At 42.0% G+C, this 1,153,433-nt stretch overlaps 10 protein-coding genes, 2 long non-coding RNA genes, 2 other non-coding genes and 2 pseudogenes across 43 annotated transcripts; 7 read left to right on the top strand and 9 right to left on the bottom strand.

Annotated features, from left to right (window-relative positions):
- The first annotated feature begins 582 nt into the window (after positions 1–582).
- Positions 583–8,337, top strand: SLC30A1 (solute carrier family 30 member 1). Its single transcript, XM_032466424.1, has 2 exons — positions 583–1,841; positions 3,535–8,337. The coding sequence occupies exons 1-2, from the start codon at positions 1,229–1,231 to the stop codon at positions 4,437–4,439; spliced, it is 1,518 nt and encodes a 505-aa protein (XP_032322315.1). The 5' UTR covers positions 583–1,228; the 3' UTR covers positions 4,440–8,337.
- A 17,891-nt stretch (positions 8,338–26,228) lies between these two features.
- Positions 26,229–26,301, top strand: TRNAA-UGC. Its single transcript has one exon. It is a non-coding gene; the product is annotated as a tRNA-Ala (tRNA).
- A 47,857-nt stretch (positions 26,302–74,158) lies between these two features.
- On the top strand, positions 74,159–84,136 carry RD3 (retinal degeneration 3, GUCY2D regulator). The gene is made up of 3 exons (XM_014555902.2): positions 74,159–74,443; positions 81,493–81,842; positions 83,686–84,136. Exons 2-3 carry the CDS (start codon positions 81,547–81,549, stop codon positions 83,966–83,968), a joined length of 579 nt encoding a protein of 192 aa, XP_014411388.1. The 5' UTR covers positions 74,159–74,443; positions 81,493–81,546; the 3' UTR covers positions 83,969–84,136.
- A 2,505-nt stretch (positions 84,137–86,641) lies between these two features.
- LOC106729108 lies at positions 86,642–114,316 on the bottom strand. 3 transcript variants are annotated; one of them, XR_004314466.1, is made up of 9 exons: positions 113,874–114,316; positions 110,857–110,938; positions 110,586–110,732; positions 105,521–105,588; positions 102,260–102,359; positions 98,849–98,923; positions 94,284–94,703; positions 88,114–88,308; positions 86,642–86,823 (listed from the first exon to the last, which is right to left on the bottom strand). It is a non-coding gene; the product is annotated as an uncharacterized LOC106729108 (long non-coding RNA). The 3 variants fall into 3 exon arrangements; XR_004314464.1 differs by lacking the exon at positions 86,642–86,823 and having other exon boundaries at positions 87,863–88,308; positions 113,874–114,311; XR_004314465.1 differs by lacking the exons at positions 86,642–86,823; positions 88,114–88,308 and having other exon boundaries at positions 94,283–94,703; positions 113,874–114,307.
- A 3,969-nt stretch (positions 114,317–118,285) lies between these two features.
- TRAF5 (TNF receptor associated factor 5) lies at positions 118,286–156,823 on the bottom strand. Of its 5 annotated transcripts, XM_032466420.1 has the most exons (12): positions 156,672–156,822; positions 137,790–137,893; positions 134,003–134,221; positions 133,012–133,069; positions 131,661–131,762; positions 129,140–129,304; positions 128,425–128,502; positions 128,028–128,102; positions 125,443–125,535; positions 123,120–123,260; positions 121,550–121,718; positions 118,286–120,888 (listed from the first exon to the last, which is right to left on the bottom strand). In XM_032466420.1, the coding sequence occupies exons 3-12, from the start codon at positions 134,218–134,220 to the stop codon at positions 120,311–120,313; spliced, it is 1,677 nt and encodes a 558-aa protein (XP_032322311.1). In that variant the 5' UTR covers position 134,221; positions 137,790–137,893; positions 156,672–156,822; the 3' UTR covers positions 118,286–120,310. The 5 variants fall into 5 exon arrangements, with proteins under 5 accessions (XP_032322311.1, XP_032322310.1, XP_032322312.1 ...); XM_032466419.1 differs by lacking the exon at positions 137,790–137,893 and having other exon boundaries at positions 156,672–156,821; XM_032466421.1 differs by lacking the exons at positions 137,790–137,893; positions 156,672–156,822 and adding an exon at positions 148,274–151,109.
- Positions 152,554–156,956, top strand: LOC116659232 (translation initiation factor IF-2-like). Its single transcript, XM_032466462.1, has 2 exons — positions 152,554–153,274; positions 156,201–156,956. Exons 1-2 carry the CDS (start codon positions 153,227–153,229, stop codon positions 156,954–156,956), a joined length of 804 nt encoding a protein of 267 aa, XP_032322353.1. The 5' UTR covers positions 152,554–153,226.
- A 6,663-nt stretch (positions 156,957–163,619) lies between these two features.
- RCOR3 (REST corepressor 3) lies at positions 163,620–211,963 on the bottom strand. 5 transcript variants are annotated; one of them, XM_032466414.1, is made up of 12 exons: positions 211,500–211,958; positions 211,054–211,110; positions 203,247–203,324; positions 200,588–200,640; positions 198,637–198,798; positions 197,084–197,208; positions 196,267–196,345; positions 187,577–187,795; positions 183,109–183,186; positions 175,342–175,399; positions 166,702–166,943; positions 163,620–166,231 (listed from the first exon to the last, which is right to left on the bottom strand). In XM_032466414.1, the coding sequence occupies exons 1-12, from the start codon at positions 211,666–211,668 to the stop codon at positions 165,887–165,889; spliced, it is 1,665 nt and encodes a 554-aa protein (XP_032322305.1). In that variant the 5' UTR covers positions 211,669–211,958; the 3' UTR covers positions 163,620–165,886. The 5 variants fall into 5 exon arrangements, with proteins under 5 accessions (XP_032322305.1, XP_032322306.1, XP_032322309.1 ...); XM_032466415.1 differs by having other exon boundaries at positions 211,503–211,957; XM_032466418.1 differs by lacking the exon at positions 211,500–211,958 and adding an exon at positions 202,695–203,045 and having other exon boundaries at positions 211,054–211,111.
- Positions 211,964–247,514: 35,551 nt separating this feature from the next.
- LOC102509086 lies at positions 247,515–249,409 on the bottom strand (annotated as a pseudogene).
- Positions 249,410–264,911: 15,502 nt separating this feature from the next.
- Positions 264,912–602,333, top strand: KCNH1 (potassium voltage-gated channel subfamily H member 1). The gene is given in 12 exon segments (XM_032466400.1): positions 264,912–265,214; positions 290,021–290,144; positions 294,119–294,225; positions 303,498–303,626; positions 311,755–311,873; positions 342,406–342,798; positions 402,990–403,419; positions 496,135–496,334; positions 504,638–504,890; positions 522,696–522,781; positions 522,783–522,893; positions 596,756–602,333. Coding segments are annotated over 12 exon segments (2,877 nt in total). The 5' UTR covers positions 264,912–265,135; the 3' UTR covers positions 597,602–602,333.
- Positions 448,995–449,224, bottom strand: LOC116659217 (small nuclear ribonucleoprotein G-like). The gene is given in 2 exon segments (XM_032466413.1): positions 448,995–449,047; positions 449,050–449,224. Coding segments are annotated over 2 exon segments (228 nt in total).
- Positions 602,063–884,748, bottom strand: HHAT (hedgehog acyltransferase). Of its 16 annotated transcripts, XR_004314459.1 has the most exons (13): positions 884,614–884,748; positions 870,494–870,627; positions 856,723–856,790; positions 833,606–833,719; positions 820,353–820,547; positions 817,578–817,793; positions 809,650–809,821; positions 769,710–769,860; positions 731,541–731,576; positions 676,956–677,157; positions 653,627–653,771; positions 603,801–606,254; positions 602,063–602,199 (listed from the first exon to the last, which is right to left on the bottom strand). XR_004314459.1 is itself a non-coding variant. In XM_032466401.1 (12 exons), the coding sequence occupies exons 2-12, from the start codon at positions 870,582–870,584 to the stop codon at positions 606,169–606,171; spliced, it is 1,476 nt and encodes a 491-aa protein (XP_032322292.1). In that variant the 5' UTR covers positions 870,585–870,627; positions 884,614–884,748; the 3' UTR covers positions 602,278–606,168. The 16 variants fall into 16 exon arrangements, 12 of the variants coding, with proteins under 12 accessions (XP_032322292.1, XP_032322299.1, XP_032322293.1 ...); XM_032466401.1 differs by lacking the exon at positions 602,063–602,199 and having other exon boundaries at positions 602,278–606,254; XM_032466408.1 differs by lacking the exon at positions 602,063–602,199 and having other exon boundaries at positions 602,278–606,254; positions 676,956–677,032.
- Positions 744,197–745,172, bottom strand: LOC106729107 (annotated as a pseudogene).
- On the top strand, positions 846,096–846,212 carry LOC116659447. The gene has a single exon (XR_004314838.1). It is a non-coding gene; the product is annotated as a U5 spliceosomal RNA (small nuclear RNA).
- Positions 884,749–951,883: 67,135 nt separating the features above from the next.
- SERTAD4 (SERTA domain containing 4) lies at positions 951,884–963,133 on the bottom strand. 3 transcript variants are annotated; one of them, XM_032466398.1, is made up of 4 exons: positions 962,801–963,133; positions 957,619–957,810; positions 956,286–956,401; positions 951,884–954,401 (listed from the first exon to the last, which is right to left on the bottom strand). In XM_032466398.1, the coding sequence occupies exons 2-4, from the start codon at positions 957,791–957,793 to the stop codon at positions 953,625–953,627; spliced, it is 1,068 nt and encodes a 355-aa protein (XP_032322289.1). In that variant the 5' UTR covers positions 957,794–957,810; positions 962,801–963,133; the 3' UTR covers positions 951,884–953,624. The 3 variants fall into 3 exon arrangements, with proteins under 3 accessions (XP_032322289.1, XP_032322290.1, XP_014411382.1); XM_032466399.1 differs by lacking the exon at positions 962,801–963,133 and adding an exon at positions 959,159–961,819; XM_014555896.2 differs by lacking the exon at positions 962,801–963,133 and adding an exon at positions 958,279–959,143.
- On the top strand, positions 961,920–964,372 carry LOC116659216. Its single transcript, XR_004314458.1, has 2 exons — positions 961,920–962,177; positions 964,051–964,372. It is a non-coding gene; the product is annotated as an uncharacterized LOC116659216 (long non-coding RNA).
- A 48,702-nt stretch (positions 964,373–1,013,074) lies between these two features.
- On the bottom strand, positions 1,013,075–1,151,950 carry SYT14 (synaptotagmin 14). 3 transcript variants are annotated; one of them, XM_032466395.1, is made up of 9 exons: positions 1,151,926–1,151,950; positions 1,140,451–1,140,498; positions 1,118,917–1,119,081; positions 1,112,148–1,112,363; positions 1,054,997–1,055,268; positions 1,050,164–1,050,613; positions 1,018,715–1,018,904; positions 1,016,367–1,016,423; positions 1,013,075–1,015,112 (listed from the first exon to the last, which is right to left on the bottom strand). In XM_032466395.1, exons 1-9 carry the CDS (start codon positions 1,151,936–1,151,938, stop codon positions 1,014,799–1,014,801), a joined length of 1,725 nt encoding a protein of 574 aa, XP_032322286.1. In that variant the 5' UTR covers positions 1,151,939–1,151,950; the 3' UTR covers positions 1,013,075–1,014,798. The 3 variants fall into 3 exon arrangements, with proteins under 3 accessions (XP_032322286.1, XP_032322287.1, XP_032322288.1); XM_032466396.1 differs by lacking the exon at positions 1,016,367–1,016,423; XM_032466397.1 differs by lacking the exons at positions 1,118,917–1,119,081; positions 1,140,451–1,140,498; positions 1,151,926–1,151,950 and adding an exon at positions 1,115,892–1,115,975.
- Positions 1,151,951–1,153,433: the final 1,483 nt, after the last annotated feature.

Genomic DNA, 1,153,433 nt, shown 5'->3' with positions numbered 1-1,153,433 from the left:
TTGAGCAGAGGCACAAGTTACGTGCTGCACTTGTTTATTAGTCTGTCGGCCTAACCTCAGTTCTTGTGACAGGAGGGCGCACCCGAGGGCCCCCGCAACACAGGGGCTCCCTCTCCCGGCCCTTCCCAGGCTGCCGACTGTCACACAGCCGCCGCGCGGCCCGCCCCACGTGGACCCGGCTCGGAGGATCAAAGTCTGTTGCTGCCCGGCCCCCGCAGGTGTGCCGGGGGCTGAGAGGACCCGCAGCGCCGGGGCAAAAGCCCCGCCACGCCGGGGGTACCCCGCCTGCCCCGCCCTGCCCCTCCCCCTCCTGCTGCACGCGGCCCGCGCCCCCTTCCCTCCCCCACGACGCCCGTCGCTGCACCCGGCCGCGGCCCCCAGCCCACGCCCGGCTCCTGAAGGAAAAGGCCCCGCCCCCATCTGTTGGAGCCGAGACACCGCCCCCTCCCGCCCCGCTGAGCCTCCATCCAATAGCGAGGGCGGATGGGCGGTGCGAGGATGCTGTCGTGAGGGGGTCCTGGCCAATGGGGAAGCGTGCCGGGCCTGGTGGGCCGGGCGGCGAGGCCTTGTCACGCTCGGGTCCGTGTGAAAACGGGGGTTCCGAGTGCAAAGCAAAGTTTTTTTGTAAACCGTCTGCAAAAGCGGGGGGGCGAAGAAGGCGCCCGATACCGGGCCGAGTGCAGCTGCCGCGCCCGCCGCCTCTTTAGCTCTTCAGGCATCGGTTCCTCGGCCCGCGCCACAGCGGAGGGAGACCAGCGAGAGGAAGACCTGCGTGGAGACCTCGCAGATGCTTGGAGCCTTCGCAGCGCGGAGCTGCTCGTCGCCCGCCCCCGCCGCCGCCCGCTCCTGCTCCGGCTCTTCTACCGCGGGCTCCGGGAGCCTCAGCTCCCCGCCGCTGCCGCCGCCGCCGCCGCCTCCCCGCTGTGGGTGTGGGGGCTGCTGGGGCTGAGCCAGGCCTCCGCGCCGGCTCCGAGGAGGGACGCCTGAGGAGCTGCGCGCCGCCTGCCCTCCGGGGACGCCCGCAGGCGCGGGGGCTCGGCGGCTTGACCCGGGGCTCGCCCCCGTCCGGCCGCAGAGGCCCCACAGCAGGCTCCCAAGCGGCCGGGCTCGGGCGGTGAGAGCCCCAAGCCGCCCTCCCTCCTCCGTCGCCGGGTCACCGGCCCTCGGCGCCGCCGCTTCAGCCTCACGAGTGTCCGGGCCGCGCTCGGCGGCCCTCTAAACCGCAGCCATGGGGTGCTGGGGTCGGAACCGTGGCCGGCTGCTCTGCATGCTGGCACTGACCTTCATGTTCATGGTCCTGGAGGTGGTGGTGAGCCGGGTGACCTCGTCGCTGGCGATGCTCTCCGACTCCTTCCACATGCTGTCGGACGTGCTGGCGCTGGTGGTGGCGCTGGTGGCCGAGCGCTTCGCCCGGCGGACCCACGCCACCCAGAAGAACACGTTCGGCTGGATCCGGGCCGAAGTGATGGGGGCTCTGGTGAACGCCATCTTCCTGACCGGCCTCTGCTTCGCCATCCTCCTGGAGGCCATCGAGCGCTTCATTGAGCCACACGAGATGCAGCAGCCGCTGGTGGTCCTCGGGGTCGGCGTGGCGGGGTTGGTGGTCAACGTGCTGGGGCTGTGCCTCTTCCACCATCACAGCGGCTTCGGCAACGACTCTGGTCACGGCCACTCGCACGGGGGGCACAGCCACGGCCTCCCCAAGGGGGGCCGCGGCAAGAGCAGCCGCGCCGGGGGTAGCGACAGCATGCCCCCAGGTGAGCAGGGTCCCGACCAGGAGGAGACTAACATCCTGGTGTCCAATACCAGCAACTCCAACGGGCTGAAATTGGACCAGACAGGTGAGGAGAGAAAGTCGCTGCCGCAAGTGGTTGGCGTTGGGGAGCCCAGACCCTTGGATGGCCCCGGGCGGGGTGGCCCGCACGCCCCCTGGTGCCCGAGCGGCCGCGCTGTGCGGCCTCCTGGCTGCTCCTTCCCGGTCCCGCACCCGCACCCGCACCCGCACCCGCCTGGAGGACATAGAAGTAGGCCCCCCTTTCAGCCCGGAGTCAGGAGCCGGGAAGCGCGTCTGGGGGTGTAGATGGGCACTGTGATGGTGAGAGCGGGCAAAAGAGGTCAGGAGGTGACCGGCAGCCCGCTGCAGTCCACAGCCGCACTTGGCTGTCTTTACAGGCTATCTTTTCAAGAGACTGTCTGATTTTGGCGTTAGCACAGTCAAAAATGCTTCCTAATTGAATTTCTTGGCCCTGTTGAGAAACGGAGAGCATCCCCCACTGGTCCTTAGTTGTTGGCTGTTTGGAACCTTGCTCTGCCCAAGTAGTTCTTATGCCCTTTAAACAAGTTTCTTAATATTGTAACCAGAGCTATGTAGTGATCGACTTTCCTGAGCTCAAAATCCTGGGTAAAGGTGTCCTATGATGAACACCAGTGTATGTTTCAGTTAATTTTCTAAAATCTAAACCTAATCCTGAAAATTTTAGGCATAGCGTGTCTGGGCATGGTTAACATTTCACTCAGTATTTTTTGTAAGTAAAAAGTGATGGTATTTTATTCATCTTATGTTTTTAGTGGATAGTTTTCATCTAAACATTAAGTGCTCTTGAAGGAAAGTTGGGAAATGAATGTTGAAAAAAAGGAGCCGGAAAAAGGAATCAACCTAGTACCCTACTGCCCAGGCTCAGTGATGTTAACAGTTTGGTGTATTTCCTACCAATTTTTACCATTTATATTGATGTACCTAGTTGTATGATACTACACAATTACCCTTTTTTCAAGATGCAGGATACCATGTTAATGAGTTCAGGTTGTACATTTGAAAGGTTTAGTAAACAATTGAATTTCCTCTCACTCCTGCTCTGCAAGGTGTAATCCCAAAATTAAGCTGCTCTCGTGTGTATAATTCCTTTAAAAGATCAGTACATTTGGTTTAGGAGCTAATAGGGTGGATAGTGATCATTTAGTCCCAGCTTTTCCTGAAGTCTCTGTAATTATTGATAGGTTTATATTGTTTGTTTGTCAGTTTCTAAACCCCTTCCACCAAGAGACTATCGTTTACATAAATGACAAAAGTTTAAAAGTTAACCTTAACTTTTAATTAAGGTGTTAATGACAAAAAGCCACGAGAGCTGTGTGTCAAATCAGCCATTTGTATTAGATTTATCCATAGTTGCATTTAATTTGAGGTAATAGCATTCTGTTGTTTTGGTTTGGTTTGGTTTTGGTATATGCCAGAAAGTATAGCAGAATGTTCACAAGACCCCCACCTCTGACAGAAAAGATGAACTTTTTTTTGGAGATGGGAAGGTAGGAGGGTGGTTAGGAGTATGGGGAAGCAATATCATCTTAATGACTTAATTTAGTCCTGGCCTTTATGTCCTGGCTTGTTCCCAGTACATCAATTTATATTGAATTGCTCTGAGCACATTTTTCTGTTGTTTATGAAGAATTTTCACCTCCATCACCTAAATGGAATTAGACAAGAATGTTATATAAACACCTTAAATGTGTTTGATAAGAATTTTTATTTCTTTGTAGATCCAGAAAAGTCCAGAAATGATCCAATGGAAGTACAAGTGAATGGGAATCTTATCAGAGAACCTGACCAGGTGGAATTGGAAGATGATGATGATAAGGCTGGACAACTTAACATGCGTGGAGTTTTTCTGCATGTCTTTGGAGATGCTTTGGGTTCAGTGATTGTAGTAGTAAATGCTTTAGTCTTTTACTTTTCTTGGAAAGTTTGTAGTGAAGGGAATATGTGTGTGAACCCATGTATCCCTGACCCCTGCAAAGCATTTGTAGAATTAATTAATAGTACTCAGGCAGCAGTTTCTGAGGCTGGTCCCTGCTGGGTGCTATATTTAGATCCAACTCTTTGTATTGTAATGGTTTGTATACTTCTTTACACAACTTACCCGTTGCTTAAGGAGTCTGCTCTTATTCTTCTCCAAACTGTTCCTAAACAAATTGATATCAAAAATTTGATAAAAGAACTTCGAGATGTTGAAGGAGTTGAGGAAGTTCATGAATTACATGTTTGGCAGCTTGCTGGAAGCAGAATCATTGCCACTGCTCACATAAAATGTGAAGACCCGGCATCATACATGCAGGTGGCTAAGATCATTAAAGACGTTTTCCATAATCACGGAATTCATGCTACTACCATTCAGCCTGAATTTGCTAGTGTAGGCTCTAAATCAAGTGTAGTCCCATGTGAACTTGCCTGCAGAACTCAGTGTGCTTTGAAGCAATGTTGTGGGACACGGCCACAAGCCCAATCTGGAAAGGATGCAGAAAAGGCCCCAACAGTTAGCATTTCTTGTTTAGAACTTAGTGACAATCTAGAGAAGAAACCCAGGAGGACTAAAGTTGAAAACATCCCTGCCGTTGTGATAGAGATTAAAAAAATGCCAAACAAACAACCTGAATCATCTTTGTGAGTCTTGAAAAAGATGTGATATTTGACTTTTGCTTTAAACTGCAAGAGGAAAAAGACTCCATTGAATTTCTATGTTTGCCAAGTAGTGTAATTGAAGTCTTTGTCTGGTCACACAGTTTAATTCTATTTTTGTAAGAACATAATGGGACTGCTTAACAGAGTTCTATATTACAACTTTGTGATTATTAGTGCAGAGTACAGCTATGCTGTAACAGTTTTGGAAAGCCAGTTTTAACACTATGTTACATTTTTGTTTCAAGTAAGTATAAACCTTATATAACATAATGACATTTGATTTCCAGTTTTTCCATGGTAAAAAATTAATTAGGGGGATAAATAAATTAAAATTGTTACTGGAATTTCTCTGCTTTTCTTTTCCCCCCAGTGTTATATTTTGTTTATTAGAATTGTAATTGCTAGAACTTTAAAGTCATCAACAGGTTGGTTTCTTTTGACGTTTTATGTAATATTTACTTGCCCTTTGAGATCATTACATAGCATAATGGCAGCATTTTTTAAGAGTGACTCATGGATAGTATTAGGAAAAGTTCCCTTGTTTCCTTCACATAGGGTGTTTATAATACTGAAGATTAGTTACTATTCTGTATCCTATATTGCTGAGTATTATTCTTATAAACAGTTGATTAACAAATTGAACTGTAGTGTACACGTAATAGGGCATATGAGGAGTAAGAGCAGGGAAGAAAGTTTACCAAATTAAATATTTAGATTCTTGTAAGTTAATATTCAGACTACATTTCTAAATTATTCTGAGAATTTTAACTTTTTATTTTTAACAAAACTAATCTAAAATATGGACATGTTCACCAGCATTACTTTCTTTGATAGATTGGCATTAGAAACATTGAGCTGAAAGTTGACTCACAAAATATATGCAGTAAATATTTTTAAGGACATTACATTTAATCTAATAATTACATGCGAAATGAAAACTTATTAATGTAATCTTTTAAATTGTGGGTTTTAAAAATAACTTCAGAGTTGAAGTCATTTCACAGTGACCAATTGTGAATGAATTCAAATGGAGCTTTTTGAGCCCAACCAGCAATGCTTGTGCTTTGCCAAGAGCCATTGACTTGGGAGAAAAAAAGAAATCTGAAGGTTAATGCATTTTGGATATTAAAGTCTCAAAAAGAGAAATTAGTTGAGGCAAAATTCATCATTAAGATTGCCTTGACGTTGCTCAGATCTTTTCATGGTGGCTTATCTTGCAAGATGCCACAGTATCTACACAGAAAATTATTCTTGACTATTTCATTGTCTCTATGGATTTCAAATCCATACACAAATATTATTTAAGGGTATTTAAGTTATATTTTTCTTGATAGAGAGGGGTTATGCTTTGAAGAAACTAGATTTTTGTCCTCAAAAGGATGAATATTAATATCAGTTATCATGTATAGCTCTATTTTTCTAGAAACAAGGTATCCTGACTACTTTAGTAACTTTTATAGCTGACTACTTTTGGGATGGCTACCTTTTAGGATTTGAGATAATACATTGTTTAATGGGTCTTAAGATGAAAATGTTGGCATTTGACAGTTAACTTTTTAAAGGGATGCTCTTTTGTGGTAGATGGTGTGTTTTTTTTCTAGTATAAGCCTATTGCTGGCAATGGGCCTATTTAAGAACACTCGATTTTTCCAATGAGAATGAGGTAATTTTAGGAATATAGTTTGTAAGTTCACATTTACGACAATGGGCCAAAACCATAACCTGCCAATTTGCAATACATCTTGATCATTTAATACTCTTATCTGATATTGTGTGATTCAATTCCTAAACTGGTAGTTCCTTTGAATTTTGCAAACTTTTTTTAAAACATGAAATTGAGGAATCTCATTATACGGATGAACAAAAGAAAGCTTCAAATTATACTGTATCATGTACATTCCTGATTGAACACTTTACAAAACCATCTTTTGAAGACCTCAAAACAGTTTACATTATAGAAACATTTCAGTAATGATACAAAAGGATAACTGGTAAAATATATTACATTCAATGAGGTTTTCTTTACAACGCTCTATTGGGTCTTTCTTAAAGATTGTCTAACACATTAAAATCAACTGAATGAGTATTTTTTCAGTGTACAAGCATGAGACAAGGGCTAATTTTTTTTTTCAAAAGTGCTTTGAAAGTAACAGCCTTTAGATTTCAGTTATTTCACTTTTCATAATTTTAAGTAGTTTGTATGTAACAAAGTGTTACCATAGGATTCTTTTTTTCAAAGGACTTTTGCCATAATAGCAAAATCAGTGGGCACTGACTCACCTTTTGAGTTTTAGTAGAGAATTATTTATTTCTTTACAATGCACTTTCTAACCCATTTTTAGCTATATTAGCATTATCTTTTTAAAAATGCTTTTATATTTAAATATTGTGGGATTTAAGTGTCTTTTCCAAAATAGCTTATTCCTTCCTGAAAGAAAATGAGGGAAATGCCATGAATTATTAGGAGACTTAAACCCAATATTTAAATGCTGTTTTATAACACTGCATCAGTTTTAGGAGGTGCATCTCTCCTGCTGGCTCTTTTATATTTGAGCAAGATCAGTGTATTTAGAATATGTGTTTAGAAACTTGTCTTTTGTCTCAATTTAGTTAGAAGGAGGTGCTGCGTGTGCCTGCGTGTTAAACCAACCCAGACATTTTTCCAAGCCAAATGCCGCCTTAGTGATGAGAGAGATTTAATTCTCCATTGTCACCTTTTAGTTTATATGATAGTTAAATGAGTTTCTTTTTTTTTGAAGGGCATCTGCACTGTAAAAGTATGGACGAGAACCTAAAAAAAAAAGTAAAAAACTTTGCTGTATGTATTTTAACATTTTAGAAAACAATATGAATAACTAAGGTATGTAATTTGAATGGGACAAGTTTCCATCAAAAGCACCTTGGAAAATCACAACAGGTAAAAGACTATGTTAATATGTTTGTATCTTGTTAACATCTTCAGTTAATTTTGAACCTTTGGAAGTTTTGAGGGAAAAGGCCTATGGAACCTAATGTGAAGTATTTAGTAGGTTAACATATTGAGTTGAAGATTTTTACTGTTTATAAGCAGATACCATTTGAATGATAAAATGTCATTTACCTGCTGTCTTAAGATGTTCACACACGAATACGGAGAATAATCCTACCATATAGAAATATTTATTTTAGTAGAGTTTCAGTGAAGTCGTAAAACAGTGTTAAAACTCTTGGGAAGGTGGAGGATTTGTTGTTTTTTAAACTGAAACTGTCATACAGTGTTTGACCATCTGAAATGGGGATTATAATAGAACTATTTTGATGTAGCTCTACCGATGTTATGTGGCAACGCTGTTTAGTTTCATTAACAAGCTCTGGAATATCTAGCAGTCATTTTCACTGGCACAGGAGCCTTTTGTATGTAATTCAATTTAAACCTTTAAACCAAAAATTTTATTGCCCAGTGTCTTTGGTAAAAAGATGCCGAAGGGAATGTAACATACAATTAATATGTGGTTATATATATAAAAAGACACAAATTGCCATGTTATGGTTCTGCCTTGAAACAGCACAATGAAGTGTATCAGTGTATCCTGTGATTGTTTATGAAACTCCCATGCTGTGTTTTGTGTCTGCCATAGTGTGTCCTTCGGGCCAGATGTGGCACAGTTAAATGCAATTATCATCTCATGAAATGCAGATGCAGATAAAATGTCTTTAGTGCTGCAACATTTTACCTAACTTTTTGTATGTTTTATGACTGTGCGTTGTTTTCCAAAGCTGTTCCTACCTCACCATGAGGCTTTATGGATTGTTATGTATTATAAATGTTCTTTATGAGACAGACTACTGTGTTTCTTCTCATTTATTAAAAGTTAAGTAGAAAAATAAACTGATTTTAATATCTACTTCATTGTTTTGTGCGTGTGGCCTCCCCACCCCCCGTGCTATGCTGGGTTACACAGAAGAGAGTTGGACTTCAGTCATTGGAAGGGAAACTGCAGCTTAATGTAAGTGTTGCTAGTGTGTGTGGTGACCGGGTTACAGGACTGTGATGTGGAAGAAAAAAATGTGGGCAAAAATTGACAATAGAAATCGAAAGGGTAACACTGCAAAGGCTCACTAACATACCCAGTACATGTGAAGTTTTTGTGTTATAAGCATTAACCTTAGGAATTACGTCATTATAGGTTAACCTGCTGCTTTTGGTATTTGCTGTTTTTTAAATTTGTAAGCGTAGTTACTAACAAGGATTATTAAAATTTTACAATTATGTAATCATCTGGAATTATTAACCCAAGAGGACATTAGTGCATGAGTTTGGTTATTTGAGTTCAGGACTGAGATAAGTGTTGTCTCTGATAACAATTTCTTTAAAGAACTTGTACTTCTGGTTGGGAGATAAAAAGTTGACAAATCAATTGACAGTTAAAAAGCAGTAGATAATTAACAGAATTGGCAAATACAGTAGCCATTCCAAAGAAGGGATAAAAATCTTTGGAAAGGATATTGTGTAGGTTAAAACTGAAAGGAGGGGTAAGGCTTGAGAAGCAAGGCGGGGTGGAAGAGTATAGGATGGAGGGTTCGAGAGGTAGAAGGAAATTGTGAAAGAGGAGGTTAAAAGTGCCACGTCAACTGATTTGAGCTGGTTTTATAGGAATGGAGGAAACATTTCAATTTTTGAGTGGTTAAATGAGAAAGTGGAAAAGGTACTTTACAGGATAGATGTGTAATGGGAAGTAGACAGACTGGAAGACAAATCGGTTTACTAGGTATTCAATGCTAAGAGCCTTAACTAGTTCCCAAATACACTTGCCCATCTAAACAGACAGCATAGTAGTCCCTCCTTATCCTTGATTTCGCTTTCTGTGGTTTCAGTTACTTGAAGCCAACGTGGTCCAAAAATATTAAATGGAAAAGTTCAGAAGTGAACAATTTATAAGTTTTAAATCACTGCCTTGCCGCCATTCTTAGTAGCGTGGTGAAATCTCTTACCATCCTGCTCCATCCTGCCCAAGGATGAGAATCATCTCTTTGTCCAGTGGATCCCAACCATGAGTCACCTAGTAGTCATCTCATCAGATCTGTCAGATGAACTGTCAAGCTATCATAGGGCTTGTATACAATTAACCTTTATTTTATTTAATAATGGCCCCAAAGAACAAGAGTAGTGGTGCTGGCAATCCGGAGACAGAAACTGTAAAGCACTTCCTTTAAGTGAAAAGGTGAAAGCTCCTAATGAGGAAAGAAAAAAAAAAATCATACACTGAGATTGCTAAGATCTACAGTAAGAACATACCTATCTGAAACTGTGAAGAAAGAAAAAGAAATTAGTGCCAGTTTTGCTGTTCCACCTCAAGCTGCAAAAGTTAACAGCCACAGAGCATGGTAAGTGCTTAGTTAAGATGGAAAAGGCATTAAATTTGTACAGTAAGATTTTGAGAAAGGGAGAGACACCACAGTCACACAACTTTTTATTATAGTATATAATAATCGTTCTACTTTATTATTGTTAATTTCTTGCTGTGCCTAATTTATAAATTAAACTTTATCATAGGCACATATGCAAGTGTGTAGGAAAAAACATAATATATATGCATAGGGTTCAGTACTACCTGTGATTTCAGGCATCCACTGGAGGTCCTGGAATGCATCCTCCATGGATAAGGGGGGACTACTGAACTACACTTCAACTGATTCCACATTATTTTTTCATACTTAAACATTTCTGAAATCAGAATGCATAGATACAATCAGTGGTGTCTTACCACTGCTGTTGGCCAACTTGTTTTCTTAACTTGATGGATCTTGGTTCAGAAAAGAATTCTTAGGCAATATGGTCTTTCCAGAGTACTGCCAACATCTCCTAAAACCTTGTTTTGTGTACCATGCACTGCACATCTGGATGAGAGCTATTGCTTTTCAATTAGATGAAAATAAGAAAGTGACAATATTGTTTTTAAAGAAGTTTCATAGCCATATTTGAGCCTTCAGAATTGGCCGTCATTTTTGCCCCCTCCTTTATCGCCCATGTAGCCTTTTTTTCTTTCAAATCAAGTAACGTATGACAGTTTGTCACATTTGCTTATTTACAGACTTACTTCTCTTTTAGATTATAAACTCTGTGAGGTCAAGGTTGTCATCTATCTTTTTAATTTCCTCAGGATCCAGCACAGGGGCTAGCACACTGTAGGCATTCAAAGGTGTTTGAATGACTATTGAGGATGACAGGAGAGGAAGAAGGTATAGTGGTAACACTGTTAATAGCTAAAATACACTGAGCACTTTTTACATACCGGCCACGTAAGTTTTCACTTAATCCTTACAAACCATTAGCCACATTCCATTATTCCCTTCTTAGAAAATAATATTAAGCTCCTTACCCAAAGTCACTTAGCTAGTAAGCGACAGAGCCAGGACTGGAGTTCAGCAGGAGATCTAGGATGCAGCAAGTAGCTTGCTTTTCCATCCCTTTGAACTGTCAAACACCGATTTCATAAGTAAATTTAAAATGAAGAGTTCCTTTAAATTTTCATCCAATGAGCAGTAATAGAGAGGCAAAAGAAATGAGGAGAATAAATTTTAAGTTATCTGATATTTACTAAAAAAAGTCAGAGTAGCCACCAAATGAAAAAAGAACTTTCTTACCTAAGTTAAACTTATGGTTGTGTCATTTTTATTTAAAATTACATGAGGGAGAGGAATAGCAATATTTTTTAGAATTCAGGGTCTCTCTTGGTTTTAATCCAGCCTTGCAGACAGTGCCAATTATTACAAACCAGTAAGCTAAGCTACCATATATATTGTTGGCGATATTAACAGCTTCTCTTGGAGGGTAGAAACCTGTGGCTGACATATCCTTTTATGCTGAAAACAGTGGGTCTTTAGGAAACTGGAGAGCAGAGGTGATTGAACTAAATGTGGGTGAAGAGACAGGGAAAGGACCATTTGCTTTTCAACAGGGGTGCTATTAGCATTTGGGTGAGACAGTTTGTCATAGTACAGAGATGTCCCACGCATTGAATTTAGCAACCGTGGCCTCCTTCCACTCAAGTGCCTGGAGCTCCTCCCCTTCCCCTGGCCCATCATCAAGATACCCCAACTGTCCTGAAAGTCTGGGGAGGCAGTATGGCCCTAGGCAACCTTGAAAGACTAACCCAGTGGACAGGACTCCTGTCTCTCCCACATGATCCAAATGCTACATCTAGTCTCCTCCTTTTACACAGACTGGTAACACAGATCCTTTGTGTTTTGTTTGAACTTCAGTTTCATCCTGAAGTCCAGGAACCATACTTCTATCCCTGCAGAGTCAAATAGAAAGTCTGAAGATCTGATTTCTGAGGCTTATAACCATTGACAGGACCACGTAAACAGGTTCCTCTGATAGGTTAAGAAGGTTGTTCGGCTCAAGAAAGCAGTGCAGGTGCAGCCAACTGAACTGGTCATAGAAACCCTTGGCTATCTCTTTTGAAGTAGAAAGTGAAAATGGGTCTCTGGCAATGTAAAAGGAGTTCAAAACCTGTGCCCTTTATTAAAGCACAGATCTGAATATTCAAATAGAAATTTTAAAGGATTGACCCTAATTTTTCTAATAGTGAAAATGTCAAGAACAATATTAGACAAAATTTATGAGGATTTTTTTGGAAGTAGATTTACAATATTGTGTTAGCGTGAGGTGTACAACATAGTGATTCAGTATATTTGCAGATTATATTCCATTTTAGGTTATTACAAGATAATGGGTATAATTCCCTGTGCTATATAGTATATCATTGTTGCCTATCTATTTTGTGTATAGTAGTTTGTTAATCCCATACCCCTAATTTGTCCCTCCCTCTTCCATCTTCCCTTTGGTAACCGCAAATCTGTGAGTCTGTTTCCATTTTGTATATACATTCATTTGTATTATTTTTTAGATTCCACATATAAGTGCTATCATACAGTAATTTGTCTTTTTCTGACTTATTTCACTAAGCGTAATACTCCCTAGGTCCATCTGCATTGTTGTAGATGGCAGAATTTCATTATTTTTATGGCCAAGTCTTATTCCACTGTATATATACATACCACATCTTATTACTCTGATCATCTGTTGATGGGCACTTGTGTTGCTTCCATGTCTTGACTAATGTAAATAGTGCTTCTATGAACATTTGGGGTGCATGTATCTTTTCAAATTAGTGTTTTTATTTTTTTTCTGAATATATACCCAGGAGTGGAATTGCTGGATCATATGCTAGTTCTACTTTTAGTTTTTTAAAGGACCTCCATACTGTTTTCCATAGTGACTGCACCAATTTACTTTTCTACCAACAGTGTATGGGGGTTCCCCTTTCTCCACACCCTCTCCAACATTTGTTATTCGTAGACTTTTTGATGATGGTCATTCTGACATGTGTGAGGGAATACCTCGTTATGGTTTTAATGTATATTTCTCTAATAATTAGCAACGTGGAGCACATTTTCATTCTCCTGTTAGCCATCTGTATGTCTTTTTTTGATAAATGTCTATTCAAAAGTCTTTTGCCATTTTTTGATTGGATTGTTCTTTTCTTTTTTTGATATTGAGATGTATAAGCTGTTTGTATATTTTGGATATTAACCCCTTGTCAGTTGTATCATTTGCAAATATTTTCTCCCATTTCGTAGGTTGTCTTTTCATTTTGTTGATGGCTTCCTTTGCTGTGCAAAATCTTTTAAGTTTAATTAGATCCCATTTGTTTATTTTTGCTTTTATTTCTTTTGCCTTAGGAGACTGGTCCAAGAAAATATTGCTATGATTTATGTCAAAGAGTATTTCACCTATGTTCTTTTCTAGGAGTTTTATAGTTTCTGGTATTCCATTTATCTTTAAATAAATTTGAGTTTATTTTTTGATATGGAGTGAGGGAATGTTCTAATTTCATTGTTTAACCTGTGGCTGTCCAGTTTTCCCAGCACCACTTGTTGAAGAGACTGTCTTTTCTTCATTGTATATTCTTGCCTCGTTTGTCATAGATTAATTGACTGCAGGTGCATGGGTTTATTTCTGGGCTCTCTATTCTGTTCCATTGATCTATGTGTCATGCTTTTGTGCCAATACCACACTCTTTTGATTATTGTAGCCTTGTGGTATAGTCTGTAGTCTGGGAGGGTGCTACCTCCAGCTTTGTTCTTTTTTCTCAGGATTGCTTTGGCAATTCAGGTTGTTTTGTGGTTCCATATACATTTTAGGATTATTTGCTCTAGTTCTGTGAAAAATGTCCTGGGTAGAGACTGCATTAAATCTATAGATTTCTTTGGGTAGTATGACCATTTTAATATCAATTCTTCCAATCCAAAAGCATGAATCACCTTCAATTTCCTTCATCAATGTTTTATAAGTTTTCAAAGTATAGATCTTTTACCTCCTTGGTTAAGTTTATTCCTAGGTATTTTTTGATGCAATTTTAAAGGGGATTTTTTAAAACTTTTTTTCCCCTGATATTTCATTATTAGTGTATAGAAATGCAACAGATTTCTCTATGTTAATCTTGTGTCCTGCAACCTTGATGAATTCATTTATTAGTTCTAATGGATTTTGGGTGGAGACTTTAAGGTTCTCTATATAGAGCATCATGTCATCTGCAAGTAGTGACAGTTTATCGGGAGTTTTTATAACTTGGAACAAGAATGGCTATCAATGATGCCTGCCCTGAGCCCTTGTGTCAAGGTTTAGATTCCTCTGGACAGTGATGGTGATGAGACAGTATTTACTGATAAAGCTGTTAGGTCTTGGGCTTTTACACATTAGTGAAAGTCAATGAGCTAAAAAAAATTAGGTAGCATATTATGGTGCCTCCTAAAGTTGTTCACGTCCTAATCCCCAGAACCTATGAGTATGTTACCTTACACATCAAGGGACTTTGCAAGTGTAATTACATTAAGATCTTGAGATGAGTTAACCCATTATCTTGGATAATCTAGGTGGACCCAATATAATCACGAGTCTTTATAGGATAGGTCAGGAGGGTCAGAGTCAAAGAAAAAATGTGATGACAGAGATCTGGACGACAAAATTAGGGGTTGTGATTAGAGGAAAAGATTAGAAGATGCTACACTGCTGGCTTGGAAGATGGAGGAAGAGGCCATTAGCCAAGGAATGCAAGCAGCCTCTAGTAGCTGGAAGAGGCAAACAGATTCTGCCCTAGAGCCTCAAAAAGGAACACGGCTCTATTGATGCCTGTATTTATTCCCTAAGACCCATTTTGGACCTATGACCTCCAGGACTGTAAAGTACATTTGTCTTAAGCTTCTAAGTTTGTGGTAATCTATTATAGCAGCAGTAAGAAACTAATATACATATATTCGTGCATAAATATAATTGATACAACAAATTTCTATATTTATGATTATCAAGCTTTTGCTCTTATGAAGTTGAATTACAGACTAACTTGCAAATAAAATTTTATCAGAAAAGGGCTAAATGTTATAAATGATGGTATAACTTTTGTTTCATGCTTATGTAATAATTTACTTTGGATAAGTAATTTAATGAAACATTGATCTGTGGTTTTATGGTAGTTAGGAGATGCTAAGGTTGAGCACATGAAATACAATGAATAAGTTCTTTAACTCTGTGCGTGGTCTGAGGTTTTCATGTGGAGATATCAAGCTTAAGGGATCAATAATTTCTTAAGGGATTTGATGGGAGCCCAGACTTCCTCGTGTGTTACAATGAGACCCAATCTGGACAAAAAGAGAGCTCATGATGAGTGAATCAGCCTTGTATGGATTAGAGACACCATCTTGAAAAGCCCCGAGGCCACCTGAGGTGCCTTTAGAAAGGCACTCACCATAGCAGGTGTCATTTTCTTCTTCTTATGTTTCTCTACTTGTCCAACTTAGAGCCTGCTCCCACCTCCTCTCCTCCTTCCTCCTGCATCCTCTCTCTTTTCTCTCTATCCTGTTATTTCTCACCTCTACCCTCAGCACATGACGTTGGCTGATTGGATACCTCTTGGAGTCTCAAGTTTTCAGGTCTGTGAGATGGGATAATGCATCCTTTATAAGAGTATTGTGAGAATCACTGTGAGACAAAACTAAAATGTATCCACCACATTCTGTGTCCTGGCACTGTGCTAAATGTTTTAGCCAATGTAATCCTTACAATCATTCTATGAACTAAATGCTATAATTATCTTCAATCCACAGATGAAGGTAAGAGAACTGAGTGACTTCCATAAATCTAGTGAGTAAGGGGAACCAGGACTGAACCCAACTCTGTCTAAGCAGGGTCTGTGTTCTGAACTCCGACATCAACTCCGCAGAGTGTCTACCTCAGTGTCTGATCTATGGAAGCTCCTCAAATTCAGCAGTATGCAGAGTAGTTAGCTCTGGAGTCAGACTGCCAGGCTTCAGATCCCACACTCACTGACTATGTGATGTTGGGCAAGAAAACTACCTTAGTCTGCTCATTTGAAAAATGAAGATAATAGTAGTGTTTCTTGAATAGGGTTGTTATAGATTGACTAAATCAGCATAAGTAAAACATTTTGATCAGTGCCTGCTTTTCATTGAGTTCTTAATAAATATTAGCCAGTTTGTATTTTATTCCCTTCTTACTTTCCCCCTTCTTTCCTTCTTTTTCTTTGTTCCTTCTCTTTTCTTTTGTCTTTCTCTCTCTTCCTAACCCAATTTGTGCCCTTTAAGACCTTGATTATTCCCACTCTTGACCCTTGGGCTTATATCAGTCTCTTTTCTCTCTTTTTCAAAATCATTAGTTTGTTTTTTTTTTCCTTCCAGTAACTTCTGTAACAAGCACTGCCAGCAGGATAGAGAAGTAAGCTTGAGGACAAACAGATGTTTACCCAGTGATCTATTCTGTGACTACTATGGAGGAGAGCTTGGGGAGGAGGAAACATGGTTGCGGCTCAAAACACGGGAGACAATCCCAACAACTCGTGTAGGCTGTGGAGGAATGGGCGCGAGGAGTTTCCACCAGTGGGGGTGTTTGGTTGTGTGCTGTCTGCTCACTTGTCCCTGGGGAGCCTGGGGGTGATTTCTGCTAAGGGCAGAGTTTGGACCTGGTATCTCTGAGAAACTTCTAACCGAGATTTACAGATTTTATGGGAAGTCTATTTAAGGGGCAGCGGTATGGCAGAGTGGGAAGAGTCCTGGAGGTGCTTTTCACTGCGCTGACCCAGCAGGCCTGGCCCACCACCTGCACGTCCAGGGAGGAAGAGCCAAAGGAGACAAAGACATCCGGTTCCCTTCTTCCTCTTCTTTTCTTTTTCTCCTTCTTCTCCTCCCCCTCCATCCTCCTTCCCCTTCCCCTTCCTCTCCCCTCCCGCCTTCCTCCTCCTGCTTTTAAATCAATGGATAATAACAATTTTCACCTTTTTAATTTTTTTTTTCAACTGAACTGTTGGAGAACCTCTGAGTGCGCTGGTGGTAAGCATGCCCGGGAAGGTCTGGTAAGCAGACTCCTGAGTCAGCAGCTCAGGCATTTTTATTGAGCACCACTAGCTGCTGGGGGGACTTTGGCCGCCTTAGGGTTTTCAGCTGCATTTTCCCTCTTTTAATTATAACTTAGACACAAGTCACAGACGAAGCATCTATTTGAAATATACATTAACGAGCAGCCAAAAAATATGGTTCTGCAGATTTGCTTCAATATCTGCTTCCCCTGATTGCTGTCACATTCGATAACTACTATTTCATAGGACATTAAAATGTCTACACTCCTCCAAAATCCAATGAGCAAAAGAGAAAAGATGGTGCTGAATTCATCCATGTGGTTTTTCATTTATTGGAAATCAAGACTGCTCTTGCCCACAGTGTGGGATTTGTGGAGAAGGGCTTGCAAAGAGCAACCTGAAACCTTCCCTCTTACCTCATCACTTAAAGCAAAACACTAGCATTATGTATGCATTCAAAAAAAAAAAAAAACCAGCTAATTTTACTAAGTGTATAAGTTAGGTCTTGAAAGCACTTTTTGTCTATCTTTTTAATGCTGGAACACATGGTAATATATCAACTTATATTTTAAAATTATATTGAGGTGGGAAGCCCCATAAAAAGACCAGCAGGACCCCCAGGCAGGGCCACTACTCTCCTACCAGCACTTTCTGGTTTCCTGGCCCAAGGCTCTATCTCACTTTTTGCCTCTGAAATGGCTAACTTACACCTAAAATTCTATTGGTTCCCTGAGCTCACTTCTGATTGGTTATTTCCTTCACTCCTGATTGGTCTATTTCTACAAAGCTTGTTCCTGGTTGGTCAACTTCTGTTGTACTTTATTTGCATATGATGTTGCAAAGTGTAAAACTGGCAGCCACAGAAGGGGTCCAGAGCTTGAAGTGTTAACTCCTCTGGGCCCGCTGGCGCAATAAACCTGAATTCTCCAACTCTCCGAGTGCTGCTTGGTCTCTCACCCGGATGCAGGTTGCTGTCACAACTGAGCTGTAACACATTTTTCCACAACAATATATGTGTATATGTAAATATATGTGCCTACAAATATTTTTTTCTTGCTTAGATAAATAAAGTCTGGTTGAACAACTTACATCACTTGTTAAACAGCATCTGGTTGAATTGTGAGATAACATTTAAAAGGGGTTTATAGAACGATTTTACTGATATGTTGATCTAAAGTAAAAATATTGAGGGGAGGGTCTAACTCAGTGGTAGAGTGCATGCTTAGCAAGCATGAGGTCCTGGGTTCAATCCTCAGTACCTCCATTAAAGATAAATAAACAATTCAACCTAATTGCCTCCCCCCATAAAAATTAATTAAAAAATAAACTTCAATAAAAATTTTTAAAAAACATTATTTCTTCATATATCACTTACTCTATGCAAAAGTGACAAAGTACCAGGACCTGGTGCCAAATAAGATCCTGGTGGGGTGGGCATTGTGGGTATGGGGGGTGGTGGTGGTGATGAGATTATACTTGAATGTGAAAGACTATGGCAAGTCACCAGGTCGGGGAGGGCGGAGGTGTGGGCCGTCCCTCGGTTTGTGGCTGCCCCTACTCTTTGTTAGTGGTCAGGAGCAACTCTGCTGAGGGCTTGGGTGGAGAGGAAGTACAGGGACATTGTGGGGACATCTTCTCCATCAGGGCTCAGTATTTCATGCGCACACATATAAAGAAAAGCATAAAACAAGAGGTCCAAGTGAGTCTGGATCTATTTGTGTGTATGTTGGAGAGGAGGGTTGTTGTTGATAATTTTAGATATGAAAAGGCCAGGAAGGCTTGAATGAATGAAAAAGAGATATTTGAGTAGGGAGCTAAGACAGCCCTTCAGTTTTCCAGGAGATGAGCCTTCCCGGCAGAGGGAACAGCTGGGTGGGAGCCCTGAGGTGGGAGCTGGCCAGCAAGTGGAGGACAGAAATGGATGCCACAGCGGGAAAATTTGTTCTCCAGCAAACAACCTCTTTATCTTTTGATCAGACTGGGAATCAGCTTTATTCCCCAAAGAAGGTTTGTGTAATGTTTGTACTTCCCTTTAATCAGCCACCAGCCATCTGCTGGGTCACTAAAGCCTGGGGTTGAAGCAACCCTGAGTGGCAGGGCTGGCTTCATGGCATTCTGATTCGTTGTGTAACAGCAGTGACTGCCTTGGTGACTCAGCAGGGTTCTCTGCATGGAAGTCAACCCGGTGGATGACAGGCTCCAGCCCCAAGGCCTCCCAGGTATCATGAATCCTCTGTAGGATGAAGGAAGGACCATTTCTCTGAGCCTGACCTTGTTATCATCTTGCTGCCTGGGCTCCTGGAGCTTCAAGCAAATGCTTTACTTCCAGCTTGATTTTGCCTCCCTGGAAAAAAAAGAAAAAAAAAAAAAAGCTTGCTGAATGCAGTAGGTGAGAATATGGACTTTGGAACTGGAGAATTGGTTAAAGTGCAAAGTCTGGCATTTACGAGTTATGTAACCTTGAGCGAGTTATTAACCCGCAAAATGAGGACACGAGGACTTAGACACTGAGTTCAAGTGCAGTGAATAGGGAGTATGCCCAGCACAGTGCTGGCTCCATAAATGGTCATTATGATTATTTCTACACTCTTGCACACTCTCATACCAGCAGAACAAGCACCCCACACTCTATCCAATTCTTAATCCTTATTCAAAGATCAGTAAAACTGTGGTCACGTGTCCAGAATCACAACTGAAAATGAGCACCATGATCTCCATAGGCAAAGCAAACGTGCATTGGAGGAACTAGGCCTCGAGTGGGGGCAGAGCCAAATCAGAAAAGCTCGCTACATTCAGTGAACTTCTGCTTACCTGCCCTTTCCTTATATAGACAGCTGGGTGTCTCCCATTTGACATTGGGTGTTCTCCATGTGCCATTCTTAGGCTCATCATTTACAGATGGATTCTGGTACATGGAAATCCATTCTGAATGTGGCAAGAGAGATTTCAAGAAAATCTACATGGCATGTGTTTTAAGATATATCCATGTATTCATAGATTCAAAGGCTTTTCATTAGAATTTTACTTTCCCCATGTATGTGGGCTTCATAGGGGGTGGAGTGATGGTCATTGGCCTAAGATTAAACTTTTCTAGGGGAAAACCACTGGGAGCAAAGGAGATCACGGAGTTAATACTAATCACAAGCAACTGAAGGCCTGCAGAGATGAAGAATCCACACTCCAGCTGCCTTCGCCTGTGTCCTAACTCTTCTCTGGTCAGTGTGGCCAAAGCAATCTACTCAACTCTAGGGTTTAAAAAATTAAACTAATTTTTAATTATACAACTTATTCCCAGATGCATTCTCCTTAATATAATACTAATAAGGCTCAAGGAAATTTCCCTCTGTTTTCTAGGAATTTAAAAAAGATAATGGATTTTGAATTTATCAAAGGTTTTTTATTCTATTGTTATCATCATGTGGTTTTGTCCTTTAATCTAATTGCCATTCCCATGGTATAGGTATTCAAGCTATATATATATTATATGCATATGTATATCTATTACTTATATATAATTAATACCTATATTAATTTATGCAGGGTTGTTTTCTGTGGAGGATGTTTCCCAACTGAATCCTTTTGCAACTTTTTGCAACCCAACTGAATCCTTTTGCAACATTTCACAGCTCAACAATATGTAGTCTGTAGAGATGTACCTTTTCATTTGTAACTGATGTGTACTGTTCCCTAGTGATGAATTTATTTGGTCAGGCTCCTACTGATGGATATTTGGGGTGGACCAGTTTTTCACTCTTGGAGACAATGTTGCAATGAATATCTTTAACCATGTTTCCTCATGCATGTGGATCTGCCTTTTTAGAAAGTTGATTTTAAGACATGTCATGGGGTATATGCATTTTAAATTTAATAGGTACACCAATTGCCCTTCAGAATGTCAACTTAAATTCCCACCAATAGTGCATGTTATTAAAAAGCTTTTCATATTATTAAATTAAGATTTTTTGTCAAAAGTTTGTGGTACTTCAATTTTGCCTTGTGTATATCTGAATATCAGTAAAGAGTGTCTTTTCCTGTCTTTATTGGCCACTAATATTTCCTCTTTGGTGAATTTCTTATTCAGATTCTTTCCATCGCTTTCTCATTTGGACTGGTTATTTCTTTTATACTAATTTATGAAAGTTTTAAAAATATTCCTGATTTTAATTATTTATTTCTCCTAGGCTATTGTTTATTTTTAAACTTTGTTTAAGGTATCTTTTTATACACAAAACATATTTTTAATGTGAATGAATTAATTTTCTATTTACAGTCTGCTATAAATATAAATAGAAGTTTTTGAATCAAATTTCAGTAGATACTCTAAGCCCCATGGTAATAAATATTTTTATTTTGGGGGAATGGTTTCATTCCCCCAAATTAAAAAAAAAGTATGGTTTATATTTCTTTTTGTGTTTGCTTTTTTTTTTTTTTTTTTTTTTTGCTTGAAGAAATACATTTTTTTATTTTTGGCTCCAGTATTTTAAAGCAACTCACAGATATATTATTACATTTACCTGTAAGTATTTCAATATTTATTTCTAACTGATAAGGCTTTAAAAAAAAAAAACACAGCATGTAATAATTGTACCCGACAAAATTAGCAAAAATTTGTCAATATCAGTTAGTACTCAGTTCAGGCTGAATTTTTCTCGATTGTTTAAAGATATATTTTCATGTTTGTTTGAGTTGGATCTAAATAAGTTGGTGGCTATGTTTCTTGATTTCTTCTAATCTATAGCAGTTCTTCCCCACCCACCCCGCTCCCGACCATTTAAAAATTTTTTATGAATGGTAAAGAGACAATATTTTATTAGTGATATTCTTGGCTTGTACATTTTGGATTTATTCACGTCACAACATGGATTGCTAGGCTTTCTGTTTGTTTGTATATTTGTTCTGTTTTTGAAGTCTTAAGTCTTTTTTAAAGACAATTTTTTTTAGAGAAGCTTTAGGTCACAGCAAAATTCAGAGGAAGGTACAGAGATTTCCCATCTACCCTGCTGCATGCACAGCCTCCCCAGTTATCGACATCTCCCACCAGAGTGGTACATTTGTCACAACTGGTGAATTGACATGAACAGGTCATAATCACTCAACATACACAGTTGACATTAGGGTTCACTCTTGGTGTTGTATAGTCTATGAGTTTGGCCAGATGTATAATGACATGTAACTATCATCTTCCCTTCAATTTTTCACATCATTAATTTCATGAAAAACTAGTCATTTGTCCTGAAGAGTTTCCCACATTCAAGATATATCTGCCTCCATGCTATGTCTTTTAATGTCCCCAGTATTTCCCAAATGTAATTAGAGTTAAAGTCTTTATTAGATTCAGGTTCAAATGTTTTGGCAAGGTTATCTATGGCATGTTTTAAAAATGGGGTAAGTGTATGAAAGCTTCTGTTTCCTTGATCTATTTTATTTATCTCTTGATTTTGTATTTGGCCATCTTGCTAAATTCTCTAATTAGTTCTAATAATCTGTCAATTAATTTTCTTGAATTTTCTAGACAAACCATTATATCATCTGTTAATAATATCTTTTTCTTTCTTTCCCAACATTTACACATTTTGTATATTTTTTGCATTGACCAGGGCCTCCTATAAAATGTCGAAGAATAGAGGCGATACATAGTCCTCACTGACTTTAAAGGAAATGCTTTAATACTTTAAAAAGATGTACCACATTTGATAGATATTTTCAGTTAATGCCTTTAACAAGTTGATTAAGTTGGCCTTCATTGCCTGTCTGAGAGTTTATTAAAAATCATAAATGGATTTTAAATTTATCAAAGGCTGTTATTTATTATCTATTGAAGTGATAATCTGACTTTTCTCCTTTAATTTTATTATCATAGTAAATTACACTAGTGTATTTTCTATGTTGAATGATTTTTTAATTCTCAGTTCAGTCCTCACTTGATCTTTTACCACCGTGCTGTTTGAGTTCCTAGATATTTCTCTAAGATTTTTGCATCCATCTGATGTTATATTGGTTTCTTTTCTTGTATATCCTGATTTGGTTTAAGAATCAAAGTTATGCCAAACTCTTAAAGTGAATTGAACAGCTTTTCACCATTTTTCCATGCTGTCAAAGAGGTGATATGAGCTAGGAACTATTCATTTCTTGAAGACCTAATAGAGCTTGTCATACTGATTAAAATATACTTTGTATCTACAGTTGTATCCCTTTTATTTTTCATAATGTTTACTTTACCTTTTCTTTCTTTCTTTCGTTATATTTGCCAAAGAGTTATCCATTACATTAGACTTTGCAAAGAACCATCATTTAGCTTTAGAAACAGATAGAAATTTGGTTTTAAATCATTAATTTTTGTTTTAATTTTTATTTATTTCTTCATTTTATTTCAGTTGATTTTACTTTGTTTCTCTTTTACTAGCTTCTTTTGCTAAAAGTTTAACTCATTTGTTTTTGAGCTGTACAATTACTTAATGTATATTTAAGATTGTAAATGTTCTTCAGACTACTACTGTGGCTGAATTTCTACAGATCTTGATGTGTGCTACGCTCATTCTGGATCATTTCCAAACAATGTACCATCACCTTTTAGACTTCCTATTTAATCCAAAGTTATGTGGAACTTTGGGGAGATTTTTTTTACTGTATGGTTTCTAATTTTATTGTATGGTTAGTGAATGAGGCTGAGTGAAGTCAACATTTTGGAATTTGCAGAAATTTCTTTTGTGGTCAATTCATGATCAGTTTTGTGCAAATTTAGTTTGTATTCTGTTTGTCGGGAGAAAATTTGTGGGTTTTTAAAAAGGCCATTTCATTTTTTATTATTATTATTTTTTTTAATTTGTGTTATTAAAACTTCCATATCTGTAATTATTTTTTGACTGCTTGATTAGTCTTTTTATGAGAGAAATGTGTGAAACTCTCTCATAACTATATATTTGTCAATATCTACTTGTGAGTCTATTGGGTTTTACTTTACATAGTTTAATGTTGTGTTTTATGCATACCAATATTCATCACTATTATATCTTCTGGAGAGATTGCTCCTTCAATCAATATAGAATATTTCTTTTTATTACTTTTAATGGCTTTCACTTTGAATTCTGTGAGTCTGACATTTGTATTGTTACACTTACTTTCATTTTCTTTATAGTTACATGATATATCTTCTTCTCATTTCTTTATCTTCCATTTTTCTATGCCATTAAAATATATATATATATCTTGTTCACAGCCTATGGCTGGATATTTTTTAAAAATCCAGTCATAGATTCAGTTTTTTTAATGGGCAAATTTAACCTATTCATACAGATTGAAACTACTGATTCATTTCATACTTGGTTATGTGATTTTCTGTGTGTTTTATATTCCCATACTTTATAGTTTCGCTTGTTTTTACTTTCTGCTTTTTTGTTCCACTTTACTTCCTTTACTGAGTAGAAGGTTTTGTATTCTACTTATATTCTTGTAGGTACTTCAACGCTTTAAGACATTCAATATATATTCTTTTTAAAAAATAAATAAAATAAATTTATTTTATTTTTTTATTTGTTTAATGGAGGTACAGGGGATTGAACCCAGGACCCCGTGCATGCTAAGCAAGCGCTCTACCACTGACTATACCCTCCTCAGCTTAACATATATTCTTAGGCCTACTATTTTCTAACAGTGTCTAGAGTTCAATCTCATCTCTATCAATTCCTTGAACAAGATAAGAAACTTGGCATGTCTTTACTTTTCTCCTCTCTTATTTCACTGCACATCCATCCATGCAGACATTTTTGTACAGTGTATTTTCTTATTGTAATAAAATATACATAAGATAAAATTTACCATTTTAACCATTGGAAGCATACCATTCAGTGGTATTAAGTACATTCACACTGTTGTGCAACCATCACCACTATCTTTTTCCTGAACTTTTTCATCACTCCGAACAAAAACTCCGTACCTACTAAACAATAGCCCTTTACCTAGAACCCTCCTTGAAACTTGGTAACCTCTGTTATATTTTCTGTCTCTATGTTTTTGCCATTCTATGTACCCTGCATATATGGACTCATGTAAATTTGTCCCTTTGTGTCTGGCTTATTTAACTTCGCATAATGTTTTCAGGATTCACCCACGTTGTAGCATGTATCAGAATTTTATTATTTTTAAGGCTGAATAATATTCCACTGCATGTTATATGACATTTTGTTTATCTGTTCATCTGTTGATGAACATTTAGGTTGTTTTCATCTTTTGGCGGTTGTGAATAATGCTGCTATGAACACTGATTGCAAGTATCTGAGTCCTCAGTTTCAGGGCGTATATGCCTAGAAATGGAATTGCTAGATCATACGGTAAATCTATATTTAACTTTCTGAGAAACCACCATACTGTTCCTCACAGTGGATGCACCATTTTACACTCTCACCAGCAAGGTACCAGGTTCCAATTTCTCCACATCCTCCCCAACATTTGTTATTTTCCACTGTTATGATAACAGCTGTCCTAGTGGGTGTGAAGCAATATCTCATTTGGTTTTAATTTGCACTTCCCTAGTTACTGGTGATGTTGAATATCTTTGCACGTGCTTGTCAGCCACTGGTATATCTTTTTTTGAGAAATGTCTATTGAAGTCCTATGTCCATTTTTTATGTGGTTTACTTGGGTTTTTTGTTGTTGTTGTTGTTGTTGTTGCTGAATTTTAGGAGTTCTTTATATATTTGGACATTAATCCTTATCAGAAATATGATTTTCTCCCATTTTGTGAGCTGTCATTTCACCCTCTAGGTAGTGTCCTTTGAGGCACAAATGTTTTTCATTTCAACAAAGTCCAAGTTATTTATTTGTTCCTTTGTTGCCTGTGCTTTTTGTGTTGTATTCAAGAAATCACTGCAAATCCAGTGTCATGAAGCTTTCCACTTATGTTTTCTTCTAAGCTAGTTTTAGGTCTTTCATTTAGGTCTTTGATCCACTCTGAGTCAATTTTTGCGTAAGGTGTAAGGTAAGGGTCTAATTTTATTCTTTTGCATGTGGATATCCAGTTTTCCCAGAGCTATTTGTTGAAAAGACTACCGGCTCCTCACTGAATGATGTTATGGGCTGAATTGCGTTTCTCCCGCTCCCCCACCCCCCAAATTCATATGTTGAAATCCAAGCCCCCAGTACTGCAGAATGTAACCATATTTGCCAATAGGGCCTTCAAAGAGGTGATTAAGTTAAAATGAGGCTGATAGAGTGAGGCCCTAATACAGTGTGACTGATGTCCTTATGAGAAGAGAAAGAGACATTAGGGGTGTGTTTTCACAGAGAACAGGCCATGGGAGGACACAGCGAGAAGGTGGCCTCAAGGGAAATTGAGCCAAGTTTAATCATTTTAAATCTTCCAGGGGGAGGGTGTAGCTCAGGTGGTAGAGCACATGTTTTGCATGCATGAGGTCCTGGGTTCAATCCCCAGTATCTCCTCTAAAAATAAATAAATAAACCTAATAACCTCCCCCATCAAAAGAAAACTTTAAAAAAAATAGACTTAAAAAAACAACTTCTAATCCGTGAGCATTGGCTCTCTTTCCATGTCATCTGTGTTGATATTCAAAGAGTAATTACCAAACGTATCAATGGTCTAGTTCTAGGAATTTTTGTTTTTGCTTGTTCGTTTTTACAGTACACATCTGTATATACCTAAATCTAGATACAACACATAAAATATGTGTACAGATATACATACATACATAGACGCATGCGCTTTTGTGTGGGTACACACACTGACATATACACATGTATTTCAGTTTATTACTTCTTGAAGGTCACTTATTCCTTGTGGATCCATTTTGTTTTTCCTTTTTTGTCTTTATTTCAGAGAGAGTCTAGTTTGGCTGGACAAGGAATTCTAGGTCCTTTTACTTCCCCTTAACATCTTATTTAGTCTTTGCAAACACCGTTGAAGGGAGGTACCACTCTCCCTACTTGACAGGTGCAGCTGCAGTGGCTTGGGAGAGCTGAGTAGCTTGCCCGAAGCCACACAGGTAACACAAGGCAAATTGGGATTCGAACCCAACTCCTGTTGTTCCAAGCTCAGATACTGAGGTATTTTTCAAAAGGCCAGGTTCACAGATGAAAATGGACAGAAGGCCCTCAAATGTTAGTTTCCTTCTGTCCCATTTTCCTCTTCCTCCCTTCTTCCAGAATGGGCAGAAATGTTTCTCCCCGCAGGTGAATCTATCAGCCAGTGAATCAACTTCTCTCAGGTCTGGAGAAAGTGGAAATGGTGGAAGGACATGAGTGGTGAGCTGGGAGGTGGAAGGGTCAGAGAGGGGCTGCTCTCTGTCTGAATTGCTAGCTCTCTTGTCTGGCCTGTGGTCTTTGCGGGAGCTCCCTGCTGTCTGATCTCTGTTGCCAGGAGCCCTGCACTTGTAAGATACCTGATGGCACTGGCCTGTAACCTGTGGTTGGTGGCAGAGCAAACCTGACTGCTCCTGGCTCAGCCTGGCACTCTTCACAAGGCCCTGCAGCCCCATGAGGGAGGGTGTGCCTGGCAAGGTCACGAGAGCAGGGCCTGGGAGGTCAGCAGCTGGCAAGAATCCTGCAACCCAGCATGTGAGAAGGCAAGAAAGAATCCTGGGCTCCTGAGTGCCTGGAGATGGAACATTCTGCCTCACTAACTGTGATTTCCCTCCCCTCTTCCTTGGTAAAGCTAAATAATTAGGTGCCTCTTGGCAGTAAAGTCAAAATTAATTTTGTTTCCCTCTGCAATGAAAGTCCAGCAGAGTTGGGAAGGGAGGGGTCCTTGAAAGGTATTTCCACCTTGGCTTGACTTATTAGTTTAGGAGAAACGGACTTTCTGTTCTTGCTGGTAGGTTATTAAAACCCTCAAGGAATGTGCAGGAGGCAAATTTAGTTTGAGGAGCCCAGTAGTCCAAAGAGACGCTGAATAAATAGTCTAGTTGTTTGGATAGTTGGAGTGTTGTTAAGAGGGAGCTTTTAACTGGGGGCAGCCGGGGGTGCTGAGTAGTTATGTCTGCGGGGGGCTCATCCTGAGAGGGTCCGTGGGCGGCGCCTGCTCACTGCTCAGCCCGATGCCTTCCTTGTGCCGAGGGACTCCTCGTCTCCTGTCTCGGGGACTGAGAAGCTCAGCTGGCCTCTCGCCCCTTGGACTTGATCTCCACTGAAATCTCTTCAGGGTGAGGAGTGCAAGGGGGCAAGAGGGGTGAGGCTGGGTGACAAGCGGGGTGGGAGCGCGCCGGCGCGGGCAGGTCCCGATGCTCTGCAGCGGTGAGGCCCCAGCAGGGTGGAGCAGGCTCCCGGCGCGGGAGGTTTGCCGGGAGGAGGCGGGGCCACAACCTGTCTTTGTAAAGGGCTTAATAGAGCTGCTGACTCAGAAGCACTGGGCTGATTACCCATAATTACAGCCCTGTGTGGTGTTGAGTCTTGTCAAAAGGCAGAGACTTCTTGAGTCCCAGAGCCCCCTGCTCCTCCGAGTAGAAGAGGCCTTTCCAGAAAGCTAATCCTCATACCTCCCCACCCTCAACCCCTCAAAGACAAAGATCGCCTTTCTAGAAGAGCTGTTCTCCCTCCTGGAGCCCAGGGGAGCTCTTCTGAACACCATCATGATCGTGCGCACCCTCCTCCAGATCTTTAGCAAGACCTGCCAGCCTGCTGATCTGGCTCCTGCCCACCTCCTAGTCTCGTCCAGCACCTGTGACCTCCACACCTAGTCATTAAATTAGCGCAACAAATAGTATTGGATACCTACCCCGTGTTAGGCATTCCTTTCGGCATGGAGGAGACTCTGAAATAAATAAAGTTCCTGCCCTCGTGGTATTGACATTCTAGTAGGGGGAGACAGGTAAAATTTATAGCAAGTCAGCTGGCAGTAAGTGTTAAGGTGAAAAACAAAACAGGGAGGGGAGAAGGGGGTCCTATTTTCTAAGGATGATTAGGGAAAGCCTCTCTGGTAACACACTGTTTGAACAAAGATCTAAAAGAAGACAAAGAGCAAGTCAGACATATGGCATGACAGGAAGGGAGGCAAGCAAGTGCAAAGGTCCTGTGGCGGACACATACTTTCCATGCTCAAGGACAACAAGGAGGCCAGTGTGGCCAGAGTTGAGGGTAGAAGATGGGACCAAAGAGGTACCAGGGCATTTGCACTTTGGCTTTTATTCTGAGTGAGATGGAGGATTTTGAGCTGAGTAGTGATGTGATCTGACTTAGATTTTAAATGAATTCTCTGACAGCTTTATTGAGATTAGAATGAAGGATGGTGGAGGCAGTGTCAGGGAGATCAGTTAGGACTCTCTTGTAATGATCCAGGAGAGTCATGATGGATGCTGGGACACAGTCCTAGTCCTGGAGGTGGTGAGTGGTGGCCAGAGCCCGGACACACTGCAGAGCTGTCAGGATTGCCTGACAGGTTGGATGTCATTGGTATGAGGTAAACTGAGGGGTCAGAGTTGACTCCAAGCCTTTGGCCCAAACAACTGGAAGGATGGATTGGTCACTTAGAGAGATGGGAAGACTACAGGAGAAGCAGATTTTGGGGGCCAGATCTGGAATTTGGTGTTGGACATGTTAAATTTGATATAACTATTTAACATTCCAGAGAAGGTGTCAAATAGGTATGTGAATGTTTGAGTCTGGAATTCTGGGGAGTGATCTGGCTGGAAGTACAAATTTAGGAGTCAGCAGCTCTAGGAGGTCTTTAAAGCCCTGAGCCTGGTTGAGAATTGGTCTTATTTAGATTCATGACCACCAGTCTCAATGGGCTTTTGAGGAGATATAGAAGCCCAAGTTCAGGGCCCTGGGGCACTTTGATATTTTGGGGTCAGAAGATGGAAAAGAGCCAGCAAAGGACACAGAGAAGGAGCAGCCAGTGAAGGAAAGCCAGGAGAGGTCAGTGTCTGGGATGCCTGGGAAGAAAAGTGTTTCAAGGAATGAGTGATCAGAGGGGTTAAAAAGTCCTGAGGGGCCACGTGAGATGGGGACTGAGAATTCACCATTTGGCAAGTGATTCATCACCCTGAGGTGTGTTTTGCAGAGAAGTGAGGGGAAAAAACTGATAGAAGTGGGGTCAAGGGAGAATGGAGGTTAGGAATTAAAGGCAGTGAGCACAGGTGACTCTTTTGAAGAGGATGTGGGATTAGGAGAGAGCTAGTTTGAAAAATAGGAGAAATAGTAATATATTCATAGGCTAATGGGAGTGATCTGACAGAGGGTGAAAATTTGATGATGAAGGAGAGAGAAACTGTTGGAGTAAGTGCTTGGATAAACAAGAGAGGATAGGCTCTAGTTTCTAAGCAGAGGGATGGGCTCCCAATTGAAGCATAAACAGTTCATTCATAGCAACCGGAGGAAAAGCGTAATATGTGGGTCCAGACTTCAGCTGGTAGATATAATGCATATGGAAGTTTTCTTATGATTGCTTGTATTTTCTCAGTAAAATGGGAAGTAAAGGCAGCAGCTGAGAGTTGACGATGGAGAAGGAGGGTTTGGGAAGAGAGTGGAACATGTGAAATAGTCCTTTTGGAGAGTGGGAGGGTGAACGGATACAGAAAATGAGGTGGGATTGCTGGGGAACCCTACACGTCCACTTGACCTCAGTTGGTCATGAATTTAAAGTAAGGTCCATTAGCACAGCTGATGTTTTCTAGACATGACTGGCTGTTGCAGTGCAGGTGTTAAATAGGTAGAAAGCTAGAGTTAACCAAAGCTGGTGCTTTTCCAGGAGACTGCAGTGAAGGAAGAGAGGGGCAAGGGAATTGAGGATGAATGCAAATGAGTGACTATAATGATTGACTAGATCACCTAAACTGAGTAAGAAGGGCACTGGGGAGATGAAGGGAAAGGGAAAAGTGGGTAAGTTTCAGGAGAATGATGAGTTATTGGAGTTCAGGTACCACAGGAGTGAACTGGGAAGATGAAGATAAGAAGCACGAAATTAAGATTAAGGAGTTATTATGCTCGTCACCATGGAGTGAGCAGCTGAAGTAAGGTAGAGGACAAGACCACTAGAAGTAAGGATGTCAAGGAATGGAGAGGCAAGGTGTGCCAGATTGCCTATGACATCAGTGAACTGTCCCCTCTGTGCTCTCCGCAGTACTGCAGGGGCTAGAAGCCTAGGAACTACATTTCCCAGAGTCCCCTACCAGAAAGTGTCTGTGTTAGTTTCCACAAACAAGAGGCGCTTATGATGGACTTGGAAGTAGAAGAGTCACAGAAATGATATTATTGTTCCTCTAGCAGGGCAATGATGGACAAATACATGAGCTTTGTGTCTGCAGACAGAAGATCTACTGAGGCCTTTGGGAACTTTTTGTCAATCACCTGCCTTCCTAATAGAGAGAGATCACTGTGGGAAGTTCCCTGTGTTTCTTGCAACTTCCTGACTCTGAAAGCTGGCACCAAATTTGAATTCAAGTGGCAGCTTCCCTGATTTATTTTTTCAGCCCTTCCAGTTTTTTTTTTTTTTTTTTACCATTTAATTCCCTGTATTGAATACCTCTGTGCTTGACACACCTGGAGGGGTTTCTGGTTGCTTTCTTTCTCTGTTGTTTTTTAATGTCCCAGATGCTGCCCACCAGAGGCCTTCTGTACCCACTATCCCTGCTGTTTGAAATGCTCTGCCCCAATTCCCCACTCTTTACCCAGCTGTCCTTAAGCTCTGAGCTCAATTGATACTTCTTAATGGATATTGTTCTAGTTATCTATTGCTGCATAGCTAATTACCCCCAAATGTGGTATAAACAACAAACATTTCAGTATGGTCAGGAATTTGAACAGGGTACGGTGGAGATGACTTGTCTCTGGTCCACATGTCAAGGGCCTCAGTCTGGGCGACTTGAACAGGTGTGGGTGACTTGCGTGACTGAAGACTGGAATCATCTGGAGACATCTTAACACACATGTTTGGTGCCTGGCCTGGGTGATTGGCTCAAAGGCTGGGCTCAGCTGGGACTGTCGACTAGAGTGCCAACACATGGCTTCCTTACAGCTTGGTGGTGCCAGGGCAATTGGACTTCTTACTTGGTAGCTCAGGTCTCCAGAAGTGAGGGTCTACTGAACAAAGCAGACGTTTAATGTCCTATGCTTTGTGTTCTGGTCTCTGACATCACATGTTGATACTTCTACTGGACTCTGTTGGCTGAAGCAGGCACAAGCCACTCAGATTCAAGGGAGGGACAGAAACTCCACTTCTCCGTGGGCAGAATGTCAAAAGCGTGGCCTTTGTTTCTTTCTTTTAGAGTCTTATCTTAGTTTGTATGTACTTATTATGGTGAGAGTTTGAGTCAGGGCTGGCAAACCCAAATCAGCAACTGCTATTGCCAGACCAGGGTAGGGAAGCTGGCCAGGAGTCAGAGACAATGAGGACTCGTGAACCAGAGGATGCTCACACTCTCGGAAGCAAGCAGCCGTCTCCTGGCACTGGCTGATTGTTGTCCTGAGGAAAGCCAAGCCCAGTACTGCCAGAGCTTCCAATTTGTCAAGAGGGTCCAGAACTAAGGCTGTTTATGTAAAACATTCCCATTTTTAAAAGGCTATTCAGGCCTACTGCCTGGCACACAGTAGGTTCAATAAATAATTGCAGAAGAAATAGAAAAGTCTCCCCCAAGTCCTGCCCCATGCCCACCCCCTTGCCTACTGACGTTTCTATCCTGATTGCTGCTGACAAAGAGAAAAAGGAAAAATACACATCACAGTGTGGGTGGGGCATTCCCACCTCTGGTGAGGGCACTGCAGGGGGTGATGGGACAAGGCGAGGACACTAGACTCCCACGGCAGGACTGGCATTCAGTGTAACCCACACAGCAGCTCAGACAGCAGGTCGCCACGCCCTGCTTGGCTGTATCTTTCTCCTCCCTGCTTACAGTGATCCAAGGTGCGTAATGGGTTGCCTGGTCCTCTCACACAGTGGGTTCAGTCTCACGTGTGTTGTTTGCTGCACCCACTGGAGAAGTGCCTGCCGTGGAAGGGGTTTAGTGGATTCTTGCTGAAGGAATGTCAAATGGCACTTACGGGTCAGGCTCAGGGCCACGCACCCGTGCTAGGTCCCAAGGTCAGTGAGGCAGCTGGAATTAAAACACACGCACACACACAATTTGGTGCAAAAATGTGACTACAGTTGATGCTTTGGTACAGAAGATGTTCCTTGACATACTCTAGAGCCATGTTTTTGAAAACATACAATTTAAAAATGCATTTGTCATAATCAGTTCCCTTATATGATATTACGGGAAAGAAGGGGGTTAAGGGATTTGGGTAATCCTGGGGAGACGTTACAAGCTTCAGGATTCTAGTCTGTTTCAGGCCAAACTGAATATTTAAATATGTGATTTATATGCAGATCCTGGCAATGGAGAGAGTGTGGAGCAGAGTTCTGGAAGCCAGGCAGGCAGGGGTGGGGAAGGGCGGCTTGGCCTCCCTAACTTCGCCTGGAGGTTTATAGCAGCAGAGGCTGCTCTCTGTTTGGGGGTGGGGGAGGTTGTGTGTTTTGTTTTTTGTTTTTTTGCTTTAAAGACATCTGGGAGTGTTGACCTCAGGCAGAGCTGACCTAGCTCAGCTGGCTGGGAAATGGGAAGTTTTATGGCGTAACAGAAGGGTGGAGGGCAGTGCCAGTAAGCAGAGACGCAGCACGAAGGCATCTTCAGAGACTACGGCCTTGGCCTCAATAAACGGCAGCTCACCAGCGACCAGCCATCCCCCTGCACTGCCCCCTGATGTCAGGTTTGCTGGGGACGCAGTGGTGACAGCCTATGGTGACGCCATTGCCGACAGTATGTTGATAAAAGGTCTGGGGAGAGAAAGCGAGCCCTTTTCAGAGAAGCATGTATCCTTCCAGTCTTTTTTCCTGTGGAACTGAGGTTTGAACCAGAGCTGCCTGACCTCTCCACCCTTTCACTTCCCTTCGGTTTTTCAGATTAGCCTCAAATCTTTTTCAACCACCAGTTGATACTGCTCCCTAGTAAACAGCACTCACTTCTCAGACAGCAAGAAGCTAGGACAGTTTCCCTGGTGGGGGTCCCTCCCCACCCCTCCCAGGTCACGCAGCGTGTCTACGGTCTGCTTGTCATCCAAGGCAGAATTCCAGCAGCAGCTCTGGGCTGCAGACCTTCATCTTGATGCTGTCCTTTAGAAGGGACATTTTCCCCTCCATGGGGCCCGACGGCCACCTGCGCCTTTAGCAGGGCTTGGCACAGGACACCGAAGAAGCAGTGTTCATGAGAGTAGTAGCCGGCATGTAGCACCCACTGGGTACCGGGTGCAGCACTGGATTCTCCGCAAACATAATCTCTCTTAACCTTTCCAACAACCCTAAAAGGCACAGCAATTCCCTCCCCACAGATGAGGAAATTAAGGTTTCAGGAGCTTAGTAGATGTGTCCACTCTCTGAAAGCTAGGATTTGAATGGAATCAGTTTGTCTCCATAGCAGTTCCTGCGGCATCGAACACTCTGGGTGGGGGGTGGGGGGTTCCGTGTTGCAGGGGTGGGGCAGTATGTACCTGCCTGCACCGGTGCTGGACGCTGAGGGCGTCCAGACCAGAGGCAGGCTTTGATCGGCACGTGAGTGGCACTTGGGAGGCAGCCTCCCCTGGCAGGGAGGTGTTTGGAGAAGCTGTGAGGAGCGAATGCAAGGAAGCAGGTCGGGGTGGTAGGTGGGGCACACGGCAGGCTCGGTGACGGCGCAGGTTGGGTGACAAGCTCCTCTGGGCTCCCTGCACTCAGGGCAGGAGGGCAGTGTGGGAGGGGCCATAGGCAGAAGTCACAGCTGGGCCCATCAGAGCTCAGCCCAACCTGAGCAGTTGTTGTTTTCAGCTGGACCAGCCAAACTTGCCCCAGCAGCTTCCTGGCTTTCTAAGGCCTTCTCTTCCTTGTTCCTCAGTCACCGAGCTAAGAAAATACAGCATGTCCACCTGGCCAGCTTCGCTCATAAAGCTCCAGTACTCAGAGGAGTGAGAGCAGAGACAGGAGAGGTCTGTCCCTGCTGTCATTCCATTTTTATTGAGTACCTTCTGTATCCTGGGGACCATCAGAGTTGTTTTGGATACGGAGGAAAACTGAAAAGACAGAGACCCCGGCCCTCAGAGTGCTTCTGCCTGGCGCTGAGGAGACTACGTAATAACTGTAAGAAACAAGTAAATCAGGTCAGAAAGGCTGTGAAATAAGGCAAAGTGCAGCGGGAAAAGGGGAACTAGGAGTGTGTGTGTGGCTGGGGCCGCGGGGCTGTGGTGGTCGGGCTGCAACCCTAACAGGCCTCAGGGCAGTGATGGTTACCGCGCAGTTCAGGGGAAGAGCGGCTGGGCAGAGGGAACGGCAGGATGGCACGGGCTTGTGTCTTTGAGCAACGGCAGGAGAGCAGGAGCTGGAGTGAAGGGGGCAATGGCAAGTGTAGAAAGAGACGAGGAGGGGGAAGGGGGAGCCAGGGCCGGAGGATGGAGGCCATTTCCGAGTGGAGAAGTGACATGATCTGACTTCTCCTGTCCTGCTGCTGTGTAAAGGACCGTCCCACTGCTGGGCAGGAAGAAGGTGGAAATGGAGACCAGCTAGAGCCTGGTGGGATGCACAGGCAAGAAACAAGGGGGCCTTGGGGCTGGGCAGAAGCAGTGCAGGTGGAAAAGAGGTTGGATTCTTAACACAGCTGGGGGAGGAGCCAATAGAATCTCCCAGCGGATTGGATTTGGGGAGTGAGAGGAAAAGAGGAGGCAGAGAAGACCGCATGGCGTTTACCTGAGCAACGGATGGAGCCTGCGTCAGCCGAGCCGCTTTGCCGCGGGTGGGAAATGTCAGGAGCTCAGTCCTGGAGCCGCTGCATTAGGGATGCCCGTCGCTCCCACCAGACAAGGCAGGCAGGCACTCAGGCATAGGAGTCAGGACTGCAAATGTAAGTTAGAGTGTTGTCCCTTGTGGTTTAAAGCCATGAGCTTGCATGAGATCCTGAGGAGAGAGAGTGCAGACAGACACAAGGACAAGGGCTGGGCCTCAGGGACTCCGGTGTGGAGAAGCCGGGAGAAGAGAAGGAGCAACAGGAAGGTTGGCGGGAACCTGGGAAGTCTGGTGTCCTTGAAGCCACGTGAAGACAGAGCTTCAAGGAGGAGGGAGGGACCAACTGTAGTAAGCGGGGCTGAAGCTGATCTCGCTGCTTTTGCTCTGCCCTGAGCTGCCATCCCCTTCCCCTGGAAAATAGGAGTCAAATGTCCGCTCTGCGGCAGTGCGATGAAGACTCCATGAAATAACGTACCGGATGCACAGACAGGTTAAAAGATCTTACCAAACAGGAGTTTTTTTCTGTGGGAGAATTCATACAAATGACAATGATAATCTAAATAAAATCATAATAACCATGACGATGGTGCTTATTTATGTCTCTGGAAAACAATATCTAAGGTACACCTTGTGGTTGGGCAGCGTCTGCAGCAGTTGGAGAGGACGCATGTGGAATAACGGGCAGCCATCAGTGCCTGCGGGCACAGGCTGGAACTGGGGGGCCAGGGGACCAGGGAGGGCGTCCCATGGTCAGGGCCTTCCCAGAGGGTGGGGCCCCAGGCGGGGTCCGCAAGGATGTGGAGATCTGGGTGGGCAGAAGGGACAGGACATTCATGTGAAGAGAAGGATTTCACAGAGGTGCACGGGCCGGGGACATTGATGGGACCTGCTTGACTAGGGTGGTGTGTATCAGTGTGTGTGTTGGGGGCACAGGAACAGTAGGCAAGAGGTCGGCAAGGAAGGCAGAGTGGGGTCAGATTACACGGTGACCGTATTCTGGGAACCAAGAACCAGACCAGCAAAGCCTGAGTTAGTGCCTAGCCCTGGGACCCGCTCCACCCTGTATCTTCCCCAGAGCAGCCTCCATCTCTCTGTCTTGCGATTGCCTGGTTAGCCTTTCAAACCCTGGTTAGAAGTCCTGAGTCCAGGTGCCTGAGAGGCCCCAGCCTGCTGATTGGCTGCAGATCCTGGGCATGCGAAGGCCAGAGGCTCCCTGCAGAGACCTCCTCCAGGCACAGACCCAGGTGGCAATTTCTTCATCCCCTTCTCTGGCCTTGGAACCCTTCCTGCTCCTTCCCAGCTCTGGCCTCCCTCAGGCTTAGATAAGGAGCTAGTTATGCTCTCCACCCCTCCCTCACCTGCCCCTCCTGTGCCCTAGGCCTGAAGGTGGCTCTCTAAGAAGGGGACTCCTTAAAGTCTACTCTTCAGGGAACAAGGAGGGGGCCACCAGCTGCCAGGCCAGGAGAGGACAGCAAGGAAGCATGTGACTCCAATGGAGCAGTAAGATGGAGAGGAAGAAACAAGAAGGAGCAGGTGCAGTGAGGCGTGGGACTGGGGCAGGGAGAGCAAAGCTGGACCTGCAGAGGGGACCTGGGCAGAGATGAGAAGAAGGAGGGTGGCTGAGAAAGAGACAAAGAGGGAGGCAGAGTGTGGGGCCCACAGCAGTGCCCCGGCTGAGCCAGGGACAGAGAAAACACTATGGCCCAACAGGCAGGCCAGAGGAGGCTCGCACAGGGCGGGCCCCAAAGATGTGCCCAGATGCCCGGAGCAAGGCGGCCAGCCCTCAGCCCCTGCTTCTGAGCACATGTCCTTCTCATGCTGTTACTGGTCCAGAGGTGGCCAGGGCACACGCCGAGACTTCCTGTCCCCCTCAGCCTCCCCTGCGGGTGGGGCTGGTCCTCCCTAGTTCTGGGTCTTTGGGGTGTTGATGGGGTGCAACAAGCAGAAATTCTGGGCCAAGAGAGGGAGCAGAGGGACCACAGGGGTATGGGAGAAGGGGATGTAGAGGGACAGGACTGATTTTGAAACAGGCGAAAATAAGAGATTTTTAAAACTTCAAGGCCACCCACTAACTGGGGCTTCCAAGCGGCCAACAACTTTTACTACAGAATGTGCCTTGTGGGTGGGTCACACCGTAGCTTGTCTGTGAGCTGCTGACAGTAGAGGATATCAGGAGGGGTAAGGGTGTGAGTGTGTGTGTGAGTGTGTGTGAGTGAGGGCGTGAATGTGTGAGCGACTGCAGTTGTGAGGTGGTGAATGTGTGTGTGTGTGGTCTTGTGTGAGGGTGTGTGTGCATATGACTCATCAGAGTCAAGTCAGAGCTCACCTCAAGCAAGGGGCATAAAGGTCATGAGTCAGACTCACGCAGGGGACCTACAGCAGGATCTAGAGGTGTCTGGCTGGTGGGTGACCTATAGAAGTTTTGCTCCAAGTCCCTGGAACCATGCTGGAGAGGATTTACCCCAGCAAGGAGGCAGGAACCAAGTCCCCAACATTAGAGAGGAGAAGGTACCCGCAGTCCATCACAGGAGGGGACAGCCCGGCCCGATGCTGCCTGAGCCCTAGGAAGCAGACTCTAAATGAAACAGGAAGACCACTCCTACACACTGGCTTTTCCCAAGAGAAGACATGTCCACCCTCGCTGTCCAGAGCCGCTGACACCCAAGCTCCAAACAATTGGCGGCCTGGCTGGCGACAGCGGGTGGGGCACACTGGGGAGGCAGAAACCCTGGTAGAGGCATCTGGGATGCGGGCAGGGATGCAGGGGTTTTGAGAGTTGGCCGGGGTTTGAGGCCTTGTGAAAGCGGGCACAACGGAAATACAAGTCAGTGACTTTATTGTGATCCACCTGCACCCGTAGCACGGAGAGGACCGGGGGAAATTCTGGTACATAAAATGGAAACAGAGATGTTTTCATTAGACTGACATTTACTGAGCACATAATTGTTCTTGCCAGGCAGGCACTGGGACCTCTGAAATGAGCTAAACACAGGTCTTAGGAACTCAGCGTCCCATGGGTGAGATGAGCATAGAAACAGGGCACTGGGTGCCATTTGTCAGTAACGATGATGATGACATGAAGGGCCAGCAGACTGAAGGCTCCACATCCAGGGCGCTGTTCTAAGCACTTTGCACCTACGAACTCAGTGCTGGGGTTGAGGGATGGATGGGGTGAGGGAGGCACCCACAGAAGGGCCCCACACACAGCCTGGGGCCACGGGTGGGGATTCATTGTCCTCACTGTTCGCCTCAATCCTGGTAAGAAGCTCTTTCAGGAGAGAGTACGATATTTTCCACAGCGTTCTAGAATGTGTCAAGGAGGGTATCCCAGCTCCCAGCAACCCTCACTCCCACCTCCTATCTAGTTGCCCTTCCTGCTGGCCAGTCTCCGACCTTCCCCACTTGGGGCTGGCTGGATCAGACTGGTCTAAACCAGAGCAGCTGTTAGCCCATCTCTGGGGCTGGTGCCCTCAGGGCCCTCCTGGGGGAAGCAAACCTTGGGAGGGCGGGGGAGGCCGCAGAGATGGAGGTGGACAGAGTCCTGGGGGTGGTGTTGGGATCGGGAGGGAGGGGCTGTGGGGCTGGTGTACAAAGTTGGGCCACTGGAAGTCCCCTGCAGAGGAAGGAGGAGCCAGCCAGCCCCCTCCCTCAGTCCGTTCTGCAGGCACAGGGCTGGAGACCAAGGGATAAGCAGGGAAGGCCAGGATGAGTGGCCCAGGCTGGCCTTTACCAAGTTCAGTACAGAACAAATGTGTCCCCAGATGGCAGCCCACCCCCCTTCTCTTCCCACTCCTGTCTCCATCCTGTATCTCAAGGGGCTACTATCAGTACCATCAGTGGACCCCCTCTTCCTGCACGTCTACACCCCACCAAACAGCAGCCACTGGCCACTCCTTGGGCCCAGGGAAAAGTTGCAATATTTGAGACATACTTACACCAAAAAATTATTCCTTGTGTATCTGAAATTCAAATATAACTGGGTGTCCTGTATTCTGTTGGGCAGCGCTAGCCAGGAGTGTCCCCACCAGCCACAGGGTCAGCCCTCAGGGGGCCCAGGTAGGGCCCCCCCACAGCCCTGTGAGCAGGCTCATTGGACAGGGACTTCCAGGATGCAATACTAGGTGTGGTGGGGGGAGGCGGGGGGCGGGGGACACAGGCTCGGGGTGGGCACATCCTGACCCTTTGGACTCTTCTGGCCAGAAGAGGGTCAGATCTGGGTTCCCTAAAGCTCAGGAGCTAGAGCAGGGGCCCCTTGCCTATTTACTGGAAGGATGGGGTGAGTGCCCACCCACCTTCAAGTGAGAGCTCACCTCAAGCAAGGGGCGTAAGGGACCGCCCTTGGCCTCCTCAGTGCCTCTACCTCTGGTTTCTCCAACATCCCTAGGAGACAGTGACCTCCGATGCTGGGAGATGCGTTACCAAGTGGTTGAGAGCTAGGGCTACCAGACAAAGTACAGGGCATCCAGGTAAACTTGAATTTCACATGAATGAATAATTTTTTACTATAAATATGTCCCATGCAATATTTGGGACAGACATGCTACAAAATGATTTCTTGTTTATCTGAAATTCACATTTAACTTAGCGTCCTGTTTCTGTTTTTTTGTTTGTTTGTTTCCAGAAACCCTACTGACAGGTGGGGCGTTGGAGTCCCATGGGCGAGACTCAGACCCCAGCTTCCCCACCTTCCAGCTGTGAGGACCTCTCTGGGGTTCCGCATCTGCCTCCCAGGACTGCTGGAGGGATGAAATGATAACGTGACTGGCACAAGTGACAGCTGTTATGATTGTCCCTGGCTGCGATCCCACAGCTAGAATGTGACCTGGCCGGCACTCACCCTTCAGCCTCCAGGTCCAGGCTCCTGGGTCTTCCCAAGGACACTCAGCAGACGTCCCAGGTCCCAGCCGACGCCGCCGGCGAGGGCCTGGCAGAGGCATAGAAGGGTTTGGGGAAGGAACTGTGCTCCGCTCTAGCAAATTGGATCTAGGCTTCGATCCCAAATCCTCTAATGATGGGAGAGCCCCATGGGCTAGAAGGGGGAGGGGAGGACATACCATGTATTCTGTGCCTAGTATCTGCCTGCCATGTGTTATCTGATATAATCCTCCCAAAACCTGCTTGCAGCTAAAGATGTATTCACAGGGACGTGGAAGGCATTGCTGCCACTCTGGCTGGACCCCTCTCCCCTCCTTCCCCGTGGGCCTGCCCTGACTACCGCACTCAACATGGAAACCCTCCCCCACGCCTAGAGGCTCTTTATTCCCCTTTTCTGCTGCCTTTTCCCCCAAATCTCTCTCATCATCAAATGTATTGAATAGTGCCCTTCTTTGGTCTGTTATCCCACTCTCCTTCCAGAATGTAAGCTGCAGGAGAGCAGGTTTTTCCAGTGTTTTGTTTACCGACATGTCCCTGTGCCTAAAACAGAGCCTTGGGCATCTTTGTTGAATGAATCAATCATGATAACCATAGTAATGGCTAAGACTTATTTAGCACCTCCTTTGCCCCAGAACTGATCAAAGCACTTAACACATGTTCATTTCCATCCTCATTCTTACCACACCTCTGTGAGGCACAGAACAGGAGCAGACAGGGGAAGTAACTTGCCCAAGGTCACAGCTCTTGGGCAAGACTTGCGATCTGGTTGGCCTGAATTCCCAGGTGACAATCTTACCAACTCCGCAGGTGTCCATGACCCTGGGATCTGCTCCTTTCTTGTGGACCACGCCCTGTTGGTGGCACCCCTCCCACTCCCCCGTCACGCTCTGAGTGTGTCTTTGCTGGTTTGCTGCTGACTTGATGTCTCTGAGGGCAGGGACCCGCCTCCTTCATCGTTATGTCCTCAGTGCCCTGGATGGTGGCCGGCCCCCTGCAGGGTCTCCTCTCCACGGCCCACGCTGGCTTGTACAACCACCCTGGGAGGCGGGAAGCCCAGGTATGATCACTCCATCGCCCCCATTTACCAGCGAGGGAACAGCCTCAGAGAAGTGCAGTGGTTTGTTGCAGCTGGAGGAGCAGACAGGAACCAGACCCTCCTGAGTCAGCACTTCCCTGGCCCCAGTCCTCTGAGGTGGGGACCACACTGTATCACCCCATGGGTTCCTGCTGATGCCTGAGGCTTTGGTGGGACCCTTACTTCTTAGAACTGGGCAAAGGAAGATGCAAGCATAGGGTGGGGGAGGGGGTAGTTCCGAGGATCCAGCAGGCTTTCAATGGAGGCCTGTGGGCTGCTTCTTGGGGCTAGAGTGGGTGAGGCGCGATTCCCAGCCTGTGATGCGTGTCTGCCAGGTGTGCTTCAAAGCAAACAGGATGCAAAGCAGGGTATATTTAGCCTGTGGTTGCTGCTGTGGTACCAGCCGCTGCCCAGCCCTTCCCGGTGAGGGAAGCCCTTTGGAGTGTTTTTTTTCCCTCTGATTGAGGAATGTGTTCCTTAGGGAGATGGGGAGCGGAGTTTGCAATGTACAGAAAACTTGGAGACCCAAGGCTCAACCAAGAAAAGGCAACATGTTCCCAGGAAGAAATAGACCTCAGCTGAAAGCCGAAGGTCTGTAAGTCTGTCCTTCCCCTCGGCCCCTGAGGATGTTCCGTGGATAGATTCATGCCAGGACCTGGGAGTGGTGGGGAGAGGCTCTTATCACTCACTCACTCACTCACTCACTCACTCACTCATTCATTCATTTAACAGGTGTTCCTTGCCTGTGGCGATGCACCAAGCGCTGAGCTCAGTGCTGAGAACAGACCAGGGAAAGCAACGTTTCTGCCCTCACTGAAGTTTCAGTTTGATGGGGGACAAACATTCAAGAAGCCTTGCTGGTATTTAATTATTTTTAGCTGTCAGTGCTCTGAAGGAGAATTACTGGATGCCACGAGAGGGCCAAATAAGGAATTTAAGTCTGGAGTCAAGCAAGGCTCCCTGGAGGAAGTGGTATATAAGCTCAGTCCTGAAGGGTATCTAAGAGTTTCTTTGGCAACGTGCTGGGAGTAGGGGGCTGAGTAACAAGCATTCCAGGGCCAGGGAGTGGCACAAACTAAGACCTTGGGTGGAAAGGAGTGTGGCTTCTGAAGATCATTACAAGGAGGACTCCAAAGTGGCTGGTGTCTGGACTCTAATCTGATAAGGAGACACAGCCCCTGCCCACAAGCATCTCTTTGTCTGATGGGAAAACGATGGGAGTTCAACCAGGAGGGTAGCATTGCACTGGCAGCAGACCGGAGATCTGAAATGGCGACATTTGCCATGAAGGGGCAAGTCAGTTTGGGAAGCTTGCTGAAGAAGATGTGTCTCAGGTTTTGAAGATGGGAAGCATCTGATTTGGCAGAGAGTGTAGGAGTTTGAATTCCTGGGTGCAAGGCTGAGGAAGTGGGAACAGACGCCCTTCAGGTCGGAGTGAGAGATGAAGTGAAAGACCCCATCTGCGTATGTACCTTCTGTCTTTCCGACTCCAGTTGACCCTTAATGTGGGAGGAAGGGGCGCTGACCCTCCGTGCAGTGGAACGAAGCTGAGTGTAACTTTACAGCTGCTACCCCCTAGCCCTGAATCCACAGACGCAACCCACCGTGGACTGTGTTTACTATGGTGTTTACTAAAAACCTGCCTATAAGTGGATCTGAGCAGTTCAAACCATGTTGTTCAAGGGTCAACTGTAATTTGAATAGCGACTATTTATTTCACAACGATTGTGCACCAAGCAAGCACTGATCTATCTCGTTTAATCCATGCAAATAGCCCTCTGAGGTAAGTATGACCATCCCATTTTACCGATGAGAAAAAGGAGGCTCAGAGGATTAAGTGATCTGCACACAGTGACATGGAGAAGAGGCGACAGGACCAGGAATCAAACAAAATGTGTCCGCCCTGCAGCTCATCAACCTTCTGTCACACTTGCCTCCCTAATGACCTGACACGGTAGGGATTGTCCCTGCCTGTTCTGGGGAGATGATCCACTTTACATCCCAGCTAATACTGCCTCTAGCCATTTGCAAACGTTGATTGGTAACAACTGTGGTCAAAAAAAATCTCTTGGTGAACATCCCACCCACCTTTCCACCCCACAGAGGAGCAGTTCGGGGTACTTTATTGGAAAAGGCAAAGCACAGGACGATGTGAGGGCTGCCCAAGGTCACTGCCCTCCTCTGCTTCCCGCCGCTTGTAACCACTGTCCACAAGCCTTGATTGACATCAGTAGAACTGGGATTTTTGTCTGTTTTATTGCCATATCCTCAGTTCCCAGAATAGTGCATAGTAGGCACATCATGAAATTTGTTGAAATAAACCTTTCTGTGGGTGGCACAGTGTTAAGGGGAATTTCACACATACTATCTCTGCCCCCTGGCAGTTCACTGTCTAACTGAACATGATACAACAGATACACACACATGCACAGGAAGCCAGCCTCTGACTTAGCCAAGACACTGGGGAACAGTTATTCTCTGTCTGGGCCATAAATGATGAAATAGTCTTTATCAATAATAAAATGGACTGAGGTTAGACATGAACCAATCAGCTAATTTTTCCTAGCAGTGAAATTAAACAGAAACAAACAAACAAAATCAAAACAAAATCATCTAATATTTTTGTTGCCTTCTTTGTTGGGGGGTGGTAGGCAGGTGGATAGATATAACTTACAGAACAAATTTTATGGATCTCTAGTGTCCAGCCAGAATGATTTTTACACAGGTGACATATGTATATACTTGGGAAACCCCAACCCAGATCAACATGGAGAGCACCTCCAGGACCCCAGAAGCTTTCTCATGCACTCTACCAGAAAATACTCTTCCCCTAGGCAGAGGTTACTGCTATATTTAGTTTGCCTGTTCTTGACCTCCATAGAAATGGAATCATATCATAAGCACGCTTTTATGTCTGGCTTCTGAAGTTCATGCTTGTTGCTGTAGGTAGCAGTTCGCTCCTTTTCACTGCTTTATAGAGTCTGTTCAGTTCATTCATCCATTCTCCTACTGATGGGCATTTGGGTTACTTCCAGTTTGGACCTATTATGAATAAAATTGCAATGAACATTCATGTATGTGTCTTTTGGTGAACAGAAACACTAATTTCTCTCTCTTTTTTTTTTTTGCTGTTTTTTTTTTAATTTGCTTTCTTTTAAATGCCAGTTTCTATTGATTACATAAAAGAAATGACCTTGCTAAAATAGGCTTATGTAGATTTCTTTAAAAAAAATTTTCCAGGTTGGACCAATTTATACTTCCATCAGGAGTATAGGAGAGATAGGAGAAGTTTCTGGTTTTTTTCTTTTTTTTTTTTAGGGAGGTGGTAACTAGGTTTATTTATTTTTAGAGGAGGTACTGAGGATTTAACCCAGGACCTCATGCATGATAAGCACTAGCTCTACCACTGAGCCATACCCTCCCCCAAGAGATAGGTTAGTTTTTAAGGTCAGGAATGTGATGCCATATTCCTCTTCAACTTTCCTGGCTATTTTGCACAAGACAGGACTGGAAATACCAGGTATTGGAGCCAACATCTCCATGTCTTGATGAAGCTCTCATGAGCCTCAGGGATCAAGGATTCCTCATGGACAGGGAAATATACACAAAATGTTATGGTAGCTCACAGAGAAAAAAAATGTGACAATGAGTTTGTATATGTCCATGTATGACTGAAAAATTGTGCTGAACACTGGAATTTGACACAACATTGTAAAATGATCATAAATCAATAAAAAATGATAAAAAAAAAAAAAAAAAAGGATTTCTCATGGAGCCAGGAGGCCTGGGGGTGGGAGGCTGGGGGTGGTCAGTGACCTGGGTGGGGGTCTGTGGGGTTGGTCCCTGGAACAGTCCAGGTGCTCTGAGAGCTGCTCCTAATGCCCTGGCGGGTTGAGCTGGTGTCAGAATGACACCTTCAATCTGCCCACAAATAAAAGGCTGGTGGTGCTATTTATTCTGGAATGAATCTTTGGCTGGAAACTCACCTACCACAGTAGAATATGTCTTGTTCCCTCTTTCCCAATTCTCTCAGCTCCCTACTTCTTCCCCTTCTATCAGAATTAATAGCTGCTTCAAGGAGATGGGTCAAGCACTCTGGTCCCAGGGAGAGAGGAAAGGTGGGTAAGATTTCCATGATATCTATTGCCCCCATTGAAGAGGCTGAAGAACTAAAAACCCTAAACTCCTGGGAGAGGAAGCAGTAACCAAACAGAGAAAGATGATGGAGAGGGCTGAATGGACGAGGGGCTTGTCTCAATTAACTCTAAGAGGTGTCTTCCAGGGACACTTGCCCTACTGTTGCTACCAGTGTGATGTGATATTGTGATGGTCCCTATAATGTGTCTACAATCAAAAAAAGAAATGGTTAGTGTAAGTTCTTACTTGGTGGGCTCACCTCTGTCATTGTGATCTAGGAGCACTTGGGGAGAATGAGTAAAAAGGAGCCCAGAGTGGTCGCTAAGGAGTCAGTCAAACCCGAATTCCAGCCCTGGCCCTGTCCTTGACTAACAGCGAAGCCTCAGACAAGATACTGGTCCTTTCTAGGCCTTAGTGTTCTCGTCTGTAAAATATGGCTGGTTAGAGAGCACACACCACCCAGGGATGTTCTGCTGATTAACAGGCAAGTCATATAATGACACTAGAAAAGCTCAGAGTGGGTGCTCACGTGTGGCTTATGCTCCAGAAGGGAGAAGTCAGGTGCAGGCAGGCAGATTTCCCTGGAGTGCCCTGTGTGGGTTGACCCAGGAGGTGGTCAATTTGGGGCGGGGAGATCATTTGCCTGATTTTAGCAAGATTCCTTTCAGACTCCGTATTCTCTTTCTTGAGAACGAATAGGGAAAAGGGACTTAGGCTGCAGCTGAAAGAACTATAGTGAGACATAGCTGAAGGGTGGGTACCAAGGTAAGCTGCAGGATCCCTGTTCTAAAGGTCTTTGACACATGAAAAGATGCGCAGCATCACTAATCATCAGAGAAATGTAAATCAAAACCACACTGAGATATCACCTCACACCTGTCAGAAAAGCTATCATCAAAAAGACCACAAATAACAAGTTTTGGCTAGGATGTGGACAAAAGATAACCCTCATACACCATTGGTAGGAATGTAAACTGGTGCAGCTACTGTGGAAAAGAGTATGGAGGTTCCTCCAAAAATTTAAACTAGAATTACCATACGATATAGCAATTCCACTCCTAGGTATATACCTGCAAAAAATGAAAACACTAATTTGAAAAGATACATGCACCCCAATGTTCATAGCAGCAGTATTTACAATAGACAAGATACAGAAGCAACCTAAGTGTCCGTCAACAGATGACTGGATAAAGAAAATATGGTATACAGCTACACAATGGAACACTACTCAGCCATAAAAAAGAATGAAATGCTGCCATTTGCAACAACGTGGATGGACATGGAGGGTATTATACTTGGTGAAATAAGTCAGACAGAGAAAGGCAAACATTATATGTCATCACTCAGATGTGGAATCTTAAAAGTAAGACAAGTGAATGAATATAACAGAATAGAAACAGATTCACAGATATAGAAAACAAACTGGTGGTGACCAGTGGGGAGAGGGGAAGAGGGAAGGAAGAATAGGGGTAGGTGATTAAGAGGTACAAAGTACTGTGTAAAAAAATAAATAAGCTACAAGGATATACTGTACAGCACAGGGGGTCTAGTCAATATTTTATAATAACTTTAAATGGAGTATAATGTATAAAAATATTGAATCACTATGTTGTGCGCCTGCAATTAATACAATGTTGTAAGTCAACAATACCTCAATGTAAATAAATAAATAAATAAATATATAAGAGCTTGGAAAGGAAGAGAGAATTTCACCCATGGGTGTTTAGGGGTAGAATTCTACTTGGTGTCACAGGAATGGTATCCCGAGCTGGGGTCTCTTACAGCTACTGGTCTCCCACCCCTGGAAGCCAGGCCACAGAGATGTGATTCACAAGGGAGCCATGAGTTCAACTGCTCATGAGTGCTGGGCTGAGGGACAGATCTGAGTCCTCCTCATGCTCCCTCTGGACTCGCTGTAGTCCAGCCTGGACAGGGTCTAGGACCCTCTTCTCAAGGCTCCAGGCCTGACATTCTCATTTATTCCATCCTCTGGAAGGACCTTGGCCTGCCCTGGGAACCCACCCGGAGTGGCTTCCTTCCCTTGGCTACAGAGCCTTTGAAACTGGCTGAAGCATTTCCTGTCCTGGGCTGAGACAGGCTAATGGGCCCCTGGGCTTCTGTTGCCAGCCCAGTTTGAGTCGGGGCCAAGCTTGGAAAGGCAGTGGGTGTGAGGGCCTTCCTTCCAGTTGGGGGCAGGGGCCGGGGGCTGGGGAGGAGGCAGGGCCAGGCTGAGCTTGCCCTGCTGGGGTCAGTCAGGGACCAAGAATGGGGGCAGAGGTGCCCAGCCCGGCACTTTGAGGGCAGGGGACAGAGCTCTGTTTCTGTTCCTCTAAGGGAGACTGGATGGGTGCAGGGCCCAAGGTGACTCACCAAAGGAACCCAATAAATAGATGAACAAGCCTAATTACCACCCCTACCCCGCAAAAAAAAAAAAAAAAAAAGAACCCATGTGTAAGAAACTACTCCAGGTAACTCAAGGCAATGGTCTCACATTTAACTCTGCAGATGCTAAGTTCTAAACGTGGCCGGTTATCTCAGTTCAGGGATGATAGCCACCCTTCTCCTCCTCCTTCTTTTTCAACAACTAAAAATCGTCCCTCTTTACGGTCCACAATGCGATGTTTTGATATATGTGTACTTTGTGCAGTGGCCCCCATAGTCAAACCCCCTCTGCTCCTTTATCACGCGTCCCGCTCCCTGGGGTTCAGCGGCGCCTTCCGCAGGACGAAACAGCAATGGTAGCAGTAACACAACCACAGGGGTCTGGCCAGGTGAAGGCACAGCCTTGCCACGCCCTGTCTGGACTTCCGGGCAAAGTGCTGAGGGGCCCAAAGCTAGGAATAGGTTCCCAGGGGAGCCTCGTCCTCTCCTGCTCGGCCCCATCACTGTTTTAGGGTCTGAACCCGCAAAGAGGCCCCTTCGGAAGGTGCCGCAGCCAAGGCGGCAAACTCCAAAGGTCAGTCAGTGGGTGGGGTGGGGTGACGATGAGGAAGGATTGGGGTTAAGAGGAGGAAGGGAAGGCAGAATAAAGTTCCCGATGCTGTTAGGTGGGGAGTATAAGAAAGTCTCCCCCTCCAGGGCCTAAAGGATGGTGGGACCCATGCGGGGAGGGGCAGAGAGGATGCATTGGTGGAAGAGGTGCTGATTTGCATCCTATTTTTGCACCGCATTTGCATGCTTTTCATGGACTGTCTAGAGCACAGCCCAGGGAGATTCCCCAAAGCTCCACTCTCCCCTCCCTCCTTCTCTAAGGTGCTGGGACCCTAAGCCCCGGTGGGGGAGAAGGGGCTGGGCTCCAGTGCCCAGGAGTGGGGACCGGTGCCCTGAGTCTGAGCAGAGGATGGGCCCCATGGGAGGGAAGCCAGGGGGAGGGGAGGGTGTGTGGGGATGAGGAGCTTTCTGGCTCCAGGCTCTTTTCTAGATCAGGGCCCGGAAGGAAGGAAGCCAGATGAGGTGCCTCCCCCTGAATCCCTGTGAAGTTTTGTTTCCTGCTGCAAAGAAGGCTTTGACATCAAACGCCTTTCTTTTCCCAGGCCCTGCACTATCCTGGCCCCCCTCCCCCCAGCTTTGCCTGGCTTCAGCCAAGCCCACCTCTGTGTTCACCTGGGGGCGGGAGGGGGCCATCTGGGACTGGCTGTATCCCTCCAGTGTATTCACAGTGGCTGCTGGGCTCCTGATCTAACAAGAATAGGGGCCCTGAGTGGCCCTGGGGTGCCTGAACCACAGCTGGCTTCTGGCTGGTCAAGGGTGCCCTTGGGCAGGACAGGGGTAACCCTAGCGAGAATTCATTACCCACTCCCCAGCCTGTGGAGGGCCCACCTCTTTGTACTTATTGTTTCTGTCTTTCAAGTTCTCTGCTCACTTTCTTGCCATCTATATGATTTTTTTTAAATCATGAACCTATACTGATGACCCCATAGTCCTGTGAGCCTTTCCAGGGCTCTGACCCACTGACACCTCAGTCTTATTTATTGCTGCTGCCGCCAGGCTCACTTTGCACCTGCACCAAGTGTATGGTCCTGCAAACGCCACCCGAAAATCAGACGGGGCAGTGGGGCAGCGGGAGCGGGGCAAGAAGAAGTGTGTTGGGCTGGGGAAGGCTTGGCACACGGGTGAGGCCTCTGCAGGGTCCGGAGAGCTTGAATGGCCTGGCCGAGCCTGGTAAGAGCCTCCCATGATGGGATGTTGATTCATCTCCTCAGGAAAGACTGGAGTTCATCTCTCCATAGGAGAGGCCGGCCAGGAGGAAGCAGGAGGCAGTGCCCAGAGCCAGAAAACCAACACCCTCAGGCCCGGCAGACCCCAGAGCTCTTTGTCCCCGCAGTCTGGAGCATTCACAGATGGTGTGCACACTCTCGGGAGCTGGAGGTGCATCTGGGATCTGTGCACTCTCACCGGGCCCTGGGCTCACCCACAGATCAGGGAGCAGCGGCGGACACTAGCTAGATTGGTGCTCCAGGGTGGTTTGCCTTTAGGTGAAGCTGCACCTTCTCCTGATTTGTACAATTCTGCCACCTCTATGCCGTAGTGCATCTTGGAGTTCACGTGACCCACCCGCTGCCCCCATCTTACACTTGACTTTTGTCACCTGAGACCAAGTGGGGTCAAGGAACTTAGGGCACACAGCTGACATGCAAATCATGTTTTGAGTTACAGTTTGAAATTTGGAAAGGACAAGGATTTGGGTGACTTGAGGCAACTTGAGCTAGCAGGAAAGGGAGATAGTCCTGAAGGCCTGAACCCACATCCAGACTCTGCCTTTGTCTAAATCTGTGTCCTTTGACAAGCTACTGAACTTCTCTGCGCTCTGGCTTCCTCCTCCTTAAAGTAGGAGGGATCAAAACTACTCTGCAAGGTTGTCGTCAGGCTTAGGAATGATCCGCATCAGAGGCTGGCACATAGTAGGTACTCAATCAGTGGTTCTACCACTACTGGTAAGGTGGTTAAGCCATCGACCACCATGCTATTTCCTAATACTTCCCATGGGTCAGGCTTTGCGCTTGTCGCTGGGGGGACTAGGACAGATGTGGGGTCTAGGTAGGTGCAAGGTGGGGTAAAGACAAGAAAATACTGCTGTGTTACGTTTCTGGTGTCATGGGGAACAAAGAGAGAAGCACCGACCCCAGACGGTGTGTGCAGGAAGGCAGGGGTTGGGGTGTGGTGGGGCACTCAAGAAGACTTTCTAGAATCTGGATGATGAGTCAAATTTAACCAGGCAAGGAGGAAGGGAAAGGAGATTCAAGCCGAGAGAAGAGCAAGGATGAAGACCCGGAGGCGAGAGAAAGTCTGACCTGGTCACTGTGGAGGTCACTGTGCGGTCAGAGCAGAGACAGGGCTGCGGTTGGTCTGTGTGTGAAGGGGGGGTGGGGCTTGGACCTGACGGGCTGGGAGCCTTTGAACACAGTCGCGCCGACACCCAAAGTTCTCGACAGAAAAGCAAATTTAGAAAGTAATGAACTTTGCTTCAGTTTACTCTTTTCGTCTCAAAAGTGTTGCTTCATTGTTTGCTAAAAAACCCTTTTGCCTTTACTAAAGGTCACTGGCAAATGCAAGTGTTGGCACAGAGCTAGGCTCCTTGATTTAAAAGGAAGAAATTCAAACCTAACTGAGAAATGCAAGTACCCATCCATTTATTAACGGCTTAATAAACCACTGCCTTGGGCCTTTAACCCGCAGGGTACCCAAGCCCCCCACCTAGAGATTAACTCTATTTATTTGTTTGTTTGTTTATGTATTTATTTATTTTAACTGAAGTATAGTCACGTTTACAACATTGTGTTAGTTTCTGGTGTACAGCACAGTGATTTAGTTATACATACAAACAATGCTTTTCATATTCTTTTTCATTATAGTCTATACAAGATATTGAGTATAGTTCCCTGTGCTGTATAGTAGGACCTTGTTGTTTATTGATTTTATATTATTATTTTATATTATTATATTATTCATAGTTAGCACCTATGAATCCCAAACTCCTAATTTATTCCTCTCCCCCTCCCCCCGTAATCATAAGTTTGTTTTCTATATCTGTGAGTCTATTTCTGTTTTGTAAATAAGTTCATTTGTGTCTTTTTTTTTTTTTTAGACTCCACATATAAGTGATATCATATGATATTTGTCTTTCTCTTTCTGGCTTACTTCACTTAGTATGATCATCTCTAGGTCCATCCATATTGCTGCAAATGGCAATATTTCATTCTTTTTTTATGGCTGACTTTCCATTGTATACATATGCCCCATCTTCTTTATCCAATCATCTGTGGATGGACATTTAGGTTGCTTCCATGTCTTGGCTACTGTAAATAGTGCTGCTATGAACGAAATTCACTCTCATTCTGCTATTAATGTACTTACACTGTGTGAACTTACACTTGTCAAAGCTGTATTTGGTGATAGTGGGTGAGAAGTAGAGGGGGTTTCAAAGTGTTCCCTCCGTTCAAATTGATTCAACAAATATTTGATGCTGTTCTGGGTGCTTAGGGATGAGGGCTGAATTAGACAAGGTTCCAACACTCCTGGAGCCTCCATTCTAATTAGATTGGCACCTTGTGGCCAACACTACGTTTTTAGGTGGGAAACACTCAGCCATCCTAACAAAGGTAGCAGAGTAGTGAGAGTTGGGCACACACAAGTTAGACCACACCGGGGTTTGAACCCCAGTTGTTTGAACTTAGGCAAGCGACTTCCTCTTTTTCAGGCCATTAAGAGAAAAACAGGAGACACTGAACTTACTTTGTAGGTTGTTTTGAAAATTAAATTTGATAAAGGATGTGAAGAGCTTGGCACCAAGTCTGGTATGTAATAAGCCTTCATAAATGGTAACCACCGGATCAATGATTTTGGGAGGGCAAACTCAAATGCTAAGTGAGTGAGTGGAAAAGAAACTTTGATATGGTGAAGAGGCTGGGGATGAATTTAGGGGCAAATAGTCCAGATCCCACTTCAAAACCACTGGAAGGAAGATTTCTCTAGGACCAGGATTGGATTTTGTTAATTTTCTCTCTCCAGCGTCTAAGCACATAACAGCCATTAATAATGAGCCCTGAATGGTTCTTAGCCCTTGGTCAGGACCCAGAAGAGGGAGCTGGGTGTCAAAGAGTTCCAAGAAGGCACTGTTCCATGGGCTACCCTCTCCAAACGAGGTCAGTAGACCCTGGGACATCATTAGGAACTGGATTGTTTGTGAAATAAGCAAACACAGCATGGAGACCCGGCAACACATTTTTGGGAAGAGTACAGAGAGAAGAAAGTTCAGGGGAGAGCAGGCTGGGGGCAAGAAAGGAGAAGAAAATCTTGGGGAAAGTGCCCTGAAGGGTCTGTGGCAAGAAGCATCCTTGTTCCGCAGTTCACGTCTTTGACCTTGACCTTCTTCAGAGGATCTGCCTCACCGTGTGTCAAGGTAGCTCATCTTGTTCATGCTTCTTTTTAAACAAGGATGGGGGCACCTGGGCTTCCCACCCAAGAATAGGGATCTGGGGTGCTCAGGGTGGTTTATGATCTGATCAGGGAAGGGGCAGCTAGAGTCAAAGCAAGAACATCCCTATGGCCAGTCTAATGGAGCCAGGAACACTCCCCAAATTGGGAGGCTTCTTTCACTGAATTTGGTGGTGGGAATTCTGAGATATTTGAGCAATGCTTCATCCTCATATGCTCACAGATTCAGAGAATATTAGAGGTGGGCAGAGTTTTTGGTCCACCCTCCCTGAACACTTGAGGACACTGGGTCCCAGAGGGTGAGTGATTTGGTCTATGATCCCAGCACAGTGAGCTGGGATCAGAACCCACCCCAGTTGGTTGGTTCACAGGTCAGTACACACAATTTGCAAATAACTCACACATATTATCTCCAGGCTCCTGACAGAGACATCCAACTGCCTACTTGACACCTCTTTAGGGATGCCTCAAAGGTTCCTCCAGCTCACCGTGTCTAAGACTGAACACTTAATCTTCTCCCCAGCCTGGTTCTCTTACAGCGTTTCCTGGTTCCGTGACTCGTTGCTGCACCTGCCCAGCTGAGCACCAGCAAGCCGGGGAGAAACCCAGGAATCTCTCTTGACACCCACACACTGTCTCTCTCACACCCGCCATATGCAAACGGTTACCATGTTCTGTTGATTTCATCTCCTAAATACCTCTCCGGTCTCCCCTCTTTCCTCTACTTCCTGTATCATTACCCTGGCGCAAGGCACGCTGACCTTTCCCTTCTCAGCTTCTACACTAGCTGTCTACCTGCTACACCTGAGCCCATTTTGGACCTGCCTAATCCATTGCTCACAATGCAGTCACGTGACATTTACAGACCACAGTTCCAATCACATCACACACACCTGCTCAGGGAAACTTCGGTGGCTTCCCTTGGTTCTTAGGACAAAGACAAAACTTATCAATGTGATTTCCAAGGTCCCACATCATCTGGCTCCTACTCCTCTCTGTTACCTGGTCTCATGTCATATGACACATTGTCCCTCCCTCCCGGCCCTGCTGACCGTCACACACACTCGCCACGCTTGCTCCAGCTACGGCGCCCTTCCTGTGCTGTTCCTCTGCATGAAATGCTCACCACTCTCCCTGATCTGGTTCACACCTTTCATCCCTTCGATTCCAGCCCAAAGCCTGCTTCCTCAGGAAAGCCTTCCTGAGGGGGTCAAATCCTCCTACGTTACGGTTATGCCCACAGAGCGCCTGTTACAGCCCGTGTTTTACATTTGTTTGGTGAGCACTTGATGAGTGACTTTTCCTCCCCATCCTATAAGCTCCATGAGAGGAGTGATCATGTCTGGTTTAGCTCATCATACCCAGAGCACACAGTACAGAGGCTGGTACATGGGAGGCACTGAAATATCTGCTTGTTGAATGAGTGCATTAATGAATGCTCTGTTGTTTAGACCTCCTCTGAAGGCAACACGCTGGAGAAGAACCCCACTTTCTGTCCACAGATGGCCTCCTGTGCCTCTTCCTGCAACAAGATGGGAGGCGAGGTGGTGAGATGCACGTGAATTCAGTTGTGCCATGAAACTTACCTCCTCGTGGTTTCCTTTATGTGTCCCTAAAGAAGACCGCCACGTTCTGGTAAGTGAGGAGAAAAACAGACTAAAGTGTTATGTACAGTGTGACCCTACCGTCATTTTAATTTTTTAACTTGTTTTTGTTTATTTTATTTGTTTGTCTTTTGATTTTATTTTTGTTTGTTTGTTTACTGGGGATTGAACACAGGACTTTGTGCAAGCTAAGCATGTGCTCTACCACTGAGCTATACCCTCCCCATCACTGTCATTTTTAAATACATTGAAAAAGAATACCAGTGGTATGCAACTTTTTATTCTTTTTTGGTAAATTTTTTCATTATGAACATGTATTACTCAGTAGAGAAAGTGTAAGAACTTTTCTGAATGTGTTTCACATACACACACACAGAAACACACAGGTTTAAAAAAATGAAAGATCATGTGTTCAGACACCCCCAGAAAGGAAACCATAGTTCCTCTCAGCCTGGATGTAAAAACCACTTCACTTCCTCCTTTACTTCTCCCTGCACCCTCCTCTCCCCGATCCAGCCAGCACTCTCACAGTTCCAAGGGACAGCAAATCCAGCTCAAATTAACTTCTGCCAAAGAGGAAACGGAGATTCTTGACAGTTCCAGGCATGGTCACTCTAGGACCTCAAGAGATGTCCCCAGGAAGTGGTCCTGCTCCGCTCCTTGCCTTGGCCCTCCTCCTGTGGTGGCAAGTTGCCCACCCAGTCCCAGGTTCATATGTCCTACCAGCAGAAAGTGTCTCCCCGCCACTGGTTCTAGCCAAAGTCTTGATGCCGATCCCTGCCCTGACGGCTGTGGCCAAGAGGAGGGTGCAGTGAAATCTCTTACTGACCAGGCCTGGGCCACGTGCTCGCTTCCTGTGATGGAACCTATGGGAAGGAATCTTACAGACTACAAGTGGGTGGTCCTGGGTTGGAATGCTTCTACCAGAATAAGGGGGAAGGGATGATGGGCAGGCAACAAGAGAGGGGACCCCCACACACTGAGCATCGGACTCTGCACACAGTAGGCACTCCACTCCTAAAGCTGACTGGATGACCTCTGGCTGGAACTATCTGGGGAAGGAGGCGAAGTGGCAAATCAGGCAGCACATCAGCTGCGGAACATTGCTGGGTCCCACATCAGCTGCGGAACCTCCATTGACTTCCGTCTATGCCGACAGGCTCATCCAGACATCCAGAGAGGGGGATTCTGGGTCCACGCATGGCTTGGAAGGTGAGGAGGAGGCAGACAGTGACACTGGATGAGCTACGTGGAAAGTTGCCTGTGAGCTTCTCCCAACACTGCATGCCCAGGAGGACAAGCTTGATAACTGGTCCGACTGGGGCCCAGCCTGGCTCAGCGAGCCGCCTAGGATACCGGGAGCACCTGGCTCCCTGCTCCCCTCCCAGCAGGCCTGGCCAGCGGGCCAGCAGTGCTCAGTGAGCACCCATTAAACTCTAAGGGATACACTTCTTGTGTGGCAGGTTGAGGGTGTCAGATGAAGAGGAAATATGTGTTTGGGAAGTTCTCAGCCTGATGGGAGGAATGCAACAGGATGAGGTTGAATCTGTGCTTTGGGGCATCAGGCTGATGTGTCAGCCTCTGTCAGAGGGAGGCCTGCTAACCACCTAGGACTGGAGATTAGCCTGGCCCCCACCAGCTGGCTTCCCCTGACGGCTCTGTTACCTCTGCCTCTCTGGTCTCTGTTCATTTTGACCGCCTCACCTGGTCCACTCCCCACTGCTCCGAGGGGCCCTGGCCCGGTGCCTGCCCCTGCTGGAATGACCCTGGCCTCTCACCATGGCTCAGCCCCTCATCTGCCCGGAAGGCACCATCAGGTAAGGCTGGTTCAGGCTCTCCAGGTGGACTCTCTGTCAGAAGGACAGGCCCCAGGAAACCTGGGCTGGAAATGAGGAGGAAGGCTGGAAGGTGGTTTCCCGCTGGGCCTCTTAGGCCAATTTTCCTCAGGCTTCTCCACTCCCAAACCCTCCTCGCTGAGGCAGGGTGAGGGAGGAGGCAGGCAAGAAAGTAATGGAGGCCGGGGGTGAGGCAGTGAGAGGAGATGGAGGCAGGCCCGGAGAAGACAGTGCTCTCAGACAGGTGTGGGCTCTCAGGCACACCCAGCTTGACAATCCCCCAGGACCTGCCAGGAGAAACCGGGCAGGCTGTCCCAGCCAGCAGCTCCACCTCCCCCACAGGAGCTCCCCAAGCCTGAAGAGGCCATGTGGATGAGCCAGCCTCCTCCCCATCGCCCCTCCTCCGCCCATGCAGACACGCCCCCCTGCTCCCTCCAGATTTGATCCTCCTCCTCATCCCTACGTAGTCCTCATCACACAGTTTAAGGCAGGCTGGTGCGGAGCCTGTGCTGGGTCCTGCCACGGGCAGGAACGCTTGAAATTTCTGCTGCCACTGAAAAGACTGTCATTTTCCAGGCAAGTTCTCCATAAACACTTAATGGGTGAACAGATCAATGAATGACATCTATTACCTGATTCGAACCCTACAGTAACCCCTAGAGGCAGCCCGGACAGCTAGTATTAGTGGCATTTACAGCTGGGAAAACTGAGACACAGAGATTATGTGCCATCACATAGCTTTGCAGTAACCAGCGAGGGTCAGAACCCTGGTCCCCTGGCACCCATGACCCCAGTTCCTTACTAATGCCCACTGCCTGTCCCTTTCCCCCACCTGCACCCTCTCAGCTACTCCCCGGGGCTCAGAGGGTCAGACTAGGGGAAGGCACGGGGATCATGTGGCAGATCTGCACCCCGGGCTCCGGGCTGCCATCTCTGGTTGCTGTTATGGCCTCATCCCCGGGACCAAAGCGTCCTGGCGCTCCCCTCCCACTTCACCCCACTCCGCTGACTGCAGGCCAGCGCCGCCGGTGGTCAGCCTGCCAGGTGTAGACACATGAGAGCCCCCACTGCAGTTAAAGTGAAACCTGGCCGGACATGGACCTATTGGCAGGTAGGTGCCAGATTAAATGTTAAGTGACCTCTTCAACCTCTTGACTGTGGGGAATTAGAGAAAGAATTTCCTGGGATTTGGAGGTGGGAGACACTGGAATTCTGGAGCCTCTCCACTGGTGGTCTTATGGGCAGAATTGGGGGGAGCTCTCCTGGCACCCAAGAAGTCTTTAACCTCTGCAGTGGCCTTCACCGAAGACAGCCTGGAGGGGCTGGGAGAGCCTTCTGCCCCTCCAAACCCTACTACCCATGCTTTGGTGTGAGCCCCTGACTCCCATGACGGAAGGGTAACTACATTTTATGTTATGTTAGTTACATGCTTCTTACTCTCATGTCATTTATCTGATCTTTTCTAGAACAATTGGGGGCAGGGCTGATGGGGAGAAATGATGGGGGCATGCCTAGAGCTACAAGCTACATGTGGCTGTTTAAATTTAAGTTCATAAAAATGAGGTGAAATTAAAAATTCCTCAGTTGTGTGATTGAAGCATCTGAAGTTCTCTGTAGCTGCTGTGCTGGTGCTGGCAAATACGGCACATTTCTATCATTGCAGAAAGTTCCATTGGACAGGACTAGGCAAGAGGCCGACCTTCCCCACATTTTGACCTCGGCTCCAGGAATAACCTCACTTTCTGAAACTGGGCGAGTCCAGGGCAGGGGGTGCGGTGTTGGGGGATGAGGCTGAGGTGGCCTAGTCTTCTCAGCGGGGAGGATTATGGTTTGGGGGAAGGCACCACCTCCTTCCTCACTCACTCTCACACCTCACACCACCCGGCGCCCTGCACTCAGGGTGCCGAGGAGCCGCACGCATGGGGGAAGCAGGTAGGGGGTGAGAGGTGCAATGGATGCTGGTGGCCTGAGCCAGGTGAGGTCAGGCTTGGGGGAGCTGGCCAAGGCCACAGCAACTCAGCACCCAGCACCCAGCCGGCTGGCACCGTGGGGAGCTGTGGAGGGCAGCCTGCTCCCCTCTCCCCTCGGGGTCACCCAGACTCGGGCAGCACCCCACTGCTTCCACGCCCAGGCATCCTGTTAACTTGGTGTTTAATTATTAATTTCTCCTCCAGCAGAAAGCAAAAGTTCCACAGGACTAAGATGGGGAGGGGACTCGGAGGTGCATCCCACTGCTCCTTCTGCCCGGGATGCATTCACTTCTCCCTCTCCTTCGACTCACACAGCCTCCATCCTGGGCGCCCTCCCACCCCTGCCTCCGGGCACCACATACTGGCTTCTTACCAAGAGTCCACCCGGTGCCGCCTCCCTGTGCCAGACACCACAGGGCACTTCTGCATAAGTGACTGATTTCATCCTCCCCATTTTCCAGATGAACAAACTCAGAATGCCGAGCTGAGGTGCCCTGGGACTCACAGCTCCCAGGCAGAGCTTGGAATCAAACCCAGCTCTGCCAGACACAAGCCCAAGGGTTGCTCTGCCCCCAGACAGCTGCCCAACTCCAGAAATTCTTACACCCAAATCTACCAAGTTACCAATGACCCGAGGAGAGGAAATATGGGTTGGCACTACCCAGGCCTACAGGCACCCTTCTCCACCAGCTCACAAATCATTACTGCAACCTTAACCCATCAGAAAATCCTGCCAAGGATTGATGTCAAGCTACCAGGGATAATAGCTCATGTCATAAAATGCTTCTTGGGGCTGAAAGCAATTGCACAGTGAGGCATTCGGTTCAGGAAATTAGTCTCCCGATTCGGGAGCCATCCGGTCTGTGTCTGAGACTTCCAGGCATTGGTTCACAGGCCTTGGATTTTTACGGTGGATAGGCCGGGAAGGAACTTACACAAATTAGGGTGCAAGTATTCTGAAATGAAGCTGGACGTTCCAGGAACAAGATTAGGTTTCCCTGAATCTGGAGTCAAATGAGGCATCAAGGCGCCTGTACACTTCGCGGGGCAAGGACTGGGCTTATTAGATTCTATCTGGCGGTGCTGCCCTGGCCCCATCATCCTGGACCCATGGGCACTGCCGGGGCTGAGGTTCTCAGGGAACGGCGAGGTTCGTTCCCGTTCCCCCTCCTTACCACAAGATGGCGCTGCTGCTCACAATTAGAGGGCACTGAGCTGGACCAACTCCCAATCCCATTGACAAAATCAGAAACTCTGGGGGAGCGCCCAATAATCTGTGTTCTTAACAAGCCCTCCGGGGGATTCTGATGCATGCTCAAGTTTGAGAACTGCTGGTATAGGTCCTCCTGCAGGCCCTGCTGCCCCTGAGGCCTTGCTCCTATACCCTTCCCGCCACCCACTCCTCCCCATTGGGATTCTTTCTTTAGTAGTAATTCAACTCTGACCTGAAGCCTCTATTCGCCTAGAGAGCCCTCTATGCCTTTCCTTGCAACCTCCTATAGAGGTGTGTGAGTTACTGACATGCCCTGACTCCCTCCAAAGAGGAAAAATTAGTGTGCTCACCCTTGTACCAACGATGCAGTATTCTGTCCTTTGCATCTCTCCGTCCAGATTCAAAGTCCCTAGAGAGGGTATGTTCAATCGCCCAGCTGTGTTTTCTGGACAGCCTTGGCCAGAGAAGAGCAGGACACCTCACTGACTATTGTCAATAATCATGAGTGTATACACAGGGGAAAGAGGTCCATCTCCAACAGAAAATAAATCCCAAATAATACTAATAATAAAGTATGGGCAGAGGGGAAATTATACTTGTTCATGAACTCCAAGCTCTGGTTGGTGTTGCAGACAGACTCCAGGTGGACACCCTTGTCCTCACCTTCTGGTGTTCACACCTGGAGCCTGGAGGCGGGGGACCTTGTTTGGGGGGATGTATGCACTGGAGTTCTAAAGAGTAATGGGGGCATTTTTGTCTGCAGGTTGTTCTCAAATGATTCAGGAAAAAGACCAATGATAATGGAATATATATAAAACTAGAACGATTGAAGGAGTGTGCAAATGACATATTAGCATTTGGGGAATTCAGGTGAGAAGGAAGGTTATGGAGTTCTTTTACAATTCTTGCAGCTTTTCTTTAAATTTGAAAATATTTTTGAAAACATTGAGCAAAAGAAACCATATGCAAAAGAGAGCATACATTATGATTTCATTCATATGAATTTCTAGAACAGGCAAAACTCATCTATGGTGACAGAAATCAAAACACTTAGTGCCTCTGGGACAGTGGGGAATTAACTGGAAGAGGCAAGAGGGAACTTTCCGGGGTGATAAATGTTTCTATATATTGACTCAGATATTGACAATAGATTATATATATATATATATATATATATAATTATTAAAACTCAGAGACTCAGAGAACTATGCACTTAAGATCTGTGCACTTTATTATGTGTAAATTATGCCTTGATTAAAAAGGATGTAGGGAAAAAATATATATGAAAGGATAAACAAATCTAGAAACTGGTCCTTGAAAAGACCATTAAAAATGACAAACCTCTGTTGATATTGATCAAGAAAAAAAGGTCCAATATCAAGCTGACAGCCAGTATCAGGAATGAAAAAGGGCATCCCTCCAGGTAAAGCTGAACATAAACAAATGGTAAGAAGTTGTTAATTATTTGTTAAATAGTATAGTTCGGCTTTATGTCCTTATTTTCTATATTCTAAACCACAATTAAAATATTTTAAATTAGATGAGTCAGAACAGAAGGATAAAGAGGAAATAAAAGTAAGGTGAAAACCTACAAAACAGAAACAGACTCTCAGACTTAGTAAACAGTCTTATGGTTACCGGGGAAGGGGGTGGGAGGGGATAAACTTGGGACTTTGATATTTACAAATGTTAGCCACTATATGTAAAAATAGATTTTAAGAGAAGTTTCTTCTGTATAGTAGAGGGAACTATGCTCAATATCTTGTAATAACCTATAATGGAAAAAATATGAAAACAAATATATGTATGTATATGCAAGACTGGGACATTGGGCTGTGCACCAGAAATTGATATATTGTCATTGAATGTACTTCAATTAAAAAAAAAAAATAAATAAAATAAATAAATAAATAAATAAATAAATAAATAAATAAATAAAAGTAGGGTGAAAATAAAACAAAAGATAAAAAGAAGAGGTTAGCCAGCGGGGTAAGAATGTGTCATTTCTTGTTAAATGTTGGTATGCTGTTGGCTTGAGGTTGGAAAAGCTCTTGTTTATTGAGTGTTTGTTCTATACCAGGCCCTTTGTGCTAATCTCCTTTAATTCTCATAGTAACTTACAAGGTACGTCGTTTTTATTATGATCATGTTGTACAGATGAAGAAATGAAAGTTCAGAGAGGTTAAGTTACTTGTCCAAGGTCACACAGCTAGGAAGAGGCAGACCTGGATTTCAAAGGCCAACAGTCAGGTTTTTGCTATTTGCACCTCCCCAGTGTGGCTGGGTCCTCTGTCAAACCAGCATTAATTCAACATTATCACCCAATCTGAGATCCTAGGTGTCTTTGATGGTTCCTTGCTATGCACTATAAGAAGTTCGAGGTTCAGCTTGCACATATCCTGCCTGGACCTGGAATCAGCCTGCTCTCCAAGAAACCCTCATTAGTTTCAGGGATAAATGGGATTTCAAGACTACAGTTTGGACCTTAGCATCTATTTTTTAAAATTTAATTTGATCTTGTATTGCATGCAAGTAAAAATATATACATATATAGAATTTCATTAACCAATGTATTGTAGTGCTACTATGCACGAGGCAGTTTCTGGAAGGATCATTTGATACCACCAAATTTCAGGACCCCAATGTGGAGGAAGGCATGCTAGCACATTTGTGCAGTGAGGCCTCAGTGAACCCCCAGGGACAAGGTGGCTCTGCACAGGATGAGCGGAATCGCCCTGACTTCCGACTGGAGCCCCAGCCTGAATGTCTCAGTGTCCATCTGGCTGTGAGGGATAGAAGTCTGAGTGCAAGATGATACCTAGTAATGAGGGCAGGTGGCTTTGTTGCCGTGTTTACCAGCTCAGGTGGCCCTGGGGACAGAGGCTGGCAGGAGGAACACAGCTGAGTTTTCGGAGCAGCCTCTCAGGTGTGGCACCCGACTTGGGCGTAAACAGGTAGGAGTCTCAGGGGCCAACAGAGACTTCTGAGCACCACAATTGACTCTGCTCCACTCCCGTCCCTCAGACAAGGCAGCTGCGGGTGGCTGGCTTTGCCCCAGTGAGTGAGGACTGGGCAAGAGGCAGGAGATGAGGCACCACTAGGGTGCCTGGGGGCAGCTTGCTGGGCAGTTCTGTGAACAGCAGGGCTCTGGGTCAGGGTGCATGTGGGTGGAGGGTGCATGCCTATAGTTGGCTCCATTTCTCAAAGCCATGGGAATGAGGCCCTGGCCACAGATCCAGGCTCTGTAAGAACCAGGCTCCTTCCCTGTTCCATCAGCCCAAGGGGGCCTCTGATTCAGTGCAGCTGCCACCAGCACCACAGGTGAGAGCTCGGGCCCTGGAGTAATACAAAGGGCTTGGCCGTTGGGGTTTTTGCCAATTTCAGCTCTGAGACTTTCAACAATTACTCCCTGAGCCTCAGTTTTCTCATTGGCAAAATGGGGAGACCAAGAACACCGTCAGGGGGCCACAGTGGGAGTGAGATGGGCAGGAATGTCGGTGGTCTTGCGGAGTGCTAGGAGGTGTCAGGGTCTCAAAAAGGGCCAGCCCCTCCCTTCTGTTATTGCATTAGAGAAACTGAGCACCTGTGTCAGCGGCCGGCCCTGGGTCTCTGTGCAGGAATTATAAACTCAGACACCTCCAGGAGCCAGGCAAGTACCCCGCTGTGTGAAGCAGCAGCTATAGGAAGGTGGGGGTGGGGGGAACAAGGGGAAAGGAGTGTGCCTACGGGCATCCAAGATGTGGTTTCCAGCCTCAGCCTGTCACACGTGGGTTTGCACAAAGGCCAGAGTGATGGTCACCTCAATATTCAGGGAGGATCATGAGGGTAAGTCCGAGCCTCCCCACCCTGAGTCTCACAGAGCCTGTAGGTCAGCCCCTGAAAGCAGCCAGGGAACAAAGCTTCTCTCCAGATACTCTGTCCAGGACCTCAGGGCTTTGCCAGGGAGTTTGGTGGGTGGTGATGATTTCTGGCAGGACAGGATGGGATCCTGGCTGAGCCCCTCTCCACAGCCAGAAGCTGTCCCTCAGGACAGGTCTGGGTCCTCTCCAGTGGCACCTCGTTGTCCTGAGGGTTCCAGCAGGGGAGGGGGATGGGAATGAGGGAGCCGGTTTGCCTTCTTGCTGCCCACCCCCAGGACTAAGTTCTGCCCTGTTGGGGTGTCTTTTATTAGAGTTAAAGAGACTGGGGCTGAGGACTCTACCCCTAAATGCGCTAGTGCAGTGACACAGAGAAACTGACTCTGGGCTGCCCAGATCTGGGACTAGCTGCTGTTTGTTGAGGGGCTATTCTGAACAGGGTCCTGGGCAAAATGCGTTACAGACATATCTCCTTTAATCCTCACAGCACCTCTACCGGGAAGGTATGACTAAGCTCCATATTATAGCTGGGGCTCAGAGAAGTTGGGACACAAAGGTAGGGTCACACAGCAAACAAGTGCTCAGCCTAGATTTGAAACTAGAGAGAAGAGTCTTTAAACAGTCCCCACTTGTCACCCGTAAGGCCATCTGCCTGTGTGCTTGTGAAGGAAAAGCCCAGCTGGGCTAACGAGCTAAGTCACAAATCTAAGTGTGATAAGTGTCGGTTTACTGATCTAAGTTCTGCTGGGCTAACTCATAAATCTGAAGTTTAGTCTCAGTTTACTGGGCTAACAAGCTAACTCGTAAATCCAAGCTCAACAAGTGTCAGTAACGTGATCTGTTCCAAATTGATAAGCTCCAGTGTACTGATTCCTTGCTTTTTGTTGTTTGAACCTTATTGGCTAGTAGCCCCATACTTGTAATTAACCCTATAAAACCTCATGTGCACGTCTTGGAGGTGCTCAGAGCTTCGGAGCAGAAGCCCCTCTGAGCCCGCCGGCGTAATAAATCTGAGTACTCCAACCCTCCGAGTGGTGCTTGTTTCTTGGCTGGCCTGTCATTTCCGTAACATGCTGAGCTCCCCTGAGGATAAGAAAGGTTCTGGGTGACTCACCCCAGACACCAGAGAGCAAATGGTGGCTGAGATTTCCTGAACTCAGAGGGGAAGCCCTGAGAGTTCTGCATAACCCCAGCACACAGCACTCTACCAGCCCTCCTCACTGGGCTCTGGTGAGGGAGGATCGATGTTTGTTAATAAAATGAGACAGAGGACATGAAAGCTTTTTGTAAATTGCCACATGCCAGGCAAATACAAGATGATTGCGACTTATTTTCCCTCGTGGGCATAATGACTCTACCAATGAATGATGAGGTTGGATTTCCATGTTTAGTCCTTCTTTGGTGAGGTCATAAAACGGATTGGTCAAGTTCTCTACTCATGGTCTGGTACAACCTGTTTTCACCCAGTACAGTGTAGACCAAATAGTTCACAGTTACCCGTTCCCTGAGAGATGCCTCCTTAGCTCCAAGGAGAGGCTTTTGTTCTTCCGGATTTAACTGTTCTGTGTATAGCTTTTTTTAGCCTGCTAAGAAAACCTAGATCCACAGGGAGTCTGAATTCCCCCATCCTTTGAAGAAATGTGCAGTCTCAGAGGAAGCCCTACCATTGTCTCTGAGCTTCAGGGATGTCAGTGAACTCAGTGGAAGCAGCGGAGATGCCGGCTAAGAAATCAATGGATCAACTTCTCTTTTCTTTCCAGAGTCCTTTTTTATATTATACTCCAGTTTCCAAAAGGCAATGGGACTGCAATGGGAACATTTTAAAAAGAATCCCAACACAGGTACAGTCATAGTCTTCACCCAGACAGATAAGGGAATTCCACTGTCACCCAGGTGGGTGTCCACCAAGGTGGGTTCTGCTGTTTCACACCAGGTGGGAACTTAGAAGCCAGTTTTATCAGAATTCTTGTCTTACGGCTGGATAAAGTCTGGGATACTGCGGTACCAGAATCTGTATGTGCTTCCTGCTCCATTGTTGGACAGCTAGATTGCTTCTAGTAGGTGTCGGAGCCAGTTTCTGAATCTAAAGTTTTCCATTTCTGTTTCCAGTTTCCTCTCCTCTTCCTTTCCGGAGATTCTAGGCATCTGGCAGCTTCCACAATGCACTTCGCTTCCACCCAGAAGGAAAGGGGCCTCCTGCCCCAGCGAGGAGCGTGCTGGTGTCCCGTTGCTGGGTCTCAGCCTGCTATGCTTCTTCGTGGTTGGTCCAACGGCGCTGGTCTTTCTTCTTCCCTGATTGGTTTTTGGCAGCAGGTGGTTATAGTGCCTTTTGTCCATCTTCTGGGAAAAGAACCCAGGGCACTGGAGAAGAAGTCCTGGAGAGCCTGCTGCTGCCTTCTGGAAACTTCCAGCAGCCAGCACAGGGACTGACATAGGACAAGAGCCCAGCCTCAGCTCTCAGTGATTCCACAAATCCTGACTCCTCCATCAGCCCCGGATTTCAGGTCCAATCCCATCCCTCCTGTCTCTGGGGTTCCTCCTCCATCAGCCCAACAAGTCCATCTGTCCATTGGAAGATGGCTGAAATACCTCCTCTTCCAAACAGCCTTCCAGGATTCCAGAGGAGTAAGTAACATGAAACTCCACTCAACCAACATACACACACACACACCACCTCCTCACCCCCTCCAGGTAAATACATTCATTGCACATAGAAAATGACAAGCTGTTCAGTGTCTGCGGCTGAGGCTTAGGGCGTATTTGCCAAGGGGCTGCTGTCTGATTTGTGGATGCACCAAAGGCAGCAGTGGGCAGGATGGTGATTTGGAAGAAAAGAGCGTACGTGATCGGCCTGACCTTTGTTACTCACTTGCTGTGCTGTATCAGACAGTTGCTTGCCCTTTCTGAACTCATTATCTCAGCAAGTGCAGGAGTAAAGGGCAGCCAAGCCCCTCCTGCTCTGGGATTCTCAGTTGAGCAGCCCAGGGACAGGAGAGAGGTGTGGACGGTGGAGGAGAGAAGGGAACCCGAAGGCCAGGGGCTGCTCTCGGGGCGTGGGGTGGGGGCATCTCTGGACCTCTGCAGCACCCCCAGCCCTGCAGCACACAGCCGGCTCCCCTCCCCTGGCCAGGAGCCCCTGAGGCGCAGGTGAGCCTGCCTCCTGCACCTCCACCCTTGGCTCCACGCCCTGGGGCTGGCACAAAGCCCGTGCATGGTAATCCTTCATTGAGGAAATGGATGTGGACCGGGAATATGCAGGGAGGGGTGGATGTGGTGAAGGAAAAGCCAAGTACTTGGAGTTCCTAGAGGGAATTCTAACCATTTATGAGCCTATGGGAGAACACCCTGGGGGAAGACTTCCAGAAAGAATTGTTCCCACCCTTCAAGGCAGCCATTCTGATGGGTGGGGAGGATTAGTAGACCAGCTGTCCTTTTGTCCTTGGCTCATCTACTCCATAAAAAGCTGCTGTGGGAGGAAACACATTACCGATATGAGAACCCCAGGAGGACAAGGGCACACTGGCCTCACACTGGGCTCACCTCCCAGCATCACTCAATGTATGAGCCCAGCCCTCGGGGAGTGGCTGTTGAGCGAGGGAGCCCAGCTGTGTGGAGGAGGAGTGTCCTGGAGTGGGAGACAGGACCCAGCAGAAAGGGGGGACCTGGTGGTGGCTGGAGAGAGGGGCTGAGCAGATGCACTGTCCAAAGGAAACTTACAGAGTTTGCAGGGCAGAGCGCCCTCATTCATTTTATCTATAAAATCTGCAGTAAACCCTGGTTCGGGCAATGCTTCTGCCTGGAGGCTGAGGGAGGCACTGAGCCCTGTGTTAAATGTTGCACAGAGCAGGAACAGACTGTCTGCTGGGATGGCAGCCCCGGGGGGTACTGGTCCCAGCCCCATGCTCCGCTGGCAGTGTGCCCCAGGGACCTGGGCCACCTCCCTGTTACTAGTGGTTCTTCCTGGGCATTGCTGTACAAGTAGAACAATGAAACCTTGGTGGCATTTACCATCACAGACCACCCCTGTATTCTCGGCTCTTCCTCTCTGGTTTTCCCAGAAGCAGAGCCTGGGATGAGGACTTGGGAGGTGACTGAGGAAGCAGGAGTGAGGGCACAAGGAGAGTGAGACAGGAAGACAAACCAGCCTAAGGGTATGTTATCAAGGCCACTGCTGAGGGCAACAGGGTTCGGTCCCCGGAACCCCCTGGGAATTGTGATCAGGTGCCTTCCCAAGACCATCCACCTGACGGGGTGCAGTCTGGAGCTTTTATCTGCTGGCTCCCATCCCCCACTGGGTGAAGATTTCCCCAGTGATACTAACTGCCTCTTGCTTGGGGACAAGTAGGCTCAGTGTGCTTCCTGGGCCTCGGTGGGGGCAGTAAGTCAGCGCTGGGACATTGTCAATTAAAGGACAAACAGAACTGGCTGTCAGAGCTGCCTTCAGAGCAGACGAGGGCCACGGGGATGTGATGGGGACAGCAGAGGCACCACTGTTCCCCGACCTCCCTCCCTCAGTCTCCCCGGGTGCTTCCCCTGACCTGCTGTCAGTAGATCCGCTCACTCCACTTGATCCGCACTTCCTTGTCTAAATGCTCACGTGCTGTCTGTTTAATGCAGTCGAGACTGTTGCCAGGGCCCCGGGATCATGTCAGAACGCTAAGGAGACGCAGCACTGAAAGATGCTTCCTTAGTTCCCCTTTGCTCCTCTGTCTGACTTTGGCGGAAGTGGGGCATGAGGCCCCCTCACCCTTTCTCGGCCAGCCTGCTCCTCCACTGGCCCCGTGGGTTGATCCTGGTCTCTCTTCTCTTCCCATCCTGTGTGATCTGAGTTTACCCCTGTATGTCCAAGGTTGAACGTCATCTCGACCCCTGTGACCCCTAGATCTTTGTCTTTAGCCAAACCCACCCTTCCGTGTGTGGGGCTGACCCCTGGGCCTGTCGTCCTGGGAGTCACAAGGACACCTCCACCTCCACACAGCCCACGCTGAGCCCGGCTTCCCCTCCAGTTCACTCCTCCCCCCGGATATCGTGTCTCTCCACCAGCAAGTCAGAATTCCCGAACAGTTCCAGTCTCTCCCTCACTCTTCACGCCCCGTCCGAGCTGTCTCCCAGGAGCCAGGCACAGACTAACTACCAAGCTGCTACCGTTGCTGTGGACTAACAACTGGCATTCTTCTTTGGGAACCGATTTCAGCATCTGTTAAGATCCACGTGCCACATTCAGATCCATCCGGCAAATCACACCTGCTCCCGCATCTCTCACTGATACCATCCCTTTTCCTTCTCAGGTTCCCTCTTCCCATTGACTTGCCAGTTTCTCAGCCTCCTCCCAGGAGCACTTCCAGGTTGAGTGGAACGGGCTCCCCTGCTTTCTTACCACCTGGACCTCGACCAAAATTCTGCACTGTAGAGTGCCCAGGCTCCTGGACCACCCTCCAATGCCTCCCCTACCCCCCACTTCTGCTGGCCAGTGGGCGACCTCAGTGCCTCACTGTCTACTCCTGTCTGGCTTAGTCTGTGGTCCGTGGGTCCTTGAGCTGATGACAGCTCATCTCTCGGGCTCCTGCCGGTTCAGGAGGGCGGGGGCAGGCCCACAGATTTGCTGAGTGCTGGCAGCAGGCTCAGTGTGCTCTAGCCATCACCTTCTCTAAATGCGTTTCCCTTTCCCGCGTGCTGGGGCTTGCGCTCCTAGCCCTCGGGAGCCCTTATTCTGCAGGGAGGCTCAGGCAACGGCAGGAAGCTCAGCGGAGGCTCATTGTTTGCTCTAGTCATGTTCTAAAAGTCGCTGCCAAAATCCTCTGGATTCCCTAACCATCAAAACAGACCTCACTGTTGTTACATCTTGGGTTTGGTCCAAGGAGGTTTATGAAGCGTCAGCACTTTAAATCAGCTTCATCTAGAACAGTGAGGCGGCACAGATACTAGGAACAGGGCTTCTCTGGGCTTCAGCATCATGCTGTAGCCTCTGGTTGCAAATTATACCTTAATTTACTTCAGTTTTTTTTTTCCCCCTTCTTTGCAGGGTGGGTGGGAGGTAATTAGATTTACTTATTTATTTTTTAAGTAGCAGTGCCGGGGATTGAACCCAGGACCTCGTGCGAGTTATTCTGAACCCCCCAACCCCCCAGTTTACCTTTAACTAAACAGGATGGTGAAGAGATTCATGTTGAATGAGCCCTGGCTCTAAGCCAAGCAGGAAGTTCCTACCTTTTCTTGTATTTTACTTTCTAGTGCCTTTCCCCACAACTTCTATACACTGTTCAGTAACTGACAACCACAAGTTAATACTTTTTTTTTGTTCGTTTGTTTGTTTGAAAACTACCCCTCAAGTAAATCTGTTAAAAATTAATGGGAAAAAAAGTTGCTACCAACACTGAACCACCAGTCCTGGGGGAAATACACAGTTAGGTTCCTGCAAGCCTCTGGTCGTGACATTTTTGTCAGCCAGTCAATACACAACCTTGTTTAATGTGTGCTTCTGTTCGAAGACACCTTATGTATAGGTATTGTTGATTCATTCACATTGAGCTCACAGCCAACAGCACTGCGGCTCACGCCTGCATGGAGTTCATCCAACCCACGTGTTTGCTCCGGGAGGCACATCACAGCCTTCTTGTGCTTTGAACAGTAGACAGCGCTTTAGCACTGCGCTTGGGGGCCGTTTTCCACAGTGAAGTCACCAGCAAAAAGCACGAAGGGTAAAAAGTGTGACACTAAATAGGCCAGGAGGAGCACACTCGTTTGCAGTCTGAGACAGGAAGGCAGAGTACTGCCTCGTTCCACCTGGGCTGGGGGTCCCAAGTTTTTCCATGCTCTGTACATGTCCAGAGTGACTGCAAAGGTGCCGCGGGTACTGATGTGGGGATTATAAATACATTTTAATGAGTAGACAACTTTGCAAATATGGAAACCGTAAGAAATGAGGATCGACTCTGTATACAGAAGGTAGAGTGAAGCTTCAGAGAGTGGAGAGGAGGGAGCAGCTGGGAAGACAGAAAGTTTGCTGAGGTTTTACCATTGGCATTAACTCTGAGGGATACCTGAGACTCCCCTGGGTGGAGGGCACAGGGCAGGGTGAGCGATGTCCAGGAACCAAGGAGAGGCAGAAAAGGTCCACACCCATCCTATCTCACAGGGCTTTGCACTAGTTAGAAGAGTGCTAATTGCTGTAACAGAGAAACCTCGAATCTCAGCGGTCCGACTTAATATGTTTCTTGCTCAGATTAGAGTTCAACATGGGTGACAGATGGGTGGCCTGTCACACAGTAATGTAGGGACCTAGGCCCCTTCAGAGTTGTGGCTCCAGCATTCCAGAGTCCTTGCTGACCATCAGCAAGTGGGAGAAAGAGAGAAGGTGAAGAATTGCACCCCCCACCCCCTTCCATCATCCCAGGGCCCTATCTGGACGCAAGGGAGCCAGGTGATGACGTCCCTGCTTGGGTTGCTGCTTCCCTCAAACACGTCTATGCTCTGGAAGAGAGGCATGAATCTTTGGTGGACAGCTGGCCAGTTTTGCCCAGGCCCTCAAAGTAATCAAACCATGGGGCAGAACCTAAAAGAAGTCAGTGGTAAGAAAATTTTACGGAAATGGGACATAAAGGAAATCTAGCATAGATTAGATGGTCATAAACACTCACTGAATGAAATGAATGAGGAATGCATTGTGTCTCTCTCCTTTAGTTTTATCTGTCTGTCTGTTTATCTATCTTCTTTATCTATCATCTATCTACCTACCTATTTATCTATATTTTAAAAAACAGAATGAAGCTAAATGGAGAAGAGGGGAAAGAAGGAGAGAGGGAGCAGGGTCTTCAGCAAACCAGCTGGGAGGAGGTGAGGTTCTCATCTTCCTGTAGTCAGGTACAATGCTTCTTCTGGCTGGAGAAGGAAATGTGGCCACAGGAGTGGAAAGAAGGCTCCTGGAGAGAAGAGGCGCAGGTCACTGCAAGTCCCGTCTGTACCCATGACTGTCCTGTCAGTTTCATTCAATCTCAGTCAGGCTACACAAACCTGCAGGGAAACCCAGTGCATGACTGCCTGGTTAGGAATGGTTTGGTCTGGGTCCCACAGCCTGGAAGGATGCCAGAGGGGAGGGAGCTGGAGGAGCACCCCCCATGCACAGCCTGACATCTGGTGTCAGAGCTCCCCTCCAGTCTCCTCACGGAGTTTAATCCAGCCCTGCACCCAATGGCTTGGTAATGTCACATCTCCTATTTATTAATCACACGCCATCTGTGAGGCAACATCACGGGCCCCGCTGCTGTTTCTCTGTTTGAATGGTTGCTGAATATTTAACTACCCTTCAGCAACTTCCACTGATGCCCAGTCAGAGAAGAAAACCCACCACCACCTTCTCTCCCCAGTACCAATTCACACGCAGCGTGGATGATCACAAAGCCTCCACAGGCTAACAGAGAAAAATAAATCAGCAGGCAACACAAACACCAAGCCCTCTGTGCTTTATGGTGTCAAGGCAGTGGGCAGGGGAGGGAGGAAGGGGGTATGATCTCCTCCCCCAATCAACAGTCATGGGCTTCACTGGATAGTGCAGGGAAGGAGATGGCTGTGTCGAGGGGAGGATGCTAAGAACGTGGTCGTCTGTGTGTGTGTTCCCCAGAGTCACAGGTCAGGAGTCCTCAGCACATGGCAGCCATAGAATCTTCCTTTTGATGGCTCAGAAGCAGCCTAATCTCATTTACATTAATTAATTGTGTGTGTGTGTGTGTGTGTGTGTGTGTGTGTGTGTGTGTGTGTGTGTTTGAGGGTGAAGTTTTAAGAATAATCCATGGGATGAATTTTTTCATTTAAATAGAATGATCTGTAGTGGACCCAAGATTGTCAGCAGGAAGATAAATGTTTTTAGCTCTGAACCCTAATACTGTCCCTGCTCCCCCATCTCCTGCAAGACTTTCCTCTTCTACTGACCTGACCCAGCCTCGCGGGGGCTTGGCTGGGGAGCATGGAGATGGGAGGGGAACTCAATCATGCATCCTCAGCCAGATAATAGCATCGTGCCTGCACAGAATGGTGTTCGAGACACGTGGTGCGTGAGCGAATGTGTGATTTGGTCACTGGCCTCTTCTCCCCATCACTTCTAGCAGCTTTCCCAAAGGGAGAGCAGAGCTTTCTCATCCCCCTGCTCCCTTCCCCCCAGCGTGGAAATGCCTCGGCATGTCTGCCCTTGGGAAAGTGTCAGGATGGCGGTGGGATGCTCAGAGGTGGGGGCTCCTGGTGACCAGCCCCAGGTTTCTCTGGCCTTAACTGGTCCTGGGGTGGAGGCCTCCTGGGAACGATGGGCTGGAGGAGATCAACTTCACTCCTCAAAATGTAGAAGTCTCCCAACCCCAAGTGACCTCACCAATCTTTGGGACTATTGGGCTGTGAACTGGTCAAGAGAGGTGTATGACCCAGCTCATGACTCAAGACCCCTGCTTGAGAAGCTGCTAAGGAGGGAAGGCAGGTATGCTTAAGAGAACCAGCCATGGAACAAGCACAAAGTGGCCTGTCACCAGGGACAAAATCAAAACTTGGAGGCAGGCGGGTGAGCAACGCAAGTCAGTTCATCAGGCATGGTTTAATTTCTTCTTGGATATGCTTTCTGCTTTCTTTTCAATATAGTCAGGACTAGACATATCCAGAAGTCACTTTATCACCTGGTACCTGTACAGCATCACCTGGGATCTATTATAACAGAGCTTAGTGACCATTGGCGCACCCTGATGCCCCCCACAGGGCAGCACGCATCCGTTTCAGTGCTGCTGAGTGTCTGTTAGGTGCAGCCCAGCCCACACGGGGCCCGTAGCCGGAATGTCTGCAAGTGACAGCGTCCAGGGCACAGGGACAGGTAGGAGGCCCGGACGTGAGTGTGGGATTCGGGAGAACAGCAACAGGAGGCTCCTGCCAGCCCCACATGTCACCTCACATGCCTCAAAATCAATCATCACGATCCATCTTCCCTCCTCTCTTTCCTCGGCCTCACCCCTCCTCCAGAATGTCAGAATTTCCTGCACTTGAGAAAAAGAGAATGTTGATTAGCAGAGGAGGGCAGGGGAGGATGCGGTGATTCAAGGTGAAGATGTATCTTTCCAGGCCCCAGCCTTCGGCGCCCAGAATCACCCCTCTCCTGGTGGAAGGAGTGGGCAGAAAGAGTCGCCTCTCGCCGAGAACCACCCACCAAGTGGCTGGAAACTTCTGCCTCCAGCAAGTCCGCCTAGGGCTCTGCGGTGGGGTGGGGGTGGGGGGTGCGGTGAGCATGTCTGGCTCCCCCAGTTTGCACCACCCCGAGCCCAGCTCTGGGAGGAAGGGGCAGAGAACGCCATCTGGACACACTCGCCATCTCACCCCCTGGGTCTCCTCAGGTGGCTGTCAGGTCAGGCAGGCTCCCCCTTCAGATAATACAGCTCAGGTGAAAGAGGCTTAGGTGGGTCTCCAGGGCAACCGCAAATCAGGAGCTGGCCCGCCCCTCGGGGTTCGTTAGGGGAGCTGAGGTTCTAGCCTCTCGGGACACACACGTCCGCACGCGCGGGCGCGCGCGCACACACACACACACACTCCACAAACACCAGCCCTGGCTGGATCCCTCCTCTGGTCAACGTTGTTTTCTCTCAGAACAACTTCTGGGAGATAGAAAGAGAGGAAAAAGCATGAGGCAGCCTCCAGCAGCAGGAGAGGAGTCCGGAGACGGTTAGATGTAGTCTACCCTCTGCCCCGCTCTCCTGTGCCCGCCGAACTTTCTACATTTCCCTGAAACGATCCAGACACTCTCTTCTCCCAGACTGAGAAGCAGAAAGCAGGACCCCCCCCCCCCCCCGGACCTTCCACCTGCGCAGACTCTGCCCTCAGCCAGCCAGGTAAGAGGTCGTCTCCCCCGGAGACTGTAGCTGCCCCACCAGCACCCCGTCAGGCCAAGTCACGCCTGGCTTGGTGGATTATAGGTTATTTTTCTACGATGCCAGAGAATGAAGGTCAGTTTGTAATCCAGGAAGTTGGTCTGGGCAGAAACAGGGCCGGGAGGAGGGTCAGTCTGCACGGGGAGCACCGGCTCTCTGCACCTGCTGGGAGGCCTCTGCCCAGGCTGAGGGTTCGGCTTCTGCAGTCACCAGCACTCAGGGACTGCCCAGGGGAGGTGCGGCTTGGCTCCGTGCTGGTGGGCACCAGGGGCCGTGCAGGGCAGCCCCGCCCTGGCCTGCAGATGCCAGCTCGGCCATTAGAGCTCAGCTTCAGACGTGGAGCCTGGGTGGGGCCCCTCTGTATGGAGAAAACAGCTTCCCTGCAGGGACTACACTGCCTTTCCCTGGTTGGTGGGAGGCTGGTGGCCTTGGTACCCACCAGAGGCAGGTGAACCTTTCACGCCTCCAGCAAGGGGGTCAGAACCTTGTACCTACTCCGAAGGCACCTCTACCCCTGGTCCCCTCCACCGCTAACCGCCCGGAACCACACTCCTCCTGCCCTTGAGGGATGGGGCTGGTTTTTTAGCGTATCTAACGAGCCACAGCTGGTGACAGTGTCTCTCAAGGAGCCACAGAAAAGGCACTATCCCCAGGGGTGTTCAAAAATAAGCTGAAGAGAAAGCTTAGAGTGTGCGGGGGTGGAAGGGGTAATGGAGGGGAAAGAAAGAACAGAGAATGAAAGAAAATGCACTGGGTGAGTGACGCCTAGACCATGCAAGGGCTTTCCTGCCGGTCACTGGGGCCCCGAAGCTCCACCCCTGAGGTTTCCCTCCACCAGCTTTGCCAGCACCAGGGCCCGGCCAGGCCAGGAACAGAGCTGGGGTCAGGTCCAGATTGCGCTGAGCCAAGGGGGCCTTGATTTCTTGAGCCACAGACCCCTTTGGAAGCGTGTGAAGCCTATGGACTCCGTCTCAGCAAAATATTTCTAAATGCGCACAATTAAGTTCATGCAATTACAAAACAAACCACTGTACTGAAATGCAGCGATGGAGATTATTTTTAAAAAACAATTCAAGATCAGTGATACAGGTGCCTCTGTATCCACATTACATGTGGATAAAATTAATAATAATAAATAATAAAATCTAGTGGCAGAGCTAATGAATGCCATGATTTTGTAGTAGGGACGAGCATAAACAATATTTTAAGAATAGCAACATTAAAGCGTTATGAAAGCATCCATGACCCCTGCGGGAGCCGGTCACAGGTGCCCAGAGGGCTGCACTCACAACTGGCAGAAATACTACATTTTGGTTCAAGGCAGTGGAAATAAAGATTAATTTTTTCTATCTGAGTTTGGAAACCTCTGAGTTTTCTCTACGGGCACCAGGGTAAGAATCTCTGCACTGAGAGACAGACAGTCACAGACCTGGTCAAACCGGCTTCTTGTTAGTTTATAAAGCACTTATACGGATCTTACCTGATTTGATGTTCACAGTAACTTGAAGTAGGTTCTTTATTACCCCATCTTATAGACAGGGAAACTGAGGCTTGGAGCTGTGCAGGTGGCTTGGACAGGCAGCATAGGGCAGGGAGGGGAAGGGCATAGGAGTTGAACTCAGGTTTTCTCTGTTAAAGCTTCGCTCTCCCCCTAATCCCAGCCTGCCTCGTCTGAGATGGCAGAGAACCAAGGGCAGAGTGGCTGCCCTTTCCTGGCCTGGATGGCAGCACCCTTCCAGGCGGTGGGACGGCTCCGCTGCAGGACTGCAATTGCCCATCTATTCTTTCCCTCCCTGTCTCAAAATGCATGCTCCTTGAGGGAGCCCCAGACCTGCGCAGTGACAGGTACACTGCACACACGCCCACCCGTTTGCTGAGTCATGGGTGGCTCAGAGCCCAGGCCTGGGCTTCAGCCTCCAGACCCCAGACCCGCCCAGCACACGTGCCTGTTCACTACCTCAGTGCCCTGCTCAGTGGAGAAAGGCCACAGCACCACCCACGGGTACACGTGGGCAGAGGTGCTGAGGGGCCAGTTGAACCCATCAGATAGAATGAATTGAGAAGGCTTCCTGCAAAAAGTGAGTTTTAAGCTAGATTTTTCCCAACTGTTTTTTTTTAACATTTTATTTTATTTTTCTATTTTTGTATTATTTAATTATTTTGTTTTGGCAGTGGGGAGGTAATTAGGCTTATTTAATTTTAGAGGAGCTGCTGGGGATTGAACCCAGGACCTCACGCCTGCTAAGCATGAGCTCTACCACTCTCCCACAACTGTTAAATTACGAATTGCTCAGACATGTAATAAAATTGGAAGAATAGTGCAATAAACAGCCATAAATTCCTCCTGCACAAAATGATTTTTGCTGTTTTGCCATTTCTGCCCCATCTGTACGTGTGTGTGCATATATACATGCAACATTTTCTGAATGACTTGACTACGACATCACAGGCATCGTGACACGTCAGCATCGCTTCCCAAGATTGGGCTGTTTGTCGAGATTCCCCTGTAACCATAACATTATTTCTACACCTGGGAAAATCAACACTCCTTCCCTAACCTCCAGCTCACATTCCAATTTCCCCAAATGTCCTTTTTATTTTCAAACAAGGATTCAACTGATGTTCATGAATTGGAGGCAGACTAGACAGGCCATTGCCTGAATGAGAAGTAGGCATTCCTCCTGGGGAGGTTCTGGAGTCACCAGGGACCAGGCAGTAGGCAAGAGTGAGGGGCCTCAGCTTACACCACAGAGCCCGGCTCTCCCTCAGGGGTGAATCCAGCGCAAGGGAGGGGCAGAAGTTACGGTGCAAAGCACCCAGAGAAGATCACCCTTGCTGTTCTGAAGACCCTTCTGGGTGTCTTTATCAGACCACACCCTGCCATCATGGAGTTTCCTAGACACTAGGTCACAACACAGACTCAACGGGGGTCTCACTCAGGTCCTGGGGAGGCCCTGGGACAAGCCAACCACCTCTGGCATCTGTCTGGGCTGCCTACCTCTCTGCCTCTCCGCTCCCTCCCTCCAACCCTCCCTCCATCTCCCCCTCCCTCCTTCTCCCCCTCACTCCATCTCTCCTCCCTCTCTCCCTCCCTCTTTTGCCTTTAAGAACTTAATCAGACCTACTGAAGGGCCTCAGGGAGAACAGCTGGCACCAGAGACAGAAATAGCCCCGGCAGAAAACTTGTCTCTGTCAAAGCCTCAAGCGAGCCTGGCTGGGAAGCAGGGGCTTCAGCGAGGAGAAAATGCAGAACACCCTCCGCCCCTGTGAGAGTCTGCCCCTGGGCCAGAGAAGCTCAGAGGCCAGGACTCAGGTGGGATCAGCCCTGAGAGCTGCCATCCACATGTGCTTAGTGCCTGTCTCCAGCGGGAGGCTGGGGTCAGGAGCAAGGCCTTCCACCCGAGAAGGAGGCTTCCCCTACCTGGGATGAGGAGTCTGGGGGATTCCAGAGGCATGCCCACCCTGAGGTCATTTCCCTCCAGGTCAGGCCTCAGGTGCTGAGATCCTTGCCTGGACAGCCACCGACCCACTTCCATGGGCCCAGTCTCCCAAGGGTGGATGAAATCACAGTGTGAGCCAGCCTAGGCCTAAAGGAGGAACGAGGAGCTGTTGGTGAGGGTGTGAGTGGGTCCTAGACATGTCTGCCAGGCCCCACTGGTGTGAGGAGAGGGGACAGGCTGAGGGCCAGAAGCTGTCTCAACCCACGCCTCCACATCCCAGCCAAGAATTCTGTGGAGTCCAAGAATTCTGTTTGACTCAGACCCTCCAAGTTGTGATAAAGGTATATTTGACAAAGAAGGAAGCAGAACATATTTTATTTAATAGTTTGCTAGCTTAATTTGTCACTTACAAATATTTAAACCTATGGTACGTGAGCCTCTGTCTGCAGCCCCTTCAGATGTGAGGTGTGGGCCTGTGGCTCGAGCCTGGTGCCCCCTCCAGGCCGGGAGTGGCCTTTGTGTGGATGTTAGGGGGCCAGTTCATCCTGGAGACAAAACGTGTCTTCAGGCCTCCCACCTCCCCTTTCTGCTATATTTCCAGCCAGAGGAGGACCCTCTATGGCCTCTTTTCAGCTTAAATGCAATCCAGACTAAGAAGGGAAGAAGGGAAAAATGCCCTTAAGAAGGGCAGTGCCCGACCCAAAGGTGAATCCATCAAAATGGACCTTAGGCCGGGTGAGACCCTTTGGAGTAGATGTCAAGCCCAGCTGCACAGACGCCAGTGCACGCGCAGAGCGGGTGGGGGCGGGGGAGACAAGGACTAAAGCACCCCAGGGCAGCTCTATCCATCACTCTGGGATTCATGCAAACAAGGCAGAAAATAGGCACCACCCCATTTATTCATGGATGTTCATTCACTGAGCACTTGCTGTAGCTAAGGGCGCGGGGGCCTGGGTAGCATGATGCCCAAGACATGGGTCCTCGCTCCATCTGGAGAGGGAGATGGGCACACAGGAAATCTCGGTTCTCTGTGACTCTGTGGGGATGGCGTGAGCTCGGGGAGGCTTGAGAAGTCTTCTAAAGGGAGCAGAGTATGAGCTAAGAACTAAGGAAGGATTTATCCAGGAATTGAGGAATTGAAAGTATTCTAGGAATGTGCCCAGGCTTGGAAGCAAGAGAGGGCAGGGTGTTTTAGGGGAATGGAGTGTGGGGGTGGGGGAGGATGTCTGGGGAGGATTGGGGAAAGGGGAAGTTTGATGAGAGATGAAGCTGGTCAGAAACAGGAGCCACATGACAAAGGGCCTAGAAGCCACTTAAGGGGCCTGAGTCTAATCTTGAGGATAATCAGGAAACACTGAAAGCCTTTAAGCATCCCAGGTCTTAAATATAGGATGATTTGAAGATCTTCACAGGCCTTAGGCCCTTTTACTGTTCACAGCCTCACTCCACATCACATCAAACATCAGCAGATAAATCCACGTTACAACTATTTTTTCAGGAAAAAAGTTGAAGGGAGTTTTCTAACTCTGATTTGAAACTATTATTAATTTCTTAATTTCAGTTTTGCAGGTATCTCTTTCTGTTTTGAAGCCAATGACACTTTTTGGTGGAGTAGGGGACAGACAGTCCTTTTCATTCTTCACAGACCCCATGCATTGTGTTATGGAATCTAATGAAAATAAAATAGTGACATGGTCAGTGTTATGATTTAGAGAGATCACACTTCAGAAAATAGAGTGGAAATTGCTGTTTAACAGGTAGAGGTTTTCAGTTTTGCAAGAGGAAAAAGTTCTAGAGTTCTGTTTCACAACAACAGGCATATAGTTAACACTACTTTAAACTTAAAAATGCTTCTGATGGTAAATATTATGTTTGTTTGTTATACCACAATAAAAAGAAAATGGAGTGGAGACTGGATCGGGAGGACCAGCCCTGGGTTTCCAGGTAGGAGGCAGCAGCTATAATGCAGCTGGAAGATGGTCAAGGCTTGAACTAATGGCGGGGAGGGTATAGCTCAGTGGTAGAGTGCATGCCTAGCATGCACTAGGTCCTGGGTTCAAGCCCCAGTACCTCCATTAAATAAATAGATGAATAAACCTAATTAACTCTTCCCCCCCAAAAGATTAATTTAAAAAATAATAAATAAAATAATACTAAGGCTTGAACTAATGGAGGGAGAAAGAGTGCACAGATTTGGGAGAATCCACAGGAACTGGATACAGGATTTGACCGATGAGGCGAAGGGACAAGACGCAATGGTGCATCAGCGGGAGTAACCAAGCTATGCCCCTACCAAGCTGGAGACCAGGGAGAAGCAGCAGCCAATGGGGAGGAGGATGGGGATCTTGGGTTGAAGATACAAGTGGAACCTACAAAGCGAGGTATCCAGGAGGCACCTGGAGACTCTGACCTGGAGCTTGGAGGACAGTTGGGTTATAGATTTCAGTTTGGGAACTATCAGCATTCAGGGAGTAACTGGAAACATGTGAAAGGATGAGGGACATTAAAATGAGGAGACAGCCTCTGGCAGAGTGCCAGGGAAGAGCCACAACTCAAGGAAGGCCAGGGGAAGGGCACCCCCAAGAGTTCTGAGAGGGAGTTTCCAGGAGGTAGACCAAGCTGGGAGATACACCAAGGAGTGAGATCTAATGGAAACCAGGGAGACGGTATTTCCACTGGGAGGAGAGGTCCGAGGAGTTAAAGCCGCAGATGGGTTGGCACAGATGCTAACCAGTTGCTGGGAGTGCGGTAGTTCCATGGAGGGTGTTCAGAGGTGTATCTGGCAGGATATATTAAGAGCTCATTCAAGAGCATCGACCCCTCTGTGTGTGTCCCCTTAAATCACAGGGGTGAGATTATGTTCAGACACTCAGCATTAGTAAAGGTTAAACTGAGGCATATTACATTTTTTAAGAGTTTATTTGAGAAAAACCTATTCCAACTGGGTAGCATCCAATTGAGCAAATAACAAAGAGCTCCAAAGAGCTGTACAAAATAAAGGACTTTTATAGCCATAAGGGAGCAGGAACGAAGAAGTTATGCTAGGCAAAAAGGTGGGTTAGTTATTGCAAAGTTACCTTCCTTTAGGGGATGGCAGGGGTCTGTCTGGCATGTAACCTAACTAGTGCTGATCAGGCAATTCCTGACTGACTGGTTTAAGATTCCATTTCTGGAAGAGGCAAAGCTGTAATCAAGTTTTCTTGGTTTGGTGACATGGGTCTTAGCATAAGTGACTCCATTTGGGACTTGTCTTGTTTTTAACTCCATTTGGTTTGGAGTTAGCAAGGATTCAGGGGGCAGTTCCTCAGGGCTCAGTCATCTGGATGTCTTAGGGATTGTTAGAACCATGAGAGATTATCTTACTTTTACGTGAGTGCTTGGAGCTTCCCAAGTTTATTCACGACAGCTTCTTGCAACAGCTCTACCTTGTCTTACAGAATTAGAAATGATTGCTCAGAGAGGTTAAGCGACTTACTGGAGGTCACCCAGCTGTGAGGGTTGGAAGCAGTTCTTCTCACTCTGATCCCAGCTCTCTTCCCTCCCGCTTGTTTTCCCCACCCTAACTGACAGAGGAGCCCAAGGAAGACGCATTCCTGCCCTGTCTCGGTAGGGCCTGGGGGTGTCATGTCCCTCATCCCGTGGCTCCGGTGGAACGAGGCCCCGCCACGGCTGTCGTCGCGGAGTCCGGCGGAGATGGTGCTGGAGACGCTCATGGTGGAGCTGGCAGGGCAGATGCGAGAGGCTGAGCGGCAGCAGTGGGAGCGCAGCAACGCGGTCAGGAAGATCTGCACCGGCGTGGACTACAGCTGGCTGGCCAGCGCGCCCCGGCCCACCTACGACCTCAGCCCCGGGGAAAGAATGCAACTGGAGGATGTCTGTGCCAAGATCCACCCATCCTACTGCGGGCCTGCCATCCTGAGGTAATCCCCGGCAATGACAGGGACCAACGGTTGGACTTCAGACTCTAGGGCGTGTGACCACAGCGGCAAGGGCCTGAGCTACCAGGACAGGAGGCTGGGCCTGGAAGAGCCAGTTACCTGTTAGAAGGAGCAAGGCAGGAGGAAGAATCTGAAAGAGGCCCTGGCGTGCCAGGCCAGGGCTAGGGGCTCAAAAGGGGGCGGGAGGCGGCTCCTGGAGGCACGTGAGTTTCGATAGGAAAGAACCTCAGGCCTTTGAGCTTTCTATCCTCCCTGCCTGGACTGTTAGCATCCTGACTGCTTCCTCTCCATCATTAGTTCATCATCCATATTACCTTCTAAGAGAGGTTTTCCCACATAATCTCTCCAAAATTGGTTTCGCAGTTACTCTATTTCACACTAGTTTGTCTAAGGGGTGTGTGTGTGTGTGTGTGTGTGTGTGCACGCATTCTCAAAGGAATTAGAGCCCTGGGGCATCGGATGTTTATAACTTGAATACAGACCTATTCCTGAACTTCAATATAACTTTAATAAAGCTGTGAGCCACATGGTCCAGTCTTCATTGGATTCAGGGTTAAGGAAGCAGAGTCCAACAGCCAAGAGTAATGTCAAAACTAATTCAAGTTTTTTACCTGCATTTCTTGAACCCTAGTAAAGGAATAAAATTCCACAATAAAACATCTTAAATTCCCCTTAGTCTCCCCAAAGCTTCCCTTACCCATCTCTTTAGCCAACAGATGCATCTATGAGACAGCTTTCTCTTTGAAATTCTGCTTAAAAACTTCTCCTTCTTCAGTCCTGTTCATACTCCTTTGGGTTATGTGGTCTTATCACCACCCCCTCACACTTATTCCTCTAGGCTGAGAATCTTACCCTCCCCCATTTTTCTTATTCTGCACCATGGAAACCCCTCAAATGTACCTAGTTCCAGAAGCACCCTGGGGACAGGGCTGGGGGTGAGTCATGAGTCATGGGCTATGGGCGGTGCTGGTAAGAGAATCTAAGCTGGCAAACCAAAACTCATAAATGGGGGGAGGGCTGCTGGGGACACTCTGGGGACTGTCCCATCACATTTCCTATCTCATTGCTGGAAAGTTGGAGAAGTCCTTACTCTCAATATGGTAGAGGAAACCAGGTACTAAATGGACTTGCTAGCTATTGTTCATTCTTGAGCTCTAAGCCAGAGACATGTTAGGCAGAGGAAGCAGCTTGGGCAGGATCCAGGAGAACCTGAGGCAGTGGGGTACCACGTGATTCTTCCTGGCTGCCTTGCAGACTGCGGTGGATTAGCAGGGCGGTGGATTAGCAGGGCGCCTGGTGCGCATGGCCAGACAGCTCACTCTCACCCAGCAGGTGGCGGGGAGCTACGGAAGGAATAGCGCAGGACAGTGACAGAAGCAGATACACATTTCAGAAAGATCACACTAGCCAGTGAGGGCAGAAGGGTGGGAGAGGGTTAGCCAGAAAAGTCCCTGAGAGCGATGGGCTTCCCTTACTACTACTGCATTGATGACCTGAGGGAAGTGCCAGCATCTTTACATATGTCAGCGCATTAAATCTTACAAAAGAATAACTATGACCCCAGTTTACAGACGAGGAAGCTGAGTCACATGAAGGCCAGAGGTGGCAGAGCTGGAATTTGAACTCAGGATGGGCTGGGGCACTAAGGAGGTGGGGTGGGTGGTTCCTGATTCACTTCAGAAGAAGTGGGGAAGCAGTGGGATGGGGGGAGGGAATTGCCCACGGAGGTGCACGGAGATGCCCCTGGGGTTAGACACTGGCCAAGCGCCGCGCCCGGGTGACCCGCCCCACCGCGCCCCCTCACCTCTCCCCTCTCTGCACCCAGGTTCAGGCAGCTGATAGCGGAGCACGAGCCCGAGGTGCAGGAGGTGTCCGGGCTCTTCCGCTCGGTGCTGCAGGAGGTCTTGGAGAGGATGCAGCAGGAGGAGGAGGCGCAAAAGCTGACTAGGCAGTGGAACCTGCGGCCCCGCGCCACCTTCAAGACCCGCGCGCGCATCGCCCCCTTCGCCAGCGACATCCGCACCATCTCGGAGGACGTGGAGCGGGACGCACCTCCGCCGACCCGGACCTGGAGCCTGCCGGAGTTCCGGGCTCAGAAAGAGTACTGACCCGCCCTCACCTGCCCAGAAGCGGAGCAGGTGGGAGGGCGTGATAGCCCGGGACCGTCCTGGGCCCTGGAACTTCCCCAGCCACCCTGCCCCTGACGCAGGGGCCAAAGAGACCACCCCATCCCAAGACACTCCTATTAGATGGAGCCACCCCTCACTGCCCTCTCCAGCTGGCCACAAGGCCTAGTCAGGGCTTGGAGCTGCAGCAAGGGCCCCCTCACTCCCCTGCACAAGTCGGATGGAGCAGCCCCTTCCCTGCCTCAGGGAGATTCAGGGTCTTGGAAGACCATCACGCCCTCGCTATCTTCTGCTTCTGTCTGGAATAGGAAGAGTTGCCCTGCTTTTTGCCAAGTCATATGTTCTCACCTCAATTTAGAGATGTCCCATTCATCCCCTCTCCCTGGGCAATGATGAGGCACCTGTCAGATGGTGTCCATTCTCTGCTGGTGACTGGTCAGTCTCACCCCTGCAGGTGGGTCACAGCCTCGGGGATGGCAGAGCTGTAAGGGACCCAGGTCTACTCTCCTCCAAGTAGTGAATGAGAGGACTGAGGCTCCGAGAGGTCCAGGCTTCTGCCACCATTAACTGTAGCAAGATCCCCATGGGTGGTGAGATTGTCCCACACACATAAGTCTCTGCCCCTGAGTCCTTGAGTCCTGGGCTATGATGGGACAGGTCCAAGGGCTGGTCTCCACCTGCCTGTGGTCTGATGCATCTCTTACCTTGGCACCAGTGTGGGGGTCTGAGGTAGGTTGCCATTCCCCTATCCCACAGTCATCATGTGGGAAGTGGCCAGCCCCCAGCAGCTCCTTCCAGAGGCTAAGCTTCAAGGCCTTCTGACTCGCTGCTCTGGAGAGCCAGCTCTCTGATTCCAGGGTCCTTCTCTATCTGGTTGTGCCTGCTCTTTGATTTTCTTCAGAGAAAGTGATGCCCAAACCTCTAACTGACCTCGAGGCACCTGAGTGCAATGTCACCCTACAGACTTCTCTGTCCTTCCATTTCTAACGTGGTTAGATCTTGATGATGGGATTATCCAATGCATGGATCAACAATAGCAAATCTGGAAGATACCGGGCAGCCTCCTCACACACCCTGACTGAGCTGAAGCTGGGTGTGCGGGGATGGGTGGGGAAAGTGTCTGCCCTCAACTCTCAGTGCATGCTCAGAAAATGCAAGTGGGTCTTATTATTAGTCTAAATAAGATGCCAAGAGCAGATAAGTCAATGCGGGGTATCTATATGTTCCTTGACCAAGCTGAGTGGGAAAAAAAATTTTAATGATCTGGTTTTGGATATTTTCACTCAAATCTGGACAGAGAATCAAAGGATAGTGGAAAACCTCCATCTAACGGTATCAAGATGAAAGAGTTGATCAGCTCATTAACAGAATCAGCGACAGCTGAGACTCACTTAAATAAAAATATACACATTAAATATCTTACATATTTTAAGACATAAAAAAAGTTCATCCAATTGCCAAACTTTTAATGTAGATCTAAGCTGTGTTCACTTCTTTTGTGACACATGTGGGTTGTCTGATGGGAGTCCTGCACTTCAGTTTTATTAGCTTGTGTGTACTTGTAGCATAACAATAAGAACAACTGGTATACACAGGGTTTAGAAGGAACAGAAGTGACCTTTGGTAAGCAGACAACTCAGTTTGGGGAGCAAAAGTGTTGGGAGAGCTAGAAAAGGTTTACTAGCCACGAGCTTTGTGGGCTTTGTGGGTGCCCTGGATGTGGGTCATGTTTTCCCCAGGGAGTGAAGTATCAAGGTCACCTCCGAGGGGACTTCAGAGGAGACCAGTTAAGAAAACATCGACTCTGTTTCCTCTTTTCCACCACCCTGCATGTACCTGTTCTTCCCAAAGAAAAGGAAGACCTGAGCTTTCGTTGTGTTCTTTTAAGTTGCAGTCACTGCCCTCTCATGAAAGCCTTTCTTGCCCACCTCAGCTAAGACAGAACCCATCAACTTCAGACACCGGTTGTCCCACTGCAGGGAATCCCAGCTGGTGGCACGCAAACCCGGAGTAATGAGGTCTGCCTCAATTTTGAGTTTTAAAAACCCAGTAACAACAAATGAAAGAACAGAATGGTTTGAGAGCCTCCTTGTGAGTGTGATGGAGGCTCCTGGCAGTTGGAATTTCTCTTGCAGCTCAACACTGCTGGCCACGAGAGGGCGCCAGTGGGTTCTGGACCACTCTCTGATTACGTTATTTTGCTTTGTGGTTTATTCTTTCACTTGTTAAGCCTTACGAACATTTTCAGCCACACAGAAAAGTAGAGGGAAAAGTGTAAGGACCCCCCCCCCACCAATATGCCCATCATCAAGGTTTAATAGTTATTAACATTTTTCCATATTTACGTTTCTATTTTTTGGTATTTAAAAATAAATCCTAGACATCATGACATTATACCCCTGAATACTTCAGTGTGCACTGCAAAGGAATAAGAAAAATTTCCTGTGTATTCCTACAATACAATACTATCACTCCCAACAAAATTAATAGTTAATTCCTTAATATCATCTAATACCCAATCCATATTCAATTTCCCCTATTCCCAACAAATGATCTTTGCAGGTTATTCCTTTGAATGAGGATCTAATCAAGCCCGACACATTGACAAGAAAGTTGTAATTTGCTTTATTCTTGGTCATATAGTGTTTACTTAAGTCCACAATAAAGTGTTGGTGAAAAACAGAGTGCCTGTGAAACAGTGTCAGTATGCAGTAAGTTAATGACTGCACATAAATTATAACAATTCTGCAAACTAGCTTAAGGATGCTCTTTACTCAGATCCTTGTTATTTTCATTTGATTATAATTCTTCCATGGCAACCAAGATTCTCGAATAGCCTGAAAAAGTAATGTCAATCAATAGTGACAGTATATCTAATTTGACTTTCCATTTGGTGAAAATACTCTCCACATCTATGTATTTTATTTTTTGAGACTTGCATGCAAACAGCAACCTAACATCTTCTCTTCTTTTCTTGCCAGTTAGAAGCAAAACACTAACATTTATCAAAATAACTCAAGGGAAATCTCAAGAATTCTAACATTAGGTAATGAAAAAAGTTTGTCTATTTTTGATGCCATCTTTCAACAGAGTGAAATTTCAGTCTGTCTTTACATTCATGTGGCTCCCCAGCAAAACAAAGTATGTTATTTGAAAATTTATTCATCGACAAATCATTTTTAGACAGTTATTTTAAATCAGTTTAATATTTTGCATTGTCTGTTAAATATGGAAATTGACATGTTTCTTTATGAATATTATTACAGTGTATTAAATTAGCATTATTATATTTAGTAAGATGCTAATGTAAAAATAAAAACACTTGACTAGCAATCATGATTTTATCATAATCAAGGCAAAAATAGCAAAATGATTTTTTAAAGTTTCTAAAAATGTCCGAGACTTTCTGTGTTACAGAGAAAGGCATTCACAAGCTAACAGAGGGTGGAGTGTTTTCTAGCAAATTTGATTGTATTTCATTCCAGTTACGATTCCTTTGCTGGAGCAAATGCGACATTCCCAAAGCCCTTCAGTCTAACTTGGAAGTTCTCCAGCCCAATCTCTCCTCCCAGCTGGAATTTGGTGTGGGGAGAATTCCATTCCAGGAACAAGCCATCCCTCTCCGTGTAGCCATGTCCTGAGGCTAACAGCTTTAGAACTACTTCTGGCCCCCACTTGGGGCTGTGGGCTTCTGCTAGGCTCTCACGAAATGTCCAGGCTCCAGAACACGGGACAGAGAGGAGTGAGGTTAGCACCTCCTAAGGAGAAAAGTAATCAAGCCAGTAGGCAAAGAAGCTGCTCGAAAGTGCAGCTTCAGGGATGGGAAAAAAAAATAGAGCTTTTATCCAAATGAGCCAGGCCAACGATATTGCTATGGACAGAAGTGGCTTTGTCATCAAGAACATTCCTTTATTAACATTTAAATGGTCCTTTACAGTTTATCCACAGTATCTTATATGATTGTGACCCTGAGGTGAGGTGCGCTATGTTTTGTCTCAGGTTACAAGCACATGGCCTGCCTGAAACAGAGCCGTGGTTCCTTCCTTAAGCAGCACTGCTTCTCAGAGACACAGATCGATCCTAGGTGCTCTTGGAACAGCCCGAAAAGCCCTCATCACTTTACTTACCACACAGTGCTGGAAATGCATGTGGTTTTCAGTTCATTCCTTCCCTCTTCCTGCCAGTTCACTGCCTCCTGTAGTTCGTGAAATCCTTAAGTGCTGGACCAGGTCTTTCATCTCTGGGTCTCCGCCTTCTGGGTGCAGAGTAGGTACTTCACAAATGTGCCTGATGGATGGGTGCATTTGGATCCCATCTTGGAGCTTATGCAGGACAGGGGACAAGTGAAGCTATGAGTGAACATCAAGGCATTTATGATGTATCTATATCTTTCATTAGATTGTAAGTTCTGCGAGGCCAGGGTCCATGTCTGATTTGAGTTTGTATCTCCCAAGATATGCTAGGCACATTGCAAGTGGACAATACAATTCTTAAGAATTCATTCATTTATTAATCAAATATTTACTGAGTGCCTCATGTGCAGTAACCATAAAGGAGATGGGGCAGGGGCATGGGATCCTGTTAAGTGTTCCAGGCAGATAAGACAAAACTGGGATTTTGGTTCTTCTCTGAATTACTCTGGAAGGCTTCCTGGAGGAGGTGGGATTTCTCAAGGGCACTTTGGGTCAAAATGATCCAGGTGTGTGTGGTCTTGAAATTAACCCAGAATGCCATAGAGACGGCCCTCCGGATCCATGGGTTTCACATCTGTGGATTCAACCAACCCTGGATCTAGGGGGAAAAAATTCCAGACAGTTCCAAAAAGTAAAACCTGAATTTTCGACACACTGGCAACTACTTACATAGCATTGACATTGTGTGTGCAACTACTTACACAGCACTTACATTGTATTAGGTATTTTAAGTAATCTAGAGTTGATTTAAAGTGTGTGTAGGTTGCATGCAAGTACTATTATGCCATTTTGTATAAGGGACTTGAGCATCCACAGATTTTGGTATCCCTGGGGAACCACCCCCCTGGGGATACTTGGGACAACTGTAATTCTTTGTTTGCCAGTGTCCTGCCTTCCTCAATGTGGGCCTTGAGAGGTAGAATCCTAGAACCCAGAGAAACTCCTAGCACTCAGCCTGGCCCTGCCTTCTGACTGCCTCCAGGTAAAACTGACAATCAGCACTTAGCGACATCCACTGTATATAGAGCTTCATGCTAGGACTCATGAACACACTGCAGATTTATTATTCTTTGCCAAACTGGAGACTTTACAACCTCTTGGGACAGAGTCTAGGGCAATGCTATAGTATTAAACCGGAGTTTTAGCTGCTGGGGAGAGAAATCCAGATCAAACCGGCAGAAGCACCGAAGGGCATCTGTTACCCCAGGGCCAGCTTCATGGGTGTGTGGCCTGCCTAGCACCCAGAGAGGCCTCTTATTTGGTTGAATGCTTTGCTGTCTTGAAATTCTTAATTTTTAAAAAATTTTTGTTTGGTTGGTTTTTTGGGGGCGGAGGGTAATTAGGTTTACTTTATTTATCTATTTGTTTTATTTTAACAGAGGTACTGGGGATTAAACCCAGGATCTCATGCATATTAAGCACACACTCTACCACTGAGCTATACCCTCCTCCCTTGAAGTTCATAATTTTTTTAACAACAGGCTCCAAAGTTAATTTTGCACCGATGTAGCTGCAAATTATGTAGCTGGTCCTGATGGCATCCATAACTGAGGAGTCCAGGGTGATTAGTGACCAAGGGAGTTCATCCAGTGGAACGTGCTCTCTCCCCTCCCCTGTCCTCCCCTCCCCTGTCCTGTCCTCCCCTCTCCTGCCCCCTCCTCCCCTCCCTCTCTCTCCATCCGCTGGCTCTGCCTCCCTCTGGTTTACTTTTCCTCTAGTGGGCTCACCTTCCCTCTCTGCAGCCAGGAAAGATGGCCGCTAGTGCTCCAGGCTGACATCACCCCAGTTTAGCACCCCAACCTCCATACACCAATCTTGGAGAAAGACCTTGTGGCAGCTCCTGGCCAGCTGGGCACCAAGCCTGCTTCTTCCTTCTCCTGGGATCGCAATGAGATGAGATTCCAGCTCCCCCTGCCTCAGGAGGGGCCATGTGCACAAGTGAGTTTCGCCAACGAAATGTGAGCAGATGTGGAAGACTCCACTTCCAGCTTGGTCCATAAAAATGTCCCCAAAGTGATTCTTTATCCTCTTTTTCCACCTACAGACTGATGAGAGAGGACTCTGAGGCCCCACAGAGTAGAGCCACAAGATAAAAAGGAGCCCGGGTCCCTGAATGACCACATGGACTTCGGTGAATTACAAATACACGTCAATTTGTTAAATCGCTGAGATTTGGGGGTTATCTTTGCAAATGCTAGGGTTACTGATCTGTAACCAACACACATGGTGATAGCACCTGCTTGGGCTGCACGCCGCTCTCGGGCAGATCATGAGCTCACCTGGGGCCCTGGGGCACAGATTGCAGCCCCACTCAGGCTACATGAAGTGAAGAGGGGGGATGTCGTTGCTAAAAGAAGGTGGATGGGAAAACACATAGAAGGTGCCCCACAAAAAAGTCAGCTTCCAAAGTTTACTCTAGCTCTGACTGAGAGCAACCTAAAATCTCAAAGCTCTGGAAGATTTATTCTTTGAAAATTTGAAGAACTTAATATTAAAATGACTTTCCCTGATACTGACTATTATAATATCTCTTTGTTCTTTCAAAGAACTTAATATTACCTTCAATCCCATATCGAGGTAATTCAGTGACTCCCTCCTTCTGGGCCACATATAAGGCTCCAGCTGAAGGTCTCATGGATGAGGAAGCTAGAAGGTTCCTTTGATTATCTAAACCTCTGTTGCCATATCAGTCTTCTTCCCTATATACACAGGAAAACAATAAAGCCATAACCGCTGCTCTTTGCCCCTAGTATGAAGACAGCTCCCTATTATCTGCTTTCTGAGGAACTTTTTATTTTGGTTGGTGTTTCTCTCTGTCGCTCCATCTTCTCTTAAAAGGTTTCCTATCTTTTACCCATGAACATATTTTGCTCTGCCTTGGGGAGGAGGGGGGGAAGGAATTTAACAGTGCAGATAAAATTGTTTGCACTTTTGGGCTGCCAGAAATTCTGGGTAATGGTTCTCCCAAAATGATTCTCCCATTTATATCTTCACAAATCACTCAGCTCTCTGAGGCTCCTGTTTCTCATCTAAGCATGATAACCTTGCCTACCTCCCAGGATTGCAGAGAGGTTAAAATAAGGTCAAATGCTTTGCAAACTATAAAGGAACTTTCCAATTTAAGATCTGACAGTTGTTCCTGACAGTCTTCCCCGCCATTAACACAGATGCCGGAATGTCGCTGGAGCTCACCAGAGAGCAGTCGTCACCTTCCTTCCTTGGAATAGCCAGACCCGGCTCCTTAATCATAGTTCTTGAGCCCAATATTTCTAATCTTTTAGATCTGCGGTTCTCAAGCTTGGCTGCACATTAGATCATCGGGGAGGCTTTTAAACATTCTGGCACCCAGCTGCACTCCAGACAAAGTAAATCAGAAACTTGGGATGGGACCCAGGCATCAGCTTTTCTACAGCTTCCCAGGTGATTTCATTGTGCAGCCAAGGCTAAGAACCTGTTTTACGTTACTCTTTCTGGGGAACTCAAGAAATTCAGATATTGTCTGAATCCATCTGAATCTACTACATGTCTGAATGATTTCATCTCAGTAGGAGATGGGTGCACACTGGAGCTATTACCATGACCTTATGTTATCCTATGTTAGAGACAGATGGTTGCAAGGTTGCTTATGAGGTAGATGTTTATCATCTTTGCTTAGCAGCATCAGGAGATGCCTGGAGATGAGATCAGATGTATCTTGTAAAGAGTGCAGTAAATACCATTTTGTAGCAACTGGAAAGATAGAGTATAATGGAATTAGAGCTGTTTCTTATAAACCTGAAAGTATACAATTGTGTAGGATGACAATTATCTGGTGTCTGTTGTCAAAACTATTTTTGAGGCTGTATGTGAGTGAGAGAGAGAGAGAGGGAGAGGGAGAGACAGAGACAGAGAGACAGAGAGAAGAGAGACAGAGAGAGAGAGAGAGAGAGAGAGAGAGAGTTGGAACCCAGTAGATGGGAATGGCCGGCTGGGGAAGGGCACTACTGACCCTTTCCTTCTTGTGATTTGTGTCATGACCATGAAGAGGCTGGCAAAGGTGAGTGGGAAGATGGAGGTGCTGTCAGCCAGTCCTGACAACCAAGCTCTTTCTGCAGAAGGCTCCCTGAAGGCCCCCCAGCGGTCATGGGAGGCTCAGCTAGAGACCCTCCAGCTGGCTGCGGGGGACCCACGGGTGAGCAGGGCACTGGTCCTCCCCAGCCCCAGGCAACCTGGCCCCCCTTGGGGGGGGTTGGGCTGTAATTTCTTTGATTGTCACTTCATAGTGTGATGATTCTGTGACAACTTTTTTTGTACATAGAGAACTGAAAGATAATTCAGTCCTTCCTCTGTCATGGTTGATCAAAATTTGTTTTTTAAAATGACAGGATGCCAAATAGACAAATGCGTCTTCACACACAGGTACACTGGCTCCAGTAGCTGCTGGAAGTCTGTGTCCTACATAAAAAGGGATTCTGACAAATCCCATTTAGTAAGATTCCCACGAACAAGCAAGCATGGTTCATTTGTCCTTGTCTATGCTGCATTATGAAGTGTATCAAGTTTGTGGAGAGAATATTACTTTTGATAGATATTGATGAAAATGAAATCTTCTGCTAACAATTTTATGTATCTGATTATTTGACATTTTCCACAGACTACTCTCCGGCTCCACACATTTCACACCCGTTTCTCCTCTAACACTCACTTAACTTCCAGTGCCAGTCACCTCAGACACAGTTATCTTGCTGTAGTGAGACCTCTCGCCCTGCAGCTTTCTGTTACAGAAGCATAAGACCAAGTAAGCGCAGCGCCAGGGACCCTCCCCCAGCCCCGAAGCTTAAGTTTTTTTGGCCTCCATCAGCCTCTGCTGATGAGGAAAACAGCTTGGTGGGGACAAATCAGCCTGAGGACTCAGGTCTCCTGATTGCAGTCCATAGTTTTTCTACTAGGGTGTAACTTTAACTCTCTTCTCAAATTCATTCCATTAAAACTACATCTTCTCTGAAATGTTTTATATGATTCTTTCAGTAAATTTAACCTTTATCCTAGAGAGTATGACAGTTCTCAAAAGATAGGTTTTTAAAAATGGTTTGACCCTTTATAAGCACTGTTCATATGGGTAAACCCAGGTTTGCAGGCAGAGAGTGACGCCCCACTTCAGACCTCCATCTGCCCACACACTTCTGTTGTTCTCTCCTCCAAACGGCATGTTCACTACTTTTATCAATCTACTAGTTAAAAAAGAGTTTTGAAGTAACTATAATGTCTAATGTCTACATTTTTTTACCCTTTTGAGGAGACTGTGGTTACCCCATAATTATGAATATTAGTTTTCTTAGAAAAAAGAAAATAGTCCATTTGTAAACTAAAATGCCTTCAGTAAATCAAAAATGAAAGAAAAAAGACCCCAAAACCCATGTCCTCTGCTGGTGCATTTCAGAAATGTCACCATTTCAAATATAAGAAAATAACTTTCTTGATATACAAATAGTAGGAGCCGAAGACAGTATGGGGGGGGGGAGTGATGGATAGTCACATGTTAAATCTCTATGTAATCAAAGACAAAGATGCTTAATTTAAGTACAATCCTATTACAACTGCTCTGAGTTAATAGCACTGAGACTGCACTCGTTAACAACACAACACTACATTACCGTAATGGAATGACGTCGTAAACTCTACCTTCAGCACAGAATGGTATTCAGGATTATTTTTAAGGTGTTTTGCCTAAATAACAACATAATAGTACCTCAACTTCCAGTTTAAAAAATAAACCTGGCCCTCTCTTCCCTCATCCACTTCTAACAGGAACTTCTTTTAAAGGCAACTATAAAGAACACGGTTAGACTGGACACACATTCACCTATAAACCCAAAGGAGTGAAAAGCCCAGTGACGTGTAAAACCGTACTAGGCAACCCAGAACGCTGACCTGGGGACCTGCTTTCTCCATCCTTATTTTATCAAACAACGTGATCATCTTTAGAGATGAAAACTTTTGGTTGGAAACTTATAACCAGTGTATCTGGAGTACCAAGAGTAAGAGAACATTACACATGTTCCAGAACAAATACTGAGATGATGAAAACCGATAACCAAACAAGAAGTGCACGGATAAGCCTTTACCTTTTCATGCCACCTTTAAGTCTTCTGCTTTGTGCAGGACGTTGGTATAGGTCTTTTAGATGCAATTATTAGGCATAATACTCAAGAGGGCAGACTCAGTCTCCTCCCTCCCTACCAAATATGTGAGTACAGGATAAACATCCTAAAATTGCCACAAATGACTTGTGCTTCAGGCTCTCAAGTGTTGGATGTGGACCTTCATCCAACAAAATGTGATTTCCCAACTCTTTATTGTGTGGGTGCAGAGGATGTGAAGATTGGTTCCAGGAGTCTAAACATGGTGGAAAGACATCCCATTCTCCGAGCTCTTTGATGTTTCTGTAGGTTTCACGGTGCTGGGGCTTGGCATCCTCATTTGGCCACCTGACACCGAAAGGCTGAGTCTTGGAAATCAAAAAGTTCAACCTGGTTTCAGCCCCTCTGCAGACAAAAATTAAAATTGAATAAATTTGTTATTTGCAATATTATATATCCTTATACTCTTCTTGATACTTAGAGTAGAAAACAGAAGCTATGGACATCATTGTGTTAAGATGAGAGCACATTAATCCTTGAAAAGTTAAGTTAAATTAACACTGGACCTTTACTGCAAACTCACAAGTTAAATTTAAAATTTTAATACTATTAATCATCAAATTTTATCATCAGATTAAATAAATGTTTTATATACAGTGGTTTTATTTTAGGAATTCCATTTTCTGTGGCCTGAAAAAAGGGAGAAAAATAAGGTACAACTATGAAGATTTAAATTCCAAATAAAGGAGTTAGGTTACTCTATGGGTTTAAAAAAAAACACAAATTAGGATTTATAAAGAATGAGTAGAAATGAATGGCAATGGAAATAACTGATAGAAATCTCTTGGGTTTACAAATTTCAGATACTTATTTTAAATGTTAGAATGTTCAACAACTTCCAACCTTAAATTATTTCAAATCAATCAAGTGCTTAATATCAGTTTTGCATACATTTTATCAAAGGTAAGCTTACTAGTGAGTTCCTAATTCCACAAAAATCAAATCGAGTGCCAACTACCAGGCGAGATTTTAGAGTTATATATTTTTAAATTATTTTATTTAGCCATATATTGTCTATTTTTAAATTTTTAAAAAATTTTATTGAGATATAATTGACGGAATCATCTTTGCACAGTTGACCACATGTTTTAGTGAGGTACAATAGTTTATAATGGAATACAATACTTTGGACATATTAAATGATCATTCCTATTGTATCTTGATCTTTTTTACTCTTTTTTAGAATTTTAGTTTTATTTACTCTTACTATATTACACTTCTTTTTTTTCCCCTCAGGAACCAATTAAATATTACAGTGTGGCTTTAGCACACAGGCATGTTTATTCTTCAGCACAGCTATCATTACCCAGTAGCCTCTGATGCCGTCTTCCTGTTAACTCTGCTGTCTGGATTGCCAGACCTCCATCCTCAGTGGACAAAGGGCGAAAGGATGCTTTGCCTTTGTACCCTATTAGCCCGGTCCAGTGCAATGGGGAAAGGGGAAGAGACCTGCCCTGTAGGCTACCCACACTAAAGCTGGGGACAGGCAGAAGCTTCAGCTATGAGTATTCACTAATTATTAAGGAGAACATTCAAAACTTGGAAATAAAGTTATAAAGTGATGACTGTACGACATTTTAATGTCACACTAGAGCACTGTTTAAGAAAGCTGCGTAGCAGTCATCTAATGCTTCAGGAAGTGTAAATTTGATGCAGTATTTACCGTGGATTAGTGCTCACACATCTACATAACACATAACTCTACACAGCTAGAAGCTAACTTAACATGAATGAAATGTGATAATTTTCTTTTCTGTCCAGTAGAAAGAATAACCTTAAACCATGGTATAGCCATGGTTTTATTGACCTGTAGAATTTTGACCAATTTTATATCTAATTTAGCAATCTTATCTCAGCATTCCTTTCTTCTACTCACCTCCACTCACGGTGAAAAAAATAAAAGGTTTTAATACTATCTTTTGAACTAACGTTGTCATCCTGCGGGTACCCTCATTAGTGAGTAAATAAAACTTTGGCATATGCCCCCAATAGATTTTCTAGGAATTACACTTTTAACATTATAAGAATTCTAGCATTTTGGCCTTCATTTCACTGGCCAAAATTGTGCCAAATGGCAATTCTTAGCTGCAAGGGAGGCTTGGGATTTGAAAATTCACTTTTTAGTCTTTAGGCTAAGAAGGACAGAAGGTCTTTCAAAAGAGCAAAAACCTGTAGTAATGGTCACTAACTGAACGTGTTATGTGGCGGTAATGGTAGAGGAGTGGGGAGAGAGAAAGAAGAATCAAGAATGAACTCAAAAAGAAAAAAAAAAAAGAACAACTCCAGATCATGCTTAGGTTGTAAATTTACTGAGATGAGGAAGACTGGAGGAGAGGCAGGTTTGCATTTTATCAATGTTAAACGCTGAGATGTTAAAGGCTTTATTTTTTATTTTTTGAGATGACATCCATTAATTCACACATGAAACAGATTGTTACGTGCTGGAGATTTTAAAGGAAGGAAAGTCATTTGTAATTATCCAAATCCTTGTAATTGGTCAACTGGGTAGCAAATTTCAACCTGTCAGTTATATAATGGAGTGCCCCTGATCCCAGTGAAAAATTTGTGACAGAATGCTCACATTCGACATTGCATTGTGGCCTCTGAGAAAATTTTTCAGAAAAAATGACTCCATTTACCTTTAATTTACTACAAAATAAATGTGTTTACAATATAATAATTCTTCAGAACTTTTCACTTGAAGTGTACATAAAACATAAATGAAATGTTTTATGGTGCATAGAACTATTAAAATGCCTTTTTATATGCAATATTTATTTTGATATTTAACTTTATAAATACTATCAGAAACAACCTATTCCCTTTTCCTAGGAAATAGACCCTATATATTTAAACGCTTTATCTGTCAAACTTTAATTTTGTAACTTGATAAGGTATAAGTATGTATTAGCCAGATTCTTCCCCTTCTACAATTTAACTAGCTGATTATGTGGCATACAAAGAACTAATCACATCAGCCCATGATGTAGCAGAGTTCTTCACTGAATATGAAAATTTGTATCATGCCAAGTCTGCCTGAAATCTACCAATCTTAATTAAACTTATTTTAAAGGAATCATATACCTTATAAAACTTTTAATATCTAACATGTATACTGTTTAAATTAGAGGACTTTGTGTATTAAAAACCATTTGGAATGCTTCTTTACTATGATTTCTCCCACGGAAACAATGCATTTCTACCAAACTATACCTTCTGGACTTTCCATATCCAGTTACTAGGTCATGCAAACTCCGCCTTTCCAATATCTCTTCTATCTGTTCTCTCCTTTTCAGTCCCATAATCAATGTCTTTAGCCTGATCTATAATCGGCTATGTTAATGTTTCTCCTCCTGACTAGGCTGCAACAGCTTCCTATAGGTTTCCTCCTTCCAAATCATTCCAATATTGATATATCTTCCTAGAACAAAGAGAATATCATTCCTCTGTCATAAGATGCTTAAATGTTCCTGTTGCCTACAGAATATAATCCAAACTAGCCCCAAAGTACTTCTCTGGACTAATTTCTTACTATATGCCATCTCTTGTCTTATGCTCCAATTTCAACTGTCCTTTCAAATATCCTTACATAAAGTGAACTTATGTTTCTACATGCCCTTGTTAATGCTTTTCCCTCAGCCTGAGATACTCTTTGTCCTCTTTTTCTGCCTAATAAAAAATTACTCGTCCCTCTAGGTTCCACTCAAATACCATCATCTCCTTTAGGGAGGCCTGCACAGTCTACTAATCTGAAACAGAGTAACCATTGCTCTGGGTACCCAAAGAATTTGTACCCTTATAGCAGTATTTCTTCTCTAAGAGTCTGCCTTCTTGAAACCAATAGAAAAGTGTGGACAAATATAAAAAGAAATGTAAGCACAAACACAGATATGAACTATTTAAATTTGGACATCATGTTTAGCAAGTTAAAATAATTTCTAAATGTATTTTTAAGGCCCCGATTTGGAAGAGCAGATAATGCCCTAACTATTCCATACAAAGATAGAAGACAAGATGAAAACCCAGCTTTGTCATTTTGGTATTTATTTTGAGAGTCACAGGATATCTTTTATTTTCAACAGATTCTTTTTCTTAGGACTTGCAATTCTGTATTTTAATTATACAAAGTGACTCTAATAACATATGTTAATATATATTTTAAAAAATAAAATTTGAAAGTGGGCAACTGTTTACTGAGTTTCATCTTTCTTAGAGTATAAAGATAAAAAGAATCCAATTGGCAATTTTTAATGTTAAAGTATGTGGGTCAGCTCCAGTAATCTGATAGAGATATTTAAGCGATGACAATCTAAATCTAAATTTTAAAGTATATTTACATCGTTACATAACCAATAGGCAAAATTATACACATAATTTTTTTCCTTAACATGTTGGACACTGTGACTGTGATCCTGACAAACCAGTTAAAATGCAAATCTGCTACTAAAAGTATCATAAAATAAACTCCTTAAACATGAAGTACACAGTACCTTGGAAAGGTGATGGCATGTGGTTGTTTCCTCCTTTTTTCCTTCTCTTTTTTTCTTGATATTTCTTCTTTTGTTCTAAAACAAAACAACAACAAAAAACTAAAACATATTAATGACTGCTTCAATGAAAGAGATGCATAGACTTTATTTAAATTTACTTTTGAGTAGTGATTATATTCACATGGTTCAAAATTTTAAAGGTTAAACAGTCTCTTTTCCACTCCTGTCAACTAGCCACCTCATTTTCCCCAGGGGCAACAACAAATCTTACACATTTCTTGTGTTACTTTCCAAAAATATTTGAATGCATTCACAGGCTAACAAGTATATATGTTCTTCCTTCCACCATCACTATTTCTATAAATAGTAATACATTTTACACATCATTCTGTGTGTATATTACTTGAAGGCCATTCCTAACCAGTAAGCAAAGGATTCCTTAATATTTTTATGACTTCAATGTACTCTGTTGTGAGGATATTCCAGGGTCCCCAAGACCATTCTCACTTCTGACATCGATTGCAAATTTGGGGGTTCCTTGCAATGATGTCTGACAATGTGCATAGAGTATGCCAACTAGGGAAGTTCACCAGCCTTGATGTCTAGAGCTCTTATTAGGGGTCTGTCACATGGGCAGGATTGACTACCCACATGGCTGATCTCAATCTCTAGCCCTTCTGGAAGTTCAGCTGCAAACTGAGTGACCCAAAGCCATCACCTTAAATCACCTTATTAGACCATCTGGTGTGGGCAGACTTACTCTAAATCACATGATCCAAGGCCCCCAAGCAAACAGACGGTATTAGGCACGCATTCTGAGGGCTTAGAGATTGCCTCCCAGAAGTCAAGGGCAAGGGTGGGCAAGGTTAGGTTATTTACTATGCACCTATACTATAATTTATTTATCTATTCTATTGTTGATTGATCAATATTTGGGTTCTTTCTGTTTTTTGGCTATTACGACCAACACTGCCATGAACATTCTTGTATTGGTATACTGGAGTGAAAGTGCATGAGATTCCTCAGAGAATATATCTGGGAGTGGAACTGCTAGGTCATTGGGCTTAAGCTACATAAGTATTTGATATAATTCATCAATGTCTATTTCATGGCTTTTGCATTTTGTGACATATGTAGAAAGGCCTTCCCCTTCATTTATGATTAAAATTTTTTACAGCTCCCAATGGTTTCTTACAATTCTTTCATGGCTTCGTTTCTTTGCACTTAAACCTTTGATCCACCTGGAGGCTATCCTAATCTCAGGTTGAAGTATGGGATCAAGTTTTAATTTTTTTTTCCAGCTAGCTAGTTGTATCAACACTAGTTCTTAAATAAGCCAACTTTTCCCTGATGGTTTGAGGTGACTCATTTTTCACATATCGAATCTGTATGTATTTTCTCTTTCCTTTGCTGTTCATTGATCTGTTCATTTGCCATGTATTAGATGTGCATTTTTTCAGCATTGCATAAGTGTAATTGACAAAGTTGTAAAATATTTAAAGCATATAACATGATTTGATAAATGTACACATTGTGAAAAGATTCTCACCATCGAATGAACTCCCATACATGCATCACCTCTCATATTTATCCCCTGTTTTTGTGAGAACATTTAAATTCTACCCTCTTAGCAAACTTCAGTTATAGAATATAGTATCGTCAACTATAATTACCATGTAATACATTAGATTACATTCTGATGTGTTCCTTGGCTTGTGGCACAGCATAACTCCAATCACTGCATTGGTGGTCACATGCCCTTCTTCCCTGTTCATTTCTGTGTGCCCTCTCCTAGTCTTATAATACCACCAGTCATTGGATTTAGGTCCCTCCCCATTCCAGTATGATCTTAACTAACTACATCTGCAAAGACTTTGTTTCCAAGACAGGTCACATTCTGAGGTTCTGGGTGGACCTGAAATTTGAAAGAGGATACTATTCAACTCACTACAGTGTAAATACATTTATAATTGTTATATCATCCTAATATACTGACCCCTTTACCATAATGAAATGTCTCCCTTTATCTACAGTAATATTTCTGAAAATCTAATTCGTGTTTTACAAGCTTCATAAAGTCAATTAAGAGGCATTCCATATCTTTTAATATTCCACAAGAGATTATTACACATATTATGAAACTTGCCTATTCCCTGAAAATTTTAATAAAAACTAAATAGAAAATGTACCTATCAATTGTTTATAACATTTATAATTTCCTTCATGAAGAGTAGTCTAAGTTGGTTTTTTTTTTTAACTTTTTGAGTCAATCTTGGCAATTTAGAAGTAGTACAGTACAGTGTAGTGTTTCTCAATAGGAGTTCTATTTACATTTTGGATGGGTCAATTTTTTATTGTTCATGACCAATCCCTCACACTACAGGACATTAACATTTTGGGTCTTTATTCACTAACTGCCAGTAACTTTTGCAATCTTTATAAAAACGAGATCCACAACCCCTACGCATTTCAAATGTTCCTTGGGGAGTCATTTGAGAGCCAATGACATAGTTGTTAAGAAGGTGGACTACAGAGCCAGACTTCTTGGGTTTGAATACAAGCTCTGACACTACTGAACAAAACTTAGCTAAATTACTTGACTTCTCTGTACCTCAGTTTCCTTATCTATACCTAAATGGTACCTATTTAATTATTGTTGTATAATTACTTGGTATATGTAAAGTTCTTAAAGCAATGGTACATAGTTTTGATAAATATTAGGAAATATTATTCACAAATTTGTCATCTCAAGTTTTTATGTGACAGGATATTTTTGCAATATTAACTTTTTTTCTCCTATTAGTTCATCTTTTCCTTACCCCTCTTCCCATACTCCTTTCTAAGCAGGTAGGCAGTTGTGAGCTCATTGTTTTAAGGAAGGGATAAACCAGGGTAGTAAACAGAAAAAAAAGAAGTCTTTCTGAACTTGATTTCTTAAAATGTAAGCCATTGGGGACATAGACAAGGTTCCATATATAGGTACAATAACTGAGAGATATATAACTGGAAAGAACTGGACTCAATCTCACATCCCTGGAATCCTATTCTGAGCTGCAACAAGACTAGAAAGAAATTTCCCCAGACTAAAGAGGGGGAGGATATAGTGGGGAAGCAGTAAGAGTATAGACATTGATAAATCTCCAAAGATAGGCCCTGTACCCTGATTCACAGTGCACCAGGGAATGATAAAAATCCACATAAATGTGAGTAATCAAAGGTTGGGGGAAAGAGAAACTGTACTCTGAGCCCTGGAATAGTAACATATCAGGGAAGAAATGACTGGGAGGGGAGATTATGCTGACCAGGCTTTAAATAGCTTTGCATTTAGTGCCCCTGCATGGCAATGAGGAGCAGAATTATGGCCATGCCCCTAAAGATAACGTGGAAGTAACAGGGAGAGCATCACCATACCTGAAAGGACTAGGCAGACAGGAATGAGGACATCTCAGTGGCAAATGGTGTGGATCAGTGACTGAGGACCAGACAGAATGATGGACATCTCAGAAGATACCTATGTGAACAGATAACATTGAGGACTAGCTGAGCATCTTCCCCTCACCCATGCTTTGGGAACACAAAGACCACCTCCCACTTCCTCACCCCTCTGCCTGCTCCCATCCCTGAAATTAGACTCAAAGGAAGAAACTCCAAACTGGCTGAGATCAGGCTTCTATCCTCTCCAATAAGCTAGGGCTTCATAAAGAAAATGAGAAGAATTGCGGGAAAATCGTTACAGTTCTTGTATACAGTTGTTACTGTGTTGCGGACAGATTCATACTCATACCTTAGCTGTTCATACTCTCTTTAAATGTTTAGAGCCATGTATCTGTTGATATATCCATCTCCTTTTTACTTTTGTTTGTATTTCCTTTCTTTTTTTTTTAAGCAGGTTTGTTAAGGTTTGACCAGTTTATTGGGATTTTTCAAATATCCAACTCTTGGATTAAGCTACAGTCTATTTTTCCTGTTTCTTAAAAGTCACTAAAGTTTTTACCTTTCTATTTCCTTTCTCCTACATTCATTTCAGTTGTATTTTAGTTGTTGTTTTTCTAATTTCTTGATTTGAAAGTTCATTTCATTTCTTTCATTTTTTAAAATTAAAATATTTACAATAATGAATTAGCTTCTGGTCTGGGGGATAATGTTTTGTGGAATTTAAGTTACATATAATTAAAATACATGACACAATGGTGTAAAAGTCAGGAGGAGGGCAAACGAGTCAAAGTGTTCTAAGTTCCTTCTCTTATCTAAGTGGAAGGTAAAGGTGCTAACTAATATGAGTCTTTGATCAATCAAGAATGTATATTATCATTTATAGGATAATCAATATTAAAATAAACCCAAATTAAAGGAAAAATAAAATGGAGAATATATTAAAAATAAGGCAAAAAAGAAAAAAAAGAAATACAGATTAAGTGGGAGAAATAGAAAGCACATATAGTATAATGGTAGGTGTAAAAGAAATATATCAGTAAATACATTAATTCTTAATGTTCCGATTTTTAAAAATTGAAGACTGTCAGATTGGATAAGAAAATAAAACCCAAATATATGCTATTTACAAGAGACATCTCAAACTAAAAATACTGAAAAGTTGAAAGTAAAAGAATGGAAAATGATATACTAAACAAACATTAACCCTGGGTGCCTCCCAAGAGTTGATGTACCTATATTAGTATCAGATAAAATTGACTTTAAGGTAATAAATATTACTAGGTATAAGAAAGTAAATCCATGATAATACAAAGCATAATTCACCAGAAGAGTTGATGATTCAAAATTTAAGTATACCAAACAACACAGCTTCAAAATATAAGAAGCAAACTTTGGAAAAAAGTATAAGAGATAGGCAAATCCACAATCATAATGACAGATTTTAAAACAACTTTTGTAATTGATAGAAAAACAAGATAAAATATCAGTAGGACTATAAATGATTTGAACAACCAAATTGTGTTAGAAAGGATAAGTTATATTAGAGTATAGTAACAAACAACCCTAAAATCTAAGCAGTTTGAACACACAGAGTGTTTAACATATATCACACTGTGGGTACCACATTGTGCATACTTTACAATATAGCAATTTCATTCTTAGATACTTAATCTAGAGAAATTTACATATGAGCACCAGGAGAAACAAAGAACATATTCATAGTAGTATTGTTTGTAATAGAGAAAAAAATCGGAAACATTCTAAATGTCCATCCATGGGACAATGGATAAATAAATTGTGCTTTATTCAAACAATTGAGTATTATACAGCAGTGGAAATTAATGAACTACAGCTATATGAAAAGATAAATCATAGAAAGAAAGTACTTTGTGAAAAAAGTAAGACACAGAAAACTACATTTGATACTATCTTTATAAAGCTCAAAACTAAGCAAAATACATTTAATAATGTTTAAAGATAAATACATTTGTAATAAAAGAACTATCAAAATGTATGGGAAAAGGTGACAAAATTTGGGATAGTATTACTTCTGATGGGAGGCAGGTACATAAAAGAAGGAAGAATAATACAAGTAGATATAATATTGGTAATGTTCTAGTTCTTAAGTTAAATAATAGGTTCATAGAGTAATTTTATTACTATACATCTTTTATATATGTTACAAATATTCTTTTGTATGTATAAACTATTATACTAAATAAATTAATTTTAGAGAAGTGAGTTGGCGACCTCTTTTTGTAATATATGACTATGTACATTCATATATACATATTGATTTCATTTATTTCCATGTGCATAGATTAAGAACTTAAGGATATACAACAAATGTTTAAGAAGGATAATCCCAGGAAAGTGGTAAAAAGAGCGTGGCCATTCACCTTTTATTTCTCTCTCTACTATTTGCATTTTTTTCAAAGCATATATGCTATTTTTATAACTATGTTAACGTCAAAAATAAAAAGAATCAAAAGAATTGCAAATATAAGGTTTTACCTATCTGTGTAGTTTTCTGAGTATAGTATCCCCCCTTAACCGAATGAGAGAGTTCACAGACCTCCAGTGGATGCCTGAATCTGGGGATAGTACCCAGACTCTATATATACTGTGTCTTTTCCTATACATACACACTTATGATAAAGTTTAATTTATCAATCAGGCACAGTAAGAGAATATTTGAATTGCCAGCATCACTACTCTTGTGCTTTGGGGCCATTATTAAGTAACACTAGGTTACTTGAACACAAGCACTTCAATAATGTGACACTAGGGGATCTGATAACTGTGATGGTACTGAGCGACTAATGGATGGGTAGCATACACAGTGTGGATACGCTGGACAGAGAGATAATTCACATCCAGGGTTGGGCAGAGCGGGATGGCATGAGATTTCATTATGCTACTCAGAATGGACACACAAATTAAAACTTAGGTGTTACTTATCTCTGGAATTTTCCATTGAATATTTTTGGACCATGATGTACTGCAGGTAACTTAAACCTCAGAAAGTGAAACTGTGGATAAGGGGTGACTACAGTATTTGAAAAGAAGGAAAAGGACACTACTAGGTTTGCTCCATGTTAACAACCACGTTAAGCACTCCTTCCCTTACAGCTCCAAAGTTCTCTGTAGATTTTGTTTTCCTTAATTAGGAAGAAAGTGAAGAATCCTCTAAGAGACAATTTTTATACTTACATTAAATTATTCACAATTACCTACCTTTCTTTCTTTCCTCCATCTACTCCTCTTCTCCCTTCTCTTTCTCTTAATTTTTCCCTTGGTAGCACCTAAAAGTTTTTTAAAGAATTGGAAGTTTTAGATCTATCATTAAAAGTCACTTTTACTGATTAAAAATTTGAGAAAGTAGAATAGTTAAGCTTGATCTTTGGATTGAGGTATAGTTGACTGAGGGGCAGTGGAGGCTGGGGGCAGTGACTTCCCTCTCCTTGCAGCAGGACCGTTGCCCCAGAGTGCATAGTTCTGAAGCAAGTGGGATCTATGCAGGCTCCTAGCTCATGTTGGCCAAAGACAGGCACCCGTGACTCTGCTAAGACACAGCCTTAGGTACAAGTCCCCTTTGTCCCTCAGAGCCAATGACTGCCCCCAGCGTCCACTGCCCCTACTCTGTTGTGGGCCCACGAAGATTCTCAGTGTGTAGCGGGGGTGGTCTCTGGTAGAGCGGCTCCTGTCAGAGATCTGGGCTGCTTCTGAGGTGTTACTGGAGTTACTGCTGTCCCACCTAGGCTCTGCCCTGGGACTGGGTCACCTCTGTGGCCCATGGTCTTTCCCCTGGTTATGGCTGCCCCAGACCCAGTGCTGCACTGTGACATGGAGCTGGAGTGTTTGCTTGGCTCGGGCTGAGGCATGTGGTGAAGTGGTTACAGGAAACCTGGCAGCCTCTAGAGCAGACCTCTCTACACCCTACCTCAAGGCTAAGCCATCACATGCATGCTCCTCACAAGCAGAATTCCAGCTTCCCACTGCCCTTCTGTTAGTCCCAGAAGTCCTTCAACCAGCCAAGGGGGCTTGTCTCCCCGACACAGGACCCCAGGATTGGGTGTCAAATCTGTGGCTTGAACTACTCACTCCCTAGGGCAGGTGTCCACCTGTGTAAACTTCCTTTTCCTTTGAATCCCTTCCTGGGGCACAGGTCCCAATCCGATCACATTTTTTCACTTCCTATCCAATTACATGTGTATCTTTAATACAGCCTTGGTTGAAAAGAAGTTCTTTTGCCAGTTTCCAGTGAGAATAGTTTCACATTCACATATTCCTTGGGGGGAGGTGAGTTCCAGTCCTCTTACTCTGCCATCTTGATCCAAACTCAAGACTGATATTTTAATTAACTTTATTATGCTGGTTGGAAAAGTCTTGCAAGATAGAAATAACAGATAAAATGAATTACTTAATTTTAATTCTATCCCAATATTATAAATATCTGGCACTTAGGAGCCCATCTGGAGAAAAACAGTCCTGTGAGTCCACTATAATCCAATTTCTGCTTAATCTAGAAAGCATAATGTATTACGCTTATTAGCAAGAACTACATGAATGCAACTATTAAATGCTTCACTGGGAAATACAAAAAGTGAATTATTTTAATGAGAAAATGAGAAAGGAGACCATTAACCTGCTACCATATTAAACACTCTATGTTGTACTAAACAACCATATTCTTGGCTGAAGTGAAAGTTCTCCATGTAATTTTTTTTTTTAATTTCCAGCTTGGGGGTTTCAAAGTTTCCTGTATGGTTAATGTCTTTCATCTGTTTTGGAAAATATTTGGCCATTATTCTCTTCAAATATTTATTCTTACTCATTCTTCTCTCTTTCTTAAATTCCAAGTCTACAGTGAAGTGTCTCACATGTTTCTAATGCTCTCTTCTGTATCTTTCATTCTTTTTTCTTTCTCTTGACTTGATTTCCAGTTTGCTAATTCTGTCTTTTGTTGTGTTCAATCTGCTGGCATATCTAAATTGTTAATTTTAGATAATGCATAGATAATTTAGATAATGCAATTTTAGATAATTTGTTATTCTAAAATTTCCATTTGATTATTATTATAGTTTACAAATCTCTACTTTCTTGAACATATAAATCATAATTATGTAAAATTCATTGTCAGTTACCTCAAATATCTGAATTACCTGTAGGCCTAATCTGATTCTTAAATCATCTCAGAATATCTAGTCATTTTTTACTGAAAGGTACTTTTATTACAAAATTATAGAAGCTCTAGATAGTGTTCTCTTCCTCCCAGGATGATTCACCCTTCTTCTAAATAGGCAAATAGAAGAATGGATAATCATCTAAACCAATCAGAGGTTCTGTTGAGATGATACTACAGTCTTGGTAAGGCTCAATTTATCTCTGATCATCCCTGCCCTTCTGGGTTTTCAACAGAGGGACTGTTTTATTCTCCAACCCCTGGTGAGTCCCAAATTCTAATCTTTGTATCACTTCACCTCTCCTTAGTTCTTTCCTCTCCAGAATCTTAATCCCTTCAGTTTTTATTGCCTTAGCAGCTCTCCATTCATTCAAACATAATTTTCTGCAGGTTTCTAATTATTTATGGTGGAATCACTGGTTTGCTGCTAACTAGTCATCTCACGGAGCAGAAATCAATAAAGGAAATGTATTTACTAGCACAAACCCACAAGTACAAACACAATAAGAACTAAATGCCCATCTTTTTCCTAGAAGTTACTAGGAGAGGTGCTCCAATAAAATAAAGGAGAAAACAAAGGAAGAGAAAACCACAGAATCCAGAAAATGGATCAAATTGAAGAGAGAGGTACAGGAAATCCCAGAATGAGGATGAAAGAAAATTTTAATGTCACAGCTGCTTAACTCACCTACAGGCCAGCAGTTCCAGGTGGAGCACGTTAAAAGGATCCAGGAAAGAATTCCCAAAATAAAATTAACAGAGCATCTGATATGTTTGAACATTTAAAAAGGCATTTTAAACTACTATTATACATCAAAAACACAGAAAATGAAACAAAATTTTTGAAAGATAATTATTGAGTGAAGAGAAAACAAAAAGTTGTGCTACAAAGGAAACCATTATATGGTTCAGTTGTGAAGAGTACTACAAAGTCATACTAATGATATTATTGAATAGTGAAATTATCAAAGTTATGATAATGAAATCCTATTTAAAAGGATGGGAGGAAGTGAATGTGGGGGGCCAGATGAAAAAAAGCGGCTAAATTCTTCTCTTCCATACAGCCTAAAACTGAAAAATGAAGATGAAAAGCTTCTTTAAAGGTTATTTAAAGATTGGTATCAAAACACACTGCTGAAAGAGAATGAAGTTACTGCTTCTGGAAACCCGAGAATTAGGGGAAATCGTTTTGAAACTAGTGTGAGGGCAGAATAATTATATTTTGAGTATGCAGAGACTCAGAAATAAATTCCTTCCAGACACAAATTCTGGCAAAGTTATTTGACATAAATTCTGGAAAAGTTATTTGACAATGTACACTAACAGTTAAGGCAGAAAGCCAAGAGAGAGGAAGACATGGATCTAGTAAACAATGAACCCAACCCAGTAGACCAGTGAAAGGAAATCCTAGGGTGACAGCTATCTCTCAGGCCTTGGGATTACAAAGTGGTCCAATTTACAACAGGCAGGCAAGAGCATCTCCAGGGAAAAGATATCCATGGAGCAGTATGATTGAAAGGATAAAAAATCTTTTTATTATGGTGAACTTACATTATCTTTCTGTCAATAATAAAGAAAATGGTAGAACAAGAAAGTCTAAGAAAAATAAAAACTGTACATAGAAAGTCATAGTTCAAATATGAAGCAGTACTAAGACATGGCATGGTTTCAAGCAACTGATGGAATATAAATGTACTTGATGACGTGACTAGAAACATTCTAGAAACATTCTCGTTTAGGAGTTCCACTAATCATGACATTAGATCATGAAAGGGAAATGTAATCCTAGCACATGACTTGGCACTGCAATAATAATATTTACATGATAATAATAATGTAAATGCTGATAATTGGCTTTGAATCTTTAAAGTGAATCTATGGACCTAAAAAATGAAACAGTTAGTTTTGGTTGTAGATCGGACTATAAATGTTAACTACTGAAAATGATAAAAAAAAAAAAAAGACAATGGGGAGAAAGGATGGAGGAAAGGGTGGGGGTACCTATATAAAAAAGAACAAAACAATGGACCAAAGTTGATGAAATAAAAAGCAGAGTTACAGGTATAACATTTATTGATACCAAATTAACTAACAGAAAAACTAATTATAACTAACAAACACTGAGAAGATAAAGGTAGGTGAGACAAAGGAGTAATTTATGAGGTAGTATAGATATTGTCTAGAATTGAATGTGGAGAACATTTGTTATATTTTGATTGCTCATTAGCTGATTCTCCTTCCTATGTTTGGTGAATATTCCTTTACGTGCCTCCTGCCATCAATGCTAAAAAGGTCAATGCTTGCTTTCCCAGTTTCCTATCCAGCTACGACATGGACAGGTGATCTAGGCTCTGTCAGTACTGCCTAAGACCTAGTGACACAAAGAAGCAGAGACAGTGAAGAATCCATTATGCAGTGGGTACATTTAGTGACCAGAGCAATGCCAGTTGAAGCATCCAGTTCAGGAGTGGTGGTGGTGGCAGTGTGCCCTTACCTATGACTTTGCCTATGCTTCTAGCTGCCAGGTTTTACTTTGTTCCTATCCACATTCAGAGATTAGTTTTCTAGGCTTCTCAGCAATTCTGTGAGTTACTCAGTCTCCTTTTAATAAATTCCTTTTCCATTTAAATCAGCCAGAATCAGTTTTCTTTCTTATAACCAAGAACTTGATTAGTCCTCTGATAAATCAAGAAATAGATATGTAAGCATATTACTTGAGAAAGAATCAGAAACCCAATGTCAACAATGGTTAGCACATGCAATTCCTTTAGCTTGTAATAAATCTTCCTGAATTCTACTTCCCTGACTTTGTCAAGAAAATGCCTACTGATCTTCCAATTTTCAATTTAAGTATCATTTCCCCTCCAAAGCCTTTTCTTGTCTTCTTAACATGTGCATACCAAGCCACAGAACTCACCTGCAATGTAATGGACTACTTATCTGTCGTTATTGCCTTATGTCCTAAAAGTGCCTTGGCCGAAGGGACCATGCCATGTTTACCACACGCCTGGCATATAGTAGGTGTCCTCAATGGATATTTGTTGAATAAACAAAAGTTATAAAGGCATTTTAATGAATTTTTTTCTAAATTATCTAGCTTATAGATGATAAACATACCTTCGAGACTTGAATCCGTCTGGCTTCCTGAAGATGATAGAGAAAAAGGAAACACACGGTCATCTGAAGAATGAGACGTTGATGATCTGTGTCGGGATTGGCGGTGATTGGGGTTTTGCTTTCCTTTTTTATTCTGTTTGTGTTTACCTTAAATTGATGTAAAATGTAACACAATTATTCTCTCAAGTACCAACACATGAGTGAGAAACAAATAATTTACAAAATGTACTTGAAATTACTCAAAAGGTCTTAAAGCAGGTAACATTCCTACCTCCACTTCTGCCAGTCCTGGCATCTCCAGAACTTCTGTGTGTGGACTTCTTATCCATGTTTATGAAACCTGCTTGCCATGTCTGTAAAACCAAAATGCTGACAAATTATTAGAGAATTTAAAAAGCAAAATGATGTTTTTGGGGGACAAAGGAAATAGAAACTATGTTTTATATTCTGAATGGAAAGAGAATATGGTGTCAGTTATTCACACAATGGTTTTATATTTTTATTAAATGGTAACCTTTAACACACCTAATTTGAGTACCTGTCATCACAACAGAAATCAAATATGTATTTCCACAACTTCAGTAAAAATCTCATACACATTTGATCAAAATAAGCACCCTGTTTTGGTTGAATTTTGCTTTATATTCTAAAAGAGTCTTACAAAGAGTAAGAGTAAGTGGCAGTCTTAAAAGTAAAAAAGCCTGAAATTAAAAATCTTCATTCATGTATAAAAAGTTTTGTTACCCTTCATATTCCCTCATTCTTCGATGTGAATAGACAGCCAAAGAGCACCAGATATTTGAAGAAAATCTACAGCATAATAAATCTAAGACAAGCAGAGAAACAACTAAAATGAAACAAAAGATAATTTTAAAAATGAGGATCTGTTCCTTCAGAGAGGTTTAGAAGATACTGCACCCATAAAACAAAAACAAGATGCTGAGAAATAAACACTCTCAGAAAATAAGAATATGCTTTTAAGTAAAAAATATTATTCAGAAATAAAAAGCTTAAAAGTGGGCATAAAAGATAAAGTCAGTTTAGAAAAATAAGGAAAAAGAATCACACACACAAAAAAAAAATCCAAGAGGCCTAATATATAAACAATAAGAATTTCAGGGAGAAAGAAGAGAAAATGGAAGAGAGGAAATTTTGTCCTTAAATGTTTGATAAAACTCACCAGTGAAACTATATGGACCTGGAGGGTTTTTTCCCCTCCCTTTTTTTCTTTTTTAGATTTTTAAATACAAATTCAATTTCTTTAATAGTTATAAAACTATTCAGCCTATTTCTTCTTGAATGAGTTATGGTAGTTTTGATAGTGGTCCATTTCTCTGAGTTGTTGAATTTATGAGTATAGAGTTGTTTGTAGACTCCCTTATTACACTTTTTGGTGTCCATCATCAGTAGTGATAGCTTCTCTTGGAGCATGTATGTTATAGGAAAGACCTAGTATAAGAAAAATCTGAAGACAAAGTAGAGAAAGAACATATCTACTCAGACTTCAAACCTTGTTATCATTGACTCTTTCCTGTCTTTATCCAATTCCATATCCAGTCAGATACCAAGTCCTCATGATTTGTCCTTGCAATATTTCTTGGAATTTCCCCTCATTTCCATTACTGCTTGGTACAGCCGTTTAATATTTCCTGAACTGCCAAAATTATTTCACTTGCCATCTAACAAGTCTCACTGCCTTTCCCACTCTCATCCTCCAAACTGCTGCCAGACTTATCTTCTTAAACCTCCCATGGTTCCACAGTGCTGTAAGATAAAGGCCCTCCACATCTAGCTTAGTCTTGCCTTTTGAATTGCAGTTCATTTCCTCTCCCTAAATCAGGGGTTTTTAACATGTAGGCTTTGGAGGGAGGAGTGGGCCATGAATCTCCTAAAAACTGAGTATAAAATGATGTATGAATGTGAATTTTATTTCCAGAGCAAGGTCTGCAGCCATTATCAGATGTTCAAAGTGCTAAGAGAAGCCTTCAACCTAATCCCTACCTCTATAATGTATTCAGAACATACTATATACCCTTTCCAACAGTTTCCACCTCAGTGCAGTGAGCAATCCTTTCTCTGAATTTAGATTCACAAAACTTGAACCATCTCGTCAAACCTTAACATTTTACAGGTGAGGAAACAAGTCTAGCACCTAAGTCTTTTGTCCAAAGTTACTCCTGTAGAGTTTGTTTTCTGTGTGAGTGAATTGGTGTTTATCTATTTTCTTGGTCTTCTTGTGAACAAATGTCATATTTCTTCTTGAGGTCAGGAATTATCTTTATTGTCTTACATAAACTACTGCTCAAATGTTTGCTGAGAAGAGCGATAATAACGGTCATACTGAAGAAGGGGAAGAGGGCCAATTAATGAGTACATACTGGGTTAAGAATACATTTTTAAGGAGGCACACGCACATTTTGGGGATGTAAAATATTAGCAAGCTCAGAGCTTAGATACCCGATAAAATGGCACACTCAAGGGTCTGCGCGAGAGGAGTTCTGTAAAAATTCTTAGAGATCAAATTTCTGTAAACAAGGACCTTCAGAAAAAAATTTCTCAGGAGAAGCAACTAAAAGGGTGATGCCCAGAATTTGGAAAAGCGGAAGAGGTGATTGCACCAGCTTTGGAGTGAGCTACACAACGGATTCAAATTTCAACTCCATCAGATGCAAACCAGGTAACCTCGAGCAAATTAACTTTCCTTGGCCTCAGTTTTCTCATCTGTATCTACTTAATGATTGTCGCGATGAATAAATAAAGGAATGCTGTAAAACACTGAGGTCAGTCTTACTCTTAAGGCATTCTTTCGTTAATTGTTGCGATTAACAATTAATCTAGGGAGGACAGAAAGGAGGAAGGGCGCTGCGCTGAGAGGGCTGGTCCTCGGTCGACCTTCGTTACAAGGGGTAAGATTCTGAAGCAGAAAGAATGGGTATAATACCGAAGGCAGGTGGGGGAAGAAGTGGTGGGAGCATTGCCACGGTGTGACTGCGGTGCCCGACACAATGGCCGGACCTGGAAGAGCAGTGAAGTGTCAGACCAAGGACACAACCTCCAGAGTATAAAGAGAGCGGGGACCGTTTAAGATGAACGAAAAACTCGAGGAAAAGGACACATCTTCTGGGGAAACCTTGAGGGCTGGGAGGGCCCGATTTGGAGAGTGGTGGCGGATAGTCCAGGAGTGTCCCGGGGACCGTGAAGTGCTTACAAGGGGGTTTGGGAGACGGGGGAAGAGAATGCCAGCGCGGCCTCTTTCTAGCCGCAGCTCCGAATGAGATCGTCACTTACTGGAAACTGCAGGGGAAACGACCTTTTGGGGCGGGCTCGGCAGCCCCAGCCCGAAGGTGCTGAGGAACCAGTGCGGCTGACGCCGCGAAGCCTGGCGCCCGGCCGCGCCGTTCTGCGCAGAGTGGGGTCGGCTGGGACGTCGGCGCGCGCACGCGTCAGCGGCCGGAAACGCCCCGCCCACGACACAGAGGTGAGCGGGGCCGGCGTTGCGCTTCCGGCTGCGCGGCCTTCCGCGGGGGATTTGGCGCGGGAGGTGCCTCTCCGTTCGTGGTTTGCCTTTTAGCAGCGCGTTCCCACACACGTCAAGAACGTCAGACCAGGGCCAGATTCTGTGACAGGTTGTCGCCAAATGGCAACGTTTTCCCGGCATTTGTTTTTATACATTAATTTGCCTAGATTTGATACCAGTACGATATGGAGACTTCCTATTAAGCAATGTTGTTATTTCCCCGTGAATTCAGGTCTTGCCTTGTTAGTCAGGTGAGGTCTTGTAATTTTCTTGGTGTCTTGCACATTTCTTTTTAAGTTTTTCCCTAGCGGTTTTGCTGTTTTCTTAGTTTGCTCCTTCTAATGGAATATTATTTTACCCTAGGATAATTTGGGTTTTGGTATATTGATCTATATGATCACTTCGCTAAACCTTTGTATTCTTAATAATTCTCTTGAATTTTGTAGAAAACTATTCATCTGTAAACAACAATTTTGGCTTTTTCCAAGAATCCAGTACAACGCTGTATGGTAGCCTAGAGGGTACTTAAGTCTGTCTAGAAATTATTTGGATTACATCTTAACGTTTCCTTCATGATGTTTTTCTGAAGGTTTGTGGTAAATACCTCTTCTTTTTTTTTTTAATTAAAGGCTCTTTACCAATTTACCTTTCCACCAGCAATGTGACAGAGTTTCTATTGCTCCCCATCTGTGCCATCCCTTGTTTGGGTCTCCCCACCCCAGTTTCTTGTTATTACAAACAGTGCTGGAGGGGAGGGTGTACCTCAGTGGTAGAGTGCATGCTTAGCATGCACGAGGTCCTGGGTTCAATCCTCGTACCTCTTAAAAAAATAAATAAACTGAAATACCCCCATAAACAAACAAACAAACAAACAAACAAGCAAACCTAATTACCTCCCCCAAAACAAAACAAAAATAAACAATGCTGGCAGTAAACTCTTGTGTGTCTCCTGATACACTTTTGCAAGGGTATCTGAATATGTATCTAATAAAGGAGTTATTAGCTCTTGTTTTAGATGTTTATTTTAAAAGCATATACATGTGCTCCCCACATTTGAGATATTTCCTGTTTTAATAGTAAAATTTAACTCACCCTTATTTATGTGTCTGGGTCTAATTCTAACTTGTTTTTCCTATGTATCATGCTTCCTGTTGTTTTCTTCTCTTTCCTAACTTTGGTTGAATATAGTTTCTTTTTCCAAGTTTTTCTTTAGTGGTTTGGAAGTTATACATTCAATCTTTATTCTAGTGGTTACTCTTATTATATTTTAATTCATTTAAGTTTATATGTTTATAGAACATATGAGGCAGTCTTACATATCCAAAGCCAGACTGCCTGGATTCAGATCCTGGCTTTACCACATATATTAGCTGTGTAGCCTAGTGCTTATTACATAACCTCTCTGTGCCTGTTGCCTCACCTGTAAAAATATATATAGTATCATGTTATCTGCATACAGTGATACTTTTATCTCTTCTTTTCCAATTTGGATCCCTTTTATTTCTCTCTGTTGCTTGATTGCTGTGGCTAGGACTTCCTAAACTATGTTAAATAGGAGTGGTGAGAATGGGCAGCCTTGTCTTGTTCCAGATTTTAGTGGGAAGCTTTTGAGTTTTTCACCATTGAATACTATGCTGGCTGTAGGTTTGTCATATATAATAGCTTTTATTATGTTGAGATATGTTCCCTCTATACCCACTTTGGTGAGCGTTTTTATCATAAATGGGTGTTGAATTTTATCAAAAGCTTTCTCTGCATCTATTGAGAAGATCATGTAGTTTTTGTCCTTTCTCTTGTTGATGTGATGTATTACATTGATTGATTTGCATATGTTGAACCACCCTTGTGTCCCTGGGATGAACCCCACTTAGTCATGATGTATAATCTTTTTTATGTGCTGTTGGATTCTATTTGCTAATATTTTGATAAGGATTTTTGCATCTATGTTCACCAGTGATATTGGTCAGTAATTCTCTTTTTTGGTGGTGTCTTTGCCTGATTTTGATACCAGGGTGATGGTGGCTTCACAGAATGAGTTTGGGAGTATTCCCTCCTTTTCAATCTCCTGGAAGAGTTTGAGAAGGACTGGTATGAGTTCTTCTTTGTATGTTTGGTAGACTGGTGAAGCTGTCCAGTCCTGGACTTTTATTTGTAGGGAGGTTTTTCATTGCTAATTCAATATCATTTCTAGTGATTGGTTTGTTCAAGTGGTCAGTTTCTTCTTGGTTCAGTCTTGGTGGACTGTATGTTTCCAGAAACTTGTCCATCTCCTCTAGGTTATCCATTTTGGTTCCATATAGTTTTTTGTAATATTCTCATATGATAGTCTGTATTTCTATGTTATTTGTTGTAATTTCTCCATTTTCCTTTCTTATTTTGCTTATTTGTGCTCTTTTTTCTTCTTTGTGAGTTTGGCCAGAGGTTTGTTGATTTTATTTACTCTTTCAAAAAGCCAGCTTTTGGTTTGATTGATTTTTTTCTATTTTTTTAATCTCTATTTTATTTATTTCCTCCCTAATCTTTATTATTTCCTTCCTTCTGCTGACTTTTGGGTTTTTTGGCTCTTCTTTTTCTATTCTTTTAGCTGGTGGGTTAGATTGTTTATTTGAGATTGTTCTTTTTTGAGGAAGGCCTGTATCGCTATAAACTTCCCTCTTGCACTGCCTTTGCTGCGTCCCGTAAGTTTTGTGTAGTTGTATTTTCATTTTCATTTGTCTCAAGGTATTTTTTAATTTCAACTTTGATTTCATCATTGACCCACTGGTTTTTTAACAGCATGTTGTTTAATCTCGTCTGTAAAAATAGATAAAACAGCATATGCCGCATAAGATTGCTGTGAGGATTAGTGTGTTAATGTATATTTAGTGTGCAAAATCCTTAGGACAGTGCCTAGCCCATAGCACAAAGATCTCTCTAATCACCGGTTTTTTTTCATCTATGAAATAGGCATAATAATAATACCTGCCTAGCAGATTTGTTACAAAGATTCAATGCATAAGTGTTTATATACAGTTCAGTTCAATACAATGAGCACCTTCTGTGCACTCGAATTAGACATAGTTCTTGGCTTCAAGGAGCTTATGATCTAGTAAGGGCACAGACATGTAAACACAACCGCCGTATGATGTAACCTTAATACTCTTCCCATGTCCTCTCTTGTCCGCTTCTTATCAATGCTCTACACAAAGCAGTTTTCTTTAGAACACATTAATCAGATCATGCATTCCCTTGCCAAAATCAGGTCAACTTTCATTTCACATTACATAAACCACAAACCCCTTGCTCTAACCTCAGCACTAGATTCTGGACCCTGCCTCCTTTTATAACCTCATCAAGTGACACTCTCCCCTCTTCTATTGGACTCCCACCACACTGCAATCTTCTCAGTTCCTTAAACCAACTTTTTTATTCCTCAGTGCCCTCTGCCCAGAATTCTCATCCCACCTGCTCGTCCCACAGTTCACTCGTCTTTCAGGTCTCAGCTTGATTCAGTCCTGTTTAGTTACAAACGCCACAATCTGCCCTGGCTGAGAAAGGGGCTTTTGGCCCTGCTAACATTCTGTCCTCTTCCCACCTCCCTTGGTACTTCTCTTACCTCTGACCTCTTCCAAATGCTTTGCAGTCTCCTCTTCTTCCTCCACTGAAATGTGGTGTTCCCAGGGGATTTCACCACCTAGATCCCCTCCTGTGCATCCATCAAAACTTCATCTCCAGCCCAGAATTCTTGTGTAAGATTGAGACTCATGTCTGCAGCCACTCTCAAGAGAAGAGAGGTAGCCACAGTGTGGACTGATTGTCCAAGGGACCTCAGAGAGGGTTCGTGGCTCTCTGTCCCATTTGTGTGCATTTAGGACTGGCAGTGGGAATTCACCTTGTGACTATTTCTTGTTTCTCTGAAAACCTGAAATTTGGAGAGCAGGGGTCAGAATTCAGATGTTAATGTGCATTAATATGTACCCCACCTCACCACCATATTTCAATCCTGCACAGACCTTTCTCGAGATTGTTAACTCCCCTTTTATGTCTAGTGTATTGTTTTCTTTTCATCAGGAACTGAAATCAGACCAAAATGGAAGTAAAAATTGAAATCTTACTGATACAGAATAAAAATAACTGTTCAGATAATAAGAGGAAAAATAGTTTACATGTATCCACTTCCTTAAAACAAAAATCACAACTCTTATTTTATGAGAAAGAGGTGCTTTTTATTTGAGAATACCTCGTTCCGTGATCACTGTTTCAGTGATGAAGAGACTCTAAAGTCACAAACCATGCCTTGACTTAAACTTTTTATGTAGAAAAGTTGGTTAAAACACAGATCTCATATTTTGATAAATTCACCTTAAAAATGTTTTTCTCATCAACGACTTAAAACGGGTTACAACATGTGATCTCCCATTGCTTAGGAGCACAAGGATGACTTGGGGCTTGATTAGAGACGCTGAAAACAAGCACACACAGAACCACCTGCGTCCGGCTGTGTGGTCTGAACTTCCTGAGTTTGTCTGCGGGGAGGTGCTGACCGTCAGCTGTACCAGAGTTCACCCAGTGTACGTCTTTAGCATATTTCTACTGGGAACTTAGTTCTTTGAATTTAACCCTTTGGGGTGATTTCTGCAGTATGAGTCCTTAGCATCTTGAATTTCATACAAGAGATTTTTAAAGTTCCAATTATTCCAGAAGCCACGGGTATAAATCATGCTGCTTCTCCTTGGTTAACTGGTCATGAGTTGGTAAGGTGCGTGGTCATCACTTGAGTGAACGGCACGAAGTGGCCCTCAGCCCACAGCACTTGTCCTTACAGGCTCAAAGGAACCAGCTGCGTGGGGGGAGTGGGGGCTCAGTGCCATAACGAGTTAGAGCTCAGGAAAACTGGGTGGTTTCTCGTTAAGTCAGAAGGCTTATCAAGAGTCAGAAGGACTAGTCTCAGCTTGTATTTACCCTCTCAGACCCATACAGGTAAGTGCAGAAGAACATGATCCTTTCTGCTCTTCACAAAGTACTCAGGACTTCGACAAGAAATGTCACAAGTTTATATAAGTGCCTGTTTTCACACCAGTTTATGAATTCAAGATTTCTCCCCCAAAGAACCAGGAAATACTGTTTTTAGCCATCAGTTTTGGATGGGAATACTCCTAACACCCATAGGAAATTGTAAGAGCATTCTCCCCAGGTCTTAGATTCCTCTTATCCATTTATGATATATTTTTTCCATCACATACTAATTCTGCCCATCCTCACATTAATTTATTATTACCACAATACTTTTAAACTATTTGTATACACGTACATATATTATTTATTAAGTTGAATCTTATGAAACTGCTAATATTTTGTTTGAAAACAATTTTTTTTGCATGGTTGAACCTAATAAAATCTGAACTTTAGCTGAATGGCTCCTTCTCTCATATATATATACACACACACACACACACACATACATACACTGCAGTACATATATATATAAAATGCAGTATATATATATATATATATATATATATATATAATGTGCTATATATATATACATATATAGCAGTACTTTCTGCTTACTTCAGCAGGGGAATGAAAATGCTTACTCTATTCACCAGTTCTTATGCAGCCTTGCAAATTTGTTCTTGCTGACTACTGGTAAATTTCATGAAAATATTAGAGGTATAGTGATTTCCACAAATACAGTATTTAACCAGAAAAAGTCTGGTCCAGACTGGGCATACTGACCTTTGAAGTACACAGCCCATCATTTGAAGTACACTACCAACTAACTGGAACAGCCTACCCTAAAAGATGGTTTTTGCAAGCTTAAGGTCAGGTCTAGAATTAGCAGGCATAAACAATAAAATACCAAACCACTTCAATTGGAAATTCTACCTCTGTGTCCTCAATAACTCTTAATATTATAGAGGGCCTGCACTGAGACCCCATGCTAAGCACCAGTAAAAGAGATATGCCCCAGACCTTACATTCAAGAAAGTTAACATCTTTCAAATGATATAAAAAATATAAATAACGAGGAGATATTCTAAGTGTTGTAAGTTTCAAACTGAGACAGAGTGAAATGTAAAAAGACAGCACTTGAGAAATCTTAAACTGACTTCAACCATTAAGGGCAAAAAGCCAAACACAAGTGTGTACTGAGTCTAGATTCAGTCACTACATTAACCAAAGCTTCTGGATCCAGGAAGTCTTTTTATCACCTCAGAAGGAGTGACTAGAGGTCCTCCAGGTCAGTTAAATCCACAGCCACCTTCAAGAACAGGGTGTCATCTTTAATGTAGGTGTTCTTGGCATTCTCCAAAGTGGAATGAGCCACGAAGCGGGGACAGCCAGAGGCAATGTTCATCTCTCCGTCGGGTCTTTTAAAGCTGCTGCTATTGGGGTCAGCTTTGAAGGTCTCCACAATGTGGTTCTTTTTGCCACTCTGGTCCAAAAGCATCAGGGTCACCCTCTGCCTGAATGGCCACTGCAACAGTGAGTCAAACTCGCCCCGCATCACCACAAAGTACAGCGACAGGTGCGTCCCCTTCCCGGACCCATCCCCATTCAGGTATGCTCTAGCACAGAGCCGGTAGCCACAGCGGCTGGTGTAGAAGGGCTGGCTGAAGATGGATACCATGTGTCCGTCGAGCGCCTCCCTCTTCTTCAGCTTGTAGTCTGTCACCTTCCAGATGAGCTTTCCATTATAGCAGGCACTTTCTAGCAGTTTAAATCGCTCTTCGTTTTTATTCAGCTGTGCTTTATGGATATTAATGTGGGCGTCATGCTTGTTAGTCTCTCCTTCCAAAACAACTGCAAAGAAAAACAAGGTTCTAAAGGCCTTAAAGTTGTCTTTAGGATTTACCCAAAGTGGAATTTTGTTATCTGAATAGAACCAATAAAATTCTGACATTCTGAAGATGAACTGAATTCAGTGTTCACCAATGGACCATTCATATTAATAATATCAACTCGGTGAATCCCGTGCCGTGGCAAGGGTGGCACCAAGAAAACCCAGATGCAGCCTCTTGAACAAAAGCTCTCCAGAGTCTCCAGAAGGCACACTCAGCCTTCAGCCAGCGGGTGTTTGCATGATGAGCCCCACCGCTCTTTAACTGGAATGCTTTTAAACAGCCAAACCCTTCTCTATTCTTCTATAATTAAAACAATGTTCCCACCACATCTTTCCCCTAGCCTTCTCACTATTGTCTACTCCTTAAAAACCATCACTCCCTGTTCTTGGAATTTCCTGGCCCATTTCCACCCATTGCCTGTTCCGGCTCCCGCTCATAGCCCTTCGTCATTTTTGCCTGGGTGGCCAGAATCCCATGCTGTTCTGTTTCACAAATACCAGATTCAGCCGTTGTTGATCCTGGACAGCTGTGACTCTCCATCAACCAGGTGTTTGCTTGTTTCATGAACACATGCAGAAGTAATGAATCACCAAAAGAGAAGTAGAAAACAGTATACATACCTAATCTCTGATCATTGGTTTCCAGCAGGGTGATTTTCTGCTTCATTGTATCAATCGCTTCCACCAAAGGCCTCAGATCAAATTTACTTTGTTGCTGGTTAGCCATTTGCAATAATTGACGCACCTGAACTTCTAGCCAAGCCGACTTGTCAAGGTGACTGGCAAGAACCTTTCAGGACAAGATGGATCAAGTCAAACAAACTTGAGTTAATATCTTAGTAAATCGTTGAGATTACGTTTTTCAGCTCAAACGTTTCACCTTTAATTAATCAATGAATGAAATGAAAAAGGCACAGTCCAGAAGAGAAAATGCAGAGAGGATTTCAGAGAGATGAATCACTTAATCCCTTCCTCCTCCACCGCCGTATCTCAGCTCCTGTTTCTTTGAACTGCTCTTCATCTGACTTTTACTCCTCCCCCAGTTTCTCCCTACTTGGTTCTCCAACCTGTCTTTATATTTCTGTCCTCTCCTTGTCTTTCCTCTTATTGCTTCCTTTTCTTCTTCGATGCTACTCTTCCAATCCACTCCTGCTCTTCTGGAAGGCAGGGAATGCTCTGGAAGGAGGCCCACCTGTTCTGGCCTGAGGTCTCCAGGTGGTACAGAAGTGCCCTGAGGTAAGGCCTGCACATTTGGTTGCTCTCTTTAGGTGGAAGGGATTAAATAAAACTACAGCTGTTTTCTCCTCCACCCTTTCCCTCAGTGCCTTCACTCTTGACTGGTTTTTGTGTTAGAAAAAAGGTCAGAATTGAGATATAACATATGATGGTTTTACACACACACACACACACATACATACAAACACAGGATGCTGGCAATGTGTGAATATATGGCCTACATTTTATGGAATAATCCAGATTTCAAAAATCTTGCCCATGCTACATCTTGAAATCTTTCCACTATACATTTTTTAATCACTATGAAGACATTATTCATTAGGAAATTTGTTTATGGTTATTTAACATTCATGATTTACAAAGTCATTTTTGCTATATTTTAGTGATGTTTAAAGCATTGTCTTCCCAAGGGAATGAACAGTTTCACTTTGTTGACTACAAAATGCAGAACGACAGATGCTCTCAGTGAATTTGAATTCAAGTGACTAATATTGGCCCAACATTAATTAAAATCCTAATCACCATAAATGATATAAAAGTATTGTACCAACGTTTCACGTACTGATTTGCTAAGTGTACTGGGGTTATGTGAAAGAAGATCTTTATTCTTAGGAAATACACACTGAAGTATTTAGGGGAAAAGGGCCATAATATAGGCAGCTTATTCTCAAAGGGTTCAGAAAGAACACCCACACAGAGAGGGAGAGAGTGAGGGAGAGACGAACAGGGACAGAGAAGGCAGAGGAATAAGAACAAGGAGGAGGAGGGGGATGAATGGAGCAAATGGGACAAAATACTGACAGTGGGCAAATCCGGCTGGAGAATATACAGGTGTCCTTTGCACCACCTTATTCTTGCATGTTTGAAATTATTTCCATTGCAAAAGTCAAAAGAAAACCCCTCACAGCCAGTTGAAGGCTAAATCTTGGCTCTGACTAGAAAGGCCAGCTCTCACCTGGATATTTGAGAGGAAGCTTCCATTTTTGCCAAACAACTGTGCAAACTGCTTGAATTCCTTTTCGAATTTCTTTACAGTTTCTGCTAGCTGCTGGATTTTACTTTCTTTTTGTTCTAGGCTCTTATATAAGTCAGAAATCTAATAACAGGAATATGAATGAGGTCATTTAAAGGCATGCATACAAGTTAAAATAATTTAAATATAGTTCTAGGAAAATATTGCAAGTAAAAAAATTATTTCTATGAAAAATATACACATATATTTATAGAAAATACTTACATGTAGGTTACTATATAATCCTAAGAAAATGTTTGCAGGTGCTTCAAAAAAATCCACAGATTTGTCATCAACCTTTTCTATATGTGACCCACTTTAAAAGTTCATCTAATGATAGTGGCATCACTTGACTAAATTTACTGAACTAGTTCTCTTCTTTCATTCAGTTTACACCTATTAAACAACATCTCATGTGGTATGTCAATCAGTACTTTGTGGTACTCACCTTCACCATCACCATACCCAGTATCTTGCTTCCACCCCGATACTGAACTGCTCATTATGTGCCAGGCACTGTGCTAAGAGCCTATGTATATAATTTGACCCTTACTAAAACTCCATTTTATGAATAAGGAAAATATGGAAGAGAGAGGGTAAGTAGCTTCTCCAAACTCACATGTGTGGAGCCAGGTCTCGAACTCAGGCATTCCGGCTCCTGAGCCCTCCCACATTAATTTCCAGGCTCTGCTGCTACCCTGTCTAGTTTATTGCAGCATCTTTCTGCCTGGTCCCTCTGTCCTTGTTCTTGCCTCTCCCTCTATCCATCTTCCATACTACCACCAGCTGTCTTATTTTTAAAGCCAAACAATTAACTGGCTTCTATCAGCCCCTTATTACTGGTAAATATTAGTTCAAACTTTGGCCCTTACATTCTTTCTGAAATAGGGCAGAATATGAATAAATCACACAAAAAAATCACTGAATGTATAGTATTTGAAACTCCTTTGCTTATGTGGAAGGCCCCTGCAGCCTGGACCAAACATACCAGTCTCCACTTCCCTGTCTCACACTCGGCGTCTCTCAGCCCCCAAACCCCAGTTCCTTAAACTTCTCTCATGCCTCTCTGCCTTGGCACAAACTTTCCACTTCTGCAATGTCCTGTTTCCACATTTTCACTGAGAATCCTTCTCTTCCTTCGAGATGCAGCTCAGATGTGCTACCTTAAAAAGCCTTCCCCAACTCCCACAGAGCAAAATGCTAAGGCCTCTGTACTTCGACACAGGGCACCCTCCTCACGTGTCCATGACTCACAGCATCTTATCTGTTTACATTTTTGTGAGCTCTTCAAGGAGAGATGCTGTCTTTCTCCACTCAGTATCCCTTGCAAGTAGCCTTGAACCTGACATATGGATGGTATGGTTGAATCAGTGGATGAATGAATGAAGCAAATGTTGCAGCAAGAATATGAAAGTGGTTTCCTGGCAGCATGCCTTCTACCAGTTACAACTGAATCAGTCTTTCAAATTTTCTCCACAATCTGTCCCTGGAACTCACATACCTACTCTAATATGAAATCAGACACCATAAAATAATCTGCAGTAGTAAAATTCAGCTCCCTCTCTACAGATGTGGGCTTGAAAAGTCTGATCCTCTGAGATGTCCTAACAAAATAATGAACTTTTAGAATAATTACTCAGTAGAATCAGTATTTATTGAGGTCCACTATGAATACTCCAGGGACTACGGCTGGCATTTGCACACATAATTTCACTTGATCATCACAACTCAGTAAAATAATTAATGTATGTATGTATTTATTAGGTTAGAAAGTGAACAAGTTAAGACTCATTACAAAATATATAAAACCCATAGTAGCTAGCACAGAGTCAAATGTTGTTTCATGATAATTACTGATTTCATTGAAAAATGCCAAACACCTACTTGGTACCTACTAGGTGCCAGGTAATAACCAAAAGGTGTGTGGATAGGCTGCAGAGAGGCTGGCTGATGTATCACGGGGAGCACTGGACTGAGAATCAGGGGACATGGGTTTGAGATTAAATTCTGCCACTTACAAGTTATAAACATATCACAATTTCTTTGAGCTTAGTTACTTCATCTGTTGGTTGAGGTGATTGGACCCAAAGATCTCAAAGGCACTTTCCAGTTCTAATGCTCTATAATCCTATGAGTCTGGCCACTGGTAGAAAAACATCTTCCTCCAGTTGACATACTGAAGCAGAGGAGAATGTAAAAATACCAACAAGGACAAATCCCAGCGATTCTGTTGCCTCTCTTTATACTTGGGCCCTGGAATATTTACCTGTTCTTCTAATTGGAAGTTCTTTTCTAAAACCAGAAGCATGTGGTCCCGTAAGGCTGACTGTTCATGCTCCTGCAGGCTCCCCCGTTTATCCTTTAATACGAAGAGAAAAATAAGTCAGGTTGTTGAAAGGCTCTAAAAATGGGGAGGGGGCTGGGATATTCTGCTAAAGCAGAACTTTGCTTACTTGTCTCAAGATGGGTTGCAGGGAGAACGACCCTCCTGTGTCCCTTTCCCAGCTCTAGGATTCTACAGTACCCCTGAGACACTGACAGAGTCAGGCCACTATCGAAATTCTCAGCGCTGATCTCCTTCCTTGCCCCGGGAGCATATGACTGTGGGTTAAGGGTAGTTATTATCATTTCTCAGTGATTCCCATATAAAACCCATCTCCTTGGTGAGTTATCTCCAGGTCAGGTATTTTTTTTTTTACATTTTTTATTGAGTTATAATCGTATCACAGTGTTGTGTCAAATTCCAGTGTAGAGCACAATTTTTCAGTTATACATGAACATATATGTATTTATTGTCACATTTTTTTCTCTGTGAGCTATCATAAGATCTTGTATATATGTCCTTGTGCTATACAGTATAATCTTGTTTATCTATTCTACATTTTGAAATCCCAGTCTGACTGGAGTCCAGGTCAGTTTTAAGCATCCATTAGTTCTCTCTCCTATGAAGCCCACTCCTCTACTGCCTTTAATCACTGTCCTGCTATCAGGGGCAGACGGTATGCAACCTAATTGTAATTTCAGTCCGTGCCAATTTGTTACCCACAAAATCAAATTATATGTTTGCAAGAAGAAATTACTTCTTCCCTGATCATTAAAATATTTCATTACAGACTGCGTATATCACTAGCCCAAGCAACGTTATGGGTGGTCCACAGACTCCAAGCAAACATTTATCATCAGTAGCCCTTCAGTTTAGTGTTGGCCCCTCTTCCAGAGAACAACACCCCCAGCCATCCCTAGCTCTGGTCCTAAGGTAAGTCCTAGAATACAACCCAACTGGGAGTCTGGGCCTACCTGTCAAGAAGATTCCTTTCCAAGCTGGAAAGCAATTCTGAATTTCATGCATGAAAAAGGAAAACCCTATCCTTTTTGTAGCCAAGACAATCAGTGGTTTGATATATGACAAATTTATGGACTCTTCACTGACATTTTTAAAAGGTTTCTTATAATACACCTTTTTTCAAAGAGTTTTTTAAAATAAGAGAAATACATGCTTAGGTCAAACAATACAAAATGATATAAAATGAAAAGTAAAAAAAGCTCCCTTCTCTCCATTCCCACACCCAATTCCCTAGTCTCACTCACCAGAGTCAGTGAAGATATATACACATTTTTAACATAGTGAGATCACACTGTATTTAATTTTAAAAATATATACACCCCATTATTTTTTATCAGGTGCATAGTATTCCAAAATATGAACACATAATGATATACTCAGTACTTTAGTGATGGACTTGGGTTGTTTTTCATTTTTTTGTGGTTTTTGCTTTTTGTTTGTTTGCTATATGCAGTAGTCCCCACTTATCCACAGTTTCACTTTCTGTGGTTTCAGTTACCTGTGGTCAATCATAGTCTGAAAATATTAAATAGGAAATTTCAGAAATGAACAATTTCATAAGTCCCAAATCCGTCTGAATACTGTGATGAAATCTTGTGCCGTCCCGCTCTGTCCTGCTCTGTCCGGTGGTCCAGTGACCTCCCCCACTCCCTCAGGGCCCTGGCACCCACACTTTCTCGGATGTCATCCTGTTGTCTAGGTATCCAGGCCATAGACCATCCCCACCCAGTAGTCACTTAGCCATCTATGTGACCAGATAAACTGTTGTGGTATTTCAGTGCTTGTGTTCAAGCAACCCTTATTTTATTCAATAATGGCCCTAAACGATGCTGGCAAGTCAGATGCTCTCTTACTGTGCCTAATTTGTAAACTGAACTTTCTCATAAGTATGTATGAATAGAAAAAAACATAGTATATAGAGTGTGGTACCAGCCAGGGTTTCAGGCATCCACGGGGGGGGGGTCTTCAAATGTAACCCCCATGGACAAGAAGGGACTACTGTAAATATTTTTGTGTGCGTGTGTGCTTGTATATGTGTGGAATCACCACACACTTATGAAAGGATATCTGTGAAATAAATTCCTAGCAGTAGAATTACAAGGGAAAAGTGCGGGGTCACATTTTACTTTCATAGACATAGTCAAACCTCAAAAAAGTTGGTATTAGGTATTATAAATTAACTATCTATCTATCTATCCATCTAAGATTAAATTCTTCCACTTACAAGTTACAAACATATCACAATTTCTTTGAGCTTAGTTACTTCATCTGTTGGTTGAGGTAACTGGACACATATCTATCTAGATATGTGTATAGATAGATGTGTGTGTGCGTGCGTATTTATAGATTATTTGTTCTGTTTCTCTGGAGAACCCTGACTAATCCAATGCCAGTCTTAAAGTTTCTCAGAAGCAAATGTCCTTCTGCACCACGAATGGAATCAGAGTAAAATAAACTCGACAAATGAATGATACAGTTGAGTGTAGACAGACACAGTTAGTCAATACCTTAACAGAGCAGCCATAGTGCTTAAAAGGACAGTCTTGTTCAGCTTCAGGACACACAGCAAGGTGTTCATCCACCTGCAAAATGGACAGCCTCTGCTATAGAAATTCACCACCAGCTCCGCTGCTACGTGGTGTCACTGCAGCAAGCAGGGAGCCAGGGGTGGCTTGGGGAGAAGGGAGGAAACAGAAGGCAAAAAGCCACACTGAGGCCGAGGGGAGGGAGGGCTAAGGTGAAAACAGAATTCTCAGGGGAAGGGGAAGGGAAAACAGAAACATGGTTATCAAGAGGATCATTTAAGCTTTGGACCCCTGCCTTTGGGATTTTATCAAACACACACTACGATGATTACTAAAACGTTATCTTATATACAATCTACTGAGAGAATTATTTAGTTACCTCAGTTCTCGGAATAATCTGCAAACACTTGTTGGGACAAGAGACCGGGTACTTGGGACACAAGTTTTCCTCATGATTCTGGAACAGAGAGAGTGGGCTGAGACAAAGCCAATCTCGCTTCCAAAGGTTCCCTCTATGGCCGCGCAGTGTGCACACATGTGTTGCTTTGGGGATCTGTGCTATGTGGTTTACCCTCTACAGGAAGGTATGGCCTAGTTCCAAAAAGGATTCTGGATGGCTGCTTTCTTGGTGTAAATGAATTCAGTTCAATTCTACGTTCCTATTGTTTCAAAGAAGGTCAGAGGGCGCGGGACTGACGGGATAGACTGTGGGAGTTCCTGGCATGGCTCCTTTGACGCATGTGAAAGGTACCCCACGCCCTCTTCTTCTGTCTGCATCCTTCCTCTCCAATTAGGTCACAGCATCCTGAGGACAGACAGCGTTTGTCACCCCCCTAGTATCACTGTGGGCACACTCACATTTAGCAGGTGCTCAAACAATATTTTTGCTAATGATAAATGAATAGAGTCCTACCAACAAGAAGGTATTTAGCCTTTTACAGGTCCCTCAGATAAAGTTATTCTTTAGGTCTATTTCTGTACAAAAATAAATCCAGAAAAGTGCTTCTGGCATCCCATCTGATTCACTGTGACCACGCAGGCAGAATTCAGTCCCATCAAGAGGAGTTTTGGATTTTTTTCTTCTTTTCTTTTACCTGTAGATTGATGACTACCACATCCTTTTTGCAATAAAGGCATTTTTCCTCTCGAAACTGGCAGTATGCGCTCAAATGCTCTTTCAGACCTTTGCGAAGGACTGGCTCCCGACAGTTCTCATTAGAACACTGCACAGCTTGAAATAAGCACTGCTGAAGGTGGTCCTGGAACAGATCACAACAGGCCAGTGGGGACCCATCGGTCAGGGCAGTGGGGGATGGGGGCAGCCGGCTGCAAGGCCTAGTGAGGGAGGGGGGACACTTGGGGAAGCAGGAGGGAGGACTGCGAGGGCTGGGCAGACATCCTCTGCCTGTGGGGTCCCCGGGGCTGCCCCCCTGCTTCTGCTGAGGACAAGGCACAGAGAGGGCTGCCCAAACTGAGCTGAGGCTATGAAAGCCAGCCTTGTTTGGAGGATAGGGGAAGACGGGTGAGGAAGGAGGAATGCCGAGTTTATCTTAGATGCTCGAATAACCTGCCTGTATCCTCAGGCTAGTCCTTGAATATCTCCCTTGGGCTTGCGTATTAATTTACCAGTTCTTCAACGACATTTCTATATTTCTTTTGGGCACCCTCCATCCCCACCCCCAGCAGCAAGGACTGCACAGCAGGTGGTAAAAGCCTGGAACAGAGAGCAAGAAGAGCCAGCCACATCCTGAGTCAGTCAAGGAAGGGGAAGGACCAAAGGAAGAAAAGGGAAGGAGAGGAAGCTGTTCCGAAGCAGAAAAGGAGGTGGAGGAACACAGGACCACAGGCCCAGGAGAAGTGGGGGATGGTCAGCCTTGTAAAGTCGGGAAATATTCTTAACTAGAATATCAGAGAATGATGACAAGGACAGTGTTCAGTCCAGTGTTCTTCATGTTACAGATTTTTAAAAAGCAGGCATGTCTTAACAAAATCTTTGGATAACACTGCGGGTTATTGTGATGCTGACAAGTCATCAAAATCCTACTGAGCATATCCTTCTGCAAGATCCTTTAAAATGAGGTTGGCAAGCTACCACCCTTGGGCTGAATCTGGCCTGATACTTGCTTCTGTGAGTAAAGATTTATTGAGAAGAGCTCGGCTATTTCTGTTTGTTCACATACTAGCTACAGCTGCTTTCGGCCACTTTTCCCCTGAAATGGCAGAGCTGAGCAGCTGCAGCAGACGTGGGAGGGCCAGCGAAGCCTCAAATATTTACTATCTGGCTCCTGGCAGAAACAGTTTGCTGACCCCCTTCTCTGAAGGAAAAAAAAAGAGCACAGTTTTCCCATAGGAGGTAAATACGTATAGCTATTCTCCTTGGAGTCTAGTAATAAGAGACACATAGTGACAACTGAAATCTACATCTTCTCCAAAATTCATGGATGCTACCCCTCAGCACTCACCAAAACTGTCAGCATTCATTAAGACTCTGCTACCTCTGAGATCTCTCGCCTTACCATGCAAAGTGGCAGAGAACAGGGAATGAGAGGAAATACAAAAGAAACGGGTGAAGAGAAACCAGCCACTGTTCTGTAGAAGCTGATGATCTGGTCACTAAAGCTGGTCCATGATCCATTTGAGCCTCATTTCCTTTTTGGGCTCAGTGACAACAAAGTAGGTGAAGAGGCCCTGCTCTAGGACCTGACTATCAGAACAAGTGGGGAGGGACTGTCTTAGGAAATCACAAAAATGTTCCATGAGCTTCCAAAGAAATCATTCACGAACATTTATGAGCTTGGTGCCTGGGGGGTTGGAGGCAGGATGGGGAAAAGGCTAAATCACCTGAAATACATTCCAAAATGTGTGGGTGGGAGGGGGAAATTGCACAGCCTCCACGCAGTTCCCTGGAAGCTAGAGATGCCGGCCTCGTGTTCATTCGTAGTATGATCGAACCTGACAGGGGCCTGCTACGGAAAAGCCACACTCCCTGCTTCACAGTAACAAGGTGGGGCAGTTTCATCTGAAAGGAACTCGACTCCCTTCCACCTCCTTTCCACCTCGTTTGTTTGCATCTCGTACCAGTGCTTCACCTCTAAACTACGTCCTGTGTCTGTTCTGGTCTGTGTTACTCGCCTTAGATCACAGCCTCTAAGAAGCCCACAGCGGCTGGGAAACACCCACCCAATACCTGCAAATGCTTCGGGGCCGGGACCCTTACGATCGTGTCATTCTGCAGTCATGCCCTGGCTCCCACCCTAGGGACCCCAGATCCTTCACAGTTTTCCAAAAAATGACATGACCTTGCTTGACTGTTCCTTTTGCCCAGCATGTCCCACATCTCCTCTTATGGATCAATGATCCCTAACCCCCCACAATTTAAGGTCTAGCACACATGGCGTGTCCTGCGTGTGTCCCACACAAAATGCACCTCTTGACTCACACCTTAGCCCTTGGTGGGCCGCACTGTAGCCAAATGTATTGCTAGACAGGAATTCTCTGAGGGTAACCCAATGACATCCCCTTACCATGCTTAGCCCCGTAACTGTCACATAAAGGTGTTCAACACATGCAGTGGAAAAACGGCAAAGGCAAATATTGTTCATGGGTAATACCAACCTGGTATCGTCCCAGAATAATCTTGGCATTACATCCAGGAGCATTTTTGCAAAATACATATAAATTGAGGACTTCCCTTTTGCAGCAATTGTCTTTAAACACCTAAAAGATAAACATAATAGGTCTTACTTAAAAGCTTTAGAGCAAAGTGAATGAAGCTATTATTAAATTGATCTTCAAGTACAATTCAGAAGTCAGATGGAAACTTCCAGTCAGTGGTTGGAATGGAAATAAATATCAGCTACACCACCATAAAGGAAAAGGCTGGCTCAGCTACATCTGACAGGCCACCAAATATACGAGCCAGGTAATTGAATGCCTAGTGTAGGAGGCTGAAGCTAGAAGAATCTCGTGAACTTGACCCCACATGTGCAAAGGTCAGGAGGTGGGGCTGTGGCTGAGGGTGATGCTTTCAGCTTCCTGTCCCAGGGTAAATGTTTGTATTAGTCATCAGGTAGTGTCACCGAAGCCATGCTGACTTGTATTTAAGCACAAGCCAGGGGTTGGCAAACTTTCTCTATAAAGGGTCAGACAGTAAATATTTTCAGCTTTGCCAGCCACGTTGCAGCCACATAGTTCTCTGTTACAACTATTCAACTCTGCCATACACAATACTTAAATAAAACGTGAAATGGGAATTCTGTGAAGACAGACAAATGACGAAGGACATGGAAAAATCCTAACGTCACTAATCATCAGAGAAATGCAAATCAAAACCATGAGATACCTTTTCATACCTCCTAAAAGGGCTATAATCAAAAAGATGGACAACATCAAATTTTGGCAAGGATCTGGAGAAATTAGAACTCTCATACCTTGCTGGTAGGAATGTAAAATGGTGCAGCTGCTTTGGAAAACAGCCGGGCCGTTCCTTAGAATATTAAACATGGAGTTACCACGTGACCCAGTAATTCCACTCCTAGGCACATACCCAAAAGACTTGTACACTTTAAAGGCAAATTTTATGGCATGTGCATTAGATCTCAATAAAGCTACTGTTAGACATAATAATAATAAAAGAAAGATTCTGAGATTAAACAGATGGGAAAGTGAATTCCAGGACATGGGATGTTTCATTTCTGCAAGCAACTCACTGTAACGAGTTAGTATAGAAGAGGGTAATGAGGAACTGGGAGAAGAAACCTGAGGGGGGTGGTCAATAAAGACCCAAATAAGCCTCCCTCACAGGGACAGGAATGAGGTCTGACCTGACCGCACAGCAGAGGAATACAGACTCTGAGGACGGTCCCCCTCCTGCTCTCCTGCTCCAACCTCTCTGTCCAGTTCAACCCAGGACACTGGCCGCTCCATCACCCAGAGAGCTGCTAAACCAAAGCAGTGATTGTCTTACCTCCTGAGGTCTAATAACCTCCTTATCTACAGGGCAGAGTGGGACTGCGTTTAATTCTCTGGAAAGAAAAATAAAAATGAAGCCAGAATTAAAGGTTGACCTCAACAGCCCATCCAAGAGCAGCCCCAGCACTTCAGCCACGCTTGACCCCTTGAAGTTCCCCCTGAGCAGGCCAGGCCCTGTCTTTGCTCATGCTTTTCCCTCCTTCCAGAAGGGCCCTCAGCACCCCAATTTCAGCACCTCCCCAGTCCGCCTGAGAAACTCCCTTCCATCCTCCAAGATGCAAGTCGAAGAGCGAGTCCCCTAGATAGAGTCAAACGTCCTCTGCCAACGCTCCCAGGGCAGTCCTACACTTATCACACTGTACCACAACCTGTCCCCTTCACAAGAACGGAAGATTCTGGACGGTCCTGTTTCATATCGGACCTCTAGCTCTTCACCTCCGTACACCAGAGCTTAGTTTAGCAAGGTGCCTGGAACACAGGTGCTCAATGAAGAACCCAGGAATGAATGACAACGTGCTGTAATAACTCCCTTTCCAAGATTGGTGGAGTACAACTTCCCTAGTGCCCCTGGATAAGCCCCCGAAGCCTGCTTCCACGTCTCTCCTGGTCTCCACCCACAAAATGGCATGACCCAGGTTTTACAGCTGCCCAGGAGCAGACAGCATCCATGGCAGCAAGGAGCCTTCTGGATGCGACAGCATCTCCACCTTAAGGCAAGGAAAAGTCAAGGTGCCTACAGCAAAGATCCTCCCTAAGATGCAGGTCCTCCCTTCCCTGCACAGACCATGCACCTGGGTTCAAACAGATGTGGGCTGAGTTTTAAGAAAAGGTGACTATCACTGAGAGAGCGGAAAAGATGAAGATCACTCCTCAGGCTCCCAGGGAAGAGCCCTGGGAAAGCCCCTCCTCACATTCATGGCTCTGTGGCCAACCACAGCGATTCCCGACACCACGGCTGCAGTGGAGCAGCCGTCCTGCCCGTTCACCTCAGGGACAGGATGCAGTGCTGGCAGAAGCGATGCCCACAGCCCGTCTGGTGGGGGTTGTGCAGCACCGAGCGGCAGAAGGCGCATTTGTAGCGCTCTTCTAATTGCTCCACGAACTGGTACTCCGTGTCAGGCTCAAAGTCCAAGGAAATGGAGTTGCCGGAGTTCTGGCGGATGAAACCACAGGGGACGCCTCCTTGCTCCTCTGAATAAGCCATTCTGGGGGATCAGAAGAGAAGGAAAATTAGGTGTACGGACACCGAAACCACTACACCCGTAAGGTGTTTTAATTATCTGTTTCCTAATTAGTGAACGTCACCCACGTGGTCATTCTGTTATGACTCTGTAACAATAACACCCTCCTGCCACTGGAGGGCTGCTGCAGAGGGGAGGTGTCTTTGGGGTGCTCGGATGGGGTGGGGCTGAACCAGTGACTTCGAGCAAGGTTCTATGAGACCTCAGCCCTTCATCAATTAACCTCTTATAGGATGCTAAATTATCCTGTCAGTGTGGCCACATGCTTGGACAAAATATAACCAAGTGTTAACTACATTCTGAGTAAACACTTGCTAGGGATTTTTATCCCACTCAGTGGAGAGAATCAAAACAAATGTTTTGTCAACATTTTTGGGGAGCAAGAACCATGCACACCAATACACTTCTCACAAAATATATAGAAACATCACTGTCACCAAGCCACACCATATCTCACCTGAGCTAAATAAAAGCCCATTAACTGCTTTCCCTTCCAGTCCGTTCTCCATACTATAGCCAGGGTGAAATGTTCAAAATACAAGTATGATGGAAGGTCATCTCCCCTCATCATTCAGTGGCTTCTCAGGGCTCTTAGGGAAAAGTCCATAGTGCTAAGCAGGCTGCAGGGATGCATCCTCGCCCTCCCCACCCAGCAGCACCCTGTACCACCCCTCCCCTTGCCCTCTGCGCTCCAGTTACACAGGCTTTCTTTTAGTTCTTCTAATACATCATGCTGTTTCCTACCACAGGGTCTTTGCACAAACTGTTGCCTCTGTGCCTCCCCTCTCTGTTTCCAGTCCTCTTCATTTAGTTAACTCACATTCATGCTTCAAGTTTCATTTCAAGCTTCATATTTTCAGGTAAATTTTCTCTTCTACCCCTGGTCTAACAGCAGGAGATCTATCTATCAGTCTGTAAAACACTCATGGCTTGCAGGGAGTTGCTGTGGGATAAAGGTAGGCATGGGGGTGGATTTTTGACTACATAATGCTTTTGAATTTTTTGAATGTAAATGTATTACCTGTTCAAAAATAAATATACAAAAACAAAAAACTGTTCATCCACTGCTATATCTGTCATAGAACCAGGTTCCTTTCCTTCATAGCAATACTTGATTTGAGATAGGACACACATTTGTGATTATTTTATTTATATCTAGGCTCTTCAGTGATACACAGATAGCATCGGGTCATGCTCACTGTTGCATTTCCAGCCCTCAGCACTAAGCCAGTATGGAGAACAACTCAGCTTTTTCTTGAATTAATGTTACTAAATGGACTTTTTTCAAAACCCTCAACAGGGCAGCTATAAGTAGTGCTGGCCTCTAAGACAGTGATTCTTAACCTTCTTTGAGCGAGGACTTCCCCCCATCTTTGAAAATTTGATGAAAACTCTAGACCTTTTCCCTATCAAATAGCACACACACTTGACATCTGGACCTTTAAGGACGCCCAGGATCCCCACCAGTAGGTCCCCAGATTAACAACAGCCCTGCCTCCCCTGCAGGCATGCTGCTGCTTCTGGCTCAGGGCCAGGAGTGGTGCCTCCAGTGTCTGGCAAATGGCCAAAGGATGAGAGGCCATCGGGGTGGTCCGTGGGGGTGACATCCTTCCACGTGGCTGTGGTACAGGGAGGCGTGGCCTTCAGGCTTGCTTGCTTTGGCTTGTTTTTGAGATCCCTCATGAGTCTCCTGCAGCTGACTGGGTCAACTGGGCCTGGAGCAGCTGCGTGGCTTGACCATGTAGGTGAAAGATGGGCGGCCACATTCAACTCTCAGCTCTGCCCAGGTCAGCTGCTGGCCTCTCTTACTGCCCGTGTGGTCTGAGTCGGGGGTGTGGCCTGGCTGAATGGAGCAGAGAAAGCAACCGGCTTCTTTCAACAAATAATGCTTTCTCTCTGGAGGGGCCCAGTAGACCAGCAAATTTTTTTTTTCTTTATCCTGGGGTTTGAGACAGAAGCCCCACCTTTTCCTCTCTTGCATGTGTTTCCTGCAGAACTTCAAGGGTGGTGGGTGAGCAGCACAAGATGTGCTTGTTCCCCCTTTAATATGGTTTACTCTTGGGATTCAACACAGTCTTTTTGTTTTTAAAATTTTTATTTGTTGTTTTTTCCTGAAGGTACTAGGGATTGAACCTAGGACCTCATGCACGCTAAGCATGCACTCTGTCACCAAGCTATACTCTCCCCTCAACATAAGTCTTAATTACGAAGATAAAGGGTCACAGCACTTGATTTACACACACAACCTAATAACCAAGACTCGCCTCTCTCTCAGAGAAGTGCAAGAACCCATTCCAAATTGCCCTAATCTGCCCTGTGTTTCCTAGGCCCAAGGGAGGTGGACAGTTCATGTCCGTTGCCACTACAGGGTTGTTTCATGAGACCAGGCTCATGTCTGTGCCTCACAGCATCTAAATTTGGACACTCAGGGATGTACTCCTGAAGCAGCAGCATGTTTAACACCCAGAGCAAGGCAGCAGGATTCCCAAAACTCAGTTCGGGTCCCCTCCATTACATTCTATCCTCTTTCCTAACACAGGGATTTAATGCACTCGTCTGTCTCTTCCCATCTTTCTCTGCCTTCTGCTCAATTTTTCTGTGAACTGAAAACTACTTCTAAAAATAACACATTCAAAAAAACCTGAGGAACCCAAAGAGTTTTGTTTATGTGGGTTATAGTTATTAATGTTTATCATATTTGAGATGAAAATTGAGGAATTTTAAAACATTTATTAGTTCACTTTAAGATAATAATGAGCCAATTATATGTTATATTTTTATAAAAAATAATCATTTTCCAAAAGAAAAAAATCAGTGAGAAAGGTGGCTTTTTTTTTTTTTTTTAACATTTTTGCACATCTCTGGGCTTAAGAGAAGTTAGCTGGATTCTCCTACCTACTCCTGCATTCAGTCTGTTGCAGTATCACATGTCACACAGCTTCTGGAAAACATCACAGTGCACTCATGAAAGGAGAGTAAAAATGGAAAATGGTATCTTAGTATTATTATGAAGCTAGATTTGCCCAGGCAGATCCCCTGAAAGGGTCTCAGGGAGCCCCAGGCAGTGGTGTGGTGGTAAGTGTTTAACAATTATGCTCTCCTTGGGGAAAAGCTCCAGTTTGCAAAATTTGCCGATTCTGTGCCTGAACATCCCTGAACGACGTAGAAGCCCATTGGCTGTAGGAAGCCTGTGTCCCGGTATGGAGCCAGTCACTTGGGGAACCGCTGCTTCATCAGGCCGCCAGGTGGGCCTACGTCTTGTCAGCCTTTGTGCCAGCAGGACCCAGCACGTGTGTGACCTTCACAGAGAGCCTCCCTACCCTTGCTGCACAGCCAGCAGAGGACTGGACGCCCCGTCCACACTCTCCTTACCACTGTGTCTTGCCTGGCCCTAGTCAGCAAGCTGAAGTCATCCACCACCCTCGTTCATTCTTCAATCTCTGGTCTTGTCAAATATTTGTTTTTACGTAATCAAGGTCTTATCTCATTAGATTAAAAAAAAAGCACTTATGTTCTGCTATACAATACTGACTTGAGATGTTTCAGGGCGGTGTTCTACAGAAACCAAGCAGAGAGGTCTCCCAGGGCAAGGTCTGCCTCCTTCCTCTGAAGCTTCTTTAGGCCTGTGACTCAGCTCTGAAAATGGAATCAATGCATAGTCTTCACTGACATTAGAGAGTCTTAATAATAGAACTATAAAAGCGAATGTTTCTTTGTCTAACAAATACATTTCTCTAACCAATTCAGCATTTCCAGCTGGTACTCTGTCATTCCCAGGCACTTATTTAGTGGAAATGAGTAACAGCTCCATTATATTAAAATCTTTCCCCTCTGGGAATAATAGCTTCTGTAACAGGAACAACGAAAGCTTTCAGTTCTTATAAATAAGAAAAAAAATCATCAAAATTACCATCAGAGCTTGTATCTCTCCTTACTGCATTAAATAGTGCCTTACTCCTGCCGTTGGTGGAATTACAATGGTCCTCCCACTGAAGAATTATTAACTCAAACCAAAAAACACAACAGAAAATCATATCCCATCTGCTCCTAAGAACGCTCACTTGAGTTTTTTTCCTAAAAATGCCACTTTTAAGCCTCACAAATTGATGAATTTTTTCCTCAAGAGTTTTCTAGAAATTCCAAAGAAAAGCTGTAAAGTCACGATTTAAATTACTTCCTTTCTTCTCCCCTCTCTTCGTCCCTCCCTCCCTTCCTTCCTTTCTTTCTCTGAGCAGCTTTGTCATGAGCTTTAATATCTGGTAGATGTCGGCCCTCAACCCAGCCCCACTTTCTTTACTTACAGTATTTCTTCTGATTCATTTTGGGGGAACATAGAATAAAGAATCTAACATTCTGAAGCAGCATGAGTTTGGCTTTTAGTTACAATAAAAAAGACACATATCTAGCAGAATTCAGTCTCAGGTTTAACAAAAAAGGAAGGTTCTGGTCTGTCCACACTATTTCCACAGCCCCTCAACATCTTGTTTAGATTAATAAAGGCTTGGAAAATTCAGGAATGCTTTTATTATGTTCTACAACATAAGACCTAAGCCCAGGAACAGTCTCCAAGGTTTTCAAGCTCTGATTCTTGGGAGCTACCGGTGATCACAGATCAAATCTCAGAGTGAAATGGGCACGGGGCCAGAGACCTGGGCTCCACCTCTGCTCTGCCACTCACCAGGTGTGACACCGTGGGAAGACGCCCCCACAACTCCTAGTCTGCTCATCCCTGCACAGACTCAACATGGACAGGTCCTGGGTTGGGTCCCGAGGATGCAGAGACCTGTGACAACACGTTTGCCCTTGCGGGACTCCAAGTGGAGCAGAGGAAATCAGACAAGGGGAGGATACACCACAATACCCTGGTGGCAAGTACCACGAGGAGAGATTTAAACAAATTGCAGGAGCCCAGAGGAGGGGAACTTACACTTTCGGAGGTGTCTGTGCTGATTCCACAGAGAAGAAAACATCTCTGCTGATCGTGAAGGAGGAAGTGTTTTCTAGATGAAGGTGATAAAACAGTTTCCCAGAAGGTATCATAAAGTTCTGGAACAGTTAGTGATTAACTGTAGCTGAAGTGGAATTAGGGGAACAGGCCAGTCATCCACCTGTTTGCTCTCAGATTCCGCTCCCTCTCTGCCTCTGCCCTGGTCTGGGTCATGAGGTGGGATGAGGGGGGACCTCCCCCTGAAACTCTGTTTCCAGGGTTCCCCAGCTTCTAGTTTGGCTCAGCCAGAGAGAGAGACACCGGCAGGAGACTGCAGGGTGGGAGGAGGGGAGAAGTGGACCCTTCCTCCCTCACCCCTCGGTGGTGGGCATTATCTCAACAGTGCCTGCTCCTCCACGGCTTTCATCACCACCAGGGGCCCCTCTCTCTCTGGACTAGTTCCCATCAGGCAGGTCCCCAGCTCCCCCGCTCTGAAACACCATCTCCTCTCTTCGTCCCTTCAGCTCTAGAGGGGGCGGGTAGCTTCCTGCTACAAGTGATCTTGGACTTGCCTCACTCTGAGTCTCTGGTTTGGCTTCCCAGTTTTGCCATCAACTATGTAGCTGATTCCTGTGTAACTCAACTCCTTGCCGGGATCAGCTAAACAGGTCTCTGTGAAATACGTGTAGGGGGTCGGGGAGCTCATCGCGAAGAGCCCTGAGTGTCAGGCATCGTCAGGAAGCCCAGTTTTGATCTTTTTAGGGATGATGGACAGAGAGGACAGGCCCATGCGGGGAGTTGAGGGGAAGAGGCTATTACAATAGACCAAAGGAGGGTGATGGCAGTTGATCTAAGGTGGTGGCACAGAGAAGCCATGCTTGTGAGGCATGTCTGAGAGAAAATGCATAGATTTAGAAATGGGTTCCATGGAAGGGCTGAGACAACAGTGGAGGCTGACTCCCAGGCTCCAGTCTGGAAGACTGAGTAAATGATGGCACCAGTGGAAGAGGATGAAGGAGAGAAGCAAGGAGAGCAAAGGATGCGGGGAGGAGACATACCCAAGCTGGGGGCCTTAGGGACAGTCTTAGGGGAATGGGGGTGAGTAGACCAGCTGACATCTAACATCTCTTCCGGAATAAATTATATGATTCCGAGCAATGGCCACATTTCTTTTGTGGTATCAATAATGGTTATAAAACTGCCTAGGGCATTAATTTTTTTTTTTTACACTTTGCAAGTAATTTGGTTGTCATCTTAGTGACTTGACATACTAGGTTTAGATTTACATCAGGAACATAAGATCTGGAGAGAGAAGACGTCCCAGAGAGACAGCAGTGGGTGAGCTCCTTGAAGCTAGTACTGAAGTCGGCGGTCTGGGCCTTCCCACTCACACCCACTGCCACAGCTCAGCCCCGTGTTGCTCCTTCCTATCTGGGATTTAATCTGTGCTGCTTCCCCCAAGGAACCCCCATTCAGCCTGTGTGACCCTCCACCCTCTACTAGGTCTGAGAGCCCTCCTGCTAACGGCTGGGTAACAGCAATTCTTAGGGTCCAGGGGCTGATGTTAAACACATGCGTGCCTGCAGGGAGGGGTGGGGCGGAGACTGAAGACAGCAGGAGAGGCCTGTGGCCCTTCCCAAGGCTCTGTGTAAGGGAGGGGACTGAGAGTCGAGAGAGTGCTTTCTCTGGTGGTGAAACTTACAGAGCCCAGGTGAGAAGGTGGGGGCACAAAGGCTGGTCAGGTCCCCCAGGGTGGTCCTTGAGCCATGGAAACCCGATAGGCAACACCATACCAGCCCAGGAAGCTCCCAGTCATAGGATGGGCTGCTGAAAGGCGAGCTGCCCCCGTTTCTCGGCTCTGTTCAGGCCTTGCCAGGAGCTTAAGGAGTCAACTCCCCGAGGCTTGCTTTCAGCCACAGAGGCCAGGTGCAAATACATTACTCCCCAAACCCACCCAAGACCCAGGGACGGGTCCCGGGCTTAAGTTAAAGGTGGGGAGATGGTGGTTAGTGATGAGGAAAAATTAAAATGTGAACTCTCAAGAGGCAGGGACTCGGGAAGATGCTGGAATCTGTGCCTTGGGCAGTGTTCCAGAAGAGAATGGCCCTGGCCCGGACAGCCAGATGCTCACCTCCTGAAGGAAGGCGGTTCCCTTTCTCAGAGTCACATCTGGCTCTTGAATTCTGAGATGCTGCTTTTCCACAAAGAATAGTTACTACCAGGAAAATTAAAAATTAAACAGAAGAAGGAAAAGAAGACGAAGAGGAGGAGGAGGCGGCGGCAGCAGAAGAGGAAGAAGGAGAAAGGCCCTCTGTCTAGTCCATCCCCGCACGGCGCGGAGAGCAGTGGGACAGCCCAGAAAGCTCCTTCCTCTGAAGGCGCCGACCCTCGAGACAAGGGCTAGGGCTCAGCTCCGACCCATGATCTTCTCTTCCTCCCCGCTGTTCCCACAGCCTCACACAATAACAGAACCACGGCGTGACCTCCAGGACAGACTGGTTTTATTTTCATTACCCTTTAACCACACAGGTTAGACAAAGAGGAAAGGCCTCGGAGAAACGCAGGCATAACGAGGCCATTTTCCGTCAGGCCTAACATGACGGAGAGGCCTCGTGGGGACCATGTGACCCCAGAACAGCCAGATGACGTGTGACAGCACATCCCATCCATGGGATGACTGGCTTTGGTGCTGCAGAGGCAGAAGGAGGATGTCTGTTTTTTTCCTTGTACTTTCACAAAAAGATCTTCTGGGACACGGGATGAAGGATGATGGGGGCATGCTTTTAATTCCTTTGAAGAGAAGTGTGATTTCTCTCCAAGTTGTCAGGAAACCTGCAGTTCCTCATTTTCTGGGAGTGCAGCAAAGCACTGCGGGTGGAGAGGAGGCGGGTTGGGGGCTGAGGGCATCCATCCGCCGCGTGGGCTGTGGCTGTTCCTGCCTTAAAGTCAGTCTCACACAGGGAGGCCTTGAAGGGAACTCTCTCTCCTGCTCAGAACCATCCAGAGCCCACCCAGCTCCAGGTGATGCCACAGGAGACCGCTGAGATCTACTCTCCGAACTTAGAGCAAGAGGAAAAAAACAACGGCTGCTGACCTTCCCACGCAAGAGCTTCCTCTGCAAGAAGCTCTGACGCCAGTCCTCTCTGCTTCAGCTCCAACTCCCTCGCAGGCCCCACTGCTGTCCGAGGCAGGCTCCTCGAGCTGCTCGAGGGAGGGCTGTCCCCATTAGCCTCCAGCAACCTCTACAGCCAACCCCGGGCCCGGCACGGAGGGCTCCATCAATGTTTAGTACGTAAGAGGGGAAACTGAGGATGAATGCAAGGCCTCAGTGGAGAAGGGCTGTTGGAAGGAAGGCCACAAAGACAACTGAGGAAAATCTGGACGAGGCAGACAGAGGGCAAGGGGATGATATGAAAAGATGTGAATGGAACTGGACACAGGTCAGGATTACACTTGCTGAGGCCAAGCTCAGAGCCAGCTAACTTACATGCAGCCCTATGAGGTACACATTATTATACCTGTTTTTCAAATGAGGCATCTTGGAGAGGTCCTACGGCCAGGAAGCAGTGGAGGCCCTCGGGGGATAAGGAAGAGCTGGAGTTCCTCCCCGAGTCACCAAGGTCAGCCAAGAAGCCACTACCTCTGTGGACGCTGGGTGGACCTGCCTGGACTCAGATCATGGTTCTATCCTGGGGGTCCACAGGCCTGACACTTGAGCAAATTATAATTTTATCAGAACCAGCCATGCCCACTCATTTACATATCATCTGTGGTCAGTTCTGCACTGTCAGGGCAGCTGAATGATTGTGCCACAGACCACATGGTCCACAAAGCCCAAACTATTCATTATCTGGTTCTTTACAGGAAAAGTGTGCTGGCCCCTCCCCCACATGCCTGAAGCACTTATGATGGTGATACACAGTGGAGGTACCAGGGTGGTGGTGATGGTGGTTGTTATTATTATTATTATTATTATTATTATTATTATCATTATCATTATTATTATTAAACATTTGCCCCAGAGCCCCTCCACTCTGAAAATAACCTGTTGCCTAACATGCCAGGCACTGTATCTGGCTCTGGGGCCAGAGAGGGACCAAACAGAGATGGTCCAAGCCTGCTCGTGTGTGGCTTACAACCTAAAGGAGGAGACAAGGGAGTAACAAAGGGGGTAATTACAGATTGCGATCAGCTCTTTGAAGAAAATAAGGAGGATGTTGAGACCAAGAAACCAAGGCAGCCACTGTAGCCTGGAAGGCCTCATGGAGGAGGCAGGCCTTGGGCAGCCTTCTGGAGGATGAGAAGGAGCAAGTGCGGGGAATGGCAGGAAGGACATCCCAGCAGGAGGGACAGCATGGGCAGTGGTCAGTTCTGGGAAAGGACTTGCCATGTCTGAGGAACAGAAAGGAGGCCAGTGCTGCCCAAGTGTCGGGGACAAAAGGAAGAGCAGAAGGAGGTGGGGCAGAAGCCAGATCACACAGGCCTGGGGGCCCCCAGGGAGGAGTTAGGGTTTATTCTAAGAGCAGAACAATGGGAAGCAGCATGAGTGTTTTAAGGAGACAAGGGCAGTGTCTACCTTGGCATCTAAAGCCCACCCTGGATGCTGAGTGCAGAGTGGACTGTGGGGCCTGGGGGCAGCGGGGGGAGCGGCGAAGAGGAAGAGATGCTGCAGCAGCTGGGGAGAGACGGTGCCGGCCTGGCCTATGGTGGTGGTGGGCGAGGAAATGGAGCAGACTGGGGCGATTTAGGATATATTTTCACAATAGGATCAAGAGGACTTGGTGACTAAATATGAGGCTTGACAGCAGGAAGGAACTGAGGCTGACTCCAGGATTTGGGGCCCAACACCGGGGAAGAGGTGGTGCTGTTCACCGAGATGGGAAAAGTGAGGTCCAAGGGAGGGAGGTCAGGAGTGGGACCACAGGGAGAAGGCCTGATCCCTTTTCCAAAGACAGCCCTTCAAGTGAGAAGGCAGCTACCTCGGCCCCTGAGACTGGTCCAAATGCTCCCAGTTCCCTCCTATGTTCTTTTCACGCTTCCATATGTTTTCTCACTCACTTGTTCGCTGGGCATGGACTTCACTTTTCCTATAACCTCGTATTCCTACCCCTGTGCCGTTGCCCAGACCCAGAAGTGAAAGTGATGAGTAGTCGGTCTGAAGACAGAGTTGAGTCCTGTGAGCCCCACCACCCGCCCTCCATGTCTCCCACGGTCCCCTCCCCTACAGACACTACTCCTATTAAGGTCTTAGTAACGGTGCAGGCAGGCACAGCACATTGCTGTCTCTCTTCCCGGTGCACGCACCAGACTGTATCTATTTCCATGGTTTTCCAGATACCTCCCCTCCCCCACACAAGGCACTGCGCCCCCTCTCCTGGGGCCCTTAACTGAGCTAACTGCTCTTTCTGTACCTTGAGCTGCCTTTCTGTTGCCGTTTTTCTCATTTCTCTATTTTATTCTCCAAACACATTTTCCTTCCCATTTCACCCAATGTATTATTTTGAATTCATGGTTACATTGGACAATCTCCCACAAGACATTCTGTCAGTCAGTCTGTCACTTCTGTAAATCATTCCTTTGCTGAGAAGTTGCTCCATGCAGACACTGATGGGGAAACAGAAATGCAGTGCGGTGGGTCTGGACCTCACACCTCTACCCCACCCCCTCCCACGCCATCACCCACCCTGCAGTCCCCAACCTCAGCCCAGCAACACCAGCCTCTCTCTCCCCTCCCTCGACTTCCACTCCTGACTTCAGAGTAGGGCCTTCAGACCTGGGTCCCTCATCAGATCCCACTGGCAGCTCGCTGCAGCCTTCCCTCCTCCCCCGAGTCCATCTGCACTCTGCCCTTGAACAAGCTGGGGGCCCAAATCATCTGACTGTTGGGGTGTGAAGTGAGCCCCTACATAGTTTGGAAAAGCATATTCTATTCATGTGATGATCTAAGCTGTAATCATATAATTACTCTCTCCTAAATCACTGCTCCCTTGCACTTTATGTGGCATTTGACACTTCCTTTTGGAAACTCCAAGATCCCTCGGCCCCAGGGACACTGTACTTTTTGGTTCTCCTGTAACCCCTAACCACACCTCTAGGAGGCTCCTGGCAAGGCCCCCTGAAGCTGGGTCAGCCCTCTACCCTTGATTCTTGCCAAAATTCCCACCTCTCCTCCCGTGAAAGTCTCCCTCACCCCCAGCCAGACCGTATTTCCGAGTGTGGGCGGGGATCCCCACTTCATCCTATCACGGGGCTACCATCTCAGATTCAGTCTCTCCCCCTTCCCCCCTTCCTGACCATCCTTTTTCTCCACAGACAGGCAGACAAAGCACAGGCTCTCAGAAAGTGATGGAGACTTCAGCATCCTCTCAAGCAACAGCCAGCGGAACACAGTTCAGATCTAGCTTGGAACTCAGAAGCATGTTTAAGTGAGGACTGGGGCTCAGCCCCACCCTCCATGGCCTAAGGGTGCTCCAAGGAAAGGGGAGAGAGTGGAGTCCGCCCTAGACAGGCTACAGAACAGACGTGCCAAGGAGGAGCCAGAAACTGTGGCTTGACCTTTTGATGACTTCTAGCTCCCAAAGGCCAACATCATTCTGGCTGTGCCTCATCTGCCCACAAAGTTCACGCACAGCTGCCGCTGGGTTAGGTTCCCATCTCCAAAGCTGCCCACAGACGTGTGACGTACTGTCAACTGCCAACCGTCCCCCAAGCTGGGAGAGTCTGTGGCTGGGGCATGAGTTGACGTCCCAAGAGAGGGAGATAGGCATTCCCCTCCTGGCCAGTGGCGAGGCCAGCTTGGGCCGAGGCCAGGGGAGGAAGCAGGTGGGACCAAAGGCAGCCCTCCGATCCCAGCCCTCGGGGAAGAAGCTTCCCAGGCCCCCCCTCCACTGCAGACCCCCAGCCCACACATGGGCTCGAGTCCAGCTCCCAGAACGCTGTAGCCTTGTAGCCCCTCAGTTCAATGCTTGACACCGGGCTGTTGGGTCCTATGTGCCTGATGAGGATGACAGGGGAGGGCAAGCGGGTGGGGAGCCCGGGAGGGGGACCCAGAGGAAGAAGACAGAATCTGCATGGCTTCTGCCCAACAACTGAGCCAGTCAGCTGTGCAAGGACTTAAGGGATCAGCCAGCCAAATGTTTCCCAGTTTTTTAAACACAGTGAATCTTAGTAAACCAAATCTCATGAAGAAACATCAGCAAATAAATGACTGTATAAAGAAACCATTCTGGTTAAGCAAGGCCTGTTGGGTTTCCTACAATCCACATCCCTCAGGCAGCTCTTCTGGGTACCCTTGGGGGTTCCACAGTCTGATTTTTTCAAGTTGATAATCATACCTTCCTTGCGTATACTAGAAATTTGCAACTTGTACTTTCACATGTAACATCACACTCAGTCCTCACATTAACCCCACGGGACTATCATGGTCATGTTTCCAATGAAGTACGTGAGGCCCCACGTTGTCAAGTCCCTAGGCCCCAAATGACACAGCTAACACATATTGGGGCAGGAATTTGAATCTAGGCTTTCTGGCTCCAAATCCAGTGCCCTTGGCTCTGTGTCTTGGCTGGAAAAAAAGGTCTTGATGAGGGGCAGTACAGTCCAATGGTTAGAGACCAGCTCTGGAACCAGGCCACTGGGGCTCAGTCTCTTCTGCCATTCACTTCCCTGTGTCACCTTTTCCTCATCTAGACAATGGGACAATGATTATAGCATCTGTCTCTGAAGCTCAGAGTTAAGAGTAAACATGATGAGCCACATAATTACTAGCACACAGTGTCTGGCACAAAAATAAGCACTTAATATCCATGCTGGCCCATTCTTCACTCCTGGCCAGCATTTATTCAGTGCTTGCTGCATGCAGAGGTTCTGAACCGCATTCTGTTGTAGGAGAGGGTACAGTGGGACAGGACCTCAAGCTCCTGTTTCCACTGGGGAGTATGCCCGGGCACAAAGCACAGTGACAGTTTCCCCAGGGGTTGAGTCCCTGGATGCTCTGCTAAGAATGTGCCCTGGAGCATGATGAAAATGCTGGCTTGGACAACTTACCCCAGAGAAGCAGACCTGTTTTAGGAGCCTAGCTGTTACAATAGTTTAGGGTACCCTAATTAATATATTTCAGAATCAGGATCTCTCAGTAGTAGCTAGAAGTCTGCTTTTTTAACAAGTTCCCAGGCTCAACTGTACAGACTGTCACAGTGTGAGATGTGCCGAGCTGGACCACCATGCCAGCTTCCGGGTCCCCTTCTCCTCCCTGGCCCCTCCTCACTGCCCCACCCCTCAGGCACCCAGGCTGGTGCTGGATCCCTTCCCTCTTCTGCCTACACTGGTGCTCTTGGTGAGCCCATCTTGGCTCCTGCCTTAGATGCCATCTAAGGCTGACAATGTCCTGGTGTCTATCTGTAGCCTGGACCTCCACCCTGAACGGGAGTCATCCTGACTGCCTAGTCCATAGCACCGTGTTTGTTCACTAAGCATCTCAAACATAACACATCCAGCCCCGTCCAACCTGCTCCTCCTACTGCCTTCCACTACCTCAATAAAACGGTACCACCAATCATCTGTCTCCCTGCCAGAATCATCCCTGTTCCTTGAACCAAAAACTCATCCTTGGCTCCTCTTACTCTCTATCCCACAACACCAAATCCTATTGGCTCTTCCTCCAAACATATCTAACTTCTTGTCATACTTTCAGCATAACCACCCCAGTCTAAGCCACCACCATCTCCCCAGTGGTTGCAGCCCTTGTCTCCGAGTGGGTCTCCCCCTCTGCTCTGACCTTTTACAATCTGTTCACAACCCAGCAGTCAGACTGAGCCTTTTAAAAACAGAAGTCAGATATGTCACTCCTCTGTCCCAATGACCCCACCTCACTCAGGGTAAAAGCCAGTGTCCTTAGAGTCCTGTGAGCTGGCCTCCATTCTCTGACCCCACTTCCCAGTGCTGTCCTCCTGTTCACACACTCCAGCCACACCAGCCTTGCTTTTCCTTGACGGGTAGAAGAGCCTTCTGCTTGCTGGCCCCCTGCCTGGAATGCTCTCCCCCTGACTCCTGAAGCTGGTTCCTCACCCAGGAATGTGCTCAAATGTTACCTCACAGGTGAGGCCTCCGCTGACCCACGTGGAATCACGACATCCCTGGTGACCCCATCGCCCGCTGCATTTTTCTCCAGAGCACTGGTTATCACATGGGACGGTCTATGCTCACTTCTTTACTGTCTGTCTCCCTGCCAGAATACAAGAGGGCAGGAGTGCTTCTTTGGTTTACTGAGATACCAATACTGAGACACTTAGAACTGGGCATGGGAGAGGCACTCAGTAAACAGACGGAAAGACTGAACAGTAGCCTTGTAGTTTCTGCAGAAAGTAGGACAGCCCCTCTCCCTCTGAGTGCTTCCCAGTGCCTGACACTTCATCTCCACCAATTCTGAGTCTGGAAATTCTGCCTGTCCCAGCTAGGGAAGGCAAAGCTGGCTAACGCTGGCTGACTTGGGGCGGGAGGCGGGGGTGGGGGATAGTCCGTGTAAGGAGGGGGAGGGCCCAGCCATATGGGGCTGGAAGGGTGGAGACTGAACAGTGCTCCTTATCCTCCCGACATGGATGGGCCCCTGAGTGAGGTGTCCAGCCCCTGAATGGGCAGCCAGGCACCTGGCAAGGAGAGAAAATGCTGAGAAGGATTTTTAAAGGTAGACGGGCCAACGATTCAATTCAATCAACAAGTGTGGGCCCCTGGTTGAGGTGCCTCGGGAGGTACCAGAGACATAAAATCACACTTGCCAGAGTCCCTTTCCGGAGACTTGGTCACGTGAACGGGCACTAGAGTTCTGGGCCAGGCTTCCCTTTCAATTCACTCTTGTTTTCGTGTCTGTTTCAAACCTTTCTCTCCTCCACAAACCTTGACCATGCCCCCAGGTTCCCCAGGAAACTTCACTTCCTACCGCACAGATCAAAACGGAAGTGTTCAGACCAGGGCTACCTCCACTTCCTGCCACCAGGACTGCACGGCGTCCTGTCTGGGCCCTGCTCTGCCCTCTCCCCCCAAGGCATCGCAGAGGTGGCCTCTGAACCAGACCAGGCTCGCCCACCTGCCCTGGACTCCCACCTCCTGGGGGGTCTTTCCCTCTCAGCAGGCTCCTTCCATCCGCACTCACGCAATCACAAGTCTCTCCCAAGATGAAAGCAGCCCAAACAATTCTCACTGTCATATTTCTCTGAGATGCAAGCCATCCCTCCTCTCTCAGCTAAACTTCTGCGCCCACCCTCACCCTCACAGAGTGGACTGACTGTCTCCACTGGCCTCTCTTCAATCCAACCCGCAGCCCCCTCAGGCCTGGCTCACACCCCTACCAAGCCACCCAAACTGCTCTTACCCAGGGCCTGGGGAATTCTGGGTCACCTAAGCCAATGGTCAATTTCCAGTCTTCATCTTACCTGGCTTCACAGCAACATCTGACATTAGGGACCCCCAACTCCTACCCCTATCCCAAACACACACTTTAAAACACTCTGTCCCTTTAGCTTTCCTCAAACCACACTGTCCTGACATCAAAGATCACATACGAACTAACAGCTCTCCAGTGTCTCTCTCCACTGTGTCTGGACACACCTGTGTTACTGCCGACCTAGCGTTTCAAAGCCAACTTTGACAACCGGAGAGCAAAGGGAGACCAGCCTTCGGGCGAAGGCTAGAAGGAAGGAAGTTTCCTCCATTCATATGAGGAATGGCAAAAAAAAAAAAAAAAAAAAAAAACCCCAGAGAGGCTGCAGAATGAAGGGTGGAGGGAGATAACCTGGAGAAGATTGCAGGACCATGGTAGTGTTTATGGGTTTGGAACTGTGAGAGTAATGGGAGGCTGTGGAAAGACTGTGTAAGTGATAACACTTTGGCTTTTTCAAAGGCCAGTCAGGCTGCTGTGTGAAGGATGCTCTGCCGGAGTGAGAGGGTGAGGGAGGACCAGTCATAGGAGCAGAGATGAGGTGGATCAGTTATAGGAGGACAGATGAGGGAGGAGCAGCTACAGAAGGGAAGACCCGTTACAGGAGACTGTTGCAGAGGCCCAGGGGAGAGGGGATGGTGGCTGGAATCGGGGGTTGGTTGTAGGGGAGGAGAGAAGGTGTTGCCAGGAATGACACCAGTTGTCTGGTGATGACAGCAAGATAAAAAGTGGCCCTTCACTGACAGGGAGCTCTGGAGACAGAGCACCTTAGCAGAGGGGAGGACCGCTGGAAGCTTGTGCCCGGTCTCCTCCGGACTTTGTCCCACTTTGCCTTTTCCCTTTGCTGAGTTTGCTTTGCATCCGTTCACTGTGATAAATCTTAGCTGTATTGACTGCATGCTGAATTCTATGAGTTCTCCTAGCAGGTCACTGAACCTGAGCACACTTGTAGGGACCAGCAGCCTTCCCGACAAGAAATGGATTTTGAGTTTTCTTTGAAAAGAGTGAGAGGGGCATGGATTAGTAGATTAAAACAAGAGGCATCTTAGGCACAAGAAAAGATGTGAAGAAAATTAGGAATAGATAAGTCAGGTGTTTGACATGGCCTAAACAGAGCTGGCACTGAGAAAACACAGCATTACACTTGTGAGGAGGAAGAGGTGGGGGCTGGAGAAGTCACACTTGCTAGAAAGACCCAGTGGCCGGGAACCACTAAAGTCATATATACAGAGTTGTTAGTATCACGGAAGGATTGAAGGAACTTAGCGTCTGGCCATCCAAAATAAATTCATGACACCGAACTTTTTGAGGTAGGTCTGTGGGAGTGCTGTTGAGAAGCTGAAACAATATCCCAAAATATTAGGTTTTTTTTTTTTTTTTAATAAAAACCACCTCCACATCAATCTGCGCTAGAATAATCTACTTCCCATTCAGTAAGAGGAACTTCCTTTCATTCCTTCCTTTATCCCTTAGAAATGCCTTTGCCCATGGTCCAGCATTCCTTCCCTCCGGTCTGCCTTTCCTCACTTTTTACAAGGGCTTCCTGGGATAGTCCGTCCCAGCAGCTTAATCACTTCTTTTATTCTGCATCTCCTCAGCACTGAAGCCTTCACTTTATATTACATTATTTTGCCTTTAACCCAGGGAAGCGTGGTTTTCCTAGGGTGTATCAGAGGTCTCTGCCCAGCCTCTTCCTCAGAGTCCCAATATCCTGAAGGCAGAAGAGGGACTTTCATGACCTGCTCAGCTTAACCTCATCTACCTGCCTCCATCCTCCAGCATCAAGGATCCCTTTAACGGAGGCTCAGGACACAGCCTGGCTGTTCCGAGTCATTCCTCATTCTGCTGACTTCATAGTTGGTCCCCACTGAAGTAACCACCCTGCTCCTGGTAACCAAGCCAATGCCTGTATTCCCCTCCCCTGCTGGGTCCCTCACCTGCCTCCCTGCCCAGCACTGTTATTCCTCCAAGGCTGCACTGCTCTGCCCACAAATCCTTCTAAAAGACTGGAAACCTGCCCCTGAAATCCTCCCTCTGGGGCTGGGCCTCCTTTATCCGATGCTGCCAGCCCCCCTCCCTGTCCTTTGCCTGCAGAGAGCCCAGCCCAGCATATCTGCACTGTGTCCCGCCCCATCCCAGTTCACCGACCCTGCCCCTGAGGTCAGCCTGGTCTAGAGATTGCAAAGCAGCAGCAATAGACTTGTTTAAATGATGGTCCACACTGCTATGTGGCAGTTCTTGTGCTTGTCTGTTTTTTACTTAAATTCGAATGCCTTTAGGCTAGACACACATTTTCTACCTCCCCAGAGACCCCACAACTCCCTATGCTGTCAAACACGGAAGAAGAAAACCAACTTTATTGAACACCTGCCAGACACTAGGCTCTGTGTATATACTGGCTCATTTAATCCTTCCAGCAACCCCAAGGGGGTGACATTACTATCTCTGTTTACCGGTGGGAATACAGAAGCTCAAGGAAGATGGGCAACCTGCCTAAATCATACAACAACAGCCAGCAAGTCATAAACCCAGATTTGAGCACAATCTGCCAGATTCTAAAGTCAACACTGCTTCCACTATGCCGTTAGTGGAAGGAGGAGGTCTTGATTAGACCATGCATTAAGGAGGCCCCTCTGCAACAGTGTGGAAAAGAAAACAGAAGGGCAGGAAAGCGAGTGCGTGGACAGTTCAGGCAGTACAGGAAACAGGTCCAGCAGACAGGAACTCATGCGGCTGCCCTGAGAATAGACAGTAGGTCAGGACTGGCTGGGGAGAGTCAGGACAGAGGTGGCTGAGGGACAGCAGTGATCTCCGCAAGGGTCAGGGACAATGTGGAGGGAGAGGCGGCTTGGGATGAGTGTCTAAGGGGATCCTGAAACATCACAGTGAAGATCTTGTGTATCACAAATCAAACTGGCCAAGAAGAGAGCTGGGTGAGAGATGGAGACTTGACTGGCCTTTCTTTAAGAGCATTGGGTAACCCTGGGTGCACAGGGCAGCTCCAGGGAGAGGAGTGCAGGGAACAGCAAGCCGGCCTAAAGACACTGCCTCGGCCCCACTCTGGCACTTGCAGGGCAGGAGGAGGACAAGAAGCTTGAGGTCAAGGAAGGGAATGTCAGTGGGGACAGTGTGGCACCCTCCAAGGAGACGGGCAACAGCTGCAGAGTGGCTGGCGACTGAGGATTACCAGGCCCTGGAGGCCTGCAAAGGGCTATCTGAGCCGCAGAGCAGGTGCACTGCGCTGACTGAGGAAGACAGCGCCAAGCGCAAGGGAAAACCAGAAGCTGGCAGTGACAGGGAGAGGCAAGAGGCCAGTGTGGGTGTGTAGGTGGAGAAGGTGCCCTCCTGTAAGTCAGGAGAGCACCTTTTCCTTGAGAGAAAAAAATCTGTAGGGGAAATTCCAGGGATGCTCCGAATTGGTGAGGAGGGAGGCTGATGGCGGGTGCATCTGCTGGAAGGAAGTGAAATGGGTCCCGCAAACACCCCCTCCCCCAGGGGCGCTCACTGGGCTCCTCCGTTAACACTGGGACCACATAAGGTGCACGGACACTTGGATGCGCATTGCTGCCGCTGCAGCGCGGTCTAAGCCTGCATCATCACCTGCCTCAGAATGTGCTCATCACGGTCACTGCAAATGGACTTTGAATTTTTCTGTGAGGTGAGTATTTTCGCTTTTATTTTCTCCCTGGCCCTCCAGCCCACTTCCGCACAAGGCTTGCCAGGGGCCTCTAGGGGAACACCTCTGTCTGACTCTCCAAATAAAGCTTTGCTCTGGGCAAAGCAACAAACTCACTGGGGCCTGATTCTGGCCACAGCAGCCCTGGTGACAGCTTCTGCCCTGCAGCTGGTGACCCCTCTGACCCCAACACACACATACAGAGACCTACCCCACTACACTTTGCTAGGGTGACAACTCCTGCCCCAGAGGAACCTCAGAAAAAGCCGCCACCTGGACAGGAAGAGTTGTTCAGAGACTGGGTCTGCCGCTGCGTGCCTTCCCCCTGGGCTACCAGCTCTTATTAAAGACCCCCCTTCGGTGACAGAGGTGTCAGGCAGACTTTGATGAATGCTTTTCTGGTTCCCTCCCCCTCAAGCCCTGAATCCTGGCTTCCTCTAGCCAGAATACTATGAAAGGAGCACATAGATTGGAATCAGAAGACTTGGACTGGGGTCCTGGCCAGTCCCTATGTGCTGTGAAGTCCGTTAAGTCACTTCTGAGGCCCAGCCTGCAACCAGATAAAATGGAAGTAACAGCACCCACCTTCCCCCACCTCCACCCTCCCTGCTCTCAGGAAGGCAGTGAGAAGTTAATCAAATGAGCTGGGCGATTTGCAAACTGGACGATGCTATTCTGACTTCGGGGGTATAAGCAAGTCTGCTGGCAGCTCAAGCTCTCTCTCCAGAGCCCCACCCAGTACTTGATCCCCAGCCATCAGTCCCTGGCTGCTCAGAGCCCAAGGGAGACAGGGCTCAAATGAATTCAATGCAAACATTTGTTTAGGTCTACATGTGCCAGATCCTAGGATACAAACAAGAACAGACACAAGTCTTGCCCTGGGTCTGCCCAGCTGGGTAAAATTCACAGGCTGGGTGTCTGTTCATGCAGCAGCCAGGACAGAGTCTCCAGGAGAACTTGCTCCACGTTGCTGGGAACTGACCATATGGGCATTATTAGTCTTCGTCCCCTTGACAACCCTCAGATTGAAGAGGTGGGCGGATTTAGCTCTCTGAGGAACCAGGGTGAGGGGCCTGAAGCAGAGGGGCCAGAGACCTTGGAGACCCAGGCCCGGCCCAGCAGTGGAAGCTGAAGGGTTGTGTCATGCTCAGGGCTTCATCCTCACCATCTGGGAGATGTGACGAATAATCCTTCTTTGGCCTGACTCACAAGGGTATCACGGGGCACAAAGTGAGAACAAAATGACAAGAGTGATGAGAAAATGCTTTGAAAAGGAAAGAGCTTTAAAAACAAGGCATTATTATTTTTTCTTCGGGGTCCTCTCCAGGAAAGCTGAGATAATCGCAGAAGATCTGTTTGTCTAAATGCGGACAAGCCTTTCCCATGGCGAGCCTAGTGGGACTGACTCAGAGGCATCCAGCTCCCTCACTTTGCACAATCTCCACTGAAAAATCCCAGTCGCTACAGTTAGTGCTTCCAGTGGGTGGCCCCCCATCACCTTTCCATATTCTTTCCACCACCCTGCCACCCATGGCCAGTGGGGACTCAGGTGATGCTTGCTGACAGGTGGAAACACGGTCTATCCTACCCCACCTCCTGCCACAGACCTTGGCCCAGAGGACCTGAGAAAGTCATCACCTCCAACACCTCCCCTCTGGCAGGACTTTTCATAGGCTGACTCAGACAGGAGACTTTCTCCTACCTCTGTCCATGACCCAGGGAGGGAGATTCCAGTATCTGAGAGCCAACCCATCGCACTGAGTTCAAAACAATAACAAAAACAAACAAACAAAAAAACATTTTCTGCTTCCATCTCACACCTGTCTTTCCTACAGCAATTTCTGCCTCTCTCATTCAAATGAGAGTAGAGTTGGAGGTGGGAGTGAGCAGTTGATAAGGTTTTCATCCAATCCATCAATTGTGTTAACACCCCTGTCTTCAGCTGTCTGGGTGTAAGGCAGAGCAGGCAGCTGCACTCTGGATTTGAGAGATCCTAATCCAGCCTTTTCCTGCCTAAAATTATCTCACACACACCCAGAACTGTTCTATTCTCAGAAGCAAGTCAACCAATTTCTTTACATTTTATGTCCTCCAGTGCCCTTTTAAAATGTAAATATCTCTGAAACAAGGAACATATTCCACTGGCCTTACTCCAGTCCTCATCCAGTGTCTCTGCCCAATAAATATTTACTGAATTCAATCGGTTACTAGAGGCTTGTTCTCATAAGACACGGGTCAGAGCCCAGGGCTGTGGAGTGTAGGGTGCACAGGGAGCAGCCTGGACCGGGAGCCACACTGCACTTCACCCGCTTCATCGCTAGCCCAGAGCAACCCTGCGTGCCACAGCGAGCTGAGTTCTGATGAAAGTAAATCTGAAATAGCCAAATATGGAAACTCTGCAGGAGGGGGCAGAACCAGCCGAGAAAGTCGGAGGAGACGCCCAGTGGGGTTAGTAGCAAGAGTATGGCCCCGGGATTCACTGAATATTCTCAGAACTGCCAACACCCTGCCAAGCAGTAGCGGGGGGGGGGGGGGGCAATGTGGTGTGGAGAACGCATATTCCACCAATTCTCTGGGTGTCCCTGGGCAACTCATTTCAACCTCTGTGAGTCTTGGTGTCCTCCAAGACCCCTTTGAGCTCCCCTCGGTGTGTGTGTGGGGGGGAGGGGTGGTACTTCTAAATGAGCGCGCGAAATCGAACAGTTCCTGGAGGTTTTCATTCATTCCAATATTAAAGTTTCATTCCGGAGTGCTCTGGTTGGAAAGTCCTGCAAAAGCGGAGGGAGGGGTTGCCGAAGAGTATGGAGCGGGAGCCAGGGGGTTGCAGAGCGGGGAGCCAGGGGTTTGCAGGGCACGCCTCAAAGTCCTCCCCCATTTGCCCACCCCAACCTGAACCTGGCCCTTGCAGTCCACAGCCGCGCCCTGGAGCCGCTCCCCAGCTCGAGACCCCAGTCCGCACTCTCGCCACACCCCTCCTCTGCTAAGAAAATCCGCTCGCAGCCCCGGAACCCAGCTGCCCCGCCACCCCCGCCACCGCACCCACTCGTCCACATCAGGGGACACCTGCCCCTCAGGCATCCCCGACCCTGAGTCCAGGCCGCACCGCTCCTGCCCGCCTGGCCACCGTCTCGCGTCCAGCATCCGCGCCCGTCGAGGACTCGCCCCGTGCGACGGGGACTGGAGGCCAGGCCCGGGTCCCCGCAACCCGGCCCGGGGCGTGAGGCAGCGGCTGCGGGGCTTCTATCGCCGCGGCGCTTTCGATTTCACAGTCAACGAGACGAACCGAAAAGCGCTCCTCGGTCCCCTCACTCCAGCCCTACAGCGTGGGGCTCAATCCCAGCGGCGCGGCCGCCCCAGGCGACGACCGGCCGGGACTCACGTGTGGCTCGGTGCGCGAGTGCCGGGCTGGCGCCGGTCAGCGGGCGCGCGGCTCCTCCGGCGAATGGGCGACGGGCGGCGAGGCAGGGGCTCGGCTGTCAGCCCCCGAGCCCCGAGCGCAGAGCGCCGCCCTCCGAGGGAGGACGGCGGGCGTGGGGCCCGGGAGGGGCGGGGCTTAAGGCGGGGCCAGGGGAGCGGTCACTGTGAGGGGCTCGGGCCGGCGGGAAGGGCGGACGCACCAGAAGGTGCTGGGCAGGAGGCTGAGAGACTGTTACCCGGCCAGTGAGAAACCTAAACTACCTTCACTAGAATCCTGTGTACCTATAAATAAAAATCATCTCTGATTTCCCTCAAGTGCGTTTTGAACTGTACACATCTTACCCTTCAATCAGGCATATCCAAATTCAGCCAGTCCTTTCATATTTTGATCCAGCAGCCAAAGTCTGAGGTCTGGCTCAAATCTGTCCACCCAGACCTTCCTTCACAGCAGTACAAATTTGCCGGCCCTCCTTGCAGCTGGCCTAGGAATCCCTTGGAGTTGTAAGGCGGGCCATTGTACCAAGTTCTCCCCAAGCATCTCTTAACATCTTCAAAACCTTGTGAAGTAGGCCTGGGCATTCCCATTTAGCAGATGAGCAATCTGAGGTCCAGAGAAGTGACATGAACGGACATGCCCAAAGTGAGACACTCAGGAAGTGATGTAGCTACATCTTGAGTCCAGATCTCCCAACTCCCATGTAGGGCTCTTTCTTGCACTACTTCTCTCCATGAGTATATGCTCTGATTGATATTTGTATTCTACATACATCTCTTCTGTGAAGATTGATGGAGCATAAAGAGCATGGAGCTGAGAATGAAATGGACCAGAATTCCAATTCTAGCTTCTTCACTTTCAGTTAGGCAACCATGGGAAGGTTACTTAACAGCCTGGGATTCAATTACTCACCAATAAAATGGCAGAATAAAGCACAATTCAGGTGTGCATATGAGCCAGGCAGGAAACATACAGGAGGGAGATGAAGGTTGTAGTCACAGGAAAGTGAAGGGACACTGGTGCACTAAAGACCACGTGTGGGGTCTAGAGGCTCAGCCAGGCTCCGTGCCAGCCTGCCCTTGTCTGATCTCTTATTTTTCAATAAGAACCAGAAATCCAGATTCAAATCTTTTGGCTGGCGAGCCAGATTAACCACTCCTTGGGGAGATTGGGCCTATGGGCACCTTCTCTTATGGTTACCTACGCTCACTTCCTCTCATTATCCACCCCTACCCGCTACCTGCCCAGCATGCTACAAATCAGTATGTTTTGTAAAGGTATATCTCCTTTCACTGGTGAGAAACACAAATGTCTAGTGTGCATATATACAGGTGTGCTCAGGACCCCTGGTACTGTCATTGACTATAATTCAGTTGCCTCTCTCCACCCCTCTTCCCCATCAACTGAATGAAACAGCCAATTTGTCTTAAGAATGATATCCAAGCTTTAAATATGATGGAACCAGATGCTGGGATAGATAGTGTATCTTTTAGTATGGGAAGTGGGGGTTGCATAACTCCAAGGTTAGAAGTCTAAGCGGGAAGGTAGAGGAATTTTAGATGCGTGTTAGTTGGAACTCAGGGACATGTTCCCAGTTCCTCTTGTTGGTCACAGACTCCTGGGCAGGATGTCTGGGAGAACAGAGAAAACAGAAAAACCTAGGACCCGGTCCAGTCTAATGGAGGAGACACTATCCCTTTTCTCAAGGACCTTGAAGATGAATGGGATAAACAGGACATAAATGTACATATAAAACAAACACTAAATACTTTCAGATGGTAACTAACATTAAGTTTTATTATACACCAGTACTGTGTTCAGTGCTTTGTCCATATTTACTCTATTTAATCACCAGCCCTATTTCATCACTGGGAAAACTCATGTCTTGAACAATTCGCCCCAAATTGCAAAATTCATAGTATGGGAGAGGTGGGATAGTATGGGAACCTAAGGAATCTGGTTCTTGTGTTCTTAGCCACTACACCACCTTGACCCTCAAAAAAAAAAAAAAAAGGTTTGTGTGAATTCAAACAAAACAACTTTGAGACAGAGACAAATTTTAGCAGTTTTAGTGTTCTCAAAATATTTGCAATGTTATAAACAGAATCCAGTCTTCAAGCTAAATTCATCTAAAAGAAATAAGGGCAGGATTGGACAATACACTAAATTTTTGCACAGAAGAGCTACACTTTTAATATGTTTCTTGTAAATACCCTGATATTACCCCCAGACTTCATATATGGCTTTCAGCTGTTTAATTTGCTGGGTAAGTTGATACTGATAAAAGCTGTTTAATTTGCTAGGTAAGAAATGGCAGCCCTGGCTGTCAATGGAATGATGGTGCTGATGGAGTGTGGAGGGCGCCACCTACTGGAATAGTAGATGGATGCATCCTCTTCCTCAGGCTGCCCTTTTGCGAAAAGACTGATCAATATCAGCGGTTAGCTACAGCAAGGTAAAAGGTCATATCTTCTATCACCGAGAGATCAGTGAGATCAGATGAAGAGGAATAATCCTCTCCTTGGGTCTTAGAGTGCATCTCTAACTTCAAATGCAAGTTACAGTGGAAAGTCTTTGCCCGTAATGAAACCACACATGGAAAGTGTGATAAAGCAGCAAACCACTCCCAGGCAAAGAGCAGAACCTTAGGGTCCTGAGCACATAGAATTCTCACTTGCCCACTAAGTGGGTCTTGCACTGAGACAATAAGTGAATGAATGTCTGTGAATTTTGTGTATTTAATTTCTTGATCCAGTGATATGTGGTCCCTTTGTTTTCATCAAATAAACTTTACCCAGCTCTGCCTGCAAGGGTGCTGACCACCACAGGAAAAGAGGCGGGGAGTGCTGGAGGGGACAGGGACTTCCCCCAAGACAGATGTAATTTTTTTAAAAATGTACATGTACCACAGTTTGTTTATTCATTCACTTACTGAAAGACATCTTGGTTGCTTCCAGGTTTTGGCAATTATAAATAAAGCTGCTATACACATTTGTGTGCAGGTTTTGGCATGAACACATATCTCTTAAGTACATGGATCCAGCAGCTGCACTTTTAGCTTAGTAGTTCAAGAAAGACCCACGTTTCTTTTGCTCTACTGGCTTCACCTTATTCTCACCTACTACGTCTAGGTTCAGGGCCAATTTGAAAAAAAAACCAGACTTATTCTGTCCCTGTGATCATATATTCTGTATTTGTTCCAGGGGCTCCCCCACTCAATACACACAATCACCCAACCCATTCTCTGTTCTTGGTTTGATTGTCTGATAGTCAACCTTTTTGGGGAAGAAATGAGATTTTTAACATTTTAAAATTAGGCCTGCTGTCTTCATTGTATGCTTGGCTAAATGTGGATTCAGTCCATTTTGACAGTTCTTTTCATAAGATTCACACATGTGATTCCCATCAGTGCTTGGAAAGACATTTTAACATATTAATTCTGCAACAGTCACTGTAAGACATTAAACTATAGATTTGAAGGTTATTATTTAGCCTGAGGAAACGTAAAGAAAAATCAGAGGTTTGATTGGCACAGTTTGGTTTTGTTGGACTTTGTAATAAGTCAGTAACAAGGAAGACCGTTGTGGGTTCTTTTTTCCCCGTATTCCTTCTTTTTGGTGCCTACTCTATATGAAGTGATTTTAAACACTGCTCTTGTAACCGTGGTTAACCACATCCTCTGTTTCACATAAAACAGGACAGAAGGGTGAAGAAGGAAAGACATACTCTCAGGAAGGCGTTATCCTGGGAAAATCTGACAGAGTTCAAATGTTTTTGACTTCAGCCATGCCTCAGTATTCCACGACCTTGTCCCTCTGCCCTGAGAAATTCCAAGCGATTTTCTGTGGACACAACGAGGGCCCACCATCTGGGGCTGCCGCACCCAATACACGTACTTTTTGTTTCATACTTTTCCCTTTTTAAAACAGTTTTGCTGTTAAACTTTCAATACCATGCACCTAATCAATTAATTTTAGTAAGTGTAGACAGTTATGCAACCATAACCATAATGGAATTTGAGAACAAATCCATCACCCCTTGTGTACTTTGCCATCAATCCCCACTCAGCCCTGGACTCAGGCCAGAGCAGATCTGCTTCCTGTTTCTATAGTTTTCCACTTTCTGGAAAACTTATATAAATAAGTATGTGGCACTTTGTGTCAACTAGCAGCATGTTTTGGAGGCTCATCCATTTGGCTGCATATACCAGTAGATTTCTTCCTTTTAACTGCTGCATTGTGTGCTCTTGTATAGATACACTACATTTTGTTTATCCATTCACCAGCTGGTAGATATTTGGATTATTTCTAACTGTGAGCCATTATAAATAATGCTGCTATGAATATTTGAATACAAGTTTTTGTGTGGACATACATTTTCTTTCTCTTTAGGCAGACCCAGGAATAAAATTACTTGCTTTGAAACCTTTGTCTGACATTAATATAGTCACTCCAGCTTTCTTTTAACTGTTAAAACGGCATATATTTAATCCATTGTATTAGTTTCTATTGCCACATAACAAATTACCCCAAAACTTAGCAGCTCAAAACAACACTTGTTAACTCACAGCTTCTGTGGTGTTAAGAAATCTGGGCATAGCTTAGCCGAGTTCTCTGCTTCAGGGCCTCTCACAGGCTGCAGTCAAGGTGTTGGCTGAGCTCTAGTCATCTCAAGGTCCAACTGGGAAAGGATCCACTTCCAAACATACATAGTTGTTGGCAGGATTCAGTTCCTGGCAGATTGTTATTCTGAGGGCCTGATTTTTTGCTGGTTGTTGGCAGGGGGCTTGCCTCAAATGCTTGCCAAGCAAACATGGCAGCTTGTTTCATCAAAGCATGTAAGCCAAGAAGTCTAACAAGACAGAAGTCATGAGCTTTTAGCCTAACCACAAAAGTGATATTCCATCACCTCTGCTGTATTCTGTTGGTCAGAAGCAAGTCACTAAGTCCAGCCACACACAAGGGCATGACAGCCAGGAAGCGGGAACTCTTGGTGGCTGCTCCACATCTCTGCCTTGAATTTGAGGTTACTATGGGATCATCTTGAGAATGTCAGTGTTTTCCTGCTCTTTTGCCTTTGTGGAGTGGGGAGGTTCTTTAATTCTGTGAGGTTTTTGTCATACACCTGTCTCTGCTAGTGGCAATTTCCCTGGCTTTCCAGCACTGCTAAGCGTGACTTTTGTTTTTGTATTTCTTGTCATTTCACTAAGATTCAGGGAGGGAAGAAAAGTAAACAGAGGCACAGAGAAGTGAAGTAATTTGTTCAGTGGAGCTGAAGAGTTACCACAGTAGAGGGAGACTCTTATATATCAGTCAAGTGACAGGCCCCTCCACGATTCCAGTTGTTTTCAAATTCTCTTTCGGCAAGGGCACAGCATGTGAACAAAAATGGTCTTGGGAATATAGGCCTTTTGAAGCCAAATCTTGCCAGTTATGAAAGCTGCTCTGGGCAGGGAGCTAGAAAGATACTTCAAGAGAAACCTTCTGTTGTGATATTATTCAGGATCTCCTTAGCAATCAGTAACTGTACCTGCCATGTTTAAGAGAAATCAAATAGAATAAAAATTGAAGCTTCCTTAAAATTAAAAAAAAAAAAAGCATTATATAAAACACTCTGGAAGATTAACCTTTTTGCTCCACTTCACTTTCCCAGCATGTTTTCCTTAGATACTTGGCTCACTCAAATTCCAGCTTCAGGATTCTAAAGTTTAAGTTACCACATTGCAAAGATTCATTCCCTTATCAATCTTTAAATCTGGTAATGACGATTTGCAAACATCTCAATCCAATACTAATTTCTGGTCTTCATTGTTTCTCCCTTATAAGTATTCTTCCGAGAGCAGAAACGGGGAAGATAAGGCCACGTGGCCTTTTAGAAAACAGTCACACATCTAGGAGCGTCCTCTTCATGTTTTACTCCCAGACTCCACTGTCAGTAAAATTCATTGCTGAAGAGCATTGCTTCCTAAGGCAGTTAATACAGACTTTTTAAGTTTGGAGGAATTATATGTGACCTATTTTTTTACCTAGGAGAAAGCGGTTTATGCATTCTCTCAAATATATCAGAAAATGAGGTACTTTCTTGTAGACATTTTATATTATCACATGGTTTCTCAAACTTGATTCTTGGATTCTTTCTGTATTCACTTACTCTGTAATCTCATGAATGATGTATCTATAGTCAATGTCCAAGTTAAAAAAAGAATAAACATTTTCTTATGTCTCCTATAATCAGAATGCACCCATCATTTACATTGGGAAAGCACAAAGAGAGAGATCTGCTTTGAGTTCTAGGTCAGATTACTCTTTTTGAGGAGACCCTGGCATCCTAGTGTTAAGTAATTAGCAGTTATTAATATTTGTGGATAATATTCTCTTGATAGCAGGAATAAAGAAAAGAATACAACTTATTTAAAAACTAAACTTGGCATTTTAACCAAAGTACTTGCAACATTCTTAATATATTTGAAAATCATGACTGTCAGGTTTTTTTGCTTGTTTTCTGTATCTATTCCTAAAAAGAATGTAGGCCTATATTAAGACAGAATTTGACATTCTTTCATCTTTATTTTACAAATATTTTACTTAATTATAAGATTATTAAGAAAATGTTTTGATCATAACCTACCTTTTACCTCCATCCATATTACACTGGAATTAAATCATATAGAAAAATATTTTTTTCATTAATATTACCAGATGTATCAAGAGCATGATTTATTTTTAGTTATGTAGTGAAAAAAATACTTGGGTGTAGATTAAAAAAATGATAACCTTGAGATTAATTAATGAAATGGTCCTTAAAAGATTTCTAGGTTTTGCTTTTTTTTTTATAAAAATCAGTATTTAAATTTTCACAGTGAAGAGGCCCTAAATTCTCCATACAGCATGAAATTATATAAAGATAGAAGACATAGACATCTTTAACTCTTTAATCCTTTGATTAAGCAGCAAGCATATCACTCTTCCAGGCCAAACACTGCTTAAACAAAAAAGAAAATGATGACGTGCAAAATATTTACAAAATATGCAAAGCACACGATAAAAGACATCTCACTATATACATGGGTCATATTACTAATGGAGCTAAGATTTTTTCCTACTGTGTGCTCTAGTGTACGTAAATCAAATTACAGCACATCCCTCAGATACAGCACCTTTGCCCATGGTTGGGGTAGAACAGATTTCAAATGAATCACAATATACTTAACAGCTGGACAGAGGCTGGCACTGACCAACTTGACTGACGTGTCCCACATACTGTATACTGAAGGTCTACTGACAAGAGACAAGACAATAAAAGCTGTCTAGTATGCACATATGCAAGACAATCTGAATACTTTAAAAAATGCTTTAGATATTTTCCTTTAAGATATATAACTGTCCCCTGTGGCTTTTAAAATAAAAGTAAGTATAAATTCTTGAGTATTACGAATTTTAAATCATAAGATGATCCAACGAGAAAGAAAGAACACACCCTGGAAAAAGGTTTAGATTACACCAGAACTTAAGGTCCTTATGGAAATAAGTGGTCTAAACGTCAAAATTAAAACTAATCAGTGGATTTGTTTGCAGCTCTTTAATGCTTTACAGCAAAAGGTAGGGACTATTTTTCCAATATTTGGGAAATATATGACATCTCAGAATAGAAATCAGGACCTTAGATGCTGACTATTTCATGTAACAGCCTTAAATGTGAGGAGAATGTGAATGTGCAAACATTTAGCTTAAGTTCCACTAGTATAGTAATCTAAGTGATCTGTCCCTTTGCACAGGTCATGATTCCAATATGAAATAATTGTATCAAAAATATTAATAATACATTGTTGAAATACTATCACTTGTAAAATATTCTTTGTAGGTGCTTAATGATTATGTGTTGCGTTAAGAAGTCTTTAGTTTTTCTGTTTGTTTGTTTCTTTATAAAAAGGGGTCTCAGCATTTTAAGTTAACAGCACAATTGTGACAATATACTGATACATCTTTAGATAACACAGAACAAATTCTTAAATTTATTTTATGAAGTAATGTTGATGATTTAACCCTAAACCAAACCCACGAGTACAGGTCGGCTGCAAGGAATACACAAATGTACTCAAATAGTACAATAGAGATTTACCAAGAAAACATCTTTTATATTAAATGCAGACCATATTAATAAGTATGAGGGCAATTTTAAGTTCAGAATCTAAACATAAAAAGGGTATCGTAAATAAATGCTTCCATAACCACTATTTCCACATAACTGACAAAATATAATTCTCTTCTAAAGTCCCCAAATGTAGGCAACTACTAGTTAAAAGCAGATAGCATTTAGAAACATTTAAAAAAAATCAAAATTAACTTCATTTTCAAGGAACTTAAAGACATTGTACTTTAACAAATTAAGTCCTCATCTGTAGCTAAAATTCTTATTCTGATCCTCTTATCACTGACAGATGGCGGGTCAATGACCTTTAAGCAAGGACTTGCACTAGGACCCTAAACTGTATGTTAAAGGATTAATCGGTTCAGTACATTCTTTATGGTTTCATATAATTGCTTTGCAATTGATTAAATTGCTTTCTTTTAAAGGAATATATTTAAATTCCTTTAGAAAAAAAAAGCAAGATTTTTTGAAAAAGGGATATATAGCTATAATTTCTTAAATATGCATTAAATGAACATATGTCAAAATCTGAAATGCAGGCTATTTATTCTTGCACTCCTAACATAGGAAAATGTTGTTAAAATTAAATTAAAGAAAAAAGAGAAAAAGTCAAACATCCTTAACTTAGGAAACTTAAAGGAGTTTTCACAATTCCTAAGTCAATATTCCTGTACTAAGAGCCTTGACTATGAAGAGGCAGGAATATAAAGATTCTCAATAAAATAAATACAGTAAAAACAAAACAAAAAAACCTTGGTATATAGAATACTTAATCTTTTTTTTCCTTTAATGAGATCATGTCGCTGAATGTATACTCTAGAAAGGAGGCTAACTGTAGGCTTTCTGTTGTATTTCATTTCAGTTGCACGAACTAAAAAATTTCTCAGACATCCACTTATGCTAGCCCACTGCCACAAAACTAGGTCGTAGCCTCAGTATCTAGGAAGGATGATTCTTTCTTCTTTTGCATCAGTCAGATGAGCATTGGTATAATGATGGGGTGAAAAGTTACTGCAGCTCTGTCCAATTTAATTTTAGTGCAGTGAGGACTGTGAATCTGTCTGAATTCCGATAAGTGATGGTGGCTGTTGACCACCAACCGTGGACAACACTGGTCTCGGGTTTAGACGGGGCGGCATAGAATTAGCAGGGCGAATGAGAGGTGGTGGAGGCTGATTTAAAGTTGGCCGGGGCTGGATAAACCGAGCCTGCTGCTGGAGTGGAGGAGGCTGCCGGTGAAGAGCAGGGGCAGCAGGCAGTGTTGGACGAAGAAGTGGTGGAGGCTGGTTCAGAGTGGCAATGGGGGCTGTTGGTGTTGGAGTGGATGATGGGGCAGGAGGTGATGGACCCAGAGTCCGAGGAGCCTGTGGGGTCTGTGCCTAGAGGTGAAGAAACAAAAATACATGTATGAGATGATAGTTCCTAATGAACTTAATACAATATAGTTTGGGCTGTCACAGGAAAAACAAAACAAATCAAAACAAAACAAAAACAACACCAGTGTTTTTTGGAAGCACAAGCTTCTTTTATTTTAAACAAAACAAAACAAAAACCCAAAAACCGAAAAAGCAACGAAGCTACCAAACAGGCATCTTTATTAGTAAACAGCTTAACACTGGAAAAAAAAAAAAAAAAGACTATGAAAGAACAATACACTCTCCATTCTTCTAGGATCAGAACTCAGCATGTCATTATGACTTAGGAGTCACGAGAGATGCACCTCTGAGTAAGTGTATTGTCAACCTTTCATGCTCATTCAGCCAGTCCTCTGACAATTAACCTTACAGACCACCACACAAAATGGTGATTCCTCAACTCATATTAGCTCAAATTCCATACACAAACACACCTCCTCTTCTTCATCAGTGCTCTTCCCTGATGGCACATTAGAAGCACTTTTTGTCTCCTCCCCTAAAGCAGAAGCATCACCATTAGAAGCCTGGGTTCCTTGTTCTGCTTCCCATTCCTGCAATACCTCCTCTAAGTTAAACCGACGCCTGTAGTTTACAAAGAAGTTCTTCACTTGGCCAACAGTCTTGTTGCCAATTACATCTGCAATAGCTTGAAAATCTTTACCATATTTGCGGACACCTGGAAGGCAAAGTAAATAATACACCTGTGAAGGATCAATAAGGAGAGCTGTGTGTACTATACATCATGCACACACAAAGATACCAGCAATGAAAATCCTTTCTGATAAACTCTGCTCATTTCTCAGTTCTGAGATAGAGGCTAAGATATCAGGGTCACAGATGAAAACTATCAATTATCATGTCATCGAGCCAGCTACTTGCCTTCAACTGAACAATCAGAAACTTACCATTGTTTACATACTCAGTTATTTTCTCCAATCCTTTCTTGAACTCTCAAATACAGTCCATTTATTGTAAAGCATTGAATTCTTTGTTCCATCCTCAATTCCACATTCATTTATTTCCCTAGTAGCCAGTCACCTAAATTTGAGCAACACCGTTTGTAAACAAAGCTGGATGGGAATGAACCATCTCTTTAATCCCCTCAATGGACTGAGCAGGTAGTCTCAGGGTTCCCCCATTAAGAAAAGCATTGTAATTTTGGTCTTAACACCAACTTCAACATAATTACTTGCCTATCTCACCAGGTACCAATGAACAGAAATGAGCTAAGAATTTAAATACAAAAAGCAGGAGAATCATCACAACCTAATGGACAAAAAAAGGGGAGCTATTTTTCAGCCTGTTGGATTTTAACTCATCTAACAGTCCTAAACAGTGTATTTATGAAGGATTCCCAGCTATGCTCTGCAGCCTGAAGACTTAGGTGATAGTAATGACGATTTGTAGACACTCATGCTGATCATCACTACCTTAAATTTAAGAAGGATTGTACTTTCAGTTATTTAAAAACCTAACTTTTCATTATGGAAATTTTATTAGAATGAAGGATAATATTTGATTTACAAACTTGAGATTGTCAATTATGCTACAGAATTTTAAATGACCTTATATAATCAGATGGATAATCATTTGTTCTTAAGGGAATTCTAAAAGAAGTTCAATGACTCATTCTAGAAAGAGATGATGCACTTAGCTCAAAATATAAAAGCTGTCAAAATTTTGATTTTTACAATTTGATAACTGTTTTTTAAAATACCAGAAAAATAGTAACTTACTAATTAGAGATGAGAAAGGAGAAAAAAAATACTGATGTTTATATTGAAGTCCATAGTTTAACCTAAGCAGCCAGAAATATGGGGATTTAAATAAACTTAACATGTATACAATTACAGATGAAAGAATAATATAAGGATATTAGTACCTCAGCAGAAATGCTAGACATAGTCTTACTGATACCTATTTGGATGGTATACTTATTACATAAAAGCACCAGCATGATACAATATAACTCTTGTTTTTAAATTCTGTGTTTATTTTATATTAGAAACTTGGGAATAAGTATCTCATGCTACATTCAACTTGCTAGGCTTGACTCTACGGAGAATTCTTTTATCTTAATGCATTCTGGGTAGGAGGCCTGACATTATTAAGCTATAACCATATCCCACTGTTAATACAGTGTTTTGGGTTTGTAAACTATGTTCATTTGCTGTTCTCGAAGGGGAAAACATGCAGGACAACAAAAGTAATAATGCTACTTAAGCATTGTGTACAACATTTTGGCAACATAAATGAATTTATATTCTCTTAAATCCATGAGCTGATTTCCAGTTTGAATTTCATAACTGAGTATAAATTTTAATGGTGACTAGGTTCCACCGAGGGTTTATCTGGCTGTACAAACCCAAGGTCATTTCATATGAAGAATAACTGCTATATACTCAAGTACTTCTCTCCTACTTTGGAAAACGGCAACTCAACTTGTGATGACTGCACTGAAAAACAAATACTAATTAGAAATCACAGAATAATTTTCATAAGGGATATTTAATTTACATTCTAGAAATGACCAAACCTACTGAATACACGAGTTTAGACATGAAAACCTTAAATAAATCTAGAATTAGATCTTCTATATTCTTAGCAAGAAGTCACATTAAGAGTAACTCTGATTCCAAGTCTGATGATATTACAACCCTCCAAACACCTATTTGTTTAGCAAAATATGTTCCAAAACCTACCACTAAGCTGTCCCCACATCTGACTCCATTACTGTCCCCTCTTCTTCTGACTTTTTTTTGTGTGTGTGGTCTTTCACTTTATTTTCTCTTGCTTGTCATTAATATTGTTGCATTTTCAGAATTACATGCCCCCAAACCAAAACTACTTCCTATAGGAACTTTAGTTTACCCAGATACTTTGGATGTCAAGGGTTTTCTTCAGGTCACTAGGTAAGTTTGTTATTAACTTGCATAACCCGGTCTTGTACCAACCACTTTGCAAAATCTGAAGGCTCAGATCACACTGCAGACCTCTGTAGTCTGGCTAAGGATCTCAGTCACATCCTGAGAATAAGTGGGCCCAAATGTTATTGCCCTTAACCTTGCAGGATGGCTGGGCCAGGTATAGGCTAGCTAGAGCTCCTTGGCAGTCTCCCCTGGACAAACAGCAGCGTTATAGGTCTGCCTCGGTGTGTTATGACAAATCCCATAATATTCTCTGTGTGCCACGATGTGAAGAAGATTGGAAAGTACGATCCCATGGAACACAAACTACCATCAGCATTACCACAATGCTGAATGCACAGAAACTGCTCAGGAAATACAATAGCTTTTTCTTTCCTACGGGGCTTCATTCTACGTTTCTTCCCCAGGCTACAAGAGTCACACGTGGCTGACTTCTTTATCACTTTTACACTCCCATGACTTCGGTCAACAGGATATTTTGGCTAGAAGGTGGAATTCTTAAGCTCTGTACTATGGCTGTAACTGAAGACTTAACAGGACTGACTCCTTCAAAAGAATCCCCAGCTAGGCATCTGGAGAACACAGCAGGGTAGCAGTGCTGAGCAACTAAACTAACAACCTATGATATCAGAGCTAATTTAGTTACAACTTGTATCTAGGAGAGGGGCGGTCCATTCTTTTTTCACAGTTTATTAAAAACAAGGTCCCTCGTATCTACAAGAATTGGTGCTAGGATGACTTAGGAAGTTCTTACTACAAAATCTGAAATTTTTCCTTCTTCATTTTCATCATTAAATACTGTAGGTATGAGAATTGTGCTCTGCTTTAAAAGATGTCTGCCTTGATAAAAATAAGAAACACATAAAATGGGAATGCTAATATTAATGACCTTGAAAACCCAAATTTGTATTTTAAATGATGGATCAACTTTTCACGGATTTCTTCAATAAATAAAATTTTGTGTTCTGAATCATATCCCATATCACAGGCTGAATCAATAAAGTAATACCGTGACACAGTATCACAACAATTCCTAATTAGTAACTCATGGGGAGTACTATCTCTATGACTTTTGATTAAGTGACATTTCACTAAAGGAATCAAAAAGTAAACAGGTCAAAACCATCTAATCACTCTATCTCATTATGAAATAACAAAGAAATACAGAACACTTTTTAACTCTCACAAAAAAAAAAAAAAAAAAAAAAGGCCCAAGGTCATCTGAATGACTTCTCAGCAAGGGAGTCAAATACAATGATTAAATCTCTCTCTCTCTCTGAAAATGTAAAAGGTTTGGGTCCACCTGAACCATTAGTTTTAAATTAAACTTCTGACCTTTATGGCAAGAGGTCAGTTTTCAGTGGGGGGAAAACAAAACAAAACAAACTTCAGAGAACCCTGGAAGAGGGAAATTAAATATTTCCCAGGGAGAGGAAAAAATTGTTTTCAATTTTCTAGATTTCATTTGAAAGTTACAATGAAACAACGTGGCTTCTACACTGGCAGATGATGCCTTATAATCTTTATAAATATGTAATCTTTATAAACATGTACTTTTAAAGTTCTGTTTGAGAATTAACATATAAATATAATTTACTAGGATAGTATGTTATCATTACATTTTATGAAAGTCCACATTTTCCAATCATTATTCTATATTACCCAACCAAAAAAAAAAAAATTCGTATTTTTAGAGTTTTGGCTAGTAAGACAGTAACTTCAGGAGCATTTGTAAATTGGTGTTTCCCAACCCTGGACAAGGAATTTAGACTCTTTTTTCCTTAGATAGAAGGGATATTATAAATCTGCTTTTGGTACATTTAAAAAGTTATTTTTAAAATCTGACTTTGGACTACAAAAAAAAAAAGCCAAATATTATAGTGGCAAGGCTACTTGTAGGTCTATGTAATGAAAATCTGGGGGATATTTTTTCCTGCTTCTTATAGCAAAATGTCTTAAAGTGAGCATGAACTTAGTATAATTGGGAAATGTTAATTTTTGAAAAATCTATTTTTGAAATAAGAACATAGTGACATCTAGAAACTCCCAGTGATATGGCCTTTTCCTATCAATAAGAGATTAATTTTAAACTCAAATCATTTAGAAACATGAATTTCTACCTCCTGTAAATCTCTTCAAGAATCCATATTAAAGAAGGTAATAAAGATATCAACAGCAGTGGGACAGTGGTGCATCTGAGCAAGGACTAAAGTCAAAATCATATATTTCCTTTCCAATGCCTAAATTTTCTGTTCTGAACCCTCCCATTTTCCTTGCTGCAAGTTAAATTCCATCCCAGAAACGTTGTCAATTTTGAATCATTAATAATTTGAAGCAAGTTTACCAGAGGGCTGACATTTATACTTTTCGGCCTCCATTCTTAGGCTACCTGCTATAACTGAAGAAACTCTCTAATGCAAAAAGATGCCTTTTAGATGGGAAGTATGACTCTAACTCCAAATTCCTTTTGATCATGTACTGGATTACAATCCTTATATCTTAAATCAACTGCCAAATCTCCTTTACCCCCCTACTTTAGGGAACATTCTAGCTTTTTTAAAAATAGGAGGTAAAATTAGAAAGAAGACAATTTCTAGACTTGCAACTTCATTTCTCCTAAAAAGGAATGAATGTATAAACTACAGGGAGAGAAGGTAACATTTAACTGTAAGCGTAACTGACTTGAACATAGTTCTGTCATTTCCTGTTTTATATGAGAAGGCAGGCAATATGAAAAAAAAAAGTAAAATTTAAAGTTGACATCTTGATAAAATAGAAAAATTCTTTTGTTGTTGTTTATCCTAATATAGCACAAATATTTTAGTTGGGGAGCATACTGGTTTTTTTTTTTTAACCACATGACTATGAAATGAATACATTTAGGAGGAGACTTAAAAACATCAAATATTGTATACCTTCTGTGCCTATATACTTTAAAGAGTGGATGTTTTGCACTATCATTTAAACGTATTGTTATTTTCTTGAAAACAGCTAGTAATTGCTCCATTTTACATGGAAAAAAATACTCCTAGAATCTAATTCTTTTCTTAATTCTTGCTTAATAAGGAACATTTATCATATGACTATCAAGATTGATTTTAGGATAATTTCTAAACACCATAGATTAGGAAAAAATATTTATATATATGACACAAGCTATAAACAGACTATAATTGGTCTTACTGTTAACTTGTTATAATAGAAAATTTAGATACTCAAAGCTGGAACAGATTACAGAAACTGTAGAAATATCTTTCTTGACAAGTATTTTAAGAGGATTAAATTAAAAGCATTTACAATATCCCACTTGGGGACCCTTAAAGAATGTTCCTGAAGTTATGACACAGCTAGAATTAAATTAACATAATAAAGTGATAGATTATACAAGTATAAGCAGACATTCATATCTGGTCTGAGTATGATTTTGCCCCCTTCCAAATAAGGAAGAAGGAAGGGAAAATAGCTTATTTATTTACTTAAATATTTGTTGTTAAAATAATATTTATTTGTTTATTTAAATATCTACTCTTTAAATGGTTAGTACTTAATTAACAATAATATGAGTAGATGCGAAGTAAAGTGGGAAATAACATTTATTTAACAGCAGAGTTATAAATCTCACCAGTGACACCAGAGTCAGTATTTCTCTCTCTAGGTCACAGTAATAATCAACTATGAGCAAGATAAAACATGGAACAAATGAATATCAATTCAGAATATATATGTAAAATATCTTGAATATAAAATACTACATAAATTAAAACATGTTAATATCAAGACATAAGTGATTAAAACTGAAGTGGCTTTAAGAATAAAGGCTAATGATAAAGATTAAAAAGAAGGAAAAACAAAACAAAAAAACCCAAAAACAATAGCCTGCTACGATAAGTACTTCTGGATAGCAAATTATACATGTTAAAATAAAAGCTGCAATTATGTATCTTAACCACAATGGGACTCAGGTACAGGTGACATTGCTATGATTACACTGTTTATAAGACACACTTCTGAGCATTATATAAATATGTGGGCATACAGGGCAAAATTGGCACTTCTCCCTAAAAATTACTATTTTGGACACAAACAGCTTTATATTGTTTTATTCTATGTAACAAAAACAAAAAGAAAAAACAAAAAACAAAAACAAAAACCCCTAAAAACTCAAAGTGAAAATAAAAATTGCACACAGAGTTAAAATACATAAATAAAAACAAAGACTTCAACATATTAAGATAGTGCTTTCAAAATCCTAAGAACATGAATATTTCCATACAAACTGCTGCATTAGTGTAATTTATTTAAGGATTACTTTTCAAATATGCATAAAAATATAATAGAGAATGTCCCTCAGAGGAGAGGAAATGTTTGATTATTTCTATTACTCCATTCCTACAATATTTATAAGCAGAGATAATGGCCACAAATATAGCTCAGTTCTACATGTACTATTGCCAATGTCCTTCCCTTGAATGAAGCTTTTCATAATATCCAACCCAGCCATAGGAGTCTACTACTTAAGTGGATCCTACCACTTAAAGCAGTCCTGCAGAACAATATCAAATCCTGAGTGCTGTACAGATAGAGAAAGATTAACACAGATTTCCTAGGTGATTCTCCTCAGAAAATCCTTTCACCGGCATAATTTCTTACACTATACTACAGGATTAGTACACTAACCTTTAAGCAACAGAATACTGGAAAACAGGGTTAAATTCTATAGGCTACTACAATGGAGGGAAACCAGCATTACATCGCCAAAGCAATGCCCACTCAAATAACCACGTTAGAGCTTAAGTCACAGTTCTAAACGAATATGAAACAGCCACTGAAAATACTAATTTTGTCATCAAAAATTTAAAGGGTCAGCTTCTAATTTTAAAACAATTATTGAACATTATAAACTGATTAAACTTCATCCTGATTCATTCAGAAACTTAGTTCTACAATTATAGATGTGCCTAATGCACACTGACACCCTGCCTCCATAGGATCAAGCATTTCTACTTATGAAATGACTGTGCTGTGCTGTAAAGGCCAAAGGGAAGGTCGACATTATCCTGCTGGCACTCTCCTGTGACATTTTCAAATCACACTGGGTGGGTAATTCTTACTCTAATTCAAACTGCGGAGTCTTATATTAATCAATCTTTAACTACATTATTCTCACATCCGAATGATACTTGCACAGCATTCTTGAGTTAAATATGTTCTCTATGTTTGAATACTTGGAAATATTTTCAAAGGTATACTTATATTTCACTGGGGCCCACCTCTCTTACAGTACTTAACCCAGATGAAAAAAGCTATTAGTACTCAACACAGGGCTCAGCCAGGAAGAAACAAATTATAGACCAATTTAAATTACAGAATCAGTCCTGCAGATAGTTTATCTTGAAAGGAAAAGAAAATCTACAGCACTGAATTAAAATATACAATGTGCCCTTCCTTAAGTAATTCAAACATGAAAATATCCAGGTTTATTATGCTTTCAATTTGCCCATGCGTATTCATATTACAAAGTGTTCTGCATACAACTCAAAGTATTCTTATAAATAGTGCATTTAAAATGCTACATATATATACATACATATACACATATATATGAACACTTAATGTATCTCTTATGTCTCTTTTGTTTAAATATATATATAGATATTTAAAGTCAGGTTTCAAAGCATTCAGTGGCATATCTCTTAAGTAAGTTATGGTACACCGAAAGTTAAACATCATTAGTAATTTCAGTATCTGACATTTATTAAATAAAGTATACAGAGTAATCAGAGAAAACAGAAACACATAATAGTTTTTGCTTTTAACGATGAGTTACTGCCTGATACAGTAAGAATGAACCCAATTGCAAGAACACTGAAGCAAAGGCAGCGAGAGATCATATGACCTGTTCAAGCTTGTCATCATCATTTATTTAGTGCTGAGAAAGTGTTACGTGCTGTTCAGGACCCAAAATGCACATAGGCTCAGTATGTCACATCCATAAGTACAAAACAGAATTCCTGGTCACCAGGACTTTGTGGTGAACACAAGACCCCTTTCTTGATCGTTTCTAAAGGAAGGGAAGAACTATGGTAGTCACCTTTCATGACAAGTTAAATAATTATTAACAACAATAACTGCTTATCTTTAATATACCTTGCACTGCTAGAAGCTGCTCCTCTGTGGTCCAACGGGCATTAATTTTCTGATTTGACTACAAAATTAAAGAGAAGTTTCCTAATGAGGATATGAAGACACACATTTTTCCAAAGTGCTTATTTTTTTAAACTTTTCACCAAATCACAAACATGAGATTACTAAAACTCTGATTTATGAAGATTTCATTTTTATAAGAATTTAAAAAATACATTGAGTTAACTTTTACCAACACAAAAAGATAATGAAAGGGAAATGTACCAATTTGGGAGAATGAACAACATTCACACTTACACTCTAGTCAGAGATATTAAAGCTGAGAAAATCTATTAGTCATCCATTTTCCAACCACAATGTTCCTATTATACATTATAGATGTTAATTTTAGCCTAGTTTTAAAAGTTTAAGAGACCTTATTTTTTTTAGAGAAGATCTGTGGCTCTCTCTAAAACGTCTTCTCTTCATATTAGACTAAACCCATCCTCATCCCATCAAAAATAATGTGTATAAATTAACATAAAACTGTAGATGAGGGATACATTCTAAAATATTTCTTTAAATTTCTGGAGCAGAAAGTGACCCACTATAAGAATAGTTCTTTCCTCCAAGACCTCCCATATTCCTCCCAATAATTTTGTTTAAAAAATTTCTAAATCTTAAACGATTTTTACTATGGCAGTAGTACAATATTTAACACTTAACCAAATTTCATTCGTGGACCCCCCTGCTTAGTAATCAAGGATCTCTGGCAGTAGACAGAGGGACAGATACAAGCATACCAGCGCATAGAGGGCTGCAGCAGAAACTGCCCAGCAAAGTGGCCAATGTGATGCATGCACATGCTGGGCAGAACAGGAAGGGTTCCTTTCAGAAGGGGTGCTTAGGTTTTATCTCATTTGTAGTCCTAGCAATAAGAGCTTCCACAGTACACAGAGGTTCTGGGTAACACCAACTGTCTCACCATGAGCGAAGAGGTATAGTAAGCACTTGGAAGAAAGAATGATACAAAAATTCAAAATTTAAAAAAAAAAAACCTGTTAGAGAAGAAAGGAAAAAATAAAGAAAGACCAAGAGTAAAGGGGGTAAAAACCTAAAACAGAAAGCACTGAATTCCAGATTATGAAGGGATTGTGAAGGGACTGCAAGGCCGGCCAGGCACACTGATAAGCCTCAAGGTCAGGATACTGGCAATGACGCAAAGGAGTAACAGTAAACAGGTGAAGAGAAAGAGGGGGGACATGACACACAGAAGCAGTAATAAGGGTGAACGAAGGCTGAAAAAGTAAAAAGAAAAAGGAAATGGCAGAGGAAAAACTAGAAAATTTAAACATATGTTCCCCCAAAGAGGAGTCAAAAGAATAGAGTAGGAGCTAATATTTGAGTTAATACCCAATCTGATGCTACCTTGGCTGTGAAAGATAGACAGAAGTCATCCTTGGTACCCAAGGATAACTGGTACTGGAACCTATTTAAAACAGGTCCAAATATTTCAGAGTAAAATGGTTAAAAAATAAAAGATTGATTGTAACTGAATCTGAAATATGAAACTACAAATGATTAGTTCATTAACAATGGTTATTGATTTCACTTATAGGTTTTAGTTTTATTTTTTGGCATACCATACAATGGTACAATATTCTCTAGCTTTGAAATTTACATCATGGGCATAGAATAGGTCATTTTTGTTTTGAAGCCTTCAACAGTTTTCTCAAGGATCCCTCTATGTTATTTAATTCATTCTTTTCTGAAGTGCTTGTCTGAGTCATCATCCTTTTTTCTTTGTTAGTTCTGCTAGTTACCCAACTGTCAACAATTCTGCAAGCAATTAAAGCCATTCTCTTGTACTTTCACAGTTTCACTAAGTTTCACATCTTTTGCAAGGCTTATAATTTCATTTGGGTTTGTGCTGTATTTGCATGAGAGTAACAGGGAAGGATGTTGCTGTGATGGATGGGAAAGATAACGGCTAGGGTTAATTAGGAAGAACTGGTGATTACAGCCTAATTTTATAGGTGCTCAATTCATTAGTGAATGTCTTCTTGTTTGGCAACTTTTGCTTCTCCATGTATCCCTTAGATTAATGAGCATCTGGATACTGAGGATCTCTTACAGTACTACAGTGCAAGCTGTCCTAGAGATTAAAGTTAGGATAAATGTAAAATGTATGTAAGGATATATTTTTAGAATACATGTAAAAAATTTGGCACAGTGTCTGAGCAAACAAATTAATGTTGATCAACCAATGTTTGTTAAACCTCAAGGGCAAAAACTGGACAAAAAGGTATCATTCGTGAAAAGGGAACAAAAGGTGAAAGAGACATAACAAGCACTATGAAGACTTATTTCCAGCTTACAAGTAAATCAGGAGATGGATGAGCACAAATAACTAGTATTAAAATTAAAATTACAGAGTATACTAGGGATTCAAAGATGAGAGGGAAAAGTCACAATGATTGGAATGGGGAAAAAGGAAAGTTGCAGGGGCTGGAGTTTGAGATGGGCTTAAGAACTGGAGAAGTTTCTGAAAGGCAAAAATGAGAAGGCATACCATGTATAGGGAACAACAAGATGTGTGTCAGGAAGAAGTGACAAGTAAGCCTGGAAGGTTGGTGATGTTTAACTAAACCAAAATACACTAAGGACTGCTTTGGGAAGGGCAGTAAGTATCAAGGTTGATGAGTTCACACTAGATTTAATAAGCAATTTTTGGGGGGGAGAGACTGGGGAGAAGAGTAGGATTACTAGCAGAGTAAGACTTTAAGCCTAGAAAGGTGAAAGAAGGGTGACGCTGTTACAACTGAAGTTAAGAAATGCTGATTTGGGAGATGTGGGAAGGCAAGGCTAACATGATGAATTTAACTTGGGATACACTGAAAATGAGCTATTAGGCAGGAGGCTAAAATAGATTCCTCTATTCAAATATATATATTTTTAAGTGTCTGGAAAATGTTTTATTTTCCAGGGAAAATAATGAAGTCACCTTATTCAGATACGAGGTTCTAAAACTAGGCTATGAATTTTTGTTTGTTTGTTTTCCTTTCAAAACTACTCTTGGAATTTTCTCACAAAGGTAGCCATGGAGATGGGCATAATCTCTCAAAGTCCACATAGCCAGTTTCTCCTTCAACACTGGAATGGGACACTAGTTTCTCAGTTAAATCCCAGATGGAGCCTTTGGCTCGAATCTAGGATAGTACTGAATGAAAAGTGTAAATAGTTATTTAAGTATTAGAACCTTGTTCAGTTAAAGGAAATGCTCAGGAGGCATGTGGATGAGAACACTGACTAAAGGAATGGTGGACTCACAGCTCCCTGCTCCTAACTGCTCACTCTGGGCACACACAGGATAACTGGAGTTCCGGCAGAACTGCCAGCACTACTGCACTTGCTATTACTAAACATAGTCTCTCTTTTTTCATCTGGCTGAATAGCTATGGTTGAATGTATGCCATTCAAATGTTCATATGATGTGACTTTAATATAGTGAAGTGACGAGACTGTATTTCCAAAAAGGAAAGAGAGAAATGAATTTTGAGGGTGAAACTTGGAGAATACCTTTACTATGTATAGAAGGAAAAACTACAGCTGAGAAGGGAAAATTAGTTATAAAAGAGAACATAACCTCTCAAAAGTTAAAGGAAGAAAGAAGTCATTATCTACGTGAAGGGCTCAGAAAAGGGCAAGGGGAATGAGTTAGAGCTGTGGAATTTGGTCGTTAGCACCAATGTTGTTAACCTTTAAGAAGCTTCAGTGAAAAAATGCAGAGGGGGAGTTGAAACTGAACGGAATTAAACAGTCTATGTGTGACAAAATGGAAACAGTGGAAGAGAGGGATGACTGAAGGAGAAATAGGATCAACATTTTTAAAATACATAGGATTCCTTTAAGTAACTGATTTTTATATTCTCTTGTAAACCCAAGAAACTTCGGTAGAGATTCATTTCACTTAAGTAAAGGACAACTAGAATGTATCTAGAAATCTAAAACTGTGTGGTAGTTACGGTTCGCTATGAGGTACCACTGAGAACATTCTTTTGCAGCAACCCCAGTCTGAAATACTGTTGTTTTTAAAATAATAAAATATTAATATAAAATAATACAGAATAGTAATAATAATGTAAAAAGCCCAAAGAGCCTTCAAGAACAATCTATGACATCCTTAGTGAATTCAACATCTTTACTATATCCTTTCCCTGCGAAATTAACTTGTCTTCACATCTTTCCCATTTTTGTCAGTAGTAGATTCATACTATCTCTGACTTGGAAGAGTTAGAAAAGGTTACCAAGTTCAACCTTCTTCCCAATGTTGAAAATTCCATCCAACATCCTTAATAAAAGGATGCCACACACCTATGCATGAAAACATCCACTTACGGGGAAATTTCCAGGTTTAGAGAGCACTCCTTTTGCAGTTTCCTCCTTCCTGGATTCATTAATCTCCTTGCCCCCTAACTACCTCCACCCAAAACAAATCAAAGCAAAAACAAGCACACACCACTACAACACTCTCACATACTTTCAAGGAGATAACATTAATCCCTACTTTGCAGTGTACTCTAGATTTATCACTTCCTATGCATTCCTACGACTACTACCTGACACTACCCAACACCCCTTTCCCATTTACTTATCACTCACACGCTTGATATTTTAGCAGCTAATAAGTTTCTAATTTATCTTGTATAACATTGCCAGGGTAAGTTTCCTAAAATTAAAACTTGTCATTATATCCCTCTTACATTAAAGAAGCTAAAGGGTTTTTCCCACTTCATTTTAAAGGCAAACTTCTCTTCTTAGCTTTCACAAAGAAATTTTGCTTTCACAATGGCCTTGCCCACTGATCTCTATCACAAAGAAGTCCCTGTTAAACTCAGACTTATTGACATCTCTCTCATACACCCTGTTCATTCATCCTCTGCAACCAAGTTTGCCTCCCAAGTAGACAATATGCTTCTTGAGAAAATAACGTTTTATACTTCCACTGAATTCTCAGTAGTAATTAGCACAACAATGAGCACATAATAAGTGCTCAGGGAATATCCAGTGCTTTTATTTTTCCCCATTGGATTTATATTTTGAATGTATCGCTCAACACAAAAACCACTGTTCACATTGTTCCTTCTACGTGCCCTTTTTGTATGTGTAAAAATCCTACTCATCCTTCAAACCTCACCTGAAACTTCCCCCTCCAGGAAGTCTTTCCTGATTATCCTGGTTGGAATGAATAATAACCACTTGTTTTCCTAAGCTCTTTACTTATAAATCAATCACATAACTAATTAGTTTGTCTTATAACATCTAGACTATAAGTTCTTTAAAAAAGCAGATGAAAAAATCTACCCTTCCTCATTTTTATGTGTCCCCTCTTCACCCTCTCCCACCACAGTGCCTAACACAGTGCCTCACATGAAATAGGTGATCAACAACTACTTAGAAAAGTGAATGGACTTTTTTCACCAATTTTTCCTCTAAATGAAAATAACAAATACAACCAAATGAATAAGTAGAACATCTCAGTAACTGTTTACTTCCAGTTGAGTTACATCATTTAGTTGTCTATTGTTTAAAGGGTTAATGAAATTCTTTACTAGGTATTAGGGAGAAACTTTTTAGGTTAGTTACTAGTGAAGCTAAAGGTAAGGGGACAGAGTACATGATTTTTCAAGGTCTTTACTTTGACTATTAATCTAGTACTTTGTTCTCCAGTGCAAAGCAATAGGAATAATATGATAAATATAAATATATTCTGGGTATTTTCTAGATAATAAAACATATACATTTTCCAAGTTATGCGAGTTCAATAAATCAACCTCAAATATACAAACCTCAATGTACGAATGGTAGAGTGTTAAGATTTTGGTTGTTTCATTTTGATCATTATTTTTATTATAAACCAAGAGATGTAATAAATGTTTGATAATTTCTAACCCAAGAAATGCATTTAAATGTGGGAATCTTATATATACTTTTACTATTATATGAAAACTTACAAAAGTAAAAGGCAGCATGATATTAATCCAGGACTTCACATGTACTCTAAGAATCTGAAATATAGCCAGAGTTTCACTGTTTACTAGATGTGATCTTGATCAAGTCAGTTAAACTCTGAGGCCCAGGTTCCTCATGTAAAATCACAGTATTTCCTTCATCTACTTCCCTGCATTTATGTGAGCATCAAACAAGGCAGCAAACAGGAGAGTTAAAATGCTGCTACTGCACTTTCACACCTTATTTACATAATGTTAATGAGTGAGACTATTCTGCAATTTTCTGGAATATTTGAGAGGAGAATCTCATTTCCTTGAAAATTTGGTAGACTTTTTCTGTAAAGTTGTCTCAGTCTGTTTTCTTATGAGAAAAATATTAATTGTTCCTCCATTTACTTAATGGTTATAAATCATTCAGTTTTCTCTCTTTTTAAGACAATTTTGGTAAGACATATTTTCCTAGGAATTGCTAAGTTTTGCTTAAATTTTCAAACTGACTGGCATAAAAATTCTTCGAGATACCCCCATAATGTTTTCAATGTTGCTGTATTTTTTATTTAATTTGTAAATTATGAAATTACAGGTATGTTAAGTTTTTTGCTTCTATGCATTTTAATAATGATTACGTTAATTTCAATACAAAATTTAAAATAATTTTGGTTGCAATAAATAACAAAATAAAGTAGTATTCTTTGTATTACGTTGTCTTTACTTAAATGTCACCAGAATGTTTGTGAATAGAATACTGGTAGGTTTGGAATGAGATAATAGTCTATGTATATTCCATTCTTTTCCATTACCTAACCTTCTTGAAAGAGATTATTCAAAACAAACAAACAAAAACAACTTGTTTCATAATGATTTTTCCTTTCTGAAAGATTCTAATGAGCAAGGTAGCACATGGTGCATTAGGTCTGAAGCACTACTCTTCTGTCTCCCCCCAGCCCCTCATACATATTTCATTTGTATATATTTCAGTCAACCTGTGATTTGGGGGGAAAACATCCCATTAAGACCAAGTAGGATTCTTTGCTTATTACATACATAGCAAGGCAAGTTCAGGATATGAAGCATAAGACAGAAGTCTTAAAAAAGAGAGAGAGGGAAAAGAGAAAAGATTTTATAATAGAAACTTCTGTAAAAAGATTTGATTGGACTTTATAAGCATTTAAGTACTACCTTAGTCACAAATATCAAAAACATATCAAGTTTTAGCTGAAGTACAAGTAAGACTTGAGAAAGTGGTCAATCTATATCTTGTTTTAGGATTTCATATTTTCTGGAACATGAGTACAAGAATGTAGGTCCACATTCTAAAATTCTAGTTGGAAACCTGAGCCAAAAGACAAATATCCAAAATTAAATTTTGTTAAACCTGTTAAAATGAGCTCTTTTTCTTGTGATCTTTTTCTTCCTGTGTTACCAATTTACACAGTAGAAAGGGCTTTGAACAAACATTGCTACAGACCCAAACATGTACTGGACTATTCATCAGTAGCCTTCTAGTTTCACATGCGCTGGACCGACCAGTATAGCTATTTTCCCTAATCACTTTGATATGAAGTGCTAAGGGCAGGAAAGAAATGATTTAACTTAAATCACTAGACAAGTCTCAAAAGACTATCTAAATGACAAAATAGAGACATAATAAATTATCCACATTATGAAACCTTCAGAGTATTATTAACAATACACACAACCAAAATAGTAGTTGAATACTGAATAACTCAAAGAAGAAGGTTTTACCATTCTTAGTCATATATATTCTTCAATAACATACCTCAGGAGGTTTGAATTCTTCAATTCCACCTTCCATTTTCTGTTTAAGTGCACTGTTTACTTGCTTAGCATTCTGAACCTTCAACAAAATAACCCAAAATATGAATTAGATCTTGTACTTAGGTGGATTTTTGAGTACTCAATCAATTACAAGGATACATACCAAAACCTTGTTAAACTTCAGTTCAGGAGGATAGAACACTTATCACACTTAGGGTGTGATATACCACTCACACAACTACACACACATCAACTATATATATATCTAACAGACTAATTGACACAGTTCATAAATCATGTATTTGAACACACGTAACAATGTCTCTTATAATCAAAAACAAGTGGTATATGTGGGAATTAAATTCCACCAATATTTCTTATTACCACAATGCTTTGATCGAATAACATTTATTCCAATAAGATTAATAATGAGCGAATATTTATTAGGTGTTTATTGTATTTAGCATCATTGTTGGTGCTTCATATGTAATAAATCACTTAATTCTCTCAAGTACTCTGTGAAGCAAGAACAATCAGTTCTGCTGTAATCCAGCTTATGCATTTCCAAGCCACTGCATGATGCAAAATTGCACAATAAAAACCACAGTGCTTATAAGGAAAAAGGAACTTGGGACACAACACCCAAAAACTTCATCAATGACATGAAAGACAAGAAAGAAACCTAATAAAAATGACAGCACAGTTTTTACACATTCTAAATGGTAAAGAAATTCACAAACGCTACAATAAAGATGGTACTTTACCTTGGAAGGTTGCTTATGTAAGTGGGTGTCAGAATAGCTGCAGCTTGTGAGTTATTGGGAAGTGGTAGAAGCGTTATTTGAAGTCATGTGAAAAGTTTTCACACCAGATGTGGATGTGGATGGCACACTATACACTGAAAACTGAGGTAGCTGGTATATACCTGAAGTGTGTGGGTATGTACTCAGTTAGCTAGGTGCAGTTTACCACTAACAAAAATTACATGTGAGCAAATGTAAAATTCACCTCATGCTCAAGTTGTTCCCTAGTATATCAACAGTGCTGGAACAAATTCATCTTTTCAAAACAAGCGTTATAGCAGAACTATTTCTATTATAACCACTTTATAGATGAGAAAGGGAAGGCACAGAGAAGAAACTCCCAAGGCTATGGAAACAGGAGGTAGGACCTGAATTTGAACCATGCGAGTTTTAAACTACTCTTCCACTAGCAATACTGTTCATCTCTGTTACTGTTAATGGCAACATTAAGAGTTAGGATTTTTTATTTGTTCATGTGTTTACTTTTTCTGTTTTTTTTTTTCCAATATGGACAATCAAATATTTACAAAGGGATCTGCAATTCCTTTTTTTTTTTACTTGACATCTGAAAAACACAGCTAAAATGTATAAATCTAGGTTGATTCAAATGTAGTTAGTTGATCAGCCATGTTAGGTTGATATACAGATATAAAATATAAAGCCGCAGTTTTAAAGGATTTCATAGATTCGTGGGGAGATAAAAAAGTATAAAAATATGCTAAATGCTAAAACACCTAACCTAGTCTTGGAGAGAGAAAGAAGAGAGTGTGTTTGTATAGGTGTTGGCAGGTGTGGGCAGTGCAGAAGATTAGGGAAAGTTTTCCAAAGGCGATGACACTTAAATCGAGTTTTAAAGGATTAATAACAATCAAGCAGGTAGACAAGATTGTGGGGGAGGAAACACCTTCCAGGGAGAATAGCATTTAGGAAGAACAGAAAGCCCTAAGCGTGGGCAAGCAGGTAGGCTGGGACCAGACCAAAGGATCTGAATTTTGCTTGAAGACTGAAGGAAACCTAAAGGATTTTTAAGCAAGGGAGCAACATAACCACATTTGCATTTTATTAAGATAATTCCGGCAGTAATCTGGAGAAGAGAATGGGGAGAAGAAGATAGAAGTTAATTTAATGATCCAAGTGAGAAATGTTGAGGACTTTGATTTAAACCATAGGCAGGAAGGGGTGGTGGTGGTGGTGTACAGAGATGGGTTAAAGGAATAACTTGGAAACAAAATTAAGATGTCTTTGTAAACAACTGATTGTGGAGAATCAGAGAGAAGGAGGAATCAAAGATAACTCTATAGTCACTGGCTCGAGTAATTGAGTGTATGTGGTTGCTATTCACCCAGACAGGGAATGCAAAAATAGGAACAGATAACTAGGTGGGCATGGAAGAATTCAGTCTGGACACTGTTTACGAGATGTGTCTGGGATATGAGACTGGTAGAATTTGTAAATTCAAGAGTGCAAGTCTTTTCTGTTACACACCAAACAAATATCCAAGAAAGGAACTTAAAGCTTTAAAAAAGTTCCTTTATAAAAATCAATTTAAAAAGTCTATTAAGTGAAGTAGTAGTGTTTAGGATAAAGTATGATTACAGGTGACTGAGTATGTTTTATTCCTTCATTATTTAAAACATTCTGAGCATTTAAAAATATTATAGGCAAAGCATTTTAGAAGTTCTCTAAGAAGAAGTAGCGCTGTGGGTTGGAAGATGGAAGTCTTGCACACATTTATGGTTCGACTAAAGGCAAAACATTCAATCAAATATATATTATATGCACTTGAGAGTCCAGGGTCATAAAAATCAAAAGAAAGGAATTTCAAGAAGGATGAAGTGGTTGTCAAAAGAGGTAAGAACCAAAAAGAGAGCATTAGACCTGGCATTTTGTTCACAAACAATCTTAAGGTAGCCTTTTCAGTCGTGAAACTGGGATGGGATGTGGGACAGAAACCAGAATGGGAAGCCTCTGAGAGGAAGTGAAGGTAAGAAAGCAGAGGAAGCTAATGCAGTAGATATTTATTCAGGGAGTTTGCTGGAGAAGAAAAGAGAAATATAAAAGCAGTTTGGGTGAGTAACCAGGGTTAATGGATAAAGAAGTCTGATTGTTTGGATGTCTGGAATAGAGAAAAACTATCTTGGTCCTACACTATACTGCTGCAAGGTTCTTGTATTACACGTGAAGTGGGGTAATATTAACTCTAAGAATGCATACTGTAATAGCTAAGCAAGGATGATATTGTAAGCTAAGGATGCATAATGTAACCCCTACAATAACTACTAAAAAAATACAGAAAGATACAGCTGGAAAATAAAAATATGACCATGTTACACCTCTTTTAAATCCTTCATTGGCTTCCTAACTCATGATGAATTTTAAATTTCTTAACATGACCTTATAAATTCCTGTCTACCTCTGCTGTAACCTGCTAAAGGCAAGCAGAAATTAATGAAGAGCTTTAAGATGAGTGATCTTGATTATACTCGTATTTAAAAAGGATAACGCTGACAACAATGTGTAACCTGGAGCTGAAGAGAGGTAGACAGCAAGGAGAATCAATAAGACAGTTACTGTTAGATAAGAGGAGTAAGGGCCTGAACAAGGGTAGGAGGGATGAGATGAAAAATAAGGGGACCGATTTAAAGAAAACTTCAGAGCTAAAACTCACATAATTTACCACTTGGGTCTGTGTGTGTTGGGGGAGTGATAAAGGCAAAAGGTGAGTCAAAGATAATTCTGATGTTTCAACAGACAGGGAACAGAATAAAAAATCTTTTGGGGCTTAGGTGAGATGTCTAGCAGGTAGCTCGAAATGTAGCCAAAGAGCCTGAGAGAAAAGCCACAGCTTAAGAGGTAGACTCACGAGTCACTGGCTAATAGTGTAAGGATGGTTAATACAGACCAAGAAGGTACACACTTAGTACCTAAAACAACAACAGAAACAAATTAACAAGAAACAAAAGGAAAAGAAGACTGAGAAAGGCCAGAGGCCTAATAACCGTTAACTGAATACATATTATGTGCTAGGCACTGTTATAAGCACTTACCATATATTATCTTGTTTAATTCCTCCCAACCATGATATTATTAACCTCATCTCAAGATGAGGAAACTGAAGCTGAGAGAAGTTAAACAGCCCCCCTATGGTTACACAGGAAGTAGACAGTGTTGCTCAGGTTAGAACTTAGGTTCGCTGACTCTAGATCCTAACTCTTAATCACTACCTGACTATGGTAACGATACTTTTACAGTATTGCTGCTCCTGCTACTGGTGTTGAGGATGATGAAGAGGGCGGCCATTATTCACTGAACACTCAAAATGTGCCAAGCACTGCTGAACAACCTACATGTATCGTCTCAAATCATTCCCAACAACCTACAAGAGAAGTATGATTATTATCTTCAATTTTATAGATAAAAAACTGAAGCTTAGAGAGTCTATTATTTCCCAAGATCACAGAACTAACAGGTAGCAATGCTGGGATTCAAATCTAGAACAGACAGAGGTATCTTATAATTTAGAAACAAGGTAAACAAAAAAACAAAGCTTATGTAAATGGGTGGCTGAGAAAATCTGCAAAAAAAAAAAAAAAATTGAGCTTATGAAGGTAAAAGCAGGTAAGCAAAATGGGCAGAATCATTAAAAATACAATTTTTATAAAATACCTGACGTTTTAAAGAAATCAACTCCATGTCCAGTTGCCTCAGGATGGTGTTGGCTGCATTGGGACTACAGGAAACAGCTACCACATCTTCCTGGGTTAAATACATGCCCTTAGGTGGACGGCACTTAGACCGCTGAGAATGATGGCGGTGTTGTAAACTCTGATATTCTCTCCTTCCAAGTCCAATCTTGCTAGTTTGGACAGGTTGGTCAGTATTACCCTGAGAGAGTAAAGAGAATAACAGGTCACTTGGTTTACACATGAACAAACTGAAAACAGTCGATTACTAGTAGAAGTATCTGTTACACTAAGTACACCTATAAAATACTTCTAAACAGTTATATTACATACAAGTCCAAACACACACACAACAACTCATCAATTAGGGGGAAATAAGCATACAACATAAAGTATCCTTGATTAATCCACTCAATAAAACATTTGGTTTCCACACCCAGAGGACTATGAACAAATGAAAAAATAAGGTGGACTCTAAACTATTTCTGTTTGCTTCAAGATTTCAAGATGGGATATATTTTTTTCTCAGCAATTAAGGGGGAGGGTAGTGCTATAATTTATTTAGTGCAAAGTTTTTACAGAGCAAAAAAGCAAAGCAAAAAAAGGGGCAAATTAGGAATCATGACAAGTGGCAGATCAGACAAGTGGTAAAAAAAACAACATTTCATTCTCACTTTAGAGTTGTTGAAAGAGAGCTATGTCTCTAAAAACTAAAAAGAGCACAGAATTATTTTAATCCTAACAACACGTCTAAACTCCAAGTCTATTTATCTGTGTAATAAAATAAAATTTCAATTTGTGTTTTGGAAGAGGTTAGAAAAGTTCTAATAATGATGACCATGAACTCTTAAGTAGGATTTCATTATTACTTGTAATATTCTTAAAGTGTAATATAAGAATGCAATGTTATTCTGTACTTTTGAGACAGGAATTCATTAGAAACTGTGTCCATTAGGTTGAAGGCTATTTGACTGAATAGACTTAATCATCCAGTTCTTTCGAAAAGGAGTTCTAAGTACAAGTCATAAAATAATTGTATATTGAAGTGTAATCCATTTTGATGCTTAAAACTCAACTCAAAGCAACACATGGCAGATACAATGTTCAGGGAAAACCCTTCCCAGTATAGTACTCCTAAAATTGCTGGATCAAGTATTTTTTAAAAAATCTTTAAAAATTCATTTCTGAACTGGCAAAGAAGCGAGGAATTCCTCAGAGACCAGAAATGATGAGGAAGCAGGAATCCAGAGGGATAAGCAAGTTCGCAGCAGCTGACATTTGCCTCAGACCTAGGCTTCAGTGGACAACAGGTGCAGGGCACAGGAGCTAAAGCCAGAACTCTGGAAGGGAACTCCATCATGCGAAGTAGAAAAAAATGTCCCTGCCCTGTAAAGGGAGAGTATGATTAAAGAAAGTCATGCCTACTTCACCTTTGGCTGAATGGAAAGCAAAGAAACCAAAAAAAGTCTCCCCTGAGAATCCCTAACCACAGGCCTATACTCAAGCAGGTTTTCGTACTAAATTTATATGAACTGTCTGGCCCAAAAAACCCAAAATCAAAAATTTATATTTTAAAGTGCCTTAAGTTGGCAAGGTCTTCAGACACTTAGCAGAAGTAAATACAAACTGTCTCTAGAAGAATGCACTTTAAATCCAGGTCTCAAAAATTTTCCACAACTACGTTCCAAGGAAAATGAGCTCACAACCACAAACTGCTAAGCAGAAAGCAAATAACAGAATTATATTTGCAAAGACTGCAGATATTAGAATTACTAGATAAAAGAGAATATAACAAATGTGTTATATGTGTAAAGAAATAAAAGGCAGAATAGAAAATATGGGATATTCTTATAAGGAATAAGAGTCCATCAAACCTGACCAAGCAGATACGCAAAAGAACCAAATAGAACATCTAGAAATAAAAATATATATATTATAAATAAGATTAGAAACTCAGTGGATGGGTTACTCAGCAGATTAGACAGAATGCAAAAGAAAACTAGTGACTTTAAATGTACATATGAGAAAAATGCCCACAATGCAGTACAGAAATATAGAAAGACAAAAAGATGGAAAATATAAGTGGTTAACACACGTGAAAGTCCATTATATTTCTAAAAGAATTCCCAAAATAATAGAACAAGGGAGAAGCTATATTCAAAGAGGCAACAAACAAGAATTTTACACAATATAAGACAGGATTCAGAAAGTACAAATGAGTCCAAACCAAGTTTAAAAAAAGAAATCCATACTCAGATTCATCAAAATGAAACTACAGAACACTAAAAACAAAGAAGAGATCAAAAAAGCAGACTAAGAGAAAAGCTAAATTACCTCCTAAGGAATAATAATTAGCCTGAGAGCAGACCTCTCTAAAACAATAACAGAAATCAGAAGCAGCGGAATATCTTCAAATAATATCTATTAACCTAGGAGTCTAACCCCAGAAAAACTAAGGTTTCAAGAGCAAGGAAGAAACCGACATTTTGCACATTCCAAAGTGTTTAAAACCAACAGACTCTCAACTCAATTAACTTGTAAAAGATAACACTTCAGAAAAAAGGAAACTTATTTTCAAAGAAGATTCTAAGATTCAAGAAAGAATGGTGAGCAAAATAAATTTTAAGCATGTGAGTAAATCTAAATTAACACTGACTATATGTTTAATTTGAGATATTAAAAAAAACCAAAATAAACTAAAGCTAGACAAAAATAGCATATAAATCAGGAGAGTAGTTGAAGTGAAAGCATTCTAAAGGCTTTATATTAGACAGAAACTTATTAAAAACACCAATATTAGACTTTAAGTTAAATATGCAGAATAAAATTTCCAGAGTACACAACAAGAAGAGAAATACAGAACATTCTAAACTAACAGAGAGTTAAAAAAAAAAAAAAAAAAAAAAAAAAAAAAGGATTCTTAATTCTAAAAGAAGGCTATAAAGGAGGAGAAAGGAAACTAGAAAAAGCAAGTTGAATAGAAGGTAGAAATAAGAAAGAATAAAAATACAAATATCAATGATCATGACCAATATAAAGGGGCTAAATTCTCTAGATAAAATCCCACCTATATGCTCCTATAAGACACATACTTAAAATGTGAGGACACAGAAATGTTGAAAATAAATAATAAAGATATACCAAGCAAACACATAACAAAGAAAGATGGTAGAGTTACATCGTCTGACTAGATAATCTTTAAAGCAGAAGACATTACAAGAGATGAAAGGGTCACTACATATTGATAAAAGGTTTAATTCAACAAGATAAAAAAAATTCCAGACTTCCATGCACCTGATAACAATAGCTTCAAAATAAAAAAAGTATCACTTCTCAATAAGCCATCAGATAAGCACATAAAAACCAACAAAAACCACCCTAGCAAGCAGGCAAGCAGTAACAGAATCCTGATTTCAAACACAGAACTGACAAGCTTCAATTAAGACACATAAAAAACCCGTAACCAATAATAAGAGTACATATTACTCTCAAACACACATGTAAAAAAATTCAACATTCTAGACTTGGAGGGTTTAAAACATGTCATCAAATTCTGGAACATTCCAGCCATTGAGAATTGGGGCTCTCAATCCTGTTCTCCTTGATTCTGGACCAACTTTAGTAACTAACGTATAACAAACAGAAAGAATGCAGTAGATGTGACTTATCAACTACCAGTCATGTGACCAAGTCAAAAACCTTCAATAACATCCTACTTGATGTTGAAACATAAAAATCATTCTCTCTAAAATCAGAAATAAGATAAAAATATTTTGCTATCACAACTTCTCTTCAACATTATACTGGTGACTCTAACCAGTTCAGTAAGGGAAGAAATAAAAGGCATTATAAGGATTGCTATTATTTCCAGATAACATAAATCTCTATATAGGAAATGCAAATCAATCCACAACAAATTAAACAAACATTTCATTTCTCTCCAGTTTTTATGTAGGTTCAATGGAACATCCAGTAGGGCTTTCCCAGGAATCTGAAGTTTGAAGAGCAAAGGTCCAAAGATAGCCAAGGGCTTATTCCTTAAGTAGCACTACCAAGTAGTGGGACTTATCCTAGCAACTATCAAGACTTATTATAAAGTTGTAGTAATTAAGACATTGTGGGACTGACAAGGGATGTTTAACTGACTACAGGAGCCAACTAGAGAGCCATGTATATATAGAAATTTCATACATGGTAAAGCTGACCTGGCAGACCAGTCAGAAAGAGATGAAAGAGATGAACTCATTTCCATATTAGAAAACAAACAAATAAAAATGGGTCTCTATCTTACAACATGAAGAAAACCCAGATCAAGGACTTAAGTGTGAAAAGCAAAACTTTAAAACTTAAAGAAGAAAATATAAAAGAATATTGAAATTTGAATACATGCTTTTGATGAAATAGATATTCATCAAAAGCATGTAAAGAGAGCAAAGAACATAAACCAGGAACTTCTAAAAGATCTCTACAACACATTTAACCAAAGAATTAGTATCAAGAACATATAAAGAATTCAGTAAGAAAAAAATTTTTATATATTGTCTTTAGGAAGACAAAAACAAACCAATAGAAAAGTAGCTAAAAAAAAAAAAACCCCACACAAGCAAGCATTAAAAAAAAAGACACAATAACAAACAATAAACAGATGGAAAAATAATCAGCCTCATTAGTAATCTGATGAATGAACTGGGAACACAATGAGATACCATTTCATATTATCAGATTTCTAGCATCTTTTTTCTTTCTTTTTTTAATGGAGGTACTGGGGATTGAACCCAGGACCTCATGCATGCTAAGCATTCACTCAACCACTGAGCTTTACCCTACTCTCCTCTAACATTTTAAAAGTCTGATCTCATAAAGCATTGGCAAGGAAATGGATAAGTACTCTCATAGCCCAATGGAAGTACATCAAATGTAGAAAATGCTTTGCCATCACCTAGGAAAGTTAAACATGGCTATAACCCTAAAATATAGTAACTCCACTCCAAACAATCCTCACTAAGTCACTGCTGGCATTCTGATGGAACAACCTGTGTCATGCATTTTAGGAGAGCTGAAATTCCTTTCCCACTATGGTTGGAGAGCCATAGTAACAACAACAAAAAAAACACCTCCATAATTTGTAAATACTCCTTATGTGGGTAATACTAAACCTAGCTGAGAATCACTGTCCCAAAGGAACCCTTATGTATGTATCCAGGATACGTTCTTATCAGTATTGTTCATAATAATAAAAACTAGAAATGACGTCCACTGATTAGAGAATGGATATCTTGTGGCGTATACAGTGGAACACCGTAACATAGTAATGAAATGAACTGCAAAAACATGTTGGACAACAACAATGAAAAATGCAGGTAGCTGGAAAATACATACAGTATGATTCCTCTTAAATAAAGTTTGAAATGGACAAAACTAAATGTGAGCTTCTCACAGATATATAACTTCGTGATAAAACTATTAAAAAAGGGAGTGAATAATTGATAGATTTCAGGATAGAGTTCCTTTTTCAGGATAGAGGTTCCCACTGGCCAGAAGTGAGGGGTACAATAAAGAAAACACACACAGGACTTCTGTTTTCTAAGCTCAGTTATGGAAACACTATTGTCCGTCTTATTATTATTCTTTAAACTGAACATAGTCTATACTATGTATAGTTCATAATTTTTTAAAGTTAAAAAAAAAACTTTCCACATAATGTGTCAACAACATGCATAAGCAGATATAAAGATCTGTGTTAAAGGCAATAATAGAGCATCATTCCCTGACTGGTGTCCCTATCATTTGTGGAAGAACAGATGTATCATCTTGCATAATTGGACAAAACAGTATCCCGTATACATACATTTTCTAGATAACTAAACCCAAATCATTAATCTCTTGTATTTGCATAGTAATTAAAAGTTTATAATGTGTGTTCGTATTTGCTATAATAAATCTGACAATATCTACTATGTACCAGGCCCTTTAGGTAAGACACAATTCTTGCTCGTTGAGAGCTTACCACCCAGGGATAGGCAGGCAGGTGAGGGGAAACCAGATAGAAACAAGTACCACTCAGCTCAAAGAGTACTGCAATAGATTCAAAGAAGAATAAGGACATGGTCAATTTAAGATAAGATACGGAGAGTTCAGAGACAAGCTATATCTTGCAGAGTTATGAGGAATTTGCCAGGCATATTTGGGAAGGGAATTCTAGAAAAAACAGACCAACATAGGACAAAAGCTGAGGAACTAAAACACCTGAAATCCTGTTAGCAATCTGAAATAAGTTGGGTAGGATGCAGAATGCCTAATTAGAGGGATCATATTTTATCCTATGGACAAAGCCATGGAAGGGTTGCAAGCAAGTGTTCCAAACCAAATTTATGGTTTCAAAAAGACTGCTTTGGCAGCAGGGTAAAGAATGGACTGGAAAGTGTGTTGTCTGGAGGCATGGAGATAAGGTAAATTAAGATAAGTTAAGACAGAACATTTCAGTAATTCAAAGAAGAGATGAAAAAAACCTAAAAATAAAATGGTCACATAGAAGAACAAAGGGAAAAGAACAAAATTTACAGTTATTTGAGAGAGAATTAAAAACAGAAATGACAAAATGAAGAGTAACTAAGAAAGAGAAAAAGAAGTCACTAAAATTGAGACACAATAGTTAAAAAGGTAGACAGAAATCAGATAATGGTGTTACAAAAGTCAAAAGGAGGTTTCCAGAAGAAGGGAGGGGTCAACAACTTGAAATAATATAGAAAAGCACAAGTAGAGAACCATGAATAACCAATCACTGGACATGGCAGTCAGGAGGTCACTGCTGATCTCTGTCAGCAGCTCAGTCAAGTAAAGGGACAGAAGTCTGGGTGAAGCAAACTCAAGAATGAAGCAGTGCTAAGATAATTCTTTCCAGACTGGTTGAGAGACAGTCATGCTTTTAAACGAAAGACTGGAGCATATTTCTGGACTGAATGAAAAGGCTGAAAGTATGACAAAGAGAAGGGATAACAGATGGAAAAGGTCCTAGAGGCAATATGAAGGGATAGATGGGATCAAACAAGCAGTGAAGGTATATAGAACAGGGGAGGAACCTTTCCTGACTGTGACAAAGAGGCATTCAGGCACAGGCTGTTCCTTCAGTAATTTCACATTACCGGACTTGTGACATTTTCAGAGTTTGTTCCTATCAAGTTTCCAAGCAAAGAAGCAAACAATGAGTTCTGTGTAAAGGGCGAGGGGATACTAGACGTTACGGCGTTACTGAGTCCCTGACTTCAAAGAGTTCACAGCTTAGTGGGCAAAAATACAGTAATTTTAATATACTGTTCTAAGCATAAATATGCTCAGATAAAAAGGGTATTGCAGCACAGAGGTCAGGGGAAAGGCTGGAATTTAAGGGAGCTCCTGCTTGATATTTCCTCCGTGAAGTAATCTGCTAAATTTTTTAGGAGAGCAGAGAGGTGAAGGCAATGTGTAGAAAGGGATAAATGTTCAAAAAGTTGTTTACATAATTACTTTTATTCAAGATTTATTATGTAGTGGATACTGTAGTAAGTGCTTTTATACATATTACCTCTTTGTCAGAACAGTCCTATTATTTTAATTTTACCAATGGAAAAACTAAAAATTACAGGTTAAAAACTGAGATTGGAAACTATTTTTTGTTAAGTAGCAACAATGTACATGATTGTGCAATTTTCTCCTGCTACATTAGAACAAGAATAGCAACTGATCCAGCACTGTGGTTTTGTAGGTTTAAGGGAGGTATACCAGAGGGTAAGAGAAACAGGGAGGTAAAAATACTGGGAAGAGAGCAACTTAAGTAATTGATCACTGGGTCTATGGTTCAGGAAAACAATGAGACTTGGGAAAAAAAATAAAGGAATTAAGGAATCTGAGAATGTTTAGCAGTAGTAAGAAAATCAGAAAAATATCAAGTTGAGGTAAAAGTAGGATTTTAAAAATTTCATTGATGAAAGACAACAAGGGCCAGTAGGGGCCATAGCATTAAGTTCCTTAAGAGGAGGAATGGGAGTCATTAAATAGGATAAAGTCACATTCTACCTCTAATTTCAATATTATTTTCACTATTCCACACCTGCCTATACATCACAAGCCTTTATCCATCAACTTTGGTCTATTTTTTACAATTATGTAGTTCCTTGCCTTAATAAATAATAAATGTATATTCATTTATATTTTTTCCTTTTAATAATTTGAAGTCATCATTATTATCACCATACTGAGCAATACAAGTGCTTTTCTAGTTGGGAATTCTTCCATGTCTTCCTTGGAGGCAGCTTTCAGTTTTCACTGTTCTTAGTATACCTGCTACTAATTTTTAATTTGCTATATAACACGGAATAAACTAAACCTTCCCCCAAAAATTTGACACCTAATATTGTATCATCTGAAGGTGGTTTTACTTCTTTTCTGTGGATTAAAGAATAGGAATCGTGGCAGGACTTTTATACTTCTGAGTGGATGAGATAATCCCAAAATTGCTTAAATCACTTGCTAACTGGATTCTAGATGTTACTGCTTTTTCAAAACCTCCAATTAACATTGAAATTTACTACCTACTAACCCATTATATAAAAATGTTTTTCCTTAATACAAAGTACTATTCATTTTTTTGGAGTGGATTTGTAAAACAATTATAAGCACTCTAATGATCATCATTACCTCTTTCTTGGCTTCTTTTTTGGGATCATAATCACTATCATTTCCATCCATTGGGTGTGTTTCTTCCACATCATCATCACTGAAAAGAAACAAAGATTATTAAACTTAATTCACTTATTTTTATTCTATTCCAGTGCTCTTATCAAACTTAATATACCTTGCTAATAATTTTACTAAATATTCCCAAAGAATTGTCCTTGGGAAGATGAATTTTTATAACTCAGGTTTCTACAGTATTTACAAACATTTATCTTTTTAGGCATACAGAATCATTTCAGCAAACATTTCTAGCTAAAAAAATAGAGACCCAATAGGAAAGATATTTAGAAAGAAATATTATTTGGGAAAGAGAACACATAAATTTGATATAATACTTATTATTTCATTTCTCCAGTTGGAAGATAAAGATAGACAACAACCAGGAAGCAAAACGATCTTATGCTACTAGAAAGATACAGCTACAATAATGTGGACTTCAGTTATTCAGATAACTGTGAAAAGACCATCTTCTGGAGAATATATTTCTTAATATATTCTAAATATATGTATTGAATATATCAATATGAAAAGGAAGCATCTGTGATTAAACACAACTCAAACGTAACTCAGTTGCAAGCTTTACTGGCTATGATTAACAGTTAAAGAGTTAAGAGAGTTCTTATTATTTAGATTTCTGATCACTCAGTTCTTGTCAGAGCAGAAACATGAATATAAGGATAAGAAGTATTTACAATGTGTTGTGATAACTGTTCTGCCTTGAGAAATGTAAGCAATACAATACAGCATGCCTGTAACTATATAAAGGCATCCAACCTACCTGTCACCCTGATTATGTCTATTGGCTAGTTTACGAGCCTGGCGATCCATCAAGCTTGTCCTAGACCGAGTTTTTTTCCAAGAATAGTAATATTTTACAAGGCTAGCAATTGTCTTATCTGGAAGCTTAAAAAAAAATCGTGTTAATATCAGCAAGTTTATTTCATAAACTCTGGTTAACAGAATGAATAATATTTCTGATATTATTCTTTGATACTTAGCAAACAAAGGTATAGACAAAAAATATTTTCCCAGGTACATATATGAATTATAGAGCTAAAAAGTGCAGCTAAGTCACAGCAACCCGCCCCTACACCTGAGTCACTGACATTTCTGAATAAATGTCCCTATTTATTCTGAGCAGGGAAAAGGAGAGAAGGATGTCACAAACTCACATGGTGAGAATGGCCCCTCAAGTCCCCAGCACAATCAATGTTAATATTCCACATTTCTCTTCCTTAAAGAGTTAATTCTTTTTTTTTTCCCCTTTGTAAACTGGACTTTTAAAATTGATTTAAATTCATATACTGTAAAATTCACCAGTTTAAAGTGTACAATTTTGTGGTTTTTAGTATATGCACTAAGTTGTGCAACCATCACTATTTAATTTGACATTTTCATAACCTCAAAAAGAAACCTTATACCCATTAACAGTTATCCCCTATTCTTCCCTTAACCCAGTCCCTGGTAACTACTAATCTACTTTCTGTCTCTATAGATTTGCCTATTCTGGACATTTCATATTAATGGAATCATACAATATGCGGCCTTTTATGTTTGGTTTCTGTTGCTTATCATAATGTTTTAAAGAAAAGCTATTCAATTTTAACAATAGATTTTTTGAATCATTTTGTCTTAAATCCAGGTTTTAAAATCATAAATGATGCAAACAGACTTTAGCTACCAAATAAAGTCTTGGGTATTAAAATGACTAATGATCATGCACTGCTTTGTCATACTGGCAAACAAGGACATACATTCCCAATTCAAAGTGCTCTCTTTGATTGGAAAACACTTAGATATATTTGCAAACATTATCTAATTTTCATCCATTCAGGTTAAAAGAGTTTAAAGCAGCGACTTCTCAGATTTATATTATTTTGACACATACTAGAAACTTAAGAACTAGAAATAAAGAGCAATTTTTTTTTAAAAGCAACAGCACCTGAACAATGTTAAAATAATACAGAATTTCAAAAAATTGGCTTTCATATACCAAGGAATATACATTAGAAAATAAAATCCTAATGTTAAAAAAAGAAACATTCAAAAATAAAATTGAAATTGTGATTTTAATCCTGAAATGACATATTCAATAACTCTATTACACATGTATTTAAATCTAAAAGATAATACATTACAATGACACATAACTGTCATGCATTAGGGTAACTGCAGAAAATAAGACTGCATGCAAATATACCTATTTCAAAATATTTTTAAAAATTAAAATTAGATTGGAAAACTTTTTTGTATTTAATAAGTAGGAAGTGTTTAACAATAGAATAAGGTATCATTCAGGTATGAATCACAGTAAGGGCAAAATTACCATACCATTTGCTGAATCCTGTGAAAGCTCTTCCCATGAAAACTAAAGGCTTGTTCAAATAGGACTTTATCTTCCACTGTCCACTCATCCGGAAAGGGAGTGAAATTAGGGAGATCAGCAAGGGACTTCTCAATGTTATGTTTATGCCAGAACAACATGCCAAGTGCCTTTGAAGAGAAATCATTCCCTTTTGGTTTTAATGGACTCATGTTCCATCACACTTAAGAGAGTTAAACACAAATTAGGTTAAATGTTAAGCCTATGACTTCAACTGAAGATTCACTCACAGTTTGGGGCTTTTAATTAGGGGTGCCCAAGTAGTAGACCTCATTTATTTATTTCTTTTAAATCAGGGCCTCAGAACAGTAAATGTTCTTACATACCAAATTTGCTGTAGAATCTAGGAAAAAGTGAGCTGAAGAGAGTGACTATAATTACTAAAGCAGGTTTGTTGGCTCATATCAAGATTTTCATTCACATTTATTCATTTGTCAATATGTAGAGAAAAAAATATGCTAAAAGGAAAAATAACCTGTAAGTCAATACTTGAATGAAATCATCAATTATAACATAAAACTAAGAGTGCCCAGTTAAGACTCAGAAGAGAAATATTTATGTTTTAACCTATTAGAAGTGTACCATGGGCTAAACACCTCCAAAGAGTAGGAGCACCTCAACGGCAACTTTAACAATACTTTACCACATATATTTTTTATTCTTCCTTATTATTATAATGTACACAAATAATTATTATGAGGCATATTAATGACTTTATTACTAAACTACAGGAAAGCCTGAAATAGATCATTTCTAACAATTCAACAACTTTCCTTTCTGTTGTAAGTGGTAGGCCTTTATTATAAAGTACTGAGTATCATTTAGGGGATAAAGATTTATTTTTTAAGAAGAGATAATAGCAACTTTTTAAATAGTGAGTTTTAATATCTGTACTTTGGTAATACTTCTTTAAGATGAACATGAAAATGAACATATGTACAGTCACATTTTAAAGAATCAACCTTCTCAAAAAATATTAAAAAGAAAGTCAAGGCTTAAAAACAAATACATAATCAAAATCTTTAAAATCCACACAAAAGTTTAGATAAACATCTCAAAACATTTAGATAAACACCAAAACACTTAGGTAAACATCTCAATTTCACAGAAATGATTTTCTATTATTTAACCATGTTATTAACTAAAGTTAGCTCTTAATAATCCCAGTTACAGAAAATTCACTTATTTTACTGTTAATGATGATAAAGGTTGATCTTATGCTTAGTTGAAATGAAATTTAAGAATCTCTATTTCATTTTCATTTTTCCATGTTGTCCATTCCCTTATTACTAGGGATAATGAACAACAGGCCATATATATCTCCTTTTAAAGTTATCTGATGGGGGAGTGGGGTATAGCTCAGTGGTAGAGCACATGCTTAGCATGCACAAGGTCCTGGGTTCAAAACCTTGCACCACCATTAAAAAAAAAATTTTTTTTAACTAAATAAATAAAATCAGGTTATCTAATTTTTTTTTTTTAAAAAAGCCCTTTGTGAATTATCCTTCAAAATTTTAAATCTTAAATAATTCTTTAAATAAAAAGTTTAATTCTTAGGTCTTTTAGATTAAAAAGTCAAAGAGAATACTGTACTCAAAAAATTTTTCCCTTTTTGGTAAGCATTTGCTAGAGTAATCCTGAAGGCTTTCAGGTACTTTAAGAACTAAAAACAGGTAAGAAACAGGTATTGAGAGATAAATGTTCAAGCCCATAAGATAAATAATGTTTATAAAAGCGAAATCCTTAATGTTGAAAGGTCAGACTTTGCTAGAACTTTTGAGGTATCTATAAAGTTGGTTGAAATTATGCACTTTCTTAGGACAGAATCTATCATGAGATGTTCTTTGGATTTGATAAATACTGAAGCAAACCTTAATATTAAAATGTTTCTCTACATACCTGTTCCACATTGTAGCCATGTTTTTCCTTTGCAATTGCAATATATTCATCCACTGTAATGAAACAATGTTATAAAATTAATTATTCTCATTTACTTCATTTTCCCAGTTGTACTTTTTTTTTAACAAAGCAAAATTAAAAAAAAAATTATATTCTGGGGGTAAAAAAATAGCCAAAGTCATTTTGTTATAAAAAAGACTTTCACTTCTCTGAATAGGATCAGAAGCTCACTTGGGTTTAAAATTTTACTTAGTATGATTTCTTTCTATGACCATACAGCATATACTTATTAAATTCAGTGACATTACTATAATTATTTTTGTCTACAAAAAAAAGACTAATCTGTGGGTAGCTAAAAGAACCTAATTACAGTGTAAAACATTAGATAATCTCTTGATTTTTCTGTTGCCGTCTTTATTTGAAGAGACTTAGCTATTTAAGACCCCATCTCATGTTTAGTTTTTCCAAAGCTGTTACCTTCCCATTTCTGATTACTATGAAAAGGATGGTTTATGTAGTTTTGCCAGCTATACATAATAACAATTTAAATATCCTTCAGTACCCCTAAAATTTTCTTCAGCTCCTCCCACTAGCTATATAAAAGGTGTCTGAATATTTCATTTTCATTCATCCACAATTACTGGAATCAAGCCAATAGAATCATTCAGGTAAGCACAGCTTCAATGATGATATATATATACTGTCTATTTCATAGCCTCATTGCCAAGAAGTCTGCCATTTCACATTCAGCAGGACTCAGTTTTATGTGGAGTCCTTCTTGATCCTATATAATACATATACATATATATGAATTCTGTATGCACACTTTTGAGAAGCAGTGGTTGAGAATTCTGATCCTAGAACAGCTAGTCTACCTGGACTTGGTTCTTAGCCTTGTCACCTGTTTTTGGACTTTAGGCAATTAACTTGACTTTTTTGTACTTTACTTTTGTTACCCTAAATGGTGATAAAAATAGTACCTTCCTCTTAGGAGTAAGTGAGCTAATATACGTAAAGTGCTTGAAAGAGCACCTGGTATATTTTAAGTACTTTATAAGAGCTTGCTATTATTAATGGTCAGTACAGCACAGTTTAACATATCAGTAAGCTATTATAGTAACAATGCTGTTAGAATAGCAACTAACTTTTATTGACGTTATTATATCTCCCTAAGACTATAAGCTTTTGATGAAGAAAATCCAAATATTATATTTTGCTTAGAATCCACAGTTCTTAAAGGACACATCTAAATACATGCTGATTAACAAAAATGCCTTACAGTCCTATAAATAGAAGACTAAACAATACCAATTAACCAGCAGTTCTCAACTTTGGCTATGCATTAGAATTAGTAGGGGAGCTTTAAAAAGTAAGTCCTGGCTCCACCCTTGAAGATTCTGATTTAATTGGTTTGAGGTAAAAACCAGACATCAATACTGTTTTTTAAAAGCTCCCCCAAGTGTTTCCAAAGCACAGTCAGGGCTGAAAACCACTGCTCTAGACCTTCAGTTAGATAGTCCAAATGGACACACCACTACTTGGACACACTGGCTTTTTAAATTTTGTTCCACTCTGCTAAGAAATATACCATTGTATAAAAACAGTGCTAAAACAGAAAAAATTAATGATATATTGATGTTCAGTTTGTGAATGAAAACCTCTGCCTGTAATGAGACTGAACCAAAAAACCTGATAGTCTCATTCAGGTTTCTCAGCACACAAAATGTACAATTTTGTGTTTTCTGTTAAGAATACCTCAAAGGCATATAATTCCTAGTTTACCAGCTAGACCTTCTGCTGATATTCTAAAGCTCTTAAATAGGAAGAATTATCAGGTATGCAGAATAATACTCAGTTTCCAGTTTTTAGTTATCTTACTGCATCAATAAGTAAGACTAGACTTACAGTGCACATGATATATAGGACACCATTAATTTTCAAGGGACTAAATAAACCATCATGGGACATCTTTAAGACTTAGCAAATATTTTGAAAAGACAAGTTTACTTTACAGCAGCTAGAATAGCTATTGAGTGGTTTTTGTTTGTTTGTTTTAAATAAATTAAATGATAACTGAATGGAGGGGTGGGGATCTTAGTTTTGTTACCTGCACGTTTCCTATATCTGATGTGCCGCAAAGGATCAGGTCCGCTACATCACATTGAAGTCTAAAGCCACACCATGATTCAAGAAGTGCATGGTCAATGATCCAGAAGGTCTCCGTCCAGAAATGGAGAGCACAAAGATGACCTGATTGATGGCTGCTGAAGTCAGTTCTTTCCCCTTTCCTCTTTAAAATGGTAATGATAGTGTGCTCTTGGAAGTTTGAAGGCATTTCTTTACAGCTTCATATACTGAGGAAAAGCCTGTGCAGATGTCTACATAGTAACTCCCTCCCCTGCTTGAGGATTTAAGCAGCAATGCCATCAGATCCTAGGTTTTTTCAGTCTTCCTGGGCCTGACACAAATTGGAATGATCAACCCACTATCTTTCAAAAGGAAAAACATTCTAACATAACAAGCTCCATCAGAAAACAAAACAAAACAAAGACAAACCGATTTCTTATAAGAATCTAAGAGACCCAAAAACAAATATAAGTTGCATTTTGAATTGGTTGAGATTGCTATTGACATAAACATTCCATTTCAGAAAACTTACATTTGGCATCTGGGATACTGTGATATGGAGACCATACAAGCATTCCTCCATTGTCTTTATCTGTGTATTTCGTAGCACCTGGGGAAAAAATTAATTATTTTGAATATGATAAATTTTAGTTACATTCAAAATAAGTATAAACAAAGTAAGCTTTATTTCTTCTTTAGTACAGTACCTGCAAAAAGACAAAGAAAGTACAGGACAACAAAGAGAAGGAAAATAGATTTACATTAAATATAGTAAATATAATATTTACAGAAAGGAAGGAAATTTCACAAACACTGAAGCTTACCCTCTTTAAATTAAAAAGAAAGTCTTCATTAAGTATATTTTATATCCCTACTTCTTGACAGGTAATATATCTAATTTAACCCTTTATACATTACTTAAGAGTCTCGAAAAACTCTGACTTTAAAACTAGAGTGAACATCTCAGATGGCGAGTAAATTCTGTTTTGCCCCATATCTACGTGGGCCAAGATTACTATAATTTTTAAATACTTGCATCTGCTTTTTATGGTTTTTATTTAATCTTATTCCTTCTAGGAGTCAGCCAACTATTTCTTTTTAATTTCATTTATCCCATCTTATATTTATAAAAGTCTGTACTGTGTAAGAGGAAAACAAAGTCAAAAATGTAAAAGTTAATAATGCTATTTCTTCTTGATGTAATCTGAGAGTCTATCTCTAATCTAGAAGCATACTATTGCTGCTTCTGATTTATTTCTAATCTGTTATAATCTAAAAAGTCAGAAAAAAATCAAGCTCTCTTGAAACTGCATATAAATTAAGAACAGACAGAATGAAAGGCCTGACACAGCTATCCCAGAGCCGAGCACATGCCGGCGTGTTCTGTCTTTTAATTACTTGGTGGTCTTTTTCTGGCTTCTTCCTAGTTCCTAGGTGCATTCAAGTTAATTAAAACTATGAGCTGTTGATGGCCACCACCAATTAATGGATAGAATTCCAAAATTATTCACAGAAAACATCAATAAAATTCTAAGGTTAAACTAATCACTTATAAAGTTATAAGATATTCAGAATAAAGAACATTCATTTCCAAGGGTAAAAGAAACTACTACTCTCACTCTGGAGATGTTATCTATCAAGCAATAATTCAGTATCATTCAGCAGTTTTTATTTTTGAAGAATCATCACATATCACTATTACATACTCAAACAACAAATTTTAGTTAGAGAATAATATATTGTTAGTAAGATATGAGGCTAAAATTGTTACATTACGTATGTTTTACTATAAAGAAACATTAGGAGTGGAAAAAAATGAAAAAATATTATGAAAGTATTAGAAAAAGCATAGTTACAAAATAAACCTAAAACCAAAATTTATCACATTGTGTCATAAATATCGTAAATAAGAGGATGAAGATAGGAGCTGAGAATTTAATAAATGCAAGTTAGGAGTACATTATCTAAAATTTACATTCAATGAAAATAAATTTCAAGCTGTCTTTAAAAACTTCAATATTAAGATATATATTTAATTTTTAACCACAAAAGCAAAAAGCTAAACCACTCAGTGGAAATAAAACAGACACCCTCTCTACGCTGGTCAGAAGCCTTTATTTAATCAATAAAATCTATTGCTATTTCTGGTGAGTATCCTAAATTTCAGTCCTTTAACATGGGACTAATTCTTTTCCACAATGGACTGTGACAATAAGATAATTTAAATACTACTTAATAGGACATGAAATGCAACAAAGAAAGGTTTCCATTAAGTCTCAAATCATAATAGCACATCATGCTTAATATTTAAACATATTTCCTTGCATCTGATTCTTGTATTACAGAAAGTATGAATTAAAATATTTTCATTAAAGGTCTATTTTTCTGTATTCTTCCTCATGAAGAATAAGTTACGTTTCCCTCAAAATTCTTAGCACTGTAATTAAGGGCCCAATCTTCTGACAGAAAGTGGCATCCAAACTGTGGGGACTAACAGTTCTTCTAATATGGTTTTGAGTGTGTGTGTGGGGGGGGGGGTGTGCATGTGTGTGTGTAGAATAATTGTGTCTGGTAGCAGAGAATGCCTAATTAGGCATTTCACAATGTTCTTTCCCTAACTCTTGAAGTGGACTCCATTATTTTCAACTATATGTGTGTCCAACTAGGCCCAAGAAATAAGTCATGTTCACAGGAAATGAGAGATATTTTATAAAATGATTAAGAGTGCACCCATTAGAGAGCCAGACTCCAGGTCTGAATCCCAGTTCTGCCACTTAACTAGCTTTGTCACACTGGGCAAACTTAATCTGTCTATGCCTCAGTTTAACTCATTTAAAAATAGAGATAATGAGAGTACCTACTTCACAGAGTTGTTCAAAAACTAAGTGAATTAATATATGTAAAGCACTTAGCATATGGTAAGCATTATATAAGACTTAATATTACTATCATGTGCTTACTGAAGACAGTTCTCTTAAGTTTCCTTTTTTCTCTACACTGAAATAGCTGCTTCTCACCTCATCAATCAAATAAAACATAAATGAATAAAATCTCATAGGCTCAAAATCAAACAGCTGATAACCTCTTTTACAAACCCCTTGAAAACCAGTCTGAATAGTTCAAATGACCTTTTTGTTTTACTGACAACTCAGACCTGATTCCTCTCCTACAAAAAAACAGGAAAAAGTAACTTGCATTATTAAAAACAATTTACCCCTCAGGACGATTTGCACTCAGTAAAGCTTCACCCTCTCCATTATAAAAGTTGAAATAAACCAAAATATTTAAAGGATATAAACACAATATTTATTTTGCTTTTATCTGTAACAATACTTAAAATTATGCCTCAAAACTGTGTGATACTCAGAAATAACACTGAGAATCAAATACCTGACAAAGCAACAAAATAACCAAGGCCTTAGAAGTAGCCTATCTTCTGAATGGATTAAAAAACAAACTAGCAAACCAAAAGCTAGATGGCAAGCTACCACAATTTTAAAAGACTACAGTACCATGAGTTATGAAAACAAGTTATTGAACAGTTTGTTAAAGTACTAAATGAAACACTTACAAGTTTGATGCTTCTGAAATGTTTTAGATCTCCTTAACTGTAGTTAGTAAAGTACATTTATGAGACCAACTGTTGGGAAAACCAACACAAGAAAACCAAAGTATAATTTTGATTAGCATTTCTATACCAATAGCAAATTTCAAAGGAAGTACAAAAATATAAATATTCTATTTAAGATTTCCTTTAAGACATTTAAAAAAGAATTTTGATGGAAATCATGGAACAAATACTCTATATAAAGAACTTAAATATTGAGAATAGTAAGATACTCCAAATATACTTTTTTAATTCTACTATCTATAAACTAGGCTCTGAATTATATACTTAATTGATCAATTTCAAACTGAGATAAAGACTTTCCAAGGAGTACATGTGCAAGGAGTAAGTTTAATGGGAATCAATCTTCAGACTTCAACTTCCTTAGGTTTTCTTTCCAACACAATCTGCCTGAGAACTCACCTGCAGTCTAAGCTACATGCTTATTCTACTTCTGACCTTCACAAATGCCCTTCCCTCACTTAAAAAAAGGGCAGATTCCTCACCCATCCCAAATTTTACAAGAGTACATTGCCTAATATTTTAAATCTCTATGGTGCCAAAAACAGGTATCAGCAAAGCTCTCCCCTCCCCTACTCAAGGCACTGTGACTATTACAATTTTAATCAATGATGCATTAGTTCTAATAACTCAAGTCAGAAGAGATTTAACACTTAGAACCTTATGTTCACAAGAATACATACTATAGTGGTAGAGAATCTGGATAGGTGATCAATACAGCATTTTCAAGCACAAAAATGTAGTATAAAATTCTGTGGGGAAAATGCATGGAAATGATTTCAAAAACAGGAACAATGTTAGGACTGTTCATATATTTTATAAAATGGATGCTATCACATTACCACAGTATTTATATTTAATTGGATGTATTTAAAATAAAGACATAACAACTTTATTTCAAAGTGTTAATATTTTCAATACACCAGAGATTACATTTTTCAACTAACAAACTCAGTGACAAATAATAGATGTCAACTTAAAAATATATGAGAATTTGTTTTTTCAAAATTCTTTTACAAATATGCAAGCAAAGTATTTTGAAGACAACTGCTCTGTACACATTCGTTTTCACTTAATCTTGTGGTATGATTAATAGTATTTCCCTTCTACAAACAAGGAAACTAAGGCCTGGATACACGAGTTATCCAGTACATCCAAGGTCACGCTGCTGTATTAGCTAAAAGGCATATGATAAGAAGTAAGACTCTTAATCACCACTGAGAACTGCTCCTCATGATGTAAGCATAGTCAGTAGGCATTAAATAAAAGTTGGGAAGGCCTAGCAAAGAATCAAAAGAAAAAGAGGTACCTGAAAAATAATCAGAAATCCACTTAGTAAAATTTAAAGAACGGATTCCTAGCAATGGTCTGTTAATAACACAAACTGTTCCTTAATTGCCTAACTTTAGTAATTCCAATTTAAATGTCAATTCTTTTCATATTTTCTAACATACTCATTTTAATAATTCCTTGTGTGCTTAATTTCTATTATCATCACTATTATCTCCTGCAATAAAAATCTCCACAAAAAAATCCTCTTTCAATTTTCTTACATTCTGATAATAATCTTGACACCTAAAGAATTTTTCTTCCAAATGACTTGGATGGCTGTGGGTGAACAGAGTGGTTTATGAGACTAAAGATAATAGTATGAAAAAGAGAAAGGGAGAGGAGCTGATCATTTCTCAATTTCTACCATTAATTAATAATTAACATCTTTTCCTTTTTCATTTGTTCCAAAGAAATATGTTTAAGTTCTCACCCAATGATACAGAACTGATGTGGAGTAAAAACTTCACACAACAGTACCACACTTAGGACAATATAGAGCAGTGGTACTATGTTGAATGGCATAGAGGGTCAAAATTTCCCTGTAAAAAGTGTCTAATAATTAATACTCTACATTTGCTTGACAAAATTTGCCTATAACAGCTATGGAAAAGCCCACCTAAATTTAAATGGTAACTGGTTTTAGTTGTGTCTTTGGGTTCAATATTCTGCAGACTGAGAAAATGAATACAGGCATACCTCATCTTATTGTGCTTCACAGATACTGTGTTTTTTTACAAACTGAAGGTTTGTGGCAAGCCTGTGTTGATCAAGCCTATCAGCACCATTTTTCCAATAGCACTTGGTCATTTCGTGTGTGTGTGTCACATTTTGGTTCAGTCTCGCAATATTAGAAACTTTTTCATTATTATATTGTTACAGTGATCTGTGATCTTGAATGTTACTGTTGCAAAAAGACTACAACTCTCTGGAGGGCCAAATGATAGTTAGCATTTTTTAACAATAAAGTATTTTTTTAATTAAGGTATTTACTTTGTTTTTTTAGACCTCATGCTATTGAATGCTTTTATACACACTGGGAAAACAAAAAAAACTCAAGTAACTTGCTCTATTGTGGTATCTGCTTTATTGCAGTGGTCTGAAACCAAACCTGCAATTATCTCTTAAGTATGCTTGTAGATGAATTTAATGAATATGACATTTGTCCTTATTCTAATAAAAAGCATCAAGTATAGTCTGAGTAAATAAATAAGAAATATAACTAATATTTCAGTGATTTTTTTCCCTCAAATATTCTACTTAGGCAAAATATGCAAAATATGATGATCAAGTAAATTCGATAATCCAAATAGTAGCCATGTGAAACCACCTAAAAAGTATTTTGCACTTTCAATGAATCATTTTTCAAACTTTGAAATTTGTTCTAGTATTTGTTTGAAATTTGCTCCAAAAACTGCTAAAGTGATCAGGCCATAGCATGCATAAATTTGTTGCAGCATGATGAAGTCTGGCTCTTAAACACAAGAGCCCTAATCAACTTGTGTATAGTTGTCTATGAAATATAAAGCTACCTAATGGGGCAAAAAGATAAGTATGCTTATTATGCTACCAAGTTCTAATTTGGAAATAAGTGTATTGATTCCTGAAAAAGGAGTATACCAATGAAAGCCCCAAATCAGAAAGGTATAAACGTATGCAGAATCACTCTTTACAACTATGAAATTTAATCTTCACTGAGTAACTGCTATTTATTTGCCCAATTCATACAGTCTTGGCAAGAATTGCACGAAGTAGCAATTTATTTTCATTTTACAGCTAGGGAAACTGAGGCTCGGGGAGGGCCTCAGTTGACTTGCTCAAGGCACAAAAATAACAGCTGAGAGATTAATTCAGTCTATCTTAAGCCAAAGCAAGTTCTTTCCAAATGTCAAGCTAAAACCTGAGGCAGTACAGTAATGTGAAAGTGCCATTCACCTACTAGCTACATTAATACAGAAAACTAGTTTTGCAACATTTAAAATTATTTGAAGCCCTTCAGTACACACTGATAGCTTTTGAATAAAGTGTATTTACAGCTATGTAATTTAGAAGGCAGCTCAGATCTAGTGAGTACTCTTGTATCATCGTTTTCACCTCCTGCAAAATGGCCTGCACTGACAATCCTTTTAATACTCATTATTTCACCCTCTCCCTTGAGGCAAGAGAAGCTGCCTAAACCCTAGAAATCTTTTAATGGTTGGTAAATATCATTTTGCATTGCAGTAATGGGCAAGGGAGGAATGAAAATACCCACTGATACTCTATAATCAAATAAACTTGCTATTCCCCCCCCCCCAAAATACAAGCAAGCCTTATTAATATCTTATACAGAATTCAACAGTCCGACACAGACACAACATTATTATGAGCGGGCAATGGGCAAAAAACTGACCAAGTGCAAGAAAGAGGTGTGGGGAAAAAGCCCCTTCAAAGTCTGCCCAAAGCCTGAACCGAAGAGGGTCTGGGGTGGGGTGGGGAGACGGAAACACGCTCCACTCGGAGAGGCTCCAACAAGGGCGCCTCCATATGCGGAACTCTCGCCCAATCCCCGTCCAGGCTGAAATCCCGTGACCACCAGGGAGCCTGTTTGGAGAAAAGTAGACAGGGAGCCCGCAAGCTGGGTTGGCAGAGGACGCTGGAACCTGGCTGCTCGGGGAGAAAATGTCTCCTTGGCAGCTGCAGTCACTGTCCTGTGGTCTGACTTCCCAGGGCTGGCTCTGGAGCGAGGTGTGCCTCTGGCTTCTCCCCCACCCCCTTCCCCCAATCCCTTTCGCTCCGCGGCTCCTACACTCCGCAAAGCTGTCGCGACCAAAGCTACACCACCTAGCCAAAAAGAAAGAAAGAAGAAAATCCCGTGTGCGCGCGGGTCGGGCAGGGCTCGCCCTCGGCTTCGGCCGGTGATAGCAGCCCGGGGATCCGCCGCCCTTGCGGAGCGCGGCCCTCCGCTCCCGGGCGCCGGTGGTGTGGCAATTGACATTTGCATGGTTCTTCCACATACAGCCCGCACACCCTCTCCTCCAGCTCTCGGCCCCGCAGCCGCTCCACCCCTGGCCTCCGACCCCCGAATCCCCCAAGGGCCATCTTCCTCTGTTTAGCCCGAGCTCAAGGGACAGAAAGGTGATGCCACCAGCGGGCAAGTGGCCTCCGAAGGAACCATGTTAACCTTGCAATGAACACATCTGCCCACACGCCCTGTGTCACAGCCCTGCCAAGCGTGACAGCCTCCCCGCCAGAGATGCCTGCCCATCCCAGCCCCGCATCTCCTCCCAACCGCACACCCGGACCCCAACCCCGCCCGCCCGCCCTCTACCCTTTCCACCCTAAATTAGCAATCCCAGGAAAGGGGAGACAGGATTTTGCTTAATTAAGCAAACAGATCTACCTGGATCAAATTCAGGGATCCGAGCTTGGTATTCAGCTCCGACTCTCATCCCAACATCTGCAAAGCAATGCCAAAAAAGAAAAAAGAGGGTGGAAAAGAAAAAGAAAAGAAAGAGGAAAAAGAAAAAGGAAGAGACACTTAATAAAATATAAAATTTGCTGGAGGGAGGAAAGAAGCGGCGGGTGGATGGGAAGATATTAACTCCGGGCACTCCGGGAGATGGCAGCGATGGGGGCGGGGAGCGGGGGGGGGCGAGGGCGGAGGATTGGTCGAGGACGGAGGGACGGGGGTCGCGGGGGGTGCTGCTGCACTGCACCGGGAGTTCGAGCTACCGCAGCGCCCGGGCTCCGAGGGGAGGGAGGGCGGGAGCACGGCGAGGGGAGGGGGCTGGGGGAGGGGAAGAGGGAGGGGGGCAGGCGGGCTGGCGGGGAGGAGTTCGAGGCTACCACCGTGCTCGTCGTCGCTGCTGCAGCCGCTCTCGGGCTCCGAGAAGTGCAGCCCGCCGTTGGTGGACGAGGCGCCGCTGCCACCGCCGCCCGCCGGGCTCTTGGCGCTGCCGCTGGCCGATCGGTTCTTCCCCAGTAACTCGGGCCCTTTCTCCATCATGCCGGGCATGGTAGAAGAGGGGAGGGGGAAAGGTGAGGGGAGAGGTAGGCGTCAGGGTGAAGGGGGAGATGGCTTACGAGTGCGGGCGGGAGGGAAAGGAGGAGGAGTAGGAGACGGCGGTGGCGGCGGCGGAGGAGGAGGAGGAGGGCGTTAATATGGAGCCGCCATAACCGCCCCGGTCCGGCAGTAGCGCAGTCGCCTCACAACAACCCGCCCCGGCCCCGCCTCTCTCCCCTCCTCCTCCGCCGGCCGCCCGCCCCGCGCAGTCCCCGGCGCCCCTCTCGGCCGCGCCGCGCTCTACGCCGCCGCCGGTATCACTCCGCCCCGCAGGGAGGTTCCGGCCGCCGGCGGGGGAGGGCAAGGGGGCGCCGGAGAAGAGGGGGAGGGGCGGGGAAGCCCCGCTTGCCGACGGACCGGGCAACCCCAGCCCTGCGCTCATAAAATCGCCGCAGAGGCGCGGCCGCCTCTCGGGCTTCCTTCCTAGGGGGCGCTCCTGAGCGCGGGCGGAGGCGCCCGCGAGGGAGCGGGACTCTTTGCCCTCTCAGGGCGGAAGGAACGCGGCCGGCCAGAGAAAGGCACGGAGCGACCCGAGGTGCAGGAGCCCCGGGAGCTGCCCCCCTCTTTCTGAGGGTGTTGCGCGGCCGGGAGGCCGGGCGGGTCTCGGCGGGAGCGCGGTCCTCTTCGGCTGGCTTCGGCAGGCCGGCAGCTCGCTTTCGGGGCTTCTCCGCCAACGTCCGGCTGGGGCCGCGCACTTGCCCGCCGTGGAGTGGGCAGAGACACAGGGCTGCTAGGCCCCGCGGACCGGAGAAGTAGGCACTGTGCTAGTCATCTGGACGCTGCAGTTTTGGTTTCTGATCTCAGAACTGGGGCCTGATTCCCTAGAGAGGCTGAGGGTGCCGAGATGACTTTCTAGTGCTGAGCACGCAGCTGTATTTTGCTAAAAGGTGTTTTGGGTTGTCTTTTTTTTTTTTTTTAAACCTTCCCCCCCTTTCCCTTTTCTCACCTTTCTCTTTTCTTTTCTTTCCTGTTTTCGTCTTTGCTATTTCATTCGTTAGGGGAGTGGGTGCTGTCAGTGGTGAAATAAACTTAGGACGGGGTCCTCGCCAAATTGGCGCTTTCTCAGTCCGCGCCTACCTGTAGTCAAGGCTTGGAGCAGAGCTCCAGAGAGGGCGGAGACCCCCAACTAGAGGTGAGGCCAGAGCTGCAGTCTGGCGGGGTTTCCAGCCTGGCAGGAGATGTGCTCTGTAATGTTTTTCTGAATTGCAATAGGCAGAAGGAATAGGAACTGCATATTTCGTTCACCAGGTTTGAAGACGTCTGCTCTGTGCCAAGCTGCCTGGCATTGGGGGCTACTTTTGATTTTCCTCGGGGTTTTGTTTTTTGATTTTGCTCACCAGTGAGAAGTGAGGACTTCTCGTGAACATCCAGTATCCGGATGTACGCAGAGCGGTATTAGGGGTCCACAGTAAGGTATTCTTCAACCACTTCAAAGATTGTCCTGAAGAATTCTATTGTAGGTCAATGCAGAATGAATCAACCCAGAAATAAGCTTCTCTGGCCAGAAGAAGCCTTTACTGAAAGAAATAACATACCTATAGCAGGAATGTCTGAAGCAGGAATTGAGCCAAGAAGAGCCTGGGGAGTAAATATTTGGCAGGATCCCAGTCTAAAGGGAAAGGCCTCCTGAGCGGGTATAAAACCTCTCTGGTGCTGGTGTTGGAGTAGTTTCGTCTATCAAAGCCTGATATGATTCAAGTAAATATTGGAATCATACAACTAAACCTTTTATTCTGTTCCTTTTCTTAAATACAGCTCTGAGTATTACTTTAATTGCCATATAATTTTATACAAGGAGAGAACATCTTGGCCAAATGAATAGCCATTTCTCTTGACGGTTGACATTTTTCATTGTGAATTAATACATCAGTATTTTGAATTTTATATACAAGTTCTAATGATCATGATTCAGCATGTGTGGTCCTGTAAGGTAAAGGCTGGACCCTGAACTGAGTAAATGCACAAAGGTAAGTGTCACTCTGAGGCCACTTGGCCAGCCAGCTTTCTAACGCACCAACTTTACAATACCTTCCAGCCGCTTTTCTACAGAAAGGAATTTCTGCATGTAGATCAAGAACGAAAACATTGTGAAGATTTAGGCACTTCTGTAACTTACTTCTGTTTACTAGTACAACCCTTAAAACGAGAAGTTGCCATACTTTTCTTGAGTACAGCAAAGAAGGCAGAGCAGGGGAGACTGTATTCCACTCAGAAGAAGAAATGGTGTTGGGATATGGCATTTTAAAAAAGAAAGGAAAGCAAACGTCTGTTTTGCCCTTGAAGAAAAGGGTTCTGAAAAATAATAATAGGCCTTAAAATGGTATTCCAACAAGTAACAAGGGCAATATAGGAAAAGGCCAAGGAGAACACTTTGGGAATATCTGTAAGGGGTTACAGGAAGAAAAGAAGAAACCGGAAAAGGAAGAAAAAACTTTAGGAGAGGGTTAATAAACAATGTCCAATGATGCAGAGTCATGAGGGGTGTTTAAGGAAAGGCCTTTGGATTTCTTAAGTAGAAGGATGTTGGTTATTTTGTTTGGCTGCTTTTTTTACTATATTAAAACTTCTAAATACTATTTTTATTGTATTTTTAATTTGGAACAGACAATACATTTTCATAGTTCCAAAATTAAAAGGTATAAGAAGATATACTTCACTCTTTTACTAGACATCCCAGGGACTGTAAAAAGGCAAGGGAAAAAATGTACAAGTTTGAGAAAGAAGTACATAAATCTATTATTTGCAGAAAGAGTGATAGTCTATATATAAAATAATTTATAAATAATTAATATTAATAATAAATTTAGCAAGTTACTAGATACGGTTAGTAGGTCAATTATATTTTATATACCAGCACCAATTAGAAAGTGAATTTTTTAAGTGATATATACAAATGCACCAAAAATATTAAATACCTAGTGTATTCATTTCTTATGGCAGCTGTAATAAATTACCACAAACTCAGTAGCTTAAAACAAATTTAGTCTCTCACAGTTTTGGAGACCAAAAGTCTGAAATCAAGATGTCAGCAGGGCCATACTCCCACCAAAGGCTTTGGGGAGACTCTGTTCCCTGTCTTTACAATTTCTGGTGTCTGCTGGGCCGTAATGCCTTCAACCTCTGCTTCCCTCTTCACATTGCTTTCTTCTCTGTCTATGTCTTGGATTTTCCTCTTGCTCTATGCAGACACTGTTCTGGCATTTAGGGACCACCTGGATAGCCCACGATTATCTCCTTGTCTCAGGATCCTTAATCACATCTGCAAAGGTTTTTCCAAATAAGGAAATATTTTATAGGTTCTGGGGGTTAGGACCTAATGTCTTTGGGGCACTATCCAGCCCATTGCACCTAGGATTAAATCTTAATGAAAGATGTGTGAGAACTCTGTATTGAAAATCATATTATTGAGAGAAATTAGGGTAGACCCAAGTAACTGGACAGATACACTATGCTCATGGATCAGAAGAGTTAATATTGTAAAAATGTCAGTTCTCCCCAAGTGATCTGTAGATTTAGTCTAATCCCTGTTAGAATCCTAGCAGATTTTGTGTGTGTGTGTGTAAATTGACAAGATGATTCTAAAATTTATATGGAAATTCATAAGATCAAGAACAGCGAAGAATAAACTTGGAGGATTTATGATACCAGATGTTAGAAAGTAGACCAATGGAACTTAATAGTATTCTCAAACAGATGATTATGTGAACATTTTATTTATTGCAAAAGTGACACTGTAGTGATGTGGAGGGGGGAAAAAAGATATTCCAGTAAATGGTTGCTGGGTCAATTGAATATCCGTGTGGAAAACCTTGATACCTATTCATAAAAAAATGGTAAGTTCTAAATAGATTGGGGACCTAATGTAAAAGATGAAACATTACTACTTCTAGAAAATACCATAGGTTCTTTATAAATTTCAGTAGTCAAATATTTCATTAATAAGACATTAAAAGCATGAGTTATAAATGAAAATACTGAGCGTTCTGGGTACAGAAAATAGTATGGGAAATGCAGAGAATCTTGAATTATCATGTTATGTCAGGCAACTGCAAGGAAGTTTGTGTTCCTGAAATCTGAAGTGAACTCAGAATGAGGCTAGAGAGTTAGGCAAGGTCTGAATCATGTAAAGCCCTTTAATCTCAAAAGGGTTAAGCAATTTAGTCTATAGATAAATGAAAAGAATCAGAGGGTTCTAAGCAAGAGTGATTTTGGTTCAATTGATATTTAGATGGAAATTGAATTTGGCAAAGAAATCAATGAGGAAGCTGTTGCAGTCAAGAATTGATGAGGCTTAAATTATGGCAGTGGAAGCAAGAATAGAAGTGGGGACAGACATAAATATTTAGTAGGTAAAATTAGCAAATTTCGGGGATTGATTGAATATGAAAAGGAAAAGGGAAGAGAGGAGTCTAAGCTGATGCCAAGATTTTGGTCTGAGTGTCTGGATGGATGATTATGTCAATGACTGTGGTGGTGAATGCTGAAGACTTGAGAGAAAAAGAGAATAAATTCATTTCCAGATATATTGAGTCCTCAGGAGATATCCAGCATGCGGTTGGATATATAATTAAGGTCAGGACTGGAGAGAGCAGAGGAATTTGAGGTAGAACATGTAAAATGAGTAGAATAAGGAGCTGAGAATGAAAAGCAGAGGGACACCCACAATGAAAGGCCACAAAAAGGGAAAGAAATCCATAATAGAGACTGAGAACAAATAGAGCAGTAAGAAGAGAGCTAGGACAGTGTAACTTACTGATACAAAAAAAAAAAAAAAAGAGAGATATCCAAAGAGAAACAGAGTCATCAGGGCAGCTTCGGCAAGTAAGATAAGGCTTCGGCAGGTAAGACGTGAATGATCTTGGTAAGAGCAGTTTTATTGGGATGATGAGTCAAGCTGCAGTGCTTGAGAGGTGAGTCCTTTAAGGAAATGGGAACAACTCACATGAACCTACTCTGGAAAAGTTTTCATACGGATAAGAAAAGGAATAAAGAGACAACACTTAGTGTCTTAAAGCAAAGTAACTAAAGAGTTCTAGGCAAGAGTGTATATATATATATATATGTGTAATATTTCACAGGTTGAAGCACCAAATGCTGTTATTTCCCCCGCTATTATCAGATGGATGTTTACAGCTGCAACTTTATGCTAAGAAAAAGAGAGAATAAGGCTATCTAGGTCTTTTATCTGTATACATAATCTACTAATACCATCATCACCTTTGGGGGTTAGGATTTTGACATGAATTTGGGGCAGGGGGCACAAACATTCAGACCATAGCAGTATGTATGTATCTCCTTTATACATACGTACTTTATACATACACACACGCACGCACGCACATACAGCTGCCTATCCATGCTCAGCATATTTCTCAGAGTACATAAAACCTGTTTACCTTGGAGGATGGGGTGTCAGACTCTGGGATGGAAGGAGGGCTTTATTTCTTGTGTTGGACTCTTTTGCCATGTGTACGCATTACTTTTTCGAGGAGATAAATGTTTAAAGAATCACTTAACAGATAAAACACAGGTAATTATGGTTTAAAAATATTAAGATAATGTAAAAATACAGTTATAGTTAATAGAAGTTGGGAAGTAGAATGCAAGAGGAAAGATGGAAAGAGAATAGGGGTGTTAATCCTCATTTTACAAAAAAAAATATTTAATCAGGGTGATGATAGTGGACTACACCTTGATTCATCCACTGCAATAGGTACACAGGAAGGGTCTCTGTAGAGGTCCTGTTTTATTCAGACCCAGGCTTATAATGATTGTCTTTATGACACTAGTTTTGCTTACAAGTATATTGATTTGCTCTGTGGTTCTCCTTTATTTTTACTTTAAAAGTGCTTGCCTTTGAATCAGTTTAATTCCGAGACAGAGTCAGGCAGCATGGCCAGAAGACTGCCCACTGTTGAGCCGCCCATGTTGGGCCAAGTCTGGTGGGGACATTTCAAACATATTTACAACAGGGAGAAGGAGCTGTGATTTCTTTGTTTTTGTTTTGTTTTGTTTTTTAGAGCCACTGGTCCCCAAATGGGAGGTGAGGGGAATCATATAATCTTAAACTGAAAGGAACTTTAGAGTAACCCACTTTTTCTTCACCCCTGGAATATTTACCATTTCTAAAGCTAGTCTTAAAACCTCCATTTAAACAGATAAAGAGACAGATAACTGCATCACAAAGTAAATCATTTCATTTTTTTGAGATGTCTAAGTCTTAGAAAAAATAAATATATTTCTTGGTACTCAAAGTTCAACTACATATGTGAGAAACTCCAAATAATAGTGTCTTAAAATAAAAATTTATTTCTTTTTTCTTTTAATAAAATTTTATTGAGATAATTGCAGATTCACATGTATTTGTTAAATATAGTAGAAAGAGATCTCTTGTACCCTTCATCCAGTGTTTCCCAACAGTAACTCTTGCCAAATGATAGTACAGTGTCACAGTCAGGGTAATGACACTACATAACTCACTGATCTTGTTCAAAATTTCCCACTTTTACTTGTGTCCATGTGTATGTGTATACATGTATGTATAATTATTTCTACAGTTTTATCACGTGGGAAAAATTTATTTCTTTTCATGTAAAAGATACTCAGAAGTAGGCAGTTCTGGTCTGAAACGACAACAGCCATGAAGGTGTCAACAACCCAGGCTCCTGTCCTACCCCTCCACTGTCACTTTTGCCCTTGTGATCCAAAATGGTTACTGGAATGCCAATCATCACGATCACACTCCTCATAGAGGAAGAAAGGCAGAAGGGCACACACCTTCTCTTTAAGGAGATTTTCTGGAAGTACTGCATACCGTTTATGCCGATATATTAATGTTCAGAACTTAGTCACATGGCCCACTAACCTCAAAGGATGCTGGGAAGTGTCAAAGTACTCTGCTAAAAATCAGGGCTCTGTAGCTAAGGATGAAGGAGGAAATGAGTACTGAAAGGCAGCTAGCAAGCTCTGGCACACTGGTCCTTTAACTGTTAGGAAACAGCAATCATGTCCCACTTCAGCTTCTTTTTCAGGATAGACATCATCATTCTCTTTGACAAGTCTTCAGTGATAATTATTTTTAGATCCTTATCCTTTTTGATTGTCTTGTTAATATGCTCTAGTTTGTACTTAAGACACTGCTCCCAACTCTCAAGATCTAATTGGTGCAGAATCAATTGGAAATATTTTGACCCCTTTTCTTTGCACCGTATTTTTATTAATCCATCCTAAAGTTAGCTTTCTCAGCAACAACTACACGTGGTTACTAAGTCTGGAACCAACCGCATTCTCCCAGCTTTTACGTTTGTTATTGTTTAGCCTGGTCTCCTCACTTAGACTCCAGGAGGTTTTTTATTTTCCTTTCCCGCCTGCCCCTCTTAGTAAATGTGTATAAACATATTGCCACTTAATTTCACCTGGCTTATTATAGCTTGTCTGAACCTTTCAAGAACTTTCTGAATTCTAATTTTTTTACTTAACATAATTATATGACTTGGCTGTGGAATTTGCACCTGTGATAAATGAAATTTCTCTTTAAGGGCAGGAAGAGTGTCGGTTTATATCCTCAGCATTGGGTATGATACCTGTGCATAGATGTTTGTTTAATGAATGAATTCTGCAGTTAGAAGTAAAGAACATTTTCTAGAAGAACTTTTTTTTAAATTCTGGGATTGTTTATGAAAAGAGACTATGAAATCTCCCTGTCTTTAAAAATAATATAGATGTTTATCTATCTGGGAGAAGTATATTTGAATGTATATACAATCTTTTTAAAGTAGGCAGGTGATTTAAAGTCTTGCTAAACTAAATCATACAACTATGATTTTGTAATGATTTATTTGGCTAAATTTTAAACAAAGAAAAAGAAAGAAAAAGACTAGACAGTGGGAAGTTTAAAGTTTACATTTTAACTGCCCCTGATACAGAGTATCCTTTATTAACTCATGCACTTCTTTCCCTGTTTCACAAATTATAGAAGAGAATTCACAAATCATTTTTCCTAGTTTAAAAAGGTGTTTAAAAGAACATGTTCATTAACATCAGTCTATGGGAAACTCTAGGACCCACATTATTAGGTAATTTGAAGATCTGGGGATAAGATTAGAAGTGTCACCCTCTGAAAAGGATACAGACAAACATTAAATTGATTTGTGGAAATAATCTTAGAAAGTAACTTGAAAATGTTTCAGAAACATGCTGCTCATGAGATTAGTGGCTCCTAAAATATATTCTTGGAGATTGGAGATAGCAACCTATATATAATGTGGAGAATAATCTATCAATTTGGCACTTACACATTGACAAAAACACAGTCACTAACACATAGTAAATATTCAGATGTTAATTATTATTATTAAATATAGAGATTCAAAATAAAATCAAAGAGTTTCTCTAGAGTTGACTAATGAGATGGCACCCTGAATCTATAGAATGGTCCTTTATTTAGATAGAAATATTCCTAGAATATTTATAATAAAGAACTTTACTAGAATATAAGTGGGATTTTAACAAGTAACTGTTATCAACTGTGCTATGTTTAGTCCCCTCTCCCTCTGGATGCAGGGTATCTTAGCTACATTTTGAGCTAATTCCATTTCCGTTATCAGAATAATGCAATTCTGTTTAGCGTAGACCAAATGTGTGGCTCTCGGTGTTTGCAGTGGGTATGGGCCCCTTCCCACTCTTATCCGCCAGCACTTTGATGTGGGTCCGGGGGGGAGAAGAAGGAAGGCAGATTGTCTTCTTACTTTACTGTTAAGATGGTAACCTCCATCTGTTGTTACTGCTGTTTCTCTAACACTCACTGGTTGTGACAGACACAAATGCTAGGGGTGTTTTTGTTGTACTTCAGAAGGCCTTTACCTCCTCCATGTCCCTCAGCCCTTACTGGGGGTGACTCGCCCCACAGCTCTTACTACTGTAACCCTCACCCAGTAAGCATCCCTTTTAGATGGAGTACTGAATTGCTGAAGTACTGGGGTAAGGATGAAGTTTATAATAATGGGAGTTAGTACTAGACAGTTATTAATTATTACTTCTCATTACTTCTGAGCCATGAATTGCGTTTTGAAACTAAAGCTTTCCAATTATACTTGAAGCCTTTGTGAAGCATCCAACATTTTATAGATTGAGGTATAACAGTAATGGGTGGTTTAGGAAAGAATTTTAGGTTGAATTAAATAGTGGAGGAAAATTCCAACTTTTGTCTCCAATATTTAATTTTGTTTATGATTTAAGTTAGGAATACTGCAAAGAGATGGATTAGAAACATAATGAATATATGCCAGTGTGAAAACCAGGGCTTAATGCTATTTATAAACACTATTATATCAGTAAGAACTTGCCCCTTAAGTTGCAAGTGACAAAAACCTATCCTGAAGTAGCTTAAGAAAAGTAGGGGATTTATTGGAAGACATAGGGAGAGCTCAAAGAAGCAAAGAAAAAGCCACAGGAAACAAGTCAATTTTAGGGAACTCAGGATATAAAATAAGGGCTTGTTGCTATTAAGTCAATCAGTCTCTCTGTCTCTGTCTCTATCTCATACATGCACACACACACACACACACCTCAGCCCTCGGCTTTGTTTTCTCTGTTTACCTTCAATCTCTATTACCACAAGCAGCTACTCTCAGACAGGAACTTCCTTTAAGCTCATTAAATAAAAAGGAATGAAGCAGAAACATGGTGCTTTTCTAGACCAGTGGCTTTCAAACCTTTTGTAGCCCACTGCAGTACACATTATATTGTCAACCCAGTACAGATATATATATAAATGTGTATCAGTCAGTTATTTCTGCATAATAAAACAACCAGAACATCTTAGGGACATACAACAGTAAGCTTTTCTTTCACTCAGTTGTTGTGTTTTGGTTAGGGTCAGCTGATCTATGCTGGACTCAATCGGGTATTGCGGCTGATCTTGGCAAGGCTTGTTTATATGTCTGCAGGTTGGTGGGTAGTTAGCTGATATACACTGATCCTGGCGGGGGTGGTTAGCTTGGGTGGCTCTGCCTCTTCAGACTTTTGATCATGTCACATCTAACGTTACATTGGCTAAATAAAGCACGTCAATGACAAGCCCTAAATTAAGGACAGAAGAGGTACGGGAAAGGAATATTTTTGAATAATAGTCTATCAAAAATGTGTAACTAAAAATGAATCAAAAATTCCACAAAACAATTCTTACCAAGTAATTTGGGTCAAGATTTGCAGTGCTCTAAATAGGATCTGATTCAAACATACGTGAGCTGTGTCTTAGAAGCTTAATCTGAACACCAGACTGAGGTAATTCTGACAGTTCTCCAGCCTCCCTGACTGGGGCGAGATGTTACTGGGGGGACACAGAGAGAGTTGCAACAGTGTCACTCCAATCGGTATTACTCGATGTGTAGTCCACAAACAAGCTAGTCCACAGACTGGTGCCAGTCCACAAACTGTTCATTAGTGGACAGTAACCACGGTTCCCATAGATCCCATGGTTCTGATTCACTGAGAAAGTCTTAAAAAAGAAAAGAAAAGCCAGCTGAATGAAACTGTGTGCTTATTGATGTAGTTGCTTTACACTTGGATGAAAGTTCTTTATCTCAATCTCTGATCAGTAACAAACAGTTCACAGACCAGTATTACCCAAGGAAGGCCCAGAATCTTCTAAACAGGAACCCCCATAAAATAGTTATTTTGTGTATCTGAGACAAAGAAGGGATGTTTTGGAGAAGTAGATTCTTAAGCACTTCCTAAATTTTGTAGGGGAAGAAACCAATAATGAAAAAGGGACTGAAGGAACAAGAGCAGAGAGGGGTTAACTGATGGAGCAAGACTTCAGACAAGGTGGCTGGGTTGGTCCTGACCAAGAGGCAGTACAACTCATCCTCTGAGACTGGAGAAAATGAAAAAGGGGATACTTGCAAGTAAATTTGTAGGAAAGGGTGTTGGACTTTTGGGGTATTTCATTCCTGAAGGTATCATTCTTCTCTGGGAAGTAAAGGTCAAGGTCATCTGCTGAGTTGGCATCTTGTTACTGCCATTTTGGAATTGAGGGGATTTGAACTAAACTCTATTTAAAATCCTAGTAAGGTTGTTCCACTTTATTCTATTTATTTTATAAACATCTTCCCATTTAACAAATTTTTTTCTCACTCCCTATGCATTTTAAATAAATTTCTTTTCCTCAATATTTTTGTTACGAAAATTATCAAACATGTAGAAAAGTAAAAAGAATTATACAGGGAGAATTAATTTATCCACCACCTGGATTCTACAGTTTATTTTTATGTTATGTCAGTTTCAGTTTGAAGGCCAATTAGGAAATGGAGTGGTTATTATTTTGTTTACCAAAGTTAGCAAATACTTGTGAAGACTTTGGGAAGGGTATCATTTCTAATTCAGCAGGTCAAGTATGAATGTTCTTGGCTTTGTTGTCAAGCTGGAGACCCAGGAGAGTTGATGGTGTAGTTCTAGTCTGAAGAGCCAATGATTCCATTCAAATCTGATGGCATGAAAAATGCCAATGTTCCAGTTCAAAGGCCATCAGGCAGGAGGTGTTCTCTCTTACTTGGGAGAGGATCAGCTTTTTTTTTTCTATTCAAGTATTCAACTGACTGGATGAGACCCACCCACATTGGAGAGAGCAATCTGCTTCACTCAGTCTAAGGATTTTTTTTAAAATTGAAGTATAGTCAGTTTACAATGTTGTGTCAAGTTCTGGTGTACAGCATAATATTTCAGTCATACATACACATACATATATTCCTTTTCATATTCTTTTTCATTATAGGTTACTACAAGATATTGAATATAGTCTAAGGATTTTAAATGTTAATCTTATCCAGAAATACCTTCACAGAAACACCCAAAATAATTTTTGACCAAATATCTGGGCACCCTGTGGACCAGTCAAGTTGACACCTAAAATTAACCATCACAGCCCTTTATGCGATGTTTTCCTAGGAGAACAGTAATCATCCTGATTTGCCTCTCAAGTTGCTCCTTCCCTAGCCTCTTCCAGGAAAAATTATTGTAACACTCTTGTTTCTGGAAGATACGGCACATTTACTTTAAAGTTTTGTGAACTCCCAGCCCACCACTGAATACCCTTAGGAGTTTAATACCTCACTATAAATAATACTATTTTAAATAAGAATGTTATGTAATTGTATATTTTTTGCTACAAACACACATAAAGCTATTTCCAATTTGTGTGGAATGGAATAAAATATAAATATACATACAGTTGTTTTTACCAATCAAATGTTTTAAATTTTTAGCTAGTTTTCTTATAAATTGAAAGCTTTGTTTTAAGGTCTTAAATTGCTATGTTTTCAGTCTTCCTATTTTTCTTCCTATTTATCCATAAACCAGAAATGGCTTTCCTGGTTCTTAAATTTTTTTCTACTTTTTTACAATTTCTGAGTTTGAAGGAGCAAGTAAGTCATAAACTATGTTCAGTGAATCCAGAGGCTTTAAAATTCATTCAATCATTATTCTACAAACATTTATCCAACATAACTTTGAGATATTTGGAACACAAAGATGAATAATGCATAGTCCATGACCTTAAATTCATAATCTTATATTATAAAAGAAAGAGACTTACCAAAAACATAATCCTGGAATGTCAGAGTTTAGAAGGTCTCTTTCTGTAGTCACATGCCCTTTGCCTCTCCATTTTAGGTGGAGAAATAGACAAAAAAAAATCTATAACCAGTTGTGCAGATTATAACAAGTGATGTAACCATTAGGAAAGAACCCACCAAGGCGACACCCACTCTTATGAATCTGTACCTGGGTCTGAGCCCAGCTCAGGAGAATCGTGCCACTGGGCAAACTGTCACCCTAGTGATTGAGTGGCACCAGCTTCAATGTGATCCTCTGTACCTCCCAACAATCCTACTGTTTTTGTTTTTTTTTTAAGTCAGCTCACTTTCTCATTCTCAATAAGGCTGTTTCAGATTTTCTCCATCATTTTCGTTTCTCCAACCCTATGACTAGCTTCTCTTTATTCTTCATAGATCATCTTTCTTCTGACCTCAACGCCTACCTCCCACCACAAGCCATCAAACACTCTGCCACCAAATTGTGACCCAAGCCTTCACCTCCCCTTCTTTTGCAGAGGTCCATGTAGGAGTCATGAGGAAGGTTCAGTCTCACATTTCCCTTAAGCTGCCCACTCAGTATCTCTTCTAGTTTCCTACACTTTCCCCTGGTCAGCTGTGTATCACCGCTCTTTGCATTGCTGGTCACTGAGAGAAAATCCAGGACATGGTGTTCTTCAGGGAAGAGGGATTGGTGTAGACTGCCACTTCAGTTTATCCAAGATCACAGCTGGACTGAAGATATGTGAATCTCTTTACTGATGGGTTGGGTTAATTTTAAAAGTGGAATTACAACATGGGAGAGAAAAAAAGTCTAAAACTCTGCACTGAATGAGCTTCTGCCTGAATCCATAGGAAAACTACCTGTAGCAAACACTATCCTGCCTCCTAGCCCCCAGCTCTCCTGCGTTCCGCACAAAGACGGTTTCCACACACTGAGAGTTTCTCCTCTCCGGCTTCCATGTTTCTTTTCTTTGTTTGAAGCTTTCTTCAGCCCAGTGGAAGCTTGTTCAACAGGCAGGGGCACACACAAGTGTGGAAAGCGGGGGGGTCACACCTATGGGGACAGTTTCCAACCAGTCTGGGATGAGTGGGTGAATTCATGCCCCAGCCTCCTCACCCTCCGTGGGACAACGCTTAGGTGTGTTCCACGTGGTTTCTCAGAGGATCTTCAGTGAGATTGAGCCCTAGGTGCCTGCTCGTTAACACTGGAAACCCACGCACAACCCACCTACTCGTTAACCCTCTCAACAAAGCACGCTTACTGGCTTTTCTCCCTTCCCTGACTCACCCTTCCCATTTCTTCATCTGTGCTTCATAAGTAATTTTCTGCACCCAAGTCCTTGTCTCCATGTCTGCTTTTCGAAGCCCCAACTAAGATGCTGAAATAACTTAGGTTCTTCAAAAAGGGTATCCCATGAGTCACCCCCAGTCCCTCTGCTGGCTCTCCAGCTGTCACATTTGTTCCTGTGTCAGACAGACCTCCTTTTGTGAGCCACTTCCCAGTGTCTTGGGCTCACATATCTTTTATCCCAACTACTGCTGTGGTGACCAGCGCTCTGCACACTCTCAGCTTCCTCTGGGTGCCCCTGGCAGTACCTCACGTCAGGCCGTGGACCTTGCCCTCACTCTCTGTCTGGGGTTTGTCTGTTGACTCCATGGTGAAGGACACTGTGGAAACCTAATGTGGTTCTCATGCTTATGCAACCCAGAACCTTTGAGCAACGGGGGATGGGATTTGACTGGTGAATATTACCCCCCTTTTGTCCCTAATTGACTGTCCTGAGCTGCATTTCAGGGGACTCCTTGGCAGTCTGGCTGGATCCCACAGTCAGTCACCCATCGTGGTGGCCAACTTGATGATGCACCTTTGCACCCGTTTTCCATGTTCCCTGCTTCTCACCCTCCTCCTTGTTCCTGCTCCCTGGTTCACATTCCTTAATAAAGAATGTATACTTAAGCCTTTGTTTCAGGCTCTGCTTTCTAAGAAACTAGGCTAAGATAGTACCTTTCTTCCTTTCAGCCTCTTTCTTCAATTCTTCCCTGTGAAAGTCTTGCCAACCTTTTGGTAAACCAAGGAAGGTTGTGACTCCCTAGATTCATCCTTCTTGCCTCATTAATACCATTCTGTAAATTTGTATGATTCAATCTGAAGTGGTGCCCTGTGGTTTTAGAGGCTGGTCAGAGATGCCAAGTCCCACAGATTTTTTTTTTTCTGTGTAGCAGTGGGGAGATTTGACACACCTGCTCACATAGTGGGTCCAAGGTAAGTGTAGGACTTCTGAGTTGGGTCCTCCCTTTGATATACCTATCAGTGTAAATTGCACAGCTATTGCTCTACTGCTGGACCTGATGAGCACTGAATGCACCATTGCATAGGCAGCTTGTAGAACGGCTCCTGGTGATCTGTGCTCCTGACATTCACTCCCATGTAAAATCCCTTCCCCTTGAGTGGGAGTGGGACCCAGTGACTTGATTCTAACAAATAGAATACAGCAAATGTCACTATTGAGATTAGGTTACGAAAGACTGACTCCCATCTGCGTCACACTTTCTGGCTCTTCTCACTTGTCACTCTGATGAAGCTAGCCGCCATGTTGTGAGGCACCCTATGGAGAAGCCCACACGATAAGGAACAGAGGGAAGCCAATGGCCAACAGTCAGCGAAGAACTGAGACCTTCAGTCAAATAGCCCGTGAGAAACTAAATTCTGCCAACAACCACATGAGTGAGATTGGAAGCACATTCTTCCCCAGCTCATCCTTGCAATTACCAAGCTTCCACCAATACCCTGATGGCAGTCTTGTGCGAGTCCCTGACCCAGAGGCCCCAGCTAAGCCATGCTCTGACTCCTCACCCACGTGAACTGTGAGATAATAAGTGTTACATTAAACAATACATTGCCAAAAACAAACATTAATTCTCTGGGACAGCAAACCTATAGCCACAAAGAAGAGGGGCGTATTTGGGATTTGAGATGGGCTACATGGGATTTGAAGTGGGCTGCCTTCCACAAACCACCTTCCTTGGAGTCAGTTAGTCACTTTAAATTCTAGAGTGTTTAGTTTCTTCTATGCTTTCTCTTTGGGTCTCCAGGTATGATAAAGGAGCTGTAAGTGTTCCTATCTTAGTTAAGCAGAGACCACTAAAATGATGGTTTTATGTATTTTCCTTCAAGAAGAAGACTCCATCCTTTTTTTACGGTTGTGTAACCACCTCTCCCTCTCTTTAAAGCATTTATTCAATTTTTCAGCAAATGTTAATTGAGAAGCTACTACTGTGTGTACCATGTCCTCTGCCTGAGGTTGGGGTTACAAGGATCAACTAGACCGGATCCCCTTTAATGAAGGAGTCCACAAGGCCGTTAAATACAGGGGAGAAGACCACATGAGGATGAGCTTTGGTAGCTATGGAAACATGGAGGGAGGTCCTGTAACACTTTCTGTAAGACCTGATTTCTGAATTGAATCCTGAAGAATAAGCAGTAGATAGCCCAATGGAGTAAGTGGAAGGGAGTCTGGGGCAAGAGAGGAACAGCATGTGCAAAGCTCTGGGATCATAATCTCTGGGTTATTCTCTTCCATCTTTTCTGTATTTTTAATATTTCCCTTTCCATTTGACCCCTTCTCCATGTCCTAAAAGCATCTTAAAGTTTCTTATATTCAAAAACAATGCAAAAAATATTCCCTCCCTCAATATTATATCCTCCTTGGGCAACTGTTCTATCTTCCTCCTTCTTAATGAGTCATACTCCTTGGAGAAATATAGGGCTGACCTCAAGCCCCTTACCTCCCATTCCATCTTTACCCTGAGGACTCAGGGGACCTTCATGGGAAAGAGGAGAGGGTTACAAGCAACAGAACAAACAGTAATTCTGGAAGGTGAAGGTTCCTACAAAGACAAGAATTCACCCTCTATGGGTTCAAATGAAAGTTCTAGGAACTTTGGTCATGAACAAAGAAGAAAGACTTTTGAGTATCTTCCAGATGTATTCCAGGCAATTAGGATAAAGAAAGGGGATTCTGATAAAATTTTAGGCAAGTATTTCTCCTTGGGAATTTTCTTCAGAGGGTATAATAAAGATTTGAATTTTTATTTTAACTACTTCCGGTTGCTGGATTTGTGATTCTTTTAATGCCAGGACTGAACTGCACGTCTGCCTTGTATTATGTGGATTACATTTCACTTTTAGGCTAGTAAATGCAATATCGGTTTTTAAAAAAGTTCTACTGTTTTATATACTACATTTTAAGGTAACAGAAGACCAATAATTTTTGTTGGAATAAAACCATTATTCTAAAAATGTCTGAAATTTGAATTATTTACATATTATACTGCATTACAATTTGTAGTCAAACTGTTTTACTTCAATAGATAAAATTCTACTTTGTCCCCACAATTCTTAAGAGGAAGAATTAGTAGCAATTGAAAAAAAAAAAAAAAAGCTTCTGTTGTTAGAATAATACTTTGAGTTCCAGGCACTTCTGAGCAAACAGAACACAAAAATGCCACTATTGAAACTAATGCAAGAAACTCTGCATGGAATCCATCATAAAACTACAGAAGTCAAAGGAGAACTATAATATTTCTTTTGAAAGAATTGGAACAACTGCTTGCTATCAATAAAAAGACTACAACTCATGGAAAAAATAGTTATTAAAAATATGTTCTCAAAGTCAGCAAGAAAGAGAGAGAGAGAGAGACTGAGGTCATTTGAAAATGGAGTAAAAAGAAAATATCTGGAGTTAGTTAATAACCACAATGTCCTCTTCCAACTGTCACAGAATTAGATCTTTTTCAGCAGCTGAAAAAAAAAGTGCACAAAAATAAGTTCACTATCTAATAAAAGACAATTTTCCACACTTAAACTTCTTTTTTTTAAATTTTTTATTCTTATTTTTTATTGGCATGTAGTTGATTTACAATATTAGTTTCAGGTGTACAGCAAAGTGATACATATACATACACATATACATATGTGTATTTTTAGTTTCTTTTCCATTATGGCTCATTACAAGAAATTGAATATAGTTCCCTGTGCTATAAACTAGGTCCTTGTTGTTAATCTATTTTATATGTAGTAGTGTGTATCTGTTAATCCCAAACTCCTAATCTATCCCTCCCCCTCCCCTTTCCCTCTGGTAACCACAGTTTGTTTTCTATGTCAGTAAGTCTATACAAAACTAAAATTTGTATCTAACAACCTAAACGTCCATTGAGAGATGAATGGATAAAGAAGATGTAGTGTGTGTGTATATATATACACACCCACGCACGCACGCTCACACACACACACAATGGCAATACTACTCAATCATAAAAAAGAATGAAATAATGCCATTTGCAACAACATGGATGGACCTAGAGATTCTCAGATTAACTGAAGTAAGTCAAAGAAAGACAAATGTCATATGTCACTTATATGTGGAATCTAAAAAAAAGAAACATCTTATTTTTTAAAAAAATTATATCATATTTCATCTTCCATTTTTCATGATTAATTGCATTTTGTTGTTTCATGTGGTGTTTATACTAGTTTGTTTCTAAGACTTTATTCATTTTATCTGCCAACAACTGATATTAGACTAATGGTTTATGTTTAATGTTTAGATTTTTATAATTTTTCATTTTACTTAATGTATAACTGTAAAAGTTAAAATGCACTAAATACCTAGTCTTACATTTTTAGTTGTATGAAAATAGTAAGAAAACAGTAAAAAAAGAAAAAGTAATATTTAAGTTATTATTTGAATCAACTATCCCAATTCTGGCATTATTCATGTCCTCTGGTATTGCAATGATTTTTTTAAGATGCAGTTCTCTCCTAAGATCAGCTCTGATCCCACCCCAAGGCAACTATGGATTTACTCCCATGAGTAGATTGCGCAGACCTGGTGATAATAATCACAGTATTTCACTGAAATTATGTATTTATCTGTCTCCCTCCGTTGTGTCACAAAGTCCTTGAATATTTATAAAACAGGAACTAGTTTTCTTAATTACCACAGGGGAAATGTTCCTTTCAGGCTTGCTGGGTGTCTGTTTAGTGTGAGGAAAGAGCTGAAAACTGCACCAGCTCTGGTATTACAACGAAACCAGGTTGTGGACATTCCTAGGGACAGACTGGGCTGCATGAAGGGACAGCCAGTCAGCCAGATCTGCCTCATTTTCCTTTAACTTCAACCATACCTAAACTGGAAGGCCATCTGTGCTCTGTGATAAAAAGTCATTGTCCTTATGCCAGAATAATAATTTTGAAATTTAATAAAGTCAAAATCCCTACTTAGAAAAATCATTGAACAGAAGTGTGTTTAAATCTGATTTAAAATGGAAAAAAACTTTTTTGATTTTTTTTTCTTGTTATCTAACCTGTTTGGTGAACAGCTTAGTCATGATCAAAAGAAGATAATGTATATGGAAGCAATGCGTAAATTATTACACAAAAAGAATCTTTCCAAGAGTTAAAGACAGGAAATGTCCTCTTCTTCTCTTCCCCTGAGGGAATAATCCTAAATCTGTTAACCTGTCACAGTAAGTTTTCATTTCCAATGATATAAACTCTTGCTACTGTTTTTTGAGACCCCATTAAATTGCAGGCAGACATGTAGCCCTACGCTGATGCCTTAGATCGGATCACACCAGGCCAGACACGCTTCCCAGGCCTGCCATCGGGCGTCCCGGGCCAACAGGGTTGTTTGAGAGCTAGAGTATTCTTTGCTTATTTGCATTTTCCTTAGTGTAGTATTAGGCTTCATCATGCAACCTTTCTTTGTAGCTTTTCTTTAAAGCCCAGGCAAAGTCAGCTTCAAAATTATTTTAAATAACAGAAACTATTGAGCCCTTCCCTCTCACCACCAAGAAAAATAGGGCAAGTTTTAAGTTTAAGAAAGGCTTCATTTCCTTCATGTGCTGCCTTACTGCTCACCTGCAGAAGTTACTTCCAGTGCTCAGAAACCACTATCTACAGACTTCCAAGTAGTTTATTTGTAATTGGAACTTAAAGAGGTTTTGTTATACTTTGTTAGTTACTTCAAAATTCCTTTTCTATAGCAGACGCTACTAAATCAGCATCAACATAGCATCCAGTCTTGAAGCACCCCCCCATTAATGGTGATTTATTCTTGATCCACTCACTCTCACTGCACCATCTTCAAGAATAATACCACTTATCTGAATAATGAACAGTTGAGGGGAACAGCATTTATGTGAATGATAAGTGAATAAAGAACAGTTGAAGGAAAGTTTTTATTTTTGCATCATGTTAACTTTTGGGGAAGGAGTTTGAGCTGATCACTTGTGGTCTATATAAATGACTGAACAACTCAAATACATGTTGATTAAACCCCTTGCTTAAAGTTATTCCATAACAATATGGATTGTACTATACATTGTTCGTTTAATAGCAAATACTTAGTGAATACTTACTATGTCCCAGGTACTGTTCTTAGTAAATATCCCTGTTCTTGTGGAGATTACATTTTAGAAAGGGGAGACAATGAACAATAAAAGAATTTTAAAATGTGTATATATAAAACACTATATAAAGTGTATACATATTATATGTATTATATGTGTATATATACATGTTATAGTATGCAATATTGTGTAATATATAGTGTTATATTAGGTGATAAAAGCTGTAGAAAAAACATTTTAAGGTAGAGCATGATAAGGGGCATTGAGAGTTCTAGAAGTGGGTAGTTTGCAATTTTAAATAGGATGTTCATATGGGTCTAGGGGATTTGTTGAATTTGAGAAGATCTGAAGGAGTTAGCCATGAAGCTATCAGGGGAAGAACATTCCCGGCAGAGGAAACAGCTTGTGCAAAGGCCCCAAGATGTTCACAAGCCTGAGGTTTTCCAGGGGAAGCAAAGGAGCCAGGAGGGCTTGAGTGGAGAGTGAGAGGAAGACAGCAGGAGAGGAGGTCACAGAACAGGGTGGGGAGGGGTGGTGGAGGCGGTGGAACAAGATCCTGGAGAAATGCTGGGGAGTGTTTTTTGATAAGGATTTTGTCTTTTTCACCTCTGAGTGGAATGGGGAAGCACTGGGGCAGTTTTGATCAGAGGAGTGACATGTTAGGGCTTAGGTTTTAAAGGAATCGCAGTGGCTTCTATGTTGAGAACAGCCTGTAAGGAGCAAGGATAACAGGCACAAGGACCACAGGAGGCCCATGCAGTGATGGCAGCTCAGACCAGGGTGGCAGCAGAGGAGGTGATGAGAAACTGTTGATGCTGAAGACATGTCTTGAAGAGCCAAATGATGGCCTGACTGGTTGGTTGTGGGACATGACAGAGGCAACAGGATCAAAAATAATTCCAAAGTGTTTATCTGAGTAAGTGAATGAATTTATGAAGATATCATCAACTGAGATGAGGGAGGCTGGAGGGGGAGCAGGTTTGGGGAAGAAAATTCAAGAGCTGAGTTTTGGTCTTACTGAGTTTGATTTACCTGGTAGATATTCAAGTTGAGATGCAGAGTAGGCAGTTAGCTGTACAGGTCTGGAGAGATTGGCCAGTCTGGATATATAAGTTTGAGAGAAGGATACACGTGTAATTCGCAGGGCCCAATGCAAAATGAACGAGAGAGCCCCTTGTTAAAACAATTATTAAGAATTTTCAAGACCTGACAACAGAGCTTTAACTGAGTGCAGGGTCATTCTGAGAGGGGCACATTATGCATGCCCATGGAGCTGACCTTGTCTGGGAGTCATGACATTTAAAGCCATGAAATTGGATGAAATCATCAAAGGAATGAACGTGATGGAGAAGAGGACCAGAAACTGATCCCTGAGGCACCGTGCAATTAAGAGATTGAAGAGAAGAGGAGGAGCCAGCCAAGGAAACTGAGAGGTAGGAGGAAAACCAGGAAATGTCCTGTCCTGGAAACAAAGAGAGAAGAGGCTGGGTGACCGAATGCATCAAATGCTTCTGTATGGTTAAATGAGGTGAGCACAGGGAACTGACCCCTGGATTTAGTGATTCATAAGCTTTTAGCAACAATAAATTTTAATTTTTTTATAAGGAGCTAGGCAAAACTACTGAGGGAATGTTGCAAGCCATAAAATTGTAATTATTGAAAACAATTTCTTGATATTATGTGACATCAGACATTGGGCCATATGCCACATTTGTAAAAACAAACAAACAAACAAACAAAAACAGTCTCCCCTGAAGTACAGCACATTCCTATAGTCACCGTTATATAAGTAAATTCATTTGGTAGATTTTGGACACATAAAATAATAATACATTTTACATGAGGTCAGAAAAGGATTTTCTGAAGTTTTCCCAATTTGGGGGCGAGAGTAACTTTTTCAGCCAGTATCAGTATTTTAAGGCCCTGGTAACTTGTCTTAAAATAATACTTCATTAAAAATTTAGAATTTAGAAATTTAAAAGGAGAAATTGCTTTTGAAATACCAATTATCCCCCCCTTTCTTGGTTTCTATTGCATTTGTCATCATTATCTCAAGAAGCGTTGGTAAGGGGGTGTTATTGAAGGGCTTTGAAACAAGAAGAAGTCTTCCCAACCTTGAAAATTAAGATAATTTTAAGTATCTAATCTGCAGGCATCCAAGGAGTTGTTCAAGAACAAAGCTTCACCTGTTGCCTGCTCTTACACATTTTAATGCACTGTATGCTAAAACTAAAGGAAAAAAGGTTTAACAAGCTTCTGACTTTTGATTAAAACTCTTTTGCAGGGTTTTTTATAGAAAGATTTTATAGCCCAGAGAGTTAAGTAAAGCTTTTGTTTTGTTTTGGTTTGTTTTGTTTTGAATAATGAGCCAGTCTTTGAAAAATGTTCTTCCAGAAACCTAAGGCTTTGCTGATTACTTCCAAGTTTTGATATATTTCTGTGGTTAACAGGATACCACAGTAGGTGGCATCAAAGAGATGGTGTTTGAACCTAGAAAATAATTCTATTTTTGCATTGAAAATAGAATTTTCCTTTATAGATAGAATAAATTCACAAAGGCAGTTCTGCAAAGGACCTCTATCACATCGAAATCCAAGTTATTTATAGTCTGCCACCTTCAGTGACTTCTTTGCCAATTATCCTGAACCTGCAGAGAAATTCTTTTTATACGGACATTTTAAGCACCATGAGGAATGCATGATTAACTTTTAGAGATAAGCAATCTAAAATACAAAAACTATAGGTTATATGTCCAAAATATCTTTTTCTGAAGAGCAGAGACGGATCATTGGGGTGAACAGAAACCAGGTAAACGGGTGTGGGAGCTGCTGCTGGCAGTGATTGATGGGAGTTCAAGCTGCATGAGGGGTGCCCAAAGCCCAGGGTTCTAGGTGATGCCAGGAGATGCCACCCCCAAGCCAGGTAAACCACATGCCTATCATCCTCAAAGAAGCTGTCAGGTGTAAATTCATTTTGCAGCTCATCCCTGTTTTCATTAATCAATGCCTAACTTTACTGTCTTTGACGCAGTCTTAAACATCACCTCCTTCCTCTCCCCAAATCGTTTCACTGCATCTTTAGGAACTCCTAGTTCATAAAATTGAACAAACTACCATTTTCTCAAGCTTGTGACTGGGAACTTAATCTCCAAGTCTTGCCTTAACTAAAATCTGGCTGTCCTCTGGAGACATTCTTCTCCTCTGTGGACATTTTCAGTAGTGGCTATTCTTTGTTTTCTTTCTCTCTCTCTCTTTTTTTAATTGAAGTATAGTCAGTTACAATGTGTCAGTTTGTGATATACAGCATAATATCCCAGTCATGCATACAGATATATACATATATTTGTTTTCATATTCTTTTTCATTAAAGGTTATTGCAAGATATTGAATATAGTTTCCTGTGCTATACAGAAGAAATTTTTTTTTATCTATTTTTATATATAGTGGTTAACCTTTGCAAATCTCAGACTCCCAAATTTATCCCTTCCCACCCCTTTTCCCCCCCGATAACCATAAAACTGTTTACTATGTCTGTGAGTCTGTTTCTGTTTTGGAGATAAGTTCATTAGTGTCCTCTCTTTTCTTCCTTTTCTTTTCTTTTTTAGATTCCACATATGAGTGATATCATATGGTATTTTTCTTTCCCTTTCTGGGTATTCTTACACCCAGCTGAAGAGGAAGACATTTTATCAGCCCATAAATGGGACCTCTGCCTTCTTGAAGGTACTAGCAGGTCTGCTTTTCCCGTTCTGACTCTCTTAGCATGCATAACCTCACCCTGCTCAGCACCATCTTTGCAGTGGATCCCCAGAACCTAACTAATCTCTAATCACTCAGGGAGCTTTTCAAATTATTTACGTTTCAAAGCTTTATTACTAACTCAAGTCTGTGATGTGGGGTTTAGAAATCAGCATTTTCACCAAGCTGCCAGATAATTTTTATGATAACTCACAATTGGAAACCCTCGGATAAAGCTAGTTTTGTAGAATTTTTCTTGTATCCCCTCTGCAACATAGATGAGAAAAACAGGGGAGAACCTACTGTCCAGAATTGGGGGCGTTAGGAAAATGGAAAAGGCTGAGAATGTTTGGACATGCAGGAAGGGAACTCCACAAGGAAGTGGAGGGAAACCATGGATACGTGCCCTCAGACAAGCTTGTCAAGTTTGTCCCAACATGGAGAAGTAAAATCAAACTACAGGCACTTAACAATCTGGACCAGTTTTCAAAATTTCTCTGTGTTACAGCCAAAGGAATTTGAAATTTACAGTGATCCAAGGTAAAGTAATTTTCCTCTCATATTTCACATGGGTAAAATGTGCTGAGAAAAGTAAACCTAAACCAAAAGTACAAGAATACATATTTCTTGTCCTCTTGCCCTTCTCAAGGGCTGGAAATTTCCACCTCTACCCATTGCATCTCAAACACCTCAGTTGCTCAATTTTGGATGGAATCTTATACTCCAGGCTATAAAAGATAAACACAAAGTCCTGTCAGGTACAAGGCAACCCAATTTTTAGCCACAAATTTGACCAATTTGTCCCTGTGTCAATAACTGAGAATGCCAAGAAGAAAGTGCAGAACAAATAAAAATGTGATCAGAATTACAAATGAAAACACAAGCCACCAAACTCAGACTAGAGTCTGGTTCTACTGAAATGTGCTGACTTGATCTGGGGGAATGCCACTGTACTGTGGCTAGACCCAAGAAGTTCCAGCGTGGCCCTTTCTCTCCCTCAATTTTTCCAACCATTTTCCTTCCCTCATAGTATGCCTTTCACCACTGCATTAAAGGTGGTGATGTCTTTAAAGAACAAAAACAAGACAAAACTTCTAGTTCTCCAAGAGATATTCCATAAAATACTCCAGGTAAAAGCACTGTCTTGCCTTCTCAAGGGGCAGAAAGTCAACCATATGAACACCACCTCTCTTTAGGTTGTTTTGTGGCCCAGATTTACTCAGTAGGTTTATATAAACAGCTGCACACTCACTTCCAATTTGAACTGGTAAAGTGCTTTTAAAATCCTTTACATTTATTTGAAGTGCAGTTAAATGCAGTACTCAAATTCTGTAAATGCGTGCAGTTTGTTTTCTGATTTTAATTGTTTCAGTTTTGTTTCAGTAACAGGCTAGGCTCCCACAATTAAAACACTCTTAGGAATAAAAGAATGACTCCAGTTAAAGAAATATTTTTGTACTATATTTGGTCTCACTGAGAGAAGAGGTTTTTTTCTGATAAAGGAAGAGCAGGTTGGGAGGTGCCATGCCAATGATGCTTATGAGTTAAAAAGATGTTAATACAGTCTGTCATCAGATGGTTTGAAATGGAGTGAGAGGGAGCAAGCAGAATGCTTTAGGTGATTATTTTAACAACATGTTAAGCCATATTCTTATTCCAGTTTCCAAGACAGTGACTCAGAAAGAGATAACAGAAGGAAAGGATTCAGCCAAAGAACCATTTTGGAATGTTTGATAATTGAGTTAGACGGTAGCATTCCTCCCATCATTCTTCCTAAATTCAAGTCCTCCAATGCACCTTGTTTCTCAACCACAAAACAAAGTTCATTTTGCCTTAAGGGGAGTCCAAGGAGTTTATTTTTTAAATGCTGAGGATTTGACCACAACTCCAGCAATAATAGTAGAGCAATTCAGATTGTTTTCACTGTTTTAAAAGGAATAATGATAGTGTTAGGGACTAACTGTGTGTCCGTCCGAAATACCTAATGTGATGGTATTTGGAGGTGGGAGTCTTTGAGAGGTCATTAGGTTTAGATGAGGTCAGGAGAGAGGGGTCTGCATGGTGGGGTTACTATCTTTATAAGAAGAGGAAGAGACATTATAGTTCTTTTTCTTTCCAGTCAAGAAGATCAGCCACCTACAAGCAGGAAGAGGGCCCTCACTGGAAACTGAATGTGCCAGCACCTCCAGCTTCCAGAACTGTGAGAAATAAATGTCTGTTGTTCAGGCTATCCAGTCTATGGCATTTTGTTATAACAGCATGAGCTGACTGATCCAGATAGCTTCAAGGGAATAGTAGTCATGGGATGTACAGGGCAATTCTAAAAGTAAATGACAGGACATGTAGCCAGAACAGAAATAAAGGTAGAATGGGTACAAGTTAATCAGCTGGTCTTGTGAGAACCAGACTTAAGACAAATGTATAGGACTTCTATTTCCAACCATTACCGTAGTCTTGGATTCCCTCACCCACCTACAATAAGAAAACCAGACATATGCTTTATAGATTTTTAATTTTTCTTTCTTTTTGATTTTTAGCAGTTTGACTCTAATATGCTAACTAGCCGTGGTTTTCATTGTATTTAAACTACTTGGATTTGTTGAGCTTAGTAGATCTGCAAGTTACTATTTTCTACCAAATTTGGGACATTTTCAGCTGTGATTCATCCAATATTTTTTCTATTCTGTCCCTGTCTCTTCTCTTATTCTGGGACTTCAATTATATTGTCCCATAGGATTTTGAAATGGTTCAATCCTTTTTCTCTTTTTTCTTCATACTGGATAATTTCTTTTGCTCTCTTTACAGTTCACTGAATCGTCTGCCATCTCAAATGTGATGTTGAGTCCACCTAGTGAACTTTCCATTTCTATCATTCTACTTTGCACTCTTTATTTCTATTTGTTTTTTAGAAAAATTCTTTTCCACATGTCTGTTGAGATTCTCTATCTGTTCACACATGGAGACCACATTTTTCTTTAATTCTTTGAACACATTAAAAAATTTTTAAATCAAAGTTATTTAGCTTTCTCTATTTATTTATTTACTTTTGTTTTTTGTTTTTTGTTGGGAGGAGAGGTAATTCAGTTTATTTATTTTAATGGAGGTTCTGGGCATTGAATCCAGGACCTCATGCATGTTAAGCATGCACTCTGCCACTGAGCTATAGCCTCTCCCACTTTGAACATACTGTTTAAATTTCTTAAATAATACTTGCGTTGATAGCTTTGACTTCTATATATAATATCTGGGCCCACTTGGAATCATTGCCTATTGCTTCCTTTCCTCCTGAGTGGGTCATTCTTTCCTGTTTCTCTGTATGGCTAGTAATTTTTGGTTGAAAACTGAATATTCTAGGTATTACACTGTAGCAACACCAGATACACTTACATTCTTCCAAAATTGTTGGTTTCTTTATTTTAACAGGCAGTTAACTAGACTGGGCTAAAACAGTTATCACCCCACTGGTATCTCTCATGCACTCATAAGTTAGTGGTCATCTAGGGGTATGGGCAGATTTATTCTCAGATTCTTTTATTTGGTGTGTGGAGGTAATTAGGTTCATTTATTTTTAGAGGAGGTACTAGGGATTGAACCAGGCATTTAAGAGGGTGAATTAAAGCATGCCCATGAAGTGTTTCTGCATATGAAGCTCTCTGTTCCAAAACAGATGAACAATTTGGTTTCATTTCACAGTAGCTATTTCTTTTCTCTTCCTTACAGGGCATGATTAACACTTTAATGGATCTACAACGTTACCTCAAGAATGTTACTTTCTTATAAAAAACATCTTTAACAAAGTTAAAGATTTCTATGACTCACTTCCTTGTCAGAAACTTCATCCTCTACACTGGAATTTGATACAACATTGTAAAACGACTATAACTCAATAAAAAAATTTTTTTTTAAAAGAAAAGAAAACTTCATGAACAGAAATGAAATCATGAAAAGAAATCGCACAATACGCATAGGAAAAAATTCCCTAATGTCAGTTAAATAGTTAAATATGTATACAAGTATATACAACACTCCCACCATAAACATTAATGAAAAGAGTATCAAATGGGAGAGAAAATATCAAGTATGCATTGGAGTCTTGAACCTAAGAGAGCAGATAAGGTTAACTTCTAAGAGTATGCCTTTTGGGGGACAAGAACAATTAAGAGGGCAGATGGGAGAAAGAGAAACAAGTGGAGGAGAAACTGGGGTGAGGACTTATTTTTAATTTTTATTTCTTTTTAATTGAAATATAGTTGATTTATACTGTTGTGTTAGTTTCTGGTGTACAGCATGTTGATTCAGTTATATATATATATGCTTTTTCGTATTCTTTATCATTATAGGTTATTGCAAGATATTGAACATAGTTCTCTGTGCTAAACAAGACTTTGCTGTTTTTCTGTTTTATATGTAGTAGCTAGTATCTGCAAATCCCAGATTCCTAATTTATCCCTCCTCTGCCCTTTCCCACCCCTGGGAACCACAAGCTTGTTTTCTATGGCTGTGAGTCTATTCTATAAATAAGTTCATTTGTGCCATTTTTAAGACTCCACATATAAGTGATATTATATGTTATTTGTCTTTCTCTGTCTGACTTACTTCACTTAGTATGATAATCTCCAGGTCCATCCATGTTGTTGCAGATGACATTATTTCACTCTTTTTTACAGCTGAATAGTATTCTATTATATACATATATATAATATATAATGCATTATGTATACATAATGCATGTATATATGTCTACATAATGCATTATATATAATATATATGCATATCTAGCTCACATTTTCTTTATCCAGTCATCTGTCAGTGGACACTTACATTGCTTCCACATCTTGGCTATTATAAATAGTGCTGCTATGAGCAATGGTGTACATATATCTTTTTCAGATTAGACTTTCAAGGAGGACTTATTTCTAAGGCATCAGAAGCTTGAGCTCATTATTTAAGGGGCTAATGCACCTTTCTTTCATCCTCAACATTTACTGTGCACTGATTTTGTACCAGGTGCTCCACAAGGCTCCATGACTAGTGAGACAGCCCCTGCCCCTGGAGCCTGGCACTCATCATGGGGATACTACAGGTGTATAAGTACAAAGTGCTTCATCTTTCTGGACATTTGGGCAACTTCTGTCTTATTAAGTTTGTTCCCTTATGGATCCAAGTACTCCTCCCTCCCACAGTAAGATGTCAAACTCTCATGAAGAAACACTGCCACGTCTTGTAATTTCATCTTTTATTTTACACAGCAATTAATGCACTGTAGGCAGCATAGCATTACTGTCCTTAGACTCCAGCACAGGGGACTTTGCCTTGGACCCTTTGTCTCAGAGGGCTCCATTCACCATACACACAAAAATATAAGTGCATTAAGTAACCCATGGGCAATAGTCACTTGGGATTTGGCCTCAGCTGTAGCACAGTGTGGCCTCTAATCCTAAACAGCCCTGCTCAAGACTAACTTGCTCACTGTCCTCAAAATAAAAGGTGACCATGCCTGAGTGCAGTGGAGGTGATAGGTTGTGCCACTGCCAATATCAGAATCAGACATTATTTCTGAGGGAAGGATTTGAGCAGTAAAAGTTCCTAGGTGAGAGAAAAAAAAAACAACACCAAATTAACTCTCAGATAATATGAATACAATACACTTTTGTATAATGAATTGTCATATCCCAGTACTGTGTAGCATCCATTTTCTTGGTCACTACAATTGAATGTGGCATCTGGGAAACATGTTGTAATATTAAATGGTTCACATTTACTCTTAAATTGAAATATATATGTGGGTCTAGATATAAAATGTGTGAAGTGTGATCCTGACTCTGTACGCTCATCCATCATCTTCTCGGTCTGCTGGCTTTCCAACTAAAGTCACTATTCCTTGCCCCAACAACTCGTCTCTCAATTTACTGGACTGTCGTGTGGTGAGCAGTATGAGCTTAGACTCAGTAACAGCTGCATTGTTAATCCATTGACCAACTGATTGATTCATCCTGGCTCTGCCATTTACTAGCTGTAAGATCTGGACAAGTCACTCAATCTCTCTATGCCTCAATTTCCTCATATGTAAAATAAGGATAATAATGGTGCCTACCTCATAGGTACTCACAGAATGAACCTTAAATGAGTTAGTATACATACAATGCTCAGGACACTGCCTGGTAAAAACAAGTGCTACATAAAAGTATTACCTATTGTTGTTACTGTTATTAGGAACTCACTCACCAGCAGTACAATTTGCATTCTTCAATATTAATAACAGTGATTCCCTGGTGCATCTCCCTAACCAGGAGTCAAGAGAAACTGCCTGCTGTGGAAATTGCTTATACCAGCCCCCAGCCTCTGTCCCTTCTGGCCCCACCTTAATGGCAGGGTGTCAGGACCCAACATGGCCTGACCCCAGCTTTTCACCCTGATCCTAGACTGCCCACTGGCTCAGCAGGGTGCCCTTGGCCAGCATATCTAGGACAGACATATCCTTATATTTTCTGGCAAATGATTCACTGTTTTCCTCCATTCGACTCTGCCTTTAGGATGTTGGCCTCTTCCTTACCTCCTTTTTGAGCTAATCAAATTGTCTGGGACTCCTGACCAAACTCCACCTCCTCCGTGTTCCACAAAGCTCGCCTGTTCACCTTGTTCCATTCTGAAGTCAACACAGTATTGTCAATGCAATTGAAACTTAAATACTTTTGCATTTTTATTTGATGTTTTACATTTCCAATAACCATTCAAAGATTTAGTCCATAAAAGTCTAGGATTATGAGCAGGTGGAACACTGACAGAGGATGGCTTGTGTAATTTTCTTAGGATCATGTGCAAAATTCTGAGCATTAATTATTGTTATCAATCAATACTTAGATTTCAGTTCTTGCGTGTTTGCATCTGTTTATGGGACTCATTGAGGCATTCTTTTATGGTCTGTGAGCCACTTATTTATGCATTTATTTCTCTGTCACCGGGAAGAACAGATGGCAGTAAATACATTTTGACTTGATTTAAGGACTTGAATTTCCCTCGCATTTATGGATTGCCATTTTTAATGCTGCCTTCTCTTTTAAAGTTGCTTGCTTGTAAACATCTGAGAAAATACAGAAAAAATCTGTGTCCTTGAGCTCATCTAGCACTTATGCCTAAATGTATACACCCGTGGATGGAATAGGAACTTCAGTCAGTCACAGCTGTGTTTACCACCTGGCTCTTCAGGAGAGTAGTTCATAACAGCTGCATGAGTTTAGGCAAAAGTCTTCATCAAAAAACAGTGATATTGACTGCTGACTCCCCAAAAGACCACTAGAAAAAAAAAACCAACTATCGATCAAACATATCTACGTGTATTGGATTTACTGTGGGTGAACATCACCTTGGACAAAGACTTAGGAATATCTCAGAAGGGAGAGGTCAAGGGAGGATATTTATAGGGATAAGGGCGAGGCTGGATAATTTTTAAGGAGAAGTGGTTGAGATTGAGCAGAAGTTATGACATAATAGCTTTGAATTGGTGGGTTCAGTGGGACAAGTGTGTTGTTAATCTTAGAATTAACCCATTTAATTGGTTCATAGTCTTATTTTCCTGGAGCAAGTAGTTGGGTCATTTTTGCTTCTCAGTACTGGCTAACATGGGGACAGGAAGGTATGTCCAGTTCTCGGGCTGTTTAACATAGGTTTAGGAGATGCATTAGTTTCTGTCCGAGTGATCAAATTATGTCATAGGATTGTGAATATTAAATAGAATACTGTATGTAAATGATACTGACACTAAATGCTCATTAAAATGTTAGTTTCTTTTCTCTACCGTTACAGCTGCTCCCCAACCCTTGCACCTACGCTTATATGGGAATCTCATCTTCATATTAATGACATCTAAATCAGTGGTGCACCATAGTATTAGTACTCAAAAAAGTTTGTTGAATGAGTAAATGAAAATCAAAAGATAAAATTTAAAAACATCAAAAGCAAAGTACTTTGCAGAGTTTAATACCAGTTTGAGTCTATGAAATTTGATTTTTCCCAAGCATAAGTAATTTATTGCCTTACCAAATGCAATTTTCTCATTAACTTATTCGAGTTTTGGAAACTTGAAAACCTAAAGGAAAGCACTTAGATTTTGATCCCAACTATTTAGGTAAATTATTTGACTTTGTTAACTCCTGTGAGAAAGAAATTGTCCAAATTAGTTGAGTATCAGATTCCTTTTTTAGTATTTTTTTCCCACTTTGAACAGATAGTCTTTGTTTTTGATCACTTTCATTAGAAAACAATTTCAGTAACTGCTCATTCAGTTTGCATCTACTTTTACTGACAAAGGCACTTACATCCTACAATGCTCTATTTTCCCATAGCACTTGTCTGCTTTCTCCTTCACCCCTGCCCCCAACACAGACACAAGAGGATCCAAACATCAGATGGGAAAGACATTAGGTCAGCAGCTCCCTGATCATTAGAGCCTCTCAGAGCTTCTAAAGGTATTCATATCAGAATCCTATTCTCTCCTCAGCAACCCCCAGGAGCTTCTGAATCAGTTAAGTTTAAACCAAGCATTGAGGAATCTGTTATTTTTAAAAGCTCCTTAGGAGATACTGGGGATCACCCAGGTTTGGGAATCACCCTCTGAAGATGAAGGTCTCAAGGCCTCTCACAACCCAGGACTCCTGCAGTTTCTAAGGAGCCAGGCATCCTCTGAGAGTGATTCACACACATCAGGTGCCGTTGCTTGGATGTTTTTCTTCTCCACCAGCATCCCAGTTTCAAGCAGGGCACATCTGGTTTCAGCATGCTTCATTAGCTGCAAGGATAATACAACTGTGACTTTTTCTTTTTTGCAGGGACAGCAGGAGGGTAAGATGAACAGGAAAAGGAAACTGAATACAGTAAAATTCTATCCTTCTTTTAAGCACACTAATCCCCTTTATTCATTCATGTGCACTAGATATAAGGAGTTAAGGTGTCAGCAGACAACTGATTATGAAAACCTCACTAAGAAATGTCTGAGTTTCTATAGAATTTAAAACCCCAGACTGATCTATTTTAGTTTCAAGGCAGGTGCTAATTCTTATGGCTACTGCAGGCCTGTGGCATTGAAATAATAATAGCTACCATTTATTGGCAGTTGCTATGTTTGGAGAACAAGTTAAGCACCTTTTTCTACTTTGTCTCATTTAATCCTCACGACAACACTGAGATCTGTTATCCTTATATTACATAAGAAGAAACTGAAGCTTGGCGAGATTAAATAACATACCCAAGGTTGGACACCATGTAAATTGCATACTCAGCATCGAGTCCGGGTTTTTTAGCTCTAAGGCATGGATCCTGAAGGATTTACAGACGAGTGGTTAGGACTGTGGGCTTTGAGCCAGCCTGCGTGGGCTCAACCCTAGCTGTGTAACCTTGGGCAATTTGTTGAACCTCTCTGTGCCTTACTTCCCTACATAAAAATGGGGCTTTTAATCCAGTTAATAAATTAGCAAAATATCTGTGCAGATGCCAAATAAGTGCATAATAAGATGCTCAAGAACATATGTCACTAAGGAATGGTGAATCAAAACAATGAGATACCACTACACATCTATTAGAATGGCCAAAGTCTAGAACACTGACAACACTAAATGCCAGGGAGGTTGCGGAGCAACAGGAACTCTCATTCGGGGAAATGCAAATTGGTACAGCCACTTTGGAAGACAGTTTGGCAGCTTCTTACAAAGCTACATACTCCTACCATCTGGTCTAGCCACCATACTCTCTGCATTTACTCAAATGAGTTGAAAACTTCTACCTACACCAGAACTTTCCCACAAATGTTTATAGCAGCTTTATGCATAATTGAGAAAACTTGGAAGCAAACAAGATGTCCTTCAATAAGTAAATGGATAAACAGACTGGCATATCCGTACAATGGAATATTATTCAGCAGTATAAAAAAATGAGCTATCAAGTCATGAAAAAACATGGAGGAAACTTAAATTCATACTGCTGAGTGAAAGAAGCCACCATTAAACGTTTACACATTGTATGATTTCAATCATATGACATTCTAAAAAAAAGCAAACTATGAAGAGAGTAGGAATTGTGGTAGTTGCCAGGGGATCAGGGCTAGGAAGAGCAGGATGAATAGGCGGAGCACAGTGGAATTTTCAGGGAAGTGAAACTCTTTTGTATGATCCTGAAATGGTGGATACATGTCATTATTCACTTGTTCAGACTCACAGAATGTACAACACAAAGAGTCAACCCTAATGCAAAGTATGTGATTTTGTTAATAATAATGTATCAATATTGGCTCATTGTTATAATAAAAGTACTACACTAAAGCAAGATGTTAATAATAGAAAAAACTGAGTATGGTGGTGGGAAGGGGGAGGAGGGAAAGGAGGGCGTGAGGGAACTTTCTGCACTTTACCTACAATTTTTCTGTGAACCTCAAACTGTTCTAAAAAAGAAAGTCTATTAATTAAAAAAGAAAGTCTACTTAATTTTTTTTCATGTTGCCACATGATATGATTTATTAAAACAAATTCCATGACAAATCATAAAATAACCATTTTCTGAAAGACCGCGAGACGACCTGAGGACAAACGCAAAGGTGCCTCTGAGAAGCCAGACAAATAAATTACCGATCCTAAGGGGAAGGCTGGGAGGGAGGGAATATGAATTGGTGAATAAAAAAGTTGTACAGTGATCACCGTGGGGTGTGGATGGAGGTGGATGGATGGCCACTGCTTGTTTCCAGGGGACAGGCTGTGGGTAGCTGTTCCAGGCATGGGGTGGGCTCCAGAACCAGCAACTCCTCTGTGTGGACACTGCAAGCTCCCAGGTGGGGCCAGGCGGAGACCCCAATGCCACTCACACATGTAAACATGAAGTGGGGCACAGGACCCCTGCACTCAACACCGCTTCAGCTACATGTGAACACGGACACACGCATCACCCACCGCGGCCTTGGGTCCAGCCTCGGCGACCCCTCCTCCCCACCTCTCAGCAATGGATACTTAAACGCACACGCCAGGCCGAGTCACCCTATACACCAGGATAGCGGAGGCGGCGCCCCGCTCCCCAGCCAATGGGCTCTTTGGCTTAGAGGCTCCAGAAACATCTCCGGGGTGGGTAGGGGGTGCATTCTGCTCGCCTGGTATTTTCTCAACTGAACGAATCTTGAGAAAATTACTGTTCCTGGGGGCCTGTCCCTCGCCCGTCCACGGGACCAGGAGTACAGCGATCTGTGAGAACCCAACTAATGTCCACAGCATCCAAAGAACTGGGGGAGGCGAGGGGCGGGAGGGCTGTTGTCCAGGAGCTTCTGGAAGCCCGGTTCCTAGCCACTTCGGCCTGTCGCTCACCTCCACCAGGCAACAACTCCCTGGGAGCCAGGTGCAGAGGCTGCGAATCCGGCACTGGACGTGCCTGCGTGTGGAGCCGAGCCTGGGAGTGAGCATGGCGTGTGCTTGGCGTGAGCGCGGCCTCCCGGCCACGTGCTCAGCGAGTTTGGCAGTTGTGTTGGCACCAAAGGCTCGAAGCGGTGGGGTTCCTACCCCAAATGTCTCCCAGGTCACTGGCTAAGGCGGCTGGGAGCCGCCAGCCCCACGACCAGCCTGCACTCTGCCCTCCTAAGTCCCGGGGCTCCCAGCTCTGTGACACCGAATGACCCCACTGCCCAGCCCCTATCCCTCCGCTTGGTCCCGGCCAGCACAAATGGACAGGCCAATAAGCACGTGTCCCTCAGCCCACGAGGCAGGGCGGGGCCTTTTGGGACTGGGGAGGCTGCTGCAATGGCACAAACCACTCTTTACTCGAAAGCTAAAGACAAAACTGACAGCGATGGAGAGGGGGCAGGGTACACGCCGGCGATGCTGGCCCTTGGCATCGGCCACAGCAGAAGCAGGGTGGGAGCTAGATAACATGGCTGGGGTGCTGGCTGGGATCTAAGGAGGGGGCCTGGAACCCATGGGGTTATGGCATGGGTAGGGGTATTTGTGGTGAACTGTTTGCCGCCAGGAGGGAAAAGCAGCAGTGGACAGTGTGGGCGGGAGGCACGGGACCCAGGCACAGGGAGGCCGCCCTATCCCCCGCCCCCTAGATCAGGAACCTCTGCTACGTGGAGGAAGTCGGGGAGGAGGGTGGGGTCTGGGAGGCGAGGCGACCCGCAGTTTGCTTGCTGCTGCGGGAAGCTCCTCTGAAGCAGGGCAGAGGTGGGTGAGGACTGGCTCTGGGCGGCTTGTCGGCCCTTCTCGAGCTGGGCTATGCCCGCAGGGCCCCCGTTTGCAGGTCCAAACCCACGTTCCCACTGGGTTCCAAAATGGCGTTGATGACTCGGGGAGGGGGAGGGTCAGTCCGGCTTCCTTCGCCCACCCAGGGGCCTCCCGCCCAGTGCACTTCCAGCTGCTTCTGCACTTGCCTGAGTTCTTTGAAGATGGAGCTGATTTCTTTGTTGGACGTCTTCAGGATGGGCACCTCGTTCTTGGCATTGATCCTGGCTTCCAGGTCCTCCCACACACGCCCCGAGTTCTGAAAGAGGATCTACTGGGCGAGGTGCTCGGTGTTCTCGCGGATGACGTGGGTTGGACGGCTGGGACACGGGATTCAGCATTGGGTTATCGAATCACCTCTTCACGGTTCCAAGGCCGCGTCCTGTTGGCCAGGGATCCTCACAGCGGTCGTTCATGTTCTGGTCCAGGTCCGGAGAGCTCAGGGAGCCCGGTGGCACCTTCTGGAAGTTGAGGCTGGCCTCGGGGGTGTGCTGCACCAGTTCCTCGCCGGCGGAGATGGTGGAGGAAGGGGTGCTGGGCCCATTGCTCAGAGAAGGGCTGCGGGCAGGCCCTGAGGAGCCCAGCGAGTCACAGTCTCCAGCCACGTCGTGGATGTCCCGGGCCAGGATGGCCACGTCCTTCACCAGTGTCTGGCTCAGCCTGGCGATCTCAGCAAGGTCGGTTGTCTGGCGACGAAAACATAGGGGTCAGGCTCTTCCTCGTCGTCTGTGTCCCGGAGGCCAGGGGTCCGGGGTGGGCCCGGCGAGAGCCACCAGCCCTGGGGTCTGCGTGGCTGTTGAGGCATGGGAGCGTGTGTGTTTGGAGGAGCTGTGGTGGGAGCCGCACTCCCCCTCGGAAGTGGACGTGCAATCTGAATCCTGCTGCCGGCGACTCGTGTCTCGGGTGAGTGAATCGGTTCTGGGTGAGGAGTAGCGGTCGCTGCCCGGGCGCACCCTTCTAAAGGGCTGGCAGGGGACGGCGGCGGTGTTGGTGGCCTTCCTGGCAGTGGCCCGAGCCTTGGCCACGGTGGGCTTTCAGCGGGCGCAGTACAACTTGACCCTGCGGCCGAGAAGCCAGCTTGGGTGGGGGTGGCCTGTGAGTCGCTGGAGCCCGTGAAGGAGCTGGCCTGTTTCCAGGACATAGCCAGGATGTCCAGGTGAGACAGCTGGTCGCCCCAATGGCTCAGGGTTGGCCGGGGGACCCCACTCCACAGCCTCTGTGTCCGAGGCGTCCCCCAGTTGGGCCCGTATCTGCCGGGAGGCCAGCGTGGGCTGTGGGGTGGACAGGCTGTTGGAGGGGGTCGGTGCTTGCTGCACCTTCTGGACACTGAGCCGCAGTGCTGTTCTTCCCGGGCAGCATCAGATGGTGGTGGGGCCGTGGGTCTGCGGCGAAGCCCTGGCCGCCCTGCCCCAGTGGCCGTGGGGGGCTCGTGGTCAGAGGTGATCGTGTCTGCACCGGTTGGGTGGGTGAGGCTGGAGCCTCGTTCCTCATCTGGCCAGTCCAAGGACCCCTGGGAACCATAGCCGCAATGCAAGGCCAGGTGCCTTGCCGGCTCTCCGTGGCCCATGTCGGTCGGGCCCAGTGGGCGACGCTGCTTCTCTGAGAGTCGCTTGACGGCGCTGCTCAGCAGTCTTACTTTTAAGAAAAGAACGTTGTTGGGAGCATTTGAATGAGTTAATACAAATAAAACAAAACAAATGCCTAGCATATAGTGATTACTGAATAAATGTTTATTATTATTTATTATTATCATCATCATCATCTTTATTATCTTTATTATTCTCTTGGATATGATTCATATTTTTTCTGGAAGCAACCTGAACTTGTGGTGGGAAATTTACTGTGACTTTGGGCACATAACATAAACCCTCTGAACCTCTGTTTCCTCCTCTATAAAATGTGAGTAATAATTGTACCTACTTCTTAGGTTGTCGTAAAGATTTAATGAATTGATGCACCTAAAAGGTTTAGAACAGTGCTTGGCATGTAAGTGTACACTGAATATAGCTACTTGTATTACTGCTTCTGTACTATCTTCCAACCCTTGTTACTCCATGGAACTCAGCTCAAACTCACCACCTAGTTGTTTTTTCTTTTCTTTTCTTTTTTTCTTTTTTTTTTTTTTGGCTTGCTCCTGTTTCTGCCCAAGAGCCGTCGAGCATCTTTTAACTCGTTATCCCTCACCTTAGTATGGGGCACTGCACACTGAGATGCTCAGTATCTGCTGAACAAACAAGTGGACAGAGCTACAGAACTGAAAGCTGGACACCTCACCCTCAAGGAGACATTTAGCTTTCAGTGTTGTGAGAGCACTTCAGTTCCTGGTCTTCCTTGCAGTATGGATGAGAAGTAGTACACTTGCTTTGCTGAGAGTCCCCCTCCTTTATTACATAATGTGTCTTGGGATCTTCTTGGCTCATTCTAACATTTGGGCACTTTTCCTGTAATGTCTACCTCCCAGCTCTGTATAGTCAGGTTTACTACTTGGACTAGACTGCAGTGAATTTCATCTGTTTTATCATCACAGTCATCATAGGTTCATGGCCCTATGGTTGACTTTGAATTTGAAAGATATCCTTTCTGGTATATTAACCTCCTTTCTTCAAAGAGCGTAACAGTAGCTTAACTTCACAGTCTAATGTGAATTCTGGATTTCAAATAACCTTTAACCTCTTGAGGGCAGAATGACAAATACTCCACCAAAGTTCTTTCTTTTTTTTTTTTTGTTTTTTAACATTTTTTATTGATTTATAATCATTTTACAATGTTGTGTCAAATTCCAGTGTTCAGCACAATTTTTCAGTTATACATGAAAATATATATATTCATTGTCACATTTTTTTCTCTGTGAGCTACCATAAGATTTTGTGTTTATTTCCCTGTGCTATACAGTATAATCTTCTTTATCTATTCTACAATTTTGAAATCCCATCTATCCCTTCCCACCCTCCACCCCCTTGGCAACCACAAGTTTGTATTCTATGTCTATGAGTCTGTTTCTGTTTTGTATTTATGCTTTGTTTGATTCTTTGTTTGTTTGTTTGTTTTAGATTCCACATATGAGCAATCTCATATGGTATTTTTCTTTCTCCTTCTTGCTTATTTCACTTAGGATGACATTCTCCAGGAGCATCCATGTTGCTGCAAATGGCGTTATGTTGTCAGTTTTTATGGCTGAGTAGTATTCCATTGTATAAATATACCACATCTTCTTTATCCAGTAAGTTATTTCTTTATCTTTAAAGATAGTTGACTCTTCAGACAAAATAATGAGAATGTGTTGTGGGGCTTATAACATATGTATGAGTAAAACAGATGAAATAGATGAAATAGGAAGAATTGATACCAATTCTACATGAGCTTTTCCAGAAAATTGCAGAGGAGGGATTTCCCAACTCATTTTATGAAGCTAACATTATTCTGATACCAGGTCAGAAAAACACATTACAGGAAAACTATAGACCTTCTCCCTTGTATACAGTGAAATGTCTATAATCTCTCACGGGACTCTTAATCCTATTTCACTGTCGTATCTCTTGTCTACAGTAATGTTAGAGTTTCCTAGCTGGTTGTGCTGCCTCTCCACTCCTGATTCTTACTCATTCTGTATGCCTTCGCTAGATCGAGTTTCCTTGAACATGCTTTGATCATTGCCATTGCTTGATAGAAACATCTCCAGCAGCTCCTTACTGCAGACTAAATAGATATACAGTGGAGTTATTCTGGGAAAGGTTGAGGAAATCTCTGCCCTACTAGACCACTAGGCAGAGTGTTCAAGGGTGATAGATCATTGCTATGCACTTTTCCAACATAGAAAAGATCATGAAGTGACCTCTGGCCCTGACTATCCAACTTGTGCACTCTGACATCAAGCTCATCTGTAGTAACATGAAAATAATGATAGTTAATGTTTATCATGCCCCCATGCCAGTCATTGTGTAAGTACTTTACATGCATGATCTCATCTGTAAAATGGGATAATGATAATGCCTGCCTCATAGAGTTTTATAGGGATCAAAAAGTGCTTTATACAATGTTGCAAATATTAAGTGCTTAGCTATTATTATTGTTATTGTTGTTGTTTAACCTTTATACTCTTAAGAAAGTTACCATTAATTCTTATTTATAGGTGAAAAAAGAGGCACAGAGAGTTTATGTATCTTGCCCAAGATCACAGAGCCAGTAAGATGTAGAGTTGGGTCTCAACTTGGTTCTGTTTGACCCTGAGGCTTGTATTTTCAACCACCATGCTGAGATTATTTTTTCTCCTTTTCTCTTCAGTACTAAGCTAGCTCTAAATCAACTGGATCTGTCAGAGTGTCTTAGTGTAAGTTGATCCTCAAAAAAATGTGGTTGATAAGAAAGATGGTCCTTCCATAAACCATTTCTGGAAAATGTCGATATTTCCTGGGAAACAATTCACACATCATTTCCCATTTTCCTTTGCACTAAGGCTAATATGACTTCTTAAATGCTAGCAATACGTGAAAAGCTAATTTTAGACTTTCCCTCTCTATTAGAAACTAGAAGTATGAAACAATGAATTGGTGATTTGAACAGCAGTCTTACCTTCTCTTCATTACTTTGTCAGTCACAGCATTTCTCTCTGTCCTGGGCTTTATGATTTTAACTTCCACATGTAAAATAACTTTCCCCATTCACACACTAAGATGCTCAGTAATTTGCAACTCTTTTCCTGTTGCCTTCCCAACCCCAATTGAATGCTTGATTGCCTATTTTCATGTCATTTCCTAACCTCTAGGCATACCTCTCTTGCCATGCCAGCAACCTCAGTGGCTCTCTGTCATCTCTAGATCAAGTAGAAACTTTTTATTCTTGGTTTATGTAACTCACATATCAGCTATAGATCTATTACCCATTGATACCTAAATAATGTCACCTCAAACCCCAGGAAACCCAAGTTCCTCTTCAAGATTTTTGTGTCTGTTCATCTTTTGCATGAATACTCCTACTTCTGGATTTGGGTTTTAGTCGGTAGTGTCTCTGCATGTAATTCTGCTGCTTTTTAAGTTCTACAAACACTTAAGAAATCCAACAGAATTTGGCCATAAAATTAGCTGACACAAAGCTAATTTTGAAAAAGTTCACATTGCATTAATTCAAATGACTTCAAGTTGAACATTAGACATCCTCTTTTTCTGAAATGCCTTTTAGTTACTTGAACACCAAGAATTTTTACTGGCCCTTCACCCTACATAGTCTCCAACTGTACATCATATTCTTTTTTTTTAATAATAATTTCACATTTAAAATTTTTATTTTGGGGGGCTAATTAGGTTTTTAAAAATGTATTTATTAATGGAGGTACTGGGGATTGAACCCAAGACCTTATACATGCTAGGCATGCACTCTACCACTGAGCTATACCCTCCCTCCTTCATCAAGTTCTTGATTCCTCTCTTACCCTTCCTTCTCAGGAGCTAAAACATATTTCTTTCTCTGCTTTAGGAAGATAAGTCTAGCCACCTCCTAAAATGTTCATCTTGGTCCCTGTGGATATCCATGCCCTTGTGGTCTACCACCAAGCAGCAGTCCAAGTATTGGCTGACAAATTTTTAGTAACCTCCCTAAGAGGAATTCTGGTGCCAACTGTTAAGATAATATGTTTTTTACTTCCATTACATCACAAAGACCTTTGACCTAATTTTGTTTACCCTTCCAGCCTCATCTCTCCAATACTCCATGTGCCTTTTCTGCTATCAACACAACACACCACATTCTTCCTCATTTCCATAGTTTAAAAACATGTCACTACTTCATCTGAAAGCCCCTTCCATCCTCCCATGAAAAGGTATGTATATTTTTTTTAAAGAGAAAATCGTGCCTCTTTACAAATATAAAATAAAAACGCATCAAAGATTTTATTTAACTCAGTCAGTGAGGAAGCTAGTAAGATGCTGCAACTGGTTCAAAGGAGAATCCAAAGAGTGGAAACATACATAGGCCATCAGGAATATTTAAATCAATTTTTTTCCAAAAATGCCAAACTGGCTTATTCCACATTCATTAGGGGAGGAGAAAATATTCCATCAGAAAAAAATTCTTTTGTACATCTCTGGACAAGAATCATTTGGACTGCTATAAGTTATCTACAAATTACAGAGTTGTAAATAGCTCAAAGACCATGAAAAGCACATAGAATCCATTAAGCTGACACCTTGGGAAGATGTGCTAGACACTGCCTGATTTTCATTGAAGACATCCAGCAATCTTTTCGGTCCATTTCTGAGGCTTTCACAATTTTTCTTTATGTTTTCCTTCTTGCTTTCTACCATCTTCCACTCCTCTTTTCCCCGTTTGATTTACCCATGCTGGTTCCCAGGGGTTAACGCTTTTCTTTCTAGATACACCCAACCCATCTCTATAATAACCTATCAATAGTTTGTTCAGAATCACTATCAAGCTAACCAGTGGTTTTCAGAATAATTCATTTCTTCCTCCTTCTGAACAAAATCAGAAAAATATTTTCTTGTGCTTAGGCTTCTGGTGCCTCTAATGTTTCATTCAGCTGGGCTTGAAGACTTGAACTAACTTTAACCAGCTGTACATTTTTAAATATATTTTTTTCATCTCTTAGACTTCAGTTCTTCTTTATGACTTTGGAAAGCAGAGTACAGTTTAAATATTGTTCTCTTTAACAAAGAAGGTAACAGCTAAAGGGACCTCAAGGAATCCCATTTTCTCTGTCATTCGTTACTTTTATAGGCATGCATATTCTCCAAATGGTGATCCTCTGCCTTATGTATTCATTTACTTGCTCTAAGAATGAGATTTTGGTTGTCTACAGCATTTTCACAGTTCTTAGACTATCAAAGGAATCAGTCTCTGGCATTTGGCTCATAGGTTGATAAAACTCTCTGGCATTCATCTTTTGTCATTTCTGTATTTATGTCCTTCTAAAGATGAACTGTGTGGAGAGCCATAGATGCTCTGGTTTCTTTATGTTCCTCTTCACTGTCTTCCTTATTGGAGCGATTTATAATAGTACTTTTAGGACTGTGTTTTAATAGCCAAAGTACTTTATAGAGGTAAAATTGAATTACAGCTCCTGATAATTCATTGTATGTAGTTCTAACTAAAAGGTAATTTACTGACTTACTAGGTGGCCACAGAGGGGGCCTGTTAATGTGGAGACAGTATTTTCAGAAAAGTACAGCTTCAATGAGTAAACAAAGTGGCATTTGAAGAGCAGAGGTAGAGTAGACCCCATGCTGGTGAGAGAGAAATCCTGTGATAACAAGAACGTGTATTATGTAAACAGACCAAAGCTATCTAAAGAGGTCCACAATGATTCCCCAGTGACTTAAAAGCACAAACAGAAGTCACTGCTCAGAGGGATTTTGAGTTCTGAGACGTGCCCTACGTTAGGCGCAGAGAGGACGATCTTGTGCTGCTCTCCGGGATGCTCTGGGAGCAGCTGGACGATCATTTGTGTGGTTTGGGCTATAAAAACTGCTGCTCACAAGGCTGTGAATATCGAGGCTGCCTGGCCTGGGGAAGAGGAGGAGGGTAATGCCTGAGGCAGACACTGGGGTGGATGGAAAGCCAGGCTGGGGGTGTAGCTCTTGTCTTAAGCATGTTGTCATCAACAGACACCCTCAAGTCTTCTGCCCACTGCTTCACCCAGGAGACCTCTGCTACAACTTCCGAAAAGATGCTGGGAGGGGGAGACTTTAGCTTCAAGATAAACTCCTAGAATTCATGTTTTTCATTCTTTCTCTTCTCATGCAGTGTCCCTTCTATCTGCCCCTGAATTGCAGGCAGTTTAGTTGCATAACCAATTTTTAGAAAAGTAAAAGGGAATGGCAGGGCATGGAGTGTATGAACAAAGACAAATCAACAAACAAGTGAACAGCAGTTCTCATTGTTCATACATTGCTCTCAGTGCTTGACATTTATTCACTGAGTTAATCCTTGTCACAACCAAGAGAAGCAGGTAAGACATATGTCCATTTTATAGATTGCAGATTATATAAAATCACACTATATTACTCTGTTATTTAGCCTTGAAAAGTAGTAATCCATTAAAAAAGAATTCAACACCTTGTAATAGCCTGTAATGAAAAAGAATATAAAAAGGAATATATATATATGTAATATACATATATGTAACTGAATCACTATGCTGTATACAAGAAATTAACACAACATTGTAAACTGACTATACTTCAATTAAAAAAAAAAGACTCTTCTTGTTTTACACAATTTACAGTCATGGCTAATGCCAAATCTTGGGTAGGTTTATGGGGAGATGAGGGAGCATCCTTTCTTCTGGGTAATTGAGTTAACTTCTGCCCTTCCAGTCCAAAGTATCCTTCCCCAGCCTCTTTCCTCTTTTTTTTAATTCCTGAGGGAATAAATTCCATGTGTGAAGATTGGTCATGTTTTTCTGCAGCCGGCCATAACCAGAAATACTGATTTAGCATTTGATACCACTGCTGAAATCACTTGGAATCTCATCCCATGGATCATGCCAGATATCTTGATGTTTCTTTGTTGATCTATCGTGATCTTCACCAGCAGTGTAGCCACGGAGCAGATCCTCAGATTGCTTTGTGTGTCTTGTATTTGATGAAGATCTTTGGCTGATACAGGTTGATATTAGGACTCAAACATTTCGGGGGGGTTATTTAAAATGCCACACAATAGGGTAATGAGCTATAACTCTGGGTTTTTTTTCTAGGATAACTAAGGATGATTACTGTACCCCAAAAGACTAACAGAAGCTACCACTGTTCCCTTAAGAAGAATAATAGCTAACACAGAGTGTTTGCACTGTGCCAGGCACTGTTCTAATTGCTCTCTATATATTACCAAATTCAATCCTCACAACAACCTATGCAAACAAAATGAGTTTGACTTGCTTTCCTGTCATTTTCTTTAATTCCAAGTCTCATGTGAATGCAGAAAGTAGTGGGACTTATATCACATGTTCACACTTAAGTCGCAGGAGAGGCTGGCAAGGCAGGTCCTGGTCTTTGCCTTGGGAGTTGGAACTCATAATGAAGGAAATGAATACAATATGGAACGTGTTTGAAAGATGCCAAGAAACCATAAATATGAATAATGCCACTACAGAGACACAGAGGAGGAAAATCAGTTATATGGCAGAAGCCAAGGGAAAAGTGTGTTTTAAAACAACAAGGTCCTACTGTGTATCACAGGAAACTATTTTCAATACCTTGTAATGGCCTATAATGAAAAAAAAAGAATATCTATATATACATACACATATACATATATATGTATTTAAATGAATCACTATGCTGTGCATCAGAAATTAACACAACATTGTAAATCGACTATACTTCAATTTAAAAAAAGATGCACCAAGAGGTTCAGGGCTGTGAAGACAGAATTGTTCTTGGCTTTAGTGACGTGGACACCACTGGTGACCTTAGTAAGAATCATTTCAGTAGAGTTATGGGAGGGGAAGGAGATGAATTGGACTGAGAATAGGAGGAAATGGAAATTGTGAGTTCAGGCACTTCTTCAAAAATCAGCAGTGAAGAAGAAGAGTTGTATGGGACGGCAGCTGACAGTCAGAGTGGGAGTAGGAGCTCAGATGTTCTTTTTTAATTCTAATGTGAAGGACTCAGCAGAGAGGAGATGTTGAAGATATAAGAAAGAAAAGCTATCATCAATAATGGTAAGCTTCTGGAAGGTGTCAGAGGATGCGATTCAAAACACACTACTATTTAAAAAGGTGGGAAAGATGAGAGAAGAGGAGCAATCGTAGACAGGTCTTTGTGGTTAAAAGCCCAGGGAATTCCCATCATGGCTTTCATCTTTTGGGAAGTGGAGAACAACATTGAAATGGGGAGAAGGAGGGTGTGTTGGTTGAAGGAAGAAGGTTTTAAATGGTGAAGAGTGAAAAGCAAGCTGACTCAAGCAGTATAGCAAGACTGCCTGCAGTGTTGAAGGCTCTGGTGGAGAGGTGATTGCTGAGTTATAGAAAGTAATGCCAATCTGGCCTATTTTACAACTTGCTCCAGCTGCCTGGTGACAGGCACTGACGGAACAGATAATGTGTTCATCCAGGGTTAGGTTTGTGAAAAGAGAGAGGCCAGGGAGTTTAAGAGAAAGATGAGTTACTAAAATGATGGATTGTGTAACCTAAGCTGAATAACGTGGAAGTAAAGGCATGGTGGTGGTGTTAATTAATAGGAAGTTCAGTGACCTGACTGTCCTAAAGATTTAGAAGAATGTTTGTGGTGGACCATGGTTGAATAATCAAATTATTGTTCTATCAAAGAGAAGTTTAGAGTGAAAAGCAGATGTGGTTAGCAGCCTCTAAGAAGGTTCCCAATGATTCCTGCCTCCTGGTATTCATGCTCATGAGTAATCCCCTGCCCTGGAGTATGGGTTTTTTGTTTTGTTTTGCTTTTTTGTTTTTTACTGAAGTACAGTCAATTACAATGTGTCAATTTCTGGTGTGCAGCACGATGTCCCAGTCATGCGTATACATACGTATATTCATTTTCATATTTTTTATTAAAGGTTATTACAAGATGTTGAACATAGTTCCCTGTGCTATACAGAAGAAACTTTTTTTAAAATCTATTTTTACATGTAATGGCTAACATTTGTAAATCTCAGATTCCCATATTTATCCCTTCCCCACCCCCTTTCCCTGGTAACCATAAGATTGTTTACTATGACTGCGAGTCTGTTTCTGTTTTATAGATAAGTTCATAGTGTCCCCCCCCTTTTTTTTTTTAAGATTTGTGGAATTTCAGGGTTGTGGAGTGGTTTAATGTAGAGTTTTATGAGAAACTGCCAGCCTATTTTCCAAAGTGGTTTTTAATCATTTTACATCCTTACAGCAATTTTGGGAGTTCTGATGGCTCCACATCCTTGTCGACATGTTATGCTGTCAGTCTTTTAAGTTCCAGCCATTGTGTTGCATATATTAGGGAATTCATTGCAAATTCCATTGTTTTTTGACTCTTGTTATGTTGAGACTTCTCATGTTTGTATCATTTTCACATCTTTGTAGCTAATCTGTTTTTCCATATGGTAGCTTTTAAGATTTTCTCTTTTCCTTTTATGCTGGAGTTTCACTGCAAGATGTCTAGGTTTTAAATTTGTTTGTTTTCATTTATCCTGCCTTTTCAGTTTGAGAATTTCTTTAATTGTAAGGTATTTGATTTCTTTAATTCTGGAAAATTCATTCTCATTATCCCTTTGACTATTGCTTCTTCCCCATCCTATGTTTTTATTCCTTAGGGGATTCTTTTTAGACAGATGTTGAAGCCTTTCATTCCATCCACTTATCATTTACATTTCCCATCTATTTATTTCTCTAGGTTATATTCTGTGTAATTTCCTTTCCAGTTAATTGGGTCTAAACTACAGTTTAAATACCCAGGAGATTTTTTTATTTTCATGAATGTTAACAAATTTATATAATTTTTTCAAAATCTGCTTTTTTTTTTTTTTTTTTTTTTTAGATCGTAACGTCTTGTTTTCACCTTAAGGATTACATTTCTTTCTTATTCTCTGACTATTTAAAACACGTATCTTAAAGTCTCTTTCAAGTTGCTCCAGTATACATTGTTGTCATTTTCTCCAATTTCTTACTTGGCCTCATTTGTGGTGTTGAATTCTTTTTGGTATAATTTGTAATTATGTCTGTATGCTTACTTTGGGGGTGATTTTTATCAGTTGGACCTTAGGGTGTCCTGGTTGGTGTAGGGTTTTCCTGTAGGGGTAGTTTCTTACTGTTTTCTATGTGACATTGCTGTGTACATTTCTTGGCACAAGATTCCCACACCGTGAGGGTGTTTGGGAGAATTCTATCCTATACATGGAAGACTTGGCCTAGGGATTCTGATTTCTGAGGGTTAACTGTTTCCACCCAGATTCTGGACAAGCTGAGAGCCAGGGCTGGTAAATTTTTCCAGGTTCCTGGGTCCATCAGGGATTCAGCTCTAGTTTCCCTACCATGAACGAGGTATGTGTCTTCAGTTTCTGTCATCACACAAATACTAAAACTGCAGGCCCTAAGATGCCTTTCTTTGGTGGTTCCCCTGCACTCCCACTGACTGCTATGGATTCCTTCCTATGTTTGACCTCTGAAATTTCCCCCTTTTGCTTTTGTTCTTGGTAATACATTAAAGATAAGCTTAGCACCAACATCTTCGATATTTCTGTATGTTTGGGGTAGAGAGGCAATACTTACTACTCTGTAGCTCAGCCCGCTATCTGGATTGCAAATTTCTACTTACTCTCTAAACCCATAGTAGTGCATCATTGTCCTCACTATTCTACTGAAAATGTGTCTATTAAGGCCTCAACTGACCAACTTATTCGATCAGGGGACATTTTCCAGCTTTTATAGCACAGAGCACACAATGGTGTTCTTTACTCCTCCCATTTAATGACCTTCTCCCTCTGGGCTTACTGTGAAACTGCTTCTGCCAGTTCTCCCCTCTTCCAAACCGCTGCTTCTCACTCTCTTTGGAAGGCTGTAAGCTGATGATTTCTGATCTCTGGCTCCACCCAGATGTTTCTCTCAGGCTCTGCACCTGTGCATGCAGCTGCCTCCTCGGTATTTCTCTGCAATATCCCTCAGGCCTCTCAACCTTTTCAAAACTGAATGCAATTTTCCTTAAATCCCTTTTATGAAGTGAAGAGGAATAGAATTATTTTTATTGGTCATGAACTTCAAAGGAGAAATTTTACATGAATGTAGAAGAGTGGTTTGGATACAGCAGTGAGGAACGGGGTGAACTCTCACCTCAGTCTCTGTCTTCTAGGTACGTGGGCCATGGCAGGTGACTATCTTCCAAAGGAGTGGGACCTGTGGGACTCCAAGACGTTAGGGGCGAGCCAAGTCTCAGTGAAGAGATCAAGGTGAAATGGCGCTTGCTGACAAAGACAGCACGGCTTGGAGGACACGATTGAGAGAGGAAAGTAGCTGAAAGGAGAGAAATCGTAAAGAAGCTAAGCCCACACTAAGTGTTTACTGAGCTTTTTTGAGGGCAGGTGCCAATCATAACCATCTTTTCATCCTTAGAACCTATTCCAGTGTCTGGTGTATGCTAGACTCGAAGCAAATGTTTGTTATAATAAAATGAGACTGCTGTAAATGGCTTTTCATTATTTTCCATGAGAGGGATGTGGTGAAAGATCCTGTTCTCTTTTGGTAAGAGGAAATGAGAAAGAAGGAAAATAGCTTTGGGCATTTAGAAGGATATAACTCAGTTCTACAAACATTTAAAAATGCCGGTTAGGTTAGCCACAGTTGAGTGTAACACCCGAATCAGTGCATCTTTCCACTCCAGGCAGTTAGATTCATGGACTATGATTCTTTTTTTGGGGGGGGGGGATGGTGCGGGGAGGTAATTAGGTTTATTTATATTCATTTTTCTGAAGGAGGTACTGGGGATTGAACCCAGGACCTTGTGCATGCTAGGCATGCACTCTACCTCTGAGCTCTACCCACCCGCCATGGATAATGATTCTTACTGAGGCAGAGTCTCTTCTTTTTCCCAGCACTTGGTGGGTAGATATGTATAACACAGAACAGATCTTTCCAATGGATATGGCCTGCCCAACACTCTTCTGGTACATCTATTAGAAAATATATTTTGTTAACAGAAATTACGTAAGGTAAACAATGTCAGTCGTTGGGTTATAGAAGCTGACATTCCCCAGGCTGCATATTCCCCCTCTTTTAGGGATTTCACTTACGGTGGACATGTAGGTGAAGCCACTTCCAAGTTCAGTTCCTCCAAAGGATGCGAGCTGTTTGCTAATGAGGAAGCATCCCTGCTTGCCCGTTCTGGCTGCCAGGACTTCTGGGACTCAGAGGCAACTCTCCTACGTCTGAGGGGTTCTTGGCTTGCTGAAATCTGCCACCTATATCTCATGGTCTTAATGAAAGGAAAAAGTGTAATCCTGTCTTTGCATGGTGCCATTTGCCCCCTCTGGTTTGTGGCATTGTCTTCCTCTTCATTTCATTGATGTTTTGGTTGGGCATCGAGATCTTTCTGTCCTCTCCTGGATTCCTCCCAGCCAGTCTGTAGACCTCTGTTTATCTCCATGCTCTCTCTCTCTCTATAGCGTTGTGCCTCCATCGCTATCAATCTCTTTAGTGAACTCACTAATTATATCATGGCTTAATTATATTTATGAGAACAGAGGTTGGTAAAGTTCACCTGTGGTTCAGGGAGCTTGCCATCTACTGTAGGATACAGACATAACCATGTGTGAGAATCAAGAGAAAACCACAATACTGAGTAGGAGAGGAGGACCAGAGACACTGGCTAGACACGTTGGAGTAAAATTTTAGACGTTTTTATTTCAGACTCTGTATTGTTCTCGGTAGAAGTTCTAGCCAGATGTCGCCCACTTTCTGTAGGGAGGGACAGAGGCAGTTTAATTGGAACTCTGGTCACAGTTATTTAAAGCTGTTCCTTTGTTGGGGGAGGGGTGGGGCTCAGTGGTAGAGCACGTGCTTAGCATGTATGCTTAGCATGCACGAGGTCCTGGGTTCAATCCCCAGTCCCTCCATTAAAAATTTAATAAACAAACAAACAAATCTAATGACCCCACCCACCAAAAAAATAAATAAATAAAATAAAGTTGTCCCTTTGAATGAAAAATGGCTTTGCCTGCTATGTAAAAATACAGGGGCTCTTTACTAAGGCACAGTGATGTATTGTGAATCCTTTACAAATGTGTTACCAATTTTGACAAATTTGTAAGATTAAAGTTTGCTCAAGCTGCAATTCCTACATTATAGTGCTAGATCTCAGACAGAACTTCAAACTGAGCAGTTCCTGGAACAGAATACAGCATAGGGAACAGAAGGTGGGAAGTAAGGGATAATGAAGCATAGTATACAACTGTCAAACCAGCCTCAACAAAGATGATGTGTTCACTAAATACGTGCAACCCAGGCCTGTGAATATCAAAGAGAATGTGGACAGAACACGACTTTATTCCCACAGTGTTGAGGGTCGCCCAAGGGAGGAGGGGAACAGCTTTTGTAGATGCTGTGAGATACTGTCACACTAAAGCAGTGATGGTGGTTAAAAGACTACAGACTTTTAAAGTGTTGTTTTAGGCCTTTTAATCTCTTCAAGTGTGCCACAAAAAATTACAGCATTCAAAACGGTGCTGACACACACACACACGCACACACGGTGCTGCTGAGAACCACTGTAGCAGTACATTTAAAATGAAAATAGAAGATATCTCCTTGTTCCTTTTTCTTATCAGTTAGCCTACCAAGGCTTTAACATCTCACACCTCAAATGAATATTATCTGTCTCCTTTTTATCCAAGCCCTGGAACATGAGAGCTCATTAAAATCAGAAATTTTATTAACTCTCTCTGACAGATTCCCCCCCCAACCCTGCTTCTTTATCTTTCTTTCACAAACAGGATTATGAGGTTGCTTGATGGGTTTTTAATATTGTCAAGAAAAAAATCTCCCCTTGGGAGATTTGTGCAGTAGATAATATAACCTTAAGAGCCTTATTCAAATGAATTTATTCAAATAAAGTGGGTAGACACCACCGAACCAGCTCAGCATCAATAAATTTCAAAGCTGTCTTCAACACCGTTTGTTATCTCATTTGTAATAGAACAAAGAACCACTAGACGGAGCTAGGGTTTAAGAAATCACAGCTCTGAGTTGGGTGACTGATGTGATGGGTCGAATGTTAGTGTATCATTACTTGGATTTCAAAGCCCATGCAAGCCTTCCCTAGCTTGGCTAACAGCTGCCATCTGTTTACTTTGTGTCTACACAAGAGGAGACAAAGGGAGATGTCTGGGACAGCTCAATTTTTTTAGTCACTCTAATGATGACGTCTGACCTTGGTAACAGCACTTTTCATTTAGAGTGCTGTCCCCTACATAATTACGTTTGATCCTCACAGCAACTCTGAGAGATTGCTGGGCAAGAATTTGTCCCTCTGTTTTGGAGGTTAATAAACACACGGGGTATCTGTAATACATTAGGATGCATCACAGGATGGTTAACCTGGACAACTGAGGATGCACAGTTTTTTTTAACTCTTATATTCTTGGGTAGACTGTTGGTTGACCCAGCCTGGAACTAACTAGAAATCAACTCATTCCTTTTATGGGACATTCCTTTAGTCTCTGGTCACACCCTCTGGGGATACCTAGTAAAAAGACAGTTAAAGCGTATATACGGGTAGAAATCTCCTAAAATAGGTGAACAAAGAAGAGTTGGCTGAGCTCCTACCCAGAAACCATGGGTGGATGTGATTCCCCTTATCTCAGGAGGCAGGTGTGAAGACCTGCCCGTCATACAGTGCAGTGTGGCCTGTCCATCGAGCCAAGGTTTTTAATTGATGTTAAAAGTCCAGGAAAGCTGCATACTCCACCCCAATACCCCTAGCATTTGTCCTCAGAGACAAGCCCCTAGCGTTTTGATTTGTCAGTTTGTTCCTGTTTCCTAACCTTATACACTGATAACAGGTTGTGCTTCAGCAAAAAACAAACAAACAAACAAACAAAAAAAACCCACGAAAAACACCCCCCCCCCAAGCCCCAACCCTTTATGTGTAGATACATGTATTTTCTTGGACTTTTTGGTAAAACATTCGCCGCATCAAAGTGGAAATGAGATCAGTCAGCAAATTTTTCAAACGTCTGGAGTCTGTATTTTCGCCTTTGGTCATCTTTAAAAACTACTCAGGACAGCTCTCCTGGAGCTCCACCAGTCAGTCACTCTGCAAGTCTGACCTCTTAAAATATTTCATTAGTTAATGGTCAAACACTGGCTTCAGAAGAATCCAGGTGGGGCAACTTCCACAAAGGAGGCTAAGAAATCCTAGGGGCCAGCAGGAGGGTATTCCAAGAGCTTCAGAGGTTCCCAAGGGCTCTGGTCTGAAACCAGGAGCAAAGCAGGAGAGGCAGCGCATCGTGCTCCCCCAGGACTCCATGGGACCTTGTTGGGAGGGAACCCACCAAGACGGCAGCTCATACCCCTTCTCCTCCCAGCCCAAGGCGCATTTCCCGGCTGTTCCCAGAAGGTGGCGCTGCCCATCCAGCCTTGACCCACCGCCGCCCTCGGCTTCCCCACCGCTGCGAGAGCTCCCAACTCGGTCTCCCGCAGGGCGGCGAGGGGGGACGCGCCCGGTAGGGGGCGCCGCGGGCCCAGACGCGGCGGCTCCCTCCGCCCACCCGGAGGCGGCTGCGGCGAGGCGAGCCCCGCGCGAGTGCACTGCGAGGCGGGCCGCAGGGAGGGAGGCGCGAAGAGGGCGCGAGGGTGGCAGCCGGAGGGAGCTGCCGCCCCTGCCCGCCTGGGTCCCCGTGGGGTGCATGGGGCGCTTCGAGCCGGGATCCCACGCGGGCCCCGCGCCCAGCTTCCTGCTGCCGTGAGAAGCCGCGCCGGGACGCCCCCAGACCCAGAGCTGCCGGGAGGATGACCATGGCCGGGGGCAGGAAGGGACTGGTGGCCCCCCAAAACACATTTCTGGAGAATATTGTCCGGCGGTCCAATGGTAAGAGGTGCATTCGGGTGTTTGCTGCTCCGGCTTTTTATCCGTGCCTTTATTGCAGACGCCTCCCGCCGCTCGGCGCCAGCAGATGCAGCAGAGCCCCCGAGCTCTGCTGGGAGCCGCGGCGCGGGCGCCCGGGGCTGCCTCCCGGAGGCTGGGAAAGGTGGGCAGGGCGGGGCGGGGTCCCAAGAGAAGAGCTCTCCTGGGGATGCTTTTGGGGCCTTTCTCGCGCCTTCTCAGTCTCATCTCCAGAGAGTGTGACAGCCGATGAGCAAAGTACTGGGAAAAGTGGTGGGAAGCTGGACGCAGCAGGAACGGCAGCGCGTTCCCCCTCGGTACTGCCCATCCCTCCGCGGATGCTCTCCGGCCGCTCCCCACGGTGCCGCCTCTCCCCATAGAGAGCCCCCGTAGAGACCGGCAACTCTGAGACCCGGCCCCCGGGGGATGGAAGGATGCGGCTGCTTCCACCTTCCACCCCGGCGGCAGCTGAAAAGTCCGAAGTCTAGGGACGTGGGCACCCAGGGACGTGCCTCAGGCTGCTCAATTTCCACCTCCTCACCCACCCACCCACTTCGAGGTTAAGGCTCAGGAGGGGCAGAGTTTCCTGGACTCAGGTGGAAAGTGGAGGGGCACAGGTGCAGAGCTGGCCAAGTGATCACAGGTATAAAACTGTCATCGTTCCTCTCTTCCAAACCACAGCAGTGTTTTATGCCTGTAACTCTCACTCACCTATACGTTGCCAAACTCACCAAACCTGTAAATCTGTCCGTTACTCAATAAACCAGTGCTCCCAGCTCCTCTCATGAAGTGATGGCAGGCGAGGGTCCTAGGAGCAGAGATGGAATTGGAAACATTTCAAACGCCTGTAGTACCCACAGCAGAGCTTCCTCGCTAAAGCGCTTGCAGAGCAAATGGGAGACCAGTGGTTGGAAGATGCAGTGCACACCCGTTCATCAAACGGCTAAAACGAAAGAGGGAAAGCCTCGAGATGCTCTTTCCAGGCTTCTGGACCCCTCTCCTTCCCGAAGCAGACGACATTCTATTAGGAGGAGGTGAAAAGCTAGCTCAGGAAATGGGTTTTTAAAATGTGTAAATATCGTTACAGAGTCTTAAGGAGCTTGTGTTAAAACTACCGGCTTCTATTTGGATTTAGTTAGGATTCAAGGAACGGCATGAAAATGACTTATGCTACTAGGAAATACTCTTTAATTAGAAGTGACTTAAGTTTATCTTACAGTAAAATACTTATCAACTAGGATAGCAAATCATTTATCATTCAAGTACCTTTTAGAAATGATCATTTATCATGTACCCCTTGAAGAATTTCTGGTCAGTCACCTTTCCTTTCAAGGTCTTCCCCACTCAAACTAAGGTGGCTTTTAGATTAAGGTCACAGCCATTATCTGGGGAGGCAAGGGGGTGATAATTATTATGTGAACAGTCACAACGAACATTTCTGCCATAAAAAAGCTGGAGGTGTTCATGGATTTCTAAGTAAAATCACTAAGAGTTGATCTGTTGTGATTGGTATTGTTATTGGCGTCTGGTGGGGGGTTTCTGGAGACAGTCTTGCTATTTGGGGACCCTATTTCTAAGTGACATCAACTTCCTCATAAATATCAATGACAATTCCATTTTTTGGTGAAGAGGCAGTGTCCTTTAAGTTAGAGGGGAAACTGTATCTTACGTATATCTTGTTAGTCTTTGAGTGGGAGAGAGCAGAAGGGGAATCAAATGCAATGATCACAAGGTTCCTTGGGCTTCTCGGAGGAACTTAAGAATCCTGGAGTTAACACCACCATAAAGTCATAAAAATCAGAAATTCTGGAGCTGACACAATTACAAAAAATCCTGGAGCTGAGAAGGCAGAATACCTTCTAGTTTAGTTGATCTTAGAGCCACTTTCCCTCTATAAGCATCCATGGAGTGTCGGTTGAGTAAGTAACTGGCAACGTTTTTTTTAGCACTGGTGCTTTAATTTCAGCACCGGTTCTTCAGTTAACCAACCAACCAAACAACAACAACAATAAAACCAACACATCTGGAGAGGAGAGTTGGATGAATGTTTAAAATGATCTATTATATCAGAAGGAAAGATTCTGATCTTGAAATGTGGGATTTAAGTTTTTAGTGACCCCTTTTATCATATTTCCTGAACACAAATAGAAACAACAATTTGGACTCTTAGAAAATATCACAATACCTACAAGCATTATGTTGTTTCACTGTGATGGAAAAAGCCTATTTAAAAATATTGATTGTCTCTTAAAATCCACCAGCCCTTTTTCAGAGGGGGGCATTAAAGTATTTAAGTAGCATTTTACCTTAAAATAGCAATACGTTTGGATCACTTTATTAGGCATTTTTTCCCAGTGGTCTTATGCAGTATCATTGTTCCTCTCTTATAGATCCTAAAACTGAGTCCTGGGAATATTAAGTGACTTACTGAAAGTAGCAGGCAGACAGGGTGTAAGGCAGGAGTTCTTTAGAGGGGATCGTTCATCCTTCTTGTAGGATCATTGTTTCTCCAGCCATGATGACTTAGCCTGTGGAACTGTTTTCATCATCCTTAAAAAAAACTTCTCTCATTATATGCTAATGGACAATGGAACTGGCTTTGTTTTTGGGGCATTTGAATATCAGGCATCTGAGATACAGAACTGTAGGATGAGACAGACCTTAGATGCTCCATTGTCTTCCTCTCCTTCCCCATCACTGTAAAAATGATGGCATGGAAGCAAGCACATTTTCTCAAATATTTAAGGGCAGAGCTGAAGGGACCCTAAGCCCCTTGACCCCAGTGTCATGTTCCTTATGGTACGCCATGCAGTGACACTCCTCACATTACTATTATTTCCTCTAGAGGAACACCTTTTCCCAGTGGAGAGTAAATAAAATGTTACAACAACACGAACAGCATCCATTTTGGCCAACAGCCATGCTACCACATCCAAACAGAATAACAGGGCAAAGGAGAAGCTGATTCTGTTTCAAGGAGGGGCAGTGTTTTCCTTTGTCAGTGGTTTAGCTGAAGGCACAGGCTGGATAACGGGCCCTTAACATCCGCGTGCCGGTTGTAAAGTATGAATTCCCTTTTCATAGACTATCACCTTTGATCCTCATCAGTCAGCAAAGGAGGTGCCGTGTCTCCATTTCAGTTTCAGGAACTAAGACTCCACAGATGAAGTAATTTACCTACCCCTAGTTCGTAAGAGGCAGAGTTAGAAAGAGGCAGTTAGAGGCAGCTCAGGGACTAGTCAGCAGTGGTTACTGGTTTGTTCACTCAACAGAAACTTACTGAGAGTATTGATTGGGCACTGGGGTACAGTGGGAAACAGATCCTCTTTACCCCTAGTGAGTTACATTCCAGTGAATCTTGGTCTAAGGATCTTGCCCCTATTCCACAGCGTTTCCTTGCTGCAACTCTTATCTAGACCTGACGTTGTACTAAGAAAATTTGTTTCCAGTTTGCTGATCTTGATGGGACTAAAATCTAGTTTAACTTTAATACGTTCCGAATACCACTTGAAGGCAAGATTTGATACTTATCTGTTTTATTTATTTTTTTTGCATAGATGTAAGTGGTCAACGGGAATAATTAGCATCGCAGATTTTGTTTGACTTTATTTATGATCATTTCCGATCCTTCTATTGACTTTATGGCCAGCCTGTTTCTCTTTATATTCTCTTTATATTGGAAAGTGTTGTTCCAGAATATTTTTAATGGTTGCTTAAATCTGTAGGCACTCACTGTCAGAATGCTTGCTGAAGCAAATAGATCTGTCTTAGGAAGGCTGGCAGACCTTAATGCCAGGAAACTACAAAAATATTACCCTAAATGGTCCCATACTAGGCAGAACATATGTTTTAGTTTTCGGAAACCTATGTCAAGCAATTATAGGTGCCAGTTAAGAACCCATGCATGTTAGCAGGAGTGAAACGCAACACATTTTTGGTACAGATTTATGTACATGTATAATTTACAGATTGCTAAATCAGCTGTGTTTTTGTATAGCGTTAAGTTGATTCAGGTTGTTGGTATAAGTAGTTAGCAAACAGGATGAGAGCCGGGGGTATGTTGTGTTTCCTTATAGGGGTGCTGAGCCACGGGAATATTTATACAACAGAAAACTGGTTAAAATCCATTGTTCTGAAAGGGGAGTGGGTGAACATCTGGAATATTACCAATTCAACAGAGCTTTTTTTTTTCCTTGTAGTATGTTCTAAGGTAACCTTCAACCCAGGCTCAGCTGTCTTTCTCTAAAAGAGTCCCACATTTAATCTATTGACTGATAATAGCTGGGGAATGGAGGGGATGAAACCTTGTGATTTAAAAAAGGCTACAAGGTTTCCAAACTCCATGATTTTTATGAAATCCATGTAATTTTAATAATCTACCATAAAAGAATAGATGCATTTGAGGAACACTGTGGCAAATTGAATCTTTGGCTTCATTCTTTCCAACACCAGCTCTCCATTTATGACTGGGCTTCATTTGGCAATGGTTTCTCCAGCATCACCTTGAAGCTCCTCCATCCTTTGCTTTCTCTTTAGTTTTGGTCAGATAGTGAATGGCTTGTAAACGAATATTTACGGTATACTTTCGTTATTTTTTTCAAAGAAGCCTTTTTCTTTTCTTTTTAAAATTGAAGTATAGTTGGTTTACAATGCTGCGTTAGTTTCTGGTGTACAGCATAGTGATTCAGTTATACATGTATATTTTCTATTTCATATTCCTTTTCATTATAGGCTATTACAAGCTATTGAATATAGTTCCCTGTGCTCTACAGTAGGACCTTGTTGTTTATCTATTTTATATATAGTCGTGTGTATCTGCTAATCCCAAGCTCCTAATTTATCCCTCCCCCTTCTTTCCCCCTTGTTTTTGTTTTTTGTTTTTTAATCCCCTCATTGTAACCATAAGTTTATTGTCTATGTCTGTGAGTCTGTTTCTGTTTTGTAAATAAGTTCAAAAGAAGCCTTTTTCATAAAGTGAGTATCTGCTTTATACTTTCAGGATATTTGGACCATGGTTTTTTGTTTTTTATTTTTTTTTCTCTCTCTACATGGCCACACCTATAACTGGTAAGAAAGAGAAAGAGAAATAGAATCATAGAATCTTAGGTCTGAAGGGACGTGCTTTACAATTCTTTTTCCAGGGTTTGAATCCCTTCCACAACACCCTCCAGTGGTGATCCAGCCCCTGTTTGAGTAGCTTCAGTGATGGGACACTCACTTTCTTACAAGAATGTTCTGTTTTAAGCAACTATGAACTGGTTTCTTCCCTTCCCTGCCTTCCCCTTCTCCTCCTTTCTTGCTGTTGTCCTGATCTGGTCTCATCAAAATCTGCTCTCTCAGAACCCTCCTACACTTCTGGTGGGAATGCAGTTTGGTGCAGCCACTGTGGAAAACAGTATGGAGATTCCTCAAAAGACTAGGAATAGACTTACCATATGACCTAGGAATCACGCTCCTGGGCATATATCCAGAAGGAACCCTACTTCAAAAAGACACCTGCACCCCAATGTTCATAGCAGCACTATTTACAATAGCCAAGACATGGAAACAGCCTAAATGTCCATCAACAGATGACTAGATAAAGAAGATGTGATATATTTATACAATGGAGTACGATTCAGCCATAAAAATGACAACATAATGCCATTTGCAGCAACATGGTTGCTCCTGGAGAATGTCATTCTAAGTGAAGTAAGCCAGAAAGAGAAAGAAAAATACCATATGAGATCGCTCATATGTGGAATCTAAAAAAAAAAAAAAAAAGAACATAAATACAAAACAGAAACAGACTCATAGACAGAATACAAACTTGTGGTTGCCAAGGGGGAGGGAGGTGGGAAGGGATAGACTGGGAGTTCAAAATTTGTAGATACTGACAGGCATATGCAGAATAGATAAACAAGATTATACTGTATAGCACAGGGAAATATATACAAGATCTTGTGGTAGCTCACAGCGAAAAAGAATGTGACAATGAATAAATGTATGTTCACGTATAACTGAAAAATTGTGCTCTACACTGGAATTTGACACAGCATTGTAAAATGACTATAACTCAATAAAAAAATGTTTAAAAAAAAAATCTGCCCTCTCACAGATACCACTCATTCCAAGTCTGCCATGTGGAGCAAAACTGACCTAGCGCATTTCTTTTTACACCTGAAAACCATTTTTTTGGTAGTTTAAGAACAGTTATCTTGTCTTTATTCTTCTCCCTAATGTTTTTTTTAAGACCTTTTTATTGTTTAATACCATAATAAAAAAGCACATAAAATGATTCTGTGCAGCTTAACACATTTGTATAAAGTAAATACTGTGCTGTCGAGACCTTGCTGGCTCTCCAGAACCCCTGGGGCCCTTCCTGTCCCCAACTCCTTTGCTCTCAAAGGGAGACATTACCTGAGTTTATGGTGATCATAATTGCCTCATGATTTTCCCCATAATTTTCCCACTTTGTTTTTCATTTCTGAACACTACTGTTTTGATCTGCCTTTGGGCTTTATAGACGTGGGGCCATACAGCATGGATCCTTTCTCAGTTGGAGCTGCATCCCTGTTGTTGTTGCATGTGCTCATTTGCCGGCTGTAAAATGCTTTATGGTATGACCATACCGAGCGCTGTGTTTACCCATTCTGCTCTTGATGGACGTGTGTTGGTTTGCAAACTGGTCCCCTTTCAGGGAGGGCAAGGGGAGACAGAAGAAAGAGGCAGGCCACGTCAGATTGGTAGGTGGCAGGTTTAATAAACAAGGGACCTTACTTATGAGGCTGGTCTTGGGCGGCTGCGAGATGAGGAGGTCTCTGCCTCCACCTGCCAAATCTTTAAGTGTAAATAGAGGCCTTAACTGGGTTCAGTCCCATGTTCAGTCTAGATGGTCTCAACACCACTCAACTCTCTCCTTGGAAAGTCTCCTACAGTGGGAATGGTGGGCAGAATGTATATTTTGAGGTCAGGGGACCGAGTGAGAGGCCTCTCGTTGCCTGGGTCTTGCACAAGGGTCAACTGGTGGTCGTGTTCTCTCGTTGACCTCCTCCAACAATGTGTGAGTTGTTTCCAGTCTTTTGCTGTGAATGCTGCCACATCCACTCTTGCACATGTCTTCTGGGTCAGGTGGGCCTGTATGGGGTGTATTCCTAGGATGCTGTGCTTCACTGTGGTCGATGCTGCCAGTTTTCCAAAGGGTTTGTATCAGTTTATACTCCCACCAGCAGTGTGTGAGAGTTTTCATCCCCCACCTCCTTGCCAGCACTTGCAATTTCCTCTTTTAGTAGCGACATTGTCCAAACAACCTAGGAGCCAATAAAACAGGGTCACGCAGGGTTATGTTAGCACTGAGCACGTGATCAAAATGAAGTGAATATAAAACTTGCCCTGGTCCTTTGGGAGGCTTCACTGTGTGTTTAAATGTTCTCACAGTGTGAACTCCCTCACACAATGGTAAAAGATGTGAAAGACTCGCACAGTTAGAAGTGTGTGCAGAGGACACATGCGAGGGTGTGTGTGTGTGTGTGTGTGTGTGTGTGTTTAGGAGACATTTTCTTAAACTGAGAAACTCTGAGGCCAGAGATTATGTAGAAATTAGGGCTTCAGAGCTGGAAGTGAGAAAGGATTAGGAAGTGAATGATATGTTTATTTTAGAGAAAGAAATAAAACAGAATGACTGAAGGAAAGGCACAGATTTCATGGAAGAATCAAAAATCAAAGACAAATTAAAACGAGAAGCCAAGACTAGCTTATGGTTTGGCTTCATAAAGATGGCGGACCTCCCATGTGCCACATGCTGTGGTAGAGACTGGGACTCCCCAAATGAGTGAAATATCTGTGATGTTGGGGCTCCCTGAGGAATCCGGGATGAAGACCAACCTTCACTGTAAACCTCTCCAAAGATTTAAGAGATGTTATGCCAGCTCAGTACTTACTACACATTTTTTCCGTTATAAACATCTCACCCCAAATTATTCTTAGATTTTATAGCTCTTTCTTTCTTTCTTTCTTTCTTTCTTTCTTTCTTTCTTTCTTTCTTTCTTTCTTTCTTTCTTTCTTTCTTTCTTTCTTTCTTTCTTTCTTTCTTTCTTCCTTTCTTTCTTCCTTTCTTTCTTCCTTTCTTTCTTCCTTTCTTTCTTCCTTTCTTCCTTTCTTCCTTTCTTCCCTTTCTTTCCTTTCTTTTCTTTCTTTTCTTTCTTTCTTTTTTTTTTGTGAGACTGGATGTTGGATGACCAGATCCCTTGCATCCATTTAAAGAAGAAGATTGCAGGATGTATGAAGCTTTGTTTTGCTGGGGTGGGAGTTTTCTTAACAACATCTCATTCCTCTGGGGTGTCCCACTGCTCTGTCTTCTTTGGCATTTGGTCTCTGGTTGCTCACTCATTGTCATGAGTTTCCATCCTGTCTTAGATGCTGGAATTTGTTCGATGCTCTGGTTGTTCTCTAAGTAGGCGCTGTCTTGCTGAACAGACGGCAGGCTGGCCAGCTGCAGCATCTCCCTCAGTTCTCACGGTCTCGGCTCTAACAGTCAAGCCTGGCTGTGGACGACAAAACGACTTAACGCTCTTCTGACTGGGTGTTATAGAGTCACGTCAATAATCAGAATCAGTTTGCTTACTCATCGTAAGATTGTTCATTATGTAAATTAAAATGACAACTCTTTTGATTAGTCCTGTGTGGCACACAACTGATATTCTGAAATTAAATGAGTCAATCCTGTCATTATTAATGTAATTATTAACCGAGAGTGCCTCTAAACTTTCATTTCTCATAGCTTTTGAAAGGTTCTGCGATGACATCAGGTGCTTCTATAAGGAAGAGGTGTGGCCTCTCATTACTGCCTTTTCCCCTTAAAGCGATGGTGCAGGCGCCTTCCACCGGGATTCTCACAGCACTGGCCCACATTTACAAGATGATACGATTTTGGCTAATTTTACTGCTGTTTATCTCCTGCTTAACTAATGTTTCTGTTAAGAGTAAATTCTGAAAAAAACCCAAATTTCTTCTGTGTAGCACAGGGAACTATATTCAATATCTTGTAGTAACCTATAATGAAAAAGAATATGAAAACGAATATATGTATGTGTCTGCATGACTAGGACATTGTGCTGTACACCAGAAATTGACACATTGTAACTGACTGTACTTCAATTTTAAAAATGTGAATTTGGAAAGCATATTTTATTTTATTTTATTTTATTTTTTATTGAAGTATAGTCAGTGTACAACGTTGTGTCAATTTCTGGTGTACAGCATAATGTTTTAGTCATACATATACATACATATATTCATTTTCATATTCTTTTCCATTATAGGTTACTACAATTAATATAGTTCCCTGTGCTGTGCAGAAGAAACTTGTTGTTTATCTGTTTTATATATAGTAGTTAGTATCTGCAAATCTCAAACACCAGCTTTATCCCCTTCCCACCCCCTTTCCCCCTGGTGACCATAAAGTTTGTTTTCTATGTCTCTGAGTCTGTGGAAAGCATATTTTAGACTAGAGCTTTACCACCATGGCCAAGAAAATGGAGTTGAGTGATAAGACTATATTTCATCCACATGGGTTTTTAAGTTTTACTTTTCTTTACTTTTGTTTCCTCGCAGCATTATTGGTATTGAATTGATGAGAGATCTATGCTGTAATCGTTAAGGCTGTGCTTTGAGCCTCTACCAGGGTTGGTGTACTGCATATCTTCAGTGCGCCTCCCTCGAGCCATTCTTATTTCTTTGAGCATCGCAGGAGGCTGACCCACTGTGGATTATGTCAGTAGGTTCCTTTGCTTCCTGGCTCCTGGCTGGCTTCATACCACCATGAGTTGGGGAACAAGGAGGGGGAAGTTGCAGTATTTATTCTCCTAGTTTCTTCCTGACAAGGTCATCATTGTAGCCTAGCTGTTTTACCTTGATTAAAAGTTACATCTGCATCATGCTCTCTTTGAGTTTGGGTGAACCTCAAAATTTTCAACAGTTACTAACCCTGGGGATGCTGCCCTATCCCTGAAGCTCTCCCCTGTGGTGTGCGGGGCAGGCTGCAGCTGGCTGGTACTACCTCTTCAGATCCGGTTGTGCCCATCTTTTCCCTACTCCTGGCTCAGGGACTTCGCCTTGGTAGCTCAAACTCTGCAATGTGGGAGTATTTACACCTCAGAAATTGTCAAATGGTATAAGTCAGGGCTTTTTCTCCCCCAGAGAGTCAGGTTACCAGCATACTACTGCCTGTGCCTCACCCATGCTTTTATAAATAGCTCCTTTATTAAGTACTTTTTCAATTACCTATTTAAGTGTGCCATTATTGTCCTGCCAGGACTCTGACCATGGAATAAGTTACTCATTCTCTGGATGAAGTACTTTCTCAATCTGTTGTCCAGACCAGTATCTGTCATGGGTGTGAACCTGGTGAGGGGGTGCACCTCCAGGTACGCCTCTCACCATAAAGAAAAGCACCTGTGTTCTACCTGGTGCCGGCAGCATACACCTTTGCTTTTCAACTCATCAAGGTGGTTACCTACAGGCTTGATGAGCTATTTTCATGTTCTTTTTCCATCTTTTTTCACTTTCATCATCTCAGAATTCAAGAAATATTAGAAGCCAGCTACTAGTTATAAGCATCGATTGTAATTATTGGTTATAACCATGACCTTGTGCAAATTAAATAGCCTTTTGCACGTGTGCCTGGCAGTGTGCCAGAGGTTTCCGTGTGTCACCTCATCTCCTCTCACCTTGACTCTGTTCTGTAGGCACCCTCATAATTCCCATTTTACAATTGCAGAGACTGAGGTTTGAAAAGCAGATTTAGTAAATTGCCTTCAGTTATTTCTTAGTGGTAGAATCTATAGGAACTTGTTAGGAATGCAAATTCTTGAACCCCATCTTATATCTAGTGAATCAGAAACTCTGGGGATGGGGTCCAGTTATCTGCGTTTTACCAAGCCCTCCAGGCAATTCTGATGGATGTTGCAGTTCAAGGACCATTGCTCCTGAGCCAGCCCCACATGTTTCTTTACCTCAGAGGTAAATGTGTGGATACCAGGGTGTATGGATGGAGGAGGGTGTGTGTCGGAGGTGAGTGGACTTTTTCTCTATAGATTTTCAATTGGTTTCCCCGTTTTTGCTCAAATCCCATTCCTGCCTCAGGTAGTAGCTAGCATTTCAGTGTCCTGTGTCTCTCTCCAGAGCCCCCTCCTTGTCCAGATCCCTCTGGAATTTTTAAATCATGGCTTTCCCTGCCCCATATCATCCTCCATCTACTATTCGTCTTCCAGAAACTGAGCTCATGCCAGCTGGCAACCCTTCGCTGTGTTGTTGTGGGGATATTCCTTTGAATGTTTCAGCCACCCGTTCAAGGACGAGGAAGTAAATGCGTGTGCTCCATCTGCCATTTTGAAATGATAACTGATAGTTTCTAAAGTCAGAGGAGGCCCTAAATTCTAGTCATTCTCCTTCTATCAGATAAAATTCCCCTTGATACTTTCCCTGCCTGCTGGAACATCCAGGGGTTGTGCTCCAGCCCGGCTTCATTCGGTGTGCTATTTTTCTCTGTTATCCTTGTCAAACGACAAAACTAAAGCGATTTGGTAAAGAATCTGCTGGCCTTTATTTAAGGGAAAACAATCCATGGATTAGGGGGTTGTGAGGCCTCCTGGGCCGTGGTACACTCTTCCCGAGCGAGTTTTGTGGAGCCTTAGAAGAGGCAACTCAGACACAGGACATGATTGGCTAGAAGGTTGGGGATTTCCTTCTAAGGTCAGCAGGTCCTGTTTTCTAGGTTCAGGTGAGCCAGCTAAAAGGGAGTTGCAGGATCGTGACCACTGGTGTTAGGTCTCCTTGACAGTGAGCCGTGTCCCATAAGTGCAGGCTGACTTAGGTTTAGATCCGTGATGTGGACCTGGCCACTGGGGTGGCTTCTGTTTCGTGGGTCTTGATACAGGAATTTGTCACTCCCCTAGCTTCCCAATCCCTTCCTCTCACTTGTCTTTAGTAGTGCCTGCTCTAGGAGTTTTCTGGCTTGCTTCTCTCTTGGTATCACCCCCTGGCTCTGGGTCTCAGTCTCCCCTGGACGGTCTCCAGTGGTCTTGAGCTCTCTTCTCACTTGCTCTCTAGGTCTTGCTTTAGATCTCTTGCTCTGGGGTGCCCACCCTTCTGCTCTGGCCCATGACCTAGCACTCTCTTTTGGTCCCCCAGCCCCCCCCCCATGCTCCATGCCCCTCCATCCCATCCCTCTCTTTCCTCTCCCCGTCTCTCTGTCTTTCTGTGCATTGCTTCCTGTCACTGACTGTCTCTGTTGTCCGTCTGCGTTGCTGTGTGCCATCTGTCTTCATTGCTATCTGTCCGTTACCTCTCTCCATCTGTCCCTGTTACTGTCGGTCTTTGTAGTCGCAGCCTCCATCTGTCCATCTCTACCCCTGTCCGTCTGTCTGTCCAGTTCTCCCCTCACGTGCTTCAGTCGCTGCTCCTCTGTCTGAGGTTCCCATTTCTCTCCCTCTATGGCCTTACGCCACCTACTCACCAGTGTGCACATGCGCAAGGTCAGCTCTGCGACCCTCTCAGCTTCAGTGTTTCGTTTTTTGTTCTGGAGAGAGAATCTAATTGGCCCAGCCCTGACTGCGGGTTGTTTGGCTAGTTGTTCACTCCTGGTCTAGTCGGCTGTGTCTGGGGCCTGGATGGGGGAGTGGGATGTGGAGTTATGTGTTGCGCAGTTAAAGCGAGGCAGGGAAGTTGGGCAGAGCTTTCCAATGGGCGGATGTGGCCCCTGCACTCCCACCATGCCTGGGACAATGTAGATGTTCAAATATTTGTTGTATTAAACTAAGCTACTCTGAGATTCCTTCCATCCACCCCAGTGCTATACCCTATCCTCGCTGAGCCCTTTATTAAGAAAGTGTTAAAATAACACAGGAGGCAAATGTAAAACTAAAAAAACCTTTTCCTCATACCATTCAGTATTTTTATCTTATTTTGAGCCATCATATTTTTTTTTAGTTCTGGAAATGCAATTTTTACTTAATTCAATGATGGTCTAAGATGGTCTAAGGCACTTTTGTTGAAAGTGCCTGTAATATGTGCAGATGTGCATCAAGAAATTATTTTGACTATAAAAATGAGAGTAAAACACCTGGTTAATGTATTGCACCACTTTTTAGTGATTGATCACACAAATAGATGTTTCTTAGCAGTGATTCAGCATATCATTGACTTCTTATTTATTAAGTAAAATATCATTGAGTAATGAAAAGTCTATATTTCTAACACAATTTCATGTATATTTTCATTCCCTTCCATCCTACTTATGAAATAGATTCATCTGTTTTTATTGTTTTAAAATCCTTTAATTTGATGCTGAATGAACATGGAGGTCAGGCTTATGGAACCATGTTTAGGAGTAACTGCCCAGTCAATGAAGTGTTGGAGTTTGCCTTTGAAATTGAAATCTCTCTCCCCATTGTAATTTACTGACTTAATCAAAATGTATTTATGTAGGATATTAAAATCAGAGGCAAAGCAAATAACTTTTGAATCTCTTGGGAGTTCAGTTTGCATTGTGCAAAGATTGGGCCCTTGACAATTGAGAAGAGTCATTTTCATGGGATTTTATTGTTGAAAACCTGTAACAGAGCCACAAAATGACTTTTGCTGATAGTAAGATTTTAGGTGTTTTATGTAGGTATGTCATACTGACTTAGCATCTCGTTTCTCATCCCATCCTCCGTTCTTCCATGTATCACCAAATCTCAATCTGTCTTTTTTGTTTTTAAGACTTATTTATTTATTCATTTGTTTAGCATTCACATCCCATGCATGCGTGACTGAGGCCCTTTGCAGTGAAATATTAATGTTTCTTAATTAGACACAGAGCCAGGACTTCTGACTCCCGGTCCCATGCTCTTTTTGCTGCCCCAGTTTTACATGAAAGAAGGAAAGCATTATTTGGAAAGCACTTTGGTGTTACTGGGGCGCATTATTGTCCTCTGTCCTCTGCCCTCTGATACTTCCGTTGTTCAGAAGGAGTGAGCCTATAAGTGAAGGGGGAGGTGATCCAAGCCATTAACTGTCTTGGGCCACAGTCTCCCCAATAATGTCACTTCGGGTGCAATGGAAAGACTTCCCTGCCTGCCTCCCCGACTCAGCTTCCAGCATTAGGGATTCAAAGCATCAGGTTAAGCTATTCTCTATCCCTAGTGTCCTATCTTAAAATTCAAACGTCCTGAGAGAGATAATACTTTAAATCACTAACAGCTGACTCTGAATTTGTAAGGCAACTTTTTTACCCGATGGGAGAAATGAGTTCTTGATTTAAGTGACAAAAAGCTCAGAAAAGAGAGAAAAGTACAGAAAGAAGAGATGAAGTATCCCAAACTTAATCTGCTTCACAGTCTTGCTTAAGCCAAGACTTAACTGTATTACAAACATTGTTAACATACCATAAAATACAAGTGGCAAAATCCATGTAAAAATCTAGTTGCCTCTAGAAGCTATAGATAAAGCATAACTAGGGCCCGCAGGGAACATAAAAATCAGTTGTCATTTCTAATTAAGAATTATTTTTGGCTGCTAATATTTCAGAAACAATCCAGGGGAGGTTATAATTCATGTGAGATAATTATAAAGTGATGATGATGACAACGGGTAACATCAGTTATGCCAGGTACTGGTCTAAGTGCATTCATTCACTCATTCATTCATTCATTCAACAAACACTCATTAAGTACTACTTCCTGTGTGTAAGGCACTGTTCTAGATGTTGGAGATTCAGTGGTGAAAGGAAAAATAAAAGGCTCTTGCCCTCATAAAGTCTGTATTCTAGCGGGGAGGCAGATAATAGCAAACGAGTAGCTGCATAACATGCCAGATGGTGTAAAGAGCTTGGAGAACGTGAGCAAGGGAAAAGGAAACGTGTGTTGTTGGGTGGAATATTTTTAAAAAATTGATTCATTGGATAGCGATGGGAAAGGAACTAACAATTGGCCGGTATCCTAAGAGTCTTACATTTGGTTGAGTGTTTTTTATTTTTATAAAAATTAATTTCTGGAATGTATTTTATTTAGGTTCAGGCAAATAAAACTGTTTCCTGGTCTTTGTCTAGTGCTGATATACATACCTCTTGTCCTCAACGTTCATCTCAATCAGTTGTCTATTGTTCTAAAAGAAAGGAACATGTATTTTGACTCAGACCCGCTTTTTGTAAGAGCGCTGATATCCTTAATAAATCTGTAACATTGAAAGTGTCGTGAAGACACGTTCTCTTCTAAGAAAAAAATTTCCCGAGTTATTAGAAGCGTACTGTGAAATATTTACTGTAGCCCTCTAAGTAATCAGTGTTGGCAGGGAACAGTGAATTTGTGTGAACGGCCTGCTGAATGTAGCTTTTATCTATGTAATTGCCCAAACTGAGTCACTTTTCTAAGTCATTGCTTTAGTTAGTTTCTCCTTTGTTATTTGTGGTAATTAGGATGAAAAGCAATTTTCTAATAATTTCCTTTTAGAATATCTCTGTGTTATGCTTTATGGGCAAATGGTAGGTTTGGGATGATTTTGACACGTCTTACTCCTGTAGTACAGTTTGCCTTGTATCCCATGAGCTGAAGAAACTTTATATGATGAGGGGAGGGGAGCCTTTCAAATTTTTAGAGAATGTTTGTTTTATTCTACCCACTGGAGGAAAACCGTGTGTGGGCTGAGGAAGGTTGAATTGAGGAAGCCTTGCATTTAATTGCATGCGCTCCTACAGCTAAAGACCCTCAGGGGGTAAAAAGGCATAGGAGGGAGGCTGTGGAATCTGGCAAATTTGCATCAAAGACCTAGAGATACCAGGAACTTCCAGATGAGAGCCAATGAATAAATCACAGCAAGGGCAGCCAGGTTGAACCTACACATTTTACTGAACAATGTGGAAGGGACTTGATCAGTTCATAAAATATGAATTTGGAGGCAGGCTTGGTGCTTTAGAATGGCCCACTAGCTGGTTGGAAGTTACACATTCTACCTGAAAAAGCTACATATGTACAAACACACACACACACACACACACACACACACACACACACACACGATACATATGTATATGTCAAGAGCATATGTCTTACCTGGATTTTATTCCAGGTACATTTAGGCATTTCCTGTAATCGTGAATGGACACACCACTGTGATTTATTGCTACTGTGGAATCCCTTGACAATACAGTGCACTTTTTCATTAATACTGCACATCACATCATGTCTTCAAGTCCAAACAATTCCACTGAGCAAAAGCCTTTACAACATGGTTCACCTGAAATGTGAGCATCACTTCCCGCTTAGTTGAGTTTAGAAGGGGTTTCTGCTATTTTTAAAGTGACCCGGGCTCTGCAGAGTCCAGCATTCGGAGAAGCGCCATTTCTACTGGTTGATCACTCCACGTGGGTGTGAGGCTTGTAGGCTGCAGAGGTGTCATCCGGCTTGCTCTTTGTTTTGAATCCAGTTACTTAGAGAGTCAGATTTTGTCGGTGCCAGAAGCAGGGGGATCTTCTAGTTTGCCGCCATCGAGACCCACAGAGCAGGAGTGACTTATCCACACAGCTCATCAGGGACAGCACTGCCCCTTGAACCCAACTTGGTGTTGTTCCCACTGTTGCTGTTTCTGATGGTGCTCTGGGGACCCAGGGGTTGCTGGGGAAGGGTGGATTAATAAGGTGGCTCTTACCCCTTGTTCTTCCGTTGGTTGTCATTGTTGACTGGGTTCCTGGGTGTTTCTCCATGTAATCTTAGGGCCTCTTTCTTACCGGGTGGCCTCTGCTTGTAGTCCCCTCATGGCCTCTCCAGTAGTACAGGACTTCTCACATGGCAGCTCAGGGCTCCCAAGAATGCAGATGCTGCTGGATCTCAGTGCTTAGGCCTGGGATTGGAATGACATCCATTCTACTGCAGTCCGTTGATTGGAGCATATCACAGCCCCACCTAGATTAGAGGGGAGAGGACAAAACAAAAACAGCAAGAATGCAAGGAGGCACGGTTTATTGGGGGCTACCGGTATGATCGCACCTGTTCACAGTGATGCTTTGACTGTACCAGCTACCATGGAGTCGAGGGCCTGAGACATAAAAGGGGCTGGTCTCTCTAAAAAACATTTTTTAAGTAGATCAACAACAGGGTTCCTCTGTACAGCACAGAGAACTGTATACAATATCTTGTAATAGCCTATAATGAAAAAGAATAGGAAAAGGAATACATGTATGCTACACACCAGAAATACATGCTACACACCAGAAATCAACACAACGTTGTAAACTGACTATACTTCAATAAAAAAAAAAAAGAAGAGAGAGTGTAAAAAGGACTTACAGCACCAGTGTGCTCTGAAAGGGATTGCATTGTCTCTTCCTTTGTAGGCAGTTTGTAAAGACTCACACCAATGTGCTTGGGTGGCGCCAGGAGGCAGGAAAGCAGATGACCTCTCAAGACACTTTGGGATATTAGAGATTTGATCCTTGTTAATGAGTCAGAGCCCATTTTACCCTCCGTCCTCCAGGTTTTTACTCAGTTGGAGACTGGCTGAAGGAACGAGATGAGGGTCAAATACAGAATCGGCTCTTTTTCCTGCTAAGCTAGATTGGAGAGCGTGGCAGTGCCATCTGTCTCCCTCCTCAAGCCTAGGTTCTGGCTTCTAGGCCGTGAGTCACTGACCTGCTCGAGGCCAAGAAGCCGGATCTGATGGAGCAGAGGGCTGGCAGGCCCCGCAGCAAGTGGGTTCTGAGTGTCCTAAGGAGACAAGCAGCTCAAGCCCTCTCTTTTCCCACCACACTGGGACAGAGGCAGGTTCGGTTCTGTTCTGCTCCGGTTCTGTTTCTCTGGATAGCCCTGACTAGTACGTTAGATGTCAGACAGTGCCAGCTCTCCTAGGTGTGTGACTTAGGAAGAGTTCCTCTGATTTGCTGAGCCCTCTTACAATGTCTGTAAACATGGGTTAATACTAGTGCCTGCCCACCTCATGGGCTAATGGTCTAGTGCCTATTAATACACGTGGTCTTGGTGGTGGTGATGCGCTCCTCATGGACAAAGCGTGTCAGACAGCCTAATGTTTCTAAAATCTCCAAATCTCTAGATCCAGACCAGACAAATTCTGACGCAGTCTTAGAGATTTTATATATATAAATATGTAATATATGTATGTATATATGTGTGTGTGTGTGTGTGTGTGTGTGTGTGTGTGTGTGTGTGTACACACACATATGTAGTCTATGCAGTGGGTTACTTTCCCAAGTAAGTTTTGCTTTGCTTCAAAGTAAATTTTCATTTATTGATTTTGGAAAATAGTAAATAATCCCAGAGTTGTTTATGGTTGGATATGGAATGCACATCCCTTCATTTGGCTAGAAGATCTGTGTCACTTTGCTGGAGTCCACTCATTTGGCATTCTTAACCAGCGAGGTTATAGCCAACCACCTGGAGGAATTAAGAAGCCTTGGCTAAACAAAGCTGTTGTCATGGAGTTCTTGCACCAGAACTTAGGCACTTGTTTCAGGAGATTCCCACTTTCTGAGACCGTCTATCCTTACAGCAGATGTACTTTCTGGAGAACATGGTGGCAAATTGATTCAGGCCCACCTTGGTCACTTCTTTATTTTATTTAACAGATCTTATCTGCCTCCCAAGCTCCAGCGCCACTGAACGGGAAGGGGGAAGTAGTGAGGGGAGACTCTGAACTTCCCAGTTAGTATCTCAAGCGCTTCCATTTTCAGTAGTCTTTTTGGGTAGCTCCGTCTCTTTTGTGTTCAGATTCCAATTCTGCCCATCCCATTGCTTCTCTCCAAATGGTGTGTGGGGTGGAGGCAAGCCCTTGCATCACCATGGGGGCCTTAGATCCCCAGATGCAAGGCCTGTTTTCCCGCTCCATTTCTTTGGATCCCTGGCAGTGGCCCTGGTCTTCTGGTCACTGGGTGACCAGCTGGTCTGTGGGGCTCAAGCCTGCAGTTGGTGGAAATGAACGTTCCATTCTTTGGATTAAACAGAACTTGGTGCTCTGCCCCAACCTGGCATATACTGTGTGTGTGTGTGTGTGTGTGTGTGTGTGTGTGTGTGTGTGTGTGTACCTTGATCTAACCTAGGCTCTCACTGACCCTGTGGCTTAGCTCTGATATTTTCCTGAACTCCCAGGTTGTCCTTAGGCTTTGGCCTTTGTCTATAGGGTTACCTCACTCCACTGTAATAACTGTCAGCTTAAGCAACTTCAGCAGCAGTGGGGTAGTTGGGACCTTCTGAGTCCTTTCCAGACCCCATAGGGGCTGAGGGAGGCTCAGGACTGAGGGCAAGACCAGAACCTTTGAGGCACCAGTGTGGCCTTCTCTCCCACCCCTGAGTCTCAAGTAGGCGTCCGGGCACAAAGTCTCCCCTCTTCTCCTCCTCTTCCATCATTGTGTGAAAGGAAGACTGTTACAGAAGTAGGTCAGCACACTAAGTTTTACAAAGTAAGAGGTGATAGTCTGCAAGTGAGGGGAAAGTCAAAACATTGAAAAGACAGACAGGAGAACCCAAGCAGTTTGAGGAGGAACAATTAGTTCTACCCACGTCAGTATTTCCTGAGGGCACGCATCATTGTGTATCACAAGGAAGAATCATAATATATGATGGCAGTAGTGGTAATGTTACCTCATCAATTAAAGATCTCATTATACTTAGTATTTTTATAGGAAAGCCCATAAATCTAATGTGTGACAAAGACTTTCATAGAAACGGCCTGATTTTAACACTTAATGGAATACGGAGACTATGTAATTTAGTGATTAAAAGCACGGATTTCAAAGTCAGCTAGACCAGGTTCAAATCTACCCTGCCTATAACCGACTGTATCCTTAGAGAGTTAGTTTTTTCATGGGTAAAATGATAAAATCCCTGACACTTCATTCAGCAAAGTAATACGTCCTCACAAAGACTGTTGTAAAGGTTTTTTTTTTTTTTTAAAAAAAAAACCCACTTTGGTATATGTGGGTTCTCACTAATACCTGGAACATCGCTCATGTAGAATCAGTTAGTTCTTGATGATATGTGATGTTATGGTATTTGTATGGGTAGCCCCCAGTTTTTTAAGTCCAGAGATGGTGTTCTGGAAGGTAATTTGCAGATCACTTATTTGTATCTTCTAAAGTGAAGAGAATTTTTCCAGCCAACTGCAGCAGAGTACACATGTGTGTGCTAGGGATGGGGCGGGGAAGGGGGAAGAATTTCTAAATGTTCTCCTGTATAGGAAGCACATGGCTTTGTGACTGGAGCTAGAATTCTTTCCTTCATTCACTCCAAGTCCTTGGATAGAGAGGGAATTCTTAGCCCTCCTGTTGCATAGTGGCAAAGGAATCTTGCTCTCTGGAAGCTATAGTTTCTTGCTTGAGTTAGCAGTGAGAGGAAACTCTTGGAACTTTAAATTCTATGATGAGAGATCCGGTAAGTGGATGATCAATAGGCTGATGATTCTATTTCTACTGTACTTCCTGTTTTTTGTTTCCTTTCTAAAGTCAAAGAAGATGTTAAGTGGACTTGGTTTTTCCTAGATAAGGCTGTAATATGCACCCCAGGGACAGTGAGAAAGCTGGAGGAGCAGTGATTACCTTTAAAGGATGGCCAGAATACTTTTATGAGAAATTGCAGTGATATTTGGAGCTTGAAATAAACCCTGTTCTCATTTTTTTTACTAACTGAAAAATTTAATCAATAAATTAATCTTTTCTGATTAAATTCATTAAAAATTAAGAGTATACTTATTTTTATCAAAGTAGTACATATTCTTGGTTAAAAATAGCAAACTGGGGAACTTATGAGGAAAAACAACCATCCTATGCCTTGCCTTTCACCCGTCCTGCTCACCAGAGGCCACATGTTCCAATTTCAGCTATTTCGTCGTATGGTTTCTGCCATGTTTCTAAGTAACATGCAGTATAGCTATTTCCAGATGTATCCATTTTAGATATTATCTGTTGACTTCTATTAATTTAGTTGAGTTTTAAGCTCCCTTAATCTACTTCCTACCCCTCCTCCTAACATAATTCTATCACTCAGTTAGTGGTTTTCTTTGCAGCTTTAAGTGAACTATTTATACCTTTCCTTTTTTTTATTACGTCAGCTCTAGACACCATCTGATGATTGTTCTCTCTTCTCTCTCTAAGTTTCTTATTTGTATTTTTAGTGTTGGAATTGATGAGGTTATATTCAGATGCTTATAGTTAGATAGTCCATGCTTTGACTACATGTTGGTTTTAAGAATTGGAATTTAAAAAGGTGTTTACACTAAGACCACGATGTGATGTAGGATGATTTGGTTCCCCGTCTTGCACAACTTTTGTTTTCTTTGATGTTTCTTAATTTCCTTTCCTGCCCCCCAAATTATATACCTTTATTGACTTTTCTGTTGTTCCAAATTATCAAGAATGTCATCAGATCCTGACCTCCTTTATCTCTAGATAACTCCTCTGGAACTTTTGTTCTCTGAACCATTCCATATTGAATGTTTTCTATTAGCTTCCTTCCCTGCTTTATGTATTTGGAGCCACATTTTTTCTAGTTCCCACGTTGCTTCTTTCTTGCTTTACTCCCTCTTTTTGTTGATGCACATCCCCAAGTAACTTGCACAGAAAGAATATATGGAAAATAAATTTCTCTGATCTTTGCATATCTGAAAATATTGTTATTCTATCCTTATATTTTATTGTATAATATTTTTTTAAATGTCGTTTTCTTCTGTTGTTTTTTCTGCTGTTCTTTTTTTTTTGAAGTACAGTCAGTTACAATGTGTCAATTTCTGGTGTGCAGCACAATGTCCCAGTCATGCATATACATACATATATTCATTTTCATATTCTTTTTCATTAAAGGTTATTACAAGATATTGAATATAGTTCCCTGTGCTATACAGAAGAAACTTTTTAAAAAAAAAATCTATTTTCATATATAGTGGCTAACATTTGCAAATCTCTAACTACCAGATTTATCCGTTCTCCACCCTCTTTTCCCGGTAACCATAAGATTGTTTACTATGTCTGCAAGTCTGTATTTCTGTTTTGTAGATGAATTCATAGTTCCTTTGTTTCCCTTTTTTTTTTTTTTTAGATTCCACATATGTCTTTCTGCTGTTATTAGGTTATGTGCTTTTCTTCTTGACTGATCTACTGTGTCTAATTTTTTCCTTCTGTTTCTAATCTCTTCCTTTTTCTATACTATACTCTGTGAGACTTTATTTTGTTTTCTAACATTTATGTTGGATTTTTAATTGTTATTCATTTTTAATTTACAGGAACTCTTTTTTGTTTATTTTTTCCTATGTGTCTTCCCCACCCCCACCCAGAATCTTGTTTTTGTTTTATCGGTGTATTATCTCTCGAATCTTTCTGAGGATAATAATTAGGGTTTTTTTTTTTTAAGTTATCTATTCCCTAGTCATTTTTTCTCTCATTTTCACTCTATTATTTTGTGTATGTAGGTGTATGGATTTTTACCTTTTTAATTTATTGATTTTATTTCAGTTGGGCCTGGGATAGGGAAGAAATATAAACACACAGAGTCAAACCATAATCCATATTCTTATCTCTTATCACATAGTCTTAATGGGACATTAGCTATGAAAACATTCACTCAGTTTCCCCCTCCTACTCTAGATCTTCTGAAGGAAATTAATTACAGTTTCAAGCATCAACAAGAGAGCTTAGTTAAACTGACTAGGCTTCATATACACTCAGGGGTAATTCAGTGAGTTTTGTTTTCTTTTAAGGCTTAGGTGCTCAGTTCAAGAAACGTGAGTTTTTTCAGAGAGAGGAGACCAACATGAAGGGTTATCCTGTCTCCAGAATAAAATCAAATCTCCTTGACACTCAGGACCCTTCCCAGTCTGGTCTCCAGGCTCATCTCCTGTCCGTCTTCCTGGCTGCCCTGTCTGTCTGCATCTGTCTGCTCTGTGTCCCAAGCTGCTAGACCTTTGCTCACACTCCATCCTCTGCCTGGAATGTTCCCTTCCCTCCACAGCCTTTTGAGTTCACCAAAGGCAAGCATCATATTTTTATTTCTATATCAATTGTTTTCATATCATCTGTGATAGTTACGTCTTAGGCATTCAAAATGTTTAAACGAATTTTACTCATCATTCCAGATTACAGCAAGTTCAAATGTGACCCTCGGAGACACAGTCCTTTACCTCTCTCAAACAGAGTTAATCGTTTTCTTCTGTGTTTCTTTAGTTAGTTGTACATGTGCCTGTTTGCCCTGGTAAGTTCCCGGAGGGTGTGGACCATATCTTATCAAGCTGAATGTCCCAGGGTTTTGCATTGTGCACGGTACTTAGTGAGAACTTGAAGTACTTATGTGTGTATGGGAGAGACGGAGGGAAGGACTGGTTGGAGATTTTTATTAAAGGCATATTAATAAGATTAGCAGGTTTACAGATTCACTTCATGAAGCTGATGTTTTTCTGTGCCTTTTCAATTTATCAAAGCATTCTTAAGAAGGGATTACTGTATTTAGCTGTTCCTCCTTCCTCTATTCCTTCCCACATAGATAGGAAAGGATGGTTTGACCATATTGTGAATAAAGTGTAAATGCTGTATTAGAACAAAATTAACCTTTCAATTAAATGAGGGCATTACACGTCACCATTATTTCACTCTACATAGCATACATATATAAACAAAACCCCCTCCAATTTATAACAAAAGAAGGGTGTGTGTATGTTCTTTTCTTTCTGAGGGGTGGGGGTAGGGAAGTGGTGATTATTCTGTAGAGAAGAGAGAGCCAAGCCAAAATAATGATTATATTTAAGTTCTGGGTGTTACTTGCTTAACTTAAGTTCTTGAAAAGAAAAGAGGGATAGTTGATTTCCTGAGCACAGAGAGTACTGACGACTTTTGATCTTTAAAACTGTGGGAAGTGGTGAGAACACGCTAAACAGCCAGACGTATCTGGCTTACTTAATCCCCACATCACAAGTGAACGTGGGCTGGTGCTCTGTGAAAGAGCTCCGAAATGTGCCTTCTGTGGCTCCATAATTTCAAAATCAGTACGAAGGTTTTTGGCATTGCAAACACCTTTTTTTGTGTGTTGTTTTTTTTTTTGGCTCGGGGAGGTAATTAGGTTTATTTATTTATTCTAACGGAGGTGCTGGGGATTGAACCCAGGACCTCATGCATGCTAAGCACACACTTTACCGCTCAGCTATACTCTCCCCCCGACATTATGAGCATCTTGATCAGGTTCTACAGAGCTTGAGCTTTAGGAGGGTCTGGTCACCTCCTTACTGAGAGGAAGGCTCTCTCCGATGTGTGTGATCCAGGAGGCAGCCTCTTGTTCCCCTTCCTCTGCCTCTTTAAGAAAGCCTTCTCCTCCTGGGATCGGCAAACACTAATCAGGATGAACAAGGCCCATTTGTAGCTTCTGCCCAACAGGCTGACAAGGCTAAGATGCCAGATGGGACCCAGAAGAAATTACTTTTGGGTTCCTTCTTGCTCCACATTGCCAGCATACTTCCCTGAGATGACTTGACTATGTCTTATGGAAATCACTGAGTTTCTGCAGAAAACATTGATTGATTGGTTAAGCATGCTTCCTTTGCTAACTTCTTCTCAGAGTACGGTAACCTTAGCACTGGTATTCCAAATATTCAACTTTAAGCTCTATTCTTCTGTATTCTTCACAGGACCATTTTTCTGTTCAAGAGACTATTTTGGAGGGAAGCAAAAATACCTGGATGGGTTATTATTTATGTCGTCATTGAATCTCACCTAATGCCTTGCCTCATGTGCCCTTTTCTTCTTTTCTTCTTCTTCTTTTTCTTCTTCTTCTTCTTTTTTTTTTTTTTAACAGATACTAATTTTGTGTTGGGGAATGCCCAGATAGTGGACTGGCCTATCGTGTACAGCAATGATGGATTTTGCAAGCTGTCTGGCTATCACAGGGCGGAAGTGATGCAAAAAAGCAGTACCTGCAGGTATTTATGTTTGGGGTTGTTCTGTCGTACCATCTTTCGTGGTATCTTTTTGGAAAAAGAAAATGACTTACTCAGCTTGGAAATTTCCTTTCTCTCACACAGTGTTCAGGAAGGAATATTTATTGCAATATCATGTCTAGTTGACACACTCTACTGGGAAAACCAAAGAAGGTCTAAAACATGATCCCTGCAACTGATGAACTAGCAGTCAGTCAGATGACGGGGAAAACTCAGGAAAATCATTTTATCAATAAAATGTGAAATCAAAAGTTTATGAGGTTTTACAGAAATAGACTAAGTGAAAAAAAAAAAAGGAAAGAAAAGAAATAGACTCACAGACATAGAAAACAAATTGTGGTTACCAGGGGAGAAAGGGGGAGGGGGAAGGGATAGATTAAGAGTTTGGGATTAATAGATACACACTACTATATATAAAACAGATAAACAACAAGGACCTACTATATAACACAGGGAGCTATGTTCAGTTTCTTGTAATGAGCATAATGGAAAAGAAACGGAAAATACATAGTATGTATGTATACGTATAACTGAATCACTTTGTTGTACACCTGAAACTAACATTGCAAATGACTACACTTCAATAAAAAAATAAGAATTAAAAAAGAGTTTTTAAGGTTTTAGATGGAAATTATGTGAAGGTTAGAAGATTAAATAAAATTAAGTGAAAATGAATTACAATTTTTAGGTGATTCAATTAATTTTTTTAAAAAAGTATGACCGTTTTAGAAGGCTAACTGCTATGTTGGAGACAAGGGTCTTGTTCATAGGGCTTTTTCTCAGAAAAAGAAAAGAGAACCATATTTTGCTGCCTTGTTGCTGTCACATCTCTCTCTGATTGCTGACTCAAGACAGAGGCAAAGGGTCCTGCGTGGCTTGTGTGTCTGGTGGTGTTACTCACCAAGCAGCACCCTTGGGCCATGGCACTGGGAAAGCTCTTTTAGATCATCTTCAGGGTATTGAGCTGAGCCTGTGGCCTGGGCCCTGTGCTGCCCCGGTGAGGTCTTGGCTCCACAGCCTTTGGTTCCTCTCACTCCTCGCCTTCCTCGGAGTCTTCTGTCTTCAGTGGTGTTGGCATGAAGTGGAATCCCTTTCCTAAGCATCCTAGATCCAAAAGTGAACTCATGTTCAAAGAGTGGAAAAGCCCACCTGACCCAGGCATAGTCTTTGGTTCTCAGAAGTTGCCTTTTTATGGTATTAAATCAGCCAAGCAACTTGTTTGGTGAAAAGTATTAAATGTTTGGAAAATACCATTTTCTTAAATTTTAAGTTTTGGGCGCTGGGAAAAGGAAAGTTTAAGATTCCCCTCTCCCCTCAAAGATTGAGAAATTATGACTTTTAAGTAACACAATAGAATTCTTTTATAGTCTTGGTGTTCTGTTATCTTCTTAAGTATCTGTGTCTATATCTGCGTCTGCGTCTCCATCTAAAGGTGCACACATGCCATCAGAACAAATTGGGAGAGTGAGTTTCACTTTTTAGCGTGACTTAGGCAGCCTTTCCTTCTCTTTCTTGCTTCTTATTGGCTATAATCAGACACTTTGAGAAAATCACGAGAGAACTATCTAACTTAGCCACCTTTTCCATTTGCACACAACTCTTAGAAACTTACTGAATTCCCTGAAGGTGTCATTTGTCTAGAAATAAAGGCAACATCCCTCTGTGCCAGCTACATCCCTAATAGCTCAGGAGTCTCTCCGGCTTATTTCTTGCATTGCAGGCATCTGAAATCTAATGTCCAGGCAAAGGAAACTTACACCTACCACTGAACTACTGTTTGAAAAAGGACCTGAGAGTAAGGAAAGCTGGGCATGGTTATGGCCCATCATTTATTTGAAGACTCCATTTTGCAAGGATTGGTTTTACCTTGTGAAGGAAATTGGTGGCACGTCTACCATCAGCACTTAAATGGGGGTCACTTACCTAGCAAATCCACTCAGAAAGGGAAAGTGGGAGGAAGCGGAAAAAGGCCTTTGAGCAACTGGCTAAGTGAAATGGTGGCGGAGCTTAAAATTTTAATCCCCTCGAAGCAGTTCTCTTGTTCTCAGGCATGGCAGAGTTAGTCTTGATCTATCCTTTTCAAAGGCGATTCAACAAGCTTGGTTATCTGTTTTCTCTGTTTACAGATGAAGAGCCCAGCCCCAAAGCAGAGCGCACACAGGGCACACGGGGAATCACAGATAATGACATCTCTCCGTGGGCTGGGAAGGGACATAGTAACAGAAGTGACATGGAATTCATAAAGTCGAACAGCTAGGACACATTTCTCAAAGGGTGCTGGAAATTGGAGGCTCGCAGGAAGCCCGTGCCTGTTCCAGTATCACGCTAAGTGTGGCACTTGACTTGGTGGTTTAGGACTTGTCCTTGATAACTTCTGAGGTTCTTGTGAGCTCTGAAATTCTATGATTCTGTAATTCAAGTCATCAAACAAAAGTCCAGTTGTATTCCGTATGCACCATTTTAGAAGATGAATTGTGCATTGTTTGAGAACCCATGTGGCTGCTTCTACGTTACCTTATCCTTGAGGGCTGAGTATGGCTGTCCTTCCTTGTTATTGTCACTTAAAGGCCTGGGGTGGGCAGGGGACGTGCTCCCGGGGTCCATGGGCAGCCTTTGTCGGAGGACTGGCTTTTCCAGCCACATTCTCTCCTCTTGCATGTTGTTAGTGGCCTGTGCCATGATTCACTCTACCTAGTTGTTGGGGATGTAGCCATTCCTAGAGGCACAAACCTTGGTCTTCAGACCATACTCAGTGTGGGGCCCAAGAAAACGGATGGTCCCAGCAGTTTTCCTGCCTCTGCTCAGAACCAGTATCAGTAGAGAGGAGCTTCTACTCTACAGAGATTTTCTCTAATTTTTTTTTTCATGCTGGTTATTTACCCTGATGACTTTTCTCCAAATGTGAGCAGTATGGAGATGAATTAGAAAGAATTTATAGAATTTTATCATCTTGATTTTTTTGACCGAGTGCTTTTTTTTTTCTTTTCTTTTTTGTAGTGGAGGTGGAAAAAGAGCTGCACAGACAGGGGCTCAATCTTCTGTTTGCTGAATCTTCTCTCTCTTTCCTCAGCTATGTCTTGATGTTTAGAGCATCAAATTGCATCCCTTGTTTGGTTGCTGAATTTTTGTGATTTTGCCTATTCTTCTATTAATTTTGTCAGGAATTAGAAGAAGAAAAAAATCTGTGGTCCAAATTTATTCTGCCATCTTTCTCAGAAAGTCTCCCAGAGATATGTTTCTAAAATGCAAAACTGATTGTGTAACTCTTTTGTCTAAAACCCTCCAGCACCCCTCCCCCCATCGCTTTCGGGATAGAGTTTAAATTACTTTACCTGGCTTAGAATGCTGTGGTCCCCTCCATGATCTGGACTCGGCTTACCTCTCTATATTATCTGTTGCAGAATTCCCCTCATTGTGTATATTCTAGGCATATTGAGCTGAACCACATTCAGGTTCCAGAATTAACCTAACTCTCACCTCTGTGCCTTTGCACATGCTCTTCTTTACCTGGAATGTTCTTTTCCCTCCTTTTCTCAACTAATCTTTACCTGCTCTTTAGATCTTATTTGTCCTTGCCTCTGGGAAGCTTTCTCCGACCACGCAGGCAGTTCTCTGTGCCTATTCTGTGTGTTGTAATTCCTTATGTGTTGATCCTTCTGTTCTTTAATCTACTGTTTTCTGATCTACTGTTTCCTAGCGTGTGTCCCTCATTAGATCATTAGTTTTGGGGGGGAGCAGTGATGGGGTCTTGATCACAATTGGATCAGTAAAGCTTTTTTGATTAAACAACTATTTTCACTGTGTTTATGTGTATGTGTGTGTGTGTGTGTGTGTTTGTGTGTGTGTGTGTTCCACAGGGCGTAGCACAGTGCTGGGTATAGAACAGGTATTTAACATATGCTTGTAGAATAGATAATACTTGTTAATCTAACTTGGACTCTTTGGTTGATTTGCAGTTTTATGTATGGGGAGCTGACTGATAAAGACACCATTGAAAAGGTGCGGCAGACATTTGAGAACTATGAGATGAATTCCTTTGAAATCTTGATGTACAAGAAGAACAGTGAGTATTCAGACCATTCTGAACCGTATATTTATGTGCTTGAACGAGTGGAATACCTCGTCTTTCTTCTTTGCTGTGTTGGGTCTTCTTTTCTCCAATTGGCTAAATGCTGTTCCATGAAGCTACAGCACGTATTGGGATGAATGGTGTGCATTGTGAGTTACTGTTCCGCACTCGAGCGTTTGTACTTGTCTCTAACCAATTAAGACTTCTTGATCTCTTTTTTTCTGCAAGAGTTAGTGTTTTTCCTATTGGTTTACTTATGGTGAGTTGCTGGTTTAAGGCACTTGTAGACTTTAAGCCTTCTTGGGGGCAGGGAAGAGGTAGGGCAGAATCTCTGTCCAGTTCACCTTTGTATCTGTCTCCCTGCAGCACCTCGTGCGGCAGGTGACACCTGTGCAGTGGATGCCCAGTTAAGAGTTTTCAAACAAAATTGTGTTTCGTGGTGACCCTAGTTTTCTGTCAGAGACAGTATTCATAGTCACTGCATAGTGTTAATTTGTATTTGTTTTGTCTACAATCACTTCCACAAAGTATATTAAATGGAGAATCTAGATCAATAGCTGTACACAGTAAAACTTGCCTTTCTCTTAGAGGTTTCCTGTTGAATGGAGGTTAGTTATATTAGAAGTGTGGAAAGTGGGCCATATGGAAAGGCGGCCGTAGCCGGGCTGCAGAGGTGTGGAAGAGGGCTTGGTTTCTGCTTTTAAAAACACTGCTTGGTTTGTAAAGAATCCTGTCATTATGTGTAGGATTGAACTAGGTAGGTCAGTGGTTCACTAGAGCACTTCCAGAGTGGCCCAGGTGTCACATGAGGGCAAGTGTTTATGTTGGCCACGTTCAGAATGAAATGTTTTGCTCTGGGAAGCAAAGGATGTGTGTTGCTTTTATCTGGAAGGAGCTGGGACCGTTTTTCAGTCTGCAGTGTTGGAGCGGGCGCTTTGCTTGGGGGCCAGTGCAGATGGTGATCTGAGAGATGAGCTTTGGGCATCAACAACCCAGGAGGCTGGCTCTGCAGCTTTCACGCTGGAGTTGCTGCCCTGCTCTGTTCGTTCCACTCCCTCAACCAGGAGGTCTGGTTCCTACCCCACCCCCTACCCTCGAGACATTTTGCCAAATAGGCCTGACAGGGATGAGGTGAAAGACCGTGATTGGCTCAGTGCCAGTCCTTCCTCTGTGGGGAACACAGCTCAACACAAAAGCTCTTCCCAGGAGCACGCCAGCAGGGCCTTCTCACGGGGGAGGTGCTCTGCACCAGGGCCACCCCCCCCTGCCCCCTCCGGCAGCTTTGTGTCCCGAACAGTGTGGATTTCCCCACGAGGCAGAGTACTCGTTGGGAAGGTGTATGGCAAAAGTAATGCCTTGCCTTTGTGTTTTGCTTCAGAGTGTTCAAGCTTCATCAGACTGTGCCTTTAATTTGTCCCAATTCAACCCTACATGTTTGGCACAAAAGGGAGAGAGGGAGATGTAATTTAATCTGAGTTGGTGATTCCACAAGCTGTTCTCTTCAGGGAGCGTGTCCCCCAGAGTGAGCCTGGGACGGAGCAGAGAAGCTGCTTTCCCCTCAGTTGCCTCCGGGGCTGAAGGCCTCGGGTTGTGAGGACCTCATCGCACTGAAGGTGATACTGGTGTTTCAGGTTCTGTACTTCAGGTGGACGTGGCCCATGTGTGTAAACCAGTTAGTTCAACTGGTGTTTTTACCGAATCTCTTCCCTCCCTGGAGGTTGTGGTGGGCTCAATGACAGATGCACGTGCCAGCCTCCAGACAGCATGTCACCCTGGACCCGGGACTCTGCTTCATGGTTGATGTTAAGGTGTTCCCAAGGGTAATTGTACTTCCAGCTGTGTGGACCAGCTCTCTTGTCCAGCCCCTTCTTGCCCGTATTCTCCCGGGTCACACAGTGGCCAAGGTGGGCCTCAAAGTCCCACCCAATTGCCTCAAGGCCTGAGCACCCTCAGCTGTTTCCACACCCTCCGTAATCAAGCTCCCAGGCTTGTCGTTTCAGCAAAGTGCTGAGCTCAAGAACCTTCCATAGCTCCAGCTGCCTGCCTCCCGGCACCTGCTGGGTTGCAGTCCCTTGTGTTCTTGCTCATTCTTCTCCCCACCCCCTCCTCCCTAGACCCTCTCCTCCAGTCATCCCAATAGCCCACCCCCTGGATGGGGTCTGAGAAACCTCAGATAAACATGAACAGACAATCGGTCAACTGACAGGTGAAGAGCTTCCGGAGCTTTCCTAAAGGAAACATCTTTACCCTACAGAAAACTACTCCCACCCCAGTACCCCCAGAGTTTGGGGGTTTGTAAGAAGTTAGATGCCTCATAACTTATTTTGAATATCTAGGTGAATACCGTGGTCAAATTCGTAATATCGCACGTTCATTTTAGTACAAAAGCAATTAAAAAATAATATTTAAAATGACTTATTATCAAGTAAATTGATGCTTCAGGGGGAAAAAAAAGAGTAATTGCTGGCCTAACCAGTTTTACCTTACCCTTTGATATTAGAAAATAAACTCTGTGGAATTTATGACTCCACTCTGTTTTAGAATGTTGGTTCTCTAATTCTTCATGGCTGAAGTTACTCGTCCCCATTACATACGAAGGTGAATCCCTTACCCGAGGTCATGCAGAGCCAGGACCTGGTTTCCAGTGCTTGCCCCATTCTTTCTAGGGGCGTAAGACAGGCCCACCACATATAGGGGTGCAGGCCGTGCCCTGCACTGGGGGCAACCGGAAACCAGTTTGCTTGCTGAGTCCTTGGCACACCCTGGCCTAGAACTGCATCAGTGCTCAGGGAGGAACTTGCCTAATTTACACCGAGATGTCCAGTGGGCCAGGAGGGTTTCATACCAGGTTGAGCCTGTACATAAAGCATGAAGCAGAAGTTGACACAGACAGTGTTGGTTTCTTCCCGGGAACCTGACTACGCCCCCCAACTCCTCCAAATCCTACCCTCTCCTGAGGAATTTAGAAACTTTATTATTTATTTATTTTGGGGGGGTAATTAAGTTTATTTATTCACTTACTTTTTAATAGTAGTACTGGGGATTGAACCCAGGACCTCATGCATGCTACACATTCACTCTACCACTGAGCTATACCCTCCTCCCCTAGAAACTTTTAATCATTTTTAAGTGACAGAAGAGTATGTGATTCAGAGTGAGGACTCTTGAGCCGAGGAGTGAGCCCTGTGGGCTGAACTGACCAGCGATGGCCCCATGGCCGGGGAGCTGCAGACCGAACAGAGAAGGATGGGTGGGAGGAGAGGAAGGAGGAGACAGAGTTTGCTTCTACTTTCACAATTTGTAGTTCAACAGATTGAAACTTTCAGCATTTTAAAGCAGTGTAGGGTCCCATGAGGGAAGAGTTACCCCTTTGAGATTTTAAATGTGAAATGTCATCATCTTAAAAGAATGGTTATTTTTATTCCTCTTTTTAAATTGATACATTTTTACTATGGAGAACACACAGGAAGGCTTAAAGAGGAAAAACAATTACCTGAAGTCTCAAAGACTAGGAGAAATACTACTATACTATTAACTTTTTGGTGTTTGGTCTTGTACATGTTACATAATTGAGACTTTGACATGTATGCAATTTGAAGCCATACAGTTATGTAATCTTTTATCATAAAATATCCTTATCATTAAAATTCCCCATAAATATAATTGAGAAAGAATTTTATTAACACTTCCTTTGTTCTTGGGTATTCATGAGGCTCTAAATTTTCTTGGTTAAACACAACGTGGCAAAGATATTTCTTGACATTCTGAAATGTTTCCTAGAAGTTGAGAATTACTGTATCAAAGAATGTGAACCAAGGTTCCTGAGACATTTTGCCAAATAGTGTTCCAGAACTGAACCCATTTCCAAGTTCACTTGCCGGTTATGAGTGTCTGACTCATTGTACTGTTCCAGCATTGAATGGTATTACTTTTAAGTTATCAGATTGCTTACAAGTACTTTTTTTTTTAGTTTAGTGAGTATTTTTAATGCTAGTGAGACTGAAGTATTTTTTCCTATTTACTATCCATTTAAAATGACCTTTTTATGTTAATTGTTCTGATGCTTTGCCCATATGTTCTATTTATATTTACCTCTTGTGATTTTCTTACTGATTTTTTAAATAAGCTCTTTCTTTGGGTGGGGAGGTAACTAGGTTTATTTATTTATTTTAATGGAGGTACTGGGGATTGAACCAAGGACCCTCGTGCATGCTAAGCATGTGCTCTACCCCTCAGCTCTACCCTCCCCCCTTATAAACACTTAATAAATTTTTTGATTCTTAAGCCCCCCCACCCCATTCTTTAGTATTTGCAGGGACAATTTTATAGAAAAGATCTGCTATTGATAAGCATTAATGTCTATTTTACCTTTTGCGGAGTTGAGAGGACTTAGCAGGAGGCTTCATGGTGTGTTTTGGAAAGAGTATGTGGGGTACTGTTACCTATCTTGGAGACTGGATTATTTGAAAGACTTCTTTCTGTTTATTGGCCAGTCTGACTAATAAACCAAGGCATTTGGGGTTACTATACATTTTGTATTGCTACTTAGCTCATTCTTAGAATGGGAGGTAATTTTCTTACATCAGTGACAGTCATCATTAGTGAACTCATTCAGCAGACATTTAGGTGGTCACTCTGGTGCTGGTCGATTAGTTTTTCCATTTTTCAAACAAGAAAGTCAAGAAGTCTCAGCCCTGAGTGAAAGCAGTCTGCCCTCTGGATAACTTCCTCAGCATGTGACTGACCCCATAACTCATGGTGTGGCTGGTGGCCCTGGTTTGGGAGCTGTTGATCATTGAGCAGCAGAAGCCCAGGGAAAGGCAGCTTAGAGCAAGGAGAAGCTGGCGGCCAAGCCCTTATTGATTACCTACTGCAGGCCTGTGGGTTTGAGCCAAAGAGATCCAGATATAAGACACTGACTCTGCCTTGGAGGAGATGGCAGTCTAGTTATGGAAGCAAATCTAATAGGAAAACAATCATGTTTCGCCTCTTTCCCCAACAGATTGTCTTTTACTCATTCAGTGCTAGAAGCTGCTTTATATGTAAGGGATGTTGATCCTAAATAGGATCCAATATCCGATACATATTGAAAATTATTTTTATTATTTAAATGTTTTCTTTTTAATTAAAGACTTTAAAAATACCCAATAGAAGTAAAAAAAAAAAAAAAAAGCTTGTCAGTCCTTTCCTGTCTGGTTCTGAGCTTTACTTAATGCTTAGGAAGCTCTTCTTGCCTAAATAATAAAAATATTCTTCCACTTTTCCTTCTGGTACTTTGATAACTCTCTTTATAATCATCCAGTTCTTCCCTTCTAATTTGAAATGCTTTTTTTTTAAATAAGCTAAATTCTCACACATTCTTTTTTTTTCTCCAGGAATCCATTTGTAATTTATTAGTTATGTAAGTTTGGTTAAAATGCTTTCCCACTTGGGTTTCCCAGATGTAAATTGGGGATCATGGCATAGTCGCATTCTACCTCACAGAGTTGTTGTCAAAAACAAACCGTGCTGTGTCAGGATTTGGCCCCGCTGTAAACACTCAATAAAGTAATATTATTGTTTTCACTGTTACTTGTTTCAGTGCCAGTGACTCTTAATTACTGTTGTAGGTAGTCCCTGTCCTTAGTTTTCTTTTCAAAAATTTCTTGGCTTCTTCTTCTACCTTTATTTTTCTACTTGAATTGAATTTCAATCCATCAAGCTCTGAGAAAAACAAACAGGAAAAAAAAAAACCAAGAACAATTGAGATCCTGATTGAAATCACACTGAATTTATATATTAAATGGGGAGGTTTGGCATCTTACCAAATTGAATCTTCCCATCGACAAATAATGTAACTCTCTCTGTTTATTTAGGTTTTGTTTTTTCTCTCTTCAAATTTTAATTACACTGAGGCTTAAGCATTGATTTTTCTAGCTTTTCCCTTGTTGGGCTGAGACTGGCCCTTTTCCTTATGAGCAAGTGGAGGCAGTTTTGGAATTTCTGTAACACTAAAATACTTTCTCTTTTAAAGTCATCCGAACACCCCTGTGAGGTGAGATGGAACTTTTCAACTGTACAGGTGAGAAATCTAAAAGAAAGGAAGGGAGGAAATTAATAGTTTTAAATACTGATGTATCAGACGCTTCTACTTAATCTAAAGTAGGTCTATTATCCCTATTTTGCAAGGAAGGAGACTGATTCCGAGAGAAGGTAAAGTGACAAAGCGCACAGTAAATGAAGAGATCTGGTTCAAACCCAGGGCCTGGGATTCCAAATCAGATGTCCTAATGGCCAGTGGCCACTACTGCCCCCTGATGCTCTCTCATCCTTTCTGCACTTGTCATTTGTCTCAATAAATTTCACTTCAACCTATTGGTCTGTTTCCTAGGGCAGACTGCCATTCTCTAGTCTAGTTTCTGGACCCATCCGAATGGCCCAGCACATGCAGCCCTTCCCGAGAGCCAGTGGCTTAGTGGATTCTGTTGCTGTTGAATGTGGTCTGGATGCCTGGCTGCCTGGGTACAGAGAGCACCTGGAAGGAGGTCCAGGATAGGAGGAAGTCTGATGGAGTCCCCAAATTCTCTCATATACCAGAGCCTTCCTATTTTGTTATCTGACTGTTGTGGCTGAGAAACCCCGCAGCCAGGTTAGCTTATCAGGTTCATTACTGCATAACCCAAGGGAGCTACATAAGGGATGATTGAGACAGGAGGGAAGAGGACAGGGCATAACCATTAAAAGAATGACACAGTCTTTGAGGATAAGACATAAACTGATTAAAACCCAACTAGGCCCAAGATGGCAGAAGATTTGACTTCCAGTAGACCTGGGCCCAAGATGGCAAAAGATTCAACTCCCACGAGAACTTGAGCTTCTTTATATACTGATTGTAATATACTAGCATGCTAAAAGGCACTCGGACAGGTGCCATGACAGGTCCAAGGCTGGCCATAAAAGGCCACAAACTGGGCAGAGGCCCAGTTCCTGGGAATCCCCACCCCTTCCCCAAAGCAGTTGGAATAATCCTCCCACTTACTAGCATATGAAGTTACCCAGCCCATAAAAACTAACAACCTCCCATGCCTTGTAGCCTTTGGAGACAGCTCTTGAATTCTTTCCTGCTTGAAATCAAAGACCCTCACTTGATGGGATGTGTCCCAGGGACTCACCGGAGACCTTGGACATGGCCATCATCTTGCGCCCCCTTTTGCTGCAACATGAGCACCCTAGAGTGACCAGGAGGAGTAGCCTGACCTGGAAGTGCCCTTCCACTGGGCATCTTCATCCAGGAAAGATCTACAGCCTTTGCCATCAGTACGATGTGTTTCTCTTGGATTGTGTGTTGATCTTCCTTTAATCGAAAATTTATCATTGACCCTTTGTTGTTTTTGCAGAAATAGGACATTAAATACTTGCTTTTCTTTGTTTTTCTACTATAGCTAGTTGGGTGAGGAGGCAGAATTTTAACCTTTTCCTGATTGTGTGTGTGTGTGTATGAATATTTGTGCAATCGTTGTCTCCCTTGTATCTTGGTGGAATGGATCCTGCTGATCCTGCAGAATCTGGCCCGTCGGGGAGATCCCTGGAGGCCAGCTGCCCAGGCCTCTGTCTCTGGGCAGTCTTCATCTGAATGGAGCCAAAGGGTTTGTGAACATCCTTGGATGCATCCAGAGAGATTTAGGGGAAACTAGGTGGGTGGGGCTCCAGTCTCTGAATGGTTCATATTTGCTTGAAGGAAATATTTCATATATAGAGACTTTGGATAATGTTTTATTGGTTAAAAATGCTTTGCTCTTAAGAAGTGAAAGGTTGAAATGACTGGTCTTTGTCGCCTAGGAGTGACTCATATTCTCTTTGGAAGAATTTCAGAGATGAAAATTTAAGCCCATCTTTCTTGCTTTCCTAGATTTTTTGGTTACTGATAATTTGGGAGAGAGGCAGTTCTGAGTAACTATGAAGACACTAGAAGTGGGATTTATTTCTTTGAGGCTCAGCAAGCATCCCCAGAGCTTGTTGAGTTTCACAGATGCAGGCTGGCATCTTCTGGGGTTGAGCAGTGTAATGGCCTCATGTGGCCCTATGTGTAACACTGCATTGGATGCCATTGGAATTGGGATGCAGGACCAGAGGAAGTAGATCAGGTCTCCTGCCCTTGGAGTGCATTATGATCTATTTAAAGAAACAGTCCTCAACTGTTAAGGTCTGAGGGGGCCAGTGCATAGCACTTTCTTTCCCTGCTAGTGATCAGAAGCAATCAGAGAGAGATACAGGGATCAGGCAAATGGAGGTTAAGGTATCACCTTTATGACTAGTAAAGCTGATCCAGGGAATGTATTTGTATCTGTGGACAGGTGAGTTTCTAAAAGTCAATCCTAGTGATATAGGAAGAATGAAGGGCACGAGAGGATGGTGGTGTCCCAGGTCTCAGTCGAGTCCCTGGACACACCCTGCCAAGTGAGAGTCCTTGGCTTTGCATAGCAAAGAATTCAAGAGCAAACCATAGTTGAGCAAAGGTAGATTTATTCGGAGAGATACATACTTCATAGACATGGAATCCATGTCACTTTACCTTCTCTCGGAATCAGTTTCCGGGGAACAAGGATTGTGAGTTGAAATACAGTCACTGGGCTCCCTGAAGAACTAAGTGATCACAGCCCAAACCCACCTGGGAACCTCCATTTTTGGGAGAATCATTGTGGTGATCCTTTTCCTTCCTCATGGTGTCGTCATTTGCCATTGTTATTGGACCTTTGGGAATTTTATTTTGGGGAGAGAGATTTAAAAACATAGTTTCTAGCCCATGGTCGATTAAGCCTTTGAGCCAAACTGGTGAATTCCCAAGTGGATTTTGATACCGGGGCCCTTTAGCAATGCACGTTGGAGTCTCACGGTCTGCTGGCCATGGCTAGCAGTGCCCAATCCGGCCCCTCCTCTGTGCTTGTTTGCTCCATGGCATAAGGTAAGTCTTTAGGTCTCTGTACCTTTGTTACTTCTGTAAGATCAGGAGGGATTTTCAACCCATTTTCTAAACGTTTTACAAGGGTTAGGAAATCTGCACTTATAAAATTATTTGAACAGAAGAAACCCCCCACAGAGTAGTTACTATGAAAGTTTTTATTCCGGCAAGAAGAGAAATTAATGGTATAATACCCCAGCACCTGAAGGAATGAAACCATTTAAAAAAATGAATGAATATTTGTACCTATTCATGCCCAAGTCTTTGCTTCCATAGCCCCTCAGATGAGAATGCAAATGAGTGACCAACCTTTTACTGTTTCTTTCAGGGACACCTGTGTGGTTCTTTGTGAAAATTGCTCCAATTCGAAATGAACAGGACAAAGTGGTTTTATTTCTTTGCACTTTTAGTGACATAACAGCTTTCAAACAGCCGATTGAGGATGACTCATGTAAAGGTTTGTAATTCTGATTCGTACAAATACATTTATGCCTTTTTTTTTTGCCTACAGTGTGACTCCTGTTACAGAGAATTTGAGGTTGCCAAGGGAATTGCTGCACAAGGATCAAGAGTTAAGCTTTAATCCGTGTTGGGTAAAGCATTGTATCGTTCTGCAGTGTACTGAGGGAAGAGGAGGGGAGAAAAAAAGCTTTGGATGGGGAGGCATTTGAGTCCATTTCATACCTTTGTGATTAAGCCTTTCCGAGTAGACAGAAGAAGATAATTGGGCACTTCTGGTATCACCAGAATCTTTGCATGTTTTCACATGTCAGATGTCAGTCACCCAAATCAGGCAGTTCATGGTCACATTCATCTTATTTATATATCAACTACGTTAGATTTGACTGAGTTCTAGCATTTTCAGAGCGTTAAAGTAGATGTTAATACATCTCTACCTCTGTGGCTAAGTCTATGGCTGGTTCATTCATTTGCATCATGGTATTAGTGAGGCCAGAGTCTTCAGTAACATCCCTGTAGGGGTCATTTAGTCAGCTGTGGGACCACAGATTTTAGCACTCCCCTCAGGCGTGTCACATGCATGTAGTCGAATAACACCAGGGACCTGGGAAGGGAGATGGCTCAGGATTTCTAGAACAACTATACTCCTGACGAGGTCCAGCTCATCAGGAGGTACAAAAGATGTTATTCCCTGAGGTGTGGGACTAGGAGGTGTCACAGCACTTTTTTCCATCCCCTGCAAGATAACCAAGAGGCTGGGAGCTCTTTCGTGTTGCAGTGTTTCCTGGCTCTGCGGCTGGGTTTCCAGCTCTACCCAGAGAACCCTGCTCCTTGCTGTTTCCTGAGATGCAGCAGAGAGGTGAGAGTGGAGGTCAGGGGAGAGTCAAACTGGGGCATGTTATCCTTGATGTGACAGAATTGTGATTCCTAAATGGTGAGATGGGGGAAATAAAGAGCATTATGTGGATGCTCCCTCAGGGGCTGTGTCCTCTGAGGGTATTTAAAATCCTACCACATTTGGTCGCTCATGTTTATAGAGTTCAGAGCACAAGGCTGTGTACATCAGTGCATCCTATTTTTTTAACTGTCTATAGCTCAATAAATCAAACGTAGTCTGCCTTTTGGTTTCAAGACTACAGCAGATGTAAATAAATCTCTCTGCTAGTCTCTGCCTCCTGCAGGCTCCTTTTCTCCTGCAGATCTGTGATTCCCTGATTTCTAGTTTCTGACTTGCAGATTTCTCAGTGCGGTAGCTATTACATGGCGATAGACTCACTCATGATTAAGTGTCATCTTGCTCCCATCTAGAAAGGCGGTTTGATTTTTTTAACTGAGTAAACTCCTAAATAGTACTTTAAAGGCAATCTGATATTTTGACAGTTATTTTTGTAAGTTTTCTCTGAAAAATGTGATCTGGTTGAGTCAGAATATTTTCTTACCATCACCCTGGAACAATTTTAGGTGACATGAAAGGATTGTTTCCTAGGAAAGTCAGATTCAACGGAGAATGCTTCTCACATGCCAGTTGGGTGTCTGCATGTGATGCTCATGAAACCTGAAAGAAGATATAGATCAGAGTGATGCAGTGGCACTCACTCAGGTCTATGTTCCAGGAATAAAATGCTCCACTTCATTTATCCTACTTCACTGATGTATTTCCCTTGCGGATAGGAGTTTTGGTGTGTACACACACACACACACACACACACACCCCTATTCCTTGTTAGCCAAGATAGCCAAGGGAATATTAATTCCCTTTGTCAGTGAAATAAGTAAGAGTAATGTGTCTTGATTTCTAAAAATTTAAAACACACACGCACGCACACACACACACACATGCACACACACACACACACACACACACTCACACACTTTAGCCCTCAATATAGAAATGCTCCTAGTGGATCATGCTTAATGTCTCCTCCAAGACATGACTTTATAAGCCTCTCCATTTCAAGTGCTGTGGCAGATATGTTTAGACCCTCCCACTTGTCATGTCACTGTGCCCCTGACCCACTTTGATGGGGTGGTCTGCTTAGGACAAGGTCAAACTTTATATTAGTCTGTTTACGATGGAAGAGCAAGATAATTCTCCAGGCCTTCTTACTTGTAAGTCTATAAACTGCAGTTCTGGTTAACAGGGACCAATCTGGATGGAAAATACGTTGCCATGTGGCTGGATTATTCCCCTGACTTGCCATTTGTTCTCAGGAGTGTGCTGACACTGTGAGAGTCCCGCAGACCCAGCCAGGCTTTCAGCTCAGCACCTCAGTTAGCAGGAAGAATCTTAAGAGTCTTGCTGGGCCAGGATTCTATAGAATTCACTTTTGAGATAGAAGGGAAGGGTGAATAACCCCAGAAACTCCCAGAAAATTCCCAGGTAATTGTTCTTTGACGTAGCAATATGAGATGTTTCCCCACCATTAGATTAGTCCTTTAAAAGTCTGTTGTGCTCAGATTGTCCCTGAAAATAACTTTGTTTTCTCTGATCATGTTGTGCCTAACTTTGGGGCTTGGGAGTAGGGTGAGTGCATCCTAACAGTGATTCAAGAAGCCAGTTGGTGCCTAACGTTTTCCCACAAATGACCCACAAAGTGGGGAACACACAGGATCCTTGGCAATTAGACTATTTCAGCATCTGGCAAAAGTAACTCCCCAGAGCTCCAAGCACACGTGATGGGCCCCGGGGTTGCTCCCGGAGCCCCTCTCTCACCGAGCATATTAGTTCTCACGACTTTTCATGAGTTATCCAGACCCCTGACTTTCTCATCTCCTCTTTCCTGTTCATCTTTTGACTACTCCCCTGGCTCTTTGATAAGAAGTGCCCACAGATGGCATGGAGCAGGGGGTGAGGTCGAGCTAGGTTTGCTGTTTGGTAACAGCTCTGGGTTGTGTGTGTGTGTGTGTGTGTGTGTGTGTGTGTGTGCACGCCCGCGAGTGCTGAAAGGCTGAATGAGAGAGTAGGTGGGAATTCTTGGTTGAAATGAGACTCTGATGCTCCGGGGGTTTCATTTGTTCCTTATCTCTTGCTTTTCCGTTCTTGTGGATAATTGAGAATAGGCTGCAGGGTGTTTTTTCCTGTCCCATCCGCCCTTCTATGCCAGGAGCCTTGAGCAAGTGGGTAGAGAAGAATTAGAGTGCAAGGCTCGGTGTTTTCTCTCCACATCATTAACCAAAGGATGAGTCACCTCTCTTGTTTTCTCTCTTACCTCACCAAATAACATCACGGTAAAGGAGCAAATTCATTTTCAAAGATCCATATATTTAGTTCTAAATTCGGACTTCAGACTGAGCTAAGAGCAGACAACAAACAGAATGGAAAACTCCAGAGGAGATTTTTTTAAAGCCTAAGATTTAGAATATTCAGGGCTGGAGGCTCTGGCAAGCTGCTGTAACTGCCAGCCCTTCTCCATGTGTCTCCATGTGGGATCCCAGTGAGGTGCTCTTGGGGAAGAAAGAGTGACAGATACAAGCCACAGCCCCCCTCTTCCCCTCCAATAGTGACATTTTATCTCTCTGCCCTTAGGATGACCGAAAGGTGATGATCTAGTGACTGCTGCTTGAAGGAGCCATCCTAGATTTTTGGTTTCTTATATGTTGATAAGAAAAAGATCTGGGGAAGAAGACTTGAGGACGCCCAGGCAGAGTCCACAGTGACCTGGTTCCCTGTGACCACCGGCCTCTGTCGAAGGTTGGGTTGTGGTACCAGCTCCTCTAAGAGAATCTGTGACTCTAATCTGTGACACAGATTAGGACAAGCCTGGCCTCATCGTCTTCTCGCCAGGGTTGAGAATACTTTAAGGAGTCCTCTGAAACTTCTATTCCAAGTGACTTAGCACAGTTTCCCAGGGAGGGGCCTGTAGGTCTGTCTTTTCCAGTATTGGAATGGACTTACCCTGGGAGAAGCTGGGATTCCAAGTCATCCCAGAGCCATCTCTTCTGGCCTGGGGAGGATCCAGGGACATGTGGGCTAAAGCAGCCTAGTTGGGGGGCTCACCCTGGTTGAAAGTGGTAGCCAGTGTGGGCTCAAGGAAGGGGAGGAAGTTGTCCTTACGGAGAATGGAGAAAGGACCCAGGAAATACTTTTTAGCTGCTTTTTAGATTGCAAACCGTGTTCCCCTCCTTCTGTCCATCTTTTACTTTCATGCTTCCTCTTTGCCTCCTGCTCACCCTCCTGATCATGTGATGCTTCCCCGGCGCCCATAGCCCTGCCTCTGCTTGGTGGCATTTATGATGGAGCTGGGGGAACCCTGAGCGAGGAGTTTCTTCATTGGAGTCAGTTTACTGTTGAACTCCCAAATGGGATATAATTGGGAAAGTGGGTGCAGAAATACCTCTGAAAACTTAACAGCTTGTAAAATGGGCTACTTGCCCTTTGGGACTTTATGTCTACTGGAAACCTAGACAGAAGTGGGACAAAGAGAAAACATTTTGCTTTTCATCCACATTTATTCAGCGTACACACCTACTGGGTGTCTTTGGGGTGTGTGGCCCTATGTTAGATGCTGACCTTAAGGAAATGTCTAAGATAGGGACCCTGTGTGTTATAGTCTACTTGGGGGATGGGCAGACAGGGGCGCAAATAAGAACAGTAAAGCCTAATTACTGATCTAATAGAAGTCTTCCTAAGGCCAATGGGGGAGCCCAGGAGGGAGCGGGCGGTTCTGCTGGGGGTAAGGCGGTATCAGGGAAAGGCTTCCTTGAAGGCGGAGGGTGTATCAGCTGCCTTATTTTCCTTGTGGAAAATGACCCTGTGGCTTCCTCTAAGCAAGATCATCTAGGGCTGGATTCTTATTGGGTCATTCTCTCCCAGTGGACCCTTTGGACAATAGGAAATTCACTTTTCCCAGGAAGGTGTCTCCTGATATCTCTGCTATAAGAGGCATTGTTGGTCCAAATTGTGCATACTACCTTCCACCAAACCCATTTGCTTCTCTTCCTGTGTTCTTAATCTCACTGCATGGCTGTCACCCCAGCCACCCATACCGGGGACCCAGAGGCCACCTCCATTGCCTCTTCTTCCCCTCTGCAGCCATTGATTCTACCTCTGCAACTGTTCTCAGGTCTCCCTTTGCTGCCTGGCTCTGGCCACAGCACTGGTCCAGACCCTCATGGTGTCTTGCCTTCTGTTAACCAACCCCCCGCCTCCCCGCCCCAACCACCACCTTTTTTCGTCTGCTATCCGCACTTCCATTCTGTCCTAAAATCCCCCATATTTAAATTCCTTCATTGGATTCCTTCCAGGTTTCAGGTTGAAGTTCAAACTTCTTAACTTGCTGTCTAGGTTCTTACCACCTAAGTTCTTCTTGATCTGGCTCTTGATGACCTCCTTAGCATCACTTCAGGCTACTGTCTGCATCCTCCCCTCTACAGGCCATACCTCATTCATCTGGCCATTTAGAACATCTTACTCTTCACTGACGTATTACCCTATTCTATGATTTTCTGGCTTTGTAAGTGCTGTTCCTTTGGCATGGAATGTCTGTCTTTTCCTTTCTGAGTTCAGCTAATGTCTGCTCATTTTTAAAAAGTTTGCTCTAGTGTCACCTCCTCTGGGAAGCCTTCCCTGACTGCCCAGCCTGGATTAGATATGCCTTCTCCGGACAGTATTGGCCACAGCATTCTGTATGCATTCTCTGTTATAGAATTTAACTTACTGTATTATGGCTTTTTATTTATTTGTCAGTCTTCCCTACTAGAAGGCATGCTCTTTAAGGCTGGAGTCTGTGTCTTATTCATCTTAGTAGCCCCAGTACCTAGCACTGTGCCTGGTATACAGTAGTTATGCTTATAGAATTAATATATGAATGAATGAAGTTCTTTTATCTGGCTCAGCATGATTCTGATGATAAAGTGTCTATAGTCCAGAAAGGACAATGTGAGGGTGAAACTTGGGAGAGAACTTACTTCATTCCTGCAAATTACGCAGAGCCTGCCCATCCTGGTAGGGATGTGATGGAGGATGTCACACTGCCTCTCTGTCTCCCCATCTAACTCACCTTCCTGTGCCCTTCACTCAGCCAGCTGGGAACCAGCTTCTTTGAGAGCTACATCCTTGGAAGCGGAATCAGGGCTAGAGTAAGGGGCTAGCCTGAGTGTGGGGAAATGCCCAGGGATCTTTTCTCTTTTTTTTTTTCCTTCAGTGCTATGTTATCTGATTGACCAGGGCCCTGGGCCCTGCCAGGCAGAGTCAGAGTTGTCTGCCTGTTCCCTTTATAGGTCCTGGAGTATAGGTCGTGGTGGTGGTGGTGATGGTGGTGGGTGAATAGAATGGGATGTGGGGTGCAGAGCCCTTGCTGATGTTTGTGTGTTTTCTCTCCATTTGAAAATGTACTTTCTGCTTCTCGGAAAACTTTACAGAATTCATTTCCAGCTTTGTTTTGAGCCTGACTATGAAAGAGACTTCAAAAAATTCTAGTTCACAGTTCACACAAGCATTCCAGTGAACACTTTCATAAATGGCCCATTTGGAAAAGATGTCAAAGACCCCTGGAGAGTCTGCACTGTCCCCTCCGGTTAACATCAGTGGGAGCCCCCCGCAGCCTGACCACTGTGTGCCTCTTTTCAAGCTGACTCCTGCAAGCCCCATTTCTCTGCTTAGTGGCATCACGATGGGTGGGAAAGCTACTATCTTTTATTAAAGCCCATAAGTTCTGGGATGAGATAAAAAAGAACTGATTTACTCTTCTTGCTATGTTGACCAAAATTTATACAGATCATGATTCTTAAAGGTTGTGCAAAAAGGAGAAAAAAAAACGGGCCAGTCTTCTGCTTGACTCCATTGTCCTTTGGATTCTTGGTCTGTCTTGAAAAGGTGCTCCCGGGGAAAATTTGGTAAATGAGATTTCTATTGCAAGGCAGCTGAATACGTCTAAACTCAAAAGGAAAGAAATAAAATTGCTTAGTCCTGCTTTGAGCTATCATGTAAAAATGGTTGCTTGCTCTGGTTTTTTGCTGTCCACCCCACATCCAGGTCTTTGGAAACTCTCAACCCCAAACTCGGCTTTGAGCATCCCTGCTGACTTTCAGGGGTCTCGGGAGACAGTTGCCATGGTCACGTAACTTTGATGCAGATAGGTTATTGGATATTTGAATAGACAATAGTCTTTGAAGATCTTTAAAAGATCACTCCTACATTTTAAATTCTCAGTAAAGATCACTCCTACATCATAGATTTTGCAGTATAGAGTGGGCTAGGTTAGAAAAAGACCAGTGTTTTACTTTCCCTGGAGGAACTAGTCCAGAGGGCCAAGGAGGCCTCAAGACAGCTTTGGCTTTAGCCCACTACTCAGAGCCCATTCAACTTTGCCACTTTGTTTTACTGGGAAAAGGCACCCAGCATTTAGGCATTTTAATTTCCACTTTGCAGATGAGATCAATGAGGCCAGACAATGTAAACAACTTGTTGGTGATCACAAGCACACTGGAGGCAGAGAGGAGACTTGTATCCAGATTTCTTAGTTCAGTACTAGGCTTCTTGAGTTTCTCGTTTTCAGGGAGCCTACCTGCCACCAACCATTCTTCCCCAATCCCAGAGCAGACTAAAATCTGCCAGTATTTTTCCCCCACCTACTCAGGGATTAAATTCATTTCTTATTCATCAGCTTTGGAGAATGCCTGGAATGGCCATTTGACAAGCTTGTCTAGTCATTTAAAACCCAGAACCAGCTTGGTCTCTCCTAGATCAGAGGATGTGTGGTTTGAGAACGGCCTGAGCCACAGAGTCAGAGAGACATCTTGATTGCCTGGTATTATCTGGCAGAAAAGCCTTGGGTCAGAGTGGAGAGATCTGGGTTCTAGACTCACTAGCTGTCTATGCACCTCTGTGCCTCAGTTTCCCTATTTGTAAAACAGTGCTAAAACCTTCCTCGCCTACTTCCCAAAGGTATGATTAGCATAAAGTGAAAGTGTGAGAGAAAAGTACATGGCCGCACAGATCTGAGCGTGTCTTGTTGCTCTTTTGAGCAGCGAGTCTTGATTGCAAAGATGCTGAGTGACTCATGGATGCACAGGAGGATAATGTAGGGGGAGGGGGTCTGCTTCTGATAGGGTAACTTGTGATGTGAATGTCCATGAGCCTTCAGGACCTGGCTGAACCTGTCTCTTCTGTCTTCTACGTACTCCAGGCTGGGGGAAGTTTGCTCGGCTGACCAGAGCACTGACAAGCAGCAGGGGCGTCCTGCAACAGCTGGCTCCCAGCGTACAAAAAGGCGAGAACGTCCACAAGCACTCCCGCCTGGCCGAGGTAAGGACGAGGGTGTAGCTCAACTTAAACCTCACTTCCTTGGGGTCCGTGGGCTGAGAACATGGCACAAAGCAGGTGTGCTGGCTTGGAGGGGACCTTCAGGAACCCAGATTCTTGTCTTGGCTGGGCTTCCCACCATGATGTGGGACTTCGGGTAAGTGACCTAGCCCCTGCCAGCTTTGTACTGCCCCATATGTAAAAGGGACTACAAACAGCTCTATTCCAAATTGGTTGAGATTTCAGGTGTCAGTTGACATTTTGAAGGAGTAGGGAGGGAGTTACATACATGAAGGTGATTTTACTTATAAACCATAAACAATTTTTGTTATTTGAGCAATACATACTATTATAGGACAAGAAGACACAGGAAACAAAAAGAAGAAAATAAAAATCACCTGGAATCCCATGAACCAGATAGCATTGGTATAATTTTTGTGTGCCTTCCCTAACTCTTTTTTTTAATCAAGTATAGTTGGTTTACAGTGTTGTGTTAGTTTCTGGTGTACAGTGTAGTGGTTCATAGATACACCTTAACTTTTCTTTGTATGTAAGAGATATTCTATTTCCTAATGCCTAAGAAATACATTTTTTCACATGTTCATGAAATTGAGATGTATCTAAGAATCAATGTGTACATTTAAGGTGGTTTTTATTGCCTTTTCTTTATTTTATATAATTATGAACATCTCTCAAGGTTAATAAATATACTTAAATTCTTGTTGTTTCAATAACTTTTGTAGTAAGGAAAACTCGTAGCAGTGATATTCTCCCCTTTGCTGGGACAGGTGAGAGGCTGGGAGATCTCGACAAGGTGTTTGACCAAGCTTACTACACCCAAATTACTATTATTCATCTGTGGTGGTTCTGCATCTAAATGATTATTATCTCCCGTTGGTAGTGCCTGGTCTTAATTTTTTCAACTAGACCAGGGTAGGACCAATTAAGAGCATTGCATCTTCTATTCAGCAAACTTCCATCTTATTCCAAGATGACAATGTTAGCTGTGTCTCTCTGCCTAGTGGTGGCCAGTCAATTCTTGATCCATGTTCAGATGACAGGTAGCTTTCTGACCTGCCTCCTGGCTCCCATACCCATAAGAGAGGAACTCCCTGCATGGTGCAGCTCACAGTGGAAGTTCTGCATATGTGCTCCCAATGTCGAATGAGTTGACTGCAGAAGATTTCCTTGTAGCAGCCAAAAGCCTCTGCCAGCAGTGGGACTGGGAGCATTCATTTGGGTCATGTTAGAGAAGGAGAGACACTGGGATGATGGCAGCATTGTTTTTGTCATGATGTGGGCTCATCCTATGATTAGAAAGAATAATAAAGGAGATCTTTCAGCTCCCAGTGTGCACTTTCCCTGTCCCTGCTACTTCTTTTGATTCATAAAGTTACCTCCCCACCTAGTGCTCTCCTCTTTGCTCACTTTTATCCAGCCACATTCCTTGCTGTTCCTCCTATACGCCAGGCTTGCACTTCTCACAGATGTCTATGTGGCAACTCCTCCTCCAACTGCAAGTCTTTGCTCAAATGTCATTTTCTCTGTGTGGTTACTTGTATCAGTCAGGGTTTTACCAGAGAAACAGAACCAGTTGGATATTTGTAGATTAAGAGATTTATTGCAGGGAATCAGCTTATGTGATTGTTGGGGGCTGGCTGGGCAAGTCCAGAATAGGTAGGGCAGCTCCCTAGGAACTCTTGGGAGGAGCTGATACTGAAGTGCACAGATGGAATTTCTTCTTCTTCAGGGGAACCTCAGTTCTGCTCTTAAGGCCTTTCAACTGATTAGATGAGGACCACTTGGATTATAGAGTATAACCTCCTTTCTTGGAAGTCAGCTGATGGTAGCTGTTAATCACATCTACAAAATACTTTCACAGGAACATGAAGATTAGTGTTTGATTGAATAACTGGGTACCATGGCCTAGCCAAGTTGACACATGAAACTAACCATCATGGTTTATCCCTTGTCAACTTGGCATCCGTATACATTTCCTCAAACCATACTTAAATTTCCAAATAAAGACAATAACAAAGTCATACTTCCTCCTAACACAAGCCAGTTATCCTACATATAACCAAAACGTGCCACCTATCTCCCCAGAAGAGGATACAAAGTCCTTGGGTGGTGTTTAACCCTTTTCCTTGATACTCTATAACTTAATGTGATATAAACTTAAACTTAACTCTTCTCAGTACACCTTATGTTAGATGATAAGGGGGTGAGAGAGGGAAGAAAATAAAAGAATGTGCCATAGATAGATAGATAGATAGATAGATAGATAGATAGATAGTACCGTATATATGGTAAATGTATATACACACACAAACGTTCATAACAAAGTAAGAAATACTCATAACTCTTAATCCTCTTCTTAACCTGCTCTCTGTTACTCTCCACTGAACACCTTCTAATGTACCATACAGTTTACTTATATGTTATGTTTGTTGTTCACTGATATATCCCAAACATTTAAAATGGTGTCCGGCACATAGTAGATACTCATCAGTAGTAAGTGGTTTTTTTAAAAAATTGATCAAATGGATGAAAGAAAGGAAATGATGTTAATGTTTTTGTCTACCTATCTGGCATGAGTAGTTGCTCATTGATTATCAGTACGAGGCAAACATCTGGGTCCACTCCCAGGGGCTAGTAAATTTTAATTAACCTGGCTAGAGGCTTATGGATTTTAATTGATCATTTCAGGGAACCAACTTTTGGTTTTGTGGGTTTTCTCTAATGGTTTCCTGTTTTCAGTTTATTGATTTCTGCTCTAATTTTAATTTTTCTCTTCTGTTTAGTTTGGATTGAATTTACTCTTCTTTTTCTAGCTTCCTAAGGTAGAGGCTTAGTTTATTGATTTTTGATCTTTCTTCTTTACTAATTTATGCATTCAATCCTATAGATCTCCCTTTAAGCACTGCTTTCACTGCATCCCACAAATTGTGATAGGTTGTGTTTTCGTTTTTATTTTGTTCGAAATATTCAGAAATTTCTTTTGAGTCTTCTTCTTTGATCCCATGTGTTATTTAGAAGTGTGTTGTTTAATCTCCAAGTATTTGGATATTTTACAACTATCTTTCTGTTACTGATTTCTGGTTTAATTCCATTGTGATCTGAGAGCAGACATTATATGACTTCTATTCTTTTAAATTTGTTAAGATGTGTTTTATGGCCCGGAGTGTGATCTGTCTTGGTAAATGTTGCACATGAGCTTGAGAAGAATGCATATTCTGCTGTTGCTGCATGAAGTAGTCTATAGTTGTCCATTATATCCATTTGATCGTTGGTGTTGTTGAGTTCACCCAGGTCCTTACTGTTTTCTACCTGCTGGATCTGTCCATTTCTGATAGAGATGTGCTGAAGTCTCCAATTACAATAGTGGATTCATCTATTTCTCCTTGCAGTTCTATCAGTTTTTGCCTCACATATTTTGATGTTCTGTTGTTTGGTGCATACATATTAAGGATTGTTATGTCTTCTTGAAAAATTGACCCCATTATCATTATGTAGTGCCATTCTTTATCCCTGATAACTCTTCTTGCTCTGAAATCTGATCTGTTAGGAGTGGATATAGCAAATCCTACTTTCTTTCGATTAGTGTTGGTATGGTAAATCTTTCTACATCCCTTTATTTTGATCTATATGTGTCTTTATATTTAAAGTGGGTTTCTTGTCGACAACATATAATTCGGTCTTGTTTCTTGATCCACTTCGACAATTGCTGTCTTAACTGGCCTATTTAGACCATGGCATTTAAAGTGATTGTTGGTACAGTTGGATTAATATCTACCGTATTTATTGCTGGGTTTTATTTGTTGCCCTTGTTCTGTGTTCCTATTTTGTCTTCCACTCTTTTTCTGCCTTTTGTAGTTATAACTGGGCACTTTATATGATTCTGTTTTTTCCTCCTTCCTTAGCATATCAATTAAACTTCCTTTTTACTTTTATTTTAGTGGTAGCTCTAGAGTTTGCAATATACATTTACAAGTAATCCAAGTGCACTTCCAAATACAGTCATCCCTCAGTACCCATGGAGGATTTTTTCCAGGACCCCCACAGATACTGAAATTTATGGATGTTCATCTTTTATATAAAATGGCATGGTGTTTGCATTTAACCTAGGTACATTCTCTCCTATACTATAAATCATCTGTAGATTACTTATAATACCTAGTACAATGTAAATGCTATGTAGATAGTTGTAAACATCATGTAAATACTATGTAAATGGTTTCCTTTGCAGCAAACTCATTTTGGCACTTTGAGAATTTTTTTTCTCCTGAATATTTTGATCTGCAGTTTTTTGAATCCACAGAGGCAAAGCCCACGGATTTGGAGGGCCGACTGTCATACTGTACTGCTTTGTGGGTAGTGCAAGTACCTCGTAATAAACTGCTCCTCAGTCCTCTGTCTGGTCTCTGGTACCATTGCTGTTATTTGTTTCACTTACTCATAAACATACATAGGCATGTATGTGTGTACATAGTTAAATACATTGTTGTTGTTATTTTGAACAAACTGTTACATGTTAGACCAATTAGGAATAAGAAAAATAAGAGTTTTTATTTTACCTTCACTTATTCCTTCTCCTCTTTTCATTAAGTGGGTCCAAGTTTCTGACCTGTATCATGTTCCTCCTCTCTGAAGAAGGCACGTCTGCTGGCAACAAATTCCCTCAATTTTTATGTGAGAAAGTCTTTATTTTCTTCCACTTTGAAATATAATTTTGCAGGGTGCAGAATTCCATGTTGGTGTTTGTTTTCTCAGCACTTTAAATTTTTCACTCTGCTCTCTCTGCTTGTGTGGTTTCTGAGGAGAATCAGGTTATAATTCTTATCTTTTTTTTAAACATTTTTTTTTTTTTACTGAGTTATAGTCAGTTTACAATGTTGTGTCGATTTCCAGTGTAGAGCACAATTTTTCAGTTATACATGAACATGCATATATTCATTGTTGCATTCTTTTTCACTGTGAGCTACACAAGATCTTGTATATATTTCCCTGTGCTATACAGTATAATCTTGTTTATCTATTCTACATATGCCTGTCAGTATCTACAAATTTCGAACTCCCAGACTTATCTTTGCTTCTGTTAGGTTAGCCGCCCCCATTCCAAGCTTCTCTCAGGACTTTTTCTTTGATTTTTTTGCAGTTTGAATATGCTGTGCCTAAGTGGTGGTGGTGTTGCTTTTTGCCTTTCACTTATCCTACTTGGTGTTCTCTGAGCTTTCTGTATCTGTGGTTTGCTGTCTGACATGAATTTGGAGAAATTACCAATCATTACCGCTTCAAATATTTCTTCTGTTTCCTTCTTCTTCTTCTGGTGTTCCCATTCCACGTATGTTACACCTTTTGTAGTTGTCCTACAGTCCTTGGACATTCTGTTCTTTTTGTTGTTATTTTGTTTTTGGTCCTTTTTTCTCTTTGCTTTTCAGTTTTGGATATTTCTAATGACATATCCTCAAGCTTGGAAATTCTTTCCTCTGCTGTGTCCTTTCCACTAAGGAGCCCATCAAAGGCTTTCTGTGTTTGTTTCTGCTATAGTGCTTTTGATCTCTGGCTTTTCTTTTTGGTTCCTTCTTAGAATTTCCATCTCTCTGCTTCCATTATCCACCTGTTCTTGCATGCTATCCATTTTATCCATGAGAGCCCTTAGCGGTATTAATCGTAGTTGTTTAAAATTCCCTGTCTGGTAATTTCAGTATCTCTGCCATGTCTAGGTCTGGTTCTGACGCTTGTTCTGTTTCTTCGAACATTGTTTTTTGCCTTTTAGCATGCCTTGCAGCTTTTTGTTGAAAGCTGGACATGATACACTATATAAAAGGAGCTCCAGAAAAAGGCCCTTAGTGTGGTGTAAGGTGTCTGGGGAGAGGAATCATTCTGTAGTCCCATGATTTCGTCTCAGTATTTTAGTGAGACCTGTGCCTCTGGGCTGTGAATTACACAAGAGCTTCTCAGTCCCCACCCTCCCGCCCCATTTAGACCAGACAAGATGGGTAGAACAGCCTGGAGTGGCATATGTCTCAGGGTAGGAGACCAAGCCCACCTCATCTGGCTCTTCAGCACTTTAGTCCTCTTTCCTCAGTCTAGTGTGAGTACCTGTTCTTTTGGAGGGCCAGTTATTTTCAGATCTTAAAAGTATCTTATGTCAGCACATAGATCAGGCTGGAGGACCTTTGTCACAGGTTGAGTTCTCTGGGATGCGGATGTTGAGTAACAGCCGTGAAAGAAAAGGAGGAGGAAGCAGCACTGGGCAGGTGGGGGGCATCAGACACAGAGCAGATCTGGTAGAGCCTCTGCAACCCTATAGAGAGCCACCTAGAGGAGCCCCACACAGGGTAGACAGGGCTGGGCCCCCAAGCCCCTTTCTGATCAGTCACTGGTGGGTACCTCCCTGGGAATCTCAGGTTTCTGTCCCTTAGGAAGCTAACAGGAGGCTGTCAGCTAACTGCACACCCCACAACTGGGCAGAGAATCCTTTCTCGAAGCAGGATCTAAGTCCACCACTACCTTGCCACTCTAACCCTTCCTGCCTTTATGGGAAGGAAAGTCATGGTCGGTGTATGAGACAGCGTCGCTCCGGCTCAGCAGGATTCACTCTGTGGTTTTCATGTAGGAGTGACTGTGCTGGGCTTTGGTCTGGCTGGGACCTCTCTTTGCTGCTGGCTTTTCTCTTCATGGGACGGCCAGGGAAATCCATGGAGGGGCAACCATCTTTTCCCCTCACGTTTCTCACTGTTCTCTATGAGGGACTCAGGTGAAGATAAAATTGAGATATGCATTTGGGATGCCTGGGGAACAGGCACACCCATTCAGCCACGTCACGGGGAGTGAGTGGTACCCAGCTCACAGCTCGTGATAACTCACCATCTCACTGCAAGGGGATCACGTAAGTGCCTCATGTGCTCTGTTTTTCATGGCTGACAGGAGAAGTGGACTGAAACAGCATTAAAGGCTACAACCCACTGATGATTTACAGTGTGATTTCGGGCGAGTTGTTTCACCTCTAAGAGCTTCCATTTCTTCCTCTTTCTTCTCTTCAAATGGAGGAATGAGTTCAAATGAGAATAGTGTGTACTCACAGATTTGTGCAGAGTAAAGGAGGTTTTCAATGGGAGCACTTTGGTATATAGTAAATGCTCAACAGTGTTAGTTTTATATTAAATTTTGATTTTTGGTTCTTTATACTGCTTTTAAATTTTTTCTCAAGAGAAGGAAACCTTGCCATTTGCAGTAACATAGATGGACCACAAGAGCATTATGCTAAATGAAATATGTCAGACAGAGAAAGACAATTACTGTATGATCTCGTTTTTATGTGGAATCTAAAACAAAACAAAACAAGGCCCTGATCTCATAGATAACAGAAAACAGACTGGTGGTTACCAGAGGTAGGGGGTGGGGGTAAGTGAAATTGCTGAAGGGGGCAAAGGTACAAACTACCAATTATACGTAAGTTCTGCTGTTGTAAAGCATGGTGCCCATAGTTAATAATACTGTGTTGTATATTCAAAAGTTGCTAAGAGTAGTTAAAAGTTCTCATTACAAGAAAAAAAATTTGTAGCTGCATGTGGTGATGGATCTTAACTAAGTAGACTTATTGTAGTGATGATTTTGCAATTATACAAATAATGAATCATTATGTTGTGCACCTGAAACTAGAGGAATGGTATATGACAGTCATAGCTTAAAAAGAAAAGTTCTCAAATTTCAGAAACAAAACAGTTTCTTTAATGGATTTTAAAACACAGACATATATAAGATAAAAAGTAAAGTGTTCACTGTTTCTTGAAAGTAACCATTTTTAAACAGTGTATGTGTTTTATTACAAGCGTTTCTGTGTATTTATATTGATTTATTTTTTAATGAAAATGTGGTACTATGTGTATTATTTTCCAATTTGCTTTTTTTCCCCACTTACTAATGTATTTGTGGTATTTTCTTAAAAGTACATTTCCCCTTCATTCTATTTAATTGTTGATTTGCATTTATTGCATGACTATATTCAAACCTACTCAGCTATTCCCCTATATATACATATTTAGATTGTTACCAATCTTTAGTTATTACAGATAATTGTTCAGTGAACTTTCTTGTATATGTATTTTTGCTTATAATTTAGAAACCTTTAAAGCATTCAGAGTAGTAGAGAGTAATTTAACAAGCATTCATTTATCTATACTGTTTATGTAGTACATGCTGACAATTTCTCACGTCAAACCCTTTTTAAAAAATTAAAATATTGCAGGTAAAGTTGAGGTCCTCTTAGAACTTGTTCCCAGAGGTAGTCACTACCCTAAATTTGTGTGTCTCCTTGCTAATGATATTTTGATATTTTTGTTACCTATATGTTTATCCATGAAAAGATATCATATGTGTGGTTTTAAAAAATATATCTGCACAAATATATCATATTGTGGTATTTTACAACTTACGTTTTACACTCAACATTGATTTTTTAGAACTTTTCATTTTGAAAATATTATAGACTCACAGAAAGCTGCAAAACTAGTACAGCAGGTGTTCTGTATTCTTCACTCGGCTTCCCTCAATGGTAACATCTTATATAACTACAGTATAACAGCAGATCAGGAAATCAAGTGCAGAGTATTGTTCATTAAACTAAAGATCATATTCAGATTTCACCAGGCTTTACATGCACTCATTTGTGCACACGAGTGTGTGTTTGTATGTACATGTAAGTGTGTATCTGTTAATCCCAAACTCCTAATTTATCCCTCCCCTCCAATTCCCTTTTGGTTTGTTTTCTCTGTCTGTGAGTCTATTTCTGTTTTGTAAGTAAGTTCATTTATGTCATTTTTTTAGATTCCACATACAAGTGATATTATATGGTATTTATCTTTCTCTATCTGACTTACTTCACTTAGTATGATAATCTCTAGGTCCATCCATGTTGTTGCCAGTGGCATTATTTCACTCTTTTTTATGGCTGAGTAGTAGTCCACTGTGTGTATATGTATCCAGTCATCTGTCAATGGACAATTAAGTTGCTTCCATGCCTTGGCTATTGTAAATAGTGCTGCTGTGAACATTGGGATGCATGGATCTTTTTGAGTTACAGATTTCTCTGGATATATGCCCAGGAGTGGGATTGCTGGATCATATGGTAACGCTATTTTTAGTTTTGTATGGAACTTCGATACTGTTCTCCATAGTGGCTGCACCAATTTATATTCCCACCAACAGTGTAGGAGGGTTCCCTTTTCTCCACACCCTCTCCAGCATTTATCATTTGTGGACTTTTGAATGATGGCCATTTTGACTGGTGTGAGGTGATACCTCATTGTAGTTTTGATTTGCATTTCTCTGATAATTAGCAATACTGAACATTTTTTCATGTGCCTGTTGACCATCTGTATGTCTTTTTTGAAGAAATGTCTAGGTCTTCTGCCCATTTTTGATTGGATTGTTTGTTTTTTGATATTGAGTTGTAAGTGCATCGTGATCTTACTTTGCATTTTAGTAATGGCCAAAGATGTTGAACATCTTTTCGTGAGCTTGTTTTCCAACCGTATTTCCAACTGGTGAAATGCCAGTTCATGTCTCTTGCCCATTTTCTAACTGAGTTCTGTTAACATTTCTCCCTTTTTTTTTTTATAGTTTAGAAATGTCCGCTTACTTTAAATCCTCTCTCTCGGTGTTTAATTTCCTCTTGTAGTGAGCGTATCTCCAATCTGAGGATTTTAGTGGGAGTCCATTGGGTCCCCAGCTGATGAGGCATCTGGATGTGGTGGTTGAGTTTGCCTGTGCCATATTCCATCAATTTTTACCTGGTTAAGACCAACTTTCCTTTAAATATTTTAGCCCTGGAGCTCCCAACCATGTGAACATTGTGAGTTCTGGCTCCACACTTACATATGGTACATACGTGGGGTTTTGATCTCTTACAGATAATCCTTTTTCTACTGAAAAGTCCAGACAGATGGCCGATTTATTTTTTATGTCTCTGAAAGGGGTAGAGGTTTCCTGTTTCCTGTGTCTCTGTCAGGGCAGCTGTTTGTCACCCCAGCAAGACCATGTGGGTTCCCCTCCTGTCCCCCACAGTATGCACCCGGTTCTGATAATCCCTGCTTCTGAAAAGCTCCTGAGCTGTTTGGTTTCAGCTCCTACTGGCTGGTTTGGTTTTGTGTTTCTGTTTTGTTTCTGATACCTGAGATTTTGAACTTTAATATTTCTTTTTAAATGTTTGTTTTAATTTTTAGACAATATCTCAGTGTTTGGTATACATGGATGGTTTACCATATTTACTTAGTCATCTGTTGATTGTTAGCTCCCTAAATACTTGCGCTAGTAAACAGGATAGATTACTAGAAGTGGAATTAAGGAGACAGAAGGTACAGACATTTCAAACTGGGGAGAAATTGCCGAAGTGCACACAACAAGGCTGTACACATTTCCTCTGCCAATTTCTTTCTTCTCTCCTCATTATGAGTATTAATTGCTATTATTGTTTTACTCCATCCAAGTTTTAACATTTCAATTAATTTTTAAAGGAAGAGCATCTGTTTTTTTATGAACTGCGTAAGGATTTGGTCTGGTTAATACAGTGACTGGCTTCCTTACATGTATGAAAGTGCCACCTGTCAGTAGGACATGCACAAGGAGCATGAGATGGTCCCGCCCCACCCACCTCCACAGGCAGCTGGACCAAGATGCAGAGACCTGAAGCTTACTTACTGAGCACACGCACAGCCAGGCTTGCTCTCCACATTTGCAGGTGATGAGCAGGTGTCTGTCCTCTGCTGAGGGAGAGCAGAAGGTGGGTACATCCAGGCTGAACCTGTGTCAGAGTCCCTAGGTTTTTGAACCCTCAAGCCAGGATCACTGGTAGAGGCTGCCAGGAGGTACAGGAACGAAGATGTTATCTTTCTTCCTAGAAACAGGCTCTGTATGCCTTGAACTTCAGATTTCCTGCTCCACTTTTTTTTTCTTTTCTTTTCTTTTCTTGCTTGCTTGCTTGCTTGCTTGCTTGCTTGCTTTCTTTCTTTCTTTCTTTCTTTCTTTCTTTCTTTCTTTCTTTCTTTCTTTCTTTCTTTGCTTTTTAGATGTTGACTTCATTTGACTCTCCAGACCCAGGGAGAAGTGGCAACACTCCAGGGGTGCCCCACCACCCACATAGTGTTCACTTGCTTTGCACAGGAAAGTAACTTGGGTAACAGGCACTTCTGTTATAAGTACCTGGGTTTGGAGCTCCGTTTGCCTCTCAGAAAGAGTCTTTTAAATACTCAGAACTATCTCAGTATGGAGTAGGCTGTGCCAGAGTAGTAAGTTGATCATTTGCGAAGGTGGCTTGGATGACCACTTGATGGCACATTGAAGGTGAGCGTTGACGTGTGGCTGGACTAACAGCCTCCTCACTGCTGCCCAGCCCTGGAGGCCAGCCTTGCCTGGTCACTCCATGTGCACTCAGGACCATGGGGTTCCTTCTGGTCGGCGCACTCTTGTCTGAGGGCTGGGTCTTGTAGAGGGTGGTTCTTTGTTTTTTTCCCTAGGAGGGCCATTTTGTTTCTTCAAGGCAGACAGGGGAAAACTCAAATATTCATTGATGCCAGGGATCAATTCTACACTTGATTTTGGTTAGAAAAAAAGTTGCAAATGAATAGCTGAAATGAGGTTTAAGGATTTTCTGCAGGCTCCCCCACCCCAGCCTTGCAACAGGATGATGTAGTAGAAAGAGGAGATTTGGAGTCAGATTGACCCGAGTCCTGTACAAAACTCCACTACGTTCCAGCTGTGTGGCTTTACAAAAGTTACTTAGCCTCACTCATCTTCCCTTATCCTCATGAAGTGAAGATCCTACCTGTCCGGAAAGATGGCTGTGAGGACTTGCCATGCTTTAAAAGGCACATCTGATCTTGTTACTCCCTGCTTAAAATTCCTTTAACGTTGTCTTATTTCTTTGGATAAATTTAAAATGGACATCGTGGCTTATAAGACCCCACTTACCCCTCCCTCCTCACCGGGTGGCTTTCCGCTCACCCTCAGTGTCAGCCAGGTGGCACTCACACCTGTCAGACTCTCTTTTCCCTGGGCCTTGGAAATGCCTTTCCTCTGCTTGCAGGATCTTGCCGTGTCTCTTGGCTGGGCTGATCCCCACCCATCCTCCAAGTTCCAGTGTAGACAGCAGATCTCCCCTGCAAGGCCTGCCCAACTGCCCCCACCCTGCCTCAGGCCAGGAAATCCTTCCTTTCAGAGTCCCTCCTTGCCACGTGCGGTTTCCTCTCTGAGAACCCGTGCCCCTGGGAACACTGTTGTTAAAAGTTCGCCTCCTCCAATAGAGGAAAGGTCCATGAAGGCAGGCGCAGTGCGTCTCTTGTTTATTCTACCACTGGACACAATACCAGCACATAGTAAGTGATGGATAAATGGTCCTTAAGTGCATGAAGGAAGAAGGCAGCAGGCACCTAGTTCAGTGCCTGACACTTGGTAGGTCCTCAGGAAATACTGATTCCCTTTCACATTTAACCCCCTCCTCCCCTTGTGAAAATTGTCTGCCACGATCATGGATAACGGACAACTGTTTGGAGCTGATTTGATAATGATGGCAGCGTTTCCATGACTCAGTCTCATCATGAAGTCTCCATACGTAAGTTTTAAAAATGTAGCTGAAGTTTTGAAAACAAGAAGCAAAGAGAATGTGACTGAAGTACTTCTTGGCAAAAGGGGAAAAAAACAAGACTGTTGCCCAATTGCTTTCCAATATGGGCTTCTATTTGTGAAGGTGTCCTGTGGGCTGGTACTCTGCTGTGACTTCAAGTATATGGGTTAATACTTTTAATTGCTTCCCACTGCCTTTATCGCTTCCATTAAAGAACAAGTGCATCATGGAAAAAGTTCTAAAAATAGAGCCTGCCTGGTTTATGGAGAAGGGTGTTTATGACGGGAATTAGGCACTTGTTTAGTTCAGATGTCTGAAGCCCCAAATCAGGCTTTATTTTGTGGCTAGAGCTTCATTCACAGCCTCGTTAACATCCAGCTCTCCCTTTTTATTTGAATATGCTTTTTCTGGTGGGAACAGAGTCTGTCCTCACTCTGTAGTCATAAAAACCCATGCTGTTTCTAAATGGGGGAGAGCCCTCCTCTTGGAGCTGTGCTTGAGTAAGGGGAGAGAGATGTGCGTACCGGCGCCAAAGGAGGGGTTGTGGCTGTTGTGCCTGGAGTGAGGCTTCTCTTTACTCCCAGAGGGAGGGTGTTTGAGGCAGTTGTGGTAGACGAGGGTCATGGTGGTGTCTGTGGGAGGTGCTCCCTCTCTGGCCTTCAGTGATGAATGAAACCTGTTTGGTGGGCAAAGTGGTGAGTACCCCGGGGCCACCCTTGAAAGAGGAAGTTCTCTGTGTTTGGCTCTGGTTTCTTCTTCTGCCATCAACCGGGGAGATGACGGCTGATATTCCCCATGAAACTGTGGTCTTGAGGTGGCTGGCTTCTCTGACTCCTGTTGGGGGACCTCCTGGCCATGGGGGATTGGCTAGGTCTTTAGGCTCCCAGGGAGACCTTAGAGTTTGAGCGCAACCTCGTCCAATGCTGCTGCCAGTTCAAGCCCACATCCTCTCTTTCCTGGCCTTCTGCAGGACTGTGTCGCAGGTCTCCCTGTACTTCCAGGCTTGCCTCTTTTGGTCCTTCTTCAACACTGCTGCCCGGTTACCCTCACACAGAGCAATCTGATTATGTACCTCCTTTACTTAAAATTCTTACCTTTGCATAAAGGGCACATCTGAGGCTGGCCCTACCCTGCCTTATATTTAGCTTCATTTCTCAATATTGCCCTCCATAGATATCCCCCCCAGCCCCGAATATGAAATTAACCACCACCACAAAAAGCAAAAAGCCCCTGCACCTCAGCCACACCAGCTCCTCCCACACTGGGCTCTTCCACCACCTCCTTATACATCCCAGCTTGTATGCACTGCCTGCTGGAAACGCCCTGCCTGAGTTCTGTCTGTCTGTGGCCCGTCCTTTAAGGGAGATTGTCACAGTCACGTCACATCAATATTAAATGGATAAAGAAGTTGTGGTATACAGTATAATCTTGTTTATCTATGGAATTTGGCATAACATTGTGAAATAACTGTAACTCAATAAAAAATGTTTAAAAAAATTAAAAAAAAGAAGTTGTGGTATATATATGCAATGGAATATTACTCAGTCATAAAAAAAGAATCAAATAATGAAAAATTTACAAATGTCATTTGTAGCAACATGGATGGACCTAGAGATTAGGATATTAAGTGAAGTAAGTCAGACAAAGAAAGACAAATATATGATATCACTTATATATGGAATCTAAGAAAAATGATATAAATGAACTTATTTACAAACCAGAAAGAGACTCACAGACAAAGAAAACAAACTTTGGTTACAAAAGGGGAAAGGGAGGAGAAGGGATAAATTAGGATTTTGGGATTAGCAGATATAAAATATTATATATAAAATAGGTAAATAACAAGGATCAACTCTATAGCACAGGGAACTATAGTCAATATCTTGTAATAACCTATAATGGAAAAGAATCTGAAAAAGAATAAATGTATATATAAAGAATTCATTAAATAATAAAGGGAAAAACTCAAAAATACTAGTATTTGAATACTGCTTAACTGTTTACAAGAAGAATTTATAGATTTATTCTTATGCATATACATATATTTACATATGCATATATATCTATAGTCACTGTCTCTGTCTGGTATGAATGGTATTAGCTTCATTTTTCAGGTGAGGAAATGAGGGCATGGAGGCCTTGCCTTGCTTAAGGTGGATCAGCTATGAAGTCAAGACTGGGGATTCCAGGCTGAGGCTCTGCCAGGTTCAGCCTGCAAGAGCTGTGTCCTGATTGACTTACTGTGTTTGCCACCCCCCTCTCTAATGGTTTCCCCAGCCATCTCTTTGTTTTCTGACATGTCCTCCCTTCTCCCCACCTTGCACACATTTACATGTACACATATGTTTGTGATTCATGTTTTTTAATCCACTTTTTTGGTTGTCTGGTGTGTGGATAGTTTATCCTTTCCAAATCTACCTTTTTTTTAATTGAAGTATAGTTGGTTTACAATGTTGTGTCAGTTTCTGGTGTACAGCATAATGTTTCAGTCATACATCAACATACATATATTTATTTTCATATTCTTTTCATTGTAGGTTACTATAAGATTCTGAATATAGATCCCTGTGCTATACAGTATAAACTTGTTGTATATCTATTTTTTATATAGTAGCTAGTATCTGCAAATCTCAAACTCCCAATTTATCCCTTTCTACCCTCTTTACTCCCTGGTGACCATAAGTTTGTTTATGTCTGTGAATCTGTTTCTGTTTTGTATAAGTTCATTTGTGTCTCTTTTTCAGATTCCACATATAAGTGATATCATATGCTATTTTTCTTTCTCTTTCCAGATTACTTCATTTAGAATGACGATCTCCAGGTCCATCCATGTTGTTGCAAATAGCATTATTTCATTATTTTTCATGGCCGAGTAGTATTCCATTGTGTATATATACCACATCTTCTTTTTTTTTAACATTTTTTTATTGATTTATAATCATTTTACAATATTGTGTCAAATTCCAGTGTTCAGCACAATTTTTCAGTCATTCATGGACATATACACACTCATTGTCACATTTTTTTCTCTGTGAGTTATCATAACATTTTGTGTATATTTCCCTGTGCTATACAGTGTAATCTTGTTTATCTATTCTACAATTTTGAAATCCCAGTCATCCCTTCTCACTCTCCACCCCCCAGTCTATCCCCCCACTCTCTCCACTGGCAACCACAAGTCTGTATTCTCTGTCTGTGAGTCTATTTCTGTCCTGTATTTACGCTTTGTTTTTGTTTGTTTGTTTGTTTTTGTTTTTGTTTTTTAGATTCCACATATGAGCGATCTCATATGGTATTTTTCTTTCTCTTTCTGGCTTACTTCACTTAGAATGACAATCTCCAGGAGCATCCATGTTGCTGCAAATGACATTATGTTGTCGGTTTTTATGGCTGAGTAGTATTCCATTGTATAAATATACCACAGCTTCTTTATCCAGTCACCTGTTGATGGACATTTAGGCTGTTTCCATGTTTTGGCTATTGTAAATAGTGCTGCAATGAACATTGGGGTGCAGGTGTCATCCTGAAGTAGGGTTCCTTCTGGATACAAGCCCAGGAGTGGGATTCCTGGGTCATATGGTAAGTCTATTCCTAGTCTTTTGAGGAATCTCCACACTGTTTTCCACAGTGGCTGCACCAAATTGCATTCCCACCAGCAGTGTAGGAGGGTTCCCCTTTCCCCACAGCCTCTCCAGCATTTGTCATGTGTGGATTTTTGAATGACGGCCATTCTGACTGGTGTGAGGTGATACCTCATTGTAGTTTTGATTTGCATTTCTCTGATAATTAGTGATATTGAGCATTTTTTCATGTGCCTTTTGATCATTTGTATGTCTTCCTTGGAGAATTGCTTGTTTAGGTCTTCTGCCCATTTTTGGATTGGGTTGTTTATTTTTTTCTTATTGAGTCGTATGAGCTGCTTATATATTCTGGAGATCAAGCCTTTGTCGGTTTCACTTGCAAAAATTTTCTCCCATTCCGTAGGTTTTCTTCTTGTTTTACTTCTTGTTTCCTTCGCTGTGCAGAAGCTTGTAAGTTTCATTAGGTCCCATTTGTTTATTCTTGCTTTTATTTCTTCTAGGAGAAAATTTTCTAAATGTATGTCAGATAATGTTTTGCCTATGTTTTCCTCTAGGAGGTTTATTGTATCTTGTCTATGTTTAAGTCTTTAGTCCATTTTGAGTTGATTTTTGTATATGGTGTAAGGGAGTATTCTAGCTTCATTGTTTTACATGCTGCTGTCCAGTTTTCCCAACACCATTTGCTGAAGAGACTGTCTTTATTCCATTGTATATTCTTGCCTCCTTTGTCGAAGATGAGTTGACCCAAAGTTTGTGGGTTCATTTCTGGGCTCTCTATTCTGTTCCATTGGTCTATATGTCTGTTTTGGTACCAATACCATGCTGTCTTGATGACTGTAGCTCTATAGTATTGTCTGAAGTCTGGGAGAGTTATTCCTCCAGCCTATTTCTTTCTCTTCAGTAATGCTTATATATATACCACATCTTCTTTATCCATTCATCTGTCAATGGACATTTAGGTTGCTTCCATGTCTTGGCTATTGTAAATAGTGCTACTGTGAACAATGGGATGCATGTGTCTTTTTGAGTTATAGTTTTCTCTGGATATATGCCCAGGAGTTGGATTGCTGGATCATATAGTAACTCTATTTTTAGTTTGTTAAGGAACCACCATACTGTCCTCCATAGTGGCTCCACCAATTTACATTCCCACCAACAGTATAGTAGGGTTCCTTTTTCTCCACACCCTCTCCAGCATTTACTATTTGTAGATTTTTTAATGATGACCATTTTGACTGGTGTGAAGTGATACCCCATTGTAATTTTGATTTGTATTTCTCTAATAATTAGCGATGTCAAGCATCCTTTCTTGTGCCTGTTGGCCATCTGGATGTCTTCTTCGGGGAAATGTCTAGGTTTTCTGCCCATTTTTTGACTGGGTTGCTTGTTTTCTTTATATTAAGCTGTATGAGCTGTTTGTATATTTTGGAAATTAGTCCCTTGTCAGTCCCATCATTTGCAAATATTTTCCTTCATTCTGTAGGTTGTCTTTTCATTTTGTTTATGGTTGCCTTATCTGTGCAAAAGCTTTTAAGTTTAATTAGGTCCCATTTGTTTATTTTTGCTTATATTTCCATTATCGTAGGAGGTGGTTCAAAAAAATATTGCTGTGATTTATGTCAAAGAGTATTCTGCCTATGTTTTCCTCTGGGAGTTTTATAGTGTTTGGTTTTACATTTAGGTCTTTAATCCATTTTGAGTTGATTTTTGTGTATAGTGTTAGAGAATGTTCTAATTTCATTCTTTTACATGTAGCTGTCCAGTTTTCACAGCACCACTTATTGAAGAGACTGTCTTTTTTCCATTGTATATTCTTGCCTCCTTGACCATAAGTGTGTGGAGTTATTTCTGGACTTTCTATCCTGTTCCATTGATCTATGTGTCTGTTTTTGTTCCAGTACCTTACTGTTTTGATCACTGTAGCTTTATAATATAGTCTGAAATCAGGGAGGATGATTCCCCCAGCTCAATTCTTCTTTCTCAAGATTATTTTAGCTGTTTGGGGTCTTTTGTGTTTCCATACAAATTATAACATTTTTTGTTCCAGTTCTGTGAAAAACATCATCTGGTAATTTGATAGCAATTGCATTGAATCTGTACATTTCCTGGGGTAATATGGCCATTTGAATGCTATTGATTCATCCAATCCATGAACATGGTGTATCTTTCCATCTATTTGTGTCATCTTCAATTCCTTTCATCAATGTCTTATAGTTTTTGGAGTACAGGTCCTTTGCCTCCTGAGGTAGGTTTATTCCTCGGTATTTTATTCTTTTTGATGCAATGGTAAATGGGATTGTTTCCTTAATTTCTTTTTCTGTTATTTTCTTGTTAGTGTAAGGAAATGCAACATATTTCTGCACATTAATTTTGTATCCTGCAACTTTACTGAATTCGTTGATGAGCTCTAGTAGGTTTCTGGTAGCCTCTTTAGGATTTTCTATGTATAGTATCATGTCACCTGCAAACAGTGACAATTTTACTTCTTCTTTTCCAATTTGGATTCCTTTTTATTTCTTTTTCTTCTCTGATTGCTGTATCTAGGACTTCTAGAACTGTGTTGAATAAAATTGGTAAGAGTGGTCATCCTTGTCTTGTTCCTGACCTTAGAGGAAATACTTTCAGCTTTTCACCATTAAGTATAATGTTAGCTATGGGTTTGTCATATATGGCCTTTGTTATGTCGAAATACGTTCCCTATGCCCACTTTCTGGAGAGTTTTGTTTTTTTTTTAATCACAAATAGATGTTGAATTTTATCAAAAGCTTTTTCTGCATCTATTAAGATGATCTTATGGTTTTTATTCTTCAGTTTGTTAATGTGGTGTATCATATTGATTGATTTGTGGATACTGAAAAACCCTTGCATCCCCGAATCTACTTTTGAGAGCAATGCCTACATTTAAATTGGTTCAGGGCATTCCTAAGGTGCATTCATGGTTTAGATTTGTGCTGTCCATTTTGGTGACCTTATGTGGCTATGGAACAACTGGAATGGGGTTCATCTGAATTTAGAGGTGTAGTAAGTTACACTGTACTTACTGGATTTAAATCATATCTGTAATAAAAGCAATGTAGAATATCTCAATAATTTTCTATATTGTTTGTATGTTGAAGTGATAATACTTCCAATAAATTGAATTAAATTATTGGGTTGAAATATTAAACTTAATTTGGTCAGTTTTCTTTTTTTTTTTAATTTTATTTTTAGGGGGGAGGTAGTTAGGTTTACTTATTTATCTGTTTTTAGAGGAGGTACTGGGGATTGAACCCAGGACCTTGTGCACTCTACCACTTGAGCCTACCCTCCCCCCATCTTTTACGTTTTTAATGTGGTTATTAAAATTTTTTTAAGTACTTATGAGACCCACATCTGTGATTTGCATTTTATTTCCATTGGTTAATGACTATGGGCTTTCAAATCAGATTTGAGTTTGAATCTCAACTTCACTACTTAGTTCACTTTGTGGTTTTGGGCAATTTAGCCTCTCTGGAATAATTTTTCTTACCTATGAAATAGAGACCAGTATCTACCTCATATGGTTATTGTAAGGATTAAATTGTATTTTTTGCATAAAGTGCTCAGTCAGGAACTTGGCATGGCAGCATAGTGGTTAAAAACATGGACCTTGGAGTTAAACTGGACAAGATTTTCAACACCAGCTGCACTGCTTAAAACGTCTGTGGCCTTGGACAAGTTACTTTACTTCCCCAAGCTTCAATTTCTTCATTGTAAAATAGAGATGATAATAATATGTACCTCATAGTTGTGAGGATTGAGTGCAGGACTTTCTAGCTCAGGGTAGGGCATACCTTAAGCACTTAATAAATGATAGCTGATGCCATAATACTCTGGGAGAAGGGCACCTGCTGGAAACTTTTGTGATATTAAATGGTATATGTGGACTCTGGTTTTTATTTTTATTTCTTCATGACAGTATACATGATTGGAATATGGCCCTAAGGTATAACATATTCTCCTTTGTCCATATCATGGTTATTATTGTGTTTGCAGAACATTCTTGATAATACAGTTTTGTCAAGACTTCTACTTTGATTGGAGTCTTCTTTTCTCAGCTCTTATTTGGCTGTATTTGTTCAGTCAGTCATTCATTTCTTCAGGTGGTTTTGTTAAGCATTCACTCTATAGCAGGCACTGTGCTAAGGGCAGAGTATCTGATGGTGAGAAGACAGACAAACACTTTGACCTCATGGAGCCTACAGTCTAGTGGGAGAGACATCTGTGAACAAATAAATCAACAGATACATGTTTTATTGCAATTCCTGATGAGAGCTGTGAGAGGAACAAACCTTGTAATATGACAGGAAGTAATAGAGGAAGGAGGTGGTAGAGAGTCTATTTCAGAAGGTGATCAGGATGGCCTCTATGTGGAGATGAGGCTGATACCAAGACCCAGTAGTTGAGAAGAGCCCATCCGTGTGGAGTGTAGAGGAGGAGCCTTTTGAGCTGCCCCAAGGTGAGAAAAGAGCTTCGGTATTTTTTCAGAAAGCAGTGGGATGACGTGGTTGGAATGGCGATGAAGGGCTTAGGTAGGGTTGGAAAGGTAGACAGAAGCTTGTAGTTTACAGCAAGAATATTGATCTTCTTTGAAGTTCAGTGTAATGAGTTGATTTTGATCAGGGGAGTGATGTGATGGAATCTGAGTTGCTGTATCGTGTATGAATTTGAGGAGGGTCACAATGGAAGTGGGGAGAGGTTGGGAAGCTACTGCCGGGTGCAGTGAAAGGGGGTGGTGCATTGGAGAGAGTCATAGAAGTTGGAGAATGGGGAATGGATTTATGTGTTTGGTGATAGAACCAACAGAACTCCCTGATGGGTTAGTTCTGGAGATTGTCTTGAAGGGAGATCTCGGCTGCACACCTTGTAGTACCATAGCAGGACAGTGGCATTAAGAAAGCCAAGCAAGGAGAGTGTTTCAGGAAGGAAGAAATGTGAACATCTGTAAACAGCTCCTGAGAGCATGAGTTAGATCAGGATGGAAGTGTCCATTGTATTTAGCAACGTTGAGATTGTTGGTGACCTTGAAAATAGATAATCTGATTGGAGAGTGCAGGCAGTAGTTAGATTGGGGTGTGTTGAAGGTGACTGGAGGGGAGAAAATAGAGATGTTGTGTTTAGATTACTCTTTCAAAAAGCCTGGCTATAAAGAGCAACAGCAAAAGGAACTGAGCAAGAAAGTGGAGTTGATTGATGTCTAAAGATGCTGATGGAATGATACTGTGTCTAAGGAGAGGCTGATGGAAATTAAAGAGTGGGAATCATGGGGGTGTAAGGCCCTTGAGGAGGGGCATCAGGATGAAGTTCAGAAAACATGAGAGGAATTGGCCTTTAATAGGAAGAAGGCCCTTTCTCTATTGAAACAGGAAGGAGGTAGGTGGATGAAGGGTGAAGGCTGATTGGTAGATACATGACTATTGGAAGACTGGCTCTATTTTTTTTCAGTGATTTATTAGGTAAAAACGTAAGCTAAGAACAAGGTATAGCAGAGATGCACTTAAGAGCTTAAAGTGAAGTATCTCTGATCCATTTCAGCAAAAATCACCGTGCATCGTGACATTCATTTGACACAGAAGGGTTTCAGGATAAGTGCAGTTTGGTCCTGCTTCTTTCTTCATCTAGCGAGGTATGACTTGGGGAGTGGGGTAGTTACCCTTCAGGGAGACAGACTCTGGCCAGTGTGGGTGGTTCAGGACTTTAATTGGGAAGTCCTTGAAAAGACCCACAATGGAAGATGGTGCCTTCAACTGGAAGCTGGTTTCATAAGACGACAGGCGACATGTTGCCATCATTCAGAAGTCTTATGGAGAAACAGTAGTTTATGAATAATCAGGTACAATAGAAGACAAGGATTGAATTGAATTAGGAAACTGGACTTGCGCTTATGGTTCTGTTTTATCATCAGCTGTATGACTGTAAGCAAATCATTTACTTTCTGGGTTCATTTTCCCAGTCTGTAAATTAAGAAAAATACCAGCCTTCCCATCTTACGAGGTTGCGTGAGATGGGATGACGTGTGTCAGTGTTCTGTGGAAGGCACTTCAGGCTGTACAAGTAGATTAGTGAGAAGACTCAGAGGCTTGGAGCTGGCAGCCTGGCTTAGACTCCAAGCTCTCTGCTTACTCACCCCGGGTATGACTCAGGGTGAGTCACTTAGCCTCTCTGAACCTACATTTTTCCATCTGTGGAACACCCTCCCGGGGTGAATCTAAGGATTCAAAAGTACAGTAGAGGACTTCGGCAGAGAAAGTGCTAGAGAAACATGGTAAGTCAGTCTGATTTCCCTGTTCTTCATCAAGGGGAAAGCCCTCATCTGTTTTCCTTCCAGAATCAGCCTTCTCATTGAGCCTTCTTAGACTCCATCAATAATAGCCTGTAGTTTCTGGTAGCTCACAGCGAAAAAAAATGTGACAATGAATATATGTATGTTCATGTATAACTGAAAAATTGTGCTCTACACTGGAAATTGACACAACATTGTAAAATGACTATAACTCAATAAAAAATGTTTAAAAAAATAGCCTGTAGTGAGCCCTTCCTGTGGGCAGAGCCTGGATGTTATAGGCAGAGGGATGGAGAAAGTGTGAACTAACAACTCTACACTGGGAGAAGAGGTATCTGCGTTTGGGGTCTCCTTTCTGGTTGGGCATGTAGGACAGACACATTGCATTCTGGAGGGCTGTGAGCTCTCTGCCTTTGGAAGCTTCCATTGTACAAGCCTTATCAAACAGAAGAAACTAGAAGCACATACTTATGCTGGTGACCATAGAAAAAAGAGGTGAGGGAGAGGACTGACTGTGCAGTGCTCACCAGGACCACTACACTGGGTCATTCTCCTGTCTCCACCTTTGGTGAAGCTGTTTCCCTGCAAAATTCAGAAGCATCACCGAGCATCTGATGCTGAGCACCCTTGTTATGGCTGGACACAAGGTCGGTATCCCATCTCTTCTGACCCTGTACCCAGAGGCTTCTCCCTTTGGAGGACACTAGCCCCATTCCAGTTGGGAATATTCTGAATGACCCTGAGAATGCTTTTTCTCCTGATGGTGGCAGTCGTGGGGCTCATCAGAACCGGGCTTTTACCTGCTATTCTGGTCTGAATCCATGGCTGTACACACTTCTGAGGAAGGTGGAACAGTCTCATGGGAATCATTCTGATAAACATGAATAATTAGTCATTTGTCATTCATTGCACTCTGAAAAGACTCTTGGTGACTACACTATACTTAAGTGTAAATACTTAAGACTTAAAGACTATACTTAACTGGGTGCAAAATACTCTCTTGATCTGGGAAGTTTTCTTAAAAATACTGATTTTCTGTAATGAAACACTCATTCCTTGGAATTGCCCTCTTACTTCTGTTTTCCATATAATTGCTAAAGAGTTGATATCAGAGTGAAATACATAAGATCTCATGTCAGACTCTCAGTGCTTGGCCTTAGAGGAATAATTCATGGCCTTTTAACATAAAGATTTGGAAAAAGAATGTGTCACAGTTCTCCTGATCAAATGTCCTGGCTTCCAAGTCTACTTGCAGAATGCAGAAACCCCATGATTTCAGTGTGGGAGGCTGCATCCCAGAGATGGGAAGAGGAAACTGAATACAAGTCCCAACAACCCTCTGAGTCTAGCCTCGCACCTCTGTCCATACCCTTCGGACACATGTTGTTGGAACAGCAGCAGAGGGAGTGTCTGTGGTCAACCTGGCACTGCTGGGAGGGATGGAGACATTGTTGACTCAGGCCTCGGTAACACAGGGCCTGACAGTGTCCTAGAAAGCATCAGAATGGGAAATTCACTTGTACATAACTGTGGATTATAGTAAACTGTCACAGGAACAGTCATTTTTCGCTGAAAGGGCATTTCCTCCATTGAGCTCCAGGTGACTTTGGTGTGCCATTAGCTGGTGACTGCTTACTTGTGGATTCTTCTGAATTCTTGCTGAATAGTTTTATCGCCCAGACTATATTTTGTAAACATACGATGAGTTACAAAATAGCTCAGACCTCCCTTTCCCCTGCCCTTCCCTTAGCTCAGTGCCCAGGACTCCTTCCTTAAATATAATGCTTGTAATTCATCTGTGTTCAGTTCATTTTTTAAAATTAAACTTCTTACTATGAGATAATTGTAGATTCTCATGCGGTTTTAAGAACGAATACAAAGAGATCACATGTGCTTTTTACTTAGTTTCCCCTGATGGTAACTTCCTGCAAAACTACAACACAGTATCACAGCCAAGGTACTGACATGGGTGCAGTCAAGATACAGAACATTTCCCTCACCAGGAGAACATGTCTTGTTGCCTTTTTATAGCCTTCCTACCCTTATCCCCTCCTTAAGCCCTGGCAAACACTGATCTTTTCTCTATTCCTATAATTTTGTCATTTCAAGGATGTTATATAAGTGGAATCATACAGTGTGTTGTCTTTGGGGACTGGCTTTATAAACCTCTGGAGATTCACCCAGCTTTTTGGTTGTATCAGTAGTTGGTATGTTTTCATGGCTGAGTAGTTTTCTCTGGTTTGGATGTACCACAGTTTACTTAACCATTCATCTGTTGAAGGACATCCGGGTCAATCCTGATTTTTGATATTACAGATACACTTGCTCTGAGCATTCATGTACTGGTTTTTGCATGAACATGAGTTTTCATTTTTCTGGGATAAATGCCCAGAAGTGTAATTGTTGTTGCATATTTAGTTGTTTAATAAACTGCCAAACTCTTTTCTGGAGTGGCTGTACCATTTTACATTTCCATTAGCAGTATATGAGAAATCTGGTTTATCTGCATTCTCACCAGCATTTGATGTTGTCACTGTTTTTTATGTTGGCTATTTTGATAGGTACATAGTGTTATCTCATTATAGTTTTAATTTGCATTTTCCTGATGGCTAATGATGTCAAACATCTTTTCACGTGCTTATTTGCCATCTGTATACCTTCTTGGCTGAAATGTCCGTTCATAACTTTTCCTCATTTTCTGATTGGATTGTTTGTTTTTTTGTTAAGCTTTGAGATTATACATTATAAAGTATGTATTCTAGATCCTATTTATTTGTTGGATATGTGGTTTGTAAACATTTTCTCCAAATCATAGATTGGCTTTTCATCCTTCTAGAGTCTTTTGTGAAACAAAAGTTTTAAATTTTGATGATGTCCAATTTATCAGTTTTTTCCTTTATGGATTGTGCTTGGGGTTCAAGTCTAAGAATCCTTTGCCTAGACCTAGGTTCCAAAGTTATTCATCTATGTTTTTTTCCCTAAAACTTCTATGTTTTACATTTAAGCCTGCAATCCAATTTTTGTGTAAGATGTAAGACTTCTATTGAGCTTCTTTTTGGTTCTTTTTTTTTTTTTTTTTTAAACCTATGAATGTTTTTTGCTCCAGCAGCATTTGTTGAAAAGGCTGTCTTTCCTCCACTGAATTGATTTTGTGCCACTGTCAAAAATCAGTTTGGCATTTGTGTGGGTCTATTTCTGGGTTCTCTATTCTGTTCCATTAATCTATGAGTCTGTTTTTCTATTAGTATCATACAGTCTTAATTACTGTGCTATATATCAGGTCTTGAAATTGGCTAGACTGATGCCTCCCGCTTTATTCTTACTCAGAATTATTTTAGCTCTGCCTATTCCTTTGCCTTTTCGTATAAATTTTAGAATAATCTTGTATATATCTACAAAAACTCTTGCTGGCATTTTTATTAGGAATTATGCTAAGCTTGCATATCAGTTTGGAGAGAATGGAAATCTTTAGTGTGTTGAGTCTTCTAATTTACCAACAGTGCATGTTTCCATTTATTTATATCTTTGATTTCTTTTATCAGCACTTTTTAAGTTTTTAGCATATAAGTTCTGTGCATGTTTTATTATACCTATATCTAAGTAGTTTTTGAGTGATTATAAATGGTATTATGTAATTTTGGTGTTCATTTCTAGTATATGGAAATACAGTGATTTTTGTTGGTTTATCTTGTATTGTGTGACCTTGCTGAACTCATTTGTTAGTTCTAGGAGTGTATATGGAATGTTCGATGTACACATTATGTCATTTTCAAATAGGGATATTTTTATTTCTTCCTTTCTAATCTGGATGCCTTTTATTGTCCTCCTTTTCTTTCTTCCCCACCTCCTTTTTTTTTTCTTTTGCCTTATTGCAACTGCAGAGCTTTATTGAATAAGAGTAGTGAAAGCTGATATGTTGCCTTCTTCTTGATCTTAAGAGGAAAGCCTTCAGTCTTTCTCCATTAAACATGTTAGCTGTAGTTTTTTTTTAATATATGCTTTTTATCAAGTTGAAGTTCCTCTCTACTCTTTTTTTTTCTGAGTTTTTATCTTGAATAGATGTTGAATTTTGTCAGATTTTTTTTCTGTATCAGTTGATAAAATCATGTGATTTTTCTTCTTTAGCCTGTTACTATGGTGAATTACATTGATTCATTTTTGAATACTGAATTAACTTTCCACCCTTGGAATATACCCCACTTGGTCATTTCTTTATATATTGTTGAAATCTATTTGCTACTATTTGTTAAGGATTTTTTGCATCTATATTTATAAGAGATATTGGTCTGTAATTGTCTTGTGTGTGTGTGTGTGTGTGTGTGTGTGCTGTCTTTGACTGGTTTTGGAATCAAGGTAATACTAGCTTCACAAAATGAATTGAGAAGTATTCCCTCTGCTTTTATTTTCTGGAAGAGATTGCATAGAATTGTTGTTAATTCTTTGTTAAATTTTGGTACCATTGTCCATTAAACCACCTGGGTCTGGAGATTTCTATTTTGGGAGTTTTAAAATTATGAATTCAATTTTCTTATTGTTTATAGGGCTATGAACTGTGGTAGTTTGTGTTTTTCGAGGACCATTTCATCTAAGTAGGCGAATTTATATATGCAGAGTTGTTTGTAGCATTCCTGTTACCTTTTTGGTATCTACATGGTTTATTATTATATCTCTTATTTCATTCCTGATTCTTCTGGTAATCTGTGGCTTTTCTATTTTTTTTTCTTTTTCAGTCTTGCTATAGGTTTTCAAATTTATTGATTTTTCAAAGATCACTGATTTTCTTTACTATTTTCCTATTTTCAGTTTCACTGATGTCTGTTCTTAGCTTTATTTCCTTCCTTCTGCTTGCTAATTTACTTTTATTTTGTTCTTTTTTAGGTCCTTGAGGTGAGATTGCACATTATTATTTGAGACTTTAGTCTTTTTTCTTATGCAAACATCTCATGCTGTAAATTTCCCTTTCAGTACTGCTTTAGCGGCATTTTGAGATGTTGTATTTTGATTTTCATTGAGTTCAGTGTATTTTTAAATTTCCCTTGAGACTTCTTCTTTGGCGCATAGATTATTTAGAAGTGTGTTGTTTTCAAGTGTTTGGATATTTCATTTCCAATTATTTGAATATTTTCCTGTTATCTTTCTGTTATTGATTTCTAGTTTGATTTCACTGTAGTCAGAGAACACACCTGTGTGATTTAAATTCTGTTAAATTTGTCAAAATTTGTTTTATGGGCTAGTACATGGTCTATCCTAGGTAGGGTCCCATGTGCACTTGAAAAGAATGTGCACTCTGCTCTTGCTGGGTGGAGTGCTTTATAAATATCGATGAAGTCCTGCTGGTTAATGTTGTCGCTGAGTTCTTCTATGTCCTTGCTTATTTTCTGTATTGTTGTTTTATCAGAGGTTGAGAGAGGAATATGGATTTGTCTATTTCATCTTTCAATAAGTTTTGGCTTCACATATATTTGGAGCTCTTTTGTTTGCTGCATACACGTTAGGATGTTTTTGTGGTCAATTGACCCTTTCACCATCAGGTAATGTGTCTTTCTGTCTGTTTAGGTTGGGTAATTTCTATTGTTTTGTCTTTAAGTTCACTGATTCTTTCCTATGTCTCCTCCCTTCTGCTGAACCTATCTACTGAATTTTTAAAATCAGTTATTATATTTTTGGTTCTAAAGTTTTCATTTAGTTGATCTTTATATCTTCTCTTTCTGTGCTGAGAATTTCTATTTCTTTGCTATTTCTTTTCTATTTCTTTGCTATTTGAGACTTTCTATTTTTTTTGTTTCAAGTGTGTCTGTAATTGCTCATTCAAGCTTTTTTATGATGGCTATTTTAAACCCTTTGTCAGATAATTCTCACATCTCTGTCATCTTGATTGTTGACATCAACTGATTTTATGTTTTTCAATCAGTTTGATGTTTTCCTGGTTCTTGATATAATAAGTGATTTTTTTTTGTTGTTGTTTAAATGGGCATTTGGATATTATTCTGTTGTTATGCTATGAGACTCTGGGTCTTATTTAAACATTTTGTTTTAGGTGGCCACTTTTGACACAGACATGGCAGAGGAAGGGTAGACATCCCCTCATTTCTTCCAGGTTGGGATAGCAGTCCAGGTTTCCAACTCAGCCTCCATTGACACTTGATGGGGGTTCCCTGTTAGTGATGGGTAAGAGTGAGAGTTACAGCTCCCCACAAAGCTTACATTGATACCTCTCTGCATTGTGGGGTTGGGGCCTCATTTCTGCTGGGTGGAGGTGAAAGGAAGTCCAGGCTCCCTACTGGGCCTTCTCTGGTAATACTCCTGTAGGAAGGAGATGGAGGCTGGGTGCTTCATTACAGTCTTGAGAAGGGGGAATTCTTGGCTTCCTGGTAGCCTTTGATGACCTGGATGGGATTGGGGCCACAGCCTTTTCTGTAGTGTTTAGCCAATAGAGTTGTTATTATCTTAAGTGTTCTGAATTTGGGGCTGCCCCCTTCCCAGTCTTTGAGAGTGGGCTTTTGTTGGAACTCTTTTTGTCTGCACCCATTAGTGTTTCCAGGTTGCTGGCTTCTTCAGTTCCAAGACTAGGAATATATGAGGCAAAAAGAAAACCCAGAGAACTCACTGCAGGGAACTGTAGTATTCCTAGCAAGTTTGCTTTCCTGTTTGTACCTTTTAGTGTCTTCTTATGTTTGTTTTTCATATAATGTTGAAGGTGAAAACCATCCATGATACTTTCTTGGAACCAAGCTTCTCTGTACTTCATCGTTTGCTAAATCTGCTTGCTTAAAACCCTGTTATTTAGGGAAATATAACCTTGATGTGAAACAGCATGTGTTTTCAATCCAACTAGACCTAGTTTGGAATCCTGGTTCCATCTTGTGCTAGCTATATGACTTTGAAGTTTAGTCATTCACTTAAAAATTGTCCTGTAGTGCCTATTCTGGACCATGCTGGGTTTTGGGAATTAAGTAATGAGTACCTTTCAGTGCTCCCTTTTCTTCGTTTTCTAGTCATTAGCAAGTCTAGTTGGTTTTACTTCAAAAATACATCCAGAATCGGACTACTTTTCTCCATCACCCCAACTTCTCCCCATGCTTTTGTAACAAGTTCCCTGATTCTGTTCTTCCTTCTCATCCTTTGCCTCAATTCATTATCTACACAGCAGGCATGGTGATCTTTTGAAAGTATGCATCAGATTATTATTCTCTTACTTAAAACCCTATACTCAGACATACTGAGAATAAAAAAACACACCTCCCTATGGCCCACTAGGGTCTGTGTGGTTCCCCCCTGAGTTCATCCAGCATCCCTTCCCCCTTCATTTAGTGTGCTTTAGTCATACCAGACTTTTTTCTTTTCCTGAAAATATCAAAGTTATCCCACCCTGGCATCATTATACCAGTTATCCCCTCTAATTTGGATAACTTTTTCATGCAAAGTTTGAATGGCTGGTGTCTTGTTTTCATCCAGGCTTTAGTTCAAACACTCTCCTTCCCCTACTCCTCAAGTCACATTCTATCAAATCCCCTTGTGCCTCACCCCAACCTCTTATTTAGCTCTTCTTACGATTTGAAATCATCTTGATTTGTGTACTGGACTGAGCTCCCCCAGGGCAGGGATCATGCTGTTTCCTTCATTGCTGTACGCCCCATGTCTAGAACAATTCCTGGCACACAGCAATCAGTATTTGTTGAGTAAAGTTACTTAATTCTCTTGCACCTCAGTTTCTCACTTGTCACATAGAATAATAATTGGCTAATAAAACAAGCTTGTATTTAGAATTAAGTGAGATAATACATGTAGGTGAAGTACTAAATACAGTGACTGGCTCACAGTAAGCCAAATAATGGTTTGTTATTGTTTCATTCTGACTGTTTGTGTTACAGTGTTCACTTCCTTTCTCCCATACTCCTCTGCTACCTGTTCTTGCACATGGATCCATCTGGAGTGTCATGAGTATTTATCAGTGACAGATGCTGACTGGTTAGATGCTTACAATGAAACCCTAACTTAGTTCTCTCTTGGCCATGTTTTTCTGTACAGGTTCTGCAGCTGGGCTCAGACATCCTTCCCCAATACAAGCAAGAGGCACCAAAGACTCCCCCTCACATCATCTTACATTACTGTGTTTTTAAGACCACGTGGGATTGGATTATCTTGATCTTAACCTTCTACACAGCCATCTTGGTCCCTTACAATGTCTCCTTTAAGACCAGACAGAACAACGTGGCCTGGCTGGTTGTGGATAGCATCGTGGACGTCATCTTTTTGGTGGACATTGTGCTGAATTTTCATACCACCTTTGTTGGACCAGCTGGGGAGGTGATTTCTGACCCCAAACTCATCCGCATGAACTACCTGAAGACGTGGTTTGTGATTGACCTTCTGTCCTGTTTGCCATATGATGTCATCAACGCTTTTGAGAACGTGGATGAGGTTAGTGCCTTTATGGGTGATCCAGGGAAGATTGGTTTTGCTGATCAGATTCCACCACCCCTGGAGGGGAGAGAGAGTCAGGTACATCCCTCAAATCTCAGACCTTGTTGTCATGTCTTTAACTTAATTGTGGGTGGTCAGCAGAAGAGTAATTAAATGGATGGGAACTAGCATGACTGATGTCCGGAACTGAGGGAGCATGATGCTTGCTCGATACCCTCGCCTGCTGTTCTCGTCCTTTGTAGGTCCGGGGGCATCCTGCATGTCAGTGGATGAATGTGGAGGAGACCAAAGGCTTCCCTCCTGTTCCACGTGGAGTGCAAGCCACTGGCTCGGGTGGTGGGGCTGCAGAAGCAGGCATGCATTGTCACTGCATTGGTGAATCTTTCACTTGGTATGCAATTGCTGAATGCCTACCTGTTGGTTATTCTAATTATGGGGACTTTTCTATCACCTGCTGCTGACCTCTGGCTGCTTCAAAGCTAATTAACTTCTGGCAACAGGGATGCTATTTCGCTCCAAGTTTGCTTGCCCTCCCTGCCCTGCCCGTGGTAAATGGTTGGGAAAGAATGAGTTATTTCTTTGCTAACATGAGTTTTGGAGGTGACTGGTGACATTCGCTTGTCTGTGTTCTCCCTGGCCTACATTTGCTGAGATAGTCAGGCTGTGGTTCATTCTGGCTCTTGTGGCTACAGGGAGTAGTGCTGTTACTGGGTTATACTGATTCTGGATTGTTAGTCCTACAGGCCAAGGGAGGAACTGAAAGAAGATAAATGCTCTGTAAATGTGCTGGAATCAGGACTTGCTTAAACAGTCAGTGAATGGGTGCCTGGGACACGTCGCAGCAGGAAGGGGGCCACTGGGCTGGTTAAAGTGATTTTCTCCTTTGAAAAACCAAGAGTGTCACATCATTGCAAAGGGAAATGTCAGGTTCTTATCTAGTTTAAGTGTTTGATGGGAATTGTTCTTCTAGTTGACACGTTAGATGGATTAAGATAAGGCAGTTCATCTAGTAAGTCTTCAGCCTCAGATAGTGGTGGCCCTCATTGTCTCCCATTATGGAGGGTCCCAGAGGTCTCAGTCTGGCTGGGCTGCTAACTGAGTGGGTCATCCAGGAAGCCACTGGGAGGCTGAATTGAGGGAGGATACACTCTTGGGACTAAAGGGAACTAGTGAGACTCAGCCTTGAGATCGTTGGGAGGAACAGCCAGCTCCCTGCCAAGATACAAGATGTGCAGGATACAAGAACTGATGTCTTGCTGGTGGCGTAACGATGCCTCTCTGTCTTCAGATCAGTACCAGCAGTGGGGGAGGACTTCAGCCCCTTCCTCTGAGAGCATCCAACTGCCTACTACTTTGCTTTCCAGTAGAGAGGAGCTGATTTTCAGATGCTTCAGACTCAGAACAACCCCTTTGATATGTGTGGTGTGTTTTTTTTTTTTTTAATATACTTTAAAATCCCAAGGAATAATTCTCTGCATGGCTTGTATGGATTTTGTAGGGGGATTAAATGAGTCGAGATTGATCATTTACAAGAACAAAATCATCCCTAAAGTGCAATATTGAGATTCTTAAATGTGAGTTTTAGTACATGTTAGGAATATTTTTCTCTGTGAGCACATTTCTAGAAAACTTTATGTTAGTTAGGAAAATATGATCATTTTGGCTTAGATAACTCAACTGATTTGTTTCAGCCTAAAAGAGCTTCTTATACACATATGGGAAATTAAATTTAACTTTAAAAAAACTGGTTGAGTTTTTTAAAATAAACCATTTGCTACTTATAGCAATGGCCTTGAAAGTTTGCAAATAAATAGAATAGTTCTTTGGTTTCCACAGTTTCTTATTAATATTGGCAGAGCTGTAAACGCAGATGTAAATGTGTCAAGCTTACCTTGTAGGTTAGCAGAGCAGAGAGCTTCTTCCCGGGCACTGTGTATGCTGGGTTGGAACTCCTTTGCCGTTAATTGTGAGTACCCCTGATTTCTGATTTCCAGAGTCATGAAATAGACTGTAGTTAGGAAATTCATAATTCCTCTGTAGCTTTCTAGTTGGCAAAGAGTTTAGCATCAAAGCTCTCACTACCATGTCTTGATCCTAAATAATGATATGAATATCAAGGGGTTATACCTACAATTTGCTTCTGTAAAGACTTGATTTTATTTTATTTTATTTTTTATTGAAGTATAGTCAGTTTACAATATTGTGTCAAATTCTGGTGTACAGCATAATGTTTCAGTCATACATATACATGCATATATTCCTTTTCATACTTTTTCATTATGAGTTACTATAAAATATTAAATATAGTTCCCTGTGCTATACAGTATAAACCTGTTTATCTGTTTTATATATAGTTGTTAGTATCTGCAAATCTCGAGCTCCCAATTTATCCCTTCCCAGCCCCTCCCCCCTTGGTAACGATAAGTTTGTTTTGTATGTCTGTGAGTCTGTTTCTGTTTTGTAAATAAGTTCATTTGTGTAAAGACTTGATTTTATGCTTAGTAATTCCTTTTAAAGCTTTGGCTCACGCCTGAAAGAATGCCATTCTCTAACCTTGATAGGGGAGTTGGGGAAGAGCAACATGAGGAAACTGAGGAGTTGGCTGCTGGTCCTCTTGGTCTCACCCATTAGGATGGCTGGGAACCCTGTGCACATCATTTAGCCTTTCTGGATCACAGTCTTCCTATCTACATCCTGGGGGTGACAGTACCTTACCTGTCTGAAGGTATGGCATTTGGGCAGTGGATTTTGAGTCTCTGGCCAGCTGCAAAATCTGGGAGTTCTAAAAATCTCTTTTGTATTAGTCTCACCTCCAGGCTGACTATGAAAATGGACTAACCTCCTCCCTGTGATGGGAGGGGGAGGAAGGTGGGGTGGGCTGGGGGCAGTTAGCAGGCTATGATAAGTAGACCTCTTGGAGGTCAGAGCCCAGTAGCCCTGTGGAGGTTCAACCCTCTTAACTCACAAATAGGGAAGCAGACCCGGGGGGAATATGACTCACTCAAGAGGGCACAACAAATCATGCAGTCCGTAATATTCCGTCCCCTTCTGACTCTTCTCTATTCTAAATAGTGACAGATTTGATAAAATAGGGACAAAACACTGAAGGATACACTGATTCAAACTGAGTCAAAACTGACCAAGAAGCTCCTGTGCGTGGCTCACCCGTTGGCTTGGTGGTTGTGGTGGGGAGGTTGGGCACTGGCTACGGGGAGGTGGGTGGCTGCGTTTTCCCCAAGGCATCTGAGGTGGTGATGAGATAGGAGGTTTAAGGTGCTGGCCCGGGGACAGATCCAGCACAGTTTTCCAGGCACAGGCCTTTTTGTTAAAAGGCACCATTCAGTCAGTGGACGTGAAGGGCTGGTAGGGCTGAGAGGAGGTTGGAGGGCCGTGAAGGGCACCCCATCTGTTGAACCTGGATTAGGCTGTGGAAATCCCCTCGGGAGGAGAACTCTGATTAACAGCTCAGCAGGTTCACAGTCGCCGTGTACTGTCTTCTTACCCATGCTCTAAGATTGTGGCTCCCTCTGCCCTTGGCCCTTTCTCTGAGAGTGTGGGGAGAAATAGGAAATTATTGACTTACTTCTCATAAAAAATACAAGGAACTGACCTCTCTCTGGTGTCCTCCTGATTACACCAATGGAATTGTGCCACAGGGGAGACCACCAACTAGGTGGAGAGTGAGCCATGGTGGCTTGGCCATGTATGTGTGTGGGGTTGGGGTGTGGACGTGGGTTTTGGTGTGGGAGCTCTTGAAGTGAGAGGATTAGACCCTCCCAAGGCTTGGGTCAAGAAAGAGCTAGGTTAAATTGCGAAAGCCAGCAATTGTGAATTCAGTCCCGTGGATGTAGCCTAGGTCCGTGAATTAAGCCACACAGATGACCCCTTTTGGCTCAACTTGTTTCACTTATGTAGATGGCCTACATTTGCGTCATTCTACACCCTGTTGGTAATCATCTGTTTTGTAGGCTGTTTGGGAATATGTTTGCACATTAGTTAAACTGGTAAGAGGACAAAAGGGCTGGAAATGGAGCGAACGGAGCTTGGCATGGGTCTGCCGAAGCAAAGCCAGCGGGATCTCTTTCAAGCACTTTGTGGATTATTGGCCTGGTGTGCTTCATGGATTAAAGATGGAATTATTATTCACAAAACATATTCCCTCTCTTAGGAACCCTTATTGCTGATGGCCAGTGGATTGTGAAAGTGCAAAGGGGAGGATGGAGCCAATCTTGCCATCTCCAGGGTGACAATTCTGGTGCCCTGCGGCCTGGGGCCAAGAGCATCCTTCTGTCCTTGGCTCTGTAGCCTCAGACAGCAGCACCACTGACTAGTGCCGGTCACAGCTGACACTTGCCAAGGAGATGATCACCCAGAGCAGAACAGGACTGAGGTGTGCTGTTGGAGAGAGAGAGAGCACTGACAGCTTTCCTTTATCTAGTGCTTCTAACTTTCCAAAATACTTTTGCACAGATTATCTTTCTCATTATTGAAATACAGATGATTTACAATATTATGTTAGTTTCAGGTGTATTCCATAGTAATTTGTGGAAACGTTCACCACACCAAGTCTAGCAACCATTTGTCTGCATACAACACTATTACATATGATTGACCATATTCCTTGTTGCATAGATTATCTTTATTCTAGCTTCGTGGCGGTGAAGAAACTGTACTGAGCAGGGAGGAAGGTCAGCTAGGTGTGATTGTCACCCAGCTTTGCAAATTTAAGGAAGTCATTTCATCTCCCTGGACTTTGCTTGCCTTACCCATAAGTTGGGTTCATCCCAGCTCTAACCATCTGTGGCTCTGGGGCAAGTATTATCCCTGCTTTGCAGATGAGGGGAAAGGGCCAGGTTGTCCAGGGAGGGAAGCTGGACTCTGGTCTCCTGACCTCTGGATCTGTGCTTTTCCCTGCAGATCATGCTCCCTTATCACAGATCTGGAGATGGAGTGAACCATGCTGTGCATTTCATTCCTCGGGTCCCCCTCTCTGAATCATTCCCTCCCTGGCCTCTTCTGACCCCTCTCACACAGCTGAGGGGTGAGAAGTTTGGGTGGTCAGCCTGGCTGACCCTAAGCTGAGGTTGCTGCTGCATGTGTGTAGGGCTAGGCAGGGAGCATGGGGGTCGGAAGTGACTCCAGTGGCTGGTTGCCCACCCTGCTTCTCTCTCCTGGGCAGATAGTCACCCCCCTGGGTTCTTCTAGGTTCACTATTCCCAGCTCTTCCATGATTTCCTCATCACTGGTGCTGAAAGCAAATTGGACTCATGTACGTTCCTCATTCATCCTGTTGATTTGTAGTTGTCAGTCCTCACTGTGGTTTCTATTTAGGTGGATGGACACCATTTCAGTTTTCAAACAGATGACTCTGCTGCCCAGCTGAATGATGGTAGGAAGCTGTCAGCTAGAAGGCATGAGATGACCAGGGCTTTTCTTTCTTAGACGTCCAGTGATACAGGCAGTCCCCGTGGCTTCTAGTGGCATTTTTTTTTAATTAATAGACACTTTTTTTTCAGAGCAGTTTTAGGATTCTAGAATAGAGCAGAAAGTACAGACACTCCTTTCACCACCCACAGTTTCCCTCTTACTGACATCTTGCATCAGGGCAGTACACTTACTACACCAACACCGATACATTATTATCAGTTAAAGCCCAAAGTTTCCATTAGGGTTCACCCTTTGCATTATACATTCTGTGGGTTTTGACAAATGGATATTGACACTGTATGTCACACAGGGTAGTCTCCCTGCTCTAAACATCCTCTGTGCTCTGCCTGTTCATCCATCTCTCCCCTCCAACTCTTGGCATCTACGGATCTTTTTACTATCTCCATAATTTTGCCTTTTCCAGAATGTCATAATGTTGGAATTACATAGTATGTAGCCTTTTCAGATTGGCTTCTGTTACTTGGAAGTTTGTTTCCTCCAGGTATATCTGAAAGCTTCTTTCTTTTTATTTCTGAATAATATTCCATTGTATGGATATACCATAATTTGTTTATCTATTCCATAATAGCAATTTAAAAAATCACTGAATAGGAGTGGAATAGCATTGGTTATTTAAGCCTGATCAGCAAGGCTTCTCCTGGGGGTTCCTCCTCCTGCGGGTTCCTTGGACATGGAGAGTGGGGCGGAGCTGAGACACTGGCATGCAGACCAGCCCTTCTTAGCAGCCGGGGGTATCTCCTTGATAAAAACCGAAAAATATTTAATTCAAGTTATTATGTCTAATACAGCAGACAGAAATGTGAAATTGTATTGTAGTATCCTCACATTTCATGCTCTTTTCCTTGGCATTGCTATTTCTTGTGTTTATGCTGAGTATTTCTACCATTCATTTATTTTGGCAAAAAGAGGACAAAAGCAGACACCTGGCAGTTACCATCTAAGTGTCTTGTTAGCAGCAGGAAGTGCTGTTGATGGGTGTGTTTCTCTTTTGGTAATCGGGACTTCGCAGCAGTGGCCACTGGCTGAGGTCTGATTTCAGTGCTAGTATCAGTTTTGCCGCTGTCCCCAGATTGTGAGAAGAATCCATCATAGAACTTTCCCTCTTATTTTAATTAAAAAAAAAAAAAAGTCAGCCTTCTTCCTGACTTGAGCTCTCAGTGTGTGAAGGATTGTGGAGGTGACGGGCCTCTTGTTCAAGTAGGGGCTTCAGATAGAAGACCGGGCTACAGGTGCTGTACCCTACACTGACACCTGACTCGTGATTGTTCTTGGTGGGGGGTGTGTGGGATCAGGGGAGTGGCTTGGGGGAGCATTTTTAACAAGAGGAAGTTGATTCTGGGTGGCTTCCAGGCAGCAGTGATTTACTGTGAAACTGTGATTCCAGAGTTTTAAAAAAAAATGTAAAGGCTTCCTGATGCTCGGCGGTAATGCAAGAGCATTACGCTTTGGAGCAAAACAGACTCAGCTCACGTGCCTGATTCCCCTCTGCTCTCACACTGTCCGTTTCCTCCCGGCTCCTTTTTGGCCAATCCAAGTTCTACTTTTATTTTAGTTCTCCATCAGTGTTTTTTGGTGCCCTGTTTACGGTGTTTTTCTTTAAAGAAAACTTACCAACTTAGGTGGTAGGGGATGGGAATACAGTTATTCAGTCTGCTCCCAGTCTAGTGGGGGCCACAGGTGATTGACACTGGCACAGAATGTGAGAGGTGCTGTTCCAGGGGGTCAGCTCAGGGTGTTCTGGCTTACTAACTAGCGAGAGAATCTAGGAGGGCTTCCTGGAGGAGGTGACTGGGGTTAGTCTGGTGAGGAGTAAGGAGGGCATTCTTGTAAGTGAAGAGATGATATGCAGAGCAGTGTGCTCCTGGGGACTAGCAAGGCATTCCTTATGTCTAAAGCAGAGTCAGCATCAGGAGAAGGAGGAGTGCTGAGAGAGGGAGGCAAGATCCAGGGATATAGAGTACCAGGGTCTTGCCAAGGAGTTTACATTTTGTCATGTGGGCAAAAAGAAGCCATCAAGAGTTTTCATTAGGTGTGTGACATGATCTAACTTTGATTTTTGCAAGTGCACCCAGACAGCAGTGGTGAGAATGGGAGGGAAATGACATGTGTCTCCATTTTCCCTCCTCTTATTTCATTGAACCTGTGTCAGTCAGGCTGTCACCTCCACCACTGCACTGAGCCTTGGTCACAAATCAAGTGACTGTGCATGCTCAGGTTTATTTTTGGACTCTATTATGTTCCGCTGCTTTATTTGTCTATTCTTATGTCAATACTAAACTGTGTTAATTGGCATAGCATAACTGTAAACATTAAAATCAGTTACCGCCTTTGTTCTTTTTCTTCCAGACTGCCACGCCTGTTCTAGGTCCTTTGCACATACATTTAAATTTTAGAGTCAATTTCCACCCAAACACCCCCCTCCAAAAAAAAAAAATCTGTAGGGATTTTGATCAGGATTATATTGAATCTAAAAGCCAATTTGGAGAGAATGAAACTTTTAATATTGAGTTTTCCAGTTCATGTAACAGCCATATAATATCATAGGTCTTCTTTAATTTCTTATTTTGTAGCTCTCAGTGTCAAGATCTTACAGCTGATTTTTTTTTTTTTGGTGCTTTGTCAGTGGGATTTAAATTTTTTTTACTTTTAAATTGTTTGTTGTTAATATAAACTATTTATTGACTTTCGTGCTTGCTTTGGCAAAACATTAAAATTCTTTACTAACTTTGCAGCGAAGTTGCTGAATTTGCTTATTAACTTGATATTTTGTAGGTTCTTTTGGATTTTACATATACAATCATATTTTTGTGAATTAAAAGTATTTTATTTATTTTCTTTCTCAAATCTATATCTGTTATTTCTTTTTCTTGAATTAGTGCTGGCTAGGATCTCCAATGTAACGTCAAATGGAAGTGGAGACAGTAGACATTCTTGTCATTATTAACCTCAGGGGAATATGTTCAGTATTTCACTGTTAAGTATTTTGTTGACTTTAATTGTTTTTAGTTTGGAAACACTCCTTATTAGATTAAAATAGGCCTCTAATATTCCTAGTTTTATGAGAATTTTTATCATTAACAGGTTTTAAATTTTACCAAATACCTTTTCTACATTTATTGAAATAGTATTTTTTTCTTCTTACTTTTGTGAATGTGGCGAATTATATTGATTGGAATATTAGTCCACTTATTTTTATCATAATTGATATCATTGGGTTTTAGTCTACCATCTTGCTATTTGTTTTCTGTTTCTCTTACCTGTTTGTAGGTTCTTTAATCTTCCTTTGCCACCTTCTTTGGATTAACCAAGTATTTATTATTCATTTGATTTTCTATTAGCTTTCTATTTGTATCTTTTTGTATTCTTTTAGTGCTTATTGTAGAGTTCACAACTGCATTCTCTACATATTAAAAGCTATTTAAATGAGTACTTTTACCACTTTTCAAATCACATAAGATCTGTACAACAGTTTAATTCTACTTATCCCCTTTCTTGCACTTTGTGTTATTTTTATTATAAACCTACGGGTCTTTGTTATCATTATTGCCTTAAATGACCAATATCTTTTGATTTATATATTTTTCACTCTTCCCTTTATTCTCATTTCCTTCTGCGATCATTCTTCTTTCAGCCTAAAGATCTCCTTTAGTCTTTTTCCGTAGTGTCGTTCTTTTGGTGATGAACTTTTTAATCATTCGATTGAAATGTCTTTATTTTGCATTATTTCCCCTGTGCATTGAATTATAGATTTACTTTTTCTTTTTAACTTTTAGCAGTTCAAATTTGTTACTGCTTTTGATGAGAATCCAGATGCTGTTTCATTGTTCTCCTGAATGTGATGTTTTCCCCCCTGAGGCTTCTTTTAAATTTTTCTCTTTATTTTTTTTTTCAACATTTATTAAAAGTTTCTAGGTGGGGTGTTTTTTTTTTTTTTAATCTTGCTTCATATTTGCTGAGCTTCATGAATTTGTGGATTGATGGCTTTGATAATTTTTGGAGAAACTTTCTGTTATATTTTTATATAGCACTTCTGCTCCATTCTCTCTCTTCTTTGCTTCTAGGACTCCAATTTTACGAATGTTAGATGGTTTGACTATTCCGCATGTCTCTAATGTTCTGTTCTTCATTCTTTTTTCGTATCTATGATTCAGGCTAATTTTTGTTGACATATTTTCTAATTCACCAATTCTATCTTCTGCTGTGACCAGTCTGCTGTTAAACCCATCCAAATAGTTCTTAATTTCAAGGAGCGTTTTCAATTCTAGAATGTTCATTTGATTCCCTTTTTCATTTTGTAACAGGCTAATTGAGATATAATTTGCACACCTTACAAGCCACCTATTTAAAGTGTATAATTCAGTGGATTTTAGTATATGCATGGAGCTGTGCAACCAGGACCAAAATAAATGCTAGAATTTAAAAAATTAATTGTGGTAAAATACACATTACGTGAAATTCGCCATCTTAACCATTTTTAAGTTGGCAGTTCTGTGTTTACATTGTTGTGGTACTATCACTACTGTTTAGCCACAAACTGTTTGCACCTTGCAAAAGTGAAATTCTATACCTATTAAACAATAACTCTCCATTCCCCCTGCCCCATAGCCTCTGGAAACCACCATTTTTCTTTCTGTCTCTGTGAGTTTGACTATTCTAGGTGCCACATTATTGGCATTATACAGTAGTTGCCTGCTTGTGGCTGACTTTTTTCACTTTGCATAACGTCTTCAAGGTTCATCCACATTGTAGCATATGTCAGCATTTCTTTTTTTGGCTGAATAATATTCCATTGTATAGATATACCACATTTTAATATATTCATCCATCAGTGGAACTTGGATTGCTTTCACTTTTTGGCTGTTGTTAATAATGCTGTTGTGAACATGGGTGTACACATACCTACTTAATTCCCTGCTTTCAGTTCTTTTGCTATATACCCAGAAGTGGAATTGCTGGATCATATGATATGTTTAATTTTTTGAGGAACCACTATACTGTTTTCCACGGTGGCTGCACCATTTTACATTCCCACCATTAATACATAAGGGTTCCAATTTCTTCACATCCTCACCAGCACTTGTCATTTTCTATATATAGCCATCCTAACGGATGTGAGTAGACATCCTTATGAGTGTGAGGTGGCTTTTGATTCCTTTTATGAAAAATAAGATTTTCTTTACTAGTTTTTCTTCATCTTCATATATCTAAATACAGTTAGAGGAAAAGTATTCAGAGAGGTAGGAGAATGAGAACACTGCACTGGAAGATGAAGTTGTCGCAAAGGAGGAGTGATCTGCTGAAAGACATTGGTGGTCTGTGGTGGAGCTGTGCAGATATCTTATGATTTGTTCCTCTGTTATCTTTCAATGTTTAACTATGGAGTCCACATATGTTAGCTTATAACAAAGAGTGCTTCAGGCTTCAGAGGAGAAATATTCTGTTTCAGTGATGTGCTACCAAGGGAAGCCAGACTAATAGCTAAATTTGAGAATTTCAGGGCAATTTTTAGAAAAAATTTTTTATTTCAATTCTTACATGTTACCTATAACAATTTGGAAAATATAAATGAAGAAATAAAGATTGCCAATAATTTTATCTCATTGTTAACATTTTGGCATCTACTGTTTCAAGTCTTTTCTTCCCCCTTAGAATATATGCATATATATGTTTACATATGTTTTATTAAAATGGAATTATACTGCATATAGTGAGTTTTAACCCACTGAATTGTCTAAACAAGAGTTATCTTTCTCTGACAGTAAATATTCTTTTATAACAGAATTTAAATGATTAAATGATAGTCTATTATATAGACATATCATAATTTACTTAGCGTTGGACATCTAGATAATCCCCCCTTTTAAAAATTTCTAAAAATCATAACAATGCCACAGAGAATATCTTTGTAGATAAATCTGTATCATACTCTTGATTATTTCTTTTCTTATTCTTTTTCTTTAATTGTATGGTACAACATATGTAGGTAAGTACTCAAAATAGTTTTAACATTGGTTTTATTGTTCCTGAAATATGCGGTACAATTTACCAATGGGGCAATCTGGGCCTGGAATTTTCTTTTTCTGAGGAGGTTTACAATTATGAATTTAATGACTTTAATAATCAAAGACTTCTTCAAATTATCTGTTACTTCTGGAGTTAGTTTTATAAACTATATTTTTCTAGAAATTAAGAAAATGAGTTTAGATTTGCAGAGTTATTAGTGGCAGTTGTCCATAAATAATATCCTTTTATTTTTTAATGTCTGTAGGCTATATAGTGCAGTCTCTTTTTCATTCTTGATTCCTAATATTGGTTATATTCTCTCATTTTCATTTTCTTGCTCTCTCTCTTTCTTCCTAGTCAGCATTGCCAGGGGTTATTAACTTTATTATTAAGTGTTTTCAAAGAAACAACTTTTGTTCTAGAATTTTGGAATTTTTATATCTCTCTGGTGATTTATGCCTTTTAGTATTATGAAATGTGTATGTCTATTAGTAATTTTCCTTTGAAGTCTATTTTGTGCAATATTTATAAAACTATAGCAGTTTTTGTTTGTTTTTAGCATTTACATGGTATATTTTTCTATCCTTTAACATAAATACTGCTATATTTTTATATTTTGGATATAGCTCTTCTTAAAGGCCTATTTTTAATCCAGTCTGACACATTTGCATTGAAGTATTTAATTAACTGCCTTTCATTAATGTGATATTTTGGTTTATATATTGTTATTTCGCTCTTTTTTGTCCTACTTGTTCTTTGTTTTTTTTGGTTTTTTTTTTTCATCTCATTTATTACTTCTTTTGGGTTATTCCAACCCTATATCTACCTTTTATTTTCTTTCACTATTCCTTTAATGGGTATCCTGAAAAATACAACATGATTTTTCCAGTTATTATAAATTAATACTTATGCCTCTTCCTAGATGTTGCAAGGATTTTAAAACACTTTAATAATTTTACCATCTTCACTTATGAGCTGTTATTGTCAAGGGTAAATATATTGTATTTTCATTGTTGTTTTATGCAACCAATACTCATTTGTATCTGTTATCCCTTTCATTGTTCCTTAGCCCTTCTACCATCCCTAACTTCCATCTGGTAGATTTTTCCTTCTAGCTGGAGAACACCTTTTAGTATTTAATTTAGTCTGTGGGTGATGAATTTTTGAGTTTTGTTTGTTTGAAAATGTCTTTATGTTGCTTTAATTCTTGAAAGATGTTTGCACTGGATATTGAATTCTAGATTAGAAATTACTTTCTTTTGGTTATTTGGATACATTTTCCCATAATTATCTGACTTCTATTATTTTTTGAGAATTCAGCTCTTGGGCTAACTGTTGTTTCATTGTAGGAATGCTTTTTTTATGTGATTGCTTTTAAGATATTTTCTTTTTGTTTTCTTTTTTTCCTTTCTTATCCTTCTTTTTTTCTCCCTCTCCTTTTCCCTTTTCTTTTCTCCACCCCCTTCTCCTCCTTCTTCTTCTAGCAGTTTTGTTACAGTACACCTAGGTATGGCCACCATCTGTCAGGGACCTTGTGGGTATGAGATCATTAATGAAAGAGTGATTGATAAAGGCATTGGGCAATATATAGCAAAACAGCAGGGGATCATGCAGACCTGGGGCTAGTAATAGCAGGAGGCTGGATTAAGATCAGAATTAGGATTCTTGCATGAAGGAGTAAGAGGAGCTTTTACTAAAAGCTGGAAGCAGAGAGACAGTATGGGAAAGCTGCTTTACAGGAACTGGCACTTTTGGTCAAGAGATGCAGGCAGCCTATGGTGACCTGGAAGTTAGCTGGGAAAATAAATAATCTCACTTTCCTTTCTTCTCCCTCTAATCTCTATTGGTTTTTCTCATGAAAACGTTGGATACTGAGCATGAGAGTGGATTTAGAGGAGTGTATGGGGTTCATAGGGATTCTTCAATCTGTGACTCAGATGTCACAAATATTTTCCATAAAGGAGCAAGTGCAAATTTTAGACTGTGTTGACTGCATATGATCTCTTCTCCGTCTCTTCTTTTATGACCCTTTAAAAATGTAAAAACCATCCTTAACTCACAGGCTGTATCAAAATAGGCAGCTGACCAAACCTGGCTAACCCCTGTTATGGATTGAGGGGGTTTTGAGGGGATCAATTTTAGGGAATTTGCAGCCACGACCTTTTTATAGTTTTATTTCTATTTTCTCTTTCCTCCGCTCTGGAATTCCCAGGACACATATGTTAACCCTTCTCACTGAATCCTGCCTCTTCCAGTTGCTTTTGTATTTTCTAATCTTTTGTCATATTTTTCTTTTCTGATTCATCTGCCAGTTTCCTAATATACTCTTTAGCTCTGCCTAACTACTCTTAAAATCTATTGCATCCTTAGTTTTGCTTATTGTGTTTTTTAGTGTTAGAATTGCCATAACCTTGTTTTATAGTTTCTAGTCTTCTGTTGAAATTCTTGATCTTGCCTTTTATCTTGTCAAATACATTAAGGAGAATTATTTTAATGTTTATTCAGTAGCTTCACAATCTGGAGTCTCTGTGGGTCTAGTCCTGTTGTTATTCTGTTGTTTCTCTTCATTTTCTTACATATTGTTTCATATCCTCTTGTGCCTGGTTATTTTTGATTGTGTAGTGGACATTCTATGTGAAAAATTGTAAAATATTGTGGGTCTTAGGATGGTGTTATTTTCCTCCAGAGAATATTAAAATTTGCTTCTTACAGGTAACTGTAAGAGCACAAGCATCCAGGCTCAGCTGAATATAAACCCAAGGATTGAGACCATTTGAAGCTGTATTTCAAAACTTTTTCTGGTTTACTTTGCTCTGAAGAATAGCCATTGTGTTTCCAGCCAAAAGCAGGATTACCTGGGCTCCTTTCTTCGATAGCCTCCAGACTTTTCCTTTTGTTCTCTTAAATCCAGGAGGCTGTCAAAAACAATGCTTAGATCTTCAGCCTCTTAGCTGGCTCTATAGAATTGGCAAGTACTCTAGGGGAAGGCTGTTTCAAATGTTGGACTTACTCTTTGGGTTTCCATCATCTTCGGGATTTACTTTCATAATTCTTCAGTGCTTTGCTAGCTTACTGATTCATTCAAGCTGATTAAAAAAAAAAAAAAGTCTGTCCTCACGAATGGAACTGGTACCCTTGTAAGAAGAGACTCCAGAGAGCTAACTAGTTCTCTTTCTACCACGTGAGGATGCAATGAGAAATCGGTTGTCTGCAACCTGGAAGTGGGTCCTCACTACAACTCCACCATGCTGGCAACCCAGTTTTGGACTTCCAGCCTCCCAAAGTGTGGGAACTAAATTTCTGTGGTTGATAAGCCACCCAGTCTATGGTGCTTTGTTAACAGCTCAAACTGACACTATTCAACCCTCATAGAGTATTATTTAGACTTGGATTATAGCTAAATTCTGTCTTGGACTACAGATCCATAGTGCATTATCCACAATTCTAAAATCCAAAAAAAGCTGTGAAAGTTGAATTTTCATAACCTATTTCTTTGCAGCATCTACACTGACCTGAATGTACTTGGAGAAAGCTGACGTGAATGGATGTGTAGTACTTATGGGCTTCATGTGTCCAATTTAGTCTAAACATTCAGACATTCTTCTACAGAAATATTAATGTACTTGAGGATAGGGTGCTGTCTAGCTCTAATCAGGGGTATCTGGTCATATATGGTATATGGACTCTATTACCTGTCTGGATTCTGAAGCCCATCTGGGCATAAGGGGTTTAGGTAGGGCATTTCGGACCTGTTTAGGTAGTTGTGTATATTGTAAGTTCAAGAAATGTGTCTCAGTCCTCATAGAACTAAGTTCAGTTTATTATTCTTGGAAGGTGTTTTTTCTGTACATTTTTAATTGGGCTATGAGTAACAGAAAACCCAAACAACAGTGGCTTATCTGTCTCTCCCACCATTACAAATCTATTGATAGCCAATTGCCAGTTTTGATTCAGTGACGTAAGGTTGTCTGGACTGAGATTTCTGTGATTCTCTTGTTCTTCCCATGTGGCCACAGGATGGCCACTCTAGCTCTAGCCATCAAGATCATGCTCCGAGTAGGAAAAAGGAATAATGGCAAAAGGCAAAACAGCATGTAATGGCTGAACCTGTTCCCCTTTTAAAAGAGTTTTTTGGAAGTCTATCCAATGATTCCTACTTATATCTCCTTGGTCAGAATTGTGTCCTATTGTTGCCCCCTCTCTGTAAGGGAATGAAGGCGGTATCGTTTTTAGCTTGGTACACTGTGCCATCCCCTGCCCCCGCCCCAAATAGAGAGTCCGTAGTAGAAGGAAGGGGAAATGGGAATTGGATAGATAATTTGCTGTCTTGGCTACAATAACAAACATCTTTTGAGAACTAATTAAGTAATGTATTAAGTAATGTAACTTAAGAAATGTTTAATAAGTGACACACATTAGCTCTTGAACTCCTCCCAAGAATCTTACGAATTTGGCATCTCAGCATCCCGTCTTACATAGGAGGAAAGAGAGGCTCAAGTCATTTGCCCAAGGTAATCAAGTAATCTTAGAGCGGGACTTGAATAAAGGCTTGTTTGGGTCTAGAATATGCTTTCAGCCAGTAGGCTATACATCTACTAGAATATACTGTTGAAAGGTTAGGCAGAAGCCAGATTGTGCAGGGCTTTGATTGTAAAAAAAAAAAAAAAAAAGAAAAGAAAAGAAAAAAAATTAAGTGTTTAGACTATTCCCAGGCCTGCATCATTGTTTCTAAGTGGCTTGGATTATGTGTCTGTGCCAGTCAGATCTCTTGACTTCCCGCTATGCGTTTCTTCTGTTATTGTCGAACCTTGTGCTTTTCCTTAGCAAAAGCTTGGAAAGGAGCCCATTCTTTAAGATCCTGCAGAGACAGCATCTTCTCCATGAAGTCTCTTCCAGGTTGACGTGTTCCTTCCTTTTCTGCATTCTTACAATATTTTATGCACACACAAACCTAAATATCTTTATGTTACAGTCGTGTCATTTTCTTACATGATTAATTGTGATCAAACCCAATTTGATTGGAGAAAAGGGACTGTGTCTTGTTCCTCTGCAGTTTGTGGCACTTGGCATAGTTTCTGGCACATAACAGGCACCCAAATTTTGGCAGAATAAGGAAGACAATGAAAGTGAATTAAGATCACACAATTCAGGATAGTAAGAAAAAAAGAGTCTGCAGAAAGTGTGTTTTTATTTTAACTAAAATGCTGGACAGTTGGTGGTATCATCATTTGAATGTGATTGATAGCAGCTGTTCATGGATGGATATCATATGGTAACAGGAGAATGTTGGCAGTGTTGTCAGTTAATTAAAATTTGCTTTTAATTCTTTTATTGCCTTTTAAAGTTTAGAAGAGACCTTTCCCCATAATACTTCAGAAGACTTTCTTTCCTGATACTAATGTAATTACTTCGTATTTCTATAATGTTCTGTGTTGTTTATTTTGATATCTTTTCTTTGAATCTCACAAAACCTTTATAAATATAGTTTTGTATGTATTACATCTGACTATTGAGGAATCCAAGACACAAAAAGGTTGGTGCCATTGCTGGAATGCATATAATAATAAGTGACAGAACAAATCGGATCTTCTCAGTGGAGATTCCAGAATCATCAACTGTTTGGATGATGCGTTGTTTAACTTTGACTTCACTGCAGACTGGGGACCCCATTTGGCTTAGACAGTGGTGACTTCTATTGGATTATCCATACCAACAATAGCATGCCATAGCCACAATTTATAGAAAAAGGAGTCCATAGAATGTGGAAACTCTACTAAAGGGTTATGAGAATTAAGACTTCCTGGGGAATTAGTGTCAAACATATTCCTTTAAGCACAGGAAAGCTCTGTAGATAAGACATGAGGTTTGGGGATTAGCTGAGATGTATCTCAGGGTGCTGGTTAGGAAACTAGTAATCATTGACTATCAGATAGCAGAGGCTTTTGTAGGAACTAAAGAGTAAACGTTCCTTTAAGAAACAGTAGTTTGTGTGTGTGTGTACGTGCACACGCATGTTGTTACCTTCTTAATATGTTGAGAGTTTCTGAAGGCAGAGATAATACTCAGTACTTATTAACTGACTACGCGAGTATCACTGTATACATACTGGAAATTAGAGGGTGTGAAAAGCACTCCTTTTAGATTGAATGAGAAAACCCCTAGTAGAGTGATCTGTGATGGTCAAGAAAAGTCCCTTAAAAAACCATCTCTCCCACTAGGCTCCTCAAAATTCTTGAACTTTTTTTTTTTTTTTTTTTTTTGCTCCTTGTTACTTATTATATGTTTTCGTGTTAAGCAAAGTAACATAAATCAAAATAGTGCATGAGTTTTCAGTCATTATAATTGTGAGGGTAGTGGTGGGGGCCTGATCTCTCATAAACTTTGGTGAACAGGACAGAAGAGTGTGTGCTCCACCCTCAGACCCCGGCCATGTGGGACAAGGGCCTTGCCTGGGGCTTTTGAAAGTGTGGCCTGCCTCAGAGACATGGATGACGGTGCCAGAGATGGTCCCAGTGGTCCAAAGACAGACCCATGAAAGTAGCACAAATGGTGAGTGTAGACTTACAGATTGCTGGATCATTTGGGGCCATATAGGAAAGAGAGATGACACCTCATTACAGGGAAGCATAAAGAAAGAAATAGAAAATAAAGAGTGCTGAGCAATAGCAGAGAATTCCTTTTTTAGTTGCGTTTTGATATAACCAGATTTCTTTGAAATGGATTTAAAAAGATAAAAAGATTCTATTTGAAGAGAAAAAGCAACAAACAGCATGGTAACACTTAGAGGAAAGAATGGGACCTTGTAAAAGATGTTATTTCAGATGTTTTATAGAAACCCTTATTTATGTCTCAATCCAATAAAAGTATTTTTTTTAAAGCAACCACTAGAACAGATGAGATAGTAAATATGAATGTATTTTCTGCTCTTCGGGGAAAAGGTATGACAGAAACATACTACCTCACTGCTATTTATTCACTGGGTATCGATTGAACAGCACCAGAAATAGAGCTCTGTGTTTAGGGCTTTGGGCATTTTAGAAAAAAATATAATTTCTTTAGGCTGAGGGTTTCGAGCCAGGTCTACAAGAAAGGGGTAGCCAGAGATGAGCAGAGAGAATGGTCATTCGGTCAAACAGCAGCACCCTTCATCAGGAATGAACCAACTGCTTGCTTGAGTCTGTCTTTTACTAGCTGTGTGACCTTGGGCATGATAGGTACCCTCTCTGAACCTGGGTTTTCTTACCTTTAATGAGGGCGGTGTCTATCTTGCAGCTGTTGAAATTAAATGGGATAACACGTGGAGACGAGTGCAGTGCCTGGCGCATCGCTGGCACTTGGTAACTAGTGCTGCTGTTATGATTTTTGTCGTCATTGGCCTTGGAAATGATCTGAAAGAGCAATGACTAGCCCCAGCAAGATGCTTGGCCTTGGGGGGTACTGCTGGTGGGAAGCTCACGTTTATGCCTGAGGTTGTAGACTGGAACCACCTGAGGATCACTCACACTCAGCCCCTCACGGCACCTTGGCTAAAAGCGAGAGGCCCCAGTTGCAGGAGAGATTTTGCCCAGACCAGAATGGCAGCTGGAGGATTTCATGGCGAGTCTGGCAGATGGCTCTGCCTTGAGGGAGAAGTCCTGTTTGGACAGATGACCCCGTAACCGAGCAGACTTACTCCACTGCTGCGGCTGTGCTGATTTTGAATTATGATGCCAACAATCCACTGAAGACTTTAATATCACAACACATCTAGTGGGGCTTAGCCTGCCTCTGATATCTATTGATACGATTTAGCTAATTTTGACAATTGACTTCCTTTGAGTCATGGTTTACCAAGTGGAGCTTCAAATACGGAAAACGTAGGGAGATGTTTAGAATGCCGATGATGAGGAAGTTTTAACCAAGGGAAAAGTAGCATCAGGAGGCAGGAGTGAAGAGGGACCCTCAAGGCTGAGCAAATGTATAACCACGGCCTGGAGCATGAACAGTTGGGTGTGGGAGCTGCATGGGAGCTGCCCTGGAGAGGGTGTGGGGATAGTGTGTAAGGAAGGAAGTGGGAGCTGAGGCTTGAGGATGGGGGGTTGGGCTAGACCGTGGAGGGCTCTGAATTCAGGGTACCCTTTTGATGGTGTTACTCGCAATATTCCTCCTAGACTTTAAGTCCAGCAGTGGGAATTGATTTTATATCATCTTGTCCAGCAGGGGCCAAGGTAAGGGCCTTTGGGGAGCCTCCCACATACTTACCTTGCCTGTTTTCCCGTAATCCGTGTTGGTATAACCAAATATCGGTTGTCCGGGTTATTGTGGAGTTCTAACTACATATTCTAATGCTTTAGCACTTTAAGTTTTTTACCGTAGCTTTTTCTCCCTATGAAATCTCATTTTTGAGTCTCATGATCAAAATGGATGGAATATTGATCTTGGAACCAAAACAGTTATCACTTACTGAGTTCCTAATATGTGTTGGGAAGCGTGCCAGTGGTCCATAAACATCTGAATGAATCCTCCCAGTTGTGCAAGGTGGTCCTTATTTTTTTGCTGATGAGGAAACCAAGGCTTAGAAGGTTAAGTAACTGACTCTCTCATAGACCCCCTAGGGGTGAAGCCAGGGTTGGAAACCACATTTGTCTGATTACTGAGTCCATGTTCTTTCCACCAAACTCTGCTGCCACCCCTCCTTCTTAATGGGGTATCTAACGTCCAGAGAGGGGACCTTGCCCAAGGTCACACTTGGGATGGTGAAACAGCATCTTGTCCACGTTATTGTGAGTCTTTTCTTGACCTGTGAGGACCCTGCTGACTGCCAGATTTCCCTAGCGTAACACTTAGCATGACATGAGTAAATGGCCAGCTGGCCCCTCTGGAATGTGGCGATATTCATCCTTCTTCATCTGTGACAAGGATCCACCGTCTTCCCTTCCTTAATAGGACTCAAAGCTCCTCGTATTGGCAGCTTACTCATTATACCCTCTTCCCATATTTACAATTGAATTCACCCATACTTGCTGTGTAACACCAGATACAGGGTGTTTATTAAGGGTGCTTTGACAGGGCTGTAACTCCAGCCTGATTTGAGGATGCTGCTATGATTGGTTATAGTTTGGTATTAGCTAAATTGAATATAATCCATCATGCTTATTAGATGTGGTGGGGGAGATTTGCACCCTGAAAGGATCAGCAGGAAAGACACATTAAATATAGATGAGCTGAGTCTTTTCCTAGGCAGCTGGATAGACAGAGCAGGGCCATGTGTTCCTAACAAGGCAGCTTTTCTGCAGTGACACAGAAGTAGTCGGGACTGGGGAAGAGAAAGCACTTAGAAGCTTTAAAAATAAATCAGGCGAGTTACCAAGTGCCCCTTGTAAAAGCCAAACAGCAGAACGTGAGTGGAAAACAGGTAATTACTGAAGATTTTTCAGGTAGCATGGAGTGTTGTCCAGGCACAGGTATCTGACATCTATGAATTATCCTAGTAGCCTGATAGTTTTCACAGTGTTTGGGAACTTTGTTTCAGTCTCCTGAAGTGCAGCATGTGAGATACTCTGGGTCACAATTACTTTGCAGCTTGTTTTCATTTTTGTTCCTTAACATCAAAGCAAACCTTTGTTAATAGCCCAATTTTAAGAGGCACTGGGGCATAGAAGGTATATGGCTCTGTTTACTCAGTATTTTGGAGGATGAGCTCTTAAAGACAGCACTGTTGTGGCTGGCTACATAGACGTCAGAGTCCGCCTAATATTTAAGTATCTAAATGGATAGGTGCTAATATTAGGTTTGTTTGTATATATGGCAGCTGAGGGGCAAATCTCAGCTCATGGCTATAACAGGAAAATTCACAGACCTGTTTTGATACCTGTTTCTGTTCACAAAATTAGTTTTTGGTATCTTTTACCTTTGTTCTTGCTTCATAAACACATTGGATGTTTGTCAGAGATTTCACCCACAGTACAAGTTAACGTCCGTAAGAATCCTGAACTTAAGAGCGCAGCCATCGTGTGGAGAGGATGCATTGAGAACACGTAAAGCTTGGCCCTACTGTGTTTTCTTTTTACCACTGGTGGGCTGGCCCATGATCCCAGGAGCACGTGCAGAGAATGTGAAAGTGCCACTGTTTGGCCCAATTCATTCCTAGAAAAGCCATCTAAAAGGCATGACAGCAGCTCCATTCTTGTAAAAACAAATAAAGAAGGAAAAAAAAAAAAAAAGAACAAGGAGAAAGAAACAGAGCTACCTAGTTTTCATTTCCTGTTGGATACCTTGCTGTATTTATTCCGCATCTCCCCAGATTGCAGCTAAAACCTAAGGAGGTACACTGACTATCTTTTATGTTCTCCTGCTAAGCATGTCAGTCTCCAAGGCTCACGTGATAGACACACACACCGCTGGCTGGAGAGCACTGCCGCTCGGTGAACGAAATTTACTCACTTTATTGACTGTTGTCCAATCTAATCTCAAGCAGGCAGCACAACATAAAGCATAGCTTCTATTTTATTTTGTTTCTCTCCTAGAGTAAGAATCTGATTTTTTTGTTGTTGTTTTGTTTTCACTCTGCTAGAACATGGACACTGCCTCCCTGCTGAGCCCCATATATTAAACAGAGTTATTTGTATAAAGTTCTTATGGGTCTTCTGTTCTCACAGAATCCAATTCCAAGTTCTTGTTCCCAAAATTAATCATTATGATCATTTATTATGTCTTGGGGTAACACTTTCAAATATGTTACTTCTAAATATTTATCCCACCATCAGTGGGTGGATTTCCCAGGTGATGACTTACTGCTGTGGCGCTGGCTTGTGTTATTGTGCTTAGTTTATTTTAGGTTCATCTGAATTTTTAAACAGTTCTCAGCCTATCTTGCAATAATACAGCCTTTATTAGTTTTCACATCCTTTTCCTATCTGTTACTTAATTTTATTTTTAACATCCCTGTGTGGATGTTGAAAATTTTATGAAAGAGGAAAGTGGAGGTCAGGAGCAATTGACTTGTGCAAAGTCTTATTGCTGGTGAGACTAAGGATCAAATTTCTTGACATCTGGGCCCATTTTCGAGTCCTTTCCTGTGATTGGTTCCTGAGCTTTTCCTTGTGATTGATATGATCTTTATTTAGACTCCATCTCCTCCCCAACCTACACACTTACACACACACTACAGCCTTATATACACATGTCCACACATATGGATTCCCTCTCCCCCTCGCTCCCCATCACACCTTGAAAATGTTAGCTCCTTGTTCTGTCCCCATCAGTCTGTACTTCTAGAACAAAGTGGGACAAAGGAAAGGGTTCAGGTATGGGGGGTAAAAGTCTCAAGAAGTTTCCCAGGAAGTTTTGCCTGAGTCTCTGAAGTACTGGCCCCATTTCTGCTTCACTTTGACAGTACAGATGGACTTTGGGCAATTTGAATATATTTATAGAGAAAGAGAACCTTGTTTAAGAACATGTCGCTCCTAATTGAGATAGTATTTATAGCTAGCCAACGGAGGAATTTTTTATGTTGAAAAAGTTTCCCCTGTATTAATGACCCGATTCACTTCAGGACAGCTGCACAGTCACTCTGACTCAGGCATTAAGAAAGCCAAACACTGGCTTTTCTCTTGTCATGCTGGTGGTTTTCTTTGTATGGCTGTGGTGTGATAAGGAATGATTCATTTTTGTTTGTTTGTTTCTTCTGTGATTCGTTCATAGACTGAGGAGTCCCTTGGACTAGATGTAGTTCCTGCAGCGATCATATCTCTAATGCCCAGCTTTCTTTTTGGTTATCAGTTCTCTGGCATATCAATCTAACATGGTCAATGTGTACAGTGAGACATGCGTTAGACTCCTTGTCTGTTTCCATCTGGCCTAAATATGCCATAAACACCATCTGCCTGGAATGGGAAAAATCTTGAGTGGCCTTATCTGAGTGACTGTAGCATGTTTCCCATTCACGAGAAGGATTTGTTCCAGAAAACCAAAGGATTATTTAGACAGAAGGATACAACACTTCCAATTATGGGGTGTCGATGAATCCTTCTCCCCAGTTTCCAGATACTTAATGAAGATTTACAAAATTGTCAGAGTGGAAATGCCTAGGCCCTGGAACTAAGGGGCCGGAGTAACTTCCATAACTAAGCCTCCTCTTTATGTGTAAAATGTAGTCAGCAGTATCTGCCTCGTCACACATGTCCGTGTACATAAACATGCTTATATACATGTCTGTGTATATGCGCGCACACACATTGCCTAATACGTTGTGGTGCCTGTTCTCATAGCTTCTTATGTTGTTGTTTCTCAGTATATACCTGGTGCCATCTCCCTATGGAGAGCCTAGGGTGAGAGTAGAGAACCGGATGGACTCCCTCTGCCTGTTACTGCTTCTACCTTTTTCATGACCAGATAATTCAGCTGCAACAGACAGAATCTCTTTCAGCCAAGATTGTATCAGAAAACCGCACATTATTCTTTTCTCTGGGCATCCTGCTGACCCATCTGTTTGTTTGCACATGCTACTTGTATGTCATCTTTCATCAGTGTGCATTTGTAATGTCACAGTTTCTTAGTTTGCAAGACATTTACCCTAGCCACCACCTAGGGTGATTGCTTCCTGGTAGTACATTGGAGGGTAGGGACTTTGAGCTGTCAACAACATGCTGCCTGTAAATTCAGTATTAGGGTCAGTTAATTATGGGAAGATTACTTGAGGCAGCAAGCCCTGTGATCAGTGAAGATCGTTGGGAGCCCCCAGTATAGAAGGTGATTCTCTCTGACCTACAGACCCCACCCCATTTTTTCCATTATGATAATCTCTAGGTCCATCTGTGTTACTACAAATGGCTTTAATTTCATCCTCTTTCGTGGCTGAGTAGTATTCCGTTGTATATATGCATACCACATCTTCTCTATCCATTCATCTATCAATGGACATTTAGGTTGTTTTCATGTCTTGGCCATTTAAATAGTGCTGCTGTGAACATTGGGGTGCATGTGTCTTTTTGAATTATAATTTTCTTCAGATATATGCTCAGGAGTGGGATTGCTGGATCATATGGTAAGTCTATTTTTAATTTTTTAAAGAACCTCCATACTTTCCTCCATAGTGGCTGCACCAATTTACATTCCCACCAACAGTGTAGTAGGGTTCCTTTTTCTCCACACCCTCTCCAGCATTTATTATTTGTAGATTTTTTAATGATGGGTATTCTGACTGGTGTGAGGTGATAACTCATTGTAATTTTGTTTTGTATTTCTCTAATAATTAGTGATATTGAGCATCTTTTCATGTGCCTGTTGGTGATCTGTATGTCTTCTTTGGAGAAATGTCTGTTTAGGTCTTCTGCCCATTTTTTGATTGGGTTGCTTGTTTCTTGATATTAAGCTGTATGAGCTGTCTGGAAACTGTCTTTTCTCTATTGTATATTCTTGTCTCCTTTGTCACAGATTAATTGACCATAAGTGCATGGGTTTATTTCTGGACTTTCTATCCTGTTCCATTGATCTATGTTTCTTTTTTGTCGGTACCATGCTGCTTTAACTACTGTAGCTTTGTAGTATAGTTTGGAGACAGGGAGCATGATTCCTCCAGCTCCAGTCTTCTTTCTCAAGATTCTTTTGGCTGTTCAAGGTCTTTTGTGTTTCCATATAAATTTAAAACATTTTTTGTTACAGTTCTGTGAAAAATATCTTGGGTGATTTGATAGAAATTGCATTGAATCTGTATATTGCCTTGAGTAGTATGGTTATTTTAACAATATTGATTCTTCCAATCCAAGAACATGTTACATCTTTCATCTGTTTGAGTCATCTTTAATTTCTTTCATCAATGTCTTATAGTTTTCAGAGTACAGGTCTTTTGCCTCCTTAGGAAGGTTTATTCCTAGGTATTTTATTCTTTCTGATGTGATGGTGAATGGTATTGTTTCCTTAATTTCTCTTTCTGACATTTCATTGTTAGTGTATAACAATGCAACAGACTTCTGTGTATTAATTTTGTATCTTGCAACTTTACTGAATTCATTAATGAACTCTGTTAATTTTCTTGTTGTGTCTTTAGGATTTTCTCTGTGTAGTATCATGTCATCTGTAAACAGTGACAGTTTTACTTCTTCTTTTCCAATTTGAATTCTTTTTATTTCCTTTCCTTCTGTGATTGCTGTGGCTTGGACTTCCAAAACTATGTTGAATATAAGTGGTGAGAGTAGGCCTCCTCGTCTTGTTCCTGATTTTACAGGAAATTCTTTTAGCTTTTCCCTGTTGAGTGTGATGTTACTGCGGGTTTGTCATAATATAGTCTTTATTATGTTGAAGTGTGTTCTCTCTATGTTCACTTTCTGGAGAGTTTTTTTTTTTTTTTTATCATAAATGGATGTTGAATTTTGTCAAAAGCTTTTTCTGCATCTATTGAGATGGTCCTGTGGTCTTTATTCTTCATTTTGTTAGTGTGCTGTGTCACACTGATTGATTTGCAGATAATGAAAAATCCTTACATCCCTGGAATAAATCTCACTTGATCAGGGGGGCATGACCCTTTGAATGTATTGTTGGAGTCATTTTGCTAGTATCTTTTTGAGGATTGTTGCGTCTATGTTCATCAGTGAGATTGGCCTGCAATTTTCTTTTCTGGTGAAAACTTTGGTTTTGATATCAGGGTGATGGTGGTCTTACAGAATGAGTTCAGAAGTGTTCCTTCTTCTGCTGTTTTTGCAATAGTTTCAGAAGGACAGGTATTAACTCTTACCTAGATGTTTGGTGTAGAATTCACCTGTGAAGCCATCTTGTCCTGGATTTGTGTTAGTTTGGAGATTTTGAATTAGTGATTCAATTTCAGTACGGGTAATTGATTTGTTCATATTTTCTGTTTCTCCCTGGCTCAGTCTTGAGAAATTGTACCTTTCTGAGATTTTGTCCATTTATCCTAAGTTGTCCATTGTATTGGCATATAGTTGCTTGTAGTAGTCTCTTATAATCATTTGTATTTCTGTGGTGTTAGTTGTAACTTCTCTTTTTTTTTATTTTCTAATTTTATTGATTTGTGCCCCCTCTCTTTTTTTCTCAATAGTCTGGCTAAAGGTTTATGAATTTTGTTTATCTTTTCAAAGAACCAGCTTTCAGTTTTATTGATCTTTTCTGCTGTTCTTTTTTTTTTTGTCTCTATTTCATTTGTTTCTGCTCTGATCTTTATGACTTCTTTCCTTCTACTAACTTTGAGTTTTATCTGTTCTTCTTTCTCTAATTGCTTTAGGTGTAAGGTTAGGGTATTTATTTGAGATTTTTCTTGTTTCCTGAGGTAAGCTTGTATTGCTATAAACTTTCCTCTTAGAACTTCTTTTGCTGCATCCCATGAGTTTTGGATCATTGTGTTTTTGTTTTTGTTTGTCTCTAGGCATGTTTTAATTATAATAATAACTGAAAGCCTAGAAATAACCTAGATGTTCAGATGAGTGAACAAGGTTTTGGAGGCTACTAGAAATGTACTAAAGCTGAATTGTGGTGGTGGTTGCACAACCTTATGTACCTACTAGTCATCATTGAACTGCGCACTTAATCCCAAATAGTGCTCAATTCTTGGGAGGTTGTAGTGAAACTAATTTTCAAACTCATACTTTGAAAATGGTTATGAACCTTTGGGAAAGTAATGTACTAATAGATGGCTAGGGAAAATATATTAATATATTAATGTGAACATTCAGACTTAATTTACTCTTAAAAATTTCATTGGAAATAATTCAAAGGAAGAGAAAAATCCCATGTGTGTGGAATATTCCTTGCAGCATTATCTCTAAACATTGACACTGGAAACAAGAGTCTCATAATACTGAAATGTTTAAAATATCATTTGGGTAAAATATGATGTTTTCAATTAAAAATGACTACAAAGACTGACATGGATAAATACAAATGGTAATTTTAAAAATTTAATTAATTAATTAATTAATTGAAGTGCAGTCAGTTACAGTGTGTCCATGTCTGGTGTACAGCACAATGTCCCAGTCCCGCATATACACATGTATACCTGTTTTCACATTTTTTTATGAAAGGTATTCTTATAATCAAAACAAGCTTTAAAATTAAATGTTTGCTATAAATGTATACTGGAAGGGAATGTTAACTGTATAGCTGAATTTTTTTTTAACCTTTAAAAAAATTCCATCCTCTTGCTATACAATTGTCAAAGTAAAACAAATATGGCACTGTGAGGAAAAGACAATGACCAATGGTATTGGAGGCTCTTAAATTTAAATACTAAAGAAGGGATGAATGGCTGGATGGATAGGAGTTTTGTTTTATAGGTTCAGTTGACATGATTTGTGGTTGATTAGGATATGGGGTTGAAAGAGAGTCCCTGTTGAGAGTGAATTTCTATCTGTCTCAGAAGATGGTGATTCTATGAATAGAAAAGGAGTACAGATACAAAGAGAATAGGTCTTGGGGCCAAAGTCATATTTCACAGAATTAGAACATATCATAATAAAATTTATATGGAACCACAAAAGACCTAGAACTGCCAAAACATTACTGAAGAAAAAGAAAGAGGCTGGAGGAATAACTCTCCTAGACTTCAGACAATGCTGTAGAGCTACAGTAATCAAACCAGCATGGTATTGGTACAAAAATAGACATATGGACCAATGGAACAGAACAGAGAGCCCAGAAATGAACCCACAAACTTTTGGTCAACTAATCATTGACAAAGGAGGCAAGAATATACAATGGAATAAAGACAGTCTCTTCAGCAAATGGTGTTGGGAAAACTGGACAGCAGCATGTAAATCAGTGAAGCTAGAATACTCCCTTACACCATACACAAAAATAAACTCAAAACAGATCAAAGACTTAAGCATAAGACAAGATACAATAAACCTCCTAGAAGAAAATATAGGCAAAACATTATCTGACGTACATCTCAAAAATGTTCTCCTAGGGCAGTCTACCCAAGCAATAGAAATAAAAGCAAGAATAAACAAATGGGACCTAATGAAACTTACAAGCTTCTGCACAGCGAAGGAAACCATAAGTAAAACAAAAAGACAACCTACGGAATGGGAGAAAATTTTTGCAAATGATGAAACTGACAAAGGCTTGATCTCCAGAATATATAAGCAGCTCATACGACTCAATAAGAAAAAAATAAACAACCCAATCCAAAAATGGGCAGAAGACCTAAACAAGCAATTCTCCAAGGAAGTAATACAAATGATCAATAGGCACATGAAAAAATGCTCTATATCACTAATTATCAGAGAAATGCAAATCAAAACTACAATGAGGTATCACCTCACACCAGTCAGAATGGCCATCATTCAAAAGTCCACAAATGACAAATGCTGGAGAGGCTGTGGACAAAAGGGAACCCTCCTACACTGATGGTGGGAATGCAATTTGGTGCAGCCACTGTGGAAAACAGTATGGAGATTCCTCAAAAGACTAGGAATAGACTTACCATATGACCCAGGAATCCTGCTCCTGGGCATATGTCCAGAAGGAACCCTATTTCAGAATGACACCTGCACCCCAATGTTCATAGTAGCACTATTTACAATAGCCAAGACATGGAAACAGCCTAAATGTCCATTGACAGATGACTGGATAAAGAAGATGTGGTATATTTATACAATGGAATACTATTCAACCATAAAAATGACAACATAATGCCATTTGTAGCAACATGGATGTCCCTGGAGAATGTTATTCTAAGTGAAGTAAGCCAGAAAGAGAAAGAAAAATACCATATGAGATCACTCATATGTGGAATCTAAAAAAAAGAACATAAATACAAAACAGAAACAGACTCATAGACATAGAATACAACTTGTGGTTGCCAAGGGAGAGGGGGTTGGGAAGAGACAGACTGGGAGTTCAAAATTTGTAGATACTGACAGGCATATGCAGAATAGATAAATAAGATTATACTGTATAGCACAGGGAAATATATACAAGATCTTGTGGTAGCTCATAGTGAAAAAAATGTGACAATGAATATATGTACATTCATGTATAACTGAAAAATTGTGCTCTACACTGGAAATTAACACATCATTGTAAAATGACTATAACTCAATAAAAAATGTTTAAAAAAACAAAACAAAGGCAAAGAAAGTGATCCCATTTTATGTTACGGTATTGAGCATGGACCTGAAATAAATGAATTCAATTAATATTATTTCCCTTTGGATACATTGAATTAGAAGTGTCGCTGTGATATCTGGGTTGATATATCCAAAGGTCAGAATGAATTAGTATATAGACGTTTAGAGAGAAGTTGAATAGAAAGAATAGATATGGGAACCATATGCATGTGGGTGCTAGGAAATGGGGAAAAGTCATCAGAGTTGATGATCAGGCATCATTGTGACACGTAAGAGAGAAGATGAAGTCGATGATGGATATCGGATGTCAAAGGGCAGAGAACTAAGTAGATGGGAGGCAGGCAATTTGTTTTGAGACATTTGGCAGTGAATAGAAGGAGAGAAATGAGACAAAACTCAAGTCAGTAGTAAGACTGTAGAAAGGATTTGCCATAGAATATTTTAGGCTTAAGATTGTAGGCTGAAATGTATTGTTGCTTGAAGAACCCACCTGGATTTATTACTGCTGTGAATGTGCTTCAGTCTCTGACTTTAATGCACACTTGCCCAGCAGATAGAGACCTTTCCCGATGAAGCAAACACAATTTCATTGTGTTTTGTAACTGAAATGATTGTTACCCTAATAATAATTTTCTACTGCAGTGAGAAAAGAATTTTGAAAATCAATTTCTCATTTTCCTGCCTCTTACAATGACTGTCTTCATCAGAAAACAAACTAGCTTGCCAATTTTGACAGCTTCTTTGTTAAAAGCAGGGTTTTGTCTTTTCTCTTCTCCCAGTGTATAAATAAGCCCTTTAAAGAATAACTTTAGGGCAACTGAAAATCATTACAGAGACGGAGAGTTTTCCAGATGAGGACCGACAAAAAGATTAAAACTCCTTAGTCTGAAATTGCAAAGCTGGAGGAGGATGGAATTGGGGTCTAAATTGACAAAGGCTATAAGGAAACAGTCTGGTCTGCAAGTCTCAGGCACAAAATGGGAGGCAGTCTTCTAGCTGATAATACATACCTCATGAGCTCTTTGCTAGTATTAAGAGATGCTGTATATAAAAATGCTTTGTAATCCATCAAGCACTATTCAAATGTATAATATTGTCATTAGAACTTGGTGGGTTGTGTTTTGGGAAAAATAATAGAAAAAAATACTTTATAGTTGGATAGGGAGCATGAGCCAGTAAAACTTAGAGAAACTACATAAGGTCACTGGCATTTGCCCCTCAGTGGATTTTTAAGGACCAGTGGGTCTTGTCTGTACCTACCCTGGACCCTGAAGTTGAACTATCACATCTTTCTCATCACATCTATTTGTTAAAGCCCAGTAATGGATTGGGTGGATACTAAACCCACCATTTCTCTCAGTGTATAGCATTTGTTAAAAGTTTATTTCACATTTAAGGATCAGTTTTTACTAAGATTTTTAAAATTGAGATACAGTTTATTTACAGTATTATATTGGTTTCAAGTGTACAACATAGTGATTTAAAATGTTTATAGATTATTCTCCATTCAAAGTTATAAAATATTGGCTATACCCTCTGTTCTGTACAGTATATCCTTGAAACTTATTTCTTTTATATGTAATAGTTTGTACCTCTAAATCCACTATCCACATCTTCCACATCATTCCCCTTCTCCTTCTCTCTCCCCACTGGTAATCACTAGTTCATTTATTTTATTTTTTAGATTCCACGTATAATTGATGATTTAGAGTAGTTGTCTTTCTTTGTCTAACTTAGATCCATTCATGTTGTTGCAAATGGCAACATTTCATTCTTTTTCATGGCCGAGTAATATTCCACTCTCTATATATCATCTTTATATACTCATCTGTTGATGAAGACTTAGGTTACTTCCATATTTTGGCTATTGTAAATAACGTTGCTATGAATATTGAGATACATGTATCTTTTTAAATTAGTGTTTTTATTTTCATTGGATATATACCTAGGAATGGAATTGCTAGATTATTTTTAGTTTTTTGAGGTAGCTCTAGGTTTAGTTTTTTGAGGAACCTCCATACTGTTTTCCCTAGTGGCTGCACTAATTTGCACTCCCATCAACTGTGTACAAGGGTTCTCTTTTCTCCACATCCTCTCCGATGTTTGTTATTTGTGGTCTTTTTGATGATAGCCATTTTGACAAGATGTACTATCTCATTGTGGTTTTGATTTGCATTTTTCTGATGACTAGAGATGATATCTTTTCATGTGCCTGTTGACCCTCTGTATGTCTTCTTTAGGTCTTCTGCCCATCTTTTAATTGGGTTGTTTGGTTTTTTGATATTGAGTTCTATGAACTGTTTATGTATTTTTGGATATTAACCCCTTATTGGTCATATCATTTGCGAATATTTTCTGCCATTCAGTAGGCTTTTTGTTTTGTCAGTGGTTTCCTTTGCTGTACAAAAGCTCTTCGGTTTAGTTAGGTCTCATTTGTTTATTTTTGCTTTTGTTTCCTTTGCCTTAGGAGACTGATCCAAAAAAATGTTGCTGAGATTTATGTCAAACAGTATTCTGCCTATATTTTCTTCTAGGAGTTTTATGGTTTCTGGTGTTACATTTGGGTCTTTAATCCATTTTGAGTTTATTTTTGTATATGGTGTGAGAAACTGTTCTGATTTGATTATTTTACATGTAGAGTTCACCTGTAGAGCCATCTAGCCCTGGACTTTTGTTTATTGGGAGTTTTTAAAATTATAGATTCAATTTCATTACTGTAAATGAATTCATTGCATTAACAAATAAGTGGAGATAACCAAACCAGTTATCTTAAAGGTGCAGAAAAGGCAGTTTGTTAAAAATCAACACCCATTCATGGTCAAAACTCTTAGCATATTAGAAATAAAAGAGAATATTGTTAATCTGGTAGATAGTTTGTACTTAAAACTTCTGAAATCATCATTCTAATGGGGGCACTTATGAAGCATTTTCTTTAAAATCAGGATAATGATGCTCACCATCACAGCTTCAAATCATCATTGGAGTGGATGTCCTTACCAATACAGTAAGAGAAAAAGAAGAAATAGCATAAGGGTTGGAAAGAAACAAAAGTAGAAAAATTAAGTGGGGGGAATATTCTCTAGCAGATATCCAGACTTTCTTATAACAACATAATAATTAGGACAGTGTCATATCAATGCAAGATAGACAAATTGGCTGATGGAACTTAGAAACAGGCCCACACATGTGGAAATCTGATGAAGGACAAAGGTGGCATGACAAGTCACTGGGGAAGTAAGTAGCTGTTAGACATTTGATTATTTGTTTGGGCAAAATGATTTTGGTTCTTTTCCTTATACCACATATAAAAATAAACACTGGATAAATTGTTGACTTAAATATAAAAGACAGAAAAGGGAACCCTTTTACATTGCTAGTGGGAATGTAGTTTGGTGCAGCCATTATGGAAAACAGTATGGAGATTCCTCAAAAAACTAAAAATAGACTTACCATATGATCCAGCAATCCCACTTCTGGGTATATATCTGGAGGGAGCTCTAATTCAAAAAGATACATGCACCCCAATATTCATAGCAGCACTATTTACAACAGCCAAGACATGGAAGTAACCTAAATGGCCATCGACAAATGATTGGATAAAGAAGTTGTGGTATATATGTATACAATGGAATACTACTCAGCCATAAAAAAGAATAAAATAATGCCATTTGCAGCAATATGGATGGACCTGGAGATCATCATTCTAAGTGAAGTAAGCCATAAAGAGAAAGAAAAATACCATATGATATCACTCATATGTGGAATCAAAAAAAAAAAAAAGAAAGAAAAAAGAGGACACAAATGAACTTATCTACAAAATAGGAACAGACTCGGAAACTTAGTAAACAATCTTATGGTTACTGGGGAAAGGGGGTGGGAAAGGATAAATTTGGGAGTTTGAGATTTATAAATGTTAGCCACTATATATAAAAATGGATTTTAAAGTTTCTTCTGTATAGCACAGGGAACTATGTTCAATATCTTGTAATAACCTTTAATTAAAAAAATATGAAATGAATATATGTGTGTATATGCATTACTGGGACATTGTGCTGTACACCAGAAATTGACACATTGTAATTGACTGTACTGCAAGAAAAAAATGTAAAAGGCAAAACTTTATAACTTTTAGAAGAAAGTATAGAAAAACCTCTATGCCCTTTGGATAGCAAAGAATTTCTTTAAAAAAAAGTTAACCATAAAAGTTTTATAAAAAGACAACCATAAACGTTTGATGTGTTTGACTACATTAAAATTAAGAATTTCTATTCAGGAAAGATAGCATGAGGAAAATGAAAAGACAAATTACCCATTGAGAGAAGATCTATGCAAAACTTATAATCTTAAAGTATAAGTACCTAGAATATATATTTTTAAAAGATCAACAAAGCAATAAGAAAAAGTTACAATACTCAGTAAATTAATAGACAAAACACATGAACAGGTGTTATACAGAAAAGACAAATAATCAACAATATAGGAAATGATGCTTTATCTCATATATAACAAGAGAAATAGAGATAAAACTGTGATGAGATATTCTTACATACTTGATAGCTCATAAAATTTAAGATGTTTTACAATATCAAGTGGCAAGAACGTGATGGGACAGGATAAAATTCAACAATCATATTACTAGGATCCTAGAGCCTCTGGAATCCCATGCAGAGGTGCATCAAGGGACATGTTCAAGAATGTTCTTAGCAGCATTGCTTCTAACAGTAAAAACCTGAAAACAGCCGAAATCTCCATCAGTGGGAGAGTAAATAAACATACTGTGGAATATTCTCCCAGTGGAATGTTATTCAGTGGTAATAATGAATGAATTTAATTTATCTGCAGTAACATGGCTGAATGTTAAAAATATAATGTTTACTAAAATATAATTAAAACTCAGAATGCATAAAGTCTACCTATTATGATTATAAAGCTCAAGAATAAGCAAAGATAAGTAACAAGTTATTTAGGAATCCCTGTACTTGCTAAAAGTAGAGAGAGAGAATGAGAGAGAGAGAATAGGAAGAAAGAGAGAGAATATTAGCCCTAGCACAAACGTTGCTCTGGTCATGCCTCATAAATCTTAAGAGACCTGAAGAGATCAAAGTACATCCAAGTAGCTTAATGGTGTCATAGAGCAAAGCTCAGTAATATTTATAGGAACAGAAAATATCCAGCATCCAATGAGGTAAACTCACAATGTCTGGCATCAAATTAAGAATTACCAGTCATGCAAAGATAGGAAAATATGATGTACAATGAAGAGAAAATTCAGTTAATCAAAACCTACCCAGAAATGACGCAGATGATAAAATTAGCAGACAAGGCACTAAAGCAATTATTATAATTATTTCATATGTTCAAGAAACAAAAGACTGAGCATGTTAAGTGGAGTCATGAAAGGTATAAAAAGATGTGCATCAAACTTCTAGAGATGAAAACTACTGTATCTGAAGTGAAAAATGTGTTGGATGGACTTAATAGTAGATGAGAAAATATAGAAGAAAAGATTCGTAATCTTAAGGATATTCCAGTAGAAACAATCCATAATAACACAGAGAGGGGGGAAGAGTGCCTGAAAAGAACTGCTTTTTGAAAGTTTCTGTTAAGAGAATGAATAGATAAGCCACATACTGGGAAAAAATATTTGCGAGTCACATACCAAATAAAGGATTCATACCAAAATATAGAAAGAACTCTTAAAACTTAGCAATAATAAGACAAACACCCAATAAATATGGGCAAAGGCTTTTAACATACACTTGATCAAAGGAGCTATAAAGGTGAAAAATTAGCATTTGAAAAGATGAGCAACATCATTAATTATCAGGATTTGAAACTAAAACTCTAATGAGGTATCACAACATACCTATAGATGACAAAAATTAAAGACTGATCATACCAAGTGGTGATGAGGTTGTGGAGGACCTGGAACTCTCATACACTGATGGTAGGAATGTAAAGTAGAACAATCATTTTGGAAGACAGTTTGGAAGTTTCTCAAAAAGTTAAATAGTATATCTATTATATGACTCAGCTGTTTATCTTTCGTTTACCAAGTAGAAAAGACAGCATATGATCATATAAAGATTTGTACACAAATCTTTTTGGTAGCTTTATTTAATTGGACCATCTAAAAAAGTCCATCAATAGGTAATGCATAAGCAAACTGTGGTACATTCATGTAATAGAATACCACTTAGCAACAGAAAAAAATGAATTATTTTATTTTATTTTATATTGAAGTGTATTTGATTTACAGTAGTAGTTTTAGGTATACAGCAAAGTGATAAGAAATGAATTATTGATGTATGCAACAACAGAGTTAAATTTCAAAATATTTTGCTGAGTGAAAGAAGCCAGAGTATATATTGCATGATTCCATTTTTATAAAAATTCTAGAAAATGTGAACTAATGTATATTGGGAAAAAGCAGATCAGTGGTTGCCTGGGGGAAGAGGTAGGGAGTGCGGGCTGTGGGATGGGAGATTATAAAGAAACTTTTGGGGTGATGAATATGTTCATTATCTTGATTGTGGTGATGGTTTGATGGACATGCAAAAATTCATTATGCCTCAGTAAATTTTTGTGTGAAAAGCAAGAGAATAAATAATCTACAATTATCATAGTAGTTTCTTCCGGGGAAGGTTGAGAAGGGGCACGTAGGTAGATGCAATGGGATTGGTAACGTTCTGGTTCTTAGATTGGGTGGTTTGTTGTTTTTATGTAACACGTGTATTTTAAAAATTATTTTATATATATATAAAAATTAAATAATAAATTTAACAAAATGCCGCTGGTGGTGAAGAACCCTCCTGGCAGGGAAAGCCTTTTATGTTAAGTTCTGAAGACAAGGGAAAGCATAGCCCATAAGGAAAACTGCAAGTATTCCAGTGTATGTGGAGCTGGGAGCAGAAGAGGTCAGTAGGAAGAGAGAAGATGTTGCAGGTTGACAGGTTCCAGGTTAGAGAGGGCCTTGGATACTAAAATGGGGGACTTGAACTTTATTTGTAGACACTAGGACACCACTGAAGAATTTCATGTATGGAAAAGATGGGATTAGCTTTGAATTTTAGAAAGAATTCTGACTTTCTCCTTGTGGAGGCTAGATTGAAGGGGGTTACACCTGAGCTGGGGAACCAGCTGAAGTGCTGTAGGAGAAACCCGTGTGAGAGAAGATGAGGGCTGCGGTGATGGAGAGGAAGGGCTGGAGGCAAGAGATTTCCAGAAAAGGGGGAGAAAACCAAGAGAGAGTCATTACAGAAGCCAGGGAGGGAGGAATTTTAAGAAAGACATGACTATCGACAATGGTACATAGTGCAGGGAGATCAGATACACAGGACTAAAAAGCTATCAGTAGATCTGGTAGGAGTCATATGGTGAGTCCAGGTCGGGTCCTGAAGATGGATGTCCGCTTACCTGAGATGCAGCTTGAGTGGTGAGAAAGTGAACACCTGGAGTAAGAACTTCTATTTCCAGAAACTAGTCTGTGCCTGGAGGGAGGGAAAGACTTTCTCTAAGCCTCTGAGAAAAAGGCAAAGGTGGCTCCAGGTATAGATATAATTATAGGTGTAGGAGATGGAATTTGAGGGAGATGGTATTTGATAATTTTGATTATCTGGGTCAAATAAGAGCTGAGTTTACTTTTGAAATTGGGTGTGGAAGTTTAGTACAGTTATAATAGCATGTTAGAGAAGGAATTAACCAACCAACAAATCAAAAACAAACGACACACATAAAATTATTGCATGTTAGGGCTATTGCATATACTTGTCTGGCTTACATACAGTACAAGTCTAGATGCTCCAGTATACTCATCATAGTCTATGTGAATGGTACCCTGGAGGGTTGCAAAGTATACAACCTGAACAGCAGTACCTGGCAGTCTTAGCTACAGGCTAGACTGAGATTAGAAACCGTAAGTTTGCGGTAAGAAGAATTGGCATGTTTGTGTGATTTTTCCCTAAGAGTGAATTTTTGGATTGACCCCAGATATCCAAGGTTGTGGACTTTGTGGGGCATGGAGTACCAAGACAAAGGGCTAGATATTTAAGATGATTGTTTGAGGGCAATGGGGATGCTAAACTTTACTCTCTGTTCTAGCACAGGCGTGTGTGTGTTCTCATCCCCTCCCTGTACTTTGAGTCTTATTAGTTTGTCTGTCTCCTCCCCAAAGCTGTAATCTCCATAAAGAAGTGGCCAGTGTTAACGTCCCCTATATGCCATGCCCAGGTCACACCTGTACATAGTCAGGACTCTGTAAGTATCTGTTGGATGGACTGATGGCTCAATGAGGTCAAGGCTACGAGTGGAAGGAAGTTACATCATCAGAGTGTTATGGACCAGGGTAAAAAGAAAGAGGTAGGGTATATTTGATGTGTTTAAGGACAAGTGAAGTAGGAATAAAAGTGTGAAGCAGCTGGAAGGGGTTTGTGGCCAGAGGTAAGGCAGTGTTTGAGATGTTAGAATGAGTGCAACCCTGTGAAGTGAAACAGCCTCAGATACGGCCCTGGGAGTGGGTGCTGGGGGAGAGGGGAGGGGGACCAAGGCAGCACTGCATAGCATAGAGCTGATTTCATTTAAAAGGATGCAGGGGAGGGGCCCTGAGTTCAATTGGGGGGCTATTCTGCTTGTACTGGGGTAGCTATGTTGCTTTGGCCCTTTCCCTGAACAGCCTATCTCTTTTTATATACAATAACTAGTTGATAGTTACAAAAATGCTTTGATATTTTAATAAAATTACACCATTACAGAAAAAAAGCACACTCAACTGGACTTTATCCCATTACCGATAGAAAACCCGTTTATCCGACTTCTGTGCCTGAGGAAAACTTACCCCATTAATCCCTAGAACTGTGACCAGTAGAAACGGCTTCTGCCAGGCCGCTTAAACCAACAGGTGACAAGCAGATGTCACTCAGTAGCATCATCACAGTAGCCCTGCCCTGGTACATAAATTACATGTAAGGCAGCTTCAAATGCTCTTAAAGCATCAAGGACATTCTCTTTGACGTGCATTAACATTAATGTCTCTATTTCACTTTTTCCTCTGGATCCTGTGCTTTACAAACTCTCTCTGTATTTTCCTCTGAATGTTTTCCCAGTTTTCCTGGACGTACGGCAAGCCTCTGTTTCTCCCCCTTTTCATGTTGCATACGTGTACAGGGGTCTTGCCCCTCGTGGGGTTTCTGTACTAGTCCTGAGGACGGAGCAGCCTCATTCCCCACCCTGCTGAGTGTGCTGTTTGAGTCTGCAGGGATTCTCACTTTGTGTTTAGGCTGAGGCTGTCTGGGGAAACTCCCTTTCCCTTTTCATTAAAAATGGTCCTTTACCCATGTAACCACGTTCTGTCCTTTATAGCACTTTACACATTTAGATATTATTTTGTTAACCTATTTTTTTTTAAAAATTTGCTTATTTTTGGTCTCTCCCACTAGAAGTTAGAGCTTGTCTGATATGCTTAACATTGAGTCCCCAGGGCCTTGCACCATGCCTGGCATGTTGCGGCCACTCAATGAGTAGATCTCTCAAACCCATGTTTGTCAGCTGTTCCTACATCTTTGTTGAAATGAGGATAAAATTGCCAATTTCATGGAGGTACTATGAAAATAAAATGAGATGATGTATGTAAGCACTGAGCACAGTATTTGGCACTCTAGTTATTAGTCTCAGTATGCAGCAGCTAGTACAAGGAACTGGTTGCATTCTGGGTACTTGTTTAGGGCCTGCCCCTGAGACATCTCATCTCCTGAGACGTGAGAGATAGTAGCTGTCAGCTTCCCACTGGCCCTCCCCATGCTGAGCAGTAGGCGGCGCTCTAGAGGGAGAACAACAAAGGGTTCTGGTACCTGGAGCCAGGAGTACATACACAAGAGGAAGAAAGTCACCTCCTACTTACACATCTGTCGAGGGAAAAATTAATTGTCAATCTAAGAAGGAAGTGAAAATTTTTATTTGAGGCAACCTGAGGATTTTAACCTTGAAGAGAATCTCCGAGAGAGCTCTGAGGACTGTTCCGAAGGGGTAATGGGGGAGGCCAGGATGTATGTGGCTTTGACAAGGGGTATGTGCAATCAAGCACACATCTTGGTAGAAGGTTACTGCTATTAGTGAGGAAGAGACTTCTTGGTTAATTGTTTTAGTGCTTTTCTAAGTATGCGAGAAACTGGGTTCATAAAATTTTCTCCTGGAAATACCTAACTATCTGAAGGCCTGTTCTGCCAGCTTTTCTCTGATCTTGAGTGCCTCATTCCCGATCTCCACTCCAGACTCCTTTCTGGGCGTGTTGAAGGTCAGCGACTGCAGTGACTCACGACTTCATCCTTGTAGGAGGCAGATGACAGGTACCAGTTTTTAGTTGGCAGGGCCCCCTTGTGGTCATAAAGTCAACCATGGTTTGGAAGGCATTTCATGACCGTTTTGTCCCGCTGTGCTAGAAACGCTCATTCCTAGGTCAGGCGAGGATTTCGCTGACAGGCCACTCAATGTGCTATTCCTGGGTTAGGCCTTATTAACAGTAGCCAAAAGTCTCTGGGCCACCTGTCTTACTAGTCTGTTATGGTCCAGGGAATGGTTCCCTCCAGTGGCTTCTTCCCATATCTACAGTTACACCATTACAATCATTGATCTTATGGAATTATGTATTTGGTTGATCTTTTCAGGTCGCCTAGGCATCATTATTTTTATTGGAGGCTCAGTCACACAGCTGATAATGCAAGAGACAATAATCTTGTAAAATAGACAGAATACAAGTAATATAGCTAGCAGCATTAAGAAGGTCATAAGCAAGTATTTAGGCTAAGAACGTTCTTCAGGTGCAGCCCAGTATCTCCCCAGGTTGTCTGACCCAGCCTGTTCTGTATCAGTCGCTGTCTTTAAGAGAAGTGATATATTGACATTATATATGAAGTTCACCAAAGATGTCTACACCCACATACAAGGCAAGTGGTAGATCATCATGACCCCTTACAGGATTGAAAAAGGACTGTTATCTTCTAAAGTGTTACGTAGGTGATTCCAGAGGAAGAAAAATTGATCTTTGTGGTTGAACAGGTGTGTCTGCTGTTGAGGAGTCTGGTTAATGCATAAAGCAGATGCACAGTGCACACTGGAGGGGAGGGGCGGGCCCAAATGGGCAGAGAAAGCTTTTATGTTTAAATTTTTCTTGTCTTGCCTTAAAATATGAATTTTACTTCATCACATCTGTTTTCATTCTTGTTCTTCTGTGTCTGTGTGGCTTGATAATCTTTTTCTTACTGACTTCTGATTTCAGAAGAATACTGTGTTTGATTAAACAGGCTTCACATGGTTGGTTCACCATTCTTTTCTTTTAAAAAGCCTCCTTATACCCAGCCGACTGATTCATAGCATCTTTATAGAATGTTATCTCATAATGTTGCTGAGGCCTATAATTGAGGTGAGTGGCTCCGTGCATAGAACATAATTACTTTTGCAGCAGCTTGGAATGTGCCAAAATAATGACCAGATGAACAATTATAATAGGAGATATGGCTCATTGTGAGAGATCTGCAGAGAGTGCTAATCATATCATTACTAAAATCAGCAGCAGAAACCCGGACCATCTGCTGGTGCATGCCATTCATTGACTGGCTTCTCTTCTCACCACTTACAGTCAACTAGCATTTGTGAAGTCGTATTGTATGTACAGCCCTCTAGGAGGCACTGTGGGAGGTGGAAACGTAATAGAAGACATGGGTCCTGCCCTTGATTTTGCTGTCTTATTTGGGAGAGAGCACACATCGGGATATAACAATTGGGAACAGTCTAAAAAAATCTATAGTCAAATTACCTAATAAAGGAAAAAAGAGTGATCTTCTTGGACTGTGGTCACCCAGGGAAGACTCCTTGGGGAAGGTGAGTCTGGAGTTTGGTCTTGAAGAAATGCATCAGATTTGGGTTAAGACCTTGGAAGAGAGCTTGTAATACCAGAGCTGAGGAGTCAGCAGGTCGTGTACTAGGGTCTCCAAGGAGAGATGAGGCTAGACTTCTGGGGCTTGTTGTGGGGCATGAGTTCACAGAGGAAGTGAGGTTTAGCTGACTCATGTTTGAATCTGAGCTGGGTCAGACTTTGAATGGCTCTGGCAGACCCCAGGGAATTCATGATATCTTCTTTTTTCCCCTTTAACTATAAAAATCATGTAACAACATGAAAGAAAATTCCATTAAAAGAAAAAAGTTCACTGCGTTATCATCCTAACCCAGGGGTCAGCAAACTGACCATTTGGCCAAATCCTGCCCACCACCTGTTTTTGTATTGCCCATGAGCTAAGAATGGTTTTTACATTTTTAAATGGTTGAAGAAAGTCAAAAGAGAAGAATGATGTTTTGTGACCTGGGAAAATGACATGAAATTCAAATTTTGGTACCCATAAATAAAGTTTTATTGAAACATAGTCATGCTCATTCATTAATGTACTGTCTGTGGCTGCTTTGGGCTGCCACAGACAGAGCTGAGTAGTTGTGATGGGCCTTATGGCTTCCAGAACCTGAAATATTTACTCTGTGGCCCTTTACAGAAAGTGTTTGCTGACCCCTGCCCCCTTTTAATACTTCTTAATTTCTGCTTAATTTCCTTCCCATCTTTATCTAAGTGTACACATCATTTACATGGTTGTACACATATTTGTATACAGTTTTTCTCCCATTTGGGGCCATAAGCATTAGTCTGTACTAGTCCTCATAATTATAATTGGAACGAGCTTGTATTGGTGTAGTGCTTTAAAAACATGAAAATGCCTTGTGCCCATTTTCTTATTTTATTATCACAACAACCCATGTGATAAGAGGGAGGCTTAGTAATGAAGTGATGTGCTCAAGGTCACACAGATAGCAAGCGAGTAAAGCCAGGACCTCCGACCCCAAATGCCCTATTCATTTTACTTCGCAATACTGTCTGCTGAAAATTATATAATTTTCCCCAAGTTAAGTTAAGTATTTTTATTCTTTTCTTGTTAGATATGTAGGTTGTCCCCAGTTCTTCCCCTTTCTCAGTAGTGTCTCAGTGAACATCATGTATATGACTTGTCTTTTATTTTAAGGGGAAGAATTTAGATTTGTTTTAAATTTGCTTTCCAGCATACCAGTGGTATGAATAGGGGTAGGGACTGAGCTGTCGGTGTTCTCACCCTTGTTCAGAAGCTGCCTCTTCAGAGGCTGATCTAATTTCCAAGATTATTTTGTAGTTACATATGGGGTTTCTGTTAGCACCAGGCACAGGGCCAGGTAGGTGCTGGGGACTTGGTCCCTGCCGTCAAGAAGCTAAGTCACGTATGGGATGGGGAGGCGACAGGTAAGCAGGTTGTGATATCGCACGGGGTGCCATACACAGGGATGCCAGCTGGATGCTCGGCATCAGGCCACCTTGGCTGCGAGCTCAGGGAAGAGTCTGAAAATGCAGGATAAGTAGGGAGCTGGCCGGGTGTAGAGGGAGAAGAGGAGGACAGTGGGAGGATCCAGGCAGGGGGACAGCCCACGTGAAGGGTATGCAGGAAGACAGCCCTGGCACATCTGGGGAAGTCGGGTCATTCAGTGTGGCTGGAGTCTAGGTGTGAGGAGGCGGGGAGAGGGAAGGCAGGAGGAGGAGGTAGGGGCCGGGTCCCCAGGCCCTTGTGTGCCCCACGGGGGGGTACGGACTGTACATCATGAGGGTGTTGAAGAGCCTGAGCAGGAGAGGGGTGTGATCAGAATTGCCTTTTAGAGAGAATAATGGAGTTGCAGCTTGGAGAATGAATTCGATCAGTGTGAGCTTGGAGGCAGGGGTGCAGCTAGGGCAGCTGGGGCAGCAATTCTGGTGAGAGACGACCGTGTCAGTGACGACGGAGAAAGTTGGACTGGTTCCAGAAACAGGTGGAGAAGCAAAAGAAATAGAAATCCGTGACTGCCTGTGTGTGGGGAATGAGAGAGAAGGAGGAACCAAACCAAAGATAACATCCAGGGTTCTGGAGTGGCTGTTTTTTGTCTTAGAGATTTTTGCTCATCTATTAATGTCCAGTAAAGAGATTATTCAGACAGAGGATAAGAACTTTTGAAGGCTTTTGATATAATTTGAGGGCAGTTCATTCTCAAAGAGGCAATCAGTTTACAAAAACCAACAAACAACTTTTTGTGCAGGAGGGTAATTTGATAAAAATAGTGTAAGATGGTAGAAATGGGTGGGTCAGATTCAGTCAGAGAGCTCTGGATGGATGAATGGCTGTTATCTGAATCCAGACCTGAGGGTGAGGGTAGGGTTTTAGCCATAACTCATCTTGCTCCTCCCAGCAGCTGATCATTTGTTCATTTATTCAGGAATCGATTACTGTGTGTCCACTATGTACTGGGACTGCTGGATGCCTCAGGGACATATCTAGGTGAAATAAACATGTTTTGTTGCTAAGAAAAGGTTTATATATGTAATTGGAGATCAAAATAGACAGTAAAAACCTTGGTAAAAGGTAGGACATGAGGAATGTAATGATAATGGTACCAAATGCTGCGGGAATTCAACGAGAAGAGAGTAATTACAGAGGGGGCAGGGGGGCAGGGGAAGGGGTAGATTCAGACTAGGCTCATAGAGGAGGTGTTGCTGGAGCTGGATTTTATTGAAAATGGGTGGAAATTTTGGACAGGTAGCGGAGAGTAGTCTAGGTGGAGAATAAAACACAAACGTGGGGACATGATGCCCCTTGTTTATTGTGAGATCTGTCCTTTGGGCTGAAGCTGATGCCCCAGAGAAGGCAGTGCAGGATATCCGGCATCTCAGGCTGGATGAATAATACAAGAGTTTCTAAACCCAGGAATGTCTCAGCGATTGTCCACCCCACCAACCAGTGCTCTGGTTTTGGTCCTGAGTGAAGCAAATGGGAAAGGATTTACGATGCTGAAACATGGTTTTGCCTCTGACCTTTCACCAGGGTAGGGCAGGGCATCTTGCCTCCCTCAGGCAGGCTGGTCTGCTTCTGGGTTTCCAGGACAGATGGGTTTCCTGGGGCTGCTGTCTGGCCCGGTTTCCCCCTAATTCTCCCAGGAAAATACAAGTCCTGCCTCAGGCCACCGGGACCTGCTCCTGCACCCGGGGAAGATAGGAAGTCTGACCTTCATGGTACTACTCCTCTGAGACATTGTCGATTATTGTATGAAAATCAAGGGATAATATTTGTGCAAAAGCTTTGTAAGCTGTTAAGTGCTGGGTGGATGCAATAGATTCATTCATTCATTTATCTCATCATTATTGAGAGCCTGCTGCAACGTTCTAGGTGCTGAGGATACAGCAGTGCCTCTCAGCGTGTTCACCTCCTACTGTGTGGGACAGTCAACAAACAAGCATAAAGTCTCTAGTATGTTAAATTCAAAGCCTATACAGTAGTGCCCACCCTCCCCCCCGTCTGTGGTTTTGTTTTCTGTGGTTGCAGTTACCCTCAGTCAACTGTGGTCCAAAAATATTAAATGGACAACTCCAGAAATAAACAATTCTTTTCAAGTTCTAATCTGTGCACCGTTCTGAGTGGTGTGATGAAATCTCACGCCATCCCACTCCATCCTACCTGGGACATGAGTCATCCCTTTGTCCAGAGCACCCTGCCCATTACTCACTCAGGAGCCATCTCAGTTATCAGACTGACTCTCATAGCATCATAGTATCCCAGTGCTTATGTTCAGGTAACCCTTTTTTTAACTTAATGATGACCCCAATGTGCAAAAGTGGTGATGTTGGCAATTTGGATATTTTCTTACTGTGCCTAATTTATAAATTAAACTTTATCTTAGTTATGTATGTGTCAGAAAAAATATAGTATATGGAGTTGATACAGTTGATCCTTGATTTGAACTGTGTGGGTCCCCTTATATGAGGATTTTAAAAAACAAATACTACAGTATTACCCAATCCCCAGGTGGTTAAATCTGCCAGTGTGAAACCATGGATATGGAAGGCCATCTGTGGAGATTTTTGACTGCTCAGGGGGTTGATGCCCCTAACCCCTGCGTTGTTCAAGGGTCAGCTGGATAGGGTTTGGTACTGTCTGAAGTTTCAGGCATTTACTTAGGGACTTGGAGTTGTATCCCTGCTGATAAGGAGGATTTACTATAAATGCTCTGGAGAAAAATGAAACATGGAAGGGGAAGCGATATGTTACAGAAAGACAGAGGTAGATTTGAGGTGACTTGGGGCAGGGGAGTGGAGAATGTGGAATCCTTGTTTCATGGGTACAGTGAGCTCTCCTTGCACCTTTGTTTTCTTATCTGTAAGCTGATGAGTGTGGTCCCTGGGATCCCCTCCAGATCCAGAGTTCTGTGATCCCAGGACTCCTGAGCTGAGGCTTATGTCCTGGGTCCTCCATTCAGATCTGGGCCACTGAGTGGAGCGAGCCTTTGGCAGCTTCCTTCGGCCATCTGCTTTCCAAGCTGGAGAGCTGGGGCTCTGATCGCTTGCCTGGAGGGCGTTTGCAGCAGAGAGCTGTATTCTGTGTAAATGTGGGACTGTATCCTAGTATCACCAGGAAGGGACTTAAATTACCATCCATAAATGCATCATGACTTTAAAAATCATTTCTAAATAATACCACCAGGGCCACCAGCACTCACGTATAGAGCTTTTGATTTTAACTTTCCAAAAGATGTCCTTCTGAATTATCTGGCTGTGGCCTTAGTATAGCTCTGTGAACCAGGTGAGAGTTGGGAGACCTGCAGAGTGGCCCCAGCTTGGCCACTGGCTTTTGGGTATCTTCCGCTCTTGGGGCATCGGTGGTCTTGGTGAAGTGATATGAATAATAAACAGCACTTAGCTGTCACTGGGCCGCTTGTGTGTGGGGAACCCAAATCCCAAGGAACATACATGAGACACTGCCCCGGGTGGTTCTGGGATGCCATCCTGCTTGTCTGCAGGTCACCTTTTAAGAGCCCAGAGTCCTCAGTCTGTGCAAATCCAGCACAGTTCAAATCTAAGCTTTCTCATGGCTTTCGTCTTTAAGCGATGGAAGGCGCATCATCGTTTTATTCTACCACTGCTTTTTTGTGCTTTTTTTTTTTTTTTTACTTTTTCATTCTGCTACTTGCTGTATGTACACACAGCTGACTCGCTGCTTGAAGAGAAAATGGCAACCATCAGTCTCTTCTGCTCTAGCCAGGCTGGCTTTGGGGGGGGGCTTCCTAAGTGAATGGAGGTAACCAGCAGCCTGGTTTGTGTCTTTGGAACAGCCACAGAACAGTTTGATTTTATTGCTTATTTTTGAAAAGCTGATTGTAGTGAACTCACAACAATCAACACAGAACAGTCAACACACACAACTCATCATCCCTCATGGCTGCTTGTCCATCAGTTAATTCATTAAAAAATTCGTGTATTTGTATAAAATGGGGAGAAGTGTGCTATAGGATGATTATAAAAATTGAGTGAGTTAATGCATTTATGACTAAGCATTAGGGCTGCTTGGCGTACTGCAAGTGCCTAGTAAATTATTGTGGTTATTATTTGTATTATTTAGCAATGGGGTTGACGGGTCAGGATCTGTATACCACTTTTCATCAAAATAAACTTCTAAGTGACACGTTTGTTATTTTAATAATTTCTAATCATTGCTAAGAAGGGCTGGATCTCGTAAAGCGAGTTTAGAAATACAAATACCTAAGTATAAAGCATATTCTATTAGTTTCCCTTCGCCTTTTGTATCCTTATCAGGCATGAGGTCAGGCCACTCAAGATGGCGGTTTTCTTGCTCTTTGTGCGTCCCCCTCAGCCAGTCCCTTCATCTGCACCATGCTCACATAGATGTGCTTGCCCCCACCACAGCTAGTGATTGTTCTAATCCTTAGGCCAGAAGAGCTCCACCTGCTAGTTAATTAAAAGGAAGCACCTGCCCTTGTGACGGTTGTTAACCTGAGGGGCTGTTCGGGACTTGCCCCAGCTGCTTGTTTCCTTGGTAACTGATGCGCCAACCTGACGTCACTTCCTCTTATAAATGGTCGTCCACGCGCGCCGCCGTGGCCTGCCTGCTGTCTGCTGTCGGGCGTAGCGTGTTGCTTCGGGACTCTTTGCTTCAGTCGTGTAAGACCCCCACCCCCATCCAACAAACTGTTGGCGTCTCTTGTCACTGTCTCCGGCTCTTTCTTCGGTCTCCACGCCGGTGTTTACAAGGCTTGCAGGCCTGCAAAGTGCAGGCCAACGTCAGGTGAGACTGGCTTTCACTCCCCCCCACCCCTTCCCCCTGGGGCTCGGAGTGTCCAGAAGCACAAGGCCAGGCTCCCTCCCTGCGTTCCTTCAGCTTAACAGCCCTGTTGGTTGAATGCCCTTGGCCGCTTGTTTGCAACATGTCAGAGGTGGGGGGCGTTATTTTTTTCTTTATTAATCCTCATCTAGAGATGACTTCTTTCTGGCCCTTCGGATCCTTTCTCTCCTTTTTGCTGAGGGCAAATAGTATCTCCCCTTTGTTACTTTTTATTTGGCTGAATTTTTCCAGCTGAGGGAAAACAAGGTGACCACCTTTTGAGTAACAATAACCGATACTTTCGAGAGCGTTAACGCTGTGCAAATGCAGTTCCCTCACTTTACAGGTGAAGAAAATGAGGCTCAGAAAGGTTGCGGAACCTACTAGGGTTACAGAGCTAGAAAGTGCCAGAGGCAAGGCCTGGCCCCGAGCCCGAGCCCCGCGTGGGGCTTTGCGTGTGCTTGGGACTCCTCATGGTGGCCTTTTTTTTTTCCTGATGAGAAGACAGTTTATTTTCTTGGTGGCCCTCCTATTCCAAAAAGTAGTAGTTACTGATTATTTTAACGACACCAAATGATGATTATCCTTACTTCTGCCTGCATCCAGAGAGTTTAGAACTCTATTTACCAGAAGCCTCTTAAAGGAGCCATAATTTTTCTTTAGAATATCCCTGCAGAGACTTATCCCCAGAGGGCCAGATGGTAGTTGAGCGAGGCTCTGTGTATGTCAGTTGCTCCATGAAATGCAAGAGTCTAGAATGATTAGTGCTGGTCCTATCACCATTCACTGCGAGGCTGCAAGGAGCAATAGCCCTCAAAGGCGTTCAGTCTACTTGTAAAGATGGAACAGAGTTAAAACCATGAACAATACTAAAGGCGAAGCACCAACCCTCCTTCTAGCTGGAAGGGAGTTCTTATTACTTTAAACCAAGGAATCCCTGAGGCTGTGGCCATGCTGAGCATCTTCTGTCTCTCCCTGTCCCTTTCCGGGTGTCAGTCACACTGAGAAGGGGCCTGGGGCCGAGCCCACCCCATAGCCTGCTCCAGCAGCTCTGCTTTGAGTTCCCTCGCAGTCCCTCAGAAGTCTGCCCAGCAGCTTGAGCAGCTCTTGTCCTGAAGCTGCTCTGCCCCCTTCCCCCCAGGCTTTTGCTTGCCCGTCACAGGTGAGCTAGTTCCTGAGTAATGGTGGTACTTCACACCTGTCCCAGTTCTCGCCGATACAGCCCAAGTGTCTGGCCTACTGGTCTGCAATTTGCTAGGCCAGGTTCCCCAAATCTGGGGAACCTTCCACACATCCAAACCAGCTGCATGACTCTTCCCTCCCTCCACCCTGGTGGAGGCCTCGAGGCCATACCCCACATTCCTAGTGCTTGTCAGGAGGCCACACATCTGGGGGCTACTTGATAGCTTCTGGGGGCGTCCACTGTCTTGCTTGAAGCTTGGTTTTGAGTGAGGACAAGAGTGAAGTGGATCATGTTTAGGGCGGAGGGGGTGTCTTTGAAAGCCAAATTAGACTGCTTGGGGGGATCAGGGTGGGTATAGCTCAGTGGTAGAGCACATGCTTAGCATGCACAAGGTCCTGGGTTCAATCCCCAGTACCTTTATAAATAAATAAGTAAATAAGAAGTGGATGGTCTGCACCTGTCCTCTTCATTAGTGTTGTTGCACGTGGTTGGGCGGCCCCACCGAGTCCTCCCACGTTGCTAGCTGAGGTGATGCTTTCATAATGTCAGTGCTGTTTCACATCAAGAGCTCTGGCCGGGCGGTGCTGAGTGGCCCAATGACCGGTTCAGGCCCCAGTGCTGAAAACTCCTACGGGTAGGACCCTCCTTGTAGTTTCTGGGATTTTCACCTGCGCCCTTTGATTTGACTTAACTTCTTGGATAATTTAATCAGCCTCACGCAGATCCTGGGCATGGCTAATTCTGCATTAGTGTCAGAGCTGCAGGCACAGTGTGGTTGGATTGCTTCCTTCAGTGGTGGAGGAAGTCCAGTCTAGGCTACTTGGATTCATTTCACTTCCCCGGAGGAAGAAAAGCTGAGATTAGTATTCTGAGAAAGACAGAGGCATAACTTGATAAAACCGGATTCTTCATTCTGTACCCTTTGGGTTTTATTTGGCCAGTGGTAAAGATTTCCATTTTCAGCACCTCTAGAAGGAAAGAGAGCCTGATGGTATAACAGCACAGCCAAATACACAGTTCATTTTATGGTTTGAACTGTAAACTAAAAGAAAGTGGATGGTTTTAAGCAAAATTCCTAAACTTCTTTCAGTGTTTTCTAAGGAGACTGCAGGTGTGCCTTTTGGATATATTATTGGTTTAAACAAATGGAAGGTTGCAAGCTGTCCCATTTTTCTGATTAAAAGCTCCTCTACTCTTGGTAACCGCATCCTTTCCCTGAATGTGGTCAATGGACCTGTTAAATGAGCTAGAAAAAAATTCCCTTTATGCATAGCCTGTAAGACTTATGCTCGGTCAACTTTTTTTTTTTTAAATTGCTGTATAGTCAGTTTACAGTGTGTCAATTTCTGGTGTACAGGGTAATGTTTCAGTCATACATATACATACATAATATTCATTTTTATATTCTTTTTTCACTTGTAAGTTGCTATAAGATTGAATATAGTTCCCTGTGCCATACAGAAGAAACTTGTTGTGTATTTATTTTATATAGAGTAGCTAATATTTGCAGATCTCAGCCTTAATAGTGGCAGCTAACTTGTGTTTGCTGCTGCGTCGCAGTCATTTGCAGGCTGTGTTTTCTCTGTGGCCTGACCGTAGGTAATATGAGGGCAGAGGATTGCATCTCCCTTGGTTTTGTATCACTGGTAGCTCTTGGCTATGTCTTTTGGTACTAGGTTTTCAGGAAATGACCGCTGAATCAAATTAAGTGAGACTAAGATAAAATACTGAGGCCATGAGAGGGAAGCAAGTTGTTTTCACGTTTCAGTGAGTAACTTCCAATAAGATCTGGTAAGCCAATTTATTCCATTGTAGAGTTGTAATGGGTCTGCAGTTCTCAGAGTGTTGGGATCATCATGGAACAGTTATTCTTGAAGTCATCTCCGTTTTAAAGACAGCAAACAAGCCAAGCTCTGTTAATAAAGTAGTAAATCCTTATAACAGACCACTAGATATAGCACTGTCACAACTTCTCCATGGAGTGAGTTTCAGTGTAAGTTTCCATTCAGTAAACATTTATTGAACATCTGCAAGGAGCTAACTCTAAAGGTGAAGTCTTTAGAGCAAAGGGCTAAGAGCATGCCCTTGGGAGTCAGATGATCAGGGTTCAAATTCCAGCTCTGCTGCCGCCTGTGCGGTTCTGAACAAATGATTCTATCAGTTTCTTCATCTGTAAATTGGGTGTGTAATATACTGACCTCACAAGACTGTGAAAATTAAGTGAGGTAATGCTTGTCAAGTCCTTACTGTGTCTGGCACCCAATAAGTACTCAATAAATTGTTATTTCTATTCAGTTAAAATAATTATTGCTCTCATGGAAGGTGTGATTCCTGACCTCAAGGGCCTGCCAGCCTAATATAAGGGCCATATGATCTTCCTACCTCAGGACATTTGCACTTGCTGACCCCTCTGTCTGGAGCACATGCTTCCCTCAGCTGCTCTGGTGGCTCACATTCTCATTTCCACTGGCTTTTCCCGAAATGCCAAGATCTTGATGAAGTTTTCCTTCTCAACCCTGCTAAACACTGACTGTCACCTCCTCTTTCTGACACCTTATTTTCAGTTCCTGCTTAATTTTCCAGCTTCTTGTCATAGAACATACCATTTATTTTTCTTACTTATTTAGCTTATTGTCTGTCTTTCACAATTGAATGACAGTTCCAAAAGGGTGAGAGTATTGGTCTAGTTCACCACGGGTCTATTACCAGTGCTTGAAACCAGGTTTGCCTCATAAGTATTTGTGGGAAGAATGAATCAAGGACCAGTTGTGGGCCCTACTGGACGGCATGTTGAACTCTGCCTGTGGGCATCAGGGGAGGCATCACAGAGAGATGACTCTGTGTAATGTCTTAAACTAGCAGTTCTCAATCTTTCTGCCATTACGACCCTATATTAGTGAGGGCCTTACAGAAAAACAGAACCAGGATTTATATATATTACAAACATAAATTAATATATCTATATGTGTATATATGTATATAAATATATCTATCTATAATCAGTAGGATTATTGGATTATGGTGATTATGTAGGTTGAGAAGCCCCATAGTCCACCATCTGGATGACCCAGGAGAGGTGGTGGTTAAGTTCTAGTCTGAGCACAGAAGACCAATGTCCCAGATTGAAAACTGAGGGTGCATTCTCCCTTATCCCACTTTTTGGTCAGTTCAGGCCTCCAGTCAATTGGATGAGGCCCACCCACACTAAGGAGGGTGATCTGTGGTAATCTGTTGATTCAGATGTTAATCTCACTCCAGAAACACTCTCAGACACACGCTCAGAATAACGTTTAACCAGATTATCTGAGCACCCTGTGTCCCAGTCAAGTTGACACATAAAATGAACCATCACAGACACGTGGTGGATTGTGTCCCCTGTGTATGACATCTGAGCCACAGTTTCTAGGGTCCTGTCATATCTCTCCTCCTTTCTCTCTAGATCAAGAAAGCAAATTGGATTTCAAATGAGAGTAAGTTTGAATTCACTCTAATACTTATTTTAAAAAGTAAACTACTTTTATACTTGATACAGTCACGATTTTAGTAACAAATATGTGACTCATCTTACCACTGGGTGATGAGAAGTGTCTTTAAGGATGGGGGAGGGTTTTCGTAGTTGTCGAACTAGGGGAATAGTTTTTGAGGCAGAAGGAACAGCATATGTGAAGGCATGAGGGCATAGTGTGATGGTGGAACCACAAGTAATTTGGTATCATTAAAGCAGAGGATGCCCTGAAGGAAAGCAGTGAGTGATGGAGCTACGGGAGACAAAGGCCTTTTTAAACTAAACTAATGGAATTTTATTCAGAAGTCAGTGGAAGCCATTGAATGGTTCTAAGTGGGGTTGGATCATAATTTAAAACTTACATTTAATTAGTTTATAATTTAATTTTTTAAAATTTTGGATAAATAAAAATCCAAATGGTGTAACATTCAAAAAGATATATATATGACAGAAGAGTCTCGCTCCCTGGGACAGTCAGTGTTTCTATTGTCTTATGTATACATCCAGATACGCATAGACAAGAATATATGCATGTTTCCTATTTTTATTCAAATGGCAGCAAAATTATGTGTTGGGAAACTGATAGGCCTTAACAGCATCCTTCTATAAAGAACGTTCAGTTAAGAAAAGCTTACATGGCCAACTAAGATGGTGACACCTAGGTTTTCACTTGGAAGACTGTGTACCTTGGGCACAGTCTCCAAGTTGGGGAATAGGAGATGGGCTGAGGGTTAGACATGTCACACTGAGGAACCCATGGGATATCCCAGTGACATGCCCTTGGGGTTCTTAAGGTCAGGAGAAATGTCTGGTTTGGAAAGATAGACTTACAGTTGATTAGTATATAGATGGTGGTTAAAGCCATATTAGTGGATGCAGCTGCTCAGGGGAAAGGACATATTGAGGAAGAAAAAGGCCAAGAACAACACCTTGGGGAATAATTAGTTGTTGTGGGGACCAAGGGAGGAGAGTCTAGTCCACATTGTGACAGTGGTCAGGGTTCAAGTCTGGCTAATGTAAGGAGGAAAAAGTTTATTAAAAGGTTATTAATATATTAGGTACTCACAGAATTTTTGTAGAGACTGGGAAAACATTGGGAGGCTATGCTGCTGGGAACAATGCCCAAAAATAATATGGCAGAACTGGTCCAGTGAACATACCACTGCTGTTACTACTGGACGGGGACTCACAACATGCAGTGCTGATACCACCATCCACGGACCCCGGGTTTCACTTTCTGAACTGCTCCTGCTGCCTCTGGGAACTGGGTGATGCTGCCAGGCTCTTGTAAAAGGGGCTCTGCGTAGTTCCTTCCTTAGGGACCATTCTGTGACGGGGGTGGGTGTCTCCAGTGGGCAGATTCTAGGTCATGTGCTTGGACATTAGCTACCAGGGAGGCTGCAGAAGGGAGATTCATGGTGTCTTCAGCTTGTGGGTGGAAGACAAGCTCTACTTTGTAAGGTGGTGATTCCCTAAACACAGGGTGACAGTTTAGACACTATATGGCCATGAAGAATGTCACATGCCCATTACAAGTGTCAAATGCTGATGATAATGACAACAGAAGGTAGTGAGTGACTTTTGAAGCAGTAGATTCTGGGAAGTGGTGGGAATGGACGTTTGAGTACAGTGGGTTAAGGAATGAGTGGGGAATGAGGACACTGAGCTGTTGTGTATTGATTGTTTCAGGAAGAGAAGGAGAGTTAATATATCTGGAGAGGGGCATTGGACTTGAAATAGTAGTATGATGATAATCTAAGAGAAATAAGTCTGTGAAAGGGAGAGCTGAAGACAAAGGGAGGGGATAGAGAGAAGGGTGGATAGTTGATGGAATGATGTTCCTGAGTGGATGGAGAGATGGATTTGGGATGCTGCCAGTGCATATGCTTGTGTTTGTGGAGGTGGCGTGTAAATGAGAGTTGATGCTAATGGCCTTTGCTTTCTCCGAGTGGAGAGATATGTTGGCTGAAAATAATAAGGGCGCAGGTTGGGTGAGATCTGAAAAGAGTGGTGAAGATTCGGTGTAGCTGTCAATGGGAAGAGAAGAGAAAGTGCTTCAAGGAAGAGGAAAAGGATGGGTGAGAAGCATCTAGGGGACCAGCTGAGAATGGAAATGAGCACAGTCTCTGCCGTTGGGTCCGTGCAGTGCTGGCTTTGGCAGGTCAAGTATGAACAGCAGGGCAAGGAGAGAGATTGTTCAGGTGGTGGGGAGAGGGTACTGGAAGTGACATAACAGGGTCTAGTATGATGGGAAAGGAAGTGAAATGTGGAGAGAATTGATGGTTGGAGGAAAAAAAAAAAGATGAGGGTAAGGAGATCAAAGAGAAGTCCAAGAGCAGTTTGAGGTAAAGGAGCGGGTGGGAGGAGTGGAAGTGTGTGATCATTGTGTCGAAGGCTGGTGTGTAAAAGTTAGAGATGGAGCAGCTCTCAGTAGTGACCAGGCCCAGGTTGTGGGCAGAAGGCAAAGGCCACTGGGAGTGGAGAGGCTGGAGTGTTGAATGGTTTTTCCCCATGAACATTAAAATTTCCCATTCTGATAGCAGAGGGTGGGCTGGAAAGCCAGGTGCAAAGATTTAAGGGATGAAAGGGAGGGGCCAAGCAGTTGATAAATGGGATAATCCATGAAAGATTAAGCCCAAGTTCTGGCATATTTCTAAGCATTCAATAGATGTAGACCATCAATAATCAAATGACAGTAATGAGGAGGTGATACTGCTGGATGGCCTGAATCCATGGGGAATTTCTTTTCTTTTTTCTTTTGAGTGTCAAATAACTCTTGTTTGGAAGATGAAAATGTGGAGATTGAAAGCTCCCTACTGCTAAGTCCAGGATGTCAGGGAGGACATGGGGAAAAACAGGGTGCTCAGGGAGAGCCGGTTTCAACTAAATTAAACAAGAGGGTGATGGGAACAATCCATGAAGAAGCTGAGGCTGGGAATTTCTCTCTGCATGAGGATAGGTTCCTGAGGATTCAGAGGAAGCAGGGAAGGAGACCTTTAGCTGGAGGAGGATGAAGGAGCAGAGTAATGGTGAGTCACGTGAGGTTGAAAGCAATCAAAGAAACAAAGTACACCCGCAGAATTTGCTGTGGCTGCCATGTGTCACCACAAGACCTGGCAGCCTGGAGAAACTTTTCAAGAACCTGAAAGACTGAGTCATTCTTTTCAATAACACATCATCCTCAGTCAGTGACACTGTTATTTTATTTTCACGACCGGAAAATAAGAGAGCAGAAAATTGGTGAAGCTGGCTAGTTGAGAAGGCGAGGGATAGCCCAAGCTCATGGAACGGTTTATTTAATCTGGGTGAATAGGCGAAACTTGATCGTTTATACCCAAGTGAATCTGCTAATTGCCAAGTGTCTACTTCAGTCTGAATTGCATCAATATCATCATAAATAAGGTTACTGAGATTTCGGAAGTCTTCCTTCCGGTCATCTTTGTTGGCCTTCAGTGATGAGGTTTACCAGCCCAGGTTCTCACCATCCTTCGGGCATGTGGACTCAACCTGAAATTCTTGGTTCTTCATAATGTTAAGGTTGTGAAAAAGAACTCTCTGAACTACTTGGAAAGTGAGGCAGGATTTCTGATAGAAGAAGTCCCTGGGGAAATGTGATTCTCTTCCATACGGTGATGTCATGTTTTCATGTTTTTAGTGTACTAAAATTTTTTTAAAGTTTGGAATATTCTGGGTTTTTTTTTTTTTTTGGTCTAATCCACTGAACTTCAGGCAAATAAGAAAAAAAAATCCCAAATTAATAGCTTGAAATGCTTTTCAATAGCTAGAATTCCAGCTGTTAGTGCATTAAGAGGGAACTTACTCAAAATCATGTAATAGAGCATCCGTGTACATACAGATAGATAACACAGTGGGCAAGTGCTTGTTTTATATTGTCCAGAGTCTCCTTAAAATGAGAAAGAATTCTCTAATAACTCAAACTCTTCATTTTAGCTTAGAAAATATTTGAGACCCTCTCTGTGAAGGTGCTGGCTTTAAAACTTATATAGCTATATGAGTTCCCTAGGGCTGCCGTGACAAATTACCACACACTGGGTGGCTTAATACAACAGAAACTTTATTCCCTCACAGTTCTGGAGGGTAGAAATCTAAAATCAAGGTGTCAGCAGGGCCACGCTCTCTTTGCAGGCTCTAAAAGAGAGTCTGTTCCATGCCTTTCTCTTAGCTTCTGCTGTTGGTGGTAATCCTTGGCCTTAAGGCATGTCACTCCAGTCTCTGCATTGGTAGTCACACGTGTGTCTCTGTCACTGTCTCTTCTCTTCTTATAAAGACACCAGTCATGCTGGATTAAAGGCCCACCATATCCCAGTATTTCCTCCCCTCAACTAGCTATACCTGCGATGGCCCTCTTTCTACATAAGGTTACATTCTGAGGTTCTGAGAAGGGAGGTTATTCAACCCAATACAAGAGGCTTCTAAAATGAATGACAAATGGCTTCTGTCTTCAGGAAGATGTAGTTCCTGGTGTAGCTGGGGAACTAGCTACAGGAAACTTTCATGCAAATCAAACAGAATACCGCGGACACATGGAGGGTTGAGTGGCTGGTTGTGACAACAGGGCAGTTGTGGAAGGTTATAGGGTGGAGGCACAGGCAGGCCTGAAGATAACTGGGGTACCGGCAGGCACAAATGGGGAAGCTGGGCATTCTGGGCTGTGGCGCAGAGATGCAGGTGTGTACCCACTATGTGGGATGCTCGAGTTGTCTGGAGTGTGTGGCTAGAGGAGGGCATGGCCTTCGGGTACTGGGTCCCATGTGTTGTGGTGGCCACTGAGAAGGGATGGAGAAGGGAGGAGGGATGAAGTGCAGATGGAGCCCAAGGGATGAAGGGAGGTGGAGCACAAGGGAGATAAGAAAGGTGATGGGAGCCCAGTCGTTCATCTCTGTGAATGGTGATCTTCAAGAGGTAGGTTAAGGGGAGAGTTCAAGCAGAGGCCGAATGACCATTCCTTAAGGGAGCTCTAGAGACATTGCTGGGCTCAGAGAAGCTGGACTGGATGACTCCTGTGCTCCCTCTCAGCTGTCAAGTTCTGTCACATTAGGTGGAAGTGTCTTTTCACTCATCACATCTTGCCTCTTTCACTGGCTACTCCGCTTTTTCTTCCTCTCAAGTATTTTCCTCCAGGCACCGAAGATACAATAGTGAGCAAGAAGACAAAGACGGCACCATTTTAATCGCTGTTCTGTGGTGTCAGCCCCAGGAGTACATAGTAGGGTCTCTGTAAATGTTGCTTTGAGCTGAATTCAGGTGAGGAAGAATGACGAGGCAGTTTTGCCCTGGGTAACAAGTTCTTCTTCAGAGTAGAAATGCTTTGAACGACGATTTCAGGAACCTCCTTAGGAAGAGGTGGAGAGTGGGTGGCTGCTTACATGTGTTTGATTTCTGAGTCATCAAAAAAGCTCCTTTGCCTCCCAAAATATCTCCTTCATCCAGGCTGTGAGTGCTTTTAATTTCACTACTGGAAGCCGGTTTCCCTCAGTTAAAATGCAAATGCCCTACGGAGAGAGGATATCCATTTACCCCCTTCAGTCTTTTGCCTCTTAACATGGGATATTTTGTTCAGCCTTTTCTCATGACAGATTTTTAAGAAAAGCATATGGAAGGAAACAGGGACCCAGGGCATGAATACTGGGCATGCCAAAGGTAACCTTTGGCAGAGTCAGCAGTTTGGATGAACTGACCCTGGAGATGTCATCCTCTGGCCTAGAAAAATCCATTATTATCTGTTTGCTGGTGTATGCTGGGCCAGAAATGATTATTTCTGTTGTAAGGTTTATGGCTACAAAACTGTCACTTGTTTTGTTTTTTTTAAACAGGCAACAAATCCCACTTCCTTCACCCTAACCTTAATGAAATAATTTATTGACAAGGCTCATATTTTATTGACATGCTCTATATGGTTTGTGTGTTCATTTGTCATGGAAGGCTAATGATAGCTACTGTCACAAATATCCCCCAAAATGTCAGTGGCTTATTTCAGAGGTTTCTGTCTTCATTGACATCACAGTAGGGTTGAAGCTGATTTCGGAGGCGGGGAAGGTATACTGTGTAGCTTTTCAGGGACCCAGGCCCCTTCCGTGCTGTACATCTTCCATCTTCAATAGTTGGACAAAAGCGCATTTACTTTTAACTACCTCGGCTTGGAAGTGACACTCATTTCAGCTCACATTCCATTGGCCAGAACTAGGTCCAGAGACCCACCCAGATGGAGAGAGGCTAGGGTGTGTGGTTAGCTGTGCGCCCAGGACGGGGAAGCAGCCTTGGCGAGTCTGACACAGACTCATCAGAAAGCATTTGCACGTTTGCCTTCTGTCTGTGACATAATGGACCCTTGGGGGCTGACATTAAGTGTACTGGGGACAAGAGAGCATAGTGGTGACCTGGAAAGAGAATTAAGTGTTTAGAATTAAGTGAGAAGCCGTTCGTTCTGCCTGGTGAAGGGCATCATCCTGCTGTTGGATTTTTGCTATGAAAGGGACACCGAGCGAAGTCTTGATTCAAAGAAATGTCTCTGTATTTTCCTGTTGATTTGCTTTTAAATGGAAGGAGGAAAAGCTAATGGAAAGCTCCTTTCCTTACACCTGAAGTCACTTTGGAACAGGAGGTTTGAGGTCTTGAATGGTACAGCTTTTGCACTGTGTTTCAGAGGGCATTAGTGTTGGAGAAGACGTGGAGATCCTCCAGTCCACCTCCCGCATTGTCTGGGCAAGGAAACTGAGAATAACTGAATTGGCCAAATTCACATAGCTAGTTAGTGGCTTACCTGAGTGTCAGACCCCATTTTCCAGATGTCTAGACTGGCCTTCCTGCTCCTCCTACAGTGTTGCTCCCTAGAGAACTACTATTTGGAGAATAGACCTGGCCTGGTAGGATAGGTAGAGAGGAGGCTTGACCAGGTAAAACCAGAGCTTCTAGCTCTGAGATTCCTCGACTGATTGTGATTAAGCACATGGTGTCTGATTGTACAATCCCTGGCCTGACAGAAGTGACGTAGCCTTCCAAACATTGGTAACTTTCCTGAGAAAACAGAATCTCAGTTCTTTATTTTCCTCATCTATTTCTTTAATCTATTTTTAACTTAAAAAAACTGTTTTTTAAACCTGTTTTTTTCTAATTATAAAGGTAACAACTTTAATTATAGAAATTAAGTAAATCTATGTAAGTGTAACAAGACTATATACAAATATAACAAAAAATAGCCTGCAATTCCATAACTTGGCATTGGAGCAATGATCACTGTTCATGTTTTACATGCCTTTCCATGTGTGTTTCCTGACCCTTTTTCAACACAGAAATATTTGTATGTTTATGCACAGTATAATAAGAATGAAATATGCAATATGAAATAAATATGCAACTCTTAAGATATTTCATATTACTTAATATGAAATATTACACAACTCTTAATATTGTCTTAAAATGAGTAATGATATGGAAAAATCCTCATATATACTTGTATGCTTATATGCAATACAATTAGAATTCAAATTTTGTCTGTCTTACTTGCTTTTTAAAGGAAGTAGGAAAAAGCCAGTGAAAATCTCCCTTCCATATACCTTGGAATAAAATTCTAATTATGTTGTGCATAAGGATACAAATATACATGAGCATTTCTCTTTATCATGACTTATTTTGAAACAATTTTTTAAGGGTTGCATAATATTGCATCTCGTGGAATACATGGTGCCAAAGGCGGCAGCCGGGGGTGGGGGGGAGGGAAGGCGTCATCAGTATCTTTGGTTCTTGGCCCTGACCCTGAGCTCCTCTTCTCCCAGGGCATCAGCAGTCTGTTCAGCTCTCTGAAAGTTGTCCGGCTGCTCCGTCTGGGGCGGGTGGCCCGGAAGCTGGACCACTACATCGAATATGGAGCTGCCGTGCTGGTCCTGCTGGTGTGTGTGTTCGGGCTGGCTGCTCACTGGATGGCCTGCATTTGGTACAGCATCGGGGACTATGAGATCTTTGACGAGGACACCAAGACCATCCGCAACAACAGCTGGCTCTACCAGCTGGCGATGGACATTGGCACCCCTTACCAGTTTAACGGGTCCGGCTCAGGGAAGTGGGAAGGTGGTCCCAGCAAGAATTCCGTCTACATCTCCTCGTTGTATTTCACCATGACCAGCCTCACCAGCGTGGGCTTTGGGAACATCGCTCCATCCACGGACATTGAGAAGATCTTTGCAGTGGCCATCATGATGATTGGCTGTAAGTATGATGCTGGCTGGGGCTGGGGAAAGGGGCAGGCGGCATCATGTTTGTCCATCCTTTCTATTAGCTGGAAATAGAGCAATGGCTACAGTGCAGGCAGGATCAGGTGTGTTATAGCTTAAAACGAGGGAGAGATTTTTTAAAAGACTAGTTTTATAGTTTTCCTGGTAATTGAAGCAGTACATATTTACTGCAGAGAAATTTAGAAAATACAAAAGAGCACAAAGTAGAAAATGAAGACCAACTGTAATTCCACTTCTTAGGGAGATAACTACTATTGCTTTTTGGTGTTTCCCTTACAGATTGTTTTCTTTCCATATCTGAATATATAGATACAGATTTTTATTAAGTTAAGAGGAGGTGATGCTACACATACAACTTGGTAAACTGCTTGCTCACTGAAGAGTGAATCGTGGAAGCCTTTGTGTCAATTTAGACATAGCTCTAGACCTGCACAGTCCAATATGGTACCAGAAAAAGAATGCATGAAAACGAAGTCTGAAATATCTCATGAATAATCTTTTATACTGATTATGTGTAGAAATAGTAATATTTTTGATATTGTGGGTTAAGTAAAATATTCTATTACAATTGTTTTGTTTCCTTTTGTTTTTTTAATGTGGTTCCCAGGAAGATTTTAAATCTTCTTACTATTGGACAGTGCTGACCTAGATCAACATTTTTGATGTCTTTGGTGGTTGAGAGGTTTTTCAAGTCCCCCCTCCACCCCCAAAAACCCACAGGTTGAAAAAAAGGGCTCTCGTTCAGTTGAGAAGTAATGGGGTTTTGGATTAACTTGACTGAAAAACAGAGACAACCCTAGTTTTTGAGGAAGGTACAGTTGGCCCTCTGTATCCACGAATTCTGTATTTTTGGATTCAGCCAACCATGGATCGAAAATATTTTTTTAAAAAATTCCAGAAAGTTCCAAAAATTTGCATTTGCTGCATGCTAGCTACTATTTATAGTATTTACATAGTATTTACAACTATTTACATAGTATTTACGTAGTATTAGGTATTATAAGTAATCTAAAGATCACTTAACTGTATTGGAGGATGTGCTGTAGGTTATATGCAAATGCTTTGCCATTTTATATAAAGGACTTAAAGCACCGTGGATCTTGGTATCTGTGGGGGATCCTTGGAGCCCATTGCCTGAGGACACAGGGATGACTACTTAAATTTCAAGCACTTAGCACTGATTATTGTGTAGCTGTTGCTATTACCAAGTCTGGGAACAACAATGAACTCCCTTCACTAAAGGGAGCCTTAGGGAGGACTAGGCCTCACTGGGCTGGAGGAAGCACAGGAACTTGAATGGACTGGAGTCATCGTGAACCTGCCAAATGCACCCTGTTGGTGCTTTAATGACACACTGTGACATGGGAGAGGACAGTCCTCCTGTTGAAGCATCAGCCTGGACAGTAGTCTGGGCACACGTGATGAAGCTGGGCTCTGCTTCCATCAGGCAGAAACATTTCTGCTTGATGTGCTCCTTCAGGGTGGAGTTGACACATTGATTGTTATACCAGTGAGGGGATTCTGAGACCAGGGAAACTGAGGCTTCAATGTGTCTTGCTTTGTCCCATCTATCCAGGATCCAGTGTCCTCCTCCGCAAGTGGGTTTTGTCACCACCGATTTTCCTGTTTGCCTCCTCCTTTTTTGGCAACCACCTGATTGTGTCTGATGCAGTATTTTCATAAAAGCTTGCCTCTGAGTGTTTACTGAATGTGTCTAAGGCGTAATTGATTTGTGGAAAGTGTGTGTGGTGGAGCTTTTGGGTCTGCTCCTTTCTTTAAAATGAGTTTTAATAGAGATGATTGCCTGACCCTGGGAAGCAGAATTAAGTATCTGTGGGTGGTTAATTGCTTTAGCTTAATTAGAACTTGAGGTACTTTCTCATGTCATGTAACAGGATTTAAGACCTTTGGTCTTCTAGAACGATTTCAGCCTTAACATCTGCAGTTTTCTAGGCAGTGCTCATGGCATTTTCAGAGCCCTGGGGCACCAGTAAACAACCAGATGCCCCATACTCAGGGCACTATTTCTGTCTCTTAGAGGGAAATGAGACACTCTGTCAATCAAAATATCCCATTATATGCATTACAGAAAATTTGCCAAGAGTGGTCAGTTAGCAAATGGGCTCCATCTCATGAGCTCCCTGAAGACTTTCGAGTATGAGACTTCCTTGCAACTTTTTACCTGCAAGAAAAGAAAAAAGAAAACAGACCTGGTGGCATATAAGTATAAGCAAGTTTGTTTTTTTTAAAACCATTCTCTACAGAGAGCAGAATTTCCCAGGTATAGTCTCCAAGGAAAACCCAAACAATTATCACCTCTTTTCTCTCCCCACCTTTCCAAAGCTTTGTGATGTTTCCATTTCTCTTTTAAAAAGTATAATACCGAGGTAATCACCCTGTGTTGTGCAGCCAGCTATGATGCTTTGGTCGGCAAGTCTGTTGAACAGTAGCCCCGTTTCCTGAACACTTGTTATTTGCCAAGGGCTGTGCTAAGAGCTCTGCGCACAGTTTCTACTATCTGCAACAACTCTGTGCCTTAGGGGTTATTATCTCCATCTTACAGGGAAATGGAAATTCAGAGACGTTAACTCCTTTCCCAAGAATGCAGGGCTGGTAAGAAGGAGGGATAGGATTCGTGTCCAGGACTCTGAAATTAAATGCCCGGCTCTCCCCACGGTACCCACCTGCAGTGGCTTGACCTGAGATCACGGATTCCATCAGCCTCTCCTCACTGATACACTCACACTTGGAAAATTCTTTCCACAAACTTTAACAAGCTGGCAATTTCTGCAGTGGAAAGTTTTTGTATGCTCGCCTGTTGTTGTTTTAATTTAAGAACAAGTTTACGGTACAGACTCAAGGGACCAGGTGCTTCGGAAACCATTTTTTTTTTTGGCAACCTGTCACTTACAGTTACAGCTGTTCCCCCTTCCATGTGACACGTCTGACAGCTTCTTGTGCTAATAACCAAGTTATTGCGCTGTGTAATGCGGTGGTAATTATCCTTGTAAACTCACGTTCTGAACAACCTTTGTTCAGGACAGCTGCTGATGTCTTGTTAGATTTACGAGGTTCTCTCTTACCTTGCTTTGCCTGTGTGTGCCTGTGTGCATGCTTAACACCCTGACTACATGGCTCACGGGATTGGATGACCCTAGAATTGGGATCTCTGGTGATGGGGAGCTTTGACCACAGCCTGAGTTTATGCCAAGGGGTCAATGCCCCTTCCTCCCTGGTCACCCCCGCAGTCAGGCCAGTGTTCCTCAAGGAGCGTAGATAGTCACAAAGCCAGTGGGCTTTGAAGTACTGTTTACAGTGTGGTTTTTTTTTTTTTAATCCCTCTTTGCATTGGATTTTACATATATTGGTAAAAGTATTTCTTGGCTATTCTGTTGCAGTGTTTTCACCATAATATAGATTATCCAGCAGCTTTCTGTTGTTTCTCATCTCTGTTCTCGGTCACTGAATATCTTATTATAACTTGGCTAATTCCCTAGAGAATGCCAGGAAGCAGGAAAACTAAATATTTTAAAGCTTGCCCACCTTTGTCTGTTCTTTTTTTTTTGTATATATGTGTGTGTGTGTGTATATATATATATATATATACTTTTTTTATTGAAGTATAGTCAGTTTACAACGTTGTGTCAATTTCTGGTGTACAGCACACTGCTTCAGTCCTACATGAACATGCATATGTTCATTTTCATATTCTTTTTCACCGTAAGTTACTACAAGATATTGAATATAATTCCCTGTGCTATACAGTATGAACTTATTTATCTATTATATATATATTAGTGTCTGGAAATCTCAAACTACCTTTCTCAGTTCTGATGAAAAAACTGAAACAAGAAGAGGTGAAGACTGCTGGCTGAAATGAGCATTTGTGATTAGTTGTGGGTGTAGGGGATCTTGGGTGTCTCTAACTGCTTGGTTTTATGTCTGGCTTCTGTTCTGGGGTCTTGACTCAGGCCAGGGGCAAGTGAGCCCTGCCCTGATCCCCCGCCCTCCTTGGGTGGTCTTTGGTGGTCTCCTGCAGGGTGGGCTCCCTCTTCTGTCCATCTGGTTCTCCTGTGTGGTGGTGATGCTGAGAGAAGCCCAGGGCCACTCTGGCCCTCAGTGTGACACCTGGGAGAGGATGTCTGCGTTCAACAGGTGCATACAGAGCGCCTTCCTCCAGAGACCTCTGAGGATTCAGAGACTATCGCTGGGGGCCACATTCTCAGGTAGTCAGAGGTCTGCTGGTGGTGGGGCCTAGGGGTAGGACGGGGACAGGCCCTGTCGCCCACCAGCTAGTGACTGAGGCCTGGAGGAGGAGCCTTCACTGGGGGCTGAGCCTTGCCCGGACCTCCAAGGGGCCCCACGGGGAAAAGCGTTGTTGGAAGTGGGGAGAGAGTCCCTTTACCTGTTGGGGGGGTCTCTGTCTCAGATTAGGGACATGACCCTGTCTTGGGGAGTCTCCAGGGAGAATTGAATGGTAAAGCGACAGTTCCCATTTTCTTAATATGGGCTTTGCGCTTTTCTGATTCTCTCCTCATAATGTCATTGCTGTCATCCTGTCATTACAATTAAGCTGCATTCACTTTCTCTCGATAATGGCAGGGGGTCTAGACTTTGTCGTCCTCCTCCAGACTCTCCACACCCCAAGCTGAACATTGGGTTTTCTACTTCAGCCTTTCACAACACCTGTCTCTTTGAATTCATGTCTTTTTTACCCCGTCCTCCTCCACCTCAGCTGCTTAAAACCAGAAGGTCAGGACCGTTGTGAGCATCTATTTAATCCACAGCAGCCCCTCCTTCCAGTTCTCTGGCTGGGCCAGATCTCATCCTGATCAATGCTTCGGTGCACCTCCCCCCGGGGTGGGGGCTGGGAGCTCCAAGCAAGTCACTGGGCTCAACCCTAGAGATTCCTTATACCACGTTCTTTCCTGGGGGGACAGGATACTCGTAACCTGTACCCTGTACGTTTGATCGTGCCACCTCACCCATGCAGTGTGCTTTGTGGCCCCCTTCCAGCTTAGCTTGTTATCTGCAAGCAAATATGGACTTTTCTCTGGCTCCTTCATGATTTTATTTCAACGTTCCTATTTCTTTTCATTCACCTTTCCTGCATATTTCCCTTCTGCATTCTGTGCTAGTAGACTGGTTTTTCAAAACTGACTGGGCACACATCTCCTTGGAGGCTGTAAAATTCTTTTAGGAGACTTCAAACCCACAGCAGGCTCTTAATAAATGTGGTTGAATCTGAACAACTGGGAAGGCTCTGGAGTTTGGGAAGCGGTCTTCAGTGCTATTGACAAAGCTGCTTTATTAGAATACAGGTCCCATTGCTGGACAGAGACTCAGTAACAGTAGCCTCAACAGGGCATATGTCTCCTAAAAGCTTAGCGCTGGGCTGGCTGCTCTGGAGTCATCAGAGACCACGTTTCTCTGCTGGCTTAAATACATGACTTCCACATTGGGATCCCATATGGCTGTTCCAGCTTTAGCCATATGTTCTTTTTCTAGAAAATGGGAAGGAGAAGGCTGGCTGAACTCTTTCCTCTTGAGAAGAGGACCAGAAGTCGTGTGTACTGCCTTTGTTCATAACACATTGGCTGGAACTTGGTAACCTGGCCACAAGCCTAGCTGCAAAGGAGGCTGGGAAATGTAGTCTTACTCTGGGTGGTTGTGTATACAGGTGGAAATATAGTAATATACACAAGCCGAACAGTTAGTGAGGGATGAGCAGCTGTGTCTGCCCCAGCTTTCCTCCTTCTCCTCATCCCCCCTCGATTGATACCAGGAAACATGACAGGCAGACCCTGTTGGAGCATCATCCTTGAATTGCTGGTTAAAATATTTTGGTTCGAGTCCTAGATCTGCTTTGTGCCTTAGGTTATATCCTTTAATTTCTGTGGACTAGGGGTGAGAAGCTCTCCTGACGCCTGACAGTCTCACTTAGTTGAAGTGAGAACTAAATGAGATAATGATGTGTGATAGCTCTTTGACAATCTTACATTCAGGTATTGGGGTTGTGGTGGTGTTAATAACAGCGGTGGTTTCTTGCTCTTCCCTGTTGATTTTTTTCCTTCCAGTTCTTAGGAAAAAGAAAATAATCATTGCTGCTCCCTTCTCAGGAGCGTGGGAATGATGTTTCATTTCATTTTTGGTTTATGTTTTTTTTGGGAAATAGGGCAGTGTCCAGAATGCTATGGCAGAAATAACTATTCATTTCTCATTTATTCTTAGTATTTTTTTTGTAGTTAGCAAATTGGCTTATTTTTCTCTAGAACCTGATTTTTTAAAGTTCTGTCTGCCACTGTGCATTTCAGGTAGGTATCCCCATCTGTAACACAGCCTCAGGCTACTTTATGTCTTCTGCATCCCTGCCTCCTCTCATCCAGGAGACTATCTCTGGTTTCTCCCTCCTGCTTCTCAACCTTTCACTGTCTTCATACTGATAAGGTTGATGGACCCTGGGTTTTGGGTTTTGGGTTTACTTACTTGTACTTAGAATTACACTGCTCTGTAACCATTCTTATAACTTCATAGTTATCTTCTTGCCTTAAATGTGTTTTGTCTAGCTCCAGTGAGAGTCTAGCCTTCCAGAGAGCAGGACCTGTGGGTCTCCCTTGTGCCTGGGCACGTGCTTTTGGAATGTGGGAAAGACTGCAGGCTTTAGAACCAGCCAGTTCTTTAGAACTCAACTCTTGATTGATACTTTGACCTTGGAAGTTTCCTCCTTTGGTCAAGTTCCTTTGACCTTGGAGATATCAGGCCCTCCTTGATTACATTTTGAGGTTGGAAAAAATAAAATGATGCAGTGTACCAAGCTCAGTGCTTCACACCTGGGGTGTTCAAACCATGGTGGTTCATTCCCTGGCTCTCTCTTCCCTTTCTTGCAGCTCATTTCTAGGACTCATCAAACGATGATGCTTCTGAATCTTTGGTTAGTCCTTTGGGTGTGCTCCACTTTACTCGAATTTGAACTTGCATAAAATATCAGGTGAATTGCAGTGTTTAATGTACAGGCCATAAAGTATGTATCTTGATGCAAGGTTCCCTAGATACAAAGCTTCTTAAAAAAAAAAAAAACAAAAACTTGGCCTGACTGCAGAGCAAGTTAGAGGAAGCTCTTAAAGGAGGAGAAAGTCATTTGTGTGGTCAGGAGGCATCACTATCCCTGCCTGACTGTCAGGATCTTCCTTGGGTGGGAAATGATACCCCGTGGAGTGAGAGTGCTCTCCCTGGAGGAGAAGGGACTAGAAACACTCAGATACAGAGCACCACGACGTGCCAGTGTCACACTGGGAGCTTCTCTTTACTCAACAACCCAATAAATAGGCTCTGTTATTCATGCCTTGCAGATAAGAAAAAAATGAAGTTTATAAAAACAAAGTAAATTATCTGCAGTCACAGTTTAAGAGGTGACTGAACTGGGCTTTGAAGTTTCACTCTGACATCAAAGTTTCACTCTGTTGTGTTGCTTCTCTTGCTGATTATTTAGGGGTGTGTGTGTGTGTGGGGGGGGGTGTTCTCTTCAGTGTGCGTGGTGTTGGGGAGCAGGGAAAAGTTGGAGGAGAAAAGACGGATGTAGAAGGTGCTTCCCCTGGAAGCCTTGCCTATTGTTCTGAATGATAATGATGGTGACAAAATATCTGATGATGTGTGTTGTGGGAAGACATGATCCTTGTTCGTGGCTGGATTACTGCACCGGGCGGAAGAGTTACAGCAAGAGTCTTAGGTGTTAGGGAAGCTCTGCCAGTGGGAAGCCACCTGGATGAGCGATATTGTCTCTGACCTTGTAGATACCCATGTCATTGGTAAAATTCTTTTCTTTCTCTTTAAAAATGTAATTTCCATCCAAGCGGGAGCCATCACGTGGCGGTGTTACAGTCATCAAGTCTTGTTTCTATTTTGTTTCCACATCTATCATCTCCTCTGAAACTCTCAATACTCCACGGCACAGGTAGCATTCTCTTCATTTTGGGGGATAAGGAAATTGTGGAGTCACTTGCCAAAGGTCACACAGCTAGTTGGAAGCAAAGCTGGACTCAAGCCCGTGTCACCACTCCCAGCTCAGTGCTTTGCCCACATTTCCAGATCACCATGGTAGCAGCTGGTCCTGGCGGCCACGGATCACAGGTTACGCCAGCAGACTGTAGCAGCTGGTGCCCTTGTGGGATGTCCTCAGAGCTTGTGATGGTGGCTGAAGAGTGGCTTACCTCGATTCTGTTTTCAGCAAAGGAACTTGATTAATCCAGTTTCCCACCTCCTCAGCTGCTTTTTATCAAGCCTTTATTGTGGCTCTCCACTGCTGGGCTGACAACGACAGCCAGCCAGAGAGAAATCACACAGAGGAGAAAATAATGTTCCTTTCCTCCTTTAAAACTGAGAGGAGGAAAAGTGAGAGGAGGAAGGCCCATCAGGGAAATGTTTTCTAAAAAAATGCATCAGTAAGTATGGGCCCTAAGAAGACAAACGTTTGATTTACCTGCCAGTTCCCCAAAGCCTCAATCCATCAGGTTTATCCAAGTACCTCTTTCTTTATTTAACAAACATTTGTTGTGTCTGCCATGTGCCAGGCCTTGTGAGTACTGAGGATTGAGCATTGAATGAGAGAGGCGTAGCTCTGCCCTCACATTGCTGAAGGTCTGCTGGGGGAGCCAGATGAGTCAATAAGAAATGGCTGTGAAGGCGATGAGTCTCTACCAAGGAAAGGGCAGGTTGTTATGGGAACAGGTACAGGGACCCCTCATCCAGGTAGGGGTCAAGGAGGAGGTCAGGGAGTGCATACCCCATTTATTTGGGAAGAGCTCTGGGCCAAGTATACCTCCCCAGTTGGACTTCAGGTTGCCTTAGGTCAGGGACTGAGCCATTAGCTGGTCCATGGTGGGCTCAGTAAATATTAAATAAATGCAGGAAGGGAGGGAAAAATAAGACATCATCCCTTCCTCAATTTGCTTACAATCTAGTTTGGGAAATACAAGTGCAAACAGGAGAAACCATGTGAAGCTGGAAAGCTGGGGATGTTCATGGAATAGGTAGCAGGGCCCATCTGTGCTTTCAGACTCCTGGGAAGACTGTGATCATTTCTGTAAAGTGCAGGTGAGAGTGACATTTGTCAGGTGGCTGTTCTCTTCTCTCTGTCCATCCCCTGCTCCTCCAGCTCCTGCCTCACCTACACCCTGCTCCCCTGACTGACCTTCCTACATGCTTGTCCCAGGCCCCAGCTAGTGACTGGTCTAACTTCAGCCTCCATGTTGACTTATCAGAGGGGCAGAGAGGGGCATGCCTCTCGGCTGGTTTCCTGGTAACTGATGAGCCAAACAGACGTCAGTTCCCCCTGTAACTGGTACGCTCCCCTCTCCCCGGGAGCAAAGACTGCCTCCAAGTCCTGCTGTCTGTGCAGTTCACCGCAAGCAATGAGGTGTCGCTCCAGGACCTTGCTTCAGGCATGCAGGATCCCCCTAGCCATGAAACCAGTGATGTGTCTCTGTCGCTGACGCTGGGCTCTTTCTTTGGTCTTGAAGCTGGGCAAGTACAGGCCTTGGAGGCCTGTGGGGTACAGCCCGACATATTAAAGAGATTTTACTTGGCCAGTGGGTAATGGGTAGGACTTGCGTGACATACAGATGGAGAAGTACGAATAGTACTAATAATGATAAGCTAGGGAGCATATGCTGCGTGTAGGGCACTTGATACACATTCTTCATTAACTCTCCTAACACTGCTGTGTCACAGGTGTTTTTATCCCAGTATTACAGGTGAGGAAACCGAAGCTCAGAGAGTTCAATTCCTTTCCCCGGGGACAACCTTATTGTACGGGTGGAGTCAGAATTCAAACCCCGATCTCCAACCTCAACCATTGTCTGTCCACCAGTCTGCACTGCCACCCCGTGGGGGTGGCCCTGGAGTGGAAGGCTGCAGGGAAAGCAGCACCACCCCTTCCTGCCAAATGGGACAGCAGAAAGGAAGGGAGCAAGACGGATGGGTGGGTGGATGGACGGATGGACGGATGTGCTGATCTCAGAGGGCTGAGTGCCCGCTCTGTGCCTCCTGGCTTACCAGCATCTCAGACACCTTCCTGCAGTAGGCCAGTGCTGGGGGATCACCTCTGACAGTCCATCACATGCCAGGGGACCGGGATTGCAGCAAGTTGCAGTAAGGCTCGTCTGCTGAGTTTTTAGAACCGGTCTCAATCCTTTAGTCTGTCATTTAGAAAAAATCCCTGGGATGCAGACTTTTTTTTTTTTTTTTGCTTGAAAGACACTGCCAGTGATTTCTGGATTATATGACTCAGTTTGTTAGACTAAAGAGGCCACAGCCACACAATTGGTTGGCTTGTTTCCATCAAAGGCTTCCCCCTTCTTCTGGATGGCCTCCTTTTGAACTGATGCTCCTAGAGGAGACTGAGTCAGTAATGAAGATGGTTTCCGAAAGCTCTCTTCACTGCCATCAAAACTAGTCAGGCCACACATGCAAATGTCATTAGGTCAGAAACATGGTTTTAAAATCATTATAACCGAGGCAGTCCGTGGGACCGAGAGAGAGAAGCGTGGGTTCAAATCCTGGCTCCACTACTTAATAGTCCAGTGAACAAGCTACTTAATTCCTGAGCCTGTTTCTTCATTGGTAAATGGGGATGATGCAAATTCAATGCCACAAATGAATGTAAAGATCTTCCGTTTCAGTATGTTTGTTTCTGTCTGGTGCCCAGCGTGGAGTCACAGAATGGTGGGTTAGTTGATGATTAGGCCCCTCTCCCAGCGCCCTTGGTCTGCACGTTTGCCCAGCAGTTCAGCAAGGGACCTCGGTGGGCATTGTCGGGGGAGGGGGGTTTAGAGGAGGAGGTGGTGTGTGCTAAGGCGCTAATGGAACAGGGGCAGCACAGTGCTTTGCGTACAGAAGAGCTCGATAAGGGTTTGTTTGTGAAACTAAACATCAAGACAAAAATCTGGTGAGGATTCTGCCGAATGAAGAGCTGTCGGGGCCAACTCCGTGCATCCTCACCTGATAGTGACTTTGCAGACTTGAAAAATGCTTCCATTTTCGCTTTTCCCCATTGTGGTCCTCTGTGCCTGTGCAAGTGAGAATCATTTTAGCTCTCATCAGCCAGAGGTCTGGCTCCGAATCATAGCTACATGTTGATAAAACCCCACTGTCACCGCAAGAAAGCTTGGCAGAGAGAGAGGTCTTGGTAGGAAGAACAAAATGAAAGAGCAGGAGGCTGAGAAAAAATCCCTGTGGGTTCTGCAGAGCTGCAGGCTCCCTGCTTACAGGGCCCGCCCTGCTCAGGGAAAGCCTCTCTTCCTCCTGGGGAGGGGAAGAGGGGCTGGGCTGGGCGGGAACAGGGGTGTTGAAGCTAGAGCAGGGAAGGGGTCCCTCCTCTGACCATAGCTGGCAGCACTGAGGGCCAGGCCCCCTTCCTAGAGCTCCCTGGGTTAGGTATGAGGGAAGCAGAACGCATGCATTGGAAAAACAACAGTAAACAGTAAAGGATGCCTACGAAGCAAGGCACAGGTGCACAGCTTCACAGAAAACAGTGGACTTACTGCAGCTCTGCGGGGACAGCACAAAGCCAGCCAGGAAGCAAACAGGAAGGCAGGGGAAGAGGCAGAAGCCACAGGTTCTCCCTGGGTTGTCATTTTGATTACATCCCTCCAGGGAAACTCAGGTGTTTAATTATACTGAGCTACGCTCACCGGCTGCACTGGAGGCCTTGGCTGGAATCCAGCGCCTGAAGGAGTTAGACAGGAGGCGAGTTTCTGAGCAATGATCTTTCTGAGCACGCGGTGGAATGTGTGATGAAGGCTTTAGATCGTTGGCTCTCTCTGTCTCCCCCTTCCACCCAAATTTATTAACTCCCTACTGTGTGTGAACCACTTGGAAATGTAGATGTGTGGATAATCAGCCATTCGTGTTCTATGATAATTGACCAGATCTCCAATTATCTCGGTATGTACAGAATTTGGGGATTGAGAAGGACCTAAGTTGTCATCGAGGTCACCTACTGGGTAGATCCTTGAATCTCTTGCCTGAAGTTTGCCTCCAGGATGGGGCCAGTCCACTTCCAAGTAAGCTCAAGGGTGAGAATTGCCCTTTTACAGAAAACTAAAATTCCCTCCCTGTGGACTCTGCCTCATGTTCCTGGCTCTTCACTCTGGGGACTTTGTGGGAGAAATCTAGTTTCTCTCTTACACAACAATGCTTTAAATATTTGAGAACTATTATGTCTGCCTTGAGGCTTCATCTCTTCAAGATGGATAAAACCAACTCCTATGTGGTTCTCAGAACTTTCTCCTTCTAGGTAATGATGGTCTCCCCTTTTTTGTGCCTCTCTTATGAGGGGCCCAGAACTAAGCTCCGTCGTCTGCCTGGGGTTTAATGAGAGCAGAACTGAGCAGGACCATTGCTTTCCTCATTTTGAAACCACATTATCGATTGAAAGAGCATCAGAACTAGAAGGGGTCTTAAGAGACTATCTGTCCTAACAGCATCATCGTATCCATGAAAAGGTGACGCCCAGAGAGAGGAGGTGATTCAACTTGCTAGTGGCAGAGCGTGAAAAGGATGTAAGTCTCCCCAAACCCCAATCCTCCAAGATTTAAGCACTTTGCATCACTCCTCACCACATCTACACATCTCTCTAGTCTGCTCTTAATTCAAATTTGTGTTTTTTGACTGTTACATCATACTGTCAACTAAAATTCACTGGCACCCAGCTAGAAGTCCTAAGTTATTCCATAGGTTCTACTCTGAACTGGGTTTCTGCCATCTCCTGCTTTTCCAGGTGGCTTCTTAGATCCAAGTCCATGATTTGACGTTTATCCAAATGTGTCTCCCCATTGTCCTTGGCTGCACCAATCTGGGGATACAGTCATGAGACAGAGTCACAGTAGTAGGAACAAAATGACGATTCCTTTCTCTATCCCTTTCCAGCAAGATCGTTGGAGCCTGGCTTTTGGTTTAAGAGGCATTAATGATGTCTCATGTTCACTCAGGAGTGACTGTAGATGCCCTCTGCTTCTACCCGGCAGTATCTGTTGTCCTTCCCTGGTTCCGCCTTCCTGTCACTTAACCACGTGGCTCCCCAGTTGTGACTGCCACCCTCCTAAGCTGTGGATCTTTTTCTCTACCAAAGCGCCAGTGTTCCTTTTTCCATGTTGCCCACAGTGACATTTAGAAGCTCTTGTACTTTGCTCCAGTGTGAGCAAAATGCCCCCCTCCCACCGGTGCTAAACTCTGGCAACAGGACAGAACAGGATCACATCAAGTTGGCCAGTAAATAGAACACTTTCATTTGACTTGCTTTAAAAAAAATTTTTTTTTAATTCCAGTTTCTTTCCTTAAACCCTGACTTGGATTCTTTTGAGTTCCCTTTCCTGTTTTCTCACACAATCTCACCCTACCCAAAGTTCCTAGACATAGCTTATGCTTGGCAAGCATCTACATTTGGAGAAACCACATTTCTACCATTCTTTGCTTTTGCAATTGGTTTTTTGGATCCAACTCCATGACTACCAGCAGGTGGGCCCTTCCCTCTTGGGGTACAACTTTTTGACACTTAAGGAGGGCCACTGTTCCCCGGCTACTTGGAGTTCTTAACCCTGGGAAGCACCATTATTAGTTCCCTGTACCACTCTCCTCTGAGTGGCCCCTGCAGCCTTGCAGTAAATAAATTCCAGCCTTTATGCTCCCACATGCTTGGATACAGCTCTGACCAAGTTACAGTTTTAGATTTATTTTTGATTATTTGACTGTCATCTACATGATTTGCAAATATTTCCTTCCATTCTGTGGATTGCCTTTGCACTTTATTGACAGTGTCCTTTGCACGAAGTTTTTAATTTTGATGAAATCCAGTTTTTCTGATTTTTTTTTCTTTTGTTGCTTCTGCTTTTGCCATATTTAAGGATGGTGACCTTTAATCTAGATTATGGTTATTACAGTTATTGCCTCCTTTGGGTCAAGTCATCCATGAATTTGATCAGTATGTCATCAGTTTGAGGATGTTCTGACCCACTTAATCGTTCCTTCATGTTACCTCATGTAATGGCAGTACATGCTCTGGAACCACTCCCTCCTCCCACTACTTCAGAAACTTGCAGGGAGATTCCTAAATCTATCCGTGAGAGAACCAGAGCAAACGTGATAAAAACGTTGAATTAACAGCAAGACACATTGCTCATAAATTCACAAGCTTTATTATGGATAGGATACTGGGAAACACTGACTTGTGAATTGCACCCATTGCATGTCTCTTATTCCCATGAGTAAGAGGAGACATAGGAAGTGGTTATGAAAATATCTTAATTTTTCTGGGGTATGCTGAAGACTGCAGCTGAGACGGTCATTGGGTGGAATGACAATCAACACTGCTGTCCAGTGGAGTCTGGGATGGGGCACGTGGTGTTGAGCAGGGATATCTGAACCTGCAGCATCTTGTCTCTGGTTCCCTAGGAGCATGGCTGCCACGATGCTCTGGTAACCCCAAATGCAGCTGCTCGCTCAGTATTGAATCACAGACCTGCTCCTTACAGTCAGCGTGGCCCTGGAGACTCGGCTATTTCTAATCCCCAGGCTTAGAGGCTGAGCACGAGGTTTGGGGCTGGGAGAGCACTCGCATGAGGTCATGTGCTGACCTTTCCACAGCCAGCCCTGCTGAAAATAGCACCTGGGGCTTCTATCTCCAGGAGTTCAGACCTGACTGTGCATCACTGCCCCTTCAGCCAGCAGCTCCCCTGAGACCCTGAAACCAGCTGAGAGAGAGAGGCAGGTTGGGAGAGCATGAGTGTGTGGGTGAGGCCTGACTTGAGGGAAATGAGTGCTTGTGCTGGAGTTTGTGAGTCTGATTCAGGGACAATGAAATATTGTCATTCCCCACATCGCTCTAATGCTTTGCAGCAGAGGGTATTGTACGCATTATGCCACTTAATCTTCATAGTAGCACGGTTGAGAAAGTGAGGCTCAGAGTGGCTGACCGACTTTCCTGACATGACACAATGACTGAGTGGAAGAACCAGAGCTTACATCCAAGTCATCAGAGGCGTCCCCTCGGCACCCCACAGCTGCCCCTTGGGGAATACCACTGAGAACAAGGAGAGACTGGGCAGGGCCACCTTGCTCTTTCTTCACTGAGATGACAGGCGTGAGACTCACACAGCTCTCTTGCTCGAAACTGAATGTGAACAGTTTGTTACTAGCAATAGTCTCAGTCCGCTGGGCAGAATATCTGACCATAGAGGAGAACCAGTGCTTTGCTTTGGGAAGGTGTCTATGCTGGCCGTTTGCACCATGGCAAACCTAAGGGAGGAGAATTGACCACAAGCCCCTGGGGCTCTGTGTCTGGAAGCTCAGCAGTACCGGGATGTCCTGGTTTTTTATGTTTGAATCAGTCAGAATAATGACACTGATGATGCTATTACGAGCTAAGCTTTGTTGAGCAATAACTATGGGCTAGGTTCTTTTTTTTTCTTTTCAGTGCTTGGCACCTGGTTAGTGCTATTTAATATCTTTGTTGAACTATAGTCAGTTGACTATGTTGTGTCAGTTTCTGGTGTACAGCATAATATTTCAGTCAGACATATACATATATTCCTTTTTATAGTCTTTTTCACTGTAGGTTACTACAAGATATTGAATACAGTTCCTTGTGCTATACTGTATGAACTTGTTGTTTATCTGTTTTTTATATATAGTAGTTAGTATCTGTAAATTCTAAACTCCCAATATATATCCCTCCAGCACCCCTTCCCCTCCTGGTAACCATAAGTTTGTTTTCTATATCTGTGAGTCTATTTCTGTTTTGTAAATAAGTTCATTTGTGTCTTTTTTTTTTTAAGACTCCACATATAAGTGGTATCATTATGATATTTGTCTTTCTCTTTCTGGCTTACTTCACTTAGTATAATAATCCTTAGGTCCATCCATGTTGCTGCGAATGGTATTATTTTATTCTTTTTATGGCTGAATAATATTCCATTATATAGATACCACAACTTCTTTATCCAGTCATCTGTTAATGGACATTTAGGTTGTTTCCATATCTTGACCGTTGTAAATAGTGCTGCTGTGAACATTGGGGTGCATGTATCTTTTCAAATTAAATTTCCCTCTAGATAGATGCCCAGGAGTGGGATTGCTGGATCATATAGTAAGTCTGTTTTTAATCTTTTGAGGAATTTCCATACTGTTTTCCATAATGGCTGCACTAAACTACATTCCCACCAACAGTGTAGGCATTTGTGGACTTTTGAATGATGGCCATTCTGACTGGTGTGAGGTGACACCTCATTGTAGTTTTGATTTGCATTTCTCTGATAATGATATTGAGCATTTTTTCCGCGTGTCTGTTGGTGATTTGTATGTCTTCATTGGAGAATTGCTTGTTTAGATCTTCTGCCCATTTTTGGATTGGATTGTTTGTTTTAGAAATAACAAAATCTTTGTTCACAGATTAATATTTTTATCTCTAACATAATCCAGAAAATATTTTAATTTTATTTATTATTTTCCATTTTTATTGAGATATAATTGACATACATCCCTGAATAAGTTTAAAATGTATAGCCTAATGGTTTGAATTACGTATATAGTGAAATGATTATCACAATAAGTTTAGCATCCATCATCTCATATACATACAATTAAAAAATCATAAAAAAGAAAAAAATAATAAGGGCTGAGGTTATGCGTCACTCCTTCCTCCTCCTTCCTGTTCCCACCCCAGGCAGAGATGTGGGTGTTGCCTAGTGAGCAAAAAGTTATCTGACCCAAGGCCCTCTTGTGTAAAGGGCACAGCAGCCCATGAAGTGTGAGGAGCTGGCCTTCTCCTGTGATGAAATGGAGGCATTATTCACTTATTCATACCACTGTCCTTTGGGATAAATTAAATGACAGTGTCCCAAAGAGAATTTCTCTAGATCTTCCACCATTGGTCAACCCTCCCTCCCTCCCCAGCTGTGAGTCCACTAGAGATGGAGGCCCTGAGTGGTGAGGATGGGGAGAGGAGAGGCCTGGCAAGATGCTTGTGGGATGCAGAGAGAGCCTAAGAAGGATGCTCTCCTGTGCTGCGTGGAGGCTGCTGAGAGGTCACTGCACTGCAGGGCTTACTCGGCTGCTGCTTTCCCCCTTTAATCAGGCTTCTTGCAAAGCATTTATCTCATGATTTTAATAACCTCCAGTCGAACGTTCTCACACTCATAACTTAATGACCTTAATTATGCATATTAGTGAGAAAAGTGCTTGGCATTGCTTTGCCTCTGCTGCTAGCATTCCACAGTTCCTTAGAGGCCATGAGGTGGGCTTAGAGGTGCACATTTTCAGGTGCATAAAGGGTTCCCAGTACAAGAGAACAGATGAAGTGCCTTTGGCCTTTCCATGCCGACTGCAGCTCACTGTCGCCAGAGGCTGGGTGCTTGGCCCTGCTGCCTCCCTCTTAGGGGTGGAGACGAGGAGAGACAGGTGTTTGCGGTGGACCCCCTTCCATGTCTTACCCCTAGGGAGCAGTTCTGCTTTTTTGTGCCTCTGTGATCCACCACCTAGAGACAGGAAAAGTAACCTCCATCTCTCCCTTCCTGTGAAAGACAGAGATTTGGGTAAATTTGAGATGGACTCTGTAAATTTGGTCCAGAACTTTCCGGAAAGGACTTTAGTGGGGAAAACCTCAAGGGTTGATGTGTGTGTGTTATTCTAAGCAGGAGGTAGATAGGGGCATAATCTCTTGACTACGGCATTCAATTTTTTCTAAACTGGTATTGAATGCCTACTGTATGCAAGGCGCATCAGACGTGTTTCCAGGTATCAAATAGACCTTTCTTTGCACTCAGCTTACATATCAATGACACATTTTCCTATTTGCTGATGTAATGAAATATATGCTGTGTCTCCCATCCATTCTTAGAGTTGGTGGTGGGGATATTGCTGAGCTATTCAAGTAGAGACAGATCCTTTTGCCTAATTGTGCTTCCAAAGGCTTGACATTGTCCCACGGTGCCATCAGCCCTTCCCGATCCTCCCAGAGAGACTGCTGATATACTGCCTGTGATTGATGAGAATATTTTATTCATTTGATTGTTCAGTCAAAAGATTGAGCAGCTAGAAGCTGAGAATAAATAAAACAATACATACAGTTGCAAGGAGGTGACAGTAAACGGGGACAGACAAGTACACAGACAATTTCAGTGCAGGTGAGAAGTCCTATGATTGTACTTAAATACGGAGTTCTAAGGGAGGACATAGGTAAGAGATTACTTACACCAGTCTTAGGGGTCAAGGAACAATGGATATTTACTGTAACCTGAAGGCTGATGAGATTTAGTCAGCTGAAAAAAAAGAGAGAGAGAGAGATGGGAGGGCGTGGAGGCAGTCCACAGAAGAGGGTGCATTTGAAGAGAATGAAATGAATTCACCCAGCTGAAATGGAGGGGGGAAGAGAGCAACTAGCAAGCATCAAGGCTCCAGTGGAAAGTAGGGGTTAATTTTAAATAGCCGTAAGTGCTAAAGAGCTTGCACTTTGGGCTGAGGGCAGGAGGAGCTATCCACAAATTCTCAGCAGGGACTTTTAACGTGGGAGAATGAATTGGAGGGGAACAAGACCAAAGGCAGAAACAGTAAGATGTCTCTGTATTATTTTAGTGGAGAAATGTTGACTCTTTGAGCTAAGGCTGTGGCAGTGAGGATGGAGAGAGATGGAGGATTTCCAAAAATATTAGGAAAGTAGCTGGACAGCTCTTGGCAATGTCTCTGCCTGGGTTGGGGACAGAGTGCCACTGCACTGCTTCTTTCCCTGGGCTTCCTTCCCAACCAGGCAGGTAGATGCGAGATTATAACAATGCCCAAAAGCACCACTTCCAGCCATATGGAGGGTCTGTGGGCGGCTGGGCAGCGACAATGGCGAGCAGCTGGCTGGCCCAGCAATGATGGATGAGCGCGGCTCCCGAAGCCAAGTCTTCCCTCTCGGCCTCCCACCCATCCCCACCCACACCACTGTGTGCTAGGGCCTGGGGGTTACCAGGGTGGAGAGACACAGTGGTCAACAGCACAGCAGCATTTTCATTTGCTTTTTCCTGCAGTATCCTTTGCTTAAGCTCCTCTGGGGCAAAACTGAAAAAATGCTCTGTCTTTATGGGATTATTTTACCAAAGAAACAGTTGATCAGATTCCAAGTCTCACTCCCCAGCCCAGCACCACATGTCGATCTTGTCCACTCCTGGGGTGGGGCACGTGGGTGGGGTGCTGGCCCTCTCCGCCCTCCACTCTCCCCTCACTGGTTCGTGTACTCTTGGTTAATTTTTTTTTTAATTGAAATATAGTTGATTTATAATATTGTGTTGTTTCTGGTATACAGCACAGTGATTCAGTTATACAAGTATACATGTTCTTTTTCATCTCTCTCTCTTTTTTTTTTTATAGGGGAGAAGGTAATTAGGTTTTTTTTTTTATTTTTATTTTTTAGAGGAGGTACTGGGGATTGAACCTGGACTTCATGCATGCTAAGCATGCACTCTAGGGCTTGAGCTATACCCTCCCTCATATTCTTTTTCATATTCTTTTCCGTTATGGCTTATTACAGGATATTGAGAATAGTTCCCTGTGCTATACAGTAGGATCTTGTTGTTTATCTGTTTTCTTTATAGTAGTTTGTATCTACTGATCCCAAACTCCTAATGTAGCCCTCCCCTAACCTGTTTCCCCTTTGGTAACCGTAAGTTTGTCTTCTATATCAGTCTTTCTGTTTCATAAATAAGTTCATTTATGTCATGTTTTAGATTCCACATTTAAGTGACATGAAATGGTGTTTTTTTTTTCTCTTTCTGACTTACTTCACTTAGTATGATAATCTCCAGATCCATCCATGTTGCTGCATATGGCATTATTTCCTTCTTTTTATGGCTAAGTAGTATTCCATTGTGTATATACACATTTTCTTTATACATTCATCGTTGATGGACATTTAGATTGCTTCCATATCTTGGCTTTTGTAAATAGTGCTGCTATAAACATTGGGGTGCATGTATCTTTTCAATTAGAGTCTTCTCCAGACATAAGCCCAGGAGTGGGATTGCTGGATCATATGGTAACTCTAGTTTTAGTTCTTTAAGGAACCTCCATACTGTTTTCTGTAGTGCCTCATGTGCTCATGGTTGATGTTTCCTCAGGGTCTGTTCATCACAGTCTCTCCAGGGCTCCCTGCCCCGCTGGGCCACCCATGTGTATTCCTTGGAAGGTGCCCAGCACCCTTAGGAAGGCCAGCCCTCAGTGCTGGCTGAGAGGTGGTGGTATTCGGAAGAGGGAAGGCTCCCTTCTGTCCTTCAAATGCCTGAGTTTGGGAGGTCTAAGTGCCTAGATGTTTGTTCTGCTGAAATCACTACCCTTTTTTTTTAACCCTTTGTTTTTCTTATTTGGGGCCCTAGGACTTTGCTGCTAGGCTGCAGGCCCACTGATCTAACCCCCACTTATCTTCCTCACCCACCTCACCCCCGTCCTCTTCCCCACTCCTGTCTGTGGGAATGACCACCCTCATAACCTGCTCCTGTCCCCAAACGTTGAATTCCTTCCTTCTGGCCTTTTGCCTGTCTTTCTCTGCTGTCTTTCATTTTCCTCTTTGTAAAAAAGGCTGGACCATTTCCTCAGCTGCAGAAGTGTTTCCTGGCAGCTTCACTCAGTTGTGAAGGATGGGTTCTCACTCCCCCCCCCCGCTAGGTTTTGCGCCCCAAGCTTTGCTCAGAGCCGAATGTGGTGCCGGGGCAGCTGGCTGTGAACTGAAAGACCCTGCAGGGATCAAAGCCTCTCCCCTGGGGCCCTCTCCTAGAAGAGTCCAGATCCCTGCCTCTGAAAGCAGCCTGTCTGCGGGCAGGCCCGACCCTTGGTTAGTTGTGGGAGAAACCGCCTCAGGGAGAGGACCCCTCCTGTTCCTGAAAGATCGGCCCCGTTCCTGAGGAGCCGGATAACTCAGAGACAAGGTCTTGGAACTTAGAAGAGAAGAGGCAGCTTTGTTGCTTTGCCAGGCAGAGGGGCCTCACAGTAGCCTAGTGCCTTCAAAACTGTGAACCTGTCTTAGGGTTAGGGCTTAGTGATTATATAGTGAATAAATTGGGGTGTAAAAGGGGATACTAATTAACAAAAGTCTCTGGTAAAGCTTCCTCTGAAATCTTGGCGTGTCTGTCCGCTGTCATGGGGCTGTCTGGTGGTCTAGAGGATTATCAGCCCATGACCTTCTGTATCTGATCAGACTCATTAGGCATCAGGAGGAACTTCGGAGGGTCTGGTCATGCTCCCGAGGTTATCGTCTTGTGACTCCCTTCCTGGGGGAATGACTCAAAACTCAAACATGACTGTAAATTTCAGTTACCAGAGTAAGCTAAAGCAAACAGGGAAACCAGCAGCTCGGACTCTGACCGTGGGCCTGGGCTGGGAGCAGAGTCTGGTCAGGTTTGCTGACCGCTCTGAAAGCAAACAGTAAGTATAAGGCCAAGGGTTAGTTGGCCTGAGCACGGCCATTGTATTATTTCTCCTTCACTCCTTCCTGGGCTCCTTATCATCGGACACAGGGGCTGCTGCTGCGGACGTGGAGAGGAGCACAGGGGCCACATTCTTTCGGAAACTCTTCATGTGCCCCTCCGCCCTGTGCCACTCCAGCCCTGAAGTCACCAGGCAGAGAAAGGGCTAGATCCACTTTAAGGGGATTATCTCTTCGTGTGAGGAGACGGGGACGATGGTGGGGGATCTGTGTGTCGACCTTGTTGACTTTAAAAAAAAAAAAAAAAAAGCACAACCTAAAAGGTGAGAATTTTGTTTTAAGAGGCAGACTTTCCAAGAACTTCAAGCCTGGGAGCCAGCCTTTCAGGACAGCTCTGAGGGACTGCTCCGAAGAGGTAAGGGAGGAGCCAGGATGTATAGAAGTTTTTGCAACTTCTAGGTAGTAAGAGTATCAAAGGATGACTGTTAATTAAAGAAAACCAGACATCTCAGGTTAAGGAACTTAGCACTGTTCTAGGTGTGGGAAGACCCGGGAGTCTGAGCTCATTGGAGTCATTCCTTTGACGTGCACCTTAACTTCTAGGGCCAGTGTCCTGTGCTTTCTCCTCCTGAGTCCCCGTGGGGTGCACCTTCAGCGGGGTGGCTGTCGTGGCCTGATGGCTGTAACCTCCTTGTTCACTGAGATGGCAGGCAACATTTTTCATTCACATCCTGCTCCTGCTAAACTCAGCAGCTGCAGTGACAGGCCTTTGTGGCCCTTTGAGGCCCAGGAATCCAGAGGGAAGGACCGGTTAAATTGAGTCCTCTGGCTTTGGCTGAGGCCCAGCTGCAGCAGCCTGGCCGGAGCAGAGGGGTGAACTCCCAGATGCGGGCAGCAGCATCTCCAGAAGGCCCTCTGGGGCTCTTTAGGCCCTCAGACTGCCTTCCTCTGTGTCTCTTCTTTGCACGTCCTTATTGATGTTTGTCTTGGAGTTGGTTCCACCCCAATGCATTGGAAGTCATATTAGTGCCCTTCTCTCCATGGACTGGGGTGGAAGGAGGGGACCGTGGCCCTGGAGGACTTTGCCGCCTCCTCCCTGCATCCACCCCATGAGCGCGATAACGGGCGGCCCAGGGACCTGGAGTAACCGCCCTGTGATGTGCTCCTCTTTACTAGGCTTATTTTGCATTATAGTATCATTGTGTCTTTATCTGGTGGCATTGTTTCCAAGCTTCTGGACATCACTCAGGCTGTAAAATCCACACGGAGAGCTGTCTGTGTGAATGGTGCTTTCCTCATTTCTTTGTGGATCACCTGTGCGTGGGGGGCTGGGCCAGGCTGTGGGGCGGGGGGCGGGGTGGATCCCGACGAGGAATCCCTCTCAGAGGCTGCTGGCAAGATGCTGATAACCTGTGGGTTCAACAAATAACTCTCAATCCAAGTGGGCGTGGTAAATGCTGCAAAAAGCTTTCTAGAGAAAGGACTACAGGAGTTTAGAGAATGAGAAATGACTTCCAGGAAGAAATGCCTTCTGTGATTATGAGAGCTGGTCTGTGAGGACACCGTGTTAATGGTACAGAGCTCCTCAGAGGTTTGGCATTCTCGTTACCGGGGAAGCAGGAAGTGAGTCGTGCACCCTGCAGCATTTGATGCGGGTGTTGAAGAGGGCTCTGTATAATTTAGATATGGGCATGGGCACTTCTCTGTCCATCTGGCCAACAGAGATGTACCACGGACTGTAAGCATCCAGAAGGGAAGTGTCAGGGCTCCTGCCTGCTCAGGGAAGATCTTACTGAGTGGGCTTGGTGGAAAGTTTAATAGATACGCTGCTATAGCAACAGCGGGCCACACAGGCGAGAGGTGCCTGTGTGAGCACTGAGGGTGAGCGTGCGGGGTCTTTTATTAGGTGGAAGGGGCTGTGAACACAAGGAGTAGGGGCTGCGTGATCAAGTCGTGCACAGGTACCTGACTGGTTGTCAGTGAGCTAAGACTTGTCAGGGCTACTGTGAGTAGTGGGATTTATGAGCGATGTGGGCAGGATGTAGGGTGCTGTGCGCCAGGCTACTTCGCGGGGCTGTTAGTTTTGTTAGGGTGAACACACATGAAGGGAAGATGGTTTTATTTTGCAGAAGTGCAGGTATGTGAAGGGTTCTTGCCGAGGGGAGTGGGCATTAAGGTGCCAGTCGGCTCCAGGCACAGAGAGCTCAGGAGTGTGGGTTTTTACGAACTTTAGAGCAGCTCCAGAGAGCGCCAGTCAGCTCCGCACTTAGCAGACATATTCAAACAAAATAACTGGAAAATATGGGTAGCTTACACCCAAGGGTTGCCAGTTTGTAGGACAAGTGGGGCCAGGGGACCTGGCAGAATGATCCGATGTATGAAGCTGTGTAGAAGAGGCAGGGAAAGGCCTCTTTTTATTTTCTAATTTTGAAAATAAGGAGTGGCATTCAGAGGTCAGGGATTCCACGTCACAAGAGATGTCGTCTTGGGCGCACGTGGCTGTTATCCCTTCACACAAAGCATATACATGGGGCGGCAGGTGCTGTGAGAGACTGTTCTCCACCATCGCAGGGTCAGCAGGGGGACATGAACCTCTAAAGCCACTCTCCCTCCTGGCTTTCTTACCTCTCTTAAAACCACTACCATACTTGCAGCTACCAAGCCCCAACCTCAGCCCCTGGCCTTTCCCCTCTCTTTCTGTGTCACCTGCTCCCTGGAGAGCCTAGAGGGTCACCTCCACAAGAATTCAGGGTCTGCCTACTCCACTGGTTTTCATTACCCACCCCACTCCTGGCCCCATCACGCCTCCTCCGCAAGAGCTTCCCATTTGATCCCCCCGCTTCTTGCTTTCCCCTCTTCCAGCCATCCTACAGCTGGTCATCTGACCCACCTCCTCTCTGCCATGTGGAGGATGAACTAGGGGCTGCAGGTGGACGGGGTGTGGAGCCCTGTAAGGAGGGGAGGGTGGTTGTCCAGGCGAGAGCTGAGGCGGGCTCTGATGATGGCTGTGGAGGTGGAGAGGGGTGGGAGGATCCTGGATGGACTTCAGAGGTGCAGCTAATAGGACTAGGAGATGGATTGGCTGTGGGAGGGTTAGGGGGTTGGGTTATGGGGCCAGCGGGTGGCTGGGTTGATGGAGGTGGACCAGGTGTGGAAGGGGGTGGTGGGAGTGTTGTTGAGGGGTAGATCTTGAGTTTGGGTTCAGATACATTGAGTTTGAGCTAACCACGAGGTCTAAGTCGAGAGCTGACGTAAGGGGCAGGGGGCTAAGGAGAGAGGTTTGGCCCAGAGATACAAATCTGGGAGCCACCAGCATTTGTCTCCGCAGTTCGATCAGGATTTTAATAGAGTGCGTGCTGTTACACGCAGCTGCCCTCCTGAAGGCCGTGGAGGGGTGTGTGTGTTCTATTTGGATGCAGGTAGTATGAGCTGCGTATGACTATACAGTCCTGAAGCTGGCCTCTTTCTCGCCAACTAGGTAGAGGAGGAGGATGGGAATAATGGAGAACAAAGGACCATCTGTGGTTAAAAAGAAAAAAAAAATGCCCATCAGTGAGGGCGCTCTGTTGTTCCTTTAATTAAGGTCTGTGATGGTGACCACGGCCCTTCTCTTAGCTCCGTGGAGAGGCAGTTTGTGTGAGCCATTCTCAGCCTCTTCCCTGCTCCCCTGTGACCTTGGCCCAGTGTTTGCACACCAAGTGCATCCACCGCCCTCAGTAGCACCCACCCGCCTAGTTACTATTCCTGCTTCCGCCCAGAGTCTTGTTGCAGAAATTCTCGACACAGACCAAACACACCCAAGCGCTTCACACCTCCCACAGCCTTCCCCAGCCCACCAGGCCTCACAAACGTATTTGTCCTTTCAAGTGAAACAGTAATCTTGGTTTATCTAGAGTCCATCGTCCAGGGATGTCTGTGGCTGGAAGATGAAGGAAGAGACGAAGGAACTTTGACATGACATCCAGCTAGGATCTGACTGGAGCAGAGATGTGACTTATGCCAGATGTGTGCTTGTTGTCTCAGCTCTGTTGGGACACTGATGGGGGCTTTTCCGAGCAATTCAATTCCCATTCAGACATCACTGTATTTTTGAACTGCTTTATATTTGTGTGATTATCTGTTAAAGGTCTGTCCTCCCCTCTGTAAGCACCTTAAAGGAGAGGGGAAAAAAAAATCTGTCTAGCTTATTGCTGAATTCTTGGGGCACAGGACAGTGCCTGGCAGGAAACAGGTGTTTAGGGTTAAAGGTTAAGAAAAAGGTGTTTAGGGTTAAAGGTTAAAAAATATATACATTCATTTCCTACTCCTTTATCCCAAAGTTTCCTCCTTCCTGGGGGGGGGGGGGGCTTCTCTGCTTCTACCATGATGGGCTTTGTTTTATTTTAAAAATCCATTTTTAACATGTATGCCTTTGCAGTATTGATTTTTTTTTTTTTAAGAATACGATAGTGGTTAACAGCCTGGGCCTTAGCATTTGACAGATGTGGGCTTGAATCCTGTACTGCTCACCTAATACCTGTGTGACCTGGGGCAAGCTGCTTAACCTCTCTGTGTCTCGTTTTCCTCACCTGCAAAATGGGGACAAGTTTCCTACCTTAAAGTGTTGTTGCAGAGATCAAAGGAGGTTACAACTAGAAACCACCTAGTACAATGCCTGATCCACCAATGGGTGGTAAACAGAAATACATTTTGAGTTTATCTTTACCACTCTTCTTTTAGATCAGTGGTTCTCAAGCTTTGTGGTCTCAAGAATCCTGTATAATCTTGAAAATTGTCCTGAACCCCAAAGAGCTTTTGTTTGTATGGGTTATAGCTATTAATACTTATTGTTTTAGAAATTAAAACTGAGAAATTAAAAACATTTTTTTAAATTCATTTAAAAATAAGAATAGTAAACCCTTGAGTGTTGCCTGTAGCTGTATTTTCCAAAACGAAGATACGTAGTGTCAAGAGCAGCGTTGTTTTACATTTTTGTGAATCTCGCTAATCCTGCCTTAACAGATGACAGCGGGATCTGCGCTCTGCCTCTGCATTCAGTTCACTGCTCTGTCGCACAGCCTGCAGCCTCGGGAAACCCCACCCACTGTACCCTTGTGAGAGAGTGAGGGTGGAAAAGGAAAGTCGTGTCTTAGTATTACTCTGAAAATAATTTTGAACCTAAGGACCCTATGAAAGGGTCTCAGGGACTCTCAGGGGTCCCTGGTCACATTTTAAGAATTGCTCTTCTAGGTACTGGGTTCTCAAAATTAGGATCCTAGCAGATATTTGGGGCTAATCTGAGCGAGGAAATCGATGAGGCTGATTGAAAACCATTGTGAGCTAAGCCGTGGAAGGCGCTGCATTAAACTCAAAGCCTGAACCTCTTCAGGTCAGTCTTTCTCCTCCTCCGGCATCCGGTCATGTAGCGAGCTCTCTGAAGAGTTTTCTGGCACCCTTGTCTTCTCTATTCTTTATGTCTCCACCCAAGTCCAGGCTCTAATCACCACCTCCTGAATGTCAGCTCCAGGAGTCTCTCCTGGTTATGACCACAGGGTATAGGAGAAAGAACATGAATTCTGGAGTCATCCAGACCTGGCTACACATTCTAGGTTTATTTTCCATGAGGCATGGAAAATGCCTCACCTATAAAAGGGGCTTGCCAGGGCTCTCCTTGGATCTTGTAGTTCTAAGTGAGATCAACACCACACACCTGGCACAGTGCCTGGCTTACGGTGGGTACCATACCCACTGCGTTCTGCCAGCTGACTCCCTGAGCATCACCAGATCCCCTTCCTCCAAACCCCTGTGGTGCCGCAAGTCAATACTATCTGCATCTACCAATCACCTGCAGGCTGTGTTGTTTCTTAACAAGTTTCTCAGGATGGTAAGACATGGGAGACAGAACCGTGCCTCTTAATGTTCCTGTACCATCCATGGGGCTGAGGTTTATGAATATTTATTACAATATGTAAAAGAAGTAGAGGGTGCATTTTCTGCCCTTGCCAGATGAACAGTTTAGTGGGTGACACATTCCATTTGTACAAGGAAATATTGTCGTACTGAGAAAGTGGTGTTAGCAACAAGTGACAGTCAGCAGGTGGGTCAGATCTATGGACAAGAGACGGCTGCTACAAACACATCTGGTTAACAAAGGAGATTTCCAAGCCTTTGCCAAAAGTGGACATGTTTTGAGTATTTTTCAAAATAATGCAATTCACAGAGAGAAAAAAAAAGAATGTAGGGGCTTAGAGTTATTTAGAAAGGCATTAGACTAAGCCAGATGTCACTGGAAGAGGCATCTGAAAGGCAGGCCTGTCCAGTCACTGCGCAGCCACTCCCACTGGCCTTTCCAGGGGCCTCCCCATGGCCCCAGCCCTGTGAAGAAACCCTCTCTTCTTAGAGCCTGCAGACTTGTGTCCCCTTCTGGTCTTGCTGCCTTGGCTCTCTTTGCTTTTCCCTCTTGGCTTCCTTCTGTAACATGACCTCCTAAAAGCCCTCAGAATGGCAGAAACAAAGGCCCAGGAAGAGGCTTTTGAAGGCAGGTTTTGCTTTTTGCACTTCTGAGTACACTGCCCCCCACATACCTGCAAAGGCAGGTGTGCACACAGGGCCTGCACCTACTTGAAGCAAGGAAGAGGAACCATAGCAAAAGCAATACAGAGTCCAGATATCTCAGTAAACATTCTTGTCTCAGAAAATCATGGCAGGGCTCTTGTCTGACTTCCCACTCCACCGGAGCCTGCAGGAGCCCCAGATAGGGGACTGGGGTGTCATCATCACGTGTCTGGGAGAGAACAGTGATCTCCTTGGCCACCCATGCAGGGTACCACAGAGTGAGATGGAGACAGTCCCTAAAGTGGATCCCTTCTAATCGCTTGCCTCCTGATGTGATATTAGCCGCTCGGCCAGAATGGGTAATTATTTGTCTAGGGTTTAAAAGATTTTTAGCCAGACATTCCATGATCTTCTTTCCTGCCCAATTTCGTGTTCAGTTCATGTAGCTTCATCTCCTCTTCCCAGAGGAGAGGATTTCCACTTCTCTTTTCTGCTGAAGGAAGCACAACTTGGTTGGCATTTTGCTCATAATGGCCCTTTGCTGGCTTGGACACCAACCCCCTCTGTCCTCTCCATCACTGTGGTCAACTTGCCTTTGAGTCATCTGGCTGTTAGTCCCTGTGGTTCTGGCTCAGCCAGAGCTCATTTCGATCCGATGGTGATGGTACAAACCCCAGGGCCATGGAAGGTTCTTCCTGAAGAAGACCATTGCATTGAAAGATGTGGACTGGTTATGGGCAAGGGTTTGCTCGCCAAGACCAAAAATGCTTGTTTAGAAATGCTTCAGGGGAGGGTATGGCTCAGTGGTAGAGCTTGTGCTTAGCATGCACAAGGTCCTGGTTTCAATTCCCAGTACCTTCATTAAAACTAACTAACTAAATAAATAAATAAACCTAATTATTTCCCCACCAAAAAAAACAGAATCAAATAAAGAAACAAATGGGACCTAATTAAACTTATTTTTTTTTAAAAACGAAATGCTTCAGGGACATGCTCTCAGGGGGATCCTATGCTACTCCTGTTTGTTTGATGGAAGAACCCAGGAGAAGCTGGGATTTTATTACTGTGCTGTTATCCACAACCCCTCCGTGGAGTGATAGGAATAGGAAAGCAAAGCCTGGCTTCTTCCTTTTTCTTTTTTCTTCTTTTCGTCTTCTGTTCCTGTTCTTTCCTCCTCCCTACTTCGCTGCTTCATCATCCCCTGCCGTTCTTCCTTCTTATCTTCTTTCTTTGTGTATCAGCATGAATTCTCCTGGAGAAAGCTGGACTTGACCCTGGGATGCTGGACACAGGAACCCAGAATGTTTCCCTAGCAGGTTGCTAGGCAGGTTCAACGAAGCTTTCTGAAAAGGCATTCAATTTTAGCCATAGATCCTTGATTGATAGGTCAGATAAACTCAGTTCCTCAGAGATTTAACTGAGGTTCTGGGGTCCAGGACCCTATTCTTTCCTTATTCTATCTGTTCACTGGCCAAATTCTGCTTCTCAGCCAGTCTATCTAAAGTGGAGACAGAAAAATGAAAGGAGAAAAAAACCTTCAGTCTTTTTGAGGGGGCAGACTGAGCTTACGTCTGTCATAGCTTAGGGCTTTGAAGGCAGCTGCCTGCAGCCTGCTTACTGGTTAGGCTTGCTCTAGGGCTTCTGGTTTTGTTTGTTTGCTTTTTAAGGGCTTCCGTTTTTGGTGGCAGCAGTTTGTTTGGTAACATTTTAAAAAGATCTCATACATTGATGACATCAACTCCGTCAGTTACCTGGGGTAGTTGAGGCCAAGATCTTAGAATTCAGGACTGGGGAAACTAGTTCTAAACTTTGTCATTTAATCACTTTGGACTTTAATTTCTGTATGTAAAATGAGGGAGCACAGTCCTATCTGAACTAAGGCCCAGGAATGGGGAGGATTCACTGAGATTCTTGGTATAAATGCTCACATTAAGTTTCTTCTCACACACGCTGCTCATGATAAGCAGTACCAGTACCAGCTGTTGACATCCTGCATCACCCAGGATCTCTGCTGGCTGTCTGCAGTATTACAGTAGGATTGCCTGTCTGGTGATCTATGTTAATCTCAGTTGCACGATGTGGTTTGGGGTGTGTGTGTGTGTGTGTGCGCCTAAGTCTGCATGTGATTTGGCTCTGTTGGGAAAATGAAGGGCAAGAGATGGTACTGCTAAGTTAGAACAACATGAGAACCAAGGAGGAATATGAACCAGGAAATAAGGAGCCCCTGCCCTTCTCCCCTTTCAGCAGCCTCCTCTAAAGAGCCTTTTTCTTTGATTTGGGCCGTTTCTCTTCTCTGATACCATTGCTACCCTGTCTTCTACTCTCAACTTTTATTCCTTTCCTATGTTTGGTGGTCCTGATGTCTTTGATTCCAGACCGCTGTTGGTAGTGGGTGTGTGGTGAGATAATTATGAACCTGAAAGGCCTTCTACTGCGTCCTGCATGCAGCTGAGATATGATCCCTCATCTCTCATCTTCCTTCCCCACCTAAACACAGTATCAGCTTCTAATGCCTTGTTAGGGATGTATTATTAGAGGACTTCATGTTTCATAAAGGGGTAACACAGAGGTCCTGTGTAGTCCATTTCAACCCTGAGATGCTGTAAGTGTCCTGTGGATCACCCTGCCACTCCTCGTTGTGGTTGAAGCAGTGACAGCAGGCAGCATACATCTATGATACTGAACTAACCTTTACCAATTACTGTGCCAGGCATGTGTGAAGATGTGAGGATGAATAAAGCACAGACCTTTTCATTAAGGAGCTCAGACTCCAGTGGGATGATAGATAAACCCAGTGTTACAGATACTCACTACTAGATATAAAATAGATAAACAAGTTTCTACTGTATAGCACGAGGAACTATATTCAATATCTTGTAGTAACCTATAATGAAAAAGAACATGAAAATGAGTATATGTATGTATGTGTATGACTGAAACTTTATGCTGTACACCAGAAGTTGACACAACCCTGTAAACTGACTTCACTTCAGTAAAGCAAACAAACAAAAATACAGTGTGGTTGATTGGGCCAAGATTGAGTAACAAGGCTGGATTTACCCTCTTTCCTGGAAACAAAATAAAGCAAAAAAACCAAACAAAACAAAACAAAAAACCATATGAAACAGTACTTTTCAAGATACTAGACATCAAGCAATGAAGGACAGTGATCCTTGAGAGGATCCTTGACAGGAAATAAATGTGGTTAACCCTGTGATTCTCCCAGCTTACTGCCTTGGGAGAATTTCCAGGCTGTGGGAGCAGGAAGGGGAAGCTCAGGTAGAGGTAGGGTCTGAGGAGGTGAGCTGAGAGTCTGGGGCAGGCCAAGAACAGAGTATCAAACAGGAGAGGGCTGCACAGAGAGAGAACTCTGGAGATGCGCAAAGTGCCTCCCGTGAGTCTTCAGTAGGCCATTAATTAGTGCATGTGAATGATGAAACTACTCAAGACTAGGGAAAGGACTACCCGAAAGGACAAAGAAGATAGTGCTTGGAGCTCACACAGGGCTGAGAACAGTGACTATTCCCACCAGCGAGACTGAATTCCTAGGCATTGGGTTGAATTCTCAGGGGGGTCTTTCCTCAGTAGTGGGGAGTAATTAGCTTTAGACTAAACACTGCTCTGGTCCAACCTAGCGCATCTCAAAAGCAGGACTTGTAAGAATCAAACTATTTCTGTGTAACTAATTTGTGTCTCAGAACAAATCTCAAGAATATGTATAGGAATACAAAAATATCCAGTGCCCCCAAACCTCAAATTTACAAAACTTTGACATTCAATATAAAATTACCAGTTACACAAAGAAGGAAGAAAATACAATGCATCATGAGGCAAAAAATCAATTAATCGAAACTGACCCAGAACTGATACAGATGTTAGAATTGGTAGACAAAGACATTACATTAGTTATTCTAACTATAGTCTGTAAGTTACAAAAGTTAGAGACATGAAAGGGTTTTTTGTTTTTTTTTTGTTTTGTTTTGTTTTGTTTTTTTGTTTTTGATCCATATCAAGCTTCTAGTTGAGAAATACAATTGAGGTTAAAAAAAATGCACTGGATAGGATTAATGGCAGAAGAAGATGCTGGACACTGCAGAAGAGAAGATTGATGAACTTTAAGGCATGGCAATGAAAGTATCCAAAGTGAAACTCAGAAAAGAACTTTAAAAAGTGAGCAGAGCATCCGTGAGCTATGGGCACAACTTCAGGGGGCTAATATACACATAACTGGAGTCCTTGAAACAGAGGAGGGGACAGAAGCAATATTTGAAGAAATAATGGCTGAAATATTTCCAAACTTCAGATGAAAACTATGAATTCACAGAGCCAAGAAGCCAGGAAACTCCCTGTACAAGAAATGTGGAGGAAAACAACCTACACCAAGGCACAGAATAATCAAATTGCTCAAAATCAGTGATAAAAGGAAAATCTTAAGAGCAACCAGAGAGAAAAACATGTTGCATACCACGAAACAAAGACAACAGATTTCTCACTGGAAAAGATGCAAATAGAAGATAGTGGAGCATCATCTTTAAAGTATTGAAAGGGCGGGAGGGAGGAAGGAAGCGAAGCCCTACCAGCCTAGAGTTCTATATCCAGCAAAAATGTCTTTCAAAAATAAATATGAAATGAAGACATTTAAGACATACACAATCTGAAAAAAATTACTACCAGTTGACCAGCACTGTAAAAAATGTGAATAGAAGTCCTTCAGATAAAAATGAAAATGGTACTGGTTGGAAATATGGGTTTACATTAAGGGATGAAGAACACCAGAAATAGGCATCTCCTCAGGCAGGAAGTGTGCCTGGCAGAGGGCACTGCATTTGCAAAAGCAGTGAGCCTGGTTTGCAGTTGAGTTCCAGGCATCAGGGAATGACAAGTGTGACTGAGGGTAGAGAGCAGGGGCTTATGATGAGAAGTGTGTTCTTGACTTCAGTCTTGGTCTGTGCTCAGTAGTGCCTCCCAAAGGCAAATAGAAAATGGTGTTGGCTTCAGATACTTAGTTAAGCTGAGACATTGCCCTTCAGAAGTTTCAGTAATTGCCTGGGACTGAGGAGGTGAACTTGTGTCCTGAGCTGGTCCTGGAGGAGTGAGGCTCACTGGCACTAGGCCAGGGACCGACCTCTTCTCCTCTGCCTGGGGTCTCCTCTAGATGGGAATGAAACCTCAGGGAAGTGACCCTGAGGTTGAGGAGAGAACAGTCCAGGGTCTTTCTGGCCTAGATTTGAGGGCCCACTTCCAAGGCTTCCTGAGGTTGTGAGCCCTCAGGCAAAGACACTTAAATCTCCCTGAATTTTAGATTCTTCATCTATATGATAGAGCTGGGAAGAACTTGTCTACCTACCTTGGGCCTCCTGAGGCTCGTACAGTGGTAGGTGCGGGAGTGCTTTGTGAACCCCCAGATGCTCTGCAGACACTAATTGTTCCTCTGGGGAAGAGGAGTCCTGTCAAGTAGCTTTTGAGAAAGAGGCTGCCTTTGCTGTAAATACCATATTGTTGGATATGATGCTGTTGAAGCTTGAAGATGGCCAGGCATGATCCTTGCCTGGTATTGGAGTGAGACTTGTTGAAGACTCTGTCCTATTCTAAGAGTAATGGCCCTGGCTCTAGGCATGCATGTGCCTGTGGGTGCAACAATTTCTCTGTCCTCTTTGCTGCTCCCCATTTTATTTTTCTGTCCATAACTGTCCCTAGATCTGACATAGCCATCCAAGGGCACGACTTAGGGTTGTTAGTGGCTGCAGAACTAAAGAGGCTGTTGGATCATTATGTCCAGAAATGGGCTGGGAAGAAGAGGTTTGCATCAGACCAGATCCAACTCAGGCCTTTGGTTTAACCATCTCTATTTAATCCTTTGGTGAACCTTGTCCACCAGTCATTCATCAGTGCCATACATTTCTCTTCAATCTCGTTCATTTTAGATTCTGAACTCAGTTCTGTTTCCTTTTCCTGAATAGCCCAACTTCTACTAAACTTGCTTGGAATTGATGAAACTGGGCTGGCCGAGACAGAATATGAATTTGTGTTGCTCTTGCTTAATACATTACAAAGCTCTTCTCCTGGCCTTTTTTCATACTCTCAACACACTGGGAAGTAGGTGGTGTAATTAATGTGCACTTGAAGACAGGCTGGCTGGAATGAAGAGAGATTAAGCAGCTTGCTCAAGGTTGCATAGCTAGTAAGTGATGGACTCAGGACTCAGTCCTAGCTTTGGATTCTAGAATCCCAGTGTCATTCATAACAGGACACCTTGTGCCTCATCCACGAGGAAGGCCTACAGCTGCTAGAACGTGTGCTTTGTGTTGTTCTTGTGCCTAGAGTGGGTTTGGACGGAAACGCCTTCATCCCCAGATCTGATCTGGTCTTTCTGGTGATCGAGCACCAAAATGCAGGATTCAGGCTGACTAGGCTGGCCTCCCACATGTCAGCCAAAAAAGAGCTTTCCTCTGTCGGAAGCAAATCCCTGATGGCATCCTTTGTGTTCATTAGCACAAATGCACTGCTCTGTGGCGCCTCCCAGCTTACCGCCTGTGACTGAATTCATTTACATTTATTTCTCTGAAAAGACCTAGACTCTTACTGAAAGTTTCTCTAAATGCCCCTCCCCCCACCTTCATACCTAGTGCTTGTTTCTGGTCTACTGGATTTGTAATTTAGGAAGAAAATGAGGTGACTTTATTTTTTAGGGCAGGATTTACTCGTTTAACCCCCATCACTGCTCCTGGAGCTTGTTACTCATTCCCGCTAAATACTGGTGGCTGCCTGCCTCGCAGTCTTTTTCACAGTTTCTGTGTTTTACTGGGTATTAATGACTCCATTTTGCAGAGTGATAATGTGGTGATGCTTTTTCTTTTCAGGGCTGAAGTCTTTAGAGGTTCTGCCTGATGTGACTCCTAATTAGGATGGAGTTTAGATACAAGCATCGATTTCTTTTTTCCAAACAAAGAGAAACACCTCAGCAATCTTCCTGCAAGCACATTCAGCCTGAAATGGGAATGATTTCCCCTCCTACTCCTCATCCTCCTTCTGTTTGTGTTTTCTTCCCTGTCTTGGGCTGCTCACAAGTACACCAAAACTTCTCTGACTCATAACAAAGGAGTCAGCAAGTTCCTCTTCTAACCCTGAATTTTTCATGCTTTTGACAAACGGGGCAGCCAATGGGTTTGCCATGTGAGCCTGTTCTGGTCTCTGCAAGTCCAGGTCTCAGCACTCAAGATTCTTGGGAGCAATTTTTGATCTTGCCATCTGGGGAACGAGGTCAGGTGTGTTCATAAGGGGTAGGGTCAGATGATTCCTTCCAGAGCTAGCTTTCCCTGAACCTCTCCTGAGGACTTCTTCTTCAATAGGAATTTAACTTCTTTCTCTCTTATTCACATGGGAATGGACTTTGCCCAATCGCTATTTTGTAAGAATATTGCTTAATTGCTTGATATGTGTGCCAATGACTAAATATAGCCAGGAAAACCACCTCTTTTGGGCACTGCTTCTTAACAGTGTCTGAAGGAGTTCTTTTAGCTGGAGATTCCATAAAGTCCAAAGATGCCAACATATATAAGTAACTGAATACAGGTATTAAATTTATGTACCAGATTATAATTCAGGAACAGAATTAAGTGACTTCATTATTTATGCATTTTATTAATTTTCATGTATTTGTATGTTTGGTTTATATTGTCAATAACAAGAGGAAAGGGATTGTTCATTCATTACCACCTGTGTCCCAGGCAGTCTCTTACTGGGAATTCAGTGATGAGCAAGACAAACAAGGTCCCTGCCATCTGGTAGTGAAAGAAAATTTAATAAGTAGTAACGAGAGGGAGACCAAGATGGCAGAGTAAAAGGACAAAGAACTTACCTCCTCCCGTGAACACATCAAAAATGCATCTACATGTGGAATAATTCTCACTGAAAAATTAATGGGGACTGGAACTTTTCCACTTAACACTTTTGTACATTTTTGTACAACCAAGGCTGTAAGAAGGATCCACACAGAGATGGATATAGAAGATATGTTGTGTGTGTGTGTGTATATCCATACAATGGAATATTACTCAGCCACAAAAAAGAATGAAATGTCACCATTTGCAACAACATGTTTGAACCTGTAGAGAATTATGCTAAGTGAAATAAGTCAGAGAAAGACAGCTACTGTATATTATCATTCATATGTGGAATCTAAAAAATAAAATAAATGTATATATAACAAACCAGAAACAGACTCACAGATAAAGAGAACAAACTAGTAGTTACCAATGAGAGAAGATAGGGGCAAGATAGGGGTATGGGATTAAGAGATACAAACTACTATGTATAAAATAGGTAAGCAACAAGGATATATTGCAGCATAGAGAAATATGGCCACTCTTTGTAATGACTTTAAATGGAGTGTAATCTATAAAAAAAAAAAATTGAATCACTCTGTTGTGTACCTGGAACTAACAAGTCCTGTAAATGAACTATACTTCAATGGAAATAAACAAATACGTAAATACATAAGTAGTAACTATTCCCATTGGTGGGCTTGCAGTGGGTACACAGGCTCTAAACATCTTGTATATGTTCCTCAGAAGGTAATATAGCAATAAGCACCTTGAAGTTGTCCAGTTATTTGCAGAAGAAATGAATAATGTGTGTGGAATGATGCAGTGAGAAAATGGGCATAGATTGGGGGAGGAACTCTTGGGTGGTGATGAGGTCCCCTCATTGTCAGTGCTGTTGCCAGTGAAGCTGGTGGGTCTTGATGGAGGTGTGGAAAATGGGGTATCTGGTGTCCTGCTTAGCTGAAGACTTCGGATGGCCACTGCAGCTCCTTCATACCCCCATGGAGCTGGGCTGCGGAGCTGCTTTCGTGGTTGATTTATGTACTGATGAGACTCTCTGCGAGGCCTCACTCAGTGTCCTGCTTCTGATTCTGCAGCCCCAGCTCCTGCCCTCCCTCATGCCCCTTCCCATGCCCCCTTCTCTCTTCTTCTCATGCAAATGAGTAGATCAATTACACCTCTAATTAGGGATGACATAACATAACTTTAAGAAAGCATCCTTTCTGCCTCTAATAGCAAGTAGCACGTCCTGCAGGTCGTTTATCTTGACTCGCAAGTTGTGGAAATCAAGCTTAGTGGTACTAGCCATTTTTCCCCTAAAGTTCAGGGGGGAAGGTGCATCCTAAATTGACTTAGAATTTCCCTCAGGAAAGAGGAATCCCCCAGTGATTCGGCAACTGTTTAACTCAGGCTGAGAGCTCGGGGTTAAGTGCTGGGGAAGGACGGATGGAGAGGACGAGCTGGTGCACTTAATCCATTTTGAGTTGATTTTTACTGTGACCCTCTGGAGGCAGAGCAAATTGTGCCTGCATTTGGCCAGGCACTTAGAGGGGTGTAATGATGCTAAGTTACAGTAAGGGCACTGAAGGGTTTCAAGAGAAAGCTAGATGTCCTTTGCATGGAGCCAGGGGACTTTGTGCTCCCTGTTGCCTTAATGCTCCTTGAAATTGCACTGATTTTCTTCTTTTGTTTGTGGACATTAAGTGCTGCTGCATTTCATGCCTCTCCAGAGAAGCCCGTAAAATCACAGGGCCCACAGAGATGGGGGAGCCTAAGGGAACCTCTTTGGTTGTGGGGAGAAGAGCAATGAGGAGATGTCAGTTTTCCCCATGGGCCCCGTTACCCCTGGCTATCCCAGTACAATTTTAGGGGATGGAATAGATGGTCCATCCCCATCTGTGGCGGAGTGAGGAATTGAATCTTAGGGAATTGGGAAAAACCCATTTTAGGCAAGAATAGGTTTAGGATAGCGGGGAGGGAAGGGTAGATGAGGAGTTCAGTTTTGTACTTGTTAAATTTGAGATTCCAAACAGTTGTTTCCAGGGTTCTTCGATCTACCAATCTATGTGTCTGTCAGTGCATAAACATCTTTCATATAGATATTCAGTATGTTTTAAACAGCAGTTCAGTTTTCTTTGCTGTTCTTAAAACATTTCTTAAAAAATTATCTTCATTATTCAGCTACTGTTTTTCTTACATTGAAATTTTAAAACCAGTTAAACTGTCCTAAAAACTCGTGGGAGTTTGCTTAATGTTTTAATAATTTGAGTCTTATCATAATGTTTTATTTCCCCATTTATTCAAGAATTTAAGCAAATTTCTTGTGATACAGATTTGGTAATTTTTTCCATAAATGTTGTCCCCATTTTTATGAGATTTATTCCTAGATGTTTTATACTGTTTATTTGTAGTGTGAATGTCTCTTTTTTTAACTTATTAAATTTGCTAATTGATATTGCTTCTCGAAATAATGTTATTTATTTTTGTATATAGATTTTATATCCAGCAACCTTCCTGAACCCTTCTATTAGTTCTAGCATCTTCTGATGATTTTCCTGGACTTTCTCTGTAGATATATATGTATATATAATCTACATGTACAGTTTTAACTCTTATTTTCTAATCATTATTGCTCTGTGTTCTTACTGAATTTTTAGGACATTCAGTATACTGTTCAATGGTAGTAGTCATATTAGGTTTTATTCCTTTGTTCCTGATTTTAAAGGTAAAGCTTTTTAGGTTTTACTGTTGAGAATAATGTTGACTCTAGGCTTTGGATAGATGCCCTTTATAAGTTAAAGCAGTGCTTTTCTCATCTTAAGAGTAATTCATGGTAAGTTTTATTGAATGCTGATTCTGTATCTCTTGAGAAGAATATATATTTCAGTCTATTAATGTGGTGAATTACATTGACAGGTGTTTGTTCCGCTTCCTTCCTTCATTCACTCCCTTCTTCCTCCCTCTCCTCCTTCTCTCTTTCTCCTTATCTCAGGTAGAGAGAGTTGAGTTACTCAAACTCCCAGAGTATGGAGTACTCGCAGCCTTGATACGTCAAGGTCCTCTTTTGATTATTATTATTTTTCCCCTTTAACCCCCATTTTACCTTCTACGTGTGTATCTAGATATGTGTGTCCCTGAGAAGCACATAGCAGGGATTGTGTGTATGTTGGGGTGTGTTTATCTGTTTAATTTACATGAAAGGTATTGTGCTATAAATGTCATGGTTTCTTTTTGTTTTATTCAACACTGTGGTCTTTGGCAGTATATCTATGCTGCTATATATAAATATACGGAAATTTTTTAATTAATTAAAAACTTTTAGTAATGTGATAGAAATCTATTGTTTCTGATATAATTCTGCAGAGATGCGGTGCTACACAAAACTGCATTTTACTTATCTAGTCCCCGAGTGATGGACTTAGGTTACCTCCCATGGTTTGATACCACAAGCAGTGCTGTGGTGAATATCCTTGTTTGTGTTTCCATAGGATCTTTGGGAGAGTTTTTCTGGAGTACATATAGATGGAAGTGTGGCGTGTTTGCTAGGTTATCTAATATTGACCAGTTCTTACATTTCTGTGATAAATCCTATTTGGTCATCAGTTAGGACGCTTTCAGCTATAAGTAAAAATTTCTAACTCCAATTGGCTTAAACACTGGGAAAGTTTATCATTTCACATTATAAGATGCCCTAACATAGAGCTTCTGCAAGACCGTTTAATTCCATGGCTCAATGGCAGTATCAGGTTCCTTCCATCTTTCTGCTTTGTCGTCTTCCACATTGGCATCACCCTCTGCCAAAATTCCAGGGTTCACATGAGAGATACTACAGTGCCCAGCGGAAATAGAAGACAACTTTTTTCCTTTGACACCTTTTAAAAGAGAAGAAATTTTCCCCTGGAGCGTCCACCTCCACCCTCAGCGGACTTTCTTTTGTGCCTCATTGGCTAGAATCGTATTACATGCTGAAGCCTAGCCCACCCTCCAGCCAGGGGAGTAAAACCATTGCAGGTGATTTAGAGGAGTGACTCTTACACCTGGCTGCACATGAGAATCACCTGGAGCTTTAAAAAAAATGAATCAGAAGCTATCAATTCTGCTTATCTGAATGATATTTACTACTATTTTATCTAAACTTTTTACTACTACCTCAGTGTTTTTTGTGGTTGCTGGTCTATTTGAATTTTTAAAATTCTTTGATTTTAATCTTTTATGATCACAAATCTCTTTATGATTAGATACCATCTGCTGTATCTGGAGTGATTTCTCCTTAACCATTTCATATATTATTTTTGTCTTCCCTTTTCTTTGCATGCCTTTGAACCAGTGGCATGTTCCTTTCATGCCAGAAGACAGGGGTGCAAAAGGGAAATCCCAGCTACTATGCAAGCACATTTCAAGCCTTTGTTCATGGTAAATGTTCTAGTATATTACTTTTCAAATAAAGTCACATGGTCAAGTCCAAAGAGAAGGAGTAGACAACTTCATTACCCCATCATAAGGCCATTGTAGAGGTGCGGATAATAATACTGCTCAGGAGAATGAAGGAATAAGACCAATGATTCCCAAAATGTTCATGCCATTTTGCACACCTACCAGCAATGTGTGAGGGTTGAAGTCTTTGATTTTAGCCATCCTAGTGGGTATCTCATTGTGATTTTAAATTACATTCCCTTGATGACTAAGTAAATTGAAGCATCTTTTCATGTGCTTTTTTTGGCCATTGATAGATCTCTTGTGAAGTGTCTGTCCAAATCTTTTGCCTGTTTAAAAAATTGAACTGACTTTTTATTACTGAGTTGTATGAGTTCTTTATATATCCTGGATGCAAATCCTTTATCAGCCACATTATCCTAATCTGTGGCTAGAACATTTTGGGAATCAGTTTGACAGTTTTTTATTAAGTTAAGCATACACTTACCATAATACTCAGTTGTTTCCACGTCTATGCATTTACCAAAGAGCATTGAAAACAGATGTTCACATAGAAACTTGTACATTAAAGTTCACAATAACCCAAATCAGGAAAATATCAAATGTTCATAAGCAGATGAATGGATAAAGAAATAGTAATATATTCATATTCGTATGGGGTAATACTATCAATGATAAAAAAGCAATAAACTGGAGGTACACATGACAACAGGGCTGAATATGAAATATATTAGGTTGTGTTTGTTTAAAAGCCAAAGTAGTGCACACTGTGTAATTTACTTTATATGAAATAATAGAAAAGACAAAACTATCTTATAATGACCTAAAGCAGATCAGTAGTTGCCAGGGGCTGGGCACCAGGGCATAGATAAAGATGCACAAGGGAACTTTTGGAGATAAAAATGTTCTCCATCTTGATTGTGCTGGTGGTTTCATTTGTCAAAACTCATCAAACCATAAACTTCAAATGAGAACATTTTGTCACATGTAAATGATACCTCAATAACGTTTTTTTTTTTTTTAAATCAGCATTTAGTTGCTTTTCAGTCTACCTCTGGCACACAAGCCGTACGGCAGGCTGAAGCAGAGCGCCTGCAGGTGCTTCATTCCATTCTTGATAGTGTCCAGGTTTTACATGAAATTTTTATACAAGTATACATATGTGTAATATACACACATATGTATATATGCTTTATTGAAATAAAACTCACCATAGAGTTCACACATTTAAAGCATACAATTAAATGGTGTTTAGACTGTTCACTGAGTTGTGAAACCACCACTATTATTAATTTTAGAACATCTTCATAACCCCAAAAAGAAATCCTATACCCATTTACAGTTACTTCCTATTTCATCCCACATCTTTTAGCCCTAATTAGATTAATAGGGCTACTACTAACCCACTTCCCCCCCCTCTCTCTCTCTCTCCCTCCCTCCCTCTCCCCCTTTCCCTCTGCCTATTCTGGACATTTTATATGAATTAAGCCATACAAAATATAGGTTTTCTGACTGGTTTATTTCACTTAGAATACTGTTTTCAAAGTTCATCCATGTTGTAGCATGTATCGGTACTTCATTTCTTTTTATTGCTGACTAATATTCCGTTGTATGGATATACCACATCTTATTTATCCTTTCATCGGTTGATGGACATATAAGCAGTTTACATTTTATCTGGACATTATGAATCATGCTGCTATGAGCACTCATGGACAAGTTTTTGAGTAGACATATGTTTCCAGTTCTTTGGGGGTATAAACCTAGGAGTGGAATTGATGGGTCATAGGATAACCCTGTGGTTAACAGTCTGAGAACCTGCCACGCTGTTTCCCACTTGCACCATTTTGCATTCCTTCCAGCAGTTTGCACTGTCTCCACATCACCAGCACTTGCCTTTTGATTATCACCATTCCAGTGGTGTAAAGTGGTATCTCACTGTGGTTTTGATTTGCATTTCCCTGACGATTAATGATGTTGAACAGCTCTTCTTGTGTTTATTGATCACTGGCTTATCTTTTTTGGGAGAAATGTCTACTCAGTTCCTTTTCCTGTTTTGTAACTAAGTTGTCATTTTTTATTACTGAGTTGTAAGAGTTCTTTATATATTATAGATATAAATCCCTTATCAGATATGTGATTCAGATATTTTCTTCCATTCTGTGGGTTGTGTTTTCATTTGCTTGATGGCATTTTTTTGTAGCACAAAAGTTTTAGTTTTCATATAATCTGATTTTTTTTTACTTATACATTAGGTGTCATAATTAAGAAGTCTTTGCCTAATCCAAGCTCATGAAGATATACCCAAGGTCATGATATTTTTTTTCTAAGAGTTTAATGGTTTTCACTCTTATTGTTAGGTCTGTGATCCATTTGAGTAATTTTTTATTATGGTATGAGGAAGGGGTCCAGCTTCATTCTTTTCTATGTGACTATCCAGTGGTCCCAGCACCATTTGTTGAAAAAAGGCTCTTCTTTCCTTATTGAATTTTATTGGTATATATGCATTTTAAAAAATGAAATATGGGCTTTAAGATACTTAATTGATTCATATTTAGCACCTGTCAGCTGCCTGAGAGGGAGAGTAATAGTAAATATCAAAATAGGCCTTCCCTCCTCTTACTTGATTGTGCTTTGCCCCCCAGACTAAATTTCAAAATAAAAAGTATCTAAAGGGATTGAGGGAAATAAGAGAGGTGCCTTGTTCCACTTTGAGGAACAGAGATTCTGAGCTGTGTCCTTCCCACTCTGGGAAACGTGACAAGGGCAGAGAGAGCTGGGGAGGGACCAGCAGGGCAGCCCCCACATGTCACTTCCATCCCATCTGGATGGCATGGGACTGCTTTGCAAAGCCTTTCTTTATTTCACAAAATGCATTCATTAGCAAGAGAAACAGCATTTATGAGTTGCAAGGCTTAGCTGTGGCCTTGTGTGTACACTGTGAACACTGAGGCATCAAATGAAGCAATTTCTGTTGAATAAAAGGCTGCCTTTTTCTCTAAAACCTTGTTCCTGCTTCCCTAGAACTGAAGGTCAATTTGTATGCTGCATAATGTTCTGGAAAGATGATCAACTCTGAGTCTGAGTGAGTTGTTAACAGATTTAGGTCTGGATTTGACACTGTTTCTGTGCTTAAAAACTGCATGACTGTGGGCAAGTTATCTAAACTCTTTGAGCTCCATTTCAGATACAAAATGGAATAATGATAAGCTACCTTGTAGTAGTATTGTGAGGATAAATTAATGAGCTGTCATATGAAAATACTTGGTCCAGACCTGGCACATACAGCTCTGCAGTGGGAGAGCATGTGCCCGGGACCCTGCTGGGTAGAGAGCATAACTGAGGGGATGCACTGATAGGCTCACCAGGTAACTCAGATCAGGCCTCTCTGCCCCTTGGCAGATCTGAAATTAGAATTTCGTTTTTTGGAAGCTCTCCATGGATTCAAAGAAGTTCTCTTGGCCATCCCTTACTTTCATGGGAAATTGGTATTGCTGGCTGCTTCCTTTGTGAACCTTCCAACCTAGGTCATCACAGCCTAACTCAACACGCATGCCCTGAAAGTCCCTTCTCCCACCTTCCATTAGCATTTCGTTTTCTTGCCAGACAGCCCCTGTTGGCTCTAGGGAATCTGAGTAGAGGAAGGAGACACTCCTGTCGGGTTATATGTTTTAGAGGTTCAGCCAGTCGGCAGTGAGCTGAGGCCTCCCCAAGCTGGGATAATGACCTCTCCTCTGTGTTCCCTGAGTGATTCTTTAATGTCGCCCTTCCCACAAGAGGAGGGACTAGGTCTTACTCCTATTTGTATGCCAAACACCTAGCACAGTATACCTATGACATAAGTGGATGCTCATGGATGGATGTTTAGGTAAAGCATGATGGAATGCTCACTAGCCCTGTCTCTTAACTATTGAAAATATCCCAGCAAACCTTCTTGATCTAGGCTCAGATCTCTCGGTGGTACATGTTGGTTTCACCCAAAGGCCTGGCCTCATGCATAAATAAAGTAGGCATCCATTCTCATGGTGTGATTTGTGGAGTGCTGGGAAGGCCTCAGACCTTCATTTATTCCTTTTTAAAAAATTAAAGTACAGTTGATTTACAATGTTTTGTTAGTTTCAGGTGTACAACGTAGTGATCCAATATTTTTATAGATTATATGTCATTCAAAGTTATTATCATATTGGTTATAGTCCCTGTTCTGTACATTACATCCTCGTATCTTACTTATTTTATACCTAGTAGCTGGAACCTTGGGTCAGGTCAAAATGAATAAGGAGGGCAGCCTTTTCAAGAGAAATTGCAAAGGTACGCTAGGGGTGATTCCAAGGCATTTTTAGCATCAGCTAAGAGTCTGTTCTTTGAGTTAGCATTTCCTCTCCTTGAGGTTGTCATAATACTAAAGCCAGGGCTAAAGACAGTTGTTCAGTTCCCTCTACCTATATGTGTACAGGCTGATAGGAGGTACAACTTAGACCTGTGATGGACTGGCACCAGGTCAGTGATACACTCAGTTGTCTCTGGTTATGACTGGTGTTCAGCCACCATTTGTCAGTCTGGTCTCCAGGCCTCCCAGACGTAAGCTCTGCCGTCGTCCTTCTCATTCTGCAATGGTTGTGGATGGTCTAGCCCCATTTCCTTTTCATTGATCTTGACCAGACTGAAATCCAGCCATGATCATTTCCCTCTCCTCTTGGACTAGATGAATTAGCTGAGCCTTGATTCCCTCATTTGTAAGTTGAGGGGCAGCTCCTCCTATTTTTGTTGTTCTGTGAAATGAAGTAAAAATTCTCTCAGTGTGACTTGATAATAAATGGAGATTGGGAGGAGAGTCAATTGTTTTATTATACAGAATCAGGTTTGTGGATTTCAAGTTAATAATGTGGATTCCAAATTTAATTGCTCCTTTCTTCCGGTTATTGATCGTTTGCTAGATTTTTCCTATGTCACATAGAATCATATAAATGAGTCACACATTTCTGGAATAATGTGATTTTTTAAAATTGAAGTATAGTCAGTTTACAATGTTGTGTCAGTTTCTAGTGCACAGCACAATGTTTCAATCATACATGTACCTTTTCATATTCTTTTTCTGGAATAATGTGATTTTTCATCCTTGGTTATTTTACCAAGAATATAAAACACATTAGACCACTAAATAAGACCTCTGGTCTCATTGTTTTTGACTATTACAAAAGTTTATTTAACAAAAAGTTCAATAAGAAAATGTACATGACCCAGTTTTCATTGTCGTAAAATGTGGGGAGGGGACACGTGGAAGCAGCTGATCTCTCTGGTGAACACAGCCGTTGTTCATACTCGATCCAAGTCTTCTAACATGATGTTACCATTTCCTCACGTTACCACATTCCAGCGTTGTTCTGTTGCCCACTAGCTGCCATCTCCACACACCCATCTACCACAAGATTCAGGAAAGGATCAAATTCCTGCAATATTCCTTGGACATATCTGCTTCCATTTAATTTCAGTGATAACTTCTTGTCCATAAATATCTTCAATTCGAGAGGGTGAGCTTTGCTCATGATGGCTGCTCAGTGAGCTGTGGACTCATTTTTGAACTAGATCAACCCCTTTAGTGTTAGGGATATTAAAATGATACGGACTCAGACTCATCTATCACCAGGAGGAAGAATGGAAATGCTAGATGAAGGATTCACAAGAGGCAAAAGAGAATTGAACTGACTTTAACCAGGATGATTTGGGTCTGTCAGCAGAATTTAGACAGGGTATTGGTCAGAAAGACAGGAATAACAAACAGTGGATCCATCTGGCAAAAGAGATATGAGCCAGGATGGTAGCAAAACCTGAGAATCTCCCCAAAATTGTGTCTCTCTGACATGGGGCTAGGGACAGTTGTAGCTTTATAAGCTCTTAAAGGTAAATGCTTCTCTGGTTAATTCTCAGTGAGGCTGAGTCTGGGCTCTGGGGGTTCCCTAGTGCCCTTGCCCACCCAGGAGCCCTTGGTCCCCCTGTTGTCCTGTAGGACAGAGTCCCCGGGAAGATTTGAGGTCTCGTGGAAAATTCCTGACACTTGTGAGCTCCGCGGGCTTGGTCTCTCATGGCGAGCTCTCGTCCTTCCTACCTGTCACCTGTGTTGGTGGCCAGGCCTCTAGGGAGCAGTCCTGCTGGGAAGGGCTTTGCTATGTCCCAAATGTGTGCCTCCTTCCAAACCTGGCCTTTTGTTATTTTGTGCCTGTTATGCTCCATACACAGGGCTAGGGCCTTTGAGACACGGTCTTTTTTAAAGCCACAGAGGCCCTGCCAGCTAGGTGTTATCTCTGTGTGCCAGAAAAGGAAACTGAGACTCAGAAGGGAACAGAAGTTCGTGTGGTCAGTCAGTGGCAGAGCTGCGGGTTGGATCTCGCTGTGTCTCACTCCAGATCCCTTGCTCTATCACAGGTGACAGACGTTTCCCTGGCAAAATGAACGTTTTATTGGTTTTTAATCCTGCCTTTTCAGTGGCTCTGCATTCATGGTTGATAACCACCAGTGGGGCCACTGAATGATGGATGTGTGTTACAACTAGAGAAAGAAGACATGGGTCCCCAAAGAGGACACATCACTCAGATCAGAAGTGGTTGTGAAGCTTTATTCTTTTGAGCATAAATGAATAGAATGTTGTGCCTAGAATGATCTAACTTGCTTTTGACTGAGTCTTCTTAATGGGATACCTGAGAATTTTCACCATTTTTTCTTGATGTGTGAGGTTAATGTTTCTTCACGAAAGAAAGGGAACTGGGAAATGCTGTTAACCTTGCAGGATGTTGGGAGATGTAGAAGCTTTTTTTGCCTCCCTCGGACCAGGCATGTTTGCCTAAAGAGCATTTAAATAGTGCATGCTTACTCTGGGTGGATGGAATAGTGGCTCTAAGGGTGGAGTTCCCTTTCCACAAGGGTTCTGTTAGCTTTTTGTTTTCTTTCTTTTTTTTTTTTTTGTATTTGTAATTTGTGGTTTATAAAGGACAAGGGACTCTTAGATTTTTTTTCTCAGTAAATTGTGGACCAGAATCATTTAACTAGAAGGGTTCTTAGAAATCAATTAGATTATAAATTAAAATGTACTCTATCAGCCAGACAAGGCATTTATGTGGAACTCGTATTAACTGAGGGCCTGCTCTGTGCTCAGCACAGCACTGGTTTTCAAGGAGTTACCTCACTCGGCCAGCCAGCTCCCCAGCCTTCTGTCTCATAGTCTCCTCTTGTTCCCCAAGCTCCCAGCTCCACACACCTGAGCCTTTTTGAGTTCTTGAATGTGCCAAGCCCTTCCTTCCCTCTGAGACTTTGCCAGTGATGTTACTTTGGTCCTGGAATCCCCTTCTCCACTGTCGTCTTAGCAGCTTTTCCTCATCCCTCCCCTCAGAGACGCTTTCTATTACTTCCCAGGTGGCGGAGAGTCCACCCTCTACCCCGTCTTGCTTTCTTTCTAACACACTGTTTTTAATCCTCCTGAACACATCAAATTTGTAATTATACATTTGTTTACTGATTTAGATTCTTTCTCCCCCGCTAGTCTTTAAGCTGTGTGGGGACAAAGGCCAAGTCTGATTTGTTCACCAGAGCATCCTTAGCCTTTAGCATGATTCCTGACACATAGGAGGCAGGCACTCAATAAATCTTTATTGATTTGGGGGTGGGTATTGTAATCCCAGTTGAGGCCACTGAAGGGTGATGTGACTGCTGCAAGTCACCCACCTGGTGAATGGCAGGAGCTAGGATGCTGATCTCGTTCCTGACTCTCAAATGGCAGTGCTCACTTCACTTTCCAGTGCTGATGACTTCTATTTAGAGAACACAGCTTTCTTACCTCACTGATGGGCTGATAGAAACAGATTTTTTTTAGCTGTTAGAGTTATGGCTTAGGTCAGGATTAGAGAAAGTACCAAATGAGGTACCTGGCCACACCAGACTGAGAACACTGTAAAGGAAAAGACAGCATGTCCTCTGTTAACTGGGAGCTCTTGGGGCTCGAGAGTCATAGATGTCCACAGGCTGGCAGCACCATGACCAGAGAGAGGGCTGGGCTGACACCTTTCTCTGTGTCCCAGAGCAGACAGCACATGGCTTTGTCTTACGGGGATATGTGGGCCAGGAAGACTGCTTTTATTTTTCTTTTTTTAAATTGAAGTATAGTTGATTTATAGTATTTCAGGCACACAGCAAAGTGACCCAGGATGTATATGTGTGTGTGTGTGTATTCTTTTTCAGATTCTTTTCCATTATAGGTTATTGTAAAATATTGAATATAGTTCCCTGTGCTATACAGTAGGTCCTTGTTTTTTTAATCTATTTTATATATATATAAATATATAAATATGCTAATCCCAAATCCTTAATTTATCCCTACCTCCCTTTCCCCTTTGGTAACTGTAACTTTGTTTTCTGTGTCTGTGAGTCTGTTTCTGTTTTGTAAATAAGTTCTTTGTATTATTTTTTGATTCTGCATATAAGTGATAGAATATGATATTTGTCTTTCTCTGTCTTGGTATGATAAGTTTCTAGGTCCATCCATATTGCTGCAAATGGGATTATTTCATTCTCTTTATGGCTGAATAATATTCCATTGTGTTGTATGTGTGTATGTATGTGTGTGTATATATATACACAGATCTTCTTTAATCGTTCATCTGTCAATGGACACTTAGGTTGCTTCCATGTCTTGGCTATTGTAAATAGTGCTGCTATGAATGCTGGGGGTGCAGGTGTCTTTTCAAATTAGTTTTCTTTGGATATGTGGCCAGGAGTGGGATTGCTGGATCATATGGTAGCTCTATTTTTCGTTTTTAAAGTAACTTCCATAGTGTTCTCCATAGTGGCTGAACCAGTTTACATTGCTACCAACAGTGTAGGAGGAGGGTTCCCTTTCAGGAAGACTGATTTTAAACAGCCCTGTAGGTGAGCAAGAAGGTCAATTTGGTAGGCATTAGAAGGCAGAAAGCTATCTCTCACTTCCTGGATTTGAAATGACCTCTTTGTGCATGAAAGGAGAGACACTGAACATGGCTGTTGGAGGCCAGTAGGCTCTAAAGAGCTGGAAGAGGCATCTGGAACAGGCTCTAGAAAGTGGGCTTTTGCTCTGCTCCTGGATGCTGACAAGCAATGCCCTTTTTCCCTTTCTTCCCATGAAAAGCTGCTATTGTGGTTTTGACTCACTGAAAATCATTGATATTAGAGTGGCATTTTTCTGCCTCTTGGCTTGCTGTTGGGGCTGCCGCGTCGGACCTGAGCTAGTGTCCTGAATTCCCTCAGGAATCCCTGCTTTACCTAGGCCCAGCTAGCAGAGCTGCCTCTGGGTGATGTGCCTGCCTGTATTTGGAACGCGTTTCTTTTTTTTCCCTTCCTTTTCTTTCTTTTCTTTTCTTTAGTTTTCTTTTCTTTCTTTTTTTTTTTTTTATTGAAATATAGTCAGTTTACAGAGGGTTAATTTCTGGTGGACAGCATAATGTTTCAGTCATACATATGCATACATATATTCGGTTTCATATTTTTCACTGTAGGTTCCTACAAGATATTGAATATAGTTCCTTGTACTATACAAGTATAAACTTGTTTATTTTATATATATAGTTAATATTTGCAAATCTCTAACTCCCAATTTATCCCTTCTCACCCTCTTTCACCCAGTAACCATACGTTTGTTTACTATGCCTGTCTGTTTCTGTTTTGTAGATGAGTTCATTAGTGCCTTCTTTTTACTTTTTTTTACATTCCACGTATAAGTGAAATCATATGGTATTTTTATTTCTCTTTCTGGCTTACTTCACTGAGAATGACATTCTCCAAGTTCATTCATGTTGCTGCAAATGGCATTATTTTATCCTTTTTGTGGCTGAGTAGTACTCCATTGTATAAATATACAACAGCTTCTTTATCTAGTCATCTGTTGATGGACATTTAGGTTGTTTCCATGTTGTGGCTATTGTAAATAGTGCTGCTGTGCACACTGGAGTGCATGTATCTTTTCCAATTAGAGTTACCTCTGGATATATGCCCAGGAGTGGGATTGCTGGATCATATGGTAAGTCTGGTTTTAGTTTTTTGAGGAATCACTGTACTGTTTTCCATAATGGCTGCACCAAACTACATTTCCACCAACAGTGTAGGAGGGTTCCCTTTTCTCCACACCCTCTCCAGCATTTACCATCTGTGGACTTTTGAATGATGGCCATTCGATTGGTGTGAGGTGATACCTCATTGTAGTTTTGATTTGCATTTCTCTGATAATTAGCGATATTTAGCATTTTTTTCATGTTCCTGTTGGCCATTTGTATGTCTTCATTGGAGAATTGCTTGTTTAGGTCTTCTGCCCATTTTTGGATTGGGTTGTTTATTTTTTTGTTATTAAGTTGTATGAACTATTTACATATTCTGGAAATTAAGCCCTTGTCAGTTGCATCATTTGCAACTATTTTCTCCCATTCCATAGGTTGCAAAATAGCTTATAGTTTTCTTTGCTATGTAAAAGCTTGTAAGTTTAATTAGATTCCATTTGTCTATTTTTGCTCTTATTTCTCTTGCCTCGGTAGACTGCCCTAGGAGAACATTGCTAAGACTTATATCAGAGAGTGTTTTGCCTATGTTCTCTTCTAGGAAGTTCATCATGTCTTGTCTTATATTTAAGACTTTAAGCTGTTTTGAGTTTATTTTTGTATATGGAGTGAGGGAGTGTTCTAACTTCATTGACTTACATGCAGCTGTCAGTTCTCCCAACACCACTTGCTAAAGAGACTGCCTTTTCTCTATTTTATATTCTTGCCTCCTTTGTTGAAGATTAATTGACTATAAGTCTGTGGACTTATTTATGGGCTCTCTGTTCTATTCCATTGATCCATATGTCTATTTTCTTGCCAGTACCGTGCTGTTTTGATTACTGTAGCTCTCTAGTATTGTCTGAAGTCTGGGCGGGTTATTCCTCCAGTTTTGTTCCTTTTCTTCAGTCTTGTGGAGCCCACTTTCAATTCAGCAGTTAATCTCTGGATTCTGCATTCAATCCTGATCCAAATGCTCTTAGATAAAAAACACATGACTTGCTTTCCCCCCTTGCTGCTGATGTCTTCCTTGACTTCTTCTCTTCTTCCTTTTCCAAAAGCCTTTCTTCCTGGACCTTGAACAAATGATCTGCTTTCCTCCTTCTCACATGGTTCAGCTTCCTCCCCCAGTACAGGGAATACTCCCAGGGATGATTCTCAGTCTCATACAACATGCTGTTCCTTCTAGACTATGCAGCATTCCATGACCCTTAGACTTGAATCATAGACAGTGACACAGGAAGAGACTTGGTGATCATCTTGAGGGGTTTCCGCCCTGGGCTCTGTAGAGCCCAAGGGTCTTTGGGAAGCGGAAAGAAAGCTCAGGGCAGATGGGGCTCCCTTCAGTTCCCATCTAAGCCACTATTCTTTATTTGTTTGACATATTGAACTACTATCTAAAATACTGCTTGATCATGCTTAAAACCATGGTTTGACAAACTCTGGTCTAGTTCAAATCCTCTAGGAAGGTAATAATGATTAGAATGTGTTCTCATAGAAATTCTTCATCTCAGTGGAGATGTGTAGCTTTTGGTTTAAACCCTATTATTTTAAATTCTATCTGATTGGATTCATGTAGTAGAATGTTAATAGGATTCTGTACAAGTGTATGTGTATTTTAATATGCGCACATAACACACAGACACACACGTAAGACCAGGCTCCAATGCCCATATCTTTAAAGAAACAGTTGGCATCCTCCCATCTGGAAGTAATCTTGCATTGCCTTTTAACATGCTACTTAAACATTTTTTTTTCCTCTCGGAGTTACTTCCCTCTGCCTTGAATTGTAATTACTTGTGTGCATTTCTTTCTCCTGCTAAACTCTAAGTTCTTTAAGGCTTGAAGCTCTTAACTATTTATCTTTGTACCCTCTGTAACACCTAGCAAGGCACTCTGACATGCAATTAAGGAATCACTATTTTATCTGAGAAGAATCATAAAGTAGAAAAAATACTGACTAGGGGGCCCAGTTAGTAAGAATTCAGTATACTATTATGAAGCCAAAATTTCATGCTTGGGCCTCATAAGGACCTAGTTAACTTTTCATAGAGAAAAGTACCACATGGCTACAGACCGTACTCTGGCCATCCATCTCACAGATGTATGTCGTTATCCACAAGGTGAGGAAGAGAAGGTCCTGACTGCTCAGTGAAATTGATTTCCATCACTGAAAAAATAACTAACTATGGGGCTTATTATAGATGGCCGAGAATGTCAGTTTTATAAGGAAATTCCTGGAAGTAGGTATGATAGCTGAATTTTATGCATTAACTTGCCTGGGTCACTGGGCACCCAGATATTTGGTCAAACATTGTTCTGGGTTGCCTTTGACGGTGTTTTTGGATAAAAGTAACCTTTGAATCAGTAGACTGAGTAAAGCAGATGACTTTCTCCAGCGTGGGTGGCCCTCTCCAATCAGTTGAAAGCCTGAACAAACCAAAAAGGTTGACCTTCCCCTGAATAAGAAGGAATTCCTCTCAGCTTGACTGCATGAGCTGAGACATTGGTCTTTTCCTGCCTTTGGACCAGAACTGAAAAGACAGCTCTTCTTGAGTCTTGATTGTGCCAGCTTTTGGATTGGACCTGACACCAACAGCTCTCCTGGTTCTCAGGCCCTCAGACCTGGACTGGAACTACATGTTGGCTATTCTGGGTCTCCAGCTTGCTGATTGCAGATCTTGGGACTTCTTAGACTCAATAATTGTGTGAGCCAACCCCTTATAATAAATCTCTTTCTATCTATCTGTGTATCTTATTGGCTCTATCTCTTTTGAGAACCCTGACCAGTACAGATTTTGGTACCAAGAAATGGGGTGCTGCTGTAATAGGTGTTTAAAAATGTGGAAGTAGCTTTGGAACTGGGTAATGGGTAGAGGCTGGAAGAGTTTTGAGGTGCATGCTAGAAATACGGGTATTAAGGGCAGTTCTGGTGAGGTGTCAGACAGAAATGAGCAACATGCTATTGGAAACTGGAAGAAAGGAATTCCTTCCTTGTCATCAAGTGGCAAAAACTTGACTGAACTGTGTTCTAGAGTTTTGTGGAAGATAGAAATTGGAAACAATAAAACTGGATATTTAGCCGAGAAGATTTCTAAGCAAAGCATTTAAAGAAGTGTTTTGTTCCTCTTGACTGCTTATAGTAAAAAGAAAGGAGAGAGATGAATTGAAGAAGGAATTAAGAATAAAGGAACTATATCCTGAAGATTTAGAAAATTCTCAGCCTATCCATATTGCAAAAAATGAGAAAGAGTTTGAAGCAAACATCAAAAATAGGGCTGGACTGTCACTCAGTACAGAGTTTTGGGGATTATATGAGCAGAAACACCAGCAGCTTGAACCAAAGGGGACAGATAATGGGCAAAATAAAGGAAGGCTGTTGGACTTCTTGGATTTGAAGACAGAATGATAGTTACTTGGCTACAAATGTGTGCTGTTCTTCAAGAAGAAAAATGACCCTAAAGGCAATTCAGAGGTCACCAGGGCCACCACCTCAGTTTCACCAGATCAGATGTCCTCTGCCTAAAGCTTTGTGGGTGGGTCTGTCCTGCAAAACCCATGGGCGCAGGGTGTCCCAGAAACTTGGGGGCAGGACCTGGCTTAGCAGATCCTCAGGGCTAGGACTCCCATCCTGAGCTGGGGCTGCCTAGAGGGCACAGCATTAAACCAAAGAGGATTATTTTTGGGCTAATGGAATTTGCTTTACTAGGTTTTGGACTTGATTGGGACCCATCACACCTCTTTTTTCTGATTTCTCCCTTTGGGAATGGGAATGTCTGTTCTATGCCTGTCCCACCATTGTGTTTGGGAAGCATATAGCTTATCTGGTTTCACAGGTTCAGAGCTGGAGAGAAATTTTTCTCAGGATGAATTGTATCTCAAGTCCCACTCATATCTGATTTAGATAGTATTTTGATAAGACTTTGGACTTTAAACTTTAGAGTTGATGGCTGGAGTGAGTTAAGACGTTCAGGGCCGTAGGAATGGAATTGATGTATTTTGATGCAAGAAGATAAATTTTGCAGGGCTAGTGGTGGAATGTTACAGGCTGAGTTATGTGCTCCCAAAACTCATATGCTGAAACCTTATCCCCCAGTGTGACTGTATTTATACACAGCACTCTCAGGATGTACTTAGAGTTATAAGAGGTCATAAAGATGGGGTCAAAATCTGATAGAATTGGTGGTTTTATAAAAAGAGGACAAGAGATCATTCTTTCTCTACATATATGTGCTGTGGAAAGGCTATGTGAGCCAGAAAGAGAGCTCTCACCAGAAACTGTGCTGGACCTTGATTTTGGGCTTTCCAACCTCCAGAACTGTAATAAAATAAATTTCTGTTCTGTTCTGTTCTACCACCCAATCTTTGGTGTTTGTTTTGGCAGCCCAAGCTGACTAAAACATTGGGGTGTTGGAGATCACTCTTGGCACTAATGATCGCTCACTCTTGTACTGGTGGGTGGTTAGTATGGACTATTGAATCTTGACAGAACTCAAATCAAATACTTACTGCATTGAATTGAATTTATTAAGACAAAGATCAGGAGAAAGCAGACATATGACCATGTGACCCAGTGACACAAACCTTGGAATATTTGTATCATTTATGCCTCCAATTCTTTATGTCAGATCATCTTCTAGGTGTAAAATGATTGGCAGGAGAAATCTGGTATTGAGTAATGTAATTCAACAAACATTTATTGAATGTCTGCTATCTATAAAGTACCTTGCTAAGCCTGATTAGAAAGTATTAAGATTCATGAGATGTGGCCTCTACCTTCCATGAACCTATAATTCTGTGGTATTCCTGACTCGATAATTCTTAGCCACATTGGTGAACATTGTCAACCTTGAATGCCCTTCGGGTTGAGATTACCCAGTGATTTTACCCATTGTTCATCTTCAAGGACAGTTGCCTTCCAGCATCTAGCCCAGCCTATCATTCAGTCTTAAACTCCTCGTCCCTGACCTGTACCCTTAGAGCTTGGGGACTGGCTACATTCTACACTCTAACATTGGTAAATGTGAATATTAATGGAATGCTTTGTTCCTGGTCATCTTGATCACCAGCAGGATGGCAAAACGTTTCTAAACAACGGATAGGTTCATGTGTTAAAAGAACTATTGCATGAACTTGACTTAATTTAGGCCCCTGTGGGAGATGTTAGAAGATAAAATTTAAATTTAGGTATATTATAATTTCCTGATAGGCACTAACAATTGTAATGAAACTTTCCTTCTAACTAGTGATTATGATTTGCAGTGAGAATATCTTAACCCTAATTAATGGAGGCATTTATTGTGCTCCCTCACTGTTGCTTGCATTTGCTTTCTAGCCATGACATTGAATTACAGGCCATTTTAACTTTTCGAATTGGGTGTTACTCTGTACGTAAATGATGAGATTTTTTTCTGACCTAGCTTTAAAACCTAGTACCTATCTCATAGACATATTTCAAGGAGCAGGGATGTCTTGTGACCCCCTCCAAAAATAAGGAAAGAACTTGCCTTTCTTGTTGACACTGCCTTTGCTTCCTTACATAGTGGAAAAGCTGTAATTTTTATATTTGTGGGAAAGATGGGCATTTGTGGGTTAATTGGCAATATTTGCATGCTACCATTGGTCTCATTATGCTTTGATTATATGAATTAAACTCTTGTCCTGGAGAGTAGGCATTCAGTCATTTTTCTTCCCTACATCTCTCCAAATATGCATCTGGAAGCTGCTTGCCTGTGGTTTTGTGAGCACATGGGGCAGGGTCCCTGCTTGTTCATCCTTATACTCCCCAGCACAGGTCTGACATATCCTAAGTGCTTACAAATGTTTGTTAAATTGAATCAAATAGGTAGGGACAGAGTTTGGAAAAAAAATCCATGATGGTGACTAGTGGCTTCTAAACTTGTTCTTCGTGTAAAACTAATGTTTACCTTAGCTAGCCCACACAAATGCTCTGGAAGTCTTCTCATTCCCATCCATTTTACTGCATTAGCAAAATAAATAAAACAACAATCTACATGTAAGGTGAGAGATTGGAGAAAGGGGGAAACTTATATTTCAATGCCAATTTTATGCCAGGCACTGTGTTAGGAACTTTCACATGCATTATCTTATATGATCACCAAAGTGTTTTTTCCCTTGCCCCAGCTGGTTGTTTTGAACAAAAGCTCGCTGAAGCAGAAAGGAAATTGCATCTTGGCTTGCCGGAAATCCCTAAAGGCATCAGATAGTGCTGAAGGGGATTGATGAAAATGGGTTTAGCAGAAGTCCTTCTTTGTGGTCTCATCATTAAATCATCACCAGTTGGGAAAACAATTTTCTAGATGATATACTGATGGTAAGCCATATGGATCTACTGAATCCTTATTAGTTCTTACCTACTCAGGGTCAATTGCTCTTCACCTGGACAAGGCAGCTGGCTGTTTCTCAAACAGGGCTGTGTGTGAGGCAGAGATGGGAGGCAAGCTGCCTCCTTAGTATCCGCCTCCTTTCAAAGCGGATGAGATGGATTGCACTGTGGTAAATGTACTCCTAGAACAAAATGTGATTACAGATAGTGAGCAGTGGCCTTTCATCCCTGACAGTAAATGTGAACATTAATGGAGTGCTCTTTCAGACACAAACATGCATTCAATGAATGTGGTCCTGTGACTCTGGTAAATACTGTCTGCCGTTTGGTTATTTTTAATTAGCCTTGGCCTCCCCAGGCCTACCTTGGTGTGGGCCAAGGTATAAGAATACATAAGTGGCCAAATAATGTCCACTTAAGTGGAGTTCATCCCCAGTATGTTAGGTGCTGGGGGATTTTATTGCAGAGACAAGAATTCCAACCTGAAGGCCTGCTGATAACAAGAAACCAGAGTAAAGTTACAACGTGGAAAGATCAGTGTTCAGCAAGAATGGGGGAGGGTGTAAATGTTTTTCAGGTGGTCATCTGGTCCTTCCACCTTCTAAAGAGGTAAGCATTTCGGTGGTTGGTTTCCTAATAAATTATACAACGGGTTGCTGCAGGGGGTCCATTTCCTGAAGGTGGTTACTCACCATCGTGGAACACTGAGCACTGTTAACACCATTAATGGTCCATCAGAATTGTCCAGTGGTCTAGGAGTGCCACTCCTCTGTTTCTTGAAAGCACATTAACCAACCTGAGAGGAAGCCGCGCTATGTATGCACTGCACAGTTGATGCACTGTTAATATCACCACTTTTTCTTGCTTTCTTCTAAGAGAGCTCCCCCTACCTTCTGCAGGTCTGGTGATGGATCATTGTTGGATGATTCTGAATATTTTGTAGCCATATTCCTTATTTGTTTCGCTCATGGCATTTTTGAGGAAAAGCTACTTTCTTCTTAACTCTGGCATCCTGGCTTGTTACTAGATGTGATAGATGAGGGAATGCGGGTGGTGGGGCACCCATCATCCCAGCTGGGAAACAGCAGCTCCTTAGAGTTCTTGGAATCCATCAGGGTTGTCAACCTCATCAGCGCTGAGGGGTTTTTCAGCCTGTCTTAAACTCCAGCTCTTTTGTCACCTGAAATCTGAAAACAGTGACACCGCACAAGGGTGGTTATGACAATAAATACCATGATTAAAGGAGCTAGCCTAGGAGCCACTCAGTATATATTTGTTGAATTTGAATTCCCCATCATTCCAGGAGCATCACCTCATTAAAGGCATTGTACCTTTGGCTGGTATAGAGTAGGTTTTTGTGTGTGTGTGTGTGTCAGGTCCATTCGTTAGCTCAATCCCTCACCATCTGTTCCTTGTTCATCTGCCAACCTAGAAAAAACTTCTTCATACATCTAAATGAAGAGTTCGATTTTTTCAGACAACACTTTTTATATTTGGGGTTTTATTAAGGTGGAGTGCTGTAGAGTATTATTATTTCCAAGGAATAATTTAATGGCTTATCAAGATAATTAAGACACTATGTGATCTGTAAATGAGCTTCCCTGGTCATGGGAGGGAAGAAAAAATGTACTCTTGGGCTCTCATGCTATTTTTAGGTAACAGAGCAAATGGGAAATCCAGGGTTGGTGGGTATAAAGCCAAATTGCACATACGTTAGATTTACTGGGTAGGTGCGTTTTGGGTCAGTGTCCATAGCCAGCCTTCAGTAGGTAGAGTTAGGGCACTCAATGGGGATATTTCTTTGGAGGGGTTTGTTAAAGAAGGAGTTCACGTTGTATCTGATTTAAAACATGTTTTTCAGAAGTGTTCAGGATTCTCTCATACCCTGTCATCCCACATATATATATTTTTTTAATTAATTTTTTTCTTAAAGTGTAGTTGATTTATAGTGTTAGTTTCAGATATACAGCAAATTAATTTGGTTATACATATACATATGTATATTTTTTTCTTTTCAGATTCTTTTCCATTATGTTATTACAGGAAATTGAATATAGTTCCTGTGCTATACAGTAGGTCCTTGTTGTTTATTTTTATGTATAGTAATCACATATATTTCTTAATCCCCACCAGAGTATGCATGGGGATCTGAGGATACCAAGTCCCTGTCCTTGCACCTCCTGCCCCCCCACAGCTTGTGCTCATATTCCAGCACAACTTACAGTTCACTAGGGTCACTTGTAGATTCACTGGGTCTTAGGAAAAAAGAGAGCCTCATAATACATACAGGGGAAAAATCCTATTAGTGGACAGTTTCTCCTGTATTAACATAAGGCAAGAGATTGTGGAAGCCTTGAGGGTATAATATATTGACAGTTATTATTCCAACAAAGATTCAAGAATCTGGATCTGAATGGCCCTAGTACCTTCTCCTCATGTCCAAGAAGGTTGGTTAAGTTGTCAAGTGGGTGGTGAAGAGAAATGTGTGAATTTCTTAAGTGGTCATAAGAGCGTCTACATTTAATCCTGCTTTATGTGGGAGTAAAAGTCACCATCTCACAATTAATTATTATTTTTCCCAGCCTGACTCATATTCTAAAATTCATTTTTAGGGGGAGGATATAGCTCAGTGGCAAAGTGTGTGCCTAGCATGCCCAAGGTCCTGGGTTCAGTCCCTAGTACTTCCATTAAAAAATAAATAAAAATAAATAAATCTAATTATCCCCCCCCCAAAAAGGAGAAATTTATTTTAAAATAAAAAAATAAATAAAATTCATCTTTACTGTGTGGGGAGTAAAGTAAATTTCCCATTCCCTGATGGCTCCCCTTACAATGCAGAGGATCCCTGAGGGTTTAGAAGGAACTAGCCGAGAGGTTCTAGTCCACTGCGCGTTAGAGTGGGCCTTGCAGGCTGGTCTCTTACAGTATTAATGATGCTGAACCATTACGGCCTCCTTTTAGAAGAGGACAAATATAAATATGTTTAACTAACTAAGATGGGAGTAGTTGGAAGGAGCATGAGGCATAGCTAATGAATCTCTTGAATTCTTAAATAGTATTAAACAGGCAAGAGCCCCGCCATGTGATCCCGTTAAAGACTGACCATTACAGGGACTCAGGCTTTGAGTCCTTTTTTAACTAGCAGGGACAGATTTTTGCAGATGTTAATGTTGCATTTTGCTTGATCATCTTTCTGTTTACTGGCCCACATTGCAGGACAGCTGGCCTGGTGTCCATTTATGGGGAGAAAGGTAACAGGCCAACATAAGATTCCAAACCTCAAGTCTGGCTTCACTGGAAGTGTGCTTACAGTGGCATAAACCATGACATTATTCCTTCTGTTGGTTTGGGTGAGCTTGTGACTTGTTTGAATTGTGTTCCTTAAACAGTAGCAGGGAGGCAGCTGTTAGAAGACCTGAGGGGTCTTTTGTGTTTGAAATGATATCCACATAGAAATTTTTGAATACTGACTTAGACCATCCCTTTGCCTTTGGACCATCCCTTGAAAACAGACTTTAGCTTTCCTCAGTGTTGCTAGAAAAGACTCCAGACTTGCTTTTGCAACTCCAGTTTGCAAAATGCTAGAAGCAAGTGCTTCCAAATGTCTCACCCCGGGCCCACGTGGTGTGATGTTATCATTTCCATCTCATCATTTCATCACACCCAGTGTCCCTCCTGCCTTGCCCCCAGCCTGTGTGCAGTAACCCTGAGGAGCGGCCTCAATCAATTTTGGTATTCATGGGTTTGTGTTTTTCCCTTATTTTCTTCTTCATGTTTCTTCTTTCTCATGGTGTATTTTTTTTCCCCTGGCCCTTTGTTTAACCCTCTCAAAGACTGGAAACACTCAGGAGAATGGCTGCTATGTTTTTTCAGATTTAGGCTGCTCTTCTGGAAGCAAAACAACTCCAGAGCCATTATGGGTAAGGCATGTACGTTGCCTTTACTGAAAGAAAAGTGCCCTAATTCAGTTAATGCTGTGGATGAGAGACATCTATTCTATGATCCATGTTGTCACAGACTGAGAAAAGTAAATACATGATTAAGTATTGCTGGAGAATCTTTTAAGAAAACATCAGAGCACCTGCGCACACACACACACACACTCTCTCTATCCCCTCTCCCCTCTCCCTGCCCCAGTTAGCTTGCTCATGGGTTCTTGGGTCATTCCCTTATTCCAGATAGATCCCCCTTTAGACAGACAGTCAAGAGAGTCTTCATTTGTTCCAGAGAAGATAGAACCCAACCTGCGTGCTAAGTCAATTCCTTCTGCTATAAATACAGATTTTTTTCTTTAAAGTCTATTTTCTGAGTTTTAAAAGATACACAGACTATTTCCAAATGAAACTGAGTAGAAGATCACTTTAAAACTGGAGTCAAATTTGATATAAAGCTGTGCTGTCTCATAGCCCTCTGGGGACTTTTCTTACTGTAAACTTGGAAGGACTTCATGAAAATGTAATTTTATTTTTAAGATAATATGCATTAGTTTAGCTCTTTACAAAGCATTCTCACAAAGTACTAACAGCAAATAACAGTATCTGGTGTTTATCAGTTGCTGACTATGTGATACACACTTCGAAGTGCTTTCCAGGCTCATTTAATCCTCTTGGTAAATGTATCAGTTGTTATCATCCCCATTTTCAGATGTGGAAACTGAGGCATCAAGGGGCTAACTGGTTTTCCCCAGATCACGTAACTAGTAAGGCTAAGGCAAAGGATTCAGCTCAAGGTATGGCTGATTCCAAGGTTTCTGTGTTTCCCACAACCTTGTGTGCCCTTTAAATCATCCGTGTCAAGTGCAGAGTTTAAGTTTCTGGGCAATTAGGTACCTTGATTCCGGCATCCCAGCTAGAAGTGACAGATAAAGTTTTAACATTTTTCCTTTTCCTTTTACTGGATTTCCCTTCTATGTCATGGGTCTCAATGTCAATATCATTGAGCTACTATGATGGACCAGGTGCTGCATGACCTCTGATGGTACAAAGATAATGAACTTTTTGCCCTTAAGAAATTCACAGTCTGAGTTTGGGGAGTTTTACAGATAAAACACAGTGACAAATGCAAGCAGTGTGAACAAGGCTTGACTAGAGCTAAATGCATGGTGTTCTGGGAACACTAACCCAGTCTAGGGACAGCCCAGAAAAGCTCTGTGAGGGAACTGAGTCTCCAGGAACAAATGGGAGTTAGCCAGATAGACAAGGAAGATGTTCTGGACAGAAGTAACACTTTTTGCTAAGGCTCAGGTATATTTGACAGCACAGAGCCTTCGGGAACCACCAAGAACTCTTACGTGAACTTGAGTTTAGAGGAAAAGAAGCCAGAGAGATGGGCAGGATTTTGATCATGAAGAACACTGTTAAGTCATTATAAGCAGTGTTGGCATCTGCAGTTGGCTGGATGTCACTGAAGAATTTAAGCAGGTGCTGTAAAGAATGGGATAAAATAGATGAAGTAAGCTTAGAGGAAGGAAGACCCATTTAAGAGGCTATTAGAATTGTCTAGATAAGAAAAGATGAGGGTCCTGACCTAAGGCAGAGGCAGCAAGTCTAGCTTTTTCTGCCTCTCCAGGATACACTTAATTGATTCATTTGTTGCCTTCAGCCGCCAGGGTGTCTGCCTGGCTGTCTATTCAGCCACTGAACCTTCATCCCTTTCTTTGTCTTTCTGCACTGCAATTCATGTACCTGTCTCTCCTATTAGACCTCAACTCCCCAAGGGCAGCCAGTATATCTTTTTAATCTTTATTCTCATGGTAAAAGTAATGTGCCTGGTACACATTTTGCCAGTTCATGGTAGGGATCAGTTTAGCATAGCTGTAGTCGAGGGTCCTTTTTGAGAAGGACTAAAGGAGCTGTTGGAAAGGAAGAATGAGGGAGGAGAACCCTTTTGCTCTACAGTAAATTGAACGATGTTGACAGATGAGATTTGCATCTGGCTTTACTTGGACTCTGCCAAAGTGCACCAGCATTCTTCTGAGACTTAAGGAAATTTCCTGGCAGGCTTAATATTTACTCTGATATCACACAACTTCTGTGCCATCTCTTAGAAACAAATTAGACTTCAACACAAATAATTAAAGATGGGACTGGCATCTGCTGGTTCCATTACCTGTGTCCCCGAGCACCAACCTGCCCTCTACCCTGTAAGTGACATCCTGCTCTGCTCCCTGTGAGTTGTGTGGGGGAAGACCACTTAGCTAAGCAGCTTGCAAAATTTCTTTATCTTATTAAACACAAAAGTTTCCATGGACTTTGGACCTAGAAATCAAAATTTAACAAGGAGCTGTTCTTGCGGAAGCCAGAGCCAATTTGGGGGGCCTGAAGCCTTGTCCAGTTGTCTTCTTCTTCACCCCTCCCCACCTCTAAATAAAGGGACTGTGAAAAGCACTAATTAAGACCATCCGCAGTTTCCCTTTAACTGTTCATGCTGATCCAGTTTCTCTTAAGTTTCAAACTGTTATTGCATGTAGCTTTTCATAGGTACTCAGTGGTTTTGTTTTAGCAGGCTAAAATGTTCCACCACTTTGGGACCCTAGTGTCTTCCAACAAGAGGGAGATTTGGCTTCTCTTCTGCCTTCCTCCCAGGTTCTTATATACCCTTCTCCAGGACTGACTGGAAGACATTCTTGCTCCTAGCAGGAGGTGCCTACCAAGACCTTAAGTCAGAGATGATAATCATTTAGATAAAAGATTTCCTTGAAAGGATGAGTGTTAAGAAGGTGACATTCCCCTTGAATTCATGCAGTTTATTGTTCTTGTTAAAATGTAGTTATACTTCATGGAGCTCTGGCACATGAGTATATTTAATGGCCTTCGTACTTTTACCAAATGTATTAAAATTAATACTTGGCCTTATGGAATAAGAGGCTGAACTCTGTGCCTAAAGATTTTTCAGGATTAATAAGAGGCTTTGAGAGATCAAAGAAACCTCAGCTTGTCTGTGCCTACGTGTGAAAATGTAGTCATTTATTTTTCTTGAGCATACAGAAAAAGGATTTGCGTACATGAATTGTGGTAAACGATTACTTATTAAAAGAAACAAAAGGCATTCTATGGGTGTGAGTTTTTAGGCACTTGGTTGAGGATGGTCAGCCCAGTCCTTTCTTCTGTCTTGGCCCAGTTCTCCCCTTCTGTTTTTCGGAAGACTCTACTGCGTGTGTACAGAAGCGCACCAAGAGTTGGGATGAGGGTCTGTCTGTTGCCCATGTTAGGTGGCTATGAAGTGAATTCTTTCTGCCCAATAAAGTAATGCTGATGTTGTGCCCCACTTTGGAAATCTGATTTACAAACATCACGTATTCAGTAATTCTCAGCTCTGTTAAGGGTAATTACTGGAAAAAGGTCTTTACAAGTAAGTGTATTTACCCAAATTCCTGAAAATAGCCCTCTCTTAGTGTTTCCCAGTAAGAACCCTAGTCTAAGGAGGCCTCTCTTCTCTGGTTTTGACAATTCAGCTCTGGCCCCAAACCGCAGCTCCCACTCAGCAAAACAGAAAGCCTACTGTTAACAAGACCCATGGTCCTCAGAAGGCATTAAGTGGATATCTTTGTTACCTAACCAGATATGTCTGTGATTAAGTTTCACTGACATGTACTTGAGTAACAGAAGAAGCAGAGTAGGAAGCTCTCTGAGAGGGGGAATATTGCCTCTTGGTGACCCTTATTAAGGATGCTGGAGAGGAAGTATGAACAGATAACTCCCGCAGCGTCCCAGCTGTCCAACTTTGTCTGCTTGTCCTTGTCAGGCCCTGAGCCACAGCCCAGCCAGCCCACTCAGGTGTCTCTTCAGACCTCTCTGCAGCTTCCTCCATTGTTTGTGATAGTGGCTTGGCTGACATCGAACTCAACTCTCTCCCCTGGTTGGGTCTTAATCTGATTTGACCCCTCCTTGGGAGGTTGGTAATTTACAAAGCTCGTGAAAATCTTTCAATGAAATTATGCCTAGAAAACATTTGTTTCTGGAATTCTAAACATGGGGATATATTTTCTGAATATAAATCTTGGTGGATGATGGGTGATGGGAAGACCTTGTTTTCTAACCCTATGTAGGCTTGAGTTATCCAACATCCTATACAGTCAGACACTTGGACTTCAGAATAAAACATCAAATAACGGTTGGCAACAGTTTTCCCTTGGATAAGCCACAAAGCAAACAGTTGGCCTGTGTTTGGAGAAATCTGTGTTTGCAGGGTGTCTTTATGGCAAAGTCATGCTTTCTCAAATACTCGGTTGAATTTACAGAGGATTGAAGGGCCATAATTAGTAGGTATTTATAAAGCTCTTTAGTAGTTTTTGAAGAGACTGGGCCTGAGTACTCAGAGAATGATTTCTGGAAATCTGAAACCAGGGCTGGTTACCTGAGCATATTCCTTAATTGAAGCTTGATGGTGTGGCCTCGCATAAGAATCTCAATTCTGGTCAAGCCTGGGCAGTTTTATTGGTCTGTTAGAGTTCTGAAACGACACTCTCAAACCGCCTGAGAGCACCAGAGGAAGAAAATGACACTCATTAAATACATTCGGATTGTGTCTCTAAGAAGTAAAGAGAGAAAAAGACTTTCAGTTCTACAGGGCCACTGGAGGTGGATTGTGGTCTGAATACCTTGGCTATCCTGGATTGACCTTGCCATTTTCCAGACTCTCCATGGGAAGTCAGTGGCTACTTTTTTTTCTTTTAACCTTAGTTGTTTACATTTCAGTGTCTTTTAATTTAATCCTTTGGATGGTGGACGGTATGAACAGCCAGTCTCTCTTCTTCCTCTTCTCACCTCTCCTGTTCAACACAGAATCTGGTTTACTCCTATCCAGTGGATGGGGATATAAAATACTCTAGGCAAATGTTTTATCATTGATGTTTTCCAACCCACCCTGTGCTTGAAATTTAGGTATTCTGTGCTCTGGCCCTCTGAGAACATGTCTCCTCCAGGCCAACACAGGTGATTTTTTGCCAAAGTAGGTTTCTTCAGGAAGGCATCCTTGGTTTGATCTGGCTACACTGAGAAAGGAGCTCCTGACCATGTCTGACACAGACAAGACAAAGTTTTCATGAGCAGTGATACTTATATGAAGTTAAAGGATGAGCAGCAGTTTGTGGCATGGATGAGGGGGGAAAGCATTCCAGGGAACGGGGGTGACTCATGCCAATGGAGAGATACACCAGAGCTTGGGATGTTCAAAGGAAACTCAAAGATGGTTCTGTGAAAAGAATGAGTGGGAGAATCATTCATTTATTAACAAATGTTCATTGTGCACCCATGATGTGCTGGGCACTGTTCTAAGCACCAGAAATACATTAGTAAATACTACTAATAATAATTTAAAAATTCCTGCCCTGATGAAACAGATATGCCAGAAAATAATCAATACATATAATCAAAGTATTAAATTAGTTATTTCTAAATTGCTTAGAACAATTCTTGGACCCTTAAAAGGGCCATATGAGTGTTTGATAAACTGAATAATTTTATGTGTGTGTCAGAAGGCAGTAAGTGCTGTGTCGGGGGTTGGGGACTGGATCACAGAGTTTGGTAAAGGAAACTGGAAGTACCAAAGGGAGGGTTGTAATGTTACAACCTCATCGAGAAGCCTTTTTGAAAAAGCATCATTGAGCAAAGACTTGAAAAAGGACACCAGGTTAAAAATATAGTTATTTTAGTAAAGAACCTTCCTGTGCAGGCAACAGCCAGTGCAAAGACCACGAGGCAGGGGACTGTCTCCAGGAAATAGTAAGGATGCCAGGGTAGAAGACTGAGGTTGGGAAGATGGGAGGGGACAGACAGAAGATCATCCTAAGGGCTTTGCTTTTTATTCTGAGTAAAATGAAGAGCTGTAAAATCTGACTTAGATTTTAAGAAGCCAGTCTGGCTGCTCTATTGAGAATAGAATTTAAGGGGGTAACACTAATGTCCACATGAGACAGCAGCCAGCTGGGCAGCCAAACAGGGTACCAACCTCTAAAAGGCACTGAAATAGCACTTTTAGAAGAGAGAGATCGTTCTGACCAGAACTCACTTCAGGGAAAGTACAGTACATGTCAGTGAAACTTAAGGACATGATTGGGTAGCAAAGATATTCACTCAACGCCTTCTGAGGACTATGGGTCTCGTTAACTGTAGGGTTTTTGTTTTGCTGAGTGGGAACTGCAGTTTGAGGCCAGAGCTGAATTGTCAAAATCAGAGAAGAGAGGCCTCCCTAGGCTAGGGTTCTTGCTGAATGAGCCCACCCAGAGAGCCGTGCTTCAGTCCCACTGCCCGAAGGGGAGATCCAGGGCCAGATCTGAAATGACCTTGAGTGCCCTTCATGAAATACTAGTTACATAAACTATGCACACTTCCATGATGGCCTTCTTTTCCCACCTCCTGACCCCATAGGAGAATGTTCTGTTCCTTCATCCTGGGAGCAGTTTTATCCCACTCTTCAGTGATGATGATTCCCTGTTACTCAAAAGACATTGCAAATCATTTCTGAAAGCGTCTGCTCTTGAACAGTGGGGTTTAGCTGAGGATAGCTCAGCAGATGAGCTGCTGCTGTCCTAAAGATGTGGACCCTACCTGGGAGCAGAGCCCTGGGGATCACTGACACGGATGAGGCGTTCCCAGAACCACAGTTCAGAAAGGGCTGTCCAGTCACCAGCAACCTGCTTTAATTCAACACCCTTTTGTTGAGTGCCTGCTTGTGTCCTGGATGGACTCAGTCCCGGCTCCATCATCTGTCCCCTGAGAATAGCATTGTTGTCAGTCCCACCTAGATCAGATCAATGAGCAAGCAAGAAGCAAGCTCCTGTGTGCGTGGCGTTCATTCAGAGCGTGCATCTAGACGTTTAATGTGAAGAATTGCTATTTCACTTGTAACTGTTGAATTATGATTGTGGAATGACAAAGTACAAGTGTCGTAGGAATTTTCTACATTAATCACCTGTGTGTGCGTGCCAAATAAAAAGTGTACACAATGTCTGTAATTCTTCCTTTTTCTCTGTGTTTGCTCTGAATACATTTACTGATACATTTAAGTCTATTGAATCTAATTTAAAAATTGTGGCTTGTATTTTATTCATTGTTATAAAATTTAATTTTTCTAAATTTAACATTACATTTGACAAAAGTATTAATGTGAGATAGATTGAATAGTTTAAAAAATTAAAAACCAGTTCTTTACCAGAGATAGCTTAAGAAGCACTCACCTAGAAAACTAAGAGGGCATATGCTACTATTTTTATTTCTTATTTGTGGAGACTCTCCAGACCCATCGTCAGAAGGTGTGCTCAGAACTGTTTCCTACTTGCAACAAGGAGTTTATGGGGCACCATTTGCACCCATTCTCCTGGTCCACTCCTATCTGTACACCCATGACTTCACAGCGCAGTTCCCTATGGAGTTAGTAATGCTTCCCACAAAGAATAAAGTGAAAATAATAAAGAAAGAGCCTCATATCAGCCCAGCTCATCTTAGACAATAAAACCAACTATAAAAGAGTCGACTGAAAAGGTCAAACAACGTAGGGGGCACGGCATCTTACCCCTCACGGGAAGGAGAGCTCGAAGTTTATTTTTCTTTTCCTTCTTTCTAAAAAGAACACAAGCATCAAAAGAAGAAAGCTGACAACCTCCAGTTCAGCTTTCAGGATTGCAGTTGAGAATATCTAAGAAGTATTTTTCTTCTCACCATGAGATTCTCTGCAAAAGCAAGCCTGCAGTCACTCTGAATACATACCAACTACAATGACTGATACTTCTGAGGGTTTCATTTCTAACTGACGATGCACGAAAAAACAGCTTTGCAGAATGTGCCTTTGTGTGCAGAGCCCAGTGAGCAAAGAACTAGCCCTCCTGACCAAGCTGGCCCGGCACAGAACCAAGCCTGCCCCGGGCCTGCCGAGTTGGCACGTGGTGCCTCGCAGTCTGGTGGAAACACATTCACCATCAAAGAGCCAGTTTCTCAAATCAGGACGGAATGTAAATTTACTTTTTTCAGTTTCATAAATACAATTCTAACCTTTGAAAACTAACAACTGGCAAACCCTTCATGAATATATATTCTCTCCTTAACTTGTAATTTTATCATGTGACAAACATTAACAGGTACTACTATATCTCAGGGATCTAGGTAGAAAATTGGGAAGGCCAAAGATGAATTAGACAATTTCTAAGCTAAAGGAGCATTTGTAATACAGTAAACAAGTAATTATTTTAGTATCTTGTATTTGTACATCACAGTTGACATTTGGACATCACAACTGCCCTCATCCCAGGGAAATAGGCAGGGATGAATTAGAGCTGTTTTCCCGGAGAGGAACTGGGGAATAGGATGTATTAAAGCATCTTCTTACATGCACACCACAAAGGGCAGATCCAGAACGCAGTGGTGGCTAAGAGCACATCTTTGGGGTCAGGTGGATCTGGGCTCACAAACCAGTCCCTTTAGTCATCACCTTAGCTCGTTATTCTGGACATATTAGCCCATTTGTGCTTCTGTTATCTATAAAATAACATCTGCCTCATAGGCTATTGTAGGTTAATTGAGGAAATGCAAAGATGGGAGGAACTCAGCAATGGTAGATATCATTACTTCATCAAGAATCCTTTATTAAGCTCCCACTTATATGCACTGCACTGTGTGAAAGATAACATAGACACAGGAACTCACGATATAACACAAGAAGAAATAGGCAAAGGATGTAACGTACTACAAGTGCGACAACTCAGGCACTGATAAGGAACCCCTCCTCAGTGTTCCCATTAGTAACGTCTAGATCTCAGAGCACGTGTGGAATATGCTGTCATTGTCAGGGTCTCTGGTCACCCCTTGCCCACCCCTCGTCAGTAGATTGTGAATTCTGGGCAAGTTTTACTCTTCTGCTGACCCGTTACTTATTTGCTGCATAAGGACTGACAGAGATCACAGAGTCCAGAAATGAGTGCACTAAGGACACAGCCATGATTCTCACCCTTGGGGACCTGCCATGTAGCTGGAGCTCAGCAAAGGCATGCTGAATAAAAGAAGGTGGTTGATGATTAGATTGTTCTTTCTAGGATTTTCCAGTTTGTCTTTCTTTTATTGATTTCTGGTGTAATTCCATTGTGGTCTGAGAGCAGACACTGTATGGTTTTTATTCCTTTAAACTTGTTAAAGAGTGTTTTATGGCTGAGAATTTGGTCTGTCTTGGTGAATGTCCCATGTGAGCTTGAGATGAATGTGTGTTGTGCTGTTGTTGAATGAAGTAGTCTGCAGATGTCCATTATATCTGGGTGATTGATGGTCGTGCTGAGTTCACCTAGGTCCTTGCTGATTTCCTCCTTGTTGGATCTGTCCATTTCTGATAGACGGGTGTTAATGTTACCAGTTGTGATAGTGGATTCGCCTGTTACTCCTTGCGGCTCTCTCATCTCTTGCCTCTTGTAGTTTGACACTCTGTTATTAGGTGCACACACAGTAAGAACTGTTATGACTTCTTGGAGAATTGACTCCTTTATTTTATTTTATTATTTATTTTATTCAATTTAAATTTTTATCTAAATGAAGCAAGTGGTGCTGAGTTTTCAAAATTCACTTTCAGTTCTTCATCAGTAGCCAGTTCCAAAAATATTAGTTAAATCTAAATTCTCTTTTGATAAAAAATGAATTCATAGACTTTTTCATGCCTAAATCTAGGAAAAACAGATTCAAAATATTCTATCAAATTCAGAAAATACTTGGTGATACCTTTTGGCAGATGTGCTATATCAGTATTATCACCTCTTTCACTGATAATTGTTAAATTCTGGAACATGCTGTAAACATGGAAACTGTTCTTTTACGCTCCAGCTTTTGGTTTTGGTCTTCAGTCTTATCTGTTGTTGAAAAAAATGTGTTCCTCCCTTCCATGCAATTATTAAGATCATTAAAATAGCAAGGATAGACAAATAAACGTCCAGCTCCAGTTTCATATCTTCATGAAGTTGGGACCAAGCTGATTTCTTATCTTGAAAAACATTAAGAGTTTATTCCATACCACCGACATTCTTGACAGAACTTTTCCTCTTGATAACCATCGAACATCAACATGCAATACTGTTGTTTATGATTAGCTTCCTTCTCAGTTATTCTTTCAGAGTCATCATGGATTTAATTCATTTACCTTTCCGTAATTCACAATTTTTACTACGTCACTAAGTGCAATGTTTAGTTTAGCTGACTTCTTCTTGAAGCAAAGCTTTCCCAACAAAGGCAGCAGTGCATTAATTTACATTCTGGTATAAGGTTATTAATCTGGGTAATCACTGCAGAATGTTTTCCTATCATTGCAGCTGGCTATCAGAACATGCTTTGTACACAAAACTTGAACTCCAAACCACATCTGTTGACAATGTAATTCTTTTTAGCTTGATATATTTGAAAGCTACTTGTGTCTTTTGGCAATGAGCATGAAAAAAAAAATAAAAGCAGGATACTTCCTTCATATCGCCATCATGTTCAAATCACGTATGTACTGAATGAGGGCCAAACCAGCAGTATCAGTGCATTTGTCAAATGGCAATGAAAAATGCTTTGTTTGCTTTGTTTGGTCTGTGAGCTGGTCTTCCTTATCTTTAGCCTGATATGTTAATCTGTGGTGTCCTTTGGAAGTGGTAGTGGAGCTACCAGATTCACCCAGTGTTTCCAAACAAACACCTCTGTTTCAGATTTTCACTGATGTCTCACCAAATGCATAGATTTTTTTTGTCTTAGCAACCCAAAGTACTATTTTAATAGATGCTCACAAAGTGTTAATATGTAAAATATTGAACATCTGTGTCTGTGGCTTTCTAATGCAATACTTTTTTCCCCCCAAAATTCTTTTGGTTTTGAGGTGTTTTTTGTTTGAGCATTTTTAAAGTAAATTGCTGCCCCCAAAAGTTTTGAAGATATCATTAGTTGAAACATCTTTGCCAATAACACATTCTCTATCTACCTTGTCTTCTGTGGCCTCTGTCATCTGACTTCCTGGTTGGCTGTCTGGCATTTCTCACCTGAGTTGGTGAGGAGGTGGGGAGGAAGACATTTCTCTAGTAATTACTGTTTAAAATCCCCCTGTAGCCTAATTCATGGAAAAAAATAGGGAGACCAGGGTTTTATGGCTTGTGTTTTACATTTCATGTCATCTCCTAAGGAGTGTGGCAGTATCCAGTTCTGTCCTGGAGGAATGAAATATTTCCCCCACTCCACGGGTAAGATCCATGATTATACTGATTATGTTTAACTAGATATGTGGCATCAAAAAAAAAAAAGTGCTGGCTTCAGGTCAATAAATACATTTTGAGCACCTATGATTTGTAAGGCCCTGTGAATGATATAGTAGGGAAAACTGGGGTAAGTCAATTACAGCTTCTGTCTTCTATGACCTGGCACATATAAGGAATATTGATTATCTGTTGCTGCATAACAGATTACTCAAAGCTTAGTGATTTAAAACAATAACACTTTTTATTTAGTTCATCAATCTGCAGCTGGGCAGTGATTTATCAGGGTGTCTCATTTCTGCTTCATAGGTTGTCAGTAGGCTCGGCTCAACTGGGGACTGGGTGATCCTCTTTCAAGATGGCTCACTCACATGGACGGAAAATTGGTGCCTGGATGCAGGCTAGGAACTTAGCTGGGGCTGTGAGCCAGGGACTCAGGTTCCCTTCCATGTAGGCCTCTGCACAGGCTGCTTGAACTTGCTCACAGTAGGATGTCTGGGTTCCAAGTGTGAGTGTCCCAAGAGATCAAGGTAGAAGTGCATGGCGCTTTTAAGACTTAGCCTTAGAAGTCCCGCAGCTTCTCTTCTCCCATGCTCTATAGGTTTTTGCAGTCACAAAGACCTGCCAGGTTAGAAGGGAACAGACCTATTGATGGATATATGGCCAGATCATAGAAGAGTGTATGTGATGGGACATACTGTTGTAACCATCTTGGGAAAATACAGTCTGCCATACAGGTCATTCATTCATTCATTCAATGAATTTATCAAGCACCTACTATGTGCCTGGTACTGTTAAGAGCTGAGTATTCAAAGATAAATAAGACATGGTTTCTGCCCTAAAGGAACTGACAGTTGTAGGAGAGAAAGATGATCTAACTAACTATATGTATATATGTTCTGTGCCGGAAGTTTATGCAAATTACAGTGGTGGCACAGAAGAGGGAGAGGTGGTAAAATATCTCAGAGAAGTAATATTTATGTTGGTTCTAAAAAGGTGTGCAGGGCAGTAGTTCTCAAAGGGTGATATTTGTGTCTATGGGGATCCACAGGACCTTTTCAGGGAGTTTGTGAGGTCAAACTATTTACATAATAATACGAAGACATTTTTGTCTGTCTGAGTGTGTTGATGTGTGCATTAACAGTACAACAGCAATGGTATGTGAAACAGCTGGCATCTTAGCATGAATAGAAGCATTTCCAAACTGTATTTGTAGTCATCGTAATCTTCATTGCCATGCACTCATTAAAAAAAAGAAAAAAAAAATTGATTTCACTTGAGAATGCCCTGGATGAGACAAAAAATGATTAAATTTATTAAATTTCGACCCTTGAGTACATATTTTAATATCCTGTGTAACAGAATCAGAGCTATACAGAAAGCACTTCTGCATACTGAAATACTGTGGTGGTTTCAAGGAAAAGATCTGGCACAGTCAAATTCCTAGTTGCTGCCCTCAGTGCTGTTTTTACTTGAGAGAACACTGACAAACGACGGTTATTCAGACTTGGGTCTTTGGCGGACATTTTCTTGAAAATCAGTGAGGTGAGCCTGTCATTTCAAGGAAAACAACTGATAGTATTTGTTGCCAATTATAAAATTAAAGCTTTCAAGCAGAAATTAGAATTATGAAAAGCTGGTATCTGCCACCATGAATTTGACAGTTTCCAAATTTTAGATACTTTTTAATGAAATGTGTCAGTCTGGCACAAAGAAATGTGATTTTTAGAAGAGCTTTATAACCCATGTTTTCCAAATGACCAATGCATGATGTTACAAAATCACGCCTGAGTTAAAAGATACATTTAAAGTGTGAGGAAGACCAGCTGATTAATGTAACAGTAGGAAAATTTCATTGATGTGGTTTCAGATTCCATATTAAAGTGTAAGAAGCTACAACTTACTGGATTTTAGATAATAGCAAAGAAGAATGTCTTCATGGGTGGGGGGTAACGCTCAGTGGTAGAGCACATGCTTAGCTTGCACGAGGTCCTGGGTTCAATCCCCAGCACTTCCATTTAAAAAAAAGAAGCAGAATGTCCTGAGTTACCTGAAAAGTCCTCCCTTTTCCAACTGCATATCTGTGTGAAACTGGATTTTCTTTATATACTTCTAAATAACATACCACTTCAGACTGCGTGAAGAACCAGGTATACAAACCAACCTAGCTGTCATCTCTGAAGCCAGATAGTAAAAAGATTTGGAAAAATGTAAAGCAATAACACTCTTCTTACTAATTTTTTTTTACCTTTTGGGTAGTATTGATATTTTCATAAAGTACATTATCTATGTTAACATATAACAAGTTGATTATTTTTTAAATGGACAAGTAAATATTTTCAATTTCTAGGATGGTAAATACTGGTAGATGTAATCCACATCAACAAAAGCTCTTTGTTGTCCACCATCTTTTAAGAGTGGAAAGGAAGCCTGAGACCCAAATTTGAAACTCTTTGGAAGGCGGTCACATTCGCCAGAATGACGAACATGCTGGAAACAAGGCTCAGGAGCCCGGGAGAGAACGGGCACGTTTAGACTGCTGTGCAAGCGCACACGGGTGCCAGTGCAGGGCTGGAGACAGAGGGCAGGTGGGAGAGAGGAGGCTGGCTGGGTGGACCAGGGCCCAGGCAGTGGTAAACTGCTCAGGCCTCAGACTGCCGGGTTCAGATCTTGTTCTACCACTTGGTTCCTGTGTGATTTGGGGCAAATTACTTAACCTCTCTGTATCTAAATTTTCAAATATTTCAAATAGGGGCAATCACAGCTTCTATTTGTCTAAGTCTGAGGATTTAATGAAATAATCTCTGTAAAAGACTTGACGTGGTATTTGGCACAAAGAAAACTCTCAATATGTTGGCTGTTTTTTTACTAAGGTGTTAGGATTCTGTTCTCTAGTGAGGAGAGTATTGAGAGGGGTTTAAGCCAGAAAAAGACATGACTGGATTGAGATGTGCTGAAATTCAGAGAAAGTGCATGTAGTTTTGACTTTCCCTTTTTTTTCTTAAGAATAAATCACGTTTTATTTATGTAAAGATGTTTGTTACTGTATTATGTCTATAAATAGATTTTTACATGTTTTCAAGGCTAGGGGAATTTAACACATGTTTTTGAATCTTTAAGGTGTGATCTGGGAAACTCATTGAGTTAAAAGTAAATATTATTGAATGTACTTTAAAACAGTGTAAAAGAACACTTAAATTCAGAAGCTATCACTTCAGCAAAACCCATTTTCATTTCTTCTTATTCTTTGCCCATTTCTAATCTCATAAGTATAGTTTGAATATATATTATAACCTCATCAGTTACAATTTTATTTTTGGCTTTATTTACTTTTCATTATAAAACATACTCATGTTTCTACACAGGCATGGCGTTTATTAATTTCATGGCTACACAGTATAACAATATATTAATACAGTTTACCTAAATCTTTCTCCCATAATCGTATCATAGTTTGTAGCAGTTCAAGTTTATGAATAACATGCCTATAAATACATTGGCACATGCAGATTTTTTTCTCTTTTTGAATAGCTTTCCTGGGTTAATTATTTTCTGTGAGATTAGTGACTTGGGAGAATGAAAAAGTAGCTTAAGTACCTTTAAAAAATATTTCCACTAAGTGCCTGTCAGTGCTCTCATGATGCAGCACTGTCTTCAGAAGAAAACTTCAGAGTCCCACCCGCGTGTGGGTGGGTGGGTGTCTTCAGCCCCAGGAAGCCTCTGGGCAGCCCAGTACACCACTTATTTTAGGAGCAATTTTAAATACAACCGGGAATCAGTTCTCTTCTGTGGAAAATTTTGCTGGTCTGTTAACTTGCAAATTTGGGTTTGTTTTTTTTTTTTTTTTCCTGCTTTTCAAACAGATCTTTATGAGTGTTCCTAGTTACAAAATCACTTCACTCTCCTCAAGTAATTGGCTGCCTGGCTCTCATTCTTAACCTTACCATAGTTTCTGAGATGGCCAAACGTTGCCATGGGCACAGTCAGCAGAACTCAGCTGGGCTGGGAGCAGCCCACGGAGAGAAGAGGCAGTGGTGGCCAAGAAATCACTGGGTTATTACGGAGAGTGAAAGTCAGTTCATCAGTAATGTATTGCGAGTTTACGCTGTGCCAGGCACTGAGAAGCAACAGAGGTAAAAGTATATGCCTTCCACCCCCACCTTCGAGAAGCTTGCCTGTCCGTCTGGTAGGGAGGATGAGGCACGTTTGCAAACAACTACATGCACGACAAGTGCTAAAACAGCAGTAAAAGCAAAGTGCTTTGGGAGCCTGGAGGAGAGCCGGTTTCATGCTGGCAGAGACTTGATGGCATCAGAGCTCGGCCTTGAAAGCGGGGTCGGGTTCTAGTTGGTGGGAAAGGGCACATAAAGGTCTTCCTATGGGGAGAACAAAGTGAGTAAAGATAGGCTGTAAAGCAGGCAGCATCCGTAGCATCATTCATGCGGCCCAGTGCAAAGTAAAAAATGCTAGGCTCCTTATTCACTAATGACTAAGAATTTCAAGTCAGTGACAGCAGAGCTAATTTAACCAAGTGTGGGACCTTCTAGGGGCAGAAGCCATGTGACTGCGCAAGATGTAGGTCTGTGGAGCTAATCCTCAATGCAGGGTGCACACAAGGAAGGGGGAGGACTCACGATTGCCTGAAGCACAGCTGTGTGTGAGTGAATGGAGGAAGACAGTGTGCAAAGGCAGGGTGGACCACAGGCTTGGGCGCCATGCTTAGGAGGATGGGCTGGATGCTGGGTCCAGTGGGGAAACACCTGAAGTTTGGAGCTGGGGGTTGATGTGACCAAAAGAATGTTTTAGAAACTTGGCTCCTGCAGTGTAGAGGCAGGACTTGAGGTGGTTTGGGAGGGACTGGAGAAAGGAAGAGGGCTTGTGAAGCAATTGAAATGTGGACCTTTGAGAAGGAGAGGTTCTGGACATCAGAAGCAGCAGCAGGATGGAATGGAGGAAGTGGACACCAGAGACAGAACAGAAGTAGAGATTTCAGGTAATGGAATTGAGAAGGGTGAGAAAAGGAGTCTGCAGAAATGAGACCAAAAGATTTAGCCTGCATGATAGGACTGATCAGAAAAGTCAAAGGAGAGTCACTGGGTAAGGCAGTCAGGCATTCAGCCTGTGCTCTATGGCTGACTGGCCAATGATTGGCTGTGCTGAGAGACTGAGACTGACAGTTCTTCAATCAAGATTTGTTCTCTCAACCTTCCCACCTTGGCCACGCTATTTTCTTTGCCTGGAATTTTCCGTTTATCCCCGGTCTCTCATTTATCAGAATAATTCAGGATGGAGGGCTGGCATCTTCTCAGGCAGAAGGTCTGTCTTTGTGCAGTTCCCAAGTGGAGCAGTTGGATGGAGGCTCGGTTTCTATGTACTTAAGTTGTAGCTACAGAACCTCGCCTGTCCTCGAGCCCACGTTGCCCTGTCCCCACCTTCAGCACCTCTGCAGACATTGTTTCTCTTGTCTGGAACACCTTCTCAAGTGCTTCCTTCTAACCTTGGCCCTGACCCTCCAGCAGGGTGTTCTTTCTTCTGCTTATCCCAAGGCTGATTATGTTCTTAGAAGCACTATTCTCACAGTCTCTGATAGCTTCCGCCAAGTCAACTGTTCCATGGTCTTACTGCGGTGAAACTCAGTCAGAAATCCAGAGGAATTCACCATTCAGGCCTTTGCTATTAACAACAACACGATCAACAAAGCAGTAGAATCCAGTCACCTCTGATTGCTATTTTTGGGACAAATTTATCAAGGTATGTAATACGTTATTAAATAAGCTAAATACAAGTTGAATGTTATTTTTTTCCCTCCCTAACCTCAACCTGTCCACCACTGTAAGTTTTCTCTCTACCCTCAGGGTAACCTTGGCTGTCTTGCAGCCCCAGTGAGTCAGGGCAGGAAGCCCAGGGCCTCTGGCCTGTCCAGAGTGTCATGGTAGACACCCAAAGCTTGGCTGTTCCAAGCCCTGGTGAGGTCTCCGTTTGCTCCACCCAACCCTTGGGGAATCTCCTTTAACCATCTCTGTTCCTGAAACTTAATGGCCTTGCTAATTTCAAGGCCTAAAAGTACCTCCTTCTCTACACGTTATTTCTTAAATTTTCCTCTTTCAAGTGAGAAAAGAGGAAAAAAAAGAGAGAGAGTCTGCAATATTTTCTTAGTCTCTGTAAAATCTAAATCTAGCCTAGAGTTATTTTCTTCTCGACTGGGAAAAAAGTTCATTTATCAACTTCGTTACTAATTTCTTCAATTAACTACTCCTTCTCTTTTATTTTTTTAATCTTGAGTCCCCAGTTAGCACTAAGTATTTCTTGGCTAAAGCCTGTTGTTTTATAATCCATTTCATAAAGACATCACACTCTTTTGCTTAAACATTTTAAAAATAGTTGAACATAATCAGACTTTTTCAAGACATCTAGTGGTTACTCACAGATGAATTTAGAGGTTTCCAGATGGGGATGAGATAATGGTGCTTAGAAGAATCACGAGAAGTTTAAAAAGATCTACTTACTCACCGTCTCCTCACCCCACATCACCCCTGAGTATAACTGAACCTAGGAAACTGTACTTTTTAAAAGCTTTTTTGGTGATGCTATTATGGCGATGTCTGGAGACATTTTTCATTGCCCCTGGTTGAGAATCATGGTGATAGTGATACTAGGTGAGCAGGGCCCATCTGAGAGTTGTCAGTTTCACATATGAGTGGTACTGGGGAGCAGAGAGGGGGGTCAGATGTGATGGCTCCAGGAGGCTTCTGGAGGAGTTATGTTTCAAGTTGGATCTTGAATGATAATAACATAGCAATAACTGACATGTATTCAGCATATACTGCATGGAGCACATCACGCATGTCATCACATTTAATCCTCACCAAGATTCTACTGTAAGGCAAATGGTATTATCTCCTTTTTATGGATGGGGAAAGTGGAGCTCAGAGAGATGAAGTACTTTGCCCAGAGTCACACAGCAAGGAAGTAGCAGAGCTGGTATTTAACCCTTCTGTTTTGTGACTCCAAAGCTCTGACTGCTATGATGTGGCAGACTTAGTGGGAGGAAAGCAGCAGAGACTCAAGGTGTGGGTAATGGTAAGAGAATTCTTTCCTACCTGAGCAAAATCTGTGTGGAAGACAAATATCTGGGCTCATAAGAAGTCCTCAAAAGCAATTATAGACATCACCGTTAGACTGGAAATTGTCTTTATGTCTCTAAGAAGATGAGAAAGGCCAAATTTTTATCATCAGGAATAGGCTTCGTGTATCATCACCCACTTCAATGTTTCTTTCTAATTCCATATTCATAATTCATAAAACATAGTCATTTTTTGCAGATCAGAAGGACTTTGGGTCCCATGCAGTCCTGTTTCTTCTCCAACTCCCTCATTTGGCAGGTTTATTTAAGGAAAGGCAGCAGAGTGTAGAGCAGTGGTTCTCAACAAGGGGTGAATTTGTCTGCCAAGGGACATATGGCGATGTCTGGAAACATTTTTTCATTGCCACAACTGGGAGGTGCTACTGGCACCAGTAGGTAGAGGCCAGAGATTCTGGTAAACATCCTATAACAAGTAAGACAGCTTCCCACAGCAAAGAATTAGCTAGCCCAACGTATCAATGATGCTGAGGCTGAAAAACTCTGGCATAAAGTTTCAGGGCATGGACTCTGTATTCGCACTGCCTGGGTTTGAATCCAGTTTCGTACTTGCTGGCTGTGTGACCTTGACCGAGTTACTTAACCTCTCAGTGCCTATATGCAAATAAATCTAGTCCCTATTTCATAGTCCGTAGCTCATAGGGCTGTTAAGATATTTAAATAGTCAGTATATATGAAGCATTGGAAACAGTAGCCGGCACCCAGCAGACATGTGTTTAGAGAAGCGTCTGGTACAGTGGTGGAGTCAGTTCCGAGCCAGCCTGCCAGGGTATGAATCCTCCATCTGCCACTTAGCAGCTGCGTGACTTTGGGCAAGTCAAACTTTGTTGACTGAGATTCTTTCTCAGTAAAATGAAGATAATAGTATTATCTATTAAGATAGATCATGTATTATGCAAAGTGATTAGAACAGTAGCTCTTACATCATAAATACTAAATAAGCACCAGCTGTCATTATTATTGTTATTCATTTATCCACTCATCAAATAAATATTTGGGTCTCCTGTGCCCAAAGGGTTGGAGTCGCTTGCCTTACAGCTCTTAGACGGCAGAGTCAGGATGAGGACCACTGACTTGTGAGAGGATAGCTCTGTCCAGTATGATGGTTTACAATGCTCTGCTTCTTGGCATCCTGTGAGGTAGAAAGCTGAGGGACCTGTCATTCTGGGTAATTCATACTTTGGAGGGAATGTGAAGAGAGGCACTCTGACCTGCAGTGTCACTTAGCAACTAAATACCTCCAATTGTGCTTTTGAAAAACTAAGAGACTGATGGCTGTTCAGTGAGGAAAATCAACAGATGCTGGAGGCGCTGAGATCAGAGTTGTCAAGTGATTTTAGTTTCTATTATTACGATTAGAGGAGGTAATTCTTTAAAAGGCACTGTCTGCGGCCATTGTGCTGGTCCAATTTAGTTTACCGTGGTGACAGTAGTGCCTTCTGAAAAGTTTTATTTTTCCATTTTGAGATGTAAAAAAGAAAAAATTAAGTTTGAGCTTCATGTGAGCTTATAACTTTAGAAGTAGACGTACTACCATTGGAAAATGAGCCCAGTTAAGGTTAACACGCTTGTTTAAACGGCTTTAAAAAGTATGTGTTATTTTAGATGGCTTTCTAAATTAGATTCTCTTCAATGACTCATACTGGAGAAATACAAACTTAGGACGCTTATTATGAAGTAGAGCAAGACCTGGGTTTGCAAACCTGCAAGCCCGTCTTCCTTTGACCAGGTGTGGCTGTACCTAAGTGGTCGTCTCTCTGCAATCAGACACTCAGCAGGCACGAAATAAGTGAAAGCAGCACATTATTTAGAGACCTTTCCAACCTGCGTCTGACCTTCTTGATTCATTTGCAGAAGTAATTGCCTGTGGAAATTGCTGTGCCTTTATCTGTGTGGTGCTATTAAAACATGGGTTGAAGTGAGGAGGCACAGGCTGCATGGTTAATGGGTTACCGTGGAGTGGGAGCTGTTGTTTTATTCGACAGATGAGAAATAGCTGAAAATAACCTTCTGTCTCCCCTGTAAGAATTTTGCTTGTTAAGTGACAGTCACCAACACGGCAGACTTTCAGCGTGGTATAGGAATTTGTGCTATTTTTAGCAAGATGTTAAATGAAACTTTGCAGGCTTCTCTTGTTATAAGATAGGGAATGTAAGAGTGTTTTATATTCTCTGACTTGGGGGGCACTTTCTGTGCCCAGGGCAATAGCTGTCCAACTTGAGGAGGAGTGAGGACATAGTGCTGGCAGGAAATTCAGAGCTGAGGGTAACCTTTTCCATTGGTGTCCCACACATCCTGGCATTACAGACCTGTGGGATCGCTCTTTCATTCTCTCCTGGGTTTATGCCCGTTGTTCTGTCTGGTGGAGTAAGGTTAGCTGCCTTTGTAACCGCTTTGTGCTTCCTTAATATGGCCCAGTGTCTTTTCTTTTTCCCTCTGAACATCCTTCTCCCTTGGGGTAGAGCATTATACTCAGAACTTATTTGGGAAACACTGAGGATGAGTGTGATGTAAGGCAGTACTTCTCAAACTTCAAGATGCCTCAAAATCACCTGAAGAACTTGAAAAAATACCAATTCCTGGGCCTCACTCCCTGAGATTCTGATCCAGTAGGTCTGGGGTGGGCTGAACATTTGCATTTCTGCCAAATGCCCAAGACCAAACATGGAGAAGCTCTCCTGTGATAGTATGATTTATAATAAGAAATATATATTTAGTCTTCGTCCATATTTCTGGCACAGAGCTCCAAAAATCCTTGGAATTTCATGTAATGAAAGCAATAATGGTCTCTCGTTATGTCAGTGAAGTGATTTGCAGACTCCACCGAAGGATGGGGGCTGGTTGCCAGTGAAGCCAATTATGTGATTAGAAGATCGGAAATTTTAGTCCCACCCCTGAGCTCCTGGGAGGGGAGAGAGACAAGAGATTGAGTTCAGTCACCAGTGGCCACTGATTTAATCTATCATATCTATGTAATGCAGCCTCCATGAACACCCAAAAGGATGGGTTTGGAGAGCTTTCCAGTTGGTGAACCAGAGCATTTCCATATGCCACCATGCTAGACCCCACACTCCATAAGGACAGAAGCTTCTTTGTTTGGAGCCTCACCCGATGTATCTCCTCGTCTGGTTGTGGATTCCTATCCCTTAATATCCTTTGTAATAAACCAGTAATCTAGTGAGTAAATGGGTTTCCTGAGTTCTCTGAGCCACTCTAGTAAGTTAATCACACATGAAGAAGGGATTGTGGGGACCTCTGATTTACAGCCACACAGTCAGGAGCACAAGTGACAACCTAGACTTGCAGTTGGCATCAGGAGGGGAGGGCAGTCTGTGGGACTGAGCCTTCAGTTTGTTGGAATCAGTGCTATCAGAATTGAGCTGATTTTTAGGACATTAATGTGGTGTCTGAGAATTGGTGATGGTGTGTGGGAAAAGCCCACCCACATAGGATTTGAATCAGGAACCCTTGCTTAGTAGAATTGAACCTGGGCAAACTCAACTCTTTGGAACAGTCTCTTCAATTGTTAGTCAAGTGGATTTACTGAGCACCTACTGAATGCAAAGGAAGATGCCCCTGAAATGACACCACCATGATTCCTGCATTCCAGAAAGTCTTCTGTTTAAGGAAAAGCACAGGACTATATATTACAGGAGGAGGTACCCTTTCAAAGCCAAGGGCTGAAGGGGCTAGAGTCCAGGGGTGATTGATGGGGGCATGTTAATACTGGGTGGTTCAAGCAAGAAAACTAAGATTCTATCCCATGCCAGGATTGTGGCATTTGTCATGTTAATTCATTGACTTGAAACCCTGAGAGGTGGAGATTACCCTCTCCTTTCATAAGTGAGAAAACTGAGGCTCTTACGATTTGAATTATTGGCCCTGCCACTAATTCAAACCCAGGGTTCCTTCTCTTCAGAGCCCAAGCTCTTTTCACTATACCATATTGCCTCTCAGCACAATACATGACTCACCTGAGTATTGAGTTAATGTTTGTTGAATTAAAACATCTGATGATTAAGTTAGTGAGAGAGTGTTTCCAGGAAAGGATAACCTAGAAATGGTTCTTAACCATCCTGCAATTAATTCTCATTAGTATTTATTGAGCAGTTATTACATACCAGGTACTGTGATAAGGATTTTATATACATTATACCACTTATTAGAAAATCAACTAAAGGTGGCTATTAACTCCATTATATACGATGACATTTAGAGGCTGCACAATCGTCCTGAGGTTGGGAGTGGAACCAGGATTCCAGATTGCGGCTTTTTGTCTCCGAAGCACAGACTTGCTGCATTCTCTTGTGCGAACTTGTTCCGGTAGCACATCAGTGAGCAGTTACTTCTTTTTCTTCCGTTGTCACTGCCCATTTCTTCCCAGGTGCGGAGATAAACAGCTATGGATTTCAAGTCACAGGAAATGAGATTTTAAAAGCTACTTGCCTGTTACCATGCCAATATAAACAGCCTCACACCCACTCCATCATGATCACATTAGAATAAGCAAAAGCAATTACAGCAGCAAAGACCAAAAATACTGTATTAACAAAATTAGTGCTGCAGTCATGTGGGCCAGTGACTTGGAATAAGGACTGGATGTAGTTCCCTGCCTTATGCCCTCCGCTCTCTCTTCCCCATCTTACCCTTATCCTTCAGTTCCTCCTGATCCACGAACAGCTTCATTCAGAATCACTACATAGTCAGCGTTTCAGCTGATCTGTCAAAGTTCTTGGCATTTATGGATGTTAGAGATTCCTTTGAAGGTCTCTGTACATGATAAGTTGGTTTCAGACATCTCACTTTTGGACTCCAATATTTTCCTGTAACGACGAAGTTGAAAGACAAGAGCCCCTATTCAGGCTAGTGTTCTAGATTGTTGAAATGCAGCGCTCTGGGATGTGTGTTCTTGACAGCTGGCCACAAGACAATGAACTGGGAGCAGAGGTGCATTGAGGGAGACCCTGTGTTTCAGCTCCACACTCCGGGCACTTTCACACAGTATCTTGTTCCCCTAACAACCCCGGGAGGTGAGTGGGCTTTTTTCCTTTTGTCAGACTGACAGAAATGGGGGGAAAAGAAGTAATTTGCCTCCAGCTACACAGCTCTAAGTGGCTGAGCTGGGATCTGAACCCAGGAGGGTATAACTCTGAAGACGGCTTCTTTTTTTCCTTATCAGATAATGTGAGTGTGCAAGTCACTGGGTTCACATATCAGAATTTGCTGGGGCTGCGCTTAACATAAAAAGCAGAGGATTCAACTTCTGAGCTCCTTCTCTGCCTTTTTAGACTCTACTTGCTGTATCTCATTAATGCCTTGGAAGTGAGAGTGTCTCTGGGCTGCTTTGAGTCCCAATGCCAGTGTCACGTGTGTTAATAACCTTCCCCCCAAACCTACCCGCACAGCTACCTGACTTAAGGAGCAGTTCATTCTCGTCAGATGGCTGGCTAATGGGCAGTAAGGATCATTAGACTGGTGATTTTGTTTTAAGGGAAATTCATATAAGAGTTTCTCTTTTTCCCTTCCAAAAAAAAAAAATGAAGAAATCAAATCTCGTTAAAATAAGCAGTGGTAACGCGTAATCTTAATGGATACTGAATTTCAGGCACGATCTGCTGTAAAAGCGGGGATTGGAAAGGACTTCTACATCCTCAATTTTTCCTGTTGGTATTTATGAAATGTAGGGGTGCAGGGTAGCTGGGGGCATAGATTGAAGACAGGGGAGAGGAAAGAGGGAGAGAAAATGTTATAGTTTATATTCAGGAAATGGGGTTTTTATAGATAAGCAACTCTTTCCTTTTGATCTATCCCTCCTCTTAAAAAAAAAATACAGAAATTAGTGAATAATCCAACCAGCCAACTGAAGATGAAATCTAAAACCAATGTTTATGTCCATGGAATTTCACGACATACTGTAAAATAAAACATGAATTATAATAATTACATTTGAGAAAATGCTTCTCAACGTTCCCAGCAGTAGCAGTATCCCCTGGGAACTTGTTAGAAATGAAAATTCTCTAGGGCCCTCCCAAGACCTACTGAATCAGAAACTGGAGGTAAGGCTCAGAAACTATTTTAAAAGCCCTAATGATCTTTTGCTGGAAATTAAGAGTACAGAAACAAACATAGTTTTGAGGGTAGAGTCTTTTTAAAATTCTATTTTAATATATCACCCAGAATTCTGCATAGAACAAAGTCAGTTTGGGTAGACCTATAAACTACCAATAGAGGGCAACGACTTTTTAACTATAAAAATGAAAAGGATTCATGCTAATTCTTTCTTTATTTCTAAGCTTTGATACACCAGTAGAAATGACAACTTATTTTTCTTCTTAAGTTTAGGGGTCAGTTGTGCTCTGCAAGTTTGTTTATTAGAAGTTGGGGTACATTTCCCAACAGAATAATGACCAACTTCCTAGAGATGCCCACAAGTCTGTTTAACCCACCGATTATTAAAAATGTGCTGGTGACAGTCTAACAGCTCGGCATGCCAGAGATGCCTTCTAACAAAAGAGGGTTCTTCCCTTCTTCACTTCCCTTTGGTAGCAGGCAGATTAGGTGTGCCTGGAGTAGATGTCCCAAAGACACAGAGATGGGAGAGCAGAGAGGAGTGTGACTGACAGCTCTCAAGACCAGGGTGCTAAGGAGAATGGGGAGCTAGAGAGCCTGTTAAACATAGCAGAGAATAGCCAGGGGCTTAGGACCTTAGGACCTGTGGCCTGCTCAATACACTTCTTAGTTCCAGACTCACTCCTCAAACATCTCCTTTCTGTCCCACCAGGTATCCTGGGGGTTGCACTGCCTGCTTCCCTTTCCATTGCCCTTAGTGGGCTGCTTCTGACTAGGGCTTCCTTCTGTCTTGGGTTCACAGAACAGAACAGTCTGTCAATTTCCCTTCTCCCTTGCCTTTTGAGACACTGTGAAGAATTTCATTCCAAGTGATGAAAGAAAATTGACGAGAAATAAAAATTGTCCTTATTAGTTCGTATCCTTCTCTCACTCCATCTCGTGACCACTGACAACCCTTGTCATCCCCTCTCCTCTCTTCCCTTTTTCTTGTCACTTTGATCTGCTGGAGGTAAGTTTTAAAAAAGAAAGAATGGAAGAAGAGAACAAGAAATTACCCAAGAAAATTTTCTTGAAACGAAGGACATAAATTCTTGGGTTGAAAGCACTTACTGAAAGCCTAGCACAATGGATGAAAACGGAACCACAGCAAAAGATACATCCTTTTGAGTTCTCAGAACATTGTTATAAAGGAGTTTCTAGGAGAAAAAAAATCGGGTTCAATATGAAGAATGAAGGATCTGAACGCTTTTGACTTCTCAACAGCAGGACAATGGAGAAATGCTTCCAAAATTCTGAGAAAAATGATTTCTAATCCAGAATTCTACACCCAGGCAAGCTATTAACTGAGTATAAGAGTGAACATGTTAGGTCTCAAAGGTTTAGAAAGCTGCTAGAAGATGTCTTCTACCAGCAAAAAGGAGTAAACCAGGACAGCAGAAGACATGGGGTGCAGGAATCAGGGGATCTAACCCAAATAAGTGGCATGACTTCTCAGGAGGCTGGGGCAGAGACATTCACAGAGCTGGCAACAGAACAGTTCAGGAGCCTCCAGGAAGGACTTCTTTATGGAAATGAAATGGATAGACTAATGTGTTTTAATATATTAAGAAGAGGCTTATTTGTGGGAGAGTTTGGAGTCAAATTAATGATAAGTAAACTAAGCAAGTGAAAAGACCAAGTCTATTATGAGGAAACATTGCAGAAAAGGAAGAGTAATCACAATATACTACATGACTTAGCTGTGAATAGCATTCATCTAGTTGTAATAATATAAACAGAGACTTATCTAACCAAAGTGATGACACAAATATATGGGGAAGATGGGGCAGTGGGAAAAGGCGTGGAGTTTTGTGAGTGTGAGATTGGAAGTAAAGGATGGGGGAGTGGGAGGATGCTAAAATCTCAGAGATCCATGGATGATGCCTGAAACTGAGGTATCAGGACATAGTGATTTGAACATTACACTCACACATGGAGATTGACAGCAGTGCAGTCAGCCAATTGCAGAACAGGAAATTGGGTGAAAAGGAAGAAGGCCTAGGGGACTAAGGATTTTAATAATTTTCTTGGCCAGTTAATTCTTTAAACTATGTGTATGTATAGTGTATACAAAAAGAAACACTAAATTTTCTGAAGAGAAACAAAGACTTTTGCCACCCTTCCCCCTAAATTCCATACAGTAATTTCTAATTAAGGGCCAGATTATTACTATCTTATTTTTTTCTGGGAGGGCCCCAGAGCTCTTGGTATGATACAGTATTCAACTCCTCAAATGAAGAAGGAAACCTCCTCTTAATCCAAATCAGCATTTTGCTTGGGGGTGGGAAAGGCCTTCTTAGTCCTTCCCCGTTTGCAAGGACCCAGCAAGTCCACACTGAGAGCCGTCCAGGGCATCCTTGCACTGTGGGTTCAGTCAAGACAGTGTAGCTACAACCTCCATCTCTCCCACCCCGCATCTCACCCGATTATCTGTTCAAGTGGTAGCTGGACTTTATGTCTTCCCTTCTAGTTAGATTTTGAGTCTTTAAGGCCATAATGTCTCATATGTAGATATCAATAAAAATATACATAAAAAACATATAACCCTACTTCACATAAAATTAGAGAAGACACATTGAAAGAATTATGCATTTTAACAATCATAATACTTTACAATTGTAGTAATAATTGAATGAGGCCCTCCTGTGGGCCCTTGACCTTCTAGAATGCCTTAGAAGCAGAGCAGCCCTGCTCTGGGGTGGGAGCAGCCCTGGGCTGTTGATGGATGTGGCATCACCACCTTAACTGACCAGCACACCGGTGTCTCAGACCTGCGCCAGGCTCTCAGATCACGGACAAGAGAGCTATTCTTACTGTATTGATTTGGTGTAACTATTTTTTAAGCTCAAGATTAAATTAATCTTTGGCAGCCATTCTGAGGAAGGCACCTCTGCTCTTCATGCAGGACCTCTGGCTCACTGTGGACCAGAAAACACAGCTGAAGCAGGACTGCCATGCAGGCTTGTTGGATGAGGGTCAGACTCACTGAGAGCAAGGCAGTTTCCCAGGCCCTGGAGGCTGGTCCTGAACACATTCGGTGGCGTTACTGGGCTGGAGGAGGAGGGGCTTCGACCCCATCCTGTGTGAGATTATTTATGAGCCTAGAAGAGAGGGTGTCTACGTTATTCAGGCTTGATGACTTCTGCTTTTCATCTGGCTCTTTTTGTTCAGATTGGCACCATTCCTGGTACCTTTCCAGAGCTAGCAGCCCTCTTTTCCATCCTGATTTACAATTCTCATCCAGTGCCTTCAGTTTTTCAGGCAGCCGCGTCCAGTGCTGCTGGACAGATTAAACCGAAGATTTCCTTCCCTTTCTCCTGGATCTGTTCCTTTCTTATCTTCTCCCTCTTTTAGTCTGTCAGCTAAACCTGAGTAAGATTATTGGGAAGGAATGACTGGGGTATATCCAGACAATGTGTTATATTCATCAATGTAAAGGAGTGAACTGTTGATACACACGACACTGTGGATGGATCTCAGGGGCATTTTGCTAAGTGGGAAAAGCCAGTCTCCAAAGATCATATGCTATATGATCCTATTTTTATAATGTTCTTGAAATGACATAATTATAAAAAAAGGAGAAGAGATTAGTGATTGCTGGAGGGAGTGTGAGTGTAAAAGTGTAGCATAAGGGAGATCACTGTGGTGATGGGACAGTTCTGTGTTTTGAATGTGGTACTCAGTACATGAATCTACACATGAGATAAAATGTGTTACACAGAGTTATATGTACACTTTATAGCAATGTAAATCTTCTGGTGTTGATACTGTGTTTCATTTATATAAGATGTAACCAGTCAGAAATCTGGGTGAAGGGTACACACATGGAATCTCTGTGCATTATCTTTACAGCTTTCTGTGAATTTATAAGTATTATAAAATAAAACTTTTTCTTAAAATAACAAACTATTATACATGTAACAATATGGATGAATCTCAAAATAATTACATGGAATGAAATAAGCCAGTCAAAAAAGGAAACAAAAGAAAAATAGAAATAATTAGACTACATCAAAACTAAAAACTGTAATGCTGCAAACCGTACTATAAAGAAAGTGTGTGTAGCACAGAGAACTATATTCAATAGCTTGTAATAACCTGTAATGAAAAAGAATATATATATATGTATAACTGAATCACTATGCTGTACACCAGAAATTAACATAACATTGTAAATCAACTATACTTCAACATTAAGAAGTTTTTTTAAAAGGAAGTGAAAAAATAACCCACAAGATGTGAGAAAGTCATTGCAAATCATATATCTGATAAAGGGTTCATATCCAAAATATATAAAGCACTCTTGTAACTCAATAATAAAAAGACAGACCCAATTGAAAAATGGGCAAAGGATTTGAGTGGAAATTTCTCCAAAGAAGGCATTCAGATGGTCATCAAGCACGTGAAAAGATGTTCAACATCATCAGTCACGTGAGAAACGCAAGTCAGAGCTACGTAAGATAGCAGTTCTCACTTACTAGGATGGTGATAATCAAGAAGACAGGTAGTAGCGAGTGTTGATAGGATGTGGAGACATTTGGAACCCTCATTCACCGCTGGTGGGAATGTAAAATGGTGCAGCTACTTTGGAAAAGAGTTAGGCAGTTCTTCAAAATGTTGACCATAGTTACCATGTGATACAGTAATTTCACTCCGAGAACTGAAAACAAGTCCATACAAATACTTGCACACGAATGTTCATAGCAGCAGTATTCATCAAAGTGACTCAAATGCCCATGAACTGATGAATGGAGGAGTGAAATATGGACTATCCATACAATGGGATATTAGTCAACAGTAAAGCCGAATGGAGTACTGATACATGCTACAACATGGATGAACCTTGAAAACCTTATGCTAAATGAAGGAGGCTCGTCACTGAAGGCCACATACCATGTTGTTTAATTTATGTAAAATTGGTTGTCCGGAATAGGCAAATCAATAGGGACAGAAAGTAGATTGGCAGTTGCCTAAGGGATTATGGGGTAAAGGGGCATGACTGATAGTACAGGGTTTCTTTTGTGGGGCATGGAAATATTCTAAACTTAGATTGTGCTGATAATGGTTGCACAACTCTGTAAGTGTGCTGGAAGTCATTAAATTGTACACTTTAAATGGATGCATTTTATGGTGTATGAATTTTATCTTTAAAAAGATATTTTAAAAGGTATATACTCTATGATTCCATCTATGTAAGATTTTTGAAAATGCATGCTAATCTATGGAGACAGAAAATAGCAGTTGCTTGGGGATGGAAGGATAGGGAGGTAGGGATTATAAAGGCATATGACAAAACTTTTAGGGGTGATGGATATGTTTACTAACTTGTGGTAATTGACCTATACATATGTCAAAACTTAACAAATTGTATGCTTTAACAGGTACAGTTTATTGTATATTGATAATGATGCATTTTTTAAATGGGCCATAGCAAAAATGTGTGAAATTCACTAATACTACAAGTATCTATTGGGTACTGGTAAATCGTTAGCTCCCAGGGTTACAGTGGCGAGGAAGAGCCGAGTCCAGCCTTTAAGCACACCCTGTAAGAGTCCAGGCAAAGAAGAAAGCTTCAGATTGCAAAATGGTTGCAAAAAAACATGAGCTCTACAGAAATACAGATAGTCCCTGACTTAGGATTTTTCGACTTTACAGTGGTGGAAGAACGATATGCCTTTGGCAGAAACTGTACTTCGAGTTTTGAATTTTGATCTTTTCCTGAGTGATTAATATGCAGTGTGATACTCTCTCATGGTGCTGGGCAGCAGAGGTGAGCCTCAGATCCTAGTCAGCCGCACGATAGCTAGAGTTAACAGCCATTCTCTTTTTCACTTTTAGTCCAGTACTCAATAAGTTAGGTAGGATACTCAACACTTCATTATAAAATAGGCTTTGTATTACATGACTTTGCCCAACTGTTGGCTAATGTAAGTATTCTGAGCGCATTTAAGGTAGCTAGGCTAAGCTATGATGCTTGGTGGGTTAGGTGTATTAAATGCATTTTTGACTTATGATATTTCCACCTTAGGATGGGCTTAACGGTGATGCAGGAAAAACGGATATGGGACATGAGGAGGGCCATGTCCCAGGCTTTGGCTGAGCCCCTGGGACGTGCCCCACCAAGTGTGGGTCCTTGGCTTCGCGCAGGAAAGAATTCAAGAGCGAGCCACAGTTGAGTGAAGGTAGATTTATTCAGAGAGATACATTGAAAGGCAAGAGAAAGGCCACAAGGTGTCGGGGTTGTGCGCTCAGATTAAACGTGGGTACACATCCCATGGACAGTATGCGGGCCGTCTCTGAAGAGGGAGAGAGAGGGCCAGACACGAGGCGCCATGTTGCTGGTTTTTATGGGCTTGGTGGCTTCATATGCTAATAAGTGGAAGGACCAGTCTAAGGGGAAGGGGCTGGGATTCCCAGGAAGTTGGCCATTTCCCACTCTTTGACCTTTCGTGGCTAGCCTTGGGACTGCCATGGTGCCTGTGGACATATTATACACCATGTTAATATATTACAATGAGGGTATAATGAGGCTCAAGATCTGCTAGAAGTCAAATCTCCCACCATCTTGAGCCTCAAGGCCTACTGGGGGTTGAATCTTTCACCATTTTGATGTTAATTGCTGTAGCATTTCTTGAATGGCTGAGCCCTGCCCTCTTCCTGTCTCTTTAGGATGTCGCTCTTCTTGAGGAAGATCTGTATGCCTAGGGAGTCATGGACACCCTCCTGGGGACAGATGGAGGGGAGGAGTACCGGGGAGGCTTCCTGGAAGAGGTAGCCGTTGAGCTTAGCATTCAGGGGCAAATGGGAGTTACATGTAGAATGTGGGGTTTTGTGATGATGTAATGGTCCTCCTTCACAACACTAATGTAACGGAGTAGTAGCAGCTCATGGTACGTGCCTGTTACATCTCAGAGGAGACCTGATTTTATCTTCCTCATATCAAAGCCATGCTTTTTTCCCCAGGAGCCACATCACAGTGAAGTGGGTTATTGTGTTAACATGCACCTTAACAATAAGTGCAAAGCAAAGATAAAACAAACAACCTTCAGTGCTCTCGGCAGACTTGCTATTACTTATTTGAGATCACATTTTTAAGATCTGTCCTTTCACTATGTTGTTGGCTGTATGAGAACCAGGACCGAGTGTCTCATTTACCATTCTGTCCCCGGCGGGTAGTGTAGTGCTTGGCACAGAGCAGGGCTTTAAGAAGATCACTTGCTGATAGGGTCAGATTTGGGCTGATACAGAGCACATAAGAACACATTTGACTGGTGGCTTTAGGCATGGGTCACACTTCTAGTGACAAGAAGTATTCAGTGAAGCAGTCTGATTGTCCTGTCCCCATCCCCAGTACTGTCTGTCTCCTCATTTTGGCCCCAGTATTGCCAGCTCCCTCTACCCTGGCCCTGCCTCCCACGGGTTTTTCCTAGTGGTCTGGTATTTGGAGACTCTTTCTTTGGGTCCACTCCCAGAGGCTCCTGGGGTGAGGTTCTCCTGAGAAAGTGAGGACCGTCTGCCCTGGGACCGGCAGCGCTGGCCATTGGCCGGCTCTGGCAAGCTGGGCGTTCTCGGGCCCTGGCTCAGGGACCACTCATGTGTTTTTCCTCCCCTCCTGCCTCTAGCACTTCTCTATGCCACCATCTTCGGGAATGTGACGACCATTTTCCAACAGATGTACGCCAACACCAACAGGTACCATGAGATGCTCAACAGCGTTCGGGACTTCCTGAAGCTCTACCAGGTGCCCAAGGGACTGAGCGAGCGAGTCATGGATTACATCGTGTCCACCTGGTCCATGTCCAGAGGCATCGACACAGAGAAGGTAAGGAGGCGATGAGCTCAGGTAAACCACTGTCTCTCGGCTTTCCCAGGGAGACCTGAGGCTTACCTCGGGCGCAGTGCATCTCACACCTGGCTGTGCATCAGAGTTCACCTGGGTGTAGTTTTGGATTCCCAGGCCCTGCCTCCAGAGGTTTTGACTGCTTCCAGATCAGCCTTTCTCAAGGACCTGCAATTAAGAGCCATTATTTAAGAGATTGGAAAGGCAGGGTGTGTCTCCTGGAGAACAGAGACTAGAAGTCTAATTGCCCAGGGCAGAATTTCCCAAGCTGGTGTGATAAGAATCAGGGCCACCCAGGGTGAGGTGATCATTGTTCCTGATTCTTCTTTCACCTCAAGCTCCAAGATGGTACAGCATAGTTGCTGGTCCTCTCCATAGTCAAACTTTTGATATTTTGTTCATCATAGATTTTTTACATGAATTTTGATTTTTCAAAATATTGCATTAAACTGTACAATATTTTGATCTTGATTGCTGAGTTTTTAACATCCCTTAAATTTTGTGTCCAAAGTCATTGCCTTACTGTAGTCTTGGCCCTGGTAAGAGTCCCATGATGTGGTCATTAAAAACACATTCCCAGCATAATGCTCCCAGACTTAAGACAATCCTCAAAACTATAGTAATCAAAATAGTGTGGTATTGGCACAAAAATGGACATATACATCAATGGAACAGAATAGAGAGTCCAGAAATAAACCCATACACCTACAGTCAATTAAACTTTGACAAAGGAGGCAGGAATATAAATGGAGAAAAGACAGTCTCTTCAGCAAGTGGTGTTGGGAAAGCTGGACAGCTGCATGTAAACCAATGAAGTTAGAACACTCCCTCACATTATACACAAAAACTAAACTTAAAATGGCTTAAAGACTTAAATATAAGACATGACACCATAAAACTCCTGGAAGAGGATATAGGCAACACATTCTCTGACATAAATCATAGTAATATTTTCTTGTAACAGTCTCCCAAGGCAAAAGAAATGAAAGCAAAACTAAACAAATTGGTCCTAATCAAATGTAGAAGCTTTTTTTTTTTTAACATTTTTTATTGAGTTATAGTCATTTTACAATGTTGTGTCAAATTCCAGTGTAGAATTTTTCAGTTATACATGAACATACATACATTCATTGTCACATTTTTTTTCACTGTGAGCTACCACAAGATTTTGTATGTATTTCCCTGTGCTATACAGTATAATCTTGTCTATCTATTCTACATTTTGAAATCCCAGTCTGTCCCTTCCTACCCCCTGCCCCCTTGGCAACCACAAGTTTGTATTCTATGTCTATGAGTCTGTTTCTGTTTTGTATTAATGTTTTTGGCTTTTTTTTTTAGATTCCACATATGAGTGATCTCATAGGGTATTTTTCTTTCTCTTTCTGACTGACTTCACTTAGAATGACATTCTCCAGGAACATCCATGTTGCTGCAAATGGCGTTATGTTGTCGGTTTTTATGGCTGAGTAGTATTCCATTGTATAAATATACCACATCTTCTTTATCCAGTCATCTGTCGATGGACATTTAGACTGTTTCCATGTCTTGGCTATTGTAAATACTGCTGCTATGAACACTGGGGAGCAGGTGTCTTTTTGAAGTAGGGTTCCTTCTGGATATATGCCCAGGAGCAGGATTATTGGGTCATATGGTAAGTCTATTCCTCAAATGTAGAAGCTTTTGCACAGCAAAGGAAACCATAAACAAAATGAAAAGACAACCTACAGAATGGGAGAAAATATTTGAAAATGATGTGACCAATGAAGTTTTAATTTTTAAAATATACAGATAATTCGTACAACTTAATATTAAAAAAAAAAATCAAAACATGGGCAGAAGACTTAAATAGACATTTCTCCAATGAAGACACACAGATAGCCAACAGGCACATGAGAATATGTTCAATATCACTAAGTATTAGAGAAATGCAAATTAAAATTACAGTGAGGTAGCAAGTCACACCAGTCAGAATGGCCATCATCAAAAATTCTACAAATAATAAGTGCTGGAGAGTGTGGGGAGAAAAAGGAAACCTCCTACACTGTTGGTAGGAATGTAAATTGGTGCAGCCACTATGAAGGAGAGTATGGAGGTCCCTTAAAAAACTAAGAATAAAGTTACATACGCTCCAGCATTCCCACTCCTGGCATATATCTGGAGAAAACTCCAGTTCAAAAAGATACATGCACCCAATGTTCATTTCAGCACTATTTACAGTAGCCAAGACATGCAAGCAACCTAAATGTCCATTGGCAGATGACTGGGTAAAGAAGATGTGCAAACACACTCACGCACACATATACAATGGAATATTACTCAGCCATAAAAAAGGATGAAATGTTGCCATCTGCAGCAACATGCATGGACCTACAGGTTATCACACTAAGTGAGGTAAGTCAGACAAAGACAAATATTATAACACTTATATGTGGAATCAAAAAAAATTATACCAGTCAATTTATTTACAAAACAGAAATGGACTCACAGACTTGGAAAACAAACTTATAGTTACCAAAGGGGAAAGGGGAGGGAGAGGGATATATTAGGAAAATGGGATTAACAGATACACACCATTGTATATTAAATAGATGAAACAACAGGGATTTACTGTACAGCACAGGGAGCTATATCCAGTATCTTATAATAACCTATAATGGAAAAAAATCTGAAGCTGTACACCTAAAATTAACACAATATTGTAAATCAACTATACTTAAATGGGAAGAAAAACTCAAGAGATTTCCAGCTACCATTTCAGATCTTTGGAATCAGAACTTTTTGGGGAGAAATAGATTGGGGTAGGGATTGGAAATCTGCATTTTTAACAAGTGTCCTATTTGTTAGACAACCTGGGAGATACCCATCAAGGGCTGTGCCTTAGTGAGCATCTGACTTGACCAGAGCATCCCTTAGGCTCTTCTCTAGGCATCAGTTTTCCCACCTGTAAAAGGGAAATGGCAATAAATCCCTGTCATTCTCCAAGACTTGCATTATTCTGGATGCATTTCAATAAAGGGAGGAAAATTCGATGGTACTGGAAAGAGCAGAGAAAAGATAGAGTGAGTTTTCTGTTAATCATTGATGAATTAATCTCCTTTGTAATATATTCTACAAGCAAACATGTTAGGTTAGTTTTTCTCTGCTTCTAGAGTCCTTTTATGTCCTTTTAAACAGCACTTCCCCCTTTAATCACCATTCCATAAGTACTTAGGGGATACCAGTTCCTTTCATTGTTAGAATAAGGTGAACAGAACCATATCGCTATTGAAAAATACCTTATGCACCTTCAGAGTGAAATTCACCTGGCTTTGGGCTCAGCTCTCCATGCTCCTGATCCTTCTCCATGAGAAGAGTCAGTTAACATTGTAAGTGGGAAAATTTCACTAATGATCCCAACTTAGAATGAATGATGCTTCGATGTTGTTGAGTATCTGCCACAATCGCAGCAATAACGTAATGACACCATAGCATCAGCTACCATGTCTTGAAGGTGCATTAAGAGCAGATATTTACTGCACTTCTGCACGCACCTGGCCCTGCATCCATGCCTCACTTAGGCTTCGCAACAACCCTAGGAGGGATCTGTTCCTGTTTCTACTGAAGGGATAAGGACACAGCAGCTCAATTAATTTTATTTATTGCCCTTGGTCACAGAGTTCAGAATGGCAAAGCTGGGATTTGACCCAGTTTTGTTTTTTAATTTTACTTTTTATTGAAGTGTAGTTGATTTACAGTGTTAGTTTCAGGTGTACAGCAAAGTGATTCAGTTATACATGTACCTACATGTATACATGCATATATTTTCAGATTCTTTTCCATTAGAGCTTATTACAAGGAATTGAATACTGTTCCCTGGTACTACACAGTAGGTCCTGAATCCAGTTTTGTCTGACTTCAAATCTTGTGCTCCTCCTACTACTTTTTTTTTTTTAATTTAAAACATGTACTGCCGGGGGGAGGGTATAGCTCAAGTGGTAGGGTGCTTGCTTAGCGTGCACGAGGTCCTGGATTCAGTCCCCAGTACCTCCTCTAAGAATAAGTAAACCTAGTTACCTCCCCCAACCAAAATAAAATAATTAAATAATGCAATAATAAATAAAACATAAAGCTATTTAAAAATAAAAATTTTTTAAATTTAAAAGATAAAAACATGTACTGGAGGGAAGAAGGGAGAGTCCAGATGGAGTCGCCCTCATTTCTCAGATGGGCAGGGTGTTGGTTGGATGGGACTTAGTCCCAGGCTTTGCCAACCAAGGCGTCTGTTGTTTCTGCTCTGCTCTCTCACCAAGGCCCCCGTAGGTTCTGTGGGTGCCTGGCAGCTGATGGAGCAGAAAGGAACTTTGATCTCTAAGCCCTGGGGCCCCTTTTTCCAGGAGTCGGGATGCCTTTGTAAATCCGGTTGTCGGGAAGGAAGCCCTTCCCCACCCTCACTGCAGGGCTGGGCTGGGCAGCTGCCCAAGGGAGACAGCGCCCATGTCAGCGCTGGTCCTCCTTTCCTTTCCCTGCTGCCTCACGTGTGAGAGGGCTTTGGCATTTATCCCAGGCTCTGATCCAGATGGAAGAGAGAATATGTGGCAACTCACTGCGGAGCCCACCCTGGCCGGGGGTGGCCACTCCTCCTTGGGGTTTCCTTGTCAGGCAGCTGCTGGGGAGAGAGCCAGTCCCAAGGTCCCATGTCCCTCCCCACCCAGGACAGAACGGTCAGTGGGGACCAGGGGAGCCTGGGGTGCGTGTGTGAGGTAGAGGGGAGGTAGCACTGGGCAGCTACAGCGTTACTAGTGATTCACTGATACCTGTGAGCTCACCATTGGCTTCTCTGAGCCTCAGTTTCATTGTCTGTAGTACATGGAAACTAGGTGACTTTGAGGACTAAGGCTGACCTCTAAGGCCCTTTCAGCCCTGATTTTCTGGACTTCAAACATCCCTCGGGCTGACCTGCTGCTCTGCTCTGCAACGTCAGAAATGAGGGCTCACGTGCACTGAGCACTTTCAAGTGCTGGGCATCAGACCTGGACTTTCACACAGGAGCTCACGGAATCCTTCGAAGAATTCTGTATTCGAGTTAGAAAATGAAGACTTGGGGAAAGACGCTACATAGAGCTTCATGTACAACTAGTACATTTTGAAGCCAGAAATTGAATCCAGATCTCTGACCCTAAAGCCTGTTCTCTCAACCATGGGGACACCACCAACGCCACCCTGGGAGGCTCCATGAGGCCTTCGAGGCCTCAGAGGCCAGCAAGGATGGTCCCTCCTCAAACTGTGCAGAAGGGAAGGCTGTGGGAGAGATGAGTTCAGGAGCCCACCACCCCGCTCAGTGTGGGCCCAACAGAAGAATGATGGAGATGCTGATGGCCATGAGAGTCTGTTAATTTCTCCACTCTGGGTCCTGTCTCCTCCTCGCATGTGCTTTCCAGTGGCTCCAGGAACAGTGCCCATGAATAAAACATTGTCTCCATGCCGAGGCCTCTCACCAGCAGCCTCTGTCAGCAAAGTCCAGCCCGAGGGAAACCAACTATTTACAGGTGAACTCACCTGGAGAACAACTCTTGGTTTCAAACCACTAGGCACAGCTTTGACATGACAAGCACGTGTTCCCCACTTCCTGGTGTTCTGCTTGGAGAGGAGAGCATTCAGATTAAATCTGCATTTCTCCAGGAGTCTTGTTTTCATGAGCCTTAAGGAGGGAAGTACTTAGTGAGTGCTCTGCCCAAGCATTGACAGTCTGAGCTTTCCTCTGCTCCAGGGAACACGTTCATGCCCTTGGCATCCTGCAGCCCCAGAGCCAGGGTGCAGAGGCGTACAGAGGGAGGGACCTGCGTTTATTGAGTCCCTTCCTGGGGCCAGGCGTGGTCCCAAGGATGTAAACTGGTAGATGTAATTTCATTTAAGCCTCATAAACGAATGTTAGCAGCGTGCATTTTACAGGAGAAACTGAGGTGTAGAGCAGCTGTCACTTGGAGAGGAAGGAATTGGGATTTCAACTCTGTGACTTCCTCTTTCTGCTGCCAGGCTCCATGCAGAGCAGAGCATGCAGAGAGGTGGGATAGGAACAGAGCTGCCCTGGGCAAGGCAAGATTTGAGCTGGGTGTTGAAGGAGGCTAAGGGACTTCTGGATTCAGAGATGAGCACAGGATCCAGAGGCAAATAGCCTGCACTGAGGCAGAGAAGCAGGGGTGGGGAGTAACCAGCACCCCAAGGCAATGTCTTCATTGTGTCCCCAGCTTTGTTCACAGTCTAGGATGGGAGAAAGGATTACTAGCCCCGTTGAAGGTGTCCTGTTGTGTTACCTTGTGCTTGCTATGTACGGTGCTATGGATGGTTTCTTGCAAAGATTTAGTTCAGAGAAATATCTCTCTCCCTAGAAAAGGCTGAGAAATTTTTATTTCTTTGGAAGATGAGACCTGCATGGCCTCATACATTTCCCATTTCTCCTTGAGTTTCTACATGCTGAGAGTCAAATTACCAGCTGTTTGTTCTAAGCAGCCGTATAACATAAGAGGTGGGTTGTGTCTAAACGAGGCTGTGGAGTTAGACTACCCAGTTGGAGAGCCCAGCTCTGCCGTTTCCTGGCTGTGCAACTGCGGGCAAATTACTGATCTTCCCTGTGTCTCAGTTTCCTCATCTGTAAAATGGTACCATGAGAGTACTTCTATCATGGGTTTGTGTGAGGATTCCTTTAGCTGAGGCAGGTGACACTTGAAAATGTAAAATCACTACCCTCCTGACTTCCCTTCTCCTTTCCTTCTTTACTGTCCTTAACACTTACTGCTAAATTTTACTTATTTTGGTTTTCATTTATCTCCACCCCCTAGATAGTAAGTCACACAAGGGCAGGGGTTTTTGCCTATTTTGTTCACTGCTGCATCCTCACGGCCTGGAATGATTCCCGCCCTACGGGAACACCCTAAGGTGTTCAATAGTGTTGATGAAAACTTAATCAGTCGATCTAAGGAAGAAATGGAGAATTTTATTCAAGCTAAATTTGAGGATTTATAATCCAGGAAGAGCATCTCAGAAGTTTTGAGAACTCTTCTGCCTGTTAGAAGTTAAGGCACAGTTATATATGTTTTTTGAGGCAGAGGGCTATGCCTCCAATGATGTATTGCTGGCAGTTTATGTAATCCAGATCTGAGTGTCATGCTGGTGGGGCATGTGACCCCTCTCAAGACCAAGAAGGAATGTTAGCTTTTAAGGAGCTGTCTTGCTGATGCTGGGAGAATGCTGCTCTTGATGGCTGAGCAAGTGCTGCTGCCGATGGGGGAGGTCTGGTCGGCGCATCACGCAGATGCACAGTGCACGGTGGGGAGAGAGAAGGTCGAAGGGCGCGAGGAATTTTTTATTTTTTATGTTTCAGTTTTTCTTGTCTTGTCACACAGTGTGAATTTTATGCCACAATAGCTAAATATGAAATGAATGGATGACTCCAAAGTGCTTAGCAATGTCTGGCACATAGTAAGGGCTCAGCAAATAGTACTTAATGTACTTAATAGTACTTAATGTTGCTCTTCAAATCACACCCACCTTCAGTCCATCAGCAGACCATATCAGCTCCATCTTCAGAATATATTCACAATTTGTTCACTTCTCACTGCCAGCATCCCGGTCCAAGTCCCCTCACCGCTCACCTGGATGCTGGCAGGAGTGACCCAACTCGACTCCTTGGCTCCAGTGCTGCCAACCTGCAGTCAGGGCCCCCTAACTCCCCTCTGTAGCTGCAAGGATCCTCTTAAAACATAGAGGATCTCCTGTCACTCCCTTACTTAAAGTCCTCCAATGTGTTCCCATCACACTCAGAATCAAAATCAAGGTCTTGCTTATAATGTAGAAGCCTCTCCATGTGCTCAGGCTTGGCGTTCTCCCGAAACCTCGCCGCCTACGCCCACCTTCCCCCTCATTTGCACTGGCTATTTCTCAGGTCCCCTCACAGCCTCGGCTCTTCTCCTGGAATGTCCTTTCATATGACTCCCTCTGACACATGACGCAGATGTCAGCTTAATTGTCACCTCCTCAGAGAGGCCTTCCCAGATCTCCTATTTAAAGTGTCCCATGTATTCCCAGGCCCCGTCCCAAGCATTTAGCATAGATTTGGGGGGCCCCTGCCTGTCTCTCCTTTGAGAAGGTAGGCTCCACGAGGACAGGGACTGTGGCTGTCTTGGCCACTAGGGCCTTGAAGAGTGCAGTCTAGTCTAGTGGGTGTTGCTGCTGCCCCTGGGAAGCTGAGGGAGCAGCGAGCTGGAGGCCACAGCGAGGATCCTGACCCTTTTCTTCCCACGCTCTGTCAGGTCCTGCAGATCTGCCCCAAGGACATGAGAGCTGACATCTGCGTGCACCTGAACCGCAAGGTCTTCAAGGAGCACCCGGCCTTCCGGCTGGCCAGCGACGGCTGCCTGCGGGCCCTGGCCATGGAGTTCCAGACGGTTCACTGCGCCCCAGGGGACCTCATCTACCATGCAGGGGAGAGCGTCGACAGCCTCTGCTTTGTGGTCTCCGGCTCTCTGGAGGTGATCCAGGATGACGAGGTGGTGGCCATTCTAGGTAGGTGTTGTCTTTGCTGGGTGGAAACCTTCCGGTGCCTGGGGTTGGCTTAACTACTGCCTTCAACTGGAAATGGCTCCTGCTGGAAAAGCCCAATGGTTAGCACCCATACGTCTGTCCAGCGAACATCTGAGTGCCTGTTTTGTGCCAGGCACTGTTTGAAGCGCGTGGGATTTTTCAAGAACAAAATGGGTTTTGTGCTCAAGAGGCTCTTTTGGGGGAGGTGAACAATTAAACAGACATTTCTCCATAGTGGAAGGGGCACTGAAGCCAGTATTCAAGTCTTGGGGAAGGCTTCCTGGAAGAAATGACACTCGAGTTAAAATCTAAAAATTGAGCATGAGTTAGCATGGTGAAGAGAAGGGACAAAGGAGTATTCTCAGCAGAGGGGAAGGCGTGTGTGAAATCACTGCAGGGAGAGAGCGTGATTTAGCTGTACTCCTGTAAGTTCTCGGTGTGGCTAGAACACATAGAACAAGGAGGCACACAGTGAGGGATGAGGCCAGGACGCGGGCTGAGCGCTGGACAGATTATGGCAGGCTCTGGCAGCCATGTTTAGGGGCTTGGGTTTTATTTTGAGGCGCCCATGAGGGTTTAAAACACAGGAGAGGCACGGTCAGATTTGCACCTTAGAAAGATGACTGTAGGTGCAGCTTGGGGAGTGGATTGAAGGTGGGAGGCAGAGCAGGGAGATAAGGCTGGAGACATGTTATCTAGGGGCAAGTTGGTGGTGCCCTGAACTCATATTTGCAGCAAGCAGATGGAGAGAAGCAAATGGAGTTGACATAGTCGAGAAGTAAAATGAACAGAACCTGTTGATGGATTTGCTGTGGAGGGAGAGGGAAGTCAAGGAGGGATGCAAGATCTCTCAGCTGGAAACTTGGGAAGCCAGTGGACCATACACTGGAACAGGGAATATGGCAGGAGGAGCAGGGGCATAGGGGAACATTCTGGAACGTGATGGAATTTGATGTTCGAGCATCAGTGGCCTTTGACAGAGTCATGTGATCACCTGAGAACAGCTCTTTATGGGGGGCATGTTTACCTCTCTGCTGGAGAAGCCAGTGTGACAATGCCCATCATTTATGATCATGCCTGCACTGGGCATTTTACATACAGGTTCTCAGTTCATCTTTACAGTAACCCTATGAAGTGGTTTTATTATTCCCATTTTGTAGAGGAGACAATGAAAGCCCAGAGAGGTAGGGACCTTTCCAAGGCCTCAAAGCCAGTGAGGTCCGTGGAACCAGGATCCTGGAGTCCCTCTGCTCTGATCCATTTTGCAGTAGTGCAGTCCCAGTGAGGACTGATGTAGTTTGCTGGTGCATTCAGTTGCCAGACACTGCTAGACATTGTGGGCATATGTATATATTTTAATCTTTTGCATGTGTTTTCTTAGGAAACTGAGGCAGGGAGAGATTGTTAGACTGAAGTTAGGATTGAGATTCAAACTAAGTATTGAGATAGGTATAAATAGTGTCCAAAAAAAAAGCCTCAACTTTGTTTCTGCTCAACTTGGGAGTATATGATCTGCAACCCTTTTCTCTCCTCCGGCCCTAAGCCAACTTCTCTTGATTATATGCTACTCAGGTTAACCCAAGGATGATTTATATTCCTTCAGCTTGGGCTGGCAGATGGTAGGAGGGAGACTGGGATAGAGATTCAGTGGGGGGTGGAACCTGAAACTGTTGAAATAAGTTTCAGATTCCTAGTATCCACTGAACTCTGCAGACAGGGTTATTCTGTTGTTGCCTTCCTCATCCACAGAGACAGGAGATTCGGCTGTGTATAAGGAGCAGCACACGTGAAGGGTGGAGCCAGTGCTATAGTATCTCTGCAGGGAAAGGACGTTTATCTCTACCTTCAATGCTAATCCGTGTCCCTGACAGAGGGCTTTCCTTTGGTAACAGCTATCTGGGCATTTGCCTCGCTGAGAAGGAGATTAGTGGGTTCCCCTTTGAATTTGAGTTGACTTTTGGTGTATGGCATCTTTCATCCATTCCCTTCACTGATAGCTCCCTGTCTGCCTTTCCAAAGCCTAGAGCCTCGGACCAGCCCACCCTCCTTACACACCCATGCTCAGGGCTTCCCTCTCGACCCCTTCTAAACAGCTGCACTACTAGGGGTTGGGTTTGGACACCTAGGCGTGGAGGTAGGAAGAGCTGCAGAGGGTGGGGAAGGCAAATGATTACTTCCCAGCCCTGTCTCTTTTCCCCTCAGCCTCGGCTTCTTGTGGGGAAGCAACTAAAGCTTGGTTCACTGTTGATTCCCAGAGCGTCAGCTGACTGCTACTCCCAATCCAGCCCTGTGCCTCGGGCCCTCCGGGGCATCCTGCCGGCTCCTATTAGCAACACAGGTGGGGCTGCTGAACAGCCCAGCAGTTTCACCTTCAAGGTGGTTGTTGCCCTCAGGCCGTCCAGACTAGAAAAAGCGTGTGTCCCCAGGAGCCAAACTGGGTCCAAAAAGTAGGTCCAGGCTTGATGTCCTAGAGAACCTCTGATATTTCAGGAGGCTCTTGTCCTGGAAAAGGACAAGTTCATTGAGTGAACCTGATCTCTGGGCCAAGAGGCATAAGAGAGTCCAAGCTATTTGCTTCCTGGAGCAAAGTTCAGAGTTTTGTTGTTATTATTATTTTTCTCAGGGGCCGTTTGCTGAATTGAATTGAATTGAACTGAACTGAACTGAACTGAATTGAATGGCAGGCATAGACTGGGCTGGGAAGGGCCCCATGATCCAGAACAAGGGTCTGGACTTTATCTTGTGGGGATGAGAGGTGAAAAGAGAATTTTAAATGAGAATATCCTTTGCTCCATAAACTGAAACCAGTTTGTCCTTGTGAATGGGGTTCAAGTATCAAATAGGTATTAGAGCTAGATCTTTATTGCCCTTTGATGCCTTTCAGTTTAGTCCAACCAGAGTTTACTGAGGCACGGTCATACAGGTGAAGGTGCAGCAGTGGGCCAAACACTAGCCCCGCCTTCAAGGAGCTTCTGCAAGTGGAGGAGACTGACATTAAAAAGGCAGAGTCACACTGCTTGGTAACTGTTACCTTAGAGAGAATACAGGTGCTTCCAGGAGAAAGTGATTGGACAAGTAACTGTTGAGCAGCTACTGTATACCTAGTGTTCCGAGGAGACCAGCCAGGGGGTCCTTAGTCATCATGAAGCAGGAGGCTTTTGGAAACACCCAGAGCCCATGCATCTCGTTCCTTTGATCTCTAGCCTCTTGTTACCCGTTCACTCATTTACATTCTGCAAATTTGTTTCCTCCTTTCAGTTCTAATATTTCACCATCATTCTCTGTTTAATTTTAGCACCGACTCCCAAGAATGAGGCAGAGGGTCAGTACTCATAACTGACTGTGTTTAGTGTATGTTAGAAATAAAACCCTCTCTAATAGAAGTTTTTCTAGAAGAGTGGTTTTCAAACCTTCTTGACTGCAACTCAATGTGTGTTATACTGTGAACTGCTGAACACATGTTCGCGCACATAGTTTTGCAGAAAACTCAGAACTTACTCCTGCTACATGAAATGCAACCTCATGTTTTCTGCTAAATTCTATTCTCTTTCAGTTAAAAAGAAGTTGATTGTCATGACCCACTTTAAATTGCTTTCTTGACCTGCTCTCAGCCTGCAGTTTAAAGACATGGTCACGCAAATGTAGACAACATCTCTCCCGGGTTGAAAGCCATGCTGTCCCCAGAGGTCAGGGACAGAGAATGTACTCGATAACCTCTTGTGATCTCCTTTCCCTCTGATGGGCTCTGATTTTTGAGATGACACTCTCCCAATCTCCTCTTGGAATTTTCTTAGAAATCACTTCATGGCTTCTTAAATTTAGTTTCTTGACTCTTTGAAATAAATTCAATCCTTTAGCCTCTGTGTTTTATTCACTAGATTTTTAAAAGTAATTTTATCCTAATTTCTCATAGATCTCAGAATAAACAGGTACAGGTACCCATTTTGCCCCTGCCCAAGTGGTCCTCCGGGCATCTGCGAGCAGGTTGTTATCTCAGTTCCGTGCTGCTTGACCAATATCAGTGAGTGACGAACTTTCGTCAGGGCTGAGCTTGAGCATAATCCATCTCTCTGTGCTTCCATCTTGTAAGCGCACTGTTTAAATGCTCTTGTTTCACTTTGACTTCGTGTCCCTGTAGTAACTTCTGCGGGCTTTGCTTTTTAATACTTAATTTATATTTTAATCAATGACTACCTTGTGTCTTTTCTTCATGTTTTGTTCTGTTTCATTGTATTGGGCAAAGCAGAAGCCTCTGTTGCCAGGCTACGCTGAGTAGTAGAAAGAACCCTGTACCCAGACCTGGAGAGTTAACCATAGCCCTGGTTCTGCACTAACTCCCTGGAGGAGTTATCACTAACTGGTTAGGCCTCCAAGGCCTGTGGTTCTGCTAAGTCCGTTTCACTGCATCAATTGCACATTTACTCACCTGGCTTTGTGAGCTGAGATCCTTGGGTTTCACGTCTCTGGCATGGCCCCGCACATGGAAGGCAGCAGGGCTGTTTGCTGAACTGAATTGCAGTGAATTGAAATGAATTGAATTGAATTGAATTGAGGGGCAGGCAGAGACTGGGCCGTGAAGGGTCCCCTGGTCCAGAATAAGGGTCTAGGCTCTATCCTGGGGGGATGAGGGGCCCAGAGAGAGTTTTAAACACGGGGGTGACATGAAGATTTGGGCTCCACAAAGACAGAGGCATGGAGGCTCAGGTGAGGAATCACAAGGGCCTGAGTAAGGTGGTGGAAGGAAGATGGGGAGGAAGAGCCAGAGATACCAAGACGGGAGAACCTCCAGGACCTGGGAGTCAAGGAGAGGGAATAGTTTCCAGCAGCGACCGGAACGGCATTAGAGTTGGAGGAGGAGGAGGGAGGAGGGGAGGAGAGGGAGAGGGGAGGAAGGTGATAGGTTCATTTTGCTGAGTTTGCCATGTCTTTTTGGAACAGATCTAGCCATGGCTCTTGACTAGAGGAAACGCTTCTCAGCTTACGGATGGGCCAGAGTCTGGCCAAGGGGAAGGCTGATGGACAGGCCGTGACCCATGCAGCACAGATAGTCTGAGTTACCTTTCTACTTGCAGGTCTGTCATTATTGAACTAGAATTTACATGTACATTCTCCTTAAAAATACATGTGAAGCTGTAAATGCTTGTTCACAGGTGAAATTCTTTCTCTCTTTCTCTCTTTCTTTCTTTCTTTCTTTTTTCTTTCTTTCTTTCCTTTCTTTCCTTTCTTTCTTTCCCTTCCTTCCTTCCTTCCTTCCTTCCTTCCTTTCTCTCTTTCTCTCTTTCTTTAATAGAACACCCGCTTCTTTTAGTTCCTAATTTGGAAGGCACTCTCGTCTTTGCTCAGATAGCTTCTTTGGGTCCATTGACCTTGGTTAGTCATTAATGTAGCATCTATTTCTTTAGCAATCACAGCATAACTTGGTTTTAGTCTGTTTGGGATTGAGTGGAGTGTCGAGAAAATCCTTATCTTAGATGAATGTTCTATCCCATTTGGGGAGACAAATGCATGATTAGTGACAGTAAGTACGTAGGTACCTCTTTCTATAGACGTCCTAGGGTAAACAGGGAAACGTTCGTGGAGGAGGTGGAAGTTGAGCTGGACTTAGAAAGACCATTGTGAGCCTCTAGAGTCGTTAGAGGTAGGCATACACGTGGCACGTTCAAGGTCCAGTGTGAGTAGTGTGGACTGAGAAGGCTTTCCATGTGGGCCAGTGGTTCTCAACGTCAGTGAGCGTAAGAAATTAACACAACATTGTAAATCAACTGTCCTTCAGTGACTCGATTGGAAAGCCTGTTCACAATGCAGATTCCCAGGTCCGCCCCTATAGATTCTGATTCTGAGGCTCTAGGATGGAGTCTTGGCATCTGCACTGTTAACATGCCCTCCCTTCCATGGGGTGATTCCGTTGCATGTGGTTAGAGGACTAACTATACTTTGAGAACCATTGCTTTAGGCAGTCACTGCTTGATGTTCTTTTGTGTGGAATGAGGGGGTAAGGTAATAAACATGGGGGATAGCAAGGCAGGGAAGCACGAGGAAGGGGGCCTTTTATTACGTTATCCTAAACCACCTGAAATTGCCAGTCTTCCACTGTTTCTGACCTGCCAAAATGGTAGGATAAATTTACTAGTCATCTACATACAAGGAGATAAGGCCCAGCCCAGGATGGTGGCTCCGTGAAGATAGAGCTAGGATTTAGCCATATGAGGTAGGGTGTTTCAGATGGCAAGTGTGGGGGCTGTTGCGTAACCATGGAGCTGCACTGGCGCTGGAGCTGAGAGCCCTGAGGGGCAGCAGTGGACCTGGGCTGGAGAGGCAGGTCATGACTGGTCTGTAGACATTTCTAAATGTCAGCACGAGGAACTAGGCGGTGGACAACCACCAAAGTGGTGAGCAAAGTGGGACACTATTAGCGATGTGATTTGCAAAAATTCATGAATTTGACATAGAGACAGGGAAGACATTAGGAGACGACGGCTTATAGTAGAAATGAGAGGTGTAAAGGTGTGGGCAGAATAAACCAGGGCAGAAGTAGGGACAAATAAATAAAACATGGGACATCCATTTAAATTTGAATTTCATGTAAACAAAGAATAATTTTTAGCTTAAGTATTTCCAGAATATTGAATGGGGCATATGTATATGAAAATGTACCCATTTATCTGAAATTCAGATTTGACTGGGTGTCCCTTGTTTTTATTTGCTGAATCTGGCAGGATGGGCCAGGTGGCTGAGACATTCTGGGAGGAGAGCCTGAAAGGCTGTCAATAATAGGATGTGGGGAGATAAGAGAGGTGATTCTGACATCCAGGTGGGTGGGGAGATGGAGGCATCGGCGACAGAAGAAAGCTAAGTCAGGAGGAGAGACAGAAAGGGGATGAACTTGGTTTTGGCTTGTTGCATTTAAGGGCCAGTGGGGCTTCCTTGGGGAGTGCTCAACAGCTACTCAGAAAGGCAGGTCTGGAACTGGGGGAAAAGTCAGGGCTCAAGACAGAGATTTAGGATTCAGAGGAAGGAATCAAAGGTAGGGGGATGGGGGAGTGACAGGTGCAAAGAGAACACAGGAATGTCTTTCTAAATGACCGAGTATTTCAGAGCATTTTAAAAGAAATGAGAGTGTAGTCATTCCAAATGCTCACAAGGAATTTTAAATGATATTAGAAACTCTTGTGATAAGTAAAGTAAGTAAATTACAATGTTTTAATGCAGTATGATCTCAACCATGTGGGGAGAAACATTCGTAGATAAAAGTCCACGTCTTCACCACACCACGTTATATTCGATAACTTTGGTTTTTGAGACCCCAGGAGATTTTCATTTTCTTTTTTTTATATTCATCTGTCTTTCAGGTCTTCTTGAAAAGAACACTATGCTACTTTCAAAATCAGGATTTTTTTTCGTTTCATTTTAAAGTAAATCTTGAGAAAGTCAGCTTCATTCCAAGTTTCACATATCTTTCTGATTATTAGGATACAGTTTGAAAGAATAACATTTTATTTTTCAAAAAGAAGTCTGGACAGCATTTCTTTTGTTACTTCCTGATCCAATCAAAAATGCCATTTATTTCAGTGGGCACTCCCGAACCCCTCCTTCAAACTGTTCTTGATAAGAAGGGTGGTTAAACAATGGAAAGAGAAGGGCTTCTTTAGCAATGCAGCAGCTTTGTGTAAATCTTCATAATATTAGAGATGGAGAAACTAAGTCCTTGACAGAGATGTTTCCCAGGATTATGACGAGGGGGTGAGGGGGGCGGCCCCACTTCCTGTGATGCTTTGCTCCTCGTGGCCCCGGGGACTTGCTGAAGTTGCTGCGTGAACATTACTGCCATGCACCAGATGATAATGTCACTTACTCATGCTCAGCACAAGGGGAGGAATCTACGTTTAAGTGTCTCTCTAAACACTCCAGTCCAGCATTAATATTCATATAGCTGTTCCATCAACTGAAGCGATGGTATTAAATCCACAATCCTAGCGAGGAGCCATAGTGTGAATCATCTAGAGCTTCAGAAATGCGAAAGCATTTATTTTAAATAATATGTGCGTCACCTGATAGAGAGTAGGGGTGTAGACCAGGTTTTCTTTCCTAGTTCTCTTTTTGCTTGACCAGTTTTAAAAAAGTTGGTTTGCAGTTCCTGAAGACACAGTGAGTTAGGGGAGTTGACAGAGCTTTCTAAAGGAAATTCTCATAGCTTGAGAGCCCAGACAGAGGGGACTGGTTAAATCAAAAGTTATGGCACGTCAAGGCAGTTGTTATGATGATGCTATATGAAGTTTTATTGGCAGGCAAAATGTTTCAAATATAATGTTAAGTGGGGAAAAAAGCAGAATATATAACTATATAAGCAGTAACCTCAACTACATAAAAATGCGTGTATGGGCGGAAGAAAGATGAAGAATGTAACAAAATGTTAACTGAAGTTTTCTGGGTAGTGGTCTTAAGAGCTGGTATTTTTCTGTTTTCCAGTATCTTTCACTTATTTTCGATAATGTACATACATTCTTTTATAAACAAAAGAAGGGAGAAAATCAAGTCAATTTTTCATTCTTACCTGTAGCAATCTTAGAAAATTATCACCCGCCTTCAGTGGAAGATGTGTGATCTGTTTACTTAGTGGAGAGATATTCGGCTAATTTAATTTTATCTCATTGCCGTTGTGAAGAACAGAAGAATTGTCACGATGTTTCCAAGCCATTGCTTTAATGTGACCACTTATGTGTGGGCCTCCATTCAGACAGCAGTGCCAGCATTGCTTGCTCATGCTTGGTATAGTCTCCACAAGGAAGGCTGGTGGCCTATATTCTGGTTAAATTTTAATTTCAGGTTTAATTTTAAGGAGAACGTTTGTATCATAGAGTAATTTCTAACATCCATCATCTTTATTTTTCTCTTTAAATTCATCCATAAATTTTCAGCTTAGCCTGAGGCTGGATCAGAGTGAATTACGGGAATGTTTCTAAGCAGGTCAGTAAATTCCTTCAGGAGTCAGGCTGGCAATGTGGCTTCCTGAGGATGCTCAGGTTCTTGCCCTCAGACCAGGAACCAGTCCTGTCCTCAGAGTCATCCATCCTAACGCATTCTAAGTCTTTCAAATCCTGGCCCACCTTATGCTGTTCCACTCAGATCCATCTTTTCGTTAGTGCCTTGATTTGTACATTCCATAAACATGCCAGGTATAGTACTGGGAATTGGAGATACAACAGTAAACCCAATAAACACACCTGGCCTAGAGCTAACTGTCTCACCAGGGAGACAGACAAGTGAAGATGCACTTTCACTTATATAATGTAGTGCCAAGACTTATCATAAGACAGGCATCTAATCCAGCCCAGCCAGGAGAAATCAAAAAAGGCTTCCTGACAGAGGTGACATCTGAGCTGAGACTACCATGATGGATTGCATTTCACCAGGTGCGGCAGTGGTGGGGGCTTTGGAGAGCATATTCCAAACCAGCTCTCTTCATTCCCAGCCATCCAACTTTCCCCCTTGCTGTTTGGAAGGATTGTCCAGCTCTTTCCTATGTCTAAATTCTCTTGCCTCACTGTAAAATGCCAGCTCCATTCCCTTTTTCTCTATGTAATCTCCATAGTCCTGTCTAGGTCAGCCTCCTACATACCTTGGATTACATTTTTGTTTGTTTTAACTTCATTGTTACACACACTCCTTACAGTGTAAGTCCCTTGTATGTAGCGATGATTCAAACCTCTTGTTAGATCTCCCTTAATCACTGCATCACTGCCTGATCTGTAATAGGTTGGGCCGAATTGCTGAACTGGATTGAATTGTGGGCAGAAGTGAAGTGTAACCTCACCTCTGGATCTAATAGCTGCCTGGGAGCGTGAGAGGCAGTTCATATCGGACCTGACGTATGGCGTTACAAGTTCTTGTGTGAGTTTCATTGACCGGATTTGACCCACATCAGTGTCCCATCCCTAACACAGAGATGGTTTGCAGACGAGCAGAGCAATTGCTCTCCTTGGTACCAACTTGAAAAGAAAACAAATGGTTCTTGAATAACTCCAAGCTTTCCTGCAAAACCTAACATGAGACCAAACTTTTCTAGAAGGAGAAATGGGGTGAGCTGTGCTCCTGCCCCCGGAGCCACAGACTCCTGAGTATCTCCAGTCCCCGCTTTCTTTGTTGGCAAAAGAAATCCAATAAAACATGTTGGCTCAGCACCCGACACCACAACACAACCCGATACAATCTGGCACTTAAAGCTAAAGCTTTACTCCTAGGAGTCAATCTTTCTGGCTTGGAAGGGAAGGCAAGTTGATGAGATTTCCACTCTGTCTGTCTGTCTGTCTGTCTTTGATGTACATCCTCATGTCTCTAAGCTGCAGCAGGTGAAGCAGAAGTCCCAGACTGCCAGCAGCATTTTTTCTTTTCAGTAAGAACAAGAGGAGCTTTGTGGCTTCACTACAGAGAAGAGGAGGCAAAATTTACAAGGTGTCAGGACCCTGCTTGCCATTCTTCCCTGCCATGGGCTCAGACGATGCAAGGGAAACAGCCACTGATGCATGGGGGAGAGTTGAGTGTTCCAGGATAAGTTTGAAAGCTGGGCTTTAGCACTTTTGGAGTGAGGTACATAGCAGGTGCCTGAAGCGCGTCGCTGGCTGGCACCTGGCCTGACGCACAGTGACTCCTCAGCAGATCCTGGCCCCCTGCTCTGCAGTCAGGGCTGATCTGGAAGGCAGGTGGGTACCACCAAGTTGTTAAGCTCACGTCACTGGAGCTTTTGCTCTGAATGTGCTGCCGGAACCTCCATCATCATGTTATGTACTACCCAGTCCTTCAGACACGTGGAAACCCAGGTGTTTTCCTGGAGCAGGTGTGTCTGTTCCTCCCCCATAGAGCCCAACACACTGTGCTGCCCCACTGGACTGTGGACTCTGAATTGGCTAGGTTACAGGTTCAGCCTCTCCAATAAAAACCCAAAATAATAGAGGCTTAGACAAGACAGAAACTTGTTTTTGTCTCATTGTAGCTAGCTGTCCAGGTCTAAGACGGCTGGGGTGGCAACTTCATGGCATCAGGCATTCAGCTTCCTTCTAGCCTGTTGCTTCGTCCTAACTGGGTTGTCACCTTGGCCTCGTGGTCTAAGAGAGCTCACGTCTTGTTCCAGCCAGGGGGGTTGGGGGAGAGAGGAAGGGTGGAGCATGACCTGAGAGGTCACCTCAGGTCACATTTCTCTGCACCCCTCCCCTTAACCAGAGCTCGGACAAGTGGCCACACTTCACCGTGGTGAAGTCTTTATTCTGGTCATCTTTGCACCCAGCTAGAGGTCATGGATTCTATTTCCCCAAAAGGAGAGAACCGGTTCTGGGGAACATGTGGATCCCAAGGCCATGGTTTCTGAAGTTCAAAGCTGTCCAGATTTACCCTTTTTCCCATCACCGAGCATGGTGCCTGCCCAAGATTGAGCTCCCTAAATGTTGACCCTTGAAGAGGAAGCTGTTTGAGGGAGGGGACGCAGAGGACAGCCCGCAGGGAGCAGCGTGGAGCCTCTCCCAGGGTGGAGGCCACACAGCGGTGTGGGGAAACCCAGGCGGCCATGGGCCATGTTTTGAACCGCTCTGGAGCTTCCTTTCCTTCCTTCCTTCCTTCCTTCCTTCCTTCCTTCCTTCCTTCCCTCCCTCCCTCCCTCCCTCCCTCCTTCCCTCCTTCCCTCCCTCCTTCCCTCCCTCCTTCCCTCCCTCCTTCCCTCCTTCCCTCCTTCCCTCCCTCCCTCCTTCCCTCCTTCCTTCCTTCCTTCCCTCCTTCCTTCCTTCCTTCCTTCCCTTTTTTATTGAGTTATAGTCATTTTACAATGTTGTGTCAAATCCCAGTGTAGAGCACAAATTTTCAGTTATACGTGAACGTACATTCATTGTCACATTCTCTTTCACTGTCACTCTTTAAAATGGGGCTGATGACCCCTGTGGAGTGGGCTTCACAAGGCCATCACAGGGATTTCTTCTTTCATTGTGGCTACTATTTATTGAGCACCTACTGGATGCCAAGCATAGTGCTAGGTGCTTTGGTCATGTTATTTCCTGTAAACTGTACAACAGCCCTACGGAGTAGGCATTATTACCAACGTTTTCCAGCTGAGTAACTTGACACCGGGAGTGGTTTAGTAAGATGCCCAGTGCCCTTGGTTTATTTACACATCCAACAACCATTGAGCACCTGCTGTGTGCAGCAATGACAGAAATGAGGAGTGTTTCCAGAGTGCCGAGGGCACACACAGTGGGGAGCTGCTCTCGCCAAGGGGTCAGGGAGGAGGTTTGGATGTGTGACAGGAGTTACCAAGACCAAGGAGCAGGCTGGAGTGTCCGAGGCAGGGCTGGGAAGGCCCTGAGATGAAATGGGAGCTGGCCTTGGAGGGTGTCTAAGAACCCCAACATGACTGGAGGCAGAGAGAACGGAGGAGAGGCCAGCCAGGGCCCACTCAAGCCCCCAGCAGGGTGCACCTGAGCTTGAAGCCAGCTTGTCTGGCCCTGAAGCCTGTGCTGGGAGTGGCTGATAGAGTACTTAAATGTGCTGCGGGGAGTGCCAGGGGGCAGGGATTTGGGCAAATTCTCTTTGTGTCTCAGACAGGATGCTGAGGACCTGAATTTCCCATGCCCAGCGTGTATTGTGAATCCAGGAGGTCTGAGAACCATCATGTCCTTCTCATCCCACCACGGCCCTCCTGCACTAGCCAGCTCAGTGGGTGTGCGCAGTTGGCTCAGGGCTTGCCTGGAGAGATTAATCCAGCTCCTTTCCTGTGTCCCATAAGCAGACTTATCCCAAAGGCCAAGAGAGAGGACGGCGCTCCCCCAGGGCCTCACTAGATTACGCCAGAGTCTCTCAGTCACCTCTCACCATCCTGTGCACTGAATGACAAGTCCTCTCTAGACCTGAAATGGCTTGAGGGCAAGAGACTTCCTGATGCCCCAGAGAGGAGGAATTAAGTCACTCAGGTGGGCTGAGGGGTCTGGCCCTCATCAAATCCTGGGTTTCTGGCACCAGTTTCTGCTCCCTGGATGGAGTCCCCAACAGTGTAGTGAACCCAGGTCTTAGGTGAGTTTGTGGCTGAATGAGGAGACGAGGCACTTTCCCTCGAAGGACGGCAAAGCATACTGTCCACACACTCATCTCTATAGGCAAGTAAAGGAGCAGATAATCCCAAACACGGGGTAACCCAGAGGCTTCTGAATGGCTTTCATTCCTGCTAAAGAGTGTATTCTGTGCCCCAGAGCCTTGGCACATGCAATTCCCGCCCCTTGGAATCATCTCTTTGTTACATCTTTATGCTGGTTCTCTGGGACTCAACCTTTAGATCTCAGCTCAGACCCCACACCTTCTGAAAGCCTGAGCTTGAGCTAGGTACCCCTCCTGCACTCCCCCCGTCACAGCCCCTGACACATTATAATCCCGAGTCTCTAGTTTGCGCTTTGTCTCCCTGCTCCACCTCAGCCCCAGAGCAGTGCCTACCAAGAGTTGCATGAATGACTGAATGAGTGAATGGCTTCTGATTGGGGTGGGCCTAGACATGGCTGAGGATTTTAGCAGCATGTGATGACTTTAACTGCAAGATTATGTTTTGCTTAGTCCGGGATACCACCATGAGTGGTCCTTGTAAGATGACACCATAGGGAATGGCGGAGAGAAGTAGCTGGAAATTTCATTTTTGCTCTGGACCCCCCAAACTCAGTCAGAGCCTCTCTTTGAATAAACAGGACTTTTTCTCAAGTGTTCCACACGCAGTTGTCCATTTCAGAGCTAGATTGCTCCCTGCCACTCGAACATTCGGTTAGGCTGCGGATCTTGTCAGGGTTCCCAGTCCCAGCACCTCTTGACTTGTCCCTTATCACCCTCTTAACCCTCCTCGCCCTCATCCTCCTCCCTGCTTCAGCCCCCTCGAGTGTCTGTTCCAGCCTCTGCCCTCATTGCACTAACTTGTCTGCAGAGTCTTGGTTTCGTCCTGTGCGGATGTTTCTTCCTTCTCCCTGGGCCACCTTAACGCTGTGTCCCAACTTCCACCTCTGTTTTGTGAATGTTCTTCAGCCCCGTGGTTGTACCCTGAGGGTTAGTTCTGTCTACTGCGAAAGTGGAGGCGCAGTAAAGACAGGCATATAGTTGGGGTGGGAGGAGGAGGAGGATTAATTATCACAAGGATGTTTGCTTGGAGTTTTAATCAGAATGCCTTGCTTTTGCTTCCCCCCCCCCTTTTTTCCTTTTTCTTTTCCCCCAGCTCAGAACATCCACTTAGAATGTATTTTAGAAACTTAGAATGTTAGGTCTGAGCATTCTGCCCCCAGCGCCTCAGTGTAATAAATAAATCAATAAGTTAATTGCCTCAAGAAGTTTGATGGCTGAGTGCATTGGGGTACCTTTTGTTCTCCAGTGAACAGTCATTTCAGACTAGGGAGCAAGAAATGAATGTGGGTGCAGGGCTTGTCCTGGCCTCTGATTCGTAACCCTGACCTGGAAAGTCATTATTCCAGCAATGTGTGTAACTTACAAGCCTCCTGCCAAATGCTCTGCGTCCCTGACGGTTTTCCCAAGTTCGGTGCGTCATAAATACATTTCTCATTTGCCCGAGTACTCTTGGGTTTGTTTTGAATCTGACAGGTCCTCTGACATGGGATTCTTAAATCTCACTAACATCATTTATAGCAAAAATGTTGCCTTGACAGGAAGAAAGATTGTGTGATTTTCAGTTTGGGTTGAAAAATCAGGTCCAAGTTATGACAACACTGAGGCTTCCTAGACCCTACAGATTAATCATGATTGTCTTACCGTGAAATACTTTTTGTAGTAGGAACCTGTCTCCATTTATTGTTTCTGTCAAAACCTCTGATTGGAAAACTTCTCACAGTGGGAATCTGTCATTTCTAAGGATGCACTGATTTATTTCCTGGTGTATTTCAACCAGAATATGGTTGCCTTTTGTTGTATGAAATAGGTATGCCCCTGAAGAGTTATTTATAAACTGAATTTTTACAGATAAATTCATACATTAAATACACACGAGGAGCTATTCTTTTACTTTATAGATTCTTTCATAATTAGAAAGACTACTCCCAGTTCATTTGAGAAATATAATGTTCACATATTGGGTTTTGTTTAAATGAAGCCATCTTAGTAAGAATCAGACAAGATTACCAGTGGTCTGCTCTCAATAGTTGGCTTAGTTGTACTGCATTTCATTCTGATAGGAGACTGGGGAACTTGTAAAAGGGACTGAAGTGCCAGTTCAGAGCTGCAATGATTGGTGACATTCAGCTGGAACATTAGGTAAACTGTTAAGTAATTTCTCGTGGGTTTCTCAGCTTAGCATTTCATGATTCTCTGTATTCTGGTTATCTACTTCTGCTTAACCAAACACTCCTAAATGTAGTGGCTTAAGAAATGTATTCTTTCTCATCATTTTGTGGATTGTTTGGCTCAGCTGGTTGGTTCTCCCCTGAACTTCCCACATGTGGTTGCAGGCCAGCGTGGGCTGGGGCTGCAGTCATCTGAAGGCTCAACCAGGCTGAGTGACCAAGAGGGCTTGCTTACACGACTGGCAGAGGCTGCCTGGCAGCTGAGAAGTTAGGTGGGCTGTCCCCCAGGGCACTTACATGCGACCTCTTGTGTGGTCTTTTCAGAACGTGGTGGCTGGGTTCCAAGAGGGAGCATCCTCAGAGTAAGTGCTCCAAGAGACCCAGACAGAAGCTGCCAGGCTTCTTAGGACCTTGCCTGGAAATCCAAGCCCGTCACTTCTGCCACATTCTGTTGATGAAGGCAAGGGGACCAAAGTAAGTTCAGATTCAAGGAAGGGGAATTTGGCTTTGCCTCTTGATGTAAGCTGCAGTGTATGGATAGGGTCCACTTTTTGACTGTGTACCATACTCCATGTCAGAAGAAGAGTGTCCTCCAGGAGAATCAGATTGCATAAATATGAGAGGCGTGAGAGGCAATGCAGTGCAGTGTAGAGAGATTATAGGATGCTGGAACGAACTGGTGAGGACTCCATGCTCCGGAGCACACACTGAATGAGCCTGTCTCCATGGGAGCCAGGTGGTATCTCACGGAGAGAAACGTTCCCATCTCCTGGGCCCTGCCCAAAGTTAGCCTGCTTCTATTACAGATTTTGAAAAACATCTGGTAAGGGAATTTAACTAACATTTTTAAAGACATATTTACCTAAAAGCTACCCCAAGCATGTTGCCTACTCATATTGAGTCAGTAAACCAACTTCGTAAATTCGCACTGCACCTTATTTCACAAACACGTAGGGAACTGTGAAATAACATGTCCAGCGCACTTGCTTTTCAGTTTATGTCATGGAGATGCTTAGAGAAGGCTGTACCTGTGGAGCACCTTATATACTTAGAGGGGACACTTTCTGGTGTTTGAGAAAAGGTCAAGTCCTGTCCAGGTGCTTAAAAGTCTAATTGCCTCCTTAGCCTGTGTTAGGAAAACAGTTGCCCTGTCAGTCACACGGTGTCACGGGTACCTGGGTCCTGGCTGTGGCGTGTGGCTGAGCTGGGTGCACGGGCTGACGGCTCTCTTGAGGATCGTCAGCTTGATTTTTCACCCTTGTAGCGTTGTTTCCTTCCACCCAAATACTCCTCTCTGGCTCCCTGGGGATTCAAATGTGTGTTTATCTGGACTGAAAATTTGGAGACGAGATAAACAGCATTTCAAGCTGTTTATAACCAGAGGCTGTGCCAGGAATGAATTAAGCTTTGCATTAGATGTATGTTAAAATACTAAGTCTCTGGGAAAGGTAGGAAGAATATCCTAGGCGTGAAAAGCAGAGGAGATTGATAGAAATTTGACCCAGAATATAGCTACATGGGATTAGTGCTCTATTGACTTGTTAAATATAGTCTCATGGAATGCTGCATAGAGGACCCTGACATGCCATTTACATTGGGCTTGTGTTTTTATACCACCAGGAGGGCATTTGGCAAGGCGGTGGGCATGGAAGGGGGTATGGGAGAGAGACTGAGGAATGAGGCACCACACAAACATAAACCTCAGGGCAGTGGACAAAGAGTGTCGAGTATGAACTTCTTCCATGGAGCTCATTCTAAACAGGGGAGACACCTTCAGTTCTTCAGCTCCCGATGAAGAGCCCACACCTCCCCGTAGCAGCCTCATGCTGACCTCTCAGCCACATTAATGCAGATCCACAGCCTGCCTTCCTCCATCACTTCTCCTTTGCCTGAAAATAGTGTGAAAACTCCTACTATGTGCCAGACACTGTGTTAGTGGAGGGTTGAGACGTGGGGACTCTCATGTTGGGAGACTGACAAAAAAACAAGTAAATAGTACAGTTACAGGTTATAGCTGGTGTTTTGGAAAACTGGGGGTGACAGAGAATAACACAGGGTCCCCCTTTTGGAGAGGATGTTCAGGAGGTAACACGAATGATCCAGAGTCATTGGTTATACTTTGACGTGTGTCATATGGTCTTTTAAAATTTCTTTTTTTAACTTTACTTTTGTTTTTTGTTTTTTGGGTTTTTTTTTGGTGGTGGGGGCAGGTAGGTGATTAGGTTTTTATTTATTTATTTATGTACTTTAATGGGGGTACTGAGGATTGAACCCAGGACCTCATGCACGCTAAGCACGCCTCTACCACTGAGCTATACCCTCCCCCTACTTAAAGTTTCTTAAATTGCATGTTGTTAAGGTGCAAATTAAAATCAAATTTGCCTTTTCTGAGCCCAAGCCGTAGCCTGCCAAATGGGCAGCATTCTGGTAGACGGTAGTGGCCAGGCCCTTCCTGGCTGGCACCTGACTCATCACCACTTTCCCTCCTCAGGGAAAGGAGATGTGTTTGGAGATGTGTTCTGGAAGGAAGCCACCCTCGCCCAGTCCTGTGCCAATGTGCGGGCCTTGACCTACTGCTGACCTGCATGTGATCAAACGGGACGCCCTGCAGAAAGTGCTGGAATTCTACACCGCCTTCTCCCATTCCTTCTCCCGGAACCTCATTCTCACCTACAACTTGAGGAAGAGGGTAAGTTAGTGGCTTCCTTTTGCCTTCTACCCAGAGCAGTGTCTGTGCACTTAGGATAATCGTGTGGGCCAGGAAAATCCTTTCGCTGTTGAGTTAAGTGGAGCAGTTGGTTCTGTAGAGGTTCTGTTCGTTGCCTGCCCTTCGGAGCTTTTGCTGTAAGACGGGAGAGGGGTGTTGCTAGATGAAAAGGTGGATTGATTCTGGTGCAGAAGGGGTTTGTTCACAAGTGTGTCTGTGGGCTTTTCTCCAGTAAAATCTAGACTGTCTAGTATTTTGAACAGGTGAGTTAAAAATGAGGTTGTTAGTCAGCAAAATGGCTGAATAGGAAGACTTAGTTGATGGAAACTGAATTCTCCCTGGCAACTAGGACCCACTAAATGGTGTGAGGCTGTTAGCCAGCTGGTATTAATAATTTTTTTTAAAGATATGAAAAGGATTCAGTGGTGTCCAGAAAATAAGAAAGAGATGGAATCCGATTGCCTAGAGGAATCTTTTGTATACAACTGCCAATTTAACTGGCTGAGAAATGAGTAGTAGTTTTTAAGAACCAGAAGATTTCTCATCTGAACTTGTTTCTTTTACCCTCATCAGAATTGCTCCATCTGTCTCTGGGAGGAATGAAATATGTGTCTTGTACTCCAGGTTTTCATGACCGGTTTTCTTGCATTTCATTTATCTCCTCTAGTTAAGGAGGTGGCTCTTGACCTATAGAAACCATCCAGGGAACTGTCATAGGAATCTTTCTAGAAATGGCCTCATGCTCTCCCCCCTCCCCAAAATGCTCCTCTTCTCATGGTACCTGTCTCTGTTAACATCGGCAGTATAGCCCCGGGGTTCCACCCTGCCATCATCACTGATACTTCTTTCCCATCTCCTGTGCCTTAGTTTACTCATCAGATCCTGTTGGTTCCACCTGAGCTCTCAAACCTGAGTCCGCACTTTGCTTCCCCACTCAGGGCTCTCCCTGAGCTCTGGGACCACAGCACCCCTGATCCCAAGCCTGCCCGTGTCTGGACCAAGCTGTAGTCTGCAAACGTACCCTCCCGTCTTCTGTCGCTCCTCAGTGCAGCGCTTCCCCCTTTGGCCATGTGCGTGACCTTAAAACCAAATTGAACCATGTCACTCCCCTCTGTGAGGACTTTTTGCTGCCACCCTAACTACAGAGCAGTGTCTACACACTTCAGCTTGGCTTATGTGGTTTTTCACATCTGCAGCCCGAGCGTAACCCCTGCACCCCAACGCCAGCCGCTCTTCCCACGCCCTGCTCTGCCACCCTGACCCATCATGAAGACGGCCCCGACCCTACCAGAGCTGTGTCTCTGCATGGGCTTTCTCAGCCTGGGGCTCCTTTCTCTCCTTCTGGGTGTGAAGGGTTCCCGTTAACCCTTAAGATTCTGCTGAAATGTTTATTTGTTCGCTCCTCAGACCCAGTCCATGCCAGCAGAACTAGACAAGGCATTTAAAACCGCATAGCTCTCAGTTCCCTAACTCTGGGAACCTAAAGTCTGAGAAAGAAGGCCCACAAAGGAAGAGTATGTGCAGTACGTGATGCGAAGTGCAATGAGTGTGATTTGTACAAGATGTCACGGGGATCATAAAGGAGGAGGCGGCTAGAGGAGGGGCCAGGGAGAAAATGTTGGGGGGGGGGTAATACCTGAGCTGAGTCTTAAAGGATGAGTTTGCCAAGCAAAGAGACAGAGCAGGTGTTCCAGTTGGACGGGCAGTTTGGGTAAAGGCACAGAGAAACAAAACAGCCTTTTGCCTTCCAAGTTTTTTGTACAAAGTTCCAAACGCCTGTCATTGGGTTATCCCAACAATAGGCTTCTGCCTATTTAAAATTCCTTGAATTGCCTGGCCTTGTGAGTCCCTGCTCAGAGGCCTGGGAAGGCAAGGGCTTGGTGCCCTGGTGTCCCCCATGCCTAATGCAGTACAGGGAATTAAAAACATCTGGCGATGGCAGGGAGCAAGAGATGGGATCTCTGTGCCTCAGTTTCCACATCCTAAAATGGGAGATTGTGGCTGGATGACTTGTATGGTTCTGTCATTTGAAAGCTGGCCATTTAAATGCCAGTGGGGAAGGTGCTGTGGGGGAGAAACACACATTCACAGTTCTTCCTGGTTTATCTGGGAACATGGAATGCCTGCTGGTGATGCTTTTAGCCAAGTGGATTCTCTCAAAGTCTATTTTTTGACTTATTCCTTTTTATCAAAGCATGTTGATTACAGTCAGCTTTCAGTGTTGCCAATCATGTAGGTTGAAAAAAAGTGCAGTTTGGGTTATTTGGTGGAGTGATCATCTTGGAATAACTGTGGGTCGAGTAAACCTGTCTTAAAAAACAAGGACAACAACAGCGGGCCAGCGGTCAGATTGCTTTTCTAAGTGCAGAATGATTGACAGCTCTGCAGAAGAGAAGCCTCAGGGGCCACATATTTGAAGGGCTGTTGTGAAGGAGCATTAGGCATGGTCTGTGTGGCCAAAGGTGCAGAGGAAGAACCAAAGTGTAAGAAAGACCTTGGAAAAGATCAGCGCTGCCCAGTGAATGCAGTAGGCAGCTCTGAGTGGCATCTGGTTTCTTGCCCTGAAGACACTTAGGCGTTCCCCCCCAGAAAGCCTGCAGAGACATTGTGGAGGGGACTTCGACACCAGTGGAGAGTCAAATCAGTTGACCTTCAGATGTCTTTCCAGTCTCAAATGCTGTGAGTCTGGCATGGATCCAAGAGAATTTTAGTGAGATCCTTTATATAAAGAGATAGCCATTCTTTTTCTTGGAAAAAAAAAAAAGAGGCTTGTCATTTTGGGATGTTCATTGTCATCTCTCATTGTGTCCTTCTGAGAATTAATTCCTCGTCACACAGGGCATAGAAGATGGGAACATTACATGCATGAATCATTCTTGTAGCTATTTTTTTTCTGGCAAAGTGAAGTGTATTCTTGTGGCTGTTTCTATCTTGGCAGAATCGAGCACGTTATTTGCAAAGATTGCTGAGAACACAGTGCCTTTGACATCTGTTTGGGGAGTTGTTTGGTCTTGAAGCTCTCCTCCAGTGCACAGCAAGGATTCTGCACTGGAAGGGGCCCCAATGACCATCCAGTCTCTCTTCCATTTCCCCACCACCCTCATTTCATAAATGCGACATTTTATAGAGAGATCATAGAGTTGGATTGATAAAGAAAGAATTGGAGCCGGAAACAACTCATTGACCAACCTCTTCCTGCTTCTCACAGCTTCACGACTGACCCTGGCCTCTGTACTCCAAGCTTCACCCCATTATCCCTAAACCCATGCATATGAGCACCGCCCAGCCCCCAGGACTGCTCCTGGGACCTAACTCAGGAAGGATCTGTTACCTTCCTCTATTTCCTCCAATGACACCTGAGGTCAAGGGCAAGGATGAAGGAGGTGGAACCTGAAGGTCAATCCAGTACTTGGACCTTTGGTTTTCCTTGCCTGCGGGCTCTGAGCCAGATGAGCCCTCAGTCTGCATCCTGCTCTGTCACTTGGTGCTTCTGCAAGCTCTCAGTGCTTTCTCATGCAGAAAATGGGGATGTGGAAAATGGTCCACCTTGTAGGATAATTGCGAGCATTAAATAAGATGAAACTTGCAAAACTCCTACAGACAGGATATTAAATCGTATTATTATTTTGTTTTGTCCACTTGACACCCTATTCTTTCTTCTCTTGTGCTTCTGCCTTTGCAAATACAGGATACTCGCCCTGCAGGATGCTCTGTTGGGGGGTGTTACCCCAGGGTTCTCTGCAGCAAAGAAGGGGCCAACTGCTATGACCTCACTGTCCGTTTAGCTCCTGTCCATGGAGAGGCCAGTACTCACCCATTTTTTTGGCCAGTTCCATTCTTGGAGGGAAAAATTAGGTTGTTCTGACATCTTAGTTACCAGGGCATGAGTATTTTGCCAAGAGGAAAGTTCAGCCTCCTTCTTTCTTCTGGGGGAGATGGCATGTAGTTGTCCATGAAAAGAAGGTGAAGGGGCACCTTCCTCATCCCAGACCCTCGGCTTTCTAGGGTGCCAGATTCTCTGGGCATTTTCCTATAGGCAATCAGAGCTTTGCACACAGTGAATAGTAATATTATTACGAGCTCCAGATACGTCAGTGTCAGCGTGTGTTTATGTCAGCTTATTAAATCCTCAGAACAGCCTCATGACATTATAGGATCAGCTCCATTTCTCAAGGGCATAAACCTCCCCATGGAAAAGAGAATCACTTTTCCAAGGTCACCCACCCAGCTAATAAGTGGTAGATTCCTAAAGCCGCATGTGTCCCTGACCCTAGTAAGCAGCACGGCACCCTCTGGTGGGTCTCCTGTAAGTATGGTTCTCCGTTTTTCCCATAATGGTATTCTTTGGCTTCTGCTTTCTCCCCGATGCCACAGAGGTGGCAGAGATTGTCTCCAAAGTATCTCCAACAGCCTCTGGTCTCCTGCAGAACACTCAGAAAACTGTACAGTACACCACAGTCTGGTCCCAAACACTTTGAGAAGTGTTTTCCCCTCCGAGTGACAGCCGCACTGTTGCTGAGTGTGCTGGCGAGGCTTGCCTGGGCAGCAGGTCAGCCTGGCCATGATGTTAGTACTGTGAAGAAGAGTTCCCGCTTTGGACTTAAGGACCTGGATTTGAACCCTGGTGTGGCTTTCTGCCCTTGTGTAAAGTACTGAACTATTCTAAGCCTCAGTTTCCTCATCTGTGAAAAGGGTCTAATTAAAGTCCCTCCTAATAACTAAGTTTCTTGAGAAGATCACATATGTTAAAAAAAAAAATGACATAGTGCCTGTGGGAACCACTCACTAAATATTTGTTCCCTTCTTTTCTCCACCGCCTGTCCTCTCCTTCCACCTTCAATCTAAGAGGTTCTGAGTTCATGCTTTGCTCCCCTCCGTTGTTAACCAGACGCTTTCTTGAATCAGTGTTTCACTTGGGCTCTAGTCTCCTTACAACCAGAGATGAGGTCTTACTTCCTGGATGCTGGCTAGGTGATCAGTCCTTTGACTCACCGTTAGGACAGTAGAGGAAATGCCTGCAATTAAATGATGTACAGCAGACAAGCAATTAGGTAATTAACAGCAGTCAGTACATGGGATAATTGGCATGTAGGTAATTAGCAGGGTGGTTCTCATTCTCTGTATATGAGGCTTTATTTCTAAAGCCAATATTGTTGTGTTTTGGAGTATGTTTTGCATCATGTTTGCCTATAGTAATTTGTTCCAGGATGGATTTTTCTTAGCTCAGTAAGGTCCCAACCCAGTGAGTCCGGGAGGGAGCTGGGACTATAGTTACTGGTGGTTTCAAAGCAGGAGCCTCCTGAAGCCCGTTTTCTAAAACCAAGGTTGCCATAGTGAACTGTCTTGAATACTACATGTACATTTCCGGCCCACTTTCACCAAAGGGCATTTTATTCTGGAGAAGAGATCAAAGCCCTGGGGGCTTGGAGAGAGCTCTGCTTATAAGTGGCATTGGAAAGCCTTTAAGTTTTCTCCCCGAACAAATTCTTGTGGAAGGTTGGTAAGATGGGAAGACAGCAAAGCCGGGTGTTTAGAAACGCCCCCCTACCTCACTGAATCACTGAGTTTTTTAAACAATCTCTACGTAGCCCATATTTTCCTTGTCATTCCTCCACAGTGAGGGCTTCGGTGGAATTAAAGTCATCTATTAGACTGTCAAGCTATAAAGATAAGTTTAAAATCAGGGTGTTGGAATTAGGGGTGGGGAAGGGGCCAGATGCTGTGAGTGATAAGACCATAATTCTTTCAGACAACAGAATATAAATCAAAGCCAAGTCCTTTTGTTTTTTTTTCCTCAAGAGGATCAGGAGTGATGTTAGGGACCTGTGTGGACTTCCATGAATTTTCAGGGATCCTCCCTAGTACCCCCCCAAAACATAGCAGAACCCCACGTGATCCTGGGGGTGAGAGATGACGAAAGTGCTTCATGCTTTGTTATGTATAAATGAGCTTAAACTGCAGCTGGTCAGGCAATATCTGGCCGTTTCCAAGGAAGCAGTGACGAGCTGCAATAAGTGTGGGCTGTAAAGCTAGACCTTCACATCTGGGCTCAGCCACTTGTTACCTGGAGAGGTGGATGTGGCTAGAGGGGAGTTTGAACAAGTACAACTATTCCTCTTCTGTGGATTCATACTACAAAGGCTATGCTGTGGGAAGGATGCTCGAGTGCCAGGCGCAGTGCCTTACGTGTAGCAGGTGCACAGTCGAGACAGTTCCCTTCCATTATCTGTAGGAATGGAGGGGGCAGAGCAAAGAAGGAGAGCAGGGGCTGTAATCCTTTGGCTCACAGAACAATCATATGGAGGCAGTAGGTAGTGGTGGTTAAAAATGTAGACTCAAGTCAAGGGTCCTTAGGTTCCAACCCTGGCTCTCCTTAGTGATCTTGGGCCAGTACCCAACCTCTCTGGGCCCTAATTCATTCACTGACAATACAGGAGCAGTAGTAGTACCTTAGAAGGGTACTTTGAGGTAGCAAGTTCTCAGTGTATGTGTTCTTATCATTATTCTTATTGCTGAGTTGAGCTATTCTGAAAATGCAGAGAACCCCTCAGGTGCTTAAAGTTTTAAAAGGGGAGTCAGGGCTGAATTTTTAACCCCTAGAAGTTTCCCAGACAGATGATTCCAAAATCTGTGCCTGGACCCCTCAAGTACCAGAGAACCAGTGATTTATCAGTGAGGTTTGGTCAGGAATGGTGCTGCTGGACTCCTCATGGATCTGATTTCCTCCGGGACAGAAGGATGGAGGGAATGGAAGAGCCCAAGCTGAAAGAGGTGGGGGGGAGTTGTAATTAACCTTAACCCTTATCAACCTTGTTTTCCGGTCACACCGTGTATTACCTCAAGATGGAAAGGCTCTGGCCTACTTCAGAGGAGTGTGAGGCCAATACAGTCCTTTGGACAGTAATGTACTTTCCTAATCTTTTCTTAGAAGTGTTGTGGTTGACTGATAAATAGTCAGGGGCCGATGAGTCCCAGACTCAGGCTCAGTCCCCAGCTGAGCAGGTTGGCTTCCTGATGTCTCAGATGTTGAGTCCAGCATCTCTCACTTTTATTTGGCCCTAAACACTTTTTCAAATTATGCCAATGAATATCTATTATCTACTTTAATAGATAATAGATCTGTCAGAGCTGGTGTTTTGCAGAACATTTTTAGGAAATAGGGACTGCATGATCTTTTTTTTATTGAAATGTAGTCGGTTTACGAGGTTGTGTCAATTTCTGGTGTACAGCATAATGTTTCAGTCATACGTATACATATATTCCTTTTCATATTTTTTTCATTATAGGTTACTACAAGGTATTGAATATAGTTCCCCACGCTATTCAGTAGGACCTTGTTCATCTATTTTATATATACTAGTTAGTATCTGCAAATTTCAAAGTTCCCTTTGCCCCCTGGTAACCACAAGTTTGTTCTCTTATGTCTGTGAGTCCGTTTCTGTTTTGTAAATAAATTTGTGTCTTTTTTTTTTTTTAGATTCCACATACATATCATGTGGTATTTTTCTTTCTCTTTCTGGCTTATTTCACTTAGTATGACAATATTCCAGATCCATCCATGTTGCTGCAAATGGCATTATTTTATTCTTTTTTATGGCTGAGTAGTATTCCATTATATAAATATACCACAACTTCTTTATCCAGTCATCTGTTGATGGATATTTAGGTTGTTTCCATGGGACTGGATGATCTTTAATCTCTCTTCTGGCTCAGATGGTCAGTGACCTGCAGAATGGACAGGCCTTGTCTGTGAAACATTGAGATACCAAGGAGACTCAGCAGAGGGAGTCTCATCACTGAGTCCTCAGTAAAATCCCAAACCAAGATTGCTAGCGGAGTCTCCCTGCCTGCTGAACATCCTCAGCTCACCCTCACCTCCCCCCAGGGGCCCACTCATTTTCTAGTGAACAGCCAGCCTTGTGTTATCATAGAGCACTTGGCAGCACCTGTGTTAATAGAAGGCTGCTGAGACATGTTTTCTCCCTGGCCTCAGAGCCCCTCCTTGCAAGTCACTCTCTGGTTATTTAATTGGCTGAGTCCAATTTCATGTCCCTACCTCACCTGCCATGTGTCTGTGCTTCCTTTGTTCCCATTGAAATGCTCCTCCTACTCTTAAAATCTTGCTCTTAGGCTATGGGCATGTCCTTACAAATTTAGCCAGTGAGTCATGGCGGTTTTTGTCCTAGCCCCTAGCTTTTAGTAAGTGGAGCATCAGGATTTGAACCTAGGCTGCCTGTTATCAGGTCACTCCCTTCTGAGATGTTAGATTAATGGAGGCAAATGTTAGTTCAGTCCCTCCAGGGGAACGTGGAATGCCTACATCAGGAGCTCACATGCATAGTCTGTCCCAGCCCAGATGTTCATGCAGATGGTTTTCTAGTATAATGTGTGTCATGGGGCCACCCAGTTTTGGTGCTTCTCACTGCAAACTTTGTTGTTTGTCATTTACTTGTTCCTGGTGTCACTTAATGGTCTTGTCCTGCCCTTACTTAACTTAATCTTCTAGAGCGAATCCACAATGGGGCCCTGACTCCGTATAGCTTCTCTTCAGTCTCTCAGGTGTAGATGATTCAATACGCACTGGTCACCTCACTATACTTTCAATTATGTTTCCAGTTAACTCTAAACTGTGTGTCTTATTGCTAAGTAGAAGCTCCTTAAGGGCTGAGCTTTGTCTGCCTAACTCACCTCTGTCCTGATCAGTTTTCATAGAGCTTGGTACAAAGTAAGCATTCAATAATTGAATGAATGAATGAATAAGTGAATGAATGAATGAGTAAATGAACAAATGGACCAGCCAACCAACCAATGAACATGTAAGTCCACCACCTTACTGAGCGTGTGCCTTTCTCTTGTTACTGCTGTAGATTTTTGAAGCCTTGACTGGAAGGTAATATCTGTGGAGACACCATTCCTTTTTCTCCCTCTGAAGCTTTGCCCCTATACCCCACACCTTTCCCCTTTTTTCTTCCCCAGGTCCTAGATATAGAGGTCTCTCAACCACTGATGCCAGCATACGATAGTGATAATAATCACACTCCATTTATTGAATGTCTTCCAGCCAAGTACATGCCAAAGCCTTTATATGCATTATTATCTCATGTGCTGAGTAAACTGAGGCCCAGTTAGGTTAAGTAATTTGTTCCAGATCCAGTAAGCTAATTGGAGCTAGAATTGGAGCCCAAGTCTGGCAGTTGCCAAGACCACATTCTTGCTTATGTGCTCCCCTCAACCTCAAACATGGACCCCACGTCCCAGATCCAGGGATAGCAGCCCTGGCTCCTGCACCCCCAGTTCCCTGGAGGAGCCTATCAGCCACACGATGGCTTTGGAGACAGCGGCACACCCTCCGGGTCTCCTGTGTCATTCCATTAGAGAGCTGTCACCTCAGGGCATCTGGGCCTCGTCGAGGCCCCGCAGGACTGGAGGATGGCTGATGGCTTTTTTTTTCCTGCCTAGGTCATAAGCTTACATAGGGCTGATCCTCTAGCCAATTACTTTTCTTTTTTTAATTGAAGTATAGTTGATTTACAGTGTTGTGTTATTTTCTGGTGTATAGCATAGTGATTCCTTTGTACATGTGTATATTTCTTTTCACAGTCTTGTTCGTTATAGGCCATTACAAGGGGTTGAATATGGTTCCCTGTGCTGTACAGCAGGACCCTGTTATTGCTGATGGCATTTGAATGTTTACTGTCTGTTTAGAGAATGGGGAAGAGATCCAGATAAGTCGCACAATCCACTGACGGATTCTGTCCCCTTTGGCCTGTGCGTCAGCTCTGGTACCGTGGAGGTGGCAGAAAAGCCTCGTGATGGTCTGTGGCAGGGACATCCAGAACTGCAGTTTATCCCGACCGTTGTGAGAGGTATGAGTCTCGGGGCTCTACTAGCCCAGGAGAAGTTAGCAAAGGCTTTGAGGGGATAACTTTTGAGCTGGATCTTGATGGAGGTGGGCAGGGAAGGTACCTGGCTGGGAGAGAAACCCAGTCCTTTGTGGGCACTCCTGTGTCTCATGGAAGGCAGCTGTACTCCCTGTGGAGGGCACTTGTACCCCTCTGCATCATGGTGGACAGGGCACAAAGATGGCCAGTTAAATGGCTGGTACTTAATCAGGAAGGTGTCTTTGCGTGGTTGATGGGAAAACAGGGAACCTGCGTCACGCATTGGTAAGAATCTGAGAAGAGAAGGCCTATTGCAGGAACCACTAGTCACTTTCCTCACCCTCCCAGTTTTTTTCTTGCTTCTCACCCACCTGGGTTTACCTAAAAGGAGGTCGCCTGAAGACTTGGAAAGGGAATTTATCCCAGACTTAGAGGCTAGGGAGGCTTCAGGAGTTGCCTTTTCTGGAAGTGTGCAGAGGCTGCAAGGAGAACTGGCTCAGCCTGGACCAGGATGTGATGCCCTCAGGGGGCCAGAGTGAGCTTGCTGTCTCTTCTGTACTTGGCAACGTTGGAGGGACCCAGGAGCTCCTCAAACCTCTTACTTTCTAGGCTTTTACGTCCACCTGACTCTCCCTGGACCTGCCTATAGTAGCAAGAGCCGCATATTTTCCATGATAGATTTATTTTTCAGAAAGCCCCTTGCTGTGGGCAGCATGCCGAGGGTGGTGCCTTTGTATTCCGAGATCTGTTTGCAGATGGCTCCTGGGTTCTCCTGTATTTCCTGGCACACTCCTCGCAAATGCTTACACCAGACGTGAAAATAGCTTCTGGTTCACAGAGTATGAATTTTTAAAAGGACGCTTGTTTGTATTATCACACTGAAAATCCTGTGCTCCTCAGGCTGGAGTACGTCATACATTTGGCGCCTCCTGTTGGTGATGTATGGTAGTGCACCGTAGCCACGTTGGATGTCTGAAACCAACTGGATGAACAGAGAAGTGAAGCTGGTCCCAGGGCCTGAAGCAGGGAGAGGGGCTTCCCTGGGCCTGGGACAAATCCTATGGCAGATGATGGGGAGTGGGGAGGATGACATGGAAAAAGAGGAGAACACCTGCAGAGAGAGTTAGGAAATGGCATAAATACTAAAAATCCTGGGTGACCGATATTAACTAGACTTAAGTGGTGATCATTTCACAGTATGTACAAATACTGAATCATTATGCTGTCCACTCAAAACTAATAGAGTAGTACGTGTCAGTTATATCTCAATTTTTAAAATGCTGAATCCTGACAAAGTACACTACCGAGGGCTCCGTCACTAGCAGCAGGCCGCACAGTAAACTGGACGCCTTTCCTTCCCTAAAGTCCTGCTCTCAGGCTCTTGGAGGAATCTTGCCACAGAAATGTGATTTAATTTGATTTCATGAAAAAAGATGATAAAATGATAAGTCTCAGGTGGTGTGAAGGTGCCGTTTTCTCTGACATCTTGTCTATTCGGTTTTCACTTGGCTCTGGGGGAGGACTCAGAAAATTTGCTCGGAGTGGAAGCTGTTTTCTTTGGCCCTAGGATGGTGAGGGTCAAGGGAAAGACTTGGGCTAAGCCAAAGAAAGGAGACTGAGAAATAAACCTGTATCTGGAGAATTTCAGGAGGATGAGCAGACTTTGCAAATATTATTTACTGAAGAGAGGAACCTAGTCCCTGCTCTGCACAGCTGAACCCTCACACAGGGAGGCAGATGCCTTTGCTAACCCCAACTATGCGCTGGGCTGGAAGAAAAACCCAGGGCAGAGCTAGCACGCCAAATTCAATCTTCCCAGTCCTTCTGCCTCAAGGCCAGATGGATCCAGCAGCAGAGTGGCTTTGTTTCACTGTTGTGCTGCGTGCTGAGGGGACTGGGAAGCTGCCCAGGTTTTCATCCTAGGCTTTCTGTTTAAATGCCTCCTAAGTCCATTCTGACGTTTCCCTCAGGTTAGAACTTGAACAGGGTTGCTTTTAGCTCAAGGCTTGTTGACTGATGCTGGAGGCAGCTCCTAATTATCTGTGGTCCCAGTGACAAAGCTCCTTGGAATCTGTAATCAGTCACTTCCAGGAGCCTGTCCATGTCCACCAGCCCCAACTCACCTGACGGCACAGCTGCACCCTGTGCCGCATGCTCTGTACTTCCTCCTCCCCCCTCTGCTGCTGCTGGTGATGGCTCCGTGTGCTCAGGGGCCACACAGGGGGCCAGAGCCTAAGCAGCTGCCCCTTTGTCCCTGCATGTGCTTTGGCTACTGTCTCCTGCAGAGCTGGGCACCATTTGCACGTGTGCACACATGCCCTTCTCATAGCCACAGCTGGGGGTTTGCAGGCTTCCCCGTGGACTGGTCTGTCTGCCAGCGGTGTTGCTGCTGCCGTGTGTGTGTGTGTGTGTGTGTGTGTGTGTGTGTGTGTGTGTGTGTGTGTGTATTCATGTGTGTGCATGCATGCATACAACATTTCTTCCTGTCAATGACTTGTCCTGAAGGAGGCAGCCAGGGAGAAGAGGATAATCCACCAGCCATTCACTGGATCCAGTCACCCCAAGCATCTTGTTCCTCCACCAGCTGGTGTTGTGGGGTCTGCTTTGCTGGCTGAGGGAAGTCTTTTTTTCTTCCTTTGCCTCAGAGGTAAAGATTAGCTTGACATCTGTAAGCCCAAAACCCCTGTCATGTGCCACATGGTAGTCAGTTGATAGTTGTCCATGTGTACAGTTTGTGGAGGGTAAATGTCCCCATTTGGGGCCACTTGGCTTGAGCCCCAAATCCTGCGTAATTATAATGGGCTGAGAAGGGGAAGGGTAGAGCTCAGTGGCAGAGCTTGTGCTTAGCATGCACAGGGTCCTGGGTTCAATCCCCAGTACCTCCATTAAAAATAAATAAATCTAATAACTTCCCCCCTAAAAAAAATGGGCTGAGAACAGGGGTGGGGGAGGGCCTGGGGAGAAGAGGAACCATGTATGGAATGTGCTCTGGGTGCAGGACCCTTCATAGCATTTACAAATAATTCATGCGTGCAACCCCCCAGTGGCTTTACTGTGGGTTATTTATGATCTTGAGGCTTTGGTTCAGGAGGCAAAAGACGCTTCTCCATTGAAACAGTGGGAAGCCTGCATCCAAGGCCCTGGCCTGAGCCAGAGAACAAATGTCCTGGGAACATGCTGCCCTCCCCCCTCACGGAGCCTGGCCTCCGGCTGTCCTGGGCTATCAGTGGCATCTGGACTCCAACTCAGTTTCCACTTTACTTGCATGTCTTTTCTATTCTTCACACACGTGCTGTATGGCCCAGCAGTGTCAGGTTTCCCTCATCAGTTGGAGCTCCCTAGGGGGAAGGAAAATCATCAGACCAGAAGCTTCTTGAGGATGGTACCCTGGTGTCTCCCCACCACCTCACATGGGGCATCTCTAGGTGTGTGTGTTTCCTGCGGTGGCTGCTGGAACAGGCTATTGCACACCGGGTGGCTTAAAACAACAGAAACGTATTCTCTCATACTTCTGGAGCCCAGAGGTCCAAAATCAAGTTGGCAGGGCCACACTCCCTCTGAAGACTCCGGGGGAGAATCCGTCCTGCCCTCTTCCAGCTTGTGGTGGCCCCTGGCATTCCTTGGCTTGTGGGAGCTTAACTTCCATCTCTGCCTCTGAATGCACATGGCCTTTGTCCCTTGCCTCTGGATGTCAAAGCTCCCTCTCCTTTTTCTTATAAAGACACCAGTCATTGGATTCAGGGCCCACCTGAAATCCAGGATGATCACATCTGGAGATCCTGAGATTGATTACATCTACCAAGACACTATTTCCAAATAAGATCACATTCCCAGGTGCTGGGATCAAGGACTTGGATGTATCTGGCGGGATGCAGTTTAACTCAGGACACCTCCCTTTCCTCTTTCTCCTCTTCCCTTTCTTCTTCCTCTTCCTATGCTTTTGTCTCCTCGTCCTTCCTTCTCTAACCCTTCCCCCTCCTCTGCTCCCCTCTCCTCCTCTTCCAGCTTCCCCTTGAGTACCTTTCTAGCACAGGAATTGTTTTTCTTCTAAAGAATATTCTTCTGTAAGTGGTGTTTCTTCTCCTGGATGTTTTTTGGAATGAAGTCCAAGTATTTGGTTAATCCTTTGAGTCTCAGAGTAAAATGTCATTTTCCTTTGCTTCCTCTTGAGTAGTATCTGCTTTGAACCCCATGGAACTCTGTTTGACACAGAGAGTTACAAAGCACGGAAAGCATCGAGATCACAGAGAAGAGCTCGATGTTAGACATCAGAGAGACCTGGCTGTTGGTAAAGGTTGTGAGACGGGGTACGTAACACCCGAGAGGGTATGGACTCCCATTCCCTGCAGATGGCGCAGAACAGTCCATTGCTGATAGTCTAGCTCTGATCTCTGTCATTTTCTTGTTCTAAACCCTTTGATGGTTCCTTGGGGTAAAGTCCAGACCCAGGGTCTCATGTGGACTTGTGCTCCAGCTGCTGCGCAGACTCAGTCTCCATGCTGTGGTCTGACGCCCCGCCCCACCGCACGACGGTCACAGAACCTGCTGTGTACTTACTTCCACCTTGGGATGTCCCCCATCCTACCTCACCTCCTCCCTGCAAAACCCTAACCAGCTTTCAAAACCCAGCTCACATTCTTCCTATTTCCTCCCTCAGTCTGCATCCAGCTAGGACCTCTCTCTTCTCTAATTTGTCTTTTTACCCTGTTTTGTTTGTCCTTTGGGGGAGATGTCACTCTTGGTTTCATGTATGATTAAGCATAATTTTTTCCTCTGGATCTGGGGCCTTATATTTTTATTCCTTGCATTCCTTCATCCAGTGCTTGGCGCTTAGTAGACAATAATTTAAGCAACTAGAATCACAACTAAATTGCCACGCACCCTTTGTGGTTCAAGTTTAAAGCTTGCCCCATGTTCCTAGCCAGCCTTCTCTTTGCCCTGTCTCCAACGGGCACCCTCAGGCCAGGCCAGGCCCCTCCCCCAGGGGGACAAACTATCTCAATTTGCCTGGAACAATTCTGGTTTCAGCACTGAAAGCTCCACATCTTGAGAAACTCCTCAGTCCCCAGCCGACTGGTCGCCCTGCTCCACACTCACCCTTCCTGACTGTTGCTGAACGTCTCTTTGAATTGAATTGGTTATCAGCCTCTATCTTTCTCTAGTCATTTGTCATGTGGGTACTGAAACGGCTTTCCTCACCTGCAGGTGAGTGTCTGGCCCTGGCCCTGGCCCTGCACAGCCCTCCCAAGGCTTCCCCCAAATGCATCTCATCAGTGTGACTTCTGAATTTTCCAGAAGCTCAACAGCCTCCTCACTGGCTCTCTCTTCTGCTCCACCTCAGCCCAAACTCTAACCTGATCCACGTAGCTGACCTTCCCAGGCAACCTTCCCCTTCTCCTTCCTCCTCTCCTTCCTCCTCCCAATTCCCTGCCTTTATCACACCAAAGAGGGCCCAGGAGGATTGGATCCCAGACAGAACCCTCCCACCTCTAGAGCCACCACAGAGATGCCGCCTCCATAAAACTCTGCCCAGGAAGCGCTTTCCTGCCAGCTCTCACTGCCTCCATCATTCTTCCTCTGGGGGCGCCTAGTGACTGCATGGAGCATGACCTCTTGGGGAGGGTACCTGGTGCCCTGGACTAGTTGTCAGGACTTGTGCTCTGCCCCAAGTTTATCATTATGGCAAGTCTTTAACCTCAGTTTCACTAATTATAAAATGAGAAAGTTAGGTAAACTCTAATATTTTTACCAACCTTACCAAACTTGGATGCTAAGGGTATCTGCCCACCCTGACTGCTCTGGAGAGCACAGATACAAATGTCCTAAGCCAGGCAATGCTGGGAGGAGGTCTCTGAAGTCTTGGCACATCTCCTACCACCTGTCCCTACTTGACTTATAATTCCCATCTTTATCCTTTGATTCCACATAATCCCATCCTGACCTGGCTGTGAATAGGATAAAAAAGGCACCACCTACAGCTTAAGAGATTTTTCAGTACAATTAGAAGACCATGATGCCTTTCCCATGACTTGGCTTGCAAAACAAGATTTTGGAGGAGAGGTTAAATTCCTGAGCCTCATTCCTGGCTCGGTTTCCACCAGACCCAGAGCTGCATCTGATTTTCCCTCTGTGCCCAGACGAGCCCCTCAGAAGCTGCTTGCTGCTGCCCTGGGATGTCTTCCCTGTGGCTGAGTCTGCTGAAGCGATGGTTGGGGTGACCTGCTGCTTCGAACTCTTATCGAGAGTGCACGTCTGTGTGTGCGTGCACACGCACTTGTGACATCTGCGCCCCACTTTACTTTGACGTATTTTATCTCATTTGATCCTTGCCATAACTTCGTGAGGTTGCTTTCAGTACCGCCCATGCTGTCTTTTCTCTGCTGGCGGGGTTTCCCCATGCCAGGTACCTTCTCCCCTAGTAAAAACCTGCCCATCCGTTACTATCCCTGCTTACTTAAAAGCCCAGATGAAGATGCTCCTGGTACCCTGCATCCCGTCTGCCTCTCTGTGGGCAGGCGGTGCGCCTGCCTGTGCTCTGAGGTTACAGTGGGGAACTGTCCCGCTCAGCCAGCTGAGCTGGAGGCCTGTCCTATTTGGGTTCTTCTCGAGCGGCTGAGTGAACCTGGTGGGAACCCTGGTGGCATTTGAGTGGGACGGGAGACTGGAGGGTGTCAAGGGCTGAGGCTCCAGGGCCAGGCAAGACCTGACGGCTGAAAGCGGTAGAACCAGAGGGAGAATTCAGTCTGGGGCAGAGCGAGGAGGCCAAAGCAGAGCAAGCACAGGCTGAGCAGAGCCTGTGAAGGGGAAACGTCGGGAGGCTGAAGCCGGGGCAGTGCCAGCACATAGAGCAGGGCCAGGGCTTCAGTCCTGTGGCTGTGCAGAAAGCGGTGGAGGGCTTTAGTGCGGGGAGGCCTTGGGGTGACAAGCTCCATGTGGAAACCCAGCCAGGGATGGGGGACAGGTCCCCATAAGGCACCTCAGAATACCAGATGTACCAGGAGGGTCTTTGGTACAAGGGCTTGGATCTGCCCTGGAAGGCCTTGGGCTTGTTGATCTTGGCCTCAGGAGTCACCCCCACCCCAGGGGGAAATATGTTTTGATAGAATTATGATTATGGAGTTTATAAGTACCATAACATTTTATCTTTGTTCTTTTTTTTTCCTTTTTTTAATGGGGTACTGGATACTTTTAAAAAATCCAATCACAGATTCAGGTTTTTAAAAATTATTTTGTTATTGAAGTATAATTGATTTACAATGTGTTACTTTCTGGTGTACAGCGTAGTGATTCATTTATATGTATATATTCTTTTTCATATTCTTTTTCATTATAGGCTATTATGAAATATTGGATATAATTCCCTGTGCTGTACAGCAGGACCTTGTTTGTCTGTTTTATATATAGTAGTTAGTGTCTGCAAATTTTAAACTCCTAGTATGTCCCTTTATTGCTCCCTTTCCCCCTGGTAATCATAGTTGGTTTTCTGTCTGTGAGTCTGTTTCTGTTTTGTAAATAAGTTCATTTGTGTCGTTTTTTAAGATTCCTCATATGAGTGGTGTCATATGGTGTCTTTCTTTCCCTTTCTGGCTTACTTCATTTAGTGTGACGATCTCCAGGTTGGTTCTTTTTATTACCGTTCCTCAGTAATGAGTTTCTCCCTAATGGGCGGCCCTGTGCTAGGCACTGTGCTGTCTCTAAAACAAATCTGAGGATTTCAGGGCAGGGATTACGTTTGGGGGATTATATGCCTACTTCTATACATAGTAGTTGCTTAATAAGTGCTCTGTGAACCAAGGATTTCTTTCTCTTGCTGATCTTTTAAAAGTGGCTGTCAGTGAGGCACATTGAGTGTGAGGTGTTTGTTTTGTTTTGTTTTTAATGGTCAAGGTTGGGCATGAAGGGAGTGGAGATCACGGGATAAGAGAACCCAAATACCCTCCCCTCTCCCCCATCCACACAGAGTCCACCTGGACTCGGGAGCACAGTGTGTTGCATCCTGTTGGCTTCCTGTGTCTTACACACGATGCATCACCCTGGGACCCGGCCTTCATGCCCTGGCAGCGGTGGGCCCCTGAAACCAGCTCTGCCCCGGAGCAGAGCCGCGGCAAGCCCTGGCATGAGTTCTGCCTTGCCTTGCATTATCCCATCTATCCAGGATAGATAGTTTCTCAACTATGGTCTTTTCAGCTACTTTCAGGAGCAAATGGGCATCTAGAAATAGAATTTTGGATATACAAAAATGCCAGAATTTCCGTATTTAACAAATGGAGAAAAATATTTAAATCCTGGCTGCCCCCCCCCCCAAATTGAAGGGATGCGGCACGCCCATAAAGCATTTCCTCCCAGACATGCCCTGACCCTCATGCTCTCAATGCAAGTTCTCCCATCGGTTTTTATTCAGAGCACTGTTTTTCCCGTCTGTAGCCTTAAACAATTTATAATTTTAAATATACAATCTTTGTTTGATATTTGCTTCTCAGAGCTGTTTTGTCCCTGCTGCACCCCCAGTAATGAATGGTACCTGAGTGCTGCAGGTGGGTCTCTCTGATCTTCACCTCTCAGGCACTAGGCAGTGGTTCCCAAGGTGTGGTCCCTGGTCAGAAAGGCAAATTCTTGGCCCCACCCTAGATCTATTGACTTAGAAGCCCTGGAGCTAGACCCAGGATCTTGTATTTTGTCAATCCCTGCAGTGATTCTAATGCCTCCTAAATGTTGAGAACCATTGCATTAGGGTTTGGGACAAGTTCTACGGTGTCACACAGCATGGGCTGAGGAACAGCCTTACATGGGCCAAAGCATCCTTCCAGTGGAGGGACCCTGTCCCTTCGTGTTCTTCCCATCTTCTGTCTTATACAGTAAGTGAGAGAGCAAGCTGGTAGTGAAGGGACCTAGAAGGGCCTTGGCACTGGCAGGCTGGATCTGGGGAGCCATTAGATGACAGGTGGAGTCTGGAAAAGCCAGTTGCCTGGCACCTGGAGAGCCCTAGGGCCGAGGAGAAGCTGTCAACCCCACCACCCCAACAGAGTGGAGGCCCCCAGCCCCTGGAAAGCAGAGCTGGGGTGCAGTCCCACCCACAGGGAGAAGGGGAAGTGCTCAGTCCCAGCTGGCTTACTGCCCAGACAATGCAGAGCGAGATCCCAGGGTCATCGTGGGAGCAGCTCTGCTCTCAGCCCTGGCACAGAGCAGACACTCAAGCTTTGGGTGGGAGGGTGAGTGAGTAGGGTCACTTCCAAGTCTGAGGCTGATTCTGCCCTTTTGAGGTTTGAGTTGGTCACCAGCCGACCTCAATTATTTAAGCAAAGTGATCCCTCTTAATGGGCAGGTCCAAGGCTCCATTAGCCCCGGTCCTGTCCTCACGCCTAAAAACAGGTGCTTGGGCTGGACTGCCAGATTCCTCACTCCCACGCCATCAGCCTGCTTTCCTGGGAGCCCTTGGAGGTTCCTCGGTTCCACTGCTCTGTCGTAACTAGCACCCCCAGGCTGCCAGGCCTACTCAGGCCAGGAGACGTCCCAGTCTTTCTGCCCCAGGACCGCCCAAGTAGAGACAGTGACTGGGAGCATTTCTTTCTGCCCCAGTGGAAGAGCTATCTAAAGACCTGACCCCAAAGGCTTTCCATGAGACAGCCTGGCCCTCCTGGGAAAGCAGATCTTGCCTGATCCTGCCATCTCAGCCTGGAGCCGCTCCCAGGGTGCTCTGATTGACTTTCATTGCCTAATTAGCAGCCTCTGAACCACTGGAGGGAACCAAATCACACAGTGCCTTCCCTGTCACCTGCGGGAAACGGCAGGTCCCCAGCCCCAGGCTCTCATCTCTTTCCTCCCTGTGCCCCTTTGGCCGGAAGTTTGCCTTCTCCCAGATCTTCTGTGCAGTAGGCTCTTCATCACGTGAGACGTTTACAAGTGGCTCCCCTCCTTGACTCTTAACTTCTTCTCAGTGCTTTAATCTCTGTTTCCTTCCCGCTGCAGTACATTTTCTAGACCTATAAATAATGTCACTGACAATGCTTTGAAGTATTTTTGTAGTATTTTCCACCTCTGAAAACAGTCTCTCTCTCTCTCTCGCACGCACGCACGCACGCACACGCACGCACGCACGCACGCCACAAACTGAGCCTCATCGATCTGTTTCCATTACTTGAATCTCTCAGCTACATCATTCCTCCTCTCGCTCAGCATTAGGCTCCCAGAGCTCATTAAACTTGCTCCCAGGTATGATTACCCCAGACAGCTTCTCTGTGACCCCATCCAGAGATGAGAGCTGGGAGAGTGGGGCATTAGGGACTTAGTGAGGATCTTTACTTACTGTCCTTTACTGGGAAAGTGCCCAAGGCAGCAGATTAAGACCTGAACCACATTGCTCTCCCTCTAACTCAGTCCCATCCCACAAGCGCTGCTGTGGGCCCAGCACGGAGCTAGGAAAAATCACGAGTGATGCGGGGCTCTGGGTATTGCCTCCTCAAGCCCACAGGAAACGGAGGGAATGGAACTCTCCCATCAGGAATCCTGCTTCTCATCTGCGGGGCCCCAGATGGTTCGCTCAGGGGCTTAGAGATGAAAGCCATGGGTACTAGTGCAACAGGACTTCAGGTTGAATGAAGGCGATTTTTTTATGACAGTGCTCTTTGCCCAAAGGTTACCTGGAACCAGTGGTCCCCTTTTGCTACGATTTACTCCAGCCAATTCTCAGAAATAAAATGAGATTTGTTCCAGCTAAATTCTCAGAAATAGGTAATTCCTTCAGAATTCACAGTGACTGGGTTTGCTCCATTGTCCTCTTCCTCCTTGTTTTTGTTTGCTCGGCTTCCGCTGCGTAACTGGGTGCTTCTGAGAAGGCCTGCGTTCGCTCGTGCAGAGCCATCCCCTCCTGCCCTCGGCTTCAGCAGGTGACCTCCTGACTCAGCCCTGGCAGTTCACCACTTGTCTGCCTTCCAGTTATGAGAGCACCGTCTCTAATCAATTTACTTCAGGCTAATTAAGCAAAACGTTGCCTGCCAGGAAGCCTCTCTACTCCTTTTAATCCAGCTGTGCTCGTTTGCCCGCCCCCAACAATTTGTTCTTTTGTTTTTGTTTTTTTATGTAGTTCTTCAGAGCACTCCTGAATGCAGACCGTCACTGCAGGGGTCCTCAGGTGCCCCAGGCTGTCCTTTCAGGATGGTGGGGTGTTGACTTTTTCCACTTGCTACCTAAGGCTGGTCCCTGGCGCACAGAACACCGGCTGTGCACCCAGTTTGGGATGCACGCTGTGTGGCCTGGGGCGCGCTGTGTGTGAGCACTTCCCATTCAGCACCTGTGCCTCCACCCTCTTCATGCCTGCTTCCTGGCAGCGGGACTTGGGTAGAACAATCACATGGGTGCAGCTTAGTATCGGGGCCCGGGGTCCGAAGCCCCAGGAAGGAAGACGACCTGAGTCTTCACTTCTGCCTGGTCCCGTCTTTTACAGCTGTTGTGCTTTCCCCGTCCTTCCTCCTTCCTCCTTCCTCCTTCAGGCCTTCCTCACCTGTATGTACAAGCAGAAGGACTGGGGGGCAGGACCACTAAGGAGGAATCTGTTTGGCCTGGTCCCTCTGCACTCCTCTCGCCTTCTGGGATTTTCTTGCACCATTTATGTGGAGCATGTCATACTGACCGGTGTCTACTGAAATAAAATGCACAACCTTGAAGCTGAGAGTTAATGTTTTATTTGGTGGACATCTCTGAGGACTCGAACCCCTTGAGCCTGGGATGATAGCCTCTCAGATCCCTTTGAGGGGCTGCTCCAGTGAAGTAGGGGAGGAGCCAGGATATATAGGGGTTTTACAACAAAGACCAGGTAGTCGGAACATCAAAAGACTACTGTCAATTAAAGAAAACCAGACATCTCGAGTTAAAGAATTTAGCGCTTCTCTGTGTATGGGAAGAAGCAAATGTCTGGGCTCACTGAAATCATTCCTTCGACAAGCCTGGCTGTCTAGGGCCAGTATCTTGTTCTTTCACATCCCTCAGGGTCCACCCTTAGGGGTGGCTGCAGAGGCTGGGCTTCCTGCTTGTCTGCATCCTGAGTCCCCCTACTCACTGTCAGTGCTGGTGGTAGCAGCTGATGTGATGATTTGATGGCCACAGCATGGCTTGCAGTAATTTTTGTTCACGCCAGCGTGTTTTGGTTTAGTAAGAGGAATTCATTCATCCCATTGCTGGTAAGCTCTATATTCACAGAAGGCCAAAAGGAGAGCAAGTTTGGCAAGATTGTATTATTTTGTACGTCTTCATTATCGTGGGTCGTGCAGTGATGTGATTCAGAAAGCCCTCCTTCTCACACTCAGAAACACATACTCCAGCCATTTGAAGGGCCCCTGCGACAGGTGAACAAAGCCTGCAGGGTGCCAATTTAAATAAGCATGTGTCCCCTCAGGTGGAAGTTAGTATTTAGTCTCTTTAGAGATTTGATTTTATGGGGAGAAAGCAGACACCTTGATCACTCTGATTAGGAATGATTGAAGGCATTGCTTTAATTTTAGTTTCAAGACAGCTTCAATTTTGGTTTCAAAACAAGGTTTCTCATATCTTAACCTCCGGAGCTGTCTTGTCCTTTGTTGCAGAAATTCTGTTTATCCCTCCTTCCTTTCCTCCTCACTCCCTGTCATTACCATATGAAGGAGACATGCTGAGTGTGTTTGGGCTCTCATTAGCCGAGTCTGGTTTCTCAAAAGGCTCTTTGATAAAGAAAAATACTTTTTTTTAAGTGTTCAAAATTCTGATTTTTTTATTTCAGTTGTATTCAGTTGCCTCATAATATAGATACAATTGGTGTGTAAAGTACAGAAGAACCCTCTTCTGTGAAGTGGAATTTTTCAGATTATGGGCTGGGAAGTAAGAAAAATACTTTTTAATCATAAAATTTAATCAGAGACTTCTCAAAGTAGGGAGAAGGCAAGGGAGAAGGCAAAAGAGAAGGCAGGTGGCCCAAAGAGATGACCGTTTCCAATTCACCTAATTAAATCCCAACAGGAAAATAACAAAGGGCAAAGGAAAGAAGACAGTGGTAGCCAGTAAGTAAAATTCTGCACGCTTTCCAGAAGAGAACATCTTCTGGCAGAGTGTAGGGCTGAGGATCTAGGAATAAGGGAAGGAAAAAATGCACCCAGAAACAATAGACCTGGGTAATCAGGAGAGGAGCAGCAGCATTGAACGTGGGAAGTCTCAAAGCATGGCTAACATTTCATCAGGTCTAAATATAGTCACCATTGTTAGAAGGTTAAAGTCCATTTTTAGAAAAAGATAGGAGGGAATGAAAAGAGCTTTATCAGAGAGTTGATTTTCAGACTCTAGTTGAGGAGTATATTTGAATATGATTTGGAGACGGGGTGGAGCCTTCTCAGAGATGGTATTTCCTGGTGTGGTGGGAATACTTCCAACGTATTGACGGAAGTAAGTGTGTCAGACTTGATTGTCTTGTTCGTCTTTATCTGTCTGTGCCCTCCTGCCTTGTGTGCCCTTCTCTCTGTCACATCAACTCCCTCCCTTCCTTCAAAGCCCTGATAGGTCTCACTTTTTCCAGAAACCTTTACTATCTTTATTTAGCTCTTATCCCTCCGGTACCCTGATACTTACCCTACAGAGTTGCTGCAGATTTTTTGTTTGTTGTTTGTGTTCAAATGTTTGTTTTTCCCCCTGGTATCCTGGGGTGAATGTGAAGACAGGCACTAAGATGGAATAGCTGGGCTTTTCCACCTGCAGAGGGTAGGACCTGGTGTCCTGGAGCCGGTTTCGGGTGACACTCAGGGGACTATCCTCTTTTGGCTCATGGAGGACACTGTCCAGGGTGCTGATCAACTGTTTGTCATTCCGTTAAGGTGACCTCTGAACTTCCAGATATATCTTAGAACAAAAAAATTCATTTTGGCTAAAGCCCTTTGGCCAATTTTCAAACAACACTACAAGCACTTTTAGTTAGAGCTGAGAAATGGTGTCAGTGGGCACCCATGCCAGATTAAGGAGCTTTTATCAGTGTTTCTTTCTCCCTAACCCCTGCTGCTCTCCTTTCAGTGAAAACAAGCCTGGTGATGTCCAAGAAATAGTGTAGGATCAGCCCAATAGGCAAGGCTCATGATGACTTGGGTCCTGCCAGGTGGGCATCATCTCTGAGGATTTTCCATGGCCAGACATGGCCTTGCAAAGGCAAGAAGGCAAACCATGCCAGTCTAGTGGGGGCCTCCAGCTGTGGCTTGGGAGGCTGTCTTATTTCAGCAGCTGTAACTCAGAGGGAAGGGTTCAGTCCTAGACACTATGCAGGGAGATGACTGACCCTACTGTTCCAGACCTTGCCAGGTCAGAGAATGAGTATTTTTGAACACACAGTGGGCTGTTGTCCCTCTGAATTCTGTGTTCTTTCTTTGGCAGTGAAGCGCTAAATTCTGAACTCTTTTCATGCAATCTGCCACTTCGACTTCTTAGGCTTCCATTTCCTTTTCAGTAAAATGAGGAGTGAACCTATATTTTAGAGCTATAAACAAATATGGGAGCCTGTCGGTATTATTCATAGTGGGTAATAGCATTGTAGAGTGAGGGGAGTTCTTAGAATGTCAATAGCAAGACAACTAAACTAGTCTGACTCGAACTCTCATGGAGCATGTTACACTTTTGCTGAGGGTCTGGGGAACTGAGAACAGGGGAGAACAAGAATTGGGAAATGAGATGGCCCATTGGTTAGAGTTGTAAACTTTCATTCAATGGAAAATGACACTGACTAATTTGAGAAAAGAGAGAATTTATTGTGAGGAGATAGAGTAGCTCACAGAATTGAAGGTATAGATGAAAAATCAGGCTGAGAAAGGATAGGATCCAGGCTAAGGTCAAGTGTCCAGGCACAAGACTGTCTGGGCACCACTGCTGGGATGGATACACTCCAACTTTTCCCTCTTCCCATCCCTTAGGATTCACAGACCCAGGAGAGAAAGCCCAGTTGTCCTAGATTGAGTCATATGTCCAACTTTAGCTGGATTTTCTCATTGTTATTAAACTGTGTAGTGAGTATCTCTGATGTGTCAGGCTGTGTTGTATATCAGAGATACATCAGTGAATAGAGTTGGTGCCTTTGTGGACCCCTCACTGTAGGGTGGTCCAAGAAGTCTTCACACAGATTAGGAAACATTTGAGGAAAGACTCAAATTATACGAGGAAGAAGACTATGTAGGGGAAGAGGGTTCACAGAGAAGAAACAGCAAGTGCAAAGGCCCCGAGGTGTCCAAGAGAAAGCAAAGAGGCCAGTATGGTTGGGGTGGAATGAGTGAGGAGAGAATGAAGTCAGAGAAGTGCAGGTTGGAGACTCAGCCCTGTAGGACAGTATGTGGGTGTTGACTCTTACTCTACAGCAGATGAAACTGTTGGAGGATTTTGAGCCGGAGAGTCACATGCTCTGATTTAGATTTTGAAAACATCAGCCTGGTAGCTGTGTTGAGAACAGAGTAGAACACCTGGGCAAGAGTGGAAGCAGGGAGATCAGTTAGGAAAACACTGTAATAATCCAGATAAGAAAATATGGCAACTTGGCCCAGGATGGTAGCAGTGGAGATGTGGGGGAACGTGGTGGATGCTACAACAGAATTTCCTGTGGGAGTATGAGAAAGAGTGGAGGACAATTGCAAGGCCTTTGGCTGATTAAATGGAAGGATGGAGTTTTTTTCTAAGTTGACAAAGACTTTGAGAGGATCAAGTTTGAGGGATGGGGGTGGGCAGCAGGTGGGAATCAGGAATTCAGAATCAGAGATCAATGGGAAATTCTGGAGGCTATATAAATTTGAGAGTGAGCAAGCGAGCGAGCTAGCTAATTTAAAGCCACAAGAGTGGGTAAGATATGAGTATGAGATGACTTGGAGAGTAAATACCTATACAAAAAGGAAGAGGTCAGAGGTTGGACCCTGAGTAAAGGAGTATAAATGTTAACTGACCTAATATTACTTGAATGAAGGAATAATGTCCCTTAACTCTAAATGCCAACAGGTAAAATAGCAGACAAGCATATAATCTTTTGTTCTTGAAGAAAAACAGTAAAAATATCATCAAGCACACAAAAGCCCACTTTCTTATTATGCACTATATGACTGTCTTCCTTTCCCTCAGTCAGTTCCCTTTAGAGGTCTCCCCTCATCATTGCTTTCTCTGGGACTGAAGCACGTAGCTGAGACCACTTCCCACCAGCATCTTGAGCACAGATTCTTGTTGCTGTGGCTGCCCAGGGATGACCCTTCCTCTCTTCCCTCCCTCCCACTGGAAACTCTCTGGAGGAAACCCAGGTGGTAGGTCATGGAGAGGCTGAAAATAAACGATTTGATCACCTCTGGGCTTTGTCCGCTCCCGGGATGCCTTTCTTTGCTTTGATCGTACATTGCAAGTGGCTGGCGCATCCTTAGGAAGAGCTGAGTTATGTCATTTGGCATAAATGGTGACGTTGCTGGGGGAGGGGATGAGGGAGGCTGGTGAAGGCTCTTGGGTGAGCAAGCAGCCCAGGCTTGTAATCATGCCTAGTGATTATCCATGCTGCATGGAAAACCCAGGAAAGAGGTGCAGGTACTTTGAGAATTGCAGCCTAGACAATCTGGGAGGTAGTCATGGCCCCTTGAGAAGCTACTCCCCTGACTCTCCCTGGCCTGTCTAACTCCTTCCTTCACCCATTCCCCCTTAACCTGGGTGTTGAGGTGCTTGAGATTATTGGGGCCCAATTTTGTGTGCCTTTTAAGAATTGATATGTCTGCTTTTTCAGGGTTTATTTCCTGTATTTACCATTAATCTGGGAATTCCCAAAGGCACAGACTATATGGAACCTCTTTGTCCTGCTCCTAAACAGTATTACTGCTCCCCTTCCCCAGGAGAATCTAAATTTTTTTAATTTAAAGGTTAGAAAAAAAGATAAAATAATGCAAAAAGACCATAAGTTAAAATGCAGCCTGCAGAAAGCAAAATGGATAAGATAATGAAAAAAATACAAAGTTTTGAACAAAACATCCATGATGGAGTAAAGAAACAGTTTTGGCAAAACTAAACTGGCAGAAAGTGTGTGTGTGTGTGTGTGTGTGTGTGTGTGTGTATGTATGTATGTATGTATGTATCCTGGACCAGTGTACCCAGCTGGTGGGGAGAGGATGGTATAACTAGACTCAGGCAAGTAAAAACCCTGTACCCACTGCAGTTGAGATATAGAAACCTTTCTGGCAGCCCTCTTGTCATGCAGCACTGGGTTGAGTAACCAGAGGACTTTTGTAGGTGGGATTCCTACCCTCTGGGGCATGACAGTCCTTTTTTACAGGCTCTAGTTCTGGGCAGGTTTATCCTCCATCTTTCATGGCACCCATAATTCCCCCTGCCCCAGCATTATTCATACTCTCACCCACATACTCATGTACATACATTTACTCATTAAACATTTGTTGAGTGTCTTCTATGTATGGACAAGACATACAGAAATGAAGTCTCACTTCCCAACAAGAGGGACATCTGAAAGATGAGCTGGATAAATAATAAATAATGGAAATAGTGTGTGATTGGTGCTGCCTCGTGGCACACACTAGGTCCATGGAGGCAGGAGAAGCCTCACAGACAGGATGCTGCCTCCTCTGGGTGCCATCAGGTGAGGGGGGTTCACAGGTGGAATGAGAGGCTGTGTGGTAGGCATTCCAGGGAGACCCCGAGCTGTGAAAGAGCATGGAAATGTGGGGAGTACATCATCCCAGACTAAATGGTGGAGTCCCAGCATGAGTGACCAGGGGAAAAGAGCAGAAAATGAGGCTAGAGAGTTTGGTGGTGGCCCATTGTGGAGGGCTTCATAGCCTGAGGGGCCTCCAAAGGGCTGTAAATAGGGGAAGGATACGATCTTTTCTTTTTTTAACTAGAAAGGAGGAGGAGAAATATTAATAGCTATTATTTCTTGAGCACGTGGCATGGAGCATTTTATATTTATTATTTCCTTTAATTCTTCAAACATCCTTATAGGGTAGGTATTACTAAGGCTTTGTGTTTAAATGGGCACACTCTCTGGGTCCCAAGAGGCCCCATGAGCAGTGAGAGTCAGGGCCTGTTGTCCTGCTGCCACAGGGCTTGGCATCTGCCCACATGTGGCTCAGATGGCAAAAGAGAAGGCTGAGCCACCTCGGGAGGTCTCTGCCTCTGCTCCAAAAAGCTGCCTCCTGGAGCATCCATTGCACCCAGGAACCCTGTGGTGGAGGGTGGGGGGAGAATTATGTAAGAATAAAAGCAGATGCTCTATGGAGTAGAATGCAAACTTAAACTGTAAGATAAATATAAGATAAAAGAAAGAAATGTTGTACTTTTGATTGGCCTTGAGCTGGGTCTCTATTTTCCCTCCTGCCCCCTGCCCCCTCTGGGACATTTTGGTGGTAAGGTTTAAGAAGCTCAATAAACCATTGTTCTGACCTCCAAAGAAGAAACAACTTGTAGCCAGGTCTCTGTAGACGAGGGCTGCCTGAGAGTAGTTGGGATGGCCGAAGACTGGGACAGTTGCCACGACTCCTCCAGTTCATCAGCTTTGTACATTCATCATCCTTTGGAACTGAATGCAGGATAAGTAATGACAGACATGTAGAGGTCCTGGGTTAAATCCCCAGTACCTCCCTTAAAAAACAAATAAATAAATAAACCTAGTTACCTCCCCCCTCCAAAAATAATGACAGACATGTAAATTTGAAGGTTTTTTTTTTTTAAGTCTATGATTTCTTGTTGCAAGATTTCAGAACCTTGTCTTGTAGCACCATGGACAGAGCCACCTGGGCCAGGACTAATTTATCTACTCTAAGGAGCTGAGTGTGACTTCTGAAATGGGAGAAATAGAAAGATTAGTTGAAGGTGCTCCAGGCACTAACCTGTTGGAAATAAAAGGTAAAAGTATTTATGGCCAGACCCTGCACAGGGCAGATCGATGAAGCAGCTAAGACTTGTTCTCCTGCCCTCTCCTCCCCCTTTTTGGTGCACCTTATAATGAATTTGTATCCCCCACCCCAGGCTTTCCCTTCATAGCCCTGCCCAAATCTGCTCTCTTCAGAAGCATCTGTGTCACCTCCCCCAACTGTGAGTCATATGAGGTCTTCCTCTTAGGCAACAAAGTTTAAAATTCCAGGAGAGCCCTGGTACCTGCCCACTGCTGGTGTGGCTTACCCATCCCTGGGGGCAATGCCATTTTACTGACTTTAACAATATCTTGAATTTGCTTAAATGAAAACATGGGTGTTAATGCAGAACCTTATCAATGAATTGTTAATAGTGTAATTTTAGGCTTTGTGACTGGCTGCTATGGAAGGTCACTGAGGGTGAAGGGGGCCACTTGGGGGCTCTCAGATTCCCTTCTTTTCTGCACATAAGCGGACAGGCACTGTGCTGTCATAGTCTGGATTAACCTTCAAGTAAACGCCAACACTTATCCAAATTCCTATAAGTTTTGCTGCTTCTTCCTCAAGTCAGAACATTTTCCAAACTTAAGCTCATTTGCCTCGAGTTCTACCCAGAAAATCTTTACCCAACTTGCACAGCTTTCTGAGAAGGGAGAGAAGTACATTCTCTCAAAAACTTAAGGCAAGAAAGAAAGAAAAACTTAGGCCCTGTCAAATGATACTTTGTTTTCCACTTAAGCTTGCTTCATTTAATTAATAATTTGATCTCCTGGTTCTTCTGTCACCAAAGGCAAGTAGAAAGGAGCTTGTCCTTTCAATGCTGACAGAGTGAGGGGTCCTGGGCTTCTGAAAGATTCCACTCAGAGAGCTGCTGCATCCCAGGCTCTGAATAACCCATCACCTCATCCAGAACCTGCTGGGGGCACTTGTGTGCTGAAGACTGAAGGAGGTTCTGTCCTAGAAGGCAGAGAGAGTGAAGAACTCTGCCCTTGAGCCATGAACGCACAAATAGATGATTTGGCCGAGCTTATGGCACAGAACAAAACAAGGATGCTCTGCTGCAGGAGACCTGTAAGGGCAGAGGTCAGTGTAGGCTCCAGTGGTAGGGAGGAACTCCAGAGCTTGTGCACAAATGGTGCCCCTTTCTTGTATGACCCGCTGTCTCCCTGGGCGCTTCTGCTGTATTCATGGTCTCTCTATGGGCCACTTGATCTCTGAATGTGAAGCTGCTGAGTTGAGACCTGAGCTGGAGGTGCGTCCCAGAGGACACACCAGGTAACCTGTTAGGAGTGGGGCTTGGAAGGCAGTTCCTGGAGGGGAAATTATCCTCAGCTGGCTGGCCCCTCTCAGGGCTGTGTCTGATGCTGGTGGCATCTGGCCACAGCTGCCTGAGCTCCCTCTGATCTGATGAGCTCCTAAGTGACTTCTGAGATGCCTCTTTGCCACCCCAGGCCTCAGGCTACAGGAGAGCATTCATTTGCTTCATTTGCTCCAACCTGACACAAGTCAGCGCTGCATAGAAAATCAGAAGTGGCTGAGATAAGAGATGTGATCTCGCCTCCTCGGCGTGAAACACCTGCTGAACCCAGAGCAAGAATCCAGCAGGGCCGACTTTTCTTATATTGGTTCTCTCACTTGCTCAGTGTTTGCTCAGGTAATGATTTGTGGGTTTAAGAAATGTTCCTAGAGCTCTGTATTTTCACCTGAGAGCTCCATCAGAGCCTCCCTAAAACGGCTGTATATTTGAACAGCCACATATATGTTTTGAAAGAGGTAATTTAATCTGAATTTACACGACTCATTGTTTCTCTTTTTTTTTTAATTGAAGTACAGTCAATTACAATGTGTCAATTTCTGGTGTGCAGCACAATGTCCCAGTCATGCATATACATACATATATTTGTTTTCATATTTTTTTTCATTAAAAGCTATTACAAGATCACTCATTGTTTTTCAAAGGTCTGGTGGCACTTCTTGAAATCCCACGTCTTTGATAAAATTTCCCTCAGTTATTGGAAATAAGATCTTGAGTTCCTCGCCTTCCTGTAACATGCTTAAACTCACTTTTTTAAGGCTCTATAAATAAACTCACTTTTTAAAGGCTCTGTAAATAAATCATCTGTGGAGAGAGAACGTCTTGTGATAGAGTAAAAAGAGAAGTGGGCCCACCATTGTGAGGAACTGTGCAGTGCTGGTTAAGTGCGCAGGCTCTGAAGCCACACCATCTGGGCCCAGATCCTGGCTCCGCCTTTCCGGCCTGGTAGTGTGATAACGTAGTCAGTCACCTGTAGACTGCTTTGGGTAGTATTGACGTGAGAAAGTCTCAGTGTCTCTAGGATATGTGACAGAGAAGATTTTTACTCCAAGTGTAAGAGCATTTTATAAAATGCAAAGAGGTGTATACCCTTTATTACTGTGACTACAAATAACATTGCATAGGAAGCTAAGGAAAGTGCTGGAAGAGCTAGAAATATTTCAGCATTTCTGCTCTTAAAAAGCTTGCAGTCTGGCTGGAGAGAGAACACATGGTAAAATAACAGGGCAGAGACAACTCTCAGATTTTCTCTCCCTATTCTCTAATCAGTTGGCCCCTTCTGTGTCACAGATGCAGCTTTCTTGTAAACATCAGAATCCTCCTCGTTCACAAGGCAGAGGTGAGGTAAAAATACAGGACAAGTAAGATAAATACTCAGGTGCCTGCCTGGTTGGTGTCCAGAGGAGAGGGTTATAATGGTCATTGAGTAGATTGCAGATTACAGTTGAAAACAGAAAAGCCACTTGGTTTGATTACCATTGGGCATGAGTAGGCAGCTCAAGTATTCCAAATTGTTTCAAGTGTCATTGGAAAAGGTTGAAGCTAAAACACGAGAGCTTGCTAGGCTTTCCTGGGTAAGAGGCTGTCTGCAGGGCCAGGCAGCCCTTGAAGGCAGGTCAGAAATCTAGACTGTTTGAATTCACTTTTGCTTGATGCCACATGGGACTTCCTACTCTCTCAAAAGGTCGTCTCATCCCCCACCCACCCCTGACTCTCCTCCAAAGTCATAAGACACCAGAAGAAATGTGCAGGGACAAGTTAGAAAACCATGGGGCTGTGTAACCAACTGGCTAGAGAAACAGCGCAGCTGCTCCCTGAGCCTGCTGGCTCTCCCCTTGAGAGTGTACTGTCTATCCCTTAATAAATCCTCACTTTATTTTCTTTAAACAAAAGAAAGAAAGAAAGAAACTCATGGGAAATTGGCAAATTTCCTCAAAATTACCCTCAAAATTGAAGGGGGTTAGAGGTAGGGAATGAGACAAGGTTATCGCTCAACTGCTTCTCAGCTCAAAGCCATTTGCTGCCCTTAAAGGGGTGACTCGTGAAGAAGCCACTATGGTACCCAAGGTCACCTGGTGAATAGCTTAGGCCATTTCACTCCTTTTTTCCATTTCCCTATTAAGAGCTCTTTCTGAGTTAGATGAGCCATGCTTTGACACCCAGGGGTTTAGCCCTGACCTTGTCCCTTTGGAAACTGGTACCACCTGCCTTTTAGAAAGAAAGGAATTTGGACATTGAGTCTAGTTTTCCTGTCTAGCCTTAGTGATGATTCTCAGCTGTAACTCTGAGATGTTGTCATCATCTTAATAACGTTTATACAGCACTTACTGTGGGCCAGTTACTGTCCTTAGCACTTTGCAGGTGTAACTGTGTTAATCTTAGCCCCGCATCACAATTGCTCTGGAAAACAGGACAGCTGGCCCTTATTTTAGAGGAAGACATTTGTCTTTACTGAGAGCTGCCTGCAGGCGTGAACAGGGAGGAATTAGCCAGATGCTGAGGGACTCCTGTCTCCATTCCTTCACTGACCTCACCAGGCTTGGGTGGTTTATATCCATAAAAGAGGGTGGGGCAAAAAGACAATGGATATTCTTTAGCTGCAGTAAATCTCAAGCAAGGGGATATGGCAAAGCTACAGCATTACCTAGCTCTGGTGTTGACTTACCTCTGCATTTGCAAACTTTGAGAGCTGTTTGTAGAGGACTGATAACATGTTTTTGAAAGGAGTCACCATCTTCATCGTGGGGCAGGGGGAGGGCCTTATCATTTGCTAGGAATTTTCATTTTGTTCCACGCTCAAAAGAAAATAAGTACTCCATCTACTACTGAGTAACATAGATTGATTTCTTTTTCCCCAGTAAGTTATGAGGTGTTTTGTGAGTAACTTATTACTAATGACAATCAACTACAAATGTTTTCAGATGATTTACTTAAAAAAAATTATACTGCCTTCAAGATTGTCCCTATCATAATGGCATTTTCACTCACTTTCAATGTGCTTTCTTGAGTGGAGAGAAGTGGGGAATTATAGCTCTCAAGCTGGGAGGGCCACAGGGCAATGTTCAGTGTGTTTGAACATCCCTTGCCGTGTGTCAGGGTGACACAATTGCCCAAAGTATTAAATCCTAGATTTGGACTAATTCTACCTGAAGTTTTCCTTTGATTTTGAAATGCTGAGGAAAGACAGGTGAATTTTTTCTTGATACTTTTTTTTTTTTTTACAATTGAAGTATAGTCAGTTTACAATGTTGTGTTAGTTTCAGGTGTATAGCAAAGTAATTCAATTATACGCATACATATATATGTTCCTTTTCATATTCTTTTTCGTTGTAGGCTATTACAAGGTATTGAATATAGTTTCCTGTGCTGTGCGTTAGGACCTTGCTGTTTATCTGTTTTATGTACAGTAGTTAGAATCCACAAATCCCGAACTCCCAATTTGTCCCTCCCTGCCCCCACCCCTCCCCAGCAACTGTAAGTTTGTTTTCTATGTCTGTGAGTCTGTTTCTGTTTTATAAATAAGTTCATTTGTGTTTTTTTTTTAGGATTCCATATATAATATCGTGTTTTTTCCTCTTTCTGACTTACTTCACTTAGTATGACAAATTTCTTGATCCTCTCTTAGCCAAAGTTCAGGCCAGCAGCAGAAGGAATAAGGAACTACAAAATGAAAGGAAACCTAAAGAAGAAGCCACTTACTATGATTGATTTGATTTCTTGATTTAAAAATGTACCTCATGCTGTAAATTTCATTCCCCTCTCCACCTGCATGCTGAGGAATTTAAAAATACAGACTGGATTAAACGGAACAGATTACTTCTCCTAATGCTTTTTTGCCCAAATTGAAGCCCTAGCTTCACAGCCTCTCTATAAACCAGCCTCAGCCATATTACATTCTACTTTAAGCTCTCTTTTTAATTTGGTAGCCTTTGTGTTCTTACCTGGCAGTATTTGCTTTGGCTTGTGAGTCTCCAGGGGTCAGGGACCACATCTGAACCGCTCTAGGCAGTGCCTGGAACAAGAAAATGCCCAGTGCAGGCCCTTGGGCAGATTAGGATGCAGATGGCTAGGGACTGGAGAGGAGCAGCAGCCCAGCCTAGCAGGTTTCCAACAAGACACCTGCTGGCTCTGTTTATGCCCCCCAGGTTCAGTGGCAAAGCCATCAAGATACAGGGCTTCACTTTCTACCTAAGGGGCTGTCTATCCAAGGCTGAGTTTTTCTATTGTAAATACATTTGAAGCTGGCTCTTCCTGCTGAGCTGGTTAATATTAAATAAATATGGTAGCTAGATCTGTGTGTGTGTATATGTGTGTGTGTGTGCGCGCGCGTATGTACATATGTATGTATGCACATGCACATGGCACATGCCTGCACATATACTTCCAACCCGTGATGCACACTGTTTCTTTCTCTGTTTCAAGTACATGACATGGAGTGACCAGAGAGAAATTTATTTATGATTTCCGTGTCATCAAGGCAAAAAAATTCACTCCAAGTTCATGTTTGGTAATTGCTATATTGAAACCTAGTGTTTCTCCAGTAGCTTCCATCATTCATTATTTCATTTGTTCCAATCACCTGTCCTTCTATGTGACCTCTCCTTATAGTCTATTCACGAATTCCACCATTTGTTAAGAATTCATTACGTGCCAGACACTGGAAAGGACAGACACAGCCTCTTTCACATGGACACAGGCTATGAGATTATCAATAAAGAGGGTACAAATTCTGTCTAGAAACACAGAGCTCATCAGAACTAAGACACAGGTGCCCAGAGTCTTCAGACCCCTAGGCCTCAGTTCATTATGGTTTAGAGAAGTTGTCTGCCAACTTTGGTTGAATATCTTATTTTAAAATGTGGGCTCTGGTGCCAGCCCCCAGAGATTAAGATTCAGTAGATATTGGGTGTTCCCCAAGAAGGTGATTCTGATGCAGGTGGTCTCTGACCATAGAGAACACGAGTTTAGAACCTCCAGGTCTCATTTGTCATCCTTTAGTGGTCCATCCAGAGTTGCTTCACTTTGCCTTGTGGTTCAGATCAATCTCTTGTTTGGGGGGTCATCAAAAGCCCTGTGAGCTTAGCTGTACAAATATTTAGAGACAGGAGATAGGATTCAGAAGGGTTTGTTTTTAAATGTTTTGCTGCTTCCTAACCCATGACAGTCTTTGGGACTATTTTGAATACTGGAGGGAGGATGAAAATGCACCTGACTTGCACATCGGCAGAAGCTAGACTCCAGAGAAGGCTCGCCACATCACTTCCAAAGAACCAGAGTCTCTCATGCCTTGACTGAAAGGAGCTTGTTTTGTTTGAAGTCAGAATAATTTCTTGTGTATCTGATGGCAGAACATCTAGACACATTTTTTTTAAAGATTATCAATATGTCAGTTGCTCCTCTGCATATAGTTGTACACACCCCTTGTACCATTTCCTCCTGGACAATGAAAACTAACCAGAGGCTTTGCTCCTGTGTCCTGTGGGCTTCTTGAGTAAGGGAAGCCTCTGTGTGCATGTTGGAACTGTCACATACTTAACATGAAGGAGACCTTGTGGGAATCTGCCTTGGTTTTGCTGATCAAAAATAGGGCTTCAGTATTGGAATATGTACTTCTTTCCCTCTCTTTGAAATACACATCTCTCTGTTCTGGTGGCCAGAATAGTTTCTTCTGCAGTACAAGGAACTCACAATAGAGCATGAAAAGACTTTGTGCTCTTCCTAAGCCCACATAGCATCAAGACATAAATAATAATTCATCAACATTAACAAAATTGTTGCCCCTATAACACAGACCTAGTAGTGGCTGGGCCAGACTGAGTGTGGTGACAAAGGCATGACCTCAGACTCCCTGAGCTCACTCTGGTTTCTCACTGTATTTATGGTGAAAAACATGGGAAGTCTTTCTATATCCATCCCTCTCCACCAACGGTCAGGTAGGGGCTTCTGTGTTGGAACCTACACTTTTTTTTTATTGAAGTATAGTTGATTTATAATGTTTCAGGTGTACAGCAAAGTAATTCAAGTGTATGTATATATGTGTTTGTATATATATATATGTGTGTGTGTGTATATATATGTATATGTATATATATTCTTCAGATTCTTTTCCATTATATCTTATTACAAGATACTGATTATAGTTCCCTGTGCTGTACAGTAGGCCTTTGTGTATTTTATATATAGTAGTGTGTACCTGTTAATCCCAAACTCCTAATTTATCCCTCCCCCACCTCTCCTGTTTGGTAACCATAATTTTGTTTTGAATGAGTACGGGAGAGTAACCTGGTCCTCTCTCCCAGGCGCTGTCCATGGTCCCAAAATATGAGGCATGTTTATGACTGTGTTTGGCTCACTTTTTTTGAAGTTTCACTGCAGTGCATGAGCAAGAGAAATTTTTGTCACATCCATCTCCTTAATCACCTCATCCTGCATCTGAAGGTGCTGTCCTCCAAATGAGGTAAATGAGATAAATGCTGGAGTGACTGGCTTGGATAAGGGCGTACAGGCTCCAGGCCACAGAGAAGTATGCCTCATTGTGCTACAAAGTGGCCCAAGAAGACTCAAACCTGACCTTGTCCTGTCAGCACTGGGTCTAAGGAGTTGAGCTGGCCTGCCTGAGCCCCCTGACACTTGAAGATCCAGATGCCAACCTGGCATGGTTCCCTCTGTCCTCTGCATGAATTATTACAGGCATCTGAGAGGTGCCTTTCTTGAACTGTTAACTTGTAATTGGATTCATGAATAAGCAACTTGCTTCCAAGTCTCCCCATTCTTTTTGGCTCACTTATGATGTAATTGTGCATGTGCAAATCACCAAATGAGCCTTCCTTTTAGAAGGTAGCGCGGCTGTCAGGAGCTGACACCGGGATCCTCCTGTTTGTTTACCCCTATTTGTAGTCTGCACTAGGGAGACTCTGCCTGTGCATTTGAATTGTTTTAGTTCGTGTGAATTTTTGATGTATTTGATGTATGTATTGCTTTGTTTCTTCATTCCATTGTCAAAAAGAAGGTGCATGATGTGTCTCCCATCTACCATACGTCAGGCATATGAGAATGGTTAAGAGGCAGTTCTGGGGCTCTAGAAGCATATGGCCTAGAGAAGCAAACAGATAACTGTAACATCACGTCACAAGTGCTGTGATTGCTCAGAGGTAGGGGAATCTTCTCAGGGAGGGTGACATTTGTACTGGATCTTGAAGGGTTCATAGGAGCTCAGGGGACTGAGAGGGGTAATAAGCAGCATTCCTGATGAAGAACGCAGGCTCAGCAAGAACCAAAATATGTGGACGTGCATGGCCTGGTTGGGGAACAGTGAGTAGCGGTGTAAGGCTCAGCACAGGGGACTGGAAAGGGGAAGGGGATGGAAAGCCATTAAGAGCCTTCAGGGCAACTTAAAACATTTGAATCAGGCAAATGCAGTCCTGGCTGCCCTGCAAAAGTGAGCTTCTGCATCGAGTCAGTCATTCAGCTCCTGATCGTCCTCGATGCCTCTGTGCAGATTTCCTCTATTCAGATTTCCTTTTGTTCAAGAAGCCCTCCCTGTCTCCCTCCACCCCCCTCTCCCAGGCTGAATTAAGTGATCCATGGGCAGGTCCATTGGTTAGCTACCACACTGGGTTCTCTGTGCCTTTTATGTGTCAAGCTTCCCCAGCAGACTGGAAGCTTGCTCAGGTCGGAGGCTGGACCTTATTTGGTGTTTTCTACCCAGTACCTTGGGTCGTGTCTGGCATAGGAAGGATGCTCAGTAAATGTCTCTTGGATAAACGTATGAAAGCTGAATGAGAGCCCTTGAATCCCCCGTAAGATGGGGTGTAGTACGTCACACTGAGCGGGTCAAAAATACTTTCATAAGTAATCCAGACACTGAAACAGGTCTGTGTTGTGCAGCTATGGGCTGTGGGCAGTGGGAGTTTCATGAGCTAGACTGTTAGTCAGGGAGGTCTTAAGGCAGTTATAAGCTATAATCTGCCCAGAGGAAAGGGTGAATTGGATGGAAGGGACAGGCTGAAGGCTCTGATTATCCAAGCCTTTGCTATACAGCCCAAACTAGCTGTCTCAGCTAAAGTGGCCACGGTGTCTCTCATCCTCAAAAAAGCAGACATTTTAATATGGAAAATTATTTTCCATCATTTCCTTATGACAGGAAAAGTCAGGGAGGATAGGATCTTCTCTTCCCCATGGCAGTCAGCAGAGGATGCTTAAATCCTGATGATTTTGCCCTAGAAAATGAAAACTATTAACTGAAGCATTCATTGGAATTGGCAGGCAGGACCCATCTGTCTGAACAGATGAGATATGAGTGTGACGTTGGCCATGGGCGCCCTTGGTGAGTCCACACACTTTCTGGGGGCCCCAGAAGGTAGCACGAGGCCTGGAAGTCAAACTCTAGCTCAGCCTTCTCAGAAGTACATGGCTGGGGCTGGAGTGTAAAATAAAAATATTCTGAATGTCTAAAAATCCTATTCACAAAGCCCGTGCACTCTGCTGTATGGGAAAGACTCTTAGCCCTCAGACTGTTTTTTTTTTTTTAACCCTATTTATGAGGAAAGCAAACCTTATGTCATTTTTCTGAATTCCAGGTTTCTCAGTATGTGTAGGAAAGCTATTTGATGAATTTTTTTTCTAATTTCTGGTTTGTTCCTTTATGATTAGCAGTATTGCCAAAAAAAAAACTGAGCAGAGGCCTGAAGTCAGATTCAGACCCTAATGCTACTATTTACTAGATCAGTGGTTATTCAGCCTTGGCTGCACATTGGAATCATCCAGAGAGGTTTATAAATAATCTCCCCCAGAGATTCGGATTTAATCGGCTGACCGTGCAGCCTGGGCACTGCGATTTGGGGTTCCAAGGGGCAGCCGTGGTTGAAAACTACTGTGTGAAAAGAATCACCTTGGGACAGTTGCCTAGCCTCTCCGGATCTTATTTTTTCTTGCCTGTAAACTGGGGATTATATTGTGAACCTCACAGAACTGCGAGGATGAAATGGGATAAGGTCTGATCTGTGAGTGATGGCTGCTGACAGCTGTGATCACATTGCTGAAGATGTGATCACGGGTGGCCCCGGGGACCCTGTGGTGACCTTGAGTCTCTCATGTGAACCACCCAGGCGCACACTTTCCCAGCCATGGTGGGGACCACGCAAGAGGCCGGGGGTGGCTTAGTGAAGTCCGTGTCTGGTGGGTGACGAGAAGTGCTTAGTTCACTGTCGGGACAGGTCACGGGCCTTCTTTCCACATGAGGACGTCCGGTGCTGCCCAGCCAGCCGTGCTCTGACTCACAAGTGCCCCGCGTTAATAACCTCCTGAGGGCTGGGCTTTTCCACTCCGGTGGTTAACTTGTTTGTCTCCTTTGTTCTAGACTTATTGATTCCTTGTTTGTTTTTTCTTTTTAATTTTCAAGAAATCAGGACCTGAAGCCAGAAGAGCCATGGAATCAAAAACACCTGGCTTTTATTGGTCTCTGTGGCTCAGTGCCCTGGCTGACGGTCCCCAGACTCTCATCAGAAGGCCCTTCTCTGTTTGGGTGAGGTCACCAAGTTACTAATTAGCTTTAAAGGAAGGGTGCGCTAGGAAAGAGTTTTTTCTGAGTATTTCTCTGGAAAGAGCTTCCTGAGGGGCAGGGTGGGCCCTTCCTCCCTTCCTCCCTTCCTCTCCTCCACTTCCAAGGAGTGACTGGACCCACAAAGCAGGGCTCCTCTGCCCGGGGGCCACAGTCACTCCCAGGGCAGAGATGCTCAGCATTGACCACCATCTCTGACCATGTCCCCCGTGACCCTCGTAACAAAAGAACATTTTTCTAACTAAATGATGATTTTACTCCAATTTAAATTTTTAAGTTTAAAAATATAAGGTGTCTTTTTTTCCCAGGAAAGAAAGGGATTTGAGAAATTTTCAGAAACACCCAGTGTGGGTGGGGCCAGATGAGTTTCCTGTCTGTTTTCTGTCTGATCTGCCCTGCTTATTTAAGTACTTTGGTCAAACATCTTTACTGATTAATTTTACCCTTACAGTTAGTTGAGTGCCCTTCAGAAGTCTGTTTGCATTTCCATAAATCAGTGTTGATTTTATCAGGATCAGTTATCTCCTTGGAGACCTGTCAGGAAAAGAGAGGTGGATTAACCCCAGCAAGGCTGGTGTGGGATTTTTCCAGGAATGCCTTGGTTCCCCTACACATATGGGGTTAAAACATATAGTACAATCTCTGGAACATATAGTACAACCTCTGTTCATTCATGTAAACTGAATCTCTTTTCTTCCATCCCTTGGGCTTTAGATTACTATATTTTCCTGGACCCAATTCTAGGGTATTTCAGAGATTCGTAGAGAAGGACAATCATACATTTCATCAACTTTTATTGAGTCCATACACTGTGCCAAACCAAGGAATGGAAGATGAATCAGACCCCAAGGAACTCAAGTGGCTAAGAGACGAGACAGACACGTCAATTATCTATTATAATTCCAAGGAGTAAAGGTGATGAACACAGGGCAGGGGCACATAGAGGCAGGGGTAGTGGGGGTGCAGAATCCATCTGCGGTATCAACACCACCAGGCACTCCTCTGCTACCCGCTCCCTTGGGCACAGGAAAACTCATTCCTTCTCAAGGAGCTCTGGCTTTCTTTCATTCCCTGGCTATTAAGTGGCCACCTGCTATATGCCAGGCATTGCTCTTAGCCCTAAGCATATAGCAGTTGACAAGACCGCTGCAGTCGATCTTTGATGGCCAGAATAATGGGGGGAGGTGGTCCCCGCCTTGCAAAATGGAGGAGTAAAATACGAATATGGTGACTATGTATAAGCACACATAACAACAAACACTAAAGCTGAAACAGCCCTTGGAGCCCAGGAACCCTTTGAGGGATGAATCAGTAGTCCCTTCTCTCTGTAGAGCTTTGTCCTTTGCGAGTGTCTTTCCATTCTCACCGTTGAGCTTCACTCCAGTGCTGAGAAGCAGCACAGCCTAGATCTTTATCCTTATTCACATAGAAGTGTGCTGGGGGGTGGCGGTTGGGGGTGCAGACTTACTTGGGTTTAAAGTGCAATCTCTTGGCCTTAGAGCAAATTTTCCATTTTATGTCTTTGTAAAGCTCATGTCTCTTGAGACACTCCAGCTCAGGGCGTTGGCCTCCTTAGAGTCTGGGGCTGCAACCCACTGGTACTTGCTTAGCGCTTGGTCATGGGGTGATGGGTATAGAGGGAAGGGGGAGGGTAAATGGGGGAGAGGCAGTCTTCAGCAGATTGTGAGTCAGTTTAGAAACATAAGGACAAAAAGCTGAGCCAGGTTTGTGGTCCCTCCTGGGGCCACAGGGAAAATGACAGCTCAGACGTGGCAATTGGCTTCTGCAGGCTTCTTTCTGCAGCTTCTGACATGTCTTAAAGAGCAGGGAGGTGCTGAGACAGACTCCTCTGCATTGTTGCCTGGGGGCATTATGTGCATTCATGGAGGGAGTCTAAATTTTATTCCAGCCATCCACATTTATGCAGTCTTTTGTTAAGTCTTGGAGTCATGTCAGGGATCTCATTATTCTAAAGACAACAGAAAATACCTCAAGAGAAAAGACATTTTATAAGATCTAAACATTTTATTAACCCAAACCACCAAGTGCTTACACAGCTGGCGGCAGCCTTGGTGAACCCAGGCTCTTGCCTTTAAGAATTTTTGTTAGAATTAAAAACCACTCTGATGTTCAGTCCCTGGGGTTGGCTAAGAGCCAGGGCAGCGGGACCTGGGTCATACAGGTTCAGTTTAGGTGCTTTTAGTCAGCAGAGCATCAAGTACATATTGTGTGTGCAAATGCAGTGTTAGGTGGAGAAGCCATGGGATCCCATGGAGAGAGCTCTGAGCTGAGGCAGGAGGCCTGGCCTGGGTTCCCCACCCGAGCTCAGGGCTCCTGTGCGTGGCAGGCACTTCCCTCCTGCTCTGTGGGTCGCTGAGTCCTAGCTATATAAAGGGGGAGGCTGAACTTGGGTCCCTTAGGGTCCTCCTAGCTCTGAAGCTCTGAGAGGAGTGGTATGGGTTGCAAGAAAAGAATGGAGCAGCAGAAAAGCAAGGTGACACCTGTGTCAGAGCTGATCCTCGTGTTAGGACAGTCGCTGTTGACCCTGTTCAACTCCCACCACCCCGTGAGGAGGCCCGACTTTCTGGACAACAGTGAGGAGCAGGGAGAACATCTCAGCAGCTATAATCGCTCCTCTCCCTGGTCCGGAGAGAGATCTGCCGCCTTTTCCCCAACCAGGGTCCCTCCAGGCAGGGATTCAGCCAAGGAACGAATCAAACAGTATGGCGCTGCCACTACGTGATTTATTACACATGCTATTTTTGGCCAGAGTTTGTGAGAAAAACAATAGATCTGTGTTCCCTCTTCTTTTGAGCAAGCAGGTTCAAGTTAACCCGTTTAGATATAATTACAGTTCTATCCCTTATAGCTTTACCCTTTGTCTTTGGCACGGATTGTTCCACGTTCTTCCCCAGACTGTCCCCCAGCTAACCTGACCTTGAGTGACACTGCCTCCTTTACTGTTTACTTTAATTGCAGGTGGTGACTCTCACTTTGATATCATTGCCCGCAAGATAGGGGTTTCAGGCACATAGACAAGCCAGTGCAGGGTCAGCCTTCATGAAATTCTATTTGGTTAAACACATGGCCCTGGGAGAGGGAGGGAAGGGAGCCCAATGTGCCAGGCCTTGGGTTGGGGAGTTAACTTTCTTTGTCCCATTTGATCCTCATATTATCTTGTGAGGTGTTATAGATTGCTTTCTGAATTTATAAATGAAGCAACATGCTCCAGGAGTTTAAAAGAAAGTCTATGGAAAGTTAAAATAATTCAGTTATGCAAGAAAAATGACTTCATCTTTTCTATAAATCAATGTAGGTTTCTTTTCAGCCCCCATAACTGTTAGTGGTAGAACCTTCATCTTAGGAAATTTGGGGCCACTCCCCACACTTCTCAGGGATTGTTCCAAATTCTGACCAGCGTTGCCCAATAGAGCCCTCTGGGATGATGGAAGTATATTTGCACTGCTCCATGCACCTAGCTCCCGGCCAGAGGTGACTGTTGAGCATCTGAAATGTGGCTAATGTAACTAAGCTAGTGACTTCTTAATTTTATATAAATTAATTTAAATTTAAAGAGCCATTATGGTTATCATATTGGACAATGCAGTTGTGGGCAAAATTACATGGGGCACAGGTATTTATTTGGTGGGTCTTGGCTGATGGCTCATCCTGGGAATCATCATTTACCACATTGAAAACCCTGAAAATAATTGTGTTTCCATTGGAATGTCCAAGGTGTTGGTCCCTTCTGAGTTCCTTCTATTCCTGACCTCAGGCCTCCTTAGGACTGGCTCCCTCTTCACTCCCTCTTCACACTTCATTGGCTCTGGGATCCCACTAACATTGGCCACTAGCCATGTGCTCCTCTTGAGCCCTTGAAATGCAGATAGTGAGGACTGAGATGTGATGTAAGTGTGAAAAATACAATGGAGCTTGAAGACTTAATATGAAAAATATATACATAAATTAAAAAATTTTATAAAATAAATTATATTTTTATAAAATAAATTATGTGCATATATTTATAGTAATATTTATATATTACTATAAAATAACATCTCATTAATAGTTTTTTTATGTTGATTACATGTTGAGATCCTATTTTGTTCATGTAGGGTTAAATACTGTTATTAAGATCTTTTTAGTTTCCATTGTTTTTATTTTCCTTTATTCTTTTTTAAAAAATGTTTTATTTTTATACAGTTCTTAAAGGCTGCTTTCCATTTACAGATATTATAAAGTATTGGCTGTATTCTCTGTGCTGTACAGTACTTCCTTGAGCCTATCTTGTACCCAGTAGTTTGTACCTCCGTCTCCCCATTTCTATATATTTTGTGTGTTTGTAATATATATATGCAGTTCATTTTATCTGTATCTTCTTACTTTTTTTAATGTAGCTCTAGAAAATTCACACATGTGACTTACATTTGTGGCTTGTGTTAAATTTCTGTTGAAGAGCGCTGCTCGAGAGAGTCACTGTGCTGTTCCCGAGTCTTCTGAGGGAGATGTCAGTCCACTTCCTGAGAGCCTGGCCTCCAGCGTGGGGCAGTGTCAAGGCGGAACTGGAAATGCATATTTCAAAATGTTACTTCACCACCCCAGCAACTGGGTTCTCCAGTGAGTTACAGAAAGGAAGAGGGTTCCCCAGCCCTTTGGGTCTATGAACTGGGGGCTGGGCCTCCTTACAGGCTGAGGGTCTGCTCAGGGAGGGAAGGAGAGAGTAGTCAGCCTCAGCTCCAGCGCTGGACCTGTCTCACTGGTCAAGCTGAATCCCTGAGGGTAGGGAGCAGTAGGGGCCTGCTCAGGTGCAGTCTGGGGACTAAAGTGCATTCATAGCCTGATCCATCAGGGCTTGACGGATGAATCCCATCATGGCCCTGACATGTCCCAGCTCTGGGAGTGACCACTGGTCAATGCAGTCAGTCCCCGCATCTGCAATTGGATCTTCCCTTTCTCACCTAGCTGAAGGTCTGGCCCTTCAAAATCCTTTGGGGAAATGCTTGTTGAATTAAAGTTGGGCAGATGAGGACAAGGTCTCACCTAATCCCAGAGGCTCCCTGAGAGGCAAAGAAGAGCCACTTGTAAAGCAGTTTAGAAACGAATCAGTATGTGGTCAAATAGAAGGCATAACTCAAACAGAAGATGTAGACACATCCCTTTTTTGCTCTAAGCTGATCAACCAACCATATGCCCAGCACCTACCCTTTCCAGAGCCCTGATGCAGGAATGGAGAGAACAGGGGTCCTCAGGGAGCCTGGTGGGAGAGGCAGGACATGAAACCAGAGACTGGGTCGCTGTGCCAGTGGGGCACGCGAACACCCAAAAATGAGCAAAGGAGACCTCAGTGAATGTCGTAGACTTGTTGGGGAAGGTAAAGTTCCATGCAAATTAGAATCCTAAAACAAATTCCTTTCTAAATGCCTGGAAGGGAGACCCCACTGTTTGAAGAACCCTGCAGTAAATCATTCTGCAGGTAAATCCTTCAATAATAGTATGCAGGTGTTGAGAGTTTTCAGAAAAGTCTGGATTTTTTTGTATCACATACTTTCTTTTTTTTTTTTTTAATATTTTTTTATTGAAGTAGAGTCAGTTTACAATGTTGTGTCAATTTCTGGTGTACAGCACAGTACTTCAGTCATATAGGAACATACATATATTCATTTTCACCATAAGTTACTACAAGATATTGAATATGGTTCCCTGAGCTATACAGTGTAAACTTGTTGTTTATCTACTTTATATTTATTAGTTAGTATCTGCAAATCTCGAACTCCTAATTTATCCCTTCCCACCCCCTTCTCCCACTGTTTTCTGAGTCTGTTTCTGTTTTGTAAATAAGTTTGTTTGTCTTTTTTTTTTTAAGATTCCACATGTAAGTGATACCATGTCACATACTTTCTTAAAGCAAGGCCCACCTGAGCACTGTAAATGGAACGTCTTTGAGCAGGGGTGAGGGTGCTTAGAAACCAGGCAATGAGATGCGTAGACTTCTCTGAGGGACTATTCCATTGTCCCAGGACCTGCTTTCCTTCGGAGCCCTGAGACCAGGGCAGCAGGGCTCCCGGAACATCTTCTGCAGTTGCGTCCGAAGCACTGTCTTGCAGCCCTGGCCTCAAAGCCTGTGCTGAGGCTAGAAAGGCCTCGCTGAGGACTCGTCCCATCCCAGGCCCCCTCCAAAAGCTGCGCTCTTTGGCTGCATACCTCAGGGAGCGTATCTCCCCAGGCCCCACAGAGGCTCACACATGGGCTGGTTTTTATGATTATTGTTGTTGACATGGGGTTAGCATCTTGAGCCCTTCTTTCTCAACCCTGAGAAATCACAGTGACTCATGATCGTCTATAATAACAATTAGCTCTTGATAGAAAAATCATGCCCTAGTGATTACAGTGAAAAATCCTGGGGAGCTTGTTACAAGAGATTAGTGACGCAGAGTTGAACCAGGCCAAGCTAATCCCATTAAGATTTATATTGTGTGTTGTGTAAATCTGCTTGTTGACAGTCAGGCTCAGCAGAAGAGGATTGGGCTCCTCATCCCTCCTGGTCCTCGGGCAGGGAGTGGCCACAGGTGTACTCAGAGCCCGCCCAGGCATGCGTCAGCTGGTACAGGCAGCACAGTGGTTCTTCCAGAAAAGGTCCCAAGCCTGTCAGAGTGGGAGGAGGCCTGTCCTTGCCCCTAAGAGCTGGGGGTTTCTATTCCAGAAGCTTCCCTGAGTCATTACCAGTCTTTGCTGCTGTTGGGCTTGCCCTTGAAGGCAGGTCTTTCTCATGGACTTGATCTGAAGCCTTCCTCCTCTGAGGTCTGGCTGCTCCGTGACCTCCCTCCAGGACCAGCACAGGCCTCCGATGGATGGAGAGTCTGCTGGTCAGACATCGCCATGGAGTGCCCCCTGGGGAACCAGCCCTCTGAGGAGACGTGCACCCCAGGACATCCCAGGGGCCTCCTCATAGAGCCCTGCCAGGGGCATGTGGAATCATATATCAGCCCCACACAGGCACAACCTAAATCAAGTACCCAAGCTCGTTTCTTACTTCTGGGTTGTTCCCTATAGAGACAAAGGGCATAGAGAGGGGCTGAAATGCACAAAAGATAAAGACAAAAAGGGTACAGATCGTGCCCCACTTTGAGGTCAGGGATGGTGTCCTGATCCTTTTTGTGTCTCCAGCCCACAGCACAATGCCTAACACACTGGAGCCACAATATTTGCATGAATAAGTGAGTGAATGGATGAATTAAGACCTTAGTTCATGAATTACTCTGTGTATGTATGTTGACCCCTGTAATAAACATGTAACTCTGACCCCCTGGGTGGATACAATGAGCTCATTGCATGTATCATATCATTTGGTCTTCAACAGCCCGTTTTGCTGATGAATTTTGGGCTGAGCAGTTTGCCTAAAGTCATGTAGTGAGTAAGCAGAGGCCCCCAATCCTAGGTAAAGGCAAAAAAAAAGTGATCATTAAATATTTTCTTCCTTACTATCCTAAACAAGGTTTCATTTAAAACCCTTCCATCTACTTGATGACATTTATGTTGTAAAATTCCACAAGGTAGATTTTACTTTTCTTATGAGCAGATGTAGAAACTGAGGTTCAGAGAGGTTAAGTGATGTGCCCTAGGCACACACAGCTGTCAGCCATCACACAGACCCTGTATCACAGTCCACGTGCAGTTCCACAGCCCAGAGCTCCTTCCATGACCTCCATGCCTTCAGACTGCACCCAACACAAGACAAAGCCTCTTCACTTCTCACAGCAGGAGCAATGCAGGCAGCATATTGGTCTGTAGATTGGAGAAAATTATCAATATCCACACCCTTTTGTTTAGGATAGTCATGAGAAGTCACCCCTCTGAGTGGCAGGAGGATGGGTGAGCCCTTCTAAGTCACTGAGGCTCCCAGGACTCAAGCCTGCTTTGTTGGTGCTGAATTCCTGGTAGTTCCACTCTGAGCCACCTTGGTCCTGAACGAAGTTAACTTCTGTGTGTTTGACCTCTGAACTTCCCATGTCATGGAAATAGATTATCTTTAATGCAATGCAGGCAAGTGGATATTGATCACTGCTTATGAGCCTGGCCCTGGGCTGTGTCCTGAAAATGCAAACAGGAATAAGACAGACCAGAGGAGGAGGCAGAAAAATCTATGATCAAAGGAAAAATGAATAAGTGCTAAGTTGAAGCAATTGTCATGAGCTGTGGGAATAATTAATTTAGCCTGGAAATATATAGGAAGGCTTCCTGGAGGAGGTGGCATTTGAGCTGGACTATTAAAAAGAAGTTCTCTGGGCAGAGAATGAAAGGCCAGGCATTGCAGGCTGAGAAAAAAGAAAAGCTAAAACAGAAGTTCTATTCTTCCCCACAACCACTTCCCTAATCCCCACAATCCTGGGCAAAAAACTCATCACCCAAAGACAAGGATGATTGGGCAAGCAAATTTAATTCTTTAAGGAGATCTGGAGAAGGGATCACATCTTGATATGTATTTTACCCCCTGATCCTACAAGCCTGGCAATTAGGAGATGCTCATTTAATATTTATGGAGAAAGGAGAGAACGGACTGTATTCCCCAAAGCCAGAACAGAACTGCGTCTTCAGTGCTGAAAGCATGATTTGGGACCTTAATAATCCCTTTGTGCGTTAAGGACTGGACACTTCCCATCTTGTGTCTGGTCATATTGCCATCTTTGCTTTGGCTCAGGAGACTCAAAACTAGATGGGTGGCATCTGTTAGAACCTTGTGGTCAGCTTTTGGCTAGATCTCATTGGCTGCCTTTGTTTTCCTTCTATCCTCACTTTCTTGCGAATGTTATCCTTTATCTTGCTGTGTTTTCTGCATCTAAAAAAGCACCTATGAATCTATTGGTTTTCGAACCAAGTTGAAAAAAGTTTTTAAAGGTGAATGAAATATATTGGTAAGCACAGGGGCAGACCTAAGTAAAGGAATACTGCCAGCATAATAGTGCCTGTCTGGCCGAGGGCCGGGGCGAGAAGGATGCACAAGAGCTACCTAAACCAGCACGGGGGGAGCCAGGCAGAAGGAGCCACTTTTTCCCCAAGGCTCACAGCTTCCCCAAGGCATGGCACTGGGCTGGCACTCACGGGCTAGAATTTTAAGACTCCCAGATTCCTGTTCATGTGGAAATGCAGTTCTCAGACCCTTTAGTGAACTTAAGACAGAAGCACAAGTGCCACAGGCATTAGGAGCAAACCCTTCAGGAAAGAACCTGTGTTTGAGGCCAGGTGGTCCTGAGTATGAATCCCAGCCCGGCCACTTACTAGCCCTGTGGTGTTAAGCCGAAGGCCTAACCTCTCTGGGCTTCATCTTCCTATTCTGTAAAATGGGGATAAGAACAGCTATACCATAGGGTATTCAGGAGGGCTGGTTGACATAGTGACTGTGCAGCATAGAGCTCATTGTCTCCTTGTGTGATGCTTCCCCAAGGCCCAGACACTCGGACAGGCAGTCTCTCTCCAGCTCCATGTGGGAGAGCTACTGGGCAGAGGGCAGGCACAGACAGTGTCTGCACAGTGGTTGGATCCATCTGTCTGTCTGTCTATCTATATATCTATTTCTCTATCAAGCAATCATCTGTCCCCCCATCCGTCATACACCCACCCACCTACCCATACATCCACCCACCCATCCATCCATCTATCCATCTATCCATCCATCTCTGATTTCCTGAATGTACATATCTCTATCTCTATATTTTAAACTAATAGGATTATGGGTCTGACCCTTAGTTACCTTAGCTTCATGGCGCCACCATCAGCACAAGTGGTCTATCTTAAGACTCTGTGTTAATTTGCTAAAACTGCCGTAACAAAGTACCGTGGACAGGGTGGCTAAAACAGTGGTTGTTTATTGTCTCCCAGTCCAGGAGGCTTGAAGTCCAAGACTAAGGCGTCTGCATGATTGGTGCCTTTGGAGCACTGTGAGGGAGAGTCTGCTCCAGGCCTCTCCCCTGGCTTCTGGTGGTTTGTGGACTCCTCGGTGGACCTTGGCTTCTGCTGCATCACCCTGATCTCTGCCTTCATCTTCACGAGATGTTCTCCCTGTGTGCTGTGGGCATGTCTGTCTCTGTGTCCAAACTTTCCCTTTCATAAAGACACCTGTCCTATTGGACTAGAGGCCTACTCTATTCCAGTATGACCTCATCTTAACTAGTCACCTCTGCAGTGACCCTATTTCTAAATAAGGCCACATTTGGATGTTCTGGGGGTTAGGGTTTCAACAGATGAATTTCTGGGGACAGCAACCCGTAATCTCCCACTCTCTTATCCAACTGCCCGTGCATTTATGACATGGCTATGTAGGGTCACGGCCACAAAGTGAGATGGGGTTTGGGAGATTTGACTCAAATGAGAATCTAGAACTTGAATCCACAACCATGACTTGCTAGGACTTAAAAAGTGGGGTAGTTAGTGTTATCTATAGGATCTCATCATTTATTTTACCTGTCCCTTCCGTGTGTAAAAGAAAGACTAGTACCAGGGTACCCTTGGTCCACACACCCATCCCAGGCAGTGCTCCAACCCTTGATCTTGGGCCCCAAACACAGATACCTCCCTTACCCTTGTCCTCCCTCCCAGGGAAACAAGACTCGTGCTCCCTTCATGGGAGGAGTTTGCAGACTGTTAATGTAACCAAAGAGAGACTCTTCACTGTGGAACTGGGAATCTGAACGTTGCCACAAGACCTAATGTTCTAGCCTTGCAGGAAACCTTCTTTGAAATTAACCTGATCCTGTTCAAATCACTCCTTGTTTCAGCCTACAGCCTCCGTGCTTGTGCTTGTGCCTGAATGGGTGAGTGCACGTGAGAATGAGTGGGGTCATCCTTCCCCTTGAATTCCAGAAGCCCTGCAAGAGTAAAGGAACTCAGTAGATTCCAAGTAAGATCAGCAAGTTTAAAGGGTCAGTTCGTGGAGACTATAAATATGACAGCTGTTAATGAACTGTAACTGTGTAAATGGAAGATCTAGTGATGTTTACTGTTACATGAAACATCCAAGCACAGAAAGGATATGTTCTGCTTTAGAGGCTCAGGAGTCCTACATGGTGACAGTGTCCGTGAGTGGAGGAAACCTCTCAGATCCTCAAGTGTGATGTGTGCTGTGGGTGCTGCGGCCTCCCTGCAGGCAGGGCAGAGCTCTGCAGCTCCCACTGGCTCCAGGGTCCTAGTGTCCGACTCTCTGGAGCACAGAGGGGTTCCAACACCTTCCTGCCTCTCTCCCCATCACTGGGATCGCACGGAGCCTGCCTCAGGAGAGCTCCACCAGTTGGAGAGTTCCTTCTCTCAGTTCTCAATTCCCCTGGCCTTTTCCCACCCCACCCCCTTCTCAAGAAGCCTGGCTCTTTCCCCAGAGAACCACAAGGGGACCTTTTAGTTCTTCAAGCAAGCAGATGGTGGACTTTTCAAGTCTTGAGAAGGGAGCATCTACTTGACTCCTGGATCTTTCTTTTTGTGCCAGCTACCACTCTTGGCACAAATTTGAAATGAAATCCAATGATTCATTGGAAAACAAAACAAAGACAAAATTCTTCTACCAGGGTGAACAGGAAAAGGCGTGTAATAGGTGAGGGTCACTGAAAAAGCCTCCTGCCGCCCTCACGTGCACTTCATATGTGTTTGTGTAAGCAAGGGGTTCTCACCCGTTGAAGAGACAGTTCCTGAGCTCTTGCTCTGTGCCAGGCACTGTGCTCAGCCCGGTGGGGGATGCTGAGGTGAATCAGCCAGGAGCCCTGCCCTGAGGGACTGATGAATTAGTGGGGGAACTCAAATATTTACACAAAAGGCTAATTCAGGGTAGAAAGTGTTTTCTAATTAGAGCAGACTGGAGATGAAGCTATGTTCAGGGAAGAGTTGAGCACCTCTGGCAGGGAGGCTCAAGGAAGGCTTCCTGGAAGAAGTGGCCTTCCTCAGGCCTTTGCTGCGGGGGTAGGATTTGAACCAGTGGAAATGGGCATCGGGGAAGGGGAGAGCAACCCAGTCGGAAGGCAGCATGAACAGCTCTGGAGTGGGGCGGATGGTGGGCACACGGCATTGGAGTCCTTTGCCTGGAGAGTAAGGTCTTCACATACACACATGATGCTGCCCCATGCACTGTGCTGTGTTTACATGTCTGTGCTACATGCTACTGTGACCTTGTTTGCATTGTGTCCAGTCTCATCATGTACCTGAATCACACGCCTGGACCATAGCCTGAGCATCCTTCGGAGTGGGGCCAAAAAGAAGGCCTCCTTGGCAGTTCTGTGAAAATGGTGTCTGCTTGAATAGATTCATCTGACATTTCGAGGGAGCATCGGGAAGGCCCCTCGTATTTATTCTGTCCCCAGGACCAGATGCATTGATTGCCCTTTCATAGGCTACAAAGGGGAAAGAATGACCAGGCTGTAGGAGTTTTCATTTTTTTTTTTGCACGGAGAAGCTTTTTAGAAAATGCTTCTGCAGACCAGCCACACCTGGAGCCACAGCCTGCCCGGGCCCTGGGCATTAACCCAGCATCATGGGGAAGACAGGTGGTCAATTTCCCCCTGTGTGGCTGGCGGCTTCCTGGCTGATCACTCACACCTAAGGTCTGCCAAGAACTCAGATCGGGCAGCCACTTCACGGACTGTATGAAACACAGCGTGGGGGGTGGAGCAGAGCTGGGCTTGGGTTTTACTGCCAGTAATTGCTTGTGCTGTCCCTGTCCTTGAACCAAGGTTCTTGATGTAAATAGCTCTCTCGGGGAGCAGAGTCTGGGTCCAGTCAGGGTGAGTGCCTGCCACCTCATTACGGGTGGACTCTCCATGTGCCTGGCGGAGGCTAAGACCTTATGCGTCTCAGTCCTTGGGAGCCTGGGGACAGAACACATCAGAGTAGGGGGCTGGGAGCCCTGCTTGGCAGCTGATTACCTGCTCCCCCCTCCCACCCCTCTTGGGCTTGACTGCCCTTGTCCACACCTACCAGACTCCCCTTGGGTATTGGTCCAGCAACAGTGTATCTGGACAGCGGACCTCGGTGCCCTCTTGTACCTGTCCCTGCATATGTTCCCTCCCTCCTCCACCAACACCTGCTCTTCTCCAGGACCTTGAATTCCCAGAGAGGAGGGACTATGCTTTCTGCCTCACATCCAACCTTCAGTGTGGTCCTGACATAACTTGGGTTCAGTACTGTTGGTCAGATGGGACATAAGAGAGGGTTAGCCCATCAGGGACCTCCCCTGCCCCATGCTCAAGCTCTTCCATCAGCACTGACGTGTCCTTGAGCCTCAGTCTTCTCATCTGTGAAATGAAAATAATAGCATCTGCCTGGGTGGTGTGGTGAGAATTAGCCCCTGTGCTTAGCATGCACTGCTCGTAAGCACTCTTACTGCCTTCCACCTACTTGATAAGAGGGGCGGTCTGAGACTTAGGAGAGCTGCTGGTTCCCAGTTCAGACTACCATTTCCTGGCTGTGGGGCCTGGAGGACACCCCTACCCCTCTCTGGGCTTCAGTTTCCTCATCTGTGACACAGAGAGGTTGAACAAAGTGACATGTGAGGTCCTTTCCGGCCCTGACTATTTTTGGTTCTAATGAGATCACTGGGCATCCACCACCCACGTTCTGAGTCACCAGCCAGGGCTCACATAATCCCAAGTAATGGCTAAAGCAAAAGTCATTTTTATTTGACTTTCAAATATTTTGCTTATTTGGTGGTAGATGTTACTTTCCACACTCCAGTTTGCTCGGGCAGATGCTAAAGGTTGTCTGCATCTCTGGAGCACATCAATGACTGTGGGTAAGGAACGCAACATCATACCCTCTGGGGAATGTTGCCCACCTTCCACAGTCCTGGCTGTGAGTGCCAGTGTCTGAATTTTGTGAAACTGATGGCAGCAGAGGTGAGTCTAGATGGGGCTTCCCCTCCTCCTGTTTCTACAGAAAGCTTCATGGAAGAGGGGAGATTTCAGGATGAATGAAAATAGTGAAGTAAGGAGTAGGATTAATTGGCAAAAGGACAAGATCTGGAGCCCAGTTCTCCGGATTTGAATGTCAGTTATACCACTGAACCTCTCCAAGTCTCAGTTTCTCCATCTGTAAAGTGAGGCTAGTGATGGTACCTACCTTAGGGTTTAAATAGAATACAATATGCAAAGAGTAGATGGCATATCACCTGGCTCTCAGTAAGCATTCAGTCATGCTGCTGCTGGTTATGATTATTATGTGTGTGTCGGGGGGCATTGTCACGGGGTGGCATGATGTAGGAATAGGCTGGAATTGGAATTAGGAGGCCTGGACATAGGGGGAGAGATGCAGTGTAACCTGGGACAGAGGATGTAAGGAGGGATGGCTGGTCATAAGAGGGTAAGTATGGGCAGGGAAAAGGACCCTGGCTCAGAACCGCAGGGCAAGGGGATCCCCCGGGGAAGGACGACCAAGGAGAGAAGAGGCGACAAGACCTGAGTCGAGAGTCCTGAGATCTGTCTTCTGATCACTTTCCTAGTCTGTCTTCAGAGCAATCAAATCAGGTGGTTTTAGCCATTTTTTTTTTTTTTTTTGGAGAGAGGAAGTTATAAAAATTGCACCCAGGTGGGCTCTGTGTCTGGGGTAGGGTCCCCCAGGTACACCCCTGACTTAAGTGGGGCTAGAACACGGATTTCCAACTCCCAAATGCCAGCCCCAAGACCCTGTCACTGTCGTTCTGATGGATGCTGCCTGGTTAGCCCCAAGTCACGCACCCCAGGAAGTTCGTTTTCTCTTTCTGGTCTGAGACCTTTATGCATTTATTGAGATGAAGGTTAAACCCCCGGAGAAGAGAGATTTAAGAGGCCCGTAATTCTCTGCCAGCTTTGTCAGCTCCTCAGGTGCTGGAGCAAAGCGGTTGGGGAGTCTGCCAGCTGCAGGAGAGTTCAGATCTGAAGAAAGGTTTTTCCACCAAGGGCCTGAGCTGACAATTCCTTTCCCCGAGATGCTGGCAGGTCTTGCCTATTTCAGGTACTTCTCAGCAGGCTCCCTCTGTGTTTCCCTCCACCCTGGACTGGCAGGGGGGCAGCAGGGAGGGATGATGAAGTCTGTGGCTTTCTCCAAAATTCTCAGTGCGGATGAGATAAATTCTCATCTCCAGAGTGGGTGATGCTCTGCCTCCCCCCTCTCCTCACTCCCACCTGGAAAAACCCAGACAAGCCCCTCCCAGGTCTGCTTGCAGCCCTGAAGACCTCTGCTGATGGGGGAGGGAAAGGGGGCTTGAGTTCACAGCCTGGCAAGGAGGCTTCTGAACGAATCATTTGCTGCTCTTGACTTTGCATCGCGTACGTAGGAAGAAAGGACCCTGATGAGTTGCTCTCCGTGTCTGTGAAGGAATGAGCAAGTGGAATTGGATTTAAATAAAAGCAGACAAAACTGTGTGTGTGTATATGAAATTGACCACTGGATGGTTAAATATAGAATTGACTCTATGGCCCTTTAAAAACGAGAGTAGCATTTAGGGTTGGGAGAGCCAAGGACCTTGCCTCTCCCAGGCTGTGTCCTCATCTGTATGAAGCAAGAATACTTGCCCCACATACGCCTCAGGGCCAGTGTGATCCCCAAGGAGACATTGTGTGTGCCAGCTTTCTGTCAGTCATTAACAGGGAACAAATGTCAGTTGTCCTATTGTTAATAATACCAGGTGTGGTGGCCGCCTGCATTGAATGGTTTAGAAGGTCACTGGCCTGAAGACGGAGGACTGGACCAGGTGACCTCCTGAGGTCCCTCTGATTCTAGCATCGCTCTCCGGGCTCCTCTGCCTTTGTTATTGGAGGAACCCCGGCTACCAGGAAACAAAAGAGGAGAAATGGGAGTGAGTCTGGCGGAAAGGCTGTGTCGAGGGTCTGAGGTCTCTAATCTTTGAGGCTTAGAGATTGTTATTAGAAATGAGGGTGATAATCTAAACATTGAAATGGCCAGGAAGTCAAGAATCCTCTGATTGTGCTACTCCTCACCCCTCCCTTCCCTTAGACTTCCCAGTAAGGGGGACAGGGAGGGCTCCGGCCATTGAGGCATGTTCTCAGGTGGCACCAGAAGCTTCCCTCACCCTTGACCCAGGGAGATTGCATTGTGGTGTCTGCCATGGCCCAGGGCACCTCTCCCTCGCTGTCTGGGCGTTGCATCCTGAAGCTGACAGCTGGGCGTCATTGATTGGTGGTCCTGGCAAATCCGAGTGGCGAGCCTCATGCTCGTCAGACCTGGAGCACCGTCTCTGAACACGACCCCCCTGCCTGGCTCCTGAGTTCCTGTGGTTCGTCTTAGCTGCTGGTCTGTGCCCTCCTGCTTTACGGCTGGGCCATTTCCCAGCAAAATGAGAAACTAAGAGCATGAGCTCAAGATGACAGGTTTAGCCTAAGAATGGACGGTTATATATCAAAATCAGATGCTGTGCCCTGCACTATGCCTGGAACTGAGAGGGACACAGAAATATGAGACATGGTCTCTGTCCTGAGAGCTCTCATGGGAGAGTTAGGAAGGCAGCATTTAATCTTGTCTTTTGTAAGGGCATCAGTGAAGAAAAACATAATGACATGATCAACACATGTCAATATCAATAGGTAATATTCATTAGGTGTGTACTGTATGTGTGTTAGGCACTGTGCTAACACATTGAATACTTCTTCCTTATAATAATTCTACAAAGTAGGTAGGCACTCTCAGCCTCAACTTTCTCATCTGTGTAATGGGATGACAATAGCACTACCCTCAAAGGACTGTTCAGATTCATTGAAATAATGTACACAAAGTGCTAGAACAGTGCCTGATGCACAGGGAGAGCCCAGCGCTGGTGACCTCTGCCAGTGTCAGATGCTGGGCCCCCTCTGGGGATGCAGCCCCTGCTTCTCCCCTTCCATGGTTTGGGTACGTGAAGCCTCATTTCTCTGCAATTTTGATGTCTCTGGGCCCTCTCTTCTCTGCCATTTCTCATGCTGGTCCTTATTTTACCCTTCCTGTGAGGCTCTTCTGCAAAGGCTTCTCTTTCTCTCCTACTTTCTCTCTCTTCATGTTCTGTTCTGTCTATCCCTCTCTTAGGGCCTCTGTCCCTCTCGGATGCCCAGTTCCGCTGGAGCAGGAACAGGCATCCTCTGGACCCGGTGGTTCCTTTCTTGCTCACGGGGGATTTCCCACAGTCTAAGCTGCGGGAGGCACCAGCCTTCGGTGGTCAGAACAGACCAGTGGGGCCAGTTTGTAGCACTTATGCTCCCCCTGCCCCCTGTCCCCCAAGAAAGCTAAGAATACTGCCCACATCTCTGCTTCAAGTCTGTGGGTTGATATGGGTATGGGATGGGAACAAATTGCCCAGATGTTTAGCTTCTGGGTCAGCACAAATGCCAAAAGTTGTTCTCAGTGAAGGCTGGATTCTGCAACCCAACAAAGCAGCCTTCCTATGCTGTGTTGGATTCAAGACCAACTTCTAGCATCTGGATATCAAAAGGAGAGAAACACAATCTGAACTGTCTCTCCAGTCACCATGTGCTTATAATGATATCGTGTGATAAAAATACAGAGGCAAGGCGGTAGAAGTGATGTAGTAGTCACTTGATATGCACCACAAGCCCCCTAATTTTGCATCAGCTGCTCCCTGAAAATTAAAACGTCACTTTCCCAGATGCACTGATGTGCGTTACTCTACCGGGAACAGGCTTGCTTGGTGCGGGGGTGTGGCTGATGGGAGAAAGATGAAGGTTCTTAGGAAAGATGGCCTTTGGCAGATGGGATGGCCGGGCCCCTTGAGAGAGGAGCTGGTCCCTGATCTCAGCACAGATATGTGGACTAGAGGGAGGGCACACTGCCTCCCTCTGTGGCAGTGAGTGGTCGCAGCACCAGCGTACAGTCTGTAATTTTGTGTCAATGTGCAGTTTGGGAGACAAATTATTGCATTTGCTCCCTAGAAGTAAGGAGTCATCTGGGATTGAAATAAACATAGCCTATGTCTACATTTGGCAAAAGGGGCTTACAGGGCTGCAGGAGAGGCAGATGAACACTCCTGAGGGCTGAAGTGACTTCTCAGACCCCAGGCCTGGAGCCTGGTCCCAGCACAGGAGGCAGCACTGGGTCTGGGTAATTGACACTGGTCATGCTTTATCATGATCTCATTAATCCTCAGGGGTGTGCAGTGCTTAGCCCAGGACACGCTCAAAGCCCAGTGCAAGCAGGTATCCTGCCATGCTTCCTGTGCTCAGTCTACCAGGAAAGTCCTACTAACCCCCAGGTCCTCGGCTCTCTCCAGATTCTTGGAGACCTTCCCAGCACATCTTCTGGAGCAGAGAAGCATGAACCTCTCCCTGCCCTGTTCCCAAGGCCCCTTCATTCTGGAATCTGCAAGGATTCCAGGTCAAATGAGAAGCTTAGCTATCACCCCACTCGGGCTCTGGTCGGATTCCGCAGTTTAACTGAGTAAACCGTCAGTAGAGGACTTACCCTCTCTGAGCCTGAACCCCTCCCCTTTGCAAGAGGGGTGAAAATAGTCCCCACATCATGGGCCTGTGGTTGAGAGTTAAGATCAGGCAGGTAAATGCTTAGCACTGGGACTGGCTCAGTAAATGTCTGTGAAGTACACCGTTTCACCTCAAGTCACAGCTGGTTGGGGGATGATTCCTCCAAAGACGGAGTAGTTCAAAGACAGACTTGGGTGAAAATCCACCTCAGCCTTCGCTGCACAGGCCTCCGCGCTCACCATTCTCTGGAAGCTTTAGGAACCACAGAGCTTCTGAGTGATGGGAATTAGACTGAGCAGAGAGGAGGGAGGAATGGGACCTTCAGTCCTTGGAGCCAAGAGAACCAGGAGAAAGTCAAGTCCTTGACTGTAGCCCTCATAGGCTCCAGAGAGAGAAACTAAGGTGCTAATGACACCAGCAAAGATGACATTAGCGAGGGCCCCCGCCCCGGCCCCCGTTGGCAGCCTGTGATGAATAAAACAGGGGCTGTGGGTCGCCAGGTGGGGGTTCAAGTTCCTCTCTTTCTCATGTGTGGCTGGGTTTCTCCTGTAGTGTCCTCCCCTCAGGGCTCCCCCCATCAGTGATGGTGCAGTCAGGAAAACTGAAATAGAAACTAGACCAACATTTATCTTTTTCTTTCTTTGCTGAGGATACAGAATTTATCTTAATCATACTATTTGCTTTAACATCTTTTGTCCGATATTAGTATTGTCACACCGGCTTTCTTTATTGCTTCCCCAGTAAATCTCTTTCCATCTTTTTCCTTTTTATGTGACATATATTTAAATATATCTCTTGAAAGCAGCGTATAGTTAGGTGGGTATAAGACTTTCTCATTCTCCATATTTTTGAAACTACACTAATTTTTTAAATTCTTTTTTTTATTGAAGTACAGTCGATTATAATGTGTCGATTTCTGGTGTACAGCAGTGTCCCAGTCATGCATATACGCACATATATTCAAAACTACACTAATTTTTAAAGAGGGGATTTAAATCAGAAAGTTGATGTTGGAAGGCTGAAAAGAGCAAAAAAGAAATGTTGAGGATGCCCAGAGATTAATAACTGCAAGCAGCACCTCCCTCTCCCAGGGATGGGGGCAGAAAAAAGTGGCATTATCAAATCCCAGGAGGTCAGAGGAGGGGCCCCAGCTTCTGTAAGGGTGCTGCTAGTGTTTAGACCTCCCCAAGGAAGGGTGCTGCATGTCTGGTGCTGACGTCTGAGGAGACACCCCGGGCTTGTCCCCAGCGTTTTGCGGGTAGAGCTTGACTTGGGGGTGTTCAGTGGGTGAGGAGTCAGGGAGCTGGGCTCTGACTGCAGTGTGCACAGCTGGGCTGCTGTGAGGCCTCAGAGGGAGCGCACCAACGCTAGAGAGGACGCGGCTAGAGAGCAGGGCTGGAGCTGGCCACTGCCACTGCAGCTGTACGTATAGGAGCTGAAAACAAGGAGGAAGCCTCTTCTCTCCTCCTCCTGCCTTTCCCTCCTGCCAGGGCCTGCCACTGGCAGAACCTAACCGGAAACCAGCCGGCCCCAGAGTCTGGGAAAGACAGTTAGCCGGCTCTGAGGGTCAGCATCCCCAAGCAGAGTATGGAGGGTGGATTTGGTGCTGATGGGGCAGTAAGTAAATAAGTGATACACACACCCTGGGGTGCACTGTCTCATTTCATCCTCCTGGTGTTAGCACAGAGATCATAGTAAAGAGTTTTATTCCCAAGTTATAAAGACAAATCTGAAGACCAGAGTTGTTCAGTGATTTGCCCAAGTCAGTCACCAGATAGTCATTGAATGCCTACTGTGTGCCAGGCATTGTTCTAGCCTTGGAGCCGCAACAGTGAACAAAACAGTTTGTCCCGGCAAGAGTGCTTGTACTATAACTGGGGGAGTGGCGACAGTGGGATGAGGACATAATCAAAGCACACATACAGACAGGTAAATGCACTGATCATCTCGGGTACAGAAGGCAAGTGCTGAACACAATGGAAACGTGTTAGGTGCTATGGGAGGTCGGAGGAGGTCCAGGCTTCAGGGGACAGATACGACCTTACCAAGAACCCAAGTGAAGAGCAGTGTCGACCTGTAAAAAGTGTTAGCATCATAACAAGGTTGGGCTGCTCCGAGTGGTGGCACACAGGGTCTAAACCACCTCCAAGATGCCAGGGAGAAGCCCAGGCCTCCGCACACTCTTTCTCATTCTCCATGGGCCCTTCTGTAAAATGTGGCTGCTTCAGATCAGCCCAGGCCAGGAGAGCCGTTGGACCGTCAGCTCTTTTACTTTCGTTAAATGTGGACCAATCATCTCACACATCTTGTATTCAGTGGGCGCTGCATGAAGACTTCTGAATGGCCGATCAGAGCTGTTCCCTTCTGTAATGAGGATTTGGGAAGATGTCATCTCTCCATAAGACAGAACATGAGGTTTAAAACCAGGGTGAGGAATTCAAGAGGGGTCTAAGAAAGGAAGCACTAAGCACGGATAGCCCCAGGCTGCTCTCCTGATTGGGCGTGGGGTGGGGCTGCTCAGCTCAGGGATGAGTCCCTGGGGCCTGTCTGGTATCAGAGGAATGGGCTCTGCGGCCCAGGCCTCATTCCATCCCTAGAATCCCAGGGTGCCTACAGCGGCAGACCCCTGTCTGAGAGTTCCTCCCCACCTGGGGGACAGGGTGTGGCTCTGCTCCCCACCTGCACACGCCCTGCAGGCAGAGGGCTCGGACAGTACAGACATGAATCACCCAGGCAGAGCGACCTTTGTCATCAGATCCAGCATCTCAGGCCTCTGCCCAGGATGCCACCGGGACTGGGAAGTGGGGACAGTGATGCCTGGTACCCAGGAGGGAAACACAGAAGGAGAGGGCTGGTGTGGCCAGTGAGGGTGTGGGGTTATTGTGTGTAGCTGGTCCATAGGCCCGGAGCAGGGGCATCTGGTCTCCTGAGCGTGTGTGTTGTGTGTACACGTGCATAACCTCTAAGCAAGGGTGTGAAATGTACACCTACATGGCAGTCTTGTTCTATTTCCCAGTGTGTGTCTTTATTTCTAGGCTAGGGCACCGGTTCTCAAATAGTGGTGGAGTTCAGGGTAGGGGGTGGGGTGCATAGACCCTTTTTCTTTCATTTTTTTAAGTGTATAATTTAATGCCATTTATTACATGTACAAGACTGGCAACTATCACCATTATCCATTTCCAAAATTTTTTCAGTATTACGAACAGAAACAGTAACCATTAAGCAGTAACTCCCATTCCCCACGCCCCACAGCCCTGGTAGCCTCTAATCTACTTGTCTCTATAAATGTACATATGCTAGGTATTTCACTTAAGTGGAATCATACAGTATCTGTCTTTTTGTGTCTGGCTTATTTCACTTAGCATGATGTCTTCACTGTTCAGCTGTGTTTTAGGAGTCAGAACTTCATTCCTTTTGATGATTGAATAATATTCCACTGTAGGTATATACTACATTTTGTTTATTCATTGTTGATTGACATTTGGGTTGTTCCCACCTTCTGGCTACAGTGAATAATACTGCATTTGAAAACCGGTGTACAAGTATCTGTTCAAGTACCTGCTTTCAGTCCCTCTGGGTGTGTATCTAGGAGTGGAATTGCTGGGTTACATGGTAGTTCTCGGTGAGCTTTTTGAGGAACTGTGAAACAGTTTTCCATAAAGGCTGCAGCATTTTACATTGCCGTCAGCAATGTATGAGAGTTTGAATTTCTCCACAGCCTTGCCAAAACTAGTTATTTTTTTATTTTTATTTTTTAATTAATAACCATCCTAAAGGGTGTAAAGTAGTATCTCATGATAGTTTTGACTTGCATTCCCCATGGCATGTGTGGCTGGTTATCTTTCCATGTGCTTCTTGGCCATTTGTATGTTTTCTTTTGTTTCTTTGAGAAGCATGAAGTCATTTTGCCCTCTTTTGGATTGGGTGGCTTGTATTTTGTTGCTCAGTAGTAGGAGTTCTTTATATATTCTAGACATGAAATCCTCAGATATGTGGCTTGTGAATATTTTCTCCCACTTTGTGGGCTGTATTTTCACTCTCTTGATTGTATCCTTTGATGCACAGAAAGTATTTAATTTTGATAAAGTCTAATTTACCTTTTTCTTCTACTCCGTATGCTTTCAGTTTCGTACCTAAGAAATCATTGCCAAATCAATATTATGAACACTTTTTCCTTCTAACTATGTTTTCTTCTAACATAAAGTTCAAATAATTTTATAGTTTTGCCTCTTAAATTTAGACCTCTGATCCCCTGGTGAGTTAATTTTTGTATGCAAAGTAGAGAAAGGGTCCAACTTCACTCTTTTGCATACGGCTGTCTAGTTCTCCCAGTATCACTTGACGAAAAGACTGTCCTTCCTTGGAACCTGTGTCAAAAATAATTAACTATGTAGGTGAGGGTTTACTTCTGGATTCTCTTTTCTATGCATTGTTCTTTTTGTCTCTCCTTCTGCCAGTACCACACTGTTTTGATTGCTGTAGCACTGTCATCAAATTTTATATCAGGAAGTATGAGACCTCTAACTTTGTTCTCCTTTTTCAAGATAGTTTTGGCTATTTAGAATCCCTTGAGAATACATATGAATTTTAAAATATTATTTTGTATAAAAATGCCACTGGGATTTGATAGGGATTGCACTGAATGTGTAAATCTCATTGAGTAGTACTGTCATCTTCTTTTAATTGAAGCATAATTAACATACAACATTCCATTAGTTTAATCTGTACAACATAATGATTTAGTATTTGTATACACTGTGAAATTATCACCAAAGTCAGTCTGGTTACCATATGTCACTATACAAAGTTATGGAATTTTTTTTGGGTGTGTGATGAGAGCAACTTTCAAATTTGCAGCACAATATTATTGACCAAAGTCACCACGCTGTGCATTCTATTCCCATGACTGATTTATTTTATAACTAAAAATTTGCACCTCTTGATCTCCTTCACCTATTTCACCCACCCCTCGATACTTTCCCCTTGTTAATTACCAGTTTGTTCTCTGTTATGTTTTGTTTGTTCAGTTGTTTTCATTTTTAGATTCATTTTAGATTTTAGATTCCACATGTAAGTTGAGTCATACAGTATTTGTTTTCCTCTGTCTGACTTACTTCACTTAGCAAGTTCCTCCATGTTGTCAGAAAGTTCCATCCATGTTGTCAAAAATGGCAAGATTTTATTTTTTATGGCTGGGTGGTATTCGTGTGCGTGTGTGTGTGTGTGTGTGTGTGTGTGTGTGTATCATCTCCCACATCTTTATCCATCATCCATCAGTGGACACTTAGGCTGCTTCCATATTGTAAATAACGCTGCTGTGAACATTGGAACGTGTAGTTTTTCAAATTTGTATTTTCATTTTCTTTAAATACCCAGAAGTGGAATTGCTAGATCATATGGTAGTTAATATTTTTAATTTTTTGAGGGACCTCCATGTAGTTTTCCAGAGTGGCTACATCAATTTATATTCCCACCAACAGAGGACAAGAGTCTGCTTTTCTCCGTATCCTGCCTAACATTTATTATTTCCTGACCTTTTGATAATAGCCATTCCAACAGGTGTGAGGTGATACCTCATTGTGGTTCTGATTTGCATTTCTCTGATGATTAATGATGTTGAGTATCTTTTCATGTACCTGTTGGCCATCTGTATGTCTCCTTTGGAAAAATATCTATTCATGTCCTCTGCTTATTTTTTAATTGGGTTGTATGTTTTATTGTTATTGAGCTGCATGAGTTCTTTACATATTTTGGATATTAATCTCTTATTGGATATATGATTTGCAAATATCTTCTTCCATTCAGTACTTTGCCTTTTTATTTTGCTGACTGTTAGTCCTTTGCTATGCAGAAGCCTTTGAGTTTGATAAAGTCCCATTTGTTTCTTTTTGCTTTTGTGGCCATTGACCTTGGAGTCAGATCCAAAAAAGTATCAGTGAGTGTGATGTCAAGGAGCTTACCACCTATGTTTTCTTCTAGAAGTTTTATGGTTTCTGGTCCTACATTCAAATCTTTGAGTTAATTTTTGTATATGGTGCAAGATAGTGGTCCAGTTTCATTCTTTTCCGTATGGCTGGCTGTCCAGCTTTTTCAACACAACTTATTGAAGAGGCTGTCCTTTCCCCATTGTACATTCTTGCCTCTTTTGTCATCAGTTAGCCATATATGTGTGGGTTTTTTTCTGGGCTCTCTATCCTGCTCCATTGATCTACATGTCTCTTTTTATGCTAATATCATACTACTTTGATTACTGTAACTTTGTAACATAGTATGAAATCTGGAAGTACACATTAATTTTTAGGATTTTTTTGTTCTATTTGTGGAAAAAATGCCATTGGAATTTTGATAGGGATTGCATTGATTCTGTAGCTTCTTTTGAGTAATATTATGGGCATTTTTACAATATTCTTCCAATTCATGAGCATGGTATGTCTTTCCATTTCTTTGTATCTTTTTCAGTTTCTTTTATCAGTATCTTAGTTTTCAGTGTATAGGTCTTTCAACTTAATGGTTAAATATATTACCAGGTGTTTTATTTTTTCAATTGTAAATGAGATTGTTTTCTTAATTTCTCTTTATGATAGTTCATTGTTAGTGTATAAAAATGCAACAGATTTTTTTATATGTTGATTTTGTACCCTGCTACTTTACTGAATTCATTTATCAGTTCTACCAGTTTTTTGGTGGAGTCTTTAGTGTTTTCTATATTTAAAATCATGTTATCCACAAATAGTGACAGATTTACCTCTTCTTTTCTAATTTGTATGCCTTTTATTTCTTTTTACTGCCTAACTGCTCTGGCTAGGACTTTCAATACAACGGCAAAACTGGGCATCCTTGTCTTCTTTCTGATCTTAAAGGAAAAACTTCTAGCTTTTCATTTTTCAGTATGCTATTGGCTCTGGGCTTGTCGTATATGGCCTTTATTATGTTGAGGTACATTCCATATATAACCACTTTGTTGAGTTTTATCATAAAGGGATATTGAATTTTTCCAAGTGCTTTTTCTGCATCTATTGAGACAGTCATATGATTTTTTAATTCTTCATTTTGTTAATGTGGTGTGTCACACTGATTGACTTCTGGATGTGGAGCCATCCTTGCATCCCTGGGATAAATCCGCTTGACCATGGTGTATGATCCTTTTAATTATTGTTGAATTCAATTTGCTAATGTTTTATTGAGGATTGTTGCATCTATATTCATTAGGGATACTGACCTGTGATTTTCCTTTTGTGTGGTGTCCTTCTCTGGTTTTGATACCAGTGTAGTGCTAACCTAGTAAAACTTTTCAGAAAAGTTTGAGAGATAGGTATCTAATCTTCTTTGAACATTTGTAGACTTCACCTGTGAAGCCATCTGGTCCTGGTTTGTTGGGAGTTTTCTGATTACTGATTCTGTCTCCTTACTAATAGTCTATTAAGATTATATTTTGTCATGATTCAGTCTTGGAAGATTACATGTTTCTAAGAATTTATCCATTTCTCATAGACATGTATTTTTTAAAAGATCCTCAGGTGATTCTGTCCCTCTTCCCAGTTGATAACCACTGCTAGGAAAGGGGAGGAGGGTGACTCTAGGCTTCCTCCCACAATGCACTGCCAACGTGAAGGAGCCCTGAGTTTCACAGTTGGGGCCAAGAGCTTCAGGATGGAGCTTTTGATGAGAAGTGGTAAACGGTTAAAAACTGTCCAATCTCTAAGAGGTGCCATTTAGAATTGGTCTCCCAGAGATTTCTTCTACTCTAATGAAATCTACTTCTGAGAATGGGGCCATTGAAGTCCAGGGGGACCGGAATGGGGGCCTCTGGGAGTGGAGGCATGGACAGGCAGGCTACTAAACTGCCTCCGGCAGGGCTAAGGGTAGGTAGCCTCATGGCTTACAGATGGGTCCATCCAGCTTCCTAGGGTGGGAGACCACAGAGAAATCGGTAGTGTGTGTCTCCCGGAGATGCCCACAATGCTGCACATGCCCCTCAGGAACCTGGTGCAGGTGAGGCCACATGTTGAGGTTCAGAGTTTTCAGATCAAGTCCATTTCTCTTATACCTTAACCTGGCGTTTGTCTAGAAGCAGGCTATGTTGCATTTCATCTGTCCCCTCCTCTGCTTCCCTGGGTCACTGCCTCCATGTCTGTTATTAACTGGAGGCACAGCTTTACCTGGCCTCCCTCCCTCCAGTTGCCCCTGGGGCAAAACTCCGTGACGCCGCCCCTGCTGGGAGGTTACAGGGGAGTAACTGCAGTGTAGCTTGGGATGTAGCTCATGTGGACAGTGGTCTCCCTGGCCCTGGCACTGCCTGAGAGCCAAAGCAAGCATCGGGGTCTTCAGCTTGCAAGTGAGGAAAACAAGGCTCAGAGAGGAAAGGTAATCGGCTCATCTCTCAGCTGGTTGGTTGTGGCTAGGGTATGACTCAGACATGGTTGGCTGGCCCTAGATACTGAGCTGGAAGAGCATGCTATGAGCAAACAGAAGGCAGACTTAAGCTCTCTACTTCTCTACTTCTGGTGGTGTTTGCAGAGAAGGATGCCTGACCTGGGTGTCAGCCTCTCCCCTCCTCCTGGCCACACCTTGCTACATGGCCCAGGTCCCTCCTGTGCACCCCTCCTGCAGGCAGCCCCAACTCTCAGTGGTCAGTATGGAGCCAAGCTTGACTCTGGAGCTGGGGTATGGTGGCCACCCTTTAGCAGGGACAGGGAGATCTCCGTCCTGGCCCAGGGAGGCATGTGTAGCTTACTGGGTCAGAGACCCTCTGTAAAGCAACTCAGCACAGGCAGAGAATGGAAGTGTGAAAATGGAAGCGGCCTCTTCTAGTGCGCCCTTCTCACACATGCACCCCATATTCCACAGGGAAGGGGACTAAAGCCTCGAAAGAAACGGCTCAGGGAGCCAGTAACTCTCACTTACCAGTAAGAGTCCCTCACCTCTGAGGAGCCCTTAGGACCAGTCCTCCTCCTCCCCACACCCACCCAGGCACTCTTGATTCTCCACTGCCCTGTGGGGGACGCAGGATTCCTCCCAGCCCGGCTCCCAGTTCCTCCCCACCCTGTCCCCATCACTGAAACACCCCCGCAGTGACAGGGACAAGCCGGGCTAGCTCTCCAGATGAGCCCACTCACTTCATTCGGGGCTGCTCTGCTGAGCTCGTGAGAGGGTTCAGGTACCCGAGTGCACATCAGGGAGGGAACCAGTCCTCACTCTGTGATTCTCCCGGACCACCTCTCACCTCAGCCCTGTCCTGGGTGTAGGAGACTTCACTGTATAGACCACTTCTGAGGAGTGTTCAGTTCAGATGTGAGTGAGAGGGTGGTGGATCCTTTCTCGAGGAGTGCTGGTTCTGCGAGTTACCTTGGTAGCTGAGCAACTGCGCGCTGATGAAGCAGTGGGAAGGCACCTGACTTGGGCTCACGTATTTGATGGCTCTGAGAGTCAGCATTCTAGTATGAAAAATGGGAATTTTAACAGTACAACAGAACATGATTTATTGGGAGAATCAAACCCTAGAATAATCCAAACAGTGAGATTGTTAGAACCATCATGTTTCAAAACTAGATAATTGCTTGAATCGAATTATTTGCTCTAGTGCTTTGTGTGTGGGCTGGTATGAGCTGCTGGCTGAAATGAGTGTCCCAGCAGCCCCATCACATGCCACAGGGTGGCACAGACCACAAAGGACAATGACAGTGATGTCAGAGTCCACTCTTCAGTAACATACAAGTTGTCAGAATTCTCAGTTATTTGCCTGTTTTGGTAGAAAGCAACTATTTTTAAGAGTGGAGTTACACCTATGCAAATATGTGCTTTGTATCAGATTCTTTAATCTGGAAAAGAATTAGGAGAAGCCATAAAAAAGAATAAAATAATGCCATTTGCAGCAATATAGTGGACCTGGAGATTGTCATTTTAAGTGAAGCCAGCCAGAAAGAGAAAGAAAAATACCATATTATATCACTCATAAGTGGAATCTAAAAAAAGAAAAAAAAAGACACTAATGAACTCCCCTACGAAACAGAAACAGACTCACAAACATAGTAAACAATCTTTCTGTCACCAGGGGACAAGGAGGTGGGAAGGGATACATTGGGGGTTTGAGATTTGCAAATATTAACTATTATATGTAAAATAGATTTAAAAAACCCAATATTTCTTCTGTATAGCACAGGGAACTATATTCAATATCTTGTAGTAACCTATAATGAAAAGGAATATATGTATGTATATTTATGACTGAAACATTATCCTGTACACCAGAAACTGACACATTGTAGCTGATTATACTTTAAGTAAAAAAAAGAGAGAAGGCATCCAACCAGAAGAGGTTTGGGACGGACGACTCTGTCCTTAATTACTGTCTTGGTGTGAGCAGCACAAACTGCAGAGGTAACCCACGGTGCTGCAGGTGCAGACGTGCCTGGGTGAGTACTTCCTGATCCACCTCACGGGGTGGTTGTGAGGAGTGAGTTACGGATCTGTCCAAAGTGCTTGGCCCAATATCTGGTCCTTCGTTAGTGCTTGGTTGGTATTAGCCACTACTTGTTTGGAAGCCCGAGCTGAGGAAGGGAGGAGCAGCACTGGAGAGTGACTCAGCTGTAAGGTGGTGGGGGTGAAATGTCAACCTTCAGGGCCCGCCAGGCTCTCCCCTCCCCTCCTGGGCTCCCCTTGCTGCTGTATCCAGGACAGACCCTCTCCCCTTCCATTTCCCTCTGTCTCAGGCTGGAAGGCGAAAGGAGTGTTCAGAAACCTATGCCTAGGGTGCAGAAAAACGTGCTCTGAACTTTCCAGAGCCATGTGAGCAGGATTGTGCAAGAGTTTAAGGGTTAGAGCGAAGTGAGCTGAACACTCAGTCTGAGAAGTACATGGTGGGTTTGATTTCTGCAAGTAAAAGGTCATCTTCCACTTTTTAAAAAATTAAAATATAGTTGATTTGCAACATTGTGTTAGTTTCACAATAGGTATACAGCAACGTGATTGTTATACATATATATTTTTCAGATTATTTTCCATTGTAGGTTATTACAAGGTACTGAATATACTCCCCTATGCTATGCAGTAGATCCTTATCGCTTATCCATTTTATATATGTATATCTGTTAATCCCATACTCCAATTTATCCCTCCCCCACCTCCCTTTCCCCTTTGGTAACCGTAAGTTTGTTTTCTATGTCCCTGAGTCTGTTTCTGTTTTGTATATAGATTCATATATACTTTTTTTTAGATTTCACATATAAGTGATATATATTTGTCTTTCTCTGACTGACTGACTTCACTTAGTATGATAATCTCTAGTCCATCCATATTGCTGCAAATGGCAATATTTCATTCTTTATGGCGGAGTCTGTAAGCTTAAGCCAAACTATTGAAGGGCACTTGGGTTGTTTCCATGTCTTGGCTATTGTAAATAGTGCTGCTATGAACACTGGGGTGCGTGTATCTTTTTGAATTAGAGTTTTCGTCTCTTCTACACATATACCCGGGAGTGGGACTCCTAGCTGCTTTAATTAATTTTTTGAGGAACCTCCATACTGTTTTCCATAGACGCTGCACCAGTTTACATTCTACCAACAATGTAGGAGAGTTCCCTTTTCTCCCCACGCTCTTCAGTATTTATTATTTGTAGACTTTTTGATGCTAGCCATTCTGACCAGTGTGAGGTGAAAGCTCATTGTGGTTTTGATTTGCATTTCTCTAATTATTGATGCTGAACACCTTTCCATGTGCCTGTTCGCCATCTGTGTGTCTGTCGTCTTTGGAGAATACCAATTTAGGTCTTCTACCCATTTTTTGATTCAGTTGTTTGATATTGTATGAGCTGTTTGTATATTTTGGTTATCAAGTCCCATGTCGGTCACACTGTTTGCAAATATTCTCCCAGTCCATTAGTTTTCTTTTCTTTTTATTGATGGTTTCCTTTGCTTGTGCAAAAGCTTTTAAGTTTGATTAGGTCTCACTTGGTTTTTTTTGCTTTTATTTCTTTTGCCTTGGGAGATTTGATCTAACAAAATATTGCTAGGATTTATGTCAGAAAACATTTAGCCTATGTTCTCGTCTAGATATTTTATGGTGAAGTCTTTAAAGCATTTTGAGTCTATTTTTTGTATGTGGTATAAGAGAATGTTCTAATTTCACTGATTCACATGCGGCTGTCCAGCTTTCCCAGCACCACTTGCTGAAGAGACTGCTTTTTTCTCCATTGTATATTCTTGCCTCCTTTGTCGAAGATTAATTGACCATAGGTGTGTGGGTTTATTTCTGGGCTCTCTATTCTGTTTCTTTGATCTATAGGTCTGTTTTTGTGCCAATACCATGCTGTTTTGATTACCATGCTTTGTAGTATTGTCTGAAGTCTGGAAGCCTCCAGCTTTGTTCTTTTTCCTCAGGCTTGCTTTGGCAATTCTCAGTCTTTATTCTAGTTCTGTGCATATTCCACTTTCTCCTATGGAATAATGAGACAGGAGAGTGTTAACTTGATTTCAAATGTGATGACTAGAGCTTCCCTAGACAGGAGGGAAGTGGTGTTGAGGGGGTGTCAGAGGCTGAACACTGGTCTACTTGTCTCAGCCCTGGAGCATCTCTGATGGAGATGGGTGTCCCCAGCTCCACATTTGGTGCCATTTCTTCCTGCCTGACTGGTGACTTGGCTCACACTGGGGAAAGAAGGGTATGAGAGAGACTTCTGGCTGGGAGAGTGGAGGCTGAGGGGTCTGTGAGACATCAGTATAGCTGTGCTTTGTGTAGGAAGATAGGTTGCGAGCTGGGGCTGAAGAAGAGAGCGGCATTGCTTTGTGAATGTGACGGGAGGGAGAGGTAGCTCACGAATGTCATTGCGTTGCATCGCCGCAGCTAGGCTGGAAGGGGGAATTTTTGTAGATAAGGCGCTGAGGCTTAGAGAGATCAAGACATTTCCTCAGGGTCACAGCAGGGTGGGCATTTGTACTGGTCTTGTCAGCTCCTCTGCTGGCTCTTAGCTGCACGAAGGTGAGCTGAGCACTGAAGCAGGCAGACCTCATGGAGGACGGAGAGTAAAGGGGAGGCTACTACGCTCAGGGGATGGGAGAGAAGCAGTAAAGGAAACCGAGTCCTGCTCTCCCCAGGCTGCCATTCCACATGACGGTAAACTGGGTGCCTTACAACAACAGAAGTGTACTCTCTCTCAGTTGTGGAGGACAGAAGTCTGAAACCAAGGTGTCTGTAGGATCAGCTCCTTCTGGAGGCTCAGAGAAAGATTCATTCCATGACTCTCCTTGTTTCTGGTTGCTGTCAGCAATCCTTGGCATTTCTTGGCTTGTAGCTGCATAATTCCAATATCTACCTTCATCTTCACATGACTCTTTGCTCTGGGTTTTGTGTCTTCTCTTTTCTGTCTCTTATAAGGACGCTCATTTGTGGATTTAGGGTCGACTGATGCAGTATGATCTCATCTCAAGGTCTTGACCTTATTACATCTGCGAAAACCTTTATTCCAAATACTGTCACATTTTAAGGTGCAGGTGGACATGCCTCTTGGTGTCTGTAATGCAATCCACCACACTGAGGGAGCAAAAGGAAGAGAGTGACAAATCTGGCCCTAGTGAAATGCCAGAGGTCAGTGACTCCCACACAACAGTGCCATCTCTTCCCTGAGCAGCAAACAAAAGATGCATCTTCTGCACTTGGTGGCACTGAGAAGGCAGGCTCCTCATTTCTCTGGGGTTTGAATCCTCCTTAAGACAAAGGAACAGGTGCCTCTGTAGGAGTCTTTTAGGCCCAGGCTAGTCTGTCAAAAGAAGACCTTGCTGATCTGCCCACTCTCAGTGGGGGCCCTTGCGAGATGATGCCAGTCCTCATGGGATGTCACTACGGGGACTGGAAAGCTCATTCTTGATTAATGCCAGGAGCAAGTGCAGATGTTGCACGGTGGTGGGAAGGCCAGCCTGGGGGCTGCACTCTGAGTGCCACTGGACCAGGTCACCTGAGAGCAGAGAACCTCTAGCCTCTAGATTCTTTGTGGATGAAGTCCACTAGGACCTCTGTGTTCCTACTCTTCCTACCCCGTGCTATGCCCTGAGGATAACTGGTGACCTCACCACTCTCCAGGGAGGCAAGATTTTTTCCAATAACCAAAACACTGGGCTCATGTGTCTCAAAGCCTGGATCTCATGCTGTCATGCCTCCATGCTGCTGAATTACAGGACCACACTGAGTAGGTCCTAATGTACCTAGTAAGTCCTTCTGTCTTTAAATGCTCTGAAAGCCTCAACTTCTGGGCCTCTCTCCCACCCTTGGCCAGATCTCTCTACTTCATGGTTCTGTTCCTGAATTCTTTAGAGAAGCTGGTTATGGACAGGGAGTAAGAAAAACTAGTGGAGGAGGGGTGGTGGGGCTGGGTTAGAGGTTATCGACAGATACAAGAGAAGATCATCCTCTCCCCTAAAACCAGGGCATTTCCCCTAGCAGAATGGCTTAGAACATGGGCATGGACGGGGACTCAGAGGGCTAGGGTCTTAGCTCCCCAGTGAGTGCTCTCAGGTGGCCACCTACCCTTTCTAAGCTTGGTTTCTTCATCTGAAAACTGAGGATAACGACTGTACCCACCTGCCGGAGTTGCCGCAAGGACAGCGTGAAGTAGCACACGTCAAACTACAGCTGGACTCAAGACAGTCTTTCGGGCAGAAGAGGGGTATGAGCACAGCAAAGGCTGTCAGGATTGGGAGACGGGAGTGAAATCAGGGAAGGCTTTGGAGGAGGTGCTGTTTGAGCTTCGCCTTGGTGTGAGGAGGACTGGGATGTCTGGTGGAGATGAGGGGCCACTCCCAGAACAAAAGGGTAAGGCTACCAACTCAGAGTACTGGGGGAACAGGCAGAAAGGGTCCTGATCCTTCTACTTACCGTCCCTCCATCCTTGTGATGCTTTTAGTTGGGTTACTCTTCAGAGTGGACGAGATTCTCCTGAGTCCCATGGCTTATATCTATAGGAGCAGACAGGGTATGGCTGAAGGGGACCAGGAGAGGCAAGGTTATAAAAACCATAGCTAGGCATGGAGAAATGCTGCCTGTGGAGGTCAGAAAGCCACGCATTGGGACCCAAGTAATGTGGCTTGAGGATTTAACCAGGTGGTCCGTCCCACCCACCTGTTAGTGTCAAGTCGTCCAGTGCCAGGAGCTTTGATGAAGTCAGGTGACAGGTGTGAGCCTCCAGTCTGCCAACGGTGTGCTGACTGAGTCCTGGTGTCAAGCAATTCAGTGTTTGTTGGATTCCTCTGTATTTATTGGCACTTTGTATAAAATGATCATCTTGTCGATCGTATCTGGCGGCATCAGAGAGCTCTGGGTCAGGTGGAGGGACAGCAAGGGCTTCCTCGAGGCAGTAGAGTGACTTACAGATCATCTGTACCTAGAGGTAAAAAACAAAAACACAAGGAAAAAAAAAAAGCACAGGTTTTGAAATGGTGGGGGCACAGGAGGATTCATTTTAAGCACTCACAGCGGGCTAGTGCTTGCACGTAAGTCATCATCTGTTGGCTTTACAAGTCAGAAAGGTAGGGATTTCTCCCCCTTTTGAAGGAGGAAACTGAGACTCAGAAGTTAAGATACCTGTTGAGATCACACGGCTAAATGGCAGAGCTGGGACTTCATTCTGGCTGACCCCAAAGCCCAGGCTCCTGGCATGACACCACCTGTGCCTCCCCAAAACCTGGGGGTCCTGTGGCAAGTCCTTGGGGCAGGCTTTCCTCGGGGTATCCTGTAATATGTGGCTTAGGCTGTGCTCAGAGCCACCACCGAGTTAACAGGGCATGTCATTCTGTCTTCCTCCAGATCGTGTTCCGGAAGATCAGCGACGTGAAACGGGAGGAGGAAGAGCGCATGAAACGGAAGAACGAGGCCCCCCTGATCTTGCCGCCCGACCACCCTGTCCGGCGGCTTTTCCAGAGGTTCCGACAGCAGAAGGAGGCCAGGCTGGCCGCGGAGAGGGGAGGCCGGGACCCGGACGACCTGGACGTGGAGAAGGGCAGCATCCTCACCGAGCACAGCAACCATGGCCTGGTGAAGGCCAGCGTCATCACCGTCCGCGAGAGCCCCGCCACACCTGTGGCCTTCCCGGCGGCTGCCGCCTCTGTGGGGCTGGACCAGGCTCGGCTGCAGGCGCCCGAGGCCGAGGGCCCCAAGGCCGGCGGGGGCGACTGTGCCAAGCGCAAGGGCTGGGCCCGCTTCAAGGACACCTGCGGCAAGGCGGAGGACTGGAGCAAGGTGTCCAAGGCCGAGTCCATGGAGACGCTCCCCGAGAGGACGAAGGCGGCGGGTGAGGCCACACTCAAGAAGACAGACTCGTGTGACAGCGGCATCACCAAGAGCGACCTGCGTCTGGACAACGCGGGCGAGGCCCGCAGCCCCCAGGACCACAGCCCCATCTTGGCGGAGGTCAAGCATTCCTTCTACCCCATCCCCGAGCAGACGCTGCAGGCCACCGTCCTGGAGGTGAAACACGAGCTCAAGGAGGACATCAAGGCCCTGAACAGCAAAATGACGAACATTGAGAAACAGCTCTCCGAGATACTCAGGATACTAACTTCCCGCAGAGCCTCCCAGTCTCCTCAGGAGCTGTTTGAAATCTCCAGGCCTCAGTCCCCAGAATCAGAGAGAGACATTTTTGGAGCCAGCTGAGAGGTCTGTTGGGGGAGGAAAAAAAAAAGTCAAAGAGGAGAAAACCTACCATCCTGCCCTGGACACCGCCCCCACCACACACAGCTACATGACCAACAACTTTGCAAGTAGGCTCTTCCCGACAGAAAAGCCCAGGGGGACCCGTCGCTGAAGCCCGCTCGCTCCTCTCTCTCTGGGGAAAGATCCGGGAAGAGGAGTGTGTGCCACCCCGCAAGATGGCAGCTGCATCTGAACTGTCTCTGCACAATTATGGAAGAGGGGGCATGCCGTCTAAAGGGTATTTTCCTTCATTTTTAATTTTTTACTGCCATGATATTTGTAAAAGATAGAAACTACCAGAAAAGAACAGCAGCCCCTTGGGGAGTGGTGGGAGAGCACCGAGAACCTGTACCAGGCTGGGCTCCTCCGCCAAGACCCCCGAAGACTGTGGTGGGCACAGGGAGTGCGCAGCATTCCCTGTCCTTGGACATCACCAGGTATTTGCCTACAGTATGTGTAACAAGCTCGGGACAAGGGGACTCTGTCCCTAATGGTTCAGGCCGAGAACCAGCTGAAGTGCTTGTGGCGCCTCCTCTAGGCACTTGGTCGCCTTTCCCAAAAGAGATGAGCCGAGTGTAAGAGCTGGAGAGGGGCCGTGGGGACCCAGAGATTCTCCTATGGGAGAGCCACAGGGGAGGGCCCCCGGGGCCCCAGGTGAATCTCTGGCCTGACGCCACGCCACTAGCCTCACCACGCAGGCTCCTTTGCTTCTTTCCGTGTCAACCTCTTCCCAAGTGTTCCTGTGGCATTCCTCAGGGTATGGAGCATTGGCAGGAAGGGTGATGAGCCCAGATTTGCTTTATTAGCAAACCAGACACACACGTAACCTCAGAAAAATGATTGTAGTAAGCACTGTTTATATTATGATTCTCACTGGGATTGCCCTACAGAAGTTTGTATTTTGTCCGCTGCATGGGTTCACATAGGACACTCGGGAGCCATGCTTGGCCTTATTTTAAAGCTAATCTCTTTATCGCATACTAACGTCAAGACTTCAAGAGAAACCGAAGACTGCAGGGCCGCGACTGAACTTACTTCAGGAACTGGAGACAGAGGCAAGGGTTTCCAGGCTGCCTCTGTAAAGTGATGGAGAGAGGTGGCCATGGAGCTGTGGTCCACAGGGAAGGTCTGAGCTCAGAATGACGATCATGGAGCCACCTACGGGTCATCCAAGTCCCTATGCCACCATGCTCGGGACCCTCCACTGCCTCGCCTTCACCTGGGGTCGGGTAATCCTTGGGCTCCTTTCAGTGGCATCTGAGAAAGGCAAGAGAAGAGGTCTCTCCCAGAGAAAGTGCAAAGAGGGGTCAGGACTCTAAAAACTCAGCTTCAAAAGGGTGAAGTTAGGCATGCAAATGATCTGGACCGTTAGTGCCAGCATGGAACTATCCAGGGCACTGACCTTCTGCACGTGTTACGCCACGGTCATCCCATCCTCAGGACGGAAGGGAGCCTGAAGGTCAGGGCCTGCCCTACCAAAGCTAGCTAGTGTTTCTGAAAGCCCCCTCTCCATGCCCACCTTCCCCCCGCACCCCTTCAGTCCCACTCAGTGGCCATGGCATGACCCGGGACTTGGACCTCAGTTGTCTGTGCAGAGAGGAGCTGTCCCCAGGGTTGGCACAGACAGTCCTGGGGAGCAGGATTCTTTCCCAGAGGCCCCGCACACTTTTGCAGCTTCTCCCAGGAGGCTTATGGGGTGGCCCCTGGCTTCCCGAGGCTGAGACCTTATTGGGCCCAGTAAGGTCTCAGCCCTAGATGGCAGCTTGCAAAGAGGAGGACGTGACATTTCCCAAGGCCGAGCCCTGACTGTTTATCACTCTGGCTAAGTGATGGGGCTTTCGGCCTCTTTCACTTGACAAGCTGCCAGCCAGTCCTCGGGGCTGAGGCTGTAAAATAGCTGGAATTCCATCTGCCAGCTGGCCCTGAAACGTTCTAGTTTGTTCTAGTGTGCTGTTCCTTAAACTTGCTCGTCAGCCTGCTTCCAAAGTTGAGAACTCACCGCTTTAAGGTGGGGCGAGGGCCCTGATACCTCCCGCATCCGGCTGCCCCGCTCTCCGGGACTCGATGGCAGGCTCCTGTGCAGCTCCCTGCAGGCCCTGCCCTCCAGCTCTGCCTGGGGAGTACAGGGCTGTCAAGCTGAGGGGCAAAGATGCTGATGGGTGAGGCTTTGAAGTCCAGACCTGTTTAGAGGGGAAAAAATCACGCTTCATGAATGTATTGCTGGATCGACTCCTCGGAGTCAAACTGGGCTAGTGACAAGCAGCCTGGATCGACTGTCAGGGCCTGCAACACACCCTCCTGGGGGTGACGGTGGGAGCACCACCGGGGTGGCTGTCTATGCTTTTATTCTTCTCCAGTCAAGGATTTGGGGGATTTTTGCTATAATGGTTTTTCTCTGGGGAAAGGAAAAAAAATTTTTTAATGAGCCAAACCACCTTCCCTTGCATTTTTATGACGTGCACTTGGCCACGGGCTGCTTTGTGCTACCTACCTACCCTTGCCCAGATGCTGCGCTGACCTCCCAAGCAAGGACCACGAGCTTCAGATACCACTGACTCAGCCTTCCCCTGTACAGTTATCTGGTGGCTGAAGAGAGATCAGGGAAACCAAAGGCATTTGGGTATTGGACCCAACCTTTAGACTTAGACTTTAGAGCAAGTTTTGCTATGAGATGTAGATTTACCTGAGCTATTTTTTTTTCCTTTTTGAGGGAAGGGAACAGGATGTATTTCTACCATTGCCCAGTCATTGCTGGGTACTTGATCTCTTCCATAAACTCCTTACTTTGCACGTTATGCACAGGGAGGCTCCATTTCCCAGAGAGCCTCCTGACAGGCTGTTAGGAGCAGGAGGTCCTGCCCCTACCACTTGGTTGTTTGCTGAACATGCCCTCCCCCTGCTGATGGCAGCAGTGGGAGTGGGGCTTGAGTCTATGAAATAAGACGGTCAACAAGACAGTACACTGGTTCTTGGTGGAGAGCTCCTCCACCAGGTATGACGAGATTCCTGGAGGAAGGACAGCGAGGCAGCCGTCTAGTTGAGGAGCCCTGGTCCCATGCACAATTCTGATATCTCCACCTTCATCCATCCCCTTCCCTCACACTCACGCTCTCTGGCTTGATTCTCCCTCTAAGGCCATTCTTTATATTCTAGATGTCAGATGAAATCTGTGTGCAAAGAGTTTGTAGCTTAGCAGTAGGCAACCCGGGGCTTTTCAAAAACTCTGATGCTACATACAACAAGCATTTCAAAACTGTTCCCATCTCTTGTCATTTAATTCCTGGGCTTGTTTTACCTTCCACCTTCTAGAGCATCCTCTGTGCTGTCTGCTGGAATCCTCTTTCAGAAGTGGAGTTAGCACAGCTCAGAATAAAAACACATTCCATCACACCACCCTATCCAGCAATCACCTTCTCCCGAATCCTTAGGTGGAAAGTACAAAACCAGCTCTGTAACTGTCCAAGCCTGTGTGGGGAGTAAAATGAAAGCCAGGTAGGTGGAGGAGGAAGAGCCTCCTCTCCCCTTGCTGCTCGGACCACCCTATGACACATGTACCCTCCTGGTGGCGATACAAGTCCATGTTCATTTGATGAATAGATTTGTACAGTGTTTTTTTTGCAATAAAGATGTTTAGCCTTAAGACCCTTGAATGGAACTCCAACTGTGATGGAGCTGCCAACACTCTTTCCCCTCACCTCCCTCCTTACATAGTGTTGCTTAAAGAGGAGGCCCACAGAGGGAACACTCCGGCGCCCGGATGGCCTCTCTTCTGTCTCTCCATCATTGCACTGCCTTCTTGCTCGCTTCAGTAAAAACTACCTTCACCAGCTCTTGTGCCCTCCAACCGGAGATTTCACTGTCCTTTGAGCACCAACTGCAGCCATCAGAGAAAGCACTGTTTTCTCACCCAGTGTGTTCATGTTGAGACGTTTTAATTGCCGCCACCTATGGTTCAAAAGAATCAATGTGAATTTGTCTCCAGCTTAAATGAGTTTCGAATGAAACTTCACTCTCATGCGAGCATATCAGACTCCCTCTGGAACCTCTAGAATTGGACTTGAATACCCGACAGGTGCCGGACCTGGGAGGTGCCCCCCGCCCGCCCGCCCGCCCTCAAAGTTTTCCTAGAGCCATTGCCTCTTTATCTGTGACTTCTGAGTCAGCCAACAGATAGGTTAGTTGTTCAATGAGAAGCTCACAGATCTTGTATCAGGATATGAACTGCTTTTCTGTGAAGAAAGGTGTAACCCCCCCGCCCCCCATGAATGTATTCTTTTACTATTCAGACGCGGTATTTGTGCATCCGATGGAGACTGCCCAGATCTGACATTTCTCCGCCACCGCAAGGACACTTCTACTCACGAGCAGTTCGTCATTTGGCCCTCCTGATATTAACACTCTTCCCGTTGCGTCCGGCCAAATCCTTCATTGGGTTTTTCTTCTTCCTTTGCATCTGCCACCTTGTCCAAATGAGCATGCACCAACAGAAGTGCAAATGAGCTGACACTGTTTTTGTGGTCAGTTGAGGATGCTGCCAGGACTCCACGGTATGACTGCAGCTTGGGGAATGTTAAGAGAAACATGGGCCCCTCCATTGTTACCCCCTTCTCAACATTTTTAAACAAGCACAAATGACATTTGTAAAATAAAAAAAAAGTTTATTTATTATGGTAATAAACTATTTTATACATGATGATACATGAGTGCTGTTGCCTTTCCTTATGTACGTTCAAGGCATTGAACTGGGTGGTCTGACCTGAGATGACAGAACCAGGCGGGTGGTACTTTCTCCTTGTCAGGAGCCTGGGGAGCTCTAATTTGGACAGCACTTGTAATTGTGGGGTCTTTGAGAACTTAAAATTCTAGAGACACCAAGATTGTGTGTCAAAGTACTGCACAGTGAGAGAATGGGGGTGAAGATGCCCTGCCGTATGATCTTGAAATAGTTACCTGCTACACAAACGTACAGAGATGCCTTCAAACCCTGGCATCACTGGAAAATTGGGGTACAGCATGTTGATTTAACACATAACTGAAGGTGACCTCCTACCTAGGGCTGAGCTTTTTAACCTTGAACAATTTGGGTTGAAATTTGTGTATTAATGCTTTTCTGCCTTTAAAATATACTACAAAAATTTAACTGAATCTTTTCAGAATGACTCAGTGTTAACAATAGGAGTGCTGACCTGTGCTTTAATTCATTGATGGTCTCAGAAGCTATTAAGGTAGAGGACCGCTTGCCCCTAAACTAGTCCTATCCACCAGCACTGTTTCAGTTCTGCTGTGGTCTAATGGGCATTGCTTCCTGCTCATGGCAAGATTCTCCATGATACCACCAATAGTTCTTATTTAATACCAATGGACATTTCAAAAATGGCATTCTTTTTATAGACAGCAGAACGTAATTCAGGGATGAGGAATCTGTGATTTGCAAGCCTTATTCAGGCCCCTCCTTGATTTCACACAGCTGCAATATAAATCCAGTACTTTTAATCACTTTCTCATACACTATTATTTACAGTGCAGAAAAGCATAATAAAACTAATTTAAGCGTGATTTTTTAAAATTCTAAATGATTGATGTTCATTTTAAAAAGTCTCACCTAAGAAAGCACTAAATATTGCATTCTTTAGATATCCTCAACAGTGAAAAAAAATCCTTCTTTGTGAATATGATTTTTATAATTAGTCAAAAGGACCAATGATACAGAGCCAAAGAACAGATATTACATTTTGGGTGCCAAATGGTTTCAACCATAAAAAAGAGGGATTTTGTTGGTTTGTTTTAAAATAACAGTTTCCCTGAAGAAAGGCCTCACAGAGCCATCGCAACATGCACTGAGAAAGGCCAGTGCTGTCAAGATAATCTGGTTTCTCATGAGTTGGCCCTATTGTAGGAATACATTTGATAGAGAAGAAACTCATTATAGTACAGTTAATTTCTTAAAGTTAATGATTATTATTTTAAATAAGCAATGAGCAGCCTGGAGAAAGAAAAGGAGAAAACCACTGCCACTAAATTACTATTCTCCCAATATATAGATCATTATACAATTATTATATGATTGATATATTTTCTTCCTAGGTCTGCAGTCTGATAGAACAAAAGGCTTTTTCTGCTGTCACTTCGAACAAATTGATCTGAAGAAATAATGAAATACCTCTCAGTCTTCTTGCATGGTCCCAAGAATTAGTCAAAATGACCAGCATCTGTCTGTCCTTCAGATGTTTTACGCGCCTCCTTGGGGATCACCATGGCGATCACGCTTGGAGCTGTCCGAGGTGCCCACAGAACCAGATAGGGAGTCAGAAGATCCTGGGGCTAGAAGCAACCTTAGGATCTGTCTAGTTGTTCCCCAGCCCTGTGGTCAGGGCTGCTAACTATGGAAAGTGACACGTCAGATGTTCCTCAGCTGGAACTGCTCTGTCTGCCCAGACACCTCAAGGGTCTTTAACTTAAAGCAACTCCAAGAGCTGAGGTCACAGGCATGAAAAGAGACATATTATCATTTCCACGTTACAGCTGGAGGACAGCAAGAGGTTCAAGTTAAGAGAACAGTGGTTCTGGATAATCCACCTGTTGGTTAATCAGGCTTCGGTATACATACAGCTAAACACAGTAATCATTTACTAATTCCTAAGACCCACTCTAAATCATATAATAGCTTAAAAGAAATTCAGGATTATTGCTTTCAAGTATATTCACTGACTCTTCCAGTACAGTTTAATGAGTGAATAAGCCTATTTGTTTTTATATAAATGGTGTCTGAAGAGTTGAAAATATTTTGCATTTTATATATCTGTATGCACATATATTAGACACATCCTTACAATCATCTTCATACTACCTTTTTCCCTTAGCAAGCTCTTCCCTTGCAGGTCAACTTCAACCAAATGCCCTCTGGCTGACTACAGATCTTGAATTAGTGTTAAAAGCCCATGAAGTTGTACTGTATTCATTCGCCTGCTCACTAACTCAACCTTACCGCCTCCTTAAAACTTTCCAGTACCTTGGATTCACCAGCCTGTGTCTCTTTCTCCTTTACTAACCCAGCTGCCCTGGTCCTGCCTGTCTCCCTCCAGCCTCTGTCTTCTGCAGCTAACATGGTGTGTGCCCACTCCTTGTCGTCCACCTCTGGTCCCCTCCCCACTTCTTCCAAGCAGAGTGGCTAGGAAGAAAGGACACCAGCAAAATGACTGGTCCTGCACTCTAGGAGTTTAGACCTCACTGAGCTAATAACGATAGCCAGGACACAAGGACAATACCAAATGAGCAATGTGAGACAGTGGGGCACAGAGCAGGTCCAAGTGCACCTTCCCCTCAATGACAATTAATTCCTGGGCCTGAGATGTTCCGGTTCTCCCATAATTGGGTACACTATGGATTCAAATTTTAAAGCTGCTTCACTTAACCCCTGCCCCTTCAAAGCAAACAAACAAAAAAGCCAAAACCAAATAGAAGTATTCTGAATTATCTACCACTTGAGGCCATTAGTGGCCTGCCAGCATCTTCCCAGTGAATAATTCAGAATTATGTCAGTGTGTTTAGATTGTAAACATTTGCCTTAAAATATTCAAAACAATTCTACAAAAATGTGGGTTATCTATGTGATGGAAAAGGCTCTATTGTATTTGAAACAAAACACAACAAAACATAAACCACTGAGTATAAGCCAGTTGGTGGGAAGACGGCTGTTGGGACGTGCGTAAAGAGCGGAGAGGCCACAGGAAGTCATCCTTACCCTCTGTGACTTGCCTGATAGCGCCTGTCTATGGATACATTATTCCCTGGTTTTTTTTTTAATTCTGCTTTTTTTTTTTTAATATCTTGAACAATTAGTTGTCAAGTAGGGAACTGCCATGTTTATATTTCTCTGAAAATCTAGGAAGCAAGCAGCCAAGTGTAGATCACCCTGGTGAAGCTCAAAGAACAGCTCTCCTTGGGTACAGACTCCTTGTGATGCCACAGAACACGTTCTGTCCTCTCTGCCCGGGGAATTAGACACACAGCTGTGGCTCTGTTACCTACCTGCTGAGGAGATAAAGTGTGAGGCTAAACCCCAGTGCTGGTTCTAGAGACGTGACTGCAGGACAGGGGAGAACGGGGGGAGGGGGGGTTACTTCAACACCAACATGTTTCAGAAATACTGCCCGGTGGAGGACAAGTCCATCACTAATCAGGATTTCTCTGCCTCAGTCAAGAAATGTCTTCCATTTAATTCTTGGTAAAGGAGAAAGACGGGCCCCTTGGAACTGGGTCCTGGATCACAGTGTCACCATGTGTAGCTAAGCAAGACACTTTACAGCTCTGGACCCCAGCTTCCTTGACAAGAAAATGATGGAGCTGGGGGAGACAATCTCTAAGTTCCCAAAGTTATGTGAGCTCAAGCATCCAGTCTTGGAAAGAGGTGACTTCAAGAAAAGATGAGCAGATCAAGCACTGGTCCCCTGGAGGTTACCTTGGGGTGCGAGGTCAGAGTGAAGCACCATCTGCCCTGGAAGCCAGCAACAGGGGCCGGCGGCATTAGTTTATGAGTATGTCTGGGCCCAGGCAATGCCCACGTGGGAGTAGCAGTACAGGAATCCCAGGACAGAGAGGGTCACCCACGGCCAACCTGCAGGGGGAGGTCAGAGATGGAAGAGCAGTTAGAAATGCCTGAGGCAGGACCACCCACGAGTGCAAACTTTGCAGAAACAGCATGGGCCTTGGTTAATGCATTAAGACACGTGCCTCCTAGAAAGTCTGCTCTAACTGGAAGGCCAGCAAATTGACCCCTACGTCCCCACTGGGGTCAGCATAAAATCGAGGGGTGCACTATCGCACATGCAAATTATGTTTAGAAATAGGACAAGCTTTTAAAGAACACATATTTAGAAACCAAAGCAGTTAATCATCAAAAAGATAAAAAGTGCACGAGACCCACAGTAAATCTCAAAATACACATGGACCGTTGTTTCGAATTGAGTGCCATCTGTAAGCACGCAGAAGAACGAGCCTAAATTAAACATTTGCGTTCGAAAGTCAAGCTTTTAGTGGTTCCTTCAACAAGCACTTGTCTTAGAATATCTGATGTTCTTTTCTTTCTTCTTTTTTAAAAAATTAACAACCCTTTCTGCTGCGTATTTGTTGCTTAATGACCTCCATGCTTTCTATGTGTTTCACTTATTCAAATGCTTACTAGGGGCCTGGAGAGCCAGAGGTGCTGTGGAAGGTACCAGATGCCAAAAAAGAAAGGCTTAGTCCTGTGTCAAAGGTGCTCCCAACACCAGCTTGGAAAAGACAAACACACTCCTGTGGGATTTACGAGCCATGTAACATGTGCTCAGTAATGATGTGTACAGAGCACACTTAAACTGGGCCGTGTGGGGTGTCCCTTGCCACATGGAAAGGGACAGGGACAAGCTACCAGAGAGACCACCTGACGTGTGAACATCACAGGTCATCCAAGAAACAGGGATCGTGTGATGTGACTCCTGCACAGGCAGGGGCGGGCAGGGTAGGGACAGAAGTAGGGAGGAGGCATTTGGGAGCCACTGTGGGTTAGTATAACTCTAGCAGGCTCTTTTCTATGTCGACCATAAGCTGCCATTATTATTATGACTTGGGTTCGATCGGCATAGCATAGTGGTTAAGTATGCAGTCCTTGAAATGGAGTTAGACACAAGTTCAAATCCTGGCTCTGCCATTTGCCAGCTGTGTGACCTTGAGCAACATAATGAATCTCAAATGTAAAACCAGGAGGGACAGAGCAACTTATTTAACAGTGTCCTTATAAGGTGCCATGGACTGAACTGGGTACCCACTCCTCCATGCATACGTTGAAGCCCTAACCTGCAGTGTGATGGTACCTGGAGGTGGGGCCTTTGGAAGGTAAACAGGTTGAGATAAGGTCATGAGGGTGGGGCTCTCAGGATGGGATTAGTGCCCTTACAAGAAGAGACACCAGGCAGCTATCTTCCTTTCTGTCTGCTCTATAAGGACACAGTGAGAAGGCCGCCATCTGTGAGTCAGGAAAAGGATCCTCACCAGGAACAAAATCCACTGGAACTTTGATCTTACAATTTCCAGCCTCCAGAACTGAGAGAGAGAAATGTCTGTGGTAATTTGTTATGGTGGCCCAAGCTAAGACATACAGATTGTGTGAAATGATGTAACAACCTGCACGGTGCCTGGCCCGTGGCAGGGCACTAAACAAAGGCGGTAGTGACAGGTGTGAAGAGGGTACAGAAGTCTCTCTGCACCAACATGAGAGTGACAATGGGGAAAGCAAGCCCTGGTCTTCCTCTTAACTCTTGTTTTCAACTTGCTCCTTGGACTGGCTCGGCGCAGAATTGTTCCAGGCCCTGAAGGCAAGCGAAGTGAGGGTAGCAGAGGACCCCCAACAGCCTGGCTCTAGGGCCAGCCCTGCAGCCCCACCTCCCACCTGCCAGGCAGCCAGCACAGGAGCCTCCTATGGCTGCTGGAGCAAATTACCACAGACTTAGTGGCTTCAAAGAACAGAAATGTATTCTCTCACATTTTGGAGGCCAGAAGAACTTTTTCTCAAGTTCCTTAACTAATTACACCTGCAAAAACCCTATTTCCAAACAAAGTCACGTTCTGAAGTTCCAGGTACACATGTATTGGGGAGGGGCACTATTCAGCCCAGTACAGCCGGGTACTTTTTCAAGCTTCAAGATGGACCCATCCTGCCTAGAGACCCTCATCTCTGTGGCTCAGACCTAGATGCCAGGGGACCTGTCAACACCTGTTTCTCGGTCAGCTCAGGGAGCAGCAAGAGAGGACGGGGTTTTAGGTACAGGAAGCAGACCCAGACGTCAGCTGTGCTGAGGGTGAGGCATTAGCGGATGTTTGGTAAACACGGGCTGGCTGCGGGGGGTGGGAAAATGGGGGTGTTTCATTTACACAAATCCGGGCCTGGGGCGTCGCAGAGCCGGGCTTGACCCTGTGGGTGTCAAGGGACAGCCCTGTGAAGGCTTCTGCCCAGCACGCAGAACTGCAAGGACCAGCGACCCCAACGCTGCCCAGAGGGAGGCACGTACATGTTCAGTCTGGACCACAGCTGGATCCTGGCAATTGTCCCTGCCTGACTGCATGCCACGCAGGGAGGCACCTAGACAGCAGTGATCCTGGCTCTTCTAGGAGACCCTAGGAGGGCCTCCGTTTCTCCATATACACAATGGGAGATCAAAAATAAACAAAAGCATGTGAAAAAAAAATTAAGATCACAGATTTTGTGGCGCTTTTAAGAAGTGTTCAATGCAAAGGATTATCTGAGAATTCTCTCATGCACACATAGCTCATTGGTCTTTTTAACGCACAAGCTGTTTCTACAGACAGCAACCTCAAGTGGCTGCTAAGGACCCCTTCTCCTTTCCTGACCTCAAGAGTAAGATATATGATGACAAGGAAAAGACAGATGCCACAAGTCACCCTTCCACTGCCTTCAATCGTGAGCACTTGCTGGGTGCCTGGCCCTGCCCTGGACATCTTCCTCTGTGGTTGCCTGTAGATACAAGGTCTTCAACTGTGGCAGCTCCAAGTGCTGACGTGGCCCCAGCATGAGGGGATGCCTGGGGCAGTGCACCCTCTCCATCAGGGCTCAGTTAAGCACAGGATTATGAAATTGAAAAGAAACTGGGATGGTCTGTCATTCTGGCAACATTTTAACGGTTGCTGTGATGCACAGTCATCCAGGCTGGTCAGCCATTAACAAAAAAGATGGTGTCAAAAGGGTTCTGTCCTGCCAAATGAGCACTGACCTCATCCTGCGGTCCTCTCTCCCCCTGGCCTTTCCCCAGGAAGTTTCTCCTTCCATGCTGTCCCTTCTCACCAAGCTTTCCAGTCCTAAGTGTCCAGTAAACTCCCATTTCCCCACATCCTCAACCCCATGCAATGCATACACACACACACCTGTGCACACGTGCGTGCACACACTCCATTAATGTGGCTCATAAAGCCTGGTGGGCTGTGTTGTACTGGTCAAAGGAAAAGATCTTTCTTAAGAGGGTACTTTAGGCTGAAGCCCCCTGCACACTCTGCACATCCATAGTTAGGTCTCCAAAGTCAATGATGTATGTATCTTCCTGGTGGTAGGCTTTTGAAACCTGGACCTAACAAGATGCAAACAGGTGAACAGTTTTAACGGATGACAGCTAAGCAGCATCGACGATATTATGAAGAGGATGCTAGTGAGTCAGACAACAGTTGCAAAAGATCAGGGGACATCATTAATAGGACAGATTATCTGACAGACAGAGCTAAATGCATATAAGTAGGATGTACAGCAAAATGGATTCAGTTAGGAGGACCACTGTAGGTATGTAATAGATGGTGTTAATATACTGTGGGTGGTTGTATCATGATATTGTTAACAGGATATTGGTGAGCTGTATAATAACTAGAGCTAATGAGAAGCACGTAGGACACAGAGGGCACTGGCTATAGCAAATAGTGAGCCATGTAATTTTACTTGAGGTTATTATGGCTGAGCAATTCTCTGAGCAATTACACTAATATGAAAGGACTAGAAAGGCAGAGGCTCAGGATACTGAAGGAAGAGACCATTAGCATGCAGGGCCATGAGAAGTCAAAGGATATGTCAAATTGGCTTTCTGGAAAGTGAAGGGATAATCAGAACAAGAAGCAGGTCTAATGAAAAACTTTGTTTAAAAAGTAATGCTGTAGAGGGGAGGCACCAAGGTGGCAGCGTAGAGAGACTCACAGCTCACCTCTCCCACAAACACACCAAGAATTATATGTACAAACCCACTGAATCGCACAGAACACCTACTGAACTCTGGCAGAGTGTCTCTCGCTTCAAAATACAGGAGTCTCACAAAATTCGGTAAAAGGAAAAAAAATTAATTAGGGACCAGTCCCACTGGGAGGGAGTGGCAAAAAGACACCCTCACACTGGGACACCCCCTGCCAGCCAGAAGGTCAGCAGGGACAGAAGCGGAGCTTCTGAGGCTTGAGGAGAAAGTAGCAGAACCTGGGGGACACCAGAGCAGGTGGCTGACATTCCTGCAGCTAAGGCAGGGACAAAGGCAGCGTCAACAAAGAGTTCTTTGTAAGCCCGCATAACAAGTGACTGACAACACCACAGAGGGCACGTCCCAGTGGACATCTCCTACAGAAGTATACTCAGTGACTCTTCTCAGCTGAAGTGCTCCAACCCTGCCTAATCACACCACAGCTCAGAAACGGGTCTAGAAGCCTCTTTTCCAGCAACAGGGGAGCAGACCCAGCCCCTGTCAAGGCTGTGACAACTGGAGAACGAAAAAGGAGGCCCCGCTCAACAAGAATCAAGGCAGGCTCCGATCACCATAGCACCAACCATACCCCTAATCAAAGGGATAACAGCCAACACACACAGAAGACGTGGCAGCCATCCATACTGAGAACAGCCCTCGCAGCAAAACTATTAGACGCACGCAGTCTACACAGGAGCGCTCCCACTTTAAATAAAAACAAACAAAAATAAAACAGCCCTTCAAGACCACAGTAGATAACTGACACTCCTAAATCCACAGGTCCATATTACCGAACTGTTTTCAGCAATTTCATACAAAATTTTTTTATTGTTTTATGAAGATGTTTTGTTTCTCAAGAAAAATCATGACTTGTGAAGGGTAGAGAAAGAGGGACTTGTATCTTTTGACTGGTAGGGAGAAGTTTTAGTAAATAAATAGTTTTTAAACAATTAATACTCTTTGTCTCATTATATATCCTGCCTTCCAGTTTGTATAAAATTTAAAAAGAAAAACAGCGTTTTGTATTTTCAGCATCAATTTTAAAATTAACATGAGAGTATATACGGATTCTTTTAATAAGGTTTAAGATATTTAATTTCAACTGACTTCTCAAACATCAAACAGCCTAGAAAGCAGTTGAAAAACATATTTAAAGTGTTCAGAGAAAACAACAGTCAACTAAGAATCCTAAATCCATCAAAGCTATCATTCAAAAAGTAAAGACAAAATAAAGACATTCCCAGATAAAGAAAACTGAGAGAATACACTGCTAGCAGACATACCTTATAAAAAATTCTGAGGCAGTTCTTAGGCTGGAAGCAAGTGACCTCAGGTGGTAATTGCAACCCATGTGAAAAAAAAAAAACTCAGTGCACAGGTGAAGGTAATTATGTGATTATAAAATAGAGTATTAATGTATATTTCTTCACCTTTCTTAACTGATTTGAAAACAACAACTGTCTAATAATAACAATAATCAGTATAGGTAGTTTATTAAATCCTCTTCTTTCTTTTCTATGTATCACTACTTCTCATTTGGATAAATTTATGGAAAGGATAAACTTAGTCAAGTTTATCATCTTCTGAAAATCAAACCAAGAAAACTCCCTTGATTCCATACTGTTACTGGTTACCTCTTTGACGTCTTCATCATGGAGGGAGTTAGTACAAGTAGTCCCTTCTTGCTTCCTCCACTCACTTCTCAGTCCACTTCAGTCAGCTTTTTGCTCACATCACCACCAAAACAGCTTCTAGGACAACTTAGAATAAATGGACAAGTTTCTAGAAACATACAGTCCACCAAAACTGAATCAAGAAGAAATAGATCACTTTAACAGACCCGATCACTAGAAGTGAAATAGAAGCAGCAATAAAAAAACTTCCCTGCAAACAGAAGTCCAGGACCAGATGGCTTCACTGGGGAATTCTATCAAACATACTAAGAAGAGCTCATACCAGTCCTTCTCAAAATCTTCCAAAAGACTGAAGAGGAGGAAACACTCCCAAACTCATTCTATGAAGCCACCATCACCCTGATACCAAAACCAGACAAAGATACCACCAAAAAAGAAAATTACAGGCCAATTTCACTGATGAATATAGACGCAAAAATCCTCAACAAAATATTAGCAAACAGAATCCAACAGCACATAGAAAAGATCATATACCACAATCAAGTCGGATTCATCCCAGGGTCACAAGGATGGTTCAACAAACAGAAATCAATCAACGTGACTCACCACATCAATGAGAGAAAGAACAAAAATCACATGATCATCTCCATGGATGCAGAAAAAGCATTTGATAAAATTCAACACCCATTTATGATAGAAACTCTAACCCAAGTGGGTATAGAGGAAACATATCTCAACATAATAAAAGCTATTTATGACAAACCTACAGCCAGCATAATGCTCCATGGTGCAAAGTTGAAAGCCTTCCTGCTAAAATCTGGAACAAGGACAAGGATGCCCACTCTTACCCACTTCTATTCAATACAGTATTGGAAGTCCCAGCCATAGCAATTAGACAAGACTAAGAAATAAAAGGGATCCAAATTGGAAGAAAAACGGTAAAATTGTCATTATATGCAGATGACATTATACTATATATAGAAAACCCTAAAGGCTCCACACAAAAACTACTAGAGCTGATACAAGAATTTGGCAAGGTAGCAATTTATGGTGAAAAATACGAAAATGAATATATGTATATTTATGTATGACTGAAGCATTATGCTGTCCACCAGAAACTGATACAACACTGTAACTTGTCTATACGTCAATAAATACATATATACATTAAGAGAAAAGCAACATTGTACAGCATAATGTTTCAGTCATCCATATACATACATACATATATTCCTTTTCAGATTCTTTTTCATTACAGGTTACTACAAGATCCTGCATACAGTTCCCTGTGCTATACAGTAGAAACTTGTTGTTTCTCTATGTTATACATAGCAGTTAGTATCTACAAATCTCAAACTCCCAATTTATCCCTTCCCATCTCCTTCCCCCTACCCTGGTAACTGATGCAACACTGTAAACTGACTATTCAATAAGAAAAAAACTGCACACAAAAACAGACACTAAAATAATACTAACACTTAAAAAAAATAACATGTAAAGTGATGCAACCACTGTGGAAAATTGTATGGAGGTTCCTCAAAAAATCAAACATAAAATTATCACACGTATAGCCAAGAGAATTAAAAGCAACAATCAGAAGAGAGATTTGTACACCCATGTTCACAGCAGCACTACTGACAACAGCCAAAAGGTAGAAGCAACCCAGGTGTCCACTGAGAGATGAATGGACACACAAAGTGTGGTATTTACATAAAATGCACTCATCAGCCTTAAAAAGGAAATTCTGACAAATGCTATATGATGAACCTTGAAGACATTATGCTAAATGAGATGAGCCAGTCACCAAAGGGCAAATACTGTATGATTTCCACTTATATAAGGAACCTAGAGTAGTCAGCTTCAGAGACACACAGGAGAGTGGTGGTTGCCAGGGGCTGGGAGGAGTGGAGAGTTAGTATTCTTATATGGGTACAGAGTTTCAGTTTTGCAAGGTGAAAAAAGTTCTGGACATGGACGGTGGTGGTGGTTGCCCAGTGATGTGAATGTACTTAGCACCACAGAACTGTACATTTAAAATGGTTAAGATGGTAAAGTCTATGTCATATATAATTTACCACAATAAAAAATTATGCTAAGTGAAAGAAGCCATCAACAAACTCATACATGTAGTGTTATTCCATTTATATAAACTGCAGACTGATTTATGGTAACAACAAGCAGGTCGGTGGTTGCCTGGGGCTGGAGCAGAGGGAGAAATAAGATTACAAAGAGGCACTAGGAATCTTTGGGGTTGATGGAAATGTTTTGCATCTTGATTATAGGAATGTGTTTCAGGGTATATACAACTGGAAAATGCATTAAATGGATATATTTTCTGTGCATAATTTTTTTCTCAAAGTTGTCATAAAAAATATTTTAAGGTAATACTGGAACATTAGCAAAGCACAGAGGTGCAGCACTCCACCGCACTGTCCTTGGCTATATATGCCCCGAAGTATTCAAACAAAGGAAGCAGGAAGGTCCAATTCATTTTTCCTATGATGGCAGGTCTTCCGTCCCTCAGCTCCCTCGGGGCAGGAGGACTTGCCATGTGTGGGGCCGAGCACTGGGCTCCTGACCCTGCTTTCTCCCACTGGGGCCTCTGAGGAGGACGGCGACCAGAGGAATGCTCTTAACCACTGCAGACACGTTCAGCAGCCGAATCAGCACAAACCCCTATCCGGGGAAGAGATCAATCCTTCCTAATGGGAGCAGAGTTAACTGAGCGACTGACTCGTACATGAGCTATCAATTACCCCATCAAAGGCCCGCCCTGCCGTCAGGCTGGGTGACCCTGCTGAGCCTGTGACTGCCATCCTGGTTCTACACGGGCTTTTTCAAAGCCCACATCCCACTGGTAACCATTTTTAGAAGAGAATGGCTGGTGACCAGCCTATGAACAAACTGTGCAGTGAAGCCCTCTTCTTACCCTTCCTTCCAGTCACCCAGCACTGACGTCCGTTCACAGGCGAGTAGTTTATGAAGAATATGCAATCTATTATGCAGTTTACAGAGAACACACAATCCTAGTGAATCCTCACAGCACCCTGAGGCAGAAATTGCTAACCTGTACTGATCTTCTTGCTTGAAGCTGTTCTGCCTCAAATGGGCCCAGAGTCCACATCCCAAGCTCACGGTGTCAGGTTGAATCCTACTCAGAGAACAGTCTGAAGGACTTCCACCTGCCCTTCAGTTTTATCTACAATCATCTATTGTTTATCTACCATTAACAATGCCCTGGCTTCCTCCCTCCATCCACCCAGGCAAGTTTTCCAGCCAGAGGCTCTGACACCCTGTTGCTTGCTGTGCCTCCGGCTCATTCACTGCTCAGTCGTCACCTTGCTGGGTCACCATTTTCCTGAGGGTTGAAGAACACCGTGACCCTCTCAGCTTGGCTCCTAGGTCCCTACAGCTGGACAGATGGACTCTCACTTTCTGGTCCCATGAAGCAGCAATGTCACCCAGCGACTCACAGCCACTCTAAGAAGGGATAAGAGGAGATTCCCATCCCGAGAGCCATCTGGCTACAAAGGAAGCAAGTCTCACCTCCCCAGACAAACTCGCCTTGGCTGGAGCCTAGTCTGCAAATGTAAAGGATGTATCACGATCGTTAAGTGCCACCAACATATCCATCCATATCCCTGGGGATGCAGATGCATGTGTATATATATATATGTATAGACATACACACACAGACACATATATATAAAACAGCCCACATCACCATCCTGGTGAAGACCAATGTGAGGCTGATGAATTTCAAACCTCCACAGAGAGCTTTTGTGAGTGGGCAGGCTCGGAGGACATCCAATGGGGAAACGGAATGAAGAGCATCTAGGAGCTGCTGCAGAAGAGAGAGTCAGAGGACATGGTGACATGGATTTGGGGGGGCCAAAGAATATATTCCCTCTCACTGACCCAGAGCACTGCCTCAGACAGCACCTGCAGGGCTGACATCAGCTGGCGCACATCACAGAGACACCTTATATTAACAGACTAATATGTTACCCTACTAATTAGCAAAAGCCACGGTCCCAGCCTCCCCTCCAGACCTGTCCTCTGACACAACATAGAAAGGGGTGACACAGACTGTTGTGGCACTCAGCCACCATCTCTCTGAACTGATTAGTCTGTGCCCATGTCTTCCCGTTTGTTAGATATTTTGAATACCAGCCCCACATCCTATGTATATATTGCTTTGGTGGCATTTTCTACTCAGAGGCCAGTGGAGGTGGAGTGTTCTTTTCCTTAGAGAGCCAGCTCGTGCATTAGGCTCCAGCCCTAGGGCGTTGGCTCAGGATCTGAGAAGCACGACTCCCCAGCCCTGGCGCGCCCCGCACCACTCCACCAGCTCCACTACTGTCATTTCATTAATTATTCAGAATGACTGCATGCACTGCTGCCTTCGTTAAAATAGCCCTCTCCTGACAGCACTTTGGCAATCCTCAGATCTGATGGGGGGAGTGAGAAGGTGGCCTGGTAGCATTATTTAAGTCTATGTTCCCTCGTAGCCCCAGCCTGGCGGTATGGTGGAGCCATTCATCAAATGGTCCTGAGCCTGCAGACCTGCCTTCAGAGCTAAACTTAGAGCTTTAATCTTAATAAAGCTATAGAGCAGGAGCCTTTTCCCATCCAAGAGCCACCTTATCAAAGGATACACAGTAAGAGCAAAGCTGTCCAGGCTTCGAAGCCTGTAAACTGCTGGGTCGATGTTCAAACCCATGGGAATATAGACAGAAGGTCTCAAACAGGTTTTTGCTACTTTAGGGTTAAAATAACAATTTCTTACCTTCATACAGTTTATAATCCCGGGCCTCAAACCCAGGTTTTGAGGCCTCAGTTTTTTTCAAAAAAAAAAAAATCCTGCAGAGCCTCTGACACAGGAGGTCCAGGTGGGCTTAAGATTTGCATTTCTTGCAAATCAAAACTACAATGAGGTATCACCTCACACCAGTCAGAATGGCCATCATTCAAAAATCCACAAATGACAAATGCTGGAGAGGCTGTGGAGAAAAGGGGAACCCTCCTTCACTGCTGGTGGGAATGCAGTTTGGTGCAGCCACTGTGGAAAACAGTATGGAGATTCCTCATAAGACTAGGAATAGACTTACCGTATGACCCAGGAATCCCACTCCTGGGCTTATACCCAGAAGGAACCCTACTTCAAAATGACACCTGCACCCCAATGTTCATAGCAGCACTATTTACAATAGCCAAGACATGGAAACAGCCTAAATGTCCATCAACAGATGACTGGATAAAGAAGATGTGGTATATTTATACAATGGAATACTATTCAGCCATAAAAACCGACAACATAATGCCATTTGCAGCAACATGGATGCTCCTGGAGAATGTCATTCTAAGTGAAGTAAGCCAGAAAGAGAAAGAAAAATACCATATGAGATCGCTCATATGTGGAATCTAAAAAAAAAAAAAAGCATAAATACAAAACAGAAAAAGACTCAGACATAGAATACAAACTTGTGGTTGCCAAGGGGGCAGAGGGTGGGAAGGGATAGACTGGGACTTCAAAATTGTAGAATAGATAAACAAGATTATACTGTATAGCACAGGGAAATATACACACAAGATCTTATGGTAGCTCACAGAGGAAAAAATGTGACAATGAATATATATATGTTCATGTATAACTGAAAAATTGTGCTCTACACTAGAAGTTCGACACAACATTGTAAAATGATTATAAATCAATAAAAAAATGTAAAAAAAAGATTTGCATTTCTAACGCGATCCCCAGGGATGTGGATGCTGCTGGTCCAAGAGCATCCTTTCAGGGACTTTGGGGGAATCTGTAGGAAGCTGAGGGAAGAGCTTCCTGCTGCCAGTTGTTCACACACTGACTGGGCTCGCTCTCTCGGAGCAGAGGGGACGACGGACAAGTGCAGAGCGTTACAGGGCACCAGGCACTTTGCTGCGTGCGCCCCACATCCTCCCAGCCACCTCATCAGAGAGGTATTATTAGCCCTACTATGTGGAAAAGGAAACTAAGGCTCTAAGAAGTTAGAGCAACTCTCTCCAGGCCTGATGCTAACTGGTCATCAGGCCACACTTGGAACTCAGGGCTGTGTGGCTCCAAGTGCACTTGGCCACCCAAGCTCCAGAAGCAGCACCTGGCCTGGGGGCATGTGGGAGATGGCCTCACACCAGGGCCCTGCCTCCTAGCCAGGCACCTTTCCTTTAAATCCTCTGCCTCCGAATCTCCTTTCATCCCTCTCCCTACGGCGCTAAGGAAACAGGAAGGGGGAAGCAGCACGTCGTATTTTCAGGCATCATCCGTCACTAAGTTGCCCAGTCACCTCATCTCCAGGGTCCTCATTTTCTCCGTCTCTGTAATGGGGGACAAGAAAGCCCAGATGAACGTGTTTATACTCTGAGTTATGGCGACTGCCTGATTTAGACAAGGGCCACTGAGGAGCTGTTCCCAGTGTGTGGATGGTCCTTTATTAAAATTATCGAGAGCCGTACTTATTTAGCTCCAGCCATGGGCTGAGCCTCTGCAGGGCATCCAGCAGAGAGACACAGAGGAAGAGGTGCCTCTGCCCACCCTCAGGGGGCTCCCTGCCATCCCAAGCAAGAGTCATTTGCTGGGCACTGTGTGCACACTGCAGCTGGCACCGACAGCAGTCTCTAATAAATCACATTGTTCACAGTCAATTTCGCATCCTGACGAAGCCCACCTGTGCTGTATTTGTCACCCTTCCCCACCTCGCAGCACAAGCCCTGCCTGCAGGCGCTTACTGAAGCACGCACTCCATAAAGCAAAGTCATTTCATGTGAAATTGAGGAAGTGGGGAGGGCAAGCCAGAGCCACTTCTTACCCTGACAGCATGAGTAGAAGGCGGTGCTGAGAAATACGTATTTTCTCTCTCTAAGGCCAAATCGGTGGGGATGAGGGGGGCTTGCTTCCCAGAAAACTGTCCCTGCAGTTGATGCCACAGCCCAAACCCAGCTACTGGGGCCAGAGGCTGTGCATCTGGAACACACTTCCCAGCTGTTTCTCTTCCTTAATCTGTGTTTTTAATGCAGCCGAATCAGGGCTGCGGGTTCATCGTCTATTCACCAGCATGCTAGTAACACGGTGGATGCTGCCTAGCAAATGAGCGCATGGAAACCGCTTCCCGCAAACAAAGGATGGGAGCGGTGCGGGGCAGGCTCCCTGTCACACAGCCCTGACAACCACTCACCCGCCTGGGCATTAATGAAGCACCTACTAGGTGCCCAGCATTTAGACAGGTAGCCTTGATATGTGTCACTCGAGCAGTCTGAGCCTTCATCGAGAGGCCTGTGGGAAGATGCCCCGGAAGGCCAAGAGCACGCTTGGGGCCCCCCGACTCTCTCTCACGTTGAGATTCGGTTCCAAGTCCACAACCAAACACACAGATAACGGGAGGCTTGGGGAAAACACAGACGACAGAGGCGAGGTTCTTAAACATCTGGGTCAGCTGGGATGATGGGCTGACTCTACCAGGGTCATTTCACTATGATAAAAACGGCTGAGCTTAATGGTTTTTGTTTTGTTTTCTAATCCAACTACGCAAATATGGGACGGCGGAGGTCAGGGAACCCCGTCACGGGAGGAGTGGCTGACACACTTGGCAACGTTTATCCGGAAGGGCAGAGACTCTGGAGAAGAAAGAATAACTACCTACAAACAGAACAGACTACCCTTTGGAAGAGGGGTGAGAAGACATCTGTGCACCCCAGAGAGGAAGCCGGGCGTGGGGAGCACACTCTGGGGGCAGAGGAGCGCTCCGGCAGCTGGAGCCCTCCACCACTGGCATGCGCTCAGGCTTGAAGAAGGAAGCAGCCTATTCAAACCACAGTAGCACAGGACACCTAGGCAGTCCCGGGCACCAGGCGAAGGCAGCACAGCGAGCGGCCAACTGCAGTGCCGGGGAGCCTGGGGCCCTTCCCTGCTAAAGCAGCATCAGCACTTCCGTGGGATGGGGCAAGGGCTCTTGGGTCACTGTTCTGGGGAGAGAAAAGAAACACAGAAGACCCCATAGGGCTCTCCCATCAAACCCACACACCCTGGAGGCCCAGGGCTCTGCTGAGGGTGAGCAGGGGCACAGAGCAGCCCTGCACCACAACTGCTCTTCCTCTGAGGGAGTTAAGGTTTTGGGCCATGTGGGAGCATGGGGTAAGCACAGTCACCTGGCTGTGTTCAGTAGCCATGGTTACTGCTGCTGTCATCCTCAGGCCACATGGCAAGCAGGGGCTAGTGAGGGGAATGTGCATTCAGCCTGAGCGGAAGAGAAAGCACACATAGGTGAGTGTGGACGTGGGCAAGGCTGACCAATTCCAGGCACCGTGTTTTACAAGAGACATTGTCACACAGAAGCCACTTCGACGAGGGTTGAGAAGGGCTTCTCAGGGTGGGCATGCTGATAAGTCAACGTTTAGCCTGGAGAAAAGCCATGAGGCCACGTGGAAAGAGAATTAATTAGACTTATTCTCCATCACGCCAGGAGACAGAACTGGGGCCAAGAGATGGAAGTTAGAGGCAGATTTTTGCACAACTACCAAAAGGAGCCTGTAAATACACAGACTCCCCAGGGAGGGGCACCTGGATTCCCATCCCTGTCATCTTTCCTATTGATGGCTGCCTCTGAGGGGCGGCGGGACCCCTGCAAGGCCCCTTCCAGCTCTTCGAGATTACAGTCCCGTAAAATTCAAGTCCTCAAATCATCTTCTCTGCCCCCTGCCCAGGAAAGGTACAAAGACGGAAGTTAGGCTCAAAGACCACAGTGGCTAGAAGCAGGGAAGAGGGGGGCATCTCATCTGGACAGGGGACAGAAGGCAGTGTTCCAGCAAACTGTGGAAATGTCACAAAATACGGCAGATTTTTTAGTGAGGTGCTTATGAAAGTATTTACCTGACATGTAAAGTGACTCAGACACTTTTCTGGACTCAGGTTATGGAGAAAGACATTTTTGTGAAGGTCCCATTTCTGAAGGAACACTGTGTTCCCCTCAGGCTACTGATTCTGGCCAATGGCCCTGAGGGTGGGTCCGCCCAGGACAACAGGCAGTACTGCCAGATGCTCTGAGCCCAGGCTTGGATTTGGCACCCCCTGCCAAGGGTCCCTTTCTGGCAACCCCGCTCACTTGGGCAGCCTGGATGTCCTGACCCCGTGCAAGCCTTTGCAAGGAGCAAACATTCAGCAATCTCACAGGGAGCTCACTTCCTCACCTGTCAATCTGCTCAGAATCAAACACATCGAACCAGTTTTCTACGGGGCAGAGAAGACAGAACAGGGCGCTGTTGAAGAGCAAGTCAAAGGCAGCCTGAACCTCTCAGGGATGTTAGGAACTAACTGACATTAGCTGTGGTGACCAGTAAGGTACTAGCACCCTTCCCTGCCTCCTCTGGGCTTCCTGCTCAGCCAGCAGCAGCGGTGGGAGGCTGGGGTCCTTCAGGGAAACTCCTCCCACCATTTACTCTCTTCCTGGTAGTCTTTACATGGGATTAACTGGTGGCCTCCAGGAAAGGGATCTCAGCTGCTGCAGCTCATGGCTGTGGTTGTCTGTGAGCTCAGAGCGCACTATTACACTCAGGACTCCTTGTAGAGTTCCCAGATGCTCCCTCAGTGTGCGTCAACCCGGTGTGGAACCAGCCCTCGGAGTGCTTTCTCGGGTTCTTCTCAAGTGACAGGGCAGTGTCTACGAGAATCAGCTCTATGGCGTGGATCTGGACTTCCCCTGCATCCGACCAGTCAGTCTACCCAGTTCTTCCTAACTTGTGTTCCAGCAATGGAGCTTGAAGTGATGGCGGAAGAAGGAATTGTGGTGGTCCCCCCTCCCAATCCCAGTGACATCCCTAGGCTGCTGGCCCCTTTCACTGCAGAGGCTCCACCTCCCTCTCTGAGGGAAGCTGCCATGTGCTCAGTTTGGGAAGATTTGGCGCCATTCTTGCTGTAAGGGCTGGGAAAGATCTGATCTGAAGACAAATTAATTGTCCTTGTGACCCATCATTCAACACTTACTGAGTTCCGACCACACACAGGGCACTGGGGTAAGTGCTGGGGATACTGGAGAGATGAGAAGGCTGACGTGCAGTTACTGATACAGGAATTACACATAAAAAGTCACGATCTCAGGGTGTTTCCTGATGTGCAAGGAGCTTTTGCTGTGCACTACACATAATTTCAAGGACTGGGTAAAATGGTAGAGGAAGAATGAGCCCCGGGGCTCCAAGAGCTCATTCCGGAGAAGGAGGACCCAGGGCACTGGGAGCCTGGCCGGGGAGGACGCAGGAGCAGATGGGGCCTGACTCGACCATCACCAGTGCATGAGCCGGGGGGGCCAGTCACGGCCAGCTATTCCACCCTTGTAAGTGCATACCTTCCAGTAACCTCCATCCTCTGGACAAACCCTCCCTCAGGGGAAGAAGGCCTGCCCTCCAGTGAGACTCATGTGCCCCCCAACAAGACTTAGGATGGATTGTGCAACACCCCCCCCAATTTTAAGCTGTTTGTTTTTTGACCAGGTAATGCACAATGTAAAGTTGAAACGTACCAAAGAGTAAGCACGGAAAAGTAAATCTCCGTCTCCCGACCCCCATGTCCAGTTCACCGAAGTTCTGTCCCTAGAAGCATCTGTTTCCAGTTCCTTGTTTATATTCCCAGAGATATTCTATGCACACAGAAGCATAAATACATATATATATATATATATATCCATACACACACATATACACATATGTACACACACATATATATTTAACATGGGCCAAGGGTGCTGAGTCAGTGGGGAGCCGGCCACAGGCAGGGACAGGTCAGGGGACAAGGTGCTGGGTCGGGAGCAGTCACCATGAGCACCCCAGAGGTCCCCATGCTGGGATCCACATCCCAAGAACACAGCAGGCACTGGGTTCCGCCCCCTGTGGCAGCTCGGTGTTCCACAGTTTCTGAATCTTTATTAAGTGAAGAAATCAAGACAAACTTCTTTACTACTGGTGTTGTAATCTCTGCAGGAGTTCTCAGTGAGCCAGGCAGGAAAGGCTGCACACTTGCGTTCTCACTCTGTATGGCCCTGCAGCCAGAGAGCTGGGCAAGACTTGATTTGCCTGCCTGCCCTCCCTCCCTCCCTCCTTTTCTTCCTTCTTTCCCTCTCTCTGCTCCCTTCCTTTCATTCATCTCCCTCCCCACCCCTTTTCCTTCTATCCATCCTGTCCACTGCCCACTTAATACTGAATTGTGGGGCAGACAAGGCTTTACTCCCTAAGCTTTCTCTCATGCAAATCTCCCAGGTGTAGCTGGGTGACTGATGTGTATCTAGATAGCATTTATTTCAGTTACTAATCCCACCCCCATCCTTGACAATTAGATCTTCCTTCAGCTCTGAACCAGTCACGATGGATGGAAGCAAGGATTATGCTAATTAGCCTCAGCCACATCATGCAACAGGCCTTGGGCCAGGGCTCTGGGCTGCTTGTGAACATCCCATCTCCTGCTCTATTAGCCCCTTCTCAGTTTCCCAACCAAACCCTAGCCAAGAGGCCACCAGAGGCAAGTCCAGATGCCTGCTTTATTACTGTGAAGCCCGAGTTTCCTATGCTCCTCTCAGAATGATCCAGGGCTGATCACTAAGCTTTTTTCCTTCCTCAATTCTGAGCAATTCTTACTGGAATGGGGGAGGAGGAGAAGAAGGGGAAGAACAGACTCCTTCCTGCTTCCAGTTCTTGTCAGTATCTCTCCAGCACAAGAAGGCAGCAGTGGTTCCAAATTCCAGCTTCTACTAACACTTTTCAACCTCAGCAGCACCTGCCTCCCTGAAGATCTAAGAACCAGCCACACAGCACCCCCTGGTCTGAGATTCAAGCATAAGCCAGAGGGCACCCCTCAGAGATCTGAGCACCAGCTACCAGGGGCCTCTTCTTTGAGCTCCCAGATTCTAGTGATGCCACCTCTTCCTTTGTATTTCCCCAGCCCCAGACCTGGTAACTGCTTCTTACAGGTGCTAGTATCTGGGTTACTTCAGCGTCCCCTTCTGCTCTTTCAACCTTCTAATATTTGTGTAATTCCCTGTATTAAATCCCTCTGTTTGAAATACCTAGCATGATCTCTGTTTTCCCGTAGACCTTGACCCTGTGCATCACTTAACTCCCAATTTTAGCCCAGAGCCTGATGAGTGTCCTCAGTGGTAGCACAAGGCTTAGGGAAGGAGAGGCAATAATTATGTGAAGTCTGGAGAGTTGAATGGAGGAGACTGCCATGCACAAAGGAGGGGCCCAGGACTTCGGGGGTTCATTCACCCTTTACAGAGGATCAGCTGGAGGGGTTCTCATCACAGTGCTCTTTCTCCCGTAGCCAGAATCATGATCTATTTTTCCTTTTAATTATTCCAGGCTCCATTGTGAGCTGGTTCCTCTCTCTCCCCAGAGATAAAATTGTATAGCTCTCAGGACACAGTTATCCAAGGCTTCCCAACATAACATTTAATTAGTAAAAAATTCATATAGTAATTATCTTCTTTCTCTTTCTGAATTTATGAGAATAAGTTAAAGAAACTATATTTGGTCCTCCTGGACAAACTAGAGAAGGAGTGTGCCGTGAAGCAAATAAGTTAGTAATAATAAGTAGGCTTGCCCAGTGCTCACATATCTCCGGTTCATTCCCTACCTTCTCCACTACCTTATAAGGAGTGAGAGGTTCAACGGCTTATCTTGTTTAAATTAGAAGCTTTACAGGAATATCCAGCTGATCTAGAGATCAAAAGTGCCTTTTGTCCAGAAACAAAAGCAAAAACGAACACATGGGACCTAATCAAACTTAAAAGCTCTTGCACAGCAAAGGAAACCATCAACAAAATGAAAAGACAACGTACGAACTGGGAGAAAATATTTGCAAATGATGTAACCGACAAGAAGCTAATTTCCAAAATACACAAACAGCTCATACAACTCAATTCAAAAAAAAAAAAAAAACCCAATCAAAAAATGGGCAGAAGGCTTAAATAGACATCTCTCCAAAAAAGACATCCAGATGGCCAGCAGGCACATGAAAAGATGCTCAACATCACTAATTATTAGAGAAATGCAAATGAAAACCATAATGAGGTATCACCTCATACCGGTCAGAATGCCTACTATCAAAAAGTCTATAAATAATAAATGCTGGAGAGAGTGTGGAGAAAAGGGTATCCTCCTATGCTGTTGGTAGGAATGTAAATTAGTGCAGCCACTATGGAAAACAACATAGTGATTCCTTAAAAAATGAAAAATAGAGCTACCATATGATCCAGAATTCCCACTTCTGGCCATATATCTGGAAAAGATGAAAATTCTGATTCAAAAAAATACATGCACCCCAATGTTCACAGCAGCACTATTTACAATGGCCAAGACATGGAAACAACACAAGTGCCCATCAACTGACAATTGGTTTAAGAAGATGTGGTATATTTACAGATACAGTGGAATGTTACTCATCTATAAAACAAAGAATGAAATACTGCCATTTGCAGCAACATGGTTAGACCTAGAGATTATCATACTAAGTGAAGTAAGTCAGACAAAGGTAAATATATCACTTATACGTGGAATCTAAAAAATAATAAAAAATAATACAAATGAATCTATATACAAAACAGAAATAGACTCACAGACATAGAAAACAAACTTATGGTTACCAAAGGGGAAAGTGATGGGAGGCAGGGATAAATTAGGAGTATGGGATTAACAGATACAAACTACTACACATAAAATAGATAAGCAACAAGGATTTACACATGGAACTATATTCAATATCTTATAATAGCCTATAATGGAAAATAATTTAAATATATATATATATATATATATATATATATGAATCACTTTGTTGTACAACTGAAACTAACACAGTATTTGTAAATCAACTATACTCCAATTAAAAAAAAATACCTTTTGTTCAAGAGCTTGTAAACATTCTAATAAGTCTGAGTTGTAGCTGAATCCCCTTAAATATATTTATAGTTGGCTAAATTTCAAAGCTGTGAATAAAAGGCCTTTGTATTATATTTGCCCTTTGAATAAAAAGAAAAAATAATCAGACTATGCGCTCTCCTTTGTTAAGCCCAAGAAGGCACCTGTAGTCCAACTCTTTTACGGAATCTTTAAAAATAAATTAAAAAAAAAATCCTCTCTACCTCTGAACTCTCTCTTGGATGAGGAAGCACAAAGCAGAAAGGAATAATATTATCTGCCAATTTCAGGAGCCAGAACTCTCAGCCCCAGAAAAGAGCCCTGCCCTTGGGCTCAGGAGTCCTGAGTTCCACCACATGTTAGCTACATATGGTAACTTCTCTGAACCTCTTGTTTTCTTTAAAACCAGAATCAAATCCCTATTCACAAAATGTATGAGAAGTAATCCACCTGATTCTCCATTCATTCAGTAGGATGCCTGAAGAGAGCAAAAGTCTGCCAAGAGTGTACTCAGACATCTCACAACCCTAAGTCCAAAAGGGTTTCCTTATGCCTAAACAATGCCATAGAACAACCAGTGTTTCTGACTTGTAGAGGGATTGAAGGCACAAACCCTGAATGTACTCTGCCTGCATATTTTGCCATTTTGTTGTTTGAAACCCCAAATACATTGCTGCTATTTAAACCTACCACCTTTTTAGCACTGCTGGTTGTCAACAGCACGATTTCTGTAACACCAACTTGGATCCCTATGCCCAATATTCCAACATTCTGCTTTTCCATTTCCCATAAGCCAGACAAGCTGGTTGACAGCACATATGACAGGTCAAAGTCATTTGTGACTCTGACCCCCATGTGGCCACTGTCAGAGACAAGGAACCTGAGGCAGCCACCTTTCAGACACATGGGCTGTGTGGATGGCATCAAGAAGCCCATCCTCATAACTGGAAAACAAATGCGCTACCTGCATCCCAGTCTCTGAAGGTCATATTTGTACACAAAGGTCTACCATGGCCACGGTGAGTTTGCCTCCAGCACTACCCATCATCACCGTACTCAGTGTGGCCAGCACTGCTGGCTGCATCTGACCCACTCAGGACTACCTAGGTTACTCTTTGGGAGCCGATGTGAATCCATGGCTTGTTTTATGAATTCCTTTGCAATTATGCCATGCTTAGACTCCTGGAAATGAGTCTATATTCCCAAGCCCACTTAGACATGGGGAAAGGGGACCCCTGTGTATGCTGGTGGTCAGAGGACACCCTGAATGGGATTCTAAACACCACTGAAGACAGACATGTGTCTGAGGATAATCCCTGTGTACTACATACTAGAGCTGAACATATAGCCAAATATATGCTAAATCTCCCTTCTACCCTCCTCAAGTATTTAAATGGCTAAGGCCAAGATTATACAGTTGGGCTTATTCCAAGGACTTAAATTACTGCAAGCTCTTTTTATATTCCCCAATTGGGTTATTTAACACAAAATTCCACGGTGGTAGATGTCTGAGTCTGAATAAATTATAGAATCACTATGCTGGGAATGGTCTGTTTTAACAAGGCTCAATTCTGGTGTCTCTTTAACTGAACCACAAATTCCCTGAGCATTTCTGCATGCAGGCATGTTAATTCAAACGTCTGTAATACAACCAGTTTTTGCATTTTGCTTAATGCACCTTCAGACCTCCGTGAAATCTGACAATTAATCCTGCATTTTGTATTAACACACATGCAATTCGTACAGCCATTAATTTCTCTATAGAATAAATCCTCACTTGGAGGAAAAAAAAACCTGCTGGCGAATGCATATGGTAGTGTGCATAATCAATTAGTCTGTGGCGTTTTAACACTAAGTGTATACAGATTTAGGGTCTTGGGAGAATAAGTAAATAGCACTGGATAAACAAACTAGATATTGAGGGTAAGACTGAAGATCTTTACCAAGGAGCAATGAACACAGAGCAGTGCAATGACAGCAGAAAAAAACACACACTGCCAAGATGGGGGGAACAATTTCCCCACCACCAGCCCCACCAAGTACACGGTCCGGGGAGGAAGGGCCTGAATAATAAACGCATGGCTTCAAGTCTCCTCAGCCAAACATGCACTATGTTCACAGCAGTCCTCTGAGGATCAGCAGAGCAGCGCTCAATTTGCTTGAATGTTTTTATCTTCATTTGCCCTGCAGACTGCCCACCAACCCTGTAGCACTGGTTCAGATGGTTGATGCCACACATGCACCAAGAGGGGATAAAAAGTTTTATTACTCACATAATGAAGACTTCCAGGGAGAGCTGGCACTCAAGCCATTCTGAATTGGCTTGGCCAAAAGGAGGGGCAGATGGCTTTGGTTTTTGGGGTGGGGGTTGGAGGCAGACCCAGGGTGAGCAGTAGCTGGGTTTGCATGGTTTGAACTTGCCATTCTCACCCAGGGAAGGAGAGAGTCCATTTTCTTGTTGGCTTGACCAGAGATGAGACCCAAGGGGATGAAGGAGTGTGGGGCCTGAATGCCATCAGCAGTCAAACATCAAAAAAGGAGCCAGCCTATTATGTATAAAATAAGCTACAAGGATATATTATACAACATGGAGGATATAGCCAATAATTTATAATAACTATAACTTTCTCTTATATAGTTATAAAAACTATAAATATATAACTTTTTAAAATTGTGAACCACTATATTATACACCTGTAACTTATATGATACTATACATCAACCATACCTCAATAAAAAAAAAGTCACAGGCAACAGCATTTAAACCAATAAAGTTAGAACACTTCCTCACATCATACACAAAAATAAACTCAAAATGGCTTAAAGACTTAAACGTAAGACAAGACATGACAAACCTCCTAGAAGAAAAGATAGGCAAACAGTCTGACATAATCTTAACAATGTTCTCCTAGGGCAGTCTACCCAGGTAATAGAAATAAAAGCAAAAATAAACAAATGGGACCTAATTAAATTTATAAGCTTTTGCACAGCAAAGGAAACTATAAGTAAAATAAAACTACAACCTATGGAATGGGAGAAAATATTTGCAAGTAATGTGACTGACAAAAGGTTTAATTTCCAGAATATATAAACAGCTCACACAACTTAACAACAAAAACAAACACCCAAAAGTGAGCAGACGACCTAAACAAGCAATTCTCCAATGAAGACATACAAATGGCCAATAGGAACATGAAAAAAAATGTTCAGTATCACTAACTATCAGAGAAATGCAAATCAAAACTACAATGAGGTATCACCTCACACCAGTCAGAACGGCCATTATTCAAAAGTCCACAAATGATAAATGCTGGAGAAGGTATGGAGGAAAAAGAGCCCTCCTGCACAGTTGGTAGGAATGTAGTTTGGTGAAACCATTATGGAAAACAGTATGGAGATTCCTCAAAAAACTAAAAATAGACTTACCATATGATCCAGCAATCCCACTCCTGGGCATATATCTGGAAGGAACTCCAATTCGAAAAGATACACACACCCCAAGGTTCACAGCAGCACTATATACAATAGCCAAGACATGGGAACAACCTAAATGTCCATCAACAGATGACTGGATAAAGAAGTTGTGGTATATTTATACAATGGAATACTACTCAGCCATAAAAAAGAATAAAATAATGCCACTTGCAGCAACATGGATGGACCTACAGATCGTCATTCTAAGTGAAGTAAGTCAGAAAGAGAAAGAAAAATACCATATGATATCACTAATATGTGGAATCCAAAAAAAGAAAAAAAAGAGGACACTAATGAACTCATTTACAAAACAGAAATAGTCTCGCAGACACAGTAAACAATCTTATGGTTACCGGGAAAAAGGGGGTGGGAAGGGATAAATTTGGGAGTTTGAGACTTAGAAATGTTGGCCATTATATATAAAAACAGATTAAAAAAACAAATTCCTTCTGTATAGTGCAGGGAACTATATTCAGTATCTTGTAGCAATCTTTAGTGAAAAAGAGTATGAAAACAAATACATGTATGTATGTGCATGACTGGGACATTGTGCTGTATGCCAGAAATTGAAACATTGTAACTGACTATACTTCAATTTAAAAAAATGTCACAGGGATATAATGTATAACACAGGGAATATAGTCAATAATATAATAATTTTGTATGCTGCATAATCTATAAAGACATCAAATCACTATGTTGTATGCCTAAAAACAATATAATAATGTAAGTCAACTATACTTCAATTTAAAGAAAAAAGAAGAAAAGAGAGGCAGAGTATTTAGTATAATCTTCCTACTTTTGAGCTGTCATTGAGGAATTTAAAACCTTACTCTGAAATTTATCTACTGCTTGACTCAATCTACTTAAAAATCTCTCATCAGTAAAAGTTGTATCACATTTAAAATAACTGATGTCACACATATCAAAGGAAACTGGCCCAGTGCCTGCATATAAGTGATGCTCAGTAATTGTTTCTGAACCTCAATCTGGAAATCGAAGGGAAAAAAAATTTTGCTTCCTTCATACAGTTCTATCTCTACTCTTTGCAGGGCTAGGGGGTGGAGAGTGTAATTAGGTTTGTTTGTTTGTTTATTTTAATGGAGGTACTGGGGATTGAACCCAGATCTCATGCATGCTAAGCCACACACTCTACCACTGAGCTATACCCTCCCCTAAGATTCCTGAAACTATTTACCAGTGATATTGGGATAAGGGGTGAGAAAAGGAGGGTGGAAGGGGTTATAAGGCTGGTGGTGGTGGGAGTAGCTGGGAAGGTGGTGGTCAGGGCACTGCAGAGGGTGATTCTCCCCAAATGTGCCACAGACCATGTCTATCTGAAGCATCTCTGCTGGTCACAGTGGCAGGTAGGTGTCCCGACTAGTTAAAGGACAACTTACTCAGTGCAGTGGGTAAGGACTTGGCATTACAGGCTGAATTGTGTCCCCCACTCAAAAGATATGCTTAAAAGCCACCTTACCCAGTGTGGTAGGTAAGGACAGAAAATGGTTTTAAAGGTTAAACTGTGTCCCCTCAAAAGACATGCTTAAAGGCCACCTTACCCAGTGTGGTAGGTAAGGACAAGAAATGGTTTTAAAGGTTAAACAGTGTCCCCTCAAAAGACAAGCTTAAGTCTTAATCCTCCACTACCTCAGAACATGGCCTTATTTGGAAAGTCAGTCTTTGCAGATGCAGTCAAGTTAAGATGAGGTCACAGTCAGCTGGAGTGGGTCTGAAATCCAATATGACTGATGTCCTCATAAAAAGAAGGAGAGACACAGGGACAGACAGTCGGGGAGCAAGCCACGTGATGACAGAGGCAGAGGTTACTGGGCTGCAGCTTCAGGCCAGGGTACACCAAGGACGGCTGGCCACCACCAGAAGCTCAGAGAGACAAGGAAGGCTTCTCCCCAGGGTCTCAGAGGAGCGTGGCCCCACTGACACCTTGATTTCAGACTTCCAACCTCCAGAACTGTGAGAGGATCCGTTCTGTTGTTCAAGCCACCCTGCTTGTGGTACTCTGTGACACCAGCTCTAGGGACCTAAGATAGCATAGAAAAAAAAAAATCACCCATTACTTTCATTTTTTTTTCTTCTTTGAAGATTTGAGTGTGTAATTTTATTCAAAATTGGAAGAGCTTAAGTTTTTTGGTTCAGAATGAAGACTCAACCGCAGACCTTTATCTATTGCCAATTACCCTTTAATTCTCAAAATTATTTTAAATGTAAACAAGATGTTCTATATAAAATGTCTAGAATTCTGGCTTATAATAGTTTTTATATTCTCTTGTTAATATAACAAATTGCCAAGCAGAAGATAAAAGACGTATTTCTGCAAGGTCTGTAAGCAAAGACAAAATGTTAACAATGATTATTTCTGGGCTATGGGATTACAGGTCATTTTTCTTGGTAACTTTCAATTCTTCCTCACTGTAATAAAAAATATTTTCAAAAGAAACACATTTCTTCTTTTCAGAGACACTAGTATTTTCATAAAAGCAAAAAATAGGATTCAATGCCTTGTCTTGTGGGCTTTTGTCTTGACTTTTAATCTTGGGGCTCAGGGATTGTTCATAGCCCGCTGATTAGGCCTAAAAGAATTAGAATAGGAGATGCAGTGGCAGGAGCATCCATTTGCTCCTTTAGAAATTGGAAAAAATGAACTTATTCTGCCAGTGCAAGAGGCTCAGGCCAGGAGTGTGTGGGTAATTTTTTCTGATTTAGTACCATCATATGGATAGTCCTCTTATTCTCACAAATGAGCCTCAAAGAGCAGCTGCTTGAAAGTCTCTTTGCAGCAAAAATCAATCATGTTTAAAAGTAAATAGAGAGTTCAGGTTCTGCAATGACAACAGAAACTTAACACAGCCTCTGTCTCCTGCTGCTGACAACTAAAATTATGTTACCAGCAACAAGAGTTACAAAACTTCACTAATTAAGACATGACAACGTTGGCCCAAGAGACAAATAAACCACTGGACGTCTGATTCATGACAAAGATTGCACTGCACATTGGAGGGGAAATGATGTTGTTTTCAATCAGTGTTGCTGGGTCAATTAGATATTCACAAAGGAAAAACAAATCTTGATCCTTATCCTATATAATACACAAAAGCTAATTCTAAATGGACTGTAGATCTAAACAGAGAAAGTAAAATTTCTAAAAGATAATACAGAGTGACATCTTCATAACCTTGGGCTAAACAAACATTTCTTAATGAGGACACAGAAACCATTAACAATGAAGAAGATGATTGATAAGCAGGACTTACTGAAAGTTAAAAACTTCTGTTTATCAGAAAACATCATTAAAAGAGTAAAATATGAAAGACGTAAAGGGGGAGAACATATCCACAATATATAAAACCAACAAAAGACTCTTACCTGGAATGTATAAAGAATGCTTATAAACCAAGGAAAGAAAAAGGCAATTGACTCAGTTTTTTTTAAATGGCCGAAAGACTTCTAAGAGCATTTCACAAAAGAGAATATACAAGTAGTCCATATGCAAAGATACGTAAACTTGAGTCATCAGGGAAATGCAAGTTAAAATCATGATGAAATACCATACATACACACACAAGAGCTAAAATTAAGATGGACAATTCCAAGTTTTGGAGAGGAGACAGAGCCACTGGAATGCTCATGCACACTAGGTAGGGAATAAATTGGTGCAACATTAAAAAACTGGTGACTTCTACTGAAACTGATCATACACATATCCTAAGACCCAGCAATTCCACTCCTAGGGTTGTACCTAACAGAAATATATACATATGTGCAGTAAAAGACATGTACAAGATTTTTCAGAAGAGTGCTATCTGTAATAGCCTCCATCTATAAACAATGTAAAAAGTCATCAACAGTGAATAGATACATAAGTTGTGGTATATTCATACAACAAAATACTATCCATCAACAAAAGTGAAAAAAACTACTGCTAACATAATGACATTGATGAATCTCTCAAACATAGCACTGGAAGAAGCAAGACACCAAAAGGAAATACCATCAGATCTACTAGAATGTGATGTACATGTTTCTAAAAATTACCACACTATGCAAACTCATGCAATTTAAACCCTAGGGCTTAAGGAAAAAAAAAAAAAGTTAAGGGTGTAACACTCAAAACTTTGCCAGTAACGCATAAAAGATAAAAAGACAGCAATCTAATCAAAGTGGTAACATGGTTTTACACAAGTAAAATGATTAAGAAATGAATTAAATACTAAAATAAATACAGGTTTACAAAGATTTGAAGTTTACTTGTGGAAGTGGGTGTCAGAAGGGTTGCAGTCTGCGAGTTATTATGAAGAGATGGAGGGAGGGTTGTCTGAAATTGGATGGATTGTGGTAACGCTAGACATGGCTGCGTGTGGCCCATAACATGCTAGCTGAACTGAGCTGGCTGGTAGACCTTTGAGGTGTGTGTGTGCATGTGTGTGTGTGTGTTGGATATTCCTGCTGGGCTCAGTTCAGCTGGGTAGAGTTTTCTGCATTCACCTAGTTTCTTGAGGACAAAATTGCCTATAAGCAAATACTAAACTGCATTATGCTCAAATTGTTCCCTAATGTATCAATCACGGTGGAAATTTGCATTTCCAAAACAAGCATTAGAGCAGAACTGACAGTGCCTTATTATTCTGTTTACAAAATGTTTAAACACAGGCAAAACTGATCTGCGACATTAGATATCAGAATGCTGTTCACCCTAGAGCAGGTTGTGACTAGAAGGGCTCACAAGGAGAAACTTTTAGGGTGCTAGGTCCTGGTTAAATGAGTATGTTCAGTTTATGAAAATTCACACGGTACACTTAAGATTTGTGCACTTTAATGTATGTATGTTACATTTTAAAATAAAAGTTCAAAAAAACATTTAAAATTGAAAAACAAATTCCACCTCTTTTAGGAAGACTTCCTGGGCTTTTTTAGGATAAGCACTGAGATTTTCCGGCCCCACTGTATGGACATTCAGTTTCTTGCAAAACATGGACACTGATCACTGATCCTCATATCACAGACATCAATACCCCTCTTTTCATGCAGTGTTCAGTACTTCCTCATTCATGCCCTAACGAGTAACAAAGCAAGATTTCTAAATTATCAATTCCAGACAGATACTTAGCAGAAACCCCAGCGTTTTCTTAGCAGTGTGATGCAGAGAAAATAGTGTTGAAGAAGGAACTGGACGACACGGGCTCACATCTCAACTCTGCCATTTTGTGGCTAAATGGGTTTGGCAAGTCATTTAACCTAAGTTCTAGTTTTCTCACCCACTAAGAATATAATAGTTCTATTCAATCTGTATTATAGGACTGTAATGCAAATCAAAGTGCTTGCAAAGTATAAAGAGATATACACATGCATATATACATGCATAAGATGTTAACGCAGTATTTCCTCTCTCATGTTTAACTGAAATTTAGTTTCAGCCTCCTCTTTCTTTGTTGGTGTACATCCACCACGTCATGGACACCAAAATCCGAAATAACAAGGATGGCTGGCATTAGCCTAATTTTATTTATACAGCCCCGTGTGTAACTAGGGGTTCCACAAAGGCATTTTGACGGTGATGGTGGTGAGGGTTTGGTGCTCTGGTGGATTTATGTCTTCATCAGGGAGACGAGTGTCCACGCAGCCTTCTGAGGTATGTGCACATGCAGAGGTGCTGTAAAGCTTCCTGTCCATCATGCTGGAGTCAGTGCTCAGTGATCTGTGCTCAGAGGAGTGTTTTCACTACAGCTAACACTGTCCCCATTCCACACCCCCGGCCCAGTTAATTCTCTTCCTAAGGCCCCTGCATCCTGTCTCCTAAATGTTGAGCGTGCTTTCCAACCAAATCAAGCAAACTGAAGAGAGCACAAAAATCTAATACCTAATAATATGCCTCTAAACCCAGATGCTGATTATTTGGATAAGCTAGTTTGGATTATTCACATCACTGGATGCATGAAAGTTGCCTAGAGCTGTTGGCTTCTTGTCTCCTGCCAGAATCTCAAAGCTCGTTATAAATTCTACCCACTAAACTCAGTGGGAGAGGTTCCCACATAGAATAATAGTTACTCCTTCTTAGCCATGGAGCAATTCTTCCAGGCTGGAAGAGATGGACGCTAGAAGGGCACTAGGAGCACAGCTAGGCGTTTCGCATACTGTTAGCCGATGCTGGCATTAACAGGCCAAATTACGGCGAGTATCTCAAAGGCGACGCAAGAAGCATTTCAATCAGAAGCACCAGGAGTGCTCATTAAAATACAGATTTGGGGTGCTACCCCTGACCTGCTAAATCAGGGTCTCTCAGAGAATCTCAGGATCCTGCATTTGAAATAACCTTGTCAGGTGGTTCTGATGGGCAATAAAGTTATGAAACAATTGTCTTGGAGGTTGGGCAAGAGAACCACTGACATCATACTGATTAATGATGACACAAAAAGGAGCAATCTCATTAAGAAAGCTGTGTTAGACCAGGTCAACCTTGAAATCACTCCGCATTGTGTTAATAATGAGAAATGCAGCAACCAGGCATCCAACCTGTACTGAGCCACAGACAGGAGGCAGGAGAAATTTGTCACACATATTTAACACTGAGTTGTCACAGCAAATAAACAAACCCAGAAAATTTCCTACGTGCCATTCTGGGGACTCATCAGAGGTGGGATGTGACCCAGGTGTCCCTGCCATTTCAGTATGCCCCTGGCTGTGCATCAGACTCCCCACTCTCCCCACTTCTATGCATCCATCTGTTTACCAGATGGATTGAGAGAGAGCATTTCCTCTGGAGAGCTTGGAAAAGTCACCTTATGCCAGGCAGTTGCATAAGGACACCAGAAATGCCAAAATAACATGATGAAAGCCAGGGACTATAATTCTAGGTTCCTGGATTTTAGCAGATGACCAATAAATGGTCTTCCTTGGATTTACAAAGTGAGCGAGAAAGGAAAAAATGAGGTAGGATGGGATAAGAGGATGGAAGAAAAGGTAAATGGATAAATGCGTGGACTGATAAAGGGCAGATGGATAGATAAGATTATGGATGGATGGGTGGATGGACAGACAAATGGATGGATGGAAGAAGAGATAGGAGAATCATGTCAGACCAATTACCTTTTATCCCTAAAATAATTTTTAACAGATTTATTGAGATATAATTAAAACACCATACAACTAACTCACATAAAGTGTATTAATTCAATGGCTTTTCATATACTCAAGAGTTGTGCACCCTCCACCAAAATCAATTATAGAACATTTTATCACTCCGGAAAAGGAACCCCAAGCTCATTAGCCATCACCCTCCAAACCACGTCCCTCCCACCCCTAGGCAATCACTGTATGCTTTTTGTCTCCATAGTTTAACTTATTCAGGACATTTCATATAAATAGAATCATACAATATATGGTCCTTAGTGACTGGCTTCTTTGACTTACAATAAACTTTTCAAGATTTATCACTGTTGCAGGATGTATCAGTATTTCCTTCCTTTCTATTGCTGAATAATATTCCATTGAATGGATAAACCACATCTTATTTATCAATTCATCAACTGATGAACACATGGGCTATTTCCACCTTTTGGCTGTTACAAATATTGCTATGAACATTCGTGTACAAAGTTGTTGTGCAGATATATACCTAGCAGTGGAATTGCTGAGTCATATGGTAACTATGTTTATAAACTTTTTGAAGAACTGCCAGACTATCATTCCAAAGTGTCTGTTTTCTTCTTTACACTCCCACAGGCAGTATATTTGGGTTCAAATTTCTCTACATCCTTTCCAACACTTATTTTCCATTTTTTACTTGTTTGTTATCATAGCTTAGATCTGAAGGTTCTTAGATCTGAAGAATCTTAGATCTGAAGATCCCCTCTTCCATCTTTCTGGTCCTTTGGCACCCAGCAGCCCTTGTCATTCCTCACATAGCCTTCTTTCTCCTAGTACTGGTCTCCGTCAAGTCAGCCCCTACATTACATCCACATGGATCTTTCAAAAATGAGAATTGTGCCACTCTCTTGCAAAAGTCCTTCTGTGACCCACCCCAACCCTAGTCCATTAAGGGTGAAGCCCATGCTCCGTTGCACAGCACACACGGCCTTCATTTTCTTGTCTTCAAGTTACCTTTTTGGTGTCCTCTGGTGTAACCAGTCTATTCACTGACACCATACCTCGCATCCTCTCCTGCTATGATCCTGAAATGCCGGCAGTTTCCTGAATGTACAATTTTCTGCCTCCATGCCTTTGTGCAAGCTGTGCCCCTCCCCTAAGTCTGACACTTACTCTTCCTTTAAGCCCACCTCTGATGTCACCGCCTCCATGATGAATTTCTCACCCAGAAGATAAAGCTCACCATTCACCTTTTTGTCCCCAAAGCACTATGTCTCAAAGCACTGTGGCACATTTTCCCACGCTTGATTATCACTTTATCCCAAGCACCCAGTACAAATGACTGGCAGGAACAGAGGGAGGCCCTCTCCTTTAAGCAATTTTCTCTGTAGAAAAGATCTCAGCTTCATCCAGACTCATCTGACCACTGTGCCTTTTTCCTGAATCAAATAGGCCGAGATGTTTCTAACATTTCTCATTTTCCTACTGTGTACTTTTGCTTCTTTTGGTAAAATCCTCACTAGTGGTAGCAGGTTTTTACAGCAATGAAAAAGGTATGACCCAACCCTCCAGCAATCTTGTTGGGGCAGCCACGAAGTGAGAAAAGTAATCAAGAGGCAAGCTTCAAAAATGAGAAAAGTAAGTGATAGGTAACTGTGGACATAAACAGAATGTTAAAACAGGACCAGGAACAATTTTACTATATTAAAAGTTACCTGGTTTCTTCCAGCTTTGTGAAAAACAATGACTTGCCAAGAAAAGGCATGGCTCCCAGGACAGGTCTGTGTGACCATTATTTGTCTGTCATTTCAAAGTCAGCATATAAAAGCACTCATGATGTTGCCTGACATCTTTTAGATCTCCTGTGATTGACAGCTCTCAGAATGCAAATAGTCCCCTCTTATACATTACAACAAAAGTGCCCAAAGACCTTCTCACACAGGAGACTCAATTTGGAACCAAGACAAATGACAGTGGTCCCATTCACTCACTGTGTAACCAAACAATTGGGAAAAGGGAAATCAGGTTTATCAAGCAAATCCCATGTTTCTATATCATAAACTGGGTGGCTTGGCCTCCTCTGAGCAGGCCACAGAAATCTTCCTAATGCTCTCTGGGCAGAGTCTTGTATCTATCCCCTGGCTTAACCCTCAGTTACCTGTTTTCTTCTCTTCCTGAAAGCCTGAGGTTATAGGTAACTCCCGTTGGCATGTACCCCTGGCCCTTGGAAGTCTTCTCACAGTAAAGGAATGCAATCACCTTTTAAAACAAAATACTCCATTTCCTCTTTTATTTTACTGACAGCAGGTGAATCTTCTCGGCTTTTTCTTCCAAGGTCACATGAAAATGCTACCAGAAAAAGAAAGAAAACGCCTGAGATGTGCTGCCTAGAGACCTAAATAGGGCTAAAATTAGCAGCTGCCTCCTTCCCTGGGGAAGAGCTGGCAGCAGCTGGAGCGTGACAATGCCCGGAGGAGAACAGAGTGGAGCAGAGAGGCGCTGTGGGCATGCTGCTCAGCTGGCACCAGGGGACAAAGGCTCTGGGCCTCGGCCGGGCTGGATGCTGAGTGACTCCCGAGTGGAGCATCAGCCCTGCCTGCCCTCCTTGAGAGCCCTGATCTGCTGGCCTGACGTGAGGTGACAAATACTTCCAGACCAGCTACTCCTATCTGCTGCTTCCTATATAAATGATGTCAAGGGTCAGAGAAGGACACATGAGGAGGAGACAGATATTAACGAAGGTGGTAGTGACAAGTTTTCCTTGTTTCCAAAACAGCTGATGCATGCGTCCCTGGATGGTGCCTGGAGGGGTCCCTGCTATGCTCGCCCATCTTCACCAACCAGCACCACTCTTCAACCTAACATGGATTGCCCAAGAAAGACAGGCAGGACCTGGAAGGGCAGCTTCCCTTGCTTCTCACCTTCACTGGGCCCTCACTGAGCCTCTGGCCCATCCTGCTCTGGGTGACTACATTTGCCATGCGACACTGCCGTGGGTGGCATGTGACTGTTCTCACCCTCATCTCACACCTTTGGGGTGCCTGTCTGCAGGCCCACGCCCAGAGCAAAATCCAACTAAGGGACAGACCTCAACACTTTAAAGAGGAGATCTCTGACCTTCCAGATCTAGAGGCGTGCTCTGAGGGGTGTTCCTCAGAGTGGCGAAGGAGTCACCACCAGCCCGTCTCCGCATCTTGTCCCACTCGTCCCCCCACCCTCCCACCCCTACAACCTGGACGAGATTCCCGGGGCTCCCAAAACAAAGTGCCCCAAATGGAATGACTTAAAACAACAGAAATGGGTCGTCTCATAGCCCTGGAGGCTAGAAGTCTGAAGTCAAGGTGCCGGCAGCGCCGTGGTCCCCCTGAAGCCTAGTCTAGGAGAAGTCCCTCCCTTGCCTCTTGCAGCTTCAGGTGGTCCCAGGCCTTCCACGGCATGGGTCACCGCGACTCCAATCTCTCTGTCTTCACATGGTCATCTTTTCCCTGTGACATCACGTCATCCTCCCTCTGTGCATGTTTGTCTCTGCATCCGAATTTCCCCTTTCAATAGGGGCACCACTCATATGCATTAGGGCCCACCCTAATGGTCTCATTTTAACATGAGTCCCCCTGTAAAGGCCCTATTTCCAAATAGGGTTACATTTTGAGACACTGGGGTTAGGACTTCTACATATCTTTTCGGAGGCACAATTTAGTCCATAGCCCCTCCTTTGCCACGCTCTCCTCTCTCAGTAGGTTCCCTTTGCCAAGAAGACTCCACAGCATCAGGGAGCAAGACCAGGCGGCAGCTGGCAGGCTGGGAGAATCATCACCGGGTCAGTGCCGAGAAAAGTGGTCCCAACGGTCCCTGTGCCGTGAAGCTCCGGCCCCCTCAACAGTGCTGTATGGAGCCAAACAGGTGCTCCCAAAACAGGATTCTTTTTTTTCTATCTTTATTTCAAGACATGGAGAAGTTTTTCTCCATCCTTTTCACTCTCATTTACTGAATATTCGCTTAAATACTTGACTGCCTAATTACACTCCAGAGAGGTGACCACGGTGCCCAGCAGAATTCCTGAGGCAGGGAAAGCTCCCCTGGGTTCCACTTTCTGATCTCCACCACAACCAGCCCACACTGCTGCCTTCTGCTGCATTTCTTGCCATGTGATATATTGTGATCATGGGCCTTCGGCTCTTACAAGAGCCATTCCTGAGACCACTTCCTGTCTTTGGTAATTCAGACAGCAAGACAGCATGCCCAAACAAAACCACCTTCCTCCACTGCTGTCTTGGTCTGAGTAAGGGTGATTATATTAGAAACAGGGCTTGTGAGCAAGCCAATACAATGCCTGAGTCTGCCCAAGAGAGGCAAAAACCAACACCCCGAGGGCTGGTTTGTCAGATGAGCGAGAGCCCTTCACCAACTGAGCAGGCTCAGGGTAAAACTGCAGTAGCCCCTCCTTATCCACAGGAGATACGGTCCAAGACCCCAGGGGATGCTTCAAACTGTGGATGGTACCGAGCCCTATACACACTGCTTTTTCCTACACATACATACTTATGATAAAGTTTAATTTACAAAGTAGGCACAGTAAGAGATTCATAACAATAACTAGTAATAACATAGAACAATTATAACAATATACTCTAATAACAGTTACGTGAGTGTGTTCTCTCTCTCTCAAAATATCTTACTGAACAACTTTCATGCTTTTCCCATCTTAACTAAGCACCTATAATGCACTGTGGCCATAATTTTGCAGTCTGAGGAGCAACAGTGAAACCAGGATGGATCTCTCTTTTCCTCCTTCATAATTCCAAGTGTCAAAGACTCATCCTACTGTAGATCTTAGCACCTCAGCATACAATTTTTTTTCTTTCCCTGTTAAGAACTTTCACCTTTTCACTTAAAGGACGTACTTTATGGCTTCTCTTTGGCACATCATCTAAATTGCCAGCATCACTACTCTTGTGCTTTGGGGCCAGTCTTAAGTACACTAAGGGTTACTTGAACACAAGCAGTGTGATATCACGACAGTGGATCTGATAACCGAGAAGGCTACTGAATGAGTAAATGGCCGGGATACGCTGGACACAGGGAGGAGTCACATCCTGGGCGGGATGGACAAGGATGGCGTGAGATTTCATTACGCCTCTCAGAATGGTGCACAATTTAAAACTTAAGAATTGTTCATTTCTGGAATTTTCCATTTAACATCTTCAGATTGCAGTTGACCGCAGGTAACTGAAACTGAGGAAAGTGAAGCCAAAGATACGGGGGGCTGCTACAGTTCAGAGGCGCAGACCAGCTCACGGCCACGGCCTGGCCCGTCAGCCCTAGAAACTGGAGGCCTGATCCCTGTCATCTCCCCTCAGTCACCTGCTGAGAACTACCAGAAATAAAACAGCAAACCAGGCACTCCGGACCTTGTCTCTAACGATGACACACAGGAATGTTCTGTGGTGAAAGCTGTGGTCGCGGGTCATGGTTTAGGCCTCACAGAGCAGAGAGACCTGAGTAGTATCGTGTAAAGGTGCGAGGTTTGGAGTCAAAGGCTTGTACCTCACCTGGCTCCTCTGCTTCCTGCCTGTGTAACCACGACCGAGTCTCCTCACCTCCGTGAGCCTGAGCATTATCAGTAATACTGTGATGCCGTCCGCCCGGACCATCTCATGCGGGGCTGTTGAGAAGATCAACTGAACCAGTGAACGGAAATGACTTCAACAATAGAGTGAAAATAGTAACAACGGATGCTACTAAGTGGCATTAAATTATATTTAGAGAATCTAGGAAATCTGAACGCTGGGTAGCCTCGGCATCCGTGCAAAGGAAAGGAAAGGCTACTTGGTTAGTAGCTGGGGCTCTGGCCCCACACCCTCTGCAGACGCCATGTGGCCAGGTTGGACCACAGGATGCTCCTTTAAGTTAGATAGTCTGAGTGTCCCAATGCCCCAGATTTTAACATTCTCTCTCTCTCTCTCTCTCCCCCTCTCTCTCTCCCCCACCCCCTCTCTCTCACGCACACACACACACACACAAGTGTCTGTGATTATTTCACAGCTGGCCTAGGCCCTAATCCCCAGGCCTGTTGGCCTTCCCCAACCAAAACCACCAAAGGGCGTGAGTGACAACACAGGAGGCAGAGAAGCCTCTGCAGGGAGAAGAGGGAGGGATGGCCACAAGAACAGAAGAGATCAAGGTGGGAGAAGGCAAATTTGGACCAGATTCATGGCACTGTCTAAACGGCCATGCTCTTCTCTTAGCTCCTCTGTCCCCTCTGAAGAAGTAGCTGAGGTAGACTGCAAAAAAAAAAAAGTCACACTCCTTCGCTCCCACTGTATCCACACCCTTTGCAATACGGACTCTGCAACTCTTCCTATCAGGAGATGGGTCTGCTTCCCCTCCCTTTGAATCTGGGCTCGCTCTGTGACATGCTTTGGCCAAAAGGATGCAGTAAGGCTGATAATGTGCCAGTTCTGAGCCAAAGCCTGAAAGCCTCGCATACTTTCTGCTCTCTCTCTCTCTTGAACCACTACGACTGCCATGTGAACAAGCCTGGACGAGTCAGCTGAAATCAACAGGGATCGGACATGACTTGGCCAATTCATCCCAGCCGAGGCCCCAGAAATGCCAGAGCCCAGCTAAGATCAGCAAATCCAACCCAACCACAGTTGACCCGTAGATAAGTGCATGCGGCCATCCTAGACCAGCCAGACCTCTGTTGACACAGAGCCCTGTGAGTTATATAAATGCTTGTTCTTTTAAGCCATTAAGTTTTGGGGGTAGTTTTGTTATGTAGCGGTGGCTAACTGATACATGCTAACCTCAAACAATGTCCAGTCCAAATTAACCCTTCTTTTCCTTTGGGCTAGAACAAAGATAAGGAAGTGGGACTCAAAGGACAGAGTGACTTTCTCTCCCCTAAAGAGCAGTAGTCTTCATACTGGGTCATGCATACCACTGGGGGTAGAGCAGGACCCTCCAAAGTATAAACAACATAGAAAACTTTAGAAGAATTGATTTCCAGATCCTAAAAATTATTCTAAAGCTAAGTTTCTCCTTTTCCCTTCTCCTCTCATAAAATATCCTTTATCTCACTTTACCAAAAAAAAAAAAAAAAAAAAAAAAAAAAAAAAAAAAAGTAAGCCTTTCCCCCATCCTTCTTACCTCAGGATATTGCTACAGAATGTAAAACCCTGAAAGGAATCAGTACACTTTGAGAAACTGCTTGACAGTGTCTACGAAAGCTGAATATATGCACACCTAGTGACACAGAAATCCCTTCCCGGGTATAAACCCAACAAAATGCATACACAGCTTCACCACGGATCATATATATGACAGCTCATAGGAGCTCACAGCTATTACGTTCATCAACAGTAGAATGGATAGATAAACTGTGGCATGTTCACACAATGAAATACTTTATAGTAATAAGCAGGAAAAATCTATAAACAACCTGAAAAATATGGATAAATCTCTCAATATGATATTGAGCAAAAGAAGCTAGATGCAAATATAGATATACATATATAAATACATATAGATAGATATATAGAGAGATATAGATAGGGAATCACATAGTGTGTGTGTGTGTGTGTGTGTGTATATACAAGCTCCCCACAGAAAGGCATGCATTTAGATGTCAGACTAGAGATTACTCTTAAGGGCAGGTAGTAACTGGTAGTGGTCATAAGAAGGAGACTTTAGATGCTGGTTATACATGTCTGTTGGCTTAGAGAAAATTCTCATGATGCATACACTTTTATAGGCTATACTGTATTTCAATAAAAAGCTTTACAACAGGGGAACAAAATAGAAGAACAATTAGATAATTCTTATAATCAAATAACCATAAATTCCTATTCCATCCATTTCAGGAGAAATTTTACTTTTTATGTTTAATAGTTATTTATCAAACAGGATCATTTTTGAGTTGAGTTATGTACTTAATAACTATAATGATAACTCAACCCAGGAGAAAAATGTTCACACTTCTAGTCTTACAGTAATAGAAAAACGAACAAAAAAAAACCAATGCCATAGAGAAGTATGATAGCTGATACAGGAAATGACTTATAGACAAGACAAAATTCTGCGGGAGAAATGAATTAGAAATGTAAAATCAGGGAAATATTACTATGAAAGATCTTGCTGATTTATATTTTTAAAAGGATGATGATGGATATCAAATTACCATGTTATTTATAATTTATAGTATTTAAAGGTGTCAGTCTTATTTTTAAATGTCAATATTTGTAATATGGCAAAAATTAGGTCTTTTATAATTATTACAATTTATAATAGGAGAAGTTAGATGCCTACTTTAAAAAACATAACAGGGTATATAATTTCTCAAAGTTATTTATTAGGATACATATAAGCCAAAAAAAAGTTATATATAAAAAAAAAAGATTCAGTATAAAAGAATCTCCCCAAATATCCTTGCCTTAAGAATCTACAATAGTGGTAGATTCCACCTACATTATCTCATTAATCTACATTAGTCAGGATGCTTTTGGCTACAAGTTACAGAAACCTAGCCAAATTGGACTGTTAGTAAGTGAAGGATCTGAGATTTGACTCTACTTCAAAACAACAAATTAGCCTGTCACAGTTTCACGGATGCTGGCAGGAGACACGAGAGTCTCAGGTCAGAGACAAAGGACTTCATTACTCGTAGCAATAAAAGTAGCCAGAGCATTTGTGCCATTTCCCTGAGCCCCAGACCCCACAATGCAATGCAGAGAAGGCAAGGTGATGCCTGCACATGCAGCGGGTTATGTTATAGGAGAGAAACCTAAGACATAATAATCTAAATATCCTTAAATGGGCAGTAAGACTGCCTGACCTTCGCTCTAGAAAGAGAGATTATCTTTATTATACTGGACAGTCATCAAATACCCTATACTTTGGAGGAAGACACTATCTCCACCTCCCAAAGATGCCTGCTATACAAATATTCTAAGAAAGACAGCCTGGAACAAAAGCAGTCAGTGTATCTGCTCAAAAGATATGCAGAAACACATGAGAGCCCCGGAGAATTGTCTCCCAACATGAAAGGAGTGGGGGAAAAGTTCCTGCAATTGAAAAGCACACATATATGTTGGCTTCAAGAACTCATGGTTCTAGACACTTAAGAATATGTTGCAGTGAGTTGTCTCAAAACATTATCTCCAAAACTACAGTTTCCAGTGTGCAATTCTGCTTTCCTCAGAATGGGCAACCCTCTCTACTTGGCTCTCCACTGGGGACAGCAATGGGGCTGCCAGCAGCTCCAGCCCAACATTCTGACACCTCTGCCCCAATAATAAAAGAGAGCTTCTCCTTCCTGAAAGTTCCAGCAAAAACTTTGGAACTGCACCACACTGGGAGACAGATCATATTGGCGCAGCCAGTCCCAGTCACATGTTAACCCCTAGATCTTAGATGAGGAGTGTGCCCCACTGGAATGACACAGACTGACAGCGGCGTGAGAGAGGTTTGGGTCAAAGAATGGGGAACAAATGCTGAACAAGCAAAACTGCAGCTTTCCCTACCCTACTCTCTAAACACCCTCAACACAACAACTCTCACATGTGTACTTCTGCAAAATTCAAGCATCATTTCTTTTTACAGGCAGATTCTTATTTTAGTAAGACTAGTGGCATATCCAAATTGCTATTTTATAATCAAATCTCTTGAGAAAGAAGTGATTGCAGTGGTGACACAGATAGGATGTTCTGCGTAATAGCAGCTGTTACCCGAAGACGACAAGATGGCTCCTCCAAAGATGACCATGTCCTAATCCCTGGAATTCATGCAGGTTAGCTTAGCTGGCAAAAGGGACTCTGCAGGTGTGATCAAGGTAAGGATTTTGAGATGTGGAGATTATCCAGGTGAGTTCAACGATCACACGAGTTCTTATAGGAGGGACACGGGGGAGGGGGGGGAGTCAAACAGCAGGCAATGTGATGACAGGAACAGAGAGAAAGGACAGACAGAAAGAGATTTGAAGATGCTACGCTGCTGGCTTTGAAGGGGAAGAAGGTAAACCATGAGGGATGTAGCCGGCCTCGGGAAACTGGAAAAGGCAAGGAAACAAATGCCCCTTACCCCCGAACTTCCAGAAAAAAGCAGTCTTGCCAACACCTTGACTTTAGCCCAACCAGACTGATTTCAGACTTCAGTCTCCAGAACAGTTAAGAGATAAAATTGTGCTCTTTTAAGCCACCAAGTTCACAGTAATTTGTTACAGCAGACATGGTAAGTGAAGACTCGTGGCAACATCTAGCAAGCGCTCAGTGCTCAGCGCACTAGTAAACGGAAACAAACTCAATGACCGGTTCTACGGCACAAAAGATCTGCTCCCAAAGCTGACACCTGATACCGATGACTCTTGCAAGATTTGCCCTATGTTACAAAAGTGTTACTGAATTCCAAATTAAATATTCTTAATTTTATAACACTTTTAAAAATGTTCAGTAGTGACTTGAGGAGACAGTCTGGTGAAAAGGGTCTCTAGCGCGTGTGATAACTCACGGATTCCAGAGAGCTCGCCTTTAACACTCAGAGGCACGCACAGGCAGGGCTGGCGCTGTGTTATGTCTGCACCCACTGGTAGTATAGTAATAACTGCAATAAGCAGTCAAATAAATTAATGATACAAATTGCAGGATGTGTGTTCATTCCAGAACCACACATGCACTGCAATTACAAGGGATTTCCTGGTTTGGACCTTTGGAATCCTGCTATAGACATCATTTTATATGTCGAATACATATCCGGTATAGTTAGGGGATAAGGGAACTTATTTAAATTATTCATGATTGCTTTTTCCCTAGTTTTACTGAGATATAATTAACATGTAATATTGTATTTGTTTAACGTGTACAACATAATGATTTGATTGTAGAATGCTTTTGAATATCACACTGTATATATATGACTGGGTGCCAATGAGAGGGAGAGACTTCAAATTAGTAAAAATCTAAATTATTTTTAGTCGATGAACTATGTCTCAGCTATACTAGTCTTTGCTTAATAGTCTATTTAAAGACACTTTAAAATGTTCCCAGATTCCGTAAAACTCTTTTCAAATGAACTCACAAAAACTCCTAGTTAACAGGCAAAAGTTTCACATAACCTCGCAGAAAGTAGGATTTAAAGGCGCAATGATTCAAACTCCATTCTAGATATTTTAGAAATTCTCTCAGCTTTAACACAACCCCAGGCGCCCTGCTGGATAAGAACTCCCACTCACTATTTCTCCCGCCCTGTCCCTAGTGACTTGGCCTGAAATACTTTTAGGACAACTGATGCCCAGGGCACCTGGGTGACCACGTGGCATAGAGTAAAGATGAAACCAAGGCATCTGAAAGTCGTGAAATTCAATTTCCAAGAATGGCCAGAAGTGGACCAATGTGCAACTATGGATCAATCACCTAACCTGTACCCACGGGTGGTCTTCTGCACCAGTGCAGTGGGTGGGACTCTCTTGCTCCTCACAGTCTTCTAGAACTTGCAGAGCGGACATCCCGCGGGGCAGAAGCAGGATCAATCAGAGCAATGAAAACTCCATTTCAAGGTAAGGGCTAGCGAAGATGGTAAACAGAGTCATCATAGAAAAGGCCCCTGAGTCACTAACATCTGCCCTCTGTCTTCCCACATCAAAAATGAAATTTTGGTCCTAAGACTTTAACAAGATTTGAGGGGAATGCGTTTCTATTTAACCTCAGCCTTCCCGAATTGCCAGTGCCATACCCCATACACTTCAGCTTTAAATAAAATGCCTGTCTGGAGCCATTTGAGTCAGGAGATGGATAAACTGCCTAGACAAGCTAGTAATCAGGGAGGAAATATGCCTTCTTCTTTCTCGGCTGGAAGTAGCAGGCAAAGATGAGGAGTGTTAAGGTTCTGACCTGCATAAGAAAATTACTAGTTCCTCTCTCATTAAAATCTGGAGGGGAAAAACCAAATTCTTCTCGCCTTGGCAGAGGGCCACTCAGGAGCTAAGTGTTGAGATGGAGTTTGCCAACCTAGATCAGGCAATAAGAAGGAGGAAAAATGTGTGTGTGTGTGTGTGTGTGTGAGAGAGAGAGAGAGAAAGAGACAGAGAGAGAGAGAGAGAGAGAGAAGTCAGGCAGGAGTCTGGTCAATGGACGCCACGTCTCTATCAAGCTCCAATCACTGCAAAACCCTAAATGCAGGATCCAGGGCTCCACTACTTGGGAAATGATTAGGTCCCATGCCCTCTCTCTCTTTTTTTTTTTTTTAAACGAAGTCCATGCTTTCTGTTGACAGAAGTAGATGGATTTTTCAGAAGGAACACTACCCTGCTCCCATACAACACTATACAGCTCTCAGCACCCCCCAAGCCAGATAGATTCCCAATGCATATTCATCCCCACTGACTGCCCTTTCTCCCCACTATCTCAGGACTGCAGACCACAAGGGTGCTTAAGACACAGCTGGTGTATTGCCTCGCAGATCTGGAGTTATAACGCATTGATATTTCTGAGTCACAGAGCAGTCATTAACTGCTTGTTACAGAAATTAACTTAGATGTCAATGTCAAGGATTCAAGGCAGACATGAGGAAGCTTCTTCTTTCCACAGATGCTTTTCAGAGCATTGAGTTATATAAGAAGCAACCTGTGTTTGCCTCTCCCAAGCATGACACAGCAGGGTCCTTCCTAGAGCGGGCATGGGGACCAAATCCCCAGTCACAGCCTCCTCAGATCCCTAGACCCAAGTAAGTTCCTTTAAATATACAATTACACAGACTTAAACATTCACATTCCTCAAGCCACTTGAAGTAAATTTCAATAGTAAAAGTTGGGGGTACTTTTTTAAAGGCAAAATAAAAAATAGATTCTTTATTCTCCACTGAATTAATTGAACATTACTTCTAAAACCTCTGCGGCAGACATAACATTTGATAAAGATGGTTTGTGTGTGACATGTACCGGAGCCCTAAAGGGTCAGGCAGTATTTCCATCCCTTAAATGGCATTATGAATTTTTCTGGACATCAGGGCAATGTGCAGAGCAGAAGGGGAAGGGACTGGTTTTACAGCCTCAGATCACCAACCCGGTAGAGACCAGGATAGAGGTTTTTACACAAGCTACTAAAACAAGCTTTGCAGCTTAAAGGAAACAAATCCATGTCTAGATTCAGTGAACTGGAGACAGGGAGATACTGACCTGAAGGCAAATCCTCCAGACTAATCATGACCTCTAGAGATATCAGTGACGCTGGGAAAAGGCTCCCTGGGAATTAATAAGGCTGTTTTTAAGATGTGTTTCTCCACGTCTCATTCACTGTGGAGCATCTGTAATCTCCCCCTTAACCCCCGTCCTCCAGACACCTGTCTGCCCCCACCCTACTCTTTCAGGACTCACTGAAGTGGTGCCACCAGCTGCTGTCCCAGCCCATCATGGCACAGAGGGACAAAAGTCATTCCCCCCAGGGAAGAGTTACCTTCCCATTAAACCTGGAAATCTAGAGACTGAGCTCAAATGCTCTTCATCCCCTACAGACAGGCCTCCTCCCTCACTTCGTCACATTTTCCTCTGTGTATAGAGATAGGTCTTGGAACAACAGGTCCTGATCACGTGGCCAAAGGAGGAGGCCAAAGATGACCAGGATGTCGAAGTCCTGGCTCACCCATCAGCAGCCCCAGGCACAGCTCAGCAATCCCTTATCTGAAACTTTTGGGGCCAGAGAAGTTGCAGAATTCAGACTTTTTTTTTCAAATTTTGGAAAGCTGATATAACACACTCCCCAGCAGAGTCTGAGGAAGCATCCTATAAACTCATTAATACGTTTTTGTACCAAAACATGAATATTCATACTAATCTTATATCAGGTCAATCGACTCAGTTACGAGAAGGAGCCCAGAGTTCCCAAGCAGGCGGGATTTGGCACCACCTGGTTCACTTTCCTCCAAGAGATTTCTGAATTCAGTCACTCGGACAAAACACCCACAGCAGGGGACAAACGGGGCGACTGCCAAAACCTCAGGAGACCTTCCGTGACTCGGGGGACCCATGAGACAGACCAGCTGAGATGGGACCAGGCTGATGTGAAGAATCTCTGACATAGAAAATGCCCTCTAAGCTGAGCTTCCCTGGCCTCAGAACCCAGGGAGACCAATTCCAGAGCCCTCCACATTCAATCACTCCCCCTGGGAACCAGCACCTGGTTCCAGGCAGGACACAGTCTGTGTCCAATCGTAGACCATAGTAGGACCCACATAGCAGAAACAGACCAGACTTTTCAGAGCCCCGATGCTTACTCCCCCCTCCCCTGTGTGCCTGACGTTATTAGCTCCACAGCGTGCAAGACAAATCCTGCTTTGATCTTCATCTCAGGCCTCTGAGAAGCAGAAAGAACATCTTATAGCTGCTGCCTTTTCTCTGGCCCTTTAAATGCCTGCATCCCTAGTTCCACCTCCCACCCTGTTCCCTTCTCACCCTGTGCGTGCTTCTGGGCTAACTGCCTTCCCTCTCATGGCCTCACCCACTACCTTCATGCCCTGTCGACCACATCACCATCATTTAGTCCCGCCCTCCTTCCCAACACCAACTCACATTTGTATTGAAGTATAGCTGGTTTACAGCATTGTGTTGGTTTCAAGTGTATAGCAAAGTGACCCAGGTATATACACATGTCTAAATTCAGTGAACTGGAGACAGGGAGATACTGACCTGAAGGCAAACCCTCCAGGCTACTCATGACCTCTAGAGATATCAGTGATGCTGGGAAAAGGCTCCCTGAGAACTAATAAAGCCATATATTATTAATTATTAAATATATATATATAATATATATATATGATTCTTTTCCATTATAGGTTATTATAAGATATTGAGTACAGGTCTCTGTACTGTACAGTAGGTCCTTGTTGTTTATCTATTTTATATGTAGTAGTGTGTATCTCTTCATCCCAAACTCCTAATTTATCCCTCCCCCGGCCCTTTCCCCTTTGGTAACCATACTGACTCACATCTTTACCTGCCTCTCGGGCACCTCCAGCTGGCTGCCTCACACGCCCTCTTCTGCTGCACCATATACCTGGGCACTTCCCCACATCTCCCTGCACTGCACTTGGGGTGGTCTCATGACTAGTTCTGGCCAATGGGATGTGAGCAGAAATGCCAAGTGTCACTTCTGGTGGGGGTATTTAGTACCTGGTGTGCCTCCCCTCTTAGTCTCTTCTCCCTGAGGCCAGGACAAGACAGTGAAGGCTCAAAACAGAAACATTTGAGGTCCTGGAGTCACTGCTTAGAAAAAGCCACTGGACCCTCACTGAAATGTGAGAGGAATAAACTTCTACGGGGAAAAATTACTGAGAGCTGGGGATCACCTGACATAGCAGCTAGTGTTCATTATGCTCCATACACCAGCCTCCTTTACCTGGCAAGTTCCTACCTATTGCTCAGAACTCCAATTCAAATATCACCTCCTCTGTGAAGTCCAGCTTCCACGGGAAGGTCAGCCCTCCATCCTCTGACCTCAAGCAATTCCTCATGCACTTGGCATAGAACTTATCTGAAATTATTGACCGCTTTCTGTTTGCATGTTTGGTGCCCACATTTGTGTCTGCTTCTGTTTCCATCCTTGTGCTCAGTGCCTTGCAAGTAGCAAACACCTTGTATGTTTATTTGCTGAAGTCAAGATTAGAGCCTCCTTGCTCAGGTGACCAGCCAAACCCCTAGTCAGCATTTTCCTGAGTCACTGTGTTCTCTGCGCTATGCAAGGCACTGTGGGAGGAGGCAAGAAAAGTACATAATGCTGTCGCTCACCTCAAGGAGGGGTTTTTTTTTTATCTCTAACTCCTCTGCACCCCACTACCACCCATCTTTATTAAAGGACAGCTTCCACTTAAAAAGTACCAGATCTTTTCAGGAACCATCAGCTAAAACATTTCTCAGAGAGCAAGATCAAAGGGGTAGTGGAGTGACGAGCTGAAAGCAGAGCAGGGCTGTCTCATGGTCCCTTTGAGCCTGGCTCACTCAAGCCTGCCACAGTTTAGATTAGTGACCTGGCCCCCTGGGATCATGCAGCTGTGTTGAGGTTATTTCTGGTGTGAAAAGAACAGCAGCGAAAGTATCGCTGGCTGGTCGGGGACCCAGATTTTGTGGAGACAATAGCCCAACCACACCAAGTCATGTCATCACCACGTGGCCAAACTTCCCAAACCAAAAAGCACAAAACTGCATCACTGGCCAGGGCAACAGAACAGGGGACCTTGGCTGTGAGCAGTGAATTGGCTGAGTAATGTGTTCTGTGAGTAGTTCCCATCCTCCCAAGACTTTTTTTTTTTTTAATTAAAGTACAGTCAGTTACAATGTGTCAATTTCTGGGGTACAGCATAATGCCCCAGTCATGCATATACATACATATATTCATTTTCATAAATTTTTTTCATTACAGGTTACAAGATGTTGAATTTAAAGGATGAGATGTAACTCTGAGTTCCAGCCCAAAGGAAGCGGTGGCCATAAATAAGTGATGATCAATTAATAATGCAAGGTTTTCGCAATAATTCCCACCAACTAGCATTTTACCCGCCGCGGGCATGACTCTGCTATGGACATGGAGACATACGCAACATTAAATACATGTACGTTAAACATCAGGTTGGCTGCCGGTGCTAGCAAAACTGTTCAGACAGAAACATCCACAACAAAGAGGTGTGGCAAACCAGGCGCCGTGCCCACAGCAGCAGGAGGGCACAGCGGGGCTCCCAGGACATTCTCCTGGTAGGACTTTCAGAGTCACAAAGGGCACAAGGTTAGACACTGCAGTGTAATGAAGCCTGATCTACAGACGGTAGGGAAGATTAGGAAAAATAAAAAAATTGGAGCGGTAGCTTAGTAGAAGGGAGCGGTAGAATCTGGGAGGGTTGCGATAGTGCATCTTGTGTTTGGTGTCACATATGGTAGGTAAAAGATACATCAAATAAGGAACACTTAAAGCCACAGCTAAACACAGGAACTGGTTCCTGGCTGGTACTTTTATAGGTCACACACCATGCACAGAGTAATGAATGCCTCCCCCAGTCCCATACGTGGCACCAACTTCGTTATGTGGAAAACAAGAAACTGGCTGAAGACAGCAACTTACCTTGGATGAAGATCCTAGTCCAGTAGATTTTCCCAACATGGTTGCCTCCAAGAAACACCAGGTTGGACAGGATCAGCATGGAGGTGGAACAAGACGCCAGGGCAGCGTGGAATCGGCGGCGAGCTGGCGGGGAGAGGAGCTGGGCCTGTGGGAAAAGGCAAGGAGGAACCTCATCACATGAGTGGAAAAGAGAGGGCGGAGACGTCACACAGCCTGTCTCTGTTACCAGCTCAGGATGCCTCCCCCTAGAGCCTGAGGTCGGCTGCTATTTAAACAACTCTCAGAACTTCTATTCCTGCAAGATGCTCATTCTGTTCTAAGGAAAGAAGTGATACACTCCCAACGTGCTACTTCGACTGCCAAAATGGGCTTCCCCTCTGACGAGTATAACACAAACCCTGAACCTAGTGAGGATTTAGCTGAAATGTCTCCGCACACTTTCCGCTCTTAAATCTACAGGTACAAGAACTGTTGAAACTGCTCTGCATGATGACAAACACAACTCCACGTAATGAGGTCGAGATCAGGGCGATGTGCTGGGCCAGTGAGCTCGACCGTGGGAAGCCATCGCATAAATCTGACCCACTGTCAGGAGCAATCCCATTAAAAGAGTGCAGGAGAATCCAGACAAGCCAACTCCATTCCTGGAATGAGAGCTCAGGGTACCTGCCCCACTGACAGCATCAGAGAGTGGTGGCTTATCACAGCACCTGAAATACCAGGAACAGGAGGGATGTTTTCCAGCAGTGATGACAAAAAATTCTGCTCATGCATCCCAGGTTTTCATTACACTTCTTCCTGACCTTTTAATATTTTCTCTGGGATTTCACAAGGGAAATCAAGCCCTTCTTTCTCACCATTGATCATTCTGCTACCCTGCCGAGTGAGATCACAGAGCTGTGCCTGGAGTGAGTTCCAGAAGCACAGGGACAGGGATTGTCCTTGGGGACAGCGTATTCAGAATGTGAGCCAGACACAGGGGGCCCAGGGTTTCTGACAAACACCTCAGCCAAATCCAAAGACACAGAAAAGAGAGGGAGCTGAGGGTCTAGAGATCCTTCCTGATTATCTTCCTGAAACCTCCATGTTTCCAGGGCCACCTGCATCTTGATTTCAGCTGTGCTCCAGTTACAGACAGAATTCTGAATTACCCAAATTCATAATGGGCTAAAAAGGACTAAGCTAGAGGGTGAGTATCCAGGAGGAGATGTACTCATTTCTGGCGACCCCACTGTGGATCATCTGTGGCTACTCTGTACGCCTTGGTCAGTGTCTTTTGAAAATCCAGAGAAGTGACTTCCTGACCCCCTCTCCTCTTCTCGCCTGCCAGTCCCAGGTGTGTTCTCTATGCTCAGATATACCTGCTACCGTAGAACTTCCCATCCAAGGCTCTCTCCTCCAGCATCACTTTGGAGCATGGCTTTACTGCCACTGTATGTGGGAGTGTGGCTTTCTCATGAAAAAGCTGTGTAGCAGGCATTAACTTGTCTGCCTGGACATGACTGTTTTGGAAAGCTCCCAGGTGATGCCAACATGTCCCTGGTTAGAGGCCACCAGACAAGATGACCTTTAGTCTCTCTGCCTTCCTCTAAGAGGCCACAAACATGGACAGGGGATGCTGTCAAACAAGACCAGAGAAGAGATAACTACACTGCATAAAAACCAGTGACACAAGAGAAGTGGGGATGAAGCAGGCTTGTACTTCAGGACTTGTCACCTCTGAGAATAAGGAGACATTAATCTGCCAGTTTCTGCATTTTACAACAGAGGAAGATACTTTGTGAGCATTACTGACTCAGTTAGCAGTGACTGAAGAGGTGGGGGTGAGAGGAAGCAGGGAAGGGACGGTGGGACCCAGAATAATAAATCAAGAGAATACGAAATGTTCTAATTGGTATGAATGTGCCCCAAAAATTCTCTCCAGGGACAGGAGACAACACGTTTGATTTCTAAGGGGCCTGAGGAGTCAGACATTCCGCCACTCTGGTTCTATCCCCACCACTTCTCCCCAACCTTGTAACTTCTTAGGGGAATTCAAAGGCCCCACTGATCTCTCCCTTTTTAATGTCAATTACAAAAAAGCACACATTGCTTGGTCAAAGCTCGAAGTGGTTCTCCTTTTATGGGAAATGTTTACAATGATTAAATAATCAACAGATAATGAGAAAGGAAAACAGTCCCTGCATTGGGTTGCTAAGCAGGGCTGCGGTACTGGGTTACCTGGAACAGGGCCGAGGGTCAGGCTCTGGTGGGAGGCAGAGCTGAGGGGCAAGGGCAGAGCAAGGGAGGAGGTGCAGGGGAGATAGAGCGCTGGAGGCACGGGGATCTGCCTTCTAGCACCGGGGCCCTGGTTCCTACGGCTCTTCCTTTGATTCTTTGATTACCCCAGTATCTCTCCCAGCTATGTGATTCAACAAATTCCTATTTCTGCTTAGGGGAAAAAGAGTCAAAATAATAGTAATTACGAAAGAGCCTCTGATCTCAGAGACAGGAGGGAAGACATCTAAAATCTGAAATTGACTGACTACAATTCGTTCTTTAGAAATAGTTAATTTATTTTTTAAAAAATAAGCAAGAAGGTTAAAGGCGCAGGCTGTTGAAATCAATAAGAGAAATCAAGACGCTCATAGGCAGTTCTGGATTATCCCCCAGGGCGAGTGGGTGGAAGACAAAATAGATGATGATAAAGAAAATCCAAAAACCTAATTTTAACTAATAGCCCAACCCTCTGAACTGACAAAATTCGCCTCGCCAACAAGCAGCAAACTTGACAGAGCATTGCATCTCTTCACTGTGAATCAGTAGGAGGGCAGAATGACGGCTCAGGAGGAAGCAAAAAGAGGACCTGTCTGGAAAGTCTACAGGAGGGTAATAATTGACAGCAAAGGGGCTGTAAGTCTAGGCTACAACTCATCTTTCCTCTTCAGAGTCCCTGGACACACTGTAGAAGATAGCAGATTCAAGGTCAGGGACTTCCTTCTATCTTGGGAACCATCTGGCCTGAGTCATTGGCTTACAGGAGCTGTAGAGGTAAGTACCATACTCAGGGTTCCCAGGAGGGAAAAGGCCGTATGGGAAGGCTGGAAGGGTACATTCCCTTGGCCCAGGCAGCTCCATCAATAAATACAACTTTCACAGTCCCTAGGACCACAGTGCCAAAGTCCCCACTTTAAACCCTGTGTTTCTCCTGCACCGTCTCCTCTGAAGCCCTGTTGCAATCACAGGCACCCCTCCCACAGGCCTTCACGTCAAGGATCCATGTGGCCCATGTGTAGGGTCAAGTCTCACGTCTCAGTCACCTGTCCTCGTGACTTAGATGCTTGAAAACCCTCTTGGTAAGAAAATTTGGGTTGAGGAATTATAAACTAAGCAGTGGGGGAAAGAATTATCAGGTATGAAAATAAGGATGGCCAACATGATCAGATAAGGCAAAGATGCTCGCTTTCACTAACATGAACGTACCAGGATAGAAGAGAGCTCTGGTCTGGTCACGCTCTCTTCCCAGAGGACAGACGAGTCTGTGGCAATCCAATATTCTGGCAGCAAAAACCCGGGAGTGGCACTGTCCCCCAGGGAGGTTTGGGAATTTGCTGGACATTTTTGGTTGTCCCAGAGACAACATAATTGCCAAGAGGGAACTGTGGCATTTGATGGGCAGGGGCCAATGATGAGAAACATACTGCAATGTGTGAGACACAACTGTCCTGCACTGAATGTCAATATCACCCTCTTGAGAAAGGGAGAAATGTTTTCTGCATTCACTGCAGAGCTAACCTCTCTCAGCCTAAGGGGCACAGAACCTCCCTTCCTCTCTCATTAGGAGCAATGCCAAAAATGTGCTCCCTTACCCCTGGGGCCCAGAAAAATGCATCCCAGGGTAGGGAAAGGGCTCCCTTACAGCACCCCAGTGCCAGACCCCTCTCACACTCTCCCCTGCCTCCATCTGGCATCAAATTTGAATGAGGACGAGCCTCCTGTGCCCCCAGCCATGTTCAGGTAATACGTACCACCGGTTCCAACCTCCGCACCCCTACGGCCTGAAACCCGGAGGAGAGAGGAAGAAAGGGGGGGGGGGTAGAGAGGCTTAGAAGGTATCCCTTTGGCCCCTTCTGGGTGACCAGCTCTCCCGCACAGACTCTGACTTCCGTGACAGGTTGGGGCAGTCTCCCTCCACATTCATGTCAATACAGCCCACACTTCAGGCCCCTCAGAACACCCAGAAGGGCAGGCCCGGCCAACCTCTAATTCCTCTGTGTGAGCTCAACGTCTCTGACGGAAAAAGCGAGAGCTGGCTGGCGGAAATGTTATAACGACAGTTTAGCGGCGGCTCTAAACTTTCCTCTAAGGCACTGCCTCCAAAGGTAAGGGACGTAAACAAAGTCAGCTGAACTAAACTTCCATAAAAAGGCTGCAGTTCCTGCTGCCAGGTGTCTGCCTGTGTGTTTATTCACATCTCCATGGCGACGCCTCTATCTTTCCCCATCCACATCCTGTCCCTGGAAATCAAAGGACCGGCTGGGCACACAAGCTGAGGCCTGGGAGGGGGGTGCAGCCCTTGGAATCTGGGTCAGAAGGGATGCTCAGAATGTCCGTGGGGGCAGAGGCAGATGGTGCAGTGGGGCAGCAGGCTGCTGTGCTCCGTGGGCCTCATACTCGTCCACAGAGGGACGGCACATGGGGCCGAGACAGGAGGAGGAGACGGGCGGAGCATCTGGGGGAGCAGATGGGCCGGAGGAATGGCTGCTGGAGATGGTGACAAAGGCTTGGCAAGTGGGACCTGATGCTGTTTATTTTTAAGTAGGGGAGAAGCTAAAAAAAGAAACTGGGTAGGTTTGAGCAGCTGGACACAGTTCTTCCGAATAATCACTGAAGTGTTTCATTTTCTAATAAAAATGCTAACCAGAGGGTAAGAGAGGACGAAGAAGGAAATAGTAATGCGGAGACTGGGGCAGACCAGGGACAGCAAACGAGGGGTGCACACCCCACAGGCCAGAGAGATGAGACCAAACACAACAAGAGAATCAGTTACAGCTCCTGTGACAGAGAATGGTGGCCAGAGTGAAACTCAGGATCAGAAGGACCCAAACTCCAAGGTCATTCCACGGCCCCTGTCCCATCCCTGCACCAACCTGCCAGGACACTGCTCCCCTCGCTTCCCTTCTTAAGGGACTTGGATCATCTGCATTTAGGAGTCTGTTTTACCAGTTACCCTCTCTCTCCCCTGTTCCTACCAGCATGGTCAGTGCCTGAAGGATGGGGCGGCCTATTCCTCAATCTGTATCACCCAAGGCCCACGCAGACTCTGTGTGCGCTTGATAATCATCTCACATCTGTCCCTCTGTCCTAAATAAGTTAGGGACTCTCCTGACTTCCTCACTCTTCCATCCCCATCCTGTATCCAAGCCAAATAAATACACGCAGGCACTCGAGAAAGCAACACTCTTTTCCTTCTTGTATGTGTATGGAGCTTCAAAAAGTATCTTGGTCAATGAAGTTAAATTTTTCCAATCTTTGCTACTGGGATCGAAGCAATGCATTCTCCTGAGAGAGAATCAGATACCCATAGTGATGAAGGCAAAGCTGGTTTTGCTTAAATGCAACAGTTACCTGCTCCACTGTTCAGGTGTCCAGCTTAGTTTAAAAACATCATAGGCCATAACTTAGCATCCAAATCCACGCAGCATAGTAAAGAACTCCAGAGGACTTTCAAGTAACCAAGCAAACAACTGGCTCTTGGTATAATCAGAATACTTAAGCCATTATTTTAAGTGCCTGGGGTCCAGCTAAAAGTTCCAGAATGGCCGGTGCAACTGTCTCACCCCATGTTCTCACTGTTCCACTACCATGAGCCCACCTCCAGGCTGCACATCTCTGCTCTAGATTTTCCAGAAGCCTCTTAACTGAAATGCTGTACTCTGGCCTCTCTCCTTTGAGTTCATCAAGCACACTGACTATGTCCCTCCATCATGCAAAGCATGATTGATTACAGACTAAAATCCAAACTGGGAAGGCATTCTGCAATCAGAGCCTATTTCAATTTTCCAGCCTTAACTCCTACTGTAATAGAGGAGAACAAATCTGACTCCATATTGGACCTGTCCCTTTAGTTTTGACCACTGTGCCGTTTTCTAGGCTTAGTCTTGCTGGCTCTGCACCTTTTGTAAAACAACATTGCCTTTAGCCTCAAATATACAGGAGAGCCTATTCTCCGGGCTCTGATCTTTAAGGATGTTAGCTCTTCTGCACTTACATAGAGATGGCAAGTTGCAAAGTTGAGAATAACCTTTGTTTTTGGAGGTTTACAGGGACACCATGACCTGGTCCACATGGACGGCTGCAAGAAGAAAGAATTTCTGCAGCAAGAAGTTTGCAACAACCAACCACACCCCCCTCCCCTGTTTTTTTGTATAAAAAGAGCCTATATTCTGACTGGCGTACGATGGTTCTCCAAGACATTAGCCTGCCATCCTCTCGTCTCCCGATTTAATGGCATGTCATGCAGCAAGCAGAACGAGTTTGGACTCGGTAACACTACCACTCTTTATCAATGACACAGCTCTGCTCACTACTCTCCTAACACAGCATGCATGCACTTTTACATCTCTGTGCCTTTGTACAAGCTGTTTTCTCTGCTTAGAATGTGCCCTCCTTATTCTTTCTTCAAGCTTTCAGTTCAGTGTCAGCTCAGGAGAGCAACGGCTTTGGACCAGCCCAAATGGGGCCCCTGTTCTGGCTTTCCATCTTCGAACTGTGCTGCCCAGAGCAGGCACAGGCTCCCCATCTACCTCGCTCACAGACGGTACTTCATAAATATAGGCCACCCTACACCTGGCAGACGTGGTCACCTATTTTCTGTTTCTATGACCTATGAGACAGATAGCATCAATCTATATATCTTAAATAACTACCGTTTTTAATGTAAAAAAATTCACTACGTGAGGAGCTGTACCTATACTGTAAATTATTCCCATTTTACAAAGGAAGAAGTGGAAGAGCAGACATTAAGTAACTGGCCTGGGTCATATACACTGTAGGTACAGAGCAGGGATGCACACAGGTTTATCTAACTCAACGTCCTCATACTCCCTGCAACAGTATACAACTTCAAGTCTGTGTAACAGTGAGTGCCCCCTCCTTGAGACTGGAATCTTCAAGAAATTTGTCTCTTCAGTGTCAGATACAAGTAGAGTTTCCAAGAAGTGTTTTTTTCAACAAATATTTCATGTATGTGTTCTTGTAGCAATAGTCGACAGATAATCACCAAGTGTCAATTTCAGGAGTTCAGTATTTTCAAGAATAACATGACTTAGAATGACACTGGGATTTTAAAAAGTAACTGGAATTCACAATTACAGTAGGAGGTTTAGTAAATCTCCTTAGAAAATGACATCTAACAGACCATAAGTAAGAATACAAAAGTGCTGAGTGAAAATTAACAGGCCTAGCATCCAAACTGAAAAGGATGAAAAATTATCTCTGTTCATAAATGACATGATCTCGTATGTAGAAAGCACTGAAGATTCTACAAAAAAGTTACAACTAATTTTATATACTGCAACTGTGCTGAATTAACATGCAAAAATCAGTCGTGTTTCTGTGCATTAACACTGAACAATATGAAAAGGGAATTAACAATTCCATTAACAATCATATCAAAAAGAATAAAATACTTAGGAATAAACTTAACGAAGGAGGCAAAATACTTGTACACTGAAAACCACAAAACGCTGTAGATATTCATGGACTGGAATACTTAATATTGCTAAGATGACATTACCACCCAAAGCTATCTATAGAGTCAATGAAATCCCTGTCAAAATCCCAAAGTTTTTTTTTTTTTGCAAAGATAAAAAAATTCATCCTAAAGTTAATATGGTATCTCAAGGAACCCCTGAATGCCCAAAACAATCTTGGAAAAGAAGAGGAAAGTCAATCAAGATGGTGACATAAGAGGTGAACTCCTCTCCAACCATGGAGGCACTGAATGTACAAGCGACACAAGGAGCAATTCCCCGTGAAGGAAATCCAGAAACTGGCTGAGTGACTCCTATACATCAGATGAATGAGAAAAGAGCTACATAAAAACGAGTAGGCAAGGCTGAGAAACACACTCACCATAAATCCCACCCCAGCATAAGCACCACACCAGGAAGAAGGAATCCCTGAATCCCAGCTTCTTCCTGAGGATCAAAGGGGGCAAACTCAATATTGAACATTCCAATTTTCAAGACTCCCACTGCAGGGTACAGTCCCCACCCCCCCACCGCAAACACTTAGTTCTGAAAAACAGTGGTACTTGCTTCCATAAGACCCACAAGACTAGCAAACAAAGAAGCAGTTCCTAACTGGCACCTGAGCTCTGGCCACAGCTATCCCCACAAGGGCTCAGGGCAGGGAAAGCAGGAAAATTGCCTACCTTCAGCTTTTGCCTGAAAGAGGTCTATTAACATAATTTTAAAGCTGCAGCCTGAATGTCAGGCTTCCAACTTGGTATGAATCTAGTGGCCGGCTCTGATCCTCCCAGAACACCAGGGAAGCTGGTAGATGTTTCCCATACCTCTTCCTTCCAGTCCACTCCAAGTCACTAGTATCTTTCTGGAGGAAGTTTGTAGACACACCTGCATTTCAGCTTTTGCGGCTGAGGGATAGTAATCTGAATGGCCTGGCTCTGATAGCTAATGGGGCTTCAAGTCATGAGTCCCACAGGACTATCCACAGGACTACAGAAAACAAAGAAGCAATCCTTAATGGGCATAGGAGCACATCCCTGTCCATGCACTGAGGCCCAGCACAGAGAGAATGGGCAAAAGCATCTTTCTTTCTGTTTCTCCCTGGAAGGAGCTTAGCTGAACACTATCCCAGCTGCTGCCTGAGGGTCCGATTCTAATCAGCCTGCATCAAGGTGCTGTCTGCAGTCCTACCCTATTAAACACTGATAGGTCTTGGCACACCCTCAAATACTGGGAGCCACTGAGAATGAAGAAGTTAGCTTCGACAGTCAGAAAGTTTTGAGAGACAAGTAGGAGGTCAGGTCAGGCTGACTGATGAGGTTCCTCTTCTACACAAAACCACACTGTCAGGACTGGAAGAGACAGTCTTGTCGCATGCACAGAAACCAACACAGAGAATTAAGGAAAATGAAGAAACAGAGGAATATATTCCAAACAAAAGAACGAGAAAAACCTCCAGAAACAGATCTTAATGAAATGGAGACGAGTGATTTACCTGGTAGAGAGTTCAACATGATGCCCTTAGAGATGCTTGCCAAGGTTGGGAGGGCAATGGATGAACAAAGTGAGAACTTCAACAAAGAGATTAAAAAATATTTTTAAAGTGTCAAACAAATCACAGAGCTGAAGAATAACTGAACTAAAAAATTCAATGGAGGGATTCAACAGTTCAACAACAGACTAGATCAAGTGGAAGAAAAGATCAGCTAACTCAAAGACAGGGCAGTGGAATTCATCCAGTCAGAGAAGGGGGAAAAAAAAGAATAAAAATGAGTGAAGGTAGCTTAAGGGACTTTTAGACGCCATCAAGCAGACCAATATACATATCATGGGGCCCCAGCAGGAAAAGAGAGTAAAGAGTGCTGATGCAAAGAAATAATGGCTAAAAACTTCCCCAACCTGGGGAAAGAAACACATATCTAGATCTCGGAAGTGCAAACAGTCCCAAACAGATAAATCTAAAGAGACCCACACAAAGACACATTATAAATACACTGAAAAATTAAAGGAGAGACTCTTAACGGCAGCAGGAGAAAGCAACTTGTTCTATCAGTCCTCCTGGATAGGCGCCAAAAGCACAGGCAATGAAAGTAAAAATAGATCAACTGCACTTCACCAGAATAAAAAACTTTTGTGCCTCAAAGGACACAATCAACAGAGTGAAAAGGCAACCCATAGAATGAGATGTAAATAAAAAATATTTACAATCACATCTCAATAAGGGATTAATATCCAGAACATATAAGGAACTCCTACAACTCAACAACAACAAAAACCAATTCAAAAATGGGTAAAGGACTTGAATAGATATTTATCCAAAGGATATATACAAATGGGCAGCAAGCACATGAAAAGATGCTCAGTATTACTATTCATTAAGGAAATGCAAATCACAACCACAATGAGTCACAAGAACCACACCTTCACACCTACTAAGATGGCTAAAATAAAAAAACAAAGTAAGTGTTGACAAGGATGTGGAGAAACTGAACCCTTATGCGCTGCTAGTGAGAAAGCACAAAGGTGTAGCCATTGTGGTAAACAGGATGGCAGCTCCTTAAAATTTTTTTTTAAATTATCATATGATCCAGCAATCCACTTCTAGGTATATGTTCAAAATAAATGAAAACAGGGACAGAACAGATATTTGTAAACTAATGTCCATAGCAGCATGATTCACAATAGACAAAAGATAGAAACCACTGAAACGCCCATCGATGGATAAATGTATGAACAAATTGTGGTCTATATGTAGAATATTACTCAGCCTTAAAAAGGAAGGAAATTCTGACAGATACTATAACCTGGATGAATCATGAAGACACTATGCTGTTGTAAGTCAGACACAAAAAGACATATACGGCATGATTCCACTTATATGTGGTACCTGGAAGAGTCAAACTCATAGAAAAAGAAGGTAAAATAGTGGTTGCCAGGGATTAGGGGAAGAGATGATTATTAGTCATTGCTTAATAGGTACAAAGTTTCAATTTGGGATGATACAAACATTCTAGAGATTGATGGTTGTACGACAATGTGAATGTATTTAATGCCTCTGAATTTTACACCTAAAAATGGTGAAACTGGTAAATTTTCTGATACTATGTTTTATCACAATGAAAGAATTACTTGGTCTTGTCTAACAGACAGATATGCCAAACAGTAAATACGTGCAATTTTCATATATACGTTGTCCGTAATCAAATGGAACATATACTAAGCCAGGGAAGGAATATAAATTACATTCTAAAAATTTACCACGAAGGCTATGCTCACCAACAATGCAATAAAATAAGAAAACAGTAACAAAAGTAATTAGCAAAAATTAACACAGCATTAGGTTATTTTAAATTTCATTCATTTAAACTAAAAGTTTTAACTGCAGGAACAATAAAAATGGATAAACTTCGGCAGGTATGATCAATTAAGAAATGCGATTGACAAGAGGAAATAATGTGCAGCAGATTTCAGAATCTTTGGAGATTGATTATATAGCAATATATTGGGAAAGCTAGATTTAAAAAGATAAATTATCTAGAAAATATAAATTACCTAAAATTCTCATAGAAAGAGGAGGAAGCCTGAAAAAGGCATAATCTCAGAAGAACTGAAATAGCAGTCAAAGCTCTATGCTCAAAGAAAAACTGCCCAGATGTTCTTAATGAGCAAGTTCTACCAAATAGTCAAGGAACAGATAATTCCTGTCTCATAGGAACTGATTCAACGAGTAACAAAACCAGGGGAAGCTTTCACTCATTTGATGATACCAGCATAACTCTGATACCAAAGTCCTAAAAAGTCAGAACAAGAAAAGGAAACCAGAAGCCAATTTTTGTTCTACATACTGCCTTAAAAAAATCTAAATTAAACAGCTGCAAATCAAACACAGGAATAATGGAAAGAATACTCTCAGTTGAGTAAGATTTATCCCCGGAATGGAAGGATGGTTTAACACTAAAAACACTAGAAATCCATGTAACTTGTGAGATTAAATCATTAAAGGATAATAATCATATGATCATTCAACAGATACCAATAAAGGAAGCTTCTTTGATTGAGTTGATGAAGAAGATACGTCAAAAACCCAGAGAAAATATTCCCACTAGCTTCAAGAAAGAAATATTTTTTCTCTATCATTCAAAACTGCACCAAAGGACTCAGTCAGCACAATCAGACAATCAAATGCAGAGTTTGCCAACTCCTGCTCCATTCTATTCTTGGTGTCTGCCCTAAAGAAACACGTATGTGTACAAGGAGGCACAAACAGGCATTGTCACTGCTGCTGCGTTTGCAAAAGCAACAAATCAGAAGGAACCCAAATTTTCAACAACAGAATAATGGCTAAATAAATTATGATATATTCATATTTTGTCCAATTATGCAGACCTACATAACAGTAATATAGAAACATCTTCAAAACATACCATGAGGAGGAAAAAAGTGGAAATTGTAGAATATTTTTATGTTTCTAAATCACACACACACAAAGTAGGAAAGGTGTGGCAGGCTGCACAGCAAGCTGATGGCAATAGCCACCTTTCATGGGAAGAGAGTGAACAAGGTGTGTCTGCTTGGAGTGATGGGTATCTTAGAGGACTTGAGCCCTATCTGTATTACCCCCCCCCCCAAGATCATATGATCATGACTGACTTTCTAAATTAAAAAGAATTTTAAAAAGGAAATCTAGGAATCTTTCCACTGAATGACCTTAGACCCTGGCCACCTCCCCTGAGTCTAAACAGCCAAGGCACAGAGGTGGGATGATGTAACCCAGATGCCCATCACCCAAGTCATGTTTACTCACGGTACTGGGGGCCCCTCTCCAGGCAGCACTGAGGTCCCTTGGGACTATTAAATAAGCCCCGGACGTGACAGCTACGGCCTCAGCTATATCCTGTTCCAACACAAAAGCAACAGCCTAGGGCAGGGCCTGCTTTTAAAGTGAACTTGATATTTAAAAATCTCAAACTGACAAACAGGTACAGCATTCTGAAATGACTCACCACATGATAGCACAGAAAACTCTGCTAGTGACATCCAGTTAAACACAGTAGATGAGACATCGCTGCTCCCTTCACAAACCCCATTAAAATGAAAAGTAAACATTTGGAAACATATAAATCCACAGACAAGGAGTGAAAGAGAAGTGGATAGCAAGGGAGTAAAGTCAAAGCATTTTTCTAAGAGAGAAAGCAGATGGAGGAATCAGTAGAGCTGAGATACCTGAATAAGATGCCAAAAATAAAGTCATTCATGCACCAGATCCCCAGAAGGTCCAGGTGTTAGAGACACCACATATACAGATGGAAATGGCAAACCACAAGGAAAAAAGAGCAAAGAGACTGGTTAAAACCCCAGGTAATAATTGTATAGACCATGAACATAAAGATCCCTTTCTCCACTCCCATGATGGTTTTTTTTTTTCATGAATAAATGGCATCAGGGAGATTCTAAACTCAGGGACAACAGGTACACTGACATTTCAGAATACCAACAATATTGGCATTAAGTTCAACAGATTACAAAGAATCAAGAAATAAATGGCATTTCTCAACAGTAAAGCTAAAAACTAGAAGACAAATAACATCTTCAAAATTTGGGGGACAGATTACTTTTCAATCTAACATTCAGTGCTCAGATAATGAAATGTGAGGGTAGAATAAAGATAGTATTTTGGAACTACTAGGTCTCAAAAAAAAATGTATTACCCATGGTCCTTTTCTAAGGAAGCTCTAAAGGATGTGCTCCAGCAAATCAAGGGAAGGAGATAAAACAAGAAGGAGATCTGGGGTTCAAGACACAGGGATTCAGCATGAGAGAGAGGAGAGGGGATGTATCAGGACAACAGTCCTACAGCAGATCTGAAGAGAAATGATCCAGATGGAAGGGAGGATGGAAGGACTTCAAGAGAGATTCTCCAGGTAAAGAAGAGAGCTGACAGATTACCAGATACATCTGACCACGTGGAAAATAAAATACTACTCTGACTGATTTTCCAATTTTATGGGGGCAGGGGGGTTGGAAAAAGAGTGGTGACAGTAAACTATTAGTCAAACAAAAAAAGCAAGGCAATTTTTTATCTGAGTAGGGGAAACAGCTGACTAAGAAAGGAAATGCAATTACAGTACATTAACTGGTTTGGCAGGGAACCACACTTAACACTGTGATGATAATGTAAACACTGAGTTCTGATTTAACAAAAAATAGAGGTATCACTACATTAGGAGGAGAAGTGAGGGGTAGGTCTAAGATGCTAAAACCTCATGTAGAAAGCAGCTCATATTTAGAATTCACAAATGAATAAATAGTAGTATATACTTTAGAAAGACAGAAACGACTAAGAGAATTGAAAGCTGCTGCTGATCGGGATAAGAACATCGGAGCAGGAGGGATGGAGGCTGCGCTTCCATTTAGGTATCTAGGTAAAATCTTGGGGCAGCATCTGACTTTTGAACCATGAACATATATTTTCTTAAACTTTCTGGGTTTGAGTTTCTCCCATTATAAAACGGGTGTCATGATAACCACCTACCAAGCTACTATTAAAATCACATGAGATAATGTGGTAAAAAAAAAAATGCTTTTGTGAATATTTCCGCTTCTCTTGGACCCATTTTTCAGAAGTTATTCCACAGACAGGTTGTGTGGAGTCACAGAAACATTTCACCATTTTAGTATATAACCTTCCATACGCTCTTCTGGCATTTTTTTTTTTTTGTAGGGGGCGGGAAGTAATTAGGTTTATTTATTTATTTACTTTTTTAGAGGCGGTACTGGGGATTGAACCCAGGACCTCCTACATGCTAAGCATGCACTCTACCACTGAGCTATACTCTCCCCTCTTCCTGTGTATTTTTTAAAGAAAAATGCATTTTTATTATACTTGTCATCTTTATTCTTCATTTGCATCTTTCCTCACAGTGAAATTATATTGACAGCATCACTTTCAATGGCTGCATAGCTGGCATGACAGATGTCCTGCACCTTTTATATCATACTCTGTCCTGTCACCCTTCAGGGGATACACAGTGGCCAATCCAACACCTACTCTGGCCTACTGGGTGGATTACAGGGTTGACACCAGAGGAAAAAGCAAGAACCACCTTCAACTGTGTGTTTCAATACACGTTGGTAAACACAAGTACTTTGATTCCAACCCAGCTCGTCTCAAACAAGGCCAGCAGCTGCTCGATACACTTTTTTAAGCAGCATTTATTTCTAGTGGTTGGGAGGAATGTGAGATGTTTTAGAGGTCCTGCACATTTCTGACTTCCCAGAGCTGTGAAAAATGAATACACATACACACACACACACACACACACACATGCATACACATGTATACAAATGCACTACATATACATGCTACACAGTCACAGCACACACACACAATACAAGTTATATGTGATAAATACACATTCCAAACAAACACATGTTGTAAAAATATACTGCACTAAGTACGTGCAAATTATCTTGGGAAGAAGGGGTGATTTCACCCTTCCATTGATAATAGGAAAACTCTCGGCTCCACTACCTTCAGTGGGTAATTCGGATTTTTCTGGGAGGAAGAGAGACCTAGATTTGGAAACACACATCCAAAGCTTCAGCATGTACATAAGATTCTGCTTCACCCTAAGTTCATCTATAGAAAACTGCTGGGCACTGGACTGTGATTAGAGTAACCATCACTTCTCTGTGCCAGAGAAGCAGAAGTCAGGGTCTCCCAGGTAAAGAATCTAACCCCACAGGCCACCTGGAAAAGCCCATTTCAACCATTTACATTCAAGCCCTGATCTCCTCTCTGGCTCAGTACTCCTTCCCAAGGTTACAGTCCCCCGCGAGAGGGTTTGCGCTGTGCACTTAAGACAGCAGAGCAGACAAGGGTGCCGTGGCAACAGTGACGATGAGAGAGCCACCTCTGCCTCGCTCAAGCCGAAACTGAGGGGGACCGGAAAGGCAGCAGAAGCCCAGAGCTGGCCAGACCCAGGGGTCTGATTAACTGAAAACTGACTCTATTTCAAAGCCTTCTCTCTGTCAGAGAGCGGACTCAGTAATGGAAAGTTAAAAAGAAGCTTTGAAAATGTTTTTGCCATTCTGAACATATTTGAACTAAAAAGGTAGAATTATTTGCAGAAGTCTACCTCTCAGAGCAAGGGGGGTTAAGGCACGGGTTCAGATTCCCACAGAGAAGAAAATATATAACCAGTGAATTGCCCAGTGTTTCCTGCACTGTTAATGACGCCTCGGAGCGGGAGACAACGGAGGGGGCGCCAACAGGTCGCCATCCACCAAGGAACACACTGTTCGTAACTATGGGCATTGCTTTTCCCAGACTGAGAGGCCCTGGTGAGGGCTACAAAGCTGGCATAACAGGCTAATTTGATGTGTGGGATTAATATGTTAATTTAACACTCTCCCATTTGGTTAAGTGGCTTACATGTCTCTATTTCTAAGCCCGGCATTCAAATCTCTTTATGTAGGGGACCGTTTGGCCTCTCCAACCTCTCCTTCCTCCATTCTTCCCAGTGATGGCCCCTTGACTGTCAAGTCCGCCTCCTCCCCTGAACATGCCATGCCCACTCCTGACTTCAGGCTGTGTGTGTGCTGGTCACCTAGCCCGGGCCTGTCTTCTCTCTCAGATCTATCCAAATCCCCCTTTTAATTCTGCAGAGTCCTACTCAAGTGCCAGTTCTTAAATAAATCATTCCTAAAAGCTTAGCTCACAGTGACCACCTCCTCTCATGCAATCAGCTGCCTCTCGGACACATCCTGGTCTCCCTGCACATCATGCCTTACACTGGTCCTCAACTGGTTGGCACACATCTTGCCTCTCCAACCAAATCACACACTCCTGGGGACGGGAATGGTAACTCACAGCTCCTTTCTCCCGCTGTGAGCACTCTGACATGGAGACAGAACCATCCTTCAACCTCACCTTACTTGGCCCCCTAAGAGCATTGACAGCACTCACCACTCCCTCCATGAAACACCCTCTTTCTCTTGGTTTCTGTGAAATCACCCTCTAGATTGTCCTCCCACTTCTTGGCCCCTCCTTCCCCATCTAACGTCTCAATCTTGGTGTCCGCAGGTTCATTCCTGGGCAGTCAGCTGCCTTTCCTTCTCTTTCTGCCCTCTCTCTCTCTCTCTCTTTAGAAAGTCTCAAACATTTATATGGCTCCAAAATATCATCTCCATGCTCCCAACTCCTGTCTCTAGCCTGGCCCTTTTTTCTGAGCAACGCCTGAGAAGACTAGGCCAATTGGTACTTTTATATTGTTTCTGAAGACAAGTCCATTTTTTTAATAAAAATCACTTAGCTCCTCATAGAGAAAAGCTCTCATTCCATGGTTTTATTGCCTCTTTAATCCAAAGCAACCACTGCAAAGATGAGCATCCTGATAGGAGGCCAGGCAAGATACCTTATTTATGGAGGAAACTGACTAAGAATAGAATCTTCTATTATACACAGATAGACTAGTACACTATATTGCATTGAAGCACTGAAGGAGGATGCAGAAAAAGGAATTGGGAGCAAGGGACCATGTTTTTCACTCAGAGTTCAGTGCACTGCAATGTGCCTCCCACAGAGGATGCTGAAATTTTTTTTTTTCTAGATGAGCAAACTCAGAAATGAAGGACCAAGTTTACTCTGCCTACATGGGCTCAGTTTAGGAAGGGTTCCGATCTGAAGAAAAGGGGTTATCTACAGTAAACACTTGATTGCTATTTGCTGAAATGAATCCAAGTGGTGGAAAGAATAGACAATCATGAGCCACTGTCCAAAGGGACAACTCTTCTCAGGCCAGTTTGCTTTGTATTCCTTCTATGAGTGTGTTGGGGCTGTGATCACGGACCTCCAGTGAAAACGTTTTCTCATCAGGCCAACAGACATGTACATCTTGCCAATTGGTGAGTTACGATTCCACAGAACTAGGTAGCCATTGGGTGGATCATGTTGATAATTTTACAGTTACCCTTTCCAGTTGACTGATCTCTCAAACTCATGGGATTTCTGTATCTACATCTCCCAAATCAAACCGATCAATATAGCTGATGAACTGGATGGGCAGCACCACAGAGCCACTCTGGGTTCTTTCTGACACACCAGAGCATCAGATCCGCCTGAGAACCATTAGACTGGCCTTTGGTGATTTTCATGTTTTCTCAATTAAGTCTATGTAGAGAAATCTTACTACTTCAGAAAGGACATAAATCAGCTCAGCACTTCACCCTTGGGGCAAAGAAGAAGGGACAAGGGCTGGGGGAGGAGGACACATTTAAATTATTCAAAGATGTGGAAATCAGGGGTGGGGTGGGTGAGCCGCTTAAGATACAGATGCTTCTTTGTGCAGGAATAACTAACAAGCAGCCCGAAGGTGTCTTCCTTCAAAGCAGAGATCAAACCGAAAACTGGCAAGGAGGAGTGTCTCTCTACTGATGCTTCAAAATGTCTCCACTTATTAAAAGATTTCCATGCTGAACACAAATTCTAGCTCCCCGGGAGAGTACTTGTACAGAGAAAAAGCATGTTGCTTCAGCAGAGACTCCTCTTTGCCTACCCTGCTTGGTGCTTTGTGAAAATGCCTTTTGTCAGCTTCCTACAGCTCTGGGCCTCAGTGAGTCACAGCCAATAATCCCCTTTGTCATAAAGCAGCAGGGTAGCAGGAAGGCTAATTCCTCCCCATTCCTTTCTTTCTTATATACACATTTCACGCACTGAGCATTAATAGCATTTTGCCACCACTAGACCTACTAGTATCCACCCTGCTACAGGAATAAATTGGGAGTTCAGGATTTGCAGGTACACATGACTATATATAAAACAGATAGACAACAAGCTCCTACTGTACAGCACAGCGAACTATATTCAATACCTTGTAATAGCCTATAATGAAAGGAATATAAAAAAGGATATTCATATTATATATATACATATATATATATATATATATATATACATGTATAACTGAATTACTATGCTATACACCAGCAATTAACACAGTACTGCAAGTTGGCTACACTTCAATTAAAAAACTAAATAAATAAAATAAAATAATCGCCCTGTATAACGTTCAACAAGCCTCAGCCTTATTAAGTTCTTCCAGTATTCAATCTATACTCTTCATGCTGCTGCATAAGCTTATTTCCTTATACTCCCCTCAATAGATATCACTCATTCATTCATTCAACAAGTATCTACTGCATGCTTACTCTGTGCCAGGCATCGTGCTATGTGCCAAGGATACAGATCTCTGACCTCACGAGGCTTATAGCTCAGTGAGGAGATAAGGATTAAACAAGTCATTGTATAAAAAGATTTCATGGCAACTGTCATAAGTATACAACAGAAGAGACCACCTACAAGGTGCCCAAAATGAATGATTAATCAGAACTGATTGACTTAGGTGGATCAGTGAAGGGTGCCCAAGCAGGCTTTCATTCAAGCTGAAATCTGAAGGATGGAATAGGAGGGAAAGGAGAGGGTGCATCCTAGAGATGGAAGAGCCTGCACAGGGGAGCTGGGGCTGGAGGGGCCAGGGATGTAAATGAACAGAAGGAAGAACAGAGTGTGAGGGGAGAGAGGCAGAGAGGAGGGAGAGAGAGAGCAAGAGCAAGACCTGCCAAGGTCTCATAGGTCATCTTAAATATTGTGGACTGAGTCCTAAGAAAGTGATGGATGACAACAACATGGCTAGGTTTTTATTGAGAAGCATCACTTAGTACTATGAGGACAATGAGTTGAAGAAGGCAAAAGTGGAAGCAGGGAGACCAGTTCAAAGCTATTTGGTAGACCAGGCAAGAAATGAGAACAGTGGATTAGGATGAGTCAGTGGACGTGGAAATAATTTTTAAAAAAATTAAGATCCACCTGGGTGGTACAATGTACAGTACGTACAGGCAGAACTGGGTGAGAGGGAGGCACAAAGGATAACTTGATGGTTTTGGCCTTGAGTGATACTGGGGACTTAGACAGATGATGGTGCCTTTTGCAGAAACAGAAAATGCTCAAGGGAAAGGAGCTAGTTGGAATTATTGGGGGACGGGAGTCCATGAGTTCAGTGGATGTGTAAACATGTTCAGTCTGAGCTATCTGTGAGATATTCAAGCGGAGAGTTTCAGTAGCCAGTTGGATATAGGAGGTACCACATCACTGATGAAAATCACTCTAAATTACAGCAGAGTCACTCTATTTTCTTCTAATTTTTTTCTAGAAAAGGGGTACGTTCTAGAACTGTATGCCACTAGCCACATGGGGGCTACTTAGATTCAAACTAAAGTTAAATAAATTTTAAAATTAGTTGCTCCTTGATGCTAGCCACATTTCAAGCGCTCAGTGTGGCTAGTGACTACTTGTAGTGGACAACACAGTGGACATTTCCATTACTGCAGGAAGTCTGATCGGACAGCCCTGCCTAGAACATCAGAGGGCTTCCTATTTACAACACTCAGTTCTGACTAGTCTTTCAGTGACTGTTCAATGGCCATTCTATTAATTTCAAGAAATAGAATCCTACTGTGCTTTGTGGCCCAGGCAAAGCTTTGAGGTTGAAGGTGAAGAAGATACGAGAATGATATCACTTATATGTGGAATCTTAAAAAAAAAAAGAGAGAGAAACAAACTTATTTGCAAAACAGAAATAGACTCTCATACAGATAACAAACTTGTGGTTACCGAAGGGGAGGAAGGTGGGAGGGGATAAACTGGGAGTTAAGAGATTTGCAGATACTAATTCATCTATACAGAATAGATAAACAACAAGTTCATGCTGTATAGCACAGGGAACTATATTCAATAATCTTGTAGTAACTTATGGTGAAAAAGAATATGAAAATGAACACATGTATGTCCATGTATGACCGAAGCAGTGTGTGGTACACCAGAAATGGACACAACATTGTAAACTGACTAGACTTCAATTAAAACACACATATATATATATACACACACACATACACACAAAAAAAAAGATGATGAGAAAAGAAGGAATGATTATCCTTGTTATTCAGATATCTTTCCATCATAAAAATCCATCATAAGAAAAAAACAGATGAAGGATGAATGCCATGGGGAGAGTACATAAGGGGCACAGGGAGTGAACTCACATTAAAAAATTACTATCAGATTAACTGGGGAGACTAAAATCAGATGAAATTAAGTGCCAAAGAGGCATTAAGTCTTTATTTGGATTTTGATGAAAAGAATGGTAAATTTATAGCCAATAGTTCATAATAACTATAGATGGTATAAGTATAATCTTTAAAATCTGTGAATAACTATCTTGTACAGCTGAGACTTGTACAATATTGCACATCAACTATATCTCAATTTAAAAAATGGGAAATGGATTCATGAAAAGAGAAGGAAAGAGGTAACCCATGTGGGAAAATAGTTTATTCAGAAGGCTGTGTACCTTTGGAATGTTAGCCACGTTTTTCTGAAGGAAAACGAAGTCCGTGCTGAACTAAGAAACAGTAAGGGAGGAAGAGTCCTTAGTTGGACCAGTGGAAGAAGAACTCAAGAACCAACCCAGTGGGGGAGCAGTACTTGTGCACTGACTTCCTCTGGCTAACTCAGAGACTCAGCTAACCACCGGGGAAATAAACAGTAATGGGGTCCTGACCTTATACTCAAGGAGCCCCTGGTCTCCACAACCATAACCAATCACCAGGCTGTCAGGATAAAAGACGGGTGATAAAAATAGGTTTTATGAAATATGTTCTTGCTCAATAAATATGTAAACACTGTGTATGCAATTAACAAGACATCTATCTTGCCAAAAAGAAAAAAAAATGCATGTTCAAAAATTCCTACACATCGAGGTGCTTGAATTGTGGATGGAAGCTCAAATGAGGTGAACACATGAGGATCCTGTGATGGGGCACGGCAGACACTCAAGGGCTTCATCCGGGAGCACGTCTTCTCACTGTCTTCCCTCATTTTTAACCAAAATTAATAAGCCATTGCTTACTTCGCACAGTTTGGGTTGCTCCTCGAATGTTTTAGATTCTTTAGATTTCCTAGTAATGTAAGCCATGGTTCAAAGTCTACAGAGCTCTGTTATGATAAAGTTCAAGGTTCATGTTAGACCCGTCATGACAGAACGCAGAAATGTGATACAGGGCTTCAGCCTGGGCTGAAAAGAGCCCTCTGGCTTTTGTAGATGATGCCTGGGTTTCTGATGTGGGGAAAGACTACTCAGATTTGAGGGTGAAGTGGGTAACCTTTATAACACCTTTCATGGTTTTTTTTCCTCTATGTTACAAAGCCATGACTTTCACTGAAATTCCACCTTCTACTAGAATTCACTGACATTTCTCTCCTGCTGATTGCTGGGTAGGAGTACTGAATAAAATATTTATCTTAAACATACATGAACATATTTTAATTCCTTCAGGAGTATTATTTCTGCTTTGGGCTTTATATCAGTTTTTATTGAAATAACTGTCCACTTGTACTATGGCTGTCTTTATAGAAAAAAACACTCAAATGTATTCTATTTTGGTGATGTTGGCTTTTTCAAATTATATTTGCTTTAGCTGAATATACTGGGGGAATTTACCCACATTAATCATTCCCCAGAAAATTTCTTGTGTTTTATTGCCTGTCGTGAACACCGAGGCCAGCCTATTTCTCTTTAGGCACTTTTTTCAGAGTTGTCAGAATATTGCTGCATATTTAGAACTGATGATTTTCTAAAGATTCTAATATATCATATGCCACATTTACAAAAGAAAACATCTGTTCATAGTTTCAAAATCCCTGAAAATATGTGCTTAATTTTCCAAATCATTCTCCTATAGAGCTGGAATGTCTTAAACTGACTGACTTTTACACTATAACAGGACCTATCAAAATAGCGAAGATTAAAAATACCAGCACCACTCAGTATCGACAAGGGTATTCTCATGCACTGTTGATAGGAACGTAACTTGGCATGTTTGTCTACAAGGCAGTTAATAGTTAAGCAGTATGCATGGCAAACCTTAAAAGAGAGGAAAAACCTTTAACTTAGTCATTTTACATACAAGGATTCACCCTGGCTATGATATTCGTCCCAACGAAATTTGTAACTGAAAAAAAATTGTAATGATATGATTGTTCAGAATAGGAGACTGATTAAGTAAATCTCGCATATCCACAGAATGGAATTCCATGTAGCCATTAAAAGGGGTTGTTAGAAATGGATTTGGTGACACTGAAAGGTGGTCCTGACACAACAGTGTCTCTATTATAAGAGTATCTGTCTTAAATGTTATATATACGTGTGTGTGTATGTGTGTGTGTGTGTGTATAAAACATTTAGAAGAATGGGTATAAACAATGGTTTCTCTGGAGGAGACTTTTTTCTTTTACTCTAGTCTGAATTTTCTAATTCTTATATAATAAATATGTATTACTTTTATAGTTAAAACATTTATTTATTTTTTTAAAGTGGCTACAGAAGCCTCTTTTTTAGCTGCCCTACCTCTGGACACATGGGCTTTGAGTCAATCTAGCAGGAACAGCCTGTGATAGGGACAATCTGGTGGCGGCCTTCCCTCCCAAACCCAGCCCACCAAGCTGGGCTGTCCCTGACCACCCGAGCAAGGGCCCTGCTCACCAAGCTGTTCTGGACGCGCGGTGTCTGCACGAGCCTCTGGACTCCATTCTCCACGGTGACTCCCAGCCAGTTGAGGGCTGCCCAGCACCAGAGGTAGTCATTCCCACCGTGCCAGAAACTCACAAACGCAAATGTCATTGCGGTGGAAAACAGTGTCCCCAGCAGACCGTGCTGGGACCCGCCCATGGGAATGTACACATACCTAGAGAAAGAAGAGGCTGTTAGGAGCCATGCAGACGGCTGGCCCTGCAGTGCCACCTGCTCCGGGACTTGATTCTCCTGTCACTCATTGCTATTCACCGTGTGCAGACCCTTCCCTACTTCCAGGAGGCTACAGAGCTTCCCCTGAATCCTCCATCACCCAAGGAATTGGCAAATCCATAAGCCTCAGCTCTGAGAGGCTTTTGGTTAAGTGAACACACAGGCTTAAGAGCTCTCATTCCTAGAGCAAAACAGCACTTATTAGAGGCAGGGTGAGGAGTCGTGAGTTCAAAGTTTCTAAAATGGATGTGCCCAACCCTGGACGCCCAATCACAGAATGGCAATCAGGCTTCCGGTTACATGGGGACAGCCATCTTCAAGGCAGGTTATGTATTTTACAATTCAAACTATTAAGTTTACGGTCAACCCAGTATTTTAGCACAATTGCTGAATTCAGGCCTCTAAATGGCAAGAGCTGGGGGCAGAAGGCGGGTGCCAGGGCCAGTTCCTCCAGCTTTCCAGGCGAGTTGCCCAGAAGCAGTAGTGAATTTGCAAGTGAAGAGAAGAGCTGTGTGCTCATAGGGCAGCCAAGCTGTCACCCAAAAGGCACTGCCATCCCTTAGGTATGTTCTCTTCTGCTGAGACAGCTGCCTGACTCCACAGAGGCAGAACCACGTTCTTCAGTACTTTCCTGCTGGAGGTTGGACAAAACTCACATCTATGCACTTAAAAAAGCCCACAGACCTCTGTCTATTGCTAGTCCGGGATTCTTTGTCCAACTTTCTTCCAGGAAACAAAAGGAAATCATCATTTCCTGAATCCACAGTGTGTCCCAGGCACAGCACTAGAAGCTTTACACGTATTACTTGGCTGGACTCTTTGAAACAACACATGGTTTACACCTGCCGTTCTAGCATGCCACCCCATCGACAAGTTGTCCTGTTTATACATTAACATTTTATAGGAAATGTTATTTTGCGAATGATTTTTGAATAGGACAATTTTATAGGAAAGCCAAAAACTAGAAAAAATAAAAAGCACTCAGTCAATAAACATTTCTAAAGATTATGCGGCTGTGAGTATTTTTAAATGCCCTCCTTCACTCTCAGATGTGCTCCAGTTTAGACTGTAAATTATATGATCAGCTTGGAGAGCCCCCCTTTCTGGGTGAGAAAACAGAGGCTGAGAAGTGGACTTGACCAAGGCGCACAGCTGGGAAGGGCAAGAGCCTAGATGCCAACCTGCAACCCTGACATCAAAGTGAACGTTTTCCATCACACCTCTGGGTTTATTTTGAATGCCCTCCCTACCTTCCACCCCACACTGAAACAGATCAGAGGACAGGCGACAATGTAGGCATTTCAGAAACAAATAACGCAAGGGAAATACTTTCTTATGTGCAAAAAAGATAAAAAACCGAGACCATCTTGACATTCAAGTGAGGAACTACGTATCGAGCACTCAGTGCAGATTAAGGGATCCTCCATCTGCTGGAGAGCATTTATTTAGGCCTCCAGGACACTCCTGGCATTACGAGAAACACAGAGGACAGGTATAGCTAGTTGTGAAACAGTAGCAAACAAGTCCTATCGTTAAGCTACGTGACATAGTACAAAGTAGATCAGGAGGGTTTAAGGGTGTGGAGGAGAACGGGGTGAGTGGAGACGGGTGCGGGGTGGGAGGCTTAACAGCAAAGGTCCCCACCTTGGCAAGGCCTAGAGGATGACTTTTACAGGCACTGGGGTGAGGGCTGGGCAATGAGGCAGAAAAGCCGACTGCCCCAGCGCAGGGGTTTTACTTGGCGTTCTGCTGCCCCCTGGAGGCTGCTTGGTTATTGGTGTAGAACACTCAGCAGAGGCAAAAACTGGACAATTCTCTGCAGCCTCCTACTTGCACGAGTCATCGCTGCCCCATCATGGCGCTCCACGACGCTCCGTGTACTTCAGTTTATACAGTCAGTTTTGTGTGTAACAAGATCGCATATGAAAAAAAAAAAAGGTGCTCAAACCATTTTCAAGAGAATAAGAAATGACTACTGTTTACAGAAACTGCAATCATTTTATAAAACAAGTGAATTCCAATCCTAATTCTCTTCTCATTCAACAGAAGTGTGTTTCGTGTTGAGATTTTTTTTTTATCGTCATTCACCGTGTTAAAGTGAGCTGCACCATGTATGTCAGAAAACCCAGTATGGAATAAAAACTCTCACTGTCCACATCAATGGTCCTTCATACTGGATTCATCTCCAAAAAGAAAATGTTTTCAAGCTGGTGACGAGGAAGCCTCTAGCCCCGTAATTACATTCATGACTATTTTAGGCATCTCTTGGCATTACGGTTTTGTTGCTTTGCCTTCAAAAATGACGGCCAACAGAAATCTGAGAATTCCTTTTATTCCAGAAACTCATCTATGGCAGGTCTTCAAGGACATGAGCTGCTTGTTTCAAACCAGAAGAAGGTATGGTCTCCAGACTGGAAAACAAAAATCCCTTCATGGCTCTTAATTTCTAGAAGGCAGTGGGTACAGAAAGAAGGAGAGTGAACATTTTCTCTTTACAAATTCTCCCAGTCATGTGTCAATTCAGTGATTAATAAAAACAGAAAAGTGTCTCTGTCTTAGAAAAGCAGTACTATGACCCCGCTTCCTGAGATCGCTGCTCAGAGAGATTGATTTCCCAGTGGAAGGAAGCAGTCAGCACCACCTTCTCAGGAAAGCAAAAATAAGAAGATTTCTTCCTGTTGGTGACTGAGTGAGCTTGCGTCTGCAGGAAGCCTGCCCCAGCCAGGCTGGCTTCATGTGGTCACTGCTTGCAGAGAATGTTGCTTGAGGTAGTTACCATCCATCTGAGCCACCTTCCTAATTTAAAACCATCTCACAGAATCGATGCAACATAGCAAACCTCCAACTCGGGAGAAGAAACCTATAGAAAAGGTAGCTGTTTCTGACAACATCTACCCTCTGCTGAATATCCGAGTGCCAGGTGCTATATGTATACTGTTTCTAATCTTTAAGACAACTTTGCAAAGAAATAATGAGCGGGCCTATTTTACACAGGACAGGTGAAATCCAAATCTAGAATGTTCTGGTTCGAGAACCCCCAGGCCTGTGTTCTATTAAGCCATTTACTGTAATGGGAGCACTACTTGGTGATATGTTCCTCTTATCTAACTAAATCTTCAAAACAGTCTCCACAGAAACATCCAGCAGTATTTCATTAACTGAAGGATTATCCTCTGTAGGAAAGGACTCTAGCTAGGGGGAAAGATGTTCATTATTTACAAAGGAGTTTGGGCCAACGCGCTCTGTGCCAAAAGGCCAGAGTTGTAAGTTCAATTTCTAAACCGACTAAAGAGCTTCCTTCTGTCCCATGAGCAGAGATGACACCTGCTGTCTTGTCCAGGCGGGTCCTGCAGATGTCTGACTGCGTAAGAAGTTGGGCCTAAGAGGCTTACGGTTGGGGACTGTTGCTGAAGAAAATATCTGTTTCCCTCAAACCCACTGTGAAAAAATCACTCAAGAATGTGTCCGACAGTTGGGACAGAAATGGTGAGAATCCATGTGATAAAGACATTACTCTTTTAATCACAGTGCTCTTTTTTTCCGGGACCTACCCAATACCTTCCTGGCTTGCCACGTTATTTTCAAACCCTTTGTCATGAACTCATCCCAGACCTCAATGAGGTAAGAGGATGAAGTGCCTGAGATACTGAATCAGTTTTTACTGTCCTGTGGATAGAGTCGAGGTATGCTTGCAGGTTCCCAGTCTTAAAGTACCTATTGCTTGGCAGGGACGGGGCAGGCAGTGGCCGACATCCTATTCCAGCTCTGCCTAATCTTTCTACCCCATCTCCCACTAGTTCTCTTGAAAAATCCTGAAATCCTGAATAAACAGGGCTTTCACACTTTCATACCTTTGGCCATCCCATTTCCACATCCTCCATCCTCTCTCATTTCCCAACTCCTATCCAGTCAATAAAATCCAGTGGATTTCCCACCTCCTCCAGGAAGCCTCTTAAACATTCCCACTCTCTAGTTAACCCAGAGAACTTACTGTTTGTATCACTGAACTGAACAGTTATTCATCAAAAGATGTCTTTTCCATTATGATTGTCATTTCAAATAAATCGTAAAAATTCTTTCAGGCAGTTCTAGATATGTGATACGTCTGTGTGTATGTATGTGTGTGCACACGTGCACATACGTTATTACACAGTTACTAGTCAACAGTATTTATATCCCTAACATAATTTTCATTTACGTTTCATAGTCTCCAGTAGCTTTTAAATTTGTTGCCACTGTCACAGACCCGTTATGAGCAATTAGGAACCAAGGAAGGATTATAAGGACCTGCCCCTGTTATTCGGAGAGACTTCAGAAGACACCTATTTCCCAAAGAATACAGATACCAGAGCACCGTGAAGTCTCTCCATATTCTGTAATTCTCCTTCCCCTATTCAAGTCAAAAGCATGTAGCTCCAAAGCTCTAGATCTGTCTCAACCTCAAGAGATTTCAAAAATGGTAAGTACCAGCCTTTTAAAGACTAGAGCTTTCAGTAGCTGGAAAGGGCAAGACTTCTGGCTGCATTTCATCAGTGGTAAGGTGACCTCCTCACCTTTCCTTCACCTGGGCTCTGAGATGAGTTCCTGCTTAGAGGATTTTGCAGAGGTGGCCATGTTCTCCTAAACCCAGCTCTCCTATAACCCAACCCTGCTCTGGTTTTGGCCTTGACCCATATTTTAGTTTTCTTTCTTACAGCCCAGTGATAACCCACCAGTCAAATCCTTATCCTCTAGCCAATGGACAAAGGCCTGGTGTTTACTTCTCATAAAGGAAGCTATATAACTACTTATTAAAAGTTTTCAAAGGAAGATGCACTAAGAAAATAAAATTTACTTTTAATATCTTTCTGCCAAGTACAGACCATAATGGAATTTTAATAAGTAAAAACCAGCAGTTGGTTAATGGGCAACTGCAGGCTAGGCGAAGTTCACTTTCCAAGTGAGACAGGAGGGAAGGGGGCAGGGCACAACCATTAATCGAATGACATAGCCATTGAGGATACGACATAAACTGGTTAGAACCAAATAGGCCCAAGATGGCAGAAGATTCACCCTTCGATACACCTTGAGCCCCATGAGAGGCCCACTGTAATATATTAGCATGCTAAATGACACACTCCCAGGCACCACAACAGTTCTCAGGCCGACCATAAAAGGTAAAAAAGTGAGTGGGAGACCAGTTCCTGGAAATCCCTGCCCCTTCCCCAAACACTTGGAATACTCCTCCCACCTGTTAGCATGTGATATTACCCAGCCCATAAAAACTAACCACCCCCACACCTTGGGCCGCGCTCCCTTCTGAGATGGCATGCTGTCTGTGGAACGTTGATCTCTCTAAATGAACTCACTTTCTCTTTACTGTGGTTCACTCTTGAATTCTTTCCTGAGCGAGACAAGAACCTATTCTCCGGTAACAAAAGCCGAGGGCATGTTTGAGCTGGGCTCATTCTCAGTTCCTTTACTGAGAGCTGTTGGCTGTAAGTTTAACATACAATTCTGCAAGATTACCTATTAAAAGTGCTATGTCCTATTGGGCAACAGAACATTGTGGAATTCACAAAATAGATATTAAACTCTAGCTATTTTAGTCCACATTTAAACTTCTAGGCTCATGTAATTAGATGCCAACAATTTTTTAAAAAATTAATCCTTTCATTCAACAAAGCCAGTAGCTCAATGGATAAAGTACTGTGCTGATGAACCCAAGCCTATAACTTCCATTCTAGAGAAAGATTCAACTCTGCCTTCCCAGACCAAAACCCAAACTCTAACTCCCCTAAAGCTCTACCTTCTTCACTACAGAAGCAGCTGAAAGATCATGAATGGCTCTGCCCAGCTCTCCTCACCACTAGAACATGCCCAAGTACCAACAGCAGCAGAGCGTAGGACAAGGAGGGCAGTGCTTGGGAGCCCGAGATGTGGCCTTGGTCCTGTGTGGCCACTTACCAACCTCTGTAACTTTGACCTTGTCAATTAAGCCTGCTCAGCTTAGGTACATACACTGAGCATATACCGGGAGGGCTAAAACCTTCTTTGGGTATAAGTTGTAGTAAAAATCGGATGATACAGTACATGTGTAAGGAATCTGAAGATTTTAAACACCCCATCTAAACAGAAGGAAGGATGCATACTAACAAAGGGCCAGTAGCAGCATGCTGGCATTCGGGGGGGGGGGAACAAAAAAAAACAGGTGTCTTTATCATCATGATCAGCATCCCTATATCTCTTAGAAGCATTTGAAGATGCCCATTAGCCTTCAATATGCCGCCATCAGAATCAGGTCTCTTAGCGCTAAGGGCTAAGGGGTTGAAGCTATAAGGGAGGAAAAATGTTTTCTTCTACGTTCTTTGGATGGTCTAACAATAAAAAATGACCAGGCAGATTAATAGAGAAAAACAAATTTAATTACATACATACAGAAGTCTACAAAGACAGTGAGACTCAAGGGCAACTGAGGCCTATATGCACTCCCGAGCCAAGGAATGGGATGGGGCCTGGGGCTTCAAAGTGCAGGAGGGGATTTCACAGGATAATAAGAGCAGATGTCTGGCTATTAGAATTCTGCCCTGCCATGCAGATAGCTCTTTCAGATGAATAAATTCTCTCTGGTACTAGCTCCTTTTCCTGCACAGACCCCCAGTCTAAATTCTTTCAGATGGTTAAGTTAGAGGAGAAAGTTTTGTCTGCTAGATCTTGACCACCTTCAGTGCAAAGTAATCCACGTGCCACAGTGGCATCCTCTGGGGTGGCTCATTCCACTCCACTTCAAAGCTGTGGATTCAACACCCATGTGGACCTGTTGATTAAGCTTGACCCAGAGGGCAGCCAGCTGTCCTCCAAACACCCGACACACTTGAGGGGTCTGAAGGGGCCATGTGGGTCAGGGCAAGGCAGCCTCTACCACAACTTGACCCATTATCCACATTTTACCTTCAAACCACCGTAGCCCTTCCACTCAGGTCTCCTCTTATCTACATAGTACAGGAGTCATCGAAGTCCTTTCCTTATAATGGGGGACTGCTGGCTGGGCAGGGCCAGGAAGTGCTTATATGGGGTTTACTCATTTAACCCATGTAAAGCAGCCTAATCATGTTCTAGAACGTTCTAGAAGGCTTTGGTGATGCAGGAGTCTTTGCAGTCTTACACTCGTCACAGAGACTGAAAAAGCAAACCACTCTGTAAGATGCTATACCTCAGACCAAGCTTCCGGTCACACATGAGGGACAGGAAGGTGGGGGGTGGGGTGAGCAGAGAGAGAGGCACGTGCTATCTCCCCCCAACCCAGGGCTGCTAACCCTCTTCTGCTCGGCAGCACACTGAAGCCTCCGCAATCCCCAGGGTTCCCGGGCCCACATCTACTCTGGGTTATAAATAAACACCATATAAAACAGATTCTTTGGAGATTTGAGCAGAGGAGACAGAGCGGGAGACGACTCCTTAGCGTTGTGGAGCTGCATCTCAGCGCTAATAAAAAGGTCCTCAAAGCCTCGGTTTAATAACCACCAAGATTTCCTGGCTGCCTGCCTGCCTTCCCACCTTCCTCCCAAGAGGATGCTGAAAGCATCTATAAGCTGCCCTAGGCCAGACCAAAAGGGGGAGGGTATAAAAAGCCAGACAAAAAAGGGGGCAAACCCAGCTGTTTGTAGGACGTAGGTTAGCGTGATTTCACCTCACAGTCAGAAGGAGAGGGTTGAGGGGAGAGATTCCCATCCTTCCCTGCTTCTAACACACTTCCTAACCTTTGCTTCAGCAGCAGCACCTAAACCCAGGGTCAAAATCACCACCGTCCTGGGCACACACCACCTCTTACAAGCAATCATACAGTTTCTCCTGTATGCTCCCTCTGATCTCTGCCTCTCACCCGCATCCTATTCAGCGCCACCCCTGCTGGTCCTAATCTTCTCACTCATTTATCATGGCTCTTAGGAAAATGTTCACTGTAAAATGAATGTGTACAACTCCAAAATGACCGTGCTGGTACAACGTCTTCGGGGTCTCTAGAAGAACATGCTCTGGAAGACACGTGCAATAAGGACACGCCTGCCTGAAAGCCGAAGCATCTCACCCTCCACCGGGGCTTGTGGTGCAATGACCTGGAGACAGCCCTGTGAGACGGGGCCCCCCAGAAGCAGTCCCGGGAGCTGACAGGAGTCTGCTCTACACTCCCATGTGACACAGTACTTCATGTCATAAAGCCCAGTAGGTTGGTCATTCAGGCAAAACCAAAAACAAACAGCTGAGGAAAAGGAGAGGCAAATTCTTTATCTTCAGGAAACATCCAGTCTGACAATGGTAGTCCTTACCCTCAGGGGTCCTGTCCTGCCTGCGGTGGATTTTTGTTGCATTATGTCCTAAATTAAAACACTAATGAACTCACCTACAAAACAGAAACAGACATAGTAAACAATCTTATGGTTACCAGGGGAAAGAGGGTGGGAAGGGAAAATTTGGGAGTTTGAGACCTGCAAATGTTAGCCACTATATATAAAAACAGATTTTAAAAATTTTCTTCTGTATAGCACAGGGAGCTATATTCAATATCTTGTAATAACCTCTAATGAAAAAGAATATGAAAACGAATATATGTATGTATGTGCATGACTGGGACACTGCGCTGTACACCAGAAATTGACACATTGTAACTGACTGTACTTCAATTAAAAAAAAAGAAAAAACAGCCTGGCTTTTTTTAAAGTCATCCGCCAACTGGCTCTCTCCTATGCCACCAACTCCATCTAATGAATCTCCAAAACAGATTCTCCACTCCAACAAACGAACTTCATTTCTTGCATGAGTCTGGGCCTTACAATCACGCCAGCCCATCCCCCAGTCATGCAGGACCCCGGGATGTCCTTTCTATCTTTCCATCTTTCAAAATGGGTTCAGCAGTCATTTCAAGGAACATTTCCCCCGCTGATCCCACTGAAGGCTGGTGGCCCGCTGATTCCTCATCTCTGCAGAATTCATGTGTCCAGTCTCGGCCTTGTTGATGTGCTTATCGCTAGCAATTCTGAGCTACCTCCTCAGGCCTGAGGGTACGTAGGCCTTGCCCCACCTCACAGTCAAGACAAAGAGGAGAGAACTGTAACATTTCTCTTTTTATTTCCCCCAGAGTACAACTTATACTCTGAGATCAGGGATGTTTAATAAACGCTGATGGATTGCTGTCTTTTCCCATTCTTTTCTTCATCCTCCTCATTTCTCTGCCTCATTCACTCACTCCCTTCCTCTTTTCTGTGACTGTCACTCTCTGTAAACAAAAGATGATTCTCCAGCCAGAAAGTGTGACCTCGTGAATAAATGCCATTGTTCACATCTGCCGCCGCCACATTCTTCTCTAAAGTGTTGTAGGGTTTGGAGGGTAATATTTACAAAGTCAGACTAAATCACAGATGCCAACAGGAGTGCCCCAAAGCAAGGAGACAGCTGTCAGGGACCGACAGGTGGGTACACGTACCAACTCCAACTTCCTCAGGAAGCTGCCAGAATGATCCAAAAGAAAAGGGAGATTTAAGCCAGAAATAGAAAGAAAAATACCATATGAGATCACTCTTATGTGGAATCTAAAAAAAAAAAAAAAAAAAGAATATAAATACAAAACAGAAACAGACTCATAGATATAGAATACAAACCTGTGGTTGCCAAGGGGGCAGGGGGGTGGGAAGGGACAGACTGGAATTTCAAAATTTGTAGATACTGGCAGGCATATGCAGAACAGATAAACAAGATTATACTGTACAGCACAGGGAAATATATACAAGATCTTGCGGTAGCTCACAATGAAAAAAATGTGACAATGAATATATGTATGTTCACATATAACTGAAAAATTGTGCTCTACACTGGAATTTGACACAACATTGTAAAATGACTATAACTCAATAAAAAATTTAAAAAAATAAAAATAAATAGATTAGAATAAAAAAAGAAAAGAAAAGGGAGACTTAACCAAAAAGCTGAACTACAGTGCTAAATGTTTTTAAAATTAAAGCACCCAAATTGGGAGGTTTAAGATTTGTGATGTTTTTATTTACGTTTTGTTTTTGTTTTTGTTTTTTAGATTCCACATATGAGTGATCTTTTTATGATATTTTTCTTTCTGTTTCTGGCTTACTTCACTTAGAATGATATTCTCCAGGAACATCCACGTTGCTGCAAATGGCATTATGTTGTCATTTTTATGGCTGAATAGTATTCCATTGTAATAAATATACCACATCTTCTTTATCCAATCATCTGTTGATGGAGATTTAGGCTGTTTCCATGTCTTGGCTATTGTAAATACTGCTGCTATGAACACTGGGGTGCAGGTGTCTTTTGTTGGCTATTGTAAATACTGCTGCTATGAACATTGGGGTGCAGGTGTCTTTTTGAAGTAGGGTTCCTTCTGGATATATGCCCAGGAGTGGGATTACCTAAAATTTGTGATGTTAACTTTAAAAGCCTCAAGTAAAACCATGAATATGAACCTCAGTATTAGATTCGTGTGAGTGGAGGGTGTTCATCAGGCCAAGGGGAATGTGGCTTTGACCCTCGGCTGGATCTCCTGGCTTCACTTTTCTGACAAAATCTCTTCCTCTGCCATGAATGTCACTTACAAGTCCATTGTATATTTTGGCCACAGGAGAAGTAGTGAGGAGCCAGGATCATTGCTGGATATGAACGAATGAACACACACACACACACACACACACACACACACAGTGTCTTAGACACAGTGCAAGGTGGATGGGTAAGCCAGGGTCACAGATTTCAGTGATGGTCTCTTTTCCAGGATTTGGTTTACAACCAGTAAAAGTTTAAAGGCTACGAGACAACTAGGGGGTGATGTCTACATAGTTTAGAACATTTGGGACATAAGCATGAATGTTCCTTTTTAATATATACGTATTTTTTCTTCTTAATGGAGGTGCCAGGGATTGAACCCAAGACCTTGTGCATGCTAAGCATGTGCTCTACCACTGAGCTATACCCCTTCCCCTCCCCAGTGTGAATGTTCTTGAAGAGTCAAGATCGATCACATCGGTGTGCTGTTTTGCTACTAGTCTCAGCTAAAACAGAAAGATCTGTCTTCTCTTATGGATCTTCAGGGCAAGGAGTTCCTACAATGGCAGCTCATGCTCCTGAGTTCCACTTCCCCCGCTTCTGCTGCCACGAAGCTCACTTATGAATTAACGTAAAATGTCCAAGGGTAGGGTTATCTGAAGGAAGCCTGCCATGAATCTTGATTCAAGGTGACAAATCCTCTCCTAATAGCAAATTTCCACCCTCCTCCCTGCTTTGTCAATTCAGACATAGGTATTCTGGACTTTCTTAAAGAGTAACAGCCACTGGTAACAAAAGTGTTCAGCTGAGGTGGCCACAGATGGGATGCAATACCTAGAAAGGGAAGATTATGGGAGAAAGTAGGTATCACACAGGCACCTTTGAAACACTGCCATTCAAGACTGTTTTCAGGAGGAAGAAAAATAAAGGTCTCAGGCACCGAAGTGATTTTCAAAATAATCATCAAAGAGAGATGGTTGCTGGTGGTAACAAGGAGGCTGCTCCCTCTCCAGACTGAAATCAGCACTCTGACAAATCAGCTTTGACAGAACTGTTTCAACTGCCTCTCATTTATCATCATTATGAGCCACAATCCCTACCAGACATGATACCTTTTAAGGCTGGGCATGGAAGGGAAAACTGATCACACTGGGTTGGGACATGAATGACAATAAATCTGCAGCAGCGTCCAACAAAACCATGCCAGTGCAACATTTACAGAAACAAAGCAAGAGCAGCATCCCGTGCCCGGGAAACAATGCCCCGGTAAGCATTTTCCCTTTAAAGCAGTCAGAGCCACCCGGAAGATGCTGCTTACTCGAAAGATGCCACAGTAATGGAATGAACCCTTGAGTGCACATTTAGAGGTTAATATTTTAAGAGCTGGCATTTTACAGAGACAGTCTGAGGATGACATTCAACGTGTGTCACAGAAGGCAGAGTCTTCAGTAGATTAAAAATGCCACTTCTCGTGCAATAAAATCCTAAGAAATCCAAAGAGTTCAGCCGTGGAACTGGTTATTAACATGGTAATCCACGTTGGCAAATGGACACTCCCCAAGGGCTGGAGGAAGACGTAAACCACAGGAATGGGGTTTTGCTCCCCAGGCTCCCCCTCAAGCAGGGTCAAGAAGAACAAAGATTTCTGGGCTGGAGCGTACTACACAGCTGCAGAATCTGCAGGTTCTCCCCCTCACCTCCCGCCCTCTCAGGGAGCCCCTGGTCATGTGCCCAGCACCACTCTGGAAGGGAGCTCACATCAGGGTCTCTGCTGAGCCCCGCAGGGCTGCACAGCTCTTTGGAGGACCCTAGTCCAAAGTCCCCTGGGGAATAAGACACTCAAGGCATCACACTTTGAGTAGGGCACGGACTCTGCAAAGGAACTGCCACCCTTTAAGGATACCAGTTCCCAGAAACAAAGCACATGGATCTCTAACGGTGACTCGGAGCTGCACCTGTATAACCTGACATCACTTAGCTGTACAGTGTCTGCCCACAAGAATCAAACCACGTGACTCTCTGCTCCCAAATCATGCATGTGTGTATCTGTTTCTGAAAGGAATGTGCCTAAAAAAATATGCTGAGTTCCTACGATGGTGTAAGCACTGCAACAGACATGAGAAAATAAAAATATGAATAGAATTGTCCTGCTGCCGGGGGTGGACAGTCTAGATGTAGAGTTGGACATCCATGCACCCAGGGTACATGCCAGGCTCTGTCTCCACCTCCACAACCCGGAACCACTGTGACCCAGGCAGGACCACAGAGTGTCCATCTAGGAGATACATTTATAATCCACGTCCAGCTCATCTAATAGGATCAAATATGATGATCAAATAAGGCAAAAAGGATGGAAAGAGCTGAAATTTAATGCAAAACAAGTGATTATTATACTAATAGTATATGGATAATAATATATTAGGGTTATTATTATCTATAATAATCAAGGAAGGAATTTCCACTGAATTAAATATTTTTCTTAATAAGGAAGAGAGAGAAAACACTGACTGCTCGCTGGAAGCCAGGCACTGTGCTAAACATGTTATAGGTGTTATTCAATGTTCAAACTACCCTGGGAATCCATGCCCCCGCCCCCATCTACAGATGAGAGAAATAAAGCTCAGAGAGGTTATTTACATCCCCCATCAAAGAGCTGGCAGGCTTGTTCTATGCTGCACCGGAGAGCAGGACCCTGGACCAACCGGTGAGAAGCACAGGGAAGCCTGTTCTCTTCAACCTGATCTAAAAGGAGAAAAAGCAACCCAGCTGACGGTGGAGCGGGGAAGGAGGTTTGGGTCTGCTTCCAAAGTGCATGCTCTTTTCACCAGGCCGAGTGGTTTCCCAGGATAATTATGGACATCAGTCATATAAGCATGTATAAATAACCTATATGCTTAGCAGTAAAAAGACAGTTAATATTTAAATAATCTCATATTTCTTGGCTTTTAAAACTATCTATTGAGTCCCTAGTAGTGTCGATCATCATGTTCAGTGCTTTATACGGTATTTCATTTGATTTAGGTGGTACTTTAGCATTTTTTAGTAGCTCAGAATCATTTTTGTGAAACTAAATTATCCTTGTAGCAGCAAGGCAAGACAGTTCTAAATAACAGAGTGTCCAAGTCACTATGAGATGACAAAAATTCCAATGCATTTCCACTCAAATAAATCTGGTAGCAAATTATAATATCTCAAAGTCTAGAGGTCAAGAACAATGTCCTATGGTTGGACAAAGGACTGTAGAGATGGGAGGGAGCTGAGAGGCACCTTGTATCCAGATCCCTGGTACTACACGCACGACCAGAAATCATCCAGCCTCCATCTCAACACTCTCAGTGACCAAGGATTCTCGGCTTTTTGAAACAATCTTCTCTAACTTTTTAAGACCACTTAGATTGGAGAGAATGTGCTTCTGTGTAATTTTCACTGTTGATCCTGGTTCTCCTCTCTGAAGCAACACGGAACCAGGGTACCACATCTTCACTGGCAGCCTCCTGTCAAACAACTGATGAAGATTCTCCTCTCTCTCCAAAGGCTTGGCTTTGGATGCAACATTCCTTAGTTTCTTCATCCATTCTTTCACACCTGGTTCCACATCTCCTATTACAGTTCCCTTTTTCTCAGTATTTCCTCATTTATCTGTGTTTCTCTGGGATGGTGATACCCCAAGTAGACTACACGTTTATGGAATGCCATAAATAGTGACAAACAGTCTAGGAATATCACCTCCTCTTGATAACCATATATTCATATCATCAACAAATATTTTCTAAGTATCTACTACGTGCCAGGTACTATGCTTAGCAGTGGAGACATTCAGGAATATACCACGGAAGATGGACCTCACAGAGTTTACATCCAACCCATTATAATGATGAAGCCTCCTGTAACAATTATTCCAAGGCAGTCTTATCTCATAGCAAAGTTTGCACCTACCATGTTTCTGAGAAAGTCAGGACCATCTTATCAGAGTGCCCTCACCTTCTCTCCTAACCACATAGACTTTTATCTCTGTGGGCTCCTATCTACTCATTCATTTATGTTTCCGAAGTGGAAGAGACGTCCTTTCCATGACTAAGGCTAACTCTGCTCTCTGGCTCTACCCCCTTCTGCCTCTTGAGGGACTCTGCTCCATCAGTGACCTCCCTCTCACCCTGTATCCTTATCCAGCTTAACTGAACTGGTTCTCTCCTGAGCACAAAGGCATATTCCAGTCCTCCCTAGTTTATAAACACCTCTCTTTTTACCCCACAACTTCTACCTCTTCAGCTTAATCCCAGCTACTTATCTTCACATTCAAGTATTTCCCGATCCTTTAAAGAGCAGTCTCCACCCGGTCTCTAAGTCTTCCCCTCCCAATCACTCCTCAACCTGCTGCAATCTGACTTCTGTTCCTCCCCATCCCATCTGAACAACTTTTCTCAAGGTCATTAATGGCCTCCAGATTGCCAAAGCCAATAGACACATTTACATCTTTCCCTTACTTATCTTGTCTTTTACATTTGGCATTGCCAATTCTTTCCATTTTCCTCTTTTGGTGATTTCTGCTCTATGTTTTACCATTATACCACTATTTACCCTCATTATAGAAAACTTAGTTACATAAAAAATCCAGAAAAAACCACCAATAACCTTTTCGTGCATGTCCTCCCCTGACATCTTTCTATAAATACACATATGTACCACTTTGGGAAACTGCTCTGCTCACCAGCCTATCATGAGCATCATTCTGTCTCTCCACCTTCCTTATTCACACTCTTTCCTCCCTTGGCTCCAGTAAAACCACCCTCTTTGTTTCCCTTTTACCTCCAGAGCCATCATTCCTCAGTCTCCATGACAGGCTTCTCATACTCTGCCTACTTACTAAAAATCTCAGCAACTTCTCAGGGCTCCCTCCCTGGACCTCTATGTGCTCACGCTGGGGAATGGCACTGGCACATTGACAAAGCTGTCACTGGAGCATGGGTTCATCTGTCACATTAGCCAGCTAGTCAGCCACACACAGAACAGGCAAACAGAAGTGCCGATCTACAGAAGGTGTTCAAGGAATATCTGCTACACTCATTGGAAGGCAAGAGGAAGGGGAAGGAGAGCTCTGGTGAGGGGTATGCTGGGGAAATGACTTGGCACAGGTGAAGACTGATCTGCGGGCAAGGAAAGGAAGGATTGAAGAAAAACGAAAGGGAAGCACCAAAACCAAACCCTCTCCTTCACACCTTTGCTGAGAACTGGATCTGCATGTAGTAGCTGAAACTGCACTACTGAGTGGGCCAGAAGCTCCCACCTGCCCCCTTGGGCCATCAGCCTCCAGGAATCACTGTGCACAGGTACCCTTGGGAGGCGACCCTGAAGAAGTTCTCTCTGCAGAGTTGAAAAACCCTCCCCACCAGGTTTCTTCCCACCCACCTCATCAACTGCCTTCCACTCCCACCCCAACTTCACCTCCCAACTCCTTCCCAGATTAACATCACTCAACTGCCACACCCAAATGACCACCCCTGACCTCCAACACAATCATTTTTGCTATTCGATTTGTAAAACTATACAAGTCTTCAGTGGCTTCATCTTCTTTACTGTCAAAGGGTTGAGACTAAGTCTGTTCCTTGATTCTGCATCCCCAAATGCCCAGTACACTTCCTTACTCCCTCTAGGGGCCTGCCACAGGCAGATTTCACCTGACCCAGGGCCATTCAAACAAGGAAAGGCTTAAAGTACAGTGCTTGAGAGCATAACTCCTCCGCTGGGTTCTAATCCCACCTTCACTTACTAATTGTCAGGCTCTGCGCCTCAGGGTCCTGACTGGTAGAGTGGAGGTAATAAAACCCACCTCACAGAGAAGTCATAAAGATTAACTGGGACACTGAAGAGCTTAGAACAGTGCCAGGCATACAGCAAGCACCCAATAGATGTCGGATGTCAACTGTGACGAGGGAAACACACCAGAGAAGAAGCCAAGTGGAAAGAAAGCCTGGGAACCGGCCCCTCTCTTCAAAGCATGACTTGCTCACATCAGTAGTAACTTCAGAATTCCTCATCCGCCCCCACCTCTTCACCCTCGGTGATGGGATTAAAAAGAACTTCTACAAAGCGCTGTTTTCTTGATGAGTGTTACGTCCCTTAATAAATTGGATAAGTGGGAGTCCCAAATGTCAACAATTCAGATTAGAAAAATATATTTTCCCAAGTGCCCACTCTAATTAGTGTTTATATGACTTGTACGACTAATATATTTTATACTAAAGGGTGTTCTAGAAATAGCAATAAATTCCCAATCTCCTACGTGTTCAATAGCTACCTTAAATTAAACTGGCTTATTGCATGATATTTGGGGAATTATAATCCTGTACTTAAGGCTTCATTAGTCCTTGCAATGCCAGTGCTCTGTAGCGGTGGACATAATATGATGACGTTTACGTCACATTCCCTTAATCTCTGTCATAGTCATTCATTCATTCAGTACCTACTCTGGGCACCCCCTATGAACCAGGCACTGGGCTGAGTGCTGGGGACACACACACTTCAATGATGCCTCCATGAGAATTTCATGGCACCAGCTAAGTTCCTGTTTCGTCATCTCTAAGTGAACCCACATTAAGGAGTTACTAAATGGCTTTTCAGTTTCAGGCATTGTGCTGGGCACAATGAGGAATACAAAAATGCTAGGGACACAATCCTCACCTCCATAGAATTTATAATCTGGGCGAAAGACAAAACCAACGTTGAGAAAGATAGCAGGGTAAGGCAGTGTGAATAGTTCTGAAAGAGGAACAGAATTAACCTTCATCCAGTACCTTCTATGGGTCGGCCACTTGGCTGGGCATTTGCCACATTTAAACATACGAGGTGAGTTAAAAATTCTCCCTTTTCCAGGTGAGAAAAACTATTCCGTGAGTTTAGACTTGGACTCGGATCCCTGTCCGAAACTGGCATCCTGTCATCATACTATGCCAACGCTTAGCGTCAACTCTTCACTTAAACTTTTTTATATTTATTTACCCAAAATTTATGCAAAGTGAGGTAAAGAATGGTTAAGTGCCTTGCTCATAGTTTAAAAATACAGATTTATTCTTAAGAGTTCTTAGTCTTTTAATCCTATAAATTGTTTAAAGATATTTGGGGGGGTGAGTTGGGGAAAGTTTTATTTTTTATTTTATTTTATTTATTATTTTTAATGGAGGTAGTGGGGACTGAACCCAGGACCTCATGCATGCTAAGCACACACTTTACCACTGAGCTATGTCCTCCCCTCAATCTTATAAATTCTTTATGATTAAACCAAGAGCCCTTCTCTCTGCCCAAAAAACAGCCTGTGATCACCTGGAGGCCATAATAAAAGTCAAGAGCATAAGCCAGGAAAAAATTACCTGTTCCTACAGGGCTCACCCCAAACCTCAGCTAGGGACTGGATATGGCAAAGGGTTCTGTATTTAAACCCGGAAAGCAGATGGCCACTGTCACCATATCTCTCAGTTCTTTCTTTGAGAAAAGGTACATCAAAGTACCTTCTAGAGAACCAGGACTTCAGGAATCATTAACTTCTGCAATGGACTGATTTGTCTCTTTCCCAAAGTCATATGTTGGCTCCTAACCCCTAGTGGGATGATATTAGGAAGTGGGGTAATTAGGCCATGAGGGTGGAGCCCTTGTGAATGGGATTAGTGCCCTCTTAAAAGGAAATGCAGAGAGCTCTCTGACCCCTTCCACCATGTGAGGACACAATGAAAAGCTAACAGTCTGCAACTGGAAGATCCCTCACCAGAACCTAACCATGCTGGATTTCCAGCCTCCAGAACTGTGAAAAATAAGCTTCTGTCACTTATAATCCACCCAGTCTACGATACTCTGTTGCAGGAGCCCACATGGACTAAAGCAGCTTCCTCTGTCTCCATGGTCAGTGGAGCTCAGGGTTTGGCATTGCTTAATCTGAAGAGCATTCAAAGTCAAAAAGAAAACAGAAAAAGTGGACTCATCATGCTGTCCTCTGCTCATGTGGTCTGATGACATCACTGCTGACCTCTTCCCACTGGCTCCTTCTAGCCTGTAGTTAAGTGCTCTGCACCACAAACACATCTCAGAGTAATCCAATTTGGGGAAAAACCAACCAAGTACGAGAGAGGCAAGAGAGATGCGTTCCCATTTTAAAAACTCTCCAAAAAGCTTGACTCTGAGGAAGTCAGGTACACTCTCATCCTGTTATTTTACTTTGTTCACAATTCTAAAAGAGAGTAAGCACAAACTAAACTTAATCTTCAACAACTGAATACAAATTTGAAGGGGTGGGGGCAGTGCCTGGTCTTTAGAAAGATGCCAGAGAGAAACTGGGTATCACAAAAAAAATACCTTCATCTTCCTGGGTAGCACAGTGACTAGACAACATTGATGTAAGTCACAGCAGAGCTGCCAGCAGAGCATCACAGCCAACTTAAACCCTGGCCGAGCACAGGCAGACCAGACCTGGAGCTCTCTGACCTGCAGCCTCCGGACCCTCGGTGGGCAGACCTGGCCATTTTTGCGGATGGCAGCATCGTGTAGAGCAAAGATGTGGATTTAGGAGCCAGACAGGCCTGGGTCCAAATCCCAGCTCCACTACTAAAGCAACAGCATAACTCTGCAAAGTGAGCTAAAATCTATGCATTACAGGTGCTGAATAATAGACGCTGAATGGAACTAAAAGTTAGACCTATTATGAAACCCTGCTTCACATTAACCTTTTCTGACAAACCTCTCCTCTAGCATTTAGAATCCACTCCACTGATTCAACACATACTTACAGAGAGCCCAATATAGGCCAGGCAGACAGAGATTAAATTGTTTATTTAAAATTGTGAACAGAAGAGACGAAGTCCCCGCTCTCATAAAGGGTTCTAGTAGAGAAGACTTAAAATAAACAAGTAAACAAATGAATAGGTGACACGCTTTGATTCATAATAATTTTGATTATACTTTTACTAACAGTAATTAATTAACAGTACTTTCTGTGAAAAAATAGAGCAAGATAAGGGGCTAGAGTCTGACGACACAATTTAGAATCTTACTAGAGATGACAGCACGTCATTCACTGCTCTTTCCTCCACATTAATCCATGTCCTGAACTAAGGAGGTAAACTTCTTGGGCCTACAAATCACTCCTGCAAGTCTTTATCCCCTGTGACATCTATTAGCGTGTCAAGTACACCGCAAATGCTCCGCAAACTCCTATCACTTGACTAAAAATGAACTGGCTGAAGAGGATTTCACCAAGTTAGATGTTATCCAACTCCATGAGCTACTGCTTGACACCATTATGAAACAACCAGAAACTTTACAAAGTTCCCTCACTTCTTCCAGACAAGGAAGTATCTTACATACTCTTCATCCTTGTAACTAATCTGATGCCAAGACAGGAGTTAGCCTTCTGTTTCAACTTCTTTGTGTACCTTTCCCGAGGATGCCCTCATCAAACCACATACCAACCATCTGACCCCAACCTATGGATGCCTGGCCCTGAGAACGTCTTCCCTCAAGAGCTGTTCTGGAGCTATGAAGAGCAGAGATTGTGCATCCATGCAGAAAGGAAAGTATTTTCTTTCCTCACTTTGCCAAAACTTTAAGCCCCTTCAGTCAGGAATACCATAAAACTGACCCGAAAGCAGCAAGGGGAAGAAAAAAGTTATCGAATCCATTTCCTAATGCTGGAAAGCTTTTTTTTTTCCGTCCCTATCCCTTCACCCGAGCAATTCTCCCACTAGAATCACTAAACACTACAAACCACTCAAGCCAACAAAATCAGGTATATAGGACCCAAAGGCAAGTCTTGGCAGATGGCAAGTGTCTGACCTTCGACCTTTGGGACAAATATATTCTTTGTCTCCAAGAAAAGTAACAGGAGAAAGAAACACAGGATTAGCCAGGTAGGAGACGTCAGCTTGCGGCGCTCCATAAAACAAAGTCGCCGGTCTTCATCTAAAGCTTCTGCTACCCTGATCCCTTCTGTAATATTAAGGACCACCTAAGATTTGTGCTTTGTGAAGCACATTTCATGTTTATTTAGCTCCCATCCAACCACCATTTTTTGGATACTTTCCAGTAGAAGGCCCAATGCTAGGTGCTATAGGATATTCAAACCTGAGTAAGAAGAAAGCCTCTGCCACTTGCAACATGGTATTACCCCCAAACACAAAGTGGAATCAACCACTGTCATCGCCCAAGCTGATAAAAGATCCTTAGGGATTCAGGTCCATGTAAAGTGTAGTCATTTGCCCAAGACACAGCTGAAGGCCAAGCAGGAAGACTGCTCGTCTGGCCCTCTGGGACATGTGTCTGAACACTCATAGTGTCATCCAGCCTGCTCTACCTACGTTCTCCTGTTCACCTGGATAATCAGCCAGCACCTTGCCCACTTCTTGCCTGACAGCAGCCAGCCAATAACTGGCCCTGGGTTACCTACATTACCTACTACCCAGGCAGGAGACATTTATTCAGAGATGTGACTTGGGTTACAATCTTAACACTGGGAAGATTTTAACTTTCCAACACTCTGAACCAGGGATAGTGGAGTTGGAAAGGTAGGGAGGGGAGGTTGGCTCATCCGGGATTAACCTGTCATCCAAGGAAACGTTGACATTGGGGGGGTGGGTATTGATTGTAATGAATCAGTGCTTGACACGTAATAAAGACCTTCCCTTCCATATTATTTATCTAGCAATTTGTCAAGTGTCAGTTAATAACAAAACACATTTCACTCCTTAAATGAACTGTATACTCAAAGTTGGTCCCACAAACATAGTCTATCTTCCTGAGGTCCTTTTCTCATCCATGAGGCTGTGGTCCCACTAGACCTTCTCCAGGGGGGTAAGGACTGACTGCGGGTGACAACCAGCATAGCCTGTAGAAAGCCTCACATGGACTTGAGTCCCTCCAGCCACAATGCTGCACCCTCCTTCATGTAAAAGGATGAAATACCCATCTGGTCCTGCAGGGGGTCATGGGCTTTGAGGCTGTTTATCCAGTGATATTGAATTTTAATGAGTCTCATATACTTACCCTCTCAGAACAAACTATACCCATTTGTGAGTGAGTGGCCAGGTTAGGGGTAAAATCTGTGGTCAAAAAATTGTTATTCTTGGGCAAATCATTTGAAGTTAAAGTCCATGGTCTTGGTCTCAACAGTACCAGTCTCCAACTCAGAAGAGCTTATCAACAACACCTGCCAAACTGCAATCAACCAAACGTGGCACGAAAGCAGAGGTGCCGGACCACTTCTAGACCTGCTGGAGGGTCCATGTGTGCATCCGTGGAAGGAAAGGATTTTCGGGGGCAGGGGGGAGGGTAGGAAGATGACGACAGGAAGGCAGCACTATGTGTTGGCAAGACGGCATGGAGGCAGCCCCCGGCGCCCCAGTGAGCAGCAGTGAGAAGCACGATACAGGATGGGTATGCAGGCTTTTCTATGTATTCAAGCCCTGAGCAATGTCTGGGGCTGACTGCTGACCGTGACCAGACCATGCAGTGACAAGCAAAAGGGACACAGCACCGCCCTGATAGAACAGCCATTTTAGCAAGGACGGAGTCAAGTTAAAGAAGGTTTTGGGTTCTTTTACTTCTTTGTTTTAAGAAAACCAGGGGATAGATGCCGCTTCAGAGGAAACTCTCTCCGAAGGCTAGGTGACATGAGGCAGTGGGACTGAGAACTGCGGCCTCTGCCCCCCACCTAACCACCCCCCACCCTTCCTGAGGATCAGGGACTAGCTGAGAACAGACATGGGTGGGGGAGAAGGGAGAGCAGCAAGAGAGTAGAGTAAACCAAACCCTCTGCAGACTACAGAGCTGCTTCTTCACAACTGCGTTTTCAAATTAACAGTCATTGCAAAAAAAAAAAAAAAAAAAAAAAAAAATCAGGTGAGAGAGTGAAAGAGAAAAGAACAAAAACGGCCACCCTTATGACAACAGGGACTCCAAACATTGACATTAATAAGCAAATTTATTGGTGGGAAGAAAGTCCAATCAATACTAATCAGGCTCAGCTGGCCCACTCTTCCTTGCCGGTTTAACAACCCATCCCGGCCCTTATCTGATTGGAGTCCACACACACGCATACTAATGAGGCCACCAGCATGGAAGGTACCGCCAGGCTTCAGAGGGTGCCCAATGGGCACCATTTCCGTCCCTGAGGGTCTGTCAACCATAGATGGGGCTCGGGCCATGAGTTCACTTGGTTTGCTGGGTAGCCTACCTCAAGGTTTCAACCAACGTGTTTGACCACTCCACGGGGTGAATCCTGTCACCTTGTGGTTGTTAGGGATGGAACCGTTAAAGACCGGCTGGCTTGAAACAGCACAGACTCCCCTCGGAAAACAGAAAACCAGAGAGCTGCTTCTGACAGTGATTTAGCGATGGTCTCTTCTGACATTTCCCTAACAGCCCCAGCTACTCAATGTCGTCCCTACCCTCCTGTGAATGCCCACAGACCAGTGTCCTTCCCGGAACGGGATCTCAGCCCAATTCCAGGACTTCTCAGGCCACGTGTCCCACAACTCCAGCCTCATACATGAATGAAAGCTAATCTTTTTCCTGGGTCCCCCCACACAGGCAGGAGGGAAGGGGCAGTGGGTTCTGTAGGCATACATTTCTCCTCCTCCAGGTATGTGCTGCACCCCTGGTGTCAGGGTAGGGGCACGGGAGCAACAGGAGGGAGCTCTTCTCAGGGGAGTGCTCATGGCAAAGAGGCAGTGCTCTCTCTGCGGGCCGTCCCTGCTTCTTCAAGCCAGCTGGTGCTTACTTAGTTTTCCACTGTGGCAACGTAGCTGAATGCCAGTCTGTTGTGGTTCTTACTGGTTCCTTGGAGGGACCCACACCCCCTCCTCCAATGCCTGGCTGTGAGAGCTCCACGCCAAGTTCACCAAAGACCTCCCATCCACCCTCCGGTCTCTCTCAGAGGAGGCCCAACCCACATCCTCTTGCTTCTGGGACGCCTCATCTGGTGGGCAGCCTTCTTGACAAAAAAGAAGATGCCAGCAAGATGGCGAAGCCCAGCCACCTTCCAAGGAGCCCACTCAACAGACATGAACCTCAGGCACTCCAGCCTTGCCAGACAGCCAGGGCACAGACTGCCTGATGGCACCCCCTTTTCAGACCCTCCATTTCTCTCCTGATCCTGACTCCAAACCACGGCAGCTTTGGGATTTTTGCAAACCTGGTGGCTTGACAACTTCCAGAGGTGAGGGAATCACCAGTCCTGATTGAACTGAAGAAGAGTTTGGGGCACCCCCAAACTTTAGAAGTCATTTTCTTGGGGTCTTCCTCTCGCAGGTTCAGAGAGCAGAACTACTCCTTCCCCTCCCCAGGGGTGGGGAATGGAGGTAGCAAGAGCCCTTATTTATAAACACCTCTCTTCCCCTAAGCCCCCTCCTCTCTTCCAGCCCCTTAATATTGGCAGGTAGGTGGTGGGAGGGGCAGCCCCCTCTGACTCAGGACTTCCACCAAGCGCTGGCAGCACTCTCTGAACTTCGAGTGTGGGGTTGACTGCCCCTTGTTCCAGCTTTGGGTCTTCGCCAGCTTCCCAGGGTAAAACGAAAAATACCTCCTGGCATCACGTTGCACCCTTAGCTCAGATCTCCACGGATCACCCGAGGCGCCTTGAGGAAGACGGGACGGTTCCGACGAAGTCCATCCACAAAGACAGGGAATCCAGGAAAACCCACGCTGCTGGCCGTGGTGTAGGGATGGCATCTTCCCACTTGAAGGACCACAGCACCTTTACAGGCTTAAGCTGAAACCTATCCCCTTCCTCCCCAGCATGTCCCCCACACACACCAGCAGTGCCCTGACACACACGCTGACGGCACCTCCACAGACTCCCATGCACAGACCCACGACTCACCCACAGGGAGGGTGGCCTGGTTTCTGGGTAGAGAATAGTGCCTTTGTCCTCAAACCCACATCTCAACCTTCAAGGCCAAAAGCCTACACTCACTTCTGACCAAGACCTCACTGATCAGTGAAACCACTCCCCTGGCCCTCAGAGCATCACCCAAGCACAGTATGTAACCAAAGCTGGTCTTCCAAGCCAGGACAACAGAATAGTAACCTGAGGATATCTATGCCCTTAGCTGAATCAGAGTAGAGAGCTATGGTCTTCCTGGAAGTAATTCATTCATTCAACAGTATTTTTGAACCACTATATTATCACAGGCACTCTAGAAGGTACAGAGGATACAGCAGTAAACAAAACTCTAAATTACACAATTATAACCACGGGTATCCTCATCCTAAAATGATTAACCTATGTGTTACTACTACTATTACTATTACATTCTCTGAAAATGCCTGCTAGAAAAATCACAGGCACTCACTGCCCACCTCCCCACCCCTCCGCACACACTGTTCATAAACCCCGTCAGCCCTCGGTTTCGCTCCCTCACTCCCTGCAAGGCACCGCGTGCCTGTGACATAGGGCAACACAGATGGAGCCTGGACCTCTTAAAATTTTCAAAAAAAATACAGACCTCAGCAACGAACACTTTATCCAGGTAAGAAAAGTTTCAGGGCCATTTCTAAAAACACGTCCACCCCAGACAGGAGTGGGGGGTACTGAGAGTAAGGAGGCAGATAAGCACCAGCTCTGGGAGAAGCCAGGGCCCCAGGGGAACCAGCAGGAGAGAGGGAGGAAGCGAGAGAAGGCGGCAGAGGGGGGACCCGACAGCTCTGAGCCCAGCCTGGTTTGCAGGGGAAGGAACCGAGGCCCACAGAGAGGTCATTTGGGAAGCTCACAAGCTCGGGGGACTGAGCCAGCCCTGCACCCGGGATGCTGAGCTCTGGCCGTGGAAAGGAGCACTGAGGATGCTCTGTGAGCATTTAGCAGACATAGGGATGGAACCCGGAGGAGACCGCAAAACCCCATAGGAAAGCGAGCTGCGACTCCAAGGTGCAGTTGGGGTGGGGCCTCAGTGTCTTGCAAGGCTCTTGCTTCTAAAGTTGCTCTCTTCTGCCTTCATGGGTGTGTGTCTGTCAGTCTTCTCTGAGATCCTGGAACTGCCTCAACAGAAGAAATAATGTCCCTCCCCTCCGCCTGGAAGGTTCCTGAGGAAAGGGAAGCCTCCGAAGGCAGAGCACAGAGAGGGGCCCCAGCTGAGAGCAGAGAAGAGGCAGCAGGGGCTGCCATGCTCTGAAAAGTCACAGGACTTGGCTGTGGGCCCAGGAGCCAGCCGCAGGCCCCTCCTTCTGGGCAGCCCTGGAGCCCCTGGGGGCCAGAGGCCTCCACAGCTGCCTCTGGAAACCTATCTTCCTCTCCCCTCCCCAGCCCCTCAGTCTGCCGTGGCAGCAGGAAGATGCTGCAGACGGAGCAAAGACGGTTTACAGGTGCTGGAACGAGAGAGGAACTGCATTTAGTCCCTGACACAAGCCGTGCAGACTGAGCCCAGGTACTGCAGTAAATGACGGTGGGAGAGATGGAGGAGACCCGCTCCCGCCCTCAAGGAGCTCATCTTCCAACAGAACGGGGGGTGGGGGGGGGGAGAGAGAAAGACAGGAGAGAAAGGAGAGGGGGAGGAAGGGGGAGAGGAACGGAAGGGAAGCAGGAGGGGGACAAACAAGCACAAGAGGAGGGCAAGAATTACCCTGGGAGGAGAGAAAGCCGAGGAAGGCTTCTCAAAGGAATGCTGAGGGCGACAGTCCATGACCACCACATCCACTTGCTTTCCTGGTTGGCAGCAGGTAGCCTGAGTCCTTCTTCAGGGACTGCCCTCAAAGAGAGCTGCCTCACCCAAGGCCCCAGCTGCTCCCTGGAGGCCGCTGCATCCAATAACCGGTCAAGAGGGAGGGGAGAAGATAATAAAGGTCCAGCCTCCTTGCCTCCACTGTGAAGGCCCCCAGCTCCAGAGCCACCCATGGGGCCCACTAAGGGAAGCCTCTTTGCAAATGACAGTAGTTTAATCCCCCATTTGCTCAGTCCTGCTTTCCTCAACCCCTCAAAGGTGTTCGTCCCAAGAGCACCTCCCAGCAAAGAGTCTGCCCTCAAATCTCCACCTCAGTCTGCTTCCCAGATGACCTCTGTCTCAGCCGGCTACAGGGCAGAGGTTTTGGGAAAAGTCATCTCCAAGGGACACAAATCTGATGCCTTAAAGGACTTACATTTCAACCAAGTGAAGCACTAACTATTTGTCAGAGACGCTAACTCTCTCCCAAAGCACTTTGAACGTTATGAGCGGTTTGGAAGCATCGATATGGAAAATTTCAACGCCCTGAGGACTTCCCTCAAAACTTTGTTCCTGCCACCCGAGTCCCTTACACCATCGCCATCCTTCACAACTCTGCTTCTCCAGGGAAACAAAATGTTAGCGCTGTCCTCGGAAACACAAGTGGGGAGAAAGCAGCTCTCAAGGCAATCGATAATGCTGCCGGAACCATGTGACTGCAAACTTGTTATTTTTTTAACTGGTCATGGATTATGAAGCAGGAAGAAAGGAAATTCACCTCATCACGTTGTCACTGACTGTCAGTAAGGATGGCCTGTTTCCCTACCAGAGTCTGGTTGAGCCACTCTGCACACAGCTCAGGCATAACTGAAATGGCCTTGAGAGTGAATTTAAAAATCAGGCTCCCTTCCCAAAACTTCAACACTACAAACTGCCAGGGAGCTCAGCCTTCCTGCAAGGTTTGCGTGTCTATTTACAAAGGCTAAAAGCTTCTCCAAAGCACCTTGGTTACCAAAGCAGCCTGGGAGCTGATAAACCAACTTGTTTTCCCCTCCATAAATTGTTCATTAAAGTGGCTATGACATTTAAAGTTTCAAATGGTTTTATGACTCGAGATTAAAAAAGAATTGTTCCAATAAATTTCTTATAACCGAGAGGATTCCTGGCATTTTGATGAAGTAGTTCCTTGCGATGATAAAGTTTTATCTTGAATAATGAAGGGGAAAAGCATTAATCATGTTCAAGTCACTGGTGGCTGGTCTTGGGAGCCGACAGCCCAGCTGCCTCTCCTCGGGGATTACTCAGAAATACACAATTTTAAAAACAAACTACCAATGTTCTAGCCGGGTTAGAATGTTCAGAATAATCACTAAATCTGAGCGGTCTCTAAAATGGTGCAGAACTGTCAGAATGGGGACAGTGAGGGCTGGATGCCCTCCTTCCAGCAGCTGGTGGAGTGGGGTGGGGGAAGGGTTCTGGCCCTCGTTTCAGTGCTGGCACTTCTGCAGGGTGCTGGGGTGGGGCAGCCCTAAGGATCCCTGCAGGCACTTACATTTGTTCACTGGCGTGTGCGTCATGTCACACAAGGAACCCAAGACTTCTGAGAAGAGTCGGGGCATAACTCCTGAAACCCAAACCCTGGCTACTGTCAAGATTCTGGACACCTCCCGAGTGCATCAGAGCTGCGTTGGTCTTCAGAAGACGTCCTCGTCCCTGGTGAGAAATCATCACTTCTGAAGATGAGAGCAACCAATGAGGAGTAAATGCTAGGATTTCAGTGGGGTTAAACCTATCTCTTTTTCACCTCTCCTCCCCTACCCCCAAGCCTTTCCCTGCAGGGGAGGAGGGCACTGAAGCAGCAGTTACTGAATGCCTACCATGTGCTCAGAGCTATCGTTTAAGCTTGAAGTCGATGTTCATATTACCATTTCACAGTCAAGAAAACTGAGGCTCAGAGAGCTGACACACTCACCCAGGGACACACAGACTGTAAAAGGCAGATTCCAATCTCAAGAATGAAGGTGCTTTTTCTGCTGTACAGATGGATCTCTTTTTTCCAGCGTACCCCTCAATGGACACGTTAACCCTAACTGAACTCAAGTTGCCTACTAGGTAGTTAGAAACGCAAGGCTGAAGCCTAAGTCAAGGTTGATTGGTCGATTTCAGAAATGAGAGATCGCCTCATGGCTGGAAGGGTCAAACAGCTTTGGAGAAGAGCATGAGACCTAAGCTGGGGTTGAAGGGAGAGTCACACGGAGATAATGGGAGGTAGGACAGATACACGCTTCAGGAACCAGCACAAAGGCCAGCCGCTAGGAATGAGCATGGTGGGCGCAGGGGAAGGGCAGCGGATGGCGGGTGGGCACTGACGATAAACTTCCTCATCATTGACCCTCATGAGCCTTTGGCACATGTGTCCCAGGACAGATGATGACTCATTATGCTATTTCAAAAGGCAGAATGAGAGTGGTGGGATCCAATTTAATAATAATAATCTGTTGCATTTACAGATATCTTCATCTTCTCAAACCCATCTCTACTTCATTTTTTTATGCTTCATTTTTTCTGCCACAGAGCTACCAGGCATATAGGACGCTGCTTACTTTAAAGAGAGGAAAAGTGAAGCCTAACTTGCCTACAACTGCCCCCAAGTGAACAGAGAACCTCAGGTGCAGGTCTTAGGTTCCCCTTGGGGCGATGGACAGCAATGGATGGCTTCCCGTGAAATGGCCACAGAGAACTGACTAGACCTGTGAGATCTTGCCCTCCTCACAGTTTCACAAGTTCAGGAGCCAGCTCACCATGGACGTCCTAGGGGACCAGGGACTCTGAATACAAATCCCTCCCAAGACCACACTCTGCCTAGTCCATCCTCCATATAAAAAAGCAGCAAATACATCACTGAAATGCCTCACTGCCTGTGGCTTCAACACGGACCCTTCATTCTCAGAACCTAAGCCTAGGGTGAAGCAGAGGTGACGTCTGATCCTTCCTCCTCCACTTATGTCCAATGATGAAGATAACAGTGACAACAAAAACAGTACTGAACTGAGCACCTGAACTGCATCATGCCATCTGATCCTCAAAACGACCCCGTGAGGTAGGTACTGTGGTTATCCCTATTTCACAGATGAGCAAACTGAGGCATTCGACAACTTGCCCCAGAGCAGTAAGTGGCAGAGCCATGACCAAAACCTGGGAGCTGGGCTCCAGAGTCTGTGTTCTTAGCCCCTGCACGGCACTGCCGTCGACCACCCGGGAAGCTCTGCCCAGTGGGAGGCTGGTGGTGCAGGACCGAAGACCTTCCCACTGGTGAGTGGGGTCTAGAGCAGTCTGTCACCAGCTCCTGAGGGCACCAAGGAGAACCTGAGCCCTGGGTAGGGAATGAGTACCCTGTCCCCAGCCTTCTGTACCCACCTGCCTCTCTGGCTCCAACAAGTCCCCTGGTTCCTACTCTGGGTCCTTGGCTTAAACCCCGATTCATCCATTTGTTTGTTCGTTTGTTCATTCATTCATTCATGCATTTAATTTACAAATAATTATTAAAGGTTTTCTATTTTCTAGGCCTTGTTGTAGGCTCTGGGGATTCAGCCTTTCACTGCAGCCACTGTCTGTTAACCCCTGTATCACATCACCTTCAACAGAACCCCCAGAAGCCCTGGGCCCCCTCCCGTCTGCCACAGCACCCACTCTAGGACACCAACACAAGCCACGATCAGGCCTGAGGTCACACGGCTCACTTGGCCTTAGTAGCTGGTCAGGCCCCTCTCCGGGGTGTCTGTGGGAGCTTTCCCTGAGTTCCATGAGCGAGCCCTGAGCAGATGGAAATGTTCAAATAAGACAGTAGCAATTCCCACTGAGGGCCTGTCACTTCTGGTGACAGTGAGTAAGCAGGACATGAAACGAGAGAGCAAACACAGCCGTCTCACTGGAGTCTCCCCCAAACCTTCCTGGACTCTGCTCCATGTAGACCCCCGCTTTAGTGACTGGCTTCATACTGTGACTTTTAAAGCCATCGGCACTTCAAAGCCCATCTGAGGCGCTCTTGACACACACCCGGGAACCAGCACCTGCGTGATGTGACACCTGCTCAAATAGCCCAGGTTCAGCACAGGCAGAGGGAGGTTCTGGAGTCACTGGGGCACTTGGTCAGATCCACAAAATAAAGCTATCTGGGGGGAAACTCGGAAGTCTGGGTTACCAGAGGCTTTAGAAGAAACAAGATGTTTACAACTCACTCCCAACTCACTGTTGTGTACACAGTGTGTGTCTGATACGTTTAGAAAATAGAAATGGTAACTAGGTTATTGGGGTACTGCCAAACAGAGGCCCTTCTGGACCTGCCTTAATGAGTGGATAAAACCAGCCTGGCCTCAGCACAGCTAGCAGGAGGGCTGCTTAGGGGCCGGGATCTGGTTCCTCAACGGGATCACACACGCCCCTGCTGTTAATATTAACAATGAGTAGGGTAATTGACTTTTTCATAGAAAACCAGTTTAAATTTCAGCTCAGGCTATATTCAAGACTTTTCTTTCTTTTGGGGGGGATGGTAATTAGGTTTATCTGTTTATTTATTTTTAGAGGAGGTACTGGGGGTTGAACCCAGGGCCTCGTGCATGCTAGGCCTGTGCTCTGCCACTTGAGCTGTACCCTCCCACTATACTCAAATAACAAGTTTTTTTCTTACAATCTATTGAACTTAATTCTCTGTATTGCATTTCAACCCACCCTGCTATCAGCAGATCACTAAGGCCCCCTCTGGAAAGGGTCCAGAGAAGCCTGACTACCTCGGTTCACAGCACTGTTACCTACCACTTCGCTCTAACTAAAGTCAGCAAGCCTTCCTTGACTCCGCTCTCCCCTCATTCTTACCCATCAAGACTCATTCATTGTCAAGTCCTGTCTCTTCCGCTTTTGTGATGTCTCTCAAATCATCCCGTCCTCCCCACGGCCACTGCCCTGGTGAAGCCCCAGCCCTTCTCATTGACCAGATCACTGCAGCATCGTCCCTCACCTGTCTCTACGCCTCCATCCTGGCCACTGCCAGCTGCCACACACTCTCCATGCTGATACTGGGTTACCGTTTTAAAAACACAAATCTGTGAGTCTATTTCCGGTTTATAAATTAGTCCAATTGCATCATTTTTTTTTTTAAGACTCACAGACATAGAAAATAAACTATGGTTACTAAAGGGGAAAGGGATTAGTGGGGAAGGATAAATTAGGAGTTTGGGATTAACAGATACACACTACCATATATAAAATAAACAATAAGGACCTACTGTATAGCACAGGGAACTATATTCAATATCTTATAATAACCTATAATGGAAAATAACCTGAAAAAGAGTATATATATGTATATATAACTGAATCACTTTGCTGTACCTGAAACTAACACAACACTGTAAATCAACTATATTTCAATTTTAAAAATGGGGGAAAATGGACCATTTTAACACATAACCATATAAGGCAAGGAAAATTAAAATTAAAACCCAGATCTGACCCTGTTTATCCTATGTTTAAAACCATGCATCCTCACTTCCTGGGGAGGATTAAGTCCCCAGCTCCTGGCCTGTCCCTCAGGGCTCCGCTCTCCCCACCGTCCCCCAGAGGGACCTGATACCTCTGCTCCAGCCGCACCGGACCTCGTCCTCTCTCAACACACACTTATTGCTCCCACAGCTTCCTCCCCAACAATGCCCTCTTCCCCAGTCCACCACGCTTGGCAAAATCACACGCAAACCTCCATGTCCAGCCCCTGTGTCACGATCTCTGAAACACTCCCTGGCTTCCCCAGGCCGGGTTGATGCCCCCTTTCTGTATTTCCCTATCACTTTGTCTTATCACTGCGGACAGCACTCAGTCATACCACACTCTGGTAAGACGCGGGCCACACTCTGTGTCAGGGACCAGAAACTAACACAATATTGTAAATCAGCTATATTTCAATTTAAAAAAGCAATACTTATTCATTGAACCAAAAACACACACACATACTGTGTGTATGTGTTTGTGAGAGAGAGAGAGAGAGAGAGAGAGAGAGAGAGAGAGAGCGCGAGAGAGAGAGAGAGCGAGAGAGAGAGCGAGAGAGAGAGCGAGAGAGAGAAAATCACCTTTTGTCCCACCATCAAAGAAAATCACATCAATATTTTGGTATTTTTCCCCCAATTTTCTTCCGAGCAACATTGTGGCTGTTCGCTACACTGTTATAATTGCATTTAAATATAACTATAAGCCTGATGATAAATGCTACCTAGGAGAGAGGCTTTCTGGAACATCCTTTATGTCAGATAACAGGATTATTGCTTGAATTAGGAATAATGATCCCTAACAATGTTCTTTAAAGTTTCATCCTGGTGCCATTGCAAAGAGAAGTGCAAACCCTCACATCACGAGGGGCTGAGGCATCAGGTAGTTTGCTGCGTGATGAGTCTCCCCAAGGCTTTGGTGATAAATTGAGTATTAAGCCTAATGAGGGGCCCGCAGAATAATCCAATCCTTTCATACTTCTTTATTATTTATAATTTTGATTCTATTTCAAGCAGTTTTTTCAATTCAAGGTTGCAAGGTGATGTACTTCATACATCCTTGATTGCCTGAAAATGCCCCTGTAGTGAGAACTTTTCTTGACTGGAAGAACAGATACTTGCTCACGTCCAAGAAGATTTATTGTAAGGACACAGGACAAAACTCAAAGCATGAAAGGGCTTCATGGGAACAAGGAAGGAACTGAGGCAGCAACTCTGTCTCCTCTCATGGCTTCTCTGCTTCCCCCTGACCCTGCTCTCTCCTCCTTTCTCTCTCCCAGCAGCTTCTCTGCCTCTTCATAGTTTCTGCTTCTCCCAGAAGGTGAGTCTGCACAATGTCTGGTTTGCTATGGTGCTAACAATACTCTCAGCCCTGTGACTTTCCAGCTCCAGGCTTCAATCCCAACCACAACCTTTTTTCAGCTCCAAAATCCTTCAGGAAGAATCTAATTGGCTCAGCTCATGTCCACTGGCCAGCTCTTAACTCACAAGTTACTTCTGAGAGATGCCCACTCCTGGTCCAGTCAGGTGAGCTGGGGATGATAAGGCACACGGCTCCAGTGCCCACCCACATCCTTACAGTGGAGGGTGATTCTTGACCACAGCAGACGCCCCAAAGCATTTTCAGAGCAGTCCTTCTGCTGACTTCACACGTTAAGAAAATTTCACCGGATATGAAGCTCTCGTGTTACCATCTTTTCCTCTCAAGACTCATTTATATCATTTCACTGTGTCTGGCATGAAGCGCCACCAAGCAGACGTCTGACATCTTTTTACTCCTTCTAACCAACCCTGCTTTCTGCCTGGATCCATATGCAGTTTCGTCCCTGGTTCAGAAATTTTTAAATTGCAGCAGACTGTGCCTCCATATGGCTCCCTTCCTGTGTATTTTGTCTGTGATATGGTTAGTCCTTTTAAGCCGAAAAAGTTTTCTTTTAAAAAAAAAAAACAACTTACTTCTTTTCTGATTGTTCTGATTTCACCTTCAGGAATCTCAATAATTCTTTGTTTATTCTTCATGGTTGTCATTTTCTCTCCTTCATATCCATCTCTTTATTTTTTATACAATGTGGAAGCACAACTCAAGACTGCCTTCCACATATTCATCAATATTCTAAAGTGTCAGTTCTGATCTCTACATTCTCCAAGGGAATTTCAGTTATGTGATTACATCCTTACTTTTCCTGTAACTCTTTCTTATTTCACTTAACTCCATTTTCTTCCCTTCCTATCCTATTATCTCACCACTCCCATTTCCCATATGCCACATCTTCTTATTTCATACTGAGTCAAGAATTTTTAAAACATTTATCCTGTTTCTTAGAATAAATCACTGTATAGGTCTGGTCTTCTTCTGACACGGGGGATATGCCCTTTATTTTATAATGCAATTGTTTTTCAGTGGCTACATATTTTTTTTCTATGTACAAATCCCTAGATGAAGTAAAATGTATTCAGACTTGGCATCTAACAATAACTTGACATCTATCAACAAAAATTATACTGCCTTTTACTTTATCATCTATCACATTTAGCATCATGCTTCAGAGACAGAAATCACACGTTTTCATGAGGTCCTATAATAGCAGATTACGGCATGCAATGAATCCATTCTGATTAAAGTCTATATGGAGAAAAGCAAAGAATACAAAATATATACAACTGCTGAAAGGAAAAATGCCATGTAATATAAAAGATATTCTAACATTATTTCTAATTATGAAGAAAAGAAAATCACTAAAAGGTTTTACAGCAATTATTCAAAAAAGATCCAGCAAATTACTTTTTATAAAAATTGATAATACCCACTATCACCACTCCTATTCAACATAGTCTTGGAAGTCCTAGCCACAGCAGTCAGGCAAGAGAGAGAAATAAAAGGGATCCAAATTGGAAAAGAAGAGGTAAAAGTGTCACTATATGCCGACGACATGTTACTATACATAGAAAACCCTAAAAGGTCCACACAAAAACTACTACAGCTGATAGAAGAATTCAGCAAGGTAGCAGGTTACAAGATTAATGTTCAAAAATCAGTTGCATTTCTTTACACTAACGATGAATCAACAGAAAAAGAAAGTAAAGAAACAATCCCCTTTAAAATAGCACCCATAGTAACAAAATACCTAGGAATAAATCTAACCAAGGAGGTGAAAGAATTATACACAGAAAACTATAAATCATTGATGAGGGAAATTAAAGAAGACTTTCAAAAATGGAAAGATATCCCATGCTCTTGAATTGGAAGAATCAATATTGTTAAAATGGTCACACTTCCAAGGCAATCTACAGATTTAATGCAATACCTATCAAATTACCCAGGACATATTTCACAGAACTAGAACAAATTATAATAAAATTTATATGGAACCATCAAAGACCTAGAATTGCCAAAGCATTACTGAAGAGAAAGAAAGAGGCTGGAGGAATAACTCTCCCAGACTTCAGACAATACTATAGAGCTACAGTCATCAAGACAGCATGGTATTGGTACAAAAACAGACATATAGACCAATGGAACAGAATACAGAGCCCAGAAATGAACCCACAAACTTTTGGTCAACTAACCTTCGACAAAGGAGGCAAGAATATACAATGGAATAAAGACAGTCTCTTCAGCAAATGGTGTTGGGAAAACTGGACAGCAGCATGTAAAGCAATGAAGCTAGAACACTCCCTTATACCATACACAAAAATCAACTCAAAATGGATCAAAGACTTAGACATAAGACAAGATACAATAAACCTCCTAGAAGAAAATATAGGCAAAACATTATATGACATACATCTCAGAAATGTTCTCCTAGAACAGTCTACCCAAGCAATAGAAATAAAAGCAAGAATAAACAAATGGGACCTAATGAAACTTACAAGCTTCTGCACAGCAAAGGAAACAGTAAGTAAAACAAAAAGACAACCTATGGAATGGGAGAAAATTTTTGCAAATGAAACCGACAAAGGCTTGATCTCCAGAATATATAAGCAGCTCATACAACTTAACAAGAAACAACCAAACAACCCAATCCAAAAATGGGCAGAAGACCTAAACAAGCAATTCCCCAAGGAAGACATACAAATGATCAATAGGCACATGAAAAAATGCTCAATATCACTAATTATCAGAGAAATGCAAATCAAAACAACAATGAGGTATCACCTCACACTAGTTACAATGGCCATCATTCAAAAATCCACAAATGACAAATGCTGGAGAGGCTGTGAAGAAAGGAGAACCCTCCTACGCTGCTAGTGGGAATGCAGTTTGGTGCAGCCACTGTGGAAAACAGTATGGAGATTCCTCATAAGACTAGGAATAGACTTACCATATGACCCAGGAATCCCACTCCTGGGCATAGGTCCAGAAGGAACCCTACTTCAAAAAGACACCTGCACCCCAATATTCATAGCAGCACTATTTACAATAGCCAAGACATGGAAACAGCCTAAATATCCATCAACAGATGACTGGATAAAGAAGATGTGGTATATTTATACAATGGAATACTACTCAGCCATAAAAACTGACAACATAAGGCCGTTTGCAGCAATATGGATGCTCCTGGAGAAAGTCATTCTAAGTGAATGAGAAAGAAAGAGAAAGAAAAATACCATATGATATCACTCATATGTGGAATCTAAAAACAAAACAAAACAAAAACAAACAAACAAAGCATAAATACAAAACAGAAAAAGACTCATAGACATAGAATACAAACTTGTGGTTGCCAAGGGGGCGGAGAGTGGGAAGGGATAAATGGGATTTCAAAATTGTAGAATAGATAAACAAGATTATACAGTATAGCACAGGGAAATATACACAAGACCTTATGGTAGCTCACAGAGAAAAAAATGTGACAATGAATATATATATATGTTCATGTATAACTGAAAAATTGTGCTCTACACTGGAATTTGACACAACATTGTAAAATGATTATAAATCAATAAAAAATGTTTAAAAAAATTGATAATGATGTAAAGTAAACAACAAGGTCCTATTGTGTAGCACAGGGAACAACATCCAGTATCTTGTAATAGCCTGTAACAAAAAAGAGTATGAAAAGCATACATGTATAACTGAATCACCATGCTGGACACCAGAAACTCACACAACATTGTAAATCAATTATATTCCAATAAAGAAAACCAAAATTTAAAGAATTAATAATGAAGGAGGACATCAAATGACTACAGTTTCTCAAAATTGTACAACTGAAAAAAAGTAAAGGGAAAAATCTGTTGCTCTGCATTTTGTTCTCTGCCTTCTTAACCAACAGTCCAAGTGCCTTCTCAGGCAATGCCCATGAAGAACAAAACGAGGTGCCAGCACCCAGTCCAATTCCAATTTTTTTTTTAATTTTTTCAATTCCAACTTCTGATGGCACTGGCAGGGCCCCTTCTGTCTCCACTCTCAGAGGACGGTGTGCAGAGATGCGCCAGCAACAGTCCAACCCCACGTCCCCTACTTCCTGCCTATTTAGTTTATTGCCCCTGGAGTCTCCACACTGATGCAGGAAGAGGTGTTTATGAAGGGAAGAGGAATACAACAGTTGTACTAGGACAAAACACAACAGCTATGTACTGGGGGAGGGCAGGTCACTTTTCTGGTGGGGACAGACCATGTGTTTCCAAACAGTGGGGACAGACACCAGGAGAGGGGTGAGGGGGCTACAAAGCACAGTATGCACCGGCCACCGAGTTCCTTTTCCAAACCAGTTCTGTGTGTGCCACGTTAACAGAAATTTCTCACTGATTCTGACAAGCTGAATCCTAGCCCAACTCCCCAGTGTTCATTTTCATCTTTTCCAGTGTTTTCTAGACATGACTGTGGGCAAAGGGGTGAGGCTACATCAGTGGCCACAGGCAGATGTTATTTTAAACGTGAAACCCTGTACCTATCTTTTCTATATCCTCTTTTAGGTATAGTTCAAAACCAGACATGGGACTTTATTTATAGAAGCTTCTCAGTCAAGAGCAACTCTCCTCTCCCCACCCCACCGCCCGGGATAGACCGCTCTGTCTGGAGACATTTTTGGTTGTCACAACCGAGGCTGCTGCTGGCATTTAGTGAACAGAGCCAGAGAAATTCCTGAACATATACAGCAGACAGGGCATCCTTCCACGACAAAGACATGATCCAAAATGTCAGTAGTACTAAGGTTGAAAAATCCTGCTTTATAGGGAGGGTCCAGCTCAGACAGTAGCCCCCGGGGAACTATGCAACGGATGCCTCCATTACTGCCTCATCACCTGTATTAGCACCACATTCGTTATCTGAATGTCACAGTTACATTACCTTCCTGTGGATGAGGATACACAAATCCTTCTCCCCTGCAAATGGGAAAGGACGGCGTTTGCCCTTTTCAGTTTTCCCACCAGATGACGCAGGGCAGGAGAGCTACACAGTGACTGGCGGGGAGACGCCGAACAGCCCTCTGTCCCCCAGCCGTAACGTGGTGCTGAACCCATCATGACGGAGGTGGCCACACACGGAAAGAGCAGACAGCTGGGATCCGGACACATTCTGTCTGATCAGACAAACAGTGTTGAAAGAGCACCAAAAAGACGCTCTGAAACTCATCCTCAAACTACTAGCAGCAGCTGTGAACCACCCAGGAACAACAGAAGTCAAGAGACTTGGGTTGGATGAGTGGGGGATGTGCTGGAAGGGGCTAAATTTATACAAATGCCTCAGAGCATTCAGATAGTTATTTATATATCTCATAGCAGTGGCTTCAGTGATTACTTTACTAAAGCTATCAAAGTGTTTCCTCCACTCAAAAAAAAAAAAAAGGGAACATTAAAAAAAAAAATCTGCCACTTTAAGACAGCCAGACCACTAACTCACCAGCACTCTGATGGTCAAGGCCAGGCAATGCTGGACCTGAAATGCATGTGCTCCAAGCCCCTCTGGAGGGGCTCTGAGTTAAGGAGCTGCTGCTGGCTGAGTAATTGCTGGAATTACCCTTGAGATCCCCTCCCCCAAGATGCCCTTCCAGGCTCTGTAACTCAGAACCAAGGGGGGGGTCTTGCCATTGGTTATGATGCTCTCAGCACATACTCATGTTTTCTGTTGCTGTTATTTTGGTTTGGTCTGGTCTGGAACAGTTTATTTTGTCTCTGTTTTTTGGCTCTTGGACATACACCCAGGGGTATGCTATACCCAGGGATTCTCTTCCACTCTAAAAAAAATTTTTTTTCAGTGAAACCCTTGCTGTATTTCCCATGCAGGTGCAGCATAAGGAGATACACACACACAACCCCCAGCAAGAGCCTCCCTCTTCTGTTATAAAAGGCCAGTGCATGTCTGACATCTGCCGTGCGGACAGAGTGGTCTGTACACTGAGCTGATTGGCCTCCTCTCTCCTATGACTCTCTGTCCCCCAGCCACTGGGAGTCCAGTCAATGTCTAGAGGATCATCAACTACAAAAGATAGATTATTTTATGTAACTTTTACGTTTCTCTTTACATCCTTGAAAACAGGGCACATTTTTTTTCCGTCATAGAAAACAGCAAGAAGGGATGGCCATGTCACCCCGTCCCCTGCTCCCACAGAATTACAACAGAATGAGTTAGAACAACAGGCTGGTAACTAGCTTTCCCATACTGTACAATGGTACCTAGTTCTGCACAGATCCTCTAACCCAATCCTCACAGAACCCTGTGATTTAGGCACTGTCTTCCCTTGGCAGATGAGGAACAGAGACTGACACAGCATGTCCACATGGCCATGTAGCAGAGGTGCTGACGTCTGAGACCAAGTCCTGTGACCCAGAGCTCTGTGCCCTCTTCAGGGCTGGTATGCCATCTCTCCATTGGTTCTGCCACTCGCTGGCATCCCAACAGGGCTGGGCAATCCTACAAAACTCAGGACGCTGGTCAGGAAGACCAGTTATGGAAACTTGGATGCAAAGCCAACCCTCTACCAAAGTGACTTCCAACAGTGCATCCTACTGGTAGTATGTCCACGGAAAGCAAAGAGGGACAACCCCAACCTAGAGAAACCCTGTGGATGGCCACGAAGTCAGACATAGGAGGTACAGTTCTGCGTCTTAGCACGGATGTGGTCAGCAAACCCAGACCCTGTGTATCTGCGCTTTCTCTAGGAATTCTGTTATTGCTTGTATGCACAGGAAGTAGACAGACGGGGTGGGGTGGGAGATTGTATTTGTAAAAAAGAGCATACAGTGAAATAAAAAAAACTAATGAACTACAACTAAGCCCTGTGAAAAAGATGTACATATCTCTACTCCATGCAGTGTGAACAGTCAGCACCCCATGTCCTCAGGTAACCAAGCGGAGACGGGAGCGTACGAATCCTCCAGGGCACCCACGCAGCAACACAGCACAGAGTTTAAAAAGAATATTCCCCAGGCTCTACATGAGCCATCAGGGCCAGGAAGGAGTCGGATGCCTCCACGTGTGCTCAGCAGGACCAAGAGAAGCACCCAGGAGAGTATTCAAAGCAGGTACAGGCGTATTTAGCCCAGCACGGGGCAGCCAGCAGGTGAGGAAAGACACTCCTCCACTTTCTATCACAGCCTGACAGTCCCAAGTCCCCACTGGCTCTATGGGGCAGACAGGCAGCGACGGGTTTCCCATCTCCCTTCTCCCCCAGCCTCTCCCCCAAACCCGCCTCCCACGGGGAAGTTGGGGCCTGGCGGCACGTCTTCACTGCGACGCCGTGCCGAGCTGCCAGGTGCCAACTCTGACTCACTGAAACCAGGCCCTTTTTCGCTCTTAAAGTCAGGGTTGATTTCTCAGAAATTGAACAAAATCTAGTAAAACCAAATTATCAAACTTAATTTTTTTAAGTAGAGAAAGTCAGGGATATTAAAATCACAGAAAATCCCTAAACCTCATTTTATCCAAGAGTTTCACTGGCAGGACTACAGAACCCATTTAAAAATCCCCGATTTAAAGCCGTGATGTCATAGCTGGGTTTCTTTGGGCTCGAAAACATTCTTGTGGGTCCACTATGCACACGCAGTTAGGAGAGCTGCTGCTCACCCACTTGCCCCAGCGAGATGCATCAGAAGCAGTACAGGGAAGCCCTTAGCGGGTGAAAGCTTTAGGCTGTCCATCACTCTCAGATGTGATCACAAACATATTTAAACGTCGCAAAGATACCTCCAGACATAAGCCAAAGGGCAGCCCCCAGGGATGCAGTTGTTCCAATCACACTCACTTCCCTGGAGCTGACGGATACCGGAGGTGCTTCTGTATCTTCTGAAGCAGCTGCCAGTACCTGTACTGCTGAGACAGCCAAGCTACCATGAAAGCATCCAGACCCTCTGTGCCATGTACCTCCATTTCATCCAACTACCACTCCAGGCTGTGCTCAAGTTCAGGTGCCACTGAACAACGGTGGGGCCAAAATGTAAGGGTTGGGGGTGGAGGTGGGGGTCCACTAGTCAAGACACGTACATTAAAGGGCTGTACTAGATGCCATGACTTTTTCAAACACTCAATAAAAAGAGAGGAAGGAAGGAAGACCCACCCAACTATATTAAATAAACAATAAAAAGGATAGAAAGAAAAATAGACTAGATTTGGCTCAGCAAAGAAAGTACAAAACCAAGTCCCATTCTTCAATTATAAATACTGTCCTTAGGAAATTGTCCCATTCCCCAGACTCCCCCCTAGGGCTCTCTTCCTTCAACTCTAATCCACAATTAGAGAAAGCCTGACTTCTGGCATTTCTAACTGGCTTAATCTTTCTGATTATGTCACAAATGTCTGCCTTCCATCTCCAACTAGACTACAGAAAATGTAAGCAGTTGCCTACTCTCCTGTCCCCTCATCGGCCTCAGTGTATTCTGCATACAGTAGGGGCTCTGTGCGTGGAGCTGAATGAAACAGAAAATCGAGTATCTTCAACTCCAGTCTGGGGTCTCAAGAAGACCAGAGTTCCTGGAGGGCTCAAGCACTCACAGGAGTCTGCCCATTTTCACCGAGTCACAGAATCCTACAATGACATCAAGTAGGAGCTGGAAGAGACCTTTGAAATCATCAGGGGTTTTACAGATGAGTAACGGATGCCAAGAAATGTATAGTGACTTTCCCAAGGCCATGGAAATGAATGGAAAAGCCAGGACTAGAATCATGGGCCTGAAGCGTCAGATATGAATGAAACATGTCACAGAACCCAGAGGTAAAACGAGGAACCTCTCCCCCATCCCTGTCCTGGCAGAGAAGAAGGAGACTCTACACATTTACATCTCATCCCAAAGGAATAATTTGCTAGTGTAATCAGATGCACTTCCTCAGCTAAATGCTTTCCAGTTCATTATTCTGCTTAAAAATGATTAAAAGGTTCAACAATAATTATCTCTTTCCATTTCCAAAATGGATTTTACTGTTACAGACCCGTATTAATAAACACATATAAATGTCACTCTATGAAAAACATATTGTCTGCAAATAACCTTTCAATTAGAAACAGATGCTGTGGGCTTCCAGCGTCTACAGTGTTTTTAATTTAAATGGCCTGGTCACAACTGAAACCAGGCTGGAGGCGAATTGCTGGGTCTACTCTGGCTGTTTTGAAGGTCTGGCCTTCCCTTCAGATTTCATGTTACTCCAGAGCACCAGGGCTTCACAGCCTGCCAGTCCAGACTGTGCTCCTGAATCTGTCCTCTCCAGAAAGATCGCTCCATCCTTGCCAATAAGCAGCTTCTGCACTGGCTCAGTAGAAGGAAAGGAAACAGTGCTGGGTGCAGTCTAAGTGAGTTTTTCTCACTGGAATCAAATTCAACAAATGGGCGCTGAACGCCTATTACGTGTTAGATCCTGTGAGAAGTACTTCACGTGTGTTTTCTCTCCTGATCCTTGAAGCAGATCATGCTGTAGACAGATGGATGTGAGGTCAACAGCAACGGCCACCATTTAGGACCCTGCCCCGAGTACTTTACATGCATTAGCAACCTTAAGGCAGTATCTTTATTATCCCCATTTTACAAATGATAAAACCAGGGCTCCGACCTGGCACGTGGTAGAGAAGGGATTCAAACCCAGGTGGTCCACCCCACGGCCTGGGCTTCTAACTGCCGTCTAGCCCGCATCTCTCCCCTTCGGCAATAAGGCAGTCCGCTCCTCTCCCGGGGTTCCTCCTCTTGAGTAACACTGGGGATCCTTTATCACAGGCCAAGGGATCTCCACCCTTTCAGGTTTACAGAACACTTTCAGATGCACACTAGTCTACTCTAACACAACTTTCTTTAAATACCATAGTGCACACGCAATTGGTAAACAGGAGAACAATGTCCGTGCCAAACATCAATTTATATGTATTTCTTCATACATATTTATACATATTTCTTCTTAGCATGTGACTACGTAGCCCCCAGTAAAAGCATCTGAACCCAGAGCTGACTGCGTCACTGTCCCAGGTCCCCGTTCATCCTGCCCCTTTTCCTGTTGGCCTAGCTGAGCCCCACGCTCTGCCACAGAAGCACACAGTGCACAGCTCTCAAAGGTCCAGTGCAAAAGAACACAAAAGGAGCATCCAGAACCCTCCATCGCAGTCATCACTCAAATTTGTGTAAAGTCTGCAAGTACTTTCCCCCACCTCCCTCCACCCTTGTCTCCGGCACTCAGCAGCCTCGACCCCTCCTGAGAGCCCCTTCCAGCAAGGTACCATCACCTTTCAAAGCAAAGGCTGATACTTACTAGAATATCTATTTCCTAGGAATTCAGTGTGACATTCCGGTTGAGCGGATATCCTTATTAGGATCATTATTGTTTTTCTCAGTGTTCTGGATGGAGCTGAATAGGTTTGGGATGATCTATCCACCTCTGTTTTTCCATACATCTGTTATTTCTGTGTGTGCAATTTTAGATAACCTAAGGGTTTTCAAGTTTGTATGTCATGCATTACAGCAGAAACACCCTGAATTGGCAGCACAACTGAAAGGCTAAAACTTGACCCAATTACCTCAAGATTCTTGTGGTTCCCATCAGCCTGGAGCTGCAGTGAGAACAGAGCTAGTTACTGCCTTGATCATGCTTATTTATATAGTCTGATACACCATTCAGAGTTCTTAGTTTTAGACAGCAGAATCCACTCCTAAGTTAAGCAGAAGAGAAATTTCTTTCCATCGACAAATGAATAGATAAAAAAGATGCAGTGTATATATGCTATGGAGTATTACTCAGTCATAAAAAAGAATGAAATAACGCCATTTGCAGCAACATAGATGGACCTAGAGATTATCATATTAAGTGAAGTAAGTCAGACAAAGACAAATATATAATATCACTTACATGTGGAATCTAAAAAATGATATAAATTCTATTTACAAACCAAAAACAGAATCACAGACATAGAAAACAAACTATGGTTACCAAAGGGGAAAGGGCAGGGGAGGGATAACTTAGGAGCTTGGGACTAACAGATACACATTACTACATGTGAAATAGATAAACAAGGACCTTACTGTTGAGCACAGGGAAATATATTCAATTTCTTGCAATAACATAATAGAAAAGAATCTGAAAAGAAAACATATATGTATGTATATGTATAACTGAATTGCTTTGCTATATACCTGAAACCAACATTGTAAATCAACTCCACTTCAACAAAAAATAAAACTAAAAAAAGAAGAGAAATTTCTTACACGGCATTGGGTCACAGAGTCTCTGCATGGACCAGTGAGTCAGGCTGGGGGATGATTAGTCCAGTGGACTGCTCTGGCAGACCCTACTGCAGATGCCACAATCCACCCCTCAACCAGAAACACTTCTGTGGGATGCCTCTCCTGACTCCCTTCTGAATCCAAGTTACCTCTCTGATGCCTCTGAGTGGCAGAACCCGGGATATATTCTGGCACTAGCCACCAGAGGGACCCAGCAAGTGACTTTTTGACTTGTACTTTGAGGAGGTAGCGTTCATAAGGCCAGAAATGTCCCAAAGCCAGAAGGATGTTCAAAAGGTACTGAATAGCTAGAGTATAGGAGTAAATGTCCACTATACTCAGGAAGCAAATTTTACACAATTCTTGGCAAAGACTGCTCTCCTGGTACAAGGCTGGTGCCCTACCAAGCTCCTCCCCCACAGCAAGTCAACCCCATTCTGACAGCGTGCTTGTTTCAGTGTTGTCTGGTGCACACCAGCTTAGTATCATCCTCACGGCAACAGAACTTCATCTTATACATCAAGTAACTTTTGGAACCACCCCCAAGGTACCAAGGCTGCACTTACTAACAAGTGATGTTCCAAGGAGCAACATAGTCACATGAGGACACCAGGATTTTCACAATCCTCCAATACAAACGATGGAGAAGAAAACCACAACACTGACTTAACAGCATCATACTTACTCCCTGGTACATCAGCAACTCCTTATTCCCACAGACTGCAGGGTCTGATGCCCAACTCCCAGCTCACTGACGGTCTCACACATTTTTCTTATTCGGGGAAAAGCCATCTGGAGGCAAATGAATCTTCTCTAATTAATCCAAAAGTGCTCATCGTTTTAAATGTTGGTATTATTATTGTTGACATATTAGTGATAATAATCTTCACAACCGACCCTCCTCCCACTCTAGTACATGAATTAATAGGCTACACTATGCATTTTCTATTGAAAGATTTTCCCCTTCAATACATCAATTCCATTGTCCAAGTGAGGACTTCAGACACGCTAGGACACATATGTATAAGTAATTTTTAAATACAGCTACAGTTTCCCAGCAAACTCTTCAGTCACCCATTTCCAAGTGACTGCTTAGAATCTAAGCCAGACTTTGATCTTTAAAACAGCACTTAAGCCCTTGTATGGCCTGGCCCAGACCACCTTCCGGCCTCCCTACCCCCTCCCCACAACACCCCAACCCCTGCTCTGGGCTCGAACCACAAGGACCTCCTGTGTGTTCTCCCTCCTGGAGTATGCCCTGCTCTTTGAAGATGCTTTTCCCTACACCCTCTGCCTCGGCACTGCCTCCTGGGGAGCCTACCCGCCGGCTCGCCCACCAGGGCAGCTCTTCCTCCACTCCTGGGTCAAGTGCCCTGTGACACACACTGGAAGGACCTATGTGGCTCCTTCCGGGCTGCTATACTTGTCTAGATACGTGTATGATCTTCCACAAACAGCTCTCTGCTCCCAAATTCAAAGCTCTGGGAGAGTGGGAACTGCATCTCTTTTTGCTTATTACCGAGTTCCAAGGACTGGGCAGGCTTTCTAGCTCAGAGCAGATACTAAAACGATCTGATGGATAAACGAGTGGATTCCTGCACTGAGAATGACTGATCTCACCCATGTGGTATTCACTTGCTTGGTTTAACTCAGACTTTCGCGGGGCCTGACCTTGCTCCTAAAAGCAGCATTTCACAAATGGGGAAACTGCAGCAGTAATATGAAAAAACCCTGCTAGTCAAGTCACATAGCTAGTAAGGGCCAGAGCTGGCTTGGCACTTGGCAGGGGCTACAGTCAGCTCCACCTTTTCATGCCCATCCTGTGGACACACCATCCATTACCAGGTGATCAAAGGAAAATATAGGAGAAAGCAAGCTCAAGGTTCTGGCCCTCAAGGAGCTTATATATAACTCATCAAACCCATGAGAAAGCAGAATCCCAGGTATCTCCTTTTTAAAAAAAATCGGCGTTTACCACTCATTCTGCTAACATCCAGATAAACAAGGCGGCAACAGAGAGTATAATGTTGACGACAACAACAATGAACAATTATGAAGTGCTTACTCCATGCTGAGTGCTATTTTAAGCACTTTAAATATAGTATATCATGTAATCCTCAAAAAAAAAAAAAAAGGCCCATGTAGAAAGTATTATTACTAATACTCCTGTGACAGATGAGGAAAGCCAAGCACACAGCTGTCAAGTTGGTCAAGGAGTCAACAGTGATGCAAGCAGCATCCAAACCCAGGCAGCCGGACACAAAAGCCTGAGCCCCAAGCCACTGACCATGACCGATGAGACGGCAGAGCGCCCCACAGCGGGAAGGGGGCACCTAAATCTTGCAGGGGAGTCGGCAAGGGCTTTACAAAGGAGGTGACCTCTGAACCGGCTTCTGAGAAGGCCTATATGGGAAAAGGGAAGCAAGCACATACACAAAGAATAAAGAAAATGAATGATCCAGTCTTGTTTGGGGAATGAAAAAAAGCTTACTACAATCACTCACGGGCTGAGGGTTAAGTGTGGAAAAGGTAGTTGAATATATGGCTGTGGAAGGAGAGATGCAAATTAAAACTGCCTTTTGTTGGTTTGTCTGAAAACTGTGTTTTAATTCAATATCCCTGGGGGTGGATTGAGGGGACAGACTGGAATGAGGAAGAAAGTTAAGGTGAGGTTCATGATAAAAGGGAAGTGGAAGACGGCAGGGGACTCAGTGATGGTGGGCACAGTAGGAAGGAGGAAAACAGGGTATGTTCAGTTAATATTTAACAGGAGGAAATGACAGAACTTCAGGGACCAAAATGGGGGTTGTGGGGGGAGATGAAGAAGGTCGTTTCCAGACCAATCCCTGGTTTCCACCTTGGTTAATGTGGGTGGAGTGTCACTCTCTAAGATGGGGGGAGAGCAGCGCTGGGACAAAGTAGGTGATGGGAGGGGGAAGAGTAGATAAGGAGCTCCACTGGGGCCAGCTGAAGGGCTAATATGACGGACAGTGATCTTTCAAGTACACAGGCAGAAATAAAATAGAGCACTCAGCATCTCTCTGAAGGAAGTAGGCAAGTGGCATTATCATCTAGACCAGTGTTAGCCAAGACAATGTTCAGTGATGGAAATGTTCATTGTCCGGTATGACAGCCAATAGCTACATGTGACCAGTGAGCACTTAAAATGTGGCTAGTACAACTAAGGAACTGAATTTGTCATTTTGTTGGATTTTAATCAATTTAAATAAATAGCCACACATGGCTAGTAGCTCCTGTATCGGAGAGCACAGATCTGGACAACAGAGGTCACTCTCAAATAATAAAAACACCAAAGTGGCTCATCAGAGGCTGCTGAGGTTGGGAAGAACCTTAGAGTTTATCAAGTATAATTCTCTAATTTGACAAATAAGAAAACCAAGGCCCAAATGGGAGAAGTGACTCGCACAAAATCATTGCAGCACAAGAGCGATAAGGCGGACGAGAGCCGTGGCCTTCTGTGCTGGATCCAACGCCCTTCCTCTTTCACAGGCTGCTTCTGTTCCTGATGCAAAAATAGCTGCAGTTTTGTTTAATTCTGGTGTGTGGAATCGACGCAGCGCGTGGGCAAAGCCCAGGGAAGACCATGCACTCCCCCTGCTGAGCGAGTCATCCCAAACAGCACTGGGGAAGCAACCGCGTATGATGCCGTAGCTGCAAATAACAGAACTCACTCGAGTTAGTTTTAATATGAAAGGAATTGATTAAAGAAGAGTCAGCAGCCTGTACGATCTCTGAAAGAGGGTCTCAAAGCCAGGTGTGGAGGCTCTGCAGTCAGTAACTGTTACAAATTACACCAGCACTGGTCTGCTGGGGACCGGCTGTGCCTGCCCCTGGGCTCAGGGAAACGGCTCCCATCACCAGAGCTGAGGCAGGGGCTCCCCCAAGACATCTTTCCCTCAAAGCCGGAGGCCACTGCTGCCTGGCTCACCGGCAGGCACTCCACGGCCCCCTCCCTCCACAGGCCATTCTCATTAGAATCTAAACAGACAGAAGGAGGAACCTGAGACCCTCGCTGCAAGGAAGGGAAGCAAGTTTCCGGCTTCTACCTGGTGCAGAGTGCCACAAACCAAAACAATCCCCAGGCATGAGGAAGAGAATTTTTTAAAAGGCACCACCACAACTTAAATGTCCTGTGGAGGAAACAGCCCATCTGCACTGGTTTAAGACCATGGATCTTACCACCAGTCCCGCTCAGCAGCAACCCTGACTAGGAGCTTTGTACATTATGTCTATACACTGCAAATTCTCTCAATTATTTCACCAGCGGCTCTGCAATGTTTTTAAAGGATACATTCATTCAGCGGAACATCTGTATTGATAGATCCTTTACACGTGGTGGGAAGGGAATTATGCATTTCAACTCTCGGAGCGTGAAGAAATCTCTTCTTTTTTATTCTTTTTTTAATCTGATTTTCTAATAAACTCGATAACAGCGCAGCCATGAAGATGAATAATTCTGCAGTTTTTCCGCAAAAGCAGCAAGATGGAAGAGAGTGGATCTGAGACATCTTCTGAGAACTACATGGGGCATAATCCCCTTCCATCCTAAAATTCTCCAAAGGAAGACGCTGTGAATGCTATCACTAACTATAGCGAACGTGGTGGTGGACTCTGTGGGACTCAAAGGAGGTTAAGAACTACCCTGTGACTCATGAAGCTCAAAAGTCAAATGTTTTTTAGCCCAGAGGGAAAGCCATTTCAAAACAGTTCTGCTCATTTCAGAATTCAGCAAACCCTGAATTCACACATCACTGAAGTTTGCTGCCCTGCGACAATTCAAAGACTCTCCAAACCATGGTGGAATCCCAAGTCAACCTTCAGAACAACAAAAGACACCACGAGATAATGAATACAGTTCCCTGTGCGACACAGCAGGTATCTTGTAGTAACCTATGATGTAAAAGAATATGAAAAGGAATACATGTATGTATATGTATGACAGAAACGTGATGCTGTACACCAGAAATTGACACAACATTGTAAACTGACTATACATCAATAAAAAAAATTTTTAATTAAAATAAAAAGACACTATGAGAAATGAGCAGCTGTCCCATTCTACCCTCTCTTTCACCAGAACGAAATCATTCTTCAAAAGCGCACATGCTATTTCATACAAACATTGGTGTTGGTATAGGATTGAATCTGCACTGTATACAAATGCCATTCCCTAAGCAGGATCTGTTTGCTGATGTAAAGGATATTATCTTCTAATGACTGTATTAACTCCAGAGATCTTCTCAAATAGCTTTAGGGCCATGCCCGAGGCTCACTGTCTTTTTCTATTTGCCTCAGTAGTATCCATGGCATGATCCTTCCACTTCGCATTTCTGCTAGTCGGGACAGGGTATCAAACACTCTCCTCAAGACAAAAGTAGTGGCTCCGATGCACTCATATATGAACTTTAGAATAAAAAGGGAAAGTGATAGTAAAGAAAATTTATTTTGCTGTTTTTTAAAAGTTAGATTCTTATTTGAAATGGATAACTAAATATAAATAAGAAATTATAGAAAATAAATTATAGCAAATAAGAAAACACAGGTGAATATTTTTTTCACAAGCATAAGTGTAAGAGCAATCATAAAAGGAAAACTGACAAATTTCACGCTTTAGACAACACGGAAGAGGACGTCTCCAGGTTTTCTTTTGAAAGTCATGATGGCATCCCGTCTTGCTTGTAGTTATTGCCCAACCCGAGGAACTTAGAAGTGGGCAGGTGGGCAGATACAAAGCAATTATACCTTTCATCAAAGGGGTGGGGCTGGCTACAACTCCAGGGAAAATGAAAAATGCTTCAGTCAGCAAGAATCAAACCAAACATCACTAATCGCTTCTTGCCAAAACTTACCAAAGCTAAATTTAAAGAAGCCACCCTATTATCTAAAATGAAAGAGCTGTTTTCTCCTGTAATCTTTTTTCATAGACTGATCACTTTTTTCCTTTCTCTTTTGTAGCATCACATTAAGAACTCTAGGCAATACTCTTCTGCCGAGGCTATGCTGAAGTGCGTTGTGATTACTGTTTCCTGAAAGTCTTCCCTTTGGTTTGTATAAGATGTGGAAGGATTGAGCTCACTGAATTTTCCCACAGTCGTCATAAAACGCCAATACCGAAAATGCTCACACTTCATTAAATGTGACAGCTCCTTCCTGCCGCACAGCCCAGTGAGACCCTCCTACAACTTAAAAGGAAACATGTCCCTCCACGCAGTTGCCTAGGCTAAGATCACAGATAGGGCTCTTGGCTTTGTGGAAATTTATGTCATTCCAGAGAAGCTGACATTACTTCCATCAGTATAAAAGATGCAGCTGATTAATTTCAGGCACGCTGCTGTTTCTTTCATGCCAAATGCTAAGCATTCAATATAGCCCAACAACCCAGAGTACAAGTTAAGAGTCTGCTGGAGCCAATACACACAGTTAATTAGGAAAAAAAATCTATGCCAGACTCACCATATGATCCAACAAACCCACTCCTGGGCATATATCCAGAGGGAACTCTAATTCAAAAAGATGCATGCACCCGAATGTTCATAGCAGCACTATTTACAACAGCCAAGACATGGAAACAACCTAAATATTTGTCCATCGACAGATGACTGGATAAAGAAGCTGTGGTATATTTATACAATGGAATACTACTCAGCCATAAAAATAATAAAATAATGCCATTTGCAACAACATGGATAGACCTGAAGATCATCATTCTAAGTGAAGTAAGCCAGAAAGAGAAAAATACCATATGATATCACTTACATGTGGAATCTTAAAAAAAATGACAAAAATGAATGTATTTACAAAACAGAAAGACTCACAGACATAGAAAACAAACTTATGGTTTTTTACTGGGGGTGGGGAGGGAAGAGGGTGGGAAGGGATAAATTGGGAGTTTGAGATTTACAGATACTAACTACTGTATATAATTTAAACAAGTTTCTTGTGTATAGCACAGGCAACTGTATTCAATATTTTGCAGTAACCTTTAATGAAAAAGAATACAAGAATAAATATATGTATGTATATGTATGACTGAAACATTGTGCTGTACACCAGAAATTGACACATTGTAAACTGATTATACTTCAATAAAAAAATAATTTAAAAATCTATGCCAATTTCTCCAACATCTCCTCTTTTACCAAGGGAAATATATTTTCTTCTCTTGGCCATCACAGAGTGAGAAGGATTCCTCAAACACAACCCCCTCCTTCTTCCAACCCTCTAAGGTTCTCTCCAGTGACACACTTCTAGGAAAATGCCACTGCCCTTCAGGGTCACTAAGTCATTGCCTTTGTCTCCTCATTCCCCTGGCAACCATGTGCTGCTTCTTTCCACCAAACTGAAACCACTTACTCTAAGTTTAAAGGGCACTTAAGAATTTCTGTTGGCTAAATACAAGAGTTCTTCCAATTACAAAGGAAAAAAAATCCCCACTCAACGCCCGTCCACCAGCTGCCCAGTCTTTCCTACCTCCCCTTCACAGCTTACTTTCTTTAAAAAGTTGTTGGCTACCATTCCCTCACCTCCATTTTCATCATACCCACACCATCTTCAACCCAACTTCCAGGTCCAAGTGCAGGAAAAAACAGTTCTCACTAACGTGCCCAGTGATAAACAGTGCTCAGTCCCCACCAGGTGTGACCTCCCAGACCAGGAGCAGGAAAGATCCATTTTCTAAAGAGAGCTGCAAAAAAAAGGGGTGATATCCCCACCCCATCCTAGGATGACTAAGAGATGGAGAACTGACTGCCCCCACTAGCCACCTCCTCCACCCCATGCCGCACCCCACCCTATACACAAGCTGGGAAGGGGGCAGAGGAGGAGACTCGAGTCCTTACATTCTTGGCTTAGTGAAGAGTGCTGTCATGTCTTTGGAGGGCAGTGGGTGGGATGGGGGACAGGGGATGAAGAGATGTCATCACAGAGACCGGACATGTCTGCAAGAAGAGGAGACTGAACTCTCATTCCCCAAGTGGATAAGCAGTGGGCGTGCTGATTTGCTCTGCCCCTCCCAGAGCAAAGGAAAGGAAAACTACAGGAAGACGGCAGGGCAGGAAGAAGCCTCAGGTCTGCTTGGTTCACAGAACGACTGATTGAGATGCCTAGTTAGATCACCTCACTAGTACTCACCCAAAAGGGCCCCCTACCAGGGCCAGGGGATCCCAGCACCAGTTACATTAGAGACATTTAACCCCTCCCTCTGCCTATGGAAGACACAGAGTCCAGGAGAAGGACAGGGAGGAGGGGTCCCAGAGGCAGCCCACCCCTCCTCCTCACTTCCTGTTGCTCAAAGGACACGGCTGGCAAGTGATAAGCTCAGGAAAAGCTTTAAATCCAATGTCTATTTTTCTCATGGTGGTATTCCCAGACATGCCCAAGCAAGGGGCACATGGAAGGCTTAATGATTATTTGTTGAATAAAGGAAAAGCACCTTCTTAATTGTAACTCTCCTTGTCTTTCCTGGCTCATTTCCTCATCCAGTCACTCCTACACAAATGTTTGTTGAAGGTTAATTATATATAATTTAATTATGGAAAGATGATTAAGACATGTTCCCTGCCCTCAGCAAAGTTACTAGAGAAAATAAGTACAAACTTGCATCCACCACAGAAATTCTGTGAACAACAGCATGGGAGTGATACCAAGTACTGAAGACACTACCTCAAAAAATCCAAACTATTGCCCAGATCGGTTTAGATACAGAATTCTCATGCCTGCCCTTCCCATGACCACTGGCCCTTTATCCCTCCTGCTAAACTACATTTACCACTTGATGTGTTAAGGTAGCAGTTTACATACCACCATCTGTGTGTGATATCCTGGAGAAAGCCAGGATAATCCATATTCCCTGGGTCTGGGGGAGACAAGGAGATTTCAATGCACAGCCTTGGATGGAGACTTAGAGAGAGGACAAGTTATGGATGGCCCTTCTTGGAACACCGCCATATGCAATCTGGCATAGAGGAAATGCTGCTGGTTTAGGACCAAGGTGAAGCCAGTGACGTACATTTCCCCTCAGAGAGCATCTTACCCACGAGGAGATGGTCATGCATCATGGAGAACTTAACCACCGTAACAGCTGCCCAGAAATCACATGTGATTTAAAGGATTGCTGATTAGCAGACTCCTAGAATTAACTACCATTTAGAGCCATGTATTTGCAGAAATCAAATCACTCTGCATGACTTCTGGTTTCCTTATAATCTTTAGCTCACAATCCTTCAGCAACCATTATTGCTTCCCACACATATTTTTGATGGTTATTTTTAATGACCATTTTCCACCATAATTAGAATAATAAATACACGTTCAGTATAATAAAAAAATCTAGAAAATTTAGCAAAGTTTATAGCAGGAAAAACATCACGCATATTCTTACCAACACTGTTAATATTCTGGTATATTTCCACTTAAACTCTGTTTGATTTAATAGCTATTTGGAATTAATGTGCCCCATAAGCCAACTCTGGTAAAAAATCACCAATATACTAGGATATAAACTGCCATCTGTAATCTCTTTCAATTAGGAACAAAGTTATATCTTCAATGACTATTAAACAACCAGTTTAGTTTAAAAAGCTTAAATTCAATGGAGAGAAAATTGGTTCAGAGAGTTGTTTAATGTAGGAATGCAAGCTGGCACTCTCTGCTTTTCTATTTGCTTTTCCCAATCGTTGGACAGCTATCATTTCAGATATAAATCCCTTTAAACATAAATTCCCTTGATTGTTTAAAAGGATACACATGTGTGATTCTGGGAGGCACAAAAAGCAGTGCTGGTCGTGCTTTCTTGACAAGTTATTTACAATTGCCATTATTTATCAAGATACTTAAACATGGATTTTATTTTCATCTCAGTGTTCCGTAACAGACCTGCTATTCAATGATAGCTCAAAGAAAAGTTGTTGGCTTACCTGATTAAGAAGTCATGCAGGCCAACGTCAAAATACCTGTTTAAGGGAGACAAAGACAGGCATATCAAGGGAAGACATTTACAGCAGTGGTGGACTTGACAAAAAAATCGACAATTTACATTCAGAGCATGGTGAATACACAGATTACTCCATGACCAGTGGTTCTCAAAGTATGCCACAGCAGCGTTACCCGGGAACTTGCTGGAAATGCAACTTCTCAGGCTCCACCTCAGACACGCAAACTCAGAAAATCTGGGGATGAGGCCCAGCAATTAGATTTAACACGCACACCAGGTGATTCCGATGCAGAACTACTGCTCTCTGATAGCACACATGTCTCTCTCTCTCTAGAAACAAAGGCCACAAGAGTGAATTTCACCACTTTTCCAAAAGAGGAGTCTTTTTATAACACTCGTTTGAGTAAATGTTCATTTACTCAAAAATAAATGAAATATGGTTTTCCTTTGGGGAGAGATCATTGAGGATTTTTTACTCTTTAATGCAGGTACTAGAGACTGAACCCAGGCCCCTGTGCTTGCTAAGTACACACTCTACCACTGAGCTACACCCTCCCCACTAAGTGAAATATTTTTTTGGGGGGGTGGGAGGTAATTAGGTTTATGTATATATTTTTAAGGAAGTAACTGGGGATTGAACCCAGGACCTTGTGTGTGCTAAGCATACACCACTTGAGCTACACCCTACCCCCTGAAATATGTTTTAAAAACACAAAACTACACTGGCCAAAGGGAAGAACAGGGGTGGGGAAGGGTCAGTTCTGTTCCTCCCTCTCCTCCAGGACACAGCCCTGAACTTTCCCGCGGAGAGAACCACCCGCCCCATCTGAGACGGCTCTAGCAGGGACGGGAGAAAGCCGTTCCATGTGCTCACTGGTGAGCCTGTCATGGTGCCTGGGCCTCACACCAGGCATCCAATAAACCCTGGGCAGCGGTGGACCCTTTCAGGCACACCTCTCCCAACGCCACCAGACTGGCTTAGTCCATTGGAACGGCACTGCCCCGGTTTCCCTAATGAGCACGCTCGTTCCCCCTAAACCTCCAACCGCTCAGCCCGTGTCCGTCTCCCACCTTTGGGTCCAGCTGTGAGTGGCCTGAGTCATCATGCTGCTGCCCACCAGGTATAATCGCCACTGCTAACACCCCGATGGCGGTGGTTACGTACCTGGCGTCCCAGCCAGCTATCTGCCCAGAGAAAGCCTGGGTTCATCCTGCGCTACAGGCAATGAGCAATGCACACAGAAATGCACCCGAGTGGGGTTTGACTGCCCAGGCCCTGACTGTCCCTAGCTTCCAGGTCCACCCTACCCCGTCTCTGGAACATCTCAGCACATCCAGCACCTCACACCCTGTACCCCGACATACAGCAGGTGATTACTGACATCACAAGGATTCCTTGTGGCATACCTTTAAATGACAAGATTCTTTTATGTACTCGGGCATCTGTTTACAGATTACAGACACGGGGGAGGTGAGAATAGAGACACGGAGCCAAAATATGAGGGACCTCATTTACTGTATCACTTACTTGAAATAATGATAAAATTCAGGGAAAATCAAATTCAAGATACATAAATTCCATTTACTCCTAAGCCTTCTGAACAGAGCTCTGGAGGAGATACACTTGCAGGGATAGCTGATTTGTTTCAGCTGGTTTTACATGGATCCAGATGAGGTCAATTCCTATCGTATTTAACGCAGATTAAAAAAAAAACAAAACAAAAAGCAGAAACAGAAATGATCCCTCCTCTCAACCAAAACCAAGGCTACATTGCTCAGCCAGAAAAGTAAATCTTCAAACGACAGATAGCAATTGTTAAGTCCGCCAGAACTGCAGTATGGGAGGCAGAAGTATGTATGAAGTAAAACAAAGATTTCTGCTTCCGTCACTCACACAAACCTGTTCAGTCTTTTCAGTTATATAACAGCTACAGAAAGCATCAGACTCTGTTGCAGGAATCAGAGGCTGAATGGATGTGGAAGGAGTCACAGAGACCTTAGGTATAGAGGTGGGGGAGGGGAAGAAGCCCCCACCACCCCCGAAGGAGTCATGAAAATCCTAATTACAGAAATTATTATTTGAGTATTTAGAAGGTGGCAACTACTATGTTTGGTACTCACCGACACGCGCAGTTACCGTAGGTGTTGGCATCCCTGTTTATCGGTGAAGGAACAACACTCCAGAGGCTAAGTAACTGGCACAGAGCTCACAGACAGCAGAGGACAAAGCTGGGAGTCAAACTGAGCCCTGAAGCTGTGAAATACGTGCTCTTCCCCCTAAAAGCACGGCTCTCGCCGCCTCTCATTATTACTCATTGAAAGTGGCTGTTGATTTTCAATAAATGAGCCCTTTCCGCCCCCACCTGATTTCTGCTTCTCCAGACCTGGCTGCCCGGCTCCAGGCGAGCCCACGTGCTGCGCTCCCTTTAAGCACACCTGCTCTGCAGGCAGCATCTCCCGCCTCAGGTCTTAGTCAGCCCGGCTCTGGAAAGTTCTGTGAATTCTCTGGGCTTTAGCCTCCCGTTTGGGAAAACGGAGAGGTTGTGAGAATTAAGTGATAAAATACAGATACAGGGCTTAGCACAGCGCTTGATACACCATGAGGACTCAGTAAATAGTAACCTCCTTCCCTCCGATTTTTAAGAGTTGTTTTAATGGGAGCCCCATTCCCAGTAACTCAGTGGGAGCAGCAAGCCGCCTTAAAAAAAAGGGTAGAAGTTGTCTTCCAATGCAGCCCAGAAAGAGAGGCCACTCAATCCAGGGCCCTGGCAGAGCCAGAGCACTGGAGAAAAGGTCAGCACGGCTGGAAAATCTGAGGGACGGGCACAGAGCTCAAGAAACGGGCAGAAAAGCAGGAAGAGCATTTGTTCCGTGGGGTCCTCACCAAGAGCCTTGGGGCTGAGTGAGAGTGGGCTGGGTGGGGCGGGGCAGGGAGCCTCCTCCCACCACCCCCACCCGGAACTCGCACCTTATTTGGATATACTGGTACATACCAGTACATACCAGTGCATGTCCAGCTTCACCAGTAACTATGGTCTCCTATGAAATTTAGGGTCTAAATGTACAGAAGTGAAGGATTGTGAAAACATGCTGTGTTTCAGACTATTTCTTCTCATGCCTGTGTGATTGGCTGAGAATGGAATTAGGGGCTGGGACAAGTGGGGGACCTTAAGGATCCTTGTGACAGGTAAGCTGATTAAGAATGCAGGAACCAGAGCCTGCCACCAAGCAGATTCTCAATCATTATCTTTTGAGTAAATTAACATGTGGATCACATGCTGTCATGAGTGCCTGCCTAGGCACTCGGCACAGTAGACTGCAGGCAGAAGATGCTCAAAAGTAATTATTTAATATATCACTCTTATGTGTAAATACATTAAATAAACACCCACAGGGAGAAATGGGCCTTCTCTTCTGAAATAAGATAGCTATCAAACTACAGCACAATTATTCTTATCACTGTTGAAGAAAGTAACCTCTCATGGCTACCAGCTCACAATAGGCCAAGGTTTCCTTCTGAGAAGACATAAGAAGCAGTGGTCCTGTGCATACTATTCTTGCTTCCTTCCGGAAAATAAAAACAGGAAATCTTCTACACATTATTTTATATAAAATAGATAAACAACAAGGACCTACTGTATAGCACAGGGAACTATACTCAATCTCTTGTAATAACATATAATGGAAAAGAATCTGAAAAAAATATATATGCACGGATATGCATAACTGAATTGCTTTGCTGTACACCTGAAACTAACACTATAAATCAACTACACTTCAATAAAAGACAAAATATTTTAAAAGTAGGAAATCTGTGTGCATACGTGATATGAACATTTTTGTTGTCCAAGCATCAACTGATATGCAACAGCTTGATATACAAAAAGGAACTTTTGAACCCTTATTACCTCCCTCCCTTCCGAAAAAAAAAGTCCTTAATCAATCAATGAATCAGAAAAAAATCCCGGGGAACTTTGAAGAAAAAAAAGGAACTTTTGAACAAGCTGCAATATCCTAATAAGGCAGTGAATTTCCCACCCCGAGTTCAAGCATGGGTTAAGAGGGTGTTTAGAGGAGACTGGAGCGACAGCCAGAAAACCGGAATGGATGAACTTAAGGCTCCACCTGGCCTCAGGCTTCCGACTCCCTGCTTCAGCCACTTTCAGGAAGCGTCTCTAAGTATGAACGCTCACTTCCCGGGCAGCAGCTCTCGTCTGATAACCATCAGCAAATTAGTAGACTGTGCCTGGGCTAATGCTTCCGTGGCAGCCCTGATGGTTTATTCATTATGATTCTGACTGCTGTTCCTGTTGAGCTTCAGAGTGTATCCCAGTTAGGCTCCCAGCACCTGCCAGAGGGGTCCTGCACTTAGGTTTACTCCTGGAGCACACAGCATCCGCTTCGGACAGAGAAGGGGTCAGGCCCACTGCTGGCAGTCTTAAGTGGGTAGGCCAGGGGACCCAGGTCAAAGTTCACAATAACTTGCATGTGTATGAGGTAAGAAGTAAATGTACGCATGCGCTAGTAGCATGCGGCAGCATTATGAACAACACGCATGCGCAAACAGCATGAGTCAGCATTATGAACAACACGCATGCCCGGGCGTTATAAAAGGAGAAGTGCGAACACCCGCACGCGCCATCTGCTTGTACCGTAGTAAGGTGCTGTTATGCTCCATGTCGGCCCCACGCGCCTTCTTCCAGTCGGGCAGCGCACCTCCTTGAATCCCTCTTCGGCCTCCTGTGGCTGACACCCACACAGCATGTCGGCGGCAGAACTCGTTCCAGAACCCACAGTTGGTTCCAGGATTTGCTCTGCTCTGCCAGGCTGCCTGCCTTTCAGGGTCCTGGTCCTTCCTTCCAGGCTGATCTTCTTTAGACTTAGGGACTAAAGAAGAAAGGAACGGTGCACCAGAAGCTACAAATGCCACCTAACCAGTGAGGTATGTTTTAGAACCACCGTGGTATGGCCATCTAGCCTGACACACGCAGGGCAGTGTCTCTGTGAAGTACCATATTCACCCTCAGTCTTTGCCTCGGCTTCTTCAGTTTACAACCCTCACAGCTTTTCATCTCCAGACTTGTCCATCCCATGAGTGGGCTGCCAAGGTCTAGCTCACACTCCTACCTGGAAGTCTGAAGACTGACTTGAAGGGTTGGAGGTAAAAACTGAATCAAATCACTACGAGAATAAAGTTCGTAACTAGACTCGAGAAGCCCTGATTAGTTCTGACTGGGCTACCTAACAATTTCAAAGTGGAGGAGAGACTTTTAAGTTTATCTGCTGTAACCTCCTCACTTGACAGAGTAAAGACATAGATAATAAGGAAGATGAAACAGTTTGAAGCACAACTAGGGGCAGAGCTGAGGCTAATGGTCAGGTCCCCTAGACCCCAGTTCTTTATTCAAAATGTCACAATGCTGCCCTCCTGTTGGTCTCAATCAGAGTCTTTATTTTCCGAGAACGTACAGGACACAATACTTGGAAGGGGCTTCCTGATGACATCACGTAACAACTGGCATCAAGTCATGCCATCTTTATCTCCACCTGGAAAAGTCACATAAACAGAGTCTGCAGGATACCATTCCCTCACTTTCTTATGTTTTTCCAACACCTGGTTCTGTCTAAATCTTACCTGCATAGAGATTTGAGATTCAGAGCATGCACAGTCGGGGATAAAAAGTGATGCCGGGGTAAAGGGGAAGAGTGAAAGTGAATTTAGGCCAGTAAGACTCCAGGTGCCAGACCAGAGCCAAGTGAAGAGAGAATGTGATGGAGAGGAAGCAGGGACAGTGGGTGTAAGTAACTCGCATGTGTTGTTTATACACGTACATGGTTCTGAAGTTGGAGTGGAGAGGGTAGCAGCTTCAGCAGGATAAGACAAATGAGGTGGTTTTTTGTTTATCTAGGGGGAAAGTTTCCACTGTGACAGGTGATGAGTGCAGAAGCCAGGAGATTTAGCAGAGGGAGGACTTTTAACCGAGTATGAGACAAAGCCATCGGTTGAGAGAAAAATGGTTAAGAGTGATGTGCTAGACATTCGCTGCTTTTCTCCGCTCACCTGTGTGTTTGAGGGGAGGCCTGACATCCTTCTGGGGACTAACAGCTCACCCACCGTGTCCAGTTCTAGCGAGACAATCAGTCCCTGCTCCTGCCTCCCCCAGGAGCATAGGAAAGACACCCAGGCTGCAATGAGATTCTTGTTCTCAGGATTATATTTCAGGATAAAGATAGACAGGAAGACAAAAACAAAAAAAAAAAAAAAAAAAAAACTGAGGCTGACTCACCCCAGATGTCGCACCTGGATATATCCATAACACTTTTCTCATGTGGCCACAACAAATTCTGTTAAAGAAGCAATTCTCTGCTTCTTTGTTCTGTTCTATTCTTGATGCACAAGCCCTCGTCCATTAAAATAATGACAAATGTCTCTTTAGAGCTCTACATGTACAAAGCACTGTCATAACATTTCTTAACAAACTGTAAGGAAAGTAGGGCTTGTATATTTTGCCATTTGCCAGCTAGAGAAGCCAACACAGGGTGCCTAACAGGGCCTGGTCCACAGGCTCAGTAAATATGTGAATGAATGAATAAATGCATGAATGAAGGTTAAATGGCTAGCCAGCAGTTACATAGTTAATAACTGACCCAACTTCAACTTGAACTCAGATTTCCTCATTAAAAACTCAGAGCAATTAAAGTAACATATATTAAAATAATGCCATTTGCAGCAACATGGAAGGACCTGGAGATTGTCATTCTAAGTGAAGTAAGCCAGAAAGAGAAAGAAAAATACCATATGATATCACTTATACGTGGAATCCTAAAAAAAAAGATACAAATGAACTTATTTACAAAACAAACAGGCTCACAGACATAGAAAAGAAACTTACAGTTATCAGGATGGGGGAAGTGGTGACAAGGGATAAATTGGGAGTTCGAGATTTGCAGATATAATGACTATATGTAAAATAGATAAACAACAAGTTTATACTGTAGAGCACAGGGAACTATATTCAATATCTCATAGTAACCTATAATGAAAAAGAACATGAAAATGAATATATGTGTATATATGTATGACTGAACTATTATGCTGTACACCAGAAATTGACACATTGTAAACTGACTATATACTTCAATAAAAACATTTAAAAATTTAAAAAATAAAAAAATTTAAGTAACATATATTATAAGTCAAATGAGATGCTTATCGAAAATTGTGTTTGTAATTTCTGGACTAGGACAGATTTTTGTTTGTTGTTCTTAAGAATAATACACTGGCTTTGGGAGCCTGAAATGTAGTAATAGCAGATATTAATTGCTAAGGTGGCACTATGGAAGAGGGGTCCCCTCACATCAATAAAATTAAAGCACCTACTGATGGGACGGACAGGGTCTTGTAAAAAAAAAAAAATCAAACCAAACCTCACCCCCCAAAACAAACACAGTGTCCAGCAGCTCATGAAAAGAGTATTGACATCACAACAGCAGGAGAGGCATGCAGCAAGGGCTTCCCAGAGGAGGTGATGCTCTTGCTGGGTTTTGTAGGAAAAGTAGAAGCTGGCCAGCTTGGGGAGGGAAGTACTTGCCAGGTGGCATGTCAATTCCATGGGACTTAGGCTCCTCCCTGGAAGCCAGCTTACTAGGACCCCAAAGAACAGCACGCTGGGTTGGAATCTAAAGTGTTACTGACTGGGAGGGGAACTGGCCCCAGAGCCATGGGAGATAGTGATAGATGAACCCTTCTTTCTTCCAGGCAGCACTTGCAGTGATGATGCCCAGAAGGCAACCAAAAACAGCAAGATAGAGGGAGAGAAATCATATCTCTGATGGAACTGCTGATACGGTCTCGCTGATCCTTATGCCCAGGTTGCCTTTGACAACCCGACTACTGAATTATCTCCAAGCAGAGAATGAGAACATCTGACTTTCACCTTTTATTCCCCCCTCAGGAAAGATTATATAGTGATATGAGCCTCGGCTTCTGTTTATAAAGTAAACTGGGCCCAAGATACTCAGCATTTCGGGAACCGCAATAAAGTAGGTCAGGTCTCAAAAGGCTGGGACTGAGAACTGGGTAATTAAACAAGTCAATACTTAGCCCCAAAATGCCACCGTGTTACAAGAATTTAACACAGAGCAAATGTTAACACAATCTTAAAAGCTGAAAAAAGTTTTCTCAGTCCATGTATATTTACAATCAGTCATCTGATTAAAATCTCATTCCACTGTACAGCATGTCTCTTGTGGGCACCACATTACAGTGAGTGATTACTCATGATATGTGCTTGATGAAGCTGTTCATTATGGCTTGAAAAACTGCACCACATGATCGTTTCAATGATCTGGTTTCACCCCTCAGAATAGTCGGAACATTTGGTTCTGCCACCATTAGTAACCTAAGGCCAACAGGTTTGAAAAGACAGAAATGAGACTCAAGTGTGCCCAACTGGGGTGAGGTGCACTAGTTCGTCTTCTTTTTTATACTGAAACTAAAGATCCATTACCATAATTAGAATTCAAAAAAATGGTCATTACATCCAAAAATGATACTTGATAATCAATTTTTAAAATAAATTTGATGTTAGTGTCATTCTCACTAATTTCTTTTTTCCATAAATACAACTGATTGATTTATTTAACATTTTTGTTGAATTATAGTCATTTTACAATGTTGTGTCAATTTCCAGTGTAGAGCACAATTTTTCAGTCACACATGAACATACATATATTCATTGTCACATTCTTTTTCACTGTGAGCTACCACAAGATCTTGTATATATTTCCCTGTGCTATGCAGTATAATCTTGTTTATCTATTCTTCATATGCCTGTCAGTATCTACAAATTTTGAAATCCCAGTCTGTCCCTTCCCACCCCCCTGTCCCCTTGGCAACCACAAGTTTTTATTCTATGTCTATGAGTCTGTTTATTTTGTATTTATGTTCTTTTTTTTTTTTTTTTTAGATTCCTTTCCCTCTTCAGTTTTATTTTCATACTAATTATATATGGGAGCCTTGATAAGAATGTCCTATTGGTATTTATTCACTACTAAGACATAAGCAGAGTTCTAGGGTTTTAAAACAATGGGTCCCCAAATCTTTGCACCCTCTCCTATGCTCACTAATTCTAGCAAAATTTCTTAATCTCTCCTTAGGCATCTCTTTCACCTAGAGGGTTCCAGCTAATCAAAGTGAATGTGATCATTTTTCCTTCTGTAACTTTCTAGCAAATTCTCCCTCATTGAAATTCAGAAGAAGAAAAAAATTAAAGTGGTTATACAGCAACAATCTGTCAATAAGAGAAGAACCCACACTGCAATCCAGCAGAGACAGGTGAAGGGAGTGGGGAGCGGGGACCCGAGGGGCACAGGTGAGGATGGAACTCTGTCGGGCTGTGTCATGTGCCAGGCCTGAGGCTGGGAGCAGCGTGATACAGACGGTCTCACCGGAACCAGATAGGACATTCTGCACGGGGCTGGTGAGCACAGTACAGCCAGGAAGGAAAAATCAAGGGACAGCAAGACAGAGAGCTAATACACACAAAAAGCTCGTAGCTTTTCATAAACCATCACGCAAACCTTTGCTTTTGTTTTTCATAGTTAAAATGCCAAAGCCAGGTCAGTGGGCCAAGCCTGGAGCAACTCTGCTGGCGGTCCTTCGTTCAGAGTGTGTTCTAGACGGAGAGAAAGGCATTTCATACGGCTGACCAGCGATGCTGCCTGGTCTGTGAGGGCTCTGGCCTTCAGGAATATACATACAGGTTTGAATCTCAAGAGACCTTCAAACGTCTCTGCAGTCCTCAACCTGCTCACTCAAGCCGTCAGGGGGCCACATTCATGTTATGAAAATTAAGTCCATCTCCCCCTGGAGGTTACCAAAAATGAGATGGGCTTCAAAGGGGAAAAAACTTACTTCAAGAAATAGAAATTATATTATAAATAGTCTCTAACATTCTAAAGTTCACAAATTTCAAGAACAATTAAAATTTACAACATTTAATAGAAACACTGAGAAAAAGTAGCATCTTGTGTATATTATAGCACAAACCTTCATCTTCTGAACATAAGCACATTCAAGAAAATAAAGAATTTAATTTCCTCCTCTTCAACAAATATGTATCTAGCCCCCACGCTGGGCCAGTGACTGGCAGGTGCTGGGAACAGTCCCTGCTTACACGAGTTTACAGACTAGGGAGGCAACTGATACACAAATAATAAATGACAGTGTGCCCAGCATGCTGGGGGAATACTTCTTGGAGAACTAAAGGACCCCTGTCCCTGGAAGGCTGCTGAGAGTAACAGTCCTCTGACCCTCCCCTGTGACTGGAAGATGAAGAAGACCCCAGCAAGTCAGAAAAGACCTGTGGCTGCAGGCTGACAAGCAGTGGGAGCTCTCTGAAGCACAGACAGTGAACAGCAAACCAGGAGGCTTCCCCGCAGTTTTAAGTGAAAAGCCAGTGGCCATATGTTTTTACTTACTGGTGTTTTCTGCTGGTCCCTTAACTGGAGACTTCCTAGCCTGCTTAGAGTCTACTAGTGCTTCAAGGAAAATTTCTTCTTTTTCAGTCACTTAACGCTAATTTTTTAAAAATCCACCCGAAAAGCTAAAATGGATTTGTTTTTCACAGTAAGGTATATTAAAAGTCATATCTATATTTATTCTGTAAGATCCCTTTATATAAGGCACATCGTTATGTATGTAATAGGCCCTCTACACAAAACATGAAAGTTCAATTATAAACTTACATCTTTGCCTACCTAAAGGTAAACCCCCTTCATCTACTGGTAAAATTTCTTACAAGCGCATTACTCAGCCCACACCCACGGGCCAATAAGCAAGCAGAAAAAAAAAGGCAGAAAGTATAATTACTCTCACAAACCCAGACAGTATATTGCACAAGCCACACAGTTGTGCGTAAAGTACGGCCACAGATCTGAAGTGAGAGCCCACCGACAGCGGATGTGCTGGCAGCTGACCAGATGGGTGAATGACGCAGCACTGCAGAAGTCAGACAGGGGGGCGATGAAAGGACACAGTGCAGGCTCATTTTATTTATGGATAAACAGACCTGCATAGCCCGTTTCGACTTCAGTTGTATTGTTTCATTGTAAAAATCACTGGTGTTCACAGTCACGGTCTGAAAGTCACTGGTAATTAACCATGGGTGTAAAAGAGCACCAATTGCAGGGCTTCTGGGGTTTTGGGGGTTTTTTTTGTTTTTTTTTTTTTTTTTTTTGCTTAGTTTTGTTTTGGGAGAGGTAATTAGGTTTATTTATTTACTTATTTATTTTAATGGAGGTACTGGGGATTGAACCCAGGGTCTCGTGCATGCAAAGCATGTGCTCTACCCCTGAGCTACACCCACCTCCCAATAGCAGAGCTTCTTAAATGGGCTTCTGCCAGCTAACGGACCACTCTGCCCAATAGCACAGAGTACTAGCCACTGCAGAGCAGTGTTTCTTAAACCCTTTTTCACGTGACCCACATTAAGAAATGCATTTTGATGTCATTTTAAGTGAAGTAAGCCAGAAAGAGAAAGAAAAATACCATATGAGATCGCTCACATGTGGAATCTAAAAAGAAAAAAAAGAACATAAATACAAAAGAGAAACAGACTCACAGACATAGAATACAAACTTGTGGTTGCCAAGAGGGAGGGGAATGGGAAGGGACAGACTGGGAATTCGAAATTTGTAGATACTGACAGGCATATGTAGAATAGATAAGCAAGGTTATACTGTATGGCACAGGGAAATATATACAAGACCTTGTGGTAGCTCACAACAAAAAAGAATGTGACAATGAATGTATGTATGTTCATGTATAACTGAAAAATTGTGCTCTACACTGGAAATTAACAACATTGTAAAATGACTATAACTCAGTAAAAAAATATTAAAAAAAAAAGAAAAAGAAATGTACTTTGTATCTCAGCCCAGTATTCACCAATATGGAGGGAGGCTATGGTAGCCAGGTTTCAAGATGGTCCTCAATGGTTCTCGCCTCCTGGCAATCACACTCTTCTGCAGCCCCCACTGTGCCAGGACTAGTCTGTGTGACTAATGGAACAGAAGAGAAACATGGCAGATGTGATGAGAGTAGGTGATGGTAAACAAGACTGTGGCTTCTGACCTGGGGATGCTCTTTTGTTCTTGCTCTCAGATCATGCGCTCTGGTGGAAGCTAGCTACGATGTCCTGGGTAGCCCTAAGGAAAGACCCACAGGACTGGGAGCTGAGTCTCCAGCCAGCAGGCACAAGAGCGAGCTTGGAAGTGGACCTTCCAGCCCAGTCAAGCCTCCCGATGACTGCAGCCCAGGAGGACAGCTCATCTTCAACCCAAGTCAAACCAGTTCAGCAAGGCAGCTGCTGGCCCCCAGAGATAATAAAATACTGGTTGTTTTAAATTGCTGTTTTGGGGTAATTTGTTATACAGGAATAGATAACTACTACAGGCATCAGTTTCAAGAAATCTGACTTACTTTTACTCTGAGCAATTCAGTGATGCTTTCTATTCCTTATTTTTCAAAATGCTGTCTGCAACCTACTAAAATAATTATGACCATAATAGGTCGTAACCTGAGTGATTTTTTTTTTCTGCTTTTACTTATATTTGCAATTTTTTTTTTTGCTCAATTTATTTCTGGGCCATAAGTTTTTATTTCTTCACTTTCTTCTGGGATATCTTTTTCTTCTGGTTTAGGAACAACTTGCTCCTTCTCAGTAAGGATCATCTCAATGTGACAGGGAGAGCTCACGTAAGGGTTGATCTGACCATGAGCTCTGTGCACCCTGCACCACATCCTGGGAGCTTTGTTTACCTGGATGTGCTCAATTACCAGAGAATCTACATCTAAGCCCTTAAGCTCATCATTCCTCTCTGCATTTTTGAGCATGTGCAGTAAAATTCATCACTCTTTTTGGGCCATCGACCCTGCACCCAGCCACATTGTTTTGTGGGCACACCTACCAACTCCACCATTGTAACGACAGAATGGCACACATTGCTTCTGTAAAGTGATATCCTTCAGATACTTGGTGGCTTTTGGATATGCACACCCTTAACGGCCTGGGCAATTTCTTGAATGTTCTTAAAGTGAACACGAAGATTTGAACCTCTTGATTTGCATGACTTTGTGGGGTTTAAATAGTGAGCCATTTTTAGAGGTCATCTCAGGCCACCTACCGGAAAAGCTGTGATTTAATAGATATTAACAATATACCAATCTCTGGAACCCCATAAATACACACATACACATATAAGTATACATGCATATACGTGTGCACATGGATATAGATGCAGATACAGATGCAAGAGAGGGAGCATGCGTGCCAACAAACCACATCTGTATCTAGTATTTCCATTGCTTCTCACAATAACTCCGATAGCAAGACCAGGATTAAAATCCCCACTTTACAGATGAGTTAAAAATGTTGCTGGGGGAGAAAAAAAAAGTGCTGGACAAAAGCTATTTAACTTCCCCAAAATCAAAGTACTAAGAACAGCAGAACTGAGCCCCTTCTGATTCCTGGCTATTTTTCCAGATATAATCCATTACACACACTTTCTAATCTATTATGTATTTATTTAAAAACATTATTTCCACTAAGTACTTATTATGTATTTATCTTAAATGTTATATACGACGTGTATTTATATTAAGTTTGTACTCTGTTATATAAATATCTTCCCCGACTTTCATTTAGTCATCTGGGACGCCACACTCTCCTGGCTCTCCTCCTGACTCACTGGTTGCTGCTTTTCAGATGCCTTTGCTGACTCCAACCTCTAAGGTCAGAGAGCCAGGGCTCACTGGTCCTTGGTCCTCTTCTCTTCCCTATATATTCATTCTCTTGGCAGTCTCACCATCCTGTCTCTAAATTTTAAATGCTATCTGTACGCCCCGAACTCCCAGATTGGTATTTCCAACCCAGACCTATATATTTCCCTATACTCCTATACTCCAGACCTATATATTTCCCCTGCTTTTTTTTTTTTAAACAACTCTACTTGGATGTCTAAAAGAGGTTTCCAACTTAGCATCTCCAAAACTAAACTCTTGATCTTCCCCTTGCACCTGCTCCTCCCAGAGTCCTCTCCTCCTCAAATGATGGCAGCTCCATTGCTCTAGCTGCTACGGCCACAATTCTTGTCATCATCCTTGACTCTCTAATCTCCACATCCAACCCGTCAGCAAACCCTGTTAGCTCTACTTTCAAAAGTATATCCAGAATCCGATGACTTCTCATCACCTCTCCCTCAATAGCCTCCTAATGGGCTCCCCTTGCTCTCCTAAAGGTCTTTATCAATAGAACAAAGAGATATTTAAAAATTCAAGATACATCACTCCTCTACTTAAACCCAACAATGGCTCCCCATCGCACTCAGAGGAGCCACCTTTGCTATGGCCCACAAAGCCCTGCAGGTACAGGATGGAGGCAAGGTGGTACCACAGAAGGATGCTAAGATTTGGGGGAGTTAGTCAACAGTGAGCTCAACTAATCAACAATGTTGTGGGGCAAAAAAAAAAAAAAAAAAAAAAAAAAAGGCTAGCTATTTGTCCACTTTACTAGAAGAACAGAAGAACTGATAGTATATCTCTGTGCTCACTAGGCCACACCAAGAGGGTCATTCTCAATTTCAAGTGCTTACTTCAAAGAGAGATTGATACAAGAGGAGCATACTTAGAGGGTACCAGCCAGGATGAGGGGGTGGATGACACGGAGAACCAGTTAAGTTTACTATGGATGAGTAATGGGTTAGAAAACTTGATGGAGTGATTGTATCTCCAGGCAGATTTAGTGCAGTTTTGACTAACCAAATGGGCTGCCTTGGGAAGTTTCCTGGCACTAGATCAGACTCCCTTGGTAACCTCCATCCATCCATCCATGGACACATCCAGCATTCATAAGCACACAGTAGGTAGATAGTGAATATGCAGAAATGATGGCGATGTAGATGTAATCCCTCTCTCACAAGGGTAAGGGCAGTGAGCAAAGAGCTACAAGTGAACAGGCCATTACTGTACTGTGTGATGAATGGCAGGGTACAAGGAAGAACTGGAGCAGCGGGAGGCTAGAAGATGCAGAGTGAAGGAGCCCTGACCTGGGCTGAGCTTTGGAGGTTGAAGACTTAGCCAGAAGATGTAGCAGGTGAATGTAGAGGATGCAGATAGGTGTGTGGGGGTGTGTGTGTGTGAGCTTTGGAGGTTGAGGACTTAGCCAGAAGATGTAGCAGGTGAGTGTAGAGGATGCAGATAGGTGTGTGGGGGTGTGTGTGTGTGAGCTTTGGAGGTTGAAGACTTAGCCAGAAGATGTAGCAGGTGAATGTAGAGGATGCAGATAGGTGTGTGTGTGTGTGTGTGTGTGTGTGTGATGACATTCCAGACAAAGGAAGCAACTTACAGAAATAAGAGACCAAAGGAAATATGACCCATAGGTGAATCGAAGTGGGGAAGGTATAAGTAAATATTTTGGAATGACTGAGGGGCAGAGGCAAACTGAGAGCAGAATATAAACAATCATCATAATAGTGAATGTTTATTGGGTGTTTAGGATGTGCTAGAACTCACTTAATCCTCACAACAACCCCGTCAGTGTTCTATTATTACTATCATCTCAGTTTCACAGTTGAGGCCACAGAAGCCCAGAGAGGGAAGTAACTCGCCTAAGGGTTCTCAGCCAGGAAGGGGCAGAGGCAACTCCTAAACCAGGAAGTGTGCCTCCGTAGCCCACAACCTTAAGCACAACCTCCATCCTGCCTCTCAGAGCAGGCTTGCACATCAGAGGAGTTTGCAATTTCTCCTAAGGACAGCCATTAAACAGTTTTAAGCAAAGGAATTACTAGACAGAGATTCGCCTTCTACGAAGATCCCACCCTGGCTGCAGTGAAGGAACGGAGGAGGTGGGGAGGCCGGTTCTGAGAGATGGCGGTGGTTCTGCTGAGATCGGAACAAGGGACCCAAACCAGGATGCACCAGCGCAGAATAAGGTCACAGTGGATTTAGCAGCACATGAAGAAATCTCTGACCCCCTCCCTTCTCTTCCCACTTTCTGGAGGGACTGGGGATTGAACCCAGGACCTCGTGCATGCTAAGCATGAGCTCTACCACTGAGCTCTAACCCTCCCCATTTCTTCCCACTTTCAATCAAGGACTTTATTCAACTTCATAAAAAAAAAATGATGTCTTGGGGCACATTCTATGAGGCTGTTACATAATGAAGAAGCTGAAACACACACTGGCTGGTTTCAACTTTTTCTCTATGAAACTTTGAGGTTTTGCCTGGTGCTCCTTCCAATGTGTTATTTTTATCCCTGATGTGAAAAAAACCTGGTTTTGTGATTTCATATTTTAAGTGTTCTTCTAGATCTAAAGTAAAAATCTCTACTGTGAAATGTTTTTCTTAGTAGGTGAAAGTCTCCACAATCTTCCCTGTAACTGAGCTTAAACTTGACAAAAATTAAGACATGACACCCAAGTTCAATGCCACAGACCTCAATTTAAATTCTTAGTCTAATGCCACTGCCAGGTCAGTGGGTTCAGTTTCATTCCCTTCGTGAGAACATTAGCTTTGACTAATAATCTCATTAAAGGTTTTTGCCTGAGGACATGCAGGGATGTCCAACCTGGGAACTCTTCCGAGGCATCTGATTCAGCCAGAGGACCTCCTCTTGGGAAACATGAACGTTCTTGGATTTGGTATTTGAGCCTCAGTTTGCATGTCCAGAGGGGCTCACCTCTAGAGAGTTCTCCTGGGAGCCAAGTCTAAGTGAGGGCATGTCAATGTCAAATGAAGACGGTTCAAGAAAATCAGTGGTGACACGTCTCCACTCATTTAAATTTGTGGTCTTTACTTTGGGCGGAGTACCTGCCGGTGGCTCCAATTTCTCTGAGACGCTCAGAGAGTATGTCAAAAGGCAGTTTTCCCCTAATTTAACGAGTCTCTTTGTCTCCCTTGTTCTAAAGCATTACTTGGTCCATCAGTTCATTAGGGCCCAATGTCACTTGAAGGCCTTGCAGCCTAGGAGGCCGGAGTCCAGTTGCCTTCATCATACATCTGGGAGCCAAGCTCAGATGCCAAACCTGGGGGTCTGAGGACGGGTTAACAGATCTCAAGATGGTGCATTTCAGACATATCGTGGATTTTTGTCAAGTCACTGTTCTTTCCAAAATGGGCTCATGAGATTCTTTGCTTCTCTGTATCTCAGTGGTTAGTCGAGGTTCTATATTAGGACGTGGAAAAGTGTTCGAGGACCATGCCTCCTACAGAAAGTCCGCTCAGCTGATCTGAAATAACAGTGAGTGATATAACCACCTTCCCAAAGGAGTAGCACTCTAGACCCTGGGGGCAAATACCCGGAAGTGCCATGGGGTAAGCTTCCAGAACCTTCCCCTGCACTCCTCTATCTAAAGGCATATACCTGAGAAGTGTGTGCTCCGACTAACATGGTGAGGTGCAGTCTTCCTGGATTCTCCAGATGAGTCAGCATGTAGGAAGCCTGACCTGCAGCCTCAGCTTTACAAGCGCCAAAGAAGAAATTAACACACAGCAGCTGACAGTTACCAAGACCGCACTGAACACCCGCTCCTGCGGAGCAGACAGACAACATGACAAAAGGAGACCCTGCTCAAGAGGAACAGCCAGAAAACCCCGGGGAGGCTGAGAAGAAACAAAATCATGCTACTGGGACAATTACAAACACCAGTCAGGGACCACAAAATAAGATCCTTAAATTAGACCTGCTTCTCTCTCATGAAGCCTTGAATCAGTGTTTACTCAACACCTCTGTATTTAATTATGTAGAGCTATTATGCAGTTAAATTGACAGGGCCTCTGAGAAACTCCTCACTCGTTCTGCCTAAAGAATCCCAGTGTAGGAGGGAGGGTATAGCTCAGTGGTAGAGCACGTGTTTAGCATGCTGGCTTCAATCCCCAGCACCTCCTTTAAAAATAAATAATAAATAAACCTAAATACGTCTCCCTCCAAAAAACAACAGCAAAAAGAATCCTAGTGTAGCCCTGGCCCTGGGCTACTTTCTTCTGCTTTTCCACCCCCTTCCCTCCAACTTGCCTAAGCTCCCCACTCCCCACACTTAGCTCTTCAGGGCCAGCAGAAAACTATTACCCACCATAAGACAGCATTTCCCAAAACTGTTATATCTGGAAGAAATAACTTATACTGCCTTCAAGTTCAGTTGTACCAGAAATGAATAACGTCAAAATAATGCCTTTTTAATCAAAGAGATTGAGTCTTAAATGAACAAGCACTGGGGAAGACCCATTACTTCGGATTTTTTCAGTTGATAGAATACATTTGGAAATCACTCAGGAAAGCACGGTTTCGGTTGTCTACCTTTCGGGATGGAAATTTCCTTTTACTCTTACACCAACCTTGATCATGGGATTCCTCCAGGACCCTATTTTGGCATCTTTCCTCTCTTTGAATGGTTTCTTAATCATTTCATTCACTCATTGAGCAAATAATAATTGAACACCTACTAGATGCCAGGCATTGTTTGGCTCTTGGAATACATCTGTGAACAAAACAAACACATGTGGAGCTTCTGTTCCGACAGAGAGAGAAACAATAATCAATACACAATTACAATCTGGTACCTACAATATGGTAAGTAGACCACAGGGTGTGTTAGGGGATGGTAAGCACCAGAGTAAGAAGAAAGTGTAGAGCAGGGGGAGGGAGATGGGGGAGATGGTCAGGGTGAGTCTCATTTTGAGGGTGACCTCCGAGTCAGCACCTGAAGAAGATGAGGGAATGTGTGACACAGTAGTTTGGAGGTGGGCCAGGAGAAAGGAAGAGCCAGGTGACTTTTACAGGTGTCCCTCTGTATTAGGAACCACTGTGCTGATCTGTCAAGCTCTCCAGCAACTCTGGACCTCTTTTCCAACCTTACTATTCATCCCTCATGTCTCAACACAATGAAACACACACGTCCTTCCTGGTTGTCAAAACGAATGTGGAGGACAGCGCTCTGTGGTGACCACTATGAACCTCCTTTCAGAACACTCCTGTTCCTTGTCTTTCAAGTGGATACTCGGAAGATCATGCTCTTTGAAGTCGAGGAAGGAAGTCAAGCAGGTGTTGTGTGGCTCTGCAGGGAGCCATGTTTATCCTCCTCCATTGCTACAAAGCCCTCAGTTGCTTTCATTAGAGTCTTAACTAACTGGAGGCATCCTTGGGCGTTACCACGTCCTCACAGTTCTGTAACCCACTTTGCTCTCATCCTCGGTCCTGAGTCCCTCCCTCCGTCCACAGGCCTGCTGCACCATCCCGCTGACTCTCAAGCTATCCCACAGCCGCACTGATGCATGGCAGACTCATTCTCCTCTGCCTTCTCCCACCCTCTGCCCCCTGCACTGAGATCTGGATTTCTTACGAGTAAAACCTGAAAAATTACATCATACATATGAAAACCAACCAACAAAAACAACTTAAAATGATCACACGGCTTTAGGTTGAGAGGGACTAGAGAATTCATCACCCCTTCTTTTGACCTTCTTCAGAGGCAGATCTTTCCCTGCTTTTTCAAAAGAGCTGATGAGGCTTTCAAAGCCACAGTATAATCAGCAAATCAAGCTTTCCTTTAGGCCAGCAGCCTGTGCAGGACTTAATGACGTGGAGGAGGGAACACTTGCCTGCCTGTCACCAGTGCCAATGAGAAAAGAACCAAGAGGCTCGGTCTTAGACACTGACTCCTGAGCTGGGTGCTCTTGACTCTTGAGTTTGCAGAAGCCCCTAACTTTCTTTTTTTTTTCCTAATTGTAGTCAGTTTACAATGTTGTGTCAGTTTCCAGTGCACAGCACAATGTTTAAGTCATACATATATATACATATATTCATTTTCATATTCCTTTTTCATTATAGGTTACAAGATATTGAATATAGTTGCCTGTGTTATACAGAAGAAACTTGTTTATCTATTTTATATACAGTAGTTAGTTACCTACAAATCTCAAACCCCTAACTTTCTAAGCACACAAACTACAGAAAAAGTACTGGAACAAATCTTCTGTAATTAAACACCTCAGAAGCTGATGTGATGCATGGGAAACACTGCTCCTCCCCTACACAGAAGGTCTGTGTGTGCACCCTGCCAGTCCACTCCAATGGACACACACTCAGCCAGTCCCACCACTGTCTAGCAGATGAGGACGTGGGGCTGCTGACAATTAGAGTAACTAGAAGAGCATCCAGTCTCTAGATAAAAGCTCTAATCATTAATAATGTGAACAGAACTTCCAGCATCTCCAGAACAATGCTTCAAAATAAGTGAAGAAGAGGGGGGTGGGTACAGCTCAGTGGTAGAGCATATGTTTGCATGCACGAGGTCCTGGGTTTAATCCCCAGTATCTCCATTAAAAAAAAATTTTTTTTAATGAGTGCAGAAGAAATGAGAAGCTGATTAGAGTGGCTTCATTATGGGTAAGCATTAACTTAATGTAGTCTTAGGAGGAGATCAGAAATGTGCAGAAATTCCTTTCCCTTATTATGAGAATACTTTGTGTCTATCCATCTCTACATTACAGCTAGCAAATATATTAATTAACATCCTGCTTATACTTCTATCATTAGGGATCATTTGGAGGGTAAAAAATTATTAAAGAAGCTAACTTATGCAAAATGCCTATTTTGCTTGACACAAGAGCAGAATATATAGGGTTGGTGGGTAAGGACAAATGTGTGAGAATATTAATTCAAGCACATAAAATTCCTACCTCAATTTTCAGAATTAGAGAATTTTATAGCTCAAGAGGATTTTAAACATCTTAATTCTACTCCCTCTTTTAGCATGAAAGGAACCTGAGGCCCAATATTACAGCTGATTAGATGTCCTATGGAAACACAAGAAAACACAGGGCATGCGGTCTGAGATCCCGGGGTCCAAGTGGCCCTGGGACGTGAAGAGTTGCTGGTGGAAGAGGTCCACATGTCAGTTCTGCTGGGAGCACCCAATGGGGAGATGAAATAGGCCCAGTTCTCAAGCATCTGTGAAGACAAGGATGAGGGAGCCTGACCTTGAGCCCGCAGAGGAGGACCAGCCTCGGCGTGGTCAGATCCCGGAACTCAGACTGTGCCACCTGTTATAGAGGGAGGAGTCCCTGTGTTAGAAGTCAAGCACGTGGGTGTGTTCCTCCTTCTCACTCCCGTCTCAGTCCTGGGCTCTCTCCTTGCATGGGAGGAGGTCTGGCCTCCTTGTTCCTTCCTTCCCCACTCACCTGACAAGAGACTACACACTGACGTTCAAGTTTGGGTCCAATGAGAGGCAAAGAAACCCTCGAAACCTCATCTTACTGATACTCTGCACATCATCAGCATGACCCTGAACTTACTGGCAGACACTCCTGGGACCACGGTGGAGAGAATGGTGACTGGCAGGGACTGGTTTGTACAAATGAGGTATCCTTCCCAAATACCCTTTGAGCATCTGCAAGTCAGGTTGATGGGGCCCCCACCAGCTACGACTGGGACAATGTGAGCACTGAACATTGAATCCAGTAATAAATTATCAACCTCTGAAAACCAGGAAGTGATGCAATCATAGAGATAATAAAGAGACAGACAAACAAATGGGGGAGAGGCTTTTGTTTACAATAGAACCCCAAGTGCCAACTGGTAGGTGCCAAAGTTGGGAAATCATCATTTTGTAATCATCCTGGCAAAGGTTAGCTCAGGCAAGGATCATCCACAATGCTAAATCTGGGGGGGAATTTCAAAGAAGAGCAGGATATTTGTATGGTCTTAAAGTGTATCCCACAGAAAGCCTATTAATTGCAAGGCAAAAAAAAAAAAAAAGTAGTAACTACACAGCAGTAAAATCCTTATTTACTAAAGGGTGTTCAGGACAGTCTTCCAGGATGATGAAAGTTAACAGTGCCAATGAGATTGTTGCACATGGTGTGCATCCAGACGTTGTGATGCCCCAAAAAAGACACAACAGTTCTGATGCAGTATTCCCACTGGGAATGGACAATCTAAATTGACCAAGAGGAAACATCAGACAAACTCAAAATGGGGCATGTTCCATTAAACAAAGAAGAACTATACTCTTCAATGTCATAAAAGACAGAAGGGCTGTGGAAATCTTTCAGGTTACAAGAAACCCTACAACTACAACTACAACTCCACGGCAATCAGCACTTTCCACCCTCTCCTCTGGAAGGTATTAGGCATGGAGTTAATAACAGGTTTATCTTAACAGACACACATTACTAGATATAAAATAGATAAACAACAAGGACCTACTGTAGAGCACAGGGAACTAGCTTCAATTTCTTGTAATAACATGTAATGGAAAAGAATCTGCAAAGAAAATATATATACATGTACATGTATAACTGAATCGCTTTCCTATATACCTGAAACTAACATTGTAAATCAACTACATTTCAATAAATTTTTTTTTAATTATACAATAAAAAAATAATAATAGTAGGGGTCATCATTCCTATATGAATAATGAACAGGCAGAAAATCAGAAGTTTTTTTTACATTCACAGACCTCTTACATAACCTAGCTCATTCAGAGTCTTGCAAAAATAAATATAATTAGCCCTCTCCTTAGAGATGAGACTGTCGATCTGCCACAATCCCATTTTGCCTCTGGGCTTTGCTTCTGAACTAATTTTTTTTTTCCTGAATTGTGAATTCACAGCATTCCGAACACAGCTTTTGCTCTGTGGCAAAAACGGGCTTATCCTTATGCTATAGAAATAGATTCATTTTACAGAAACGGATTTATACTTACATTATCCTACTTTGGTGGCTGTGTCTTTAATCTCCTTTCCAACTGAACTTTCAAAATGCAATACACTTGAAGACAGACAGTGCATGTCATACAAGCAACTTCCTTCTTGGAGCTGGCCACAGCTGACTTTAATCTGAGACCCTAGTTCAGTTAGAAATCTGAAGTACCTCAGGTAATACGCTGTCCCCCACTTTGTATTATAGACATTATTTATCTAGGTCATTGTTAAACACAATCAGAAACTTACCTATTTTTCGCACCACTTCCCCTTGCCTCACAAACACACTGACACACACACACAGACGTATCCTAAAGCTGGCAGGAACCACCAGAAATCAAGCAGACCTCTCCCTGTCTTGGGATGGTAAGACATCAGAAGCCCCACCCACAGCCCAGTGGTCCAGCAGCTGACATAAGTTCATGCAGGAAGGCAATGGTAACGATGGGGTTAGGACCCTCCAGCCGCTCAGAAGAGCATTCACTATGCTCTTCTAGACAAATGCGGAACATCAGTATAAATTACTGCATGTTATGGTCTAGTTTTCCAGCTCATCCTGAGAAACACTAATGTGGTTTGATTCATTACATTTAATTTCGCATCGTTTGAATAGTCCCAGTGCTCTCCTCATAGCAGTAGAAATAAAGGTCTTGTGGATTTGGGGCCAAAATAACAATAGAAAGATTCACAGTGACAAAGGGCCATCAAAATAGAAAATAGTGCTATTTATTGTGCATTAGTTAAATTGACTGGTGGTAAATCTACAAGAAGTGCATTTATGTCAGATAATGCGGATTAAAAGATAGCCCTCCCATAGCCCCAGTGTCTCTAAGCACAGAAGAGGCTATATAACACAACACGGTATCTTTGGAAAAGAACCCCTGGCTTTGACTCCAAGACGGAAGCAGAGATCTGCTTGAGCATGTGAGGAAATGAGAAGAGAGTGATGAAAAGCTACTGCCATGAACATATTACACCTTTTAAGCTGTGAGAAATTCATTTAATAAATTGACTGTGGCCTGAAATCTAATTAAATCTAAAAAGAGGAATCAACCTGAAATGCTAATGAGTTCACACTTAAATTGTATACAAGGCAGCCCTGCTATGCGTGCAGTTAATAATGCATTACCTCCAGGATTTTCTGTATTCGCTGGAGCAACGTGACACGAATTATTTCTACACTCTCCTCTGGATGCAAATACCTTCACGAAGGCAATCTGGTCACATTCCCTTGCGCTGTCAAGGTGAATGAGATGTGGTTCTCAAGGGCTGTGATTATAGTTGCGAAAAGGAAAGTCAAAACTTAGTAAGGATACATACGTATCTTTTACTCAGAAAAACAAGGAGTGTTTTGCTATCTAATACTTGGCACCCAATATTTAAACTAATTTGAATGTGCAAGACTAACAATGTGGAATGCCAAACTGCTTTACAGAAACTAAAGCTTCAGTCAGTTCAGTTTCAAGCTGGCGCTCATCCGGCACCTGTACCAGGTACCGCGATCCCACGGTCCAGCTCTTTTAGAAGCTGCAGCAAAGCAGCCGAGGTCCTCCGGAGGCTGTGCCCCATCTGTAATGCAGGCGTGGTTGAGGGGCAGAGGAGGGGCTGGAAAGCCCTCCTGAGTGGTGAGCACCACAGCATCAAGGCCTGGCTCTGAGTTACTACAACACCCTCTTAGCTGCTCACTGCTCCTGCCCTCACCCCTAAGGACTAGTCTCCTAACACAGCGCAGCGCCCCTTCTCAGCTCAAATCCTTTCCACGTCCGCCCAGCTGTGATGGTTCACTTTATGTATCAACTTGACTGGGCTCAGGGATGCCCAGAGAGCTGGTAAACAGTATTTTGGGGTGTGTCCATGAGGGTGTTTTGAGAAGAGATTAGCACTTGAATAGATAAGCTGAGTAAAGAAGATCCACCCTCACCAGTGTGCGTGGCATCACCCAACCCATGGAGGGCCTGACAGCAACAGGAAGGCAGGATCTGCTCTCTGCTGGAGCTGGGACACCCATCCTCTCCAGCCCTCAGACATCGACTCTCCTGGTTCTCAGACCAGGACGTACACCATCAGCCCTGGATTCTCAGGCCTTTGGACCGGGACTGGGACTTACACCGTCAGCTCCCTTGGTCACCAGGCCTTTGGACTCAGACTAAATTACACCACCACTTCCCTAGGTCTCCAGCTTGCAGATAGCAGATAGCAGGACCTCTTGGCCTCCACGGTCACATGAGCCAATTCCTATTAAAAAATCTCCTCAAATATACAGTTGACCTGGGACAATGTAGGGGTTAGGGGCCTCCAACCCTCTGTGCAGCTGAAAATCCTCATATAACTTACAGTCAACCCTCTATATCCGTGGATTCAACCAACCATGGATAGTGCAGAACTGCAGTATTTACCACTGAAAACCACCCTTGTATAAGCAGACCCGCACAATCCAAGCCCATGTTGTTCAAGGGTCAACTGTACACACACACACATCTATATGTGTGTATACAATTATATATGTGTGTGTATACATACACATACATGTACCTATATACACATACATATATACAAAGTCAATGATTAAACATCGTGGGGGTTGGGACACCAACCCTCCACATAGTCAAAAATCTGCAGATAACTGTTAACAAAAAATCCCATATCCAATAAAAAATACTTTCAAAATTGAAAGCAAAATAAAAACATTTTCACACACAAAAAAGACAAGTTTAAATAATTCACTGTCAGCAGACCAGAAGGCTGGGGAAGTTCTTCCAGCAGAAAGGAGTATATCAAATGGAACATGTGAACCTACACAAAGAAGTTAACAAGACCAGAAAAGAGCTAGGAGAGGAGGGAATGAGGGGCCACTGTTTGGTGGGTATGGAGTTTGTGTTTGGGAAGATGAAAAAGTTCTAGAGATGGATGGTGGTAATGATCGCGGAATAAGGTGAATGGACTTAATGCCACCAAATGTACACAAACTGTACACTTAAAAGTGGTTAAAATGGTAAAATTTCTCATCGAGTTAAGGGAAAAGGCATAGATGTACTTCAGTAACTGAAAAGCATTATAATATCACAGAAAAGGAAAGTACTGATAAAAACTCAGATGATGCCACTGAATTGATCTGGATGTAAGTTCACATTAGGAGAGTGACCTCAGGTAATAACCTTTGTAAGCTCCAAATTGCTAACCTGTACATTAGGGAAATAAACTCTTCTTAAGAGAGATATTGTAGGGATTGATATAACCTTTGTAAAATACTTAGCTCTATACTCTGACATGAAGTAAACCTTCAATAAATGTGAGCTCCTCATATTCAAAAAAAAAAGTAAATTTTCTATAAAATTGTATATGCTACCATGATAGACAGGTAGATAGACAGACAAATAGATAAATATGAAGGCATTAAAAAAAAAGAGTAACAGATGCGACACATAGAAAACAATTATCAAGATGGTAGCTTTAAATGCAACCACACCAATAATTTTGTTAACTCTAAATGGTCTAAATGGCCAATGGTAGAGACTGTCATTTTGGTTAAAAAAGTAAAACTCAGCTCTATGCCATCTATTCAAAACTTATCTTAATTATAAAAACACATATAGGATAAAAGTAAAAAGGATGGAATAAGATATGCCCTGGAAACACATCAAAAGAAAGTTGGAGTCACTATATTAACATCAGACAAAATAAACCTCAGAATGAGAAACATAAACAACAACAAAGAGGGTCATTATAAAATGATAAAGTGGTTACTTCATCAAGAAGGTATAACAGTCCCAAATGAGTATGCACTCAATAACAGAGCTTAAAAAATCATAAAGCAAAAATAAAATCCAAAGGCCTTGTAATGGTCCCCTGTTCTCTTGGACACTCATTTGCCACTACACTTCCCCTTGCTCATTCTGCCCCACCACTCTGGTAGCACTGCCGTTCCTTAAACACCCAGGTTCACTTTCCATACTTGGTGTACTTTCTGCTGGAAACACTCCCCTCAGCCACCAACACAGCCACTCCCTCATCTCACGCAAGTCTCTGATCAAATGGCCCCTTCTCAGCAGTCCTTCTTTGTCTACCCCATTAACACTGCAACTCCTGCCACTCCCTGTCCCCTTTCAGCTGATTTATTTTTTCTCTAATAGTTATGAGTTTCTAACATCCTATATAGTTTACCTATTTTGCTTATTGTCTTCCTCTTATTATTATGGAAGTTCCACGAGGGCAGGATGTTTTTCTGCTCTTTTTCTTACTATTCTCTATCTAGAGCCTAAAACAGCACCTGTCACATAGGCATTCAATATTTATTGATTGGCTTTTAAAATTGAATTGCCCCTTTCCAACCCCATTCCCAGATGTCCTAATTAGGATCTGCTGTTTGAAATAGAGAAATTACATTTATTTTGTACAGTAGAGTGATGTACAAACTCTACACCATGACATAAGGTATATGAAAATGACTTGCCCAGTACCTGGCAGATGTGGTCACTGGCTTAGTCCTCTTGCTCCTTTCCCATCCCACCAAGAGTTCACACATGCTTTTGTATAGCCAAAATCTAACAAAGCCTGGTTCCTGGGAGACATGATGATAAATGAAGAAATGAGCCTTCCTCTCAATGCCAACTCATTCTGAGCATCTTGCTTGATAAGCCCAGCTGCAAGTGGTCTCTGCTGCCTCTGAACTCAGCATACACTTACTGCCTAAATGAGTCACTGAAGCCTTGTCATATTCTGCCATGTATTTGATATTTAAGCACATGTCCCCTGAGGGCAAACAAAACTAACACTTCTGTATTTCCCTCTGTTCTTAGCACGTAGGATGTACTCAATAGGTATATGTTAAGTGAATGGTAGTGTAGGAAAGACAGGAACCATGGTGTGTTTTACCTCTACAAAGAAGAATCCCACATGGCTAAGAGCATACGTAGCAGGACTGGGTGGTAGCAGCTATAACAATGGTATATTGTCATGTAGTCAATAACAATGTATGTTATATGTGATAAAGGTATATATGACAATGATCCTACCATAGACATCACTATAGCCATCACTGAATTATATGCTCATTCATTTACTGTTCATTCCACACAAGTGCCTACTAACTGCTCGGCAATGCCAAAGGCACACATGATATGAGAGGACCACTACCATCAAGGAACTCATGGCCCAGTGGAAAGAGACAGGCAAGATGACCAGTGATTACAATGCCAATTTGCACATAAGCATGATGAAGAGTGAAAGTACAGAGGGCACCGTGGAAGCACAGCAAAGGAGTACCTAACTCAACCTTAGAGAGCCAGGGCAGGTATCCCAGAAAAGATGCAGGGCGAATTGAGAGCAGAAGATGCACAAGTAGGAATGAACTGGCAATGGGAACGGAATGGGCTGACGGCATTGGAGGACAGCACATAGTCCAACAGAGCCAGAACGGCGCACTGAGGGAGGGACTGTCAGGAAATAAAGGTTTCCTCCCCTCCCGCTGAAACCCCTCCCATCTAGCCCCTTGACTAGACTAGACTAGACTACTAACCCAGCCCCTTTACTCTACTGAATGAAGCAAGCTCTCTTGATAAGATTAGTAATAACCTCTAGTTGACAAACCCCTTGACCTCTCAGAAGCATCAGACTCTGGTGACCCATTCCTCCTTTCTTGAAATACTCTTTGCTCTTCTTTGCCAAATACACTCTCTAGTTTTTCTTTTTTATGTTCCAAGAGAAGTTGGCCTTCTCGAGCCAATCCTTTTTCATCTCCTTTACAGGCTCAAACCTCTCCATGCAGGCTGAAAATGTTGAAGTTCTAAAAATATCAGGCCTTGTAGGGGGCCTAAACTCCTCCCTGGCTAATAGGGTCATCCTTAGTCAGACACCCTACCTGTACCCAGCCTCATCTCAAATGACCCCTACCCATGCGTTCTCTGCACCCCAGCCACAATGGTCTTCTTCAGGCCAGAAAACTGCCACATTCTCCTATCACAAAGCCTTTGTACATGCCGTTCCCTCCTCCTGGAAGACTCCTTCCCCTCCTACTTAACCTTCAGACCTCAGGTAGAGCCACATCTCAGCAGAGGCGCTTTCTAAGACTAGAACAAATCCCTCTGCGCAGCTGCAACAGCACCATGGATCCCTCCCTCACGGCATCTGTCACAGAGCAATTCTACCCCAGCCTGTAACTGGCCTTTAAATCAGTGTCCCTTTTCCCCATTAGACTGTCACATGGCTAGTGCTCCAAAAACAGAGAATGCAAGACAGCAGAGGGGCCAGATCAGGAAGGGCTTGGTACGAATGGGGACTCCTTCTAAGGCCAAGGGTGATGGTCACAAATGCTTCTCAAAGTACGGTCTATGGACACTGAATCACCTTAGTCACTTGATAACATGCAGATCAGTGGGCACTATCCCAAACCACTTAATCCGAATCGAGACGCAGGCTCCTATTTTACCATTTAACAAGCTTGCAGATGAGTCTGTTACCCACTATCATTTGAGATCTATTCCTCAGTCCACTAGTAATAGTGAGATGGAATCTGACCACAGTTTAGACCAGTTTTCCTACAATCTGGGGAAACCAGGAGCAATCTCCACTCGAGGCAACAGAAGCAAGGGCCTGCCTTGCTCTCAATGGATGAGTAACGAAAACGGTCCTGCGTCTCTCAGATCCAGGCCAAAATGACCCCCATGGCCAGGGCTGGGGATTATAACATGTAAAACAGGGAGAGAGGACAGAGAGGAGAAGCAACAGATGGAAAGCTCCGCAGGGTCCAAGGATGAGAATCTGAGGCATAATTTTCACATTCTAGGTGACGCCTACTCAGCCCCCTCCTTCCTTCAGGAGGCTGCAGAGTTTAGCCTTATCGTTCCCTTTTGCACAAAAACCAGATTGTCCGTGATCAGGGCTTCACTCCTTCCCACCTTCTTTGGAATAGAGAACGGCCTCTCTCTGGTCTCCTGTCCCTAAAATAACAAAGGTCCTTTACATTTTTCTCTTTTGTGGTAGTTGTGGTTGGGGTGGCGGTGATGGTGGCTGGTTGGGTGCCTTTTAGCCTCTAATGAGAAGAAATAAAAGAACTGTTTTCTTTACTCACTCCCTTCTCTTCTTTCCTGAGACCCAATAAAGAGACACAAATTCCCTCTTGGATTCTAACGGTAAGTTGTTCAATACAAGAAAGGCTGAAACATTCACGTTTCTAAAGAAACACAGCACCTAGGACGCACGCCGTCAGAGGGGGGCCCAGAAGGAGCCTCAGGGACAACAGAGGCGGCAGATTATATGGAAACAGATGGCATTTTATCAATGCAGTCGGGACGGCACGTTAGCCACTGGGAATAAATTAAGTTGGACTCACACTTCACATGTCAGCCAGTTTCTCTTTTATCTCTTTACAGGAGTGGAGGACGTGGGATATCATCTATCATCTTCCACTCGGGAAACATCTGTTTGTTGAGGGCCTAATATGTGCCAGGTCCCAGGCTAGACGGTGCACAGACTACGGAGAGCAGGTTTCTGAGAATCTACAGAAAAAGTGTTTCAGTAGCTTGTGGATCCCCCAATGCAGGATTCTTGCCTTATACAATAATTAATAAATTTCAAAAGGACTCCCTCAGGTTATCACCAAAGGCAGAAACTATACAGGGAAAGAATAAGAGATCTGACTGCATACAAATATAAAAATTATACATCAAAATATGGATAAATATTTCAGAGAAACAGCAGGTTGCACTTTGAATGCCATCCTCAGAACTGAGGTGGGGCAAAAAGCAACACTGGTTTGCTGAAAAGAGGGTGGGAATTAGAAATAAGAAAGTGCTGGGGGAGGATATAGTTCAGTGTTAGCATGCATGCCTAGCATGCATTAGGTCCTGGGTTCAATTCCCAGTACCTCCATTAAAATAAATAAACAAACAAACAAACAAACCTAATTACCTCCCCTCACCAAAAAAAAGAAAGAAAGAAAGAAAGTGCTGAGGGCCCAGAAGGTTAAATATTGGTAGATGAGAGGCAATTCTCCATCCTCATTGGCAAAGAGGACCTGATTCAGGTGAAAGTAAGATAAAGAACCAGGGGAGGAGAAAGAGGACAGCCGTCAAGGTGGTCGTAGGCCAGGGGACACAGGAGGAGGAGACACTGGCAGGAGAAACAAAGTCAAGTTTCTACATGGGCACCAGGGGCCGTCCCACCCCATCCTACCTCCATCGAGGCAGCCATTTCTAGATCGCTGTTTGCAACATACGGGAGGTAACATAAGACCAGAAGCCCCACAGACCCCATACCCTTCCCTCAGTCAGTTACTCAGGGTTAAATGGCCACTCTGCCTCCTCGTCCTTTGGCACATAGAGGCCAACCCACTACCCAACTGCCCCCTCCCCTATCACCCCCTACACCACCTCCCTTTCTAGGGAGTCAGTTTTAAAGCCATCACCATTCTCGGTACCCCTAAGTTCCAGATCCTGTCACACAAGCCTTACATTCTGTACCCCGGAGGAGGAATTCACCTCCATTTGATTCCACTAGACACAGTGAAAGGCAGCGATTACGCGCACAGACTCCAGAGCCACGTGCCTGGGTGCAAACCCCAGCTCCACCACTTGGTAGCCCTGTGAGTTAAGGATTTAGTGTGGGATCTCAACAGTTTCATTATTTGTAAAGTGGGGGTGACAGAACCTACATCATAGGGGTTCTGCGAGGATGAAATAAAAACGTAAACACGCACAGAAACGTGCCTGGCATGACACAAGCATTATGTGTTTGCTGCTGCAGCTGCCACTGCTGCTACTACTATTATCATCCCCACCGTGACAGCTGACCCTCCAACAACGTGGATTTGAGCTGTGTGGGTCCACTTACATGCAGATTTCTTTCTGCAGTAAATACTATGGGTCCAAGGTTGATTGAATCCAAGGATGTGGAACCACAGATAGGGAGGAACCACAGATTCAGAGGACCGATGATAAATTATCTTCAGACTTTTGACTGCAAGCGGCGGTCAGCGACCCAACCCTTGTGTTGTTCAGGGCTCTCAGTATTAGCTCTGGGGATGTGTTTTCAAAGGGCTTCCTTCCGTGTCCCGCTTCCTTACTCCTCATCATCCATCATAAGAGATCAGGATATCTTCTGGCAGCCCCTTCCTCAGAAAAATCTTATCCCCAAAGACAAACAGCTGTCAAACTCCTCTCTCACATCAAAATCTGAATGGAATCTCTTTTCCTCCTGTAAGTTTACAACATTCTCCCTCATCCGGTATCAAGGATGTAGCACAATGTCTGATAAAATAATGACAGTAATGAAGGAAGAAAGGCATACAGTCCTCATTCTTCTCCAGACAGATTCATTCTCAGGAGAACTGCGAGCAGACACAAGACTTTGGCACCAATACTTAATGAGAAAAACAGGGAGCTAAGGAGGCTGGAGGGTTGACAGTGGTCACGGCACGTGTACCTACAGCAAGGATGTGTCAGCACAGGTGACACAGAGCAACGGCTCAGCCGCCAGATCACAACACTTGAAAATCTGGCTCTTGCAACCTAGTAATCAAGTTTTCAGAAAAGAGTGACCACTCATCCATTCAGCACATATTTCCTGAGTACCCACTACGTGCTGGGCACTGGGAAGGGTGCTGGGGACACAAGATCTGATCATCGCCCTCCAAGAGCTGGTGGGATGTGAGCAAGTAAAGAGCCAGTCACTGTGGAGCGTGGCTGTTGCCATGACAAGAACAGGGCATTAGTTCCAGTAGGTGAGTATTTTTTTTTAATTGAAGTATAGTTAGTTTACAATGTTGTGTCAATTTCTGGCATACAGCATGTTTCAGTCATACATACATTCCTTTTCAGTTTTTTCATTTTAGGTTACTACAAGATATTGAATATAGCTCCCATGCTATACAGAAGAAACTTGCTGTTTATCTATTTTATATATATGATGTCTCCATTGTCCAAGGAAGGAAACTATGGCACGGAGGGGTGACTGGGTAATTAGTGGAGCCAGGAAGCAAACCCGGGCAGTCGGGCTCCGGTGACTGGTGACCAACAGAAGCCCTCTGTTGAAAGATGCCCTAGTGTTACCTGCATCAGAGCACCTCTTCCTCTAAAAGCCTTCAGTCTGAGGGTCCACTCAATAATACGTGAACTGAAAGAATCCTCCATGTGGGGAGAAAATAAGAGAAGAGCAGAGTAACTGTCTTGGAAGTAAAAATAAATCCAGGAAGCAAAACATAATGATGGTTCATAAAATTTGCCTCAGCTTCTTCTTTGCTTCTGCTTTGATTTATGGAAGTCTATGTTTGCAGGAGACGGTAAGGGGATTTTGAAGTATAAATATAAGAAGCAGGAAAATGTCTGCTGAGCCTGCTGAGATGGGAATCCTCAGGGAGAAGGGCGGGCTAAGAGAGGTACCCCAAACTGGGAGGGGATGCAAGTGTCCCGTCGCTGGGAACTGTTTGCAAAAAGAACTCCCGCAGGGGTGAGAGGGAGGTCGCAGTGGTCGAGATTACAGGGACCCCCGTGCTTCCACTGTGAAATCCATGTCTTGCACATATTATAACCCTCCCCTACCACCGTCCACCTCCTCCACCACCCATCCTCTCAGGCCTGTCTTTTCCAGGAAATTAAAAAACAAATAGTGTCACACTTATTCTCACATCTGTCATCATGATTATCAGCTAATACTTGGTGTCTACCTGTGCCTGCTCTGTGTTCACTGCTTCAGTACGTGAGCCCACTCAGCATCTTCCCAGTGAGGCAGGTGCTCTCATTAGCCCTATTTTAATACCTCAGAGAACGGAGGCAAAAGGAGGTTAAATAATGCACCCAATTACCCAGGTGGAGGAGGCGCGGGTAGGAGGGAGAACTTTTGCTGGGACTAATGCAACGACAGAACCGGAAGGGAGCACAGATATTATCTAGCAACAAGAGTCTGTCTTTCATTTAACAGAGGAAACTGAGGCGAAAGTGGCTTGATCCAGCTCCTTTCTGAGGGCGGAGCCTGTCACTTTTCCACCACGGTCTGTCTCTGGATTGTCACGTCTCAGGCTCAAGGCTGGACTGGAGCCTCCACGCAGCCAGTGCCATCACTGCCCGCTGCTTCCCTAACGCGGCCAGTCTCGCAGTCACTTCTGGCTGCCTTGGATTTCCAAGTACAAGAAAGTAAGAAGCTACCACTTCCTGAGGACCGACCGACTGTACCCTGGGCTCAATCAACCCTCACATGATCACTATGAGGCAAGTGCTATTATTACCTCCATTTTAGAAACAAAAAGATTGACCCAAATTATTTTCCCAAATCACACAGCTAGTACATACCAAATTGTTAGTTACTAAGCTGCCTCCAAAATAAAAAAAAAGTGAATCCATTAATAGCACCTGTTAATAAGCACCTTTTCTCATTTACGTTCCCACTTCCCCTGCTTTCCACCTGGCAATGCTGGTAGGCATGCTGTATGTTTCAAAACTCCATGCTGCCATCCTGCCCTGCAACCTGAGGTTAAACACGACTCAAAGGCAGGATCCATGCAAAGCCAGCAATTTGTGCAGCTAGTCTTTAGCATCTATCACAGGCTTGGATCAACTCTCCACGTAGGGACCTAAATTCTCCTATGGGCCTATCAGTTCATGCAATCAATGCCCCACTAGAAAAGAGGGCTCAGGTTCCTCCCAACTCCACCCCAAAGATGACCCCATATATTAAGGTCTAGCAGCCACCAACGGCACTCAGATCCCTCTGCGATAAGCAGTGAAACATGAGTTTGCCTGCGAAGACCTGAGAGCATCATAATTCAAGAAATGCAGAGGGTAAGCTGTGCGAGATTCCTGAGATAATTGAAACTGACCCATAACTCACCAGCCGCCATGGGAAATTCTATCACTTTGCACACTTTGCTTCCACAGCTAGAAATCAAGTCAGAGGAATATGATCAGATTTCTAATTTGGAGCCTTGGACACGCAATGTCATCTTTAATGACTCCCGGCAAAAGATGCTCGTTACAGATCTCAGCCCACCTAAATTAAAACATGAAACCCCAAAATTAAGCAGGAAATTCTCAATTTCTCATGCCACAGAAAAATCATGCAAGAGGGAATACACAAACTCCTCAGGGTTTTGTTCTGCCTATAGATATCTGAGCGGGAATTACATGAAACAGAAGAGCTAGTAGGAAAAAAAATAATAATAAACAAACCAGCCAGGTCCTAACTTTCAGGTTTGGGCCATCTGGGCGAATAGCAATTTTTCATGATCAATTTGAACTATCACATCAGGGAACATTATCTCTCTGCTGATGGCCGATTTCATCTGTTCTGTGATGGAGCGCTCAGATTCCTCTGGTATGGTAGGCTGCCAGCTTTAAGTCTTTGCTTACTGCTAAGTGGACTGAAAGACAATGCAATCAGTCAGCACGGTGTTCAGGTACATAAGGGTCCTTTAAAATGGGAGGCTAAAATCCAGCTCTCATCATCAGTTCTAAATCTCATCCAGTGTGGATTTTCTAGACAGCTTAGGTGACCATTAAGTGATCTCCAGAAGATTGTTTTCAAATCTCTTCCCTCCACTCCCCATCTACCCCCTGCCCTTTGTTTGTGTCACTGTATGAGTGGCTGCCCCCGCCCAGCAGACTGACTCACAACACCAGCTGTCACATCTGCTCATGACTCAATTCTTCTTGAACCAAAACTCAGGAGCAAGCCCCTGTCTGCAGCCATGCCTCAGTGATGGCCCAGAAATATTAATGTAAAGTTAGATGTACACATTTTAAGTTTTCTTTTCCCTTGACATTCATTCTTATGGAGAAAAGTTAGAGAACGGGGACCAGGACCGCTGTAGGGTTATGTGACCAGATCCTGACTATGAACACAGTAAACTTCCTCATAAAGGTGGAGGAACATCATGAATAGTGCCAAGGGGAACCTATACTTTGTATCCTTTTTTACAGTTAAAAAACAACTTCTTCTGAGCCTTAAATTGTGCACTACAGTTCACAAGAGAGTTAACCTCCCTTCTTCAATTTAGCTACGTATTGTGGAATGGCTGTTGTGTGCAGAGAATGAAGGCCCAGGTGTTTCTAAGTATAACTGGCAAATCAGAAAACCCTTCAAGAAACTCAAACAAACGTGAAGGGGAAAATCTACACCCATGCCAGCTAAAGGAAGCCGGATACAGTCTAGGTCACACTCCCGGGAAGGACCAGGTTTGCTGTTTCATCACTTGCCCTGGTAAGCACCTCCCTTTAGAAACACAACCCTCGGAGGAGGCATGCCAGAGTAACTTTTCATTATCACTTTCCTGCCCCCGTAGCAACTGAGAGGGAGGAGAGAGTGTTTCAGCAACCTGGGAGCTACACTATTTGAGGCTAGGTCCAAACAAGAATGACAAAAGTTCTCGGCAGACAGGCTCACTCCATCTTGGTGGTTTGTATATAACGAAGGATCTTGGATAAAAAATAAAATATCTAATTAATTAGCCTGGAGCTGGCATGCCTGCCTAGAGTCAAGGTTTTTTATTATGCCAACCAACACTGGAGGAGCCCTTTAAAAGAATGTGCCTCCCAAGAAACATGTGAGTGTGAAATTCACCCCAAGGAGTCAGAGGAACTGTGCAAGGTGCCCACAAGGCACTCATGACATGTTCCCCAAACCATGCTGAGTTCCAACCCATTCATTCAGTAAATTACTTTTATGAGCAGGTCAAAAGTTAACAGCCTTCCAACCAGGCTCACGTTTCAAACAAGAACCACTTCCTGGCCCCTGAGCTGGAGAGAGCCCCATTTCTAACCTCGCCATCAGAACCGGGCAACCTATGATATTCAGTGAAGCAATTAAGGACAAATCAAAGCAATTACGTGACATTCCTTGCAACAATCAGATGGCATTTCTAATTCCAAGCAGCAAACTGGACCCAAAATAAAATGTGTTCACAGAGGCTTAGATAAATTCAGCATCCATAATAAATTACTACGAAAAACCAGGAAGTTGCATGCCATCCACTCCCTTTCCAAGAGCAACCTTAGACATGGTAATATTCACTGAGCTCTCCCCCTTGGTTCTTCTGCCTACAAGGATGAAATATAAGACTGGATGAGCCAGAATGAGTTTTCTGAGCAAACCTAGGCTCCCAAGGAGCACAATTTAAGTAGACACTGCCTCCCACAGATGTGCCAGTCCTCACCCTGAGGTTCTTACATTAGGTTTGCAATTGCAAAAGCCAGCCCGTCACCTGTTACACACTGGAAATGATAAGAAACACAGCAGGCAAACAACCCCATCTGGAGAACAACAATCAGAAACGGCAGGGGGGGCTGAAGGATCTTTTGGAACAAAGACTTTCAGGCCAGCCATAAATTCATGGGACAAGATCAAGAAGACTAAGAATTAGCCACAAAGGGAAAGAAAAAGACCATACGATATCACTCGTAGTGGAATCTTAAAAAGAAAAAAAAAATAGGAACCCACCTACAAAACAGAAACAGACTCACAGACACAGTAAACAATCTTATGGTTACCAGGGAAAGGGGGTGAGAAGGGATAAATCTGGGAGTTTGAGATTTACAAATATTAGCCACTATATATAAAAATAGATTTTAAAAAAGTTTCTTCTCTATAGCACAGGGAACTATGTTCAGTATCCTATAATAACCTTAAATGAAAAAGAATATTAAAATGAATATATGTATGTATATGCATGACTGGGACATTGTGCTGCACACCAGAAACTGACACATTGTAACTGACTGTACTTCAATTTTTTTTAAATCAGCCAAAAAAAGAAGACTAAGAAAAATCAGAAAAAGCATCTATCCATGTGTACCAAGTATAGAAATAATATAAGGGTAAAAGCTAACATTTATAAACACCTACTATGTGCCAGATATTATAAATGTATGTGTTAGCTTAATCCAAAACAACTCTTCCAGATGATGATAATAATAATAATTATTATTATTATTATCATGTAAGAAATAAGAAAACTGAAGCTTAGATTCAGTTAGCTGCCCCAGATCTCCGAGCTAGGAAGTGCCCTGGCCCATGCTATTAACCTAAGTTTATTTCATTAACCTACTGTCCCACATGTAAAGATGTCATTTTCAATACAAACAGAGCAATAAAATCATCACAACACACAGCATGTTCTAAGTTAGTAAGAAACCACTTTCGACATAACCCTTTGTGCATCTGTACACAGACATGGTGAGAAACTCTCTTATCTCATATACCTTCATAGCCTGAATATTTTTTGAGAGGTTCAGAAAGCAAGGATTGGCATCTTGTTAGATGAGGGGAAAAAAAAAACTAAAGTACCAAATGTGGCTTGAGTAGGGGCAGAGAAAGGATGGTGGCCCAAGTGCTTTGAAGTTGGCCAAGCCAAGGCTCCTCCCATTAGACATCCCTGAAGGGCCTTCATAAACCAAGCCACTGACCTCCACATCCCTGTGAAACTGAACATGGTGCTCACACAGCGAGGGAGGGGCGGCGGCGTGAGTCCATCCAGGCGCATGAGCAGAGCCGGGACACCAAAGAGCACCAAGTACTTCACATAGAAGAAGAGCACCTGGGCCAACGCCAGTCCTCCTGAAAGACAGAGGGACCTGTTAGACACAGCGACAAGAGGTGGAACAATCTCCCGGGAAAGATGCAACGTCCCAGGAAACACACCACCTGCTCCCATTTCTCCAACCCCTCCCCTCCATCCCCTCAACTCACACATTAAAAAACTCTCCCATGTTGGTTTTGAGCAATGAGATTTTTGGATTTCCAAATATTGAAATCTCCTTTATTATTGTGACAGGCAACAGGACCTCTTAGCAATCATGATTTTACAGATACTAGAAAAGAGCACTCTTTAAAAACATATATATATATATGTGTGTGTGTATAATTTTTAAGAACTATTAGAAAAGAAAAATCCTTCCCAAATCTTCTCAAAACCTTACATGAGTTCACACCCACTAGGATGGCTAGAAGCAAAAACTCAGATCAACAAGCAAATATGTGGGGAAACTGGAACCATCATACACTGTTGGTAGGAATGCAAAATGAAGCAGCCACTTTAGAAAACAGTTTGGCAGTTTTTCAGATGATTAAACACATAGTTATCACATGACCCAGCAATTCCACTCTTTGGTGTATACCCAAAAGAAATGAAAACAGATGTCCCCATAGAAACTTATACACAAATGTTCATAGCAGCATTACTCACAACAGCCAAAAGATGAAAACAACCCAAATGCCCACTGACAGATGAATGAATAAACAAAACACAGGATAGCCATACAGTAGAATATTATTCAGCCAGAAAAAGGAATGACGTACTGCTACATGCTGCAACATGAGTGAATCTTGAAAACACCATGCAAAGTGAAATGAGCCACCAAAGACATATCATATGATTCCATTCATACGAAAGTCCGGAAGAGAGAAATGGGAGACAGAAAGTTGATTACTAGTTCTTTAGCACTGAGGGGCCGGGGAATGAGATTATGGGGGGGTGGTAGCAAAAAAGCAGAGTTTTTTTTTTTTTTGAGGTAATAAAAATATTCCAAAATTGGTGGTGGTGATAGCTGCACAGATCTGTAATAAACTAATAGCCACTGAGTCATACACTTTAAATGGGAGACTTGTATGATATGTGAACTATATCACAATAAAGCTATTTTTTTCTTCACAAGTAAGGGCTCCAAGCTGCAAGAACCTGTAATTTCTTGGCCAGAATTGTGTCTTTCTGGAACAAAAGCAATGCAGGGTGCAGACACTGGGTGAGATCTGAGGCTTAAGACATATGCTTTGGCCCCTCAGGCCTCTGCCTGTCCCCTCTGAGAGCAACCCATGCCTCCAGAAGAAGCTCAAAATGCTTGACTGACTGACACCTCTCTGTGGGCTTCCGGGCTGGTGGTTTTGACCTCTTCACCTTGGGAAGAGGGTGGGAGACCTGAGCCGCAGGTCTATAGGGCACCACAAACCTGGGCGAGCTGCTGGCCCTATTTGCACTGGTCTCAGCAGCAGAGTGAGGCAGTAAGGTGAGTCCCCCAGAACAGTGCCCATCAGGAGAAGGTCAAGGGCAAAGTGCATGAGGAAACACTGGAGAAGATGACCAGTAGCCACATGCTATCCACCCTCCAGACCCACCTTCCCCAGCACGCAGGGCAGTAATGCAGAGCAGGCTGACGAAGCTGATCGGGTCATCTATGGGATATTCTGAAGGAAATAAGCAAGACTTAAAGAGGCTCTAGCAGAAGATTTTACTGTCTGGCCCTCTTGATATTACACAAGGATCTTTGAAAGAACATGACTACCATGGAGTGTGTGGCTATAAACAGTGACTCTGTGCTGGAAGAATCACATAAGCCATTTTCTGAATATACCATTTGGGGAAAGGCAAATGGTGGTTCAAATTGGAAAGCCACATGTCCTACAAGGAGAGTCACTGTGTCTCAGTCCCATTCAGGAGCAGTCAAACAATTTCTTCAGATTTTTGGAAACCAGACTACAATCATATCTTCTGGAAGGGCTGATATAAAATTGTAGCAATCCTATATATTCAGAGAAAACTCTAATTCGAAAAGATACATGCACCCCAATGTACACAGAAGCACTGTTAACAACAGCCAAGAAATGGAAGCAACCTAAATGTCCATCAACAGATCACTGGATAAAGAAGATGTGGTGCGTATGTGTGTGTATGTATCACACACACACACACACACACACACACACACACACACACACACACACACAGTGGAATAGTACTCAGTCCTAAAAAAGGAATGAAATAATGTCATTGGCAGCAACATGGATGGACCTAGAGATTATCATACAAAGTGAAGTAAGTCAGAGAAGGACAAATATCATAATATCATGTATATGTGGAATCTAAAAAAAATGACACAAATGAACTTATTTACAAAACAGGAAAAGACTCACAGACATAGAAAACAAACTTACGGTTACCAGGGAGGGAAGAGAGGAGGGAGGAATAAATTGGGAGTTTGGGATTGGCAGATAGAAACTACTATGTAAACAAGGTCCTACTGTATAGTGCAGGGAACTATATTCAATGGTTTATAGTAACCTGCAATGAAAAAGAATGTGTGTGTGTGTGTGTGTGTGTGTGTGTGTGTGTCTGTATGTGTGTGTGTATATATATCTATATCTATATATATACACACACACATATATATATAAAAAACTGAATCACTATGCTGTGCACCAGAAACTAATACATTGTAAATCAACTGTATCTTAAAAAAAAACTAAATTTTTTTTTAATTTTTAAAAGGTAAAAAAATAAATTTAAAATTTTAAAAATTGTAGCATTCTTGGATGGATCTGATAAGAGACAAGAAAAAAGCTGATACGTACGTGTGTGTGTATAATATGTTTATGTGTATGTGTGTGCATAAATATTCATCAAGAAGTGGGATATATGTGCCAACAATACCATCCTAAAAGCATTTGTTGGGGAGCATATGACTACCCTGAATGGTGAAGAAATCAGTTCCACTGTCTGAGATGGCAGTGAGGAGGGCTCTAAAATATTCCAGAATGAACCACCAGGCTTTAGTCGGAAATATCCCAGAGCTACAAAAAGGCAGGACGTAAGTAAGAATGACTAATTAAAAGGCACAAAACTTCCAGAGTTGACAATGATCAGCCTGAAGAACTAAAGGCATCAAAAGACCCAAGGAAGACTGTGCATGAATGGTTAACACCACCCAGAGCTCCTTCATATGTGAAGCATCAGACTTCTTCTCCTTGTTAACGGGACGCAAGATCAGGGAGAACGGGTTGCTTCTTGTCCCAAATGCTGCCTTTCATTTGACACTATTTTTGTACAGTTGTCAAATAGGAGGCATATGAATTAAAAATCCATAACTGAATTTACACTTTTATGAGTCACCATTTGCACACAATCTTCACCATTTGTTAGTCCTTTCATATGGAACCAGGCTAAGGAAAGGGCTGATTTTGTACTGGTGTTTAATCAGAACGCTATGGCTACATCTAACTGAAGATAAGGTAATTGGGGATTTTTAGCCCAAAATGGATGGAAAGCACAAGTAGCCACACATTTTTATCAATATGCAACAAGTGCCCTTTTTACCTAATATTAAGTATTTTTGATGAATTAAGACACAAAAGGCTTAAATCATTTTTTCCCTTGACCTTTTAGTAACTGGTTCACAAGCTTACAGAAAAAAACATGATGCACAGTAGTTGTTTGAGCATTATAACTGTAATTTCTCTACTGTTTAATTTTTCAGAAAAAAAAAATGTGTTTGTACCCATGAGTTTAACAATTCTGCTGTCTTGCTGTTGGTTTTCACCAGCCCTAGGAAATATTTGCATGGCTCACTCTTCTTTCCCCTTGACCTAAAGATTAGTCTTTCCTTGGTAAGATCTGGTCTAAGGTTTCAGGGTTAATCCTCAGGATTTTACTACAATCTCCCACTAGGCTGACAACATGTTAGAAGGCAACACAAGAACACAAGTGACTCAAAAAAACAAAACAAAACAAAACGAAAAACAAGGGACTCTACTCTGAAATTTATTGACAGACATAAACTGAATTTTCATTATATTCAAAAATACTAAATTTAGTTATTTTTTAATATTTCCAAATATTTTTGCCAGGTTTACATTTAAAAGATGCTCTCACTAGCAGGAGTTATTGATTGGTTTCTACCTAACCTAACCCCTTCCTCCCAAAAAAGTCATAGATGAGTTCACACGTCACGTTCATTCATTCAACAAGCACGTCCCGGGGCCTGACTGCTGCATCACCAGTTATGTGCTAGGAGAAGTAGACTAGAGGTCAGATCAGGTGGGGACCCAGGCTTTGGGGGCTCACAGGTCAGTTTCATTACAGTCCCATTTATCTTTCCCTTTGGCACTTGTCTTCTTTTGCCTTTATGTCCTATCCCTCCTTCTCCTGGCAAAATCCCATTTATCCCTCAGATCCCAGTTCAAATATGGTCTCTTCCAAATTTCTCTATGCTTCAAGCAGAATCAATAACTTATTTTGCATTAATGTAATATATAGTTGTTGAGCCCCAATCACTTACCAGATACTGAGCACTACAGTGTTGAATAAACTTTAGAACTTTAGAACGCTCTGCTCAAAGTGACAGAAAAGAACGTAAATCAGGAGTGGGATGAAAACCCACACCTCCAGGACAGGCAACAATCTGAACACAGTGGCTTAGACACACTCATTAGAAAACTTTACAACTATTTATTATATACATATTATGGACCAAGCATCACATCAGTGGAACTCCTGCCTTCATGGGGCTTACATCTTAACAGGAGTCAACCAAAAACAGACATAAAGATAAATAAATTCTATATGGATACCAAGAAACTATGGCAGACCGTATTCCCCAAGAGTGGTGGTAATGACATCTTCCATCCCACATGTTCCTCTGTAATGTAATCTTGCCATTCCCTCATCAGAAGTAAATCTGGACAGATCCTAGGATCAAGAGATACAGACAGAGTGATGCTGTTCCAGTTCCAAGTATAGCCTGTCACTGGCCAGCAGCTTCTGCTTCCTGCCCCTTGGAGCACTCACTCTTGGAACTGGTTGCCAGGCTACGAGATGCCTGAGCCATGTAGAGAGGCCACAAGAAGATGCTCTGCAGGGCAGCACCAGCTTAGCTCCCAGCCAAGTCAGCCTCAACTGCCAGCTGGGTGAGGAGCCACCCTGGATGTCCTCCCCAGTGGAAACTCCAGATGACTGCAGCGCCAGCTGATGTCTGGCTACAACCACAGGACAGACCCCAAGCAAGAACTACCCAACCAAGTCCAGTCAACCAACGGAACAATGAGAGAGAGGAAATCATTGTTTTCAACTGAGTTTTGCGATGGTTTGTTATTTAGCAACACCAACTGGGACAGAGGATGATAAATACAATGGAGAAAGGAAAAATTACTGAGCAGGGTAAGAGAACCCAGAAATGCATAAGTGGCAGGTGCTGCTATTTTTAAAGGGGGAGTCAGAGTGGTCCTCATTGAAAAGAGGACATTTGAGCAAAAACTTGAAGAAGGTGAGGGAGTGAGCTCAGCAGCCACCCTGCTCCCGTCACACTTTGGTTGTACAGTTTGTGCCGTGGTTACCACACCAGAGCACAGCTGTTCCTCTCCTGCGAGACCACGGGCTTTTCAAGACTAGGAATTGTATCTTATGCCTCTTGTATTCCCAACACCTAATATCTGGCCTCTAATTAATGCTTAATAAATGTTTCCTTGAAAAGTACCTAAATTAACCATTCACCTTGTAGTATGAAAACCACTTGCGAACGGATTTTTCTGGGAAGTATACCAATAGTCCATAATCTTAGATCTCTATTCTGAGGACTAAGTTACTCCTGAAAGTTCAGACCTGACACCAGATAAAAGAATTCTCTATGGGTCTGGGACCTCACATTCCCAGCGTGGAACAAAACTGCGGAGGGAAGAGAAAGAGAAGTCTGAGCTCTGTGCTTGCCACTGCCTTGAAGTGACTGAATGTGTGGTAAATTCCACCACCTGTGGCCCATCTCCAACTGGAAGGGCTTCAAACTCAACTTATTCAAAAGAGAATGAGGCTTTCCCTCCCTCAAAACCAGAAACAGAGGGTATGGTATAGCTCAGTGGTAGGGTGAGTGCTTAGCATGCACGAGGTCCTGGGTTCAATCCCTAGCACCTCCATTAAATAAATAAATAAACAAAGAAACAAACCTAATTACCTACCCCCCCAAATTTTTTTAAAATAAAATTAAAAACTAGAAAATTTTAAAAAATAGAATATGATGAATTTTAAAAATAAATTTTAAAAAACTAGAAACAGAGCAGACTTTCAACACAGGAGATTAACTTTACAAAGAGCTCTAGGATGAAGGGGACTGAGCAAAGGCCCCAGATGTGGGGGTTTAGCCCTTCCTCATTGACACCCCTACTCGCCCAGCCCTGGCTGCTCTCTCTGCATCTGACATCACCTCACCATAATTTGAATGGGCAGACAGCAGCTGGTGATTGGCTCCCATCTGGCTTTCACCCTCCTCTCAGCTCTGGTCCTCACACAAGTGGCTGACGAGCTCGTATTGGGGGTGAGGGGTGGCCCTGACTCACCGCCACACCCTCATCTCCAGCCTGCCTGGGCTCTTGCCGCGATCCACGCGCTGGCCTCGCCCCTGGACGTTTCCTGCTCCAAGGCGAACGGCTCCAGTCACTTTCATCTTGTCTACATCCAGCCTGTTCCAGATTCTGTGAACTGTTCTGTGACTGTCCAGTTTAGGAAGCCCAGATATGTTACAGAAGCTTCTTCTCACATCAAGTTCTTTATAAAAACGTTTCTTGCCTAGAGCTAACAATACTGCATTTTACACTGAAAGATTTGTTAACAGCGCAGATTTCATGTTAAGTGTTCTCACCACCATAATAAAAAAGAACCTTTCATATACAAGATCTGGGTAAGTATTATAAGTATAAAGAAGAATAGAAACCAGGAAGCACAACGGAGATAGAATCGGAGATTTTCCCCTCCAGCGGCGGGTATCGGGAGGAAAGGAAGCTCACATGCTGAGAAGGTCGACACCAGTAGTCAGAGTTACCATGATGCTCCCAGGTTCCCGTAGAGACACTGGAGAAAAGATGGTTATTGGCCGTGCAGTGGTTATATAACGTTCTTTGTCAAGGGGAAGAGATGGATTGGTGCCAAGAAAACCAAGTCAGAACATGTGACTGATGGGGGAAGGGTGTGAGCTGATGGTCAGCACTGAGCAACTGCTACCAGGAGCTCCAGGGGAGCAAGCGCTCATGTCAGGAAGGCAAGAACAGGCGTGCTGGTGAGAGATGCAGCCAACGGCATCGGGAACCCAGCCCAACCTGCTGAGGCCAAGGAGATAAAGGAAATTCAATTATTTCTGGTCACTGAGTTCTGGGAATCAATGACTACAGCAAATTTTGTAAACTTAAACCTAAGGATTTAGAAGTTGGATTCAGAAGTCCCACTGGGTAGAAGCCAGTGTCCTCACCTACTGGGATCAACAGGATAACTGACCTGCTGAAGGAGAAACCAGCTGGAACCCAGTATGGAGTTCAGACTCATCCAGTAAGCCATCACGAGCCGAATCTCTAACTCACGTGAACACCTGTAATTTACCTACCTGGGCAAGGTTTGTATCACAAGATTCCCTACTCACACTACAGTAATAATACGCTGTTAACAACTGGTTGTACACATTGATGACAAGGCCACCCACAGCCAGCGGTTGACCCTCCAGGGCTCGGAAAGGAGGGTGGTCCCAGGACCTTGGCTGCTCCTCCCCTAGGAGCAGTTAACAGCAGAAGGCTGCTTCTTAGAAAGGCAAGTACTGGTGCAATTAATGCCACATCAAGGAGCTGGGAAGAAGCAAGAGGGAAAAAGAAAAAAGGCAATGAATTGAAGAGGCTTGAGGAACAGTAATCAAAGTGCCCAAATCCCCAAAGTGGAGATGAGCCAAGATGGTGGACGATAAATGAAACAAGAACACTCCCAGGTTGCTGGAGAGTGATCTTGGGGATGAAAAATTCTGGCCACATAATTTCTTTCTGAGTGACATACAGGAGAAGATAGAGAGGCCAGGGTGCAGTCCTCAGGTGGGTCTCCATTCAAGGAGGGGCAACAGCCAAACAAGGGCACGAAGGCTTGGGCTCTCCTGAGGGGGGAACATCAGAGCTCTGCCCTTTCTTCTCACCTTATGACTGGGAGGCTGGGACCTACCATGTCCTTCACACGTGGCTCCTCTAACAGTTTTAGCTCATCTTCAAGGTGCCTCATTAATTACCAGCAGCCATTTAAAACAACACTCACACATATAGCAAAGGTGTCAAGAAACACATGAGAGCAAAAATCACCAAACTTGGGATGGGGTTGACATTTGGGGGGGGGGGGCAGGAAATGCGATCAAGAGGGGTACCCACAGGGGCTTCGACTGTGTGGGTAATATTTCAGTTTTTAAACTAAGTGATGGATAAACACATGTTTACTATATGTTTATGACTTTTTAGATATCACAAATGTATGTGTGCAAATATGTATGTAAAATATAGTCTCACTGCCAGGGCAAGTTCACCAACAAACCAGTTTCTGAGAGCACACTACGGCAGAACAATAACAGCTACCACTGATTAAGCAGTTGCTGTCTCTATATGCCGAGCTTCATGCACCACCGTATTTAATTCTCATAACATACCTCTCTGTGGGCACAGGTATTATTACCACCCACATCTTACAGGGAGGAACCTGGGCACGGAAAGGTTACAAAACTTGCCTAAGATCACACACTGATAAGCAGCAGAGTCGGGACTTGAAATCTGGGCCTGCTGACTCAAAGTCACCCTGTTTACTAGATTCACATACAACTCTGAGAGCAGATCTGGAACGGAGGCCATGTGAGGTAGACCAGATGACAGGACAACTAGGGAGCCAATAAATGAGTTGAAGGAAGTATTCTGAGCAAAAAAGCACAGGCAGAGACAAAGCTCTAAAGATGCTCAGGAAAGCAAGCCTCAAGGAGCACATTGTAAGCAAAGATAATGCAAGAATGGTGGTGCACTGTGATGAACAGTGGTGAGCAACTCAAGATTTACAGATTTGAGAATTCGGATCCTCTTAGCATCAAAATAAGTAGTTATGAAAGAAACTCCAAGGAGAGTTTGTCTTCCAAAATGTTTAACCTTTAGATACACTAGTTACTGAAAAACCTAGTTTTAAAAACTTTCTTCTTTTTAAGAGTTCAAATTGCCAAAATGCCTCTCTTCATAAAGAAAAGGTATGTTGCTGGGGGAAAAAAGCTATCTGGATAGAATATTAACTCCTCCTTAATTATAAATTGTTAGTGTCTTTAGGGAAAAGGCTATAAGCCATAACAAATCACACAACACCAAAATTATAAAATGTCCAATAAAAATATTGAATATATCACAAGATATATCTTAAACTATGGTGTTCCAGAAGAATTTTTTAATGGTAAAATGAATTTTAAGTCTTTTGCAAAAAACTATTGTAGCATAACAGAATAAATATGCTGCATTAAGAGTTTATGTAAGTCTACAAAGGCCCTTCCCCATTCAAACACTGCGAAGGAAAAAGATTCCACACAGCAGAAGCAAAGTAATACGATACACACAGCTACACAAGACTTAATGAAGTCATGTGGGAAAATGAGGGAGATTTACGAAGGGATGAGCAACATGAAAATTCTGAAAAGCAAATTTGCACACAGAGACCAGGTGAGGATTACTGTTTGAATTCTGATGCCTCAGTGTGATGCACTTTGCCCAGTCAAAGTGCTCTGTAAAATCTATGTGCAACAAGAATTGGATATTAACTACTAATTAAAGTTTTCTATTGCAAATCCTAAAGGAGCAAAAATAAATCCGTTTAGGAAGCAAATAATTGCCTCCCTAAAGTATCCAACAAATTCAGATTTCCAAACATCAATTTTACTTAAAAGAAATATCTGCCTATTTTAGGTTGTCTAAGAAGTTATGTGTACACTAAGCTACCCTGGGCACAAACTGGGTTAGGTAGGGATCCACAAAGACCACAGTATTCTGAGGGATATTGGGGATGGGGGAGGGCAAGGAACAGTTAGTGTTTCTAAAAGAAAACTGTGGTGGCAACTTGCTCTCCTTTATAACACCACATCAAGCAGGCATCTCTCCCATTCTGCAAGCAAGCACCATGAAATTATCCTCACACCATACGGAGAATCTGTAATTGAACAGTCAAGTCCCACAGTAGTAAATCCCAGAGTAGCTCTGGGTTCACACTGCATTAATTTTAAACAACCTCAGGATTCTAATCCAAGGAGAGAATTTATAAAAATTAATTTCTTTCTGCTGTATCTTAAACCTTGCAATATTTAATGTGTCCAAGGGTGAAAAAAGAAGAGACTCTTTATGCTGACATGTTTGTGTCCCCAGTTTTCAAGACAAACGTCAGATGTCAAATGCTTATCCATCTCCCTCACTGTGATGTGATAGAATGAGAAGAAGTAAATGGATGACTTGGTTAGTATTTCATTACTATTTAGATAGGTGCACAGACGTTATTTCAACAACAGCTGGTGCTTAAACACTTTGCTGTAAAACCCTCTGACTATGTGCACTTAGGAGATGGGTCTCCAAACTCCAAACAGTCAGTGAACAGCTAAGATTTCTAAAAAGACTCTACTGTACATTCCACAGAGATTCATTATATTTATATCAAGTAAGAACAGCTAATTTGCAATCATTTTTACCACCCCACCTCTTCAATCACTCTCAGATGCTTTACCAAAGCTCTCTCCCCATAATCTCATATACCTGGATTTACTGTGGATTTACCATGGTGAAACACTACTCCATAATGAACTCAAGAAATGGGGTCTTGGGGAGCTCTTTTAAGGAAAAAGCCATAGTTGCTGCCTTTGCCCTCCTTAATTCTAAGCTCTATTCTAAGCTCTGTCGAACTGGGGTATAGTTCCAGACTGCCATATTTTGTCTTCTTATAAGATTCTGAAGTTCAAAAGAAAATGAGGGTACATGGCATCACCATACATTTGTCCAAACCCCTAGAATGTACAACACCAAGAGCCAACCCTATTGTAAACTCTGGATCTGGGGTGATGACGATGTCTCACTGTAGGTTCATCATTTGTAACTAATGTACCCTCTCTGATGGGGGATGTTTACAGTGTGGGGCACACTGGGGGAGCAGGGGCTTATATAGGAAATCTCTGTACCTTCCTCTCAACTTTGCTGTGAACCTGAAACTGCTATTAAAAAATAATCTTTTTTAAAAAAAAGAAAGAAAGACAAGAAAATGAGAGTTATCTTTTAGAGATGCTACTGAAATGTTTACGTACAGGGATAAGACGTTATCATTTGAGATTTGCTTCAAAGTAGTATGGGAGAGAAGACAGATGAAAGATAACTGGTCATCAGTAAACCTGGCTGATGAATACTAGGAGTTAGATACATGTTTTGGCTTTTAATTTTCCAAAATGAGAAGTTTTAAAAGGGGAGGAATTAAGAGCCTGAACCAAAACCCCAACTTTTAGCCAGGAACTTTCTCCTCACCCACCAACTGAATCCATTTGCAGGGGACAGTGAGAAAAATGAACTTATACCAGCAAAATTCCACCTCCTCATCACCCTGGGAGCACAAGAAGTTCAAAAAGAGTAAAATGAAGTGGGCAGTGAGAGGAAGGAGGGCGAGAATGCCGGGAGGCAGAATAATGAACTTGCTCAACAGTGCCTGAATCACTGGGAGCCGGCTGACTACGAGGAAGCAGGTCTCCGTATAAGATGCCCCACCATCATCTTCATCAGTGACAACTGTGTGTCTCAGGTTTATTTGGTCCTAAGAATCACCTGGCATAACAGCCACAGAGACTCCCAGGCCTCCCCTTGACAGACTCCAGTTCACTAGATTTGGGTCAAAGCCCTGAAATCTGAATGCAGAACAAGTCCTGGGAAGTTATGTTCAGTCCAGTTGGAGAAATTCTGAGTTAGAAGATCCATACCCTACTCCCTGTCACCGTGTTTAAAAACATGCATCAACTGGATAAAGAAGCCGTGGTATATTTATCTGATGGAATATCACTCAGCCATAAAAAATAAGATAATGCCATTTACAGCAACACAGATGGACCTAGAGATCATCATTCTAAGTGAAGTAGATCGGAGAGAAAGACAAATGTCATATGGCATCACTTATATGTGGAATTTTTTTTAAATGATACAAATTAACTTATTTACAAAACAGAAGCAGACTCACAGACACAGAAAACAAACTTACGGTTACCAAAGAGGAAAGTGGGGGAGGGATAGATAAATTAGGAGTTTGCGATTAACATTTACACACTATTGCATATAAAACAGAAAAGCAACAAGGATCTACTGTATAACACAGGGAACCATATTCAATATCTTATAATAACCTATAATGAAAAAGAATCTGAAAAAGAATATACATATGTACATATACATGTATAACTGAATCACTTTACTGTACATCTGAAATTAACACATTGTAAATCAACAATACTTCAAAAGAAAATAAATTTTTAAGATGTGCTACAAATGATTTTTACCAAAACTTAATACCATTCTATGCCATAGTGTTACGGAGACACTGCCAGTTATCAAAGCCCCCTCAAAGGGTAAATCCTCAGGTAATTCTCAAATCTTCTAGCATTTCACGAAAAAGAAAAGGTCCACGTAACTAGGCTATGTTAATAGATTTTTATCTATATATTTATTTAATCTACAGATTCATGACAATATGTTCCCTCTGCTATTGTGAAGTCCTTAAGGTATGTGAAAATGATTTAAAATGTGCCAGTTACGAAAGATACAAAATGATTTCTTTTAATTTTTCAGAAAACAAAAGTTGCGCTCTGAGTACCTTTCCTTTCACAGGAAGAGAAACTTCTGAAGCGCAGGCTGTGCCCGACACCCCAGCGATCCATGTGGATTGCATTTTCCCCATCTGATATCATCTGCTCCCATAGCTTTTAATGGCCACCCATCCACTGTGAAACCCAAACGCACATCACTCACACCAATATTTCTCCTGAATTCCAAAACTGTAGATGCAATCACCCTGGACATCCCCGCTTCATCTCCATACCCCTGGCCCCCAAACGGTATCTGGCATCCAACATGTGCCTAATGAAGGTCTGCAGAATGAATGAGCAGATAGTGACTTCCTTATGGAGGCTTAAAGAAATTTTGTTGAATTGACTTGAATTAAACGACCATCACTTTTCCACTGATCACAACTAGATCTGAGGGAGGTTTGTACTTAAATAACACTGCAGTCTTTGAGCCCACCTCAACTCCCTTAACATTCCCGATGATACAAAGTTGGTGACAATTCCAGACTAGAACACTCAACTTCTCTCTCCTAATCAAAAGTAATTCATCACGGTCATGGGGGGTGGAGGGAGACATCATCTGAATCTGAGGGATGGGGGAAGTAGCCCAGAAGTGAGCCGTTTTGAAGGAGGAGTTAGTTAGATAAAGAAAACTCAGGGAATGACATGCACAAAGCATGAGAATATAAAACAGCCCAAAAAGCTGGGAGGAAAAAGCATCCGCAGGAGTGGTGCTGTGGCTTCAGGGACAGGAGAGGCATGATCAGAAAGGGTCACCTGGACAACTGTATAGTAAAAGACCTGAAAAACCAAGGAGGAGAGTGAGATGATTTGCTTTATTTTAGAAAGCAAATCATTTTAGAAAAAATGGGGAATGATTTTGTTCCCAAGAGGAAAAGGAGGACAGAGGACTGAGCAACAGGGCTGGAGATCAGAGCCTGAGTTCTAGACATGGCCAAGCAACCAGGGAGCTCCAACTGTCAATTTTAGGTTGTTAGTGTGGCTGTCTTCCAAACCTTTACTGAAGTCCTCTAACACACAGAAAGGCTTTATCTGAGCAGATTCCTGTGTGTGTGTGTGTGTGTGTGTGTGTGTGTGTGTACGCACCAATCAAGAAAAAGAACCAAGTACCATGTCATAATGAGGGCTAAGCGCAGTGGGGACAGCAACAGGTTCCCTAAACAGAACAGATTCCACAAAAGCAAGAGATGAGAGGCAGAGGAAGCCATGAACTGGAAGTCTCAGGGGAGCTGGGCTCTGCTCAGTCCAGAGAACAAGAAGTCAAGTTCACATCATCCAGAAATTAAGGGGCTGGGAGAGGCTCACTGCCAAAATCCAGTGAAAATCTAATCTACAGCCTATATGTAAAAATATGTTCTATTTTTAAAAATCTGAAAACTAGAGTATATTTAGAAATTTTTATATTTTACAGAATTTCATGAAAAGAACTCAAAATGGTAAAACTCAGGGACATTGTGGAAACTGGGATGAGAATGGCCACTTAGGCAGACCACCTCTCTCTGGTCAGGCAACAATACCACCAGCCTACCCCCACCTCAGTACTGTGTGAACTGCCCAGGAGAGGCGGAAATTAGGCTAATCAAATTCTGTCTAATTTGAATTGCTCAAATGACTACCTGGCTTTTACTGCCACCTCCTGGCCCTTTCTAGTATGTCCACCCCGAGCTGCTGATGCTGATAACCACACACACACACACACACACACACACACACACACACACACACACACACACACACACACACAAAATTAATGATCACATTCAAGAATCTGCAGCTAGACAGAGCATCAATTAAACCATGGTCACAATGCAAAGGTAAAGCTGTGATACTAAGTCGGAGCCCTTGGACAAGGCAGCTGTCACTCCAGCCAGGCTGATCTCCCCCAGGCCAATCTGTCAGCACCCCCAGCACAGGGCAGAGCTATGTCTAGGGGCAGACGCATATCCACCAAGCTCCTCGAGACAGATCTCTAATACCTGAATGCCAATGGACCGGTTTAGACAGAATTATCACCTCAGGCCTCATATTTTTCTCTCTTTTTCTCTCTAGGTCCTCCCATGTAGGAAATCAAACCATGCACTCCAGGAGGAAGAAATCAGGGCCAAGGCACTGTCCAGGGAACATGAGCCTTCCATGGCATCCAGCTCTGAGAGATGGAGGCACCGGCCCAAACCTGGGAAACTCTGCCACTGGACATAACAAAGCAAATCTCTGAAACAGGGTATCTACCCCTCCTCGGTCAATGTTTGAATGGGAGTTATCAGGACTTGCCTTTTGGATACTTCCCTGTCCAGTTCCGGCCAAACCACCTCCCTTTCCAGTTGGCAGAATGTTTTCATGAGGACAATAAACACTGCAATGAAGCTTCCATCAGTCAACTGCTGACCAAGACCCACGTCTTTGATCCAATGCTGATTCCATAGTCCGCTGTCTGTAATGGGCTGTACCATCTATTTCCAAGCTTTTGGAGGCATCGTGGTGGTTCCATGGACTTCCAATAAACAGGTAATGGTAATTTCCAATTGCTAAATGATTAGAAGTTTACAAAAAAATTCTACATCCATTATCACAGCTATTCCTCTCAAGCACCCTTTGGGGTCTTTTGGGTAAATACTATGATTCTTATTTTACAGATTAAAAAAGACACCGAGACTCATGATAAATGGTTTTTCCCAGGTCACAGAATTAGTGAATGTAGGGTTAAGACTAAAACTCAGGTCTTTGGATCCCAAGTGAGTCTACTGAGGCAACCAACTCTTAAGAGTAAACATAAAGGAACTGGCCTGATCCACTACCCTATTCCTATATAACAAATAGTTATGGACTGTCACTTATTAGTTATCTATTGTTCAAGCACTGGGAATACCAGATGATGAATTTAAATAAGATTTCTGCTTCCATGAAACATATGTTCAGTGGCTGAGAGACAAACAAGGGAAAATTCAGATGGCGATAAGCCCTGTGCAGAGAACAAAAAATCGGGTGATGTAAAATGCTGTTTGGCTGTGTCTGTTTGGGTCACGAGGGAGAGTGTCTCTCAGGAGATGACGTGTAAGCTGAGATGGGAATGACAAAAAGAAGACATACAATGATGAAGGGGAAGAGCACTGTAACCTGAAGGGACAGCAAAGAAAACAGCCCTGAGATGGGACTGTTACCCGGGCTGTTGTCCCAGAATCATACCCGTGCCCATCCCTCAAATAGAAACCAATTACTTTTATCTAAGTTTCAGAAGGAAGCTATAAAGAGAAAAAAACAAGAAACAAAAAACAAGTTGGTTAGAACCAACTAAGCTCAAGATGGTGGAGGATCTGACTTCCAGTAGACCTTGGACCTTGGGGCTCATTATTTGTTCATTGTAATGTATCAGCATGCTAAATGACACACCCACCAGCTCCATGACAGTTGACGGCTGCCATGACAACAACCGGAAAAGCCCACACAAGGATTAAAAAGGGCAGCTGCACCAGTTCTGGGTCCAAACTACACCTCTGTTCTCAGGTAAGTCATCAGTATTCCTCCCATTCTTTCCAATTCCCTGCCTTGAACCCTGACCCTCATATACATTTGGTGTCTCCACCCAAATTGGGTTGAGAAGATGATTTGCCAACTAGGTTCCTGCTCCTCCATTCTTTGGCCATTGAATAAAGCCTGTGCTGTTCCAATCTCAGTACCAATTTCATTACTGGCTGCGTGAATCCAATGGGAAAAAGAACCTCGGGGCCAGGACAGGGGAGGGGGTTCCAGCCCAGCTAGGACCTGATCAATTTGGCAACAGGACCATGCTTGCTATGTCTGGAAAAGAACAAGGAGTCCAGGGTGGTGGGGTGCAGAGGGCAAACAGAGGATGGGAAGAGACTAGTTGTGGAGGTTGAGTAGGAGCCAAACCACATGATGTTTTATTAAGGAGGATCAGTCTGATTGTATTCAAAGCACAATGGAACGTCATCACATTTCTACAGAAATGTGCCCCCTTTCAAAGAAGTCACAGTGTTTAAACTAGGACAGGTTTACACCCCAGAATTCCAAAGTCGAAATCAGCTCACTGTTCCTAGTGTTAGAGCAGGCAGGTAGCTAGATATGAGCAGAGAAAGGGGGACATGGGCAAATGGCAGAAAAACCATCTTGTGAACAACGGGGGGTCCTTGGACAGACCAAAAAAAACAGGATCCTCTGGACTGATAAAAACCATACCTTCTGGGTTGATAAGTGTCCTGGAGGCAGAAGGGTGGGACAGGACAGGAATCCCCATCATCCCAATGTAAACTTTCGATCATTATGACCTCCGTCCAAATGAAACCCCCATCCGAATGTAACATTTGTTCATGATGATCTCATCCAACTTCCCGATCCAGACTAAGGACAAAAACCCCTCCTCCCCACCTAGGAAGGTAGATCAGGAAAGATGACCCGAAACCCCTCCCCACCAATGAATATTCCACCCATTCGTTTTTACACCCACATAGCGAGCTTGCCAAGGAAACTTGTGGCAGCTGCCCACCTGGGTCTGCCTGCTCTTTCCTTGAGAGCATACTACCTCTTCCTTAATAAATCCTAGCTTTGCTTTCTTAACCTCTGCAGTCTTGTCTCTGAATTCTTTCTGCAACAAGACAAGACCCTCTTGCCCACGACACTAGCGCACAACAATTCAAGCCTCTGATGCATTTACAATGCTTTCCATGAATGGGTAAGAGGCATTTGAAAAACTCAGAACACAGTTTAGCTGGTGAGAAGAGGAAAGGTCTGTCCCGTCTATGAAAACCCATAATTACAAGGGGTGGCTTCACAACCTCAACTTTCAAGTAAGTCGAACTCCAGGAAGCCCAGCGAGGCTCCCGTGAGGCACCGGCTGTCATCTGGGAGAGACTGTCAGACTCCTGGCCTCACCCACCCTGACAGCGGCTCTCCCTCAGGCCCAGGCCATCCTGCTTTCCCACAGCTCACTGCTCAGATGGCAGCCTGACAGCTGCTTTCTCCGGAACTCACAGATAAAACCCGAAACTGTTCTAGAGGCAAGAATTGTTCAAAGACACCTCAAGAGGGGAGCAGGGATGGAGAGTCAGGAAAAGGGGGGGGGGGTGGGGAGGAGGGAGGAGTGGGCAAGGGAGTAAGGTAGGGAGGATATATGCCTTCTAAATAGAAACTCATCGCATAAAAAAATCACTGCCCTCCACACCCACTCTTAGACACGCTGACACTGGAGAAGAAAAATGGCCCTATCTTTCTAAGGACCAGTTTGGCAACTGTAGCCAAAGCCTAGGAAATCACCCTCAGGACACCAGTAGGGATGAGCTCAGAAAGGCTTCTGCAAATGCATTCCCTGAAGCTTTATTTACAACAGGGCACAATTTTAAACAATGATCAACAACAAAGAATCAGTCAACTACATTACAGTAAAGCCGTAGGAAGGAACACAATAAAACTAGTAAAAAAAATCACACCCTAAGAGAATAAAATTTAAAAGAATATTTTTTCGCACAAGGAAATTATCAGAATATATTCCTTAAAAACTAAGCTGGAAGGAAAACAGGGCAATGAGCAAATCTTTGTAAATCACCTGGACAAGAAACAAAAGAGAAATGGGGAAGGTGGGGGGCATCTGGGGGGACTTCGGCAGTTTTACTGTAATTCTCTGCACCGCTAGTATGCTCACAGTGAGCATGTGACTATTAAAAACTCATTTCGGTAACAATCTGGCATGGGGAGGGTGCAGAGAAAGATCAATCACAGAAGTGAGCAAGGTCTCTTTTGGCAAAGACTTTTGGGCCTGCCGCTCTGTGAAAACCACTGGTGAGCTCCCTGCGTGTACGCAGGGCACAGGAGGCATCAGATTTCCTATGTTACCCCCAGGGTTATGCTGACAATTCTAAGATTCTCAGCCCATTCAACAAGGAGCCGCTGTGTTTTAAAATCCACACTGCACTTGCAAAACTTGACTACAGTCTCCCTCCTATTCCTCATTCCTTACGGTCCATCAGCATCACACAGGCAGAGATAGCCATGATTTGCATTCTTACTCCTTGCACAGGAGGAAGCCCCCATCATCCCCGACTGGCATCTCTCCTGCTCCTAGAGATGCAGCAGAGCCAGCGGGAGGGAGTGAAGGCAACAGAAGGCACAAGGGCCTGGAAATCGACACACTTGGCTCCCACCAACGCTTGGCCACCAACCAGTGGCGACCCTGGAAAGGCCACTTAGCCTCTCTGAGCTTTCCTGATCCCTAGAATAAGTGTTAGACAGACAATGAGGTCTAATTTGGCTCTAAAATTTCAGAGTTCAAAATCTCCCAAATATCTCACCTCCAGAGAAATCCCAGGACCACGGGGAGAAGATCGCTCAACAAGAGCCCAGGGGATCTTTTCAAAATCTATTCCATTTCACAGTAACCCGCACTGTACAAATCTGGACCCTGCAAAACCTGTTTAGGTGCCTCCTCCACGGGCCTCCTGGGGAAGCCATTCTTCATACCTCCTCTTTTATAAACATGCGTTTATGTGATGATGTAAAAGTGCCACCTCCAGATACTCTCTATCCAACTCACACAGGGGAACAAAACATCGCACTTTGTCCAGGACAATTAAGTCTCCCAGAATGAGACTTTCAGTGCCAAACCCAAGACAGTGTCTGGCAAACCAAGTCAGTCAGTCACTCTGTCTCTCAACATACTTTCTGTTCGGTTTGCTTCCCCCAAAACAGTCTACATTCTACATCAAAACAAAATATAACACTTTTTTTGACCTGTACACACCCTGCTGCTCAAATCCATCTTCAGATCACCATCTTCAGATCAGCAACAATGGATCCCTTGGGTTGCCTCAAGGACACTTCTGTCCTTAGTTACAACTAAGTACATTCATTCACCTTGTCCCATTAGGTACTCTTAGTTTGGCAGGATTTTTTGTAATCAATGAAACACACACACACACACAGGAATTTCTGTAAGTATTCAACAAAAACCATATGAGGGGAAGGGTATAGCTCAGTGGTAGATTGTGTGTTTAGCATGCAAGAGGTCCTGGGTTCAATCCCCAGCATCTCCATTAAATAATAATAACAATAATAAATAAATAAATAAATAAATAAATAAATAAATAAATAAATAAATAAATAAATAAATAAATCTAATTACCTCTCCCTCCAAGAAAGCTTTAAAAAAGACCATATGAATAAGAAAAATCCCTTACTCTACATTGAATCATTACCATACATTATTTCACTGCATCATTAGTGCCTTAAAGAAGACTGCAACTAAAAAACAAAGAAAACAAATGGCTGACAACAGAAGAGTCAACAAAAGAATTCATCTGTTCACTTGTGGATCCTTTTGACAAACATGTTCGGAGCTTTTATTCTATGCCAAGCAAACAATGATGAAAGAGAGACATAGTCACATGGAGGTCACAATCCACATCAGTTGATCACTAATGGATATTAATCAGAGCATTTAACAAACCCATTTCCCAAGCTGGCTCCATTCTGGTTACCTATAATAAAAGGTAAAACATTTCACCCTTAAGATCACAGGGAAGTAGGAGTATTACCAGAATATCCACCTGTTTGTCTCTTCCAAAACATGCCTATTCATGCATGATAGACGTTGTCTTTTTTTATAACCCTTCAGAGCACCTAACAAAGTGTACGAAACTGACCAGAAATTTTCTGAGTCCAAGAACAAAGGATAAGAATGTCTGAAGCCAGAAGGCAGAAAGGAACCTGTTCTACGCTTGTGATTAATCATCTGTATACCCAGTCACCCCTTCAAATCGGTCAGAATTCAGAAGTACTGGAGTGGCTGAGAGCTCACAGCGATCTCAAATGCAGAGAAGTCTCCACAAAAGGAGCGAAAAAAAAAAAAAAAGTGTCCTGCATTCAATTTTCAGAAACTCTCTATACACTCAAGATGACATGGGCAATGGTTAGTTTAATCTCAGGCTTTAGTTTTTCAAAACCAACACACACATTCATGCAGTGCAGGAGCTCCAGAGAAGCTAACAGTCACAGGGGTGTTAGGGAAGACATGTTTAGTTGCAAGAATGTCTGGGTAGAGAGCCTCAATAAGGTGGAGTAAAAGGCTAATGATGGGGGAGGGTATAGCTCAAGCGGCAGAGTGCATGCTTAGCATGCATGAGGTCCTGGGTTCAATACCTAGTACCTCCTCTAAAAATACATAAACCTAATTACCCCCCCCCCAGAATACAATAATTAAATAATATAATAATAAATAAGTAAAATATAAAAAAATAAAATATATTTTTTTAAAAGGCTAATGGTACCTCACCCAGCAGGTGCCCAAGGCAGAATTCCAGCCTTCATCCCTGGTTCCACCCTCTCTCCCTCACTCCCCACAGCCAACCCTTTAGTAACATCAGTCAGTTCTACGTCATGAATGTCCCAGATCTGCTTTTCTGTTCATTATCAGAGATCTTGAAACATTCCATCACCTCTTGCCTGCCTGCCTTCACTTCAGTCTTGCTTTCCATCAAAACAAACACGTGTGTCTCAGAGAAGCCTCTAACCACGCAGAACTTCTTCCCTTTCCCCAAATACGCCCTTAGATGTCTCATCTTTGGACTTTCAGATGTGCTGGTCCCTCTGCCTAGAACATCCTCCCCCTGGTCCTCATTCTCTCATCTACCTATTACCTGTTTAACTCCTAATCACCCTTCAGGCCCCTCTTAGACATCACTCCCTCAGAGAAGCCCTCCAGACTACCCCTACACTGAGCTACACATTTCTCCATGCTTCTGTAGCTCCTCGGACTCCCATGATCCCAGGACCTATTGCCCTGCACTGTTACTGTTTTTTGTTTTCCTTTTATTTTTTTTTAACAGCTCTTTAGTCCATGCATTATGTGAGGACAGAGGCTGGACTTGCCTTGTTTACATCTACATCCTGGTCACCTAACTAAAGAAGGTTTGAATCAACTAGTTCATTTGGGAAGGAGTAGAGTCCGGTTCCTTAACTGTCAGTGTCTTAGCCACAAGGCGCCACCTCCTGGCCAAATTCTCTGACCCAAGGTGGGTTGTGACCTGCTTTCTGTCCCCTAAGCTAGCCCTATCCAGAAGACCAGTGCACGGGCAGGGACAGCCTTGAGAGGAGGCAGTGCTACATAACTGAGCCAAAACTGGCCTCTGTGTATTGGCTACTAGGTTGTTTATTTCTTCACATCAGGCTGAGACCCACTGGTTCAAAACCCCACTAGTGCCAAACTCAGATTGTTACACATCCAATTATTTTAAACATAGCCCAAGTAAGCAGACTTTTTTTTTTTTTTTTTTTTTTTGCCACTTAGAGCCTGTCTGCTCTGCATACCATACGAAACTGTGCCCAACATTACTGGCCATAAATAAGACAAACCTCAGCGCTACAAGGACCACACGCCACTGCCGCCCTTCAGAGCTCTCTGACTCAGACTCCCGGCGGTGCTGTTGAATGGTAACACTTAGACTCCCCTCCTCTCTGATCCACTCTCCCCAGGGAGTTCCCTTGCCCTCCTCCCCTTCTGAGTGGGGACCCCCCACCATGGGGCCTCTGGAGGGACTCACACTAGGACGGACTTCCCCTGAACACACCACCTGTCATCGCCCAGATCAAGCTCGTGTGTGCCACGGCTGCCTCGGGCCCATGTCTTTTTCCTTGATCAACCATGGAAGCCCTTGAATCCCCTACAGGCAGAAATCTGAGGAATTCTGTATGTTTCTAATTTCTCTGTAGCCCCAGTTTGATCACTTTTAATCTGTCTTGTAACCCTCACTTTAAATTCATCATCTGGTTTAGTCAGTATTGCTTCTAAAGCCTAATCATTCCCCTGCAGACTTCCATTCCAGGAATTCAGGACAGCCATCTAGCTCTCATGGCCCTGGTTACCCATCTCAAGTCTTAACTGGACTTTCCAGCTCTAGTCTCTATTTTCTGTCTTTGAGAGTAATTTGGGACTGGCTTTATGAGTCCAACCCACCTCTCTCACCCACACTCCTGGCAAACAGCCCTGGAACTACACCTTTATCCATGGATGCTGTCAGGTCTTGAACTCTACCTTCCATCCCTAAGACTCCAACGTTCACCGTTTGTGCAACAGAACTTAACACTAACGTGGCTGGAGACAGAACCAAGGCTAATGAGCACAGGAGCCGGTGGCATTTACGTTCTGGGTCACAGGTCTACAGAAAAGGAAAGAGATTTGTTAGCATGGTAGGATCTTGTGTCTTGATTTTTTTTTAAGTTATTCATTATGACACTGAGTGAGCCTGAGATCCTACTAAGAAATGCTAGAAGGAAAGAACTCATCATACACACTTCTTGAAGGTCAAATCCATTATCTCAGTGAATTTTAACTATCCAAACATATCCAGAAGTGAGGCCTGACTTCCCACAAATCAAATGGTGCAGTGGAGAAGAAATGTTAACACATCTTATCTAATCATTTTTCCCTTATGGATATCAGCTCAAGTTCAGGCTTTAACCACACATGACTCTTGGCTAGGGAGAATGAGTGAGAATCTGAAGAGGATGCCACAGGAGATGGGATAATGAGAGGCCAGTATAACCGCAAGGGCTAGAAGTGACAGTGGCCTCAGATGATTTATTCTCAGAAACTCTTGATCTGAAGGGTTCGATCTGCCTACCCTCCAGACTGCATAATACATTTCTGCAAAGCAAGGTACTCTAATCTTTGTATCTTGCTTCTGGCTTCAGAGGCATCAACATTTGACAAACATGTGCACAGGAAGTCTTTGCTGCTGGGGGCGAATTCTGAGGTGGTGTCTATCAGAAGAATAAGACCCCACACACACACTCCACCAAGTCAAAACCTGACAATGAACATCAGGCCTCCATTTTCCAATAGACACTTGTGTCCCTTTTCTCAAAAGTCTGTGACCTAAAAGAAAGTGCAGCCCAAAGTAAAGGGGGATGCCACCAAAAAAAAAAAAAAACTGCCTCAGAAAATGAGAGGTAGTTTTTTCCTAACACCAGTAAATTTACCGTCATCTCTCCTGTCCCCAAAAGAAAGCCTCGCATAGACACCCAAGTCACATGGCACCACGTTCAGGACATAGAGAAGATGTTTTCAGCTTCCCACAGGTCTGCTCAAAATGAATACACTGGGACAAGCATACAGGTATGAGATATTCAAATAGTTCATATATACACATTCGTACAAACACAAGTACAAACACATATACACACATACCCTCCCTCCAATTTATGAGAAGCAATGGGCCATAACATCATGGATAAGTTAGGTCTAGGAGTGGAGAATGAGTAAGAAAGCATATAACTGGGAATGAACATGTGAGAAAATAAGAATGAGAAAGTCATAGACAGGCTTTTAACAGAGAGAGAAATAGCTCAGTGGTAGACTGCATGCTTAGCATGCACAAGGACCTGGGCTCAATCCCCAGTACCTCCATTAATAAAAATAAATAGTTTAAAATAAATAAATAAAGACAGGCTCTTAGTTCAGAGAAAACCCAACAGTTCTCTCATTTTAGTTACGGGACAGAACCACGTACCCTAGCAATGCCAGATTACTTGACTAAAGGTTTGGGACTTCTGACCCAAGGGATAAAACTGGCCCTGTTTTTCTTCGGTTATGGCACTTTCCCAAGGAATCCACTCTTACTTACATGCACAGTTGCAAAAACACACAGAATTCTTCATTTCTCACAGTGATAGCTCACAATTGACCCAACCCTACATGTCTATTTTTAACTGTGCTAGTTTCTTGGCACGTGTGTATCCCTGCCCCATAGATTTGTCTCATTCTTCATCTGTCCACTCAGCAGATATTTGGCGTGGCAGACAATGCTGCTCACCTATCCAAAATCCATTAGCCCTTTCTTCCTAACAGAATCTTGACTTTGCTCAAGAAGCAATGTGCCCTCTTAAAAATAATCACCTTCCCAGAATGCTTTGCATCCAGAAGTGGCCACGACCCGTATCTGTCCCATAAGAATGTACTAAGCAATTTTCTACTCCGTCGGGCTTCTGGGAAAACTATTGTTTTTCTAATAAAAGGTAAAGAATGAATTTGAAACTCAGCTTTAACTTTTCTGTCTTCCTACTTTTTTCCCTCCTTTAATGCCTAAGTGAAGCCATCTTGAGACCATAAGCTACAAAGAGCTGGAAGGAGCCTGGGTCACTGGTAACTTCCTAGAGCAGCTACACCAGCACTGACCTGCTCTCCTTCACCTCTTGCTCTGTGAGAAACATACATGCCCCTGTGGTTGTGCTACTGCAGTCAGGCTTCCATCACGTGCAGCCTAACTGGGGACACGACAGTCAGCGAAAAAGAAACTCTGCTCCTCCTTTAAGAGCCTCACTCTCAAAAATCAAGGGCCAAGGGTCACCAGTCACTTATTAACATGAAAGACAGAGACCAATGAAACAAAGGAGCAAACAGGAGCCTGGAGAGAGGAGCAAGGCAAAGAGAAGGACCGCCCCACGCACTCCAACCACGTACGGAACAGCAGCAGCGAAATAAGAAAAGATACTGTGATCCATGAAAACAGAAGGCTATGAAAGGCCAACATTCGAAGAACAAAAAAGAGCTCTTCAAAATTAAAACTGTTACAGCCAAAATTTAAATGTCTATATATGTCAAACAGACAGATTAGAGGAGAGCTGAAAAAACAGACAGCCCAGAAAACAGAGCAAAAAAACCAAAAAGATAAAAAATAAAAGAACAAGTACTAGAAATTTAGAAGCCCTGTCCAGGAAGCCTAACAACTGAGTGAAAGGCATCAGAGAGAGAGAACTAAAAACTAAAAATAATCATAAAATATGGAGGCAAGGAAATCACTAGCAAAATAATTCAAGAATATGACCCAGAAATAAAATTAACTCTTCTTTTTTTTGAAAGGGCCTCTGAGTAGCCAGTTCAATGGATGAACATAGTCCCAGACCAGGACATATTATTACGAAATCTGAGAACATTCTGAACAAAAAGACATTCAGAACTCCCAGAAAGAAGGATCAAAAGTCAGATTTCATACATGAGATCAAGAAAATGAATGATGCCAGACTCAACTGTGGCACCACAAGCTAGAAGGTCACGGAGCAATGTTCTCAAAAACCGGGTGAGGGAAAACAATTTCCAGCTCTGAATTCTACACCTAGCCACCTTACAGAACACCAAGAGGGCAGAATAAAAACATCTCAGACATGTGGAACATCAAAAACTGACCTCCTATATGTCCTTTCTCAGACAGTTACTGGAGGATCTACCTTGCCAAAATAGTGGAATAACTCAAGGAACACATGTATTCCAGGAAACAAGGCTCCAAGACAAGAAAGAAGCAAAGGTAATTCACAGGATAATGGAGAAAGGAATTTCCCTGGACAACAGTTAAGCAGCAGGCCTGGAGATCAGCAACCCCAGATGGAGACAGGACAGAAGGCTCCAGAAAAGATTTAAAGATAAAACTGATATGATACCCAATCTCTGTGAACACATTCAAAGGAGATGCATACAGCTGGGGGAAACTGTGGGAATAAATGGTGACTATATAGAAACATAAACAAACCAAACCAATTGTTAACTCCAGGAAAACGAAAAACAGTGTGCAGCAAAAGAAAAATACATAGACCGTCCCATAATGACACCACTGCACACTGCTCTAACCAGAATTGAAAGTAACAACATGGCAAGGAGTGGAGGATGAGAAGTATGCATTTGTAGAGTGGGGGTGGGGTATAAAAATCATCTTCTAGAGTGAAAATGTGAGCAAGAGCTTAGTGCTGTTGTGTGAGGGGAAAAGAGAATGGGGACTAGGTAAGGAGCGAGTGGTCAAGTGTATTTGTTTTAAGTGGTACAACAAACATTTATCTTTACTTTTGGCAGCCTAGCACTTAACCCACCTGCCTGTGTTCAGGGCACTTCCCATCTTCTGAGTCTTTGCACAGCCTTCCTCCTGCTATACGAGTGGGAGATACCAGACACTTGCTTCCCCAGACTCCCTTGCACTCTACCTAAGCTCTGCCAATCAGATAGGGACACTGGCGGCAGTGCCATTAATGGTGGCACCCAGGGGCCAGTACTGGTGTGGACAGTGTGGGCTACAGAGACTGGTGCCAGCAGCGGCTGTGGTGAGGGAATGGCATCCTCCCAGAGTCAGCTCCGCGGCATACTTGGGGGTTGCTGCACGTGCCCTGAATTCAGTTCTCCAGCGTCCCTACCCATGATTCTGTGAACTGCCCATTTTCCTTTTAATGGGTGTGATTTTCTGCATTAGTCATCCCAAGTTGGTTTTTGCTACTTCCAAGGATGAAACTGACTAAGAAACTGACACTAGAGTTACAGGCATCACACTGCTGGGGAAAGCCAGGAAATCTTGACTTGCTTATCTGGGTTCTTTGGGGCTTAAGGCAGTGAAAATCTAGCTAGCAATAAACGGTGAGAATCTGGAAGCTCCAGGCACAGCGTTGAAACCATTCATCAAGTCATGATTGCGTGTGGGCATCTGGAAAGCAGCAGCCACGTAAGGTGAGGCTCTGGGTGACCAGGTGGACACTTCCACAGATCACTACTGTGGTAAACACCACGATACACTGCTCAGATCTTCCTCCAGGAATGAAGGGCTTATTATCCCAGCCAATGGGAGTGTCATCAGCAGAAACTCTCAGCCGTCAGCCTCTTTGGGGACTGCCTCTCCTCAAGAAAGCTGCCTTGTCCAACATCATGCTCTTTCTGAGGCAGCCCACCTCCAATGACTAAGTGGGTAGAAAGACCACCCCCCCAACTTCACTGAGGACAACTCTGAAGAATACACTCTCCACAGGATCAACGGAGGCTTCCGTGAAGACTGCTGCAGCTCAGTTCTCCTCCTGCCCCATCATGCTTTCTTCCCTTTCCTTCCATGGGTGTTAATCCCAAGAGAATCGCTAATATGCACCTGCAAACTAGCCTCCCTGGGGAACCAAGACCGCAACTAACAAGAGCGTCCTGTCCTTTAACTCCATGAAATATGGTGTGGGCTGCTTGCTCCCAGCTGCCATGGAGAACTTCAACAGGAGGAAGCAGAGAACTACACGCTCAGGTTCCTAAATTCTCAGCTCAAGCAGTGGATTGAAACCCAGGGACCTTCTAATACTCTGCTTTAAAAAAACAAAATAAAAAATATCTTATCTCCTGCAGCCATAGGGCTGAGAAAGCCAAAAAACAACTCAAAGTTCTGATCCTTAGGTTTATCAAACTACCACGTTAACTGAATTCTCATCCTTGCAAGGTATCTCATGCAAAAGTTAGGTACCGATCTTCAAAGGGTGGGATTCCTAAGAACCACAGAGGAGATTGCTCAGAATATCCTGAACCCCCAAACTTAGCGAGCATCTCTCGCTGGCAGAAGCACCCCCTCTTTCCCTGTGAGATAAGGCCGATCCAGTTTTGCCTGAAAATTCCTTTCATAAAGTCACTTGAGAGAAATACTGTGCAAGAGAATTCAATTTTCCTCATTCCTTCTGCCTACCACTCTTTCCAAGTTAAGATGGACCCCAGCATGCCCCAAGGGGCCTATAACAAGGCTTTTGCCCCAAAAGAACTGCAAGATTTTGTTACTTTATATTGACAAAAATCTGGCCAATATGTGTGGAAGTGGATTCTGAGGATTTTAAACGGAGGAGAGGACAACGTTGGGTGGAATTATCGTTATGAGCGCACTTACCAGCAATCCAGGACCCCACATGCCGGCTGCAGCAGCTGGGAATGCTGCTGATTGTTTGAGAGTTTAGAAACCCAGCCACCACAACTGCCCATACTTACGGGACTGAGATGCCAGAAATTCTTCAGGAAACCATAAAGGAAGTAATAGAATCATTTCAGGAGATAAGAATGTCTGGGTAGACTTATCATATGTGACCTGCTAACCCAGCAGCCCCCAGTTATGTCCCCAAGAGAGCCCAGAAGATACTCCCTTCAGCAAGACTTGAAGATACACATTAACGAGGGAAGCACAAGCATCTCTGAAATGTGTGGCCCAGGCCTTTCTCTGGGGGCTGGAGGTGCTGTTTGGGGACAATGAGACTCTACATTTCAATGTAAAGAAAATGTTATGTAATAAAGACTTAATAGCAGAGCTAACTTCCCAGGCAAAGTGGGCGTGATTACAACAGTAAGGCATCTGGTCAGCGTGGCAGTCACAGTGCTCGGATCCACAGGCACCTTCGGCAAAGAGTAACTGACCATGAGGTCCCTGGGCCTTGAAGAGATGGGGATTCTCAGCACTTACCCTGGACAAACTTCTCCACGTACTAAAACTTTCCTGTGTCTCTTTTTATATGTTACCATTATATACGTTGTGTCATATATATGTATCACATATGCAAAGGTCTTAAAGAAATGTCTGGTACAGAGTAAGTGCTCAATAAACGTTAGCTATCATTATTACTACTATCACCTCTACTGTTGTTATTATGTGTATCGCTGGGGGAAAGAATCAAGCCTTAGTGAACAGTCCTGACCTAAGCCGTCATGATAGTTACAGCTCTTCAACCTAACCCAAGGCTTGAGTCAATTCATAGATCTAGAGTCCCCTGAAGAGAGGGGAGGCCACGTTACTAGGAGGGAAAAAATTCTACAGCAGTATCACAAGAACACAATCTGACTCGTATCTCCTTCCTCGCATTCCCTAAAGAGACCAGATCGTTTACTGGGATAACTGTGTTCCCAGAGAGAGGAAAATACCTAGAATCTGGGGGGGAGGGGTCACTGAACACCATCTCTACACTGACACTAACATGTAGGAACCCCAAATGCTATTTTGGTTCATGAATCAGAGTGGGAGCAAATGGGGACAAGTGGCAAACGGACTTTGGACCTCAATTTGTTTCACAGCAGGCCCAGTGGGACCCCAAATCTATCTGTGGTTACCTTCCGAGTTCTTGAGGAAGGGAACTGGAAGAATCCCTACCCTTGATCCCAGATCTATGAACTAGAGCCTACTATTAGGAAGTGAAGATACAGATATATTCTCCCTATCATAGCAGTAACCCAAGAGCAACATGGCATCTCTGGTGAAATGACAGGGATGAAAGACTAATGTCAAAACACCCAAAAGATGCAGGTAAAATGATTCTAAAACATCCTCATTTAACTTGCCAATCTGGCACATACACAATAGATGGACCTTGGAAAATGACTATGCATTACTGTATATTGAATACAGTTAGGGACTCCAATTATAGATGTTCTTCTAAATGTAATATATTGGGGCAAATTCACACAGCCCCTGGCACCTGATTCTCAGCTCTTAATCTAGAATTTTTTTTCTTTCCTAATAAATAAAGAGACTCAAAAGCAGAATACTTTAACTTGGCTGGGACAGAAGGACACCTCTACAGTGTTGCCCCAGGGGTAACATTACCTCTCCAGTTGTGTGTCCCTAATTCATCTGCAGGAAACAAGTTGACTCACCCCCTCGCAGAAGACCGGAAGTTGGTTTGGTACCTTAATAGAAGCATGATATTAAGCCCTGTGAATCTACAAGTGCCAGGTGCACCACAGGTCTTAGTAAGATACAAGCATTACCAGAAGTGAAAGGGAATATAGGGCTGTCACCTGAGAGAAATTTCTGTGGGGTCAAGATCTAAGTAAAGGACAAGTAGATCCACTTTGCGCTACTGAGTCCTAAGAAAGAGACACAATTGTTGGGGAGCCTCTTTGGAATTTGGAAGCAACATATACATAGCTGAGCATGCTGCTTTGACGACTCATTTACTAGATGAGCTATGCCAAACCACAGGATACCAGAAGACCATGCTACCCGAGCTGTCCTTTACCCACCGAGAGTTATCTCATCCACCTAGCCATAAAATCAGGTATGCCTGGTAGTGCTCCCTCGTCAATGGATACATACACGTACACACACATAAATACATATTCATATATACACACATTCACATACGCACAGACACAGAGAGAGGACCCTGAAGTCACAAATACTTCGCAGGAAAAGGGACCTCACCTTCCCAGTGTGCGCACTCCTGCTAACTACCATCTTTCTCTCCTTCCACACCTAAGGCTCCATGAGGATCCGATGAAGGAGGGAAAATGAGTTATCAGTTAGCATTCCTATTACTAATGCTTTGAACTCTTTATCTGGTAAATTATTTATTTCCATTTGTTGTTTTCCAAGGTTTTTCTCTTATTCTATTGAAACAAATTCTTCTGTCTTCTCATTTCGCTTAATTTTCTCTGTCTCTATGAAATTAGGTGGAACAGTTATCTATTCCAGTCTTGAAGGGGTGTCCCTGTGTGGGGGCATCCCTATATGGTCTGCATGTGCCCGGCGGCTTTGGTGGGAGGGCTGGATCTGAAACGAGCACAAGTCAAATCTTTTCCTAGGGTGTGCTGGCAGCCATTACCCTGGTAGGAGGTGGGGCTGGAGACGGAGCAGACAGGGACGGAGCCAGGCGTGAGCCAGGGCTTCTCTGCTCAGTGGCCAACACCTGACTGGGGAGGGGAGAGGAGGGTCCTGAGTTGCTGGGGCAAAAGTCCTGAGGTTCAGGTCGGAGCTGACTCTGTTCCCTCTCTCCCAGCACCAGAACCCTTGCCCCAGCAGGGAGCAGTGCGGGAGCAAGAGGGGCTGGAGCAGGGGCTGGAGCAGGCACGTGGTTCAGGCTGTGGCAGCTCTGGCCCCAGGCAGAGTCCAAGATGACTTCTGATGCGCTGCCTCCATAAGCACCAGTAGCTGCACCCACCCCATTCAGATGCCGTTCCAGGTCCAAGCTGGCTCCATCCCTCACAGCTAAGCACTCCTCTTGGCCACGGTAGCCCTCGCCCTAGTGTGGAGCTGTAGCATGCAGCGAGTGGGGGCAGAGCAGATGCTCAGCTCAGGCTGGGGTGCATGCCAGGCTGATCACAAGAAAACAGCCAAGTACCATGCAGTTTCAATCTGTTTTCTCCACCTTGTTCTCCGTGGTGAGCGAGTGTGTGTGCACTCTTCATGAGTGGAGTCGAGGTTTCTCACAGCCCTTCTTTTAGACCCACTGGTTTTCTAACCAACTAAAGAGACTCATCTTCCTGGTGATGGACCCCAGGGCTGGGTGCCCAATATGTAGCTCAAACTGCTCACTCCCCAGGGAGGATTTCTACCTGTGAGATCCCGGTCCTCTTCTGAGTCCCCTCCCAGGAGCACAGGTCCCAAACTAATTGCTTCTCTTCCCTTCCTACTCCATTCCACATGGATCTTTCTTACAGCCTTAGCTGTACAAGAGTCTTCCTGCCAGTCTCCAATTCGCTTTCAGTAAGCGATGTCTTTTTGATGTGTTCGTAGGGGAAGGTGAGCTCCATGTCCTCTGACTCCACTAACTTGATCTGAATCTACAGTCACCACTTTTTGGATGATTTCCCTTTGGCACCTTATGCAAAATCTTGGATTGATCACTGGCTTGGATGTCTGGTCACTCGCATTAACACCAGTCTAATGCATTCACTAGGCAGAGTTCCTATAAAATTTACTTTCTCCACCTGAACGTGTACATGAAGTATTCATTAAGCGTCTCTGCAGTGCACTGTTCTTTAGTGAGCACTGAGAGAGACAGACCCCAAAGGTAGTGGTGTAATTCCTTCTCTAAAGCAGCTTTCACTCTACTTAGCGGTGCTCAGAAGGAGTCATCTCCGGGCAGGGTAGAACATTTCTCAGTTCTGAGATCCTTTGAGATGAAAACCCAGTTGTCTATCTCCTTGCATATGAGACAAAGAGGCATTTTTAGTCTGTCTGTGCTGCTGCCTCACATTCAGCTGCAACATTGGGATGGGAAGGAAGGCCATCACAAAAAAAAGACAGAACCCTTCCATTAGGAGAATAAAAGTGACAGAATGAATTTCCTTTAGAAGGAAATCAGAAACTGCAGATCAGGGCCCAAAGGCCTGTGTAAGCTTTACAGTCCCTGATAGTTATTTTCTTTCTCTCTCCGAACATCCCAAGAGGCATAAGCCACCAAACCCTAAAGCTGGGGAAATCCTGTGCACCAGAGGGAAAGGGGATGTTTATCAGGCTCTACCCCAATCCCACGGCAGCCTGGAGGAAGGGAAACCCCGGGGAGAGATACAGGGACGGCAGGTTTGCCACAAGGAAGGGAGAAGCGGGCAAGACTGCCTGGGCTGTGCACGGTAGGGCCATCTGAGCTCCCTTGACAGGGAGACACAACACACCAGGCATTACCACTTAACACAATTAAAGCAGCATATTAGCTACAGCCTCTATTTCCTCATTTCTGATTATTCTATAGCCCTGCTTTATACCTTAAAAATGATCGAATCAACAAGGAAAAAAGCCCACCATGGCCAAAGCCAAGGATGACTTCCAGAATGAAACAGACTCTCTTCACCCCCTTCGTACTTGGCCTCTCCAACTTCTGACGAACTGAGCCCTCCTTTCTTTTTGAAACCTTCACAAAACCATTTGCTTCCTTCTTCGTTTATTAATATTCCTTCTCATTTGTTGCTGGCTCTTCCTTTCCTGCCTGTTTCTTAAACGTTGGCATTTCCTCAAGTTCTACACTTGGCCCTCCTTTAATCTCACTCTACACATTCTTCTAGGAAACCGCTTTGCTCCCATGGACTCAACTATCACCTATTTGTGACGGCTATCAAATGTCTGTCTCCAGCGGGGAGGGTATGGCTCAGCGGCAGAGCGTGTGCTTAGCATGCACGAGGTCCTGGCTTCAGTTTCCAGCACCTCCGTTAAAAAAAAATAAACTTATGAATAAAATAATAACCTCCCCCAAACAAAACAAAACAACCTCTCTCTATCAGAAACTGGACACATCTATCAGGTAGAAAATCAGTAAGGACATATTTGAACTCAACAGCACCATCAGTTAACTGATATAACTGACATCTATAGACTAGTCCGTCCAACACCAGAATACATTCTCAAGCTCACATGGAACACTCACCAAGATAGACCACATTCTGGGCCATAAAACATACCTAAATAAATTTATGAGAACAGAAATCGTACAATGTCTATCTCAAACAATAATGGAATTAAATTAGAAATCAACAATAGATAGAGAGCCAGGAAATCTCAAAATGCTTGGAAGTTAAACAACATACTTCTAAATAACACATTGTTTAAAGAAGAAATCTCAAGAAAATTAAAACATATTTTGTATTAATAAAAATTAAAATACAACTTATTAAAATGTATGGGATGCAGCAAAGGCAATGCTTAGAGAGAAATTTATAACACTGAATGCACATGTTAGAAAAGAAGAAATATCTAAGCTTCCACCTTAGGAAATTAGAAAGAGAAGAGCAAATTAAATCCAAAGTAAGCAGAAGAAATAATAAAAATTAGAGCAGAGATCAATAAAATTAAAAATAGGAAACCAATACAAAAAAAAATCAGCAAAACCAAAAGCTGGGTTTTTTTTTTAAGATAAGTAAAATAAATAAGTTTCTAGCCAGATTAACCAAAAAAAAGAGAAGACACATATTACTAACATCAGAATGAAAGCAGAGACATCATTGCAGAGCTCATGGACAACCCTATGCTCACAAATTAAATAACTTAGGTGAAATGGACCAATTCCTTGAACAATACAATTCGTCAACTCACACATGAAACAGACAATATGAATAGGCCTATACCTATTAAAGAAATTGAATCAATAATTAATAACCTTCCCAAACAGAAAACATTTAAGGAAGTAAATATACAAATACTCTACAATCTTTTCCAAAAGAAAGAAATAGAAATACCTCCTGACTCGTCCTATGAGGCCAGCATTACCCTAACACCAAACCCAGACAAAACTTACAAGAAAACTACAGATCACTAATCTCTCATAAACATAGATGCAGAAATCCTCACCAAATATTGGTAAATCAAATCCATCAATGTATAAAAACAATTATACACCATGAAAAATGAGCTTTATCCAAGTATGCAAGGTTAGTTCAACATGTGAAAATCTACTCATGTAATCTATCACATCAACAAGCTAAAGAGGAAAAGAATGCATAATATCAACAATATGCAAGAAAGAAGTATTTGACAAAATCTAACACCAACTCATGATGAAAACTCTCAGCAAACTAGGAATAGAGAGGAACCTCCTCAACTAGTTAAGAAGCATCTACCAAAAACCTACAGGTAACATCATACTTAATGGTGAGAAAAACAGAAGTTTTTCAGGGTAAATCAAAAACATCGTTACTGGTGAGAACTGGGAAAAAGGCAAGGATGTCCCTTCTCACCACTCCTTTTCACTATCATACTGGAAGTCTTGGCTAACTCAATAAGAGAAGAAAATGAAACAAAATAAGACAAAAAACACTTTAGGAAAGAAAAAATTATCTTTTGTTGTTAGCAGATGACATGATTGTTATGTAGAAAATCCCAGAGTCAACAACAACAACAGCAAAAAAAAAAAAAAACTCCTGGAACTAATAAGAGATTGTAGTAACATCGCACAAAACAAGGCTAATGTATTAAAGTCAATCGCTTTCCTATTTACCAGCAATAAATAAGTGGAATTTGAAAGTAAAAACACAATACCACTTACATTAGCACCAAAAAAAAATTTAGGTATAAATATAACAAAATGTGTACGAGTTATACATGAGAAAAACTATTAAAGTCTGATGAAAGAAACCAAAGAAGAACTAAATAAAAAGAAAAATACCCACACTCATGGATAGAAAGACTCAAGATATCAAGATATCAGTTCTTCCATATTTGATCTATAGATGCAATACAATCCAAATCAAAATCCTAGCAAGTTATTTTGTGAATATCGACAAACTGATTCTAAAGTTTCTATGGAAAAGCAAAAGTCCCAGAACAACCAACACAACATTGGAAAAGAAGAACGTTAGAGGACGGCCACTCTCTGACTTCAAGACTTAATGTAAAGCTACGTTAATCAGGACCTTGTGATACTGGTGAAAAAATAAACAAAAAGATCAATGGAACAGAATAGAGAGCCCAGAAATAGACCCATAAACATAAATAGAGTCAACCAATCTTTGACAAAGGAGCAAAGGCAACATAATGGAGCAAGGATAGTCTTTTTAACAAATGTTGCTGGATGAAATTCATGTCTATGAATATAGCGACAGACCTTATACCCATCACAAAAATCAACTCAAAATATATCATAGACCTAAACATAAAACTCACAACTAGACGATAACACAGGAGAAAACTTAGGTGACCTTGGGTGCAGTGGCAACTTTTTAGATACAACACCAAAGGCATAATCCTTGGGAAAAAAAATTGATAAGGCGGACTTCAATCAAATGAAGAATTTCGTCTCTGTTACAAACTGTCAAGAGAATGAGAAGATAAGCCACAGACCGGGAGAAAATATTTGCAAAGGACTCATCTGATAAGGCACTGTTATCCAAATATACAGAGAACCATTAAAACTCAACAATAAAAAAATGAACAATCCAATTAAAAAGTGGGCAAAGACCTGAAACCGCTCATCAAAGAAGGTACACAGATAGCAAGTAAGCATATGAAAAGATGCTCCACATCCTATTTCCTGGGGAATTGTAAATTACATCAACGAGATACTACTGCGCAGCTAACAGAATGGTCAAATTCCAAAACACTGACAACACCAAATACTGGCAAGTATGTGGAGCAACAGGCACTCATTCATTGCTAATGAAAATGCAAAATAGACAACCGCTTTGGAAAACAAAACCCCAAAAATAAGCCATTTTGGAAAAGCCAGTTTGGCAGTTTCTTACAAAAATAAACATACCCTTACCATGTAATCAAGCAATTGCACTCCTTGGTATTTATTCAAAGGAGTTGAAAACTTATGTCTACATAAAAACCTGCACATGGATGTTCGTAGCAAATTTATTCATAACTGCAAAACTCAGAGCAACTGACTACGTACTTCAGTAGGCAAATAGATAAACTGTGGTATATCCAGACAATGCACTATTACTCAGCACTAAAAACAAATGAGCTATCAAAGCATAAAAAGACATAGAGAGGGAGAAGGCATAGCTCAGTGGTAGAGTGTGTGCTTAGCATGCACAAGGTCCTGGGTTTGATCCCCAGTACCTCCATTAAATACACAAACAAACAAACAAACAAACAAATAAACCTAATTAGCTCCCCCTCCCACCCCCCCAAATTTTTTTTTTTATAATGACAGGGAGGAACCTTCAAAGCAAATCACTAAGTGAAACATAACCTGAAAAAGCTACATACTGTATGATTCCAACTATAAAAGATTCTGGAAAAGCTAAAACCATGGAGATGGTAAAAAGATAATAGCCCACAGGGAGGAAAGGGGACGGAGGGATTAACAGAGCACAGAGGATTTTTAGGGCTATGAAACTACTCTGTTTATTTTAGTGGCGGATACGTGTCATTATACATCTGTCAAAACCCACAGACTATACAACACTAAGTAAGTTCTAATGTAAATGATGGACTTGGGGTGATAACGATGTGTCAATGTAGGTTCATCAGTTGTAACAAATAGGGCCACCTACGTGGAGATGATGATAGTGAGGGAGGCTGTGCACAGTGTGGGTCAGGTGGATTATATGGGAAATCTCTGTACTTTGTTCTCGATTTTGCCATAATCTAAAATTGTTCTAAAAAATAAAGTCTATTTTATAAAAAGGAAATGATACAACCCAAAATCAGGTTATCTTTGTGGAGGGGGTAAACGAAAGTAATGGGATTTTGTGTGCAAACAAAGGACTCCTAGGATGCTGGTTAGTTCTTAATTTGAGTGGCAGGCACCCAAATGGACCACTGGTGACTGTTCTGAGTCCCTGGATTTACCACCCTTAGCGCTGACCTTAGGAGGAATAGCTCTCTGAGATAACAGCTTTTCCTTACTGTTTAGGCCCCATTTTGAGTTTTGCTTTCCAGTTTTGGAGTTAAAATCACCCAAACCAATACAATCTCTTAATTTGGATGCAGTATGACTAGGATCCAATTTAGCATAAACCATCATTTAATCCTATTTTGTTTGCCTAAGTGTATCATTAAAGACTTAGATTATTAGCTACCCCTAACTACAAAAAAGATTTGTTTGGGAAGAAGAGACCATTAAAACAGCTCAGCATTTTTCCAATCCTAAAAGGCATCTTCCTTGAAAACATCCTGATTAAGCTTGTGTGATAACAAGGGCAATCAGGATTTTTTTAATCTATAAATCACCAAACAGATAAGGAGTCAGGCTATTACTCTTGCCCTCGGCAGGGAGCAGCTTAATCTGGCCGGAAGATCACACATTTCCCATTGGAGCTGCAGGCTGGAGGTCAGACCACAGGGTTGAATTCAGTGACCACGGGAGTTCTTGAACGGGGAGCAAACAAGGAAATGAGGAGATTTTATTCAGAAATGGGCATGTTCTCTGCTATTTGGCCAGAGGTAAAAAGAACAATGACTTCTCACCTAAACAAGCAATTCTCCAGTAAAGACATACAAATGGCCAATAGGCATGTGAAAAAATGCTCAGTATTGCTAATTATCAGAGAAATGCAAATCAAAACTACAAGGAGATATCACCTCACACCAGTCAGAACAGTCATCATTAAAAAGTCCACAAACTATAAATGCTGGAGAGGATGTGGAGAAAAGGGAGCCCTCCTACACTATTGGTGGGAATGCAGTTTGTGCAGCCATTATGGAAACAGTATGGAGATCCCTTTTAAAACTAAAAAGAGTTACCCTATGATCCAGTAATCCCACTCCTGGGCTTATATCTGGAGGGAACTCCAATTGAAAAAGATACATGCACCCAAATGTTCATAGCAGCACTATATACAATATAGATGGACCTGGAGATCATCATTCTAAGTGAAATAAGCCAGAAAGAGAAAGAAAAATACCGTATGATACAACTCATACGTAGAATCTAAAAAATTAAAAAACTTTTTAAAAAGGACACTACAAACTCATCTACAAAACAGAAATAGACTCACAGACATAGAAAACAAACTTATGATTACCAGGGAAGGAAGGGGGTGGGAAGGGATAAACTGGAAGTTTAAGATTTGCAGATACTAACTAATACATATAAAATAGATAAACAATTTTCTACTGTAGAGCACAGGGAACTATATTCAATATCTTGTAGCAACTTATAATGACAAAGAATATGAAAAGGAATATATGTATGTATATGTATGACTGAAACATTATGCTGTACACCAGAAATTGACACAACATTGTAAACTGACTATACTTCAATAAAAAAGAAAGAAAGAAAGTAAATAAAGAACAACAGCTTCTCCTCAGAAAATCCCATACTGGAGACTGTGTCCTGCTGAGGAAGTAAGACTCGCAGCCCACCTACTTACTGGCAGATCTAAAGAAATGGGTAGACAAGAAAGAGGCCAATAGAGAGACCTGCATAAACACACACCATGAATTCTATCTATCAAATACTTAGTAAAATAAGCCCTTCAACTGACTGGTTTCATTTGATCCTCAAAACAACTCTGCAGAGTCTGCTTATTTGACAGGTGAAGACACAGAGTTGTGGCAAGCTGCCAAAGGTTGCCCACTAGCGGCCGGTGGAGCCGAGGTTCAAATCTATCTGCCTGACTCTAAAGCTCACACTCTGCTTTATATCGTACACAAAAACAACAAGGACTCCTGCAGAACTCAGCCTTACAGTATTACCTCTCAGCAGGAACTCCTAGGTGCACCCAGCATCTCTTGACTTCTCCTGTCAAGTGCACTGCTGGCCACGCCAGGAAGATGCAGACCCAGAGAAGCTTAGGACGATTCCACTATGAAGAGGGATGGCTACCATCCTTGGTTCCCAGACCACAAAGCCTGGCCCTCACCTGTCAGCCACCTCACACGTGCATCATCTTGGCCACAAGAGGAGCAAGGTTAAAAAAAAAAAAAAAAGGTTTGCTCAAGCCAACTCCACCCCTGTCTGCACCCAGTCCAGCTTCACTCTGAAGCTACCTCCTGATGCTTGTTCTACTGCCAGTGATTTCCACAGTTACCTAAGGTCCAGCAAGAGACGGCCCTCAGGAGGGAGGTGCTGCTGTAGATGGCGTGCATGTACATGAGGTGAACCATCAGCTCCGCCAACCACCAACAGAAGAGGAGGCGGCCCAGCCCCAGGACAAGGATGGAAAAGCTGGCCTTCAGCGAGCCGTGCTCTTGCTGCTGCATCTGAAGTGGGAACAAAAGAGACCATCAGATTGTGCCTCCATTTTTAACACCTTTCTCAGTCCCCTAGACAACGTTTTCAGAAACTTTCATCACTGCCGTATCTTCTCACAGAGGGTTGGTTTTTTGCCTCAGGAACACTCAGTGTTCTTGGGTGAAAAAAGTCACATCCAAGCTAGAAAATTCTGTCCCAGAGTAAGAATAGGGTGGGGGCAACAAGCTATCCCAGTGCTGAGAACCAAGATGGGTTCTGCTCTCTGCACCCCAATGGCAACCTTGCAAAAACCCAGGGTGCAAGGCAATCCCTGGTGCATCCTCGACAAACACGGAAAAGCAAGAAAGCACCTAAGTTTTCTGGCTCTTACACTGGATACAGTTTTACTGTACTGAAGGCTGCCTTGAAATGCAAAAGGTGAATGCATAAATCATGAAGTTGGATCTGCACACTTTATAAAGCTGGCAGAGGGTACGGACCTGATTCAGCATTTGACAATCAGGGCTCAAGACACTACGTAAAAGTGGCACAGTGTGTCCCCCTGCAGCCACGAGGGGTGACAGAGGGTCCCCCTGCAGCCAGAAGGGGTGGCAGGCATTGCCCTTCAAGGTGACGGGAGACCTCCACTCCGAGGAATATGTTTTCATTCCATTCTTGAGCATATATTCTACTGCTTTCTCAAACTGTCCTCTTACAGCAAGAAGCCAGACCAAGAAGTTCTGGCAGGTGCAGCGGAAGCACAGAAATCTGCATAAATGGCTTTCCCGCTCGGGCCATCTGCTTGGTTAGCTATGCCAAGGAAAGCTGTCAGTTTTACTTTTTTTTAACATAAACTGATCAAACTAATGGGAATTTCCTTTGCCCTTTAGTTTCCTTCAGTTCACTTCAGAAAGATATTTGTTAAGAAACAAAAGTGCTTTAAACGATTCACCAAGCCAGGTCTGCAGGTTTGACAGGGCAAGTGCTGGCTGGGAAGGTTATCCAGGAAGGGGGGCGGGGGACGGGCAGCTCAAAGTGAAGTCCATTGACAGCCACATGACTGTGACCCAGTGCAGACCCTTTCCCTTTCCAGGCATAGACTGAGGGTGGGTTTCACCTGAATCCTGACCTAATGCCTGTGTGTTATGTGAGAACCTATAAAGTCTACAGCAGAGCATCGACAAGCCAGCAGAGGGCTAAATCCTCAGTGAGAGACCCCTACCTGCCCATCCTTCTGCATGTCTATGTTATTTAACTGAGAAGAAAAAGGAAAGAACCCAAACATCCAACAGCAGGGGCTGGGGGCTTAGTTAAATGCATGAGTGCATCTCAATTTTACGTATCCATGAAAACTGTTTTTTCGATATAAATGTGCGTAACTGATGAAAGTCTGGAGACACTGACACCAAAATGGCAGCAGTGATTGTCATCTTCAGATGATAAGATTCTTCTTTTTCTTTTCACTGAAGTCTAGCTGATTTACAATGTTGTGTTAGTTTCTGGTGTACAGCACAGTGATTCAGTTATATGTACATATATTCTATTTCATATTTTTTTCATTATAGGTTTGGACGGTAAGAGTCTTAAGTTATTTTTAACAATGATTTTTTTTCTGCAATCAGGGAAACAAGTAACGTAGCTTTACAATATTGTGAAGACTCTGGTCCTCTCTGCTGGTGAAGTAAGTCCTCTATTTCTGTACACTTCTAAAAAAAATGCCTAGCTTCAGAACCTCCCCTGGGAAGCCCACCATCCTCTATGAACAAGTCATCTTTATTCTCTTTTGAGCTGGCCCCACCTTTATTTCTCCTTACCTTCCTGACTCACTCATAAATTTTCTTAGCTACATTCTGAGTTCCCCTTTGTTAATTCTCAATCCTATTCCAGCTCTCTAAAGCAAAGTCATTTTGACCTAATGATCACCAGTAACTGAGGAATTAACTAGGAACACAGTATCCATCAGTCTGTGGAGGTTAGAACAGTCCCACCAAGGCAACTGTCAAGGCTAAGACACAAAGAGACACCTAAAACCATTCCAGACAGGCCTTTCTTGGTGCCAGACTTTAGGAGGGAAGCAAATTCCCTGGCTGAATGTAATCATGGCCTCAAAAGTAGCGTGGACAAAAGACAACCTCTGCACAACTGTCTCCAGTTTCTAAAGAAGCAATTGTGCACACGGCCTACAGGCCCCTGAGCAGACGCCTAATCCCAAGCTCAGGTCCCCTGAGGACCAGGCTTCCTCGGAGCATCACTGAGTATGAAGACCCGTCCCAGGGAGCGGAGACACAGCGAGACAGAAGGGGAGCCACTGCGAGAGCAGAACAAACAGCCAAGCCACAATCAGGAAAACACATCTGTCCAATCACCTCCAGCTCCAGGCAATCACATTTCAAGGTTAGTCCAGAGGCCCTCCTTTCTTTCCCCAAACAATGCACAGTCTAAAATGACACGACTATCCGTAATTAAGGAGAAATGTGAAATATGTATGTGTATGTATGTATATAACTGAATTGCTTTGCTGCACATACACCTGAAACTAACATTATAAATCAATTACACTTCAATAAAATATAAAATTTTTTTAAAAACCCACTAAGTGAAAAAAAAAAGGGGGGGGAACTATGAGGGGCATTTTGTGGCTGACTGGCTTCCCAATGATGAGTTACCTACACTCCCCAGGGCCAAACTTCCTGACCAGGTTTACTAAAGCATCATTATGTGTCACCACTGGCCCAGAGGGCTGGACTTTTCTCTGCAACACACCCTTTACAGTGCCAGATGCCTCCCCATCCAGAGAAAGAGAAACATCTATTCCTTAACTGCACAAGTAAACACAGCAGAAGGAAAACAATCCAATTTTTCACTCTATTTGCTTTTACTTCTAAAAAAATGGTTATGAATCTTTTTTTAGAATTGTGTCATTATTACAGTCCATTTATACCTTCCATCTAGTTGACTCCCTTTTATTTGAAAAACTCAGCCTTTGTGTCTTATCACTCCAGTAGGAGGAAAAAGCACACCGTACACGGCTCACCTAATGAACTGGGCTGCTCATTATGCAATCCCTGCATCTGAGGCATTTCATTTGAGGCATTTCATTTGAGGCATTTCAAACCTAGGGGAGTGCCAACCTTGAGACTACGGGAAACCGCCATCAATGGGAATTTTAAGTTAAGATGCTGCTTAAAAAAAAAAAAAATTAACTCATCTGCAAAGTGCATTTTCAAACACGTTATATTTTAAAACCTCATTTCATGCAAATTGCATAAAAAGGAATATTGAAGCCTTTCAAAGATATTCTAATGATTCAAGATGACAGTTCTCAAAGATGAAAGGTTCTTTCCCTTCACACACTAATAACGCACACGATGGAGAACACCAAGCAAAGGCCTTCCCAGGAGGTAGCTGTTCAGCCATCCACCTCTGCACTGGGTCAAGGGCACTGCAGCCTGAGTCTCGTTCCTTTGTTACAGAGGAGCGTCTCTCCAGTCCATGGTCACGGCCCACACTCCTACTCCCAATCATTCCGTGATCAGACCCTCACTGCCCCTCCCCAGGCATCCAGCCCAAGGCCGGTGGTACCCAGCAGTCTCTGCTGGGACAGCAAGTGGGGTCTGCTGTCGGAGTTGTTGCCACAGGACTGTGACCCGGTCTGGCCAGCTTGAGCCTCCAGACCTGCATGTCCACCAGGCCACAATGCATCTTTTCTCTACCTCCTGTGAAGCTCCCCGAGCTGGTGACAAGGCTCCAGTCTTTATTCCTTCCATCCCAGTGAGCACTCCGTTAGCCTCTCTTTGCCTGTGTGTCTGTGAAGTGAGAGTGATGACGGTCTCTCTCCTATGGTTGTTGCAAGGATGAAGTAAGTTAGAACGTGTAAAGCCTGGTTCAGGGTAAGTGCCTGATTAATGCCACTTACTACAATTCGTATCATTCCAGGTGCTCTCTAGAACCAGAGCCTACCCTACCCTCAGTGGTTTGTCTGGGACATGGACTCCAGCCCTGGTCACTCAGGGGCTGGCCGGCCCCTGGTCCTGCAACGCCAGTGGGTATCTCTCTTCCAAAGAGATGGAACCAGCATGCTGGGCTGAGACCAAGGATGGGTGCTCCCCAGAATCCCCTGCTGCCACCCTCACCTACCAGCCTGCACACCCAGGGCCTCAGTTCTGGCATAAACTTCTGTTGGTTTTCACCCTCAGGAGCTTCCCAGGTGATACTTGAAACTAGCCCCAGTACACAGAGAGCAAGGGAGACAGAAGAAACAGGCAGGCCACTCCAGGCTGGGTGGTGGCCAGTTTCATGAGCAAAGGACCTTAGCCATGAGCCTTGTCTTGGGCCCTGCAAGACAAGAAGGCCTCCACACCCGCCCGCCAGAACCTTCACATTGATACTGGGGCCTTAACTGGATTCAGTCACAGGTTCAGTCCAGATGGTCTCAACCATACCTTACTCTTCCAAGGTCAAGGCTACATCGTTGAGATGGCTCCTAGTGTGGGACTGGTGAACAGAACGTACATTCCAAGGGCAGGGAAGGGGTGAGGAGCCTCCAATTCCCCAGGTCCAGCTGGTGGGTCAACCAGGGGTCAAAAGGCCTTTCAATGACCTCCTCCAACAACTGACCCCAGACACACCACCGACTTTCGGCTAACAGTAACAAAAACAGTAATACTTGGTACTTCAGAGTATTTATTTGCCAAGCCATATTACCTGTGCGAAATCATTCAATCCTCACAACAATCCTGTGAGGGACGGATTATTATTTTTTCTATTTCACTGATAAGGAAACTGAGTCACAAATAAGGTAAGGAACTCACCAAAGGCTCTCAGGCCACAGCAGAGCAGGGATTCAGACCCTGTAACAATAGGCTTGTGCCCTGTTGGAGCACGGCCCTCAGCAGGGAGGAGCCCCTGGTCCCACCAGCCCCGGCTCACGGCCTCCCCACACTAGCTCCTCACTGCATACATCCACCTGCTCAGAGCAGACGGGGTGGTGGCCCCGGGCTCCAAGCTCAGCAAATAAACAGCACGTCCCGCCTTTCCCTAGACCTCCCTCACCCTGTCCCCCTCCCTCACCCCGGCTCGGGATCTGAGTTCCACAGGACCCTGGGGAAAAATAAACACGGCCCATTTTCCTGAACACCAGATCCGCTCAGAGATGGCCTTCGAGTTAAGGCCTTATAACAAATGTTTCCCTGCTCATGTTGGATGCATACAAGTCTCACACGACATACATTACAGAGGCACCTCTTCTATACATCCCTCATCTTGTGTCTGTAAAGGTACACACTGAAAAAAAAACTGGGTGAAAGGTAACATTCTCCCAGGGGTGTGCCCAAGTGTCATTTTCTCAACCGCGGTTCGCCAGCCTGGGTTGGTTTCCACAACGAGGCTCTGCTGCCCCCTGCTGGCACAGTCACTGTCCTGCTCTCTGCAGTTTGAGAGCGTTGATCTGAGAGCATCTAAGAGCCATGAATCTCTATATTACCATTTCACATTACGTTTATTGATTCACACAAGCACTCGTTCAGAGCAAACCTTGCTCACAAGCCCTTCCAGCTGACGTTCCTCCGCACCCCCCAGCCTTTCCCTTCCTGGCCTCTCGGAAGGAGTCCTCTCACCACTACGTTGGCTTCCCAGTTTGACTGTTCCCCTTTGAGACCCATGTTTCAGACTGGGGGTGGGTGCCCCAGTAGCTTATCAAACATTTTGCCTTTTCTAGATCAACTTTCCTACGAATCTTCCCAGACCATAAGAAAGGTTTCAATTTGCCTTTTTGAGTTCCCTACACTCAGCAATTGCTACCATTTTGAAAGCAGTTTTAAAAAAAGAGAGAGGGAGAGAGAGAGAAGAAAACATAGGTACAACCCAGCATCTCCACATCTGAGTCCCTACAGGGAGAAACCCCTTCCTTTTCCCAGACTGACATTCAAGAGAACCAGAGCCTTTGGCTCAGGACTTAGGGGAGCAATCGGCTCAAAGCTCACCTCTATGACAGATGCAGGACCCTGTGGCCAACCTCTCATGCTCCCTCGAGACCCTACAGTGTACAACCAGAAGGGAGGAGATGCGAACGACAAAGAATGGTGATTTGCCTCAAGAAGCACAGATCCCATAGGGCTAAGCTCCTTCCTGGGCAAGAGGCAGTTAGGAAAATAATGTCTTTCTTCCTGATGGGTTAGCTCGGGCTTCTCTGGGAGTCACTGTGTGTCTTCAAGAGGGGGCGGTAGTGTGCGTGTGGATGTTTAGTCCAAACCTCATTGGCTGGAACATTAGAAAGAACTAAAAAGTCACAATGGCAAGGAGACTGTAACAGAGACAAAACCTGGAGGACCTAAACTCACCCTGCACTGGGCCTATCCTCCCCCCACCCACTCCCCCTACTCTCCTAAGGAACTTAGGGTAGTGGTCCTCGACCCTGTCACATGCATCCAGCTGGGCTCCACCCCCGGGTTTCTGATTCAGTAGATCTGGGATGAAGTCTGAGGATCTGCATGTCTGACCAGTTCCCAGGTGATGCTCACGTTCCCAGTCCGGGGACCCCACTTTGAGAACCACTGAGTTAGACACTGAGCTGCCACCTCTATCTTTTATACAATTTTAAACATAATTTTCAAACACAGATTTTAAATTACTTCATGGCAAAAGAATGACCCTAGGGAACCCAGACTGAGGTACGAGAAACCATATGCTAAACCTCCCTCTGCCCAGAATGTCAGTTTCACCTAAAGATCTGCAGAGAGGAAAAAATTAAATGATGTAACTGGCAACTTAAAAACATTAAGTTATTGTTAAAATGCGGAAATACACTTTTGAGTACAACGTGTAGCTGGTGATCTTTTTTAAGACAAAATAAGGGATTTCTAAGAACCTTCCTGTTTTTGCAGGGGCCACCTTTCAGACTGCCCTCGGGACACGTGGAACACGGCTGCTGCCCCTGCTCTTTGAACTATGTGTCCGGGCCTCCAAGTGTGTGCACCTGTGTGTACATGTGTGTGCTTGCATGTGTGCACTGTGTGTGCATATGCGTTATTATGCTTACCTCCATCAGGATTTTTGTTGGGGGGCGGGGGCAGGCAGGAGTATTCTTTGAAAAACATTGTTTTAGGGGTCATTGATCACTAACATTGTAGGTGAATCAACTCAGTACACGTGTTCCATGAGGCTAGCTCTGGAATGAGGCGGAAAAAACCCAAAGCAGGAGGAAAAGTGAGGTGGGAATGACGAGGGTAGCTGGCCGTGAGCTTCAGACAAGGTTGCTGTCCGGAAGATGGCAGGCGAGTTCCTGGGCAGAAACAAGCACCCAGACCCGAAAACACACTCTTGCCTTCAAACCCTCAACTCCACTCGGTTATGCCACCCAGGTCGCCCTGAACAATCCCCAGGCCACGGCAGAGCTCTTTCAGAAGCAGTTTGTGAACGTAAGAGGGCACCTACTACCTGCCAACCAACAGCTGCCTTCCAGGTAACACCATGAGAACCCAGTTTTCCCTGTCTGGGACTGCCCTGCAGTGGGTGCTCACCGCCAGGTCCTGGCTATCAATCCTGGTCGCCACAGTCCACTGTGAACCCAAGCAGGGGCTCCTACCACCAACGTGCCCAAGAGACACACTGACTTTCATCTTGAAGGCTCATTTCCCCAGAGGATTTCATTTATCATCAGAAATCATGACAAGGATGTGTGCTTTAAACGTGCGGGCACCCCTGGATGAAAAGGCTCGAGATGATCAGCACAGCAAGGACAGACGTTTCATCTGCAGAAATACCCATTCAGTCCCCGAAAAGCTCTACCTGTCCGATGAACTCCGGGAAGCTGAGGATGGGCCCATTGTGGAAGACGGGGTAATAGAAGACATAGGCCACCATCCAGGGAAAGGAGTAGAAGGTGTGGCCGGCGGGGCGCGGCTGCCAGCAGAACTCGAGGCTGAAGCTGGTGTAGTACAGGCAGCGAACGGTCAGCGTGAACTGCAACAGGTAGTACTCGTTTTCCGTCTGGTACCACCCTCTCTGCAGAGTCACAAGGAGAGAACGACCCCTGAGTGTCAAGGAGGGACATCATCCAATCTCTGGGGAAGGACATCTCTTCCACACGCAGCGCCTACAGGGAGTCAAGAGCCACTGAACCACAGGTACATGTCACAGCTGATCCAAACAAGCAGCTGATGAGCAGTGGGCAGGAGAGCGTCTCCGCCATCAACCATCAGCTTCGCATTAAGCCTGATGCAACGCTTAGTGAAGGTTCTCTGGGATGTGCATCCATCAGACGCACCAGTGGACAGCATGGAGATGAGCTCCATCCAGTGGGTACTTTGACAGCTCCTTCAACAATTCAGATGACAAAGACAGGCTTACACAGGCAGAGCTCAGAGAGATCGTGGGCTCAGCTCCAGAACACCGCAATAAAGGGAGTATCACGACAAAGTGAGTCACACAAATTTCTTGGGTTTCCTAGTGCATTTAAAATTCAGGTTCAAATCACTGTGCTGTAGACCAGAAACTAACACATCTGTAGATCAACTCTACTTCAATTAAAAAAAAAAGTTACATGTACACTATACTGGAGTCTAGTAGGTGTACAATAACATCATGTCTTAAAAAAACAATGTACATACCTTCATTTAAAAAAATACTTAAGCATTTTACTAAAAAAAATGCGAATGATCATCTGACAACACAGGGATTTCACAAACCTTCAATTTGTTTTAAAAAAAAAACTTTTTAAATGCAGTATTCATGAAGCACCCTAAAATGAGATGTGTCTGTAAATGTCACAGGGGATTTATGCTTTCAACATACTTTTCCTTTTTGCTCTTCTGTAATTAATTTGGCTCCATACATAGGTGAGGACTATTTGCCAAATAAACTTTAGTGGCACAGAGTCAAAAGAAATAGTCCCCTGCCCTCAATGTGTCTAAATTCTCACTCAGGAGATACATATGTGAAAGTGTAACTACAGCACAGCATGAAATAAGAAATAACGAGCTTGAACAAAACCACATACGGAACAAAAGACTAGATGCAAATGTGGTAAAATCCTAACAACATTGGAGGAGTAAAATCATGGCTCATTTTATAATCTTTATATTTTCCGTATTTTCTACAAGACATAGGTATTGCTTTTTTCATGATAAAAACAATATATGGAAATAGATACGAGAAATAGAATTGGGACAAAGGAAAGGGTAGTTCACTGATCCGTGAGGATCTTTTAAGGCTTTACACAGGGAAAAAAAAAGAAGCACAGAGCAGAGTTTCTACTCCCTGTCCAGGACTTTGGTGACCACCAAGGAAAACCAAGAGACTGCACGTGTGAAAGCAAGGAAACCCAGCGCAACTAATTTCCAGTCATTTGCTCCTTGGACTTGAGCAACATCTGTCAAACCATCAGCCTGCATGATAAATGGAATACTTGTTCACCACCAACATCCACAACTGATGCCTAGTGGTCCCCAAGCAAGTGATAATTACAATTGGAAATGGTTCTGTACATTTACCACGTCCCCCAAAAGTTGGGTGTGAATGTGCTTTTATTTTTATTGCAAATCTATTTTTACGCACACTTATTTAAATGACTGCCATGTTTAATAACTCCGGGCAATTAAGTCCCTTTTGTTAGGAGAGAGCTTTTTACGCTCCTTACTCCCTATCTACTCCAGAAGTCCAGATTTTGAGGTATGTGCTTGAAGTATTAGCCCCAGCCCGTTGGCAAGAGAGAATAAAAATTAAGACAGCCTAACAAGAGCAAAAAAACTCGAATGTTTAAAATGCTACAATGTTTACAAAACTGCTTAACCCATTTTGTCTCATTAGATCCTCAGAACAACTCCACGAGGAAGGCAGAGTAGCTGTTACTTCCATTTGCTAAATGATGAAATTAAGACTCAGACAGTAAATGACTGCCTCCAGTTTCAAGAGGAGAGACAGTGAATAGAAGAGACTAGAAAACCACTAGCCATCTTTGCCTTCGTGTTCTTTGCCATGACGGTGCCAATCCCAGATGCACCGACTGACTCTAAGTGCCATCACTTGAATCAATGAATGAGTGAATGTACAAATGAACAAAAATAAAGACACCACAGACATTCTAGTTCCACAGTGAATAAATAAAGAGTATCCAAAGCTTCCCAAGATGTTCTGTGCAAGGAAAAGACCTGTCTTATCTGTTTCAGGGCTATCGTGGGCTTCTGATGAGATTAAGGAATGTTAGATTCCCCTTTATATTCTACAGCACACTGCAGGTGAGTTTTTTGTTAAATGCGTAGGGGATTACTGCTTTCTCTCCTCTTTGTTCCTGTGACAACTGGCACCATCTATGCCTACCCAACCTGGGAGAAAAGGTACAAGGTCAGCCCTGGGCAAACTCCAAGGGCTAAGACACAGTCAAATTCAAAAGAGAAGACTGCAGAAGGCAACACGGGGGTTCACATGCACTAACTCCCTACTGCCACTAGGGGGAGCACCACCATAGTTCTTCCATTGACTCGTCTGAAAACAAAGGCATCTACCTGGATGAGGGCAGCGCCCAAGGGGTCTTCTCCTTCCCAGAGGTAAAACAGAGACTCTTACCTTAACTTCCTCCACATCTTGCAGCCTCAGTGTAGAGAGTAGGAGGAGGGAACAGAGCCATGAGAGGAACAGAGACCGGAACTGGGCTACGCAGTAGGAGATGGCAGTGTGGAGAAGGACCACAGCGGTGCCTTGGGCCCCCAGCACACACTGGCAGGCCCACATCCCATAGGCTGCGAGGATCCAGGGCCTGTGCTGGAGACAGAGAGAGAGAGACATGGTGTTGAGGGGGGAGGAAGAGAGAGAAGGGTGAGCCAACAGGCATTGCTACTGAAGGTTCTACATAAAAAAGGATAATGCTTGGTGACCCTTAACCAAACGGTTTTCACTACCCTGGGGATTTGTGCAACACAAAGAGGATTCAGGAGGACCTGCCACATTAACCCCAGAGTGACAGCTGCCTACCCGCCAGGTCCCCAGAACTCCACCAGATCCACCCAGAAGCAAGGAGACACTTTCCTGCCTTCAGCCAAAGCTACCCAGCCCAGCGGATCCCCTGACAATAAGATACATAGCTGACTTTTCAACAGACATTATGGAAGCCAGAAGACAGCTGGAAAACCTGCCAACCTGGCACACTTAGCCACTGTGCACACTATTCTGCAAAAGTGACGGTGAGAGAAAAGAATGTCTTGGTGCACATTTCTCGGGAGTCTTACTGAGAAAACTGGACCATGCAAACCACAAAGGGCTTTCCAAAATCTAAACCAGAGATTTAAAAGTAAATATCTAATTAGATTTATATTTTACTAGCATATTGTTCACAGTCAAATTTATGTCACAGAAAAAGTATATCTTACCTGCTTTCAGTGATATAGAACCCTTTGCATAGTCAATCTGATTAACACATTTATCCCCATTTTAGAATAAGAATATTTTTCTTTTTCACTTTATGTTTTATAGTTATTGACATTGAACAACTAAATAGATAAATTAACATGTCTTTGCTTTTATGATATACTCTTGGTCATATCTGGCTGGTAAATCCTTACTTAAAAACCACAATAATGTTTTAACATTGTTTGAGACACAACATATCATAGCAGTTTAATTACTCAACCTTTGAAGTCCAACTGCCTAAATAAATCCTGGTTTCCCCATTAACTAGCTGTGTGACCCTAAGCAAGCTACTTAATGTCTCTGTGCCTCAGTTTTTTCATATGTAAAATTAGGATAACAACAATATCTACTTCAAGAGGTTATTATGAGGATTAAGTAAATTCACACATATGAAATGCTTACAACAGGGTCTGCGTACATAGAAAGGACACTGCAAGTACTAGTTATTATTTCTCCAGGGAATATGATGTGTCTTTTTGGTAAGCATTTAAAATAGGATTTCCAGGAATACACTGGGTTGAAAAGTGGGGACTTGCTTGAAACTCAGTCTTCTTGTGAAAACACAAAGTCTTTTTTAAGGGAAAGGCAGGTGTGGACTGCACAGTGTACACCCCATCCTTAGACACTTACTCTTCCAAATACTGCCTGAGTACATTTCTTTCCCAAATCTGCACTCCAGCCCAAGAGAGAATATTTTAAATGGGGGACGAGGTCAGCCACTTTTAAGTTCCAAGAAAGTCAGGAAAATGTGCAGTTCATTTTTATTATTTTTCCATCCTACTGCCCACAGAAAACAGCCACATAAATTTGCTTCAAACTTTCCCCCAAACACTCACCTCTGGACAGAGTCCAGTTATAAGAAACAATGTCTCCAAAGACTATTTTAAGAAGTGGTTTTAACAAATGAAAAAAAGGGGTAGGGGTCTTTCTCAACATGAATTACAGCATTTACCACTTGGAATCCTTTTCCACGTGTGCGTGGCTACGCACAGACACATACACACAGCTACATTTTTATTAAGTGTTACTGGATCCATTTGGAAAAAGCCTGTTTGTTGGGATTCATCTGGAACTTAACCACAGCCTTAAGCCGCTTCAACTTGGAAAAGCTGGAGGAACCCTCAGGAACTACTTAACGGTGCTGTGCACAGCCCATCTGCTCGAGAGATTCTCTGATGAGTTTACCCGTGCTCACAAACGCTACCCTGGGGACCCACCGCGTTGTCCTATATTCTCATCCCACACCGTCTTCTTCCTGCCAAAGAGTACAGGCAGACCACATTCCACACCATCCTCGCTAAGACATCACAGAAAATGCTCTCACGTTAACTTCACCTTCTCTATTACCGGTCATGTTACCCACTCGTTCTCCCCAGTGGGCAAAGGCGACTCCACTATATGCATTCACAGTGGACAGGTGATGAAAAGGGAAAGATGTGAAAAATGCAAAAAGAACCACCCATTTAAAAACTCATATAAATTAGAACCCCACTAAAATACTGAGTTTCATACTATAAAAATGAATGCAACTGGAATCCCTTCCCCGTAAAACACCACTAAATTCCTGATACAGCAAGTGTAGCCTTCCATGCCTCGTCCTCTGACTGGCACATGAGCAGGACAGTCCCCACGGTCGATGCTGACCTTAGGGCGCACCTCCTCCAGCCGCTATGCCTCCCACACACACGCCTAGACCTGCAAGGCAGGACAGAGAGGGCGAGAAATGGAAACATGGCGTTGCCAGGCAGTGCAGGCAGTGCCAGGAAGGTCTGCGCCTCTGGGGAGGGCTTTTCCCAAATGTTTCAAAGACCATTTTCATACACAAAGGCCTAAAGACAGCTGCGCCCCACCCATTTCTACTCCAAAAGCGCTTATGTATTTCATGCATCAAGCTTTTGTCTCTTAAGTGAAAATGTTTAAATATCTGACATCAAATATGCCAGGAACCTTTTAATTTTTTTAAAGTAAAAAATAAAGTGTGTTCCTGAAACTAACATTGTAAATTGACTCCACTTCAATAAAAAATAAGAATTAAAAATAAATAAGGTTTTAAAAAAATAAAAGGTGTTACGTTTTATTCCAAAATAGTACTTCTGATTCATCACCAGAAAGGCTTTAAAGATTTTCTTCCCAAGTTCTCAGGGCAATCTGGGCAGATACACAGTTCTGGTCACACATACAATCTAGGTCAAACTCAAGATTTAAAAATCTACCTAAAACTTTTAGCCCAATTCATGCAAGTTGAGAGGTTCAAATGATGACTATGATTAGGAACTACTGCTTACTTGAAATGAGGCACAAAGACTCATGTTGATCAAATAAAGCGTGCAAATAAAACACACTCTTAATTTACTGTTGGGCTGTGGTATTTCAAACTCAGATTCAAATTCTAATCAAGTATTACTTTTATACGATGCTTCTTTTTAACTGAGATTTTTATTGAGATAGTTGTAGACTCACCAGCAGTTATAAGTAATAATACAGCAAGATACCACGGACACTTTACCCCGTTTTCCCCTGTGATAACTTTGTGCAAAACCAGAGTGTAACACAGCCAGAATGTTGACGTTGCTACAATCCACAATCATTTTCAGGTTTCCCCAGTTTTACCTGTACTCATGTGTGTGTGTGTGTGTGTGTGTGTGTGTGTGTGTGTGTGTGTGTGTGTTTAATTCTATACAATTTTATCACATACGGGTTCTGTATTCGCCACAATAAAGACACTGAACAGCTCCGTGACCCCAAGGCTCTCTGGTGTTGCCCTTTCATAACCACACCCACCTCTTCCCCACTCCCTTTAACCCACATCCTTAATGCCTGGAATCCACTAGTTATCTTCTCCATTTCTAAAATTCTGTCATTTCAAAAATCACACAGTATGTCACCTTTGGGACTGGCTTTTCTCACTCAGCATGATTCCCTGAGATCCACCCACACTGGGGCGGGTATCAAAGACTTGCTCCTTTTTATTGCTGTGTGGTTTCCATGGTGTGGCTGGACCACAGTCTGTTTAACTATTCACCGACTGAAGGACTTCTGGGCTGTTTTCCAGGTTTGGGCTATTAAGAATAAAACTATTAAGAATAAAATGAACGTATATGTACAGGTTTTTGTGCAAAAAAAATATGCTTTTATTTCCCTAGGATAAATGCCCAAGAGTGAGCTTGCTGGGTTGCGTGGCAGTTGCATGTTTAGTTCTCTAAAAACTGCCCAACCGTTCCCTAGAGTGGCCATTTTACATGCCCACCTGCTGCACATGAGCGACCCAGTTTATCCACATCCTCGCCAGCATTTGGCGGTGTTACTATCTTTCATCTGAACCATTCTGGTAGTTGCACAGTGACACCCTGCTGTGGCGTTGATTTGCGTTCACAATGCTCTTTTAAAGGCTGTCAAAGTGTGAACAACCTGCAACTTGCATCAGTCAGCTAGCTGGGCTGAGTGAATTTTGTTGGTTGCATCACAGGATGCCAGCCCATTGGAAACACCCGGACCCCCTTAGCTCTCTTTATTCCAGACTCTTCAGTCACTAATAGGAGACAAAAAGGAAGGCAGGGGAACCTTTTCAAAGTCTTACAAATAGTTAGGAAAGAAACCGTACCCTACTTTCGCAGCAGTTGAGGTAAAGCCAGACTGAATGCTCTGGCCTTGCTGATGGGATTGGGCCAGACTGACCTGGGTGGGCAAACCTGCCCTCCGCTCCCACTGCTCCTTGCGTTTTCACTAAACCAGTTCCCAAAACAGGGCATAATGGACTCCCTTTGATAGGCAACCTTAGCAGGCTAATATTCTATCCTGCTCCTAATACAATAATGTAAGCCCAGAATCTAGCATGGTACCTAGCATACACCCAGTGGGTCATAAATACTGGATAAATGAATGGTCAGCATAGTTGGACGGATAGATGAGTGATGGATGGATGCGCAGCTGGATGGATGGATGCATACGGTTCCCCAGGTACTGGGGTTTCACCTAGCAGTTATAACGAATAACAAGAAATTAGCAAAAAACCAAAATGTTGGGCTTTCAGTCACTAAGGTGAAAACCTGCTGTTTTCCAAAGCCTCTGCCTTTGTGCCACTTAACGCCCTCATTAACTAAGGCTGCTTGGCCAAAACAGAAAGGACAGAAGGGGGTTATTTCACATCCCTTACAATCTTGTGTCGGGGGAAGTCTCGCACGGTGCACTGCTAGTACGGAGCAGGCACCACCCTGTGAAAGCAGACTCTGACAGAACTTGATTCCTGTCACCTCAGCGAAGCCATCAGGAGACCAGCCGTTTGAGCTGACTATTTCCAAGGTGGAAACCAGCACCCCTGAGAAAAGACCAGACTTGTCCTCCTTTCTTTTGCAAATCTATATGCTTCAAACCTTCCTCACAGGGGGCCAGGGCACGGCTGCAGGAAGAGCTGGCTGGCAAGGCCCCCTCCCCCGCCACCTTCACCTCTCTTCTACTTTAGCTGGTTTGTGCCGTGGGCACTGAGTGGTAACAGCCATGCCTGAGTGGTTTCTCTCACTCACTTCCCTCTCGAGGGAGGAACTAAAGTAGTAAAGCCTTGGTGACGACCCCTGCTGGCAACGTTACCAGACTTCACTGTGTATGAATTCTACTTGTACATCTGCCCAGAAACCACTCAGTCGGGGCATTGCTCGAGAAATAAGTAAAAGGAGTCAATCAATAATCCTTACACGTGGCATCATTTCTTACATACCACATAATCAACTGCAGCTATTACTGGAAAAAAAAAATATATATATATGTATATAGATAGACAGATACCGCCCCACACACAAACAGGGAAAGAAAGAAAACCATTCCAGAGTTCAGACAACTGCATTCTCACCTCCTTTCCCTGAAAGCAAAGGCCGGTGGGCCCATACCCAACAAATCTCCCCCCTCCTTAGACAGGCACTGGTGGAGGTGGAACGGTCTGGTTCCAGGAAACCCATTAGTGCCTGAGGCTCCTATTAAGTGCGTGTTCCCACCAGCACGCTGGAAGGGGGCGCCTGCTCACCACGGCCTCCCAGGGGTTAGTTTACTCATCTCGGCCAGCACCACGGGACCACGCTTCTCAGCCCTGCGGCCGATGAGCTCAGCCAGTCGGGGCCCAGGGCTAACGACGTGGGTGCTGGCAGTCAGAGGTCCAGTGAAAACGCACCCTGCGGTCAGCGACAGCACCCAGCCTCAGCCCCCGGACGTGGCCAGCCTTCTCAAAAAGTTCCCACAGGGGTATTTTTAGTTCTGAGGGCAGAGAACACAATGTCTCAGGTGATGAGGGTGTTCAAGAAAGGAGGCCACTGTCTGACCCACCCAGCACGCGCTCCAGTCCTAACAAACCCACAGCCGAAGCCCAGTGCCCTTACTCACCCTCTCCTCCCTGGGCGCCGCCCCCATGCCGTCTTGCCAAAACCCAAAGAGAGAGCCCCGCCCAGAGAAAAGGCATTTAACCCTGGCCACGGAGCTCAGTGGAAAGTTTTATTTCTTGTCATGGCAAAAAAAAAAAAAAAAAAAGAGGAAAAAAAATCACGCTCTTGAAAGTAACCTGTGTCTTCGCCTCTCTCTGGGAGGAGGTGAGGCCAGCAAAGATGGGGACAGGATTAGGTATTAGATGGAGGTGGGAGGCATCCTGCAGGGTTTAAGGTTTGGAACCACAAGCATTGCTAACGTCTGTTCCTGCACAGCAGGGTCCACAGTTCGTGATGCCCCTGAGAATGGGGAGACAAAAGACAACTGAAGCCCAAATCTTCCACCCTGAATAAGCACCAAAAACATGCACCCCTATTGAGGCCATCTGGAACACCCAGTCCAGGTGGTGAAAGCTTGGAGCTAATGGGGCCAAAGTTGTGGTTCATACTTATATAAGGACCAGGCAGACTCAGACAAAGAAAGCACTGTGCCACAGTCCAACCAGAGCCCTGCCCACCAGCTGTCCCACAAATTAAACCTGTGGTTACAAAGGGATGGGAAACAGACAGACACACAGACACACACACACAAATGACTCACAGTGCAAACTCTGCCTTGTTCCAAGAAAAATGCAAACAAAACCTCCTACTGACTTTGGATAAGATGTGGTCTCCAGATAAGACAAGATCACCTGTCCACCCACGCCTGGTAATGAGATGCAGGGAGCTGAAATAAGCAGACCCCCTTCCTTTCAAGCCACAGCTCAGAAGCCACCTCCCGGGGGGCCTCCCCTGACACCTCAGGGCAGGTGTGCCCCACTCCTCCCAGGCATCCAACCCACCACCATCAGCCCAGGATTGACCTCAGGATCTGGCTTCCTCTGTCACTTCTGACTCAGCTCCCGGAGAAAAGGAGGCTGTGCCCCTCCACCCTCACCACCCCTTTCTTTCTCCCACAGCCCAGCACAATCTTGAAACGGAGTCAGAGAAAGACGTGCATGAGAGGAAGTTGGTATAGCTGAACAGACAGTCTCCGCCCTCAGGAATTCCAGCATCTCAGACAGTCACTCTTTTCTTGAACCCCGAAGATGGAAGTGCCCCCAGAAGCACATGTGGACCACAGTCGTGGCACACAGCAAACGTCAGCAGACCGCAGCAGCAGACACCCCTTACTCGGCTGTCATCTTATGCCAGGATAACCTTGAAAAACATCGGACCCTCACCACTACCCCAGGCGGCAAGCAGTGCCTCCCTACTGCACCAATGAGGAGAAGGGCTTCAAGGTACTAACTTGCTTAAGATGGCACAGCTTGAAAGAAATGCAGCTAGGACTGAGTCAAGAGCTTTTAACCACCCTGAATGCAACTGTCTAAGACAGAAAGAGTTAACTTAAGAGTTACAAGCAAAATAAACAGAGGCACATCTATGTCCTAACCTAGGCATAAATGCAAAACAGGAACTGAAAAAACGGAGGAAATCTGGGAAGAGGGAGGAGCATCCAGCCCAGAAGAGACAGTGAATCTACATCTCGCATTCCCTGCAGAGGGGCTACCTCTACTCCAGGGGAGGGCGCAACTGGTTCTGGGAGACAAGAACACCCTACTCTATGCATAAAGCCCAGGCACGCATACAGTGCATAAACAGACGGTACATCTGTGGTATTAAAATTTCAGAGGGAGGAAGAGGCAGTTTTAGGATAGCTAAAAAGGTTCCTGAGGGAGAAATTATGAAAAAAAAAAAAAAAAGCTAGAGAAACACTGATCTATAGGAAGCAAATAAGAGGGAGCAAGAACTAGACTGGGAGGCAAAGGAGACCAATCAGATGGGGCCACGTTGGGGTGATGCCACATGGGGCGTGATGCCACATGGCAGAGTGGTGGGGAGGGCAGGAGATGAAAAACTCAGTGTGCCCAGGGACGCCTCTCCTTTCCTTCTGCCCGCCACTCCATTCTTTCACGTGCTCAGTTAAAAATGTATCAAATCTCAAACACAGAAAGGAATATTTATAAATACAGTGTATAAGGTATAAAGAATAATGAAATAACAACACCTGCATACCCACCACCAGCTTCAGAAAGACAAAGCTATCAGTACTTTAAAAAGCCTTGGGCATATGTTAGATATAGATCAATTAAAAATATATATCAATTATACCTCAATTTAAAAAATAAGTAAATAAATTGTCAAAGCAAAAACCAACACACAAAAGAGGGCCCTGGATATCTCCCCCATGATTCTATCAACTTCCCTCCTCAATCACATGTAAACCACTATCCTGAATTTATTTTAATGGCTACCTCATCTTTGTGATCACACACGAATGTATCATTTAGACTGCACAGCTTTGTATACACAGGATCATATCTGCTGCCTCTGCAACTTGCCTCATTAGCTCAATGTCGTGATCTAGAAATTCATTGCACATTGACAATTAGTTATAATTCATTCCTTTCCATGGAAGAAATTCACTACCATTCATCCATTCCCCCACAATGGATATCTGGGTTGCTTCTGGCTCTTTGTTATTACAGATGTCACTGCAACGAATGTCCTGGCTCCTGTATGTCCCCTTGGTGGAGAAGAGCTTCTCCAGGGAACACGGCAGAGTTAGCACTGCCGGCTGGGGGCTACGCACTTTTTTGACTTTACTAGCTAATGCACTACAGGGAAGCCGGACCGATACAGATTTACAGCCTCTCTGAATGAGTTCAGGTGGCCAGTACTTGATATCGTCATGGGATTTTAGTTTTGTTTGGTCTTTGCCGAACTGGAAAGTGTGAAATGATGTCTTGTAGTTTTAAGATAGATCTGCTTGACTACTAATGAAGTTGAACACAGTTCCATAAGTTCATCGGTCATTTGTGTTTCCTCTTCTGCAAATTCCTTTTTCCCATTTGAGCCCCTTTTCCACTCGGTGGTTTGTTTTTTCTTTTTCAAATTTCTTTATATATTCCAAATACTAATCCTCTACTGGTTGCAAATAACATCCCAAGTGACTTGTCTTTTCACTTTCTTCACTGTGTCTCTGGATAGATCCAAAGATGGACATTGATTATGGTGCACTATTATACATTGATAAGTGCTTAGTTTTAATGTAAACTTATCAGTTTTTTCCTCTACAATTTATACTTTTTCTGTGTTATTTTAGAAATCTTTCTCTACCATTAATAGGTATTCTTCTCCTACATCATGCTTTCTAAAAGTTTTACACTTTGTTTTTCATTTTAAGTCCTTAATTCACCTTGAAAATGATTATATATGGTATGAGATAAGTAAGCAATTCATTTCTTTTCAACATGACTAAACAGTGTCAGCATTATTTATTGAATAGTTTATCTTTTCCACACAGATCTGAAATGCCTGTTGTCATAAATCAAGTTTTCGTCTCTGTACATGTATTTTCTCAACTCTATTCTGTTGCATTGGTCTATTTGTCCACCTTGGTGTCCTAATTATTATATCTTTATGAGTTATAGCATCTGGTAGGGCACACGCTCTGATTTGGGTATCAATTTTATTCTTTTTCATATAACGAAGGTTCCCTCATTTTCCCTTTTCTGAAAAAGCCTGGAAAAGATTTAAATAATTTATTCCTTGGATGTCCGGCAGAAGTGGTGTATTAGACTACTGTGTTTTTTACAAATATATTTTTAAACATTGATTTAATTTCTTTTCATGGTTATGGTACTATAAATAGCAACAGTCTTTCTATTTCTTCATGAGTCAGTTTTGGTTAAGTTATATTTTCTAGAAATATGTCTGGCTTTGCCAAAGTCTTCAAAATTATTGGCATAAAGTTGTGCAAAATATCTTAATATATTTTTCATCTGCTTTTCCAAACATAATATTGGTTATTGGTGCATTTTCTTTCTTTTCTTGACCAATCATGCCACTGATTATTTCATTAATGTCTACTCTTATTTTTGTTATTTCCTTCCTTTTCCTTTCTTTTTCCTGCTCTTCTTTCCTAACATCTTACATTGTAAGCTCAGCTCATTAATTTTCAGCCTTTCTTCTGTTTTAATATTAGCACATAAAGTTATGCACTTACATAAAGTTATCCAAGTAGCACCCTACAAGGTTTGATATATAGTACATTTTTCATTCATTTCTAACTATTTCCTAACATCCAGTATGACCTCTTTTTTGAGCTATTATTTATTTAAAAGTATATTTTCTTTTTTAATTTCTAAATGAATTAGAATTTTCAGGTCATCTTGCTGCTACTGGTTTCCAACCTAACTACACTGGGATCAGAGAAGGTAACCTACATAAAACACAGCCTTTGAAATTCACTGAAAATTACCTAATAGTCAAGTATGTCATTAATTTTTTTAAAGATTCGAAGTGTTCTTTAAAAGAATGTGAATTCTCCAGTTGTTAGATGCAATAATTTACATGTTTCTTATATCAAGCTTATTAACTGCATATTTTATTTTTGTTTTTTCTAATATATCAATTAGTGATGAAATTATGTTAAAATCTCTCCCTACAATCATAGAAAAATATTTATCTTTATGGTACTGATCAGCTTTTGCTGTCTATATTTTGAAGCAAAGAAACTTAGAATTATAATATCTCCCTAATGAAATGAACTCTTTATCATTAAACAGGAACCCTCTTCGTCACTAACAATGCTCTTTGCCAGCTGTTAATGAAAGCACACCAGTATCCGGGTGGATGGGGCAAAGATGAGTCTTCTATTTGCTTGGAACACCTTTTTCCGTCTTTTCGCTTTCGAACTCTGTGCCCTTCTGTTCTAAGTATATCTTGCTAAGAAGCACTCCTCTGGACCCTGCTTTATTTCTTTCTTCATTTTCCTTTATTTCTGTTTTTCTTCTATGCAGTCTGACAACCCTTTTCTGGGGTTGGGAGGTGGGCGGAGTCCATTCACACTGATGATTACTGGTATGTTTGCATTTATTTCTTCCATTTCTTCGGTGCTTTCTCTTTGTTCTACATTTTCCATGTTTCATCCTTGCTTTTTAATGAAATTTCTAACAAATGAAGCCCACTTTTTAAGGGGAGGGGGAGACTAACACTGTCTCATCAACCCTACTTTACAGAAAATGATGAATTAAGATCAGTGCTGAAAAGCCTTCCTAAGGTCAGAAAGCCAATGAGTGAGAACGCCCAGGACCTAGTACACCCTCTACTTTCTTCCACTGCACTGCAGCTGGCCCCTCCCCACAGCAGCAGCAGCAGCGAGAGTGGCTGCATTTCACCAACCCTCCTCAAAACAGTCCATCTTCCCCTCACAGAGGAAGAAAACACAGGTCTGAAGCTATTCATCTTACAGGCGGGAAACCTGAGATCTAGGGGCAGTAAGTGACTTACCTATGGGCAGAGAAATAAAATGTGTGTTAGAAATAAAATGTTAAATTTCTAGAAATTTTGATGTCTTAACAAAACACCAAACCTATCTGTGGAAGAAAAGAAACCCATTAATGAAGGCTGAGGTCGACCTATTCGCTTCTAATTTAGGAATACAAAAAAAGGTATTATTTTTATTATCAGCTTTGCTCAGAAGGCATTATAAAATTGGATGAAGATAGTCAAAAGGTACAAACTTCCAGTTATACGAAAAATAAGCACTAGGGGTGTCATGGACAAAGTGAGGACTACAGTTAATACTGCTGTGTGGTATATCTGGAAGTTGCTAAGAAAGTAGATCCTAAAAGTTCTCATCACAAGGTGAACAAATTCTTTTCCCTTTTTTTTTTCCTTCTCTCTCTATGAGATGATGGATGTTAACTAAACTCACCATGGTAATCATTTCACAATACATGTAAGTTAAGTTATCATGTGGAATACCTTCCTTACACAGTGCCACGCATCAATTATATCCCAGTGAAACTGAAAAAAAGGAAGTTACATGGAATTTTTTAATATATTCAGATCTGACTGAATCTATGATTTTAGTTTTTGCCACTTTAGAAGATGGAAACCCCTTGAGGACAAAACAGTAATCAATACCATAGTTAAAACAAAAACAGTTAGTGTGCTCTTGGGATTTCCTAGATTCCAGGATGAGAAGCAAGCCCAGAAGGTACCAATTTTTAGGAAAAACCTAAAAAATAGCCCAGGTCCAGTGCACATCTCTAAGCACACGGCACCCTGTTTTCTCAGCCTCACGTCCTGGTCCCTCCAGCCCAGAGGCTCCCACTTCTTCTGTCCCTTCAGTTTCTTCACCTCCACGAACCTCTAAGAATCAGATGTCTCTCCTGGGTTGACTTCCAAGTCAGTTTTTGGCTGTGCTTTGTTTTTACTGGGTAGATTTTCCAAGCACAGACTCATTTTTTTCAGATTAGGAAACTACAGAGGCAGGAAGCATACATGAGGGGACACAAGCCAAAGCCCCTGTGCCAGAGAAAGGTCCTCTTGGCATATCTCCAGCCCCCTGTTAACTCCAATATAAAGAGGCTCTCAGTTCTGCCTCTTGAGAAAGCACTTTTCAAAAAGCATCCACTTGGAAGAATCTCTTGTTCTCTAAGCCAGGCCAAGGCAAGAGCAAAACACTACGAGAATCCAGACCTGCAACAGCTGCTGTAGCATAAATTACTTGACATTAAAATCATCCCCACTTAATAAAATCATTCACTTTACTTTCTTCCGAACTTGTAAGTGAAATCACATAGATTTTCAACAACAGGCAGTTTGTATAAGATCATCTGATGAAGAATGAGCTTAATGAAGACCATCTGAAGTTAGCTTTACTCTAAAACCTTCATATCCATTGGTTTGAAAGGTGACTTGGAGGAAGCAATCATAGGATAAGCATGTATGAAATCCATCTCTTTCATCATTAACAATGTATCTTTAATTTTTATCTTTGTATTTTTTTAGGGTATAATTTATCTTTATCTTGTTGATCATTAACAATTCTTTCTTATATTTTCCAGGCTTCCAAGGCTAATATCCATGTCTCCTGATTTCCTAGCTCAGGACTCTTTCTTCCCAAAAAGCAAAGGAGAAAGGCTTAAAAGGAAACAGCACACATAATCATACCTTCCTGGTAAGCATGTTGGCCACTTGAGACACACCCACGTGGCCAAGGAGAAGCCACGCCAGCCGCTGCTTCCCCCATTCCATCCAGAAGTTCCACTCGAAGTCGGTTGGGTCCTAAATAGGCCAAAACAGCAGTTTATCAGAGGGGTCTCAGTAAGTGTTTGAGGCAAAACACCAGTTACTAGAACAATTATGAGAAGAAGGCCAACATGAGTCCAAACTCTACAAAATGGCATTGACACAACTCTCCTCGCCTTTACCCCATCGTAACCCCCACCGACCTGTACCCCGTGGCATGGGTGGTCTCACTGCCACTGCCCTAAGTGAGTGCCTTTGTGAAAGCGGACCCCTAGCTCCCAACCCGGGACCCTTTGTGGAACCAAAACTATTATTCCCACATTATAAGATAAAACAGAAGACAACCTACGGAATGGGAAAAAATTTTTGCAAATGAAACCAACAAAGGCTTGATCTCCAGAATATATAAGCAGCTCATATGACTCAATAAGAAAAAAATAAACAACCCAATCCAAAAATGGGCAGAAGACCTAAACAAGTAATTCTCCAAGGAAGGCATACAAGTGATAAATAGACACATGAAAAAATGCTCAATATCACTAATTATCAGAGAGATGCAAATCAAAACTACAATGAGGTATCTATCGCCTCACACCAGTTAGAATGGCCATCATTCAAAAATCCACAAATGACAAATGCTGGAGAGGCTGTGAAGAAAGGGGAACCCTCCTTCACTGCTGGTGGGAATGCAGTTTGGTGCAGTCACTGTGGAAAACAGTATGGAGATTCCTCAAAAGACTAGGAACAGACTTACCATATGATCCAGGAATCCCACTCCTGGGCTTATATCCAGAAGGAACCCCACTTCAGGATGACACGTGCACCCCAATGTTCATAGCAGCATTATTTACAATAGCCAAGACATGGAAACAACCTAAATGTCCATCAACAGATGACTGGATAAAGAAGTGGTATATTTATACAATGGAATACTACTCAGCCATAAAAACCAACAACATAACGCCGTTTGCAGCAACATGGATGCTCCTGGAGAATGTCATTCTAAGTGAAGTAAGCCAGAAAGAGAAACAAAAATACCATATGAGATTGCTAATATGTGGAATCTAAAAAAACAAACAAACAAAGCATAAATACAAAACAGAAATAGACTCATAGACATAGAATATAAACTTGTGGTTGCCAAGGAGGTAGGGGGCGGGAAGAGATAGACTGGGATTTCAAAATTGTAGAACAGATAAACAAGATTATACTGTGTAGCACAGGGAAATATACAAGATCTTATGGTAGCTCACAGAGAAAAAAATGTGACAATGAATATATATATGTTCATGTATAATTGAAAAATTGTGCTCTACACTGGAATTTGACACATTGTAAAATGATTATAAATCAACAAAAAATGTTAAAAAAAAAAATAAGGTAAAACAGAGACTTAAAGGATTCAGTCCATTCACCGAGCGTCACAGAGATAGTACAGGTAACAGCTGTGGCTATCTCAGGGTGGTCACCTAGACACCTGACCAACAAGAGAAATGTAAACTCGACACTAATAATACGGTGTAAGGTCAAGGTCAGTCATGTTAAATCTTGCTGTCATTTACAGGCAGGAGGATAATTTGATGGAGAAATTAGTTAATTTCTCCTATAAGATTATGAGGGGAGAATGAAAGACAACACTTCCCTTCCCTTCCCTTCCCTTCAGGAAGCTCTGTGTCCGTCAGCACCCTGTGTCTGTACCTGTCCCAGGCGCTGTGTCTATGTGGCTCCCCAGCAGAGGCAGGTGAAACCTCTGGCAAGATGGCACACATGGGCACTGGGGCCTCACACCTAAAAGCCTTGGCCTCAGGAGCCCCAGGGAGATCAGGGCAGCCAAGCTGAGCATGGAGGGGATAAACACAGTGACCGGCCACTCTCAAAGGGGCGACACAGGCTTGGCCAACAAGCATCTCAGCACCACTGCGACAGAGGAGGGATGTGCGGTCCTCAGAATTTTCTAGCCAAATGGTGTGGGTGGGGAAGGACTCCCCACTGACTATTGATCTATTGATACCGAACACCTCACAGTCTCTACAAGTGGAACTCTGAGTCAAATTTAATTGGATTCAGAGGATTTTTTTCTTTCTTGCACCTGAGGACCGAGGGGGCAATTTCATACACATTACACATACTGTAGAGCCCTTTTTTTCCAGAAGGTAAAATATAGATTAAAGTGATTGTGACTCATCTCAGACTATGGCTGCAGAGGTCACAAATGTAGCAGCTAAGGCTGCAGATTCAGCTTGGGTTTGGATCACAGAGCTACCCGGCTAATGGCTGCGATGACCTTGAATGAGACACTTCACCTTTCTGCTCTGTCTACTCACGTGATCACAGTACTGATCTTCTAGGGATGTGTGAGGTTTAAATGAAAGTCTCTATAAATCAGAAATTTAAAACGGTACCTGGCACGCGGTACTCACTAAAAATTGTTACTTGCCACTAACTGCGAGTCCTATGTGCTTCCCAGCCTTCATTAGCCAGCTAATGTTGTATCATGTGTTAAATTTTGCCTCTTGCTAAAAAAAGAGAGTTTTCCTATTTTCCAAATCAAGAAATACAGCAGTACTGGGCATTCCCAAACAACACGTGTTCCCCACATCCAAGATCCTGAAACACACAACCTGCTCACAGGGCCTTCGTCCCAGGATAATCGTGGGTCTGCTCCAATTCCTTCCATTTAAAGGCTGACCACATCAGGGCCCAGGACGTGGCCACGCCACTTTAATCTGGCTTCATCTCTGATCCAGCCCTCATTTCCCCATCTTAAAAATGTCAAATTAGTGCAGAGCCAATTAACTGTTAAAGGCCAGGAAGTTCAAAGGTCATGCGATGAGGCTACACTAGTAAAATGCCACTTCGTAACAGGGATACAGGTAAAAAGACCCAAAAACCAAGACTGAAATTTTTACCCCCCTCAAAGAAAAGAACTCAACATTTTAACTTTTTAAATATAAGTAACGTTTTTGAACATTCAGAATTACATGTAGAATTCATGACCTCAGGCTTACCTATGCTTAAAAAGTTTTCCACATTTAATTTTTTTTGGTGGGGGGGGCGAGAAATGACATAATATAATACACAAAAAACCAAAACAAATTTTTATCTTTCATCCCAAGGCCCTGGACGGTTGAAAACTCTGCTAGTCAAATTCCAACAACAAAATTACAAAATCTTTCATCACTAATTATTTCAGAAAATATCTATTTAAAGAAAATAAAAAAAATTTTCTTATGTCCTTTCTTCTCCATTTAAAATATTTACCTAAAGAAAATAACCAGACAGAAAAGCTGAGTTAATAAATATAACAGGATGGCCAATAACTAGTGGTTAATGGTTTGGGTGAGAAAAACACTGACTTGCCTGCTGCTATAAGCAAAAGTGTTGTAGACTCTGAACTCCATCACTCACGTCAAGGTAAACTCTATAAAGTCTCAAGTCATGAACAACTTTTTCATATGCTGTTTTTCCCCCATTTCCTTTCTCAATCCTACAGTCCTCAGTCAGTTAGAAACCTCTTTTTCAGTTCTATAAGGGAGTCATATATGAACTGGGGATAAATTCTAGCCGGACAGAACCAGGAAGGCTTTTTCGTGGAGAAAGGGGAGAGTGAACTCCAAGATCCACATCCAACCTTCAACATCAGTGCTTCTCAAACTTCAGCTGCACACAGATCACCTGTAGGTTTTGTTAATATGCAGATTCTGATCCAGGAAGTCTGGGGTGGGGTCTGGGATTCTGTATTTCGTACAAGCTCTCCGGCAGCATGATGCTGCTGGCCTGGGGACCGCATTTGGAGCAGCAGAGAGACCTACGTCACCAGTTACACTTCCCTATGGCTGAATGCTCACAAGCCCAGAGACTCCTGAACAGCTCACCCCACCCCCACGCCATTCCCAGGCAGGGACACACTAAAGCTGATACCTGGTAATTCACATACAGGGCAACCATCATCCTGCTCACTATTCAGCAGAGGTGATTCCCTGCTCACACTCCTACGTGACCCAGCCAGGCTTCCAGGTTTCACATGCACCCTGTCAGCCTATTCCAGAAATTTCCCCCATTCATCCAGCCTGCCCTCTTCCCAGACTACAGCATACAGATTTAATATGTGGTATGATTCTGCCTACAGCAAGATATTAAAAAGAAAACTCTTTTTTAGAGTTTAAATATCACGTCTAAGGTCCCAGAGCCTGATTTTAAAGCCCCAGGTCCTGAGGACTGCAAAGTCTGTGTTTCATGTGGTAAAATATATATAACAGAAAATTTACCATCTTAACCACTTTTTAAGTGTACAGCTTAGTGACATTAAGTACATTCACCCTGTTACACAACCATCACCACCACACATCTCCAGAACTCTTTTCATCTTGTAAAACTGCAACTCTTTACCCATTAGACAGTAACTTCCCACTCCCCCATTACCCCAGGCCCTGACGACCGCTTTTCCACTTTCTGCCTCTATGGATGTGACTGCTCTAGGAACCTTAGAGAAGTGGAATCATACAGCATTTGCCTTTTGTGACTGGCTTGTTCCACTTAGCAGAACATCCTCAAGTTTCATCCATATTGTAGCACGTGGCAGAATTTCCCTCCTTTTTAAGGCTGAATAATATTTCACCATTGTATGGCTATACCAGCCGCACTGTGTTTATCCATTCACCTGTCAGTGAACATCTGGGTTTCTTCCACCTCTTGGCTGTTGTTAATAATGCTGTTATGAACATGGGAGTACTAAATGTTTACTTTTTAATGTTTTGAATTTTAAATGATTTCCTAATGTTGCCAAATAATCTCCTCTTTTTTTAACATATGTACTTATATCTAGAGGTTCAAATCTCTTTCAAAATCATCTGGTAGTTCAAGGACAGAGACTTAAAAGAAAAAAACTCCTGGTCAATGAAGACCTTCTATTGCCAATCCAGGACTGAGTAAAATTTTCCTTATTCTAGCCGTGAATTCTCATCAGCCCTAAATCTCACCAGATCACAGCACTCTCACCCCTGGCCTCTTGGCCAGAGTCCTGCACTGTTATCACAGGCAGAGGGCCAAAACTCTCCTTTTGTGCTTTTTCTTGCATTCCTCAAACAGTGTCAAATTAACATTGGCTAAAAACATAACCATCCCATGGCTAACTTGGCCAGGCCCCTAGACTGAAATCTCATTAAAGCACCCAGTGCCAAGTAAAACCCCAAGGCACCTGCGAGGACACCCCAAGGGAAGCTGAGAAACCCATCCTGCAGTTATAATCAGTTACCCCAAGTTCACCACTAGATAAAATCTGAGAGTTGACCTGCCCAAGATCGCCCAAACCCAGTCAGAAAAAAAAGGAAAGAAGGGTTCTAGAAACTGGACTGAAAAGGAGTGAATCCATGGTTAACAAAAGGGGAACGCTTGTATTCAGAAAAGATCCAACATCTAAAATGCTATGAGAAAGTGACGATGGTAACCTTCTCCTCAACATAAAATACCTGCTCTGTATGACTGACACTGCCAGTTGTCCGTCAACACTCCTCCAACCCCTTTCCAGCAGGCCTTGCTCTACGTTAAAGCTTGGAAAGTAAAAAACTACATTTCCCAGAATTCCCTGTAGCTAGCATGTCTCCTTACGACCTAGCTTCTTATGGGCTAATACACACACAAAGACTTTGAAGGTGAAAGAACACGAGGATGTAAGGGCCGTGAGACTTCTGGAAGAATGGTGGCGGAGGCCTTTGTTCTTCTGCAGCAGCCGCGATGGAGACTCCAGGATCCAGTCGGGCCAGAGGCGCTGCAGCTTTCTGGTGAAGTGGCTTTTGCTAGTGCACCCCAGTACTATGTTCTCAAGCCAGGAGCTGTGCAGTGGCCACAGTTCTGTGAGTGGCTCTGGGAATTGCTCCTGGAAGCTTACGTAGTGCCTGTCCCTACAGTCCATTCAACTATTCTGAACTCTACTTAAATCCCTGCAGTAAAGTCCTTTCTGCTTAAATTGCTGGTGTGGATTCTGTTGTCTGCAGTGAAGCCTTGATCGACATATTTTTCTTCTGATTGCAGTCCAGCTCCAGCTTTATAATAGAAGCATTAAGAAAATAATTCACTTTGAAGAACATTATTCTGAATTAAGACTATTTAGTAGAGAAAAATGAAACAAAGAAAAAAAAACAAAACACCAGGTAAGTCAGTCCAAGGAGTGTTCTAGAATAAGATAATGACAGCAGTGAGTGTTTCCCAGTCACAAGTGCATCTATTTATGTATTTAGAAACCAAATAGAAAATGAGCTACTCTACCCACCAGTCTGTATTTTTCTTCACTGTAACTCTTCTCCTCAGAGAAAACAATGCAGAGCTAAATATGTTTACTGTTTTCCCTACCCTTATATCCAGCATTTTGCAAAAAAGAAATACAACAGAAACCAGACATTTTTGCCTATGTATTTTTCTTCAACAGCATTATGTGCATATGACTTTGAGATCATATCTAATTCCCTATGACACTGAGCAAAAGTTATCTGTGAACAGAGAAAACCTTTATAAGACATGTGAACACAGAAATGTTTCCCTGCACGTTCAAAGGCAGCAAACTCACCTTAATGGCCTATAAATCTCCAAAAGAGAAAGAAAAAAAGGACTAATCTGTAGGAATTCTACACAAAGTACTGCTCTCTGAATGAACTCAGGCTAATGATTGATTTGGCAATTACTGAAAGAGTTTTTCTTTCAACAGATGCTTTACTGTTTCTAAAATAACTTGAACTAGATTATTTTACTGCTTACAATTTCCAGAGACAACACTCTTTCCCCAATCAACACTTCTTCAGAGATAAAATGTTTTCACTAACAAAACTTTTTTTTTCCCTGTAAGTAACAAATGTCTTCACCATCCTGCCCAGGTGAAGAAGAAGCTCACAAGGGTGGGGGTGCCATCAACAGGACCAGCACAAACTATACTGTTTACCATGTACTATCCAGCCTCTTAACTAGCCATCAGGATGTAAGCCTAGCAAATTGGTCCAGGGTATAATGGGGGCGGAGGTGTTCCACAGAAGATGATGATGATGTTCTGCAGAAGTCATCTTTGAGATGACTTAATTCATCACAGGGACCTAATTGATGTGAGTGGATTCTCTGAATCTCTTCAACCTAAACCCAGTAACATCCTCTGGCTACACCTCTACCTACCTACTTTCTAGAAGTTGCTTCAGATTATTTAAGACGTATGCACACACATGATCAAGCATGTAGAGACTCTGTCTCCCTACTTTCTCTAGTCCATATTTCTCCCTTTCGTCCTAAAGCTGACAAATTACGAATCAATTTTTTAAAAGAAATATTAAATTCTAGTATGAAGTCAAAGGCACAAAAACTGTATTATATTCCCCATACCTCTCAAACTTGAAAAACACTAACCATATTTTCTACAAGATATGTACAGAGATGAATTGTAAACAATTAATAAAGCTGATAAATAAGTTAAGGATCATGACCCAAAAAATGTAGTAGAACAGGATGGCTAGACAGCAAATTATACAAGCTCGTAAGATTCCCCGGCTACAAACTATGCTAATAGATGATGCGTCTCATTAATGTCACTTCTCCAGAATACCAAGAAGACAAAGTCACAGTAACATGGAGGGGAAAAAAAATGGTCCCTGTGGCCCCTTAAATGGCCCTCATGTTCAGAGAATTTGCTTTCTGCTTAGGAAGTCTTCACACATTCAAGAAAACTGATTAACACGTAACATCTCTGTGGTGGGCAAATACTAGTAAACTGGAACTCTAGATGGAATACCAAAATGTTGAAGGTCCACAGGGCAGAAGGCCAATTAAGAAAGATAAGAGTGATGAAAGAGAGAAAGAGGAAAAACTGACATTTTTGACATCCAGCTGGGGGAGAGGAGAGGAGCTCTTCATAACCACGCAGACCATGTTTCTCCTTGAATTTTACCCACCATGAAAGACCAGGAAAGTGGGCAATCGGAGGATATGGAAGGATTCTCCAGTGTATCTCTTCAGTCTGTCCCCTTTGCCCATTAGCTAGCTGTCCAAGCTCTCAAAGAGAGACCTCTCTGTGAAGTAATAGAAAACATATCTACTGTTGACTGCCCGTGGTGCCTGGCACAGAACTCCTAAAACCCTTGTAATTTCCTGTGGTAACAGCACTAGGAGCACCTTTTGTTTGGATATTTGATCTTTGACCCTGGTTCCTGACACAGAGCTCCTAAATCCCTTGGAATTTCCCAGGTGATAGCAGTGTTTTTTGTTCTAATGAGGTGGCTCCCGGTGGGCTCCTGGATGAGGGCAGATCACCAGAAGGCCAAGCCAGGATTACAAGTTCAGAATTTTTAGCCCCACTTCCCATTGTCCAGAGAAGGGAGAGGGCCTAGAAATGAAGTTAATGACTGATCCTGCCTCTGTGAGGAAGCCTCCACAGAAAGGTCAGAAGTACAGGGTTCAGAGAGCTTCCAGGTTGGTGAACACGTGGAGGTGCTGGGAGAGTGGTACCCTTGGAAGGAGCATAAAAATGCCACGCCCCTTCCCACATACTGTTTCCACATTTGCTGTTCTAGCAAATTAATTGAACCTGAGGAAGGAGTGGTGGGAACCTCCAGTTTAAAGCTGATTGGTCAGAAACACAGGTAACAAACTGGACTTGCAATTAACATCTTAAGGGAGGTAGGGGGAGCAGTCTTGTAGGACAAGCCCTTAACCCGTGGGTCTGATGCAGAGTTGCTTGGTGTAAGGAAAGTCCACGGACATCTGGTGTCAGAAGTATCATAAGTATAGCAGCAGTATGAGAGTAAAGGAGAAACACACAGAAGTGAGGTTTTCTATACCTTCCCCTTTCAAGGCATCCCTTAGAATGGTCAGCCATCACAATAGCTGAGGTGCCTTCACGTCTGGGAACAGAGACAAACAAGAACAAGATCCAAAGCTTACCACATCTTTCAGGCACATCTCCACCAACCATTCCCCCACGGTGTATTGCCTCAGCCGTCTCTCTGCAGAAATTTATTTGTTTGTTATTAAAATGACTTCTCTTTTCTTTATGATGTCTGAACTTATTTTAAATGCTTCAACACAGAGATTTCTAGTTTCAGGCAAGATACAATAAATATATTTCTCCCTAACCCTCCCACTAAGGACTACTAAAAACGCCGGATGTGATTATAAAACAAACATAAGAAGATTCTGAAAGATGGAAAGAATAAGGCAGACTGACTAGGGACCTCAGGACTAGAGGAATGAAAATAAACCAAATAAAATTAAATAACTCACTGGATAAGCTATTATTAATAGCAGAGGTAGATGACACAGGAAAGAATCACTGAACTTAAAGATATGTCAATGGAAAGTACACAATCTGAATAACAAAGAAAAAATTAGGCTGAAAAACACAACCAGAGCCTCAGGGACCTGTAGTACAGTTATAAAAGGCCTGACGTTCGTGTCACTGGAATCCTAGAAAGAAAGGAGAAACATATGGGGATAAAAAATATCCAAAGAAATAATAACTAAAAATTTCCCAAATTTGGCAAAAGGAATAAACCTATAGATTTGAGAAGCTGACCCCAATCAAATTAAATATACCAATTAACAGGCAGAGACTGGCAGAATGGATTTTCAAGAAACAGTTCAACTCTATGCTGTCTACAAGAAATTCACTTCAAATATAACAGTATAGGTAGGTCAAAAATAAAAGGCTAGAAAATGTTTGCTTTATAAACATTAATCAAAAGAAAGCAATAGTAGGGGAGGGTATAGTTCAGCGGTAGAGTGCATGCTTAACATTCAGGAAGTCCTGGGTTCAATCCCAAATACATCCACTTCAAAAATAAATAAGTAAGTTAACCCCATTACTTCCCCACCCCCTGAAGCAAAAACAAAAATAAAAACAAAAAACCTCATGTTTAAAAAGAAAAAGAAAGCAGTAGTGGCTATATTAATATCAAATAAAGTAGACTTCTGTGAAAGAAAATCAACAGAATCAAAAAGGATCATTAATAATGATAAAAAGGTCAATCCATCAAGAAGACATAACAATCCTAAATGTGTATGCACCAAACAACACAGCTGTAAAATATGTAAAGCAAAAACTGATAGAACTGGTACAAATAAACAAATCCACAACTACAGTTGGAGACTTTAACACCTCTCTCTCAGCAATTGATAAAACTACTAGACAGAAAATAATTCAGGATACAAAAAAAAAAAATCTACCACAACCAACCAACAGGATCTAAACATTCATAGAACATGCCATTCAACAACATCAGAATACACATATTTCTCAAGTATTCGTGGAATAGTCACTTAGACAGACTATATCCTGGGCCATAAAACAAATTCCAACAAATTTAAAAGAATTTCATTGTACAGAATGTATTCTCTGACAACAATGGAATCAAACTAGAAATCAGTATCAGAAAGATAACAAAAAATCTCCAAACACTTTTCCAAGTAACATTTGAGTCAAAGAGGAAATCTTGAGAGAAATAAAATAAATAAATAAATAAATAAAACTGAATTAAAATAAAAATATAATTTCTCAAAAATGGGTAACTAAAGCAGTGCTGAACAAAAATATATAACACTAAACCTATCCCAATCTCAGCAGAATGTTTCATAGATATAGAAAATTTCATTTTAAAACATTTGGAAAAGCAAAGGAATTAAGTGAGCTAAAACAGTTTTGAAAAAAAGAACGTTAGATTAGAATACTTGACTTTTTAAGACTTACCAGTAGTCAAGAAAATGCAGTATTAGTGGAAAGATACATAGCTCAATGGAACAGAAACAGAGCCACACAAGTTCGGCCAACGGATTTATGACAAAGGTGCAAAACAATTCAACAGAGGAAGAATAGTCTTCTCAACAAAAGGTGCTGTAGCTACTGGCCATCCATAAGCAAAAAAATAATAAACCTCTACCTAAGTTAATATAAAAATTAACTCAAAGGGGATCATAGATGTAATTGTAAAATGCAAAACTTCAACAGTTTTGGAAAAAATACAGCAGAAAGTCTTTGGGGCCACACAACTAGACCAAGAGCACTCAGACATGACACCAAAAAGCACAGTCCTTACGAGAAAACAAAATTAATAAACTGCACTGCTGTGAAAGACCCTACTAAGAAGATGAAAAGGCAAGCTACTGACTGAGACATAATATTCTCAAGCCATCTGTGACAAAGGACTAGTATCTAGACTCTATAAAAAAACTCTCTGAACTCAACAATAAAAAAATAAAACCCAGGTAGAAAATGGGAAAAAGATATGAACAGAATTTCACCAAAGAGGATACAGAGATGTCAAAGAAGCACATGAAAACAAATTCAACATCCTTAACCGTTAGGGAAATGCAAATTAAAACCGTGATGAGATGCCACTAGACACCTATCAGGACACAGCTGACATGTAAAATGTTACTAATGCCAGATGCCAGCAAGCATACAGAGAAACTGAGTATCTCATACCTTGCTGGCGGGACTGTAAAATGGTACAGCAATTTTGGAAAACAGTTTGTACAGTTTTGGGGGGGGGGTTTATAAAACCAAACATATACTTACCACACAATCCAGCAATCCAAATCCTGGGAATTTATTCCTGAGAAATTAAACTTAAGTTCACACAAAAACTTGTACACCCGTATTTATATCAGATTTATTGATAATAGCCAAAAATGGTTTTGGCTTCAACGTCAAATGGTTAAACAAACTGCGGTTCATCTATAGCATAAACCAATACCCTGCAAAGAAAACGAATGGGCTACTGACAACACACAACTTGGATGGATCTCAAGGACTTTATGCAGGGGGCGGGGGTGGGGCCAAGGGGGAGTCGGTCTCAAAAAGGTAACATACTGTATGATTCTATTTCTATAACATTCTCAAAGTGACAAAATCATGAGATGGAAAACGAAACAGTGGCTTCCGTGGGTTAGGGATCCTGAGAGCAGGATGCGTGTGAGCAGAAAGAGGCAGCAGGGAAGTTCTTTGTGGTTTTGTATTTGAACTGTGTTGGTGGTTAGAGAAAGGAAAGAAATGGAACCCTACTCAAAGTCCCAAAATACAATATACAAAAACTGCAGCTTCTGTGGTTGAACCAGGACCGAGTTTAGAGCCCAGCCAGGTGGACCTCTGCTTCGCCCCCTAATGGTGGCTCCAGAGGCACGCTGTGAATACCAAGGTACTTGGGGAAATCTCAAAGTGGATGACTCAGACTTCTCATTTGCATACCCATAGCTCCTTGCATGGAGTACAGTTCTTTCAAGTTTAAAAGAGTATTTCTTTAAAATTAACATTTCTAACTATAAGAAGTGTGCTTACAAAATTCCTTGCACACATTTTAGGCAGGAAATAGCTCTTGGGGATAAAGAGCCACCATCAGTGAAGTAGGAGTTGCGGTTATTGGAGACTTGAGCTTAGTAAGCTAAGAGTAAGCTCTGGTTTCTCTTCAGATCGAATAAATCTTTCGCCTTTTACTAAAGATTTCCGTGGAGAGCAACAACTCTGAGTCTCAAGCCAATTTTTTGAGGCCTTGCTTTTGGCAGGGCTAGTCTTGTTGTTACAATAAAAGACATTACTTCTTAACTATATGATGTTTTCATGTAGTTTTTAGTAACTCATTGTTTGTGTTACCTTGTGTATACAAAGTTCATGATATGAATCTTGTAGGCTAGTTTTGTTGTTTTCCATTTGCTCTATAATCATAAAGCTAAATAGAGTTCCCCCTGGTAAAGTCCATAATCTGTCTGTTGGCTGATATGACCCATACCACGGATTTTGGCTGAAACAACATAAGAGCCATTCCCCTTCCCTCCCTGTATGATCAGGGGTCAAGAGTCTAGAAATATAAATCATATACCCTTGGTGACAGGCCTGTGGCCCCACCCAGTCCTGTATTCAGCTACAGGGTTAGAGGATTTCTGGTTGCCTGATGCAAACAGATTGCTCAGAATTCCCCTGTGCATAATGTCATATCTGCCTTGCACAGCAGTGGTACCAGCTCCTCCAGGCACTTCAATGGGCCATGAGAGGGGCTGGTATGAACTGGTTTGTACTGCTTGTCTAATAAATGTCTACATGTGTGATTAAATTTAGTCAAAGAATTGCCTTCATCAAACCCAAAAGCACAATTATGGAATAACTAACCCTCACCCACCTTGAACTTTTCAGCAGCTACTGTTATCAAGAAAGTGGCTTCAGTCAGTTTCCCACACAAAGACACCACCCTTCACATTGTCTCCCACGGGCTTATGATCTCACTCTTACCCTGCAGCTGCTTCTAATTTCTTTTTAACAGAGACTTATCAACTGTCATGTCACGATTTTAAAAGGTAATAACCTTTTAAAGAAGGGTGACAGGCACCACTTTTAGGGAATGTACTGAGACAAGGAAGTGTTTCCCCTCCTCCCCACTCCCCCACATCTCTCCCCAAGTTTCAGCTCCAAGCCACTGTTGAACCTGCTCTAGGCTGAAATCATCTCTGCTCCTTCTACTGTCTGAATCCTGTCCACTGGAGCACTTCCATAGGATATGTTGTGTGAACAAACTCATGGATCCCGAGGGACTTAATAAAAGTGCCCAGAAGCAGAATCCACATTCCAGCAGGAATGAGTTAGCATCTGAAGGCTCCCAATCAGATATCCAGTTCTGCTGAACTGAACTATATTAAATATCTTGTAATAACCTTTAGTGAAAAGGAATATGAATATATATATATATGTATGACTAGACATTATGCCATACACCAGAAACTGACACATTGTAACTGATTACACTTAATTTAAAAAAAAAAGAAAGAAATCCAGTTCCAGACACAGCTAAAATTCAAAAGATGTCAGTATAGGTATCTAAAGCTGCTCCTGAGAGTTTATTAGCACAAAGGATGTTAGAAATAAGTCATTTATAAATGAAGACTGTTCAACCCATGTGGTGGGTTAGAAACTTTCTCAGCCTCTAAGACCCTCATAAGGATGAGGCTTCAGAATCCCCTGAGTAGGCACCTAGAGCTTCAGAGAGAGTAAAGCCCTTGTTCCAGCTCTCCTTTGCATCTACATCCCTTTACTTCATAAGATTCTGTCCCCCCATCAGACTCGCAGGGTGTCTGCTCCAGCCCGCAGGGCAGAAGTGCCTCAGCCTCAGGCGAATCCCTCCTGCAAGTGCTTGTTGGAGAATCTAAGGACAGAGAACAGCTTCAACAGCAGATCTGGTATCCGCCCATTAATAAAAGTTTGCACACGAGGCAGAATTCAGATCTGGACTGTTTCCCTGTAATGTACCACCTGGCAGTGGGGTTGTGGGAGAGGAGGGCATTTAACTCCTCCCTACCTCCGATTACCAGAAGCTACCAAGAGGAAAGCCAAAGAATTTGGATTTTGTTGAACAACCAGACTTGGGTCAGTCCAAAACACAGTCCTTCTGTTCAAGGCTCAGCTCAGGTCCATTTCCTCCAGGGAGCCTGGCCATTCCGGGTTAGAAACTCTCCAACAAGGGACAGTCATACAAATGGAAACGCTTTGCTAAATCTAATGCCAGGGCTGATTTTCAGGCAGGACACACAAATAGGGCAGCTACTCCGGCTGTGCACACCTGCTAACTCTTCAGCTTGACTGATGCTGGTGCCCTTCGTTAAGTAACTTGAGCATCATATCCCTATTAAAGCCACGTATCAGCCTGGCATTCTCAGATGGAGTATTAGCTTCCCGAGCAGAGAAACCATGCTTCCTCCTTCCCTTAGCCCTCAACACCCATTGCAGGCTGGGCCACAAAGCAGTCGGTGAGCACAGAATTACTTGTAAACTGACTGGTTCGTGGCTGAGAAATTTCTTACCACTCCAAACCTGTATCACCACTGAAAGCAGCTCTTTTGCCCCTTTCCAGTTTGCCCGTCTCTGTTTCCTTCTAACCTCAAAAGAGCCTAAATTACAGGAATGAGGTCACTAGGCAGTTTAACCTAACTCCTGACCTGTGGTCTCCTGAACGCACACCATGACTTTCCTAACCTGATGATTCTCTTCCTAGATCAAAAGAAGTAACAGTGAAGAATTAAGAAGTTAAAGAATAAAGGGGGTGGGAAGGGAAAAATTGGGAATTCGAAAATTGCACCTCTTGGGGAGTGATGGAAATGTTAGCTATCTTGATTGTGGTAGTGGTTTCAAAATTTATTAAAGTGTACATCTGACATATGTCTGGTTTACTGTACAGGAACCATACCACAATAAAGTGTCAAAAAAACAAAAAAGAAGTTAAAGAATGACTAGCTCTCTACCCTCAACAGCCCCCCTAACAATCCTGCAGCAGATCACACAGGCAAAAAAATAACATCTGAAGAGAGTCAGCCAGTTTTCACGCAGTGGAGAAGGATGCGGAACCCAGCCTCCTGCCTCGACGATGATTCACTGAGACTCTTCCCTCCGTTTTCTCTTTAAAATCTGTCATGGCCGAGCAGAACCTTTGGAGTTGGTCTCGGGACACAAGTCCGCCTTCTCCCCAGACTGCCAGCTTTTCTGACTAAAGCATCTTTCCTTTCTACTGATACTTGCCTCTCGAATTACTGGCTTTTGAGCAGTGAGCAGCCAAGCCCATTCAGAAACAACACCTCAAGATTTTACTAAGTATTCACGGGGAGCCTCTCTCTCTCAGTCTCTATTTCTCTCCTCTCCCTCAACGCACACACTTATCTGATCTTTCAGTTGTGCAGGGCCAAACCCTTGGTTCTAACTTCGCCTTATTATCCCCTGACTCCTTCACAGACCTTTACAATGAACTAAATAATATCGTCCGTGAACTGGTAGATGTAAAACAGAGCCAGGGACTTGGTGGCTGAGTTAATAAGCAAATGTGATGTGTATCCATTTGCATCGTGGATCCTATTTTTACACAAGGCAGAGCGCTTCGCTTGCCTTTCCTCCCCAAGAAATCACTAGCACCTTGCTCTTTTTCTGCCTCACTGCAAATCTGCTACATTATCAGGAAGGAAATCCAGCAGGGATGAGACTAGACAAGAGACAAGGTACTGACAGGTTAAGAGCAGGAGCGCTTCGTGTTAACAAGAGGGAATCAAGCCCAACGTGTGCTTGGGAACCTTCCTTCCATCACTGGTCTGTGGGTTTCTCACCCCTACCATTGGGACACTAGTCAGCCCACACTCTCTCTGCCTGGAGGGGCTGGCACAGGACACCAGAACCTGCCTCTGCGGAGCAGCCCCTCCGTGAAGGGACAAGGCTGCATAAAATCCGAATTGCTGTTAATAAGGACAGGCTGAAAATTCACACGCACAGCCAAATTGCCTATTAGTCTGCTCCCATCAGATGGAGGGAGGCAGATAGGACAGGAACACTGGAATCATCTTTGAGAAGGAGAAACAACGGCGTAACGAAAATGAGGGAAGGCCTAAGCTTCCGTAACTTGCCAGAGTTTAGACACATGCAACAAAGCAAGCATTGCCAAGGGACCAACGGTCCTCCACGGTGAGTCCCCAACCAGACAGGCATGTCCACCTGAACCCAACAGTTGCTCCTGGATGCCCGCTGTGTGCCAGGCTGGGGGAAGCAGAGATGAAAGGTCCTCTTCCTCTTACATCTAAAACAGGGAACTGCTGGATAACACTGCTGGGAATGGAGCTCACAGGAGGAAGAAGTCCATGCTAACCATGCCAACAGGGGGAAGAGCAAAGAGGGGGCATCCAAGAAGGCTCCACGGGGGCTGGTCCTCGAGCAGGAGGGAAGCAAACCCCAGTCTGCGCGAGGATCACGGGTGGGAAACATCGAGGCCTAGTCATCCTCGGGGAGTTCCTATTCCTCAGGAGCACAGGGGGCCGCCCAGGAGATGAGATGGCCAAAACAAGGCAGGGCCAGTGGCTAAATGGGGCTGAGTGTCAGCCTCGGAGTCTGGACTTGACACTGTAAGAAATGGGAGCCACGAATGGCTTCTGAGCAACATTATGAGCTATACATTCCAGGATGTTGACTCCAGGGAGGCACGAATCTTGAGTGAAGGGCACGGGGAGCGGCGGGCAAGGCAGGGAGATCACAAGGCTCCTGAGACAGTCCTCAGAAGAAACGGCAAGGGCCTGAGCGCCTTCAGGAACCTTCTGAATAAGGTCCAGACCCCACGTATGGCACCCAGTGGCCGTCATAGTCCAGCCTCTGTCTGTCTGTGTCAACCTCCCGGCCCAGCTGAACGACCCCTCTCTCAAATCCAGTCCTCAGCACACTCCTCCCTTCACCCATCCTTCTCTGGTTCCTCGGCTCCCGTTCCTGTGGGCCTGGGTTACCCAGGGACGGCTGCCTCACTGACCTCACCGTTTCATCATCACCGCCCTCCCACCACAGTGGGTCCCACAGAGGACAGAGATGAGCCCAGCAGGCCACAGCCTCCCAGCACCCAGCACACTGCCTGGACGCCTCTCACTCAGCAGCCACTCAATGAATATTTGTAAATGATTCAAAAAGGAGCTGGCTGGGGTGTTTTTGTTTTTGTTTTTGTTTTGAAACAAAACAGAGGAATTTACAAGGAAGCATCTTTATAGGCAACACTTGGGCTGTGTCTTTACTTTAGACAATGACCTCCTCTCTCTTCATGTTCAAAGACACAAGTGATCAAGATCCCCTCCTCTGATTCTACTTCTGAAAGAACGTCTCATTCACAGGTAGGCCTCCATTTCCCAACTGTCACAGGAGGAGACAGCCTCAGGAAAGAACTGAAAAACTGATTACACGGAAAACTCTCCAAAACACATTAGGCTTTTGAAAGCTCCTTTCAGTAGCAATCAGTCCCCTTCTAGATTTAAATGCTTCTCTGCAGAACATTATCTCCCTGCCGGGGGCGAGAAGTCCACGAACCTTAACTCTAAACCAAGGATGTCAGTGTCCCCGAAAGGACAAAATAATGACCTCAACTACAAAGACTGGGGATCCATTCTGTACTGAGCACGTACATGTTGGGTGTTTTATATCCATCTCTTTCTCCACACTCGGACCTCCTGTTCCCATATTCCAAAAAATAAAACTAAAGCTCCAACGAGGTAAGTAATTTTCTGAAGTGGAACAATGCGCATTTTGAACTCAAGTCCCTCTAACTCCAAACCTGTATCCTTTCCATCATGTCAACTACCTTGAGTCAGAAATAAAAGGGAAAAAATCTCATGACAATACAGCCCAACACAGAGCTTCACTCACGTCATTGAATCTGAATCTGAATCACATGATTCCGATCCTGCTGTCTAGGAACAAGCTTACGACATCAAGCAAGAACGTGGCCACTGGAAAGTTTCCTATATCTCCTTGGGACAATGGGCAAGAACATTAGCCAAAAAAAAAAAAGAGAGAGAGAGGAAAGAGGGGAACCACAAACACCAGGACAGATGGCCAGAGCCAGAAAGGCATCGGGGTCGCCCCAGCCCTGGCCACACACAGGCTCCCAGCACACAACTGCTCTGGGAGCCCCTGGAGCCCAAGGAGGGAGGCGCTTCTAAGCCTGAAAGAGCAGAGATCACAAAACAGGATGCAAATGTCACAGCATATGGAATCTGAGCAGCCCTTGAGAGCTAAGCCTGCCCAAGCTCCCCCCATCTGGCGTCTTGGCAAAAGCAAGCGGATTTACACCAAAGGAATTACAAGACCCAGAGGGATTCCTGATTAAGGATGCAGTCCTCCAAACTCTACCATTGTCAACAACTGGAGGTCTGTGGTCAGGACCCTTTTGCTGTCCTAAGTGAAGCTTCCCCGAGTCCCCATCTCCCTGGTACGTCCATCCCCTTTCCAATGACAGGGAGCCCCTCTGGAAGAGCATCTCCTCTACTTACGATCTTGCCAAACCCTACCCATTCTGTGGAGCTCAGCTGAAGGTCAGCCTCCTCCCTCCTTCCCTCCCCCTAGCAGTCTGTGATTGCTTTTGCCCACATAGGGGCTCTCCCTGCTCTGGCCGTAAACACAGCCCCACTGAGCAGTCACCTACACATCTGTCTAGGTGGAGCCAGGACTGATGCCTTTTACTCCAGTGTTGCAACCTGGCATCATGTAATTCACTCCCTCCTGCAGTTAAATTCCATAAAATCATCACCTACTCTACACTGAAGACACAGGACTGACCAAACCCCAGCCCTGCCCTTGTGGGACTCACAGTCTGCTGGAGGATGGATAATACAAGGTAAAACTGCACATATATACTTATCATAATAGGGCACAAGATACGATCCAAAGCATTACTGTCACATCACCCTGTTCATTTCCTTCATGTCATTCAGCTCCATCTGTGGCCACTATGTTTATTCATTTTACTTGCTGTCGGTCTGTCCCCACTAGGAGACACTGGGACAGGAACCTTGTCTGTCTGGTTCAGTACCGTGTCCCAGCACTCAGTATGGACTTGGGCACAGAAATACATCCATTAAAAGCTGTATTTGTGGAAGGAAGTCAGAAAAAAAAAAAAAAAATGATGTGGACTCAACAAGATCCTACTGCTTAACATCAGGAACTATATTCAGTACCTTGTAATAGCCTATAATGAAAAGGAACATACATGTATGCATAAGGGGATCACTATGCTGTCCACCAGAAACTAACACAACATTCTAAACTGACTATCCTTTAATTTAAAAAGTAAATAAACACAATTTTTTAAAAAAGAGAAAGAGAGGCAGGGAAGTGGCAGGAACTATGGGCACTAAGCCCAATTTAGAGGTCCAGGCAACGCTTCCGTGACAGGAGACACTGGGGCTTGAATGTGAAGCATGAGTGAGGACCAAAGAGGGAAGAGGCCAGGCACAGTCTGGAAGACGCAATGGAAGGAGCAAAGGAGCAAAGAGATGGCAAGTCAGCATGACAAAGCCGTTCAATATCACGGCAGGCTGTCCTCAAAAAGGGCGGTTTTGCCGCTAGGGGGCGTGCGGCAACGCCTGGAGACCTTTGTGATTGTCACGACTTGGGAGCAGCAGGTGCTACCGGCGTCCACTAGGTGGAGTCCAGGGATGCAGCTGAGCGCCTTACGATGAGCAGGACAGCTCCCCCACAGCAGAGGATTATCAGGTCTGAAATGTCAGTAGTACTGAGGTTTAGCAACATTTAAAGGGTGGACTGGGCAGAGAACATAAAAGCTTCCTTCTAAAGTGCACGACTTCTCCTCATGCCTAATATCTTCCTTCTGATTAGAATCTGGATCAGAATAGCATTTGATGTCACCTCCCAGAACCTCCAAAGGAAATGCTCAGAACCTACCAGGCCTCTGTTTTAGCTGAAATAAGACTTTCAGCAGACATCAACGAACCTCCTGTGGCTATGTATGGCCCCTGGGGCTGTTCTATGATCTTCGCCAAGGACACTCAATTTCCTTCATCTATTGGTTGTCCACCCTGACTCATCATTTTCCCTCTACATTCTAGGACTCCGAACTACCCACACACTATGCAAGGTAATGAGATGCAGAAAGATGAGGACAAGGGGTGCTCAATAGCACCAGGTTGATGCATGGATGGTCTGATGGACAGAGGGACAGATGTTTCAGACTGGAAAAAGTCCTCGGAGCTCCAAGGGCACATATCTGCCACCTTGGGCACTCTTCCACGAAGGCAGGGCTGGCCTGAATGTTGACACCCACTGACCCATCACGGGGTGGGGGATGGGGGCTATCACAGAGAATGAGTAGAAGAGGTCACATCCCCAGGACTCTAGAGCCTTGGCAGGGAGTCAAACCGCTGAACGGGATGGAGTGGAGGGAGCTGGGAAGTCAGCAAAGACAAAGCCCCTTTGTCTAGAAGTAGCAACACCCAGCAGGGCTGAGCCTGCCCCTCCACAGTGAAATCTGTGCCGGCTCCGAAACTTGCTGGGGCCTGATCTTCGTTCAGCTTCTCAGACTGCCTCACAATTGCTTCTCTTTAGCAAAAAGTCTCTTAGTCTAAAATGAGTTTGCTCATTTTTGCCCCTGGCAAACAATCCAGTATTATCTGAAATGCCTGAACTGTGACTCTAAAAGAAAAAAAAAAAAGCACCATTTTCTTCCATTGTAAGAGAGCAAACAGCACTATGTTTCTAAAAATCAGACCCCAGACACTCCCAAGGGCTATCTCCTGTTACAACTCAAATTCCACTGTGACATAAAGCTTCCCAAATTTCCTCACTGTGGCAGTGGCCACAATACCACCCACCTTACATGTCTTATTAATAATCCTATAAAGGGCTTATTTAAATCAGAAACATTCACAAACAGATGCAACAAAGGAAAATTCAATTTACATCCAATTTTTCATGGGCAATGTCTAATGGGCAGAGCCTCCGAGAAGAGCATCCCACAGGGAAAGACTCTGTACTGAGTCAGAGCTGGAAAGAAGGGACATGTTACCCTAGAAAATCAAAATGGAAAGTGAAGCCAGTTTTCAATTCTAAGCAAGATCTGCAGCTCTCAAAGTAGGAACATATCAGTACAGGCAGTACCCAGTTTGGAAATGAACTGTCTTCCAAAGTTCATTTATAGGTAGGGTGTTCAGCACTTGGAGTACGGGCACTATTTTATGTCCCACGCCAGTCTCCAAAAGCTGATTGAACTTACAATATATCTGGCACACTACACACTGAGAGCCAAGAGAGAAAGAAACAATGTTTTGATATCATTTTTAAAACATAGCAAAATGCCTACAACAAGGAATACACAGTTTACCACTAGAGTTGACCTGAACCTTGCATCCTGAGCTGAAGCCAGACCTCCTGCCATCCAAGTCATTGCTGGAATGGGGTCCTGGCTAACTGAAAGAGAGCAATCCCAGCCTCATGGGGCAAGGGGTCCTGGTGGAACATGGAAAGCAGCCCAGCATCTCTCAGACTAGAAGAGGAGGGTCTGGACATGTTTCTAACCACTTGCCCTTCCTATGGAGTCTACCAGTGAATCTGAACTCACTCAAACCAGCTCTTTCCCTACTAATTTCCTCTTTCTGGTGTCATGTCAGGGGCCAGTTACCTCCACACACGTCCTGTTATCCCTTCCCACTCCGTACTCGGTTCCTCTGTTCCCAGACTGTGGTGTGACATACACACCTAGTAATCATTGTAGACTGAAGAGATGCTAAGAGCAGTTCATTTGGGGGAAGGAGGGGACCCACTGCTCTTTAAACAATTCATTTTAAGAAAGTAGAATTTTGGTGGAGTTATATGAAATTGTTGCTGTAATTTAAAACCTCTACCAGTTTTTCTAATAAATGTGATGTCCTGATTCTAGTGTTTAACAAAAACTGGTGATTCACCAAAAATGTTCATTATTTTTGCTCTCTAATGAATTATAGATCCCTTTTTAAACCCTAGGGATCTTACTTACAGGACTTGTAAGAAATTAAAATATACGTGTAGACAATCTATTGGCCAGATGTCCGACATGCAGTAATTTTACTAATCTTCACAGTAGTCCACCATTTAGGGAGCATTATCTCCATATTACATACAAAGGAAGAGCATCTCTGTGACGCACAGTTAGGTAGCAAGTACGACATGAACACAGGAATCTTAGCGACAACATTCTCTGAAGAACACAAGTGCTAACCATCACGTGTAGGAGAGCCACAGTGGCCACCTGCCTGCCATCTAAGCAGGCACAGGGAGCTGCCATGGAAGGTAAATGACCTAAATGACCAGCCGGCTGCCACCCCAGGCTCAGGGCGCCGAGGGGAGGGGATTCCTGCTCTGCAGGGTGTGGACGGCAGCGGCACCCGAGGCGGGAAGGAAGCAGCTCCTCTGGTTGCCAGCAGTGGGGATAGGGAGTGTTCCGGAGTCACACTGGACTCCAACAGATACGGCTACGTCAGGAAGGAGCTTCTAAAACTTTGTAAAAGGGAAATGTGTATGAACTGATAAGGTTACTGATCCAGACCTCCGGTGTCTGCAGAGGACATGGGACAAGATCAAGAAAGAACAGGGGGAACACTTTACTCCACACGACGGGCCTTTACAACAAGAAAGGTACTGAATGTCCACTCGTTGCTGAATACTAAGCCTGAGTCAATGCCAAACACAAAAATGATGCAAAGTATGGAAACCAGGTTTGAAAACTGAAAAGGTTTATCATTTATCCACTTTGTACCTTCTTTAATCCTCCAAATAACGTGTCCGTCTCCAGGTCAAATTCTTGGTCCAGTTCCTCTTCGTGTTCTGACAAGAAAAACAGTGTCCATTAGTCACAAATCTAAATAAAACTGAGTTGGTTTGATAGGAAAGACACTAAAAGAAGCTGGAATACGTCCTGGGAAAGCCGCTTGTGGACTGAGCTACATACATGGAAACATGTCACTTTCTTTGATTTCTGTGACCTAAGTTCCTGGAAATACATGGTGGGGCTGATGGAAATGTCCCTTTACGCTGTAATAAGGGTCACAAAAGGAGAGGGATCAAGAGAGAAAGCTTCCAACACACGAATCACAGGAGGAATAGGGCAAATGCCCCACTTTTGTACAGATAGTGAAAAAAATTTTTAAACAAACCATGCCACCAAATGATGATGGTCATAACCCCAAGAGATGGTACGTGATAATAAGATGATGTATTGAACTGTATAATGGTCATGCGTGTGTTTATAAGTAAGCAATACAAGTAGTTTAAAACAAGAAAAATATTAAAAGTCTTCATTCAAGTACTTCTTAAATGGTAGAGCATTTGACTGCAAATACTTCTGAGGGGTGAACAATAACCAGGCATGACATGAAATACTAGGAAAGGAGTAGCTGGCGTGGCTCTCGCCCTCCTGGGACTTCCTGCACGCTGGGTGAGGTAAGGAGCGCTGTGGCGAGTAAGGAGTTTGGAGTGTCTATGTGAGGTCTAACAGGAAGCTGGATGGGCATGGACAGAGCTCAAAAGAGTGCTGAAGTTGGAGGTAAAGACTTAAGAGTCCCCAATAAAGGGTTAATGATGAAGTCCAGAATGGCTGAGACCACCCCAAAAGGCACAGACAAGAAAAGAAAAATCCATTGCTTATCGGACCAACAAACCTACAAGAAACACAGAAGACCACAAAGGAGCTACCCAGAAAGCTCAAAGGAAAACCAGGAGAGAGTGCGTCACTAAAACATAATCATGAACCGATGCTGGCTTCAGACTAGGATCAAGGGGCAGATTGACACACACCAGATGCAAACAGCAGCCACAGCCTCCAACCACAGGCAACACTGCCCCCAGGAGAAACAGAAAGGGAAGGGCACAGAGTCCTGGGGCCCAGGGCACAACTCGGGGACACACTTACACTGAATTCCATACAGTCCAGGAGGTGTTGTGGTCGTGTGTGAATGCCCTGGTCCCTTCTGCTGCAGGTGCACACCTGCCACATTGTGTGTGTGTGTGTGTGTGTGTGTGTGCGCTGTACACAGACTCAAGTCCCAAGGGAACAGCCCACGAACAGCAAGCTACTACAATCCAACCAAGTAACAGGTCTGTCTGAACTCTTAACAAAAAGAGGGTAGAAAATCTCTCTGCTTCTTGCCTCTACCATTTTGGCTTCACTTTCCTACAAAGTGCAAGCTCCAGAAACATTAGAATTATGCAGAACTGAAACAAAGCAAAAACTTGAGTTCTTTCCGTCTTTTGTAAAAGGGCACATTCCAAAGCAATGAAGTTTACCGCCTAAGCACGAAGACACCCCGAAGTTAGGACACAGCTCCCTCTAGTGGGGAAAAAGGAGAATTAAGATGAAATCCTGCCTGGTGCTGCCCAATTGAACTATCTGAGACACGTTGATAATTATCAAGTTCCGAGTAGCCACACTTTAAAAAAAATTTTTTTTAATTTAAGGTAAAATTAATTTTGGTGTGTTTCGTTCATCCCAATATATCCGAACATTATTTCAACATGGAAACAATATTAAACAATTATTAATGAGTTATTTTACGTTTCTTTTTCTTACTAATTCTTCAAAATTCCATGGACACATTATCTTTACAGCACATCTTGAACTGAAGTGGCCAAATTTCTTTTTCTTTTTAACTGAAGTATAGCCGGTTCATAACGTTGTATTAATTTCTAGTGTATAGCATAGTGATTCAGTTAAACATATATATACATATTCTTTTTCATTATAGGCTATTACAAGGTATTGAATACAGTTCCCTGTGCTATACAGTAGGACACTGTTGTTTATCTATTTTATATATAGTAGTTAGTATCTGCCAATCCCAAACTCCCAATTTATCCCTCCACCCTCCTCTTTCCCCCCAGGTAACCAACCATAAGTTTGTTTCCTATGTCTATGAGTCTGTTTGTTTTGTAAATAAGTTCATTTGTGTCATTTTTTTAGATTCCACATGTAAGTGATACCATATGTTACTTTTCTATCTCTTTCTGGCTTACTTCACTTAGTAGGACAATCTCCAGGTCCATCCATGTTGCTGCAAATGGCATTATTTTATTCTTTTTATGGCTGAGTAGTATTCCATTGAAGTGGCCACATTTCAAGAGCTCATTAGCCACATGTGGCTACAGCAATGGACGGTCTTGCTCTAGACCAAAATCGGTAGGACCTTTTGGAGAAGTCCTACCGATCACCCTTGTCTGACTTCTTGACACAAACAAATGCTATATGACATACATTTAAATGACAACTTAAATCCATTCGTGACACTTTGGTAATCACTGTCTTCAGACTGTCTTAAGTCAGCTGAAAGGCACTGCTGGAGAACTTGGCTGACCCAGGGGAATGGAAGCTGAGAGCCTACGGCAGATCTCTCTGTAAAGAGAGATGATTCTCAGAACTTCTCTGGTTATACTTTCTTAAGTGAGAACCCCACATCCTCACCCTTGGGACAAGTTTTCATCATAACACACACCCTCAAGCAAGAGGACACTACAAACAGAGAGAAGGTTTCTCTGCCTGAAAAATTTTTCCACACCACACAGGCCTGGCTGTGGGCAGAGCCAGCCCTTTCTTCTTGGTGCCCTGGTTCCATTTCCCAAAATTCAGCGCTCCATCAGACTGCCTGAGAGCAGAGAAAGGAAGCAATTTCTGCTGATGAGCCCTCATTACAAGTCAGCTGATGCCTCTCCCCCGCCTGCCCCACCAACCACCACCCAACAAAAGGACACATCAAAGCGCCATTCTACCTACTGAGTGAGAGGATTTGCATTTTAATCGCCGCCAATGAGCTGCGGTGGTAAACCATTTCCTTAAAGCCTCTAACTAACCTACCCCTTCCATCGGAACATTATGACAGGAAATCAATTCTGGGATAGGGTAGGGGTAATTACAGGGCCATAATCAGGAAGGGGAGGGACACACACACACATACACACACACACACACACACACCCTTGTTTGATACAAGCCATTGCTGGGGACTAGCACACCCAATCGTGGCTTAACTATCCTGCTGTTTCTATGCATCTAAAAAATTCCAATCAGCTCCCACTGATTCTTCATTTCTCTGGGAAGCCAGTGGGTACAGCAGACTGGTAGTAAATGAGTAGGGGAAGGAAGCAGAAAAGATGGGCTTCTAAAGATAAGAGAATTTAATAGCAAGCAACTCTCCACGATGCACGTGTAGATGACTGTATACAAGAGGCAATGATCAGGTGCCGATTTTCCCATGAGTGTGTGGGCTCCTTCTCTCCCCTCTCCCAGTTCCCACCCAGGGAATGAAAAAGCAGTTTAGAAATAGCCCAAGCAAAAGCAAATCACATATGTAAACAGGATGCAAAGCGATGTATGACATAAATGACCTTCAGATCTCCCTAAGAGAGCTGCTCATCTGACTCCTTAGGAATCTGGGGTCTATCAAGGCAGGCTACCAGGCACGGGGTTTGCACGGGAATCCTGGTAGGGCTTCCAGAAGAAGCAGAAGCCCCAGACTGAGATGGAAACTCTCCAGCAAAGAGAAAGCCATCACATAAGCTCTGTGAGGGTTCTTGTGTTTGATTCAACACGGAGCACTGGCTGGGGGAGTGAGTGGCACGAGGAGCAGCAGCGATGGAGTCTGACACTGACGGTTGCCTTCAGATGCCCTCTGGCCCAGGCCCTTTCCAAGTCACTGGGGCGGGGGGGGGGGGGTAACTACAGGCATTAAGAAAGCAGACTCTCTCTGGAAGCCAACACTCTTCTCCCTTGAGGAATGTCAACACAGAAGAAAATCCCAGGGCAAACCTGAGAGGAAGGAAGGGGTGGGCCAGGGGACTTGGAATCCCAGTAGGAAGGCAGCAACTCAATGGTTTCCCATGACACTGGCCAAAGGTACCAAGGGAAACAAGGTTCAAATGTAACATGAAGCCCTGCCAAACAGCACACTCAAGCCTCAGCTATAACACCACACCCACTGTTAATGCTGGCCAGCAAGGCAGGCTGTCTAGACCTCACCTCTTGCAGGGCCTAGGCGTCTGCTGCCGCAAAACCGGCCTCTGCACCCCAATAGCCAGGTGGAGAGTTGGAGGCCGAGTTTGGGGAGAATCAGAAAAGAACAGCTTTATGGCTTTGCCAGGCAGGGAGTCACAGCAGACTCATGCCTTAGGGACTCTGAATCCATCTTGGTGTTGGGGTCTTAAGGTTTAATAGAAAAACTGGATGGAACAGAAAAGAGGATTAACAATCAGGGTGTTTTACAGGGTGCTACGTTGCTCCTAACCTCGATGGATCCTCCTGGCCTCACAGAGGAACTCTGGAGGGTCTGTCCATTCTTCTGAGATTATCAGCCGGTTACCTCCTTCCTGGAGCAGAGCCTCTGGGTTAAAGCTGTTCTCAGTAAGGAATGTATGGGGAGGGGAGAGCACAGTGTAACGTTTGGGGTTGTCTCGCACAAGAGCAGTAAGGGAGACGCACGTTGCAGGAGGTCTTAGAATGAATCAGCGGTTTCAGCATCAGGGAAGCCAGTTTGTTGGTCTGTTTCCTACTCCTTCACATGTGGGTCCTTTCACAAGGCTGTACTAACTGAAGGGTTCCTAGCAGCCCTGTCCGCGGGCAGCAAACTCACCTGGTTCCAAGGGCAAGGTCACCTGTTCAAACACAGGACCGGCAGCCTTTACTTCTCACCCTGGACTGGGCCCCCCAGATAAGTTACCAGCCATCTTGCAACCAAATTCCTCTCATCACAAAAGCAAGGGGGAAAAATTACCTCCAGGCTGACAAAGCCCATCCCTCACGAGAGATTAGCATGTTGCGTGAACAACATAAAAGATTGAATCTATAAATGAGCAGCCACAGCCTTTTCTCATAAGCGGGGATTAGTGAAAACTGGTAAGAACAGGCCTGGAAAGGAAAAAACAAAAGGCAAAAGGTGAATATGTTCAACTCTATCCGCATCCACTTTAAGAACATGTATTATATTAAAAACAACAACAACAAAGAAATTGGAGGCAGCAATTCAAATAATTTGCTCCATATTTGCTTAAATGTCAGGTCTCCCTGGTGTCACAGTGTTTATTTAGAGAAATATTAACTACTAGTCACTGAAGATTAAAGAAATGAAAATAAAATGTTTGTGAAATAAAAAAAATCAATGGAAAGCCCCATTCCTTTTATAAAAATATTACTAACATGCAACTTGTCAGGAAGATAGCTACTCCATGAAAGGTGAGCCTGGGTTCCATAAAGACAAAGGGATCTAGGTTAGTTGCTGCTCATTAGAAAGTAATCTTCACAGAGAAGAGAAAAATGGTGGAATTTATAAATAAATCCAAGAGCTTGTTCTTCAAAAAAAAGAATAAACCTACCAAATAGACAAAACCTTTGGTAAATTTCCTAAAAAGAGTAACGAGACATACATGGAATTCAACACATTTTAAGAACATGATATATAACTGGACATTAACACATGTGAAAATTTCAATGAGATCGAAAAATGTAAATTACTCACACTGACTTAAGAAGGAAACCGTAAATATACCAATAATCCTGAAATATTCTGAAAAGTTTTCAATGAATCTACATCCAAAGAGACTGGCTAAACTTACAAATCAATGATGTCAAACTTTAATGCTGACATTTCGTATACCATTCACACAGTTCCATAATACAAGGGAAAAAAAGAAAGAAATTTCACAAAGTTAACAGAATGCTGATGTTGAAATCTGTGGATGAAACAATAAAACTACAGGCCAACCAATTTCACTTAGAAATTACCACTTTTTTTAATGTGGAAACAAGCAGTGTATTTAAAAATACCATAGTCACAGTAGGTTTGTTGTAGGAATCCACGTAAACCTTACTGGGAAAATGATAACTTTAAAATGTATCAATACGTTGAGAAAGGAAAACCATGTAACCATTTGAATAGGTACTTTAAAAATGGGTAAAATTCAACATGTATTTCTGATTTTAACATTTTAGGAAAAGGGAGTCAAAAGTATTCCTTTAACATGATTTTTTTTTTTAAAGCAAAGCTTATTCAGCTTTTCACTAACGGCAAAAACAACTTCCATTAAAATTAGAATTAAAGTAAGGATAGCATTCTTCTCCAACTACTAGACATCCTGGCTAAGTAATAATAGGATGAAGCAAAACTATTATCATTATGTGTGGATGATATTATCTAAATACAAAAAGGGAATCAGATGATAAAAGTCAATGGAACACTAGGAGAATTCAGTAATTGTTGCAACATAAAATATATAAACCAAAATAAATATCTTTACTATAGACCAGAAATAATCAGCTAGAAATTATAGAAAATATACCTGGAAAGTATTCCCAATTATAAAACTGGAAAAAAAAGGCTTAGAAATCATCTTAATAGGAATTTTAACAGGGCTACTATGAAGACCACCATGAACCTTTAGGAAGGGAAGTAACAGAAGCCTTGAGAAAAAAAATACCACACTCTTGGATAGAAAGATACAATATTGTAAGATTGTTAATTATTTACAAATTAAGTTTTAGGTTTGCTGTAATTTTAATTAAAACTCTAATGAAGCTTTTCAGAACTTGCCGATTTCCAACATGTATCTGGAAGAATAAACCAATAAGAATAGCTAAGAATAGAACAAAAATAAAGAACAAGGAGTGGTAATTTGCTCCACCAGATATTAAGACATTTAAAAACCAAAAATAATTAAAACAGCACAGTACTGATACAGGGATTGAGAAATCAAAATCAATGAAACAGAAAAGACAGCTCCCTCAGTGTGTGGATGTGTATGTACATAAATATTTAGTAGACATGAGAATTTAGCATATGGTCAAGATTGCATCATAATGCAATAAGGAAAGAAAAACTTATTAAACAGTGTTTGGTTATCTATTTGGGAAAAAAAAAATTTAACTCTTCCCTTCATGTCATATACCAAATACACAGGAGATGGACTGAAGAATGAAGGCTCAACTTCCTGAGACTACAGTACGATGTACATCCTCCAAAAGAAGAAGTGTGACTTGGCACAGCCTTCTTGGAGCAAGGTCTGGGTATATCTATCAACAACCTTAAAAACATTCATGTGGTTTGACTCTATAATTCCTCTTCTGGAAATTCAGTCTGAGAAAAACAATCAGATACAACACGACAGTACAAATAGATTCCTCACAAAATAAATGAGCTCAGCATTCAGCTCCCAAAGTTGGAATGAAAAGGAACAGAGTAGACCGAAACAATAAGGAAGGGAATAATAAGATAAGGGCAGAAAGCCATGAATTGGAGAATAAAAAGAAACAATTGAAAAATCTAACAAAGCCAAAGCCGAAAAGATTAATTAGATCTGTAGCACAATTGATCAAAGAAAAAAATAAAGGAGGAAAGGAGCAGAATAAGAGAGGAAGTGAGGGAGGGAGTGAAGGAGAAGATGTAAATAAACAAAGTACACAATGAACAAAATGACAACTAGAGAAACAATAACTTTTTAATGAGTATTATGAACCACAATATACTAAACAAGTTGCAAACCTCCATAAAATGCATAGAGCCCTCAAAAGCTAGAAAACGTCAAAACAGGTATAAGAAGAAATAGAAAATTTGAATATAAACCAGCAGGTAGTAAACTGAAACATCAGTCTAGGACTTCCCCTTCCAGAAGCTTTTCCAGGTGACCTCCTATCACCAGTGGTTTTCACTGATGAGAATTCAATGTCCGCATCCCCAGAATTGCATTAAGCTGATATGAACAACAAAAATACATGGCCCTCTTTCAGGCAGAAGCATTCATTCTTTCAGTGTTACTGCATGGCACATTGTATCTTTCCTCAGGTTAAGCGCAATCAGAGACACATGGAAGTGTCTGTACATCTTCTAAACCATAAGGCACAAACTTAATGCTGTAGATCTGGATTAGCCACAGTACTGCAGAATACCAGGGAAGGGGTCACCAAACGTAGATCACCATCACCACCACCACCCTCCCCACAGGCATTTCTATATGACCTTGAGATGCTCCACGTAGACTCTTGGTAGAGTTGGGAAGAAGGGGTGTTCTGTTCAGTCCTTGCTGTGGATTTACCACCAGATCCCATTTGACTAAGGCTGTTAAAAATCACTCTGCTGAGGGGAGGGAGAGTATAGCTCAAGTGGTAGAGCACATGCTTAGCATGCACAACGTCCTGGGTTCAATCCCCAGAACCTCCTTCAAGAATAAATAAATAAATAACCCTAATTACCTAGCGCCACCCACACACACCACACACACACACACACACAGAAAGCAGCCATGTAAATGCCCACCGGTGGCATTTCACTTAACAAATAAGTTTTGAGCCTCTGGTATTTTAGGCCCTATATTTGCTTCAGAAACAAACACTCCAGAAAAGTTCACAGAAGAGACAGTTGTTCCCAGTAGACCTAATTCCATAATGTGGGTTAAGTAGCACTTTTTCCTGAAATAGACAGTGAGACACAGGAGCCAAGAAGCTCAACTGCACCACGGAACATACTTTGGCAAGGCAAGGGGGATCTGGCTTCCACGGGCTGAACAGGCAAAAGCGTTAGAGAAAGAAGACCTTTCTTGCGAGTGGCCAAACACTCTGGCACTGATGCTAAAAGGAAAAGCGGGAAGGACAGAAGTTCCAGGCTTGTGAGTAATAACCGACCAGCGTGGTCAGTAATAAGTCAAACAGGATGACAGCCTCTGGATCCACTGAGGGAGAGACAAGTTTTGTAGTCTCCACAGAAGCACCCCCTCCCACCTCCATCCAGCAGCTTTCACCACACAGAAAGGAAAAATTCTATTCCAGTGGGATAAAATTTTCAGGTTTGAAGTTTTATAGTAGATCAGATAAAAGGGCTTCCCCTTTAAACAAGCTGCTTTAGGAAACTAAATTATCAATAAATACAAGTGGCAGAATAGAACAAAAATATTGGGTCTAGAGTTGGACAAACCCACTCTATTATGTATTAGATGTGTGGCCTTGGACAAGTTATATTTTTCAACTTCAGTATCCTCATCTGGGTAGAGATGTGTAACACCCATTGTTGGTAAAGAGACTCCGAAAATGGCCACCAACAATTCATTCTCTCCCTGTGTATGCTGTTCTAGCCATAAAAAGCCATAGTCTTTCCTTCTGTTGAATGTGGACTGGCCCTGTGACTTGTTTTGACCAATAAATGAGGCAGCAGTGACCCATACAATCTCCCAGGTTGAGCTTCAAGAGTTTATGTTTTTGCACACATGCAACACTCCTTCTTGAAAGCCATGTGGAGAGGCACGTACAGAAAACCACGGCATCCCAGTTGACAGCCCCTAGCTGAGCTCTTGGCTGATCATCATCTGAGTGCACCATCTTGGATGTTTCAGCCCAGCTGTGCCACCAGATGATTGCAGCCCAGCTAACAACACACAAAGCAGAACTGTCCCACTGAGCCCAATCCAGATTTGTTAAAAACAACATCTCACAGAACATGAAAACCAATCAGTCTAATCCAACACATCAACAGGCTAAAGGAAAATCACAGGATCATACCAGTAGACTCACAAAAAGCATTTGAGAAAAATCCAACACCCATTTATGACTTAAACTCCCAGCAAACTAGAACTTCCTCAACTGGGTAAAGAGCATCTACAAAAACCTGCAGCCGCCATACTTGTCTTCTCATTCTCCTGGTGAGTAACTAGAGCCTTTCCCAGTTAGATCAGGAAAAAGGCAAGGATGTTCCCTCTCACTATTCCCTTTTGACACTGTATTAGAAATCCTAGCTAATATAACAAGAAAATAAAATAAAAGGTGTATAGAATGGGAAAGAAGAAATCAAACTGTCTTTGTATGCAGATAACATGACTGTCTATCTAGAGAAACCAAACAATCAACCAAAAAGCTGGAACTCATAAGCAATTACAGCAAGGTTACAGGATACAAGCCAGATGCTTTACTATATCTCAGCAATGAACAAGTAGAATATGAAGTTAAAAACAATAGCACCCCCCAAAATGAAATATGTAGGTACAAATCTAATAAGATATGTATATATTAGATATATGAGGAAAACAACAAATCTCTGAAGAAAGAAATCAAAGAAGAACTAAATAAATGGAGATCTAGTCCATGCTCATGGACAGGAAGACTCAATATTGTCAAGATATCAGTCCTTCCATACTTGATATACATGTTCAGTGCAACCCAAATCAAAATCCTAGCAAGTTATTTCATAGATTTCAACAAACTGATTCTAAAGTTTATAGGAAGAGGCAAAAGACCCAGAATGGACAACACAATTTTAAAGGAGAAAAAGTCAGACAATCGATTCTATCCAATCCAAGTTTAAGACTTGCTATAAACCTATGGTATGCAAGAGAGTGTGACGTTGGTAAAAGAACAAAGAGATCCACACAACAGAACAGACAGCCCAGAAATAGACCCACATAAATATACTCAACCAATCTTGAACAAATGAGCAAAGGTAATACAATGGAGTAAAGACAGTCTCTTCAACAAATGGTGCTGGAACAAATGGACATCCACTTACAAAAAAATAAAAAAGAATCCACACCAGAACAAATGGCTCACAAATGGGTATCACAGACCTAAACGCAAAACTATAAAACTCCTAGAAGATAACACTGGAGAAAACCGAGATGACCTTGGATGTGGAAATCACTTTTTAGATACAACACTAAAGGCATAATCCATGAAAGAAAGAATTGATAAGCTGGACATATTAAAATTAAAAACATTTGCTCCATGAAAAACATTGTCAAGAGAATGAGAAGACAAACCAGAGCAAAAGACCTGAACTGACAGCTCACCAAAGAAATATACAGATGGCAGATAAGCGTGTGAACATACTCTCCACAACATACGTCATCAGGGGAATGCAAATTTAAATAATGAGATACCTCTCGGAATAGCCAAAATCCAAAACACTGACAACCCTAAATGTTTACAAGGATGTTTACAACCCATTGCTGGTGGGAATGCAAAATGATATAGCCACTTTGGAAGAAAATTGGCAGTTTCTTACAAAAATAAACATACTTTTACCATACAACCCAGTCACTGCTCCTTGATATTTACTCAAAGGAGCTGAGAACTTATGTCCATACAAAAACCTTCACATGGATGTTTACAGGAGTTTTATTCATAATTGGCAACCAAGGCGCCTTTAAGTAAGTGAATGAATAAACTGTGGTACATTCAGACAATGGAATATTGTTTATCACGAAAAAGAAATAAATTATCAAGCCCTGAAAAGTCATGGAGGAACCTTAAATGCCTATTAAGTGAAAGAAGCCAATCTGAAAAGGCTACATACTGTACGATTCCAACCACGTGACACTTTGAAAAAGGTAGAACTGTGGAGACGGTAAAAAGATGAAGTGGTTGCCAGGGATTAAAGGGGAGGGAGGGATGAACAGACAGAGCACAGAGGATCTTTAGGGCAGTGAAACTACACTTAGGATACTATCCATGTATGATGGATACACATAATTTACATTTCTGAAAGTCCCCAGAATGAACACCACCAAGAACCAACCCTACTGCCAACTACAGACTTTGGGTGATAATGAGGTATCAATACTGGTTCATCAGCTGTAACAAACGTACAACTCTGGTGCCGGATGCTGATAGTCGGGGAGGCTGTGCTTCTGTGGGGGCACCAAGTGTATGGAAGCTCTCTGTTATTTCCTGCTCAGTTTTGCTGTGAACCTAAAACGGCTCTAAAAAAAATAGCCTATTTAAAAGGAAAAAAACTTCACAGAACAGTGAATGATAATAAATGGTGGTGGCTGTTTTAAATCACAAAGCTCCAGGATGGCTTGTTAGGTAGCAACGGGTAACTATGGTGCCCATTTATGGAAAAGACTGCTGACTAATAGCTAACATCCATTCTTTCTTTCTTCCTCTGTAACAGAACCCTTCAGTTTCGCTGGAAAAAATGACTTCCCGACCAAAGATGACATTTACTAGCGTCCCTCATAGTTGATACGGCCACAGGACTAGGTTCTAGAGAACAGTATGTGAATGAACACGCTATAAGCAACTTTCGGGGTCATGCTCTGAAAGAGAGAGGGCCTGTCCTCCCCTCCCCTTCCATCCTTCCTGCTGGGGAAAAAGTGAGCACGGCAGCTGGAGCTGGAGGTTCCATCATGAGGTGGAACCACATGTCGAGGGTGGCAGAGGTGCATGGTAGAAGGAGCCAGGGTTATCAGTGCTGTCTACATACCACACTGGCCCTGACCACAGCTCTTCTGGAGGCTGTGTTGCTGTAGCCAAGCCTGTCTTCTAAGTAATACACCATCTCATGGGGCTGTTCTAAAGATGCTATGAGACAAGGTACATAAAGTACCTAACATCGTACCTGACAAAGAGCAGGTGAGCTCCTTACCCATGGGCCCTGAGAGCTCAGAGGCTCCAGCAGGGGAATTCAGCTCCTTGGACAGCCTTGACCAGACAATCTCCACCTACTTTAGATGGTCAGGCTCTGCAGCCACGCCCACGGCGTTGAGTGGGACATAGGTAGAATGGAAGCAAAGCAATCCCAGTGACACAAATCAATCCCAGTGACCCTTAGAGAGGCAGACACCGAGGACTAAGCACTGTCAGCTGCTTCCCAAAACCCACCTACCTTTGCCATTTTACGTGCCCACAATGACCTTCAGCATACTCCCCTGCCTTCAAGTCCAAACTCCTCAGTCAAAAGAACACACAAATGTTGCTCACAATCTATCCGTGTTCTTTGAGCAAAGCTCGACTCTTGCCCCTCTCCCTCCCTTCACACTCTACACTCCAGTCCTACCCAGTGCTTTGGAGTTCCCAGGTCATGCCGTGTTTTCCCATACCCCAGTGGCACCGCACACACTTGTCCGTTTGCCTGCAAACTCACCTCTGCCCCCTTCCTCCACTTGGCTGACTTCTGTTCTTCCTTAAGACAAGGCTCACCATCAGCTCTAGGAAACTGTCTCTGACTATGGAACAGTCCACTCATGGACCCTCTGAAATTCTTTCTTCCATTCTTCCCCAGTAATGGGAAGTTTTATGTAGCACGTGGCCACCAAGCTTACGACAATATTTCCCAGCCTCCTAGCTGTGGCCATGGAACTGGGTGCTGTCCACTGGTGTGAGCAGAAGTGACCAGGTCAATGTTCCAAGCTGCCCTGAAAGGAAAGGAGGGCTCCCACGCCATGGCTGCCTCTGGCTGCCTCCACATGTCTCAGAGGCGTGATGGCGAGAGAGAACTTTAAGAGGTTACTGCAAATTACAAATGCAAATCACTTCCATGGCCTTCAACAGCCACTGAATCAAACCCTCCTATTACAGAAGACCAGCCACAGGCTCGCCTAAAAGATCCAGGATCAGGGGGGAAAATGCCACCCACTCAGGTCATTGATTCAAACTCTCCAAAACAAGGGGAAAGTCAAGTGGGGCTCAAGTCACCCCAAGCCCATGAAGCCACCTTCCTGAATCTTCCACCTCTGAGCACTCCCTCCCTCTTTTCTTTCTTGATACAAGTTCACAGAAGTTGGGACCTTACCTCTGGAGGTTTTGTAAACTTCATAGAAAGAATAGAAGTGGAAGCCCAGGGAAGTTAGCAGGTAAAGGAACAGTTCCCACCGGGGCAGCATTGCTCCCTGTGACAACGGGTCCCAACGCCCACGCGGAGAGTTTCTAGAAGAGAAACAGAAATAAAAACATGAAGCCATGGACACGACAGTGGAGAACAGCATTTCCTCACCAGTCAGTTCACTTGCTCTCCCGGGGACCCGTCACTGTTCAAGATGACACAGACGTAAACCTCCTCCTAGTCACACCTCCTCGGCCAGTGACTTCGCCCCACCTGCATCGCATCGCACCGCACACACCCTACCTGCCCAGGGCGGGCAGGTCCTTCCCTGTGAGCTCCCACAGCCCTCCCTCTGCCTCCCATCACAGGTGCACCGGACACTTCTGTCCTCATTGCCTGGCACACCTGTTTCCCCCTGTGGAGTGGACCTTCAGAGAGCAGGGACCATGATCTCTGAGTCCCCAGCACTGAGCACAGGACATGGAATGTAGCCAAGAAGGGACTACTAAGTGCTCTATGAATAATAAATTATTCTTCAAAAGCCTGAATAAAAGAAAACCATAAATCATCTTCAAATCTCTTCTAAGCCAATAGCCTCAACCTCCTTGTTCTCCCCTTCAAATGTCATCCCGTAGTTGTTTATAAGAATGGATTAATAAAACCAGTCTGTCTTCCATCTTCTGGGCATTTCTTAAAGGGAGGCTAACAGCATAACCCCAATGGCACACACTGCTGGTCGCCCCCGCAATATGCAGTCACAGCCACTGAATTTTTATCTGAACATGTGGGTGCTGCGCTCAACGCCACAGTGTCTCCAAGTGCGGGCATTTGAACAGTCCTGGCTCTGAGGTTGTGGTCATCCCTTCCTGCTAGGTGGAGTTGGAACAGTCGGCTTTGGACCAAGAGGTGAAAGCCACAGAGTAAAATACGACAGAGGCGCCTCAGTCCCTGACTCCATGTGCCACCCGAACCCACCCCACAAAACTGCCCTGGACTACTTATATCTGGACTATTACATGAAAGAGAAATGCATTTCCAGGTCGTTCAGGCCTCTGCTACTCTCACTGTCTCTGATATAAAAGCCATGTCTGTAGTGTAAATAACAAAGCAAATAACAGAGAGTTAAGTCCTGGAATTCTACAAATTAAATGATTGTTTCCCAAATAACAAAGAGTTAGCTAAACGTAAGCCCTTTCCTTGAACCTCTCAAATATGTCTCATTATGGATGTCACATCAAAATGAGAGCAAAAATTTAAGCCCCAAGCAAGCACTTCTAATGTGTGATAGTGATGCTCAAAACCAGAATTCACACACGATCTTGTTTTATTTTCACCACAGCCGGGGCAAGGAGGTGGAGCAAGGGAGGTAGGCATTTTTAGATGACGAATGTGAAGCATGGGGAGGTCACACAGTCAGAAATAACTGAGCCAGGGCTTGCATCCAGATCGTGGGACCACTGGGCACCCACCGCGCCCCTTGGCACAGCCAGCCCCACCAGGGCCAGTTCAGAGCTGCTTGTCCTTAGGGCCTGGCTCACAGTCGCCCACAGACAAACCCCTTTCTTCAGGCTACAGGGAGATAGAGCAGGAAAGGATATAAAGTTTAGCTTTCATAAAATATGAGGTCAGAAATCAGAGGTCCTCCAACCAGAGTGGCTCCTGGAAGTTACCCAAAAGTTACCAAAGCTGTCTGATCTCAGTTTCTCCCACGAATCTCCTAAAAGATCCAAAAGCAGCCACTCATGCTTTCAGCCACGAGTCTCTAAGCCCTGGTACTTCAACAACGCCTTCTCAGGTTCCCCTATTATTTTTCAGTGGTTCCATTTCTAGCTTCATACACTATTAGTCATGCTTTATTTTTAAATGCTTGGCATCTCACAGAATATCTTAAGATTTCTTTCTGGAACTCTGTAGGAATATGGTAATCTTCCCTTTAGCGGGAAGTTTAGTCTCAACCTCTGGGTTTTATACTGTCTCTTCTTTCAAAGGATGTTGGTATTACTATATTGGATGACTTCTGCGATTAGCAAAGAGCTGAAACCCTCTTCAAACGCTACTGGAATTTGAACATAAATAATCCTGGAAATGAAATAAAAGTTCCAGGATCCCTGTTCTTTAAAAGCGTTTCATGAATTCTTCTAGGACGATTCCCCTGCATTAGAGATTTAACTGTCAGGGAAATAGAAAACTAGAAAACTCGAAAACTCAGTACTATTAACATTTCCCTTTCTGCTGCTGCTCTTAGCCACACTGTATGTGTTTTGCCGACACATACACAAAGATACATAGTGAAAACCAAAGAAGCAGCAGGGCTGTGTCCTCACATGTAAAATTTGGGGATGGGGTAAGGAATAAATTAGGAGTTTGGGATTAGATACAAATTACTACACATAAAATAGATAAACGACAAGGTCCTACAGTACAGCACAGGAAACTATATTCAATATCTTGGAATAACCTATAATGAAAAATACTACATGTGTATATGTATACACATATGGCTGAATCACTATGCTGTACACCAGAAACTAACACAACATTGTAAATCAACTGTACTTCAATTTAAAAAAAAAAAATAAAACCTAGGGATTGGTCCAAATAGCCTCCTGCCGACAGCACAGTGGTGAATTCTGCATCAAGCATACCTAGGGGAGACCTGGCTCTCATGCTGACTGGTTGAGGAACTTGAGTGGGTCGCAATCTCCCCACAAACATACCCTCACAGAGTTACCGAATGGATTAAATGTAAAATGTTTATCCAGGGCCTAGCATAGAGTAAGCACTCAGTAAGATTAGCTAAGATCTGTCCAGGAGGACCAGTGAGTGAACTTAATTCATCAGGGGCTTACCTGGATAGAGCCCGGGTCTTCTTCCCAAACTGATGACAGGTAACTGACCTTCTCCGGGTGGGGGTGGGGGGATCCTACCTGCTGCTAAGGCCCCGTCAAGTGGTCAGCATCCCCAGGGCTCGCTCTCATGTCTCATCCTCTTCCTCTCCCCACACCCAACCCATGGCCACCCCAGACAGCAAACAGACTGTCCCTGGGGACCAGCTGGAGAGCCTTCTGCCCAGTGTCTCTCCCTTCCCACCTCTTTTCTTAGCCCCTCAGGAATTATCTGCAGTACTCACTTCTCTCACCTCATTATTCACGACTCCAGGAACGCCACCTCAAAACACCACCGCCACGCAGACACCCACACATCTTCCTTCCTTCACTTCTCTTGTCAACCCTTGTCCACTTACCTAAAGAAAATTCCTTTAATGTTTCTTCCCCCTGTTCACTCAGAGAGCCAATCCAAGTAGGTATGTTTTGAAAGGATTTAATGACACAGTGGTATCAAAGAAAGATGTGCATTTGGTAATATAACAGAGCTTTTTAAAAGTGCCTAAACCCATAAGGGTTCCTAAAAACTCTCAGAGAATTCTTGTTTCGATGTCTCATCTTATTTTTTTTTCATGGAAGTACTGGGGATTGAACCCAAGACCTCAGGCATGCTAAGCATGAGCTCTACCACTGAGCTATACCCCTTCCCCCTTCAAAGTCTCATTTCCTAAACATGCTCATGCTCTTCTTTAAGTACAAGTTGCCATGATGAAATCAAAGAAGTCTTTACTCAAATGTGTAAGTAATGCCTCTTTTCTGTTTTTCATGCATCAGTTCAGTCCTGCATCAATTCGGTCCTATCAGCTAAGTGGGCATCCATGAGACAGCCTAGACAATAAACACTATGTTTATATTATTTATAACATTATTTCTATAGGAAACAGCCAATCTACAGTAACAGCCTGTTTTTAAGTAGAAGTCTACCTGATCAATCTATATAAAGGAGGTTGTACTATTGATATGTGGGCACTAAGGAGGGTTGCTGGGATGTCCGATGGTAAAAATGTGTCTGAGTACATTTCCACTTCAGTGAGAATATTGGTCAGGATCACAAGGAAGAAAATATGTGAATAATTTAGGAGCCAAGTGGCAGAGGGTCTTAAACATATGATGACCAGTTTGGACTTGATGTCCTAAAGAAACCTCAGGATTGTGAGCCTGTACATTTTAATCCTTTTTTTTTTTTTAACTGAAGTATAGTTGATTTACAATGTGTTAGTTGCAGGTGTACAGCAAAGTGATTCAATTATATATTTTTCAGATTCTTTTTCATTGTAGGTTATTACAAGCTATCGAATATAGTTCCCTATGCTATATAATGGCTCCTTGTTGTTTATCTGTTTTATATACAGTAGTATCTGTTAATCCCAAACTCTTCATTTACCCCATCCCTCCTTCCCCTTTGGTAACCTTAAGTTTGTTTTCTACGTCTATGAGTCTGTGTCTGTTTTGTAAATAAGTTCATTTGTACCATTTTTTTAAATTCACATATAAGTGATACCATATGATATTTGTCTTTCTCCGACATACTTCACCTAGTATGATAATCTCCTGTACATTTAATTTTTTGTGTGAAGCTTCAGGAAGAAGCCCCTTAACACGATGGTAGAGTCTAGAGGCAGGGAGGTCGGTGAGTGGAAAGTGGAGAGAAAGTGTTAGCATCAAGCAACAGAGATGAGGAAACATTAAGTTGTACCTGGCACCAAACTAGTCCAGGAGGCGGGGGAGTGGGGAGTAGAAAAAGAGGAAAATAAACAACATAAAATAGCAACTCTGAAGCTGTTAAGACCACAGTATCTAAAAGCTAAATATTATTGATAAATATGAGAAATTTGCGCCAAGTGAAGACAGAGAGAAAACGCATTTAAGATTAGTGGCAGAAGTTTCCCTGATATCAAGGGAAAGAAGTCAAACTGAAGGAACAAGGTTTCTCTACTCCCATATTGGGGTATAAAAGCCCCGAGGCTGGGTGTTTCTGAAAAGTATTTATCTGGGAACCAGAGAACTCAAAAGGCCCACATAATAAAATCTTGGCTGTAAAATGGCAAGAATTCCTCAGCTAAGAGGGATTTTTCCATACTGAAGCATGAGTGTTTGCAGTCACGTTGTAATTTAACACCCCACCTGCTTTCAGAGATGCCATCCACTCTCATTCTCACCAGGAGGGCTAACTGTCAGCTCTTTTTTCAGGAATCTGAATTTTGTTCAGTGAAAAGAAGCGATCTGCCCAAGGACCCAGAGAAGCCAGTGATGGAGCAAAAAAAAAAAAAAAAAAAAACAGAACACAAGTTCTCAACTCCCACTCTTTTAGGCAGCAATCCTGTTCCTTAATCTTGGCAGAAGGGTACAGCTCACTATTCCAAAGCCTGAAGTGTGCGTACACATAACTTCTGTAAGATGCTTCTTCTCAGCAATTTCCAGTATCTTTTCAAAAGTACTTTATCTTCCTCTTTGATGAGTATAACAAATGAATTCCAACACTTTCCCTTTAAATTCTTTTCTGCTCCTCACTGCTGATATTTAGCACTAAATGGGCTATAAGCAAATACTCCCATGCACCAGAGGACTTTTTAACACAGCACTCTCAGCATTGAGCTAATTATCCTCCAGTACCATCACCATCATCACTCCTGCCTACTAACCAAACTGAAATTTTTCTCTACCGAGCTTCCCCAAAGTTTTGTCACAGCTGTATTACAGTAAGCAGTAGTTACAGGTGCTCAGAAAGCACTTAACAAGTATTATATCATTTAATTTTCATAACAACTTTTTGAGGCTGGTATTTCTGTTATCCTCATTGAACACAAAACACAACCAAAGCCCAGAAAGATCAAGAAACCTGCCCAAAATCACACAGCTAGTAAGTGTGTGATATATAAAGAGAATTTTTTAGGGGGAAGGGTATAGCTCAGTGGTAGAGCGCATGCTTAGCATGCATGAGGTCCTGGGTTCAATCCCCAGTACCTCCATTAAATTAAATTTAATAATTAATTAATTAATTAATTAATACAAAACTAATTACCCCCTCCTACAAAAAAAAGAATTTTTTAAAGTTACATATAATGTAGATATTCCCTAAGAAGGAAATCAACTCGATGTTTACCTAACTTGTATATTCCTTAAAAGATTTACTGAAGAAGACAAACCAAACCAGTTTACCTCGATATAAGAGGGGAAAGCCAGCAGTTATAAAGATAAGGTCTGAGTAAAATTGAAATAGTTCTAAATTTAGGAAACCCCAAAGTAATAAAAGTAAAAGGACCACGTGCCCACTGCTATGACAATGGCTTTGAAGAAAAGAAAACAAAATAGAGCCATATTCTAGCACATTTGGAAAAAATGTTAGGAGACTTTTGCTCTTTTCCAGGTCCAGTTTGCTGAAACAGAAACCCATTTTGCAGAAATTACATGACTTTCACCAGGAAAACTGGGTCCAGATTCATCGTGTCCTCTCACAGTACAGTGTTCTCCAAACCCTGCTTAAGAGTCTTACAGAGTCTTATTCTTCTACCCATGTGATACCAAGGAGAAACACCTTTCCAAACCCAGAAAGGCTTCCCCAGTGCATTGGAATGACCAGCTAGATTGGAGAGGTCCACTGGACTGGGCAAAAGTCTAATTACAGAATATTTTAAAATACTTATCACTATTTTCAAATATGCACCAAAATATTATGTATCAGTTATGTACTGCTGTGTAATAAGCCATCCCAACACACGAGATGGCTTAAAACAACAAAGATCTACTCTTCCTCATGATTCTGTGGGATGGCAATCTGGGCAGTTCTTCTGCTGATCTCACCTGGCATCACTCATATAACTAAGTCACCGCATGGCTCAAGGAAGCTGGAGGGGACGTGACCTCACTCACATGTCTGGCATTTGGTGCCAGCTATCAGCCTGGTGCTTTACTTCTCCATGTGGGCTTTCGTCCCCTAGTAGGCAGGACCCTTCATAGCATGGTGGCCTCCGGATCTTAAAAGAACAGGGGCAAGAAGTACAAGGTCTCTTAAGGACGAGGTTTCAGAATTCACAGAACACTTTATTGGTCAGGGGCCCAGCCCAGATTCAAGGAGGGGAAAACAGCTTCCATCTCTTTATGGGAAGAGAAACAACGGCACCTTAAAAAGGGGCGAGGACATGACTTACCACGCCAGTATGTTAGAGTTCCTGATAAAACCTGGAAAGTTAGTGGAAAAACTACACTTCACAATAGATGCTTATTACATAAAATGTCACTAAGGTTGAGAGAGAGATATATTTTAAAGAATTAGATTCCCAAGTCAAAATTTCAAAATCAGTACTGTCATCTGGTCTAATCTCCAACCAGTTTGGGAATTCCTTTTACAATAACCTACCTGGCCATTTCCAATGGTACTGCAAGGCAAGGAAACTGTTTCTAAGAAGCTCTGATTGTTATCTTTTTTTAAGTCAAAATCTGTCCTTCTATTTCTTAAAAAAAAAACTCTGCTGTTAGTCCTACTGCACTTGCTAGGAACCAAAAGCACAGAGACAGGAGAGTATGATAGTTTAGAGGATGGCTCTGGAGTCAGAATGCCAAAGTTTGAATCCCAGCTTTGCTACATTCCAGCTGTGTGGCCTAGGACAAGCTGCATAACCTCTCTGTGCCTCAATCGCTTTATCTATAAAATAGGGATCATGACAACCCTCAGGGAGTTGCTGTGAGGATTAAATGAGTTTACAAAGAGATAAAAGAGTATCATGGCATAGTAAACTCTAAAATGCTTGCTTTTTCTTGTTGTGTCTGATATTATTGCTATTATCATTAAGTATACTGAAAGGCTTCATTATTCCTGCCAGTCATACTCTTTCAAATATTTAAACACAATTAACCCCACTTGCTCCATCCCAAGCCCTCTTCCAGGACAAACCCCCATGATTACCTCAATCACTTCTTCAATGGCTTGGTTCCCAAACCCTTTACCATTCTGCCAGCTGTCTCATTACAGTATAGGTACCTAGAGCTGAACCCAGAATTCCAGATGTGGCAGAGCAGGAGGAGGGCAAGACCATCATTTCTCTTCTTCCAAAACTATACTTCAAATAATGAAATCTTACTCATTCCTTTATTCAACAAAAATCAATGAGCTTCTCCTGAGAATCAGGAACTGTGCTATTTGGGAAGACAAAATAAAAAGACTCCATCTGTTGGGGGAGGCTATGGCTCAGTGGTAGAGTGCCTGCTTAGCATGCACAAGGTCTTAGGTTCAATCCCCAGTACCTCCATCAAAAATAAATAAATAAAAATAAATAAACTTAATTACCTCCCCCCATTAAATAACAAAAAAAAAAAATTTTCAAAGATTCCATCTGTAGGATTCCCCCAAAGATGGCTCCCCCAAAAAACTGTCCAAAGCCTAATCCTTGAACATGTAAATAAGTTACCTTATATGACAAAGGAACTCTGCAGAGGTGATTGAGTTAAAGATCTTGAGATGGGGACTTTATCCCTAATTATCCATGCAGACCTGATGTCATCACAAGGGTCTTTCTGAGAGAAGAAGGAAGGTCAGAGACAGAGAGGAGATATGATGATGGAAGCAGAGGTTAGAGTGATATGCTTTGAAGACGGAGGAAGGGGCCAAGAACAAAGGAGTGCAGGAGGCAGAGAACAGCAACAACAAAGAAAGAGCCCCCGCCACTCCACGCCTCCAGAGGGAATGCAGCCCTGCCGGTCCCCTTCGGATATCTGACCTCCAGAACTGTAAGATAATAAATTTGTGCCATTTAAGCCACTAAGTTTGCAGTAATTTTTTTCAGAAGCAATGGGAAACTAATATGCCACTCCTGCCCTCAGTTAGCTCATGGCCTACTGGGAGGCAAGTACCTAACTAAATGGATTTATATAAAACCTCAGAATATTTCAATCTAATTAAACTTTAAAGACTTAAACTGCAAGAAAATTAAATCTGAAAACAAAATTTTGTATTTGGTTCTTGATTGAGCATTTTTTGGCTTCCAACTCACACTTGATATCAATCTTAGTATCAAACGTAACTCCAAGTCTTTTCAGATGAACTGCCCTTAAGCCACATCTCTGCTGTTGAAGACTGGCCAAAAAAAGAAGTCAGATCTACAAGCCCCTAATTCAAAACAGCTACTGACGTGATAGTGTATTCTTCCCTCGGAAAATTCTCAACCTATTTTAAGCCTTTTCTTCTATCACCAAGAATCATGGTCACCACATCACGCACTCCCCAGATCAGGGACATCTGAATGCATCCATTTTTAAATAATATTTTAAGTAAACTGCGTATTAAAGTATGCTTCAATAAAGAAAAAAAAAATTAAGGTTTTCCAAAGGCAGACTCACCCCAGGAATTACTACTCGGATGAAAAATGAATGCCCCTTCTGTCCTTCCCTTATAACTCCACTAAAGGTGACCACTAACCTAATTTCTAGCACCCCAGTTTAGTTTTGCCCATTTTTGAACTTAAAAAAAAAAAAAAAAAAAAAGGAGTCACATAGCACTTACTCCGCTGTGTCGACCTTCTTTTTGCTCAGCTTTACGTGTGTGAGGCTCACCCTGTTGTGTGAGAAGCATCATTGGTTGATTCCCATTACTGTGGAGTATTGCATTCCACTGTGTAAACAATTTATTTGTGCCTTTGTCCATTTTACTATTGATGAACACGAAGGCTGTTTCCCACTTGGGGTTATTAGGAATAACACTCTGCATATTCTTTTATATGTCTTTTGGTACAAACATACACACACCTTACTGTTTAGTGTTTATGAATGGAGTAGCTGGATCATAGGGGATGTGTGTGTCTAGCTTTTGTAAATGAGACTGCAAAACAATTTCCAAAACAGTTACACTAATTTTCACACCTGTAAGCAATTTATGAGAGTTCCCAGTTTGTCCATACCCTGACCAGTACTTAGTATTAACAGTTTTTGTTTTGGTTTGGGTTTTTTAGGCGCACTGGTGAGTACAGAGTGATATCCTATTGTAGTTTTAATCTGCATTTCCCTAATTATTAATGAGGTTGACTACTTTTTCATACATTTTTTGGGAACTGGGAACACTCTTTTGTAAAGTGACCTGCCCATTTTTCTACTGGCTGTCTATCGTTTTCTTAATGATTTGTAAAAGCTGTTTCTACATTCTGAGTATGAGTCCTTTACTGGATATAAGTATTACAAATACCTTCGCCCAATCTGTAGTGCGCCTTTTCACTCTCTTTATGGAATCCTTAGATGAAGAGAAGTTCTTAACAATATTTTCCTTTATAATTAGTGCTTTTTGTGTCCTATTCAATAAACCTTTGACTGCACTTAGGTCGTAAAGGTGTTTTACTTTACTTTCTTCCAGAAGCTTTCTTGTTTCAGATTTTACATTTAGACGTATGATGTATCTTGATTAATTTTTGCATAAGAAGTAAGGTGGATGATCAAAATTCATTTCGTCCATATGGATATCCAATTGGCCCAGCATCATTTACTGAAAAAGCTCTCCTTTCTCCAGAGCACAGAAGTGTCATTTCTATCATAAATCAAGAGACCCCAGAGGTGTGAGTCTGTTTATGGATTCTCTACTCAGTTCCATCCTCCACTGTGCCAATCTCACGCTGACATACTACACGCTGATCTAGTATCTCAAGTTGTCCAATTTTGCTCTTTTAGACTACCTAGAATTTCCAAATAAATTTTTTTATTGAACTATTGTTGATTTACAATGTTGTGTTAGTTTCTCGTATTCAGCACAGGGATTCAGTTATACATTTATATATACTCTTTCATATTCTTTTTCATTATAGGTTATTACAAGATATTGAATATAGTTCCCTGTGCTATACAGTAGGACCTTATTGTTTATCTATCTTATATACAGTAGTTTGTATCTACAAACCCCAAATTCCTAATTTATCCCCTCCTCTTTCCCCTCAAATGAATTTTAAAATTGGCTTATTAACTATTTTTGAAAAGTCTGCTGGGATTTTTATTGCATTATACTGAATCTACAGATTTATCTGTGGAGCAATAGCTCACCCACCATTACTTAAAATCTTTAAATTCCCTCAGTAATATTTTGGCTTGCAAAGAATTTTTATCATGAATGGGTGTTGAATTTTATCAAATAATTTTTCTCTTTTATTCTCTGTATGTGGTTAAATTACATTTATTGATTTTCTAACATTAGACAGTTTTTATTCCTGGAATAAATTCAACTTGGTCATGGTTTAGTATCCCATAATATAGATATAAATAGTTAAACTTAATTTACCAATACATCATTTTAAGACTTTTGCAGCTTTCTGTGAGAGTTTAGCCTATATTTTCTTGTGATGTCCTTATCATAATCTTATAGTTACAAGGTTATGAGGGCCTCATAAAAGTAGCCATGGAGTGTTCCTCCTTTTCATTTTTTTTAATGTTTGTAATATTGCACTAGTGAAGCCATCTGGCCTGGAAATTTTGCTACAGAAAGGTTTTTAACCACAAATTTAATTTCTTTCACAGTCATGGAATTATTCAGATTTTCTAGTTCTTTTGTTTTATGAGGAATTTTATTCAAAAAACTTGTCCATTTCATCTGAATTTTTTAGTGTATTACCATAAAATTGCTGATAATTACATCTTAAGACTTTCAAAATGTCTGTAGGATATGTACTGATAGCTTCTTTTTCTTCCCTGACACTGGTAATACCATATACCATTATGTTCATTTTCACTTTAAAAAAAGGGGGGGGGGGAAGGAAGGGAAGAAGCTTATGCACTATATGACCCAAATCCACTATCATAGGAATATTCTCCAGCAGAATCACCCACAGAAGGAGCAGCCCAAGTATAGTATGGAAGCAATCCAGCAACTCTCTCCCAACAGCTTTTACCACCAGAAATAACTGTAAACCTGAGGAAAGGTAGACACTAACCAAAGGAGAAGGAAACAGGCACTAGTGATGCTGAAAAGTGGCCAGAAAGAACTTGGAAGATAAAAACCACCACTAAGCAGCATTTGTAATCTAGAATACCGCACCCTTCACCCACAAGGTAGAATTTAGAGGCCATGAACTTAATTTTTTTTCTCATACATCTTTATTTTCATGAAACTCTAAATGAAATTAGGGATTTCATTTAATTATAAATGTGGACAACAAACCATACTGGTTAGAGCATTTCTGGTGACTTTGTCACCAACCAGAGTCACAGATTGTCAGTACTGCAAAATAGCATTTACATGGGCATCACTACTTTGAAATTTGAGACTTATTTGATACAGCACTGAATTTTGTAATTTAATGCATAATAAAGAAACGTAAAGTACTATCACAAATTTGTAGGGGGGGTGCACTATTTTGATACCTTTATTTCAATATAATTTGTAACCCTATGCATTTTTAAGTACCTTTTAAAAATTGGCTTCCCCAGACTCCAAAGAAGTCCGTGGCACCAAAAAAAAAAAAAAAAAAAGGGCAAAGAACCCTTACAAGGAATCAGGGATCTTACTCAAGCCAGGGAACTCCATGCAACAATTAAGAAGCATGTCCCCTTGGTCAGGCCCTGCACTGGAAGCAGGAGCCACACAGATGAGTAAGGCCCACCCTCATTAGCTCCAATCTTACCTACAGAATTCCCACCAACATTTAGCCACGCATGAAAATGTCTGCTGTCTCTACAGACTTGGCCTTCACCCTAAGTTAATCTATATAACCTACTTCCCAAAGAGGGAGCAAAGTAAACAGCAGATAAAGCATTGGCTTTGACTCAGAGAGAAGTGCAAAACCCAACCCCAACATTTACTCCTTTGTGGCTGTTGGCATCTCCTTAAGCCTTTCTTTCTTCAGCTGTGAAAAGGGCTTCCACTACCTGTCCTTCCCTGTTACTGTAAGGTTCAGAAATAATGGATTTAAAACACCTGACAAGCACATCCTCCTCATCACTATGAGGTGCATCTTTCAGGTCAGAACTGACAGTTCTTACCCAATGCTTAATCACAGTCAGGTGCCGCCACTAAGGGGGGAGAAAAATTACAGGAAAGATGGAACATGAAGAATGGAAGGGGAAAAAATCATATTTATTCTGCAAATACCAGTATAAAACCCACCTACCTCCTCCTCAGGAAAGCCTGCCCTCGCCTCTCCGTGCGTTCCCAGAGAACTTACCACTTGGTAAACGCCTAGCTTTGCAAATGAATGAATGAGAAATATAAATCAGAAAGGGTCAGAAACAATGAGTCTCATCCCCATATAATGCAAACCACCGAGGATGCCAACTCGCTAGCCTGGCTGCCCTGATCCAAGAGCCACAAAACCATACAGCTGCACATTTCTTAACACCAGTGCCATCCTGATAACCTCTCCCGCCCACTCTGGCAGGGATTGCGGGGAGGAGGGCCCATCCACAGAAAGATACCGCCAAAAGGCTAGATGTAGAAAAAAGAAGGAAAACTGAGTCTGCAGAGTAGAAAGCAAAAGAAGTCTCTGACCGCGGGGGTCACTGGAGCCCCAACAGTCAGCACGCGCACTTCTAAGACTGCCAAGGGGACCAGCGTCCTCAATTCCCCGCAACAGGGCCAGAAACGGGACGAAGCCGGGGAGAGGGGACGCGGACAGGGGCGGGCGTGGACTCGGCCGGCCGGCGGGAGCCCAGCCTTGGCCCAGGACCGGGGACGCGGGCGCTGGGCCCCCGCCGCCTCTATCTCCACCGCGGGGCCGGGCGCTTCCTCGCTCCGCCCTGGGGCGCGCACGCAGGCCAACTGGAATGGGAAACGGAAAGACTGTTCTGCGTTTCTTTTTTTTTTCCACCGAGTAAACGGAAGCAAAAAGTCAACACCTAACTTCCCGAGGACCCGCGACGGTCACCAAGCTACCAACCTCTGGGCTGTCCCGGGTGGCAGCGGCGGCGGCGATGTTCACGCGCACCCCGAGTTCCCAACAATCCTCTCCGCACCTCGGAGTCCCGGCGGCGGCGGCGGCGGCAGCGGCGGCGGGTTCCCCGCGAAGCCGCCCTCCTCCCCCTGGAGCAGCGGTTGGAGGACCAGCCCGGCGGGGTCTTCAGAGCACGCCCCCGCCGCCGTGCCCGCGCGCGCGCCGCTCCAGGCCGCCGGGCTCGCGGACAGGCGGCGCCCCGGGAGTGGAGGCGAGCAGGCCGCGCGGCTGGAGGGGGCCGGCGGGAGGGCCGCCCGCCTCTCCGCACCCGGAGTGCCCGGCGCCGGCCCGCGGGGCCCCAGCCCCCGCTCACCCGTGGGCTCCGGTGCCTGCGCCCAACAGCGCGGGGACAACACCCGTTTGTGAATTGCAGGCCTCGGGCTGCCGGCCGGTTTGGGAGCGGAAGTCACCTGAAATCCAACCTCAGTGTTCCCCACGTACGTTTTGTAGGCGAAAGAAGGTAGCTTGGGGGGCGGGGGGAAGAGGGCGTGCTTTGCCGCTCGGGCGGCTTCAGGAGCTGGCGGTGTGAACTTAGCCCCGGGAGCCTCCCTATCCCCTTTGCAAAACGGAAATAAACTTCCCTGCTTTCCTGGAGAATTAGAGTGAAGACCAAAGGGGTTGAAGTTTATGAACTGGAAAGCAACTTACAAAGATGATCGATGCTTTTGAACGGGTTGTCATAGAGTGGAAGATCTGAAGCTACTTCAACGGATGTAACTTGGTCAGTGACTTAATGCCAAGTGTTACACAGAGGCCTCCAACGCCAAGCCTGCCTGAATTCCACGGGCTCATTTGAGCTGGAGAATCACCTGGGCTCTTGTTAAAACCACTTGCATCTGAATCCGTCTTCAAACCAAAAGAATCAGACTCTCCCAGGGGCAAGGTGTCTCAGGTGGTTCTATGATCAGATAAATGTGAATAACTGCGTTAGGCTGCAGGAAAACACACAGGCTGTGCTCTAAGTTTATTCTAGCAGTCATTAAAATAGTCCAGGAGATTATTTTTTCTGATTGTAAAATTCTCTGGGAAACCATAGTACAAACTCTCTGAAAACAGAAATTATCTCATCTTTCAGCTTCCACTATCCCTAACCACCCCCACCCCCACCCCCGCGTAGTACAGGATGGTGTTAAGTAAACAGGTGTTGATAAACTAGCCCAAATAGGAGTGCCAGTGTAGCAAATAAAAATATAGGCTGCCCAATTAAAATTGAATTTCAGATGAACAAGTCATTTTTTTTTTAGTATCAGTATGGCCCATGCAGTATCTGGGAATTTTTTAAAAAGTATTTGTTGTTTATTTGAAATTCAAATTCAATTGGGCATGCATCCTGTATTTGATCTAGCACCCCTCACCCAAAGGATTTGGCAGAGGGACTGATAGAATAAGGACTCAACTCAGGTAGTGTCAGCCTCAGGGACAGGAATGAAATAACAGCTTCTATGTTATTTCTAAATGACACTATTGGACAATAATGTGGGTTCACTGTCATTTACATTTAATCCCTTTCTACACACACAACATCTTCACTGGAAAACACAAATGAAAAAAGGGCAGATTTCATCATAGGTAAAGTAGAAACATCAATTAAAATGGTCAAAATTTAAAAGTAAGCAAGCCTGGGAACTATGATACAAAGAGTTATTTTTTATTATACATAGATTAAATACAATTAATAAGAAAATATTAGAAGCCAATTGTAGATGAGCAAAACACATAAACAAACAACCCACTTAAAAAAAAAGCTGGGACATACAATTAGGAAACAAATACACTGCAAAAAACTCAAAGAAGTGTAAAGTAAAATAACAACTCTTCACATATAAAGTGGGCAAAAATGAATAAATGGCATTAAAGGCTGGCAAGGGTGCTGTGTGATGGCACTCACACTTTTTAGGTAGGTAAGCAATTTGGCAGTACCAAACCCCCACAATTAGGAGAACCCTTAATGCTTAAACCTTTTGAATTTGAATTTTGTTTATGAGAATAAGTCTGAAAGAAATCATCTATAATGTAGAAAATGCTCCTTATAAAGATTTCAATTTTAATTTATACCATATTAAGGAAAATATACCATAATGTACCAAAATCCACCATAATTGGGAAGGGTAGGAATATCCTGGAAATTCCCTTATTTTCCAAAAATAAAGAAGTGGAAATTAAACTAAAATTTATACACTCTGTGTTCTATTATATATTAAAACTTTTTAAAATAATGTTTAGATTTCAAATGTAATATGATCAGAACTAAATATTTTTTAAACCTATCCATGGAAAAATAACTGGAAAGGAAAAAAGGTTAAGTTTGGTAGTGGGACTTTATTCTTAATTTTTCTACATTTTTATTAAGCATATATTAATTTTTAATAGTAAAATCTTAATGTGATACCCCCAAAAAACAAACAGAATTTTTTTATAATGTCAGTTTTACAAACTCTAGAATCTCATTTTACACAATCATATACTGAATGCTGAAACTATATAAATAGTAAAAGCTCCTTAAAACATTTTCCCTAAATATAAACACTTTAACCATCTCTGCATGTTATCTGTTAACCTAGGATCTATATTAGCAAATTGCTCTACGTTGAATTTATCAATTTAGTCATTCACATAACTATATACTAAATAAAGTAATTTAAATAGTTTTTAAATTAAGCAAATTATATAAAGCCTTAGGTTTTTCTCCCTTCAGATTGCATTCTAAAAGGGGACATAAAAAAAGTTTCTTCTGTATAGCACAAGGAACTATGTTCAATATCTTAGAATAATCTTTAATAAAAAAATATGAAAACGAATATATGTTACGTATATGCATGACTTGTTCTGTACACTAGAAATTGACACGTTGTAATTGACTGTACTTCAATAAAAAAATTTTAAAAGGGGACAAGATTTATAGCATAGACTTTTTTAAAATTTTGTAGTAAAATAGCACATACCATAACATTTACCATCAAAACCATTGTTAGGTGTACGGTTTAGTAATGTTTAAGTATATTCTCATCGTTGTGCTGTTCCAGACTCTTTCCATCTTGCAACACTGAAACTATGCATTAAACAATAACTCCCCACTACCCTAGTCCCTGGCAACCAGCATTCTATTTTCTGTTTCTATGAATTTGACTGCTCTAGGTGACTCACGTAAGTGGAATCATCCTTTGGTGAGTGGCTTATTTCACTTAGCATAATGCCCTTAAGGCTTAGCCTTGTAGCATGTGTCAGAATTTCCTTCCTTTTAAGGCTGAGTAATATTCCATTGTATGTAAATACAATTTTTATCCATTCATCCATCATTGGACACTTGGGCTGCTTCTACCTTTCGGCTGTTGTAAATAATGCTGCTATTAAGATGGGTACACAAATACCTCTTCCAGACTCTGCTTCCAGTTCTGGTATATACCCAGAAATGGGATTGCTGGATCATATAGTAATTCTATTTTTAAATTTTTTGAGGAAATGCCATTTGTTTTCCATAGCCGCTGTACCATTTTACATTCCCAGCAACGTGCACAAGGATTCCAGTTTCTCCACATCCTCACCAATACTGTTATTTAGGGCTTTGTTTTTGTTGTTGTTGTTTTTGATAGCAGCCATCCTAATAGCTATTAGGTGATAGATCATGTGATTTTTATTTGTATTTCCCTAATGATTGGTGATGCTGACCATTTTTCACGTGCTTGTTTGACCATTTACAAGTCTTCCTTGGAGAAATATCTAGTCAAGTTATTTGCCCATTTTTTAATTAGGTTGTCTTTTTGTTGTAGGAGTTATGACATATTCTGGATACGAACCCCTTATCAGATACATGATTTGCAAATATTTTCGCCCCTTCTGTGGGTAGTGCTTTCACTCTGTTGGTTGTGTTTTTGATGCACAGAAATTTTTAATTTTGATGAAGTGCAATTTATCTACTTTTTTCCTTTGTTGCCAGCACCTTTGGTGTCATATCCAGGAAATCACTGCCAAATCCAACGTTATGAAGCTTTCACCTTAATGTTACCCTGTTTTCTTCTAATAGTTCTGTACTTTCAGTCCTTTAGAGTAGGTGTTTCATCCATTTTGAGTTAATTTTTGTATATGGTATAAGGGTCCAAATTCATTCTTTTGCACATGGATATCTAGTTTTCCCAACATCATTTGTTGAAAAGTATAGATGTCTTTCAAAGGCCAGGTTTTAGAGTGGAAGGAAATAGATGGTTGAAGATTAGGTTCCTTCTAGAAAAAAGAGGTAAGATAATTGGAGTAAATGTCAGCATCTGAACAGCAGGAGAAACGCTGAGTTTTGGGGGACGGGAGAGAGGAGAGGATTTCTGTCCTCTCTTCAGTGCTTTACACATAGGCAGAAGTATCTGGCCTTCAAAGGTCTGTGCCTGCCTTAGAGCATAAGTATCAGGGTTCTGGAGCTCCCTAATTTGGAGCTGAAGCGGCCAGTCCAGGGCCCAGACATTGCCACAGCTGCCTTGACTTGGAGGCTTCTGTTCTGACAATTCAAATAAAGCCAGAGAGAATCATCCCTCAAGTTGAGAAGCAACTGAGGCTTGAGTAAATGGACCAAAATTAATGCTACTTGAGATTTAAAAGAGGAAACTAATTTGTGCCTTGGTACTATGTTTCTTTAAAAGCAAAAATATCAAAATTAGCATGTAATTGTGGGTAATTAATGGTCAGTCACTCTTTACACCATTATTTTAATCCTGAAGTCATTAATCGGTCACCTTCACCGGGCCCCACTAACTGAGAGGTTTTCTTTCCGGCCCTCCCAATTAGTGGGGCCTTAGTAGTCTGGCGGGGCCTCCTGTCCAGACAGGCAGCCCTGAGCACCTGGGAGCCACTCTCCAGACTGTAGGACTGGTGCTTAGGAGGGATTAACCAAGCCAACTCTTCTTTATAAATTCAGCTATGACTCATAGAAATTACACAGATTCAACAGAAACACAAATGGTTGTTAAGACTTAATTGATAAAGGCTTAAAGATAAAGGAGTGAATTTCTAATTATGAAATTTCAGGCACAGGCAATAATGAGGAGCTATTTGGAAGAATTCAAGGGCCTTCCCAGCCCTCACCACCTGGCACAGGCTCTCATCTGCCCCATCTTCGAGCATGTTGGCCCTGCTTTGTGATGATTCGCAAGCGTCACCATTGACAGAGCATTTGTCCCGCATCTACTTTACACACAGCACAAATTGAATGCTGGGGAAGATTTCTTTTTTAAGTGAAAAAAACTTCGTTGTCCTGCAGGAAGTTGCAATCTAGCTGGGGATTCATCAAATATACACAAAACAGCTAACAAGTAATAAGTATATTTTAAATAACATAATTCAAATTACCCATAAATGCTAAAGTATGAATTCATATCAGTAGCCTAAACTATACAGAGCACAATTCAATGTCACCTCCTCCAAGAAGACTTCCCTGACCACCCCAGCAAAATTATCCCCTGCCCAGTCATTCTCTTTTATATTTTCCTATAGCACTACCACTGAATGTCTCTTGTTGTTTTTTTTTTTTAATGCATTTATTATCTATGTCGGTATTATTCAGGCTACTTGCAAGACATAATACATTCACAGATGGTAAATAAAGTTAATGGCTCATAACCAGACTTAACTTTTTTATCAAAGTGCAGTAGAATACAGTAGAGAAGAAGAGGATAGAATAGAGAATATGAGAACATATCACTTAATTTTTATTAATAATTGTGAACTTGTCAGAAATACTGCATCCAGTTGCTATGGGCAGAAGAAGAGAACTAAGAACAGAGGGAAAATGGAAGACTATGATGAATTTCAATTGATTAATACACATCATTCTGTCTTCTGCTAATAAACATCTCATTTGATTTTTGGGGTATACGATGTGAATATGATGATCAGCATGACAAGACAATAACCAGATTCTATACTTTACATTAACATTATTTAGACTTTATTGTAATGCATTTTTCTGAAAGGACATTATCAAATAGGATATGCTTCAGGTTTGTATCAAATGTACATTAAATTAAATTAGCATGAATCTCCCATTAAAGGGATTTCTCTTTGCCATTATAAAAGGATGATGAAGAGAAAATTAGAGGAATGCCCCAGTGCAACCTCCAAATATCTAGAACTATAGACAATTTTGAGAAAAATATTGGCTCTAATAGTAAACTTCAATTTCACTTAAGGTGCATTCTAAACAGAAAAAAAAAAAAAGAATGGAAGACTTTATGAGACAGAGGCAGATTATTTGAAATAGTTTTTTCAGTGAGGAAAACCCAACAAAAGTGACAAACCTCAATATATTATTTGTAACGACACCTTCAAAACTAGTAGGACACTTAGAATCATAGCATACTGGACTTGTCAACAAGCCTCAAACACTTTTAAATGCAAACAAAAGACAAAGGATTATTGGCACAGTTTCTTAGTTGTTCTACAGACTGTTAATGAGATTTAGTTGCATATGTTTTGGCAAAAGAGAAAATGGTTCATACAGATGTTAAAAAATTACTCTTCCAACATGAATCTAAACGATGCATGTGATTTTTAATGCTACACCAGCTGATAAGCTAAAATTTACAACTCTTTGGGATACTACTATTTCTCCTTTTTTTTTTTTCATTTTTTTTTCTATTGAAGTGTAGTTGATTTATAATGTTAGTTTCAGGTGTACAGCAAAGCAATTCAGTTATACACATACACCCACATATATACATATATTTTTATACTCTTTTCCATTATAGCTTATTATAAGAAATTGAACATAGTTCCCTGTGCTATACAGTAGGTCCTTGTTGTTTATCTATTTTACATACAGGCAGTGTGTGCGTGTAAATGGGATAATACTTTTTCTAGTCGAATCTGCACTGCTGCAGAAACTTCCAGCCATGCTCCTCATGTGGTTAAAATCCAGTCTTGAGTTTGAGGTTCATCCCAAAAAGGGTACAAGTGCTGTAAGTTTCTCAACTCTGCTAGTTTATGCAAGATGGCAGGATGTGTGTGTGTGTGTGTGTGTGTGTGTGTGTGTGTGTAAGTTTAACCTCATACACACTGGATCAGATATATTTACAAAACTGGAAAAAGTGCCTCATTGGTCAGCATCTATTAAACTGGAAAAATAAAGGAAGTATGAGTGATGGAACCAACAGATGCAGCTAGAAAACATAACAGAGTTATTTAAATATTGTTAAAAGCTACTAATACCACTTGTGCTTAGAAATTAGCATCAATAGGAACACTACTTGAGATTTCTAGAAATGATTCTGCTGTATTTCATGGAAGTGTTAAAAAAAAAAAAAAAAAACCATGGTGAAGGGTATTTAAGAGAGCTCACTGAATAGCCAAAATATTGACATGTTTTGTTCAAACTGGAGCTAGCCAGACCCTCATGCTGACACATACTGAATGAACGTTATTGATGGTCCTGAGGAAACCCAAGACAAAGCATTAAGAGTGGTGAGTAAACTTGCATTTTTCTAGTTGAAAAGCCATCTCATCTGGCAAGCACTCTCATTTTTTGAAGATGATGTTTGGGGTTTAAAATTAGTATATTCAACTGATGATATTGATATTTTTAATGAACTTCAATTTATAACTTTAGGGAGAAAACAACATTATATTTCAGCAAGCTAAACACATCCAGGATTCCAAACGACATTTTTTATAGCCAGTGAGACTCACAAGCAATCCCCCGAGCTCCTACTTCTTCTCAGTATTGTTGCAATATGTCGAAGAGCACACTATTAGTAAAGACAGGCACTGAGAAAAAATTAGGGATATTGTTACAATCCGCTTCTCAGCTTCAAACATGTAATTGTTATTTTCCAGAAGACAAATTATAAATACTAGGAAAATTCTTTCAGATGAGAAAACCATTTTCTTTTTGAAATTCTGAATCAACAATGGACCTAAACGTGGTGCCCCAGATGAATTATTACAGCTTAGTTCTTCATTGGCACAAAAGGATGATCACAAGACATGCAATCCATCACCATTTGGGGATGAGATTGAAGAAGAATCTCCATTGCCAGGTAAAAAGAATGCATCACTGTTACTACCGTTATTGTTTGAACCAGGGTTTTCAAACTTTAAAACTGATTAAAACCAAGGAGAGAAACAGGCTCATACACTGATGCATCAAGTATTGTCCTTGTGTGTTCTGGACTAGAATGAGAAGTATATAAGCACCTAGTGCACTAAATAAAATCTTGCCTAATTTTTGATTTTGCTTTTCTTACTTGGGAATTTTTCCTATGCTGCATTCAAGTATTAAGAAGATAGTATGAATTTTATGTTTTTGGTGTTTTTATATGTAAGAGTAAGTATTATTCTACAAAACCTTGAATTCTGTTGGGTTGGAGGGAGAAGAGGAGGATGAATGAACTTCATCGCTATGGAAGATGTATTTCTTACTGGGAGGTATGATTTGGGAGAAGGTTGAAAAGCACCTGTCAGCATCTATCCTCCCCCAAAACCAGCCCCTATAGAATGAAACTCCCGAAAGGCAAGAGTTTGATCTGTCTTGTTCACCACCAGATCTCCAGTCGTACCTAGCACAGGGCCTGGTACAGAGTCAATGAATAGTTGCTGGATACGTGAACTAACCAAACTAGAAGGGAAATATCAATAGTTGATTATTTATCTTTTGTTTGCATTATCCAGGCATCTTTCTCCCTTTTATAGATGTGGGTTTTAGAAAAGATAGAAAGAAGTTGCTAGAGTCATTTTCTATGAGGGCCTGCAGGTTGCTAAGAACCAGGGAACCAGGAAGGACTTCCAGCCCCTTCGAGTGTGGGGGAAGACTGTAGATGACCTTGAGTCCCAGACTGCAGGAAGCCGTGGATGGGAAGTGACTAAGAGCAGCAGGAGGGATCACACGCAGGTCAAACTACAGGCTTACAACAGACCATTACTTCTCACACTCAGTAGAAAGCTGCTGTGCTTTCTGTAAGGGCTTTAAGCTCTTTTGGAACTGGAAGAGATAACCTAGTCCCCATCCCTCATTTTATAGAGATTGAATAAACACAAAGTAGGAAGTAGACATGAGAATCGTCTTTAGATGTGGAAGGAAGGGACAGGGTCAAATCTAGGTTAGCCTTTATTTCCTTTTTATAAAACGGTGATAATGTTTGTACTGTATCATTGAGATGTTATAAGGATTAACTGAAATGATAAATGTGAAATGCTAAGCACAGTGCCCAACCCATAATATGCACTCAGTCATTATTAGCTATTATTATTACCATGAGCAATAGAACATAAAATGCTTGGAAATATTAACTGAGGTTTTATTTCCTTTTTCTTTCTGCTACTCTTTTCTGTACCATTATGTCATGGTCTATGCACATTGTTCTCAGTCAGAGAGTAGAGAAAGCTGAAAATAAAAAGTCTGTTGAATGTCTGAATGAATGTATTTTAAACTCACAGTAGAGACAACATCTTGAAAGGCAAGACTTTCTTTTAGTCCAAAAGCTGTGCATTCTGAGAAAGAACCAAACAAATGTGGAACTGTTTCCTGATTTTTGGTATGGGGCTCAGTGCCCACCCCAAGAATGAAATCCCAGGAAAAGTGCATAGTAGAAACCCATTATTAGGGCAGTGTTTTTCAAACTGTGGGTTGAGACCTATTCTTGGATAGTAAAATTGATTTTTTGGGTTAAAACTAGCACTAAAGGAAATGAAATGGAATGGAACAGAAAATACCAGAGTACATTGCAAGGAGTAATGGTAAATATTGTTTCATGGTGCATGTACTCAGTCACGACGTAAAATGTGTTTCCTACTGCAGTCACAGTCAGTGAAATTTGCACATACCAGAATGCCATAGCGGAGGGCACGTGTGTCTCTTCTCTCAGGATGTCCCAGGAAGAACAGCCGCTCCTGGGAGAAAATCTGCACCCAGAATGGTGCTGGAAGAACACAAAAGTCAAGCCTAGAGGGGCTGCCCAGAGCCCTAAGCACCTTGGCAAGGTGGGAAAAGATCGGAAAACTTTCTGAGGCCACTGAGAGGGAGGCACAAGAGGTCTTGAGCCAGCCACATTGACTTGAAGGAACAGGAGTCTAGACCATGACTACATAGGCAAGGGGAGGTAATGGTGGAAACTTGGACTTCAGGAACTGATGCTGGCTCAGGACAATAGGACCATGTGGGAAGAGTTTCCATCAGTGGACAGAGCATCACGATGGGCCAGACATTGCTTTCCTTCCCGAATCAGGGTATGCATAAGTTCCACGCCCCAGGCAGATGTCCTCTGCAGCTGCAAAGACTGAAAGAAGTAGAAAGAATAAAGAGAAAGAAACTCCTAAAGAGCTACCCAAAAGAGACCATGTTTTAATTCTATTTTAAAATAGAATTAGAAAGCAGTATGTAAGTACCTCAAAAAATTAAAAATAGAACTACTATATGATCCAGCAATTCTACTTCAAGGTATTTATCCTTAGAAAATGAAAATTCTAACTCAAAAAGATATATGAACCACCATGTTCATTGTAGCATTATTTATAATAGTCAAGATATGGAAACAACTTAAGTGTCTATCAATGGATGAATGGATCAAGACGTGATATAGATAGATAGAGATTATAGGTATATAATTAAGCCATGAAAAAGAACGAAATCTATGCAAAAATCCTCAACACTAATATTAACAAACTGAATTCAACATTATATAAAAATGATCATAAATCATGATCAAGTGGATTTATTCCAGGGTGCAAAAAAATTGTTCAGTATCTGCAAATCAATCAATGTGATATACTACATTATCAAAATGAAGAATAAAAATAATTCAATCATTTCAAGCGATGCAGAAAAAGTACTTGACAAAATTCAACACCCATTCATGATTTAAAAAAAAAAAACTCTCAACAAAGTTGATTAAGAGGGAACCTATCTCAATAAAGGCCGTTTATGACAAACCCACAGCTAATACCATACTCAATGGTGAAAAACTGAAAGATTTTCCTCTAAAATCAGTCTCAAGACAAGGATGCCCACTCTTGCCATTTCTATTTAACATAGTACTGGAAGGCCTAGTCACAACAATCAGACAAGAAAAAGAAGTAGAAGGCATCCAAACTGGAAGAGAAGAGGTAAAACTATCACTATTTGCAGATGACATGATACTATATATAGAAATCCCTAAAATCTCCACCAAAAACTATTAGAACTAATTAATGAATTCAGTAAATTTGCACAAGATTAATTATACAAATCTGTTGATTTTCTGTACACTAATAATGAATCATCAGAAAGAGAGAGAAAGAAAACAATCTCACATAAAACTGCATCAAAAAGAATAAAATACCTGTGAATAAGCTTAACCAAGGAGGTAAAAAACCACACTGAAAACTGTAAAACATTGATAAAGGAAATTAAAGGGGATAAAAATAAATGGAAAGATAGCCTGTGTTCATGAATTGGAAGAATTACTATTGTTAAAATGTCCATACTACCCAAAGCAATCTACAGATTTAATGCAATCTCTATTAAAATACTCATGATATTTTTCACAGAACTAGGACAAATAATCCTAAAGTTTATTTGGAACAGAAAGAGACACCTGAAGAACCACAGCAATCTTGAGAAAAAAAGAGCAAAGCTTGAGTTATCATGCTCCCTGACTTCAGACTATACTACAAAGCTACAATAATCAAAACAAAACGGTACTGGCACAAAAACAGACACACAAATCAACAGAACAGAATAGAGAGCCCAGAAATAAATCCATGCACATATGGTCAATTAATCTATGACGAAGAGGCAAAAATATACAATGGGGAAAAGACAGTCTTCAATAAATGGTGCTTGGAAAACTGGACAACTACATGTAAAGGAATGAAATCAGAACATTTTCTCACACCATATACAAAAATGTACTCAAAATGGATTACAGACCTAATTGTAAGAACAGAAACCATAAAACTCCTAGAAGAAAACAGGCAGGCCACTCCTTGACGTGAGACTTAGCAATATTTTTCTTGGATCTGTCTCCTCAGGCAAGGGAAACAAAAGTAGAAATAAACAAAGGGGACTTAATTAAACTTAAAAGCTTTTGCACAGGTAAGGAAGCCATCAACAAAACAAAAAGACAACCTACTGAATGAGAGAAGATATTTGCAAATGATATGTCTGATATCCAAAATATATAAAGAGCTCATACAAGTCAATATCAATCAAACAAACAAACAAACAAATTACAAACTAGGCAGAAGACTTGAAAAGACATTTTTCTGAAGAAGATATACAGATGGCCAACAGACACATGAAAAGTTGCTCAACATCACTAATCATCAGGGAAATGCAAATCAAAACCACAATGAGATATCACCTTACACTTGTCAGAATGGCTATTATCAAAAACACAACAACAAATAATAAATGTTGTTGAGGATGTGAAGAAAAGGGAATCCTAGTACACTGTTGGTGGGAATGTAAATTGGTGCAGCCACTATGGAAAACAATATTGCATTTCCTCAAAAAACTAAAAATAGAACTACCATATGATCCAGCAATTCCACTCCTGGATATATATCAGAAGAAAACAAAAACACTAATTCAAAAAGATAGATGCACCCCAAAGTTCATAGCAACATTATTTACAATAGCCAAGATATGGAAGCAATCTTAGTGTCCATCAATAGATGACTGGATAAAGAAGATGTGATATATATATGTATATATACATATATAAATTATATATATAATGGAATATTACTCAACCATAAAAAAGAAAGAAATTTTTCCATTTGCAACAATATGGATGGACCTGGATGGTATTATGCTTAGTGAAGTAAGTCAGACAGAGAAAGACAAATACTGTATGTTTTCACTTATATGTGGAATCTAAAAAATAAAACAAATAAATGAATAAAATGAAACAGAAACAGACTCACAAATATAGACAATGAACGAGTGGTTACCAGTGGGGAGAGAGTAGGGGGAGAGGCAAGATAGGGGAAGGGAATTAAGAAGTACAAACAATTAGGTATAAAAGAAGTAAGATACAAGGATACAATGCACAGCAAAGGGAATATAACCAATATTTTATAATAACTTTAAATGGAGTCTAATCTATAAAAAGAATTGAATCACTATGTTGTACACCTGAAACTACCATTGTAATTCAACAATACTCCAATTTCAAAACATAAAATCTTGCTATTTGCCACAACATAGATGGACCTTGAAGCCATTATGCTAAATAAGTAAGATAGAGAAAGACAAATACTGTAAGATCTCACTTATATGTGGAATCTAAAAAACAAAACAAAGCCAAAAACCAAGCTCATAGAAACACAGAATAGCACTGTGCTTGCCAGAGGTGTGTGCAGGGGTGAGGGAGTGGGTAGATTTGGTAAAGGGAGTCAAAAGGTACAAACTTCCAGTTATAAAATAAATAAGTCATGGGGATATAATGTATAGCATGATAATTATAGTTAATACTACTATATTGCATATTTGAAAGTTGCTAAGAGAGTAAATATTAAAAGTTCCCATCACAAGAAAAAACATTGTATGGTGATGTTAACTAGACTTATTGTAGTGATCATTTCACAATGTATTCAAATACTGAATCATTTTGTTGTACATCTGAAACTAACATAATGTTATGTGTCAATTACACCTCAATAAAAAAACACATACTTTTATTATGTTATGTTATTCTTAGCATAATATAAAGGACAAAGTGATATATAATACAATCATGTAGACAACAGAACTGCCCAGAGTACCAGAAAACAAAGCTAATTTTTGAATCATAATCCTGCAAGTTAGTGCCTGTAAATGCATAGATAAGATAAAACAGAATTGGCTAAGTTTATATTGAATTAGGGTAGGCTATGTTTTCTGCTGCCAAGTAGACATTGGAGGTTGGGTGGCTGGTCTGAGGTCAGCCCTAGGAAAATAAAGTTATATCCTGGAACACCCAGGGGCTGTGACTGCATGAAATATCAAACCTGACATGTTATTAGTAATGAGGCCTTTGGATTTGACAACGAGAAGGTTATGAGCAGTCCTTGAAAGGGGGATTTCCATGGAATGGTTAGGACAGAAACCAGATGGGAACGAGGAAAATGTAATAGGGAAGAACAAATCTGACTCCATATTGGATCTGCTTCTTTTACTTTAACCTTTGTATTCTGCTGATTTTGCTACCAGTTAATCAGTAAAGGGATGTTGCCTATCAGCTTAACTTAAACACAATGGCCCATCTCTGGGAACCCTGCTTCCCAGGTAGTGAGTGTTAAGCTAAACTACCTCTTCTTGGCTCACAGGAAACATCGGGACCAGGCCCACCTGCGAATGACGGCAAGAAGGAAGAAATTAACACATCCCTTCCCAGCTGATCAGGACCAGAACATATTTGACTTTGCTTCCTCCCCTTTTAGTATAAAAGAAGCCTGAATTCTAACTCAGGCAAGACAGTTCTCTGGGACACTAGTCCATCATCTTCTCAATCTGCTGGCTTTCTGAATAAAGTTGCCCCAACTACTCATCTCTCGATTTATTGACCTGTTGTTCAGCGAGCAGTACGAGCTTGGACTTGGTAACAGAAGGACAGGTGGTCAGAATACACTGCCCTTGGAGACCCTGGCATGGGGAGTGGGCGCGGAGGAGTGCGGCTAGCAGGCCTGAGGACAAGCTCTGTTTATCCTAAATGGAGAAACCTAAGATTTACAGGGGAATTCGCAGGCACATGAGAAGGGCTTACACAGAGCTATCTGGGTAAAGGTAGGAGCCAGAGCTAGAGGTAATTTCCAGTGGTGTCCACAATGGATATATTTTTATTCAGGCAAAACCTGATAAAATTAGCAAAGGAAAGGTGACGTCACACAATCGCCCCATGCCTGTGGCACCTGCAGCATGTGTATGAAATTGGGGGAAGGTGTTGGTCATGGAGTGTGCCTCATCAGCGCTAATCCTGTACTTTCATCTCCAATACCACCTCCTCCCTGGGGCCTGGGACACAAGGTAGGTTGAGGACCCTTTAGGATGGTTCTAGAATGCCTCCTGCTAGGAGCCTCATTGGACGCCATGGCCCCAACTCCTCCTCACTTAAACACCATTTCCCAGTGGCTGCTGAGTTTTTCGGGCTCTGTTCTCTGATCACCCCCTTGGCTGCTCTTTTTCTGGGTCCTCTGCAATCACTCCAGTTTCTCAGTCCCAAGGGACAATTCTCTAAAAGAACTTGAATGAGAGTTCGAAATCGAGGCGAGTGATCTTTGCTAAAAAGCCTCTCCAAGCCCGACCTTTCCCAGGAAACAAGGACTTTCTGTCTCACCCGGACACCCACGCCACTCTCCCCATCTCCACCCTCCGTTTCCAAGGCATCTCTGAGGAGGAGGCCCTGGGGTTACTCCCTGCAGCTGGGTCAGGGCCACCCAGCCTCGCACGCAGCAGCCTTTGGCCACCTATCCCTGCGGAAGTAGGGCAGTGACCCAAGCCGGGCACACCTTCAAGATCACCTCCTTTCTCCTCAGCCTCACATTCCAGGGCGGGTCTCAGGCATCTGGAGGAAGTGGGGAATCTTCAGAGGATTCCTCAGCTCCTTCAGAAGCTCTTAGGAACTGCAGGGATGAGGCGGCTCCACTAGGTGGCCGCACAGACCATCTGTTTGTTTCTGCAGGCAACAAGCTCATGGCAGGGACCAGATCCTCCCCAGCCATTCCTGTGAGTGTGTGCGTGCGTGCATGTGTGTGTCTTTAGGGGAGTGCCCAGTGGCAAAAATAGACATTTAAGAAAAATCAACATCAAAAATACCTAAATTTATAAAACAGGTAAGTAGAGGGTTATTTTTCCTAATATCTATTAATGGAAGGACCTCAAGAGCTAATAAGGAGCAGAATTCCCTTAATACCTTGAATCATTTTGAGATCATCAGTTATTTAGCAGAGAAAGTGTTAGCCTTTTTTGCCTACTGAAAATGAACCAGAAAGGAGGAAACTGCATGAGATCTGCACTTCTCTAAGAATCTGATTCATACATTCATTTCCAGTCATTATCAGAAATTCGGAGTGCCTACGGCATGCCACACCTTGAGCTGGGTGTTGAGGATACCGTTGTGAACAAGGCTACAAGACCTCTGTTCTCTCACGGAACTTACATTTTCAGAAAAAATTCATATATAGAAATGATTGCGTACAATTTCTCCAGCTCTTTCATTCTATGTTCCATGACTGTACCCTTCCGTTTCCAGCCTCCACATATAGAATTATGGGATAATAAGACACAGTTAATCTGCCACCATTAGATGCACACATGTTTTCTGGAGTAGGGTTGTGATATAAATTCCAGTCCTTGGTCATTATACCGTCAGGAGTTCCATGAAAAAATGAAGCTGTGGAATTTCCAAGCCTCTCTTCTCTATCCACCACCCTCTATTTTGAGTGATCTGCCAGAGCCACGACACACTATCTGAGATGTGGACCACTCCTGGGGCAGAAAGGACACGTGGACATGCCAAAGACCAGAGACTGAAATACTCAAATGGAAAAGAGGAAAGAAAGTGTTCCAAAATCCAGGACACCAAGAAGATCGTGGAAAAACTCAGGATATAAAGGTGCGGCGTTTTTCAGCTCTGCCAAATTTATTCCTCCAGCCAAGTCAAACATGACACAATGGAAGTGAAATTCCATACTCTCCACATGAGAAAGTGTAAATTCGAGACTCGGCTGGGTTTGAGAAGTGTTTGGCTTGATCTGCAGTAGGGAGGGGTGTGCTTTGCATACACATATGTGTGTGTTTGCACACACATGAACACATGTGAGAGCTAGTCAGAGGGAGGACTGTTCAGATGGAACCATAAACAGCAGAGCTAGAAGAGCTCATTTAATCCATTTTCTCATTTTAGCGATGCAGAAATCGAGCCCACAAAAGGGAGGATCTTGCCCAGGATTACAGAATCATTATTACTGACAGAACTAAGACCATCACCCAGTATCCTCCCTCCCAGTTCACAACTCCAGTCTATTTCATCTGTTCTGCAGTTGTTACAGAGATGTCGGCTGCCTTTCCTATTTGATTTACTTGATTTGCCTTTACATGCTGTATGGGTGAAATTACCTCTCCAAAAGATACGTCCAACTAGATTCCGTGAATGTGACCTTATTTGGAAAAAGGGTCTTTGCAGATGTAATTAAGGATCTTGAGACGAGACTATCCTTAATCAGGATGCACCCTGAATCCAATGGCGAGTGTCTTTATATAGACATTTTAGGAGAGAAGGTGCTCAGTGAAGATGGTTCTGTGAAGACGGAGGCAGAGACTGGCTGGGTGCATCAGCAAGCCAAGGAAGGTCAAGAATGGCCAGCAGCCACAGGCCTACAAGAGAGGCATGAGCAGATTTTTCCTGAGTTTCCAGAAAGGACCAACTCTGCCAACACCTTGACCTTGGACTTCTGACCACCAGACATGTGAGGGAATAAATGTCTAATGTTTTAAGCCATCAAGGTTGGGGTCATTTGTTACAGCAGCTGTAGGCAACGAGGACACCTGCATCTCTCAGTTCCCTTCACTGCCTTCGTTCCCTCCCTTCCTCACCTTGGAAGGGGGTTCTTTTAGCACAACAACACATCACAGTTATGAGAGGCCATCGCTGTGGGTAACAGAAAGATTGCTGCAGGATGGTGCCCTTGGAAGAATCTGAGAATGTTGGGCTCCAAGGAACTACTGACTGAAACCAGCCCAGAGAAGTCACCAAGAAGGTCCTTGTTTCCTGGGAAAGGTCTCCAATAGGACCTAAAAGGAGAGCCAATGGGGAAAGAGACAGTAGGTTTCCCCACCCTAGATGCTAAATGTGGTCATGACTGGCTTTTCATAGAATTGTGTTCTCTCTGGTGATATCCTGTCTGAATGTCCCTCTCCAGCTGTGGTGGATGTTGGCTTATGGACCAGTGTTATGGACCGAAAGTTTGTGCTCCCTGTATTCATGTGTTGAACGCCTAGCCCCCAATGTGATGGCACCAGGAACTGGAGCCTTTGGGAGGTAACTAGGTTTAGATGAGGTCATGAGGGTAGAGCCCCAATGATTGGATTGGCATCCTTACAAGGAGAGGAAGAGACCAGAGAGCACACTGTGTCATGCGAGGACACAGCTAGAAGGCAGCCATCTGCACACCAGAGGAGGAGCCCTCACAAAAACCCGACCACACTGGCACCCTGATTTCAGACTTAACCTCCAGAAGTGTGAGACACAAGCCTCTGTTGCAGTACTTTGTTACAGCAGCCCGAGCTGACTAAGACGGACCAGAGATAGATGCGCAGTTGCCTCAGAACTTTTCTACAGATCCACAGAGCGACACACAGGCCAAAAACTTAAAAGTCAGTCTTACAGGAAACAAACTTATGATTACCGGCAGGGAAAGGGGAGGGAAGGGATAAATTGGGAGTTCAAGATTTGCAGATACTAACTACTAGATATAAAATAGATAAACAACAAGTTTCTACTATATAGCACAGGGAACTATACTCAGTACCTTGCGATAGCCTATAATGAAAAAGATTATGAAAACGAATATATGTATGTATACATACAACTGAAACGTTATGCTGTACACCAGAAATTGACAGAACATTGTAAACTGACTATACTTCAATTTTTAAAAATCAGGGGAGAGAAGTTAGTCTTGGCAGTTAAGTGGCTGGAAAAAGAGCAGAACAGCCTAACCAGTCTGGTGAGCAGAATAAAGAAAGGGATGAACTTTGATCCTTTGAGAAAATGTTTCAGGTCTAGAATGAGCATGAAAATACTTAGAGACAACAGTCAGTGGGGGTGACCCTGAGGGCTTGAGGAGGCAGGGATGTGGTCGGGCCAGGAGCCCAAGTCAAGCCTCACACTCCACAGAGACACTGACAGATATGTGGCCAAGTTCTCAGTGTCACTCCCTATTCTGTCCCTGATTTTCTCACTTGGGACCAGGAGCAGCGGCATTTCTTCCCCAGCTCTCTGAGGTCTGCTCCCAAGGCAGATGTGTTCACTTAAAACCAAAAGCCACAGAGCCGAAGAGAATGTTCAGAGTCCTTCCAAATCTTCTCCCATCCTCGGAAACGGACGCATTTTCCAGCCCACTGGGGCTTGCTGCCTTCAGCTCCAGCGCTGTCTTGCTGCTCTCTTTAGAACATCCTTTCATCCCAAGGAGAGCTGGTGCTGAGCTCTGGGACTGGCCAGCGCACCCTCACTGGGGGCAGCATCTCCTTCTGGGGAAACGTGGGCTAAGTGGTTTCTGTTACCATCCGGGCTACGGTCAGTCCCCTGGAAATCCCGGGGGCCACCCACCAGGAAAAACAGGCGGGAACCTGCAACTGGGTGGCACAGGAAAGGCTCAAAGACCTGCGGTATGGATAGCCCAGGCTTGCTGCTTCTTATCTGCTCACACAATCCAGCCTCCAACCCTCAGGAGCAAGAGACCAAGTAGGAGACCCGCACTGACTGAAACAAGACTGTGTATCTGGGTATTGCGGCATGAAGCCCAGGTTTAGGTTTAGGTTTAGGCCAGACCAGGCAAGAAGGCCAGGTTATGGGCCAGGGTATCTGTCTCTAAGAACCTGCTGTGTGTGATGGTATCTCAGTTTGATCTGTATCACGCCTACTCTCAGAAACATGACATTGTTGGAGTACAAGTTGTTATAAAAAAAAAAAATCCATAAGGTTTGAATTGAATCATGTAGACATCAGAGAAAAATACATTTATGCCCCATTTTGAGAAACCTGAGAATGGGAACTTCTACGTAACAGAAATAGTAGGTAAATAGTGACCACCTATGTCTTTTTTGGGGAGGGTGATTTTTTGGGGGGTTGGGGAGGGTCATAACTTCAAGTGAATTTAGAATCAAAATGGCATTATAAGTAATATTAAAGGGCAAATCTACTACATAATGCAACGCCCTCAAGTTTATTTTTCCTTTTCATGTGGTTGTTGGCAAATCTCTGGAATGGGAAATGGGATCATCCTTTTGGGAGGCTTTCTCTTTGTATTTCTTAGTGTTGCAGAAATAAACACACAACTTGAATCTGTTCCCCAAAGGAAGGGATAATAAGAAAAAACAACCACTCAAAACTAGTCAGAGTTGCTGGAAGAGCCAGGAAATAGCTTCTGTGGTTGGTTGGTTTGTTCGTGTTTCTTCATAGTTTTCCAGGGAAATATAATCAAGACAGTAGCTGCCCTTTGGGTAGCACATTCACACGAAGGGCCAAAGCACTTGATGTGTTTGTTGAAACTGTCTCATATCCTGAACATATCTCTCTGTTTGAGCTCATGGCACCTCCAGGGCTGGGCTCAGAGCCGTGGCTTGAACAAGTCAATGGTGTCATTTAAAAAAAAAAAAAAAAGGCAGGACAGTTGGTATCAAACTTGGCTCAAAGCAAAATAGTCTGATGAATTCCACCTTGAGCCCAAACTGAGGTCCACACATGTCAGAGAATGCACCTAAACTACTGAGTGGGTAAAAGCTGTCAGTCTGTAGTTTTGTTATCTGGGGCTGAAAGAGACAGGAGGAAGTTTAGGGACTACTGGTGGCATGAAAATGAAAGGCAGCTTGGGATTGGTTGCCTACCCGGCACTGGACTGTGGTGGCCAAAATTGGGGGGAGTGGGGAGGCACCCTCAAGAGGCTTTGTGGAAAGAGGACATTGGATAGAGTTGGGGCCAGAGAAAAGGGGGACACACCTGTAAGAGTCTGTTTTGACTGTAATAACATGGTCACCATTCATAAGGACACATGAGACATCTCTGTTGGGTCTGGGTAGGACTTTGTTGAAATAGATAGAAGGTCCTCATTGAACATGTGGCAAGAAGTGTGAATAAAATTTGGGTTACTACTGTTAGGGTGACACCCCCGCCCCCGTTTGTAGCCAAGAAGAACCAGTGAGGCTGTGGCTTTCTGACCATGCCTGACAGTAGCCTAGTGCTCTGAGGTGACCCTTGGGAGAGACATGAGACATGGAGGTTGGGGGAGTAGCTCCAGACAGGTTCTGGGCCTTTCACCATCAGTTCAACCCTGACAATCACTATTTCACCTGCTTCCCCTATAGTAGGAAAGTTTTCATAAATTAACAAAAAGGTCTCCACACCTTAATAGAAAGGTCTTGAAAAATAGCCCTGCTTTAGGTGACTTGTATGTAGTAGATTTTCAATGGATTCTGCATGTATTTGTTTACACAATCCAGCCAAAAGAGGATCTGAAGTCATACTAACTTTTTATTAATGGATGAGACCAGAGTCAGTGATTTATTTCTAAAATACACTGAAAAGAACAAAGCAATTAAAATAGTAACTGTTGGGAATACTGTTTTATTTCTTCCGCACACACCAGAAATGAACAGACACAAATCTTAATGTGAGACATTTATATTGATTCTTATCATTGGGAACAAGCAAGATAGTGAAAAATCATGAATACGTTTGTTATTAACTATATTTCAAAGTTATTGCTGGTTGTGTGGGTCTGTTGAACAGTTGCTGGCTAATTTTCCATACCAGAAAAGAATAATGACCAACCCATAAATTTGTGTTTCTGTATGCATTTTGATTAACAGAGATTATTATTGATTTTTAAAAGCCAGTTTGAAAAGATTAAAAGACTATTCATAAATTAAAAACTGTCTGAAAGTTAAGTGTTTCGAATGTCACTAGCCTGACACTTCATAACACACAGATTTAACAAGGGTTTTCCTCCAGGCAGAAGGTCTCAATGAAAATAGCTTTGAAAATAGCAGTACGTTGAGGCCCAACTAAAGACTCAGCTGGTTATCTTTCTCTCCAGTAAGTTGATGGACCATTTGCAAGAACCTACCCATTTGTGTAACTATGTCTGACCAGATGGCCCTGCTTCAGGGCAGAACATTCTTTTGAGGGCAGGTCAAAGCTAGCCAGATCCTCAGGTCCACACATGTAAAAAAGGCCCTGCCATAAATCTGTCAAATCACCTCTGACTTGAGCTAAGCTTCTGAGTAAATAAACCCATGTTATCTTCTAGAATGTTCTTGGGAACTTGCCTTAGAAGACTGAAAGGTAGAGAAAGTTCTCTGAAAGTCTCCTCACTGGATAAGAGCTCTTAATTTTGTGTAACATAGGTTACAGCTATAGGGAACTATTCTGAAAGCGGGTTAGTATTACCCAAGATTCCAGATTACAGCCCACGGTACCACAAGCTGGGGAGATGGAGGGGAACGTGGATCAGAATATATGGACCAGACGCCGCCCTCCCTGTGCCGCAGGAAGCCAATCCCAGAGACGTGGCATCGCCACCGTCTGCTTCCAGCAGGCACAGTGATCCAGCGGGGTCTGATCAGAAGGGGCCAAGTGGGAATCCAGTTTCATGAGTTCTTGGCAGCAGTCATGCTCACTGTTAGGGGTAGACTGAAACGCTAACAGAAACCAGCCAGCTCCATGTGAGGCGTGAGACTGGGATGAGGCCCAAGTCCTGGGAAACTGAACTGGCAGCAACCAGCGTGGCGGCTGGAACACAGGCTAGGTCTACCTCGATGCCAAAGACCAGGGCAGTAGGGACCAAGCAGACAGCCTGGCTACTCCTGTGCTTCTGTTTTTTCTGTTTTACAGCCAGCTTCAAGGCCATGCTCACAGCGCCCTAGCTACTGGTAAAAGGTAGCTGTAGAGGGTCTTTCCATCCCTGTCCTGATGGGAGCGAAACACAGCTTCTAGGCTGGGCTTCCATGGGCGGGAGGCAGTTGTGGGGTGGGGCTGGGAATCACTGCAAAACACCAGCACTGGGCTGAAAGAAAGTCCTAATTTTTTTTTAATGGAGGTACTAGGGATTGAACCTAGGACCTTGTGCATGCTAAGCAGGCACTCTACCATTGAGCGATACCCAACCCCCGAGTAAGCACATGCTCTATCACTGAGCTATACCCATCCATCGGAAGTCCCGCTCTGAGAGTAGCCAAACTTAGGCAGCACCATTCACAAATTAGGTGTACTTCCTGGTAGACCACCACCAAATTCTGCATGTCCAGCCTGAATACATGCTCTTGCCAGGAAATCAAGATCAGCTTTTCTCTGGCTGAACGCATGCAGGTGAATTCTGCATTCAGCAGAGCTCAACAACAAATCCCCTGAAGATTTTGAATTCTTTGGAGAAGCTTGAGGAGGTAGTGTTGGAGTTCCCATTTTCCTCTCTAAGTGAACCACATCTTTTCTTTTGTGTATTTTCCCAGAGGCTGGGAACCAGGCCTAAAATGTTGAAAAGAAGGGGTTTTCTAACATGAAACGAATTCAGGCTCACATTAAACAATCCTAAATGTGAATGTGCAAAACTATGTCACAGCCTCGCTCTTGATTTTTGCCAGTCCAAAAAGCAGGTATCCAGAAGCTGTTCCAAGTCCTGAGTCTAAAAGTGAGTATCTTCCACTGTCTGGAATCAGCCTCCACCATGCCACACAGCCCCCTGGAAGATGAGCCAAAATTGCTTTCAACTCACTCCTTGCAGCTGTTTGGAATTCCACAATGATGCTCTGCTGAGTCGCAGAGCCTAGCTGGGGGAGCCATACAGTAAACACATGAATCTCTGCCAGCACTGGCATCTAACAGCACCATGATTTGCAAACATGTTGAATTGCTATTTTATTCAATAAACGGAACTTACAATAGAAAATAGATTTGGAAGTTACATCAAACTTGTTTATCCTGTTACAGTGGGCTGGGTGAAGCTATTGTGCTTTGGTTATGAAGGAATCTCTGTTGGAAAGGAGCAGGCGGAGTTTCTGCCATTCTTCCTAGCCTAATGTTAAGCACTCAGGCTATACCCAGGCCACACTCTCTCGCTTTAAGACCTCTTCCTGCAGCACTAACTCTGGAGTTTAGGTCAACTAATACTAATTATGTCCTTGTTTCCAACTCTTAGTGTTATTCATCAATGCCACTTTTCTATATGCATTCTAAGAAAAAAATTATACATTAATAAATATATTTATTGTACACATGTATTTATGTGTGTATGTATATATATATGCATGTGTGTATATATGTATGTGCATGTATGTGTATAGATGTATATATGTAAGTTTCCTCATTGTCAGAACCGTGCCTCCTCCATCAACTAGGAACTCTCCAACCACAGATGGCTGTGTCTCCTCTCTGTCTCAGAGTTTCTTGGGATGATGCACTGCCTCCCTCATCAGTCAAGAGGCATCCTCTGTCCTACGACTGGGAACCACCCACCCCACCCGGACCCTTGTCAAGGAGGGCTCAGGAGAAAAGGTGCATGTGACTGACTGGACAGAGGGCAGTCAGCACACAGCAGAGCACACAGGAGGAGGAAGACACTCAAACATTTGCCCACATAATAGCTACACTTACTTTGCTAGCTTTTTCTGTCTGAGCCAATGGGTGTGGTCTATTAAAGAAGAAGGTGACTATTCCAAGTAAACAGGGTATGCTATTTGGTGGAAAAGGAAATTGTAAGAGAAAGTGTCTCATTTCTGCAGTTTGAAAGCAGGTAATCTCTGTAGTCTGGGTGTCTATTTACACTGCTTTTCAGCAATAAAGTGTAACATTACCTTAATAACCCGCTCATCTGAGGCAGGGAGCATACTTAAGGCATCAGATAAAGAGGCATTTACTCTGATGAGCCACTTTCCCCAAACAGCACAAGATCGACACCATTTGCCCAAGAGATTTTTTTTTTTGAATTTCTAAATATATTTCCTGGTTACAACATGTGATCTAATGCAGAGGCACCCTTGGCTTACTTTCTGCAATGGCTAATGACACCTTGATTCCTACCCTTGTCGGAGTGGGGGAAAGAGGAAAAGAATTGTAGTACTAGACTTTGAAAGAAGAAAGTTTTACAAGTTAAAAAACCCAGCTAAGTAATTGTGAGGCAGAAAATGGCTTAGTAATTTGATCTCAGTGCTTCCAGAAACAACCTCTGGGAGAAAGTGCTCAGTCAACGGGAGAACACTGGCTCTGCTCTCCAGACTCGAAGAAGCACGAAAGTTGGTTTTCTCCCCCTTTTCCCTTCAAAGAGACCTTGGGACATTTCTGACCCAGGCACTGCTCTCTTTCAGGCAACAGGAGTGTTAATTTCAAAATGGCCTTTTTTTGACACCTGTTCAAAAGCTGCCGGATGACAAGCCGCACCCACTCCCACACCCACAGCCACAGGGCATTGTTTCCCGTTCCTGCCCGCTTGGAAACCTCGTCTCAACTTGCACTTTTAAAAGGATCTGAGGACAGATTCAGGGAAAGATTTTTTTTCATAGATGTGGCCTGAGGCGTACAATGTTGTGTGGGGGTTTTTTTGTCCCCCCCCCCCCCCATCAACAGCTAGTACTTAAAATGCAAGCAAATGCCTTGTCTTTGAAAAAGCTTCACTGGGCATTACAGCAGTGATGTGGACTGAGGGTGTATACACAGTGGACTCATTGATTTAGACACAGCTTAATCAGAATGTGATCATTTTGACCTTTGAAGAAAGGGTTGGGTCTTTTTACTATTTTGGTTTTTTTCTTTTTAACCTGTTTATAAAGGTAAACTGAAAGGATAGGCAAGATCAGAGAAGACACGCTCAGTCTATCTGGCTTGCTTCTAAGTATTGCAGAATATTACTAGCATGAAAATGAATGGTGTTCAGCACAAAACAGTCTTATCTGTTCATTAACCAGGCTCCAGAGAACCGTAAAACCTCTGGGAAACCCTATGAACAGTTGACTCAAGTATGATCATGAAACAAAAATAATTGAAATGGACCCAAATAATTGAATGGACCATCTTTAAAATGATTTTTGGGAGGTGTTGTATAGCTCAGTGATAGAGCGCGTGCTTAGCATGCACAAGGTCCTGGGTTCAATTCCCAGTACCTCCATTTAAAAAAAAATTGTTTTTAAATGGTTTCGTAATGCAGGTTGCGATGAGGTGGGAAAGCATAGGTTGTGACTGCAGAATTTCTGGGTTCAAATCCTGGCTTACTCACTCACTGCCTAAGCAACATTAGGTAAATCACAGAACCCCTCAGAGCCTGAGCTGCCTCACCCTTTATACAAAGTTTCTCACTACCAAAGAATAAATGGAATACTGACTGTCAAAGTGCTTTGTGAATAGTGCTATATAGATGTCCTTTGTTTGAACAACCCTGTTAATAGATATCAAGAACTCTGAATCTGGATTTCCTCAAGTGGAGCCCAGGAATCTGTATTTTTAAATACGATTCCGTAAGTGTGTGCCATTAGGCTTGGGAATCAGCAGCAACTGCACCACCTGGGAACGTAGTCAAAATGTAAATTCTCAGCCACTCCAACCTCCTGTATCAGAAACTCTGAGGTTAAAATCCTGCAACCAGGGTTTTAAAGAGCCCTCCAGGTGATTCTGAGCCAAGTCAAAAAACTGAGAACCACCTGGTCTAGGGTATTACTTCTCAAGCTTTAGCGTTCATACCGATTACCTGGAGGTCTTGTTAAAACACCTGGGAGGTTGGGGTGGAAGAGGTGAGGTGATTCTGTTTTTAAAGGGGCTCCCAAGTGATGCTAATGCTTCCGATCACACTTTAGGTAGCAAGGACCTGAAAAACACCAGTCCCCTAGCAGAAGGAGTTCTCACCCTACAGGGCCACCTCAGGCCAACACCTGAAAAGAATGTAGAGACAGAATTTCTTTTTCTGCACAACCCCCATGACTGCGGGGTCAGGGAGGAGTAGTACGGGGACGGGGGGCTTCTAAGTTGCCCTAAGGTCATCGTGCCTGGTGGAGGATGAGGATGTGTGGATTGGGAGGACAGTAGGATGCCGTGGCCCTACCTGGGGTACCTATTTATGTGGTTGGAAAAAGGAGATAACAACCCCTTGAGGTCCTGATAGCACAAAGATGGCTCGGTGGGGGTCACCCCAGCTCTAGAAGAACCTGATTCAGTGTCTTCTCTGGAATCTTTTCAGCAGGATGAGTTTTGATAGGGGAGGAAGAGAGAAGAGCTGATTTCGATAGTTCTTTTTTAAACCTCACAATGTAACACTGCCCCCTGATTACAGTCTCCCCTACAAGATCCTGCCTCTGGGGAAAATGTGGCCAGAGAAGACTTTGATGTCAGACGCATGAGGATCTTTCCAATGATGGAAAAAATAGATAGTATATTCAAACAAGGAAAAACATGCGGCAGAGCCTCACCCCTCTGGGCCCTGGGCCCTGGGCCCCAGCGCCAGCCTCACCGACACCGGCCTCTCGTCAGCGAGCAGGGCGTTGAGAGGAGGTTCTGCGGGATGGGGAGAAGCGTCTTTCTGGGTTTTAATGAGATCATTTATTGTCTCTTTGCTCTGACGAAGATTGTAAATGTGACGGGTGAAATATAAAGAATAATTAGTCCCAGAGGTGACTCCATCCCCTACAATATGTCTTTTCTTCCTCTCAGCCTGTTGAAAAGTTTACTGCTTCCAGATGCGCCTGATTTCAACAGTTAAGAGGAGCCGGCTCCCTTTGAGCTGCAAACTTGTCAGGGAAAAGCTTGTTTCTGGGAAAAAAAAAAGGCTTAAGCTGGAGAGATGATTCCTGAAGAAACAGCTGACGTCGGGAGGAAATATGGCCGCAGTAAAGCACTGCTGGCCTCCCCAGGGGCCTTGACCCCTAGGAGGGGGCGGAGGAAGGCCTAGGTCAGTCCCCCCAACTCACGGTAGCAGCTTCTCACTAATTAGCAGTTAAAGGAATCCGGCAGCCTCCGAAGGAGACATTTGTGAGGAATGTTTTCCTCAGATCCTGCCAGTGCTCCAGCAAAGCCAGGGAGCCCCAGCCCAGCCGGGAACTTCCTGCTTCCACAGAGCTCAGGACAGGCCTCAGCCACCGTCTGGAGGGGCCACTGGAGCCCACACATCAGTCTTTGATAAACAACAGCCACTCCCACTTTAGAAACATAAGCTTTGCAGTCCCTGCCAGTTGCCTGGTAGCTTGAAGAGAATCATAAGAGCTTTGAGCCCTCAGGGACTGCAGGATCCAGCCTCGTGACTTCAGACAGGCGAAAAGCTAATGTCGTGCGAGAGTGGCGCTTTTTTTCCTCAAGTCTGCCTCTATTCCTGAGGCTCTTGGAAGCTGAAGGGTGCCCAAGGTGGAGCCTGTTCTGGGAAGGCAAGGGGGTGGGGAGGGCACAGCCAGATATCCCAGATGTGGGCCTCAGGAGGCCGGCCATGGGGGAGCCTGGCTGAGAACCCTACGGCCTGGGATCTTCTCTGGCAGGAGGGAACAATGTTGGGAAAGAACAGATGCCCATCCCTGAAAAGGGACTGAGGAGATGGGCCTCGAACGGTGGGTGGGCCTCACTCTGCTTGCCTGGGTGGGAGCAGAGGGAATGGAAATAAAAGGGTGGTGGTGTAGGGGGGCGTACCTCCTATGAAGGAAGCAGGGAAGTCTAGCATCGTGACCCCCATGGGGTAGAGACTGACTGGATGGGAGGAAGCAGTGCGTGATAAGTTTGTGAACGCTGTTTCTCTCCTTCCACCCTGACCCTCACTCATCCCACTCTCCTCTCAATAGCCTCTTTGCTGGGGTTCCTCAAACATAATAAGCTTGCCCTATGTTTTAGTTTGGGCCACCCCCAAAGCAGATTCTGAGCTGAAAGGCACAAACAGGGGCCACGGATCCATTAGGATTCTCCAAGCAGAGGGCCCACAGTACATTTTGGGGGCCCTGAAAAATGTTTTTTTTTTTTTGTAGAAACAGAAGAAAAAATAAAATTACCAATGAAAAAGGTTTGAATACATAATATTAGTATATTCATCCTTATGCCAATGCAATCATAAAATAGACTTTTATTTTAAAAAAGGTTTTTTTCAGGAAGGGGCCCATGGCCACGAAGACAAAAGTGCTGAGGACCCATGAAAGTCACCATGTGGCCCTGAGTACAGTCCTATTGTCACCCATGGAACCAGTGAAGAAACTGAGGTTCAGAGAGGTTAAGTCGCTTGCTCAAGACCCCAGCTAATGGGCTGTGAAGTGAGGATTCCAGCCTATGGGGGTCTAACTCCCGAGGCTCTCGCTCTTCCCCTCACTCTGCAGAAATTTGCAGGGTTTGGGTGGGCGGCAGGAAGAAAAGTGTGGGAGGGAAGATGTGCCCGCTCTCTTGGCTGCTCTCATTTCTCAGGAAGGGACCTGGGACGGCACCCGAGCCTCTGGCAGCTCGACATCTGCAAACAGCCTTCACGGTGCATCTCTGCAGACTCTTGGAGCTGCTCAGTCTGCTGCGGCCAGATGCGTATTTGTGGCTTTCCTCCTTGGCTTCCTTCCCCAAGTTTTCATTCCTTTTATTCTGAGATTGAGCTGAAATTCTTCCAACAGGGCCCATGGTGGACACCCAGAAGTCAGTAGGGACTCCAGAAGGAAGTTAAGGCTGGGGAAGGGAGCCAAGAAGAGGGGGTCCAGTCTAAAATATACAACACTCAATCCTTTATTACTCACATGTGGCCTGACCGCCGGTGGACTGGCTCCAGGAAAATCTGAACCCGGGACTAAGCCTCACTCCTGGCTGTCCTGGCCAGGCCTGGATGTCTCCCCCCCATCTCACCCCAGAGCTAGGCTTGTTTTTTTTATTTCATAGCTGCAGAAAGCACTGAGTTGGGCTCAACAGGTTTGGTTCTTCTCCCATCTCAACCACAAACTTGACCTGTGTGACCTTGAGCAAAACGCAAAACCTCTCTGGTTTCCAGTTTCCTCATCTGGGAAAGGAGAAGGCTGTGGGCCTTGATGATCTCTGAGGTTCTAATAATTAAACAAACAGAAAATCTGTGTCTAAGCTGAAGAGTCTAGAAAGGTATGCGTCTTGCCTTAAAAAAAACCAGCCCCAACTTTGGTCCCAAAGGCCACTAACCCCCCTTTTTGTGAGTGTTTTATTGAGGACAACCTGGCGCTGCCCCCTAGTTCCGGCAGGGTAACGGGGAACCGCGGGTTTAAGCGGACATTCCTCGCACACAGCATCTGCGACCCTGACGCCCCGGCAGAAGCAGGGGCATTTCTGGGGAGACGATGGGAGAGCTGGCGGCCCAGTCCGGTCAAGGGCGGCCCACCTCGGACACCTGTGCCGGACCCATCCTCCAGGGCCCGGGGCAGACACAGGCAGGGCCCGGAGCCTCCCGGCGTCGCCTCCCGCCTGGGCCGTGTTTCCCCAGGGCCCCAGCGGCTCCGGCTCGCGGAAGTCGCGCGTTCTTTCTTTCTTTTCTCCTCGTTAGTCGAGCTGAAATCTGATCGTGGAAAGTCTGGGGCGGGTCTCAGACCCGGCGGCTCGGGCTCCCAGCGCCTGGGGCGATTCCTGCTGGAGGGACCCGGGCTGGGCCCGCCGTCGGGGCGGGAGGTCGGACACCTCGGGAACCGCCGCTTTGTCTCCGCGCGAAGCAGGAGAGGGAATTAATTGCAGGGGCGGGGCGGGGGAGGGGGCCCGAGTAAGACGAGTGACACCTGACAGCTCCCCCCATTCCCCACCCCCGCTGCTGGGGGGTGGTCCTGCTAATCCCCTTCGCGAGAGGAAGCTAATTGCTGCAGCCAGAGATGGCAGGATAAAAGCCAGCGAGGACCCACACCCACCAGGCCTGGAGTCATGCTATTTGCTGCTAAATTAATATAATTATATTACCTAATGCAAAAACCACGTTAAGAACTCCGGCGTTTGGCTCCAACTAGGAGCTTCTGATGGGTTAAAGGCAACATCTTGGTTTAATTCCCTCTTTTTTCCCATCCTTCTCCCCCTCCCTCCCCATCCCGCCAACTACAAATGTCAGAAATAAATTATCGAAACCAGATGTAAGGTTTTGGTGCACATTTTCGGGCAGTTCTGTGCTAACAGATGCCTTGTATTAATAATGTACAGTTGTGACAGGAAATATGGTTTAGAGTCCTGGAAAAACATGAAAGCTAATTCCATTACCCCTTTTCATGGTACCTACTTCTTCTCAAATGCTCAACTGGTTTGGATTACAGCGAAACTTTAGAGGAAAAATGATTTGGTCTGAAATGGTAACTTAGCCCTGCTTTCCAGCCTCTCCCCTCTCAAGCAGCACCCACCTTCCCAGGCACCTGCAAACCTCCATCCTATGTGCAAATAACCAGAGATGGGAACATCTGGGCCTGGTCACTCCTCAGGGGAGACGCCTCCAAGTGTTCCCTGCTTTCCTGTTCATGAGGACTTAGTAGACAGGAAAGCACGGCCAATCATCCCAGCTTCACACTGTTGCCTGGGACAGTCCCCGTAAACCTGTCCTACCCCCTCACACTTCACTTGGAGCAAAAGTAAAAACAATAAAACACTTTTATGCTCGAGGAACCAGATAAATCCCAGTAATTGATCTCAGGAGAGGGATTATTAAGGGGCTAAGTGCAATGCTTTCCAGAACCAGGGGTGTAATAAGCATGAAGCCAAACAAATGCACAATTTGTTATCTGTATTTCATCACTTGATGCATTGCAAGCAACTGGCTTGAAAATGGCTTTTCTCCTGCAGAGGAGAAGGCACTAAAATAGCTGTAACACATCCATTGACAGTTATGCTCTGTTGCTGAAAAATGTCTGCATTCACTGTGTCTCACACAGGCAGGCACACTCGGGAGGGTCAGAATGTTCCTACTTTCCTTTTTAAGGGACAGATTCCCCTCCACTTTTTGCCACTGTACAATGCAAAAAGAGAAAACTTTTTCCTGGTGTTTGCCTCTCTCACCTTCTGCCTGCAAAGAAACAAGGCAGCCAGCAAGGACATCCTAACTGCCCTGGGTCTGCGATGAGAAAGGTTTTTCCTATCCGATAGAGAACAGTTACGAAGGAAAGGTATCTACCAGTTCAGTTGGGGTGGGGCCATCCAAAATAATAGCTAATATTCGTCTAGAGTTTATCGTGGCCAGGCACTGTCCTATCTGCTCACACATGTTGTGTCATCTAATCCTACCCATGTCTGAGAAGAGAGGTGCAGAACAATTATATCTCTGGTTTATAGATGAGGAAACTGAGCTTTAGCGGTGCTGAGTCATCCCCTGAAAGTCAGAGTTAGTGGCAGAGCCAGCACTCGAAATTAAATCTGTTTGATTACAAAGACTGTTTTTTAACAACCTCAACCATGATTTCAACCTGATGGGTAAGGAAAGTATATCCTGAATTACGGGCAAATCTGAATGGTGTCATTCTTTTAGCAAAACACTTTTTGCACGCAGGGTGCACAAAGTCCAGAATAAGTGAACAAAGGCTGCCCTGCAGACGTTTTGTGTTAATGGCACCGATACAATGAGAAGAAGCTACTGGGATTCTGAAGTCAAAAGTCCTGGCTATGAGCCCTGGCTTTCCCCCTTGCTGGCCTCAAAATCAAAGCTGTCTCTTTGGCTTCAATTTCTGTACCTTTAGGGTTGACGTGATAATACTTGCCCTGCTTGTGAAGACTATGTGAAATAATGGCTCTTCCAATTTTTGTCAAATATGAGTTAAATAGCTGTGTGATCTTGACACATTCCTTTACCTTTCTGATCTTCGTTGTCTCAACTGTAAAACCATGGCATTGAAGGAAAGAACACGTAACTTCAACTCTGGCTCTGAAATTAACTGTACATTTCAAGGATGGGTGATGTGGCATAGTTCAAAGGAGCAAAAGCCAGGGAACAGAGAGAGAATGCCTTTCAAGAAGGAATAGCTGAATAACTCACTGTACATCAACACTATGGACTAGCGTGTAACCAATGGACAGGAAAAATCAGAGGTATGCCAGATAACAAAGAGGAATTTCTATGAGATGTCATTAAGGGAGAAAAGTAAGATGTGAGGATAGAAAGTGTATGATTGATCCTATATTTGCAAAACAATGAACAGCACTCCCCTCACTATGTGTATAGTATGTATTCTGTGTAGAATATATGAACCTAGAGGAAATATGGAAAAATATACTCTATATTAAAGGCATTAAGGTAGGTAGAAAATGTGGCCGGGGCTGATCATTAAAAAAGGAAATGAAAAGACTGCATTAAAAAATAATAGAAAAGCATGTCTACACTCCACACATACATTTGTTTAAAAATATGGATGTGTGAATATGTGCTATTTTTAAGGTTAATCAGTCAAAAGTTATTTAAAATAAATAAAAATTTCCACTGAAACCTGCGTTGAGAGGCAAGAGCTCACGTACATCCATCTAGGTACCAACCAAACGGTGCTCCCATCACAAATTGGCTGTGTGTCAACAGGTATTTAAAACAGAAAGTTCCCTAAGGTAGTCTGAATATTCCGCCTGCCCTTAAATCATGTTTACACTGCACACTTGCCTATGAAACCCTGTTCTCTTACAAAGAAAACCTTCCCAGCTCCTACACCAGCACTTTGCTGTGTTCAACAGAGACCTGTTTGCAGAAAGTGGCCCAGAGGCAAAACCAAGCCCTTGCCCCTGCGGAGATCACTTACCTTCTAGCGGGGAAGACAGATGATGAAAACAAGAAAATCAGGTATAGAACAGGGAGTGATACAGATTGGGAATAAAAATGAAGCAGGGAAAAGAGTAAGAGAGAAGAGAGTTATCTGGCACCAAATTCAAGAAAGTATTGGGGGGAGGGTGTGGCTCAAGTAGTAGAGCGCATACTTAGCATGCAGGAGGTCCTGGGTTCAATTCCCAGCATCTCCCCTAGAAATAAATAAATAAATCTAATTACCTACCTACCCATCCCCCAAAACCTAAAGAAGTTACTCTTCAAAGGTACTGAAAGAAGAGCCCCAAGGTGGTGGTATTTGGGCAGAGACCTGAGTAAAGCAGAGGCTGGACCAGGATGAGGGAGCGAGCGAGTTCAGTGGGTTTGAGGAGGAGCAAGTTTTCATCACAATCTGGTCTGTCCACCACGGTCTCCCACCTGGTCTGCTGCTCTAACCTCTAGCTGGTCTCTGTTTCTGTTTCTTATTTTCTATGGTCGGTTTTCCATACTTGCAGCCTGAGTGATCCTTTTAAAATGCAAATCAGATCATGTTTCAACAATGTGCAGAACCCTCTAAGACTTTCCCATCCTTCAGAACAACACTCAGACTCTCCCTTGGCTGCAAGCTCCCCTGGTTCTTGTTTTAGCCACCTCTCTGACCTCAGCTCACCACCTTCCCCTGAGCTCACTCATGCGGCCTCCTTGCTCTTCCTTGAACAGGCCAAGTGCACATCTGCCTGGGCCTGCAGTTCCCATAAATGGACCCATGATTCATCCAATTGCTTCAGCCATGGATTTAAGAGCCATTCTTGACTCCTTTCTTTTCCCACACTCAACAGCCAGTCCATTAGCGAGTCCAGACAGGTTTACATTCTAAAGAGATCCCAAATCAGACTACTTATTATCACCTCCATCAACAACGTAATCCGAGCCACCATCATCCCCCACCTGGATTACCACAGCAGCTCCCTAAACGGCCACCTTGCTTTCCACCTTGCCCATCACGGTCTATCCTTCTTCACCCAGTAGCCAGAAGGATCCCTTTAAAACATTGATTCAACATCCAAAAGGTATTTACTGAGCACAGCTATGTCTATTTTAGTTGCTAGAGATTCAGCACTGAGCAAAATAGGTAAGGTCCCTGCCCTGCAGGAAGGAAAGGTTTGGGGAAGAAAATGAAGGGTTTGCTTTTGTACATATCAAAATAAGCAGTCGGTTGAATCAGTCGATATTATCAGTGGGTACGTAGATGCAGCTTTAGCTAGCGGCCCTCTATTGTTGTCCCTTTAAAACGTTAGTTGTACAAATACAGCACTCAGGATGCTCTGTTTTTCCCAGAATTGGAATGCTCTGCACCCAGCTGGCGATAGATGCTTTGATATCACATTCTGAACTACAGTGTGTGTGTGTTGTACCTAAGATCTAGTCTGGAATGATAAAATTTTCAGACATTTTAAAAATGCAAATTATAATTCTTTGCTAAAGCATATGAATCATTTGGAGAAGGTGCTCAGGAAGCAAGCTTTTCAATAAAACACAGAGGCAAGGATATCTGTCTAATAACTCTTGTCAGTTCCAAAAAAGGATTTCAGGGAAACAGCTGTACAGAATTGGTTAATTCTAACTGTCATCAATCACAATTTAAGTTTGGTCTTATTCCCAATCTTTGATTAAAATGTTTCTTCCAAGTTTGTTTTATTTATTTATTTATTTATTTATTTATTTATTTATTTATTTATTTATTTATACTTTGGATGTTTGCCCCAAGTATTTGGAGGGCAAAGATCATGGTTTCTTCTTCATTTGACCCCAATGCCTGGAATAATCTGTGACACAAAATAAATGTTTGTTGAATGAATGAATTAAACTTTCCTAGGGCAGACTTTAAATCTAAGTCCTCTTTCCAAATTGGAATAAATACTGGCATAAAGAAAGACCTTTCTAGTTTTTTATGGGCATTTCAGCAAGAAAAGTCTTATGACTTCCCCTTTCCACAGGCAAATACTAAAACTTTGTTTCCATGGTTCTCAGCTCTTCCAAAACTTCGTATTTCAAGAGTCCAGCTGTAGGAAATAGAAACCATTTACCTACGTTAAACAGAAATACTATTTACTATCAAGAATTAGGTGCCTGTAAAATTGTTGGAAGGGCTGAATCAGCAGGCTGTAGACTGTGCCTCATTCTGGAATGGCACCCAGAATGGCACCCCAGAGCTGCCCCAACAGGGGAGCTGACACCTAGACGGGGGAATCTGAAGCTGATGGATTAAAAAACCCACCTGGCCATGGCTGTCACGGAATTCAGGGGTCAGCAACCTGTCATTACCACCACCACTATACCCACCGCCTCTTGCCACCTACAAGACTGGTGACAGAATGCTGGAAGGCTGCTGCAGAAAAACATGGAGCAGAACCCTACCTGCAAGGGAGTCTGAGAAACAGAGCTGAGTTTAGCAGCCTCTGGAATCCAGGAAGTCATGCTTGGGAAGGTGGAATAAATACTGAGTGCCAATCAACCGTAATCACCACAGTCCTTTCACCCATTTTGGCAGAATAATAATAATACAGCTAACGTATTGCATTTACTTGATGGTAGTTTAAAGAAGAAAGACCTATCCATGGCATCTTTACTAGGAGAGCATTAAACTCCCCCACCAACAAACAACTCCCCACTTTAATGGATGGGAGGAGGAACTACACTCTATTGACTTGAGGGCACACAACATCCTTGCTGAAGCTGAAAGCGGGGAGCAAGAAACAGAGATGTTTCGGGCAGTAAGAGGAAGGGTGAGCTAGGGAGAATTTTCCGTTTTGAGTAGGCATCTTTTACTTTGGATTGATTTCTCTGTGACTGTACTGGATGTCTTTCAGCTGGTCAGTATGCAGGGTGGGGAATGGACACAGCTGTCCCCAGGCTGAGCGGAGAGACCCCGGTCTTCCTCCTAGGGCCCTCGGGGGGTGTGACTTGGTGAGCTGCTCTCTGCTAGAATGTGGTTCCAATTAAACACAAAGCTTGACAAAGAAAAAATAATTAAATAAAAATGGAGATGGCCCGAGGGTAGGAATTGGAGGATTTGAAGGAGGCCCGTGGAGAGAGCATCATTTAAAACCACCGTGGAATAAAACCACCATGGAACTACATGTGTTAGAAGCTAGCAGAAGCCAGGGCAGAGCAGTGTATAAACAACGCCAGAACTTAAGGGCAGCTGAATAGCTTCTTGAGAACCAGAAGTGCAGGAGGAGACCCCAAAGTTTCTCAGCTTGTCTCTACTCCCCCATCAGTGTTCTAACCAGAACCACCCCTGGCACCAGAACAAGCTAGGCTGTGAATGGCCCACCTCACCATAGGGCAGGTGAATCAATGGCAGGACTGTTAAGCTAAGACCCATTCAAGAACACTGGCTGAATGGTCCATGGGGAATAAGATTGATTTGGTCAATGACCAAATGAGGTCTAGCCAGAGTTGCTATGGAGATGGTGATAAGGCAGGGGGGAGGGGAAGAATATATGGAATTATATGTTTAGGAAGGTCTGCCTGGGGAAATCCCTTCAGCTTGTGACTCTACCTCGTGGTCTAAGATGGATGCTTCAGCTCCTGCCATAACTTCTACCCTCCAGCTAGAAGGAAGGAGAGAAGAGGTAATGATGAGCATAACTTCTTCCTTAAAGGAATGATACAGAAGATGCATGCATCTCTTCTGCTTGCGTCTCATTGGCCAAGACTCTGTCTTACATCCACACTGGTCTGCAAAAGAGGCTGGAAACGTGGTCCTCAGCTGAGTAATAATGTACTCAGCTAAATCTTGCTGATTCTATACTAAAAAAAGAAGGGAAAATGGATATTGGAGGCAAACCAATATGCTACAAAACTAACGCATACTTGGGGAACTAAGTAAAATTTTCATTCCTAATGATTTCTGAAAATACCTGGCAAAGTTGTACCACATTGTTTGTGACTAATATTCAAGAGGCCAAACTGTGCACGGAGTCGGAAGCTGGAAGCTTCCTGTAGTGACCTCACTCCTACCTAAGTACCAAAGCCACTTCTCTTATTGTTGCTGATGGAAAAAGTCTTGAGTTGTCCAAGTCCTCTCCAGGAAAATATTTTGAAGACTAATTAAGTCAAATGACTGTTAAATAAACTTTCTTACTCTTGACTGATTCCATCTATTACCACTGAGATTTATTAAGAAGCTAACCTTTCCTGAGAAAGGATTATAAAAGGGCAGAACATACCAAGCCTTTTAAGTTTGACAAAAATACTCACTTAGATTATTATTAGATTCTGAGATATGCTCTGAAGGTGAGGAAGGAGCTTTTTGGAACAGAGCCAAATGCGAATGCTGATTTCAACAGCTGAGCAAGGTCTCTGCCAGTGCTCGGGAATCGCTCCTGTGTTCTCCATCCTGCTGTTAGATACCTAAGACGTAGGTTTGCATATGTTGAAATATTTTTATTTGCCCCAAGCCCTTTCTCGAGGGAACCGGGATACAAATAAACCTTCATCACTAGAAAGTGAGAGTGGGGTCAGCACCTTTGTTTTTCCCCATTCTCTCCTGATAGGGATGTTTAATTTTTAAACAATATGTATGCTATGAGAAGGGATCAGTGCTAGCATCAGATGGCTTTTTCTGTCTTACAGTTGCCCTGATAGGAAAACAGGAGATAGAGAGAAAATAAAAGAAAGGCACTGAGTTCTTAACTTTTTATCTTTTTTGGGACCGTACACCACTTTGACAGATTAGTGAAGCCTCTGGACCCCTTCTCCAAATGATGTTTTCAAATACATAAAATAAATACACAGAATTAGCTGGGAGACCAATTGTATAGAGATAGTGCTCTACTCATGACATTTTTATCACCTCAGAAAGGAACTTGTATTCTTTAGTTTATCACCTCCCATTCTCCCAAGTCTCTCAGCCCTAAGTAAACAAGATTCCCTATTCTGGATAATTTCATATGAATGGAATTATATATGATTTTTTTGTGCCTGGCTTCTTTCCCTTAGTATATTTTCAAGTTTTATTCCTGTTACACCATATTTGAGTTCTTTATTCATTTTTATGACTGAATAATATTCCATTGTATGGACATACCACTTTTTGTTTTTCCATTTGTCAGTTGATAGACTTTTGGGTTGTTTTAAACTTCTGGGTGTTATGAGTAATGCTGCCATAAACATCTGTGTTCAAATTTTTGCAAAGACATATATACTTAGGAGTGGAATTCCTGGATCATTTATGGTAACTCTGTTTAATCATTCAGGGAACTGTCAGACTGTTTTCCAAAGAGTTGCACCATTTTACATTCCTACCAGCAATGTATGAGGATTCCAGTTTCTCCACATCTCCACCAACCCTTGTTATTATATGACCTTTTGATTCTTGCCATCCTGGTGGGTGATTTTGATTTTGTATTTCCCTAATGACTAACGATGTCAAGCAACTTTCCGTGTGCTTATTGACCAATTGTTTATCTTCCTTGGAGAAATGTCTATTCAGATCCTTTTCCCATTTTTAACTTGGGTTACTTGTCATACTATTATTAGTGGTAAGAATTCTTTATATAGTCTGGATATAATTCCTTTTGAGATATATGATTTGCAAATATTTTTTTTCCCATTCTGTGGATTGTCCTTTACTTTCTTGATGGCGTCATTTGAAGCAGACAAATTTTTCATCTTGATGAAGTCCAAATTATCTAATTTTTCTTTGTTCTGGTGCTTTTGGTGTCATATTTAAGAATCCTTTGCCAAATCCAAGGTTATAAATATTGACTTCTATTTTTAAAGAGTTTTATAGTTTTAGGTCTTAGGTAAAGAACGTTGGTCCATTTTGAGTTAATTTTTGTATGTGGTATGAGGTAAGGATCCTTCTTCATTCTTGTGCATGTGGGTATTTACATTTTAACTATTTGAAATGTGATTATATGTCTTTCCTATGCCAGCACCACAATGTTTGTATACTGTTGCTTTAGAGTAAGTTTTTAAATTGGGACATATGAATCCTACTTTCTTCCCTTTTTGTCTCCAAGATGGTCTTGGTTATTCTGAGTCCCTTGCAAATCTGTAAGAATTTTAGAATCAACTTGTGAAAGAAACTTTCTACAAAAAAGTAGTGGTTCAAATACCACAGACTGTCACTGTTCTAACCAAAAATTTGTTGATTTTTCTTCAGTAAATATTTCTTTATTTGCTATATGACTTTATGCTCATTTCCAGAGACTTTAAATGTTGTTGTTTTTAAATAATTGCTACCAGTTTCCCTGAGGAGAGGTCCTGCAGAGCTCTCCACTCTGTCACGCCAGAAGTCAATCTCCTGAACTAAACTCCTACAACCCTGTAACAAAGAGAAAAAAAACAACCCAGGACTGATGAGGATACCGAACAACTAGAACTCTCATCCATCGCTGGTGGGAGTGTAAAATTGCACAGACCCTTTGGAAACAGTTTGGCAGTTTCTTATAAAGTGAAACATTCCACCTACCCTGTTACCCAGCAATCCCACTCCTTCATATTTAGCAAAGAGTAATTAGAGCTTCCGTCCACACAAAGACTTGTGTAAGAGTGCTCATAGTGGCTTTATTCATAACAGCCTGGAAACACCACAAAGGTCCATCAGTGAAAAAGATAAGAAAACAGAGATACATGCGTTCAGTGCAATAGAAAGGAATAAACTGCTGAGACAGGTGGCAACATGGATAGATCCCCAAGACATTATGCTGAGCCCGAGAAACCAGACAAACATGAATATACAACGTACATTCCTTGTATGTGACGTTCTAGAACAGGCAAAACTAATCAACAGTGAACGAGATCAGCAGTGGTTGCCTGGGGATGAGGGCCGGGGGCGAAAAGAGGGATTGACTAGGAAGGGGCCTGAGAGAACTTCCCAGGGTGAAAGTTGTTCTATGTCTTGAAGAAAGAATGGTTTATGCCTGTATATGCCAAAATTCATAGAACGTTGATTTTTAAGATTTGCACATTTCACTGAATATAAATTATACCAATATTGGAAAAATAAAGGAAAAAAATCAAACAAAATACATAATGCAAGGGATCTGGAGTCAGACATGGAGACTGGCAGGAGAGAGACAGCCTGGATTCTTTTCAAGGAAGAGACCAGGACAGACACCAGTGTCAGTGGGATCAGTACATACAAACAGCATAGGTAAAGAAAGGACATGGACTTGGAAGAAAAACAAGAACCAAGACAGGAGGAAGGGTATTATTTTTTGAGGAGAGAGGAATTGGATCAGGGTATCTGAAGATTAAATGGAGCATAGAGAACTCCAAAGAATCTTCTGGAAAAACATATTGGGCATCAAAATATGTTCAGCCCAAAAAAACCCCTTTTTACTCACCTCAGTGACTACAACTGCCCTGAATTTGCCCTGTGGCCACTGCAGACCTACAGGTCTGGGGTCTCTTGGGCTTCGTGGGCAGGGTATGTCCCTGCGGGGCTGTGGTCCTGGGAAGGCCCTCATCTGTCTCAGGGGCTTTTCTCTTGGGACCTAGTGCCTTTCCTCGGGTCCACAGGATGAAATCTGTACTCCTGGAAGGATGCTGTGGAGGGGAAAGAACAAGGAGGGGATGAGAGTGAGAGGAAGAGGGGGAGGACTGGGGTGGTATGCAATGGGTTAGGGGGCACCTCCTAATGGGCGGGGTAGTCAGTGGCGAGGATAAATGCCTTCTTCTGAAAATGACCCTATTTCTAAGCTGGAAAGGGCCAGGCTGGTGTTTCATCATTATTTTAAGGGTTCTTCATAGAGAAACCTTCAATCATAGAGCTCTCTGAAATTATCATCTCTGATTTTCAAAAGCACTGTGATTTTCCCATGATGAGAAAACTACCTTCAGGAGATTAAGAGCACGGACTTTGGAGTAAGGCATTCAAATTGCTGTGTGACCTTGGGCAGGTTACCTGGCCCCTCGGAGTCTCTGTTATCTGGGTATTGTTGTGGGCTGAGTTGTAAGCCCCACCTCTGAAATTCATGTGCTGGAGTCCTGACATCAGAGTCCCTAGTACATCAAAATGCGGGTATTTGGAGAGAGGGTCTTTAAAGAGGTGATTAAGGTAAAATGAGGTCATGTGGGTGGGTCCTAATCCAATATGACCGGTGTCCTTCTAAGAAGAGGAGACAACACAGAGAGACAACCTTGGGAAGACAGAGGGAGAAAGTGGCCATCTACAAGCCCAGGAGAGAGGTCTTAGAAGAACCCAACCCTGTCAACCCCCTGGGCTTGGACTTCTAGCCTTCAGAACTATGAACAAAAAATTAATTTCAATTGTTGAAGTCACCCAGTCTGCAGTACTTTGTAATGGTAGCCCTAGCGAACTAATAAAGGGATCGTAATTCCTACGGATGGAATTGCTGGGATGATTAACTGAGATAATATATGAGGCACTGAGCAGAGTGCCTGGCACATGGCGAACGCCCAGTAAACGGCAGCTTAAGTCTACAGTTGACCCTCGAGCAGGAGTTAGGAGCACACACCCTCCAGGCAGTGGAAAACTCCACCTGTAACTTTGCAGTCGGCCCTCCGTATCCACAGCTCTGCGTCCTCAGAGTCAGCCAAGCAGTGGGCCATGTAGTACTGTAATATGTATTTAGTGAAAAAATCCGTGCACAAGTGGACTCAGGCAGCTCAAACCTGTGTTGTTCAAGGGTCAACTGTTTTTCCCTCTGGAAATGTAAACAATGTGTAAGAGGGAGCTTAGCCTGTGTCAGTGGACATGAAGCTGGGGAACATTGTGTGTGTGTGCATGTGTGTGTGCACACAAGTATGCAGGTTGCATGTTAGCAAATGGAATATGTCAGTCACCTGCATGCATCCCATGAGGAAGCCTGGAGCAGAGTGTAAGCTTTCCGAGGGCAGGGCCCCAGAATGGGTCACCAGACTTCTTTTAGAGAAACCTGGCCAGGGGGCCAAATCCAGCCCTCTTCCTTTTTGGTTAAATCAAGTTTTATTGAAGTGTTCATTGGCTTACATATTGTCTCTGGATGCTTTCATGCTTAAAAAAAGTAGAGTTGAGTAGTTGGGACAACAGAGGACAAAGACTGCGTGGACCTCAAGTCCTAAAATATTAATTTTCTGGCTCTTTGCAAAAGTGTTTACCAACTCTGTTATAGAACCCGGTGTAGTAAGGACTCAATATTTTCTTTCCCCTTCCTTTTCTTCCTTCTTGTTATTAAGAGAGACCAGCAAAAAGGAAAAAAATGGAGATGGAAGGTAACTTAGCTTTATCTCGCCTCACCCTTCTTTCTATCTATGAGGAAACCATTTCACTGGAGAAATGATTGTTCATGAACTCCCACTCCCACAACTGGTTTTGAGGATCTACGGGGTGTTACAGCTACTGCACCTGTTGCAGGGATTACAGAGACGAGTGACGGCATGGACTTTGCATTCAGAGTTCGGCTCATCACAGCCACAAGTTCAAGATTTGCTTTGTCCTTTTGTTTTGTTGTTGTTTTTGTTGAGGGGTGGGGAGTAATTTGGTTTATTTATATTTGTTGTTTTTTTTTTTAATGGAGGTACTGAGGAATGAACCCAGGACCTTGTGCATGCTGAGCATTCACTCTACCACTGAGCTATACCCTCAATTCAAAATGGCAAAGTGTCCAATTATCTGTCGATGGACATTTAGGTTGTTTTCATGTCTTGGCTATTGTAAATAGTGTTGCTATGAACATTGGGGTGAATATATCTTTTCGAATTAGAGTTTTCTCCAGATATATGCCCAGGAGTGGGATTGCTGGATCATATGGTAAGTCTATCTTTAGCATTTTTTTATTTTTTCCCCCCTCACTATGCTTTCCATAGTGGCTGCACCAAACTACATTTCCACCAACAATGCTGGAGGGTTCCCTTTTCTCCACACCCTCTTTAAGTAATTATTGTTCGCAGACTTTTTAATGATGGCCATTCTGACTGGTGTGAGGTGATACCTCATTGTCGTTTTGATTTGCATTTCTCTGATAATTAGTGATATTGAGCATCTTTTCATATGCCTCTACTCAGACATAAGAAAGAATGAAATAATGCCACCTGCAGCAACATGAATGGCCCTACAGATTATCGCACTAAGTGGAGTAAGTCAGACAAAGATAAATAATATGATATCACTTATATGTGGAATCTTAAAAAAAAATGACACAAATGAACTTATTTACAAAACAAAGACTCACAGACATAGAAAACAAATTTATGGTTACCAAAGGGGAAAGGGGGAAGGAGGATAAACTAGGAGTTTGGGACTGGCTGATACAAACTACAATGTACAAGAACAGATAAACAACAAGGTCCTACTGTACAGCACAGGGAACTGTATCCAATAGCTTATAATAGCCTATAATGAAAAAGAATATGAAAAGGAATATATATATATGTGTATAACTGAATCATTATGATGTATTCCAGAAACTAATACAACACTGTAAATCAACTATACTTCAATTAAAAAACGGGGAAGTGTCAACGTCCCAAAAAGTCAGAGTTCTGCCTGTTTCCTTACCTGTAAAATGGGGATGTTTTGAGAATCAAGTGTGCTAATATACATAAAGCAATTAAACTAATGTCTGGCACGTAGTTTTGCTGTTCTTAATACCATTGTTAATTTCTGTTCCCTATGAACACCGAAAACCCCTATCTTTTTCAGTTTCTATGAACACAATCTACATCCTTCCCTGCAGAGAGCAAGAGAGGTGGGGGCAGAGGGGCAGTGGAAGCTGGAAAAGCAGAGGCAAGTAACCAAAGGCGCCTACTTGGCACGAAAGGCTGCTGGATGCCCTCACTTTACCCCCCTTGGCCCCCATCCCCACCCCAGCCTGTGCTAATAGAATTCAGAAGGTAATACAATCCCCGGGCTCTGAATTCCTAGAGGATCCTGGCTGGGGGCACCAGGAGCTGGCAGGAGGCCGGGAGGCAGAGAGGGCTCTGATAAAGATCAAGTACCCACACCCCTCGCCTTTCACCCGGCCGCCTCCTGAAGCCTGGCCTCAGCACAGGTTTGCGGATTTTCTCCAATTGGCTGCCTGGGGAGAAAGTGTTCAAGCCCAGAGTCTCAGGAATGGGAGTCTAATCAGATCCAGGTGTAGAGAAAACCTCTCGCCCCTTCCCCTTGCTCTCGCTCCTTCCCCCCGACCTGGGAGGGGACAGGGGTGGCCCCACCCCAGAGGGCCTTCCCAGGGGGGCGACCTAGTGGCCAGGGGGGTCCCTCCCGCCCTGTCCACCCCCTCTGCCCCGGGCTGGAGCTTGAAGATGTCCTCCCTGTCACCCTGCAGGGGAATCTAGATGGAGACAAGGCTTTTGTTCCTTTTCCCTTCCTCCAGGATCAACAAAAGTGGAAGTAAAAAAAAAAAAAAAAAAAAAGATAGTTGGGCCAGAGAGGGAAGGAGGGCAGAAAACACATAGACCCCTCCCTGGCTGTGAGGAGACAGCCAGTGCCTAGGGCTCCTCCTCTGGGGACAGAAATGTGAGGCAGCCAACAGAGAGAAGAGGAATAAGACAGAAATGTATGAACAAGAAGATCATGTGCAGCAGCCGGACAGAGCTATCAGGGATGGTTACACCCCATTGTTGTAATACTGGCTCTGACAAGAGAGAATGGTGTGGGGACATGCAAAAAGAATTTTTTTGGACTCTTTTAGGAACCAAATTCCTGGCAAAGCATCAACAGCTAAGGTAACTAAGGCTGGAGTGCTGAGGTTCGGAGTCAACACTTCCTGGAGGCTTGTCTACACCAGGCACGGCATAGGTCTTCCACGGCGTCCCTTCTCATTATTCACGGTAATTTTATTTGTAAAGTCGCTGTGAACCATGAATTAGCAAACACTGAACCATTGCTCCTGGGGGAAATACAGATTTAGGTTCCTGTGAGTCTTTGGTTACAACATGTTCCTCAACCAATCAACACGTAACCTTATTTTATGTGTTTATTTAATATATATTTTTGATTCATTAACATCGAACTCACAGCCAACAACTGTAACTCACGCCTGAGTGAAGCTTATCTAACACCCGTATTTTCACCGTAAGTTGCATCACTGCCTTCTTGTGCTTAGGAATAGTAGATAGCGCTTCAGCACTGCATTTGTGGGCCATTTTAAACAGTGACATTGTCAACAAAAAGCACAAAAATGCCAAAAACATGGCACTAAATGAACCACAAAGCAGACACCTGTTTACAGTGACAGCCAGAAAAAGAAGGCAGAGCAAGCCTTGTTTGACCTTAGCTGGAATCATGCGTATCAGGTGACTCAAACTTTCTGCATCTTTGTGCGTGTCCAGGAATGATTGTGAAAACGCAAATATTTATTTTAGGCTTACAAATAAATTTTAGTTAAGTGAATTTGCAAATACAGAACCCTGCAAATAATGGGGATTGACTACATATCCCATTCAGTTTTTCTAACAATCCCATGTGGTGGGAATTATTGTTCCCACTTTAAAGATTGGAAAACTGAGGCTCAGAGGGGTTATGCCATTTGCACAATGTGATCCAGCTAACAAGTGATACTTTGTATTTCTCCGACATCAAATTTAAGACACTTCACTTGGGAAAAAAACACTACCAGAGAGGACCACCCTGCCTCAGTCAGTCCTTTAGTCTGTATTTATTCACTCTACCTAAATAGGGCTTGCTCAGCTGCTACTGTGAGTTCATGTATTCTGCCTGCCTGATTCGGGAACACTTCTCGGGTTGGGGAACCATATCCTCCTTCCCCCATCCCCAAATTGAAGCTCCCTGAGTATAGAAAGGGTCTCTCGCGCTGTTTATTCTCCAGGAGTTCCACAAGCAGATTCTTGAAAAATCATCCCCATCCCTCGCCTGGATGCAGCTACTGTTACAAGCTCAAAGGACACACAGGTCATGGGCTGGTCACAACCGCCCAGGTGCAAGGCCAAGCTTGGGGCAGGACTTTAGTGGGTAAGGGGATCTATGAGGCTGGAGTGGCTGCTTCTTCATGGAGAAGGAGTCTTGCAGTGGGCGTCAAATGGTGGATGAGAGAGAAGGAAGGAAGAAAGGAAGTCCAGGCATCTAGGAGGTGGGAACAGGCATAGCCTGTGAGGACGCCAGTGCGGCTAGAGTCTGGGCTGCAGGTTCGGGATGGGGTTGGGCAGTAACGGAAAGCCATCTGGGGAAGAGTCCATGACAGTAAGGGAGACAACGGAGCTGCTGGTTGAAGTTTAGAGGCTGGGGCTGCAGAAGGCAGCACACCCTCAGTTCCCTCCCCAACAACACTGTGTGGAGCCCAGGAAAAATTCATCCAGGTTCCTTCCAGGTACAATGGGGCCTCAGCCCCTCCCAAACTCAGAGTCCCAGGGCATGAAGAGCCAACGCAGACACCCAGACTGACAACAGGACATAGTATAGAGAAGCTGAAGGGGTTCTGGGTCAGCCATCTTCCTCCAGAAACCCGCAGCTGTCTTCACCTCCCCAACCCCTTTATTACATTCCTTCCTCAACCCACCCCAATCTGGCTTCTGCCCCATCACTCTAAATAAAGCCATTTTCACAACAGTCACCATTGACCTTCATGTCACTACTTCCAGGCACATTTTTTTTCTGTGCTCAACTTACTGGCTACTTCTCTCCTGGAATGTAGTCATCAGGAAGCCGGGGAATTTTGTACTTACTGCGATACTCCCAGCACCTAGAACAGGCTGGTATAGAAGGTAGTTGATAATTTTGATGAATGAATGAGTGAACTGACTTCCAATGGCTTCTGCAATGCCACAGCCTCCAGTTTTTCTGTTCCTGTTTGTCTGCTCCTTCTCTGTCTCTCTTGTAGACTCACGTCCTTCATCCTGCTGTGTACAACCACTCCAAGCCTCCATTCTAGACTCTTTTCTCATCTGTATTCTCTTTCCTTGGGAGATCTGATCCACTACCTTCAATTACCACCTGTGACAGACTGTATTGTCGGAGAGTCACATCTATACACTTACCCCATCCCACATAGTCTTCTTACAATATAACTGACACTCTTCCACCAAAAAGTGGGATCTGAGTTCCCTTCCCTAAAATCTGGGTGGCAGCTTATGCCTTCTTTGGCCAACAAAGTATGGCAGAAATGACACTGTATGACTTCTGAGGTTAGGTCATGTAAAGAATACGGTTTCCACCAGGCTCTCTCTTGGGATTTTTATTTTTGGAACCAACCCATCCTGTTGTTGAGGAAGCCCGGGCCACATGGAGAGGACACATGTGGGTGCTACAGCCAACAGCTAAGCAGCTAAGCTAAGGTCTCAGCCAACATCAACATCAGATACTTCCAGCTCCCAGCCATTGAGTCTTCCAGCTGAGACCTCAGACATTGTAGAGCGGAGTTAAGTCATCCCCTCTGTACCCTGTCCAAAGTCCCAACAGACCAAAACCATAAGAGATAATAAATGACTATTGTTGTTCTAAGTCTCTCCACGTTGAGGTAATTTGTTACTCGGCAATAGACAACCACTACACCATCTGTATACTGCTATCTCCATTTATATTTCCACCTCAGTCTTCTCCTTTGATCTCTAGGTCCATATTCCAAATGTCTACTCATCATGGCCACTTGGCGGTCTCAAAGGAACTGGAGTCTCACCATGGCCAAAGCTAAACTCTAATTTTCCCACAAGCCTGCTCCTTTCCAGTGTTTTCTTTCTCTGTAAATGGCTCCACCTTCCTACCATTTTCACTGTCCAAAAACTTAGCCCTCGTCCATAACCCTTTCTTTCCTTTCTTGATCTGCAACAAATTCTGTCAAGTTCATCTCTTAAGTCTCTCATTAATCTAACAACCTCTCTTCATCCTCACTACCAGCCTGCTTCAAACCACCATCGCTCCTCACCTGCCTCCACCCCTGTGGTTTCCCAAGTTCCCAAACCTTCCTTGATTCTCTCCAGTTCATTCTTCACGCTGCTGTCACAGTGATCCTGTGAAGAGCGCTGGAATCTCTTCCATGCTCTTACATTCAAGACTAGAATCCTTAGCACATGCTGCAAGGCAGTAGGAGACCTAGCCCTTGCCCAGCCTCTCTGGCACAAACTGTGCCATTCTCCCCTGGATCTCTGCTCTGCACTCCATTACTGTTTGTCAGTTCCTCGACTGGGCTGTGCTCCTCCCAGCAGAGGGATGCACACAAGTGGTCATCCTCCCAGGAAACTCTTCTCTGTTCCCCATCTTTTACCTAATTAATTTTTACCCGTTCTTCAGTCTGACTCTCCAACCCCCATGTAAGATCTTCTGTTATATGATGTCACAGCTCCAGGTACTTTTAACCACAGCATATCTCTGTAATTGCATATCATCCATGAGATTGCTTGATTAATATCCCCCTTACAATAGTAAAAGCTCCAGCCGGCAGCAGTCACATTTGCTTCACCCAGAGTGCAGGGAGAAGGCCTTCTGTGATATCCGCGTGTATGGAATGAATGACTTAGGGAGCGGAGGATCTAAAGTGGAGAAGTGAGCAGCAAGTCCAGCCTTGGAAAGCCAAGAGAACATTTCTCAGTTTTATGAGCCCAGCAAGCCAAGGGAGATTTTGTCAGGAACTCCCCAGCACTTTATCCTCTCTGGAAGACACGTTTTTTCCTAACAAAATATAAATTTCCTTCAGGTTTCAGACCCCAGCACCAGCGTGGGAGTGAAGGTTGAGAATGCCAATTAGTTTAAATCAGTCCTGGTAATCCCCTTGCCCGGGACTGATTTAGGAGTAGGCCAGGATACAAGGCGAGAGAGACGGGAAGGGAAGCTGGGCTTTACAAAGGAGCAGGAGGATGCTCTTGGGTGACGAGAGTCTTGGAGCCTCTGCAGTCTCTCGAGGCCCCGGGAACACAGGACCCATAAATGGCAGAGGAAAATCCTACCAGTAGAGAGAATCCAGCTCTTCAATTTGCAAATAACCAACCACGTAACTGCCTGTGATGGGGGATGCTAAATGGTTTCTTATTGGTTTAAGCCAGAGTTTCTCAACAACATCATTACTGACATTTCAGACCACGCAGTTCTTCATTGTGAGGGGCTGTCCGATGCATGGTAGGATATTGACCAGCACCCCTGGCCTCTATGCGCTAGATACTAGGAGCGCTGTCGCCCCCATACGGGTTGTGAAAACCAAAAATGTCTCCAAACATTGCCAGGTGTCCCCTAGGGGACAAAATCACCCCCTGGTGAGGACTGCTGGTGTAAGCCACCTGAACCAGACTATCTGTTATTTGCAGCCAAAGGCATCTTAAGTGAAACAGCATCCTCTGAACTTTGTTTCCTCAAAACAGGCTCATCTCTTTCCACCTTCGAATACCCACACCTTCCTCCAGCCCCAGACCTGTTCACAGAGAGCCATTCGCATGATTACACCTTCCCACCAAGTGCCTTCAATCCTGGCCTGCCTCACCTCTTACACGAAGTCTAGAAGTCTTGAAGTCTTGAAGTCTTGAAGTCTTGAAGTCTTGAAGTCTTGAAACCTCACCGCTGCAGCCGCATCCCCGACCGCCTCCACCTTCCCCGACCGCCTCCACCTTCCCCGACCGCCTCCACCTTCCCCGACCGCCTCCACCTTCCCCGACCGCCTCCACCTTCCCCGACCGCCTCCACCTTCCCCGTCTCCCTCCCCTTGCCGCGGGAGCTGATGGGAGTGCTCCCGCTTATATGCTCGTGCTCGGACACAGGTGATGCTATTCCTCCCACACATCAGGTGAGGCCACTAAAAGTTTCCTTCAAGCCTCCCCTACCAAGGCTCTTTCTCCACACCCCCATTCCTGCCTCATTTGTTTTATCAATCTGTCCTTCTATCCATCCATCCGTCCACCATTCGACACATATTTGGCACACTTACTAGGAAGAGTTACAGTAGGCACTAGATAGCAAAATTGATAAGATACGGAACTAGTTCTTAAAGAGCATACAGCATGGCTATGAAGAAGACAGTCTGCTAAGCCAATGAGAAGTGCTACTAATATAGATGACATCTGACCTACTATGAAACAATGTACTTTCACACTCTGCGTTACCCTCACGTATAATTAAGAATTCAAGATGATGCTAATAACAGTCTTCACCTGTCCCTGAAGCAGGCTGAGCAGGATCACATCTGCCCGTGTGGTTAGTCTAGTTCCAGTAACTCGATGAACCTGGGAGAAATAAGAAGGCCTAAGTTTCAATGTACTCTGTTAAGTCAGACTTTTTTTTTCTTCCCCTCTGGACTTTTCTCCAACTGGTCTGAATTAGTGAGGTCCAGCTGTTTCTATTTAAAGAAAAAGGCAACAAAATCTTCAGGGTGTGCCTCCAAAAATCAGGCCAGAAGACAGACACACACACACACACACACACCCACACCCACACCCACACCCACACACACACACACACCCACACACACCCACTACTGCTGCCACCAACTCCATCATCCACACGCTCTGCCCTAGGGACAGGGACGCACACTGACACACTGTCAGGCAGTTGAGGGGAAAAACAGAAATTGGGTTTCAGCTCAAACAGCCTGACGCTAAAGAGATGGAAGGGCGGCCGCAGGAGGGGCAGGGAGAGAGGGGGTTTGGCGAAGAAACAGTTCCAAGCACAACAGAAAAGGTCTCGCCTGAAGATTCTGGATTTCCTCTTTGGTTCTTTCAAAGAATAAGTCTCTGGTTCTCTTTGGCTGGGAGGCCCGCTCTTGCGGGGTGTGGCCTTGGGCTCCCTCTTCCCCTTCACAGTAACGCTATTGTTCAGAAACTGCGGCCAATTTATGGAAAGAGGTGGAATGTTTATGTAACTGACTCTGCTTTAGACAAGACGTTTGAAAGGGAAAAAAAAATGACAGATGGAAGGAGGCCAGTCCAAACAGGGTTTTTCTTCCTTTCTGGACACAGATGTTGGAAAACGGAGGAGAGGGAAGGAGGGAGGGAGAGAGGAGAGTCAGGGATGGAGAAGGAATGCCAAAGTCCGAGCTGGCTGGACAGAGACGGCTGAGTCTGTCTCTGTGGCCAGAGGCAGAGCCTTGGAGCAGAACCTCCGTTTTTGGAAGCTGAAGTTCTAATTAAATAGGTCAAGCCCGTCAGAACTGCTCTGGTGTGGGGTCTGGATCTCATTAGCCTAAAATGGGTGGGGTTGGGCTGGCCGTGGGGGAGTGGATCCCCTGGTGTGTACTTGGGGGGTGGGGGCCAGGGATGAGGGAACTTCTTTACTGCTTTCCCCAGAGCCAGGCCCCAGGCAGCTGGAGCTGCCAGGAGGGCCAGACCACAGATGGAGAATGCGCTTCATTAAGCAAGGAGTCCGCTCTGCAGCCCGGAGGCCCAGGCAGACTGGAAAAATGAGAACTGCTTTGAGGGGGAGTAGCAGGGACAAATCTCACCCCTCACCCAGCACAAGTGAGGAGTGAGGAGTGACAAGTTAGGACAAGGGGACTGGTGTCTATAACTTCCCTTGAACTTTGGCAGCTAACTCTGGGTGCCGGGTGCCGGAGGCAAAGGCAGTACAAGGAGGAGATAAAAATCTCTGTCTCCCAGATTATAGGATTCCTGTCTTTGGAGCCCCCACCTGATAGGAGAGCTAGTTTGCTGCCCTTAGGGAACCCCAGTTGGAGGATTGGAGGAAATCCAATCCCTGTATTAGGAGATTCCCCAGTAGACAGCTCCTGACTCTGAGGTCTCCAGTCGGACAGGGGAGGCAAAATTGTAGGAAATGAAACAGATATGAAACTCATACAAAATTAGCATGAAAGCAGGCTCCAGTGAATTTCACATGAAATTCACATGACAAGGTGCTTGAAAGGAGTTATATTTACAGTGGGATGGGGTTGGAATGGTTCCGACAGAAGGGCAGTTATGAGCAGCTGGATGGCCATGGCTTGGCAAGGGCAACGGGACAACAGTGTGAGTCTGCGAGCTGCACATTCTTAGACCTTAGGGAGCGGGAGTTAGAAGCCCCCATCCCCAGAGGTCTCAGTTTGACTGGTCGGGAGTGGTGAGGAAGGAGAAGAAAGACAAGTCAACTGACTGCCAAGTTCTCCCCAAGGGATTCAAATCCAGGCGCTGGGATTGCTGGGTCAGGCTGCAGTGACATCCTAGAGCACATTCTAGAGGCCAGAGAACTGTCAGATGTCCCCACCACCCACAAATAAGATGACCATATCATTTGTCATCTACATGGGGACCCTTTGGAAAGGGAAAGGGATGTTATTCATAATTATGCTGGGCCCACAAGCATAAACCAGGCCTGTTCCAGATAAACCAGGACTTCTGATACCCTCCCTTCCTAAAATCTTGAAGGGCCTAGGGGTGTGTGCAGCTGAGGTTTTAAGAAACCAGAGGATTCGCTTCAAATACCCTCCTCAACACCTCAATTCTATTTGAAGATTTTTGGGGAACCATGTTACTATGCTGAATAGAACATGTGTATATGGAGTGTGTGTGTGTGTACTTATGAATAGTAAACGTGTGTGCTGTGTAGATGTATACACCTACGTCTACATCGGTAGATAGTTTGAGATATAGACACATATTATCAAAAATATTTAAATTAAAATGAGAGACCTCAAAAAACTTAGTTCTTATAGCAAACCTCTTGGGAGGATGTCCCCAGCACACCAAGAGGCACTATCATAGATCTATGTTATTTATGGTTGCCCAAACCTTTTAGATACCCTCTCAATATTTTAATAGTTCTTCAGAGGATACATCCCACCTTCCCAAGAGAAGTCAAACAGAATGAAGCTGCCCAGAGTTTCTAGTTTCCCCTGCTGTGAGGGAGCAGGGAAAGGCTGTAAGTTCTAGCAGCTAGATGCACTTTGCGCTCAGAACAGAGTTACCTGGGGACGGGGATGTAGAAGGGGTCATCCTTTTTGCTGGCACCCGATTGCAGCAGGCACAGTGTGGGTCGGAGGCAGCAGCTCCTGTGGCGGCCAGATCTGCAGTGTGGCTCTGGGAGTTGTCCTAGAAACTCAGCAGAAGTCTATTTTTTCAGTCCTCCCAATATCCTTAACAAATCTCGTTATACTTAAACCAGATGGAGAAGATTCTCACATTTTGGTTTTGTTTTGTTTTACAAAGAAGGACTCTGATAATTCAGATGATTCAGGGGCAAAGTTTGAGGAGATTTTTGCTACACACAGAGAGGGATGGGGCTCACTCCAGGGGAAAGTTAGCCCCAGAGAATTAAGTGGGACTCTGAAACAAAACCACTCCAACGCTCCAGTGCCCAGCCCTGGCCTCCTCCACTGGGTCTACATCCACCAGCTTCCCTCTGTCCTCCCCTCCACTCTCTAGCGTCTCTGAGCACCATCACTTCTCCTGCCCTCCTGTCCTCACACTGACCTTCAGAAGTAAGGAGTCAGGGGATACTTCTCTCTACCGTCCAGGAAGGACAAATTAGGTCCAGAGTCCTGATCATGGCTGTGCAGTAGCTAAGGGTAGAGCTGGGATGACATATCTGTTCTTTGTCTTTATCTTGTTTCCCAAGCGAGGACTCCCTGGACTCCCTGGCTCAGGCACCTGCAGGTCTCATTAGTTCGGTGACCAGTGAAAAGAGTAGCCTGACTCAGATGTCTCACCTCTGCCCCGAGGCCGAGTAATTCTGGGGTAAATCACTGGCCATCTTTGGGCTTCAGTTTCCTTATCTGTTAAATGAAGGAGTTGGAACAGCTCGTTAATTCTCAACCTTTTAGACATCACAGACTCGGTTAAAAATCTGATCCTCTTTCTTCTTGTCCCTACTCTCCCCGCCCCGAAATGGACACATAATACATTCTGTAAAATTTCAAGGGGGTTGTGGACCATTTAAAGTTAGTGAGGGGATTCAAAGTTTTAATCATACTCCCAAAGACATCTAAACCCCCCAGATTTTAAGGACCCTGCTCTAAGGTCTCTGTGGGCAATGATTTTGGAGAACTCTATGCTGGAAAGGCCTGTCTGCCTGCTTATCTTGGCACTGCCCCCTTGAAGGATTCTTTCACTTCACTGAGCTACAGTTTTCTCATCTGTAAACGAAGGATAATAATACCAGCCCTGGCAACCTTATAGGATTGTTAGGAGAAAAGGTTTTGTAAACCATGAAGTATTGCACAAATGAGCGAGATCAAATAGCCAGCTTACTTTTTCCTTCTAACATCTGGGGACTGGTGGTGACATCCAGCCAGAGCTCACAGAATTCCTGGTAGGAGAACTGAGCCCCACCAGTGCTCCTTTACCAACAGGTGGCCCTCTCCCCATTCCTGGGGCCTCACTGAGGCAGCATCGTGCTCCAGTGTCAAAGCCTGTGGACATCATTTCCATCAACACTGTCTGTTACTTGTGACCCCCACCTCCCTCCACTCAACATACTGCCCAGGGGACAGTCATGTGGTCACCCACCCACTTCTGTTCCCCAAGATAGCAGAGAGCAGTCCCAGAGGAAGGATGGACTTGGTGAGGACAGTGCCGTCTGTCCTAGCCCCGTGGTCCTCTCCATCACACTCCTATTTCTCAGACCTCATGTTTAAATTGGGGGCTCCAAACATATGAACCCAGGGCTCATTCCTCCTGGGATACTCTCAGACTGGGGGGATGCAGAGATAGGAACGTGCAGCCTAATTAGAGGCTAGGACACACTCACACCCGCATACATCTGATTACACTCACCTGAGGAGGGCTGTGTCTGTCACAGGCCTGACCTGACCTGCACGGCACCAACGACATCAAAGCAGGGGAGTGGTGGAGTTGGCGGTTCCCGGGGCATGTGGCTCACCTTCCTGCCAGTGTTTTCCCCGACAAGACTTTACTTGCCACCCATATCCTCCCTGCCTGGTAGTACAGAGGATTAAAGACCTTTCTGTTCCTAACAAGGTACTTCCCACCACCTGCCTGCCCAGTCCTGGCTCTACCCACTCTAGGATGGCCCCACACATCCCCTCCTGGGGAGTGGGGATGGTGTGAGGAGGGACTGGACCAGAGCCAGGCCTCTCCAAGATGCCGACCCTCTGGTCCTGGGAGTTTCCACTGGACAATCACGGGCAGTGGCACTGCCTCTCTGTGGTCCCATGGTAGAAGGCAGGGCCTCAGGGTCCCCAAGAAGAATGAAGGTGGTACCCAGACCACAGGGAAGAGAAGACATGTGATTGTGAGCCAGGTAGGAGCTGCATGTCTACCTGTATGAAGGATCATGGGATCCAGGCTTAGACCCACAGCCAGGCCTTGGCCTGAGCCAAAGGATCCAGATCTGTCCAATACGGTGGCCGCTAGACACATGTAGCTTTTGAGCCCTTGAAATGTGTTTTGTTCTGAGTGGTATATGTTGTGTAAAACACACACCAGATTTCAAAGACTTATTACAAAACACAAAAGAATATGACACATCTCATTCATTATTTTTACATGGATTACTTGTTGAAGTGATAATGTTTGGTACATATTGGGTTAAATAAATTGTATTATTAAAATTAATGTCACCCATTTCTTTGATTTTTTTTTTAACATGGCGACTAGAAAATTTAAAATCACCTATGTGGTTCACATTATATTTCTACTGAACCGTGCTGGTCCTGCAAACATGAAGCAAAGAGCCCAGCCAGAGCATTCAGCTTCAGAGGGAGGACCATCACGGAAGGGCCGACCTTGGCCATGAAGTTCAGCTGGAGTCAGAAGCCTCTGCAAAGCTCATCTGAGAAAGGGATAGACCCGGAAACAGGAGCAGAGCTACTGGCGCCCATGCCTATGTTGGAGTCCCTCAAGGCGGTCCCCCTCATTCCCTCCCTCTCGGGGCTGGGTTGATGGACTTGGCTTGCAGTGGAAGGGAGGGAGAGGTGCCCCAGGGACACCGGGGCATCTGTCTAGGGGAGCATCCCTGCTGGACCCACTGAGGTTTCAGGGACCTGGGGAGGAGACGGTCGTGGGGATGGGACACGTTTCTTCCTGCCAGGAGGGCTTGTCACAGCCTCCGAGCTCAGAGAAGAGAGCTACCCCTTCCAACGCAGGGCATGTTCTATTATTTATTAACCCCGAGGAGGGCTGCCCACGCCGGCCTTCCAGCTGGTTAATTGGATTTCATGACAACTTTTTTAAAGGGAATTTTCTGAGGAGCAGTGTTGTGTCCTGCCCCAGGGGTCCTGTGAGTTTTCCTCCATCTCCTTGAAAACACAGCCACTGCTGTATAACGTGGAGCTTTAATCATACATGTCAGGGTCGTCCCAGCCCTGTCGGAAGCTGTGGTGAGGCTAACACAGCCACTGATGCTTAGGGATGAGAAATGAGTCCCTTTCTTGGCTGAGATGAAGAAAATATACACTGTGTCTGATATGCAGGGGACGCTGGCTAATTTGGGTGCCACTTCTGCTTTGATTACAGCCCCTGGTAGGTGGAAGTGTGCTGCGTACCAGAAGCAGAATGCCACAGGTTTGCCTTTCCTTCTGGTGAGAAGACACTAATAAACATAAGGTCTTTGTGATAATAGCTATTATCAAGGCAGAGGCCCCTACTTAAACAATTACTTTGAGAATAGGCAACTAAACACTAGTATGTCATGCATCTGCTCATTGTCCTTTCTCTGTGGTCAGTTGTTCGGTCATTAAGATTCATCTGGAGGATGCTCAGGGGTGGACCGCAGAGGAGGCTCCTGCTGATTCATGGCCACTTAGTGTCCCATGGTCTAAGCAACAGATAAGGAGAGGAGCAAGGTGCTGTGCTAATCTGCACACACCCCAAGCCAGGTTTTTAAGCACGGGCAAGAATTCTTGGTGTTATGGTAAGATTCACTGGAGAGCCCTTTCAAAGTGTTACATTTTTTTTCCAGAATGGGTCCATTTACAGGAAGCGCGGAGGAGGAAGGAGACTGAAAACCACTGCCCTGTGGACCCCAGAGAAGAGTCTTGTCCCAGGGCTTGGAAGGGACCCTGGAGAGAAGGGATGAAAAGGAGGCACTGAGGCACTGACGCCCGTCAAGATGAGGCTGGCAGGAGTTCAGGCTGCCAGGGGATTCCTCTGACTGTGGGCTCTCTCCCTGGTGTACTTGCTCAGACCCCCTGGATTGCGCCCCCATCAACAAGGACGGTGATCACAGAGCTGTTAGTGTTATATGCCTACACTGTACAAAATGACTTACATCCATCATCTGTTTACACATCTAATAACCTAGTGATGGAGGTATTATCATTAGCCTCATTTTACTCATGAGGAAACCAGAGTTCAGGGAAGTCATTTGCTAGACATGAGACATTTATAGCAAGGATGTGCCCATAAACCACTTCACAAAGTCATGTAAAGCCAGGATTTTGGCTAAGGTCTCTAATTCTAAAACCCATGTTAATTCCTATTTTATAATGCCTTTCTTTAAAAAAAAATCCTAGTTGAAAAGTCATTATAGATGGGGGAGCGGGGAGCAGATTTTACATTCTACAATTCAGGGAACAGCCTATAATACTGCCTGGGAAGGTTTCCTACAAAATGTGGACCTTGAATTGGCCTTGAGGGGAAGTTACTCTTTGCATAAGCAAGGACAGGGGAAGGTTATACCAGGCTAAGGGAGAAGCAGGGGTGAAGCCTAGGAGATGGGAAGGAGGGGGTCAGTGGGAAAGGATACTTAGAGGACAAAAGTGGCTGGAGCAGAAGCTTCCCTGCAGGGAGCAGAGGGTGGGGTTGGGCAAATAGCCTGGGCTGACATCTGGAGGGCATCGAAAGGCCTAAGAGGTGAAAAAATGTCTGTTAGCCTGGTAATTTTGGACAATCAGTCACAGAATGGATGGGGAAAGAATGCCTGGGGACAGATGGGGAGTTTTTGAGAAGGAGTGAGATCTGGGGTAAACCAGGGCTGTAACAGTAGTGCATTTTCAATTTAAAGACTCAATTTAAAGAGGGAGAAAACTGGCCATTATGGGATGGGGGAAGACGTTCAGGTGACTCTGAGACTACAGTCAGAGAATGTAGACAAAGGACCCCTCCCTGCAGCTGTCCCCCAGCACAGTATGAGGCTACTCAAGTCTGGAGACTCCTGCCCACCCACTGGGCACTCCTGTTCTGCAGGCCTGGCCTGGGGCTAGGGTCTCCCTTCCCAGCTCCTCCCTGCCCCCTCTGCAGAAAGGCTGAGACATTCCCCATTTCTCCAGCCTCTTGTTTCTCTAATTTTATGATTGTATGAAAATAAGGTTCCCAAATTGCCTTTAATTAGCTTTAATAAGACAGCCTTTTTTTTGCTAATTAAAATGATTATTAAGAAACCATTTATTGAGAATGAACACACTTGGTAGAACCTAGGAGAATTCTGAACTCTTAGTAACAGCAGCCACCACCAGCCCCTTTGGACCACTAGTTTACCTGCCCCACTCCAGAATCCAGGTGGGGTGGTACTCAAGCCAGCAGCCCAGGGTTTCAACCCTGTTCCTCTCCAGGGCACTTCCAAGACCAGATGCTGCCTGCATTCCTAGGGCTGCTCCTTTCTCCAGCATTGGGGTTCTTACTGTAGACTATGGCCCTGGTAAGCAAGCACCTGGGTTTGCTTATCCAGACTGGTCCAGCTCAGCAAGGCTGGGCAACCAGGAGAGTCGCTTCATCTCCCTGGGCCTCAGTCTTCCAGACTGAGAAGGGTGGATGGGCCCTGGTGGCCTGAGAGGCCGCTTCCCCTCTGGAGCTTAGTGATGCCAAGACGCCTGATGGAGGTTGCACTCGTGGAAATGCACACCTCCGGGTAACAGGGAAGCTTGGGACCCGCAGAGCCCCGCAGCTCGTATTAGTTCTCTCCTCCTTCTCCGGGAGGCCTGTGCAGGCAGCTGAGGCTAGGGACGCCTGTCACCGAAAGCGTGAGGAGCCTCAAAGACACCAGGCTCCAGCAAGGAAGAAGCGGATGCGGTGCAGAGAGGCAAGACCCAGGAGCTGGGCCTGAGGCGCGGAGGTGTAGCTTCCGGGCCCCCGGGTCCCCGGGTCCCCATGTCCCCCGCCGCTGAGCTCCCTCCCTCCCGCCCCGACCCCGCCCCCGGCTGCGCAGCTGCCGACTGCTCCTGGGTGGCTGCTAACGGCGAGTCCTGTCATTTTCCCTTCCTGCAAGGAGGGGGCCCGGGAGCCGGAGTCTGCAGGGGGCTGGACCGGACCCGGGCAGAGGAGGGGAGGGGCGATCAGGTCAAAGGTGGCGCAGAAGTCGGGGCTGGAGGAGAGGCCCCGGGCATTCTCTAAGGACGTCATCTGGGTTGTGTCTGCCTTCTGGGGCCGTGGGTCCAGCTGCGCCCTGACCTTCTTCCCCAAAGTCCTCCCCAGTGTCCTTCCAGGGACCTGGTCAGCTCGAGGTCTGGCTGCGCCTTATAAAGCGATATTTGTTTTTGTTAAATGTCAGTGGAAAGAACGTGAGCATCGAGTCCCACAGCCCTGAGCTCCAACTCGGTTGGCCGAATTACTGCTTTGTGACCTTTTGTGACACTTAACGGAGCCTTAGATTCCCGACAGCTTTCTTCCCACGGCGGCTCTAAGAATGATATGCAAACACGGAGATGAAGTTGCCCAGTCGGAAGCTTGAGACCGAAACGCTAGTGTCGCCAGAATGTGCACTTGACCTCAGTCAGTGAAGGCGAAGGCAAAGCTGCAAGGCTCTAAACCCAAGTCCCGGCAGCCTTTCCCTCTTCGGGCGCTGGCTGGAGGCGGGGTCCGCTCGCGTGTCCCCTGTTCTCACCCCTGCGGCGGGTCCAAAGCTACGACGGCGCATCAGGAGACACCCACGCCGGAGACCCCCGGCAGGGTCCATACTAGCCTGTCTCTGGGGAGTGGGGCTGGAGCCTGGGTGCTTTGTAAAAGCTCCCCAGGGGGTTCCGCCGGGCTGCCAGAGTTGAGAACCCGTGATTCCTTTCCTCCCCCGGGAAGGAATAAACAAAGAGGCCTAGGTGGGGAGGGCGCGAAGGGAGCTGTTGGGTCCCCTCCAGTCTGCAGGTGGCCTCTTCATGTGCCCACGGACACAGGCACATGCACGCCCATGCGCAAGCTCACGCACACTCGGAGGGACCACGCATCCATACACACGCGCGCACACACGCCCCCACTCACGCAGTCACGGACGCGCACACCCACACGCACTAGCTTCTCTGGGCGAATCCCGGAGCCCGGACCCTGGCCGACCTCGCGCTGGCTGGGACGCTGGCGGTGGGGTGCTGCCCAGCAGCTCCGAGGGGCTCCGGCCGGGCGGCCCGGGGCGAGCGGCTGCTGGTGACAGCGCGGCTCCTCCGAGCCCGGGGCGCTCCGCAGAGCCCCCGCCGGGCCGCGCGGCGCTTGCTCCGGCTCTTTGTTATGTTAATTCCCCTTCCCAGCTGGTGCCAGCTGCCTGCACAATGAGCGCCCCGAGCCCTCGCCAGTCCTCGCCAGCCAGGGAGTGGGGGCGGGGCGGGGGGTGCTCCGCGACCTGCGCCCGGGATCCCAGCATGGCCCAGCCTGCCCCACCCTCCCACGAAGCAGCTTCCCCCTCGGTCCTCCCCTCCCCCATGCTCGCGGGGCCGCGCCTCTCGGGGCCTGCAGGGCATCCACTGATTCATTCCAGTCGCCCCGGCTGCCCGCCCTCCAGGTGCCAGGGCTTGATGAAAAGTAAAAGGCTCCTCGGCGGCTCGAGAACTGTGCGGATGAAAGAGAAACAGCCGCCTCCCAGACCACACAGCTAATCCTCCCATAAACCTCGAGCAAATAAGGAGAGAGGAAGAACAGGCCGGCTACAGATGTGGAGTGCAGCCTCCGGGGATCCCCAAATTAAAACTCGTGCAGAGGAAGCACTTGGACCACCACCAAATGACACTAATTGGGTTATGGGACCATAATCTTGGCTTGCATGAAAAAACAAAAAACAAAAAACAAAAAACCAACAACAGTTACAGTCACAGCTGCGAGGGCTGTCTTCATAAAAAGAAGGGGGCAAGTCCGCTATTTTATTACTCATAAACATGAGGGAGAAGACGGTTCTCAGATCTCCTTCCTGCGCAGTGCGGGCAGGCTGGTTGCCTGGAGGGGAGGACAGTCTTGTGTCAGGAGGGGCGGCGCTGTGCCTGGCTGGCTCCGAGTGTGTGGAGCTAATGGGCTAAGGGGAGGGGGTGCTCTCCGGGGAGGGGGTGGGTAACTGTGCTGAGACACCGCGGGGGAGCGCGGCCGATCTGGAGGAATGTATTTCAGGCAATTGGTTGGTTAGCAGTCCTGTGCAGAAAGCAGTCATCTGGACAGGAAAACTCGGGGATTTGTTCTTTAAGAAACGAGCAGAAGCGGTGTCTCGGTTTCACTGGGTGGGGGAACTAAAGGCCTCCCGGAGAAGGAAAGTAAGGAGTTGATGTGTGTAGAAAATTGAAGTGAAAATCTTCAGAAAGAGTTCTGGTTGTTTGAATCACAAATGTTGGGACCAGAGGAGAACAATCTTAGAGGCCCTATGAGCACAGCCTCATTTGACAGATGGGAAATTAAGACCCTGAGAAGTTAAGGGCTTGTTGATGGTTAGACAGCTAGTGGGTGGCAGAGCTAGTGAGTGGTAGAGCTGGCAAGAACCTGTCTCCGAACTCCTAATCTGGTGCTCTCAACATTAACTTGGGTATAATTTTATGGCTAAGAAACAGCAGTCATTGGATCAGAAACCAACGCAACAGACTGTAAGGAAATAAGTAAAAAGTTAGAAAATTTTAGAATGATGGACTTAAACCTTTGTCTGCTCTATAATAAGAATTGGAAATCAATCAATTCTTGCAAAGTCCATCCCAAGGTTCTTGCTAGCATGTACCTGCTCATTCATCCATTACAACACCCAGATGGACAGACGGCCCCAGCATTTCTTTATGGGTCCTTTTGGTGCCAGACCAATACTGTTTCCAGACAGAGAGATGCACCCTCATCCCCCATGTCCCTGTACATTAAGTCATCTTGGCTAAAACCAGCTAGGTTCAGGCTGGAGTGGTTAAGAATTCTAATTGATCATCCTTACTGGTTAGAAGCCTACCCACTGGAAAATAAAAAATCTACTTCTGCTGCTGAGCTTACAAACACCAGGAGAACCAAGTCTGGAGACGGCCAGTCTGGATCTCCCTGGGCATGTTGAGGTGTCCTGCCCTCTCGCACGCACCCGTGCCTCTCTCAGCTGCTCGGCGGCTCGAATGGCAGCTACTGGTGTCACTCATGAGACCCTAGAGCCCGGCTGGGTAGAAGAACCTGTCCCAGAGACGTCGGTGAAATCATCACAACACTGCCTTTTGGCACCTGTTTCTCCTTCTCAAATCATATGGTTCAGTTCTGTTCTCAGTTCAGTCCTACCAATAAGCAAGCATCACTTCAGCTGTATGTCGCGTCACCTTATGGGAAAACATACCCTTGGAACACTGAGAGGGATGGAAATGTAATTTTTTAAATGAAATCCTGTTTTGAAGTCATCTATTGGGTTCTGAATTTAAAGGCAATAAAAAAATAAAGATTTTGAAGTAAGGACAGCCACTTCCTAGCTGAGCTGCTTTTTAAACTTAGAGCCTGTAAGTGGAAACTGTATCATAATTATTTTATAACTACTTTGAGGCCATGTCCTCAAAGTTATTATTATACAGAAAATTTTGCTTTGGCCTCAATGACCAGATATAGGAACATGAGGACTATGGTTTGGTCTGAATTTATTTACTCAATTTTTTTTTTTTTTTCTGAGTGAAAACTAGGTCTAAGGGAATCATTCAATACAGTCATTGAATAAACTTGAACTTTGGCAAATCCTGGGGATGAGTCAGAGGTTACTCAGAGGTTTTTAATCTTTTCACTTGTAAAGGACACCTCTTATTCCTTTCACCTAGACAATGTTCTGAAAGAGTCTATCCACAAAATAAATTGTATTTATTAAGGGTAATGCCTTCATTCTCCCAGTCAGTTTCATCTCAGTTTGAGCTAACTGTGTTAACCCAGAGCTCATTTAATTCCAGCCAAAGGTAAAGAAATCTGACAGGGGTTAGTCTCGGTAACTGCTTTCAGGAAATTTTATGATCTCCAATAAGCTTTGAAATATTAAAAACATCTCAAGAACTCCAATGACTACTTTCATAGCTGTCTAAGGATCCTGGGACCCCAGGTTTGACACCATCTCCCTATTTAATTTCAAACTTGCTGTACAGAACCCAGGAGGCTGAACACTTTCCACAAAGAGGATCTGGTACCATCAGCTCCAGCCTTCAGGGCGTCCAGGGACATTAGTGGAGAAGTCCTGGAGGCTCACTGTTATTTCACACCCATAATGTGCACCCAGGCAACATCGAGCCACTTCCTCGATATTAAAGTCTTTAATCCTGACAACCTCACAAGGTGGTACAGCATGCCACCCCATGGCAGTTTACAGACAAGGAAACTGAGGCACTAGGAAGTAAAGGGCCTTGCTGGCCAAGGCCAAGGTTGCACAGCCACAGTGGCAGAGCTGGAATTTGTATTCAGGGAGTCTGACTCCCAATCCAACACTCTTAACCCTCTGCTATATTCCAGTCTCACAAGAAACCCACAACCACTGCACCTCAACTGAAAAGGAGAGATAAGCCAATGCCGATACCTAGTCACAAAGACAATTTGGCGTGTTTATTGAAAAGCACAGCATCTAAGGAGCTGGAGAACAACAATGAGAAACCCTCCCAGCTCCCAGAAAGGACAGACAAGCCATTACTCTCTTCCTGGAAAAAAAGAAAACAAACAAAAAAAACACACACACATAAAGGAAATCCTTTAGCCCCTGAAATGGTTTTTCCTGTCTTCATAAAGAGGTTTGAACAACAACAACAACAAATCTGCCTGCTTTCCTTTTTAATCTTTAGACTTCTCCTTAAAGAAAGTGAATGCACTCCCCATTCAACGTGGAGTGCTGGATGTCAGACTTTTTCCTCTCCATTCAATCAGAGAACAACTCCCCAGTCTTTTGCTGAAATCCCTTGCCTTGCAGCCTGTCATTCTCCATCTTTTCCTTATCACACACACAGGGCTTGTGGGAGTTTTGAGGATGGTATAGATGCCTGAGTGCTATGCCAGGTGCATTTCTGAGCGACCTGTTCACTCCCTGACTGCCAGGATACAAGGGTTACATCACATCTGAACTTAGCTCATTGCAAGGCCCTCAGAAGACATCTGCAGAAAAGCATCACGTCTAGAAGTATCCTGGTTGGGTTCATGTGTGAGCTGACCAATCAGAGGGGGTAGTGGAGGATCACATACTAAGGCCTGGACTCAGCCTCTCCTGTGGAAGGTCCTGGATGGAGACAATGTCTGCTGAAGGCCATCCTCCTCTCCCCAAAGTTCTGCCATTTGCCCACTGTCTCGGGATCTCAGCAGGAAGCAAGATCACAACTTCTGTCTCTGCAAGTTCTTTTCTGTGTGTGTTCTCCTCCCAAGATAGGGCATTTTAGAAAATTTCATCATTTTCAATCAAGGGAACAGTTCCCTCAAATGGGGTTGAGTAACACGGGAAATTTCATGAGAAATGACTAATTCATCTCCATCCATGCCATCAGTTTCACTGTGGTCAAAAGCAGGTGTTTCCAGGCTGTGAATGAGTAGTTTGCACTTTCAAAATTAACAAATTGGACCAACACCAAGGGAAAAAAAAAAAAAAATCAGCCTTAGACAGCCCACCAGGGAATTGTTTACCAGAGAAGACGAAGCTCATGGCGATGGTTTGCAAACAACACCAGACTAGCTTGTGTAAATTCCCTTCGTTTAGTCATCGTTCTTCAGCCTGTCACAGATACTGAAAGGAAATGCAGAAACAGGAAATTACAGACTATTTTAAACAGCATGTTTTATTAAACTTACTTGCTGATGCACTTTACGGCAGGATGCGAGATTCAAGTGTTCATAACTTACATCTTTGCAAGTCTTTTTCCTAAAGCGAATTCTCCCAGCTACACTATGGCATGCACACAGGGCTGGAAACAATCTCCAAACTAGTAACTGTTTCACCCTAGGTCATGTAGCTACATCACATTAAATGGAGATGTCTGAGCCATGCGAGGGAATCATACCTTGCTTATTCACTATACTATAAGTCTAAGAAAGCAATAGAGGCATCGCGTAGTTAACTTAAAAGATCCTTCATGCATTTATTAAATCACAGAATCAAAACACAACAATCTTAAAATGAATGACTAGAAAAACGTACATTGTCTCTTTTAGTATTTAAATATTGATTTCATTTTTCTCTTCATGGGACAGTTCTGCATCTAGTTTAAACCATCATTATTAATGTCATGCTGAATCCTTGTTTTTGAAAAGGCCTCGTAAAACTGGCAGGGATGTGATTTCACTACAAATGCGATGACTGCAAACTTCAGGGACTGTCATAAAAATGGATTTGAACAACTAATTATTTTTAAAAACTGTTTCCAGGCTCACAATTCGTTTGAAGGATATAAAAGCTTAGCTGCATCACAAAACAACTGCTCATATCCCTGTCTGATACTCACTGTGAGGCTGACACCTCTTAACACCCGTGCCTTCTGCAAGTTCTTGGCTCTCCTCTTGATACACAGAAAGGAAGTACTCAAGGGAAGCTGTAATACAAGCCCATGTTTGGAGGGATGGAGAACCAGGCTTTCCTGGAGTTATCTATGAGCTCAGAAAGCAAACACCTTCATTCACTTGCTTCTGCATTTAAAAAAGTAGCACGTGTAATGCCCCAAATTTCTATTGTCTTCGAAGATCAGGCTGAATTGCTTTACCCTAATTATTGATTTTTTAAAAAATATTTGAACTCTTTAATTTTTATTAATGTTTTTGGTGGGGAGAGGTAATTAGGTTTGTTTGTTTATTCTTGGAGGAAGTACCGGGGATTGAACCCAGGACCTCATGCACTGCTAAGCATGTGCTCTACCACTTGAACTATACCCTCCCCATCTAATTGTTGTCATATAGTCACTTCCACCAGTTTTAAGTTTTTCCTGCCTTCCTCCCAGGTCCCTGTCCCTACAGTCCTGTCCCCAGGACCCCTTCAAGATGAACTTTAGAATAATAGGATTTTAAAAGTGGAAGTGTATGATGATGATTCCTTTGGCCTTTCAAAGCGCCTTTGCCCGGCTATCTTCTACAAATCGCCCACTTTTAGAGAGGAAGGACCAGAGGCAATTGGACTAAAGACAGGCACCTAGATGCCTAGGGGAGTGGCAATTAAAGGCACTCTTGGGGAGCTGGGCCATTTTCCTAAGTGAAGATTTCCCCTCATTTAACTTTTAAAAAGCTGGATTCTGCCATATGAGGTTTTCCTTAAAGCAAAGTGCAGCCACCACTTCCAGGCGGAGAGGCAGCAGTGTGGTGTGGAGGGGGGAGGGTCTTAGCTGGTCCCATCTCTGCAGGTGTAACTATAGAACCCAATCAACAGATTTAAGTTATTACGAAGGGGAGCTTTGACTACGCTGGAAAATCTGATTTAATATCTCTTGAGTAGAAATCACAAAGTAGGCACATAGGAGGCCCTAACATTATCATACCAATAACAGGAACATTTTTGTTACCTGGATGGGTGTTTAGGGATTATTTTTTCGTGAAAGAAAAAGTATTCCTTTAAATATGCTGGAAATGTCCTAAAAACAAAAAATTTGGTTACTAAATATTAGAAATTTTAATGCTGCTGGACTCAAAGGCACCCTTCATCCTGCAAAGAAGCGCTAGTGGGTTCTGCTAAGCAGATGCGTGAGTCCGCGGCTCAGGTGAGCCCTGCGGAAAATCAACTCACTTCACAGCTTTGTCCACCATCATCTGGTAATGCTGGGGGCTTAAAAGCCCAAGTCCCTTCTTTCATATTTAAATCTCCATGATATATTATGCTCAGTATAAGAATGCTACTTTTGACAAATGAATTAGCTTCCTACTAGCTTTCCCTTTTTATCCAATGAAATATTAGCCTCTAAGAATGACAATAATACAGAATTGCACCGAGCATTACTAGAAGTAATCTCTAGCTGCTCTAACCATTTACATGTGGGTCATCTTCTTGACAATTTGACATCTCATTAAAGGAATCAGCTAGGATTTGGTATTTATGGCTTCGCGTTACGCTGTTTTTCTCAGAAACTTTACAAAAACGAAAATCTTCAGATCCTTTAAGATAAAACCTTATCAATCAGCAACCACATCATTTATTAACACTGTACTCTTAATCAACAGAAATGTAAACTGACAAACTAGGACCATCCTAAAACACCTGTTAGGTGGGCCTCTCAAAGTACTCTTTAAAAATTTTTTTTTAAACTCCTGTGTGGCCACAGCCCACCATAGTTTCTACACATTCTGAGTTTTTTAAAGGAGAAAGAGCAATGGAAATGAGAAACATAGCCGATAATCATTACAATAGGAAATCTCAATGAATTTTCATCATTTTAATAAATATATATCAAGAAAAACCTCACTTTATTACAACAACACAATCATATACAGGCATCTATCATCTAAGTTTTCAACATCAAATGTTTATCAAATATTGAAAATAAAGGACAAAACATTACTAGACTATTTAGCCATAACACAAGAACATGTTTTAAAAATTGGTCCTTGTGGACATTGTCCAAATGATGATCCTACTCATACACTGTATGAATGAGACCTATATTTAATATTAATAGCAATAATAAAAAAAGCTTTATCTTGGAGAAACTGGGAGGACTTACTTATTTCCTCAGTTTGGCATTTGGTTCCCATGAAGAATTGTGTAAGGAGGCCCGAGTCAGTGAGTAACCTTGGAAATGGGAATACAGTTTAGCAGGAGGAACTGGTTGGCGTGGAAGGAAGGATGGTCAGAGGGGCACTCTGAACACTCTTTCAAATGTACAAATTAAAGACATGATTGAGAAAAATGTTGACCAAATACACAGTAGCTTTTGCCGACCGAGTCCCATTTCTCCAAAATAACTTTCCCCAAACTAAAATCTTTACATTCTTTAAGATAAAACCTTATTGATCACCACATCATTTATTAACATTGTGCTTCTTAATCAACAGCAAAAGTCATATATAAAAAACCACATGCTTTTATAATCTAAACGAGTGAAATAATGCAAAACAGATTAAAGTATAACGCATGCCACTGGTTCATGAACTTCATTGGACAAGAAAACAAAACAAAACAACCCAAAACCCAAAAAACCCAAACCCCAGCAACAGACCGTTGCCACAGAAAAGCTCGAGCAGCTAGTGCTGGTTTCTAACAGCTCCATCGTTTCCTCCATCCCTTTCCAAAAATGCCAAATCCAAAAGCAACTGGGCATCAAAAATAAAGGAAGAATAGAGATGTCGAATCAAAAGTTGAACGCAATTGTTCGAAGGTCCACCCTGTGTGTATGTGTGTTTTTTTTTTTTCCTGTTTGTTAAATCCCTGCTGTACTCTGATTTATCCTTAATTTTCACATTGGCAAAAATTAAGATAAAGTAAGGCACCAAAAATCGCCCTGTATCATACCTCTCTAAAAGCCTCATCACCCATCACGGGCAAGCCGGGGACTTGCAGGGATTACCCTCTACTCGATTGTTGGTCACTGCCCCTGGATAGGTGTGTTTCATTCCGTCCTATCCTACTTTCATCTGTCACACATGACTGATGAATCCAAATACTTAACGGCACCATGAAGCCATTTCATCTAGTTCCCTGTCTTCAGTCTTTTATTCAGAAAAAAATACTGTATCATATAGAAGAAGCAAGACATCCTTTGCTGGTTATATTGATTTGCTTACCAAATAACTACCTAATTAATTGGCAAACATGTGGAAGTTTCTTCGCTAGTGACAGGCTCCTTGGGGGTAGTGGAAATATCACAAGGGCACATCAGCCCCCAGTCTAATCTACGGATCTTTTCTGTAAGAAAACTAACATATACTTTTAAGCATGAAGTCAACTGTTTTCTCGGTAACATCACCACATTTATAAGTAGCTCACTGATGCCTACTATACAGATGTTTTATGCAATCTGCTCTCCAGGCATTAAAACGACACGGCATGTTCATGGCATAATTGTATCAGTTGTACAAAACTATAAAATCCATTCAAAATAAAATTTATGGGAGCTAATTGATCATGCTGTGCATGCTTCAAAGTTTCGGTGAGAAGATGGCTCATATTTTACTTCCTTTGTTGCAGCACAGTTTGTTACTTGGTGAAGGCTCCTTTTTCCTTAAGGACTTTTTCCAAGACTCACTTACATTGTTTTTTTCATTATATTCAGTCTCAAAATAATCATAAAATTGGCCTTTGCACTCAAAATCAAGGTCATTTCCCACAGGTTCATGGCGTAGGGGGCCACCATCCCTGTTGGTGTCATTACTTGCTTTCTCATCATTTAATTTGGCCTTTTCCTGAACACCAAGTGACCTGACATTAGTGACAAAGATTTCACTGGCAGGTATCTGGCCATCACCCTTGTAAATAGGTGCACTCCCTACATCGAAATCCACCTGGTGGGAACAACTCGGTAAAGGCAGAGGGGGAGAGGAAGAGGAAGACGAGGAGGCAGAGGAGGAGGAGGAAGAGGAGGCCGTGGTGGAGGCACTTCCGACATTAGCATTGACAGAAAGGGGTAAATTTAGGTAGTGACCACCACATTCTTGGTAAAAGCAGCAGGCGTGAAACTTTTCACACTCCTCTTTGGCCATCCGAGGTCGTTTTCGGTAAGGACAGTCTTGAGCCATGAACCACTCCTGGGCCGAGGGGCCATTGAAAGAGCAGGCGGGAAAGCACCAGTTATTCTGCATGATAATTTCTCCATGGATCCTTTTCATCAAATTGTTTATAAGGACAGATCTTCGGAGGTACACTTCAGGATCATCGATAAACTTTAGCTTTTCTAAGGACATATAAAGGATGTGGGCTCGTTCCTCAAAAATTGAGATGGTCTAAAAAAATCAAAAAAGGAAGAGAGAGCTTAGGAAATGGACTATATTCAAATATCATCACAGCACATATTTTCTCTTGGCAGTTTCTGGGTCTGGGAATGTTGTGGTCTTGTTTCCCCCCGATCCATTTAGAGATGCTGTCCCTGGTGGGGCTAATGTCCCTCCTTCCCAGCAGACTCACTGTTGATGTCAAGCACCTGGGAATCCAGCCACAATGCAGACCCCAGCAGGGACAGGTCAGGGTGTTCCCTTTTTCACAGTGCAGAGAAGGGGATGTGGAAACACACAAAACTAATCTATGCTGTTAGAAGTCAGGAAGAGTGGGTTCTTTGGAAGGCAGAGGGGTAGTGACTAGAAGGGGACACAAAAAGAGGTTCTGGATTGCTGGTTATGTTGTGTCTTTATCTGGATGCTAGTTACATGGTTATTTCACACTGTGAAATTCATCAAGCTGGACTCTTTTGACACTTGAATGGGTGCATATGCAAATACACACTCATAGACACATACACTCATATGTTATATGCCAATCAATGTTTTTAAAAAGATGCAGGTCATTAAGTATCTTCAAACCCTGGCCTAGCCATCAAGGAGCATGAGATTTAGCTTTCAGTCCTGTCCCTCTGGGTTTCCCTCTTGCAGTTATCTTTGCTTGACTGGAGGACACGACTAATTAACAAGGCTCAAACCCTAAAAGAATCTGTCAGTTGAAGGGCCAAAGGAGGCTTTCTTCTGGGGCTGGGCAGGAGAAGAGACACAGGGAGGGGACCAGAGGACTTGCTCCTGAGCCATGTGCTACCATCACTGTGTGATGCCTGGTACAAATCCAAAGCGGCAATTTGGAAAACTGCTGTAACCACAGCACAGAAACTGAAAAGGAAATAAAATGCTTGGGGCATGGGGGCCAGATCTTCCAGGTCATTAAAAAAAAAAAAAAAAAAAAAGCCAAACCGGAGGAGCTGTAAACTAAACCAGCCCCAGCTGACCAAAGGCAGGAGCTACACACACAGGGAAAAGCCCCAGCACCTGCCAATGCATGCTGATGTCTTTTTATGAGCAGGGTCAAAGCAACATCTAAAGGATGGGGGTGGGGGGAGGGAGTAAGAGGAGACAGAGAGAAAGGCAAATTAAAAAAATTAAAACTCTCTTCTGCATTTCAAACAACTGTGGTCTGGGTCATCCTCTCCTTGATTGAATTAGCAGATAGTTTTTGAAAGAAGGTTATCCTAAGGAAAAGGAACTGGTATTTCAAAAGCTTAGGATAGCCAGTTTCACAGTTCTCTGCACTTTCCCGGTCCTGTTATTTCCTTCTTATATGTGCCAAAAAGGTAGCTTTGGTCTTTTCTTGGGAATGAATTATATATTTTAACAAACTAAACATATGTAATGAATGCACCATAAAATGCATGTTTCTATTTCATGCACACATTCAAGGGATGGTGAGTCCACCCCTGTGAGGTCAGGAAAAGCCCTTGGTAACCACCCAGCGTGGGCACGCACAGAAGTGGCGTTGGCCACGGACGCTCGAGCTCAGGGACCGGGAGCAGGTCAGGAAAGAACAAGTGTGTTACCGCACCACATGAAAGCACGCATCACCGTGACCCTTAATGCAACTTGGGAAAAATGAAATCATTCGTAAAAACGTGTTCCTTGGATTATATAATTTTGTTATTTCTGGGCAGAGGCGCTCTTGCTGACTCTGTCTTCAAATACTTGTGAAAAATAACACAGGACCCAAAAAAGTGACGATTAATATGGCTCTGCTGAGAAGTGGCTCATTTTCATTGCTTGGGTGGAACAATTTAATTTCTGGAAATGGATCAAGGAACTGTTACTAAGTATCTTAAACTCTTAATAAAAATAATGACTATTAAAAAAACATACTTTATGGCTACAGCTGCTGAGTGGTGGGTGAAAATCCTCTTCTTCCACATACTTCCTCTTAAAGTATGTGATCTTGGATGTTGTTATAGGATTTGAAATTCCCCTGTAATGTGCTCCTGTGGTAATAAATCAGATATGACAAATGACATGCGGTTTGCCAGAGGTTCTCCAAACAAAATACTTTCCTTTCCCTCTAGAAGATAACTTGGCTACGTATTTGTCTGTACATGTGATGATTAAACATTTGTCTTAATAGTTGCTATCACAAGGAACCCTGTGACCCAGGCCAGGCAAAGATTTCTAGACAATTACAGAGGAAAATGACATATTTCAGCATTTGCTAATTATTCACACTCTTAATTCTATGCACAGGCAAACAGCAAAATTCATAAAGGGGAATAGTGTAATAACTACAGAATAACATTAATATTTTTTCAAAGTGTTTAAATCCATGATAATATAACACCACTGTTCAAATGTATACATCTTTAACAGTAAGCACTAATAACCAAACAACTTTTAAATGTTATTGGCTTGAGGTGAGTAAACAAATGATTATCTGCACATTGGAGTTATCATATTCCTTCTTTCAAAATATGAAATCCAAAAATTTTTAAATTGAAAATTAAAACTTGAAGTAGCAAAAGTCCTTTCTGCTCTCAAAAATGTACCAGCCATGAATAAAAGTAGGGTCTAATTTTTAAAGATCAAGCTTTTAATCCTTTTCAGCAAATCAGATTTCAGTAAGTATTTGTTTTACATTTTAGGTTTTTTTTTTTCCCCAGTCACTAGGACTACACAAAAATCCAAAGGAACTCACCTTAAAGTATAAGAATAAAGAATCAGGAAGAAAATATTTCTATTTTCTGGGCTCAAAACATTTTTTTTCCCTCTAATACCAAAGCCAATTGTGTGTTTAATAAAAAGAAGAGTCACATAGCTGCCGGGCCCAAAGTGCAGATTCCTTTATGTCCCATGGGATAAAGATTTCATTGTCAAGCCCACCAGGGCTACTCTGAGAGAACCACACAGTTTCAGAGCATAGACAACTGAAACCCAGACTTAAGAGTTTCAAAACCTTGTTTGGTTCTCTTAAAAATACAGATGTGTGACTTTTACCTAAAGCAGTAGCACATGGAAACTCCAGTTTGAATGCAATTAACCATCACCCATGGTCCTCTCCCTGGAGTGTTGGGCTCTTAGGAGAGGTGCACAGGCAGCCTGGGAAGTCCCTGGAACACGAGCTCTCTCTGCTCAGAAAGGCATCCCCAGACACCACCCCTGCCCACCAGTCAGGCCGCAGAGGGCAGCAAGGGAAGGTCAAGGGGAGTACCTGGCAGCGGGGGACCAGCTCCCCGGTCTCCCTGCAGAGGAGCCTGTGCTGGCCCTGGGGGGCTCGGGCCTCCGTAGCTGTCAGCCTCCCATAGTGTCTGGTACCCGGCAATTTCTGCAGCTCCTTCCGAGACAATGGGCTCGCAGAATCTATTCATGGACAGAACCAGAGTCATCTCTGACAGCCTCAGATCTGGAAAAAAAAAAAAAAAAAGAAAACAGCCCTAATCAAGGGCCAGTCAGGGGATGGCCTTGGCATCTTCCTTCCTTTGCTTTGGGAAACTTACACTTCTCGGTCCTCCCCTTCACCCTGAAACATTTTATTATTTTTTCAAAGAAAACCTCAGCCAACTCTCTTGCTGCTATTAGCTCAGCCTCTGTGTTCAGCAATCTGAACATGGGCGGATCTTTAAAACTCCATTTCTTATTGTTCTCAGATTCCCCTCAGCCCTCTTCCAGACAGCTGCTTTGCCTCCTAAACACATTTTCCTTCTGACCTTCCCCGCAGAAAATGTACCGCTAAGAGGCAAGGCCAAAACCCTTGCTGCTTCCTTTCTATTAATAAGGCAAAATCAATTTTCTAGTCAATCCCCCGAGAGTCTCCTTTGATGAAATCCGCTAATCAATCAAAGAAAAGGATGGGCGAGGCAGAAATCTTCACCGTAATCCCTACTGATGCTCTCAGGTTCAGTCTGTTCCGCTGCCCGCTGCCCCCTCTTCCTCTCTTTCTGCAGGGCCGGCTCCTCTACAACATTCTGGGGCTCCCGCCACTTTCTTCCCCCAAAGCGGAGCAGACAGAGACACACTTGGTAGTTGTTTCCACCAGCCCTGATCGGCCTGAACTGGATCTGCCTCCAGTCAAAACACTGAGAGATGAAGACAGAAAATTGGCTCCAGTTTCAAGCCGTGAGTTGCAGTCCCACAGGAGCCAAGCACAACATCCACGGAGCAGGCAGAATATTAAACAGGAGCCAGGGCTTCAGGGCCAGAGGCAGCCGACAACTGTACACTGCAAAGCCCAGACACAAGGCAGAAACTTTCCAGGAGGCAACACACCACGGCCCTTCTGTCCAGTTCCCGCCCTTTCCTGGAGCCTGTGGGGAGACTGGGGGCCTTTCTGCTCAGAGATGCACCCTGGGCTCTTCCACACCTCAGGTGGTGGGGGCCATTTCCATGGGGGCTCAGGGTCTTCACCTGGTCCTAAGCAGGGCTCAAGGTAGGCTCAGGAGTGAGTGCCAGGAAGAAGAGGGTCTACAGCAAAAAGACCTCCTGGGGCCATAGATCAGTGGTGACAGCCAAGCTGCCTTGGTGCCTTATTAACCACCAGTTCTTTTACGAGACCCAGACCTCTGCTGTGTCACTTTGCTGTTTCAAGAACTGTCACAAAGAGTGATGTCAGGCCTGCTTTCTTGAAGATTGATTGCCTTTCAAACAGACACTAAGGGTCTAGTTCTTGCTTTTTGATCCAAATTATACAGCTTGTAATGTTTTGGGGAAAGGGCGCATCGACTATTGTCTCGTGGGAGACTGTTATTACCTACATGTTATAACAAGGGTCCACTTCCAGGTAAAAGGAGGAAAGGCACCAGGGGAAGGGGAAATAGCTTCATTAAGTGGCAACGTCCTTCTGGCTAACAGAGCAGCTCATGGCAGCAACGACTCCATCCGTCAACCAGGCTTCTCTCCGAGACCCCAAATTCTGTCCCAGCCTCACTGAAGAAGGGAGCCAGGCCTTCTGACAGACAGGGGACAAGTCTAGGTCAGTGGCTGGAATTAGGACCCAGCTGATTTGGACTGTTAAACCACATACTCCCTTTCTTTCAAAAAAATGCCCCCCAAAGAGGCAGCAGCAAGGACTTATTAGAAAACCTTATTACAAGAGAAAAAAAGGTTCGATTAATTCTCTAACAAGAAATGGTGGAACAGGCCATTTACTTTGCTCTTTGGGTCATCAATCAAGAAATTTAGACTACACTGATTTCACAAACTAAGCCATTCTTTCACCCCTCCAACTCAGCATCCAAACAAGGTGTCAAACCTCATGATAATTTATTCGCTGGGAGACTCTCATAAAATGGTCCAATTTCTTAACCTATTCTAAGAGACAACTTTATCAGGAGGTGCTACTGCCTGGAGCGTACGAATGATACGCTCTTTTTCTCAGAGCCAGTAGCCCTCTTACTGACTGCAACAGCATTTTCTTGCTTGAAATTTACACTCCCTTTTGTGCTGGATGCTGGGCATAAGATCCAAGTTTTTTGCCTACATGGAACTTTCATTACAAATAAACCAAAGCAGGTTGACAAATCCATACTCCTTAAGACACTGAAGCATTTGCAGGCCCCAAGCAGCAATTACCTTTATTTAACAGGACATTATATGGGCCTTGCACTGTTTTATGTTAAGAGTTTGTTTATATTTTAATGACGTATCGTTGTAGTTTTTGGGTTGTTAAGGATTTCAGTGTTTTCATTTGTTAGTATTGTTTCCGGCACATGAAATTCTACTATTATTTATGCATTTGAACTTGAAGCATGGCATCATAGTTTTTATCTTGGCTATTTCTTTCCTTTATGATATGTAGTTTCAGTAAGTTTTTCTTTTTTTCAACTGGGAACCTTTACACACAAAATCCAAAACTGGAGAGGTTGAGTTTTGTAAGGCTGAGTTCCACAAGTGATTCATGTAAGTCTGAATAAAATATAAATGAGTTGGGATTATTTGGGACCGGGGAGGAGATTTTGCAATTTGAGTCTTCCTAGTCTATTTAGAACATATACTGGGACGTTAACAAATTAAGAAGGGAAGTTTAATGTTCATGAAGAACTGAGTATGCGGCGCTAAGCACCAATGTTTCACATGATTCTTTATTTGTATTATGCATACACATACAAATTGTCATTTTTTTCTCAGTAGGATGAGATTTATATTGTAATTCTGCTACTGAGTTCAGAAGTTGAAGTCCACAAATTTATGTGCTGTTAGTACTAAATAGAGTCACAAAGGTATATATGTATGGCAAATTTTTTTTTTTCACGTCAGAGGTGAGTGGATTCAAAAGAAGGGTGTTAAAATATGTTCTGTCTACACAAGGGTTTAAAATCTAAAAAATAAAAAGGCCCTATCCTTTTATCCTCAGGCTCCTGCAGGACTGTTTTGTAAGCCAAGGGAATGTAGTAGAATGACACCTCAAGCATTCCTGGGAGGCCAAGGGCTAAAATGTCAACCTTTCCAGCCAATGTTCACAGTAAAGTCACTAGGCATTTCTATACAATTTGGTTTTTCCAGATGATTTGGGCTGCTTCTTTCCTTTTGAGCCATTATGATGCTAATAGGAGTGGCTGGCACACAGAACAGGGTAGCTGCAGATTCAGTGGTACTTCCTATCTAACAGGGGGTCCTGGTCATTCTCTGCTCACCCCTCCCCTCATCTACCATTGGAAAACATTTTATTAAGAGCATTATAGCAATTAGAGGTCTGATTCTAATACTGAAAAGCAGGGAAGTAAAGGGCTGATATTTTCAATACACCTTTGATGCTACCGGTCTTGGATGTCCTGCCCAGGTGGAATCAAGCCCTTGACCTGCCACTGTCCCTAATAAGGTCTCAACAGCTCATGGTGGTGGTGGAAGCAGCTGGGTGGGAGGAATAAAATCCTTCAACCTTTCTAAATAGACAGATGCTGCTTTTCTACCAGTCCCTGCAGTACACCTGTCTGCCCTGGGAAATAACATTTCTCGGCGGCAGCTCCAAAAGGCCAAGAGCTTTAGGTCGGGTATTGGGGCTGGGAATGCAGATGCTGAACCGGAGAGGGGGTGGGGGAGGTGTTCGGGCGTCCGAAACAGAGCGCCAGGTGTCCTCATCCCAGGCCCAAGACTGGGGTCCCAGGTTTGGAGACCAACCCTTGCAGGCGGGCAGCAGCCACCGTGTCCGGGTTCCCACCCAGACCCCACCCCGGGGGGTCGGTGCTGAGTCCCTCTAGGGGGAAACGGGCAGAGCCCTGCCGGCCCGCAGCCGCAGGAGAAAGTAAACAACACCCCAAGTGTCTGGGAACAAAGGCAAGTTGTCTTTCCACGGTGCCGGAGCCGTGCGCCTCTCCTGAAGAATAAGAGCTATGATTATTCTTTCTTTTCTTTTTCTTTTTTTTTTTTAACCAAGTTTCCTTCTAAGGGAAATAAACACCAAAGGTAGGATTCCAAGGAAATGACTCACGGCGGTTGGCAGGGCTCTGGCGAGGCTGGCCCCGGCCCGCGCTCCAGCCCGCAGCAGATGCCTGCCCTGCCCACCCTCCCTCGCCAGCCAGACCCACTCAGAGCCCGCGGCTGCGGGAGCGTCCTGCGCATCCCTTGGACCCGGGCGATGAGGACTCGGCCGGTGCCTCCCGCAGGCGCCCGCCTTGTCCGCGCCCCCCTCGGCCGCGGAGCCGCCTTTCCCCACGCCTCTGCGGCCCCGGCCGGGCACTCCGGAAAGTTGCTAGGGCCGAGGAGGCGGGAGGGGAGGAAGGGAGGAGAGAGGCGGAGGCGTGGACCAGGCGGGCAGCAGCCGAGCCCGCCGGGGAGGTGAGCTGAGGACAGAGGAGCCGCCGCCGCCCGCAGCGCGGCTCGGCAGGCTGGGAGGAGGGTGCGGGGGCGGAGGTGGCGGGGGGACAGAAGGTGTCAGCTCCTGCAGCTATTCCTTTTTCTGACAAACGCGCGCTCCTGACATCCACCATCCCTCCCTCCCCACCTGCCAAGCGCCACGACGTCCAGACCTGGGGTCATCCCTCCTACTGACCCTCGTCCTCTAGGATGAGGGTATAAGCGGCCACTGACGACCCCGAGGTCTCAACCGAGCTGCGGTCACCACCCGCCCCTAGACTCGGCTCGGTGCGCGCGGGCGGCAGCCGGAGCAGCCCTAGAGGCGGCAGTGGTGGCAGTTCCCGCCCGGAGAAAGGCTCCGCGGAGCACGCCAGCCCCAGGAAGAGCCCGCGCCGCCTCCGAGCCCAGCTGACCCCCGGCCCCCACGCCGCCCCCGGTCCCGCTCCGGTCGGTACGCGTGCACCTGGTGACCCCAACGCCGCCCCGGGGCCCGGGGGGCGCGCAGGAGCCAGTCCGCTCCAGCAGACGCCGAAGGGGACCGGCCGTCGCCCTCCACTCGGCCCGGCCTCTCCGCCCCCGCCGCCCGCGCCCAACCCGGCTCTTACCGCGGGGTCAGCCGGGAGGCGGCGGCCGCGGCGCTCGAGCTGCTGCTGGCTCGCTCCAGGCTCGGCGCCAGCCCGGCCGCCGGTGCACACTCGCGCGGGTCCCGGCCCGGCGGCCCGGTCGGCAGTGGCCGCTGGTGCGCGGCGGGCGAGGGTCCCGGCAGGTCCCGCCGCCGCGACTGGGGCGCTGCGCCGCCGTCGCTGCAGACGGTTATGGTAATGAGCGGCTCTGTCTAGCGAGGAGCGTGTGAAACCCGTCAATCCTGTTTGCCATTTCCCCGTGGATTTCCGAGGAGAGGTTCTGCAGGATGCCCCCAGGGTGAGAGAGGGAACATGACAAGCGCGCCCGCTCTCCCTCCCTCCCTCCGCTCCCGCCGCCGCCGCCGCCGCTCCTCAGGCAGCACACGGGGCGCCTTCCCCTCACCCCCACCCCAGCCCGCCCCCTGCCTCCTTCCCTCCTTCCCGCCCTCCCCTCCTCCCCTCCCCTCCCGGTGCCCGGGGACACGCGGGCCGAGCTCCAGCCCGCAGCCCAGACCCCACGCGCTCCCAGGCTCCCGCCCTAGCCCCGGGGGCTCGGCTTCAGCCGAATAACGTATTCACTCTGCAGCCTTCTGAGATGCCTTCTCTCTCTTTTTTTTTTTAAATTGGGTTTACTTCTGTTGTTGTTGTAGTATGTGCGTGTGATTAAAAACAAAAAAAAAATCTGTGCCTTTTCCACCCTTTGCAAAAGACTTTCTTCTCCTTTGCCACAGCAAACGGAGATGAGAAACAGATGTCTTTGCAGGACCAAGCAGTTATTCTCCCCTCGCCGCCCGCCCCCGCCCGTTCCCCTCCGGAGCTGTATTCGTATAAAAAAGCAATCTTGGTCCGACTGCAACTTGAATTGGCAACTCTTTCTGGGTGGGGAGCCTCCAGGGAAAACCTCCAGGAAATAAAAAAGTAATAAAGGAGGCTGTCCTTGGTCAAGAGAATGTAACTTAAGCCCCGGAATCACATTATTTTGCAAATAGTAATTTTCCTCTATATTGGGCTCAAGTGGAGTTTGTTTTTTGAAACATTAATTCATAACTTCTGTCTAGGGACCCCCTCCATAGTCGAGATGGGTCATTTCAGGTGTAATGAACGCAGAGGCTGGGAAGGCATAGACCTAATAAAATGGGGGAAGGCACCTGCACAAAAGTGTTACAAAGACTATAATGTTTGTTTACTGCTACTATGCCAGATGTGCTAAATATAACACTTCTTTAAAACAGTGATCCTCCGACTGTGAAAAACCAAACCTCTGGCTGCCTGGCTCCCTAGGAATCAAGAAGAGGCACAGACTGAAAATCAAGGAGGGAAGGAACAAGATCAAGGATGAGGATTAGCATCTGCAAATTGAACCCTATCTAATTTGCATGTTTATTTCTTAGAATTGTAATTAAATTTGTGTAATAAATGTTTTCCATTTCATTGGTACGTTTAAAATTTGGGTGACTGACGTGCAGTTAAGTGAATTTCTTTTTTTTTTTTTTTAAAGCAAATGCAGTTTATTCACTAAAGCAGCAAACAAATATTAAACATAATTAGAACTAATCTGCTTTGAAGGTATTTTTGTTGAACTTTGTACATTAAAGACTCTCAGAGGTTTTAAGGGTATTAGGAAGCTGAGAGGAGGCAATTATGCTGAAAACAGACTAACTCAACAGACTTCCAGGAGCACTATTTCATTTTTTCCAAAAGACATTTCAGGGTTGCATGCCTAAAATTGGGAATTGGGCATCCATCTTGGCTTTATTTGGAACCAGATTAAATTGCATTGGCTCATGCATGATACAGGCCATTATGATGATAATTTAAGAATTGTAAAGATGCCATTTCGTGCAATCAGTGGGGGTTGCATGGCCAGGTTATGGGTAGAATACAGTTTTTATTTGGGTAGGGGCCAAGGGTAAGGAAAGGCACAAGGGCATTTAAAAGCAGTGCAAGTACTTGAAAATCTAAATCAGTGTCTAAAACTGGTTAGTGTCTAACTCAAATAAAGAGCTAAATGTGAGGGCTTGGAGGCATGGCTTATTATTGTTTTTATCTCCCTATATTAAAGTTTTATAGCATTTAAAGGACTATGGGGAAATCCCCACATACCCTTGGCTGTGTCAAAATACATAAAGCCAAAAGGAGCAAATTAAGCATAAAATTGAGAAATAACATGAGACTAAGTATCAGCATGGGTTGCATTGGCATCTTTGGAGCCTTGGTGCTGAGAAATGAGCCTTCTGGGAAACTGGCATTGCCCTTGGGTGGGGAGGACTCTTGGCTTTAGTGCTACAACAAAATGACATCATAACCCAAGTATGAAATCATTCTACTTCACAGCACCCTTGTGGTTCTGAGTATGAACTTGACCCCATCCTGTTCAGATATGTTAGGTTAGCAAGTTTTACCAAAAGCCTTCCCTGCCCTCCTTTTAATCTCGAGTTTAACGTTTGCTGAGATTCAGTGCTTAACTCTTGACAACATGAACTAATGTCTACAAGTAGAGAAGGCAGTCAAATGTCCGTGGAATGAGAAACATCATTTAAAAATTTGAAGTGAGTAAGTGGTGGCTATGGCACAGGAAAAGAACTAACTATAAATCAATAATGAAATATTTGGAATGAGTGAATATAATTTATGAGTCGCAACATTCAACCTGAGAGGTATGATGTCATCATTTTTGGATGTGTGTATGTGTGTGTGTGAATTTCCAAGACAGAAGTTTGATTATAAAACTTAAAATATCTCGAGCTGCAAATTCACTGAAGACAGTGATTGTTTTTCTTTAGTGAACACAGAGAATGCCAGACTTAAAACTGCTGAAACCCATTTCACAAAAACTTGTTATTTGAAAGGGGAATTTCCCAAGTAAAAATCTGACGTGTCTAGATTACTGTGGACACAGTGCCCATTTTATAACCATTGGGTTATAAAAAGTTTGAATTACTGACATTTTTTAAAAGAGCAATCTTTTTTTTTTAACAAAAGAGGTATCTAATATTAAATCTCTCCAATTCCTCTTCTCCCATTCTCAATCCTTTCTTATCCCATCACTCCACTGAAACTGTTATTGTCAATGACTCCAGTGACCTTTTGCATTGCTAAATCCAAAGGGCTTTTCTTGGGTTTCATCTTTCTTGACCTGTAAGCAGTACTTGACCAAGTTGATCACTCTCACTTCCTTGAAATCTTTTATCTTGCTTCCAGGACAACACACACACCTGGTTTGCCTCCCACCTTACTGGTTCTTCCTTCTCAGTTTCCTTTACTGACTCTCTACGACCTCTGAAAGTTACAGTGCCTCAAGTCCAGCCATTGAACCTTATCTCTTCCTTTTAACCACTGTCTTATGGAAATCACTCAGTCTCATGACTTCGGATACCGTCTATATTCTGATGACTCCAAAATTCACATCTCCAGTCAAGATCTTTCTCTTGATCTCCAGACTCCACTTAGATGCTTAATAGACATCACAAGATTTACAGATCCAAACTGAACCCCCGATTGTCTCTGCTCCCCTAACTATACTGCCCTTAATAATCACTATTCCAGTTAATAAATCACACTATAGCTTTGAGTCATCCTTGACTTTTTTTTCTTTTACATCCTATATCTAATACATCCTCAAATCCTTAAGTCTCTACCTTTAACATTTTTCTAGACTCTGATCACTTCTCATTATCTCTACTGCCACCACCCTGGTCCAAGGCACCATCGCCACTCTTGCCTGGGATACTGCAATAGCTCCTAACTGGTCTCCCTGCTCGAGTCTTTTGTCTTTTCTACATTCAATCGCAACTCAACAGCTAATTATGTCAGTTTTTGCTAAGACTCTTCCTAAGGCTCTCCATTTCACTCAATATAAAAGCCAAATCCTTACAGTGGCTTACACAGGCTGGAAGTCACCCTTTACTTCTCTGACCTCACTCTGTTTCCAGCTACTTTGGCTCCAGTGTGTCAGGCCTGTGCTTGCCTCCAATTCTTTCCATTCCTCCAGTATGTCGGGCCTGTGCTCACCTCAGGACATTTGCACTGCCTTTCCCCTCTGTCTGGAATGTGCTTTCCCCAGATAGATGCACAGATCAGTGCTCCACCTCTTCCAAGTCTTTGCTCAAATATCATCTTCTTATCAAAGCCTGGCCACTCTGCTTAAAATTCTAACACTTCATCTCTATATCTTATTTTGTTTTTATCCAGAGAATTAATGACCTTCTAATAAGCTCTATGAAATATATTTTTATTTTATATTTAAATATGCTTTTATTAAAATGTATTTATTCTGTTTATCACATTTCTTCTCACTAAGAAGTAAGATCCATGAGGACAGGAATTTCTGTCTTTTTTATTCACCCCGTATCTCCAGGACCTAGTACAGTGCCTGGCACACTGAAAGCACTCAATGAATACGTGTTGACTGATCAAGGAATTGACTGACAGTTTCACAAAGGTACAAAATCCAAACAAGGCTACAATGGAGCTACTTTGTGTAGAATGGTGACACAGGCAGTTTGCTTATCGCCAACTCATTTATCTGTTCTAGAATTCTCTGCCCCAGTACTCTTATCTGCCCTGCAGCATTCCAGGACCTGAACACTCCCAAGATCCCCAAGCGTCCAAATCATTTCATGCTGCCCTACCTGCCTGAGATTCCCCAATACCATGTTTTCATCCAAGTGGGTGCTGGTGCTTTGGGCCAGCCCTCCTTTCCACCAGTGATGCTTTCCATTCATTGCCAAGGTGCTTGTCTTAAGCTGTTGTCTTCAGATTACAAAGGGTGTAAAGTTGCTCTCCAGGACTTCTTGCCAAAGCCATCCTTTCAGAAGCCAGGAACTCCCCTACTGTCTTTCTCATCCTCCTTCAAAACTGCTCAGAAACACTTCAATAATGATGTGCATTTACGAGCACTGAGCTGGGCACCACTGCAGGTGGGTCGAGATGAGTAAGATGCTGTTCCTAGACTTATGGAGTTGTCAAAATAGTGACTGGCATAAGACAACCATAGACATAATGGTACTATTTAGTAATTCAGGGCACAGTAGATGCTATGGGAGTTCAATGGTAGGATCGATCACACCCAGTTGTGAGGAGTGCCAGAAAGGCTTATTTAAGAAAGCAAAATCTGAAGTTGACCTTGAAGGATAGTTTCTCAATGGGTGGAAATGAAAAATGGAGGAAAGTATTTCAAGTGGAAGGAACCATTTGAGGCACACAGGTTGGAAAGCAAGGGGCATCTTTAGACAACAGGGAGTATTTCAGTTTTACTAGAGGGGTAAAAAAAAGCCTGTGAAAATAGAAGGTAGATGAGGCCATATGACAATAAACATTGAAAAACAAGATGAGTTTGATTTTGATTTAGTAAGCAATGCTGATTTGAATTGGAGGGTGACACGATCAAAGCCCAGCTTTAGGAAGAGTAATGGGCAGTGCAGAGCCATGTTTCAGCAGCCCGGGGAGGGGAAATGCGGGTGTGTTAGAGTGGTGGCTCCTGCACAGAAGCAAGGAGACAGATACAAGGTATTGCAGTGTTGGAATCTTAAGGACAGAATCATTGATTGTTGCGGGGAAGGGAAACGTGAAAGGTGACTCTGAGGTTTCTACTTGAGTTACCAGGTGGTTAAGTGAAGCCACAACAAATGAGAAGAGGCAAGTTTGCAGGGAATAGAATGTGTTGGCCTTGCTTCTGTTGAGTATGAGATGTTCACAGGACAGATGGAGACGGCCAAGAGACAGATATCTGACTATTCTGGTCTAGCTGAGGATAGAATTTAAGAACATATTGTAATCCTGTAATAGCCTTTAATGAAAAAGAATATGAAAACGAATATATGTATGTGTCTGCATGACTGGGACCTGGTGCTGCACATCGGAAATTGACATATTGTAACTGATGGTACTTCAATTAAAAAAAGAACATATTGTAAACATGTAGGATTGATTTCAATAACTACTGAGGCTGGAGTCTTAGGACTTAGTGAAGTAACTGGAGACATTACAGAGAATTTAAGAGCGAAGAGATTGGGTAGCGCTTTCAAGAATCTGATAAAGGCATTTCGTCAGAGGCTGAAAATAATGTTTCGGCTTAATGTGTGATCTCTTTCAGGGGTATGTGTATTTACTGGTGTACTAAGGCCCTTTTGGCTTTAAATTTAAAAGGTGGATTTGGGGTAGCAGGCACTCTTTCCTCACTATCCTGACATCACAATTCAGAAGTGGTTATATCCTGTGGTTATATCTTCATGTGACTGAACCCACTGATGTGCCATTACAGGTGGAAAGGGATTTGATATTTCATCAGAGACTCTTGAGAAAATCCCTGAAAAGATGTAAATTGCTGATAATGAGCTTAGAGTGTTATCTCTCTCAGGGATATTTGTATTTTAATAGGAGTCTCCTAAACACCACAAAAACTTTAATCAAAGTAATTAATAATTAATGACACGATTTTAGATGGAATACAAGTCAATAATTATTATTTCTGAATGGAAATCACACAACGTATATGGTCCCTTGTTCAGGGTACCCTCTGGGGACACCTATATTAGTGAATAAGTAGGAATGGCTTACAGTAAACATACCAATTATTTGTAAAGAGATATTCTTTTAACATATTTGGTAAATTTTTTTGCAATTACAACATGTCTAGTGAAATACTTTTAATGCTGTTAATCTTGTATTAGCTACAGGAGTGTGGTAATCAGGAGTACATTCACCCCAAGTCTTCAGGGAGAAGATGGGTTATATGTGAAGCAGGGAAGTTGGGTGGGACCTGGATAACCAGAGAGGAGGAGGGGGAACCCTCCATGACGGTTAAGGGCAAGAGCTCACACAGAGCGGTCAAGGGGTGAGGGATGGGATGGATCGCAGCTGACTCTAAGCTTTAAATCTTCTCATTTGGAAAGATGGCAATGCTATTGTCAGAAGGAAGAATGATTTGAGCAAAAAATGCTCAAAGTGTGTGTGTGTGTGTATTGGGTGGCTTTAAACTTTTTACAGTATGAACTGAGATAATAAATAAATACATGAGAAATGATGATATGGGATACTTTCTGGAAAGATCACCTTTTGCTGTTTTATTTTCCTTTTTTTCTTCCTAGGAGATTTCCCCACCCGTTTTCTGTAACTTCCTTTGGGAGCAAGGGCCTGTACAGTTTTTTCTTTAACCAAAAACCTAAACACATAGGTCTCCCTGGACCAGAGCACTAGTTCAGAAGTATGAATGACTGAACAGAGAGGTGCGATGTGTCATCCAGACCAGATTTTGGCGGGGCCAGGGAGAGGCTACGCAGGGGTGTGTGGGAGGATGCTGGGCTAGCCAGCACAGGGTACCCCTGCTAATCTTCAGCCTAAATATAAATCTCACCATATAAACAAGGGTAGGATCCACAATTCATAATTTTGTCATCCTTTTAAAAAAAGACATAAGCCAAAGGGAATGAGACTCCAAAGAGGGGCAGTCTGGCGAGAAACTTTAGCTACTTGTAATTTGATTTTTCTTTTTAATTTTGGGGGGTAATTAGGTATTTATTTATTTATTTATTTATTTATTTATTTATTTATTTATTTATTTATTTATTTTAATGGAGGTACTGGGGGTTGAACTCAGGACCTCAGGCAAGCACATGCTCTACCCCTGAGCTATACCCTCCCCCCTTGTAATTTGATTTCAAAATCTCTTTCCTTCCTTATTTGCCTTATCTATACATCGGTATAAAACAGAAAAGCTAAACATTTTATGAGGCCTAAGATTAGAAAAACAGGGTATATTTATGATATTGACTATGTCATCCTGCCAGGAAGCATTTATTAAGTGACTAATTGTTGCACTGGCTCACAGAGAATTAATCCAAAGTGATTCTTTCAGGAGCGGGAGGGTCTCTAGCTATCGGCAATATTTCCCTGGTTTTGCCCTCTGCCGTATGTATGTGTAACTTCTAGAGGTCTTTTCATCTCAGTGCATATTCTATTTTTGGTTTTTGTAGTTTTTAAAAGATTCAAGCCTCAAAGAAGAGTTTTGGGAGCTGACAAAGGCAAGGATATAATCAGACGAAGTAAAAATTTAAGCGATATAAAAATTACACAGATTTAAGTGTGATCCTGCTTACTTCTATTAAATATGACCCAATTCATTTGAAGTAGGATGCGCTCTCTTTACTGAACTGGTCCATACTGGGTTGACGTGGAATGTGTGTGCTTTTCATAAGCATGGTTGGTTTTCACAGGTCAAACATTTTATCACAGAGACAAGGAGAAGGAGATCAGTATTATGAAGGCATAAAGCTCTAATTAGGATAAACATGTAAGGGAAATACAGCATGAGGTCATCATTCTTCCCATCTGTAGGCATTAGATCAATCTTGATTTAGAGCTGTTTCGTATAATGTCCATGCACGCAATGCCAGCACAGTAAACCGACTGTATCGATAACTACTTTCAGGAAAGGGGAATAAGGAATCGTGTTCTGGCGGGGGATAGCTGGAGACAAATTCGTCTGTGAGCATTTCGTTTCGTATTCTTAGCTTCTGAGTGGTATAAAATGTGTAGGCATATCAAAATTGCTTATGCCACCAGGAAGATGTATTTATTTTCAACAATGTAAATGGAAAAGCATACAATTGAAATGGAGAGAGAGCGAGCGAGAGACAGAGAGAGACAGCGAGAGACCTGCAGCAGACATCACCTGAGTGGGAAATTACACATCCTGCACACACACGCACGCTCTGCACACACATGCACAGAATTCATCTCTGACAATTTAATTGTTTAATGGTAGGACTAACAAGGAATCCTTTCTAAAGTAATGGCATATAAAGGCTTCCTAGTGAAGTTAATATTCCTGCTGCATTTGATGGGTGTTTCCCATTTGTGCAGTTCTGCTCTAACAGACTCCTGGTGTTTGATGGGGGGAGGCGGGAGGGGCGGTGGTGCCTGTGCTCAACAGCAGAATCTGGAGAATGCCTTAGCCTGTGACCTTAGCCATGAAAGCTATAAATCCGAGCCCACGATCGGCACCAGAGCAATTGCTCACATCGGTTGTAATGTTTTGGCTTGCAGTCTGAGGATCTGGTCTCTGTGGATGGAAGATCGGGTGTTTTGAACACACGGTCCTTGCTTGTACAGTTGTCTGTTTTCTCTTAGTTCACTAGACACAGGATTCGGTAACCATTTGTGCTGAACTTCAGGACTCCAGTTTGACCAGTCTTCTAGATAATGAAATGCACGATGTCTCGCTGCTAGGGTTTGAATTCTCATCCGGGGCCCAGTCTCCTCTCCTCATATTTCCTTATGGTTCAGCTTGGCTCATTTCTGCACTTTAATTGGATCCCTGGGTGGCCTTCCTGTTCCGGCAGTGTGCACAACAATGGATGCTCCGCGGAAGAATAACTGTGTCTCAAGAAAGAGAAAGTTCTCAGACACTAAAATGTTCTCATTTTGTAGTTTCCACTCTTAAATCAATACATTTTATATTTATTACTCGGGTTCCTTGGCTTTGAAAAAGAAAAGTTCCATTGCCTACATCAGAGAAACCCCGTGGTGGTGGTGGTGGAGAGTTTGACCACAACAGAGCAGCTGGTTTGCGGTGGAGCGCGGTCGCCCCTCGGTCGTGGACCGGCTCCCAGGCTGTCTGCGCCTCTGCCTGAAGCTCTGGGTCTTTCAGTCTAGGAAAAGGCTTAGTAGGCAGAGTTGAAAATGACAGACTATTTTTAACACCCGCTTTATATCCCACAGTTCTGGTTCTTACTTCTATTATCATTACTTATTCATAGACTTTTATTCCCAAATATCATTACCCTTTACTGTAATAAGACCAGCAGAGCAACCACTTAAAACAAAACAAACAAACGCAGGAATCCAAGTCACAGAAACATTTCCACCCCCCACCCCAGCTCCGCGCCTCTCTCTGACTACCTGGGGGAGAAGTTCTCACCCGGCACTAAGAAGCTCTTGTGCTTCAGAAAGACCAGTGTGACGGGAGTGTGGCAGTGGGAAATGAGATGGAGACTCCTGCACTCCAAGGGGAAGGAAGGAGGTAATGAAACATGGGGGGGAAAAAGGAGGGGAGGTGGTGGAGAAAGAAAGAAGTGGAGGAAAGTGCAGAGTAGGAAGAAAACAGAGGAGAATACTCAGCGTGCATCCCTGGTTTTAGTACAGGAAAACCCACCTACAAAAGATCCCGTTTAATTTGAAGTGACTCAGAAGTGGAATGGCTCACTTAGTCCCTGCGGAGTGACAACAGCCTCAGTGGACTGAGGGCCTGCAATACGCCGGAGGCTTTCTACGTGTTATTTGATTTGTACAACTTCTAATAGCAGGTGTGATTATCCCCATCTTACAGTTAGGGAAACTGAGGTTTAGAAATGCTAAGTGACTTGTCTAAAGTTGTATGTCTCAATCTGGTGGACCTGGAACAAATTTAGATTTTTATGAGTCTAAAACTGCTCCTAGCCACCACAGTTTTTTCTGTCCTGACTCCCACTGTGCTGCATTGCCTTGTATTTTAGTCAGCCATCTCTCCACTCATATATCTATTTACATATACACTAACTTGGTCCCAGAAAAGATTTAAGATGCTGTAAGGGCCCTGGATCTCTACACATATCCGAGCAGCTTGTACATGGTTAGGACATTCTACTCATTTGTTGATTGAGCTGTAGAACATCAACTGTCAAGAGTTCAGAATTCTTTCCCGGTGGAGTTCCCTTCCTTTTTTATCTTTAAAAGTAGGCCAGCCAGAAACCCATCTGTGCAGGATGGCTTGGGCCCAGAGACAGAACTAACTAATCTCCCCAAATCTCTACATCTATGCTTCTATAAAGGACTAGATTAACATGCTGTATGGGAATTTTTTTTTCTTTAGTAATTAACTACAGAAATGTAAAAAGTGAATTGTCACGAGGGAAAAAGAGTAACTTTACCATGATGTAACCTGTCAGATCAAGGTTACCAGCAGTGATGTTGTGTTGATAGCAAGGACTCTGTGGTCTTCCTCCCCAAGACTCGTAACTTCAGTCTAATTATGAGAAAAACATCAGAGAAATTCCAACTGAGAGGCATTCTAAAAATGCCTCACCAGTATTCCTTGAAACTGTCAAGGTTATCAAAAACAAGGAAAGTCTGAGAAATTATCATAGAGGGTCCTAAAGAGACAGGATGACTAAATATAATGTGGTATCCTGGAACAGAAAAGGACATTAAGTGGAAACTAAGGAAGTCTCATTAAATGATGGACTTTTGTTAATTGTAATGTATCAATATGGGTTCATTAGTTGTAATAATGTACCACACTAATGTAAGATGTTAATAATAGGGGAAACTAAGTGCAGGGTATAGGGAACTCTTTGTACTGTCTTCTCAATTTTTTTTGGTAAATCTATAACTGTTCTAAAAAATAAAATCTATAAAAAATAATTTTACACACACAAATGCACACACGCACACACTTTTGAATTCCCCAAGATTACTGGGAGAACCGATGGCATGACGAGAAGTAGAATATATGTCCCTGCCTTAAAAGCCTAATCCAGTAGTCAAGGTGAATGTTTCCTGTTGATCTCTGGATTTTCATGACTGGCTTTTGAATAACTCAAGATAGGATGGAGCTGGGAGCTACTGAGGAAGGGTCCACTCAGTTCCTGGTTCCCAGCAGATAATCCCTGTTGAATGGATAAATGCCATTGCCACATACACTTAAGGAGCTTTTCTGGCTCTAGGATGCATGTATCCCAGCTTAGGTTCCAGACCTTCCAATGATGGTACCCTGCACCCTGGTCCAACTCTGAGCCACGCCAAGGTCTTTGTCTTGTTCTTCAGAACCCAGCAAGTGTTCTTGAATCACTCCAGAAACCGATCAAATAATTATTTCCATGTAGAACTCTAAAACCGCATCCTGTTTGGCTTACTATTTAGTGGGCACTCCCAAGGCCTCATACGTAGCAGGACCAGTTAATTATGATGTCTCCGACAGACATCACAGATTTTTGCACATCACAGTACAGTTGTAGATCTCTCAATTTCAATATTTTCAAAATTGTGGTATTTGTTAGAGTTGCTATTATATCCTGATATTTAATGCAGTAATAAAGAAGCACATGTATCACTATATCAAACATTTAAAATACTTTGATAATTGTATTTTAATCTAGTTGGTTTCTTTCGTAATCAGACGGTGCTTCTAAAACACAATTAAAGACGTTTTTCTGAGAAAGGGTCCAAAGGCTTCTGCAAATTCCCCAAGAGGCTCATGGCACAAAAAGGATTAAGGACACCTGATGTAGTGGACTACACACTTACAAGTCCTAAATTGTGCAGTCTCCATCAAATCCCTTGACCTCTAGGCTCCTCATTTTTCTGACCAGTACCCACCTTGGTGAAGGGGGGTAAACTGAGCAGATCAAATTGCATAACACATAGGGAGATGCTTGTAAATTGCAAAACAATGTACATGTAAGGAATCACTGTTATTATTTGTTATGTTTGGCCATTAGATAAAAATGCCTTCTTACCAAGATTTTAAATGTGGTTCATTTTTAGGAATATTTCTCACCCAGTGATTTAGACCATGCTTACATAAGTAAAGAGAAATGGAAAATGGAATCAATTCTCTGGATAATAATTCATGCTAATAGGCTCCCACATTTGCCTGCAACATCAGATAATCAGAAAACGTGTGTTTCACTTGAATTATCAGCATAGCTATATCACAGTTCTCAACTCTACTTTGAAGGTACAGACTCAAGTGCCAGAACTGAAGTTCTCAATAGTAAGAGAAACAATTTTTTCGGGCCTTTATTCTAGAGATACTCCAAATGTGCACACTGAGATAGCTCACGTGTTCTAAGGACATCCATGGCTGACTGCGCACCAAAACACGTACATATCATTGATTAGAAATTTCTAGGGGGAGGGTAGAGCCTAGTGGTAGAGTGCCTGCCCAGCATGCACAAGGTCCTGGGTTCAATCCCCAGCACCTCCACTAAAAAAATAAATAAAAACTTAATTATCTCTGCCCCCCCCAAACAAAACAAAACAAAACAAAACAAAAAAAAGAAAGAAATTTCTTCTGTGTTAAGCAAATATTTTCAATTCCACTTGTTTTCACAGATCCCTAAACCGCTTGAACTTTTGTGTGATACGTATGTCTTAGAACAAACTCTTCAGTATTTTGCCATCAGATACTATTTTAAATGGAAACGCATGCTTACTCTTGCCTTGCAGGGTATGGATCCTAAGCAGTTGATACACAACTATATGCATTCATCTTTAAGAAAACTTACAAACCAAATGTAAACTGAAAGGACCTGGATTAGGTAGAAAATCAAATAAAGAATGCAACTGGAAAGTCTTAATGAGTCTGATCCCTTCCACCCTATGATAAATGGGTTCATTCAGTCTAAAGAAATGAGTAATTACATTTTCCTTCTCTGCCATCTCCCCCATCCAACTTTTCATACATAACTATACACATGTAACTCTGAAGAGGAATTTAATTCAGTCCATGATGCATTTATGTTGAGAAGATACACTTACTATTTTGATTCTCTAGAAGAACTTGCAACAACAAGAACAAATTATCAGGGAATTAGACCTTCACTTAATACAGAAATCATATTACACCCTGTGTCACTACCATAACAAAATGCCACCAGTTGGGTGGTTTAAGCAACAGAAATTAATTTTCTCACGGTTCTGGAGGCTTGAAGGCTAGATCAAGGCGTCAGCAGGGTTGGCTCCTTCTGAAGGCTGTGAGAGACAATCTGTTCCGTACCAAGCCCTTAGCTTCTGGTGGCTGGTTGGCAGTTGCCATTCCTTGGCTTGTAGAAGCATCATCCAGACCTCTGCTTTCATCTCCACAAGGCATTCTCCCTGTGTGCGGGTCTATGTCCCAATTTCCCTTTAATAAGGACACCAGATATGTTGGATTAGGGCCCACTCTAATGACCTCATCATAACTATCTATATCTTCAATGACCTTATTTTCAAATAAGGCCACATTCTGAGATACAGGGGCTTAGGACTTCAACATACCGAATGCTGGGGAGAGGGGACACAATTCAGCCCATAACACACTCATAACACACTCAATACACATCGGACACACTGAATTGAAAGGTTATATACTTGGGAAGAGTGCGGGGGCATGTGCTTCTTGGGAGGAGACACTCCCCCAAAGCTCTGATGACAGTGTAACCAGGTATGTATCTGAGCAGCTGGTATAATCCAAATCTCCATCCTTCCTTAAAGTAACTTCTAGCAGCAGTTCTTCATTTTTATCCTCTGAAGTATCTCTGATAGTGAAGAATGATCACACCTCATGGGGGTTTGTCTAGCAAAGTGCTTGACTGTCCCACCATCCTCCATAACATAGGTACGTTTCCTAACACCTACGAGGAAGTGTTACATGAGTTACCCTTGGGTGATCTCGACTCTCTACTGTAAAGAAGAGTCACGCTTACCCTGCAGTTTCTCAACCCCCTGGAACATACTGGTTTTGACCATCACACAGTTTGAGAAGGGTGTCCTTACTGCCTAAGGACTTTGTGCTTCTGAGAATACGTCTGAAGCAGGCAGACAGACCCTGGGATCAAGCTTTTAGGAAATCTCTTTATTTCATGTTGAGGGGTTCTGCAAGAAGCAGAGGTAGACATATATGCTTAACCTGTCATGTTTGACCAGAAGTTTCGTTTACTTCTTAAAGTTTCACTCTAAGAGATATGGCATAGGAAAAACTCTCTTATTAGGCCTGTAGGGTTGATCTAGATGGAAATGTTACCTTTTCTAAATGCAAAGCTTACTGGAGAACAGAAAATTTGAATCAAATGAATACAGACCTTTAAGACCTCAAGCATCTACATTTCCAGCAAATTAGAAGTTTACTAAATTAATAGCTTTAAAAAACACAACCGAGACGGCCAAACTGAAAAGGAATCTACGCTTCCACAGTAACGTGCTTCCTGATATGGAGGAATTGGGTACTCTATCCCAGATCCCGAAAGATAGTTGGAAACAGAAAGTTATGTCCTTAATGGATGTAAATCTACATTTGCAACCTACATTGTTTATAAAAGAGAAAATTGGCTAATTAATTTCTTTCTTTCTCAATATTCTCCCTCTTTAGACATTTTCTATCTACTGTCACTTCTCTAAAATTTCAGAGGAAGAGAGAAGGGGTTAGGCAGGGATGAGTGGAGGGGAGCAGGTTACAAGCTGTAGGAGGCAGCCACTTGGACCTTTCGATTCATTCATCGTAAACTGATACTCATCAGCCACCAGAAATGTGGGGAAACAACTCACTCTTACCAATGACCTAAAATAATGTAATATTCCTTGATTCTTTGTATTTTAAGTGGCTTTTTTTCTTTGTACATTTGTAACAGATATAATCATTTGGAAGAATTTAAATCAATCTAGTTTTAAATTTCTCTTAAAAATAACAAGCTTACTGGATGATGTCTTTACTCACTGAATCAGTATTGCATTGTTTTAGAGAGAGGGCAGACACTAGCTGGAAAAACAGTTATTGTTCAGTTCTGACTGTCTTTTTTTTTTTTTTTTTGCATCTGAATGAGAGAAAAGTCTTAAAAGCCCGGCTTGGTTGAGAGAGAAAATGTCAAGCCTTCCCTTCACTTACCGAAACCAAAGCTCAGAGATCCGAACATAAAGTTCTGCATAAGAGGACTTGGAGTATGAAATAAAGCAATGTCTCCTTGCCTGCAGAGGAAGTGGATGGCATTTCTAGCTGAAGGATGGAGTGGGAGGAAGGAGGAAGATGCAGGAGATGTGAGATTAGGGTGGAGACACCAGGAGGTTCCTGAGAAAGGATCCAGCAATCATATACCTGTGCCTCGGGGAAGGGTGAGGGGGTACACGTGATATCAGAGAAACTTCTGATGGATTGAGGGAGACTCATAATATCCAGGCTTGCACTTTAGGTCGTGAAAATTAGGATTAATCTCTTCCCACTTGAGAATCAATACGGAACACCACCTGCAAATTAGTGGCCCCTTGCAATTTTGTTTTCTATTCACAAACTGCTCTTTTAATAATAATACCAGGTAATTACAAAACTTCTTTTCATGCGCTGGGCCCTGTGCTAAGTACTTTACATGGATTATCTCATCATTTTTCACAGGAGTCCTATAAGAGACACTATTTCACGGAGGGGCAATGGAGTTTGAAAGAGGATAAATACTTTGCCCACAATGACTTGCTGGGAAGTGTGGAGCCAGGGTAGGAACCAAGCTCTGAGTCCCTCTGCAGTGCTGCCTCCGTCTCTCCTGTCCCCCATCTTCTCTTCCCCCCTCCCTCATAGCCGTTCTGCTGTCCTCACCCTCTCCCCAACAAAAGAGGGTAAGCTCTATAACTAACCATCCATCCTAGCTCAGAGTTTGACCAACTGCCATGTACTTGAAACTCATTCACACTAAATTGTTACGTCAACCAGGCACTCAATTATTTTTTTAACTTTACTGAGGTATAATCTACAGATTGTAAAACTCACTCATTTTAAGTGTCCAATTCAGCAATTTTTCATAAGTTTACTGAGCTGTGCAATCATACCTATAATCCAGTTTTAGAATATTTTCTTCACCTCCTAAATTCTCTCATGTCCGTTTACAGTCTATCTCTGTAGCTACCCTCCACCCCAGACAATTGGTAATCTACTTTCTGTCTCTATAGGTTTGCCTTTTCAAGACATTTCATATACATGAAAGCATACAGTATACAGTGGTCTTTTGTGACTGGCTTCTTTCACTTGGTGTAGCATTTCTGAGATGCTGTAGCATGCATCAATTCTTTTTTCTTGCTGAATAGTATTCCACTGTGACATTTTGTTTAGTCATTCACTAAGCCTTCACTGGACATTTGTTTCCACTTTTTTGGGGGGGGGCAGGAGGGAGGTAATTAGGTTTACTTATTTGTTTTATTTTTTTGGATGGAGGTACTGGGGATTGACCAGGACCTTGTGCATGCTAGACATACACTCTATGACTGAGCTCTCCCCTCCCCGACTCCACCCCCATTTCCACTTTTTGACTATTGTAAATAATGCTGCTGTGAACACTTGCATGCTGGTCTTTATGTGGACATATGTTTTCATTTCCTTTGAATAGGTATCCAGGAGTGGAGTTGCTGGGTCATATGGTAAGTTACTGCTTAACTTTTTAAGAAACAGCAACTTGCATTTTAAGCTTCATCTCTGAATGTGCATTTAAAGTCTTTTCCCTCAATTAAAGGAATTTCAACCATCAGTAAGCGATGGGAACTCTGACTTCATTCTTTAAGAATGCTTTGCAGAGTGCCCGAGGCCCTCTGAAGACAGCTGTGTGCTCCCTGCACACAGCTCCTCCCTATTGGGGGTAAATTGTCAGAGTCTCCTGAGGTCAAGCCTGGTGGCCATGAGGGCTACAACGGGGTCCCGCGGGGGCCAGCGCTCTACAGGAGGTCCACCAGGAAGTCTTCAGTCTACAGACTGAATTTAGCTTGCAGGCAGGTATTGCTGGCCTACATGAAGTTTTAAAAATTAGAGTGTGTATAGCTCAGTCATGCATTCTCCTTTTTACCCGCATTTCTCACCACTCACCATTGACCACCGTAAGAACAAAGTTGGAGGACTCACACAACCTGATTTCAATACCTACCATCAAGCTATCATAATCAAGACTGTGATATCTGGTGAAAGAATGAGCAGATAAATAAATGGAATAGAAGACAGAGTCTAGAAATAGACCTGCTTTATGTGCTCAATTGATCTTTGACACAGGTGCAAAGGCTACTTCAAAGACAGAGTCTAGAAATAGACCTGCTTTATGTGCTCAATTGATCTTTGACACAGGTGCAAAGGCTACTTCATAGAGAAAAGACAGTCTTTTCAAGAAACAGTGCTAGAAACTGGACACTCATATGCAAAAAACCCCACAAAAACTAAGCAAAACCAGACCAAAATACCTCTGCTCTTCAAAAAAACTGTTAAGAAAATGAAAAGAAAGCCATAGAATGGAAGAAAATATTTGCAAAACACGTATCTCCTAAAGGACTGGTAACTACATTACATATATAAAGAACTTAAAAAATCAATGGTAAAGAAACAAACAACCCAGTAAGAAAATGGGCAAAAGATGTGAACATAAACCACACCAAAGACAATATGCCGATGCAAGTGAGTACATGAAAAGATGTTCAACATTAGTCCTTAGGGACAAACAAATCAAAATCATGGTGTGTAACATAGGTAATGGTTAACATTAAAAAACAAAACAGAAACATCTTTTGATATCAAATGCTGGCAAGGATGCAAAGCAACTTGACTTTTCATACACTGCTAGTGGGAATGCAAAATGCTACAAACCTTTTGGAAAACAGTTTGGCAGTTTCTAATAAAGTTAAAATATACGTACTATAAAATCCAGAAATCCCATTCCACGGTATTTACCCAAGAGAAATAGAAACTTATGTTCATACACACAACATTGTATATGAATGCTTCCAACTGTTTTATTTATGATTGCCCCAAACTGGGAGCAAACCAAATGCTCATCAGCTGGTGAGTGGGTACACAAACTGATACAGCCACACTGTGGAATAGTACTCAGCCATAAAAAGGAACAGCCTGCTGAGCAACATGACAGCATGAAGGAATTTCAAGCGCATTATGCTAAGTGAAAGATATAGCCTCAAAAGGTTTAATACTGTATGATTCCATTTATATGATGTTCTTAAAAAGGCAAAACCATAGGGCCAAGATTGGTGGCACTGGTGGGTCGAAAGTAGGGGAAGGGGTTGAATAGAAAGAAGCATAGGAAACTTCTATGGAGAGGGAGATGCTCTGTATCTTGGAAGTAGTGGTGGTTATGGACTGTGCCTGTCAAAACTCACAGGACTGTACACTGTACACTAAACATGACGAATTCTACTGCATGTAAATGATTCCTCAATGAACCTGAATGCAAAGCCAATAGGACTGCTTCCAGCTTTAGCATTTAGAAGACAGTAACCTAATGGTTCCAGGGTAACTGGACCACATAGAGAAAGTGCATCTTTTTTGATTAAGTATTCAGTATGAGAAAAGGAAGGTTACTAAACTTAGCTTGCATAGAAGATGCTCACAATTGTAGAGTATCTCTTTAGCATGACTCTAAATAAAGCTTTTCTGTTCATATTTGTAGGAATGCATTTTTACTTTCCTAATATAGCTGTTAAGAATATGAAATCTTTCCAGTTTCCACTTCAACTGTGAGTGTTTTTCATTTACGTTTTCTGGCGTGCATGCAGTGTACATTTTGTTGCATCACTTTACACCTTGTGCTGTTTCGGACTGCAGCATTTGCAAATCATGTTTAGTTTTGTTTGCCCAGAATAACAATGAAATGCTAATATATATATATTTTTTCTATTCACACTTTACACTCTTATAGTAACAGAAGAGCCTTGATGCACTTCCGTCCTCTGAGGAAGCTTGTGGAAAAACAGGAGAAACATTATGAATAATTAAAAATACGGTATTTATTCCAGGAGAAAGATAAATCTTTGAAAAATCTCTGCCAGCAGAAAGCTTTACAATCAGGTACCATATCCTGATAAATAAATTGCTAGTCTTTTCAGATGTCAAGGGATTTCACAGTCAGATATTAATGAGATAAAGGTACTCAGTTTGATCGTTACAGGGGAGAATAAGGACTGAGTTACTTGTTAATTCTTATCATTCTTCATTGTTAGCTAACAAGTAAGGACTGGATGCTTATTGTTGTGTCCAAACTAGAGTTAGAAAAAGATAAGGAGGATTCTAGGCTGAAGAATCAATGCTGAGAGATTCCGTTTCAAATTATCCGATCTTAGGAAATTAACTTTTTTTTTTCAGTGTCGAGCTCTGATATCTTTTATGTGATTGGCCATTTGGCCCATATTCTTTTGTTTATTAATAGAGGAAAATCTCACTCCTCTCCACGTAAGGAATTATGGTCAATTGAAGAAAGAAGTGTTCTGTTAGTCAACCTGGCAAATCAATGGACACGGTAATCGGCTCGAATTCAATAGACTTGGAGTCAGCTCCACTGTGACATTAACCATCCGGGTGGCTTTGGGCAAGTGACCACCTATGTGGGGCCTCAGTTTTCCTATGTGTACAATGATGCAGTTGAATTTGATAATCTCTAAAATCAACTAATTCTCTAAAATTATTACTGATTTTGCATGCAGCCTCAATTTTCAAATTATCTGAGCTACGAGTGTCCTTCTACTCTGCCATCTTGGCTCCTTCTCTCTCAAATCATTTGAGTATGATGTATAAACCTACATTAAATATGATTAAGTCCTTGATAATTCAGAATGCACTTCAAAACCATGCATACTTTACGGAGTTATCACCATGAATGCCTAGCAAAATTCCAGTTAAACAGAAGCTTCAGACTAATGAAATCCTCATTAGATTGGCTTTTACAAGTGTTTCACACAAATATAAAATTTTAATTGTAATGAGGAATTTACCCTCACTTCAATAAAACAAAACCTAATTCTGAAGTTAGCCAGGAAAGAAAGGGATATAAATCCCTTCTACATGGGTTGAGGAAGTTCACATGGAACATTCTGACAACTGTCAACCAGTCCAAACTCTTTCACTGGTGTGAAAAGCAGCCTCTCAGCTAGTGTTTATGAAAAAATTCAGACGAGAATCTTTCTGATGGGCTCTAGGTAGGCATCTGCAATGCATTCTGTGTGGATTTTATTATCATTGACTGATTTAGAAGCCAACAAATTAATTTAAAGAGAATACAGGTAACCTCTTCCAATAGGATTATGCTGATTGAAATTTGTGATACTGGGGACAAGGACCAAGTGGAAGTTCACATCTCCTCCCCTCATTTCTTCCTTCATTCCAGCCTTCCTTCACCAAACATGTATTGAATGGTTATCATACCAGACCCTGTAACTGCGAGATAACTCAAAAACATATACAACAAAAATCTCTGATCACAGGAGGGTCGCAATCTATCAGGCAAAATGTACAATTTGATAATTATAAAATGATGTGACAGTTTAGAGATGGCCATATACAGACGGTGAGGGGGAGAATTTACTTCCCTCAAAACTGTGTCTCTCACAAACACACACACGTTTGCGTGCAAGACCACTCCATACCAAATTTTAAGGAAAAACTTTAAATCACCCTGAAGCATTTTCGAAGCACTAGGTTTACATACAAATACAAATTCTCACTGTTTTTGAAAGCAGATACAAGAATCCATACTTAAAAGAAAAAAATCCCCACACTTTTGCGGTTGCTATTAGGAGGAGAAGTTGAAAGTATTTTAGACGGAGTAGTCACCAAGTTTTGGTGAAAATGAAGAGAGGCAGGCATTTTTCAAATATTTCTGGCTAGGAGTAAAAATTGATATAAGGTTTCTGGAAGGCAATATGGCATGATTTATCAGAAGATTTAAAAATGTACATTGATTCAGCAAATTGATCCTAAGAAAATAACTGAGGATGAATGCAAAGATTCAGCTATTAATGCATACAAATTTGGAACTGTTATGTCTTTTTGGTGAATTGACCCTTTTATCAGTATATAATGTCTGGTTTTATGTCTAAAGACTGTGGGCAAAGTAAGATTCTGTCAGTCAGCGGAGTGATAGAAATAAATTCCTGTTGTAAGAAGTGGCAATCTGGAAAAATACATTCTTTAACTTACTATTAAGAACAGTTGCTTGGATTCTGCTGGGGTCCTGTGCAGGTACCTGCTAGTGATAACATATTTGTAGAAGTGTACTCTTATTAATAGCCTGAGAGGCGTGACTTCTAATCAGGCAGGAAACAAACAAAAGTAAACTTTACACATTGTTCATAATCATATTAGGGGTTTATATGGTATAAATTGTTTCTGTAAAATCCATATGACTTCTTATTCTACTGGATAAATTTTATTGCCTTCTTATGCTTTGTGCTTTTCCTTAATATGATTTTTGAACACCCCTTTGAGTTTGTATTACAGCATCTAAAAATCATCAGTACTAAATAAGCAGAATGCCGAACACAGAATTGAGAAACTAACCTACGTTGCCTTCTTTAGACCAAATCTTCCCTACCCAATTATCTGGATATTTTTATGAGAATTAACTGAGCTCAAGGCTATGCTGACACCTTGTGTCTAAATATATTTGAGAGAAGTTTTGCAAAGTTAAAAGACTCCGAATATGAAATCTAATGTGTACCTGTATGTGCTCCATCATTCCAATGGTTTGAACTTTTCTTGATCATAGTCAATCACCCGTTTCACTTCCCATTTGCTACCACACTATGTGCCATTATTTGATGTTGCAATATATACAAATGTTCATGTTCCAAGTAATGGAATCACAGTATAAAAGTAGATCTCTTCAAGACAAAGATGGCTGCAGATTCTCCACTACTCCTCACATAAACAGATGGAGTCTAATTTCACTCCACTTGCATCTGGGCTGGCCATAGTGACTTGCTTGACAAATACAATGTGGCAGAAGTGAGATTCTGGAACCTCTGAGGCTATGTCATGACAAGCCTTGCAGCTTCCTCCTGGGTCCCAGTACACTCATTCTTGGAGCTCTGAGCTCCCCATTTGAAGAGTCTGACCACCTTGAGGCCACCATGCTACAAGGACACCCAGGTGAGCTCTGACTTTGTTTTAGCTTCCAGACATTCAAGTCCTACCTGCTGGGGCCCCAGACATCTGGAGCAGAGGTGAACCCTCCCCACTGCTCTATGTCTGAATTCCAACCTATGGATTCGTAAGCAAAACAAAGCACTGCTGTTTCAAGTAGCTGCAGTGTTAGTAACTGGAACTGAATTTGGTGGCCAGAGCAGGGTGCTGCCTTAACAAAGCCTAAAACTTGTAACATCGGCTTGCGACTGGGTGGTAGGGAGAAACTGGAAGGGCCTCAGGAAACTCTTGGTAAGGCCTTAATGGCTGGTGAGGAAAATGTTATCAGAGGCGGGAGGAAAGGGCACACACGTTATGTCCTGGAGAACAGTTAGCCAAACCACTGCGGTAATGTGGGAAAGAGAAAGATCTCGAGCATCTGGCTAAATAGATTTCCAGGCAGAATGCTCAAAGTGCTACTTGGCGTTTTCTAGTTGCCTATTATAAAATATGAGAAGTGAGGGGAAAAAAATGAAAGAACTGCTCAATTTTTGAGAATTTAGAAGAACTATTAAGGAGTTAGGACTTTTTTAGGTTTGAAAATAAAACTGTCAACTCCAGATTCTCTCAGCAAGATTCTCAATGTACAAAATACAGCTTCAGAGCAAATATACACTTGATATGGATCTGGCTGGATTTCACAATTCTTGTGAAGCAGTGACTATGATGAGCCTTTTAGTGCAACCTTCCCTGTTTTGGAGTGTTTACTGCAGCTGCCCTATGGCAGATAACTTGTACTTTTCTTTCCCAGGTCTTCAGACTGATAGGAACTGTATTTAAGGAACAGCATCAAGAAGTTACATGATAAGATACTGGATTTTGGGTCAGTGCTGAATACAGGATGAGATTTTGGGAGCCTCTGGAGAGGGTAATTGTAATTTGCATGTGGGATGAATGTAAATAATGTGGCCAGAGGACCAACCACAGAAGATGAAGATGGCTATGAAATTTCTTGCTACTGCTCCCACTGACAGGTGTAGTCTGTTTCCTTCTCCTTGAGCCTGGGCTGGTGGTATTCGAGACTTAACTAATAGAAGGTGGTAGAAGGGATGCTCTGGGACTTCTGAAGGTCATAGGAAGGTTATAAGAAGCCTTGCAGCTTCCACTGAGGCCCCCTGAAACACCTGTCTTGGAGCCCTGACTGCCACGTAATAAGTCTGACAACGTGGAGGCTGCCACAGCTTTGAGCATGCTTCCACTAGCCATGTGGAGAGGCTGTGTGCAGACAGACAGACAGAGACACAATGGGTAGGGGAGGTCGTGGGGGCTCCAAAACTTTGGGATCATCCCAGTTAAGACCTTCAGACCTCATGGAGCACAGATAGGCCATTCTCCTCTGTGCTTTGTCCTAATTCCTGATCCACACATCTGTGAGCAAATAAATGATTTTTTGTTGTTGGTTATAAGGCATTAAATTTGGGGGCTGCTTTTTATTTAACAATAGATAATTAAAACATTCTCTTTTGCTCTTAGGGGTCCCACAGCCATTTCCTGTGATCCAGACTTGGCCTGTTCCTACCTCAGTTCATCAGAAATGTGGTTTTACTCTTAAGCCTCATTGGATAGTGGTTATATTTTTGCCCCTTCTCCTATCGAGGGGATGTCTTAGTCCATGTGTAAACCAATGGATGCAAAGCAGTTCAGTGGAAGTTAAGCTGACTGAATCTACACCTTAGTACCTATGAACTCGGCTCAGTTCAAAATAGATTCTAGTAGTGACAAGGGTTTCTCTTTAGAGAAGTTCCTGCTCAAATAAAATGTCCTGCTATGAACAAACATTTAATGAACACAGTAATGGACTGAAGCAGTTCTAAAACAATATTCAATGTGTAGTAATAAATATATTTTAGTTTTACAATAAACATTAAAGCCAGGTAACATTTTTTAGACATCCAGAGACCATACACTCTATTGAAAGCCTGAAGATGCTTGAGAGCAAATTCTGCACCTGCAATTTTTCTAGATGACCTCAGGGCTTGGCTCCAGGTTCAGCCTACTTCAGAAGAAACATTTAAAGTGTTTCCAGAGGAAGGAACCAGAAAGGGTAATTCTACCAAGCTGAGAGGAGCTGATGCCTAGATTTAAGTCAAGGGTTACACAGGTGGCCCTAGAAGTATATCTAATTGATCTTTGGGGTACCCTGGGATGCATCTGTGAGGATGAAGCCTGAAAATCTGTATTTTTAACAAGTCTCCCGCCCCAGGTGATTCTTAAGCACGCTGAAGTCCAAGAGCCACTGATTTAAGAACTGAGATACCTGAGTCTTTTCCAACTCCTCCACCCCCAATCTACCACCTAACTTCCCAAATGTCCTTCGAGACTTTTCACTTTGTTGCTGTCAAAGAGAGACCCATTTAGAACAAAACCAAAGTCAAAATCAAGGAGAGAATCAGAAATACCTTTACTGGAATAATGATTACATTTGCAGCAGTAATGAGTAGGCAACAATGGCCGTCCCCTAATGGGTTTCAAGAAATAAAAACCAAAAAGCCTTGGATGATCCAAATGATTTTTCTTTCTTTTCTACACCTCAAGCCCTAGGCACATGTCTATAGTTTTTAGTGCATATGGCATTATTTCAGTTAGCATTTCATTTTCATACCATGAACCCCAATTTGACATCTTGAAATAGAGCCACGTGACTCACATATTATTTCACCCAAAGGTTTTTATGGAAGATAACTTCTTCACTTAGTATTAATATTGCTGCATTCAGAGCCCCAATCAATCCAATTTGGCAGGCGTTTTATTTTAAAACTATCATATGGAGCAATTTCCCCTTCAAGACATTTCACTCCGCTGCTGTCAAAGAGAGATCCATTTATAACAAAATCAAAATCAAAAAATTAAGGAGAAAATCTGAAATAACTTTATTGGGAGCCAAGTGACTGTGTTTGTAGTGGTGATGGGAAGGCAATGCCAACCAGCCACTGAGAGTTTTCAAGAAATACAGACTAAAAAAACCTTGAATACTATGAATAACCAAATTCATTTCACCTTCTAAGATTTCCTATAACCTATCAGTACAGTTTTAAAAAAAGTTTATTATCTAGATAATGTTCTCAATGACAAAACAGAGTCAATCGAAGAATCGATGAAAAGAGAAGAGCAGAGGATTTTGAAAAAAATTGGTTAATGCTTAAATCTAGCAGAGAAAGCTGAGGACTTGCAGCAACCCTCCTAAAGATGGCTCACACAATGTCAACAGGAGAAAAATGTCAGGTTTTCTCTAGAGTCATACTGAAACTGTTTTCTAAAACAATATTACCCATTGAAAATGAACATAAATACAAAACAGACTCATAGACATAGAATGAAAACTTGTGGTTGCCAGGGGGAGGGGGTGCAAAGGGACAGACTGGGAGTTTGAAATTTGTAGATACTGACAGGCATATGTAGAACAGATAAACAAGATTATACCGTATAGCACAGGGAAATGTATACAAGATCTTGTGGTAGCTCACAGGAAAAAAGAATGTGACAATGAATATATGTATGTTCATGTATAACTGAAAAATTGTGCTCTACACTGGAAATTGACACAACATTGTAAACTGACTATAACTCAATAAAAAACAAAAAACAAACAAAAAAACCCCCCAATATTACCCATTGAGCTTTCTGAGATGACATTTCCAAGTCAGATACTCAAAAGGTTGGGTGTTCCCTTCCTTCTGCAATTACAGCAGAGCAACAGAACATGGCGGCGAGGTCTTGATGATAGTTTCATGGTCCCAACTGAAGGCTGTCATTCCAGGCATGCTTATTTGACATGTATCTATGCAAATTTTTCTTGGAAAATCTGTTTTAAAAGTTGAACTCATAACTATTACCTAACACAATTTAAAATGTTATACCTATATACCAAGTATGTCAAGAAAAACACCCAAGTAAAACCTGCTAATTTTCACTACAGTGTAACTTATTTATCAATCAACTTTGAGAAAGGAAATTTTTTATCACTCATTCTGCTTCTCTTAAGTCAAAAGCTGTGTTCAGAGTGAGTACAGTGTTTCAGAATGTCTGTAGCCACTCCAAGCATCTATCTCCCTGTGCTGATTTTTCTTCTGTAGCCAGTGGGGCTGTCACTCTCTTACTAAGTGAGATTATTCTTCTCTGACTGGTCCCAGCTAATAAGACTGAACGATTATAACTGACATTTCTGGATTTTTTTTCTTGCCTTTCTCCCTATAAATGGCAAAGGGGTGACAAATGTATATACTTGGAATTGATGGTTTATTTATAGTTAGAAGTTTTCAAGGGAAGAGGCACCTTCCCCTACACCTATAGCATATTCTCCATGCCCTGAGTGTCTCAAATATAGCAGAAAGGATTATATATTAAATACTTCTCAAGGATTTCCCTAGAAGTCTGCATCAGTTAGGTCCTCCTTTGGATACAGAGTTTAGCAGGAGATCCTACAACCAAGTTTTAAAAAGCTACCTCATGGAAGAATTAAGCATACAATTAGATTACCATATACTCTTGTGCTATATTCACAGAAAGTATATAGTAGTTGATTTTCTTCATAAAAACGTGCTAATGGGAAAGAAAAATCAAGCATGCTAATAATTAACAATACCAAAGTTCTCATAAAATTATTGGCAGTTTTGGGGGCACTTGGGAAATGAACTAGTCTGCACGTTGCCAGCGCAATTTCAGTCTCTTTTTGATAGCGATAATCTAATCATTGCAACTGATAGTCAAAGTAGACACTGCATTCAATTACACAAATGAACAACCTATTTTAAAATAATTAGAATTATATATGGGTTTAAACAGTCTTCCCAATGCTGATGCCTTTGTTCAAAATATTTTAAAAACTCTTTTGAAATTTGAAAGCCTCCACTGCGTTCTTTCCAATATGTCAGTTATAGGTCCTTGAAAATGGGTTTGATCTTCAGAAATATAAAAATATCATTTGGGACCTAGATTTGTGACTAAGATACAAGTTAAAACTACACGTTTAAGCTAAGTAAATATCCCTCAACAGTAGTGTGGCAGATTTTATTTCCCAAAGACGGCTGCCATCTCATGTCACATCTCTGATATTCCCCTGACTTGTACCTGGATAGGCCTTTGTAACACTGTCAACCAATAGAGAATGGAGGAAGTGACACTAAGTGACTTCCAAGGCTAGGATCTTATAAGGACCACACGCTTCTGCCTGTTCTCTTGGGTCACTGGCTCTTGGAACCCAGACCCTATGGCGCTGGGAAACTAGGAGAGTCCATGCATAGGTCTCCCAGTTGACAGCTCATTACTGACCACCAGACACACAAGCGAGCCTTCAGATGATTTCAGCGCCTGCCCACAGAATCACTTCCAGCCTGCAAGGTGTCCCAGGTGATGTGTGTGGAGCAGAGATGAGGTGTCTTTGTCAAAATCTGCCCAAACTGCAGATTCAAGGAGCAAAATACACAACTGTTGCTCTTTTAAGCCAATAAGTGTGGGGTGGTTTGTTACTCAGCAAAAGAGAACTGGAACAGACTTTTGTAGCTGGGGGTAGAGTGCCGCTGAAACAAAAACCTAGCAGGCTGCGACACTGGTTTCAGGTCTGGGTAGTGAACAGAAGCTAGCAGGGCTCTAAGGTACCTGGAGGAGGCTGTCAGTGGGAGCTGGAAAGAAATCAAGGAAAATGTTATTGGAAGCTGGGGAAAAGACCTTCATTGCATACTGGGGGAAGAGTTGTCCCCAGAGTCACCTGCAGTGATATGGAAAATGGGAAATGTACCTAATGCAGTCAGTTATCTAGTGAAGGAGATTTGCAGGCGGAGTATTGACTGTACCTCCTGACGTGTCTCACTGGCCCTGCCTTAGAAGGGAGATAGGAGAAAGAACAGTTAAACTTAGAAGCCAGGAATTGCTGGGTACAAAAATTAAACTGTCTCTCATTTTCAGCCTCTCCAGATGGTAAATGACACTCAAATTAAGAAATGGCTTCTAGGAAAATCAGTGGTGCTGCAGAAAAATGTGGTCTAAATATGAAGCCAAGGGCATGACTGGAAATTTCTTTGTTAAGACCTCAGAAAGACAAGATGGTGTTTTATGGACCTTTTCAAATAGACAGAAAATCCTTCTAAAGATCTTGAGGGAGTTGTCTCACAGCAGCCCCACAGAGATTCCTAGGTAGAGAAGGGCTTTTGTTAAAAGCCCTTCTACATTTAATGGCAAAAAAGGGAATACTCTGAGAGCAAAACTGTTTTTCAACTGTAGAATTTACAGCAGTTATCCTCTTGAGTGTATGTTGAGTATATAACTTGTCTCTTTAGTTCTTCAGAACTTTACTCAAACAGCTGAACTCAAGGAACTGCTCTCAAGGAGTCCTACCCACACTGAGACCTGAATGACACAGTGTGATCCTGGACTGTGTGTTAACACCACAGTGGTAAGAGGCTTAGGGCTCTTGGAAGAGGGGTTGAATGCGTTTTGTATCTGGAAGGGATGTTGACTCTTGTGGCCAGAAAGGAGCCCGTGGCAGATAGTATTGTTTAAAGGTGGCCATCCTAATGTGTTCTATGCCACATGTTCCTACAGTGTGACACTGACACTCCCGAGTCATGAAGTCTACGTGCTATTCCACTGGACCTAGGTAGAACTTTACAACTGTGATGGCTGATAGAGTATGAAGAAAGGGATGCTCTGGGACTTCTGAGGTTAGTTCATAAAAATGCCACACCTCTGCCTTGTTATCCTGGGGTGTATGTCCTTGGAGCCCAGCGGCCAGCTTGTGATGAAGCCACGGCCCCAGGTGAGTTCCCAGCTGACAGGCAGCATCAACCGTCAGGCACATGAGTGAGTCTTCAGATGATTCCAGCTTCTAGTTCTCAAGTGACCGCCAGCCTTTGAGTCACCCCAGTGGATGCCATGTAGATTAGGGAGAAGTGATCCCTCCCACACCACGCACCAAGTGCAGATTTATGAGTGAAATAATGGTTGTCGATTTTTTAAGCTACTTAGTTTGGAGTGGTTTTTTAATACAGCGATAGGAAACTGAGATAAGGAGAATGGATAAACAGACTGTGGTCTATCCATACAACAGAGTATTACCTGGCCATGAAAAGGAATGGAGTGCTGATACACAGAACAACACAGATGAACCTCAAAGCTCTTGTGCTGAGCAAAAGCAGCTGGCTATGAAGAGAACATACTGTGTGATCCCATTTATTTGAAATTATAGAACAGGCAAATCACTATAAGATGAAAACATTGAGAAGTGGTTGCTTTCAGGTGCAACTGATTAAAAATGGACACATGGAGATATTCTTGGGAGATGAAAATGGGCCATATCATGATAGAGGTGTGGGATTCCAAACGTACATTCATTTGTCAAAATCGTACAGCTAATATTTGTGCATTTCAATATATGGAAAATTTACCTTAAAGACTAAAAAATAATAAATAAAAATTAAGTGAGAGTGGGAAGTATGTGTGAATATATAGATGCTATAAGAACAACAAAATGTTGATAACTATTAAATCTGGGTGAGTAATACATAAAAGTTCATTTTTTCTATTCTGTTTACTTTGTATATGTTTTAAATTCCTGATAATAAAACATCAAAAACGAGGGAAAAATTTCTGATTTGTCTAAAAACTGAGACTTGACTATAAAGCAATGAAGTCCCTTTCTTGCATGGCTGCTAGGGAAGCTCCGAAAGTAATCCCAAAATAACATGGCTTTAAAATGTTTTGAGTAAGGCAGCATTATTTAAATGGATGGGTAGCACACCATGTTTTAAGACTTCCAAAGCACAGCACTCATTGTAACATGTAAATATTTGTTTTTAAAATCAGTTTTATTATTTTATATGGTTCAACATGTTACTTTAGTCAGCTCATAACATTTTTATTACTTATTTAGTGTTTACTATCCATCCACTTAACATTTATAGAACATTAGTGGTAGAAAGTAGTTTCAAACAGAATAAAAAACATAAACAAAAAACAAAGAAAAAGAACTAGTTCCTAATAATGGCCTAACTGGCAGAGAGATGACAGCAACTTAAATAAGCCCAGCATTAATTAATTAACGTGGCTCTTCACATTCTAGGAAGAACTTTTTAGTTGTCATTTAATTTATTTCAAATCTTTTCTAAGTCCTTTTTAATGAGTGGTAGGAGTGTTGGACAGACACTATGCCATCTTCCGTTGGGTTTAGTATCGCCTAAATGATTTTTTAACGCTCACCCATGTAACACATACTGGTTATATTATATACTATTGGCATATAACAAACCCTATTTATTCAGACTTCAAAAAATTTGAAATTTGATGAACCACAAATTCATTTCCTCAGCTCAGAGTCTTCTTCTGCGTTTCAGATCTGCATATGCAACAACCTATTGGAATCCTTCCCTGGGAGATGCCCACAGGCACCTGAAACAAACCTGCTCCTCCTTCAGGAGGCTCACCCTGTTCTCCCTCCCTCAGTGGACAGCACCAGCCTCTATCCAACCGTCCAAACCAGAACTGGACCATCTTCCCGGACTTCTCCCTCTCTCTTATTCTCCACATCTAGTTACTCACCAAGGCCTGTCTGTCTTGAGTATTTCCTCTTTTTTTCCTGCTATGACCTCAGTTCAAGCCCCCAACATTTCTTACCTAGATTACTGCCAGGACCTATTTATAGGAAGTTCTGCTTCTAGGTTTTCCCTTTTGCTCAAATGCATCCTCCAAATTGCTGCAAGAATGGTCTTAATAAAATGACAATCTTATCATGTTTCTGTCTAGCTTAAAACTGTTAGGGATTCCTCATTGCCTATTGATGAATGAAACTCTTAGCAAGGTGAACACAGCCCTCTCTGCTCCAGTCCTTGCCTGTCTCCCCAGCATTGTCTTTCATCCTACTGCCCTCATGTTATGCTCGTGATAAACGACACATGGTACTCACAAGGATTCATGCTGCCTATGTTTTCATGCCTGTGTTCGATCTACCGCTTTACCCCAGTTCCCTAGAAAACAGGTACTGCCCTTTCTAAACTGTACTCACGTGTTAGATCCTTGTCAAATTCCCCTCACCCCCAATTCCAAAGAAGAACCAAACTCAACAGCATTTGAGAGCCTGGGTACCATTTACAGACTTCCATCACTGCGTTTTAACAATTTTTTGCCTTGTTTGGCTTTCAGGCCTATTTCTCTCATGCTTCATTTGAGAAAGAATTACATCTTATTTATATTTATACTCCTGAGATGAACACAGTCCCTAATGCATATAGGTGTTTAATAATTATTTGTTAAATAAATCAAAGCCCAAGTAAAAATGGTTTTCTTTGATAGTCTACTTATCAAATAATAAGAACTGATATCATAAAATCTATAGTATAGATTCAGATTATAAATAGTCCTTTGACAAGTATGAAAATTTCCACGAAGACAACTTTACACACATTCAATCTCTCTCTCTCACACACACATACACAAACGTACGTCTGAAATCCTATCACTTGTAAAGCTGAAATTCATAATAAATATTTTAGCGTACTGTTTCTGATTCATCAAAAAAAATTTCCACTGAAATTTAACACATTTTTGGTTGCTTTCAAATTCTCTGGGTATCTATGTGCATGTATGGTATGCAATGTACGGCAACTTCCCGTTAACAAACTGTGACACTAATCTGGGTGAACATCTGTATTGGAAAGTTTAAGAACAACTGTAGCATAATACTGCCTAGTGGTAAAAATAATTCTCAAAAGTTTTGTTTTGTTTAAATAAAATTTTTGCTTAAAAAGCCTGTACATAATTAAAATTGAATCTTCATAGTCTTTTTGTGATCGGAAAATAGAATGATTAGTGGTACAAAATGTAGAGTCATAAAGGAAGCCTTTATCACGCTCCGACCCCTGATAGATAATTGGGTAGAGGCTTAGATTTCACAGATTAAGAGGATGTTAAGATAGTTCAAAAAGATCTGGAGGACAGAAAAGCTGGAAAGTAGGATTTATGGAAGACATTAGTATATTTAGAATAAAGATGGTTGATTTAATAATGTCTCTCAAGCATATGAAGTTAAGATGCTAAACCTCCTGAGTTTCATTAAGCATGAAAAACTGAAGTAAAGAAATAAAAGTAGGTAAACATTTATTAAGTTAAGTGCTAGATAACTCAACCCTAGTCAAGCCACTTAAAATTCATAACTCTTGTGCTGAGTAAGTCACATCTCCAGATAAGAAAACAAGCTCATGAGGTTAAACCACTTTCCAAGGAATTCTGGTTTCAGCTCCAACATGTAAAGTTTGGAAACCATCGCGCATATCCTTAAAATATGAAAAATCTGAACAAAATGAAAAATCAATTACTTTTCTTGATTTGGAAATTAAACAACATGCTTCTAAAAACATACAGGACAAAGGAGAAGTCTCAAGAGAAAAAGAGAAATCTAAAAAATATTTAAACTAAATGAAAATGAGAAGTACAACATCAAAACTCATAGGATATGATGAAAGCAGTGCTTAAAGGTAAATTTACAGCTTTAAATGCATATACTAGAAAAGAACAAAGTCTCTAGGTTTCCACCTTAGGAAATTAGAGGAAAAAAAGGCCAATTTAAACCTGAAGCAAGTAGAATAAAAGAAACAATAAAAATTGAACTGAAATCTATTGAAAACCAGAAATCAATAGAGAAAATCAACAAAACCAAAACGATGGTCTCAGAAAATGTTAATGAAATTGACAAACTTCTAGGACAAGCTAGCCAGGAATGACAACAACAAAAAAGAAGACACAAATTACTAATATCAGAAATGAAAGAAGGGACATCACTAAAGATCTCATGCACAGTAAAAGGATAATAGAATATTGTTAACAACTCTGTGCCCACAAATGTGATAACTTAGATAAAGTGGGCAAATTCCTTGAAAGACAGAAAGTACCAAAATTCACACAAGAAGAAACAGACAATCTGAATAGGGCTTAATCTATTAAAAAATTGAATCAGTAAGTTACAAACTTCAAAAAAGGTAGCAGGTCCAGATGGTTTCAGAGATTAATCTTACCAAACATTTATAAAGCTGACATTACCCCAATACAAAAACCAGATAAAGACATTACAAAGAAAGAAACTACAGACCGATATTTATCATAAACACAGATGTAAAAATCCTCAACAAAATATTAGCAAATTGAATACAAAAATATATAACAAGAGTTATACACCATGACCAAGTGAGATTTGTTCCAGATATGCCAAAATTAATCAATGTAATCTACTAATTTCAACAGGCTAAAGGAGAATCATATGATCAGTATTAACTGATGCAGAAGAAGTGTTTGACAAAATTCAAAACCTATTCATAATAAAAATTCTCAGCAAACTAGATGCAAAGGAGAACTTCCTCAAATAGATAAAGAATGTCTACAAAAACCCTGCAGCTAACATCCTTAATAGTGAGAGACTGCACACTGTTTCCCTAAGATTGGGAAAAAGGCGTGGTGTCCTCTGCCACCATTCGTATTCAATATTTTACTGGAAGTCTGAGATAGTCCAGTAAATACAGAAAAGGAAATAAGATAAACATATTGGGAAGGAAGAAATAAAACTGTCTGTGCTTGCAGATGACATCATTGTCTATGCAGAAAAATCCCCAAATCGCAAAAAATTAACAACAAAAACTGCTGAAACTACTAAGTGAGTATAGAAAGGTCACAGGACACAAGATTAATAAACAAGTCAATTGCTTTCTGACATTGAAGTAATGAACAACTGGAATTTGAAATTTTAAAAAATGCAATTTATGATAGCACTAAACAGAAAAGAAATAGTAGGTATAAGCCTAAAAAAGTGTATACAAGATCTGTATATAGAAAATTACAAAGTTCTGATGAAAGAAATCATCTAAAGATCTAAATAAATGAAGAGATATTCTGTGTTCCTGGGTTAAAAGATTCAATATTATGAAGATGTCACTTCTTCCCAAGTTGATCTATAGATTCAATCCAATTCCAATCAAAATTGCAACAAACTATTTTGTGGATATTGACAAAATGATTCTAAAGTTTATATAGAAAGGTAAAAGACCTGGAATAACCAGCACAACACTGAGGAAGAACAAAGATAAGAGTACTCTCAAAACCCAGTATCAAAACTTATTATGGGGGGAAGGGTATAGCTCAGTGGGTAGAGTACATGCTTAGCATGCATGAGGTCCTGGGTTCAATCCCCAGGACCTCCACTTAAATAAATAAACAAAAAACCAAATAAATAAAAAACAAGCCTAATTACCCCCCATCACCAAAAAAAAAAAAAAAAAAAAAAGACTTATTATAAGGCTACAGTAATTGAGACAGCATAGTCCTGTGAAAGAACAGATACAAAGATGGATTGGAAAAATTAGAGAGCCCAGAAACAGGTCCATACAAATACTGTCAACTCATCTTTGACAAAGGAGTAAAGGAAAAATTCAGTGGAGAAAGGACGGTCTTTTTGACAAATGGTGGTAGAATAACTGGACACCCAAATGCAAAAAAAAAAAAAAAAAAAAAAAAAAACACCTAGACACAAATCATATACCTTTCAAAATTTTTTTTTTACTCAACATGAATCATAGACATAAATGTAAAGTGGAAAACTATGAAACTTTTACAAGGAAATAAAGGAGAAAATCTAGATAACCATGGGCTTGATAAAAAGGTTTTAGCTACAAAACTAAAAGAAAAATCAATGAAGAAAAAAATAGGTATGTTTAACTTTATTAAAGTTAAACACTTTTGCTCTGTCAAAGACAATGTAAGAGAATGAAAAGACATGCCACAAACTGGGAGAAAATATTTGCAAAACACATTATTTGATAAAGGATTTGATACAAAATATACAGAGAATCCTTAAAATTCAGCATTAAGAAAACAAACAATCCAATTTAAAAATGGGCAAAGATCTGAGAACAGATACATCAAAGAAAATGTACAGATGGAAACCATATATCCCATCTGTAGGAAATTGTAAATTAAAACAACGAGATACCACTATGTACCTATTAGAATGACTAAAATCCAAAAGACTATCAACTGCTTGCAGTGGTGTGGAGCAACAGGAACTTTCATTCATTTCTGGTGGGAAAGCAAAATGCTACAGCCACTTTGGAAGACACTGGTGGTTTCTTACAAAGCTAAATAGAGTGTTAACAAACATTTCTAGCAACTGTGTGCCTAGATGTTTACCCAACTGGCTTGAAGATTTATGTCCACACAAAAACCTGCACGTAAACGTTTGTATGCAGATTTAGTCAAAATTGACAAAAACTGGGAGCAATCAAGATGTCTTTTAATAGGTGAATATATAAACAATGGATAAACTACAGTGGATCCAGACAATGAAATAATATTCAATGATAAAAAAAATGAGCTATCAAGCCATGACAAGACATGGATGATTTTTTAATGCATACTGCTAAATAAAAGAAGCCAGTTTGAAAAGACTACACATGATATTATTCCAATTATATAACATTTTAAAAAGGCCAAAAAAAAAAAGGTGGCAAAAAGATCAGTAATTCCCTGGGCCTTGAAAGGAGAGGGTTGAATAGTTAAACACAGAATTTTTTTTTTTTCCTAGGGTGGTGAAACTATTCTGTATGATATCATAATGGTGGATACAGGACACTATGCATTTGTTAAAACCTATAGAAACTTATAAAGAATAAACCTTAATGTATGAAAAAATTTAAAAATCATCTAGGAGGTCAAGGAATCCCAGGATGGAACGCAGGATGTGATAAAGTGATCTAACTGTATTACGAACGTCTAAGACGACCCCACTGAAGGAGTAGGGAAAGGGGGTTCACCTAAGTAGCTCTGAAACTGAGTGGAGTCTGTAAGAACAAAGGCAAAAGAAACCGCACTATTCCCTAGGTGATAAACTTGTTATTCATGGGCTACGGGTTAACAATTGTGATATGCTCCACATGTACACTGGAGTCGAACAGTTCCAGCAAAGGGATGGTGGATGGTGGAAGTCAGTGTTCTTACTGCTGGAGTGGATTTTACAGACTAGCAAGGAGGAGACTAGAATGATCCATATGGTAATGGATTAGAGTTGAAGACAATTAGTATGAACTCATGTATAGCTTACTATAGATATAGATTGTTAAATACACATATTGGTAGATATGTATGTATATATGGGATAGTCTCTATGTTATAATTTCCTGTCAGCTGAGAGGGCCTAGAACCAATGATATCCGGATAGCAACAGGCACACCTAGTGCTAAGACACTGGTATCTGGTATCTTTCTGTAATAACAGGAACAAGGACTTCTTGGAGAAATGGCTGAATCTCTAGACTGGGGCCAGAAATATACAAGATGAGCTGCGCTTGGAGCATCTTAGAGTGCCGGAAAGAAGGAACACCAGGACGGGAGGATGAGAGGAAGGAAGGAAGGGAAGAAAGAAGGAAGGCAGGCAAACAAATAATACACCCACAACAAAGGGGGTACGTCAAAAGGATACAGGAGCCAAATGAAAGAGCTGCCAATTGCCAAAGCTGGAACAATATGAACGACAAGGTAAATTCAGTAGTATATACCTGAAGTATAAAAGACCTATGAGTCCATACTGATATTAAATTACTGAATAAATAAATGAGAGAAGAGACAATCTCCTGTGCGGAATTCCAAATAATTTATGTACACATTCTGCCCTCAGGAAGTAGAGTATACATAATTACAAAAAAAAGATAAAAAACAAATAAAACACTAAAAAATACCCCCTGCCCATACTCCCCAAGATCTCAGACTCAGTCAGAAATAGACATTCATTATTATCTGTTACACGCTAGACATTTCTAGGCACTGGGGATGCAGTTGTGAACAAAACAACTAAGTAGTTTCTGTCATCAGAGAACCTCAAATTCTAGTGAGAGGATGTGTCAGCTCTTGGCTCCTGTGACTTAGTCATTCTAGCCTTTGCATAAATCCTCAAACTCATTTTAGCTTGTATCGCTTTCCTAAATTCCAGTCCTTCATTTTCAATTTATGGACATTTTCCACAAAATGCCATTTGAAAGTCAGTATCACTAAACCAGCTCTTACAAACCCAGCTTCTTCTCTGGACTCCTTTATTTGGTGGTCCTATTCCTCACTCACTTGCTCCTCAAAGCCACTCTATTTAATTCATCCTCAATCAGGTACTCCCCTCACCCCTTTCAATTGGTCATCAAGCCCTCAAAATTCTTTATACTGTCTCACCAATCTTATTTTTAAAAAACATTCTCCACTTACAATCTACGCTGCTGGTGTTACCTAATAAATACTTGCTTAACATTTGTAAAATAACTGGATTCTAAGAACAGCTTCCTAACTGATCTCCCATTAGACTACCCTTCTTAAACTCACTCATCTACTCTAAACCTTATCTAAGACCCAGAACCTCTAGACTGAATTCAAAGGTTTCGTCTGTCTGAACAATCTGTCTCTCACCTTGTCCCTCATGACATTCTTGGTGTCCTTGCCTTAATTCTGCTGAGTTATCTGTTCACTGCTTGATTTTCTCCTCTCCTCACCCTCCAATGTTGCTCCAATATTCTTATTGATTCAGTTCTCTCTCTAGGTTTGATGCCTAGATTTTAGGCTTTCAACCCATCCCCTCATCTCATCTCTTGGGTCACAGTGAAAGCCGTTTCTCTGGTCAAGTTGTAGAGACAAGCAATTTGAATCGCTCTAATAGCCTTAAAACCTGTTCCTAAAAATAGTTGGTTGAGGTAGTGCTGGCTGGCTGTGCTCCTGAGACTTACCTTATTCCTTGGTTTTGGTCCCCAATCAATCAGGTGTCAGGCGTTGTCCTTCCTCATATGGTATGAAGTTCTGTCTCTTTGGCTATGGTGCCATCCAGACTTCTCTCAGTTGCTAGCTTGGAATCCATGAGCTTACCTATTGGTGTAAGGTAGGTGCTGCAGGAACAAAACAGACCTGAAATGTATAATAGCTCAAACACACAGACATTTATTTCTTGCTTATGAAACAGGTGGAAGATAATATTGCCTGGTGGGCCTGACAGTCTCCAAGCAGTGATTCAAGGACCTAGGCTCCTTTCCTCTTGCGGCTCCACCATCCCCTTGGGCACCTGTCATCCTCTATAACCAGCTCATAGATGGGGAGAGTGATGGTAAAGGAGGCATGTGGCCTAGAGGTGATAGGTATCACTTCCCTTCCATTCCAGGTGGCTAAAACTCAGTCACTTAGCCATTAATATTTGCAAGAGAGGCTTGAAAATGTAGTCAAATGTGTGTCGGGGAAAGGAGAACAAAGATTTTGTTAAATAGCTTGCATCCTCCCCAAAGAAGCTACTTCCCGCAAGTCCCATCCAGTTACCACAATCCTTTGGAAGTCCCATATCTCTGGTGAGGCACTCTCCCTTCCATCAAATCCAGTGACCTGGGAATTAAAGACAAGTCACCTGCCCCCAGCTTCCACCAAATACACAATGTAGAGCAGGCAGATAACTGCAATTAAAATCATCATTTGAAAAAGGGAAGGATGAGACACACACCGCAGTCATTGACTCACAGCAGTGAAAACATCTGCTTCCCTCTTAGCAGAGGAGTTTGGTTTACTCTGGTCTCTTCTCTAACAGACACTCCTTGCTCCACTACTCTCAGTGGTCGCCTGCTCTGGCTTCTGGGGAGGTTTTCCTTTTCTCTGATATGCTTTGGTTTCATCTGAAGTAGGCACTGAGAATTACTTCCTTCTCGGGGGTTATACAACTTCCATGGCTTGCTTCATGAGCATGCAAGTTTACCTTGAGTTCCTCTGAAATAAGACGCAATGCTTTTAAAATGTTGGTATTTGCCCACATGGTTGAGTCCCTCTTATTTTCTTGTGCAGTCTTAACAGGCCTTTTTAAAAACTCAAGACCTGTTTTAGCCTAATCCTAATATTTGGGGGCCAGAAGCAGCAGACTTTTCAAACCCCTAAGGCACTTCATCTCTGGGCCCTCTCCATCCCTTTAATCTCTGCTGAAAAACCATGTATTTCTTGCCTGAGTTTACTACTTTCTTGTAGTATCTTTCAGCAAAAAGCATCTCAAATCGACTGTTAGACTGGTCTTTCCACCCATTTCCTCTAAACTACAGGTTCAGTAGTCACACAAACTCCCTTCCAAGTGAAACAGGCAAATGTTTTGCCACTGCATAATATGGGTTACACTTTTTCAGCCTGCTGGATCTACTTCCTCTCTGCTGGCTGCCTGGCTGCTAAACCAATGTAACATATTGCAAGTTTTCATGCTCACAGAACCCCACGGGAAGGCCCCCATATTTGTTTTAATTTCAATTGTTTGTAGTAACAAATGGAGTCTAAACTGTGTAATGGTTCAAACACAATTTTTTCTTCTCATTTCTGTTAATGTTTCAAGGCAAATATATCTGGTTGTCTCTTTTCTGTGAGGTGACTCAGTGACCCGGGATCTTCCCGAATCCTGGTTCTGCCTTGATTTTCCTCTGCATCCAGCCAGTGGGCAGTGAAAGAAGGCATGGAGAGTGCAGTACTATTTCTTAAAAAGCCTCCTCAAAGTTAGTGCACATCATCTCTGCTCATATTCCACTGGCTGAACTCAGTCAGATGGTCAGACCTAATTTCAAGGGAGGCCAAGAAATGTAAGCCAGCCATAGGACCAAGAAAAAGAGAAAAACATGGATTTTGGTAAAGAGTGGGCAGTTTCTACCACATATTAAAAGTACTATTTGGTGGTGCAGCCATTATGGGAAACAGTATGGAGATTCCTCAAAAGACTGAAAATAGACTTACCGTATGATCCAGCAATCCCACTCCTGGGCATATATCCGGAGGGAACTCCAATTCGAAAAGAACATGCACCTCAATGTTCATAGCAGCACTATATACAATAGCTAAGACATGGAAACAACCTAAATGTCCATCAACAGATGACAGGATAAAGTAGTTGTGGTATATTTATACAGTGGAACACTATTCAGCCATAAAAAAGAATAAAATAATGCCATTTGCAGCAATATGGATGGACCTGCAGATAGTCATTCTAAGTGAAGTAAGCCCGAAAGAGAAATACAAATACCATATGACATCACTTATATGTGGAATCTAAAAAAAAGAAAAAAAAAAAAAAGAAAAAAAAAGGACACTAATGTACTCATCTACAAAATAGAAAGAGACTCACAGACATAGTAAACAATTTTATAGTTACCAGAGGAAAGGGGATGGGAAGGGATAAATTTGGGAGTTTGAGATTTGCAAAGGTTAACCACTATATATAAAAATAAATAAGAACCAAATTTCTTCTGTACAGCACAAGGAACTATATTCAATATCTTATAATAACTTTTAATGAAAAAGAGTATTAAAATTAATATATGGATATGTATATATATATGCATAACTGGGACATTATGCTGTACACCAGAAACTGACACATTGTAACTGACTATACTTCAATTAAAAAAAAAAAAAAGGAAGGTATAAGTAAATTCCAGTTGTTTGTTACCTAGACTATTTTGTATATTAAAAAGGATATATATCAACAAATCTTTACCTTGGAACATCTGTATAATCTTCATGTGAACTCTAATAAAACTATTTTTAATAATAAAAAAGTACTATTTGGAAGGTTTTCCCTTAGATATATTTTCCTTATAGCAACTAAGAACATGTCTTCATTTTTTTCCTCTAATTGAGTTTATGAGGTCCTTCTATAATTTGTCCCCATTTATTTGGCATTTACTTACATAAAAGTCTTTAGTGTATTATATTACTGTAATTCAGTATAAAGTACTATTCAAATAAAATATTTCACATATTTTACTGACATCTTTTAATTTTTAATTGAGATAATTTTATTTTCAAATGGGAAATATGGGATATTTTGATAATCTATGGAAAGAAAAAATTGATACAACATGGTATGATGAATAACTACCCAAGTCCCTCTAACAATAAAAAATGATAATTTATTGATTGATGAGTTATAATGCAGATGTGTCTATTTTCTGCTGGAATTTCACTTTGCATCAGTTGTAATTCTATGAAAGATAATAAGCATGATCCAGATGAATATGACTGTTTCAGAGTAAACTCATAAGCAAGTCTATTATTTTTGCTTCTTCAACCTTAAGTGTCTCAACAACGGAAGCCCAACATGTTTGGGGGCGGAATTCCTTAACCTTATTCCTTAAAACAAATTCCTTAAACTTAGTTGGAAATTCAATTATGAGCCCATTTCTTTTAAGCAGAAGTGTTTCCTAGCTTCCTTGCGTTTGAGTAGAGATGACTTTTATTAAAAGAAAAAAAAAAAAACTAAACCAGACCAATTGGGCACTGGTGTTCTACTCTTAAAAAAATTAACTAAAAATGGCTTCTGGTTAATTTATGGAACTAAGGGTTCAAAGACAATCAGAGATTAGATAATGCAGCAACTTCAATTTCTGTCAGTTTTAGAGTACCAAAAGTTTAAATTCTTTTGAATATGGAAAATAGTACTTCTTAAGTTTGTACTTATAAATCTTTGTTGCTGGAAATAAAATAAACAAGGGAATGAAACATGAAAAATACCTAAATTCAAAGGTTTTGGGAAACAATACAATAACTACCTAATAAAAAAGAATTAAAAATCAACAAAATACTATTGCCAAATAGAAAATGATTTTGTTAAACAGAATGACAATACTGATATGAATTATGACAAATTCACATTAAATGAAAGACCGAGCTAGCTTCCAGCTAAAGATATTATGATCATTTTAAAGCTTTTTAGTTTCATTTCTGATTTATAAGCCTTAATGGAGATTATTTTTAAATGTTTGTATTTGTCTGTAGTCTGTTTTCTTTGGATGTCACATTCGATTTAGAATTAAAGAACATATGACCCAAACATTTTGATAGCAATATTTTATAGCACATTTAAGTAAGATTACTTTTAAACTAGAGATCTTAATAACATCTACATATATCCACTTGATATTTGCTTATGTAACCAACATTACTTTATTTTGTGTAACAGTCATATTAACATTTATTTGTCAATGATAAGAATTCAGGCTGATTTTTGTGTATCGTCATCAGAGAAGAAAGATGCTTACCCACTGCAAATGAGTACTAAAATGTAGAGATTTCTTACAGAAAGGTGAAGAAAAGTAACTTGTAACCCACACAAAAATTTATTCTCTGGAAAATTAAACTGCCATTAAAATCTCCTTGGATTAATAATTTTAACAGTTTTTACTTTGTTTACACAGAGGTCAGCAATTTCTTTATGTAAGACAATTATACAAAAGGGAAAAGGCACCGAGACAATCGGTGTATAGATAGTAGAAAAGTAGATATGAGAATAAAATGCAACATACAGCACATCTTCAGTTACATGAAAATGGTTAGATATATGCTCATTCTATAAAATGGGTTGTTTCACACACACATCTGTTAATAGTTTTGATCCAAAATGCAAATTAATATGTGACAGTAATACAACACTGTTGAGAACCATACAGACACTGTATTAGTAAGATCCATTAATGGTGTAGAGTCACATGAAAACATGTTGAAGACAATTTAATACCAAGGGAAACATTAATCAGCAGTGCATTTCTTCAGGTTGTTGAATAGTTTTGCTCACAGAGCATTTAAACTTCATCACACTGTTATATCCATTATTAGAAAAATAAGTAAGAAAGCTCTGTAGGAACTATACTGTTAAGGAAGCTTCTTGCCGAAAGAAAGAAAAGAAAGAAAAGAAAGGAAAGAAAGGAAAGCAAGAAAGCAAGAAAGCAAGAAAGCAAGAAAGAAAGAAAGAAAGAAAGAAAGAAAGAAAGAAAGAGAAAGAAAGAAAGGAAGGAAGAAAGGAAGAAAGAAAGAGAGAAAGGAAAGAAAGAAAGGAAACAGGAAGAAAGAAATGAAAGAAACAGGAGAAAGGAAAGAAGCAAAATAAGGGAATAATGAATAAAAGATTCCACTAACCATTTTTTTCCATAAAAATTACATTATTTTGAGAAATAAAACACAATGAAAGTGTACTGAATAGTGATGAACATCATGAGTTTTAGGAAAAGAACAGATGCCAACATTTATCAAGACCTTTAAAACTCATATAATAACTATTCATCATCAAGAGCAATTAAACTGAAAAGTAGTATTAATACACTTCCTTATTTCAAAATTCTAGAAAAAATCCAGCCAAATTTTGGCTATCTCCTCTATGACAGCTTTAAAGATTCCTCAAAATTGTTGCCACTATATTATTTTCACCACAAAACCAAAAGTTGTTTCAATAAAATTATGTATAGCATTATAAATTAATTTTCTGATGCAATCTACCACTAGAAATTTTTTCTTAGCAAATTAAAAGTAATATTTATAATTTCAAAATACTGTTGGAAATGTCACCATCATGTCCTAGTTTGTGCTTCAAATAATAGTTTAAATATACTTAAATACCAACAGAGACAAGTTTTATGTAAAAGTTACTCTGGTCTCCCCTCACAAAACCAATGTGACATAATTATAGAATGTTGTAAATAGTCTCCATTTTATGCAAAAAGACTGCCCCAAACAAAATCAAGCACCCTCCCTCCTAAAGCCTTCCTGTAACTACCTACTTCAGTTTTTCTTTTTTAATGAAATTGCCCAGTTAAGTCAACAGTTAATAACTTTAAAACCAGGATTTTTTTTTAAAGGCTTTCTCATAAAATTTAAGCTGAAAAGAATGCACAAGCTAGAGGGGGAAGAGAGAAGACCAAAAGGAGGTAATTCAGGACATAATAATCAAAATCTCATTTCTAAGACGTTGGTTTCGATGCCATTATGACTGAAATCACACTTCGGTATTACTGGTGCCGTCCTACACCAGGGCTCTGAGATATTGATCCTTTATTCTGGGGGGCTTTTCTTCTATCGGTGCTTAGGTATTACTTTCATCAACATTAATGGGGGTTCTGAACAGGAATCACTGGTGAGGACTGACCCTGAAGGCATAAAAGGTTTGGCTGTTGCTCAAAATAATTTCATCTGGACGAGGTGAGCACACTCAGAAACTGACAAATGAAGTGCTGGGAAGAGGGTCACAGCCTTCAACCAGATGTAAAAGGCAAGAGAGACAATAAATCTCAGAGATAAGAGAAAATCCCTATTTTCTCATCAAACACAATACTCATATTTAATGTGAACTGCTTAGGTTTATGGAAATGAGCATTCTAGCAATATCTGAATACATAAACAAATTTCAGAGAATTATTTTTTCAGTGTATAATAGAGTATTATAGTTCACTGTTGGGTATTCATTTTAAACACAATAAGTGTCAGGTGAGAGATCACGTGTTAAAGGAAGAAACAGAAAGGTGTTAGGTTTTTCTTTTTAAAACAGTCTTGAATATTTAAAAGACAAACTCAAATATCAAATAGCATCAGAATAATAAAAAAGGGTGAATAAGGGCCCTGAAATAATAGGACAATTTGAGATACAGACTGTCAAAATGACACTGAAATGTCAAAAACCTTGCAAAACTATTGCCACATCAATGACTTTGTTCTTGTAATTAATTTTTTAGAAATTTTTATGTACTAAGGGGTTGAAATTCTACGATAATATTATGCTAAATTTTTGTTAGATTAATAAGCAAATTTCCTTCTTTGCTCTCAACCCATACAACAGGACAGGAGGGATCTTCACACTGTTCAAGTGACGTGCACAGCAGCAACAATGACAGGAGCGGCAGCAAACCTTTACTGAGGGGGGCCACGCTCTCTCTAAGTCTCTGAGAAAACCCATCTGGTCCTCCCTACTGCTCCGTCCATGTGACTAAGAAAAAAGTCAAGGTATCACTTTTCGATAGGAATGATTCAGCTTTGATGAACTCTGGAATCTAGTGTGAATGTATACGAGTAAGAGTGGGGAAAAAGTCAGGGAGGAAGAAAGAAGAAAAACGTGAAGAAAGAAGAAAAACGTTAAGAAAGATACATACTTGTCTAAACAGGGAGAGAATAAAGCAAGATTCTTACATTCATTTTTGATAATGGACTAATATTCAAGTTTCTCAAACTCCTTCATCTTAAGATTATATTAATGAGATCTCAAGCTATAACCAGACCAAACACAGTGAAGCAGCAGGAGTCACAAAACAGCCTAATTTGAAGCCATATTATTTCAAATATTCAAATAACTTCATTTTACAGTGGGTCAATCACAGATCTTTGTTGGGAAAAATTCTTTCAAAATGTAAAACACATACATGCAAAATATTACACCAGAGAAAGAAGTATGACTGCATTTGAAACAGGGGAAAATAGAAACTCAGATAAACCAAATACACAGCATTTATTTTAAGAGAAAGAAGAGGACTTGAGGCTGCTGTATTAACTTGCTATCCAAAATAAAAGATTTAAGAAAGATCAAAGCAATGAGAGAAACAGAGATCAGAGCAGAGGTGACAGAAACGTTGCTGTTCCTGAGGAAGAATCGAGGAATGAGGTTCATCTGATGAGTGTAATGACAATGAAGTCATTTAGGATGAAGATAACAGGCAAGAGAGCTCACTGTACACAAGAATGAAAAATGCCACCACTCACGGAGGACACTACACATTTACTTAAATGTCGGCCTTACTTCATTTAGAATACTGACAGAGATGTACTAGGTAAGTACGTCCTCAGACTCTCTCTGCCTTGTATCTATCATTGTAAAGACAGTTTGGAGGGAAATAATTGAACAATAAACTGAAGGAATTTTCAGGAATCATAAAATTAACGTAACAGAATTTATTATACCACAGGATACTTTGAAAAAGTTATGTCGAACGTGAATGCACAGGAACTCATAATTAAATATCACTTTCATTTTTTCATTGAATATCTTTCTTTTTAAGGAAGTACAAGTAAAAAACTCAATAGCACTAATCCTAGTCTTATTCTTGCTCTTATTTATCACTATCACACTGCAAGATCTAACCTATGGGCACTGAAACGTTGCTACCAATGATTCTATATAATGAGCTCAATAGTCTAGACCAAGACATCTCAGAAAGAATTTCCTGGGGAGCTTAATAAAATGTAGATTCTTGGGCTCCACTCCAGACCAAATGAAACAGACTCTCTGGAGGTGGGGCTTTGGAATACAAATTAAGCTCTCAGAATAACTCTTAAACCCACTGTAGTTTGGAACCACTGTTTTAAATTTTGCCCTTGTAGAGAACATGCTCCTTGACGGGAGTATAATCTGTATTTGTTAAGACCCAACTCAGGAGTTATTTTCTCTGGGAAGACTTCTCTGAACCCCATGTTGGATTTCTCTATTAAACATATCATTCTGGGGCTATCTTCCCACTGTAGAAGCAAGCTCCATGAGGGCAAAGACGTGGTCTATCCAATTTATTATCTCTGCATTCGTAGCACTTAGAAAAACATACGGTACACAGTAGGTACTCTAATAAGTATATATGAAATGAAGAAATAAACCCATGCATAAGATTCACAAATACTGAGACATATAACAGTATTACTGATTTCTTCCATAGAGAATTTAGCTCAATTCAATATCTATAGTGTGCCTACCATGAGCAAGGGGCACATAAAGATAATAAGAAAAAACATTAAGTACTACCGAGGGGAAAGAGAGACGTATGTAGTAAAGTTAGCTGTAATCCGTTAAACTTTAACAAAGGGTATAGAAGAAACATAAATTGCAATGAGAGCACAGAGGAAGACAAGAGCCTTTCCTCTTACCACTGGTATGGGCAAGATATGTGCTCATGAGTACAGGCTATTCACTTCATAGAGTTCAAAGGTGATCGTGTACAGGTAAAGTATCTTGGATTCCCAGTAGTGGATAAGGAGCAGAATAAAGTGATTAATACACTTTCAGAATATAACTTAAGTATGGGCTGTACTGGCAGAGTAAATTAATCCCCAAGTCTTCGAAAATATGTCTTCCACAAAGTATGACACAAAAGTACCATCTGTGTTCCGAGAAGGAAAATAAGCGTCTTCTTTTCTTTTTTGTCTTCTATTTCTCTTTCTCAAGCTCTGTTTGGTTTTTGGGTTTTTCTGTTTGTTCGTTTTTTTCCTTCTCTTTTTCTAGTTCTGGCATCCAATTAAAATAGAGGGGATTACTGATGAGTAATGTTGTCCTGCTTTTTATTGCAACTAGTAAAGGAGAACATAACTGCAACATGCATAATCTAGGCTTTAGAGTAATTTATATATGGGCTCTTAGCCCCAGTTCTTTTACTTCCTTCTTAGATACGTTCTTGGGCAAGTCGGCTTAATCTCTATCCTGCAGTTTCTTCATCTATAAAATGTTGACAATACTATCGTTGTGAGGATCAAAATAATAAACTATTGTGCTAGATCTTAGTAAATTGTATTTTGTGATATTTAGTTACCACCATCATTATTACACTGTCTGGTGGACACAGATGATGTTTTAAAGTTGATTTTAAAAAAAATGCTTCATATAGCATGTTAAATAAACCTTGTGCTCAACACTGAGTTTGCTTGGTGAGAATGATACTGATGGCTACCTCCAGTGTGGACCACGGGTGAACTGGGGACAGCAAACAGGAAAAAAAAAAGTGAAAACTTTTGAATAATAACTACCAATGTGAAATAGCATAATAGCTATCAATGAGAAAAATCTCTATGAGTTGACTATCTAGCCTATGCAGGCAAATGGCAATTTTATGCAAGTGGATTTGTGTAATTTCTATGCATATCTGGTTAGAGACCTCAAAAAAATTTTTGGTGGGTGACTAGTGTTCTCATTTCATGTAAAACGTACACCTTCAAATAGCCTCTCAGTTCATTTGGAAAACTATGACATCATTTGGTCTCCATCTTTATCTTAGAGAATACCCTCAATTCTGTGAACTCTTGCCCTATTATTATCTTACTTTGCAATCACTGATTATGCTTCTTATTCACTTGGTAAGTAAAATGAAAATGATGATGGTATCAAGAAAATGGTTTCATATACAGCCCCGGGGCTTCTGAACTGGGCTGGATGAAAGTGTCCTACCAGGCCCTATACTTAAACACGTACATAGTAATAAGGGTAATTTAGATATTTTCTCATTGGTTTTTCTTTTTTTTTAAATTGTGATCCAATTAATTAGATTTGTCACTGAATACAACATTATCAAGGATTCACTGAATGCACAGTAAGAAAATATGCAAAGAGAGTTCACGTAAAATGTGGAGAGTACAGAAGATAGAAGATTATAGAAGAAAACTTCTTAAAGGTAAGAGGATATACTAAGCACATTCTTTACTGATTTGAAAGACACTTTGTTTCCTGGGCAGTAATAAACAACTACATTTTGCAGCTCATTTGGGAGACGAATAAAGCCTATAGTTCCACGTTCAGGAGCACCCCTGAACACCAGCCGATTGCCATATTTGGACTATCTCATTTTATTATAAAACTTTGGGGATTTTAAAAGAACAACAGGAAAGTGGGTTGTCTTTCTCGAGTTTCTGAGACAACACCTGCTGCCCACCAGTGGGCCCCTATTTGCTTTAATTGCTAAGATATAAGATTTTTGCCTTTGAGCTTTCATGCAAATTCAAGCACACAGACAAGCAACAGTACTGTCTTGCACATTAGATTCAGTAGAGTGAAGTGGGTCTCTTGAGCCCTATTTAATCTTTTTCTAAAAGAATAGACAAATTTGGAGGAGTAATTACTCTAGGTTGTGTCAATCCAAAGGATAAAAAGATACATATTTTGCTGTGTGTGGAAGAGAATGGCAGCAGATAGCACCCAAAACCAAACACAATTCCTAGTAAATATACAGAGGAGAAAAATAATCCATAAACTTGATAAATGCTTTTCTACTTAGCTATCTGAAAAAGCCAGGGCACGTTCACCTTTACAAATACATACGTATATGTGTGTACATGTGTGTGTATATATATAAATGTTGTGTGTGTAGGCATCTGTGTGTGTGTATACAGATACACATACACATACTTCATAATCTTTGAGGACTTGGCAGCTAGGGTGGAGGTAGGGTCCTTCTTGGAATTTTAAAAAAATGGTTGATTAATTTTAGGCCATACTGGATTCGATGCTTATACCAGATAAACCCCTAAGGACATATACCCAAGCGCACACACACAATTCTGGGCATAGTCTGAAGAAAGACACATTTAACAAATGACGGCTAGTTAGTTCTTTTCCTCAGTGAAGGAGAAAGCACCAGGCTGGCCTCACAATGTGTTTGATTAGGCTTTGTCACAGCTACAAATACGACTGATAACACTTTTTATTATTAGGACGATCTCAGTGTTAGCAATGCAGTTAGTTGTTTCAAAGCCAGAAAAGACACTTGCAGCTTTGAATGCCTAAATCCAATGTCTCAGTAAAATCTACACCCTCCCTTCTAATCTCCTGCCTTATCTGTTGCTGAAAATACTTTCATGAGATATTTTGCCATTTGATTCATGTTTTACCTTTATGACTTAATTCACTTACAAAACCCTGGAAGATGCTCATTAATGTAATAATAAAAGAATGGATTTTTCCCTTTACTGCAACTCTGTAGTACACATAAACCTCATGTCACCTGATACAGCTTTTGTATTTTATCATACAACTCATATATATGAATGCACAGAGCTGCCATTTTTTTAAAGTAAAAAATAATAGGAGTTCACTGTCTTTTTGGATTTCTTTTAAGGCCTTTCAGTACAGCCAAGCTGAAGTATTAATATCTATGCAAGGTTTTGTTATTATAGTAATAACAAGTCCTAGCTTACAATAATATGGAGTACTTAGATGGGACTAGGAACAATGATATACTGCTTTTTAGTAACTGGTAAATAGTATGTTCTTGTCTACTTTAACTAGAAATCAGAAAGAGAAAAGAAGTATTTTTTCATATATACAAAACATTCTATTTAATAAAGTATATGCGTAAAATTATATATTGGGTAAGAAGCAAAATTAAAAAGAAAACAGCTTATAATATTCCTGATAATCAGAGTTCCTGCATATAAAAACAAGTGCCTTGCCGTTTTAAAAAATTAGCACATTATACAACGTTTACATACTTCAGAGGAAATAAAGATCTTGTGACACTGTTCTGAGGAATCTAATCTTTATATTTATAAAAATTGAAGGCCTAATTTTGCAAATACAACTTTCAAGCTGTATGAGCAAATTTAACTTACATGAAAGGCACAGGATGACATCACGTTGAAGAACGTATCTGTAAATTTCATAAAATCTAGTCACAAGTCACTAGAAACTTCATAAGGAATCTCAGAACGGTTTTTTAACATGATGTTCTGATTCAAACTTAGAACTGCAGAGTCTTTATATCACAAATACAAATTGAAGTAAGAGTGAAGAAGAGAGTTTCCTATTTGAATGGTACCTGCTTTATGCAGTGTTGGTTACTGAATACTCAGAGCAGATAATTAAAATTTTAACTTGAATTGTTTTCAATTTTCAACAGCTCATTTACTATATCTTTTAGTTTGTAAAAAACATATTTTCACGTTACTACAATTTTAAAGAGTCAATCATTGAAAGAGATTTTAAAGTAAAGTCCTGCTCTATTAGCTTCCTACATTGGAATACAAGAATACAGGAAGTGCTTTCAACAGAAAGTTACATAGTTCTACAGTACAACCTGTCTAGAAGACTTGCAAGGGACCAGTCCAGTGACTTGGTCTCTTTGGATCAGGCAAAAGCAGAGGCAATTGAAGAAATGAGCTTTTTTTTTTTTTAAGTAACACATAAAAAATTCCTTTATGAAAATGAATACTTGCACTCAGATTTAGTGCTATTGAGAAGAACTGAGGCACCACGAAACTAAGTGCACAAAGGGAAAATATCTGAAATAAAACAGTTTTCAATGTGACTGAAACCCTTCACCATTAGGTACAACTTATGACAGAGTTGGAGAACTGCCTTCTCATATTAAGGAACATCACACACACCTGGGAGGAGCCAGTCAAAATATGTTTTGTAGATAATATGTAGGGTGATGCTAAAATTGTGTTGCAACTAAAAATTCTGATTTTCAAAATCATTTATAATTTTGATTTTCCATGAAATTACTGGCTCTCTTGCTAAAGCAAAATTAACTTCAAACTAAAAGGATGTTCTTAAAGCTCTGGAGGATTGTTAGTTTAACAAAGATGATAAGAGTTTCTCATTTTCCCAAACAAGCTCTACTAGAGACACATCTTTTCTTCATTTACGACAGTATTAGATGTTCTTTCCACAGAATTTAAAGCATTTTGGTGGAATGTTAAAGATGGTTCTTCAAAGAATAACTCTTCTAAATAGTGACTAGGTAAAAACAGTAATGTTGTGGTCAGAAATAACGCTGTCTTCAACTGTAATTGCTCATTTATCCTAGTCATCATGACTCTAGCAACGCATGCCATCTACATACTTGCTGTCCTTTTGACTCTTTCATTTCGGTCCAGTGATTGAGTTCCTCTTCTCCAGAGCTGTTCAGACCTAAAGAAATCCAGCCTATCATCTCTTTTCTTTTCATGCTGCGTTTGTTATACACAGACAGTATGAGTGTCACATCAGAGAGCTGAAATAGGGCCACTTGAAAGACAAAAGTTTCCTTGTATACTGGATTTGGCTGCCCTCTGCGGATGGATGTCTTGCATTTGGACATCTCTTGACCCATGGAATTCAGTAGAGTTAATTTAACATATGTATCTACAGAGAAAAACAACAACACACCACAAACATCATCTGAAACAAACTCAAAACATCTTTCTTGTGACACTTGCTGAGAAGATTAAGTATTATTACTTTATAAGGATATGGTGTATACCATGTTCGGTGGAAATTCAACTAATTCCATTTTGATGTAGATGACTATAAAATCTGACAAGTACAGAGAATGCTAAGTAGATATAAAATCTTTTGGGGGTAATAATATCTTAACCTCGCTATTTCTACATTATAATTAGAATTTAAAGGTATACCTCATAATCCTTCCTCCCCCCTTCCAGCCCCATCCTTGACCTCCCACTACCCGCCCTGCCCACCCCCACCCATTTGGCTTCACTAAGCAGGACATCATAGCATTAATAAACACTTAGCAAGCTCAATTAGCCACAACACTGTAAAGCATTCCATTGTGTTTTCAGAGAGTTAAGAATAAACAAACAAACAGAAATGAAGGCAAATGGTAAGGAGGAAAAGAGGAAGACAAGAATGCAAAGATGACATCAAAACAGCTTAGGATGAAATGTCAAAAAAATCTCTGCATGGATGTGGTTTTTAAATATGTTTTAAAAACATTTAAGGGCCAAAATGAAGCCAAATGCACTAAGGGCTCAAAGTTTAGCAAATCTAGTAAAACTTTCTCGTGGTTTCATGCAACAGTACATTTAATGTGCTTTTTGGATAGTTTAAAAAAATACTATAAGATTCCTTTTTGGCAAAATTTAATATGAACTTTAAAAAAATGGTATCTTAACTACTTTCATGAATTATAAAAAAAATTAATGTGATGTTTAGTGTACAAAGTGAAACATAACAGTTCATTGCCTGATTACTTGGGAGATAAACCCTCTTTTCAAACAACTGTGTTTTCAAGTTCTTTAGACTCATGCAAATGATCTTCAGCATGTAGATCCATCATGTGTACTTCATATCAAAATTTCAATTCATTTCAATGAAAATTGCAATATTTCTCATGAAATAGCTATTCCTATTTCTAGGAATCAAATATAACAAAATGATAAGAACTTTAATTTAAAAAATTTTGCTAATTTTATACATACTCTGAATACCATCATCCATAATCAGAGATAAATTCTAAGTTTTATTTAAAGTACCACAGATAATAAATGTGCATTTTTTGGAAATCAACATGGTGGACAGCTTCACTGCTGGCAAGTTTTAGGGTATTTTGTTTTTGCATGAAAAGACAACATCCAATTAGCCTCTACAGGAACTCACCTCGGATTATATAAACCTGTCCACCTATCAAGTGTTTTAGACAACAGAACAGTCCATCTGACAACAGGGGGTGGAAGGCAGTAAAAGAAATAATGACCAGATGTCAATTGTTGGGTGAAAGAGGGTCAAAGGTTAGAGTTAAAGAGGAAATACTGTTCACTGGAGTGGAAGAACACAAAACTTCAGCATTTTAATTCAGGTAGAGGGTTGAACAAAGGGTTTGTTGGGTAAATTTCATGGAATGAGAAGTTTTAAGGTCATTGTGTAATCTTAAACAAAAATTACACTGTTTTAAAGGGAGACATCTTTATAATGATATCCTCTTGGTCTAAAGCACATTGAACATAGAATCATGCAAATTATCAGACCATAAAAGACTGAATAAAAGTCACTGTAGGATCATTATTATTATTTTGCTGAATTTTTAAGTTTATCCATGCGATATTTAACATCCAAACACTTTTATTCCTCCCAATGTAATATAAAATTAAATTATGCAAAATAAAATAGAACTATCAAAATATTTGTTCTTGAATGTTGCCACTGTTTCTTTGGATAAAAGCTGGATTAGTCAGTCGATAACGCAGTTCAAAGCTTAGAACCTATGTATATATGAAGGGTCACAATCTTATATAATATACACAATAGACAAACTGATAAAACTGTCTCATATTTTACTTTATAAATACTCCACTTCACATAATAAATTTGAATGTTGACTTATATTTACCAGCTAGCTACCTCCCAGCTAATACCATTAACCATCCTAATACTGAAGATCTAATTCTTACAGAATGGAAATTGCTATAACCTTCTCTTTAACCTGAACGATCACTCTCTGTTGTGGATGCAAATCTCTCTTAACCTGTGTTATTATCCACCCCTGCCTCCACCCGCCTTCTCCTTCATTTTAGTTCTGGTTACTGTTTCTGCTTCTATAAGAGTAGGTTCAGTGAGGGCAGAAAGGCAAATCAAATTTATCACTTTCGCATTCCAAGTCAAAGGTCGGTCAAAAATTAAACTATTAGCTAAAGTTAGAAAGGCAAACTAACAGCCTGTGGCTAAATGTAACCCAAATAATATTATCTGTTACACTGTTCAAAAATTTTGTATCTGAATGTCTTAAGGCAGGTTGTGCACTCTTGTATTTGTCACAGTCCTCACCATGTTACTTATCTTTCATGTACAAATTCTGCTCATTTAAGTTTCTTTCCAGGCCACCCGAGTTTGCATTCCTAGCATGAATTAATGAAGATAACAAGAATCATACTCCCAAAGCTGTTTAGTAATTGCTTCTTTCTTCCCTCTGAAATTTTCCTTCTCAAAGGAAAACCAAATTTGGGCAAACCAAATATATTTTTATGATTCTTCACTGTGATTGAAAAAAGAATTTTAGGACATTTAGAAGTAATGTTAATTCAAGGGTGGAAAAAGTTTCCTGTCCTTCACTAATTATTTAATACTTGGAGTAAAACATTGCTTTAAGCCAGTCCGTGAGAAATATTTAAACAAATTTAAGGTAGCTATTATTATTCAAGATTTCCTTACACATTTTTAGTTTAGAGCATTAATAGCTTTAATTTTAGAGAAGTATGAAGAGGCTGCTACTTTCTCAGTTTATTTCTACAGATAACAATTTTGGAGGTATACTAGGTGACAGTTTCTCTGTGCATAACCCACCCCCCGCCCCGTGAGCTGGGAGAGAGAGAGGAGAGCGAAGGGGGAAACTGGCACGTAGACAGGGCAGAGGGGTGTCTAGCTTTCCCTTCCCAGCACCTAGCGTAAGGATCAGACTATTCCTTATTCTGTCCGTCCTGGTAAGAGCGAAGCACATTCCATTAAAGAAAACACTGCTGGCAGCACTGATTTATAATTTTAAAGGAGGAAAAACATGAAGAAACAGTTTCTTCTTAAATTATTAGGGGAGAAAAGAAGGAAAAATATCGAAGTATATTCATTGGTCCCTAGTACTGCATGCAGACAGAAAACACAACATCAATCTTCAGTTAACAACAATGGCTGTACACGTTCCTGATCATATTTGTGGAGTATTATTAACTTAAAAAGAAAAAAACCCTGTAACTTTTTCTGGCATTAGAAGATAATGGCTAAGACAGGGCTAATTTATTCTGCAGACGCTGAAAAATTTAAAGTCTTGTCACCTTACAATTAATATTCTGAATTTCAAATTTTTCTACTTCCCAAATGACTGGAAATAGAAAACATGAAACAGATTAGCTGATGATCACACCACCATTGATTGGTTAAGACTAAATGAAGCCCCTAATGCTGTGAATCCCCTAAGCACAGAAAACATTAGAATTAAAAAATGTTTTTTTTTCACTCACTGGGTGGCCTGTTTGCTGCCAAATTTTTGAAGTGGCTGCCTTTTATCACCTCTGCTGATAGTCGTCCCGTTGTGGCATTATAAAGCAGGCCCACGAGAATTTCTGGGACCGAGCCGTGTTCAAGAGACTGGCAGGAGGATGTACTTCCACTACAGGACATTTCTGACACGCTCATTTGGGAGTCACAGCCCTGTAATCAAAAATGAAATCTTTATAGTATTTTGTAAGAAAGATATATTAAGAGAGACATTGTTAATGTCCTGTTTATTGGAATTAGGTAGGTAAATCATAATAAAGACAAGAGTTGCAAGCAAAATTCCCAAAATACTGGATTAGAAATGTTGTTCTTAGCATATTTTAGTTTCTGGATCTCTTTTCATTATACAGCAGTTAAAGGAATGATAGCAGATGAGAAGGTATCATAAATTCTTGCATGTCTGTATACAAATCGTAGAAGATAAATTTCTTAAACTCATAGTTGTTAATGAACTATCTCCTGAATGTAAAAAACAGTTTAATGATTTATTGACCTTAAAAGACTGACACAGATTTAGACTCAATTACATTAAATATAAACGTTTTAACTGTGCTTTTAAAGACGAAAATTGGCACACTTTGATTAAATAAACAACACAAAACTATCTGCTGCTTATAAATCAATGTGTAAAAACACTGAGCTACAGAAAGTCGAAAACAAAAGTCTGGGAAGACATTTACCCTACAAATAATAACCAAGCAGAAGTTGGTTATAGCTACATTAGCTTCAGCCAAGGTTAGCTTTAAGGCCATTACTAGAGATGAAGAGGTACACTCAATAATGATAAAACTTCACATTTACCAGGAAGATAAAATCATTCAAAATTTGCATGCACTTAATAACACGGGCTCAAAATATAGAAAGCAAAAACTGCCAGAACAAGAAAGAGAAATAGGTAAATCCACAACCAGAGGGGACTTCAGCGCACTTCTTTCAGTAACTGACCAAACAAGTAGACAAATAAATACCATAAGGATGTAGAAGATTTGAGTATCACAGTAAGTAAAACTGACCTAATGGCAAAACAGAGAACACCATATTCTAAAACTACAGAATATACATTTTCTAAAGCATGCAATGGATTTATTGCAAAAATATTAAAAAAAAAGAATTTCAAAAATAAATTTCAAATGATGGAAATCACTCAGAATATTTTTTAAAATCAGCTAGAAATCAAAACAACCTTCTACTGAAGAAAGAAATCCCTATAAATTTGGAAATTAAGGATACAAATATAAATAATCCATGGGTAACTAAACAATGATGAAAAGTTACTTGAAAAGACTAATAAAAATAAATGTTGGATAGTCTAATTAAGAAAAAAGAGAAGGCACAAATAAAGAAAAAAATCAGAATGAAATGAGACACAACTACATACTTTATAGACTATGAAAAGATAAAAAAAATGAGTAAGAACAGCTTTCTTTCAACAAATTTGAAATTCTGATGAAATGGACATATTCCTTGGAAACTACAACTAACCAAAATGGACACAAGAATAAAATATCTGAACAGTCTTATTGAATAAATTGAATTTGTGGTTAAAAACCTTTCCAAAACAAACAAGCAGAAAATAAAACTAAACATTTTAGCTGGATGGCTTCAATAGTGAATTCTAATTAATAATTCTAGTCTTCAGCAAACTCTTTCAGATAAAGAGGAAACACTCTCCTGTTTCCTGTAAAAATCTAGCCAAACCTTAAAACCAAAACTTGACAAAGACAGTATAAAAAAATTACAGGATTTTCTCATTTATAAACTTAGATTCAAAACTCCAAATAAATAATGAGCAAACCAAATCTAGCAACATGTAACATCATCCTTAATAATTTTTTTTAATGTTTCCTCTTTGAAATTGTAGATGTGAAAATGATGCCAACTATTACCATTTCTAGTCAGCACTGTAGTGGGGATCCCAGACAGCGAACGTCCTAGCCTTACTAAAGGCAATAAAATGAAATAAAAGGTATCATGATTTGGAAGGGGAAGAGAGAAAACTGCCCTTATGTGCAGACTTATGTACACATGAAATGTGAACAAGTCCACAGGTGTATTACAGTTGCAAACAAAGGTAAAATTTTAAAATCCATACATTGTTATATACCAGCAACTAATGTGAAAATAAAACTTATTTAAAAACAGCATTTATTAGAGCATAAAAAAATAAAATATCTAGGAATAAATGTACAAATGATATACAAGACCTCTATACTACTGAGAGAAATTTAAAAGATATACTATGTCAATGAATTAGAAGGTTCAATTTTGCAGTATTCTCTCCAAGTTGATTTATAGAATAAATGCAATCATAATCAAAATCTCAACAGGTTTCTTTGTGGAAATGGGGAAGCTAATTCTAAAACGTATGAGGTACATACATACAATGGAATATCATTTAACCTTAAAAAAGAAGGAAACCCTGGCACCTGTGACAACATGAATGAACCTGGAAGACATTATGCTAAGTGAAATAAGCCAGTCACGGACAAATACTGTGTGATTCTATTTATCTGAGATATCTACAGCAGTCACAGTCATAGAAGCAGAGAGTAGAACAGGGGTTGCTAGCTGCTGAGTGAGGGGGAAATGGAGAGTTGTTGTCCAACGGGTATCAAGTTTCAGCTGTGCAGGATGATTAAGTTCTACGGGTCTGCTGTACAACATAGCAGTTAACAATATGTATACCATATGACCCAGGAATCCCGCTCCTGGGCATATATCCAGAAGGACCCCTACTTCAAAAAGACACCTGCACCCCAATGTTCACAGCAGCATTATTTACAATAGCCAAGACATGGAAACAGCCTAAATGTCCATAGACAGATGACTGGATAAAGAAGATATGGTATATTTATACAATGGAATACTATTTAGTCTTAAAAACCGACAACATAATGCCATTTGCAGCAACATGGATGCTCCTGGAGAATGTCATTCTAAGTGAAGTAAGCCAGAAAGAGAAAGAAAAATACCATATGAGATCACTCATATATGGAATCTAAAAAAAAAAAAAAAAAAAAAAGGACATGAATACAAAACAGAAACAGACTCATAGACATAGAATACAAACTTGTGGTTGCCAATGGGGAGGAGGATGGGAAGGGACAGACTGGGAGTTCGAAATTTGTAGATACTGACAGGCATATGTAGAATAGATAAACAAGATTATACTGTATAGCACAGGGAATATATACAAGATCTTGTGGTAGCTCACAGCGAAAAAGAATGCGACAATGAATATAAGTATGTTCGTGTATAACTGAAAACTTGTGCTCTACACTGGAAATTGACACAACATTGTAAACTGACTATAATTCAATAAAAAAACAAAAAACAAAACAAAAAACAACATGTGTTGTACACCTGAAAATTTGTTGAAGGGTAGATACCATGTTAAATGTTCTTACCACAACAAAAATAATAAAATAAAATATAAATAGGGGGCTCTGCTCTACCGAGCATCAAAATTTGTAATAAAGCTACATTATTTAAGACAATGTGACAAAAACAATGTATAAGAGACTATTAAATAGAAAACTCACAAATTAACCTATGCATAATAGACACTTAATTTATACCAAAGGTGGAACTACAAAGCAGTGGGGAAAGGAAAATCTTTTTAATAGATAGTGAGAGGACAACCAGCTATTCACACAGAAATAAATGAAAACTAACCTTACCTTAAAACATACTAAAAGTTTATTCTGGCCCTAAATATAAAAGGTGAAATAATAACTCTATACATTAAACTGGAGACTATATTCATGATCTTAGGGTAGGGGAAAACTTCCTAAATAAGACACAAAAGCATTAATCATAAAGTTAAAGTTTAGTGAATCTGACAACATTAAAATTAAGAATTTCTGACATTCAACAGAGACTCTTAGGATGGTGAAAAGGCAAACCACCGGGGGGAGAGGAGGTCTGAAACACAAATAGTTCATAATTGGCTCAAATCCAAAATATGTAAAGAATACCTATAAATCTATAAGAAAAAGAAAACATTATAAAAGCTCTTGACAGTCACCTGGATCATCACTTTCACAAAAGAATGGCCAATAAATATATGAAATGATGCTCAACTTCATTAGTAATCAAGGAAAAGGAAATTAAGACCATGAGGTAACACTACAGAACAAACAGATGAGATAAAACAACAGTGTGGTGAGGACACAGAGCAACGGAAGTCTCATATTCCAATGGTTGTACTGTCAAGTGACGCAGTTTTAAAAAATTTAACAAAACACGTATCACAAGGCTTGTCAATTCTGTCTGTCTATCCATCCATCCATCAGAAAAATGTGCAATGTTTACCAAGAGACATATAAAAGAGTGTCTTTAGAAGCATTACTTACAATGGTCCCAAAGAATAGAATGGATAAACAATTTGCGATGAGCTCATATAATATAGCAACTATACTGTACATACAGTATATATACATTATACAGCAATGAAATTAATTATAACTACCTTTACAAACATGTTTTTGAGTGAAAACTTTGAACCTGAAAGGATACTTGGCTGTATGGTTCCATTTACATAAATTTCAACAACAAAAAACCCAAAGAAAGACCAGGCAAAACTAAACCATAGTATTTCAGATGCATGAATAGGTCATAAAACTATAAAGAAAGCAAGAAAGTGATTAATATAAAAAACAAAACTGTGGTTAACTCTAGGGGTGCGGAGAGAAGGAATAGTGGCTGGGAAGGACATGGGGGTGTCTAGGGCTACTGGTGATGTTTTATTTCTTGACCTGGATGGCAGTCACATGGGTTGTACATTTCCATTTTTTCACCTTTATCTACTATGTGTTGGGTGGCACAAGAAAAAAGGTTTAATGAAAGAATTACATGACACAAGGATGCAACACATACAAATTAACAATGATAAAAATATTTAAGACTTTCTTTGAACATTCCTAAAGGGATTCACTCCATGAGTTTAAAAAATGATGTTTAAAAACTATGATACTATTTTCTATAACAAATTTTCAGATTAAAAAATTTTAATTTAAATTTTTTGATTAAAAAATTCCAAAGATGTCTTATACAAATCTTCAAGTTTGAATCTACAGTTGGCTACACAAGTGATCAAGGAGAATTAATACATACGTGGGGGCTGAATTAACACACTGTACTTAAATTCAGAGGGATAAAATCTCATATTTTCATATCTAACTCTAAACCACAAAGTTTCAGAAAGCCAAAAGGAAGATAGATACATCTTATATTCCTAAATCATGAGTACACAAAACACACTGTTTGGTATGTTTTCATGACAGTTGGAGGAGAAAACACAATTTTAGTAAGTTTCAATTAGGATATATCATCACTTATGAAAATAGTGTCAAAAACATGCTCAAGCACATTTGGTGCATTTGCTACATTAGGCTATTATACTAGCAGCATCTGTTAGACTATTGTGAAATACATTTTTCATAGTATAGCATTTTTCATATTAACCTGTCAGATAATAAGATGTGAATCTAGCATTTTCTTATCAACACAGAGGTTATATATTGTCAATTTTGTGCAACAAAGTGATATCCCAAAGAAGTCCTGGAAAAAATCTTTCTCGCTCCTCAGGAAAACAGCCGACTTCTCTGCCCGTTTTACTGCTGCAAAAAATGTCCTTGTCTCCAAGCCCAACCAAAAAAAGCAAAAGTGATAAGATCCTTGGTGATCACATTCCATTTTAGTAAGCTCTGCTGAAATATAGCAGTGTTTAACAGAAAAAAAAATTGTCTTAAAGAGTTCATTCTAAATTTATGCCTCAGAAAAAGTGCTAATCTCATGGCCTTTCCATTGCCATCAGTCTCACTGCGTATCCAAGGCTGGCATAGGTGTGGCAGTCCAGGGTGATCACTGAGTACAAAGAAAGCAGTGTAGAGTAACACATAGATAGCGTACCGCAGTAAAGACAAATTAACTACAGGTACTATATACTCAAGTGGCATCTCTCCTCCAACTATTCCTCAGGGCATGCGGTTCCATTCAGTGTGTTTTCAGGAATCTCTATCTACGCAAGCTGCAGACCCCATCATTAATTTATAACTGAGGCTTGCCTAGGTGGCAGTAACTGCAGGTGATTAACCCAAAGTCAAACAAATCCCAATCATAATTAGGTCTACTTAAAGGAATCAACCCACAGGCTCCCCAAAGTGTTACTTCTTCCCGTCTAACATAATATTTTATTTCTTTTTAATACTTCTTCTCTTTCCTCCTGAGTCCTCAGCCCTGGGATGAAGGATTATAAGCAATTCTGGGAAAGTTGAAAAAAATTTATTTTTCAGAAAAATGAGGGAACTCTATTTAATGTTTACCATAAGCAGAATTAGTGCTTAATTAAGACAGCCATAACGTGTCCTTAATGGTGTTAATAGGTTAAAATCGGGTAGGAACATGCAAATATAGAGAGAAAAACGTAATATCAAAAATACAACAGAACGCCTATGAAGTAAATGTACTGGGCTTTTTGTTAATACTAGACTGACTCCACCTTACTTGTAACCACTTAACACTCAACGTTTTTAAGGTAAAACCGCTGAACACTACAATGATGGTACAATACAAAGGTTACTATAAATTTGAATATTTTCTGTTGAATCTATTTTTATTGTGGCTGGAAGATATTTTCTGGGTTTTAATGTAATTTACACATGAAATGCTTCCATTACACTTTTCTGAAAATGGGTGATGAGGGCGCAGAGGGTGCAGAAGTGTAAGCAGAGGGAAGTCACCTGCTGCAGTGCTGGTGAGTTTCACCCGCGGTAGCAGAGCTCCCTCCTCAGGGCTCTTTCCTAGCCCCAGGGCACTGGACACTGATCAGACTAGGTAAGCAGGAGATAACCAGAGGCAGCTTCACGAAGGAGAAAGTAAGACAGCTTAACTGTTCTTCCACTTCTACTCTGACTCCAATCCAGCGTAAAGGAGGAACATTCTGTATTCTGGTAGAGGCAGAAACACCAAATGACTCTAAAGAAGAACTTACTGGGATGAGCAGGGGATGGGTGGGTAGTTTAAATTTCAGAGTGGGGTCGGACTCAGGATACTTTTGGCTGCAAGTGACAGACAATGGCTACTGGCAGGGGATGAAGTGGCCCTCGCAGGCAGGGTCTGTCCCAAAGCAACAGGGTACAGAGATCCACTAAGAAAAAATTGATGTCTACTACAGAGCCCATCCGACAGAGCTGTCTGCCCTGCTCTCTCCCCTTTGGCCTTCATTAAGGAGCTGGTGATGTTGCTGCCATTATGCCAACTGTGACGACTTCCATTGGTCTCTGCTGGGTTTGCTGTGAGATCATTAGCCTTGCAAAAGCCAAGGAGGAGGAAAAGATGGTTCAGTTAAAGGGAATGTCATTATACTTACAGAACACAGCTCAGATATTCAGGTTGGGTACTGAAGAATAGAAAATGAAGTAAAAATTCTCTTTCAGACAGAAAGTTTTTTCATATTAACCTTGAAAACTTAACATATTGATAAGATAAGGTTTTAAGATACAAGGAAAATTAACTGTAAAATAAATAAAAACAAAATCTTCTATATTACCAATATTTGAGTACACCATCATGTAGAAATGGTCATAAAAAGTCGTGCTCTGATCAAAATCTCTATATGTATATATAGGTGGGTGTGTGTGTGTGTGTTTGTGTATACACACATACACATATATACACACACACATATTACTTTTGCTGCATTCAATATGAACATATTTAATTTGGTGTTTTTGCATATATGCTTATGAGATTGGCTTATCAAGTTTAAATTTTTTCTCACGCTCTCCAACAACTGCTATGCTATATAAACTATTTCAGAGGATGAAAAGGAAAAGTACCCAATTTCTTTTTTGAGACTTGTATAATTTTGACACACTAAGTAGATAAAAAGAATGTAAGAAAATTATAAACCAATCTCACTTATAAACATGTATCAGAAATCCCAAATTAAACATTGTTAAACTGAACTGAGCAAAGAAATGCGCGCGCACACACACACATACATATATATTTCATCAAATAGGTATTAATCTAGGAGAGTTATTTTGTTCATTGAAGTTGGGTAAAACTTGCCTTTGAAACTCAACCATCTTTTTTTCCCCTTTCTTTCTTTTATGAGAATCTTTTTGACTACCAATTGAATTTCTTAATGGTAATAAGTCTTTCCATGTTTTCTACTATTTCTCAATCACATTTTAGAAATTTATATTTTCAATAAAATTGCTCATTTCATCTAAGTTTTCAAATTTGGTTTTCTACAGTCATTCTCTTTATGATTTTGAAATTTCCACTGAATTCATTATTATGTCCTCCTTTTCATTTAACATGTTTTTCTTTCCTGATCGGTATCTCCAGAGGTTTATCTATTTTATTAACAATTTAATAAACTATTTTTCTTTGATTAATTTCTCCTTGTTTTCTTTTTCTCACTTCCTGTATTGAAGAATGTTTAACTCATCAATTTATATTCTTATCTCCTTACAAATATACTTAAGGCTACACATTTCCCTGTAATAGTTATAACTGTACCCCGTAAGTTTAAGTGTTCTCATTTTGTTTGATTCTAAGTATTTCTAATTTTCATTATGTTTTCTTCTCTGACTCTGAATTAACTTAGTGAGTTTTTTGTTTGTTTAGCTGAATATACAGACTTGAGGGGTGGGAGCGGTAGGATAACTGCCTCTTTTACCTCACTTCCTACTACTCTGCTCATCATGGAGTTCCAGCTAAATGTGCCTCCTTGCTATTTCTTGAAGACAACACACACACTCTGGGCTCTAGGGACTGGCTGTTCCATCTGCTTGCAATGTTCTTTCTCCAGATATGCAAATGACTAACTCTTCATCTCTTTCAAGTCTTTGCCCATGTTATATTCTCAATGACTTCTTATTGAAATTACACCTCCTTTTCCATTAGCATTCTTTTTCTTGGGGGGGGAGGGCAGGGAGGAGGTAATTAGGTTCATTTATTTATTTATTTTTAGAGGGGGTGCAGGGGATTGAACCCAGCACCTTATGCATGCTCAAAACACTTGAGCTATACGCTCCCCCCCCACAACTAGCATTCTTGAGTCTGTTCACCCTGCTTCTTTTTCCCCCATAATACTTATAACTTTCTCATATACTATATATTTAATTATATTTATTATGTTTATTGTATCTCAAGTCTCCCCTCCCCTCTAGCGAATTAAATTCCATGCAGGTCAAAATTTCTTCCTTTCATTAATGTACACCAAATAACTAGAGCAACGTCTGGTGTGTAGTATGTGTGCCACAGTTACCTGTTGAATGAATTTCTAATTTCATTCCAGTGTGGTCAAAGAATGGAGTTTACAGGATATTGATTCCTTGATATTTGTGGAGACTTCCTTTGTGGCCTGGCATATGGCTGACATTTCTAACTGTTACACATATGCTTACATTTATTAAGTAGAGGCCCCACGTGAAATCAAACTTGTTAAGTGTTACTCAAATCTTCCATATCTTTGCTATTATTTTCTGCCTGATCTACTTCTGCTTTTTTAGTAGTCTCTTGGCTCACCATAATTTCTGACATCTTATTTCTTCCTTTTGAATTCAGTGTTCTTCTTATACAAGTATATGCTTTAGTAATTATTCCAGCAATGATCTATGAGTGCTAAACTCCTTTGTTTTTGCCTGAAAATATCTGGAGTTTACCCTCTTCCTCAGCGATAATTTAAGCAGCCATAATATCCTTAAGTTGGTGGTTTATTTGCCTCGGTACCTTACAGGTATTATACCACTGCCTTTTGGTATTTAGGGCTGTGGAGAAGCCTTCTGTTAGATAAAGTGCTCCCTTATATTTTCTCTGTGGTTACTTTTATCATTTTGTCTTTGGTGTTTCATCCGATCACTGTAATTTTTAGAGGGATGGATTCATTTTTGATAATCCTGCTTAGTACCTGATGACCTGTGTATTTCAAATGTTGCCTCTCACTTTTTCTAGTCTCTCATTCTGGAATTTTCATAAGAAAACATACATAACATTTTCATTCCACCCTTCATTCTCCTTACCCTCCTATTCATATTTTTCACTGATTCTATTTTTAATGACTCTATTTTTCATTCTAGAAGTTCCATATGGTCATTATTTAAATCTGCCTCTTGCCATATTGTCTTGTTCTTTCCTTGTGGTTCCTGTTACTTCTTTTAGCTCTTTATCCATTTAGAGCACATGCATTTTATAACCTTTTTCACAGTGTTCTATTAGTTCATGTCCTAGAGGTGCCAACATATCTGACTTTTGGGTCTGCTGATTGTCATTCGTGGTGGATCATTTCTTTCTGTTAATATTCTTTTTTTAATGTTGAGTTCATCTTCAAGGGGGATTATTTCTTCTGTGAGAATTCTGTATCACCTAGGTTTGGCTACCTGAACAAAATAGGATGTTATTCAAGGAAAGAACTAAGGAGTACCGGGGACAGTATACTGGTAGAAAACCAGCAGTATCCATTACACCTTCGTATCTAATATTTATATTCTCAGTTTGGATTTAGTAATTTTTAGAAATACTCCTATTCATATCATAATCCTGATTTAATTTATTTGTGACCACACTTCAGGCTACTTGCAAAAAAAGTAATTAACAGACCAAATGCTGTTTTATCTTACTGAAGGAAACAGAACAGAATAGAAACAAGTAGTTTTGGAAACTCAGCAGTGTAAGAGTTTATTGAACGGCTGTTCTGCATAAAGCACTGTACTAGGGGAGAGATGAACTGATTTTAAGGCAGACTATGATAAAATGCCTTTATAGTTTATGGGAGAATGTAGGTGGGTGCGATAAACTTTGGGTATCAGAAACTATATTCCCGAGAAGTAGGCCCTAAAAGGATTTCAATAGGCACGGGGAACACAGGGAAGGGCACTTCAGAAACAGTGGGAACTAAGGCCCCAAAGTGGACAGCACATTGGTAAATAAACTGATCTGGGGCAGCTGATGTATGTGGGAGAGGGGTGGAAGAGGCAGCTAGAAAATAAGGCTGAAACCAAAATTCACTCCCCTCGCTAGGTGAACATGCCTATCGGGGACTATCCTGCACTGTAACCACTGCTCTGTCTGTCTTTCCTACTAGACTAAGTCCGTTGAGGGCAGAATCTTTGTTTTATTCATCTTTTTATGCCCCCAAATTAGTCTAGGACCTCTCAGTCAGCAAGCGATTAATATAGTTGAATGAAGACAGTAAGTTGTGAAAAACATGAAAGGTGGGGGTGAGAAGACTGGACCTGCTCTACAAGCAGCAGAGAGAAAGAGAGGCACTGTGAACTGGGAGCAAATCTCACATCCACGTCTCAGAAAGGTAACATGAGACCAAACACGCGGCATGACGGAGTGCTTGGGCAGAGGTCACACCTTCCTCTGTTGTGCTGGTGACAGGTAAGTCTCTCCTGAGACAGTGCTTGTAGTCTGTCTCTGTGTACCTTCTATATCTTAAGCAAAAAATTGCAGTATTTTACCCTGTAGCAAAACATAGACTTAAAATATCTCATTTATTATAACTATAATCTAATCTATCTTCTTACTGATGTATCGTATGTCTGAAAACTGCAAATGCTTTCTTCCTCTAAGATATCTTGAGTCACTGGGAACAGTGACTAACAGTGCTAAGGGAGTCCAGACTCTGCAACCCAGGAATGTCCTCACATATGCACCTGGGGGAGTCATGAGCTTTTTAAAGTTGATCACTAAGCTTAGACTGCTAGGATCACAGTTATTCCTATGCAGGTCAATGTGTCCCAAATGTGTTAAAGGTTCCCTTTAAATAATTTATTTTAAATGAGATGGTTTGAATCTGTGTTTTTTATATCAATAGAAATAGATATATATTTTTTACTATTAAAAAATGAAGTAGAATGACAATTAGAAAATAACAGCCCCAAATTATTACAAAACACCTTCTAAGTTTTAGATTATACTCTGTTACCCACAGGCTACTGGTTTCCTAACTGTGGTTAGTGGAATCTGTTGAATTTCCTTTTTAAAATATATTTTTAACTATTTAAAAACTAAAATAATAGCAATACATGCACATAAATGAGTATGAAAATAGAGAGGTGATACCGTGTACCGGCAAGGAAAGCAAACCTTGGAGTCAGACTACCATAAGCCTGTCACTTACGGAATGTGACTTCAGCGAGGTACTTAGCATCTCTATGCTTTCGTTTCTCTATATAAAAATGTGGAATAAGCATCTACTTTCTTAGTAGTTATATCAACTGTTAACATATTAGAGAGCACCAGTGCATTTACTTGTATTGGACGTTTAGTTTTGTATCTTGGACTAAAGATTCACCTGCTATTTCTGTTTACTGAGAAGAATTTGGAGACTGCAGAGCAAGCTGTTTAAAAAGAGTTACCATTTGCAACCCTTATCTGTGTGAATCAGATTTATCTTTTTATTGTGCAACATTTTAAAAAGAAATAAATTGGGCTGAATTTCAGAGCTGAAGTAAGACTAAAATGTATTATCAACAATTGTATAGGGGGTGGGTATAGCTCAATGGCACAGTGCATGGCTGGCATGTGTGAGGTCCTGGGTTCAGTACTCAGTTCCTCCATTAAAAAAAAAAAAAGCAGTTGCATAACTGAAGGTATCTGTTCTTTGGAGGAAGACAGTTGGGTTTATAAGTAAACTCTGATATTTTGCCATCTGTATGACCTTGGGCATGTTTTAAAACTTCCTTGAAATTCAATTTCCCTATCTATAAAAGGAAGATAGAAATAGTAGTATCTCAAAAACTTTATTCTAAATTTTTTGTTCATCAAAACAGCTCCATTACATTCAGCGTTTGATGCTATAAATCAATAAAAGGTAAGATTTTTGTTAGTAAAATGTCAGTTTTGTCTGCTTTATATATTTGGGTTACCAAATATTTCATTTGAAATAAAGAATGTGAATGCTTGAAAAACCATGCACCACATTGCCTTCTGTTTCTGAATAGTCCATTCAAGTGACCAAATTTTAAACACTGTAAGACTGTGCTGCCCCCTGCTGACCCAGTTTCTCTAATATATTTTGAATCTTCCGAGAAGCTAAAACTTATACTTCAGTATTATATAGTTAACTAACAGTGCAATAGGCGGGAAGACTATAATAATGCAGATGGTGAAATACTGAATGTAGCTTTAAATAATTTATGAAATCTGTCAAGATACCTAACTACAAACAATCCGCTAGTGGGAACAAACAAACATCATAAGGTTCTCCCTCCCAACTGTGTAATACTGAACAAATTTAGATATCCCATTCCAAATAGCCACTACAATTGCTATTGTTTGAAGTGCTGCTGACACCTTGGGGAAAATTAGCTAAATATGTACATTTTGGCTTCAATTAAATCTTCAGTTATTTCCCTGATTCTTTCACTGCATTAATGGCAATGTGCTCTTTCTTTGTCTACATTACAGCAGCACTTATATTTTGGTTAGCTGTAATGCACAAAAATTATACTTTCCATGCCAGAAATCTTAGGCATTTTCTGTCTTTAATCTCACATATCCAAGCAGACACATCTAGGTGGTTTTTCCTTTAGAAATTGGTTCGTTCTTACTATAAAACTTCTCTAGGAGAGTCTTATCACCTAGTAGTGCAAAGAATACTTGACAAAAAATCAAAAGAGCTAAGAGCAATGCTATCTGTTGCCAGCTCTAAGACTTTGGGTAACTTACCCACTGAGAGCCTCATTTCTCTCCATTATAAAATAGAGATTCTTGTTCATGGCCTGTCTAGTTACAAGGTTACATGAGTTAACATCTGGTAAGTGTTTTGAAAAGAGATCACTATAAGACAAATTTATTTCTGTAATTCAACAGCATCTCAGTTAGCTTTCCCTCATTCTTATTCTTCCTGTACACCATCATCTATGCACTCTGCCATGAGTGTATGGAGGGAGACATGGGGGGACAGCAGGCAAAGGAGAAGTCTCCTATGTTCAATTAGGTCATCCTCCTGGTTCAAAGTCTGTTACTTAATTTTGATTCTCTGAAAGTTTGGCCTTGCAGCTCTCTCCTGATAATGTCCTTAGATTTTACTTAATTGGATGATCATTTTGAGTCTGCTTACCGCACTCTGTGTTACCCACCTGCATGCCAGGGGAAAGACATGAGACACTAGTAAACTAGATGTCTACAAAACTAGCTTTGATGGTGACATACTTCTACTTAAAAATACTTGAGGGCAGAATGGTGAAGTGAAACCTTGAGCTATAATTCATATCACAAGGTTTTCAAAATAAAAAATGAATACCAAAAAGTCAAATAACTCAATCAAAAAATGGGCAGAAGACCTGAACAAACATTTTTCCAAAGAAGACGTACAGATGGCCAGCAGACACAAGAAAAGATGCTCAAACACTGCTAATTATTACTGCAAATCAAAACAACGAGCTATCACCTCGCACCTGTCAGAATGGCTATCTCAGAAAGTCTACAAATAACAAATGTTGGAGAGGATGTAGAGAATAGGGAATCCTTGTACACTGTTGGTAGGAACAAAAATTGGTGCAGCCACTATGGAAAATGGTAGGGGGGTTCCACAAAACACTATATGATCCAACAACTCCACTCCTGAAAAAAATGAAAACACTAATTTGAAAAGATACATATAACCCAACATTCATAGCAGCACTATTTATAATAGCTAAGATGTGGAAGCAACTCAAGGGCCTGTCAACAGATGATTGGATTAAGAAGATGTGATATATATATTCGATGGAATATTACTCAGTCATAAAGAATGAAATACTGCCATTTGCAGCAATGTGGATGAACCTAGAGAATATTATGCTTAGTGAAATAAGACAGAGAAAGACAAATACTGTATATCACTTATATGTGGAATCTAAAAAAACAGTACAAATGAATACATATGCAAAACAGAAACAGACTCAAATTTGTGGTTACCAAAGGGGAGGGGGAAGAAAGGAGGAACAAATTGGGGGGATGCAATTAACAGATAAATAATAAATAAAATTAATAAAATGGGTAAGTAACAAGGATATACTGTATAGAAAAGGGAATCACAGCCATTATCCTATAATAACCTATCAAAGAATATAGTCTGCAAAAAATACAGCATCACTATGCTATACACCTGAAACTAATATAATATCATAAATCAACTATACTTCAATTAAAAAAAGAGAAAATAGACTAGGACTTGAGATTCTGAACTCACTATTGTTAGTCCCAAAGTCATTTCTTACTAATGAGTCTAAACCCTCTGTGCTAATTTTCAAGAATCTCTATAACTTGGCTTCATCCTAATATTCCATATTATACTTTTTTCTTCCATAGTTTATAAGAGCAATGAGGTCCCCAAATTTCTGCTGAGGAAGAATGGGGAAAGCCATCTTTGGAAAAGCACTGGTGGGATGGTGATGGGGATGCTGGTGGGGGAGTATCAAGAGCTTATCAGGAAAGTGAACACAGGAGCTGGAGGTTATGTCCTGTGCATTTTCCTCTCAAACGTGGGGCTCACACCCTCTTCCATGAGAGTTCCCATTATTATTTGAGGGGGCTTTCAGGTGGGGGCTGATAAAAATTACGGAATAAGACAAACTTTCCTCAAACCTGCCCATAACACTGAAAAAAGTTTATTTTTATAAAATTTTGAAGCATAATTTTCTAGAATCCCTGAAGCATTTCTGTACAACATAGTCTTGTCTGAAGCTCCTGCCATCAGACTGTACCATCCTCTTCCCCCTCAGCAATTACAAATTAGAATGAACTCTGTGGTGCTGTCCTGGAACTGGTGATTTCAGTGCAAATGCAAGTTTTCAATACATAGAAATAGAAATACATATAAATAGGTATATATATATATATATATATATATATATATATATATATATATATATATATATTAATACTACTACTCAAAAATTGAATAAATATTTCATATGTCTTGTATCTATACAATAAAAAGCCATGAAAGATATTTAGGATGGTTTATAGGGTACTAGTGTAAAATTAAAACTTCAAAACTTTACATTTTCTTTCATATTTTATAAGTTCTACTATATTAATAAGGCTATCCATATCAAAAGGGAAAATATTTTTAAAAAATTATCCACATAGAATGTTAGCCCCAAATGAATTATGAAGATAATGCACTGTGGAGTCCCACCAAAAGAAAACCAAATTAAACTATTCTTATGTAAAAAATACAGAGTAAAAGGTGAAAGCAGTAGTGGTGATGAGAGGAGCAATGTAGTGATCACGATCATATTAGCACAACTAATATTTATGGAGGGATTACTAAGTCCCAGGTACTGTGCAACTACTTCACACAAATTAAAATCTTAAAGACACTCTCACTGAGGCATTGTAACAATGATGATTTCAGTTTAAATTTATAAACACCTTGAGCTTCAAATTTCCTCTCTTAAACTTTAAAATGGTAATAACCAATTCTCTTATGCCACAAAACAGACTATTTGAAGATTAGTTCTGATTCAAAACTTGAATGTTATGAATAATTTAATGAAAAACGAAATAGCAAAGTATGATTTATATGTTCATTAAAATATGAATATAGAAGGATATTTGAGAGTCTTAATGGAACTTCATAACGAACTCCCCAGCTGCCTGAGTTATTTCTCATGTTGTTATTACTGTTGTTTTTGTACATATCCTCACAGAGCATTCAAAGCAGTTCCTAGGAAATGAAATGTTAATAGAAACAGCAGTGCCTTTTATTTCACTTTATCATAACTATTTTGGAACAAAATTTTTAATGCTATTTTCATTCCATACCTATGCAATTTTACAGTGTGAATTTCAGGATCATCTAGGTGGGATTAACTATAAAGATGGCCTTGAGGACAGTTACTGGACCCTTGGCATATTTTCCAAAATTTATGTTCCTAAAAGACTAATGAAACTTAGGAAATGGTGAATTTGTCAATTTCTGAAAAGTCAGTTCTGAAGTCTTCAGTGCCATAATGAACTTTGTTTAAATAAACTGAATCCAAAGAAAATTTAATCTGTAATATTCTAGGTCATATATAATGAATATTTTTGGTAAAACAAATTTTCTTATGGCCATAATGACTAATCCCCTTTAAAGTGCTTTTTCACCTTTTTCTGTTCTCAAACTATGTCAAGCTTCTAATGAATGAATCAAGGAGATAAATAACTTTAACATTTTATAATAGATCTGAAATATGAAGTTTTGAAAGAAGCTAAAGGCAGTGAAACTTAACACTTACTAGTGGGTATAACCACTTCTTATTCAGGCCTATTTCAAAATAATTTATAAAAATCCAACTCTCTTTGTAAGTATTTAAAATAAAACTATTCGTGTAAAAGAAGATTTTTAATAGTTTAGTTGGTTGCAAGTTGAGCATGATAGTTTTGGAAAAATATTTTATACTATTAATAAGCCTTAGTTTCTGAATGATTTGGTTAGTTTCACATTAAATCTTATTCTCAGAAGCAACAGACATTTCAGAACTTGGCAATGACTCACTTTAGTCCTCTCGCCATCCAGGAAAAAACAGTGAAGAGTAAGATGAGGAGATAAGACAGATTCTATAGCACAATGATAATCAATGCTGCTTAGGCATTAGTGTCTCCTTCGAGCTTTAAGTTTTTGATTCAACAGGTCTATGTGGGGGCTTATTTATCTTTACTTTAAAAACTCCACATTAAAAAGTCCACAAACAATAAATTTTGGAGAGGGTGAGGAGAAAAGGGAACCCTCTACACTGTTGGTGGGAATGCAGTTTAGTGCTGCCACTATGGAGACCAGTATGGAGGCTCCTTAAAAAACTAAAAATAGAGTTACCATATGATCCAGCAATCCCACTCCTGGGCATGTATCTGGAGGAAACTGTAATTTGAAAAGATACGTGCACTTCAGTGTTCATAGCAGCATTATTTACAACAGCCCAGACATGGAAGCAACCAAAATGCCCACTGACAGTTGACTGAGTAAAGAAGATGTGGTACACACACACACACACACAAAATGCAGTATTACTCAGCCACAGAAAAGAATTAAAAAATGCCATTTGCAGCAGCATGGATGGACCTAGAGATTATTATACTAAGTGAAGTAACTAAACCAGACAGAGAAAGACAAATATATTATATTATTTACATGTGAAATCTAAAAAATGATACAAATGAACTTATTTACAAAACAGAAGCAGACTCACAGACATGGAAAACAAATTTACGGTTACCAAAGGGTTGGGGGGGATAAATTAGGAGTTTCAGATTAGCAGATACAAGCTACTAAATATAAAATAGATAAATAAGGACCTACTATATACCATAGTGAACTACAGTCATTATCTTGTAATAACCCAATATATAAAAGGATATATATGTATAACTGAATCATTATGCTGTACACCAGAAACTCACACAACATTGTAAAGCAACTATATTCAATAAATAAATAAATAAATAAATAAATAAATAAATAAAAAGGATGAGGGAAAAAATACAATGAGAAAACATTAAAAAAAAATCAAAACCTCCTCAAGTCACACTGGTGTAATCAGGATTGAGAATCACAATTTTTAGGATTTAGTTCATAGCCAACTGAGCGTATCAGAAAGATCTTAACTGCCTGAAACACAGAACTCAAGATTCCTTAAGTGATGTGCAGAAAAGTATGCCTAATTCTGAGGTTTTATCAAATTGGTTGAAATAGGATTTCACCAACAGTATGTCCAAGCACTAAAGTTTTAGTGACTTTTATTACATTGGACATGACTGGTTGTCTCCCTAGCATCCATTCATCAATGCCTTCCAGTAGTGAACTTACTCCTTTTCACCTCTTACCAATGTAGTTTGAAAAGTGACCCATTGCTCAGCAACAGGGCAAAAGCTAATCAGCGCAGCTCATCCCTGCAGCCACAGTAATTGGTTCTGGGATAGGCATGTAACCTAGTGAGACACAAGACATTTCCAGAGGGCCACTCTATGAAACCTGATTATGAAGTTGACACACGGGAGACAGGGTAGGGTAGGAGAGTAGGAAGGGGAAGAAACCAGGACCTTTGTGATATTTGAGTCACTGGATCAAGCGATGCCTGAAGACAGACCTACTCTGAGTCTTCCCTTACTGCTCAAGCCACTTTGAGTTGGTCTGCATTCTCTTGAAACTGATAGAGTCTTAGCAAATATTTATTCAATGTGATCTCTGGCTCTTCATGGGTAATCTCAGCTAATTAAATCAAAGTGTGAGATTCTCTAAAGAGCGAACTTTTCTTCACATTTTTATTATCATTTCACTGACACTTCTTTATCATTCTACTCCCTTTATTTTTTGAAAACCCAAAGAACACACACTGCTAAATATTTGAAAAGGAAACCAAAGTAAATAAAAGATGAAGGAATCTGAGGAAATGCAGAAAATAAATAAAAATATATCCCATGAAATTATCCCCAAAGTATATACCTTAGCTCACTCACAACTATGATGTTTTTTAAGGAAACATTTTCTACACCACTAGTCTTGAAATTTTAATATAGTTAATGACTACTTGGAAGAATTTGTTTAAAATAAAGATTTCTAGGCTGTTTCCTAAGGATTCTGATTTGGTGGATCTCGTGTAGAGCCCCCAGATTGATGCAAATGACTGGTAGCTCATTCTGAGAAATTTTGCTTTTAAACTGCAGGAAAGAAGAGGGTTAGGTACTACATTCATTTCAGAATAAACATTTTAGCTTTTGATTTTGCATTTTAAATATTCATTTTTTAGAGTGGCATTTATAATATGTATGTAAAACTGTGAAACAAACCTAAAGGTTAAAAATCTGAGTTCTTATTAAAAGAAGATGAAAACAATTAGCATGGAGGGAAAAAGAAATACTTTGCATGAGGTGTAAATTTTGCTTGCTTTATAACAGTATAAGACAGCTGTTCACCAGTGCATAGATTACATTTATAAATCCACCTTGAAAATAATTAATGGTCATATATACGATCTGATCATCAGGTTTTATATATGAAATACTACATACTTGGAAAGAGGGGAGAAATTTAAAGGAGAAATCTTTCATTTTATGTATATTCTTCCAAAAACATATGTTTATGGTAAAAGTATAAATGTGAATTCATGAATATATAAACCTGCAGCCTGCTACCAGATGCCTGGTTGTAAGCCACAGTGAATACTGCTGGTTTCCCACTCAACATCCTTTCCCAGTTTTTTAATTTCCTTTGGGAGAGCTCTCCTCTCACTGTGACAACTAAATTACATTTCCAGTCTCTTTTGCAGAGGCTATGGGCATGTGACCAAATCCTGGCCAATGGAATCTGAAAGGAAGTCCGCTGAGGGCCTCCACTTAGCATCGCCAACATGGCCACATGTGCACTGTTGCCTTCTCTGCGGATTGCTCAGTGGAGGGTCTCCTTACCAACTCCCTCAGGATCTCCATTTCCAGACTGCCATAGGAATGAGTATGAAAATTGGAAATATACCTCTCTTATCATCCAACGGAAATAAAGTCTAAGTGGTACTTAAGTTCCTCTAGAATTTTTTTGGTAATATTTATTAGTTTGATCCAAATTTCTAAACACTGTCCAAATACTGACTTGTAAACTAACTTCTGTTTTAAAAATGAATACAGGAACACAATGCATTCATTAGAGGTGTGTGGGGAAGGGAGGGGGAGAACTATTAATAAACACATACTTCATCATCTTTCCCATTTTAAACATTCAAATCCCTGTTCTAAGAACCCCATTCACTAAGGAACATAAATCATCAAACATCTCTACTTTTATGTATGTAACCAATACAACTTAGTATAACTGTTAAATTGATCTGAGCTGTGAGATTTTAGGATTGATAATGGGGTAACATATTTCATAATACATTCTAAGGTGCAGGATCATAAAAGATTCAGAAGTAAATGATGAGAAATATCCAGAAATCTAACAGTTCAAAGAGGACCAAATTTTGAAAAGACATAGTACAGAATAACATAGAGGGAATCCAGCACTTTTTCATGAAATTATTTTGGTTATGATATATTCTCAGCAGGATACCAGTGTTAATGATGAAAAGGCACTTCCAGCTTTCATTTATGCATCTATTTGACATTGTATTTTTCTTCCCTAAAAATCACAATCTTGACATTTTAGGGATTCTGAGAGATTACTACATCTAATAAAACTAAATTTTACAGGAGTAAAGACATTCATAATTTAAAGTTGGTTCTATCAACATTCCTAGACAAATCCAACCCTCTTCTAGGTAAAATTTAGTCTTCTGTAATGATAAAGTACCAAATAACTAAGAGCACAGATTACGGAGAGAAAGATTGAAATCTCACAACTTAGTAACTGTGTGACCCTAGGCAGTTGAGTTACTCTTTCTATCCCTGTTTGCTATACATTGAGGCTAACAGTACCCATTACCTATTTCAGAGGGTAATTGTGAGGATTAAATGACATCGAGTGCTTAAAACTGTCCCCAGCACATGGAAGCACTACTCAAACTGAAGAAAGTAAATGAAAGTTGCTTTCCTTTTACCTCTTTTATTAATGTAATTATTCTCAGAAATTACATGTTAAAATTATTTTAATTAGAATCAAACCCTAGTTATAACTGAGTGTCTCTGTACAGCATCGACTGCCTAGATAAAACTTTTAAAACCTGAAAATTTAAAATCTTAAATCTCAGACCTCTGATTCTAACATTAACACTAAGCCTTTACTGTGAACTGCGTCAGTCAGGGTTTTGCGAGGAAAACAGAAATCACCTTAGGTATTTTAAGAATAGATTTAATTCAGGAAATTAGGTGCTTACAAAATTGTTGGAAGAGCTGAAGGAGCAGAGTCCAGGCTGGTCCTACAGAAATGACTTCTAAGAACACAGAAAGACTGACCCACCAAAGAAGTTATTACATTTACCAAGAAGGTGGGGAGATACCGCATGAGTTGAAAAACATTCAACTATTTTAGCTTCATCAAGGGATCAGGAAGTCATCACTGCCACTGCAATTACTTCTTAGCATCCGTGAAGCTGAAAACTAGCTATTAGAATGTTGCTAGAGGGGGAAAAACATCTTCCCTTGAACTTGCCTGCCTGGAGCAGCAGGAATATGGTCTCTGTCTCAGTCTCACCTTGCAAATCATGCACGAATGCACTTAATTGGTGGAACCTGATTAGCATTCAGAACTCTAGGGAATCTGGGAAATGTAATCCTCTGAAGTACAGGAAAGAAACTAGAAAATGTTGGGAATATTTTCAGATTGCCATGCAATCAAATGCAACATAGTGACTTTGGGACAGTGAAAGTCACTAAAGTACATTTTTCTCATCTGTAAAATGGGGATAAATAATGATAATCATAATAGGGTTAAGATGAGAATTTAAGAAGATAATACATGTAAAACACCTAATACAGTGAAAATTACTTTCTTTTGCAATTTTAAGGAGAACTACTTTCCTTAAGCTTCTAGCATCTAACATTGTAGTTGAGAAGTCTGATGCATTCGCATCTTCATTTTTATGTCACCTAGGCCTTTTCAGGATCTTCTCTTCATCACTGGTGTTCTGAAAGTTCACAACATTGTGTCTAGGTCTGGACTTTTCCCATTTATTTTTCAGGCCCCTCATTTGGAAACTCACGCCCTTAAGCTTCAACAAATTTTCTTGTATTTTAATATGACTTCCTCTCTTCTGTTTTCGAAGAAAGGGAACTCTTCATGGTAACGTAATAAAGTACTTCTTTAAAATAAAAAATATATATACCTTCACAGCTGTTGGTAATGAGGAAGGTATGTATTCAGGATGTCCACTTTACAGACCCTTCAAAAGAATTTTTTAAAACAGCCAATATTCACAATTTGAATGTTATATCTCTCTCCATGATGTTTCTATAGAGAACAGGGTTTTACCTCCTTGCTCTATGTAATGCATTTTGGTGTTCTTAATTATAGAATATGTTGTTCATCTGGACCCAAATTTACCTTGTCATCATCTTTATTCCACACTAAAGTGATCAAATAGTACTCTCTTTCCATAAAGCATTTGTTAATTTCTCTCATTAGTATTACAAACAATTGACATTAGTATCTTGGAAAAGTTAATTACATAGAATAAAATACAGCAGGAAAGGAAACTATAACCTGTAATATTTATTACACTTAACTTTATACTTTTCTGATTTATTTTTGAAAAAATAATACACAAAACAAGAATGAAGTATGGGTTGGTCCTTGGTAGTTTACAGTTTAGCACCTGGATGGTTCAACTAAATGAGTTCCAGGTAAGAAGTCTGATGTTTTTCATTCCCTAAACAGAATAAACAGTTTTAGTCACTGAAATTTCAGTTTCTCCCATGCAATTTTTCTGCATGTTCAAAATTTCTTGAGACTTAACATTTAAACTTGACTTCTTTTTAAACCAAGTTTAAACTTAACATTTAAATTAAGACTCTGATGTAAACAAAAAGCTTCCTTTTATGTTCTAATTTAGCTTCTTCCTTTCACTGAAAGATTTATTTGATAACAATTCTTCATGTGAAACTAGAGTTATTCCCCTCTAACAATAATATATGCTCACTTACTTTCTCTTTGAATAACTGTCTCTAAATAGGTCTGAAACTATTTAGTTTAATACGGAAGTGAGTCATGGCTCACATTACTGTTACTGCCTAGGGAACTGAGCTGCACACATGCAGCTTTCTCCTCGATGCAGTAACTTTTAACTGTGATCATTAGTTTCTCATGGGCTGTTTATTTTAAATTGCTTTATGATGAAGAAGTATAATCTACATTTAGAAAATGTAAGATTTTTTATTGACAAGGGTAGTGGTGAATTATAGTGAATATGAAAATATGTGAAAATAAGTTTTAAAAGACATTTGCTAATTAAAGAAACTGAAGTATGGTTCTTAGAGGAACACATATTTCAAAGTATAAGCAATAGTTTAACTTTCTTAAAAATAAAAGTAATAGTGTGAATATCAAACTAAATTAATTCAACCATTAACATAAAGATAAGCTACTTTTTAAGATACAGGGATTTTAGAAATTAAAGGTTCAAAATACAAGTATCTAAAATAAGATCATCATTGCAGTAAGTCATGAGGAAAAGTTGATCACGCTCAGGAGACTGTGGCTTTATACTCTTGAATGAGAATTTGTATGAGCATATGGATCCCAAATCAGTCAATTACCATTTAAAAATAAAACAATTCCTGGTGTGTTCCCATTTAATTATCCTGAGATGCATGCTTACCGAATTCCAGGTCATAAAACATTCCTAATAGGGCTGTTTTAAGGATACTGATACTTATCAGGGAATAATGTTATATGGAAGTTAGTAAGAATTTTTAAATAATCAGGTCTGTCTGGACATGATGAATCAATTTAACATCTATGTTCTAGAATCTATGAAAAATACCAAGTAAGTAAAACAGTATCTATTCTCAAAGTGTTTAAAATCTAGAAGGAAGACATAAAATAAGTTCAATAACAAGAAAACACATGACTAGCTGCAAAAACCAACACGAGGCAATAACTCAGAAATAGTTTGTATCATAGACACCTAATCACCCAACCACCCAATTCAACATTTATACAGCAATGACTAGTACTAGACATGGTATACAAAGGCAGGTAACATCTACTAATTTAAATTATATTAGAAATAATCTAAGAAATTTTCATAAAGATTGCATTTACAGTGGGCTTCAAATGAAATCTGAGGTTTAAGTAGACTCAGATTATGATTGGGACTGACATTTTGGTATAATATAAATGAAGGCAAATCCCTGATGGTATCTGGCAATCTCTTTCACTTTAACATTCATTCTGTTGTCCTCGGTATTTCTTCACTAATGCAAACTTCCATTATGCCCCTTCTCAGAATCTTTTCACTATGCGTTCTGGTACTCCTGATCTATGATAAACTCCTCCAGAACTTGAATTTCTTCTCTGAACCCTCAACATCTTGCTTTAATTGAGTTCCAATTCTTCCCTGAGGATACATCATCCTCTACAGAATTTTCGTCCCGGTTTTTCCCTCATCTTTCAAGTACCTCAGAGTTAGGAAACAAAAGTTCTCTGATGCTTTCTCAGGCAACACTCCTCTAAAATTGTGGAAAAGAAAAACCATTTTCCTTTAAGGCTCTGTCATCCTGTTTTCATAGATATTCTGTCCTAGACATTTCCTCTTCATCCCCTGAACAAAATTTTTCTCTTCATTCTTTGAGAACAACAATCCGTGATTCAATCTTCTTTTACACTTCAATTTCTGCCACCGTCTTTTGTGATTTCTATGTCCATGTGGATAACCAATCCAAGAACCTAGCCTCCCCTGACCAACTTACCAACGTATCCATCTCCAGTGATTTTAATTTTTATTCTATCTCAGATGTCCATGTCCACTATCACACTCTGGACCCTGATCATCACATCACATTAGCTGAAAATATTCTCTCTAACCACAGCCCCTTATCTTTCCATACTTCTTGCTCAACTACTAACCTCACATCTGTTCCTTGATATCCTTGAGACGTTAAGTCCACTTAACCCTTCTCCCCCTGCCTATCAGTCCCCTTCTAGCTTCACTTCTCTCTTTATTCCACTACAATTTAAATAAATGTCTTGAAAATACTTGTAACATTTTTGCCTCTCTGTTCATCTCAGACACATCAATTAATATCTATCTTCAATTAGCTCTCCTTTATCTTATACCCCCTACTTTACTGTATCATTTGCATTAGGATTTAAGCATGCCCAAATATCGCCTTGCCTCAGAAACATCTTTCCTTAACCTCCTCTATTTTCACAGCCAAACTTGTTGGAAGAGTTGTCTACATGACTGCCACTCTAGTTTGGATTCTGGTCCCTCTACCCACCAGAACTGATCCCTCTAAGGTTACCCATTACTTGCACATCCTAAATTCAATGGACAGTTTTCAACACTCAGGTTACTGGTCCCATCAGTAGCACCTGACAAAGTTGAGTATTTCTTTCTTCAAAATCTCATTCCTTGGCTTTTGTGATATTTTACAATCTCTTTCTTCCTACACCACCTCCAATCTTCAAGTCTAGAAGTTCCTGAGAATCTTCTCTTCTCCCCCACTTCCATGTCTATTTCCTGTAACTGTTATGTGTTCACACAGAAATATAATATGGAACCAGATTTAATGAAATATAGGCACATATTAAATACCCTCTACCAATAGCACTTAAGTTTCACCACATTTTTTTTGTAGGTCAGAAGTCCAAATGAGCCCAGCTGGATTCTCTACTTAGGGTCCCACAAGACTGAATCAAAGTTTGAGCTGGGCTGGGATATTATCTGGCAGCTCTGGCAAAGAATCTACTGCTGAGCTCATCCATGTTGTTAGCTAAGTCCAGTGCCTTGCAGTTGTAGGACTGAGGTCCCCATTTTCTAGCTAGACAGACTACCCTGCATAGAATGCACAAATTAAGTATCGTCTGGACAGGAAGGGTTGTATGTTTATGAGAGAAAGAATAATGTTTCATTATTAATAACTAATAATGAATAAATATAATATTATTAATAAATTTAATAAGTTGAATAAGAAATGAAACTTGAGGAAGGAAAAGGGAGAGGCTATTCCAGACAACCGTGATAGAGAGATTACTATATGGTACCAAAAATGCTAGTGAACAAAGTATTTGGGATTATGTACTAGGAAAGAGTGCCACATGAACAAGTTGAGTGTATAAGAAAAGTTCAAGTTATTGAGAGGGATCCACCATGGTAAGAAGAGTAACTGACAACATTCTAACTGTTGAATATAGCTTAAGAAATGATGATAGCAAGTATATATTAAACCATATGGCTATTTCAACATTTGCCAGGGTTCTTATCTGAAATCACTGGAAGCTAACTCTAAGTGGAACAGAAATTTATTAAATAAAGGAATTGGGATGACTAGAGAACCACGCCGATGGCTAAGCTTCTAAAGAACAAAAGTGAAAACCATACTGCAGAAATGACCTGGTGAGGAAATCTGCTGCTGCTCTTACTGGACACTTAGATGCCAAGGTCTTTTCTTTCCTGCAATTATTATTTATGATTGTTCAGTACCAGCACAACTTCTGCACCAACAAAGCTATTTTAGAGTTACTACTGACTCATATCAGATTCCTCACCATCAACCTCATGAGAACACATATGAGCGCAGCATCTGCTTCTCTGTTCAGTCTGCGCTGAGGTTTCCTGGAAGTGAATGCGAGTGGAGAGTGTAGGTAACAGGCTCGTGCCCGAGCTACCAGTGAGACTGGGAATCCTACAGTGTGAATCCTACAGACTAACTTAGGGAGGCGGGACTGTTAGCTGGAACTTCCTCAGACATTAGAAGGTTGCTGAAAAGGTATGAAGGAAGTAAGAAAACATAGTAAATGCCCACAACAAAATGTCGTATATTAAACATTTCTGTTTTTACCTAACTTTACCCCCAGTACATATTAGTAGAATCAGAAAATACAGTGATGGATAGAACCTTAGAGATCATTTGGTTTAATTCTCTCATTTTACTAACAAGAAACTTGATGCCCAAAATGATTAGATAATTTATCCAAACTTACATAACTAGTCAGTAGAAAGAACTCATGCTTTTGAACACTTCATGTATTTTCTATCATTCACTTATCTTAATGTTAAACTTAATTCTAACCCTCAAGGAAACTCAAGGTTGGTCTTTAGAAAGTTATTTTGGTGATATTGGTCATTTTTCTCACAATGTATTGATTTCATCAGTTTCTGGAAAATCAGCTATAAAACAATTTTATATACAGAATTCTATTTTCTGTTATTACCCATGAAAATGAACTAAAATTAAGCTTCAAATATGTTTTAACCACAGTCTGTACACTTTCTGACTGGATTAAAACTTCCCCTAGCACCATATACAGAAAAAAAAACCCCTCAAAAATGGATTAAAGACCTAAATGTAAGAACAAACACTACAAAACTCCTAGAGTAAAACATAAGCAGAACAGTCTTTGACATAAATCACAACAGTGATTTTTTTGGATCTCTTAGAGTAATGGAAATAAAAGCAAAAATAAATAAATGGGACCTTAAAATTAGTTCTGCACAGCAAAGGAAACCATATACAAAACGAAGAGACGACCTACAGACTGGGAGACAATATCTGCAAACGATGTGAGAGACAAGAGATTAATTTCTAAAAAATACAAACAGCTCATACAGCTTAATATAAAAACAACAATCTAATCAAAAATGGGCAGATCTAAATAGACGTTTCTCCAAAGAAGACATACAGATGACCAACAGGCACATGAAAAGATGCTCTGCATCACTAATTATTAGGAGAAATGCAAATCAAAACTACAATGAGGTATCACTTCACACACACACTGGTCAGAATGGCCATCATTAAAAAGTCTACAAATAATAAATGCTAGAGAGGGTGTGGAGAAAAAGGAACCCTCTGATACTGTTGGTGGGAATGTAAATTGCTGCAGTCACTATGGAGAACAGTATAGTGGGTTCCTTAAAAAACTAAAAATAGAGTTACCATATGATCCTACCATTCCACTCCTGGGCATATATCCAGAGAACACTCTTAATTTGAAAAGATACATGCACTGCAATGTTCATAGCAGCACTATTAACAATAGCCAAGACATGGAAGCAACCTAAATGTCCATTCAACAGATACATGGATAAAGAAGATGTGGGGGGGTGTGTGTGTGTGTGTGTGTGTACACACACATATTCCACACAATGGACTATTACCATAAAACGAATGAAATAACGCGATTTGCAGCAACACAAATGGACCTAGAGGTTATCTTATTAAGTGGAAGCAAGTCAGACAGGGAAAGACAAATATCATATATCATTTATACATGGAATCTAAAAAAATAATACAGATGAACTTACTTACAAAAACAGAAATAGACTCCCAGACATAGAAAACAAATTCATGGTTACCAAGGGGGAAAGTAGAGGTCAGAGGGAGGGATAAATTAGGAGTCTGTGATTAACATATAAACACTACCATATATAAAATAAACAGCACGGACCTACTGTACAGCACAGGAAACTATAGTCAATATCTTGTAATAATCTATAATGGTAAAGAATCTGAAAAAAAATATATGTATAACTGAACTGCTTTACTGTACACCTGAAACTAACACAACATTGTAAATTAACTATACTTCAATGAACTGGCTAAAATAAAAAACACCCTTTCCCTTGCCAAAAGGCTAATATTCTTACAAGAACAACAATAACAACAATAACATAATTATTCAAAAGCTACAAGAATAAACGTTTAATTTTGAGAGTACTTCTGGCACATGTATTATTATATCTTACAGAATTAGAGTTAAAATCACCTAGGATAATCTATGATCGCAGGATTTCTCTATACAGTAAACACAAAAACTTAAAGCAGAGGACATTAACACTGGAGCACATACAGAATCTATACATTCTATTAGTGTTTCATTTTTATGACACGACAACTGACAGACAGGATTATGAGTCGTAACCTTGCAAGTTTGGTACGCCAGTTGATTTGGCAAAGAAGCCAAAAACAAGCAATGAAATTTGGAGCAGGTGGAGAAAGAAAGAAGGCGAGACAGAGCAACAGTTCATCACAGGCACTGCCTCTGAGAAGCACGGCAATGCAGAGGAAAAATTCTCTAAGAGTAGAATAGTTTTGCTCAGATTTAAACGTTGTTTCTTAGATACTACATATCTAGCACTTCTTCTTTTCGTGAACACTCTGCAGATATCTATTATACTGGTTGTCAGAAATGCAGAAATAAAGAATCAGATATAAGCTAATACATGCAACGCAGGTGTGCACAGAAATTATTTAGTTTGACTTGACCAGAGGAAAAAGCCGTATTATTTTGTATGGCTTCATTTCCTCTGTGAAATGAATATAATTAATACAGAATTGGGAACAGATAACTTAAAGCAAATAAAGAAACAACAAATACATACCTCTTGATGATACATCCATTCTCCTGTAACATAAATCAGGTATTTCTACATATAAGAATGACTTTTCCACAGATTAACTAGTGATCACTCAGACCAAATAATGAGAAAGTTTAAAAAATGATAGTAAGAATTAAAAAATACTCAATTGTATTAAAAATTATCTTTTTCCCTCTGAAATATTGCTTGGACTTTTTTTCTCTTCTCTGATAAACTGCTGATATCATTAAAAAAGACATTTCCCCCAAACAGTAATTCTGAAATTTAAAATTAAAACAAGTTATCAATTTTCCCAATAAAGGCTAAATATTATCCTAAAAACTCACAAGGATATACTATATTTACTATCACCTTTTGGTTTTTAAAGATGCTGCAACCATCTAGCTAAAATGGTATGGTTCTACTGTGAATGAAGGTCCTAGAAGATTAAGTGCTGACTGGTATAAATTCACTGAGCCTCGAGCCTTGGATTTACACTTATACCTTTAAAAGCTTAAAAACAACCCTAAAATATACCTTTACTTTAATTCACAAACCTATTCCAAATCTATGTACTTACATGTAAAAATAAGTGCTTCTTATTCAATGTAAGAGAGGAATAAATATAATTCAAAATTTACATTTATAGCATATCACAGATTTTCTTATAATCTAAATAACTATGTGGCATAATGTATCTCCCTGGTTTAAACAAACAGTGCAGCTCTCCTGTGATTTGCAATGCTTTGTGGGAATTTATAAAAAAAATTATTACAAAAAGATATGGGGAGAGAGAGAGAGAGGGAGGGGGGAGAGAGCGAGAGGGAGGAGGGAAGGGGAGGGAGGGAGGGAGGGAGGGAGAGACTGACTTGTGTGTGATCAAAACCTGGAGGGAAAAACAGAAAAGGGAGAACAGCTCATAGTACTAAACTGAAGTTTTCTCCCAGAAATACTGCAAAATCTTTGTTTAAAAAAGTGGAAAGTATATGAGGGCAGAGTTTTTTTGAACCTTTAAAAATAATTTCAAAGCAGTTCTGGAAAGGTAGTTATGACCTAGGCAGCAGTACATATCCTGTAAGAGCAAATAATTTCCGCAATATATGAAATAAGATGGTTGTTAAAGTATCACCCAGTTTTAAACTAGAAAGAAAACAGTAAGTTCTGCAAGGAGTTCAGATGCTGTCATACACAAACATCTCATAAATGTTTAACAAAGGAGCACATGTGTATGGCACTGGGCTAGACTGTGAAGATAAAACAAAATACATAAATCATGTATAATCTTCAAGGGCAACTTTCATAGATGAGAAAAAGTTATACCTACCTATCTAGGGCTTAGAGATTTTGTAGGTATGATTACTATGTAAAAATAGACTGAGAAAGTTGTTGGGTTGATCACAGATTTTGAAAATTGTGTATATTATATACCATGCCATAAACTGTATTTGGGCTATTTGATCAGATACTCACAGAATGATTGTAAGAAGGTTCCAATATCACAGGTAATGACATTTTCCCTTGAAGATTCAATTTTGTTAAATAAAAAATCTTTTCCCCCACAATCTTTTCTTTTTTCATGCGATGTACACCATACAGTCTAAACCGAACTGCATAATTTCCAATCATCTCAGATTCAACATGATTAAATTTGAATGTTTCTGTGAAGACAGGGCATGGTCCTCTCTGGATGCTGGTTTTTGCTCTCTGTTTCTTTATAGGTAGAAGAACAAGGTGTACTTGCCATGAGTTGCCACCTGTCCTGTTATATGTTGGGATATCTGTGACAGCTGTCACTGTTACCAGAAGCTTCTGTTCTTGTGAGTCATAGTCAAAAGTCACATCCAGCGTGCCATATTTAGCTTCTGGCTCAGGATCAAAAGGTTTAGGAAGCTGTGAAGATGATCCTTGAGCTGATATATCCTAAGAAAAGCAAATTTAAATGTTTTCAGTTTTTAATTCCATCATTTAATCCAGCATGTAAATAAATACCTGATATTTCTTTAGAGGGATGATATGAAAATAAAGAAAATAATAATACTTAACAGCAAAGTACAATGAAAAGCTACTCTATGCGGACAGAATAATGTAAGTGGTAGGTTAAACTCAAAACCTTATAATAAACAGAATTTAATATTCACCATCACAATTTTGAGAAAGCTGGATATATGTTTTTATAATGAGAAATGAAAATACATTCTTCAATGTCTATCTCTGTTCCTTTTGTAAAAAACGACTGACATTTTTAACATTATAAACAATAGACAGCTCAGTATTAGGCTGGAGAGAAAGAGAACATAAATGAAAGTATAATGCTGTTGAAAAACGTGGTCCCATTTTCAGATTTGTTCCCAAGTGCCCCCATCTGTAATAGAATGTTAACATGTTTAGGCCTGAAAATCAATGGAAATGTGAAACATGGAAGTATAAATACAAAGGCCTCAAAATATTTGTAGTCAGATATCTATTTTCCATTAGCACACACTACTTCAATTTTTAACGAGAACTTAAAATTACATACTATTTTCTAATAATAATGACTATTTTCAAAAGTTCAAGAAAGGATGAAACTGTATATTTTAATTATAAGATTAAAAGAAATTGTACCCATTTTGCCTGGAATTGTCTCAAATTCCTGATAGTCTAACTACCTGGAATGTAACAGGAGTTTCAGCTAGTTACTGATAGTGCCAAATTCAGGTCTCTGACTTTTCAGCTCTACCACTTTGCCCCTTCAAGAATTTTAATAAATTGTAAGTGTTTTTCATTTAAAATGTGGACCGATTTTATAATTTTCTAAAATTTTCTGAACTGACTCCCAGTCTTCTCTTTCTGTATTTTTCAAAAAAAAAAAAAAAAAAAAAAAAAAAAAAAAAAAAAAAAAAAAAGCTGGGTATTACCCAGAAACACATTGTCTGGCAAGAGACTGTACTTCAAAACCTTCCTTACAGCTGGTATGGCCATAAAGCTCCACCCTAGCCAATGGAGGGAAACAGAGTTCTGTATGAAACATCCAGACCAGGTTTATGTAAGAACTTCTCTCTCTCTCTCTCTCTCTCTCTCTCTCTCTCTCTCTCTCTCTCATCTCTCACTCTCACTCTTCCCACAAGCAGATACACAGATAGGATGTTGGGTCAGCCTGGACCATGTGGATTAGGACAACACCCTAGGGGATGGCAGAGTGACTTAAAAGAAGGAACTGGGCCCCTGAATGATGTCACAGAGGAAAACACCTACTCACCCAGGACTGTTGTTATATGAAACACAACCTTCTGTGGTTTTCAGCTATTGTATTTGCCTCCTTGTTATAGCAGCTTAACGCGTACCCTAGCTAGTGAACCTACTAGGTGCCAGTAGGAGGCACCTACTAGGTAGGAGGATGTAGCAGAAAACCAAAAAGACACAAGTCTTATTTCAGGGGAAGGAACAACTCTCACAGAATTCAGTTTTTTATGCAATATGATTAGATTGGGGTAAAAATATTCTTACTCTGTTAAATTTACAGTTCAGAGCAAAAAGTTTTAATGTAAGCCATTTCATAATTGGTAATTGAAGATAATTAATTACATGGCTTTGTTTTTTCAATTAAACATGTTCTAAAAGAGTTTCATGACAGCTAAGATTTTCAAGGCAATTGAAAAGCTATTTCCAGATTTTGTTTCTCTTGGTGCCTCCTAATTTTTTTCTCGGCATTGACAATTCTCATGAAGCTGAGGGTTAAAAGGGTGGGACCTTTACAGATAAAAGCTAATATTTATCTTCTACAAATAGGCAATTAGAAAATAATCCTTCCTTTCAAGGGATCTCAATCAAAATCTGAACGACCTTTAGCTGGCAACAAACACGTCATCAATACAGCTTATGAGCTCTTTGCCAGGAACTTCTTCTGAAACCTCTCTCCCAGTTCAATCGTGTGTGGAGACAGGCTTCTCAGACAGCCTGATCCTGAATTAAACCAAGAGGAAGATAAGCATTTTCTATTTGGTCAATAGTATCTATTAAAGGAATGGTAAGAAGCGAAACAAACCTGAAAAAACTTAAGAGTGAGTTTTCTATTAATGCGGGCTACCAGCATCTAAATATTTATGTGACATGCATTTGCTGTAGTTTGAATATATTCAATTTTGCTACAGAAGACACACAAAAAATGGGTTAGAGGAGACTCAGAAGAAGTTAACAAAGCTTCTGAAATATGGGCAAAACTCACAGGCTACGTTAGCTACAGATAGTAAGTAAGGGAGTAATTTGAGACATAGGCAGAATTCAGAAGATGTGGTAAATACAGGTAATAACTAAGTTAGTAACTTGCAAGATAGGCCAAAGATAGAGCAGACAGAAAATAAGACAGAACAGATGACTATCACCCGTGGAAGGGGAAGGAAAGCCCAAGCTATGATCATGCCACCTCTGGGCTGACAGCTCTGTCACCCGTGTGTGTTCTTTTTTAAGAACTGCAGACAAAATCCATGTCTACTTAGTGGGTTAGTTGACAAGTTTCACTGGTGGCCAGGAGTATTTGTCCCTGCACCTCTCTCATAAAACAAGTATGTGTTTTTGGCCCTTGGCACCCTTGTTCAAATCTCAACTTTTGACCCTGTTACCATGCCATAATTAGGGAATGCTGATGGAACAGAAAGAATGAGACTGGACATACGGACATTATCTCTATCAGGATCATACGCGTGGTCCTGCCACCTGTACCCACTGGCATCCTAACTGTGTTATCCTACCTTACCTTGCTCCTTACTTCTTCCTTTATATTTGAAGTAGTTTAAAACACACACATGCATGCATACACACACACAAATGTAATCTGAGCATCTTAATTTGGTCTGTGGGTCCTCTGGGACAGCTTGCTTGAAGGTGTACTTGGAGGGTACCAGAGCGTTGTAGAAATTTCCCACACAATGATTCAGGTCACGAGGGACATAGTTGTTAAGAACACTGATTTTTGCAGTCAGGTAGATCTAGGTTTGAATTACAGTTCCACCATTTAAGAGCTGCTTATACTTGGGCAAATTGTTAAATTCTGAGTCTTAATGTGCTCATTTGTAAAATGGAAATAACAACTTCCTGAAGATGAGGTTGTTAGAATTAAATGAGCTGACTGTGTAAAGCTTATAGTAAAATTCCTGGCATAACTGGTGACAGCTATTATTGTTGTTATTAACTTCACAATCCAGGTTTCACTGCTAAATTGTTGGCTATCTATACAATTTGCAAATATACAAAATTGTTATTGCAAATTTCCTCAGGTATAGATCACAGAGAAATATTCTTTGTGGAAAATCACAAAATGCTGATATATTAACCTTAAACTGCCAGTGTAGAATTTTCTTCTAAGTTAGATACTATATAATAATATCAGAAACAGCTGAAAAGTAGTGACAAAGACTTTTCCTAGAAATTATATAAGGAAAACATTAAGGAAATTCTATTTATAGCTCTTCTTTCATTATTTAATTTTAGCAGTAGATAAAAATTCACCTAGTAAGACTGACACATTGCAGTATTATAAAATGTTACCTGAGACAAAAGTTGCAAAAACTTGTAATTTAGAGAAAAGGAAAATTAAAAGTAAATACAGCCTTATAAAAACCTCTACAGTAAGCACCTTTATAGTTTTCATCAGCATAGAAAGATTAAAACAAATCCTTTAACATGTAAAGACTTCAAAAGTTTAACACATCTATTTTTATTGTTGTTTTCACATTTTTGGTCCAAAAAAGGAAACAATTTAAAACACAACCAACCAACCAACCACTCCTAAATGCATGATGCCATGAATTAAAATTTTATTAGTAAAGCTGAGCATCATTTGTCCCTTCCATTTTCCATGGTATGAAAATGTAAAAACATTATTTTGAAAGACTTGTAAAACATAAAAGGGCAACCTCTCAATAGTAAAAATATCCAAATAAAATAATTTAAAAAATAAACACAAACCTAAATAGGAACCTCAAGATGAAAGAAACGGGTAAGTAATTCCAGAGTGTTTTGTATAAAATGTTCAAAAAAAATTTTTAAACCCTATCTTGAGGATTAAAACCTGAGAGGAGATACTTTTCAGTATCTCACGTATTGCTCTCATTTCTGGCTACCCATCCTCCTTTAGAGTGGAGCTGAAGGGTGGTCGGGACAGCCCTGAAAAGTCTGCTGGATAAAGATTAGATCAATAACAGAAACTGGTATCAAAAGCCACAAAGGACAAGATAGTGATAGAACCTGACCAAGAGGAGAAGAGACGCACAGGATTATCATCTTCCAAATACCATTCATTTAAAAATTCTACATGCTTTTACTTACTTCAGGGCTCAGGACTGCAGTGCTGTCACTTGGAACATCTTCTTCATATCCTTTATTATGAAAACTTCCTATTTCATGACCTGTGCTTCCTTCACTCGGGCACTTGTTATATGAGCATCTCGGACTGTTGCTGCAGTGGGAAAATTCACATTTACTGTCCCCAATTTCTGAGGGTGTACATGAGAGGTGGGGAGAACCACTGTCATCCTGATATGGTGGTGGCTGCAATTCATCCAGTGGGGGTGTTCTTCTCATTCTCTGAATGCAGTTTCCTGATAATGATTAAGAATCTGGTCACTGTTTCCAATTAGCCTCAACATGCAGTACAGTCCACAATAATTGAAAATAACTTAAAAAAACTGGATTAAAACTTTTGTGGCAAGGTAACTACTAGATTTATTAATTAGTTTTCCTCTTCCCTAGCTCAGATGCAGAGATAAAACAATCTGGTTTCCCATTCCTCTCCTCCAGCACAATAAGGCTTGGAAAAATAAAGGTCATATACTAAGAGGTATCCTGTTATGTACTATAAAAATGGAAGAGCAATAAATTTTAGTGAAATAGATTATTTATTTAGTTCTTTCTTTCAAAACAACCCTAAAGCATACAAACTCCATGTATTCCCTTATGGTCTGTGGCCTCTCTGGCCATAATAGGTTAAAAATATGGTAGGTAAAACAATATAAACCTCATTTATTTTTTTCAATTACTGAGACGGACTTAAACTAGCATTCACCTTAGCAGCGTTAGACACAACTTTTCCATATCTACCCTGGATCCAGCATCCTAAAATGAGGTACACTGTGAATCAAGGCCTAACTCCCCATCGCTCAGCAAAGACTGAAGTCTGCATCCACCCCATTTCCATTATGAGGAGGTCCTCTCTGCTCCAGCCCACCCTGCATCTGTACACTCTAAAGTACACTCCACCTTGTCTACAGCAGGCATTTCCACCTCCAGCAGTTAATTTGAGAACACGTTTTCTTTCCATCTTAAATCATGTTTTTAATCTTTATCTCAATAATTTATCTAAATTACTGAAAATAAACTTACTGAAAATTAAAAATAAACTAACTAAATAAAAATAAATAAAACATTTTCAGTAAATTACTGAAAATAAACTTACTGAACAAATAAAATTACTGAAAATAAACAGGACAGAGGTGGGGGCAGGGAGGTATGTAAGGAAATAGAGTTCAGTATACAATTTAAGAATAGTTAAATCTGTGTAGATAAATCCTGAATGCAATATCAGATATTAAATTTAAACTTCTTTCTTTTAATGGACTGTGAGTCTCCTTCCTCAAAAGGGAATCTGAAAAAAGGTAGTTTGTATTTGTAATTCTTAAATGGAGTTCAGTTCAAATGTTCAACAGGTCTTCTGTTCTTTTGAAGACAGAAAAACTTTACGTAAGAACCATAAAACTCATTTAAAAATTACCACAATGTCTAGTTCAAATGAAAAATATTAATTTGCATGAACGTAGCACAAATTTACTGTATTTGCTCTGAAGCCCTAATTTTGGAAAAAGAAAATCAAATGTCTCACCTTGTGAGTCTAACATATTAACTTTAGAAAATACAAGCACAACATAGAAAAGTTAATGACAACTTAGTTGAAGCTAAATTTGAGAAGAGAAGATAGATTAAATAGACGAATTATAAGTAGCAGCCAATGAAACACAATATTCTAAATTTCAGAATAGGACTTCCAGGAAAGATTTTGTTCTGATAAAAGCAGGCAGACTCAACTGGCATGTCCCTTTCATACACTGGCCTTTCCTTTCCTCTTCTGCCTGCTTGGAGGTACAGCCCTCATCTTGCAGCCATGAAGTAGCAAGCACGGGAATGAAAGCTAGGGGTGACGAAGCAGGAGCAGATCGGGAAGAGTCTGGGCATCTGAAACATCACTAAGTAGCTATCTCCAAACTTCCTGATGCCTTTGTTAAAAAAAAGCAAAATCAAAAAAACCTGATATTTGAATTTTCTGTTGTCTAAATATATTCTCTACTGACAGTTTTTTAAATCATTAAACCAATGTCTTCTCCCCCTTTAAAAATTTTAATCAGTCACTGAATTATTAATTAAATTGTAATACTTAAATATTTACCGTAACATAAATCAATTAAAAATTTCCCAATGTAGTACTTCTAAGAAAAAGCATTCTAAATATTCCTTTACCTTAATTTTTTCAAAAAGAAATGATCTTTCCCAGAAGTCTCTTAGCATACTGCCCCACAGATTTCACTGGACAGAACTGGCTCACATGTCTACTTCTAAACCTATCTGTGGTAGGAGGGATGTGAGTACCATTACTGGCTTAGATCAATCAGAAGCCATTAAATTGAAGCTGGAGATGGGGTCAGTTTCACTGTTCATATCTGTATGGAAAGGAGTACACACTACTCACCAAGGGAAAAAGAGAGAGGATTCAAATTAGACATGAAAGAAGAGAAATTACAACTGATACACCATGGATAAAAATGATCATGAGATTACTATGAAAAATTATATGCCAACAAGTGGGATAACCTAGAATAAATGGATGAAGTCCTAGAAAAATACAATCTACCAAGACTGAATCATGAAGAAATATAAGCTCTGAAAAAACCAACCACTAGTAAGGAGATTGAACCAGTAATAAAATTCCCAACGAACAGAAGTCCAGGACTGGATGGCTTCACTGGTGAATTCCATCAAACACTTAAAGAAGAATTAATACCGTTCCTTCTCAGACTCTTGCAAAAGACAGGCGAAGAGCGATATTCAAACTCATTTTACCAGGCCAGCATTACCCAAAGCCACACAAGGACACTACAGAAAAAGAAAATTATAGACCAACAAATGGGAGAGTCCTCTCAGAATGCTAACAAACTGAATTCAATTATACATTACAAGGATCATGCATCACGATCAAGTAGGAGTTATTCCAGGGATGTGAGGATGACTCAATGTATGGAAATACAATATACTGTAATATATTAACAAAATGAAATATAAAAATAATATGATCACCTCAATAGATACAGAAAAAGCATTTAGCAAAATTCAACATCCTTCATGATAAAAGCTCTCGACAAACTGGGTATAGAGAGCACATATATCAACATAATAAAATCTATATATGACAAGCACACAGCTAGCATCATACTCAACAGTGAAAAGCTAAAAGCTTTTCCTCTAAGATCAGGAACAAAACAAGAATGCTGACTCTCACCACTTTTATTCAACATGGTACTGGACGTCCTAGGCAGAGCAATTAGACGAGGAAGAAAAAGACATCCAAATTGGAAAGGAAGGAGTAAAGCTATCTCTACTTGCAGATAACAAAATATAACATATAGAAAACCATAAAGAGTCCCCCCCGAAAACTGTGAGAACTAATAAACCTAATCAGTACAGTTGCAGGATACAAAATCAATATAAAAAATCAGTCGTGTTTCTATTCACTAACAATGAATTGTCATAAAAAGAAATTAAAGGAAAAAATCGCATTTATAATTACATTAAAAAGAAGAAAGTACCAAGGAATAAATTTAACCAAGGAGGTAAAAAAAAAAAACCTATACACTCAGAATTAAAAAACACAGATGAAAGAAACAGAAGATGACACAAATAAATGGAAAGATATTTGGTGCTCATGATTGAAAGGATATTCTTAAAATGTTCATACTACTTGAAGCAATTTATAGGTTCAATGCAATTGCTATCAAAATTCCAATGGCACTTTTTTCACAAAAATAGAAAAAAAAATCCTAAAATTTGTAATGGAACTATATAGGTAAAGAAAAGATATTTGCACACCCATACTCACTGAAGTATTTATAATAACCAAGACATAGAAACAACCTAAGTGTCCATCAATGAATGAATAGATAAAGATAATGTGATTTATATACACAATGCATTATTATTCAGCCATAAAAAAGAAGGAAATTCTGCCATTTGTGACAACAGGGATGGCCCTGAAGGGTATTATGCTAAGTGAAATGAGTCACAAAGAAAAAGGTAAATACTGCATGATGTCACTTATATGTAGACTCTAAAAAACCTGAATTCATAGATGCAGAGAACAGATTGGTGGTTGCCAGAGGCAGGACTGGGAGGTGGGGGAAAGGAGTGATCACAGGCGGCCAAAAGGTACGAACTTCCAGTTATAAGATAAGTAAGTCCTGGGGATGTAATGTAAGCACGGTGACTACAGTTAACAGTACTGTATTGTATATTTAAAAGTTGCTAAGAGAGCAGAATAAAAGTAAGTAAAAGTTCTTATCAGAAGAAAAAATTTATAACTGTACAAGGTGACTGATGTTAACTAAACTTACTGTGATAATCATTTTGCAATATTTACATATATCAAACCATTGAGTCGTGCATCTTGGACTAATACAAAGGTATTTGTCAATTATACCTCAATAAAACTGGAAAAAGAAAAGTGAAGAATGACTCAATACTTCCCTTCCAAAAGCTTATCAACTATTGGGAGTATAAAAATACACACACATATTAAACCAAACAAAGCAAAAAAGTAGGTGCCTAAAGATTCCAAGAAGGAGGAAGATAAAGGATGTTGGCTAGAAAAATCAATACGATCAAGTCCTTGCCTTCCTTATCCTTCAGTTTGGCAATCATTTTCAGTTTTCATTTTTATTAAAATATGTTATCTCTGTGGCTCAGTTTTCCTCGATAGCTGTTCTACTTCAATAATCCTTTTGAAACTTCCTTTTGATGTGGCCAGAACAATAAAATTTCTGTCTGGTAATTATACCTTACAATCTTTGGTTTACTTTTTAATACATCAAGTCCCTGTCTAGCTGCCACGAACTACGGCATTTACACAACTGAGCTCTAGCCACCTGGCTCTTAGATTTAGTGTAACTGCTCCAAAGACCAAGGCACAAGTTACCCAAAAGAAGTTCAGGATACTTAAACATGCTAAGTAGGTTCCAGGGGCAGACTTCAATACTGTTTCTGGATTTGAGAGAAACAATTTCAAAGCTGTGAAGCGGAATATATAAAATATTTTAAAACATATAAATTAGATATATATGATATAGATAAATATTGGGATACATAAATCATATATGTAAGTTTATATATTACATATTATCATATAAATTCTCAAAGCTTTGAAAATAATAACACCACACTTTCCTCTTTATGTCTATTTTACTTTTGCACGCTACTCTCCAAAGTGAACACCAAATATATTTGGAGTAGAAAATTCATTAAAAAGATAATTATGAGAATTTCTCCTTTCCTTTTTAACTTTTGCAATAATATCTTTTTTCTCTAGTTGACAACTGCTTCATATTGCCTACTGAGTGTAATATCTAAGAGTTGATTTAAACTTAGTTGATACTGGAAAATTTTTAAGATAATTGTTTTTATAAAATAACACAATTCATATTAGAGTTGTTTAATGACACTGCATACATCCAACCTTAGGGAGAAACTTCTAGTGGGACTATCCAACACCAAAATGATGATGCCCCACTATTACTTTATCCCTTGTTTTACAACCCAATTTCAGATCTCATTTCATGGAAGTGCTATACACATAGAAGAGTTCATGCACGAATGTATTTCGAGCATCTTAGTTTTCCATTTGCATATTGCGCAGCACCTACAAACCAAGACAAACTATCTTCCTACCATAGAAAAAAACAGGATGTATGCATATCTGGAATATGACCTGGAGTTCTTAATACGATGTTTTAAGATAGTGGTTTTCGAAGTTTGGGAACTGCAGCTCTAAAAAGCAGCGACTATTCAATATCTGTAGAATTCACATTTCTTTCCAAATGCCTGTGGAAATTTGCCAAAATCGATCACATACTGGGTAATATAGTAAGGCTCAACATATTTTGCAAAACTGGAAGCATAAAGAGGACGTTTTCTGATCACAGTGGAATAAAACTAGAAATCAGAAACAAAAATATAACTAAAAAATCTATAGAAACTTAGATAAAATAACTAGAGATCAGAAAATATACTGAAAATAATAATTTAAAATAATCCATATATATTATTGTGGAATGTGGCTAAGAAAGGAATTCAGAGGCCTAACTGCATATATTGGGGAAGGCAGGGGAGAGAGGAAGGTGAAAAATAGTAATCTAAGTAGCCATTTCAAGAGGTTAAAAATTTAAAAAACAAGTTAAACTCAAAGAAAGTAGAAGGAATGAAAGAACAGAAATCAGAAACAAAACATGCAAACAACGAAAGCATCAGCAAACTGAAATAAACTTCACCAAGAACACTAATGAAATTGATAAAGTGCTAGAAGAGACTAGTCAGGAAGCAAGAGAGAGATGGCATAAATTATTAATATCAAGAATAAAAGAGAGGACATCATGTCAAAGCCTTCAGGCATTAAAAAGATAGCAAGCTTTCCCTCTGTTCTTCCCTTTTTGGAAATGTATTAGTCCTACAGCTATTCAGTGGGACAGAAGGAGGCTGTGATCTGCACTGGTGGCAGCACAAGAAGCCGCAGTGGCCCAGAGTCATACGTCAGGGCCCAAGTAGGGTGAGGAGCGCCTTCATTTAGGGAGAGGCCAGAGGTGAGGTGTCAGTGCTTATGTCAGGTGAAGAGGGCACCCACACATGGGCAGCCCTGTGCAGCACGATGGAGCCCAAGCTGGGGGAGAAAGATCCAGCATGGGAGCCTGAGCCTCGGTAGGATAAGAAAGGTCCCCATGGAGGGGCAGCTTAGCCTGGGGCAACAGAGCCCAAGGAGAATGAACGAGAAGTGTGTCTCCACTGTGGGAAGAGGAGTCAGAGTCCGTGCTGGATCAGAGCCAGGGAGGGCAGACTGGTGTGAGCTGTCAAGCCCAGGAAGGTTGGGGAGGGCATCCACACAGGCAGGTGGCCTGACACAGGAAGACCAAAGCCTCAGCTGGATGAAGAGGATACCCACGTCTGAGGGTAGCCTAGAGCGTGCTGTCAGAGCCCCAGTGGGGAGAGGAAGGCAACCATATGGGGAAAAGGGGAAGTCCTGGAGTACACAGCAGAGCCCAAGCAGGAAGTCTGCGCTTGCCCCGGGTATCAGAGTCCATGTTCTGAGGGTCACGAGGACATCCACAAACGGGAAAGGCTACGTGGGATGTAAGAACCTAACTGGGGTGAAAGGGCCGTGTGCACAGTGATGAGGGGTGGTGATCAAATAATAAACATATTAAGATTAATGGGAGCCAGGTCTCTCAGTGTTTGAAAATTGAGTTACAGACATGGAATGGGAAAAAACTAGAATAAACTCTGTGGTGCTGAAATAGAATTGAAGATATCATTGTGAACTCAGTAATAGGCAGAAGTAAATAAAGTGCAAATATGGATGCAATATATGCGTACAGGTCCAGTCAAGATGTCAGCCTCCAGGAAGGCTCATGTGGATGAGCATGCCCCAAACGTCCGCCACCAGCTTTTCTGTCCCCTGGGTGAACCTCAGTCATCCCCTACTTTACTGGGAGACCTTCCAAAACCAGTAATACAGACCTCAACATACATGGATAAACAAGCAAATAACGATACAGAAGCTCCATTTCCATTGCAGCAGCTCCTGTTGGGTCCTGAGGAGATGGGCTCCTACTGTAAGTGTGGACATAACCCTCTGTTGTCCCAAGGCCGGGCAGGTCCAAAGGAGACCCGGCTCCAGTCAGCTGCACAGGAAGCCAAGTCCATGGGCAGAACGTGCGCATTCCCGCTGCAGGTGGGGGAGGCGGGCTCCAGTCCCAGCTAGCCAATGGGAAGGCTTAGAGGGCAGTTCCACTGAACCCTTTAAACTGGAAATTCAAACTGAAATAGAGCCAAATATCCCTAACTTCTCCAAACAGTTAAGGAACAATCAACTGGAAGCCATATGGAATGAACTGAACGGAGACACAAACTTTAAAACTTACAATAAATTCACTCAGATTTATTCATACACATTTAAAATCCAAAACTATCAAAATTATAGAGATAAACAGAAGAAAATCTACCTGACCATGGGCTTGGTCACGTAGATTATGACTTTTGAGTTTTAACACACAACACAAAAAGCCTATCCACAAAAAAAGTAATATTATGGGCTATATAAAAGATTTCTACTCTGAAAGACCTTATTCAGAAAGCCAAAAGATAAACCACAAACTGTAAGAAAAATATATAGAAAAAACATGTCTGATAAGTGATTTAAACTCATAACATACAAAGAACTCTAAAATAACCCCATAAAAATGGGTAAAGATCTGAACAGATAGTAAATAAGCATATAAAAATACGCTCAACATCATATACCACTATGGAATTATATTAAAATCACAAGATACCACGATACACCAATTAGGACCACTCAACTCCAAAAATACGACAATCCCAAGGCTGGTGGTGAGAAGCAACAGAATTCTCCCTCATTGCTGGTGGAATGCCTGCACAGCCACTTCATAAGACAGTTTGGCAGTTTTTCCCAAAGCTAAACAAGTCTTACTTGGGGATCCAACGATCCTGCTTCCAGTATGTCGGCAAGTGATTTGAAAAACTATGTCCAAACACAAACTAGGATGCAGTTACACACAGCAGCTCTGCTCATAATGGCTAAAAACTTGAAGTCAGGATGTCCTTCAATAGATGAATGCATAAGCAAATTGGGGTACATCAATGTCAAAGAGAGCAGAGTAAGTCACCGCCAAATAGGCATCTTTGGCATAAGGATTAGTATGGTCTGACTGGTCAAAAAAAAAAAAAATTAGAAAACTCAGTAGAGGTTGCCCTTTTGTAAGTGACATTTACATTTATCAAGAAAATCTACATTCATAAGGGTATGTTCCTCTTTGTACCAGAAATACAAGGCTGATTAAACATCAACTAACTCTTATCAGTAGAGAAGTCCTGACTTAAATCTGCATAACAAACACACCCTTGTTTACTGAGCTTTCGTGATAACCTGTCATAAAGGATTTCCTACCTTCCCCAGGTCTTGCTTTTGTTTTTAGATAAAGATGGTATTTAAAGTGATGCCTGAGACCATTTCAGGGAGTGACTCCGTTTTTCTGAGTATCTCCCCTGTATACAGGAGGTACGCATGTTATTAAACTTGTTTGATTTTTTTCCTTGTAATCTGTCTTATTAGGGTGGGGGTGGGGGGGGTCTCAAACAAGAACCTAGAAGGGTAGAGGGAAAACTGGTTTTTCTCCCATACACATGCAATGGAATATTACTCAGCAACAGAAATAAACCCATCAACCCATGGGGGGTGGGGAGGGGGCAGTATGAAAGTACACATATACACATTCCTAAGTATCCGAGCTCTATCCACCTCTTGGGCTTAAGAACAACACCTCGATAGTAATGAGCATACCTGGTGCCCAGACCTTGGCTTCTAAATCAGTTCTGCACTAAAAGGAACCACTGGAAGGACTCCATGAAGAAATGGCTTGTTCCAGGACTGGGAAGGGGAAAATACAAGACAAGCCTAGAAAAGCTTATTGTGTTGACAGTAAGAATACCCTCAAAGAATGATCAGGGCCATGTCTAAAGGACAAAAAAAATCAGCCTGAAGGGGGTTCACATTAACCAAATCCCACTAACAATTTGAGCTTCAAAATAAACAATTATAGCAACTGATAAAACATATTGAGGAAAAGACGGAACCATGAGTCCATCTAGATATAAATAAATATAAGAATAAGAAGAATTTTGAGGAACAGGTCGTGCATATAGTTACAAATACCTTGTGACTAAAGGACCTAATTATCAGGAGTCACTAAGTGGAGAAGCCTAGTAAAACACCTCCTTAAGGGAGAGATCACAGTGCACATTCTGAGTAACGAACGAGATAATCAAAACTGTGCACCACCTGATAAGATGCTCTGAGGGGAACACAGCACCACTTCTGTGCATTCCAGTCAGAGATGCAGAACCTGACTACAATACACATTATCTGGACAACTGTTGACCATGAGTGGGTTCCAAGAGTGAGATGGTAATATATCTATGTTAATATCTTAATTTTGATGGTTCTGTTAAGGTTATTTAAGAGGATATTCTTGTTTGCAGAAAATATAGACTAACATATTTAGGGGTGAAGAAGCATCAGATCCTCAAGCCATTTACACTCAAATGTCTCAAGGTGGTAAAAAGGACCAGAAAGTTATTCCATAAATGTAATGGATTTAACATTAGCAAATTAAACAATCAAATTCACTGCATTGAAAGAATAAAGGTTAAAATATGATAATTGTAATAGATTTTAAAAAGCTTTTGATAAAATTCATTATCCATTCATGATAAAAATCTGTGTAAATGAGGAATAGAAGGCAATTTCCTTAAACTCATAAAGAGAATCTTTGAAAAGTCCTATACCAAACATCAAGCTTAATGGTGAAATTTTGAAAGCTTTACCTTTGAGATCAGGAATGAAACAAGGATGCCTGTTATCACCACTTCTATTCAACAATGTACTGGAGGTTCTAGCCAGTGCAATAAGGTGAGAAAAAGAAGATGTAAAGGGATTGGAAAGAAAGAAGAAAACTGTGATTACTCTCAGATGATGACCGAGATACAGAAACCTCAAAATAATTTAGAGATAATCTATAGTAAGCACATTTACTAAGGACATTGGATATGAGATCAGTATTTCAAAAAATCAATTGAATTTCTGCACACACACACACACACACACACACACACAATGAACAATTAGAAAGTAAAATTTAAAAACAATCCCACATACAACAGCATCAGATAACATCAAATATCTAAGAGTAAGTCTCAGAAATCACCTTGCTGTTATTTTTCCAGTTCTTGGGTTTACAACTAGAACGTATACTCTTAGCAACTGGCAGAATCCATACTTCGGCTTTCCAAGCAGTGACTATATGCTACCAGAAGGGACAACTGGAAACCACTGGAGTTTCCTTTCTCCAGCAACAAGACATCCCAAGGGAAAGCAGAGATTAGTCTCAGAGACTTGAGAACTGCAGGTTTGGTGAATGCCTTCACTGGTTTGGCCTCTACTAAACAATAGCAGCTTCTCACAAACTTGATTAGAAAATGACTTCAACTGGAGTTGCCACTCCAGATGGAGTCTCCTTACTGAGCAAATTAAGACAGCCTTGGTATTTGATGTGTAGCTTTAACTTAGCAAGTGCTTTTTCCTTCATGATAAACCAGAGAGAACAAAAGTAACAAGTTGTTTACATCTGGTAAGGACAGCAATACTTGTACTGCCCTGCTTCAGGGAAATACAATAAAATATTCTGGTTCTATACTACGATCTGCTTTGCAGAGACCTTGGCTGCCCCAATATTCTACACTACATCTCCTTGATCCTGCTCCAGATGACACCAGCTGTTACGATCTGTTAAGAGTAGAAGAGTTGAGAGATGAGGTTTCTTGGTAAAATATACGTGTGTGACAGAATTGAGAACTAAGTCTTATGAAAATACAGGGGCTTGCCTCTTCAATGAAGTTCTTGAGCCTCCAGGGGTAAGAAAGAATAGTCCTCCCAAAGTCAAAGAGAACTGGCTACCCCTTGTCTGCCTCCTGCTAAGAAGGAGACAAAAACTTCGGCTGGCCTCTAAACTCTGAAAGCAGCACATTTCACATCTGAGTATACAGCTCTGATCCATTTATAAGGTCAAATAAAAAGTTACTGGCTTTGAGTAGCACTCAGAGCAAGAAAAGTCTCTCCAGATGATCCAGGTACAGTGGAGTAAAAGTTCTACACTTGAACTTTAAGACTCAGCAAACCCAATGGTCAAATGCCTGGAGTAGGTCATGATGCTTAAAAGTATCACTGAGAAGCTCTGATGGCAGAACTGCACTGAAGGCCTGCATTTGTTAAGTTATGATGTTTCTGCACCTCCAGACACATTTTACTAGAAAGCAGAGTTCAGACTGTCTTTGTACCACGCATTGAAACCCTAACTGTTCTTGCTTTATTTTCCCGATGCTTTGAAATAATTCCTGATTCAAACCATACTTCACATACAGATACTGATATTCTAACGGTACAGTCTTACACATCAATCTACTTTCTGAGTAGAAAATCAATTCATTGCCTCGCATGTCTTGACTTTTAGGTTTTGATAAAACATCATACTCAATTTAGTAAGTTAAATAAAAAGTGGTTTGTTTTTGAGAAATAGCTCCTGATCAAATGTCAGTATCAAACAGACTAACTGGAAGATCAAGGGACATCAGGTAGCAATGTGATCCAACCTGTCCAGTATGAAGCAGATCGCATGTGATCACCTAGCTGTTAAGTTATGAGTGTCAAGCTGCACTTCATCATCAAGGGGAACCGGCAGATCTTGCACAAGGACCAAGCAGGCTCTGAAGGCTCAGAAAGGTATTACAGTTATGCCTGGTGTATCCTGCTTAACCTGCATGCATAGCCTCACAAGTACACTAGTTAACTGAGGGTTAAAAAATTATGTCTGATGATATGCCCCAAACCAGAAGTGGAACGTTCTGCTATAATCCTTTCATGCGTGGCCCTGAAAGATAACAGATAAGGAAAGTCTTCACAGTAGACAGAATTCATAGTTGTCCATTTCGTTCAACTTTGCTTAGAATAAGGGTTGGTCTCAATCAGTGGGTCTGGCTGGATGTAAGAACTCTGGAGGAGAAAGAATGGCTTTACACTAAATCTTGAGATCATGCAGTGTAAGCCCTTTAACTTTGCTCTTCTTTTCCACAACAGTTTTGACTATACTATGCCCTTTTAATTTCCATAAATATTCTAGTTTGTCATATGCTACAAAAAATAAAAAAATAAAAAGAAAGACCTGCTGGAATTTTAACTGAGATCATATTCAATCTATAGATCAATTTGGGGAGAATAAACACCTTCACAATACTGATCCTCCAATCAATAAACACAGTATACATTTAAGTTGTTAAAAACACTGTTTTACAGTTTTCAGTGTCTTGCTTCATATTATTACCCCTAAGAACTATTTTACGATACTAGTATACATATGCTCATCAGTACATGAAAAAAAATTAATACAATTGTATTAAAAAATTCTACATATTTCTCATTGTTTTCAGTTTTATTCATATAAAAGACAAAAAATAGTAGCTTTGTTCATATGTCTGCGTTTTAATTTAAACCAATCAATAATCTGAAGTGATACATTTTAGCTTTGCCTTATTTGATGTATCAAATCAGAAAATAAAAATTTTAACTACTATACATGCAAATAACATACTGTAAATGAAACTACAATGCACACCAAAGATTTAACTTTAGAATCAGCTTAAGCCCTGCTGAATTTATGTATTACATTTATTGCAATAAATTATTTGGTGAGAAATGTTTACATTTGTTTCATGAAATAGGAAAAAAAATCCTTAAAAAAGACAAAAAATGTAATTCAGTTCTGGCCTGTAAACTATACATAGATTAACTGGATAATGTTAACAGTGTAGTTTGGGGTGGGGTGGGGTGGGGGTGGTGGTGGTGGTGGTTATATACTAATAAAGACAAGAATGAGAACAACTAATTAGCTTTTACTTATGACATAAAGCTGGGGATGTGATCTCAATTCTTTGAGAATACAACAATAAGGCAGTTTTCATTACCATTTAGTATTAAAAGACTTCAGGCATTCTGAGAATTTTTATTTTTTTATTTTTATAACACCAAGTAACTAGACACTTCAAAAATAGATGGTTGAAATAGTAGCAATTTAGGATTATGAAGCAGTTAAGTGCTTCACAATGTTGATGTAATATAGCAATTATAAACCTTTGTAATTCAGCAAAAGGCTTTGTTTTCTTTTTATTCATATTGAAACTATACAATGAGAATAGCTCTTTAATTTCAGAAAAAAGGGCTCAAATTTAAAAAAAATTTGCATTAATGTTTTGACCATTGTTATGAACTGATCATTTGAAATTTTTTATTTTGTAACTAAAAATAAAATGAAGCACTAAGGGGGAAAAAAGGTTGTATAATGTTAGAATTTTGATTAGCAATCACAGCTGCACCAGAATTAGTTTCTATAGCAACAGGAAGAAATAATGTGTTGAACTGCAATGCAATACAAGATTATTCTTTACAGATTGCAATTCAAAAGGAAGTCTTTAAAGAATTTTGTCTTAAAAGAGTTATTAATCTTTTATCCAACATAATTCTCTAAAAGAAAATACTTAATTATTCTAGTCTACTTTCCTAGAATCCCGTTTTAACTGATTCAAATGTAATATGTTTCAGAAAAGATTGAAAATTTAATATACCTGAACAGTAAGAATTTTGGCTACTGTCTTATATGCATTTGAAAATAAATATGCATGGACTCATTCTTGCACACTGTGTAGACAGAAAGTATATTTCCTAGGTACATTAGAATCTATAAGAAAAAACCTTTTAAAGGGTGTTGTTTTGAGTAAACTATGTTGTAGGGTAAGAATTAAATACGATAGGCAAATTCCACATTTGTATCAATATGAAACTAAGCCTCCCTTTATCAGTGTACACTTCCCATGTCCAAATTATGATTAAGAATCTATACTACTATGAGTATTCAGAGTGTACACCTCCCTTATTTTATTAAGAAAAAAAACAATCATCAAATTTCAAATGCTGCCCATGTTATTTCTAACACTGAAAAATATTACTTCACTGCGTCATTTCCAGTTCTAGCTATTTTTGGAAACTAATTAAAAGCCTATGCCTGAACCTTTTATGTATTTTGCCCTTATAATGAGACCTATTACTGTGGCTTACTCTATCCATCTGAGTTCCAAAGTATCTTTGGAGTTACTATGGATACCAGTGACAAGCATTCTCCCACAACTGCTTTATGTGTCTCATCAAACACAAGAAACCTGACATGGCAGGAATCAAGTTATCCAGACACCATGAATTTCTCATTGTACCATTATTCATAATTTAAAAAAAAAACAGAAAAAAAATTTTTCAGTTAGATAAACCAGCTGACCAGAAAATTATTTTTAAAATCTGAGTAGACATCAAATCCCTAGGCAAAAAATAAAAGGTATTATAAAAGAAAAGGTACAAACACTAACATAAGCCAGTAAAACAGTCCACTGAGGAGTCATAGGGTTCAAAGTGAAACCTGGACTTAGGTTTTGAGACCTTCAATAGTGAAGACTTCTGATTGTATTTTAAAAATATCTCTTAGGGATATCCTTTTCATACAGCCCATAAAAAAATTTCAGAAGGAAATTTTATGAGAATATATAGAATGTCTGAAGTCAACACCTGGTTGTAACAAACATTTCATTGCAAAATGAAATAGAATGTGTATTATCAGTAAAAATTATTCGGACAATGTCAGAAAACATCTCATTCTATGTATACATTTTTCTTTCTTAGTGTAGCAATCTATTTTTTCTTAATAAGTTTAAACCTTTCACTAAATAAAGCTTTTTTTTTAAATCAGGAATTTAAGATAAAATTCAATTTCTAACAAGAAATAATTTCAACATCTCTTTTTGTGACTTCATTTTTTTAAAAATAGTACAAATACGGAGGGTGGGAAGGGATAGACCAGGTTTTCAAAATTGTAGAATAGATAAACAAGATTATACTGTATAGCACAGGGAATCACAGAGGAAAAAATGTGATAATGAGTGTGTATGTGTCCATGTACGACTGAAAAATTGTGCTGAACACTAGAATTTGACACAACATTGTAAAATCATTATAAATCAATAAAAAATGTTTAAAAAAATAGTACAAATATGTAATGAGTGGTGAGACAGACTTCCTATCAGAGTTACATAATTTTACAAGATTCATTTTCTTCATGTGACATAACAATGTGCAAGAATTACATTATTAAGTGTGGACAGATACGTCCTTTTAGTGAATGTTTTATTATTCAAAATTTTATGATTAAGAAACATCTCCCTAGTAATACATATTATTCCATCTACAAGGACTTGTGATCTAAAGATCATATAAATTAAGTAAACACAAATAATTTTATTACTTAACATATGAATATATGATTTACTAAAGGAAAGCTCTTGAATTGATAAGTAGCACATATAATACACAAATTCAGTCTGATACAGTGAATTCTGCACAGAAGTTCCAAGTCAAAACTCGGAATGCCTCAATTTCTCCATCTGCAGAGTGGGAAAGCATCTTTTGCAGTTACTGAAAGATTATGAAAGTTTCTAAAAAGAAACCGTAAGAACAGTTAAAGGAAATGGGATTACTTGGCTTAAATCAGAATTAGCTGAGGGAAAAATAATACATCTCTGAAATTCTTATAAGGACTCACAGGAAATGTTTAACATCTGTTTTCCTTACCACTAAGGACTGCAGCAAAAGTCTGTAGAAAAAAATTATACTCAAACTATCCTTGTTGAATTTAGCTGAACAGCAGAGAAAATTCATCCACCTAAATCAGATTCTCTCATGATTGCCACAGGAGACCCAAAGCCACGTTTTGTAAGAGTAGTTTGGGGAAATAACACGTAGATCTGTATTGAAAAGCACCCATCTGATTTCAGTGTGCCTCTTCTGTGCTCACATTCAACAGAGTGTAAACCACTTAAAACAGAGCAATTCCAAGTTTACCTAGCTTTCTCTTTCAGGAAAAGGTAAATGTATTTATTTTAGTATCTATTTTGTGCAAGGTACAAGCACTATGCAAGGTACTGAAACGCCATTGGCCCCCAGAAGAAAACCTAATTTGTGATGCTTTTATGTCAGAGAAAAGGAGAACAGATAAAGAACACTGAACAGGGAGGAAACCTGGGCTTGATAATATGGTCTGCTACTAAGAAGCTAAGTAAGTATATAAACTCTGGGCCTATGTGTATGAAATGAAGAAAGGGTCTTAGGTGTCTAAGACCCTTACAATTAAAAAAAAAAAAAATCCGTGCAATTTTAACTACTGTGAATCCATAACATTTAACAGTTCCACTTTGGAACTGAAATGAAACAAGGGATTTAATTTTCTTAAAGTGAAAATTGTTAAAGATGCAATGAATTATGAAAGGGATCTAGACTAGACTTCTTTCTTGAAGTCTACTTGTTTAAAACTAGTTTTACCTTTTGATATTTGAGATGTAGACCTTCCCCTGTAACTACATAGCTCTCAAGATCCAATCTGGCTGTGGGATTCTACAGCTAAATGCATGGTTAAATGCATTAAAATTAAATGCATGCATAATACAAAAAGGAGATGGAAAGCAAGACAAGAAAGGCTACATATAAAGATTAAAAGAACAAAAAACATTTTGCCATCCTGTGAAGAAGACTTTTATACCAAGTAATGTAAGTGATCATTACATTCTGCAGACATTTTACATTAATATTGCGCTAGATCTTGGAAGCAATTTCAACTTTAATGTGAACAATGTTTCGTTCCAATGTTTCTAAATTCCCAAAGTTGTTTACAATGCTTATCCTCTTCTCTGAGTATATTTCTAGAGACCCAGATGCCATCAAATATGGAGACCATCAAAAATTTTTGCACACTACTTTATGCCCCTAAAAAAATCACATCAGGATGAAGGCAAAAAAGGGGAGAGAAAACAGCACAATAAAAGTAGAGTGAATAGCTCAAAATACTATGGCAGGAATAAATTCAAACATACGAATAATTAGAAAAAGTTTTGCAATAAACATACAGGAATTGAACTTTAACAGATACACTCAAAATTTAAAATACAGAAAGACTGAAGGTTAAATAGAAAAAGACATAATTGACAAATATTAGCAGGCAAAATCTGCAGAGATGTATTATATCAAATGAAATAGTTTTTGAGCTCCTCCTTCAAAACATATCAAAATAAAGAGATAAAGATGGTTAATACAACATAATGGTAGATGGGAATTAATTACCAGAAACATGAATTTGTAAACACATCAGTCCCTGATAACATAACTTTAAAATAATTGAAGAAAAACTGACAGACTTCCATGAGAAAACATTGATAAATTCACATTAACAGTGAGAGATTTAACATATCTCTCCCAATGATCAAAAGGTAAAGCAGATAACCACTAGAGAAATAAGAAATCAAAACCATAATGAGGTAAGATGTTACCTCACACCTGTGAGAATGGCTATCATAAAAAAACCACAAATAATAAATGTTGGTGAGGATGTGGAGAAAAGGGAACCCTTCTACACTTTTGGTGGGAATGCAAATAGGTGCAGCCACTATGGAAAACCGTGCGGGAATTCTTCAAAAATCTAAAAACTAAAAATAGAACTACCATATGATGCAGCAACTCCACTCCTGGGTATATATCCAAAGAAAATAAAAACACTAATTCAAACAGATACATGCACCCCAATGCCCACAGAAGCATTATTTACAATAGCCAAGATAGGGAAGCAACATAAGCGTCTATCGACAGGTGACTGGCTTGAGGAGATGTATTTTTTTATACATACATATACAAAATGAAATATCACTCAGCCACAAAAAAGAATGAAATTCTGCTATTTGCAACAGCGTGGATGGACCTAGAGAGTATTATGCTTAGTGAAATAAGTCAGAGAAAGTCAAATGCTGTATGTTATCACTCATATGCAAAATCTAAAAAAATAAAATAAACGAATGTATACAACAAACAGAAACAGACTCACAGATACAGAGATCAAACTAGTGGTTACCAGTGGGGAGAGGAAAGGGCAAGATGTGGGTATGGGATTAAGAGACACAAACTACTACGTATAAAATAGATACGGAACAAGGACATATTGTACATCACAGGGCCATTGTTTTGTAATAATGTTAAAGAGAGTATAATCTATAAAAATTCTGAATCATTATGTTACGTATCTAAAACTAATATAATATTGTAAATCAACTATACTTCAATTAAAAAAAGGCAAAGCAGAAAAATATTTAGGAAGGATGCAGCAGATTTGAACACAGTATGTCTGACTAAAGGACCTTCATAGAACCTTGCAACCAAGAACTAAAGAATATATATTCTTTTGTTGGAGATACTCAATATTGACAACCTGCCCCCTTCCCCCACCAAAATACACTGGCCATAAAAAGCAAGTCTTAACAAATGGCAGGAGTCAATATCACATAGTTTCTGTTACCTGATCACAACACAATTACTTAGAACTCAGGAACAGAAAGTTTTTTTAAACTCAACATAGTTAGAAATTTTCTATATATTTGAATATCTTTTAACTTCAAAATAACTTATGAACTAAAGAGGAAACCATGACAGGAATTAGGAAAATCATAAAAGCAAATGTGAATTAAAATATTATGTACTAAAATGTGTCATACAGTTAAAATAATACAAAGAAATGTATATCCTTATGTGTAATATGCTAGAAAACAAAGAAGACTGAAAGATAATAAAGCTTTCAGCTCAAGAAAGTAAAAAAAGGATTAAGTCCAAATAAAATAGGGAAGAAAGAAAATAATTAAGAACACAGAATTAATGAGATTCAAAAATATATTCAACAGAGAGGACTCATAAAAACTCAATTCAAGCTCCTTGAAAAAACTAAGGGAAAAAAATAACCCTTATCAGATCAAGCCAAAAAAAGAATACTATTAATAACTTTATAAGCATAATTTGAAAATGTATAAAATAGAGAATTCCTGGGAAAATATAATTTACCAAAACTGATTAAAGATAAAATAAAGAACCCAATTACATATACAACATTTGGTACTGATTCAATAAAAATCTACACACAAAAAAATCATAAGGTACAAGTGACTTTACAGATTGATTCTACTAAACATTTAAAAAACAGATACTCTCAATTTTATATAATGTTCTAGGGAAATATGAAAGAGGAAATAATCCAAAATTCATTTTATGATTTTAGTAAAACCTTGATTCCAGAATTCAACTAAGGGCAATATGACAAGGGAAAAGTTTACAGTAAGTTCCTTTAGAACATATGTAAAAATCCCAAGGGAAACAAAAGAATAATAAACCAAATACAGTATGACATTTTGACTCTATCTCAAGAATGAAAGGCTGGTTTAACATAAGCATTATCTTTTAAATATAATTTGCAACATAAACAGATTAAAAGTTGAAAACCATGTCATCTCATAAGATCAGAAAATGTAATTGATAAAATTAGAACTTCAATTAATGACTAAAATATAGTTGTAAAAAACCAGGAACAGAAGGGAAGTGCCTTAACTCAATAAATAATATCTTCCAAATATCTACAGCAAACATAATAAAAGGAAAACATTAGAAGAATTCGCTTTAAAACAGGAACAAGAACATTTATGAGCTTTCAACACTGTACAGGAGTTTCTAGCCAGAGGCAGAGGCAAATTATTAGAAACAATGAATAAAGATGCTGGATAAAATATCTTTTTTAATAATAGTCTCTTTCCTCTTCTAGGCAAACAATCATATCATTTTTTTCCAGAAATGTCTATTTTATTTCTTCCTTTTAAATTTTTACAAATTTTATTTATTTTCTATCTTATCTGTTCTTTCTAACAACTCCACCACAGTGCTGAATACCATCTACTGAACTGCCAAAAATGCAGGAATCTGGTAACTACAAGTGTTAAGGAACATATAAAAGGCCAGTAACAAGGCTGACACACTGTTAACAAACGGTAAATTCTTAAAACACATCAAAACTACATGGGAAAGACAAACACCAAATTATAGACTATAAAGATATATAAAGAAGTCCTCAAATCTATCTAAGGTTTCACTTCCTTAAAAAAATTCTTGAAATATAGGAAAATGTTAGAATCTAAAAAGACTAGAGAATGCATAAATCATTATGAGATTACCTGTACTTATTTGTATGATTAAAACATCTAATTTAAAAATATTAGAAGTCCAATTCTGGCTGACAATATGAGGAGCTCTACTTATCTGCATGCCAGTGAAACTGGGGAAAACCATTAAAAAAAGGTTTTTTTAATCTCTGGAAATGAACAGCAAATGAAGAAACATCTATTCAAGAATACCTATGAAAATTCACTAAGAAAGACAAGAGTCTACAGCATCTGAACCAAGACTGCTCCCCTCCCCTGGCCCTCCCAGTTTAGTGCAGCAGGGACTCTACTCCAGAGAGCTGCAGCCAAGAACAAAGGGCCCCATCTCCCCTCGACCCCAGATGGAAGGCTTTTTCCTGGGAGGAGCAAAATATCTGCATTTTTCATCCTGTTTCTAGCTACCTGTTGTTGAGGCTAAGACCCAAGCAAGTGCAATTGAGTGATGGGGCTCCCTTCTTCTGCCCAGCCCTCCAGTCATTGAATGGAGAGCTCTAACCTTGGACACAGCATGCTGAGAATACTGCAGCTCTGATCACCTCTGTCCAAGATTGTGAGACATAGTTCATACCAGGAGAAGAAAGTCAAAAGAACTTTGGGCTTCTGCCTCCCTACAGTGAGCACTCAGCTCCCAGAGCAGAAGCATCAGAGAGAAACTTGCCACTGTCTCCACCCTCATCTCCATCTCTAAAGCCACCGATCCCCAGCTCAGAGGTGTTGTCAGGGGGAGAAACAGGCCATAATATCTATCTAGCTCCTAATCTGTTCTCAGAAGACTTGACTTCTTTGCAACAAAAAGTGAAGAACTTCAAGCCTAAAGGTATCCTCAAGAACAGAGGAGACTGTGGTGAAAGACAGTGTGGAGACTTGGATTCAATAAGGATGCAGCCTAAACTGTAGGCCAACTATTTTGCATGAGAGAACAGAAAAACTGATAGAAGCCTTACTAAAGTCAGGGAAAAAAATTTAAACACTGACCTCAGAAACTATTCCTTTAAAGTAGGCAGTCTTTGATAGATTAGTGTTTAGAGTAATTTATGACTCAGGGCATCTTTAAGAGAACCAGAGCATTCATCTGGAAATAAGTGAAGTTAAATAGCTGGGTGTGGCCAGGGAAAGAAGAGAGCCTTACTAAAACCACTGTTAACCCAGGGTGGCTGTGGGCCTACCCAAAGCTGTAGCTTAACGTCAAAGCTGAACACTGTAACAGAGAAACAAATTTCATAAGACAACCCAGGCATTCACTAAACAAGCAAATAAGCAAATAGCAATAACAAGCATCAGGGTGGGGTCATCAGTACATAGAGTTGCTATAATATATTATACAAAATGCCCAGTTTTCAACAAAAAAATCACAAGCATACAAAGAAACAGGAAAGTATGAGTCACATACTAGAAAAAAAGGAGGCAACTGAAACTCTCTGTGAGAGACACCACATGTTGAATTTATCACAGACTTTGAAGTAGCCATTAAAAACAAGTTCACAAAATTGAAGAAAACCATGATTAAAGAAATAAAGGAAAGTATCAGACTGTTGCATCTAACAGAAAATATCATTAAAGAGAAGCAATTATAAAAAACAACCAAATGGAAATTAGGGAGTTGAAAATTACAGTAACTGAAAATAAACATTTTACTAGAAGGGTTCAAGAGGAGATATGAACTGGCAGAAGAAAGAATAAGTGAACATAAGATAGATTCATAGAGATTATGCAAGCCAGAGAACCAGCAGAAACAATATTGTAGAAAAATAAGAGAGTTTTAAGGAAAAGTGGATCACCCTTAAGTGCACCGACATACAAGAAATGGGAATATTTGGAGAGGAGAAAAAGAAAAAAAGAGGAAGAAATACTGAAAGATTCATGTCAACACACTTCTCAAATTTACTGAAAAGCAAAACCTACACATTAGAAGCTCAACAAACTCCAAACAGGATAAAAGCAAAGAGATGCACAGACACATCAGGGCAAAGATATGTAAAGTCAAAGACAAAAAGAAAATCTGGAAAGTGGCCTAAGAGAAATGACTTATCACATATAAGGAACCCAACAGAATAGCTGACTTAGCAAAAACACTGGAAGGCATTGGGATAAAACATTCAAAGCAACCAAAGTGAAAAAAAATTGTCAGCCAGGAATTCTATACCCAGCAAAGCTACCTTTTTAAAATGAAGGTGAAATACAACTTTCCCTGATAAACAGAAACTGAGAGTTTATGTTGTTGGCAGAATTATCTTAGTAAAAAAATACTAAAGGAAGTTCTTCAGGCTGAAAGCAAGTGACCCCCAATGGTAAGTCAAATCTACGAGGAAATACACACAGTAGTGATAAAGGTAATTAATTATAAAAGACAATAGAAATGTGTATTTTCTCCTTATTCTCTTAACTTATTTAAAAAGCAACTGTATTAAATAACATGTATTTAATATATTGTCAGGCCTATAATAGAAATGTAACATATGTGTAATATATTTGCTAGTCTTACCACAAAGCAGGTAGGAGGGAGTAAAACTGTATCGGGCATTTCTCTGATATTAGCGACATTGAGCATTTTTCATGTGCCTATTGTCGATTTGTATGTCTTCATTGGAGAATTGCTTATTTAGGTCTTCTGCCCATTTTTGGATTGGGTCGTTTGTTTTTTTATTATTAAGTTGTATGAGCTGTTTATATATTTTGGAAATTAAGTTATTGTCAGTCACATCTTTTGCAAATATTTCCTCCCATTCCATAAAAATAAAATACAAAATGTTATGATAACTCACAGAGAAAAAAATGTGACAATGAGTGTGTATATGTCCATGAATGACTGAAAAATTGTGCTGAACACTGGAATTTGACACAGTGTAAAATGATTATAAATCAATAAAAAATGTTAAAAAAAAGTAAAAAAAAAAAAATTATTTTTCGGAGAGGAAGGAGGTATGTCTGTGCTCAAATAATAAAATAACTTGAAGAAAATAAAAAAATAAATAAAATAAAATAATGCCAATTGCAGCAACATGGATAGACCTGGAGGTTGTTATTCTAAGTGAAGTAAGCCAGAAAGAGAAAAAAAATACCATATTATATCACTTATATGTGCAATCTAAAAAAAAAAAAAAAGACAGATGAATTTATTTACAAAACAGAAACAGATTCACAGACACAGAAAACAAACTTACGGTTACTAGCAGGGGAAGAGAGTGGGAAGGGATAAATTAGGATTTTGAGATTTGCAGATACTAACTAATATATATAAAACAGATCAATAACAAGTTTATAGTATATAGCACAGGGAATTATATTCAGTATCTTGTAGTAACTTATGGTGAAAAAGAATATGAAAACAAATATATGTATGTTCATATATGACTGAAGCACTGTGCTGTACACCAGAAATTGACACATTGTAAACTGATTATACTTCAATAAATATAAAACTGTATTTCAAAAAAACTATATTGGGCCAAAAATGACTACAATGATAAAGTAATAGTTTATAACAATGCATTCTTTGAGTTGTAACATTAATGGTATAATATGTATAAAAATAATACAATGAAAAAGGAGGAAAAGGAATAAAGCTATGTAAGAGTAACATTCAATATATTACTAGAGTTAAGCTAACATAAATTTGAAGTTGATTTGGATAAACTGAGAAGCATATGATAAAGGCAAACCAAAAAAAACCCCTCGCAAATAATATAGTGAAAAGGTTATTGAAGAAATTAAAATACTACATTATAAATATCCCCATAAGGCTAAAGAAAGCAGTAAAGGAGGAGCAGAGGAACAAAAAAGACTTGAGGCACATGGAAAAATAAAATAAAATGGCAGACATAATTCTAATCGTATCAATAACAGTAAGTATGAATGGATTAAACAATCCCATCAAAATGTAGAGACTGTCAGTCTGGATTTAGAAAAACATGATCTAATTATATGCTGTCTATAGACGACACAGATTAGAAGATACAAACAGACTGAAAGAGTTAGAAAAAGATAAATTTGGTAAAACAAACCAGAAGAAAGCAGGAGTGGCTATCCTGATACCAGAAAAAGTAGACTTTAAAACAAAACAAAAAAATGTTACAAGAGATAAAGAGGGACATTTTATAATAATAAAAGGGTCACTCTAGTAGAAAGATATAACAAATTATAAACATGTAAGGACCAAATGACAGAGTACCAATAAATGAAGCAAATACTGACAGAGTCAAGTAATTTTACTTCTAAGTATAAACCCAAAAGAATTTAAAGCAAGAATGCATACAGGTACTTGTATACCAATGTTCACAGCAGCATTATTCACAATAGCCACAAGTAGAAGCAATCCCAGTATCCACTGATAAATGAATGGATAAACAAAAGTGGTTTATTTATACACACACACATATAAATACACTGGAATATTATTCAGCCATAAAAAGGAATGAAGTTCTGATACATGGTATAACATAGGAGAATCTCAAAGATACTATGCTAAATGAAATAAACCAGACACTAAATACTAATATTGTATGGTTCTACTTCTATGGGGTAATTTTTTTGCTATATACATTTTACCAGCAATAACAAACTAATTTTAAAATATTTCACTATAGTGAAAAGTTAAAATCCAGCCTTCAAGTAATTGGAAATAACAGCTAGTACAGATATGGAGGCATTGTTAATTAAATTTTAAAGAGAATTCGTAAGAATAGAAAAGAGGGTGTTAGTACAGAGTGACTCAAAAGATTAGAAAGATATTACCTCAATTAAGTTGATTTTTAAAAATACCTTATCAGAAAACACAAGAAGAAAATTAGGATGGGCTTTGTTCATGCAGAGAGATCTACAAATGTTTAAGAATAGAAGGAAGTAAATCATGGAAAGAATTAAGTTGTGTAATAAAAAAGGATAAGTGACTGCTGATAACTGATCATAACTAAGACCATATGCAAAAAAGTAGCAAAGGCATAGGAAAATTATTTAAACTCTAAAATATAAAGTAGAGATGACAGATAAAAATTAAAAGATTCTAAAATGGAAAGAAAGAACACTGAAAAACTTGACACTGGTGAGTAAAATCAGTGTTAAAAAGAAATCAAGAAAACACTCATATTTTATAGGTCAACGGGACCCCAATCAAAGCAGTATATGAAATGATCCAAAGTTTATCTCGGGGAATTAAAGTACAAGAATAACTAGAAAAAAATTTAACAAAGAATAATATAATATTACAGAATATCATTAGACACTGTAACAGAGGAAGTAAAACAGAGTAAAATTCAGAAATAGACATAAGTCCAAAAAGAAATTCAGTATATGTTAAAAGTGGAATTTCAAATCAGTGGTTAAAATATTGTTCAGAATATACCATAATGATAAACGACTAGTAATTTGGAAAAGAAGAAAGCTAGATCCCTACTTAGTCCTTGAATCAAAAGATATCCCAGGTGGATCAAAGATTTACAGGTAAAAAAAATGACACCATAAAAATACTAGAAGAAAACATACAAAATTTTTTCAAGCCTCAAGATATGAAAGGTCTTTCTAAACATAACATAAAATCCAGAAGCCATTAAGTGAAAAGATTGAAAAATCTTAACCAACATAATATTAAAATTCTAGGTTAAAAACCACTATCAATGATATAAAAAAGTTACAAAAATATTTATTAACAAACAACAAAGACTAATTTTCTTAATATCTGTAAGTTTCTATCAATAAGAAAAATAGTATCAGTGCAAAAGGAAAATGGGTCATATTTACTAACACTCATAAATATACATATATTCATCATACATATATAGTACAAGCACATAAACTTTAGAAACCGAAACATTTAATAACAAACTTGAGAACTAGCAATTCTTTTTGCAATTTAAGAGCTATTATAGCTTTAAAGGAAATTTACATTTAGAAATGTAAAATAAAATATAGGTGTCAAAGAGATGTACTGTATTTAGAATTGTTTTTTCCCAATTTCCATGTAAGTGAAAGGTACAGGATTTTATGAGACTAGAATGTCAGATTTCATTTGTAAACTACAATGTTTAGTTACACCCATTGCAATTCCAGAATTCAAAATGGACATGCTTATTGTAGGGTGCTATATATAACTAGCAATAAAAAGCTTCCTGACGTTTTATTTAAAAAAAAAATGTAAGAAACGATATGCCTGAGCAATCAACTCATAATCTGTGAAAGGTAATTCTCAGTCACTCACACACTACTGGGTTTTTGCTTTCTACTGTCAAAAGTTCAACAAATTAGAAAAAAAAAATCACTGACCTAGTACACTTATCAGATAGCACATTTTATATTTGTAGAATACGAAACAAGTTATTATATTGGCAGTCAACCATTAGCAGAGATCATCCTTGTACAGTTTTACACTGTAAAAATCAAATTTCCAAATATGCACTTGGTTATTAGTTCTATTTTTAACCTGCCACTCATATACTGTCATGTACTTAAAATTCAGAACATGTTTACATTATCCATCCAGCAGGCTAATGCAACTGCACACCAGACAGTCATGCATAATTCAAATCAGTATCCTCAGGCTTGCAAATCTAAGTCAAAGCTGCCTTTAAAAAAGCTAGGGTGTGACTTTAACATGAATAAAGTATATCTAATTTTTCTTTTTATGTGACAAATTGATACTTTCTGCAATGGAATGACAAAAACGCAAAGCCACTGTATAATAGATTTTTACACTATTGAATAAAGAGATAATTGAAAAAATAAATAAGGCAACCACAGTGGTCTTAGAAAATTAATTCCAAATAGTGAAAGAGGTAAAGCTGAACAAGATTCAAACAGCAAAACTCACAAAATAACAATAGGTTATGTGAAGTTTTGCCAACAACCAGGATGTACATAAAATTACAAAATCATGGATATAACTTATACCATAAATTGAGAGTTCTTCTTACACTTAAATTCAGATTATGATTTTAATTATCAGTGAAGTTGGCTTCATTTAAATTTCTTAAATAAAACTCCACTACTGAATTTCTATAACTAGTAATACATCTAGAAATTGCCTAGGTCTAAAAAAGCTTGATTTTATCAAATTTAAATTGAGGTTTATCAGCCAAGTATGTCAAGATATCTACAATACTAGACTCTAGTCTCTGTCATCTTACAGTGGATATTTGCTTTTTAAAAAATATAAAAAGAAAGGTAACTGGGTCTTAATCTATAAATGTCTATTCTGAGGCTTCTAAAAACATAAATATATTTACCAGAAATTTAAAATGTGACACATAATTGATGAGCCTCTGGATTAAAATTCTCATAAGAATAAATGTATATATTTTGATATTTTTTCCTCCCAGAAGCTTCAAACTTGGCTCATCATTTAAAGAAACCGTCCAGATATGAACGACACCACTGCTCGGGCAACTCAGTTGACTCAATTATGAAAATTTCATATTAGTCCTATTCAATATTACAGACATACCAAACATAATATCCTCTACAATGACAGTCCATTAATGTCAAGGTACAGTAATATGAAGGATGAAATTAATGGGATAGTGAGAAAGGATTCAATGGTATCTGAGATAATGAAAAAAAAGATTAAATGGCAGGCCTTTGGGAAATACAGTAAAGACATGGAAGTCCTTTCAATGAAGAAAGAATAGTTCAGGTAGAGAGAACATATCTTTTCAGTTTTCTTGCAGAGATGGAAAATTTAAACAAAAGTTCAGATGACAGAGTGGATAAATCAAAGATGTCTTCATTGATTAAGACTTGAATTTAATGAGGAGCTTTATAGCTAGAACTACTAACCACACCAGTCCAATAACTATTCTGTTAGAAAGTTACAGTAAAATAAAAACTTTTGTAAGTAATTCAACCACCAATTAAAGCTAGAGAAACTGATGCACAGAAATTCAAAATTATAATAGCAATAGCAAATGGAAAACTGCCCTAAAAAAAGTTCAAGTATCACCTAGCAAGAATAGTGGCATGGAACAAGGACTGAATTTATTTTCCCCTTTCTTTAAAGGATATTTCCCTTTAAATTTCTGTATTTCTTGCCCACAATTACAACCATGTAATATTTTTACAGTTCTCCAAAGATAAATTAATTATTAGCCTTAGAGTTTTCTTCCTTTATTTACAAACCTATTTTGGAAAACACTTGTAGTTCAGCACCAAAAAGTGGAGTATTTTCATATTAATTAGGACACAGAGGCTAGTGATGTTTTAGAAAAGTAGTCAACAAAAAGGAACTAAAAGAATGATTACAGGCTATTAACTGCATACATACATTTTTTTTTCATAATTCATTTTACGAATTATACTGAACATTAAGAAGGCAATAAAATGAAATTTTAACAGTTCTACTTAGGAACTGAGAATGTGAGAAGTGGAATGAACCTTAGATCCTATTGGTCAATCCTATCATTTCCACAACAGGAAGCAGAGAAAGCCTGTGACATACCCAAAGTAACTGTTTATAGGAAGGGTAAGATGAGAAGCCGTGTCTGCCACCTAAGTGCTGCAGAGTACAGACCGGCACAACTATAATGGTGGCTCTAATCACTTGAGTAGGCTTAAGCAAAAAAAAAACAAAAAAAAACCAAACAAAAAAAACCAGTTGCATATAAAGTTTTAACTGTAACAAATAGAGCAGAGGCCAAAGCTAGACCAGAGCTGAGATTAAGATACAGCTCACAGATGGAATTAGATGATGCTCTAATCCTCCCATTTCCCACCTCCCACTCCACATCCCTCCCATTTCCCACTCTCTGCTCCCTGTTGACCTACCTGCACCCTGTGAATTATATTCAGGGGTGAGAAGCCTCCCGGAAAACATCTTAAGCTAAGACTTACATGCAAACTTACCTGGGATATTAGAGGATGAAGTGAATGAGACAATGCCAAATTTCTGAGAGGAGCAATGAGATTCTTGACATATACAATAAGGAAGGAGACATCTGTCACAGAAAGTCATTCTAAGCCATAGAGCCTGAAGTCAGAGAACAGTAGAGACCCCCATGCAAGGTGATGGCTAGTAAATGAAGCCATCTGGCCAAACAACTGTGTCCATGTATTCACACTCTGGCAAGAAAACACGCTGTGCGTGAACTGAAAGAAGAGTCCCCTTTAGACTCTGTTAACACTTTGGAGCCCACAACTCTGCCAGGATTCCCCAAACTCAGCAAAATGCAAAAAGAGAATCATTTTTTCACTTTCAGAAGAATGCTGAGCCATCCCGTCTCGGGGATTACTGAGTGCCCACGGTGGTAGAGGCCAACTATTACAGTTAAAAGCAGTACTGACAATGTACAGCAGAAACTGGCCAAAGAAGATCAGGTTAGAGCAAAGGAGATGGAAAAAAGGGGGCAGCAACCTGGCCTAAATGGCACCCCTTGAGAGCTCCCTAAAATAGTTGAAGGAAAGGGAAATGCAAGAGATTACAGTGTCTGTGTGAGCAGGTAAAACTGGCACTACTAAGATTTGAGCATTAATGTTAATGTCAACCTATTAGTGCTCACATGACAGAGCAACGTGGCAATATTTGGGGGACACACACATACTAATTTCTCATTCAGGTTAGCAGGGGTGAGTTTATCAACTCTTAAATACCCAATTCATCCCCAAATTTCTCAGTATTATATATTCTATATAACTCTCGTGTTGGATTTCATGAATTACAGAAAAACATAAGATGAGTTTTCATGATATACTATATATATTTTTATATATATTTTAAATACACTAAAGCTGAGTTCAACTGATTTTAAATACATAAGCAGTTTAGTAAACATTCTCAATTCAGTGGAATATAACATGAAGTAGCATAATTTCTACAATGACCTCTATCTTTTAATTGTATGATACTGAGTTTCCCCATACTGCCCTTATTTTGGTCTTCGGGTAAAGTGCACACATTCCTAGTCACTTTCTGTTAGTAAATAATCTCAAGATAGTAGAATTTAAAAATTCCATTCCCAGGTTTAATTCAAATCTCATCTCTATAACTAAATCTTCTAACTTGTTAAACAGTAAGGTAACGGTCTATAGCTCATAGAGCTGTTGAAAGATTAAATGAATTAACCCAGGTAAAGAGCTTATTAAAACATTACCTTTTACACAGTAAGCACTATGTAAGTATTAGCTTTTATTACTCCCTACCAAGGATGCCAACGAAGCTTTTGCTCACAGAACTTTGAGTGGGAGACAAAGCATAGTCTGCACTTTTAATCCTCCTTCTACTCCAGCTCTTTGGTAATTTAATTCTAGGGACATGTTTTCCCTTCATCCTTTCAATTCTAATTACTAGATGTGCCGGAGTAGGGAAAATGGCTGAAATTGCTAGGATTGTCTTACTGCCTGCCTGTAGGTGGTAGGGAACCCCAAACCTCACTCTAGTTCTGGCCAGCTGTGGTAGCTTTTGCTACTGTGGTGGTTTCTTTATAGGTGATGCACATAATAACTCATCTGGGTGATGTTCAGCTTCATCTCAGTCTCCCCAGAATGTCTTCCTTCCCCTGTGGTCAGCAGTCCATGCCCCCAGTCCCCTTATCAGGCGGGGCAGCTTCTGGCTTGCTGGTTGCCTGATCAGTCCCATGGCTCCTATCTTCTCCTCGACTTCCCATGCTCCTTCTCATGAAGCCTCAAACACATCTCCATGCCCTCCAAGAATTAAGTACCCACTAAGAGGTGGGATGGGAAAGGGCGCTGTTAATATAGCACCTTCTAACTTCCCAATCCTTTCTTTTCTTTTCCTTTCTCAGTCTTTTATTTGATATGGGATGGGAGTAGAGATGTGGGAGATGGAATGACACTTGGGGTTAATAGAACCAGTCTGGGCTCCCTCATAATAACTACTCAGGGAGGTATCTGACTCAGTCAGTTGGCTCCAGATTTAGCACGAGGTGCAGGAAATATAGTAGTATCACCTCCTAAACTGATCTTTGGGCCCTTCCTTAACAATTCTGAGTAACAAATATCTCAAGAAGAGTCCCACTAAACATTCTGATACAGGAAAAAACTATCTTTCCCAAACATCACTGTAAGCTGTTGCAGGCATAGGTCCTGATGCACAAACTAAAAAGATTAAATACTTCTGTGAGAGCAGATGGGGACAGAAAGCATATGTATTCTATACATTACAAAGGATGATCCTTTTTACTCCTAAACAGTTGTAAGAAATTGACATATATGAAAGAGTATTCTGTTGCCAAGGTTAGGGAAGCTGGAGTAGGGCTGTCAAATATGAATGATTTATTATCCCATTCTGCGGGCAAATCAAGATGAATGCAAAATGAAAAAGAGCACAGAGCATGTTAAAGAATCACACGCAACCCCCAATACATAAATAATTAACAAAATTAATGCTTCTGGTAATGAGGAAAATCAAGATTTTAATTGGGAACATGAAGTTCATGACTTTGTTTCAGTTAAATAAAAAATCATTGATTTATTAAATTTGTACCCTGCGAGCACTACATGAGAAACTGGGAATTCACACTGAAGTGAAGTGGAATAACTTATTATATATAACAAAAGAACAACCCAAAGCAATATAATCAAGAGCTACAGAAATTCTGAGAATAAAAAGGCCAATGTGTGGAAGTGTTAGTAAGAAAGCTTCATGGCAGGAGCTGGCCTTAACTTTGGCTCTGAAATATAGAGCTAAATAGGCAGAAAGAGACTACGATATTCCAAATTAACGTACAACACCAACAAAAGAACAAAGTCAGGAATGAGCACGATGACTGCAGGGAACCACCGCCAACGCAGGTGTTCAACAGTTGGAAAACAAGGACAGCTTAATTTAGACATTTACACAAGCTCATGTTCAAATCTGCCTTCAATCTTCTGATTTCAACTATCAATACTATTAACTAATGGCTTTCAGGAAAAACTTTTTAGTTACAGAAACCCCTGTTCAAATAAAATCTAACTTATTTCAACCAGTAAGAGGTGAGGAGCTAGATCTCCATCTCCCCATTTTTATTTCCCATCCCTTATTTGATCTCACTCCGGGAGCAAACCCCACTACCAAGAGTCCACAAGACCCATCCATGGAGCACAGGTTTAAAACTACTGTGGAATATCCTGGGGGAGGGGAGGGTCTCAACTAGCTTTCGGTTGGTCCAATTCTCGTCTAATTTCATACCCTATAGATTCCTTTACACATGGTTTCACTGCAAGTTTTGAGAGAAATCAGCTTCATAAGGCTAAATGTTGGAAATATTTAAGTCAGTACAACTTTTTAAATTTTACATTTGGTGTTATCAAGTGTAAAGAGTATAAACTTATGAAAATAAGGCTTTGGGTCTTATTTATATCAGTATTTTAAGTAACTTTAAAAATATGCAAACTTTGCCTCTATCTGCATAATTAAAAAAATTTTACCAGAATCCTGGCAAAAGAGCAAAATACTTTAAAAATACAGCATCAAAAGTCTTAATTGTATGGTGTTCCTAAATTTTCTGTAAGAGAAACATCCTTATTTAGAGGTAGTTTCTTAAAGGTTTGTCAGAGGTGAAGTGACAATGGTAACTAGAAATTAATTTTAAGTTAATTCAAATTTTAACTATCTAACCAATAACTATAACTGGCATTAACTTTTTGGATGGGAGATACTTTTAAGAGTAACATTCTGATAGGGGAAAAAATGGGATACTTTGCCCTCTTGACAAATAAAATATCAATGAAAAGCCAGCTGTTCCAATTTCTGTAAGTTCCAAGTGTATGAACTCTTATTTTTTCAACAAATTAGACTGAAAAAAGCTAATTATGTCCCACAGAAAGTAATAATCAGAGATGGATTTGAATTAAACTTGACCACAGTATATTCATTTCCTGACTCATATGACTAAGTCAGAATATAATGAGAAACAAACCAATCCACTCCACAGAGCTCCAGAAAGGCTCAGGTATTCTGGAAGGGGGCGGGTGAGGTGTATGCCAAAAACAAACAAACAAACAAACAAAGGCAGAAGGCAGATAAAAGCCTGCATGATAAGCAACTGACAACACCCCCCACTCCAAATCTCATCCTTCATACTGAGCATCTAAGCATCCAAGTAAGGGACGTCAGGCACAGGGAGAGAGGGAGAGTCGGCACACTGAAAGCAGACAGTAAGTGACAAGCTGTATGATGAATGGCCAGACCCTCAGCTACTACCTAGTACTGCTAGGTTCCAGGAGGGCCGGCAGTCAGGCACCTACCACACGCCTACCAAAGAAGGCAGTGGAGGATTCTTCTGAAAAACTTGAATGGCCTCAGAAACTATACTGTTAACAAAGTTGTGCCCAAGGTACATCATTACAAAACTGTACAATACGAGAGAGAGAGAGAATATCCTAAAGTTTCCAGAGAAATTCAATCATCTAAAAATGAGAATCAAAGTGAAATAGGCTTCTTACAGCAACACTGCAAATGAGAACACAACAGAGCAATGTCTTCAAAATTCTAAGGGAAAATGTTTTCTAGCATTATGCATCTGGTCAAGCCATCAATCAATTAGAAAGTTAGAATAAAGATATTTTCATTAGGTGCAGCATTTCAAAAAGCTCACATCCAATACAACATTACTCTGGAAGCTACTGGAAGATACAGTCTACACCAAAACGAGAAAATAAAGCAGAAAAGACTGCTGATTTCTTAATGTACTTACATACATGAATTACTTTCATAAAAACTAAAAGGTGCTCTGATGATAAGACCAGGGTTAGAGTAATGGTTAATGGCTTTAGGTTTTAATGAGATTGGTACCAGAGGCTGAATGTGTAAGCACTCATTCTATAGACATAATCCACAGAATTTCCTAATGAATGCTAGGAATTGCTACATTTAGCTACTTGACAAGATTCTAATACTGCTGAAGTAAACCATAAAAATTTCTTGCCTGAAGTGTTAACTTATCTTCCTACTTCTAATTTCTCACATCTCAAATCCATTCTTCATAGACTCTGCAGTGTTATCTTCCTAGAACAAATGTCAGGTCATGTAATGCTCCTATTTAAAAATCTTATAATGGCTCTTCATTGCTGAAAAGAAAGCCGAATTGCTTACCCAGGCACAAAGACCTAAATGATCCAACCGACAACTTTTCAGCCTCTTATTTTACTACTGCTACTACACCAGCCACACACAACCACTTGCTGCTTCTTAGACTCAGGAGAACGAAGTTCATCTTCTCTTAAAAAGCTATTTTTCTATATGTGCATAGCACAGCAGGCATTCCAAAAAATACTGCAGCATAAAGCACTGTGGTAAAAGAGCAAAGAAGAGTTAAGTAAAAAATGAAATTTTATGTATGGATACCAATTTCCATGTTTTGATGTAATTGGCCTTCTTTGATCATCTTTAATGTCTCTATTGTATAAATAAACGTAAGTAGAAAATCTGCGGTCATGTAGCAGATATTGTATAAAATTGCAATACTAGAAGTTGTAAAAAAAAAAAAAAAAAAGTGGAGAAAATAGCAGAATGACCTTGGCATTTAATGGCAAGCCTGTAACTTAAAGGTAACATATTATGGATTGGAATTTTTTAAAAGGGAAACATAAACTTTTAACACACAGGTGAACTATTCTTAATTAATTAATATATCTCTTTAATTTCCTATGAGCAAACTATTAAATGGACCCCTAACCATTTATAATGCTTCCTGCCTGTCAACTCTTTTATTTTTTAAATTGCTTAAGAATGCCATCTTTTCTATGCTTAGGAAGCTTTTAATACCTAAAATTGGTTCTAAACAGTTTACCATTGGGGCGGGGGGCGCCAAGAGCCTGAATATACTAAAAATTCTGTAATTAAGTATTCAAATAAACTGTTCTTAAAGAGTAACTTAACAGATAAGACCTTGAAAAGAATTGAGTAAGTCTTTGTTAGTTTTAGTATTTCTGATAGATTGCAGTTAAGAATACCAACCAAGAAATTTGACTATACATATACAAAAGAGTCCAAAAGTTAGCATATATAGCAGACAACAAAAACGTTCAATAATCTGTTAGAAAAACAACTAAAATAGAGTTAGTAGTCTCAACCATACTAAGTATAAGGAAACAAAATAACAGATGAAAGGCTGATTAATCTTTCAAAGAAATTTGATATTAATATTGTATAGAAAGTAGTCTCAAAGTTATTTTTTTATATGTAGAAGACTGGCTGAATATATTATATACTTATTCAAGCGTATCCTGCCGGAGTAAAAAAGAAGGAAGATGAGCTCTATGACCTCACATAGAATCATTACCTAGATACATTAAGCGACAAAAGGAAGATGCAAAAGAGAAAAATTTATATATATACACACACACACATATATAAATATATACATACATTTATGTATACTACCTTTTATATATCAACAAAGGGGAAAAAACAAAACTCATACTCTTATTTCTGCAAAACAAAACACAGGAAGGACAAACTGGAAACTAATGAAAGCGGTTACCTACCTGGGCCCACCACTTACCAGCTGTATGATGTTCATGTAATTTTACAGTTTCCTGATCTGTAAATTAGGGCTGATACTACTATTTGACCTATAGAGTTGTTGTGAAGATTAAATGGGTTAAACACAAAGATCCTAGCATACTTACTGGCAATCACACAATGACTTGCATGTGAATGTTCACAGCAGCATTATTAGGGATAGTCAAAAACTGGAAATGCACTAAATGGTCATCAACAGCTACAGAATAGGTGGTGTATCTACACAATGAAACACTACTCAGCGATAAAAAGGAACTACTGACACATCTACATCAAGAGATAAACCTCAAAAATATTATGATAAGTGAAAGAAGCCAGACACAAGAGACTCCATGCTGTATGATTCTGTTTATATGAAATGTCCAGAACAGGTAAATTTATAGAAAGTAGATTAGCGACTGCCTCAGACTGAGGGTGAGAATTAGGACTAACTGTAATAGCGCATGAGAGGTCTTTCTGGAGAATTAAAAGGTTCTTGAAATGATTTAAGGTGATTGTTGTACCACCTGGTAAACTTACTACCAAAAAAATCACTGAATTATGTACTTGAAATGAGTAAATTTTATATGTCAAATAATCTCAATAAAACTATTTTAAAAATACTTTACTGAACAATGTATTCAATAAATAAGTAAATATTAAAATAAATCAAGTCATTTTTCATACTGTGTCATTTATATTATCAAACAAGATACAAAAGAATGTATTTCCCAAGGACAAACAAAACATGCAATAAAATTTGCTAAGTATTTGAGCGTTAATTAGAATATAATGATAATTTTCTAAAAATTTATAAGTTCTAAAGTCATTTGGAAAATGTTCTACTTAGAACAGAAACAAAGAATATAAAATATTCCCTTAAAGACTTACAAAATCTAGTTTCTGTTCATATAATATTTGTTTATTAATATTTCATTTGATTTCATATACAGAGTCTAGTAGTTAATACTGATCAGTTCACCTCCAAAATGTTGCCTCTAAATGCTATGCTATTTAAAAAAATTTTCTTCTTTTAATAGCTTTATTGAGATGTAACTGATACACAAAAAACTGCACATATTTAACATACACAACTTGATGAGTTTGGACATGTGCATATACCCATGAGACCACCACCACCATCAAGGGAATAAACATATCCATCACCTCCAAAAGCTTCCTTGTGCACCACCTTCTTAAAAATTTTGTTTTATTTTGGGTATGTGTGGTAAGAACACAATAGGAGATCTTTATTACGAGGGTAGATCTCATCCAAATGCCATTCAAAACTGAAGTTCAGAAAGATAAGTTGTGTTTCATTTGACAAAAACCCTTTTGTTTATTGATGTAACTTTACAATTCTTCAGAGACATGAAACAGCTAGAGGAAGCTTTTTTAAGTCTTCATCTCATAGGAAAGGATATTCCTCCAAAAAATGCTGGTAAAATTATTCTATTTTTAAAGTTTATCTGAATGCAAACCCACCCACTACCCTCCACATACAAAATATGTTCTCCCTTGAAGTATACTAAGCTCACAAAATTTAAAATGTAGTAATTCAAAATGTAAGGTTCTGAAATAAATTAACTGCATTCAAAGTATATCATATTTTTTACAGAAACCTAATTAATTTAGGAAAAGGATTTACTTTGTATTTAGCATTATTTTGAATAAACAGATCTTTGACAACGTTTTATAATACAGCAGAAAAATATTTTGTGGACTAATCCACACTAATGAGATTAACTTCCACAGTTTTCACTGTATTAGAAACTTCCAACTGAATGTATGCAGTTTCTACAATTTTAAAATCTAAATACATGGAAAATGTATATTATATACATATTTGATAAGAATATGTACTATTATTAAAGAGAATCACTTTCTGAAAATCCCAAAGAAGGGGAAAACTTTTAAGATACTTTTATCTTAAAAATGAGAATGTCTAAGCAGCAAGATATCTTTAATATTAGGTCCAGAAAGAATAAATCTATCACATTTGCTGGAGGAAGCACCCTGACAAGTTTCGAAACTGAAACAAAAGATTCTTATGACCCTGACTCACTAAAATATTGTCTCAAGCAATAGAAGTTTTTCACAAAAGGATACATGTCAGCAATGGCTTAAATAGGGGGAAAAGCTGAGGTGAAACTTCTAAAGGACCTCAAAACTTATCTAAATTCAACACAGAGCTTTGGAGAGTAAAACACAAGGGTCCCTACGTACATTTCTGTATTAGTTAGCAAAAAAAACCAACTAGAGCTACTTTAAGCTGAAGAATATAAATGTATTTGAAAAAGGATATATGTCACGCGATCCAAAAAAAATGACTGAAAAACTAACCCCTAAAAGGGGGCATGAACCAGGATTCCTCTATGGGACCCAAAATAGACGTTTATGCACATTTCTCTTTAGAACACTGGATCAATCAACCGCAGCCTCGGGGGTAAGATCACGAAATACAGACATAACTGCTGGGCTTCACCCCAATTAGTGCCAGTCCACAGAGAAGGGGGAACTGCTTTAAATTAAGATGCCAATACAAAAATTATATAATATTTTACAAGATTAAAAAAAAAACACATTCCAATGTACATATTACTGAAATTCACTTTGTCAATACTGTCCTAATAAAAAATCTGGAACAGTTTGTGAGGCAGATTTGATCATAGTATAGATAATAAGCTAAATAAAATAGAGTCCCTAGTTTTAAATACCATCTATACAGTTATGATTTCCAAATTCATATCTTCTGTCTAGAACTTTCCTCTCAGTAATCAAATTCATACAGCAAACTATCAACTTGATATTTTAAGTGGGTGTCTCAAAATAGTCTTAACATGTACGCAAACTCCTTACTCCTATCCTAGTCTTTCTCATACCATTCTCATTGACCAGTCAAAAGCCCAGGGATCTAGCCTAGATTTCCCATTTTCTGTCACCCCTATACTGAACCCAAAATTCGTTAATCTTCATTCCAGAATGTATCTCAAATCTCCCTCCTGTCCCCACTGCGACCACTACAGATAAGGCAACTCATCTGATACGCCCTTCGGATGACAGCAGGTCCTCCTACCAACTCAACTTTCACTTAAAAAAAAAAATTGAACATCCCCCTCTGTACGGTTAAGCTAACTGAATATGTGGTTAAGTTCCTTTCTCTCACTGTGTTTTTGGTTCTCAGGGTATGTGTTTTTAAATTTAACTTTGTTTTATAGTTACATAAAACAAGGCTTGCCAGAGAAGTCAAGTTTCCACCCCTGTCACCTCTACCCAACTCCCTCCCTGACTCTGTCCCTCCCAGGTAACTGTGTTAAAGTTCTTGTTTATCCTTCCATTCTTTTTCAATATAAGCAAATCCAAACATATTCTCCTTTTCTTACGTTAAAAGTAGTACAGTGCACACATTTTCCTGCACTTCGCTTGTCTTCCCCCCACTTAATGTATGCTGGGGATCTCTCAATAGCAGTGTAGATATTAAGCATTCATATATTGTATACACACACACACTTCCCCTAGGAAATAGCTTTTGGTAAATTATTGGGCTTTATCTATTTCACTAGTAATGAAACCATCATCAGTGATCAGCTCAGGGTGGACATTCAACCATACAGTACCTGCACAGCTTTGGTTTCCTCATTTGGAAACTTCCTTGAGGCCGGTTTGGCGCCTGGCAAAAAGCCACTACAAGTTCCACCTCCTGGATACCACAGGGGCTCTGCAGGCTTTACCTAAGGCCTCCTGTCTGGCTCCCTCGGGAGCCCTGGGTAAAGGCTGCCTCAGCACCCACAGTGTTCCAACCCTTTCCTGAAATGTTCCCACAGACATCAGAGGAGACACTCTCAGCACTGGCCCTCCAGCAAACAAATGCTCAATGTCCATCTGGTCTACCCAGGCTATCACTCTGTATGGTAACTGCAACCTCTATAGGACTGGCTCTGAAAGGAGTAGGGGGCAATGGAAGTCACTGCAGGCACTCTTGGTGTTGCACCGCAAGCACTCCCATAACGGGACAGAGCTCATGGCAGCCTGGCAATATGAGGCTGGGGAAATGCCCAGGATAGGGAACCCCTTTTTAATATTCTCCTGAGTTTCACATACTCATTGAATGCCTGGCCAACACTAGCATAGTAACATTAGTTTCATTACTAAAAATGACAGCTAACTCTTACCTATCATTTTTCCAGTGGCTGGCACTGTTACAAACACACATTAGCTCTTTTAGTATCGCATTTATTATCATCACGTCCATTTACTGGATAAGAAAATATCAGTGTAGAGAGGAAGATGGCAGAATCAGGATTCAAACTGAGGCAGCTCAACAAGAGAACCCAAGTTCATTCTTTTTCTTTCTTTCTCTCTCTCTTTCTTTCATCTATCCTGAAGGGTTGGATATGGCATTCCAATAAATTATTTTTGTGCATTTAATGTTACTAGAGATAGTGAATATATAAAAAATATCTGTCAGTATTATACAGAATAGAAAAATTTTCATGTCATTCTTTAGTTCAGCAGAAGCTGATAAAGTCTGTATCATAAACAGTATCATTACTATTAAGAGAAAGTTTTCTAGTCATCAAGACTACAAGTCAACTAATGACTACAAATTTAATGGGAAAACAACTAGAAGAGTTTGAGATTTGTTCCCAATGTCAAATAATGGCTCAGAAAAGCGTATAATTTAACTAGTCATAGCAGCAAACAGAAGATCACTACAACAATTTCTAAAAAAATTAAATTAGAATGAAATTACTAGAATAACTTGATAGTTTTTCCTACAACTTACACCACTTGGTAATTAGTTTTGTAACAGATAAACTCTGATTTAGCTAGAGAATAAAATGAATGAATATGCTCAATTTTTATTTACTCGTGGTTCATGTATTAGTTTATATTATCATACTAGTTGTTAAATATTTTTAACATCATTATCTCTGAGTCACTATGATGCCCTTACAAACGTACTGCACCTTGAATTGTTTAGAGCATGATACAAAACAGAACATACACAAATTACATACAGACCTCTTGTCAAAAACGTAAGGGTAGAATGAAAAAAGCTCCCCTAAGCAGTGCAATTCAAGTCAGAATTTTGAAAGAACAGAAAACGTCAAAGAACATGGTAGAAAGGAAGTCAAGTTTTAGGAATTATTAAGAACCTTATCCATAAGGAAAAATAAGAAACAGACTAAATGTCAGTAACTGGAAGTTACTGGTACACCCTTTTAATAATATATTGCACAATTTGTATAATTTACACTGTTGAAGTATATATATTGCCATGGAAAACTAAATTTCTGAATGGAACAAAAGCAAATTACTACACACTATGCAAAGAAGAAGCCATTTTGATTAAAAAATATGTATGCAAAGAGAAATATCTATGAAAGGTTACAAGAAAATGGAGGTGATGGTTTTCTCACAGCGGGATACGAGTAACTGTTTTCCTACTTCTTCATCTGTAATTTCTGACTTTTCTATAATGAATATGTATTACCCACACAATAAAAACAGCAAAAGGATTTATGTGGGTGTAAAAGTTACACAGAGAAGACAGAGGTATTTCAGTGGAGAGGCTCAGCGCACTAGCTTTCAGGAGGGGTGACCGTACTTGAATCCCGGCTCTCACACAGGTGCTATATAACCTTAGACAAGTTGCTCACTCTCACTGTGCTTCAGTGTCCTCGTCTGCAAAATACGGACGCTGACAGCAGCTGTCTCTTAGGATTACTGCAAGAACTGAAAGAGTCAATTTATGTAAAGTGCTTAGAATAGTGTTTACCATGTAATCATTCAATATACTATAGTTGACATTATTTATGGAACTGTAATTAACCTTTTATCTACATAGTAAAAATAGAGGTTTTCAGACTTCAGAAATACTTTAATCTATCCTCTTGAAAAAGCTGTTCATTATGAAATTTAGGAAGATTTAGCTTACAAATATTTTCCTCATAGATCATTGATGCTTAATTAAATTTACACTTAAAGAAGCATTTCCAAGGTTACCAATGACCAAAATCTCATATTTTTCTCTTTAACTACTAAGACAAGGAACAATGACTGAAAGATTGTTTAACCTGTAGAAAGAAAAGAACTTTCTTCATAACTATCTAGGCCTTAAGTAACTACCATACTAATTCTCTAAATTCATTGAATTTACCTTAGTTTTGGTTAATGGCATCCCTGAACACCTCAGAGACTTAAAGAGAACCAAATTTTCTAAGAAAATCTTTATCCTTATGAGTAGATACCAAGCAAAAGGAAAGTGATATGCCAGGGCATCGAAACACTTCTCAGCTTCTCAAGGTCATTTCTGATTCATGCATCAGAGATTTCAATGTAATTTATTTTCTCAAAGGCAGGAAGTCTCAAAAGGAGAGCCTCGCATCAAGACTGCTTACATGAGAGATTTTTCAAGATTTTAAAATTAAAATAGAACCTCAATTTCACTTCACCAAAAACTGGTAATTAAGTTGATATTTACCTCTTTGAAACAGCTCAGTAATTATTCCACATGAATGAAGCAGGAGTACCTACATGTCACGATGTATAATTTGTATAGTCCTATCTCTGATTCAACGTTCAGAGTCTACCCTCACTGCCCAATAAAAGTTAGCATGCACTCAGGTCTCTCCCCTTTGCTTCACAAATTCAAACCATGATTAGTATCTGCCAGAATATGGGACAAATAAGACATGTCCTTCTGACACTGTCATCTAAACAGTTTGGTTCATACTTTCGCTGTCATAACTGCTTTCTTTTTTTCTCCCTTAACTCGTTTGTATTCTATCTTGTGCTACAGCAGAAACTGGAAAGAAAGGATATTTGAGTGATCTCCCCACACTGAGGCTCAGTTACACGGCAAACTTGTTTTTAAAGAAAAAAGTGCTAAAATTTCAGGAGTGTTGTGAACAAGTTTAGAGAATACAGGAATAAACTTACTGCAAATGCCTACTTAAGTCTGTACCACATACATCATGCAGAATGGAAGAGCAAACTGGGAAAACAGTTTAGGAAGTTTAATCCATTTCCTAATATTGTCGCCACGATAAAGTTTCTAGTAAGACACCAATATAACACTGATACATTCTTCAGTTCCTGTACTCATCTGTAACTATTTACATTTCTTGGTGATGGATTTTTAATTGAGCAGAGCCAGAACCACTTTAAAAAAGAGAGGATATATGAAGAGTTAACATCATAAACAATTATGATTTCATGTTTTACTCTGATTAGGTTTTCCTTTTTCCCTTTTTCCTGTTTAACTTCTCTTTTTTCAGAAAGACAAATGATAATTTAGAAACTTCTAACTGTAAAGAATCTTCCACTGGTCCACTAACTGTAAATTAATACAAAATAACTAACTCTTCAAGATATAAACCCACCCTAAGAAAATTACTTAATGGCTTTAATTAGATGACACTAGGTATGAGAGGAAGGGAGGAAGGTGGTAAGACTAGAAGACTCAGTCTCCCATCTTAAGAAGTTTAGAGTCTAATGAGGAAAGATTCTGATCTTACCCAGCTGTTCTGTTAACTGGTATTTCTTGACTTCCCTTTACTCCCAGTCTACTTTATTCTTTCTCCCCCAAAGGAAAAAGGTACTTTATACCTTCAACGGGCCAAAGACGAAACCACTGACGTTAAGTTTAAAAACACAAAAAAGTATACTTTCTATGAACCGTTACGTGGTTATGCAAAGTATGAAAACGAGGACTGGGAGGATACTCACCGAGCTTATATAACGGCTGCCTCTTAGAAAGGGTGAAGGGATCAAGATCAGGGAACATTTAGCTTTTTTTCTAACAGGTTAAATTTTTTTAAAAGTACAGATTTACAATATTATGTTACTTTCAGGTGTACATATATACATACTATTTTTTCAGATTACTTTCCATTATAGGTTATTACAAAATATTGAATATACTTCCTTGTGCTATACAGTAAATCCTTGTTGCTTACCTATTTGATGTAGTTTTTTTGTCTTAAAATTTTTTTAATTTTAGTATAGTTGATTTACAATGTTGTGTTGGTTTCAGGTGTACAGCAAAATGATTGTTATACATATATATATATACATATACACACACACACACACATACATATTCCCTTTCACATTGTTCTCAACTGCCAGTCACTATAAGATACTGAATACAGTTCTCTGTGCTACACAATAGGCCCCTGTTGTTTATCTATTTTATACATAGTAGTACATAAATGCTAATCCCAAACTCCTAATTTATCCCTCCCCCGACAGCCACTTTGCCCCTTGATAACCAGAGTTTGTTTTGTCTGTGAGTCTATTTCCAGTTTGTAAATAAGTTCATTTGTATAACATTTTTTTAGATTCCACATATAAGTGATATATGATATTTGTCTTTCTCTGACTTCATTTAATATGATAATCTCTAGGTCCATCCATGTTGCTGTAAGTGGCATTATTTCATTCTTTTTTATGGCTGAGTAATACTCCATCTCATGTGTGTGTGTGTGTGTGTGTGTGTGTGTGTGTGTGTGTGTGTGTGTGTGTGTGTGTGTGTGTGTGTGTGTGTGTCTTTATCTACATATATACACATCTTCTTTATCCATTCATCTGCTGATGCACATTTACGTTGCTTCCATGTCTTGGCTATTGTAAACAGTGCTACTATGAACACTGAGGTGCATGTATCTTTTCAAGTTAGAGTCTTCTCTGGATATATGTCTAGAAGTGGGATCGCTGGATCATACGGTAACTCTCATTTTAGTTTTTTAAGGAACCTCCATACTGTCCTCCATAGTGGCTGCACTCATTTGCATTCCCACCAACAGTGTCAGAGGGTTCCTTTTTCTCCACACCCTCTCCAGCATGTATTATTCGTAGACATTTTAATAATGGCCATTTTGATCAGTGTGAAGTGATACTTTATTGTAGTTTTGATTTGCTTTCTCTAATAATTAGCGATTGAACATGTGCCTGTTGGTCATCTGTATGTCTTCTTTGAAGAAACGGGCCTTTCGGTATTCTGCTCATTTTTTGATTGGGTTGCTTGTTTTTCTCATATTAAGCTAAATGAGCTGCCTGAATGTTTTGGAAATTAATCCCTTGTTGGTCTCACTGGTTGCAAATATTTTCTCCTATTCTGTAGATTGTCTTTGTGTTTTGTTTATAGTTTCCTTTGCTGTGTAAAAGCTTTTAAGTTTAATTAGGTCCCATTTGCTTTTTTTGCTTTTACTTCCATTACTCCAGGAGAAAAAATACTGCTGCGATTTACGTCAAAGAGTGTTCTACCTAGTGTTTTCCTCTAGGAGTTTTAGAGTACCCAGTGTTACATTAAGGTCTTTAATCCATTTTGAGTTTATTATTGTATATAGTGTTAGAGAATGTTCTAATTTCATTCTTTTACATGTAGTTGTCCACTTCCCAGTACCACTTATTGAAGAGATTGTCTTTTCTCTGTTGTATATTCTTACGTCCCTTGTTGCAGATTAATCGACCATAAGTGTGTGGATTTTCTGTCCTGTTCCACTGATCTATGTATCTGGTCTTGTGTCAGTATCATACCATTTTGATTATTATAGCTTTGTAGTTTAGTCTGAAGCCAGGGAGCATGATTTCTGCAGCTTCATTCTTCTTTCTCAAGACTGTTTTGTCGATTTGGGGTCTTCTGTGTTTCCATACAAATTTCAAAATTTTTTGTTCCAGTTTTGTGAAAAATGTCATTGATAATTTGATAGGGATTGCACTGGAGATTTCTGGAGAGTTTTTTTTAAATCATAAATGGATGTTGAATTTTATCAAAGATTTTTCTGCATCCATTTAGATGATCATATGGTTTTTCTTCTTCAATTTGTTAATGTGGTCTATCACACTGATTGACTTGTGGCTGTTGAAAATCCTTGTATCCCTGGGATAAATCCCACTTGATCATGGTGTAAGATCCTTTTAATGTATTGTTGGAGTCATTTTGCTAGTATCTTGTTGAGAATTTTTGCATCTATGTTCATCAGTGAAATTGGCTTGTAATTTTCTCCTTTTTGTGGTATCTTTGTCTGGTTTCAGTATCATCAGGTAGATGGCAGCCTCAGAGAATGATTTTAAAAAAGTTCCTTCCTCTGCAGTTTTTAGAAATAGTTTTAGAAGGATAGGTGTTAACTCTTCTCTAAAGGTATGGTAGCATTCACCTGTGAAGCCACCTAGTTCCAAACTTTTGTTTGCAGAGAGATTATCATCATCATCATCATCATCATCATCATCATCATCATCATCATCATCATTACAGATTCTCTTTCAGTGATTGGTCTGCTCAAATTATCTGCTTCTTCTTGACTAAGTCTTGGCAGGCTGTATGTTTCTATACATTTGTCCAATTTGTTGGCATGTAAATGCTCTAGCATTTTCATATGATTTTTGTATTTCTGCAGTGTCAGTTGTTATTTTTCCTCTTTCATTTCTTACTTTGTTTATTTGGGTCCTCTATTCTTGGTGAGCCTGGTTAGAGGTTTGTCGATTTTATCTTTGCAAAAAACCAGCTCTTGGCTTTACTGATCTTTTCTATTGTTTTCTGATTTCTATTTTATTTCCTCTCTCCCTATTATTTCCTTCCTTCTGTTGACTTTGGGTATTATTATTTTTCTAATTCTTTTAGGTGGTAGCTTAGGTTAAATTTTTTCTTGTTTCTTGAGGAAGGCCTGTGCCACTACGAACTTCCCTCTTAGAACTGCTTCTGCTCCATCCCGTAGATCTTGTAAGGCTGTGTTTTCATTGTTGTTTGTTTCAAGGTATTTTCTAATTTCACTGCTGACCTACTGGTTTTTTAGTAGCATATTGTTTAGCCTCCACATGATCATTTTTCATATTTTTCTTTCTCTGGTTGATTTCTGGTCTCATACCATTGTGGTCAGAAAAGACGCTTGAAATAATTTCTATCTTCTTAAATTTGTTGAAGCCTGTTTTGTGTCCTCATATGTGGTCTATCCTAGGGAATATTCCTGTGTGTTTGAAAAAAAACGCGTATTGTTTTTTTGGATGCAGTGTCCTATAGATAACAATTAAATCCAAATGGTCTATTGTGTCATTTAACATATCTGTTGCCTTACTGATTTTCTGTCTGGAAGATCAGTCCATTGATATTAGTGGGGTGTTGAAGTCTCCTAGGATAATTGTATTCCTATCAATTTCTCCCTTTGTGTCTGTATTTGTTTTATATATTTAAATGCTCCTAAAGTGGATGCATATATGTTAACAAGTGCAATATTCACTTCTTATATTGATTCCTTTTATCAGTGGATAGTGTCTTTTTCTTTCTTTATGGACTGTGTTTTAAAGTCTATTTTGTCTTATATAAGTATCGCTCTGCCCGCTTTTCTGTCATTTCCATTTGCATGAAACCTCTTTTTCCATCCCCACACTTTGAATCTGTGTGTGTCTTTTGCCCTAAAGTGAGTCTCTTGGAGGTACCATTTTGTAGGTTCTGTGTGTGTGTGTGTGTGTGTGTGTGTGTGTGTGTGTGTGTGTGTGTGTGTGTGTGTGTGTTTATATCCAATCTGCCATTCCATTTCTTTTGATTGGAGCATTCAGCCCACTGACATTTAAGGAAATTAGTGATAAGTATGTATTTATTGCCATTTTAAAACTTTTTTCCCCAGTTGATTTTGTAGTTCTTCTTTATTTCCTTTTTCTTTTTGTGTTTCCTTTTGTGGTTTGATGGCTTTCTTTTGTATTATGCTTGAGTTAGTTTCTTTTTGGTTCTTGTGAATCTATTGTTTGTTATTGATTTGTGGTTTTCAAGTATGTTAACCCAGAACTATACCTACCTGCTTAGATTGATAGTCATTTAAGTTCAAACACATTCTCAATCATCTACATTTTTATACTCTCCTCCTCCACATTTTGAGATTTTTTATGTTCTATTTCACATCCTCATGTTTACTTTTGCTGTTCATTGTTATTATAAAGCTTTTACAGATTTTTTTTTTACTGTTTTTAATCTATGTATTGGCTTATGTAAGTGATTGTCAATCCTTAGTATATATTTGTCTTTCCTACTGTGATTTTTCACTTTCCCATAAAGTCTTGCTTCTATTTGCTCTTAATAATTCTTTTAAGCTAAGTTTAGTATTGCTGTACTCTTTGGTTTTTTTATTGTCTGAGAAATTATCTCTCCTTCCATTATACACATGATAATCTTGCTGCATAGAGTATCCTAGCTTGCAAGTTTTCCCCTTCAGGAATTTGAATATATCATGCCATTCCTTTCTGGCCTACAAAGTTTCTGCAAAGAAATCAGCTGATAGCCTTATGGGGGATTCCCCTGTAACTTACTTTTTTTCTTGGTGCCCTTAGAATCCTCTAACATTTGTCATTTTAATTATGGTATGTCTTGGTGTGAGTCAGCTTGGCAACTTGTTTGGAACCCTCTGTATATTAATTTTGTATTCTGTGACTTTACAGAATTCACTGATGAGCTCTAGTGGTTTACTCGTAGCATATTTCTTTGGGATTTTCTATGTGTAGTATCTAGTCACCTGCAAACAGTGGCAGCTTTACTTCTTTTCCAATTTGGATCCCTTTTATTTCCTTTTCTTCTCTGATTGCTGTGGCCAGGGCTTCCAAAACTATGTTCTATATTCTTTAGGCTGGAAACAAAGTTTTCAAACAAAATTTCTTCAAATATACTTTTCAATCCCCTTCTTTCTCTTCTCTTTCTGGAACCCCTATTATGCATAGGTTGGCACATTTTATATTATCCCATAGATCTCATATGTTGTTTTCATGTTTTTTTTTCATTTGTCTTTTGGTCTGCTGTTCTGATTGGGTGATTTCCATTATTCTGTCTTCCATATCACTTGTTCATTCTTCTGCATTATTTAGTCTGCTACTCATAGCTTCTAGATTGAATTTTAGTCTCAGCGATTGAGCTGTCTAATTTTGATTGATTCCTCTTTATAGTTTCTAGTTCCTTGTTACAGTGATCGGAATTTCTATCGATAATCTTTCTTAATTCCTTTATTTCCATTACCTCCTTTTTGAACCTGGGGTCTAAGAAACTAAAGAGGCTTGTTTTATTATTTGTTCTTTCAGAAGATTTATCTTGTTCTTTTAATTAGGAGTAGTTCCTCTGCTTTTTCATTTTACTTAAATTTTTCTGTCACTATGAATTTAGGTAAACCAGTTATCTACTGTGGTCTTGAAAGGCTGTTATTATGCAGGAGCATCCCTATGTAGACCATGTGAGTCCAGTATTTTTGGTGTGAGGGCTTTTTCTGGTATGGATGTCAGCATGTCTTTCCTCAGAGTGTTCAGTTGTTATACCCTTGATATGGGGTATGACTGGAATGGTGATTAGAGCCTTCACTGGATGTTGTACAGGTCCTCCTCTTTGCTCTGTGACTGTCACAGCCCTGTGGGGGACAGGGTCTGCTCCCTAGTTCTCAAAGTAGAAGCCCTGAGAGTTGGGTTTGGTCAGGCTCCATTGCCCTTAAATGTGTGCTTTGTCCTAAAGGAGGTGAGTGCTGAAGCAAGTGAGGCCTGAGTAGTCACACTGAACCTAAGTGCCACCCATGCACAATCGTTCTGCCCAGAAGCAACCCAAGGTTGTATCCCTTTCTTCATCATGTTCATCCCAGACCTAGAATTAGGCTGGTGCTGGGAGTCCAGGGTATTGTGGCTGCAGGAATCAAGGTGATTATGTGGCCACCAGGGTCTTGGGCTGCTTCTGTGGAGGACAGAGTGTTCTAAAAGGCCCAACTGAAGGGGTTATTATGAAAAATTGCTGTCAACATTATTCCTTCACTTTCAGAAATGCTTGAACCCCTAGTAATGGACAGAGCCCATATTCAATTTACAGTGTATCTCTCCTTATTTTCTCACATGGTTGCTGAACAGTTCTTTTTTAAAAAAAACTTATCTGTTCTCTGGGTACACACACTTAGAGCCTCAGTTTTGCCACTAATGAACTGTATGATCTTAATAAAGTTCCCTGTCTCTGGGTGTTGGTTTTGTAATCAACCAGTTAAGGGCATCTTTAATATCTGTGATTTAACTTCTATCATTCCACTACTAGACAAGTATCTCAAACAAACAAAAAAATTGTGAGGGACCTATATAGATTCACTACAGAAAACAGAGAAATCCTACCAGCTTAAGATCGGAAGTATATAAAAACAGGTGCTTAGGACCACTGTGTATGGTTGTGTAGTCTGTGCACTGCAAAAAGAACCTGGCTGAAGGGGTTGCTTAAATACAGTGTAAATTGGGTCTGCTAAATATTACACATGGAGGAAGGGATGCCTTTTCCTTCTTAGATACGTGGTATCTGCTCACTGAACTGTATTCTCACAATGTAGTGTCTGCTGAAAGATGGTGCCATTTTCTAATTAATCCACCCAGCAGGCTGTCCCTTTAAATTGCACAAAGGCATCTTATCTTATAGGTAGGTCAGAGGTGGCCTGCAAAAGTAGCACTATAAATGAATTCTACACTCCTGGGAATAACTGATCTCATCACATAAAAAGAACTCCGAAACACAAAGATGCAAGAAAAACCTTCAAGATGAATTTTTCTTCACATTGGTCATATTTAAACACACACATACACACACACAGACTCACATACACAGACTCATACACGAAAGAATTCTTCAGAGGAGAAACATTCATGAGCAAAAAGTTTTAGTCAAAGAAAAAACTTACCAAAAATCTAAATAAACCATGTAATACATAGAACTTTAACTGTTTTAAGACACTAAAAATTTTTGTGTCAATGGCTTCTGGAAAATACAGACACTATTTTTTTGTACTTACCCTCTTCACATAGAATTTGTAAAAATCAACAGAATAGTCTTTATAAAGCAGTTAAAATGCACTTAAAATATAAACATAAAGGATTTATTACTCTGGAGTGTTAAATTATTTTAAAAGTAACATTTAAATAAAAGGAGTAAAGAAATGTTTTAATGCCCCTAATTTTAAGATAACATCAAAATTAACAGCATGTAGCTTGTGAAGTAGTTAGTCATAAGAAAGAGAATGGCAAGTGTGGGTGTATACCTATATGGGCTACATATACCTTAAGACATAAGTGATGCTGGAAATTATTTTGTAACAGCATTTAAAATTAACTCACCTAAAAAAATCATATGATTTTAATAATATACCTATGCCACAATATATAAATATAGCTTGGTAATCTCTATGGTGAACTAAGAATGAAAAACTGTAAGTAACAGAAAAACATTCTAGTAATTTTACACTAAGTTTGTTCTTTATATAAAATCTAATAGGCTTTAATAGGTGTCTTCTATCTAATATAAAAATGGAAAGTACAAAATAGCATGAATGGAATTTCAGAGGTTGGTGTAGCTTATTAGCTTAAACAAGATACTACAACCTACTATTTAACTCTTAAATCTTTTTAAAATGAGAGGATTATCAAAAAATTCACTTCATTTTAAGAACATAGTAAAAAAATTAAAATTGTTAAAAGGAAATTTAATAAGTTATTTTAATGTTTATTTTTCCTAGAAAAATGTCTTATAGATATGATCCCCTTTTGTATTCCCAAAACTGGAAGATGAACACGGCCACCTAGAGGAGAAAACATGATCAACAAACACACGCCAGCACATTTTCTTACTTCTTCTAGAGCATCTGTATTTCAGGTTTATAATATTTAAACTATTCTAAAGGACCCAATTGAAGGGGTTAAGTATAAATGAAACAGACTTAGGGAGGATACTACAGCAGCAGTGATGGCCTAACAGAAGCTAAATAACATTCATTTTGCAGTGGACTTGACATTGACAAGTACAGCCTTTATAACTTACTGTGTGACCTTAGGTTACAAGTTACTTATTCGATCTAAAATCTATTCTCACTCCTGTAAAACGGAAATAATCTTATCTACCACAATGTGTACAGAGACTGACAGAGTCAGGCACATAGTAGGAGCTCAATGAATGGTAGTTCTTACAACCTGGTCAGAAAGCCCTCCTGCACTGGTCTCTCCTAATCCCTACCCAGGCCCTCCATAACCCTCTGCTCTCGCAGATGTTTCCAGTACTGGCTGTTCCAAAGATCCTCTACTAGAATTATTCAGAGTGTTGAAAAATGGGCTAATGGTTCCTTATGAGCTCTAATGAGGTAACAGTGTGCCACGTAAAAAACGTACATTTAAAAATATTTTCCTCCCACCTTCTAATTCCCTTTAGTTACCTCAAATCACATTTGCCAAGTCTGATCTTTATAAACCTGTAGAATAGTAAGCAAAATAAAGGGCCAGAGCAGTAAAGGGACCTACTTGTACTGTTCCCTTTACTCGTACCTCTGGAAAATGAACCAAATTCTACAAGAGAACTGTACTCAGTAGTCCTCTTCAGTGACTAGCTATGAAGGGAGCAGTATTTCTCCTGAGTCAACTGTGCAGAGGCACAACCATCTGGCAGAGACTCAAATGTGTATTAGAAGCAAATCTCCCTCATTCCCGAATATACACCAGCGGAGGGTTACTACTGTTGGGGTGGAGGGAGAAAGTGAACCCCTTCAACTACCTCTCTTTCTTGACTCTGGAAGCTGATAAAGAGAGTAAGTGGTGAGAAAGCACAGGGAGCAAATGCACACTTCCTTCCACTTACTCTCTCCTAACTACCTTCAACCTAACTTACTGTTCTCACTGCTAAAGCTGAAACTGACAGTTATTGATCAACTTCTACTGGACAAAGGGGCTCGTTTGAATTCTCATCTTCCCCAATCTCTCCACAATGAGGCATTCAAAACTCTCCCTCCATGACTGATGAAATACAACATTTTTCTGTTTCTCCACTTTATTGCCCTTACTTTCTCTTCCCTGTTTAAGTGACACCCCTAATTTTCTGTTAATGAAAGGAAATGATTCTCTTATCTTTTCTCTCCTTACATTCCCCCCTCATCAATTTAATCTGTCCCCTTAGTTTCTAGTCTCTAAGCATATGAGATCTGAAAAACCCTCTCTCAAACTCCATTCGTGATTTCACGATCCATAGCCATTTCCAACTGCTTAAATATCCTGCCTTATCGTATATATAAAACCACCTTTATCTCTCCACCCCCTCACCTTCCAAGAGAAAAAATAGATCCCTCTCTGGATGTCTTATTTCTAGTAATGATCTCATCATTCTCCTAGTCATACTTGCTGGAGGCCAGTGTCATCTTTGATACTTCCTTACGTCTTTCTAATATTCCAAATACATTCAGTTCCTCAATCCAGTAAGTTGTACCTCTGTGATGTCTCTTCTATCCTCCTGCATTCCTACTGCCACTACTGTAACTCAGATTTTTACCATTTCCCACATAGATGACTCCAAAGACCTCCTTAACTGGTATCTTTTCTTATAGCCTTCCTGTTGCTAAATTATTCTTTCTGAAGCATATCCCGGGCCATGGTACCTTGATGAAAAACTCTGAGTGAGCTTTCGCTGGCTAACAAACTTCTATTCAAGGAGGCACTCCAGGTTTTTAGACCTCATCTCTCCATTTTACTTTACACACACACACACACATAATAAACATATGTACATATACATATATACATACATTTTCATACACACACACACCCCTATGTTAGAGCCAAGAGGTGTTCCTGAAACAATCCCTACATTTGAGCACTTCGTACTTTGGCGTTTATGAAGTTCCCTCTATCTAAAATACCTATTCTCATTCTTTTCACCAACTTTCTATCTATTCTTCAAAACTGAGCCCAACTGCCATTTTCATGGAGGCTCTTTCATATCTTCCCCAATGGATGGTATTTCACTCCATTCCTTAAAACCTTTTAGCACTTTATACGTACTTCTGCATCTCTGTCTCGGGGTTATGTTCAGAACTTACTATAACTTGAAATTGCTTTTCTCTAGGATCTGGAACTCTGAAATCTCCCTCTCTAATCAAATTTTCCTGTTCTTCCCCTACTCCATTGAATCTATTTTGGACTTATAGCAATCTCTGATCTTTCAATTAGGAATAACCTATGGTACAAAAAACCATTTTCTTAGTCTCTTGCTATCTTACATTGTCACTTGGTCATCTCCCCATCCTAAATCCCAATGACACCATTTTAACAATAAGGATATCCATCTCTAACTGGATATTCCACAGACTCCTCAAATTCAGCATGACTGACACTAAATTATCTCCTTCCATAAACTTACTGTCCTTATGCTCTCTAAGCTAATTAAACAACTTGAATTCCTTATTCATTCCACACATTCAGTCATTCACCAAGATATACTGAGACCATCCATCCCTCAATTTACAAATTCTTTGTCCCTAAATTAACATTGCTAATGAGGACTCCATCACTGTTTATCTAACTGGTCCTTTGGCCTCCAGTAGCTCCCACCTCTGATTCATCTTCTATTACAATAGTTAAATCTTTCTTAAATACATTGATCTAAAAGTGTCACTGTCCAGCTTAAAAACCTTCTAGGACTCTACATTTCCTATAAGACAATATCCAAATTCCTAAGCATGGCAGTCAATCGTATTACCTGCTCTTTCTCCAAACACAGATCCTAGGTTAAGGACACTGAGACACACTCTTCTCTGCTTTCATGCAATCACCACTCCATGTTGGTGAAACTGTTCTCACTCAGGTCTAGTTCACCTATCCTGGGAAGACTGCATGAGACTGCTCCATTTCCCCAGCTCCCAAACAAAGTCTCAGTCACCTCCTCCTCTGCATTTCCACATTACTTTGTTCATGTAGCTAACAGACCTCTTTCCACATATACGATATTACACATGTACTCACTGGTCTTCCTCCTCCAGTTTGGGGGCTCCTTAAAACAAGCTTGTTTTTTTTTTTTTTAACATTTTTTATTGATTTATAATCATTTTACAATGTTGTGTCAAATTCCAGTGTAGAGCACAATTTTTCAGTTATATATGAACATATATATATTCATTGTTACATTCCTTTCTCTGTGAGCCACCAGTAAGATCTTGTACATATTTCCCTGTGCTACAAAAACAAGCTTATTTTTATCCATCTTTACGTGCACAGGATCTAGTATGGCACATAAAAACTTTCAACAATTGTTTATGAAATAAATAAATCTAACTTTAGAACACCTAAAATCAATCTACCCTGAATGTTTTATCAAATAATTTAGAGTAGAAATGGTAGAAAAGTACGAGTGAGTCCTAAACATACAGGAAAAATGAAATGAGAGGGTGATTCCGGACACTTGCACCAGGTCCCGAGTGGAGGGCAGGGACAGAAGGGCCACTGAGCTTATACTTCTCTCTTCACCGCTTTTCCCTGCAGACTGCAGAGCCACACCAGGATAACAGGACTACAGGGAGGAAGCAATCAAGCCAGCAGAGAAATGTAGGGGGTGAGGCAGAAGGAGTGAGTAGGGAAAAACAAAACCCTAAACTGAAGTTGCAAAAAGGGAAGTGTCCAGGGCAACGGACTGCACACTCCGGCTTGCTCGTGACTGCACACTATCATCGCCCTCGCTGCTTCCACCACCCTCGTCCACGACTACCATGTCACTACGAGGACTGCTATTAGGTGCCAGACACCATGCTATAAACTGCCACATGTATTATTCAACGTTCATGACAACCCTATTAGCAAGGTGTTAGTCACATTCAGAGACAATTAAAACAAAAAATAAAACTAAAAACAATTAACTACACTGCCCAAGGTGTCACAGCTAATATGTTAAGTCCTAAAGCCAGAATGTGAACAAGGATCAGGTTTCCAAACCCATTCTCCTGCTCTACTATTCACGGGTCAAGTTATATATAAGTTGGAGACTGGCTTTATTGCTTTTGTGTTATTTAGTTATCTTTGTAAGCACATCTTATTTTCTCTAGTACTAATAAAGGTATTTTTGAGGGCAGAATCCATGTCTAATATTTTTTATTTCTTCCCCACCATCTCATAATGAGCCTTCTTTATTTGATTCATTTCTCACTGCACTTGTGTACTAGCAGAAATAAAAGGGAGGTACCTCAGGCCCTTGTTAGCATTAAGCCAAATACAAAAATAGATGATTTAGCAACTTTGACAACTGTATGTGCTGGGGTAAAGTCATCGATGGTAACAGGCCCCAAAACATAAACCACAGTTAAGGTTAGTTTGGGTTTGATACAATATTAAAAGTGCTATATAGGATATATTGATTGCTCTTTTCTTCATATCTGGGCATAAATATAATAATGACTAGGAGCAGTCATACACTATATCAAGCACTCGAACAACTTACTTAAAGGTGGAAATAAACATGCTTTAAATAATGGCAAAACCTTTTTCAGTTCTATTTTAAAGATATAAAAACATATGAGTGGACATATATCTTCTACATACACTGAGTTCTAATGTCAATGTCAGCACATGAGGCAAAAATCAGTTAGAGACAAAATAACCCTTGAAAAATTCCTTAAGTTTCCCTTAAAGCCTCCGATTCATCTATTACAACAGTTAAATCTTTCTTAAATACACTGATCTAAATAAAACAGTACTCCAACTCTCAATAAATCTATCTCAGACAGCTTTTCCTCCTATATGGAACAGATCACTTTTTCTTCTGCTGCATGCCACATGAAGTCTTTGGCTCATGTTCGGGGCCAAACTGAATGAAAAAGCGTTCATTTACACACTGGAATCATATTCAACACTGTGAGACTCTTACACTGTATCAGTTCCTGTAACAGGTATTTAGGAACTGATTCCTTCTGAGACAACAGCAGATTTACATTTTCCATCTCATGATTGCTAGGCATATGTTCATTGTGAAGAGAGCTAGAATAACTACTGTATTTAAATTATTTGGTGTTTTGCTTTTGGGTGTTTTGGTTTTAGTTTTGGTTTTTGGCTTGAGCCCCAAAATTTGATTTTGAATAAGTTATATTCCCAGAAATGAGACTCTATTGTATGTGCTATCCCTTATTTATTTTGCAACCACAGATGTCTAGAAATTTGAGCAATAATCAAATATTATAGTGTAACATCTAAAAAAATAAAATAATTAACCTATCTTACCTTCATCTATTGATGCTTCACTACTGTATCCATCATACTCTGCAGATAGAGGACTGTATTTTTGTCTTGTTTCCCAAGTATAGTTCTTTTGTCTAGAATCTGCCATTGGTAGTCTGGAATTGTGTGTTCTCGATAAGGCCTCATGATATTTACCCAGTGCTTCATCTTCACTTTCAGAGGATGAACCATGCTCATCTTTGTCCATGTAGGAATTATCTATTCAGAATGACGAGAGCAGATCAAAATTTAACGCAATAAAATATGATGAACTTGCTATAGTTTTACATACACGTTATATGCTTATATGTGTAATATGTCATATATACTCATACACAGAAAATGCTTATATATGTAATAGTCATATACATTCATACACAGAAATCACACAAACATATAATCTGAATTTTCAGCTTTAGAAAAATATAATTTTTTCATTTAAGAAACCCAAGCTTTAGATTTTTATATCTTAATACAAAAAAACTGATTCATATATTTAATTATATAATGTTAGTCACAGGGATTTTCCAACCGTGGTGCAGATAAAATGAATAATAGGGCTTGCCCTCTTACACAATTTTTTTAAAGCATCAGTAGCACACAAAGAAAGTCAAAACTCTTGCCAACATACATGGATCTGATTCAAATAATTCATGTTACAAGAAACATTTCTGGCTATTGTCTTAGCCAAAATTTTTTTAACTGATGATGCTTAATGCTAGAAGTAGAACAAAAAAATGGACAGACATATACTATTGATGGAATTATAAGTGGTAAAACTTTTCTAGAGCTGGTAATACATATCAAACTTTTAAATCTGCATAGTCTTTGACCCATTTCTAGGAATTTACCAATTTCATTTCTAAGAATTCAGCCTAAGAAAATAATTAACAGGTGACCAATGATATGTATTTGAGGCAATTTACTACACTGTGTTTAATAGCAAAAGAAAACAAAAATAAAATAAAACCTGAAAGTCTATCACTGGGCCTAACTTAAGTAAATTATGATATATCTATGCAATGATACACTATGCAGTCATTAAAAATGAGGAGGTGGACTTACAAGAATTCACAGGGAAAGAATAATTATCACATCATGTTAAGAGAAAAGAGAAAGTTATAAAACAGAAGTTATATTCCCATTAAAAATGTATATATGCATACACATGCCTCCATGCAACATGTATACATACATCCATGCAGTATATATTTATACATACATATAAAAATGTCTGGAAGCATATGCACCAAACTTAACACTTACTATCTGTGGAAGGTAAACTTACTTGAGATATAAAAACATACGAGAGTGGACATATATCTTCTACATACACTGAGTTCTAATGTCCAAATATATATCCAAATTTCAAATAAATATATCCAAATTTCAAATAAATTTTTCATATGGTGAATTAATTGACTTAATATTACTTTAAGAAGCACTAGTTATCACCGTTTTTTTAAAATGTAAAAAATTTGAAACTGCATCATGTTGAGATTCATTTAAACCAAGATGCAACCTTCTCAGAATTATAAAACAACTATAGAAAGATGAAGAGACCACAGCAGTTAGAATTTATTAGTTCAGTCTAGATATTTCTCTCATAATATTCCATTAACATCATCCACGCTAGAAGAAACAAGATTTGAAATTCAGGTGAGGAGACACAGAATAAACAACTTTAAAATACAGGATAAAAATGGAATGTTTAGAGTTAGAAGTTAAGGAAGTTTGGTAATCACTAGTCTAAGTTCCACTTTTTAATTCTGTAAAATAACGCCAACAAAGGGTAAAACTATGACTAATGTCATATTCTGCACTATCCAAAACAGTAGTCACCAGTCACATGCAGTTATTTCAATTAATTAGAAATAAAATTAAAAATCCAGTTCCCCAGTGCCACTAGCCACATTTCAAGTGTTCAACAGCTACATGTGGCTAGTGGTTACTATATGGAGTGATACAGATATGCAGAGCTTTCCCATCATTGCAGAAAGTTTTACTGGGCGGTGACGAGATAATGGCATGTCTGCTCTAGAACCTACGCACACTGACTCCCAACTTTTAGCACTCTGTGGTATACCATGGTGGTGGTCTTAAGACAGCAGGGGAGCTCCGAGGAGGGTAACTAGAAATTCTATAGTCATACTTCAACTATTATAAAATATTACCTAAAGTAGTCCTGAATTCAGATATAGAAGGAAACTCCTCCTCCTCCTCTTATAGGTTATAAGCTCTGTCAGAACCTAGAACATGGAACTAGTAATATTGCGGTTCAGCTATCTGAAGGGATAATCCACATGGGTCAAATGATTTTCAAAACAATTTTTAGAATATAACATGTTTAAGTTTAGTACTGACTATAATCTAGAACATTTGAGAGACATTTGGTTTCTTTAGGTACTAGCACACTTCTTAATGAAAACAAATGAAAACAAAATTTAAAATTCTGTACTGCTACCTATGAAGTATCTATTACTAGTGTCCATTCTGTTATTTAATGAATAAAATAATATGTAAACAATTCCACTTAGTTTTATTTCTCTATTAATTTTTACTACTTCAAGTAATAAGGTTATCAAAACTAAACCAAAGCTACCTACCAAAGCCCACTGAATCTGATATTTAAAAAACTGCTAGAAGAATCAACTTCAAAACGGGTGTATTTCCTAAAACCTCTTTTAATTAGCTCATCCATCCTGGATAAGCCTCTACTACATCAGTTAAAAATCATTCATACAATTGATAAATAGCAGATCCCATTATGCATGAAGTCATGTAGCAGAACTGAAAATGTCTTCATTTCTACTGCTACTCAGTTTTCTGTCATTTTATGAGAACGTAAACAAACACAAGAATTCCAGATATATCCTTTACAAGTAAAATCCAGTGCACTTCTGGTGATCAGATCAGTAATAAGTGGAAAAGACTAAAGAACAACCAGGAGAAATTACTGGCAATATGAAGCAATTTTGCAACCAAAACCAAGTAACTGTTGGCTAACTGTTTTGAAAATTGTCACAAATGTTGAAAACTGTAACTGCTTAGCTGGAATCTCAATTCTACGCAGAGAACTCATGAATAATAATAGATTGTTCAGGTATACACACTGGAAACACAACCATCATATAAAACTCTTAATGTAAGATTAAATGAATAGACACATATTCATGTTATTCAATAAAACAAAAATCTATTGCTCTCAAGGAAAAACATAAAACATTCAATAGGTTCTTATTAGGACAGATTGTGAAGAGCAACACTGTATAAAGGACTTAAGGGTGGTTACAAAAATATAAAATCTTTAAATTCAATTATTAAAAAAATAACCACCAAAACATCCCCACACCCCAGCAACACTCTTGCTTTCTGAGAGTACCCCGTCTTCCGGGAATGCTCTTGCCTTCTGAGATGGCCCTGCACTCTGTCTATGGGGTGTGTATGTCCCTAAAAAAACTTGCTTTCACTTTTAAATAAATAAATAAATAAATAAATAAATAAATAAATAAATAAATAAATAATCTATTACCAGATTGGAGAATAAAAGAATAAAGAAAATAAAGATAACAATCTGCTTTAAAAAAATAAAATAAAATTCAAATGCTTCCTAGTAACAGGATCCAGAAAGTCTTAAATTAGATATAGAGACAAGTACAGAAAAATTCAGAAATTTAGATGATATTTTCCTAATTAAAAAAATCAAGAGACAGTTTTATCACTCAAACTTACACTAGGAGACCTCACCTTTTTCTGGTATTATCTTAGAATATTTTTCATCTTTATTCTTTGCTGTTCCTTCCTTGGCAGAAATGGCTTCACTTTTCTTTGTTTGTATGTCTCCTTTCACTTTGTAGTATTGTGTTGGATTTATTTGTTCTTTGATTTTTCCATGTACCTTATCTTTAGAATTAGTTGATGGCTGCAGGATGCGTGTCTTCTTTCTTCGTGGGTTTCTGCATCTTATGTCTATCGCTTTCTAAAATATCTTTTGAAGAACACTCATTCCCTTTAGATCCTTTAGTCTTAGTATGTTTTTCGGCTTTCTTTAAATAATTTTCTTTTATTTCTTGATACCTTACCTCCTTTAAGTCATGCTTACCATCGTTGGAAATTCCTAATCCATTTTTTCTGTCAGTACTTTCAAGGTCTTGACAAGCAGATCCAGCCCTTGCATTTGGTTTGATAACTGATATCCCACCATCACTCACGTGGCCTTTCAAAGAAGAATTACCAGCACTATTGGTTTCTTGATTTTCTGATAGAGTCTGTTGTCTAGTGTTAATATGTTTAAATAGTCCTTCTTCATTCATTCCTTGATCATGCTTTTGTGAAACTGAAGTATCATAACAATTTATTTGATATGCTCTGTGCTGTAAATTGGATTTTGTTTTCTGACAATTAATGTTTTGGGGCACTTCTGGTAATGTGGCATTTTCTTGTTTAGAAATATCTACAGCTTCTGCTGCCGCAGAGGCTTCCTCCTCTGGGCGAAAGCCACTCATCATACTCGTCACCTGCTCAGCGACTGAGTCCGTGAGAGCACAGCTGACTTCCCCCACAGCAGCAGTCAAATCTTCCACAGCATTACTGATTGTGTCCACCAGAGAGGACACTGAAGGCAGATTCTGCTGAAAATTTCTGAAAAATGCCATTTTCTAACTCCTTGTTCCTAAAAAGTGCAATAATGGAATTTTCTCTTCTCAAAATATCAACCACTTTGGAGTCTGGATTTAACATTTACATGAATGTTGTTACTCATTAGCTCAATATTAATATTTCATATTGTGGCTTTTAATCTTTCTGTAAATGCTTATGCAACGGAAGAAATATGCTGAAGTAAAGACTTCCAAAAAAAAAAAAATCAAACCACTTGGTTTAAATGTTTAACGACATTTTTTTCCACTGCACAGCTATCGTAACAGCAGCAAGACAGTATTTTTCCCTCAAATACTATTGGGTTTTTATTCTATACCTGCAAGAAGAAGTATAAAAAGGATTTTATTATGTACTTTTTAGTTTATTTATTAATAGTCTATGTATGGGAACTACTCTATCTTATTAACAAAGTACCAATATCATTTCAAATTAAAAAATATCTAAGCAATTTTGCATACAAGTCAGAACAGGGGAGAGGAGAGGGTGAACACCTGCTGATGTGTAAGGAATTGCGATTTACAAGCTTTATCTTATCTTACAATAATGCTCGGAGGTAAGTATTATTATTCTTATTTAATAAGTGAATGAAAAACAGTCTCAGAAAAATTAATAAGGTCCCCGAGACCTTTCCCATGGATCCTCAAGGTCAGAATTATTTTTACAATAAGAGTAACAGGATATTTAACTTTTCACTTTTATTCGTTCACAAATGAGCACTGGGGCTTTTGCAGGGGCCGTATGACAGATGGAATGCAGAAGCAGATGTGAGAATCCAGTTGTTTCTTTTTTCTATCCCAGTCATTAAAGAGATTTGCAATGTAAAAGAATGTCACTCATCTCGTCAAACGTTTGTTTTTGGTTTTAGAAAATACATAGTTGTTTAAAAAAGTAATACATTTATATTAACATTCATAAGCTTACTGTTGATTTTAAAAAAATAAATTGATAAAAAAAATTTTAATTTTCTCAGCCTTTAACTTCTAATTTGGTACATGTCCGTAGCCACAACTCACATGAACAAAAAGCTCTCTAGGATCCTTGATAATTTGTAAGAGTGTAAAAGGGTAAGACCAAAAAAACCCAGAAACGCTGGCCCAGAGAAGTAGGGGTGTCTGCTACAAGAGGTATCTTTGACCAGTTCATTCTATACAAGTGACAAAAAAATAGGACTGATGTGAAGTATGAGAAACATTAAACTTGATCAAACCCAAACCACATAAAGTACTATACTTTCCTAATGCAGAAGCTAGATGACATAATTCAATAAGCAATGACTTTTACAAACTATGAAGCTATCACCTTTTAAGATACTGGAAGTAAGAGAAAAGCATCTCTCCGACTAAGTACATGGACAAGAAAAGCAAGGTTTCTTTCCTATTGTTCCTTAAAATTCTTCTAAATTAATGCCTTGCTTTTACAATTTTCAACTTGCACCCATTGTCATTTACATAAGCCAGTCTTTGGAAATAGCAAATAAAGAATTCTTACAGTAATTTTAAAAAATAACTCCAAGGAAAATTTAACAATATCATAGCCCTCATCTTTCCTAGTATCTAGTAATATTATGTAATATAATATGCCTACGGTGCCAAGGAAGGAAGAGGAACACTAATGTTTATAATCAGACTTTAGACACTAAGTCACTAGGGAAAACCAACTGCTCCAAACAATAAAATTATCCATGAACTGAGAATTCAACAGCAAGTAATGAAAAAGGATGAATATTTTTCAAAAGCCTTCTAGGGACATGGGGAAAAAACCCTCTAGGGGACTATTTGGACAATGGACTTAAGCTATAAAAAGTAACAAGATATGTCCTTCTTTAAAGCATATCTGCTCATATTACAGGCTCAAAAGCACCTTATACGTGAAAAATAAAACTGTCATTCTGTGATAGTATACAATTCATTTTTATGCAGTATAATAGCAACTTGTGGGCAATAAAAAGATAACAACATAATTTACTTAATAGATCTTTTAACTCTCAGAATAGTGGCTCCAAGTTAGTTTCCTATATGTCAAAATCAACCTTTTTACTAAGTCTACATGTATTTTAAATAAAGTAATAGAAGTATAGAAAGACCAAACAAGAAAGCAGCGATATGATACTTACAATTTTTATCTTGTGAATTCTTCCTTGTACTGTATCCTGAACCAAGATCTGGAAACCCGCCAACATTTTCAAAACAGAACTTCTTATTAATATAGAGAAAAAGGAGCAGCATCAAGATAATAAACACCCCAACAGCTGACAAAAATCCGACTGCCTCTGGAGATACTAGAGGGGAAAAAAAGTCACAGTTGTAAGCATTTATTCTTCTTTAAGTTACAGATAAGAAGGAAACCCTATACATGTTAGATTACTGCCTTCTTTGAATTATATTTTAAATTTTTCACAGTGCACAATAGTTTAGTTTATAAGACAAACACTGCACAGTTTAATGAGTTGTTTAATTTATTCAACAGTATTTATTGAAATCTTCTAAAAGTTTCCCTACAAATTATGTTGGAACAATCTTAAAAGACAAGAGTCTACAAAATAGGCAGTTATCATATATTCAGTCCATTGAAGAGTATTACAAAATTTTCAAAACAAGAATTAGAAAAAATTACTTCTCGAGCACGGGTACATTCATCAAATTTGTAAGAACGTTTATTATTACTCTTATCTCTAACAGCTTCAATGGCCTTTTTCTCACTAAACAAACTGAACTTCTTAACCTGGCATTGAAAAGCTCCAGCCTCTCTTTTCAATATTACACTCTAGTCAAATGGTTCCACTCACTGACTCAGAATCAACCATGCACATTACCGCATGCCTTGTTTTTGTTGGCCCTCCTCCCCTTGCCTGGAATGACCCAGTGTCATCTCTACCATATCCCACTCATTCACTCAACCAACAAATATTTTTGGAGCAGCTGCCATACACAAGGCATTATATACACATTTCCTGTCTTCCTTGAACAGTCTGGTGAAGGCAGTTAAAACACAGTGCAATAAAGGCTATGACTGGGGAAGAAGAGGGATCATGAGAACCATCAAAATACTGTATCTAGTGTTGAAGGATCAAGTAAGCTTTTCTGAAAGTTATAGCGCCTATGATTGTAGTTTAAGAATTAGTAAGAATGAGCCAAATTAACACTATTCAAGGTAGAAGAAACAGCATGTGCAGAGATGGGAGATCACTGTGTATTCCAGAAACTCCATGTAAATTTTATGATGATGAACTACCAGATTCTCAAGAGAATCTGATCTCAAGAGAATACATGAAATCAACCCAGGATATTTGGTAGAGTGAGAAAAGGCAAAATGCTCTCCAACTTGTCCAATCCTCAGCAATCTCTCTCCTTTCAACTTTTGCATTATCTGTCTCTACACCAGTCATTTGGAGTTAGTAACTAAATGTTTGTATCCCCAGTACCTTAACAAATAATATTCAAGTATTAGTTGACAATGAATCCTAAGCCTCAAATATCCCCTACTCTTTCTTCCTCCACTGCTCAGGCAGTAACTAAAATGTCATCTCCTCCCAGATTATTTTGTTTTTAATCAGAAGAGCATGACAATTAGCATCTAACTTGTTTAAAATGAAGTCACCAACCAGTCAATGATGAGTGCTTTAATCTCCTAGCTTTTCGTTATTTATGAAAGCCAGGCATCCCACGTGTAGAACTGATATTATGTTATAGTCTACTTATATCTGGGTCAATAATATTGTGGTAGAGGATGGAGCAGAGAATGATACTGTAAGGGATGGGCAGTGAGAGTGAGGGGAGAAGAGGGTAGGAAGGGCAGGAGTGCTGTCTGAGTATCAGGCTGGTGCTGAGGAACAAATCCTGCTACTAGAACCAAGAAGTTATGCCCAGACATCAACCCTTCCTGTCTCAGGCTGGAGAATAGTCAGGAAAGAGAACATATTTTAACAAAAGAATCTAAGGCATATGACATAAAAGTGGTACATATCAAGCCTGAAAGATGAGGTAAAAATAAAAGCAAAGGAATCATTGGCATTTCTAAAACCTGGGAAGAGCAAAGCAGGACAGAACCTGGTATGAAGCAGCAAAATGCTCAGTGTAATTATACTCCACTGTACACTGTAAACAGCAAGTATGTACAGGCGCTCCCTTTTTATTTAGCCCAGGCTCCAAACACAAAACACAAAACAATGTGATACCTTAAGCGAATACACAGGGTTAGATAACATGCAGCTTAAAAATCTCCCATCTCTTAGAAGACCCAATGAGGGAGAAACAGCTCATCTCACTTAAGAAAGTTAGTTACTGCTAATAAAAACCCATATAGCATATATTCTGTGCCATTCACATACAGCAACAAACAAGTACTTTACATATATTAACCTTTTTAATCTTCATGTTTACCCTATTATTATCCTCATTATAAATTGAGATATGGAAATATTAAACCATATGCCCAGCTAATAAGTGGAAGAAGAGTCAGGATTCAAGCCCTGGCTCCTGAGTCTGTGTTTTCAACTACTGCTCATACTGCTTCTCCCATTTTCCTTCTTGCCTCTTCTATGCTTTGCCTCAATGCTTATTTCTGTGTTCTTCTTTCATCTCACTCCCTCCCACTTTTAAACATAACCTAGGGAGAAAGGTCAGCTATAAACAAGTATAATATAGCAAGCAGTGTAACAGAAGTCTAGAATATAAAGTATTACTGGAACACAAAGGAGGAATACTGCCTGGGACAGTTACAAACACTTCAGGAAGGAGCTGACACTTGAGTAGGGTATGAAAGATTAATAGGAACGCTATTAAACAGTAAAGGGGCAGATGAAAAAACATGATCAAAGACACAGGAACAGTGCGCACAGCATTCTACAAACACTAACAGGCAATAGTCATGGCTGTCTTTTTTACCTCCGTATCCTCAAAGCACCTAGCACAATGCCACCAATGACATTATTAAATAAACATCTGTAAATGAATGAATATGTGTTCAGGAAAGATCAAGAATGTACCAGAGGAGCTATGACTAGAAATGAAAACAAGGTCCAAACTGCCAAAGAACCTGGACTACCATCCTAAAGACTTTGTACTTGTAGAACTACATTGATTAAAGCAATTCAAAAGCCCAGAAAAATAGCAGGGAGTGAATGGTGGCAAAATATGAAGACCAGGCAGTAGCAGTGGTGGCAGAGAAGAGGGGTGAATCTGTTCAGGGAAAATTGACAATATACCAATGAATTAGACGAAGAAGATGAGGATAAAGGGAAGCTGAAGATAACTCTAAAACTTCTAGCTTGAGTGAATGGGTGAATGGTAACACTATTAACCACAATGAAATAAGTGGGAGGAAAGGCATGTTGTTTAGGGCGTGGGAGTGAAGACAGCAGTAGAAGGAGAGAGTTTAGTTTATGACATGTTACATTAGAAATGTCAGCAGACTATTTCAGTGTGGACGTCTAGTATAGAGAAGGAACTATGAGGACAGTGCTCTGATGAAGGTCGGGTTAGTTATAAAATATTTGGGAGTTTTCCTTTTTGCTCATCCTACTGCATGTGAGACATCACTGACTAAATACAAGCCAAACTGGCAAATGGTAAGTACTAGGCTTTAATGATAAACCTCTTAAAATTTATAAATTTTTAGATAAATATATACTGTGAATTTGAACAAATTAAAAAATGAATCTTTCCCCATAAGGAGAAGGCGAAAGATCCTAAGGTAAATACACTACTAAGGTAAATATACAACACAGCTCTCTTTTTATCCACTGCCTGACTAAATGCCCATTTTCTACATTCACTGAAAATATTTCATGTATTTAAAATTTTTAAATACTAATATGATTGTAGATAAGAAAAAAAGATTTTCCACTAGAAAATATTAAAAAGCTTCAGATTTTTATTTTTCATCCTTATTGCAGGATTGAAATATTATTTCAAATGACCTGACACCGTAAGTTGGCCAGTAACAGTTCAAAGTATAAAAACATTTGATAAGTTCCACCTATTGCATAAAATTGCAATAGAAATACACACTGAAGGTGGGGAGGAGACTGTGGCTCAGTGTAGAGTATATGCCCAGCATGTGTGAGGTCCTGGGTTCAATCCCCAGTACCTCCATTTAAAGAAAGAAAAAAAGAGTAACAAACTGAAATTAACCCAAAGACATGAATGCTATACACTATCAAAAAAGTTAAATATGATTACACTAACTCAGATCTCACTAAATACAGAGTAGATTTTCATTCAATATAAGATGGAATTTACTCCTAAACTCTAGATTATACTATGAATCTGCTTATAAAGTCATTCCACATAAGTTTCCTGAGATTGTGATTAATTTATCTGTAGATAAACCTACTCTTCAAAACATTCTAGATCATCCACTGCAGGTATGTAAGTGCTATTTTAAAAATGCATATTACCTTTTAAGAACCTTCAAAATCTCTAATAGTACACAGTTAATTAGCTTTGGTTAATATTACATAGTTGAAGAAGTAAATTCGCTGAATCAAATTTAATTTGAGTTCATCAGTAACTCAAAATTCACTGATGTACTGTTTTCTCATAATACAAATTTGTAAAATTTTAATGTGGTGAACAATAAAACCAATATAAAAAAATAACAAAATTAACAATATGAAACATTTTAAAGAGTGTTTATTATTTGCTAGGGGCTGTTTTAAGCATTGCAAGCATCATCTAATTGAATCCTCACCACAGCCTAATTTTTCAAATATGGGTTCTAAGGCTCAGAAAGAATAAGTAGAATTTTCGGGATCTTAAAATTATTATTTAGTGATAAAATCTTGATCTGAATACAGGCACACTGACTCCTGCTCCTAAAACATTAAATAATGATCCTTACTGTTTCCTATTTGCCAGGCATTGTTATAACTGCTTTCATTTAAAAATGTAATGCTCAAAACAATTTTGTGATAGGTAAACACTATACATTATCTTAGCCTTCAGTAAACTGAGGCCCAGAGAGTAACAAATTTGTCCAAGGTCACAAATCTAGGAAATGTTAGAACCTGGACTTGAACCCAGACATTCTGCCTCCAGAGCCCAAGGTCTTAAACACCAAGTAATACTGCTTCTTTATATGTCAACCTGCAATATAAAAAATAAGGAAAAGCCATGTGATCAAATAATATAGAGTACATGAGAAAACATTTCATGGTTTTAGCCTTTTATATATGTTAAAATATAGCAACTGATTTCAGCTTTCTCAAAATAAACATATAAATTATAAAACTGGAATTATAATACTTTCTATTCAAGATACTTCACAAAATATTCTAAAATTAACTTTAGAGTATGCTTAGAAACTAAAATAAACAGTAGATCCTTATATGCCATCTTTGAAAGCTAATAAAATAAAAAATTTAAAAACTAGAAGTTTTCTATAGGACAATAAGCTTGATAGTCATTAACAATGCTCAGTAAAAATATAAGCAAGGTGTCTGTGAGCTATATGATTCACTATGTGAAGTATCTGAAGACTACATCGCAAAGCCAGAAAGGATACAGGTGCAATATCTCATCAGAAAATACAAAAAGTTTAGTTTGTCCAAGATTAATAATTATTTGTTATATATACTCAACTGGCCTTAGCAGTCATCTTTACTATATATTTAGAGAAGAGTACATATATTTACAAGAGATAAACTTTTAAAAAATACCACTTTTGTCAAAATTCAAGCTTCAATAATAATGATAAAATCCATTTAATTTCTATAGATGGAAAGAAAGCAAAGAAATTATAGTCTTATAAAGTAAAAGCAATAGAAATCCACTTTGACTTTGAAAGTATTGCAGAATTCACTTAAATTCTACTTTCTGTTGTCACAAAAAAATTTTCTATGTAAAGTTAGAGAAAAATACAAAGATATACATAAAAGTAATTATAAGGGAGATATTTATTAAGCCAACATATTTTCAATATAAATTTGTTTATATAATATTCTTCTCTAAATAAAATTTATTTCTATCCAAATTATAAATTACCAAATAAATTTTACAAAACTATTTTATCCATTATACTTTCATGCAAAATAAAACAAGAAGTACCTGTGATCCTTATAATTCCTTGAAAAAGGAGGATTAAAAAAACAACTTACAATTTGCTCTATAAAGCCTGTATTATTGCTGATTTGTTCTGCTGGACAGGAAACACTAGTCCTCTAACTCCACTGTCATGGAGACTTTAATAATTCATTTAATAGATGTAATTCTATCTCTTGAATAAAATGTGAACTATATAAGAAGTTAACCTTCATTTTAAAAGGAATACTTGCTTCATACTTAATACGCCTTAAATATTTTTCTCATATTTTAATCAGGAAAAATCCAAAATTTGTTCTGCTCTGGTTTGGACATAAAACAGAGAATTTATCAGATTCCAAGAAACAATGTAGGAAAATAAAACTTCCTTAAAAATTTTATATTATAAATAAATGATGCAAAACTGGAAGAATGAAATATAAATCAAAGAAAGGAATAATATATACCTGTAACTCTACTAGATTTTATAAAAAACCAATCAGTAAAAAAAAAAAAGCATTTACTCATAGCGATATAACTCACTGCTGAGTAACTTAAAAAGACAGCAGAGGGGAAGGCACAGATGGCAGTGATGTGGGACATTGAGTAAGATCTTAGAAATAAAACTCCCCTCTGGGAGACAGATACTTGATGAGGTTGATAAAATAGATGCTACCCAACTTGTTTCAAATGTCAAATCATCAATAAGTTAAACCTACATTTCCTATAAGTAACATGTAGTAAATTGAAATTTCATTCAATTATAATAACAGCAAAAAAATACTAAATCTTAAAAAAAACTTCAAACATTTATTAATGGAGCACCAAATGCATTACATATCTAAACCTTACACTTGATAATAATATACTTAATACACTTTTAATAATGTATTTAAAGCAAGTACTTATTAATTAATAATTAATAAAGCTCTGTCTTTGGGAGAAGTCTTCAAGGACAGTCTTGATTAAAGCTTCAAAACTATAATTACAGTAAATTTTACAGTAAGAAAAACTTCTTTCCTGGTAAATCTCCCTATAACAAAGCATCATTATTCTGAACAACAAATTAAGGTTACCTGCTTCAAATTTTTTCACTGTCTATTCAATGCATATGAATTCCTCCAAAATTATCTGAATGACAAATGGTATGGGCAACAGATTAAGGCCACTTCTTCCTCTCCTTTACTTTCTCAATGATTATTTGCCCTTCCTTTTCAGTAGGATCCTCATTGGTAAGAAAGATTTTGACAACTTGGTAAAATCTTACCAATTTCTCAAACAGTATGAACTATCCAATATAAAATAGATAATTTAAATAGCCCTAAGACTATGAAAGAAATTGATTCATGGTTTAAAAACTAATGAAAAAGAAACCTTCAGGCCCAGAAAAGGTTAGACTGGAAAATTCAACAAAAGGAAATGAAATGCAGACAGATTAGAAAAGAAGAAATAAAACTGTCCCTACTTGCAGATGACATCTGTATCTAATAGAAAAATTCAAAGAAACTACAAAAATAACAAAAACAACCACCCCTCCTACAACTACTAAGCAAGTTCAGCAAAATTACAGAATAGATCAACACTGAAAAATCAATTATATTTCCACGTACTAGCAACGAACATGTGGAAACCAAAATTTAAAATTTACCACTGCTTATAATTACTCCAAAGAACACTGAAACACTTATACATGTAAATCTAACAAAACATGTATTATGGACTTGTATTTTGAAAACTACAGATTGCTGATGAGAAATTTTTAAAGATCTAAATAAACGGAGAGATGAATGTTAATTAATTGAAGGACTCAACATATTAAAAATGTCAATTATTCCCAAATTGATACACAAATTCCTAACAGAATTCTAGCAATTTTAACTCAGCCTGACCTAACTTTATGTTCCTTCCACCATTATCCCACATTCTTAACAGCCATTCTCATACACAGTACCCAGATTTGTCTATATAAATTAGAAAAATCGTGCACTTCTTTTGGATTATAGAACTCCTCATGGGTCACACTTTGCACCTCACCTTTAGGGAAAGCTGAGACTTCAGTCTACTTACAGGTCCAGAAGTAAAGAGGGATGGTAGAGGAGGGTTTTTAAGGAGAATCAGGAGTATCTCAAAAAGCAACTACCTCAGGGGAGGCCATTAGAGTTTCCTTGGGCAAAGCAGGGCTAATCTCCTCAGGTGGGAGTGGAATAGTTGCTTCTACTGACAAAGAAGACTCAGCAGACTTTGGGAGTTTAATGCCCCCAAACTCCTCTGAATTTTCCCATACGTCCCCATTCCAATTTTCAGGATCCCATTCCCTCCCAATCAACACCCTCATTTCAACAGCAGACACACTATGAAGTCGGGGATCCAATTTGCATAGTAATTCAGCTATTCTGAGGAAGAGACTTTGGATTTGGTTTTCAGCAATCTCAGATCTTGGACTACAGGAGGTAAGAATATCTTTCAGAGAAGACACAGAAACTTTCAGGTGATTTATGTGGTCCTTGAGCTGGGAATTCAAATCCCTAAATTCATCCTTTTCTTTCCTGATTTCAGGAAACCAGCCATTGTCCTGAAACTTGCTAGTTGGACAAAAATGTTCTAAGGTATCAAAATATATGGTCACCCAGAACCGTTCCTCTTAAAAGCATTTGATTGCAAGTATCCACTGGTGATATTTGCACACCACCATTGCCACATCATACCAAGGACAATCAGTACTCTCTTTACTGCTGAAAACAGAATCAGCATCTTTAAATCAAATCAAATCAAATCAAATGAAGGAAGCAATTGGAGAAACTCCACAAAAAAATTCAGGAAACATCTTAAGATACTGTTCCTCTAAAACTATTCTCAGTTAAAAAAAATCTGTATTACGGTTCTCCAGAGAAACGGAACCAATAGGATGTATATATAGAGAGAGATTTATTTTGAGGAACTGGACCACATGATTGTAGGGCCTGGTAAATATGAAACCTTCAGGACAGGCCAGACAGGCTGGAGACCCAGGAAAGAGTTACGTTATAGTCTTGAGTCAGAAGGCAATCTGTAAGTAGAATTCCTTCCTTTTCATCTGGATCTCAGTCTTTTCTTTCAAGGCCTTGAACTGATTAGACAAAACCTGTCTATTGTGCAGGGTAATGTGCTTTGCTCAAAAAATCACTGACTTAAATGTTACTCGTATCTTAAAAATTCATCACAGGAATATTTAGACTGGTGTTTTACCAAACAACTGGGCACCACTGACTTGCCCAAGTTGACACATAAAAATAAAATTAATCATCACAAAGTCCATACAAAAAGCTGTACCTAAATTTTTATAATAGCTTTATGTGTAATACCTCCAAAATGGAAAACACACAAATGTCCTTCAACAAGGGAATGCCTAAACAGACTGCAGTACATTTATACCATGGAATTCAGCAATAAGAGGGAGCAAATTACTGATACATGCAACAAACAACTTAGGTGGAATTCAAGAGCATTATGCCAAGTGAAAAAGATCTAGTCTCAAAGGTCACATAGTATATGATTTATATAACATATTAAAAATTTTAAATTATGGAGATAGCAAACATAGTGGTTGCTAGGTATTAAGGATATTCATTCAGGTCAGTATGAAGGTATATTTGTCAATATAAGAGGTTTGTTTGTAAGAATTCATAGTAAGCTATAGAGAGAAAATGTTTAAAAAGATGCATAATGAGATTTCACTAAGCCAGGTATTAAAACACATTACCAAATTGCAATTAAATAGTACAATAGTAACAAAAGAACAGACAGAACAGTGAAATAATACAAAAAGCTCAATATAATCTAGTATACACTGTAAGACAGAATATGATAAAGAAGGCATCTCAAATTAGTAAAGAAAAAATAAATTTGTTGCTCATTCACTAAGTAGTGTTGTCATTTCTGGGTACAGGTATAGGGTTTTCATGTGATTTTTAAAACTTTTCTTAATCTGTTTCCCAAATGTTTGATAGAAATGTATAGTTCTTTTATAACCAGAAAAATACATGGTAATATTTGAAAATAAGCTTAAATTTAGGTGAATTTTGATTTCAGATAAAATTTATAAGAATAAAACAAAAAACCATAAACAGAAATGATTGATACCTCTTCTGCATACAAATATAAAAATTTCATGTATCAAAAGATACCACAATCAAAACAAAGTTAAACAACTAAGAGGATAGCAAAAACTAACATATAGCAAAAGAAAGAGAAAAAAGTTACCACACTTGATACATTTTTAATATTTTAAAATTAAGATAAACCTACAAGAGTAATTTCAAAAGGACATTCACCAAAGAACTGTAAATCATCATTAAACTTGAAAAATATCCCAAGACTTTGTGTATATTCCAAAAGTCACTGACAAATGTAATTCATCTGATCCATGCAAGGGTAACAAAGATAAATTAAGAGAATTAGAACTAAATTCCCTTTTGGATCTGGTAAAGCCACTCCTATCCTACTAAGGAATTATCTGCCTCTAATTTCTCTGTGAAAAATCCATAAAATTAAACCTTTTGTGCCTAAGTTTTCCATCTAGCTGGAAGACTGACATGCATATGACATTACTGAATATTTTTGTCGTTGTGTTGTTTCAAATAACACTGCTCCAGCTCTAACATCTTCTTTAATAAAAGTTAAATACAGTCTATCATGGAATGCTGGTTTTTATTCTTAAATCAAATGTCTACATGATCATATAGTCCATCTGGGATAAACTACTAAAGCAGTCTTGGTAGCTACAAGAGTTAAGTGAAGGCTACTCAAAGTACTGCACAACAGGCTATATAAGGAAACTAATTCTAAAAGTTTGATTTAGGAACTTATGTATTTTTCATTAAAGATAACAGAAAAAAAAAAACATGAAAAATACTCAAACTCACAGTAGTCAGAGAAATACAGTACAAAACAACATACCAACTTGACAAAGTGTTTTTAACTAAGAAATTAAAAAATAATCTTGTATGCAATTATTATTACTGTAAACTGCTAAAAATTTTATAAAATACCTTAAAAATGAGGATATTCCTTGATCTTGATAATCTACTTCCAGGAATTTTGTGTCAATATAAAAATTGTCATGGTAAAAATTCCTTTTTTCTAAGGAAACAATCAGAGCTATAAAAAAATTATTTAAATGCTTTGTACTCACTGAAACACTGTTAGTACATTCCAAAAATCCAAAAATAGCAGACTAGTTAATAAATAATAGTATTCTCATAGAATGGAAAACCATATTGTCATTAAAAATCAGATAAACAATAAGAAAATAAATTAAAAAATAATAAATAACATGGGAAGACAGTCATAATGTAATATTAGGTAAGTAAAAATTCTAGATACGAACCAATTACAGAATGTGATACCTGTTTTGTTTAAATTATGTATATATGTATACACAAAAAGGCTATATGATAATACTCCATAATCGTCATCACTGAGGAAGGTAAAATCATGTGTGTTATATATTTTCTAAACATTTCTCTGCATTTTCTAAATTATTGATAATGAACAAGCATTATTATATGACTAGGAACATTTTTTTATTTCATTAAAACAAAATAATATATAAGAAGGATCCTTTTATTCTTAAAAAGAGAATACAGAACAGTTTCTAAAATTAGGTCTAAAGAGCCCAAGATCAACAGCATTTTAACAAGTGTTACTTAAAAGAAAAGGAAGACAAGGGATCCATGACTGAAATATATGTAGGAAAAATTGGGTTAAACAGAGTTGAACAGTCTTCTTCAGTACAGGACTTGAATGCTAATTTTCTAACCTTAGCCACCTCTGTGTCAGCCCCTGGAGTGGCTCCATGGCACCTCTAAGAATCTGGAGCACCTCTTAAAAATTGCCAGTCTCATCTATCATTTTCACATTCTGGATGTATTTTATATGATGTAAAGAGAGGGAGGGAAGGAGGAAGAAAGTTAAAACACTAGCGAACTTCCATAAGGCATTGATTTATAAGTACATACTGGGACTAGGAAGAGGGAACAAGAACTAAGTAAGACAGCATATCGAAAGATCTGCAAATGTGACTTGCTTATTAAAACGAGTTTTACATGCAAAATTGATACTGAATATAATTTATAATATGCAAATTGCATACCTATGCTTTTATATGTGATGACAAATCATACACTGATGTAGTTGAATTTTAAAGATACTATAAATTGAAATGAAAATATACATATACCTTAGTGTTTAAATAAAAACTGTACCTTTGAAATTTAAAGCACTAAAGATTTCAGTGTTAAATGTACTTGGCATAAAACAAACTGCTAAGCATTGTTATTTACTAAACAGATTTTCATATTAGCCATTAGATGGCACCATGTATCTACTAGTTAACATAACTTTATACTAAACTCTAATTTTCCCCAGGGGTTTAAAAAGATATAAAATATATTTAACTTTTAAGTAAATATGGTAAGTATTATTTTTTATCATTGTTAAATTTTAAGCTTCCAAGTGAAGAGAAATGACATACTCAATTACGTTAGTATCACCTTTTCTGGTACCTTACAATTTTAAAATAAATAATCTCATTCAATATCAAGCTGCAGTGTTCTAAAGCAACTTTTCAGTAGTTAAATGTCAGGTGGCTAGAGAATATCCTCCCTTAAGATAAGTCAAAGATAAAACTAATTTTCTGCCTTAATAACTTTTTTTTACCTCTTTCCCTTCCCCCTACATTGTCTAGTTTCTCATTCTTCTCAATAATCAAATTTCATCACATCTTATTCTCTAACCTAGGACTCTCTCAATTCCTATCAGTTTAGTTTCCCAGTCTCCATTCAGATATCCTCTGCTCCAGATCTTTGTATCAGCTATTTACATACTCAAAATGACGCCAGTCTGATCGTCACTTTTTCCAATTCCAACTAAGATAGAGTAACAGAGATAAGATTTACCCTACTACCTGAAACCACAAGACATCAGACAAAATATATAAAACAATGGCACCAAGACACTGAGCATAGGCAAAAAAAGGCAGTGATCACTGAGGAAGAAAATAAAAGATGATCATTATTTTCCAAGCTCACTGCCTGGAGAAAGTTTCCAGGCTGCAGCAAAGAGAGAGGGAACCCAGGCAGAGCCCAGTGGCCTCCTTGAGCTGAGGAGATGAACCCTGGGAAAACAAAGAAGATAAGGGGGCCAGAGTCTGCATGGCTGAGTATCAGGAAATAAAACGCTGTGCAGAGAACTCCAGGGAGCCACACTGAGTCACCCATGAGATTACAGCTGAGCAGTGCTCAGAACACTCATGTGAGGAAACCATCAAGGCTGGGAAAAGAATTTCCTAAAGGATGAAAGGGAAGAGTGGTCAGACATCACACAGCACAAGAAACGGTGTCTATTCTCAAGATCCAAAATGAAAAATATCAAACCTTATGGGGCACCGATTGAGAGTACTACCAAAGATCTTGCTCAAAAGTGACCCCAGAGTCGTGCAGGAATGATGGCACCAAACAACACGTAGAAGCCAGACCAAAAGGAACAAACTGCTTACAAGTAACAACCCATTTCATAACAAAGCTCAAAAACTAAACAAAAATATCCAAAGGACAATAAGAAAAACTTCACGTCTAGCATCTAATAAAAAATTACCAAGCATGCAAAGAAGAGGGAAGTAATAATTTGAAAAACCAATCAAAAGTGACTCAGAAAGATGACAGAATTATGCAACAATTCTAGGTACTTTCCCCATAACCATCTTTGCTGTTTTCATCTTTTCTACATTTCAGCCACAAGCATTTTTGCTGCATAATTAATTGGCTGTAAGGTAATTTTGCTGTAAAAGATGAAATAGCAAAAAATAAAGGAGAGACATATTTAAAAGAACAAAATGAAAAATGAAAAATGAATAAATTAAAGACTATTGCAAAATATAAAAATTTTGAATACATTTTAAACATTTTAAATGTATATGCATTCATAGCAATACTGTACAAATAACTGATTTTATTTTATGAGTTGTAATAAGCACAATAAGGAATAATTTAGTAAGAAATGTGCATGTCTATAAAAATTTACTGGGAGACATAAGAGAAAACAAAAACAGACTGTCTGGTCAGGCCACCCAAGGTGGCTGTTCTCTTGCTCTCTGTCCATCCCCTGCTCCACCAGAGCCTGCCTCACCTACACCCCGCTAGCCTGACGGGCCTTCCTACATGCTTGCCCCAGGCCCCAGCTAGTGACTAGTCTCATCAAAGGGGCAGAGAGGGGCGTGCCCCTCTGCTGGCTTCCTGGTAACTGTTGAGCCAACCTGATGTCAATTCCCCCTGTCACTGCTAACCTACTCCTCCCACGTGGAGATGGCCACCACGTCCTGCTCCCCGTCCACCCAGCAGTGGGGTGTCTCTCCAGAACCCTGCTTCAGTCCCCCATCCATTAAGCCATTGATGTGTCTCTGACATTGACTCCAGGCTCTTCTGTCTCAAACCTGGGCAAATACAGGCCTTCGCAGGCCTGTGAGGTGCAGGCAAACAGAGACCTGCCATGTTTCTGAATGAAAAGATAAATGTTATTTAGGAATTTAACTCAATTCCATAGGACTTTCAAGGGAAGGGAGTGGGACATAGGTTGCAGGAGGGGATAACTGACAAAGTGATTCCAAAGTTCATCTGAAAAAAATAAACAAGAATAATCAGGAAATTTTTAAAGAAACAATGTGAGAAACTCTTTTCTGCCAGATAACTAACGTCACAATAATAAAAGCAGTGTATCAGTCGTTCCAGAAAAGACAGATCAATGAAAGAAAAGAAAAAATTTAAATACAGAAACTGAGTCATACACACTAATTTAAGTATATAATAATAGAGGTATTTCAAATTAGCAAGGAGAGGATGAATCAGTCAGTAACTGGTATTTGTATAACTGGCTAATCCATGAGAAACATAAAGCTGGATCCTTCCTTCACACCTTAGACTGAAATAAATTCCAAGTATATGAAAGACGTAAATGTTTAAAGATGCCACATTTTACAGTAATTAGAGATTCACTGAGCTGAACAATGGAAATCATCTCTAAACCCAAGCCATATTCACCATATATATATCACTCTCACTTCGTGAATATATTTCTTAAAGGCTTCTTTGTGGTTATCTAACTATTGGAGGTAAAAGGTAGAAAAGATGAAGCATATTTCAGCTCATATATGGAAATTGTTCTCTGTAGATATTTTCCTTCCTCTTGGAAATGGTCATAAGCCAGCAAAAATGACCAGAAAATTAAATTTATTGCTCAAAAGAACCCAGCCATATACATCTCTTTACATATAAAACTCATATAAGTTAAAAAAAAAAAAAACTTAAGCCAGTATCAGTATATATCCCACTCTTTTGCCTCGGTCTGAGGATGGAATAGATCTATAAGAAACAAAAACATCTCCTTTCTTCCCCTTCTCTGCTTCTAATTGAGGGAAAAAAAAGAAAACCTTAGGAGAGAGAAACCAAAACTAAATTTATAATAGGAGCATTCTGTAAAATGTTTGGACGCTTATCAATGGAAGGGGCTGTAGTGGTTGGTATGTATGACATCAACCGTCAGGATGACATCAAGAATTCATCCCTAATTCTCTTCTCTTCACTGAAGGATTTTTTTTTAAAAAGGATGAAAAGTATACCCTGGACATCTCAGCTTCAAATCAGTGAGACATCTATCCTGAACCAGTCTGCCTAGACCTCTTCCCTTGGGCCAAGGACTGGACAGTGAAAAACATTCTGACTTTCCTGTCCTAGGACCACTAAATGAACTTCCTTTCTTTTTTCAGAGTCCATTATTAAGAGTGTGTAACACAGCTGAATAATGCATATAGGCTTAGGAAAAACAGGAAGAGGCTTTAGCTTTATGAAGCTGGTTCACAGATGCCATTCTGCAAAACACCTTAGTAGTTTTATACTCACAAAACCTCAACTAATACAGGCTTTAGCAAAAGAAGTAAGAGGGTAAGAAAGTGGTACTTTCAGACCTAAGTATTTCAGGGAAAGACAGGACCGGCGCAGGACTGGCTCACACAGCCTTCATTATGAGTCTGCTTTCTATTTTTATGATAATTACTCCAGATTCTTGTACTCCTGTGACTTTCACAACACGTTCTTTCCCTTTAAGTCCTGACCTTCGACCTCCCCCTTCAACTGCTGAGGGTCTGCGTTGCTCACTTAAAGCTGATGTTAACTTACAGCAGCCTCAATTTGGAATATAAAACTAAAAATCACAAGCATGAGTCAATGCGGTAGGCTCTTTTCCCTCTGGGTGCACATAAACCTCTCATTAAGAAGTTCAAAGAAGCTAAGAATGAATCAAAGAAAATATAGCTCCAAGATTCCCACCTTCTATTAAATTGTACGTGGAAGTGCCATTTTAATTATAGCAGCAAAAGCCCTATTCTTTGTTACCATCAAGGCTCTATAAATTCACAACCTAATTGAAAATTCTTGAGCCAGGAAGAAAAAAAGCTTAAAATGTACTAACACAACAGCTACAAAAATTTATCAGCCCTTCAATTCAAGAATATCTCTTATTAGCACCGTCTAGAAGCCACTGAGCTATACCAAAGGGAAAGACAGCTATCCCCAGAACCAAAGAAACTGAAAACAGTATAAAGGAGGAGAACTATATTATGACTCTAGATAGCTTTTAAAAATTCAAACCAAATTTTAGTATGCTGAGGAAAGGAGCTCATTATTTATAACATACTGTTTAGTCAGAATGGAGAAAGTACAGGAAAAGGACAGAAATATAAATTTTACGTAATTTTTAGTATTTCATGAAATTTGAGTGTTGATTAAGAATGATTTTACAGGAGTTGCATAGAAACTGAACACAGAAGTCTGCTTATATGCCAACATCCAAAGATTTGTGGTCAGAATTTTCTATACTAGAAGTCACTTCCTTATTCAGAGATCAGCAAAGCATTTCTGATATACATATGCCATCATTTAAACAAATCACTGAAACATCCTGGAAGACTCAAGTTATCAACTCACTGGTAGTTCTCATAGATTCAAAATGCTGAATGTCAAACAACTAAAAGAAGAAGCAATAGAAACTACCAGAACATACCTTCCAGATTCAGACACAGAATACATCTGGCCCGTCTCCAAGAGTCTGCAAGCTTCAAGAGTGTCCCTACCGCCTTCAATAACACAGTAACATGCGTATGTCAACCCACCGTAGGCTACAAAGGTCTTCACAGGCTTTATTTCACCTGGCCCTCGTAAAAGTCTTGTGAGATTAGTATAGAGAACATTAATTGTATCACCATTTTATACATAAGGAAAATGAGACTCAAAAAATTTAGAGAGTTATTCAATTGCCCTGCCTGGATAAAAGCAAATTGGGAAATTTAAGTTATGTTTCCTGAATCCAAAACCTGGATTCTTTCTTTATTAAACACTAGCTCTACTAAATACTAGAAAGGACAGAAAATATTTTATTGTTCTTTTACTCTGGATCATTAGAACCACAATAGTTAAGTCTGGTCACTAACCAAAAAATTCCTACCCCACCCCAGCCCCTAAAAGTCAGAATATAGTTCTATAACTTTGCAAATTCTGTATTTAAAATTATCATCTACATTTTCAGATAACTTATCTAATGTTGCCCCCAAAAGAGACAGCTGAAAACACCACTAAAAGAGGGAAGTGCTCAGGATGCACTGAAGGGGGAAGAGAAAGAACAAATCTACTCCCCAGCTTAAAGGGAGGACCTGAGGGCAGAGGCAGGAAGGGATGAAAACCTAACTGGATTCCCTCTTACCCACAAAGCAGCAGCGGCCCCCTGAAAGGAGGAGGAGTAATACACACAGCAACACTCCTTTCACTGCCACAAACTGGGGAAAGCGGCACCAAGCCCGGCTCCCCTCCCCGCGCTCTGTGAGCTTTAATCGTTCTGGCTGTTGTCTACAAGTTCTCTTCTTCTCTTGTACCTTGTACTCCCCTCACAGCTGCATCAGGACAACTTACTAACAGAACTGAATGGATAGAGGACACTCTCTAATTCAGCCCCATAACTGGTAAACCTACCTTTACCAAGCACCTTGTCAACAACCATGTAAGACTTTGCTGTCAGATGGGTGGTAACTACTCCCCCCAAGATGTTAATTGATGAGGTTTACATTATTATTCAGGATCATATTTCGAAGAAATCTTAAGGGGCATCTCAACTAGTGATGAGCAGCACACAACAAACCACAGGGGACCACTTAGCCGCAAGACAGTCTTTGATTCAGATGAGCTAAAAGATTAGAAAGTTGATCTCTGTTCCTATTTCCTAACTGTGACCAGATATTTATAGTTTACTGGCTTAACTAAGTGATTGTCTTCTAGTCAAGGAAAAATACAGCAGGTAATAAATCTGAACTTCTATACATTTTCCCCAAGGAAAATAAAGCCATTTTCACTTTTAAGGGGAAAAAAATTCACCACTGATATCTCCTGTTCTCTAGCCACTACTACAAGAATTTTTTCCTACAATTTCCTAAACAGATTTTCATTCGAATTAGGATATTATATGTTGACTTTTGTATACGGAGTAAACTCAAGTCAGTAACACCATAAAGAGATTTAGCAAATAGAAAATGCTATATACAAAACCACAGAGAAAGTCTTCAACCCTGAGGGTGAAGCCTCAGACCTCAGGGCCAAGAGCCATGGAGTTATTATTCCCAGGCCTTGAAACCTAATAGATTTTCCCAATTGGATTTCAAAACTACTTGGTACCAGTGATTCCCTTCTTCCTTCCATTTTCTCACTATGGGGATGGAAAGGTCTAGAATTGTTAACCTATGCCTGTTCATCACTTGTATTTTAAGAGCAGGTTACATATTTGCTAGTTTCACACATCTACAGATGGAGAGGAATTCTGGACCAGGATGGATCATACCTGGAGTTTCACCTAGACGTGATGTAGAAGATGTGGATGGTGTGACTTCTCAGTTGATGTTTAATGTAAGGCTTTGTAGATCAGAGTAAGGCACTTTGATTTTATTCTAGGTGTAGTGAGAATCCACAAAAGAATTCCAACCAGTAAAGTGATATGACCTGATCTGCATTTAAAAAGACTGGTATGTACTGTAAGGAGATAAGAGTGGAAGTAAGGGAACCTATCAGAAAACTATTAGCAGTAGTGTAGGCGAGAGAAGATAAGGACTCAGACCACAATGATAACAGCAGGACAGAAAAAGAAGATAGACGCAAAATATATTTTGAAGGTAGAACTGACAGAACTTGCTAATAATAAATTAAATGCGGAAGATAAAAGAATGAAAGAAATAGGGATGATTCTGAAGTTAGGACTCCAGCAACTGGGTAGACTGTTCTATTTATTAGCTGAGATGGAGAAGATTGAGGAACGTATAGATCCATGTGAGACAATCAGATCTGCATTTTAGACACGCCAAGTTCTTATTAGAGTAAGAATCAGGTATCCAGGTAGAAATATCAAGTAAGTAGCTTGATATAAGAGCAGGGAGCTCAAGGACAGCTAGAGCTAGATTTATAAATTTGTATGGCATTCAAAACGACAGAACCAAATAAAACCAAATGGAAGGAAATGAAGGAAAAATGAAGCAAGCCCAGGACCAAACTCTGGTATATTCCAACATTTAGAGGTCTGACAGAGGAGAGAAGCCAGCAAAGCAGACAGAGAAGAACAGCCAAACGGGTAAAAACAAGTTGAACACAGTGTTAGAGATGTCATTTTACCAGAACCGTTGACAGTAATTTAAATTATTCTACTTTATATAACCCGTCATAGGTTCTACTCTGGGAAAGTCCGGTTTAAAATGCAAAAGCTTTAGAATCGAGCATTCATTTTGAAAATATTCAAACACTTATAGAACACCTTCTAGACTAGGACACTACTGAATGCCAAGGGGATACACAGAGATGCAGAAACCTCCCCATGACATAGCTACACTGTGATAAAATTTTTAACATTTTAATCACAGATTTAAAATTCTGTAGAAAAGTGGAAGACATGAAAAAGCTGGACTAATCCAGAGAAAACTGGGCAAGGCCTCGTCTGAGAACTACCTGGACAGGAATAGAGGCAGCAATAAAGAACAGCAAGAAGAGCCAGAATAGAGGTGTTCAGATCATCACCTACCCCTAGCTATGCTATTTTCTCCCCTGCAGCTTTCTGTTCCCCTTGTAATCATGAAAAGCCCTTGACACATTTTAGTTTCCTCCCCTCTAGCTGTCTCTACTCTTTTCTTGATTCTCTTCTCACCTGGCCACAGTTTTTATAGTTTCTGATTCCAACTGATTCCTAAGTGTCTCTTGATGTCCAAATAAATTCTGTTTTTTAAAAAAGATTTAGTGGAACAACGTAAACAACTATAAAATTCTTTAGAACATTTTTAGTAATTCTGGATTCATACGTTGTAGTAGAAGACTAAAAATGCTTACACAGAGGAAGAAAACAATATATAATTCATCTTCTCTCTCCTATTTTAGATAAGAAGCACAAGTCAACAGTAGTTACAGCATGAAAACCACAATCCTAAATTCGAGATTTCAGGGACCTGACTTCAATTTTCTCCCTTATGATACCAGCGAAAAGATATATAGATAAACTATAATAAAGGAAGGAGACTTTTTAAATAAACAGCAATCAAAGGCAGTGATACATAGATAAACTAGTAGGACCAAACCAAAATTCACCTGAAAACGATTAAAGCCTTTTAGTCAACTCTACAGAAGCTGAGGCTTCTCAGACCTGTTGAAGACTGACTGCAACTATGCTGACACGGCCCTGCTACGCCACCAGACCCAAGTATCACAAATACTGACACTGCCTCAGACCTCCTCAGGGAGAAATATTAGGGCAGGGAGCACTGCTAGTTAGCCAGAGTCAGGAAGGCCAATTCGATTTTCAAGAAAGATGCAAGAAAAAGAAAGTCTCCCAAGTTTAAAAAGAGAAAGGAGCAGTTAACTTTACGAGGACTTCCTCCCCTGACCTTTCCGGGTGTATCTTTTTCTTTCTTCACACCATTCCACAGGTGTGACTGCTGCTCAGAGTGGGGACTCCCAAGGTTCTCCTGATTCTTCCAAATCTATGGAATACCTGATTCCTTGCCTCCCACCTAGTAACTGAATTACCTTTCCTGGGGCCACCTTGTTCAACCACCCAGTTGTCAGGTGGCTCCTTCTAAGGAAGCATAGACAGTTGTTGGTGTCAAAAGATGCTGTGGTCTTTGGACATGTTCCCGATTTGAATTTCAACCACTCCTCACATCTCTCTGATGGGGTACAGTAATAGAACAGAAGTCAGTGGGAGAGCAGCATGCACTCAGATTCCAGATTCTGAAAGGGAACAAAAATCAAACCCTCCATTCTTGGCCTCTTCACCATGTCTGATAACCAGTATGCCAGAAACCAGGCTTTATCAGCCCATGAAAAATAAAGGAACAACACTCAATAACCATATAATAAGCAATGTGCACTTAATGAATGGTTATGTCTATAATACAAGCAACAAATATTAATATTTATTAAATTTTACACTATGTAAGTCCAAATAATCTGCATCATACCAAAACTTATCATCCACTGTGAAATGCTAATTCTGTATTTAAATATCCATGCAGAGCATTGACTCACCTTTTCTAATACAGATAAGTTCATGTACTCCACAGGTTCTTTCTCCACCTGTTAAAAAGATTTTTGTTAGAAATTAAAAACAGGTCATAAGCTGAGTTTGACTGTTACAAAGAATTGCTTTAAATTAGCTTCTAGAAATGGCCTCAGAGAAACATTTCCTAATTCTTCTCTTTAAACTTAACTATATGAATAGGGTCACCCGATGCTCAGAATCTTCCTGAACCCTTAATAAATTAAGACCTTATGAAGTTCTGGAATAAAGAAACTTCATTCAAGCAAGTTATTTTAAATGGCAAGCTTCTCAAGAGCAGAAATCACAGCACCCTTTCCTAAGCACCTCTTCACATCATCTAGAAGGAAATACTGTAAGGAAGGACACACTTTCGCATCTGAGCCTTAACACATACAGGTGAGTTAGTATGGGTCAACCCTATAAAGGCCTATTTATATCTTATCACATATACTCACACTGCGTAAAATGAAATGTGATCCTCACCCCATTCTCCAGCTTCCCACTCTTATAAACTCTTAAGACAAAGTTTATATGTAGATGGCATGATTAAACTATTAACTTAAGCCAAAAGCTTACTTTGTCATAATCATTTCTATCAAAAAAATTTTTGAGTAATATTATCAGTTATCATAGAGCTATTTCCTTCACTCTGGAAAGTATTGCCACTACTTTAAATGAATGTGAGCTGAATAAAATTCTGTAGTGTTCTATATATGCATAACCTTATAATTATGCTATAAATTATGTTTAAATTTTGCATAATAAAAAATATTAAATAATCTCATCATCTTAGCTCATTATAGAAGCTTATTATGAACAGTTAAGTTATAAGAAACAGAAATATCTTACAGCAATAACATAAGAAATAAAAACCATGATATCCACTAAAAGAAAAGTAGGTCATCCAGGAAGGAAGCTAAAAAACTAGACAACAGTATTTATACCACTAAAGTAGGTTAGATTTACATTCTAACCTGACGGTAACAATACCTCTGCTTCTTTATTACCAACAATACAGACTAATCACCGGTTGTCAAGAAGACAGACTTAGCAAGAAACACCTAAAGCTATGATGATAAAAGAATAATTATTCAGCAAACCTTGGTATAAATACAGTGAGACCTTATCAACTGGAATATTACCAATGAGCAACCACTGATCACTTGCTGAAGGGGTAGAATTAACTATACCTATTCACTACATATCTTTAAAAGTGAGAAAGTAGTCAAATGACTGGAATGGGAACATTTACAAATTATAATAAACTGTTTTCAAGAAATTTAGAATAATCATGTAATAACAACAACAGAACTATAAAGTATATCGACACCATCACTGATGTTTTCAGACTACTTAGAAATAGTTCTTATACAGTCATTAAGACCTATCCTCCAGAAGGTAACACTTATAACTTAGTTTGAGTTATGTACTTAATTTATGTAACAAGCCTGTATATTTACAGCCTGTCACTGAAACTAGACTTACCCCATACGTAACACAAACTGGTTATGTTTTACTATTCACATCCAATCTTAAATACAGCTGCATCATTTTTACAAGGCTTGGTACTAACAATAAAAATGATTATATTCTAAGACTTTTCTCAAAACCACAAGTGACGATGAAAGCTAACTCCCACTTTTTAAACTATTCAATTTATCTTTATCAAATGAAAGAACTTCATAAATAAAAAGCTAAGTCAAATAATTACTGTATTTCAAATTTATAGTCAACTGATGATTATCACATTTGCCAAAGTATGCACAAAAATCACATAAAGTAAATCTGAGCTCTACTATTCTTGATATTTGTTGCAAAAATTCCAACCAACAAGTGACATCTCACTAATGTACATGTGTAACTCAAGAGCAATCACTATTATTACTGAGATAAAAAGGAATATTAAAGATAGATAAATGTCAGACAATAAAGTAAAATTCGAGGAAACATTTACTTTTAAAACTACAAAAAAAGAAATACAAAATGTTAAATAAACTTTATTACATTATCATACACTGAAATCAATATTCCTTTTATTCCCAGTTCTTTTTAAGACCAGAAAGAGAAGGGGGAAAAAATGTATCCTATATGTTAAATGTATTTTTTTTACCATTTTAAAATTTATTTATGTATTTATATCATATCTTTTAAATTGAAGTATAGTTGATATACAATATCATATGTTACAGATATACAATATAGTGATTCACAAATTTTTAAGTTTATACTCCATTGATAGTTATTACAAAATATTGGCTATATTCCCCATGTTGTACAATACACCCTTGTAGCTTACTTTATACCTGGTGGTTTGTACCTCTTAATCTTCTACCTCCATCTTGACCCTCCGCCATCCCTCTCCCCACAGGTAACCACTCTATAATTCCTCTCTATATCTGTGAGTCTGTTTCTTTTCTGTTATATTCACTATAGTTGACTTTTTAAAAATTCCACATGTTAAGTGATATCTTACAGTGTTAAATGTATATTTTTAATGTGTATGTTTGGGAATCAAAAGGATTAAATACTTTCTGAATCTGAGATACAGTGAACTGTGTACAAATTTCATGCCTTTTTTTATATTTCTAAAAGTAAATCTGAAAAGTTTGTAAGATTATATACAAAAATGTCAAATTTGTAAACAACAAGCAAGTCACTGCCGGCACACCTTGACTTAGATACAGGAGTAATCCAAAAGTGGTTTACCCATTTTAAGAGTATAATGCACAAGGAGAATAATTATTGACTTTTTTAAATTTCAGTGTTACTGAGGTACAACTGACATACATAAGCATGTAGAGAAAAAGGAACCCTCCTACACTGCTGGTGGGAATGTACATTGGTGCAGCCACTATGGAAAACAGTATTGAAGTTCCTTAAAAAACTAAAAATAGACTTATCATATGATCCAGCAATCCCACTCCTGGGCATATATCCAGAGAAAACTCTTAATTCAAAAAGATACATGCATTTCAATGTTCAGAGTAGCACTATTTACAATAGCCAAGACATGGAAGCAACCTAAATGTCCAACAGATGAATGGATAAAGAAGATGTGGTGTGTATATATATACATACACACATATATACACATACACACATATATACACATACACACATATATACACATACACACACAATGGAATATTACTCAGCCATAAAAAATAATGAAATAATACCATTTGCAGCAACATGGATGGACCTAGAGATTATCATATTAAGTGAAGTAAGTTAGACAGAGAAAGACAAACATCATATGATATTACTTATATGTGGACTCTAAAAAAAAAGATGACAAATGAACTTATTTACAAATCAGAAATAGACTCAGACATAGAAAACAAACTATGGTTACCAAAGGGGAATGGATGGAGGAGGGAAAAATAAGGAGTTTAGGATTAACATACACACACTACTACAGGTATAACAGATAAATAAGGGCCCATTGTATAGCACAGGGAATATTCAAAATCTTGTAGTAACCTTTAATGGAAAAGAATCTGAAAATATGTATATGTATAAATGAATCACTTTGTTGTACACCTGAAGCTAACACAACATTGTAAAGCAACTATATTTCATAAAAAAATTTTTTTAAAGATGTTTCAAGTGCACATCATGGTGATAATCAAATATATATATCCAATATACAGAGAAATGATCTTTTCTTTTAATTATTTTTTATTGAGACGTAATTGACATGTAACACTGTTAAGGTTAAGGTGTACAACATGGTGATCTGATACACTTACATACTACAATAAGATTACCATCTTAGTGTTAGCTAATTCCCCTATCATGTCACATAAATACCAGCCCCTGGTAACCACCCTTTTACTCTCAGTTTTTATGAGTTTGGCTTTTTTAGAGTCTACATAAAAGTGATATCATATATTGTCTTTACTGACATGGCATAATGCCCTCAAGGTCCATCCATGTTGTCACAAATGGCAGCATTTCCTTCTTACTCATGGCTAAGCAATACTGTATGGTGTGTGTGTGTACATGTATGCGTAAGTGTGGGTACATGTATAACTCAAGTCTTCTTTATACATTCACCTGACAGACATTTAGGTTGTTTCCATATCTCGGCAACTTATGAATAATAAACATGGCAGTGCATATATTTCTTTGATAAACTGTTTTCATCTCTTCTGGATATACACCCAGGAGTGGGACTGCTAGGTGATATGGTAGTTCTATTTGTAATTTTTTGAGGAACCTCCATATTATTTTCTATAATGGCTGAGTCAATTTGAGGGCATGTTTATTTAAAGTAATGAATTAGTCTCTTTAGAAAGAGATGAGTCTTCCGCTAAAATGAATAATCATCCCCCAATGAACTCATATACACATAATTTTTCACATACCAAACTTACTTCAACAACATAATAATGAGGACTTGGAGATCATATTAAAATGACAGACTATAAAAAGAGACTAGAAATCAGAAATAAAGTTACCTACCTCATTATAGATAAACAAACCGAGCCACTAAAGGTTAAGTAACATTGCCTGGGTCACTAATTAATTGTCAGAAAAAGTTAATCAGAACACTAAGTTTAATACAGTGAGAAAATAAAAACTAGTATTTCCTCATTTTTATGAAAAAAATGAAAATTATGAAACTTTTCTAATCCTTTAAGGTAATTTAAATAAAAGTGAATTTCTCAAAACTATTCTTGGAGATAATACTAGCATTGCTCTTGAAATAATCATCTCGGCAACCGAGAAATGAGAAATAGATAGAAAATGACAAGCTTAGTCAAAGTTACCATCTTTTTCCTCAGGCAAACCCATGTAGGAGCATAATATGAACTGGCATAATCCTCTACAATTGGGATAAATCAGGTATAAGAAGAAATAGATGTGTGTGGGCGCACGTATGTGATGTGAATGTGTGCATGTGTGTTTGTATATGAACATGCCCATACTTGAAAGGGTGCCTGGGAACCCGCAATCTGTTCTGGAAGGGAGGGTGACAGTTATTATAACGTATGTATGTACTTTTCACATGTCTACAGAAGGAAAATATGTACTGATGTTATATTCCCATCAAAATATGCCCAGGCATACAAGACAAAATTAAAACCAAAGATTTAGTTCCTTTAAAGTGGGTCGAGAAGTCCTTTTAAAAGTTGACTTTATTTCTTCTACCATATTTACTTTGACCATTAGCCTAAATCACTACAATTTACAGAGTCTATCAATTTCTTCTAAGCCAAAAACTGCAAGATTACTTTAGAAATATCTTAAATTCCATCTCATCTTAAGCTTTCTCTCAAAACACAGGCATTGAAGTAGTCACAGCCTTTTAACTGATGTCTAGCTCACAATGATTGATAAACTTGGTGTAACTAATTCTTAAACAGATAACTATATACATAATAAGGTGGAAACCTTAAACATTTCATATTAATGTCAACTCCTCCCAACCAACTTAACCCATTTAGACCACAGTCACTAATCTCTAGGCACCTTTTAGTTTGCCCCTAATTAAGTAATTCAAGGAATAATACCAATTCTAGTCCCTAATTGAAAACAGTGTTGTGGAAAAATCATGGTTTGCAAAGCACAATAAATACAGTATCTCTTTTGATGCATTCAAGTTCCTATGAATTTACTCAATAATTTTTCTAAGAGGTATAAGTTTTACTTTATGAAGCAAATGTACTGTTCACAAATGTAATCCATTTTCCCTACTCTTGAGCCACTTTAAATTCAGTTTTTTAGATAATTATGTTTTTGACTCTTAGAAGTTCACTGATACCATAAAACCCTGAATAAGTATCTGCTCACAAAAAGGTACTCTAATTAATTTAATTTTCTAGTTAACTGAGAATACCTTTTTGTTTTGGCTACTTCAGATCATTTAAAAAAATTTATTAATATGCATTACTGCATCAGTAAGTACAGAACACTGAAGATAATTCAATATTTCATTAAAATCCTCTATCTCTTGATGACTCAGAGTATTACTGTGAACATCAATTCTAATACAGCCCTAAAAATGTGAAAATAAGAAATTGTGCTGAATATACATAATGGATCCTAGAAGTTTGTTTTTAATTAAATTCCTGATAACAGCTTGTGGCGTGGTCAATATTTCCTCCTTCTATAAAAATGATAAATCAAAGATTCCAATTTGTTAGGTTTCAATTAAAATTTTACTACATATACATACAAAATATGCATATATTCATTTTACTCAAAAGCTTCTAATGTTTTACTTACAGTAGTTTGAGCAGTCTTAGTTCTCCCTATAGGCACATTCTACATTAGATACTAACAGGTGAAGATTTGTGAGGAAAAGAATGAAAGTCAGCTGAACGGAAATCAAACCCACGTAGACAATCTACTGTACTACCACACACATGTTATACTTAACATTATCATCACTTTAAAGAAAACAATAATGCAAACAGTATTACTCAACAAACTGTATACGTAAACCAACACACGATTCTCTCTACTTTCCACATTGGCACACACAGCTACATTCTAACACTACTTAAAACAACAAAAAGTGAAATGCTTCTTAATACAAATATTTCTCTAGTGTTCCCTACTTTTTTCTATCTTTGTTTAGTGATTTAGAAAAGGAACTTAAAATAAACTGTAAAGTACTCAGAAGTACTTTGCAGAGTCTCTGAACAAATTTACCTAACATACAAACATGTCTTAAATCTCTGTGAAATATTAGAAATTTTATTCCTGCTGAAAGCCAAAGTTATCTCTTCCAGGAACATCACTGATTAAATTGAGCCGTAAATCTTCCAAAAATAAAGTTTGATACATTGCCTTACTCAGCCACAGGCTGTGATAGGTGGTGCTTTCTAATTAGATTATTCCCCACATACACTGTAACGATACCTCGCTAACAACAGCATGGAAAGCAGGAAAGGAGTGTGATGTTCTTCCCCAAGCCTAGTAATATCATGTTTGTATTGGGTTTTTTAACTCAGCATTTCAAATGGCTTTTGAAAGCCAGAATTCTGTCTTGGTAACCTGAAGAGTCACGACAAATCTAAGAGCATCTCAGAATCATACTAATGACTTAAAAAATACACCAGAAACGAATACAACACTGTAAATCAACTATACTTCAATTTAAAAAAGTGTGTGGTAAACTATAAGATGCATTATGAATAAAAAGTGAGTCAACACACACACACACACAGATTTTCTAACTTATCCTTCTTTTATCATTTTTAAAAATGCTACCCAGAGAGGTTAAGTAGTTAAAGTTAATTTATAGCAAGTTAACAAGACAGGTGAATAGTTTTACTTCTGCAAAACATTTCGCAAGGAGAATTCTGACATTCTTATGGAAGAGACAAAAAAATGTGGACTGGATGAAGGAAGGGTGTAGGCCAGATCTTTAAAGACTCGCTTTAACTTGAGGTTTTAAATAATTCAGATTTGCATTTACAAAGATAACCAGCAATAGTTTGAAAAATGGACTAGAATAAACCTTAAGATTAGAGATAACAAGACGAGTGAAGAAACAAATACAAGTCTCTTAATGAGAGATAAGGAAATAAACTAAAGTATAAGCACTAAATATTATAAATTAATTTGAGATGTAGACTTGGTAAGACTTAGTGATCAACAGAAGGTGGGGATGAATTATAAAACAGGACTGATTTCCAGGTTACTAACTCAGACGTCTAGTTATTTAAAAATGCCATTCAGGTGGTAAATCTGCATGGAGTGGGAAGTATGGAGGCTGGAATTGGTGGCTGTGACAACTTTAGGGCATTTTGAAAGTCCCAAGCTGAACATTTTGGATTGTTGTGGGACATCCAAGAGATAGCTACTATTTAGAAGTACAAATTAGGAAAATTATGTGTACTTTTAATTCATGAATAGTGGATTTTTAATTTTTTGCTCCAGAAAGCAGAGTGGATAGATAGAAGTTACTAAATGGCAGATTTCTGGTCAACTACATCTAGGCAAGGGATACGACCCATGAAGATAATGCTCAGAATTCCATTATAATGATCTAAGGAACATGTGTTGAGTACATACTATATTCAAATGCTGTACAAAATCTGAAGAGTAAAAAACAAACATTATCCTCTAGGAATTGATGATCAGGCTAGGGAGAAAAACTTAAAAACACGTGATTACACCATTTTGCAATGGGAGCAGTTACAACAGTGTGTATAAAGTAGGGAATGAGAATAGGGTTGAGAATGGAAACACAAACAAACTACATTAGATCAGGTAGATAAAGAGAAGGCTGAGAAGTAAGTGATCAAGAGAGGAGGAGAAAACTTCAAAAAAAAATAGTCAACAATGTCAAACTAACAGCGGCCAACATTAGAAGAGTTCATATGCCAGACAAGTACAAGTCTTGATAGGCGAGGCTAGACCAATGATTCCTAACCCATAAACTACTTTTAATATTTCAGCATTCTTTTTAAAAATTGCACCTTAACCTAAGAGAGGTTCTTCACTTGACTGGAATTATATTAGCTCAATGTGGTAACATCATCAAGTCCTGATTAACAGTTATCTGACTGATTAAAGGAGGAAATTAATGATTAACTGGTAATATAAAATAAGAGTTTTACAAAAAGGAGGAAACAAAAGTAACCCTTAGACGTTTAGTAACCCTTAAACGTCTAAACTAAAGGACTAAAATGTTGGGGCAGAGCTAGTAAGGTAACAGATATAAATAATCTGTTCTTCAAATCAAAACACTGGTTATCCATGCAAGGGACTGAAGACACATGACTTGAAAGTAGTCCAGGTGAAAGAGACTGTGATTTTGGTTGATTACAACCTTATCCTGAGCCAACATGAAGGTCCAAAAGGCTATTCTAATATTAAGCTATAGTAATAGGGTTATACTCAAGTCAAGGAATGATGTAACACTTTTCATGTAAGCTATTCAACAAAACATCTGAAGTGGAGTGGCCCACTACCATATTTCAAACTTTAAAACACTACAGACCATCTGTAGAACTGAATTTTCTGTCCAGAAAAGAAAAGGTTCAGGAGTTGTCTTCAAATGATAGAAGGGATGCCGTGGACACAGAGAATACTTAACTTATAATTTATTGCTCCAGAAAGCAGAACTAGCATGGGTGGGTAGATAGAAGTTACTGAACAACAGATTTTTGGTCAAAACAAACCTTATGAACTAGAAGAATTATAATTCCACATCAGTATATACTGTTTTATGTTCATTGGCATATGGGTTCAATGAATTCATTATCATTGAATATTTTTATACAAAAGAAGGACGATTCATCTCCCGGTTAAAGGAGATATCTTCGCACCATATTGTAATTGCATGGTTAAAATCATGTCTCCCTCATTAGAACATGTACTCCTTGAGGGAAGGAATGTGGTCTTACTCATCGTTACAGGCCCCACAGAATTTAGCACAGAATGCTGAGTACAGCCAGTGCTCAATAAGTCTGCTGAATTAACAGGTGAATCAAGGCACTGGATGTTTCAAGAACCATTTCACTGGAAAGGTGGAATGAGATGCTCCCTTGGGCCCCTAAAAGTCTAAGATGTCCCTAGTATAAAGCTCTCATTCAGAGCTCACTTTACTTCATAACACAGCACGGGGGTGATGTGTATAATACAGAATCTGCTTTAGTATGTGATAAACAGCACAGTTAGACTAACCTGATCTGACATCTTTATTTGAAATGCTAGTATTAACTATAGTTTCCCTGCCAAACTAGAAAAGACATAATTCCTGACCTTTATATTATGAAGCCTTAAACAAATTCTTAACTATGAAAATACTGAATGGGAATAACTTAAACACAGAAGAATCTCTAGAACATGAGAATTTTAAAAACCTTGTACTTTAAACATACAAGTAGTAGTTGGCAGAGCAAAAGGCCATCAGTTAACATGAAAAAGGAATCAATCGCATTTAACTGAGGTGGTGTGGGGGAGAAGGGAAAGAATGAGAAAAAGGAAAAACTGGAAAATATTTTAAGAAATTACAAGTTACAGGATCATATCTGGATACTATGTAGCTAATTATTCCTCATCTTCTGCACAAAGCCTCTTTACCTTCACTAAGTTATAAGAAACTCTACCACAAAGTCGTTGGGGAAATAAAGTACAAGACATGAATCAGTGCATTTTGGTTTCTTGATTTTTAACCTTTAGTAAAAAGTACAGTAAGGAAAAGTTTTAAAGTACTGTTCTGGACAACAAGAATATCAAAGATTATTGGTAGATTTTATTCCCAGTCCCCTCCATCATTTTACCTAAAGCAGATCTTGAAATTGTATGGATGTGTGTCTTGCATAGAATAGGTACTCAATCTCTTAAATAAATAAGATAAACGTAAACACAATTAGAGCAATTCTGGAGTCCGTAAGATCTGACCAAAAGGAGCCCCCAAAGATGTATGCTATGAGGGACTGGTCACCAAGATGCGAAGTGCTTTGAAGTTTTATTTAGGAGGAACACACATAAAATTTAGGCTAATGATGTCACAGCTGTAGGTATCTTGCACATCTGTACAAATAAATACATACAGGGAAATTTTACAAACTACTTTCATTGTTTGAGTTAAGCTAAGGGTGAGACAGGGGCTGAAAGATGCTGCAGTCTTTCACATAAACCCTAGTACGTGCTATATTAATTTTCACAGTATCTTCTTTAAAAACAACGTAAAATGTAGACACTTCATTCCAGTTACCTGTCTTTTGGAACAAGAGAAAAATAATACTCTAGTGCCAATTGTGTACCTTATCTAAGAATGTATTAAGCTGCTTTTTGAAAACATGAGTATTGTCACTTTAACAGTTAATGGACTGAAACATATGCAGGATTCTAAGAGTGTGCGTTTGTTGTAAAGATGTATTTACTTCTCTTTCGGAGAGAAGAAAAAAAAAACTTTGAGTGTTAGAAAAAAAAACCACTTGAAAAGGAAATGAACCTCACTCCAAATGTCCTGGTCCCCTACAACAGCAAACAGAAGGGGAACCGGCGGAGAGAGCACCCCAGCATCAGTTCTAGAGTAGGGACTGAGAAGGGTTAGGACCGGGACAGCAAAACTGGACTCCCAGTTTGGTAGGAAGGCGGGTCTTGTGAGACGATGGCTTGCTGGGGCGAGGTCAATGGAAGAGGGGACACCCTGAGGTCCCTCGCTCCCCCAGCCCGTCCCGCTGGGTCTGTAGGGCCCCACCGGAGCCCCACTCCGCGCCGCCAGGAGGAGGCAGCGGCCCCGGCACCGTACCTGTCAGCCGGAGCAGCTCCTCCCAGCGCCGGGCCACCGGCTGAGGCCGACGGAACCGCCAGGGCCGGCGAGAGTCTGGCAAACCGCGGCGCCGCTCCGCCCACCCGCCTCCCAGGACGCGGTCGGGACCCCTGCGCCTCCACAGCCGGCTCCCGGCCCCACTCGCGCCACGGCCACCTCCGGGCCCCCGCTACCTAGGCGTTCCCCCTCCTGCCAGCCACGGTCGGCCTCCACTTACCTTCAATCGCCATGATGTGCTCGCCCTGGACCGCACCAAATGGATGGCGGGGGCGGAGAGCCGGCGTGCGGGCGGAGGACGCGCCGGGGCCGCCGGCGAGAGGGGCGGGGCCGGCCCCGCAGTCGCCCGGCTGCGCGGCCTGGAGGGGAGCCTCGGCTGGGGCGGGCTGGGGCGGGGCGGAGGAGGGGCCCCGAGCGCCGCGAGCGCGCCGAAGAAATAGAACCTTCCCAGGCCGCCGCCGCCGCTGCCGCCGGCACGTGACGCCGCCCCGCCCCCACCCCGCCCCCACCCCGCCGCCCCCACAGCGCCTCGCGCCGGGATTCGAAACAGGTGCCCAGTCCCGCGAGCCCCGGCACCTGCACCCAAGACCCGCCCGAGGCGCACTGAGCATGTGCGGGCGGCTCCGACCAGCTGGGCTGGGGCTTCGCAGGGCCCAGGAACCCCGCGGAGACTTCCGCTCCTTCGGTGCTAGCCTCCGAAATCGATGAAGGAAGGGGGTGGGGAAGGATTTGGTCAGGACCATGGACAGGTCTCCTCGGTTGAAAACTGGGCTCAAGGATCCCCACGTGGTGACTCCCTCAGATTTCGTAATCTGAAGGTCTGTTTTGTTTTTGTTTTGCTTTGCCTGAATCAGCCAAATACTCGCCTGGGGTGAGAGACAGCTAGTTGGCAAAGAGCAAACCGGGGAGAGAGGGATCCTGAGGACAGGAGCTTCTCTCTCTCTCCATCTCCCTCTCTCTCCCTCTCTCTCTCTCTCTCTCTCTCTCTCTCTCTCTCTCTCTCTCTCTCTCTCTCTCTCTCTCTCTCTCTCTCACACACACACACACACACACACACACACACACGTGCGCGCGTACACTTCACCCCCTTAGACTCGCTCCTGATAAAGCTTGCCGTTAGCCTGATCTTGGTTTTCCCCTTGAAAATATGCGTTGGCATTTGTCTACACACATTTGAGGTCATACAAAAGTAGAGATGAGACAGATGCTTTGACAGAGGGCCTGAAAAAGCATGTCACATGCACGTTTTTTAAACTGGCAAACCTATGAGCATTATGAACAGTCACAGGCCAACGTTGAACACAGAAGCAATTGGCCCCTTAATTTTGACCTGAGGTACTTGAGCCAGTCAACAGTTATCCATCTCTCAACTTCATTCGGTACTTTGAGAACGTGGACAGCGAATGGCATGAACAACATTGAGGCACAGGGAGTTAGTGATTCTCCTTGCAAAGAAAATGCTAACTCCTAGTGCAAAATAGCTATATTGGGGACTAACACAAAGAAGATTTTGCACTTATGTAAGTGAGGTTGGACTGTAAATCTAGAGCAGAAATTGTCTTTCATTACGTTTATATAATCTCTCCCTCAGCCACAGTTTATATTCAATAGACATTCATTCTTTATCATTTTCATTAGTTCAGTGAATATCAAACCAGGCACTGTGCTAAAAGCTAGCTACAAGCAAGAATTGCTATTGAAGATAAAACAAAATGCTATTCTACCAGA

Source organism: Camelus ferus, chromosome 23 (assembly GCF_009834535.1).
Source record: "Camelus ferus isolate YT-003-E chromosome 23, BCGSAC_Cfer_1.0, whole genome shotgun sequence".
Classification (NCBI taxonomy): Eukaryota; Metazoa; Chordata; class Mammalia; order Artiodactyla; family Camelidae; genus Camelus; species Camelus ferus.
The sequence above is the reverse complement of the archived record's forward strand: the minus strand, read 5'-3'. Positions and strand labels throughout refer to the sequence as shown.

Coding starts and splice junctions, on each gene's coding strand:
- SLC30A1 (XM_032466424.1), top strand. CDS start 1,229: ATGGGGTGCTGGGGTCGGAACCGTGGCCGGCTGCTCTGCATGCTGGCA. Junction 1,842..3,534: donor GCTGAAATTGGACCAGACAG/GTGAGGAGAGAA, acceptor ATTTCTTTGTAG/ATCCAGAAAAGTCCAGAAAT.
- RD3 (XM_014555902.2), top strand. CDS start 81,547: ATGTCCCTCATCCCGTGGCTCCGGTGGAACGAGGCCCCGCCACGGCTG. Junction 81,843..83,685: donor TGCGGGCCTGCCATCCTGAG/GTAATCCCCGGC, acceptor CTCTGCACCCAG/GTTCAGGCAGCTGATAGCGG.
- TRAF5 (XM_032466420.1), bottom strand. CDS start 134,220: ATGGCTTATTCAGAGGAGCAAGGAGGCGTCCCCTGTGGTTTCATCCGC. Junction 129,305..131,660: donor TTATTCTGGGACGATACCAG/GTTGGTATTACC, acceptor GATCTGTTCCAG/GACCACCTTCAGCAGTGCTT. Junction 123,261..125,442: donor ACTTCCAATTAGAAGAACAG/GTAAATATTCCA, acceptor TCCTGTTATTAG/ATTTCTGACTTATATAAGAG.
- LOC116659232 (XM_032466462.1), top strand. CDS start 153,227: ATGTGCTCATCACGGTCACTGCAAATGGACTTTGAATTTTTCTGTGAG. Junction 153,275..156,200: donor ACTTTGAATTTTTCTGTGAG/GTGAGTATTTTC, acceptor TGGCCCTTGCAG/TCCACAGCCGCGCCCTGGAG.
- RCOR3 (XM_032466414.1), bottom strand. CDS start 211,668: ATGCCCGGCATGATGGAGAAAGGGCCCGAGTTACTGGGGAAGAACCGA. Junction 198,799..200,587: donor ATGGCTACAATGTGGAACAG/GTATGTAGAGAA, acceptor TTCTCTTCAAAG/GCACTTGGCATGTTGTTCTG. Junction 196,346..197,083: donor AGACATAATCAGGGTGACAG/GTAGGTTGGATG, acceptor GTTTCTTTTCAG/TGATGATGATGTGGAAGAAA.
- HHAT (XM_032466401.1), bottom strand. CDS start 870,584: ATGCTGCCCCGGTGGGAACTGTTCCTTTACCTGCTAACTTCCCTGGGC. Junction 856,791..870,493: donor AGTTTACAAAACCTCCAGAG/GTAAGGTCCCAA, acceptor TTTTCTTGTCAG/AACACGAAGAGGAACTGGAC. Junction 809,822..817,577: donor TCCCGGAGTTCATCGGACAG/GTAGAGCTTTTC, acceptor TTCCCACTTCAG/ATGCAGCAGCAAGAGCACGG.
- SERTAD4 (XM_032466398.1), bottom strand. CDS start 957,793: ATGACTCTGGTTCTGTCCATGAATAGATTCTGCGAGCCCATTGTCTCG. Junction 956,402..957,618: donor AGCTGGTCCCCCGCTGCCAG/GTACTCCCCTTG, acceptor TTATTACCACAG/GAGCACATTACAGGGGAATT. Junction 954,402..956,285: donor TCAGCAGCTGTAGCCATAAA/GTATGTTTTTTT, acceptor TGATTTTTTTAG/ACCATCTCAATTTTTGAGGA.
- SYT14 (XM_032466395.1), bottom strand. Junction 1,018,905..1,050,163: donor AACCTTCTTACAATCATTCT/GTGAGTATCTGA, acceptor TTTTGATTACAG/GGCTGTGACTCCCAAATGAG. Junction 1,016,424..1,018,714: donor GGCAGCAAACAGGCCACCCA/GTGAGTGAAAAA, acceptor CCCTGTTGTCAG/ATGGACTGTTCTGTTGTCTA.